The sequence below is a fragment of the Pleurodeles waltl genome, chromosome 5 (genome assembly GCF_031143425.1).
Source record: "Pleurodeles waltl isolate 20211129_DDA chromosome 5, aPleWal1.hap1.20221129, whole genome shotgun sequence".
Lineage (NCBI taxonomy): Eukaryota > Metazoa > Chordata > Amphibia > Caudata > Salamandridae > Pleurodeles > Pleurodeles waltl.
The window spans coordinates 1,647,257,821-1,648,282,386 of NC_090444.1; the positions used below are offsets into that span (position 1 = coordinate 1,647,257,821).

A 1,024,566-nucleotide genomic window follows, 5' to 3' on the forward strand; every position below is an offset into this window, starting at 1 on the left:
TAACCCTCCCCAAAACCCTGAAAAGTGAGTGCAAAGTGCACCAAAGTTCCCCTAAGGACAAAATAGTCGTGTTAGAGGGAGAATGCAAGGAAAACACAAATCAGCAATGCAACAACGATGGATTCCTGACTGAGGGTACCTGTGGAACAAGGGGACCAAGTCCAAAAGTCACAAGCAGCTCGGAGATGGGCAGATGCCCAAGAAATGCCAGCGGTTGGTGCAAAGAAGCTCTTACTAGGCTGAAGAACTGTGAATACTGCAGGAACGACAAGGGCTAGAGACTTCCCCTTTGGAGGATGGATCCCCCACGCCTTGGAGAGTCGTGCAGAAGTGTTTTCCCGCCGGATGGACGCCAACAAGCCTTGCTACACGCAAATCGTGCGTTTGGCGTTTTTGGACGCTGCTGGGGCCCAGGAGGGACCAGGAGGTCGCAAATTGGACCTGCAGAGAGAGGGGACGTCGAGCAAGACAAGGAGCCCTCACTAAAGCAGGTAGCACCCGGAGAAGTGCCAGAAACAGGCACTACGAGGATGCGTGAAACGGTGCTTGCCGAAGTTGCACAAAGGAGTCCCACGTCGCCGGAGACCAACTTAGAAAGTCGTGCAATGCAGGTTAGAGTGCCGTGGACCCAGGCTTGGCTGTGCACACAGGATTTCCGCCGGAAGTGCACAGGGGCCGGAGAAGCTTGCAAAGTCGCGGTTCCCAGCAATGCAGCCCAGCGAGGTGAGGCAAGGACTTACCTCCACCAAACTTGGGCTGAAGAGTCACTGGACTGTGGGGGTCACTTGGACGGTGTCGCTGGATTCGAGGGACCTCGCTCGTCGTGCTGAGAGGAGACCCAAGGGACCGGAGATGCAGCTTTTTGGTGCCTGCGGTTGCAGGGGGAAGATTCCGTCGACCCACGGGAGATTTCTTCGGATCTTCTGGTGCAGAGAGGAGGCAGACTACCCCCACAGCATGCGCAAGCAGGAAAACAGTCGAGAAGGCGGCAGGATCAGCGTTACAGAGTTGCAGTAGTCGTCTTTGCTACTATGTTGCAGGTTTGCAGGCTTCCAGCGCGGTCAGCGGTCGATTCCTTATCAGAAGGTGAAGAGGGAGATGCAGAGGAACTCGGCTGAGCTCATGCATTCGTTATCTGAAGTTTCCCCAGAGACAGAGACCCTAAATAGCCAGAAAAGAGGGTTTGGCTACCTAGGAGAGAGGAAAGGCTACTAACACCTGAAGGAGCCTATCACAAGGAGTCTCTGACGTCACCTGGTGGCACTGGCCACTCAGAGCAGTCCAGTGTGCCAGCAGCACCTCTGTTTCCAAGATGGCAGAGGTCTGGAGCACACTGGAGGAGCTCTGGACACCTCCCAGGGGAGGTGCAGGTCAGGGGAGTGGTCACTCCCCTTTCCTTTGTCCAGTTTCGCGCCAGAGCAGGGGCTAAGGGGTCCCTGAACCGGTGTAGACTGGCTTATGCAGAATTGGGCACCTCTGTGCCCAACAAAGCATTTCCAGAGGCTGGGGGAGGCTACTCCTCCCCTGCCTTCACACCATTTTCCAAAGGGAGAGGGTGTCACACCCTCTCTCAGAGGAAGTTCTTTGTTCTGCCATCCTGGGCCAGGCCTGGCTGGACCCCAGGAGGGCAGATGCCTGTCTGAGGGGTTGGCAGCAGCAGCAGCTGCAGAGAAACCCCAGGAAGGGCAGTCTGGCAGTACCAGGGTCTGTGCTACAGACCACTGGGATTATGGAATTGTACCAACAATGCCAGGATGGCATAGAGGGGGCAATTCCATGATCATAGACATGTTACATGGCCATATTCGGAGTTACCATGGTGAAGCTACATATAGGTAGTGACCTATATGTAGTGCACGCGTGTAATGGTGTCCCCGTACTCACAAAGTTCAGTGAATTGGCTCTGAACAATGTGGGGGCACCTTGGCTAGTGCCAGGGTGCCCTCACACTAAGTAACTTTGCACCTAACCTTTACCAGGTAAAGGTTAGACATATAGGTGACTTATAAGTTACTTAAGTGCAGTGTAAAATGGCTGTGAAATAACGTGGACGTTATTTCACTCAGGCTGCAGTGGCAGGCCTGTGTAGGAATTGTCAGAGCTCCCTATGGGTGGCAAAAGAAATGCTGCAGCCCATAGGGATCTCCTGGAACCCCAATACCCTGGGTACCTCAGTACCATATACTAGGGAATTATAAGGGTGTTCCAGTAAGCCAATGTAAATTGGTAAAAATGGTCACTAGCCTGTCAGTGACAATTTGAAAGTAATGAGAGAGCATAACCACCGAGGTTCTGGTTAGCAGAGCCTCAGTGAGACAGTTAGGCACCACACAGGGAACATATACATGCACACCTATGAGCACTGGGGCCCTGTGTGACAGGGTCCCAGTGACACATACATATAGGCCACAAACCTATGAGCACTGGGGTCCTGACCAGCAGGATCCCAGTGACACATAACAACCATACTGAAAACATGGTGTTTTCACTATGAGCACTGAGGCCTGGCTATCAGGATCCCAGTGAGACAGTGAAAACAGTGACAAACACCCTGACATACACTCACAAACAGGCCAAAAGTGGGGGTAACAAGGCTAGAAAGAGGCTACCTTCTCACACAACCCCCCCCCAAACGAAGGACAATAAGGCTAACCTTGGCCAGTTGAGACTTTATTGTCTAAGTGGTGATAAGTAGAGAGTAGCTCTGCAATAGACTGGTTACTCCCTTTATCATCCACTATATGGTTACTTCCCTGTGGGGATGTAAACCACCCTGTTTGAAGTTTTTTAGCTAAGCAACAATGTGAAGATGTATTTTCAGAGTTTCTATCAGTAAGTTTTAGTTTAGAGCAGTGGGAATTGTCCACTGAACCTATTTGTAGTGATGGAAATGCCAGACAGGGATGCTGTCTCAGAAAAGCCATAGCTGGGCAAAAACTTTGTCCATCTGGCTGGAAGAGAGAACAGGGATGCTGTTTCTCTTGAGTTGGAGCAGGGCAGGGATGCTGTCCTATGAGCTCCACACTAGGGCAGGGATGCTGTCCTAAGTGTTGTGAGGTAGTGCAGGGTTTCTGCACTAAAGTTTCTCTGGGAGGGTTGGAGGGATGCTCCATGTTCACTAAAATGGTGCTGTTTTTCTCACCAATGTTAGTTATCCCACAGAGAGGTACTTCCACCTCAGGGAGTCCAGCTTTTCCAGCTGATGATTCCCTTGGAACAGGTGCCACCCCAGGAGAGGTTTCTCCCACCACAGGAATAGTATCCTGAATGGTAGGGTGGTTAGGGGATACTGTGATACCCTTTTTACCTGTTGATGAAGAGGGATCCTGAGTTTTCAGGCCTTCTCTCCTTTGCTTTTTCATTTCACTTGAAATGAGAGGGAACAATTCCTCAGGGATGCCCAGCATGGCTGCATGGGCATAAAACTCTACATGAGCCCAACCTGCGGCCTCTAGGTCATTACCTAAGAGACAGTCTACAGGTAAGCTAGGTGATACCACCACCTGCTTAGGGCCAGTAACTCCACCCCAACTAAACTGAATTATAGCTAAGGGAAGAAACTTAGTGGAGTTATGGACATCAATAATCTTATACTGTTGTCCAATGATGTGTTGTTCAGGAGGCACTAGGTTTTCAGTCACCAAAGTGAAACTGGCACCTGTGTCCCTGTAGGCCAAGGCCTCAACACCATTTATTGAAACTGTCTGCCTGTACTTATCCATTGTAAGGGGACAAGCAGCCAGTGTGGCAAGGCCAATGCCACTAGGTGTGACAGAAACTGTCTTGGGACTGATTACATCAGTTTCCACTATGGACCCATAAGTGAACCCAACTACACCCTTTGCTTGACTGTTGCCAGCAGTCCCACCACTAGTACCACTACTGCTAGGGGCACTAGAGCTTGATGTATTAGTGGTGGTAGGCTCAGGGGGTTTACCTGGACAGGACTTATCCCCTGGCCTATGGCCTCTATTTTTACACACAAAGCACCAAGGCTTTTTAATGTGTGCAGGTTGGGAAGAAGAGGAAGAATTTGTTTTATCCCCACCCTCTGAAGAGTGTTTAAGATTTGAAGTGGGATCTTTGGTTTTACCCTTATCCCCATGCTTATCTTGAGATTTTTCACCATCTTTCTTCTTATTGCCATCTTTGTCACCCCCTGTATGAACTTTTCTGTTCACCCTTGTTCTGACCCATTTGTCTGCCTTCTTTCCCAATTCTTGGGGAGAGGTCAGATCAGAGTCTACCAGGTACTGGTGCAACAAATCAGACACACAATTATTAAGTATATGCTCTCTCAGGATTGTGTTATACAGGCTTTCATAATCAGTAACTTTACTGCCATGTAACCACCCCTCCAAGGCCTTCACTGAATGGTCAATGAAATCAACCCAGTCTTGTGAAGACTCCTTTTTGGTCTCTCTGAACTTTATCCTGTATTGTTCAGTGGTTAAGCCATAACCATCCAGGAGTGCATTCTTAAGAACTGTAAAATTATTGGCATCATTTTCTTTCACAGTAAGGAGTCTATCCCTACCCTTTCCACTAAATGATAGCCATAGGATAGCAGCCCACTGCTTTTGAGGGACATCCTGTACAACACAGGCCCTCTCAAGTGCAGCAAACCACTTGTTAATGTCATCCCCCTCCTTATAAGGGGGAACTATCTTGTGCAGATTCCTGGAATCATGCTCTTTTGCAGGATGACTATGGGGAATACTGCTGCTGCCACCATGGGTATCTAAACCCAACTTCTGTCTTTCCTTCTCTAATTCTAAAGACTGTCTATCCAAATCCAGCTGTTGCTTCTTGAGCTTCAGTCTGGTTTGTTCCACTCTCAATCTATTGAGCTCCCTTTCTAACAATCTGTCATCAGGGTGGGTGGGAGGGACATTTCTAGATACAGAGGTATGATGGGAATGAACAGAAGGAGACCTGTCTCTTACAGAGGGCACCCTAACAGCTTGGCTAACAGTATAATGTGAGAGCACACCATCAGTATGGTGTGATTCAACCTCTGTACCAACTATGCTAGACTGTCTAGTAATGGGCAGGCTGATAAGTTTCTTTCCTGAACCTTTTCCTGGGGGAGTCCCTGGATCAGATTGAGAACCATTAGCTACTTTTTCTACAGATTGGGCACTTATGGCCTTATCCTGTACTCTAAGCATATTAATTAACAGTTCTAAGGAAGGATTCTTCCCTACACTCAAACCTCTCTCTATGCAGAGACTCCTTGCTCCTTTCCAGCTAAGGTGATCATATGCAAGTTTGGACAGTTCAACTTTTTGGCCTGTGCCAGACATTTTTAGAGAGAGTTAAAGTGATAGACAAAGAGAAAAAAGTTTTCAGAACTTTTTGGAAAGACAGAAAAAACTTTTTAAACTTTTAAGAACTTTTTGAAAGTTTAGAAGTACTTTTCAGCACTTAGAAAAGAGTGAAAAGAGGAAATGCAAAACTTTTTGGCTATGTGTATATACACTGACCTTGTTTTGTATATTTTTCTCTCATGAAAAGTACAATGACAAGAGTGGTAAGTAGTCTCAAAGCACTTATCCCACCGCTGCACAACCAATGTAGGAGGCTGGACTGGCTTGTAGTGAGTACCAAGGGGTACTTGCACCTTGCACCAGGCCCAGTTATCCCTTATTAGTGTATAGGGTGTCTAGCAGCTTAGGCTGATAGATAATGGTAGCTTAGCAAAGCAGCTCAGGCTGAACTAGGAGACGTGTGAAGCTACTACAGTACCACTTAGTGTCATATGCACAATATCATAAGAAAACACAATACACAGTTATACTAAAAATAAAGGTACTTTATTTTTATGACAATATGCCAAAGTATCTTAGAGTGTACCCTCAGTGAGAGGATAGGAAATATACACAAGATATATATACACAATAGCAAAAATATGCAGTATAGTCTTAGAAAACAGTGCAAACAATGTATAGTTACAATAGGATGCAATGGGGAAACATAGGGATAGGGGCAACACAAACCATATACTCCAGAAGTGGAATGCGAACCACGAATGGACCCCAAACCTATGTGACCTTGTAGAGGGTCGCTGGGACTATTAGAAAATAGTGAGAGTTAGAAAAATAACCCTCCCCAAAACCCTGAAAAGTGAGTGCAAAGTGCACCAAAGTTCCCCTAAGGACAAAATAGTCGTGTTAGAGGGAGAATGCAAGGAAAACACAAATCAGCAATGCAACAACGATGGATTCCTGACTGAGGGTACCTGTGGAACAAGGGGACCAAGTCCAAAAGTCACAAGCAGCTCGGAGATGGGCAGATGCCCAAGAAATGCCAGCGGTTGGTGCAAAGAAGCTCTTACTAGGCTGAAGAACTGTGAATACTGCAGGAACGACAAGGGCTAGAGACTTCCCCTTTGGAGGATGGATCCCCCACGCCTTGGAGAGTCGTGCAGAAGTGTTTTCCCGCCGGATGGACGCCAACAAGCCTTGCTACACGCAAATCGTGCGTTTGGCGTTTTTGGACGCTGCTGGGGCCCAGGAGGGACCAGGAGGTCGCAAATTGGACCTGCAGAGAGAGGGGACGTCGAGCAAGACAAGGAGCCCTCACTAAAGCAGGTAGCACCCGGAGAAGTGCCAGAAACAGGCACTACGAGGATGCGTGAAACGGTGCTTGCCGAAGTTGCACAAAGGAGTCCCACGTCGCCGGAGACCAACTTAGAAAGTCGTGCAATGCAGGTTAGAGTGCCGTGGACCCAGGCTTGGCTGTGCACACAGGATTTCCGCCGGAAGTGCACAGGGGCCGGAGAAGCTTGCAAAGTCGCGGTTCCCAGCAATGCAGCCCAGCGAGGTGAGGCAAGGACTTACCTCCACCAAACTTGGGCTGAAGAGTCACTGGACTGTGGGGGTCACTTGGACGGTGTCGCTGGATTCGAGGGACCTCGCTCGTCGTGCTGAGAGGAGACCCAAGGGACCGGAGATGCAGCTTTTTGGTGCCTGCGGTTGCAGGGGGAAGATTCCGTCGACCCACGGGAGATTTCTTCGGATCTTCTGGTGCAGAGAGGAGGCAGACTACCCCCACAGCATGCACAAGCAGGAAAACAGTCGAGAAGGCGGCAGGATCAGCGTTACAGAGTTGCAGTAGTCGTCTTTGCTACTATGTTGCAGGTTTGCAGGCTTCCAGCGCGGTCAGCGGTCGATTCCTTATCAGAAGGTGAAGAGGGAGATGCAGAGGAACTCGGCTGAGCTCATGCATTCGTTATCTGAAGTTTCCCCAGAGACAGAGACCCTAAATAGCCAGAAAAGAGGGTTTGGCTACCTAGGAGAGAGGAAAGGCTACTAACACCTGAAGGAGCCTATCACAAGGAGTCTCTGACGTCACCTGGTGGCACTGGCCACTCAGAGCAGTCCAGTGTGCCAGCAGCACCTCTGTTTCCAAGATGGCAGAGGTCTGGAGCACACTGGAGGAGCTCTGGACACCTCCCAGGGGAGGTGCAGGTCAGGGGAGTGGTCACTCCCCTTTCCTTTGTCCAGTTTCGCGCCAGAGCAGGGGCTAAGGGGTCCCTGAACCGGTGTAGACTGGCTTATGCAGAATTGGGCACCTCTGTGCCCAACAAAGCATTTCCAGAGGCTGGGGGAGGCTACTCCTCCCCTGCCTTCACACCATTTTCCAAAGGGAGAGGGTGTCACACCCTCTCTCAGAGGAAGTTCTTTGTTCTGCCATCCTGGGCCAGGCCTGGCTGGACCCCAGGAGGGCAGATGCCTGTCTGAGGGGTTGGCAGCAGCAGCAGCTGCAGAGAAACCCCAGGAAGGGCAGTCTGGCAGTACCAGGGTCTGTGCTACAGACCACTGGGATTATGGAATTGTACCAACAATGCCAGGATGGCATAGAGGGGGCAATTCCATGATCATAGACATGTTACATGGCCATATTCGGAGTTACCATGGTGAAGCTACATATAGGTAGTGACCTATATGTAGTGCACGCGTGTAATGGTGTCCCCGTACTCACAAAGTTCAGTGAATTGGCTCTGAACAATGTGGGGGCACCTTGGCTAGTGCCAGGGTGCCCTCACACTAAGTAACTTTGCACCTAACCTTTACCAGGTAAAGGTTAGACATATAGGTGACTTATAAGTTACTTAAGTGCAGTGTAAAATGGCTGTGAAATAACGTGGACGTTATTTCACTCAGGCTGCAGTGGCAGGCCTGTGTAGGAATTGTCAGAGCTCCCTATGGGTGGCAAAAGAAATGCTGCAGCCCATAGGGATCTCCTGGAACCCCAATACCCTGGGTACCTCAGTACCATATACTAGGGAATTATAAGGGTGTTCCAGTAAGCCAATGTAAATTGGTAAAAATGGTCACTAGCCTGTCAGTGACAATTTGAAAGTAATGAGAGAGCATAACCACCGAGGTTCTGGTTAGCAGAGCCTCAGTGAGACAGTTAGGCACCACACAGGGAACATATACATGCACACCTATGAGCACTGGGGCCCTGTGTGACAGGGTCCCAGTGACACATACATATAGGCCACAAACCTATGAGCACTGGGGTCCTGACCAGCAGGATCCCAGTGACACATAACAACCATACTGAAAACATGGTGTTTTCACTATGAGCACTGAGGCCTGGCTATCAGGATCCCAGTGAGACAGTGAAAACAGTGACAAACACCCTGACATACACTCACAAACAGGCCAAAAGTGGGGGTAACAAGGCTAGAAAGAGGCTACCTTCTCACACTCATCCTATCCCTAGGGCAGATGAGCTAATAGATGCCCTGGCATCTGCCAAGTATCGAAGTACATTCAATTTGACTGCAGGCTATTAGCAGATCAAATTATCAGATGATGCTAAACCAAAGACAGCATTTTCAACCATTGGGGGGCATTATCGCTTTACAGTGATGGCCTTTGGTCTGAAAAATGCAACTGCCACATTTCAGAGGCTGGTGAATGCAGTCCTCCAAGATTTGGAAGCCTATAGTGCAGCTTATCTAGATTATATAGCTGTCTCTATCTCCACCTGGGAGGATCACCTGGTTCACCTGTGGAATGTTTTGGAGGCGCTGCAGAAAGCAGGCCTCACTATCAAGGCCTCTAAGTGCCAGATAGGGCAGGGAAGGTTGTATATCTGGGCCAGCTGTTAGGTGGAAGCCAGATTCAACCACTACAAGGGAAAATCCAAATAATTTTGGATTGGACTCCCCCAACTAATCAAACTCAGGTGAGAGCCTCCTTAGGCCTCACTGGTTATTACAGAAGGTTTATTAAGAACTATGGCTCCATTGTAGCCCCTCTTAATGACCTCACCTCAAAGAGATGCCCAAGAAAGTCTTATGGAAAGCTTTGGAGGATCCTAAACAGACCATGTGCTCTGCACTTATTCTTAAAAAGCCCTGACTACTCCAAGCAGTTCATACTTCAGACAGATGCTTTTGAGGTAGGGGTTGGGGCAATGTTATCTCAGCTGAACACTGAGGGTCTGGACCAGCCTGTAGCTTTTATAAGGAGAAGATTGACCCCCAGGGAGAAGTGTTTGTCAGCCATAGAAAGGGAGGCCTTTGCTGTGGTCTGGGTCTTGAAGAAGCTGAGGCCATACTTGTTTGACACTCAGTTCCTTGTTCAGACAGACCACAAGCCCCTTCTTTGTCTCAAACAGATGAAAGGTGAAAATCCCAAATAGTTACGGTGGTCCACATCCCTAAAGGGAATGGACTATACATTGGAACATGCACCTGGGAGTAACCACTCCAATGCAGATATTTCCACTTAGACAATGAAGACTCAACTGGACAAGGTTAGCCTTATTATCCTTCGTTTGGAGGGGCAGGGTTGTGTAGGAAAGTACCCTCTTTCTTGGCACGGTTACTCCCATTTTCTGCCGGTGTGTTTGACAGTGTTCACTGGGATCCTGCTAACAAGGACCCCAGTGATTATGCTCTCTCCCTTCTAACTTGGTTACTCACACCCCACAATTGACATACTGGTGCCCCCATGAAAGTCCCTGGTATATGGTACCCAGGGCATTGGGATACGAGGGGATCACCGTGGGCTGCAGCATGTATTATGCCACCCATTGGAAGCCCATGCAAAGTGTATATGCAGGCCTGCCATTGCAGCCTGCATGAAAGGGTGCAGGCAACCCCTTCACTACAGGTCACTGCACAAGGTCACTGTAAGTCACCCCTGTGGCGTGCCCTCCCAGTCCAGAGGGCAGGGTGCAAGTACCTGTGTGTCAGGGCACCCCTGCACTAGCAGAGTTGCCCCCACAAACTCCAGTTCCAATATCCTGGACTTTCAGAGTGCGGGGACGCCACTTTATGCATGTACTGGACATAGGTCACTACATATGTCCAGCTACATAATGGTAACTCTGAACCTAGGCATGTTTGGTATCAAACATGTCAGAATCATACCCAGTATTGGAAGTATGATTCCATGCCCTCTGGGGGCTCCTTAGAGGACCCCCAGCATTGCTCCCACCAGTCTTCTGGGGTTTTCCGGCATCCGAAGTTGCTGCCACTCCTCAGTCAGCTTTCTGCCCTCTTGCTGCTTGAACAGCTCAAGCCCAGGAAGGCAGAATAAAGGATTTCCTTTGGAAGAGAGGGGTAAAACCGTCTCCCTTTGGTAATAGGTGTTAAAAAGCTTGGGAGAGGTAGCTTCCTCAAGCCACTGGAATGCTTTGAAGGGCACATTTGGTGTCCTCTGTCCATAAAGAACAAGTTACTTACCTTCGGTAACGAGGTATCTGGTAGAGACTCTAGCTGCAGCTTTCTTACCTTAGAATTCCCTGGCCTCAGCTTCGAATCCAGAGTTTTTTCTGAGCGTCGTTCGGATCTGCGTGCGTCGACCAGCTCCGTGTGCGTCGTCAGCGTCATTGGAGCAGTCTATGAAGTCACGGTTGTCTATATAGGTGCCGTCTCGGCGCGCGTATGTCAGTTCTTTTCCTTCCGCGCCGGTTAAGCACAGTTTTGGAAAGAGCTACCCTGCTTCGACGGTTTGTCAACGCTTTTTTGACTGTTTGAAGTCATGTCTTCGAGAAAGACAGGTTTCAAGCCGTGTGGTGCGTGTCATCGCACCATGTCAATGACGGATCCGCACCGTGTTTCTTTGGTGCCTGGAGAAGGACCACAATTCCACCTCGTGCTCCGACTGTCGGACCAAGGCCTTGAGGGAGAGACCCCTTAAGCTTCTTGCGACCCGACATTCGTCTTCGGTAGGCGCGACTCCGCGGAGGTCACGGTCCCGCAGCAGGAGGAGGTCGCGGCACCACTCCCAGAGCCCCAAGTCCTCTTCCTCGCATTCGAGGTCATCCGAAGGTAAGAGGCACAAGAACAAGAAGAAGTCTAAGCGGATTTCGTCTTCGCCACGCCCGTCAGCCGACAAGGCGTCTAGGGAACGTCGACTTTCCGAGCACGGTTCTGCGGAGCCATCGCCAGGGTCGACTCTGCATCTTCCCTCCTTTCCGGAGACCGGATCGACCCCCACTCAAATAAAAGAGCTTTTTACGAGGCCATGCGTCTTGTTTTTGAGTGGGCTGCACCCTCGGGTGGGTCTTTGGGGTCAGCAGGGGCCCCTTCGGATTTGACGCCGGCGGCTTCGGCCTTGGCGCCTTTGGGGACCCCAGGATCCGATACGGATCTGTACCAGCGCCGGTCTCTCACAGTCGACCTCCTTCGGCGCCGGGTCCGACGTTGACGATTCCGCCGCCGGTGCACACCGGTGGCAGCCCCATCCTTATTCCGGATGATCCGGAGCGACGACTTCGACTGAGCCAATTCACCCCAGATCATTGTCTAAGCATTATTTAGATCAGCCAGACGCAGGAGAGGAATGGGAGGTGTCTAATGACCATTTCGGAAAATGCCACCTTGGAAACTCCAATGCACAAGGTCCCAGGACCTTGTCTTCATGCCTGTCTTTTCTCTTGTGTTTTCTCCCCCGCCTGCCCCTTCTGGTTCCACTATATTTTGTCTTTTCTTGTTCTGATCGCGGTTGCTCTGTTTGATTAAATCAACACCAACTATGAAGATCATGACTTAATTTGGATTGAAGGACTTGGGACTTTGAATTTGGACCATACCACAAGTTTGGAACATCAATTTATATCATTTGACTACATTGGATACGAACATTGTTACTTTACCGAAGGACATTGATATATATGATATATACTATCTTATTTTCTTTTTGTAGCAAAATACAATATATGTACATAAAGAATACTTACTTATGAGCACTCTGGTATTCGATTGTATAACAATCCTACACAGTGATACTATAATACTGGTTATTATGCATGTATGAGTGCCTCTTGTAGTTTACGGTATTTACGAGTGCCTGGCACACATTAAGACCCAGGGGTGGGGTCTTTCAAGGGTGCACCATCAGATGATTCAAATAATAATCATACCATTTTTCCCTATTACCCAGAGCGCCTAACACTCCCTTGGTTAAGTACACCCACACTCACTTATACTTAGGACATACAGGGAGTGTCTGCTAGGGTGGGGTTTATATGATGGATAAGGCAAGGATAGCGGAAGATTTGTTCAATAGCTTGGCACGAGGAAACACAACACCTGACTTAAGTACTAGCTCCATTCACCCCCGTAAGCAGGGGTTGAGGAGCAAATTTATCAGATTAGAAAAGCTAAAAAAGACTGAACTCTCTAAATGGTGGGATGGAGCCACGTTGAAACAATATGTTAAACTCAACCGTATTCCACGAGGCTTACGATCCCAAATGTTTCCAAGATATGATGATCTGGACCCAGATCTATTAACCCTTTGGGATAAGGAACTTACCTCTAGTTCACTGAAACTTATGGACATTCTCATCACTAATTCTGAGAGAAAGGTCTCCAAGCTACAAGGAGAAATAGCTACACTTGAGAAAGAAATCAAGGAGCTCAATCTCTCTGAGGCCACTGAGAAGAATTATAAAATTTTAGAGGAGGTTCTCTCCCAATTTCAACAAGAAACTACTCAGCGAAAGGCAAGAAAGTTAAAACGTGATGAAAGGGATTATGAATCAGGAAGGGTCTTTACTTTTGCTAGAAAATATGATCATCTGATACAGTCTAATTTGAGTAGGCAAGAATCACAATAGTCTATTACTTCAGGTTCTACATCTACGAGTGCTCAGATATCAACTGATAGTGATACTGAATGTGGTGGGGGAAGTATATCATGAAACACACAGATCAGAGGTGGTGGTTTTTTACAGGAGCTTATGAGAATCAAACAGAGCAACCGCGATCAGAACAAGAAAAGACAAAATATGCCTGCTTCTGAGAGGGCTCCTTGTCTTGCTGGTCACCCCCTCTGTCTCCTCACGCAATTGGTGACATCCTGGTCCCTCCTGGGCCTCAGCAGCATCCAAAAACCCTAACCGCGACCCTTGCAGCTAGCAAGGCTTGTTTGCGGTCTTTCTGCGTGGAAACACCTCTGCAAGCTTCTTCAAGACGTGGGACATCCATCCTCCAAAGGGGAAGTTCCTAGTCCTCTTCGTTCTTGCAGAATCCACAGCTTCTACCATCCGGTGGCAGCTTCTTTGCACCCTCAGCTGGCATTTCCTGGGCATCTGCCCACTCCCGACTTTGTCGTGACTCTTGGACTTGGTCCCCTTGTTCCACAGGTACCCTCGTCCGGAAATCCATCGTTGTTGCATTGCTAGTGTTGGTCTTCCTTGCAGAATTCCCCTATCACGACTTCTGTGCTCTCTGGGGAACTTAGGTGCACTTTACACCTACTTTTCAGGGTCTTGGGGTGGGCTATTTTTCTAACCCTCACTGTTTTCTTACAGTCCCAGTGACCCTCTACAAGCTCACATAGGTTTGGGGTCCATTCGTGGTTTGCATTCCACTTCTAGAGTATATAGTTTGTGTTGCCCCTATACCTATGTGCTCTCATTGCAATCTATTGTGACTGTACATTGCTTGCATTGCCTTCTATTGCTATTACTGCATAATTTTGGTATTGTTTACATATATCTTGTGTATATTTGCTATCCTCATACTGAGGGTACTCACTGAGATACTTTTGGCATATTGTCATAAAAATAAAGTACCTTTATTTTTAGTATATCTGTGTATTGTGTTTTCTTATGATATTGTGCATATGACACCAGTGGTATAGTGGGAGCTTTGCATGTCTCCCAGTTCAGCCTAAGCTGCTCTGCTAAGCTACCTTTTTCTATCAGCCTAAGCTGCTTGACACCTCTTCTACACTAATAAGGGATAACTGGACCTGGTGCAGAGTGTAAGTACCCCTTGTACTCACTACAAACCAGGCCAGCCTCCTACAAGTGTTGCTTCTCTAGTACGTTTTGGTAATTGTGGCACTAAAATTAAGTACTTTTGTAACTCTGTTTTCTTTCATGTGTGTAAGTGTTATGTGACTACAGTGGTATTGCAAGAGATTTGCATGTCTCCTAGATAAGCCATGGCTGCTCATCCACAGATACCTCTAGAGAGCCTGGCTTCTAGACACTGCCTACACTACACTAATAGGGGATACCTGGTATAAGTTTTAAGTATCTTAGGTACCAATCACACACCAGTCTAGCTTCCTACAGTGAGGAAACCCAAAACCCTAGGTACAGGCCTGTGTCACCTTGATAATTGTCAATTAACTGGTAGACAAGAACAGGATTTCGACCACATAGCTATTAGGGTACCTGCGAGGGCATCATTGTGTGGAAGTAAGAACTCCAAACTTGTCCATGCATGAGGTATGTGTGGACCAAGTTCAAATCCTACTGAGGCATGATGAAACATATGAGTGAGACCTTTAAGAAACCTCCCAACAATAGGAGATTTGAAAAGAGAAGGTTGGTCTGGTAGCCTTAAGAAGGCAGAGATGGCAGACACAATATCCCTTGAGGCTGCCAAGAGCAGACCCCTGCTGGGCAAGAGAGAGAATAAAGATGAGAACCTCTGAGAGAGATGCAGAGAGGGGATCAACAGTTTTGTTTATACACCATGCCATAAATTTCTTCCGACAGGCATAAACAGTTTTGGTGGAGGGACGCTTGGCTGCCAAGATGACATTACAGACTTCGGGAGGAAGGTCAAAAGCCATCAACTGTCGCCGCTCAATCTCCACGCAAGGAGGCGGAGACTGGACACGTTCGGGTGGATAACAGTAACCCTGCTGCTGCAGCAGTCTGATCGGAGGATTGATGGCCATGCTAAATAGCTCGGGATACCAGACTCTTCATGCCCAGTTCGAAAGCCATCAAGATTCTTGGTCCTGGTCTTGCCTGATCTTCTTCAGAACTCTGGGCAGAAGTGGTATTGGTGAGAAGGCGTAAAGGAGGGCTGAGTTCCACTCGTGACGAAAAGTGTCACAAAGCGAATGCCACCTTGGAAACTCCAATGCGCAAAACAGCTGACAATGTGCGTTCTCTGCAGAGGCAAACAGATCTAACTAAGGTTCTCCCAACTGCTAAAAGAGACCTGGCGCCACTTCCGGATGGAGATGTCATTAGTGATCGACTATGCATCGACGGCTGAGTTTATCTGCTCTGATGTCCAGAGATCCCGCCAGATGTTGAATCACCAGGGAAATGCTCTGGCGTTCCAGCCGTGTGCAGAGGCGAAGAGCCTCTTGACAAAGTGTTCACGACCCTACTCTGCCTTGCTTATTGTAGTACCACATGGCGATGGTGTTGTCGGTGAACACCTGCACCACTTTCACTTTGAGAAAGGGAAGGAATGCTTTCAATGCAAGTTGGATCACCCGGAGCTCCAAATGGTTGATGAGGGGCCCGGACTCCGCCGGAGACCAGAGGCCTCTGATCTCCACCTCTCCCATGAAGCTGCCCCATCCCAGAAGTGTGCATCTGTCAAGATCGTAAGATCTGGATGGGGAAAGGAGAGAGATCTGCACTTGACATATGCCATCTTGCATTTTGAACCAGCAGGATGCAGGAGGCCATGAGGCCCAGCAGCCTCAGTCATTCTCACCGAAATCCAGGACAGAGGCTGAACCATCGGTATCATAGCCAGAATATCCAATCTCATATAGGTCGAGGACCTTTGTCCTTTTTCTGAACCAAAAAGTAGCGGGAATAGCAACCACAACCTACTTCTGGCAACGGAACCCTCTCTATAGCCCCTTTGGCCAAAAGGGTTTGGACTTCCTTGCGGAGAAGCACCATTTGATCCTCCAATATCTGGCTGTATGAAGGTGGCATGGCTGGAGGAGATGTCTAGAAGGTGAGGGAGTAGTCCCTTCAGACAGTTTTGAGTACTCACCTGTCCGAGGTAATGGCTTGTCATCGGGGCAGGTGATGGCGTATCCTGCCACCTACTGGCTCCTGATGTACCTGCGGACCAGGAAGGCTTGGAGGCTGAGGAGGGGACCCGCTGGCTCCCTGATCCCCAGGAACGTGGGATCACCCGGCCACGCAGGGGCTGTACAGTATGCGCGGGTCTGTGGCCAGGTGGAAAAGGACGCGGTTGGGTGCCCCTTCCGTAGCCATGAAAGGGCCGAAAGGCAGACTGCTGAGGTCTAGGGACAGGCGCAAGGCCAAGGGACTGGGTCGTGGCTTGGAAATCCTTACAGCGCTCGAGCACTGAGTCCGCCGTGCTGTCGAAGGGCATGTCCATCAAGGATTGCTGGACATCCCCCGAAAAGCCAGACGGTCCTAATGCCACCGTCGATGCAACCAATCTGCCCAGAGAGTCGGTCAGATCCAGTCCACAGCGAATCATGAACTTAGCTGCATCCCTCCCATCTGTTACGGCTTGGGGCAGGACAGTCCGGGTCTCCTCTGGAACTGCAGGCAGCACTTGCGTGACCGTATCCCAGACAGTATGGGAATAGTGGCCCAAAAGGCATGGGGTGTTCAAGGACCGCAGCACTAGACTGTTGGAAGAAAACAACTTCTTCCCCAAATTATCCAGTCTTTTTGATTCCCTATCCTGGGGTGCAGCAGGGATGGTGTCAGATGAAGAAGAATCCTGGATGACAAGGCTCTCAGGCGTGGGGTGTTGAGTGAGGAATTATGGGTCTGACGGCGCAGGCAGATGGCAATTGCCCTATTCACGGGCACCCCTGTGCTGGGTCTGTACCAAGTACCTAAAAGGACGTCTGTCAGTTCTTCATTGAAGGGTAAAAGAAAATTCTTCAGATCCAATCTGACGCTTGGGGAAATTCAAAGGTAAGGAATCTGCAACTAGAAGTCTCAGAAGTATCAGATATACTAATCCAATGTGCATTCCACCATATAAATATTTTCTATATAGTTAAGTTGGAAAACTGAAAGCAAATCTTCTCCATTCTGTGACGGGACTATCAAATGTCAATTATTATGAAGAGATATAAATTGAGCAATTAAAGGTGAAATCCCCTACCTTTAAAATAAAACCCACACACAGACTTATCCCCACTCAAACGTGGCGTTGTGGCTTACATTTTACCTTCCATCCCCGAGACTGAGGAATCATGCAATTTCAGGCAAAGCTATTACCTCACTCTAATTCAAACTGCAGTGCATAAATGTGTGATACTGAAAGCTGTTCAGTCTAGGACTGTCACAATATGTGTTGCTAGTCCAATCCCCAATACATTATGCTTTCTGAGAAATAGTATCAACTGGACACCATTTGTACACCAGGGTATTCTCAATGAAGCACCTCGTTTGAAGTGATTCAACCGCAATAAAATATTTCTTAAGAGCTCAGCTGTTATTTGGAGCTTGTTTCATGCTTTATGAAATATCTAAAAATAATACATAAAACAAAGACCAAAACAAATAGTTAATAGAAATGTTTATTGCATTTTTTCATAATAGAAAAATATGTAAATTAGGCAGTCTAGTTTCTCCAAAAATATTCAGATTATGTAAATTTTAAATACTGAACATATTGCTCCATTATAAATATAATCAATACCAGCATGTGCTGTCTATTTTTTCTAAAATGTGCATTAAGGATTAAATGTTCATGTATAAAAAAAAAATCCAAACACTAAATAAAATATTTTTTACAAGAAAATATACAGCCTCTTCTTCACATCCTTCCAAATATTGCTTCTTGCAACAATATTAAAGTGAATAATTTAACCCCAACTTCGACCCGTAGGAACTAGGTTACAGCTTTGATAATGTCTGTAATTGAGCTCGTCACTTAAGACTAGTTAATTCTCATCTTCTTCCTCTTGATTTCCTGAACGAAATGGTAATCTTGTTTGTCCCCTCTCCGGGTCTTGCATTCGAAGAATTCGGATAAGGCTACTCGTAGGCAAAGAACTGCAAAGAATGAAAAAAAAAAACCACTTGTCTAAATAATGCTTTTCTCGCCAGTGGATTGCTTCCAATCTGATGTGCAACTGAACTCCTCTGTACATTTTTACAGACACACGACATTCGAATTAGGATAAAGCATTCAAACAGTACAGATCATGGTGAAAGATCCGTCCTGAGTTATGCCACACCAGAGAACAGAGTATCTGTGATCAATTCCAGCTGAAGTTGGAAATGCATTACCAGAACAATGAGGAACCCATGAAGAGAGACCAACTTACCTTTGGTAATGCTCTTTCCGGAGGATATTCTACCTAACTGCAGATTTCTCACCTAGAATGCTCCCCAGGCGCCAGAAACGTTTTCCAGAAATGCTTAAGGCCACTGGTACCTGAGGTTGTGTGACTCCACATAGCCTCGGGAGTGAGGCAGCAGAGTTGCATATGAGCACAACCCTTGCGCACTTACATCTGTTTCTTATTTCTCTTTTCACACCCTCAGATGTGGAGCATGAATAATTGTTGTTTCCAGTGTGCTGATCTCCAACTTGGGGAGTTTTCAGATCTTAAAAAAAGCCACTCCACAAAACAGGGAGGTGGGAGGGTAGTAAGAAATCTGCGGTTTGAGAAAGTGCCCCCCCACAAAGAGCATTAATTATGGTAAGTAACTTGCTCTTCTATTGGATACAACAACAAATTCCTCACCTGTACAACAGATAGTTAGTAGTACTTCCCCAGGTGGAGGGTGTGGAGTGGGCTCAGACCAAAAAGTCATGCAGAGAGAAATGGCTTTTCCGCTGGACTAGACCATCAAGGCAGTAGTGCTTTGTGAATGTATGCACTGATGCCTGCATTGAAATTTGGCAGATGTCAATGAGAGGCACTTTGTGAGCCAACCAGTGGTTTCAGATATTAATGCAGAGAACCATCCACCTCAACAGGATCTTCTGCTGCACAGCCTTACTTTTCTTCACCCTAGCATCCTTCTCAGCCCCCCTCCCGCCCCCCAAAAAAACAATCATCCACAAAGTGTTCTTTGGTATGAACAAGCCCTTTTGGGATACAGCAGACAAAGCTTCTCCCCTTTCGAGTGGTGAGGTTGAGGGTTGGGGGGGCATTGGGGGGGGGGGGGGCAAGGGACACTGGCAGGGTGATAGATTGCATCTCATAACTATCTCACCACCCTTATGAGGAAGCAGAACAACGTCAAAAGATAGGTTTATGGACTCTCATACACCCTTCTGGTATCATGCTTCATCATCAGGTTTCACCCTGATCTCCATAAATTAGGGTGAGCTCAACCATATTCCAGGGAACTCCTTGAAAAGTATTCCTAACTGGGTCTATAGATTAAAAGTACCTAAAGGATATTCAGGTTTCCCTTTATTATTGGGTGCCTTTGGTATAGTTAAAAATAAGTATTCTATGCAGTTCAGGCATTTACTGGGGGTCGGTGGCTGGTAACTAAAGCTGCCTCCTAATTACTTGTCAACATATTTCAGCCCCCTAAATTACTACTCAAAGGTTAGTGTGCCCCTGTGCTACCTACTTAGGTCAAAACATCACCCTGCCTACAAGGAGTTGTCCTGCATGCCGTTATATGCATGTTTGCCTTCCTGATCGGGTGTCCCGAGCTTGGGCGTGATAGTGTGCCTACACGTATGTCCAGACGTATGCAACAAAAGTGAGACACGCGATGGCCTAAGATGCTGGGAAATGTAGTTGCAATACATCCTTAGGCACCAGTTTAGAGTGCTGGCTCATTTCCAGTATGTATTTAAAACATTAATGAGGTCATAAGACAGGGAAAGTATAATAAAAACACACTAAACAGGCTTAATGAAATGACGACACACACCCGCTCGGAACGCCATAAGTAGGTAGTACGGATGCGCAATACCCTTGGAGTGGTAAGAGACTATTTCTCGGCATTTTATAGTAACTTGACAGTGTCATGGGGCCATTTAAAGTTCACATTTTTGCCCTCTATATTATATAGCGTTACACCAGGGACGCACCTTCAAACAAAATGATGGTGATAGGTGTGTTACTGTATGTCATGTGTGTACCTTCTCTAAGCTAACTTGTACATATGAAACTGACATTTTCATATAATTTGTTTCTCCATATTAATTAAACTACACCGGACTAGATGACAGCAGGAGTTATTACGTACCCTTCCAACCAAGAGACAGGTAAGTAGGCCTGCCTCTAAATAATTTTATATTACATGAGCGGCCGCTGTTTGACATAGGAGTCGGGGATGTTACCATACCTACAGTACAACCCAATATTAATACGGAGCATCAAGATAGAAACAATCCTGATGAAGGCCCGGGACCATTTGATAGGCCATTTAGGGGGCCGAAACATGCCAAGTGATTAGGGTGCAGAGATAGTAACTCCTCCCTCCTAGTAAACACCCAAACTACAAACAATATATATTTATTAACTATACCAAAGGCACCCAATAATAAAAAGAAGCTTAGGTGTCATTTATATCTTTTTAATCTATAGACCCAGACAGGAATACTATTCAAAGAGCTCCCTGGAATATAGTTGAGCCCACCCTGGGATCAGGATGAGACTCGGTTCCATGTCCATGGATATTCCCAAAATTAAGGAAATCAAAACCCTCCAAAAACTAATGGTAGGGCCTCATCGGGGTAGTATCAGGCTTTAAAATCCATTTCGAAATCCCGGGGGTAAGGAGCAGGCGTAGGTGACCCGGCAGCGCCCGTCGTCTTTTGAAATCAGAGTGGATTTTAAAGCCTGATACTACTCCGATGAGGCCCTACCATTAGTTTTTGGAGGGTTTTGATTTCCCTAATTTTGGGAATATCCATGGTTTAAAAGGATTAGGTATGTAATTAGGTCCTGACGAATCGCATTAGATCGATTGTTGACGAGAAGAAAGCGAGAAACATGTTGACCAACTACATTGAGTGACACAGGGGACCCTGTGGGCACTGTCTCTTTTTTAGTATTCCTTCTTAAGAGACTTAGTAACCATACCTATCTGGTTTTGATGAGGTGTGTGGACATTATTCCACTATTTCCCCTCATATCGGTTTTTAATCATGTCAGAGGTATCAGTATAAGAATAAAATATTAACAGTTACCTCTAGTCATTTTTAACATTTTTTCGTATACCAATCCTTCACTTTATTTTTTCTAACCGGCTTCACACGATTCTTAAAAGATCTCCGGCAAAGAGCCCCCTTGTGGGGCCCGTCAGGCATTGCAGCGCCGGCTTGACGAGGAGCTGGGCCCTATGATGAAGCATGTCACCGAAAGGTGAGTGAGGGCTCTTGCTTCGAAAATTTCGGTTTTCATCCACTGATTGAACCATCCTCTTGAAAGAAACCCTCTAATTCATTTGGAACCGTGCGTAACCTTTTTTGATTTATTGAGGCCTTTAAGAAACTTTCCAACTATGGGAGATTTAAATAAAGAAAGCTGATCAGGTAACCTTAAGAAAGCAGAGATAGCAGAGAGATATCCCTTTAGAGTGCCCAAGGTGGAACCCTGCCGGGCAAGGAAAAGAATAAAGAGAAGGACCTGAGGGAGAGAAGCAGGTAGAGGATCGACAGAACTGTCGATGCACCATGTCACAAATTTCTTCCAACGACAGGCGTATACAGTTTTGGTTGAGGGACACGATGCTGCAGACTTCAGGTGGCAAGTCGAAAGACGGCAACTGTTGCATTAATCTCCACACAGTTGCATAGTTGATAGGTTCGGGTGGAGGACCTTCCCCTGCAGCTGAGACAGAAGATCCTCCCGAAGAGGCAGTCTGATCGGAGGAGCTATGGCCATGTTCAAGAGCTCAGGATAACAGACTCTCCATGCCCAGTCTGGAGCCACCAGTATTACTTGGGCCTGGTCTTGCCTGATCTTCCTCAGAACTCTGGGAAGAATTGGTATTGGCGGGAAGGCATACAGGAGGCCTGAGTTCCACTCGCGATGAAAGGCGTCGCCAAGCGAGTGACGCCTTGGAAACTCCAACGAGCAAAACAGCTGACATTGCGCGTTCTCTACGGAGGCGAACAAATCTAACCAAAGTTCTCCCCACTGCAGGAAGAGACCTTGTGTCACCTCCAGATGGAGACGCCATTCGTGGTCGACCATGCATCGTCGGCTGAGTTTGTCTGCTCTGGCATTCAAAGAGCCTGCCAGGTTTTGAACCACCAGGGAAATGCCCTGATGTTCCAGCCAAGTCCAGAGATGAAGGACCTCTTGACAAAGGGTCCACGATCCCACTCCGCCTTGTTTGTTGCAATACCATGGCGGTAGTGTTGTCTGTGAACACCTGCACTGCTTTCCCCTTGAAGGAGGGAAGAAATGATTTCAATGCTAGTCGAATTGCTCGGAGCTCCAGAAGATTGATATGGAGACCTGTTTCCGCCAGAGACCAGATACTTCTGATCTCTGCCTCTCCTGTGTGGTCACCCCATCCCAGAAGTGACACATCTGTCATGATCGTAAGGGGAAAGGATAGGGATCTGCCCTTGACCAAATCCTGATTTGTTAACCACCACTGCAGGTCTTTTGCAGTCCCTTTCGAGATCTGGACCTTGTTGGGGAGATTCCCCTGATGCTGCACCCACTGGAACTTCAGGTCCCACTGCAGAGCCCGCATATGCCATCTGGCATTTTGACCCAAGAGGATGCAGGAGGCCATGAGGCCCAGCAGCCTCAGAGTTATTCTCACCGAAATCCAGGATAGAGGCTGAAACATCGGTATCCTAGCCCAAATATCCTGGACTCACTTTTCGGGAGGATATGCCCGAACCTGCACTGTATCTAGAACAGCTCTGATGAAAGGGAGCGTCTGAGAAGTAGTCAGGTGTGACCTCGGCACGCTGATAGTGAACCCCAGCAAATGCAAAAGGTTCACCGTAGTCTGGAGGTGGGAGACGACTGTCTGGGGCGGTTCGCCTTCAACAGCCAATCGTCGAAGTAGGGGAAGACTGGCACCCCTAACCTGCGTAGATGAGCTGCAATCACTACCATCACCTTCGTGAACACCCGAGTGGCGCTGGTAAGGCCAAAGGGAAGCACGGTAAACTGAAAGTGCTCGTGACCAACCACGAATCGTAGGCAACGCCAGTCGGCCAGCAAGACAGCAATGTGGAAGTATGCGTCTTGCAAGTTCAGCGCTACCATCCAGTCTCCGGGATCCATGGCAGATAGGACCTCAGCCAATGTTAACATTTTGAACTTCTCCTTTTTAGGAAGAAATTGAGGGACCGAAGATCTAATATAGGTCGAAGACCTTTGTCATTTTTCGGAACCAGAAAGTCTCGGGAATAGCAACGACGACCTACTTCTGGCAACGGAACCCTCTCTATAGCTCCTTTGGCCAAAAGGGCTTAGACTTCCTCGCGGAGAAGCGCCATATGATCCTCTGATATCTGGCTAAATGAAGGTGGCATGGCTGGAAGAGATGTCTCGAAGGGGAGGGAGTAGCCCCTTCGGACAATTTGGAGGACCCACATAGCCGAGGTAATGGCTTGCCATTGGGGCAGGTGATGGCGTATCCTGCCCCCTACTGGCTCCTGATGTGCCTGCGGACTAGGAAGGATTGGAAGCTGAGGAGGGGTGGGGGGTGGACTGGGCAACCCGCTGGCTCCCTGATCCCCGGGAACGTGGGATCCTGCGCCAGAATGCGCGGGTCTGTGGCCAGGTGGAAAAGGACGCGGTTGGGTGCCCCTGCAGTAGCCATGAAAGGGGCGAAAGGCGGACTGCTGGGGTCTAGGTGCAGGCACAAGGCCAAAGGACCGGGCCGTGGCTCGGAAATCCTTAAAGCGCTCAAGCGCCAAGTCCGCCTTGTCTCCGAAGAAACGTGTGCAATCAAGGGACATGTCGATCAAGGACTGCTGGACTTCCCCCCCGAAAAGCCAGACGTTCTCAGCCCAGCGTGGCGTCTCAATGCCACTGTCGATGCAACCGATGTGTCCAGAGAGTCGGTTGTATTCAATCCACAACGAATCATGAACTTAGCTGCATCTCTCCCATCTGTTACGGCTTGGGACAGGACAGCCCGGGCCTCTTCCGGAACTGCAGGCAGCACTTGCGTTACCGTATCCCAGAGAGTATGGGAACAGTAGCCCAAAAGGCATACAGTGTTCACAGACGGCAACGCTAGACTGTTGTTGTTTTCTTCCTTCTTCCTCAAATTATCCAGTCTTTTTGATTCCCTCTCCGGGGGTGCGGCAGGGAATGCACCAGATGAAGAAGTCTGGATGACAAGGCTCTCAAGCGTGGGTTGTTGGGTCAGGAATTTTGGGTCTGGCGGCGGGCAATCATCCTATTCACAGGAGCCCCTGTGCTGGGTCTGGACCAAATGCCCAAAAGGAGGTCTGTCAGTGCTTCACTGAAGGGTAAAAGGGGCTCGGAAGAAGAAGACCCTGGTTGAAGCACATCGGTTAGGATGTTAGGCCTAACCTCCACAGAAGGAAGCTCGAAGTCCAAGACCTCAGCCACCCTTCTCACCACTATATCGTATGAAGCACCCTACTCCGTAGCCACGCTAGGAGAAGAGAGCATACCAGTGTCAGGGGAGGTGTCTAGTCCACTGGCATCACCCAAATCTTGCACCCAGTCCACTAGTGGGTCAAGCTGGTATTCTGAAGGGTCCAGCGACCCCTCCATACTCTCCCTGTATCCATACCCACAGGAATAAGGGTCTGGATCAACCCTGGGCCCAGGAGAGCCCATAGAGAAAGGAATCGGCCTCAATCAACGTCGTTCCAGGTCGTCGGTTATGAGTATGGGATCAACATTGATTGTGGGCCCAACCGACGTCAGGAGCGTCGGCGTCTGACCTGACACCAGGAGATCGCCGTGGCACGACCGGCGTCGAGACGGATCAGCGATTGGATCCGGAGGGGCCCTCCGGAGCTGAGGCCGAAGCCAATGGCTTCGAAACTGAAGGGACCCCAACCGACTCACCTGTGCCCGAAGGCTCTGAAGGTGGGTCAGACCACCCAAAAATGAGGGGCATGGCCTCGTAAAACTCTGAGTTGGGTCGGGGTGGCTCTGGCTCCCGGGAAGTCGGGGAATCGTGGAGCCGACCAAGAAGAAGGCTCCGTTGATGGAGGCCTAGAGCGTCAACGCTCTTCCCGCATCGTATAATCTGATCAATGGGGTGAAGGCGAAGAACGCTTGTGTCTTTCTTCGACAACTTCTTGCGACACGAATGTCCCGATGACTTGGCGGACGAAGAGTGGTGGTGACTCCGCGGCCGATCGAGAGACCTTCCTCTTGAACGGGACCGTGAGCGCCGCGGAGTTGAGTGTCAGACCTCCGTGAGCTTTAGGGACCACTCCTTCAAAGCCTTCGGGTTCATGGCACAACACTCGGAGCACAGCTTCGGGTCGTGATCGCGCTCCAAACACCATAAGTACCCAAGGTGCAGATCCGTCACCGACATAGTTCGGTGACCGGAGTAGCAGGGCTTAACCGGTCCTGCAGGACATCCCTTGACACAACCACAAACTTGTCAAAAATACGACAAAAATGTAGACGTAGTCAAAAAATTACTGAGGTAGCTCTTCTCCGGATCTGTGCGTAGGCTGGCTAGGAAAGAAAAGAACTTATGTTCTTATGCCGGGGTGGCGCCTATATACGCTGTGACATCAACGACGCCCGCAGAGTCGACCAACACCACCTGATGGCGCGCAGAGATACTGCTCGAAGAAAAATTCTCCGAATCCAGTCTGACGCCTGGGTAAATTTAATGGAAAGAAATCTGCAACAAGAAGTCTCTTGTTAAAGAGGATAAGGCATATCCCTTCCGGAAAATCAACAGGACCCACCTCTCTAATGTTATGGGTTTCCAAACCAGTGAGAAACTTTGGTTTCTGCCTCCAACCAGGTGGCTGTGCTCCACTAAGGGCATGCTAAGGGGGTTTGGTAGGTAGGGGTTGAAGGTCGACAGGCCGACTGGCACGCTGGCCCTGATGATGGGGGTTGGTGATTTCCACAGCCTCAGCCTCAAAACTATTATGTGCCTTGCTAAGGCTGATGTGGCTGTCAGTAAAGTACCTCTTCCGATACTGAGCAAGGAATGGTAAGGCTGGTGCAGCTGCCGAGCTGGGTCAGACAAGACCAGGGAGTGTGCTGTGGCCCTGCTTTCCTTGAAGCACTCCAGAGTGGAATATGCCTCGTCCCCAAAAAGGCAAGACCTATCAAAGGCAGGTCCATAAGTGTCAACTGGGCATCGCCAGAAAAATCTTTTGCTCGCAGCCAGATGCGACAACAAATGGTGATACTAGTACTAGTGGCTTGTCCATTGGAATCCGTAGTGTCCAGGCCACAACGAACTATGAACTTGTCAGCGCCATGGCTGTCCTGTACAGCTTTTGTCAGGACAGGGCGAAGGTCTTCCGGAACACCCGGGAAGACTTGAAAAACCATATCCCAGAGAGCGTGGGAATAATGTCCTAGCTGGCAACCTGAATTAACTGACGTGAGGGCTAAATTAGTGGAAGAAAAATGCTCTTCCACTCTCTTCGACTCCCTATCCGGGAGAGTAGTTGGAAAGGTATTTGGATTCATCTGACAGGTGGAAGCCTGCAACTCTAAGTTCTCAGGGGAGGGGTTTTGAAGCAAGAGGGAGGGATCTCCCGATTTGGTGATTAACTTGGGGTGGGCACTAGAGCAAGGTTTAGGCCAGGCCCCTTGGAGGGTATCAGTGAGTGCCTTAGCAAAGACCCAGTAGTGGTTTGCCTCGCCTGGAGCACTTTGGTCAGGACATTGGTTTCGACCTCAAAGGACGGGACTTGGAGGTTGAGAACTTTGAAAGCCCTCGGAATGACCACCGTAAAGCACTTTTTTCAGTGGCAGGGGCTGGGGGTAAGGCAAGGCCAGAAGCAAGAGAAGTGTTAAGACTACTGGCATCTTGAAGATCACCATAGTAGTTGTCCTCATGGCAGGGTTGGCAATTGTATCCCCTGCATCATAGTCATTGTCAGAATCTATTCTGAACAGTGAGTGTAGCACGAGTTCTGCCTTGCAGAGGTGGAATAGTAAGTGGGTCAAGTGAAGAAGGTTGTGAGTCTATGGAGACCGATCACAGCCTTGGTTGAGGTTGCAAAAGCACTGACAGTAAATCAGAAAACATAATGGGTGCTTCATCCTCTGGCTTGGTGAAGTCGATCACAATCTGGGAACTGGTGTGGATTATGGAGTCCTTGCAGGAGCCAGAAGAGCTCCAGTGATGGTTTCAAAGGCTCTAACTGGTGTTGTGGGTCAATCTGCCAAGCAGTATTCCAGATGGAGGCCTCTAGGATCATTGGGGCTCACAAGTGCACGAAGGGTCGAAAGGGATCTGAAGAGTCAGAGCATAGTGTTACAGAACTCTTGGATCTGCTTTGTTGTCACAGACAGCATTGGGAACTCAGGTTGTGCCAGGACAAGTTGCATGATGGGCTCAGTGGACAATCAACTTTGGGAGTGTGATTTGAAGGTATGGCAATGCACTTGCGTCTTCTCACGGGTGGAGAGAATGGGCAGACTTCTGCTTGGCTTTCTTAAGCTTCTACTTTGACTTACCTCAAAATTTGGAATGTGATGGCGATTGGCCTTGGGATCAACTCCTTGCAACTCCTAGACCGAGATCAAACCTTGGGCTGGCACTGGCTAGAGCATGGTTTCACCTCGCGTACCATATGGCCTTTGGGTTCATTGACGTGCTGTTATTGCAGGCTTTGGAGATGAGACCTAAACCTGGACACCAAGGCAAACATGGTGAGGATCTGTCACAGACATTTGCTTGTGACAGCCGCTACAAGGTTTAACAACTGTTGGTTTGGGAGGTTTGGGAATTTACAGTGTGCAGACCTGTACATTTTGTGAGGTAAAATAGTCTCAAGAAGACTAGCTCTAAATCTGCATCTGGGGGAGCGTAATGAAAGGAAGTAGAGGAGTAGCACCTATAGAGACTCCACGCATTTCTGAAGTGGAATGGTGGCAGAGTGCAGCTCAATAGCGCAACCTACTGGCGCACAAAGGTACTACTGAGAAGTTTTGAGATCCAGACAGACTGATGCCTGGGGAATACTCAAAAGGTGTGGAATCTGTGGTTACAAGTGTGTACCAGAACTGCAATTTATCCAGGATAGCTCCAATGAATACCAGCCTCTGCAAAGAAGTCAGGGGTGACTTTTGCTCATTAATAGAGAACCGAAAAGACGTTAGGAGGTTCACCGTTGTCGGAAGGTGGTCTGCAAGTAACTGTGGTAAGCCCACCTTTAACCACTAGTCATAGAGGAAGGGAAAAACTGGTATCCTAAACCTCCAATTTTGTGCCTCAACCGTCATCAACTTTGTGAACACTCAAGAGGTGTTGGCGAGGTTGAAGGGGAGCATTACAAAGTGAAAATGCTCTTGGCAAAACTGGAACCACAGGTAAGGTCTGTGAGGATGCACGAAGGGAATATCAAAATGTGTGTCCTAGAAGTCCTACCTCCAATTCCAGAGGAGTCAAGACCCTAGCTAGCATGAGCAGTTTGAATTAGTCTTTCCCAGGAAGGCTTTCAGAGGCTGAAGGTCCACTGTAGATTGGAGGAGTCTGTTCAGTTTCGGTGAAAGAAAATAGTGAGAGTAACATCACTCTCTTATTTCCAAGTCTGGAACCCTCTCAATAACTTTAAAAAGCAATACTCACTTCTCTTGCAACAGAATAGAGAGGTGCTCCTCTGAAAGACAGTTGGAAAATAGGATATGGGAGGATTTGATGGAAGCAAAAAAAGGAACAAAAAAAGAAAAACAGTAGGTTACAGGTATGCTGAAAGATATATATGACTCAGTTGTCGGACGTGATAGGTCACCACCTTGGGAGTAAATACTGAATCCTGCTACCCACAACATGAGTGTGTACCACTAAGGGCAAGCTAACATGGCTTAGTGGTTGTTGCTGCAGCAGAGTGGGGCAGGGAGGATGGTGCCTGTTGGCCTGTACATTGCCAGACCAGGTACACAGCCCGAAAGGACTAGGGTGAGTGCTGTAGCGGTTGGGCAAAAGGTACTTTCTATACGCCAATCCCCTGGAGTGGCCTCTAGGTTTCCAAAACTGATTTAGGAACTTCATGGCAAGGGATCAAAACACCTAGTGGCTTTTCTGTCCTTACAACGTTCCAAGGCCGAATCAGCTTTTTCACTGAGGAGATGCTAGTCATCAAAGGGCATATTCATGAGAGGCTTGTGCGTCTCCAAAAGGTTATGTGGAATACATCCATGCAGGGCAGCGGAGGACAACACTGGTGCTGCAAGTCCTTCCCAGACAATCAGTAGCATCAAGGCCACATGAATCGCATATTTGGTATGCCCTAAACATCATGAATTGCCCTGAGGTCGTCCTGACTCCCAGCAAGATTTCCTAGCCATGTGCAAAAAGGCATACATATAGCAACCTAACTGAAAAAGGTTGTTACTGTTCAGGTATTTTATCACCCACAAAAACACTTTTGGTGTACTATAAATGTCACAGAAGGGGGAAGACAATTTGGAAATGGTAGCACAGGATTCTTAAAAGTAAGCTTGTTGTAGAAAAGCAAGTAAATCAAGTATATTCTTATAAAGATGGAATACTATTTTCCATTGAGAAGCATGGAAGTTAATTCAAACATCAGTTATTTACACAGTTTAGAAATGACAAACCTGCACTATTATTATATATACAAACAAAATATTATAAAACTTATCTTTCTCAATGCTAACAGGACAAAGACGTGCTGAACATGTTCACCTAGGCATTCATATCAGCTGTCATGGAAAGTTAAAGCTTGTACTTCAGCTTCACAAATTGGTATCTCAACAGATGGAAAGTTTGAAATGTGCTTGTACAGAAGAATATGATGACCGCATGACAAAAAAGCCTACCAGTACAAATTATACAATGGATTTTCCAGAATCTGTGATATATATTTGTTCTTTTTCCATGACAGTGTGTTCATCTATTATTAAAATTCCCCTTAGCACTGAGGATTAGCAAAAAGGATTTTGGCTTAATTTGATGAAGCATAATTTCTAGAATCTGCAGTCACTATTCGTTCAAATAAAATATTATGAATTATGGCTTCATTTATACCTGACAAGCATGGCAGTGGGTGCGTGTAACAGCAGAAACAAAAATTATCAAAATCTGCTCAATTTATTTTATTTTGATTTAACTAGAACCAATAGTTTATTATAGTATTATAGTGCTGTTCAATACAGAAGTATGTCAACTGTATTGTGCTTGTTTTTTTAATGGTCTAAAGCACTAGCACGTTCATTACAATGTTGATGTGTGGTTATCTGTACAATTCAGTGTGGCAGTATTGGTAATGTACACATTCTGTTAGTGTTAATATGCTGTATTGCTACTACAGAATTAACATAGTCCAAGCAGGAAACCAGGCATGGTTGGCAAATGATCAGTCTGTGGCGTGACAGCAAGAAGGAAACAAATAGGGTCAATGAGCTAGGTCTCACCTGTCTGAAATGGTAGATGGAGAGCACTAAAAAGATCGGAGACAGGTGGCGTTCAGAAGGTGAGCCTGACAGAGGCAGACATTTCACAGCTCAGAGTCCAGCTTTCCACTTCATTCTGTGGACCCGAGAAAAAGGGCATTTTGTTTTTTAAGGAAGAAGCTTTCCCACAAAAGGTGTGACCACTGGATTGGTGGGTATACGATGTCTGGAAATTTCTCTGTGCGCTGCTGGTTATGAAAAAGATTCTTCCATATAGCAAGGACAGGTTCCAGGAAAGCCTCTTCGAACGGGAGCAAAGGCCCCAAAACTAGAGGAGATGGTAGCAATATTTTTGTCAAAATGTTAAGATTTTGCCTCTGCAGGGGGCTGGTTCGATTCCAAAGCTTCTGTTTTTTTTTGTACTGCTGAGGTGAACAAATAGACATCTTTCAAGACAGGACTAGAGGGGTAAGTGATGTCATCTTTTGGTGAGGTACCCATGCGCACTTGCATTTGTTAAGTTCAAATGAGCAAGTTACTTACATTCTGTAATGCTCTTTCTGGCAGAGAACTCCATTAAGCTAATTGTCCATCTGGTGTTTTCTGGTACAATCTGTGTAAAGCTCAGCGCTCTTTTGTAGTCCAATTAATGGAGTCCCTCCTACCCCTAAGAGAGATGAGGCAGAATAGAATCACCTTGCTGGCGATGTTCTGACCGACATGGAATGGCATCACAACATTAGGCAATAAAGCTACCTGCGTCCGCAAAATCAGCTTATCTGGTGAGAAGGTGCAGTGCAGCCATTCAAACAGAGCCTGAAGCTCACATGCTCCACCAGTGTTATGGCAACGAGGAACATTGTTGACACTGAGAAGCCTCTGTGAAGGGGCTGTAGTTGAGTGCATATCAAAAACATAAGGAATAAGTTAAGGTCTTACTGTGGCAAGGCAAAAGGGGAGGGAAGACACACATGTTGTAAACCCTTGAAAAGCGCATAACAATTGGGAACTTAAAACATTGAAGGCTGATCCAGAAACCTTGAAAAACCAAAAGGTATCTTTTAACTGCACCTAGAGAAAACCCTTGTGAGCCATGGACAAAACAAATAAAATGCCAGATAACTTTGCTTTAACACGGCATGTCTGCTAAGTACTGCACCAAGCCACAAATCTGTCCCAACAAAAGGCGCATACAGCTTTTGTCAAGGGACTTCTGGCTGCTAAGATGACATCAACCACATCTGGTGGAAAGTTGAAGGTGTTTAGTTGTCGCAGCTCAATCTCCAAACATTAAGGTGAAGATTATGATGGCCCAGGTGCAGAACCCTGCCCCGTTCTTTCAACGCCAGATCCTACCAGAGAGGCACAGCCTGATCGGAGGACAGATGCTTATACCCAGGACTTCTGGATACCATACTCTCCCTTCCCATTTTGGAGCCACTAGGATGGCTTGGGTGGTCCTAATCTTCAGAACTTGGGGCAGAAGAGGTATTGGCAGGAACACATACAGGAGTCCCGAGTTCCACTATAGTTGGAACAAACTCCTAACAAGCGCTGCCGTGGAAACTCCAATATACAGAACTGCTAACACTGTATCCTTGGCAGTGGCAAACAGATCGAGCCAAGACTTTCCCAAGAACGGAAGGCATTTTGTGCAACCTCTGTGTGTAATTGACACTCGTGATCTGCTTGTCCACCCTGGCATTCAAAGATCATGCCAATTGGCTCACCACCAAGAAAGTTCCTTGGTGGTCTAGCTATTTCCAGAGGTGCAGGGCCCTCTGGCACAGGGTCTGTGACCTCACACAGCAGTCCATAATTTATGATTCGTGTCCGTTGTCCATGATGATTCTATTCATGGATGCCTTTTGTCTGTAATTTTGGACACTGAAGGGTGCTGCGCTGTCTCCCTACAACATTCACAACAGGGGCTAGCTTGCACTCCTGCTGTGAACTCAATGGCCTACATTAGCTCCTCCCGCGCCTTGCATAGACTTGTATTGCCCACTATAATTCTGTTTGGCCCCTTTTGGTTCATCATAAAGTAGCACAGTGGGATAGTGTACCTCCAGGGAAGCACAATGTGTGACATGCAGATCAAAGAATTGTTTTTTTTAGCACAACAACTTCATCGGTTATTGTTTTTGTCACAGGGACATTTTTGTTAATCGCAGTTCATAAGATACAATCCTAGGCATAGGTGTATATCCTTCATTATTTTATTTTAATCTTTCATTATTGTAAGGTTGCTAAATAGGATTCCTTTGGATAATAATATTGACTTATTAGCAAAAACAACTCCAATCACTATGTTATGTTTTAAATCCTGTGTCTGTAAATCTTCAGACTAAGCACTCGTAACAAATGACGCCCACCAGTATGGGTGACATGTGACTCCTACATTTTGTGAACCTCTTTGCTTAAGTAGGCACACTGAAATTATGCGTCAGAGGAGAGCCAATTTGTGCAGCAGTGTTGAGTAAATTATGTGTCAAGAAAAGGCAAATTATGTGGCGTACTGTGATGCATTTTGTGATAGTACTACTTAATTATTTTGTCCTTTTTAAACTTGTTAACACACTCTGGGCATTAGTTGCACCCCATTAGTATCAGTGTAGTACCCAAATATAGCAACAGGTAACAGAAAGGTGACATCCACTTTGTAAAGCGTCTTCCACTGCGCAGAAACATGTTTTGCTGCGTTTTTAGTTACTTTTGAAGCATTTGAATTAAATATGAGGAATATGTGGCAGATGTTGGATTATTTGGCGAATGCAGCAAATCTATAATAATACAAAAATCGCCTCATCCTCAGACATGCATAATTCGATTTCACGTTTTAAAACTGCCACCAGCCAGCACCTGAATCGGGGACTCTGTGCCCCAGAAGCCAGTGAAGCCAGGGGGTGGGGCAGGCAATCCTCGACGCGCTTAAAGCACTCTCGGAGCTCAAGCGACGCGGGACGATTTAAAACTGCCACCAGCCAGCTGCCTGAATCGGGGACTCAATGCCCCAGAAGCCAGTGAAGCCAGGGGGCGGGGGCAGCAGCGCTAGCCCTGGTGGAATGGGCTTTCAGTCCTTCTAAAGGCTGCTCATGGCCAGTGTGTAGAAGATCTTAATGGGAAGGACAACTGATTTGTACAAAGTACTTTCCTACATTTTCTTGCCTTTCTTTGCCCCAGAGAACCCCACAAGTAGATGACTGTCCACCCAGTGGTATCTGGGAAGATTGATGTAAAATCTCAGCATAATTTTGAGGTCAAAACCATTGAGTCTTTCCTCCTTGAACTGGTGAGGTGGAGCAAAGAATGGTGGAAATGTGATTGGCTGTTTGACCGGAAAGGGGCAGTCACAACTTTTGCTAGAAAGGCCACTTTACTATTTAGTACCAGTTTGTCCTGAAAGAAGGTGGTGTAGGGCGGCTGGAGTTAAAAAACATGAAGTTCACTCACACGTTCAGGCAAAGTTATCGCAATGACAAAAAAATTCTTCAAAGTTAGGAGATATAGAGGGCGCCTCTACATCTGTTCAAAGAAGGTGCCCATAAGAAAAAGTGAGGAGACCCCATTAAGAGCCTACTGTGGCATCACAAAGGGTTTAAGAGGAAACATGAATGGTTTCAGGGTGGGTACTACTCAAAGAATTGGTCTTCCCTAGCGCATCTGGTTAGAACCATACATCCCAGAAATGATAGTGTAGGCACATGCTCTGGACACAATTCACTCAAAATAGTACGCTGGAATACAGCAGGGTTAGCGACCAAGAAGAGGGACGCACAGTGGTGTAATTTCCTTGTGGGTTATCAGATTATATGCCTTTAAGAAACATGGGATGAAAAAAAGTGATTTTATGTTGGAAGAATATACCTCATTCCATACACCTGCCCCCTCTCATCCATGTATAATAGAGTTAAAGGGGGATTGATGATTTTCACAGCTTTAGCTGTAAACTGTACACTAGAGAGGACTGAGACATATTCCCCTACTTGTGCAGCACCGTTAATTCTTATGAATTTTTAAGCAGATTTTTTTTTAGAGGTAGAAATTATTATGTGGTGATGGGCGATTTTAATATGAGGCAATATGAGGAATGTGTGACCCATCGAGACAACTAATTGATGAATGAAAAACATTTTCTGCCCATGAAACAAAGATGAGGGGATGAGGAGTTTGGTACTATTCCCACCCTTGTAGGTAGAGGGTCTTCTTCAATAAAAGATTATATTTTTGTTACAGCGAGTCTGTACCACTCTTCGCTAGACTAGAGAGTGAAGTGGGATGGCCAGAGCAAATACAATCTTCTAATGGCCGTTTTTTATTGGAAGCAGAAACAGCATAAGGAAATGTTCAAATTTAATAGTTCTGTAGCCATAAAGGATCAGGGATGCAGCATTAAATGGGCGAGGATAAAGTCAGATGATTTTTATAAAAATGTTGCAGGATTTTTACCCCTGTTTAAAAGCGGGTGCACAGCCAGAACAGATTATGGCGGTGTTTCAGCATATTAGCTCCTTCACTAACCAAGTCAAGGAGTAAATTGACCCCCCTTGTCAAGATGGTTTGATAGCACTTACCCTGAAGCTCTCAGAGAATTAATCAGAGCCTTAAAATAGAAACCTCAAAATAAAACTCTAGTCACCACTGGTCGCTCAGTCTATAAGGCTGCCATGAACACACAGAAAAAAAATCTTAGAGCGAAAGCATGGGAGGAACTTCTAGAGGCCTGCGTTATAACAGATACGTTTTGGAGTACTGTTAATTTCCCTATATTTAATCAAACCATAGTCCCTGACATTGTAAACCACATACCAATGCATGACAGGGGGGAACACAGTCTTTGTCCTCTCCCATGTAGAAGCAGCAACTGCAGGTCAACCCAGCAAAACACACTCACAGGCAAAGGAGCAGTACTACTCCTCCAGTTCTTCCCCTTGGCAGAGGTTTCTCTTGATCCAGAAGTAATCTAAAAATCTTGGGTTTTGGGTCCACTATTTATACTCATTTCTGCCTTTTCAAGTAAGCAAACTTCAAAGGAAAGTCTCTGTTGTTGACAAGATCCTGCCTTGCCCTGGCCTGGCCCCACACACACCAAGGGGTCAGAGACTGCACTGTGTGTGAGGACAGGCACAGCCCTTTCAGGTGCAGGTGTCTGCTCCTCGCTCCCCATTCTAGCCCAGGAGACTCATCAGGATAAGCAGGACACTCCCCAGCTCCCTTTGTGTCACTGTCTAGAGGGAATTCACAAACAGCCTGTCAGTCTGACCCAGAGGTGGATTCCACAGGCATGCAGAGGCACAGAATGGTAATGCAAGAAAACGCCTATAGGAAGCTGGCCTGGTGTGTGGTGAATACCTAAGGTATTATCACCTTATACCAGGTCCAGGTATCCCCTGATTAGTGAAGTGTAGGCAGTGTCTAGAAGCCAGGCTCTCTAGAGGTAGCTGTGGATGAGCAGCCAAGGCTAATCCTGGAGAAATGCAAAGCTCATGCAATACCACTGTAGTCACACAGCACTCACATACATGAAAGAACCAACCAGTGTTACAAAAATAAAGTTACTTTATTTTAGTGACACAAATACTAAAATACTAGATAGGCAATTCTCCAATAGGAGGTAAGTAAACACACTATTGTTTGTAGAGTAGTAATCAGAAATAGGCATAAAAAGTAAAAGAAAACAGTGAAAAGCAATAGGCAATACTGAAGCCCAAGGGAGAGTCCAAAAGTGGATACGAAGGCTGGGTCCCCAACCAAGGAAGTGGAATCGGTAGAGGGTCTGGAGGAACTTAGAAACCCCTAAGGTAGGTAATAGAGTACCTCCCAGCAACCAGGAGTAAACAGGTAAGTTACTGGTTCCACCCAAACCAACCCACAGGATTTCAAAGAAGGAGACTGCAAGACCCAGACACGACTGCAAGAAACCAAAGGTGGATCCTGGAAGAGGAAGACCTGGAAAAGAAGGGGACCAAATCCAGTTGGAGTGTCCGGTGGTGGCAGGAGCCACTATCCACCCGTCTGTGGATGCAGGAGTTGATTGACGATCAACAATGCAGCACTGGAGCAGATGAAGGGTTCCTGGATGATGCAGTGGACGTCCCACGCCGGGTGAAGGATTGCAGTCAGTCTGTGGTGTGGAAAAACCACCACCAAGACTTGGCAAAGGTAAATGTTTCAGTTGGAGGAAAAGGAGCTGCCGGGGTCCAGCAAGGTCCAAGGGGGACTCAACCCACGGGGGGAGTCCCAGGTGACCCTCAGCAGTGCAGAGAGTCCAAAGAAGAATCAGCAGCCCCCACAGAAAACCCACACGCAAGGAGCCCAGGAGTCGCAGACAGGCCTACACAGCACTCCTGAGGCGAATCCCACGTCGCAGGAGGAGCACACAGAGGGCTGGGTGTCACAGGGAAGAGTGCTGGGGCTACACAGAGCCTTCTGATCCCTTGGAGGAGATACCAACAAGGCTTGGTAGCTGTAATAGATGTGGTGTATAGGGGTACTGTCCAGCATGGGAAGGCAAGGGCTTACCTTCACCAAAGTTGGACAGCTGGCCAAGATGACCACTTGAAACAACCACCTGTGATGCAGGATCCACGCAGCTCAGGAAGAGAGAGGAGATCCACGCAGGTGGTCATTGCAGTTGGTGCTTACGGATGCAGGGGAGTGACTCCTTCACTCCAAGGAAGATTCCTTCTTGCTTCTTCAGCAGACTGAAGACTTGCTGCCCCTAGAGAATGCACAGCTGGGGAAATGTTGCAGTTGCTGGAATGAGCCAGAAAAACAATGTTGCAGAGCAGAGTCGTGGCTGTCACTGCAGACTGTAGGTTCCAGTTGCGGTTTCAGTGCCCAGAAGTCGAAGTAAACAGTGCAGAAGAGTCCTAATGGACTCTTGGCCGTCGAATCTGAGGACACACCCAAGAGGGAGGACCTAGAGAGCCCTGGAAGGGGGATTGGTCACCTAGCTAGGTTACCACCTATCAGGAGAGGGCTGTGACGTCACCTGCCCGATCTGGCCACTCAGATGCTTCCAGAGGCCTCTGCCCACCTTGGATTCAAGATGGCAGAATCAAGGGGGCACCTGGAGGAGCTCTGGGTACCAACCCCGACGTGGTGATGGACAGGTGAGTGGTCACTCCAGTTTCCATTGTCCACTTTCGTGCCAGAGCAGGGAATGGAGGTTCCTGAACCAGTGCAGACTGGTTTATACAAGGAGGGCACCAAGTGTGCCCTTCAAAGCATACCAATGGCTGAAGGAAGCTACTCCTCCCAAGCCATGTAACACCTATTTCCAAAGGGAGAGTGTGTTGCCTCCCTGTCCCAGAGGAAATCCTTTGTTCTGCCTTCCTGGGCTTGAGCTGTTCAAAAGGCTAGAGGGCAGAAACCTGTCTGAGGGGTGGCAGCAGCGTGGGCTGCCCAGAAACCCCCAGAAAGCTGGTAGGAGCAATGCTGGGGGGGTCCTCTATGGAGCCCCAAGAGTGCATGGAACAACAATACCAACAGTATTGGGGTATGATTCAAACATGTTTGATACCAAAAATGCCCAGGTTCTGTGTTACCGTTATAGCTGGACATAGGTAGTGACCTATGTCCAGTACATGTGTAAAATGGCTTCCCCGCACTCACAAAGTCCAGGACAATGGAGGTGGAGTTCATGGGGGCACCTCTGCTCATGCAGGAGTGCCCTCAAACACAGGTACCTGCACCTTGCCCTCTGGGCTAAGAGGGCCCACTATAGGGGTGACTTACAGTGACCTGGTGCTGTGACCTGCAGTAAAAAGGGTGCATGCACTCTTTCACGCAGGCTGCAATGACAGGCCTACAGATACACTTTGCATGGGCTCCCCATGGATGGCATAATACATGCTGCAGCCCATGGAGGACCCCTGGTACCCCAATGCCCTGGGTACCTTGGTACCATATACTAGGGACTTATAAGGAGGCACCAGTACGCCAAATGAACAAGTTACTTACCTTCGGTAACGCATTATCTGGTAGAGACTCTATCTAGATGCAGATTACTTACCTTTGAATTTCCTGGTGTCAGCTTGGAATCCGGAATTTTTTGCTGAGCAGTACCCGGCACACGCCGTCAGGTGGTGTTGTTCAGATCGGTGTGGCGTTGTCAGGATCCTTAGAGCTGTCTGTGACATCACGGTCGCTTATAAAGGCACCACCCCGACGCATGTACATCAGTTCTTTTACCCATGAACTTCCACGCCAGAAGCGCAGTCATGGATAGAACCAACAGTTCATCTGTGCAAAACTAGGGCCCTAAAAGGGATAAACCCTAACCCTAATAGACATATCCGAGGGCGGGGAGGCATGGGTAGGTGTAAGGAACCTGAATCTAGGTAGAGTCTCTACCAGATAATGCGTTACCGAAGGTAAGCAACTTGTTCTTCTGATAGAGACTTCTAGCTGTAGATTGCTTACCTTTGAATAGATACCCAAGCCATAAGCTCCTGGCTGTGGATACCTCTACTTAAACTATAACCTCCTGTAGGACCGAATGGGCAAAGTGTCTGCCCCGCCGTACCTGATTGTCCAGGCAGTAATGTTTTGCAAACATGTGCAAGGATGTGCAAGGATGCCCACATTGCTGCCTGACAGATATCCAGGACTGGAACCCCCCGAGCTAGTGCAGTGGTAGCAGCTTTGCCCCTGATAGAATGAGCCCTCAAGAGGCTGCTTCCTGGCCAATGCTTAGCAGATCTTGATGCAGAGAACAACCCAGCACGAAATGGTTCGCTTTTGCACTGTCTGACCCTTCTTTGCTCCCACGTACCTCACAAAGAGTTGGTCATCCACCCGGAACTCTTTTGTGCGGTCAAGGTAGAACGACAACGCTCTTTTTGGGTCCAGCCAGTGGAGTCGCTCCTCTTCTTTAGAGGGATTCGTTGGAGTAAAGGTGGTCAGGGTGATATTCTGACCCAGATGGAATGGTGTCACCGCCTTGGGGAGTAAAGAGGCATGAGTCATGAGAACAACTATCTGGGAACCTAGTGAGATATGGAGGCTTGGATGAAAGAGCCTGCATCTCCCTCACCCTCCTGGCAGATGTTACTGCCACTAAGAAGGCTATTTTGATGGTGAGCAGCCAGCGGGGACGGTTATGTAAGGGCTCAAAAGGAGCACACATAAGAAATGTGAGGACCAGATTTAAGTCCCAATAGGGTATAACAAAGGGAGTAGGGGGAAACACATGTACAAACCATTTGAGGAATCTTTGTACAATTGGATATTTGAAAAGTGAAGGCTGATCAGGTAGCTGAAGAAATGCCGATAAGGCAGAAAGATAGCCATGGAGAGTATCCAAGGCAGAACCCTGCTGAGCAAGGGATAATATAAAGTGAAGGATATCAGAAAGAGAAGCAGAAAGAGGATCAATAGGCCTTTATGTACAATAATATACAAAGCGTTTCCAACAGCAGGCGTGTACCATTTTAGTGGAGGGACGCATGGCTGCCAAAATAACTTTATAGACTTAGGAAGGAAGGTCAAAGAACCATAAACTCTCACCGGTCAATCTCCACGCATGTAGACCAGAGTTGACAGTTTCGGGTGGAGAACATTCCCCTGCTGCTGCGACAGAAGATCCTTCCGAAGGGGTAACCTGATTGGAGGATTGATTCTTATTTTTCAGAAGCTTGGGGATACCAAACCCTCCTTGCCCAATATGGAGCCACTAGGATTACTAGGACCTGGTTGTTCTTGATCTTCTTGAAAACTCTGGGCAGAAAGGCATACAGGAGGCATGAATTCCACTCACAATGAGAAGCAATACTGCTGACATTGCGCGTTCTCTGCGGAGGAGAACAGATCTAACCAAGGTTCTCCCCGCTGCTGAAAGAGTTATTGCGCCACCTCCGAGGTGGAGATACCATTCGTGGTACGCTAGGCACCAACGGCTGAGTTTGGCCGCCCTCGAACTACCAGGGTTATGCCCTGCTGTTCCTGCCATGTCCGGAGACGTAGAGCCTCTTGATAAAGGGTCGACGACCCCCACACCGCCCTGCTTGTTCTAGTACCACATTGCGGCGGTGTTGTCTGAATACCTGCACTATCTTCCATTTTACAATGGGAAGAAATGCTTTCAATGCCAGTCGGATCGCCCAGAGCTCCAGTAAACTGCTATTGAGTCCTGATTCCAACGGAGACCAGAGGCCTCTAATCTCTGCCTCTCACAGAAGGCCGCCCCATCCCAGAAGTGACACATCTGTCACTACTGTGAAATCTGGCTGGGGAAAGGAGAAGAGTCTGCCTTTGACCCAATCGTAGTTCACTAACCACCACTGCAGGTCTTTTTCAGTTCTCTTCGAGATCTGAACTGTGTCAGCATGATTCCCCTGATGCTGCGCCCACTGGAACTTTAGGTCCAGTTGTGCTCTCTGTCGAGGCACCAGAGACATACCTGATGGGGGTCCGTCACTGACATGGCGCAATGGCAGGCACCACACGGTTTCCTTGATGACATCCTGCACAGACTGCAAAAGACTCGACAAAAAGGTTGAAAAAGGCCTGCCAAAAAAGGTAGAGGGTAGCTCGAATCCAGACCTGCACTTATCCGGTGTGGAAGGAAAAGAACTGATGTACGCCTGCCAGGGTGGTGCCTTCATAGGCGACCGAAACATCACAGTCAGCTCCAACGATGCTGACGACGCCATGTGAATCTGAACGACGCCACCCGACGGTGCGTGCAGGGTACTGCTCAGCAAAAAATTCTAATTCCAAACATCTGCCCCAGGTGTAATTCATCCTCCCACATCCCAACCCTGACTTTTTGTTGGCGCTATGAATTGCATACACCGTTCCACTGCCTTGTTACTAAGAAAGCCCACATACATACAATGCATATAATGTATGTAAATATATAATAACAGTAAAGGGTTGTCGAGTGAACATTTCTAATTTACAAGAATAAAAATAAAGGCTAATTTTGATCCGATTTATAACACTGGGCCATCATAAAGATAATTTTTGTTAAACTGATTGAAAGGAATACTGTAATATACTGTAGCTCAGCATGTCCTATGAAAAACAGTTTTTACCTCATACTTTGTGGAGTGAGCAAAATAAATTGCCGGAATCGTTGTGAATCAGCCATCTTGAGCATCATGTCCATAGAAATTCTCCTGTTAACCATATCCTGAGGTGTAAAAATATTTTAAATAATAAATGCACGCCATTGTCTTCACCTTACGATCATATAAAACATAATATAAATATGCAATGAACACAGAGCTACAAACTAATAATACTCTCCCAAATTGGTAAGAAGCAAATTATAGTGCAATGGTGTACATTAGGAAAATAAATGTTTCTATCAACAGTACTTCCATTTCAATCCTGCTGCTGGAAACATGGTGCAGTGCATCATCACACCAGGTGGCTTCATGAATTAATTAAAAAATGTGAATTAAAGAACAAGTTACTTACCTTCTGTAATGCCTTATCTGATATAGTCTATCTAGCTGCAGATTCCTTATCGTAGAATTTTCCCCAGGCATCAGACAGGATCTGGAATTTTTTCCATGAGCAGTGCCCCTGCGTGCCGGTCAGTGCCGTTGTTCGGCTCTGCATGCCAGCATCTGTGCAAGAAGTCACACAAGGGGTGTCTTTTATAGGCACCACACCAGAGTGCTGACATCAGTTTCTTTTTGTAACTTTCCATGCAGGAGCACAGACCCACATAGAACACTGACCATTGGTGTCGAAAATTAGGCCCTGAAAGGGAAAAGCCCTGTCCCAAGAAATCCATTCACAGAGCAGGCCGGATGGGTCGATCGGTAAAGATTCAATCAATCACTATGCTTGCAAAGCATGGCTAGTCACCCGCTAGGGTCTTAAGGCGCTGCGCTAGGGTCTCAAGACGCTGATTCTAAGGCTCAAGATTCTACGGCTAGACAGAGTATCTAATTGATAAGGCGTTACCTGAGGTAAGTAACTTTTTCATCTGATAAGGAATTCTAGCCACAGATACCTTACCACAGAATAGATACCAAAGCAATACCTCCCTGGAGGTGGGTCTCCAAAACCGATTCTCTCTAAGAAGTCCTGCAGGACTGAACAGGCAAAATGCCCATCCCAGCGTACCTGACTGTTCAGGCAGTAGTGCTTGGTGAAGGGAGGCCTAGCAGATGTCCAGGAGTGGAACTCCGTGTTCCAATGCAGTGATCCTAGCTTTGGCTCTGGTGGAATGAGCACACAAACCCTCAGGGGGTTGCTTCTTGGCCAGTGCGTAGCAGATCGTAATGAAGAGCATGACCCATCTGGAGACGGTCTGTTTCTGCATGGCCTTTCCCTTTGTTGCTTAAAAAAAAAACACGAAAAGTTGGTTGCCCACCTGGAACTCTCTTGGTCAAGGTAGAACAACACTCTATTTGGGTCTCGATGGTGAAGTTGCACCTCTTCCTTGGAGGGATGCTGTGGAGCATCAAAGGTAGGCAGGGTGATGGATTGGCCAACATGAAAGGGAGTGATCACTTTCTGCAGAAAGGAACCTCTAGTGCGAAGAATCAACTTAACTACTTTTCTAGATAGATTATCAGGTATAAAGGCTTGGATGACAAAGCCTGAAGCTCACTGAACCTCCAGACAGATGTTACTGCCACGAAGAAGGCTGATCTGATGGTAAGGAGCCTGAGAGGATTTGAAGGTAAAGGGCCTGAGAAGACAGTTGTGCAGTGGCTCAAAGGGAGCATTTATTAGAAATGTGAGGACTAAGCTAAGGTCCCACTGAGGCACAATGAAGTGTGAAGGCACATAAATATGTTGCAAACCCTTATAAAATCTAAGGACAATAGGGGATTTGAAGAGGAATGACTGTTTAGGCAACTGCAGAAAGGCTGAAATGGCCGAAAGATAGCCCTCTGGGGTGCCCAAAGCAGAGCCCTGCTGGGCAAGAGAAAGTATAAAGAGAAGGACTTGAGAGAGAAAAGCAGAAAGAGGGTCTACCGTTTTCTCTGCACACCATGCCACACACTTGCCTCAACAGCAAGCGTATACTGTCTTGGTAGAGAGGTGCCTGACTACCACAATAACGTTGCAAACTTCAGGCAGGTCAAAATCTGTCAACTGTAGCTGCTCAAACTCCACGCAAGAAGATGGAGCATAGACAGGTTCGGGTGAAAAAACCTCCCCTGGCGCTGGGACAGAAGAGCCTCCCGAAGTGGCAGCCTGATTGGAGGACCGATGGCCATACTCAACAGCTCGGGATACAAACTCTCCAAGCTCTATATGGAGGCACAAGGATGACTTGGGGCCAGTCGTTCCTCATCTTCTTGAGAAATCTGGGCAAGAGTGGCATGGGTGGAAAGGCATACAGGTGGTTAGAGCTCCACTCGAGATGAAAAGCATCTACGAGCGATAGTCGTCTTGGAAAGTCCAGTGCGCAGAACTGCTGACATTGTGTGTTCTCAGCGGTGGCAAACAGATCTAACCAAGGCTCTACCCACTGCTGAAAGACACCTTGCCTCATCTCCAGATGGAGACGCCATTTGTGATCCACTAGACATCTTCAACTGTTATTCTGCCCTGGCATTCAGAGAGTCTGCCAGGTATTGATCCACCAGCGATATGCCCCAACAATGTCCAGAGATGCAGGGCCTCTTGAAAGAGTCCACGACCCCAAAATGTCCTTTTGTTGTAGTACCATATGGCAGTGGTGTTGTCCATGAACACCTGCACCTCCTTGATGGCTTTCAATGTCATCCGGATCACCTGGAACTCCAGCAGGTTGATGTGGAGTCAGGATTCTGCTAGACCAGAGGCCTCTGATCTCCACCTCTCCCAGATGACCGCCCCAGCCCAGGAGTGACACATCTGTGACCACTATCAGATCTAGCTGGGAGAGGGAGAGGGCTCCTTCCGCTGAGGCAACTGTGGTAAATCTTTTTCAGTGCCCTTTTGAGATCTGGACCACATCAGAAATATTCCCCTGATTCTGCACTCACTGGAACTTCAGGCCCCACTGCAGGGCCCATATAAGGCAGTGGGTGTCACAAGTAGGATGCAGAAGGCCATGAGTCCCAGGAGCCTCAGAGTCAGCCTCACCGAAATCCAGGACAAAGCCTGAAACATCGGTATCACCCTGAATATCCTGGACTCACTGTTCGGGAGGTTAAGCCCGAAACACCACTGTGTCCAGAACAGCTCCAGTGAAAGGGAGCGTCTGAGAAGAGGTCAGGTGTGACATCGGCATGTTGATAGTGAACCCTAGCCAGTGCAGGAGGTCTGCCATAGTCTGGAGGTGGGAGACGATTGCCTTGGATGACCCCACCTTCAACAGTCAGTCACCGACATAGTGGATGACTGGAACCCCTGATCTCCACAGATGAGCTGGGACCGCTCATCACCTTGGTAAACAACCAAAGGGTGCTGGAAAGGTGAAAGGAGAGCACAGTGAACTGAAAGTGCTTGTGACCTACAGTGAACTACAGGTAACGTCTGTGGCCAGGCAGGACAAGGATGTGGAAGTATGCATCCTGCAAGTACAATGCCACCATCCCGTCTCCCACGTCTAGGCCAGACAGGACTTGTGCAAGAATTTTGAATTTCTCTTTTTTAAGGATTAAATTTAGAGGGCGCAAGTCTAATATAGGATGAAGGCCGTTGTCGTTCATGGGCACCAGGAAGTAGCTGGAATAGCAACCACAAACTACTTCTGATACCGGCATCCTCTCCATGGCCCCCTGTGGGAAGCTGCCTCTGTATATACTATATCAAAATGAGCTATAGTGTGCACAGAGTCCAGGGGTTCCCAAGAGGGTTGACTGAGGCAATAATAGATAATACTAATGCTCTATTTGTGGTAGTGTGGTCGAGCAGTTAGGCTGATCAGAGGGTAGTGTTAAGCATTTGTTGTACACACACAAGCAGTAAGTGAAAACACACACTCAATGACTCAACTCCAGGCCAATAGGTTTTTATAAAGAAAAATATTCTTTTGTTAATTTATTTTTAGAATCACAAGATTTATTCAGCAGCTAAGTACATCAAATGAAAGGTTCTTTGTATAGGAATACTTAGGACTTTGAATAGATTCAATATTGTACACAGTTTTCTTTAAAATGGCAAAAAGGCATTTCAAAAGTGGACAGTGCAATTTTCAACAGTTCCTGGGGGAGGTAAGTAAAGTACAGTTTCTGAGTTAAGTACCACACTTACGGGTTCAGTCTCCGGGGCACAGATAGCCCACAGTTGGGGAGCTCAATTCAACCCCAAGCACCCAGCAACACAGGGCTGGTCAGGTGCAGAGGTCAAACAGGAGCCAAAATAACATGGGCGCCTATGGAGACAGGGGGTACTCCGGTTCCAGTCTGCTTGCAGGTAAGTACCCGCATTGACGAAGGGCAGACCAGGGGGGTTTGGAGGAGTACTGGAGGGACCCCAAGTAGGCACAAAAACCACATCCTCAGCAGCACGGGGCGGCCGGGTGCAGTGTGCAAACAGGGCATCGGGTTCTCAATAGAACTTTATGGAGGGATCCAGGGGTCACTTAGGTGCTTCAGGCAGGGCACAGGGGGGCCTCTCGGGCAAGCAACCGACTGGGCAAGGGTGAGGGCCGCCTGCTGGTCGTTCCTGCACCAGTAGTCTGGTTTCTCACAGGCCTGGGGGCTACCGGTGCAGTGCTTCTCCAGGAGTGGGATATCTTCATCCCGGGCAGTCGCGGTCTGGGGGGTCCTCGGGATTCCCTCTGCAGGTGTCGTCGTGGGGGTGGAGGGAGGTCAGTCCAGGGTGGACAAGTCGTCAGAGTCACCTGGGGGTAGCTGGTTTCTCTGGACATGGGCTGGGGGCATCGGGTGCAGAGTAGTTAGACTCACACTTCTGGAGTGAGGTCAGAGTCCCTTTAAAGTTGGTTTCTTGGTCTTTTCTTTGGGCAGGTCCGCTGTCCACTGGAGTTTCTTGGTCCTCGTGATGCAGGCAGTCTGCTGAAGGCTTTTCAGGGGTGGCTGGTCCTGCACAACGCGTTGCTTCTTTTCTTGCAGCTTTTCGAAGCAGGAGAGGGGCTGGTAGGGCTGGGCCCAGTCAGTTGGAGTCTCCTTCTCTTCTCTGCGGGGTTTTCAGCTCAGCAGTCCTTTCTAGAGGTCGCCTGGAAACCTGATGATCTGGGTTCAGGGTCGCCCCTAAATACTAAATTTAGGGGTATGTTAGGGTCAGGGAGCAGTAGCAAATGGCTACTGTCCCTGAGGGTGGCTACACCCTCCTTGTGCCTACTCCCACGGGGGGGCACATCCCTATCCCTATTGGTCCTAATCCTCCAAAGCAAGATAGAGGATTTCTCAAGGAGAGGGTCACTTCAGCTCTGGACAGCTTTGGGGTGGTCCTGGCTGAGGGGGTGACTCCTTGTTTTTCTCATTATCCTTCTGGACTTGCCGCCAACAGTGGGGGCTCGTCCGCGGGCAGACATGCCCACTGGCTGGAGTGCCCTGGGGACATTGTAACACCAGGCCTGAGCCTTTGAGGCTCACTGCCAGGTGTTACAATTCATGCAGGGGAAGGTGTGAAGCACCCAGTGCAGGCTTTGTTTCGGGCACCAGAGAGCACAAAGGCTCTCACCCCAGGGGGTCGGAAACTCATCTCTCAGTGGCAGGCTGGCACAGACCAGTCAGTCCTGCCCTGAAGGATTGGGTAAAATGCAGAGGGCATCTGTAAGATGCCCTCTGTGTGCATTTTTTAATAGCTCCAACACTGGCATCAGTGTAGGTTTATTATCCTGAGAAGTTTGATACCAAACTTCCCAGTATTCAGTGTAGCCATTATGGAACTGTGGAGTTCGTTGTGACAGACTCCCAGACCATATACTTAATACGGCCACACTGTACTTACAATGTCTAAGAATGGACTTGGACACTGTAGGGGTAAATTGCTCATGCAGCTATGCCCTCACCTGTGGTATAGTGCACCCTGCCTTAGGGCTCTAAGGCATGCTAGAGGGGTGACTAACCTATGCCACAGACCGTGTTTTGTGTGCATGGCACCCTGAGGGGGATGCCATGTCGACTTTGTCTTTTTCTCCCCACCAACATACACTGTGCATGTGTTAGGTGAGAGGTCCCTTAGGGTGGCACAACCCATGCTGCAGCCCTTAGGTACCTTCCCTGGTCACAGGGCCCTTGGTACCACTGGTACCTTTTACAAGGGACTTATGTGTGTGCCAGGTGTGTGCCAATTGTGGAAACAATGGTACATTTTTAGTGAAAGAACACTGGTGTTGGGGCCTGGTTAGCAGGGTCCCAGCACACTCTCAGTCAAGTCAGCATCAATATCAGGCAAAAAGTGTGGGGGGTGGGATAACTGCAAGAGAGTCGTCACTTCCTGGTGGAGCAAGGAGATATGGTCCTCCGTCAGCCTGTCATGAGAGGGTGGCATGGGTGGTCACAAAAGAGAGGGTGAGCCCCTTTGGACAATCTGGTTAACCTAGTGGTCTAGTGGTGCAGGTGATGGCGTATCGTGCTGCCCAATGTTTGCCCATGGTGGTCGGAGGGCAAACTGAAGAGACTGCGGCTGCCAGGGGAGTGGTGGACTGGGCTGACCTCTGACTGCCTGACCCACATGGTCTGTGGGTGCGGCGTCCTCGGCCATGCACAGGCTGGGAAGCTTATGTGCCATGGTGGCTGGGCGGGTAGAGATGCAGCTGTAAGTCCCTTCCGTGGCCTTGAAGGACGAACTGGGATTGAGTGGAGGCCATGGAAAAGCCCAAGGACCTGGCTGTAGATCTACTGTCTGTGGAGCACTCCAGCGCAGAGTCCGCCTGGTCTCCAAAGAGACAGGAGCCGTCAAAGGGCATGTCCATCAGCAAAGCTTGGACAGCCGCTGAAGTGTCACTTGTCCTCAGCCAGGTGTGGCGCCGTAAGGCATCGAATAAGGAACCACTCTGCCTAGTGAGGTTGTCATGTCCAGCTTGCATTGGATTGTGAACTCAGCTGCATCTCTCCCATCAGCCATAGCATGGGAGAGTATGTCCCGGCCTCCTACGGGACCATGGATAGCATCTGTACAACCAAATCCAAAAGGGAATGCGAGTAATGTTCCAAAAGGCATGCAGTGTTCACAGCCCACAATGTCAGGCTGGCAGAAGAAAATTGTCTCGCCCAGCGTGTACAGCCTTTTAGATTCCTTACTGGGTGGAGTGGTAAATAATGTGCAAGGATTTACATGGGAAGTGGAGGCTTTAACCACCTAGCTTTCGGGAATGGGATGTTGGGTGATGAAAGAGGGGTCCCTTGAGGTGGGGTGATGGCAACGGGGAAGTGTCCTGTTCACAGGAGTCCCTGAGCAGGGCTTGGACCAGGCCCAGACAAGACATCTGTAAGGGCTTCATTAAATGGGAGAATCGGTTCTGAAGGGGTGACTCACGGTTGAAGCACCTCCCGCAAGACTATAGTCTTGACAGCCATGGAGGGCAGCTGAAGGTCTAGGATCTCGGCCGCCCTCTTTACTACCACAGCAGGTGAGGCTCCCTCCTCGATAGCCATGGTAGGAGAAGAGACCAAGCGAGTATCTGGGGAGGTGTCCACTGGTATCATACAAAATCCTCACCAGTCCAGATTGAAATCTAGGGGCTGGTATTTTTTAGGGTCCAATGGCCCCTCAAAATCTTCCCCAAGTCCCAGCCCATAGAAATAGGGTTCAGGCTAGACGTCTGAAGGAATGGCTCCAGTTGATGCCCCTGCGACTTTGTCATTTCAGAGATAAGAATGTGAATGGGGCCACCGGGAGCACTGATAGTGGGACCAGCGCCAGGGAGGGTCGAGTTGGCTTAACCAGCGCCAGTTTAGATTCATCTGTGGATCCAAGGGGCAGACTGGTGACAAAGGCCCATTGGATCCCTCCCAAACCTGTAGGGACCGAAGGCGCTCCAGCAGGGACTGGTCACCCAAACATGAGGTGCATGGCCCCATAAACTTCTTGGAGTTGGGCGGGGGTTGCTCCAGCTTCCGGAAACTTAGGGAGGCGCGGAGATGGACCAGGTGCAGGCTCAACCGCAGGGCCAGGCTTGAATGACAAAGGTCCCTTGTATTGTCGGATGACTTTGATGGATGGAGTGAAGTCAAAGACCTCTTCGACTTCTTGCTTTTCTTCTTTTTGTGGGACTTACTAGAGTGGGACGACTTTAACTGGGAAGAAGATCAATGGCTCTGCGACCAATCCCGGATCCTCTTGACCGTGCTCAAGACACCAAAAGGTGAGGGTCAGTCATCGACATTTGCTGGAGACAGGCACTGCAGGGCTTGAATCCAGCCTTCCTTCTTGACATCCTTGCAATATAAGGAGATGCCATGCGGAGCCAAACGACACCACCTACTGGCACACAAAGATACTGCTTATGAAGAAATTTCCAGTCTAACTTCTGTGGATAATTCTAAGGTAAGGAATCTATAGCTAGAATTCTTGTATCAGATATTGCCGGCTTTATGTATCATGTGGAGGGCTTAGGTCTAGAAATGGCACCACCTATATATATGTCACATATGTGCATGTTCAGACTGCTAAGTGTGTTACACTGACCTAGAGGTTATTTCAGATATGATATGTAAGATGTGGAAAAGTAAACATTTCCTCTGGAGGTGGATGTCAACCTCAGGAGTCTGAAACTTAGAATGCACATGGAGTGGCCCACCGGTGGTCTAGCTGTAACCCTCCTTTTATAATGTGTGGAGGCAAGCCCAGACTCCTGAGTATAGCAGTCCAGTGTAAAGAAAAACTCAGATTTGAGGCTTCTTTTGAACTGGGCTATAAGACTAAGGACTGTTTAATGAGACTGAATATGCATTCAAATGATGTGGACTGGCCTGGATCTAGAAGTTACTCCTCCACCATCTTCATACCCATGAATGCTGTGGACAGTCTGAAGTCTGAGCATGCTCGCACGTGACGTGGAAGGGGTGACATTACTAAACCTACAAAGGCCTACATCATAGCCCATTATTGAATGACTGAAATGTGAATGCAACTAGTGAAAGCAATCAAACTTGGTCTGTAATGCAATGTAGTTCCTGTTGGATGATACTGCCCACATACCGGTCCAGATAATTGATATGGACAAAGAATCCATAATCTAATCCAATATTATCTGTAGCTGAATAAGGCTGTACTAATTGTCATTTTATAATGGGTCAGGCGAAGTGTCTGAGGTCAGGCAATACTAGGCAACACAGGCAGAAAGTATCAATCAGTGCAGCATAAATGGTGGCCTAATTCTGCCACTCCAAGAAAGCCCCTCTTGCTCATATTGTCTATTGCCAGTCACTTTTGTTTTCTAGATTCAGAATCTCTGGACAGAGTGTGACAGGGATGGGTGGCAACCACTGGTAGTGTGAAAGTGCCAAACAGTAAGAAAGGGAGGGGAAGGGTGCTAAAGGTGTATTGAGTAACAAGGATAGAGAGGATGACAAAGATTGGGAGTTTGGGGTGTAGTACTGAAGTGTGACAAAGAGGTGACAGCATGACAAGGTTTGGGAGTGTGACAGAGGTGGAGAGGATGAAAGAACTGTGAATGGGACAGGGAGTAGATGTTTGACAGGTATAAGAAGTATAGCAGTGATGGAGAGGGTGACAAGGAAAGGGAGTATAGTAGGGACTCAGAAGGTGACAGTTTCTGGAAGAGTCACAGAAGGTGTGTGTGAGTGGGACTGGTGAGTGACTGGGATGGGAGGTTATAGAAACTGGGACAAGGACAGGTGAGTGACAGGGATGAGGAAGGTGTAGGGTCTGAAGTGGGACAGGAAAGGGGGTATGCATGGGGAAGATGCAAGGACTGGGAATGCAACAGGGATGGCAAGGGTGTTAGGAACAGGAAGTGACAGGGAGTGAGTGTGACAAGGATGAGGGCAAGAGGAATTTGGTTAGGGATAGGCAAAGGGAGAGTGGCAAGGACTGGGGATGTGACAAAATGACAAGAGTGATAGTAAAAGGGAGTAAAATACCAGAGTGTAGCAGGGACTAGAAGTGTAACAGAGTTAGGAAGGAAGATGAATAAGTCTGGAAGCATGACAGAGAAAGGACGGGAAATTGAGGCACAAAGTGTGAGCATGACATGGTGGGTGGCAGCCACTGCGAGTGTGACTGGGACTAAAGGTGTGGCTGATGGGGAGTGTGCTATAAGTTGGGTGTGGAGAGAATAGAGAGGGTGGATGTTGGACTTTTTCCCTTATGCAGGGTCATCCCCAATATTTTGTCTCCTGCCTCCCATTTTTTCTGTCCTGTTGTTGTTGGCTTTTGAACTTTGAGTACTTAACCAGCTGTAACCAGTGCTAAAGTGCATATGCTCTCTGTGTAAATTGTATTGTTGATTGGATTTCCATGATTGGCATATTTGATGTACTAGTAAGTCCTTAGTACAGTGCACTAGAGCTGTCCAGGGCCTGTAAATCAAATGCTACTAGTGGGCATGCAGAACTGGTTGTGCCGCCCACATTAGTAGCCCTGTAATCATGTCTCAGACCTGCCACTGCAGTGTCTGTGTGTGCAGATTTAAACTGCCAATTCGACTTGGCAAGTGCACTGTTGGACTTTTTTCCTTATGTAGGGTCATCCCCAGTCTCTTTGCCTCCTCCCTCCTATTTACTCTGACCTCTCGCTGTTGGCTCTAGGACTCTGAGCACTTTATCACTGCTGTCCAGTGCTAAAGTGCAGGTGCTCTCCCATCTAAAGTTGGTATGATTGGCTTATACCTAATTGGCATATTTAATTTATCTATAAGTCCCTTGTACAGTGGTATCTTTATACCCAGGGCTTGTAAATTAAATACTACTAGTGGGCCTGCAGCGCTGCTTGCACCACCCACTGAAGCAGACTTTCAAACCTGTCTCAGGCCTGCTAGTGCAAGGCCAGTGTGCGCAGTTTTCTGCCACAGGGACCTGGCATCTAAATTTACTTGCCAGGCCCAGAACTCCCCTTTTATTACATGTAAGTCATCCCTAAGGTATGCCCTAGCAAGCCCTATGGGCAGGGTGCCATGTATGTAGAAGGCAGGACATGTGCCAGGTTGCGTGGCCTGTCCTGGTAGTGACAAACAGCCTAACTTGGTGTCTCACTGCTGTGAGTGCTGCCTTCTCAGAGGATTGCATTCGAAATGCGCTGCCTTATGTGTAAGAGGTATTGTCTGATTTATGAGGGGTAGCGTAGGCATGTTTGGTGCGGTTGTGCTGGTGATAATAAATGCTGCTTACTGGTGTAAGTGTATTTATTATTACTATGACAGAAATGCCACTTCTAGAAAGTGCGCATTTCACTCTGCTTATGACTCAGGTGTTTTTGCAGCTTGACTCCAATCTACGTCTGGGCAGAGTGACAGTTGGGGTTTTGTGCATACTTTTCAGACAGCCTGTACACAGGGAGGGTAGAGGTGTCACAGAGGTGCATTTACATACTGAATAGTCTTCCTGGGCTGATAGAAGGGAGAGGTGGGGCACACCTACATTTGTCTCACACAATAGGGTTGTTTACCCCCCACTGATGTTTGAAGCCTGTGCTGAAGGAGAGAGGGGGCACTCCCAGAACCAGTTGTAACTGGCTGGAACCTCCTCTCCCTACCATTGTAAAACACTGTAAGAACTGACTATAAGTACAGGGGAACTTTCCCCGCAATTTGGAGACTCTTGGAATCATCTTGGAACCGGACACAAAGGACTGGAAGGACTCACCAGGAACCACTAAGGACTGCTGCTGTTATGCTGACCTGTTACCTGCTTGGTCACTGTCAAGGACTTGCCACCTGCTTACATCCTCTGTGCTGGCCTGTTGCTGGGCCCTTGCCCTTGTGGGCCTTTTTCCTAGGACTCTTGTCCCCCAGGGGCAGGGTGCTGTGGCCCTTGATCCCTCCAATGATCTGCAGACACGAGGAGTGCTTCCACAGATAGCTGTGAGTAGCGCTGTGGAAAGCGCTGCTATTGTAATGTTATTGGCGCTTGAAGAGCGCTCTTCCAGATTGTGGCAAGAAGATCACCGCCGCGACCTCAAGCGCTTTTAAAAGTGCGCTGTGGTGGCAGGAATCACCACCGCAGCGAGGGGAGGCTGTTCGACTAAAGCGCGAGGGAAGCATATCCCCGGGGACACCAGAAAGGAGAGGAGGACGCCTCTCCTTCGCCTGCCGAGCCTCGGAGGGCTCTTTGTTGATCACTGGAGGCTCGCCTGCGCCGCAGATCCCTTGTTGGTCCCTCGTGGGCCAAGGCCAGTGCCATGGTCCTCCCCCTGATTCGGAGGGCCAGTGCAGGCCTGGGGGGGGGGGGGTGAGCAGGGGTTATGTTGGACGTGTAACTCCCTTGACCTGACTAGAGTGGGTCGGTTCTGTCTGGCTGAGGTGCATACCCTAGCCAATCAGAAACCCCATTTCTAACATGTACCCACTTGCCAGGCCTGAACCTTCCCTTTTCTTACATGTAAGACACCCCTAATGTAGGCCCTGGGTAGCCCCATGGGCAGGGTGTAGTGTATGTTAAAGGTGGGACATGTACTTATGTGCTTTACATGTCCGGACAGTGAAATACTGCCAAATTCGGTTTTCACTTTTGCAAGGCCTATCTCTCTCATAGGTTAACATGGGGGATACCTTTAAAAACGATTAAAGTGTAGATTCCCTTTGGGAGCAGATAGACATGTGGAGTTTGGGGTCTTTGAGCTCACAATTTAGAAATACATCTTTTAGTAAAGTTGGTTTTAAGATTGTGTGTTTGAAAATACTACTTTTAGGAAGTGGGCATTTTCTTGCTTAAATCATTCTGTGACTCTGCCTTGTTTGTGGCTACCCTGTCTGGGTCAGTTTGACAGTTGGGCTGTTCACACCTCTCTCTAGACAGTGACACAAAGGGAGCTGGGGTGGGGCCTGCATATCCTGATGAGCCATCTGTGCTAGGAGGGAGGGGAGGAGTAGTCACTTACACCTGAAAGGGCTGAGCCTGCCCTCACACAATGCAGTCTCAAGCCCCCTGGTGTGTGTCTGGGGCCTGGCCTGGTCAAGGCAGGATTTCACAAACAAGAAAGACTTTCCTTTGAAGTAAGCCTACTTCAAAGGCCAAAATGGGTATAAGAAAGGCACCCAAAACTACAGACTTTAGATCACTTCTGGACATCAAGAGGAACTTCTGCCTTGAGAAGAGCTGAAGAGAAGTGCTAACCTGCCTGTGACTGTGCTTTGTGGAGCTAACCTGCAGTAGCTGCTTCTGCCTGGTGAAAGGGGGCAAAGACTGGACTTTGTTGTGCATTCCTGCTTGTGAAGAAATCTCCAAGGGCTTGTCCTGAGCTTGCCTCCTGTTGTTGAAATCTCAGGGCCATCAAAGACTTCCCCTGACAGCACCTGGACTCTATGCTGAGACTCCTGCCCTGCCAAGTGGTGCCCTATCCAGTTCCTGGGGCCTTGACAGGTGAAGCTGGCAGACCAAGCTTGAAAATCCACATTCCGAGAGCAGCTGGAGAAACGACGCGTCACTGGTTTCGCGGCTGAAATCGACGCTCCGCTTGCAGCGTGGTTGGAAGATCGACGCACAACACAGCTAACGGAGGCTGACAGGTCGCAACCCACACTGCATGTTTTTTCGGATACCGCGCGGCAGGATTTTTGATGCAAACCTTGATGGGCGCAAAAAAAATTATGCAAAGTCTTCCCGGACCCGAGTGCTGCCCGGCTCAACGCATTGCCCTCCTGTGGAGAGGACAACGGACGCACGCCGACCCGACCGGAAAAGGAGAAATGACGCACGATCTCGCTTGCGGGCAATAAATCAATGCACTGCTTACCTTTTTCGACACACACTCGCCCGTGCGGGGTTATTTCGACACCACCCAGGTTTTTTTCAACGCTAACAGTGTTTTGCCTGTTTACAAAAGGATTTAAGACTTGTTTTCTTTTAAAATTATTAACTTGACTTGTGTATGTTGGATTTTTGTCGTTTTGGTCTTGTTTTGTTTAGATAAATATTTCCTGTGTTTCTAAATCTGTGTTGTGTCATCTTGTAGTATTTTCATTAAGTTACTGTGTGTGTTGGTACAAATACTTTACACATTGCTTCTGAAGTTAAGCCTGCATGCTCGTGCCAAGCTACCAAGTGGGGGAGCGGGGTTAGCTGAGGGTGATTCTCCTTTACCTTGACTAGAGTGAGGGTCCTTACTTGGACAGGGGGTAATCCGACTGCCAACCAAAAACCCCATTTCTAACAGTGACTAACAAGGAGTGTGACAGAGTGTGACAGCGTATGGAAGTGCATCAGAGAAGGGACAAAGGTAATAGGGATTGTGAACATGACAGCATTTAGGAGTGTGACGTATAGGAAGGGTGAAGAAGACTATCAAGGTAAGAAAGACTTACAGTGTGGCAAGGTTCAAGTATGTGACAAGGCTGGAGAGATAGAACGCGACAGAGGTTGACGGGGAGTATGATAATATTTGGGAATGTGACAGACAGGGCATTTGATAGAGACTGCAAGCGTTAACAAGGACTGAAACTGTTTCAGGAATGGAAACGGTGATAAGGACTATAAAAGTAACAAAGGCAGGGAAGGATGACATTTACTGAAGTGTGATGGATCGCCGTGGTGATACGGATGTTGAGCATGACAAGTATGGTGAATGTGGAAAGGATGGGAGTCTGACAAGGATGAAAGGGTAACAGGGACTTAACTTGTGTCAGAGATGATGGTGGTGATCATTAGGATTCATAACAGAGCAAACAGATACCCAGGAAATTGTCCTGGCACTTGGGAGCTGGGCAGATGGCACAGAATCAGTTGAAAAGCCAAGTATTTTCTATTTGGTGTAGCAGGTATTGGGAGTGTGAAAGCAATAGGGCATGTGATAAAGGCTGAGAATGTGACATTGACAGGGCAGTGGCGCATCACAAATGGAGAGTACGGCAGGGATAGGAAGGGACTGGGAATGAGATTATAGCAGGAGTTCGGAGTGTGACATGGTATAGGGATGGTGATAGAGGATTGGTACAGTAAAGGACATTGGTGTGTATACTGAACCACCTCTCTCCCAGGCCCCATACTAGATTTCTGCAGATGCTGAATGTCATGCAATCACTGGAAGAAAAAAAACTGATGTGTTCGCTCTGGAAAGAGAAGCTTGTGCGGAGGTAGCTTGGTACCCACCAACATCAAATACCGCTCCCCTATCACTAGGTGCCCATCTCATATCTATGCTCCACCTCATTCACTATCTACCTGTCCTCACACGACTGCCTTTACCTCAGTAACTACATGGTCACCTTTAGTTCTGCCCCTTCCTCATTCATTATCCACCTCTGCCATAGAACCGATAATATCTACCTCTATCACTATCCCATGCCGCTTACACACCCCTTTCCAATCCACACTAACTGCCCGATAGCTACTCTTGTTCATACTCCAGAAACTACTGCTCACTCCATACCAGGTGTGTAGGCCACCCTCATTCACTACTCCTACTCCATACCCACCACACTACCTTAGCTTGCCTTTCCCATCAAGTACTACCTACCTGTACCCACCCATCACTGCCCATTAGTCATAATCCAAATGTTCCCCCTCAGTCACTCTCACTGAACCACTTGCAACTACAAATAACCCTACTTTGCCAGTCACTCTACTCACCTGACTGCAATACCCCTAACCCCAATGTGGTAACCGCCCACCTTTCACCTGCCTATACCACTGCTTTTACCTCAGTCACTAGCTCCAGGCAACACAGGCCACCTGACACCGAAACTCCCGACCCACCTAGCCACTGCACACCTGCCACCCCACCCCATGATAAAATTTAGCCGACACCACATCTATGGTGAAAGCAAACTGAATCAGCCCCAACCCTGCCAGCCCAAGAGAAGGTAAGTTATGTACTCTTCCTCCTCACTGTCACATGGTGCCTGGTGAAACCAGCAAAGTTCGCTCTAGTCCGCCCCCTTCTCTCCCCCAACCCCACAATACCTTCTCACAACTACACTCTGAAACCCCCAGTTATACACCCCTCATCTCCCTCCATCCCCTCAGATCTCCAGACTTCCATAATCGCCTCCTCCCCTCACCCTGTATAACAGAATACCTTTAGTGAGTATATTAATCTGATCCCTAAAGTTCTAAATTGCATGTCTCACTTCCCTCCCAGAAGGAGCCTAGCCCTAGAGATACTGCATCTGTGCACTTGCTACTGTTGTGAACACTGTCAAAGTTCTTATTCAGAATCTTCTATTTCTATCATTTTGTCACCTTAGACTTCACCATTTCAATTCTTTGCCTTTTTCAGACTATTTCTTTCACAGCAAGTATGAAGTTTTAGGCATGTGTAGAAATGTCTTTTCAAGGTTATTTTTTATGTTTTATCAATATAATAGGGTTGATGTATTGGTTGCCATGAATGTTTTGTCTTACTGATGATTTACTGTCTTATAACTCCATTGTTTTAAAGTTTAAGATAAGATCGATAATCAGGACCCATAAAAACCCGGTTATCTGACTACAGATTAGAGAGGTACTTCACACCAGGACTATCAAGGCAGATGAAATGCCATTTTGGAGCATCAGCCATAGACGAAGGTGACAAAGGATAGACGTGGCTGTGAGCTGGAAGCCGTTTATGTTCCAGGTCTGGTAAGGTTGCGATAGATAAGATCCAACTTGCTATTTCATAATGAAAACGCAGTATGCTGTGCGATCTCTCTCTGAAACGTGAGAAACAGGCTCGCTATATCACCCTAGCTACAGTTAGCATAGCACCTTTCTGAGTGTATTATTCAGTAATTTAAGAGGGTTTGGAGTCCCTGAACTCAGCTTGTGGGACTGATCATTGCCAAGAAACAACACTTCCTACACAATATTTCTCAGTGGTTGTATATGGGTTGCAGTCCTACAGGATTTTTAATTCTTATTGGTGCACTAAGTCCTTGCACCAGGAGGTTAGAAACTGAACCACTGTTGTGGGGTTAGGGTATCCACGGGGATATAACTAAACTCAGGCCTTCTCTTAACTCTGGTGGCAGACTCCAGCATGCTTCCATGATCATGACCACACCCAGGGCCCTTGCATGAGGGAGAAATAGGCAATGAAAATGAATTCCACACCCTAATGGAAGAGCTATAGCAGCTCCTCAAAATATGGACTCAGTTGTGCCTTTGGTACTGGAAAATAGATATTAACCCTTGGGAAACCTGGAAAGCAATTACTGACTGCCATCTTGTAGGGACAGGGGAATACAGATTCCAGCCTGTAGTACGGTTAGGTCTGATTGTCTTAAGATGGTGAGGAAGCCCAACAAATGTTCTGTGATCCAAATAGTGGGTTGGAACATAGCCGGTCTCAATAGTAAAAGAGATGATGAGAGATGGTTAAACTTTATTTGTGCACACCAGATTTTGGCACTGCAGGAAACCTGAGATGTATCTAGTTCTTTCTTTCGAAATGGGCCTGTCTATTTATTCCCCCCCCCCATGATTCCTTCCTCTCATGGTAGAGCACGTGGGGAGTAATTACTCTTGTTTCTGTAAACATTACATGTTCTTCCAGTGTAATTGATACTGGTTCTGAGTATCTGTTAGCCGTTAAGCTAGACTTTATAACAGCATCAAGTCAAGTAGTAGTACATTTCTATAATTCTTTTGAACATACAGCTGTAAAAGAGCACCTCAGGAGTTTAAAAAACAATTCTCGAAACATATGCTGAAGGTCATCATGGTCCCTACTCAGTGGTCATCCTCGTGACTTAATGTGCACAAATGCCAGTTAGGTTGTGTAATCACCGATGTTTATTGCCTGGAGTATTCTGGGGTTGTTCATTTCGAGCATACTACACATGGGGAAATTGGGAAGTCTATCTTTGTTGATTGTAACATGTTTTGTCTCATTATTGAGGGGGTGGACGCTCACATCTCCTCATTTACAGCCAGGGGATGTAACTCAACCATTGATTATATCCTAATCTCTGGCTCAGTTCACATTAAGGCAAAAAAAACTTTGCAGTTTGGAGGTGTGTGTGTATAGTTATCATAACCCTCTGGTTGTTCAGTTAGAGTGAGATATTGAGGTTATGTATAGTTTAGGAGGGGGATGCAAAGGAAAATGTTGCGACCAAAGCATCAAGGCTGCCGGATTAAGTGGGACAGAATAATCCCTGATCATTTTGTTAGCAATCTTTATAGCTCACTTGTCTCTGATTTAAATATTTGCCTAAGCCCGGGTCAGCCTGATGAGGAGGTTGTAAGCACGTTTCAACAGGTCTGTAGGCAGGTGGCAATCAATCTTAGTAGGCCGATGGGTAATAGAGTTAAGGAGGGATAATGGTGGGTTGATTGGAAGTGCTCTTGAGGTTATAGGGACCTAAGGGAGGCATTGAGTAAGGTACCAGGCGATGGTACTGAGGTTGCAAGGAGGAGGAGAATATATAAACAAACAGTGGCCGAAAGGAAATTAGAGATAAAGAAGAGAACATGGGCTGATCTTCTGCAGGTTGCTGTACTGAATGATAGCACAATGTTCTGGGAGGTGCTTAACAGACATTTTTTTTTAAGAATTACAGAAAGGATGATATGGACTGCGTAATCGCCCCCAATGTCTGGGTCTCACACTTTCAGAGTATGTATGACGTTTTTGGGAAGGACACCCAATCCTCGATTCATGATGGTAGGTCATTAACTTATAGACTTGGGCTTTGTGAAGAGGACGTACTTGAAGCAATTGTCAATGACCAATGGGTAGGCCCCCCGTCCCGATGGGGTGCCAACTGATCTATTTAAAATAGAGCTGCATATGTCGGCATACATTTTAACACAAGTTAGCAATGCGATGTGTAGCCATCGCATCCCGCAATCTTGGTCCAAAGCTATATTTGTCCTGGTTTTTAAAAAGGGGTCTAGAGGGGATCAAAAGTGTTATTGCTCTATCTCCCTTACTGAATCAACCGTTAAGTTTATAGGTAAAGTTATTCTTTCCAGGCTTATGGAGTGGTCAGATCAAAACAGTGTCATTTCAGGTCTCCATTGCGGCTTTAGACCCCAGGAAAGGAACTTTGGATCAATGTTTGAATTTGCAATTGATAACTGGGATACACACAGTGGCTAAGAAGGGTGTCTTACACATAGCATTCATGGATCTTACCTCTGCATTTGATCGTGTGAACAGAGGGAAATTGTGGGGGATAACGGCTGACTTGGGGTGGACAGAAGCGTGGTGTGTTTTCTTTCTGATTTGCACCAGAATCTTGCTAATATAAGCTATGATCAGGCAGGGTTTTTAACTGACTAAGTCTTAAGAAGGGGTGAGGCAGGGGTGTATTTTGGCCCCTATTTTTATTTATCTTATATATTATTAATAATTTGTGTTAGGACCTAAGTGTTGCCTTTGTAGATATACCTAAGGCGATTTCACAAATGGTGCCCACCCTTTTATGCATTGATGACGCAGTGCTGATTGCTAGGACCACTAAGGGCTTGCAACAGTTGGTTGTCTCTTTTATATGCTTTAGGAGCACGTTGGACTTGAGCACCAATTACCTTAGTCTCAAACGATGATTGTTGGCTCTAGAAAATCACAGAAAAAGTGTTTTGGTGGAGTAAGGAATTGATTAGAGCCCAGACCTATTAATTTCTGGGAGTTCTCTTTGATGAGAGAGGGTCATGGGGAACTCAAATGAGCAGCTGCAACAACGTTAGACTTTGCCAAGAAGCTGGGTGTAAAACCTATTCAGACCATTAGCAAGGTCTATCAAGGCAGATGTGTCCCCAGTGCGACTTATGGTAGTGACATTTGGGGTTTTCCAAACATAGTGGAAATCCAGACAGCGGAGAATAAATTCCTAAGGAAATTGTTGTTGGTTCATCAGTCTGTTATATATACATGAGGAGCTGGGGTTAGATATATTGGTGATCAGTTAGCTCTCGCTCCCCTGCTAAGATGGATTAGGGTCTGGTCCAATCTGGTGTTAGATATTAACACGGCTATCACTTAAAATTGTTCGACTTAGGACAAGGCGTTATGTATTCCCGGGTTCAAATATATCAAAGATGTTACTGGGAAACTAGGTCACCATGAACTGTTTCTGAATCCACAGGTCATTAAAAAAAATATTTGATCTGGGCTAAACAACATTTCACTTGTGTGATGAAGTTGGAAAGGGAGGCGCGAGAACTTGTTAAATCTACTGTCTGCTCTTACATGATGACTAAAACCAGCCCCCTGATGGAGCACTAGTTGTTTACTGTTACATTGTCACAGCATAGTTTATTGCTGACAAGTTTCATATTTAATTTACTGCACTGGTGTCTTGCAGTTCCTCCAGGTAAGCATAAGGTGGAAGAGAGAGGCCCATGCCTGTGCCATGATTTTTCTCCACAAGATAAGGTGCACTTTGTTTTCTTTTGTGAGTACTATAGTGCACCGTGGCGTAAGTACATCTTGCCACTGCTCATGGGATGCTCATTTGTGCAGGTTAAATTGGCTTTATTGTTTCTTCAAATGATATTGAGTCCTCCTATTTGCCACAGTGTTACAAGCTTCCTGGTAAGGGCTCATAGGATCAGGAAGTCTTTGCCTAGTTGAAATGAAGATTCTGTGCCACGGACGCTGGCCCGCATTTTATATTCTTTTTAAGATATTTTATAATGTAATTTTTATCTGTGTTTAACTTAAATGATATTTTTATATTTGTTTATTTATGTGTGTTTTATGTACTTTTATGACTTTTAGTAGTCGAATAAAATAATACATTAGAATACGATGTACACCTGTTCAGACTACAGAGCAGCACAGAAAATTCCCTGATAAAAGAAAGATGCCTCCCTATTAGATACCCCTCTGTTTCCATCTAATGCAGTTGCACCGAGAACCACTGTTCCGGCAACCATTAGAGACTCATTTATAGTGTCTAAGAATAACGGACAATCTTATTACTACTGCCCAGAGAATAATTGTAACATACTTAGCAGCTCAAAAGCATTTTTGTTGGACTTCTGTGAAGCTAACAATTCAAAAACAGATGTAATTCTTCAGCCATACCTCGGACAGTCTTCATTTAGAGTTAATTCAAAAGTTAAAATTATTTGAAAATATCTTATAATTAACTTTTGGTAAGTAAACTGACAAAGTTAAAAGAGAAAAGTCACTTGTGCAATTTAGTGAGCCCCATTACTTTTTGCACACTCTGCAGATCACTTATCAAAATAAACCACTGTGTGGGATCTGGATAAAAAGGGTGAAGAGTAGTGGGTGTAATAATTAGTTAGGTCATAAAATGCGGGTTAATGAAGCACTCATGTTATTACATTCAATACAACCGTTAACAGATGCATGCTTAATAAAGTTACACTGGTATTTTGTTTGTAAACATTTTGTTGTTATTCTGTTTTTGGAATGTGGCTTTTAGCATACTTTATTAAGAAACATATGTGAGATAATATATATATAATAATATACAGGTAAACATGACTTCATAGGTGCTGAAATATGATAAAGTAAAAAAAAAAAAAAAAAACACAACCACTGAAATTCACAAGTTATAGTTTACTGAACTAAAGCTATCACTTGTGCCCACATCATGCACTGCCCTTCGGCCACACACTAGACCCATCCCTGCGCAAACATTCAACCCACATTATCGCCCTTTTTAAAAATGTTAACATAATGAGTGATGTAATATTTGAGCTAACAAGCAGTGCTTAGCAGGGTAAAAGTTATAGTTAGTTAAATAAACGATAACCTGTGAACTTTCAGGTTTTTGTTTTTTAATCATTATTTTCTATCTCATTTTAATGCCAAGCTATAACGTAACTTTAAACTTTGCTTCAACGAATGTCTGTTCTTTTTTCATCACGTTCCAACTTTATTTTTATTTTTTAATACATTTTTTTAATTCGATTTTCAACCGGTGCATGGCATACCCAAATAGACATTACATAGCAGTATCTTTGCAAAGCACCTAAACTAAGAACATGTATCAAACACCCCCCTCCCTCCGTCTCCAACCATCCCCAGACACAGAACCCATTGAGCAATCCCTGCTTTCATGTTTCTTCGCTTCCCCGTCCAGCCTGGAGGCCTCTCATTTTTCAATATGATACAATATGGCCCTCATTGTTGCAGGAGTCCACACTCGACAAGCAGCTATACCTCCAGGGAATAGTACGTCATCCAATCTCCCCATATCTTTTTAAACTTCCAAAGGCATCCTCTATTTTTGTAGGTCACATTTTCCCCCATCATGAACCCATCCATCCCTCTCCTCCACATACCTACTGAGGGGTATGTCTCAGAGCCCCATAGGCAGGCAATGTCCCTTTTTGCTACCATCAGTCCCAGTATACAGAGCATGAGCTTTTGTCGGGGCAGGTCAATATAATTGGGTATTCCCAATAGTGTAAATTTGGGATCCCGGGGAATCTGCACCGACAGCACTCCCTCCATCTCTCCTATCACCTCGTTCCAGTACTCCTTAATCCTGGGACATTCCCATAGTATATGGAAGAAGGATCCGATGTTGCCTCGGCATCTAATACAGTTCGGATTCTGTGCTCTTCCCATCACGTGTAGTCGTTGTCTATTATAGTATACCCTATGTAGAATTTTAAATTGGATCAACCAGAATCTTGACCAGATAGCCACCTCTCTAGGGAACATCAGCGCAGCTTCCCAGTCTATATCTTCTAGAGCCCCTAGCTCTGCTTCCCACCCACTATGCAGGTTTATAAGTGTATTCGGCATATTGTTATTAATAGTCTTATATGTTAGGGATGTTGTTTTAGTGTCTAAGCCGTCCGTTAATAATCTACCTTCTAGAGGGGCATAATCAGGTATTCCGTCTCCCGGGAGACCCTCAGCTCTCCATGCATGTTGCAAGCGTGTGTAATGATAGAACTTTGACTTGTTCAGCGCATACTCAGTCCAGAGAGATGCAAAGGACATAATTTCTCCCCCCTCCATCACATCTCCCATTTTTGAGATACCAATAGGATCCCAACACTTGAAGCCTTTCAATTTCCTAATTTCCAGCAGCCAGCATCCCTCCCACAGAGGGGTTTCCCTGGTTGGACGGCGGTGCCTCTCCGTCATCTTAGCAGCTCTACTCCAAGCCTTTAAGGCCACCTGGGTGGCTGGCAAAAGATGCCCGGTCCCCCTTCCCCCATATAAGTAGTGTTTACATGATTTACCTTCCCATTGTAGTCTCTCAAGGTGGGTGGTAGGATGATCTCCCGATGTAAATAACCAGTCGTTGACATTCACCAAGTGCGCCGCCCAGTAATATGCCTCTAGATCTGGAAGAGACAGTCCCCCTGCATAGTGATTGCATTGTAGCATCTTAAGAGCTATTCTTGGGTGTTTACCTTTCCACAAAAAGAGCGGCATATCTCGGTCTATGACCCTGAACAAGCTTGTGGGGATCCGATAGTATGTGTTCTGCAAAACATAAAGGAACTTTGGTAAAGGGATCATTTTAATCATGACAACCCGCCCCATGAGTGTGAGAGGCAGGGTTCTCTATCTTTCCAAATCAGCCCTGCACTCTCTCATTACCATCCCCAGGTTATGAGTTTGGCAGCTGTCGGCCTTACTTGTCATGTAATTACCAAGGTATATAAAACCTTCAGTGGTGCTTTACAGGCGTACCGGGAGAGGGGGGGAGTGGTACATGTCCCCGCAGAGCATACAGGATTGTCTTGTCCCAATTAATATGATATCCTGAGTGCTTCCCGTATTCCTCAAGCAGATGGAAAAGCATCGGTAGGGATATCGCTGAGCGTGCTACATATAGAAAGATATCATCCGCATATAGAGAAATATGCTCCTCCACATCTTCCTCCTCTTTCAGTCTGAAACCCTGCAGTCCCGGATAAGTACGGATGTTACACGCTAGGGATTCCAAGGTGAGGGCAAACAATAGGGGAGACAGTGGGCATCCCTGCCTCATGCCCCTTGCAATGAGGAAGTCAGAAGAAAGGACCCCATTTACTCTCATTGCCGCCACTGTGTTACATTAGAGCAGTCCCACCCACTTCCCATATCTCTGACCAAATCCAAATCGTTTTAGGGTAGCTTCCAGAAAAGGCCAATGCACCGCATCAAATGCTTTCTCCGCATCCAAGGCTAAAAATACAGGTGGCCCATTAAGCTAGTCAGTCAAACATGTGCTCGCTGCATATTATGCCTCGTGGAATGTCCAGGCATGAATCCGGTCTGGTCCTTGTGAACTAGCAGAGAAATAACACCTAGTAGGGGAGTTGCCAATACTGTGGCCAGAACTTTCACTTCCACATTCAGAAGGGATATCGGTCAATATGATGCACACATCCACTTGGGCCTCCCCTCCTTATGTATCACTGCTATCTCAGCCCTTCTTAGGTCAGGGGGGAGTACTCCTTGTACTCAGGCCTCCAAGAACATATTTGAGAGGTGAGGGGCAAGAATATGGCAGAGGTTCCACTGGAAAAGTAGGAATATTTCCTGTCCGTGGGATGGGCCCTTCTCCACAGATCCAAAAAGCCCAGTGCTGTAGCAAACTCGCACAGTGGGGTGGTGGGACCCGATGATCTCCCTGTTCCTGATCTGTCCATATCCGCCTCCATCACATAATTGAAATCTCCTCCCAAAACATGGAGTGGGGAAGTAGTCTCTAACGGGTCTTTGCTAACTTCTCCAAGAGGGGGGCCTGGAGTCTCGGTGGGGCATACGCACTAAGCAGCAAAACCTCCTTCCGTCCCCAGAACCCCTTCACTCCTACATATCTGCCCTCAGGGTCTGACCATTGGTGGGTGACCCGGAAGGGGGGAGACTTAAGAATCAAGATCGACACTCCCCTGGATCCTGATGTATATCCCGCATGCACCAACATAACATAGGGGCCTCTACTCAGGAAATCATCCTGGGAGAGACCACTCTTTGGGCCTCGCACCTTCATTCTCCTGGGGAACATCGGCAGTCCTTCCACTCCCTTTCCTTGAGAGCAGGGGGCGTTCCTCCAGCCACCCCCAGGCCTCTTCCGGAGATTGAAAAAAGAAAGCTTTTCCCTGAAACAGCACCTTTAACTTGGCAGGAAAGAGGAGCAAGTAAAGGAGCTGGAGACCACGAAGCTTGGCTTAAACTGAGTCAAAAGTACGGTATTGTTTCTGGAATTCTCTAGTATAATCTGGGAAGACCAGGATCTTAGAATTTTCATACCGGACCTCGCCCATTCTACGTACTTCCATTAGGATCATGTCCTGGTCTTGATAGTTTAGAAAACAGGCAATCACCGGCCTAGGGGGTGCCCAAGGAGGAGGCCTCCCTCCAAGTGATCTGTGGGCACGTTCAATCACAAAGCATGTAGAGAATTTTTAAGGCGGGGGGACTCTCCGTAGCCATGTATCCAAAAATCGGTTCATATCAGTCCCTTCAAGTCCCTCAGCAGAACCAACAAATCGTAGATTATTTTGCCGAGCTTGGTTTTTAGTGTCCTCCAGTTGCTCGACAATATCTTTGTTAAGGACTCTGGCTTCTGACATTTCTTTTCGCAGGTCCCTGACAGTGTCTTCCAGATCTGAGATTTGCATCTCCGCAGTCGTAACTTGTTCTGCCACATTCCGGAGGTCTTGTCGCAGCAGGGAGTCATTTGAGCGTACTTCACCCATTCGCCCATCCAGGGCCTTTCTGGATGCCTGCATCACCGACAGGAGTGCAGCATTATCGGGGGCCACCAGGGGATCCGTCACCGGTGGCGGGGGAGTCACCACCTTGCTATACCGATCTATTTTGCCTTGTCAAGACAGTTTAGGCTCCTTGTCTCTCGCCATTGGAAGACCTCGACAAGCTCTTCAGTACCATCCACTCACCACTTGGTAGGCAAGGTGCCCAGCCGCCGAGAGAGACCTGGGTGGAGAGCTTCCAGGCCCCCCTGACCACCCCAGAGTAAGTGTCCGCCCCAGGTGTCCAGTTTTACCGTCTTGTAGCCGGGCTTTCCACTCCTTCCTCACCAAGGGGGAATGCATCTCTCGTTCGACAACCCCTCACGTCCTGCTTGTGGTCCCCGGGGCAGCTTTAGGTCTACTTATTGCTCTGGGCCCGTTTACCAGCACCGGCTATCTCCTGGTAATTGAATAGACAGGGGTCTCGTCCTCCCAGCCCTTTCTCTTGTTCTTGCAGGCAGCAGGCCCCCTGACTCCCTTCGGCCCAGGTTTCTGCACCAAATTCAGCCCAAAAAATTGATGGGGGGTGGGGGAGCCCGCGCCACACCATCTCAGCTCTACGGTGGATTCAGCAGGGACCAGCCGCCTCCCTCGCAGCTCCGGTACTGATGCTCCACGGGACGCCCCAGCAGCCGACCTACCGACCGGAGGTCCCGCGTCCCGCACTCTCCTCACCTCCGAGGCACTCCGCCTCTACCCAATCCCCTGCAGAGGCGCAGCCGCCCATGACCGCCTTGATCTACCCACGGCTTTTCATCTCGCCGCGGTCGCCGGCTCCGGAGGGGGGCGGGGGTTCCCTTTCTCTGCCCTGCTGTGGTCCGGAAGGGTTAGGATGCAATTTTCAGGATTTTAGGTGGAGGCCTCTGCGGAGCTCTTCACGGAGCGTCTGTCTTCGGCGCCATCTTGGCTCCGCCCCCCCATCACGTTCAAACTTAATCATACACCCAATTCCATCTGGCAACCTACAGTGAATGTCCCCACTGCGCATGTCTTTCAGCTGTGCATTGTAAGCTTGACAGACAGCTCCATCAACATGACAGAGCTGTACATCAAACTTACAACTTTTTTTTATTTTCAAAAAGAAAATCTCAAAGCACTTACCACCACATTTTTCATTGTGGTGATGCTCAGTGAAAACTGTCCATGCATCTGCTAAATCCAAATACGAAGAGCAGACACATGACGAAACTACTGAAGGCAGTTACTCCGTCAGGCATGTGTGTTGGCAGCAAAGACAGTGTACTCTCCGCCGTCTATACACTGAAGGTTCCCAAGCCTCTAAATGAGACACACAAACTTTCAGATTGGCGTAAAGGATACCCTGCCCCCATTGTGACTGAGTACTCTTTACGCCAACAAATAAATCAGGCCCACTCTTCAACGGATCAGTTCGCACAGTTGTTTTGTATGTTGGGTGTAGAGGAGGATTATATCAGTCGAGATTTTGGTCATGCCCTGTATCCCTGGCCATAATGTGTGGCAAGTACCATGTTTCTGAATGGTTAATGGAAAAAACGAACTGCAGATCCAGCAATTTCATACATCATATCTGATTTTCATGCAGTCTGTTGTGAATTGGAAAAACAACGGTGGCAATAAGATGTCTGATATTGCAACACCAATCCCTCAACAGTTCACAAGCCTATAATGCTCCTTAGGATGGACAGTTTTTGAAGGAAAAACACAAATCAACTGGAATAGAGTGGTTCGTTCTTGACCACATGTGGTGTAAAAACAAGGCATCAACACTGACGATGTATAAAGTCACAAAGAAAAAAGATGAAACTTAAAAAATGATACACTGCACGAAATTAATGAATCAACAGAACAGCATATTATCATTTGAAATCAAGTTCCCACTTACAAACGAATAATGGATGTGCCTCATGACCCCTATTAAGCTCCTTGATCTCACACTGGGATGATGGAATGTTTTAATTGTTTTACTGTTTGTCCGTGGCGCCTTTTTATGAAGTATCAAAGAGATAACTTGATATGTTGTGACTGAATTTTATGATTGTGATGTCTTTTCCGGCCAGGACCCCTTTCATCGACCGACTTGGAGCCTTTATTGTATTCCTCTTATTGAGGATGTGGGTATTATTTTTGTGTTTATTTTTTCAACCGTTTTTTAAATGTTTTATCTCTTGATTTTTTACTGTTTTATCTTTTTTTGTGTACTTTTATGGCCTTGTGCCGAAATAAAGCTTACTATTCAATTCAACTGAAATCATAATCGTGTGTATCAGATTTCACTGAAAGATAAAATTATGTGGTTCTATTTGAAATCACACTCCGTCACAGGTTACAGTGTCCCCTTCACGTCACAGTGTCTGCCACGTTCAATCTACACAGGCTAAAGGGTCAGATGGACGAAAGCATTTAGCATTTCTTAACAGACCGAATCATTATTTCTATCCTAGAATGCTAAATGGCCTTTCCATATGTACAAAAGGCATTTAGGGAATTGCAAAATGCGATTTCTATATTGAAGAAATCGCATTTTGCAACCCTCAAATAGGAAATCACAAACGGGGATTTCCTATTTGTGATTTCCTAAGCACTTTACAACGTTTTTCCTAAATGCAAAATGGGCATTTTCCTATTAGGAAAGCACAAATTAGGAAATGCAAACCATTAGGTGAGAATGGTTTATCATTTCTTAAACAGCGTTTCCCTAACAGTGATTCCTAATCTGTAGGAATTGCTATTAAGAAATCACAATTTTTGTACACTCCATTTTTCATTTCCTAAATGGCGATTCTAATTCTAAGGAATCGCTATTTAGGAAATGCGAAATAAGAATTTCATACATATGGCCATAAGTGCCTACATTATAAGACAGCAATGAAACTTCATTTTCATTGGTGCATTGTGTTAGTTATCTGGGTAAGTATCTGACTACCTCCTGAAAGCCCTTGGCTTAAAGAGTTATTTACTCTTTCCGATACAAGGACTTCATTTTTTCAGAAATGGCACGCACCTCCAAGCCCGTGACTAAGGTTTCGCTAACACTTTTGACCTTTAATTACAGTCTTGTGCCTCATTCTTTTATAGACTATGATAGACTCCTCTTTTGGGGGCCGTCTCAGAGACATGTTAGACTTTTTGGCAATACAATCATGGTAGATCATCACTTAGATGCTTCACATCCCTAGACGGTCTATCAGAAAATGATGCACACTCTTGCAGATTCCACTGACCACATTTCTAACAGATTCATCACCCTGACATATGCTCTAAGCATAGTACTTAGTATATACAAGTAACAATATTTATTCGTTATTTTTCTGGTGTGGCCTCCCTGTGTGTAAAAAAAAGGAGTGATTGGTGCAGATTTTTTGTTATTTCTTAACAACAAGTTACTTACCTTCTGTAACACTCTTTCTGGAAGGGTCTCTATCTAACCGCAGAGTTCTCACCTTTTGAATATTCCCCAGGTGTCAACCAGGCCAAATCTGGAAACTTTTTTAGCATTATCACTGCGCACATGTAAGTGGCACTGTGTGGCTCCACACTGATGCCGTTTCGCTCCGGAAATGAAGTGTGAAGCTTATGTACGGATCACTCCTTTGTGCTGATGTCAGTTGCTTTCGAGGCTGTCCATGCACCCAGATGCAGAGCCCCTACAGCAAAGTGAGTTTGAGCAGCGTGCAGATTCCTAGACTTGAGATATTATTAATAGGTAAAGTCCAATCCACAGAACGTGGAGGGTGGGAAGGTCGGGGAATAATGTGCAGTTAGCTACCTGAAAGAGTGTTCCGTAAAGTACATAACTTTTTTCTGATAAAGACCTAGAACCACAAATTCCTGACCTTTTGAATAGATACCAATACAGTACATATTTGAAGGTGGGTCTGTGAAAGGACTCAAACCACAAAGCCCTGTAGGACCAAGCAGCCAAAATGCCTCTTTGGCGAACCTGGCTTTCCAGGCTCTAGTGCTTTGTGAACGTATGGAGTGTTGCCCATGTACCTGCCTGGCACGGTTCAAGGGCAGGAACTCAGAGGTTTGGCCCTGGTGGAAGAAGCATGCAGCCATTCTGGAGGCTGCTTTGGACCAATCCATAGCAGACCTTAATGCAGAACATGATCCAGCAGGAGTTAGTCTTTCTGGAAAGCCCTGCCTTTTTCACTCCAGCCAATGCAACAAAGAGCTAAGAGCGGATTGTCCAACCAGGTGTTCTCTGGTATGTTCAATGTAAAAGTTAAGCACTTGTTTAGGGTTCAAACAATGTAGTCTCTCCTTCTCAAAGTAAGGAGCAGCAGAGAATGCCAACAAGATGATATTTTGACTGACGTGGAACAGCATCACAACTTTCGGCAAGAAGGATGCTTGTGTCCGCAGAACCAGTTTCTCTGGGAACGAGATAGTTTACAGTGGGTTGACAAAGAAACTGAAGCACTCTCTCACACACACACGCAACACCTGTTTATATGATGAGGAACAACTGTCTTCAGGGTAAGAAGCTGCAACTGTGAAGTGGCTTAAAGGAAGTGCACATCAAATATGTGAGGACAAACTTAAGGTCCCATTGTAGGAAGACAAAAGGAGAGGATGAAACAGATGTTGTAGGCAACAGGTCAGCTAAATAATGAAGGCTGGTACGGCAACCGTAAAATGACCAAAAGGTATCCTTTACTGTGCCAAGAACAATGCTTCTCCAGGCGAAGGACAAAACAAACAACAAAACATCAGATACCTTTGCCTGGAGGGTGTCAATCTGGCATGTGCAGGACAAAGCCACAAATATGTCCCAGTGACAGGCATATATAGTCTTCGTTTAGGGCTGCCTGGGTGACCAGAAGCCATCAATCACCTCCATAAGAAGGTTGAAGACTGTAACCTGTCGCCACTCAATCTCCAAGCATGAAGGTGGAAAGAGTGAAGGTCTGAGTGCAGAACCCTGCCCTAATGCTGCAACAGCAGATCCTCCCAGAAAGGCAGCCTCATCGGAAGACAGATATTCATGCCAAGGCTTTCCTGCATCCATACTCCAGGGTGTTCAGGGCCACTAGGATGACATGGGCCCTGGCGGTCGTGATCTTCTTCAGAACTCGGGGCAGAAGAGGTACTGGTGTCCTGAGTCCCACCCTAGGTGGAACACGTTTTCTAGCGAGTGACGCCTTGGAAACGTCAATGTGCAGAACTGCTGATGTGTTTTTCTTGGCAGTGGCAATTAAATTGAGCCAATGTGCTCTCCATGCCTGAAAGAGACCTTGCGCCAACTCTGAATGCAACTGCCATTTTTAATCTGCTAGGAGTCAATGAGTGCAATACCACATGGTGGGTCGTGGTTCGTGAGCACCTGCACCAGTCTTCCTTTGATGGCTGGAAGGAAGACTTTCAATGGCAAGCAGGTGGCCCTCTGCTCCAAACATCTGATATGGAGTTGGACTCCACCAGAGACCTGAAGCCTCTGGTCTCCATTTCTTCCGGGTGGCAGACCCAACCCAAAAGCGATGCATTAGTCAGCACTTTCAGCTCTGGGTGAAGTAGGGAGAGGGATCTGCCATTGATCCAATCACGGTTCCACAATCACTTCTGCAGATCTTTTGCACTCTCCTTTGAAATCTGGACATGGTTGGAGAGATCCCCTTGACGTTGGGCCCACTGAGACTTTAGATCTCGCTGCAGAGCCTGTGTATCCCCCCCTGGCATGTTTGACCAGCAGGATACAGGAGGTCAGCAGTCCCAGCAGCCTCAGAGACAACCTCACTGAAACCACTGGAAAGAGGCTGATATATCAAGATCATAGCGTGAATGTCCAGGACTCCTTTCCCGGGAAAGGCATAAAACTGAACCTTGTCCAGAATGTCCTGCATGAGGAGGAGCGTCTTAGGAGTCAGGTGTAGCTTTGGCACTGAACTCCAAGGATGACAGGAGGTTTGACATAGTATGAAGGTGGTTTACAGCTGCCTGGGGTGAGCCCACCTTCAACAGCCAGTCACTGAGGTAGGGGAACACTGGAATCCCAGTTCTCCAAAGATGTGCTTCTCACCGCCATCATTTTTGTGAACACCCAAACGGCACTGGAGAGATCAAAGGGGAGCACAGCAAACTGAAAATGCTCTAGATCTAACACGAACTGCAGGTAGCACTAATGAGCCCCCAGGATGCGTTGGACTTCGCCCTTTCTGCAGGGTCAACCCCAAACTTTCTGCCTTCACTTTCCTGTTTTCTGAACCCGTTTTTGTTGGCTTTTAGGACCATGCCCACTTTACAACTGCTAACCAGTGCTAAAATGTTTGTACGCTCTCCTTTAAAAATGGTAGAAATAGCTTACACCCAATTGACACATTTAATTTAAGTCCTTAGTAGAGCAGTACTACATGCACCCAGGGCCCGTAAATTAAATGCTACAAGTAGGCCTACAGCGTTTATTGTACCACCTGATTAAGAAGTCTTTTAAACATGTCTCAGGCCTGCCACTGCCTCCTGTGTGTGCAGTTTAAACCTGCCATTTCCATCTGGCAAAATGAACCTTTTGCAAGGTGTAAAACGTTTCTTTTTAATACATTTAAAATCACTCCTGGGTAGGCCGTAAACTTTTAAGTTTTACATGTCCTGGTAGTTAAAAGCTCTTAAATCTCTCTGCTGTGAACCTTGCCCCTAAGGTGATGCCACCCCAGGTCTTGGACCCTTGGAAGTGGACCCGAAGGTGCTTTGTTAGCCCATCTGTGGTCCTGTATGCAAAACCAACACAGCAGGACCCACCTCCTTGCAGCTCTGTTTCAGAACAGCTGCTGCACGATGCACCACTGACGCAGGACTTCACATTGTAGCCCTCAGTCGCCTCAAAACCATTGCTGCCTGATGCATCCGCAACACAGGTCTTCTCATCACAAGTGCCTCATTGACGGTATCCTTGACGAGGACACAGGACTTGACATCACAGCTTTGCAGCTCTTTGGAACCGTCACTGAGCAACGCGCCCTCAATGTGGGCTCCTGCTATGCAACGCAACCAAGGGCTTTTTGTGTTGGCAAGTTGAGGCATGTGAACCAGGCGTGGCCACTCAACACCTTGTCAAGAAGGATGACACTCACCTGATGATCTGCCAGCTATCTTGACGTGGGCCTCAAAAGGCAAACAGCAGAAACTGCAGTCCTCTTGGTTCCTGGCATGCACTTTAGTCTGCGATTCATATAAGTAATACATTTCCGGTTACTGTCAGTTTAAACCCCAACATGGTCTCTGTCTTTAATGAGTTAGGATCAGCTTATTACAGAAAAGAGGTTGAGATGAATCTGGGGTATGACTGTCTGAGATGGGTGGCGGTTGCAAGTCACAAAGGGAAGCGCAGCCTGAGGCCTGTCCCATACAATGTTTCCAGTTTAGCAGAGATCTGTTTAGGAGCCACAACTAAGCACTGACCAACAGCATTAAGGACAAAGACAATGTTTTTATAATTTAAAGCCACATCAATAAAATCCCTGAATTGCTGATAAGAACTTATATAACAGACTGAAGCTTGGAATCCCTCTATAAAAGCCAGTCTGTAAAATCATTATTGTGACGTCTGTAGTGTTACTTATGAGTAAAAAAATTCAAAATAATAAACGGATGCTATCACATAATGGGGTGCATTGTGCCACATAATTTGCTTTTTCTCGATACATAATTTAGTTAACTCTGCTGCATAATTTGGTCCTCCCCTGCCCCATAGTTGCAGTGGCCCTAAAAATAAAGAATACACTACCCTCTATTGTACATTAAAAGATATTGCAAGTCACCTCGGTGTTTCTTGAACTTGTAAAGGACCCAGCATTCCACTTCGTTCCTCTATGTGGCCACAAAACTCCTTGGTGATTAGCTATGAATGGGTTTTATCGATTAACAGCTAATTAACTGTCTCGGCTGTGCAAACACCCTGTCAAATATGACTTTAAACGGTCCTAACAAGGGAATACATGTTTTATTGGCCGTACTCGACACCAGGGGCCCATTTAATTAATGTTAAACTCTGTATGAAAATAAAAAGTGTACCTATGTGATAATGGGAGCGTGTTAAATCAGGCAGTTCTCAGATAAAACAGTGCAAACAACTTGAAAGGCAAAACGTCAACAAAGAGTAGAGAAGGAATTATTGATAGATGCGAAGAAAAGTAAAGTAAACATAATTCTTCGAAAGGCTTGTTACCATGTATACATCGAATTCATCCAGACATCGGAAGGGAGACTCGGCGATTGACCACAGGGAAAGGACAAAACACACAGTTGAGAAGGAGCGTTCGCCCCCTGATAAGGATCTCATGTCATTCAGAGCGGCCTTGTTTCCCTCGCCTGGCTGGACCTGCAATCAAACAAAGCATGGTGGATGTTAATTACTGGATACGTGGACAGCTCAAGCAATCCATTGTGCTGTGTGTGGGAAGGGGCAGTCAGACACGGCCACAGACCAGCACAGCGGTCAGCACCACCTCGTGCCCGAGTGCACTGCCTGCGCCTCGGCGAGACTCCAAACTGAACAACTCATCTCAAGGGCAGGCGATCAGGCAGCAGCTCTAATTACCGTGCTGCAGTGGAGCTGATTAGCATATGTGCTAATGCCAGCCACCAATAACAGAGGCTCCCAGTCTTAACAACAAAAGTAATAAAGATGACTGCAACACACTATAAACGGCAGAACCACAGACGAGCGTCTCTGCGGGTAAAATTGCAGCAACACACTACCCCTCCCATATGTGGTACAGAGAGAAGCCCTGCTCAGAGCGTCTCTTACAGGCGCCTGACAATCTTACATCGACATATTGTAAGAAGCTGGCTATTTATGTAGTGGACCAAAATAATGTACACTGTGCAAAGAGTGCAAAGTGTCCGAACAATCCCCACAGGTATCACAGAGGCACTAATGACATCCTAAATGCTCTCTTTCTGGGTAGTGTGGTTCAGCAGTTAGGCATATCAGAGGGCAGTGCTATGCATGTAAAGCCCACACTTATGCAATAAGTGAGCTACACACTCAAAGAAATCCGACTCCATTTTATAGACATAACACGCACTTTTATATAAACTTTCATCTCAAGATCACCGGAGTAAAGTGAGTACTTTTTGAGTTATAAATTGTTTTCAATGTTTTTTTTTGTTTTTTTTTTTGAGTTTTTAAAAATGAAGACAGTGCACTTTCGAGGAAGCTGCAATGCAATCCTATGGAGGAAAACAAAGACGGCAAGCCAGGTAGAGTATGACGACTTACGGGACCAATCTCCTGTACTTAAGTGTGTTTTGGGACAATGTTAAAGGGCACACCAACAGGTCACCTCGGGGAGCTCTGGTGCGTCCGGTGTCCCATTCAGGTCTCTAGGGATCAGTCCAGTTACAAGGTCGCTGTAGGGATGGAATGGAAGGACAGTCCAGGGGAACACACAGGGGAGCTCGACCCATGAGGTCCTCTGGCATGTGGGGACACCATCAGTCCACTCCTCCTTGGGCTGTAGAGCACAGGTGTAGGGGTGTCTTCGGTGTCGGGTCCAGCACTGGAGTACCTCGCAGTGGCAGGGGGACCCACAAAAACAGTCTGCAGGCATGGACTGAGACTCAAGTCTGACCAAGCCAACAAGTGGGCTCAGGTCTCACCAGGTGGGGAGATGTGAGGACACCCTTGGTTCTCTTATGGTTCCAGGGCAGAAAGGTGCGGATGTCTCCTATGGTATCGGGTTTTTGTCTCCTGGTCCCTCACCATTGCAGGGGAGTCTGCAGACACTGTCATGAAGTCCACAGTGGGTGAGCACACAGTGGGTTTCTTGTCTGGAGGGCCTGGGGACCATGCTAACACCACTGGCTCACTTCAACACGGGATAGGCGGCTTTGGTGCAGTGGTGATGTCCGGCATCGGGTTTCTGGAGGTCTGGTGCTCTCAGGGCTTTCTCGATGTCTGTGGATGCGGGGAGAAGCTCCTCTACTCCAAGAGAGTTCCTTCTGGTGATTGGCAAAGCACTTGCGGCTCTCCCCACTTCTTGGAGGATGCAGCGGCAGGACAGGTCAGTTGCTTCTCGAGGGTCAGGTGCAGCAGGCAGGTCGGCAGGGTTGGTGCAAACTCAGTCATGCTCCTCAGTTCTTGGGCTCAGCAGGCTTCTTGTCCTCTCCTCCTTTTGTGTCCAGCGAAGATCTGAGGTTCTGGTATCAGGAGTCCCCTAAATATTAAATTTAGGGGGTGTTAAGGAGAGTGAAGGGTAGTAGCCAATGGACTACTTACCCTTGGGGTCACTACACCTCCTAGATGACCACTTCCTTAGAAGATCACACTGTCCTGAGTTCCTAAATTCCACCACTATCAGAGGCTGGCCCTCTATGTAGTGTGCAAAAGTAGGCACACTATGCAGGGGGCCCAGGAAATCGCACGTTGGTTTCCAGAGGTAAAAATTAGACCACCTAATGCTCCAATTTTTAAGGTAGCTGGTTGAGCAGTTAGGCTAATCCCAGAGATGTATTTGATGTACTCGCAAATCCAATCATGCACCACATACATTCAATGAATAACTCAAGACCAGATTAAAAAACAAAACTTCAGACTTTTATATAAATTTTAAGACCAAGATCTTTATAATACGTTAAGTACTTGACGAGTTATGTCTTTTTGAAACTTTGATAAAGTTAGTCTTTCTGTGTGTAATTACACCCTATTGAAATCGATGCACTGTCACCTTTAAAAATGCATTAAAAATCACACAGTTGAGTTACCAGTCTCTTCTTTTGCAGGTTGGTCGCAGCAGTCAGTGGGCACCTTATGCCAGCTGAAGAGCCTCGGGTGGCTCCCTGTTCCGGCGGGAGCAGCATTGGAAAGTCTCTTGGCATAGGTGCTGGGCCACGTGGAGGGGCCACTTTGAAAAGGAGCTGGTTTGAAGATTTAAAGATGGTGCCTTAGTGTCTCCTTGGGCTGTCGAGGTTGCCAGGGGTTGGGGAACTGTGGAGCACAGCTGGTTCCTTGTTGCAGGGCACAGGGCAGGCAGATGCAGTGCGAGTTGGAGATCCAGGAGCTGGAGGTGAGTTTCTTTGAGGACTGCTTACAGGACAACGGGGGCACTCTAGTCGGAGGTCTGGGATGTCCCTCGACTGGAACTTCCTCCTGATCCTTTTTTCAGCTCTGTGGGAGCTGGTTTTCTGGTTGTCCGACGTCAGCTGACCAGTACCCAGGGTATTAGCATAACTCATCCACTGGAGGGCACAGTGCCACTACACTTGGCACACTTGTGGGTCATGTCCGGGTGGTCGTCAGCGTGTCGCCAGGTCCGGCTGCGACTTCCGGCTGCAGAGATATCGGCCGATCGGTGAAGTGACCCTCACTAGTTTGTTCGTTTATTCTTGTTTTTTGAGTGGTGCCTCCGCTCAGAAGGGAGATCTGGGGTGATTCTTGAAGATTGGAGGTCCCCTGGGTTTCTTGGGGGTTGGTCCAGTGTCCAGCGCCTCCGCAGCGGTGATTTTTGGGTCCTGGGTGCAGCAGGCAGGGTTTGGCACCTTTTCTTCTGTAGCAGGTCCAGTTTTCTTACTTTGGATCTTCCTTAGTGTTGGTCTTCTTTGTCTTTTCAAATCCAATTTCTTGATCTAGGGGAGCCCACTAAATACTAAATGTAGTGAGCATTTTAGGGGGAACCTGGTAGTGTCCAATGGGACACTTACCCGTGGGTGGCTACACCCACTACAGTAACCACATCCTGTGGGAAGTGTCACTTCCCTAAATCTTATTGGCTATTTTCCTGCCATCCATTATGGATGGAAAAGAAATGAAGGGACCACTTCGCCTGCAAACTCCTAGCGGTGGTGCAAGCTCAGTGAAGCCACTCTTCCTACCCTTTGTTTGGTTTTCCTGCCTTTGCTTCCTCCAAAAGTGGGGGCTTGCAAGGGGGGGGGGGGGGCAACTGCTGGTAGCAGCAGGCTTGGGGATCAAGTTTCAAGGGTGGTAGCCCTTTAAAGCTCACTGCCAGGGCAGTGTACATTCCTGAGGGAGGGGGTGTTACCCTCCACCCAGGAAGGCATTGTTTTACAAACTAGAGAGACAGGGCTCTCCCCCAGGTTTGTATATTGGCTGTCTGGATGTGGCAAGCTTGATGGAAGTAGTCAGCAACTATGCCAGGATAGTTTGCTTTTGCAAGGGGCACCTCTAAGGTGATCCCTGGGTACAATTTATTTAAAAAAAATCCAGTACTGGTACCAGTTTGGATTTATCATTCTGAGTTGTTTGATACCAAACAACTCACGGTTTAGACTAGCTATTATGGAGCTGGGAAACTCATATTGACCAGTGTCCAGCACATATATTAAAATGGCTGCTCTGTTCAATCACTATGTCCCATGCTTGGCAAGGACACGGTGGGGGGCATATTGCTCATACAATTATGCCCTCACATATAGCAGAGTGCATCCTGCCTTAGGGCTGGAAGGCCTGCTAAACAGGTGATTTACCCATAACATATGCAGTGTAGGGTGGACAGGACACACAGGGAGTGTGCCATGCAGAGTTTGTATTTTAGGTTTTCACCAGGACACTCAGCCTGCTATGGCAGTGCTGGGTGCATCTGGATTCAGGGCCTAGAGGGTGGAACAATCTGTGCTGCGGCCTTCATGGGTCTACCCATAGTACCCCATGCCCTAGGTACCTAAGTACCTTGTACTAGGGGCTTATAGTGGTAGCTAAAGGTGTATACTATTATTTTTATAATGTTTTAGGGAAATAGCACTGGCACTGGGAATGTGGTTAGAAGGATCCCAGTGCACTCCATTCCAAGTTGCATTCAGAAACCAGGCAAAAAGTGTGTGTGTGTGTGTGTGTGTATGGAGGGTGGGGGAGGGAAGAGGGTACGGCAGAAAGATGCCAGTTTCTCACAACCACACACAAGATGGCAAAATTTCCTAAGTCGTGTCCACTTCAGGCTGGCCATCACAGGGGTGTTCCCAGTCTGGAAGTGTGACCCGCCTCCTAATTTGCCTGTCCATGTGCCAGATGGGCCCTGGGGCAGGGGGTTGGCATATTCCTCTGAGGAAGGCCGGATCTGCATACCAAAGGCGGTGGGCTTCTTTGAAGCTCCTGCCTTTTAAAGTAGGTCATCCTCTGGGGCGGGGTGGGTAACACCCCATCCCAGACAGGTCTTTGTTTCTGACCTATCAAGAGTGGAGGCTCTCCCCCTGAGAGGTCAGATTCTCATCTGTTGGTGGCAGGCTGGCCAGAACCTGTTAGTGAGCTCACCAGTAGTTGGTGGTTTTTCAGGGGGCACCTCTAAGGTGCCTGCTAGGTGCATGTATTAATAAATCCATCACTGGAGTCAGCGAAGGTTTATTAATATGAGATGTTTGATATCAAACATCCCTAGGTTCAGAGAAGCCATCATGCAGCTGGGGAGCTCTTACTGAACAGCGCCCAGCACAAGTATTAAAAATGGCATTCTGCACACTAGCTATGTCTAAGAATCAACAAAGACATAGTATGGGGCATATTTGCTCATGCATATGTGCCCTTATTTGTAATATAATGCATCCTGCCTTAGGGCTGAAGGCCTGCTCTATGTGTGACTCTCAGATATTAACAGCAGTGTTTTAGTGCAGTTTTTTTCAACTTTAGGAGCACCTTGCCACACAGTCTGCAATGGCAGTCTGCGTAAGTTTGGTGCTAGGTGCCTCAGAGTAGCACAAGTTGTGTGCAGCTCGGAGGGTCCCTCTTCAGTAACCCTGCCCTAGGTACCAGGGGTACCATTTACTAGGGACTTAAAGAGGTGCTGAAGAACAAGTTACTTACCTTCGGTAACGAGGTATCTGGTAGAGACTTTATCTAGCTGCAGATTCCTTACCTTAGAATTCCCTGGCGTCAGCTTCGAATCCGGAATTTTTCTGCTGAGCAGTATCCTGCGCGCGCCGTCGGGCGGCGTCGTTCGGATCCACGTGCGTCGACCAGCTCCGTGTGCATCGTTGGAGCCGTCTATGACGTCACGATTGTCTATATAGACGCCGTCTCGGCAGCCGTACGTCAGTTCTTTTCCCACAACTTTCCACGCCAGAAGCGCAGAGTCATGGAAGAACCAACAGATATGGATTTTATCTCTTTATTTGACTGTTTGAAGTAAAAGTTGTTAAATGCCTTTAAGAAAGGCAAAAATGCCAAGATTATATAATATATATATATATATATATAAAAATATCCGCAGAGGGGGGAGGCTTGGGTGGGTGTAAGGAATCTGCAGCTAGATAGAATCTCTACCAGATACCTTGTTACCGCAGGTAAGTAACTTGTTCATCTGATAGAGACTTCTAGCTGCAGCTTCCTTACCTTAGAATAGATACCCAAGCTATAACCCCTGGCGGTGGGTCTGAAGGAGATTTTTACACTAGGAAGTCCTGCAAAACAGACCGGGCAAAATGCCCCTCTCTTCTCACCTGGCTATCCAGACAGTAGTGTTTTGCAAACGTGTGCAAAGAAGCCCACGTTGCAGCCTGACAGATGTCCACCACCGGTACGCCACGTGCTAACGCAGTGGTAGCAGCTTTCCCCCTAGTATAATGAGCTCTCAAGCCCTCGGGAGGCTGCTTCTTTGCCAAAACGTAGCAGATCTTTATACAGATAACAACCCAGCGCGAAATGGATCGTTTCTGCACCGCCAGACCCTTCTTTGCACCAACGTACCCCACAAAGAGTTGGTTGTCCACCCGGAACTCTTTTGTGCGGTCAAGGTAGAACGATAACGCTCTTTTTGGGTCCAGCCAATGGAGACGCTCCTCTTCCTTAGAGGGATGCGGTGGTGCAAAGAAGGTGGGCAGGGTGATATTTTGACCCAGATGGAAAGGGGTCACCACCTTGGGGAGGAAAGAGGCACGAGTTCTTAATACTACCTTGTCAGGATATATCGTGAGATACAGTGGTTTTAAATATAAAGCCTGCAGGGTACTGCTCAGCAGAAAAATTCCGGATTCGAAGCGGACGCCAGGGAATTCTAAGGTAAGGAAGCTGCAGCTAGAAGTCTCTATCAGATGGGCCTGATCACTTGGGGATCAAGTGACCAGGTGTCTTGATTTGAGGAAGGAACACTAGTACAGGTGACCTGTTAGCAGGAACCCAGTGCACTTCAGTCAATGCTGCATCTAAAACCAGGTAAAAAAGTGTGTGTGTGTGGGTGGGGGGGGGGCAGGGAGGGGGGGGCTGCTGCAATCAGAACCCGGCTCTCTACACATACATTCAAAGTATTAAAAGTAGGTAATGTGTAAATGTGCATGCACAAATGCAGCACGCTTCTCAGTGAAGTGCAGTAAAAAAATGTGTGTGTTTTTATATAGTGCAGACATTATCCAGAGGTGTTACATCGCTTTACAATAGAGCGCTGAATGTTACATCAGAAACTCAGAGTAACAAGTAGTAGGTGACAATACGTATGGCAACTGCGGTTACTCATGGTGAGAGTTACCTATACACAAAATTACATATTCATTATGGATTACAGATTTAGGAAAGTTAAAGGATTGAAGTTACACAAGTAAAAAGTTCATATTTACTGAGTTGTAGCAGATTGTTATAGCTCTGGAGAGTGACATTTAACAATCCGGGTAACACCATTAGGTGTGAGGGCCTATGCTTGATGGGGAGCTTGGTGAGGAGTGTTATTAAGAAAAAATGTCTTTGAAAGACAAGAGTTTTAAGGGTTTTCAGGTCTTGCTCAGGAAAGAAACATCAGATTCCCCAGAGAAGGTGCAATCGGAAACGTGTATTCATGGCCATGGTGTTGATGTGGGATTGGAGGTCAAGTGTTTTGTCCAAGATGACACCTGGGGATTTTACGCTGTCAACAATAGTAGGTTTACTGTTAAAAATGTTTAGATTATTAATCCATGATTTAATAGGAGGTAGAGAGTTTGGGTAGAGATGAGAAGGAATTCAGGCACCTTATGCAGCGTGTTTGTTTTACATGCAGGATTGTGCAGCACGGTGCAAACTGCTATGTAGTGTATGCACTCTCACGAGGCACAAGCACACAATAGTATCTAACAGAAGGCATGACCAGACATGGAAAGGGCCACACAACAGAACAAAGGTGTTCACTGAATGTCCAAAGAGGCACCTCTTGGTTCCTCAGTGGTATTTCATAAGCAACTTTTTTTTTAATAATGATCTTCTGTTTTGGAATTGCTTTATTTAGTGCTTGACTGTTGAGAGCAACACTGCATTCACTACAACCCGAGGCCACTAGTTAGACAGTTCATCGCATGTCTTGTGGCTGGCAGGTGAAGTGCACGGGCACCTTTGTACTGGTTGAAAGTAGGATCTTTTCCGCCTCCAAAACTGTATTTTCACTCAATAGAGCTAACTCCATTCGAACAGAACAAACATGTATTGAGAGTTACTTCATAAAAATCTCATATACTGCACATTCACAAGGTTAAAGAGGGCCCAACGAAACTTAAAATTCAGATAAAGGCGTGTCTGTTTGTGCAAGACATCGCTCCCTGGGTGATATGAAATAGGAGGGGGCAATCTGCCGCCACATTACCACTGCTGAGACTTCAAAATGATTATATGCAGGTTCTTTCTTTCACAGACCCTTACTAATGCCTCAACAGTCACGCTTTAAAATATGTGAGTCCAGCATGTAAAGGACAAACGTGCCTGGGGAAACTTGACCTGAATATTCAAAACTATGCATGGTAAAGTCCAATTTCTGAGGCGGCAGTGGAGGGTCAGGCTGGCCTATAAGGCAGTGCTCGATGAGCTGGTCTGACAGGTCAGTGTGTGTCGTTTTTGGCTACTGGTGGGTTTCTAATGGTCTGAAGGACAGGTTTTTTGTTGATTTCCCGATAGTACTACAAACATTGCATGTGGCAAGTGCAAATGCTTGTAGCCTTCTAAACCTTGTAAAACACAACGGGGGTTATTACAACTTTGGAGGAGGTGTTAATCCGTCCCAAAAGTGACTGTTAAGTGACGGATCTACCACCAGCCGTATTACGAGTCCATTATATCCTATGGAACTCGTAATACGGCTGGTGGTACAGCTGTCACATTTGGGACGGATTAACACCTTCTTCAAAGTTGTAATAACCCCCAATGTCTTTACAAGTTAAAACCGATCCGATTTGAAAGTGTGGGTCACTTTTTTCAGCCATCTCATTCACTAAGTAAGGCCCCCTTTTATTTTGGTGCCAGGACCTATTTTCTGTCTCAGTAGTAGTGATGTACTTCGATTGACGAAAACCTTTCAAGTGGATTGAAAAAAAATCTCACCAGCATACCCTAAAACTGGCTCAAGTAAAACACATTGTGCAATCATTATTTTCAAACTGTCAATCAAATGGTGCGTAGGAGAGAAAATAAACGGGCGCAGATCTAACCAGGACTCGAGTTGAGGGTCAACAGCGTCTTCCCGCTTTTTTCACAGGGTGGACCCCGTCTACCCTGCAAAGAATGTGAGCACCACAGACGTATGCTGAGCTTGCCCCAGTCTAACTTGTAGACACCAGACTCATTCAGCAGCGCCTGCACGTTGTCTGCTTTCGAGGGAAGGGCTTTTGGCAGACTCCAGCTGGGCCTATAACAGGAACTTGGTGCCTTAAAGCAATGAAGGGGAAACAAAGGCACACACCTTAAACCCCTCCAGATGGCCCATTCCTGTAATTTATAAGTAGTACATAACTCTGTTATTGGTTTGGGAAATATTGGCCGCAGTTTATTAAATTGATTTACATGTTTGCCCTGCTTTTATGAGGGCCATAAATCATTCCGTCATCTCAGATGTACTTGCAAATGGGGTCATGCTTTGTCATAAATAATTTTTACATCTACGAGGTTAAAAACCCCTGGGTTATGTTACATTATTAAGGTTTGTCATACCACACTTTGCATCTTAACAGCCCCAATAGCTTTAATATCTGCATGTCATCTGTCCATCAATAATTCGCCACCAATCACTCTTTTAGTCCTTTGTGTATCTTGCCCCTTGTTTGTCGCTGCCCGGCCGCCCCAAAAAAGATGAGGGGTTCTGGACGGGACAGCCCCTTTTAAGCCCCTAGCCCTACCCTGGGCGTGTGAGGGGAGAATTTAAAAAAATGCAGAGGCCCCAATTGGGCCACAAAGTTTTACTGCCCCCTCCTTCCGCTTGGGGCGAGGTGGGGGCGCCACAAAGGGGGACCACTTCTGGTCCCCCATCATTGTGTGCGCATCTCGCTGTGGTGCGAATTACTCGAGGGCCTCGGTGGGGTTTCCGCTCCAGCCCCTCGAGCACCTTTCAGTTGCAGGCCTTTGCCTTATCTCTTAACAGGTACTTGGGAGGGATGTTTTTGGCTTTGCTCAGCCCCTGTATATAAGACATTAGCAGACACTGTAAGAACATCAGACGTGTTGGTCTGTTCCAGTATTTACACAAACACAAATTTAAATACCATTTTGTTTTATTTCTTTTATAGGCTAAAGCACTACTCATCCCATTGCCAGTGGTAAGAGCGCTTTACATCACATGTACATATTATGCACTGTCAATAAATCATGTGTGAATAAGTCAATGCACAAGATGGCTTACATGACACAGTGAGGATTACAAGGTGTAGGAGTGACATGTCCTGCACAGCTCACTGTGACTTACAATTTATGAACTGCAAGTAACAAAAGGATCTCAGTATTAAAAGCAGTAACCCACTTACCCATCTACATAAAATAAAAATCTGTTATCTGCAGGTAACGAGATGTATTCTGCGGGAGACATATTAACCCACGTTGCTACTTTGATTCATAACTGGAACTAGACAAAACACAGATCTCTCCAGCAAATATGTTAACTTCCAGAGTTAACTTACCATTATTATTATTCTCTGAGATTTAGTTGGCACGCAAAAATCTCTGCAGCAGGTAACTCAACCCCATGCTGCAGAGATTTTTTGCAACCAGTTAAACAGAATAGAGTTACTGCCATGTTTCTCCTGGTTCCAATTCCATTTTGGCAGAGTTTTAAAAACATAAATGTAAAAGTTGAGGCCCAGATTTTGCGTTGGGGTTGCATCACTATGATTGGCAAAATCCGGATTCAAAATCTTATTTGTTAAATATTGTAATGTGCTCAAATGTACTCATGTTAGACCAGCTAAACATGTGTGAGGTCTTAACATCTGATGTCGCTTCTTATGAAGTCAGTTCCTCACAGCTCTTGGGTTGTGACCCCACTCCCTGTGATTCCACGTGCGATGTGATGTGCTGTGATGTCACGCACCATGATGTCACTTGAATACCGCCTAACTTGGTTAGTCCCCCCACTTCTTTTTTTTAGGATTTGTGCCCAGGATCTAACAACCAGGACGCTGTAGGAAGCTGGCTTTTTATATGGTGCACTAAAAAGAACTATGCCGTGCAGAGAGCCCAATAGATTCCCCCCAATTGGTTTACAGAGGCAAAAGAAGATATGCTAATGCTCTCTTTTGTGGTAGTGTGGGCGAGCAGTTAGGCTTATCAGAGGACAGTGCTAAGCATTTGCTGTACTCATAGAGGCAAGAAATGACAAAGAATAAATCCGGGACCAAATTAGAAAAATAACACTTCTTTTTATATATGTTTTGAAAGCATTAACTTTGTTCACAGATACTTTTTTTGTTATAAATTTTCACAGCTAAGTAAAACGTTCAAACCTGTGTGCCTTTACGCACAATGCAGTCCTATGGACGGAAAAGTCAGATATGCATAAAGACAGACACAATAATTTTCAGGGGCCCACCTTCACGGTTTGGTGTTGTAGTGGGCCAACGTCCAAAGCACTACCAGCAGTTTTTCAGGAAGTGCCTGGGTTTCACTGGGAGCAGGGTGCTGGTGAGGGTGTACTTGGGCATGCTACAGTGAAGGGGGACATCCTGGAAACCGGCTGCACAGGGGGTCTTGAGAACAAGTCAGAGAATTCCCAATTATGGGTTTGATTTCCAAGGGGTCTCAGAGCAAGGGCAGAGCCGGTTCTTTGGCAACCAGGCCAGGCAGGTGCCCAGTGATTGGGGCGGCTGGGCTGGAGCGCAAAGATGCTGCTCGCAGGTAGGGACCAACAGCTGACAGGGGCAAAACCAGTACTGCAGGGCCACTAACAAAGTGAGTCTCAGTGGTACTGATGTCCCTTAACAGCTGCTCGGTCCTGGTGCAGTGTGAATCCAGAATGGACTCCCACTGCTGGTGCTTGGTGTAGGGCATCTCGTACCCATGATGTTTGTGCTGCATGGCTCCGGTTGGTCTTCGTGTCTTCACACTTGGTGGCGAGACAGACATGGTCCGCCAAAGCATGAGTACCTTCTCCTGGTCATCTGCGGCATCAGTGGTGCCGGGGAGCTGCAAGGCAGTGGGCCGACTCTGCTGGTCAGTGCTGCGGTCTGCAGGGAAGTAGCTGCATTACTCCAAGGGAGACTGGTGGCACTTTTTTAGGTGCTGGTAGGCTACCAGAGGCTTTGGTAGTTCTCCAGCTTGTAGGCCGAGACACTCTGATGCTAGTGTTGAGAGAGTTGTGAACAGGCAGGGTTTTGAGCCAAAAGGTCTCAGCTCTTCTGCTGTTCTTGCCAGGCAGTGATTCTTTTTTGTCCTTCTTCTCTTGATATGTCAAATCTGGGTTCTTGGAATGAGAGGTGAAATCTAAATACTTAATTTAGGGGCATTAAGGGGAGTGCCAGGTTGCAGCCAATGGGCTGGCTACCTTCAGGGTGACTACACCCTTTATATGACCACTTCCAGTGCGAAGTGGGAATAACCCTAAGCCTAGAATGCTAATTCTGTCCAAAACAAGATGGAGGAATTTGAAAAGTGGTGTCCACATCAGGTAGCCCACTTTAGGGGTGGGACTGGCATGATGTGGGCACACCTTCTCATCATACTAATTTTCCCACCTGTCATGCCGCCAAGAAGTGGGGTCGGGTCTGGGGGTAGTCATCGCCACCATCTGGAGAGACCTGGGTCGCATAACAAAAGCGGTTGGACCTTTGAAGCTCCCTGTCCTGTAATGCACATCCTCGGTGGAGGAGGTGCCATTACTTCCTCCCAGAACACAATTTGTTCCTAGCCTCAGAGAGTGTAAGCTCTCACCTCAGGATGCCAGAAACGTATGTATGGTGGCTGAACAGGTTCAGACCAGTCAGTCAGCACAGTAGTATTAGGTAGGTTTTTCAGGGGCACCTCTAAGGTGCCCTCTGGGTGCATGTATTAATGAACAAGATACATACCTTGGGTAATGCATTATCTGGTAGAGACATATTCTAATTGCAGATTTTTAACCTTAGAATTTCCCCCAGGCCCCAGTCTAGATCAGGATATTTTTCTCGTGGAGTACCCCTGCGCCCCATCAGGTGGTGTCGATTGGCTCCGTGTTGGTCGTTTGCACTGGATATGACATTGCAGGACTTATACAGGTGCCTCCCAGCCACGCTGACGTCAGTTTCTTTTCACAACTTTCCACTCCAGAAGTGCACAGCCATGGAGAATAATGGCCACTGGTGCGTCAGAACCAGGGTCCTGAAAGGGCAGCTCCTGTCCCTAGAAATCAGTTCACAGAGCAGGAAGGATCAGTAAGGAATATGCAACTAGAATATGTCTCTACCAGATAAGGTGGTACCGAAGGTAAGTAATTTTTTATCTGATAGAGACTTAAGAGTTTCAGATTCTTTACCGTTGAATAGATGCCCAAGTAATACCATCTCCGGTGGTGGGTCTGTGAACCAAGATCATAGTAGGTAGTCCTGCAGGTCCAAATGGGCAAACTACTCATCCCTCTGGTCCTGAATGTCCATTGCTGCCTGACAGATGACCAAGACTGGAACTCTGCGTGCTAACACATTGGTTGCAGCTGTTGCACTGGTAAAGCAAACCCTCAGGGGGCTGCTTTTTAGCCAATGCGTAGCACATTTTAATGCACAGTATGACTCATATAGAGATGGTTCTCTTCTGCACCGTGCAACCTTTTTTTGCACCCACATATTGTAGGAAAGTAGACCCTTTCTGGACTAGTTACCCACACTTTTTGCCTAATGTCAGTGCTAACCAGGACCCCAGTGTCAGTGCTCTCTCCCCAAAATTTGGTTGTAAGATACATTTTCCAACCCACAATTGCCGTACTGTTGCATCCATGTAAGTCCCTAGTATGTGGTACTTAGGTACCCAGGGCATTTGTACATCAGGGGGTCCCACAGGGGCTGTAGCATGTATTGTGCCACCCATGAGAGCCCATGCATACTTTGACTACAGGCCTGCCATTGCAGACTGTGTGAAATGGTGCATGCACCTTTCACTGCAGATATAAGGTTTGCCTTATATGTAGGTCACTGTACTCTGACCCTGTAAGTCACCCTTAAGATAGGCCCTTTAGCCCAAGGGTAGCGTGCATGTTTCTAAGTGTGAGAACACCAGTGTATGAGCAGAGGTGCCCCCTACAAACCCCAGTCTCAATTCCCTGGGCTTTGTAAGTGTGGGGAGGCCATCTTAAGGTGTGCAGTGAACACTGGTCCAACTACATAAGGGCTTCCCCCAAAAACATAGGCATGTTTGGTATCAAAGATGTTGGAATCATGCAACTACACCAATTCCAGTGTTAGTTGCATGATACCATGCACTCTGGTGGTTCCCTAGGGGATCCCCCATGCCTGCCTGTACAGCCTTGCAGGATCTGCAGGCCAGCCCGCGGTGCTGCTGACCCTAGACTGTTCTGTCCTCCTGCTGGTGAGCCAGGCTCAGACCAGAGGAGCAGAGCAAAGGAGTTTCTGCAAGGGATAGGTGTGAGCACCTCACCCTATGTATAAGGTGTCTAAGGGTTGGGGTGAGGTGGGCCCCGAGTGCCACCATACCGCTTTGAAGGGCACATTTGGTGCTCTCCTTGCATATTTCGGTTTGCACTAGTTCAGGAACCACCAGTTCCCGCTCTGGTGAGAAACTACACAAACGACAGGGGAGTGATCATCCTCCTGTCCAGCTCCTCCCATGGGGATTTGCACCGAGCTTTGTCAGGAAGCTAGCCTGGTGTGTGGTGAGCACCTCTGGTGTTATCACCCCATACCAGGTTCAGGTATCCCCTATTAGTGAGGTGTAGTCAGTGTCTAGGAAGCCAGGCTCTCTAGAGATATCTGTGGATGAGCAGCGAAGGCTTATCCAGGAGACATGCAAAACTCATGCAATACCACTTATAGTCACACAGCACTTATACACATGAAAGAACCGCACAGTTCTTTAGTGTTACAAAAATAGAAGTATTTTGTTTTAGTGACACAAATATTAAAATAATGTATAGGCAATACTCTATTAGCAGGTGAGCAAGCACACAATTATATACACCTTAGTAATCAGGAATGGGCATAGAAAGCAATAGAAAATAGTGAAATAACAGTATACAATAGAGGTCCTGGGGGAGACAAAACCATACACTAAAAAAATTGAATGCGAAAGTCAGACCCTCACCTAGGTAAGGGGAATCTGTAAAGGGGAGCTGGAGGAACCAGGAATCCCAAAAGGGAAGAATCAGAGTCCCCCCAGTGACCAAGAGAGACGAGGTAAGTACCTGTTTTTTCCCAAACCCACAGAGGAACTTTGTAAGATGACTGTGCAAAACCCAAGCAATACTGGAATAAACAAAGGACGGATCCAGGCAGAAGAGAACCTGCAAATGAAGGGGACCAAGTCCAGTTCCAGTTAGACTGTCTGGTTGGGAGAGGAGCCACTACCCACCATTCTGGAGATGCAGGACCTGGTTGACAGTGAAGACCATGAGTCGACTATGAAGCACAGCAGCAGCAGAAGATTTCCAGAAGTGATGCAGTCGATGTCCCACATCAGAAGAAGAGTTGCAGTCCATCAGTGGAGTGGAAAAATCATCAACAAGCCTTGGCAACGGCAAAAGTTGCAGATGAAGAGTTGCAGAGCTGCTGGGGACCAAGAAGGTCCAAGGAGCCTCAACCCAGGGAGGGGAGTCCCAGGCGACCCTCAGCAGTAAGGAGAGCTAGAAGTTGAGGATACAGCCCCCACAGGCAACTCACGGGCAGCAGGCACAGGAGTCGCAGTGAGGTCCACTCAGGACGCCTGGAAAGGAGTCCCACGTCGCTGGAGCAGCAGGCAGGAGACTACACGTTGCAGACAAAAGTGCTGGAGGATGGGGCTACAGGGAGCCTGAAGATTCTTTATGAGAAGAGCCAACAAGCCTTGTTAGCTGCAAGAGATGTGGTACTGTCCTGCAAGGAGAGGCAAAGACTCACCACCTGCCAAGTTTGACGGCTGATGGAGGGGACCACCCCAGTCCACCACCTGTTTTGCAGGATCCACACAGAGTTGCAAGAGAGAGGACCCACGCGGCCGGTCGTTTTTGCAGTTGGTGCCTACGGTTGAAGAGGAGTGACTCCTTCACTCCAAGGGAGATTCCTTCTTGCTTCTTGGTGCAGACTGAAGACTTGCCGCCCTCAGAGGACGCACAGCCAGGGAATGCTGCGGTTACTAGAAGGAGCCAGAGAAACAATGTTGCAGAGCGGAGTCATCGCTGGAGCTGCAGATTGTAGGTTCCTGTGAAGTCCAGTTGCAGTTCCAGTGGCCAGAAGTAAACGTTGCAGAGGAGTCCTGCTGGAATCTTGCACGTCGAATCTGAGGACCCAGCCATGAGGAAGACCCTATATAGCCCTAAAAGGGGGATTGGTCACCTACCAGGGTGATCACTTATCAGGAGGGGTCTATGACGTCACCTGCCTGACCGGGCCATTCAGATGCACCCAAAGGCCTCTGCCCATCTTGGATTCAAGGTGGCAGAATCAAGTGGCCATCTGGAGGAGCTTGGGGCACCACCCCTGTGGTTGTGATGGACAGGTGAGTGGTAATTCCCCTTTCCATTGTCCAGTTTTGCGCCAGAGCAGGGACTGGGGGGAGGGGAGGGTTGTCCTTGGACGGGTGTAAACCGGTTTATGTGAGGAGAGCACCAAATGTGCCCTTTAAAGTAAACCAATAGCTTGGGAGGCTACCCCTCCCAAGCCATGTAACGCCTATTTCCAAAGGGAGAGGGTGTTGCCTCCCTCTCCCAAAGGAAGTCCTTTGTCCTGCATTCCTGGGCTTGAGCTGCTCAAGCAGCAGGAGGGAAGAAACCTGTCTGTAGGATGGCAGCACCGTGGGCTGCCCGGGAAAACCCTGCAGACTGGTAGGTGGACAGATAGGGTTCCTTTAAAGAGCCCCCAGAGTGCATGGTCATACAACCAATACTGGCAACAGTATTGAGGTATGATTCCGACATGCTTGATACCAAACAGGCCTAGGTTCGGAGTTACCATTATGTAGCTGGACATAGGTAGTGACCTATGTCCAGTACATGGCTAAAATGGCTACCCCACATGCACAAAGTCCAGGAAAATGGAGCTGGAGTTTGTGGGGGCATCTCTACTCATGGGCTAGGAGGCCCTGCTATAGGGGTGATGACTTACAGTGACCTAGAGTGAAAGGGTGCATCACGCACCTTTTCACGCAAGCTGCCATGGCAGGTCTGCAGACACATTTTGCATGGGCTCCCTTGGGTGGCATAGTACATGTTGCAGTCCATTGGGAATCCCTGGTTCACCAATGCCCTGGATACCAAGGTACCATATACTAGGATCTTACATGGGAGCACCAGTATGCCAATTGTAGGGTGTACACAATCATGGACAACCACATTTAGAGGGAGAGAGCAAAGTCACTGGGGTCCTGGTTAGCAGGATCACAGTGAACACAGTCAAAACACAATGACAGCAGGCAAAAAGTGGGGGTAACCATGCCAAAAAGAGGGTACTTTCCTACAGCCACTTGATTCTGCCATCTTGGAAATGAGATGTGCAGAGGCCCTGGGAGCATCTGACTGCTTAGGCCAGGTAGATGACATCACTGACCCCATCTGATAGGTGGGTCACTGCAGAGAGTGACCAACTCCCTTTTAGGGTTACTACAGGGCTCCCTCATGGGTGGTCCTCAGATTCATCAAGCAAGAATCTATAGGGACTTCTCTGCAAGACATCTTATGTTCCTGGCCTCTGGAACCGCTGCTGGTCTTCATTGGAACTAAACAAGTCTGCTTCTGGTGGGAAAGCTCCCATTGCAACATTGTTTCTCCAGATCCTGCAATACTTCTGCAACATCCAAGGCTGTGCATCCTTAAGGGTCACAAGGACTATGTTTGCACCAGGAAGCATGAAGGAATCTCCCTTGGAGTGAAGGTGTCACTCCCCTGCATCCACAGGCAATATAATGTCTTGGTGCTGCTTGTCTTCCAACCAAGTTGGCAGAATGTTGGCCCTTGCTCCTGCCACTGGACTGATACCCGTGTGCACCTTGACTGTTGCACTTGCCAAGGCTTATTGACTCTTCCTCTGGGTGTTCTTCAGGCTCCAAGAAGCCCCATGCCCCAACACTCTGTAAACCGCAGATCATCTCCTGTACTGCAACTCCTGTGACATGGGACTTCTGATCTGCAGGGCTGCTAAGGCCTCCTTGTGACTCCCTGTGTTCGGCACCTGTGGGTTACTCGTGGGAGCTCCATCGACTTCTGTTGGCCAACCTCTGTGCTGAGGGCCAGCTCTGACTCCCCCTCCTGGGTAGTCTCCTGGACCTTGCTGGTCTCCAAAACTTTGCAACTTCTTCTGCAACTCCTATTTGCACTTGCCGGTGCTTGTTGGTGATTTGCTGGTTGCCGGCCCTCCTGCAATCCGGTGACAGTCGAGGGACAACTCTGAGGCAACTCCTGGGATCTTCCAAAGCTTTTGGACCTCGCAGCTGGATGACATTCCACCAACTTCCAGGAACTTCATCTTCAGGAGAGTGGGCACTGCCACCTGCACCATCTGGGCACCTCAAAGGGTACTGGTCTCTGCCCCCTTCCTTTGCAGGTCCTCCATGTCTGGAATTCGTCCCTGGGTTTTCCCGGCCTAGTCAACAGGTCGTGACAGCAGCTGGACAATATGAGGCAGTCACAGTCTTCAGAGAGAGTCAATTCTCTCCTCTACATCTGGGTCCCTGGTGCAGGTACTCCTGTCTTCTGGGTACCCTGGGGTAGAGGCACTCTCAATCCATCCTCTTGCCTGCTGGCGTCCTCGGGGTCCACTGGGAAGGTTCCTGAATTCCCCAAACTACACTCTTTGTTAGCCTATGGGACAACTGGGTGGGTAACTATCTTATTCCTGGTCACTAGGGCCACTTACTGTACTTACCCTGGTGTTCCTAACTGCCCCTAACCCTTAGCTATCTGCCACACCTACCTTGGCTGGAGTCACTGTTTCACATTCCACTTTCTTAGTATATGGTTTTGCCCTCTCCTAGGACCCTGTATATTTTTATGCAATTTCTGATGGTTATTATAAGCGTGTATTGTGTGTAATATCTCCAAAGGGAGATTTACCAATGTCAGTTTAGTAGTAGTGCTGTAATAAAGTATCCTTTAGTTTTGCAACACTTGTGTGGTTCTGTCTTGTGATTGAGTTACTGACTGACTACTGTGGTATTGCAAGTGCTTTACATTCCTCCTAGATAAGCTTTAGCTGCTCGCCTCAGCTACCCTTAGAGAGCTTCTGCTATCTGGACATCTATTTACTATCATTAAGGGTTGCCTGGACTCAGTATAGTGTGCCACACCAAAGGTGTACACTATAAACCGAGCCAGCCTCCTACAATTACCACACATAGGCTCATTCAAATGGAAGCCAGAAGGCCTCTTAGGAATGTATTTAGGGTGGTTCTTTGTTTCTCAGTATCACTTTGTCCTTAGCTAACTGGAAAAAAGGTTCTCTGATGGTGAATGCTTGAATCTCTCAAACTCCTCCAGTGAATATCAGAGCGAAGATTAGTGCTATCTTCTATTAAACAAATTTCAAGTCCACTCTACGCATCGGCTCAAAAGGAGGTAGCATAAGCTGACTGGGGATAGTATTAAGCTCCAATGGAACGGGAGGATGTTGAAGAGGTGGAAAAGCTCTGAAAAGACCTTTCATACATTGTTTAGTGATCCTTTAGGGAAACAGAGTAGGCGTTGAACCGTCAATCGTTCTAAATCCGGAAACTGCAGCCAGATGGACCCTGACTGAAGAATATTGAAGACCACTTCTGGCCAAGCTTTACATATATGGCAAGATCTGAGAAGGCTTTATTTGAAGCAGATGATGACCATTATTCCTGCACCAGACATACAAACACTTCCAATTCGCAATGTAAGTTTTATTGGTCGCTGGAGCATGAGCCTGCACCAGAATCTGTTTACACTCTTGTGGAAGAACCAGGTGGCCAAATTCTAGGTGATCCGGTATCATGCTGTCAAATTCAGTGACTTGGGATCATGGTGAAGAATCTCTCCTTGGTGTCTGGACAATGTCCTGGGAACCATCTTCAAAGGAATGGCTGGACCTGCTGCCAACTGTAGCAGCTCAGTGTACCAGTCCTAGTGAGGCAACTGCAGAGCAATGAAGATCAGAGCAATGGTCTATTTTCACTTTCATCAACACCCTGGGGATCAGGGGAAAAGATGGAAAGACTTAGGCAATTATCTTGGACCAACTGAGTAAAAGAGCATTTCCCATCAACCCTGGATGCCAAAACCTGCTTGTGAAGCACAGGCATTTGTTGTTATTCGGAGTGGCAAACAGATCAAACTGCGAGTGACCCCAGGGATTAAGGATGTAACACATCTGTTTCTGTTCTAATTCTCACTCATGACAACCGGTCATTTGCCGGATAAGCGCATCTGTCTGATCGTTCTGGCAGCCGAGCAGATGTTTCACTGCAATGTCTATCCTGTGGCAAATGACCCAGTTTCATAGCATCTGATCTTCTTCTGAAAGGATCTAGGACCTTTTCCCTCCCTGGTTGGCTATGCAGAACATGGATGTTGTGTTGCCTGTACTGATTAGGAGTGGCTGACCTGCCAATCTGAGAAAGAACGGTTGTATGCCTAGTCTTATGGGATGGAGTTCAAGCACAGTGAAGTGGAGCCTTTTCTCTGCATCTGACGAAAGGCCTCTGGTAGAAAAGCTCCTGCAAGTGAGCTCCCCATCCGTCGTCAATGGACACATCCGTTGAGAGCAATAAACTTTTCGTTATTGGTAGGAAAGAAAGACATGCATTCAGGCTTTCTGGAGTTCTCTATCAGATCAGAGCTTGTTTCTTGCACCTTGTGACACGGACTACATCTTCCCATAAGCCTTCCACCTGCTTCCATTGCAAATCCAGCTCTTGCTTGAAAACAGAAAATGAGAGCTATACATGATGCCATCATACCTATCAGGGACTTGTACTGCCTCACTCTGATTGCTTTCCAGCAATAGTCTTTGACACAGTCTGCAACTTTCTCACTCTTTCTGCCGATGGAAAGGCTTCCCCCAACCGAGTGGCGAGTTTTGCTTCCAGAAATGTTATCTTTTTTTAAGATACCAACAATGATTTCTGTGTGTAAAAAGTGACACCTAATCTCCGGGAGAGATTGATGCAAGCATTCACGGAAGCTTTTGCTTTGTTTCTCGATGGTTCTTTGAGTAACCAACCGTTCTGATATGAAAATACCTGGTAATATTCTCTCTTGAGAAAAGCGGCAACTGGAGCAAGAAATTTGGTGAATATTCTTAGCGCTGATTTAAGCCAAAAGGGAGTGGCTTGAACTGGTAGTGTTCACCTGCTACTGAGAATTGAAGATACTTCCCGAAGGAAGTGGCCATAAGAAGGGTGTAGTCACCCTAAAGGTGAGCAGCCCATTGGATACCACCTGGCACTCCAAAACTCCACTAAATTCAGTATTTAGGTGGTACCCCTGAACCCTAGATCTCAGATTCCTGATGACCTAAGAAGAGCTGGAGACTACAGCGTTGCACAGCAGAGAAGACTGCAGACACCAACTGATTTGGCCCCAGCCCTACAGGCCTGTCTGCAGCTCTCAATGATTCTTCATCAAAAGACAACATTCTGTCCATCATCTGTTTTTTTTTGGTGTGTTTTGTTTTTTAACCAACCATAAGCAAATCAGTCTTCACTCTGTTTCCATGGGAATAAGGGACAAGACTGATTTGCATACTGGCGGTTTCCAACCTAGAATGGGATGGTGCTCAAAAAGACAACTGATTTAGGCCCAGATCTCTGAACTGGGGTGAACGTTTGATTGGTTCCATATTCTGTCCATCAATTGTTCTTCTTGCATCTGGTATGGTTGGCTATCATGATGCAGTATGCCAGCAAATCTAGGAGCCTCCGAATAATCCACAATGAGCTCTTGGACCAAGGCTGAAACATACGGATCATAGCCTAAATGTCCTGGACTCTCCACTCTGAGGGAAACACTCAAAACTGTTCCACATCCAGAATAGCTTTGATTAACAGGAGCATCTGAGAAGGAATCAGGTGTGACTTAAGCACATCAATAGTGAACTGCAACATGTTTTTTTTGGACTTGGTATAAATCTGTTCAGTATTTTTTGAGAAATTAAGGCTCAAAATTATTTATAGATATAGTGTGAGCTGATCTCTGGTAAGACCGGCAAATGAAAAGATCGGAGAGCTCATATCTGTTAAGAGTGCTCATTTTTTAGCCTCGTCACTATCCCACAGGATCCAGTACAGGACTCAGTGCAATCCAGCATACTCCCTTGGGTGTATATAAAAAAATGAAAGACTGAGGGGTGGAGGTATGTTGCTGGATGACAGAGCAGTACGCAGCAGGGTGTTGACCGTTCTTGAAGGGTTGGAGACCGAGCCTGGCCACAAGCCAGGCCCTGAGCCCAACCCCCCCCCTCTCCTAGCCATACAAGCGCGCCATTGGGTTAGGTGCAGGGCCGTGCCACAGGCCAACCCCTGCAGGCAACCTCTCCCCCTTGCTGTGTTCAGCCGTGCGGGCTAATCAGCTGGGAGCAGACACATCATACAATATTACTTTAACTTTAAAAAAACTGAAATTCACTGAAAAAAGGCAAAAGTGGAGTTATATGCTAGGAAAGAAGGAAGGATTTAACTTTCATTAAAAAAAAAAGAAACTTAAAAATTAATTGAAAAAGCATTACTGTTTAAAAACTAAAAAAAAAAAAAAAAAAAGGGAAATTTGACAATTATTGACATAACTGATTTAAGTATAACTTGTGCGTCTTTGATGCTCTTTTTATGCCATCACATCACTGAAATGTGAGATCTAAGACGGTGCAAGTTATACTCCTAACAGTGAAGCATAACTGGTGAAATTCTCTAGTTGTTTTTAGTTGTTAAACAGTAGTATCTACATACACATATGCACACACTATACATGCATTCAAGAAAGCACTCCAACTGGGATGCAATGCATGAATATAATATATTTAGGGCAAAAGGAAATGTAACCACTCCTAATGTAATGACCGCAACACAATGACTCCCAGTGTAAGAATATCAAAGTAATGGTAGCACACCAATGTCACAGCAGGAATGCAGCATGCCAATGGCTAGACAATAATAACCATAACAAGGATAATACAGACCAGATAATCCTCTTTGTTTCTCACTAATACAGATTATCCTAAATATAACACAATCACAAAGCAATTGGGCAGATAGGAATGGACTACCCCATTAAAGGTCCACTGGTTCTCACATTGAGATAAATAAATATGTTTCTGTTATGTACACTGTTACACTATGTAGTTTTATATTGTTCTCTAGCCAACTCTAGCCCATACAACTGCAAACGTGTGGTGCAGCATGTTTACAACCATGGTGATAAATGACCCATTCTAGGCAATCCAAAATTGCAATTGATGTGCTGAGGCAGTATGCTAACTTCTAGAAAGTGTAGGAAGCTGGCTCTGAAAATAACAAGGTCCAGTGGAGCCCCTGAGCTTTACAGAGGCTAAAATAGATAATACTAATGAGCTCTTTTGTGGAAGTGTGGTCAAATTTAGGCTTTTCAAAGGGTAGTGCTAAGCATTTGTTGTTCACACACAGTCAAGGAATGAGGCACCCACTCAATGACTAACTCCAGGCCAACGTTTATGTATCAAAAAATATATTTTGTAACTTTTTTTCTAGAACCAAAATGATCTTTGTTGAAGGTAAGGAATGTATCACTTTCAAGAATCAAATGCACTTTGAGATTCACAGATAAAACAGTTATCAGGTAAGTAAATACTTTTCAGTTTCATAAGTAGACACTGCAATTTTCATAGAAAGCAATGCAGTCCTACAGAAGGATAAGTATCAAATCATTTTGCAAGTAAGTACTCAACTTTTGATCCCAGTCTTCGGGGGGTAGGGTGTCCAAAAGGCAAGGTTTAGGAAGACACCAAGGGAGCACTACCAGCAACACGGGGCCGGGTGGGTGCAAAGGTCACAATTGGTGTTGGGTGCCAAATAGAATCCTACGGAGACAGGGAACTTGGAAATAAACAGCTTAGAGATAAATACCTGTGACTTTAGGGCACAGACCTGGGGATATAGAGTAGAACCGGGTGGGGTGGGACAGGTGCCACAGGTCAGCACCAAACACACACACTCCGCGACAAAGGGGCAGCCGGGTGCAAGGTGCAAACACAGCGTCAGGCGGGTCTGCTTTTCAATAGAGGAACCCTGGGGGTCACAAAGAAGCTGCAGAATTTGTCCCGGCTGAAGAAGACCAATGGCTGGACAAGTAAGAAGAACGCCCACTGGACATTGCTGGACCATCCGCTAGGTTCCCCAAAACCAGGGGGCTGCGGGTGCAGGGGTAGCTTTGAACATTGGGAATCTTCACTGGAGCTGGTCGCGGTCAGGGGGGTCCCTCTGGATTTAGGCTGCAGGTGTCATCATGTTAGTCTGGAGGGGTCAACCCAGGGTGGACTCGAGGTTGGAATCACCTGGGGACCTTCTCTGGACCAGTGAGCCACCTCAACTCGGACTGTAAGCCACAGGTGCAGAGTGGGCAGGACTCGTGGATACCGGATGGTCTGGAGTCCTTCTTGGAAGGCTCTTTGTGGACAGGGTCTCTGTCTTTGGGAGATCTTGGTCTTTAGAGAAGGCAAGCGGTCCTCTGGGGGTTTGTAGAGGTCGTTAGTCCTGCAGGATGAGTCGTCTTCTTGTAGCAGGAGCCTTGAAGCTGACAGGCCAGTAGGGCTGGGGCCAAGTCAGTTGTCATCTGGAGTCTTCACTGCTGGTGCAGCTCTTCAGTCCTTCTTCGTCTATAGGTCACCAGGAATCTGAAGAGCAAGTTTCTTGGGTGCCCCTAAATACTAGATTTAGAGGCGTTACAGGGGTCAGATGGCAGTAGCCAATGGCACTGACCCTGGGGGTGGCTACACCCTTTCTGTGTCCACTCCCTTTGGGCAGAGGGGGGAACATTTCTAACCCTATTGGCTGTCATCCTCCAAAACAAGATGGTGGATTCGGCCAGGAGGGACTAACCTCAGCTCTGGGCACCGTAGGGGTAGTCCCAGCTGGGGTGGACACTCCTCCTGGTGTTTGCTAATTTTCCTATCGGACCTGCCGCCAAAATAGGGGCCTGTCCTAGGGAGCAGGCATCTCCACTACCTGGAATGCCCTGAGGCAGCAACACAAACGGCAGGAGCCTTTGAGGCTCAGCACCAAATGTTGCTGTTCCTGCAGGGGGAGTGTGTGAAGCAGCTCCACTCAGAGTAGGCTTTGTCCCTGACTCCTGAGAGTAAAAAGGCTCTAATCCCATTGAGTCAGGAACCCATCTGGTAGTGGCAGGCTGGTATAGACCAGTCAGCCACACACTAGAGAGTTGGGTGAATGTCAGGAGGCATCTCTAGCATGCCCTCTGTGTGCATTTTTCAATTAATCCAACACTGGCATCAGTGCAGGTTTATTGAGTTTGATACCAAAGTCCCAGCATTCAGTGAAGCCATCACGGAGCTGTGAAGTTCATAATGACAAACACCCAGCCCATGTACTCAATATGGCTACACTGCACTTACAGGGTCTAAAAATGGGCTTAGATACTGTAGGGGCATGTTGCTCATGCAGCTATATGCCCTTAATTGTGGTATAGTTCAGCCTGCCTTAGGGCTGTAAGGCCCAACAGACGGGTGACTTACCTATGCCCCAGGCAGTGGTTTGTGGGCATGCCACCTAGAGAGTGACCTGGTGGTCTCTACCCAGGAGGGGGAGTCAGAGGCGGCCCTCAGCAACACAGAGAGCCCATGGAAGCTCATGGAAGCCCAGGCAGCACCCACAGGAATCCCACAGGATGGGGACACGAAGGTCGAGGAAGAGGCCCACGCAGCACTACGAAAAAGGCTCCCACGTCGCCGGAGAACCACTTAGGGAGCTGTGCATCGCAGGACGAAGTGCTGGGGGCTGGAGCTTAAAGATGCCTAAAGATCTTATGGAAAGGATGCCAAGAAGCCTTGGCAGCTGCAAAGGACACGGAGCACAGGGTACTGTCCTGCATGGTCAGGCAAGGGCTTACACCTCTACCAAAGTGGGACAGCTGGAAGAGAGGACCGTCTGGACCACTTAAGTCCACAACCCATGATGCAGGATCCATGCAACTCAGCAGGAGATGGGATCCACGCAGCCAGTAATCGTTGCAGTTGGTGCCTGCAAAAGTGTCTACCCTTCCCAAGCCTGTAACACCTATTTCCATGGGGGGGGGGTGAGGCGTAACACCCCTATCCCAATGGAAATCCTTTGTTCTGCCTTCCTCGGCTTAAGCTTCTCAAGCAACAGAAGGGCAGAAACCTGTCTGGGATGTGGCAGCAGCTTGGGCTGACTGGCAACCCTCAGAAGGCTGGAATGGCAATACTGAGGTCCTCTAAGGAGCCCCCAGAGTGCATGGAATCACACAACCAGTGCTTGAAAAAGCATTGGGGTAAGATTTCAACATGTTTGATACCAAACATGCCTATGTTCGGAGTTACCATTTGTAGCTGGACATAGGCATTGACCTATGTCCAGTACACAAGTAAAATGGCGTCCCCGCACTCACAAAGTCTGGGAAAATGTACCTGGAGTTCGTGTAGGGACCTCTGCTAGTGCAGGAGTGCCCTCACACACAGGTACTTTGCATGCTGCCCCCTGGGCTGGCAGGCCTACCATGGGTGACTTATAAGTGACCTGGTGCAGTGAAAAGGTGCTTGCACCTTTTCACGAAGGCTGCAATGGCAGTCCTGCAGAACCCTTTGCTTGGGCTTCCTATGGGTGGCAAAATATATGCTGCAGCCCATAGGGATCCCCTGGAACCCCCATTCCCTGGGTACCTAGGTACCATATACTAGGGACTTATAATGGGGCACCAGTGTGCCAATTGTGGGATGAAATACAGTGATAACAGTTACCAACAACTAAATTTAGGGGAGAGAGCATAACTACTGGAGTCCTGGTTAGCAGGATCCCAGTAGACACGTCAAACACACCGACTAACAGGCCAAAAGTGGGGGTTACCAAGCAAGAAATAGGCTACTTTCTTATAGTTGGTCACTCTGTGAGGTGATCCACCTATCAGAGGGGGTCAGGGACGTCATCTACCAGGCCTAACTAGTCAGATGCTCCCAGCGGCCTCTGCACATCTTATTTTCAAGATGGCAGAATCAAGTGGCTACCTGGCAGAGCTCTGTGCACCTCCCTAGGGGAGAAGATGGACAGGGGTGTGGTCACTCCCCTGTCCTTTGTGCAGTTTCAAGCCAGAGTGGGAAAGAGGGGTTCCTGAACTGGTACGAACCAGATTATGCAAGGAGGGCACCAAATGTGCCCTTCAAAGCAGCCTTGCGCATTCAGAGGCCACCCCTCTAAAGGGATCCATTTGCCTCTCTCCAGGCCAAGTAACACATTTTGCCCATCTGCTAGAATAGACTGTCTTGGTGGAGTGTCACCTGGCCGATAAAATAACATCCACCACCTATGGAGGGAGAGAAAAAGAACTCAGATTGCCCAGTTCAATCTCCAGGCATGTAAGGTGCAGGCTCTGGAGGTGGAGGTGTAGAACCTGCCCCTGCGACTGCGAGAGGAGGTCTGCCCTGAGAGGGAGACTGAGCGGAGGGCACAGTATGAGTTGGAGAAGATCTGAGTCCACACCTTCTTGGGCAATCCAGAGCTATGAAAATAACTTGAGCACGATCTTGGTGAATCTTCCTCAGAACCCGAGGAATCAAGGTTATGGGGGAAAACGCATAAAGTAACTGGTCGCACAGAGACATCTGAAACGCGTCTCCCAACGCTCCTTGCATCAGTTGACTGGAGGCAGCAGAACAATGGGCAATGCGCACACTCCTGAGTGGCAAACAGGTCTATCTGTGGAAAACCCCCACATCCAGAAGATGTGAAGGACCAGGTCTGGGTGGAGATGCCACCTGTGATCGGTCAAGAAATGCCGACTGAAACTGTCTGCACGAATGTTGAGGACCCCGGCCAGATTGATTGCTACTAAGCAAATCCAATGGCCCTGAGCCCAGGACCAGAGCCACAGTCTCTCTGCAGAAAAGGTACAACCCTACTCCTCCCGGCTTGTTGATGTACCACATCAGGGTAGTGTTGTCCGTCAAGACCTGAACTGACTGACAGACAGCGAAGGGACAGGAAGAAGGCCTTGAGAGCCAGAGGTATCGCCCGCAATTCTAACAGATTGATGTGAAACATCTGTTCCACTGGAGATCAAAGACCCTTGATCTGCAGGTCCCCCAGATGAGCTCCCCACCCTAGAGTGGAAGCATCCGTTATGACCATGGCCACCGGTAGTGGTAGAAGAAACGGCCTTCCTTGGGAAAGGTTGCAGTCCACAGCCCACCATCGTAGATCCACTGCGTCGTCTCTGAAGATGGTTATCGACTCCTCAAGATCCCCTTTGTGTTGAAACCACTGTCTGCGAGGCACCACTGGAGAGCCCTCATGTGCCAACGTGCTTGAGTGACCAACAGAATGTAAGAAGCGAACAGACCGAGCAGACATAGGACTGTTTTGAAACACTGTAATTCGTGCATGAATGTTCTGAATCCACTGAGGCGGAGGATAGGCCCGATTCAATGTTGTATCCAGTACTGCCCCTATGAACAGGAGGCTCTGAGAGGGCTCCAGGTGAGACTTGGGCACATTCACCGTAAAGCGCAGGTTGAACAACAACTGAGTTGTCAATTGCAGGAGATGCAGCACAAGCTCTGGGGACTTGGCTTTTATCAGCCAATCGTCCAGATACTTCCTTCCTTCTGAGATTTGCTGCAACTACCGCCATCACCTTCGTGAAGGCTCGAGGTGCGGAAGTAAGACCAAAAGGAAGGACCGCAAACTGGTAGTGTTGCGACCCTACCACATACTTCCTGTGTGACTTGAGAATGGAGATATGAAAGTAAGCATCCTGCAAGTCGACAGACACCATCCAATCCTTTTTGTTCAACGCCAGAAACACCTGCGTTAGAGTCAGCATTTTGAATTTCTCCTGTTTGAGGAACCAATTCAAAATCCTCAGATCCAGGATAGGCCTCAATCAACCATCCTTCTCGGGAATCGGGAAATATCTCGAATAGCAACCCTGACCCCTTTCCTGCTCTGGAACCAACTCCACTGCACCTTTTGATAAAAGGACTTGAACCGCCTGCTGCAGCAACAAGAGATGATCTTCTGAACCAAACGAAGGACAGGGAGGGAAGGGAGGGGGAAACTCCCGAAAGGGAAATGCATAACCTGTCCCCCACAATATTTAGTACCCAAGAGCCCAATGTGACTAACTCCCACTCGTGGAGAAAATGATGAAATATCCTGCCCCCTAAGGGAGAAGCATGTCTTAAAATGGATGGAAAACTAGGGCTGCTTTCCCTGTTGTGCTCCCCCAGAGGAAGAGGATGAGGTGGGGTGCTGCTGGGTGCCTCCTTGCTGTCCTAATCCTCCCTCGCCCTCTAAAATATCTATAGAAGGTTGGCAGGTTGTTTAGTTGTGGACTGAGGTGTCCGACAAAAAGCGGCTCCACGGCCAAACCCCCCAAACCTTCGAAAGGATCTGAAAGGAGTAGATGTGGAAGCCTGCAGTCCCAAAGATCTCGCTGTGGCCCTACTATCTTTAAAGCGCTCTAAAGCAGAGTCCGCTTTGGCCCCAAACAACTTTTCACCATCAAAAGGGAGGTCCAATAAAGTTGTCTGTCCATCAGTCAAAAACCCAGAAGACCTTAGCCACACATGTCTCCTGGTGGCCACTGAAGTACCCATGGCCCTGGCCACTGAGTCTACTGTATCCAGACCAGACTGGATGATCTGTTTGGCCGCAGCTTCGGTGTCCAACAGGAGCTCGTCGAACTGCCCCTGCATATCCTGCGGCAAGTTAGGCACCAAAGCTCTAGTCGCGTCCATCAGGGCATGCCCATATCTACCCAGCACACAGGTGTCATTGACCTGTTTTAGGGCCATACTGCAGTATGAGAAAGTCTTTTTAGCTGCTTGCTCCATCCTCTTGGACTCCCTGTCCAATGGAGTAGGCGGAAAGGAACCAGTTGCAGAACGAGACAAACAAGAAGCCTGGACCACCAAGCTCTCAGGAGTCGGACGCTGGGATAAAAATCCTAGATCCCCAGGAGCAACCCTGTACCTCCTTGCTACAGTTCTGGAAACAGCTGGCAACGTAACAGGGCTTTCTCCAAACCTCCAAAATAGGCTCCGTAGTGAAGGAAGGATGTAATACCTCAGTTAAAATGTTTGTTTTAACTTCAGAAGATGGCAATGGAAGCTCCAAATAATCTGTAGCCTTCTTTATGGCAGAATGATATGAAGCCGCCTCTTCTATAAATTCACCCAGGGATAAAAGATCCCACTCGGGAGGTATCCAGTCCAGTATTCGAGTCCAGACCTTGAAACTCTCCCAAGGGCTCAGAATTCTCTCCTTCCTCCAATAATTGTCTCGGATATTCTTGCTCTTCGAAGAGCCTCAACGCTCTCCTCCTCAACCCCAGCCTGACCTCCAAACTTGCCGTCGACAGAGTTTGCAGACGTCGACGACACCAGCTTCAAGACAGATGGGTGTAGTAAAGGAAAAGAAGGCGATGCACTCCGTCCTGCCTGGGAACTATCCGGCACCAGAGTTGACTCCATCGGCATATGAGGCAACGTCATTGGGGCTGAACCGGCACCCTCAGCCTGATAGAAAGGCACAAACGGAACTGACTTGTATGGAGCTGGAGAGCCCAAGGAGAATGCCAATGGACCCGTGGGACCAGCCGGTGCACCAGCAGGGACCATAGCCTTATTAAAAATACTGAACATTGCATTCTGAAAAGCCGTTAGATCTGCTCCTGGAGTCGGGAAGACAGGAAACCTTTGTTCTTCGTGCAGCGCTTGGGTCGGATCCGGAACCTGTGCCACCGACTCCTGAACCAACCCAGGTGAAAAATGAGTTGGAGGTCTCGCCGGGAACTTGACCACCTCGATGAGTGATGGCGCTGGAGAAGCCTGAGGACTTTGACCTCCCACGCCGTACGATTTTGTCTAGAGGGAGACCGAGATCGAGACCGATCTCTAGAAGAATGACATCGAGACTCATGCCGGCGCCACTTCTTGTGTTACCTTGACAACTTTTGGGATGGCGAGTCCCTTGTCTTGGAACTTCGGTGTCTTCTGTGTCCTTTCTTAACTTTTGCTAAGAAGAGCTTAGCTTCTCTTTCTTTCAATGCCTTTGGGTTCACCCTTTGGCAAGACACGCACTTTTCCACTTCGTGGTCCAAACTAAGACATCATAAACAGTCTTCATGAGGGTCCGTGACTGACATACGACCCCGCACTCATGACAATGCTTAAACCCGGACTTCTTAGGAGGAGACATTTTAACAGGTACAATAAGACACCTTCGAAAGTGTAGCTTCTCGAGAGCTAGGAGAAAACCATTAGCGTCAAAGGCACGGAAAAAAGGGAACTGACATCAGCACACCGGCGAGGACCTCTTATTGCCAGTGTGACATCCTCGTTGACGTGAAGAGCTGGGAAGAAAGTTTCCGTTGAATGCTGGCGCATTGGGAGAATTCATAAGGTGAGGAATCCACAGGTAGTTGTATCCATCAGAAAGGGTGCATGCACCATTTCACGCAGGATGCAATGGCAGGCCTGCAGACACAGTTTGCATGGGCTCCCATGGGTGGCAAAATACATGCTGCAGCCCATGGGAGACCCCTGGTGTACTAATGCCCGGGGTACCTAAGTACCATATACTAGGGGCTTAGCTGGGTGCACCAGTATGCCATTTGTGTTTGTAAAACGTTTACCAGCAGCCATATTTAGAGGAGAGAGAACAGCCACTGGGGTCTTGGTTAGCAGGATCCCACTGAACTACAGTCTAAACACACTGACACCAGGCAAAAAGTGAAGTAACTATGCTAGAAAGATGGCACTTTCCTACAGGAGCCTTCTAGGAAACTCGACCGAGCAGAATTGCTTATACTACATTTTTTCCTGGTTAGGAAAAGTTATCCCATTGCTGGAATACCCACTCTACCACCTGCCATTCTTGATCCACAAAACTTTACTGGCTGAGATAATCAATCAAGACATTTAAAGATACTACCAGGTGGGTTCATCAACAGAGAAATTCCCTGACAATCCAGCTATTTGTAGCAGTGTAGCATCGACTGGGACAAGGGATACGACCGCACCCAACCCTGCTTGTTGCAGTACCACATGGTGGTGGTGCAGTCCTTGAGCACCTGCAACAGCCTTCCTTTAATGGTGGGCAAGATGGACTTCTATGCTTAACAGATCAACCTGGCAAGGAACTTGGTTATTAGTGGGAGCCCCCTTCAAATAATAAACACAAACTTTGTAGGGTGAACCATAAAAGACATTAAATAAATCTATGCTTAACCCTCTAGTAGCTTGGCACAAAAACACTCTGTCTTAACAGAAAGGCAATGAGTAATGTATTTGTCTACATTTAAACAGTAAGAAAGGGAAAATTCAACACAAGAAATATCCCAAACCAGTGTAGAGCAAAATGTAAAAAATAAAATGACACCAAAACAACAAAAATCCAATAAGTAGTTGTGACCCCTGATGACCTCCTCAAAGATGTCTATGACAGCAAACTAAAAATCATCCTGTCCCTTTGAACTGCAAGTAGTGCCTGTGGGCCTGCAGGGTGGGGATATAGAGATATATATCCTACAAATCCAATGCCACCATTCAAGTCTCCAGGGTCTATGGCAGATAGGACCTGCCTTAGAGTGAGCATCTTGAATAAGTCCTTCTTCAGGAAGGCGTTGAGAGGGTCTAGATTTAAAACGGAATGAAGGCCTCCATACTCCTTCGGCAAAAGGAAGTAGCAGGAATAGTACTCAACTTCCACTTGCAAGGACGGAACCCTTCTTTGGCCCCTTTGGCCAATAGTGCTTGCACTTCTTGTTCTAAGACGGGCAGGTGGTCCTCCTTTTCAGCTGCACTGATGGGTGTGCGAGGTGCGCCGGGATGGAGAGAAATGGGAGGGGATGGCCTTGATGTGCAATTTGGAAGGCCTACTTGTCTGAAATGACGGCTTGCCACGTTTAGAGGAAATATCGGATCCTGTCTCAAACAGGGTGGCTTTGTGCAGGTCAGGGCACAGTAAAGCAGTTTTGCAGCTGCGGATGCTGGAGGAGCAGGGGGCTAAGCTGTACTCTGTCCCTACTGTCCTAAGTGCCGTCAATGTGACCTGTAGCCTCAGTCAAGAGAGCTGAAAGGCCTGCTGGGCTTGGCACTGGCGAAACGCATCTCCTCTGCCATAGCTATGAAGGGGTAAAATTGTTGGAATTGTCTGGTGGGGGAAGAAAGACCAAAAGAACATGCTGTGGCCCTGCTATCCCTAATTTGTTCCCGGGCCAAATCTGTCTTGTTGGCCAAAGGACAAGAGGCATTGAACAGCATATCCATCAAAGATACATAGACATCTCCAGAGATGCTGCAGACCTCAAATTGTGTGGTGCTGAAGTGCCGCACTGGTACGCATAGCTCAATCTAAGCAATCTGTCATGTCTAAGCCAGAACTAATATAACTGATGTTGCTGCATTGTAACCATCCTGAATAGCATGAGTAAGAGAATGTTGTTCGGGACAGATGGTAAAACGTGATGCGTCCCAAAGTGCATGGGAGTAGCGGCCTAGACGACAGCTGACTTCAGAGGAGTCTCATAGAGGAGAACATTCACTGGCCAAATGTTTGTATTCGGTTTGACTCAGAGTTAGGCAGGGTAGTAGGGAAGGCATTGAGATGAACCTTACTAGTGGAAGCCTGTTCCAGCAAACTCTGGTGTCAGATGTTGCTTAACTAAGGCTGAGTCGCTCAGAGCAGGGCAATGGTAACAATTGACCTGCCTATTAGCAGGTGGACCTGAACATGGTATTGCCCAAGTGCCCAGAAGGGTAATGGCAACGGAGGTATTGCAGGCTCCAAACCTGTGGAAATATGCAGCCCACTGGCATCTTGGAGTTCTTCATACCAGTTTTCCCCCATCACATCGTAAGATATAATTATACCCTTCATCATAAGTGTCATTGCTTGAGTCAGTCCCAAAAAGACTGGGTAGAAATTGGGCAGTACCACGTGGTAAGTAAAAAGTTTCTGAATCGGAAGACTGCCTGTTGACTTCATGCTGGTCGGAGCTGGGCGTGGCCTCAGGTGACAAGGATTCTGCTGAGTCAGATGGCATATTGGGCTGCAAATCCGCCAAAGGCAGCATCTGTAATGGTGTTAGTGCAAAGGCAATCAATGCAGGTGGTAGCGATGGAACTGAACCCGATATGGGTTAAAGAGGCACAGAAGTGCTGAGGGAACACCCACCAGCAGAAGTCCAACTGTAGGCCGCTGCGGATCCTTGAAGTTCTAAGGTGTGTCAAAGGGAACAAGTAACGTGCCAAAGATAAACAGCATGGCCTCTCTGAAGGTTTCTACTTGCTTGCTTGTGTGACATCACTGATGGACCTGGAAACTCAGGGGCTGCATTGGGCCTGGACTAAGAATCAGCTCCAGTAGAGACCAAGAGCATGACCGGGAGGTACTCCGATGCCCTAGCATCCTCACTGAGATCCCAGTGGCAGAAAGGAGCCAATTCCTCTTGCTTGGACTTACGCAAAGACTTCAATGCAATGAAGATCAGCCATTGAAACTGGACCTTCCTTTTGACTATCACCGGTCACGGTCAGGAGTCTTGTGTTTAGTGACATCGAATTTGGCTTTGCCGTCCCGTATGGCCTTCAGGTTCACCTTGGCTTAGTCGTCGAGGCCCCAGAGTCATGCTATGACCACAGGCATGCCTTATGGGGTTCTCTCACATTCATTTGTTTGTGACAGTGTCTAAAAGTGTGAATACTGTCATTTTGGGAGGTGACATAATGGCGCACACACAAAAAATAGAATTTTGGTTGAAAAATACTCGTGAAAGACAAAGGCGGTAGAGCTCCATATCCAATTTCGGAAGGCACGGAGAGAAAGGAACTGCCATCAGCATGCACGGGTGGTGCTTACATGAAGCTCCGCTTGTCACTTCCATAGAGGAACATCATCAGTATAGAGCCTGGTGTGCAGGAGAGCTACTTTTAAGTTTCAGGATCATGTCTGGCCTAGAGTGAGTACTCAGAAGGTAAGCAATCTGGGGTTAGAGGTATGCATCAGAAATGTAAGCTTTTCACAGCTAAAGAAACAAGCTCGAAAGCCAAAGAAGACTCACAAGACAATGGATATGCAAACATGACAGGTGAACCTCTCAGAGATGACATAATCACTGCACTTTAACTCATTAACTTCCAGAAATAGACAGTCAGTGGAGTATAAATACATCTTCCATTATATTCCACTTCCATTAAGTGTTGTCTGGGTTAGAGTGCTTGATCCCTTCCGTATTGCAGCAGCAGAAGGGTGCCATATTACAATTTCCTTTTGATGACATTGATTGAGGCTGTTTCACTTTGCACCTAGGTGGATGTGCAAATGGCTGTGACTTTTATAGCTTCATAGGCCACATCTCCTATTCCAGACTAACCAATACTCAGAATAAATTAATTTTTATTGGGTTATGTGTTATAGTTCATAGGGGTAGGTGTGATCCTTCCAGATGTGTAGGCCTGCGACAAAGAAGAACTTCCTTCTTCTGCATTTGTTTTAGGGACCACTTAGAGGCTGCCTTGATCATAGTAGTGTGTGCATCATGATGAATGATGAGGTTTCACATTTTACGTGCCTCTGTACAAGTAGGCTTCTGTAGGAGAGGAAAAGTACTGAATGGTTATGCAATAACGTGGTCAACTTGGTTACAAAAGATGCATTGCCTGGCACAAAGGGAATTCAGGGAATATAGATATTAATAGGAATATGAGAAGTACTGATGGCACAAGTTGCGCACAGACTTGTTAATGGGGGTTACTTGTGGGACGTCAATATAAAGATTAGTTTATGGGGGTATCTGCCATATGACTGCCCTACAATGAGGTAACTGACCGTGTCATGGTTACAAATGATGTAATGATACTGACAAGCAAATATCTGTGAACAAATGCGTTTATTTACTACCTTCTCTACCTCCAAAACATCCAGAATTTACACTGCACCCCTTTCAAACTTCACAGGATAGCATTGGTTTCATGTTATACCTTTCGTTCTAAAGATACTTTGCTGGACATGTGCATCAAATTCTCATTTCTGTAGAGAAGGATGTATTAGAAGGGCTCCAATCAGAAAGCACTTTGTGAGCTGTTATGAGAGGTTTCTTTATTCAGGGATACCCCATGGGATTTTGCTGACTGGTCACTGCCAGTCATTTGGAGTCAATGTCATAAATAGGTACACACGACATGTTAAGAATTATAGTGAAAGTCAGTGAGGACTAAGGTGCTAGTTTAAAAATCTATAACCTGGAGAAAGAAACATACCTTTTATAAAATGCTTAGTGAAATCTGGTGCTACATAGTGCCTTATGTCCAAGTGATTAATGAAAACCTGCTGATAATTTACTGTGTCTTTAATACACTTCTTCAATGTCAAGCCTACAGAACTAAACTGAAGGAGTCTGGAGTTCACTTAACTTAAGACTATGCCTGTCGAAGGAAAAAAACTAAGGGAACCATAAGAAGGGATGGGGCAACATCAAACACGTGACAGCCTAGAACTAACAGGATAAAACAAACTACCTGAGAGAGACTTCTAGCCACAGATTCTTTAACTTAGAATATTTCCAGTCGTAAAACTGGATTAAGACGTTTTTGACCAAATTGCCCTTGCACACTGGTAGGTGGTGACATTTGGCTCTGCATGGCATAGTCCACACTAGAAGTGACATGCGTGATGGCTATATAGGTGTGACTTCAGCATGCTGACCTCAAATCCAGATCTCACTTCCCTTGGTCATTTTCTGACTGGTTTCGACCCTTCTGTCAATGACTGGTGAGCTATTTTTGCTTTTTTGACAGAAATGTCCCTGAAAAAACCCTCTGGATTTAAGCCTTGTGGAGACTGTCATCGACAGATGTTAGTGACAGTCTCCCATCTTGTTTGTGGTGCCTTGAAAAGGACCATGACTCTGCATCGTCTGTGGAGTGCAGAACCATAAACCTGAAGGCCATCCAAGAGCAGGCCATGTAGGTTTTGGCCTCTTGTCATACAACTCCACACCACTGGAAGTCCTGTTCACGTGGGGCGTCTCAGGACCGGTGGCATCGGTTCTCGTCCCACTCCAGGACTTCTGTCCCACAAGAATTCGTCAAAGCTCTCTTCAACTTCTCCATGTGGCTCCCACTGTTGTGACGATGCTCAGGAACAGCACAACAAGTTCCAGAACTGAGCTACCCCATCCCAACTTTGCAAATCTTATGAGACCATGAGCCTCATTTGTGGCTGGTCGAACCCCCATGGTTCACCTTCAGGTCCCATGGGTTTGGAAGGGTCTTTGACCGGAGCTCCACTGGCTGGTTCACCCGTGGCAACAGCCGACCCTTTAGGATCCATTGGTAGATCCAGATAGGCCCGACCGTGACCTACTTTAAGGAGCATTGCAGGGGCATCATTCCTGGTTGTGTCAACACCAAACCCATCATGATTCTGACTCCAATACGGAGCCAGACCGGCATCATACTATGTCGGTTTTGGTGCCAACTAGGCCTACAGGGCCGGAATTAGAGACTGAGCACTATTATACTGAAGGGCTCACTGAGGAACATGAATGGAGGGTATCTGAGGATCCCTTCCCCTATCCCAAACCCCTAGCAGACATCATTTTTGATAACAACTGGTATGAGGACTGGTGGCCCAGAGGGCAGCTGAGTTCCTGTACCTTCAGCTACCCAGGGTTCAAGTCAAATACAGACGGAGGTGCTTCAACTGGGAGTATCCCCATCAGGACATTTACTACCCTTCAATGAAGCCCTCACTGATGGCCTGGGCCAAGCCCTGTACAGCCACTCCTGTGCACACTGCCATCGTCCTGCTCCAGAGACCCAGCCTTCCTCTCCCAGCTCCCCAACCCTGACAGCCTGGTGGTTCTAGCTTCAACTTTCCAGATTAATCCGGGTGCATTCCCCACCATTCCACCGGATAGGGAATCCAAGAGGCTGGACACCTTTAGAAACAGAACTTTCTTCTTCCAGCAGCCTGGCACTGCAGTCCATGAAAATCACATGTTTATTGGGCTGCTATTTCCATACCTTGTGGGATAATGTAGTGTAAGTGCTGCCTATGGTCTCAATGAGGCCCGGACCATGCTTTTCCAAACTATTGCTAATGGGCAAGACGGAGCAAAGTTCACAATACGATGCAAGATGTATTCGACCTAGTCACCTGACAGAGCCATTGCTTCTTTGGTGGCACAGGAATACTGGAAGTTTGAGGGATGTCCAAGCCTTACATATGGAAATGCCCTGCGATGGAACCTGTCTCTTCAGAGACAAAGTTGATTCTGCCTTGGAACAATCTAAAGACAGTGGGACCACTGCTAGGATGACAGCCTTATTCCATCCTACGTCCCTTCTGTGGCTAAGGAAGAAGCTATCAGCCACAACCTTTCCCATCTAGCCACCATGACCAGCAGGCTCAGTCCTTTCATGGCCATGGGTCCCACAAGCCTCGTGGGGCCCAAAGTCAGATGTCTGACTAATCCGCACCTCCCAACCCCCAAGCAGCCGCACAATACAAGCCTCTTTAGTTTGCCCACAATCCAATATAGGCACCCGGTTAGCGTGAAATCAAATAGCATCTGTACCAGTGGAGGGACATAACATCGACAACCAGCTTATACCCTTCCATTCCAACAAACCCTACCATCACTCCCTCTATCTATTCCCCAGATTGGCTGACTGAAGGCCATTGTGTGCCATTGCGACAGGAAGTATTGGCCTTTAAGGCCAAATGAGCCATTGAGAGGGTACCAGCACTAGAAATAAGTCATGGTTGATACAGACGCTAGTTTCTGGTGCCAAAGAAGGACAGATGCCTCTCTACAATCCTAGATCTGTGCCCTCCCAACTTCTTCTGTAAAAAGGAAAAATTCAAGATGTTTACCCTGGCTCAGGTCTTATCTGCCCTCGACTGTGGAGACTAGACGGTAACTTAGGATTTGCTGGATGCTTATTTTCACATCTCCATCCTGACTGCCCAAAGGCATTACTTGTAGTGCACTGTGGGGCAGGGGAATTATCGGTGCGCTGTGCTCTCCTTCAGTCTTACCAGTGAACCTCAGGTGTTCACCAAGGTGATGGCAGTGGTTGCAGCACATCCGCAGAGGTTAGGTGTTCCAGTCTTCCCCTACCTCTACAACTGCCTGTTAAAGGCGGGATCACCCCAGGCAGTTGTTTTCCACCTCCAGTCTGCAGTGAACTTCTGGGGTTCACTATCAACATTCCAAAGTTACACCTGAATCCTCTCTCAGATGTTACCTTCCATTGGAACTGTTCTGGATACAGTGCAATTTGGGCTTATCCTCTGAAACAGCGAGTCCAGGATATTCAAGCTATGAGTCTGACGTTTCAGCCTCGGTCCTGGATTTGAGTGAGACTGATTTTGAGGCTACTGGGTCTGATTGCCTCCTGCATCTTATTGTTAAAACATGCCTGATGGCACATGCGATCTCTGCAGTGGGACTTGAACACCCAGTGGGCACAGCATAAGAGGAATCTCTCTAACCTGGTACAGATTTCGGAGGGAATTGCAAAAGACTTGCAGTGGTGGATCAAGGATTACAATTTGGTCAAATGCAGACTTCACTCTCTTTCTCCCACCCAGAGCTCACAGTAGTGACAGCTGTGTCACTTTTGGGTTGGGCAGCCACCTGGGAGACGTGGAGATAAGAAACCTCTTGTCTCCCGCAGAGTCTCAGCTCCATATCAATCTGCTGGAACTAAGTGCAATCCATCTGGCATTGAAAACCTTTCTTCCTTCCATTAAGGAAAGGCTAGTTCAGTTGTTCGCGGACAACACCACTGCCATGCTGTATTGCAACAAACAGCGTGGGGTGGGGTTGTGGAACCTATGTCAAGAGGCCCTAAATCTCTCTGGACATGACTGGAACATAAGGACATATTCCTGGTGGTTCAACATTTGACAGGCTCTCTGAACACTAGGGCAGGCAAACTCAGCCATTGATGCCTAGTGGATCATGAACAGAGTCTTCATTTGGAGGTGGTGCAAGGCCTCTTCCAAGACTGGAGAGAGACTTGATTAGATCTGTTCACCACAGTCGAGTATAGGCAATGTCAGCACTTCTGCAGCCTGGAGCTTCCAAGGCCGCTACAGCTCGAAGATGCATTTAATTATGAGTGGGGCTCAGGACTCCTATACACCTCTTAACCAATACCACTACTGTGCAGAGTTCTCAATAAGATCAAGAACGACTGGGCCCAAGACATCTTAGTGGCTCCAGACTGAGCATAGAGAATATGGTGCCCTGAACTCCTCAGCATGGGCCTCTACCCTCAAGTTACACTGCCCCTACGGGTGGACATTCTATTACAGCAACAGGGCAGGGTACTGCACCTAAATCTGTCCACTCTACACCTTCATGCGTGGAGATTGAGAGGCGACAGTTGAGGGTGTTTGATCTCCCTCCCAAAGTATGTGATGTCATTCTGGCAACCAAGCATTCTTCTACCAAAATCATCTACGCCTGCCAATGGGACAAGTTTGTGTTGTGGTGCACATCTAAATCTATTGACCCTCTGTCTGGTTCTTGTCTGAAGACCTCCTCTTCATTTTATCCCTAGCCCGGCAAGGCATTGCTCTGGGTACAGTAAAAGGATTCCTGTCTGTCATTTCTGCTTTTCTACTGCTGCCAGATCAATCTTCCCTGTTTAAGTCACCGGTTTCGATTAGATTCTTAAAAGCTTGCAAACTACACCCTACACCATGCCCTAATGGAATTTGAATTTAGTTTGAACTTTTCTCATGTGGTCACCCTTTGGGCCCATGCACAGTTGCCTCTAAGGCTTCTCACAATTAAGACTGTCTTCCTTATGGTGATAACATCTGCCAGGATGGTTAGCGAGTTACAAGCACTTTCGCTTTACCCTCCCTACACTTAATTTTTTCCCAGACAAATTGGTGTCAAGAACTTGGGTATCCTACTTACCAAAGGTAGTGAAACCTTTTCACATTGGCAGAGCATCACACTGCCTACCATTTTCCCCCTCCTAATCCCCATAAAGAAGAGGAGAGATTCCACAGTCTATATCTAAAAAAGAGCATCATCATTCTACAGTTATTGTACCAAATATTTTTAGGTGAACTATCAACTCTTTGTCGGATTTGCAGGGGCAAAGAACGGGAGACAATTCAAAAGACAACCATTTCCTGATGGATCGTTCTTTGCATTAAAATCTGCTAAGCAATGGGCAAGAAACTGGCACCTTATGGTTTAAGCGCTCACTCCATCAGAGGTAAAGCTGCGACCACTGATTCAGCTAGAGAAGTCCCAATTTTGAAGTGGTCAGTCAGCTATGTGGGCATCGCTGCACACATTTGACAAACACTACTGAGATATTGCTTTGGTATCTATTCTAAGGTGAGGTACCGCGCTTCCAGCGTGGATGATGGAGCTGAACGGCGCCAACTACCGGCGCACAGGGGTAATTTCAAGATCCAGTCTGACGCCTGCAAATATTCTAAGGTAAGGAATCTGCGGCTAGACAGAGTCTCTACCAGATAAAGCGTTACCAAAGGTAAGTAACTTTTGCTACTCTAAGGAACAAAATGCTTTTTAAACTCTCTTGGTTTTGTAAAGGGCTTAAATTACAATTACTGGCTGCATGTTTGTTAGCAAAAGTGGAGAATTAAAAAGCATGGCGAGCTGATGTCTCTTGAAAGAGCTGGGCCATTCACCAATGGAGAGGCAGTTCAGGTGATGGGAATTGCTGAAGAAATGTTCACACAGAAGCCCATATTACATAATGGATCAGTGTTGAAGTCGTTGAAACAACTGTATTAAATCCCAAGCAGAATGCTCCACATAAACAACTTTAATTAAAGAATAACTGTTAAAGCCATTATGACATACCGTTATTGAAAGAGTCTCATTCTTGTGGTCGAAATTAATTTTTCCAGAGTAAGCTCGCTGGGACAATAATGAGTCAAAGTAGAACTTGCATCTTAAAGTGAGACACCTTTCAAGTAAAGAGTAAAAGTAGATATGCAAAACAAAAATGAATGTCAATTTGAGCAAGAGTATAGAAATAATTTAGAAACATACATACAACCGTACATTTCCAAGGACAAGAAAAGAAAACAATAATAGCTCCTTTAAATGTGTTCTTTAACATTCGTTTTGCAATATTAAGAAAAACATGACAGGTAATCAATTCTGAATATCATATTACTCATACTTATTTCATACTGCAAATTATTGAGCTATGACTCCATCAATTGCACTGAGAAGCCCTTCTGGATATCACTGAAAAAAGACTGAATTAACACATCTGGTTTAAACAGTAATATTTGAGGGAGGTCTGAGACTTGTTGGAAATTATCTCATGACACATTTACTATCTCAAGTCCTCCCTCCTGCTGAGAGCAGATTTGTAATCGAATTGGTAAGGCTGAACAAGAAAGGATTTGAGGAATGTACTTTAACACACTATTGTCTAGCATCTATCAAAACGCACAAAAAGGACATTACCTACATACAATTTTCAATATTTATCTTGAAACAACCCTGCACCGCAGATTTACCTCTTCATGATATACATTTCAGTACTAGATGAGGTGAAAAAAAGTTTTATTCCCCACCACTCAAACTTTATATTTTAAAAGATTAGGGCAATTTGTGATTACATGTCAAGGAAAACAGTTATAAGACAACTTGTTAAGAAGTATGGCACTGCAAATATTTGGCCCTATCATTTATTTTTGAAAGTTACCCTTAGCACTGTAAAATAACATCCATAAAGTAGTCACATCTCATCAGCGTCAGTTATGAAAATGCACAGAGATCATCTGGAATTAAGGAAGGAATCTGACAAATGAAATTACATTGTGATATCTCCCGAGTACCCAAACAGTTGCAGCCTCGGACCCTTATACTTGGTGATAGTTGAAGTATAACTGCGTAATAGGGCAAGCATTTTACTTTTCAATGGACAGCCCTTTTAATGTAATAATATGGTTTTCACCCTTAAAAGATGAAGAAAAATACAAATTAGGCAATTCAGTTAACTACAATGATTGTCAAAAGACTCTAATAACATTCAGTTTCATAAAATTGTTTAAGATAAAACATCAAATAATTTTGTGTACACTAAAACTGAAAAATACTGTGATAGCCACTAAAAATATTCTATCCTTACTAAAAACCTCAAACTGAAAGAATTAAGACAGTCAGATGTACCCTAAGGTAGATAAAGGAACCTTTTGAAAACTGTAAAACTTCTATTCAAAGAGGATTGTCATCAAGACAGCAAATGAAAATTGTGGCCACCAGGTAGACATTACCTACATTAAGATTGATTATAACCTCTCCTAAGGGGGCAAATGAGACCATACTTTTGAGGAAGAACAGCTAAAGGTTGTTCTTGTATTGAAATCAAGTTACTTACCTTCAGTAATGCCTTTTCTGGTGCAGACTATCAAATCGCAGATTTCTTATCTTAGATTACTTCCCAGGCATTAAACTGGGTCTAGAAATTTTTGAGCAGTACTTCTGCAGGGAGGTGGCATCAGATGGCTCTGTGTCAACATCGTCCACGCTAGAAGTGACATCCGCGTTGCCTATATAGGCGCCACCCGGGCCAGATGACATTAGTTTCTTTTGGGACTATTTCTGCAGCAAAAACACAGAGCCACCAGATCTAATGGATGAAGGACTATATTGTAGAATGGGAAGAATCAAAGGGTCTGTGAGGAATCTGTAGTTAGACAGTGTCTCTAGAAGAAAAGGTGTTATCACAGGTAAGTAACTGGTTCTTCTGATGAACAAGTTGCTTACCTTCGGTAATGCCGTATCTGGTACAGACTCTGGGCCTCATTTAAATCTTGACGGGATTTTTGCCACCCAGCTCCGTTAAGTCGATGGAGTTCTGTCCGCCATATTTAGATGTATTGCGACTGAACCGCTGAACGCCGTGACTCAGCGCTCTTCCTAGCCGTCAGGGCGATTTGCTCCTGCCAATCATATTTAGATGTTACATTTCTGAGACGTTGTTCTGGCAGTGGACTGATGACGTAAGGAGACCGTCACGGGAGCCAATGTACATTGTACAATAGCAGTGGCCAGAGCAACTAAGGCAAGTAACACTCACCCCCATGGAAATTAGTCATATCTGTCCACCTGCATTACACAACACACTACATGCACACTATGATCCATTGCCATACCTCCACAACTACATGCAGAAAACACACGTCATACACCCTAAAACAAAACATACACACACTATGGCACCTGCATTCAAAACAACCACCACAATGACCCATTCAACTACACAAACACACTCACACAAAAGCACATCTACATAGATCACAACAACCACAACACAACACTCACCTGAACATTGCACAAAGCAAAACAACCAAACACAAACAAGCATCAGACCCACATGCAAGTGGCACACATACAGACACACCCACATCACCCACTTGAGCTCCCTCTGCCTCAACCAGCCAATACACACACACACACACACACACACACACACACATACACACACAGACTCACATACACAACTGGAAGTACAATTTGACAAACATTCTTTTGGTAATGAATACTTACACCAAAATAGAAATTGTGTATGTCATCAATTTGTGACATATACAGGTGTGTCCCCATTAATGTCTGACATGGGTGTTTTACAGACATATGCATGTCACAAGGTATTCTTTTTAAATATTACTGTGACGTATATTTCTGCAGTGGTCTGAGTTAATGTGAAGTGACTAAGTAACATACGCAAGTAATGCAGCATGCTACCCTCGAGTCTGGCGATGACAGGGTTGTGTGTCCTCTGTGGTCCAGTGACAGCAGCAAGGGCAGGTCTTGTCCTGTCAAAAATGGAAGTGGAAATGGGGGAATAAGGCATGTTTTTACCTAACTTTCCTTCCAATCCGCCAACTCAGGTGTGGAGGTTACACAGCCAGAGTTGCAGGAACAGTGGCTGGAGTCCCCCCCGCCAGCCACTATTTCCAGTGGCACTGTCGACGCTGGTGGAGATTCCTGGCAGAGTCAGCGGGACTCGGGCTTTCTTTCATCTATGGTCCCGCCACCATCTAAAGGGTGGGTGGACCTCCAAGGCGGTGGACGGCGGGATCGTTACATCCAAGATCTAAATCAGGCCCTGTATCTAGCCGCAGATTCCTTAACTTAGAATAATCCCCATGCATCAGAGCTGTTCTGGAAATCTTTTGTGAGCAGCGCCCCTGCGCGCTAGTAGGTGTCATTGTTCGGTTTCAAGTGCAGGCCTTGAAAATTCCACGCACTATGACGAGTCATTTTATCAGGTGGAATTTTTTTAAAGACCTATTTGATCCTTCTGGCGAGTTGGCAAAGAACAGGTGTTCTCTTAAGTCAGAAAGTGAAGTAGACATTTAGATCTTCTTGTCACATTTGCTTTTTGTTCAGAGACAGATGTCAAAAGTCAGTTTGTCTTACAATAAATTTTCCTTCTGACTGCAGAGTTCCAGGATTTTGTCAGTTTTTCCTAACAACATTTAAATAGTTAAGTCAACTGTACAAACATTTCAAAATATATTTCAGTAGTTGTAAAAGCCCATTATTTGTACTTCTGTGTGATGATAAAAAATATTTTAATAGGATGAAAATGATTCAGAACACTTTACTTGGTGATGTGCAAAGAATAAATGTTTTCTGAAACCTGACTTTCACAGATTTGTTAGTACATTGAATAGTTTTTATCAATAAAGCTGGAAGTTAGCGGGAAGGTTTTTGGACATTTCATGCAAATTTTCTCTCTATAAATGACAGTGGGCAATCACATCATGCTTTAGTAATATATATATTAAAAATGACTGTTTAAACATAAACGTAGAAACACTCCTGCCCTGGTAGCAATGGTATTAGTAAGCTAAGAGGCAAGTAATGGATCATATTCCCCCTGTATGTGGGGTAGGTTCTTTTTATACATGGGGCAAATGTTTAGTACACTTAATCAAACAAATAAGTTTTTTTGTACAGAAGAAATGATGAACTCACATATTTGAAGGTATGCTCATATGAGAGAATGAAGAAAAAGGAGACTCTGTAAAGTAAAATATTTGTCTAGGATCACACAATTGAGACCCGTTTATGGGTCAAGTACATTGCAGTTATGGTTGAGTAGCTTATTCAAGTTACTCGTCCTGCAGGTCTAGTAACATTTGTATGATTTTTCTAGGCATGAGTGGCCCTATCCACGTCACAAGTGATGTGTGTGGTACCATTACAGGCGTATCTGCAGCGTGATGACGACTGTTTATTTTTGCAACTTTCCATGCCAGAAACACAGAGCCACAAAAAACTCAGACCACTACTGTTTAAAGCTGGTGCCATTAAAAGAGAAACAACTCTTTTCTCTGAAATCTGCTCAGAGAACAAGGAGGATGTGTGGGTGAGTGAGGAATCTGTGGCTAGATGAACTTGTACCAGATAAGGTGTTAGCAAAGTTAAGTTGCTTGTTTATCTGACAGAGACTTCTAGCCGCAAATTCCTTACCTAAGAATAGACACCCACACAATACCTCCCCAGGGGTGGAGCTGCAACATAGATTATACTAGGAAATCTTGTAGGACCAAACGGGCAAAATGCCTGTCGCGCTGGACCTGAGAGTCGAGGCATTAGTGCTTCGTAAACATGTTCTGATTGCTCCGTGACAGATATCCGGGGCAGGAACTCCACGAGCTAATGCAGGGTTGCAGCTTTGGCTCAGGTAAATGAGCTCACAAATTTCAGGAGGTTGCTTTTTGGCCGCTGCACAGCAGATTTTGATGTGGAGCACTATTCATCGTGAGATGATGTTTCTGCACTGCCTTTCCTTTTTTGGCTATGAAAACCGCACAAATAGTTGATCATCCACACAGAACCCTTTTCTGTGGTTAAGCCGATGGAGTCTCTCCTCTTCTTTAGAAGGATGAGGTGGAGCGTTAAAGGTAGGCAAAGTGATGAAGTGGCATACATGAAAGGAAGTTACCACCTTCTGGAGGAAGCATCCTTTGTGAAAGAAATGCAGGGGCTCCTGACACTTTATTGACTTACTGGGGATCCAGAGCAAGGTTTTGCTTACGCCCCCAATAGGGTATCCATCAGTCTTTCATTAAACCAAAGAAGGGGTAGAGAAGATGTTTGCTCCTCTTAGAGGACTTCCGTCAAGACATTGGTCTTAACTGTAGGAAGCTGGCTCTGTATATCCCCAGAGATTTTACAGAGGGCAAAGTAGATAATACTAATGCTTTTTTGTGGTAGTGGGGTCGAGCAGGTGGACTTATCAGAAGGTAGTGCTAAGCATTTGTACACCCAAAGTTAAGAAATGAGGGACACACTCAATGATTAACTCCAGTCTAATGTTTTATGTATCAAAAATATACTTTGTTACTTTACTTCTAGAAACAAAAGGATCTTTGCTGCAGTTAAGTACAGTTTCAAGAATGCATCAATTTCAAGTATCAAATGCACTTTGTTTGAAATACACTGATAAAAATGTTTTCAGCAAAGTAATACTTTTCAGTTTCAAAAGTAGACAGTGCAATTTTCATTGAAGGCAATGCAGTCATAGGGGGGGAAAGTACATACACAGTTTAGATGTAAGTACTATACTTATGGTCTCAGTTCTGGTGGTCAAGGTGTCCACAGTGCAAAGTTTAGGAAGACACCGAGGGTGCACCATTAGCAACACGGAGCTGGCCGGGTGCAGAGGTCAAAGTTGGTGTTGGGCACCCAATGGAGACTACGGGCACTCAGAAGTGAAAGGTTTGCAGGTAAGTACCTGTGGTCTCAGGGAACAGGCCCTGGGGAGAAGGGAGTGCACCAGAGACACACCCCCAGTGGCACAGGGGCAGCAGGGTGCAAAGACACGGGGTGGACCTAAGAAGGGGGGTCAACCCAGGGTGGACATGAGGTCGGAATTGTCTGAGGGACTCTCTCTGGTCAGGTGGGCCACCTGGACTCGGGTCGTGGGCTTCGGGTGCAGAGTGGGCAGGACTTGTGGATCCGGAGGGCTCTGGAGTCCTTCTTGGAGGTTTCTTTGTGGAAAGGGCCTCACTGTCCTGAGGAGATCTTGGTCTTTAGGGAAGGTAGGCAGTCCTCAGTGTTTGTAGTGTAGTGAATCCTAGTTTGTTTTAATGGGATTACAGGCGCTAGCTTAGCCTTCGGCTTGCAGACTCGTGCTCCCGTCACCTAGAGACTTTTAACCTACTTAGCTTGCTCTGTCTTAGCCCATTTAAGTATTTAATTAATCCAAGATGGCTGCCTTGTTTATAGTTAGGCCACTTGGTATGCTTTGCATTCTCAGTGCCACCGTGCTAAGGCGCCAAGATCAAGCAACAAAGACAAACAAACAGTAGGTGTTCACACTTAGGGATTTTCCCTCTCTATACTTTCGAGGGAATTGTTTATAATAATTGCCGTTCCAAGCATGTCTGTTATCTATTGTTTGGGAACACACCCACGTCAGGGGTCCTGGTAGATCTGTATAAATACATCGTACTTTGGACAGATAATCAGAGGGATTCCGACCAGAGGGCATCACCACCATCGCTGATACCGGTGCTGCGCGTCGTCTTGACGCTGACCCAGTCTTCATGTCCCTGCGGAGTCTGAGAGAGAGACCTCATTCCAAGGTAACGAGGGTTGGGGGGTCCTCTCATGGACATGGCATTGGCAGATTAAGTTTAGCAAAGCCAGCTCTCCTTTAGGTAGGAGGTTAGGCCTATCACATTAGGGTATTAGGGCATATTACATCTCGTATGTCTTTTACATGCATTGCAAGATGGTGGGGGTCTTTGTAATAATGACTCTCGTCTTCACAATTCTGTTTCTTGCATTATTCATTATCCTAATCGTTGCACCCCTTGCAACATATCGCAAATTGCAGTTGTATTAAATAAAAACTATTGAACCTTTACTGCATCTTTGTCATTGCCTGTGTTTGTATGAGACATGATATCCGTGAGAAACGGGTTATCTCTGTTTAACCACGAAATTCCCTGAGATGTCTCATTCTCGAGTCCATGCGTAAAGGCTGCCACAAATCACCTTTGCCTATTGTGTTTCGGGTGAAGTGCTGCTAGTGAGCCGGTAAGGTTGGGACAACAGTTGTGATTTGTTGTAGGATAGGCATAGTCGCCTGCAGACAAAAGTACTGTCATCCTTCAACCAGCAGTCTTGCCTAGAGCAAGAGTCCAAACTACGACAGTAGAGGTCGTTGGTCCTGCAGGACGAGTCATCTTCTTGTGGCAGGAGTCTTGAAGCTGCAGGCAGGCCGGAAGGGCTGGGGCCGAGTCAGTTGTTGCCCAGAGTCTTCACTTCTGGCGCAAGTTTTTCAGTCCTTCCTCTTGGTTAGGTCACCAGGAATCTGAAGAGCAAGGTTCAGTGGAGGCCCTATATACTAAATTTGGTGGTGTTACAGGCGTCAAAGGGCAGTAGCCAATGTCTACTGACCCTGAGGGTGGCTAGGCCCTTCCTGTGCCCACTCACTTTGGGGGAGGGGAAGCACATTCCTAACCCTATTGGCTATCCCCCTCCAAAAAAGATGGAGGATTCTGCGAGGAGGGGTTCACCTCAGCTCTGGGCACCCTAGGGGTAGTCCCAACTTGGGAGAACACTCCTCCTGGTGTTTACTAATTTTCCCACCGGACCTGCTACCAAAAGTAGGGTTTGGTCCAGGGGGTGGGCATCTCCATTAGCTGGAGTGTTCTGAGGAAGCAGAACAAACAGCAGGAGCCTCTAAGGTTCACCGCCAATGTTGATGTTCCTGCACCCGTGAGAGCACAAAGGCCCTCACCCCATGGGGTTAGAAACTTGTCTGGTGGTGGCAGGCTGGCATATACCAGCCAGCCCCAAACTAGAGGGATGGGCGAGTTTCAGGGGGCATCTCTAAGATGCCCTCTGTGTGCATTTTGTAATAAATCCAACACTGGCATCAGTGTGGGTTTATTGAGCTGAGAAGTTTGGCATCAGACTTCCCAGTATTCAGTGAAGCTATCATGAAGCTGTGGAATTCGTAATGACAAACTCCCAGCCCATGTGCTCAATATAGCTACACTACACTTACAATGTCTAAGAGTGAACTGACACAGTGTAAGGACATATTGCTCGTTGAGCTATGCCCTCACCTATGGGGTAGTGCACCCACCCTGTTTTAGGGCTGTAAGGCCTGCTAGAGGAGTGACTTAGTAATGCCATAGGCTGTGGTTTGTGGGTATAACAGCCAGGGAGGGGTGCCATGTCGACTTTACATTTTTCTTTCCACCAACACACACAATCTCCAATGGCAGTGTGGCATGTGTTTGGTGAGTGGTCCTCTAGGGTAGTACAGTACATGCTGTAGCCCATAGGATCCCTCCTTGGTAACAGAGCCCTTGAATTGAGAAGTATGGCACCGCCTGTAGCAAGTAGGATCTTTCTGACATAGTTGTCCCCACTTTTTGCCTCGTGTCAGTGTGTTTTGACTCTAGTACACTGGGGTCCTGCCAAACAGGACCCCAGTGACAGTGTTTTCTCCCGTAAATTCGGCTGGTAAGTACTTCTCACACCCCAGAACTGGCATGCTTGTGTACCCCTGTAAGTCCCTATTATAAGGTACTTAGGTACCCAGGGCTTTGGTACACCAGGGGTGCACCATGGGCTGCAGTATGTATTATGCCACCCATGAGAGCCCTTTCAAACTGTGTCAACAAGCCTGCCATTGCAGCCTGTGTGAAATGATGCATGCACCTTTCACCCCAGATATAAGGTTTACCTTATATCCCGGTCACTGCACTATGCACTTAAGGTATGCCCTTCAGCCCAAGAGCCAGGTGCATGGTTATAAGTGTAAGGGTACCCCTGCATGAGCAGAGCTACCCCTACAAATCCCAGACTCCATTTTGTGGGCTTTTTAAGTGCAGGGAAGCCCTTTTAGGTATGTAGTGCACACTGGTTATCAAGAGATGTCCAACTACATATTGGTTTCACTGAACCTAGTCATGATTGGTATCAAACATGTTAGAATCATGCAACTACACCGATTCCAGGATTAGTTGCATGATACCATGTACTGTTGGGGTTCCTTAGAGAACCCCTCCAATGTCTCCCTGTACAGACTTGCAGGGTCTACGTGCAAGCCATTGCTACCACGGACCCCAGACAATGTTATGCCCCCCTGCTGTTGAGCCTAGCTCGGGCAGTGGAAGGCAGAACAAAAGATTTTCTGTAGAGGGACCACCTCTCCTGTACAAATAGGTGTCTCTAGGCTAGGGATAAAGAGGGAGTCTTTAAGGATTCAAAGAGTTATTTAGGGACCTCTTCATATTGTTGTGATGTTGATGGCTCTAGCAATGCAGATTTGTGCAGGAACCAATGATGGGATCAACTTCAGAGTCAGCCAACTTTGGGGGCAAACTTGAGAAGTATGGTGCTGCCTCTATGAAAGCAAGATCTTTCTGACATAGCTGCCACACTTTTTGCCTGGTGTCAGTGTGTTTTAACTGCAGTACACTGGGATCCTGCCAACCAGTGTCAGTATTCTCTCTCCTAAATTTGGTTTGGTACGTATTCTTACAGCCACCAATTGACATGCTGGCGTACCCCTCTAAGTCCCTAGTATGAGTTACTTAGGTACCCAGGACCTTGGTACACCAGGGGTCCCCCATGGACTGCAGCATGTATTATGCCATCCATGGGAGCCCATGCAAACTGTGTCCACGGGACTGCCATTGCAGCATGTGTGAAATGGTGCATGCACCTTTTACACCAGAGATAAGGTTTACCTTATATACTGATCACTGCACTATGACCCTGAAAGTCACCCCTAAAGTAGGCCCTTCAGCCCAAGGGCAGGGTGAATGGTTCTAAGTGTGAGGGTACCCCTGCATGAGAAGAGGTACCCCTGCAAACCCCAGACCCCTTTTTCTGGGCTCTTTAAGTGAGGGGAAGCCATTTTTAGGTATGTAGTGGACGCTGGTCATCGCAAGGTGTCAAACTGCACAATGGCTTCACCGAACCTAGTCACGTTTGGTCTCAAACACGTTGGAATCATACAACTAAACCGATTCGAGGGTTAGTTGCATGATGCCATGTACTGTGGGGGTTCCTTAGAGAATCCCCCCCATGACTGCCTGTACATCCCTTGCAGGGTCTGCTTGCAAGCCAGTGCTACCAACGATCCCAGACACTGTCCTGCCCTCCTGCTGCTGAGCCTAACTCAGGCAGGGCAATGTTGAACAAAGAATTTCCTGTAGAGGAGAGGTGATACCACCTCTTCTTTAGAAATAGGTGTCTCTGGCCTAGGGGTAGGCGTGCTCCTGTGTGCCACCAGACTGTGATGAAGAGTACATTAGGTGCCCTCTTTGCATAAATCGGTTAACTCCAGTGCAGGAGCCCCCGGCTGCCGCTCTGGCACAAAAACAAACAAAGAAGTGGGGGAGTGACCACCCCCCTGTCCAGCTCCTCCCCTATGGAGGGGCACAGAGCTCTGCAAGGTGGCCACTTGATTTTGCCATCTTGAAAATATGATCGGCAGAGGCCCCTGGGAGCATCTGACTGGTCAGTCCACCAGATTAGCGCCCTGACCTCCCCAGCCCCAGATAGGTGGTCACTGCAGAAGCTGTCCAAACCACCTTCCTGGGTTATTTAAGGGGTCCACTGAGGGTGGGACCGTAGATTTGTCTGCAAGATTATTCTTCAAGACACTTCTACTGCTGGACACCAGATTCTGCTGCTGGACTTCAAAAGGACCCAAGACAAGACTGCATCTGGTAGGAGGGCTCCTACTGCAACTTTGCATCTCGGTATTGCAAGGATGCTGCAACTACTGTAGCCGTCTCCAGAGTCACAAGGACTCTGCCTGCATTAAGGACAGCAAGAAGGAATCTCCCTTGGAGTGAATGAGTCACTTCCCTGCATCCGCAGGCACCTCAAAGTTGACCGTGTTTGTGGATCCTGCTGTCCCACGGACTCTTCAAGGCTCCGCAGCACAGTTGGTGGATCTGTGGCTCTTCAGAGGTCTGACCTGTCTTCTTTGAAACAGGGAAGACTCTGGTCCCTCGCTGGGGCTGTTTGGATGACCTCCCTGTGCACCGCGTCCATTTGTTGCTGCCAAGGCTTGTTGGATTTTCAGTCCGAAGACCTCCTAGCTTCAAGAACCCACAGCTTCAAGACCAACATCCTCCCTGCAGGTCCTGTAACATGGGCATCCATCTTCTTTGTGCTGCTAAGGCTTCCTCGCGATTCCTTGAGTCAGCTGCCAGAGGGTCCCCCTGGGGTCTTCATCAATTCCTGCTGACTCTCTGTCTTGCTGAAGGCTGGCCCTGACTTACTTGTAAAGGTGGAGTCCCTTGGGCCTTGTTTGTCCCAACTCCAACAACTCTTCTTGCACCATGTCTTTTGCATTTGCCAAAGCATGTTGGTGGTCCTGCAGGGCCAGACCCTCCTCAAATTCGACAACCGGTGTGGGACAGCTTGTTGACAACTCCTGGGACCCCTCAGCATCGCCTGGACTCCACAGCTGCATCTTCAAGGCCTCTGCCCTACAGTTAAGTATCCACAAGAAGGGTGCGCATTACCCTCCTGCACCCACTGGGCAACTCCCCATGGCTTGGACTCTGTCCCCTCTCTCCACAGGTACACCTGGATTTGATCGACCTGGTCCACGGGTCAGTGAAGCAGCCGGACAGCCGATGTCCCCATTGACCTCAATGGGAGGTTCAGACACGACTTTGCCGCTATGCACCTGGCTCCCTGGTGTAGGTACTCCACTTTTCTGGGTATTCATGGGTGGGGGACACTCTTGAACCTCCCTTGTCCCAAAGGGTTTCCTCTGAGTCCTCTGGGAAAGGTCCTGTAACATGTAAACTCTAACCGCGACTTCCCCATGTTATCCTATGAACACTGACCCGGGGTAACATCTCTGTACATGGGCGCCTGTGGAAACTTAGTTACTTAACTTTGGTATTTTAGTACTTCCCTAGTCCTGAAGATCCTTGGGTGTCAGTCTTGGTTAGTTATGACTTTCCCATCCCATTTTTTTTTTAGTATATTGTTTGCCCCACCTACCCTCCAGGGGCTCATGCTAATTTATGCTTTTACTTACCTGTTTCTAGATATATTTTGTATAATAATTAGGAGATATAGCAAAGTTAGTTAGTGCCTGTGTTTTAATAAATAATACATTATTTTTCTAAAACTGGTGTGGTTCTTGTGTGAACATCACTGCCTGATTCTTGTTACACCCTCTCAGATAAGCCTTAGCTCCTCTCCACAACTACCATATGAGAGCTTTGAACATTTGGAACCACTACCACCATCACCAATGGTTGCCTGGACTCAGTGTACACCATATACTGATCCAGCCTCCTACACCGCCCCTATGCCAGCTCAGGCGAATGAGAGTGGACAAGGAAGGGGAATCCAGTTTTGATTTCTTGTACTTCTTCTTACTCTTATCTGTTGATTTTGACAGTGACGAAGATCAACCTCTCACTAGGCTCCGACAACTCTGGGACCAATGTTTGGATGTGGACTATGACTTTGGGCGGTTCCTTCGAGGAGTCTCTGTGCTTGCAACATAGAGCTTCGCCTCGCAGTCCTTGACAGCCTTTGGGATCATTGATGCACAGTCACTGCAGGCCTTTCAGTCATGGCCTGACTCCAGATGCCACAGCCATAACTGGTGGGGATCTGTCAAATGTTTGTTTGCAACAGTTCCTACAGGGCTTGAAAACTGTAGTTTTTGCACACTGGAAAAAAGTTTGAGGAAATGCTTCTAAGATACATGAAGGGAGCTCCAGATCTGCGTCTGGTGTTGCAGAACAAACTGACATCAACATGTAAGGATGGTGCCTATATGGGGACCCACATGTCATTTCTGCAACGAATGGTGTCAGTGAATAGCCACGTGGCACTTCCTCCCAGTGCACCAAAGAACTACTGAAACCTTTCTGGATACAATCTGACAAGAGGGGATTTTTTTTTTTCAAAAGGTGAGGAACCTGTGGCAAGAAGTCTATATCAGAAAGATAATTTCTCTGGTTGTAGGTAGGCCTCTGTAAAGGGACATACATGAATCACAATGCTGATCCATATTCAGGTCACTCTTCTCCTTGCTCGCACTGGCTGTGTGAGGACTGGAAGAAAAAGTCACTTAACTTCAGTAACAGCTTTTTCTGGTATTTAACTGTAGATTCCTCACCTTGCAAATACCCAAAGGCAAGAGAATGTACTAAGGGAATTTTCAGCAGCAACTGCCCTGCACGTCAGATGTGACGTCGGGCAATATTATCAGCACCACCTTCACAGATGGATGTCAGGTTTTTTCTGATCTATGTCCGCGCTGTCAGACAAGGAGCCCATAGAAATCATATATGAAAGGATGCGGTTCTCTTTATTGGGATCTTATTAATGTACTATAGGAGTCCATTCCACAGAACGAGGAAGAGAGTGCATTGGTGAGGAATCTGCATTTAGAATAGGTATTATCAAAAATAACATGGTCTCCTGATAGAGATTTTTAACCAGAGTCCTCAGCTTGTGAACAGATACCAAAGCAGTAGTTCTCCAAGGTGGTTGATCTGCGGAATGGCTCAGACCAGGAAATACTGCAAGACACAACAGGCAAAATGCCCGTCCTACTAGACCTGACTGTCCAGGCAGTAATGCTTGGTAAACGTGTGGACAGATGCCCATGTTGCAGCTTGGCAGAGGTCTGAAACTGGCATATCACACACCAGAGCTTTTGTGGCAGCTTTTGCTATGGTGAAATGAACATGCAAGCCTTCTGGGGGCTGCTTCTTCACTTGCCCATAGCAGATCATAAAATACTCAACAAAGATGTGGTTCTCTTTTCTGCCACTTTCCCCTTCTTTCCTCCAGAGCTGCCCATAAAACGTTGGTTGTCCAGGAGGTGGTCTCTGGATCGATCAATGTAGAAACTAAGGGCCCTTATAAGGTTAAAACAGTGGATTTGTGCCTCCTCCTTGTGGAGCACAGAAAGTTGTAAGGGTCATTGATTGCCCTATGTGGAAGGGAATGACCACCTATGGTAGAAAAGATGCTTTTCTCCAGCCAACTATTTTGTTTGGAAAAAAGGATGTGTTTGATTGCTGGGTAGGCAAGGCATGACGCGCACTTATTTGCTGCGCCAAGGAAATGTATGTCGGAACAACGCATGCTGGAACAACGCATGCCTGAACAACGAGGTCGGAACAACGACTGCATTGTTACCACTAATGCCTTTACCACGAATGCCTTAACAATGATTTTTCGTTTTAAAGGCATTCCTGGTAAAGGCATTAGTGATAGGCATGCATGGTTCCAGCATGCGTACCCCCTGGCCCCCCACCCCTAAAAATTAACGCGACCCCCCACCCCCTCCCCTAAAACCACACGAACCCCCCACCCTTGCCCCTAAAACTACCCCAAACCCCCACCTCGTCCCTAAAATTACCGCAACCCCCACCCTACCCCTAAAACCTAAAACAACCCCAACCCCCACCCCATCCCTGAAACCTAAAGTACCCCAACCCCCACCCCTAAAACCTAAAACCACCCTGTCCCTAAAACTATCCCGAGCCCCCCACCCTGCCCCTAAAACCTAAACCCCCCCAACCCCGTCCCTAAAATTACCCGACCCCCAACCCACCCCTAAAACCAGCACCCCCACAAACAACCCCAACCCCATCCCTAAAACCTAAACTACCCCAACCCCCCCTAAAACCTAAAACCACCCAAACACCCCCGCCCCTAAAACTACCCCAAGCCCCCACCCCTAAAATGTAAACCCCCCCGCCCCACCCCTAAAATTACCCGACCCCCACCCACCCCCAGAACCACCCCAACCCCCACCCCTAAAATTACCGCAACCCCTCACCCGCCCCTAAAAACCTAAAACCACCCAGACCCCCCCACCCCAAATACTAAAAATACCCAACCCCCCCACCCCACCCCTAAAACTAAAAATACCACTCCCCCAAACCTAAACTGCCCGACCCCCACCCCTAAAACAAAAAATACCCCTTCCCTTCCTCCCCCTCCCTAAACTGCCCTGACGTTCCTCCCCTAAATCTAAAACCCCAACCCCGCCCCTAAAACGCAAAACCTCCCGACCACCCCACCCCGCCCCTAAAACTAAAATTACCCTGACCGCCCACCCCGCCCCTAAAACCCCAACCCCGCCCCTAAAACTAAAAATACCCCCACCCCTAAACCGCCCAACGCCCCTACCCCTAAAACTAAAACCCCAACCCTCCACCCCGCCCCTAAAACAAAAAAATACCACAACCCCGCCCCTAAAACTAAAACCCCAACCCCCACCCCTAAAACTAAAAATACCCCAACCCCCCCTAAAACTAAAAATACACCGACCCTCCACCCCTGCCCCTAAAACTACAACCCCCCACCCCCGCCCCACTTACCTGACTCGTCGCGTCGTCCTCCTCAGCTGACTCCCTTGTTTTGTGCCTTAACCACGCATGTGCGTTGTTCAGCACATGCCTGGTTAAGGCACAAAACAACAAAGTTGTGGTTAACGAAAGCGTTGTTCCACTTTCGTTGCCCACGACTTCGTTGTTCCGGAGTCGGCATTCAGGGCATTTCCTGCGCCAAAGTAATGGTGATTAGGAATGCTGCTTTTATAGTCATTAGACATACAGAGCAACTATGCATCAGTTCAAAGTGCTTGCTCAACAAAAAGGGGAGAACCAAATTAAGGTTTTACTGCAGCATCACAAAAGGTGTTGGTGGAATGGAGCATATGCAGACACTTTAAGGAACATATCACAACTGGTGATTTGAAAAATGAAGGCTGGTTGGGTAACCATACAAAGGCTGAATGGGCAGAAAGATAACCTCTGCCACAGCAATGCCTTGCTGAACTAAAGAAAGGCAAAACAGTAGAATGTCTGATAGTATTGCCTGGAAAGACAATGTCATGGGAGGAGCACCAGACCACAAACTTCTACCAACATCCTGCATATACAGTTTTGGTTAAACAATACCCGACTGCCAGAATGACATCCTTTACTTTAGAAGGAAGTCGCCGCTCAATCTCAAAGCATGGCAGCGTAGATTGCACAGGTTTGGGTGTAGGAGCCTGCCCTCCTGTTGAAGGAGGACAAAGGATTTGCAGGCCTCTGATCAAGGTTGAGTGGTTCAGTGATGTCAGGGGTGGATTCGCCGGTGGTAGCCAGACTGGAGGTTGCCTCTGAGCCATAGGGCCTGAAGGCACCCTAGAGGGATCCGGAGGATTACCAAAAATATTGTCTAAGACTGTTTTCAGCTTGTGCAGCTGTTGTGGTGTCACCAACGTCCTAGGGAAGTTAAGTGACATCAGCAGCAGCACTGAAATCAAGTTCAAACATGGGAAGCGACTCTGCAACCTAGAAGTAAACGTGGCATCATGCAACTTTGAGCGATGGGAGTGGAGTGACAAAGACCAGTGTTTGGATTTCTTGTAGTTTTTGGACTTCAACTTTTCTGAGCTCCATGATTTCGACAATGATCAGTTGCGAGGTCAGCCTTGGGCATGGTAGCGCATCCGCACCCTTGACAAAGACCAGGCCCTTTTCGACTTCCAGCAGAGTTCATGGACAGCAAGGTTACCTTCAGGTCCACAGATTTCATTATGGTTCATTTCCGCGCAGCAGTCACATGATGACAAGTAATGTTTGGAGCTGAGAAACCAGAGGCAGACATCATGGGTGTTACTGACATCTGATGATTAAATTCAGGTTTACTGTTTAAACCCCGTTTCTCTTATTTGAGGGGACATGTCCCTCGCACACTGGAAAACGTTTTAGGGATATAAATTGTGTCAGGTTGACAGTACTGGATAAAGTCTCAGATCGGTGTCAGAAGGTGCAGAAAGGAACTGAAGTTAGCGTCCTGAGGTGACAGATTCTCCAGATCCAGTCTGGCGACTGGGGGTATTCACAAGGTGTGGAATCTGTGGTTAGAATTCTCTATCATAAGAAATAAGTTAAATATCTGTAACTACTGTTTTTCAGTGTTTGTATCTTTTATAGACCCACATACTTGAATCTTTCACCACTGTTGAGCTGGTAGTCCGATGGTGACCTTTCAAAAGAAGCACCCAAGAATTTGCATTGAAAATAGTAAGAGCAAACTCACCTTAGTAGCATAATAACCAAATTAGAAAACAAATGAACTTCAGCAAATGAGGTACATGCACACATAGCTCCACTCCGCAAGAAGCGTCCATATTTCATATTTTTAATATGACTAGAGTGAAAAGAATATGATAATTTGAGCCTCTGAATGGAGGAGGGAGGTTTGTATGTGAATTTATGAAAGATACCAATGCTGGATAAGTGACATTTATTCTTCAGCATTGGCTCTAGCATATATTCACATGTTTGAATCCGAACAGCAAGCACTGTTCTACATACCATTCAAACATAGGTAATGCATTTTGTATGTAATAATGAAGAGAATCAGAATTAGCAAGAAGACCCTGATCTTAGTGAAGTAAGTGACATAAAACTGCTGTGTCAATGAAAGACTATCTTGCAGAATTAGTACCCAGACAGTAATACCCTGAAAGGTAAGGCAACTTTTCTAAGTAGATGCCCTGCATAAGTCTGATATAAGAACTCCTGCAAAAAGCTGCTGCTGGTAAGTAGGCTTCTACTTTAGATTGCAAAGGTCTGTCATATTTTACATTACATGTCTTTTAGGAGTCCCCTATATGGTGCATTTGGTTAGGTTACATAAATGATTAGTCATTTTCAAAGCTTAATGCATTTTTTTTCGTAATTGTACAAAAATGTGCATTACGTTTATTGTGTATTTTGATAGTATGCTTCTAGTTTGTGTAATAATTTAAATAGGTGGTGCTTATGGAATATCATAATAGGTTAAGGCTTTAACATGTGCCCAAGAGCAACCTCACTTTATTTCTCTCTGCTTATATTACAAGGGTGATTTTTCTCAAAATAAAAGGCACAGAAAGTATATGATAGGTGTTCATAGCCCTCTCAGTGAGATTAGGACTTTGAAGACATTCCACACAGCAAAGCATAGCAGGTCTGACCTGAGCCACTGCAAGGTTATTTGGACTTTTGGTCTCATAACCTCTCTCCTTAAGCAACAAAAGTTAAGTTTGCAGATAGGCACACAGACTGGAGAAAGATATGAAGCTGAGGAACGGATGTGTGTTAGCTCTAACAAAATATGTTCCCTCATAGTGGCAATACCTTTGTTGCTTAAGTAAAAGTCATGTTGGAATTCTTAAAAAGGAAACTGATACTTACCCATTAGACATCTGCTTATGGCATGTAGTGCTGTAGATTCAGATGCTTTGCATAAGTCTGCCACCTAGTGTTGGGTCCAGAGTGTTGCAAGTTGTTTTTGTTTGAAGAATCTTCTTGAGTCAGGAGATCGAGTGACTCCACATGTGCATGGGCATTGATTCCTTTGTTAGATTGTTTTCTCGCAGGCGGGTGAGGAAAGGAGTATATATAGAGAGTAAGAAAAAGAGATGTCCATGTAATGTATTTAAATATGTATAAGTGTTATGTAATAATGTCACTAGAATGACCACAGGCTTCCGGGGAGGAGGGTGGGCACATGCGGAACTACAGCACTACATGCCACAAACAGATGTCTATTGGGTACCTATTTCCGTTCTATGTGTGGCTGTATATACACATGCTTTGCATAGGCTATAAAGCAGTCCCCTCCAATAAAGCGGTGGCTTGCTTGTAAGTTGGAGTGGATTGAAGCAGTGTCTCAAGCACTGCATGACCAACATTAGCTTGTTGGCGTGCTAAAACATCTACACAGTAGTGTTTAGTAAATGTATATGTTGTAGACTTATTAGTAGCATGGCAAATGTCCGCTAGTTAGATGTTACCTAAATAAGCTATAGAGGCACCCTTTTTTCTAGTGGAATATGCCCTAGGAGTAACAGGCAACTGTATTTTAGTTTTAAGATCACAGGTTTGAATACAATTGAATATCCATCTGGCTACAACATTTTTTGAAATGCGATTTGTCTTTGTGAGGCAAGGAGAATGCAACAAAAAGCTGTTTGGATTTTCTTAACTGTTTGGTTCTGTCGATACAATACAAAAGAGCTCTTTTAACGTCAAGGGTGTGAAGAGCTCTCTCTGCAACTGGTTGTGGGAAAAAACAGGTAACTCAATTGACTGATTAATATGAAATGGTGAAACCACTTTTGGAAGGAGTTTAGGATTTGTCCTAAGAACTATTTTATCTTTATGTACCTGAAAAAGTGGTTCTTTAAAAGTTAGAGCCTTTATTTCACTTACACGTCTTATAGAAGTAATAGCTTCCAAGACGGCTACCTTCCAGGAAACGAACTGCAAAGAACAAGAACACATAGGCTCAAAAGGTGGACCCATGAACCTAGTGAGGACAACATTTATGCTGCATGTTGGGACTGGGGAAGTCCTGGGTGGGATGACTCTTTTGAGACATTCCATGAATGCTTTAATGACAGGAATCCTGAATAAAGAGTTATGTTGTCTGTTTTGAAGGCAAGCAGCTAAAGCTGTCAAATGAAGTCTAATAAATGAATATGCTAAGTTTGTTTTCTGTATATGTAGCAAGTAACAAACAATGTCCTGAATGGAGGCTTTTAATGGGTCAATGTGTTTAGGTTGATATTAGCAAACAAAATGATTCCATTTTGCAGCATAACAGTGTCTACTTGTAGGTCTATGTGCTTCTCTAAGAATTTCCATACATTCAGGGGGGGCAGATTTAAATAGACAAATTCTATGACCTCAAGAGCAATATCACAAGATTGAGTGTCTTGGGATCTGGATGTCTGATTTGACCGTGACTTTGAATGAGAAGGTCCGGACTGTTGGGGAGTTTATCATGAGAAACTACTGACAGATCCAGCAGGTTTGTGAACCAAGGAAGACGTGCCCCTGTGGGAGCTACAAGTATCATGGTGAGTGATGTTTGTCTAATTTTGTGAACTAGAGGTAGAATGAGTGGGAGAGGTGGAAAAGCATAAGCAAATGTCATCCATAGAGCATTGCCCTTATGGACGCAAAGTTTAGCATTTAGAATTTTCTCCTGTGGCAAAGAGATCTACTTCTGGTGTCCCCCACCTTTTAAAATACTGATGAAGTACTTGGGGGTGAAGTTCCAATTTGTGGAATTGTAGCTGCATCCCGCTGAGGACGTCTTCAAATCGGTTGTCTAACCCAGGGAGCTACTCTACTAGTAAGTGAATGTGGTGTTGAACTGCCCATTTCCAAATTGTCTGAGCAGGTAGGGACAGCTGAGAGAGCTGTGCTCCCCCTCCCCCGTTTCTGCAGATAATACATTGCTGTCATGTTGTCTGTTCAGACTAAAACCACTATGTGATAGAGTTGAGGTAGAAAAGCTTTGAGTGTTAGAAAGACTAACTTTAAATTAATTATGTGAGAAGTTTGTTGAACTGGATTAGATAACCCCTGTATTGTGAGGTTGTTGAGATGTGCTCCCCAACCTGTCTGTGTAAGATTGGTTTTGTTGTAGCTTTGAAAGGAAAGTTTTCATTCGAGCAGAGTTTGGATATGCTAAAGCAGCCTGAGTATTGAGGTCTGCTCCCAAATATGGCTGCATTTGCAGAAGATGAATGTGGGATTTGAAAAAGTTGATTGTGAGCCCTAGAGTATGGAGCGGGTATACTGTCTGTTGAGTATGACTGGCTCATAAAAGCTAGTACCATTCAGCTGTGCCAATCGCCCAAGTAAGGGAATAAATGTATGTGTTGCTTTCTGAGAAATGCCTCCACCACTGCAAGACACTTTGTGTAGACCCTGGGAGCAGCGGTGACCCCGAATGGTAAGGCTTTGAATTGATAATGTTTCCCTGCAAAGACAAATCATAGCTATTTGTGGCATGCTGAGTGAATGGGAATGTGAAAGTATGCATCCTGTAAATCTAGAGCTGGCAAGAAGTTGCCATGTTGTAATAGGGGAATGACATCTTGGAGAGTGACCAAATGGAAATGCTCTGAGAGAATGTATAGCTTGAGTGGTATGAGACCTAGAATTGGCCTTAGTGACCCATCCTTCTTTGGTATGAGGAATCATAGGGAATATACTCCTAAACCTTGTTGTGAGAGGGGAACATATTCTATAGTCCCTTTGAGAAGAAGCGATTGAACCTCTTCTTTTAGAAGAGCAAGATGGTTTTGTGAGAGCCTTTGAACGCAAAGTAGGATATGTGGAGGGGTAGATACGAGTTCTAGGCAGTAACCATGTTGGATAATCAATAGAACCCACTAGTATGTGGTGATATAGGACCACTGTTTGAAAAACTGCATTAATCTTTCCCCTCTTGGTGAGGTGTGAGTTGTGGAAGGTGTAGGTAGTCACTGGCGTGTATTAGGGGTGGATCCTCTGGTGGTGGACGCCTCACCTCTGCCTTTATTGCTCGCACCTCTATACAAACCTCTAAAGGAACCTCTATGGTAGAAATGGGTGCCTTGTTTAGCTTATGAGGCGGAGACTTCATTAGCTGAGGATTTGAAACCTCCCCTGAATTGTTGTCAGCGAGCAATACCCTTTTTTGTGGTGTAGTGAGTAGGGCCCCCATAGCCTTTGCTGTTTCTGGATCCTTGTTTAGTTTTTCAATAGTAGTATCCACCTCCTCAACAAACAGAATTTCTTTGTCAAAAGGCATATTTAGAAGTGACTGTTGGATTTCAGGTTTAAAACCTGAACATCTGAGATAAGCATGTCTTCTAATAATGATGCTGGTATTAATACCAGGAGCAGCAGTATCAGCTGCATCAGTGGCACGCCTAATGGTATTATTTGAAATAGTTTGGCCGCTGAAACAATTTCCAGTTCCTTTTTGCGATTGTCCTCTGGGAGATAATGGAGGAGGTCTTCCATTTCATCCCAATGAGCCCTATCATAGTGTGCTAGGAGTACCTGTGAATTGTCAATATGCCAATGACTGGCTGCTTGTGCAGCTACTCTTTTTCCTACTGTATCTAGTTTTTTGCTTTCTTTGTCAGGGGGAGGTGTATCTCCTGTTGACTGACTATTAGCACGTTTCCATACTGTTCTGACAACAATGGAGTCAGGGGGAATTTGTAACCTAATATATATAGGGTCTGTAGGGGGCGCCTTATATTTTTTGTCAACTCTTGGAGCAATGACCCTAGATCTAACCAGCTCTTTAAAAATGCTTGTGGCATGTCTAAGCATGCCTAGTAGAATGAGAAGAAAATGACTTTCTTTATGGGTGGTAGTCACTGTGTCAAAAAGAAAATCTCCCTCAATTGGGTCAGAATGCATTTGTACATTATGATATGCAGCTGCCTGTGCCATGACCTGCTGATATGATGCTGCCTCTTCAGGAGGTCAAGGGCGTACAGGATATAAATCAAGGTCATTTGGCAGTGTGGGATCTGGATCATATGAATCCCATGGGTCTATGTCTAGTGGGATATTCCCCAAATCATTTCTCTGAGGTGATAGTCAATCTTGTGGTGAAAACTGTGGTTCAATAATAGATGAAGAGGATTGTGAAAGAGTAAGAGGAAGGACAGGAGTGCGTGGTGGGGAAGGTTGAGGGTGAATTGGAGCCATTTCCTTGTCCTTGGAGATCTTTTTAGGAGTAGGAGCAGTGTCTAAAGTCTCCTGAAAAGTCAGTTTCCTTTTAATTGGGACAGGAGGAGAGGGAATAATTCTTCCTTTTTCCTTTTGAATATGGAGCTAGCACTGACGAGCATCCATTATTTCAAGAATTGGCTCCACTGGTAATGCTTCTGAAGAGAAACTAGAGTATCCAGAATGCAAACTTTTCGGTTTCTAAGCTTTTGGAGCGCAAGTCTTGTGTCGGATTGAAGCTGTCGGCTCTGACGTGGATGTAGATGGTCTCTTGCTTGGAGCCGGTGCGCTCGGGTTGAAGGTTCGACTTGATCCAGAGACTGGATGAGATAGTGTCAAGCCAGTGGTCGATGCCGAAGATTTTTTACTCTTGCCTATTTTTGGTGCCGAGCCCAACGGTGGGGCATACGAATGTAATTTTCGGATCCGACCATGGCCCGAAGGCAGTGGTGGACCAACGACCTGTTTTGTGGCTTTTTTAGAGTCTTTGAGTGGGGAGCTGGAGCTGAAGTACTCACAGGTTGCGCCAGGGTGAGAAGCTGGCTTTCAATGTCCGATTGAACATCTCACTCTGAATCTTCTATGGAGAAAGTCTGTTCGTGTGCAATCTTCTCTTGCGCATGCTCTTCCCCGAAGATATCAGGAGTGCCGTACTGTGTCTTTGACGCCATCTCCAAACGACAAGCTCTTTGGTCCCATAGACAAACACAGGTTACACACCAGATGTGGATCGGTGTGTGGCAATTTCGTATGGTATAGAGGGAAAAATCGAAATGGAGCACGTTCCATCAGCCCTGCATTTCTCATGTGCAGTATTAGGTCCGAAGTGGGCAAGTGCTCTGAAGGGTGGCTAACTGACCCTGACGTAGACATTCGAGCCGAGTGTGCTAGACATAGACAAAAACGCCATTGAAACACATTATCGTCGCTGAAAGAAAGATGGAAAAGAAGAGTTCGGAATAGACCAAGCCAAGGAATACCAGAGCGAGAGGAATACACGTCAGAACCCGAAAGCAGAGAGAAAACAATCTAACAAAGGACTTGATTTCCATGCGCACTATCACTGAGAGGAGGAGTCACTCAATCTTGTGACTCGAGAAGATGCTTCAAACAAAAACAACTTGCAACACTCCGGACCCAACACTAGATGGTGAACTTATGCAAAGCATGTCTAGCTACAGCCACACATGCCATCAAACATTTTGTTACCTGCTTCCATTACACTAACATTTTGTGCTTACGTCCTTCATTACGATATTATTGAAATTATTTTCTTTATTTTATTCGGCTTTAAAATTGGATGATTAAAATAAATCTTTTAAAAGTAAGTGCTGATTTTTTGTGTGTCTGCTTTTGTGGTGAAGGTAGCCAATACCTGCAACAACAATTAACCAAATAGCTTGACAGCCACTTTTGCACTAGTACGTATGTACAAGTTACTTACCTTTGGTAACAATATATCTGGTAGAGACATATTCTAGTTGCAGATCCCTTACCTTTGAATTTCCCCAGGCATCAGCCTGGATCTGCAGATTTTTTCATTGAGCAGTATCCCTGCATGCCGTTAGGTGGCGTTGGTCGACTCCGCAGGCGTCGTTGGCATTGTGGTCGCCGTATTGACGATGCGGTCGTTTATAGGTACCACCCCGGCGCACTGACGTCAGTTTCTTTTCACGACTTTCCACGCCAGTAGCACAGAGCCATGAAGAACACTGAGAATGATGCACCAAAATTAGGGCCCTTACAGGGAAGTACCTGTCCCTAGAAATCAGTTCGCAGTGCGGGAAGGATGGGCAGGTCGGTAAGGAATCTGCAACTAGAATATGTCTCTACCAGATATATCGTTACCGAAGGTAAGTAACTTATACATCTGATAGAGACTTCTAGTTGCAGAGTCCTTACTTTTGAATAGATACCCGAGCAATACCATCCCCGGTGGTGGGCTGCGAACTTAGATCACACCAAAAAATCCTGCAGGACCAAACAGCCAAAATAGTTGTCCCTGCGGACCTGACTGTCCAAGCAATAGTGCTTGGTGAACATATGTAAGGACGCCCACGTTGTGGCCTGACAGATATACAGGACTGGAACTCCACATGCTAATGCTGTGGTAGCAGCAGTTGCTCTGGTAGAATGAGTGTGCAAACCCTCAGGGTTGCTTTTTCGCCAAAGCGTAGCACATCTTGATGCAGAGGACTACCCATCGTGACATAGTCCTCTTCTGCACGCCTTCCCTTTCTTTGCCCCCACAATCCCACAAACAGTTGATCGTCCACCCAGAAATCTTTGGTACGATCTAGATAGAACGCCAATGCTCTTTTTGGATCCAGACAGTGGAGTCTCTCCTCCTCATGTGAGGGATGAGGGGGCGCGTAAAAAGTAGGCAAGGTGATAGATTGGCCTACGTGAAAAGGGGTTACCACTTTGGGAAGAAAGGAAGCCCTGGTACGAAGCACCACTTTGTCAGGATGCACTGCTAGGAATGGTAAATTGGAAGAAAGAGCCTGAAGCTCAATTACTCTGCGAGCAGAGGTGATGGCAACCAAGAAAGATGTATTAGTTGTTAAGATCCGTAAAGGACAATTGTGGAGCGGCTCGAAAGGGGTGCACCTGAGGTATGTGAGGACAAAAGTTTAAATCCCACTGGGGCATGATGAATGGAACCGGAGGGAACATATGAGCGAGGCCTTTAAGAAACCTCCCAACAATGGGAGATTTGAAAAGAAGAGGTTGGTCTGGTAGCCTTAAGATGCTAGAGATGGTAGACAAATATCCCTTGAGGGTGCCCAGAGTAGAGCCCTGCTGGGCAAGAGAGAGGATAAAGAGGAGAACCGCTGTGAGAGAGGCGATCAACAGATTTGTTGATACACCATGCCACAAATTTCTTCCAACGACAGGCGTAAATCGTTTTGGTGGAGGGACGCCTGGCTTCCAACATGACATTACAGACTTCATGTGGAAGGTCAGAAGCCGTCAACTGTCGCCGCTCAATCTCCATGCAAAGAGGAGGAGACTGGAAAGGTTCGGGTGGATAACGGTCCCCTGCTGCTGCAAAAGAAGATCCTCCCGAAGGGGGCAGTCTGATCGGAGGATCGATGGTCATGCTGAAGAGCTCGGATACCAGACTCTTCAGGCTCAGACCGGAGCTACCAAGATTACTTGGGTCCAGTCTTGGCTGATCTTCTTCAGAACTCTGGGCAGAAGTGGTATTGGCGGGAAGGCGTACAGAAGGCCTGAGTTCCATTCGTGACAAAAAGCGTAGTCGAGCATGTGCACTTTGAATATTTCAACGCGCAAAACAGCTGACATTGTGCTTTCTCTGCGGAGGCGAACAGATCTAACCAAGGCTCGCTCCACTGCTGAAAGAGACCTTGCGCCGCCTCTAGATGAAGACGCCATTCGTGATCGACTATGCATCGTCGGCTGAGTTCGTTTGCTCTGGCGTTCAGAGAGCCCGCCAGATGTTGAACCTCCAGGGAAATGTCCTGGCGTTCCAGCCATGTACAGAAGGGAAGAGCCTCTTGACAAAGGGTCCACGACCCCATTCTGTCCTGTTTGTTGCAATACCACATGGCGGGGGTGTTGTCAGTGAACACCATCACCACTTTCCCTTTGAGAGAGGGAAGGAATGATTTCAATGTAAGTCGGATCGCCCAGAGCTCCAAAAGTTTGATGTTGGGCCCGGACTACGCCGGAGACCAGAGGCCTCTGATCTCCGCCTCTCCCATGTGGCCGTCCCATCCCAGGAGTGATGCATCTGTCACTTCTGTAAGATCTGGTTGGGAAAGGGAGAGGGATTTGCCCTTGACCCAATCTGGATTCGACAACCACCACTGCAGGTCTTTCGCAGTTCCCTCTGAGATCTGAACCATGTCAGAGAGATTCCCCTGATGCTGCGCCCACTGGAACTTCGGGTCCGACTGCGGAGCCCGCATATGCCATCTGGCATGTTGGACCAGCAGGATGCAGGAGGCCATGAGGACCAGCAGCCTCAGAGTCATTCTCACCGAAATCCAGGATAGAGGCTGAAACATTGGTATCATAGCCCAAATATCTTGGACTTGCTTTTTAAAAGGATAAGCCAGAAACTGCACTGTGTTCAGAACAGTTCCAATGAAAGGGAGAGTCAGAGGCAGTCAGGTGTGACTTCGGCACATTGAGAGTGAACCCCAGCAAATGCAGGAGGTCTGCTGTAGTCTGAAGGTGGGAGAGTACTTTCTGGGGTTTGTCTGCCTTCAACAGCCAGTCGTCGAGGTAAGGGAAGACTGGGACCCCTAACTTGCGCAGATGACCTGCAGCCACTACCATCACTATAGTGAACACCCAAGGGGCACTGGTAAGGCCAAAGCAGAGCACGGTGAATTGAAAGTGCTCGTGATCTACCACAAATCGTAGGTAACGTCTGTGGGACAGCAGGACGGGAATATGCAAATAGGCGTCCTGCAAGTCCAACGCAACCATCCAGTCTCCAGGGTCAAGGGTAGAAAGGACCTGAGCCAGGGTTAACACCTTGAACTTCTTCTTGAGGAAGAGACTGAGGGACCGGAGGTCAAAGATAAGGCGAAGACCCTTGTCCTTTCTGGGCACCGGAAAGTAGCGGGATCAGCAACCACGACCTACTTCTGACGCAGGGACCCTCTCTATGGCTCCCTTGGCCAGGAGTGCCTTGACCTCTTCACGGAAAAGTGTGTCAAATGATCCTCCGACAGATGATCGAATGATGGTGGCATAACAGGAGGAGAAGTCTCGAAGGGAAGGGAGTAGCCCATTTGGTCGATCTGTAGAACCCACCAGTCCGTGGTAATGGTTTCCCAGTAGGGTAGATGATGGCGAATTCTGCCACCAACTGGTCCCAGATGTCCCAACGGACTAGGGAGGTTTTGAGGCAGAGGAGTGGGTGAGGGCGGACTGGCCTGCTGACTCCCTGATCAATGAGGTCGATGGATCCCGCGTCCACACAGAGGCTGTGCAGTAAGCACGGGTCGGTAGAAATGGACACGCTTGGGTGTCCCTTCCGTAGCCACTAAAGGAGTGAGAGGTGGACTGATGGGGGCGAGGAGTGGCTGTGAGGCAAGGGACCAAGCAGTAGCCTGGGAATCCTTAAAGCGCTTAAGCGCTAAGTCCGCCATGTCTCCAAAGAGACAAGTGCCATCAAAGGGCATGTGCATCAATGATTGCCCCACAAAGCCAGACGTCCTGAACCAGGCGTGGCATCTCAGTGCCACCGCTGATGCAACCGTTTTGATATAGAGCAGATTACAGAGCAATAATCTGCCTGAAGAGGATTGGTGGATAGTTTGACTAGGAAATCCTGCAGAACCGAAAGGGAAAGTGGCTGTCCCTACGCACTTCTGATTCCAGGCAGTACAGCTTGGCAAACGTGTACAGGGATGTCCACGTCACTGCCTTGAAAACTCCAGCTCTCCACAGTTGGTATCTTATATATGTATTCATATGCTTGAATCATTCCCTGTGTTCAGGCAATTCCCGGTACTCAAATCCACCTCATTTGAAGCAACCCAAATGTCAGCCGATAAGGTGGAAGCGCTAACTCTCTAACTTCCCCTAAAGGGCATCATAGCTCAGATATCATAGCACAACATATGAGAAAAGTATATAATAAATGAGCCTCTGACCAGATAGGAGTGAAGGTTGCTTGTGAATAAATGAAAGATACCAAAGTTGAACTGAAGTAATAGCTAACTAATTTTTTCTCCAGGGTTTACATGCCTAAATCAGAACAGTAAGCAGTACATAATTATAATAAACATAATAAAGTGGGAAACAGGCTCACCATCAATGAAAGAGGTTACGGAGGACAGGCTAACCCCACTGCTGAGTCTGCTTCTAGGTTCACATCATGGAAGGAGTGCTTCATGAACATGTGTCTGCTTATCCAGTTGCTCCAAGGCAGATGTCTTGCAGAGGTTCACCAGCGCAGAGTGCTGCAGGTGCCACCATGCTCCTGATGGAATGAGTCCTCATTCATTCACAAGTGAACGCTTACCTTGTTGTGGCAAAAGGTGTTACAGGCTGATAGCGTGCTATTTACTCTTTGGACAGGAGTCAACCTATTTTAGTATTGCTCAGTGATACAATCAGTTAGTCAGGAGAGCGAAAGTCTTTCGTCTTAACCATTTAAAACTTATTACAACTATGCAAGTCAAGTGGGTGCAAGGACTTCTCTGCTGATGTTGTGGGATTTGGGTAAAAAAGGACCTCAGAACGATAGCCTCATTCAGGTGGAAATCAGTGAGATCCCTAGGTATAAACTTCTGATAGCTTCATTAGATGACTGTCTACAATAAAACAGAGAAAACATGTTTTTCACTGTAAATGAATACATTTACCCTTTGCTGCATGATAATGTAAGTGTCAAGCAAAGCTCTGTTTTCCAGAAAGTAAATTTAATAGGTGCTCAACAGATCGATTAGAATGAATGCAACATGAGCTGGCTCAGGACAACATTAAGCTCCCAGGACACTAGAACAGGAAGAAGTGCCTGAAAAGTCCTTTAACAAACTGCTTTATGATCCTCTGTGCTCATACAAGGATTGCGTTGTCTTCCGTTCTCCAAAATCATGATATTACTGCCAGATGGATTCATAATGATGAGTAGCTTAGATCATTTCGGCTAGGCTCAGCAAATATGGAAGGGGGTTTGGTTGTTTGTCACTTGATGAGATCTTTTAGCCTTGCACAAGTCACAGAAACTCTCCCATTTGCTGTTATAGGTTCTTGTCCTAAGTGGCACTGAGCCCACGCCAGGATGACTCTACACTCTGCCATGAGATACAGATTAACCATACTCTAGGCCGTCAGGTACTTTGCTGTCAGGCTGAATGACAGTAGGTTGTAGTGCAGAATGTCTCCTTTGTGCATGGATTCAGGAAGCTGGCTCTGAATATACTATATCATGAGATATAGTGTGCACAGAGTCCAGGGGTTCCCCAAGAGGCTTGACAGAGGCAATAATAGATAATACTATTGCTCTATTTCTGGTTGTGTGGTCGAGCAGTTAGGTTTATCAGAGGGTAGTGTTAAGCATTTGTTGTACACCCACAGGCAATAAGTGAAAACACACACTCCATGACTTAACTCCAGACCAATAGGTTTTTAAATAGAAAAATATTATTTTGTTAATTTATTTCTAGAACCACAAGATTCATTTGAAAGGTAGGTACATTAAATGAAAGGTACTTTACACAGTAATACTTAGAACTTGGAAAGGAATCAAGAATGTACACAGTTTTCTTAAAAATTGCAAAAAGCTATTTTAAAAGCAGACAGTGCACTTTTTAACAGTTCCTGGGGGAGGTAAGTAAAGTACAGTTTTTGAGGTAAGTAACAAACTTACGGGTTCAATCTCCGAGGCATAGGTAGACACCGTTGGGGGTTCAAGATAATCCCAAACACCCAGCTACCAGCAACACAGGGTCGGTTAGGTGCAGAGGTCAAACAGTGGGGGAGGGGGTTGGAGGAGGACTGGAGGGGCCCCAAGTAGGTACATAAACCACACCCTCAGCAGCACAGGGGCGGCCGGGTTCAGTGTGCAAACAGGGCATCTGGTTCTCAATAGAACTCTATGGAGGGACCTGGGGGTCACTTAGGCGCTGCAGGCAGGGCACAGGGGGTCCTCTCAGGCAAGCCACTGACTGGGCAAGGGTGAGGGCCACCTGATAGTCGTTGCTGCACCGGTGGTCGGTTTCTCTCGGGCCTGGGGCCCGCGGGTGCAGTGCTTCTCCAGGAGACGGATATCCTCATCCCGGGCAGTTGCGGTCAGTGGGGGTCCTTGGGATTCCCTCTGCAGCCATCGTCGTGGGGGTGTAGAGAGGTCAGCCCAGGGTGGACACGTTGTCGGAGTTGCCTGGGGATCCTCTCTGGCTAGTTGGTTTCTCTGGACACGGGCCGTGGGCATCGGGTGCAGAGTAGTTGGACTCACACTTCCGGAGTGAGGTGGGAGTCCCTTTAGAGATGGTTTCTTTTTCTTCTTTTTGGACAGGTCCGCAGTCCAGTGGAGTTTCTTGGTCCTCGTTGATGCAGACAGTCCCCTAGAGGCTTTTCAGGGGTCACTGGTCCTGCAGAATGTGTTGCCTCTTTTCTTGCAGCTTTTTGAATTAGGAGACGGGCTGGTATGGCTGGGGCTGAGTCAGTTGTTGTCCCTTCTCTTCTTCTGAGGGGTTTTCCTCTCCGCAGTCCTTTTTTCTTGAGGTCATCAATAATCTCCAGAGCTGGGTTCAGGGTCGCCCCTAAATACTAAATTTAGGGGTGTGTTAGGTTCAAGGGGCAGTAGCCAATGGCTACTCTCCCTGAGGGTGGCTACACCCTCCTTGTGCCCACTCCCTCTGGGGAGGGGGACACATCCCTATCGGTCCTAATCCTCCAAAGCAAGATGGAGGATTTCTCAAGGAGGGGGTCTCTTCAGCTCTGGACACCTTAGGGGTGGTCCTGGCTGAGGGGGTGACTCCTCCTTGTTTTTCTCATTATTCCATAAAAGTGGGGGCTTGTCCGGGGGTGGGCATCTCCACTGGCTGGAGTGCCCTGGGGCATGGTAACACCAGGCTTGAGCCTTTGAGGAAAGGGCTGTGTTCTTTCTTGCTTGTTAACTTTTAACATCCATGTTGCGTTGTCTGTTCTCATGGGGATTGCTTGACCTGCCAAACTTGGAAGGAAACCCTAGAGATTCAGTCTTCTGGCTCTGATCTCCTGGGTGTTGGTGTGGAGCTTTTTTTCTGCATCCAACCATAGACCTCCCTTTGCGTTCCTGCATGTGAGTTTCCAAGCCCTTCATGGAGGCATCTTTTGTGAGCCCCACTTTGTCCCAGGAAGGGTGGAACGAAAGCCCTCTGTTGAGATTTATAGGGTCAGCCACCACACCAGTGCTTCCTGTAGACATCCAGTGACTAGGACTGTGTGATTCCACGTGCCATAAGGAAAATGTTACTTACCCAGTAAGCCTCTGTTCGTGGCATGTACTGCTGTAGATACACATGCTTAGCATAATCCTGCCATCCAGTGTTGTGCCAGGACGTGTGCAAGTTGTTTTTCTTTGCAGAAAATCTTTTGTGAAGGAAAGCATAGTATAGTGAGATGTCAATGCTAAAAAAAAAGTTTCTGATAACCCATAGAAGTAACTGTAACAAACATGTCAAGGGAGGGTAGGCTCATGTGAATCTACAGCCATGGACGAACAAGTTATTTACCTTTAGTAACGCCTTATCTGGTAGAGACACAGACTAGCCACAGATTCCTTATCTTAGAATTCTCCCCCATGCATCAGACTGGATCCGGAAACCTTTCTTCAGCAGCACCTCTGCGTGTCAGCAGAGGACATCATGTGACACTGTAGCAACGTTGTCCTTTGATATGACGTTGACAGAGTCCATATAGTCCCTTCCCCAATGCGCTGACATCAGTTTCTTCTGTGACTAGAATCCGCACAACAACGCAGAGTCACATAGAAACTGAGACTGAAGCCAGATAACACAGTTCGCAAGGCGGGATGATGGGTGGGTCGATACGGAATCTGCAGTTAGTCTGTACCTCTATCAAATAAGGCATTACCGAAGGTAAGTAACTTGTTCATCTGAGACAAATAGCCGCAGATTCCTTATCTTATAATTAGATACCAAAGCAACATCAACCCAGGAGGACTGCAAACACATCTCACCCATTCTCGCAATGAACAACCAGTCAACTAAGGAGTAGCAGACCAGCTATGAGATACACAAAGGTGAGAAAACATATGCAGCTCACTCACAAAGGGTAGAGGACCCACATATCCAAAGAAGATATGAAAGGTCATGGATGTTTAAGAAATGTCCATGAAAATAAAAGTGGAGGTAGAGTCACGACAGGCAGGAACATGAAGTGCTCCCAAGAAATAGCGTGAGGAATGAGGAGCAAAAGGTCCAATAGGGACTGGGAGAGATAGGAACGTAACACCCATCAAGGGAAAAAAAATCAAAGAGTGATTAAGAAGTGAATCTACATATAATGCTGCTTGCACCAGAATGGCGTTTGAAAATTTGCATCTGAAAGGGATATGAACCTGACAGAGGAGAGTACGTATCCAAGAACACCCAAAGGGTGTACCGAAAGCAGGTTACTAATGAGTAAGGTAGGAGGACTGGGAAAAACCAGACAGGGAACCCATACAGATGGATAGACTTGAAAGAACATGGATATGTCCAAGCAGAAAGACACACAGGATCAGGAAAACACGGATGTCCTAAACATAAACAGAACACCATAGGAGGGATGTGATCAGAACCCTTGATTGTAGATGGGAGGAACGCAAGGACTTAAAACATGAATATGGTGTGTTCCTAATGTACGAAGAGAAGAAAGAACAAGGCTGTGGAGGAGTGACAACACACAAAAAGAGGGGAAAAATAAATACCCCTCAAGACAGAAAAAACAACAAAGGAAGTAGAGGGTGGAAGAACCACCTGCTCAGATAAACCGACAAATACTGTGCAGTACAGTAAGAACAAAAACACAATGTAGAGAGACACCCTTTGAGGAAAGTCTAATTAACAAATTGTAGAAAGCCGTTGAAGAAAAAATGGAAGTAAAAAGCGGTAATTCCCAAGGAAGAACCAGCGCAGAAAACAGAGATCCAAGTTTAGATCAACACTGAATACTACAAAAAGGAGTATATTAAGATCAATTCCCAGAACTGAATCTGGATACCTGACCTAGACAACTGTAAGGTCATGAAGGAATATGTGATAGAAAAAGAGAAAAACATTCAAACCCCTGAACCAACACGAAAGTAGCAAGGCTAGGGTTAGAAGCCTGCATAAGGCGGTCATGAAAGAATAGGGGTCAACGATATCCTATTGGTGCACTATACACACCCTTCATGGAAGGAAGGGTGCTACCATAAGATCCACTGCATAAACCAATGGTGGTATACAATTATAACCCTGTCATAGTTGACTGATGAGTAGGAAATATGTCCACAGAATAGGTGGTCTATGCCTGAAAGGAAAAAGGGGTTTGAAATCAAAGGTGAATGAGGGAAATGTCCTAGACATACGTGGAAGAGAACCCTCAGTACAAGCATCTGTGATCTTGGCCATAAGCCAAAGGGGAGCACCCTTTGCATCTCCCATGAGGGACTGTAACCACGACCACCACTTCACCGTAAATCTTGATACACAAAAATAAAAATATGATAACAAAAGATATTGTCATGCAGAAAAACAGAACAATAAAGGGATACCCTTACAATCACCCTAAATAGGGAAGCAGGAAGGTGAAAACAGAGGCCTGAAGGGGCAACAGCTGGTTGCCCTGAGTATGGAGGTAAGATAACCAGAAAAGAAGATCTGGAATAAAAGTATTACGCAATCGACCAATAGAAGTTCCTTGGAAAATGGGCAGAAAAAAATCAATTCCATAATAAAAATGGAAAGGGATACATGCCAAAACAGTTGTAGAAATCCTAATGACGTTAGGAAACAAACTGGTCCCATAGGAATACCAAGGAAGTTCCCAATTGGGAACAAGAAGCAAGAAAGAGTAGAGAAAAGCTTACTCCAATTGTTCAGAAGAGCTGGGGCTGAACACAAATCTCCACAGAAATCATAGAGATTGTAGGCGACCCACGTATAAGTAGAATACAACAGAAAACATGCTATAGGCAGAAGGAGACTCAGACTTGGTCTGAAATAACAAAAAATGACCACATATGTGGAATAACAGCAAAAAATGAACATAAATGTCACTGGAGGAATTGCAACTGTTGAACAGAAGTGGTCTGCACCATCAGATGCAAATAATTGTGCCACTAAGTAAAATCTCCATGATGGAGGAGAATATAGAAATAACAAATGAACCTGCAAGGAGCAGGAAGTTCACACTGGACGTCGACTGACAACAAAACACACTCCAGAATAATAGTACAACTGCTAAAAGTGGTGCTTGTTTACAGAAACACCTGAAAGAGGACCCTCGTATCTCAGCGGGAGGGTGCGAGACCGTGAACACTATGACATGGTAAATGCTCCCTAAAGAAGCTGTAAAAGAGGAAGAGGACTTTAAGTCCCACCATGAGCATCTCTGAAGCAGGCAAATTGGCATGCACCTTAAAAAGAGACTTGCCATCAAAAGGCATATCAAGCAAAAAATCTTGTACAGATTCTAAGAAAGCAGAAGAACGTAGCCAAGTCCTTTGCCGTAATGCTACAGAGGAAGCCATAATATGCCCAACAGAATTGGTGGTATCCATACCCCAGCAAACACCAAGTTTGGCAGCCTGCTCACCATCCCATACCAAGGATGTGAGAGCATTTCTAGCCTCGTCAGGCAGGGAAGGCAAAATATCCTCCATAGAACGTGGGAGAATCGAGCACGTACACAAAAGGTATTAATGGAACACAAGGCCTCCTATCAGAAGCGTCCAGTTGTCTGGCTTCTCACTCTGGTAGAACAGGAGTAATCTGTCTAAGATTGTTGCAGCCAAAGCAGTTTGCACTACAAAACTTTGATTCTTCGGGTGCCGGCAAAGGCATGACTGATCCTCTGTGGCTGGCTTCTGTTTATGGGAGATTAGAGGATATCATAAAGAGCCTCACAATAAGGAAGGAGTGGCTCTACAGAAGACTGGTCAGGATGTAATACGTCACGTAACAAACCTGTGGACAACTGCACTGTAGGAAGCTGTAAATGCAACACCTCCAAAACCCATTTCAACATATCTGCAAAAGCAGAATTAGCCTCAGTAGTCAAACCAAAGGATGATAGGAGGCTGCTTGTCAGCGAGGAATCAAGATTGTTCGCATTGGCCAAATCAAGCAACCAATCCGAGTGTGAAAGCTGAATGGTGCCTGAATGAGAAAGCTGAGGATGTCCAGGCCCCTCCAATGGTGGTTGAGGCCCATGGAACGAAGGAACATTTGACTCCAACGGTGCCGCTCCTGGTGTCGACCGACCAACACTGAGAAAGAGAGACCTCATCCGACTCCGAAGAGACAATAGGGGTGTTGAGCAGAGTCGTATGCGCCACTACTGCCAAAGACAGCGTTGGAAGAGAGGAATCAAGCGCAATCGATGGGAGCCACAGTCAAGGGGCCAACGGGCACCTAAGACGAAGCTGCCAGTGAGGACCCCCCCCCCCGTTGGCACACTCATCACCTCGTTAGGGCCCGAAGGCACACCAGAGGGAGCAGGAGTCCCAAAACCAGCATGCAAGGACAAAAAATTATCCCGCATTTAGGCCGGCACCAGGATAAGGCTGAAGGGATGGAGTCGACTCCTGCGCAGAATCATCCTCAGAAAATCTGGGCAAGTCATGCGTGGGCGGTGAAGCCGGAGGACGCAATTTTGCCAGAGGACAACGCTTACCTGAAGACATCGCCGGAACCGGAGACGTCGAGGGAGCTGTACGTGACTCGTAGAACGGTCTCTGGGATGTAAAATAGAAGATGGCGAACTACGACGCCCCGAGAGTCCTACGAAGTCTGTGACACCCGCGCCGCCAGGAGCTTCATCCGCCACTCTTGCAACATCTTAGGCCTCAGTTGGTGACAGGCATCACAGTCGTGGTGGGTGCCTGGGCACCACATGCAGATAGAGTGAGGGTTCGTGACTGACATCTGTCGAGCACATGACCTACAGGGCTTAGAGTCAGTAGGTATATACACTTTACAAAGTACCAAACTGTGAAAAAAGGAAGGCCAAAAATGGCCAGAGGAACTGCTTCTCCGGATCAGCATTGCTGCACAGAAAAGAAGAAAGTGACGTCAGAGCGTCAGACAAGGGACTGTATGGACTCCGTCGGCGTCGTATCCGGGGATGATGTCGCTATGGAGTTGCACAACGCCTTCTACCGACGCGCAGAGATACTGCTGGAGAAAAGTTTTCGGATTTAGTCTGATGCCTCGAGGAGAATTCTAAGATAAGGAATTTGAGGCTAGTTGTCTCTATCAGATAGATATTTACTGCGTAATTAACATGTTCTGTTTGAGGTATGTGTGGTAGCAGATACATGTGCTTAGCATAGACTGTAAAGTCGTCGTCCATAAGTGGTGGATAACCTGTGGGTGTTACAGTTGTTTGAAAGGAAGAACTGCTTGGCCCTCACTGGCTTGCTGAAGGGCCAACAAATCTACACAGTGATGTTTTGTGAATGTATGTCCCATTTGATAACACAAGATCGTAGCAGTTGGATTTTTATGGATTCAGGACCCTTCTCAGTAGACCCTGAGGAAACCAGCAGGATGCAAGAGGCCGTAAGTCCCATAAACCTCATAGTATCACTGAAATTCAGGATACAGGCTGAAACATAAGTATCGTAACCTGAACATCTTGGACATGCCGTTTAGGAGGATAACCCTGAAAATGCACTGTGTCCATAACAACTCAGATGAAAGGGAGCATCTGAGAGGGACTCAGGTGTGACTTTGGCACATCGATCGTGAACCCCAGCGAGTGCAGGAGGCCCACCGCAGTAAAGGTGGTAGACAACAGCCTAGGGCAAGGCTGTTGTCAACAGCCATTCGTCACGATAGGGGAAAACTGGCACTCCTGATCTCTGCATATGAGTTGCAACCACCACCATAACCTTGGTGAACACCCGAGGGGCCCTGGTAAGGCAAAAAGGAAGCAATGTGATTTTAAAGGGCTTGTAACCTACCGTAAAAGGCAGGTAACACCTGTGGGTGGGCAGGACAGGGATGTGAAAGTATTTGTCCTGCAAGTCCAACTCTACCGTACAGTCTTCTGGGTCCAGGGCAGAAAGGACAAGAGCGAGCATGAGCAATCTGAGGAAGTTGAGCGGACACAGCTTTAGAATAGGAAGAAGTCCTCCATTTTTTGGGCACCAAGAAGTAGCAGGAATAACAACCACGACCTACCTCTGGTGTCTGCATCCTCTCTATGGCACCCTTGGACAAGAGAGCCATCACTTCCTGGCAGAGAAGGAATAGGTGATCCTCAGTCATCCTGTCATAGGTAGGTGGCATGGAGGAATGGGTAGTCATGAAGAGACAAGAGTAGCCTCTTTGTATAATCTACAAAAGCCTCCAGTCTGATGTTACAGACCACCAGTGGGTGCCAATAATGGTAAGAGGGCAGACTATAAGGGTTAGGAGGCTGTGGCTGCTTGAGGGGGTGGACTGGCACAACCTTTGTCTGCCCAACCTACGGGGGCTGTGGGTACTGCATTCTCGTTGCGTGTCACAGTGGTTGGGCGGGTATAGACACAGCTGGAAGACACTTTTGTTGCCACAAAAAGAGTGAAAGGCAAATTGGGGTGAAGAGGGGCCATGGAAAGGCCCAAGGACTTGACTGTAGCCATGCTGTCCTTGAAGCACTGAATCCGCCTTATTGCCAAAGAGACGGGTGCCTTTAAAGGACATGTTCAGAAGCGATGCTTGGACATCCCCAGAAAAGCTAGTTGTCCTCAACCAGGCGTGTTGTAAGGCCACTGGAGACGAATCAGTGGTGTTCAGTCCATATCTTATCATGAACTTAGCTGCGTCTCTCCTGTCAGTAACAGTCTGGGAGAGTCCCTCCTGTCAGTAACAGTCTGGGAAAGTACAGCTGGAGCCTTCCCTGGAACCGTTGGCAGCACCAGTGCAGCCATATCCCACAGAGCGTCGGAATAGTGGCCCAAAAGGCAAGCGGTGTTCATGAACCCCAGTGCCAAGCTGGTGGAAGAAAACATCTTCTTTTCTAAGTTGTCCAGCATCTTGGAGTCCCGATCCAGTGGTGTGGTTGGGAATGCACCAGGGTTCACGTGGGAAGTGGAGATTTGAACCACCAAGCTCTCTGGGGTAGGGTCCTATGTGAGGAAATTGGGGCCCCCTGGTGTGGGGCGATGACGGCAGACAATTGTGCTGTTCACAGGATACCCTGTGTTGGGCTTGGACAAGGCCCCAAGCAGGACATGAGTAAAAGTATCTTTAAAAAGAAGAAGTGGTTCTGAGAGGGACACTCCCAGAGGAAGCACTTCTGTTAAGACATTCATCTTGACTGACATAACCTGGTCTGCTCTCCTAACCACCATTGCAAATGATGTTCTCTCCTCGGTAGTCACGGTAGGGGGAGAAAGCATGGCATTGTCTGGAGAGGTGTCTAGTCCCCTGGCATCTGCCAAAAGCTCACACCAGTCTATAATGGTATCATAAGGCTGGTATTCTTCAGAGTCCAATGGCCCCTCCCAATTCTTTACAAATCTTAGCCCATAGTAATAGGGTCCAGCCTGGAAGGCATGGTTCCAGTTGGTGCCGGAGTTGGATGACACCCCTCTGGCGCTCTGTCGGAGCCAGAAATCAAAATGGAGATGACGCTACCAGATGACGCCGGAGCCTCGGCATTGGCGTGGGTTGAGCTGGCATGACGATGGAGCCGGAGCCTCTAGCGTGGACCAGTAAGGTCCCCCCAAACCCACTGGGCCCAAAGATGCGCCAGAAGAATGGGCCCCCCAAATATGATGTACATGTCCTCATAAAATTATTTGAGTGGGGGTTGCTCTGGCTCCCGGAAACTCAGGGAGGCGTGGCGAAGGCCCAGGCACTGGCTCAACTGCAGAGCCAGGCTTCGAATTCCAAGGCTCCCTCGTTTTGTCGACCAACAGAGGAGGTGAAGTCGAAGACCTCTTCAACGACTACTACTTCTTGTGGTGGGACTTAGGTGACAACTTTGAGTGCAACGAGGATATTGGACTCTGTGACCACTCCAGGGAACCTTCCGCCTGACCGGGATCTTGATTGTTGCAGCGTTGCACATAGAGCTGCCAGGAGCTTGAGGGATCACTCTCTCAAGGCCTTCAGATTCATGGTGAGGCAACCGGAGCAGGCCTTCCGATCATTGTCGTGCTCAAGGCACCAAAGGCATACAAGATCGGGTCCATCACCGACATCAAGTTGTGAAAGGTGATGCAGGGTTTTAAGTCCGCCTTCTGAGGTGACATCCCTGCCACACCAGGAGAAAAACCTCAAAAAGACTGACATAAAATTGAAAAAAGTTAATCAAAAAGGGACTAAGGGTAGCTCTTCTCTGGATCTGCACTGACTGCCAGGGAAAGAAAAGAACTTATGTAAGCGCGCAGGGGTTGCACCTATATAGTCACCGCGCATGTCACTTCCAGCATGAGCAACGCCACGTGTAGCTGATTGATGCCTACTCCCGGAGTACAGGGTTGGTGCTCAGGAAAAAATTCCAGATGCAGTCTGACGCCTGGGGATAATTTTAAGGTAAGGAATCTGCATCTAGAAGTCTCTATGAGTTCATTCCTTCCAATGGCTTCCCAGTTCTTGGCAGACAAGTCATTCAGTGCCTGCAATAGGTTATAGGACCTATACATGAGAACATCAGGCCCAACAGAGATTTGTACTGTCTTACTGTGACCAGCTGTTAGACAAACAAGGTTTTTGTCAAGAACTGAAGCTTTATTTGTTTTTCTGCTGAGGGGAAAGCTTTTACAGTTGTGTGCCCAGTACTAGGTTCTGGAGAAAACTTGTGGCCATTCAATGTTACTCATAGTCTGTAGAATAGAGTGATGCAGGGAACCGTAGAAGCCTTGGCCTCTTTCCTTGATTGAGCCTTAAAAAGCTAGTCGTCCCAAGTACGCATCTACTTGGTGGCCTTGTTACCTGAGGTAGGCAGCAACTAGCACTAGGCACTGGATAAATATCCGAGGTGCTCCCCTGAGGCCTAAATGGTAGCACCTTGAATTAATAGTTGTGAGAAAGTGGGTTACTGGTTGATTGGGGTGTGAGCCCTGGGCAAGTGGCTCCCACAATCCTAGTCAGGGTAAGGAACAAACAACCCCAAATTAATCTGTGCTCAAGCCCGTGACAGCCTGGCACAGAGCAGAGAGGCTTACCTTAGAGGCAATGTACTAAGAACAAGTTACTTACCTTCGGTAACGCATTATTTGGTAGAGACAATATCTAGCTGCAGATTTCCTTACTTTAGAATATCCCAGGCGTCAGACTGGATCAAGAAAGTTTTGCGTCAGCAGTACGCTTGCGCACCGTCGGGTGGCTTTGCTCCGTTCGACGCTGCGTCGGAAGTGACATTGCAGTCACCTATATAGGCACCAATCAGGCACACAGACCACAGTTACTTTTCACAGCATTCCAATGCAAGGAGCGCAGACCCATAAAGTGAACTGACGAATGTGTGTGCAAGCTAAGAGGCTGCTTTTTAGCCAGGGCACAGCAGAGAATGACCCAGCGCAAAATGGTTTGTTCTGTACTGCCCGACCTTTTTTTTAGCTCCTACATAGCACATGAAGAGTTGGTTGTCCACCCAGAACTCTTGTGTGCAATCAAGGTTGAAGGACAACGCTGTTTTTGTATCCAGATGGTGGAGTCGCTCCTCTTCTTTAGAGGGATGAGGAGGAGCATAAAAAGTGAACAGGTAGACTGTCCCAAATGGAATGGGGTTACGACTTTCAGGAGGAAAGAGGCCCGGGGAGCACAGCACCACACCTGTAAGATAGGGAGGCTTGGCTGATAAAACCTGCAGCTAACACACCCTACGGGCAGATGTTATTGCCTCTAAAAAGGCTGTCTTGATGGTAAGCAGCCAGAGAGGGCAATTGTGTAGTGGATCGAAAGGACCACACGAGGTAAGTGAGAACCAGGTTCAGGTCCCACCGAGGCATGATGAAGGGGGAAACATATGTATAAGCTCTTTCAGAAACCTACTTAAAGGAAGAGGGTTGGTCAACCAGCCGCAGGAAGGTGGACAGAGCAGAGAGATAACCCTTGAGAGTGCCCAGAGCAGAGCCCTGCTGTGCAAGGGTAAGAATTAAAACAAGAATATTAGAAAGAGTCAGAAAGAGTGTCAATAGACTTTTTTGTACAATATTATATACATTTTGGCAACAGCAGGTGTATACTATTTTGGTGGAGGGTCACCTGGCAGCCAAGATAACTTTATAGGCTTCTGGATGAAGGTCAAAAGATATCAACTGTCACCCGTCAATCTTTACATAAGGAGGGGGAAGAGCTGACAGGTTCGGGTGGAGGACACTCCTCTGCTGCTGCGACATAAGATCCTCCTGAAGATGCAGCCTGATCAGAGGATCAATGCTCATTTTCAGAAGCTTGGGACACCAGACTCTCCATGCCTAGTCCGGAGACACAATAATGACCTGGGCCCAGTTGTTCCTGATCTTCTTGAGATCCCTGTCCAGAAGTGGTATGGGCAGAAAGGCATACAGGAGGCCTGAACTCCATTTGAGATGAAGTGTACCCGAGCGATAGCCACCTTGGAAACTCTAACATACAATACTGCTGACATTGTACATTCTCTTCAGAGGTGAACAGATCTAAACAAGGCTCTGCAGACTGCTGAAAGTCATTGCGCGACCTCTGAATGGACACACCACTTGTGACCCACTAGGCATTGATGGCTGAGTTAGTCTGCCTTGCATTCAGAGAACCTGCCAGGTGTTAAACTACCAGTGTTATGCCCTGCTGTTCCAGCCATGTCCGGAGGGCCTATTGAGAAAGGGGCCATTACCCAAGCCCGCCCTGCTTGTTGCAGTACCACATGGCAGTGGTGTTGTCTGTGAACACTTACACTAACTTCCCCTTGACTTGCTAGCTGAATTGCCCAAAGCTCCAACAGGTTGATGTGGAGTCCAGATTCTGCCAGAGAACAGAGACCTCTGATCTACACCTCTCCCAAGTGGTCGCCCCGTCCCAGGAGTGATGCATATTTCACTACAGTCAGATCTAGTTGGGGAAGGGAGAGGAGTCAGCCTTTGACCTAATCGCAGTTAGTAAGCCACCACGGCAGGTCTTTTACAATTCACTCCAAAATCTGTACCATGTCGGAGAAGTTCTCCTGATACTGGGCCCACTGGAATTTCAGGTCCCACTGCAGAGCCTCTGTATGCCATCTGGCATGATTTACCAGTAGGATGCAGAAGGCCATGATGCCCAGCAGCCTCAGAGTCATTCTCACTGAAACCCAGGAAAGAGGCTGAAACACTGGTATCGTAACCTGAAAATCCTGGACTTGCTGCTCAGTAGATAAGCCCGAAATTGCACTGCGCCAAGAACAGCTCCGATGAAAGGGAGCGTCTAAAAGGGAGTCAGGTGTGAATTCAGGATGTGTATAGTGAACCCTAGAGAATGCAGGAGGTCTGCCATAGTCTGGAGGTAGGAGAAGACATCCTGGGGCAAGCAAGTCTTCAACAACCAGTCATCGAGATAGGAGAAGTTTGAACGCCCTGATCTGCGCAATTGAGCTGTGACCACCACCATCACCATGGTGAACACCCAAGAGGATTTTGGTAAGGCCAAAGGGGAGCACAGTAAACAAAGTGCTCCTGTGCTACCATGAACTGCAAGTAACAACTGCGGGCAGGCGGGACAAAGATGTGAAATTAGGCGTCCTGCAAGTACAACACTACCATCCAGTCTTCTGTGTCCAGGGCAGACAAAACCTGAGCCAATGTGAGCATCTTCAATTTCTTCTTCTAAGGAAAGACACTAAGGGTTCTAGATCTAAAACAGGACAAAGACCCTTGTCCTTTTTGGGGACCAGACAGTAGCGGGAGTAGCAACCATAGCCTACTTCTGGCACTGGAACCCTTTCTATGGCCCCGATGAACAAAAGAGCAAAGACTTTTTTGTGGAGCATGGACAAATGATTCTGTCAGCCGGTCATAAGATGGAAGTATGGAGGGAGGGGTGGTCTCGAAGCGGAGGGAGTAGCCCCGCTGAACAATCTATAGGACCCACCTGTGCAATGTTATGGACTACAAGTGGTGGAGGTGATGTTGGATCCTGCTACCAACGGGATGCCCATGATCTAAAAGGGCAAGATGAGGAAGGTTTGGAGATTGCAGCTGCTGGGGGGTGGTGGTTGGAGCAGACCGATGGCTATTCGACCCACGGGATGAAGAAGAAACGCATCCTTGTTTACCATGAGGCTGGGAAGTTTGTGCGTGCTGGTGAGGTTGAATGTCCTTTCTCTAGCCACAAAAGAAGTGTAAGGCAGACTGGAGATGACGTGGGGCAGCCGAGTGGCCCAATGACTTGGCCATGGCCAGTAAGTCCTTAAATCGCTCCTGTGTCGAGTCACCCTTGTATCAGAACAAACGATTGCTATCAAGGGCATATCCATGAGGAAAGCATGGACATCTCCTGAAAAGCCAGACGTTTTCAGCCAGGCATGGCGTCTGAGTGTGGTGTCCAAACCACAGCGTATAGTGAACTTAGCTGCGTCTCTCCTGTCTTTGACTGCTTGGGAGAGAATAGCCCAGGCCTCCTCCAGGACCTGTGGGAGCACTTGCGCAACCATGTCCCACAGTGTGTGGGAACAGCGGTCCAATAATCATGCTGTGTTTACTGATCGCAAGGCAAGACTGGTGAAAGAAATGTTTTTCTTACTTAAGCTATCCAGCCTCTTGGATTCCCTGTCTAGTGGTGCAGCAGGGAACACACTATGGAAAGTAGAAGCTTGGACCACCAAGCTGTCTGGGATAGGATGTTGGTGTGGAAGCTTGGGTCCCCTTGAGTGGGGCGGGTGGTGTCACAGGTAATTGTCCTTTTCACAAAAACCCCTGTGGTGGGTTTGGACCAGGTTACCAGAAGAACGTTGGTGACTGCTTCATTGAAAGGGAGCAGAGGCTGAGAGGAGGAAGCTCTGGTTGCAGCATCTCCATCTAGATGTTGGTCTTGACTGCCACTGAGGGCAACTCGAGGTCCAGGATCACAGGCGCCTTCTCCACCACCATCACATAGACAGCTCCCTCCTCCAAAGTCACAGTAAGGGGAGAAAACATGCCAGTATCTGGAGACGTGTTCAGTCCGCTGGCATCACCCAGTTGCTCACCCAGTTCATATCCTGTTCTTCAGACTGGTATTTCTAAAGGCTCTTGTGACCCCTCCAATTCTTCCCCGAGGTCTAGCCCTTCAGAATAAGGCTGAGGCACCAACCTAGTATACAAGGGTCCTGTCGGTGCTAGAATCGGCATTAGTCGACGCAGCTCCAGCTTAATGTAGGATTCAGGGATCAGTGGGGTGGGTGGCGGGAGCGTAGGCTTTGGTACTGGGGCCAGGGAAGGTCGCAGAGGCGCGACTGGCACCAGTACAGATCCATCATCGGATCCACGGGGGCCCATCGGAGCTGGCTTCTGATCCGCTCACATGGCCCTTTCTGACCCCGCAAGGTCTGAAGGTGCTCAAGAGGGGTCAGCCCATTCAAAAATGATTTGCATAGCCTTGTAAAATTCTTTCAATTGTGTGGGGTTCGCTCAGGCTCCCTTGAAAGCTGAGGAGGTGCAGAGTTGGCCCTGCCCTAGGCTCTGAAGAACCAGACAAGAAGTTGAAGCGTGCTTCAACTTTTTGTGTTCTTTGTGCCTCCTACCTGAGTGTCTTGATGACTTTGAATGGGACGAAGAGGACTTGGGACTCCTAGAATGATCCCATGACCTTCCTCTCGACCGGGAATGAGACCTCACAGGAGCTGTGTGACATGGAATCGCCTACTTGGCCACCAAGAGCTTTAGGGACCACTCCCTTAAAGCCTTCAGAGCCTTGGCCCGGTAGTGGGAGCACAACTTGGAGTTATGGTTGCGCTGCCGATACCACAGATACACAAGGTGTGGGTCTGTCACGTCATGGCGCAGTGACAGATGCCACAAGGATTAAAACCTGTCTTCTTTAATGACATTACCTCGACACACCAGGAGAAAAAAAAACTCATAAAAGGTGAGCAAAAAGTCAAACAAATCCTGTTAAAAAGTGAGGGAGGGTAGCTTTTCTCTAGATCTGCGCTGGCTGGCAGAGAAAGAAAAGAACTGCCATCACCTCGCCTGAGTGCGCTTCTATAGGTGACGCAGACATCACTTGTGGCGCCGAAGACGCACCCAGAGCCGATTGATGCCACCTACTGGTATGCAAGGGTACTGCCCATATAAAGTCTTTCAGATCCAGTCTGACACCTGGGATAATTCTAAGGTAAGGAATCTGCCGCTAGAAGTCTCTATCAGGTATCTAGAATGCCACAGCAAGATATCCCAGATGTCTCATGAAACACCCTTATCACACCACATCTCTGAGAGCTCCACCGGCTCCATGTATATAAACGATGACAATTCAAACTACTCATGTGCGTACACAAGACACTCCACAACATAAGACCAAAATAACTTAACAACTGCCTTCACTTCTATCAACCCACCAGTCACCTACGCTCAGTCTCACTGGTAACCCCCCCATCTGCAAAAGCAGAACAGGAGGTGTGGCATTCTCCCACATTGCAACCCAAACGTGGAACGACCTCCTGTTACACATCAGGACCACATCCTTGCTTCATTCATTCTGCAACAAGCGGAAGACCTGGCTCTTCAAATGATGCTCCGAGGCTGACTCCTACACACTTAATATCTCACCTATACAACTGCTCCAGCGCCTGGATACCCTACTGGGTGATCCACATAACGTAACATATCAGTTCACTGAAAGTTGAAGATTTTGCAGGCTAAGTTCCAGTGAAGACCAGAAAGTGGCACAATAAGGTCAGTGGAAGGTTAGAGCAAAGCTCTTCACAGGACCTCCCTCACACATGGCGTGCAGCAAAAATCTGATGTATGGTGTCCTCTAGGAGGACAAGGAGAGAAAGATGCTCCACTACATTGGCTGAAGTTTTGCGTTGCTTCAAATAATATAGTTTCCTAAAAAACAAATACTGTTGTTTAGGCCTACAGACATTTTACAATTCTTTACTGCTATTTACGATTACTGGGACTTCCCAGTCTGATGACACGGAATGAATCAAGCATGTGAATATATGAAAGATCCAATGGTGGAGAAGTGGGGTTTGCACCATTTCACCAAACCAGTGTGAGTGCAATCAGTGAGACTTGTGCCTGAAATTCAAAGCGGTTCTGTGTCTCCGTTTGTCAGTCAATATCCCTCTGTCTCAGTGTGCGTATGAATGTCAGTCCCAGTGTCTTTTACTTAGTCTATGTCACTGTATCTGTTCCAATTTTCCTATGATATCTCCCTAACCATTCTATAGTACCCATGTCACTTTATATAATGATATCTCAATTATACGCAAGGAGAGTAAAATCAAAAGGACTTACCTTCACCCACCAATCATGGAGATTTAGAGTGGTGTGCGTAAAGGCAAGTAGTAAGGAAGGGAAAACTATTCTCATTTGCAAAACACAACCTTAGCTCCACTCCAGGCACAGCAATAAATGGTGACTATTTAACAGTGCCATAAATTACATACCTTCGGAACTGTTGATATGTTTTGTATCTCTGGAACATTATTTCATCCAAAAGTTTAATGAATCTTTTAAGATTTTTTACTTTGCTTTCAACGTCCTGGTATGTTTCTTTTGCTTCGTGGTACTGCCTGTGTTCAAATCATATCAGAATAAACGGGGGTAAAAATACATGGTTAAACATAGTACTCAGTAGCCAAGGACACCATTAAAATGATACATTTAATAATTACTTACATTGCTTGAATGATGCCCTTGTTGTTATACTGCAATTTTATATTTGATGTTGTGGGGGTAAAGGTGTTATTGAGTTTGACCTTAAAACACAGGGCAGGACTGCTTAATCTGTATTTGAACTGGGCTGGGAATATTGTGGCTATGATTTAGTGTAGCTGTAGAACTAGCTCAGTGAATTATTAAATTCTTACCTTCAGATAACCGAACAGTTTAGTAGCTCAGGTGTCTGGAACGGATAGTTGACAACAGCTTCGCACAACGTCTTTCCTCCACCGCTTAAATGCAGGGGGTGAATGGTTCACATCCACCACACTAACTTTACAGTGCGGTGGTCGTGAATGCTTTGCTCTCAACACTTTGTAAATAGGTGTATGATGCACTCCAGAATGAAGTAATGTAGCCCACTACTCTCCTTTCACCAAACCGAACCCAATTCACCCAACTGCAGTGTGCTGCATTGAAGCGTGCTCTGCCGGAAGCACGTGCAGTGTTTCAATACAGACTGAACCAGTGACTCGGGACCAGTGCGCACGTTATTACTAAATAGTACACAAAATGATTAACAAACAAGGGTATAGTCTCAAATCCATTTTCTTTAAACCAAAAAGGCGAAATGACATGTACGTAGTTCAAAACAGTTCATGTGCTGTTGTCACTACTAATTCACAAAGTACTTTGTAGAAGATTGCTGAATTCCATTGAAGCTGTTGACTCTTTATAGAACCCAATGCTTTTCAGGACCATAACGCCCCTTCAACAAGGGTAACTGGAAAAATACATAGGAAACAAGGAGGAATGTTAGTTCTGCTACCCCACATAAGAACACCAAATCACAAACCAAAGTTTTTCCCATACTACATGACATAGTGATTGCGTCAACCTGAAAACAGGCGCACGCGCCATCTGATAAAAACCGGAGATAATGCAAATTGTGTACAGCAGTGAACCAAAGTAGCATGTTCCCTTTCAAGCGCATACTGAAGTAGGAAACTGGCACGAGTCAACATCGCCACAAATACCCTCACGTGAATAAAGCGCCCCACTACATGAACAAAATCAAAACTAAAGATGCCTCACTGAATTACAAACGCGAATAGCCCATAAGTGCTGTGCTCCCATTTACCTGTGCCACGAAGAACAGAAAAAAAACATAAGTGATGCCGGCACAAGGCCCTCTTCACTGCAACTTCAATCATGCTCTGATTAACAATATCAGACTCAGATATAGTTCACAGCTTCCACAGGTTACAACACAGGAACCGTGATGCCCAAGAACCAGATGCTTTGTGGATGCCACCGCAGTCACGAATACTGTGGCTGCTAAACATACGTATGCTGTACCAAAAAATGCAGTCACTCCACTGAATCTATGCAGCTATACCAAGCATAAGGGACACCAATGAGAATTCCTTAGCGTTACGTCAAAGCAATCAATCCCAGCCCCGAAGAACCAAACGTAAATAACTTCCGCGTGCAGAAAATGCCCGACCAGGCGTAGAGGCAAACTGATGACTGTAAACAAAAGTGCACACTGCGGGTGAGTTTACCAATGCTCACTGATCTGAAGAACACCAACGATACCTCTAACAGTAGTGGAAGACTTATCCGGGCTGGGTTTGAATAACACCTAAAGTGAGCGCCACCGTCTGCGTTGTGCTGCTGCTCCACCCGAGCACCTGCAATGCTCCCCAACCACCGCGTTCAGATAAAAAAAAAAGCCTAATGTGAAACCGTATTAGTGCGAAAAAGATAAACACGGAAACCAGACTAGTGGCTGTAGGAAAGTAGGATCTTTCTGACATGGTTGCCCCCACTTTTTGCCTGGTGTGACCCTAGTATTGGTGTTCTCTCCCCTAAATTTGATTGGTAAGTACTTCTTACACCCCACATTTGGCATACTTGTGTACTCCTGTAAGTCCCTAGTATATGGTACTTAAGTACCCAGGGCACTGATTTACTAGGGGCCCCCCCATGGGTTGCAGCATGTATTATGCCACACATGGGAGTCCATGCAAACTATGTCTACAGGCCTGCTACTGCAGCCTGTGTGAAATGGTGGATGCACCTTTCACCCCAGATATAAGGTCTACCTTATATCTCGTCAATGCACTCTGACCCTGTAAGTCACCCCCTAAAGTAGGCCCTTCAGCCCAAAGGCAGGGTGCATATGCAGAGATAGCCCTACAAATCCCAGAGCCCATTTTCTGGGCTTTGTAAGTGAAGGGAAGCCATTTTAAAGGTATGCAGTGGACACTGGTCATCATGAGATGTCTAACTACACAATGGTTTCACTGAACCTAATCATGTTTGGTATTAAACATGATGGAATCATGCAACTACACCGATTCCAGGTGTTACTTGTATGATATCAAGTACTGTGGTAGTTCCTTAGAAGATCCCCCCGTCTGCCTTTGCAGCCTACAGGGTCTGCGTGCAAGCCAGTGCTGCCGCCGACCCCAGACACTGTTCTGTCCTCTTGCTGCAGAGCGTAACTTGGGCAAGGGAAGGCAAAACAAAGGATTTCCTGTAGAGGAGGGGTGTTAACACCTCTCCTTTAGAAATAGGTGTCTCTGGGCTAGGGGTGGGGGTGCTCCTGAGTGCCACCAGACTGCTTTAAAGGGCACATTTGGTGCCCTCCTTACAAAACCGGTTTCTTTCAGTGAAGGAGCCCAAAGGCTCCTGCTCTGGCATAAAACACACAAAGGACAAGGGAATGACCACCCCCCTGTCCAACTCCTCCCATGGGGAGGTGTCCAAGGCTCTGCAAGTTGGCAACTTGATTCTGCCATCTTGGAAACAAGATGAGCAGAGGCCACAGGGACATCTGACTGGTCAGTCCAGTCCAGTATACCAACTGACCCCCAGTTGGTCATTGCAGTAGACGTCTAACCCTCCTCCTGGGGTACTTAAGGGCTCCCCGAGGTTAGGACCCCAGATTCATCTACAAGATTAGTCTTCAAGACTCTTCCCTGACCTGGACACCGGATTCTGCTGCTGGACTTCGCTGGGACCCAAGACAAGACTGCATCTGGTAGGAGGGCTCCTACGCAACTTTGTACCGGATCATTGCAAGGACTCTGCAACTTCAGCGGCTGTATATCCTCCAGTATCACAAGGACTCTGTCTGCACTAAGGAAATCCAGAAAGAATCTTCCTTGGAGTGAAGGAGTCACTCCCCTGCATCCGCAGGCACCTCAACATCAACGACTGGTTTGTGGATCCTGCTGTCCCACGGACTCAAGGCTCTGCAAAACAGTTGGTGGTTCTGTGGCTCTCGAGAAGTCTGACCTGCTTTCTTTGCAATGGGAAAGACTGTGGTCCCTCATTGGAGCTGTTTGTTTGTTGTTGCCAAGGCTTGTTGGCTCTTCAGTTCGAAGACCTTCTAGCTCCAGGAAGCCCCAGCCTCAAGCATCACACAGCCCCAAGACTAACGTCCTCCCTTCAACGTGGGCATTAATCTTCTTTGTGCTGCTGCGACCTCCTTCAGACTTCCGGTGCCTGATGCCAGAGGGTCCCCCTTGGGGTCTTCATCGATTCCTGCTGACTCTCCTTCTTGCTGAGGGCTGGCCTGACTTACCTTTAAAGGTTGAGTCCCTTGGACCTTGCTGGTCCCTACTGCTGCAACACTTCTGGCACCATGTTTTTGCATTTGTCAAGGCTTTTTGGTGGTCCTGCTGGCCACTGACCCCGCTGCAAATCAACAACTGGCATGGGACAGCTCGTGGATGACTCCTGGCATCCCTCAGCATTACTTGGACTCCACAGCTGCATCTTCAAGGCATCCATCCTACAGTGAAGTATCAACAAGAAGGGTGGGTGACTCCGCATGGGTTGGACTCTGTCCCCTCTCTCCACAGGTACTCATCGTACAGAATCGACACCTGGGTTCCACCAACCTGGTCCAGGGATCACTGTAGCAGCTGGACAGCCGATGTCCCCATTGAGTCCAACAGGAGGTTGCGAAACAACTTCACCCCTATGCACCAGGGCGTAGGTACTCCACTTCTTTGGGTATCCACGGGTGGGGGCACTCTTGAACCTCCCTTGTACCAACAGGTTTCCTCTGAGAAGGTTCCTAAAACACGCAAACTCTAATCTCAACTTACCCATGTTATACTATGGACAATGACCTGGGGTAACATCTCTGCACACGTGCACCTGGGGAAACCTAGGTACTTATCTTTGGTAATTTAGTACTTCCCAAGTCCTGAAGATCCTTGGATGTCAGTCTTGGTTAGTTGTGACTTTCTTGTGTCATTTTTTTAGTATACGGTTTGCAACCCCTCTCCCCCCAGATAGGGGCCCATGTTGTTTTATTCTTTTACTTACCTGTTACTAAGTATATTTTTGTGTGTCTATATCTCTGGGTAGGATATATATCAAAGTTAGTTTAGCACCTGTGTTTTAAGTAATACTACATTATTTTTCTGACAGTGGTGTGGTTCTTCCTTGTGTGAACATTACTGACTGGTATTAGCAATTGCTTTACACCCTCTCAGATAAGCCTTAGCTGCTCTCTATGGCTACCCTATGAGAGCTTTGGTTATTTGGAACCACTAACACTATCACTAAGGGTTGCCTGGACTCAGTACGGAGTACCTCACCTATAGGTGTACACCATATACTGAGCCAGCCTCCTTCAGTAGTGAGTTAGTAGACACAGAGACACAGGAATGGGTTTATGATGGTTAATAGTCGGGGAAACTTAACATGCATAAAAACAGTCTAATAAATGTGACATTACAGAGAACCTTGCAACCAGAACCCTCAAATAAAAAGCAAAATAAATGAGAGTATAATACTCTCCAAGGTTTGGAAGATATAATGTTCCAGTACTTCCAGAACATATTGCAGTTATGGCATCACTTTTAGGGTGTGAATCACAACTCATGCGGGAGCAAACAAAACACGGTAAAATGACATTGTACTCATGATACATTACAGGCATGTGCAGGATGCGCAATGTGTCGCTGTCCATGAGTCAACAAAACTTAATGGTAGCTATAAAGAGACTATCAAGCAATAGTTGTTTGACAACAAACATACAGGATAAGAGACATAAGACAGTAATGGCGTAACAAATAATGCAAGGGAAAATATGTGACATGAACAGTGGCTCATGCTGGTACAGAAATTACACTGTGGGGTATCACAATTAACAAGCAATATCAGATATATATACAAGATGTTCAGCGCATCACTGTTAATGACACAACAAAAAACCTGATGATAGCTGCAGGAGGGCTGTTAGACAACATGTGAAACTTGTGTGGTAGGTAAAATTTGACTAAGTTGCAGATAAAACAGCTTGATGAGCTCTAAATGGATATTGCCAAGCCTAAGTAGTTTTATCCAGTAGGATTTTCTCTGTGACATTCTAGGTAGGTTCATTTCAGGGCTTACTCTCATGACCTCCAAGACCTGGAATCGTAATTGATCTACATTCTGTTTGAAATCCAACCAGTGAGCTGCCACATTAGAATTGCGATTCTTGTTGCCTATCATGTTCTTATGTTCCGTAATTTGGACTTTGATCTTCCTTTTTGTTTTTCCAATATATAAAAGACCACACGGGTACTTAATGCTACAAACCGCAGAGTATCAATTTAACTGACTGTCATATTGTGGGATGTGCAAGTGTTCCCACTAATTACGTTATTGCAATGAATGCAATTATGGCACTTCGTGATTGACCAATTTGTTTTGGTGGTCATTTTGGTTGTCGAAAGAATCTCTTTCGCATTCTTTAAGCGCCTGTGTGCAAATAGCGGTTTTGTGACTAACCAACCCTTTGAGGTCCGGTTCCGATTGGAGTAATTCCCATCTTTTGCAGATTATCAGTTTAATGGATTGTGATTTGGTGGAAAATTTAGACACAAAGATGCTTTGCAAACATGGGTTTGTAGAAAATTACTCCGATCTAACGTTTTAACCTTATTCACCGTTGTGTCCAATAGATCTTTTGGATATCCTCTTCCTAAACATAAAGATTTATGCTCTTCCAAGATTGCTGTGCATACAGATGCACCAGAAGTTATTCTCCTGATGCAAAGAAACTGAGAATAAGGCAGATGTTGTTTAAGAGAAGGAGTGTGAACACTTTGGTATAACAGTGAGTTATTGTGATCTGCGGGTTTCTTATATACTCTGGTATTTCAACCAGCATCAGCAAATTCCAATCAAACGTCCAGAAATTAATTGCTGCTGTTGCTGATGTTGTGAGTAAACTGAATACTTGGGTTCCTTGAGTTCAACTGCATGATATTGTCTTCCAGGCTCAACCTAGTATTACTCCAAATGAAGAAGATATAATTGATGTACAGGAAATAGGCCACCAAGTTATCACTCTAAGATGGGTCAGAGAAAATAAACTCATTTTCAAATTTCACAATGAAGATGTTCGCATAGGTAGGGGGGCCGGAAAAACCCACTGAAGTGCCAGTTTTTTGTAGGTCAAACCTATCAGCCCAAACAAAGTAGCTGTGATACAGACAAAAATATAAGACTTCCAGAAGAAAAACGTTGCTAGCATATACATAAGTATGTTGCAAAGGCGCCCATTCAACTGCTTTGAGCCCCTCTTGATGTGGAATGGATGTATATAAAGCTGGGACATCAATAGCACAAAGCCAACAGGTAGCTGAAGTTTTGAGGGGACTGTCTGAGATAGTCTGTTATGTCCTGAATGTAAGACTTCCATTGTTGGATGAATGATTGAAAAAAAATTATCTAGGTACTTCCCCCAAACGTTCATGGACAGAGCCGCAACCCAAGACTATGGACCTGAAGGGAGGATCAATGGGATGCTTGTGAATCTTAGGCAGCATGCACTGGCGTGGTCTACGAGGAAACTCTGTGGTCAAAAAACATTTGGTGATTTCAATTATCCATTCCAATGATAAGAATTTATCAAGAATCTTTGACAAAGTCTCTCTGGAAGCAGATGTGGGGTCTTGATCCAGTAACATGTATCTAGTGGCGTCTGATACATGTTCTATCACTTCGGACTGGTAATACCTTTGGTCCAAAACTACCAGGGCTCTGTCTTTGTCTGCTGGATGAAAGATTAAGGGCCAGATTTTGATACTGGCGGATGAGTTAGTACGTCACAACAGTTACAGGTATCCAGTCTACTGAAATCTAAATCACATTATATCCTACAGGATTTAGGTTTCGGCAGACAGGCTCTATATCACCGTTGTGACGGACTACCTAGTCCGCCAATATCTAAATTAGGTCCTAAGTTTTGATTGAATGACAAAGACCTTAGAAAGCTGTACTGTTCATTGGTTATGTTCATGGACGTGTTTGACTGAAAATTAAGAAGTCGTAAAACTTTCTTAACCAGAGGGTCAAACATATCCATCGTCAAATGTGAAGATGGAGTTTAGAATGGATTCTTGGGTTTGAACTCTTGATACAAAGGCTCCTCCTAGGTCAGAGTTGGCGGTGCCACATTATCAAAAAAGTAGCTGAAATGTAATGTCCTCATGAATCTGTAAAGAGCAACTTAAAATTCCAACAAGTTGGTATTATAAGTAAAAATTAATGATGTTCCGTTATTCAGTTCTACTAGCTGTTGTGTTGACAATGCAACTGACCAGATATTGATTACTAGGTTTTATTTTGGTTCCTCAAGTTCATCCTTTATTCCTTTTCTTTGTCCTTTTCCTCTGTGGGTTTTCCCGCCATGCTGCTGGATTTCTGAATGACTCAATCCAGTGGTTGAATTGCAGCTGGGCTGATGGCTAAAAAAGACGATCTGGGCTGGGATGTATCCATTGTCAATGCTATTGTTGCTTGTCCTCAACACTGTCAGAGAAACTCCTTCTGGTGCAGGCACCAGAAGGGTTTTTTTTAACTAAAAAAGAAATCCAGAACACAAGAGTAGAACTTCCCTCACATCTTGAATTGTCTTTTTTGGTCACTGTGACAATCAGCACACGCAGCAAACAGACGTCAGTATCAAAAAATGGAAGAAGTTAGCACCATCAGGCACTGATTGCTCTCAACTTTAGAGGAGCAAGTGGGCTATAATTCTCCTCCAATCAGTGAAAGACAGGTACCACTGGAAAGAGGACAAAGCCCCATTTCCAGCAGTACCTACTCCTAGTGGATTCCAGCTTGTTTGAGAATCACTGGAGGGTTGCGATCACCAAGCAGGGATCGACCCACTGCAGCCAATGATTTGTTTTGGGGTTTTTGAGGGGGGTGATCAGCAACCAGGAAGGATGGGAGCACCCAATGCATGAGTAAGTGCCCCTGCACCCCCCAAAAATACTTTCTGTCCACCTGAGAGGTCTGGGAAGGTGCTTGGGGTTTCCCACCAGTCTGCCCCCACCAGAGGGCCCCAGCAGTCTTTCTGCCCACCACCCTGAGCTACAGATGGGGAGGGGTAGAGTTAAACTTCAATCTACCTCTTAGGGAGGCAGAATAGCCCTCACATCATACATGTCCTGATAGTCTGTTGCCCAGTACCCCTGAAAGGCACACTGGGGGGTTGGGATTAACCCCAGTCGATTTTTCCAGCAGGACAGAAAGCCCACTAGACCCAAGGGAATACTTACAGAAAAAAACAAGGGCAGAGGCTGCCCTCCAAGGTTTGGTTTTACCTTTTCCTCAGAAAAAACTGCAGAAGTTTTTTCGACACCCACCCCACCCCCCACCACACACACACTAGGTGGGGAAGAAAGAACATTAAATTAAATGCCACAATTATTTTTTTTAGGAAAATAAACAATGGGTAGGGGAACCAGCCCAGGGTTTGAGAGCAACCACCATCCCTATAAGCAGAAAGTAACTAAACACCCATAGATGTTTTATTTTGCTGAAAGATTTGGAAGGGGGACATATCAGGCCATCCCACCACCTGAAAAGCCCTCAACAGTTGTACTGCCCTTCTGTGACCTAGAGCATACTTATCCGCATGGCAAGTGAGAGGAAATTTTGATCCCTGTGGAATAAGTTTTTAAATATGGGCTGGCAGAAAGGGGGTAAATCCCAATTTCCGGTCACTAGCTGTGGTGAATGGATGTACTGGGTAAGCTGGGAACTCTTTATCAACCACTGTCATTTCTGAAGTCTACCAAGGGTAATCCAGGGTGGTATCTCAGCACATTTTCTTACCCTGAGTACCCAGCAAAAGTAAAATTGGGGGTCAAAAAAGGATATTTTCCAATATTAATGTGACAGAAAACTCAGGCAAGGCAACAACTAAACTCAGACAATAACTCAAGTCTTACAAACATGCATTTCCAAACTTCTCCAGAATCAATCAATCAATCAATTTATAAAGCACGCTTCTCACCCATCAGGGTCTCAAGGCGCTGGGGGGGGGGGGGGGGGGGCAGGGGGCGGGGGGTGAATACTGGTCGAATACCCATGTCTTGAGGCATTTTCTGAAGGTCAGGAGGTCTTGGGTCTGGCGTAGTTGGAGCGGTAGGGAGTTCCAGGTCTTGGCAGCGAGGTGAGAGGAGGATCTTCCTCCGGTGGTGGATCGGTGAATGCGGGGGACGGAGGCGAGGGCGAGGCTGGCAGAGTGGAGCTGGTGGACGGGGGGGGGGGAGGGGGGTTGTTGGAAGGTGAGTCTGTCATTGAAGTAGGTCGGACCCGTGTTGTGGAGTAGTTTGAAAGTAATCCTCTTCGATACAGGTAGCCAGTGTAGTTCTCTGAGGTGGGCAGAGATGTGGTTGCGGCGTGGGACGTCAAGGATGAGTCGGGCGGAGGCGTTTTGGGTACGTTGCATTTTCTTTTGTAGTTTGGCCGTGGTCCCTGCATAGAGTGCGTTGCCGAAGTCCAGTCGGCTGAAGAAAAAAAACAAAAAACAAAAAAAAACACTGCCTCCCGTGTGTGGGTGGATCTAGTGCACATCACTGAAATGATCAAAACCTTAACCATTTGAAAACCTCATTGAAACCACATTGACTTCACACGGTTCAGGTTTTTACCAGTTGCTGTGGCAGGCGATTGGCCCAGTCACACAAGCGGGGTAGTGTTTTTTCCAGCAAAAGAGTGAGAACACTGGGCGGCAGCAATTTTGTGGGTCCCAAAGATTCTGTAACTTCTTTCACGGAAATATGAGGAAAATATGTTTTTTGACCAAAGTTTACAGGGCATTCTAAGTAGAAAAGTGCAGGAGCCACAAAAGTCATACCACACTAGACTCCGCAGGTTCAGAATTATCTGGGTTTAGTAGACCACCCTGGGTGGCAGCCAAGTCCGGATCCAAATACCATAGCTATTCACATGAACAAAATGGTCAATTTTCGTGAAAACTTGTTATCTCTGTGATGTTGCATTTTGGGGCTTTCCTGTTGTAGCTGTTCGGCCCACCCACACATATGGGGTACACTTATTGGGAGAAGTCTGAGAACCGAATAATAGAACGTTTGCTTTATCAACTAAATTTCTCTTCATTTTTACCTTCCAAAATGAATGATAGTGTGGGTAGCCCCAAATTCAGATTTGTACTTTGTACAAACAACCTTTATTCCTAAAGTCACTATCTAGGACACATTTAAAAAATGCACGTTTCCTTCATGCCCTTTTTTTCAGTTATTAGATTTTGCGATATGAATTGATGCATGGCCATTACAAAATAAAATATAATTCTGGCTATGGGTACTGCGTTCGTTGAATGAATAAAGTATGTTTTTGCAGCCAGAAGGGTAAGAGTAATAGCATATGACTTTTGTAAACACGAAACTGAACCAAAAGTATTATAGAAGAAAATGATATGATCTGTTTTTATTATTTCCTGCTTATCTTCATTCTTTTATTTCAACGATTCATTTCTTTTGGGAAAGCCATGAACGATCTAAAAACATGACCCATCAATACATTTGAAATGCTGCCTACTTTTCAAAAATGCATCGCTTTCCAGGATCCCCCACAGGTTTCACACCTGTTTCCACCACAAACTGCAAGTACGTAAAAATGACTAAAAAAAGGAAAACTTGCAAATCGCTTACAAAAATGCCAAATTAGTGGTAAAACACATTTTTTACGAGCCTGCTTGTTTCTGGAAGCTGGAAAGATGGTGGTCCGAGCCCAGCAAACCTTTTGTCGATACCATTTTATAAAACAGAAGTATGCTTTTTCTGAACAACACTTTTTCCCTCTTGCTCAAAAAAAAAGACCCACGTTTCGGCTAATCTCTCCATTCCCTCGGGGGAATCCTCAACACCTCGATATCTTTGCTATCTCCGGTATGTAAGGAAAAAGGACACAAATTTGGCCAGGGTACCTTTTGTGGAAAAATCATTAGGGCTTCAGAGCACAGTGCCCCAGACATCAAAGAACTTGGGGAAGCCTCGGCAGTTTATTTAGTAGTACACATCAGGGAATGTCTACATATTGTGAAAGAATCAATACATTATTCAGCATGGTTTAGATGGGGATGATATCGGGGGTGGATTATCAGGTGTCTAAATCTTTGTTGTGCCGGGGAGGGAAGCCAAGAATGGTACAGTACTTAAATAAATATGAATAAGATATTGTGGTTTAGTTGAAAAGCTGTAGCAGACACCTACAACTAGCGGTTTTCACGACAATTCATGTATTGTACGCTTCCACCTTCAAGAATGCAGAGAAAGAAAAGGAGTCGTTGGTAGCCTTAATTTAATGCAGCAACTGTCAGGGCTAAACTTCAAAGCTGCAGTGGGAATCCCTCCAGGAAGGAAAATTATTTGCAAAGGTAATTATTGCTCTTTCGTTCAACGTGGGTTTCAATCCGCATAGGACAAAGCTTAACACAAGAAAAAGGAATGCATCAATAACTCCAAGAGTATAATGCTGCAAAACTGAATTGCTGTCCTCTAGCTAAAGGCTATTCAGTGAAGGAACCATCAAGGCCAACAACGCATTGCTCCATAGCAAAGGATCTCTTAACGTACACAAAACGGCTCGTCTGGGTTACAAAATACATTGATTCTAACATGTTCTTTTATAATCATGACATGGGAGGTGGTTATAATATCTAAATATTACATGTTTACATATACACGTACGTATTCCCTTAAAAAACAAAGGTTACAGTTTTGTTATAGTTAGGCTCACATTTTAAACATCCAAAACCATAAAAAATCACCTGTTATAGTTAGAGTTATATCATGTATCTATAACGGGAAACACCTGGAAGAACGAGTCCGGAACCACGAGGTTGTGAAAAACAAAAGCGAAACAATGCTTTCGTTTTCCATGACTCCCTGGTTTCGGTACCTTAACCACGCATGTCTTAACAACGTATATGCGTGGTTAAGGTACAGAAGGGAGTTGGAGTGGACGCGATGAAGGAGGAGGTAAGTTGGGCTGGGGCTGTTTTGGGGGGCAGGGTGGGTGGGAGGGGCTGGGGGTGATTAGGGTTTTGGGGCAGGGTTTAGGTTTTAGGGGCGGGGTGGGGACTCGGGTTATTTTTAGTTTTTGGGGTGGGGGGCTGGGGGTGATTAGAGTTTAGGGAGGGGGTCAGGGTTTAGGTTTAAGGGGTGGGGTGGGGGGCTGGTGTGGAAGCATGCTGGGTTGTGCATGCTGATTGGTAATGCCTTTACCAGGAATGCGTTTACAATGGTAAAATCGTTGTAAACGCATTTGTGGTAAAGGCATTAGGTTTAGAACGAGGTCGTTGTTCCGACTTCGTTGTTGAGCCACGGATGGTTTAGGCACCTGTGATTCTGACATATAACCATCTATAACTCGTGCCCTAAGGTAACTATAACTCGTGCACTCACCATGCGCATTTTGTCAAAAATTTTAATGCAAGTACTACATTGATATTACCAAAGATGTCACCAAAGATATCATGGGTGCTGTAATTTGTGGGGTAATTAGCAATGCATGGTGAGGGTGCACAAGGGTCTGAGTGGGTCTGTGAGTGGGTGCGTAAGAGTGTGAGTGAGAGACAGATTGAAAGAGAGACAGAAAAAGAGTGTGAGAGTTTTTTGGACTCTCACCATGCACCACTAATTCCCGCACAAATTACAGCACTCATAACATTGATAATGTCACTGTAACATCTGCAATAAAATTACTAATCAGATAACTGTGCATGGCGGGTGGGTGTGACTTATAGTTATGTTAGTGCACAAGTTATAGTTACTTTAGATAACCAACTATAACTGGGGAATTTCTATGATTTGGTGCATTTAAAATGTGAACGAAATAACAAAAACTAAAAAAAGAAATATGAGCAAGGCCTTGGTGGCTGACATAAGTCAATACATCTTACCTGTTGAACAAGTCATTTACTCTCGGTGATGCTTTTTCTGTTGCAGATTCCGCAACGTTAGAATATTCTAGAGGTGCTAAACAGCATCACAAATCTTTTTTTAGCAGGGATCCTGTGTGCTGTTAGGTGGTGCGGTGTGGCTCTCGGTTAGCCCAATACTGTCAGGGAGGGACTAAGCAGTGCGTCTATAGGCGCCACCCCTGTGTGCTGATCTCAGTTTCTTGTTTTTCCCTTTTCGTGCCCTCAGTCACGAAGCATTAACAATTGTAGGTGCCAGTATGCTTATCTCTAACTTGGAATCCTTTTAGATGCTTAAAAGAGGCCACTCCACAGAATGTGGAGGTGGGAGAGCAGTGAGGAATCTGAGGTTAGATAAAGTATCCACCAGTTCAGAGTGTTATGGACGGTAAGATATTTCTAACCACAGATTTCTTACCTTAGAAAAGACACCAATGCAGTACCTCCCCAGGTAAAGGGTCTGTGCAGTAACTTTTGATCAAAAATTCCTGCAGGACAGAGAGGGCAAAATGCCTTCCCCGCAGACCTGGCTGTCAAGATAGATGTGCTTCATGAATGTATACATGGACGCCTAGGTCTCAGCCTGGGAGACGTCAAGAATAGGCACTCCACGAGAGAACACACATTAGCGGTCATAGCCCTGGTGGAATTGGCTCTCAGGCCTTCAAGGGGCTGGTTCTTGGCCAGTGAAAGTAAATCGACAACTACCCATCATTACTGGGACAGCTTCTGCACAGCCATTGCTAATTTGCTCTGGAGAACCCAACAAAAAACTTATCGTGAATACAGTGTTTTTGGTACGATCAATATAAAAGCTTGAAGGCCAAGTAGCCAAGCCATTCCTCTCTTTTAAGGGCCGAGAGGGAGCAAAGAACGCAGGCAGAGTGATAGATTCCCACAGCAAACAAGAGTCATGCCTTTTGGTAAAAACACCACCTCAGCAACAACTTATCCAGGAAAAAGATGGTTTATGGTGGTTACACTCAAAGTGGCAGCAGTTTACTCACTTCAAAAGCTGACTTACTTGTGATGAGCAAGACAGTCTTCAAAGGCATGCAATACAGTGACTAACTATACATCAAGATAAAGGGTTACACATGATTAATGTAAAGCCCCATTTTAGCATCACAAACGGCTTGGGAAGCAACTTATGTGAAACCTTTACTAAATCTCAACACAATAGTTGATTTGAACAAGGACAGTCAGTCCGTTAAATGCAGAAAGGATGAAAGTGCAGAACATTAACCTTTAATAATACCCACTGTAAGACCTTCCTGGGCCAAAGATAAAACACACAAATGGACATTCTACAGTTTTGCTTGGAAGAGATTAGCCTTACAAGCACCAGACAAGGCCACCCATTTTTCCCAGTGCCTGGTAAAAATGGGTTTCGTAAAAAAGACGCCTAGCAGTAAAGTTGTCATCCACTACCTTAAACAGTGGACCCAACTGAGTCAACTGCAGCCACTCAATGTCCACGCATGTGAATGTAGATTGCACAGATTTGGTGAAGGACCCCGCCTTGTTGCTGCAACAGACGATCCTTGCAAAGTGGTAGCCTGATCATAATAAGTTCATGCCCAGGAGTTCTGGGCACCACATTCTCCTAGCCCAATCTGGCACCTTTAGGATGACTTGGGCCCACTCATGCTTGATGTTTTTCAGGATTGGAGACGGGTGGGAAAGCATACGAGTCCAGTGTTTTATTCGAGCCATGTTTATCTCTACAGAGTGTTCTTTTGGAAACTCCAATGCACAAAATTATATGGTAGGGGTCAGCAGAGCGATAGCTCTACCTTCCTTAAAGTGCTCCACCACAGAGTCTGCCTTCTCAACGAAAAGGAGTGACCCATCAAAGGACACATCCATGAGGAACATCGCTAGAAAATCCTGTGGGACGTTTCTACGCATGTCAACATAATACAACACTAGTACACTCTACCTTATCTAGACATGCTGTAGTATTCAGACCCTTATGGATAACATATTTGGCCACTTCCTGTCCATCATGAATTGTATGTGCCAAAGAGACCCTAAAGTATCCCCGATCTGCAGAGAAGATATTGCTGGCCATGACCCATAGGGCATGTGTACAGCAGGCCAGTAAATAAACACCACTCACTGATCGCAATATTACACTGGCAGAGGAAAACACATGCTTGCCAACAACCTCAATCCGCTTGGATTCTCTATTCAGAGGAGTGTTTGGGAATGGGCAGAGATTCACTTCACTAGTTGAGACCTGTACAGCTAGCCTCTGTGGAGTAGGATGCTTTGTTACAAATTGTGGTCACCAGGAGCCAGTCTGTGACGCCTGGCTACCTGCCAGTTCATAGATCAGCAAGGAACAGGGCTTCCACAAAGTGACCAGCAAGGTATCAGTGAAAGCCTCGTTAACAGGGAATTAGGGTTCAGAAGCAGCTGGACTAGACTACAAAATCCTTGTCAGAATGTTTGTTTTGGTCTCAAATTAAGGCAGCTTTAAATTAAGTATCACAGCTGCTCTCGAAACCACCACTGCAAATGAGCCACTTTCTTCTACTGGTGGCCCAAGTGACAAGTTAAGCCCTCCCTAAGGAGGTGTTTCAAGCTCACTGGCATCCTGAAAATCCATGTAAAAAGCATTATCTGTGTAGCAAGGGGATAGATAGGCATCCCCATCACCACCACCATTATCCACATTCTCCCTTGTTCAGAGGGAGAGTCAAAAAGAGAATATAGCACCTGCTAGTGTGACTGATGTGGCAGAATCACCTGGTCAGAATCCGGGGGCATGAGGACTGGTGGTGTGTTTGTGATTCCATAGTGCAACATCAGTTGAGGTAGAGCCAAAGTAGGTTCAGTGTCCAACATCGGTATAAGTAATGGATCCTCTTCTGGCATCTATGTGGAGGGACTAACTATGCCAGAAAGGTGCTAGTTTCCTACACCGGACAGATGAGGTCAGTGCCTTCAGATGCAGGGGGATGACTCCTCCACCCCAAGGGAGATCCTGCCTGGTTGGCGAAGTGCTGGACAGTCCTCCATAGCTTTGGGAGGGTGAACAACTTTTGGACGAGTCAGATCAGTGCAAATGTCGAGGTTCCAGGAGCAGGGCAGGGTTTGGCATCAAGTGGTGGTTAAGTTGTCTGTTCTTGTGGCGACTGCTCTTCTTTTGTCCTTCAGTTCTGAGTGAACTGATCTGAAGACCCAGTGGCAGGGGGACCCCTAAATTCTGAATATAGGGGTTTTAAGGGGAGGGGAGGGTAGTAGCCATTGAGCTATTTATCCTTGTGGTGACTATAGCCCCTATATAACCACTTCCTGACCCAGGGTTCCTAGTTTCACCAAAAACAAGATAGTGGAACCCTTCTTGGTTTGGCAACTTCAGGTAATCCACCTTAGGGGTGTTACTAGCCTGAACGTGAAACACGCCTTCTGAATAATTTCCCACCTGCCCTGGTGCCAAATGGGCCGCAGGGCAGGGGTTGATATTCCCCAGGACAGGGGGGAAGCCAAGGTAGCATATCAAAGATGTCCGGGGTTTTGAAGACCCTGGCTCATATATGCTAAAATTCCAAAGGAGCTGTTATCACCTTCCTCCGGAGCAGGCATTGCTTCTGGCCTCAGAGCACAGGGTCTCACCTGCAGTGGTGGCCAGAAATTCACCTGTGGTCGCAGGCTGGTCGATACCAGTCAGCTAGCACATGAGGAGACTAGCAGGTTTTCAGGGGTCACCTCTAAGGCGCCCTCTGGGTGAATGTCATAATAAATCCAATACTGGCATCAGTACAGATTTATTAAGATGAGGTGTTTGATCCTAAACACCAGTATTTTCAGTGAAGCCATCATGTAGATGGGTAACTGGTAATGACCAGTGCCCAGTACATGTCCTCAAAATGACTTCCTGAACACTTGTGATGTCTAGGTCTAGCAATGGAACTGGGCATCGCAGGGGTACATACACAGGTGCCCTCACATGTAGAATAATGCACCCTATACCTTAGGGCTCTAAGGCCTGCCATAGGGGCGACTTACATATAGCACATGCAGTAGTAGTGGGCACTGCACAAATAGTGTGTGCAATGTTGTGTTTTGAAAATGGTTTGCACGCACTCTGCAATGGCAGTCTGCATGCAATTTGTAGGGTGCCCCTTAGAGTGCCATAAGACATGCTGTAGCACTTAGGGACCCTCTTTAGTACCCATGCCCTAGGCGCCAGGGGTACCATTTACTAGGGTTTTACAGGAATGCTAAAGTCCTTGCCAATTGGGTTACAATTGATATTACCTTGTTTTAAGGAAAAGAGCACTGGCACTGGGAACCTGGTTAGCAGGGACCGAGTGAACTTTCAGTCAAAACAAAAAGCATCGCAGTACTAGGGCAAAAAGTGGGGTGACCAGGTCAAAAAGGGCACTTTCTAACACCTAGGACTCCAGATAAGGCCAATGGGTAACACCAAATGAAAAAGTTACTTATTTTCAGTAAGGAATAGTTTCTTACCTATAACTCCAGTTCTCTCGTAGGGGAATCTCCACTGAAGTCATAAGCACTGAATTGTCCCTCCCACGTAAGGTGACCCCGAAGCACTTTTCCACAATATAGTTTCTTAATTATAGATGTTCACCCTTCTTCAGAAAGGCCTGAAGAGTCACTTAAGAAAGAAAAATACCATGTTGCCTATAGGAATAGGCTACAGTGGCCCAATTCTTCATCTTGTAGTTACAAAAGTGGCAAGGCGAACTGTATATGTATATAAATTCATGATGTTTCTGTGAAACCGCATAAATCTCTCTCACAAAGCCTTTTGTTATAGAGCATACAGATGAAGGGGAGCTGGACAGTGTAGCCTCATAGGCTGCCATTATAAGAGATACAAATAGAGGCTGTGCCTTTAAGAACCTAGGGACCACCAGTATCCCGACATGCTCAGCACGTGACATTTACTTCAGTTCTTTTTTTCCGGCTCCTGCTGACAGGACCCTGAAGCACTGAAATCACCCATTTTAGGCTTTTTCTTTTCAAAATGTACCTGTGAATTTTTGTGACTACTACTTTATTCAACGTTTTTCATCCCTCTCCTGCATTTTCTGACAGGACTTGTGGTAATGTGTCATCAAAAATGCCATCTTTATTTTACAAATGCCCTGTCTGTGGGAGAGAGAAAGCCAAGACAGACCTCTATGATGTCTGTATTACTTGTCTTCCAGCAAGTCATGCTCCTTAAGATTGTCAATATTGCAGGAAGATTTCCAGGCGAACCCAGAGGGAAAGGAAGAAGATTTGCCTTCAAGGCACAGAAGAACGGTGCAGGCAGCAGACACAGTCTGAAGGTGAGACTTTAGAACGAGGAGGATCAGTCCTCTACCAGGGCTCTGCCATCTACCTTCGGTGGACATTGAAGATCCAAAAAGAGGTTTCAAGGCCAAAAACGTCATTCCCCATCGGCATCGAAATGAGGTACAGCACCAACTTGTTCGCCGTCAAGGGCTAGATCGACGTCGAGAAAGAGAAGGAGATAAACGTCTAGGGGGGGGAGATCAACGAAGACCCTCATGCAGTCGAGACAGGCGGAGATTGATGTCGAGGAGTAGGTCGGCATTGTGATAGACTTGTCGACATCAAGAAGTGGTTCAATGTGAAGGATGAGACGGAGATCAACGTCAAGGAGCAATTTAATGTTGAGACATCACAGGAGGTCGACGTCGAGGACACATTGGAGGAAAAGGAGACTCATTTCTGCATCACCAGGATCTAAGTATTCCAGGATATATGTAGGAAAGTGCCACTGTTGGCATGGTTGCCCCCCCCCCCCTCTTTTTGCCTGATATTGATGCCAACTTTGATTGAATGTGTGCTGGGATCATGCTAACCAGGCCCCAGCACAAGTGTTCTTTTCCAAAATCTGTACCTTTGTATTCAAAATTGGCACACATATGGCACACAGTTAAGTCCCTTGTAAAAGGTACCCATCGTACTAGGGTCCCTATAGCCAGGGAATGTCCCCAAGGGCTGCAACATGTATTATGCCACTCTGGGGGATCCCTCACCAAGCACCTTTGCAGCTTGTGTGTGCTGGTGGGGAGAAAAAGTCAAAGTCAGCATGGCACCCCTCTCAGGGTGCGATGCCCACAAACCACTGCCTGTGGCATAGGTAAGTCACCCTTCTAGCAGGCCTTACAGCCCTAAGGAAGGGTGCACTATACCACAGGTGAAGGCGTAGCTGCATGAGCAATATGCCTCACAGTGTCTAAGTCCATTCTTAGACATTGTAAGTGCAATGTAGCCATATTGAGTATATGGTCTGGGAGTTTGTCATTACAAACTCCACAGTTCCAAAATGGCTTCACTGAATACTGTGAAGTTTGGTATCAAACTTCTCAGCATAATAAACCCACACCGATGCCAGTGTGGGATTTATTAAGAAATGCACCCAGAGGGCATCTTAGAGATGCCCCCTGTATGTTAGCCAAACTGCTAGTGCTGGACTGACTGGTCTGTGCCAGTCAGCCACTATCAGACATGTTTCTGACCACATGGGGTGAGAGCCTTTGTGCTCTCTGTGGTCAGAAACAAAGCCTGTCCTGGGTGGAGGTGCTTCACACCTTCCCCCTGAAAGAACTGCAACACCTGGTTGTGAGCCTCAAAGGCTCAAACCTCAGGTTACAGTGCTCCAGGGCACTTCAGCTAGTGGAGTTGCCAGCCCCGTGGACAAAGCCCCACTTTTGGGAGCAAGTCCGGTGAGAAAATTAGGGAAACAGAGAGGAATGACCACCAAAGCTAGGACCACCCCTAAGGTATCCAGAGCTGAGGTGACCCCTCCCTGCAGAATCCTCCAACTTGGTTTGGAGGACAGGGACCAGTAGGGTTAGGTTTGTGCCCCCCCTTCCCAGAGGGAGTGGACACAAGAAGGGTGTAACCACCCTCAGGGACAGTAGCCATTGGCTACCGCCATCTGACCTGTGAAACACCCCTAAATCCAGGACTTAAGGGCCTCCCTGAACCCAGCTCACCAGATTCCTGGTGACCTGACAAGAAAGACGGAGGACAGAACCCCCAGCTAAGAGGAAGGAGGACGCAACCTGACTCGGCCCCACCCTCTAACGGCCTGTCTCCTGCTTCAAAGAACCTGCAACAAGGGCGAGACGCATCTGGACCAATGACCTCTGCCAAGCTCTAGAGGACTGCCATGCACGCCAAAGGACCAAGAACTCCTGTGGACAGCGGCCCTGTCCAAGAAGAAAATACTACCAAAGGACTCCAGAGCCTCCCCGGATCTGTGAAGTCCTGACCTCTCCACCCCTCAATGACTAAGCCTGCAGGACTCCAGAGCCTCCCTGGATCTGTGAAGTCCTGACCTCTCCACCCCTCAATGACGAAGCCTGCAGAGGGAATCCCAAGGACCCTCCCGGACTGCGAAAGCTCCAGATGAAGATATCCGACACCTAAAAGACCACTGCACCCGCAGCCCTCAGGCCTTGGAGAACTCGACCTCTGGTGCAGCTACATTCAGCAGGTGGCCCTCCTCACTGTCCAGCCTGTGGTTTGTCCAAATCGATCCCCTGGACATCGCCTGCCGCATCTGAGTGACCCCCGGTGTCCCCTCATAGACCAGCATTGGAAACCCAACACCTTGCTTGCACCCTGCTCCGGCCTCCCCAGTGCTGCTGAGGGTGTGTGTTTGGTGCCTACTTGCCCCTCCCACCACCATAGTGCTCCTCTAAACCCCACAGGTCTGCCCTCCGAAGCCCTGGGTCTTTACCTGCAGGCAGGCCTGATTCTGAGTGCCCCCATTCTCCATAGGAACCTGTGCCAATTTGCCTCCACTTTGACCTCTGCACCCAGCTAGCCACATGTTGCTGGTGGTGGGTGTTTGGGGTTAACTTGAACTCCAACCTGTGGACTTCCTAACCCCCAGAGAATGGAACTGCAAGTCAAGTAACTACCTGTAAGTCATACTAACTTTTCTTCCTCCCAGGAACTGTTTCGGAAAATTGAACTGTCAACTTTTAAAACAGATAATTGCCAATATTTAAAAAACTGTATAACTTATCGATTGCAAACAAAGTGCTATTGATATATGTGTGAAATACGAATCTATTGAAGTACTTACTTGCAACTTGAATCTTGTGGTTCTAGAAATAAATGAAGAAAATATATTTTTTCTATTTAAAAAACATTGCTCTGGAGTTAAGTCATTGAGTGTGTGGTTCTTCTATTGTCTATGTATGTACAATAAATGCTTTGCAGTACCCTCTGATAAGCCTAACTGCTCGACCACACTACCACGAAAGAGAGCATTAGTGTTATCTACTTTAGCCTCTGTTAAGCCTATGGGGAGCCCCTGGGCTCTGTGCACACTATATCTCATTTTGATATAGTATATGCAGAGCCAGCTTCCTACAATATACTCTCCATCTTCACCTATAGTCTTGTCAGACTCTTCTTCACCACCACCACCTCCGCCACCTCCACCGCTTGCACCACCATCACTACCTCCTCCGCTGCCTTCACCGGTAATCCCACTGGTGCCAAAACCTCCTATGGAACCATCTCGTCCAAGACCAACATCACGTTCCAGAATGCGCCATTAGTCACACCACAGGCACCGCAGCTGACAGCAGTAGTTGTCAAGGTGATCTCACCAATGTCGTTGTTCACACAGATCTCAACATCATTCGAGGTACACATCCTCCACGTCTACAGGACGTTATTGCCTACCCTTACAGACTCTCCACCACGTAGAGTCACACTAGTGGATGATATTACCACATTTCAAGAGGTCTTAGTGAGAGGAGAGGCAAAATTGAATATCCAAATGTCGGTACTTACACCTTCGATATCGGTGATGTTTGAGCCACTTCTCCAATGCACTATGTCCAGACCATTCCTTCCTTCAGCACCAGGACTCCTGGAACAGGCAATGGAATTCTTTCTGATGCAGGCATCAGACAAATCTGCTCTGTCAAGGTTGCAAAAGAAGTACAGACTTCTTGAGCAGGATCCACTCTTCCTTCATTCAGACCCTCCTCTAGACTCCATACTCATACTGGTAGCCAAGAAACAGCATGTAACTACTACTGCCTCTTCGGTGCCACCAGATAAAGAGATCAAGAAGTTGGATTTTGTGGAGTGCAAAGTATGTGGCACTGCTGCATCTTCCATGAAAAAAGAAAGTGCAGATGCCCTTCTCACCAGATATGATAGGGCATGTGAAGATCTCTTCAGAAGTTTGCTGAATATCTGCCCGGGGACAAACAGGAGGATTTCCTGGAAATGATAAACAATGGTTTGATAGACTCAAACCAAATAATAAGTGCTGCTGCCGATTCCTCTGTATTAGCGCACATGAATATTGCCATAGCGTGGCCCTGCGTAGAGATGCTTGGCTCCGCCTCACATCTCTGAAACCAGAGTCACAACAACGGATTATTATTCTGCCTTTTTCAGGTTGTACCCTCTTTGGCAGCCACACAGATGACGAAGTGGCTTGGATGAAATCCAAAATGGACACCCTTAAGGTGGCTGGCAGGGAAAGACTCATGGAACAGAGAATCATTTAAGCCTTACCAGCGGCTATTCTACCCTCAGAGGGTTCAAACCTTGGGGTTTTTTTTTCTCAAGTGACTCTGCACGCCTTCCCGAAGATCTACACTTAAGATATATTGTGGAAAAGTGCTCCAGGGCCCCCGCATGTGGGTGGGACTACTCAGTGAGTATGACTATCATTGGAGAGTCCCTACTAGAGAACTATCTTCCTGGTTGAAACTCTATCTACCAGACGATGCCTCACCCTTTCAATATCTAGGGTGTCAGACTTAATCTGGAAACTTTCCAATAGCTTTCCTGGCCACTAGGGGGTGCTAACTCCAATGATGGCAGAAAGTTGTGTCCTCGCAACATTACTGGAACCATAAAGCAGCCCTGTTGGTGCACTGACGTTAGTTTACCATTCATTCTTTACATGCCTTTGAGGCTGATGCCTGAGAATCACTTCATAAAGATAGATGCAGTTCAAAATATGCAATGGGACTGCCTTAAGGGAACATAGTTACCAAACAGCCATGAAATGGGGTGGTGGATGAGTCAGTGAAGAATCTGCAGGTAGATAAAGTATCCACCAGAACAGGGGTGAAGTGAACCCCCACGAACACCGCCCCCCCCCCCCCCACCCCCACCTCTTCCGATTTAGCAGCTACACCAAGGTTGGGGTTTTTAATAGGCCTCTTATGTGCAACTTGACAGATATAATTAACTAAAACTAAAAAGGAAAGATAGGTTGCTAGGACCTTTCCCTTAGAAGGATGGAAGAGTGGATGCAATGAGAGGGTGAAAGGATTAATGAGTGGGTAAAAGTATGGATGAGTGGGTAAAAGTATGGATAAGTGGGTCAAAGTATGGATAAGTGGGTGAAAGAATGGGTGGATGAAAGGGTGGATGAAAGGATGGATGGGTGAAAGTATGGGTGAATGAAAGGATAAATGTATGAGTGGGTAAAAGGATGGGTGGGTAAAAGGATGGATGGGTGGGTGGGTAAAAGGATGGGTGGGTGGGTTGGTGGGTGGGTTAAAAGGATGGATTGATGGATGGGTGGTTAAAAGGGTGGATGGGTGAAAGGATGGATAAATGGACGATAGAGTGGGTGAAAATGTGTAAATGGGTGGATAAAAAGATGGCAGAGTAAATGAAAATTTGAGAAGATGGATGGTTAAATGGAAATTTGAAAAGATGGATGTATGAAAGTAAATTGAAATATGAGAAGATGGATGCATGACAGTAAATTGAAATCTGAGAGGATGGATGGGTGGATGAAAGGATGGCATAGTAAAAGGAAATCTGAGCGGACAGATGAATGAATGGACAAAAGGAACAATTGATGGTTGAAAGTCTTTACTGATTGATGTGTAAGGCAGATGGTGGCTGCATGGGTGGATCGATGTATGGATGGATGGATGCATGCATGCATGCACGCATAGATCCTGGATGTGTGAACAGATGGACAGCTGCATGGAATGGCCAACGGAAGGATGGACTGGGGAAAAAGTGATGAATGATGGATGTCAGAATGTAAAGGTGAAATGGTGGATATGAGCAGGTAGGTAAAGCGTGAAGGGATGATGGATAGATACTTGGATGGAAGTGACAAAGGATTTCTGAAGGGAGGTTCGGGCTCACTTACATCTCGTGCTTGGTGCTGATAAGGCTTTGGTCCAAGTGGGGGTGTATTTGAATTTTCTGGCTACTCCCTTTTTTCACCAGAAAGATCGTTACCAAAGGTAAGTAACTTTTCTTGTGTTGTGTTGGATATGTCTACCTGCAGGTTCCTCATCTTCTGACTGATTACCCAAGCAATACCAACCAGGAGGTGGCTGGAAGGGTAGGTTTAACAAAAACAAAAAAACCTGCAGGCGTGAGTAAGCAAAGTGGCTTTCCTTCTGCATCTCTGATTCCAGCCAGTTCTGCTTTCCAAAACTGAGGAGAGAGACCAGGCTGTAACCGTCAAAATGTCTGCATCCGTACCACCCTTGCTAAAACCAAGGTACAAGACATGGCTCTAGTGCAGTGAGCCCTTATGCCTTTTGGTGGCTGTAGGAAAGCATCCTTTTTGTCATGGTTAATCCCCCACTTTTTGCCTGGTACCTGAGGTAATTTCGACTGTTAGTTCACTGGGTTCCTGCCAACCAGGTCCCCAGTGGCAGAGCTCATTCTCAAACTGCACGGTTGTTTTGCACAATTGTTACACTCTTTAGCACCCTCTGTAAGTACCTGGTAAATTGTACCTATGGCCTAGGGTACTAAGGAAGGTCCCTGAAGGCTGCGGCACCAATTGTGCCACCACCAGGGGCCCCTCCCAAACCCACACAATCCTGCCATTGCAGACTGCATGTGTGTTACAGATAACACTGAAAACACAACATGTCAAACACCCCTGTGTATCAGGTCCCCTACTACTGCATGTGCCAGGGGTAAATCACCTCTAAGGCAGGGTGCACCAGGACACATGTGAGGGCATATATGCATCAGCGCATATGCCCCTGCTATGTCTCTGTTGATTCTTAGACATAGTAAGTAAAGAGGGAAGCCATCTTTAATATATCCGCTGGGCACTAGTCACTAAGAGTATCCAAGCCCCCCCTAAAAATCAGCTGCAGGTGTGTTGACTGACTGGTCCTGATCAGTTCAGCCACCTTAGACCGAGTTCTGAACCCCTGAGGTGAAAGCCAGCGCTCTCGGAGGCCCAGAACAAAGCCTGGCCTGGGAGGAGGTCATAAGACCAGAGCAGGATAGACATTCCATGGCGGAGAGCTTCAAATGCCTAGCCACCTTTGTAATGCAACCCAGATCTCTCCAGATGGCAGAGATGACCGACCCCCTGTCCTGACCCAACTTTTGGCTGCAAACAGGCTGGAAAATTGGGCAGATTAGGAGGTGTGCCCACTTCATGCCAGTTCCACCCCTAAGGTGGCTGAGCTGAAGTGGACACCACCTTTTAAATTCATCCATCTTTGTTTGAATTACGCTACTAGGGTTAGGGGTATGCCCCCCTTCCCAGCGGAAGTGGTCATAAAAAGGGAGTGGTCACCCTAAAGGTGGTCAAGCCCATTGGCTACAACCTGGGACTCCCTGTAATGTAATTAAGTATTCAGGTGGCACCCCTGAATCCTAGAACTCAGATCCCTGCTGACCTGAAGAACAAGGACACTCCAGAGGCAAAAAATGCAAGAACGAAAGATCTGTGACAAACTCTGCACCAACCCTGCCAGCCTGTCTGTGGACTTTGTCAATTGCAAAAAAGACACCACGTCCGCCAGCTACTGAAATTTCCAAAAGCCCGGGAAGACTGCCAGCCTTCACCCTGGCATAAGGAACTCCCATGGAGTAGCAGAGCTGCTCCCCTGCATCCTTGCAGGAACCGAAGAACTACTGAAGAGGACTCCGAACTGCCAAAACCGCTGCTGGAGAGCACCACTGCTCCCGAGCCTCCCAGCCCGTGTCCAAGTGGGCAAACGGTGCCAACCACATCCCCAGTCTCTCCAACAGCGAAGTCAATCATGGGTTTCCCTACTGCGACCTTCACACCGACGTCCGTAGCCTCTTTGTGCAGGCCCCACCTCAACCACCTCCGGTGACTAACCCTGATGGTCCACTGCACTACTGGTGTTAATGCATCCCCCAGGATCGTGAGACTTAAGCCCACTTGTTGGGTCACATGGACTGGTCTCCAAGTCCACACCTGCAGCCTGTTCTATGGGCCCCCCTCCACCACAATCGCCACAGGTGACGGACACCTGACGGTCCAAGAACCCTCTACACCTGCATACCGTGGACCAAGAAGAGGAGGACCACTGGTGTCCCTACATACACGAGCATCGCAAGACCTGAGCTCATTCGGTGGGTCACCCAAACAGGATGCCCAGCCCTAACCTACAGCCTCTTTTCACAGTGACCGATCTCCCTAGGAACCTGCCCGCCCCGTGCTGCTAAAGGTGTTCTGTGGGTTCTGCCATGGATCTTGCCTACTACTCACCTTAAATCCAGGAGATTGGTCTGTAAGTCGCTGTACTCAACTTGTTAATGACTTTGATTTCCTCCCATAGGTTAACGTTGAAGAACTCTGATTACACTTAAGGCCAGATGTATCAAGCCTTTTTGCATTCGCAAACTGTGCGAATGCCCGTTTGCGAATGCAAAAAGGCCTTTCAGAATGTATGAAAGGCATTCTGAACGGAATTTAAAGGAATTGCTAAAATAGCGTTGCCTTAAAATTGCGACCCCATTTAGAGAATCGCAAATTGAGATTCTCTAAATAAGAAATCGCAAATAAGGAATCCTTATTTGCGATTTCTAAACCACATGTAACAAGCAATTCCTTAATGTGAATTGGGCATTAAGGAATCGCATTAAGAACTCCATTAAGGAATCGCTACCAAGTTGAACTTGGTGGTAACCATGTGCAAATTTTTAAAATGCATTAAAAATGCATTTTTAAAATTGACATGTAACGCACACATGCCCCTTTGGCATGTGTGCGCCTTACATGTCCTGAAATATTTTTTTGGGGTGCAGCAGAGGAGGCCTTAGGCCCCCAGCATCCTGGGGTTTTGCATTTCCTAAATTGCGAATTCCAGTTAGGAATTCACAATTTGGGAAATGCAAAAAGGCCCATAGGTACGAATGGGGGCTGTATCGCAATTTGAGATTCAGTAATAGCATTTGCGATTTTTAAGAAATTGCTATTACCGAATCGCAAATATGACACATTGCATTTTGCGAATCAGAAATAGCGTTTTCTTAAAAATTCCTATTCCCGAATCGCAAATGCCTTTTTTGTTACATCTGGCCCTATGTGCTGATTTTTTAAACTAAAAAGTATTTATGCTTGAGCACGTACTTACCTTATAATGAAGTTCTTCGTTTCAAAGTACATATAAAAAGAAGTGTTATTTTTCTAAATTGGTCCCGGATTTATTCTTCGAGTGTGTCTCTCATTTATTGCTTCTGTGAGTACAACAAATGCTTAGCACTGCTCTCTGATAAGTCTAGCTGCTCACCCATACTACCACAAAATAGACCATTAGTCGTATCTACTTTTGCCTCTGCAAACCAATGAAGGATCCACTGGACTCTCTGCATAGTGTACTTTTTAGTGCACTATATGGCGAGCCAGCTTCCTACAGTGGTTCACTATGGCCTAGAACATAGCACGTATTGGTGCACATGGTGCTCAATCTTGATAATGTCCTCTTGTATACTGCCTTGCCTTTCATTTTGCCAACATTGCGAATGAAGGGTTGACCGTACAGTATGTACTCCTTTGTTCTGCCCACGCAGAAGCTGACAGCCCTCTTGGAATTTAGACTGTGGAGCACCTCTTCCTCTTTCACAGGATGTGAGGGAAGAAAGAATACTGGTAGGGTGATGAATTGACCCATGTGCAACAGGGTAATGACTTCTGTCAAGAAGGTAGTCCTGGTTCTGAGAAACAGCTTGTAAGGAAAAAGAAGTGAAAGGAGGCTTTACACTCAATGCCTGCAACTTACTCGTAGGAGTGAAACAGCATTAAATGCAAGCAGTCACAAAGGGCAACTGTGCAACGATTCAAACAGAGGACATATTAAATATGATTCAGGGGGTGTGAGCAGCAGGCAAACACAGAAGACGCCTAGGTTTGGAGATCCGGCAGGGAGCCCACATTCTTCCCCATTTCTTCAACTTGAGGCCCACTTCCAATTGAAATCAGGCCTGCATGAGCCAGTGATGATCCTAGGACCTGGAGACTGCTTCAGCCCCAGAATCCCCCGAACTGCCAGAGAGGAGAGACCAGCGGTGTGGCCACAACAAGGAGGCCTATGTGTGGCTGTGCCTGCGACAATCATATTGGCTGCCGAAGGTCTGCCAACTGAGGGGAAATGTCACTCAAAGTCCAGTGTCCCTGATAGTGCTCCCTGCTCCCTACTGGTGACTCTTGCCCCCAGCTCCTCTAAAGACAGGTCAGGAGGAGTGGCTGCAGGATTGTGCTTGGTGGGCGGCTGCACATTAAGGGTCAGATATAGGTAGGTATCCGATTGCGACTTGCAATTTGCGAGTCATAGCAACTCGCAAATTGCAACTCGCAATCCAAGATGCAGAAAGGTGTCTCAGACACCTTCTGCGACTCGCTATGGGGTCGCAAAGACCCACCTCATGAATATTCATGAGGTGGGTCGCAGTTTGCGACCCCATAGCGAGTCTAGGCACTCAAGGGGATGGTGGCCTGCTGGAGACAGCAGACCACCATGTCCGTGACTGCTTTTTTAATAAAGCAGTTTTTTTTTCTCTTTGCAGCCCGTTTTCCTTAAAGGAAAACGAGCTGCAAAAAGAAAAAATACCGAAACCATTTAGTTTCGTTTTTTTCAGAGTAGGCAGTGGTCCATAGGACCACTGCCTGCTCTGAAAAATACTTTTTTGTGGCATTCACAAAGGGGAAGGGGTCCCATGGGGACCCCTTCCCTTTTGCGAATGAGTTACCATCCACTTCAAGTGGATGGTAACTGCGAGTTGGTTTGCGACCGCTTTCGCGGTCACAAAGCAACTCAACATTGCGATGCGGTCGCAAATAGGAAGGGAACACCCCTTCCTATTTGCGAGTCGGAATCACATTTTGCGAGTCGGTACCGACTCACAAAATGTGACTCTGCATCGCGTTTGGCCTTTTGTACATCGCAAACTGCGTTTTTCGCCATTTGCGAGGTGCAAAAGGCTTCCTACATCTGGCCCTAAGTGATTGAGCCATCTCTCGGCTCCAAATACACAGAAAGAGAGCAAGGGAAGCAAGGCTAACCCACACCGCCTCCCAAAAGAAACTATGTAATCACAAAAGGTGTGGGGTAGTAGGAACAGGGGGTAAGACTGGGTTAGTCTTTAACCAGTGCCTGGTTGCATTAGGTTGCTTGATAGGGGGTGCTGTGTTGCCCTACAGCAGTAGCGGGGGATTTTCCTTTATGGACTAGGTGGTCTCACACACATAATAGTGTCTTGCTTCATCATATGACCACCTAGCCCCACCTAAGTAAGATGATACTACTCAGGCGGACTCGACCTCTGGTTAAAAGAACCAGAGGGAGTGCTTAAATTGAATTGACTGGATAGTTACAGTGATCCAGAGGGGGTGAATAATAAAATTACCTAACATGTCACCGGTGGCTCTTGTTAGTTTTAATGGTGGTGCATGTTGGTAAGACTAAAACTAAGGGGGAAGGCTCGCTAGAGGATAATGTCTCTTGGAGTCTAAAAGGGGTTGAACATGACCAACATGTTTCTGCCCTCACTAAGTGCTGGTAGGTCAGGGGCATTCGTCAGGGTCGGAGCACCTGTAATAAGTACGGTGCTCAAAGTGAAAGTGTGTGTCCTACCTGAACAGGTAGTTCACGGTGGGGTAGGCCTATAGTAAATGATAAATAAATCACAATTAATTCAGAGTGACAGAGAGGTGGCAAACCACAGCACACGACACAGCAATCAGTGAGAAAATGAAAAAATGCACTCACACATGCATGCAATTGTGACTTACCCCGGAGCTGGGGGCGTATTGCCTCTGGTCTGGCTAGAACCGGGGGGGGGGGGGGGGTTTCCCTTGTAGTCATACTCAGAGGAGATTAAGGGTTTAGCAAGGGGGGACAAGGAGAAGAAAGGGAGCTAAGGACGCATAGTGTGCTAGCAGAAAGGAGGAAACTGCGCAGGGTGCGCTACAGACAGGGGGAGGCCAATAGGGCAGGTTAGTGAGGCAAGGAAAGGGCAAGAGGTGAAAAGGTAAAGAGAAAGATATAGGTAAAGAGAGAGAGAGAAGGAATGTCACAGTGAAAAAAAGAAAAAGAAAAAGAAGAAGGAAGAAGAAAAGGAAAAAAGGAAAAAGAAAGAAAGCAGAGGAAATACAGATAGAAAAGGCTACCAGAAGGATGACCGGTAGCAATGAAAGGAAAAGAAAAAGAAGATTTCTCGGGCCAAAATAGCCCACACTTACCACGCCAAAGGGAATACCATGGGGGGTACCTACGTGCCGGAGCCAGGCCGCTCTGGTACTGTCTGACCGACTTGCCAGGTCTTTATGAGGAGCTCAAGCCAATCGATGCAGAGCTGCAGAGGCGGTGCCCGGTAATTACACTCAGGTGTGCTGCGCGTCAAAGAATAAAGAACACCCAGTGCGTCAGGAAAAGCCGCGCCCCCTCGGGGGCTGTGCGGGGTGCAGAGCCTCAGGGGTACAATAAAAGAGAGGAAGGGAGAGAAAGAGGAGAAGAAGGGAGACTGGCAATGCGGGACTAAGGGCGGGGAACAGCGCTGGGGCTAAAATAGAAAGACGGGGTAAAGGAGAGGACGAAGGGAAAGAGAGCAGAAGGGTGGGGGGGAAGAAAGAAAGAAAGAAAGAGAGGAGTCCCGCATTGCCAGTCTCCCTTCTCCTCTTTCTCTCCCTTCCTCTCTTTTATTGTTTTGCCCCCCCTCTTTAGTGTTCCCCCTCTTCCCCCTTCCCCCCCCCTTTCTTTCCCCCTTCCCGTTCTTTTTCTCTCTTTTCTTTCTCATGGTCGCCCTCCTTGGACGACCAGGCCTTTTCCCCCGTGGGACTCACTTCCCCAGAGTCCCACGGGTCCAGTGGCGCGCCGCGCATTGCGCGGCGCGTCACTGCAGGACGGTCGCCCGTGCGCGCTAGCCGCGCCGCGGGCGGGGCGTCCTGTTCCTCCTCACTGTCACCATACGCGACGCTCCCCGCGGGGCCCCGTACTCGGGTGCCCCCGCGGGGCGGTGCGCTTTACTTAGACCAATCGGGGCCCCTGAGGCTCCGAACCCCGCACAGCCCCCGAGGGGGCGCGGCTTTTCCCGACGCACTGGGTGTTCTTTATTCTTCGACGCGCAGCACACCTGAGTGTAATTACCGGGCACCGCCCCTGACCTCTGCAGCTCCGCATCGATTGGTTTGAGCTCCTCATAAAGACCTGGCAAGTCGGTCAGACAGTACCAGAGCGGCCTGGCTCCGGTACGTAGGTACCTCCCATGGTATTCCCTTTGGCGTGGTAAGTGTGGGCTATTTTGGCCCGAGAAATCTTCTTTTTCTTTTCCTTTCATTGCTACCGGTCATCCTTCTGGTAGCCTTTTCTATCTGTATTTCCTCTGCTTTCTTTCTTTTTCCTTTTTTCCTTTTCTTCCTTCTTTTTCTTTTTTTCACTGTGACATTCCTTCTCTCTCTCTCTTTACCTAGATCTTTCTCTTTACCTTTTCACCTCTTGCCCTTTCCTTGCCTCACTAACCTGCCCTATTGGCCTCCCCCTGTCTGTAGCGCACCCTGCGCAGTTTCCTCCTTTCTGCTAGCACACTATGCGTCCTTAGCTCCCTTTCTTCTCCTTGTCCCCCCTTGCTAAACCCTTAATCTCCTCAGAGTGTGACTACAAGGGAAACCCCCCCCCCCCCCCTGGTTCTAGCCAGACCAGAGGCAATACGCCCCCAGCTCCGGGGTAAGTCACAATTGCATGCATGTGTGAGTGCATTTTTTCATTTTCTCACTGATTGCTGTGTCGTGTGCTGTGGTTTGCCACTTCTCTGTCACTCTGAATTAATTGTGATTTATTTATCATTTACTATAGGCCTACCCCACCGTGAACTACCTGTTCAGGTAGGACACACACTTTCACTTTGAGCACCGTACTTATTACAGGTGCTCCGACCCTGACGAATGCCCCTGACCTACCAGCACTTCGTGAGGGCAGAAACATGTTGGTCATGTTCAACCCCTTTTAGACTCCAAGAGACATTATCCTCTAACGAGCCTTCCCCCTTAGTTTTAGTCTTACCAACATGCACCACCATTAAAACTAACAAGAGCCACCGGTGACATGTTAGGTAATTTTATTATTCACCCCCTCTGGATCACTGTAACTATCCAGTCAATTCAATTTCAGCACTCCCTCTGGTTCTTTTAACCAGAGGTCGAGTCCGCCTGAGTAGTATAATCTTACTTAGGTGGGGCTAGGTGGTCATATGATGAAGCAAGACACTATTATGTGTGTGAGACCACCTAGTCCGTAAAGGAAAATCCCCTGCTACTCCTGTAGGGCAACACAGCACCCCCTATCAAGCAACCTAATGCAACCAGGCACTGGTTAAAGACTAACCTAGTCTTACCCCCTGTTCCTACTACCCCACACCTTTTGTGATTACATAGTTTCTTTTGGGAGGCGGTGTGGGTTAGCCTTGCTTCCCTTGCTCTCTTTCTGTGTATTTGTAGTTAGCGCAGCAGCCAGCTGTGAGAGTCTTGTTCTATAAACCCTGTGACAGACGCACAGGTCAACTAGAAACCTCTGCCATACTCCTCTGGGTATGGCTGAAGGACTTGCCTTCAGCGAGGAGGAGCTCCAGGCCATCCTCGCAGCACCCTCACTTTTAGGAGATTCTTCACTTTCCAAGACAATAGCCCAATTAGGGGACTGGGACACTTTGATCGAACTAAAAAGGACACAAGTTAAAACCATACTACATGGGGCTGTCCTCACTGAATATCTGAGGAAAAACGCAGCACCAAATGGGCTGATCATCACTACTGAACCGCGTATCTTCCTAGAAGATAAAGAATTTAGAAAAGACTGGTCATTAATAGCCTGGAAGTGCACACGTGATTGGTTAATCCTAATCATTAAGACAGCCACCAGACTATCAGATACCCTAATGATTCAAATCAAAGCGGCAGAAAGTAACCTAAAAACTGGACTTGCAGCCGCGGCATTTAAGAAGAAACTAGAAGAAACTAATAAGACAATCGGTGAGTTCAAAGACTACTTGACTCACCGTAAAATTGCCAAATTCCAGAAAGATCTGGACAGGTTCTCCCTAGAGAGAGTACATCCCTACTCCAGGGAAGATTTTGTAGCCCAATCCTCTTTGCCTTCCGACACCTCCTCGGGGGGTTACTCCAGTTCAGACTCCGACTCTAACCGGACACAACCAACACGGCCAAGGCGGGGTAGGAGGGGGAATACTCGGAATAACTGGCCTACGCCATTCACAGGCCCACCACCCCCGCTGCTCAACATACCTCCCTGGGGATGGTCCTCCCCTTATGGGCCACCCAACCAATTCCAAGCCCCACTATATCCCCAGTCACAAACGACGTGGTCTTATCCCAATGTTCCTTTTTTTAGGAGAGGCCCCGGACGGGGAAGGGGCAGGAAAAAGGGAGTCAGTTGGAACCTAAAGGAGGGACCAACAGACGACGAATCCCCCAGCACCAGCAGAACGTAACTAAGGGGTCCACTACTGTCGTCAACTTAAGCTCACGAGTGCTAAATACTAACGAACTCCAAGCCTTAGAGAAAGGTCTGGGTTTCGTCCCCACCCCAAAACTTGACGTCTTTAAACTAAGGATAGAACTAGCAGAGTTCTTTCGGAAGATCAGGCTTAGAACCTTCTTTCTCCAGAACCCCGAACCCAACCCGGAACGTGATCAAAACACTGGGCTACGTCCCAAATCCAAATTTACTCCCACCTCATGCCACCCGAAGTCTTGGCATTTGAAAAATCTGTGAGCAGGAGGATTGACGATCTACAGAAGACTCAGAGGGAGTCTTTCCACAACATCAGCACTGAAGAACTTTCAGCCCTCCACGACCTTAGTAACGACTCTTCCATCACTATCAAACCAGCCGACAAGGGCGGGGCTATAGTAATAATGCCCACAGTGATGTACAATTCTGAATGCCTACGCCTACTAAATAATGACCATCACTACAAGAGACTATCAAGGGACCCAACAGAAGAGGTCAGGGAAGAGATCACTTTCCTTGTAGACAAGGGCATGAGCAATGGTTGGATCACCAAACATGAGGCCTCCTTCCTCACTCAACCTGATCCAAAAACTCAGAATTTCTATATTCTGCCCAAAATCCACAAGGACAAGCATCCACCCCCGGGGAGACCAATTGTTTCCGGGATTGGTTCTTTGCTGGAACCTCTGTCGCAATTCTGCGACTGGTTTCTTCAACCTTTCGTGAAACAAATTCCCACCTACCTAAAAGACACAACAGACGTGCTCTCCCTTTTAAACACCTTAGAATTTGACAAAGATAGCGAACATCTCATGACATTGGATGTGGAGTCGCTATACACTAATATTCCACAAGAAGCAACTCTCGAAGTGGTCAGCGATCTATTAAATAAGGGCACCTGGAATTACATCACCCCTCCAGAATTCATCCTGGATTTAGCCCATTTAGCTCTCACCAGAAATTTCTTTGAGTTCGACAAGAACTTCTTCTTACAGATCCAGGGCACCTCAATGGGGAGCACCTTTGCACCCAGCCTGGCATGCCTATACGTGGATCACTTCGAGAAAGCAATGGTACTTACTGAAGAAAACTCATATATCAATCATATCAGGTTATGGAAAAGATATATCGATGACATCCTGATTATCTGGAGAGGTACAAGGGAAGAAGCAACCATCTTCATCACGTGGCTAAACACCCTTAATCCCTTTCTAAGATTCACAGCCACAGTAGGCAACCCGGCAGTCTCCTTTCTCGACCTACTAATAACTGAGAGAAATGGCTCCCTTATAACAGAAGTGTATTACAAGCCCAGTGATAGGAACACTCTCCTCCAGTTTCAGAGCTTTCATCCACGCTCCCTCATGGAAAACCTCCCAGTGGGGCAATACCTCCGCCTTAGACGGAACTGTACGGAACTAACGGACTACAAAAAGCATGCTCAGCTACTTAGTGGCAAACTTCGAGCAAGAGGATACCCGGATCACCTATTGAGGAGAGCAGATAAACGGGCCCGTGTGAGCCCCAGAGAGACTCTACTGCACCCAAGCAGTCGAAGCAGTAAGGGGAACCCCTTGATCTGTGTGACCACATTCAACCCAGCGTCCAACATGATCAAAAAGATAATAAATGAAGACTGGAAAATCCTCACCTCTGGTGGTCTCCCTTTTGAGATCCCCATGAGTGCCTACAGAAAGGCAAAAAGCATCCGGGATATGATCGTGCACACCCGCCCTCGGATAAATCCCACCACAAGCAGACAGAAGACCCTCTGGGACCTTCCCCCTCCCAAAGGACATTACCCTTGCGGCAATTGCAGTGTTTGCACCTTTACTAAGAAAACCCTCACACTTGACTTGGGATTACAAACACCCTGGGAGCTTAGGCAACTAACGAACTGCAACAGTAAAAATGTGGTGTATATGATCACATGCCCTTGTGACAAGAAATACATTGGGATGACGACACGAAGAGTGGGCACACGCATCTGCGAGCATAGAAGCACCATCCGGTGCAAAAGAGATGCCACAAGACTCACAGAGCACTATATCTCCAGCAATCACCATCCTGATGATATGCAGTGGGTGGTACTGGATCAACTTAAATCCACAGCAATCAATGCCAAACACAAGCTCCTAATGTATGAACAGAGATGGATTTGGAGGCTGCGAACGGACACCCTAGGACTGAATGACAATATTCAATGGTCATCTCTATGCTGATGACTTAAAATACCAAAAATGAGACCTCTGTTCTATGACAACCCACCTAGGATCATAACTAGTATTAGATAACTTGACTGACATTCCTCGAGCCCTTCTAATCCCCATTGCGGGACCTATTATTTTTCATACTTGTGTATCATAACCTTACCTGACCTACCAGAGCAGTTCCCCCGACCCCTAGTAGACTAGCCATTGTCGTTCTTTCACCCTCCCTTCCCCTCCCCTTGTTTTTCCCCCCCTCCTTTTCTTTCTTTTCTATTTTCTAAACATCTGCTGGATTCCCCCCACTCCCCGCCCCTGGGGTTTGTCTCCCTCCTTTCTTTCCATATTTTTCTTCCTCTTCTTTCCCCCCCCCTCGTCTTATCCTTCCTGCCTTCTCTGTCTATAACCTCCTCTCCCCTTCCCTGCTTTAAAGCCCCCCTTAAAAAAAAAAATCCCCTTTTTTTCTATTCATTTTATCTCCCTCGGTCTTTCTTTCCCTTTTTCTTCCCAGGCTTTCCTTTTTCCCCCCTTCTTCCCCCCCCCCCCCCCCCCACTTTCTCCTCTCTTTCTTTCTTTCTTCCCCCCCTACCCTTCTGCTCTCTTCCCCTTCGTCCTCTCCTTTACCCCGTCTTTCTATTTTAGCCCCAGCGCTGTTCCCCGCCCTTAGTCCTGCATTGCCAGTCTCCCTTCTTCTCCTCTTTCTCTCCCTTCCTCTCTTTTGTTTTGCCCCCCCCTCTTTAGTGTTCCCCCTCTTCCCCCTTCCCCCCCCCTTTCTTTCCCCCTTCCCGTTCTTTTTCTCTCTTTTCTTTCTCCTGGTCGCCCTCCTTGGACGACCAGGCCTTTTCCCCTGTGGGACTCACTTCCCCAGAGTCCCACGGGTCCAGTGGCGCGCCGCGCATTGCGCGACGCGTCACTGCAGGACGGTCGCCCGTGCGCGCTAGCCGCGCCGCGGGCGGGGCGTCCTGTTCCTCCTCACTGTCACCATAAGCGACGCTCCCCGCGGGGCCCCGTACCCGGGTGCCCCCGCGGGGCGGTGCGCTTTACTTAGACCAATCGGGGCCCCTGAGGCTCCACACCCCGCACAGCCCCAGAGGGGGCGCGGCTTTTCCCGACGCACTGGGTGTTCTTTATTCTTCGACGCGCAGCACACCTGAGTGTAATTACCGGGCACCGCCCCTGACCTCTGCAGCTCCGCATCGATTGGCTTGAGCTCCTCATAAAGACCTGGCAAGTCGGTCAGACAGTACCAGAGCGGCCTGGCTCCGGCACGTAGGTACCCCCCATGGTATTCCCTTTGGCGTGGTAAGTGTGGGCTATTTTGGCCCGAGAAATCTTCTTTTTCTTTTCCTTTCATTGCTACCGGTCATCCTTCTGGTAGCCTTTTCTATCTGTATTTCCTCTGCTTTCTTTCTTTTTCCTTTTCTTCCTTCTTCTTTTTCTTTTTTTCACTGTGACATTCTTCTCTCTCTCTCTTTACCTAGATCTTTCTCTTTACCTTTTCACCTCTTGCCCTTTCCTTGCCTCACTAACCTGCCCTATTGGCCTCCCCCTGGCTGTAGCGCACCCTGCGCAGTTTCCTCCTTTCTGCTAGCACACTATGCGTCCTTAGCTCTCTTTCTTCTCCTTGTCCCCCCTTGCTAAACCCTTAATCTCCTCAGAGTGTGACTACAAGGGAAACCCCCCCACCCCCCGGTTCTAGCCAGACCAGAGGCAATACGCCCCCAGCTCCGGGGTAAGTCACAATTGCATGCATGTGTGAGTGAATTTTTTCATTTTCTCACTGATTGCTGTGTCGTGTGCTGTGGTTTGCCATCTCTCTGTCACTCTGAATTAATTGTGATTTATTTATCATTTACTATAGGCCTACCCCACCGTGAACTACCTGTTCAGGTAGGACACACACTTTCACTTTGAGCACCGTACTTATTACAGGTGCTCCGACCCTGACGAATGCCCCTGACCTACCAGCACTTAGTGAGGGCAGAAACATGTTGGTCATGTTCAACCCCTTTTAGACTCCAAGAGACATTATCCTCTAACGAGCCTTCCCCCTTAGTTTTAGTCTTACCAACATGCACCACCATTAAAACTAACAAGAGCCACCGGTGACATGTTAGGTAATTTTATTATTCACCCCCTCTGGATCACTGTAACTATCCAGTCAATTCAATTTCAGCACTCCCTCTGGTTCTTTTAACCAGAGGTCGAGTCCGCCTGAGTAGTATCATCTTACTTAGGTGGGGCTAGGTGGTCATATGATGAAGCAAGACACTATTATGTGTGTGAGACCACCTAGTCCGTAAAGGAAAATCCCCCGCTACTCCTGTAGGGCAACACAGCACCCCCTATCAAGCAACCTAATGCAACCAGGCACTGGTTAAAGACTAACCCAGTCTTACCCCCTGTTCCTACTACCCCACACCTTTTGTGATTACACCATCTCTCGGCTCCTGCATGGCCTACTTGGCTGAAACAGGGAGTGCCTAGGGACCTCCGTGGAGCACAGTGATCCCCAAACCCTTCCCTCGAGCTAATCCTGGGCTTTGTTTTTCCCGCCTCCGTACCACCCAGGGGCTGTAGACAAGTTGACTCGCCCTGCTACCCTTCCCAGCATCTTGGGTCTCGTCGGGAGTGCATGTGCTCTCCCTGACGACACGCACCAAGGCCCACTGGTCAGCAAGGATACAAGGGGCCCCTCTTCCAGGGGTTGCCTCTGAGGGAGCACCAACCACTGTGCACCCTGTGACCGGCGAACCTGTTGCTGTGCTGGCAACAGGTTAGATGCAATGGGAGGGAGACGGACTACCTCTCAGACCCCTAGAGGCATCTCCCACACCCCCGAGATCTCTCTTGGGACATGTAATACTTGGCATTGAGCACTCATAACTAGGGTCCGGGCATCAGCTGGCTCCCCAAAAAAATGAGACAGCCATGATGGGAGGCAAAGGCAAGAAGGACTTCTCCATTAAGTCCATTCTGCAGCAGACCTCCATCCGTCGGCTACTGGGGGACCCCTCAAACTGTGCAGGCTCCTCCACAGGCAGCAGGGATCCAGAGCCCTACCTGGTGGACTCGATTTTAACCAAGTACTTCCTTCTGGGAGCATTGCAAGATCTCAAGGGCAAAAACTTCATGCTTATATAGAACCTGCATGGCGACCTACAGGAGCTGCACAGAGATGTCTCTGAATTGGGCTCCAGAATGGATGAGGAAGAGAAGGGCCTGCACAAACAGGTAGACAACTATGACAAACTCCAACAATGGATGCTCTTACTAGAACAACACCGGCAACTTGAAGATAAACGTGAAGGCCTTGAGAATAAATCATGCCACGTCAATGTCCGCATTTGCAGCATCCCTTCAGAGGTCCAGCCTGCGGATCTACCCACGTATGTCCAGGATCTCTTCAACTAAATTCTAGAGGAACAATCACACCCACGCATCTGCCTGGACAGAACTCATAGGATAGCCCTGAGGCGCTGGGCCAGATCCTTACCGCTGGATGTACTCATACAGGTCCACTTCATCGGGGACATATAATCTTTTATGTCCAAAACCCGCGAGGGGGCCACATCTCGATCAACACTGCAACTATTTCAAGATCTATTGCCAATCACTTCAGCTAAAAGCACATCTTTTAAACACATCACCGACTTTCTGCAGTAGCGGGGATCACAAAAAATGGGATCAGCATTTTAGGCTCCTTTTCCAGTGGAAAGGCACAGCTAAATGTATTACCTATCCCAGAACCAGGTTGGAAATCCCTGAATGTGACTCTCCGGAATGAATTGCCAGGACCTCAGGGATCTGGCATTCTCGGAAGGGCCGGATAACGAGGCGATAGAGACTGGAAAAGAGAAACTCCTATTCCACACTAATAGGGATGGCTTAGAGCCCCAGATGCCACTGATGCAGAAAAGGAGCAGTAACTAACCTACAGCTCGCCTGGAGTTTTGGAGCCCCTGTCAAGATATACCACTCTGTTATTCCGGCTCCTACGATTATTTGAACAGTATGGGGAGAAGGGTGCCAAGGGGACCACCTGGACATACAAAAAGGGCAATAGCCGCCTGAAACCTTGACTACACTACTCCCTGGGATTTCCAGTTTCGGGACAGATATGACTTGTGCAACCATGCATGATATTACCCCCTCCCTCTTATACGTGGGGCACTAGTTACTAGTGTTTGTTTCTGCTGTTTTTGGGTGTGTTAGGGTAAATAAAGGATCACACTACCACTCTAAATGAGATGCATATAAGCACCCACTTCCCTACACCACAGGGCCCAAATCAGCTCCCCCATCCACTGATTTGCCGTGAGCTCAACTCTCACTTTATAGGACTTAACATATAAAGAATTTGTTACTTACCTGTAACTCCTGTTCTCCAGTGATATCTTTTATAGATTCACATGCATGAATCATTCGCCGTCATCGAAGTGGGAGTCCCCTGGTATCATAGTGAGCAGTATATATCAGCATAATAGGCTGCAAAAGGAATGCACAGCTCAGCTTAATAGCCTATCTACGTCCTATTTTTTTATTTTTTAAAGCACCACATTTGAACAATGCCCAATCAGGCAACAGCACCCTTAGAACACTCTTTACAGGGGCATCTTCCTCAGATTTTCCTTGCACTAGTGGGATACACCTCACTGGCCAAGACAAGAGCCTCTAAGGAAAGGAGGGTGGGTCGCTGGTGAATCTATAAAATATACCAATACTGGAAAATTGAAGTTACAGGTAAGTAACACATTCTTTCTCCAGTATTGGGATATCTTTCATAAATTCACATGCTTGAACCAAAATAGTTAGCAGTGCAGTATATATTAGTCAAATACACGTACATGATAGTGGATGGAGGGTATACCATTACAGATTACATTTGTAAAAGAGGCTCACCTTATTGGAAAAGATGCAGATGTACTGTTTGATCACACAGCTGTATCAGCTGTTTGTGCTGCATCCAGAAAGTAGTGCTGGGTCAAAATACGCATGCTCTTTCCAGTTGCAGCATGGCACATATTTTCAATGGACACTCCACCAAACAGGGCCGCTCTTGTGGCAGCTGCTCTCGTAGACTGTGCTCTAGTCTTCTGCCTTAAAGGTCTGCCTGCCTTAAAGTGGCAGAATTGAAAGGCCGATGAAATCTATCTGCTATGGTGGATTTGGAGACTCATCCTCCTTTATTGCTACCATAGGCCACAAAGAGATGATCATTAGTAAAAAATATGCTTTGTTTGATGCAAGTTAAATTTTAAATATCTCTCGACTATGTTCTGCTGGTGTTTGCAGATTGGGGAAGAAAGTCTTAAGCACAACCAGTTGACTTAGATCAAAATCAGACGGAATCTTTATAATGAATTTGGGATTAGTTTGTAGGATTATCATGGTATCCTTGAATTGTAAGAAAGGTTCTTTAATAGTGAACGCTTGTAGTTTGCTTACTCTCCTGGCAGAGGTGAGGGCAAGTACCACAGCCACCTTTCAGGTAAGGAACTTTAGTAGAGCCCTGTGAACTAGTTCAACTGGACTTTTCATCAATTGACATCATACGGTGTTAAGATTCCATGCAGGAGGCGGTGACTGTATTAGAGGATATGCTCTGAAAAGTCCTTTAATTAATTGGATGATTCATCTGTGCAACCACAAGGAAGGGGGTCCCAAAGTTTGTTTGTACATGAAACAGCAGCCAAATGCACTTCAACAAATTAATGTGCTAAGCCGGATTTGACTAGACATAGCAGGTATGGTAACACCTACTCAGGAAGAGATGTAATGGAATGGACGTTAGATTTTGGCACCAAAGACAAAATTGTTTCCATTTAAAGCAATATGTTTTGTTGGTAGACTCGGCTTTAGCCTTCGCAAGATTATTCTGACAGTCTTCTGGACTATCTAGGTGCTGTAGGCTCATGGTGCTCAGAAGCCAGGCTGATAAATGTAAAGAAATCCGATCTATATGAAGGAGCTGCTGATTGTTCATCAACAACAAGTCTACTTGGGTCTTGAGTTGAATGTGTTTGTCCGCTGACGACATGAGAAGCTCCATAAACAAGTGTTGTCTGGGCCATTGTAGAGCAATGATTATTAGCCGACATGTTTCTTGTTTATTTTCCAGAGAATCCTGGAAATAAGAGGGATCAAGGAAAAACGAGGCATAAAATCCAGACCACTGCATCAAAAGAGCATTCCCCCAGGATACCTTTTGAGGTTATCTGCTGGCGTGAAACTGGCATTTCTTGTTCTCTCTCAATAGAAATAGCTCCAGGTTGGGTTTGCCCCATTTGTGAAATACTGAATCTAGAACTAGTTGGTTCAGTTCCCATTTGTGGCAATCTTGGTCATTCTGCTCAAGGTGTCTGCTTGAAAGTTGTGCACTCCTGGGAGATGTTCTGCCCTTACGGTTACTTAACGAGTTAGTGCCCACCGCCAGATAGTTTGAGCTTCTGGGGACAGAATTTTGGATCTTGCACCTCCGTTTGTTGAGGTAGTGCATGCTTGTCATGTTGTCTGTTCAACACCGAGGAACCTTGAATTCCCAGTAGGAAAGCATGAAGGGCGAGGGAGATTGCTCTCAGCTAGAGGAAGTCGATATGCAGTTCAAATGGACTGAGGCCCATTTGCCCTCAATCTGCAGATCTTGCAAATGAGCTCCCCATCCTTCTAGAGAAGCTTCTGTTGTAATGATGTATTCTGAAATGGGAGATAGAAATATTAGACCTGCAGAGGGATCCTGGAGTTTATCCACCAGGGAAAGGCCACTTGCATGGCAGGTGTAATCTGTACTGTCCTCCCGACCAAGGCCATTGTGCATCCAGTTGTTCCTGGAAGGGTCACATTTTGAGTCAAGCATGAGGAATTAAGAGAATGACTGAGGACATCATGCATAGTAGTTATTTGATCAGGAGAACTTAAGCACACTTTCTTTTTTAAAGGGAGCGAGCCAGAGAAAAAGGTTTCTGTTGCATGCTAGAAAGCTTATCCTTGTTTAAGGTGAAAGGAGAGACTTAAAATTGACTGTGAGACCGAGGTTTCGAAAGAGGCGAAGATATCTGACATTATCCTGCGACACCTGTTGGGGAGACGGAGCCTTTATTAGCCAGTCGTCGAGGTAAGGGAAAACTTGGATGTCCTGTTGACGGAAGTGGGCTGATACTGAAGCAAGGCGTTTCGTAAAAATTCCGGGAGCAGATCGGAGACAGAAAGGTAAAACTTTGAACTGGTAATGTGTAGCAGATACTGTAACAGAGGCATCTGCGATGGTCGGGATGAATGGAAATGTGAAAATATGCATTCTGGAGATTGAAGCTGATAAGAAAATCCCCATCGTTGAGAAGTTCGAAAATCTCCTGAAGGGAAACCATCCAAATAGATTGCTTCTTCAATTACTTGTTGAGTTTCCTGAGAGCAAGAATGGAGTGCCACTCCTGATTTTTCCTCACAAGGAAAAAACAGGAGTAAAATCCCTTTCATTTTTGAGGAAATGCAACCAGTTCCATGGCCTCCTTGGGCAACATGGCCAAAACTTCCTTCTAAAGAAGATGAAGGTGAGAAGGGATGAATTTTGTTGGTGGAGTCCGGAGTGGAATTTGAGTAAACTTCAAGGTATGGCCATGTTCAATGAGATCTAGGACCCATTTGACTGTAGTTATCTTGGTCCAGGGATGTAGGTACTGGTAAATTCTGGCACCCACTGGAAAAAAAGGTAGGGGTTGTAACTAGTACATTGAAGTTGTCACGGTTTTCTAGCGATGTGTATGGTGGAAGCAGCCTGCCTCCTTCTTGGCTTTTGTTTGGGATAAGATGCTCTATGTGGGCGATGTTGCTGATAAGCGGGTCATAAGGGCTGTTGGTAGGATTGTGGTTGGTTTCTCTGGTATCCCCCACGGTATGAATAAGATCTGCGGCCACGTGCACCACGAAAGGTGTCAAGCGGAACTGGAGGGTTCCAAGAGATCAGGCTTCTCTGTCAGTCTTTTTTGCCTGCAGAACGTTGTTTACCTGCTTTCCAAATAAGGAATTGCCGTTGAAAGGCAGATCAAGTATTTTTGTCTGCACTTCAGGGAGGAACAATGTAACCATAAGCCAACACTGGTGCCGAAGAACAGCAGATCTCGCCAATTGTCGAAAGCCAATGAATGCTGTTTTCATTGCACAGTCAATGAATTCAGATGCCGCTTTTTCACCTTCCTGTAAGATTTGAGTAGCCTCTTTTCTTGTCATCTGGCAGGAAATCCAAATATGTGGCAATGTTTGACAACATCTGGCAATCATAGCGCCCTAGAATGGCCAGAGAATCAGTGGCTCGGACAGTGGTACCTGACATGAGTGCAAATCTTTTTCCAATATTGTCCAGTCACCAGCCCTCCTTATCAGGCGGAGTAGTGATTGGGTGGAAGAATTTTAAGACCTTGAGCAATGACTGAAGCAGGTCGTGGATGCCCGATTAAGCAGGCCGGTGAATCGTCCGGTGCTTCATATTTTTTGTCAATTCTGGGAAGAATGGCAGTGACTTTCGCTGGTGCTTTCATTATTTTAATTCCTTCTTCCATATGTAGCCAACAATTCGTATTGCTCTGACTCTTTTCTTGGATTGGTCTTTAAAGTCATATAAAAACAGTCAGTCTGGAGACTTGAAAAGCGTTTGGCAGCTCTCTCCATTGATGTAAACCTCCAATATCTCCTGGTGGAAAATCTAATGGTTGTGGCACCAGAGTAGAAGGTGGAGAGATAAGGTAATCATTCCATTCGTTAGTGATGGTACAACTGTTTGTTATTTCACTTTCTTCCGTCTCCATCATCACCAACTATATCACGCCATGAAAAATCATGATAATGTTACTATATCTGCAGGTCGAGCAACGTGAATAATCTACTCGACTTACTAAAATGTACTCGACCCGTAAACAACTATATCACGCCATGAAAAATCATGATAATGTTACTATATCTGCAGGTCGAGCAACGTGAATAATCCACTCGACTTACTAAAATGTACTTGACCCGTAAACTGGTCTCCAATTGTGTAATCCTAGGCAAATATTTTATTTTACATAGTTGCCTTTTTCTTCATTCTCATATATGAGTGCACCTTCAAATATGTGAGTTCAGTATTTCTGCTGTAAATAAATAATTTTGGTTGATTAAATAGACTAAATGTTTGCTTAATGTATAATAAGAATCTAGCCCACATATAGGGTACACATGATCACTGACTTGCCTCTTAGTTTACTAATAGCATTGCCATCAGGGCAGGGATACGATGGTTTCTCAATTCATGTTTAAACACTCACTTTTAATAAATACATTACTAAAGCATGATGTGGTAGCACACTGTCATTTACAGACAGTAAATTTCCAATTGAAATAGCTGAAAACGCTCCCACAAACTTGCAGCTTTGCTGGACATGCTGCACAGGGACACTGTCCTGCGTGGGAAGGCAAAGGCTTATCTAGAACTAAGTTGGACAGCAGGCAGAGAGGACCAAGAGGACCACTACAGACCACCACCTGTGATGCAGGATCCACGCAGTTCCAGAGGAGAGAGGATCCGAGCAGCCAGTCATTGTTGCAGTTGCTGCAGGCGGATGCAGGGGAGTGACTACTTCACTCCAAGGGAGATTCCTTCTTACTTCTTTTGAAGGCTGAAGACTCGTCACCCTTAGAGGATGCACAGCCAGAAAAATGTTGCAGTTGCTGGAAGGAGCAGGAGAAACAATGTTGTAAAACGGAGACGCCGCTGGAGTTGCAGATTGTCGCCCCCTGGAGGGTCCAGTTGCAGTCCAGGTGGCCAGAAGATGAAGTACATGATGCAGCGGAGTCCTGCTGGAATCTTGCATGCTGAATCTGAGAACTCACCCAAGAGGGAGACCCTAAATAGTCCAGGAAGGTGGACTGGTCACCTAGCAGGGTGACCACCTATTAGGAGGGGGCCATGACGTCACCTGCCTGACCTGGCGACTCATATGCTCCCAGAGCCCTCTGCCCACCTTGGATTCAAGATGGCAGAATCAAGTGGCCACACCTGGAGGAGCTCGGGCACCACCCATGGGGTGGAGATGAACAGGGGAGTGGTCACTCCCCTTTCCATTGTTTAGTTTTGCGCCAGAGCAGGCACCGGGGGTCCCTGGACTGATGCAAACCGGTTTATGCAAGGAGGGCACCAAATGTGCCCTTCAAAGCATACAGTGGCTTGGAGAGGTCACGTAACACATATTTCCAAAGGGAGAGGGTGTTGCCTCCCTCTCGCAAACAAAATCCTTTGTTCTGCCTTCCTCTGCTTGAGCTGGCAAAGCAACAGGAGGGCAGAAACCTGTCTGAGGGGTGGCAGCTGCGCGGGCTGCCCAGAAAACCCCAGAAGGCTGGTAGGAGCAATGCTGGGGGTCATCTAAGGAGCCCCCAGAGTGCATGGAATCATACAACCAATACCGGTGACAGTATTGGGGTATGATTCCAAAATGTTTGATAAAAACATGCCCAGGTTCAGAGTTACAATTATGTAGCTGGACACAGGTAGGGACCTGTGACCAGTACACAGGGAAAATGGCTTCCCCACACAGTGAAATGGAGCTAGAGTTCGTAGGGGCACCCTTGCTCATGCAGGAGTGCCCTCACACACAGGTACCTGCACCCTGCTCTCTGGACTAGGAGGGCCTGCCATAGGGGTGACTTACAGTGACCTGTAGTGAAAGGGTGCATGCACCTTTTCACACAGGCTGCAAAGACCGGTCTGCAGACACATTTTGCATGGGCTCTCATGAGTGGCATAATACATGCTTCAGCCCATGGGGAACCCCTGGTGCGACAATACCCTGGGTCCCTAAGTACCATATACTAGGGAAATATATAGGGGCACCAGTACGCCAATTATGGAGTGTGCTAAGACCTAGAGGGACAGAGCACAGTCACTGGGGTCCTGGTTAGCAGGATCCCAGTAACACAATCAAACACAATGACAACAGGCAAAAAGTGGGGGTAACCATGCCAAAAAGAGGGTACTTTCCTTCAAACATTTCTTGATGATCATCCACTGAGTCCTGAACATCCAGTAAGTGGCTGGGTATTAACGGGGATACATCAGAAGGCAATATGAAAGAAAGATGCATACGGTGAGGAGATGGCAAAACTGTTGTTGATGAGGTCGCAGACGGTGTGGTCAACAGCAATGCGGATGGCTTCTTGTATTTTGCCTTTGGCGATGACGTGGAGGTCTTTTGAATAGGTTGCGTCATTGACGGTGTCTTCGTTGGAGCCGTCAACGATGGTGGTTCTGATGTCAGTGCAGTCGTCGACAGTGTGGGTACAGTCTTTGTCGCCGTTACTACTGTTGTGACGGTTCTCATCGACAGTGTGTTCATCGCCATAATCGACGAGGTAATCTTTGTTGACGTGGAAACCGTTGTCGATGTCGTAGATGATGGTAAAGTCGTTGTCAGGCTTCTGTCACTCCTGACTGTCGTCAACAGTGGCCTTGATGTTTGTGGTACCGTGGACAATATCTTTGAAGGCAATTTTGACTTCTTTGCAGGCTCAGACAAACATCTAGTTGCTACAGAAATGGCTAAAGCAGGAGAAGATGTATCAGATTTAAAGTCTAAGGAAGCCCTTTTTTTCTTTATGAAATGAGCTCCCATAGATCCAGGTGTGTCATTTTTAAGGCTTTTTTTACCGTGTGGAGGGGACTGATAATGAGACCTTTCCCTCTTTTTGGAACTCTGTGAGGCGATGGAACACTCACTACTTTCCTCCTCAAAAAGTACAATAGACTTAGATTTAAGTTTTTGTAGGCATAATAAAAGTCTTCCATCACGGTCTTTGAGGGGTTTTGTAGAAAAAGTTCTACAAATCTTGAAGTCCATCACCTTGTGAGATAAATAAAGGCAATATATGCATTCCTTGTGTGGATCTTCCGAATTAAGCCTTTTCGTACCACAGGTGGCACAAGGTCAGAAAAGTCCCCTCTTGACCAGTTCTGACATACTGGAACAGAAAATTGTTTAAAGATGAGAAAGCTTAGAAAAAAAACTGAGCAGAGCTCAGGGAGAGTACCTCACACAACATGCGGTGAAAATATGAGAGACAATACCTCTATTCGGAGTGTTCTAAGGGGGCAGTCGCCTGATTGGTCATTAAGTAAAGCTGGCTCTCTATATAGTGCACTAAAATGAAGTACACTGTGCAGAGAGTACAGTGGATCCTGAATTGGTATTGCAGAGGCAAAAATAGATAGGACTAATGCCCTAATTGTGGTAGTGCGGGCAAGCAGTTAGGCTTATCAGAGGGTAGTGCTAAGCATTTTTTGTGCTCACAGAGGCAATAAATGAGACGCACACTCAAAGAATGGATCAGAGACAAATTTAGAAAAATAAAAATTATTTTTATATATGTTTCATACCCAAGAACTATGTAATCAGGTAAACAGACTTAACCTTAAATACTTTGCAGCTTAAAAAATAGACAGTGCAATTTTCAAAGTTATCTCAATGGTATTCTATGGAGGAAAAACAATGTTCAGCAAACACAGGATTAACAACAACTTACAAAGCCAGTCTCAGGGAGTTAAGGTAAGTACTTAGCACTGATCAGAACCACACCAACAGGTCACACCAGGCGGCACTCAGGTGGCCGGGTGCAGAGGTGCAGTAAGGCGTCACATTCCCAATAGTTTCCTATTAGAGACTGACCCAGTGACAAACAGGCTGCAGTCTCTGGCTGGTAAGCCAGTCGGGGACAACAAACAGGTAAGTAGTAGACTTGGGGTGGTCGGGAATATAAGTGCACCTTTGGTCCTCTTCTCCTCTGCCGAGGGTTGACGGATGCCGGGGTGTCTTTTGGTGTCAGGTTTTCTTGTCAGGGAGCACTCACAGTCAGGGGTCCTGTGAGTTGAGGCTGCAGGCATCATGGGGGAGTCGGGCAGGGGTGGACTCAGAGTGGACTCGAGCTCTCAGGAGCCAGGAGACGTTGTTGGCATGGATGACCCACCACAGCTGGGGTTAGGGGTCACTGGTGCAGTGGTTGCTGTAGGTGTCAGGTTTTTCTCTCACCACCAGGCTTAAGGCGAGGGGTCCTGCATTCAGGGGCTGCAGGTGACTTGGTTGATTCCAGGAGGGGGTGACACTCGAGTGGAATCTGGCTCAGGACAGCTGGAGAGCCCTGCTGGCACCGATGGTGTCCTTCTCACTGGGTCGAGGTCGTCTGGACAGAGGTCACTTCAGGTGTCAGGTCCTTGATGGATATTTTGTTGCCAAGCAGGCTCGCTGCCCACAGGAGTCTGAGCCCTTTTAGAAGGCAGGCTGTGTTCACCAACATATGCAGCCTGCAACGGCAGCACTGTGTGGGTTTGGTGAGAGGTCCCTAAGGGTGGCACAATTGGTGTTTCAGCACTCAGAGACTTTCCTTAGTACCACAGGACCTAGGTACCAGGAGTACCATTTACTAGGGACTTACAGTAGTGGTAACTAAAGAGTTTGCCAATTTTGCAAAATAAATGTGCAGTTTTGGGGAAAGAGATCTTGCACTGGGGACCTGTTTAGCAGGGACCCAGTGCACTAACAGTAACCAGGCAATCACACCAAAAACCAGGCAAAATGTGGGGGTGACCATATCAAAAGAGGCACTTTCCTACAGTCATTGTTAAACTTTTGTCTTTTTTGTAAAAAAAAAAAAAAAAAAAGGGCACAGAGAGGTTATTAACCTGAACACTGCATTCCCTTTGCAGCCTATTATACGGATACATATTGCTTACTGTGATACCGTGGGACTCCCACTTCGACGACGGGGAACGATTCAAGCATGTGAATCTATTAAAGATACCCCAACATTGGAGAATATTCGGGCCTCAATAGTCCTACATAGAAACTCAGCATCCTGGGGGAGTTAAAGACGTCCAGGGCGGATATTTGCCTGCTGCATGTGTCACACTTCCTCAAGGACCAACATCAGCTGAGCTCTAGATTCTTCCTGCTCCAATATCATGCCTCTGCCCCAACTGTAATAGCAGGGGATACAATTTTAATTAAGGACCTATGAGATTCCATGAGCAAAGGGTCTTGACTGACGACTCAGGTAGATGGCTGTTGTTACTGAGCAACTGGGAGGGAACCCCCATTGTGACAAGAAACATCTACTGCCCGAACGCTGGCCAGGAGATATTCTTAATACCCATAGTACAAAAGATAGCTGGAGCCACAGAGCATTCTCTACTGACTGGGGGTGACCTCAATTGTGTCATGGATACTACCCATGACAAGTCACATCAGAGAGTGAAAGAATGCTAACCTTGTCGGTGGCGGTTCGGATTGTCCTCCACAAGCTAGGCCTGACTGACGCCTGGAGATACCAACACCCACTGCAGATGGACTATTACCACTAACCTGTCGCTCACAAAACCTATGCCAGGATTGATTATTTGTTGATAGATCGTGACTACTGACCCAAGCAGATGATGTTTCCCAGGACGCAATGACTATCTCAGACTATGGCCCAATCCACATGTTGCTGTCCTGGCCCAGTCCCAAACAGTCACATAAATGGAATACCTGGAGACTGAATGACTCTCTTGTGGGGGACCAGGTAGTATGCATGAGTTAACGACCTCCATCCGAGAATACCTTCAATGTAATCATATTGGGGAGGTGAGCCCTCAAGTGGAATGGGACGCCCTTAAAATGGTGGTGAGAAGGGTGCTCATTAGAGAGGCCAGTCAACTCAAGCGAATGAGACAGGTTGAGCTCCTGCAACTTAAAGATGACTTGCTACGGGCGGAGCAACTTAATAAATCCACCTCCTCTAAGAAACTGTGGCAGAGTCTTGCTGCACTCCGTGGTCAAATCAATTCTCTGGAAAACGATAACGCCAACTACATCCTAGTGATTTTATGGTGGAGGAGTAAAACAGGTTCCCTCTTTGCTAACAAGTTGCATGCACAGCACACCAAGGTCTACAACCGGGAAGTTGTGAATACAACTGCCACTGTGTGCTCCCCAGAGTTGGAGACAGTGGATGCTTCCATGAATTCCAATGTGCTCTTTATAAAGATGACACAGAGACTTAATAGGCCTACATCCAATCTCTCTCCCTCTCTCCCTCCTGTGTATCTAGCTACAACAGAGCCACCCTAGACGAGCCCACCTCAAAATCAGAGGTTTTGATGGCCATAAACCACCTGAAACTGGGAAAAGCCAGAGTCCCAACAGCTTTTCTGCTGTGTCTTATAAGCTTTGTGTACCACTGAGAGCGCCCCCAACTAACCCAGGTCTCTAACCAACTGTCTCAGGCTTGCAGACTGACCCCGATGATGGTAGAGGCCACAATAGCACTGACCGCCAAGTCAGATAAAGACATGACCCAGTGCTAATCCGCCTGGCCCATATCACTCTTGAATATAGATACCAAAATTATGGCTAAAATCCTGGAAACCCATTTAGAGGTCTGTTTCCCCAATCTGATCCATGCACTTCAGACATGCTTCTTACCATCTAGATCCACCGGTAACAGCACCAAACGTGGCCTATATGTCATTGATCTGGCCCAGAGACGACATAGCACTTCAATTCGTGGTTATGCTTTTCCTTGTTGTGGAGGAAGCATTTGTATAGGGCAGACTGATCTACGCTGAGGGCTACGATAGACAAAGGCGAGATTTGGTGCGCACCTTTGAGGTTGGATCGAAGCACTTTATGCCTCTGCATGGGCAACAAATTGCAAAAGGTTTGGAAATAAAGGGACAATAGACAGGGCTGTCCAGTTTCCCCCATTCTCTTTGCTCAGTACCTAGAACCCCTTCTTCAGAGGATTCGAGCACATCCGTACCGTCAAGGTAGTGGCCTTTGTAGATGATAATCTACTTTCCCTGACAGACCTGGCCCAATTTTTGCAGAATCTCCTGCTACTCTGAGGGAAACATGAGATACTGGCAGGTCTTAAGGTAAACCTGGGGAAATCAATGGGCAGGGTGGTGTTTTGGAGCAGAGCACTCCTCAGCACGTTCCGAGTGGAGCCCTCCTTTTGTTGGACGCTTGACCCCCTTCCTCACCTGAGGGCACGTATGACCCCGGATCTCTACGCCTGTGGAAGAACCAATGTCAGATACTGAATATGATTGCTTAAGGCACTCACGTCATCCTGGGGTCCTAATGTCCTTCCTTGGGTAGAGAGAATATTATCCTTTAAAAAGAGGGCCCTCCCCAAGACACTTTACATGTTTCAGGCCCTCCCCTGCAGCAAGCTGAAATAACATGACTGACTGACATCTGCAAAACCTTTATGGGGGGGGGGGGGGAGGGAGGAGAGGTTTGGAGGCAGCCTCAACTCCACTACATGACCAGCACAAGGCATTCAACACTAGGGGGGCTGAGAATCCCTAACTTCCACGTCTACTATCTGGCTTCCCAGGTGCGCTATATGGTGTGCTATGGGGATAAACCCTGGTGCTTTATCAACCAGAACATAATGGCCAGGTCACTAGTAGAGGTTCTGTGGCTCCTTACGAGAATAGTGCTGCAATCTCTACACCTCCCGATCACAAGAGCCACTCTCCAGACCTGGGATTACCCCACTCCCTACAGAAGGCTAACCACCTACCTGTCACCTCTGACCGCAATACATGGGAACCATGACTTTTGACCTGGCCTAGGGAGATCTACATTTAGGATATGTATGTATTACCAATGGTGGTTACCACCTTAGGGACCTATGCCATAAGGGTTACATTCGCCCCTTTGAAGACATGAACCAGGCACACAATATCCCAGAGGGAAATACTTCCATTATCTGCAGATCAGGCACTGGGGTGCTACACGCCCTGTAAGTGCAGTAGCCATGAGACCCCTCACACATTTTTAGAGATTTCTACAAGGACTCACCACCACATGCCATTTAATCTCTGAAATATATGATACTCTCCTCCCCTAGGAGACCCAAGTGATTGTTCCCTGACGGTGAGGTGGGGGTCGGAGGGAGGGATCTGGGGTGACACTGAATGATAAACAGTTGGGTGCCATATACACATGCATGACAAACTTGAGCTAACAGGCGCAGGGCTAAGAGGTACTCTGTAAGATACTGTATAGATGGCACTACACACCAGAACGACTTCACGCTATGGATAACAGGAAATCAAAGGACTGTTGGAGAGGTTGCGGAGGGATGGAAACCATGTCTTGGGGAGGGTCTGGCAACCATAGCAGATACAGTAGGGTAGCTTCTTGATAAAGGCCAGGCATCAATAATCTTGGGGCTCCCCCAGGAGCAAACGTACCCCTTCCATTCATGTAAAAGGAGTCAAACAGATGATATTAAGAATGTGGGGGAAAGACCTTAGTCCAAATAACGTGAGGTGGCTGCAGAACATATGGGTGCTTATGGCGCATGACCTCCAGAATGCTTTGGACAAACTTACTAGAATGTGGGAAACTCTGCCTTGTCCTAGTTGCCAACACGCATCAGACCTGCTCTCCCACAGCAGAGCTGGCGATGAACAGGTTACTTACCTTTGGTAACGCATTATCTGGAAGACACGATTTCTAGCTGCCTGACCTTTCTTTGCTCCCACTTACCCCACAAAGAGTTGGTCAGCCACCCGGAACTCTTTTGTGTGGTCAAGGTAGAACGATAACACTCTTTTTAAGTTTAGCCGTTGGAGTCGCTTCTCTTCTTTAGAGGGATGCAATGGAGCAAAGAAGGTGGGCATGGTGATATTCTGACCCAGATAAAATGGGGTCACCACCTTAAGGAGGAAAGAGGTGCGAGTTCAGAGTACCACCTTGTCCTGAAACATGGTGAGATGCTACAGTTTAGATGAAAGAGCCTACATATCACTCCTGGCAGATGTTATTGCCACTAAGAAGGTTGTTTTTATGGTAAGTAGCCAGACGGGACATTTGTGCAGTGTCTCAAAGGGAGCACACATGAGAAATGTGAGAACCAGAGGCATAGCAAAAGGCGTAGGAGGAAATGTAAGTGCAAGCCCTTTGAGAAATCTATGTATAATAGGTGATTTGAATAATGAAGGCTGATCAGGCAGCTGAAGGAAATGCCAATAAGGTAGAAAGAAAGCCCTTGAGAATGCCCAAGGTAGAACCCTTCTGGGCAAGGAATAAGATAAAGAGCAGAATCTCAGAGAGAGGCGTATACCATCTTAGTGGAGGGACGCCTGGCTGCCAAAATAACTTTACAGACTTCTGGAGTAAGGTCAAAGGCTGTCAACTGCCGCCTCGCAATCTCCACGCATAAAGGCGCAAAGATGAAAGGTTCAGGTGGAGAACCTTCCCCTGCTACTGCGACAGAAGATCTTTCCAAAGAGGCAGCCTGATCATAATATCGATGCTCATTTTCACAAGCTTGGGGTACCAGACTCTTCTTACCCAGTCCAGAGCCACCAGGATTACTTGGCCCAGGTCATTCTTGATCTTCTTGCGAACTCTTGGCAGATGTGGTATGGGAGGAAAGGCATACAGGAGGCCTGAGCTCCACTCACGATGAAAAGCATCACAGAGAGAGTGCTGCCTTGGAAACTCCTGACATTGTGTGTTCTCAGCAGAGGTGAACAGATCTAACCAAGGCTCTACCTACTGCTGAAAGAGTCCTTGTGCCACCTCCGGATAGAGAGACCACTCGGAAACCACTAGGCATTGAGTTCTGCCAGGTGTTGAACCACAAGAGTTATGTCCTGCTGTTCCAGCCATGTCCAGAGACGCAGGGCCTCTTGACAAAGGGTCCACGACCCCACACCACCCTGTTTGGTGCAGTACCACATTGTGGTGATGTTGCTCCTGAACACCTGCACCATCTTCCCTTTCACAAAAGGAAGAAATGTTTCAATGCTATTCGGATTGCACAGAGCTCCAGTAAGTTGATATGCAGTCCAGATTCCCCCGGAGACCAGAGACCTCTGACCTCCACCTCTCCAAGATGGCCCCTCCGTCTCAGAAGTGATGCATCTGTCACTACTGTAAACTCTGGTTGGGTAAGGGAGAGGAGTCTGCCTCTGACCCAATGGCAGTTTGTTAACCACCACTGTAGATCTCTTGCAGTTCCCTCCGAGATCTGAATCGTGTTGGTGAGATTTCCCTGATGCTGTGCCCACTGAAACTTCAGGTCCCACTGCAGGGCCCTCATATGCCATCTGGCATATTTGACTAACAGGTTGCAGGAGGCCATGGGGCTCAAAATCTTCAGAGTCTGTCTCACTGAAATCTAGTATAGAGGCCGAAACATTAGAATCATAACTTGAATATCCTGGACTCGCTGCTCTGGAGGATAGGCCAGAAACTGCACCATGGCCAGAAAAGCTCAGATGAAAGTAAGCATCTGAGAGGGAGTCATGTGTAACTTCGGCACATTTATAGTGAACTCCAATTAATGCAGGAGGTTCGCCATAGTCTGAAGGTGGGTAACTACTGCCTGAGGTGAAGGAGCCTTCAACAGAAAGTCGTAGAGGTAGGGGGAAGACTCAGACTAACCTGCGCAAATGAGCTGCTACCACAGCCATCACTTTGGTGTGCTGGAAAGGCCGAAGGGGAGCATGGTAAACAAAGTGCTTGTGGCCCACCTTGAACCACAGGTAATGCTTGTGGGCAGGCATGATGGGGATATGGAAATACATATACTGCAAGCCTAAACCTACTCTTGGACTAGGGCAGACAAGACTTTAGCCAGAGTGAGCAATTTGAATATCTCCTTTTTGAGGAAGAGGTTGACGTTCCGCAAATCCAGAGTAGGGCAAATGTAGAGGGAATAACAACCACTGCCTACTTTGGATCCGGACCCTTCCTATGGCTCCCATGGCCAAGAACGCTGTAACTTCCTCACGGAGCAAAACTAAATGATCCTCCATCAGCATTTCTTTTGACGGAGGCAATGGGGGAGGGAAAAACTGGAAAGGGAGGGAGTAGCCCTTCTATATGATCTGCAAGACCCATTTGCCCAATGTTATGTATCACCAGTGAGGGAGATGAAATTGAATCCTCCTTCCAAATGGATGTGTATGGTCTTGCAGAATCACATTAGCAGGACTTGGGGGCTGAGGAGGCATGGGGCTGGGTGGTTAACGACTTCTGGACAGACCCTCTATGTATGACGGCACCATGACCGCATCCCTATGCAAGATGTTGGCCTGGCAGAGGATGGTGGCTGTTTTTTGGGTGTTGTGGTACCCCCACCCCTTCCTAAGCCTCAAAAAGGGTGAAAGACAGGACTGTTGGTGAGGGGTCACTGAGAGGCCCAAGGACTTGGCTGTAGCCCGGGAGTCCTTGAATCGCTCCAGTGCAGAGTCTGCCTTTTCACCCAATAGTTGGGACCCATCGAAGGGCATGTCCATGAGATTTTCCTGGAAATCCCCCAAAAGGCCACATGTACGAAGCCAGGCATGACATCGAAGACACACCGTTGACTAAATCGATCTATCCAGCGAGTCACTCATGTCCAATCCACACCTAATAGTAAACTTGGCTGCATCTCTCCCATCTTGGTCTACTTGTGAGAGAGTGTCTCTGGGACAAAAGGCATCACCTGCACCAACGTATCCATTAAATTATGGGAAAAAAGGCACAATAGGCCTGAGGTGTTTACCGACCTCAATTCCAGGCTGGAGCAGGAAAACATCTTCTTCCCAAGCTGGTCCAGCCTCTTGGATTCCCTATCCAGGGGTGCGGAAGGGAAGGCACCATGGTAAGTGGAGGCTTGGTCCACCAAGTTCTCCAGGGTGGGGTGTGTTGTGTGAGGAAGCTAGGATCACCCGGAGGTGGGTGATGGCCATTTGTCCTATTTACAGGAGCCCATGTACTGGGTTTGGACCACGTCCCCAGCAGGACATCCATGAGGGCATCATTAAAGGGTAACATCGGTTCTGATATGGAAACCCTCAGCTGAAGCATCTCCATCGGCACCGTAGGCAGATTTAGGTCCAAGACCTCTGTGGAGAGGTATCCAGTCCACTGGCCTCTCCTAACTCCTCATACCAGTCCATTTGTCCCAATTGAGACTCCAGAGGGTCCCGAGACCCCTCCCATTCCTCACCAGTGCCGGGGTGATCATAGAAAGGCTCAGGCAATGATCTGGCCCCTGTTGGCGCCAAAATGGGCATAGCCATTCCAGCTCCGGATCATCGGTATTAGAATGGGGCTTGCACCACCGGTGGGTGCTGGGAGCGTCGATGTCGGAGGTGACCCTGGAAGAGGCTGACTGTGTGGAGTCTGCCTCATTATAGATCCGATATCAGATCCAAGAGACCCCATCAGCCCGATGCCAAAACCGCCGTAGTGGAACCTGATGGGGCCTCTGCCAATCCCCCAGGGCCTGCCTGCTCAAATACAAGATGCATAGCCTAATAAAGCTTCCGGAAAGGGAGGGGAGGCTCGAAGTTGGCCCTGGCAAAGGCTCAGCGGAAGAGTGGCTAGAACGTCAACGTTCCGGACTTGCCTTGTCAGCCGACAGGCAAGGTGAAGTCAAAGTCAGCTTGGACTTCTTCTTGTGCCTCTTCCCCGAGTGTCCGTTAGACCTTGGGTGGGAAAAAGAGGACTTGGGGCTCCTAGATCGGTCCTGCAGTATCCTCCTCGACCGTGACCTCTGAGGAGTTGCGCCTGCCAAAGTCGACTGCGGGGCTGCCATGAGCTTCAGGGACCACTCCCTCAAAGCTTTCAGAGTCGTGGTCTCGGTGTAAACACCAGAGACATACCTTACCTTATGTGGGTCCGTCACTGACATGGCACGATGGCGCAGCATGGCTTGAACCCCGTCTTCCTAGATGTCATCCTTTGCACAGACAATTTTTTTTAAAAAGCCTGTGAAAAAAGACAAAGGGCAGCTTGATTCCGGATCTGCCCTTTAACCGGCACCAAAGGAAAATAATTGACGTACGCACATCTGGGTGGTGCCTTTATAGGCGTCCGTAACGTCACAGACAGCTCCAACGACGTCACACGGAACCGAACAACGCCACCCGACAGTGAGCACAAGGGTATTGCTCAGCAAAAGTTCCGGATTCCAAACTGATGCCAGTAAATTCTAAGGTAAGGAATCTGCAGCTAGAACTCTCTATGAGATTGAGTCCAACATGTTTGATACCAAACATAACTAGGTTCGGGAAACCATTATGTATGTGGACATCTCGGGATGACCAGTGTCCACTACCCACCTTAAAATGGCTTCCCCGCACTTACAAAGCCCAGAGAAAATAGAGTGTGGGGTTTGTAGGGGTACCTCTGCATGTGCAGGGGTACCCTCACATTCAGAGAAATGCTCCCTGCCCTTGGGCTGAAGGGCCTATCTTAGGGGTGACTTATAGGGTCAGAAGTGCAAAGACAATGATATAAGGTAAACCTAATATCAAAAGTGAGAGGTGCATGCACCATGTCACACAGGCTGCATTGGCAGGCCTGTAGACACAGTCTGCTGGGGCTCTCATGGGTGGCATTATACATGCTGCAGCCCATGGGGGACCACTGGTGTACTAATGCCCTGGGTACCTAAATGTCATATACTAAAGACTTACAGCGGTACACCAATATGCCAATTGGGGGGTGTAAGTATTACTTACCTAAAGGAAAGTACCATCTTTTTAGCATAGTTACCCCCGCTTTTTGCCTGATGTCAATATGTTAAAACTGTAGTTGACTTGGATCCTGCTGTTCAGGACCCCAGTGGCTGTGCTCTCTTCTCTAAATTTGGTTGCTTGGTAACTTTCTTGCCCCACAATTGACATACTGGTGCACCCATGTAAGTACCTAGTATATGGTACTTAGGTAGCCAGGGCTTTGGTACACGAGGGGTCTCCCATGGGCTGGAGCATGTTTTGTGCCACCAATAGGAGCCCATGAAATCTGTGTCTGCACACCTGCTATGGCAGCCTGCATGAAATGGTGCATGCACCCGTTCACCTCCAATGTAAGGCTTGCCTTACATCGCAGTCACTGCACTTAAGCACTGTAAGTCACCCCTCTGAAAAGCCCTTCAGCCCAAGGGCAAGTTGTATGTCCCTAAGAATGAGGGTACTCTTGTATGGGCAAAAAAAAACTACAAGCCCCAGATTCCATTCTCTGGGCTTTGTAAGTGTGGGGAAGCCATTTTAAGACATGTAGTGGACACTGGTCAGTTTGAGTAGTTCAGCTCCATAATGGTTTCTCCAAACCTAGGCAGGTATGATATCAATCATGTTGAAATTATGCAACAACACCAATTCCAGGGTTAGTTGCAAGATACCATGTACTCTGAGCGTTCCTTAAAGGATCAGCCAGATCTGCCTGAACAGCCTTCTAGGGTCTTCCTGGCAGCCCACGCTGTTGCAGACCCACAGACACTGTTTTGCCCTTCTTCTGCTCATCCAGCTTGAGCACGAGGAAGGCGGAACAAAGGGTTTCCTGTAGGAGGAGGTGTGACCTCCGTCTCCTTTAGAACTAGGTATCTCTGGGCTGGGCTTTCAACAGCCAAGATCCAATGCTTGGCTGTTGAAAATAATGCTCAGGCAACGATCTGGTACCTATGGGCACCGTCAGTGCCGGAATCAGCGGAGAGTGACAGCATTATGGCTCTGGATTGTCTGGAATCAAACTGTGATGGGCGCAGAAGAAGATTGCCTGGGTACGACCAGTGCTGATCCGGATCCATGAGACCCCATTGGAACCGAGGCTGAAGCTGCTCACGCGGCCACCAATAGGGCCTTCTGTGACCCCGCAGGGCTCAAAGGCGCTCCGGAGGGGCCCGCACGCTCAAATATGCGGCTTATGACCTGATAGAAGTCTCTTACCTGAGCAGGGGTTGCTCCGGCTCCCAGAAATGGAGGGAGGTGCAGGGTCGGACCTGGCATGATGCCGCGAACTCGTCGCATCGGCCGACAGACGCGGCAAAGTCGAAGTCTGCTTAGACTTCTTCTTCTTGTGCCTTTTCCTGAGTGCAAGAGGATCGTGAGTGAGAAGAAGAGGACTTTGTGCTCCTGGAGCTGTCTTGCAACCTTCTCCACGACCGGGACATCTCAGAAATCAAGCCAGATGGCACTGACTGCTGGGCCGCAAGCAGCTTTAGGGACAGAGCCCTCAAAGTCTTCAGTGCCATGGCCAAGCAGTCCTAGCACAACTTCGAGATGTGGTTGTGCACGAGACACCATAGGCAGACAAAGTGAGGGTCCATAATCGACACAGCGCGGTGCCACACAGCTTAAATCCTACCTTTCTGGATGACATCCTCGACACACTTCAAAAATACTCAACAAAACGTTGAAAAAAGCCTGTCAAAAAACAACAGTGGGACAGCTCCCTCTGAATCTGCACTAACTGGCGTGGAAAGAAAAGAACTGACATTCATGCACCTGGGTGGTGCCTATATAGGTGACCACAACGTCACATCCGGTGCCAACAATGCCGCTGTTACCATGCGTAACAAATCGGAGCCACCCGACGACACATGCAAAGGTACTGCTCAAACGAATGTTTCCAGATCCAGTCTGACGCCTAGGGAAATTCTAAGGTAAGGAATCTGCAAGCTAGAAATCTCTATCAAATATAGACAATCTTTGAATACAGTTTTGTCAACTACTATTTATCTTATTAATCTATTTTCTGAGCTGGGGTGGTGTCGAGGTGAGGGCAGGCGGGTGTTGTGAACTTCTTGTTTGGCTATCTCTTTGCCATTTTGTTGTATATCTTGAAAAGGCCAATAAAAGTGATTTAAACTAAAAATGATTAAGGTCCCATTTAAGCATTATCAATGTGACAGAGGGTATTTTTTGGTGACACATTTCAAGAATCTGTGATTTGAAACAGGACAGCTAGTCAACCTATCTCAGCAGCAGGCTGGCACAGACCAGTCAGTCCTGCACTGAAGGATTGGGTAAAATACAGGGGGCATCTCTAAGATGTCCTCTGTGTGCGTTTTTTCATAAATCAAACACTGGCATCAGTGTGGGTTTATTATTCTGAGAAGTTTGATACCAAACTTCCCAGTATTCAGTGTAGCCATTATGGAGCTGTGGAGTTCGTTTTTGACAAACTCCAAGACCATATACTTAATATGGCCACACTGTACTTACAATGTCTAAGAATGGACTTAGGCACTGTAGGGGCATATTGCTCATGCAGCTCTTGGGCAAGAAGTCTTTCTTTAATAACAGCCATCTGCACAGCAGTGAGAATTGTCTCCGTGGGTGCAAAGCGTTGTTCAGCAGCTGAATACAAATGTGATTTGTATGCAATCGGGACTATCTCACCTTCATTAAATGTGACATAAGTAAAACCGATGGCCGCAGCTATTACCCTGATGACCAAATTTGTCTTATTGTCCCGTGTGTGTAAATGTTTTGCTGCTAGAATATCTGCCTGTAACTCTTGAAGAGTACGTGTATGTTCAACTGTCCAGAATTTACTTGAAAATCAGGACGTATTAACTCATATAAAGGTTTTATGCGTGTGGCATAACCAGGAATGTATGTTCTGACAAAATTTAGAAAGCCCAACAATGATTAAAGTTTTTTTATCGTATTTGGGGGTTGCAATTGTGCAAATTTTTCAAAAAATTGTGACGTTAGGCTCTCCCCTTCACTCAACAGCTCATATCCCAGGAACAGGACGCTGAGGAAGGCAATTTTTGACTTTTTGAAGTTACATTTGTAGCCGAGTTCGGCAAACCCTACAACAATGCGGGCTACCCGTCTTAAATGTTGTAGTAACTCGTCATCCGTGAGATATATATCGTCCACATATGGCAATACTTCAGGGTCTATCTCATGTAAAATAGCAGTCACACGAGCCGCCAACAGTCCTCGGCTGTTCTTGTACCTCTGGGGTAAACACCACAATTGTTTCTGGGAGCCTAATGCGCTAAAGCCTGCTAAGTCCCTGCTTTCAGGCGCTATATTCTGGCAGAAGAACCCATTTGAGATATCTAAAGTTGTTTTATATTTTTTCCGCACAATGTTGCACATTAGTGCAGTGCTATGTGAGTTTTGTATAGCATATGTACGCGTATGTCCGTTTATATGTCTGTAGTCTAAGACTATTCTGTAAGAATGGTCCGGCTTAGCTACAGGGAATTATGGGTTATTCATCGGTGAAACACAGGGTTCAATCACACCCTGGTATTCTAATTGCTTAAGTATTTCTCTCACCGGTGCCCTTGCTTCATGTTTTATGGGATACTGCGGTTGTGGCTAAGGTTCACTTTTAATGGGAATTACATGGTATGGAGAGTCCCTATCCCACCCTACGTGATTTCTATATAGCGCAGGTGCTTGTGCTAGAGCCCATTCTATAGAATAGGACTCAGTGAGTTCCTCTGCAACAAGGGGCGAGAAGGAAGGTTTAATAACCTCTTCTCAATATGGGCAGGTGCGGACAAAATCAGGCGGCCAATCTTGTTTGGCCAACAAAATGTCATATATTTTAACTACACGGTCCCAGAAGATTGCGTGTATAGTGCGTTCAATGTCTTCTTCTAGTTGCAGAGTTAGTTTATACACCCTATCGGGTTCGGAGACCAGCATGTCCGCTGTTTCTACTTGTATAAAGTCATCAGTTGCTTTCACCTCCAGATGCTCTAGAAGATTCCAGCGAACTATTGTGACCTCTGCCGCGCTGTCTAGCAGTGCTAGAGTCCAGTTCTTGTTCTTCAAGAGAACCCTCTTCCTGAGTGGCATGTCTAACCGAGACAGCTGTCACTTTTTTCCTTCTTAACAGAAACCTCCGAAGAGCGTTGTGATTCCTGTCTCGGTTTCACGTACTCTGTTCTTCGCTCTGATCGCCCACCTCTCTCATTTCTCTTTTCCGATGAGTCCTGAAAGGAACGAGATTGGCGTGTATCAGTATATTGATATCTATCAGGCATTTTTATATTTTCTCTATTTCTGAGATTACATCTATTCTGTGCGGTCGCCACTCGTGGAGATTCTCCCCTTTCTTTTTTAGTGTTTGTAGTTTTTTCTCCCAGCGTTTCTTATTACCTTCAGGTTGTTGTTTAGTATTGTCTTTATTAATTTTACCCTGAAATTTAGGTTTTTGTGGTCTAGCCCGAAGGCTATCTCGACCGATACTTTAATATGTTTCCGTTATTATTTTAGGCAGCTCTCGTTCCTGATCTTGTTGCGGAACGTCACGGAGCCGCATGTGCACTGCGAGTGCAACTGCTTCCCCTTTAAGGTTACTTAGGATGATTGCAGAAATTGTGGCAAAATTGCCCATCAGTTGCATCCCTAAATCTAGGGCCGGAGCAGCCCCGTATTAATGTTGAATTTGTTTAAGCACTTTCGGTAGGTTAGCTAGTGTCGGTGTACCGTGTGCGTTGTATAGAGGGCGGCAAATACCGTGCCCCATGTGTTACAGTGTTCAACTGTAGGGACCATCCCAAAGGGCAAGCACATAGTTAATATTCTATGTTTATCCTGAGGCCCCGTATGGGGAAATACTGCCTCCAGCGTATTCAATTTCTGTGCTAGCCAAAACGGAGTCTCCTCTCGTTTGGCCGGGACTTTACCCATAATAGAATGTACAGTCACCGGATTTATACCTGGTGTTACTGCATGTGGTTGTGGTGGAGAAGCACGTGCTGGGTTTGTATTTTAAGTTTGCATCACAAATTGTACTAATCGTCTATATATTGCTGTTAACTCAATGTATAAGTGTCGAACCTCAGCTACCGCCATATTCGCAACTGCAGGAATGTCATTACTTGGTGGACCTAACCTTACTGGTAATATTGTATGTGGTAGGGCGCCATCAAGCCAATTATTATGTTCTTGATAAGATAGAGGTATCTCTAAATATGCGTATGCCCTGTATTGCACAGGCGCGTTCGCAACTGTATATGTATGAAATGTATTTGTGTTCCCATCAACTGCTGGAAATGTGACCCAAGAGTAAAAAAATCTGTTCTATAGGCTGCGTGGGCGTCCACCACAAACGTGACTGGACCTCACTGGGCCGTAAGGCCATGTGCTAGTAAATGTGCTGTGAGAGGTTGTCTCATGTTAAGAGTTATTTGTACAACATGTGGATTCGCCATCATAGAAGCACTAAGAGTTCAGAGAAGGCACACCAAGATGTTTTTTTTTTTTCCTTTTAAGGTTCAAGCTTGAACAACCACCAGCTGAAAATAGGATTACCTATACGGCGGTGGTGGAAATCCTCAGTACCACGGACGTCTCTGTATACGGAACTGAGGGGTCATTATATAAAAATGAGACCAAGACATGCCGGTGGACCCGAACATTAGAGCCTGACCAAACGTTGGCGGCGCCATGTCGCATAGGCTCTCATTATCCTAATGAAACTACTAGATTTTGAGCAACAAGATCGTCCACGATGTGGGGGACTGAGTCTAACCCACGGTAGATGACGCTTGTCACTCCAAATCTGGGTTTTGCTCCGGCTAACTAGCAGTGCCTCATCGCTCCCAAACGGTAGAGACAATTGGGCAGCCGAGCGCATGACATCTTAATACTTCTCAGGGAAGTCGTGGTCACTCAGGTCACAACCGGTTCTCTCATACACAGTGCGGTGTCATATATAAATGACAAAAGGCAGTATACGTTTTTAAGATTGATTTAATAAGACAACTGCATTTTAGATGGCAAAGCGTGAGCTGCAATAACCAAAACTACACAACACAGTAATATTAAAATAGTGACGATGAGAGTGAAGCACAAGAATAAAGTTATCATAGTGCCTGCCAGGTTAATCTCTCTCTAAGTTATATTTTCGAGCACAGCATCTTAAGCTCTAAGCCTGCCTTTCAGGTTCCCCCAGGAGGACATCGACCCACATACCTGAGCAAAGGCCTGTAATCTGCATCAGCAACGGGGGATTCAGCATACAGTTGTGGGCCCCTGGCTGGAATCTCCCTCTTGACGTGTACTAGGACTAGAAAGTGTTTTTATAACTAACACGCATATGTTCTAAGAAAATGTCCTTACGTAAGGATGTGTATTTCTACGAATGCTAGAGACTAAACTTCTACCACGTTTACCGGCAATGTACCACACTGTAGCCTTGACTGAAGTACAGGGCGATCAAGAATGCATTATTTGGGAACACAGTGCTGAACTAAGCTAAACAGTGTGATAGAAGAAATTAAAACAAGACCGTAAAAACTGGTTATTGTAAAATAACAGTGCGAAGCTGAATATAATTTATATCGAGGGCAAAGTGCCCAGCGGCCTAGTATGTTAAACTAACGTGCATGAAGCTATATTTAAAATGGCAACACCACACATCTATGCCCTCACCTGTGGTATAGTGCACCCTGCCTTAGGGCTGTAAGGCCTGCTAGAGGGGTGACTTACCTATGCCACAGGTAGTATTTTGTGTGCATGGCACCCTGAGGGGGATGCCATGTTGACTGCATTTTTCTCCCCACCAACACACACAATCTGCAATGGCAGTGTGCATGTGTTAGGTGAGGGGTCCCTAAGGGTGGCACAACACATGCTGCAGCCCTTAGGGACCTTCCCTGGGACTTATCTGTGTGCCAGGGGTGTGCCAATTGTGGAAACAATGGTACATTTTTAGTGAAAGAACACTGGTGCTGGGACCTGGTTAGCAGGGTCCTAGCACACTTCTCAGTCAAGTCAGCATCAATATCAGGCAAAAGGTGGGGGGTAACTGCAACAGGGAGCCATTTTCCTACAACATGCATAACTTCAGAAGGGAATGAAAATGAATCCAGGTTACCCTGCTCAATCTCCAAAAATGGTGGAGATGTATGTTGGGGTGCAGAACCTACCCATGTGATTGCAAGAGGTCTATCCTGTGACGGAGACAGAGCGCTGGTGGGGGGATGTGAGGCTCAGGGATAGTTGTGTTAGGTATGCATATCACATGCTACATGGCCAAACCAGGGACGAGTCTGGTTGGGGCGGGTCTTCCTCAAGATTTGAGAAATCAAGGGAGCATAGTGAAGGGGAAAGTTCCATTGTAAGTTAAACACACCTCCCAATGCTCAATCCAGTGATACTGGAGCACACAGAATTTTCGGCAGTGAGTATTTGCATGAATGGCAAAAGAAGTCCACCAGGGAAGTTCCCAGGATCCTTAAGATGAGTTTGACTACTTCTGGTCGTAGGTGCCACTCGTGATCAAGCAAGATAACATCAACTAAGACTGTCTACTCACACACTGAATACACTGGCCTGGTAGTTGGCTACCACCAAATCTGATGGTTCTGAGCCCAAGGCCAGAGTCTCAGGGCTTCCCCGGAAAGAATGCGTGATCATACTATGCTGTTTGTTGAAGCACCACATTGTGGTCATATTGTCCATCAAGAGATCATTTGAGAAGGGAAAGGAGAAAGGCCTTGAGAGGCAGCCGGATCACCTGTAACTCTAGCAGTTTAACTGTAACATCTGCTCAAATACAGACCTGAGGCCTCAGATCTCCAGTTCCTCCCTCAAGTAAGATGCTGTTCACACTCCACCACTGAAAATCTGCTGCAATATCCCTGGAGATCATGATAGACCTCTCAAGATCTCTGCCATATTGGAACCACCGTCTGCGGAGCCACCACTGGACAGCCGTTATGTGCCAACTTGTGTGAGTGACTAATAGAATGCAGGAAGCCAGCAGACCCAGAACAGGCATGTGCGCTCACTCTGAAACATCATAATCATAGCATGAATATCCAGACCCCCTCTATGGAGGGGAAAGGCTTGACTCAATATAGTGTTCAGCACTACATCTCTGAATAGGATGCACTAAGTGAGCAACAGGTGGGATTTGACCATTTTGATAGAAAAACCCTGATTGAACAGCAACATGGTCGTTGCCTGCAGTGCCACACCACCATATCTTGAGAGCTGGCTTTGATGAGTCAGTTTGCAGGTAAGGGAACAGTGAGATCCCCACTCATCTGAGACGGGCCATAACTACTGCCATTATCTTCATGAAGACTCTTGGTGCAAACAGAAGGACTGCAAACTAGTAGTGTAGGATCCTACCATAAAGCAAAGAGGCTTCCTGTGCAAACGCAGGATTGGAATGTGGAAGTAGCACTAGCATCTCCGACTTTACTCTGGACTGGCTTCTACTTCAGTGTTCATCCAACGCTCAGGCTGTAAACAACTTTGGCTCCCTCTCCTTAATGGCCTTGGGGTGCATAATGTGACAAGAGCTGCAGGCCTTTACACCATGGTATCGCCCCAAGCACCACAGGTCAATTTTGCGTGGTTCTGTAATGGATATCTGTCCATCACAGTCCCTGCATTGTTTAAACCCTCAGCGTTTTGGGGGCAGGGTTTTGAGGGGGAATGTGGGTATTTTCATCATCACAAAAACTGAACACAAGAAGATAAATTTTGTGTTGAAAACGCTGACACTACCCTGCTAAGATTTGAGTTCGCAATTCCCATCAATGGCAAGATAAAAAGGGAAATGACGTCAAGGCGCCAGCAAGAAGCTTTATGGTTCCAATGGCGTAATGAGGATGCAGTTTTTGCCACCAAGTGGAGCCAGCACCCGTTACAGGCATGGACAGCTACTGAAAAGTTTCCAGATTCAGTCTGATGCCTGGGATAGTAAAAAGGTGAGGAATCTGCAGGTACAAATACCCATTAAAATAACAGGTTACTTACCTTTGGTAACACTCTTTCTGCTGGACACCATCAGACCACATATTCCTCACATTAGCATGCTCCCCAGTCGTCAGACTGGATTAGGAATCTTTGCCAAGAAGGGTCTTGCACACGTCTAGGTGGAGCCATGCGGGTCCACCCAAGAAGTGATTAAGTGGAGCAGCATCTAAGTGCCACCCTGCACTGATGTCACTTTCTTGCTTGAATCTTTCTGTACCCTCAGACGCAGATTATGAAATTATTGGCGGTATCGGTAAGTCAAGTCCTATTTTGTGACATTTTGAAATGTTAAAAAGAGACTGTGCCATGGAATGGGAGGATGGAAAGCAGTAGGAATCTTCAGTTATCAAAAAGTCAATGGAATGAGGAGCGGTAAAGAATGCTGGCCAGATGGTGGATTGCACAACATGCAAGGAAGTTACAACTTTTGGCAAGAAGCCTGCCCAAGTCCTCAGCACCAGTTTGTCTGGAAACATGCATTGCAGGGTACCTGTACCAAAAGAGCCAAGAGTCCACTAATGCAACAATCAGAAGTGGTCACAATAAGGAAGACAGTCTTTACCTTCATAATATACAAAAAAAACAGCTCTGCATTGGCTCTAACGATGAGAAAAATCAAGGGGGAAGCACAAATAGTCTGAGAGGGAAGATGCATGGCAAACCTTTAACAATCTGCATCATAAAAGGTGATTTAAACAAGAATGGTTGGTATGGCAAAGGTAGGAAGGCTGAAAGGGTTGACAAGTAACCTTTAATACTGCCTACTGCAGGGCCTTGCAGGGTGAACGACATAAGTATCAATAAAGTACAAGTTACTTACATTCGGTAATAAAATATCTGGTAGAGACATTGTCGCGTGGGCTCTCATTATCCTAAATGAGACTACTGGATTTCTAGGCAGCAGGATCGTTCACGGTGTGGGGGACTGAGTCTGACCCACTTAGAAGGACCTCTGTCACCCTAAATCCGGTTTTGCTCCGGCTAACTAGCAGTGCCTCATTTCTCCAAAAGGGAAGAGATGATTGGGCAGCCGAGCGCATGACATCTTTGGAACTTCTCAGGGAAGTCGTGGTCACTCAGATCCAAACCAACTCTCTCATTTACAGTATGATCTCATATACAAATGACAAAGGCAGTATAAGTTTTATATAATGTTTTAATAAAACGACTGCATTTTAGATAATACGGCGTGAGCCGCAATAACCAGAACCATACAACACAGTAGGATTGAAATAGTCACCAGGAGAGTAAAACATAAGAACAACGCTATCATGGTGTTTAACAATTTCTACTCTCCCTCTGCTAGTTCTATTTCGAGCACAGCATGTTAAGCTTCTAACTTGCCTTTCGGAATCCCTTGGGAGACATAAGCCCTCATACCTGAGCAAAGGCCTGTGATCTGGTTCAGCATCTGCAACGAGGCAGTCAGCGTCTAGTTGTGGTTCCCTGGTCGGAATCTCCCTCTTGCGTGTATTGGGACAAGGAAGTGTTTTTATAACTAACATGTCAGCGTGATCACAAAATGTCCCTACGCAGGAATGCCAAAGACTAAACTCCTACCACGTCTATCGGCAATGTACCAGACTGTTTCCTTGACTGAAGCACAGAGTGAACAAGAATGTGTTATGGAGAACTCCAGTGCTGAAGTAGGCTAAACAGTGTGATATGAAATATAAAACAAGACCGTAGAACTGGCTATTTGAAAAATAACAGTATGGAGCCTAATAAAAAGCATTTAGAGCAAAGTGCACAGAGGCTCTAAGCTGCGAGCAAAGGAATAAAATACATCCAGGGCAAAATGCACAAAGGCCTAAAGCCTGAAGCTAATGCACAAAGGATACGTAAAACTAACCACACTACAACATATTCTAGTTGCAGATTCCTTACCTTAGAATGTCCTTAGAATTTCCCCCAGGCGTCAGACTGGATCCGGAGATTTTTCTTCGAGCAATACCCTTGCACGTCGGTAGGTGGCGTTGGTCGACTCTGCAGGCATCGTAGGTGTCGTGGTCGCCGTGATGACGTCAGGAGTAGTACATAGATGCCGTCCTTGCGCAGTGATGTCAGTTTCTTTTAAAGACTTTCCACACCAGAGCGCAGAGCCGCTAAGAACACTGAGATTGGTGCGCCAGAGCTAAAGACCTGAAGGGGGGGGAATACCTGTCCCTAGAAATCAGTTCACAAGCGGGGAGGATGGGTGGGCGGTAAGGAATCTGCAACTAGAATATGTCTCTACCAGATATTTCGTTACTGAAGGTAAGTAACTTGTACATCTGATAGAGACTTCTAGTTGCACATTACTTACCTTAGAATAGATACGCAAGCAATGGCATCCTCGGTGGTGGGCTGCGAACTAAGATCATACTAGAAAGTCCTGCAGGACCGAACGACCAAAGTAGCCGTCCCGAGGGACCTGACTATCCAGGGGGAAATGCTTAGCAAACGTATGCAGGGATGCCCACGTAGGTGCCTGACAGATATCCAGGACAGGAACTCCACGTGCTAACGCAGTGGATGCAGCAGTGGCTCTGGTAGAATGAGCCCGCAGGCCGTCAGGAGGTTGCTTTTTTTGCCAAAGCGTAGCACATTTTGAAGCAAAGAAGCACCCATCAAGAGATGGTACGCTTCTGCACCGCCTTCCCTTTCTTCGCACCCACATAGCCAACGAAGAGTTGATCATCTACCCGGAAGTCTTTAGTACGATTGAGATAGAACACCAATGCTCTTTTTGGGTCCAGACGGTGGAGTCTCTCCTCCTCATGGGAAGGATGTGGGGGTGCGTAGAAGGTAGGCAAAGTGATGGACTGGCCTACATGAAATGGTGTAACCACCTTAGTAAGGAAGGAAGATCTAGTGCGTAACACCACTTTGTCAGGGTGCACAGACAAGTATGGAGGCTTTGAAGAAAGGGCCTGAAGCTCACTCACCCTGCGAGCAGAGGTGATAGCAATAAGAAAGACAGGTTTGAATGTGAGGAGCCGCAAGAGACAATTATGAATTAGCTCAAAGGGGGTACACATCAAGTAAGTAAGTAAAATATTAAGATCCCACTGAGGCATGATGAAGGGAGTGGGAGGAAATAAGTGGGTGAGCCCCTTGAAGAACCTACTCCCAAGAGGAGATTTAAAGAGTGAGGGCTGATCAGGAAGCCAAACAAAGGCGGAACTGGCAGACTGATACCATTTAAGGGTGCCCAATGCAGAGCCCTGCTGGGCTAAAGAAAGAATGAACAGAAGAACCTCTGAAAGAGGGGCAGAGAGGGGGTCAACAGATTTGTTGGTGCACCATGCCACAAATGTATTCCAACGACAGGCGTATACAGTTTTAGTCGATGGACGCCTGGCTGCCAAGATAACATTGCAGACTTCAGGTAGAAAGGCAAATGCCGTCAACTGTTGCCGCTCAATCTCCATGCATGAAGGCGGAGGTTGGACAGGTTCAGGTGGAGGGCCGTCCCCTGCTGCTGCGAAAGAAGATCCGCCCGAAGAGGCAGTCTGAGTGGAGGATCGATGGACATGCTCAATAGCTCTGGATACCACACTCTTCGAGCCCAGTCCGGAGCCACCAAGATAACTTTCGTGCCATTCGTGATCAACAGTGCGTCGGCGGCTGAGTTCGTCTACTCTGGCATTGAGAGAGCCCGCCAGATGTTGAACCATCAGGGTAATGCCCTGATGTTCCAGCCATGTCCAGAGGCGTAGTGCCTCCTGACAAAGGGTCCAGGACCCTACCCCACCTTGTTTGTTGGAGTACCACATGGGGGTAGTGTTGTCCGTGAACACCTGCACTACTTTCCCTTTGAGAGAGGGAAGGAATGCTTTCAACCCAAGTCTGATCGCTCGGAACTCCAGCATATTTATGTGGAGTCCCGCATCCGCCGGAGACCAGAGGCCTCTGATCTCCGCCTCTCCCATGTGGCCGCCCTAACCCAGAAGCAACGCATCTGTCACTAGAGAGATCTGAGTGGGGAAGGGAGAGGGATCTGCCATTGACCCAATCGGGATCCGAAAGCCACCACTGCAGGTCTTTCACAGTCCCCTCCAAGATCTGGACCATGTCGGAGAGATTCCCCTGATGCTGCGCCCACTGGAACTTCAAGACCCACTGCAGAGCCCGCATATGCCACCTGGCATGTGTTACTAGCAGGATGCAGGAGGCCAAGAGGCCCAGCAGCCTCAGAGTCTGTCTCACCCAAACCCAAGACCAAGGCTGAAAGATGGGAATCATAGCCTGAATGTCTTGGACTCACTTTTTGGGAGGATAAGCCCAAAACCGCACTGTGTCCAGAACAGTTCCGATGAAAGGGAGCATCTGAGAGGGAGTCGGGGGTGACTTCGGCACGTTGATAGTGAACCCCAGCTGGTGCAGGAGGTCTGCCGTAGTCTGAGGGTGGGAGACCACTGTCAGGGGCGAAGGCGCCTTCAACAGCCAGTCGTCTAGGTAGGGGGAGACTGAGACCCCTAACCTGTGCAGATGAGCTGCAACCACTGCCATCATTTTCGTGAACACCTGAGGGTCACTGGTAAGGCCGAAAGGGAGCACGGTAAACGGAAAGTGCTCATGACCTACCACGAATCGTAGATAACATCTGTGGGCAGGCAGGATGGGGATGTGGAAATAAGCGTCCTGCAAGTCCAACGCTACCATCCAGTCTCCTGGGTCCAAGGCGGACAGAACCTGAGCCAGGGTGAGCATTTTTAACTTCTTCTTGATGAAGTAGTTCAGGTCCCGAAGATCTAGGATAGGACGCAAGCCTTTGTCCTTCTTTGGTATCAGAAAGTAGCGGGAATAACAACCACAACCTACTTCTGGCACAGGGATCTTTTCTATAGCTACCATGGCCAAGAGAACCACGACTTCCTGGCGGAGAAGCACCAAATGATCCTCCAGAAGGTGATGGGAGGATGGTGGCATGTGTGGTGGTGCAGATTCGAAAGGGAGGGAGTAGCCCTTCTGAATTATTTGCAAAACCCACCCGCCCGTGGTTATATGTTCCAAGTGGGGAAGGTGATGGCAGATTCTGCCACCAACTGGACAGGAGTGAGGGGACGGACTAGGAAGGTTTGGAGGCTGCAGCTGGGGCAGAGGTGGACTGGACAGACCTCTGGTTCCCTGTCCCGCGGCCATGTGGGATTCCGTGCCCACAGCACGCATAGGCTGTCCAGCGTGCATGGCCCGGTGGCTGGGTTGAGGATGTGACAGGGCACCCCTTTCGTGGCCACGAAAGGGTAGAAAAGCAGACTGTGGGGGGCGTGTGATGGAGGAAAGGCCAAGGGACCGAGCTGTAACCCGGAATCGGTGAACCTCTCCAGGAAAGAGTCCGCTTTGTCTCCGAAGAGACGGGTGCCATCAAAGGGCATGTCCATGAGTGACTGTTGGGACATCCCTGAGAAGCCAGAAGTACGTAACCAAGCATGGCGCCGTAAGGCCACTGTCGTCGCAACCGATCTGCCCAGAGAGTTGGCCGTATCCAGCCCACAACGGATAGTGAACTTTACCGCGTCTCTCCCATCTTTCGCTGCTTGGGAGATGATAGCACGGGCCTCCTCCAGTATCTGCGGCAGGACTTGCGCAACCGTATCCCACAGTGAGTGGGAATAACGGCCCAAAAGATATGCTGTGTTCACGGACCGCAGTGCGAGGCTGGAGGAAGAAAACAACTTCTTACCAAATTGTTCCAGCCTTTTGGATTCCCTATCCGGAGGTGCGGAAGGTAACGCGCCAGGAGAAGAGGACGCCTGGATTACAAGACTCTCAGGCGTAGGATGTTGGGACAGGAACTTTGGGTCGTTTGGCGCAGGCCGATGGCGGCGAGCGATAGTCCTGTTCACAGGAGGCCCTGTGTTGAGTTTGGACCATGTACCAAAAATGACATCAGTGGGGGCCTCATTAAATGGGAGAAGGGGTTCTGACGTAGAAGCCCCAGGCTGAAGCACTTCCGTCAGGAGATTAGACCTGACTTCAGCAGTAGGTAGCTCAAGGTCAAGGACCTCAGCCGCCCTACTAACCACCATACCATAGGTAGCTCCATCTGCCGTAGCCACGGTAGGAGGAGACAGCATGCCAACGTCAAGAGAAGTATCCAGACCACTGGCTTCGGCCAAGTCCTGTGCCCAGTCCATAGTAGGGTCTTCCTGGTATTCATAAGGGTCCAGGGACCCCCTCCAATTCCTCCCCGTATTCGTAGCCATAGGAAAATGGGTCAGCATCCGACCTCGGGCGAATAGGGCCCATCGAAGCAGATGGCAGCGTCGGCTGACGCCGCTCCGACTCAGAGTCGTTGGGTATGAGAATTGGGTCGACGTCGATAGTGGGCACTACTGACATCGGGAGCGTCAATAATTGACCCGGCGCCAGGGAAGGTCTCGATTGTGCAACCGGCGTCAGTGCGGATCCACGCACGGATCTGGAGGCGACCTCGGTGGCCGGGGCCAAAGCCGCCGGCGCAGAATTCGAAGGCCCCTCAGCCAAGCCCCTTGAGCCCGAAGGCACCGTATCTGGGTCGGCACGCCAAAAAGATGAGGCGCATGGCCTCGTAAAACTGTAAGTTGGGTGGGGGTTGCTCCAGCTCCAAGAAACTCAGGGAAGAGCAGAGTCGACCCAGATGTAGGCTCAGAGGACAGAAGCCTAGTGCGTGGACGCTCTTCCTGCGTCACGTCGGACAAGCGACAGGATGAAGTCTGAGAGCGATGGGACTTCTTTGACTTCTTCTTCTTCTTCTTACCTTGACCCGAGGAAGTCAAAGAAGAAGAGTGATGATGGCTCCGCGACCGATCTTGAGCGAGTCCGGGATCTACGCGGAGTCGAGTGACGGGCCGCCATCAGCTTGAGGGACCGCTCCCTCAAAGCCTTCGGTTGCATTGCCCGACAACTTTGAGCACGACTTCGGGTCATGGTCGCGCTCGAGGCACCACAGGCAAACACGATGAGGATCCGTCACCAACATCATCCGATGGCAGTCCTCGCACGGCTTGAACCCGGTCTTCGGGGACATCCTCGATGCACCAAATGTCGCACCAAAAAAGTCCGACAAAACGGTTGAATTCAGCCCAAAAAATAGCCTAGGGTAGCTCTCGCCAGATCGGCGTGTTGTGCGGAAAGAAAAGAACTGACGTCACTGCGCAAGGGCAGCATCTATGTACTACTCTCGACGTCATCACGGCGACCACGACGCCTGCGGAGTCGACCAACGCCACCTACCGAAGAAAAATCTCCAGATCCAGTCTGACGCCTGGGGAAAATTCTAAGGAAATTCTAAGGTAAGGAATCTGCAACTCGAAGTCTCTATCACATACATCTGACAGTTTGGCTTGTTTTGTAACCGTCATACCTGGTCAAAGTTTTCCCCCAGTATCCAGCATAAATGGACTTCATGAAAGGGCTACTGCCAGTGACGAAGTCATCCACTGCTTCTGGGAGCAGATCAAATGCAATTAACTGTTGTTGCACATTTTTCATGCATGGAGGTGTAGATTGCACATGTTTGGGATAAGGACCCTCCCCGTTTTTGAGACAATAGATCTACTAGAAGTTAGTCTGACTGGAGGGCAGATTCTTATACCCAGAAGTTTGGGATACCACACTCTCCTGGCCCAGGTGGGAGCCATTAAATGACTTGGACAGGGCGTTCCTTTTTCAGAACTCTGGATATGAACTGTAGGGGCACGAAGGTGTACAGGAGTCCAGTATTCGATTCTAGCTGGAATGCATATTCTAGCTAGTGTATTTGCAGAAACTCCAACATCCAAAATCTAGGACACTGCTTGTTCTAAACTCTGGCAAAAAGATCCTCCCACGGCTCTCCCCACCATCAAAAGATAGGATTTGTCACCTCAGGATGAAGACTCTATGATCTGCCAGCTGAGCTCGTCCACCTTGGCATTTAAGGATCCTGTCAGGTGGTTTGTGACAAGGGAAATACCCCAAAACTCCAACTAACTCCAGAGATGGAGAGAGTCCTGCTACAGGACCCAACTCTTCCCTGCTTGTTGCAGCACCGTCAGATCTGGATTGGGAAGGGAATTGCGTTCAAGCAGCTACTACTAGAGATCATGAACTGTTCTTCTGAAATCTGCATGGCATTTTTCAGATTAGCTTTGTGCTAGACGAACTGAAACTTCAAGTACCATTGCAGAGTTTGCAAGTGCTACCTGGCATAGTTGACCAGGAAAATGCAAGAAGCTAAGAGTCGAAGAATGCTAACAGATATTCTCACCGATCATATCCCAACTGTCCCGGACTCACTGGAGAGGAGGGGTGGCCATGAATTGCACAGTGTCCAATAAAGCTCCAAAAAATGGCAAACTCAGCATAGGAGTTTGATTTGTTGATTGTGAACTCAAACAAAGTGACAGCAATGTCAACAAATAAGCCGTCTGGAGGTGGTCTTCGACTCACTGTAACAAGTCCACCTTCAAAAGCCAGCCATCTAGGTAGAGGAAATTGGTATACTAACCTAACCTCAGGTGTGCCATGATCACTGCTATCACTTTGTGAACACCTGAGAGGCACTGGTGAGGCCAACGGGGAACTCTTTACTAGAAATGCTTCTGGCAAAACCACAAGCTGCAGGTAATGATGTGGGACTGTAGAACAGGTATATGAAAATACACGTACTGCAGGTCTAAGGACAATATTCAGTCTTCAAGTCTTCAAGTTCCAAAGCAGCCAAGATCCGAGCCTACATGAATATTTTGAATTTGTCCTTCCGCAACAAGGAATTCAGAGGTTTAAAGTCCAATATAGGCCAGAGGCCTTAGTCATTTTTTGGCACAAAGAGAGCTTATCAACTGTCTCCTCTTTCCGAGTCCAGAACCCTCCCCAAAAACAACTTTACATAGCAACACTTCCATCTCCTGCAGTGGAGAGAAGAGGTGCTCCTCTGAAAGTCAATCAGATGTGGGGGGAGGATAAGGTTTGCTGGACCGCCATGCTGAACGCAAATACTGGATCCTTCCCACGCAGGATGCGTGTGTCCCCCTAAGGGCAGACTAAAGCAGCTTACAGACCACTGCTGCAGTGGAGGGGACTGGTGTCCCTACTGGCCTATGTGATGTCTGTCAGACCTATGTCTTCGAAAGGTCTGAGGTGACTGCTGCAGTGTTTGGGGCAACTGATGCTGTCTGTATCCAGCCCACTGGAATAGCCCCTGATTTTTTTTTAACTGATACAGGAACTACTTGGCAAGAGTAAACAGTCCCAGAGTGCATGCCGTGGTTCTACTGTCCTAGAAGGGCAGAATCAGCTTTTTCACCAAAAAGGTGTGGGCCATCAAAGGTATATCCATAAGGGAGGTTTCCCTAGATTTGCAAACGTCCATACATACTTGGATGTGTCCTGCCCATTATGAACAGTTTGAGTCCGAGAGGCCTTATCGTCTTATGGGGTGAAACACAAGATCTTTTTGGGCTATGTCTCACAGGGGAAACAGACTACAGTGAATGATCTAAGCACCAGCCTAGCCACAGAGAAAATGTGTTTTCCAAAAGACTAAATTCTCTTGGACTCCACACCTGAGAAGCAGTGAGGAAAGAACTGGGATTAACCAAACAGAGTGAATACTGTACCACCAGGCTCTCAGGAGTAGGATGTTTAATGAGAAAATCAAGGTCAACAAGCACTGGTCTGTGAAGCCTATCCGCCTTTCTGTTCACTGGCAGGCAGGCACAGGGCTTTGACCAAGTATCCATCAGAGTATCAGTAAGGGTCTCAATGAAGGGAAGCAAGGGCTCAGACACTGCATTCCCGGATCTTCGAATTTCTGTGAGGACGTTATCTTGGTCTCAACAGACGGTAGATGCAAATCCAGCAACTCAAATCCAGCACATCAGCTGACCACAACCACAAAAGATGCATTCTCTTCAGTCGGTGGTCTAAGTAACGAGTTAAACCCCGTATCAGGGGAGGAGTAAGTTCAAATAAAAATTGTCATCATCATAATGAAGAGGAAGATCACTATATCCCCTTCTCCATCATCACCTCCTTCTGGTTATGTACCTTGCTCAGAGAGACGCAACCCTAGTGGCAGCATTAGTACAGTATCTGGCTGCATAATGACTGGACGCACTCTAGTGATTTTGTAGCGTGAGATCAGTAGCATTCCGCCTGTAGATCTGCATCATAGCCTCTTTGAAGGCTTCAATTTACTGCATTGTCAAAGGTCCGGATGTGCCAGGATCAGCTCCATGCTCGGGACTAACACTGTGACAACGGCATGAAGTGGCAGGATGGGGTCAATTCAGCTTTGTTTTTTAATGTTTGAGTTTAGACTTTCATTTGGACTTACCAGAAGACTTTGACTATGAGGTAGACCTCTTGCGAAACAGGTCCCATGTGCAAGCTAGAGACCGCGTCTCTGGAGCGGGACTTAAGCAAGGTTCTTCCTCTGATGTTTGGTGATATACAGCTCCCCCTCCTGGTTCCAGATCGCCTTTTGGTGCATAAGGGTACATTTATCATTCTACTGTGGGTCCTACCCTGAACCCAGACACCAGAGGCACACCTTGTGTGAGTCCATCTGTTTTCTGTAATCACAACATAGTTTCAAGCCTGTCATTTTAGGAGGGGACATCATTTCGTAGCACAATGGTTTCTGAAAATTGAGAAATCATCACAGGCTGACATATATGAGAGCAGAGCACCAGATCTGTGCCAGAATGAATGGAAATACATTCATGTCACAGTGCAGAGGTGGGTACCTTTATGGGGTGCCACTCTAACATCAGCGATTACAGTCATTACCAAAGGTGTCATGACATGGGTTCTTCCATAGGTAAAGTGGAGACTGAGGAGATGACTTTGGTGACCTATCTGGTTTTCTGTTGAATTTATACAAAGCCTTATGGGGGACTTTACAAATGCAGATGGAGCATTCCTCTTAGTTGAGGTTTTCCATGTCAATTTCTCCCCCTCAAATAGTAATTTGGGGTCTTTTTAACTTCCTTGGAAGAACGTGAATTAGACTACTCATCAGCTGACTTCTGGTCACCCATTATTTATCCTTTGCAATGCAGCCAATCTAATAATATTTAGGCTTGGATCATGCACAAATACGTTTTTTTGTCACATGAGGCACACTACTTTAAAGGGCTGTGTTTGATGACAAACATTTGGCAGAAATATTGAAAGAATGGCAGGAAGGGTCAAACCTATGTGAACATTTGGCAAAGTATGGTAAAAGAAAGGGAGCTGACCTCTAAGAGTTACTCCTTTCAACATGATGAGGCATAAAAGTGAAGAAGGGAAGCCTCTTGGGGAGTGGAGGTCAATACATGCATCTCATCGGCTGAAATTTGAGTCTTTTCAAATTAGGTAACTGTGCTATGAAAATGACATGAAGCTGTTTTAAAAGAAATTCTTTATTGATGCTATGAAACATCACCAAAGGAGTCCCAGCTCAACATCAGGGAATAATTTAACATGTGAACATATGAAAGATCCAACGCCAGATAAAATGTGTTTTTTTAGTGCTAGCCCCACAAAAATCAGTGTGTCACAGTTTTCCTCAAATAAATATCAGCAATTGGACCTGCCGAAATTTACATAGCAAAATATTGCAGGGCTGAGGTGTTTGTCTCAAAAAAACACAATTTCCATCTGCGCAGTTACCAGAGTACTCAAATTGAACGGACCACACTTAAAGTGGAGCTCTAGACAACTTCATCTGGAACTCAATCTCTCTTCTGAAGGTTCTGGACAAAATGTTTATTAGACATTCTATGTGTTGGTTAAGACTCAAATAAAAGGTGTTGTTTTGTTATTTTAAAAGGGAGATTTTTTTCCATTTTGCAAAACATCATAAATCATAGAAATTAACATAATTTCCCATTCCTGCCAATGAAAACATCTGCCTCCAATCAGTAATTTAAAGTTCTTCCACAGTGGTACCTCCAGGTGGATGTGTCAGTCTATCTTACGTAAAGAAAATAAAAAAAATTCAAAGGTGTGACACAGTCTCTATTATTGGGTTTTAAGGGGGTGTAAATAATTTGACAAAGAGTAAATCATTTTCAACAAGAGATTTGTTGTGGCGTTTTTAATCACTAATGAAAGGTGTTAGTGTTATAGCGCAAACCATGGATTCACAGATAAGAGCATCAAAGTTCACCAGCATGCCAACAGCACACAAAATTACAGGAATGTCTTCTCAGTTCCAGACATCTAGTGTCTCAAACATTGCCTGGAACTCATTGAGACCTGGATGTCTAGCACCTACCTGAATTTCAACCCCCTCCACCCCCCCAAAAACAGAATTTATTTTATTCACCAATAACATCAAGCATCAGGTAGTGTAAATCTACTTAACAGACATGAGCCTGAATCGATTTGCATCCTACTTCTCATCGAACACCAAGTCATTTGGATTCACACTGGACACATACCTCACCCTCAAGTAACAGATCACAAAGAAAGCCAAGACAAACTATTTAAAGTCAAACTGTTCCTCCCATAAAGCCCTGGCAGTCTCCAACCTGGATAGTGACAGACTCTTCTTCACTACCTATCAGATGCCATAATGACCCACATTATGGCATCCTACAAATTGGGGCACTCCGTATGAAAGGCCTGAAAAACAAATTAACAAAATCATGTCCATTGTGAGGAAACTCATCTGGTAACTCCTGTTGGGCAGCACCATCTTCAGTAACAGCAACAAAATCATTACACCTGGGACCTCGGGATAGCAGGGTCACAAACGCACTATCATACTGGATACCAAGAAGAATCATTTTTCATATTCAATGCATCAGGATCTAGAACTACACTGCCCTATCCATCAAGAATGTTCCAAACCTGCTCCAATTTATGAAAAAGTTGAAAACATACCTCTTTAAAGGACGCTATGTAACTACAAAGTAAATGTTCTCTCTTTCAATCACTGATTCATTGTCTTTACCTTTGCCTCCATACAGTGCTCTGCTGTTTTTGGGTTAAGTCCACTCTATACAAATACTACTCTCATATGTCTAGCAGCACCACCAGGGAGCACAGTCAATGTAAATTATCATTAACAATATAAAAAACAATGTTGACCTTAATCTAGCTATTTAAATCCCTAAATTAACCTTATAAATAGAAAATGTTCTAACGCCCTTGTTTGTGTGACCTTTAAAAGCTGTAATGCTTTGTGCGTGCTTTACATTTCCAGTGACATCACCATAGAATTACTTGTAGCACATAGTTGGAGTCAGCGCAGCCAACTGGCAGAGGAAAGCCATGGAAAGGTTTTTTGAGCCATTCTGGTGCTTCGGGGATATTCAGAAAACAAGGAATATGCAGGTAGAAATATTGATCAGAAACAATGTTTACCAGCTTTCCAATAATATTATGTTATCACCTTATAACCTGACAATTCTACCAGCATCTGTATGCAGCTTATAATGAGTATGAATAACAAAGTGTACAGTGGGCATCAGCATTAAACTCTATCAAAAGTTTTTTCGGCATCAAAGAAGAGTAGCTTGGGCTCGGCTTGTTGAGCCTCTTTCCTGTCATAAGCCATGAAGAAGTATAAATACATTAACCATGACAGACCCTACAAACAAGTCACGTTCTAGCTGGGGAATATCTTTCTAAAGTCTTTTTGCAAACTCCTCTGTCAATATCTTGGTATCAATGATGTGAGACATTTGATGCACTCTACACCAGCAGGCACAACTATAATAAAGCATATCAGAGAATCAAACAGCCTTGCCTCTCCCAATCTACATCTTTTAACTCTCTTAAAAATATGTTATTAAATACAGCACATTTAGAATTCTTAAACAAGGTCACTAGTAATAATTGTTTTTGACGTGCATCTTCATAAAATGTGCTTTTCTATTTAAGTGAAACATCACTATTAAGTTTAAATGTAGGTATCCTGCTCTGTTAAACAAGAAATCTATTTGATGCCAAAACAGAAGTATGGAAGTAGGCTTTGGTGACGGCAAAAAAAAAAAAACTCCCTTACACTTTAGTATGTAAATGGCTATAATGGTATGCTGCTATTTAAAATTCAATAAACATTTTCAATTCCAATTTGCAAGTGTATTTTATAAATGCATATATATTATACATTGCACCTCTACCTACAGTCCAAGTAGAATCCACAAATGATACATATTGTCTAGAAGAATACTTAGTTTCCAACTGCTAAACTTTCTACAAAAGGACATACATAAGTACCTTATTATTTCTTCTCTATTTCCATGTCGATCCCTCTCTGAATTGATCTTTTCCCTTAGGCGATTAATTTCTGTGTCAAGGCTCTTTGCAGTTCGGTTGACTTCCAGCCGTTCAGGGTATATTTGCATAGCTTGTGCTATCTTTTCCTAAAAACCAAAAGCCAAAACATGTATCTATCTCCAAACTAGACTATACAACATATTGCATTTAGTGAGAAAAGTCAAAATACATGAACTTCCTTATGTCATTTAAGAAGACTTTGTTCATAACTGGAATATCCCTTCCATGTTAGATAGTGTGTCAATCGCCACTGACTAACAAGGCCGTGAGGTAACAACTTTAGTGGAACTCAGGATTACAAGTAGTGTGGATTTCATGATTTCTAAAATTCCTGAAAGGATAGGTTACTTACCTGTAATCCTAGTTCTCTTCCAGGGGAATCCTCATCAAAGTCATAAGCACTGAATATTCCCACATCAATGCAACCCATGTCAAAGGCTAAAAATGCACAATTTACATTACATTTTTTCTTTAATTAACATCTCACCAGGCTCAAACATTTCTGCAATCAGAAAAGAGAGAGCATAAAATGCAAACACAGGCTTTATTGAAGAGAAAACTGCAAGGAAATGCACAGGCTTTGTAGGCCAATAGGCTGCATTAAAACCATAGCAATAGAATACCAACACCATGCCTTTAAGAACTCCAGGTTCTCCTGTATCCCACCATGCCCCAAAGGTGACTGTTAGGTGACCGTTAGGCGACAGTTAGGCCAGTTCTTTTTTTTCCGACTCCTTCAATGAGGATCTTGGAACTGAGCTCTTTAGTTTTTGACAATTATATCAACAAATATCTTCAAAACTAAAACATTTTCACTTCATTCGACATTTTTAACTGCCTTGTGTACTCAGCTCTGTATTTCTAACTGACAAGTTTTTTTTTTTTATTTTTTGTTTTTAAATCAGTCACATTATGCCATCCCTTTTCATCAAGTATCCTTTGTGTGACAAAAAGATGGCACAATCTGATCCACACTCAGTGTGCATTCTTTGTCTTCCTTCTTCTCACCATCCAGTCCAGTTACACTGTCGAGGTCTACAGACAAATTGCCACAAGAGGACAGACAGGATTTTGAGGAAATCCTTCATGAAAGCAGTCTAGTTGCAAACCAAGTAATTAGAGCAACTGTGGATGCTTCTGACCTTGCGGCTCACGGTTATGTTCATGGGATTTGTTCCTGGAATATTGAACTTGCCATTTACAGGAAATTCGCTATTTGGCACACATGCTGATGATGAAATGGCCAGGATGAAATCTGAGCTAGATACAGTTAAAGTAGTCGGCCTAGACAAAAGAAAGGAATACCGTCACAAGTTCTGATCCTACGATCTGCAACCTCACCCTCAGAAGGTTCAAACCCCTCACTGATCACATTACCATCCACTCCGTCTAACTCGAGGAAAAGGCCCCTCTTGTCCATCAGCATCCTCTTCCAAAACACTTGTAAAACAATGAGTCCTCACTTCCCTTTTCTCTGTTCCCCACTCTGGTGGGGGGAAGTATTGTCAAACACCTGGGAGGGTGGCACAGGATAACAGGCGACAAAAGGGTCTTGCATATTGTTCAAAATTGTTACTCACTCAAATTCAAGCCTCCTACCCCTGCCGTTCCACTGAACAAAATATTGTCATCAACAAGCCTTGTTGCAAAACAAAGTAAACATTCTACCCCAAAAGGAAGCCATAGAAGAGGTACCATCCTCTCAACAATTACTCTTGTTATTTCCTGGTAAGGAAAAAAGGCTCAAATCGATAATACACACCCCTCTTGGGCTTAAGACCTCTCAACAAGTTTATATGCAAAGAGAAGTTCAGGATGTTAGCCCTTTACCAGGTCTACCACCAACTCCATCAGGGGGACTGAAGTGTGTTGTCGATCTCCAAGATGCCTACTTCCACATACCAATAATCAGGGAACATCCAAATTTCTCTGCTTCAAAGTAGCATCCAAACACTTGCGGTACAGAGTACTACCCTTCAGGCTCAAGTCAGAACCCGACACATTCTCAAAATGCTTGGCAGTAGTTACAGCATTCCTGTGGAGACAAAAGATATTCATCTACCCATACTTAAACGACTGGCTGATGAAAAGCTCCTCCCCAGAGCTTGCACAAGAACATTATCAGATCTGTCGCAAAACCTTGTAAGACCTGGGCTTACAGATCACCTTCAAAAAGTACACACAAATACTGACTAAAAACTGCACTAGCTGGGAGCGACTCTGGACACTGATCATGCAATAGTGTATCTTTCGAAGGAGAGGTTATATTCAATTAACATGAAATGTCACACTCTCCTCCACATTCCTCATTCATCAGCCAGACAAGTGGCGTCACTACATAGGTAGATGACATATTCATAGTCCCCAGTGCAAGACTGCACATGAGGCCTCTGCAGCAATATCTGGAAGATCAATGGCCTCAATATTCGAACCTCTGGGACGTCAAATTGGTCCGATCAAAACATGCCAGACAGTCTCTCAAGTGGTGGATGAACAGTCGGAGCCTTCTGGTAGGTGTCCCGTTTTCTAAAGGAACTTACCACACAGACTCTTGTCACAGATGCTTCCCTCCAGGGTTGGGGAGCTCACATGGGCACCCTACAAATTCAAGGCTTGTGGTCGTACAAGGAGCAGCTGTACCACATAAAAATGGTGGAACTCAGAGCAGTCCATCTAGCTCTGAAGACTTTTTATCCATCCATCAAGACAGAGTCTCTCCTCATACAAACAGACAAAACAACCACAGTGCATTATTTGAACAGACAAGGAGCAACACATTCCCGTCCCCTGTCACTGAAAGCACAAGCCATAAGGAAGTGGCTATTCGCCAGAGACCTAACAATCTCGGCCATTCACCTGTCAGGGTCACAAAACACCCAAGCAGACTATTAAATGACAACTTTGCAGAAGTTCATGACTGGATTTAAACAAATACGTCACTCAAGACATCTTTCGAGAATGGGGGCAACCACAAATCGACCTGTTTGTGGATGAAAACAAAAAAAAAATGCCCAGACTTTGCATCCAAGTTCTAACAACCAGAAACAAAGAGGAATGCCCTTTTGATAGACTGGTCGAGGGTATTTCTTTACGCCTTTCCACCCAACCCTTCTCCTCCTTGGGAATTGAATCTGGTGCTTCCAAAATGTATGGGTCCACTTTTTGAACCAATACGCAAAGCATCCTTGCAACACCTTACCTGGAAAGCTGCTTTCCTGGTAGCAATCAGTTTGGCATGCAAAGCAATTGAGATTCAAGCTCTCTGTGCCAAAGAACCCTACACTGCGTTCCATGCAAACAGGGTGGTGATGAGAACTTATCTGAGTTTTTATCCCAAGGTGGTGTCTGATTTCCACATTAACCAGACAATTTCACTACCCATATTTTTCCTTAATCCCTACACACCAATGGAAAGAGTGTTGCACTCTTTAGATCTTAAAAGAGTATTGAAATTCTACCTGGACAAGACCAAAAAGTATCAGACAATCTGGCCGTCTATTTGTTAACTATGGCCCTATGGAGACAGGCGTTGCTGCATCTAAACAGACCATTTCTAGACGGATTGTTTCTTGTATTCTGTTGACTTACCAGTTAGCCAACAAGCAGTTACCTGCCAGACCCAAAGCCCACCCTACACAGGGTAAGGCGGCAATAGCTGCCGTACTAAAGAATGTTCCCATCTACGAAATCTGCAAAGCTGCTACATGGAGAGTGGTCCATATTTTCACAAGGCATTACTGTCTAGATTCAAATAGTAAGACAGACACCCAAGTAGGGCAGACCTCCTTAAGAAATATATTTTGATAATAATGATATTTGGTTGTGCTTGCTTTTGATTTGTCTGCAGGGGTGTGGGATGGATGTGCTACTCTATTCAGTGCTTGTTACTATTGATGAGGATCCCTAGAAAAGAGAGATAATTTACTCATCTGTAGTCCTAGTTGTCTTCCAGGGTAATCCTCATTAAAGTCATTAGCTACCTGTCCACTTCCCTGGAAGAATCTTACATGCAGTGCTTTTTACACGACTGTATTTTCCTCTTCGGGTCACCGTAAAAAAGTACAGACCTAACTGCCACCTAACACTCACCTTTGGGGCATAATGAGACTCAGTTCTTAAAGACTCAGTTTCAGTATTCTATTGCTATGCTTTTAATGCAGCCTCCTCATTTGAAACAACCACAACTTCAACAAATGAGGTGAAAGTGTTGAGCTCCAACTCCCCCTAGGGAGCCACCATAGTAGGCTATACAGATAGGCCATAGCTAGCACATGTATGAATGATTTTAAGTGTTTAGTGAAACTGACTGGGGAGGATCATATGTGAATTCATAATTCATGGGATTACGGATCAATAAATAATTTCTTCTCCAGCATGGTACCTTTCATAGACTGGCATGCTTGAACCGGAATATCGATCACTACATCATATCCAAATAAATGGGAAGTGGGCTCACATTTAATGACTACATTAAACTAGTTGTTTTTCTTTGAAGAGCAGACTGCTGCAATCAAATCCAGGCAGTCGTCCTTCATAAAAGTGTGCTGATATCTGGGAGTGGCACTCCTGCATAGAAAGCTGCTATTGCTGGCATGCTTCTTGTGAAATGTGCTCCACTCTGTCCTGAAGTGGGCCCTTAGCTTTACTGTGGCAAAACCTGGTTCAGGCTGCCAGCCTGCATATAAAGAGGGTAGCCCCAGTATGAGGGGGCAAAAGAGATAAATCGCTGATCAGAAGTATGCATGTCCTGTTTTCTTTCCATGCAAATTTTAATGCGCCGGTGTACGTCTCTTGTTCTGCTGAAATAGCTGGGTTTGCAAAGAAAGACAGACTCATTCAGATAGAAGTCAGAGGGAGCTTTAGACTTTAACTGCAGGTTGGTGCGCAAGGTGAGTTTCATCTTTTGTGAAGTGAAGGTATGGTTCCTTTACTGTGAAGGCTTGGAACTCCTTCCAAGAGTAATGAAATTTTCCATCAGAGATATTTGAGAAGTGCTCTATCTATCTGCTGAAAAGATGGGAGCATCAGCTGAATGATCAATATGTGTGTAACAGGGGACGTTATCCAGTGAGGTATATTAGGGTTCTATTCAGGGTATAAAGTACTCGTCTCTATGTATTATTTGACCAGTTGTACTTTATTTGTTCCCAACACAGAAGTCTAATTCTCCATTGATCATCTAGGGGTCATTGCCTGGTCTCCTTCCCATCTGACAGTTTCTTTGTTTCTTCCTATGATGTCAGGATCCTCTGTCTTCCACTCCCAGACAGCCAGTGAAAGAAAGGGAGAAAACAAATGGAAAGCTTTTGTCAGGTAAGTGGTCTCTCTTATCTCAGTATCTGTTTCATTTTTGTCTGTGTACATGCACGCTGGGGTGCTTAGGGGTAGGAAAACCCTTGTTGGGATTACAATAAGGGGTTCTTTTAAGTTGTGCTGCCCAAGGACCCAGTATTGTTTTTCATTTCTTAGGGTCTCCGTTATTTTTTTGTTGTTATATGAATTAGGGCAGGTTTAACGAAGGGAGCAGGCATACCAAGTTAAACTAAAACAAACTAAGGTGCAAATATAGTGCTTTCCCTTATTAGGGATTGGTTCCCGAGGCAATAACCTTCACCTCCACATGCCTGTGATTTCCTGTACTTCCAACCCCTACCCGGTCCCTCAATATCTTTCCCACCGACTCTGTCAGTTGACCACGCAAACTGTACGTACCTGAGAGAGCCTTGTTCCTCCAAGGACGTGGCTGGCTTCTCTGCTCTCCTTGTTTCTTGCGGTGGCTCTCCGGCTCCTCCCCTCGATTCCGACGTGGTTTCAGGTCTGCTCAACAGAGTCTCCGCGTTCCTCCCGTCTCTGCCTCTCCTCCTCTGTTTCTCCCTGGATTCGGGTCCACGCTCCTGGGTCTCCGGGCTCTTCTCCCATCTCCCTGTGCTCCTCTCCTCTTCCGGCTTTTCTCTGTGTCCAGAAAATATCACTGACTTTAGCATGTTTCTCTGTGCCTGCGCATAATATGATATTGGGAGTCCTCTGGGGGACTCCCACCTCGGTTTGTCCGCCATGTGTTCCTGAGCCCTCTCACACTGTGCATGTCCCACTGCAACAGAAGGCTCCACGCAGGAGGCAACGCCCTAAAGAGGACTTTAAGGAACTTGCCTGTTGACTCTCTGGGAAACCTAAGAAGTTGTATCCTCTTGCCCTATTAACCGTGATTTTGTGATCAGATGAACTCCTGACTGAGAAGTGGTTAAGCCTTCTTGGGCTAGGTATGCCAGGTACAGCACCACTTGGTGGGGTTCAGTCTTTTACTCTTACACAGAGAAGTGTTTCCATTTAGTATAATACGTTTTTTTGTCATAGCTAGTTGCACATGCCCATGACAGTATTGCTTTGCAAGCTATGGATATGACAAGATTGTCACATTCTAAGTGGTCAGAAAACAAGCCGTCAAGTTCAGTGACATCACATAGTGATGGGGGATACAACAGTTGGGTTTTAAGACGAGCTTGGGGTGGTTCTCCAGTTAAATTGGTGTGTATTAGGATACTTACATTAGGTCAGGGCATCAAAACTGAGGCGATCAGTGCACCGAGCAAACCCTTGGCTTTCCTCAGCACTTTAAGAGTGAGGGGAAACCATGGAAGGGTAGTCCACCTGGTAGCTGAGGATCCCTGGCAGGTGTTCCATAGAGATGTTCTACTTGTTTGCTATGGCCCCGTTCCATAACACCTGCAACTCCACTGACAGAGACCAAGACCTTGTGCCTCCCTGTTTGGTGAAGTACACTGCAATTGTGTTGTCTGTCCTGATAAGGACAGTCTGATCCTCTAGTGTGCCAGGAAAGCCTGGAGGCCTATTCTTCAGTCCTGTTCCTATTCCTTATCTGACTAGAGACCTGCTGTAGACAGCTCCTGCTTGTGACCTCCCCAACCTTCCAAAGAAGCATCCATGTCATGTCATACATGTCCACTGAAGGCTGGAAAGGAAGGTCTACTTTGAGTTTGTCCAGAAACCCTTTACAGCAGGAGGGCTTGCTTGATACATCTGTATGTGTCACACCATGACCCTATCAAATGCTGCCATTTTTATTCTAGCTCTTGATAAATGAGTCTTAGTCACAGCTAGGAGAAGTGAACCAGCACTATGCAGGATGACAACAGGCCCACTAGTACTTTGCAAGAACTGGCATGGACAGACTCCTTAAAAAAGGAGCTTGCTGCCAATGTTCGAAGTTTTGCAACCTGATTCGCTGAAGGAAACGTCTTGCTGAGCTGCCGATTCAGGGTTGCTTTTAGAAACTGAGTTCTTGTTGCAGGATGGGAGGAGAACTTTTCTTTCACTGGTTGAGTTTAACACAAACAATTCAAGTTGATGCAACCTGCTGAGGCGGCACGAAGATCTAATTCTGAAGGAGCCTTCACAAAGACATCGTCCTAGTACAGGTAAACTTGGTGCTTGTCTCTTTAGGAAGGCTTCTAAAGGGACTAAGAACTTTCAGATGTTCAAAGCTTTTTTGTGGTTGAAAAATGCCTGATTCACAGACTCGGGCCATTTGCAACCAGAAAACAAACTTTTTACAATGTACCAAAGGCAAATTGTGATTCACTAACTTTTGTTACTGAATCACAATTTGAATTAGCTACCAAATACAGATTCAGTATTTTGAAGTAGCATACCTTCCAAATACCGAATCAGGATGGTATGTATTAATGTTTTGCAACCAAATTCTGGTTGCAGAACAGTAATACCCATTTCGGAAGGGGTCCTTTGGTGATGTAAAATACTAGGAGTATGGCCTACAGGAGGTATCAGGGTGGTTTCTGAAAAGGGATGCAACTGCAGAGGCAGGCTGCACCAATGTTGTGTAGCGCTTTGGAGGTGTGAGTGGGAAGTTTAAATTGTGCATGATCATGCATCGGAAGCCAGGGGAGCTCCTTGAGGTGCAGCGTGGTGTGTGTCCTGCATCTGAGTTTTTAAAAGTGATTCTGGCTTCTGAGTTTTGAATTGTTTGCAGTCATCTGGCGAATTGTTTGCGGATCCCAGCATAGAAAGAGTTCCCATATTCCAGCTTGCTAGTGACACAGGGCATGTGTGACGGTTTTGTGTGTGCTGTTCGGGATCTATTTGAAGATACTTCTCAGCATCTTCAGGATGTGGAAGCAGGGAGCTTTGATGGCGTTGACTTGTGCGGTCATGTCAAGTTTGGAGCTGATGACTATCCTAAGGCTTTTGGGGTGGTTGCTGGAGATGGATGTGGGTCCTAGTTCTGCCAGCCACCAAGTGGAGTCCTATGGTGAGGTGTTTGTTCTGAAGATCACAACTTCTGGTTTGTCGGTGTAGAGTTTGAGACAGACAGTCTTCTTTCCGTCAACAACTTTGGTCATTTAGCATATTGTCAGAGAGGAAATGTATGAACTGGGTGCGGTCTGCATAGGAGAGCATGTCAATGTTGTGGATAACGAAGGCCAAAGGGGTAATGTATGTGTTTAAGAGTGTAGGCTGAGTGACTATTCTTGCAGTAACTGACAGATTAGGTTGCGGACAGCCAACGAGCTGGGAGCCAGGTTGATTGCTTGAGTTTTTCCGGTTACGAAGGAACAAATCCATCGGAGAACAAGTCCTTGGATTCCCATCTTGTTTAGGCATTGGATGAGGATTAAGTGGGAGACAGTGTTGAATGCTGCAGAGAGATCCAGAACAATGGGGGCTGTTGTGTCTCCTCCTTCCCAGATCACGCAGAAGCTCTCTGTTTTGGCAGTGAGGGCAGTTTCTGTGCTGGGCTTGGGTCTGAAGCCGGACTTTGTGATATTGAGTAGTTGGTGGTTGCTGAGATGGTTGGAAAGACATCTATTGAGCAGTTTCTCTGGGACTTTGGCTGTGTATGGAAACAGGGAGATCAGTGAGTAGTTGGCGAGTGTTGGTGGGTTAGCAGAGGATTCTGTTGAGCAGCAGGAGGACTGTTATGTGTTTGGCAAAGGTAGCAGAAGAAATTGAGGTATTCAGGATAGATGTGAGTGCTTTGTTGATGGGTTGAAGTCATCTGGTGAAGGAGTGGTGGGAGCAGGGGTGCGATGAGGCCCTGGAGTGCATGGGCATTATGGCAGCAGTGGTCTTTTCAGGATGATGGCTTGCCATGTGGTCAAGGTGGATTACCTGTTCAGACGAGGAGTTGTGTTGCTAGTTCCGCAAGATCCAGCTGAAGGTTGAAGATGCTCTAGACAGGTTAATTAACTAAAGAAGAATTCAGAGAGTTTGTTGTGGAGATCCAGGGAGGGGGTGATGCAGCTGGAGATGGCCGCTGCTGAGGTGTAATCTTTCATGATGGAGAATTCTTTACTTTTGGTAGTATTGATGAGGTCTGCAAAAGAGTGTGCTTGGTGTTGCAGATCTGATGGTGGTAGTGTCTCACTGCAAATTTGAAGGTGTACTTGTCTGCATGTCTTGGTGTAATCTCCATCTGCACTACAGTTGCTTGCATTGGCACTTTGTCATCCTGAGTTCCATGTACTTTTGGCTTGAGGTCTGGATCTTGTGGCTTTGCACTGCTTGGCCAAGTTGTCAGTGCAGATTGTGATCCAGTTCTTGATGGACTGAGACAGGCTGTTGGTGTGTTTGGGCTGACATGGAGAGAGAGCAATCATGTTCAATGGGCGGGTTTGGTGGTGGCTGGTCTGTGATAGTGCAGGATGGGAATGATGAGTTTGAGGATGAGGTGGTCTGTTCAGGCCATCAGTGTGAGTTTGCTGACTCACTTTCTGTCAGAGGAGATGAAAATCAGATCCAGAAGGCATCCAGTAGAGTGTGTGGGTCCATTCTCGCATTATGTGATGCAAAGGTTTCCAAGGTCTTCTAAAAAAGCTGCTGAGTTCGGGACGGCGCAGTCTTCCAGGAGGAGGTTCGGGTCTCCAAGGAGAATGAAGGCTCTGGAGTTGAGCATGAGGGGAGCAATGAGGTCCAAGATGGTGCTGGCAATGTCGAAGCCTGGTCCTGGAGGCCTATATACAATTCTGCTAAGGATGAAAATGGATGTCTTGTGAAGTTTAAAAGTCAGATATTCCTTGTTGCTTGTGGATGCATCTGTTGGTATCCTGAAAGATGATGGTGACTGTGTCTTAATGGTATGTGGGTTTCTAGAGTTTCTGGAACAGGGCACGTTATGGACAGGTGCAGAGAGGCTTGCTTTGGTAGATTTATGCTGTGGCTGACATTCTGAAGTTCCAGGGAAGGAAGGAGGGTGGGGGGCATTAGGCAGGTAATACGCATACAAAAGAATGGGACAAGGCCCCAGTATGGGGGAGGTGTGGGGTGGGGCAAAAGTAGCAAAAAATAGCAGAAAAACACTAGAGCAGAGAGAAAAGTGGGAAAAAATAGAGTGGCAGAAAAAAAAGAGTGAAACTGCATAATAAGCAGACAAGAGTGGAGATGGAGAAAGTGGCAGAAATAAGCAAAAGAAAGTGAAATAGGCAAAATAAAACAGCAGAGATTTGCAGAATCAGAAGCAGGAAATGCAAATAAATATATTGGTAAGGTAGAAACAAACCTGAAGGAAAGAAGCAGCAAAGAGAATGAGAGACAGTGACAGAATAGAAATAGCAAGGTGGAAACCTTGTGTGCACTGGAGAACAGACCGAAAGTGGCTTACCTGGGCAATTATACTGGCACAAGGATGTCCTTGGGGGCTAGGCAGGGACCTGCATAAACATTCAGTGCCACAACTTGTACTGTGGCAGGTGCACTCATGAGTTTTAAGCCCTTTTTCCTGATACAATCTTGAAAAGGGATCGGATTTCTTGTAATCCTGGGTTGCGATTTAAAAACATACAAAAAGCACTGTTGTTCTATTGATGACAATGGAAAGTCAAACCTCTGTCGCTCTTTCCAACAACGCATGGAGCTGGACAAGGTCACCTGGTGAAGAGTCTGACTGAGGGAGTATTGTGTGTTTTTTCACATTGGAAGAAGCCCCCCCCCAATTCCTCCTTGTTCTCATGATCACTATCATCCTCAAGCTATGCACCCATGACCTCACTTTCCCTTTTATTTAAGTCTTGATCACTGTCTGGAGATTTCTCATCACCTATCTTTCTTGGTGTATGATGGACGTTTCATGGCGCCAGAGGCAGCTTTGGTAGGTCTTGTGGAGGAAGTATCTGAAGTATGGGCAGCTGAGTTTGAGATGGCACTGAAACATGTTGCTGAGGTATCCATGAAGGCAACCTGTGCAGAGGAAACTGCTAAAGCTGCAAGACTAATCTTTCAAAAGCTTCATGTGCAGTAGACTGGTCGCTAAGGTGACTATGGTCTGCATCACAGATGTTTCCCTGAAATGATGCCTGTGATCGTGGGGAAGCACATAATGCCCCTTATGTGCTCCTCAGAGGGTGGCCCTTCAGGAGTGTCAACATTGCTATTGAAAGTCTGCACTTCTCTTTCAGTGATGCTCAATAACTACTTTCATGATACTCAGGAATGTAGCAACATTTCGCTGCACTGGGCTATGAGAAGTATCCAAGATCTGCCACTGGTCTATGAATCTGACGACCAATCTGGTTTAAGGTTCTGTACTGACAATTGAGACGAGACCTTCAGTGACTGATGTGAACAACCTGTGTATAATATAAAATCAAAGACACTTAATCACATTATATTCATCCCTTTTCGTTTAAGAAATCACTTTCCAATATTAACAGACTTCCAAAGCATCTGCTTTTTTCTCTCTTTTGTATTATAGGGTGGTCAATTTATCTATTTAATGTTTCTTTAAGGTTGCCCTTTTTCCTCTTTTTGTTCTGGTTACAACTATTTTTTCAGCTTCTTCAGGTAACATATTTCTGAAACTTCATGATTTTTATTTACCACAATCCTAATGTAAGAATGTATTATTAATATATTTATGACTCTAATTCTCAGCTTTATTTTTTATATAGTCTTCCCAATATGGTACTGTTTAGCTATTTAGTCATACATTACGTACCTAATATGGTGACAACACTGGCTATTGCCGTCATCCATATCTTTTTTTTGTGACATCAACTTAGACTACTTCAATTTAACTATGACCATGGGGAACTTCGTGCAGCTCACATTAGACTTATTGAACAAGTTACTTACTTTTGGTAACGCCTTTTTATGGTAGAGACTATACCTAGGTGAAGATTCCTTAACTTTGATTTCTCCCCAGTCAGAAAGGATCTGGAAGGTTTTTAATGAGCAGTACCAATGTGGGCCATAGGAAGAGTCTATTGACTCAGTGTCTGTCGTCGGCCTTGCTGGAAGTGACGCAGCGGTAACAATATAGTTGCCACCCAGGCGCACAAGCCTCAGTTTCTTTTCACAACTTCCCACCACAGAAGTGCGGAGCCATGAAGAACACTGGCCACTGGTGTGTCAAAACTACGGCCCTGAAAGGGTAATCCCTGTCACTAGACATCGGCTCGCAGATTGGGGAGAATGGGTAGGTTGGTAAGGAATCTGCAGCTATCTAGAGTCACTACCAGGTAAGGTGTTACCAAAGGTAAGTAACTTGGTCAGCCTGGAAGAGGCTTATACAGGGAGTGCAGAATTATTAGGCAAGTTGTATTTTTGAGGATTAATTTTATTATTGAACAACAACCATGTTCTCAATGAACCCAAAAAACTCATTAATATCAAAGCTGAATATTTTTGGAAGTAGTTTTTAGTTTGTTTTTAGTTTTAGCTATGTTAGGGGGATATCTGTGTGTGCAGGTGACTATTACTGTGCATAATTATTAGGCAACTTAACAAAAAAAAATATATACCCATTTCAATTATTTATTATTACCAGTGAAACCAATATAACATCTCAACATTCACAAATATACATTTCTGACATTCAAAAACAAATCAGTGACCAATATAGCCACCTTTCTTTGCAAGGACACTCAAAAGCCTGCCATCCATGGATTCTGTCAGTGTTTTGATCTGTTCACCATCAACATTGCGTGCAGCAGCAACCACAGCCTCCCAGACACTGTTCAGAGAGGTGTACTGTTTTCCCTCCTTGTAAATCTCACATTTGATGATGGACCACAGGTTCTCAATGGGGTTCAGATCAGGTGAACAAGGAGGCCATGTCATTAGATTTCCTTCTTTTATACCCTTTCTTGCCAGCCACGCTGTGGAGTACTTGGACGCGTGTGATGGAGCATTGTCCTGCATGAAAATCATGTTTTTCTTGAAGGATGCAGACTTCTTCCTGTACCACTGCTTGAAGAAGGTGTCTTCCAGGAACTGGCAGTAGGACTGGGAGTTAAGCTTGACTCCATCCTCAACCCGAAAAGGCCCCACAAGCTCATCTTTGATGATACCAGCCCAAACCAGTACTCCACCTCCACCTTGCTGGCGTCTGAGTCGGACTGGAGCTCTCTGCCCTTTACCAATCCAGCCACGGGCCCATCCATCTGGCCCATCAAGACTCACTCTCATTTCATCAGTCCATAAAACCTTAGAAAATTCAGTCTTGAGATATTTCTTGGCCCAGTCTTGACGTTTCAGCTTGTGTGTCTTGTTCAGTGGTGGTCGTCTTTCAGCCTTTCTTACCTTGGCCATGTCTCTGAGTATTGCACACCTTGTGCTTTTGGGCACTCCAGTGATGTTGCAGCTCTGAAATATGGCCAAACTGGTGGCAAGTGGCATCGTGGCAGCTGCACGCTTGACTTTTCTCAGTTCATGGGCAGTTATTTTGCGCCTTGGTTTTTCCACACGCTTCTTGCGACCCTGTTGACTATTTTGAATGAAACGCTTGATTGTTCGATGATCACGCTTCAGAAGCTTTGCAATTTTAAGAGTGCTGCATCCCTCTGCAAAATATCTCACTATTTTTGACTTTTCTGAGCCTGTCAAGTCCTTCTTTTGACCCATTTTGCCAAAGGAAAGGAAGTTGCCTAATAATTATGCACACCTGATATAGGGTGTTGATGTCATTAGACCACACCCCTTCTCATTACAGAGATGCACATCACCTAATATGCTTAATTGGTAGTAGGCTTTCGAGCCTATACAGCTTGGAGTAAGACAACATGCATAAAGAGGATGATGTGGTCAAAATACTCATTTGCCTAATAATTCTGCACTCCCTGTAGTTGCATATTCCTTACCTTTGAATGGATACCCAAGCAATACAGTCGCCAAAGGTAGGGCTGCGAACCAATTTCAAATGAAGCAGTCCTGCAGTACCAAATGGGCAAAGTGCCAATCCCTACAGGCCTGACTGCCCAGGCAGTAATCTTTAGTAAACGTGTGCAGAGTGGCCCATGCTTCTGCCTGCCAGATGTCCAGGACCGGATCTCTGCATGCCAATGAAGTGGTCGCAGCTTTAGCTCTGGCAGAATGAGCTTGCCAACCATCAGGAGATTGCTTATTGGCCAGCGCATAGCAGATCATGATGCGAGTACAAGCCAACAAGAGATGGTTCAATTCTGCACTGCCCAACCGTTCTTCACATCCACATACCCAAAGAAGAGTTGGTTGTCCACCTGCAACTCATGGGTATGGTCAAGGTACCAGGCAGTGGAGTCTCTCCTCTTCCTTGGAAGGATGTGGGGGTGCCTAAAAAGAAGGCAGGGTGATTGATAGGCCTAGATAAAAGGGAGTGACCACTTTTGGTAGGAAAGAGGCCCTTATACGAAGCACCAGTTTGTCAGAATATATAGATGACTAACACGGCTTAGATGATAAGGGCTGCTGCTCACTAACTTGACAGGCAGATGTAATTGCCACAGGGAAGGCTGCTTTCAGTGTGAGAAGCCTGAGAGGACAATTGTGGAGAGGCTCGAAAGTAGCAAATAGCACCACATTAGAAAATTTTGAACTAAATTAAGGTCCCAATGGGGCCTAAGGAATGGGGAAGGAGGGAAGAGATGAGTAAAACCTTTGAGAAACCAATAGGGGACTTGAACAAAGCGGGTTGATCAGGCACCTGCAATAAGGCAGAAATGGCAGATGAAAAGCCCTTAGAAGTGCCCATAGCAGAGCCCTCTGGGCAAAAGAAAGACTAAAGAGCAAGACTTAGGTAAGTGGATCAGCAGATTTTTCTGCACACCATGCCACAGATTTCTTCCAATGGCAGGCATTTACCATTTTGGCGGAGGGACATCTGGCTGCCAAGATGACATTACAGACTTTGGGAGAAGGGTCAAAAGCTGCCAACTGCCACCGCTCAATCTCAATGCAAGAAAGCGGAGAGTGGACAGGTTTGGGTGAAGAACCCTCCCCTGCTGCTGCGACAGAAGATCCTTCTGAAGGGGCACCCTGATCAGAAGATCGATGGCCATGCTCAATAGCTCGGGATACCAGACTCTCTGTGCCAGGTCCAGGGCCACAAAGATGACTTGGTTCCGGTCATTCTTGATCTTCGTGAGAACTGTGTATAGGAGTGGTATGGCAAAAGGAGTACAGGAGGCCTGAGTTCCACTCGAAAGGAAAAGCATCTCTGGGTGAGAGCCACCTTACAAATTCCAGCATGCAAAACTGATGATATTACACGTTCTCAGCAGAGGTAAAGAAACCTAACCAAGGCTCTCTCCACTACTCCAGGTGGAGAAGCCATTTATGATCTGTTAGGCATCTTATGCTGAGTTCATCTGCTCTAGCCCATCAGGGCTGCCAGGTGTTGAACCACCAGGGGAAAGCCCTGCTGTTCCAGCCATGTCCAAAGCAGCAGAGTGTAGGAAGCTAGTTATCTGTGTAGGGGTATACTATGCAGGTAGTACAGGCAACACTTATTGGTTTACCGGGGTAAAGGCAATAATCCCAAAAGTTCTGTTTTGTGGTAGCGTGGGCGAGCATTTAGGCTTATTAGAGGGTAGTGCTAAGCCTTTGTTAAAAGTACCACTTTTACTCAAATGCGCCACTTTTACTCAAATGTGCTTTTATTCAGTTAAGGTTTCAAACTACGTTTACTGCAAAGGGGTCCTTGCAATCAGTTCTCAGGGGGTCCCTGTGGATTAGAAGGTGCTGGGAATGCAAGGTCACAAGCAAGACCAGCAATACAGTTTTACCTGCCCTTAGGCATCTTGTGCAGTAGTAATAATCAAGTCTACTGTCTTGCATGTTGCATGGTTGGGGGGATGGAGCAGATAAAAAGAGACTGCAGAGGGGACTTGGGGACAAGTCAGGGAGCTCCCAGTGGGGGGCTTGGTCGGTGGGGGTCCTGGAAGCAAACAAACACCGTCAATTGTTGTGGACCCGTGCCGCGGAGCAGGACTTTCTAAGCGGTGCTCCTGTCTCAAGGTGCCCACTGTTCTTTGGTGAAACCGCAAGAAGAGGGACAAAACAGGGCAGCTGGGACGTCTGCGATGCTGTCGTCCCTTGATGGCTAGTCTTCGGATGAGACTTTGGATTCTGGTTTATACTTCAAAGACGTTTCGGTTGCTGCAAGGGGCCTGGTACCCCAGGTATTGGTGCAGGATGGCTCCAGTTAGTCCTGATGTCTTCTCACTTGGTGGGGAGATGGGGCTGGCCACTTGGGGCATGGTGACCTTCTCATGGGTAGCTGCTGCGTCAGTCAACCCACTGGTCAGCAGAACGTTGAACCGGACATGGCAATGGGGCCTTCAGGAAACAGGAAAGTGGCTCCTCCACCAAGTGAGATCCATATGCCTTGGTGAAGTGCTGGAAGCCCTCCAAGACTTTTGGAGGATGCACAGCTGCAGGGCGAGTCGGGCTGTCATGATAGTCTGGCCAAGATGCCCAGCTAAGGGGATGTCATGGGCCAGTGTGAGTAAGAACTCTCTGTATTGCTGAGGAACTACCACTCTTCTGATGGCATTAGGTTGGGGTCTATGGCCTCAGTGTAAAGGACCCCATCCTCCCAATAGGTCCTGTGGGAGCAAACTGACATCTCCCTTTTACTGGTCAGCATCTTGTTGTCTCAGGCTTACAAGAGTGGGACAGGACCCCTGTCCCTAATAAGGATGTTCCCTAGAGGGTTTCTCCTCGGAAGTTGGTTTCCCAGACTTCTTGTCTTTTCTCTTGGAGGATTGGGCCATTATTCTAGGTTCCAACACCTCTTTTTCATCCTGGCCGTCTGCTCTGTGCTCGGGGTTTTACGCACACCCACTCAGGTATTCCCAGCATGGCTGCATAGGTTTTTATCTCTAACTCAGCCCATGCTGAGGTCTCCAGATCATTTTCCATCAGACATTCTACTGGAATTGTGGAGGACACGACCACCTTCTTTTGGCCAGTAGCCCCTCCCGATTCCAAGACCAGCCATGGGATGAACCTTGACAATGTTATTGGTGTTTATAACTAGACAAGTCTGTCCAGTTATGTACTGGTCTGTGGATATCAGTTTCTTAGTGACCATGGTGACATTTACACCTGTATCCTTCAGTTCTTCCACTTCACACCCCATTGATATGTGGCTTTTGTCTGTACTTCTACAGGTTACCGGGCCTTTCAGTCAGGTTAGATACATCCACCCCACCCTAAAAGATTAAAGTGGCTTCAGTGTATACTCTGACCTGGTCAGAGTACACCAGGGATCCCATCTGGAGAGTCACCATCCCAGCAGTAGCTTGGGTGCATTACAGGGGGCCTATTTGGGACAGGACTGTGTCCATTTGCCTTAGAATTGAAACACCAAGCCTTTTTGGCATCCCAGGTTTTACTCTGATACCCACTCTTTGATTGGGAAGAGTTTCTGGGCCCACCCTCCCGACTAGATTTTTGGGGACCTTTAAAAGACTCTTTAGGCTTTTCCCACTTTGTGCCCACTGCTTTTTCTTTGGGGAGATTAGCAACTCTTTTTTTGGTCACCCCCACCAGGGGTCTTCCTGAACACCCTTGTTTTGATCCAGTGGTCTGCCTTCTTCCTCATCTTTTGAGCAGAGAGCAGCCCTAAGTCCACTAGGTATCAATGCACTTTTTCTGAAGTACAGGTTCTCAACAGATGCTCCTTCATAATCAAATTATAGAGTCCTTCATAATCATGCACCTTACTTCCTTTCAACCACCCTCCTTTTGTTTTGACTGAAAAGTCCACAAAATCTACCCAGGACTAGTCCAAGCTTTTTTGAGTCTCCCTGAACTTAATTCTGCACTCCGCAGTAGTGAGTCCAAACCCCTCAATCAGAGTATCCTGCATAAGGTCATATAACTCAGATTCTTTATCACTCAGTGTCAAGAGTGTATCCCTGCCCTTGTCTGAGAAGCTCCCAACGTAGAGAGTACCAGTGTCTTTGGTGAATCCTTCTCATTTTACAAGCCCTCTCAAAGGCTGTGAACCATTTTGTGATGTGATATCACCCATGACAAATTCTGGGACAATCCCTTTGGGGATTTTGGGATCAAAAGTTTCCTCTCTCTCCCTCTTTATTCTGCTGCCATCACTTGGGGGTGGTAACCCCATCTCAATTGTTTCCTTTTCTATAGTCAAGATCTTGGCTTCAAGGGCTGCCCTTCTGGCTATTCTCTTAAGAATTACTTCATCTCTTCTCTGTGCCTTGAGTGGCCTGTCCTACCCTCACAGCTGGAGGAGGAACTCTAGGTAATGTCCTAGGGTAGATGTGAGGGGGCACCTCATAACCTTCCCTATCAAGTTGTGGGGGGAAATCCCCACTTTCATTATCACTGTCCACCTCACCCTCCTGGGTGGTGTCAGGATCCCCTGTTATGAGGATGGCTTCAAACTCTGCAAGTAGCTCCTGGAACTGTGTTTTTGTAGGGTTTGAACCAGTTTTAATTTTGTTGGCCTTACAGAGATTCCTCTGCTGCATAGTGATTTGCAGGTAAGGAGTCAGCTTGAGTTTCTGGACTCTCTCCTCTGTATCAGCCATGTTTAAAGTAGTTGGGACCTTTTTAGGAAACTACAAAAAGATTCTAAACAGTTTTTAGAGACGGAACTATCTAGTAAAACCTTTTAAATTTCTAACACAGTTGGTCTGGGGGACTTAACACAAGGCTCTTACAGTTCAGATTAGAAATTTGGAAAAAACTAAAAGATTGGGAAAAAAAGATGAACACTAAAGTAAATTGCGAATTTCTTCCTGGAAACGCCTTTGACAGAGTGGTATCAGCAAATGCAAAGTCTGGACTTCATACTCTTTCCTCAATACACCAGGAGGTAAAACCTCAAACACGGTCAACAAAAAGTCGAAAAAGTCCAGTGAAAAACTGACTGACGGGTAGCTCTTGGATCAGTGCTGGCTGACGCAGCAAGAAAATAACCGAGGGCAGCGTGCCTGGGTGGTGCCTATATAGGTGCCGAAACGTCACTTCCATCGAGGATGACTGACAGAGAGCCGATCAATACCACCTGCTGGCACGGACAATACAGACGACGGACGGGGAGTTGATCGACACCACCTACCGGCATGCAGGGGTACCTGATCCATTCTGATGCCTTGGGAGAATTCAAAGGTAAGAAATCTGCAGCCAGAAGTCTCTACCAGACATTCAATTTCAATTTAGTCTTGCACCAAGACCGGCTCACTGATTTTATCTTTTTGTATTACCTTCTGTATATTTTGGACTTTTATAGATCACCACCGTGTTCCTCTACCAGATGATAATATCTCTCCAGCGTGCACCTAACGCTATATGTTTAACCTAACACACAGGTTCATTATGGTTACTTGACCTTGCTCATTACGTTCCGATCATAATTTCATGCCCATATCCTGGGGATTATTTTGCTTTATCTAATTTACATTACATTTTTTCAGAGTTAATTATAAGCTATGCTGTGGTTCCTGTACACGTCATTATGTAGGCTACCAAACCTAAACAAAAAATCTCCACTTTTATTAATATTTCCAATCAACACCCCCACTAAAATAAATACATTGTACAAATAATGTGACTGAACATAGTTTTTGTTTTCTTTTAATTATTATGCTCTCTTCAAAAACCACATATTCTTAAAATGACCACTGGGTTTTTCTTAGGAGACCAAATAATCTCATTAACCACTCTCAGGAGCCTCGGTGCCTTACCCCAAACCATTTTTATGGGCTTATCAATGTATCTACTGTAATCAATGTTCTTTATCCTACTCCCATTGAAATAACCTAATTTTAGTAACAATGCGTTAGAATGTATTTTTCGTTATCTTGCAAAAAACATGATCTCTTCTATAGCAACTTATATTTAAAGATGGCTGCTGCGTTTCGCTTATGGAGTCATATGTCCTCCTTAAAGTCTTTCAGACGCCATGCTATTTAATCTCCGAATTTTTTGTGGGGGTTAACAGGACTGATACAGAAGCGGGTGCTTCTTCTGACCTTAGAGACCTTCTGTTTTACAAACATAAACAGGTATGTATGCCATCTTACAACTTGCCATGACAATACTTGCCTATTTTTATTTTTTTTGTGTCGGTGCCTAGGCAACTTTGACTTGATTTTGTAGTTAACCTTCCCCTTGTGCTTTTCTTTCTTTCTTAATAGTGTCCCTTACCTATATGGTAACATCCAAATGAATTATGCACTTCCCTAACAATTCTGCTTTCACAATTAGATTTCTTTATCATTTACTTTATTTTATTTTTCACGGATTCTATTCATTCAAATATTCAAATTACCAGACGGTATACTCAAAACATTTTGGTATATTATTCCCTCGTCCCCATTTGCACTCACATTTTGGCCTCACATGAGGGGGTTGCATGATTTCACTTGTACACATCAGAAGGTGTAGTTTCCCTTTTACACTATAAGGGTAATTTGACTTCCACATAAGACACTGATACATACAGCACACATCGAATCTCTATAATAATTACTAGCTATTTTAACTTCGAAACAGAGATATACTATGCAAATATGGCAATTAAAATGTATGCTAATACCATACATTTGGACAAAGCATCAATAACAGTAAGTTTTTATTTCTCTTTTGTTTCCTATTAGTTTTTTCTCCTGTTTTATTCTTCCTTTTCCTTCCTTTTATTTACTACAATGTATTTTTTGTATATTTTTACTTAAATATAGTTATGTGCCTTCCCATTTGCTCACTGTGAATTGTGTCATTGTTTATTTTACATTTGTTTCCAAAATGGGAATGATTATTAATTCCCTTATTGTTCGATTTTCGTATGTCTAATTTTGTGCTGCTTTATTTTAAGAAGCCTTGAAAAAGCTCTAACCATCCAACCCGGGGGTGAAACACATGTTGGCTACCATATTTAAAACATTATTCCACTAAGAACTTATTTGATAAATATAATAATCATCAACAAGATTGACTGGAGAATCTACCTAACAAGAATGACCATACACTCATATTTTGCTGAACAGTATCTACCAGTAATCATGTTAATTTGAACAACCTGGCAGAACTGCCAAAGGGCTAAAAAAAAAAAAAAAAAGAAACAGAAGTACTGTTCTCTATTGTATGATTGCTGGGACTGCAGTAGATGATTTGGTCCAAGTTGAGGAGGATGTTGTTGATGGGTGCTGTTAGAAATGGGGTCTTTGGTTGACAGTCAGGTTACCCCCTGTTCAAGCAAGGACCCTCACTCTAGTCAGGGTAAAAGAGAATCACCCTTGCAGAGTCTGCTTGTGTCACCTGCGCAGTCAGCAGTAAGGATGCAGGAGGCTAACATACTAAGATGCCTGAGAGCTGCTCTCACAGAAAACAAGGACTGAGATGGAAACACCAGGATCATAGCCTGAATGTCCAGGACTCATTGCAACAGAGGGAAGGCCCTGAACTGTACCATATCAAGAACTGCTTAAATGAAAGGAAGCCCTGCAGAAAAGTCTGGTGTGATTTCAGCTCACTGATTGTAAACCTCAACGATGTCAGGAGGATCACCGTTGTCTGGAGGTGGTCCAAGAGTGGCTGTGGTGAGCCAGTCTTCAAGAGCCATCGCTGAGATAGGGCAAAACTGATATCCTCGACCTCTGAAGGAGGGCGCTGACCACCTCCCTCACTCTGACGAACACCAGAGGGGGACTGGTGAGGCTAAAGAGGAGCACTGGAAATTGAAACTGCTCCTAGCCTACCTTGAATATCAGGTACTGTCTTCCAAACGGCAGGATGGGTTTATACAAATATTTGTCCTATAGGTCCAAGAACACCAGACCATGTACTCACCAGGGTACACTGGAGACAGAATCTGGGTCAACATGAGCATTCAGTCCATAACCCTTTTGATGGCTCCTTTGAAAAGTACGACTCTGACCCCTCACAAAAGAATGGAAAAGTGTTCCTCTGAGAACAGCTCTGATGTGGGAGGAAGATTCTACTGAGCAAAAGGAAAGGCATAGCCATGCTGAGTAATCTGATCAACCTATATGTCGAGCAAGATGGATCGTCACCCTCTGAGAAAGTGCTGGAGCCTGCCAACCACAGGTTGGTTTAGCGCCACTATTGGCAAGCGGTATGTAGAGGGGCCTGGGAGGACTGGTGTCCTTGTTGGCCTGCACGATGCCTGCCATATCCACATCCCCGGCCTAGAAAGGACTGGGGTGATTATAGCAGAGGCTGGGGAGGACTGATGCTGGCTACATGCCAGCCCCCTAAATTAGCCTCAAAATGTCCTAATCTTGTGAGGAAACTGTTTGGCACTCATCACATACCCAGAGAGCATTGTGCAGCCCTATATTCTTTGAAATGTTCAAAGGCAGAATCAGCTTTTTCGCCAAACAGGAATGAGCCACTGAAAGGCACATCCATCAGAGAGGCCTGTACATATCCTGAGAAGCCTGTGGAGCATATCCACGATGCAGCACACCACACTGGCGCCAACCACCTTTCTCAGTCAATCACTATTATTACGGTGAGTACAAATCACTTATTTTGCTGCATCTTGACCACCCTGAATGGTTTGAGCCAATGAAGCCCTGGGGACTTCTGGGATCATCAGCAAGATCTTTCTGGTCTTGTTTCACAAGGCTAGTGTATATCAGACCAACAAACAAACTAGCCAAAGGGAACATTTATTTATGAACACCTCAATCCTCTTAAACAGCCTATTTGGGGAAATAGTACGTAATTAATTGGGATTCACCTTGCTGGTTCAATCCTGAACAACCAGACTCTCTGGAGTAGGCTGTTTGGTAAGGAAATCAGGGACGCCGGGTGGCACATTGTGATGTCAGGCCACCTGCCTATGCAGGGATGGGCAAGAACAGGACTTTGAGAAGGTGCCTATTAAGTTGCCAGTGTAGGATTCACTGAACAGCAGCAAGGGTTTAGATGTGGCTGGGTTAAGGACATACAATTTCAATAATGACATTAGTCTTAACCTCAAAAGATGGCAGTTGTAGGTCCCATACCTCAACTGCTATTCTAATTAGCAATGTAAATGATGCACTCTCTTCTGTTGGCGGTCCAAATGGCGAGTTCAACCCTGTATCAAGGGAGGTATCAAGCCAACTGAACTCTTGCAAGTCCATGTAAAAATTATCATTGTAATAAGATGTAAATATTCTCATCCTCATTATCATCATCTTCATCATCTATGGGTAGTGGCAAGCTTTGGTCAGAATTGGAGCTATAAAGATAATGGTGCCTCTGATGGCACGGCACATCTGTTTTAGTAGAAGCATAGGATTAGGCTATGGCTATATGGTGACTGCTTATAGTTTAATATTTTTGTTGCATGACAGAGCATGTTCATGCAGAAATTGGTCTGGGGTCAGACTAGTATTAGATCCTTCTCTGACTCCAGCACTGTCAGTACTGGTGTCAACAAGTAAAGGACCGATGGAGGTCGTAGACCTGAGGTGGTAGCCTACACCGGAGTCAGAACAGAGCCCATATGGTCCAAGGGAGTCACACGGCTCTGAGGATAATATTCACAGGCAATAACCTGACTGAGGTCTCCTTTGCATCACAAAGGAGCACCAGAGGGAGACTGAGACGTGCCAAATATCTGCAACAAGGTCCCCCTTAAAGGATTTCATCTGCTGCAGTGTAGCTTGTGGCCCAAGAAATTCACGGCACACCGGAAATAACTGAGAAATTGGCTCGGCATATCTGGACCGGAATCGAGTGATATCGTTATGCCCTTGCGCCATCTCTTTAGATAGAGAGTGGCGGGATGGGGTGAGTCCTGATTCACTTTCTTGTGTTGACATTTGCATTTTGATTTGCCTTAAGACTTCAAACATGAGAACTGACCTCTTGCTGCAGCCACATCAAGAATGGCAGGAAGTCTGCACCCTTGACCCTGAGAGGGAGCAGAAGCAGGACTAACCCAACGCCCACCATTTCTTTTGCGTTCAACACCCTACAGGTTTGCTTCTCTGGATCACTTTAGGGTGCATGAGGGTGCACCTGTTGCACAACTTCAAATCGTGCCAATAGCCAGACACCAGAGACCCACATAGTGCTATGACTGACATCTGTTTCCTACAGCCACAGCATGGTTTGAAATCAGTAGGACACACCATTCCCTAGCACTGCAGATTTTTCCTGCAGATCTGCTCAATCACTTCTGAGGCAGTATTGCTCAACATGGACCACCCCACCTAGCAGTATGTGGGAGCATTGTAGTGGAAGCTTTCTGGAATAGATAAGTAACTGAATAAATGGTTGGACTGAACAAACACAACTAGCATGGAATACATATACAAGTCACATTTCGTCAAGGTTCATGCAAATTCCTACAGCTATCAACTATAATATCAAGAAAGCGTTTAAGATCTCTGTTTTACATCACATCTTCAACCTTGAAAGTAAATACATGTCCGACCACTAGACAGATAACATGGTGGTCAAGTGGACTAACCACTGATTAAGCTTTTTAATTTCAAAGTGGTGCAATCTTTATGAGTTGCACATTTAATTTATAATGCTAAGCTCAGCACGTTGGATTCTGCTATCATTCTTCCATTTAGCAGGTAACTGTATTCTCATACAATCCACTGAATAGATGTGCTTATAAGGGCCAAAGACTATTCTCATTTGCTTGAAAATAACTTCTTGTCACATATTCCTCCCTCAAGTATTGCCCGACATAGGAATCAGAGCGTTTTTGGTAGAAACATGGATATTTTATTTGTTAAACACATGGAAATGGGATTCAAATACTGTTTTCTGTAACATTTCACCACAGTATAAATTCTGACAAAAAGACATAAAAGCAACCAGGTCTCAGAAAAGGCATAATTTATCCCTAAATACCTGCAATTGTTTTTCCTTAATGGCAAGTTCTTCCTTTCGCTTCTTTATACCATCTAAGTGTTCTTTCTGCTTTTCTTCATAATGCTTTTTATGGCGTTTACAGTTATCAACTTCCCGGTCCACTTTATCAAGTTCATCCTATATGGTAAAATATTTTAATATGAGATTTTAATTTAAAAACAAGGCCATTATTCACATGAAAGAAAATAAAGAATCACAAACAAATCACAAATGGATGACTCTAGGTGTCCTTAATTATGCAGTAAAGGCTCTGAATGTTTTGTCTACCAACAAACATCTCTAATCAGATGAGAGAGAGAGAGAGAGAGAGAGAGAGAGAGAGAGAGAGAGAGAGAGAGAGAGAGAGAGAGAGAGAGAGAGAGAGAGAGAGAGATAGATAAAAAGCCTTGGAAACTCCCATGTGCAAAACTGCTGCCATCGCGTTTTCTCTGCAGAAGAAGATCAAGCCAAGGTTGCCATCACTGCTGAAAGACACCCTGCGCCAATTTCTGAGGCAACTGCCATTCGTGATCTGCTAAACACTGGCAGCTGAGTTTGTGCATCCTGGCATTTAGATATCCTGACAGGAAGTGTATCACTAAAGAAATTCATCGGTCGTTCAATATATTAGAGGCCAAAACCTCCTCTCACAGGGCACAAGACTCAGTCATGCGCAGCTAGTTACAGTACCAAATGATGGTGGTGGTGTTTGTGAGCACATGCACCAGCCATCCTCTTGTGGCTGGCAAGAAGGCTTTCAAAGCCAAGCAAATCACCTTCAACTTCAACAAACCGACATGGAGTCAAGTCTCCGCTGGAGACCAGAGGACTCTGATCTCCATCTCTCCCAGATGACCTCCCCAACCTAGGAGTGATGCGTTTGTGACCTCTGTCAGCTCTCAGTGGGGTAAGGAGAGGGGACTGTCATAGAACCAATCACTGTCCAGAGGCCACTAGTGCCGATCTTTTGCAGTCTCCTAAGAAATCTGGATATAATCCACCAGATTCCTCTCATGCTGTGCCCACTGGGATTTTGGGTCTCACTGCAGAGCCTGCATATGCCGTCTGGTATGGTTGGCCAGCAGGATGCAGGAGGCTAAAAAACAAGAACATAGCCTGAATGTCACAGACACTCTGCTCTGGGGTAAAGGCGTGGAACTGTACCATATCCAGAATAGTTCAAATGAAACAGGAGCATCTGTGAAGGAGTCAGGTGGGACTTCAACACATTGACAGTGGACCCCTACAACATTAGAGGAGGTTCACCATCGACTGGTGGTTGCGGACTGCATGGGTGAACCCACCTTCAGCAGATAGTCATCGAGGTAGGGAAAAATGGGTTACTTGTCCTTCGCAGGTATGCTGAAACAACCGCCATCACTTTAACACTGAAAAAGCACAGGTGAGGCCAAAGGGGAGCAGTGTGAATTGAAAATGCTCCTGGCCTACTGTGACCCACAAGAAGCACCTGTGGGCTTGCTGGACAGGGATACAGAAATAAGTGTGGTGCAGTTCAAAAGCCACTATCCAGTCTCCAGGGTCTTGGGCAGACAGGACCTGTGCTAGCATGAGCGCTTGACTTTGTCCCTTCGCAGTTTAAGGCATTAAGAGGGCAAAGATCCAAAATAAGATGAAATCCTCCGTCCTTCTGTGACATAATGAGGTAGCAGTAACACCTAGTTTCCATTAACAAAGTCAAAACATTCCCTGTAGACACTTTGGTTCAAATGGCCTGCACACCCTGCTGCAAAATGGGCAGATGGTCCTCTGTCAGCTGTGCTAATGGTGGTGGAAGGTGCAGCAGGGTAGAAATAAATGAGAGGAAGTAGCCCCGATGGACAATTTGGATTTTCCCTCCTATCTGAAGTGATAGCCTGCCACTCCTTGAGGAAATATTGGATCCTTCTTTGGATAGGATGATTGTGTATCGTCAAAGGCACACTAAAGAGGTTTTACTGCTGCAGATGTTGGCGGGGCAGGGGACTGAGTTCAAGTTGTCTTTGTTGCCCTGGGTGTTGTCCTAAGAACCACAAACATAGGAAAAAAAAAGAAAGAAATGATGTTAGCGCGCATGGATGGTGATTATAGGCGGCTCTGCTCGACACTCCCAGAGTGGGACAATGTTGGTGCAGAACCACATGACGCCACCTGCCGGCGTGCAGGAGTACTGCTTTAAAGTTTCCAGATCCAGTTTAATGCCATGGGGAATACACAAATGCAGTTAGGAGAATCTATCAGAAAATATGTTTTCACATCACCACCTCACCCATAGACTCCGTCTCTGTCACATACTTCAAACAATTTTTTCAATCTCTAAGGATATCTTCAACCAACATGATAAACACCACACTACTTTCTAGAGTTGTTTATGGCCCTTTTATAAACATTAATGCCAAATAAAGATCTGCATGACTGACGATGCTGACAAACTACCCGCCCATCTCCAATGACATATGTGCCAGCAAAATCAGTGAAAGGGAGACAAGACGGCTTTAGAACCATGTGATACTAAAGCATCCCCTCCAGATCACTGATCATAGTTCGTGTCTGGCAGTGAAAACACCTCTACCAACAACAGGAAAGAGCATTTTCTATCCATGGACAAACATAAGAAAATAGCTATTAAAGTGCTGAACCACTTTGCTACCTATGAAACAGGTAGCCGCCTAACAGGGCTGTAAGAGTAGGCATATTCATAGGAGCTTGGCTAAAGATCAAACCATTTTTCACCAACAGGAGTCAAAAAATCACAACAAAGTCAGTTGAATCATCCACATGGTTAGTGATTAGTATTTTGGAGGCTTACCTCAAGGATCATCTTTATCCTTACTACTATTAAACTTCTAGATAGTCCCCTCCGCATTCCTGAGCAACACCAAATGAATTTCCATACCAATCACATCCAAAGTCACTTCAGGTTGAATTACAGAAAGGCAATGTTCCTGTTAACAAATGTGTAGCTTGATCTCTCACTGAGGCCACACAGTGTTGAAAGTCAAGCTGCTGAAATGGCATCCCACCCTGATATGGATGAGTTTGCTGCTATGCTCATGCATGACCAAATCAAAGAAATCAACTGTTCCTAGAAAATATTCACTGGAATCCTCCACCAAAGAATGGACTCAAGGTTCAAAAAGACTACAATAGCTTCTCTGCCCACACATGTAGCAACTCTGTTAATTACATTTCCCCCTGCTAAGGTGACTATATTGGCTCCCAATGGAAAGTGGATTTCAAGTTGGCCTGCATAATTCATAAATACACCGCAGGCTACCACTTTCCCTTAAGAACAAACTCCACATTCCTAGCTGACAATGTAGAGCAAGAGGCAAAACCCTTCTAAGACTGGAAATCCCAAAAAACAGATAAACCATGCCCTCTCTTGCTTAGTTCTGAGGCTATGGAACTCTATCCTAGACTACATCAGGCTTAATAGTGACCATGCGTTCCGAAACTATTTTAAAACACACTTATTCAGACTTCTCCCCATTTTTAACAGCTCACTCTCTTCCATTACCGGTCATAAGGCACTTTGTTGCATGCAAAGCGCTCCAGTGCTCTAGTAACTATGCCTGTTCTAGAGGCGTACTCTAAAGAAATAATTAATAAATTGTATCCTTTAGCCTACGATAGCTTTGGCTCCTATGACTGCACAATGCCTGCTGGAAATCACGCATTAAGAAAAATAATTAAGACACAAGAAGCTGTTTAACAGAGAAGTTATAAAATCACCTGGAACTCTGACCGGGCACAGAAGCAAACAGGGGCACATTCTCTTGAATTCAGGCCAAAAGTTCTAGAAACAGAAAAACCTGTCGATGGTGAGTGTTCAGAACTGCCCTTATAAACTAAAGCAATTGTGTCAAGTTCGAATAAGATTTCACTTAACTCATGGAAAAGAACATCAGCAATTGATAAATTGCACAACAGAAAAGCAAACCATAACTCACACAACATATGTAATGCTGATTACCTGATTTGTGATGTGAGAGATGCAATATCAAATTCAGTAAATAATTTTACAGTTGAGATTACATACCCCCTAACACTATTAAGGAGACAACCATAAATGGCATATTTCTGCTTTCAATATGTGGTATTATTCAATTACACTGTGATCATAGATATTATGAGGTCAAAGGCAAAACATTTGGTGTGCGAGTTACAGTTTGTGTGAATGTTGAGCGAGTTAATTGTGGTCGTAACTATAATTTGCATATTTCAGTTGTCTTTTTATTTCAAATTCATAACCACACTGACACTGTATTTTTTCTGTGAATTTATGTGGTTTATTTTAAAACTGTATTAGGTGCTATAACCAAAGTTAAGCATAACTTCACTTTAGCATTTGTTTTCTCAGGGCTTTTTTAAAGTGTACCAAAGCCAACATTTGTTTCTGGAATGCTACTTGAGTGGTACATTGGTTCAATCACAAGCATTCCCCCTAAGGATGGGAACACCTTGTATGGTGTCACTTATATGGTGTCACTCATTGCTATGGAATTTTTCCACAGAGCAAACACTGTTGCAGATCAGGATGAATTTGCGATTTTCAAGGTGGCAGTAAAAAAACTCCACACAGCCCTTCTTCAGCAAATCTAATTTGGCAAAAAAATTCATAAGCGATTTTCAGGAGTCACGAATCAGTGAATCACGATTTTAAGCAGCAGAGATGAACAGACGTATAAACCCTTACAAGCCCACCAAACCTTTTTAAATCACGTATCTCAGAAACTAAAGAATGGGTTTAGCCCCAAACCAACGAAAGCATGCTTTGCAGGTAAATTTCTACTTTCATATTCAGGTTTGGTGTAAATCCATTCACCGATTGTGCTTGTAGGCATGAGTAAAATTTCCTCTGCGAACTCAAAAGGGAAAACGCATTTTTTTCCTCTTGTTAACTTTTGTTCCCCTGATGGATATGCAGGCCGCATAATAACTACTTCAAGCAACTGTAAACTTTGGTGTAGATCCGTCTGTGTAGTCAAAAGTTACAGGCATATCAAACAATGCATTTTCCATGTAAAGTGCGTCTGAATCATAAATACACTCCGTTGCCAGCCACTGTGTTGCACATACATGTGCATATACATAAACACAAATTTGGCCGAGTATGGCGAATCAGAGACCAACTCTTTTTCAACAATAATGTCGGTGCATTATTAATTATCAACTGGGTTCATTGCATAGAGCTGGCGATCAGAGTTTTTGTTCAATTTATAGAACAATACAGCACAAATATTACTGAAGAAGTAAATGGCTCTCATTCATTAATCTCAGAATGATAAAGGATGACAGACCGAGCCAGAGCAGTTGAAGTTAAACCTGTGACCAAAATTCACTTAGTGACCGATACTGGGGTGCTGACAAGTGGCACCATGTCCTATGTTGAGGGTTTTAGCCAATCACGTTTTTAGTCAACTGCCTTTTGCATTTTGAGACTTGTGTCCATTTTAAGGATTCACGGTGTAGCTGGTTAAAAAGCCAGGAGTAGCCTAAGGTGACATAGAACTACCCTGGTCTTGTCTGTGAAATAACCAGCCAGGATTACTGCTATGTTTCTACACAGTACTCCCAAATTCAAAACTACTTCCCGCTTGAAAATCTTTAACAAACCCAGAACCATGGTCTAAACATTACAACAACCCATGAGCACTAAGAATCTCTCGAGGGGCTTACAAAAAAAAAAAAAGAATGAACCTCAAAAACCATTTGTCATGCCCACAAAGCTTTACATGGGCACTCAGCAGGAGCTAATTAGTTCTAAAGTCTGCAGTAGGAATCTGCTTTTTTCTCCAATTATTTATTAATGAACCTATATGGCCGCATTTTGACACTGGGGCAACGAGAGGCTGCAAACAAACTTGAAATTACATGTGCTTGTCCTATAAGACATGGCACCTTACCGAGAAACTAGCTGAGATATTTGACTTTTGTTTAAGTCAACTGTAAAATTGTGCACGGAAAGGTCAAATAGCATATCAATCTAATAGCCTATGCGTGATGCAGGTAGACTATTCACTACCCACACGTGGGACTTAAACTATGCGAAATGGGCTACATAGCCAACCTGTAACACTGTGGGTGTGCCTGCAGTGTTAAAACGTCAAACTAAACTTATATTACAGAAAACAAATTCAAGTGTGTCCTAAAATGGAAGGGCTCGTTTGCCTAACGTGTGCATTTAATTCATCACATTTGAGCAAGCTGTATGGCTTCAAAGGTAAACTGATAGCTCTGGCTAAGAAATTAGCAGAAACACCATCCCAGTGACACTTATTAATAAATATCAAATTATTTGGCAAACTGTTTTTTTACAAATATTGTTTGCTTCTGCCTTACTCTTACCGGGTTTAAAAAAACACACCTGGCCACTGTAACTGCTGCTGGAAGTTTCCTGCAGGTAATTATAATTAGCTTCTCTCCATCTTCAGGGCACTAGACGTGGTGTGACCTTTTTACATAATAAAGGCTCTGCCAGAGACAAACAGGTTTTCTGACTCACTCCCCCACCCACCACTGTGAGCAGGCTATCAAAAAGAAAAGGGAACTTGATTAAATGATTTGACGCAAACAGGCAAACATAACCCTGTGTTCAGCAGTTATTTCTAAAAGTAAGGGAGTTTAGACAGTTTAAACTAAGTAAAAATAAGTACATTTAGGGGGTCATTCTGACCCTGGCGGTAAAATCCGCCAGGGCCAACGACCGCGGGAGCACAGCCAACAGGCTGGCGGTGCTCCCTTGGGCATTCTGACCGCGGCGGTACCGCCGCGGTCAGAAACGGAAAACCGGCGGTGTACCGCCGGTTTTCCGCTGCCCTGGCTGCGCCGCCATGGGGATTCCGACCCCCATACCGCCATCCTGTTCCTGACGGTTTTGGCCGCCAGGCACAGGATGGCGGTATGGGGTGTCGTGGGGCCCCTGGGGGCCCCTGCAGTGCCCATTCCAATGGCATGGGCACTGCAGGGGCCCCAGTAACAGGGCCCCACCAAGATTTTCAGTGTCTGCCATGCAGACACTGAAAATCGCGACGGGTGCAACTGCACCCGTCGCACCCCTTTCACTCCGCCGGCTCCATTCGGAGCCGGCATCCTCATGGAAGGGTGTTTCCCGCTGGGCTGGCGGGCGGCCTTCTGGCGGTCGCCCGCCAGCCCAGCGGGAAACCCAGAATACCCGCGGCGGTCTTTTGACCGCGCAGCGGTATTCTGGCGGTTCCAGCCAGGCCGGCGGCTTCCGCCGCCAGCCGGGGTCAGAATGACCCCCTTAGTGTTTAATAGCAATAAAACAATTTAGTGAAAATTAATAAAACGTAATCACTTAAATGACACCAAAAGAACAAGTTAATTGCTTTTGGTTACACTCTTTTTGGTGATAACTCAATCTATCCACAGACTTCTTAATTTTGGAATATCCCTCCAGTGCCAGATTGGATCCAGTTGTTTTAACATCAGTGCTCCCAGGTGCTGCTTGTAGCTCAAGGTTGGTCTTGTTCTTGCTCAGAAGTGAGCTGCGTATAGGTGCCACCCCTGTGGGTCGACATCAGCTTCTTGTTTCTTTCTTTCTGTGTCTCTGGACGCAGTGCACAAAACAATTGAAGGAGCTAGTGTGTAGAGCTCTAAGTCACATCTTTTGTTTAGATGGTAAAAACGCCATGCCACAGAATGGGTAAACGGGGAGGGTCATAAGGAATTTACAATTAGCCAGATTGTCCACCAGAAAGAGCATTTTTGAAGGTAAGTGCTTTGTTGTTCTCATAGATACTTCTAATTCCCCACCTTTAGAACAGATACCAAAGCAGGAGCTTCGAATGCGAAGGGTCTGTGAAGTGGACTCAGACCAAAAAGTCCTACATGGCTGAATGGGTGAAATGCCATTCCCATCACACCTGGCTGCTAAGACAGTAGTGCTTCATGAATGTGTGCACTGACACCCAGAATTGTGTCCTGATTGATGTCAAGAACAGACACTCTGTGTGCCAACGTAGTGATGGCAGCCTCAGCCTTGGTGGAATGGGCCTTCAGTCATTCTGGAGGCTGCCTTTTGGCCAATACAGAACAGCTCTTACCGCAAAGGACTATCCATGTTGACAAAGTACTTTTCTCCAGCGCGTTAACTTTCCTTGCTCTAGAGAATCAAACAAAAAGTCTATCGTCTTTGGTGCGAATGGTGTAAAAGCTTAAAGATTTAGTGAGGTCCAGACGATGGAATCACTCCTCTTTTGATGGTTGAGGTGGAGCAAAGAACGTTGAGAGAGTAATGGACTGCCCAACTTGAAAAGGTGTCATAACTATTGTCAAGAAGGCCATCCTGGTCCTCAGCACAAGTTTGCCCATGGAAGAGAGGATGTGGGGCCAACTGCACTACAAGAGCCTACAGCTCACTCATGCAATGAGCTCAAGTGATTGCAATGAGGAAGGCTGTCTTTAGTGATAGAACATGCCACGAGCAGCTGCACACTCGCTCACGAGAAGTACAATGGACAAATATCAGGACCAAATTAATGTTCCACTGCAGCATCACAAACTGTTTTGGGGAGAACATGTGTTAAATTTTTCATAAAAGCACCATAATAGGTAATGTCAACACAAACGGTTAGTCTGGTAAACAAAAAGCAGGAAGAGCCGATAAATACCATTTAAAAGTGCTCAATGCAAGGCCTTGCTAGACCAAAGAGAAAATAAGCAACAAAATATCTGACAGTTTGGTCTGCAAAGGGTCTGTCTTTTAGGTTCCACAACAGGTCACAAATTTATCCAAGCAGCCAATGTAAATTGTAAGATTTGTTGCGGAAGGATGCCTGGAAGTCAGGATGACATCCACAATTTCTGTTTTAAAGTCAAACGCCATCAACTGCAGTCGCTCCATCGCCATACCTGGAGGTATAGATTGGGCAGGTTCGGCTGGAGAACCTCGCTTGTTGCTTCAACAGAAGATCTTGACGAAATGGAAGCTTGATCGGAGGGCAGATGCACAGGCTCAGAAGCAAAGTGTACCACTCCCTCCTGGCCCAATATGAGACCACTAGAATGGCTTGCGCCTGGTCATTCCTGATGCGCCTCCAAACTCTGGGCAGGAAGGCATACAGGAGTCCCATGTTTCACCATATGCCTAAGTAGGGCCTTTGCGGGAACTCTAAAGCGCAAAAGTTTGGACCCTGCACAGTGGCAAAAAATATCTAACAAGAGTTCTCCCCATTGTTGGAAGATGCTCTGTGCCACCTTGGGATGTAGCAGCCATTTGCGATCTGCAAATTACCGTTGGCTGAGCTTATCCATCATGGCATCCAATTAATCCATCAGGTGGTTCACAATTAGAAAACTGCCCTGACGTTTCAATGACCTCTACACCACAGGACCCAAGACCCCACTCCGCCTTGCCTGTTGCACTATCACATGGCAGTGGTGGTGTTCGTAAGAACCTGTACCATCCTCTCCTTGATGTATAGCAGGAAGGCCTTCAATGGTAGGTGAATAGCCCGCATCTCCAACAGACTGATTCTCCAAAATGCCCAGACGAGCTCCTCAACCGAGGAATGATGTATCAGTCACCACAATCAGCTTTGGGTGGGGAAGGGAGAGATGTCTGTCCCTGATCGGAAATCATATGACAAGTTTCCTTGGTGATGGGCCCACAGACTTCAAAACCCACTGCAGAGCCCCATGTACTACTGAAGGAAGGACAAGCATGATGTATGAGACCAACATCCAAGATCAAAGTTGAAACTTCAGGATCATAACACAGATGTACTTGACTTGTTGCAGTGGAGGAAAGACCTTGAACTGCAATGTCTCCAAGACAGCTCCTATAAAATGATGTCTTTACAAAAGAGTCAGGTGCAACTTCCGCTCATTGATTGAGAACCACAAAGATGTCTGGAAGTTTCCCGTCGTCTGGAGGTGGTCTATGATTCACTGTGGTGAGCCTGTCTTTAACAGACCATATAGAGGAAAAGTGGTAACTCCAACCGTTGCAGCTGTGAAGTGACCACCACCATCACTTTTATGAGCATCTGAGGTGTGCTGGTCAAGCCGAAGGAGACCAGGGCAATCTGAAAATGCTTTTTGACAGTGCTGAACTGCAGGCAAAGTCTGAGGGACTGCAGAACGGGCACATGTGAGTACACATCTTGCAGATCAAAGGCTAGCATCCAGGTTCCCGGATCAAGGGCAGACAGAAACTAAGCCAGTGTGAGCATTTTGAATTTGTCCTTCCAGAGGAAGCTGTTCAGAAGGTGAAGATCTTGAACAGATTGAAGGCCTCCATCTTTCTTCAGCATGAGGAAATATAAGATTATTATCTCACATTTATTTCCAAGTTCAAAATACTCTTGATATCTCCTTTGGATAGAAAAGCCTCCACCTTTTGTAATAAGTTGGATCAGTGCTTCTCTGACAACTGCTATGATGTGGGCAGAAGTTGAGGCGGGGTCAGAAAGGCACAGAAGGGCATTGCGTGTTGGATGATTTTTAGGACTCATCTATCTGATGTGGTGAAAAGACACTCTGGGGGAAAATGTTTGATCCTACCTCCCCAGAGGATGGTTGTGTGCTGCTCTGTGCAAACTAAAACAACTTGGAGGCAGATACCTCAGAGGAGAGGGATTGAGAAGAGTGGTGTCCCTGGTCACTTGTGCCATCAACCACAAAGGGACTGGGAAGACTGCTGCAGAGATGTAATGGTCCTGGGGCTGCATTCATGCCAATTCTAAGGGGTGGCCTCTGAAGGGAAGAAACTGATGAGGAAACTGTCTGACAGGGGTGGAAAAGCCCAAAGAATGACTGGTGGCTCTACTATAAAAGTGTTTAAGGACAGAATCAGTCTTTTCACCAAATGGATAGGATCCAATCACGTATTTTTGGCTGCATCCTGGCTATTTCAAAGGGTTTGAAGCAAGGAGGCCCTAAACTCCTCCATTGCCAGCAAGATCTTTCTGGTCATGTCCCAAAGGGAGTGGGTATAGCGGCCTAGTAGGCAGCCCACACTGACCAACCGCAAAGCTATGCTAGTCGAAGAGAATGTTAGTTTCTCAAATTTATCAATACATTTGGACTCCCTGTCCTGGGTGGTTGTGAAAAATGAATTAGGATTCACTTTGCTGGTGGAAGCTTTGACAAGTGAAGTGTCAGGAATAGGGTGTGTGGTCACCAGTCTGCTTCCCAGCTGATAACAAGAAGGCTTAACCTAAGTGCCCAAATTGGTATCAATTAGGGCTTCAGTGACTGGCAGAAAGAGCTCAATGGAAACAGGTCCAGGTTGCAGAACTTCTGTAAGGATGCTGGTCTTGCCTTCAAAAGAAGGTATTTGTAGATCCAGAAGCTTAGCAGCAGATCTAATTATCACACCAAACAAAGTGCTCTCTTCCGTGGGCAGGCCAAGGGGGGGAAATCAATGTTGTATAAGTGTGAAATGTGAAGCCCATTGGCCTTCTGTAAATCCATGTATAAAATGTTATCATCCTAATGTGGGGATAAGTCACCCCGTCATCATTATTGCTGGAGGAAAGTGCCCCTTTTAGACATGGTCACCACAACATTTTGCCAGATACATGATGCAATTTTGACTGAAAGTGCACTGGGTCCCTGCTATCCAGGTCCCCATTGACATTTCTCTTTCCCTAAAAACTGTAATTGTACCCCAATTGGCAATATCTTTGAACTCTTCCCACCCCCCAATAAGTCTCTAGTAAATAGTACCCCTGATACCTACAGCATAGGTACCAAAGAGGATCCACAAGGGCGGAAACATGTATTGTGCCATCCTCAGGGACCCCTCACCTAGAACATGCAGACTACCATTGCAGTATGCATCTTGGGGCAGCTATAAGTGAAAACACAACATGGCACACAGCCTTTGTGCCATGTCCCCTTACACTGCATGTAGTATATGTAAGTCTCCCCTACAGCAGGCCTTACAGTCAAAGGCAGGGTGCATTATATTATATGTGAGGACAGATCTGCAAGACCAGATATGCTTCTGATATGTCTCTGTTAATTCGTAGACATAGTGAGTGGACAGGGAAGCCATTTTAAGTGCATGTGCTGGACACTGGTCACTACGAGTTCCCTAGCTACATGATGGCTTCACTGAAAAGGGCAGTTTGGTATCAAACACCTTGTATTATGATCGATCTATTAAGACATTCACCCAGGGGCACTTTAGAGGTGCCCCCTGAAAATCTACCAACAACCACGAACTGACTAGTTTTAGCCAGCCTGCCACCACCAGACAGAATTCTGTGCACCCCAGGGTGAGAACCTTCGCTATTGGGCAGTCAGAAACAAAGCCTCCTCTGGGAGGGGTGTTTACACACCCCACCCAAAAGGATGACCTGTGAATCTGCATTCCAAAGTGGGGGGGGGGGTTCAAAGAAGAACACCATCCTTGGTATGCAAATTTAGCTTCACTCAGAGGGGAGATGCCGACCCCCTGCCCAGGGCCTATTTGGCACCTGGACAGAAGGGAAATGTAGTCTTCAGAGAGGTGTGTCCACCCCTCAGGTCAGTCCTAACCCCAAGGTGAACTGCCTGATGTAGACACAACAATAATGTTAGACCTGACAGCCTTAGGGTGGTCATCCCCCAACTTTTTGCCTGCTGGCCTCCCTCCACTTTTATGACACTGTTTTTGCTGGTTTTAGGACTCTGCGCACATGAAAAGTACTAACCAGTGCTAAAGGGCATAAGCTCTCTCCCTTACTCCCACTCTTTGAAGTCTCCCCCACTTCAAAGTCATTTTTGGGTATATTTACTGGGTCTCCGACCCCAGCAACTCAGACACTTCTGGACCTGAACCTGCAACTTGTCAAGGGGAACTGCCTGGCTGCCCAAAGGACTCATCTGGACTGCTTTGCTGAGAAAAACTGCTGCCCTCTAACTTTGCTGAGAAGTGCTCTCCAAGGGCTTAGATTGAGCCTGCCTCCAGATTTCTGAGGTCACAGGGCCAAAAAGACTTCATCTCTTCAGGAAACTCATTGTGCGCCACAAATCGATACACAGCCTGCCGGAAATGACGCACTGACGTTTTGCGACCGAAAAATCACCACACAGTTGAGCCGGAATGATGCAGCCCGACTTCCCGAATGAAGATTCAATGCAGTGCCTGCCTTGCGATAAGAAATTCGACGCAGAGCCCTACCGGATCAACGCATATCCGAACCGGAACGACGCAGTCGATTCTATGAGTGGAAAATTGACGCAGCACCTGCAGTGCAACAAAAAATTCTATGCATCGCCCTATCGGATAGACGCAATGCTTGTGACTACTTCCAGCGCATTCAGGATTTCCCCACATCGTCCCTGAGCGTCAAAAAGATCCCCGCATTGCAGTGAGGAACCAAGACTCCACACCCAAAAATTATGCAAGCCCCTTGCAGCATGGGGAAAAAACGATGCATTGTCTGTGCCGCGTTAGAAAATCCAACGCACACCTTATTTTTCCACGCATCTCCTCCTCTGCGGTCTCCATGCGTGTTCTTTTTTACGCAAATCAGGTACTTGGTGCAATCAAAAGACAACTGTAAATTTCTAAGATTTAAGACTCTTTTTTTAATCTTGCAAAACTGATATCTCAACTTGTGCTTATTGAATCTTTATCGTTTTGACCTTGATTTAACCAGATAAATATCATATATTTTTCTAAACCTGTGCAGTGTATTTTTGTGGTGTTTCCACTGTGGTACTGTATGATTGATTGCACAAATATTTTACACATTGCCTTCTAAGTTAAGCCTGACTGCTTAGTGTCAAGCTACCAGAGGGTGGGCAAGGGTAGTTTGGATTGTGTGTGACTTACCCTGACTAGGATTGTGGACCCTATTTGCACAAGGGCGTATATCTCTTCCAACCCATTTTTAACAATAAAGAAATCTGCCATCTTGGTGTTGGCAGATTTAGGAACTCTGGGACAGGGTTATGCCCACTTCCCATAGGAAGTAGTCATAAAGGGGGTGCAGGGACTCCAGGGGGTAAGTAGCCCATTGGCTACTACCCTACACTCCCCGAAATGCCATTAAATTCAATATTTAGGGGAGGCCCTGGCACCAGAAAATCAGATTCCTGCAAAGGAGGACACTCAAGAGCTGCAAAAGCAAAGCCCGAGGAAGAAGCACCTGACTTGGCGCCAGCCCTGAGAGCCTGTTTGATGTTCCCGCTGATTTCCACCAAAGTCGACTCATCCTGCAAGCTGATGTGCCTCCAAAAGACACGAAGGACTGCCTGCCTTCAACAAAGACCAAGGAACTCCCGTGGAGCAGCTTCCCTGCATCTTGCTGCCACCCCTGCGAAGGTTCCGAACCACAGAAATCCTGACACCAAAAAGCACCACTGCACCTGTGCTGCCTAGCCGAGCTGAAGTGGGCCAACGGTACCAACGTAGTCCCCCAGCCCTTGAGAGACGAAGCCCACCTTGGACTTTCCCACTGTGGACTCACCAACAGTACCTGCAGCCTCTGCATGCAGACACCCTCAACCGCAAGTGCTCCTGGTGGAGAAAACCTGACGCCACAAGACACCTCTGCACCAGTCGCCCTGGTCCATAGAGAAGAGGACATGAGCTGTCCCCACGTTTCCGGACATCCCAATATTGGAACCCACTTGGTTCTTCCCAATTAGATCCCCCAGTTGTCATCTGCAGCATCATTTTGACCCAACCAATCCCCACTTACTTACATTGGGCCCTCTATGCCGTACTACACCTCTGCACCCATCGGACCCAGTGTCGCCCAGTGGGACCTGTTGGTGTGGTCCTGACCCTTGCCCACTACTAAGTCCAGGAGATTGGCCCTGTACAGTGCTGTACTATACTTGCTTTGCTGTCTTTGTTTTTCCTCCATAGGATAACATTGCAGCTTCCAAAAATTGCACTATTGTCGACTTTTCAAAACTGTAAAGATTTTACTTGCAAAACATACTTAGCTGAACAAATGGATTCTGGTGCCGAAATATATATATCTCCGTTTTGAGTTCTGTTTCTCATTTATTGTATGTGGGTGCGTTGACAGATATCTCATACTCCTCTCTGATAAGCCTAAGGCTGCTCGATCACACTATTTCCTGAAAGAGCACCATGAGATAGCTAGAGCAAGCCCCGTCCACTAGTAAGGGAACCTCTGGACTCTTTGCATAATACATCTCATTTTGATGCATCACACAAAGAGCCAGCTTCCTACAATTGCCACTTCCAGGTGGTAGCAAACTGTGGTCAGAATTAGAATGAAAAATAGGCTCTAGCATAATTTTCAATTTTCGATAATGCAGAATTACTGATAAATTCTGTTGCTCAGTCAGCGGAATTAATCTGCAGTGTTTTTTTTTTTTTAAACAGGGCTGGAAGAGGGAGCTGTCCCTCTATGTTTAAAAACCACAGCAGATTAAACTTTTCTAGGCAGTTGTTTCTAACCATAGAGGGACTGCTATGTCTTCCGGCCCTATTAAGAAACCACTGTATACCACTGTATACCCCTCTGGACCCTAACATACTCTGCAGTAATCCCTACACACTATGCAAGGGTGCTGATGGGTATGCACTGCAGTGTATTAGGAATTTGGCTGCGCTATTCCTTGGTGCTAAATGCATCCTAGCTTCTGTTTTTGGACGCAAGGGTGCATTTTGCACTAAGAAAATAGTGCCAAATGCCCACTCTGCCCCAGAACTCCAGGGAACCATGCAGTATTTTAATTTAATTCCACTGAATCAAACTCCACCAATTCCACCCACTCCTAATGAAAAAGATGAGGGAAACTCTGAGAGCAGCTCTGCAGTAGAGGAAGAGTATTATCTGAATGTACAAATTACTTCCTTCGGTAACAATATATCTGGTAGAGACATATTCTAGTTGCAGATTCCTTACCTTTTGAATTACCCCAAGCGTCAGACTGGATCCGGAAACTTTTCTTCGAGCAGTACCTCTGCACACCATCAGGTGGCCTCCGCCGGCGTCTCTGGTGTCATGTTCGCAATGATGACGTTGTAGTTGTATTTAGGCGCCACCCCAGCGTGCTGACAGTAGTTTCTTTTCACGACTTTCCACACCAGAAGCGCAGAGCCATGAAGAACACTGATAGTGGTGCGCCAAAGCTAGGCTTTAAAGAAAGTTCCTGCCCCTAGAAATCAGTTCACAGAGCTGGGAGGATGGGCAGGTCGGTAAGGAATCTGAAAATAGAATATGTCTCTACAAGAGATATCGTTACCGAAGGTAAGTAACTTGCACATCTGATAGAGACTTCTAGGTGCAGATTCATTAACTTTTGAATAGATACCCGAACAATACCACCCCCGGTGGTGGGCTGTGAACCGAGATCACATCAGGAAGTGCTGTAGGACCGAACAACCAAAGTAGCCGTCCCTACAGACCTGACTGTCCAGGCTTGTCAACACCAGGACAGTGCGCGCTCTACGGGCATCTAGAATGCAAAAACCCAACACTCGCAAGATAATGTAATCTATGCATTGTGATGATATGTTATTATTTAACCTTTTGCATTGCAGAATTCCATCCAAAAGATTCATTTTTAAGGTGCTTATAAATAATGTACATTTGCAATGTATTGCTGCAGACATTCAGAGTGAGTTAGGGTGTGGCAGGGTGTGGTCCCTTTCCAGGGCCTTGCAGAGACTTTCCCTGCAACATGCCTGGGCGTGGTTCTAGGCGGGGCCAAGACTCTATAAAAGAGAGTCAGCCCAAATACCAGTGCTCACTATTCAGAGGTCCCGGTGCAGAGCAGCAGCTTCTTCCTGAGCTCCTGTCCTGGCGGCCTATTTGGATTTTCCAGTCTTCTGCACTCATCTCTCATTGGTGATCACTGTTTCCAGGCGGTAAGACGGTGTTTGGACATTTCCCAATACCGTAATTGAGAATTTTCGTATTCTTGATTTTAATTCTTAAATGAATAACCGATTACTTGTGCGCTGCCATTTTTTGACATTTGTATGGTGGTTTGCAAATAGGGAGGACGCGCAATTTATTCCATAAAGATTTGACTTCGTTATTACATGGTTGTTCATTGCGCGCTGATATTTCTTGACATTTACATGATGTTTTACGAGTTGGCAAGACGTGCAACTCGTTTCATGAGCATTTAACTTTGTTGTTCATTGCGCGCTACCTTTTCTTGACATTTACATGGTGGCATTCGAATCTGCGAAACGCGCGATTCACTTCTCGTGTGTAATTCATGCTGTTCATTGTGCGCTACAATTTTCTGGCATTTACATGGTGGCATTCGAATCGGCAACACGCATGATTCTTTCCTTGAGTGTTTTTTCATGTTATTCATTGTGCGCTACCATTTCTTGGCATTTGCATGGCGGCATTTGAATCGACAAGACGCGCGATTCTTTCCCTGAGTGCTCTTCATGTTGTTCATTGTGCGCTACCATTTCTTGATATTTGTATGGTGGCATTTGAATCGGCAAGACGCGCAATTCTTTCCTCGAGTATAAATAATGTAAATTACTGTGCGCTACTATTCTAAGACATTTTCTTGGTAGCATTTCAAGTTGACACGTTGCGTGATTTATTCCTCGAATCTACGTTGTGTGATTTCATGGTGCACAATCCTTTATGGTGTTTAATACTCATATAAAAATCTGCAATGTGTGCAATTCACTTCCCAATGTTTTTTCTGAGATGAACACAACAATACCAGAATTCTAGATGTAATGCTGTGTGTTCCTGATATGTATTCTTAAAAGGAGATTCATATGGTTGTTTAGAAATTGCTCAGAGTGTTTCCTGATTCTCATGCTAAAGAAAGTACTCGAATCTGAAAGTCCTATTTAACTTTTCCTGTTTCCTCCTCAGGTATTCGGTCATCTAAAGCCTAGTCAGTTTTAGGACTATTCTATGGTTGTTCATGTTTTTGGGAAAAGACAAAGCTTAGAGTTGTAGCATGGTACTGAATTCATGAGATGTAATTTTGATGTTGTGTATTAACCTTTTGCTTCCTTCCCAGCTGTTCCCGTCCTAATCCCCTTTTCCCCACTTGGACTCTCTTAGACTCTGTGATAAATCTAATCAGAGTATTGGAGCTGTCTTGTGGTGGAAGTGTTGGGAACGTGCACCGACCCCGAGGATCTGGTGACTGACAAGGCTTTAGTGCTTGGTGAACATGTGCAGAGATGCCCACGTGGCTGCCTGACATATCCAGGACTGGAACACCATTGTGAAATGGTTCTCTTTTGCAGCACCTTCCCTTTCTTCACTCCCACATATCCCACAAAGAGTTGATCTTCCACCCGGAAGTCCATAGTACAATCAAGGTAGAACGCCAACGCTCTTTCGGGGGGACGAGGCTGTGGAGTCTCTCCTCCTCATGTGAGGGATGTGGGGGTGGGTAAAAAGTAGGCATGGTGATGGATTGACCTGCATGGAAGGGTGTTACCTCCTTAGAGAGAAAAGAAGCCCTAGTGCGGAGTACCATTTTGTCAGAATGTACTGCCAGAAAAGGTGGTTTAGATGATAGAGCTTGGAGCTCACTTACCATGCGAGAAGAGGTAATGGCAACCAAGAAGGCAGTCTTGATGGTTATGAGCCGTAAAGGGCAGCTATGCAGTGGCTCAAATTGAGTGCACATCAGATATGTGAGGATTAAATTCAAATCCCATTGGGGCCTGATAAATGGGATAGGTTGGAAGATATGTGAGAGGCCTTTGAGAAACCTCCCTACAATGGGAGATTTGAATAAAGTAAAGACGTTTGGTCAGGTAGTCTCAGGAAAGCAGAGATTGCATAAAGATAGTCCTTGAGGGTGCCCAAGGCAGAGCCCTGTTGGGCAAGAGAGAGAACAAAGACCAGAACTTCAAAAAGAGGTGTGGAGAGAGGATCGACAGATTTGTCAATACACATGCCACAATTTTTTTTCCAATGACAGGCGTATACCGTTTTGGTGGAGGGACCCCTGGCTAGCAAGATGACGTTACAGACTTCAGGTGGAAGGTCAGAAGCTGTCAACTGTTGCCGCTCAATCTCCATGCGAGGAGGCGGAGAGTGGACAGGTTCGGGTGGATGACCCTCCCCTGCTGATGCGACAGAAGATCCTTCAGAATGGGCAGTCTAATCGGAGGAGCTATGGCCATGCTCAGTAACTCGGGATACCAGACTCTTTGTGCAAAGCCACCAGAATAATTTGGGCCCGGTCTTGCCTGATCTTCTTCAAAACTCTGGGCAGAAGTGGTACGGGCAGAAAGGCATACAGGAGGCCTGAGCCCCACTCGATACGAAAGGCGTTGCCGAGCGAGTGCCGCCTTGGAAAGTCCAACGTGCAAAACAGCTCTGCGGAGGTAAAGAGATCTAACCAAGGTTCTCCCCACTGCTGAAAGAGGCCTTGCGTCACCTCAGGATGGAGACGTTGTAGGAAGTTGGCTCTGTATGTACTATTTCAAAGTAAGAAATAGTATGCACAGAGTCCAACGGTTCCCCTTAGAGGTAAGATAGTGGCAAAAAGAGATAATTCTAATGCTCTATTTTGTGGTAGTGTGGTCGAGCAGTAGGCTTATCAGAGGGTAGTGTTAAGCATTTGTTGTACACACAAAAGCAATACATGAGGAACACACACTCAAAGACAATTCCAGGCCAATAGGTTTTTATATAGAAAAATATATTTTCTTAGTTTATTTTAAGAACCACAGGTTCAAGATTTACAAACAATACTTTAAATGAAAGGTATTTCACTTAGGTATCTTAGGAACTTTGAATTATCACAATAGCATGTACAGTTTTGGCAAAAATGTCAATAAGCTATTTTAAAAGTGGACACAGTGCAAAAATCAACAGTTCCTGGGGGAGGTAAGTAAATGTTAAGTTCACAGGTAAGTACAACACTTACAGGGTTCAAAGTTGGGTCCAAGGTAGCCCATCGTTGGGGGTTCAAGGCAACCCCAAAGTTACCACACCAGCAGCTCAGGGCCGGTCAGGTGCAGAGGTCAAAGTGGTGCCCAAAACACATAGGCTTTAATGGAAATAGGGGTGCCCTGGTTCCAGTCTGCCAGCAGGTAACTACCCGTGACTTCGGAGGGCAGACCAGGGGGGTTTTGTAGGGCACCGGGGGGACACAAGCAGGCACAGAAAGTACACCCTCAGCGGCACTGGGGCGGCCGGGTGCAGAATGCAAACAGGCGTCGGGTTTTCAATAGGATTCAATGGGGAGACCGGGGGGTCTCTTCAACGATGTAGGCAGGTCCAGGGGGGCTCCTCGGGGTAGCCACCACCTGGGCTAGGCAGAGGGTCGCCTGGGGGTCGATCCTGTACTGAAGTTTGGTTCCTTCAGGTCCTGGGGGCTGCGGGTGCAGTGTGGTTTCCAGGCGTCGGGTTCCTTGAAGCAGGCAGTCGCGGTCAGGGGGAGCCTCTGGATTTCCTCTGCAGGCGTCGCTGTGGGGTCTCAGGGGGGTCAACTCTGGCTACTCACGGGCTCGCAGTTGCCGGGGAGTCCTTCCTGTAGAGTTAGTTTTCCGCAGGTCGAGCCGGGGGCGTCGGGTGCAGAGTGGAAAGTCTCACGCTTCCGGCGGGAAACGTGTGGTCTTTAAAAGTTGCTTCCTTGTTGCAAAGTTGCAGGTTTGTTGAACAGGGCCGCTGTTCTCTGGAGCGTCTTGGTCCTTTTAGATGCAGGGTAGTCCTCTGAGGCTTCAGAGGTCAATGGACCCTGGGGGATGCATCGCTGTTGCAGTTTTTCTTGAAGTGGGGAGACAGGCCGGTAGGGCTGGGGCAAAAGCAGTTGGCGTCTTCTCTGCAGGGCTTCAGGTCAGCAGTCCTTCTTCGTCTTCAGGTTGCAGGAATCTATACTCCTCGGTTCTGGGAGCCCCTAAATACTCAATTTAGGGGGGTTGGAGGGGTTAGGTCTGGGAGGTTAGTAGCCACCCTCTTTGTGCCTCCTCCCTGTGGGGAGGGGGCACATCCCTAATCCTATTTGGGGAATCCTCCTTCTACAAGATGGAGGATTTCTAAAAGTCAGAGTCACCTCAGCTCAGGACACCTTAGGGGCTGTCCTGACTGGGGGGTGACTCCTCCTTGTTTTTCTCATTATCTCCTCCAGCCTTGCCGCCAAAAGTGGGGACAGTGGCAGGAGGGGCGGGCATTTCCACTGGCTGGGATGCCCTGTGGCGCTGTAACAAAGGGGGTGAGCCTTTGAGGCTCACCGCCAGGTGTTACAGTTCCTGCAGGGGGAGGTGAGAAGCACCTTTACCCAGTACATGCTTTGTTCCTGGCCACTGAGTGACAAAGGCACTCTCCCCATGTGGCCAGCAACATGTCTGGTGTGTGGCAGGCTGGCAAAAACTAGTCAGCCCACACTGGAAGTCGAGAATGTTTTCAGGGGGCATCTCTAAGATGCCCTCTGGGTGTATTTGTACAATAAAGTGCACACTGGCATCAGTGTGCATTTATTGTGCTGAGAAGTTTGATACCAAACTTCCCAGTTTTCAGTGTAGCCATTATGGTGCTATGGAGTTTGCGTTTGACAGACTCCCAGACCATATACTCTTATGGCTACCCTGCGCTTACAATGTCTAAGGTTTTGCTTAGACACTGTAGGGGGATAGTGCTCATGCACACATGCCCTCACCTGTGGTATAGTGCACCCTGCCTTAGGGCTGTAAGGCCTGCTAGAGGGGGACTTACCTATGCCACAGGTGTGAGGTTCACATGGTACTCTGAGGGGAGTGCCATGTCGACTTAGTCATTTTCTCCCCACTAGCACACACAAGCTGGCAGTCAGTGTGTATGTGCTGAGTGAGGGGTCCCCAGGGTGGCATAAGACATGCTGCAGCCCTTAGAGACCTTCCCTGGCAACAGGGCCCTTGGTACCAAGGGTACCAGTTACAAGGGACTTACCTGGGTGCCAGGGTTGTGCCAAATGTGGAGACAAAGGTACAGTTTAGGGAAAGAACACTGGTGCTGGGGCCTGATTAGCAGGGTCCCAGCACACTTTCAAATCATAACTTGGCATCAGCAAAGGCAAAAAGTCAGGGGGTAACCATGCCAAGGAGGCATTTTCTTACACACGCCCGTCTCAAAAAAACAAAGGTGGACCCCAAGGACCTCAAGAATTTCAGGCACATCTCCTTGCTCCATTTCCCGGCGAAGGTCATCGAGAAAATCATTAACACACAACTGACCCGCCACCTCAAAGACAACAACATCCTGGACCCCTCCCGGTCCGGATCCAGACGGAACCACAGCACCGAGACCGCCCTTCTCGCCGCCACAGACGACATCAGAAGCCAACTTGACAATGCGGAAACATCAGCCCTCATCCTCCTAGACCTGTCAGCCGCCATCGACACGGTCTGCCACCACACACTGAAAATCCACCTCCACGAGGCTGGGATCCAAGGGAAAGCCCTCGACTGGACCACATCCTTCCTATCCGGCAGAACCCAGAGAATCCGCCTCCCTCCCTTCCAATCCAAAGCCACCAACATAATCTGCGGCGTACCCCAGGGTTCATCCCTCAGCCCGACGCTGTTCAATATCTACATGGCCCCCCTCGCACAAGTGGCCCCCCAACACAACACCTCAACATCATCTCCTACACCGACGAAACCCAACTCATCCTCTCCCTCACCAAGGACCCACACATCGCCAAAACCAACCTTCATGACGGTATGAAAGCCATCGCTGACTGGATGAGAGGCAGCCGTCTGAAACTGAACTCAGACAAGACGGAGGTCCTCATCCTAGGGCCCACCCCCTCCGCCTGGGACGACTCGTGGTGGCCAACCTCGCTGGGTGACCCACCGACACCAACCGACCATGCTTGCAACCTTGGCTTCATCCTCGACTCTTCCCTCTCCATGTCAAAACAGGTCAACGCCATCTCCTCCTCCTGCTACAACACCCTCCACATGCTCTGCAGGATCTACAAGTGGATCCCGACCGAAACAAGAAAAACAGTGACACAGGCCCTCATCAGCAGCAAGCTCGACTACGGCAACGTACTCTACGCAGGCATCCCGTCCAAGCACCTGCAACGCCTCCAACGCATCCAAAACGCCTCCGCTCGACTAAACCTCAACGTTCCCAGCCGCAAGCACATCATCCCCCACTTGAGAAACCTTCACTGGCTCCCCGTGGACAAGAGGATTACCTTCAAGCTCCTCACTCACGCACACAAAGCACTCCACAACACCAGGCCAGCCTACCAGAACAGCAGACTCAGCTTCTACACCCCGACCCGACAACTCCGCTCCTCCAACCTCGCCCTCGCCCTCCCATCCAACGAATGTCCTCTGGCGGCAGATCCTTCTCCTACCTCGCCAAGACCTGGAACACCCTCCCGACCAACCTCAGAAAGACCCAAGAACTGCTCACCTTCAGAAGACACCACAAGACCTGGCTCTTCGAGCAGTAGCAGCACCCCCTCCCCCCCAGCGCCTTGAGACCCTCACGGGTATGTAGTGCGCTCTACAAGTATTATGATTGATTGATTGATTGTTTTGAAGCCCGGTTTCCGCCAGAGACCGGAGGCCTCTGATCTCTGCCTCTCCCATGTGGCCATCCCATCCTAGGAGTGATGCATCTGTCACTACTGTGATGTTTGGTTAGGGAAAGGAGAGGAGTCTGCCCTTGACCCAATCTTGATTTGTTAGCCACCACTTAAGATCTTTCGCAGTTCCTTCCGGGATCTGGACTTCGTCGGAGAGACTCCCCTGATACTGCGCCCACTGGAACTTCAGGTCCCACTGCAGAGCTAGCATATGCCATCTGGCCTTTTGAACCAGCAGGATGCAGGAGGCCATGAGGCCCAGCAGCCTCAGTCATTCTCAACGAAATCCAGGACACAGGCTGTAACATCGGTATCAAAACCCAAATATCCTGGACTCGCTTTTCTGAAGGATAAGTCCGAAACTGCACTGTGTCCAGAACACCTCCTATGAAAGGGAGCATCTGAGAAGGAGTCAGGTGTGACTTCGGCATATTTATAGTGAACCCCAGCGAATGCAAGAGGTTCGCCAAAATCTGGAGTTAGGAGACGACTCTCCGGTCCAGGGCAGCTAAGTCCTGAGCCAATATCAGCATCTTGAACTTCTCCTTTTTGAGGAAGAGATTGAGGGACCGAAGATAGGACGAAGGCCCTTGTCCTTCTTTGGCACCAGAAAGTAGCGGGAATAACAACCACGACCTACTTCTGACGCAGGGACCCTCTCTATAGCTCCTTTTGCCATAAGAGCTTTGACTTCCTCGCTGAGAAGTGCCATGTGGTCCTCCGATATGTGATCACATGAAGGTGGCATGGCTGGAGGAGAAGACTCGAAAGGGAAGGAGTAGCCCTTCCAAACAAGCTGGAGGACCCACCAGTCCGTAGTAATGGATCTCCAGCCGGGCAGATGATTGCGAATCCTGCCTCCAACTGGTTCCAGGTGTTCCGACGGACTGGGAAGGTTTAGAGACCGAGGAGGAGGTGGTAGGGGTGGACTGGGTGACCTGCTGGCTCCCTGATCCCCGAGATCGTGGGATCCCACGTCTGCGGCCACGCAAGGGCTGTACAGCATGTGCGGGTCTAGGGCTCGGTGGAAAAGGACGCGGTTGGGTGCCCCCTTCCAAGGCTACGAAAGGGGTGACAGGCTGACTGGTAGGGTCTAGGGGCAGGTGCGAGGCCAAGGGACCGGGCCGTGTCTCAGGAATCCTTAAAGCGATCGAGTGCTGAGTATGCCTTGTCTCCGAAGAGACGGGTGCCATCAAAGGGCATGTCCATCAACGTTTGCTGGACATCCCCCGAGAAGCCAGATGTTCTCAGCCAGGCGTGATATCTTAGTGCCACCTTCGATGCAACCAATCTGCTTAGAGAGTCGGTCGTATCCAGTCCACAGCGGATGATGAACATGGCTGCATCTGTCCCATCTGCGAGCGCTTGGGAGAGGACAGTCCGGGTCTCCTCTGGAACTGTAGGCAGCACCTGCGCAACCGTATACCAGAGAGTATGGGAATAGCAGCCCAAAAGTCATGCGGTGTTCACCGACCGCAGCACTAAACTTGCAGAGGAAAACATTTTCTTCCCCAAATGATCCAGTCTTTTTGATTCCCTATCAGGGGGTGTAGCAGGGAATGCACCACAGGAAGAAGAAGAAGCCTGGATCACAAGGCTCTCAGCCGTGGGGTGTTGGGGTAGGAATTTTGGGTCTGTTGGCCCAGGTCGATGGCGGCGGGCAATCGTCCTATTCACAGGAGCCCCTGTGCTGGGTCTGGACCAAGTACCAAAAAGGATGTCCATCAGTGCCTCATTAAAGGGGAGAAGAGGTTCTGATGTGGAAGACCCTGGCTGAAGCACGTCGGTTAGGATGTTAGGCCTAACCTCCATAGAAGGTAGCTCAAGGTCTAAGACCTCAGCCGCCCTTCTCACCACCATGGAGTATGTGGCACCCCCTCCTCCGTAGCCACGATAGGGGGGGGGGAGGGCATACCAGTGTCAGGGGAGGTGTCTAGACCACTGGCATCACCCAATTCCTGCACCCAGTCCATTTGAGGGTCAAGCTGGTATTGTAAAGGGTGCAGTGCCCTTCTAAACTCTCCCTGTATCCATACCCGTAAGTATAAGGGTCTGGATCAACCCTGGGCCCAGGAGAGCCTATAGAAAATGAATCGGCGTCGAGCGACGTCGTTCTGGCTCTGGGTCGTCGGGTATGAGAATAGGATAGACGTCGACTGTGGGCCCAACCGACGTAGGGAGCGTCGACATCTGACCCGACCCCGGAGAATGTCGCTGTGGCATGACCGACTTCGGGCGGTTGAGAGATTGGCTCCAGAGGAGCCCTCCAGAGCCGTGGCCAAAGTCGACGACTTCGAACCCGAGGGGGCCCTCGACCGACTTACCTGTGCCCGAGGGCACCAAAGGTGGGTCGGTCTGCCCACAAATGAGGCGCATTGCCTTATAAAACTCTTTTAGCTGGGCAGGGGTGGCTCCGGCTCCTGGGAAGTCGGGGAAGAGTGGGGCAGACCCAGATGGAGGCTCTGAGGACAGAGGCCTAGAGCGTCGATGCTCTTACCTCGCCGCATTGTCCGAGCAATGGGGTGAAGTCGAAGGACATTTCTCCTTCTTTTTCTTATGACCCAAATGTCCTGATGACTTCAAGGACGAAGAGTCCGGTCTTGAGACCTTCCACTCAATGAAATAGTGATCGCGGGGTCGAGTGTCAGGCTGCCATTAGCTTTAAGGGACCGCTCCCACAAAACTTTAGGGTTCATGTCCTGACACTCAGAGCACGACTTTGGGTCATGCTCCAGGCACAAGAAACATGAGGTGCAGATCCGTCAGCGACATCATTCGGGGACAAGAGTCGCAGGGCTTAAAACCAGTCTTGCGGGACATCCCTCAACGCATCCACGACCTTCTCAAAAATGTCCGACAAAAATGTTGTCGTAGTAAAAAAATGACAGAGGTAGCTCCTCTCCGGAACTGCTCGTAGGCTGGCGTGGAAAGAAAAGAACTGACGTCAGCGCGCCGGGGTGGCACCTATATAGGACTGCGACGTCATCACGGCAAACAAGACCCCACCGACGCACGCAGAGTCGACCAACGTCACCTGGGGGCACGGGTCTGACGATACAACAACCACGTTCTCTCCAGGGATGGTGTGACGCCTGAGGACGGTGGCTGAGTTGTGGCTGGTGTGGTACCACGCCCCTTCCGAAGCCTCGAAAGGGACAGAAGACACACTGCTGTTGAGCTGGCGTTGAAAGGCCCAAGGATCTGGCCGTAGCTCAAGAATCCTTGAACCTCTCAGGCACAGAGGGGGTCATTCTGACCCTGGCGGTCATAGACCGCCAGGGCCCGCGGATGCACCGCCAACAGGCTGGCGGTGCATCCAGGCCAATTCTGACCGCGGCGGTAAAGCCGCGGTCAGAAAAGGGAAACCGGCGGTTTCCCGCCGGTTTTCCCGCCGGTTTTCCCCTGGCCTGAGGAATCCTCCATGGCGGCGCTGCAGGCAGCGCCGCCATGGGGATTCCGACCCCCTTCCCGCCAGCCTGGTTCTGGCGGTTTTGACCACCAGAACCTTGCTGGCGGGAACGGGTGTCATTGGGCCCCTGGGGGCCCCTGCAGTGCCCATGCCAATGGCATGGGCACTGCAGGGGCCCCCTAACAGGGCCCCACAAAGATTTTCAGTGTCTGCCCAGCAGACACTGAAAATCGCGACGGGTGCAACTGCACCCGTCGCACCCTTTCCACTCCGCCGGCTCCATTCGGAGCCGGCATCCTCGTGGAAGGGGGTTTCCCGCTGGGCGGGCGGGTGGCCTTCTGGCGGTCGCCCGCCGGCCCAGCGGGAAACTCAGAATTACCGCGGCGGTCTTTTGACCGCGCTGCGGTATTCTGTCGGGGGAACTTTGGCGGGCGGCCTCCGCCGCCCGCCGAAGTCAGAATGACCCCCAGAGTCTGCCTTCTCACCAAAAAGGCGAGAGCCATCAAAGGGCATGTCTATCAAACTTGACTGGACATCCCCTGAAAAGCCAGTCAAACGTAGCCAGGCATGGCGACGTAGGGCCACTGTCGTAGCAAAACCCTCAACCCAGCGAGTCGGTCGTGTCTAATTCACACTTGATTGTAAACTTGGCTGCATCTCTCCCATCCTTGACAGCCTGGGTGAGAGTGTCCCGTACATCCTTGGGGTCCTGGGGCAGCACCTGTGCCACTGCATCCCATAAAGTATGGGCAAAACGGCCCAATAGGCAAGAGGTTGTTTACTGACCTCAATGTCAGGCTGGAGAAAGAAAACATTTTATTTCCAAGCTGCCTCCTGGATTCCCTATCCGGGGGAGCGGAAGGGAAGGCACCACAGGAAGTGGAGGCTTGGAACACCAAGCTCTACAGGGTGGGGTGTTGAGTAAGGAAACTAGGGTCGTTTGGAGCAGGTCTCTGGCGGCAGCCGACTGTCCTATTCACAGGAGCCCCTGTGCTGGGTTTGGACCACGTTCCCAGAAGGACATACATTAGGGCCTCATTAAGGGACAACATTGGCTCTGATGTAGTCACCCCCTAATGAGGCACCTCTATCAGGAGATTCCAAGGGGCAGTTTTGTGAATGAAATGCAATTGCCCTTATGTGCTCTTCAAAAGGCCTTGTCAATTAGGTTTGCAAGCAAGTTCTTGTGGAAGGACAGCATTTGTTTGCTTTAGCCTCATAGGAGAGGCACATTTTCCTGAAAGGGCAGTCTTTCTGACATGCTTGAGAACAAGTACACAAGTATCATGTAGTGTGCTAGTACTCTTTAAAGAGATGAGTCTTCAACTTATGTCTGGACTGCGGGAGTGTCACAGCAGGTTTAACACTGGTGGGATGTTGCCCAGGTACTGGGAGCACAGACTGAGAAGGCTTGCTTCCACTTCCTTTGTCTGGAGTCAGGATGTACTGGCTCTTTTTTTGGCACTGACCAGTGCAGAGTTTCTTGGGCAGATATGCAGGACTGTTCTTTCAGAAAGCCTTGTAGGTAATGCAGCTAAGGTGCTCTGGGTAGGAGACAAAGCCAATGTAGCTTCCTCAGTGTTGAGGTGATTCATTAGAACTTCCTTAACCTCTTAATGGCTATTTGCTGTTTGAAGGCAAGACCAGTGTCAGGAGTAGAGCAAAGAGGTTTAACTTTGGTTGTCAGCTGGAGAAAGAAACCATGAAGGTCAAAGTTAATAACCAAGGCTGAATCTGTGGTTGCTTAGTGCTGTTAGCGAACTGGAAACATTTGCTTTTGGTTAAATTAAGCTTTAGGGATGTGCTTGCCATCTAGTTCTGGATTAGAGGAAGACAAATTACAATTGCTGAATGCCGCAAATTGAGGAGATTTTGTGGTAGGAGTGTGTGTTGTTTGACCTTAAGGACACTATATAGGGGTTGGACCCTATGGGAAGAGAATGGGCCCTAGTGGTGCTCCACGGGAGAATGGGAGTCTTTGGGATTGTGGGTTTTCAGTCTGGAAGATCAGGCATCAGTCTGGCAGCAGGTGATCCACTACACAACTGTGTCAAAAAACCCAGCTGCTAAGAAGTCCAACAGCATTTTCTGTCACTGATAAGAAGTGCCAGAATTTTTCCACGTGCAAGCTGGCCCTAAGCCCATGGCGGCTGGTTTCAGAGGGGTGCAATGAGCTTACGTAGCAAACTGCTTTAATTGTGGCCTCCAGAACCTGTTCTCTCACGCTCCCTTTTGTCAGTTTTGTATAGCGCGGGCTCGGCCCGAAGGCACTGGCGCTCTTTACACGAGCATCAGATTCCGGTTCACAAGTTAAGATTGTGGGTTGTTTTACTTGTTTGTTTTTTTAGATACGGAGAGATTCGGCGATTCACTCAGAATCACAGGTTGTAGAGGTGACGCTGAGACTCAACTTGCTTCTCCAGCCCCAAACTCATTGGGGCACATTTCCTTCTCGTAGCTTCCCTCTTTAGCACCCCCTTAACCCAAATACCCCCACCCCGATTCACTGCTCTTCGGTAATCCACGTGACGGGGCCTGTGAACACAAAAGGGCCACCGAAGCAGATCACGCAGCAGGAGGAAGAGGCTGAGAGAGAAGGTCAACGGGACAGAAGATCGAATAAAGTTGTTGCTTTTGTCAGCAAGCTGCTATAACGGGTACAAAGGGTGAGGCAGAAAAGTTTTAGTGCAGCAGCGGTACTACTGTATATGAAATAGTAACTCCTGTCGGACACAGCGCTTCGAAAAGAACGGGAGGAAGAAAAGGGGTGGAGGATCCTCAATAGTGACAAATGTGGCTTCGCCTGGACGGCTACCTGAGCAAAAGTCAGCCCTGCCGAGGGTACAGGTGGCCTGAGGAGCAACAGACTTCCTGCCGAGAGTTATTCTGGTGGATCCTCTCCGGGAGTTGCGAGGAGACCGGGCCGCTTCTTGATGATTTGTCCGATGACGGGCAGTACCTGGAGTCATAGAATGGGTTCAGGGAAGATATCTCCAGCGGGGGGGGGGACCCGTGTGGTGAATGAAAGCTATAAAGTCCACAGCATAAACAAGCTTGAAAGACAGCTTTATTACCAGCGCGACCTAGCGTCCAGCCACTCCGGAGAGCACAGGTTCAACTGCCAACTCCCGAATGTTCAGACGCTTGCGTTCGCAGGAACGCGCTAAGAATACACACACATAACATTATCCTCTTCCCTTCACATTAAATAACTAATAAAGGATGCTAAGAAAACTTATATTGTAATTATAAAAAGAGAACACATAAGAAAAACAGAGAACATCTATGGCAAACCAGTTGTTACATCATTATATAATCCTTCAAATAATTAGGACATTTCCGAGTCCTCATCGGTTGTTCACGAACAGCAACATTTGTTTGATTCTTCCCCTCTTGATTTGCACTGGTACCTTGTGACTCACACCCCTCAGTTTCATGACCAGAACCATGCCTTACACCAGAAGTAGACACTTCCTCTCCTCCCCAGAAGAAAGAGCTAGAACATTCTTCCTCCCCCCGACTTAAATCACACTCACCACCCCTCTGGTACAAGGCTACATTCCTCACATTCCACTTCTCTCCTCCTTCGAACTCAACATGAAATTTTCCCACCTTCCTCACACAAAACGGCCCCCTAAATTTAGAAACACCCCCCTTCAGTCTACCAGACATGACTTTGACCCAATCTCCAACCCTCAATCCATGCTTGTGCTGAGAGGGTACAGAAGTCTTGCATCCACCAGATGCAACCCACTCTTGAAGCCAAGAAGGAATCAATTTAGTCCCCACCGATCGTCCCCTCATCACTCGAAAAGGAGAGCTACCAGTAGCATTATGAATCGTGGAACGATAAGCTCGTACAACATCAATTATCATTTTCCGCACACAACAATGATTAGCCAGAGCTAGTTGTATAGTACCCTTGATTAACCTGTTGATTCTTTCAACTATTCCATTACCCTGTGGATAATATAGGGACGTCCTGGTATGACGCACTCCACAATTCTTCAAAAATAAACACATCTCATTTGAAGTCAATTGAGTGCCATTGTCTGTAATAAGAACCGTGGGAATACCTTCCTCCATAAAAATATCCTCCAAAACCTTTATGGTTGTGGTCGTGGTGATATCACGTACAAATCTCACCACTAACCATCTTGAGTGCACATCTATCACCACCACTGCGAAACGCATTTGAAGCGGAAGTTCCAATAGTGGACCGATAAAATCCAAACAAATTGTGTGCCAAGGTTTCCCTGGATCCTCAATATGCCCTTCCACCCTGCCCACACCGACTTTCAACCTTTTTTCACTCTCCTTACACAGCCTACACTGCTCCACCCAACACTTAACCTGACCATCTAAGCCTGGCCACCAAAAAAACTCCTTCAACCTCCTACTTGTCATTCCCTGACCCAAGTGACCCTCATGAGCCAGAGAAAATAATTTAAACCTCAACCCAATTGGTGGAATAAAACGCTCACCCCGCATCAATACACTCTCCCCACAAAACGACAATTCATCCAACACATCCAAAAATGGCCTCACAGACAGTGGAAGAGAACTCCCTCTTCTAACCCCTAAAGAAACTAACTTAAAAACACATTTCAGGCAATCATCCATAGCCATCTCATGTTTCCATTCTTCCAATGTGAATGTACCTAAACCCCACTCTACCACATCACCAATGGAGGCCACAGCATCATCAGCATCACAACACCTTATCGATTGAGAATCAACTCCCTCCCAATCAATAGACAACCTAGACAGGCAATCCGCCTGAACATTTTTCCAACCTTGAACATACTCCACACGATACAAATATTCTTGTAATCTAGCAGAAAGTCTGGCCAACCTCGCTGACCCCTTTCCCACACCACCAGCAGACAGTATCCTTAATAGTGGTTTGTGATCACTCCTTAGAGTAAACTCCAATCCCCACAAATATGTTCTAAAGTACTCTGTTCCCCAGACAGCCGCCAAGGCCTCACGTTCAATAACAGAATAGTTACGTTCTGTCATGGTCAAAGTTCGAGACGCAAACGCCACCGTTTTTTCACCCTTACCATGCATTTGTGACAACACCGCTCCCAACCCTGTGCTACTGGCATCCACAGTCAAAATAGAGCGCATATTAATATCAAAAGCTGTTAAGATACCAGCTCCACAAATTTCTTCTTTGATCCCATTAAAACACAACGCCTGCTCATCCGACCAACAAAACTTACTTCCCTTCCTCAACAATTTCCGAAGATCCTCAGTTTTGCTTGCAAACTTATCTACAAATTTAGAGTAATATTCCACAAGACCCAAAAAGGACCTCAACTGTTCCTTATCAGTCGGAGCTGGTGCCAACTTAATAGCTTCTAATAAGCTTTTCTTTGGCTTGATACTCCCATTCGAAATCGAGTACCCTAGGTAGTCAATTTCTTCTACCAGAAAGGTGCACTTCTCTTTATTCAAGCTCAGACCAGCCTCATCAATAATCTTAAGAACTTTTCGGAGTGTAATGTTGTGTTCACCAACTGTTTCCCCCATCACTAGCACATCGTCCTGGAAAAATAATACTCCTTTAACATCCCCAAACAATTTAGCCATCATTCGCTGAAACACACTTGCCGCAGATGCCAAACCAAAAGGCATGCGGGTAAATTGAAAAGTACCTTCTGGAGTGATAAACGCCGTAATATGTTTGGATTCAGAATGAAGCCTAATCTGATGATAGGCACTTCTCAAATCTAATTTTGAGAAAAACTTACCATCCTTAACTGAGGTTAACAGCTCATTAATATTTGGCAAAGGATAGACATCCACCACAACATTCTGGTTGACAGACCTCAAATCCACACACAACCTCACATTGCCATCTGACTTCCGTGTAATAACAACTGGAGAAACCCATGGAGAAACCTCCACAGGTTCGATGATACCCTCTTTCAACATGTTGCTTATTACTTTCTTGACTTCATCCCTGACAACAAATGGTATTTTACGAACCTTGTGTTGAGTAGGGTAAGCATCATCCTTCAAGATAATCTTATGTACATAACCTTTTAAACATCCCAACTCTTTCTTAAAAACATTACCAGCCCCCTTTAATATATCATCCAACTGAATGTTATCTATCAACAAAACCTGATTGGATGTCCTGGGACTGATAACTATGTTGAGATCAAATTGATGCATCCAACCTAGGATGGGTGGACCTTCAACTGCCACATAGATTTTCCCAATAACCTTTCTATCCTTGAATTGAATTTCTTTTAACATATATCCCAGCAGTTGAATTTCCACACCTTGATACCCACCAGGGGATATATCTTTTGGCAACAATTCTTCCTTCGCCCACCAACATTTAAAGAGACTCTCAGGGATTATGGTGTACAAAGAACCAGAATCCACCATGAGATTCACTTGAATATCCCCAATATAGAATTGAGCCATTGGTCTAGAGCATCTACGGTCACTCACACACACACTCGGAATCCTTCCATCCTCAATTGCTAATATCCTGTCCTCACAAGTTGATTCACAACAGTCTTCCACAATATTTATGCTCGGTTTCAACTCCTTAACAAATCGGTTACCTTCCCTGCACACACGAGCATAATGCCCCCTGCGACCACATTTGCGACATTCCTTATTGATAGCAAAACATTTCTTGGAATCCCCCAAGTGTAAAGTACTGCCACACCGAAAACACTCCTTTCCTTTGCTTTTAGTACCCCCACTTTCTTTGGTACAGTTCCAAGTTCCTGTTGAGATCCAGTAGACTCGCTTGATAAAACCATAACTTCTCCAGTTTTCTCTTTCCTTTCTATTTCTTTTATACAACGCCTCGATTCTTCAATAACTTTCGCAAGGTCAATCGCTTCTTGCAAGGTGGGATCCTTTGCCGCCCACAACCTCTCCTGAATCCTTTTATCACGGCACTGAACGATAAGTTGATCACGTATCAGTTCATCTGTCATAGTACCAAACCTACATTTGACTGATAATTCCCTCAGCCTGGACACAAAATCGTCAATAGACTCATGAAAATCCTGGGGTTGCGTATAGAATTTATACCTAACTAGTACCAAATTGGTTTCCTTAGCAAACCTATTCTCCAACCGTTTAATGGCCTCTTTAAAAACATCATCCATAGGCTGTCCATTTGGCCCCATGGAAGGAGGAAGATATTTAAAAATCCTTTGACCCTCACACCCCAAAGTACTTAAAAGAATAGCTTTCTTCCTTAGAGAAGAAAAACCTTGTCCATCCAACGCTACAATATAATTCTCCAACATTTCTATCCAATCTTCCCAAGGAAGAGTTGGAACTCCTGGAAGTGGAAGGAATAATGGTGGCGGAGAAATATTTGCCTGGGTAGCCATGGGTCCCTGTAGTGCAAGCTCCTTTCCTTCAACCTGTGTTCCTGAATAAATCAAAGGATTTCCCTGTTTGTTGCCAAGTAGACGCTAAGGCTCAACAAAGTAAAGAGCGTCTAAGATTTCACGTCGCTAGAATGCTGTCACATTACCGGCCAAAATGCAGAGTGTCTAAATTTGCCACGGAGACACCAACACTCTGACAGGCTGCCGGCCGATGTGCGAAGCGCTCCTGGTTGCCTAGGAGACGCTGACACACTTGCCGGCCCATAAATAAGAAATGCAGTAGGAGCGCAATAATCAGCCCCTTCCACAGTAGCCAGCAAGAAGAAACAGACGAAAGTATGGCCAAAATGACCCCAAATCCGTGTTCTCGCACCTTCAAGCTGCTTCTTTGAGACACCGCTGCTGAAAGCCGCCGCCAGGCAAAACAGGATCCTCACGACCAGCCGCTACCAACAACCGGAACAAAAGAACAGCAGAAATAGAATCCAGGGCTGACCTAGGTCGCGCAAAACTCTCGTCGCCAAACTGTGGTGAATGAAAGCTATAAAGTCCACAGCATAAACAAGCTTGAAAGACAGCTTTATTACCAGCGCGACCTAGCGTCCAGCCACTCCGGAGAGCACAGGTTCAACTGCCAACTCCCGAATGTTCAGACGCTTGCGTTCGCAGGAGAATGGGTTCAGGGAAGATATCTCCAGCGGGGGGGGAGGGGACCCGCCATGCCTTGATGGAATCCTGGAAGATGTCATATATAATATCATATATAATTATATCTTTGGAGTCTTTGGAAAGTCTGAGCCCCTTTAAAGCGCTGCCCTAAACACGGTAATGTAACAAAAAGTATAACACATTAAAAATCGATTTTTTTTTAATGCAGGCCAGGAAGAGTGGCTTTACTCATGCCAGAGTTCAGATTAGGGGTACATTTGAACGTGTCCTTGCTGTTTGTTACTCACGCTTTCTTGAAATCAAACTGCAGACCTACGGACTAGGCCTCGGCGAAATTTAAATTATACCGGCATAATACGCGTAATTTTAGGAATTTCATGTCACGGTAAGTTTCTGAAATTCCACCATTGCGCCGCTTTGCCCAATTACGTGCCATTCGCAGTTGGGCCCTGATTTAAACTTTTTTTGCGCCGCATTTGCGTCATTTTTGACGCTCAAGCGGCATAAAGTTACAAATGAGGCAAATGAGGCGCAAAAAAGTATAAATCAGGGCCTAAATGTTTACAGCGAATCCACAATTCCTGGTAAGAATGTACCAAGCATCAATAGGAATAATAGAACCTAAGCGGCTGTTCGTGGTGCTTTTCTTTACATGCCTCCTTGCATCAAAAACTGACGCAAGGACGCGTTTCGCACAAAAAAGAAGTTGGAATGGTAGTGGTGGGGTGTTTGCGCTTCGCGTAATTTCGTGCAATTTTTGGAGGAACGTCGCCAAAGTCAATTTCGCGCACCTCTGACATTTACATTACTAATTTTACCGTCATTCTCTTTTTAACACTTCTTCTACAAACTTCCACCTTTAACCACATGATGGCAATATTCCCTAAGACAAATCTAATTGGTCAACGCTTCCACAGTCTTTGTGATTGTTTACTCACTTCTCTGTTACTGTTATCATCATCTAACTTTGTTAGAGGAATACAAACATTACAAAACACGTTCTGTGCTACGACTCCTAGTTCACATTAGCAATACTTTACCTAGAATAAAAGTTGGCCGGGTTACAATACACAATATGACAAGACAATTTTTTTAAACAACGTAGAGCGTAGACACTGGTGCGTCTGAATGACCATATAAAACGCTCAAGAAAGATGTATTACGACCTGAGATGCTAAACATCCAAGGGTCATAGAGAAGTTTCTAAAAACGTCAAAAGGTGCTACTCCGTCAGACAATATGCAGCAGTGTAAGAAATGCCATGGGTGCTATGCTCACTACATAAAACGATTACCAATAGGGAAGAACGACGGGCATTCATTTTTGAATTCCAAAGTGTTTGAAAAAGATAAAAAGCTTAAGGTGCTAAAGTAAAGTATATATTTATGAAAATCTGCAGAATTCTCAGAAGAGCTATTTCATCAAGCAGAGTGCTTAAAACTAAAAGTAAAAAAGTAAGTTCTTTAATTGTATCCACGTCGCCAACTGTTAAACAGTCTTAGAAGGACAATGTTAAATAGTAAAATACTGAACAGTTGAGCTCTTCGTTACCTGTATCGGAATCGAAGGGAAGTGAATAGAGCACGTAGAAAGTAATCTTGCATTTTTATGGATTCTATAATTGCGTCATAAAGTGCTGTGCAATATGGGTGTCTAAAAAACAAAATTAACAGATTTCCTAGAGTGCATCGTTTGCTGTTCCAGAAAGTAAATAACATGTGGTTCGCCCACACATTCATCGATTTCTTGTACTGCAAGATCCATATATTTTATTTGTACGTCAGAGAAAACATGCTGTAATAGCTTCACAAATAGTGCGGCGCCCAAGTGGTGGAAAGCAACATTTTCTGCAGAGCACCAATAGATACGGCCATATACAAATTACATGGGTTAGACGCTGTAGACGTCAGCCACACCCTCTACAGCACTTACATAACCTGGAATTTTGCAATTTCCATCCAGTTCTAATATCAGTTACTTGCAGAAGGAGGAACGATAGTGTACTTTGTTCGAACAGATTGTCTCAATATGATCTCAGATAATTCTGGGCTGAGAAGAGGTGAATGTAGATAACAGCAATTTCCCTCGCGATAGAGTTGTTCGTTCCTCAACATTCGCAGCCAAGGCGATCACAATTAGTGTATTTCTGGCCATGGTCTTTAAAGCACTACACTGCAGGTTAAATATTGTTCATTCAATTATCAACCGCATCGTTCTGCGAATTCCATAGAAATTTGCAACCCCACTGATGGTGTGCATTTCTGGCAGATCACAGAGCTCTTTTCAAGTCAAACCTTTTTAAGGACTCCACCTCCGAGTTTCTCAATCTTAGACACTATTCAGCAAACCGGAGTTCAGCTATCCCAACAAAATTTATCAGGCCGAATTAAAGTCTAAATTGGCAAATGTGGGAGCTATTTGGAAGCCTAAAAACAAAGTGAACAGCAGCCGAAAATATTTTTCATAAGTGGGAGGTGTAGGTATTTGCGAGGAGGAATTTTACTCTAAATTGCAATAACGGATGTGACCCAGTTGGATAATTTAATTTGGAGAATAGTTGCTTTAAATGTATACGGAAATACCTGTCCCGATTTCTCATTGTTTGAAGTTGACAGCTATGTCCCATTTTGAGGTTCTGCCACACCCTCAGATATAGACAGAAATCTATTTGTGATGTCCTTTCTCTTCCAATCCTCCATCAGTACTTGCTGTTGTTTTTACAAAAGTGCACAACTTTTGTTTAAAAAAAATGTCCTTTTAGATCGTTATCCTCACTGTATGCATGCAGCGCTGTGAGGGACTCGCTCTTAATTGTAATCGTCTATAGCAAAGCTGTGTTTTGCACTGTATGCGGGCAAAATAAGTAAGTCAAGTTACTTTACTGTATGGTTAATAACATTTTCCAGAATAAAAACGTAGTGTACACTACATGCCTACTAAAGCAGTACTCAATAGGCCATATATGTGCCTAAGAAGGAAAATGTCACTTACCCAGTGTACATCTGTTCGTGGCATTAGTCGCTGCAGATTCACATGCTGTGCACATCCCGCCATCTGGTGTTGGGCTCGGAGTGTTACAAGTTGTTTTTCTTCGAAGAAGTCTTTTCGAGTCACGAGACCGAGGGACTCCTCCCATTTCGACTCCATTGCGCATGGGCGTCGACTCCATCTTAGATTGTTTTCCCAGCAGAGGGTGAGGTAGGAGTTGTGCATGCTAGTAATAGTGCCCATGCAATGGAGTGAATGCGTATGTACATAATGAAGTTTTAAGTAATATATTTACAAATGTACAAATGTTTAAGATCTACTTCTAAACGGCTACAGGCTCCCGGGGAGGCGGGTGGGCGCATGTGAATCTGCAGCGACTAATGCCACGAACAGATGTACACTGGGTAAGTGACATTTTCCGTTCAATGGCATGTGTAGCTGCAGATACACATGCTGTGCATAGACTAATAAGCAGTTATCTCCCCAAAAAGCGGTGGTTCAGCCTGTAGGAGTTGAAGTAGTTTGAAATAATGTTCTTAGTACAGCTTGACCTACTGTTGCCTGTTGTGCAGTTAACACATCTACACAGTAGTGCTTGGTAAATGTATGAGGCGTAGACCATGTTGCTGCCTTACATATTTCATTCATTGGAATATTTCCTAGAAAGGCCAACCTTTCTTTCTGGTTGAGTGTGCCTTTGGTGTAATAGGCAGTTCTCTTTTAGCTTTAAGATAGCAGGTTTGAATGCACTTAACTATCCATCTAGCAATGCCTTGTTTTGAAATAGGATTTCCTGTATGAGGTTTTTGAAAGGCGACAAATAGTTGTTTTGTCTTTCGAATTAGTTTTGTTCTGTCAATGTAGTACATTAGTGCTCTTTTGATGTCTAATGTATGTAGTGCTCTTTCAGCTATCGAATCTGGCTGTGGGAAGAACACTGGTAATTCTACCGTTTGATTCAAGTGGAACAGTGAGATTACTTTTGGTAAAAATTTAGGATTGGTCCGTAGAACAACTTTATTTTTGTGTATTTGAATAAATGGTTCTTGAATGGTAAATGCTTGAATCTCACTCACTCTTCTTAGAGATGTGATGGCAATTAAAAATGCAACTTTCCACGTTAAGTATTGCATTTCACAAAAGTGCATGGGCTCAAAAGGTGGACCCATGAGTCGTGTTAAGACAATGTTGAGGTTCCATGAAGGAATTGGTGGTGTTCTTGGTGGTATAATTCTCTTTAGGCCTTCCATAAATGCTTTTATGACTGGTATCCTAAATAATGAAGTTGAGTGCATAATTTGCAGGTAAGCTGAAATTGCCGTAAGATGTATTTTAATGGAAGAGAAAGCTAGTTTAGATTTTTGCAAATGTAGTAAGTATCCTACTATCTCTTTTGCAGATGCGTGTAAAGGTTGAATTTGATTATTATGGCAGTAATAAACAAATCTTTTCCACTTATTTGCATAACAGTGTCTAGTGGTAGGTTTTCTAGCCTGTTTTATGACCTCCATACATTCCTGTGTGAGGTCTAAGTGCCCGAATTCTAGGATTTCAGGAGCCAAATTGCTAGATTCAGCGATGCTGGATTTGGATGTCTGATCTGTTGTTTGTGTTGTGTTAACATATCTGGTCTGTTTGGCAGTTTGATATGAGGTACTACTGAAAGGTCTAGTAGTGTTGTGTACCACGGTTGCCTTGCCCATGTTGGTGCTATTAGTATGAGTTTGTTTTGACTCAACTTGTTTACTAGATATGGAAGAAGTGGGAGGGGGGAAAAGCGTATGCAAATATCCCTGACCAGTTCATCCATAGTGCATTGCCCTGAGACTGATGTTGTGGGTACCTGGATGCAAAGTTTTGGCATTTTGAGTTTTCTTTTGTTGCAAATAGATCTATTTGTGGCGTTCCCCACATTTTGAAGTAAGTGTTCAGTATTTGGGGGTGAATTTCCCATTCGTGGATCTGTTGGTGATCCCGAGAGAGATTGTCTGCTAACTGATTCTGAATCCCTGGAATAAATTGTGCTATTAGGCGAATGTGGTTGTGAATCGCCCAATGCCATATTTTTTGTGTTAGGAGACACAACTGTGTCGAGTGTGTTCCTCCTTGTTTGTTTAGGTAATACATTGTTGTCATGTTGTCTGTTTTGACAAGAGTGTATTTGTGGGTTAATATGGGTTGAAATGCTTTCAGAGCTAGAAACACCGCTAACAGTTCTAAGTGGTTTATATGAAACTGTTTTTGCTGAATGTTCCATTGTCCTTGGATGCTGTGCTGATTGAGGTGTGCTCCCCACCATGTCATGGATGCATCTGTTGTTATTACGCATTGTGGCACTGGGTCTTGAAAAGGCCGCCCTTGGTTTAAATTTATACTGTTCCACCATTGAAGCGAGATGTATGTTTGGCGGTCTATCAACACCAGATCTAGAAGTTGACCCTGTGCTTGTGACCACTGTGATGCTAGGCACTGTTGTAAGGGCCGCATGTGCAACCTTGCGTTTGGGACAATGGCTATGCATGAGGACATCATGCCTAGGAGTTTCATTACTAATTTGACCTGTATCATCTTGTTTGGATACATGGCTTGTATTACATTTTGGAATGTTTGGACTCTTTGTGGACTTGGAGTGGCAATCCTTTTTACTGTGTTGATTGTTGCTCCTAGGTATTGCTGTGTTTGACACGGCAGAAGGTGTGACTTTGAGTAATTGATTGAGAAACCTAGTTTGTGTAGGGTTTCTATGACGTAATTTGTGTGTTGTGAACACTGTTTTTGCATGTTGGTTTTGATTAACCAATCGTCTAGGTACGGGAACACATGTATTTGCGGCCTTCTGATATGTGCAGCTACTACTGCTAGACATTTTGTAAAAACTCTTGGTGCAGTTGTTATTCCGAATGGCAACACTTTGAATTGGTAATGTATCCCTTGGAATACAAACCTTAGGTACTTTCTGTGTGAAGGATGTATTGGTATATGGAAATATGCATCCTTTAGATCCAGTGTTGTCATGTAGTCTTGTTGTTTGAGCAGTGGGATTACTTCTTGTAATGTAACCATGTGAAAGTGGTCTGATTTGATGTATGTATTTAATATTCTGAGATCTAGTATAGGTCTTAGAGTTTTGTCTTTTTTGGGTATTAGAAAGTACAGTGAGTAAACTCCTGTGTTTAGTTCTTGTTTTGGTACTAATTCTATTGCGTCTTTTTGGAGCAATGCTTGAACTTCTAATCCTAGAAGATTTATATGTTGTTTCGACATACTGTGTGTTTTCGGTGGGACTGTTGGAGGGAATTCTCGAAATTCTATGCAATAACCATACTGGATAATTGCTAGTACCCAAGTATCTGTTGTTATCTCCTCCCAATGTTTGTAAAATTGGCTTAATCTTCCCCCCACAGGTGTTATGTGATGGGGATGGGTGACTTGTGAGTCACTGCTTATTTTGAGGACTTTTGGGGCTTTGGAATTTTCCTCTACCTCTTTGGAATTGTCCCCCTCTATATTGCCCCCGAAAACTTCCCTGCTGATATTGGCTTTGGTAAGTGGGCCTTGTTTGTGATGTTGTGGTTTCTGTAGGTTGTCCTCGAAACCCTCCCCTAAAAGGTGTTTTGCGAAAGGTGCCTCTGCTCTGCGGGGAGTAGAGTGCGCCCATGGCTTTTGCCGTATCAGTGTCCTTCTTGAGTTTCTCAATAGCAGTGTCGACTTCCGGCCCAAACAACTGCTGTTCATTAAATGGCATATTTAGCACGGCTTGTTGAATTTCTGGCTTGAAACCTGACGTGCGGAGCCATGCGTGCCTTCTTATTGTTATTGCAGTATTTACTGTCCTTGCAGCCGTATCTGCTGCATCCATTGAAGACCGTATCTGATTATTAGAGATACTTTGTCCTTCTTCCACCACTTGTTGTGCTCTTTTTTGGAACTCCTTGGGTAAGTGTTCTATCAAATGTTGCATCTCATCCCAGTGCGCTCTGTCATATCTTGCCAAAAGCGCTTGTGAATTGGCAATGCGCCATTGGTTTGCTGCTTGTGCTGCAACCCTTTTGCCTACAGCATCAAATTTGCGACTCTCTTTGTCTGGAGGTGGTGCGTCTCCCGAGGTATGAGAGTTTGCTCTCTTACGAGCTGCCCCGACAACTACTGAGTCTGGAGTTAACTGCGTTGTAATATAAACAGGATCTGTTGGCGGTGGCTTGTATTTTTTCTCCACTCTTGGAGTTATGGCTCGGCCTTTAACAGGATCTTGAAAGATTTGTTTTGAATGTTTTAGCATTCCTGGGAGCATAGGTAGTCTTTGGTACTGGCTATGAGTGGAGGTTAGCATGTTAAACAAGAAGTCATCCTCAATTGGTTCTGAATGCAAGGTGACGTTAAGGAAAGCAGCTGCCCTTGCGATCACCTGTGTGTAAGATGTACTGTCCTCAGGAGGGGACAGCCTGGTAGGGTACGAGTCTGGGCTGTTGTCCGATACTGGAGCATCGTAAAGGTCCCATGCATCGGGATCATCTTGACTCATGGCAGTATGAGTCGGGGAGTGCATCAGTGGAGGAGTTGCTACTGGTGATGTGTGCACTGATGGTGGTGGAGAAGGTGGTGGAGTTGTTTTCTTTGCCACCTTTGCCTGTGGCTCCTTGTCCTTTTCGTGAAAGGCAAGTTTTCTTTTTATCTTAATTGGAGGAAGAGTGGTTATCTTCCCTGTGTCTTGATGAATGTGGAGCCTCCTTTGAGTATAGTCTGGCTCTACAGCTTGAAGTTCCTCTCCAAATCTATGTTTTTTCATTTGGGAGGCCAATCCTTGTTCCTCTGTATAGGAACCTGTTTTCGGCTCCGAGGCTGGATCTTTCGGAACCGAAACTTTTTCGGAGGTCTTTTTAGGCTCCGAAGAAACCTTTGTAATTTTCGGCGTGGTGGTGTCTCGATGCCGAATTTGTTCGCTGCCGCTGTGACGGTGCCGAAATTTCTCGGAGCCGATGTCTCGGGTCCGAGATTGCTGTGTGGCGGTATCTCGACCGGAGTCGGATGACTTCGACACCAGCGTGCCCTTTTTCGGTGCCTTGGCTCGGTCACCGCTTGTTTGGGTTAAGCCATGGCCTGTTGGCGGTGGCGTCCCCTGGGCTTTTGTTGACTTCTCGTGAGTCTTATGTTTCGACGTCTTACTCACGGTTTTCGGCGTTTCTTCGGCCTCGAGCTCTTCCGAGTCCGACTCTTGGATAGAGAAAGCTTCCTCTTCTTCCTCGAAACGCTCTTGTTCTGTCGGCGTCGACGCCATCTGCAGTCTTCTGGCTCTTCGGTCTCTTAACGTCTTTCTGGACCGAAACGCTCGACAGGCCTCACAAGTATCTTCCTTGTGCTCTGGGGACAAGCACAAGTTACAGACCAGATGCTGATCCGTATACGGATACTTGTTATGGCATTTTGGACAGAAGCGGAATGGGGTCCGTTCCATCAGTCTTGAATTCACACGTGGCCGGGCCGACCAGGCCCCGACGGGGGATCGAAAAAACCCCGAAGGGCCACCGGAACTCTTCTAAATTCGGTGTCGATCTGTTGTGACTAACCCGACACCGAACGCAAACAATACCGACGTCTTTTCCGAGATTCTAACTAACTTTCCGACCCGAAACACGGAGCGAAAAGGAACACGTCCGAACCCGATGGCGGAAAAAAAACAATCTAAGATGGAGTCAACGCCCATGCGCAATGGAGTCGAAATGGGAGGAGTCCCTCGGTCTCGTGACTCGAAAAGACTTCTTCGAAGAAAAACAACTTGTAACACTCCGAGCCCAACACCAGATGACGGGATGTACACAGCATGTGTATCTGCAGCTACACGTGCCATCGAACGTTATGTTTACAATTTATCCGAGTGCAAGCTTTATATAATTTTACTAATTTAAATGAAATAGACTGGGTTCAATTCGATGTATCAAATGCCATCCACAGGTCAATGAAGCAGGCAAACGGATCGGTTGTTTCAGGTGTGAAATATATATTAGCACTGATAATGTCATATTCTCTATGGCTTCATCGTTATCCCTAAATCCTGTTTGGGTCAATGGGATTATTGAATGTTCTTCTGGACAGATCTTCAGATCATTCAAAAGTAAGGAGGCTTTGTCGTGGGTTCACTTTTTAGCGCCTAGGTTGGGCTGCCATATTTTAGCTTTTAGGCCATAGCCTGTGCACATATTTTATTTGCTTTTAATAATTTTATTCCACAGCTAGCTTTTCAGCTTGTTGCTTTTACGTTTTATCAGCCGAGAAAATGTATTTTGTTCTTGTTACACATTTATCTGAACTTTGTATGCATTTAGTTCTGTACTCTGCTCAAAGTGGTTATATTTATCCACAATAGTTAGCTTAATATTGCCACTACAAGAGTACGGAATCAAGGACACACAATCAAGACAGGCTTGTTCTCAAAATACGTTTTGTTACAAAAAAAAAAAAAAAAACGCACAGGCCAAAGGAGGTTAGAAAAGATATTCCTGCCAGAGGAGCCATCTTATGCTGTGTGCAACTTTGCTGATCTTGGCCTTATCTTCCCATCCAACCGGGAGGACTGCTGAGCAGACCAACAGGCAAGACCCTGGCTTAGTTCTCAGGTATTGGGAAGGGGCTCCTTCCTTAAGACTGTTAAGGTGAAACAAGGCTAACATTTCTATGCTCTCATGTAGAGAATAGGGTGTAGGTAGGTATCCCTAGGCACATGATCATTCCAGGATGGTGGGACTGTTTATCTGTTTCTCTTTAATGGTCACAATTGTTACTGTGTCATGTTTCACCCTCCTAATAATTGCAGCTCATGTATTTTATTGTAGAATGCAGTCATTTCAATAAATGCATTGAAGCCTGTCCTGCATCTCTGTCTGTCTTTGCCTGTGTGAGAACATTGCGTAACCAAGAGAAAAGGGTACGGTCTGTCAACCACGACTTCCCTTAAGAGACAGTGTGTCGTGCGTTTAGACTGCCACAAATCACCTTTACTTTTCAGGTTTTGATGAAGTGCTGCTACCTACCCAAAAAGGTTAAGTTGACAGTTTCAACCAGTGAGGGACCAACTCAGTCACCCACATGTGGTGGGTCTGCAGCCTAAAAACCAAGCAGTCTTACCCTCAAGGTAAGAGTCCTACAACAGCACATTGTTTCACCTCCAAATCTATCAAAGCAATTTTACAGTAGTTGGCTGGGGTGTCACATGCCCTTTTTTGTGTGGAGAGGGCATACAATTGAGTCCTGCCAAAATGGTGAAATTAGCCCGATATGTTAACATGCATTGGTGAAGCTAAGATGACCAGTCCTTTGATTTAATTAACTTTGTCGGAAGTTCATTGGGCCCAGGCCCACTCTGCTGCACTTGATTTGATCGGAAAATTCTTACAATTCAGTATATAATATATTTGATGTTACCTTACTCCATAGAGACGCATGACTGCAATCCTTTCAAATGTAATTGTTAATTTGTCTCAATTGAATACTGAACCCATACACATTAACCAATTATTGAGCCTTTTCAGTTTCTGTAAACCAACAGGTTCACCTAGAAATATGTCACTGTCCTGTCGTTATTTCCATGTATTTATTTCCTTAATTTGCTTTGACTGAAGTGGCTGCTATCAAAAGTTTCCACTATTTTTTTTAAACTTCAATACGTTTAAAAGCTTGATAACTGGCAAGCGTACAGTCAATTGTGGTCAGGTTTGCAGGTTGTCTGATGGAAATCTACCTTTTATACAAGGCACACCTAACTTGTATAGAAAATTCACACAATTCCTATTTTGTCTTGCTTCGATTCTGTAATACACACTAGGGCATGTCGTAACTTGAGTCTTAAGTTTCAAATTCTCCATTACTCATATTACCAGCAAAGAAATTCATGTTGAAATCTCCAGTTAATATTAGTTCTCATGGGTAGTACTCCTTTAGCCATTGCAACTGATCAATAATTGCCGATAATGCTTCTTTTTGCGTTCTATGCAAGGATTAACATAAGAATTCACTATTATGACCAAACCTTTTTCCTGCACTTGATGAGAGGTGCTTGTACATGGTGATGCTGATCAATTAAGATAGGCATTGCTAAACGTTCTAATGAAGTAGCCATAAATGTTACCAGGCCTACAATCTGTTTTTTTCCAGTTTTATTGCAGGGATATAAATTGACTGATAACTGTCTATGAGAGTAGGCTCGACACAAGATTCTTGGCAGCAGAGAATATTATGCAATTTAATTAGCTGAACTGCGGGATTGATGTTCCTTGCCCTGTGAAGACCTGACATTCCAAGACCTATGAGTATGTTTTTTTGTTGAGACATTGTTTTTTTTTAGCCCCTTTGCACTCTCATTGTGCTTTGGCCAATTTTTCAAAAAAGGGGTGGTGTAGGGTGGACATGGTCTAGCCATGCTGCTTCCATAAGACCCATTGCTGGTGAAGTTAAGAAGAAAGACCTCCATGAACCTGTGTTGCACTGGATTTGTATTCCTGATTAAGCTGGCTGTCCCTGATGGGTGGCACCTATTGCCTATTTTAAGAGGGAGGCCCGGCTACTTCTCTGGTTTAACTGCACCCAACTGACTGAGGTCAATGGGGAAGGGTGTAACAGACACAGAGACTTCTCCACAAATATACCCCCAGTTTGCATAAATCTTCACAGCAAGCTCTTAGTAATGCCAGGTAACTACAGTTGTTTCACACTGTTTGATGTAGGCGTTATAAAACCAACTCTGTCAATATCCCGAGAAGTGATGTAACATAACACAGGCCTTAAAAAGAAGTAATACATTTTCTCTAATAAGGATATCAAAGTGAACTTTAGATTTGTGTTGCTCTGCAAAAAAGAGCTGCTGGTTTATTATTGCTTTGTTTTCTACTATATCATTGGATGAATTTAAAATATTAAAATGTTATCTTTTTTGTCCCTTTTTGATGTACAGAATTAATCCATTAGCACCTCTAGTATCAAAGTATATGCTGCTTGTTGAAACCAATCATTCACGGGCACACATACAGTCGAGCAAATATATATAACACGCATGCACTAAGCAGCACAATACACCAATCTTAAGTAGGTCAAGGGTGAGTTAAGCACACAGGGGCAGAACTTTAAATCAGTGAGCCTGTAGACCACACTCCAGTGACACAAGTAACAAGGCTTTTTATCTCCTACTGATCACTACATAGTATGCTGACACCACTGCACTCATGCTGCTGAACTCCTGGGAAAGGCAGTAGCCCTTCACCCCTATGCCAGGTCCATAAAAGATCACAATCCATGTGGCAGGCCTATGTCATGGCGCACACTCATGATCTGTGTTCACCCATGACAACAAAAATCAGCATCAGCGATCCATACATCATTACAGATGGAGCAATCAGGGCAGAGGTACACGTCCATCACCATGAAAGGACTTTTCTGTCCCAATAATTGTCAAGCACGGACATGAATCAAATTTCATTCCCACTCTCCCACCTTGACCAATTACAGTATCATAGGAATGACTTTTGTCTTTACCTGAAAATGTGTTTCATAAGCCACTTCCTTCACCTCCTGTTTCTTTTATCTTCTCATTCTATTACTTCAACATTTCAAGAAATGACCCATGACAAACAACAGATTGTAAAGGACAATTTCTAGAATTTTCCCTATGCCCTTGAATCCTACATCTAACAACTCTCTTTTGGCCTTTAGCTCCACCTTTTCACTTCACAAGTTGCCTCATTATTCATTTTATTTTGTATACATGCACCACCTTTTCCTTTTTTATTCACTGATGCGCTTAACCATGTGATCCACTCTCTTTGCTACAGCAATCACATCTTCAAATGGGTGTTCGGATTTCATCTATAATTCTTCTGTCGTTTTCTCACTACTACACTTCAAAATAAACTGATCTCTTTTTCTTTCTTCAGTTGAACTGGCAAACTTATATGTAGATGCTAGGTTCTGTAGGCTTGTTATGTAGTTATCAACGGACTACTCACTTCCTTGAGCCCTTGACCCAAAATTATACTGTTCAAATGTGGTATTAACACAGGGAAGAAAATGCAAATCCAGGTTTCGTATGCAAACTTCATATTCATTCATATTTCTCATTAATTTTCTAACATCTCCTAACTTTCGGCACCCAAAGAATGTATTAACAAAGAATAATTTTGCTCTGAACTTAAATTTGTCACATTAACTCTAGCATAAACCCAAAACATTTCTTCCACCTTCTCAATCACCCCACTGGTTCGCAAGTTGTAGGCAAGAAAAAATAAAGTGGTGTTACATTTTGTATGTTCCCAATTTCAATAGAAATGTTTCACCAAACAATGCGTTCTACTGTAATTCTTTGTGCGTAAAACAATATAAAATAAGATGGCAAACACCAAATCCTGTCATCTGCACCAATCTATAGAATATACATGTAACTTTTACTCTATAAATAAAGGAAAAATGATGAGGTTTGCCTATCACTGATTTTCTGATAAGCCAAGAAGTTGAGCCCAACAATATCAAGGTGTGCCTTAAGGAGATCCTGTCTTCTGATGGGCTGCCAAGGGAAATTCATTTTGGAGTGCCTATCACCGCTCTCATTACAATCTATCAACTTAACACTAGTAAAGAGTGCCTATCACCAATCCTCTGATAGGTTAGTACATTTCTTTTAATGAGAAGGAAGTAGAAAGCCTAGATTTGTAAAAATTCCTTTCCATAGTTGTTTACACCAGGTTTACGATGTAGATTTTCATAATGCCATGTGCACAATGTATTTCGATAGAAACCTCCTCAACTCTTCAAGATGACAATCACAACATCGTTTTTGCTTCTCTTCTCTGGAAATATGCCTTGTTTTAAGGATGGACACCATGACACTGCTATTTGTCATATTCTTCATTTTTCTACTCACTCCTCAGGTTTCGCGTTTTTTTCCACTGTCAACCAAGAGCAATCACATGTCTAGAATGAGTGCTTCAAAAGTTTATATGTACTTGTGCTTCAAACGTCTGACCAAATATATATTTCCTCCATTGATTTTTTAAATTTTATTAGGATCTGTACTTTACTTCACTCACTCCCTAATGCAACTCCAATATTACACTCTTCGGAGACCATAAGGTGAAGAATGGATCTCAATACTTGATGGGTAAGTCTTTTCCTTCACTAAGCTTCTTCACGCCCACTAGTATGTTGAGGTGCTTTCCTTCCTAATATCTCGTTGACAAATTGTGAAGCAGAATTGTGGTGCAGAAGCAAAGTCTACTAAACCTGGTTTGAAGCAGACCTCTTTATTATATGCACCCCAACCATACAGCTGCCCTCACCAACTCCCCAGCACTTGAAACAACAACATTCTGTATCAGGTGCTTAACATTCTAGCCTGAACAAAACATCTCAGTTAAAAAGACATTCAAAACCTTCTTTGTTCCTATGATAATTTTGTGCAATGCAGTAAAATCCAATTCAGACTACCCACCTTGCTCAGAATCCTCAGACCTGACATTCTACCCCAACATTCCCGGGTATAAGAAAAGCCTCCACCAAAGATAAAGTCATCTTCAAAACAGCTCTAAGACGCTACCACTTGCAAATATGGAACATCAAGTACCCAGCTCTTGCAGATCTCATTGACTCTGGAAATAACATCAAAGATTTCACTGTGCCTCCCGCTGCCTCCAGCAACAGCATCCAACCCCTGCCCCACCCCCAAGACCTATGCAACAAGCTCTTAGAATGCTTCTTTAACAAAATCACCTCGATATACTGAAACTTTGACCCTCAGCCAAACTTAGTCAATGTCGCAGCTCAACTTCCCATCATGGCCGAAGAATGAATCCTGACCTCGTGGCCCACGGTCACATTTTTTTTAAAATTGCTTCTACCGTGTAGATTATCCTTTCAGGGGCCCAGCTGGCCTTTGCTCATATCAAGCCTTCACCACAGGACTACTACCAATCAGCTAAGTGCTACCACCCATCTTTAGTGCGTCCATCAACTTAGCCACATTCCTGGACCCTTGGAAAAATGTCACCATCTCAAGAAACCAGCCGCTTATCCAATCACACTTTCGAACTACAGACCCATCACCATCCTACTGTACCCGAAAAAGGTCTTAGAGAAACTAATCAACACATGCCTCACAAACCATCTCAGCAACCACCAGCTCCACACCATCACACAGTCTGGATCCAGGCCCAAATACAGCACAGAAACACCACTCATCATCGCCACAGACAACATCGCATGATCCTTGACGGAGGAGAAACAGCAGCCCTCATTCTCCTGGACCTCTCTGCAGCATCTGACACAGCCTCATCTTAACCTCATCTGGCTCCTATATGAGACTGGCATTCCAAGACCCGCTCTCCGCTGGATCTGCTCCTTCATAACAGAACACAAGCTGACAAACAAATCTACGGAGTGCCTTAAGGTTCATCCCTCAGTCCTTCCCACTTCAATGTATACATGATTCCTCTGGCCAACGTCATCTGCACACCCTATATCAACATCCTCTCCTACATGACTGACTTGCAACTCATACTCTCCCTCTCAAACATGCCCCCCATTACAAGGAACAAGTTCATCGCCTGCATGACTGAAGTCGCTAACTGGATGAAACCCAACTGTGTCAAAATCAATACTGACAAGACAGAACTAGTGATCTCTCGCAAAGAACACCTCACCATGGGACTCCAACTGATGACCAGCTGAACTCAGACTCAGACCCACACATAGCACCCACGCCAGGAACCTCAAAGTATTCATAGACAGCAAATTGAACTTTACCACAGAAGTCAACGTGGTCACTGCATTCTGCTTCCAGACCCTGAAGATAAGGAAGATCTTCAAATGGCTCCCAAGAAAAACTAGAAACACTGCCCTTCATGCCATAATCACCAGCAAGTTGGACTACAGGAACACCCTCTCTGCTGAACCACCAAACTCCTCACCGGAAGACTCCAAACCATCTAGAACTCAGCAGCCAGACTCAACCTCCCACACAGATCTTACATTACACCACATCTCAGGGAGCTCCACCGGCTCCCAAAAAACAAACAAGCTCATTTCAAACTCCTCACATACACATTCAAAGCATTACACAACTTAGGCCCCGCCTACCTAAACAGTCGCATCTCCTTCCACCAACAGCCCAGCTACCTCCGCAGGACTCCTACTCGCACACATCACATGCATAAACAGAACCAGATCAAGAGGACAGGCATTTTCTTACATTGCTCCTACAGCATGGAATGGCCTCCCACTCCGCATCAGAGGCTCCTTCGTGCTTCTTAAATTCCGACAGAAGTCGAAGACCTACTTTTCAATTAACTAACCTGCCACAGGCAGGGTTAGACACTCACACATGCTCAGTGCCAGGTTACTTTTGCGTTTGATAGTGCACTTTACAAATACACGTAACTTAACATAATGATACACCTCTCCTGATCGGCATCAGCAGAGACTGGACCACTCATTATGGGATGCAAAAAAAATCTGCCTAGTAATTTCGGAGAGAGAGTGCAGATGCTGAGCAATCAGTCCAAACACACATGGGATGTGTTAAACCTGGCCTTCTCTGCAAGGGATCCCCAGTTTTTTGCCTTTTGTTGCTGAACCCGTTTTGATGCTTTTAGGACACTGCATACTGGTGCAGTCGGTGTGGTTGAAAAAAATGCTCTCAGTGCTTTCAACAGCGATACACATCTGACACTAGTGATCAAAAATGCATATCCAAAAACAAAAATAGCATGACCTGTTCTCAACTTATTAACAATCTAGATAAGTATCTGAGGTTAAAGTCAACATTTTGATCCCTCAGAAGATAACTGGATCATCATCAAGACTCTAGACATAAGTGAGGCTGAGCGTCATCCTGAAATGAACAGAAGATAGAGATAGTAAGGAATATATATGAAAACACACATTAAGAATATGGTGTACAAGACCTATATAAAGAAGTACTCACAGTACAAATTGAACTTTTCAGAAACTAGGAAAAAACAGAAAGAAAAGAGAAGACCTAAACCTCATGCAAAAAAGTATATGGAGTGTTGATGTAGCAAAGCCAGCAATGAACACTGCTCACCTTAGATGTCAAGGAAGAAATGGAAGCTCCTAGGTTGGATACCAAAGGTTGAAAAATTGGCTAATTTGACTCTTGGGAAAACCAAACGCATAACCTGAGAAAGTTGAGCTCAGATAAAGACTTATTTATCTAAAAAGCACGAGGAGGTGGTTCCATGCGCCAAAAACTGTACAAGGTACTCAACCTAATGGAGGCGAGAGGTCAGACCAAGCAGTTGCGTCCCAAAAGCAAGGGAGACAATGCCCTTGAAGGAAGGAGGTGTGCAGCTTTAGCCACTCACTGCAGCTCAGGATGAAAAATTGGTGGCAGGAATCGGATGCCCCATTGCAGTATGTTGGCAGCAGCGTCCCTGCAGCAAAGTGAACAATGTCATCAGGGGTGCCAGGAGGGAACTCTGTAGCTCTATGCTGAAACCAACATCTGGTGAAACGCTCTTTGAGACATGCCTGGTACTGCCCTCAAGATGTTTTGCTGACATCACAGACCAAAGACCAGACGCGTGAAAGATTAGCGTATCAACACTTTTCCACCTGTATCCAATCTTGTTGCAAGGTGCATCAAGAAACACTGAAACACTGGCAGCAGGCATCTTGATTTAGAGCCACTAATGTTTTCTTATAAATGACTCAAAAATCTTTAAAATCATCTGGTCATGGCAGCTATACTACTAGACAAAGCACCAGTCACAATAACTGAACACTGGGGTATCCCACCCTTAACTGGTCACTGATGGTTTTGTTACACCACCACACAGTGGTTTTTTTCTATGCAGGAGGTTCGCATCTTATTTTTTTCCAGTTTCTAAAAAGGTCCATTTGTACTGTGAGTACTTCTTTATGTGTCTTGCATCCTACACCATATTCTTCATATATCGTATTACCTTAGTCTATCTTCTCTTCACTTCAGCATAAATCTAGAGCTCCGTTGTATCTAGAATTCTTATAATGATCATGTTATCGTCTGAGGGATCAAAAGGTCAACTTTAAATGTGAACCCATATCTATATTGTTTACAAGTTTAGAATGGGCTATGCTATTTGTTTTTAACATGGTAAAATTGGCCTACACCTGATTGTGTCATTTAATTTATTTATAACTCCTTTGTATATGGTACAACATGTACCCTGGGCTTGTAAATTAAGTGCTACTATTGGGCAGTGGCACTCAAAATGCTACCCACTAAAGAAGCTCTGTTAAACATGTCTCAGGCCTGCAACTCCAGCTTGTAGTGCACTTTGAACTGCCATTTTGACCTGGCTAAATAAACCGGTAGGACGGAGGTGCTTTATACAGTGGATCAAAAAAAAAGGTACACTGGCAAAGAGTCCAAGTAAAGCACAGAGGTATCACAGAGTCACAAATTACATCCCAAATGCTCTCTCTTTAGGTAGTGTGGTCAAGCAGTTAGACATATCAGAGGGTGGTACTAAGCATGTATGGCACACACCACACACTCTCATACAGTAAGTGAGATGCGTGCTGAAGAAAAAAATCCGACACCAATGAATAAAAACAACACATACTTTTATATAAACCTTGATACCAAGATCACCAGAATCAGGTGAGTACTTTTCAAATTAGGATTTGTTAGAGTTTCTTGAAAGTTGACATTTAGTGCATTTTTCAGATGCGGTAATGTCATTCTATGGAGGAAGAACAAGCACTGCGTGCAGGTGTAGTACAGTGACTTATGGGACCAATTCTCCTGTGTAGAAAGCTGGCTCTGTATATACTATACCAAAATGATATTTAGTGAGCAGAGTCCAGGGGTTCCCCATAGGCTTAACAGAGGCTAAAGTAGATAATACTAATGCTCTCTTTTGTGGTAGGGTGGTCCAGCAGTTAGGCTTATCAGAGGGTAGTGCAAAGCATTTGTTGAACACACACAGTCAAGAAATGAGACACACACTCAATGACTAACTCCAGGCCAATGTTTTTTATATAGCAAAAAAATATATTTTTTACTTTATTTGTAGAATCAAAAGGATCTTTGATGCAGGTAACAACAGTTGTAAGTTTGTATCAAGCTTATATATCAAATGCCTTTGTTTAGGTTTTGCACATAAAACACTTTATAAGTAAGTAACATGTTATAATGTGCAGCTTGGGTGCATTAGAATGTTTGTAGGTTGTTATAGGAACGCGGTGTCCTAGGAACTGGGACATTCCACCGGGATCGGTTATTTGAACCTGGCCGCGATGGAGGTCACACTTGTTTCGTGTCATCTAATAAACACTTAATGAAGACATCCTTTGTGTGGGAGTTCTCCGTTACAACATAATTTTGTCGACGAGTTCGAGCTGGCTACGACTAAGGAGTAGTGTGACCTCTACGGACTAGTGTGCAGTGATCCTGGGACTACGTAGAGGAAAGGACTTTGCCTGTCCTATGCTTTGCTGTGATATTTTGTAGGTATTGTGTGTGAGTTTAAGCCGTGGTTGGTGTCTGGTGTTACCGTTTGTTGGAGGAAATAAACGGTGACAAAGGACCGTGTGCGCACTGCGTGGATCGCGCTGTTATCCGATGTTTATTTGTACAACGCGTGAGACTGGTGAAATCAACGGTAATTAAACACCGTGGATGGTGTCTAACGTTACCGTTTGTTGGAGGAAATCAACGATGACAAAGGACCGTGCGCGTGCTGCGTGGAGCGCGCTGATATCCGATGTTTATTTGTACAGCGCGTGAGACTGGAGAAATCAACGGTAATTAAACACCGCGCGCGTGCTGTGTGGAGTGCGGCGATAATGATCATCTGCTTGTGCAGCGCGTGAGACTGGCTGCGTGGAGCGCAGTGGTACAGCGCGTCGGACAGGAGTTTGCGACTCACCTCACCTCGCTGATCCTTTTCCCACAAGTGGAATACGTCGAGCACGTGACATTTCTGCTCCGTATTGACGGCAAGTGGGAGTGTCGGAGAGCGTTTCCGGTGCTACGACATTAGAGGAAAGGATCTTTGGTTCCAGTTTGTGGACATTAGAAGAAAGGACCTTAAAAGCATATTGTTGCCGAATCAATGGTTTACAGGCAATTGCTTGCAGCACAGTGGGAAAGTTACCGCTGTCAATGTGACATTGACTCAAAGCCAGACATTTCAGTTTGATGTGTTGAGCGCATACCATGTGCAAATTGTTATATACATATTGTATTTATGTTGGTTATTTATTCATTGATTGACTACTTCTATTACAGACATTAATTTATTTAGGTGTCTGTATCAGCATGGATTTGCATGCTATCACACCACCACCGCCATTTTTATCCCAACCAGGTGAGCCATCGCTGGAGTGGTAAGAATGGATAGATGTTTTTGATAACTATTTAGAAGCAATTGATGGGCGCAACTTTTCTCTTGGGAGGAAAAAGGCTATTTTATTGAATGCTTTGGGCAAGGAAGGGCAAAACATTTTTAAGTACCTACCGGCGTTACCTATTCAAGAAGATCAACCTGATGTTGACGTTTATTCTGATGCGCGTAAACGTTTAGAGATTAGGTTTGCTAAGGGTAGGAATATTGTGATTAGACTACACAAATTTTATACTCAGCCACAACGTCCTGGTGAGTCGATCGATGACTTTGTCACCAGGTTAAGAGAGTTATCGTTAAAATGTCAGTTTGGCCCAATGACAGATGAGATGATACGTGATCAACTTATAGTACAGTGCATCAGTCGCAAGGTACAAGAATGGTTGCGGGCTGCTAAGAATCCGACTCTAAAAGATGCCATGGAGATAGCTAAAGTAATAGAAGAATCGGACTATTGCATGAGGGTAATGGATAAGAGGGAGGAAAAAATTGGTGTGTCAGTCATTGGTCAACACACGGACTGTGAAGTTTTTAATAGCAAAAGTGGTGCAAGTACATACAAAATCAGTAAAGGTGGTCAAAATGTAAAAGTAACTGGGAAAACATGCAATAACTGTGGTAGCTATAATCACAATACTGGAGCTAGAAATTGTTTTGCGAAGGGAAAGGATTGTAGGAAGTGTAATCAAAAAGGACATTTTGCCAGGATGTGTCGAAGTACTGCAAAGATGAGAGTAGCAGTGTTGTCAGAAGGATCTTATGATAGTTTGAATGGATGCCCAGACAGAGTATTAATAGTGGAGGACGAATGCAATAGGAAACAAAGACCCACAGCTGAATTCCTTATAGAGGGACAGGCTATTCATTTAATGGTTGACTCTGGGCCTCTTTATACCATTATACCAAAGGGTTTATTTAGATCCAAGTGGCCAGACACTAAGCTATTGCCGAAAGATATCAACCCTGGTGGGTATCAGGGAGAAAAAATTGATATTGTAGGCTATATGTTAGCTGACATCACCTTTGGTGAAAGGATTATTCAAGGGAAGGTATGTGTTGCGGAAGCTGGTCCGCCGATCCTCGGGTGGGCTCATCAATACGATTTACACATCACTATAAATCCACGTGCTGAGAATCCTGTCATGGTTGTTCAAGAGGTGGCATTGGAGGATATCAGGGGTGCAGACAATGTGTTTCGTGAGGAAATGGGTGAACTTAAGGGGTACGTGCATAGGATTAAATTGAAACATGGGGCGATTCCAGTTCAACATAAAGTTAGAAGAGTACCTATTTTGGTAAGAGAGGAAGTCAACAAATTAATAAATGACATGTTAAAAAGTGGAATAATTGAGCCAGTGGAGACGTCAGAGTGGATTTCTCCAGTGGTAATTACACGCAAGGCTGACAGTAAATTGAGATTTTGTGTTGATTTGAGGAGCCTGAATCAATGTGTTGTTACAGACAATTTTCCACTCCCTAATATCAACAAACTCTTGACTCTACTGAAGGGCGGAAAATTCTTCACGAAACTAGGGGCCAGATGTATGAAAAAGTTTTGCACTCGCAAACGGTGCAAATCGGTAAATTCGGCCGTTTGCGAGTGCAAAACAGTGGTCTGCAATGCATGAAAGGCATTCGCAGACCACAAATAAGAAAATCGCTAAAATTGCGATTTCTTGCGTTGCGACCTGGAAATTGCGAGTCGCAATTTGCGATTCGCAAATTCCAGGTCGCAAGGCAATGCTGCAAAAAATCGCAAATTGCGATTTTTCGCAGAATGGCATCTTGCACATGCAAAATACCATGGACTGCAACCAGGTGGTAACCTGGTGCAAAATTTAAAAATGCATATAAAATGCATTTTTAAATTGAACATGTAAAGCACACATGCCCTTATGGCATGTGTGTACTTTACATGTCCCCCAAAACATTTTTGGGGTGCAGCAGAGGGGGCCATAGGCCCCCAGCACCCTAGGGATTTGCATTTCCAAAATTGCGATTTCTGGTTCAGAAATCGCAATTTTGGAAATGCAAAAAAATAGCAGCTATGGGGCAACAGGCCCATAGCTGCGAATGGGGCCGGTATCGCAATTTGCGATTCGGTAACAGCATTTGCGATTTTTAAGAAATTGCTAATACCGAATCGCAAATGTGATACAGGGCCCTTTGCGAGTCGGTAATAGCGATTTCTTAAAAATCGCTATTACCGAATTGCAAAGGGCCTTGATGATACATCTGGCCCTAGATCTGAAGCACGCATATCATCAGATCAAGTTGCACAATTACTCTAAGGGCCAGGTGTAGCAAAGTCCGATTTTGCGAATCGGAAATTGCGAGTCAGTGCGACTCGCAATTTCCGATTCGCAAAATCGGATGCAGTACGGTGTCTCAGACACCGACTGCGAGTCGCTATGGGGTCGCAAAGACCCACCTCATTAATATTAATGAGGTGGGTCGCATTTTGCGACCCCATAGCGAGTCCCTGCACTCACAGGGATGGTGGCCTGCTGAAGTCAGCAGACCTCCATGTCTGTGACTGCTTTTTAAATAAAGCAGTTTTTTTTCATTTTGCAGCCCGTTTTCCTTAAAGGAAAACGAGTTGCAAAATAAAAAAAATAACGAAACCTTTTGGTTTCGGTTTTTCAGAGCAGGCAGTGGTCCATTGGACCACTGCCTGCTCTGAAAAACCCCTTTTGGCAACATTCACAAAGGGGAAGGTGTCCCATGGGGACCCCTTCCCTTTTGCGAATGGGTTACCCCCTGTGTGACACTGGTGGTAACTGCGAATTGCTTTGCGACCGCATTCGCAGTCACAAAGCAATTCTGCATTGCGATGCGAGTCGCAAATAGGAAGGGAACACCCCTTCCTATTTGCGAGTCGCATTCACAATTTGCGAGTCTGTACCGACTCACAAATTGTGAATGTGCATCGCAAAAGGCTTTTTGCATGGCGCAAACTGCGATTTTCGCAGTTTGCACCATGCAAAAAGCTTTCTACATCTGGCCCTAAATCTTTAACTTCCTTTATAACCATGGAAGGCACGTTCCAATTTACACGCATGCCTTTTGGGTTATGTTCGGCAGCCAGTGTGTTTCAAAGAGTGATGACTGAAGTATTCCATGATTTAGAAAATGTACTATATTTCCAGGATGATATCTTAATTTTTGGAGATACTGTGGAGAGTCATAATTTAACTTTGAAACAGGTTCTGGACAGAATCTCTAATGCTGGACTGACTTTGAGGAATGAGAAATGTGTGTTTCTGGTCAGGGAGATAGAATATCTTGGGCATACACTTTCGGGGGAAGGTATCAAGCCTAAGAACAACCTACTGGATTCTATTAAATTGGTCCCACCACCGCAGGACAAAGATCAATTGAGGTCTTTTTTTAGGTATGATAGAATATTACTCGAAATTCGTGAAGAACTTTGCCTCTAAGACTGAGATTTTGAGAGCGTTGTTGAGAAAAAGGGACAAGATTTGAGTGGTCCAGAGTGCAACAAGAGTGTTTGGAGGCCATCAAGGAGGAGGTGTGCTGCGCTGGCATTTTGGCTCCTTTTGACACTGGCAAAAGAACTATAATCACAGTGGATGCGAGTGCATGTGGTATAGGAGCTGTGTTAGCGCAATTACTCCCAACAGGTGAAAGGACTGTTGCGTTTGCTTCGCGTTCTCTAACGGATTCAGAGCGCAATTACTCCATTATCGAGAGAGAAGCTTTGGCCGCAGCTTGGGGCATGGAATACTTTAGAGTCTACATATGGGGAACGCGTGTGACTCTACGTACCGATCACAAACCTTTGTTGAAAATTCTGTCTTCTGGTGGGGTTGGCAAGTGTTCTGCTAGACTGGCTCGACTAGCAGCAAGGTTACAGGAATATATGTATGTCCTAGAGTACATACCAAGGTGGAAGAATGTGCAGGCAGACTGTTTATCACGTTTACCTTTAGATTGGGAGATAGTTGATGGAGAGGGTGTGTTGAAGCATGAGAGTGAAGATGCAGTTGCGAGTGTCTGTGATGTAGTTCATTGGACCCTGGGGGCGGTGAGTGAGGAAGAGTGGGAGCGAGCTTTGACACAGGATCAGGTGCTAAAGGGAGTTGTCAAAATGATAGTGGAAGGAGGAAGGAGAGAAAGCACGTTACCCCTAGCTCTTAGGCCATATGGTAAAGTCTTGGACGAGTTGTCCTTTTTGGGCAATGGAGTTTTGGTACGGGGAGAAAGGTTGATACCTCCGTTAGGTGTCAGGAAAAGGTTATTCGATATAGCCCATGAAGGTCACTTAGGACAGACAATGTCAAAGAAACATCTCAGGGCTGAGTTTTGGTGGCCAGGTATGGACGATGACGTGGTAAACTGGGTGGAAAGGTGTTCTGAATGCATAGAGAGTGAGAAAAGGTTGAAGGTGGGCAAACAAACTGTGTGTGGGACTATGCGGGATCCAGGCATAGCTTGGCATACGGTTTGTGGTGATTTTATTGGTCCTATGGCAGGTGAGGGTTACAGTCAGAGGTTTGCGTTTGTCTTAGTTGATTTGAAGACCAAATGGTTAGTTGTTAAGTTTATGGCGGAGGTGACAACGGTCTCTACAATGAGGATTTTATCAGAAATTTTCAATGAGGAAGGTTTTCCTGATTGTCTCGTCACTGATAATGGTACTCAACTTACATCAGATCGTATGAAGCAGTTCTTAAATGAGTGTGGTGTAAAGCATGCACGCACCTCTCTCTATAATCCCCAGGGAAGTGGCACTGTAGAAAGGGCTAATAGGCTGGTTAAGTGTGCCATTCAGCTAGCTTTGGCAAATAGACTGAGTGTAGGAAAAGTTGTGAGTGATTTGGTGTGGGCCTATCGGACTACGGCAAACAACACATCGGTATCTGCGCCTTTCGAGTTGATGCGGGGCAGAAAGCCTAGTACCAAGCTAACTCCGTTTTGGATTAAAGCTCTTTTGGAAGGAAATGGAGTAGAGTGGGAGAGTCAGGAGAGTGAAAGGAAACACAGTAAAAGAATAGTTCCTGGTGATTGGGTGAAAATAAAATCGGGACGGTGTGTCGGAGGATTAAACAAATTTCGAGGGCCATTTCAGGTTAAGCATATCGGCAGATGGCATGTTGTGTTGGAAAATGGTGAAAAGTGGAATTTTAGGAGAGTGGCTAGGTTTGGTGCGCAGGACTCAAAGTTTGGCACACAGAGGAGTGAATGTGAGGGGTCAGTTTTGGGTGAGAGTGAAGGAGTAATTTTGGAATGCTTGAGTTCTACTAAAGAAGTTGGTTCTACTAAAGAGGTTGAATGCCCGAGTTCTACTAAAGCGGTTGGGTCAAACCCTCTAACATTTAATGTTGAGCGGGGTGGATCCAGGGGCGAGACTTCACAGCATATAGAGAAGGGTACTACATTTTCCTCAAGGGTTTTTGTAGAGGACAGAGTATCTTCTTCCCAAACATCAGGGATTGAATCTCCTGACATTAATCCAGGTGGTGAACAATGTCCTGGATCGTCCAGAGGTGTCCCAAGGTGTGTACAAAGTCCTAGAGAGGAATGTTTGTCTACAAGAGGGCAGAGACAGAGACACCCTCCTTCGTATTTGCAAGATTATGTAAGATAACTGTATTTAAAGTGGTACAAATAGTAAGTAATATTATTTCAATCTATTTTTGGTTAGGTGTTGTATGTGCATTTACTACTGTTATAAATCAGGAGGGGGTAGTATATTATTATGTAAAGGAGGAGGATATGTTATAATGTGTAGCTTGGGTGCATTAGAATGTTTGTAGGTTGTTATAGGAACGCAGTGTCCTAGGAACTGGGGCATTCCACCGGGGTCGGTTATTTGAACCTGGCCGCGGTGGAGGTCACACTTGTTTCGTGTCATCTAATAAACACTTAATGAAGACATCCTTTGTGTGGGAGTTCTCCGTTACAACATAACACTTTTCGATTTCAAAAGTAGCCAGTGCAATTTCTCATAGGAACCAATACAATCCTAGGGGAGGAAAAGGGTTAACATGGTTTATAGGTAAGTACTCAACTTTCGATCCCAGTCTTCAGGGTTAGGATGTCCACAGGTGACCCCAAAATTGCAACACAGGGCCGGCGGGGTGCAGAGGTCAAAGTTGGTGTTGAGTTTTTGATGGAATCCTGGGGGGGGGGGAGGCAGGGGGGAAGGAGACTGGAACAGCTGTGTGTGTGTGTGTGTGTGTGTGGGGGGGGGGGGGGCACTGTGGCCACAGGTCAGTACCAAAGACACACCCTAATCAGCACAGGGGCGGCCGGGTGCAGGGTGCAACCACAGCATCTGGCACCCAATGCTTTTCAATGGGGGTGCCCAGGGATCACAAAGATACTGCAGGCTGGGTCCAGGGAGTCGATAGCAGAAAACGAAAGGCTGGACAAGTAGGAGAGGCGCCCACTGGATGCTGCTTGACTGTACATCTGATTCCCCAAGGCCAGAGGGCTGCGTGTGTAGGGGTATCTTTGGGCGTCAGGAATCTTTGTTGGATCTGGTTGTGGTCACGGGGTCCTCTGGATTTAGGCTGCAGACGACATCGCGTTGGCCAGAAGGGGTCAACCCAGGGTGGACTTGAGGTCAGAATCGTATGGGGACCTTCTCTGCACCGGTGGACCAACTGGACCTGGGCCGTTGGCGTCAGGTGCAGAGTGGGCAGGGCTCACGGATCCGGGGCGGTTTTGGAGTCCTGCTTGTGGACATTGTTGCTGTCTTCGGGAGTTCTTGGTCCTCTGGTGGGCAGGCACTCCTCTGGGGGTTTGTATAAGTCGCTGGTCCTGCAGGATGTGTCACCTTTTTGGAGCAGAAGTCAGACAGGCCAGCAGCGCTGGGGCCAAGTAAATTGTCGTCTGGAGTCTTCACTGCTGGGGTCCGTTCTTCAGTCCTTTTTGGGGGCAAGCGCTAAGCGCTTCGTCCCATGTTGTAATCTCTCTTTGGGCTTCTAACCACGCCCATGTCAGATCAGTCACTGTCATTGGTTCATGAGCTTGCCTTTTAAAATCCGCTTGCTTTTATTAGTGAAAGGCATGCGTACGTCATGCCTTTTCCGGTGTTTAGCCCTCCTCGAGAGCACCGACCAACTACTGAAAACATACGAGGCTTGATGTTTTCCGTCCGGTTTCTGGACTACTTTATCTTTTTATGTAGCAGCACGATCTTGCTGGGCAGAAGTCGATCGCTTTGCATAACATCGATCCTGCTACATAGGTAATTGCATTTTTGCCGGTTACTTTTATTTCCCTTTGTGTGCCTGCTTTGCACTGACGGTGGCCATCGGCTCGCTTATGTGAAACTTTTGCTTTTCAGTTTATATGGAAAGAAAAGTCCTGTTAGTTATGTGAAACTGTTTTACTTTTCATTTTCAATTTCTGTGGCAAGAAAAGTCCGGTTAGGAGTTTACAATGCTTATAGCTCTAACTCGAGCAAACACGAGACCCATTGCATTGCAAATGCTTGTTCTTTTTTAGGTAGCCAGGAATCTGAAATACTAGATTTAGGGGCGTTACAGGGGTCAGAAGGCAGTAGCCAATGGCTACTGTCCCTAGGGGTGGCTACACCCTTTCTGTGCCCACTCCCCTTAGGGAGGGGACACATTCTTACCCCTATTGGCTACTCTCCTCCAAAGCAAGATGGAGGATTCTGCAAGAAGGGGGGGGGGGGTTCACTTCAGCTCTGGACACATCAGGGGTGGTCCCAGCTGCCGTGGTTTTTCTTAATTTTCCCACCGGACCTGTCGTCAAAAGTGTGGCTTTGTCCAGAGGGCAGGCATCTCCACTAGCTGGAGTGCCCTGGAGCACTGTCACAGAAGGCCTGAGCCTTTGAGGCTCACCACCAAGTGTTGCAGTTCCTGCAGGAGGGAGATGTGAAGCACCTCCACCCAGCGCAGGCTTTGTTCCTGACCCCAGAGAGCATAAAGGCTCTCACCCCATGGGGTCAGAAACTAGTCTGTTAGTGGCAGGCTGGCAGAGACCAGTCAGCCTTATACTAAAGTGTTGGGTGAAATACAGGAGGGCAACTCTAAAATGCCCTCTGTGTGCATTTTACAGTATATCTAACACTGGCATCAGTGTGGGTTTATTGTGCTGAGAAGTTTGATACTAAACTTCCCAGTCTTCAGTAAAGACATCATGGAGCTGTGAAGTTCGTAATAAACTCTCAGCCTATGTACTTAATATGGCCACTCTGCACTTACAATGTCTAAGAATGGACTTAGACACTGTAGGGGCATATTGCTCATGCAGCTATGCCCTCACCTGTGGTATAGTGCACCCTGCCTTAGGGCTTTAAGGCCTGCTAGAGGGGTGATTTACCTATGCCACAGGCAATAGTTAGTAGGCATGGCACCCAGAGAGGGATGCAATGTCGACTTTACCTTTTTCTCCCCACCAGCACACACAATCTGCAATGGCAGTGTGCATGTGTTTGGTGAGGGGTCCCTTAGCATAATATATGCTGCAGCCCTTAGGGACCCTCCCTGGCCACAGAGCCCTTGGTACCACTTATACCTTTACAAGGGACTTAGCTGTATGCCAGGGGTGTGCCAATTGAGGAAACAATGGTACAGTTTTAGGGTAAGAACGCTGGTGCTGGGGCCTGGTTAGCAGGATCCTAGCACACACTCAGTCAAGTCAGCATAAGTATACTTCAGTCAGGTGCCCATGTAAGTCTATGGGGATCGGCCCAGTCACAAAGTTGCTGTCGAGGTGAAATGAGACTCCAGTCCGGGCGAACCAGCAAGGGGGTTCAAGTCTTGCGATGATCGGGGACGTAGGGACACCAGTGGTCCTGTTCTAATTATTCTGGGGCATCCGGGTGCAGAGGTGGTTTTGACAGTCAGGTTTACTGTCACCGGGGACAGCCACAATAGAGGAGGCCCATAGAAACAGGCTGCAGGCATGAGCTGCGGGACCAGTCTGGGCAAACCAACAAGTGGGCTCGGGTCTCATGAGCCTGGGGGATGTAGGGACACCAGTGGTCCTCTTCTCCTTGATCCGGAGCGTCTGGGTACAGAGGTGCAGTGGGCAGTCGGGTTTCCGTTACCAAAGGCAGTTGCAGTGAATGGGGTGGTCACCAGAATCAAAGTGCAAGAGTCATCAGGAAGTCCACAGAGGGAAAGCTCATGGTGGGCTTCGTCTCAGGATGGCCACGCTGACACCATTGACCCATTTCAGCTCAGGCTAGGCAGCATGGGTGCAGTGGTGATGTCAGGCATCAAGTTTTTGGAGGTCCTGGACATCACAGTTCTTTCTTGGATGCCTGTAGATGCAGGGGAGCAGCTATTCTACTTCAAGGGAGTTCTTCTTGTTGACTTGTGAAGCACTGGAAGCTTTCACCGTTTTCTGGAGACTGTAGCGGCAGGACAGGTCAAGTTGCTCCTTGAGGGTGGGGTGCAGCAGGCAGGATGGCAAGGTTGGCCCCAAGTCAGTTGTGCTCCTCGCCTTCCGGTTCCAGCAGACTTCTTTTCCACTCATCTTTTGTGTCCAGTGCAGATCTGTTTTCCTGGTGTCAGAGGGTCCCCTAAATACTCCATTTAGGAGGCATTAAAGGAAGTGAAGGTCAGTAGCCAATGGGCTACCTACCCTCAGGGTCACTACATGACCACTTCTTGTGGGGAGGGGTCATCACCCTGTCCAGAGTACCCAAACTCCACCAGACACACGATGGTGGAATTTCCTAGGCTGTGTGCACTTCAGGCTGGTCGCCCTAGGGGTGTGTCCAGCCGGGAGGGGCAGCGAGCCTCCTGCATAGCCAATTTACCCACATGTTAAGTGTGTGTCAGCTTCTCATCTGCTGGTGGCAGACTGGCCAGAACTGATCAGTGAGCTCACCACCAGTTGGTAGGTTTTCAGGGGGCACCTCTAAGGTGCCCTTTGAGTACATGTATTTATAAAATCAGTCAATGGAATCATTGAGAGTTTATTAATACAAGATGTTTGATACCAAGCATCCCTATTTTCAGAGAAGCAATCATGTAGCTGGGGAACTCGAAACGACCAGTGTCCAGCACCTGTATTTAAAATGGCTTCACTTACTATGCCTAAGAATCAACAAAGACATAGTAGGGTCATATTTGCTCATGCATATATGTCCTCACTGGTAATATAATACACCCCGCCTTAGGGATGAAAGGCCTGCTGTAGGTGTGACCTCCAAATATTACAAGCAGTGTTTAGGTGGCACGGCATACAAGTGTGTGCCATGTTGTGTTATCACTTTTAGGGAGCTCTCGTCATACAGCCTGCAATGGCAGGCTGCATGAAATTGGTGCTGGGCCCCTTAGAGTAGCACAAGTTGTGTTGCAGCTCTTAGAGGCCCTCTTTAGTCCCCATGCCCTAGGTAACAAGAGGTGCTAAAGGGCCTGGTCGCTTGGGGATTAATTGACCGGGTGTCTTGTTTTGTGGAAGGAACATTGGCAGCCTGGTTAGCAGGAACACAATGCAGGTCAGTCAAAATTGCATCTAAAACCAAGCAAAAAGTGTGGGAGGGTACTGCAACCAGAACCCAGCTTCCTACAAAACATTTTGCCAGGCTTAAACCTTCCTTGTTAATACTTCTATGTCATCCCCAAGGAAGGCCGTAGAGGATCGTAGGACAGAGTGCATTGTATTTAAAAAGTAGGACACATGTACTTAAGTTTTACAAGTCCTAGTAGTGAAAAACTTCTAAAGTCGTTTTTCACACTTTTGAGGCTATCACTCATCACACTGGGTTACCTTATTACACTTAATAAGTTGTATCTTCAATTTGGGAACAATACAGAAATACTTCTTCCATTCACATGAGTTTTATTTTTAAATCCTCTTTAATGGTAAAACCACATTTTAAGTTACTATTCTGAAAATGCCACTTTTAGAAAGTTGGCATTTTCTGCCGAAACAAAATGTGCCTTTCTGCCTGTGTTCAACCTCACATGACTGTGAATTGCTCTCCTGTGGTGTTTTGTGTATTCCATCCAGAAATTTAGACAAAAGGGCAATTGGTGTGGTCTTGCTCTCCTGAGTAGAATGTCCTGGAGAATGTACTCAGCCGTCCAGGGCGTCAAAGTGTAGCTTCATTGCTTGCCACCCCTTTCTTGACTTCTAAGGGCTGTCTGCCCTGCCACTGACAAATGAAGCTCCCATCTAAACCTGCCTGGCCTTTGTACCCTCGACAATTTGAAGCCAAACTCAGGATTGGGGGCAAGTTCAGACAAATAGGGCCATCCCTCATCAACAGGCTGGAATTGGGGCAAAGGTGACACCTTCAGAACCACTCATGAGAACACTCCTGGATCTGTGGAAGACTCGTAGAAGGACTGCTCTGCTGTTCAAAAAAGGAAGACTAGTGCCTTGAGCCCAGGTTACCCAGACTGGACTCCAAGAGTCGGTTGACTGACCTCCTGTTTCAGCTGCAGGAGCACAACCACCTTCCAGAAGCCTCCATACAACTGCCCTGCTGGACCAATTGGACCTGCCTGACATCTGCTGTTGGTCTCTGCTGGAACGGGTCCTGATGCATAAGAGATGCCACCCAGATTCTGGGCCCGTGGCTGGCATCAGTATGCTCCTAATGGTGAAAGACACAGAAGTTTGTGCTCCCCATTACTGAATGCTGAACGACAATCATCTGCGATGACCAGTGCGAAGCACCATTGAGACCTGCACTTCCTGCCGACAGTGACCACCCGTGACAAATGCCAATGTGAGGCTCCAGAGAGACCTGTACTTCGCACCGATAGCCAGCAACAACCGCCAGCGTGAAGCTTCAGTGATGATCGGCTCTTCGTGCCAATACAGTGCTCGTCTTCATCACCTGGCCTGCTAATCATGCCAACAATGAACTCCTCACGGCCCTTATGAAAGGCAGCTCCTCGTGCAGACTTGAGAAGGTGACGTAACAGCTATACGAACCTGGTTCACATATCCGATCTGCACCCCATTGCTGTCAGCCTGAACTTGTGCTGTTCACCCGGTCCAGTGTAACTAGACAGCTGTGATAGGTGCTTTTGCTTTTTGGTGCTATTTTCTCTTAAATTTTTAAAACCCACATCTCTGGTTCTACTGATTGCACTGTTGCTGCTTCTGTGCCATTTTATTTATTAATTTTTACTTTTCTACATTGGTTGGGATTTTTTTTGTCACGTTGTCACTTTATTACTGTTTCAGTGCTGCATAAATATTTTACGCATTGTTCTCATAGTTAACCATAGGTTTATTTAGTGACTTCTGTGGTCCACCCTGGCAAGAATTGTGTTCATTTGCTGAGTAACCCCTCCCCACCTTCCTCCTCCAACAATAACTCCATTTCTTACAGAATGGATGAAAAAAAGAAGAGAGGGGGGATAGAGGAGGGAGAAAAGGGATAAATATAGGGAAATAGAGAGGGAGACCAAGAGCAAGAAGGACAGAGGTAGTCCAAGAGTCAACCAGGGAGATAGCAAGAGATGAGGAAGATAGACGTGACCACTAATAAGCCCGAACGCTGTATATGGTCTGGCAGTTTGGGCTGGATTTTCTTTTACTATTGGAGAAAGAACAAGACTGATTAGCTTATGGCTAGTCCGTCCAGAGGGACACGGGGCAAAAAGGATGGCTTGAAACGCTGCCCCGAGTGATTACAAGTGGCTGAGCTTAAATGAAGCACTCCGTCCATCATTTTATTGTTGCTACAGTTTACTTTTTGTAACGACTTTAAAACCTGAGCGATCCTGCTGCCAAAACCAAACGGATCCATGACACACCCTCTTATTATGTCCAAAGTGACTCCTTTACCCAGAGCAGCTGCCTTCTCAGCACGAGCAACAGTGAAGCCTATTTGCCGACTAGAGCTCAGCATCTGCTAGGAGGCTGGGGAGCCACTGCAACCCGGAACAAGCAGGGGAGAGTTACTGTCTGTGGTAAGTGGGTGTCATCAGACAGGAACGGAGTTGTGTACACTAGCACTGCTCGAAGTTCAGCAGAGCGCAGTGTAAGAAACATTTCTGCCTGGGCAAGAGCACTTCATGGAGTTCAGTGTGAATAAACATAGGATAATATGCACAGACCAAAAGGCACCTAGGGCCAGATGTACAAACCTTTTTGCACGTCGCAAACAGCGAATGCCCAATCCCCGTTTTGCGAGTCGGTAACCTGGTTACCGACTCGCAAAACGGGACTGCGAGTCGCAATTAGGAAGGGGTGTTCCCCTTCCTAATTGCAGGTCGCAGCGCGATGCTGTTTTGTTTTGTGACCGCGAACGTGGTCGCAAAGCAATCGCAGTTACCACCAGTGTCACTCTGGTAGTAACCCATTCGCAAATGGGAAGGGGTCCCCTGGGGACCCCTTCCCCTTTGTGAATGGCATGAAAAACATTTTTTCAGAGCAGGCAGTGGTCCTATGGACCACTGCCTGCTCTGCTCAGAAAAAATGAAATGAAAACATTTCATTTTTTTGTTTTGTAATGCATCTTGTTTTCCTTTAAGGAAAACGGGCTGCATTACACAAAAAAAAAAAACTGCTTTATTTAAAAGCAGTCACAGGCATGGTGGTCTGCTGTCTCCAGCAGGCCACCATCCCTGTGAGTGCCGCCACTCGCAAGGGGGTCGCAAATTGCGACCCACCTCATTAATATTAATGAGGTTGGCCTTTGCGACCCCCTTGCGAGTCGCAGATGGTGTCTGGGACACCATCCTACATTCTGGATTGCAACTCGCAAATTGCGAGTCGGTCTGACTAGCAATTTGCGAGTCGCAATCCAGATTTTTCCTACATCTGGCCCCTAGTTCCTTCTATAAGGCAAATGCAATTGGCCGACGTATGCACCGGCGGCCAGGTGGGAAGAGACCACACGTATAAATCAATTTACAGCAGCAGCATTTCATCAATAAAAGGGGTAATACGCTTCCTCTACTCATTCAGTATTCAATCATTTTCGCCAGAAGTGGTATTTACTTTTTTATCTGCAGTGCCCAATGCTAAAAACTAGATATGGCATGTAGTGCACAGTTGCACAATTACTTTTGGCTTTTTTTTTTTTTTTTAAACAGAACAAGATACAATCATGTTACGTCGTTTATTAATGTCTATTAATGCGTTCTCTGTTGGTACTAACCACATTGATGTTTGTACACCCAAATGTGTTAGACTGGAGTAAAACAAATCATCACGTAGCTGTCCACATTTTTAAAATTCCAATTATTTCAAAATGATAGCTGAAAACGTTTGTTTGATTACTTTTCAAGTATCGTATGTAAACGTTTCCTCAAGTGTCCCTGTAGTCCCTTTAAAAACTGAGCGTTTAAAACAACGGTAACACCACGAGATTCTAGATTTTCCTCCCATTGAGGGATTAGTTATCCCTTCATAGTAATCATATGCAAAATGTTAACAAAAGCACAGGGCACGTTTACGCCCAAAAATATTTTTATAAGGCTTTTAGACAAGCCTAAGGATGCTGCAGAAAAACGGATGAAGGCTTTCGTCCATCCTTTGTCAGTGCAGGCAGAAACTAATTTGATGTATAATTTTTACTTATTTAACATGGAGTAGACAACACATTGCCTATACACGCTGCTCAAAGAAAACCACTCTGCATTAATTTCTCAAAGTGATATTTCGCTTACCTTCACTGGATCCGCCTCTTCGTTTACTAAGTTGATTTTACCCTTAATGTCTTCGTATTTGTGCTCAGACTCTGCTAGAGAGTGCTTTAAGCCCTGCATTTTTTCATTAGCCCGCTCCATTTCGGCCCTAACGAACTCCATCTTGTTCTTGTTATCTTGTGCTTCTTCCTCCTGTCAACATTTAAAGTTTGAGAAATTGAAGTCATTGCTTTGGATAGGATCGTTACTTCAATATCGGCGCCGAAGCTCGGTGGCTGCACTATAGCCAGAGCCACTAGAATTATGCACAGCAGAGGACAAAACAATGCTACACGGGTAACATATCAAGAAAATTCAGAATATGCAGAGACGTCTATGACATCATTATTCAGCTATTTTGTCATTTTAGCGCGAATTGATACAAAAATGATCACATAGTACGTTAAATAAAATGCTTCTAAATAAAAGGAAAGTTAAAAACTCATCAGAATTTACTGCAAATGTTATTCACAAATAATTATTTTGTCATGCAATGGGAGAAGGAAAGATCGCTTTACTAAAGCACTCGCTTTTAAGTCCCAGAGTAAAATAATGTAGGTAGAAAAACAATCACGTGCATTTCCTTAAACAAGGTGAGCCTCTTGTTCTATGCATCCCAGCCAGATTTTAGAACTGGCCTTCAAATTCCATTTTACTCTGTTCACAATAAGGGACTTTATGAGGCATTATTTCTGACATGCTACATTCCTAAATGCATAACTATTCTTTATTCTCTTTTTTTATTACAGATAGCAAAACAGTATAGTCCTGTATTTCACTCATCAAGTTTAGGAGAAAAACAACTTTTCAGGCTACCTGCTCCAAAATAGGTAGGTTATATAAAAAATGTGCAACGGTAACATACAACATGGTTGTATATTGCTATCGTGGGGATCTGGTGAGGTTCAGAGACCACTCGGCCTTTGGACTCGTGATTCATGATGTTACCAGACCCCTCAATGGTAACACAGGACCATATACCACAATATCAGTTATGTATTCCGTGCAGAAGTCAAATCAAGTTCTTACCACAGCAGTGTGCCCAGCACTGCCCTTCATTACCTGGGCATGAAAGTCAGGTGTGCGACAAGCCCCTAGCCAACTAGAGTGTGCTCTTCCACTAATGTACCTCTAGTTTGGAACAGGAAAAATGGCAGCAGTGGAAGCCCTGACAGGCCCTCCACAAGTGAGCGCCAACCAAAATGTCAGCTAGAAAAACAGTAACAATTTAACCTCCCCTGCCTACCACCCCCCTAAAAAAAGTTCAACAGCACACAGACTAGTTATTTACATTCAGTAACGCTATCTAACCACAAATTCCTCACCTTGGAATATTCCCCAGGCTTTAAGCTGAATCAGAAAATCATGAGCCATACCTCTGTGTGCCGATGACGCAGCATCGTTTGGCTCTGCATCAGGGTCATCTGCATTAGCAGTGTCATCGTGGTGTCTATATAGTGTCACCTTGGCATGCAGACATCAGTTTCCTTCGTGAATAGTTCCACACCAAAAACACGGAGCCACGTAAAACCTAATGTTACATTTTTGACTATTGTGTAGTGTCCAAAGGGAACTTTTGGGTAAAGAGCTCAATTCACAGAGCACAGAAGAAAGGGGGTTGTGGGGAGATCAGTGAGGAATCTGTGGTTAGACAGAGTCTCTACCAGAAAAAGCATTACTGAAGGTAAATAACTTGTTCTTATGATAGAGACTTCTAGCCACAGATATCTCACCTTAGAATAGATACCCAAGCCATACTTTCCTGGATGTGGGCCTGCTAACTGGCTTAGACCAAAAAGTCCTGGAATGCCAAACAGGTGAAATGTCTGTAACGACAAACGTGACCATCCAAGCAGGAGTGCTTTGTGACCGTGTCGTGTGACATCCACTTGACAGTTTGGAGATGTCCAGGACAAGATCCCTGCACCATAACACAGTACTGGCAGCCATGGCTCCGGATGGAGTGAGCCTGCAAACCCTCAAGGGGTTGCTTTTTCACCAATGCGTAGCAGATTTGGATGCAGACTACTATGCATCTGGAATGGTTTGTTTTTGAACAGCCTTGTCCTTCATCACTCCAGTGAACTCAATTAGGAGGTGATTATCCACGCGGTGATCTGTGGTGAACGACAGAGCCCTTTTTGGATCCAAACGATGGAGTCTCCTCCTCCTTTGACGGATGAAGAGGAGCATAGAAGGCATGCAGAGTAATGCTCTGGACAATGTAAAATTGGGTGCCCACCTTTGGAAGAAAAGAGGTATGTACCCTAAGAACGAGTTCATAAGGTAAAAATTTGGTTCATGGCGGCTGGACCAACAGAGCCTAAAGTTCACTGATCCTCCTGGCCGAAGCAGTCAGTAGACCTTTAGCTAAAGTGCAGTGATTGGTCAGAGTATAGTGGTACAATCAGGTGCACGTTCACGCCATGCCCTTCACTACATGGGCATGTAAGTCTTGCGCATGACACATCCCAGGCCAACCACAGCTCACTCTTTTAATAAGGCATCTCAAGCTTGGCACAGGAATAACTGCGGCAGAGGGAGCCCTGACAGACCCTCTTCAATTGAGCAGGGAATGTCAGCTCAAAAAACAACAATTTAAACCTCCTGCCCACCCACCCATGAAAAAGTTAAAGAGTACAAAATAGGAATGTGTGGAGTTCTCACTTCAAAAACAAATATCAGGGCAGCTTCGGAAATTAAAATATTTTGACGAAAAGTGGATATATGACATTCTTCAAAATATTTCAGAATGTATTGAAATGTCAACATAAAAGAACATTAGCACAATATATTCAGCAGTGCTGGCACTGTAGCTGATCTGCTTTCTCTGAGAGCATAACAAGGGAAGACCTAACATTAATCTAAGTAAACCTTTTCTATATTCAGAATCTGGGTCAAAAACTAAATAGGTAGTAGTGCCCAAAGCGCACACCGTTTTCCCCAACAGTCGTTTCTGTGCTGCATAGCTCAAGTCATTTAAAGTTCATTTCAAGTATGCATGTTTAAATGAATTACTACAATCACAGAAGTAAAAAACAAAACAAAATCATAGTAGACTTTGAACTTCTGAGCAAGGCGATACAGTTGTGTTCTATATATCTCATCCCAAACAGGGCCATCACTCCTCAATTCCTGTAAGTAAGCTCTGTCAATTGACAAAGAGACATAGTGCAGTTTTTGGAAGAAAAGCAAAGACTGCACATAAGCAATAACTTTTAAAACCAGAGACCCAGTTCTGTTCACAATGCTTTAGCAATTTACCCTTTGGGTTGGAAGGGGTCCTATCAAGTAGGAGAAACAGGGAGAAGCGAAGAAGTGCCAATACATATGCCTTCTTTAATCCACTGCAATCGCAATATCAATTTATCTTACTGGTCTAAAAGCATTCAGGCCCAGGTAGAATTGTGCAACAAGCTAGTCATAAATAAGAGACCCCTAGGAAATCCCAGTATCTTCAACTTATGTCAAATGTATGCAAAGAAGACCAAGCAGCCGCTCTGCAATATCAGACACCAGGGGCGCCTCTAGTAAGAATACTTGGGGCTACCATGGCCTTTGTGGACACACACAAATACCAGAGTATTCCTTGGTCAGGGTGCAACTGATCTTAATACAAATGGTAATTCAAAACAGAATGGTACATTAGGTCACAGCTTTGCCTTTCTTGTTTCCAGGAAAGTCAATGAACAGCTGATCATCCAATCAAGCAAGAGAAAGCATACAACGTTTGAAAGCCAAGACTCAAAGGGTTTCAAACCTGTGGACTTGCATCAAGAAATGAATCTGGACCGTAGCCCATATAGATCAACTTGGCAGCAAGTTTCAACCAGGACTAGGGTGGAGGACCCTACCATACAGCTACATAAGAAGATCCATACTGGATGGGAGGGCAAGAGGGGACTGAATACAGAGTTTCAACAGATGGAGGTAGCTAGTCCTTTGTGTTCAGTATGGGGGGTATGAACCCCATGTGCTACAAACTCTTGCACTTTCTGCAGGATCCCCAAGTGCAGAAGGATTAGAAGAAACACGTAGAGCATACCTTGCAATGTTCTGAACCTGAAATAATCAACCCCTGGAAGCTCATCTCAAAATACTCTTATCTTCCTCTTGTAGATCTTGGAATGCTCATTTAACTATGGATCAGAACCCAGGTTATGTTAAGTGAATTGGAGCAGAATGGTAACCTGGACAAAGTCTTAAACTTAGAAGAAAATCAAAGATTTAACAATCGGCAATGAAAAGTGCCACTGTTGCTAGAGAGCAGTTGCTGATGTTTTACAGAGTTTATTCAAAAAGTATAAAAACCTGTGTTACTAAAACAAAGTCCCTGAAAAAAAACTATTAAGAGGACATAATTTGTATTGAATTAGGACAAACAAATGTCTTGTAAACAAATGTTCCATTGTCATGAATTCTCCTTTATTATTGTTGTATCGAGCAAAAACCAAAGGGTATTTTGTTGACATTGAAGCATGATCTTTCCTCACCATCAACCACACTTCTAAAATCTAATTGCCTATATTCAGTCATACATAAATGTAAGGAAGTGGCTCTTTTTGTATGGTCACCCCCAAGTTTTTTGACTGATGCTTCGGTTTTTCGACTCAGAGTGCACTAAGGCCCGATAACCAGACCTCAGTGCCTGTACCCTGATCCTAAAAGTGTACATCGAATTGGTTATACCCAATTGGAAATGGCTAGCTTACCTGGAGGTCCCTCGTAAATGGTACACTGGTACCCAGGGCACATAAGTTAGACGGATACCCCAGGGTTTGCAACACTGATTGTGCCACCATGGGAGTCCCCCAAGGAAAACAAGTCCCCCAGTCCACTACTGCAGACTGGTAAAGCAGTCCAGGACTGCTAGCCCAACTCTGCCATTGAAAGCAATGGCAAAGCCACCACCTCCCCTGGAAATGTGTATAAGTCACCCCTCTGACAGGCCTACCGGGCCCGAAAGGCAGGGTGTAACGTATGACCCAGGCTGGACATGTACTTTACATGTCCTCACAGTAAAACACGTGAAACTGTTTTGCTGTGGAATGACCTGGTTGCCAATTGGCGAGTACAGGGTTACACACTGAACTCTTCAACTGTGCTAACTCTGGAATGGTACTACCAAAAAGGGCACTCCAAGGTATCAAACAAATTGTTACATTAGACCTGACTTGTACCTCAAGTCAAAATTAATGTAACTTGTTGCAGTGTGAAGCTTTAGCAAAGCTGCCTTTAAAACTCCTGTGCCTTACTGGGAACACATGGAGCCTGCTCCACAAGACAGTGTTATGCTCTCCTGGAGAGACGTGCTAACAAGTCTCAGGAAGAGGAACATTGAGGGATTGCAGGCCAGGGAGTTATCACTTCCCTCCTGCGGAAAGCCACTTGTGTGTTAGCCCTGAAATGCAGGCTTATTTGGTGATGTGGCCTTTTAAAGGCAGATGTGTAGCATGGGGGGCTACCTCACTGTCATGGTAGACAGGCTGGCATGGGAGGAAGAAAGGGGAAACCAGTTTCCAAACCAGTTTCCCTAGAGGCATGTAGCCCTGAGGTAGCCACACCCAGGTGGTGGACCAGAGGTTTGTACAGCAGGAAAGGGGTCTTGACATCTTGGGAGTGGACAAAATGGTGCATCCTGGGATAGCCAGATGTCACACTCAACAGAAAGTGGTCACCAGGTGGGAAGGAACCTGGTAGTCCATTGACTACCAACCACATCCTGCCCTGAGGGAACTTTCCAAGCATAAGAGGGGCACCCCAGGCACTCCAACCTCAGATCTAGGATGACTCAGAAGAAGGACCAAAAAAGAACTGCCCTGCTGCACTGAGGGACCAGCAAAAAGAGGCTGCACCGACAAGGACGACACCTGGAGACTAGCAAAAACAAGGTCTGTGCCTGTCGTGTCCTACTCAAGGAGACGTCGCCTCCAGAGCCCATTCAAACCAAGCGAACTCCAAGAACCGACTGACTGGTCTCCTGATAGCAGCACAGGGACACAACAGCTGAAGAAGCCTGCTGGGGCAAGTTGGTGGCCCAAAGTCTTCAAGCTGCTACCAGCATCGCCATGCAGCACCAAGGACTATGACCTGATGCACAGAGTTGCACCCCAGTTCAGTAAGCCTGGGAGTGCTGTCCGAGAATTGCTGGAGCCCATGGAAGGCAAGTTATCGACTCAGGAATGACTAACCTGTAACCACAACAATGGGCGACTGGTAGTCCAACGGCACTGGACTTTGGCCAGAACAGAGAGGACCTTTTGGGACATCAAAAAGGCAATCATCATGGACAGAGACATCGCTGTAGGAAGTCCCCTATTGACTGTGCTGCATCCACAGCATCCTAAGAGCATCTTCAGCATTCTTTATCTCCCCTAGGTCTCAATTTCAAAGTGGATGAGGTGCCTGTAACTGAAGAAGGACTGCTTCATCTGTGAAGGTAAGTGCTCTTGAGGACCTTGCAGATCCCACTGACTACCTCCCTGTCAGAGCTGCTCACCCCAAGTAATTCTAAGCGACTGCAGTGACCCTTACCTAAGTTTTCCTTGAAAAAGTTTCCAACTGTCCAATTCGTTGAATTTGCCAAGTCTTGTTCATGGGTGAGGGAAATTGCACTGATTTATTATGGCTTGTAAAATCTTTATCTCCGGAACTCTCCAGTGGATCTTTTTCATTCTAGTCTCTAAATTCTTATAAAATACAGTCTATGTTTATAAATTGGTGTTGGATTTCTTGAGTGACTTGACAATTTCTTCTGCAGTTGTTTTGGTGCTGTTTAAATGCTAACACTTGTTACTCTGAATAAGTCTTGTTGCGCAGTGCCACAGCTACCCAAGACTGAGCTGAGGGTTTGAGACACGAAACCAGAGTGTCCTAGAGGGGTTGGCAAGCGTATTACATACAGTGAGGTTGCACTACCACATTATATGATACATCCCATTTCTTCACAATAAATAAAAACGAGTATGTATCAGGGCTATCTCTCTTCCCACTCATTGACTTTATGCTGTTTTTTTTACCATGAACAGCAATCCACTACCAATTAGCTTGGTGCACTATAGAAATAATGCATGCATATTGGCAAAAAGGTTCAAGATTTTTGGGTGGGGAAAGGTCTTTTAGGAAATACGCAGATCAAACATTTGACGTGCACTCTTAGAGGTGAATTATTCAGCAGATCTTTAAAACAGACAACCACATTGAGAAGAAAATACATTTATTACATTGAGGAGGCAGGATTGAAAGGCAAAAAGTATGCAGAAGTGAGAAATCATAGTATGGCTCGAGTAACAAGCCCCATGTTGAATGCTTGACTGCAACAATGTGAGGGCTGAAATAGTGTACATTGCCATAAAGAAGTGTGATATGGATTACTGGTTCCTTTGTTTGAGTAATTATATAACATAAGGTTGGCTCAATGAAATGTCTAGTGTACTGAAAAGTTATCTTTGAAAGGATGTTTCATTTTGAGAAGCAAGATGTTAGTCCTACCCAATGGGGTACAGACAAGTTTGTTGGTTTTTGTACACAAAGAACGTTTGAACATAAAATTGACCAAGCTCAAGAAAAGGATTCATTATTAATGACCAGCTATGGAAAGGGAAGTGATGATGCTGGGGTACAGCTGTGTGACATGTAATGCCAGTGATAAATATTTGCAAGGACGCATTGCCCAATGCAACCCTCTGCCCTTCCAGATAACCCCAGGGTAAGGTAGCTGGCTATTTCCTTGGCCAGTTCAAAATACAGTCATTTTACAGAATGCGTGTTAATGTCTTACTTGAGTATTATTCAAGGTTTTATGATTTATGTTTTGTGGGGACACAAAACAGGAGGTCAGTCGTAAATGTGTTTTTAGATATATTTGGAGGGTTTCATGCATCTATCAACAAGAACCTATTTATTTTGGAAGAAGTTTGAATTAAACATATGCCTCCACTGCGCAAAAATGACAAAAACACCAATTACTTTATGAATGTATATGAGGAGCAGTTACATACTAGATTAAACTCTTTGGAGTTCTTCATGCATTGCTGTTCGAACATTGGTTATCCTACTGAAAGGACAGTGTTTCTTTTGTAAATGGGCAGGAAGGCAATGGCATGGCCTGATTGTGGGAGAGGTGGTTGCATAAGAACGTTCATCTGAACATGTTTAGTAGGGAACATACAAATAGGTTATTTTCCAGACAAAAAGCAGACAATCTGTAAAACAAAACAGGCCTTGGTAAATGCATTAGGTTTCAGGTATGGGATTATCAAGAAGTTAAGAGGTGTGGGAGCAGAGTATGAGTGCAGGGAGAAAGGCATGAGTGCTTTCTGTGCAGGGTGAGTGGTGCATGAATGAAGGTTGACGAGTATTGGTGATTCAGAACTCATGCAATGACCTCTAACCTAAGATCGGAGAGGCTGGGGTGGATGTGGCCCTACCAGGACAATATCTCTGTAACACCACAGCTAGAGTCTCTGAAGCAGAGGGGCACATCTCTGAGCTAGGAGATGTGGTTCAAGACTAACTTTAAAACTGAGTTAACACACCTGACCTCGACTTCCAAAACTCTTGCTGTTCGGGCTGAGGATGCTAAAAACATAGGCCGCTGAAGCAGCCTTCGCTCCGTTGGGCTTCTGGAGGGAGGTGGAAGAGTGAGCATCAAAGATGGTCCTGAAGCAATGGGTGAAATCATGGATTGATAGCAGCCTTTTGTCAGCCTGCTTTATTGTTGAACGAGCAGAATGGTCGCTAGCCTAGGGACCCTCTCAGGGGGCCCCCCCCTGCCCAATGATAGCCAAAACCCTTAACTACTGAGATGGGGACTCTATTCTGAGAGGAGCAAGGATGAAAGGACACCTCATGAACCAAAATGGACAAATGATATTTTCAGACTACACTCGACAAAAGTTCAGAACCAACAAAAATCATAAGACTATGGAAAACAAAAACTTAAAGCTTTGGAAATACAAATATGCTCCTATTTCCAAGCAAGGCTGAGAGTGATGCACAAAGGGAAATCATACTTTTTCGATACCCTGCAGGAGGCCTGTGACTGGCTAACAGAGCAAGGGACCTTGCGGACAACCCAGCTTTGCTGTGGCCGAACCACACAGGGCCAGGCAGCAAACGGAATCCTAGGTACAGGAAACATTCCCAAAGAGGACGTCAGGGCCACCTGGAGACACCAGCTACTTAGAACTCGGACAGGGAGGAAGCCATCATAAAAAACCCACCAGAGAATGGTGCCACTGGAGGGGGGGGGAGAGTACCCTTGCAGAGACAGATTATCAACTCTCTTTTCAGAAATGCCTGTACTGGCCAAACTTCAGAGTTGGGATTCAAGTTTGGGAGACAGATGCTTCTACAGGAGAGAATTATAGAGAGGGTGGGGAGTTAGGAGATAGGGAGTTGGTTACACTGTTATGTTGTTTGTTTTGACTTTAGTTTGCAGGTCACATATTGCACTACATATGATTCACACTGCCCTAAGCACCTCAGTTTTACTTGCTTAGTTTGAACTGTGCTGCCCGATATTAGTCAGGACTGCTTACCATGACTCTCATGACCCCACATGCATCTTTTTGTAAAGGATATCATTACCTATTTTACAGCACTGACATGGAAAGTGAACCGCCTCCTTGACCATATCAAGGGAGGAGCATTTATGCAATTCCTATAACAACATGCTCCCCAGGTTGTATCGTTCCAGGAAACCCATCTCGTGGGGACTAACTGCTCCATTCTAGCTTGATAGGCTAACTTAAGGGATTTTGTGCAGAATTTTACTGTGGATCCAGGGAAGTGGCAATCATTCTCCATATATCCCTGCCAATGATGACCTCTCAGTTCTATTGTGATGTTGTGGGGATATATGTGTTATTGGAAGGCTCAACAGATCCCTCTATAACTTACTAAGTGTATGTCTCCCCATAATTAGGTGCCTTCACACTGATGACACTTAGGGAACTTACATTATCCCTTCCCCCTGGCAAGAGGCTTAGAAGGGGAGACTTTAATATTATTATTGTAGGCACCCTTAGTTCCCTGCTGTAGGAAAGCGCCTCTTTTGACATGGTCACCTCCCCCATTTGTTGCCTGGTTTCAGGTGCAATTTCGACTGAAAGTACACTAGGTCCCTGCTAAACAGGTCCCAGGTGCCAGATCTCTTTCCTCCAAAACTGCTAAGTTGTTTTTCCCAATTGGCAGACCTACAGCTACCACTGTAAAACCCTAGTAAATGGTACCCCTGGTACCTAGGGCATGAGGTACCAAACAAAAGGCCCATGATTGCTGCACCACAAATTGTGCCAACCTCAGGGACCGTCTCACTATGTGCACATAGTGGTGATTTTGCAGGCTGCGTGTCTTGGTGCAGAACTAAAATGAAAACACAACATAGCACATAGCCTGTGTGCCCTGTCACCTGCATGGAGGGGCCACCCTCTAGCAGGCCTTCCAGCTCAATAGGCACGGTGCATCATATTTGTAGGAAGCTGACCTGGTGTGTGGTGGGTACCCAAGATACTTACACCTGATACCAGGTCCAGGTATCCCATCTTAGTGAAGCCAGGCTCTCTAGACGTAGCTGTGGATGAGCAGCCAAGGCATATCTGGGAGACATGCAAAGCTCATGCAATACCACAGTAGTACACAGCACTTACATACATGAAAGAAAACACTCAGTTGTACAGAAATAAAAGTACTTTATTTTTGGCACAAATCACCACAAAATACTATACTGGTGACCCACCCGTAGGAGGTAATACATTAAATATATACACTAGCAATCAAAAATAGACATAGAAAAGGTTAGAAAACAGTGCAAATAGTAATAACCCATAGTGACCCTAAGGGGAGCAAAAACCATACATTAAAAAATAGAATGCGAACAAGGTACCCCCACGTAGGTAAGTAAACTGTGTAGAGGGGAGATGGGGGTATCAGAAAACAACAGAGGTAATTAACACAGCACCCCCCAGCGACCAGGAATGCAGCAGTAAAACACTGGGTTTTCCTTAAACCACGCAGAAGGAAGGAAAGAAGAACAAGAAGACACCCAGAGAAGGCTGCAAAAAAAACAACAACTGTGGATTCCTGAAGAAAGAAGACCTGTGAAGAGAGGGGACCAAGTCCAGAGGCACAAAAGAGTCCAGTGGGGGCAGGAGCCCCTACCCACCACAGTGGAGCTGCAGAAGTTGGTCGACTGTGAAGAAGAACAGGTCAACACTGCAGTCCAGAAGCCAGAGAAGAGTTCCTAATGGATGCAGATGGAATCCCACGCTGGAAGGAAGATTGCAGACGGGTGTCAGTGCAGGAATTCCACCAAAAAGCCTTGGCAAAGGAAACTTAGCGGTTGAAGGAAAAGAGGTGCTGCCAGAGACCAGCAAGGCCCAGGAGGACTCAACCCAGGAGGGGGTGTCACAGAGGACCCTCAGCGTCGCAAAGAGTCCACCGGAGCGGAGGCAGCACCCACAGGACGAGGACACAGAAGGTGCAAGAAGGAGCCCACACAGCACTACAGAAGAGGATCCCATGCTGCAGGAGAACCACGCAGGAGGCTGGGATTTGCAGGAGGGAATGATGGGGCTGGAGCTGCACGACACTTGAAAATCCCTTTGTAGTGTGGTCAGTTTTATGTATCCTTTGCGCATTAGCTTCAGGCTTTAGGCCTTTGTGCATTTTGCCCTGGATGTATTTTATTCCTTTGCTCGCAGCTTAGAGCCTCTGTGCACTTTGCTCCAAATGCTTTTATTCGGCTTCGTACTGTTATTTTTCAAATAGCCAGTTCTACGGTCTTGTTTTATTTTTTATATCACACTGTTTAGCCTACTTCAGCACTGGAGTTCTCCATAACACATTCCTGTTCACTCTGTGCTTCAGTCAAGGATACAGTCTGGTACATTGCCGATAGACGTGGTAGGAGTTTAGTCTTTGGCATTCCTGCGTAGGGACATTGGTGATCACGCTGACATGTTAGTTATAAAAACACTTCCTTGTCCCAATACACGCAAGAGGGAGATTCCGACCAGGGAACCACAACTAGACGCTGACTGCCTCGTTGCAGATGCTGAACCAGATCACAGGCTTTGCTCAGGTATGAGGGCTGATGTCTCCCCAGGGATTCAGAAAGGCAAGTTAGAAGCTTAACATGCTGTGCTCGAAATCGAACTAGCTGAGAGAGAGTAGAAATTGTTGAACACCATGATAGCGTTGTTCTTATGTTTCACTCTCTTCGTGAGTATTTCAATCCTACTGTGTTGTATGGTTCTGGTTATTGCGGCTCACGCCTTAATATCTAAAACGTAGTCGTTTTATTAAAACATTATATAAAACTTATACTGCCTTTGTCATTTGTATATGAGATCATATTGTAAATGAGAGAGTTGGTTCGGATCTGAGTGACCACGACTTCCCTGAGAAGTTCCAAAGATGTCATGCGCTCGGCTGCCCAATCATCTCTTCTCTGTTGGAGAAATGAGGCACTGCTAGTTAGCCGGAGCAAAACCGGGTTTAGGGTGACAGAGGTCCTTCCAAGTGGGTCCGACTCACTCCCCCACACCGTGAACGATCCTGCTGCCTAGAAATCCAGTAGTCTCATTTAGGATAATGAGAGCCCACGCGACATGGCTACGCCAACGATTGGTCTGGCTCTAATTTTTGGGTCCGGCTGACTCTCTCGGTCTCATATATATATTGACTCCTCGGTTCCGTAAGCGGAGACGTCCGTGGGGCTGAGGATTTCCGCCGCCACGGGATAGGTGCATCCTATTACTTAGTGGTTGGTTGTTCAAGCTTGAACTTTGAAAGGAAAACCCCGTTATTGGTGTGCCTTCTCTGCCCAGGTGCTATTTTTCCCTAAATGGCGAATCCTCAAGTAGTGAACATAGCACTTAATATGCGCCAACCGCTCACTGGACATCTGTTAGCACATGGTTTGACGAACCAGGGGGGTCCGGTCACTTTTGTGGTGGACGCCCATGCAGCCTATAGAACAGAACTTTTTTATTATTGGGTCGTATTTCCAGCAGTTGATGGGGGTACAAACACTTTTCACGATTACACTGTTGCAAATGTCCCTGGACAGTACAGGGCTTATGCATACTTAGAGATACCTTTATCTTATCAAGAACACCATAATTGGCTTGATGGCGCCCTCCCACACACAGTAGCACAAGTTAGGTTAGGTCCATTGAGTAATGATGGTCCGACCTGGCCTTTATTGGCTACATATACACCATATCCTGCGGTTGCTAACTTGGCAGGGGCTGACGTTTGTCGTTTATATATAGACTTAGCAACTACATACAGAAGACTGGTTCAGTTTGTAATGCAGACCTTAAATACTAATGCAGCGCGTGCTGCTCCGGCGCACCCACAGGCAGTGGTTCCGGGTATCAATCCGGCCACTGTACACTCGGTTATGGGTAAGGTACCGGCTAAGCGTGAGGAAACTCCATTTTGGCTGGCGCAAAAAATGAATACGCTGGAAGCAGTATTTCCCCATACGGGACCTCAGGATAAACATAGAATATTGACGATGTGTTTACCGTATGGAATGGTTCCTCCTGTGGAACATTGTAATACCTGGGGCACGGTGTTTGCCGTGCTCTACACTACAGCACACGGTACACCAACGTTGGCTAATCTACCGGAAGTGCTTAAACAAATTCAAGATGCCCCCACCTTAGATTTAGGCATGCAGCTGATGGGCAATTTTGCCACAGTTTCTTCTATTATTTTTAGTAATCTCAAGGGAGAGGCAGTGGCGCTAGCCGTGCGTATGCGTCTTCGAGACGTTCCGCAACTTAATCAGGAGCAGGAACTCCCGAGAATAATAGCAGAAACATATTCCAGTATTGGTCGTGATAGCCTAGGGGCTAGACCACAAAAACCACAATTACAGGGTAAAAATAGTAAAGATAATGCTAAACAGCAGCAGCCTAAGGGTACTAAGAAGCGCTGGGAGAAAAAACAACAAACACCTAAGAAAGATGGGGGACAGTCTCTGCAGCCGGAGACCCCGCAGAATAGATATAATCTCAGGAATAGGGATAATTTGAAAACGCCTGATAGATATCAATATACTGATACACGCCAATCTCGTTCCTTTCAGGACTCCTCGGACAAGAGAAGTGAGAGAGGTGAGCGGTCAGAGCGGAGAACTGAGTACGTGAAACCGAGACAGGAATCACAACGCTCAACTGAGGTTTCTGTTAAACAGGAAGAGAAACCGCTACAACAAAAGCAACAATTTAAAAAGAAAAAAGTGCCAGCAATCTCAGTTAGACATGCCGCTCAAGAAGAGAGTTCTCTTGACGAACAAGACATAGGCGTTAGCACTGTTAGACAGCGCGGCAGAGGTCACAATAGTTCGCCGGAGTCTTCTAGAGCATCTGGAGGTGAAAGCAACTGATGACTTCGTACAGGTCGAAACGGCAGATATGCGTGTCTCTGATCCCGATAGAGTATATAAAGTAACTTTGCAATTAGAAGGGTCATTGACCGCATTGTACACGCCATCTTTTGGGACCATGTTGTAAAATCATATGACGTTCTGCTGGCCGAACAAGATTGGCCACCTGACTTTGTTCGCGACTGTCCAGTTGGGGACGAGGTTATTGCACCTTCATTCTCACCACTTGTTCCAAGAGAACTAGCAGAGTCCTATAGTAAATCATGGGCTCTGACACAGGCCCCCGCCCTATATAGAAATCATGTGGGGTGGGATAGAGAATCACCTTATCATGTAATTCCGATAAAGGGCGAACCTCAGCCGCAGCCGCAGTATCCTATAAAATTTGAGGCAAGGGCATCGGTACGGAAAATTCTTACAGAGTTGGAGTACCAGGGGGTAATTGAACCCTGTGTCTCACCAATGAATAATCTCTGATTTCCAGTTGCTAAACCGGACCATTCATATAGGATAGTGGTGGATTACAGACATTTAAATGGACATACACGCACATATGCAATACAGAATTCACACAGCGCAGCGCTTATGAATAATATTGTGCGTAAAAAATATAAAACAACATTAGATATCTCGAATGGTTTCTTCTGCCAAAATATAGCGCCCGAAAGTCGGGACTATACCAGCTTCAGTGCGTTTGGCTCTCAAAAAAAGTTTTGTCGTCAGCCTCAGAGGTATAAGAATAGCCCAGGACTATTTTCTGCTTGTGTAACTGAAATTCTGCATGAGTTGGACCCTGAAGCGTTGTCATATGTTGATGACATATATTTGACGGACGATGAGATTCTGCAACATCTAAGGCCTGTAGCACGCATTGTTGTGGGGTTTGCTGAAATTAGCTACAAGTTTAATTTTAAAAAATCGAAGATTGCCTTCCTCAGCGTCATTTTCCTGGGATATGAGTTGTTGAATGAGGGCAAGAGCTTGGCGCCACAGTTTATGGAGAAATGTGCTCAATTGCAGCCTCCTAATACGGTTCAGAAGCTCCAGTCATTGTTGGGGTTTCTGAATTTTGGCAGAACTTACATTCCTGATTATGCTACACGTATAAAACCATTATACGAGTTGATTCGGCCAAATTTTTCGAGTAGATTTTGGACAATTGAGCATACACATATTCTTCGAGATCTACAAACTGATCTCTTAGCTGTTAAACATTTACACACTCAGGACAATAAAACGCATCTGGTCATCAGGACATATGTCACCTTTAATGAGGGTGAGACAGTCCCGATAGCATACAAATCACACTTGTATTCGGTGCAGAACAACGATTTGCACAAACTGAGAAAATACTCACTGCTGTACAGATGGCTGTGATTAAAGAAAGACCTCTTGCCCAGGGCCAACGCATCATTGTCGTTTCCCCAATTCCAGCCTTAGAGGCTGTTACGAAAGCGAGTGTTCCTAATTCGAAAGCTTTACACCCGCGATGGATACAATGGGCTACGTCTTTGACAGCCACTGATGTAGATTACATATTTGACCCTAAACTGCAGACTCAAGAATTTCTTCAATATGAAATGGAATACCCAGTACCCGCTGGCACGTTGCCTATTGACCAGTATCAAGTGGTCATGTATACAGATGGCTCTTTGCAGCCAGCGGTTGGGACTAAACAACAGTATTCTGCTGCATGTGCGGTGGTGAGCGGCACTATGGAGGGGGAAGTGTTCTGCCCCCGACATACTTATACGCAGACCTTGGGAGATTGTACGGCACAGTTGGCTGAGCTCAAGGCTCTATTGTTAGCCTTAGGACAAGCGGATCCGGCGATACTTACCTTGCTGGTCTGTGACTCCTACTACTGTGTTCAGTCTTTCAATGAATATTTGCACTACTGGAGGTTGAATGGGTTTAGAGATTCCAAGGGCAACACCATTAAACACAAATTGCTGTGGGGGAAGGTTGCGAATCTGAAAGAAACGCTTCCTAAAGTCCATGTTGTACATACACTTGGACACCAGCGCGTTGGAATACACGTTGCTGGAAATACTTTGGCTGATGAAGCCGCAAAATCGGCAGTGGCGGTTGCCACTGTGGCCGCAGTGGCTCGTTCGAGTTCCAAACCAGACACAGAGATTTCAGCTGCCATAAAGGCAACGGCTGATGGCACGCCATTTCCTAAAGGATTCCCTTCTAAATATAGTTACTGCCTGGGTAGTATGCTAAACGCTGTTGTTAAAATTCCAGGTGTTGGTGTACGTGAAATGCCCAATAAAGTTGAGAGACCTCAATAAATATCTGCAGCACATGAGGGGGCGGCATCTGCACATGCTGGTGTGGCTGCCACTATTTCACTTTTACAGGCTCGTTACTGGTGGCCTGGTCTCTATAAAGAGACAAAGCAGTATGTCCTTTGTTGTGACGTCTGACAACAAATTAAAGCTTCGAAGGCTAGACGCCCGCAGCAGACACCCCTTCTGATTTCAAATAAACTTTACAGTGTGTGTACTTGGATCATTGTGGTCCGCTGACACCAGATAGTGGATACAAATATATATTGGTTGCTGTAGATTTGTGCTCCAGATTTGTGTGGGTCTGGCCACGGCGCTCGGCTGACGCTCGGACTGTTATTAAAGATTTGCGCATCTTTGTCGATACATTTGCAGTTGCGGCTTTTCATTCGGACCAGGGCCCTGCTTTTGCCTCTAAGGCATTCAGGGACACCATGGCTTCGTTGGGGGTCCAACTCCAGTTCTCGTCTCCATTTCATCCCGAGGGAAATTCTGTCATGGAGTGTTTAAATTGTGATTTAAAGCAATCCTTAACGGCCAGAGTTATAGGTACGGGTCGTAGTTGGCTAGCCCACCTGTATGGAGTACAGAGAGCACTTAATAACTTGCCTAGAAGGTCCCTGGGGGGTCGTACTTCATATGAGTGCCTGTTTGGAACACAAATGTATGTTCCTGATCTAGATGGTCCTGGTGTGGAGACGGCAGATACGCCCTTTGACATAAATGATCGTGTCACTGTTTTGCAGGATTTACAACAATTCCGTGAAGATAACCCTTCTGCAAGTGCTGCCTCCACAGGAATTAAGGATGAGCCAGTAACACCTACTGGTTGGATTCCCAGCATTGGGGATCTTGTGCGTGAAAAGGTTGCAGTAAAGAAAGAATTTGGTCCTTCTCATCGGGTGCCTGTGTTAGGGATTAGCGGCACAAGAACTGTAATTTTACCGCCGCTGCACGGGGCCAAAGGAAATCGCTTGGTTTCCATTGATAATGTCAAGTTACAACATGTGGCCGATTCTGCACAGCAGACCAAGAGGGACACCCAGTAGTTCTGGAATCCCTCTCACTACTGGGGAAGAAGTCCCGCTGCAAGTGATTTGCACTGATGCGGTTTCCTCTCCGAGCTTGGGGAGGGTGGAAGCTGATCTTGCGATTGTTCCACAGACGACGATTGATTTGGAATGTTTTGATCAAGTTGCTGTACGTTCTAATGATATTTCTGAACATGTGGTTTATAGCGTGCCAAGGCGAGAGCCACCATCTGCTTCTTTGTTCACGGTTGCACCTTTTGCAAGAACTGCCTCTGGCTGCTTCAAGGACACTGATGATGCCATGTCAGACTCCACGTCCTCTCTATCTTCAGCCCGGGGTCCAAGTAAGCTGCTGTGTTGGCTAAAACACACACATTTTGTTTTTCCTTGGAACTATCTGTGGCTTTTTATGACTGTAATGACTCTTTTTGTGTGGTTGGGATTTGTGGTTACCTTTTTTTTTGGTAATACATGGTCATTTTCTTCCTGAACGATCTGACATTGAGCACGTGAAGACGGTGTTGAAACCACATTTTTCGTCTCATATGGTTCGAAGAGACTTGTCCTACGTGAACATTTCTGCAGTACTGATTCCGGATGGGATTGTGTGGGATAAAGTGATGTTTGATATATATGGTCCCACTGAATTGATTCAAATACCGTATGTTCTCAAGTTATCAATGAATGATATCGTTATACCAGGCATTGTTTCGGATGATTGGGATGTGAAGACAGTAGATTCTATGCTGACAGAATTGCAATATTATACTGTCTATGACGATGAAGATGCTTACCTATTTAGAGATAATCATGGTGATATGTTTTGCTACAATTATTATGACCACCACTTTATTCATAAAGCTAGTAGCCCTAAGTCGATATTTGAATATATGCAATGGGAACATTGCCCGACTCCTCCACAGGGGAGTTCTAAAACGTATTATGATAAATTTGCATATTTTTCTGGGCATAATCAACAGAATGCTAAGTCTAACTATTTTAAAGTTACTCTGCATGCTAATAAGCAAATGTTATTGACCGATACTAAATTACTGTATTCAAATTTGTTTGTATCTAAACTTTCGGTTGAGGGGTATGAATATTGGTCAAAGACTGTTGACTTGAAGTGTCTGGGGAACGAAAAATTGGCAAATGCGAGGCAGGGACACTTTATTTAGGGCGTGTATTATTCCTGTCCAAATGATTTTCCTCAATGACACTGTGCAACAGACTAGCTGTTTGGGCTTAGCAACGATTGGAAATTTGAATTTGCCTAGTATAACTGTCCCTTCCAAATTGAACAATTGGCAGCAATATGTTAATGCCACGTTTAGTGAGCTTACACACTGGGTCCAGAATGGTACGCTTAACACTTCATTGATACATCCGGGCGGGTGGTTATTATGGCCCATAGACACTAATGGGTGTCGTCAGCGTTTTGTCACCTCTTCAGGGGGGTTCAGGACTAGTAGGGCAGACCCTCGCTACATATCACCAGAACATGCTGATATAATTACTACATACAGCGTGGGGAAGCTTTGTCAGCAATGGTTGAAGTCATCCACGCTGGGTGCAGTTAAGTCACATCTCACGTTACTGTCTAATGATACTGATTTACAAGATTTTTTGTCAGGGCCAAAAATGCAGCGGAAGAAACGTTTTCTATATGAAGTATATAATGAGATTTGGAAGCTTTCACAACAAGAGGCAGCAGCCCGGTTGAGGCAAATTGATCAAGAAAATTTGATACAAACTTTGTCTGTTGTGGATAATGGGATGCATACCCTTTCAGACCGTGTTTACACAATTGACAACATCGTTTCCTCTGCTATAGACATTATTAAATCGGATATGTCTTCTTTATATCATGAGCAGAGTCAGACGCGGTCCATCATGCAGCTGAGTTGGACTCTACAGACCTTGAAGGCAGGTCGCGTTCCGTGGCAGCACATTCGTGCCAGGGAGATATTTATTTCCTTTAATTTGACTCGTCAACAACAGCTGTTGGCTAAAAAGGAAGAGACATATGTTATGTTACATATTGAAAAATTGGAGAAACTGCCTTTTACTGTTGCTGAGATTCCGTCAGCTGAGTGGTTGATTCATGGGGTTATTATTCTGCCTATCTCCACTCTGCAATTTACTTCATGTTTAAAGCACATTCCGGTGGGTAGATATGAACGGTTGGGAGATAGTTACATACACAAGGTGTGGGAGCTTCCCTTTCTATACAGATGTATTAATGGTTTGAGGGAGGTTTTTCTTAGCGGTAGCGAATGCGAAACTTCTGTCAGCCATTCCATGGTTTGTAAACAGCTGTCCTTGCACGGGGCGTGTAATGCCTCGATTGCTAACTTAGCTTGTTATCTGAAGGGAGTTCCAGTCCCAGTAATTAAAAACACTTTCCAGGTGCTTTCAAACGGCAGTTACGTCCTTCTTAACAGTGAACCCTGTTGTGGCATTCGTACCGGAATAGTTTACGTAGTCGTTGACACATTTTTCTATCCATGTTTTTTCCTAGGTTTAAGAACATGGACGAGAAGATGTGGTTTCTGTATCCGTCTGTCTATGTTCCGTTTTATGTTTTCATAATAAATGGGAGTCTTCCGGGGTACATCTTAATGTGCACAGTGACATGGATTGCCTTCATGTGTTGATAGATTGCAACTAAATATTCTCCATACTGGTTTTGGGTATTGAACATACCTATATTAGGATAGAGTTATTACTACCTTAGGATGTGCTATGTAGTACTGCAATACAGCTATTAGTAATATACTTCTGATGATGAGGGTGCCAAATATAATTAAATAAAATAAATATAATATCTTAAAGGAACATCTGCATTTCACAACATCACACTTGTACGAGAAAGGGGAAGTGACTTCTGATGGCGGTGATGCCTGCAAAGTCCCAACCCTTCCAGCATTGATGCAGATATTCTGTGTGTTGAAATAGAATAATAGGATACAGTTCTGTGTTCCAAAAATACTGCCTCTATACCGGCGTAACGTGTTTTCTCCTGACCTTTGGATTACCATTTGTTTGGTGAAATAGTCTGTGTGAATATTCCACTGTTACTGAGTGTAATTGTTATTTATTTTTTGAGTGTTGATTTCCATTTAAGAGTATATGTGATTAGAAGGGCTATCCTATAGCATCTATTTGTTCATACTTATTAAATGTCTCAGTGATGGGACTTTAGATACAGGGACAGTAACAAAATATTAATATAATGTTATCAGTAGATCTACAATGTCACTTCCGAATGTATGTCCTGTGTTACACTTACACTATAAGAGAAGGACTTGATGCATTGATTATACACATGACTATAGCTATTACTATTAACATGTGTTTTCCAAATTTATTACTGCATATTATTTTTAAAAGTATAATTAGAGAAGTTTATGTTGCAAGTGTGATGCAGGGATGAGAGGGAGAGAAACTTTAGTTCTGTGTACCGATTTATGTCATGTTTCAATATACCTTTCTTCTTTCAGAAGCATGTGGTTATACAGAGTAGAGAGCCTTTCCCCCCACGTACCTCGATTGGGTTTTCCTTTCCTGATTAAAAAAATTTAAACAAGATAAAAAAATAAATTTAAAAAAAAGATAATAAGGAAACAAAAACATTTTTAGATGCATATTACCCCTAACTCCACTTTAGCCTCACCTAGTTGAGTTACAGGTTTCCGATGTAGCACATGTATGGTTTGCAGTGATAACGATTGTGCCTTTGATATGTGAATATTACTGTGCTGCCTACATTAGTAGAATGAAATGGTGCTACTAACAGTGATGTTGTATGTTACATGTGTTATGATGATCTAGTTTTTGATATGAGTAACAGCTGACAGGTGGTACAATAGACTGTGGGATTAGGTTTGCGCAAAGAGGAGGGGGTGAAATAATTTATTTAATTTAGTTACCCCATAAACCAGTCAGAAATGTCCCTTTATAAGATTTTGTGCATCTGCTGAGCGGTTCTAGATTGATGCACTACCACTTGCTTCATTGGTCAAGAGAGGCACCCTTGACAAAGTTGTGAAACTGAGCACCGACTGAAATACTGTTTGACTGGCCTATGAACATGTCTGGTGCTGAGAAGATATTATCTGATAAGACATTTTGACAGCAGTTTGCATTGCCTTCAGCATTAGGTGCTGCAGGCCCTTCCTGGCTAGACAACACTACCTAGGCATGATCTCGAACAGGGAGATTGGGCTTGGGTAACCTGTAAAGTAGGAGGGACTGACCTCCTGGATCCACAGCTCTTACACCAAGAAGGTAGCGGAACATGGACATCCGCAGCAGCAGAAACGAGTGGAACAACTGGTGGACCCACGAAGGGCTGTTCGTGCTGCACACCTCCAAGAGACCGAGGGTGTAAGCGGGCCCCGTTTGGTTCTAATACAAAGTAATCAAGTTATCCTTTGATGCCACACTGAGGGGGTACCACCGACTGTGGCACAGCTGATTGCCATTCCATGGTACTGTAACAGCAGGCTGTTGGCTCCAGGAATAGGAGCCCTCTACAAATGCAACATTTAAGGATCTCTTCGTCTCCTCCAAAGAGAATAACTGCAAGGACTATGGGCACCGTCAACCTCGCCAACTGTCAACTTTAACTTCACAACCTTCATCTCCTGCAGTTCTGGCTGAAAGACCTCAGTAAACCTTCAGTTCTAGTGTACCTGGCCTCCATTCTACAATACCTTTTGCCTCAAGTACTGTTGACCACTGGGGCAAAATATAAGGTATAGGAAATTGATCATTTTGAAATTCTCTTTTGAAATTCAATAAGGCAACGATGTCCGACACCCCCTTAAGGCCCACCAAGAAATAGCCATGGGCCCTAGATTTTTTTGTTATTGTTGTGCTACTTCTCATGGAGTCTGCTGATTTCCCATGGATCACCCTTACTTCGAATAGGAGCATTAAATGACAATGAGACTTTGAACATTAAAACTTTGAACTTCTTTCCCAAATTATCAGTAGAAGTAAGCACCACAGAGATGAGCAAAGATGCTTTGAGGGACAAAGAAGAGTGTTAGAAGAATGTTAAATTAAAAGTGAAGTACGATGCAAAGCTAAATATATTGTGTCATTTGAAGTTTGCGCACACCTGCTCCAACAGTGCTTAGTAAAAAAAAAAAAAAAAGAGCAGTACCGTACATCACGTTTACCAACTATAGCTGTGAAAGACATAGAACAGCATCAACATTCCATTTCCTGTCAAATAAGAGTTGTCATTGATAATAATGCAAAATATCAAGTACAGGTGTAGTGATCATAATAGGAGGAATGGGTTGTTATTAGGTTAAGACTAGATTAGTAAGTAGTGGCCCAACTTTGCTTCCCAGATTGAGGAAACAAATATTTGTTCCTAATCTCTCTCTCTCACACACACAACACACACACACACACACACACACACACACACACGCACACACACACACACACACACACACACGATAACAACTAAGGTTAATGTCCCATGTGCAACATTGCTTACACAAAAAAAACACATATAGTAATATATCAGGTATCCTCTGAAGTTTGAACAAGAGGTACAAAAGATGACAAAAGACAGCCATAGTAATGATTCCCAAGATAGCAACAGCATGCATACCAGACACAATATCTAGACCTAAACACTGATGGGTGGGAGACAGTTCCAGGAGGATTGAGAAAACCATTTCTTCATTGATTATCAGAGGAGGGAATGTGGAAACTGGCTAAGGAATCCATTTCATTTTACCCCCAGGCCTGACCTCATCCTGTGATACTCAATGATGTACAGGCCTGAAAAACATAAGCAGAAGGTTGGATGACCTTTAGTACATTAACCCTGACAGGCAGCTTGTAAAGCAAGGCTTGCTTAAAAGAGAAAGGTCATGCGACATGCATTGCTTAATTCGCCCAGCAAAAGACAGACATCTCGATGTCCACATAGGTCTGAGGAGAGGTTATGAGGAAGCTGGATTGGTGACGCCTTGGAAAGTCCCAAATGTCTGAGAAATGTGAAGGTCACGCTTGTGGTCATCTTGTATCACGCTGCCACCACGAAATGTTATTCTACTGTGATTGGATAGATGCCTAATATATGTGTAATACCATGCATCTCCTGATCAACATCACGCCATGTACTTGATGAAGAAATTATCTTTCAGTTGTTCTGATTTGATGATGTATTTTCACCCTTTTGTGGTTTTCAGGCATAAAAGATTGTATTGGAGTTCTACAATTCAGACTGCTTGGCCTTAGCATTTCAAGCCACAGTCTCCATGTACATGTCTTTCTATTTCTAATAAATTCTTTATGTTTACCCAGAAGAGCTGGCTAACGGTTGTTTGTATCCTGGATGAGTGCTGAATAATTTAGCTTCTACAACACCTCCTAAAGTGATCCCAGCTACACCCTTGGAATTACTATTACAGCCTGATCCACCACTATTGTTGTTACTAGGGGGACTAGTGGTAGAGGTGGCGGTTGTAGTGGTGGGTGGTTTGGTGCTTTTCGTAGGGCTGGAGCTGTCTCCTGGCCTATGGCCCTTGTTCCTACAGACATAGCACCAAGGCTTTTTGTTGTGGGGAGAGGAAGAGGATTTGGTCTCACCCCCAGAGGAAGTTTGAGGACCTGATGAAGACTCTTTAGTTTTGTCCGCACCCTTGTCCTGAGACTTACCTGCTTCCTTTTTTGTCTTTGTCACCCCGAGTGTGAGCTGTTCTACTTACCCTTGTTCTGACCCACTTATCAGCCTTCTTTCCCAGTTCATGGCGAGAGGTCAGATCTGACTCTAACAAGTACTGGTGCAACACATCCGACACACAGATGTTCAGTACATGCTCTCTCAGAATCAGATTGTACAAGCCCTCATAGTCACTGACTTCGCTGCCATGTAGCCAGACTTCCAAAGCTTTCACAGAGCAGTCCACAACATTTTCTGGTCTCCCTGAACTTAATCCTGTACTGTTCAGTAGTGAGACCAAATCATCTAACAGGGCAGACTTTAAAACTGTGTAATTATCAGCATACTCCTCTCTGACTGTAAGAAGACTATCCTTTCCCTTGTCAGAGAAGGAGAGCCAACGGATAGCAGCCCACTGCCTTTGAGGGACCGTCTGCATTTTACAGGACCTCTCAAGTGCAGCAAACCACTTGTGAATGTCATCCCCCATCTTGTAGGAGGGTACAACTTTGCTAAGATTTCTAGAAATCAAAAGACTCCTCCCTAACCCTAGATCAGTGGTCTCCAAACCTTTTATTGCCCCCCCGTTGAAAAATAAAAATCATTGCCCCCCCCCTCAGAATTTCACAATTATTTTATAAAGATGGCAATGTTTCAATATGTCTAGACCTATTTAAACATTGCAGTTAAGTACTATTACCTTTTTAAAAAATCCAATAACATGCTTCTGCTTAAAACAAAGGCCTGTTATCTGTATAATGCTTTTTTGGCCAGAGTCTGGCGCCTCCCCAGGGATCACTTGAGGCCCCCCTAGGTGGGCCCACACCCCAGTTCGAAGACCTCTGCACTAGGTTCTTTGAAACCAAAGCTGCTGATGCCACCATGGAGGCGCTAACCCCAAACCCTGCCTCTCTCTTTCTCTCTCTCTACTGCCAAGGCCTCCATGTCTAGGGCTAGCTGTTGCTGCTGCAGCCTCAGCTTGGCCTCCTTCACCCTTAGTTTCCTAAGCTCCCTATCCAAGGAGTCATCTGGAGTTGAGCAGTGTGTCCATTCTAATACAGAGGTGGCACGAGAGTGGCAGAATGAGGATCTCTTCTTTGGCTTAGTGACCCTCTGAACTAGTCCCCTGGGAACAAAGGGAGACCTACTAATATGGCCACCTTTGGCCCTACCTATCGTGCTCCCAGCTACATTAGGCTAGGGGGCTTACTAGGGACCCTGTGATCCTCTGGGGGACCCTCCTGACCCTCCTCAGTGTTCCAAACTGCGGGGGCTAGACTCTTCCCCCTCATCCTCCTGGTTACCAGCTTGTTCCTGATCATCCTGGAGGAACACACCAAGAAGCAGAGCCTTGTTAGGGTTCCTCCCTGTCTCCAGGTTCCTACTCTTGCACACTTCCCTCAGTACCTTCAAGGTGAGATCCTCATAGGGAGAATCCATGTTCTGAGATGTGCTAGGTGCTGAAGACATGTTAGAGTGGTGTAGGGTGTGCCTAACCTCCCTAACTTCTAGTCTCTCTTACAGAATTTTGGATTAAGGGCTATGCCTAGAACCCTCTCTTACCCAAATCCTAGAGACTATTTCCTGACACTAGGTGTATGTGTACGTCCCTAGCTAGTAAGTGGTCTTTCCTGTGGAAAGTACCAAGTGACAGAGTGGTAAGGCAACTGCAAGTGCTTTTCCCACCGGTGCACCACCAATATAGGAAGCTGGCCTAGTGTGTGGTGGTAAACCAAGGTACTTACACCTTATACCAGGTCCAGGTATCCCCTCTTAGTGAAGTGTAGGCAGTGTCTAGAAGCAAGGCTCTCTAGAGGTAGCTGTGGATGAGCAGCCAAGGCTTATCTAGGAGACATGCAAAGCTCATACAATACCACTGTAGTCACACAGCACTTGCACACATGAAAGAAAACACTCAGTTGTACAAAAATAAAGGTACTTTATTTTTGGCACAAATCACCACAAAATACTAGACAGGAGACCCACCCTTAGGAAGTAAGGAATACAATAAATATATACACTAGCAATCAGAAATAGGCATAGAAAAGGTTAGAAACCATGCAAATAGTAATAACCAATAGTGACCCTAGGGGGAGTACAAACCATGTACTAAACAAATGAAATGCGAACAAGATACTCCCACTTAGGTAAGTAAACTCTGTAAAGGCCAGCTGGGGGTATCAGAAAACTGGTAAGTAACACAGCACCCCCTAACAACCAGGATTGCAGGAGTAAAATACTGTATTTTCCCCAAACCACCCAAAAGGAAGAAAAGAAGAAAAAGAAGACACCCAGAGAAGGCTGCAAGAAAAGCAGCAGTGGATTCCTGAAGAAAGAACACCTGTGAAGAGAGGGGACCAAATTAAGAGGCATAACAGTCTCCACTGGGGGCAGGAACCCCTACCCACCACACTGGAGATGCAGGAGTTGGTCGACGGTTAAGAAGAACAGATCAGCACTGCAGTTCAGAAGCAGGAGAAGAGTTCCTGATGGATGCAGATGCAATCCCACGCTGGAAGGAAGATTGCAGACTGGTGTTGGTGCAGAAATTCCACCAAAAAGCCTTGGCAAAGGCAACTTCGCGGTTGGAGGAAAAGAGGTGCTGCCAGTGACCAACAAGGCCCAGGAGGGTTCAACCCAGGAGAGGGAGTCACAGGGGACTCTCAGCGTCGCAGAGAGTCCACAAGAGCGGAGACAGCACCCAGAGGAGCACCACAGGACGAGGACACAGAAGGTGCAAGAAGGAATCCACGCAGCACTACAGAAGGGGATCCCAAGCTGCAGGAGAACCACGCAGAAGGCTGGGATTTGCAGGAAGGAGTGCTGGGGGCTGGAGCTTCACTTCGCCTGAAGATTCCTTGGAGGAGACGCAAACAAGCCTTGGTAGCTGTTAGAGACGCAGTGCACGGGGGTACTGTCCTGCGTGGGAAGGCAAAGGCTTACCTCCATCAAAGTTGGACAGCTGGCAGAGAGGACCAAAAGGACTACTCCGGACCACCACCCGTGATGCAGGATCCACGCAGCTCAGCAGGAGAGTGGATCCACGCAGCATGTTGTCCCTTGTTGTAGGTGTCTGCGGTTGCAAGGGAGTGACTCCTTCACTCCAAGGGAGATCCCTTCTTCTTCTTGTGCAGGCTGAAGAGTTGCAGTCTTCTGAGGATGTACGGCAAGGGAACTGTTGCAAAGCTGGCAGGAACTCTGGATACAATGTTGCAGTAGAGTCTTCCTCGTGGATCTGCAGTTTGTCGGTTCCTGGAAGATCCAATCACGGTTCACGTGACCAGAAGTTGAAGTAGAGGTTGCAGAGGAGTACTGTTGGAATCTTGCAAGCCGAATCTGAGGACCCACCCCAGAAGAAGACCCTAACTAGTCCTGAAAGAGGGACTGGTCACCTAACCAGGTAAGTACCTATCAGGAGGGAGCTCTGATGTCATCTACCTGGCCTGGCCACTCAGATGTTCCCAGAGTTCCCTGCCCATCTTAGAAACAAGATAGCAGAACCCTAGGACCCTCTGGAGGAGCTCTGAGCACAACCCCTGAGGTGGTGATGGACAGGGGAGTGGTCACTCCCCTTTCCAATGTCCAGTTTCACGCCAGAGCTGAGACTGGGGGTAACTGAACAAGTGTGGACTGGTTTATGCACGGAGGGCACCAAATGTGCCCTTCAAAGCAAAACCAGTGACTTGGGGAGGCTACCCCTCCCAATCCAGTCACACCTGTTTCCAAAAGAAGAGGGTGTAACACTCCTCTCCCAAAGGAAATCCTTTGTTCTGTCTTCCTGGGCTTGAGCAGCTCAAGCAGCAGGAAGGCAGAAACCTGTCTGAGGGGTGGCAGCAGCTGGGACAGCCCTGAAAACCCTGGAAGACTGGTGGTAGCAATGGTGGGGGTACTCTTAAGAGCCCCCAGAGTGCATGGAATCATACAACCAAATCCTTGCAAAAGTACTGGGGTATGATTCGGACATGTTTGATATCAAACATGCCTAGGTTTGGAGTTACCATGAGGTAGATGGACATAGGTAATGATCTATGTCCAGTACACGCATAAAATGGCGTCCCAGCACTCACGAAGTCCAGGAAAACGGAGCTGGAGTTCGAGGGGCACCTCTGCAAGTGCAGGGGTGCCCTCACACACAGGTACTTGCATCCTGCCCTCTGGGTTAGGAGGGCCTGCCATATGGGTGACTAACAGTGATCTGATGCAGTGACCTGGTAGTGAAAAGGTGCATGCGCCCTTTCACGCAGACTGCAATGGCAGGCCTGCAGAGCACTTTGCATGGGCTCCCTATGGGTGGCATAATACATGCTACAGCCCATAGGGATCCCCTGGTACACCAATGCCCTGGGTACCTACAGACCATACACTAGGGACTTACATGGGGGTACCAGTATGCCAAATGTGGGGTTAAAAGGGTATAAGTTAGAGGCGAGAGAAAAACTACTGGGGTCATGGTTAGCAGGAACCCAGTAGACTCAGTTAAACATACTGACAAACAGGCAGAAAATTGGGGTAACCATGCCAAGAAAGAGGGCACTGTCTATATGTGAGTGAATACCTGCATTAGCAGATATGCCCCTGCAATCTCTTTGTTGATTCTCAGACATGGTACGTGAACAGGGAAGCCATTTTAAGTACATATGCTGGGTACTAGTCATTATAAGTTCCCCAACTACATGATGGCTTCACTGAAGATAGGGATGTTTGGTTACAAACATCTTGTATTAATAAACTCTCACTGAATCCACTGATGGATTTATTAATACATCAACGCAGAGGGCACCTTAGAGGTGCCCCCTGAAAACCTACCAACTCCTACCATGGACATTGACTGGTCAAAACCTGTGCAGCCACATTAGACAGAGTTCTGGCCCCCTGAGGTGAGAGCCAATTCTCTCGAAAGGCTTGGAACAAAAACTTGCTTCTGGAAGAGGTCATACCTCCTCTCCCAGGAAGGATGGACATTCCAGGGTGTAGAGCTTTAAAGGCATTGACGCCTTTGTAATGCGACCCAGGTCTCTCTCGATGGTGGAGATGATCAACCCCACACCCCCTGCCCTGACCCCACTTTTGGCAGTAGCAAAGGTGGGAAAATTAGGTAAATCAGGAGGAGTGCCCACTTCATGCAAGTATCACCCCTAAGGTGGATAAGTTGAAGTGGACACTTCTTTTTTAATTCCTCCATTTTGTTTGGAAGGAATTGGGCTCCTAGGGTCAGGGTTACGGTTATGGCCATTTCCCACCAGAAGTGGTCATAAAAAGGGTGTAGTCGCCCTAAAGGTTAGTCGTTCATTACTATCACCGGGCACTCCCTGTAATGCCCCTTAATTCAGTATTTAGGTGGTACCCCGAACCCTCGAACTGAGATTACTGATGACCTAAGAAGAGCCAGTCACTAAAGAGTTGCACCAGCAGAGAAGACTACAGACACCATTAGACTTGGTCCCAGCCCTACTGGCCTGACTGAAGCCCTTGACTATCCTGCACCAAAACACGACCTGTCCTGCAGCACAGTGACCTCCAAAGCTTTGGGAGGACTGCCTGCCTTTGACAAAGATCAAGATCTCCTGAAAACAGTGGACCTGTTCAAGAAGAAACAAACGTTAAAAGAAAAGAAAATGGTTGTCAATGCCTAGTGTTCGCACATCTGCATTTAGATGTATGACAAATGTTTTCAAATTGCAGTAGAATTGTTGCGGGTGCCAACCCGGTAAGAACACCAACCACCACGGGTGTTAGGTGCAGACCTGTTGCAGTCACAATTTTGTGGACTCTTGACTACTATTCAGTTCTTCAAAGTAGAACTATCTACATTTATAATTTCGGTATGTTCCTTGTTTCCAATTTATTGGCATGACTCACAATATTTATTAAAATTTTCTTTTCACTAGGGTTTTTTGGCCTTTTTCACTCTATGGCATGTGATATACATGAATTAACAGATTGGCTGTTTAGTTATATTGCTGGTCTTTTTATATTTTCCAAGTCTCATAATTAGGCTCCCAAACACTCTCTTTTTCCATCACGATGCACTTTATATATTCTATTCTTCACCCTGGCTTCCACGCATCACAGCGTTTGTCTTATTGGTCACTCTTACGCGCGTGAACGGTCTCTCCCTCCTTTTTGAGGCACCCGAATTAAAATATAACTACTCATTGATTTATTATCTACTCTTTCTTTCTTATATTATGTTTCTCTACCTTCCCTTCCCTTCCCTTCCGCTCCCTAATTTGTTCTCCTATTTTTCCTATCTTTTCTTCTTTCTTTACTTTGGCTTGAGTTTGTTAGATTTTTTTACTCTTAATACCACATTTTGATTGTATTATTCTGTGTCCATGATTCTTGATTTACAGACTTGAAAAAGTCCTTGTGACGAAACATGTGTCGACTGTTCGCAGAATATATTTGTTCCACGAAGAATAAAATCTCTTCAACCTCCACATTGTGTTTGGATTTGGACTTCTCTTTCCACTTTGGACTTGATTCTCAGACTACCTTTGGTGTGCCCTGGTACTCTTAGATTTTTAAAAGAAAAGAACTCTGCCATCAGGAACCGCAAAACCGCCTCCGGAACCACTTCTGCACCAGCTGCACCACGGGCCGAGTCCAAGTGGGCCACTGGTCCTTTGAAGGTTCCCCAGCGATTCAGAGTCCACTGTTGGCTGACCCCTGTTGTACTCTGCCTCAAAGCCTGCAGCCTCAAGCCAAAGACTACCTCCTTAACCACAACCTGACTGGGAAGCTGTTCCTGAAGTCAAAAGACACCCCTGCACCCGGAGTCCCTGGTGGCCTTGCAGAGCTGGACCGTCTGTGTCCCTACGTCCCCTAGCATTAGAACTTACCTGGGCAGCTGAGGGTTTTCTTCATTCTGCCTCCTAACCCGTGCCTGCAGCCTTTTTCCAAAAGTGGTCTTGCCTATTGGTTAACATTGGATGCCTGATGCTGTGTTGGCACTCTGCACCCGGCTGCCCCTGTGCTGCTCAGGGTGTAGGTTTGGTGCTGCCTCTTGTACTTACCTCAACCCCAGGAGATCAACTTCTGACAACACCTTACATTCAGTTACCCCCCAGTCTCCATTGGTTAACACTGGGCACCCAACGCTGTGTTGGCAACTCTGCACCCAGCCGCCGCTGAGGGTGTAAGTTTGGTGCTGCCTTGTGGCCCACCTTGTACTTACGTTAACCCCAGGATATTGACAGCTGACACCACTTTACTCACCTGTGAGCAGCGCACTTTTGTTAACCCCCAGTCACCACAGGTTAACATTGGCCACCTGACTCCCAATTTGACCTCTGCACCCAGCCACCTCTTTGCCGCTGTGAGTGCACTCTTGGCACTGATGTGAACCTTGCCTGGTGTTGACCTAAAAAACCTCGAAGACTGGATTTGTAAATCGTGTACTTACCTGCGAAACTGCATTCTTGTTTTCCTCCCATAAGTTAACATTGCGGAACTGAAAAATTGCACTAAGTGTTGATATTTGAAAAAGCAAAGTACTTATGCCTGTAAATCTAGTTACCTGATAACAAAGTTCTTGGGTTTGAAATATACATAAAAATACATTTTATTTTTCTAAATTGGTCTCTGATTTATTCTTTTAGTGAGCGTCCCAATTATTACCTCTGTGAGAATAACAAATGCTTAGTACTACCCTGTGATAAGCCTAACTGCTCGCCCCCACTAACACAAAATAGAGCATTAGTCCTATCTACTTTTGCCTCTGCAATACCAATTGGGGATCCACTGGACTCTGCACAGTGTACTTCATTTTAGTGCACTATGTAGAGAGCCAGCTTATAACAAACAGAAAAATCGCTGGACCCACATCTAAAGGCAGCACGTGAGTGTGGCACCTATATAGGTCCTGAATGTCATTTGAAGGGTGACAGGAGTCAGTGCAGAGTTGCATGGTGCCAGCTTCTGGCATGCAGAGGTACTGCTGAAAGGTTCGGGTAGAAGTCTCTTTCAGAAGTGTTGTTTGTATGATATCATGTAATGCATGTTTTGGTAATTTGTGTCTTTATTAAATATTTACATGGTTCTTTCTTCGAGGGGAGAATAAAACAATGAGTTGAGTCCTGGCTAGTTGGGATTGGAAGTAAAAAGGAATTTTCTGACTGGAGGAGTTGGCCTCAATTTGCTTCCTCCTTGTGCACGCATTGTGTAATAAATGCTATTCGAGGTGCCCCAGTTGTGTGCCCTGATTCACATTAGACTGTCATTGCCTATTCAAGCATGAGCCAGCACTGTGATTTGTGGTGGCAAAGAAAAACCATTAACATTTGCTATATGAAGCAATACCCTGACAATAATTTACGTTTAGGTTTCATGCAATACAACACATTGAAATGTTCTGACATGTTGAAGCTTCAAAGCCCTTGGAATAAAATATATAAAAGCAGCACCACAATCTAAAATCATGAGAGCTGTGTAAAAGAAAAAATGTTTAAAGTCAGTGTGCCAAAATAAAGAGATGTGGAAACATTTGTATATAACTTATAATGTTCACCTCACCAACACACATCAAGATATACTACAAAAGAAGAACCTACCAAAGTAGAGATATCCACAGACTGATGTTCTTCCACATTTTCTAAGTCTGTGATAGCACCACGTATTTTTCTAATTTTCACCTGAAAGGATAACAAACAGTACATTTAGGAAAGAAAGCAAAGAACATGCAATTTTGTGTTTTCCTGCCCTGAAAGAGTTTCAGACCCTTGGAAGAGGTCATTATCAGCATATAGTTAAAGAATATTGAATCACAAGATTGTTTGGGAGCTGCTAAACTGCACAATAACATTTAAAAAGAAGTAGCTATTGCCGCCTCAAACCCTATATTGAGGTTTTTGTTTATATTTACAATTTATGACTAACTTAGCATCCTTGTAAAAACCCATTACTTCTAACTGCAACCGTTAAAGTGAGGTATGACCTGCTACAGTTCTGAGTAAACTTAACCCAACATTGAGAATTCAGAAGGTTGGAAAAATTCTCTTGGTTCCTTTTACAGAAAAAGTAGTTCTCAATGTTTTACAAACGTGTTTTCATTAAATGGAAAATGTCCCATTTTTGGCTACTGTCTGAAACTAGACATAAAAATCACAAATCCTGGACAAAAGAACAATCGAGATATTACACACTTTTAGAATAAGTATTTTTTTTTTAATCAAAAATATAATCTTAAACTTTACATGACACATTCTCAAATGTAAAAAAAAAAAAAAACTGATGCGGAAGCAGTTCAGGGGTAAACTAGTCATCAATAACAGGCCCACCACAAGCAGAGATAAGTGACTCTGGAAAATTTAGTAATTTCCACTCAGTAATGTTTGTTCGCATGGATAAGACAACCTTCGAATATTTCTTACAAAACCCTCTGTTGCATGCAATGGAGTCTATTTCTCATTTTTTTTTCTGGAATCATGGCACCGCGTAGAGTGCGTTGCCGTAGTCCAGTCTGCTGCTGGCGTGGGCGATCGTCCTGGTTTCGGTGGGGACCCATCTGAAGATCATGCAGAGCATTCGGAGGGTGTTAAAGCAGGAGGATGAGACGGAGTTGACTTGCTGGGTCATGGTGAGCGCTGAGTGCAGGATGAAACCTTAGTTGCGTGCATGGTTGGTGGGTGCTGGTGCAGTTCCAAGGGTGGCTGGCCACCAGAAGTCGTCCCATGCGGAGCGGTTGGAGCCGAGGATGAGGATCTCTGTCTTGTCTGAGTTCAGTTTTAGCTGGCTCCTCTCCATCCAGTTGGCGATGGCCTTTATTCTGTCATTGAGGAGGGTTTTAGCAGTGGCGGGGTCCTTGGTGAGTGAGAGGATCAGCTGAGTGTCGTTGGCGTAGGAGATGATGTTGAGGTTGTGGGATCGGACGATGTTGGCGAGCGGTGTCATGTAGATGTTAAAAAGGGTTGGGCTGAGCGAGGATCCTTGGGGAATGCCGCAGATGGTCTTGGTTGCTTCAGAGAGGAAGGGAGGGAGGCGGACTCTCTGGGTTCTGCCAGAGAGGAAGGATGTGATCCAGTCCGTGATCTTGCGGTGGAAGAAGGTGGAGAGGGAGTCGCAGAGGTCTTGCAAGGGAGGGGGTTGGGGTCAATGGAGCAGGACCTGGGGTTGGCGAGTTCCTTGATGATGCTGAAGAGTTCTTTGCTGTTGTGCGCGTTGTTGTCGATGCAATCCTTGTAGAAGGCCCTCCTGGTGGTTCAGATTAGTTGGTGGTGCATGCGGATAGCTGTCTTGAGGGCAGTGTGGTTGCTCTGTTTGTTTGTGGCGCCACCTCTTCTCGATTCTTTGGCACTCCCGCTTGGGGGCCTGAAGGTCGGTGGTGAACCAGATGGCCTTTGTTCTGGTGCGGTTGTTGAGGGGTTTCCTGAGTGGGGCGAGGGTGATGGCGCAGTCATCTATCCATTGTCTGAGGTTGAAGGCGGCTGTGTTGGGGTCAGTGATGATGGGCGGCGAGGCACGGGCCAGGGTGGAGATCAGCTGGTCTTCAGTGATATTGTTCCAGCTGCAGCGGGGAATCCGTTGTAAGTGGTGGTGTGTGGCGGGTTTCTGGAAGGTAAAGTGGACGCAGCGGTAGTCGGTCCAATGGAGTTCGGTGGTATGGCTGAAGGTGACGTGGATGCTGGCGGAAAAAGACGGGGTAGAGTGTGTGGCAGGCGGAGTGGGTGGCTGTTGTGACAAGTTGTTTGCGACCAAAGTTGTCGAGGGTGTCGATCAGGGCGATGGTGTTGCTGACGTTGGTGTTCTCGAGGTGAAAATTCAGGTCGCCGAGGAGGATGTAGTCAGTAGAGGCAAGGGCGTGGGTGCTGATATGGTCAGCAATGGAGTCACTGAACCGTGGCCGTGGGGCCTGTAGATGAGGGTTCCTCTGAGGGTGGTGTTGGCGTTGATGTAAATCTGGAAATGTAGGTGTTCAGTGGCATCAAGGGCGTCATCAGTGTTGGTCGAGAGTCTGGGGTTTGAAGGGGTACCCTGCTCATGCAGGGGTCCCATCACACTTAGGGACATTCACCCAGCCCTTGAGCTGAAGGGCTTACCAGAGGGGTGACTTACAGTGTCTAAGTGCAGTGACCATGATAGAAGGCAAGCCTTATAACTGTTGTGAAAGGTGAATGCACCATGTCATACAGGCTGCAAATGGCAGGCCTGCAGACAGTTTGCATGGGCTCCCATGGGTGGCACAATACGTGCTGCAGCCCATGGGGCTCTCCTGGTGTACCAATGCCCTGGGTACCTAAGTACCATATATTATGGTCTTACATGAGTGCACCAGAATGTCAACTGTGGGTTTAAAAGTTTACCAGCAACCAAATTTAGAGGAGAGACCAGGATCAGGATCCGAGTGCACTACACTAAACACGCAGACACCAGGCAAAAAGTAGGGGTAACTATGTCAGAAAGATTCTACTTTCATACAACGTAGATCCACCAAAAGTAATTAAACAGCTATTTTATAGGCACCCATGTACCAGTAACTGGTGCCTCTGTTATTCGTTTGTCCGCCTCATTGCCCTGGTACTCTCGGTGGCCTCAGGCCTCTGATAGACCCAATGTTGATGGTTTTCCCATTCTCCCTTCTCAAAAATTTCTTCCTCCTAGTTGTGTTTCTCCTCACAGAGCTGGTTCTGATGTTCTTAACCATTCTGTTACTCTTGCCCCGCCTACTCCATTCTCGAGGTCTGCCACTATATCCAACCTGGTTCCTCTGCACCTCCCACTTATCCTCCACTTTAGCCTGCTAGTTGTTTTTACCCCCGTCCCACCACAAGCTTCCATCCAACTGAAACCAGCCAGTTATGACCTCTGAGCAGGGAACTGTGGGATACCTCAATAAAACCTGTGTTAACCAATGGACAGTATCAGCGAGAGATTTTGGAAGTAGTTGCCCTTTCATTTGAGTGGGTACATCAAAAACCATCATAAACAAACCACTGCCAGAAACATAACATGATTTAACACATACTTGACTCACTATGTGCTGTACCTATAGAAGTTGGATGCATAGGTTTGTAATATGCATGTGTCCCCTATCAAGAAAAAGCGAAACCACTGTACAAAGAAGTGATTAGAAGTAGCTTTGCAAAAGGATGGCATTATCTTTACCTTGCAATAGAGTGCAATACCTTTAATCTCAACAGCACACTAAACACTGAGCTTTCGGAACCAGAACATTTCTTAAATATGTGTAGCAGAAAGTTATTATGTCTAATTATTCTTTGTTTCATAATTACCTAGTTGACTTTCACAAATATGCAACTTTATCCTGAGTTATATTATATGATCAATACATGTAAACTCCGCAGTAAAAGATTTGTTTTTGGGGGGGGGAGGCTAGGGGGGGCTGGATTAGAGCGGTGGGGAGTAACCGGTGTGGAAATACCAGTTGATGACTTACAACTTAATTCACTTAAATTCACTGGCCTTATTATGAAATGTCTTATGATTTGTGTTAGACCTGGCATCTTGGGCATTGTTCATCCATAACATTTTGCCTTCCTCCTCCACTTTTTCTGACCTCGTTTTTGCTTGTATTAGGACTCTGTGCACTTTACCAATGCTAACCAGTGCTAAAATGTTTGTGCTCTTTCCTTTAAACGTTGCAGAATTGGCTTACATCCAACTGGCTTGTTCATTTACTAATAAGTCCCTTGTAAAGTGGTACTACATGTGCCCAGGGCCTGTAAATTTAATTATAGTAGTTGGCCTGCAACACTTATTGTGCCACCCACTTAATTAGCCCATTAAACATGTCTCAGACCTGCCATAGTAGCTTGTGTGCAGTTTTTCAACTGTCATGTCGACCTGGCAGAATAAACATTTTGCCAGGCCCAAGCTTTCCTTTTTTATTGGAGAACATAACCCATACAAGAGAACAAAATGTCTTATCATCTAAAAAAAGATTACCTTACAGGCCAGACTAATGTTCCATTTCTTGGGAGCTCATTAAAGAAGAACAAAAATGAGTACTTTGGGAGTAGTCAACCTCATCTTTATTGAGGATAGTTTCAAAATGTGTGCTTTCAAAGTACCTCAAAAAAACAATACAGGGAAGTGAAAACCTCTGCTGCATAGTCTCAAATGAAAGAAATACATCCCCCTAGTAAATTGTCCCAGAGTAAAGAGTTTAACCGCCTCCCAGCACTCCCGAAACCTATGACAGAAATAAAGAGGCAAGTTAGGGTTGAATTCTAAAAACGTATATCAATTAAAAAGACTGGTATCTGGAAATACATTTTTAAGGTGGGTCAAGATTAGATGGAACACTATTAAAATCTTAAACTGGGTCCTTTCAAATTTGACTGTGCCAATCATGCCAGATCCTGGTACATTTGAATCCCCCAGCAGCAGGTAATCTGAAACATACTACAATGCATCCATGTGTCCCTGCCCATAACCAGACAAAGTTGAAAAATAATAAAATCAAGATAATAAAGCCGCAAAGCAGGGAGGGAGACCCCCCCTTTATCCTTGGGCAGCTTCGGGAGCTGTATATTACAAAGGGGCTTCTTATAACTCCAGATGAACTTCTACCAGCATGCTTCAATCTTTTTTCAAGTCCCACTGAGGCACGATGAAGGGTGAATGGAAAACATAAGTAGAAGCCCTTTCAGAAACCCATTTACAACAGGGGACTTAAATAAAGAGGGTTGGTCAGGCAGCCGCATGAAGAAGGACAGAGCAGATAGATAATCTTTATGAGTAACCAGAGTAGAGCCCTGCTGGGAAATGGTAACAATGAAGAGGAGAATATCAGAAACAGATGCAGAAAGAGGGTCGATGACTATTCTGTACAATATTTTACAAATTTCTGCCAATGGCAGGCTGATACCGTTTCAGTGGAGGGCCGCCTGGCCACCAAGATAATTTTACAGACTTCGGGAGGAAGGTCAAAAGCTATCAACTGTGGCTGTACAATCTCCAAGCAAGGAAGTGGAGAAATGACAGGTTCGGGTGGAGGACCCTCCCCTGTTGTTGCCACAGAAGATCCTACCGAAGGGGCATCCTGATTGGAGTATCAACGCTCATTTTCAGAACCTTGGGATACCAGACTCTCCATGCCCTGTCCGGAGCCACAAGAATGACTTGGGCCCGGTCATTCTTGATCTTCTTGAGAACTCTGGGCAGAAGCAGTATGGGCGGAAAGGCCTACAGGAAGCCTGAGCTCCACTTGAGATGAAAAGCATCTGCGAGCATTAGCCACCTTGGAAACTCCAATGTGCAATATGGCAGACATTGTGCATTCTCTTCGGAGGCAAACAGATCTAACAAAGGCTCTCCCCCCTGCTGAAAGAGTCCTTATGGCACCACGGAATGGATACCCCACTCATGATCCACTTGGCATTGACGGATGACTTTGTCTGCCCTGGCGTTCAGAGAACCTGCTAGGTGTTGAACCTCACAACAAAAAAGAACTGAGGGCCATTAAAAGTCCAGCATACATGTCCCCACCTTACTATAACTAAAGATAAGTATGCAGTTCATACAAAAACCAAAAGCACTGCCTGCAGGTCAGAACCCCACACAGAGGTAGCCCCTTTTAGGGGCAAGAGCCCTCACTCACCACAAGGGGTGTCATGCTTCATCATCACGTTGCTCCACATTGGGCCAGTGCTGCAATGCCCAATAAGCCCCTCTGGGGGGCTCTTTGCCAGAAGTCTTTTCTGGTTGCCGATGTGAATGGTGAGGTGCAGCAGAAGTGTGGTGTTATGAGAGTTAGTAGATTGTTGCAGGAAAGGTAAATTATAAATGACATGGGGAGATCCAAAATCAGTTTATTGTCTAGGAGCCCGTCATGATTAAAAGCAACAGAGCGAGTCAGCAATGGGGACAATAATCCTTCTGACTCAGTTGTATAAATGGAATAAGGTCGACATGTTTCTTGCCTATTTACTGTCCCACATGTATCATGGCAATTCTTTAGGACCAGAAACCTAACCTACTCTCGGGGGGGGAGGGGGCGTTTAATGGATATCTCTGTGTAATCCACACCTTGCAAAGTAAATGTATTGTGTCTACCTGTTCTGTAAAGTGCTGACCTACTTGATCACTTAAAAAGTTAAATTGAGTGGCAGAGGGGACGCTCCTTGTGCATCTCACTTGAGTCCCATAGAGCTTCTTGCCTGAGACCTACCCCGTCCTTTCCCCTCGCTGGAGACCTTGCTTGCAAGGGGAGCAGGGTCAAGACTGATTTGCATATGGCTAGGTCCAAACTAGGGTGGCATGATGAGCAAAAGAACAATGGATTAAACACAGATCTGTTACTGGGGGTGAAAGTTTGAAAAGTTTCACCACTCCGTTCATCATTCTTTTGTGTTGCTAAAGTCGCCATAAGTTGTCCAGGGTATGCCCAGTTGTGGGTCCCTTGCTTGCTGTGCGAATGGATTCAAGCTAGCCTGGCTGATGAAGGGTGATACCCTGAAACTGGTCCCAGGATGCTTGTTTCTGGCCCAGAGAGAACATGGCCTGGCAGTTCAAGATGGCTTTTCCCATAGGGAGCAGGGTCAAGACTAATTTGCATATGGCTAGGTCCTAAACAGGGGTGGCATGGTGAGTGAAAGATCAATGGATTAAACCGAGATCTGTGACTGAGGAAATGGGTTTGAAAAGTTTCAGCACCCTATCCACCATCCTTTTGTGTTGCTACAGTCAAAATCATCATCAGCTAATGAAGGCTAAACAACCTGTGCATTGTTACAACTCACCTCCACGCCAGGCTTCACTGACTTTAAGACTAATGTCCAAAGAGCCACATGGTATAGTTTGACAGAATACATTTTGATTAGGGACACTATTGCAGGGATGCCATGTGTGTCGGTGAGAGGGTGGTCTTTGGGGATGTATGAACGTTTGTGTGTATAAATGACATATATCTGTATGGGTGACAGAGCCTGTGTCGTATGTACTTGCAGCACGGGACATATCTTTCGCCATATATGGAACACTTTTCTCCAGTCTAAATTACTCTCATTTAAAAAAAAAAAATGGTTGTATTTTTCAGTTATACAGTGTCTACTGGCCACTGCGAGCAAGTGGCATGCTATTTGTAAATGTCACACTTTCAAAATAGGAGAAATTTAAAATGAAGAGTTAACTTAAACATTAAGGTAACTTTGCATTTTAATTTTCTTCCATCTAAAAGAATTCAGAAATATAATTTTGTTCACAGCTCCAATATTGAGTTGACAAGGACTTTTATTTAAGAGTTAAATAACTCAGTGTTTTAGTTTTTCACCTCTGTGCCCCAGCCTGGATCATATCTGACTGAGCCCTGCTCATTATCAGGTCTTGCTATCTGCAGCTTGATGATAATTATGTATAATAAACACAGCCTTCTCTTAACTTTAAAAAGAAAATATGACTTTATACTTATTCAAAAATGAACTCAAGGCTGTGAGCTACTCTTTAGGTGTGTGGGAGCTACTGGTGGCTCGCAATCAACGGTTGGAGGCACTTGCTCTAGTACCACTATAAGTCCCTAATAAATGGTACCACTGGTACCTAGGTCCTGGGCACTAGAGAGGATCCCTGAGGGCTGCACCATGTATTGTGCCACCATTTCAGACCCCTTCAAAAATTGCACACAAACTGTGCGCCATGCCCAAGTCACAGCATTTAGGTATATGCAAGTCACCTCTACAGCAGGCCTTACAGCCCTAAGGCAGGGTGCATTATACGTGATGTGCGGGCATATCTGCATCAGTAGATATGCTCCTGTGACGTCTAGTTCGATTACTAGGCATTGCAAGTGAACAGGGAAGTCATCTTAATATATGTACTGGACACTCGTCATTTCAAGTTCCCCAGCTACATAATGGCTTCACTGAAACCTATGGTGTTTGATATCAAAGATCTCATATAAATAAAATACAGAATGATTTATTCTGACGTGCACCCAGAGGGCAACGTAGAGGTGCCCCCTGAAACCTACCAGCCCTCTAGTGTGTTGGTTGACTGGTTTTGACCATCCTGTCACCACAGCTCTCAAAGGCCAGAAACAACGCCTGCTTATAGGAAGGCACCCTTCTTGACACAGTTAGTCCCCTACTTTTTGCCTGGTATCTGATGTAATTTCGACTGACAGTGCACTGGGTTCCTGGTAAGCAGGTCCCCAGTGCCAGATCTCTTTCCCCTAAAATTGCACAGTTTTTCCCAATTGGCAAAACATTTAGCACCCTCTTTAAGTTCCAATTAAATGGTAGCTCTGGAACCTAGGGCCCCCAGGATACTAAGGAAGGTCGCTGAAGGCTGCAGCACCAGTTGTGCCACCCCCAAGGACCTCCTCACCAAACCCACACAGTGGTGCCATTGCCGACTGCGTGTGTTGGTGCAGGTAAAATTGAAAACACAACCCGTCACACACTGCTGTGTGCCAGGTCTCCTACCACTGCATGTGCAGGGTGTAGGTCACCCCTAAAGCAAGGTGCATCAGGACACACGTGAGGGTATATATATATATGCATGAGAAGATATGCCCCTGCTATGTCTGTCGATTCTTAAGAATAGTAAGTGAACAGGGAAACCATTTTAAATACACGTGCTCGGCACTGGTCACTACGAATTTCCTAGCAACATGATAGCTTCTCTGAACCCATGGATGTTTGGTATCAAACATCTCAGATTAATAAACCCTCACTTATTCCAGCTAGTAACACCCCTAAGGTGAGCTACCCAAAGTGGACGCTGGATGAAGGGTTCCACCATCTTGGTTTTGGTGGAACTAGGAATTGTGGGACAGGGTTATGCCCACCAGAGGGTGTAGTCTCCCTAAGGGTAAGTAGCCCATTGAGTACTAATCTACACTCCCCCAAATTGAGTATTTAGGTGCCCCCCTGACACCAGAAGAACAGATTCATCCGACTAAAAAAAAGAAAGAGGAAAAATAAAAGGACAAAGATGAGCCAAAGAAGCGAAATCTACAGACTGCTATTGGACATTGGCACAAAACCTTGCCTGCTTAACTGCTCCTTTCCGAACAATCACAACAACTTGATTCATGCTGCAGCTGTAGGGACTCCAAAAGTCTTGGAGAATCTCCAGCACTTCCCCAAGATGTCAGCAGCTTCCTTCGAGTGGAAGAGCCACTTTCCAGCAGGCACCAACCACAATGTCTGTCTCACTGTTCTGCAGAACACCGGGTGTAAGGTTCTTCTGTGAGCTGCCTCTTTTTAGTGGTCATGGTGCGAAGGGAAGGTTCACGGTTCTGAATTTTGAAGGTTCTTTTCTGTCCGAGGTAGGGGCTACCCTTTCTGGTAAACACAGTGCTGCTGACAATGGAACGCCTAAACAGACGGTGCCTTCCAGAAGGAGTCCCACGAGGAAAAACCCCAAAGGGAAAAAACCTCGCATGTTAACTGGAGACTCCAGGAGGCAGAAGATGGCTGGAACAGATGAAGAATCGAAGGTTAGAACAGGACTGAAGATAAGCAGCCAAGAAAGGCCCAAGGAAGGATCAGAACAGGACACAGGAATCAGAACGTTCAATGGACAAAGGCAACAGAACGAAGAGCCAGTGAAGTAACCAATAAAGAGCGAAGACACACCAGCAGGAGCAGAGTGTTGCAGCACAAGGAGAAAGGACAGTTCTTACTCTTATTTACCCAATGACAGGAAGGGATGAAAGATGAAGTTCAATCTGCCATTTTGGATAGTAAAAAACAACAGAGAAAGCATGGAAGCACCTCCATGATGGATAGGTATAACAAAAAATCTTCCTGAGGGGTTGTAGAAGGAAGAACTACAAGGAAGAGGAACATGCACCCCCCAAGGAGAAGAATGCTTCCATGCCAGTTGCCCAGAAAAACCAAGAATGGACCTACACATAGCCCCTCACGCTGCAGTTGAGTGAAAAGAGTCCCCTGGTATGACACGGGGTGCTATGAAGACTATAGTGGGTTGCCATGCGGTCCCGCAAACAGCGTGGGAATGAGAGAGGCAAGTCGCCAGTCGAATCATGGCCCGCAGAGTGACAGTGGGTCCACCGATGCAGCACCCACCTAGGAGGAGATCACATTGCTTTAGGTAACCAGATCAGTCTCCTCACCGACATCAGAACCCATCAGAGCCATCCTGCACTGATACCTGGGATACCGGACCCCATTCAGCAACCAAAGCTTGTTTAAAGTCTAACCCAGACTCCAACATCGCATCCAAAGACCATCCGTCAAGGGATGTCAACATCGCAGATGACATCACCAAGAGTACTCCATCTGCCTAATTTTGTCCCCCTTCTTGCAGGTCTGCCCAAGAACTGTGGCTGCCTTCCTTCATGCCGAGAGGACGTGCTTATCCTTGCACTCCCACTGCTTTATCAGATTGGAGATTTAGCCTTCCTGCATAGTCAGGCTCCAGCCACATTCTTTCACCTCGGGTTGCTGCTCTATCCTGGAGTAACTCTGCATCCTTTTTACCTTGGGGAGTACCACAAGCATATCTTAGGTACTGGGAACGCCTCACTGGATACGGCTGGTTCGCCAAGGTTTTTTGCCATCCTTATTCTCAGGCAACAATTCCCCCAGGTTATCCTCACCTATTGACCCCCTGGAGCAGCCTCAGATTTTGTCTCCGCCATACAAGACATCATTGCATCTCATAGCATTCAAACAACTATGTTTACGCTGCTAGGTGATATCAATTTACATTTCGAAGGTAAAGGCTGTACACTAGCAGCTAAATTACTTCTGGATTTAGCGGCACTCCAGCTCCATCAATTAGTCAAGCTTCATACACACAATAAAAGACACATATTGGACCCCATCTTTTCCAATATAAAAGTTAGAACCCCTCTACCACTCCGCTGGTCAGATCAATTTTTTATCCTGTTTGCTATTCTAAAATCAGGAACTATTACTAATAAGTCTGACAAAAGGTTGGCCCGGCAATGGTCCAAACTGGGACAGCATGACTGGGAAACGTCCTTACGAAAGTCTGTCCTGGAGCTCGGTGTAGAAGTTACAACAACATATTCAGCTTTCACCAATTGGACTAAAACCACCCTCTAAAGGTCCACTTAAAAGTAAGTAAGAAACCTCAATATGTTTCAAAGCCCAGTGGTTTTTGGCAGTCAGTAGAACTAAAGAAAGCTAGTAAGAGATAAGAGAGAACGTAGAGAGTCCATCATAGCGATAGCGATAAACAGGCCCACAGACAGGCCCTGAAAATATATCAACATGCTATTCGGAAAGCCCAGTTAAATATTTTGCTTGTAGGATCAGCCAGGCAGAGAATTCTGCTAAAGAACTTTACACCACTGTGAACTTCTTCTTAAGACCTGCTATCTCAGGGACAGGTTCTGCCCCCTCGGAGTCCCAATGTGAGTCACTGGCTAACCATTTTATGACCGAGGTTAGCTTTATTTATAATGTATTGTCAAATAAGTCTGAATCTGATAACGTGATTTTTGAGGGTACTACTATCAATCAGTTAAATGCTAAGCTTGACATGTTCCCATTAATGGGAAAAAGATATTCTTGTATCCCACTCCATCAGACATACTTTTGCAAGGAGGTGATATCATTACTACAGTTATGGCAGATATCTATAACTTATTCTTGGAGTGTGGGGTGTTCTGGTTGCTTGGAAGCTTGCTGTTATACAAGCATTATTAATAAAGAGCCTTCACTGGACACAGAACTGATAGATAACTATACACCAATCTCTTTGCTTTTCAGGGATTAGCAAAATCCTGTAGAAAATGGTTAACAAACACCTCTCAGAATTCTTAGAAGCGAACAATATCTTGCACCCCACCTGTTCTGCTCTGCTGCAGACTAAGAGAAGACAAAATAAAAGAAATGCCAGGAATGCAGCACTCTTAGTCTGAGTAATGAATTTATTAAGACGAGTCTCAAGTACAGGCAAAAATAACGTGAGCTTTTATTTCAGATGCAGAAACATATGTGCAACTCTGAAAATTATCACAGCGGTGAAGTAACACTGATCACAGAATTCAACAATGGTTAATTTATATATATATATATATATATATATATATATATATATATATATATATAATTACGTATTCATGCATGCACAATGCAATAAGAATTAAAAATGCATCACCATGGGGTTAGACATCGACATCATCCCTTTGTTTGACAGCATCAGGCTGTGGAACCTGGCCGATCAGAAAGAGAGAACTACCCGCAAAGGGATCAGGTTTCGAGCAAGGCATCTCTCCTCAGATGAGCTCAGTATATCCAGCCGTCAAGCTCCCACTACCTTATATAGCCTTCGAACCCGCCGTAGCGGGCTCTACCGGCTATTAAAGGCCCGCTCCCCGCATTAAATGCCCGAGCCGAAGGCGAGGGCATTTAACAAGGGAGAGGGACTTTAATAGCCGGTAGAGCCCGCTACGGCAGGTTCTAAGGCTATTAGAACATTCTGCCACACAGGGCAGAATGTTCTATTAAAAAAAAAAAATGTTCACGGAGCCAGAAGGGATTAGGATCCCCTCGGGCTCCGTGAGGCGTTGTTCACAGCTGCTGCTGTGAACAAAGCGAACATTGGAATGTTGGCGCTGCGGGCTTTTACCGGCCAGTAAAAGCCCGCAGCCCTCCATTGTTTTCAATGGAGCCCCCAGCATTCCAATGTTCTAATATACTTTAAACAAACTGGAGAGGAGTTATTCTAGAAACTCCCCTTCCCATCTGGTAAGTTGTTGTTCAAACACTGGCTGTACCAGGTCAGTTGTTGAAAAGAACACGCTAGAGACTGGCCAAATCTCAGTGTTTTTTAAAGACCGAGCTGTTCCCTGCCTTACCATAAAGATTCTCAGCCTGGTACATCTTATCAGTGCTCCTCAATCCCTCATGTTATGTACTCATCCTTCAGAAGAGCGAAAACACGTTGCACAAGCTATGTGCTGAAAAATACCTGACGGTGTGTGAAGCTAAGCTAAGGACAAAATGGAGTCAGTGGTCAAGATGGAACTGGTGGAAAGAGCATTATACCACTCAAACAGGTTTTCGTCAGTGCCACAGAACGGAAACTGCTCTGCTAATGGCCACTAAGGGTTTAAAGCAATCCCTAGATCAGGGTGGGTAGGCGGTGCTCATCCTTTTGGATTTGTGCGCAGTCTTTGACACCGCATCACACCCGGTCTTCCAATGAAGACTGGAAATGTGTGGCATTACAGGAAAGGTGCTAAAATTATTAACATCTTTTGTATTTAATAGTTTTAAAGTCAGCAAAAGGGTAATTCTGCTACAAGATACATCAGTGTGCCGCAGTGGTCTACCCTCAGCCCCACACTCTCTAACAAACAAGCTACATACCTTAAGTAACAAATTATCTGGTAGAGACATATTCTAGTAGCAGATTCTTTACAGACCCACCCATCCTCTCGGCAGAGCAAGAGCCGCCTTGGAAACTCCAATGCGCAAAACAGCTCACATTGCATATTCTCTCCGGAGGCGAATAGATCTAACCAAGGTTCTCCCCACTGCTGAAAGACACCTTGCGCCACCTCCGGATGGAGATGCCATTTGTGATCGACAGCTGAGTTCATCCACTCTCGCATTCAGAGAGCCCACCAGATGCTGAACCACCAGGAATATGCCCTGATGTTCCAGCCATGTCAAGAGGCGCAGAGCCTCCTGACAAAGGGTCCATGACCCAACCTCGCCCTACCGCATGGCTGTGGTATTGTCCCTGAACACCTGCACCACTTTCCCTTTGAGAGGGGGAAGAAATGATTTCAATTCTAGTCTGATCGTCCTGTGCTCCAAAAGATTGATATGGAGTTCAGATGCCTCTGATCTCCCCTCTCCCATGTGGCCGCCCCATCCCCGGAGTGACGCATCTGTCACTTCAGTCAGATCTGGTTGGGAAAGGGTGAGGGATCTGCTTCTGACCCATTTGTGGTTCGAAAGCCACCACTGCAGATCTTGCGCAGTCCCCTCCGAGATCTGGACCATGTCGGAGTGATTCTCCTGATGCTGCGCCCACTGGAACTTCAGGTCCCACTGCAGAGCCCACATATGCCATCTGGCATGTGTCACCTGGAGGATGCAGGAGACCCTGAGGCCCAGCAGTCTCAGAGTCATTCTCACCGAAATCCAGGATAGAGGAGAAAAACATCGGTATCATAGCCTAAATATCCTAGACTAGCCACTGGGGAGGATAGGTTCGAAACTACACTGTGTCCAGAACAGCTCTGATGAAAGGGACCATCTGAGAGGGAGTAGGGTGAGACTTTGGCACGTTTATATTGAACCCCAGCGAATGAAGGAGGTCCGCCTTAGTCTGGAGGTAGCAGACGACAGTCTGGGGCAAGCCCGCCTTCAACAATCAGTTGTCGAGGTAGGGGAAGACAAACTCCTAACCTGCGCAGATGAGCTGCGACCACGCCATCACTTCCGGGAACACCAGAGGGGCACTGATAGGGCCAAAGGGGAACATCGTAAATTGAAAATGCTAGCAACCTACCACAAACCGCAAATAACGTCAGGGGGCAGGAAGGACGGAAATATGTATCCTGCAAATCCAACTTCACCATCCAGTCTCCTGGGTCCAGGGAAGAGAAGACCTGAGCCAGAGAGAGCATTATGATCTCCTTTTTGAGGAAGCCATTGAGGGACCGGAGGCCCTTGTCCTTTTTGGGCAGCAGAAAGTAGCCAGAATAACAACCACAACTTACTTTTGGCAGAGATATCCTCTCTATGGCCAAGAGAGCCGTGACTTCCTCGCAGAGCAGTGCCAGGTGAACCTCTGTCATCCGATCGTAGGATGGTGGCATGGATGGAGGGGTAGTGTCAAAGGGGAGAGAGTAGCCCCTTCGGATTATTTGCAAAACCCACCTGTCTGATGTGATGGTGTGCCAGCAAGCAGGTGATGGCAACTCCTGCTGCCAACTGGGCGCTGGTGGGGAAGCTTCACACTAGGAAGGTTTGAAGGCTGTGGCTGAAGGGGGGTGGGAAGAAGGTGGACCATCATCGGGGAAGGTCACAATAGTACGACCAATGCTAGTTCGGATCTGGAAGCGGATCCCTGAGTGCCCCCCGGCGTTGACGCCAAAGCTGCTAGCGCGGAACCAGAAGGGGCCCTAAGGTGCTCTGACAGGGGCAGACTGCCTAAAGATGAGGTGCAAGGCCTTGTAAAACTCCTTCAATTGGGAAGGGGTGGCTCCCGAAAACTCAGGGAGGCACAGTGCTGACTGACCCAGAAGTAGGCTTCGAGGACGGAGTCCTAGAGCAAAGGCTCTCCTTCTCCGTTGTCATCCGACCAATGAGGTGAAGTCGAAGAACTTTTGTGCTTCTTCAACTTCTTGTGCTTACCCGAGTGTCCTGATGATTTAAATGGGATGACGACAAGTTATGAGGGCTCCGGGAATGGTCTTGGACCTTTCTCTCGACCAGGAGTGATGAGGAGCCGGGCACCAGGCCGCGAGTAGCATCAGGGACCCCTCCCTCAAAGCCTTCAGGTTCGTGGCCCGGCACTCAGAGCACAACTCCAGGTTGCGGTCGTGCTCCCAACGCCACATATACACGAGGTGCGGATCCGTCATAAACATCATCCGGTGACAGGAGTCACATTGCTTGAAGCCAGTTTTCCATAATAACATCCTTGACGCACCAAGAAGTAAAAAAACTTTGACAAAAGGGAAAAAGGCCAGTCAAAAAGCTATGGTAGGGGTAGCTCTCTTTGGATCTGTTCATAGGCTGGAGTGGAATCGACGTCAGCACGCTGGGGTGGTGCCTAAATACAACCTGTGACATCATATCTGGCGACCACAAAGTCCATGACAACGCAGAGTCGACCAACGCCACCCGACGGCGCACAGGGGTACTGCTCACAGAAAAATCTCCAGATGCATACTGATTCCTCAGGGAAATTCTAAGGTAAGGAGTCTGCAACTGTAAGTCTCTATCAAATGTATAGGTTTGTCCATTAGCAAACATTATATGTTCTTTTGGTTTCACTAAGGTCTCTTACGCTGACGATACCAAGATAATTGTTTCTCTTTCTCCCATTGGTGAGTCAGTATCCCAAACACTGAACGACTAACTTGAGCAAGTTAACAATTGATTGACAGGGAGTTGCCTCAAATTAAATGCAGAGAAAATGGAGGTCATGGTGGCTGGTAACAATCCATCGTTATGGGACTAACTCACATGGCCTCTGTCTTTAGGAAATTGCCCTTCCCCAAAACTAGAGGTGAAAAGTCTGGCCATCACTCTGGTCAATCATCTTTCTATGGCCCTACAAGCAAGAAGAGTGGCAAGCCTCCTGTTTCAGCCTTCTTAGAGCCTTGAGGAAAACTAGTAAATAGCTCCCATGGAGCTACAAAGAACAGTGGTACAGGGACTGATTCTATCACGCCTTGACTAAGGCAATTCTCTATTTATAGGCAGTCCGATCTCAGCGATTATCAGGCAGCAAATCATTCAGAATGCAGCAGCTCATCTGCTACTGGGTGCACCTAGATCTCAGTCAGCTCGCCCAGCACTATTCACTTTACACTAGCTGCTGATAGGGAAAAAAGAGTCCAATTCAAGGCACTATGCATGACACCTTGCTAAACATAACTCAGTTCCTCAGATTCTGCAGCATTTTATAAAACCTTACAAGGCATGCAGAGAACTCAGGTCAGCTAAGCTAGGCCTAATCACTATTCCAAGAATCAAAAAGGCTAGAAGTGGTGGTTGTTCATTTGCCTACCTGGGTCCTAAACTGTGAAATTCTTTCCCAGTCAGTCTTAGACTTAATATGAATCTACCTAGCTTTATAAAGCAACTAAAAACCCATATATTTAAAATGTAATGAGGATTGTTTTAGCAGGGATGGCTAGTGCTGGGAAGACCAAGTTAGGTAGCCATACACTTTATAAAGGCTGTAGAAATAATAATAATAATAATCCAGTGTACTGATGAGACCCGGGTATCCTTGTTGATGTTGAAACTTTATAGACCGTTAAAAAAGACAGACCCCACTACTACCAATTTCCCAAGGGAAATTGCCTATGGACGTATCAGTACTAATATTGATTGTGGCTGTCTTTTTTCATGTACCAACAGACCAGCTATTGTAAAAACGATAAAGATTCCCTTGTTCTTATTTGGTGACTTTTCACTTGGGGTGCACATTTGTAACAATTTGGACTTTGTCCCTTAAGACTTCTTTTTGTAGTTTGGCTTACAAGAACAAAAGTACCTTTTGGAATTATATGAGATATTTTGATACTGAATGCATCATACACCATTGATATATGCATGACAGATTGTGAACTGTCTTGATACATGTACCTGTATTCTCTTTTCTGATTAATGCATTAGCAGGATTTTCTGCTACATTAAATATTATGACAAATGAGTTTCACATGAATGTCTGTTTTTCAAAATATTTATACCTATTGTCACATGAACATATGGGTTGCCCTTGTGCCTAACTGATGCCCTGATGCAGGAGCACCGACAACAAAGACTCGCTGCACCCGAGCTTCAGGACCCAGGTCCACGACAACCAACTGTGTTCCCTTGATCCCAGGAACCCCACTGACCGATCCCCGCCCCCCTCCGCCATTGGGAGCTCCCAGGCTTGTCCCCAAGTCACCCTTTGCAGTCTCTTAATAAGTGTTTCTGCTGTTGAAGCATTATATTATAGTATCAATATTTTTCTAAACATTGGTTTTGAGTTTCTTCTTGAGTCTGTATCTCATTTATGGACTCTGTGTGTTCAACAAATGCTCAGCACTACCCTCAGATAAGTCAATTGCTCAACAGTTTGATGCTGGTCAGCCATCATAGCAGATCGTGATCTGTCTCTCCCAAGATCTCAATGTGTCACAAAGTGGGCCCTGATGCTGGGCACACTGGGATCTCCGGTCCCAATGCAAGACCCGCAAAAGCCATCTGGAGTACATGATGAGGAGGGTGCACAAGCCCAGGAGTGCAAGCAGCCTCAGAGCCATTCTCAGTAAGAAAATTAGCTAATTACTTGTAACTGCAGTTATCCAGTATTGGTATCTTTTTTAGACTCACATGGTTGAATCATTCCCTGTTATCAGATAGGGAGTCCCACTGTACAATTAAATAGCAGTATTGAAAAACCTACTTAGAAGTCAACAGAAGTCAATGTTAAGACATTCACTTTAACAGCTTATTCACATCACTTAAAAAGACTCAAAGTCCAGCCAATCAGGCAACAGCACCCTTTAAAACCCTCATCAAAGGGTCCAGTCCCTCAGCACAAGTGTGATATAATACCTAGGATACATAAGGGGAGTCTCTATGGGGAGGAGGGTGGGTTGCGTGTCAATCTATTAAATATACCACTACTGGAGAAATGCACTTACAGGTAAGCAACTAATTTTCTTCTCCAGTATTGGATCTTTCATAAATTCACATGCTTGGATCAGAACAGCAAGCAGTTACTGTATTGATATGTATTTTAAAGCAAAAGCACAAATTGCAGATGGTGGGTAACAAAATCTATATACAAAATACCAATATGCAATTACACAGACATGCTATACACTTAAAATATGTAAAGATACATAAGCAAACACATGAAATCACCTTATTGAAATAGATGGCTTAGTATGGTCTGTCCAACAGCTATATCAATGCACTGCGCCGATTCCATGCAATAATGTTGCATGAATGTATGGACACTCTTCCAAGTCGCAGCACAACATTTTTTCTCTAGAGGCACACCCACAAACAAAGCAGCTGAGGTGGAAACTGCTCTAGTTGAGTGCACCTTTGTTTTCGGTGTGATTGGCTTCCCAGACTTTGAGTGGCTAAACTAGATTGCAGGCGAAATCCATTGAGCAATGCTTGCTTTTGTGGCCGGAGCACCCTTTCGAGTGTGTCCATAATAGCTGGCCAGTTCTTCTAGGCTGTTTAGTGTGATGTAAGTAGAATTTTAGGCATCTTTGCATATCTAGCGTATGGGGAGATCTTTCCATGAGTGATGTTGGATTTCGGAATAAAGTCTGTAATTTTATAGGTTAATTGAGGTGAAAATCCAATGGGACCTTGAAAATGAATTTTGGATTGTTTTTGAGAATTACAAAATTGGCTGTGAAGCATAAAAAGGGTTCTTGAGTTGTGAAAGCCTTTATCTCACTTACTCTTCCGGCAGAAGTTAATGCTAGCAAAAAAGCGACCTTCCATGTGAGAAATTTGAGGTCCTCTCTGTGAATGGGTTCTAATGGAGTCTTCCTGAATTGAGATAGATCTATCTTCAGGTGCCATTTTGTGGGAAGAGACCTTACTGGAGGAAAAACTCTGAACAATCCTTTCATGAACTGTTGGATGATTCTGGTTGACCAAAAAAAGAAAGACTATGAGGAGCATCTATATCTTGATTTTGCAATGAGATGTATCGTAAGAGACGCATGAACCAACCCGGGCTGGGTGAGAGGAGATATGGTAGTATCTGTTCAGGTGATGCCACTAAAGGGTGCAGGTTTGATTTCTGGGACCATAAGCAGAAACGTTTCCATTTCAGCTTGTATGTTTTTATTGGGCTTCTGCCCTTGCCTTTGCGAGAATATCCCTGCAGTCCTGCTAAATATTCAGAACTCTAAATTGATCGAATTCAGGAGCCACGCGCATAAGTGGAGAGAAGTCGGTTCTGAATGGACTTGGCTCATTGTCAAAAGTGTTCAGGATGGTGGCAGGTGAATGTGGTTGGATTCCGATAGTAGGAGAAGCTCCATAAACCAATGGTGTTTGGTCTACCTGGGGACTATAAGGAGGAGGCAACTAACTACCAACTTGCATTGAACTGGCATTTGCTGTTCTCGCTTGCTGCAAAGAGGTCCAATGCTGGTTTGCCCCAGAGAAAGAAGGTCCTGCCCAGTGCCAACTGATCCAGTTCCCACTCATGGTGGCAGTCTTTGGTTCTGCTGAGCATGTCTGCTAAGACATTGTTTATTGCGGGAACGTGTTTGGCCTGAAGAGTGATCTTGTGAGTTGTCAACTAGCTCCAGAGTTCTTGAGCTTCCTTGGAAAGTGTCAGCGATCTTGTGGTCCCTTGCTTGTTCACGTGTGCATGTTGTCGGTACTGTCTGTGCAAACCAGCACTTAAAGTCCGGCTATCCATGGGAGGAAAGCTTGGAGGCTCTGAAGAGATGGCTTTGAGCTCTAAGTGGTTGATATGCAGGCTCTTCTGGAATGTAGAACAGTTTCCTTGAATTTGCAGGTCCTGCAGACGACCGCCCATGCCCTGCAGGAGGCATCCGTAGTTATGACAAAGTCAGGTATTTAAGGCAAGAGCGTCAGGCCCTGACAGGCGGAAGGTCTGTGACCATCAGGCTAGTGCTTCCATCATCCCTGGTGTGATGTTCACAAGGTCCTCAAATGATCCTTCTGCTTCAATCTATTGTTCTTCCTGTAGGGGTCTCATTCTCAGGCATGCGAGAGGGATCAGATTGATCGCTGAGAACATCATACCCTGAAGCAATGTGAACTGACACACTGAAACAGACTATTTTCTGGACAATTTAAGAGCCAGTTCCCTGAACCTTCACAGCCTGTCCTGGGATACAAAGGTTTTGCCTTGGACTGTATCTGAGGCTGTGTCCAGGAACATTATTCTCTTGTATGGAGTAACTGATGATTTCTGGTAATTCAAAGTCAGATCTAGTTTGTGAAACAACTTTAGGTAACTCTCTAACTCTCTGTGGCCTTAGATACTTGAGATGCCGTTGGAGCTTTTATTAACCAGTCATCTAAGTAGAGGAATACTTGATGACATTTCTTCTTAAGAGTGGCTGCTACAGGGCCAAGGCATTTGGTGAAAATGCAGGGAGCAGATTTGAGGACGAATGGGAAGACTTTGAATTGGTAATGGGTGCCGGCTATATTAAAAACAGACGTATGTGCAATGTTTGGGACGTATGGGGATGTAAAAGTGTGCATCCTGTAAATACAGAGTTGTCATGTAGTCTCTGTGGTTTAGGAGATGTAGGATGTCAGAGAGGGTGACCATACAGAACTATAGCTTCCGCAGCTACTTGTTTAATTTCCAGAGGTCCAGGACAGGTCACCATTCCCGTTTTATTTTTGATCAGGAAAAAACAGGAGTAGAAACCCATGCCCTTTTGGGGATCAGGAAATTTTTCAATTGCTCCTTTGGCAAGAATGATGAGGGCTTCTTTTCTGAGTAGGTAAAGACGATGTGGGTGCACTCCCTCTGATGGAGTGGTCGGCAGCCTCATGACGAACTCGACAGTATCACTGTAGGTGACAAGATCTAATACCCATCTGTCTGATGTTATTTGCTGCTATTCCTGGAGGTAGTTGGTAAACTTCGCACCAAAGTTTGAGATGGGTTGGGGGCAGCCGGCATCTGGTTGATGTCACTGTTTGCGGCTCGTGAGGGGTCAGCTTTTGTCTAGGCCCTTGTTTGTTGTATGCATCATCTATGTGTTTGCCAAAAAGGATTCCCTATTATAAGCCATGTAGGAAAGTGCCCCTTTTGCCAGGGTTATCACCTATCCCCCCCAGACACACTTTGTTGCCAGATATCTGATGCCAACTTGACTGTGTGTGTGCTAGGATCCTGCTAACCAGGCACCAGCACCTGTGTTCCTTCCCTAAACTGTAAAATTCCTTCCACAATTGACACAGCCCTGTACACAGCTAAGTTCCTTATAAAAGGTACCAGTGGTACAAAGGGCGTTGTGCCCAGGGAGGGTCCCCTAAGGGCTGCAGCATGTATTATGCCACCCCAAGGGACCCCTCACCAAACACATGCACAGTGCCATTGCAGCTTGTGCTGGTACTTAGAAAAAGGTAAAGTGGACATGGCATCCCTCGTTGGGTGCCGTGCCCACAAACCACTGCCTGTGGCATAGCTAAGTCACCCCTACAGCAGGCCTTACAGCCCTAAAGCAGGGTGAACTTTACCACAGGTGAGCAATATCCCCCTACAGTGCCTAAGTGCATTCGCGGACATTGTAAGTACAGTGTGGCCACATGAGCTGGGTGTTTGTCATTACCAGCTTTACAGCTACATGATGGCTTAACTGAAGACAGAGGTTTGGTATCAAACTTCTCAGATCAATAAACCCACACTGATGTAAGTGGTGGACTTACTGAAAATGCACACAGAAGGCATCTTAGAGATAACCCCTGTATTTCGCCCAACCCCTTAGTGTAAGGCTGACCAGTCTGTGCCAGCCTGCCACTAACAGACATGTTTCTACCCCATGGGGTGAGAGCCTTTGTGCTCTCTGGGGTCAGAAATAAAGCCTGCTCTAGGTGGTGGTGCTTCACACCTCCCCCTCTGCATGAACTGCAACACTTGGTGGTGAGTCTCTAAGGCTCCTGCCTCGTGTTACCCTGGCCCAGGGCGCTCAGGCTAGTGGAAGATGCCTGCCCCCCCCCCCACCACCCCCCATACCATGCCGCAATTTTGGCAGCAGGTCCGGCGGGACAATTAGTAAACACCAGGAGCTGTGCCCAGCCCAGCTAGGGCCACCTCTAGGGTGTTCACAGCTGAGGTGTATCCCTCCTGGCAGAACCCTCCATCTTGTTTTAGAGGATGCTAGCCAATAGGGTTAGGAATGTGCCCCCCTCGACAAAGGGTGTGGGTACAGGAAGGGTGTAGCCACCCTCCGGGGCAGTAGCCATTGGCTACTGCCCTCAGACCCCTGTAACACCCCCAAGTCTAGTTTTTAGGAGCACCCCTGAACCTTGCTCTTCAGAGTTCTGGTGACGTAAGAAGAAGAGGACTGAAGAGCCATACTAGCAGAGAAGACTCCGGATGATAACTGACTTGGACCCAACCCTACCTGCCTGTCTGCAGCTTCAGGAATCCTGCTACAAGAAGGCGACACATCCTGCAGTACCAGCAACCACACCCAACACCCAGAGGACTGCCTGCCTACCTAAGGACCAAGATCTCCCGAGGACAGCAGCCCTGTCCACAAAGAAACCTCCAAAAGGACTCCAGAATGGCCCCAGATCCGCTAGTCCTGCCCACTCTGCACCCAATGCCCACGGCCCGTGCCCAGGAGGCTCACCAGTCCAGAGAAGGTCCTCAGGTGATTTTGACCTCAAGTCAACCCTGGTTTGACCCCTACTGACCAACAGGACGACGCCTGCAGCCTAAATGCAGAGGATTCCGTCCCCCTCTCCCTGACAGCCTCCGGTGAAGATTTCCTGATACCCAAAGGTACCCCTGCAGTCAACGTGGGCCCAGCAACGTCCAGTGGCTCTCTACTTAACTGTCCAGCAGTTGGTTTTCTGCAGTCGACTCCATGGACAACACCTGCAGCATCTTTGTGACCCCCGGCATTCCCTCATTGAAAAGCTGTGTTTGCACCCGGCTGCCCCTGTGCCGCTGAGTGTATGAGACCTGTGGCCCCCATGGTGTTGATCTAAACCTCCCAGGTCTGTGCCCTGAAGTTACTTGTACTTACCTGCAAGCTGTTTCTTTCTAAGTGCCCAGGTACCATGGGATTGCATTGGGCGCCCAACACCAACTTTGTCCTCTGCACCCGGTCGGCCCTGTATTGCTGGTAGTGCACTCTTGGTTTCTACCTAAACTTTGCCCTGTGGACTCCTTAATCTCTGAAGACTGGGATCATAAGTCAAGTACCTACCTGCAAATTGTGTTGTTACTTTTCCTCCCCTAGGATTGCAGTGCTTTCCATGAGAAATTGCTGTGTGTCCACTTTTGAAACTGAAAAGTATTACTGACCTGTAAACTCCTTTTCCTGTGAATTCTAAACAAAGTGCATTTGATACTTGAAAGTGATACATTCTTGAAACTGTACTTACCTGCAACAAATATCCTTTTGGTTCTAGCATAAAGTAACAAAGTATATTTTTGCTCCATAAAACATTAGACTGGAGTTAGTGAGAGAGTGAGAGAGAGTGAGAGAGAGTGTGTGTGTGTGTGAGAGATAGAGAGGGAGAGAGAGAGTGTGTGTGTGAGAGAGAGAGAGAGAGAGGGGGAGAGAGAGAGTGTGTGTGTGTGTGTGTGTGTGAGAGAGAGTGGGAGAGAGTGTGTGTGAGAGAGAGAGTGGGAGAGAGTGTGTGTGTGTGTGAGAGAGTGGGAGAGAGAGTGTGTGTGTGTGTGTGTGTGAGAGTGTGTGTGTGTGTGTGTGTGAGAGAGAGGGAGAGTGTGTGTGTGAGAGAGGGAGAGAGTGTGTGTGTGTGAGAGAGGGAGAGAGTGAGTGAGTGAGTGAGTGAGTGAGTGTGTGTGTGTGTGTGTGTGTCTGTGTGTAAAACAAATGCTTAGACTATCCTCTGATAAACCTAAGTACTCGACCACACTACCACAAAAAAGAGAGTATTCGTATTATCTACTTTAGCCTCTGTAAAGCCCCTGGGGATCCACTGGACTCTGTGCACCCTATACCTTACTTTGGTATAGTATATACTGAGCCAGCTTCGAACATTGGTGGCTCAGCAGTGGGGTCTACAACTTTGCATTTGCTTCACTACTCTGCCAACACCTGATCACACAACTAAGTTCCAACATTGCCTTTAAATTCAATTAATTTTTGAATTGGCAATGTTTTCAAATATTTAAAAGTCCTGCAAGGGCTGTGGTTAAGTCCCCTTTAGCATCTCTTAAAAAAGTTTACAAAATTATTATAGCTGGCGTAAGTAACTGGAAGTGGTTTTAGTTCCTAAAATAAATTTCCAACCTTAGTAAGATTATAAGCAGTCCAGGACATGGTTTTGGAACTCAACCTGAACCCTTATCTCCATCTCAAGATGAGAGTTTAGGTCTCGCTGCAGTCTCAAACAGATTGAAACAGGTTCAACAATACTAAGATCCAGCTCCAGGAGCTCTTGGCAGAGTATGAAAGAGAACACCCTACTGAGGAGTAAGATCTCTTCTCAGATGGGGAAGAAGTTAGGGATGAGGGGGTTGACCTCTCTCACTAACCTAACTAGGGAGGACAGAGCCTCTCTGCCCCTAACTCCAAGGATAGTACTCACAGCACCTGGATCTCCCACAGGGGTCTATCGTTCTTCTGGTAACACTGCGGGGGCCGCAGTGAAGAGGACCCTCTTTCAGCGTGGATGGCCATAAGACTAGCTTTGGAGAGACTGCTCCTGGCTAGAGAGGGAGAGAGCAGAAATGGGCCTAGAACCCATTAATGGTGGCAACAACCTAATACCTATGGAAAGAGAGCAATCTTGTGACCCTAAAATCCCCAAAGGGAGTGTCTTCAAGTACTAGAAATGTGATGACATCACCAAATGGTTCACACCCTTTGAGATCTCTTGTGGAAAGAGAAAAGTAAAAAGATCTCACTGGGGAGCTCTCCTTTGGGAACTGTTCACTGGTAAGTGTAGGGATAGTCTCCTCACACTCACTGGAGCAGATGCTAAGTCCTATGATCTTATGAAGGCTACCCTGATTGAAAGTTTTGGACTCACCACTGAAGAGTATAGTATTAGGTTTAGGGGGGCTCACAAAACCTCAAGTCAGTTCTGGGTTGATTTCATAAACTACTTAGTGAAAACACTAGATGGTTGGTTAACTGGAAGTGAAGTGCATGACTATGATGGGCTTTATAATTTGTTTATAAAAGAACACATCTTAAGTAACTGCTTCAATGAAAATGTATATCAATATCTGGTAGACCTAGGTCCAATTTTTCCCCAAGAATCAGGAAAGAAGGAAGAGCACTGGGTCAAGACTAGGGTGATCGAGACTTCCACTGGGGGTGACCAAAAGAAAGGGGTTACGAAGCCTCCCCAGGGGAAGGGTGGTGAGACACCTAAGGATAAAAGTAAGGAGTCTTCTAAAAGCCCACAAAAACCTGCTCAGGAGGGTGGGCACCGAACCACTTCAGCATTGACTCATGGGTACAAAGGTAAACATTTTCATCCCAAAAAGTCCTGGTGTTTTAACTGTAGACAGAATGGACACCAAACTGGAGACTCGACCTGTCGCAAAAAGAATCCCCCTAGTACTGCACCAGCTAGCACTGGTATAGCCGTCCTCCAGGTGGTATCTACAGTGTGCCCAGAGCAAATCAGGGTTGACACTGAAGCTATTTTATTCTCTGAGGGTAGGGTCGATGTTGCCACTATTGCTGTCTGACCTCCTAATATGAACAAATACAGACAGCATCCCTTGATTAATGGGACTAGAGTAGAAGCCCTGGGGGATATAGGTGCCAGTGTCACTATGGTGACAGAAAAACTGGTTTCTCCCGGGCAGTAATTGGCTGGACAAACATATCCAGTAACCAATGCTGACAATGTGACCAAGGTCCTTCCCATGGCTATGGTGACCTTAGAATGGGGAGGGGTTACTAGCCTGAAGCAGGTAGTGGTGACTTCTGCAGTTGAATACCTGCTAGGGAATTACCTGAAGTCCTCAGCATGGGCTGAGGTAGAACTCAAAACCCATGCAGCCATGCTGGGAATGCCTGAGATGGTGTGTAAAGAATAGAGCACAAAGCTGAGTACAGGGTGAAAAAGAAGTGTTGGAGCCTGAGTTAATGGCCCAACCTTTTATTAGGAAAGGCAAGAAGACTGGGGGACCAGCATCTGTATAGCAAAAGGCACAAGACTCTTTTTCTCAGGAAAAAGTCTTACCAACCCCAGAGGGAACTGAGTACATGGAACTTGAACAGTAGCAGGTTGAGTTCTTGGGCCCAGGGGGGCCCTCTAGGGCCCAGCTGTGCCAGGGACAGAGAACCTGTCCCACTCTTGAAGGCCTGCGACAGCAAACTGCTGCACAGGAAAAGGGAGATATCAGTGGCCCCCACAGGGTATACTGGGAGGAAGGACTCTTGTACAATGAGGCCAGAGACCCCAAACCTGGTGCCAACAGGCGAGTGGTAGTGCCTCAGCAGTTCAGGGAATTCATCTTCACACAGGCCTATGACATCCCCCTAGCTAGGCATCTGGGCCAAATTAAAACTTGGAATAGGCTTGTCAGCCATTTCTACTGGTCCCACATGTCACAAAAGGTGAAGGAGTTTTGCAGCTCCTGTGTAACCTGCCAAGCCAGTGGTAAGGTAAGTGGCCATACAAAGGCTCCCCTAATTCCACTCCCAGTGGTTGGGGTTCCCTTTGAAAGGGTTGGTGTGGACATAGTGGTCCACTTGAATCACACAGCCTCAGGAAATCAATACATACTGGTAGTAGTGGAACATGCTACCAGGTATCCTGAAGCAATTCCCCTTAGATTTACTACAGCCCCAGCAGTAGCCAAAGACATCATTGGTATCTTTACCAGGGTAGGGTTTCCCAAGGAGGTGGTTTCTGACAGAGGTGCCCACTTCATGTCAGCTTACCTGAAGCACATGAGGAATGAGTGTAGGGTGACCTACAAGTTCACCACACCATACCATCCACAAACCAATGAACTTGTTGAAAGGTTCAACAAGACACTAAAGGGCATGATCATGGGACTCCCTGAAAAACTCAACCTGAAAAACTCAAAAGGAGTTGGGATGTTGTTTTGCCATGCTTGCTTTTTGCCTACAGAAAGGTGCCTCAGAAGGGAGTAGGGTTTTCCCCATTCAACAAGAGAGTCAACAAGATTCTTGATTTAGGGTTATTGAACCCTCTGTCAGCCCCTTGGCTTGCCAGTGGTCTTAGACCCCAAGCCTCATTCCCACGGTGGAAATAAATAAATGAGGTTCTGTGTGGATTACAGAGGTCTCAAATCTGTCACCAAGACTGATGCTCGCCCCAGGGCTGATGAGCTGATAGACAAATTAGGTGCAGCAATGTTCCTCAGTACCTTTGAGTTGACTGCAGGGTACTGGCAAATTTGCATGAGGCTAAAGAAAAGACCACATTCTCCACACCTGATGGGCATTATCAGTTCACTGTTATGCCCTTTGGTATAAGGAATGCCCCGGTCACCTTCCAAAGGTTGGTGTATCAAGTCCTTTCTGACATGGAGTCCTTTAGTGCAGCATGTCAACATTATATTGCTGTCTTTAGCTCTTCCTGGAACATCTGCAGGCCTCACTATTAAGGCATCCAAATGCCAGATAGGGCAGGGAACTGTTGCATACTTGGCCCGCTTTGTAGGAAGAGGCCAAGTGCAACCCTTACAGCTCCAGGTCCAGACAATTCTAAAGTGGGAAGCTCCTATCACCCACACTCAAGTGAGAGCATCTCTCTGCTTGACTGGTTATTACAGGATGTTTGTGAAGGGGCATAGATCTACTGTGATCCTACTCACAGAACTTACCTCCAAAAAGATGCCCACGAAAGTAAACTGGACAGTTAGTTGTCAAAAGGTTTTTGACACTCTGAAAGAGGTAATTGGCCCAGCACCAGTTCTCCAAGCTCCAGGCTACTCTAAGCAGTTGATTGTGCAGACAGATGCTTCTTAACATGGGATAGGTGCAGTCCTGTCCCAAAGCTACAATGATAGCCATTGCCAGTCTATTGCCTTTATTAGCAGGAGGTTATTCCCCAGCAAATAGCGCTGGAGAGCCACTGAGAGGGGGACCTTTGCTGTGGTTTGTCACTGACGAAGTTGAGGCCATACTTGTTTGGTACTCACTTCATTGTTCAGGCTGACCACAGACCTTTCAGATGGTTTATTCAGATGAAAGGTGAGATCCCTAAACTTTTGAGGTGGTCTATCTCCCTACAAGGAATGGACTTTGCAGTGGAACATAGACCTGGGACTTCCCATGCCAATGCAGATGAACTTTCCAGGTTTTTCCACTCAAACAATGTAGACTCTCTTGGGAAAGGATAGTCTTATCCTCTTTTGTTTGGGAGGGGTGTGTGTAGGAAAGGGTCTCTTTTGGCATGGTTACCCCCCCCTCGTCACACAGACACACACACACAAATGTTTTGCCTGATATCTGATGCTAACTTGACTGAGTGTGTGCTGGGATCCTGCTAACCAGGCGCCGGTACCTGTGTTCGTTCCCCAAACTGAACCATTGCTTCCACAATTGGCACACCCCGGTCGCACAGCTAAGTCCCTTGTAAAAGGTAGCATTGGTACCACGGGCCCTGTGACCAGGGAGTGCCCCGAAGGGCTGCAGCATGTATTATGCTACCCTAAGGGACCCCTCACCAAACACATTGCCATTGCAGCTTGTGTGTGCTGGTAGGGAGACAAAGGTAAAGTCAACATGGCATCCCTCTATGCGTGTCATGACCAAGAACAACTGCCTGTGACATAAGTAAGTTACCCCTCTAGCAGGCCTTACAGTCCTAAGGCAGGGTACAATATATCACAAGTCAGGGCATAGCTGCATGAACAATATGCCCCTACAGTGTCTAAGTCCAGTCTTAGACACTGTAAGTGCAGTGTGGCCATATTGAGAACATGGGCTGGGAGTTTGTTATTACTAACTCCACAGCTCTATGATGGCTTTGCTCAGGACTGAAGTTTGGTATCAACCTTCTCAGCTCAGTAAACCCACAATGCTGCCAGTGTTGGATTGATTTAAAAATGCACACAGAGGGCATCTTAGAGATATACCCTGTATTTCACCCAACCCCTTAGTGTAAGGCTGACCAGTATGTGCTAGTCTGCCACTAACAGACAAGTTCCTGACCCTATGGGGTGAGAGCCTGGGTGGAGGTGCTTCACACCTCCCCCCGCAGGAACTGCAACACTTGTCGGTGAGCCTCAAAGGCTCCTGCCTTGTGTTACACTGCCCCAGGGCACTCCAGCAAGGGGAAAATGCCCGTCCCCTGGATCAAGCGCCACTTTTGGTGGGAGGTCCAGTGGCAAAATTAGCAAACACCAGGCGGTGTGCCCAACCCAGCTAGGACCACCTCTAGGGTGCCCGGAGCTGAGGTGAACCCCTCCCGGTAGAATCCTCCATCTTGTTTTGGAGGAAGTTAGCTAATAGGGTTAGGAAAGTGCCTCCCACACTAAACGGAGTGGGTACAGGAAGAGTGTAGGCACCCTCAGGGACAGTAGTCATTGGCTTCTGCCCTCTGAACCTCCCGTAACGTCCCTAAATCTAGTACTTAGGGGGACCCCTGAACTTTGCTCTTCAGATTCCTGGAGAACTAAGACGAAGAAGGAGGACTGAAGAGCCACAAGCAGAGAAGACTCCAGACGACAAGTGTTTCGGGCCCAGCCCTACAGGCCTGTCTGCAGCTTCAAGAATCCTGCAACAAAAAGACGACTTGTCCTGCAGGACCAAAGACCTCTACCAACCCCCAGAGGACTGCCTGCCTACCCAAGGACCAAGATCCCCCAAGGACAGCATCCCTGTCCACAAAGAAACCTCCAAAATGACTCCAGAACTGCCCCGGATCCGTGAGTCCTGCGCACCCTGCCCCCGACGGCCAAGGTTCTTGTACAGGTGGCCCACCGGTCCAGAGAAGGTCCCCAGGCTATTCCGACCTCGAGTGCACCCTGGGCTGACCGTTATGAACCAACATGACAACGTCTGCAGCTTAATTCCAGAGGACCCCCCCACCAAAGCAACCGGCTACGGTGAAGATTTCCCAATCCCAAAGGCATTTCCAAACCTGCAGCCGCCTAGCCTTGGCGAACTCAACCAATGGTCCAGCAACGTCCAGTGGGCTCTCTACTTACCTATCCAGCGCTTGTTTTTCTTCAGTCAACTCCCTGGACAATGCCTGCAGCCTCTTTAATTCGATATGTTCTTTGATAGGACAATTTCTCTTTCTACAAAAATGGAGCCCTTGAGGAGTAGCAAACATTTAGGAAATTGAGATCAATATTTTCCAGCAGAATCTGGATGCCATTTGACACAGCATTAATACAATTCACAAATTCAAAACATCTAAGAAACAGTTGTTATTATTACAAGATGGTTCAGAAATAGACTTTAAATACCTGTATTTGTTTTTGTGTCTCATGATGTCTGTTCAGAAGATTTTCATTCTGACGAGTATCATGTTCAATGGAGTGTAAACGCTGCTGAAAAGTTGACAATTGAGCCATTTTGTTCTCAACTTCCTTTTCCAAATGACTGCCCCAAAACATACACAAAAGTAATGTTAAACTTCATTCAAATTCCACAATGTTTGAATTTAAATATTTCAGTATAGCCTACATATATGTATCACACCTGATATTTATTTATAAATATGCACAAATGCACTGTAAAGGGTATATAAATAAGCTGTAGGTAGAGGTTTCTAATAATTCCCACTTTTGACAGGAGACACTATTGAGATATAGGGTATGTAGTTTTCCCATGTTCAAACACTGCAGTTAAATGTAATGCACAGTGCAGACAACATTATATAGTTATTGTAAGACATCTGGTTATTAGATGCAAAGGATGAGTCCTCACACAAGTAATAGGTCCATAACTTTCTCTTTGCTGGGAAACAAGTACCCCATGGTATGTAGCATTTTACTTTTTCACAATAGCGAGGCAGAGCAGTCCACAAACCACTAAATACTACATATTAATTTACATATCTGTACAAACAGGCAGTTGGAAATACCTTTGGCGACACTAGAGGTAGAAGTGCCCCCTACAAAGCCAACACTATAATTCACAGTACTTCTAGAAATGTACACACAGGCACAACATCATGCTTTGTCAGTGTGGCACCACAACTGAAAAACTGGAATTATGGCACACAAAACACTGCTAGTCACATTAATAATATCCTCTAATAGTACCACCTCTCAATGACATTCATTAATATGTACTACAAGATTGTTCATATAAACATGTTCAAAGAAGCACTGCAGATTCAATAACCTGTCGACAAGAACCCTTTTTGGGTCTAGCGTTATTCAAGACCATATGGTTTTACTAAAATTATATGGATAATATACTTACTTAAGGGGGCTTTCAGCCAGCTCTCCTCACCCATTGGTCTATGGCTGGGTCATTTATATTTTGCTTGCACCCACTAAGGCATACAGCATGGGTCCGCCTACTTCAGCCACTGGCTAACTTCACTTTGAGTGACTGCATTCTGCTCTTTCACAATCAGCACATCCTCACCCAAGGTAGTTCCCTTCAGTGCCATTGTTTTTTTATTTATTATTATTATTACTATTATTTTTATTACTTTAGTCTTGCATTTGTGTTTAGAGTCTGTGATCGGGTGCTTTTTACAGGGCACATTCCAGTTTTACCACTTCCTAACACTAACACCTGCTACTGCAGTTGCAAATTCCTTTTGAAATGATCTTTTGACTGCTGCTACATAAACAGCATAATGGATTGTCTCCATTTGAAACTCTTCTTTATCAAATTTTTATACACAGACAATAAGGGTCATGTATAACTAACTGTACTCCTGTCTACATATATGCTTGTAAACCAATTGAGTTTGCATGTCCTGCGTGTATGGCTTTCTCGTTGACTTTCAGTGCTCTTGTATTTTGTGGTTATATAGACATGTGTAGGAAGTTGGCTCTGTATGCACTATTTCAAAGTAAGGAATAGTATGCACAGAGTCCAAGAGTTCCCCTTAGAGGTAAGATAGTGGCAAAAAGAGATAATACTAATGCTCTATTTTGTGGTAGTGTGGTCGAGCAGTAGGCTTATCAAAGGAGTAGTGTTAAGCATTTGTTGTACATACACACAGGCAATAAATGAGGAACACACACTCAGAGACAAATCCAGCCAATAGGTTTTGTTATAGAAAAATATATTTTCTTAGTTTATTTTAAGAACCACAGGTTCAAATTCTACATGTAATATCTCATTTGAAAGGTATTGCAGGTAAGTACTTTAGGAACTTTGAATAATTACAGTAGCATATATACTTTTTACATAAAACACAATAAGCTGTTTTAAAAGTGGACACAGTGCAATTTTCACAGTTCCTGGGGGAGGTAAAGTATTGTTAGGTTTCACAGGTAAGTAAGTCACTTACAGGTTTCAGTTTTTGGTCCAAGGTAGCCCACCGTTGGGGGTTCAGAGCAACCCCAAAGTTACCACACCAGCAGCTCAGGGCCGGTCAGGTGTAGGCTTCAATGGAGAGAAGGGGGTGCCCCGGTTCCAGTCTGCCAGCAGGTAAGTACCCGCGTCTTCGGAGGGCAGACCAGGGGGGTTTTGTAGGGCACCGGGGGGGACACAAGTCAGCACAAAAAGTACACCCTCAGCAGCGTGGGGGCGGCCGGGTGCAGTGTGCAAACACGCATCGGGTTTACAATGGTTTTCAATGAGAGATCAAGGGATCTCTTCAGCGTTGCAGGCACGCAAGGGGGTCTCCTCGGGGTAGCCACCACCTGGGCAAGGGAGAGGGCCTCTTGGGGGTCACTCCTGCACAGAAGTTCCGTTCCTTCAGGTGCTGGGGGCTGCTGGTGCAGGGTCTTTTCCAGCCATCGGGACTTTAGGTTCAGGCAGTCGCGGTCAGGGGGCGCCTCGGGATTCCCTCTGCAGGCGTCGATGTGGGGGATCAGGGGGGACAACTTTGGTTACTCACGGTCTCGGAGTCGCCGGAGGGTCCTCCCTGAGGTGTTGGTTCTCCACCAGTCGAGTCGGGGTCGCCGGGTGCAGTGTTGCAAGTCTCACGCTTCTTGTGGGGAGTTGCAGGGGTCTTTAAATCTGCTCCTTGAAACAAAGTTGCAGTTCTTTTGGAGCAGTGCCGCTGTCCTCTGGAGTTTCTTGTCTTTCTTGAAGCAGGGCAGTCCTCAGAGGATTCAGAGGTCGCTGGTCCCTTGGAAAGCGTCGCTGGAGCAGGTTTCTTTGGAAGGCAGGAGACAGGCCGGTAAGTCTGGGGCCAAAGCAGTTGGTGTCTTCTGGTCTTCCTCTGCAGGGGTTTTTCAGCTCAGCAGTCTTCTTCTTCTTGTAGTTTCAGGAATCTAAAGTTTTAGGTTCAGGGAAGCCCTTAAATACTAAATTTAAGGGCGTGTTTAGGTCTGGGGGGTTAGTAGCCAATGGCTACTAGCCCTGAGGGTGGGTACACCCTCTTTGTGCCTCCTCCCAAGGGGAGGGGGTCACATCCCTAATCCTATTGGGGAATCCTCCATCTGCAAGATGGAGGATTTCTAAAAGTTAGAGTCACTTCAGCTCAGGACACCTTAGGGGCTGTCCTGACTGGCCAGTGACTCCTCCTTGTTATTCTCATTATTTTCTCCGGCCTTGCCGCCAAAAGTGGGGGCCGGGGGCGGGCAACTCCACTAGCTGGAGTGTCCTGCGGTGCTGGCACAAAGGGGTGAGCCTTTGAGGCTCACCGCCAGGTGTGACAGCTCCTGCCTGGGGGAGGTGTTAGCATCTCCACCCAGTGCAGGCTTTGTTACTGGCCTCAGAGTGACAAAGGCACTCTCCCCATGGGGCCAGCAACATGTCTCGGTTGTGGCAGGCTGCTGGAACCAGTCAGCCTACACAGATAGTCGGTTAAGGTTTCAGGGGGCACCTCTAAGGTGCCCTCTGGGGTGTATTTTACAATAAAATGTACACTGGCATCAGTGTGCATTTATTGTGCTGAGAAGTTTGATACCAAACTTCCCAGTTTTCAGTGTAGCCATTATGGTGCTGTGGAGTTCGTGTAAAACAGACTCCCAGACCATATACTCTTATGGCTACCATGCACTTACAATGTCTAAGGTTTTGTTTAGACACTGTAGGGGCACAGTGCTCATGCACTGGTGCCCTCACCTATGGTATAGTGCACCCTGCCTTAGGGCTGTAAGGCCTGCTAGAGGGGTGACTTATCTATACCTGCATAGGCAGTGAGAGGCTGGCATGGCACCCTGAGGGGAGTGCCATGTCGACTTACTCGTTTTTGTTCTCACCAGCACACAGAAGCTGGCAAGCAGTGTGTCTGTGCTGAGTGAGGGGTTTCCAGGGTGGCATAAGACATGCTGCAGCCCTTAGAGACCTTCCTTGGCATCAGGGCCCTTGGTACCAGGGGTACCATTTACAAGGGACTTATCTGGATGCCAGGGTGTGCCAATTGTGGATACAAAAGTACAGGTTAGGGAAAGAACACTGGTGCTGGGGCCTGGTTAGCAGGCCTCAGCACACTTTCAATTCAAAACATAGCATCAGCAAAGGCAAAAAGTCAGGGGGTAACCATGCCAAGGAGGCATTTCCTTACACCATGCAACTAATATAAGATTAATTGCAGCTGTGCCGTGTAGTCCAGTATCCTGTGCTACCAATCTATCCATCTATATTTGCAATCATATCCATCTGTCTATCTATTTACCTCACCGTCTATCTACCAGTCTGTCTGTTCATCTACCTGACTATCTACCTATCTCTCTACACTTCTGTCCGTCTGTTTCCTTGCCTATCTATGCAACCCTCTCTATCCTTTATCTATGTACCTGTTTGTCTTTATCTACCTGTCTAATTGGCCATCTGTCATCTACCTCTTTGCCTACGTATCTATCTTTGCAACCCAATCTGCCTACATGTCCATCTGCCAGCCAATCTAAACGTCTGTCTCTTTTTATCTACCTGTCTGTCCATCTATCCCTTTGTCTAACAACACACCTCTGTCTGTCTTTACAACCTGATCAATCTATTTTGAGTTACAGCTCTATCTTTTTAGGCAACCCTCTCAATTTAGCTATCTATTTAGACTACCCTCTCTATCTATCTATGCAGCTCTACTTCTCTTTCTATGCAACTCTACTTCTCTTTCTATGCAACTCTATCAAGCTACTTACCTAAGCCTTCTATTTGTCTTTGCAAGCCTCTCTAGCTGCTGCTAATAAAGATTTACAAAATCATTACAAAAATGCATTAGTAAAGGCAGGGGCCCGGCACCGAACACCAGACAGATTGGCTATCTTATTTTAAGGTCAGGTGTTAACCAAGACCTTTTGATTTAAAAAAAAAAGATTTTGTGTCTATCATAGTTACTAATAAGAGGTTATATACAGACTTCATCCGTTAGTCTGTTGTGTCATTCACATTTTTTCTTTCTCCTACTTCAGCATTCATCATAGGGCAACAGGCCAGCCCACTTCAGCCATTAGCTGACTTAACTGAGTTATGGCATGCAGCCCTTTCACAAGGAGCACACAGACACCCAAAATGGTTTGCATCAGTGACAGAGACTACTACGGTAATAATAAAAAATAAAACAATTTTTTTTGCCTTCAGCAATTGCTTTTTATTGATGAGCGCCTGGCAGCTCCCCCAACAATATGGTTGCGCAAATACCATCACATGCCAAAGCCAAAATGCTGGAAGCCAATGCAAGATCGATTGGCTTTGTCAATTTTTGTTCTGTCTTTACATTCCTGCCACTCCAGCTTCAGGACCAACCAATAGAGATCCCTGCACTCCAGAGCCTCTGTGCAAAAACACAAGCTCCAGGAGTGTTTTAAAACAGTAAATGTTTCTCCTGGGGGCGTTAATATAATCCCTGGGAGACTTAGGGCAACCTTTGGGCAAAATGTTGGAGGTGGGGGAGGGGAGGAGCGCTGCTGATCGCCTGACAGCCCCCAAACTAACTTTGGTGGAACCCCTAATCCCAAATGGGACAAACAGAAGTAAATGGTGTAGCATGACCCCTTGCAAGTGTTTATGTGGCACTCCAGCGCCATAAACTGTGACTATTAGATGTATGTTTTTGTAGACTGACAAGGGGGCTTTGTGCCACATTCTTCTTTGCTAGACCAGGTTCCCTTACCCTTCAAGGCAACAGGGGTTCTGGTGTGCTGTTATTCCCAAAGGCAGCGCAGGAAGTAGAATCCCACGCAGCCCAGCTAGCTCCCTGCTTGTCCTATACCTTCCAGTGCCAGCACAGGAGCCAGCATTTTCTCTCCAGCCATGCTGTCCAACATCAGATTGCTGCAGGCTATTCCTTCCTGCTCCCCCGCACCAAGACACGAGAAAAGAGAGCAGGAGACAGAGCACCTAGGTGTTCAGAGTGCAACATCACTCATCTTTGTGTCTCCGGCCCTAGGGAGATGGCAGTCACTGGGATAGCTTTTCTTGCGTTAGGACCCTGGGGACTGGGTCCCCAGAGCCAAAAGTTGCTCTAGAGAGGAGGCCTCACACCCCACAAATGCCCCCTCCCTCCAAAGCAACATTAAATGGTGGTTGTACCAACCCACAGGGGCTTGGCCCTCCACAGGAGAGTATTGGGATTTCGCAGCTGAGTGCTAAGTGCACTATTTCCTGCCACGTCCACCTGGATGGTGAGGGAGAAAGCTTTCAGTTGCTGTTTTCGTCAACCCAGTAGGGCTGATCTTCCTGGGGAAGGTGGTTACTTTCCTTGTTGCAGGTGGATTTTTAATGCTCCTGTTGCTGAACATGTCCCTTGTGTAGGCTCCTTTTACCTGTCTTCAGAAGCCCTTCCACAGCTTGTCAACAGAATTCCCTTCCCTGCTGCACTCCCGAAGCCCCATGCATTTGGCTATCTTGCGGGGCACTTATGTGCCAGCACCAGAGTCAGTGGCCACCCTTGTGATGAGTGAGCACTCAGCTGCAGGACCAGTCCACAAAACATCTGGGGGCCATTAAGGGCCTTCCAAAGCAGGAGCATCCCTCTACTCTACCTCAGAGGGTAAAAAGGAGCCAGCACCATTGGCCCTGGAAAAACACTCACAAAGCCTGGGTGCCAACTGGAGTCAAAATCTTTCAGTCCAGATACAGACTAAGACAAGGCTTGCAGAAAGTGAAGGTGGTTTGTGGCAGAGACTTTTCCACAGCTGCTACCAGTACAAAAGATTAACTATACAACACTGAGTCAGGCACTGGCACGGAGATGAACAAACTCCCCAGGCATTTGCTGTGTTGTTATTTTTGTTAATTTTTTGGTTCATTTTGTGTGTCCCACGATATGCACAACACTGCAAGGGTGGGTCACATCAACAGGTAAAAGGAGAGGTCATTCCTACCAAATATGATTCGTGGTAGCGCAGAATCAGATTGTAAAATAAATTCCTGGAATGTTAGCAGCCTGATGAACAAATTTAAATAGGGGAAGTAATGCAATAAGTGAAGAACCTGGCCCCAAAAGCTCTTTTTATTCAGGTGACCTATCTAATGGATCTTAACTGTAATTATCTGGGGCATTTTGCATACAGTAGGGTTTATCCTGCAGGACTCGCAAGAGGGTCGAGGGGGGTGGTGACCGTTCTCCACAGATCATTCCTGTTGGCAGTATCAAAGGTGCTGGCCAATGACTTGGGCAGATATATACAGGTTACTGGAAGGACAAGTTTGGTCTATCGTGAGTGCATATGTGCCCCCCACTTTGGTAGACATCACCCTGACTGGTCTTACTCAGATGCTTTTGGCTGTCCCTGAAGGTAAATTAATTGTATGTGATTGACTTCAACAGCTCGATGAATCCATTACTAGATTAAATGGATGCCGCAGGACGTCTCTGCCCAGCATCCCTTTCAAACTGGAAGGACTCCACAGGCCTTAGTGATGCTTGGTGTGTGAGACACCTGGAGATACAAGATTCTAATGCCTAGAGATCTCATTCAAGACTGGATTATTTCTCTGTCTCAGCCCGGGACTTGGAGAATGGTTACTGAAGTCAGAATACTACTGTAAGCTCTTTCACCGCTACCCTGTGATGTTCACATTGGGGAGGCACCAAGGGGTGAGAGGTGGCCAATGTTGTCTCCACTCTTGGTGGATATTTGATGATAAGTTTTGGGATTTTTTGAGAACGGAGACTGATGAGTGCCTGGAGTTGAATCAGACTCTGGATGTTTCCTCCATTGTTTTGTGTGAAGAAGTGATACGAGGTAGAATTAAAACAACATCTTTCAAGTAGGAAGAAAGATAGAGAGAGGGGGACACAAATGATTTAGAGCAGCATATTGCACTCTTGGTACTGCAGTTCTTACATTCCCCAGGTATGGAAATTGGTTGTAGTCTGAATATAGAATGAGCAACCCTGAAACAAAGTTTGATGGATGTTGCAAGGGCTGCCTTGATGGCCAGGCAGCATAGAAGTTACAAACAGGGGGACACAACTGGGAAATGTATTTATCGGCTTGCCAATAAGGAACTCGAGTCAAGGTTTGTCTCCAAGGTCTGTAACTCAACACAGCTCATAGGAGATAGCAGACACTTTTGCAAGTTATGAGTCACTATGAATTGAGATCACCATGATGATTACAACATCCAATTGCCAATGATTGAATCATTCCAAAGTTACTTGACGCCGACAGGGCAGAGCTGGATCATCTGCTCTTGGAGAAGGAGTTGATGGAGGCCATACATGTAATGCCCATTGGGAAAGCACCGGGCCCAATGGCTTCTCACTAAAATTTTTAAAAAACAATGTTACTCGCTTGATCCCGCACTTCTTAGCTATGTTCAGGGGAGTCTTATTGACTAAGGAGCGGGCCAGGGATCTATGCAGCACCACAACTGGATTCTTCACAAGCCAGGTAAACTACCAGAAAAAGCTGATCATGCAGGCCAATCTCTTTAATTAATATGGAGGTGAAAACTGTAGCCAAGGCACTTGCTAGCTGGTTAATTAAAGTGGTAGGCTCCTTAATACAAATGAACCAAAACAGATGTATGTCCAACTGTGGGGCTAGACACTGCATTCTTTGGTTATAGGTAATCTTGGCACTATTAAAAGGCTAGAAAAGCCGTTAGCCTTGTTTTACTACATTTTGAGAAGGCCTTCATTTGTGGAGTGGCCATTCCTCTACCAAGTATTTGAGAACATTAACTTTTGACCCTACTTCCTAATGCAATAAAGTACTGTACCGTTCTCCCTGGGAGATGGTACAGATTAATGGAGTGATGTCCAGCCCTTCTGGGTAACAAAGGGGCACCCATCAGGGTTGTCCTCTGTCACCCCTTCTATTCACCTTGGCAACAGGACCTCCGGCGGTGTAGAAAAGAAGAAATGCACAGGTGTGGGGACTCAAGCAGGATGGAGGGTTTAAAGATCAATCGCATCACTGTATTCATGGATTACACAGTCTTGCTCGTACGGAATCCACACTTCACGCTGCCTAGACAGATGCACATTTTTAAGATCTATGGCAAGACCTCTGGTTTCAAGATTAAAAGGTGCAAACCGTCAGTGGTTCTACTTATCGGGGAATGGATGCAAAGACAGACAATGTCCTTAACACCAAGGTTAAGGCAGAGAATGTCCATTATTTCGGTAAAACTGTATCAAGAGATCAGTGGGAGTGTGGGAAATTCAATGTGTCCCTCTGGCTATACAAGTTAAAGACCATATAACCGCCTTGCCCAAAAAGTTAAAGACCATAAAGACCGCCTGGAGTAACCTCCTGGTAATTATGATAAGTAGGGGGGCATAGTTAAAAAGTTAAGTTAAAAACGATGGCTCTGCCTCAACTGCTAAAGACTTTACAAAATTGTTCATACACAATTCCCCAATGCTGGTTTACTATCATACAGCTTACTGAGTAGGAGTATAAATGATGATGGACCCCAAAAAGAGTTGCGCATTAGAAATGTATACAATCATTGTCTGATGGGGAGCTGGGGTTCCTTACGTAAATTTGTATTATTGGACATCCCAGATGTTTCCGATCAATGAGTGGATACTGGTGGATAGAATTCAGTAATTAGAAGGGTGATTGCATCTTTGGACAAATGCAAGCTATAGTCGATAATGTATAGGTCCAGAACACTCCCAGACAATACCACAGATAACTGCTGTACTCTTGGAGTGCTGGCACATGGCATTAAAATAGATGAGCTATGGGGAAAAATGACACGAAGGACACCATGCTATGGAAGGTCATGGCTCCCAGAGGTTTTATGTCTAAGCAGTTAGCGAGCACTGGGCAAAATAGGGATATATTAATCAGTTGATATATGATTATGTAATCATATGTTATTGTATGAGCAAATGGCAGAGGAATATGGATAGCATAATTCTGTTTTTTTAAATATCTGTAGCTCAGGCATATGTACTGGGTGTGGAAAGCAATAGGCTGGATCCCATCCAGATTTCAACCAACTTGAATCCATGATAATAATGGAAAGGTACAGGACAAAGGGGTTTGTGTGCTCTTTAAAGCGTTGGTGATAAACCCCTACACAGTATTCAAAGAACTATGTGAAAGAGATCTGGGGGAAATAGATGATGAAGAACAGGTGGAGGCGCATATGGCTGCCAAGCAACTGGTTATCACAGCCTGGTTATGCCTCATTAATTTAAAGTATTTCCACAGGGTATACTTTATGCCCAGTAGACTGTGAAAAATTAGAAGGGCCCAGATCCCACCTGCATACGATGTAAAACGGATCAGGGTTCCCTGATTCATGTTGTTTGGGAATGCCCAGCTTTTGGCGTATTGGTCACTAATCCCAAGTACGCTGGGAGCAGTGGTCAGCTTTCTGTTAGGCAAAGACAGAAAACTGGTGATCCTAGGAGTATTAACACGAAGGGAGAGCTGGGTGTTAGTGGGTACTGGATGCACCGCAGCTAACAAACATCACCAGTCACTGACCTTCAGAAGATGTTCTCCCCATTTGCCGAATGGCTGACACAAATGGTCTATTGCGAACTTGCAGAGGAATTAGTCTATAAGACACAGTGCTGCCCCTAAAGGTGGGAACACTTTGGTTACATCAGGCCGAGACCACACAGCAACTCAGATCACATGGGATAATCCTGCTGGGGGAAGAGAGAAGACTGTCAGTTTGGCCCGAAACCAGATATGACAGTACGTTTTGAATTATAGTTGTGGGGGTTGTCTTGAAACTGCACAAAATGCGGTAATGCATGTGCATGGTTTGACGTTATTTTTTGTGTTGTATTACTTTAGTATGCATTGAGAGGCATTTATATGTCATGAATAAGAATTAAAAAAAATATGGTATCAGATGCCTTCTCCTTCCACGGGTGCAGTCCTTCGCCAATCGCACTTCTAGGTCCAGTGAGTTCTCAAGCATCAAGCCTGTGTGAAGTTTTTTTTTGCCTCGAGTAGAAAATTATGGAATATTGACACCTCTGCTAATCAGAGGGTGCTATATCATCACTTTACCCCTTCCCCCCAAAGCCCCTGCACAGCGTTTTGGAACATTTAAAAATTGTAATTTGAAATGGTGTATGGAAAGACCTTCCTTGGAAGTCACAGCTCCACTCCCTACCTGATCCCTCGCAAGCAAAGTGTAGGAAGTTGGCTCTGTATATGCTATCTCAAAATGAGAGATGGTGTGCACAGAGTCCAAGGAGCACCCCTGTTTTTCATGGGCGCCAGGTGTTATGGTTCCTGCAGGGGGAGGTGAGAAGCACCTCCACCCAGTGCAGGCTTTGTTCCTGGCCACAGAGTGACAAAGGCACTCACCCCATGAGCCCAGAAACTCGACTGGTTGTGGCAGGCTGGCAGAAACTGGTCAGCCTAACACTGGTGTTTGGACTGGTATACAGGGGGCATCTCTAAGATGCCCTCTGTGTGCATTTTTCAATACATCTTACACTGGCATCAGTGTGGATTTATTGTGCTACGAGGTTTGATACCAAACTTCCTAGATTTCAGTGTAGCCATGATGGAACTATGGAGTTCGTAACTGACAGACTCCCAGACCATATACTCTTTAAGCTACACTGCACTTACAATGTCTAAGGTTTGGCTTAGACACTGTAGGGGCATAGTGCTCATGCAACTATGCCCTCACCTGTGGTATAGTGCACCCTGCCTTAGGGCTGTAAGGCCTGCTAGAGGGGTGACTTACCTATGCCACAGGCAGTGGGTTGAGGGCATGGCACCCTGAGGGGAGTGCCATGTCGACTTAGTCATTTTCTCCCTCACCAGCACACACAAGCTGTGAGGCAGTGTGCATGTGCTGAGTAAGGGGTCTCCAGGGTGCCATAATACATGCTGCAGCCCTTAGAGACCTTCCCTGGCCATAGAGCCCTTGGTACCAGGGGTACCAGTTACAAGGGACTTCTCTGTGTGCCAGGGCTGTGCCAACTGTGGAAACAAAGGTACAGTTTAGGGAAAGAACACTGGTGCTGGGGCCTGGTTAGCAGGATGCCAGCACACTTTCAATCATAACTAGCATCAACAAAAGGCAAAAAATTAGGGGTTAACCATGCCAAGGGAGGCATTTCCCTACACAATCCCAACCCCCCCAATGAAAGAGGATGAGGCTAACCTTTCCCAAGAGAGTCTTAATTTTCTAAGTGGAAGAACCTGGAAAGGCCATCAGCATTGGCATGGGCAGTGCCAGGTCTGTGTTCCACTACAAAGTCCATTCCCTGTAGAGATATGGACCACCTCAACAGTTTAGGGTTTTCTCCTTTCATTTGCATCAGTCATCTGAGAGGTCTGTGGTCAGTTTGAACTGTGAAGTGAGTACCAAACAGGTATGGACTCAACTTCTTCAGGGACCAAACCACAGCAAAGGCCTCCCTCACAATGGCACTCCAACGCTGCTCCCTGGGGAGTAACCTCCTACTAATAAAAGCAGAAGGCTGGTCAAGGCCATCATCATTGGTGTGAGATAGAACTGCTCCTATTCCATGCTCAGAGGCATCAGTCTGCACAATGAACTGCTTTGAATAATCTGGAGCTTTCAAAACTGGTGCTGAACACAAAGCTTCTTTGAGGGTGTCAAAGGTCTTTTGACAGTCCATGGTCCAGTTAACTTTTCTGGGCATTTTCTTGGGGGTACGTTCTGGGAGGGGTGTCACTATGGATCAATATCCCTTCACAAGCCTCCTATAGTACGCAGTCAAGCCAAGGAATGCCCTGACTTTAGTCTGGGGTTTGGGGACTTCCCAGTCCAGAATAGTCTGGATCTTGGGTTGGAGTGGCTGAACCTAGCATCCACCTACAAGGTGTCGCAAGTAAACCATAGTACCCTGCCCTATCTGACATTTAGATGCCTTGATCGAGAGGCCTGCTGCTTGCAGCGCCTTCAAAACCTTCTTCAGGTGGACCAGGTGACCCTGCCAGTTGGAGCTAAAGACAGCAATATCATCTAGATATGCTGCACTAAAGGACTCCAAGCCAGCAAGGATTTGATTCACCAAGCTTTGGAAGGTGGCAGGGGCATTCTTTAAGCCAAAGGACATAACAGTACACTGATAATGCCCATCAAGTGTAGAGAATGATGTATTTTCTTTTGCTCCAAGTGTCATTTCCATTTGCCAGTACCCTGCTGTCAAGTCAAAGGTACTTAAGAATTTGGCTGCACCTAATTTGTCTATTAATTCATCTGTCATTTGAATGGGGTGAGCATCTGTCTTGGTGACAGAGTTGAGCCCTCTGTAGTCCACACAAAACCTCATCTCTCTCTTTCCATCTTTGATGTGAGGTTTGGGGACCAAGACCACTGGGCTAGCCCAGGGACTGTCTGAGTGCTCTATCACTCCCAACTCCAGCATCTTGTGGACCTAGCTTTAATGCTTTCTTTGACTTGGTCAGACTGTCTGAATATTTTATTTTTGACAGGCATGCTGTCTCCTGTGTCCACATCATGGGTACACAGGTGTGTCTGACCAGGGGTCAAGGAAAAGAGCTCAGCAAACTGCTGGAGGACCTTCCTGCAGTCAGCTTGCTGTTGGCCAGAGAGGGTGTCTGAGTAGACAGCTCCATCTACTGAGCCATCTTTAGGGTCAGTGGAGAGAAGGTCAGGGAGAGGTTCACTCTCTGCTTCCTGATCCTCATCAGTAACCATTAACATGTTTACATCTTCCCTGTCATGATAGAGTTTAAGGCAGTTAACATGGATCACCCTCTTGGGGATCCTGCTAGTGCCCAGGCCCACCAAGTAGGTGACTTGACTCTTCTTTTCGAGCACTGTGTAAGGGCCACTCCACCTGTCTTGAAGTGCCCTGGGAGCCACAGGCTTCATGACCCAGACTTTCTGCCCTGGCTGAAACTCAACCATAGCAGCCTTTTGGTAATACCACAACTTCTGGAGTTGTTGGCTGGCCTCAAGGTTTTTCCTTGCCTTTTCCATGTACTCTGTCATCCTTGAGCAGAGGCCTAGTTCATAGTCCACTACATCTTGTTTGGGCTCATGGAGAGGTATCTCCCAGCCTTCTTATACAACTGCCAGTGGTCCCCTTATAGGATGGCCAAACAGAAGCTCAAAGGGGGAAACCCCTACTCCCTTCTGTGGCACCTCTCTATAGGCGAAAAGCAGCCATGGCAAGAGGACATCCCATCTCCTTTTGAGTTTTTCAGGGAGTCCCATGATCATGCCCTTCAATGTCTTGTTAAACCTTTCTACAAGACCATTGGTTTGTGGATGGTATGGTGTGGTGAGCTTGTAAGCCACACTCATTCTACATGTGTTTTAGGTAAGCTGACATGAAGTTGGTACCTCTGTCAGAACCCACCTCCATAGGAAAAATCACCCTGGTAAAAATACCTATAAGTGCTTTAGCTACTGCAGGAGCAGTAGTGGACCTAAGGGGAATTGGCTCAGGGTACCCGGTAGCATGATCCACTACTAGCAGAATATATTGTTTCCCTGATACTGTGGGAGGTTCGAGAGGACCAACTATGTCCACTCCCACTCTCTCAAAGGGGACCCCAACCACTGGAAGTGGAATGAGGGGGGCCTTTGGATGGCCACCTGTCTTACCACTGGCTTGACAGTTGACACAGGAGGTGCAAAACTTGTTAACCTTCTGGGACATAATGGGCCAGTAGAAATGGTTGCCTAACCTCTCCCATGTCTTGGTTTGTCCCAAATGCCCAACAAGGGGAATGTCATGGGCTAAGGTCAGAATTAACTCCCTAAACTCCTGAGGCACTACAACTCTTCTAGTGGAACCAGGTTTGGGATCTCTTACCTCAGTGTAAAGGAGTCCATCTTCCCAATAGACCCTGTGGGTTCCACTAGCCTTACCTTTTTCTTGCTCAGCTGCTTGCTGTCTTAGGCCTTCAAGAGTGGGACAACTCTTGTCCATCACACAGCTGTTCCCTTGAGGGTCCCCCTGGGCCCAAGAGCTCAAACTGATAAAGCTCCAGCTCCATGCACTCAGTTCCCTCAGGGGATAGAAAATCTTCCTGAGAAGAGAGGTTCTGTTTCTTGTGCTGTGCAGAAGCTGGTTCCCCAGTTTTCTTTCCTTTCCTCTGAGAAGGTTGGGCCATTAGTCCAGACTCCAACACTTCTTTTTCACCCTGTGCTCTGCTTTGTACCCGTGTCTTGACACACACCAGTTCAGGGATGCCCAGCATGGCTCCATGGGTCTTGAGCTCTACCTCAGCCCATGATGAGGACTCCAGATCATAATCTAGCAGACATTGTACTGGAATTGCAGACAACACTACCACCTGTTTTAGGCCAGTGAACCCTCCCCATTCTAAAGTTGCCATGGGATGGACTTTAGTTTGATTGTCAGCAATAGTGACTGGATATGTGTGTCCAGCCAGGTACTGTCCTGGGGAAACCAGTTTGTCTGTCACCAGGTGACACTGGCACTTGTATCCCTCAGGGCTTCTACTCTATTCCCCTTTATCAAGTGTGGCTAAATCCACCCCACCCTCTGAGACTAGTGTAGCTTCAGAGTGGACCCTGATTTGCTCTGGGCACACTGTCGATCCCACCTGGAGACTGGCTATTCCAGTGCTAACTGGAGCAGTTATTGTTGTGGGACTTTTCTTTGGACAGATCTTGTCACCAGTTTGGTATTCATGCTCTCTACAGTTGTGACACCAGGCCTTCTTGGAATCAAAGTTTTTACCCTTATCCCCATTTGTGGACTGTGAAGAGGCTCGGGCCTACCCTCCTGAGCAGGTTTTTGGGGCCCTGTAGAAGACTCTTTACTTTTGTCCTTGGATGTCTCACCACCGTTCCCATGGGAGTGCTTTGTGACCCCTTTCTTTTGGTCACCCCCGTGGAAGTCTTGGTTATCCTAGTCTTGACTTAGTGGTCTGACTTCTTTCCCAATTCTTGGGGAGAAATTCGACCTAGGTCTACCAGATGTTGATGCAGTTTGTTATTGAAGCAATTACTTAACAGGTGTTCTTTCATAAATAAGCCCATCATAATCACTTACACCACTGCCAGTTATCCAGCCATCTAGTGTTTAGACTGAGAAGTCAACAAAATCAACCCAGGTTTGGCTCGAGGATTTATGAGTCCCCCTGAACCTAATCCTGTACTCCTCAGTTGAGAATCCAAAGCCCTCAATCAGGGTAGCCTTCATGAGGTCATAAGAATCTGCATTTTTACCAGAGTGTGTGAGGAGTCTATCCTTACACTTTCCAGTGAACATTTTCCAAAAGAGAGCTCCCCAGTGAGATCTGCTTACTTTTCTGGTCGTGCAAACCCTCTCAAAAGCTGTGAATCATTTGGTGATGTCATCATCATCTTTATATTTAGTTACAATCCCTTTGGGGATTTTTAGGATGTCAGTATTCTCTCTGACCCTATTTAAGTTGCTGCCACCATTTATGGGACTTAAACCCATTTCTTTTATTTTCCTTTCTATGGCTAGGAGCTGCTCCTCCAAAGCCAATCTCTTAGCCATCCTGGCGAACAGGATGTCCTTTTCATTGAGACTGTCCTCAATGCTCACACTGGACTCCCCTGTGGAAGAACCAGGCTCTGACTATGGTTTTTGGAATCAGGGTTTTAGGAACCTTTTCCTCCCTATTTAGGACAGGAGGGGGAAGTTCTTCCTCCTGTTCACTAATTTCCCCCATCTGAAGGAGTATCCTCCAACTCAGAGGGGTGGTCCCTTGTGAACTCTGCCAAGAGTTTTGCCTTGGTAGTGTTGGACCCAGTCTTTATCTTTTTTTGTTTTACAGAGAGACCTTAACTCTGACATCACTCGATGCAGGAAAGTTGTGAGGTTGAGTTCCATCACTGTCTCATCTGTGTGACTCATTATCACTCTAAAAGTTGGGATTACTTTTCAAGAATCTAAAAACTACATCTAAAACTTAAATCCTAACTTTTAAACTTCAAAATAAATGCTAACAGGGACTTACACAAGGCCCTAGAAGGACTTTAATTTGTTTTTTTTTTAATAGTCAAATTCCAAAAATATATTTCTAATAACAATTTTTGGAATTTTGTCGTGTGATCAGGTATTGGCTGAGTAGTCCAGCAAATGCAAGGTCTTAGACCCCATCGCTGATCCACCAATGTAGGAAGTTGCCTCTGTATATACTATCTCAAAGTGAGAGATAGTGTGCACAGAGTGCAAGGGTTCCCCCCTTAGAGGTTGATAGTGGCAAAATTGGATAATACTAATGCTCTATTTTGTGGTAGTGTGGTCGAGCAGTAGGCTTATCAGAGGCTAGTGTTAAGCATTTATTGTACACACACAGGCAATAAATGAGGAACACAAACTCAAAGACTTAACTCCAGGACAATAGTTTTTATATTGAGAAATACATTTTCTTAATTTAGTTTAGAACCACAAGATTTGAGGTAAGTACATAAAATGCAAAGTACTTCACAAAGGTAAGTATAGAACTTTGATTTAAAACAGTAGTACACACAGTTTTGGTTAAAATAGCAATAAGCTATTTTAAAAGTCGACAGTGCAAAAATCAACAGTTCCTGGGGGAGGTAAGTTTGGTTAGTTTTTGCAGGTAAGTAAAGTACTTACACAGTCAGTCTCCTGGGCGTAAGCAGCCCACCATTCGGGGCTCAGGGCAACCCCAAATCACAGCACCAGCAACACAGGGCCGGTCAGGTTGAGGGCATGGCACCCCGAGGGGAGTGCCATGTCGATTTAGTCATTTTCTTCCCCACCAGCACACACAAGCTGTGAGGCAGTGTGCATGTGCTGAGTGAGGGGTCCCCAGGGTGGAATAATACATGCTGCAGCCCTTAAGAGACCTTCCCTGGCCACAGGGCTCTTGGTACAAGGGGTACCAGTTACAAGGGACTTCTCTGTGTGCCAGGATTTTGCCAATTGTGGGAACAAAGGTACAGTTTAGGGAAAGAACAATGGTGCTGGGGCCTGGTTAGTAGGATCCCAGCACACTTTCAATCATAACTAGCATCAAGAAAAGGCTAAATGTTAGGGGGTAACCATGCCAAGGGAGGCATTTCCCTACACAAAGTCTCAAAGGAAAGCCTCTCCTTTATCTGGCTCTAGAAATGTGGCCTTCCTCCTTAGCTTCCATAAGCCTGAGCTTATCTAGTGGGCTTGTCCAGGCCACGTGCAGTACGAACAGTTAATTCACACATGTAGATTTCCTTCTCCCTCCTTCCTTCCTAGGAACAAGGCCAAGCACTCGCAAAGGGCTTTACTATGTTGGAGGTGGGGGGGAAGGAGGGGTGCTTTTCTTCCTGCTGACTAGCAGAGTAATTAACTGGGCCTAGTAAGGGGAACAACGGACTAGAATCTAATGATGGCTGAGCCAGGGAAATATAATAATTCTTCAAGTGCCACAGCAAGTACAGATATCACAAATGTAACAGTGAATCTGGATTTTGTGAATTGGTTTAACCTAAAATTGATACCTCGTCAGTATTTCTAGGCATAAGTAGTGTGAAATGTGCAGTGGTGCAGATTTTGCCTCATCAGGTATTATGCTGTGAACACACAGCATCCTCAGTAATCACTACAGATATACACTATGTATGCCTCACATTATACGGCCTACACCAAGTCAGCACCAACCATGTAGGATCTCTTTTGCTTCAGGCTACCTGCGCCCAGATTTCGGGCTGACCTAGTTGGTAGTTTCACATGCTCATCCTGCCAGAATGTACTCACATTTTTGTGTGAAAACAGCCCAGAGCCTCTCACCATAGCTCCACAGCAGCAGCATTATCTTAAGAGGCAGACACCAGTCCATTTCCACAGAATTTACTGTGAGTGAGACTCACTCAAAGTGAAACGTCCAAAACTGGGTAGTCAGAAAACGAAAAATCTTGGGACATTACAAGGACAGAACTCATTTGTTACATTTATGATGTGTTTTGTGTCATTAATTCTGTTGTGTGAGTTGCGCTCCTTTATCATTAATAGGCAACTAAAATAAATGTGTTTTGATTAACCCCTTGGCATCATGTTCTATTATTCTTGGTGTCATTTGTTCCATTTACAGCAAAATTTGCCAACCGAAAAGGATTTCATAGTGCAGTAAAATATTTATGTTTTCCACACATCTAAAAAGTGCAATTCAACCTGCAAACTACTGATTTCGACACTTAGCCAAAATGTTTAACTAATAAAATTGTAGTAGTAATTGATTAATCTGCACGTGGTCTTCAGGGTAGCTAAAAGCCAGCTGTAAGTGAAAGATTCGTGTCGATCATACCAAAAAGTTACTTTAAACTTAGAGCATGCCCACTGTTTACCATTAGCTGGCTTTGTAGTGGCTCTCATTTGTGTGCCTATAGACCGCTTTCTTTCCTCTTCTTGCGTTTGTCTCTCTGAAGCATAGCCTCTGTGCTATGTTTTTGATTGGAAGACTTATATCCTTTCATAGTTTACGTTCAGAGAGGTACTTATTTTTTTTTAATTCGGCATTCTTTGGGAGTTTCAAGTGTTTCTTGCTCTTTCCCCTTTCTTTTCTGTGTGGATGTTTCTCCGTGTTTAACTTTCCCACCTCAATCTCAGTCTCAATGGCGCTCCACAACCTTGACCTCCCCGACCTTCCACATAAGTGGATCCATGACTCATCATGCAAGGAGTAGATAGACGGAAAATGAGCTGCAGCAACACCCCAGTTTCATAACAAAAGGTGAAACAAAACCACACGAAAAACTGAATATTCTAGAGGAGTAAAAATGGAAAGCAAAAAATAGCAAAACAACAGCACAAAATGTATCAAAAACCACTACTCTCCTCCTCGCAAATGCAAGTTTTTTTTCCCTAGGGACAGCGAGAAGATTTGATGCGCTCTTCGACCTTTTTTCTCTTAGTGCAGTTCAGTTGTGCTTGGGACTTTAAGCAGCACATAAATAAGCTTGCATCACCCAGCACTCTGGCTGCAGCGTTCACAGTGCAGGTGCACCGTCTAACTTCGGAACAGTCTGGTAACTAACTTTTTTGTAGGTTGTCATCCTTATTCGAATGTATTTGACTATAACTGTAAACGTGACTGGCTGACACCTTTCATTTTCAGACCTTTTTCTTGTATCATTCCTCATTTTTCCCTAGTGCTTTTTCCTTTCTCCCCTCTTCCTCTGCCCTGCACCTTTCCTCCCCTCTCCCTGAGAAGCACCTTTTCAGCCCTCACGCCTCCCAGCTGATTGCCCCCCCACCCCCTCCCCTACTTAATGTGGACCGCAACACAGTTGTGCAGTGGGCATGCCACTGGCACTCCAAAGGCAAGCCCGTCTGCACCCATCCGCGCCTGGACCTCGCCCAGCATCAGGAACCCTGAATCTCTGTTAAACCACCCCCTAGACTGCCTCCGTTACGACTCCAAGAACCTCCTCCGCCTCAACACCGGACGTATTAACAACTGTTCCCGCATCTCCCCCAAAGACACCCACGGACCTTTCACCTGCCGGAACTGCAACTTCAGCGCCAACCTCAACAAACCAAAGGTACTCACCGCACACAAAGATACCAACAACATCCACAACTCCATCAACTGCCTGCTCCTGAACACCCACTCTCTCCACAAACACGCCACCAAACTCTGGGACCTGATTGACACCACCCGACCGGACATCGCCTTCCTCACGGAGACTTGGACCAACTCCATTTCAGGTCCAGACATCACCATCGCTATTCCCGACGGTTACAGCATCCTAAGGTGGGACCGGCCCTCCCGCCCAGGAGGAGGACTCGCCATCATACACAAGTCCTCACTACATGTCAAGGCCGCCCAAGAAGATAACTGCACCACCATGGAACACCTTCACTTCCTGGTCCACTTCAACCACAACTCCTCCGTCCGCCGCACCCTGGTTTACAGCCCACACGGCCCCACCCAACTTTCATAGACGATGTAGTGGACATTGCCAGGCCCTGGCGTCAGTCAGTTACCTCCTCCTCAGCAACCTCAACTTCCACCTCAAGGACCGCACCAACCCAAATACCACCACTCTACTCGACAACCTCGCCACCCTCGGCCTCACACAGCTGGTCTCCACACCCACACACGACACACACTGGACCCCATCTTCACCTCCAGCGACCGGATCACCATCTAGACCATCTCCACCCCAGACTGGACAGACCACCGCGGCATACACTTCACAATCACCGCACCCAGCAGCTGCACCCGTACCCCCAGGACCCTCCGCCACAGGAAATGGAATGAAATCACCAACGAGCAACTCACCTCATCGCTCACCAAATCCCTCCCTCCCCCCTCTGACAACACCAACACAGCAGCGTGCAACCTCGATGCATGGATCACCGAATGCGCCGACACTCTAGCCCCTCTCCGACTGACTTCAACCAAACGTGTACCTAAGAAGGCCAGCTGGTTCACCACCTAACTCCAAGAATCAAAGCGTACCCACAGACGTTTAGAGAAAAAATGGAGGAACAGCCAATCCAGGGAAGACCTCGCCTAATTCAGAGCAGCAACTGCTGCCCACCAACGAAAAATCAAGAACGCAAGGAAGGACGCACTCCGGGAGCGCATCAACTCCTCCACACACAACTCAAAGGAACTCTTCTTAGTCATCAACGAGTTCACAGATCCCCCCCCTCCGAGGCCACCAGCATCCTGCCAGTCACAGGACCTCTGTGACAAACTCGTCTCCTTTTTCCACCACAAGATCCAGGACATCTACGACAGCTTTCTGTCACCTGGCACCGGAACCTGCGATCAACAGCACCCCACCCCCCACCCCCACCACCCCCGCACCCACCCTCAAGACAAATCCACGACTGGTCCACGCTCACCAGAGAGGAAGCAGTCAACATCAGCACCCACTCCGGACCACCCCCGGACTCCTGCCTGCACCACATATACATAAGAGCCAGCGCATCCATCGCCCGAGCTTGGTAACACAATCAACTGCTCCATCAACACAGGCACCTTCCCTGAGGACTGGAAACACACCGAAATATGCCCGTCTCTTGAAGAAACCTTTGGCCGACCCATCAGAACTGAAGAATTCCTAACCCATCTCACTGCTACACTACCCCTCCAAAGTACTAGAGAAAACAATCAATGCACAACTACGGAATTTCATTGAGGCCAAAGACTCCCAGTACAGTTCCCAGTCCAGCTTCCGCAGCAATCACAGCACAGAGGCAGCACTCCTGGCAGCCACCGACAACATCCGAGTACTCCTAGACCGTGGCCACACTGCAGCACTCATACTCCTCAACCTCTCAGCAGCTTTCGACACAGTCTCCCACAGCACTCTGCGCCCCAGACTCCACGACATAGGAATATGTGGAAGAGCCATGGAATGGATACACTGCATCCTCTCCGGCAGGACCCAGAGGGTCAGATTCCCGCCCTACACCTCCAGACTCACAGGAGTCAACTGCGGAGTCCCCCAAGGAGTCCCAGGCTGTTCAACGTATACATGGCCACTCTTGCTGCCATCGTCAGAATCCACAGTATGAACATCGTGTCATGTGCCAATGACACACAACTCATTTCCCTCACCGAAGACCCGGACACGGCCAAAGGAACTTTCACGCAGGAATGGAAGCCGTCGCCACCTGGATGACAGAAAGCTGCCTCAAGCTCAACTCTGACAAGACAGAGCTCATCATCTTCAGAAATGCCACCTCGGCTTGGGATGACTCATGGTGGCCCACATCCTCAGCGCCCCCCCTGCACCGACCGAGCACGCCCACCACTTAGGAATCATCCTCGACTCCTCCCTATCCATGACCCACCAGGTAAACTTGGTGGCCTCCTCTTGCTGGCACACACCCTGCAAAACTCCGGAAGACCTTCAGATGGATCCAAGCAGACTGTCGCAGGACAGTCACCCACGTCTTAGTCACAAGCAAGGTCCACTACGGCACTAACGCTCCCCTCCCAGCGCCTTGAGAGCCTCACAGGTGAGTAGCACCCTTTACAAATACTGATTGATTGATTGAGAAAGGATTGGACTTTCATATAGCTGGTCAATACATATTTGGCCTCACAGGACTCATTTTAGAGTGCAATTTGCATCATGTACCTGTGTTGGACCTGGCCCTTTCTGCAGGGTCACTCCAAATGTTTGCTCTTCCTTGCTGAACCCTGTTGGTATACACCAGATTGGTCCATCTAATTTACTTACAAGTCTCTAATATATATTGTACTACATGTATTCAGGGCCAGTAAATTAAATGCCACAAGTTGGCTGCAGCACTCATGTGCCATCCACTAAATTAGACCTTTAAAATGTCTCAGTCCTCTACTGTAGCCTAAAGTGCAGTTTTAAACTGCCATTTCGACCTGACATTTGTCAGGCCTCAACTTTCCTTTTAAATATACGTTTCCCCTAAGGCAGGCACCAACAGATCATAAGGCAGGGTGCACAATATTCAAAAACTAGTGCTTAAGTTTTAAATGTGCTCATAGTGGAAGATCTCTTAACGTTTTACACTGTAGCAAGGCTATCGCTCCCATATACTAACATTGGGTTACCGGTTTACACTTCACACTTAATAAATTGTAACTTCAGTTTCGGAACAGATAGAGAATTACTTCACTCATTTGAATTACAATTTAAAGTCCTCATTTATGGCAATGTGGGATTTTAAGTTAATATTCTGAAAACGGCACTTTAAGAAAGTTGCCATTTTTCTGTCTAAACCAAAATGTGCATTTCTGCCAGTATCAAGGGTCACATGACTGTGAATGGCTCTCCTGTCATGTAATGTGTATTACTTCCAGACATGGAGACAAAAGAGGCCTGGGTGTATAGGGAGCTGGTCTTCATAACAGGATGGCTGTGAAGGAGGTGTACCCTGTCTTCAGCACACACAAAGGAACCTAACAGCCTTGCCTTTGTCCTGTACTCCAATGCGGTCAGTCTGAACTTGTGACATTGACCCAGTCCAGAGTAACCAGAAAACCACGAGTGGCCCTTTGTGCTTCTTGGTGCTATTTTACCTGAAACTTTAAAAATGTACACCTTAGGTACTATTGATTGGATGTTTTGGCATTTTATATATTAAATGTTACTCTATTTTTCTAAATTGGTTTGGGATTTTACTTGTATTTTCACTTTATTTCTGTTTGAATGCTGCATAAGTATTTTACACATTGCCTATAAGTTAAGCCTGACCACCTCTGTGACAAGCTACCAGAAAGTTAAGCACAGGTTTATTTATTGACTTTTGAGTTCACGCTGACAAGGGTTGCGTTTACTAATTAAGTGGGCTCTCACCTCCCTCAATTAATCACCCAGTTTCTAACATCCTGCAATAATAAACTGAAAAGGGTAGAAATCATGGGCTGAGTTACCACAAACCTGTTGGTGGTACGCATGTCTCCACTACCTGTGCTGCGTATTCCTCTTTTCATGTAAACTGCGGCACATTCAGTACTATTGGAATATGTGCAGCTTTGTTTTAGAGCTCTTTTGTCTTTGGGTGGTACAAGGCTGGCCTACTCATAGAACCAAGCAAGGTGGATTGGTTATATACCAATAGCTCGCATATCATCTTTCTTACACACTAGACTATAAAAAACACAAAAAGTCTGATTTCCATGTAAAGTATGCATTACCATTCAAATCCCACAGCCAGAAGTGGTCACAGTCCCTTTCATTCAATAATACTGTTATCATATCCTTCCTCTCAATTTATGAGTGTGACATCACCCTGCATGTTAACTAGCATGTCAAAGCTATCACCTTCCTAGTGTGACTTCATTTTGCAGTTCTATCTTCCCTGATGTGAAAAGCATTGCTGGCCGTTACCTCATGTTAAATCATTACATCAAATTGTGTCCTGATGTAGCACCACTCCGGTTTCCTGCATGGCATTACTCCCTTCGATTACCTCACCACTGTCAGTTGGTTTCCTTGGATGACTTGAACACTTAATTTATGTGTTATTTTTCTTCTCTGCTGCCAGTTAGCTTGTGTGACCTGACTTCTTGTCATATTGACCATGTGACACCACCTCTGTCAATCCCTTTCCCTGCCATCTCTGACATTTGGTCATTCATATGAGATTATCACATTGGTTTCCGCATGTGACAACAATGCTCGTAGGTCCTTCATATGATGTAATCACACTGTTATCTCCCTCCTGTGGCATCACCACTCCATGATGAGTGCAGGTGTTTTTGTCTCTCTCCACTGTGTGCAGCTTCCATCCTCAAATGCCCCTTTCCTCCCTCATGTTTCATATTTTTTTCCATTTTTGTTTTACTACTTGCACCTCTCTGCCTTAAGCTCATCTGTTGCTAAGCCACTAATCTTACTCCCTGGTTGCTCGATCCAGGATTGAATTCACCTCCAAACATCCTCCCCATTATTTTCATACCCATTCTGTCCCAATTTTTACTTTTCAAATAAAAATATTATTTAAAAACCATTTTTTTAAAAGGCCTGGAAGTTAAATTTTGTTGCCAAGACAATTCTTTTTCAAAAGGCACCTTTTCATAGTTTTGAACATACAGCTCTATGATTCACGCTTTTTTCAATAAATTTTAAAAAAGGTCGATACTTCATGTCGTATGTGTGCATGCCTGAGGACATATTCAAGCATGTATCATGAGGCATACACATACATACTGGATGACTCTTGCATGCTTACATATCATTGTGCTTTTTTGACAATGCTGAGCAGCATGAGCATAAAGCCAATAGTCCGGCACTGGCAGACCAAAAGCAAGACCATATTGCTTTGTAAATCAATATTAACTTTACTACTGTATCAATAACTGTTCACATTAATTTAAAACTGTAGCACATTTGTTTTACCAGTAAAAACATTTGCACTTTTGCTGCTTTCTAAATTCAGTGGCATAGAAAACTGTGCAAGGCAGCCATACTGAAAAACCTCCCCATTTAAGTCAGTACTTGAAACAGGACAAAAGCATTTGAACCAAATAACGGGTGCAGGAGTTGCGGCGAAATTCTTGAAAATTTCTTTTAAGGATAATTGGCAAGCAAAATGTATCTATCTAAAATTAAGTCTTACAGGACTAACCGCGCCATTAGAATCTTCACTAACCTTATTTCCACCTCTACATCTCCACCTAGAAATTTTATTCTGTTGTTATCAGATGAATAATAGCGGTTTGCAAACACCTGATCACCGTCACCAGTAAATGCTTCCCTGCAGTTTTTTGGTGGATTCCTCTTCTGCATTACTTCACGGGCAGCCACGTTACTCTAATGAGACAAGAAAGCAAGGCATCACGTTTCCTACATGGCATCTACTTGGTAAAAGCTACAATGGATGAATGTAGTTCACATCAAGAACCTGAACCAGCCTTAAGCTGCATTTATCTCTATAAAAACAAGCAATAGTACAATTAGCAGCTAAAATAAAAACTCCACACAATAAATTAAAAGACAATTTTATACTGAACAAACTGAATTCGAAATTTTAAAAGAGACAGAAATCACACATATTCATATGTATATATAAACAGAGCCCCCCCCCCATCTTTTTCACACACCCCACCCCACCACTTGACGGATCACCCTTAAACTTTGGAGACAAACGCTGAAGTGAGTGTCGTATTTTGGGGGAAATTTCATGAAGATTCATCATGCAGCACCAAAGCTATTAGAAAAACAAAATGTGCTTTTCCTATACAAACTAGGTCCTTACTATAACTACCTAGTGGCAACCGCCACTAGGTAGTGTGTATATGTGTATGTATGTATGTTTATATGGAAAATGTCACTTACCCAGTGTACATCTGTTCATGGCATGTAGTGCTGTAGATTCACATGCTATGCATAGCTCTTCTGACATCTAGTGTTGGGCTAGCTCTTCCAACATCTAGTGTTGGGCTCGGAGTGTTACAAGTTGTTTTTCTTCGAAGAAGTCTTTTCGGAGTCACGGAATCCAGTGACGACTCCTCTCGGTTACAGTGCGCATGGGCATCCTCTCCATTGTTAGATTGTTTTCCCGCAAAGGGTGAAGGAAGGAGTGATAGAGTATAAGAATATAAAGAGATGCCCATGCAAATGTAAATGTATATACGTATGTACAAATGTTAAAACTTGAACGAACTACAGGCTTCCGGGGAGGAGAGAGGGTGCATGTGAATCTGCAGCACTACATGCCACGAACAGATGTACACTGGTAAGCAACATTTTCCGTTTGAATGGCATGTGTAGCTGCAGATACACATGATATGCATAGACTACAAAGCAGTTAGTCCTCCCAAAAAATAGCAGTGGCTACCCTGTAGGAGTTGAAGTTGTTTGAAATAGTGTTCTTAAGACATCCTGGCCTACAGTAGCCTGTTGTTGTGAGAAAACATCAACACAATAGAGTTTTGTAAATGTATGAGGAGTTGATCATGTGGCCGCTTTACATTTATCAGCCATTGGTATGTTTCCGAAAAAAATGCCATTGATGCACCTTTCTTTTTTGTAGAATGTGCTCTAGGAGTGATTATAAGTTGTCTCTTTGCTTTGATGTAGCATGTTTGTATGTATCTAACAATCCATCTTGCTAAGCCTTGTTTAGATATAGGATTGCCTTTATGTGGTTGTTGAAAGGCAACAAAAAGTTGTTTTGTTTTGCTAAAATCTTTAGTTTTGTCTATGTAGTACATAAGAGCTCTTTTGTGATCTAGAGTATGAAGAGCTCTTTCTGCCACAGAGTCTGGCTGTGGAAAGAAGATTGGCAATTCCACTGTTTGGTTGATGTGAAAAGGAGATACTACTTTTGGTAGAACTTTTGGGTTTATCCTAAGTACAACTTTATGTTTGTGTTCTTGGAAAAAAGGTTCCTCAAGAGTGAACACTTGTATTTCACTAACTCCAATAAAGAAGTAATAGCTGCAAGGAAGGCAACTTTCCAAGTTAAAAATTGAATTTGACAAGGATACATGGGTTCAAAAGGTGGGCCCATGAGTCTGGTAAGTATGATAGTTAAATTCCAGAAAGGAAGAGGTGGTGTTTACGGTGGAATAATACGTTTGAATCCTTCCATGAAGGCTTTAATCACAGGAACTCTGAATAGAGAAGTGTGTTGAATATTTTGTAAATATGCAGATACTGCAGTAAGGTGGATTTTGATGGATGAGAAAGCTAAATTTGATTTTTGCAAATGAAGTAAGTAGCATACAATATCTTGTATAGATGCTGTAAGTGGATCAGTGTTTTTGGATTGACAGTAGTAGACAAATCTTTTCCATTTGTTAGCATAACATTGTCTAGTAGGAGGTTTACGTGCCTGCTTAATCATTTCCATACATTCTGATGGAAGTTTAATAACCAAATTCTATGACTTCAGGAGCCAACTCGTTAAATTGAGAGCATTGGGGTTTGGGTGACTGATTTGACCTTTGTTCTGTGTTAACAAATCTGGTCTCTTTGGGAGTTTGGAATGAGGTACTACAGACAGGTCTAGGAGTGTTGTGTACCAATGTTGACGTGCCCATGTTGGGGCTATGAGTATCATGGTCAGAGATGTCTGACATAGTTTGCTGACCAGAAAGGGAAGGAGTGGGAGAGGGGGAAGGCGTAAGCAAATATCCATGACCAATTGATCCATAGATCATTGCCCTTGGATAGGGGATGTGGGTGTCTGGATGCGAAGTTTTGGCGTTTTCGCTTGTTGCGAATAGGTCTATTTCTGGTGTTCCCCACTTTTGAAAGTACTTCGTGAGTTTGTTGCTGATTCCTGCTTAGGAGATCTGCTAACTGATTGTTTATTCCTGGAATGTATTCTGCTAATAGATAAATGTGATTGTGAATTGCCCATTTCCATATTGTCTGGGCTAGCAGAGACAGTTGAAATGAATGTGTCCTGCCCTGTTTTTTGAGGTAATACACAGTGGTTGTAGGAGGCTGGCCTGGCTTATATTGGGTACCTTGAGGTACTTACACCCTGTGCCAGGTCCAGTTGTCCCTTATTAGTAGAATAGAGGTGTTTCTAGCAGCTTAGGCTGATAGAAGGTAGCTATGGCAAAGCAGCTTAGGCTGAACTAGGAGACATGCAAAGCTCCTACTATACCACTTATATCATATAGCACAATATTATAAGAAAACACAATACTCAGAGTTACTAAAAATAAAGGTACTTTATTTTTATGACAATATGCTAAAAGTATCTCAGTGGGTACCCTCAGTTAGAAGGTAAGTAATATACACAAGTTATATGTACACAAACCCAAAACAGGTAAGTAACAGTAAGAAAAGTAGTGCAAACAATGTAGAATCACAATAGGATGCAATAGGCAAACAGAGGTCTAGGGGCAACACAAACCATATACTCCAAAAGTGGAATGGGAATCACGAATGGACCCCAGACCTATGGGAGCTTGTAGAGGGTCGCGGGGACTGTAAGAAAACAGTCAGGGTGTCCAAGATACCCCACCCCAAGACCCTGAAAAGTAGGAGTAAAGTTACCCTAGTACCCCAGAAAGACACAAGTTCTGCAAGAACCACAAGCACCAGCAAAACACTGAAGACGGATTCCTGGACGTGAGGACCTGCAAGGCAAGAGGACCAAGTCCAAGAGTCGCGATAGTGTCCAGGGGCGGCAGGAACCCAGGAAACCCCCGGATGAAGGTGCAAAAGGGCTGCCTCCGGGTGGAAGAAGCCGAAGATTCTGCAACAACGAAAAGGGCTAAGAACTTCTCCTTTGGATGGAAGATGTCCCACGGCGTGCTGGATGTTGCAGAAGTGTTTCCACGCAGAAATACCGCAAACAAGCCTTGCTAGCTGCAAGGATCGCGGTAGAGGTTTTTGGGTGCTGCTGGGGACCAGGAAGGACCAGGATGTCGCCCCTTGGAGGAGGAGACAAAGGGGGCGCTCAGCAACTCAGAGAGCCCCCGCAGAAGCAGGCAGCACCCGCTGAAGTACCGGAGCAGGCACTTAGAAGATCTGAGGACAGCGGTCGACTCAGAGTCACAAAGGAGGGTCCCACGATGTTGGAGTCCAACTCAGCGGGTTGAGCACTGCAGGACGGAGTGCTGGGGACCCAGGCTATGCTGTGCACAAAGGAATCCTTGGAAAAGTGCACAGAAGCAGGAGCAGCTGGAAATCACGCAGTACACAGGTGTGTCGTCTGGAGGGGGAGGCAAGGACTTACCTCCACCAAACTTGGACTGAAGGGCCAATGGACTGTGGAAGACACTTGGACCCAGCTTCTGTGTTCCAGGGACCACGCTAGTCAGGATGAGAGGGGACTCAGAGGACCGGTGATGCAGTCTTTTGGTGCCTGCGTTAGCAGGGGGAAGATTCCGTCGGCCCACGGGAGGTTTCTTCTTGGCTTCCAGTGCAGGGTAAAGGCAGACAGCCCTCAGAGCATGCATCACCAGGAAACAGTCGAGAAAGCCAGCAGGATGAGGCGCTACAATGTTACTGGTAGTCGTCTTGCTACTTTGTTGCGGTTTTGCAGGCGTCCTGGAGCAGTCAGCGGTCGATCCTTGGCAGAAGTCGAAGAGGGAAGTGCAGAGGAACTCTGGTGAGCTCTTGCATTCATTATCTGAAGAATACCCCAGAAGAGAGATCCTAAATAGCCAGAAAAGGAGGTTTGGCTACCAGGAAAGGAGGATTGGCTACCAAGAGAGGTAAGAGCCTATCAGAGAGGGTCTCTGACGTCACCTGCTGGCACTGGCCACTCAGAGCAGTTCAGTGTGCCCCCAACACCTCTGAATCCAAGATGGCAGAGGTCTGGGACACACTGGAGGAGCTCTGGGCACCTCTCCTGGGAGGTACTGGTCAGGGGAGTGGTCACTCCCCTTTCCTTTGTCCAGTTTCGCGCCAGAGCAGGGCTGGGGGGTACCTGAACTGGTGTAGACTGACTTATGCAGAGATGGGCAACATCTGTGCACATCAAAGCATTTCCAGGGGCTGGGGGAGGCTACTCCTCCCCAGCCCTTCACACCTATTTCCAAAGGGAGAGGGTGTAACACCCTCTCTCAGAGGAAATCCTTTGTTCTGCCTTCCTGGGCTGGGTCTGCCCAGACCCCAGGAGGGCAGAATCCTGTCTGACGGGTTGGCAGCAGCAGCAGCTGCAGTGGAAACCCCGGAAAGGCAGTTTGGTAGCACCCGGGTTCTGTACTAGAGACCCGGGGGATGATGGAATTGCAATTCCATGCAATTGCAATTCCATGATCTTAGACATGTTACATGGCCATGTTCGGAGTTACCATTGTGACGCTATACATAGGTAGTGACCTATGTATAGTGCATGCGTGTAATGGTGTCCCTGCACTCACAAAGTCCGGGGAATTTGCCCTGAACGATGTGAGGGCACCTTGGCTAGTGCCAGGGTGCCCACACACTAAGTAACTTGGCACCCAGCCTTCACCAAGTGAGGGTAAGACATATAGATGACTTATAAGTTACTTATGTGCAGTGAAAAATGGATGTGAAATAACGTGGACGTTATTTCACTCAGGCTGCAGTGGCAGGCCTGTGTAAGAATTGTCTGAGCTCCTTATGGGTGGAAAAAGAAATGCTGCAGCCCATAGGGATCTCCTGGTACCCCAATACCCTGGGTACCTAGGAACCATATACTAGGGAATTATATGGGTGTACCAGTGTGCCAATGAGAATTTGTAAATTTAGTCACTAGCCTGCAGTGACAAATTTAGAAAGCAGAGAGAGCATAAACACTGAGGTTCTGGTTAGCAGAGCCTCAGTGATACAGTTAGGCACCACACAGGGAACACATACAGGGCACACACTACGAGCACTGGCGTCCTGACTAGCAGGATCCTAGTGACACAAGGGCAAAAACAAACATACATACAGTGAAAATGGGGGTAACATGCCAGGTAAGATGGTACTTTCCTACAGTGCTCATGTTGTCTGTTTTTATCAGAACAGTCTTCTGTTTGAGAAGCGCACGATACACAGCCAATAATTCTAGGTGGTTTATGTGAAATTGTTTCTGTTTGGGATCCCATTCCCCTTAAATGTATGATTGTTGAGATGAGCTCCCCAAACTATCATTGATGCGTCTGTTATAGTCTGAGGCACAGGGTCTTGAAACTTAAAGTCATGCTGTGGAACGGGCACAATGGAGCAAAATGAACCAAATGAATTTAAAAAAAAAAGGTGGAATCAATTGTTTGAAACCAAATCTGACTGCATCCCTGTACCAAAGCCCAACCTTCTTTTGAATGTATTTACCAAATGTCTCTCAAACCAGTCATAACTCATCCTCATTTCTGATAAAAAAATGTCCCTCATTCTCTGGTTTCCCCTCAATGAATGCTAAGCTCTAGCAATTTAGGATTGGTGTCTAGAGATTTAAGTCTTTTTCTTTTACCTCTTTTATACCAGCTCCACTAAAGGATTCACGCTGGAACCCCAGGCTCTAGAGTGAACGATCAAAACCATTTCTCACTCTCAGGTGCACACAGGTTCTCAGGAGGTGAAACTGGCTTGATCCATTAGTTGTTTCATCAATGTGTTAATCCCTCCAACTAAAGCATTACAATTAGGCTGCAATACATAACCCCCAAACAGCAGACGTGTGCAGGGTAAGTAAAACGCTTCTGCATTCTCGTCCTTTTTACTAGGCCACGTAGATTGAAGAGTGCATTAATATTCTGGATTGTGACTCCCCACTCCCCTGACTTGTTTACAGGTTTATAGTGGCCCGTTCAGATATATGAGACCTTAGGGCTTTCTTACTACTGACACTGATTCTGAAGGGCCCCAGACGCCTTTTGCTGCTGCTGGAGCGTAAGAACTATTTGGCTTTTTCTACTGGACTTCTGCTCGCTTAAGCCATTAGGCTCAAGACCTAACGCGGATTTGGACATTACTGAGATAGATGTTTGAGTAAGACTTACAGATACATACATCATCCTATTAGGCGTGAAAAACTCCTCTGGATGAAACACTTGTCGGCTACCTTATGAACAGTCAACTGTACTGATGTACTGAAGACAACAGAACAATAAAAGCTAAGCACTTTATAAACTGTTGTACTTCCATACTGTATACTTATCATGGTTTCTTGGAACAACAAAAAGGACTTCCTTGAGTGCTTCAGTCCCTCTTTTACGCATTCAACCAAACTGGAATTTTGTCGCAGAATGGACTTTCTCATCCTTGGTGGGTGGGTGTTGGTATGAAATGAGCACCAGCTTCAGGCACTGCCTCCACTTAGAACAATTTTGTATCTTGCTAGACTTTGTTTACCCTTTATTCACATGGGGATGTGCGAACATTACAGCATAACCACAATTTACCAGATTCAATAGTCATGGTCTTTTACATCACTTTTTTTTCTCTTTGCTGCATGTGTTGCAACTAATGGCTTTTAAGAATACAGAAAGAGAAGTATCATAGAATAAGCAAAAACAATTGAAACCAGGCATGATCACTAGAATCACTGTGATTGCTGAAATCATTAAACATAGTTTCAAGGTTTTTGTGGCTTCCAAATAAGTAATAAATGACTGAATCTAACTCTCTTGTTAATTTATGTCAGATACATGACATCATTAATCTGGCTTACAGTGTTAGTCAATCAATAACTGTCATTGGTAGAGCTACAGTATACATTTCCAGAGAGTGTTGTGGCATGAACATACAGAACTGTGAGCGTGCTGTGCCTAGTGATTCAAAGAATAGTTCATCCTTGATTATTATATGGTCAAAATGTATTTTGGGTGGTTGGAGCACAGAGAGGTTGGAGGCCTAGATTTACATGCTAGACAACACTTTTGAGGTAGGACAAAATGCATTTAAGAAGACTAACGGGCAAAAATGAAAAAGGCTCCTCAAAGACGAAGGTGGGCTTATCCTCCTCCAGGAACCATTTGTGATTAAGCAAGACATACATCAGTTTCATGTGTTATATTTCTCCACACACACTTTGCACTCAATGAGTTAAAGAGTATCCAGAGATTAAAATGCTTTAAGTGACAGCACAGAAGGAAATTTCATGATCTGGCCTGCATATTTAAAAATACAAAAATGCAATCCTCCATTTCAGGCTACAAGTAGAACTAGAAACCTAAAGCCCTCCACTGGCCAAATTAAACTGAAGCACCAATAGCACTGGTTTCTGAACAATTGAAAATACTTTCCCAAGTAGTTAATGTGCATCTTGTATACTAGTATGACGAAATGTGAAATTATTTCTTACTTTGATTAACAAGATTGACTCGATCCCTCGCATGTCAATCAAAGAGTTTGCAACTACTGGGTCATCTATTTCAAGGGCAGTAAGTACAGTTGGGAATTCTGGATGAAATACTGCTCTATGGACAAAAAAGAAAAATATGTTTAGATCTACACAAATAATAATTCAAAGCTGAAATTTCATTATGCTGTCGACTATATTATTTTAAACCAAGATTGAAAGGTCATTATATCAACAAAGGAAAAGGGAAGTAAAGAAGAATACATTAATGTGCACCACTGAGACATGGCGTGCAGTGAACACAACTGTAATAGCATTGAATACTAATTTATGGGGCAAACTTGTAAACTGAATACTGGAGGGAGGGCAGTGCACACATTGTTACTAGTTAAGCGTCATCGGATCTATCAGAGCCCCTGTACCACTAGATGATACACAGAGACGACGACGGACAGAGCGCTGTTACATTGCAGGCCTTTTCATACAAGCCCAAACGTAGTTTGCACTAATCGTGATTTAATGGCTTCCTGTAACTATCATTAAAATTGGTGGTAAATATAATTTTTTGTGTGCCTAAAAAAATGTATCCATTCACAAAGGATGCAAGAAAGATTTGCACAAATAAAAATGCTCACACGACCTATGCAAATTATCTGTAAGCGTATTCAACATATTTATTTCATAAGGCAATAACTGGCATACATCTGTTCCCCAACAAGCTGCAAAATATTCAACGGCTCCCAGAAACAGGACTTCGCATATTCCTTTGAAGGGGCGTACCATTCTATCAATGGTACAGATTTGATGTAATGAAGGCCTTCTCTCCTTTTTATTCAAACGTGACCTACAAGTAGATTGGTAGGAAGATAGCATTTCACACTATTTTAACTTTTGACGGTTTATATTTTGCAGTTTTTGGCTTACCTTTTCTATCTTTAGTTCCAGGTGCAGAGCAGGAGGTGGACTCTAAATACATGTTTACATGTAGTTAGTTTTTCCTCCTTTATTACTGAATTTGCCCTCCTCCGCATGGATGGTACAATATATTGGGTGCACCAAAGGTAAGCTCACCTGCACCCATGACCGCACAGACTTTGCAGAGCTGGCCATCAAAATATTGTGAATTCTGCGTATTAAGCGGACTCCCTCAAGAACTACTTCTATGTCTAAGTAAAGGTGAATGAGTCATTCCTTCCTCATAATTAGTTCATCTTATGACTGTGAGGCTAGAATGTACGGATAACATAAGGACGAAGGCCCTCCTCGTTGGACCAAGGATGGATTGCAGAGATTTAACTTGGGATAGCATCATACGTTTATAAATCACCTTGCAATAGGCCAACAGAAAACATGAGTCGCCTTCTTGAAGCATGCTGGTGCTTGCAGTAAACGACTGGATCAAGAGTTCCTGGCACAGCTCCGGGTTCGATTAATGTGAAGTTTAAGACGTACTCTGCTGTTAGGTCCATTCATTATAGGGGTTGGGGACAGCCTGAAGAATCACACTACAAGTGCCATAAGAAAGGTGGTAAACCGGTTTAGTTCTGTTTCGAACACTGCAAAAAACCTGACAGCTTTACATCCGGAAGCATTCAAGGTTTAATTTTACCCAAACTGATGAGCCTCAATCTAATTGGCAATTAAGTTTTAAGTGCCATGAAACATCGAGAACATCAAACACTTAATGACAGACAAGAGATAGGGATGGATTGGTGTCTATATCTATGGCAGAACAGGCTGTAAGTGTTTTGCCATTTTTCCCAAAGACAAGAAACACAGGCCCAGTAGGATTCGATGATTAGATGCTGAAAACCATCGTTTGGGGGGCAAGCATAACATAAAACCCACGGTGTGCTGGCATAGGCTTCAGCAAGCTGTTGTGAAAAGGGGAGGAAAAAATACGTTTTATAATATTTTATTTTGTCAAATATATTTTCCTCTATACAGGACTGCCTTGCCAGTGAAAATATATTAGAAGGAAATGCACCAAGGATTAATGGCAGCGTGACAAAATTAAAAAATAAAATGCAGAAATAACAGTTTGCAGCCAAGTACCAGTTTTCGTCATCCAAAAACAAACTGGGAAAGGTGTACAATTCTGTATAAGCAGCTAGAGAATGAAAACTCTTAGTAACAAAAACACAAAAGCATTTAAGCTTGACCTTCCCACCAGATAAAAGAATGAGAATTTAGAAGTCATTCTCGTATCACTAAGTAGCTGTATGACCGCACCCCCTTGAGTTAAATGAAGACTTCAGCTGGACACTGAAGGCCAACCTGCTTTCTGTGTTGTAGACTTCTTTTCGAAACTCGTTGACAATAATCTGTGGTCTTGATCCAGACTGGTAGAATTTTGACATCAGCAGTTGAAGCATTCTCTCATCTCGATGATTATCGCAACAAAAGGCGAGCAAAAGATTCTTTAAACAACATTCAACAGCCAGAGCGAGCTGTGTGTCCTTCAGACGGATGCACGCTCCTACAAAAGAAAAACAAAGACTTGTAATAAAACACTGTCATAAGCTAGGAAACATTGTTTGGAAAATACATCCATGTATTGCTCTTGACCATTTCGGAAAGTAGACTAACTATACAAACTAGGCACAAATGTAAGTAAAGTAAGCATTTATAGAGGATGTTGTTAACGCAAAAGCATTGCCCGGGAGAGCTTAGCAGTAAGCAAGATGGCTGCCCTCCTCCTGTGCTTCCGCTGCTGAGGCCTTTTGTCCAGCTCGACAGGCCAAAGGTGTTGTGGAACCATCACGTTATGGCGGCGAAACAATGGTGAGGAAACCGATGTCATGGTCCTCCTGGATGCCGACATCCTTCTTTGGTGGGATGCACCGAGGCCCCAGCTACGGAGACACTGATAGATGCAGTGAAATCCATGGTGACTGGATATACGATTTTCAAAGAGTTACTGGATGGCAGAGCACAACGTCTGCAGAACAGAACCGGTGGAGTGTGGCACCAGACTGTGCATTGTCAGTTGCCTTGACAGTGCCACACCAGCCGTTCATAACCTGTGGTCCACGGAATGGAATGGTAATGCTTCTGTTACATCAGTAACAACATTCAGCTAGTCACAACGGTTTCAGATGTACGCAGACACATTTACACAATGTTATTGAACAGAATGACTAAATGTCCCCTTCGATTCGTACATCTGTTTGGAGAAAGAACGGTACAAGCAAACAATAGCTTCTGAACACCTGCATTATGCTTTCTTTGTAGACAAAGTACAAATCAGGCTACCCCCCCCCCCCCAATATGTAATCCTGCTTGTTGGACATGGCCCTCTCTACAGGGTCACCCCCAAGCATTTTGCCTTTTACCCTCCACTTCTGGCTGAATTCGTTTCTCTTGGCCTTAGCACTCCATGCATTTTACCACTGCTAACCAGTGCTAAAGTATTTGTGCTCACTCCCCGAAAGCATGGTTAAAATGGTTCATACTCAACTGGCACACTTAATTTCCCTGTAAGTCCCTTGTAGAGTGGTATAGACTGTAAATAAAGGCTATCAGTAGGCCTGCACCTCCTACTGTGCTGCCTACATAAGTAGCACTGTAAAACATGTTCTAGGCCTGCCATTGCAGCCTGAAAGCAGTTTTGTTCTGCAGTATTGACTTGGCATTTAAACTGCCCTTGCCAAGCCTTAAACTCCCCTTTACTTACTTATAAGTCACCCCCAAGGTAGGCCCTAGGTAGCCCATAGGGCAAGGTGCTGTGTAATTAAAAGGTTGGGCATGTACTTTAAGTTTTAAGTGTCCTGGTAGTGAAAATCTGCTAAATTCATTTTTCACTACTGTGAGCCCTACCCCTCCATTACGATAACACTGAATATTCATGACCACATTTAGTAAGCTGTAATTCTCAATTGAGAGCAGGCAGCTAATTCACTTTTGGTATATATGAAATTGTAATGATAAACACTCTTTATTAGTAAGGTCAGATTTCTTCATTACAATTTTGAAAATGCCACTTTTAGAAAGTTTAACAACACAAAAAGAAGATGGACTAAGTGCTGAAACTTTTCAAACACTCACCCCCAATCACAGATCTGGGTTTAATCCATCGTTCTTTTGCTTATCATGCTTCCCCAGTTTGGACCAAGCCATATGCAAATCAGTCTTGACCCTTTTCCCCATGGGAACAGTAAAGCCAGAACTGCCAGACCAGGTCCTCCCTAGACCAGAAACAAGCATCCTGGGACCATGTTTTTGGGTCCAGTGCTCCCCCACCCTGCACTGATCTGTAGGTGTCTCCAATAAAACAAAGTGACTTCTTTCTGCGATATTAAGTGTCACAAGTACTTTATTTGGGGAAGCTGGGCTTTAGGGTGATAACGCCAAATGTTACAATCTTCATACTTGCTGTATCTTCTCATTAATTCTCGCTGTCTTCTTTCTTCCCTAGAGGTTCCATGTTTCATCTTTCTCTTTGCGTCCCCGGAGATTCTCAGGACAGAAGAAGTGATGTGGAGTCAGGTAAGGTTCGGGGCACACGTAGGAGCAAGGGAGGGGAGTGCACGTGTGGGAGGAAAGGGGGGTGTACAACTCACCCTCATGCAGTGAAAATAGCCTTGGAGTCTCAAAGAAAGGGAAATCCCTGTGCTAAATGTACCAGTGGACTGTGAGTATTGTAATCATTCCGTCTTCCTGGTTATCTGCTACTCTTCCCCTCCCTCCTTCCTCTACACGTTCCTGTCCTCCCTCGTCCCTCAACCTAGTCGGCTTTTCCATTCCAGAAAATGAACGGCACCTTGGTTAGCCACATTCCTCCTGGAACGTGGTGGGTACAGGCGTGATCCTGTTGCTCCTGCTGTTTCATTGTTTCCCGCTCAAGGCCCTCTGGTGTGTTTCAGGTTGGCTTGCCCACTTGACTCTGCAGCTCCCTCGCGCCAATCGGTGTCTCCTCCTCCTTAGCTGCTTCGATCAGGTCCCATGTCTTCTTATTTGGTGTAGTGTGGATCAAGTCCTGAGTCTTCTTCCTTGGTGAAGCGTGGATCGGGTCCCGCGTCCTCTTGCTTGGTGAAGTGTGGATCGTGTCCCACATCTTCTTGCTTGGCTCTGTTCTCTCCTCCGTTCCTCCAATTAAGATCCCCTTTACATTCTTCCCCAGGGCTTTCCTTCCAGGGCCCTGGGCTCGTCCCGACCCATAAGCTGTTCCTTCTGTCGGTCGCGGAGCACTCCACCGTGCCCACAGGGCACGCTATTGTGAATGCGGGGGTGGCGGTCGCGTCACTCCAATAACAGACCGGTTTTAGGGTAGCACCCTTCTTCAACCAGGTTACCTTGAATCCAGAGGCACAGTGAGCACAGGACCCATGTCTGGGCATACCCTTCCCACTTAAGGCAATTTTAGCAACACAAAAGGATGATGGACGGAGTGCTGAAACTTTTCAAACACTCGCCCCTAGACACAGATCTGGGTTTATTCCATCATTATTTTGCACACCATGCCACCCCAGTTTGGACCCAGCCATATGGAAATCAGTCTGAACCCTGTTCTCCGTGGGAACAATCCAGCCGAACTGCCAGGCCAGGTCCTCCCTGGACCGGAAACAAGCATCCTGTGACCGGTTTCAGGGTATCACCCTTCATCATCCAGGCTAGCTTGAATCCATTGTCACAGTGAGCATGGGAACGGAAACAAGCTTCCTGGGACCAGTTTCAAGGTATCACCCTTCATCAGCCAGGCTAGCTTGAATCCATTGATAGAGTGAGCATGGGACCTACACTTAGGGCTACTTTAGCAACACAAAAGGATGATGGATGGAGTGCTGGAACGTTTTAAACACTCACCCCCAGCCTGGCTTCTCTGAACTCTAAACAGTTGGTATGGAGCAATGAGACTATTTCTGTTCACAGACCAGTGATGTGCAGGTTTGACAAATACCAAAAGTGAAGCACCTGTTAAAAAACTGATGGATGTTTGACAATAAACTTAGTCCTTTGAAAACATACTGATAGAGATTACTAAAAAACTGGTTGATGTTAATAAACGCACATCTGTAACCGAACAACAATGTCCAAGTGGATACAACAGAGTCATGAGAAAGGTGCCAACCTGGTATAAATACCCAACCACCACGGGTATTGAATTGCACAGAACAAAGAAGAAGGCAAGACGGCCCCCTCTGAACCGTGCTGTAAAGTCCAATTGTAAACAGAAAGTACCAGGGCACTCCAAAAGAATCAGTCCACAGTGAGCAGAAATTTTAATTCCTTATGTTGGAAACATAGAAAACATAAATATTCAGAGACAGCCAACACGTGTTTCGCCCAGCAGGACTTCTTCAAAGCAAACATTTTTTTGTGCAGAAACAGAAAAGTATCCAAAACAAACCATATATAGGAAAGAGTTTTGTTCCAAAAATACACTAAACATACCTTCACCAGCCACTCACTAAGGTCCAGAAATATAGAGATCCCAGACCTGCAAACATGCATGACAACCTCCAAATCGAGGTGCTGAAGGTACACGAACTGGAATGGCCACAAATCAATAGCGGGAGGAGCCTGGCACAAAATGCAGTCACATTCAATGCAGCTGCAGGATTAGTAGAGGAAGATACAAGTTCTGCAAGATGAGAGACAGAAAGCCTTCCAAATCAAGATCCAAAATAACTTGCACAAAGGAAAGCATTTTAGACCTCTTCTTATAAAGGAAAGTGCTCAGAACGTAAAGATTCAGACCAGGATAAAGACAACTATCCTACTTACAAACAAGAAAATAAAAGGAGTAGAATTCCTGCCCAATTCCATTCACTGCAACCAATTCTACGGCCCTCTTGCAGACTGAGACCCTCCAGCTGCAGAATAAGAACATGGTCATCATAGGAGATAGAAAGAGTAGGGAGAACAGGAGGGGACAAGTCTAAGAAGGGAACAACATAGACATGTTGGACACTATAGAGGACCCCCAACAGTCCATGGAGATTGACTGCCAACATGTCAAGTTGAAAGGCCCCTGCAGGAAGTTGGCACGGTGTGTGGTGAACACCTATGGTGTTGTCACCTATACCAGGTCCAGGTATCCCCTATTAGTGAAGTGTAAGCAGTGTCTAGGAAGCCAAGACTCTCTAGAGTTAGCGGAGGATGAGCAGCCAAGACTTATCTAGGGAACATGCAAATCTTATGCAAATACCACTATAGTCACACAGTAACTTATCACACATGAAAGAACCACACAGTGTTACAAAAATAAAGGTACTTTATTATGGTAACACAACACTAAATTACTTACAGGCAGTCCGCCAACTGGAGGTAAGTACACACTAGTTATATACACAACAGCAATCAGAAATTAGCATAGCAGCAACAAGCAATGGGAATACTTAGTGAAAATAGTGAGGGCCCTAGGAGAGGGCCAAACCACATACTAAGAAAGGGGAATGCAAGATACAGTCCCCAACCCAAGGAAACAGAGTTGTTAGAGGAGAGCTGGAAGAGCTAGGAACCCCAAGAGGTGAGTACCTGAGTAACCCTCAGCGACCATGAGAACAGAGCTAAGTACCTGGGTTTCCCAAGGACTAACAGGAGGACGCAGAAAAAGGATTATGCAAGAACAGGACCGGTCTAGAAGAAACCAATGGTAGATTATGAAAGAAGAGGACCTGCAAGGGAGGGGGACAGAGTCTAGTCCACAATGGAGTGTCCAGTGGGGGCAGGAGCTACTACCCACCCTTCTGTTGATGAAGAACCAGGTTGACGGGGGAAGACGACGACCAGCTGTGGAGCATAGGAGTTGAAGAGGAGTTCGTGGAGTGGTGCAGATGGTGTCCCACTGCGGTCGTCGGGCTGAAAGGGGTCAGTGTTGGTAGAGAAAAAACAACAAGCCCTGACAAATGCAAGATTAGCAAAAAGAGCGTTCCAAGGCTGAAGAAGACCAGCAAGGTCCAGGGGACTCGACCCTTGGAGGGGAGTCTGGGGTGACCCTCAGCAGTCGAGAGACAACAGAAGCAGTCGCAGCCCCCACAGGCAACCCATTGGCAGCAGGCACACTAAGTCGTAGTGAGAGCAGATCCACACAGCCGTACATCGTTGCTGTAGGTGCCTGCAGATGCAGGGGAGTGACTCATTCACTCCAAGGGAGATTCCTTACTGCTTCTTGGTGCAGGCTGAAGTCTCTACGACCCCAGAGGATGCACAGCTGGGGAAATGTTGCAGTTGCTGGAAGAAGCCGGAGAAACAATTTTGCAAAGTGAAGTCATCACTGGAGTTGCAGCTTTGTCAGTTCCTGAAGAACAAGTTACTTACCTTTGGTAACAAATTATCTGGTAGAGACTGTCTAGCTGCAGATTCCATACCATAGAATTCCCTTGCGTCAGCTCGAATCCGGAATTTTTTTTCTGAGCAGTACCCTGCGCACACCACCAGGTGACGTAGTTCAGATCTGCATGCGTCGTTCGGCTCCGCGTGCCGTCGTCACGTCGTTGGAGCCGTCTGTGATGTCACAGTCTTCTATATAGGCACCACCCTGGCGTGCGTGCGTCAGTTCTTTTGCACAACTTTCCACGCCAGCAGCGCAGAGTCATGGAAGAACCAACAATTATTTACTTTTCTTTCTGATTGCTTGAGTGCAAAAACATGCCCTTGAGAAAGGGAAAAATCATGAAACACAATGTATATATCCGCAGAGGGGGGCAGGCCTGAGTGGGTGTAAGGAATCTGCAGCTAGACAGAGTCTCTACTAGATAATTTGTTAACGAAGGTAAGTAACTTGTTCATCTGATAGAGACTTCTAGCTGCAGATTCCTTACCTTAGAATAGATACCCAAGCTATAACTCCTGGTGGTGGGTTGCAAAAATATACTTTACACCAGGAAGTCCTGTAGGACCGAGCAGGGAAAATGCTCCTCTCTCCTCACCTGGCTATCCAGGCAGTAGTGTCTTGCAAACGTGTGCAAGGAAGCCCATGTTGCTGCTTGGCAGATATCAAGTACCGGCATGCAACAAGCCAATGCAGTGGTAGCAGCTTTCCCTCTGGTAGAGTGAGACCTCAAGCCCTCTGCAGGCTGCTTCTTAGCCAAAACGTAGCAAATTTTTATACAGAGAATGACCCAGAGCGAAATGGATCATTTCTGGACTGCCTAACCCTTCTTTGCACCAACGTACCCCACAAAGAGTTGGTTGTTCACCCAAAACCCTTTTGCATGGTCAAGGTAGAATGATAATGCTCTTTTTGGGTCCAGCCGATGGAGAAGCTCCTCTTCCTTAGAGGGATGCAGTGGTACAAAGAAGGTGGGGGCAGGGTGATATTTTGACCCAGATGGAAAGGGATCACCACCTTGGGGATGAAAGAGGCACGAGTTCTGAGGACTACTTTATCAGGATATATCGGTGATAAAGCCTTCATTTCACTCACTCTCCTGGCAGATGTGATCGCCACCAAGAAGGCTATTTTGAAAGTGAGCAGCCGGAGAGGACGGTTATGTAAAGGCTCAAATGGAGCACACATTAGAAAAGTGAGTACTAGATTAGGGTCCCAATGGGGCATAACAAAAGGCGTAGGAGGAAACATATGTACAAGCCCTTTAAAGAATCTCACTACAATGACAGACTTAAACAAAGATGGTTGATCGGGCAATCGAAGAAAAGCCGATAAGGCAGAAAGATAGCCCTTAAGAGTACCTAAGGAGGAATCCTGTTGGGCGAGTGATAGAATGAACAAAAGAACATTCGATAGAGAAGATGAAAGAGGGTCAATAGACCTCTCTGTACAATATGAAACAAAACGATTCCCCCGGCAGGCGTAAATCGACTTAGTAGAGGGACGCCTGGCTGCCACGATGACATCACAGACTTCGGGAGGGAGGTCATAAACCATCAACCGTCGCCGCTCAACCTCCACGCACAAAGCCACAAAGTTGCCAGGTTCAGGTGGAGAACCCTTCCCCTGCAGCTGCGACAGAAGATTCTCCCGAAGAGGCAACCCAGTTGGAGGACTGATGCTCATTTTGAGACGCTCTGGATACCAGACTCTTAGTGCCCAATTCAGAGCCACTAGGATTACTTGGGCCCGGTCGTTCATGATTTCCTTGAGAACTCTGGGCAGAAGCACTATGGACGGAAAGGCATACAGGTGGCCTGAGCTCCACTCGCGACGAAAAGTGTTGCCTAGCGATAGCCCCCTTGGAAACTCCAACGTGAAAAACTGCTGACATTGCGCGTTCTCTGCGGAAGCAAACAGATCTAACCAAGGCGCTCCCTACTGTTGAAAGAGTTGTTGCGCCACATCCAGATCGAGATACCATTCGTGATCTGCTAAGCATCGCAGGCTGAGTTCGTCCGCCCTGGCGTACAGAGAACCTGCCAGGTGTTGAACCACCAGAGTTATGCCCTGCTGTTCCAGCCATGTCCAGAGACGCAGAGCCTCTTGACAACGGGTCCATGACCCCACACCTCCCTGCTTGTTGCAGTACCACATTGTGGTAGTGTTGTCTGTGAACACCTGCACTACCTTCCCTTTCACAACAGGAAGAAATTATTCGGACCACCCAAAGCTCCAACAAGTTGAAATGGAGCCCGAATTCCGCCGGAGACCAGAGACCTCCGATCTCCACCTCTCCCAGATGGCCACCCCATCCCAGAAGTGATGCGTCCGTCACTACTGTGAGATCTGGTTGGGGAAGGGAGAGGAGTCTGCCTTTGACCCAATCGCAGTTCACTAACCACCACTGCAGATCCTTCGCAGTTCCCTCCGAGATCTGAACCACGTCGGTAAGATTTCCCTGATGCTGTGCTCATTCGAACTTCAGGTCCCACTGCAGAGCCCTCTTATGCCATCTGGCATGTTTGACTAATAGGATGCAGGAAGCCATGTGTCCCAACAGGCTCAGAGTCTGTTCCACCGAAATCCAGGACAGAGGCCGAAACATCGGTATTATAACCTGAATATCCTGAACTTGCTGCTCGAGAGGATAAGCCCGATACTGCACTTTGTCCAGAACAGCTCCGATGAAAGTGAGCTTCTGAGAGGGAGTCAGGTGTGACTTCTGCACATTTATAGTGAACCCCAGCGAATGCAGGAGGTTCGCCGTCATCTGGATGTGGATGACGAGAGCCTGGGGCGTCGATGGCCCACCTTGAACCACAAGTACCGCCTGTAGGCGGGCAGGACGAGGATATGAAAATACGCATCCTGCAAGTCCAACGCTACCATCCAGTCTCCTTGATCTAGAGCAGACAAGACCTGAGCAAGAGTGAGCATCTCGAATTTCTCCTTCTTGAGGAAGATATTGACTTCCTTTAAATCCAAGATAGGGTGAAGGCCCTTGTTCTTTTTGGGAATCAGAAAGTAGCGGGAATAACAACCACTGCCTACTTCTGATATCGGGACTCTTTCTATAGCTCCCTTGGCCAAGAGAGCTGTAACTTCCCTGCGGAGCAAAACCAAATGATCCTCCATCAGCCGTTCTTTTATCGGAGGGATAGAAGGAGGGAAAGACTGGAAGGGGAAGGAATAGCCCTTCCGTATGATCTGCAAGACCCATTTGTCCGAAATTGAATCCTCCCTCCAACTGGATGGACATGGTCTTGCAGAACCACACTAGGTTGTGAAGCCGGAGGACGGTGGTTAAGCGGCTGGTGTGGTACCGCGCCCCTTTCAAGGCCTCGAAAGGGACTGAAGACAGACTGCTGGCGTTGAGGCCCAAGGATCTGGCCGTAGCTCGAGAATCCTTGAACCTCTCAAGTGCAGAGTCTGCCTTTTCACCAAAAAGGCGAGAGCCATCAAAAGGCATGTCCATCAAACTCAACTGGACATCCCCTGAAAAGCCAGTAGAACATAGCCCGGCATGGCGACGCGCCACTGTCAACGCAATCACTCTACTCAGCAAGTCGGTCGTATCCAATCCACACCTGATTGTAAGCTTGGCTGCATCGCTCCCATTCTTGACAGCCTGGGTGAGTGTGTCCTGTATGCCCTCTGGGACCTGGGGTAGCACCTGTGCCACTGTATCCTATAAAGTATGGGAAAAAGGCCCAATAGGCAAGAGGTGTTTACTGACCTCAATGCCAGGCTGGAGGAAGAAAACAACTTCTTTCCAAGTTGGTCCAGCCTCTTGGATTCCCTATCTAAGGAGCGGACGGGTAGGCACCACGGGAAGTGGAGGCTTGGACCACCAAGCTCTCCGGGGTGGGGTGTTGTGGGGTGTTGTGTGAGGAAACAAGGGTCATTTGGAGCAGGTCTATGGCAGCAGCTGACTGTCATATTCACAGGAGCCCCTGTGCTGGGTTTGGACCATGTTCCCAGAAGGACGTCCGAGAGGGACTCATTGAAGGGCAACATCTTCTCTGATGTAGTCACCCCTGGCTGAAGCACCTAGGTCAGGAGATTCGTCCTGACTGGCACTGTAGGCAAGTCTATGTCCAAGACCTCAGCTGCCCTACGCACCACCATAGCATAAGAAGCCACGTTGGGAGGAGAAAGCATGCCAGTATCTGGACAAGTATCCTTCTCCTAGATCCTCATACCTGTCCTGTTCTTGCTCCAGTTCACCCTCTAAAGGGTCATCTGACCCCCCTCACTCCTCTCCTGTGCCTGGCTGTCCAGAATAAGGCTCAGGCAATGATCTGGGCTTAATCGGCACCGAAGTCGGAATCGATCAACATCGCTCCGGATCATCCTGGAGGAGGATGGAGCTACCTGGTGGTGGAGGAAGCGTCGACGTCGGATCCGGCGCCGTAGGAGGTCGACTGTGTGGGACCGGTGCCGGTCCAGATCCACTATCGGATCCTGGGGTCCCCAACAGCGCTGAGGCGGAAGCCGCCGACGTGGAATCCCGTGGGGCCCGAAGACTCACCCGAAGGTGCAGCCCGCTCAAATACAAGGCGCATAGCCTCGTAAAATTCTTTAATCTGAGCGGGGGTCGCTCTGGTCCCCGGAAAGGGGGGGGGGGGGGGGGGGGGGGGAGGAACACGTGGAGTCGGCCCTGGCGACGGCTCCACGGAAATGCGTTCAGAACATCGATGTTTTGCATGGGCTCTAATAGGTGGCACAATACATGCAGCAGCCCATGAGGAACCCCTGGTGTCCCAATTCCCTGGGTACTTAAGTACATATACTAGAGACTTATAAAGGGGCACCAGTATGCCAACTGTGGAGTGCACTAAAGTCCTAGGCAACTGAATTTAGAGGGAGAGCGCACAATCACTGGGGTCCTGGAATGCAGGATCCCAGTGAAAACAGTTGAAGTACACTGATAACAGACAAAATGTGGGGGTAACCATGCCAAAAAGAGGGTCCTTTCCTAGCTCCCCCCCCACCATCCTCCCACCTTTGCAGCCACACATGCCGCTCAGGGTGAGAGTTAAACTTGTTTTGTGATAGGGGAGAGGGAAGTGAAGTAGGACTGCTGTCCTCAACAGCTTGAGCTGTCTCACCCAGTTGCTGCTTAAAAAAAGATAAAAAAATTGATGGGTTTCTGCTTGTTTCAGCAGGACACCCGATAATCAGTGGAATGCATCCAGATATGTCAGGTGCAGAGTGGTACTGGCTGTCCCTGGTGTTGAATGTAGGATCTGCGGGTGCTGGATTTACCACTCAGATGGTGCTGGTAAGGAAACAGATGCAAAAGCTCAACAATGGAGCCACCAAGGTGGATGCTGAAGGTACTGTGATTTTCCTCGCAGTTCAGCACCGAACAAAGGCAGCAGTAGCCTGGCTGGCCACCAACAAGACTTGGCAGAGGCTAACACGAGCATGGTTACTTGGACGCCCTGGAGTCTGGGGGGGAACAGTAGCCACCTTAACCTTGCTGGAGGTCAGGACTATGTTTCCCACAATACACTAGACCATTTACTCTTGGGCGATCCCTCGGAGGGCCCTTCCTTGGTTTTCTTGGAACCAGGAACGTGCAGCTATCTGCGGAAAGCAGGAAACTAGTGCCTCTAGTCCAAGGAATTTCTGGACTTGCCTTAGGTGCGCAGAGACGTTCCTCCTGTCCTTGGAACCGGTCTCAAGCAGCTGCAGGGTGGTTGCCACAGGTGCAGAGTTTCTTCTTTATCCTTCTTGCAGACCCGAGGTTCTGGTGCCAGGGGTGTCGTTATAGGATTAACCAGGGGTGTGGGTGGAAGTGGCAAATGTACTTCTAGCCCAGCGGCTTGTCCGCCCCTGACACACCCACATCTGGGGGGGTGTTACATTTTCTACCTAGAACCCTCTATTTTCCCACCTTTCAAAATGCCAGAACCCATTCTCAGTTATACAGACCAGATAGCCCACCCTAGGGGTGTGGATGGTCCTTGGGGGCATACACCTCCCAACTCCATAATTTTCCTACCTGCCCAGGTGCAAATGTGCCTGAGGGGCAGGTGGGTGGCTGTGTTCTCCTTTATGAGTCAGCCTAACCTCATAACAGACACGGGGCGGGCTCTGAAGATCACTGCCTTGATGCAACACCTCATTAGCTATCCTGTTAAGGAGGTGACAGCTCCCACCCAGGCAGGCCTTTGCTTTGGACTCCTGGGAGTGTCACACCTCTTGGCAGGGGGTCAGATGCCTGTCATGGCAGCAGCAGCTGCAGGATGTCACCCAGGGCACAGGAAGTACTGTGGCAACTATGTGGGCAACCTCTAAGGGGACTTCAGAATGAAGTCAGGTTTATTAAGACAAGTTGTTTGATACCAAACATGACATATTTCAGCGGGGCTATAATGGAGATGGCGACCTTGGGATGCCCACATGCCAGCCCTTGTTAGCCTATGGCCCCCTGACCACTTATAGTAGCCCTCAATAGCAAGAGACCACTATAGGGGAATATAAGCCTGAATTTATATGTCAACACCTTTAATATAATGCACCCTGCCTAGTAGGCTTAGGGGAACTACCTTAGGGGTGTCTGGCATATTAAAAGTAATGCTTTAACCTTGCCACACATGGTGAGGGCAAAGTCGAGTTGCAGCAGTTTGTGCTGTTCCAGCAGTCTGCGATGGCAGGCCTGCTTGCATATGTTCACTTGTGTCCCTCAGGGTGGCACGAGGAAAATGTTACTTACCCATTAAGCATTTGTTTGTGGCATGTATTGCTGTAGATTCACATGCTCAATATAATCCCACCATCTAGTGTTGGGCTCGGAAGTGTGCAAGTTGTTTTTCTTTGAATAAAGTCTTTTGAGTCACGAGGTAGCGTGACCCCTCCTCTTGCTGGTTATGCGCAAGGAAATCGACTCCACTGTTAGATTGTTTTCCTGCAGAGCAGGTGAGGATGGAGCTGAAGTATAGTGTAGCATAGGAAGATGTTCATGCTAAATGAGTGTGATAATTTATAAAAGTAACTGCAACATACACAGGAGTCTGGAGAAGAGGGTGGGCGCCTGTGAATCTACAGTACTACATGCCACAAGCAGATGCTTACTGAGTAAGTAACATTTTTCGTTCAAGCCATGCGTTGATGTAGATTCACATGCTTAGCACAGGCTGAAAAGCTGCCCTCCTCAAAAAGCTGTGGCTAACCTGTGGGGGGTTACAGTTGTTTGAAATAATGTACATAGGCCTGCTTGGCCAACATTAGCTTGTTTACAGGCCATCACATCTACACAGTGATCTTTGGTGAATGTATGTGTTGTAGACCATGTAGCTGCTTTAGATATGTCAGCTACAGGCATATTTCCTAGAAAGGCCATTGAAGCCCCTTATGTATGAGTGGAGTGAAGTCTAGGAAGGAAAGGTAAAGTTCTTTTAGGTTAAGTGTAACATGTTTGGATGCATTTGACAATCCAACGTGCAATGGCTGATTTACAAATGGCCCTTCCTTTGTGTGGTTTTGAAAAGGCAACTAAGTTGTTTTGGTTCTATTAAATAGTACGTAAGTGCTTGTTTTACATCTGAGGTGTGGAGAGCCCTTTCCGCAAAAGAGTCTGGTTGGGGAAAAAATACTGTGAATTCAGTAGATTAAAGTTGACCACCTTTGGAACAAATTTAGGATTGGTACATAGTACCACCCTATCTCTATGTAGCTGGAAGCAGGATGCTTCCAAAGTTAATGCCTGAAGCTCACTAACACATGTGAGTGAAGTTATTGCAACTAGAAATTACGCTTTTCAGGAAAAAAAACTGGAGGGGGGCAGGAGTGGAGGGGCTCGAACGGAGGGTCCATTACTCTTGTTAATACACAGGGGTGTGGAATTTATTAAAATATCTACTTGTCCAGGGGACAGGTTGCTTCTCAAATCTACTTGTCCTGTAAAAAGATCTACTTGTCCCTTTGGTGCCATGTAGTGTGGCGACAAATTATGGCAGCAATCTCATTATGTAAGAGCTCTGATAATAGCCTCTCTGATTATGCCAGGGCTACTACCATAGTAGGGCTTGAATACTTGCGTTTCAATCCCTACTGTAGCAATTTCCTTATTTTGCCACCTTTCTGCAGATCTGCATACTGGGGCTGGAGGAAGCAGTAAGCAATAGTTCCAGGGCTGGAATGCCTTTGAGTCTGCAAACCTACTAACCTGCATGTTTTAAAGATTTTCACCAGCTTCTCTCTAATATTTTCCCATAATAAGAAAGGTTGGACATTTACTCCTGACAATGGCAGAATTAGAACTTCTTCCAAGGTTGGGAAGAAAGTGGCTGGAGGGAAGATGAACTTGCAAATGCTCAATAGATTTTCACATGAGCAAATCTACACATGCGTATTTACCCATGCTAAAATACAGTTCACCAATATTTGATAGGGGTACGACATATACCATGGGTGCACTTTTGTGACTTTAAGAATTTGGGGCCACATGTAGGTAGGTTCAGATTTGCGACCCACAAATTGCGAGTCAGAGCGACTCGCAATTTGAGATTTGCAAATCCGAATGTAGGATGGTGTCCCTGACACCATCTGTGATTCGCAAGGGCTTCGCAAATGCCCACCTAATGAATAATCATGAGGTTGGGTCGCATTTTTCGACCCCTTGTGAATGGCGGCCCTCAAAGGGATAGTGGCCTGCTGGAGACAGCAGACCACCATGTCTGTGACTGCTTTTCAATAAAGCAGTTTTTTGTTGTTGTTTTTTTTGTAATGCAGCCCCTTTTCCTTAAAGGAAAACGAGATGCATTACGAAAACGAAAAATGAAACGTTTTCGTTTCATTTGCCTACTCCGAAAAAATGTTTACAGTGACATTCACAATGGGGAAGGGGTCCCATTGGGACTCCTTCCCTTTTGCGAAAGTGTTAGCACCCATTTGAAATGGGTGCAAACTGCGATTGGTTTGCGCCCGCGTTCGCGGTCACAAAACAATCCTACATTGCACTGCGAGTCGCAATTAGGAAGGGAACACCCCTTCCAAATTGCGAGTCGCAAGCCCGTTTTGCGATTCGGTAACCAGGTTACCGAACCACAAAACTGGGTTTGTGCATCGCAATGTGCTTTTTGCACATCGCAAACAGCGAAAGTCGCTGTTTGCGACATGCAAAAAGCTACCTACATGTGGGTCTTGGTCCCTAATTAGGTCTGGTGTTAACTAAGACATTTTGTTTTTATTAAACTTCTATTTCTCTCTCTTTCGGCTGGCTTTACTATGAGTGATCGCATTCTGCTCTTCCACAAGGAGCATATTGGCACACAAAGTAGTTTTGTTCAGTGTCAGGAACTACAGTGGCAATCAGCGACGTAACGAAACTGGAGGGTGCCCCTTTGCAAAGAACATGGAGGAGCCCCCTCTCCAGACTCACTCAGGGCAGGTGCTGTGCTGAAGGGGCCCCCTGGAGGGCGGCTGCGGGCCGTTGTTATGCCACTGGTGGCAAATTGTGCTTTCAGATTTCAAAAACTTTTTTTTTTTTTTTTTGCCAGTGTTTGTTACAATGTTGAGGGCCTGGTCGCTCCCACAACAATAAAGTGTTACAAAAGCCATGTCAAAACAAGACACGCATTGATGAAACTAAAAGACTTATAAAAATATGTGAGATCAGTTGGCTTTGTCAGTGTTTGTTTATTTTCATGCTTCCCATAATCGTGTTGAAAATGGTTACACTGATTTTCCATTAGAAATATTTTTGGGAAATACTAGCATGCATCAACACATTTTACTAAATGACATTTCATTTGCATATAATCAGAGAGCATTCTGGGAGCATTATACTTAGCCTCATAGCCTAAACTTTTCAAACATGTGTATACACGTTTTATTTTTTTTTAGTACTGGAACCAACGTCAGTAGTGAAGTGTGACCTTAAAACATTCTGATACCGCCATGATTCTGCATGAGAAGGTCCTGCCTGTTCAGCAGTAATTTGTGGGGAACTACTGATAGTACAAACAGTGTGGTGAACCATGGTTGCCGTGCCCTTGCAACAGGTACTAGGATGAGGGTAATAGATGTCTGCCGAAGTTTGCGAACACAACTGGAAGTATTGGGAGAGGTGGAACAATGTAAGCAAATATCCCTGACCAACTCATCCATAGTATTGCCTTTGGATTGTGGGTGTGGGAACCTGGAGGTGAAGTCTGGGCATTTTGTGTTTTCTGCTATGGTGAAGAGGTCCATTTCTGGATGACCCCAATGCCAAAGGTGAGGGAGGAGGACTTGAAGTGGAGCTCCCATTCGTGGACATGTTGATGCCTCTTTCTGAGGAAATCTGCAAAGTAGTTGTCCGTTCCTGAAAGGTACTCCACTGACTGTGAATGCTGTATCTGAGAGCCCATCTCCAAACAGACTAAGTTAGGTGAGAGAGCTGAGGGCATCTGGGGATAATGGCAGTCAAGTTATCTGTTCCGATAAGGACTACCTTGCTGATCAGGTGAGGTAGCAAGGCTTTTGGCGCTAGATGAACAGCTAGCAACTTCAGGTGATTGATGGGGAGATGTTTCTGACTGAGCGTCCAGTGTCCCTGGATGGTGAGATCATGGAATGCGCATCCCAGCCCATGAGGGAGGTGTCTGTTATGGTTCGCTGATGAACTGGGACCAGGAAAGGCTGTCTCTTTAGGAGATTGTTGGTGTTCCACCATTTCAGAGACTTTCAAGCTTGACGGCTGCCCAACACTAGATCCTCCAACTGACCCTCCGCATGAGAACATTGGCGCGCTAAGCACTCTTGCAACGGACGCATGTTGAGTCTGGCATGAGGTACTATGGCTATCCACGAAGACATCAGAGATGCATGACTGTCCTCACTGTTATCTGCTGAAGGGGTTGAAAGAATAAGATAAGCATTTGGAAGGATTGAATTCTGGCGGCATTTGGGTAAGTTATGCCTCATTGTGAGTCGAGAAAAGCTCATAAGTGGGGTTGCACCTGTAGAGGCTGGAGTCTGACTACATTTATGGTGACGCCTAGATGATGAAGTAAATCTATGGTGGCTTGAGTGTGTTAAAAACACTGGTAGCAAGTGCTGGTTTTGATGAGCCAGTCATCTAAGCATGGAAAAACACTGCCTGCACAGGTGGGCTGCTACCACTGCAAGACCACGACTGCTCTTAGAGAACCGTACTCTTTGAGAATAAGGAAGCAGAGTAAGTAGACCCCTGTGCCTTGTTGGTGATTTGGCACTGATTCTATGGCCCCTTTTTGTAAAAGTGCCTGAACTTCCCTGAGCAACTGCTGATGTTCCTAAGACAGTTTGTGTTTGCAAAGTGTAATGTTTGGAGGTGAAGAAGTGAGCTCTAGACAATAACTATGTTGGATAATATCCAACACCCACAGGTAGGAGGTGACATTCTGCCAGGTGGGAAGAAACCCTTGTAATTGTCCCCCAAAAGCAGTTGTGTGGTCAGGAGAATGGTGGTCATGTCAGGGCTTTGTTGTGGTGGCAGACAGCTTTATTAACCCGGATTTTCCTCTGTTCTTACAATTGTTGCCCCTTAGGAGCCTCTATAGTAACTCCTTGTTGAGGTGGTTTGTGTCTGAGGACATTGGTAAGACATGGCAGTAGCTGTGGAGGTGATTTTAACTGCCCCATGGTACGGTGAATGAATGTCAAAAGAGGCCTCTTTGGGGTGGTGTTTATAACATTCTCATGGCTTTGGCCGTTACATTGTCTTTCTTTATCTTTTTCAGGAGGGTGTTCACCAGAAGGCCGAACAAAATTTTGTCACTGAAGAGAAAGTGCCAGTATGTTTTGCTGTACTTCTGGCTTGAAGCCGGAGACCCTGAGCTAGGTATGACACCTGAATGCCTCTTGCTGCTGTGTCAGCTGAATCTAACGCATAGCAGACTGAGTTGTTAGTAATTAACTTGCCCTCAGAGGAAATCTTGTATGCTCTCTTTCTGTATTCGTCTGTAAGATCTTGGAGGAGCACCCCATCTCATCTCAATGAGCCATATCGTAGCGGGAGAGGAGATGAAAGGAGTTAGCAATTCTCCAATGGTTGGCCGAATGTGCAGCCACCCTCTTCCCTGCTGCGATAAACTTTATACTTTTTATGTCTTGTGGTGGTGCCCAACCAGATGTTTGTGTGTCTGCCCTTTTTCTTGCTGTAGCGACCACCAGTGAGTTGGGAGGCAATTGGCCATTAATACATGTGGGGTCAGGTGGAGATGCTTTGTGTTTTTTTTCTACCCTTGGAGTTATGACAAATGCCTTGACAGATTCTTTGAAGATGTCTGGGGTTTGTCTGAGCATCTTCTTAAGCATAGGTAGATATTGTGCAGAACACTGGCTGGAGGGGAGGGTTTCGAATAAAAAATTATCCTCTATCGGGTCAATGTGGAGTTAGACCTTGTGATATGCAGCTGCTCAACCTATGATGTGGTGTCGTCCTGAGGTGGAATGGAATACTGGTTTCACTCTTCTTCTTCCTCCCGAAAAGAATGAATGGAACCTTCAATGGAATATTGTTCCGGTGCAGGTAATGATGGTGGTGCAGCAGATGGTGGTGGAGTAGGAGGCACAAGGCTAGTAGCTTTGTCAGTCCTTTGGAATGTCCAAAGTCTCCTCAAAAGTAAGCTCCCTTTTAGGTGGCTGCACAGCAGTAGATTGAGGTCTTGTTAAGATACGACCAGTGTCCGGGTAGATGACAAAGTGCTGTGTCTAGAGTCTATTGCCTGCTGAAGCCGTTGCAGTACGGGCTCCACAAATTCGGATCTGGTTCATTGCATTGAGAAGGAATATGTTTTGGTTGCAAAGCACCTTTTAGCGCCAAGCAGTTTGGTGCAGAATATCCAGGCTCGGACACAGCTGGTTTCGGCTCAGAGCTGGACCGGTGTTTCCACAGGGCTCTGATGGGGTGGCGGTTGGCTCAGGAGCATGCAACTTCTGGCCCGAAGGCAGTGGTGGCTCAATGGAAGAATTTGGTCGGTCTTGGGCAGAAGTTCAGTGCTTGGGGATGGTTTGCTGGAGCCAGTGTGGAAAGGGCTCTATACCTACAGGTTGAGCTCGAGATGCATGACCTCACACGGGGACAGACTCTGAGCTGTCCTCATGGGAGAAGGTGCCCTTATCTGCTGCGGACCCCAGAGAGTAAACTTCCTCCCGAGGTTCCTCGGATCCGAAGATATCCGGAATGTTGTTGGTGATGCATCAAGACATCTTGAGTCGTCTAGCTCGTCGATCCCTAAACATCTTTTTGGACCTGAAGAATCTGCAGGCTTCACAAGTATCTTCCTGATGATCTAAGGCCGGCACAAGTTACACACTTGATGTTGGCTGATGCCTGGAAACTTGGTATGAAAAAGAGGGCAGAACCGAAAGGGAGTCTGTTTCATCACCAAATAGACTTTGCGAGGATGTTATCGATGTACAAGTATTGCCCTGAACTAGGAAGGGCCAAGGGGCCCACAGTCGAACCGAGTTGCCCTGACGAGAACAATGTTGGTGACCAATCTATGAAGGATTGAGTACTAACCGCAATCGAAAACAGTACCGAAGTTATGCCTTAAGGAGGAAACGACCATGCTGAGACGGAGCAGGGGAGTACATCTGAGCCCAACAGAAGAAGAAAACTAATTTTCAATGGAGTCGATACCTATGCGCATTACCAGCAAGAGGAGGAGTCACTCTACCTCGTGACTCGAAAGACTTTCTTAGAAGAAAAACAACTTGCACACTTCCAAGCCCAAGACTAGATGGCAGGATTATGCTAAGCATGTGTATCTATGTGAGAAGGTAGCCTCTTTCTAGCCTTGTTACCCCCACTTTTGGCCTGTTTGTGAGTGTATGTCAGGGTGTTTGTCACTGTTTTCACTGTCTCACTGGGATCCTGATAGCCAGGCCTCAGTGCTCATAGTGAAAACACTATGTTTTCAGTATGTTTGTTATGTGTCACTGGGATCCTGCTGGTCAGGACCCCAGTGCTCATAGGTTTGTGGCCTATATGTATGTGTCACTGGGACCCTGTCACACAGGGCCCCAGTGCTCATAGGTGTGCATGTATATGTTCCCTGTGTGGTGCCTAACTGTCTCACTGAGGCTCTGCTAACCAGAACCTCAGTGGTTATGCTCTCTCATTACTTTCAAATTGTCACTAACAGGCTAGTGACCAATTTTACCAATTTACATTGGCTTACTGGAACACCCTTATAATTCCCTAGTATATGGTACTGAGGTACCCAGGGTATTGGGGTTCCAGGAGATCCCTATGGGCTGCAGCATTTATTTTGCCACCCATAGGGAGCTCTGACAATTCTTACACAGGCCTGCCACTGCAGCCTGAGTGAAATAACGTCCACGTTATTTCACAGCCATTTTACACTGCACTTAAGTAACTTATAAGTCACCTATATGTCTAACCTTTACCTGGTAAAGGTTAGGTGCAAAGTTACTTAGTGTGAGGGCACCCTGGCACTAGCCAAGGTGCCCCCACATTGTTCAGAGCCAATTCCCTGAACTTTGTGAGTGCGGGGACACCATTACACGCGTGCACTACATATAGGTCACTACCTATATGTAGCTTCACAATGGTAACTCCGAATATGGCCATGTAACATGTCTATGATCATGGAATTGCCCCCTCTATACCATCCTGGCATAGTTGGCACAATCCCATGATCCCAGTGGTCTGTAGCACAGACCCTGGTACTGCCAAACTGCCCTTCCTGGGGTTTCACTGCAGCTGCTGCTGCTGCCAACCCCGCAGACAGGCAGCTGCCCTCCTGGGGTCCAGCCAGGCCTGGCCCAGGATGGCAGAACAAAGAACTTCCTCTGAGAGAGGGTGTGACACCCTCTCCCTTTGGAAAATGGTGTGAAGGTAGGGGAGGAGTAGCCTCCCCCAGCCTCTGGAAATGCTTTGTTGGGCACAGAGGTGCCCAATTCTGCATAAGCCAGTCTACACCGGTTCAGGGACCCCTTAGCCCCTGCTCTGGCGCGAAACTGGACAAAGGAAAGGGGAGTGACCACTCCCCTGACCTGCACCTCCCCTGGGAGGTGTCCAGAGCTCCTCCAGTGTGCTCCAGACCTCTGCCATCTTGGAAACAGAGGTGCTGCTGGCACACTGGACTGCTCCGAGTGGCCAGTGCCACCAGGTGACGTCAGAGACTCCTGCTGATAGGCTCCTTCAGGTGTTAGTAGCCTATCCTCTCTCCTAGGTAGCCAAACCCTCTTTTCTGGCTATTTAGGGTCTCTGTCTCTGGGGAAACTTTAGATAACGAATGCATGAGCTCAGCCGAGTTCCTCTGCATCTCCCTCTTCACCTTCTGATAAGGAAACGACTGCTGACCGCGCTGGAAGCCTGCAAACCTGCAACATAGTAGCAAAGACGACTACTGCAACTCTGTAACGCTGATCCTGCCGCCTTCTCGACTCTTTTCCTGCTTGTGCATGCTGTGGGGGTAGCCTGCCTCCTCTCTGCACCAGAAGCTCCGAAGAAATCTCCCGTGGGTCGACGGAATCTTCCCCCTGCAACCGCAGGCACCAAAAAGCTGCATTACCGGTCCCTTGGGTCTCCTCTCAGAACGACGAGCGAGGTCCCTCGAATCCAGCGACTCTGTCCAAGTGACCCCCACAGTCCAGTGACTCTTCAGTCCAAGTTTGGTGGAGGTAAGTCCTTGCCTCACCTCGCTGGGCTGCATTGCTGGGAACCGCGACTTTGCAGCTACTCCGGCCCCTGTGCACTTCCGGCGGAAATCCTTTGTGCACAGCCAAGCCTGGGTCCACGGCACTCTAACCTGCATTGCACGACTTTCTAAGTTGGTCTCCGGCGACGTGGGACTCCTTTGTGCAACTTCGGCGAGCACCGTTTCACGCATCCTCGTAGTGCCTGTTTCTGGCACTTCTCCGGGTGCTACCTGCTTCAGTGAGGGCTCTTTGTCTTGCTCGACGTCCCCTCTCTCTTCACGTCCAATTTGCGACCTCCTGGTCCCTCCTGGGCCCCGGCAGCGTCCAAAAACACCAAACGCACGATTTGCGACTAGCAAGGCTTGTTGGCGTCCTTCCGGCGGGAAAACACTTCTGCACGACTCTCCAAGGCAAGAGGGATCCGATCACCAAAGGGGAAGTCTCTAGCCCTTTTCGTTCCTGCAGAAACCTCAGCTTCTTCTGTCCAGTCGAAGCTTCTTTGCACCCGCAGCTGGCATTTCCTGGGCATCTGCCCATCTCCGACTTGCTTGTGACTTTTGGACTTGGTCCCCTTGTTCCACAGGTACCCTAGATTGGAAATCCACAGTTGTTGCATTGCTGGTTTGTGTCTTTCCTGCATTATTCCTCTAACACGACTTCTTTGTCCTTAGGGGAACCTTAGTGCACTTTGCACTCACTTTTCAGGGTCTTGGGGAGGGTTATTTTTCTAACTCTCACTATTTTCTAATAGTCCCAGCGACCCTCTACAAGGTCACATAGGTTTGGGGTCCATTCGTGGTTCGCATTCCACTTTTGGAGTATATGGTTTGTGTTGCCCCTATCCCTATGTTTCCCCATTGCATCCTATTGTAACTATACATTGTTTGCACTGTTTTCTAAGACTATACTGCATATTTTTTGCTATTGTGTATATATATCTTGTGTATATTTCCTATCCTCTCACTGAGGGTACACTCTAAGATACTTTGGCATATTGTCATAAAAATAAAGTACCTTTATTTTTAGTATAACTGTGTATTGTGTTTTCTTATGATATTGTGCATATGACACTAAGTGGTACTGTAGTAGCTTCACACGTCTCCTAGTTCAGCCTAAGCTGCTCTGCTAAGCTACCATTATCTATCAGCCTAAGCTGCTAGACACCCTATACACTAATAAGGGATAACTGGGCCTGGTGCAAGGTGCAAGTACCCCTTGGTACTCACTACAAGCCAGTCCAGCCTCCTACAATCTACAGCCACACATGCCTCGGAAATAGTGCTTCAGGCCCTGGTGACACCTTTAACTTTCAAACCCTGAATACCACTAGTACAATTTACCAGGGACTTATAGGGGGTTAAATTCCTCGACAATTGGGGATACCAATTGTAGGACAGTAGCATCTTTCTAGCATAGTTACCTCCACATTTTGCCTGGTGTCAGTGTGTTTAGACTATAGTACACTGGGGTCCTGCTAATCAGGCCGCCCAGTGTCAGTGCTCGCTCCCCTAAATTTGCTTGTATGGTAACTTTTACACGCTACAATTGGCATACTGGTGCACCGGTGTAAGTCCCTCGTATATGGTACTTGTGTACCAATGCTGAGGGTACCTGAGGGGTCTCCCATGGGCTGCACCATGTATTATGCCACACTTGAAAGCCCATGCAAACTGTGTCTAGAGACCTGCCATTGCAGCCTGCGCGAAATGATGCATGCAACTTTCACTTTAGAAATAAGGCTTGCCTCATATCACAGTCACTGCACTTGGACACTGTAAGTTGCCCCTATAGTAGGCCCTTCAGCACAAGGGCAGGGTGCATGATGCTGAGTGTGAGGGAGTGTGTGTGCATTAGCCGAGGTGCCCCTACAAACCCTAGACTCCATTACCTCGGCTTTGTAATTGCGAGGAAGCATTAAAGGTATATAGTGGACACTGGCCAACAGGAGCTGTCCTTCTACATAATGACTTCACCAAACCTGGTATCAAACATGTTGGAATCATGCAACTACACCGATCCCAGTGTTAATTGCCTGGCACCATGTACTTTGGGGGTTCCTTAAAGGATCCCCCAGATCTGCCTCTACGGCCTTGCAGGGTCTGCATACCAGTTTGAGTTGCTGCCTACTCTAGACACTCTTCTGCCATCCTGGTGATGAGCCTAACTCGAACAGGGGAAAGCAGAACAAAGGATTTCCTGTAAGATAGAGGTGTGCCCACCTCTCCCTTTGAAATGGGTGGCTCTGGGCAGTGGTGGGGTGACCTCTCAGTGCCACCAGACTGCTTTGAAGGGCATATTTGGTGCCCTCCTTGCATAAACCGGTTTGCACCAGTGCAGGAGCCCCCGGTTCCCACTCTGGTGCGAGACCACACAAAGGACAGGGGAGTGACCACCCCTCTGTCCATCTCCTTTGTTAGGGAGGTGCACAGAGCTCTGCCAGGTGGCCACTTGATTCTGCCATCTTGGAAATAAGATGTGCAGAAGCAACCGGTGAGCATCTGACTGGTTAGGACAGGTAGGCAACGTCCCTGATCCCATTTGATAGGTGGGTTAATTCACACAGTGTCCAACTCCCTTTTAGATTTATTTAAAGGCTTCCCTGAGGGTGGGTCCCTAGATTCATCGAGCAAAACTCTACAAGGAACTCTCTGCAAGACTCTTCTGCAAACCTGGCCTCCAGAACCGCTGCTGGTCTGCATTAGGAACTGAAACAAGACTGTATCTAGTTGGGAGGGCTCCCACTGCAACATTGTTTCTCCAGCTTCTGCAAGAAATCTGCAATATCCATGGCTGTGCATCCTCCACAGTCACAAGGATTCTGTTTGCACCTGGAAGCAAGAAGTAATCTCCCTTGGAGTGAAGGAGCCACTCCCCGGCATCACCAGGCACCTCAACGACAACGACCGGCTGGTGGATCCTACTGTCCCACGGACATTGAAAGACTCTACTACACATATGGCCCTCTCGAGGTCCAAAGTGACTTCTACCCAACCTGGGAGATGGTGCTGTAGCCGCTGGGACCGAGCCCCTGTGCACCACATCTGTTGCTGTTACCCAGGCTTGGTGACTCTTCCTCCAGAAGACCTTCGAGCTCCAAGAAGTCCCCAGCCTTCCAGCACTCTGCAACTCCAAGAACAGCATCCACCCTGCAACTCCTGCAGTGTGGGACTCCTTCTGCCTTCTGCTGCTGAGGACTCTCTGTGCCTGCTGTTAGTAGGTCCTCGTTGGCTCTCCAACGATTCCTGCTGGATCTCCTGCTTGCTGAGGGCCAGCCCCGACTGCCCTCCAAGGGTCGAGTCGTTTGGATCATGCTGGTCCACAAAATCCTGCAAACTTCTCTACAGCTTCTTCCTACTTTGCCAATTGGCGATTCTGCTCACCACTGACACCTCTACAATCCGGCGACCGACGATAGACAGCTCATGGGTGACTCCAAGGATCTTCCTGCACCGCCTGGACAACTCTGAGTGGTCTGGACACTGTCCCCTTCTTTTTTCAGGTTCTTCTTGTACAGAATCCATCCTAGGGGTCCACCATCCTGGTCCACGGGTCGCGACAGCAGCTGGACAAAAAAGGCTCCCATTGACTCCAACGAAGGTTTCCGACGTCACTTCACACCTAAGCACCCGGGCTACCTGGTGTAGGTAATCCATTATCCTGGATATCCACTGGTGGTGAGCACTATCAAACCTTCCATGTGCCAAATGGGTCCCTCGGGGTCTAAGAAGAGTTCTGAATCTTGAAAATTCCAACCGCGACAGTCCTGTGGGCCAGCCAGCTAGATAACCCCTCTGCACACAGGCGCCTGGGGGATCTCTATTACTTACACCTTGGGTGATTTGGTACTTCCCCAGGCCCTGGAATCCTAAAACACATTTACCTCAGTTGGGCACCTCCATTCTTATGCCACTTCCTTAGTATATGTTTTGGTCCCGTGTATTTCTATGCTTTCCTGTTTGTTTTTAAGTATATTTTCTGGTTATAGATATCTCCAAGTGGAGATATACCAACGTTAGGATACTACTAGTGTTATAGAAAAAAGAGTACTTTATTTTTGTAACACTTACTGTTGTTCTTTCTTGTGTGAACATCACTAAGTGCTTTACGCTCCTCCTTGATAAACCTGGGCTGCTTTACACAGCCGCCCCTAGTGAGCTTTGGTTGTCTAGGCACCAAAACACTATCACTAAGGGTTGCCTGGAAAACAGTATAGGGTGTCACAACATAGGTGTACACCATAAACTGAGCCACCCTACTACTCCAATTTACATATATCATATTTAGAGAAAGAGAGCACAGGCACTGGGAGTTGGTTAGCAGCCTCCAGGGCACTTTCATTGTCATAAACCAGCAGCTACTAGGCAAAATGGGGCCAGCAATGGGGGGACCCTTGCAAAAATCCTTATTTCCTACACATATGCACAAATTACTCACGTTTAATTGCTCACCTAGATTGGAAAGGAGTTCCCAGTTGAAAATAGAGTTTGTTGAGGTGCTTTAATAAAAGCTACTCTCGTTAATATGTAAAACATTGGTCAATAATAATCCAATCATTATGGAAAGATTTAGTGAATAATGACCAGCAGACTAAGAGGATACAGAATGGGAAATGGAACTACAGTACTCTGAACAAGATGGTGATGAATGTGGAACTCTGACTAGTCTGAATACAAATCTTAAAAAGAGTATACTACACTAGGGTACAGCTATTGAAATTCAGTAGGATAGACCGGAATCTACATAAAAGGCAGCAGTCAGGGCGGAACAGTTTCGCCATATTGCATCCCTTCTGAGAAGAAATTAGACAATATTTGTCTAGAGAGGTTGGCATCTTTGTGCTGGAAGATGTAGAGGTCATTTTGTTCATTGTCGGAAAGGAGAACAAACCCTTTACTTATGTTAAGTTGCTCTGCAATATGAAATTAGTGGTGGCTTTGGATAGATGTTGGTGACTGCTCCATTTCTGGATTTGGGCTACTGGAAATGTTTTATGAATTGGAGTATGGCTACTGAATGGTTTCTGTAGGAAAGTACCCTCTTTTTGACCTGGTTACCCACCACTTTTTGCCTGTTGTCAGTATGTTTTAACTGTACACTGAGATCCTGCTTACCAGGACCCCAGTGACTATGCTCTCTCCCTGTACATTTGGTTGTTTGGACCACACAAGGATGCCTAAGAAAGTTTTATAGACAGCTAGCTGTCAAAAAGCTTTTGAAGATCTAAAACATGCCACGTGCTCTGCACCTAATTTAAGAAACGCTGACTACTCCAAGCAGGTCACAGTACAAACAGATGCTTCTGAGGTAAGATTTGGGGCAGTACTGTCACAGCTGAAAACAGAGGACCAGGATCAACCTGTAGCTTTTATAAACAAAAGGTTCACCCCCAGGGAAAAGTGTTCGTCAGCAATAGAAAGGGAGGCCTTTGCTGTGGTTTGGGCTTTGAAGAAAAGAAACTGAGGCCATACGTGTTTGGCACTCAATTCCTTGTTCAGACAGACCACAAGCCCCTTCTATGGTTAAAACAGATGAAAGGTGAAAATCCCAAACTTTTGAAGTGGCCCATCTCCCTCCAGGGAATGGACTATACAGTGGAACATAGACCTGGGGGAAACCACTCCAATGCAGATGGACTCTCCAGATATTTCTGCGTAGAGAATGAAGACTCAATCGGGCAAGGTTAGCCTTATTGTCCCCTATGTTGGGGGACGGGGGAGGGGCTTGTGTAGGAAAGTGCCCTCTTTTTTTAGCATGGTTACCCCAACGTTTTGCCTGTTGTCAGTATGTTTTGACTGTGTTTACTGGGATCCTGCTAACCAGGACCCCAGTGATTATGCTCTCTCCCTGTAAACTTGGTTGCTTGGACCAACCCCCTTCCCCCACATTTGGCATACTGGTGCCCCTTTATAAGTCCCTAGTATATGGTACTCAGGTACCCTGGGCATTGGGGCACCAGGGGTTCCCCATTGGCTGCAGCATGTATTGTGCCACCCATTGGGGGCCCATGCAAAATGTGTCTGCAGGCCTGCCATTGCAGCCTGCGTGAAATGGTGCATGCACCCTTTCACTACAGGTCACTGCACCAGGTCACTGTAAGTCACCCCTATTGTAAGCCCACCTAGCACAGAGGGCAGGGTGCAGGTACCTGGGTGTGAGGGCACCCCTGCATAAGCAAAGGTGCCCCCACGACCTGGACTGTGAGTGTGGGGACGCCATTTTACGCGTGTACTGGGTATAGGTCCCTACCTATGTCAAGCTATACAATGGTAACTCGGAACCTGGGCATGTTTGGTATCAGAAATGTCAGAATCATACCACAATACTGTTGCCAGTATTGGTTGTATGATTCCATGCACTGTGGGGGCTCCTTAGAGGACCCCCAGCATTGCTCCTACCAGCCTTCTGGTGACGTCCGAGCAGCCCACGCTGCTGCCACCCCTCAGACAGGTTTCTGCCCTCCTTCCGCTTGACCAGCTCAAACCCAGGAAGGTAGAACAAAGGATTTCCTGTTGAAGAGGGAGTCAACACCCTCTCCCTTTAGAAATAGGTGTTACATGGCTTGGGAGGGGTAGCTTCCCAAAGCCACTGGTATGCTTTGAAGGGCACATTTGGTGCCCTCCTTGCATATACCAGTCTGCACCAGTTCAGGGGCCTTCAGCCCCTGCTCGGGAACAAAACTGGACAATGGAAAGGGGAGTAGCCACTCCCCTGTCCATCACCACCCCAGGGATGGTGCCCAGAGCTTCTCCAGATGGCCACTTGATTTTGCTATCTTGAATCCAAGGTGGGCAGAGGCCTCTGGGAGCACCTGAGTGGCCAGGTCAGGCAGGTGACCAATCCCCCTTCCAGGGCTATTTAGGGTCTCCCTCTTGGATGGGTCCTCAGATTCGTCGTGCAAGATTCCAGCAGAATTCCTCTGCATCATTATCTTTGACTTCTGGCCAATGAAACTGCAACTGGACCCTCCAGGAAACGACAGTCTGCATCCACAACGAAGACTCTGCATGCAACATTGTTTCCATGGCTCCATCCAGCAACTGCAATATTTCCCCGGCTGTGCATCCTCTGTGGCCACCAAGTCTTCAGTCTTCATGAGAAGCAAGAAGGAATCTCCCTTGGAGTGAAGGAATCACTTCCCTGCATCCGCAGGCACCAACTGCAACGACGACCGGCTGCGTGGATCTCCTCTCATCCTGAGCTGCGTGGATCCTGCATCACCGGTGGTGGTCTTTAGTGGTCCCCTTGGTCCTCTCTGCCAGCTGTCCACCTTTGGAGAAGATAGGCCCTTCCCTTCCCACACAGGACAGTACCCCCGTGCACTGTATCTCTTGTAGCTACCAAGACTTGTTGGCAACTCCTCCAAGGGATCTTCAGGCTCTGTGTAGCCCCAACACACACCTATGCAAAGCACAGCCCTCCGAGCGCTGCTCCTGCGACGTGGGACCTTCCTTCAGTTGTGCTGCATGGGCCTCTCTGCGACTCCTGGGATCCTTGCCTGTGGGTCTTCTGTTGGGGCTGCCTCCTCTACTTAGGACTCTCTGCACTGCTGAGGGTGACTTGAGACTCCTCTCCATGGGTTAAGTCCTTCTGGACCTTGCTGGTCCCCGGCAGCTCCACTTTTTGTCTACTGCGACACTTGCCTTTGCCAAGGCATGTTGGTGGATTTTCTACACCACAGACTGATTGCATTCCTTCATCTGGCGTGGGACATCGACTGCATCCTCCAGGAACTCTTCACCAACTCCAGGGCTGCATTGCTGACTGTCTTCGTCTCACCATCGACCAACTCCTGCATCCACAGACAGGTGGATAGTGGCTCCTGCCACCACCAGACATTCCAATGTGAACAGGACTCGGTCCCCTTCTTCTTCAGGTCTTCTTCTTCAGGAATCCACTGGTGGTTTCTTCCAGTCTTGTCTGGGTGTTGCAATAGCCTTCTTTTTAGGACTTTTGGTGGGTTGGAGAAAAAACAGTAACTTACCTCTTTCTTCCTGGTCGCTGGGGTGCACTCTGGTACTTACCTCTGTGGTTTCCTAGTTCCCCCAGCTCCCTCTACCGATTCCACTCCCTCGGGTGGGGACCCGACATTCGCATTCCACTTTCATAGTATATGGTATTGCATGAGCTTTGCATGTCTCCTACATAACCCTTGGCTGCTCATCCACAGCTACCTCTAGAAAGCCTGGCTTCTAGACACTGGCTACACTTCACTAATAGGGGATACCTGGACCTGGTATACAGTGTTAGTACCATAGGTACCCACCACACACCAGGTCACTTTCTTACAGTTTCTACGTGAGGGAAGGGTATGCCCTAAAACATGTAATACACGCAGATTCATGCAAATATTATTGTGGTGCTCCTTGAGTAAAAATCTCTGTGCTGGGATTCTCCACTTAGCTGCAATTGCACAGGTTTGCCTCAGAACCTTGCACATGTTACAATGTTAAGTCTCTCCTATGATTGATTTTATTTACCACGTTGATGAAAATGAAAACTTTAAATTCATCAAAACCTATTGCATAAAAATATTATATGATAGAGGGGATAGAGGCATCAGGGTAGCAAGGCCAGTAAAGTTGTAGGTTCTGGGTGTTGCTTAAGGGAGGGCAGCACATTAATGTTTTTGTTTGTTACGTTTTTAGCACACAGGCACGTTATGAGAGCATACATTTCAAAAAGGTAAGGGTAACCAACATGTAAGCAGGCAGGAGTATACTAGAGTGTCACAAATAGTGCTAATGGAGTTTGTAGCCACTGGCTGAGACCCACAAAGTAATATAACAAAGTTAAGACTTGACAGAATCAGTCAGACCGCAATGCAATATTATTTTTAGTAAAAAGAGATATTGTGTTCAGAGACAAGAGCACTTTACATTGTAAATCTACAAAGGTTCAACAAATAATAAACACAAATTCCTTCTTATTCAGTTGAATCTTCTGTAACTAACCTAGTGGTCCAACAGGTTTCTTTGTGAATCGTCCATGTCTGTATTCCTCGTCAATTGCGGCAAGCAGGGCTGGCATGTGTTCTCCAAATCGTTTTAGTCTGTCTGTTTTACTGTCCTTCAAGCCTTTCAGCTGTCTTTTCTGCTTTTCCAAAGTGGCTCTCACATCGTGTTCTTCTCTCCTGGAAAGAATATTGCCAGTTTGGAAACTTTTCAACAATAATATGTAACCAGCCTACGGGAGTTTTGGAGGCAATTTATTTCACTTTTCTATGCCCAAATGGAGAAAGCCTGAGTCTGTTTATACACTAGAAGAGGGGTCAGAGATGGTCTATTTAAAAGTAATTTAAATATTTTAGGACTGTGCATGATGGAGGGGCTTATGTGGTTCGTTAAAACAGCAAACGAAATAGGGGTGAATCGTTCTTTCAAGAATACTTGTCTATTCTTTTATTAAACCACTCATACATACTTTATACACGAAAATGTCACGAGGCATCGTATGGAGTGTGTTATTCCTAATATATTTGTAATAAATTCCCAAAATGGTACAAACTATGAAAACAGAAACTAGTCAAAGACGTACATTTTAAAAGACCGGATAAGTTTTCGTTTTCTTGTTTCCTTTTTTATTTGTATTCAATATTTCATTGGTGCTTCATGTAAAAATCCACTACATCATTTTCGTTCATTATATGTACAAAGCGTTTCCCAGTACATCCTTTGGAAAAATCTTTAAAATGTTCCAGTTATCAATCACTGGAGATTGGTGGATATAAATGAAGCCAACAAGTATTTCACCCCTATTTGGCACGTAGGTCTGGGGCTATACCAGGGTTGAAAACTGAAGAAATAAATAATGATTATTGATTTTTTTTTTATGGACATGCTGTTTTGGTGTGAACTGACCCCTGCTGAAAGCACTAAACATGTGATGGATATCCAAGTAATTAGTGTCCTAAGCCTATGCGTGAAGGTTGCGAAGAGTAAGAAAATATAAATAAAGGAAAGACTATGACGTGAAATGTATCTATGCTTTTATTTAAGGTTCTTTTTTATTACTTGATTTATTAGTAATAGTTGACCATGCACTGGCATACGTGTTGTGCTGTTTCCTGTTAGATTACCATTCAGGTTGCCAACTGCAATAACTATTTTTATATTCAGGTTATATAATGATGGTTATGATGATCCTTTTTAATTATGGTTTATTTTGTTCGCCTTTTTACTCAGCTGTGGGAAAGACATCAGACAGTAAAAGGGTAGGTATTGTCCTGATACTGCCACCAGAAATAACTGTCCCCTAGATTTGTCCATTATGCAAATCGGTTTCAGCAAAGTAAGGTGATCTGCAATTTCGGGTGACTTGTAACAAACCCGCTCTATATTAGCAGGAAGAGAAAAAGTCCAAAGGATAAGCACGTGATAGGGCATGGCTTGTTTAGGCCAGGTTGCCTTTCGCTCCAATGCCTTTTCTAGGGTCCTTAAGAATGCACTTTCGGCATTTTACTCTGACGCCATATTTACTTCTAGAATGGTGTCTGTGTTCAGTGTGTGGTTGCTTAGTCCTTTGTTAGGTTCTAGATCTACGCACTATCTTGGGCCAATCAGAACTATGAGCGCCATTTTTTTGTGGTGTATTAATTAGCTGATTTGGAATATCATTATCAGATGTTTAAGTTTACGGAGAAATTAGTAAGCTGGTCAAAGATGGTCTATGTTTATAATCTTTAACTTCAAAAAAATAATAGCAGTAAGTTAGGAGACCTATAACTTCACGTCCCTTGTCAAGATCTGTCCACACGTGATCATTACTAGCGTAATTCTACATATGTCGTCTTGGACTTAAAGTAGTCCTACCCCACATATATTTATATCTAATAGAAGATCCTAATAAAGTGTATAGATACTTGATCCTTTGTTAATTTCAAAGACCAAGCGTTTATCTCAAGGTAAACTAATCTATGGGTGCCAACTTTAAATGTCTATGTTGTAATTGTATTAGAAACTTTAGTAACGTTTCTGAAGTCTTCAGTGTGTGGCTACTTAGGGCCTGATTTGGATATTTGCAGACAGGTTACGTTGACACAACTGTGAAGGGTATCCCGTCGGAGTAACCCATCAGCCAATATCTAATCAGGCCGAAAGTCCTGTGTTGGTTTCTAGATATACGCCCTGGCTCTGCGCAAACAGAGCAATGGGCGCAATCTTTTAGTGTTGTATTTTGTATGCACATTGAGGACGAAGGTAGCATTTCTAATGTCGCCCGTTTATCTAGAAATGATCTAAACTATGGGCACCATTTCTGAATGTTTGTGTTGTAATTGTCTTAAAGGACAAGTTGTTTACCTTCTGTAATGTCTTATCTGGTAGAGGCAGATTCCTTACCTTTGAATTCTCCTCAGGCGTCAGACTAGATCCGGAAGATTTTCTTGAGCAGTTCACGTGGGCGCTGGCAGGTAAAGTTGATCGGCTCTGTATTCATTGTTGGCGTCATCTGCGCCGGAAATGACATTGCAGGTCATATATATGCACCTCCCAAGGCAGCCAACGTCAGTTTGTTTTCACGCCAGAAGCGCAGAGCCATGAAGAACACTTAACACTGGTGTGTCAAAACTAGGGCCCTGAGAGGTCCTGCCCCCAGATATCTGTTCACAGAGAGGATGGATGGGTCAGTAAGGAATCTGCAGCTATAGTCTCCACTAGATAAGGCGGTACTGAAGGTAAGTAACTTGTCCATCTGATAAAGACTTCTAGCTGCAGATTTCTTACCTTTGAATATATACCCAAGCAATACCATCCCAGGAGGTGGGTCTGGAAACCAATTTCAAAAAAGAAAGCCCTGCAGGACAAAAAAAGGCAAAATGAACGTCCCTACGGACCTGACTCCTGGTGCTAACACAGTGGTCGCAACTTTAGCCTGGTAGAATGAGCACGCAAACTCTTGAGGAATTTCTTTTTGGCGTAGCATATCACAGTATGATACATCTGCATATGGTCCTTTTCAGCACTGCCCCACCTTTCTTTGCACTCACATACCTTACAAAGAGTTGATCATCCACCTGGAACTCTTTTGTATGATCAAGGTAAAATGGCAATGCTTTTCTGGGTCGAGGCAGGGAGTCTTTCTTCTTCCTTAGAAGGATGTGGGGGAGCATAAAAAAATGCAGGCAAGGTGGTGGATTGACCTACATGAAAAGGCGCGACTACTTTTGGCAGAATAGAGGCCCTAGTGTGAAGCAGCACTCTGTCAGGCTAGAGAGGTAGGCCGGCTTAGATTATAAGGCATGCAGCTAATTCACTCTGCGGGCAGATGTAATCACCACAAGGCAGGCTGTTTTCACTGTGAGAAGCCTGAGAGGGCGGCTGTGAAGAAGCTCCAAAGGAGTGCACATCATAAATGTCAGAACAAAATTAAGATCCCACTGGGGCATAATGAATGGGGAAGGGAAGGAAGGAAGGGATAAGTAAGACCTCTGAGGAACCTATGTATAGTAGGAGACTTGAAGCAGAAAAAGCAGACAAATATCCCTTAAGAGTGCCCAAAGCAGCACCCTGCTGGGCAAGGGAAAGAATGAACAAGAGAACCTCAGAAAGAGGGCAGAAAGGGGGTAAAGAGAGCTGCTACAATTTTTTTTTCAATGACAGGCATATGCCATTTTGGTGGAGGGATGATAGGTTGCAAGATTACATTACAGACTTCGGGCAGAAGGTCAAAAGCTGTTAACTGCCACAGCTCAACCTCCACACAAGAAGGCGGAGAGTGGACAGGTTCAGGTGAAGAACCGTCCCATACGACAGAAGACCCTCATAAAGGGGCAGTTGGAACGGAGGATCAATGGATATGCTCTGCAGCTTGGGATTGCAGCCTCTCAGTGCCCAGTCTGCAACCACAAGGATTACTTGGGCCCGGTCGTTCCTAAACTTCTTGAGAACTCTGAACAGGAGTGGTATGGGTGGAAAGGAGTACAGGAGGCCTGAATTCCAATACAGACAAAAAGCTCCAAGATATTGCCGCCTTGGAAACTCCTGCACACAAAAATGCTGAGACTGCGCATTCTCAGTGGTGGCAAACAGATCTAACCAAGGCTGCCTCCACTGCTGAAAGAGGCCTTGCGCCACCTCCTGATGGAGATGCCATCTACTAGGCATTTTTGGCTGATTTTGTTCGCTCTGGTGTTCAGAGAGCTCGCCACATGTTGAACTACCACCTGGCATGTGTCCCCAGAAGGATGCAGGAGACCATGAGGCCAAGCAGCCTCAGAATCATTCTAACAAAGTCCAGGATAAAGGCTGAAACATCGGTATCAAAGCCTGAATATCCTCGACTCGCCATTTGAAAGAATAAGCCCAAAACTGTGATGTAACCAGAACAGCTTAGATGAAAGGGGGCATCTGAGAGAGAGTCAAGTGTGACTTACTCAAGTTTACAGCAAACTCCAGTGACTGTAGGCGGTCCACCGTAGTCTGGAGGTGGGAGAGGACAGCCTGGGGCAAACTCACCTTCAAAAGCCAGTCATCAACATAGGGGAAGACTGATACTCCTGACCTTTGCAGATAAGCTGCAACCACTGCCATCACCTTGGTGAAAACCATAAGGCGCCGGTAAGGAAAAAGGGGAGCACAGTAAACTGAAAATGCTTGTGACCTACAGTGAACTGCAAGTAAAGTCTGTGGGCAGGCAAGATGGGGATGTGGAAGTGTCTTGCAAAGTCAAATGCTACCATTCAGTCTCCTGGGCCCAGGGCAGACAAAACCTGATCCAACATGAGCATCTTGAACTTCTTGAGGAGAGGCCCAAGGCCCTTAGCATTGCACAAGAAGCCATGAAGTACTCAAGTGTTGTCTCTGCCTTGTTTCCGAGGAGTAGGGTGCCATCGAAGGGCATGTCCATGAGAGAAGCTTGGACATCCCACAAAAAGTCAGATGTCCTCAGGCAGGCGTGGAGCCTCATGGCCACCATTCTAGAAACCTCTCTACCTAGCGAGTCAGTCGTTTCCAGTCTGCAAAGGATCGTGAACTTCACTGTCTCTCTCCCGTTGGCAACAAGTTGAGAGAGTGAGTACAGCCCAGGCCTCCTCCGGGACCTGTTGCAGCACTTACTCAACTGTGTCATGCAGAGTGTGAGAATAACGGCACAAAAGGCATGCAGTGTTCCCTGACCACAATGCATTGCTGGCAGAAGAAAACATAATCATGCCATATGAATCCAACGTTTTGGATTGTTTATCCGGAGGAGAGGTTAGAAACACACCCTGGGAGGTAGAGGTTTGGACCACCAAGCTCTCAGGGGAGGGATGTTGCGTTAGGAAACTTGGGTCCCTAGGTGCAGGGCGACAGCGATGGGTCCTATTCACAGGAGCTGTGCTGGGTTTGGACCAGGTACCCAGAAGAACGTCAGTGAGGGCATCATTGAACAGGAGCAGGGGTTCTGAAGTGGAAGGTCCCGGTTGCAGCACCTCTGTCAAGATTTTAGTCCTGACGGCCTCCGAGAGCAACTGAACGTCCAGGACATCGGCTGCCCTCCTCACCACCACTTCATAAGAAGTTACCCCCTCTGTACCACGGAAGGGGGGAAAAAGCATGCAAGCACCTGGAGATGTGTCCAGTCTGCTGGCTTCACCCAAGTCCTCAAGCCAGTCCATTTTTCCTTTGAATGGCTGGTATTCCAAAAGGTCCAGCAACCCCTCCCATTCTCCCCAGAGGCCTAGCCCAGAGAAATAGGGCTCAGGATCCGAATGAGGTGGCAAAGCTCCTGCTTGCGCCGTACTCAGGCAACGCCCATCCAGCTCCATTTCGAAGTTGAGGATCACAACCGGCGCTAATGAAGGTTGAGATGGTACGACTGGCCCCCATCCGGATCGAGGACTGGATCCCTGGGAGCCCACTGGAGTTAAGGCCGCAAGGTGAAAGGTCACAGGCTTAACCAACTAGCTTACCTTAGTAGTGCCTGCAGCACAATTGTGGGACTTGCTTTGACAATGGGCTTGGCAGATTGGCACCATATGATACCCACCGTTTACAATTTTGAAAAAGGTTTACTAGTAAATTCGCCCGGCTTTAGACCTTGCAGGGAGCAACAGCATTTCATTATGTGTTCTGTATTACCGAGCTAATCTATATATCTATACTCAGCCTGCAGTCTGGCAAATTTCTGGATATCCCTATGCTCCCGCTTCATCTCTTGAGAATGTCTAGCCGGAAAGATAGGTTGCAGCCATTTTAAACCTTTTAATGAGCACTCGTGGACCATCACATGCACTCTATACAATTGCATTAGCACTTTAAACTATTGCAATAGCATCGGAAATATAGCTCTCATCCCAGTTTGTAATCCTTCTGAGGAGCACCTTCATTTTATTATTTGGATGTTTAATGTTTCACTTGTTCTCAGCCCTTAGACTGCCCAACGTGCACAGTATTCTACCTGGTCCTTAGGAAGGGTTCTTGAAAGCCGTGTTTCTAGTCAAAGAATCATTAATGTGTATTTCTAGACCATCTATTACAATTTAAACCATCACCTTAGCACTTAAAATTCCTAGAGCCGGTTTGACTTTTAATAACGGTATAGGGTCAGGAGACCGATATGGATGAGAAGAGCATACGTTTGTTTATGCTATTTTTAATTGGATAATGTCTGAAAATTTTATAATTTAATTTCTTTTTAATAATGATAATTCTGCATGTGATTTGCGTTTTTATGTGTTTTTTTCAAGAGTTCTTTATGTGCTATACTGCAATGGGTTTTATAAATCAAGCAATAAAGATTTTTTGATTTGGTACATTGCATGGTGGAGGCACTGCTTGTTGGAATCCTTCTGTCCTTTGAGGACAGAGAAGGAAGGAAAGCTTTTAATGACATGACAAGTGCACAGCTTCTTGTTCTAGGCGACTGATATAAATCTTCTCTCTCTCTTTCTTTGTCAAGAGTCCTTGTATCATCAGATCTTTCATGTGGGCTCCCCACCTTGATAGAGCTGCATCCATGAGTACAGTATGCATCAATGTTTTCTTTTGGAATGGAACTCCAACTAACAGATTTCGGCTTTTGCTCCACCATGCCAGTAGGTTTGGTTCAGCTGCTGTGACATGAAGGGTGCATCTACAGTTTTCTGTTTGAGGCCACTGGTTTAAGGCACTGCTGCAGAAGTCTCATAAACAGCCTTACATTTGGTACTATATGTGAGCAGGATGTCATGCACCCTAGGAGTTAATCACCTTTGCGAGCAGTTAGATTGTTGTCATGCCTAAGTTCAAGGCATTTTTTCTGAATGGATTATACTTTTGTCTCCTAAAGATATATCTTTTTGGTTAATGTGTTTGAAAGAAATTGGGTTATTGGTTGCCGGGGGTAGAAGCCCCACTCATGCAACAACCACAATCACTGTCATCATGAACCACAAAAGTCACTAAATTATCCTAAACTTAACTCTCTGGTAGCATGGCACAGAACCAGTCAGGCTTCATTCACAGGCAATGTGTATAGCATTTACTCAGTACATAAAAGGCACAAAGTGAAAACATAACGCAAGAAAAATCCAAAACTATTTTAGAAAAATAGAGCAAAATGTAATAAATTAAATTTCTCCAAAATGAACAAAATGCAATCAGTAGAATTGTAGACTTATTTTTAAGTTTTTTGGTAAAACTAGAATCAAAACGCAGAAAGCGCCACTCCCGGTTATCTGGTCGCACTAGACTGGGGAAGGTCACAACTTTAGGCCGACCACGATAGAGCATGAAAAGTTACCTCCTTGCGGAACGAAAAGTTCAGTTCGCATTTCAGGGAGCCGTAAGAAGGGAGATTTTCGATGCGAGGAGCAGATGGAGTGTCGTAGGCGCTTGTTACTGTAGTGTGAAGAGATGCTCGTCATTGGAGCTCGCGCTGGATGATCATTGTGGACAGTCCCTGCCAGCGCGAAGTGCAGGTCTCGTGTTGCTGGTCGCCCGGATCGTCCCTGTCGCATGAAGTGCAGGTCCCACTGAAGCTTTGCATTGGCAGTCATCACAGGTGATCGATCCACAGGGTGAAGAAGTCACTTCTTGGACATTAGCAGCCCAAAAAGAAAAAGAAAAAAATCAGGATTTTCACCTTTTCTTGAGGAGGAGTTTGCACCGAGTATCTAGGACCTTCAAAGCATGGGGGGCATCTACTGGTGATCAGGACTCCCTCCAGCAGAGGCAAGCAGCAGGGTCAGGCAGGGAAGCTGGTGCTGGTCAGCTAGGCAGTTGCAGGGAGGCCTCTGGATGCTTATGTCAATGTAGCTCACACAAGAGGTCAGCCAACTGTCCCTTGGAGTAACTCTGGGTAGCTTGAGATCAAGGCAAGTAGATTCCTCAGTCAGCAGGGAAGTCCTTCTTCTGAATCTCCCACAGAATGAGGAGTGTTCTGATGAATGGTTCTGAAGGTTCAGTGTTTATACCTGGTGCCAGCCTTTGTTTGGGGGAAATTACCTGACCTATCCCCAAAACTGGCGCTGGTTAGTTCTTCTCCAGGTTTGGCTCCAAACTGTCTAGGGTGAATGAATGAAAGATATTTTTTTTTTATTGACTTTGATCCCAAGTCTGAGACCACAACATAAAAAGATTGCATAGTCACAAAAGAAATAACCCTTTCAACCAAAACAAGGTTATTACAATGACAATCACCACAACAGTATCACTTAATTTGGTTGAATTAATCAGTATAAAGCCCTTACATTTATAGTATGAAACCGGCATACCATGCAGACTCAATAAAAAAATATTACAAATATTTGTAGCACACAATTTTATTTGCTGGATTGTATAAAAAGGTATGTGCTTAATGTACAGAGTAAATCTTGTTATGTATAAATACAAATTTTTAAAACTTTAGTTGTTGCAAATATAACGAAGGACAGATGAATATTGCTTGATGTAGGTCTTGGAGTCCCTATAAGTAGAAGGGGCATAATATTCCAATTCTCTCAATATTATCCCAAGCCCCAGTCACACTCTTTAATGGCAGAAAAAGTTAAAACAGTGAACGTTGTGCTCTGTATTCAAACTCAAATAAGGCTGCATTCGTCTTATAGAGCATGAGGATCAAACCCATCCATACTTGATCTGGTGAAAGCACCAGGCCATATCTAATTCCATGCTTAACTCAGGACTTCAGCCCTTAAGGAACATTTTTTATTCCAGAGCAGACATGGCACCCAGTGTGACTTTTTAAATTTAAATAGGTCTAGGGCAGTGATAAAGCTTTTCCTAAAGATGCTGTCTGGTGGCTGCTCAATGAATATTTCTGTCCAGAGTACCTTTCTTAAGGAGCCCTCCTCCTAGTGGAGAAAATCCTAACCACAGCTAATGGCAGCCATCAGACCCAACAGGTACGTGCTGGTTAGACCCATTTCCGAATGAAGAACACTTACAGAACATAAGCAATTGAAACCACAAAGTTCACAGAGGATTTTGCCCTCAATAGAGGGCTTGAAAGTCCAATTATCAGTTCCACAATTGCCACTACATACAACAGACTGGGCAGAATATTTACCTGAAACAAAAGAAGGAATATGGCGAAGTATTGCCTCCTGTGAGCATTATATAACCTTCTCAGGCCGTTTGCTTGACTCCACACTTTGGAATTTAGATGAGAAACATGAGCCTTCTCCAATAGGTTAGCATTAAACGACTTCCTCAAGTAAACAGTTTTTGACCATTTCCAATTTTTCTTTCCCCAAGAACAAGCTAAAATGTATTTTCTTTAGATTATGTTTTCCTTTTAATGTCAGCATTTTGCTTTTGGTTATATTTATTTTTAGAGAATGTTCATCCACATAGGCTTGGAGTTTACCTAGCCGAATATGCAGGCCTTCATCTGCATACAGTAAGAGGTTATTTCTTCACCACCAACTTTTGGAGGGTCCACTTTAACTGATAGGAGGGCTCCTGGTTAATCGGAAACATACAAAGAAAACAACATAGGAGCTAACAAGCACCCTTGTTTCAGCCCTTTATGTGTGTCTACTTTTGTAGCAAGACCCTGTTTCCTCCCAGCAGCACTTTACACCAGGTTGAAGTGTGTAGTGCTACTATTAGATTCAATAGACATTCCGATATGCCACGAGATGCTAATTTCTTCCAATAAATGGGTCGGTACGCCTGGTCGAATGTGGCAGAAAAGGCTATAAAAGCTGCATTTATAAATTGCCTCCTTATCCATACGAAATTTTCAAAACAAATTTGAATTATTGTGATATTAGCAAGTGTGCCCATTTCGGTCTGAAACCTGCCTGTTCCCTCAGGAGAACCATTTTTTCGTGAACCCGACTTTGTAAAAGGACTAAAATGCTTTTTGCCAATATCTTACCAGTCACAACCAACAGTGCTATTTGGCAGTAATTACTCTGAAGGGATCGATCTCCCTTCTTATAAAGTGGTAGGATAATGCTTCCCCTCCATGAAAGTGCAACCTCCAAGCACTCACAGCAGTGTTTGAAGATGGGAGCTGAGAAATTAGACTAAAGACTGGTTTATTTAGGAATACAATTGGTACCTCATCCGGGCCCATTGCAAAGGAACATCTAGCTTTTGTGATGTACGATTTAATCATATGTGCAGTGGGTGGCCCATAAACCATGTAGTAAATATCAGGCTTTAACTCTCCATGATAGATTACTTCTGGGGATTCGCTGTTATGGGCATACAAGGTCTGGATGTATTGGACCCATTTGCTATTAATGGTTGGAGTAGACTTTGCTGCCATTCTTTCTTCACAAGCTTTCGCAATTAGAGACCAGAACTTCTTGCTGTTGTTTGAGACCACAGTTTCCCCCAGGACGAACCATATATGTTCTGCTTGATTTTGTTCAATCAAAAATCTATGTCTTTTGTCTTTTTTTTACTTTAGCTTCTTAATTATTTTCCCTTGCAGATGAATGGAATAGATATTGGGATCTTGTCATCAGATTTATGATTCTCATTATACCTCTGAGCATAACAGATTAATTACTGGAGGGGTGATACTTTCTGCGGAACTTGCCAGAGTTAGACTTGAAACTACTTTCTTTCTGCCTGGCAAATAATTCAATCCACTGCGGAAATGTATCTAATAGGTTGAGGGAGGAACACCTTACCTCCTTGACTGCCCTATTAAGAACAGGCTTTACGACAGCCAGGCTTTACCCATCCCAATAACACAGTCTGCTCTTATTATCCAACTCCAGGCTAGTACCCTGGTTATTACAGGTGGATGACTCTTGAGGTAGCAGAGCTATACAGAACAAAATTATATTTTGACCGCGCAATACATTGACAATAACCCAAAAAAGGTATAGAATGTAACTATGTAATCAAATATTGACCTATATGAATAACTTATTTAGTACTTTGTAGGTATACCTATGGAAATTCTACCTTTAGTGATGATCCCATCATTTTTACACTAACATTTTAATAGTATATTAACCCTCTTCCCAAACCTCCCTTCCTCCTCCCCCATCCCCCCACCCCCCCAGGGAGAGTCATCCTTATGTGTTTCCGGAAAGGACAGACCCGAAATTTTAATTTTCCCAAAGAGTTTAGCTGACCAGTTCCAACTGAATCTGCCCTGAACTCTACTGGAGGCTTTTGCTGGAGCGAGTCTTGACCCCATGTATTGTTCCTGAGGACCTGGAACCCTTGGCTGTGTCAAAGTGTATTCTCCCAACACCCTGAAGAACCTGGGACTTGGAAGCTTTTTGGCTTCAAAGACCTCCGGGGGACCGGGATGAACCAGACAAGTAAACCCGACGAAGGTGCGTTGTCACTGGGCCAGAGATTCAGATGGCTTCAGCTTGGAGCTTTTCCGCAGCACCAAATCCATTTTAGCTGGTAGTAAAGGAGAAGGTATCCTGGCTTGTGGAGTCTTTTTTTGAGCTACGACTTGCATTCTTGCTTCGCTGGAGACATAAGAGCTCCAAAAAAAGTGACTAATTCCAAACGTAGAAATCTTTTCCAGGAGAAGTCGCCATAAGTATCCAGCCAGCAAGAGACCTTCCTTTGGCACACATTAAGAGGTTTTCATTGCTCAGAGCTTTCCCGCCAAAAGTCAGCAGCTTCATTGGGACCTCGTCAGACACCTACCTGGCCTCGTAGAGCCCTTCTGGGCCACAGCCTGCTGCCTTGCCCCACTGCAGATTTTTGACGCCCCAGTAAGATGGTAAGGCTTGGTTTCTGTATTCAACTAGCGCTCCATCGCCGTCGGACTTACATTGCACTTAGGTACCAGTTGAGCACAAGCAAGTGACCTTGGTTGGCACTTATCATGTCTTAGTACTATTTTTATTTAAAACTTTAAAAAGTCAAATCTCCAATCACCTCATTGGATTCTTGCCATTTTGGTGTCATTGTATTCATGTAATTATTCTCTGTGTGTATAAATTGGAGTGGGAGTTTTTACTGTGTTGGGTTTTCAACTTTTTTACCGTTTTGATGCATCCAAACGTATCACATTTTCCTTAAGTTAAGCCTGCCTGCTCTGTGCCATAGCTACCAGCGGTTGAGCTCTGGTTTCAATTACTGATAGCTTTACTGGACCTTCTAATGATAGTGACATTGCTACTTGTGGTGGACTGAACTAATAACCCACTTTCCAACAAACAGCTAAGAGGAAAGCTACTTTCCAGGAGACGAATTGTAGGGGGCAGGAATGCAGCAGCGCAGATGGGATGCCAATAAGCCCTGTGAGTACTATTTTAAAGTTCCAAAGAGAGGTATGTGGGATTCTCAGTGCAATAACCCTTTTGAAGCCTTCCAAGAAGGCCTTAATAACAAATTCTAAATAGAGGTGAATATCCCCTATTTTGCATTTAGGTGGCAATAGCAGCGTGGTGTAGACATACAAAAGCGTATCCTAACCCTGATTTGGTAAGTGAAATAAATTACACAAAATATCTTGAAAGGCTGGTGTGAGGGGATCGATGTCCAAAAGGTTGTTGCTGTTCCAACACTGCAGAGAGCGAGGAGTGTGGGCCCTCACCAACACTAGATACTGTAGATGACCCATTGCTTCTGACCATCAAGTTGAGACACTACTGTAACAGGTCCATGCGGAGTCTGACACAGGGAATTATAGGAATGACTCAATCCCTAAAAGGCACATGGTTGTTCTCAATGGAAGACGCCAGTCTGGCCGAGCAAGAAACAAAAGCTGCTTTATTGATTGAGGTATGTCCTGATTGCTGATGGCATTAAGAACTGATCCTAGAAAAGCTTGCATTTGTAGGGGCTGTAGGTGCACCTTGTAGCATTTATTGTAAACCCAAAGCAGTGAAGCAAGGAGATGACTGTGTGAGTGTGTGCTAGGCACTGCCCTTTGCTTACGCTCTTTAAAAGCCAACCGTTTAGATAGGGAAAACATGTGCCTCCCCTTCTGAGGTGGGAGGTTCCAACCATTACATGTTACGTGAATACTCTTGGGGCTGTGGTAACACCAAAAGGTACCTTGAATACGTAGTGTTCTCCACTTATTATAAATCAAAGGTATTGCTGATGAGCTGGATTAACAGGAATATGGATATAGGAGTCTTTCACAACCAGGTTGGTCATGAAGTCGTCTTCATGACCGCCCTGGATCTGAAGGACACAGCAGTGAAAAACCTCCTGGAGGGGTGTCATATACAATGCTCTGACAGGATGTGCCTGTTGAGGGGTCGGAGTTAGAGGTCTGGCCTGAGTGAGCCATCCTTCTTGGGAATGAGGAAATATAGGGCGTGCACTCCTGTACCTTGGTATTGAGGGGGGCACTAACTCTATGGCTCCTTCGAGAACAGACACTTGAACATCCTTGTGAAGAAGTTGGAGGTGTTGAGGAGTTCAGGGTGTGTACCTATGGTGGAATGTTTGGTTGAGCTGACAGAAGATGTTTGGTTGAGCTGAAGAAGCTCCAGCAATACCTGTGTTCTTCTACTAGTGGGAGGATCCAGCTGTCTGATGTGATATCCTCCCATCGAGAAATAAAATCTTGTAGTCAAGAACAGGTATTCTATGGTGGGAGGAGTGCAGGGCAAGTCTGTGCTTGAAGTACTTGGAAGTAGAGGATCCCTTTGTGGGACTGCCTCTACCCCGCCACTGAAGGATCATTGTTAATATTCCCTACCCTCTTGTTGATGGTAGGTGTGCTGCTGGCGCTGATAGGATCAAGGCTGGACAAAAGAGGCAGTCTTGGATTCTCTCTGTACTGCTGCTTCCAAAAGGACCCTCTAGTTGAAGGGTCAGTAGGGAACCCATTGACTTCACAGTTTCGTTGTCTTTTTTGGCGGCAATTAAAATTATTTTGTTGAGAAGTAACTAATATGATTTGGGGAAAGGCGTAAGCAAAGATCCTACTGAAAATGCATTAACCCACGACCCTGGTTGTGCATGCCAAATTGCATAGAACTGCCATTTTTTATTTTGCTGAGTTTAAAATAGGTCTAGATTTGGCTTGCCGCGTTAATGCTTTCCACAGTTTCCTGGCTGAGTTCCCACTTATGGAAACTACATTTATTCTGCTCAACTTATCTTCTAGAAAGTTGCACGTTCCAGGGGCCTTTCTCTCTCTGAATTGCATTCAGTACTGAAGCGACAATTTCCAAACCCTCTGGGCTTCTTGAGACAATGCTTGTTATCATGTAACAACCTGTTTTCTGATTAGTGAGTCATGGTCATATTGTCTGCGTGGATTAGCACTGACAATCTCTTTACTCTTGGCAGAAAAGACCAGAGACTCAAAGGTACGGCCTTGAGCTCCAAACGTTTTATGTGAAATGCCTAGGTGGTGCGGAGCCCACTCCACACTGATCAACATGTCTTGTATGTGAGCTCGTAATCCTTCTAGGAAAGCATCTTTTGTGATCACAAAATCAGCGGTTTGTGGTTGGAAATGTAATCCTGTCTAGAGATCGGTCTCTTGAACCCACCAAGGAAGAGTTGCTTTCATGTTTGGAGTGATTTGAATTAAATCCCCGAAAGAGCCTTGAGTCTGTATCCATTGTTAGCCCACCTCTTCCTGCAGAGTTCTCATTGAAAGATGGCAAAATAGGACCAAAGGAATACAAGACATTATCATCCCTAAAAGGGACTTGAAGAACAAACTACCTACCTTCAGTAATGTTCTTTCTGGCAGAGACCCTATATAGCTACATAATCCCCACCTTCTGAATACTCTCCAGGCGGGAGGCTGGACCCAGAAACCTTTCAGCAGTTCCTCTACCCGTTGGAAGGTTGTGCCTTGCAGCTTCAAACTGACGCCCTTCCGCTCCAGAAATTATGTGTAGAGAGTATTTAGGCACCGTATGACGCACACCGATGTTAAATGCTTTTGAGACTGTTTGCGCCCCCAAGTGCAGAGCCACTAAACAAATTGGTAGACAGTGGACAGATTCCTAGATTTGGGACTTTAACAGATTGAGTCTAATCACAGAACGGATAGGATCCAAGGGTCATCTGCAGGTAGACAGATTATCTACCGGACAGATCATTATCGAAAGCAAATAACTTGTTCTTCTGATAAGAATAATACAAATAAAAATAATAATAATAATAATAATAATAATAAAGAGATTTATAGAGCTCCTAGTAACCTGTAACAAAGTGTCTTAGCGCCAAAAAATGAATCCCAAAACAGGTCAGAGCAACTAGCCACAGCCAGCCCCACTCAAGTCAATCTAAATAACCAGATTTTTACATTTTTACTAAATGAATTTTCAGAATTTTCATGTTTAAGAGAAAGGGAAAAATATTTCCACATTTTAGATGCAAGGAGACTAAAAGAGCATCCCCTGATACGTACTCTTTTTACAACAGGGATGCAAACCAAATGAGCACCTGCTGATCTTAAATTCCTTCTGGAAGAATAAGGTGTAATCAGAGAATGCAAGTAACTAGGGCCTTTGTTGTTGATAATTCGATTATAGTAACACATTGCATGAAAAAAATAGACTTTCCCTCACAGAGAGCCAGTGCAGCTTAGCAAGAGCAGGGCCCGAAGGCAATCACTTTGGAAGATTTAGCAGCAAACGAGCTGCTGCGTTCTGCACACATTGGAGTCTCATCAGTAGAGACTGTGAGACTTCCAAATACAAACTATTACAATATTCCAGTCTAGATATAATTAAGGCCTGGACCACTGTCTTTCTAGCGGCCTCTGGGAGAAGTCCAAGAATCTTTCTTAAAGTTTTTAGGATTCAAAGCATTTTCCAGCCAGAACTCTAATCTGGCTGTAAGCTGTAAGCTTTGCATCGAACAAGATGCCAAGATTCTTGACTTTTGGCTTAGGGATTGGTAACAGCCCTAACGAATCAGGCCACCTGGCAGAGGACCAAATCAAAGGCTGCTTACCTACGATGGGGACCTCAGTTTGCCCCCCATTCACCATAAGGCAGCTGATATCCATCTACTCAGCCACTTCCGAAAGACGTGACCTTAGCAGAGCCATCATATTGGCATCATCCTGAGATAGAGTGATGATGAGTTGGGTATCAAATGCGTACGACACAATATCAAAACCATAACATTCAATGATGTCCGGTAGGGGCCACATATAGAGATTAAATAAAGTGGGGCTCAATTTGCAATGGAAAAATCTTAGATGTAAACGGGTTTTGGGCTACCTGAAAGGTGTGGTTCTGCATAGAGACTTCTAGGTGCAGATTCCTCATCTTTTGAAAAAATACCAAAGCAGTACCTATTTGGAGGTGGGCTTGTGACGGAAATCAAACCAAAAAAGTCTTGCATGACCAAGCAGGCATAATGCCCTTCTTGACAAACCTGACTATCCAGACAATTGGGCTTCATGAATGTATAGAAGGACGTCCACGTAGCCACCTGACAGATGCTACGGACAGGGACACCAAGTGCTAATGCAGCAGTTGCAGCGTTCGCTGGTAGAATAAGCACACAGTCCTTCAGTTTACTGTTTCTTTAGCCAATGTATAGCAGACATTTATGCAAAGCACAATCCAGCAGGAGAAGGTTCTCTTCTGCACTGTCTTGCAGAGAACCCCACAAAGAGCTGATCATCCACCCACTGTTCTTTGTTACAACCTATGTAAAAGCTCAGCGTTCTCTTGGAGTCTAAGCAAAGGAGTGTCTCCTCCTCCTCCATAGAGGGGTGAGGTGGAGCATAAAACACCAGCAGGGTGATGATTTGATTGACGTGAAACAACGTCACAATTTCCCTTAGGGCTCACCAATACCCCTTGGGTGTTCTCAAAAGTGATGACAGTGGTGGCAGCTCATCTTCAGAGGTCTGAGATGCCAGCCTTCCCCTATCTCAACGACTAGCTGTTGACGGCGAGCTCGTAGCAAGCAGTCCACCACCTACAGATTACGGTGAACCTCCTGGCATATTTCAGACTCACTAGCAACATGCTAAAGTCACACCCGACGCCTTCTCAGAAATTACCCTACATCAAAGCCAGTCTGGCCATGGATCAGTGTTGGGCCTTTTCCCTGGGAGAGAGTCCAGGACAATCAGGCCATGGTCCTGGATTTCAGTGAGGTCAATTCTGAGCCTGCTGGGACTGATAGCCTATGCATCCTGCAGGAAAGGCTCCTCTTCCACCACCAACTTCAGGTAGTGCTGATAGGCCAGCAGGACAGGGATATGAAAATAGGTGCCCAACACCATCATCAAGTCACCAGGGTTGAGGGCAGAGAAGACCTGGGCAAGAGTGAATATCTGCATCTGCACTCTCTCAACGCCATCAGAGGAAGGAAGGTGCAGTGGGGAGGAAGAGAATGGTAAAGCACAACCCTTGCAAACTATCTGCAGGATCTACCTGTCCAAGCTGATCGCCAGCCAAACCGGAAAGAATCGTTGTATTCTGCCTCACACCGGGAGGCTGTGCTTTCTTAAGGGCACGCTAAAGAGGTTTAGGCAGGGGAGGCTGCAAGGGGTTGGGGGTGTGGAGTAGCAGAGGTGGACTGGGACGCACGCTGACTTTGGTCATGTGGGCACCTCAGCAGCGACCATAAAACTACTAGGTCTCCTGAGGGTATGGACAGGCTTGCGGTAAGGGGTGTCTCATCCAAAACCACAAAAGGAACTTTGGAACTGGTGTAGTTGGCGAAGAGTGGTGAGCGAGTGGTATCTCTGTTCTCCTTAAATCGCAGGATAGCAGAATAAACCTTGTCCCCGAACAGGCGCATCCTATCAAAGGGCATGTCCGAGAGGTAGGAATGGACATTGCCAGAGAACCCAGTTGATCACCACCATGTGTGGCAAAACTGGTGTCAGCGGCTCGCCTGATGGAACTGGTGGTGTCCAATCCACAATAAATTGTGAACGCTGATGCATCATGACCATCCTGAATTGCAGCTAGAGTTAACAGATTGGAAGGCCAGACTGGTAGAGGAGAAGATCTGCTTGTCGAACGATTCCCTGTCCGTGAGTAGTAGGGAACATCTTCTGGTTAGACTAATAGAGGCTTGCACCACAGGCTGTAAGGTGGAGGGTGCTGCAAAAAGGAACCTAATGCAGAGCAATCGCACCTAGCAATTTGCCAGTTGACAGGAGGGCCAGAACAATGTTTGACCCAGGCCCCCAATGCAGTGTCCGTTAGTGCCTCATTGAGAGGGGGAAGAGGCTCACTATAAGTCTGTCCTGGTTGCAGGACTTGTATTTGTTTTTCCCCTTCAAAATGGGAAGCTGGAGGTCTATAACTTTGGCCGCCCTATACATAATCATAGCCTAAGAGGGGGATTCCTTGTGGCAAGTCTGCAGTGGAGGAAACAGAGGAGTCTCAGGAGAGGAACTGTTGAGGTGACCAGCCTCCTGTAAGTCCTAGTACCAATTGTCATCATGGTACGGTTGAGCGAAATCATCACCCTGGTCACAGTGGTTGTCGGAGTAAGGGCCAAAGCGGGAATGCAGAGTGGGCTGCCTTTCTTGCAGGGCTGGTAAATCCATTGGGACAAGAGGTGTCTCTAGTGGAATAGGGTGCAACTTCGGTCGCAGTCGGATCGGAACCAACTCAACATCTGAGATCGATTAGACTCCACCTCCTCTGGCGTCTCTGGCACAGTTCTCAGGCCCAGAAGCGGGATCAGAAGTGAAGCATGAGGCAAGATGGACTCTGAAGTTCCAAGTGGCGGTGCGGGTGAACCCACTGGTGGTACTCCAGATGGAGGGCCTCCTGGCTCCATGGGGTACGGAAGCGTGCCAGAGGGAGTTGATAGTGATCCGAAGATTGTAGTTCTTCGGTCTGAAGTGGTGTGATGTAAGAACCCCTTTAAGACAGCCATGGGGCACGCAGGGGTTACTGGGTCTAACTGTTATGTTTTAGGTCTTTTATGTCTGATATCCCGGGGCCTGACATACTATGGATCCTGAGCAACTTGGTCAAGTTCCCATTCTGCACTTGTCCCACAGTGGTAGCTGTAGACAAGCAGTAAAGGGCTCCCTTGGGGGAAGGAAAGGTGGAAGGACAGCGGGTTGCAGACACAGGTAAATGAATAAGAGTCATAACTCAAAGTGCACACAGTAGAACAATAAATTAATTTTCAGTCCAATATTTACATTTATATAAAGAAGAAAAAAGTATATTATTTGTAACTCAAAACATGCGAAGTAGAACAAGTTACTTACCTTCGGTAACGCTTTGTCTGGTGAATACAGTAGCTACCTGTGGATTCCTCACCTTATGAACTCTCCCAATGCGCCAGCATTCAACTGAAATTTTCTTTCTAGCTCACCACGTCGATGAGGACGTCACAATTGTACGGCTCCACACACGACTCCGTCTGACATCATCGTGGCAATAAGAAGTCCTCGCCAGCGTGCTGAATTCAGTTTCACCCTTTTTTACGTGACTTTGAGGCAAACAGGTGAATACCGACCTCACAAGAACAATATATGCCAATCCAAATATAAACCACAATATCCTTTTACATAGAAACACCAAAAACATATATATACATTTATAATAAAAGAAGTCTTGGTATGACCAGACAGGCAACGGGGAGGCGGGAAGGACTGTGAGGAATCCACAGGTAGCTACTGTATCCACCAGAAAAAGAATTACCGAAGGTAAGTAACTTGTTCTTCTGATGGATACAACTAACTGTGGATTCCTCACTTTATTAATAGAATCGCAAAGCAGTCCCACACTGCGAGGTGAGTGCCTAACTGGTCAAACCAAGAAATCCTGCAAAACAGAATGTGAAAAATGACCGTCCCTCCTAACTTCCGAGTCCAAGCAATAATGCTTTGCGAAAGTGTGAAGGGAAGCCCAAGTTGCGGCATTACAGATTTTAACAACTGGGACACCTCTAGCCAAGGCCAAAGTGACAGACTTAGCCCTGGTGAAATGGGCCCTCATACCTTCAGGAGGAACCTTCTTTGCTAGTGAATAACAAATCTTTATGCAAAGAATGAACCACCTGGAAAGAGTTCTCGTGGATGGCTCTGCCCTTCATCTTGCCCACATATCCAACAAAAAGTTAATCATCAACTCTAAAGTCTCTTGTCCTCTCAGTGTAGAAACTCAGAGCCTCTCTTGGATCCAAGCGATTAAGTCTTTCCTCCTCCTTCGATGCATGGGGAGGAGGGTAAAAGGACGAGAGTGTTAAAGATGAACCCATATGGAAGGGAGTGGCCACTTTAGGAAGGAAAGCCGCCCTGGTTCTCAGCACCACCTTGTCAGCATGAAAGGTTGTAAAAGGAGGTTTCACATTATGAACCTGAAGCTCACTCACAAGTCTAGCTGACGTGATAGCCGTTAGGAAAACTGTTTTTAAAACTAAAAGCCTCATTGGGCAAGAATGCATAGGCTAAAACGGTAAACCCATAAAAAACTCAGAACTAAATTCAAATCCCACTGAGGCATTACAAATGGAGTGGGAGGAAACTTGTTCGTCAAGCCTTTAGGGAACCTAATAACTATAGGGGACTTAAACAAAGACGGCTGATCAGGAAACCAAAGAAAGGCAGACAATGCTGACAAATAACCCTTCACAGTCACAACTGCACAACCTTTCTGTGCCAAGGAAAGGGAAAAAAGCTAATTATCAGACAAATGGGCCATTAAAGGATCAATTTGCCTCTCTCCACACCAAGTAACAAATTTTGCCCATCTGTTGGCATAGACAGTCTTGGTGGAGTGTCGCCTGGCTGATAAGATAAGATCCACCACTTCTGGAGGGAGAGGAAAAGGAACTCAGATTGCCCCGTTCAATCTCCAGGCACGTAGGTGTAGGCTCTGGAGGTGGGGGTGTATAATCTGCTCCTGCAACTGCGAGAGAAGGTCTACCCTGTAAGGGAGAAGGAATGGCCGGCACAGTGAGAGTTGGATAAGGTCTGTGTACCACACCCTTCTTGGCCAATCGGGGGCTATTAAAATGACAATCTTCTTCAGGAATCAAAGGTATGGGTCGGGGGGAAACGCATAAAGCAACTGGTCGCAAGAAGACATCTGAAATGCAGAATGATGGGCAGTGTGCGTTCTCCAGAGTGGCAAACAGGTATATCTGTGGAAAACCCCAAATCCGGAAGATGTGAAAGACCAGGTCTGGGTGGAGATGCTACTTGTGGTAGGCCAACAAATGCCGACAGACTGTCCGGACGAATTTTGAGGACCCCGGCCAGATGGTTTGCTCCTAAGCAAATTTAATAGTCCTGAGCCGAGGACCAGAGCAGCAGAGCCTCTCTGCAGAGAAGGTACGCCCCTACTCCTCCCTGCTTGTTGATGTACCACATCACAGTAGTGTTGTCCATCAACACTTGAACTGACAGACTGCGAAGGGACGGGAGGAAGGCCTTGAGAGCCAGACATACAGCCCGTAATTTAAACAGACTGATGTGAAACACCTGTTCCAATGGAGACTAATGACTTTTACTCTCCAGTTCCCTCAGATGAGCTCCCCACCCTAGAGTGGAAGCATCCGTTATGACCGTGGCCACCGGAGAAGGTAGACAACACGGCCTTACTTGGGAAAGGTTGCCATCCACAGCCCACCATCGTAGATCCACTGCAGCGTCTCTGGAGATCATTCTAGACTCCTCTAGATCCCCTTTGTGTTGAAACCACTGCAAACGGAGGCACCACTGGAGAGCCCTCATGTGCCAACGTGCATGAGTGACCAACAGAATGCAGGAGGCGAACAGACCGAGCAGATGCAGGACTTTGAGGACTGGAACAGCTGCTCCATTCTGAAACAATGGAATGAACACCTGAATGTCCTGAATTCTCTGAGGAGGAGGGTAGGCCCGATTCAATGTTGTGTCCAGTACTGCTCCTATGAACAGGAGGCGCTGAGAGTGCTCCGGTTGAACAAAAACTGGGTTGACACTTGCAAATGATGCAGAACGAGCTCTGGGGACCCGGCTTTGATCAGCCAATCGTCCAGGTAAGGGGATACAGATACTCCCTTCCTTCTGAGGTCCTGTGCAAACACTGCCATCACCTTCGTGAAGACTTGAGGTGCGGAGGTAAGACCAAAAGGAAGGACCGCAAACTGGTAGTGATGCGACCCTACCACAAACCGGAGATACTTCTCAGAATGGGGATTCGGAATGGGGATATGAAAATAAGTATCCTGCAAGTCGACAGACACCATCCAGTCTTCCTTGTTCAACGCAAGAAGCACCTGTGCTAGGATCAGCTTTTTTAACTTCTCTTATTTGAGGAACTAATTCAAAATCCTCAGATCCAGGATAGGCCTCAATCGACCATCCTTCTTGGGAATCCGGAATACCTTGAATAACATCATTGACCCTTCTCCTGCTCCAGAACAAACTCCACTGCACCCTTTAACAAAAGGACCTGCCCCTCCTGTTGAAGCAACAGGAGAGGATCTTCCGTGCAAAACAAATGACAAGGGGGATACTCCCGAAAAGGAAGGGCATAACCTTTCCCCAGAATATTCAGCACCCAAGAATCCAATGTGATTAACTCCCACTCGTGGTGAAAACGAGATAACTTTTCCCTATGGGAGAAATATGATGTAAAATGGAGAGAAAACTAGGGCTGCTTTCCTTGATGGGCGCCCCCAGATGAAGAGGATGAAGGGGAAGGCTGCCGAGTGGCTTCTCGCATCCTAACGCTCCCTGACCTCTATAAGATCTGTAGAGAGGGTTGGCAGGCTGCTTGTAAGGAAATGCCTCCTTGGCATGGTTGCCCCCTGACTTTTTGCCTTTGCTGATGCTATGTTTACAATTGAAAGTGTGCTGAGGCCTGCTAACCAGGCCCCAGCACCAGTGTTCTTTCCCTAACCTGTACTTTTGTATCCACAATTGGCAGACCCTGGCATCCAGATAAGTCCCTTGTAACTGGTACTTCTAGTACCAAGGGCCCTGATGCCAAGGAAGGTCTCTAAGGGCTGCAGCATGTCTTATGCCACCCTGGAGACCTCTCACTCAGCACAGACACCCTGCTTGCCAGCTTGTGTGTGCTAGTGAGGACAAAACGAGTAAGTCGACATGGCACTCCCCTCAGGGTGCCATGCCAGCCTCTCACTGCCTATGCAGTATAGGTAAGACACCCCTCTAGCAGGCCTTACATCCCTAAGGCAGGGTGCACTATACCATAGGTGAGGGTACCAGTGCATGAGCATGGTACCCCTACAGTGTCTAAACAAAACCTTAGACATTGTAAGTGCAGGGTAGCCATAAGAGTATATGGTCTGGGAGTTTGTCAAACACGAACTCCACAGCACCATAATGGCTACACTGAAAACTGGGAAGTTTGGTATCAAACTTCTCAGCACAATAAATGCACACTGATGCCAGTGTACATTTTATTGTAAAATACACCCCAGAGGGCACCTTAGAGGTGCCCCCTGAAACTTAACCGACTATCTGTGTAGGCTGACTAGTTTTAGCAGCCTGCCACAAACCGAGACATGTTGCTGGCCCCATGGGGAGAGTGCCTTTGTCACTCTGAGGCCAGTAACAAAGCCTGCACTGGGTGGAGATGCTAACACCTCTCTCAGGCAGGAATTGACACACCTGGCGGTGAGCCTCAAAGGCTCACCTCCTTTGTGCCAACCCAGCAGGACACTCCAGCTAGTGGAGTTGCCCGCCCCCTCCGGCCAGGCCCCACTTTTGGCGGCAAGGCCGGAGAAAATAATGAGAAAAACAAGGAGGAGTCACTGGCCAGTCAGGACAGCCCCTAAGGTGTCCTGAGCTGAGGTGACTCTGACTTTTAGAAATCCTCCATCTTGCAGATGGAGGATTCCCCCAATAGGGTTAGGATTGTGACCCCCTCCCCTTGGGAGGAGGCACAAAGAGGGTGTACCCACCCTCAGGGCTAGTAGCCATTGGCTACTAACCCCCCAGACCTAAACACGCCCTTAAATTTAGTATTTAAGGGCTACCCTGAACCCTAGAAAATTAGATTCCTGCAACTACAAGAAGAAGGACTGCCTAGCTGAAAAACCCCTGCAGAGGAAGACCAGAAGACGACAACTGCCTTGGCTCCAGAAACTCACCGGCCTGTCTCCTGCCTTCCAAAGATCCTGCTCCAGCGACGCCTTCCAAAGGGACCAGCGACCTCGACATCCTCTGAGGACTGCCCCTGCTTCGAAAAGACAAGAAACTCCCGAGGACAGCGGACCTGCTCCAAGAAAGGCTGCAACTTTGTTTCCAGCAGCCTTGAAAGAACCCTGCAAGCTCCCCGCAAGAAGCGTGAGACTTGCAACACTGCACCCGGCGACCCCGACTCGGCTGGTGGAGATCCAACACCTCAGGAGGGACCCCAGGACTACTCTGATACTGTGAGTACAAAAACCTGTCCCCCCTGAGCCCCCACAGCGCCGCCTGCAGAGGGAATCCCGAGGCTTCCCCTGACCGCGACTCTTTGAATCCAAAGTCCCGACACCTGGGAGAGACCCTGCACCCGCAGCCCCCAGGACCTGAAGGACCGGACTTTCACTGGAGGAGTGACCCCCAGGAGTCCCTCTCCCTTGATCAAGTGGAGGTTTCCCCGAGGAACCCCCCCCTTGCCTGCCTGCAGCGCTGAAGAGATCCCGAGATCTCTCATAGACTAACCCTGCGAACCCGACGCTTGTTTCTACACTGCACCCGGCCGCCCCCGCGCCGCTGAGGGTGAAATTTCTGTGTGGACTTGTGTCCCCCCCGGTGCCCTACAAAACCCCCCTGGTCTGCCCTCCGAAGACGCGGGTACTTACCTGCAAGCAGACCGGAACCGGGGCACCCCCTTCTCTCCATTCTAGCCTATGTGTTTTGGGCACCACTTTGAACTCTGCACCTGACCGGCCCTGAGCTACTGGTGTGGTGACTTTGGGGTTGCTCTGAACCCCCAACGGTGGGCTACCTTGGACCAAGAACTAAGCCCTGTAAGTGTCTTACTTACCTGGTTAACCTAACAAATACTTACCTCCCCTAGGAACTGTGAAAATTGCACTAAGTGTCCACTTTTAAAACAGCTATTTGTCAATAACTTGTAAAGTATACATGCAATTTTGATGATTTGAAGTTCCTAAAGTACTTACCTGCAATACCTTTCGAATGAGATATTACATGTAGAATTTGAACCTATGGTTCTTAAAATAAACTAAGAAAAGATATTTTTCTATATAAAAACCTATTGGCTGGATTTGTCTCTGAGTGTGTGTACCTCATTTATTGTCTATGTGTATGTACAACAAATGCTTAACACTACTCCTTGGATAAGCCTATTGCTCGACCACACTACCACAAAATAGAGCATTAGTATTATCTCTTTTTACCACTATTTTACCTCTAAGGGGAACCCTTGGACTCTGTGCATGCTATTCCTTACTTTGAAATAGCACATACAGAGCCAACTTCCTACATTGGTGGCAGCGGTGGGATACAAGACTTTGCATTTGCTGGACTACTCAGCCAATACCTGATCACACGACAAATTCCAAAATTGTCATTAGAAATTGATTTTTGCAATTTGAAAAATTTTCTAAATTCTTAAAAGACCTGCTAGGGCCTTGTGTTAGATCCTGTTTAGCATTTCTTTTAGAGTTTAAAAGTTTGTAAAAGTTTGAATTAGATTCTAGAACCAGTTGTAGATTCTTAAAAAGTATTCCAACTTTTAGAAGCAAAATGTCTAGCACAGATGTGACTGTGGTGGAACTCGACACCACACCTTACCTCCATCTTAAGATGAGGGAGCTAAGGTCACTCTGTAAAATAAAGAAAATAACAATGGGCCCCAAACCTACCAAAATACAGCTCCAGGAGCTTTTGGCAGAGTTTGAAAAGGCCAACCCCTCTGAGGGTGGCAACTCAGAGGAAGAGGATAGTGACTTGGAGGAAAATTCCCCCCTACCAGTCCTATCTAGGGAGGACAGGGTCCCTCAAACCCTGACTCCTAAAATAATAGTCAGAGATGCTGGTTCCCTCACAGGAGAGACCAACACCTCTGAAATCACTGAGGATAGCCCCAGTGAAGAGGACATCCAGTTAGCCAGGATGGCCAAAAGATTGGCTTTGGAAAGACAGATCCTAGCCATAGAGAGGGAAACACAAGAGATGGGCCTAGGACCCATCAATGGTGGCAGCAACATAAATAGGGTCAGAGATTCTCCTGACATGTTGAAAATCCCTAAAGGGATTGTAACTAAATATGAAGATGGTGATGACATCACCAAATGGTTCACAGCTTTTGAGAGGGCTTGTGTAACCAGAAAAGTGAACAGATCTCAGTGGGGTGCTCTCCTTTGGGAAATGTTCACAGGAAAGTGTAGGGATAGACTCCTCACACTCTCTGGACAAGATGCAGAATCTTATGACCTCATGAAGGGTACCCTGATTGAGGGCTTTGGATTCTCCACTGAGGAGTATAGGATTAGATTCAGGGGGGCTCAAAAATCCTCGAGCCAGACCTGGGTTGACTTTGTAGACTACTCAGTGAAAACACTAGATGGTTGGATTCAAGGCAGTGGTGTAAGTAATTATGATGGGCTGTACAATTTATTTGTGAAAGAACACCTGTTAAGTAATTGTTTCAATGATAAACTGCATCAGCATCTGGTAGACCTAGGACCAATTTCTCCCCAAGAATTGGGAAAGAAGGCGGACCATTGGGTCAAGACAAGGGTGTCCAAGACTTCAACAGGGGGTGACCAAAAGAAAGGGGTCACAAAGACTCCCCAGGGGAAGGGTGATGAGACAACCAAAACTAAAAATAGTAAAGAGTCTTCTACAGGCCCCCAAAAACCTGCACAGGAGGGTGGGCCCAGAGCCTCTTCACAAAACAATGGGTACAAGGGTAAAAACTTTGATCCCAAAAAGGCCTGGTGTCATAGCTGTAAACAGCATGGACACCAAACTGGAGACAAGGCCTGTCCCAAGAAAGGTTCCACTCCAAACTCCCATCCAGGTAACACTGGTATGGCTAGTCTCCAAGTGGGATCAACAGTGTGCCCAGAGCAAATCAGGGTCCACACTGAAGCTACTCTAGTTTCTGAGGGTGGGGTGGATTTAGCCACACTAGCTGTCTGGCCGCCTAACATGCAAAAATACAGACAGCAACTCTTAATTAATGGGACTAGAATAGAGGGCCTGAGGGATACAGGTGCCAGTGTCACCATGGTGACAGAGAAACTGGTTTCCCCTGGCCAATACCTGACTGGAAAAACTTACACAGTCACCAACGCTGACAATCAGAGAAAAGTACATCCCATGGCAATGGTTACTTTAGAATGGGGAGGGGTCAATGGCCTGAAACAGGTGGTGGTCTCCTCAAATATCCCAGTGGACTGTCTGCTTGGAAATGACCTGGAGTCCTCAGCATGGGCTGAGGTAGAACTAAAAACCCATGCAGCAATGCTGGGTATCCCTGAACTGGTGTGTGTGAAAACAAGAGCACAGTGCAAGGCACAGGGTGAACAAGTAGAGCTGGAGTCTGGAAGAATGGCCCAGCCTACCAAGAGAACAGGAAAGTCAGTTGGGAAACCAACTGCAACACAGCAAAAGAAAGGGAACCTCTCTTCTCAGGAAGAAGTTCTGCCCTCTGAGGGAACTGAGCCTTTGGAGCTTGAACCTTATCAGGTTGAGCTCTTAGGCCCAGGGGGACCCTCAAGGGAGGAGCTGTGTAAGGGACAAGAAACCTGTCCCTCTCTTGAAGGCCTTAGGCAGCAAGCTGCTGAAGAGTCCAAAGGCAAGAAAAATGGAACACATAGGGTCTATTGGGAAGATGGACTCCTGTACACTGAGGCCAGAGACCCCAAACCTGGTGCCACTAGGAGAGTGGGAGTGCCTCAGCTGTTCAGGAAGTTCATCCTAACATTGGCCCATGACATTCCCCTTGCTGGACATTTGGGACAAACCAAGACGTGGGAGAGGTTAGTCAACCACTTCTACTGGCCCAATATGTCCAACATGGTTAAGGAGTTTTGCCTCTCCTGCCCCACCTGTCAAGCCAGTGGTAAGACAGGTGGGCACCCAAAGGCCCCCCTCATTCCACTTCCAGTGGTGGGGGTTCCCTTTGAAAGAGTGGGTGTGGACATAGTTGGTCCACTGGAACCTCCCACAGCCTCAGGAAATATGTATATCCTGGTAGTAGTGGATCATGCTACCAGGTATCCTGAAGCTATTCCCCTTAGGTCGACTACTGCCCCCGCAGTAGCCAAGGCCCTCATTGGTATCTTTACCAGAGTGGGTTTCCCTAAGGAGGTGGTGTCTGACAGAGGTACCAACTTCATGTCAGCATACCTAAAGCACATGTGGAATGAGTGTGGAGTGACTTATAAATTCACTACACCATACCATCCACAAACTAATGGCTTGGTTGAGAGATTCAACAAGACATTAAAGGGCATGATCATGGGGCTCCCAGAAAAGCTCAAAAGGAGATGGGATGTCCTCTTGCCATGTCTGCTTTTCGCTTACAGAGCGGTGCCACAGAAGGGAGTAGGATTCTCACCCTTTGAACTTCTGTTTGGTCATCCTGTAAGGGGACCACTTGCCCTTGTTAAAGAAGGCTGGGAGAGACCTCTCCATGAGCCTAAACAGGACATAGTGGACTATGTACTTGGCCTTCGCTCTAGAATGGCAGAGTACATGGAAAAGGCAACCAAAAACCTTGAGGCCAGCCAACAGCTCCAGAAGTTTTGGTATGACCAAAAGGCTGCACTGGTTGAGTTCCAACCAGGGCAGAAAGTCTGGGTTCTGGAGCCTGTGGCTCCCAGGGCACTCCAGGACAAATGGAGTGGCCCTTACCCGGTACTAGAAAGGAAGAGTCAGGTCACCTACCTGGTGGACCTGGGCACAAGCAGGAGCCCCAAGAGGGTGATCCATGTGAACCGCCTTAAGCTCTTCCATGACAGGGCTGATGTCAATCTGTTGATGGTAACAGATGAGGATCAGGAGGCAGAGAGTGAACCTCTCCCTGATCTCCTGTCATCAGACCCAAAAGATGGCACAGTAGATGGAGTGATCTACTCAGACACCCTCTCTGGCCAACAGCAAGCTGATTGTAGGAGAGTCCTACAACAGTTTCCTGAACTCTTCTCCTTAACCCCTGGTCAGACACACCTGTGTACCCATGATGTGGACACAGGAGACAGCATGCCTGTCAAGAACAAAATCTTTAGACAGTCTGACCATGTTAAGGAAAGCATCAAGGTGGAAGTCCACAAGATGCTGGAATTGGGAGTAATTGAGCGCTCTGACAGCCCCTGGGCTAGCCCAGTGGTCTTAGTCCCCAAACCTCACACCAAAGATGGAAAGAAAGAGATGAGGTTTTGTGTGGACTACAGAGGGCTCAATTCTGTCACCAAGACAGATGCCCATCCAATTCCAAGAGCTGATGAGCTCATTGATAAATTAGGTGCTGCCAAATTTCTAAGTACCTTTGACTTGACAGCAGGGTACTGGCAAATAAAAATGGCACCTGGAGCAAAAGAAAAGACAGCATTCTCCACACCTGATGGGCATTATCAGTTTACTGTTATGCCCTTTGGTTTAAAGAATGCCCCTGCCACCTTCCAAAGGTTGGTGAATCAAGTCCTTGCTGGCTTGGAGTCCTTTAGCACAGCTTATCTTGATGATATTGCTGTCTTTAGCTCCACCTGGCAGGATCACCTGGTCCACCTGAGGAAGGTTTTGAAGGCTCTGCAATCTGCAGGCCTCTCTATCAAGGCATCCAAATGCCAGATAGGGCAGGGAACTGTGGTTTACTTGGGCCACCTTGTAGGTGGAGGCCAAGTTCAGCCACTCCAACCCAAGATCCAGACTATTCTGGACTGGGTAGCTCCAAAAACCCAGACTCAAGTCAGGGCATTCCTTGGCTTGACTGGGTATTACAGGAGGTTTGTGAAGGGATATGGATCCATTGTGACCGCCCTCACTGAACTCACCTCCAAGAAAATGCCCAAGAAAGTGAACTGGACTGTGGAATGCCAACAGGCCTTTGACACCCTGAAACAAGCAATGTGCTCAGCACCAGTTCTAAAAGCTCCAGATTATTCTAAGCAGTTCATTGTGCAGACTGATGCCTCTGAACATGGGATAGGGGCAGTTTTGTCCCAAACAAATGATGATGGCCTTGACCAGCCTGTTGCTTTCATTAGCAGGAGGTTACTCCCCAGGGAGCAGCGTTGGAGTGCCATTGAGAGGGAGGCCTTTGCTGTGGTTTGGTCCCTGAAGAAGCTGAGACCATACCTCTTTGGGACTCACTTCCTAGTTCAAACTGACCACAGACCTCTCAAATGGCTGATGCAAATGAAAGGTGAAAATCCTAAACTGTTGAGGTGGTCCATCTCCCTACAGGGAATGGACTTTATAGTGGAACACAGACCTGGGACTGCCCATGCCAATGCAGATGGCCTTTCCAGGTTCTTCCACTTAGAAAATGAAGACTCTCTTGGGAAAGGTTAGTCTCATCCTCTTTCGTTTGGGGGGGGGTTGTGTAAGGAAATGCCTCCTTGGCATGGTTGCCCCCTGACTTTTTGCCTTTGCTGATGCTATGTTTACAATTGAAAGTGTGCTGAGGCCTGCTAACCAGGCCCCAGCACCAGTGTTCTTTCCCTAACCTGTACTTTTGTATCCACAATTGGCAGACCCTGGCATCCAGATAAGTCCCTTGTAACTGGTACTTCTAGTACCAAGGGCCCTGATGCCAAGGAAGGTCTCTAAGGGCTGCAGCATGTCTTATGCCACCCTGGAGACCTCTCACTCAGCACAGACACCCTGCTTGCCAGCTTGTGTGTGCTAGTGAGGACAAAACGAGTAAGTCGACATGGCACTCCCCTCAGGGTGCCATGCCAGCCTCTCACTGCCTATGCAGTATAGGTAAGACACCCCTCTAGCAGGCCTTACAGCCCTAAGGCAGGGTGCACTATACCATAGGTGAGGGTACCAGTGCATGAGCATGGTACCCCTACAGTGTCTAAACAGAACCTTAGACATTGTAAGTGCAGGGTAGCCATAAGAGTATATGGTCTGGGAGTTTGTCAAACACGAACTCCACAGCACCATAATGGCTACACTGAAAACTGGGAAGTTTGGTATCAAACTTCTCAGCACAATAAATGCACACTGATGCCAGTGTACATTTTATTGTAAAATACACCCCAGAGGGCACCTTAGAGGTGCCCCCTGAAACTTAACCGACTATCTGTGTAGGCTGACTAGTTTTAGCAGCCTGCCACAAACCGAGACATGTTGCTGGCCCCATGGGGAGAGTGCCTTTGTCACTCTGAGGCCAGTAACAAAGCCTGCACTGGGTGGAGATGCTAACACCTCTCCCAGGCAGGAATTGACACACCTGGCGGTGAGCCTCAAAGGCTCACCTCCTTTGTGCCAACCCAGCAGGACACTCCAGCTAGTGGAGTTGCCCGCCCCCTCCGGCCAGGCCCCACTTTTGGCGGCAAGGCCGGAGAAAATAATGAGAAAAACAAGGAGGAGTCACTGGCCAGTCAGGACAGCCCCTAAGGTGTCCTGAGCTGAGGTGACTCTGACTTTTAGAAATCCTCCATCTTGCAGATGGAGGATTCCCCCAATAGGGTTAGGATTGTGACCCCCTCCCCTTGGGAGGAGGCACAAAGAGGGTGTACCCACCCTCAGGGCTAGTAGCCATTGGCTACTAACCCCCCAGACCTAAACACGCCCTTAAATTTAGTATTTAAGGGCTACCCTGAACCCTAGAAAATTAGATTCCTGCAACTACAAGAAGAAGGACTGCCTAGCTGAAAAACCCCTGCAGAGGAAGACCAGAAGACGACAACTGCCTTGGCTCCAGAAACTCACCGGCCTGTCTCCTGCCTTCCAAAGATCCTGCTCCAGCGACGCCTTCCAAAGGGACCAGCGACCTCGACATCCTCTGAGGACTGCCCCTGCTTCGAAAAGACAAGAAACTCCCGAGGACAGCGGACCTGCTCCAAGAAAGGCTGCAACTTTGTTTCCAGCAGCCTTGAAAGAACCCTGCAAGCTCCCCGCAAGAAGCGTGAGACTTGCAACACTGCACCCGGCGACCCCGACTCGGCTGGTGGAGATCCAACACCTCAGGAGGGACCCCAGGACTACTCTGATACTGTGAGTACAAAAACCTGTCCCCCCTGAGCCCCCACAGCGCCGCCTGCAGAGGGAATCCCGAGGCTTCCCCTGACCGCGACTCTTTGAATCCAAAGTCCCGACACCTGGGAGAGACCCTGCACCCGCAGCCCCCAGGACCTGAAGGACCGGACTTTCACTGGAGGAGTGACCCCCAGGAGTCCCTCTCCCTTGATCAAGTGGAGGTTTCCCCGAGGAACCCCCCCCTTGCCTGCCTGCAGCGCTGAAGAGATCCCGAGATCTCTCATAGACTAACCCTGCGAACCCGACGCTTGTTTCTACACTGCACCCGGCCGCCCCCGCGCCGCTGAGGGTGAAATTTCTGTGTGGACTTGTGTCCCCCCCGGTGCCCTACAAAACCCCCCTGGTCTGCCCTCCGAAGACGCGGGTACTTACCTGCAAGCAGACCGGAACCGGGGCACCCCCTTCTCTCCATTCTAGCCTATGTGTTTTGGGCACCACTTTGAACTCTGCACCTGACCGGCCCTGAGCTACTGGTGTGGTGACTTTGGGGTTGCTCTGAACCCCCAACGGTGGGCTACCTTGGACCAAGAACTAAGCCCTGTAAGTGTCTTACTTACCTGGTTAACCTAACAAATACTTACCTCCCCTAGGAACTGTGAAAATTGCACTAAGTGTCCACTTTTAAAACAGCTATTTGTCAATAACTTGTAAAGTATACATGCAATTTTGATGATTTGAAGTTCCTAAAGTACTTACCTGCAATACCTTTCGAATGAGATATTACATGTAGAATTTGAACCTATGGTTCTTAAAATAAACTAAGAAAAGATATTTTTCTATATAAAAACCTATTGGCTGGATTTGTCTCTGAGTGTGTGTACCTCATTTATTGTCTATGTGTATGTACAACAAATGCTTAACACTACTCCTTGGATAAGCCTATTGCTCGACCACACTACCACAAAATAGAGCATTAGTATTATCTCTTTTTACCACTATTTTACCTCTAAGGGGAACCCTTGGACTCTGTGCATGCTATTCCTTACTTTGAAATAGCACATACAGAGCCAACTTCCTACACTGCTGAACGCCAGATTGTGGCCTGCCACGGAAAGAGGACCCCCCGCCAAAACTCCTAAACCTTCAAAAAGACCTAAGGGGTGTAGATGATGAAGCTTGGAGTCCCAAAGACCTTGCATTAGCCCAGCTGTCTTTAAATAGGTCTAAAGCCGAGTCTGCTTTGGGCCCAAACAACTTCTCTCCATCAAAAGGAAGGTCCATAAGAGTAGCCTGAACATCAGTGGAGAAACCAGAAGCCCTGAGCCAGGCATGCCTCCTGGTTGCCGCTGAAGTGCCCATCGCCCTGGCAACCGAATCTGCTGTGTCCAAGCCAGACTGAATAATCTGCTTGGCTGCCGCTTGACTGTCCAACAGAAGTTCATCAAACTGTCTCTACACATCCTGAGGCAATCTTGTCACAACAGCTCTCGCCGAGTTCATCCGGGCCTGGATATACGTCCCCAGCACACATGTAGCATTGAGAGACTTCAAGGCCACACTGCACGAGGAAAATACCTTTTTAGCTGTTTGCTCCATACACTTATAGTCACTATCTGAAGGAGTCGAAGGGAACGAACCAGAAGCAGACCTTGCAGAACAAGAGGCTTACACCACCAAGCTCTCAGGCGTTGGATGCTGTGACAAAAACTGCGGATCCCCTGGAACAACTCTGTACCTCCTAGCGGAAGTCCTGGAGACCGCTGGAGTCATGACAGGCTTCCTCCAAATGTCCAGAATGGGCTCAGTAAGGGCATAATTAAAAGGAAGGAGAGGCTCCGAAGACGGATGTAACACCCCCGTTAAAATGTTTGTCTTCGTCTCGGATGTCGGCAAAGGAAGGCCCAAAAACTCAGCAACCTTTCTTATTACACTGTGGTAAGAAGCTGCCTCCGCTGTGAGCTCTCCAGGGGATGAGAAATCCCACTCAGGGGATGCATCCAGGCAACTTGCAGAGTCTAGGCCTTGAAATTCACCCATAGGCTCTGGAATTTCTCCTTCCTCCAACAGCTGCTGCCGATACACCTATTCCTCCAAGAGCCTCAAAGCCCTTCTCCTCGACCTCAGTCTAGACTCCAAACGCGGCTTCGACAAAGAATTAGCTGACGTCAACGATGCTGGTTTCAAAGCAGAAGGACGCTCCGGCGGAGGAGAGGATGAAGAGACACTGTGGGTCGAACGGGATCCACCCTGTGCTGGCATCGACTCCATCAGTGCTGTCGGCAGCATCATCTGGGGTGGCGAAGTCATCGGCGCTGAACCAGCATTTTCCCCCGGATAGAAGTGTACAAACGGAGCCTGCTTGTACGGCACTGGCGAACTTAGTGTGAACTCTAAGGGACCCGTGGGACCAGCAGGCGCGCCAGCAGGGGCCATAGCTGTGTTAAAAATGCTAAACATAGCATTGAGGAACGCTGATGGATTCGCTCCCGGAGTCGGGAAGGCAAGAAACCTCTGCTCCTCCTGAGGCGTCTGAAATGTCTCCGATGCCTGCACACCCGACTCCTGACCCTGAGTGGACACAGGAGAAAACTGAGCTGAAGGGTTCACCAGGGACTCTGAGACCTCTATCAAAGTTGGCGCCGGAGAATCCTGTGGACCCTGAGGCTGAGGAGTCACCGTAGGACTGATCTCCCATGCCGCACTGCGAAGTCTCAGAGGGAATCGAGACGGAGACCGATCCCTGGAAGAACGACATCGAGATTCAAGCTGGCGTCACTTCTTATGCGACCTCGAGGACTTATGCAAAGAAATATCCTTCGCCTTTGATCTTCGATGACCCCTTTTCTCCTTCTTAGCTTTCGCCAAGAAGAGCTTAGCCTCTCTCTCCTTCAAGGCCCTTGGGTTCATCCACTGGCAGGACACGCATCGGTCGGTGTCATGGTCCGGTCCGAGCTCAGGCACCACAAGCAATTCTCATGAGGATCTGTCACCGACATGCGACCCCCGCACTCATAACAAGGCTTAAATCCCGATTTTTTCGGTGGAGACATTGTAAAGCTCAACAACAACTCATCGAAACAGAAACTGTTCAAGAGGTAGGGAAAAAATGTTAGCGTCGAAGGTGGGGAAAAAAGGGAACGGACATCAGCACGCTGGCGAGGACTTCTTATTGCCACAATGACGTCAGATAGAGTCACGTGCGGAGCCGTGCAATCGTGACATCCTCATCGACGTGGGGAGCTAGGAAGAAAATTTCCATCAAATGCTGGCGTATTGGGAGAATTAATAAGGTGAGGAATCCACAGGTAGTTGTATCTATCAGAAATAACAATATTCGTATGCAAGAACACACTCTCCTTGAGGTCGGAGCTCTAGTAGTTGTCAGGCAAATCCCTGTCTCGCTCTCTACCTTGTAACGCATTTGGGGTTATTCTCCAATCACTGGCGGCCGCATCCATGGAATGTACTCTAGCAGGCCATAATTAGGAGTTCCTCTCTGACTCCTTAGTTATTTGTCAAAAGTGTCCATGGTGCTGCAGCACCGTTTGCAGACAGTCCCCAGCGGCCCACAGACCCAGTTCCGGTCTAGCGTGCTCCAGCAGTATGGAAGTGTTCAGCAGTTCAGCCATCGCCCTGTCCGTGGACACCTCAGAGTCCATATCCTGTTCAGCGAAGACGGGCCTGCTTATGTGGCAGCACCCGGCAGGTGCAGGCCCTCTCCTCCGAGCTACACTTCCTGCTCGTTCAGTGACTGGAGCTGCTCACGCTTAGCCAAGGAGTCTCTCTTCCCGTAACAGGGAAGGGGTGGGCGGAGAGGACTCTCCGGCTCCTGACTGAGTACGACATCTTCAGCGATATCTGTGCAGTCCTAGGGAATCAGTCAGGTGCAGTTGGCGGGCTTGACCCGTCGGTCACAGCAGTAATCCTCTCATCAGGGCCACAACCTGAACTCTGTAACAGTGGTACCAATAGCCCCTCCTGGCATATGGGGCTGCTGTGTTACTCACAGATTCTTCTGTTGTGATCACCTTTACTACTGTGGCACCTCCTGGCATAAGGGGTTGATGATTTTGGAAGACATATCATTGGTCCTACCCCAAATAAATTCAATGGTGTCCCCTCTGGCATATGGGGTCACTATGGTGCAGGCCTGGGGCTTCGTACATGTGCTTCTCACAGCTTAAATAACTGCGGCACTCTCCTGGCATACAGGGTCATCGGACTATTCCTGTACAGGGCAATGACCTGATCGGTGCGCAGTCGTTATCCTGACAACTTGTTTAGGAAGTCCTATTTTCAGGGCTCCCCACTGGATATCGCTCCTTCCAATGATCTCCTCTTCCTCATAAGGCACACTGCTCTTGGAAAGCAGGCAGGCGCTGGTGCTCCAGGGCAGATGATCTTGGTTTTCCCTGGGTGACGGCCTCTCTTCTAGCAGGAAGACTAGTAGGCCTTGGAACCCAGCCCTGGTCACAGACAGAAGGCTTGCAGATCCTCCCCTTCTCACACAGCCCATTTGGCTGCTTGGCAGATGACCAAGTTTGGATTCTCAACCTCCCCTTCTTTAAGTCCATTCCAGACAGCAAAATGGGATTTAAGGTTTGAGTTTTAACTTTTATGGTAGGGACTCTGCTTCTTTTGAAGTGCCCACTTCTCCTTTTCTTCTTTCCCCTTGAAAGGATGTCTGTCATAGCAGCAAAACTCCAAAGCTGATTGACCCACAACAAAATTCATGAGAGTGACCAGAGTTCACAACTGGCTGTCAGCCACCGTGATATGTGCATCAAGAGGGAAATTCCAGGCCCCCAGCCCTATTCTTTATTATTCCCTTATCAGCTCCATTTCGTTGAGATGTGCCCAATCCCCTTCCTTATGATTAATCAATGGACCAAAGAGCAAACTTTTGAAGTGTAGCGGCAGGGTTCCTTCATTACTAGTGCACCTCCATCTCACAGGAATCTAGCAATGCCCAAATATATATGTGTGTGGGGGGGGGGGACGAGGATTCCTCTACTTCTCATGTTTTCACCAGGCAAGCCTGGGCTTCCCAAAACTGAAACCAGGGACCCCCATATAATGCAAGCCCCTTCACTCAGTGTAATTCATAGCACTGTTCCCTCCATGCATTGCACCAATACAAATACATATACATTCAGTACACCCACTCAGTCTGCACACACTCTATAGCACCAAAGTTTTTCTATGCTGTACAAAGGTGTGCTATTTGCAAACATACACAGTGGCAGAACACACGTGTGCTGCACAAAACTTCACACTTCATGTATTTTATCTCACGCAAGCACATATACACCGAGCAAAACTTTCATTGTGCACGCACAGCACTACATCTTTCATGTCATGTATTTCTTAAAGGAATACATACACTCAGCGCATGCACTAATCCCACATGTACTATACACTACTGCTATATCCCTGACCTGTACTCTTCCCAATCACACATACATCCAAGGCAGAGTCACTACTCCTGTGCTATGCAGCACTCCACATCTACCTTATGAAGGCCAAGGGTGAGTTAAGCACACAGCCTGCAGGCCTCACTCTAATGACAGAGTAAAAAGAATCTGTTCACTACTACTGATCACTACACAATATGCTGCCACCACCCCGCTTTTGCTGCTTAACTTCTGGTGAAGGCGGCAGCCTTCCACACTATGATGATAGCACTTTGGGCACCTCTCCCAGTCTAACAGTGCTGCAATTAGTGAGACAGGCCTATGTGATGGCGCACAAGCATGGCCTGTGTTCACCTATGACAACAAAAAAACAAAAAAATCAGCAGTATGGATCCAGACAACAAAACAGTTGATCAATCAGGGCAGGGGTACAAATCGTTAACCATGCAGAGGACTTTTCTGTCCCAACATGTGGCATTTGGATCCTGGAAGCTCTGGCCGACTTCGGTGTTGACACGAGTTACTGGACTGCCTGCAAATTCAGTACACTTAGGAAGCAAGATTTAGACCTGTGGTCCCACTCTGTGCCTGCTCAGGTGAATGCGACTGGCCCGAGGGAGCAGCTTGCTGCTTTGATTTCCTGTGCTTGTTTTTAGATTTACCTGAAGATTTGGTGCACGAACAAGAACAACCTCTCGGGTGGCACCATGTTTTTGGATTTACCTGAGAGTTGGTGCGTGACAAAGGCCGGCCTCTTGAGTGGCTCTATGTCTTCAAGGACAGGATCAGGTTCGAGCATTTGACGGAAACAAAGACTTGGAGCAGCCCCGACGAGCAGTCTTTTTGTGCTTGGCAACATAGAGCTTTGCCCCACGGTCCTTGATGGCCTTTAAGTTTATTGACACAGTTGGTGCAGGCCTTGGCGTTGTGCCTTGATCTCAGACACCACTGGCATACCTGGTAGGGATGTGTCACAGACATTTGTTGCAGTCAGTCCCTACAGGGCATAAAACCTGTACTTTTTAGGTGGTGAGATCACTTGCACACTGTAGTATTTAAAGGTGAAATGTCTCAGAGAGACACAAAGGGAGCTCCGAATCTGCTTCTGGTGGCAAGGAAAGAAAGGAAATTACATCAGAGCGTTGAGTGGTGCCTTTATTGGCCCTGCACAATTCCAGAGCAGAACAGCAACCACGTAGAGCTGCAAGGCGCCACCTTCTGACACATAGATCTACTGCTGAAAATGTTCTGGATCCAGTCCGATGACTGAGGAATATTCAGAAGGTGAGGAATCTGCAGCTAGACGTTGCTATCAGAACAGGAGAACTGAAACAGACTTTTTTAGTAGCGTCTGTGCTAGAAGTCTAAACCTGCTTCTTCTTCCAAGTGTTAAATATGTTTTGTCCTGTATGATGTCTAAAATAGTATCCAAGAATGTTATAGTTCTTGATGGTCAGAGTAACAATATTTGAGAACTGAGAAAAAGACCCAGTTTGTTGAATAGATTCAGAAAAGCCTTGGTTGCCTTCATTGCTGCTTGACAAGAAAGTGCCTTTATCAACCAGTCGTATTTGACTACCGGATGACCTTTTTGTCTTAAATGAGCAGCTTGCAAAATGTGCACTTTGTAAAAATGTGGTGATAATTTCAGCCCAAAAAGGAAAACTGTGAATGGACAGTGAGTGCTAGCCTCCTCAATTCTTAAGAATTTGTGGAGTTTTGGGATATGAAATTAGGCATTTTGGCAATCTAATGTCATATAGTCTCCTTTGGCTGAGAAGTCTTGAATAGTAACCATACAAAAGGATTGTTTTCTTATGTATTTATTTAACTTGTGCAAATCCAAAATGGGTCTCCATTCCCCCGTCTTTCTCTTTATTCAGAAGAAACAGGAATAGAAATCCATTTCCTTCTGGCTGTGGAGAGCTTTCTCTATAGCTCCCTTGCTGACCATGGTTAATGAGTTGGATATAAGGTAGGGATGTTTTCTGTGGAGGCGTTTTTCTTTCTTTTTTTTTTTTTTTTTTAAACAAACTTTTATTAATTTTGTGGATGCCCAAGTACATTATGATAATACACAACTTAATGTGTAGTCAATAAAGGAGATACAGTGCATACTTACAATTACATTTGTAGGTCAATTAATCCCTCCATTTATTTATTATTTGACCAGGTCCGCAACATACAAAACCCCCTACCTCCAAACCCCCAAGGCACCTTAATAATTCAACACAGCATGTTTACAATGTTCAATTATATGCAAGTAGATGAAAACCTATTAATATAAGAGGTGGTGACAAGCTCATTACACTCACCATGACTCCTGTCAGAGACAAACTTATGGTTTCATTCATGATGGGATCAAATGGAAGTACTGGGATAGATCCCATGTGTTAATTATTATATCCCCTTCCCTGCAACCGGAACTACTCTAGCAATGTGACAGATGTCATAGAGATGGGTCGTTTATGTAAAACTCTATAGTCCTTCTTGTGCAGTGCTGAACTTTCTGCCAGTTCACATCTACACACTTCATCTCACCAGGTGGATACCAATGGGGAAACAGGCGATTTCCAGCATTCTTGTTATTTGTCTTTTTTTTTTACAATAAGTAATGCTAAATCCATAAAACAGGCTGTGGTACTGGAACCTTTGGGTCTTGTGTGCATCCCAAGTGTACAATGTTGTAAAGTGACCCAGTCTGGTGATTCAGTAACTACCCTTAGTGTTTCACAGATAGTCTCTCAGTAGAGTACCTAGCTTGTGGCAGTGCCATAGCATGTGGAGTAAGTCTGCCTCTGTTGCATGACATCGGGGACACGCCAATGAGGCAGTGGGGAATAGTTTGCTAATCTTTAAGGGTATTAAATATGCTGTGTGAAGAATTGTATTTTTTATAAATTTAAATTGCGTACTACAAGGAATAGGGTATTCCAGTAGGAAGTGTCATTCCTTGTCATGTAATGGCCAAGCTAGATCAGTTTCTCAACCCGACCCCACCCCACCCCATATTCATCTCAAGTGGATTAAGGTAGAAAATGTTTTTCCTAGACATGCTGTGTCAGTAAAGATTCCTACCATGTGGGCAGGACCAAGAATACAGTCCAGTCTGGCGTGGAGGCCATGTGGTGGAGTGAAGGAGGAGTACTCACCCATTACTGCATTGTGCGCTCTCCAAACATCTGCCAGTTCCCAATGTGACAAGGTTGTGAGGGCCTACACTTGTCTGAGTTAGTATGAGGAAATGGGGGGTGGGATCTGTCCAAGGCCACGCACAACACTGCGTTAAAGTGTCCACCTATTAACCAGGGGACATGCGTCTAATCGGCCAACACTAATGATAGTTGATGTATTAAAATATCTTATTCAGTATTGGGGGAGTGCACACTCCTCAACACCACTACGAACCCACCCAACAATCCCTTTGCCAAGACATACCGAGCATGTGAATCAATCTTGGTGTCTTGTAAATGGAAATTAACTCCAGCCCGAATCCAAATGGCAGCCCCCTCCCTAGCAAATTCTGAATATGTTGTAGTAAATAGTTGTCCCCTCTATCTTTTCAAAGTTTAGCTGCTTCTGGAGCAGAGAGTTTGGTTTCTTGCAGGCAAATTATGGCTGCATTCCTACGGTGAATCTGTGTGTTCACTCTGTGCCACTTGTGTATAGAGCCTAAACCTGACATTCCATATCAGTATCTTATAATGGTGTAGTGCGGAAGCCATGGCATTTTCGTAATTTCAAGCTTAATTATGAGTGAACTGCCTACCCCTGCATGTACTGATGCAGTACAGGAATACATTTGGTGAAAGAAAGAACAACCCCCAACTTCACGGTTAAACACTGAACATCTGTTCAACCAAATATTAACAATCAATCAAAAAATAAACTTCTTCTAACAATGAGTGTAATCACTGATGGGATAGGCCAAACATGTTAGTAAGCCCATGTGACTCACTTAGTGTTTAATACTTCCTGTACTTAATTAGTGTTTAATACTTGCCACCATTGGTCCAGTGGGATGCTTTCTGTCCATCAGCCCCCGCTGTTGCAATCAGCTTTGTTGAAGAGTTCATAAGCGCCCAACGGTCACGAGCTTTGCAGACACCTTGAGTAATATAAGCCCACCTTCAACAGGGTGTTTTATTGGCATTCTGTTGTGCGCAGCACAGCTTCCTGGGTTTTACTCTACTTCCCGGTCAGTCTGTCCAGGCAACACAAGGCAGTTCTCCACCTGTATTCCGCACTCAGCAGTGCTTCCAGTAGGATCTGGGATGGCCCACATAATAGTCACCCAGGTCATCCCCACAGTGGAGCCCATAGCTCAGTCTCACCCTGGACTGCATCAACAACCAGACACTTCAACGGTCCGCAGCGAAGGCTTCTGTGCCGCTCAGCTCATGTTACCTCTTTCCACTGCAGGCCGAGCAGCTGTGGATCCCTCTCAGTCCCTGCCCTGCTCCTCCATGTCCTTGTGGTAGCCAGGTGCATGTGGTCGCCCTGCTGGGGCTGCTCAGCAGTTGCTGTACTCCGTTCAGACAGGTGCAATGGGTAATTGGCAACCTAAGGCAAAACACAGCTTTACTTCTGCCAGTTTTTACAGGCTAATTTTAACCAGATTATTGTCGGATGATGTTGGATTTTCAGGCGGCCGCAAGAGCTCGAGAAAATCAGTCCACCATGTTCGGCAGTTGGCCATGCCCCCTCCTTCTGTGGAGGAGTATGAGTTTTTTTTGGTCTGAATTTCAAAGTATGCCCGTAGGCTAGGATGTCCAAAACCCAACGGTCTGTTGGTATTGATCACCACTGTTTTAAATAACTTAATAATCAACCTACGAGTGCCATTGGGGAATATGTAAGGGTAACCAGCACTTACAATTTGTTACTGTCTTCATCCAGTGTCCCTTCCTTGGGAACCATGCTTCTTCCTATACGCTTGCTTAGTATAGGCTAATGGTTGCCTATATTATTGTTGAGGATATTGTGGTCAGTATTGCTGCTGAAAGAGCTAATGTTGCTGATATCAATTGGGTTGATATCTTTCTCTGTAAGAGAGCAGCCCTCAGTTCCTTGCTCCGCAAAAGGGCATAGGCCTCACCTTGATCGACTGTAGAACATAGTCAACATGTGTGGCAAATAATGCTTCTCCTTTACATAGCATTTCCAGGATCTTACTTTGGACTTCTGGTCTGAAAGCAATGATTTTTTAACTAACCCTGACTGCGAAGCACAGCCGCTCCTGCCAACTGATGGAAACCTGTAGAAGCGAAGTCCATCCATCATCTCTTTTAGGTCTTTCACCTTCTTGCAGATCTTGCTTGCCTCAGTCTTTGCATGCACCAGTAGACAATTAATGTATAGAGCTATGTCTGGCCAAATATGCTTGTCATAGCGACTGAGGAACACTAAGTAATTGGCTGCCCGAACCGTAGTCGCCAACAGTGGGAAAATATTCCAATATTGTCTAAAGCACTACCGTCTCTCTCAGGAGGCTTGTAGATGGTATGGAAGGATGATTCAAGCGGCGTTGGGCTCCTTGCTTTACCACAGAATCTTTTATAATGTGGCCAGTGGAACAAGCTGGTAAATTTATGGTGCTTTAGACTTCTTATTTAATCTAGGCAAGACAACAGAGATGGTTCCTGGATTCTTCAGGACTTTAATGCCTTTCACCTAAATGAAATCTACAATATGGATTGTCCTTACTATTTTCCTAGAAGATTTTTTTTATTAAGACATAGATAAGCTGATTGTTTTTTTGGGCATTGGCAATTCAAATCTTTTTGCTGCACGTTCCATTAGATTGTGAAATCTTCAAATATCGTCAGGAGAAGAATCCACAGGTTGTGGAACAGGTGGCGATGAAACTAGAATTAAATAGTCATTCCATGCATAGGTACATTCTGATTGTATGGTACCTCATCTTGTTCTCTTTCTTCATCAGATGACCTAACATTCGCTACTGGGATGTTCAAGCTTGACCCTGGTGTTCTCTTAGGTGTATGCTCCATAGGTAAATTATAAGGCGTATGTGGAGCGGGCAATGGGACGCAAGAAGATTGTAGAGACCTCAGTAGTTGTCTAGGTGATGCAGACATTGTAGACTCTGGAAACCTTGTATAATAGGCATCAAACATGAGCTTTAAGTCATGAACTAAAGCACTTGGCACAAACATAATCTCTTCTTGAGGTCATTGATGAATACAGGACTGGGATTGATCCATACACTGAATAGGTCTATCAGCATATTGTTCTGGTCAAGAAAAACAGTACTCGTCCTCAAAATATTCCCCATCTTCCACCTCTTCCTGATATTTTTAATTTGGTTCAAAAGGGCTATGAGCAGCTCTACAAGGCGTTCGCCCTCATCTGAATCATTTTTATCCAGTAAATGACTTGATGGAAGCGGTGACACCTTACCAGGGGAGGTATACTCGGGTATTAATAGGACTATTTATGAATACATTTTATTCCTCATAAACGATGTCAATGATGACAATCTACGTTATCACCGACAACTGTGTTTTTGTTCCCATTATCAAAAGTGGTTGTCAATAGTTTCTTCATCGACAGCGTCATCAAACTTGCCCTCAACGGTATTGCTGCTGTAGTGGAAGTTGTTGCAGATGTTACTGTTGATGGCGTCATCCATGGCTCCGAGGAGTGTTTTCTTGAACTATAAAGCCAACTTGGGAGAAGGTGCTGCAGGCTCAGATTTTGACTTTCTTGGGGAAATATCCTCTTTATGTTTGTGAGAGTGCTCAAGAGATTAGCTATGCTCTCTTGGTGATCTATGATGGGTCTTTTTTAAAGCCCGTTTGTAGGTGGTTCCTGAGCTGGCTGACCTTCTGACCGCTCCCCTTCATGATGAGTTTTACTTGATTTTGAAGAATCCTCACTGTCTTCCCAGGAACTGGGGGGGTCTTTGGCTATAAGCTCCTGATACCATAGTAGTAGCCTCCTTATTTTTCAAGGTTTTAGAGGAAAGAGTCTGAAAGATTTTGCATTCCTTTATCTTATCGGAAGGGTCAATGCAGTAGATGCATTCCTTGTGAGGATATTCTGAATGGCGCCTCTTCTTACCACATGTACCAATGTCTGAATAGTGCTTATTTGAAAAATCTGACATCCTGAATATACAGATCTCTTCAATAGATGTTATTTCTTAGGGCAGAGTACACATATTACCAAAAGAACTCTGAAGGAGTTAAATCAACATAAACTGTGCAGAGCTCAGGGAAACTCCCATCACACAATGTGCAGATGAAGATCTAAGGGAAGGAAGCCTCAGAGGGGAGTGTTCTCCAGGGTGCTGCAACCTGAATAGCTGGAGTTTGGTGTTTTTTGAATGATGTGGATAAGATACTTAAGTGAATGTTTTCTAGCCCTCTAGGCTATTGTACTACATCTAGTTATACAGTGGGACTCTCACTTTGACAACAGGGAATGATTCAAGCATGTGTATGTATGAAAGATCCAATATAAGAGAAAAAGATGGATAAACACTTCTAACAACAAAACATTGGTAAGATTTAAAAAACCCTTGCTGAAGGACTACTTTCCTTATCCATAGTACCAAATTCTGTAAAAAAAGGCAATGGCTGAAAAGGGCTGACCAAAAGCCCTTCTCTATATAGTTGAGGAAGGGGGTGGGTGTCTGTGAGTTTCCGTCTAATTGCCAAAACAGCTAAACCTTGCTATAATCAGACATAATCAAAAGATGGCCAAACTAGAAAGTTTTCAATAAATAGACAATACTGGGATAGTTAAATAAAGAGAACGTTTTTTAAATAAAACAAATACCTATGAAATGCGAAGAGCAGAATTTAAAATGATCAAACAATTTACAGATATTACAACATAATGTACAAGGCAATGAACATATATGGAAAATCGAGAGAGGGGGGGGGGCACCATAGACAAAGGTAATCAAAACATTTAGAAAAATGGGTATCATGTACCAGGGCGATTTTGAATGTTTATTTGAAAACAATGCTAGACTACATTTTACTAGTTTGAGTGCTGAAATCTGCAAGATCTGTTTAGAAAAAGGTCTGTGACTTACACATACCACATCAATCTTCTTATATTTCACATATTAAACTTGTTAAAAAAATAAATAAAAAAAAGTAACAAATATTTACTTGAGTCTACTGTGTTCCTCCCTGTATTTGTATATAGCCTGCTGAAACTGGTTCATCTGCTCCACGGTTGTGACTTCTTGATCGAGCAAGGTCTTCTGCTGGTCTTTCAACTGAGAAATCTTTTTTAGTCTTTCCATCTTTTCTGGTTCAGAGGTCTGATCAAGGCTAAGAGTAAAAGTTTAAACATAAATAATAAAAATAAATATTAAGTAAGTAAATAAAAACAAATTACAATAATGCAACCCAATTAAGCTAACAGGGTACGTAATACTCTGCTGGTCTTTCAATTAACACGTTTGAAATTTTCATATATTTTAAACTAAGCACATATCTATAAACTAAAAGAATGATAAGATAATACATTTTTATTCTTAACCATGACCACATGAGGGCACATCTCAGGGGCCTCCAATGGATAACCTCTAAGCTACTCCTATTTGCCTATTAGGAGCTCACATGTAGAGAGCTCAGACTGAGCATTGTTTGCAGTGCATAATTTGTGCCAGTGCTTACAGGAGTAGTGCACCAGCACTTACTTTTGGGCATCATGAATTATTTTTCATCGGACTTTAACCCAGAGCAGGAGAGAAAGGTAGAAAATGAAAAATGAAGAGGAAGAGAAATATATGGAAACAGAGATGGAGGAAAATATAACCCCACCCAAGAATAAGTTTTTCTGGTAGAAAGACGTGAGGTAGAATCAAAACTAGGCACTGTTACTTTTTGGTACCCTAGCATTTACAGCACCAGTTGCTATGGATTTCTGTATTACTGTATGGCAGCCTGCCATACCAAAATAAGTGTCCCAAGTGAGTGCTCTTTCTTGCGTTCACTCTTTGTCATAATCAAAATCATGCACAAAATCACACACAATGGTACTAGCAATAAGGGAGCTTGGTACACAAGCTGTAGCAATGTAGTGCTGCAGGCATATGCAGGCATGTGCATTATTAGAGGGAAGGAAAATAAGAATCCCAGTGGGAGGAAGAGCAGCTCCAAAAAAAGGGCTTTGCGAGTTGGAAAGGATTTGTGCAAGCAAAGTGCGGGAAAAGTTCAGGAGCCGAGGATTGCAGAAAGTAGAGCAGGGGTGTAAACAGATGTTCCTCATCTGCCTAGAGGCCATTGGTTTGGAGTTTGCACACAAGCAAGGATGTTTAAGTATATGTCCCTGTGTTTGTTTATGTGGTTATGTATGTAAAATAGACAAAATACTTACTGTAACTAGTTCTTCAGGATTGGCGGCTTTCATAGATTGGCATGCTTGAATTAGTAACTAACGTGAGGCTGAGAACTCTCAGGAGACAATGTTAACACAAGCAGTATAACAGTACAGCCAATTAATAATATTAAAAATCGTCAGAGTACTTGCAGTGAATTCACCTCCTTATTTAACCCGATCTTTGGTTGATTAGCTGGAGGGGCTCAGAGTGCTAACCAGCACCAGAATCATCAACTGTCAGTTTAGCACAGCTTGTGAGAAGCAACTAAAGTTAACCTCACGAGAAGAGTGAGCATATGCGAATCTTATGGAAGATACCAATGCTGAAAAAATTACACAGATTAACATGCTTGAATTAATATTAGGAAAGCAGTCAAAGCAATCGTACTTAAGGCACAGGCGGAAATTAGGTTTACCTTATTGAACCTGGTTGCACATCCTGCTCAACTACTGTCTCAGACTGCGACTAGACATCAAGTCATTAGTGTTTGGTAAAAGTATGTATTGAAGCGCATGTTGTTGCATTGCAAATGTCCAGAAGCAGCACTCTAAGAAGAGTGCTACTTTGGCTGCCCTGTCTCTAGCTGAATATGACCTAATCTTGTGTCTGAGAGGAAGCCAAGCCTTTGCACAACAGAAGGAAATACAACCATAATCTGTCATGCTATGCCCTGTATTGACCAAAAGCCACACTCTGGAGTTTCCAAAAGAAATAAACTGCTTAGTTGTTTTTTTAACGTCTTTTATTCCGTCAACATAAAACTTAATAGAGAATACTAGGTCTACAGCATTTAGGAAGACGTAGAGAGGTGTAGAAACAATGTTGCTAAATGAAGTTTCTTTCTAAAATGGAATGAGGTTGGTACCTTGCATAAATTTAAGGTTTGTGGAGTAACACTGTTTTTGTAAAAAAAATATTTAGTTGGTTTAATAGGCAGCACTTGAGATTCACTTACACATCTTGTAGATTTTACCACTGATAGCAATGTGTTATTCCATGAAAGTGTCTGAAGCGAAGTTCAGGGAGGACCTGGCTTGACAGTTCGGCTTGGACTGCTCCTATTGGAGCAGTGTCAGGACTGATTTGGTAATAGCTGGGTCCAAACTGAGTTGGCATGGTGAAGGAAATAACAATGGATAAAAATGCGGCCCAGAGTGATTACCAGTGGCTGAGATTAATTCAAACACTCCATTTATCACTGTTTTTCATACTTTTTGTGTGGCCATAAGTGGGACAGGTATGCCCAGTTGTGGGTCTCGTGCACACTGTGTCACTGGAACCAAGTTGTACCTGGCTGAAGAGCCCATAACTAAGGTGAAACCGGTCCAGGGAGGATCTGGCTTGACAGTTGGGGCTGGACTGTTCCTTGGGAGGAGGGTGAAGACTGACGCATATAAACTGTGGTGGAATGGTGTGTAAAATAACAGTGAATTGGGATATGGCCCCCAAATAATTACCAGTGGCTGAGACAAAATCAAGTATTTTGTCCATCACTGTTCTGTATACTTATTTGTGATCCGCAAGACACTGATTGCTGACTTTGTCCAGTTCACACGTCCCGCCAGGTGGCATACCACTACGAAAACGTCCTGCCAGTCCAGCCACGCACAGGGGCGCAGAACCTCCTGACACAGTTCATGACCCCAAACCGCTCTGCTTGCTGCAGTACTACATTGCGGTGGTGTTGTCCATGAGCATCATCAGCCTTCCTTTGATGGATGGATGGAATGAAGGCTTTCAAAGCGTAGCAGATGGCTCGGAGTTCCAGCAAACTGATGTGGAGTTGAGCTCCCACCACAGACCAGAGGACTCTGATCTCCACCTCCCTCAAGTGGCCACCCCAACTCAGGAGAGATCCATCAGTTACCACCATTACCACATACAACATTACCCAATCGAGGTCCAGCAACTACCACTGCAGGGTCTTTTGCTGTCTCCTCTAAAATCTGGACCTGATCGAAGAGGTCCTCTTGTGCTGTGCACACTAGGACTTGCAGAGCCGGTACTATCTATCAGGCATCAGGAGGCATCAATCCCAGCAGCCTCAGTCATCCTCACTGACATCCAACAGCGAGGGAGAAACACTGGGATCATCGCCCAAATATACTGTACTTTCTGCTCTGGGGATAGGCACAAATCTGCACCATGCCCATGACGACTCAGCTGAAGGGGGCATCGGCTCAGGAATCAGGTGTGAATCTGGCACTTTTACAGCAAACCCAAATGTTGTTTGAAGATTTGCCGTGGTATGGAGGTGGGTGATGATTGTCTAGGGTGAGCCCAACTTCTGCAGCCAGTTGTCCAGGTAAGAGAAAACTGGCACCCCCAACTTCTGAAGATGTACTCCGACAACTGCCATCATTTTCACGAACAACCTGTTATATAGCTATTTTAGCCATGTTTTAGACAAGTGTTTTAAGTTAAGTAGGCCTGCCGCTGTGCACTTTAACCCTGTTACATTTTATTAAGCATTGCTTTATTTTTCTAGCAATATCTACATTTGCGGTGCTGTTTTATTTTCTTTATCTCACTGTACTTTCACCTAGAAAAGCATCATGTTCTTAGTAGGACATTCATTTCACTTTGTGCTTTCTCCAAGGCTACAGTCAGATAGGGTTGCCGATAAATGTGGTATGCTGTCTCTCCAACATTCACAGAAACACATACACTCATACGTGGAGACCATTTCTTAGAATGTCAGCTGTTTTATTATAAAATCACCCCTTTGTCCCAAGCACGTTATAGGGAGATTGCAGCCAAATGACCACGACTATATGTTGATTGTTTCGCTGCAGCTACTTGTTTAGACGGCCGGACCCCTGATCCACATGGGGACGGTGTCTCTCTAGACTACAGGCTTCTTCCTTGAGGTATGAGGGATGATGTACCTCCAGGGGGGAAACCAAAGGGCAGATCAGGCTTATTACATTGTGCTCAAATACAGTGTAGGTAGGAGAAATATATATCACTCCTAGTGACAGTATGGTAGAACTGTTCTTGTGTGTTACTCTGTTAGTCACCTGCTTGCTTTCATGGTGTTTTATCATCCTAGTTATTGCAATACATGCCTTCTTATCCAAGATGCAGTTACTTCAATAAATCCTTATTGAACTATATTCTGCATCTGTTGTCTTTGCCTGTATGAGATCCTTTGGTAACTGAGAGAAAGAGATGGGATCTGATCGACCACGATTCCCCTGAGGAGTCTTCCTGTCATGCGCCCGGTTGCCACAAGCATCTCGGCCAGACAGCAGGTGCTGCTAGTTAGCCGGAGAACCCCGATTAGGCCGACGGGTGTCATGTGGTGTGGAATCATACTTAGTACCCACTATCCATGTGATCCTGTCTCCCAAATCCATTAGTCTCATTAGCATAATGAGAACCTATGCGACATGGCGTCACCAACGTTTGGTCAGGCATTAATATTCAGATCCTCCTGAGTATCTGTGTCTCATTTGAGGGTAAAAGACAACTCAATACTATATGGAGAGACATCTGTGGTATTGAGGATTTCCTCCTCAGCTAAATAGGTAGTACCTATCTTGAGCTGTAGGTTGTTCAAGCCTGAATCTTAAAAGGACCAATCCCCACTAGGTATCCTTATCTCTGAACATACATCTACCATTAAAATGGCAAACCCACAACGGGTAGCAATTGCAGTAAATAGGAGACCACCCCTTAATGCACATTTATTGGCTAATGGCCTAACGGCCCAGGGGGCTCCAGTCACATCTGTTGTTGGGGCTCATCCAGCCTATAGAACAGAAACCTTTTACTCTTGGGTCACTATTCCAGCAGTAGAACAGAACACAAATACATTTCACCACTATACACCTGCAAACATACCTGCACAATACAGAGCTTATGCATATTTAGAAATATCTTTACCATATCAAGACCATAATAATTGGCTTGATGGTGCCTTACCACATACAATTTTACATGTTAGGTTTGGTCCCCTGAGCAATGATGGCCCGACCTGGCCTTTATTGGCCACAGATACACCACACTCTGATGCAACAAAGTTAGTGGTAGCGGAGGTTAACCACCTATATATAGAGCTCACGACAATATACAGACTATTAGTTCAGTTTGTCATGCAAACATTAAATACTAACTGGTGAGGCCAAAGGGGAGCACATCATACTGAAAATGCTCCTGCCCCATTGTGAACCGGTGATAGCGCCTGAGGGCCTGCAGGATGGAGATGTGAAAATAGGCATCCTGCAAGTCCAACACTACCATCCCATTACTTGAGTGTACGGCAGACAAACCCTGGGCCAGGGTTAGCGTGAGGAAATGGGGTGTATTATATTGTGTGATACACTTATCAACCCCTTTTGGACCCATTGGTTTTGTCTATTAACCCTCAGCTTAATCCTGGGTAGTTGTTGCACTGTGCGGCAAGGCTTGCACAGAGGAACAAGTGATAAACATATAAACAGCACCAAAACAATTTCAGAAGAAATCAACATGACACTCAAGAAATCTGACACCAATTTATAAAAAATAGACAATATTTTTCTAAGAAGTAGGCACTAGAACGAAAAAGATCCACCTGAGAATCTGGAGGTATAGCTCTTACAAGCAATATTAAATCAATGCATGTTCACTCAATCACAAACAGCCTTGGCAAAGTCAACAAATTGGTCACTTAGAAACTTTTTCAAAGAAAACTTAAGTGTCAATGCAATAGGTTAGAAGTACTTGGGTCAACCAACTCTATCAGGGAGGTAATCAGGGAGGCCAACAAGGTTCTCAAGAACAGTTACCTTCACAGGGGAAGCAGTTCTTCAACATTTCCTAGCACTTTATCCCCATTGCAATGGATTCCTATGGAGCAGAGGATGCGGAGAGGTCAACTGGGGTTTTCCTGCAGAATTCCTCAGTCCACAAAGATTGTGAGGTGAATCCTGGAGGCAGGGTTGACGTCCCACGAAGTCCTCTCTGGTCTGGCTGAAGTCCAGTCGCCATTGGACTACGAGTCACCGGTTGTCGCAGTCACAGGCCAATCTTTCCCGAGTCAATAACTCGCTGTCCGAAGGTCCCAGGAAGTCTCCAACAGGACTCTCAGGTTCAGCCAAATCGGGTGCAACTCCATGCTGTGGGTCTTGGTCCTTTGTGCTGCACGACAGTGGTCATAGCAGCTTGAAGACTTTGGGCTAACAACTTGCCCTAGCAGGTTTCTTCAGCTGTTGTGCTGTGAAAAGGAGGCCAATCAACTGGCTCTTGGAGTCTTCTAGCTTGACTGGGCTCTGGAGACAACTCCTTGTTTGAGCAGGGCACAGCAGGCACAGTCCCGCTCTTCGCTAGCCACCAGGTGCAGCAGGTGCAGTCTTCAACAGTGCAGACTCTCTTTGCTGGTCCCTAGGCTCAGAAGGGTAGTCCTCTTTTGGTACTTCTTCCAAGTCAGTCAAGATCTGAGGTCTGGGTGCCCCCTTTATGCTAAGAAAGTGCTCTGCCCACCCTCAAGATGGCGAGACATCTCTCTCAGTGTTATGACCTCCTGAGCGCACCCCCAGGGTGTGGCTTCCTCAGGGCTACATGCCACTGGGGAAACCAGTTTGATAACTGGTTTTCACTCTCTGCTCCTGTGCAGCCTGTCTACCTCAACAATGGGGGCAGACCTCCCCCATGGTATCCCACATATGCTCTTCAAAGGCGGTATCACCTTTGAAGCCTGCCTTTTGAGACTAACACCTAAGTGGCTTCCTGCAGCCAAGGACTGACACCTCACTGGTCTGCAATGTGTCGTCGTTCTCCTTCCTGAGAGTCGTTGGCATGTCTCTCCAGGAGGGCAGATAGCTGTTTCATGGAACAGGCTCCCTGTGTGCCTGGTAAGGCAACAAAGTGGCAGCGTTGCTAAAAGCTGCACAGCGCAACAGTTACACTTCAGTTCAAAATGGGATACAAGTTGGGCTTAATATAAAGAGTTGTCTGACATCCTGAAGAGCTCACTATGGTTGCACCGTTCCATAGTTAGTAGAGCTAAGAGGTCAGTGTGTAACCCTGTACTCGCCAATTGGGCAACTAAATCTTTCTACAGTAGTTTTGTGTGTGTACTATTAGGACATGTAAAGTACATCTCCTTCTTGAGTCATATGTTACACCCTGTCATTAGGGCTCAATAGGCCTTTCAGAGGGGTGACTTACATGCATGTACAGGGGAAGTGGTGACTTTGCCACTGCTTTCAATGGAGAAGGTGGGCTACTAGTGCACAAGGATAAATTACTTACCTGTAATCCTAGTTCTCTTCCAGAGGAATCGTCATCAAAGTCAAACACTGAATATTCCCACATCTATGCAACCCATGTCAAAGGCTAAAAATGCACAATTTACATTACATTTTCCTTTAATACACCCCTTACCAGACTCAAGCATTTCTCTAAATCACAAGTGAGAGAGTATAAGGCACAAGAACACAGCTTTTATTAAAGAGAAAACTGCAAGGGAATCAAGACATTGTTAGCCAATAGACTGCATTAAAAACATAACAAGGAAATATTGCATAGTGCCTTTAAGACTTCTAGGAACTCCTGTATCCCATCATGCCTCGAAGGTAAATGATGGGTGACAGTTAGGTCAGTACTTTTATTTACGGTGAAATGAAGAAGAAAGACAGGGCTAGAGTGTTACGTGCAACAGTCATCCAGGGAGGGTAGGTTGCTTATGACCTTGGTGAGGATTCCCCTGGAAGAGAACTAGGATTACAGGGAAGTAACTTATTTTTCTCTTTCAAGGGCTCCTCGTCAATGGTCATAAGCACTGAATAGAATAGCAAGCCCATCCCACACTACTGCGGACGAATCAAGGGTGAGCACCAGCAGGTATCTTTATCAACAAAAAAGATTTTTTAAGGAGGCGTGCCCTACTTGGGTGTCTGTCTTGGTATCTGAATGTAAACGGTAATACCTTGTGAAATTATGCACTAATCTCCAAGTAGCAGTTTTGCATACTTCGGAGATGGAAACATTCTTGAGAAGGGCTGCTGTAGCTGCCTTGCCCCGGTAAACTGGGCTTTGGGCCTGGCAGTTAACTGCTTGTTGGCTAACTGGTAGGTCAACAGAATACAAGAAACAATCCATCTAGAAAAGGTCTGCTTACATGCAGGAAGGCCTGTCCCCATAAGGCCATAGTTAACAAAGAGACAGTACTTTTGGTCTTGTACAGATAGAATTTAGATACTCTTTTAAGATCTAAAGAGTGCAACGCTCTTTCCCCTGGTGCGGAGGGGTTAGGGAAAAATTTGGGGAGTGAAATCGTCTGATTAATGTGGAAATCAGACAACACCTTGGGAAGAAACCTCAGATGATTCTCATCACCACCCTGTTGGAATGGAACACAGTATACGGTTCTTCAGCACAGAGAGCTTGAATCTCACTTACTCTACGTGCCGAAGTGACGGATACCAGAAAAGCAGCTTTCCAGGTAAGGTGTTATAAGGATGCTTTGTGGATTGGATCGAATGGAGGACCCATGAGTTTTGAAAGTAGCACATTCAATTCCCCAAGGAGGAGAGGGGTTGCGGAGAGGTGGAAACACCTTTTTTTGACCCTCTAAAAAATCCTTCACTATAGGTATTTGTAAGAATGATCTCTCTGTATGGGACTTCCTGTAATCAGTAATCACTGTGAGGTGTATCCTAATAGAAGAGAGTTGAAGGCCAGATTTTGCTAAATAGAGGCGATAAGGTAATATTACCTCTTCTTGCCCTAGAATGAGATGGATGCCATTCTGAACACACCAGGTGTAAAAGCTTTTCCATTTAAACATGTAAACGCCTAGTAGATCGTCTTCTGGACTCTAAGAATGTTCATGCACTCCTGCAAGAGATTTAATTGCCCATACTTGAGGAATTCAGGAATCATGCTGCCCACACTCAGCGAAGGAAGGTTGGGATGGAAAATCTGCCTTCTGAACTTGTAGAAGAGATCCGGCCTGCACAGCAGTCTCTTGTGTGGTCTTTCGGACAGACGGAGAAGATCCGGGTACCACCACTGGCGGGGCCATTCTGGGCCTATGAGTATCATTCTGGTCCTGGCTCTGTACAGTTTGTTGGTGACTGTTGGGATCATCAGAATGGGAGGGGGGGGGTGTAAAGAAATGACCAGTGTATCAACCATTCCTCTTTGTTCCTGATCGGTAGAACTTGGATGCAAAGTCTGGGCATTTTTTGTTGGGTTTTTTCCACAAACAGGTCGAATTGAGGTTGCCCGCACTTCCAAAATATGTCTTGAGAGCTGTCTTAGTTTAGAATACAGTTGTGAGCTTCTGCGAAGTTCGACTTAGAGAGCCTGCTTAGATGTTTAATTTTCCTGGTAGGTGAATGGTAGAGATTGTTAGGCCCCTGGCCAGTAGCCACTTCCAAATGGCTTGTGCTTCCAGGGATAGAGTACGGGGGCGAGTTCCTCCTTGTTTGTCGAAATAATGCATTGTGGTTGTGTTGACTGTTTGTATGAGGAGACCATCTGTCTTTAAGGACAGATATAAAGACTTCAGGGCGAGATGGACTGCCCTGAGCTCCAGCATGTTTATGTGATACAGTTGCACCTTTTCCGACCACAAGCCTTGGATTTGTAGAGAGACCATGTGAGCTCCTCAACCCTGGAGGCATCCATGACAGGAATTGGGAAGTGCTTGGTGAAAAAACACCCCCACCAGAAGGTGCTGACTCTGCATCAACCATTTGAGTGACTGTCTGGCTGCTTGTGACAGAACCACTTTGTCCTCCCAGAAGCTTGAGTACTGGGACCACTGATCTTCCAGAGCTTGCTTTAGCGGTCGCATGTGTAGTCTGGCATTGGGGACAATAAAGATGCAAGAGGCCATCGACCTCAGTAGCGACGCTACTTGTCTGGCTGTTGAACTTAGAGTCTGGAGGAGAGTGTGACATTTTGTGTTGATTGAGGATAACCTCTCCTCCGAAGGATACACTCTTGCATGTTTTATATCCAGAGTCGCTCTCAGGTAGTGCAGTTTTTGAGTCTGTACCTGTGTAGCCTTTTTGAAGTTGACTTATTAGCCCAGATCTTGTAGGGTTCTGCAGGAGATCTGATAATGTTCTTGCGTAAGCAGTGGGGAGGAGCATGTGATTAAGCAGTCATCCCAATCGTCCAAGTATGGGTAGATGAATATTTTCTTCCTCCGCATGCACTTCAGAGAATGTGTGAGTTGCTGATTTGAGCCCGAAGGGCAACACTTTGTACTGGTAGTGCTTGGATGCCATCCTGAAGCGCGTAACCTCCAATGTTTTTTTGGCGAGTGGAATGTGGATGTAGGTATCCTGAAGATCGATCAAGCACATCCAGTCCCCCTGATGATCTGGTTCAGGGCAAGCATCCTGAATTTCTCCTTGCGGATGAACTTGTTCAGGAGCCTTAAATATAGAACTAGTTTGTACTCTTGTGTCGGGCCGCCTTTCTGGACCAGAATGCAGCGCAGGTATATTCCTCTTCCGTTTTGAGAGTGAAACCTCCTCTATAGTTTCTTTTTGGAGAAGCATGTCTACTTTGTTTTGCAATAAGACTTGCAGATGACCAGATGTTACTCTCAGAGGGACAGCAGGAGGCAGGGACTTGAAACTGAGTGAGTAACCACTTTGAACAATATTCAAGACCCACTTGTTATTTGTTATTTTGCGTCACTTGCCTAGGCGTTTGACAATACTTCACCCCCCCCCCCCCACACCACACCCCCCCCCCTGCCCCCCCTCCACCAGAGTGGGGAAAGTAGAAGGGGGAATCAATAGCTTATTGCTATGTGGGTGCTTTCGAAGAGGATGCTGATGGATCTTTTTCCACGTGCTGGTAGTGTGATTGGGCTCGTTGTTGTTGATGTGGTTTCCAGCGATGGGTTTGAGCCTTCCGCTGGTAAGGTCGCCTATCATAAGGTCTGAATTTGTGCCGGAATTCTTTATGCTTCTCGAGGCCCACCGCTTTAAGCATATCCATTTCTGATTTCATTTTCACCATCTCATCATCCGCGTGTGCTCCGAATAAAGAAGTACTTGTGAAAGGCAGATTCAGTATTCTTTGTTGGACATCAGGTTTCAGACCTGTAAGGCAGAGCAAAGATAAGTGTCTTGTACAAATTCAGTGAGAGTATCTGTGAGCTGAGAGGACAGAAGCATCAGCAGCAGCACTGATAACCTAGTTTGCACCTGTCGTAGTTGGACTCTTGCTATAGGCAAGACTGCTGGTTTAGGGATGACAGTACTTTTGTTTGTAGGCGACTAGGCCAATCCTTCAACAAGTCTCAACTGTCTGCAGAACCATCCCGACTCACAAGCAGTACCTCACCAGAAACCCAAACAGTAAAACGTGATTTGTGGCAGCCTTTACGCATGGACTCAGGAATGCGACATCTCAGGGGATTCGTGGTTAAACGAAGATTACCCTTTTCTCACATGAGCAACAAGGCTCAGTCTCACACAGGAAATTAAGGTTTTTATTAACAAAACTGCAATCTACTGTAAATTGCATGGGCTGCAATGATTAGGATAATGAACAATGCAAAAAACAGAATTGTAAAAACGAGAGTCATGAATATGAAGACCCCCACCATCTTGCAATAACATGAGATGTGAAATAGGCCCTAATACCCTAGCATGATGAACCGAATCTCTAACCTAAGGAGAGCTAGGTGTGTTAAACCTAATCTGACAGTACCATCTCCATGAGAAGTGCCCCCCTCAACCCTCATTACCTTGCAATGAGGTCTCTAGATCGGACTCCGTGGGACATGAAGGCTGATTCTGCATCAAGGCGATGTGTAGCCTAGATGGAGTTGATGATATCTGGCAGGAATCCCTCCGATAACCCTGTCTGCATGAGATGTATTTATACAGATCTTGTAGGACCCCTGACGCAGGTATGTTCCCAAACAATAGATAAAAAGGCATGCTTGGGACAGCAATTATTTAAACAATTCCCTGTTACTGTCACACGTAAGTGATAAAAGTACATGATGTGAGTACCTATGTATATCATTTATCTTTGACGCAAATAGTGACGCCTTCACAGAGAGGAACTGATAACGTGAAATCAAAACATCTTACTAACTATAAACATAGCAGCCATCTTGGAAGAAATAATTCAATAAATGTGCTAAAACTGAGCAGGCTAAGTAGGCTAAAAGTCACTAGGTGACAGGGGCACAGGCTTGCAAGCCAGAAGGCTAAGCTATCTCCTGATTACCAATAAAACCAAACAGGATTCTCTACACAACCAGACTGCCCCTCTTCAAGAATCTCTTGAAAGTCTTGTCTGTTCTCTTTTGGTAACTTTTCAGTAAATCTAGATAGAGTCCCAAAGTGATCTGTCATACCTCCCTAATAATGCAGAGACACTGGCAACTTTCATAAAGAATGCAGAGGTGCTACACATCTTTTTGCCTAGAGAATCGATTTGTTTACTGTCCTTATCTGGAGACACTGTCGACAAGGATACTGCAAAATAATTTTTTCTTGCTGCCGCTACAATCATTGAATCTGGAGGAGGATCAGAATGTAGAAAAAGCGAGTCCTGGTAAGGAGCTTTGTATTTTTTAAGAATATGTGATGGTGCAGCCCGAAGAGATGCTGGAGTTAGAAAAATTTGCATAGCAGGTTCCAAAAGACCCGGGACCAGAGGTAGAAGTTGTCTAGAAGCCGTTCTGTGGTGGAGAGTTTCAAATATGACAGATGATAAAGCGACAGGTGTCGCAATGTCACTATGCAGCTTTGCTGACACTCTGATCAGTATATCATTGAAAGTGATGAGGGGAGAACCTTGCAGGGGTGGGCCCAACAATGTTGCCAAGTAATCCCTTACCGATGACAGATGTTGTGGACCAGAGAGGAGTCCTGTGTCTGTCTACGAGGGATGTGGAATAGTGAAAGCGTTGAGATCTGGATTGTGTTACCCTATGTGGTGTCCTAGAACTTGTTCTTTGCTTTTGTGGAGTCCTGGATGGTAATCTTTGTCTCTGCAGACTTCTAGATCTTTGCAGCAGTATTTTCTGCACCCGAGACATTGATGGGGGTGGTTCAAGAGAAAATGTACTAGGTGGAGTACGTTTAGGAGCAGGTGTACATTCAGAGACCCTGGAGAGCGCATAGGTCTGAGAATATGCAGACCCTGTGCTCTGATGAAGATCACGCTCTTCACCAAAGCTTTGTTGGCAACAAGAGAGATATGGTGAGTCAGCATGAGACCTGTCAGCCTCTGGTGACTCAGTACTCACTATAGGCAAAATACTGACGTCTGAAGAAAGAGATCGGCTTCTCTATGTCGATATTCGTGATTGTGACGTCGATCTAGACCTCTCTGTGGCACGTCGCAGAACTCAATGTCGAGGATTGCCTAGAGGTGGCGACTGCTGGTGCGTCTACAAGTGCCTCAATGTCAAAGCTGTACTAACTTTCTGTGCAACCTCATCTGGCTCGACAGCGAATGTCTTGACTGCGATGAATGGTGCCTTGACTGTCTCGGAGTCAGCAGGGCCTCTGGCGAGCATCTCGACGGCGATTGTTCCACCGCCAGCCTCTTTGATGTTGATGGGGGTTGCACCAGCACCCTCGACAATCCTCACGCCGATGGAGAACAGATAGGTACCTCCCTTGCTACTGATCTTCTACTTGTTGAGGACGATGGGGGATAGTGTTTTTCATGAGCTTTTTCTGTTCTTCATCTGTGTTCTTGAAAGAACACGTTGAAGGAGGCTCTTGACCCCCAAGGCCACTTGAATACCCTGCCTTTCCTCTCTCCTGTATGGCATGTTGTCTACTCTTTTTCCTGTCCTTTAAAGTCCTCTTAGAAACTTTTTGACAGTGGTAGTATGCCTCTAGACAGTGCAAGGAAGGTAAACACACAATGCAGACCGAGTGTGGGTCACATTGTGCCATCTTCATACCACACGAAGGGCACTTTGTGACTGAGAAAAATGATTTTTTCAGTCAGAAAAATTGTAAAAAGCACATAAGGTAGTTAAAACCGCCAATTGAAGAGAAAATGTTTGGATTTTGTAGTTGTGTTTTGACAAAAAAGTCAAAGGACTGCAGAGCTAATGCTTTGGGATCCTCACTGAAGGAGCTGGAAAATAGAACTAACCTGTCACCTCCTGAGGCATTATGGGATAAAGGAGGTCTTAAAGGCATGGTGCCAATATTTCCTTGTTATACTTTTAATGCAGTCTATTGGCTGGCAATGCCTTTTGAGTCCCTTGCAGTTGTATCTTTAAAAGCTGTGTTTTGGCCCTCATACTCTCTCTTCTGATTTACAAAAATGCTCGAGTTGTGCAAGAGGTTTGTTAAAGGAATATCTAATGTAAAGTGGGCATTTTTAGCCTTTACTATAGGCTGCATAGATGTATATAGAAGTATGCTATACTTATAAATATGTATGTTATATACATTTGATATATGCTCCCAGGTCCCCACGCATGGGCAGGAATATTCAGAGCTTATGACTATTGATGAGGATCGCCTGGAAGAGAACTGCTCTACCAGTCTGCAGTGGCAGACTGAAAAATGTGTTTTAGTTGGAGGATCTCCAGGGGGGCACAATCAGTGCTGCAAGCCCTGGGTACCCCTGTAACTTACATGCCTTGGATGCCAAGTTACTATTCACTAGGTACTTACAGGTAAGTTAGAAATTTCCAATTGAGTATAGCCAATTCAACATACACTTTAGGGTCAGGGCACGTGGGACTGGTTAGCAGGCCTCAATGCGCTCTGAGCTGAAAAACCAGCAGCATCAGTCGAATAAACTTGGAAGGGGCTGGGGAGGAAGGATTCGGGCGAACATGCAAAACATCCATCTTTTATCAGCACCAAGAAGTAGCATTGTCACCTTCTATATGGTTCCCTTGACCAAAGGAACCTACACTTCCTGCTGCAAAGGGGACAGATTCTTCTCTGTCAGCTGTTCTGAGGATGTTGGAAGGTGCAGCACAGTGGCAAGGAATGGTAAAGCCTAACCCCACTGAACAATTTGCAGGACCCACTTGTCCAAAGTAACTGACTGCCTCCCTGGTAGAAAATGCCCGATCCTGCCTCCAACAGGGTGACTGTGTGTCAAAAAGGGCAAGCTAAACAAGTTTGAGGCTGAAATATAGGGGAGGAAGACTGGGCTGCATGTTATTCCTTTTGCCCTTGAGTATGTGGGTACTGAGCCTGCGGCTGCAAAAGGGCTGAGGTGACTATTGCACTGGCTGCTTTTGTTAGCAGTACTCAAAGTCCCTACCGAAGCCAAGGACGGGGCAAATCTGTTGATGTAGTTGAAGAAGAGTGGCTGACAGGCTAAGGGAGCGCACTGTGGCCCTCTTCTGCTTATAGTGTTGGAGAGCAGTCTGCTTTAGTTCTAAAAAATCTGGGCCCACTGAATGGCATGCCAATCACGGTAGCTTGAACACTGCTTAAAAAGCCAGTGAACTGCATCCAAGCATGTCTGTGAAGGGCCACACTGGTGCCAATCGGTATACCAAAGAAGAAAGTAGTTGCAAGCCCACAACAAAAATTTTAATTTATCCACATCCTGACCATGTTGAATGGCCTGGACATGAACTGCACGGGTCTACTCAATGACAATAGCCCCCGAGTCCCACAGGGCATGGGTATAGCAGCCCAATAGACAGCTGTCATATACTGAAGAGAGGGCTAGGCTGGTGGAAGAAGAATCTTGATAGCCAAAAGTTTAAATCCTTTTCACGTCTCCACCAGGGGAAGTGATAGGGAACAATTTCGGGTTCACTATACCGGCCGAGGCCTGTACGGCATAAAACTCTCAGCTGGATCCCTTGGGGCTGAACGGTGACGTTTGGTGACCGGAAGGCTAGCAAGGGCTCCAAAACAAGGCTTAGCCCAGGCTCCCAAAAGGATGTCGTTCATTGCCTCATTAAAGGGGGGGAAGAGGTTCAGAACTAGTCTGGCTGGGCTGCAGTACCTCGGTCAATACATTAGTCTTGACCTCCATAATAGGAAACTGCAGGGTAAGCACCTTTGCTGCACTTCACATCACCATCTCGAATGAGGCCCTCTCTTGTAGGGCCCTGAAGAGAAACCGTCTTGAGAAATGCCCAGACCATTGATATCCTGGATATCCTCCTACCAGTTGTCCTCATGTTAGGGCAGGGTCAGTCCATTCCCAGCAATATACATGCCATTGTCTGTTATCTATGCCAAACAATTTGAGGATAAAATAATCCCTTGGATGGAGCAAAAGCACTGTTTTGGAGCTAGAATGGTTGCTGGTAAGTCGCAGCACAGCAGAGCCAGCAGTGGCCTCGTGGAGGTCAGTGCAATGCTATTGTGGAGTTGAACATCACTAAGGGTTGTAGGTCATCATCTGCAGCTGATGGTGCCAGCATTGGAGGATCATGTTCTGGCACAGGATGTGGTGCTGGAGAAGGATCCAGCAGCAGGAATAGAACTAGAGTACCTAACTGGTGCAGAGGGAGGACCCAAATGCAGAAGCCCAGCTGGGATGCCTCTCAGCTACTTGAGGCCCATGGAATCACAAGAGGGAGCAGGTAATGTGCTGAAAATGTGAAACATTACATCTTGAAACTCCTGGATATGTTGTGGAGTCACCTTGGGCCTTGTGTATTCAGGCTGCAGCAGGGAGGGGTCTGGAACCAGATCCAAGGATCTGCAGTTGAAGGGAGTTGGAAACATGCATCAGCTCTTGCTCCTTCTTGGGAGACTGAGAGTGGCAGGAAGGGCTGAGTCTAGCTTGGATGACTTCATGGACGTACCAAAAGATCTGGACCTCGACTAGTTACGTGAACGGCTTCAGGAATGGCCCGGGATCTCCCCTTCGAATGATCATAGCGCAAAGACAAGCAGTGTTTTGGGATTAAGAGCGTTGCTTTCTGATCCCAGATGACCCTGAACAGCATCAAGATGCAATGGCTGCAGGGTCGTGGTCTGACTCCAGCCACCACCAGCAAACCACAAAGAGGTCAGTCAGACATTTGTATGTGACACTCCCCACAAGGTTTAACCCCTGTAGATTTGGGAGGTGACAATTCCCTACCACACTGAGAGAATTTTTTTTTGAAAACTACAAAATGCAGTCTTGAAAGAGACTACGTCTACGTCTGTTGGAGCAGAAACAAAAGAATTGATGCCAGCACTTGTGGGTGGTGCCTATATAGGACCCCAAGCATCATTTCCGGAGCACAGCGACATTGATACGTAGCTGTATGGTGCCATCTGTCAGATCCAGAGGGCCCAACTGGCGCCAAAGAAGGAGAAGCCAGTGGAAGCCCAGTTGGGAGGCCTCTGTGCTCCTCGAGGACCCTAGGTGCACCAGCGGGAGCCAGTAGCATGCTGAAAATGAGCAACATTGTGTCTGTCATTTTTTTGGATCCAGTCTGATGCCTGGGAAAATAGTCAAAATGAGAGGAATCTGCAGTTAGAAGTCTTTATCAGAATTCCTATATAATAGTGTAGTCATATTGTTCATTCTTACATGCACTCTTTTGTGCGAGATTAGTAGTAGGAACGCTTTCATGGCCACTCAGACTGCCATGAGCTCCAGGATGTTTATAACCAGAGTTTGTTCTAGAGGGGTCTGAAGGATGCCTCCAGATAGGCCTTTCATGTGTGTGCACTATACTCTTATAGCACTGCATGAAGATGAACAAGGTCATGCCAAAAACTCCTGCAGAAGCAAGTGGCAAAATGCCCATCTAGATGGATCAGACTGTTGAAGCAGTAGTGCTTTATGAGCATATGTAGAGACGCCCACGTAACTGAATGGTAAATCTCCAGAACAGGCCCTCAGTGTGCCAATGCAGTTGTAACAGCTTTGGTTTTGGTAGAATGAGTAGTTCCTATGGAGGCTTCTGCATGGTCAGGGCACAGAAAATATTCTTACAGAGCACAATCCATCGAGAGATGGCAACCTTCTGTATTGCCATGTCCTTCTTTGAATCAGCAAACCCCACAAGCGGGTTGTCTACTTGATGTTCTTTGGTGTGACCAAAGTAAAAACAATGTGCTCTCCTGGGGCCCATACAATAGTCTCTCTAACTCTTATGGATGAGGTGGAGCAAAGAGCACTGGAATGGTGATAGCGTGTCCAACATGAAACAGTGTTGCCATTTTTGGTGGAAAGAAGCTCAGGTCCTCAGCACCAGCTTATCTTGAAAGCACATGTTATGAGGAGGTTAAACAGAGGGAGCCTCAAGTATGCTCATTACCAAGCTAATGTTAGGGCAATTAATAAGACCAAACGGACTTTCAAAAGACATAATGGAATAGTGTACATTAGCTCCAAGGGGGTAACCATAAACATATATTTGCAAATGAAATGGGTCTCGGGTTTGCTCAAGTTAGAGCTATAAGCGTTGTAAGCTCCTAACCTGACTTTTCTTGCCACATAAACTGAAAATGAAAAGTAAAACAGTTTCACATAAGCAAGCCGATGGCTGCCATGAGCGCGAAGCAGACACACAAAGGGAAATAGAAGTTCGCTCGCAGTGAAACGCTTCAGCAAAAGTGCAATTATCCATGTAACAGGGTCAATGTCATGCAAAGCACTCGACTACTGCCCAGAAAGATCGCGCTGTCGACGAAACATAGAGAAAAAGTAGTCCAGAAGCCAAACGGAAAACATGGAGCCTCGTATGTTTTCATTAGTTGGTTGGTGCGTTCGAGGAGGGCTAAACACTGGAAAAGGCATGATATGACGTATGCATACCTTTCCCTAATGAAATCAAGCGAATTTTACAAGGCAAGCCCACGAACCTACCAAACTGATGGGCGTGGTAAAAGCCGACAGAGATTACACCAGGGACAGAGTGCTTTGCGCGCTCAACCCTAAAAAGTAGGAACCAAAGTTAATGCCCACTGTGTTATCACAAAGGGCTTCTATGGAAACAAATGTTGCAAACCTTTCAAAGATCTCATCGCAACAGACAATTTGACAATGAAGACTGGCACAGCGATGGCAAAAAAGCTGACATGTAGCCTTTAACAGTGCCCAAAGCAAGTTCTTCCAGGACTAGGAACAAAACAAACAAAAAGTCAGTCAATTTGGCCGACAGTGGGTCCATCTGAAAGGTGCCATACCAAACCACCAATCTGACCCAATACACAGACTTCATAGAGGAGAGCCTTGCCACCAAGGTGGAATCAATGACCTCTGGCAGAAGGTCAAATGAGGTCAACTACTGCCACTCAATCTTCAAGCATGGAGATGCAGATTGCGCCAGCCCAGGATAGCACCTTGCTTTGTTGTTGTGGCGGAAGATCCTCCCAAAGCAGCAGCTTGATTGGAGGACAGATGCTTATACTCAGGCTTTCCAGGTAGCATACTCTCCTGACCTAGTTCAGTACAACTAGGATCACTTGGGCCCGGTTGTTCCTGATTTTATTCACAACTCAGGGTAGGAGATGCAGTGGCAGGAAGGCATACAGGAGAGTCCTGAGCTCCACTCTATGTGGAGTAAGCCTCCTTAGGAACGCCAACACAGAAAATGCTGACATTTTGCATTCTCTGCGGTGGCAAAAAGATTGAGCCAGGGTCTCTCCACTAATGGAAGACCACTCTACATGAAACCGTGTTTAACTGCCATTCGCGGTCTGCTAAACATCAGCAGCTGAGTTTGTCCACCTTGGCATTTTACCCCTTCTGTGCCCAGGATGTAATGGTTACGTCCTGCGGCACAGTGCTCGTGTGCCCAGGACGTAACCATTACGTCCTGGGCACAGAGCCCAGAGGGAGCACTAGCGCTCCCTCTGTAGTGTTCCCCGACACCCCCACCCAACGCTTGAAGTCTCTCAGAGCGTTTTAGCAGCAAAGCAATCCGGCTGCTAAAATACCCACTAGACACCAGGGATTTATTTGTATAGGAAATTGGCATAAGGGTAGCGACCCCTTGGGCAAGGGTCGCTCCCCAGGGAGGCATTTTTTTTTTTAAGGCCTTTTCTGCCTTTTTTTTTGTTGTTGTTATTTTTTTTTTTTTTTTAAGAGGTGGGGAGCAACCCCTTAGCCAAGGGGGACAGAAACCACTAGACACCAGGGAGGTTTTTTTTCTTTCTCGTGAATTTCACGCAAGGGGAGCGACCTCTTAGGCAAGTGGGGGGCAAATTTATTTTAGGCCATTTCTGCCCCGCTGGGGGGCAGATCAGCATATTTTAATTAGACCGATCTGCCCCCAAGGGGGGCAGAAACCACTAGGCACCGGGGATTTTTTTTTTTTTTTTTTTTAGAGATGGGGAGCGACCCATTAGGCAAGGGTCGCTCCCCTGGGTGGCAAATTGTATTTAGACCAGTTTCTGCCCCCCTTGGTGGCAGATCGGCCGATTTTATGTTAATCTACCCCCAAGGGGGGCAGAAACCACTAGGCACTGGGGATTCTTTTTTTTTTGCGCCAATGTCACGCAAGGGGAGCGACCCCATAGGCAAGGGTCGTTCCCCGGGGGGGTGGGGCCCAGGGGGCAGGGCGACACATATATTTTAGGCCATTTCTGCCCCCGAGGGCAGATCGGCCCATTGTTATTAGGCTGATCTGCCCCCAGGGGGGGCAGAAGCCTCTAGGCGCCAGGGATAACTTTTTTTGGGATTTGTTTTTTTTTTTTTTTTTTTTTTTTTTTTTAGAGGTGGGGAGCGACCCCTTAGGCAAGGGTCCCTACCCAGGGGACGGGGGAAATTTATTTTAGGCCTTTTCTGCCCCCCCTGGGGGCAGATCGGCCTACTGTTATTAGGCCGATCTGCCCCTAAGTGTGGCAGAAACCTCTAGGTGCCAGGGATAAAAAAAAATGATTTTTTTTGTTGTTTTTTTTTATAGAGGTGGGGGAGCGACCCCTTAGTCAAGGGTCGCTCCCCTGGGGGGCAAATTGTATTTAGACCATTTCTGCCCCCCTTGGGGGCAGATCGGCCGATTTTGTTAGGCCAATCTGCCCCCATGGGGCAGAAACCACTTAGGCACCAGGGATTGGTGTGTGTGTATGCGTGTGTTTTCTTTAGGGGGCAGCCCCTTTGGTAAGGGGCGCTCCCCATGGGGGCACATTACTGTTGGCCATATCTGCCCCACATTGGGGGCAGATGGGCCTATTTTTGGAAGGCCCATCTGCCTCAAAGGGGGGCAGAAAGCCCACCAGAGGCCAGGGATTTATTGGTCAAAAATAAGAGGATGGGGGTATGGCCATACCCCCACCCTAAATAAATGGGGCCAAAGTTGTTCTGCCCACCAGTGGGCAGATGGGGCAATTACCCCTGATCCACACCCCGGGGGGGCAGAAAGTCTACTAGATGCCAGGGAATTTAAAAAAAACAAAAAATATTGGGGTGGTGGCTACCAACCAGTATAGGACTAGTTACTAGTTACGCCTCCACCTCAACTGAAGGGGGTAACAGTCTTTCAGCTCTCCCCCGCACTCTAAAACATCTTATCCCACAGCAAGCAAGAAGACATTTGATTATTTGGGGTTTTAGTTTTACATTTGGGCCATGAGAGCTTGACTTTCTCTCAAAATCGTCCCACTTGGAATGGTGAGGGCTGCACTTTGGGACACTGCCATGTAGAAAAATCCACAAGACCTAGACACATCTGAAAACTAAACATCTGGGTGATTCCAGGGTGGTGTGTTTCACATGCACCCGCACCATTTTTGTACCCACAATCCCCTGCAAACCTCCAACTTTGCTGGAAATCACAAATTTTTCCCACGTTTTTGTGATGGAACCTTCCGGAATCTGCAGGAATCCACAAAATTCTACCTCCCAGCATTGTCTCATCTATACTGATAAAAATTCTGCTGCACTTGTCAGCCTAACAATGTTTTTTTGCAAACTGCCCTTTTGGACCCCCTTTGTTCCCCATCAATATCAACATGTTTTTGGCTCTTCCCTTTCACAAGCACTTGGCCCACCTACACAAATGAGGTATCATTTTTACCGGGAGATTGTAGGGTGGTATGAAATGTGTCCCAGTGCGGAGATCCCACACAGAAATGTGGGAAAAATGTGATTTTTTAGCTAAATTTGAGGTTTGCCGTGGATTCTGGGTAAGAAAACATAGGGGGATGCACGCAAGTCACACCTCACTGGACTCCCTCGGGTGCCTAGTTTTCAGAAATGTCTGGGTTTAGTAGGTTTCCCTAGAAGGCTGCTGAGCCCAGGACCAAAAACGCAGGTGCTCCCCTGCAAAATCAGGTAGTTTTGTATTTGATTATTTTGATGTGTCCAGATAGTGTTTTGGGGCATTTCCTTTCGCGGATCCCCACAAGTCACCCCATTTTGGATTCCCCTAGGTGTCTAGTTTTCAAAAATGCGCTGGTTTGCTAGGTTTCCCCAGGTGCCGGCCGAGCTAGAGGCCAAAATCCACAGGTAGGCACTTTGTAAAAAACACCTCTGTTTCTGTGAAAAAATTGATGTGTCATCGTTGTGTTTTGGGCCATTTCCTTTCGTGGGCGCTAGGCCTACCCACACAAGTGAAGTACCATTTTTATCGGGAGACTTGGGGGAACGCTGGGTGGAAGGAAATTTGTGGCTCCTCTCAGATTCCAGAACTTTCTGTCACCGAAATGAGAGGAAAAAGTGTTTTTTGGGTCAAATTTTGAGGATTGGAAAGGATTCTGGGTAACAGAACCTGGTCAGAGCCCCACAAGTCAACCCATTTTGGATTCCCCCGGTGCCTAGTTTTCAAAACTGCGCAGGTTTGCTAGGTTTCCCTAGGTGCCGGCTGAGCTAGAGGCCAAAATCCACAGCTAGGGACTTTGCAAAAAACAGCTCTGTTTTCTTTGTGAAAATGTGATGTGTCCACGTTGTGTTTTGGGGCATTACCTGTCGCGGGTGCTAGGCCTATCCACGCAAGTGAGGTAGCATTTTTATCAGGAGACTTGGGGGAAACACAGAATAGCAAAACAAGTGTTATTGCCCCTTGTCTCTCTCTACATTTTTTCCTTCCAAATGTAAGACAGCGTGTAAAAAAGACGTCTATTTGAGAAATGCCCTGTAATTCACATGCTAGTATGGGCACCCCGGAATTCAGAGATGTGCAAATAACCACTGCTTCTCAACACCTTATCTTGTGGCCATTTTAGAAATACAAAGGTTTTCTTGATACCTATTTTTCACTATTTATATTTCAGCAAATGAATTGCTGTATGCCCAGTATAGAATAAAAACCCATTGCAAGGTGCAGCTCATTTATTGGCTCTGGGTACCCAGGGTTCTTGATGAACCTACAAGCCCTATATATCCCCGCAACCAGAAGAGTCCAGCGGACGTAACGGTATATTGCTTTAAAAAATCTGACATCGCAGGAAAAAGTTACAGAGTAAAACGTGGAGAAAAATGGCTGTTTTTTTCACCTCAATTTCAATATTTTTTTATTTCAGATTTTATTTTCTGTAGGATCTACACAAATGACCCCTTGCTGAATTCAGATTTATGTCTACTTTACAGAAATCTTTAGCTTTATGGGATCCATCATTGGTTTCTCACCCATTTCGGTCACTACCTGGAAGGAGGCTGAAAGCACAAAAAATAGTAAAAATGGGGTATGTCCCATTAAAATGTCAAAATTGTATTGCAAAATGGGGTTTTCTAATTCACGTCTGCCTGTTCCTGAAAGCTGGGAAGATGGTACCGTAAACCCTTTGTTGATGCCATTTTCAGGGAAAAAACCACGAGCCGCCTTCTGCAGCCCTTTTTCCCCCATTTTTTTAAAAAAAAAACACAATTTTCACTGTATTTTGGCTAATTTATTGGTCTCCTTCAGGGGAACCCACAAAGTCTGGGTACCTCTAGAATCCCTAGGATGTTGGAAATAAAGGACGCAAATTTGGCGTTGGTAGCTTATGTAAACAAAAAGTTATGAGGGCTTAAGCGTGAACTGCCCCAAATAGCCCAAAAAAGGCTCGGCACAGGAGGGGAAAAGGCCTGGCAGCGAAGGGGTTAAAGATTCTGCCAGGTGGTCCACCACCAGAAAAATCCCTTCGTAGTCCAGCCACTTCCGGTGGCATAAGAGGCTTCTGACACAGGACCCAAGATCCCACCCTATCCTGCTTGTTTCATGTGGTGGAGTTGTACATGAGCACCTGCATCAGGTTTCCTCTAATAGAGGGCAGAAAAGCCTTCTAAACCAAGCATATGCACCTCAGTGCCAACAAGCTGATGTAGAGATGAGCGCCCGTCTGACACACACCAAAGGCCTCTGATCTCCATCTCTCCCAGATGGCCTTCCCAACCCAGAAGTGTCAAATGTGGGTAGGGCTAGGAGAGTGGTCTGCCACTGACCTAAATGCAGTACAGCAGCCAGCATTATAGGCCTTCTTCAGTGTCCTCCGAAATCTGAGCCCACTGGGACTTTAGGTCCCACTGCAGAGCTTGCATATGCCATTTGGCATCTTGCAACATCTGCAGTCTCAAAGTCATCCACAATGAGACCCAAATCAGAGGCCGTAACGTAGGGATCAAAGCCCGAACGCCCTGGAGGTTCGGCTCCCAGGGAGAGGCATGGAACCACAGCATATCCAGAATGTCTCAGATGAACGGAGGAGCTGCGAAAGAGTCATGTAAGATTTCACACTTTGATAGTGAATCCCAACAATGTTAGGAGGTTCTCCATCGTCGGGAGGTGGTTGACGACTGCCTGGGGCAAATCTGTCTTCAACAGCCAGACATTAAGGTAGGGGAAGCTTAGTACCCCTCAACCTCCAAAAGTGCGCTGCCACTACCACCATTATTTTTGCGGGAACATTGGTGATGCCAAAAGGAAGCACTGCAAACAGAAAATGCTCTGGCGCACTGTGAACTGCAAATACTGCCTATGGAAATAAGCGTCCTACCGGTCCAACACCGCAATTCTGTCTACTTGTTTTAGAAGAGGCAGGACCTGAGATAGTATATGTATTCTGAATCTGTCTTTCTGGAGAAAGCAGTAAGAAAGGGCAGAGATCTAAAACAGGATGAAGGCCTCTGTCCTTCAGCAGCAGGAAACATTGAGAGTAACAACCAGCTCCTACATCTGATGCCAGAATCCTCTCCATAACCCCGTTGGACATAAGGCCCAGCACTTCATCCTGGAAGACGGACACATGGTACCCAAATAGCTGTCCTTGATGGTAGTGGAAGGTGCGCCAGATAGAAAGAAATGGAAGGCGGTAGCACTGACGGAAAAGTTGGAGGACCCACTTGTCTTCCGTAAAGGCTCGCAACCCTTGGAAGGAAATGCCATCTCCAGCCCCCCAACCGGGTGGCTGTTGCATCAAAGGATGCACTGAATAGGTTTTACGGCTTCACAGCTGGAGGGGTGAGGGAGTGAGCTGCCTGCTGTCCCTGATTTCCTGGGCACTGCCATTGTAAGCCACAAAAGGGCTGGAAGACCTGTTGAGCTGGTGGCAGGGTCTGACGCTGGTTGTATAAAACCCCTACTCTAGCCTTGAAAGGGGTAAAATTGTTGATAGCGTACTCTGTATGTGGTAGGCAGATCCAAGAAACGTCAGTGGTGATTTTTTTTGATTTTTTTTTTGTTACAGGTTTTAGGGCAGAGTCTGCCTTCTCACCAAAAAAGAGAGAGTCATCAAAGGGCTTGTCTATCAGGGATGCTTGGACATCCTCAGAGAAGACCGTAAATCTTACCCAGGCATGGAGTTGAAGCACCATACTTGTACAAATAACCTAATATAAGCAGTTAGTCGTGTCCAAGCCAGAGCAGATCACAAATTTTGCAGCATCGTGGCCTTCCTGGATTATTTGTGTCAGGGGCACCTAGAAGTGGTCTGGAACTGCTGATAAAACCTGTGCCCCCATGTCCCATAGGGAGTGTCTCTCAAGAAGACAGCTGGTATTTACCAATCACAGAGTAAGACTCTTGGAGGAAAGATGAGCTTTCTAAAAGTCTCTATAACGATCAAGTGTGGTGGTGAAGAAGGAGTTTTGATTTACCTTGCAAGTGTACACCTGCACCACCAGGCTCTCTTTGTATGGGATGTTGCAAAAGAAAGTCAAAGTTGCTTGGCACTGTTCAATGGCACTGAGCAACCTTCCTATTGACTGGTGGTCCCAAACAGGGTTTCATTCAAGAATTTGTCCTTGAGGGCCTCATTAAATGGTAATAGATGTTGTGTAGGTGCTTGAGAGTACCTCTGTTAGAACATTAGACTTCATCTCCGTAGTAGAAAGTTGTAGGTTCAGTAATCCCACTGCCCTACGCATAACCGCAGCTAAGTAGGCGCTTTCTTCGGCGGCAAGGCCACAAGGAGAAGAGAGTCAAATATATGGAAATATATACATTCTTTAGACATTTTGCAATTTCTCCACCAGTTTCCCTCCTCAAATTGAAGAACAAAATTATCTCCTCCATCAAAGTGGTTATTGTCCAAATCAGTGCTGAAAAAACTGTAAAGTCTAGGATCTACCAGGTGCTAACCGTAAAGTACCAGAATCTGGAGGGTTGCTGGCTGGCTGTCCACCAGTGGAAGAAGGGTGTGGCCTCAGTTGAATTCTGGGTGGATTCTGATCCGACTCAGCAAGCAGAATGGTCTGTGAATCCTCCTCTGACACAGGTGGAGTCAGCATCAATGTGAAGGGAACCAGCGCAGTGGGTGGCGCCAGAACCAAAGTCGTCAGTGCCGAAGCTGAACCCGATTAAGTTTCATGGTGAACCGCTGATACAGAGGGTGGGCTGCCGGTGGAAATCCAACTGGAGGTTCCTGCAAATCCTTGAGGCATAAAGGCACGCCAAAGGGAACCAGCAAAGTGCTAAAAATGCACAGCACTGCCTTCCTAAAAATCTCCACTTGCCATCACAGACGAACCTGGCAACTCTGAGTGTATTAGGACTTGGCTCTGGATCAGCTCTGATACAGATAGAGAGTGAAACCGGACACCTGAGGTAGGGTGGTACGTTGAAGTTCCAGAGTGGATGAAAGGGGCGGATTCCTGCTTTAATGTTTTATCTTTATACTTGCACTTACCTGAAGATTGTGACCGCGGCAACGATCTCCAGATGCCAATGATTTGGTAATGAGACCTCCCTTTCAAACGTATCCAACCAAGGCATGAAGTCTCCCAAAGTCTGATGACATACACCTTTGGCTCGTGGTCCAGCATGGCCTTCGTATTCATCAGAGCGAAGTTGTTGCAGACCTCCGAATCATGTTCCAGCCCCAGGCATCGTAGACATACATTGTAAAGGTCTGCCACAGACATCTGTTTGCAACAGTCCCTGCACGACCTTAACCCTGTTGCCTTAGGAGGTGACATTTTCCCTCGCTCACTGGATACATTTTGCAAAAACGTTTCTTGAAAAAGACTAAAGAGTTGCTCTGGATCCGGATCTGACTCTCCCACAGGTGAAGCAATCTTTGTGTCCTTGTCCCAACTCGTGGAGACAATAGAAGTATTTTTGTATCAGTCCTCTGTGAAGATCTTCCTCGCTCAACATGCATCAAATTGCTTAAAAAGTTGCTGGAATGTGAAGCCTCAGCTATATTAATCAAATAATTCTGAAGCTCAGCCTTCCAGAACAAAAGGGGCAAGGAGTACTCATTTTGGTCACTGGAAGTATAGAAGGAGCCTAACTGAGATTCAAAATCAAAAAATGAAGAGATCTGAAGAAAGTGAGCAGAGCTCAGAGGACTCTCTGGGGGGTTGTATATCAGAAGGGTGAATCCCATCTTTGTAAGGAAAAGTCTGTCTTTGGTGGCAGTGGAGGGTTTTAATAAGAGAGGCACACTTCATTTTTCACATTCCAAAGGATATAGTGGGCTTTGCCCCAACCGAGAGCAGGAGTAAAGATCCACCCCCCCCCCCACCCTTGAGAAACTCCACCGGGTAATTGCAAATACTGTACAGGGCTCTCCCTGGGGGGATGTTTTGTGCAACGGGGGCAGGGGACGTAGTCCCCCATTCATACAATCCCTGAAATAAAGAGTAAGGATTCCTGAGAGCAGGAAGCCTATTCAGAGAAGCACCACTGGAAACTGAGGAATGTCTCATATCTATTGGTGCTTCTTTTCGTTCCGCTGGTGTGCTGCTGGATACAGCCTCACGTGTCACTCTAGGCAGTTCTTTCTTCTTGTTCTTGGCAGCTCAAGCCTAGAATAAACTTCCTCTCAACCGCTGCAGATGCAACAATGAACTGCAGTTGAAAAAAATAGTAAAAATGTGGCTCTTTGCATCAATATAATGTGCTGGATCGCCAAATTTGGCTGTTTGTTGACCGCTCGGAAACGCCAAGGGGTACATGTGTGCCATACAGGTATCTGTTTATATTCAATCATTCTTTCATTCTCCTGTGCAAATCAGGACCGAAGGAGCACATTGCCATAAGTATTTCCTGACTACTACAGTACTGTAAGTGACCTGGCATCATCTAGCTAGTGGGGGTGTTAAACTAAGTAAGTATTCTCCTAATCCCTTCCATTCACAGCGTGGACAGTTGTAGCGGTTTTGCCCCACGTGGGAGCCCCAAAGATTTTCCAGTTTCTCTGTACCAGGGCATGGGGCCACATCTTTGGTGCTGCAGAAGTAGTTCTGAGAAACTGATCTACAAGATCTTAGCACTAGACTATTTAAAGAATAATCTTTAAAAAAAAGATGGGTCCACGCCTGTTGACGAGACCGTCACTAGAAATCAGTCCGTTGATGTCAAGAGATTTATACAGTGCTTCAGACCAATGTAAAGCCTGTTGCATACAGCGATTAAGACATAGGGAGATACATATGTCAATGACGAAACAATGTGTCCAAGTACGGATGGTGGGACTAAAATCAAGATGGGAAGATTTCAAAGTAGTACATAAGCCATTTCACTACCACTCATCCCTGGGTACATAAACCTTATGGAACTATTTCTGAAGTAGCGGCCAAGACCCAAACTGACTAAAAGCAGATATTACAGTGTAAATGTCTGCAATTCTAGATGACTGATGGGTATATGGCCATTAAGCATAGGGATCACAAATTCAGTACTCTGTTAGCACCACATTACGTAAAGCTCACCTCACACAGAGTGTGAGGTCAGTCGACCTCTTAAATTAACAAGTATTATGTGAAAAAATAATAAACCACTTTAATGTTTGACGTTTGCACTATAAACAGCATAATACACAATATTTACCTTTTCCTCAGTTCCTCAATTCGTCTGTGAAGTTGGTCATCGTCTCTTTCTAATCGTTTCAGTTCAGAGCGGTGACGGTTATAAAAAACCTAAACAGAAAGCGAACAGTGAAATAACAGAGTGAAGCAGTAAACAGTAAAACAAAATGTACCTACAGAGCAAATTAAAGGAGGTTCAGTGCGCCGAAAGCAAAACAAAATTCTACTGAAAAATCAATTAGTTGAAACCAAAACAAGTCCTATTATTGATGCAAAGTGTAAACGTGACTGCTGACCTAATACTGACATCACATCGCAAAAGCAGTGAGTGACAATGAGAGTTAAAACTCATCCTTTTCTTAAGTCTTAGCAGTCTTCTACGTCACTACTGCATTTTTGAGGGGGGGGGGGCACAGAGGCATTTCAGTCTGATGACGTCAGATTGATAGATCTGAAAAGTGAATAACTATAATGGTGAAAACCTGTGGCGATATTGACAATTTTTGTTATCAAGCTACAAGCTCGGTAGAAAAGGAGGGGAAAAAAAAAAAAAATCAAAACAAGCTGGGGATTCCTAACATATAAGAAACTATGAAAAAAAAAATCAATGTCAAGATTTTTCAGTAGAAAAAACTGTGTGGTCTCCATTTTATGCTTGCTACAATCTATCTAGGTTGAGAACGCACTGAAACAAGCCAGGTCAAGGAACATGAAGACAGGGCAGACGAAATCTGGTGAAGAGGATTAGAAAAGAGTGCCAGTAACAGAGAGAGAGAGCGAGAGAGGGTGTATGTGAAGAGGATTAGAAAATACCATAGGGAGAGAGAGTGAAGGCCAGGTAAAATAAAGATTTGTTACGAAAATCATTTACTTTGTTGGAAATGTCAATTTAGTTTGACACTCACTATGTTGAGTGACAGGAAATGTTTCACAAGCATCAGATTTCTTTCCAGATCACTTTTACATTTTTTTGTAGACATAATGCACCTCGCAGCAGTTAAAGTGGTCTCTGTTTCTCAGTACAAGTCAGAAAATGTACTAGTCCACTGTATTCGAGCATTCAGATGAACTAAAATATATTGTGTTAATTGATATCCTCATTTTGATAAAGCTACAATAGATTAACTATTGAGCTTTCCTAAATGAGAGATTTTGTCATTTCTCCAAAGTGTTTGTGTTGCATACCATTTAGTGATAATGAAATAGTTCTAAACCAGAAACGTTAACATTTTCATGGTGCCACCTCTGCATCACTGCCACTTTATTTTATGTTAATTCCTTGCACTAATTCAACTGGTTGGACTACCTAATAATGTTCCTCAAGAGTGAGTGAACTCAATACATTTTTAAAAAACGAACTGCGATTTAAAAGGTACCATTAAGTCAATTTATGACCTTGTGCATGCTACTCAAAAATATATTAATCATTTTATATGCAACAGATTAAATGTCAGTGTGAACCCTTTCTGGCAGCAAAGGTGTTAAGGCAGGGAGAAAAAAAAAGATTCCAAGAGTCCATAAAATCCATTAGGCAGAACTCCTTATGCACTAACAAATCCCCAACACTTACAGCACTTCAAGGACTACCACTAGAGTGGACGTGGGACTTTCAGGAATTTCCACAGGACTGAGCGAGAATGTCTACCCCACCCCCAAAGAACATGGATAAATACAAGCAAGATTTCCCCTCCGCTGTTGGATGCCGACTGCCATTGCCAGATGAAGAACCTTTATGCTAAACAAGTGTGAAAATCCCCTTTGCTAATGTCCACCGAGCACCATTAAAAATTTAGATTGTTCACCATCAAGGTGCCCAGCCAAGTAAATAAAACACACTCAAGGGCCACTATCCAGCCTGCAGCTTCGCAGGGAAAACAGACATCTTACAGGCACTATACAATCCTAGAACTAACCCATGTAACTGTAACCCAGTGCAGGTGATCTTCTGATCAGCAGCTAAGGCACATAAAAACTACTTAATCACAACCACTCAACTGAGAACTGTCTTGCAGCTTCTGAGGGGAACGGAGAGGGCTGCAGATCAGTAACAGGTAAAGAAACGATAGTTAAGCAAGCAAAAGAGGGTTCAACATATTACTCAACACAAGGGATCACTTAGTTACAAAAACAGTAACTTGCGAGTCTCACTACGCTAATTTATGAATTTACATCTACTTGGCACAAGCTGACGAAAACAGTACACGAGCTACAATATACTGATCGGCATCTGTCCCAGACTGCATAGATACGCCGAGAACACAAATCAAGAGGACTGGTGCTTATTCAAAAGGCAGTATATGTTATGTTAACACTGTAAAGCTAGAATGTTGCTAGGTTGCACAGCCTTATTCTGTTGCCGTTTTTCACTCGGAGGAACAAGAAGTATCTTGAATTGCAAAGTAGCCATACCCAAGAATCCCACCATCTGAGGAGCTTACCGATCCAGCAAAGTGTTAACTCACCTCTGCTTCATTAAACGCTTTCTTTCTTGTTTGAACATCTGCTTTAGTAGAAATTAAAAGAGGTTTCAGTTCTTGTGCTTCATCACTTATCTTCTCCAGCTGGCTCTGAATAGCCCTGAATTTTTCTTCTGCTTCATTTACTTTGCACTAAATACAACATTGATTAAAAGTCCACATTAGAATGAGGTTAACTGAAATGGAATATTATTTTGCAGAATAAGCACATGATATTAAATGACATTACTTTGGAATACTAACATATTTGCAGGATAGCCATTATATATGAACCCTTTAGCTCTGAAGACTTTTCTTCTCCCAATGTTGAGCTCTTTTTTTGATACTGGGGTACTTTGTGCTTACCCCTGCATAACTTTCATTCCACAAAAGGAATCCACACCAAATGTACCTCCTTTTATTCCAACATCATGAAGATTCTAAAGGTACCCAGGGTTTGTACATTCCTCTGGAGGGCATAATATAGCCAACATCTAGCTAAACGCAGAACAATTCTAAGGTGGGGTTGTGGCCAAATGTGAGAGTGGGCAGCCATTTTTTTGGCACCATTTTGAAACTACTGTTGTCTAGTGGGTTTTCTGCCACCCAACACAAATTGGGGCAGAGAGGGTGTAATCTCGCATTGTAAAAGTATTTCCTGGGAAAAAAAAATAATCCTGGTGTTAAGCCCAGAAAAACATTTTCTTTTGCAATGCAGGCGTCTGTGACAGGGCAATGCTTGCACTGTGGCTGTAGTGTCACCTTCGACCCATAGCAGATACTGGCACCAAAAAGGTTAAAGACTGAATGGATAACATACTACTCATCAATATAAACAATACTGATTGCCACTATTTAACCCCGTAAGTGCTGAGGCTCCACCACACCCCAATACTAAATCTTTCTTTTTGATGCTTTGGGCAGTTTGCACTTGAGCTTTCATAACTTTTCCCCCAAAAAACGGTATCCAGGCCAAACCTTGGTACCTTTAGATTCACCAATATGCGTGCAAAAAAGGACAAAGAGTTTGTGAATTCCCATGGAAGCAACCAAGGTAATAGCCAAAAATAGCCTTAATGTAGCACATTTTTTAAACTGTCCTCTGTAAGAAAGTATGTGTTTTGTTGTCTAAGAAAGGCATCATCAAAATGTTAACTGTGCTAAGATCACACTCTTGCCAGCTTTAAGAAACAGGTAACACAGTTCTTGCAATTTTATGAATAGTAGTCATCTTGATTTATTTTTGTGGAGTCTACAATAAATGCAGTTTGGGGTGGAAACAAGTGTGAAACCTATGGGTGAACCCAGAATGCTATACTTTTCTGAAAAGTACGCAATTCTGAATTCAGCACAGGCAGATCACTCACGATTTTCCCAAAGAAATTAACAGTTGAAATCAAAAACTTATGAAATTAAGTAGGAATAAATAGAAACGTTTTCAATTTGTTTTTGGGCTTATGGCTGTTCCACAAAAGTAATACTCTATGTCTATCAGATTCTTTTGGTCCCGGGGATATATAGAGTTTGTTGGTTGTCCAAGAACAAGTGATAACTAGTTAGCTAAGCTGCAGTTTATAATGACTTTTCATTGTGTACTGATGATGCATGAATTTATAAATTAACATCTAATTAATTAAAAGGGGTAAGAAGGAATCCTATGCATCTTTTGAAGGTGCCCAAGTTACTGAATTTTAGGAAGCGTGGTTATTTGTGCAGCTCTCTGTTTGAGTTATAGATAATATCAAGTGATTCAGAAGGCATTTTGCAAAATGTGTTCTTTCCTTAACAAAGGCTTACACTTGGAAGCCAAAAATTCAAAAAAATTAAATTGATAATAACAAATAGTCTGCTTGTCAGAGTTCCCACATTTCTCCTGCTATAAATGGTAACCCACTTGTGTGGGTACGACTATCACTTGCAACAGGACAGGCTGAGAAACGCTACTAGAAAATATCACAATTTGTCCACTGAATCCACTCATTCGGAATGGTGTGGGTAGCTGCGGTATTTGTCCCAGTCTTGTCTAGCATAAAGGCAAACCTACCAGCCCTCATTTCTGAAAATGAATCCCTCATGGGATTACAGGGTGGTATGACTCACGTTGATCCCATTACATTTTTATACCCAGAATGACCTGTACAAGTCAAACTGAGACCAAAATCATGGATTTTTCCTCACATTTCACTGAGGAGAAAAACCTGTCACTTGCAGGAATTGACAAAATCTGACTATCAGACATGCTCACATTTCTGATTTAAAAAAAATCAGCAGGTTTGCATACCTAGTGTAACACGAAGTGGTCAGAATATGGTCACTCTGAGGTCAATGTCATATCAATGAGATGTTCACATGGTTTCCCTTTGGCCTGCCCCTATTATATGTGTTATGTCCACCTACACATGGAAGGCAATGTTTCAATTGGCAAACGCGTGGGAACATGGGTAGGAAGACTCTGGCCATTGGCTGAAAGTGCCAGTTTAAATATGGGGAAAATATTATTTTTGACACATACTTTGACGTTTGCAGGGCATTCTGTTACATAAAATGTGCAGGGATGCACACAAGCCACACCACCCTAGGATCCCCTGGGTCTCTAAGTTTCAGCAATGCCCAGGGCTAAGTTAAATCCTAAATCACCTCCATGGAAGCAGTAAGACCTGGCTTTAGAGTGCTGGTATGGCCTGATATCTGGACATGCAGAACCCCACCCCACCCCATTTTTTTATATAAATAAAAACAGACCTATTATCTAATGGGCTTCCTGCCTCCATCTCCACTGGAAGGGCAGCAAGGGGAGGGTGAGGGGAGGGGGCGATTACTCTGGGATGCGGCCTGATGCCCAAAAGTGCTAATCACAGCCTCATTTATAAAAAAAAAAAAAAAAAAAAAAATAGAAGCATTGATGATGTCTAGTGGACTTTATTTTATGGCCCCCTACTTTCAAGGGATGAGAATGGGGGGAGGGGCATCCAGATGCCAGGAAGCACCACCACACACACTGATCCTATTATTATTTACCAGTGTCTATTTGGTGGAAGTGCAGATGGCAGATTGGGTATAAATTTGCTATTCTTGCTCCTCATAGGGATTCAAGTAATGTTTGAAACCAGCACAGCAAAGGCTCAGATAATTTATCCATAACCTCTGTGGTGAAACACACTTACTTAAAGCTACATCAACAGTGAAACACACCAAGTTAACTGAAAACAAATGTAGTATTCCTTGACTCATCAGTGACAATCGCCTGAGTCAGAGAATCTTGTTGAAAAGAGATTCCCTGCCGCAAGTTCTCTGTTCTGCACCACCATAAGAGGGATTATAATGACATTATAATGTCAATATTGTGAGTTGCTGTTAGTCTTAAATATCTGGGACCACTGATCCTCTAGGAATGGTTGAAGAGGCCTCATTTGAAGTCTTGCATGAGGCAGAGTGGCAATGGAGAAAAACACTGACCCCAAAAGAGAAACTATAAGAATAAATGGTCTTTTTCCCAGATTGATGAGACACTCTCCACCAAAGGAAACACTTTTCCTAGAGTTGTATTTAGTGTTGCACTCCGGTTTGGTGTCTGCATCGACCTTTGAAGATTTATCGGTAAACCCTGATAAAGAAGCAGAGCTTCTATTTTGTTGAAATACAACTTCAGGAAACTTGTTCAATTGGTCGCCTTTTAACAAGATGGATGTCTCACTCATTAGCTGGGTCTTGAACAATCTTTTCTTTTTCCCTCTAAATCCACTGTTTTGAGGGTTTATGCTTTTTTCTGGCCATCTCTTCCTTGTATCCTGAGTCAGGAAAGGTAGATTTAGTGGTTTATGTTGCATGTCCAATTTTAAAGTTATAAGTCTCAAAAAGAAGCACCTGAAGCTGACACTGACAGTAACCAGACACTGCTAATTTTGCTGCCTCAATAACCGAGTTGATTACTTAGTTGGAGACTAGTGAACTCTCACTTACCATCTCCTCAAAGGCTTTCCTGCGATTGTCCGGCAGGTCGTGAGGAAAGAGCCGTAAGTCCACCCTATATCAATTTACCATTACAGCCAAGGAGTGAGCTGGCATTAGCATTCTTCAATACGGTGGGCATTATACTGCACATCTTCCCGCCTACTGTGTCAATCATCTTGCTCTCCACACCAGGTGGCTCACAGATTTCAGGTGCCGAGGCTGGTCTCTCAGCAAAGAAACAATGACCAGGTTTGATTTCGGTTCTGTTTTATAAAATATGTACCCTAGTGGAGGGGCAGAATTGTTAGACAAGGAACTCCAGTAGGGAGTCTGCCAATAACAGCCAGTAAAAACAACTGCCACTGAAACTGATAATGTGGATGTATCTTACCTATAGTCCTGCAACATACTGCAAGAAGAGTTTGTTTGTTTCTTTCCTCATGCAATGAGTGCTCTTTGAAACATATGGAGGAGTTCAACAATTTGGAACTTCAGCTATAAACTTACAACATGCTTATAAGCAGAGACCATTTGTTAATATGACGAGCATTCTGAAATCTATTTGCAGCAGTGTGTGGGAAAAGTGCAGCAAGGTCCTGTAACTACTTCTCTCTCCTTTAGGGTCTGCAATGTATTTTGAGAGCTAATTTTAATTTCCCTAATGCAAGACGTATTTGTTTGAAACCTGTGCTAGGGTTTAACCATAGACCAGGAGCATTTTAAGAGCACAGCCCGTTTGATTTTTGCTGAGTTTCAGCATTGTGCACAGATGAACCTGTATTCTTGGAGAAATTATTCAAACTTGTTGATGTGATTAAATTTACTTGGAGAGTGGTTTGCACCATATTCCCCGCAACAACACCCTCACGCACCACACCAACACCACCCACCACAACCGCCTCAACTGCCTGCTCCTCAACACCCGCTCCCTTCACAAACATGCCATAGAACTCTGGGACCTCATCACATCACACTCACCTGACATCGCCTTCCTCACGGAAACCTGGACCAACCCCTCCTTGGAACCCGACATAGCCATCGCCACCCCCAAGGGATACAAACTCCAACGCAAAGACTGCCTCAACAGGCCAGGTGGTGGCATCGCCATCCTACACAGGGACACCATCAAAGTCACCACCAGCTCCCAAGACACTCTCAACAACACAGAACGCATGCATTTCCTGATCCCCATCAACAACAACTCCACCCTGAGAGGTACATTAATTTACAGACCACCAGGACCACGCCCCGCCTTCTGCGACACCATCGCCGACACCTTCAGCTCACACGCCCTCACCTCCACAGACTACATCCTCCTAGGTGATTTCAACTTTCACTTAGAAAACCTACAAGACCACAACTCTACCTCCCTCATAGACAACCTCACCAATCTCGGACTCAAACAACTGGTCACCGCACCCACCCACTCAGCAGGACACACGCTCAACGCAATTTTTACCGCAAGCCAAGACATAGCCTACACCCACACCACCGAACTCCTCTAGACTGACCACCACTGCGTCCACTTCTCCTTCACCAAACCCCCCACACACTACCATCAACACACCACACCCTACCGCATGTGGGACAAGATCACCACAGAACGACTAAACTCCCAACTGGCCCACTAACCCCCCCCCCATGCCAACGACCCCAACACAGGAGCACACAACCTCTCCAAATGGATCACCACCTACGCAGACACACTAGCCCCCCTCAGAAAACACATCGCCACCCGCAACATCAAGAACGCCCCATGGTTCACCCCTGAACTCCAAGACTCCAAACGCAAATGCCGCCAAGCTGAGAAAATATGGTGACTAGAACCCTCTACAACCAACTTCTCCACCCTCAAAACCACCATTCGCACCCATCACCAACTCATACGCACCGCCAAAAGAGATCACTACAAGACACGCCTTGACAACAATTCTTAAAACAGCAAAGAACTCTTCACCATCATTAATGAACTTGCCAAACTCAAAGCCAGCAACATAGAACCCTCACACACACAGCCCCTATGTGACGCCCTTTCCAACCACTTCCTCCACAAAATCCTGGACATCCACAACAGGTTCATACCACACACACCCACCCCACACACCCCTCACTCACCCAGCCCAACCCCCACCCCCCACTCTTGGCCCCCCCACCACACTCTCCACCTGGACCCCCACCACACACGAAGAAACCGAAAAAACCATGAACTCCATCCGCTCTGGATCCCCCTCCGACCCCTGCCCACATCGCATCTACAACAAAGTCAGCCCAACCATCGCCCCCACACTCTTCAACATAATCAACTCCTCCTTCGACTCCGCCACCTACCCAGACCCCTGGAAGCACGCGGAAATCACCGCTCTCCTCAAAAAACCCCAAGCCGACCCGGAGATCCTCTCCAACTACCGCCCCATCTCCCTCCTCCCTTTCCCTGCCGAGGTCGCCGAGAAACTAGTCAACACCCGCCTATCCCACTACCTCGAAGAAAACAACACTCTTGACCCCTCACAAGCCGGGTTCCGCAAGAACCACAGCACGGAAACCGCCCTCATTGCATGCACTGACGACATTAGGACCAAAGTCGACAAAAGCGAGTCCGTCGCACTCATCCTCCTAGACCTCTCCGCAGCCTTTGACACCGTCCGCCACCACACCCTCCGCACACGCCTCCACAACATAGGAATTCGCCACAAAGCCTTAGACTGGCTCACCTCCTTCCTCACCGACCAGACCCAGAGAGTCCCCCTTCCGCCCTTCCACTCCAACACTACCAAGATCACCTGCGGAGTCCCCCAGGGGTCCTCCCTCAGCCCCACACTCTTCAACATCTACATGATCCCCCTAGCCAACATCCTCTGAGCACACGGAATCACTATCCTCTCCTATGCAGATGACACCCAACTCATCCTCTCCCGCAACCCCACCACCACCAAAACCAACCTACATGCTGCTCTCCTCGACACCGCCAACTGGATGACCACCTCAAGCTCAATTCCAACAAAACCGAGATCATCGTCTTCGGCCCCAACAAAACCACATGGGACGACTCCTGGTGGCCCACCGCCCTAGGTCCCGCACCCACCCTCGCAAACCACGCACGCAACCTCAGCATCAACCTGGACCCCTCCCTCTCCATGACACAGCAAATCAATGCTCTAACCTCCTCCTGCTTCCACATACTCCGCACTCTAAAAAAAAAAACCTTCAAATGGATTCCCCCAGAGACCAGGAAGACAGTCACCCACGCACTCATCAGCAGCAGACTGGACTACATTAACGCCCTTTACGCCGGCACCACACTCAAACTCCAACTCCAGAGAATCCAGAGCACAGCCGCACGCCTCGTCCTTGGCCTCCCCCGCCACGAACAAATCTCACCACAACTCAAATCCCTTCACTGGCTCCCCATAGACAAGAGAATCACATTCAAGATCCTCATCCACACACACAAATCCCTCCACAACACCGGCCCAACCTACCTCAACGAAAGAGTGAACTTCCACATGCAACCTCCGATCAGCCGTCCTCGCCCTAGCCACAGTCCCCCGCATCCAAGCACCACCACAGGAGGCAGGTCCTTCTCCTACCTCGCCCCCAAAACCTGGAACTCCCTCCCCACCAACCTTCGCATAACCAAAGACCTCCTGTTCTTCAGAAAGAACCTCAAGACATGGTTGTTCGATCAGTGACCCTCCCTGCCCCCCCCCCCCCATTTGATTCCCCTACCCCCCGCCCAGTGCCGTGAGTAGCGCGCTCCACAAATTTTTTGATTGATTGATTGATATTCCTGTATTGTGTGCAAGGAAAGTCTGAGCAGCCATTCTTGCTAATCTCTCCCCCTTTACCTTTTCAACCTGGTAACTTCTCCCACCCCCCTCTTTGCCACAGGTTGGAAACATTGTACGCGTTTTATTTTCACAGTCACATGACCTTCATTGGCATCTCGAGGACCGCCCTTCAGCAGGATCTGATCTATTTAACCTCTTACCAGAGCATCCAACCTGGTTGTCAAGGGCACCTTCCCTACTTTGGCCTATTAATGAGTGGAAATGGCAGAAGGCCATACCTACCTCAGTAAGCTCCATTCCATTTGTAGGAGCCAAACTGTATAATCAGAGCAAACATCTGCAACTCAGTCTTAGCCAAATTAACTACTCCAGAGTTCAATCCTCGTCTAACCTCCAGAGAGGAGGAAGTTGCTCCTAGGTATAGCCCTTAGGTTCTACAATCTAGCAGGGTGGGAACAGGAGGCACAGGCACTGAGTATAGAAGACTGAACAGAGTAGGTAGACGGCGAGAAAGATGGGTGACTGATATAGGGAGAAGGATGAGACAGACTGGGTGGCGGCCTTGATGCGTCTACGGGAAGTCGCAATAAGGTCAAGACTCCAGCTAATACAGTTTAAAGTGCTCCACCAGCTATACCATGACCGAGCCAGGTTGCATAGGATGAGAAAGGTGGCCTTCCTGGACTGTATGCGACGCATGGGGACTAGAGGAGACTTCCTGCATACAATATCGGGCAGCCCTCTCATAAAAACCAACTAGGCCAAGGTTATACGAGAACTCCATGCAATCCTGGAGGTGAATATCCCAACAGACCCAAAATTTGTCCTTTTGGGGATACTGACAGAGATAGATGTCTTGAGGGCTAAACCACTTTTCTGTAATCTGCATTTGGTTGTGGCAAAGAGAGGCATGGTCAAATACTGGGGAGCACCAGAGGTTCCAGTATTGCATGAATGGAGGGCAGGTATGGATATGTATGTGGCTGTGGAGAAAGTCACTTATAGGAGTAAGGGGTGCCCCACAGAATTAGCAACTATGGGAGCCTTTGCTGCCCTATCATGATCTGAGTTCTGATGTGGATGAAGCTGGAGCCCTGGGACAAGTGACTCGGAATGTTGACTGAGGGGTTTCTACGCAAATGAAGTGTCCTAAAAATGTGTTGTCTCCCTAGCTGCTGAAAACTATGTGTCGTGGCCACCGGTGGTGGCGTAGTCTAGGGGGCCTTCCCCTTGATGTTTTTGTGCTTTTTATGTTTCAGTTATTGCATGCTTTGCACTTTGCTGTAAGTACCGTTTGGAAGCACCAGTATGAGTGCTATATGATGCCTGACTATTTTGTTGTTTTAAAATAAAAAAAAATATATATAGACACTTAACAAACAAAAAGGTTTGAACAGAGCTGGATGACCACTGTTGAGGTTTAGTTAGCCTTCTATATTTCATCAAAGCAGGAGAGCCACTGTAGGCCAGCCTACCTGGTGAAGACAGATGCTTCTGGGGTCAGGCTATTACTCTTCCTGCTAAGAAAGAATAAGCTGTTCCTGTATCTAGTCCATAGCCAAACCAGCTGGGGGGGGCCTTAGCTCCTTCTGGGGTCAGCCCACTATGATTTCTATGTCAAGACGGTAGCTACTGAATGCAGCCAACATTCAAACCTGCTATGTGGGGATAGATCTGACTCAGGTCAGTAGTTGTTCCTGAGAATAATCCACAGATACTTCAACTGGGCTGGGATAGTTGCACCTGTGTACAACTGGAAGAACACAACTGCTACTGGACCCAGTCCAAATTTATCCCAACCAGTTAGTCAATTGTCATATCAACTGGGTCAAAATAGTCTGCCCTATTGAACTTCGCTATGAACCTATTCAAAGAAACTCTAAAAGTATGAACTACAACAGAACCAGAAGGACGGCACTCCAGTTCAACTGGACTGTAAACTACTGTATTGCAAAAAGAAAGTCAACCGATCATACAAGTAAACACGGCTCATATGTAAAAGGACAATCTCACTCCAGAATGGGACCTCTTATCCAAAAAACAAATATAACTGATAAACAGAATAATGCACCCATCAAAGGTATTTCTCACTCTAGGCACTACACTGATACCCAGTAAGAAAAAAAACGGTCCTGGGTTGCTTGTGTTCTAATCCAGGGAGGACTTGTCCTCGCAGTGGGGGCTGGACTGTTCTCATTGGAGCAGGGTCAGGACTGATTTGCATACGGCTGGGTCTAAACTGAGGTGTAATGGTGTGCAAAATAACAATGGACTGGGATGCTGCCCGAGTAATTACCAATGCCTGAGATTATTTCAATTATCCATCTATCACTTTTTTGTAGACTTCAGTGAGTATCAGGCCAGTAAAGGAGTGGAATCCTCCTAGTCACATATCAAATATTGCTCCGCAAATAATTCAGCCATAGGAAACCCAGCTATTGTACCTGGAAGGCAGTGTCTTCAAACTACACTTCACTCCCAGGTAGGCACACATGTATCAAAGGGGTTTACTCATTCTATGTCTATGGTAAAAGTGTTAGTACACATGGCCGTCAAAACCAAGCAGTGCTGTACAGCAAAGCCTGCTAAAAGGCTGGGAAGCCACCTCATACAAGTATGAAGCACAGTGTAAATGCTGAAATACAAAGCAGTTGCACATTAGTAGTTGAACAAGTTACTTGCCTTCAGTAATGTTCTTTGCGGTGGATACTGCAGTGTCCCATGAGCCATTAGGAGGTGTACTGCAGCTCCATGTTCCATCCCTACCGCCCCGGAAGTGACAGAGTGAAGGAGCATTTAAGCTCCACCCTTGTGACCCGTCATCAGTTTCTTATTTCCATATCCACGCCCTCAGACAGTAAGCATCAACAATTTTTGTTATCAGTGTGTTGATCTCTACAGGCTTCAACAAATCATAAAAATGTTACCAGACTTGCACGTCTAGTGACTTTAATAACCTACTTGACCCAACAGTAATGTGCATGACCTGGAAACAGGTCTCAAATTATGTGATCCTAGGCAAATATGAAAACAAGTTACTTACCTGTAACTACAGTTATCCAGTATTGGCATCTTTCATAAATTCACATACTTGAATCATCCCAGTCATCGAAGTGGGAGTCCCACGGTACATGAAAAGCAATAAGCACCAAAATAAATTCCACAGGCTATAATGGTAACTCAAATCACTCTTATAGCCTATTTCAGTCCTTTTGTGAAAAGGACCCACACCTGGCTGCTGGCCAATCAGGCACCAGCACCCTCTAGAATACTCTCCAGAGAGGCTCTTTCCCTCAGATTTTCTAGCACAAGAAACATAAGTCACACAGTATTATACTACATAAGTGCCTACTTCAAACAATTGCCTTGTTGATGCCAACAAATTGATATTTTATATTACATAGTATTATAATATCATCTATATGTTGCCTCATATTACATTTGCGTTATACACACTACTATACTTATCCTAAATGTACCGACAATTCCTCATCAAGATTAAAACCATCGTATTCTCAGAGGAACACTATCACGTACACAAAATTGTAAAGAGAGCTGTTTTTACCATGACATTGTGCAAAATGTCTAGCTATGGGATGTGTTTTATATTCCTTAGATATAGCCCTCATGTGTTCTAATATCCTTTTCTTGGCTTTTTGTATCGTGCTCCCAATATAACATTTAGCACATGGACAAAATAGTGGATAAACGCAGAATTCAGTATTACAGTTCAAATGTTTCCTTATCTCAAAAGGTTGAGTGGATTGTGATAATTGTATTCGTTTGCAGCTTTTGCTGCCTTAGCAAGCCTTACATAAACCACACACGAAAAAGCCCTGTATCAATGTCTGTTTAGGATTTTTAGTAGATTCAAAGAGACTAGAGCATAATTTATCTTTAAGTGATGCACTTCTCCTGAACATAATCTGAGGTCTTTCTTCAATTTCATTTGCCAATTTGTCATCCAATTTTAATATATCCCAATGTTTGTTCAAGCTACACCTGACTTCTCTAGCTTGATCATTATAAGTTGTAATAAATCTGATTGGTTGAGTGCCTATTATATTCTCCTTAACTTTGGGAACTAATAACTTAGCATGATCTATCATCATCACTTTCCTCAGTGTATTGTTAATCAGATTTCTGGGATAACCTCTCTCTTGGAACCTTCTGCTCATTATCTGGGCTTCAGGATAAAAATCCTGGTTATCCGTACAATTCCTTTTGGCTCTCAATAGTTTCCTGTAGGGAATACTCCAAATTAGATTCTTAAGATGCCAACTATTAGCATGCAGTAGGCTGTTTCCTAATGTCTTTTTACAGTGTAAAAGGCTTATTAATCTCCTATTAGTCACTTGTAGTTTGAGGTCCAAAAATTCTATTTGTGAACGATGTATCTGAGCTGTCATATTTGTGAACGATGTATGTGAGCTGTCATATTTTAAATTTAACTGATTTTCATTCAGAGATCTAACAAACTCTGCTGCCGTTGTTTCACCGCCACTCCAAATACAAAAAATGTAATCTATGTATCGAGTCCATAAGACCGTATGCTCTTCAAATGACTTCATATTGTACACTATCTGTTCTTCCCACAAACCTAAGAACAAACCCGCATAACTCAGAGCAAAACATGTTCCCATTGCTGTTCCTTGGGTTTGACGATAGATCTGATTGAAGATAAAAAAAATATTTGTTAAACATGTTCTTATCATGTGCAATACCATGTCAGTGTGTTGCAAAAAGGAGATGGATCTTGCTCTTAAAAAATTTCTAATTGCTGTAATACCCGGTTCATGTGGAATGCTGGTATATAGGCTCTCAATATCTAGACTTAACATTAAGAATTGGTCATCCCAAACAATCCCTTCAATACGTCTAAGAAAGTCACCAGTATCCTTAATGAAAGAGGGTAACGTCTCAACAAATGGTCGTAAAAAGAAATCAACATATTTTGATGTATTCTCAAGGCTACTTCCTCTAGATGAAACAATGGGTCTGCCTGGTGGATTTATTGGGTTCTTATGTAATTTCGGAAGTAGATAAAGTACTGGGAATTTGGGGAACTCACATTTTAGATATAGATATTCATTTTCTGCATTCTTCCTCAATGTCCATACCCTGGAACTCACAGAACTCATGAGCCAAGCATGCAATTGCAGAGATGCTGGATCCGGATGAAGAATTTGACCGTGAGTCTTCGTGAGAAGGTCGTGGTTGCAGGGAAGGCGCCTGGGATTGGCCACGGACAGGAGTAGAAGCTCTGTGTACCAATACTGCCTGTGCCACCTGGACGCTATGAGTATGATCTTGCAGCCTTCTGCCTTCATCTTCCTCAAGAGTCTGGGGATCAGTCGGATGGGAGAAAAGCGTATGCAAAGATCCCGGACCATCTCATCGAAAGAGCATTTCCCCACGACCCAGGGAGTGGGTAGCGACTGGCGTGGAATTGGCATTTGGCGTTCTGATAGGTAGCAAACAAATCCAGGGTTGGTCGTTCCCAGCACTGGAAGACGCTGTCCAGTACCCTCTGGTTGAGTTCCCATTCGTGGCAGTTGTCGTCAGTCCTGATGAGAGATTCCGCCAGGATGTTGTTGACACCTGGCAGGTGCTCTACCCTGAAGCAAATGTTGTGCAGCGTGAGACAGTCCCAAAGAGATTGAGCTTCCCTTGAGAGGGAGAGGGATTTTGTTCCTCCCTGCTTGTTGATATAGAACATGCTTGTTGTGTTGCTCGTCCGGACCAACACAGATGACCCTGCAATGCGTGGAAGGAACACTTTGAGCGTGAGATAAATTGCTTTTAATTCCAACAGATTTATGTGCATTCCTCTCTGCGCATCTGACCATCTTCCCTGAATGCGCATGTCCTGTAAATGACCTCCCCAACCTTCCAAAGAAATGTCTGTTGTGATGATAAAGTCTGTCATTGGCATGAGAAAGGTGAGCCCTTGAGAGAGATGGTTGACCTGAGACCACCATCACAAAGCCGCCACTATCCTTGGTGTAACACTGATCAAATCCACGAAGGATCCTTGTGACTGGGTCCATTGGAGCTGTAACTCCTCCTGCAAAGGTCTCATTCTCAACCTTGCTAGATGAACCAGGACGATGGATGAGGAAATCATGCCTAGGAGCGACTTGAACAGTCGTACTGAAACGGACCTTCTCTTGAGATGCCGACAGCCAAGTTGGCTAGTTTCTGCTTCCATGCCGGAGTGAGGTACGCCTTGTTTTCAATGGTGTTGAGTTCTGCACCCAAAAAGACTATCCTGCGTGTGGGAAGAGTGACTAGAGGTGGAGGTACACTCCTTGGTGTAACGGGAGACGGTGGAGGCTGCAGTTGTTCCTCCGCTGCAGCTGGGAACCTCCTCCTATAATCCTGCAACATTGACTGCAAGTCCTGAATCAAGGAGGCAGGCATCTGGACAGTGTCTCTTGGTTGAGGCGGAGGTTGATAATAGCATCCCTGATGAGAGTAATAAGGCTGATATTGATCATACTCATCATCATCATCCTCTTCCTGATATTTGACGTGCAACTGGGATGGGCTGTGTGCATCCCCAAATGGACCCTCATCTGAGTCTTCCCAGTCCAGCAGATGACTAGGTAGCAAAGTTGTCACCTTACTTGGTGAAGTATCCCGAGGATATATAGTCGATCTGGACATTGCTGTGATTTTAACTGTGGTGCGAAGATCAGGAAACCCAGAGGAACTAGGAATAACATCCATTTGACTCATAGCCACCATTGGCATCGTCGATGGTGTCAACGGCGATGGTCCCATCGACGGCACTGATATCATGGACGATCTTTCTATCAACGCCGGTCTCGTCGGCGGTGGTGTGGTCGACGGTGGTCTCGTCGACGACGGCCTCGTCAACGGTGTTGCAGTCGATGGGACTTTCATAGACGATGTCGTCAACGACGATGTTCTCGTCACGATGGCTTCAACGTTGTGTTGAGCGACGAAGTCTTCTCTGGAGGCTTCTTCGACGGTGGTTTAATGGAAGTAATAGGAGCCTTTACCACGGACGTCGACGTAGTCAACGACGGTCTTGTCGACGAGGTGGTGGAGACGGTAGATGTGAACACCGTCGTCGTCGTCACTGTCGTCGACGGTGGTGTCGTCGTCGACTTGATTTTGATAGATACATTTCTAGAGGTAGAAGGCTCAGATGAAGGAGAACGGTGAGATGACTCCTTCTTTTGTTGAGGAGAGGATGGCTCAGATGAAATTGAGCCCTGTACGCCTTTTGCACCTTCCTTATGATGCATTTTTTGTGCTTTTTGGATCTTTCAGCCTGACCTAGGTCCTCATTTCTGGACCTTTTATGTGGTCTTTATAACTCGCTCTCCTCACCTGAATTACAGGATTTTGCCTGTAGCCATGTTAAAAGTCTACCCTCACGGTCCCTGAGGGTTTCTGTAGAGAAAGTGCGTCATATCTTGCAGTCTTTCACCTGGTGTTCTGGATACAAGCAGTATAAGCAGTTTTTATGTAGATCATCCACATGGTGCCTTTTCTTGCCACAGGTCTTACAAGGGCAGAAAAGGCCTTTTCTAGAAGAATCTGCCATCTTTTAGAGGTTTTCTGAGAGAAAATCTTCTGAAGAAGTAGAAAACTGAGCAGAGCTCAGGGAGACTCCCTTCACACGACGTGCAGTAGAAAATCTGAGGGAAAGAGCCTCTCTGGAGAGTATTCTAGAGTGTGGGGGTGCCTGATTGGCCAGCAGCCAGGTTTGGGTCCTTTTCACAAAAGGACTGAGATAGGCTATAAGAGTGATTTGGGTTACCATTATAGCCTATGGAAATGTTTATGGTGCTTATTGCTTTTCATGTACTGTGGGACTCCAACTTCGACGACAGGGATGATTCAAGCAAGTGAATTTATGAAAGATCCAATACTGGATAATTTATTTTACAGACTCGCCTTTTTCTTCATTATCACATATGAGAGCACTTTCAAATATCTGAGATCAGCATTTCGGTTATACAAAAAACTTGTTTAATTTTAGACTGAACTTTTGCTTCATGTTCAGTAATAATCTAGCCCACATATAGCACGCACGTGACCCCTGACTTGTCTCTTAATTCACTAATAGCGTTGTCATCAGAGCAGGAGCAGGAATGTTTCTCAGTCCATGTTTGAAAGCTCATTAGTAGTTCCAGGAGTTCGCTCATGCCACGAGCTGACAGAATTGTGAAGAGGAAGCCCGTTTTCAAAGTAGGGAGATGCAGCAAACAACTTTGGACTAGCTCAAAAAGCGTACAGAGAGAAAAGACAAGACCAAGTTAAGGTCCCACTGTAGCACCAAAAAAACAGCTTTGGAGAAAACATGCTCCTCAAACCTCATCATAACAGGTGATTTAAACAAGAAAGGTTGGCCTGGTAAATGCAGAAATGCTAAGAGGGTCAACAAATAAGCCTTGTTAGTACCCACTGCAAGATCTTGCTAGGCTAAAGATAAAACAAACATAAGAATGTCCAAAAGCTTTGCTCTTCTGGGATCAATTTAACGAGCACCACACCATTGTCCAAGTATCGCTAAATTGTCCAAGTATACAGCATAAATTAATTTTGTGGACAGGCACCTGGTTGCAAGGATGACATCCTTCACCTCGGGTGGAAGGTCAAATGAAGTCCTTTGCTACTGCTCAATCTTCACAAATGTAGATGTAGATTGCACAGATTTTGGTGTAGGATTCTGCCACGTTGCTGCAACAGAAGAGCCTCAAGAAGTGTTGGCCTGATTGTAGGACAGAAGCTCATGCTCAGAGGTCCCAGGTTCCACAATGTCCAGGCCCAAACCAGAGCCACCGGGATGACTTGAGCCCAGTCTTTCTTGATCTTTTTCAGAAGAGTACTCCTTATTGATGGAAGATGCCCTGCACCACCTTAGGATGTTGACACTACTCGTAATCTGCCAGATGCCACCAGCTCAACTCATCAATCAGGTATTCAGGGACACTTGTCAGGAAGTTCAAGATCAGGGAAATGCTGTGGTTGTCCAACCAACTCAAGAGAAGCAGAGCCTCCTTGAGCAGACACCACTCTGCCCTGACTGTTGCAATCCCACATAGCAATGGTGTTGACCGTGAGAACCAGCTGCCCTTTGATGCATGGCAAGAAGGCCTTCAGAGCCAAATTTATGGACCGCAATTCAAACCTAGTGGTATCTGACAGCAGCCCAGCTCTGCATTAAAGTCCTCTGATCTCCAAATACCCCGGATGGACTCCCCGGAACAGCAGAAAAATATCAGCCACAATCATGAGCTCAGGGTGGGAAAGATAATTTGGGCAGCCACCACTGTGGGCTGTCTCATTAGAAATCTTGATGACATATGTCAGATTTCCTAGATGCTGGGCCATTGGAACTTCAGAATCCATATGCCATTTTGACAAGGAGGGTGAGAGGCCAAGAAATCCAAGAGCTGCTATCACTGTGATCCAGGACCAAGGTGGAAACATCAGGATCATAGCCTGAATACCATGGACTTGCTGTGGCAGAAGGAAGGCTTGGAATGGCATTGTGTTCAAGAAAGCTCTGCAAAGAAGTCAGTTGCAACTCCAGCTCAAAGACGGTGAAACGTCATTGATGTCAGGAGGTTTGCTGTCATCTGGAGGTTATCCACGAATTACTGTAGCAAGCCTGCGTTCAACAGTGAGGTAGGCCAAGACTGGTATCCCCAACTTCTGAATATAAGCTGCAACCACCACCATTACTTTCACAAAAGATTATGATCGCCAGGAGATGGTATGTGATGCATGGCCACTTGTTTATTCACTGCTGGGCAGGACCAGGGTTTTGACAAATTTGCAAGCAAGGTATTAGTGAGGGTCTTGTTAAAAAAGAAAAAAAAAAAAGGCTCAGATGTGGGTGGCCCAGGTAGCAAAAGGTATTTAAGAATGTTCGATTTGGTCGCACCTGAGAGCAGCTGTGAATCTAGGACCTCAGCTGCCCTCCAGACAAACACTGCAAAGGAGTCACTTTCTTCTGATGGTGGTCCAAGTGGAGAGTTGAACTCCATTGCAGAAGAGGTGTCAAGCACACCAGCCTCTCATAAATCCATGTACAAATTACCATCTGTGTAATGAGGCGGGGAGAAAACCATTTCCACCCCCACCATCATCATTCTAACCATGAGGTGTCCCTTGTTCCGAGTCAAAGTTAAAATGATAGAAGGAGCCTCTGCTGGTACTTCCTTGTTGGTAACGGCACAAGGTCAGAGTTAGGATGCATAATGTCTAGTTGCACTTTTGTTATTTCGTAGCACGACATCAGTCGAGATGAAGCAGAATCTCTGACATTAGATTCAGCAATGGATGCTCTTCTGGCACCGGTGGTATCAGCATCTATGTCAAAAGGCATGGTGAAGGTCTTCCAGCTGAAGTGGAATCTTGTACTGGAGTCAGTACGTGAGAAGAGTCAGGCCCCAGGAGTCAGACGTCACAGGCGAAGGAACCGCTATAGGTAACCAAACTGGTGAACCCTCCAGTTCCTTAAAACCCGAAGTCATGGCAGAGGGATTGGAAGAACACAACAAATCTGCAGCAAGGCACGCTTAAACACTTCAATCGGCTGTGGCGTTCTGATGGTCCAGGAAACTAACAGTGCATCAGGGTTCACTGAGGAATTTGCTACACAGTTGGAGACCTTGAGGGTGAACGACTCCCATCAAGATGCCCTTGCACCTTCTCTTTAGGTTTAGAGTGGCAGGAAGGAGTAGAGTTTTACTCTGCGTTTTTTATGTCTGCGCTTGGACTTTGACTTGGATTCACCAGAGGTCTTAGAGCAACAAAGTTGATCGCTAGTGGGAACAGCCTTGTGACAAGGACTGAACCTGTGTCTGCAAAGTGGAAAGGGACTTGTGAACAATGTGACTTCTTCTAATGTTCAATGACACATAGCTTAGTTTCCTTGTCTTGGATCGCCTTTGAATGCATGAATGTACATGTAGTGCACAACTTCAATTATGGCCTGAGCCCGAACACCAGAAGTTCAACCTGTGTGGGTCTGGTAGCAAAATTTGTTTTCTACAGTCACAGTATGGTCTGAAACGTATAGTTTTAGGTAGGGACATCAATCTCAAGGACACTGGAATTCGATTTAGAAGTCATCACAACACAGTAAAAAAATGCAAGAGGAACTCCAGATCCATGTCAGGAGTGGAAAGGTAAGAACTGAAGTCAGCCTGCAGCGGTGGCTCAAATATGCAGCTTCACTCTGGTACTTTAAGGGAATTACTGAGCAAGTCCAGGGCCACCGAGTGCCACCTAGCTGAGCCAGGAAGCACTGCTGAAGAAAAATTTAAGAATCCAGTCTGGAACCTGTGGATGTGAGAAATCTGCAGTTAGGCATATCCATCATAAATCATTGTCATGGATGTGGGCAATCCCCATATATGCTTCTCTGAGATAACATCTGAGTTAGACATATCTTGCCAAGATAATATGCACAAAAAATACTGTTAGGCTATGTAGGCTCATACCATAAAACAGAGGTAGTACAAGTAATTAGCAAGGTGCAATAGCTTATAGAATGAGCGATGATGTATGCATGACATAGTAAGGAAACCAATCTCTCTTGGCGAGGGGGACAGAGGGAAGAGAGGATATAATGGAAGAAGTAAAGGGCCTGCCTCGGATGGAGAAAGCAATGAGAGGAATGCAAGTTGTGGAATGGAGAAGGAAAAAGTAAGAAGGGAAGCTGAGAGGTGAAAGTGTATAGCAGAGTTGAAAGAAGACATGAGTAATAAGAGAAGGGGGAAGAAGAAACCCTTTTTTTCCCCACAGAGTAGAATCTGTGCTTTTCACTATAAAGAGGACTACAACCATACCTGCCATTCTTCTATTTTCTGGTTGTATTTAACAGTGCGCCCTTCTTCAACATTGATGTAGTCTGCAACAGGTTTGATATTCTTTTCAATTTCATTGACCTAAGGAAGGGATGACGCCAAACACTATCACTAACAATTTCATATTCAATACATTTTCAATAATTTGATACAACTAGCAGGGTAGACAGAAAACAATTATCTCTTATAAACACAATTTTACAGAATGCTGAAAACTTAACACCATAATTTAAAAAATCCTCATCTTTGAGGCAGAAGTGAATGACAAAATGTCATGCAAACGCCCGGATTATGCCCTACTATGAAGGTACAAGGTGCTGGAGCACTACAGACAGCATGCAAAGCCATATATTAAGTAGGTGGTGCTCATTCACATGGTAGTCATATGGTAGATCTACATTCCAAGCAGGATAGATAAGAGAGTTGAACATTTACCACTGAAACATTCTATGATCTTTATGTCTTAAATTATTATTGCAAGAATCATCATACAAAGCAGAAAGTAAAGATGTCACGCTACCTTTGTAATAATGACTAATGAAGCCTTTGTACTCAAACTGGATAGGAAACAGTTGAGAAAGCTATATAATAGGGAGGTTTTTAAACCCTAGAGCACTATTCTTTAGTTTAATGTTTCTTGGGTCTGTTATTTTCACTGATAAAATTTTGGCTGCAAGAGTCATTGTTTGGGCATGTTTTACTAGCAATCTGGCTTTTATCCATCCATTACTAGTTTCCGACTCAATTTTCCATAAGTTAACAATTATCATGATCAGAGAGATGTTTCTTGTTATACACACTCCTTACTTTTTCCTGCATATTGATATAGAGCCTTTCACCAGTGAAAATAGTTTATATCAATGTTACAACTTTCCTTCATAACTATTTATTACCTGTTTATTTGTTGCATATTTAATAGTACTGATGCTGATATGAGGCCACTTTAAATCACTTTGCAGGGAATAACTAGTTACACAGGATTGGGGAGGCGGAAAAAATAAATAAAGAGAAATATCATATCATTAAAAAGTTCACTCCTTTAGGGAGCAGTCAGCATTGAAGTAATCCAAAGGCCTAAGAAAACACATGTACCTTCGGTCTTTCCTGAAACTCAAAAGTCTTATTCAAGGTGGAGAGGAATAAAGAAAGTGGGTTTTATGGGAGGACCATTGTATAGGAGACCTCCATCCGCAAAAGCTTTGCATCTTATTGAATGGACTGAGTCTGGCACGGGTGGCTAACCTTAGGGATCTAGGTGTCGGAAATGTGTCAAGATATCAGAAAGATAAGAAGGTGCACAACGGTGAACACTGTGCATAGGACAATCTTAAAATTCTGCATTTTTGAATGCAAGCAAATGGAGGTCTTGCGAGAGGGTGAGAGACTGTGTGCAGATAATGCCGTGATTCCTTCACTCTTTGAATCTTTTGATCTTTGTTTGAAACTGTAGATTAGGTTGCAGGAGCTGGGCACTTCTAAGAGGTACTCTGAAGCAGGCATAACAGGAGCACATTTAGTTGACAGAATATGGAATACATAGATGGGCAATCCCTTCAAAGCTTTCAAAATGTGCAATATTTAAATGCTTGGTGTACAATAAAATCAACTGTTGTAAATAGGGGCAACTTCTGATATGTTATTCACACTGAAAACAATTAACACTGTCAGTGTCAATGGTACTGCTATTAATCTTAACTGTGGGTCAAAATAAACTCGGAATTTACTTTGAACAATATATTGCTATAGAAAATCCCATACCAAATTGGGTAAAAGGCAGAAATTCTCATTTCAGATTGGCTGAGATTAGCATATCATTTTTAATAGACACCAAAGAGTCAAATCTTGATTAATTTACAAAATCCTTTTCAGGATTTATGGGTTACAATTCAATTGTTTTTTTCTTGCATAAACTAAATGTAATCGAATGTATTATGGGTGTCAATGGAGAGAACCACAATTAAATGCAATCTCTGCATTCATTGGGTTTATTTATCTTTATATATGTTAGGTGAACAAAACATAATTCCTGGCATGGTAATATAATTATGGTTAGGTTGAGGGCTAGGGTGACAGAGTTAAAAATAAGCTTAATGATACCCTGAAGGTTAATGTTCAGATGATAGTTAATTACATTGATGTGGTCAAAGTAATGTTCATTCCGAATGCATAGATGCTACACACACACACTCTCTCTCTCTCTCTCTCTAGGGTCTATAAAAGGGATAAACCTAGGTATATTTCTAAGTAGAAAAGGAGGGTGGGTATTGTTTTCACAGGGATATAAACTGTACAACACTTTAAGGCCAAAAGGTGTATTCTGAAAATAATCGAAGACCAAACTCTTCACAAGCACAGGAATTCCTCCAGGAAGCTAGTGTATCAATTCTGTGGTGCACTGTAAGTTCTAAGGCATAAGTGATGAAACATACAGGCACCATGAGATTGAGAAGTGCATATTCTGCAATCACATTGTTTATATGCTGTTGAGATGCACAAGTCTAATAGTGTGTTTGCTACAATGTGGGAAATGTGGAAAGAGAGGATTTGCTATTTTCATATTTGAATGATTTATCACATTAAAAAATGTGTGTGTGTGTCTATATATATATATATATATATATATATATATATATATATATATATATATAAATAATTTGATGAATTTATAAACTGTTAATGAATATATGTAGTCTATGTATAAATTAAATTTGGTGAATACAAAACTTTAAAAAAAAAATAAAAAAAAACTTTGTGTTTTATCACAGACTGTACAAACTTGGATGTCATATAGAGGAAACACAGGTTAAGAGGGGCTTCCTTTGTGTTGACAACACAGCAATTTAACCTGTCACTCACACCTAAGTTATAGGTGGTTTGTGGGCTTCTCTGCCTTTCTTCCTAAGTCGTTGTGTTTGTAGGCATTGATCACAAGCCTGAAAACAGTGAACAAGTTCATAGTTAATAAACTATTTTAACATATCACTAAGACTAATTAGATTCATCTGAACTAATTGTGAACTAAAGTACAGAAATCAGTATACAGCAGTGTCAATAAAAAAGGTCTAGAAAGTAGGAAAGTAAATGTTAAAATCTTGAACACACATAAACCAATGTGATATTAGCTGCCAAGCTCAAATAAACAATCAAACTGCCCATACTGTATGAGTGTCTATGTTGAAAATGTGACACTGTAAATGTTTACTTTTTCTTCTTAAGTAAGAGCTTGTTAAAAAAAGAATTACTACTGTTAGGTCTATGAATATGCCCTATTACTCTACAATAGCACATTTTAGAACTAACGACCTGGTGAAATGATTTTAGGGGAATTATTAATATGTTGTAAAGAAGTAGTACAAAGGGGAAAATCTTTCATTACCTTCTACTGATTGTTAGTAAATAATGAAGTCAAACAAGTAAACCAAATATTACCATTGCCCAAGCCATTTTATGTTTCAGTTCTTCAAGTTTGGTCTTCATTTCTCCCAAAGATGCAATACTTTTGAAGCGTTCTTCTTTTTCTAGACAATGTTTCCTAAGTTCTTGTAGCCTCTAGATTAGAAAATATCATGATATATTTTAGACAGTATCATAAATGACTGTGTTTAAAATAACTATCTCTCAAAAGCTCCACACCTCATTTGACCTTCAGCCCAGTAAACATTCGGGTCAACAATAATTTCATAGATTCATTTTTAGTGGATATATGTGTTTAAATGGATTGCTGATATAACGTCTAGATAATACTTCTAGATAATACATTGTTAAGCTGTTAATAGATTGTAAATAGGCTTAGACGGGTACACAACACTGATTCATTAGTACAAGTGAATAAGTAGCAACATGATAAATGTGTTTCTCATTGTTGCTTCAATTTAATAAATTTAAGAGTACTAATGTGTATGGTGCGAAATAAAATGTATTTGTGTGGAAGACAGTGATCGGCCGAACAATTACACAAATAACCAGGAACAATTTCGTAGTCCAAGCTGATATGTTTTACAATTAAAACAATACAGTGAAAAGCAGTGCCAGGTGCATTAATAATCAAAGATGATCTCTTATTAAAATCTCCCATTATCTGTATCAAGGACACAAAAGGTCTGATTACAACCTTGGCTGAGGGGATTACTCTGTCCCAAAAGTAACGGATATCCCGCCTGCCGTTTTACAAGTTCCATAGAATATATTGAAACTTGAAATACGGCGGACGGGATATCCGTCACATTTGGGATGGAGTTATGCCCTCTGCCAAGCTCGTAATCAGGCCCAAAGTATACTGGAATGTGTTCCATTGCAACTACGGAAGCATATGGAAGATTATCTCTTGACTGCTGAAAAACTGCTCCTCCTCATGAACTTATAGAAGTATTTCTACTTTGAAAGGTATTGAATAAACAGATTGCTGTGTATCAAAGTACTCTTCAGAATAAGCCTGGCATCTTAGCATCATGTGTGATAAGACAAGAGACAGAGAGATGCTCTGAGGTAGGAATATTCTTACCCCAAATAAAAAGCCAATTCAACGAGGATTTTCCCTATATCGACTACTGTCAACAAAATCTTGGCTGGAAACACTGGTGATCATGTTATGGGCAGGAGCTTTGTTGACAGGAGAGTAGGAGTCTATGAAGGAGTAATCTTCTGTGCAAGAGGAATGGGAGAAAGGTTACATCCAGTAGTGTGCACATGAGAAGAAGCGAAAGAACAAGCCACCATGCTGTTATTTGCAGGATAGGGAGTCGTAAATGAATAAGACGGTGCAGAAGTGAAAGCCACAAATGAAGACTTTGGTGTCTGATTAAGCATTAACAAAGTAGCAGCAATAACTTTAAAATTGGTCTCTATTGCAGGGAGGACACAGGTGTTTGGATCAGATCAGAATGAGTAAAGCTTCATTTAGAGGATTTAACATTCCATGTTTAACTCACAAATCTTGAAGACCGCATCAGTGTACTGTCTCTCATTCAGCTAATGAAAAAGCTTTCTCAGTTTGTTCCTCAGCTATTTTCTGGAAAGAGTTGGTCGATATTGCATTAGTTCAGTATGTCCTTCTAATGCAGGCAATAAATTCCCCAGTCATGAAGGGCAAAAGCAACTGATTGCCATTCTGATTATGGAGGACATTTAAATATGTTAATGAATGAAAGATCCAATGAGGGCGATATTACTGTTCAAAACAATGTTTTCAAGAGCTAGTAATTTCATCTTTTTTGACACTGGGAAACAGAGCTCTCCTACCCCATTGGTGTCAAGGTCCTGTTGCAGCTGTGCATACACCTCAATATGTAGCCCAGTGCAGTACTTCAAAATGATGGTCTCGGTATGGAGGAATCATAATAGTTTGATTAATTAGCTGTAGAAAACCTGCTTTTCACACGGTTCCCGTCCTTTTTCTCTGCCAGATATAGGTGGTATTTTGACTCTGCACATTGAGAAACCACTAACTGGTTTCTCTGTGCCTGTATTAACTTTAAAACCTGAAGAGAATTGTAGAACTCATGATATGGGTGCTTGTAAATGAATGTAAAGGTGCATAATTTTTCAGTTGCAGGCACACCGACTGCAAGTTCCTTGCAAGAGGAAGCTCCAGTAGACCGTTGGTAGGCCTCTTTTTGAATGAACTAATAAATGACTACAGTAAGCCAGCCAGATAAGAGGGCAATGTGTAGCTCACTGCTACCTAGGACAACAGGAGCTAAGAGAGACAGATAGAAAGAGAAGGTGGTTGTGTGCCTGTTAGCCACCAAGCCGAGACCTGTTAAGAACAGACTTGCGAGGCTCCCAAGAGACAGAACACAGCTGTACGTCTCACCACAAAAAGGGACCACGTTATTTACCAAACATGCTTGGTGAAGGACTTGGAAGTGGACAAGCGACTGCTGAACTGTCAGTGGGAATGAGACTGCCCCAACCCCTGTGCTTTTGTTCTATGACGGGATCAATATTAGCTGTTTTCCTGGTAGCTCCTAAGCCAAGTGACAAATTTGAACTAATCGGGAATTGGGAGAAATGTTGATTCTTTACTGGAACTGGAAAGTGATTGACAAAGCCAACTTACACTCACTGTGAACTGATTTTTTCATACAGAATTCTCCAGATGAAGGCAATGACTTTGGAATCAACACCAAGCTCTAAACTGGCAACAGAGGAAGAGGAGTACCATCTATTGGCTTAGGCAGACTTTGAAGGCCCAGAAAAGTCTCTCTCTGACATAGAGAATAGAAAATAATTATCTCTTATAAACAAGTTTTCAGCATTCTGTAAAATTGTAACACCATAATTAAAAAAAAAACTCAACTTTTGCTCTGGACACTTTTACCACTGCTGACCAGTGCTAAAGTGGAAGCGTTCCCTGTATAGATTGTGTGTGTACAATGGCTATCCATGATTGGTATATTTGATTTACCAATAAGTCCTTAGTAAAGTGCACTAGAGGTGCCCAGGGCCTGTAAATCAAATGCTATGTGTGGGCCTACAGCACTGGTTGTGCCACCCACATTAGTAGCCCTGTAAAAATGGCTCAGACCTGCCACTGCAGTGTCTGAGAGGCGGTTTTAAACTGCCAATTCCACTTGGCAAGTGTACCCACTTGCCAGGCCTAAGCCTTCCCTTTCTATACATGTAAGGCACCTCAAAGGTAGGCCCTAGGTAGCCCCATGGGCAGTGTGCAGTGTTTGTTAATGGTGGGACATGTACTTATGTGTTTTACACGTCCTGACAGTGAAATACTGCCAAATTCCGTTTTCACTGTTGCAAGGCCTATCTCTCATAGGTTAACATGGGGGCTGCCTTTAAATATTATTAAAACGCAGATTCCCTTTGAGAGCAGATAGACAAGTGGAGTTTGTGGTCTCTGAACTTACAATTTAAAAATATATCTTTTAGTGATGTTGGTTTTTAGATTGTGTGTCTGAAAATGCCACTTTTAGAAAGTAGGATTTTTCTTGCTTAAACCATTCTGTGACTCTGCTTGTTTGTGGATTACCTGTCTAGGACAGTTTGACACCTCTCCTCTAGACAGTGACACAAAGGGAGCTGGGGTGTAGCCTGCATATCCTGATGGGCCATCTGGGCTGAGTGGAGGGGAGTAGTGCTCACTTAGACCTGAAAGGGCTGTCCCTGCCCTCACACAATGCAGTCTCCAACCCCTGGTGTATGTCTGGGGCCTGGCCTGGGCAAGGCAGGATCTTGAAAACAGAGGCAGGAAGGGGTATAATAAGAGCACCCAAAACCCCAGAAAATCAGATTACTTCAGGAACCAGGAGGAACCTCGGCCAAGGAGAAGAGCTGGAGAAGGAGTACTGCCCCTTTGCCTGTGACTGTACTTTGCTGGGTTGGCCTGCAGTAGCTGCTTCTCCCTGAGAGAGGACAAAGACAGACTTTTGTGTGGCTTCCCACTGGTGAAGAATCTCTAAGGGCTGAAAACTGAGCTTGCCTTCTGTTGTTGAAGTCTCAGAGACAGCAAGGACTTCTCTCTGCCAGCACTTGGGCTTTCTGCTGAGAGTCCTGCCTGCCAAGTGGTGCCCTAACCAGTCTCCGGGCCCTTGAAAGATGCAGCAGGTGGAAAGGACAGAAATCCACGCAAAGACCGCCGTGCAGGGAAACCTTCGACCACAACCCGCTTCGCGGCTGAAAAACGACACACAGCCAGCCTTGCGGCTGAAATCGAAGCTCCACCTACATCGCGGCTGGGAGATCGATGCAATGTGGCTGGAGAAACGACACGCAACACCCACAGCAGCTGCTGTAAATGACGCAAGCCCCCGCGCAGAGCGGTTTCTTGACACCGTGAGACCGGATTTCGACGCAACATTGCTGGGCACGGAAAAACAACGCAAAGCCTGCCCGGAGCCAAGGTGCCCGTCCAGACTGACGTATCGCTCTTGTGGGAGAGAAAAAAAGATGCACGCTGACTCGACCGGAGGTGAGACGACGCACACACTCGTTTGCGATGCATCACTGGCCTTTTTCAACGCACACTCATCTGTGTGACTTTATTTTGACGCTACCCAGGTACTTTTGTACGCTAACAACGTTTTCACTGTTTTTTAAAGGATTTAAAACTCTTTTGCTTTTAAATTCATAACTTGACTTGTGTATATTGCATTTTTGTCATTTGTGTCTTGTTTTGTTTAGATAAATATTATCTATTTTTCTAAACCTGTCTTGTGTCATTTTGTAGTGTTTTCACAGAGTTACTGTGTTTGTGGGTACAAATACTTTACACCTTGAGTCTGAAGTTAAGCCTGCCTGCTAGTGCCAAGCTACCAGGGGGGCGAGGGGGGGGGGGAGGGTTAACAGAGGGTGATTCTCCTTTACCCTGACTATAGTGAGGGTCCTTGCTTGGACAGGGGGTAACCTGACTGACAACCAAAGACCCCGTTTCTAACAACTCTAAACACACATTCACTGAAGCAGCCCTTAATCGCAGACTGCATCAGTAAGGTCTGACTGGCACCTAATTTTGCACGATGGTGAAAGAATTTGCCCAACAGAGCAAATTAGCAAACCATAATTCCAGACTCTTTACCCCTCCCCTCATAAACTGACTTACGAAGTGCTCTGGCTCACCTACTTTAACACACATAGCCTATGTTTGATTTGTTTTTTTATATTTTTGAAGTCCTATTTGAAGTTCTATTATGTGTCCATCTCTTTTATTGTATCACAAGCTTTCAGTTTTCTTGCAGCACATATCAGCTTTCTTTTGTCTCAAAGCCCTGGTCTTTGCTTGCTTTTCAAAATTTGTCCTTGGCCTCCAATATATTTTCTGTCACCTTAATCACTTTTCAGGCAACTATTTATAAGTTTCTCCCCAGTTTAATTATAGTCCACTTACCCACATAAACTGGGTCTATCCTAAATGGATTTCCCCAAAAGGAACATTCTTCATTTTTATTTTTTTTATTTTTTTTACAATACCTGGCTATGTTATCCAATGCTGTGCTATTCATTCATAGGAATAAAAGAGGCTCGTGAGATGCGGTCAAGCTGAGCTAATTTGTAGAGACAATTTTGTGCCACAAAACTTTTTTTCGCTTCATTCTAATTGCCATCTTAATAGCCAATATAATGAACAATAGCAGAGCCTTCATTTGATGCCTTGACCTGCTTCACAGCACTTCAGTTGCTTGTCAGCTATACTAAAGAATGTGAACAGCCTATAGTAATTTACAAATTAAGAAGATTCAAGTCCAAATCCAAGAGCAATTCAGATGTCACAAGAAGAAAGACAGCCTACCTCCACAAAACTGGGAATGCACAACAGGATTTACATAAAATCATTCTGTACAAGGAAAAGTATTTCTTCTAGAGAACCTTTGTTTTGGCCAAAGATTTCCAATTACCTAACACTGAAGATTAGCAAGAACTCCAAGTTGGCAAAGCTATTATGCTTCTCATTGATGTAATATGTACCAAGTTAATTGCATTTAATATTAGGTTTGTTGTGAATAAGTTTTTACAGATTTGCTCAAACTGTATGGCCCAATCACAAACAACCTGAACTGTGATTTTGCTGGAAGAAAATGCCTTAGAGCATGGTGCTTGCCTTCCCCACAGTGTATAGGCCGGAAGTTGTATTCAGGTTAGCGTCTAGTACTAGATAAGCTATATGGATCTTACTTAGCACAGGCTTATAGGTTTCCGTGTAAAGTAAAGCAAACAGGAAAAATACACACATTTCTCTCTTTTAAGGTGGCTTGAAGGCAAAGTGGGAATGTTACAAATTCCTCTACTAACTGTGGTTAAGCTGATCAAATGGCCAATTTCCTCTTTGCAAACATCCAAGTAGGAACATATACTGTAAGAACGACAACCAGGAAACAGATACTGGGTTTTGGCAAATAAAATATAATTGAGGGATGTAACAGCTACTAACCACTACTACCAATCCGGTCTGCATATGAATGGTAAACAAATAAAGAACAAAGTACTAAAGTGTCTAATTAGACAATCAACTTGTTTCTGAGTTTCTTACACACCTCCACTCCTTGTTCTATTTGATCATGCGTTCTTGATTTAGTATCCATAATGTAAGAATAGTCCTCTTTCATCTGCTCAAGCTGAGTCGCTTTCATGAAAAACTAGAACCAAAAGAAGAAAAGCTTAGTTAGTGAGACTCAGCAAGGCACTCAAAAGGTTGATGGCTGAAGTATGTGAAACCGAACAAATGATCCACATATTTGAATCATTATACAGGTATTTGCAGAACCTCTTTATACAAGGGTATTACACCCCACTAAACAGTAAGCAATGATACCCTTTAGGTCCACACAGCAAATTATTAAAATAGATGCTTCGTGCTTTGAAAGGGTTATCCTTTATGATAATGGTGAGCTAGATTAGCTAATCTGAAAAGGGTATAAGGGCAAGGAAAACACGGTATTGAGTGGGCACATGTAGCATGAAGTACACCTGCCAGACTGACATTCAGTACCTATGCAAGGTTTGAATGAGAGTTCTATGAAGGTGGGAGGCATCAGCCGCCTCTGGTATGCGTTCAGGGGCCTCAGTAATGTCATATAAGGCAAAGTAATGTATTTAAGGCAAAGATGGTGCCCTGCATACTGGGTGATTCCAACCACCAGCCAGCTACTGTTGCTGAATTGTGGGGAGGGAGAATAAGTAGCTACAACAGAAGAAAGGTCTCTAAAAGTGCCACGCTTGCAGAAAACGGTCTTATTGGTGTTTCCTCCACTCAAAAAACCTACCTATTTTGCAAGTATGTTTTCACAGTAGATATGGCAGAACACTTAATTTGGAACACCAAAAAAACCCACATGAATTCTAACAAAGGCAACTGCCACGTCATGTCTCGTTTATTGACATATTTAAAAGTACAACAATCTTGAAGGCCACAGTTATGCCAAATTAATTTTAACTATAAGCTGACAGTATGTGGTAATACACAGCTTTGAGGGCAGAGATGTGCCAGCTCAGCCTACATAGCTATTGACTGTATTGATGTCATAGAGGTTGAGCGGGGACCTGGAGACAGTTGGAGATAGGCTGAGACAGAGAGAAGCAGCTAGATGGATAAGGTCTCTTTAATGTAATAAACTACTCATCTCTACTTCAATTTTCTGCTTCATGTTGTCATTTCTCACTGGACACTATGTTACACAGCACATTATAGCTCTCTGCCCTGGTTTAAGATTTAAGAGTAGACCTGTTCACAGGGCAACAGTACAAACCTCCTGTTTTAGCAGACAATAGATAAATGCTTCTACGTTGTGACACTCACTTGTTCCCCAAGATATGCTTGCTCTATGTAATTTGTTTCTGGAAGTGTTAAAAATACTTTGTGGGCATTTGGGGGGATGGAGGAGTTTTTGGAGGGGTGGGCGTTGCTGGACAAGATGGCCACCAGGATGTGAAATCCAGCAGCTCCTATTGGTCCGCCAGTAATCCTACATAACCCTGATGCCACTGTAGTCCTGGAGGGGTGAAAAACAACCTAAGAGCCCCCCTTGGCCCAGTGCCCGATCCGCATGGTGCCTGTCTGTGATTGGTAGGCTGATGTGGAAAGCAGTGGTCCTGGAGAAGGAGGACCACTGAAGGCGTGGACTGCTGGCCGCCAGGCAGCTGATTTATATCACTTCCCTACATGCCATCACCGATTGAGGTGACCCGAGGGAGCGCCCTGGATCCGGGGTGGTCCTACTGTGGGCATTGGCTCCCCAAACAAAGAGGTGAGTGGGGCAGATGGAGAAAGATTGCATGGACTACTGAACACGGGCTGCCACGTACCGGGCAGTCCAAATGGGGCTAGCAGACGTTGGGCCTCGGGGAAGACTGACAATAAGTAGGCCACACTGTGCTCTCTGAAGTGAGCTGGGGGGGCCCCAGCACTGCGCTGAGCTCTCTGAAGTGACCTGTGGTCCCCCTGGTACTGGTGCGAGGGCCGGGGGGCGCGCTGTAGGAGGCTGGCTCAGTTTATGGTGTACACCTATGGTGTGGCACCCTATACTGAGTCCAGTTAACCCTTAGTGATAGTGTTTAAGTAGTCAGACTAACTCTCACACAAGAAAGAACCACACAAGTGTTGCAGAAATAATGGATTCTTTACTACAGCACTAACTACTGGACTAGAATTGGCCTATCTACTTTTGGAGATATCTACACACAATATAGACACACAAAAGAACAAGCAGAAATGTACTGGGCCCTACGGGGGGCAAACCATATAATAATTAATTAAGTGGAGTGAGTGCGAAATAGGGAACTCAACCAAGGTAAGTGTGGTAGTTAGCTAGGGGATGGGAAACAACTAAAAAACCCATATTAAGTACTCCAAGTGTCCCCAGCAACAGGTTGCAGAGTGGATACCTTCCCAATCGTCCCACAGACTAACACAGGGAAGTCACAGTTGGAATTTGAGAGTTTCAGGAACCTTCCCAGTGGACCCTGAGGAAACCCAAAGACAGGAGGAAGGTTGGAGTTTCCCCACCCAAGGATCCAGAAAACAGGAGTACCTACACCAGGAGACCCAGATGCATAGTGGTGAAAGGACATCGGAAACCCTAGTTAAAGTCAACTGACGACTCTGTTGTCCAGCTGCTGTCCCGACCCCTGGACCAGGCCAGAGGAATCAAAAGACAGATTTCGGACGTAGAAGACTCAAAAAAGAAGTGGACAGAGTCTAGCACCCTGGTGGTGCAGGTGGCAATGCCCGACCTCCTAGAGGTGATGTTCCTGCAGATTGGTGAAGGAAGAAGTCCAGCTGCGGGTCCAGGAGCTGCAGAAGATCCTGGGAGTTACCTATGCCGGTCGCTGGATTGCGGGAGGGTCAGTGACCAGCGAGGCCACCAACAAGAACTGGCAATTGCAAGCAGGAGCTGAAGATGGATTGGCAAGTTTTTTGGGACCAGCAAGTCCCAAGAGACTCTACCCTGAAGGGGGAGTCAGGGCTGGCCCTCAGTACACAGGGAGGCCAGCAGAAGTCGTTGGAGCCCCCTCCCCCGGGTGACCCACAGGCGATGGACACAAGGAGTCACAAGGAGGCCTCAACAGCACAACAAAACAGAAGGCCCACATCGCAGGAGCTGCGGAACAGAGACTGATCTTTGAGATGCACAGTGCTGGAGGCTGGGGCTTCTCGGTGCCTGAAGAGTTTCCAGATGAAGAGTCAACAAGCCTTGGCAAGAGTAACAGTCACAGTGTACTGGGGGTCCAGGCCAGTGGCAGGAGCAGGGGCCCATCATCTCCCAAGTTGGTCAGAAGATAGACAGGACCCAGAGAAGGGCACAGAACCACCACCTGCAAGCAGAGCCTTCACGTTGTCTGTGGGACAGCAGGATCCCCCAGCCGTTCATCGCTGTCTTGAGGTGCCTGCAGATGCCAGGAGGAGCCCCTAAGTAACCCTAAAAGGGGGTTCGTCACTCTCTGAAGAGACCTATCTATCAGAGGGGGGTCAGGGACGTCATCTATCTGGCCTAACCAGTCAGATGCTCCCAGGGGCCTCTGCCTACCTTGTTTTCAAGATGGCAGAATCAACCGGCCACCTAACAGAGCTCTGTGCACCTCCCTAGGGGAGGAGCTGGACAGGGTGGTGGTCACTTTCCTGTCCTTTGTGTGGTTTCGTGCCACAGCGGGAACAGGGGGTTCATGACCTAGTGCAAACCAGATTATGCAAGGAGGAAACCAAAAGAGGCCACACCACCACAGCCCATAGACACCTAATACAAAGGGGAGGTGGTCAGACCTCTCCCTTGCATGAAATCCTTTGTTCTGCCTTCTGCTGCTTGTGTCCGGCTCACCAAAAGGATGGCAGAATAGTGTCTGGGGTCAGCAGCAGCGTGGGCTGGCAGCTAGACCCCCATAAGACTGCAAAGGCAAAACTGAGAGATCTTCTAAGGAACCCCAAGAGGACATGGGATCATTCAACTAGCACTGGAATTGGTGAAGTTGCTTGAAAATTTACATGCCTAAGTTTGGATAAGTCATTATGTAGTTGGACCACTTCTGTTGACCAATGTCCACTACATACCTTAAGATGGCTTACTGTACTTACAAAGTCCAGGGAATGGAGTCTGGGGTTTGTAGGGCTACCCTGCTCATTCAAGGGTACCCTCACACTTAGGGACATGAATCCTGCCTTTGGGCTGAAGGGCCTCCAGAGGGGTGACTGTGTATAAGTGCAGTTACTAGGATATAAGGTAAGCCTTATATCGGTGGTGAAAGGATGCATGCACTATTTCCCACAGGCTGCAAATGCAGGGCTGCAGACACAGTTTGCATGGGCTCCCATGGGTGGCACATGCTGCATCCCATGGGAGAACCCTGGTGTACCAATGCCCTGACTACCTAAGTACCATATACTAGGGACTCACATGGGTGCACCAGTGTGCCAATTGTGGGGTGTTAAATTTACCAGCAACCAAATTTAGAAAGGAGAGCACAGGCACTGGGGTCCTGTTCTGTTACCGGCGAGTAATGGTAGCACATACTGAGGTGGAGCAACAGTGCCACAACATGGACACGTACTGACTTAACATCAGAGCTCCCTGAAGCTCTGGAACGCTCTTCAGCTCTCACTCATGGGCAGAATAGCAGAGGCAAAAATGGTGTTGCTGCGTTGTCTATATACTATTCAGAACTCACTGTGCCTGCTCTGGGGGGGGGGGGGGGGGCAGGGAGGGGATCTTTGGCAGTTAAATACCCTTCTCACTTCGCTCCTGTGGGTGGGGAAGAAAAGTAGGTAGCCAGGACGGCCATGATGCAGAGCTATCTAGATGGGGGGCCCCCAATCTGGAATATTACTATTATGCATCCCATCTCCAGTAAGTGGCCAACTGGTTAGCTGAGGGGGATAATTGGGAAAAGGACCTTCTAGCGAGGTTGGTGGAGAGTGGGGATCTCCCAAAGATGCTGATGGCAACGTGGGGCATATACTGACTTCGCTTCAGGACTCGGTTAAGTTCTGGAACACACTTTTGCTCTTGCTCATGGGCAGAATAGCGGTGGCCACAATGGTGGTGTTGCTGCATTGTCTATTTGCTATTCAGAACTCACTGTGCCCTCTCTGGATGGGGATCTTTCTACGGTTGAATACCCTTTTCACACTGCTCTTGTGGGCGGGGAAAAAGTGTACGGTGACCAGGATGACCATGATGCAGAGCTATCTAGATGGAGGTCCGGGGGGCCCCAATCTGGAATATTACTATTATGCACCCCATCTCCAACACGCGGTCAACTGGTTAGCTGATGCAGATGGCAGCGGTTTGTCAGAGAGTGGCGACAGTTGTAATCAGAAGGGCCCCATTCCACAGATGGCTTCTGTTGTGGGTCTGTTTTCCGGCTGCACCTCTGGACTCAGCAGTGTTGGGGCGCTATTGATGATGGGTGTGGGCCACCACCTGTTATCCCAGATGTATACAGCGCTTCTGGCAGATTGCATGGGTTGGCAGCTGAGGGCAAGGCGGAGATGAGAGGAGGACTTGGGTGCACCCTTCAAGGATGTGGAGTGGGCTAGGATGTGTGCACTACTGAAAACAGTATCTAGCAACGCTCATCTTAATTTGATACACTTCAATTTTCTACATTGCACTTATGTGACCCCGGTGAAGCTGCGCAGGTATAATGCAGGTCGGGCTTCTTCATGCCCCAGATGCAAGAGCAGAGAAGCGGATTTTATGCACTTGGCATGGAACTGTACGGAGGTGGGGTCCTTCTGGTCTGTGGTGGTGGAAACCTTACGTTGCGAGCTGATGCTGCAGCATTACCCGTTGGGTAATATATCTAGACAGGGTAAGATGGCGTACTGCTTTCTGCAGCTGGCCTTGCTGCTGGCTCGTAGGTGGGGACACCCAATGGGGCTTCGTGGTTCCAGGATATTCTGGAGTGGTCTCTGACCAAGGAAATACATCTCAGGCAGGTGAAAACAGGTGCCAAATTGCAGGCAGATATGGAATCTTGGGAAGAGCTGTGTGAACATTTTACAGGAGATGAAGGGACTGGGTCGGACGATAGTGCTCAGGGAGTGAGAGCGAGTAGTGACTGTCAGATGGGGGATGATGAAGTATACTGTGCAGACAAGAGAAGTAAGACCTCACCATGATGTGCCTCAGTGTATGATTCATTGCACGATTCAAGTTGTACACCTGTATTGCCCAAAATGTTCACATGCTTATCTTGCCTCTTATGGCCCATGCACATGGATGTTTGTTAGGTTCTGGGAGAAAATGACAAATTAAGATAAAAAATAAAAAAAAATACTTGGGTTGGCCAGAGCACCCAACATTATCCATCCTTTCCTGAATAATTTTCAACTTTATGGAGATGTTCAAAATACTACTCTAGAGGAATAATCCTTAAACAATTGTATAAGCATTTTTAGTCACTGCAAATTATTTCAGAACCAGACAATCTACACCAGTTGATGAGAAAAAGATTCCACAGATTAGTATTGAAGTGCAAAACATTGTAATCAAAACTACATACAAAAATATATTTTTAAATGTATGTTTTTATCAGTGCATTGTAACTAGAAGAGTTCCTTGAGAAGAGTCTGTTCTATACCGGATGAATACATAATTCAAAAGAGAAGTGCAGTATGCGGGATTAAGAAGGTATAATAAGGGTTGGTCTACACATGCCCTATTCCAGAAACACTACACAGCGGAATATGGATAACTGATCATTTCAGAATTGTATTAAACTACAGCACTAAAATATGTTGGTAGACATACGCCCAAACTATACTTCCCAACAGCACCTTCACACTCATTCTAGTGTATATTTCTCATTTTTAGAAAAGGATATGAATTTGAATCCAAGCAACAGAAATAAACGTTTTGTGACACTAAGATATGTCTACTGCGTAACATAATAGGGATTTGATGTGGATTGTTTTACAACCACAAAAGATTCTACAACACAAAGCTTGCTACAGGAGTATAGAACATATTTTCTTGGTTTCTATGACTTTGCAATAGAAAGAAAATTATTTCTGACATGAGGCTGCATACAGAGATATTTTTTTGAAATAATCTCACTGTATTATAGGCATCCTTCAGTTACCTTTGGAAAAGTAGGATAACTGATTGAATTTAATGGTCGGATTTTATTAAAATTCCACCTCTGACCTTAGTGCCTTCATGACTAATGTAACAAACATGGGAATGTTTATTATAACACTAATTACGAAACAGGGTTCTGAAGAGAGGTAATGAAAGGAAAATACAAATTCGGCTCACCGTTTTCAAGAAGAGGGGTACCCTTCAACAAATGATTCACTTTTTTTGAGCATTTATATTGGTTAAACAAATTTGTTTATTAGTTATCAGGCCTGACAAGTTGAGAAAGGTGAGATGATACTGCGAGATTACTGTAGTATGGTCATGAAATTAAGAGACACCTATACTTACTAATTTAGGATACCTTTTACCTAGCTTATAACTTGCTTGGTATGATGAGAAAATATCTGATTTCAAAACATGATGCTCAATAATATGAGAATTTGTGAAGGATGACGGAGAGGAATACAATTGCTTATGATAATTAGTTTCAAAGTAAGTTATTGGCTGCTTGCTTATTCATTAAAAATAACAAGATACTTGCAAGCTTATGAGGATATAAATGCCAATTCCATGTTTCTGCTAATTAAGCTTCATCTTACCTTGTACTTATCACCTTCATTTTTCGACTGCAGGAAGTGTTTACTCATCTCTTGTGTAAGAACGGACACCGGGTTATCCACCTGAATAAGTAAAACGTTTATAAAGTCTGATCAAGCAGAGCTTAAACGTATACATGTCCAAGATACATGCCAAAAGCATTTATCATCAACAAAATGTGTGCACTTAAATCCTGGGTAAACTATGTGAAATTATGCTGCATTAGCATATGCAACCAGGAACATGCTTCAATTCCCATTAGAGGTAATGAAACATTACTTTGCAACTGATTTTCACCGGACTCCGGGTAGGGATTTGTGAAAAGAAGAAAAGTGCAAATTCAGTCCTTCAAACAGCATACATTACAACCCATCACAAGTCTCCAAAGCGAAACAAACACCTTAGAAAAACAGTTCAACTACTAAACACAATGCAACAGAGAAGGCACCTTTTCTAAGCAAGTTATTTTGAATTGACATCAGCCAGAGAAAGTGGTGTTGTGTCATACTACAAACTGTAGATAAAGACCACTCGGCTCCGCAAATACTATTAGACAAGATGTCCTGTTACTTCCAAGTCCAGTGGACTACACGAGGACTGTAGAAATAATTCTTGTCTAAATGTGTTTGCTTTTTAAGTGTCATCCACAACAAGTCTCAGCCCTAAGTGTCTTATAGTTAGACCGGATGAAAAACAACAAAATTACAGAATAATAAAAGATGACACTTCAAAAGCACATTAATGATAATTGTCATTCTATGGATCAGAAAAAAATCTCCCAAATCACCCCATCTGCGCTAATAAGCAAATAAAACGGAAGAATGGCAACCTGAATCAAAGGTCTGTAACAGACTCAGCCCAGCACTAAGAAGGCAACAAGGCCTACTTCAATCCAGATCCAAAGATCATCCTCTTCTGTCAAGTCTACACAGCTTATGAAACAGAAAATGAACAGTTTATTATAAGGGAAAGCAGATTCCACTACCTCTGTTTTGCCACTGACCTATTCCATCAACAGCCCCAAAATCCACAGAACTTTAAGAAGGCGAGGCTAGCAGTGCTTAAATAAATGGCAAATAAATAAGCATGCACAGATTTATTTCCTCAATTAAAAATAGTAGTTGGCAATACCACAGCCGGTAAACCAATTTTATTTAATCATATACACTTATGAAGATCGTTACTGTACGCATAATAAAAATGTTGTAAAGCACAGTTAAAATATCAACTTACAAAATTATACAATTATAAATCTCATATTCCTCCTGAAAAAAAACACTGAGGAAAGAGTAAAAATGTTCTGATGTGTGTCTCGGGTGTTTGCTTGTGGTCCCCAGGCAATGCAAAGACACTAAGATTGCTATCAAGGGCGAGGTGACAGAGCTCCCGTAAAAAACTCCATTTGACAGGGGTCGAGCTGCTTCTTCTCAGGCCTCCATTGTGAGGGACACGTGATCAAGAGAGTGGTTGAGGTGGTGGTGGTGACTATGTAAACAACTGTTAATGAGAAAGGTGGTGTAGAAGAAGGGCACCAACCCTAGCAGTGGACTGAGAGGTGTGCAGGACAGCATCCACAGTGTACCACAACTTAGCAGGGGTGCAGCGATCAATTGCATCCAAGAAGAAAAGGTTACTCATCTTTGGTGACAATCTTTCTGGTGGATACTCTATCTACCTGCAGATGGTTACCTCATCCCTTGCATTTCCCCAGGGAACCAGAGTAGCTCTGGAAATTTTGCAATGGTTCTCCTGCAGCAGTAGTTGGTGTTGGCTTGATCGCAACATCATGTGTAGCATGGCTGTGACGTCACTGAAGCAATACAGCGTCACTCCAGTACCCTGAAATCAGTTCCTTACCCATCTGCTTGAGTCCTTGGAGGGACAGATAAGGCCAGCTTAGGTTGACAGTGAATGGACAGCGTAACAGCAGTAAACTGGAAACTTACTATTCATTGGGTGCCAATGACCATCCTTCCGAATGGGGTGGTGGGTATATCAGTGAAGGATCTTCAGTATCCACCGGAAAGATCGTTAATGAAGGTATGTAACATTTCTTTCTAATAGATAATTCCACTTTTTAATTCCTCACCTCATGAATAGATATCACAGCAGTACCCCCTTCCAGGTGGCACGCAGGAAGGAGTGGTCAGACTAGGAAATCCTGCAGCACGGAATGATTAAAATCCTGCGGCACAGAATGAGTGACATAGTTATCTAGTCTCCATTTTGAGTCCACACAACAGTATTTTGTGAAACTGTGAAGGGGGTCCATGATGTCATACAACATTTGTCTGCTATGGACACTCCCCTGGCCAGAGCGGAGGTGGTTGCCCTCGCTCTGGTGGAAGGAGGTTGGATTCCTTCTGGTGAATCCATTTTAGCAATGGCATAATAAATCCTAATTCTTAAGATGTTCCATTGTACAGAGACCTCTTTTGGACCGTTTTGCCCTTCTTGTTGCCTATATATCCAACAAAGAGCTGATCGTCACACTTGAACTTCTCTGTCCTGCCAATATCCAAACTGACAGCCCTACGAGAATACAGCCGATGAAACTTCTCTTCCTTTTGGTGGTATGGGCAGAGGACAAAATGTTGTGTGATAGACTGGCCTATTTCAAACAAGATCATTATCTTTGGTAGGAAATTTGCTTTGGCTATAAGAACCAGCTTGTTTGGGTAAAAAAAAAAAAAAAAAAAGGTAAAGGGTGTGATAGACAAACAGTGCCTGCAGCACAATAACACGCAGGACAATGTGATGGCCACCAACAGTGCAGCCTTCAAAAGGCAAAAGGTGCAACTGGCAGTTGTGTAAGAGTTTAGGCAGACTCCACCCCATCAGAAACCCATAACCAAATTAATATGCAACTGGGGTGTAATATTGGGGTATAATTCAAGGAAATGTGGAAACATGCAAAATGGTCCCTTCAGAAATCTTACAACAATTGAGGACTTTAACAGAGAAAGCTCGCCAGATAAAAAAATGACAGACAATAAGGCCGCAACATATGCATTAACTGTTCCCACTGCACAACCTAGCGAGCCAACTAAAGAGAAAAACGTAAAACGTCAGAAAGATGTGCCTTTAAAGGCTAAACACCCATTAGCACATCAAGTAGCAAACCAGTTTCACTGTTTCGCATAAATCAAATTCATAGAGGGGCGACAAGCTGACAAAATGACATCAACCACTTAAAGCAGCCGGAGAAAAAGGCCAGCTGTCCCTACTCAATCTCTAGGCTTGGAGACTGGGGTGCAAAACCTTCCCTTCCAACTGGAGAGGAGGTCTGCTCCGAGACGAAGAGAATAATATATGTGGGGAAAAAAAGGCAATAAGTCTTGTCCACCTATGCTCCAAGGATATGGAACAACTCCCATGTATCCACCAGGACTGCACCAATTTAGGAAAGATTTGAAGACACACTTATCTAAAGAATACTACACAAAAGCGCATTAACAGTCCTCTAACAAGCTAACTATAGCGTGTTGATTTTATGCTCATTGTGATCGTGTACAGTGCTCCACAGCCCTTTGGCTTGGTTTGCGCTATAGAAATACCACACACATATAGATATGGCCCAGGCAGGCTGCAGAGTTAAATTAGAATTAACTCTCTGCACAGTTGAAGCCAAGTCTAATTCTCACTGACATTGTACAACCGCTTCAGCAGCATTGCAACCATTTCTTCCATTCAACAAGGCACTCTTGGATCCCATCCGTCCCCATCCAACAGGCTGATTCCCACTGGTACAAGGCGGCATCTGGGAATCCGGACTTTAATTATCACTCTCTGGAAAGTGTAGCTGTGTAAACCTCCTCACACTCCAAGAGGTATCTGGGAGCAATTTCTACAGTGTCTCCTGACAGAGTCAAAAAGTTGGAGGCCATGGGCAAACCAGAGTTCTCTGCAGAGAGCCTGGTCCACTTTGTCTTCTCTGCAGTTACACGCATACATTCCTGGAAATGGTAGCCGTCGTGGGGGCCCATTCGGCCTCACCACCTCAGGCACAAATTTACAGAAGGGGTCAGTGATGGTCAGATACCGCCAGACTAATCCTCAGGGCAGGCCTAGATACTCTGAATTTGGTGGCCAGGGCTATGGGATCTGTAGTTGCCCTAAGGAGTAATTTCTGGCTACATTCCAAAGATTTCTTGGGAAACATACAGGCAATACTGATGCCTCTTGTTATTCTGTGACAAGGCAGACTCAGCCTTAGAATGCTTTAAGATGAAGAGAGTAACTGCCTGATCTTTGGACCTAGTGTTTCCAGCATAAGACTTTTGCAGACAATATAGAATGCTTGGAGGCTAATTGACAAGGCTTTCCTCCCAACAGGCTAATTTGTTAGCCAATGTAGAGGCTGAGGCAAGACCAAAGGCAGACATACCCAGCAACCCTCTCCCTCCTCCTTGCCCTTCCCCGTACCACCTGGAAAGCCGCTTTAGATTGCCCCCTTAAGGCAGGGTACACAAGCAGCTGGCTGGGGGAAGAGTATCCTGCTTTCTAAAGGCCTAGAAAGCCATGCAGGACTGGAATCAACAAAGAGGACAGAGCTGATGCTGCGGCACAAGAAGGTTCCTCCACTGGTGTTATGTCCAACTTCTCCAGTTCACAGAAGAATTCTGCAGGAGGTGGAAAGCAATAGGGAAACCTACCCCGTGAGCGAGAACAGCATCTGGGTGGGGAACCATAATAAATTGTCTTCTTCTCCTTTGATGTCTTCAAAGACTGAGGCTAGCGCAGCTTGAATCTTGACCGGACAACTCAAACTGCAGAATATTCCCCACCTGTGGGTGGGAATTCCAGAACACTTTTAGAATATAGAAAAACACATTTATAGTGGGCATTTGGAATTTTTCAATGCAGGAAATTACAGGTAGCTGCGGCTCGAATGCTGAATTTTCTTGAACCTTTCAATTTTTTCTTTCCAGTTAAATAAAAAACACTTTACTGCAGCAGGAAGCTACACACTGATAAGTAGGTGAAAAACAGGCAAACAGAAATAAAGGCAAAATCAGCCATATATGCAGCATACTGGGAAGGGAGTGACAATAGACTGCTCCTTGAAGCAGATAAGCAGCTTTCATATCACCTCACGCCTTGTAAAAAAAAAAAAAAAAAAAAAAAAAAAAAGGTTACTGATAGCTCCCCAACATTTTTTCACTGATACATGCTTGAATACTTCTCCATCGTCAGACTCGGAACCCTCAGTGCTCTAATTTTGAACAGCAGTCTTTCTACTACCTCTACTAACATTGAACAACATCATAAAACATACACAGTTTATTCACCTCATTATGTGCCTCTCAACTCTAGCCACTGAGGTGGACATGCAGTGCCCTGTACATCTTCCTTGAGGTTCCTACTGTCAGGTTTTAAAAGCATGTTTAGTGTGAGCATATAATAAGCCTCAAAATTAGGGCGGACAGGGGTGCATGTGAAAATCTCAAAGTTATGAACACTGGACAATGCAGTTACAGGTATGTAACTTATTTAGCACTAGATCTTTCATATTCATGTGTGTCAGACCATATTAGGAAAGCAGTCCAAAAAGGGTAAGTGTATGATGGTGTTAAGGCTCATTTTAAGCAAAAAGTGTGTTATTTCATAATGCCATTCTGCACATGGCCTTGATGAAAACCCTGTGAACAGGGCAGTTGTGCCTGCTACTTCTCTGGTGGAATGAGGCCTAATGGTCCCTGGCAACGGTTTCCCTCTTCAAGGAGATGCCGTCAAAACCGATGACACAATCCAATTGGAAACATCTTGGTTGGACAAAGGGATGCCCTTGATACCATTCATGAAGGCTACAAACGACCTGATCGGCGGAATGGTTTCATCCTATCCAGGTGTAAAACTTAAGGTGTTGCTTAAAATCTAGAAAATCTTTCTGATCTTGTTGTTGGTTGTGGAAAGTAAGTGGGTAACCATATATGCTTAAGTGAAAAAATGTCAGCAGTTTAGACATACATTTTGGGTCAGTTCTAGCGGTAGCTTTATCTTTAAAGAAACAAAGGTATGTCTCTTGAATAGAAAATTTGTTAATTTCACTCAGTGTTCTTGTTTCTGCTAGTGAAAATGTGCCTTATCGGTAACTTCTAAACTGTAGACGTATGCATTGATCCAAACAGGCCCTTCATCAAAGCAGCCAAAATAGTGTTTAGCTCCTAAACTGGGCAGGTGTCTACATTGGCAGACATGTACAGAACAACTCTCTCATGCTCCTTAATATTTATAGATGAGAATAATGGTGTAGTGCCTAGTTTTCTAAAATCCAGAATTAGAAATCGCAGTCAAGTCAACCATGATCGGTGGATATTTAGGTTTGATTCAGGAGGGCGCAGTAAATGAAAAACAACCATTAGAGGCCATAAACAAGGGATTTAGGTTTGTATTGAAGCATCCACTTGCAAAATTAATCCACTTGCAAGCTTTAGTTTAAAATGTGGATATGTCTCTGGCCACACTCAAGTTACTTTGGCAACTGTCAGGAATTCGCAAATAGCAAGGAATACAATTTTATGTCAGTGCAGGCAACAATAAATGTAGTAAGTCTGGTAGAATCTGCTCTTGACTCATGGGCAGTGTTGGAGTAGATTTATATTGATTCTGTTTCTCTACTTGACCTGTGCCATAATCCTGAAAACCAAACCTGCATGGGTCATTCTCCTCAATAGGCCCTGCTCTTTTCTCATTTTGTACGGTATCCTGGCCATCAATGGGCTTGGCAAGACAGTATAAAATAACTTTCCCTCCATTCTGTTGAGAAAGCTTCTCCATGTGAGCCTGAACATGGTTACTTGCTCATGAATTTCTTGTAATGGGTTGCAAATAGCTCCTATTCTGATTTCCCCCCTGTCTGCCTGCACTTTGGGCAGCTTACTAGCACATATGCTGTTTACACCCCCACACAGGTTTCACTGTGATACCGAGCTTGTGCTGCAGAACCCATAGTCTCCTGGGCTCAACAGCTATTGCAGTTGATCTGTTCATTCATTTTAACATCCATTTGTTTCTTAATCAAGGAAAAAAGGCTAACACAGCAAGATGTACAGCTCTGAGTTCTAGCAAAACTATATATATTTTACCACCTTTTGAGACTAAAGCTTGCAGTCTCATGGAACTCTAGTAGTGCTCCCCAACGTGTAGGGGACATGTGTTAATATCACTGTAGTTAAAACAGGGATTAAGGAGAGGACTGTGAATAGGTTCATGTCTTCAGTCCACAACATAAGAAAGTGTTTCATCTGCTGAGATACATGAACATGTTGGCCCAATCGCCTTGAATCTGAAACTACTACTTATTCAGCTCCTCCAGTATTAGCCTCAAGCGAAGCACTCACTGAGGAAGCAACTGGTTACAAGAAAACATGTAACCTGAGCTGTCTTTCGGTAGGTTGCGTTTGAGAGCTAGTAAGAGATGCTGAAGCCATGAGAATCTGTCATTTAATGGGTTCACTTCCCATTAAGGGATAACTGTCCTTGCTCCCAAGATGATGTCTTTGGTAGGATGGATTATTGATTTCTTTTTGTTTAAAACAGGACCCATTGCAAGGTAGAGTCATTTGCTGTTCTTGGTATGCCTGTTTGACAGTCAACGCCTTTATCAACCAATCGATTAAGTATGGGTAATTCACACAACCATTTCTCTGAAGGTGCATTGTAACTGATGCCATACATTCTTTAAATATCAGAGGGGCGAATTCTAGACCGAATGGAAGGACCTTGAATGGGTAAAGCTCTTCATCCACAAGGAACATCAAGAAAATACTGTTTTGAATGTATTGCAATGCATCCTCCAGGTTTATCAAGGCCAGGTATTCTTCTTTCTGTATAAATGGGAGCTTCCTTAAATGGTAGTTATACAAAATCCTTTCTCCATTCTTTTTCAGTGCGAGGAAAAATCTTGGATACAAATATTGAAATTGTTTTTGCATTGTGGTGTTACCTTTATTGTCTCCTTTTGAAGAAAGATTTGTTTCATTGAGCTCTATAAGGTATTTGTGTTCTGCTTTCCTCTGTGGGTTTACTGGAGGTTTCTCTACAAACTCTACTATGTAGCTGTGATTGTACAATATCCTGTACCCAAGGGTCCAATGTAATCCCTTGACACTTTCAATTGTATAGCTGGCTATGGCCCGCTATATGCAAGGCAGATGGAAAAGCAACCACCTGCTTGTCTGGAGTCAGTTTCTCTTTCTCTGAGCCTGGAAGCATTTCAGCTGATTACCTTTTCTCTTCAAGTTTGATCTGCCTTGTCCCTGCTGTTGCTTTTGATGTGAATTGTACTGGTAGTGTGTGTGAATCTGGCTGGGAGGTCTGTAAGAATAAATATTGCTTCTATGATGGGGATAGCCCTCTATTGAGATTAGTGTGCATAACTGATTAGGTTTGTCTTCTTTGAAACTAGTCTTATAATTTTTCTGTCTTAGTTTTAACGGTCTGCAAGAGTCTCAGACTTTTTACCAAATACGTTATTTCCACCAAAAGACATGTCCTTGTCCTTGGCTTCAACTTCTCACCTGAGTAATGTGCTTTTAAGTCAATTGACTATATTGCTGCATCACAATTGTATTGCCTATCTGCCTAAAGTCTATGATGGTAGAATCCACAGTAGAGTCAATAAGCGAGGCTGGCACTTGTTCGCCTTCTTTTAATGTAGCCAGGCTAGCCTCACTGGTAGGTTTTGTAGAAAAGGTGATTTATTGTTCCATAGCTATCTGTCACATTCTGCTATTATAGCTGAGAAACCAGCCACTGAAAGCTGCTAATGCCCCTATGTGGCCGACACTCCAGCCTTGTCAGGAGGCACTGTAGAGGGAAGCTGTAGGATTTCTCTGCTGTGTCTGCGCTACAGTAGATATGACAGAAACTGAGTCTATTTTTATCATATTGTTGACTGATGTTTTTTAACTCTTATTTATTCATTTATTAAACACGTAATTTTGGATTATTTGTGGTTTTATGCTTTGATGGGTATTTACGACCGAATAAAGCTTGTGTTGATTGATTGACAGAAACTGTCTTTTTGTGATTAAACAGACATGCCAGTGTTGTGTCTGGTGCTATGTATTTCTTCTCCATTCGTTACAGAATGCAAGGAAATATGTTTTTTCATGTTTTAAAGACCCCCTTGCCACAAATGACCTAGAATGGGAATAGAGCATATCGGTTTCCTGGAGTTTTTTTTTTTAACGTCTTACAGGACGCAAGACTTCCCAATAACCAATGTAGGCGGGCTGAACAGAAGTAATAAAAAGGAGCCACTGCAATAATGTCTTTCTGTGGGAAGCCCCATTCTAAAATGATGTTTTGATGAACAGGGTTTATAACCTATTCATTTAATTCCTACATTCTGCTGAAAGCTCTTGATTTTAAGAGTAGATTTTATGACAGGAGCGACTTGCAAATCTTCCAGTGATAGTGCCCTGACCTAATATATCCTTGTTTGTTCAATGGTACATGTTGTACAAATATCTGTTTCAAATGAGAATTCTGCCCATCAGAGAAGGAAGAAAAACCTTAAGGCCTAAATGTACCGCAGTTTGCTCCAATACTGGGCTTCTCACTCTGACCAGAGACTTTGCACTTTCAGACCATCTAGGTGTGCTCCCCTTTCCGTCAGACACATTTTTCACTGTAGTTTGGGTTTTCAGATAGTGATGAAATTGACCTTTCTTGAGAAGGTTTTATTTACAGGTCCACCACAAAAGAGACTGCCTTGCTGACTGAGTTATCTTCCGCTTGTCCTCCCCAGTAACTCTCTGCCTAGGACTACAGACTTTCAAAACAATGCTGCAAGAGTCCCATGTGCAGTCTGGTATTAAGAACAATGAATATGCACAATGCCACTCAACCCAGTGCCAATGACATCTGCTTTGCTGATGGGTATGGTTTTGGTAGGAAGCTGGCTATTTATATGATATATCAAAATGAGATATATCATGCAGAATCCAAGGGTTCCCTTACCAGTGGATAGGGGCTTGCTCTAGCAATCTTAATGTGCTTTTTAAGGGGATAGGTCGGTCGAGAAGCTTCAGGCTCGTCAGAGAGGAGTGTTAGACATCTGCAAATACACACACAGTCAATAAATTAGATGCACCATGGGATAAGGAGAGTCACACCAATTTTCACACCCAAAAAAACAAGTATCTTTATATATGTTTAGGCACCAGAATCAATATGCTCAGGCAAACATGTTTTGCAAGAAAAATCGTTACAGTTGTGAAAAGCCGACAGTGCAATTTTTGGGAGCTGCAAAGTTATTCTATGGAGGAAAAACCAATACGGCAAACGGGTATAGTACAGCGATCTATGGGACCTTCCTCCTGGACTTAAGGTAAGTATTGGGCAAGGGTCAGAGCCACACCAACTGATCACACTGGGCGACCACGGGGCGGCCGGGTGGAGAGGTGTAGTGCGGCGTTGCATGCCCAGTGTTAGCCAATGAGGATCGGTCCAGTTGAAAAGAGGCTGCAGGTGTGGACAGGGAGCTCAGTCGAGGAGAACCAAAAGGTGGGTTTACGTCTTGAGATACTCAGTGACATGGGGACACCATAATCCTGCCACAGAGTTCCTAAATCTGCTAACACAAAGATGACAGATTTCCAATTGTTGTGTCCACATCAGGTGGCACACCTTAGGGATGGGACTAACCCGAGGGGTAGACACACCTCCCTGACTACTTATTTCCCCACCTGTCCAGGTGCCAAATGGGCCCTGGGGCAGGGGGTGGTATCCTCTCCTTTTGAGGGAAGCCAGATATACATATTACGGGCGGTGGGCTTCTTTGAATCCCTCAGCCTTGAAACACAGATTCACAGGGCATCCTGTTGGGAGGCGTGCGCCAACACCCCTGCCAAAGCAGTCTTTATGTCTACCCGACAGCAAAGGCTCTCAACCTGGTGGGGGCTTGGGGGAGGGGTCGGAAACGTGCCTGGTAGTGGCAGGACAGATAGAACTGGTCAGCCAGAACACAGGTAAATGGTAGGTTTTTCAGGGGGCACCTCTAAGGTTCCCTCTGGGTGCATGTATTAATGGCACCAGTGAGGGTTTATTAATATGAGATGTTTGATACCAAACATCCCTATTTTCAGTGAAGCCATCATGTAGCTAGGAAACTCATATTGATCAGTGTCCAGAACATGTACTTAAAATGGCTTCCCTGTCCACTCACTATGTCTGAGAATCGACAAAGACATAGTGGGGTCATATCTGCTCTTGCAGATATGTCCTCACATGTAATGTAATGCACAGCAGGGTCTGCTGTAGGGGTGACTTGCATGTACTGCATGCAGTGTTAGGGGACATGGCACACAGCTGTGTGCCAAGTTGTGTTTTCACTTTTAGCTGCACCAAGACACGCAGTCTGCATGCGATAGGTGATGGGTCCCTGAGGGTGGCACAGTACATGCTGCAGCCCGGGGTATCCTTTACTAGGGACATATGTGGGTTCCAAAGGTGTGGACAATTGGGGAACAACTGCACAGTTTTAGGGAAAGAGATCTGGCACTGGGGACCTGGTTAGCAGGAATCCAGTGCACTTTCAGTCAAAATTGCATCAGATACCAGGCAAAACGTGGGGGTGACCATGTCAAAAAGAGGCACTGTCCTAAAAATATACATCAATCTAACAATAATTTAAGTATGACTTGAACTGAATATCATAACCTTCTTGCAGAATATCCTGCACCCATTTGTATTTTATTGTGTTTTCGCAATAGTTTAGTCTGCTGTTGTTGTGATCCTCTGAGCCTAGATCACCTTCTTCAGTGGTAAGGCTACTGTTGGTGATATTGCTGCTGGTACACACAGAAAAGGGTGTGAAGCCTATGCTGGTGCTACAGGCAGTACCCCCTGCCTAATGTGTTTGTACTGATACTCTAGAAAATGTTCTCTCTTCAAGCCTACTGTTTTATACATTATGTCTCAACCGTCATTCTTTACATTTCCTCCTGGGCAGAAAATACAAAAAAGGCTGCTCCAAATGAAACAAAATTCAGTATCTTCATTTGGGGTCAATTTTTAACAGAGATATCCACAGTCAAGAATATCTTCTCAGAGGTAAACTATGAGATCACTCAAAGGTTGCTAGAACTGCTGAATAAAGAAAAACAGACCTCTATGTAAACCTTCAGCAGTTTTGCCTACTTTCCATGAGTATGTCATCTGTGAAGGTGTGTATGGAGCGCTTTCATGGAAGCCTAGTAAAAGGAGTGGTACTAGTTGCTAGTAAGTTTGTTTACGCACCTCCATCCATTTTTGCACAAATCAGAAATTGCTTATTTTTTGATTCACAATGCATCAATGTCTCAGGAACTGATGCATTCCTCCTCGTCACTACTGAGACTATAACGGAGTCCAGCTTAGGGTTAGATAAAAGAAAAGGATTAGCTTGCTCAGGGGGGGGGGGGGGGTCAGCATTTTTTAAGCAGACTAGGTGGAGCCTCAAGTTGCTAGCTGAGTCAGACACCTTTCTTCTTCCAATTCAAAGCAGCCTGGTAAAACAAGTAACACAGGTCTTGGCTGTGATCCCACCTGAAAAGTTTCCATAACTGCAGAAACATTTGCATTTCCAGGGACTGTTTACTTTTGAAACACCACTTACAAACACTCCATAAAATCTCGTAATATTGTCTATTGGTGAGCTACTCAAAGTCAAGCCAAGAGAAGATGAAGTAGTTTATGAAGTCAATGGATAAGAATATGTGTTCTCACCCATATTGTTTCTTGGCACACAAGAACTTATTGTCCTTTTCCTCCTCCTTTTATGTTGAAGGTGGTTTAGTCCACCAGGGCATTAATCTGAAGCAACTATGAATAGCAGGAGTAGGCTGACTGTCACCCAAGGAGGAGTTGGTGTCAAAGCCAGAGTTGTAGGAAATATTATCTGTGCAAAATACCTTTGTCTAGGAGTAGTCATTAACTATGCCAGATTAAGGAGATGATGTAGAGGCTGGAGTGGCATCTGCAAAGGAACATCAGGCAAAGTTATAGAAGGTAATAAAAGGTGTAACTGGTCATTCAGGAGAACCCATTGGAGACAGAGAAAAAGTCCAAATAAGTGACGCCCCAGCAGCTCTGACAATAGGACTTCCACATCAGAATTTATTCATTCAACTTCAAGGTGTCCCTTGACCTTGAATCTTCTGCAACCCTGCACTAGACATCAAATCTGCCTTTGATGGGTAACATATAACTACTATATCAGTAAACCAAGAATGGCAGAGAATCTCTGCCTCCTGTACACCTTTATTTCTCTGAATGTCCCTCTGTGGATTAAAGCTGGGTCCCAGAAGAAGGCTTTCTCCCCATGGACAATCTGTGCGTCTTTTAGTCTCAGGTTCTTGAGCTTTCCTCTGAGAAAGATAACCTCATAAACTTGTATTGCCCTGCATCAAATGGTATTGTGGCCTCTTGCTATCTTATGCGTTCTCCCCACTACCTTAAGGCTCCCTGCTGCTCAGCCAGTGAGTGAGGTCATTGTATGGTTGGAATGTTGACAGTGTTTGTGCTTGGATGAGTGGACAGTTGGAGTGAGAAGGGCAGTGCTGCAGGAAGCTGCTCCTGGTGGGGCTTTATCTGTAACCTATAACTAAGCTAATAAACCTACTTCTTGTATAACACATGAGTAACCATCATTGATTGCAACATATGGTATTACACAAGTCAAATTCTTTAGTAGGATGAGAAAAGGGGAGGCAAACAGGACATGTTGAGAATGAAGCAATTGACACTGTGAAGGGTCATACCATGAACAGTGAAGGAGATGTGAAAAAAACTACTAAAAATAATTGTAAATTAACCATTACAGCAAGATGGAATTTGCTAAGAGAAATAAAAAAAATTGAAGACGTTGTGTGAAAATAAGCTAGCCAAAACAAAAACGGATCCACAAACAAGTATAGGGCCGAGGAGAAAATATCCGTACAAAGTTGGGTATTGGAAGCTAATGGTCTCCGCAAAGAAGCAGAAGGTATTTACAAACATATAATTTACAACATTAGATTAAGTTTTATATGTAGTAAAAATGTTCTGAGATCACACAGGAAGGCTGGAAAATTCTACTGAATCACTATCAATGCAAATTCTATAGTGCACTATTTCTTATTTATCCAACCGGTCCCATATTTTGTGCTCTTTGACCCCATTAAACATTCAGCCTTTATACTGTGGTTTTTACCATGTAAGTACAACGCAGGTAAGTACCATGCAGGACCCTTTTTGATACTTTAAGCCAAAGTACTTTACCAAACAGGTATTTTCTTTTTAATTACATGAATTTTATCTCATTAAAATTAATTTAAGGGTAATGTAGGGTAGAGGTAACAGAAGGTAAGGAACAAGGGTTTAGAGCCAGATAGAGGTAAAGAGATATAAGGGTTTCTTAGGGTTCAGGGATAGTAGAGGTATGGGAGGCATCAGGTTTTTTTTTAGGGGTCAGGGTGGGTAGAGGTAGTGTTTTTTAGGGCTCCGGGGGCGCATACAGATAAAAAATATATAAGGGATTTTGGGGGTTCAGAGGAGAGGAGAGATAAAGGAAGAAGAGGGTTTTTTTTTACGGTTCAAGGGTGGGTAGAGAAAAAGGGAGATTAATGGATTACAAAAGTGGGATTTAGGGAGTTCCTCCAAAAATTAAATAAAGGATGGATGGGGGCAGAATGGAAAAGAAATTACAGTTGACGGATCACCCAAAACTTTCAAGGAAGGAGCTGAGGTGGATGAACTTCTTTCAGGAAAGCTTTGTGAACATTCGTCAAATGGCACTAAAGTTATCAGCAAACCAAAAAAATAATTTCTGATGGTGACCAGCTCCTCAGACTGTAACTACTGTAATATTACAAACACACACACAAAACGCGCTTTGATAGTAGGGAAGGTTATTAATTGAACTGAGGCAAATAAAACTCAACTAAGTATCTAAACACACTGCTGGGTCCCACCCTCATAACGCACCGCTCCTTACAATGTTAAGGTCAACAAGTTGTAATGTCGTGGGATAATGACATGCGTTGTAAAGTCTGATATTCCTGACGTTAAATGCATGTTATCATTCTACTTACATCATATCAATGCACCCAAACACCAAAAAACAGGTGGCCGAAAAACATACACACTTTCTAAAACTGGCTCTCCATTGCACTGGATAAAGGTACCAAGAAAAAAACATTCACGGTTGACCACAAAAAGAACAACACATGGGTTAATGACAACATGAAAAGAACAAAAACACAACTCAACATACTACAAACCAAATGGAGAAAATCAGAAGAGAAAACAGACAAAAGCACACTATGCCACTATAATAAAGTCTACAAAAGAAGCATCAGCACCCTAAAAATACAACATTGCTCCACATGAATAACTGAAGGAGACTGCCCTCCTAAAGAGCTCCATAAAATTGCAAAAGAAATCCATAAACCAGTGCCAAAACACAGAAACACCATGATCACAAGACTTTTTTGACATAAACTCCATTGTACTGATTGCAAAAATTAAACAGATGTAAAACGCCACGACAACACATGATCTTAGCCACCGTAAAAAGCGACAACAATATTCATCCATCAATATAAACTTTTGCTCCACTTTTAACAATGAGGATTTGTTCTTGAGGGTGGCAGTTCATTTAGTCAAGTTATTCTGCAAAATTGAGGCTTAAATATGGATTGTGTGTTTTCCTGTAAATTTCAAAACCCCAAATTCTTCAAAAATGTAGGAGTTAAGGTTTTGCAGACACTTTGTAACCATCACAATCTCTGAACAAATAGATTTAGGGTTAATTGTGAAGTCAGCTGTGTTCTCCTCAGGAAAACGCCATCCCTACAAGCAGGGAATAAACAAGGAAATACCAGAATCGAGTAGTAAGGCTGTATGGGAACTAGAACAAATGTTAGAAGTCAAATGCTTTCTTCCCTTTACAAAGCTTCAGGGAGTATGGAATATTCATTTTTTGAAGGGGGGGTGGTAGGGTATAAGTATCCACAATTTTGCAGTTTCTATGCTTTGTTAAAGATAAATAATGGTTTATCTTTGTTTACGATTGCATTCTTGTAACCTCTCAGAAGGGATTTACGTTTCACTCGATTATAGAAAGTAACTCAGCATCACTCCTCTTAATTATAAGTACAGTGCTAAAGAAAACAATCTTGCCATCAGTGCCATTTGCAGAACAAATATGCTGCACAGATAGTAAGCTATCCGATAAGGGTGAATACTCCCCATGAATACAAAAGGCTTAAAATTGTGACAATGTGGACATGAGGAGAAAGAGTGAAAACAGGGCAGTTTTACACTGCATTGACAACTACTATTTTGTGTGACATTTTAGCACATTCCAGAGGTACTGAAACGGCAGGGTGGAAAGGAGTCAAATTATTTGTGTACACATTCTTACAGAGCGCAGGCAATGCCAAAGAGTATCGGAGGGCTGTACAGTAAAATAATAATAAAGAGCATCAGAGCATAGAACAAAGATAAGTAACCATGTAACTGGAACGATTATGCACATCTACATATCAAAACCACAACACACACCAGGAGGGAGGTGAGACAGGACACAAGAAAACAGGAGAAAGGAAAGAAAGTAGCTCAAAATATAAGGGAGATTTAGAAAGAATACTAATAGCTAGAGTACATAAACAAAATATTAGTATAGCTAATAAATCAGGTTTGTTCTCTGGTCTCTTTTAGGGTTAAATGAGAAGGGACAAAAAATCTTAAGGCATTCTTGTCTGTTGCAGCACATCCACACCTAAGAATGCACAACAAGGAGCATCAACTATTCATATGCATTTATATTCCTCTTAATATGTATACTGCTATATTTCTGTTGGTCACAAATACCCAGGCATGCACACTAGGTAAACAAACATGGTTTTACGATTTTCAGATGTACGCTTCTCTTGGAATATATCTGGGACAAACATATGTCATGTTCACCTGAATGTTGAAATGATCAAGCACTGCAATAAGTTCTTCTTTTTTGGAAGATATGATACTTCCTACAGTAAAAACAAGAAAACAAAACAAGTTAACAGAAAAAATGATACCTGTAACAACTTTCCATTTTGACGTCACAGATAACATTAGGTGCATTCACTGCCATTATTAGTTGGATTAGGAAAATTCACTTGCTTTGATTCTGGATGGTATCCCCCTTGATGTTCAGGCCAAGCCTATAAACAGACCTCTTCCAAGTGCCACAGATTATTGCGCCAGAGGCTCCCTATGAAATGCGATGCTCTGTGGACTTCACCTGCCAAGCCTTTTCTGCTTGAAAAGACTCAGCCATAGTAACACAGTGTTGGTTACAGTTAGAGCAACTGGAATTATGTGGCAGGGGAGCACCAGATTATGCGTCAGGGTTGACTAAATTATGCAGCAAGAAAAGGAAATTCATGCGGCATAATGCTGTAATGTTTTATACTACTACTTCATTATTTTGTCATTTGTACACATGGTTATAATGTCTGGGCAAATATTTCACCCAATTAGTCCGAGTTTAACAACCAAATACAGAAAAAAGCAACCGAAAGATGACATGTTAACCTTGGCGAAGGGCCTTCCACTGTATGCGAACCCACATTGCCACATTTTATTAACCTTTGATCCGTCTGAGCTAGAAACAGTTATTTTTTGTTAAAATCTGCAGATCATGGATTATATGGCAAAAACAAAATTAGATTAAAAAATGCAGCCAAGGAACCGTATAATTCCCAATTGCAGCATGCAATATGGGTGCATTGTGGTTGGTGTAGTCTTACATAAACGCTTAAGCACAATCTAGGCATTCAGTACACATGTACAAAAGGGGCATCTGGAAGAAAATACATAATAGTTTCACAACTCTGTTTAGGGTGTGTCCTAGAATTCAGTTGAAGCCTTTGGCACAACTTGCCTGATCCCATGGTCTTAATTTCTAAACATATATGGATGACATCCAGGTACTTTTTCAATGTTTACAATGGTAAGTGTGGGAGATCAGGGATTCAAGTTCCTGCAAACAGATGGAGATAAATTCCAAGTCTTTGATCTTTGAAAACTGCTCTCACATAAAGACTTATTTCAGAGATCCCAATAGCTTAGAAAGAGACCCACTCATGAACCCTAAATCTGAGTAGGAACTAATAATAGGGTAATTTGTATAGCACATAGCTACTTCAAACAAAGTGCCCGGCACTGAAGGTCCAGCTCCCAAAAAACACAAACAGATAGGGCATGGATACTTTCAGATTTCATCGAAGAAAGTAGGACTCTTAATAGCTTGTACTATAGAGGGACTTTCCATGTATCTATAAGTTCAGTTATCTATGCATGTGGTGCCAAAGATATCACACAGATGGGAGTAAGTCACTTTTATGCTAGAAAGCAACACAAAAACTCAGACTGTAGCAACTTTCGTCAATGTCTTCTGAACTTGGGATTCTAGGCAAGCCCCCAGTCCCAGCGATGGAACAATACTTAACTATTACTTCTTCATTCTACCATAGCACAGGCCGTAGGTCAGCCATAAGCTGGCTTCACTACAATAAGCAAGTGCAATTCACTGCTACACATGTATAGTGCTACTCAAAAACTAGTTTGCTAAAAATAAGGTTGAAGACACTTGAATTTACCCAGGGCTGCTAGTACTTATATATGCTAGATTGGTATCAGAGGTGCTCAATAGTAATAAGAACATCTGTTGATAGGTGCACTATTAACTCGTCATCTAAACCGAGCTTTTTTGCATGTGTGTTTACACTAAAGCAAACAAGCAGAACTCAATTGTATAGCAAAAGGGCATATGTATTTTTTAAGTTAAACCATAATCCCTCAGGTTTGTTTAGGACATGTGATGCTTTTGCATCTAACTCAAGAGCGGCATATAGGTAACAACTTACGGCACTCCAACTATGTGAAGACTTCAGCTGGATCTAACTTGAGAGGAACACCTAAGAACCACTTAAAGTTCTGCACTTTGGTGAAAGGATTTTCAGGCTCTGCATCCGACTTGAAGGGGAAAGCTATTAACAACATGCAGTACTACAGGTTTGTGTATTCCTTGCAAGTTTCAAGAAATATTTTTGAGTAAAAATACATAAGAATAAAAAAAAACATGGGCAAATTTCTTTATATATTGGTATACTCAACGGACATTGACATTTTGCTGCTTCCTAACAGTACAGGGTGGAGGATCAGCACAGTTCGGTCAAGGTTGACTTTACTAGTAGCAACTGTACATTGTTGGCAAACATGTCCAAAACCAGTTTTCTAAGAATAAGGTTGAATTTACCAGTGACTGTTAGTATGTATGTATGTATGTATACTAGGCTGTAAGCACAAGACTTCCACAGTAATCAAGACATTTATTGAAAGTTGCAACAATGACTCATCATGATGAACTACTTTGGCATATTCATTTATCCTATAAAAATAAGCACAAATCATTACAGTAGCAAGCAAAAGTGAATATGTGATTTTTTATGTTGACACAGCGCCCGCTCAACTCTTAACAGCATTACAGACGATTGATTCTAAACTGATATGGACATCTAGTAAACAATCTCGGGTACTGCAGTTTTGAGAAGACTTCATGCAGTTGGATCTCTGACTTGACAGTGACATCTTCTAAAGTCTTGTCACACTGAAACCTTGTTAAGGATTTTTCAAGCAGTTGCTTTTTACTCGACGAACAACTAGTAATGACTTCAGACACTAGAGTAATGTGAAAGGCCAAGACTATTGGCTTTACCAATGCTTATCATTATGTGTTGTTTTCATAGGATCAGATATCCTCAATGTACGGAATTGTTTGTTGGAAAATACTGTTCTACATCATCAAAACAATTCAGGAGACTATACTAGGGCAAGACAAACTCACATTTGTTCAAATAGAAAGAAATTGATTAAAACATGCAAGGCACTTTAATAGATACAATCTGCATGCCCTCAGACATTCATTCTGAGAATATAATTTTACTATTTAAAGGATAAACACTTATTTTGGGCTAAATTAGTGAGTGAAAAAAAAATAATACTTCTCACCTGTTTTACTTTTCAGTTTATAACTACGGTTCCCCTCCACACTAATATGTTGTTGTACAATTATAGACTCCCCATACACGTCAGGCTTAAATGCGTCTCCTCCTCGATTTCGTAAGGTAATGGAAACATCTGCAGAACTTAAAACAAAGTAAAAGTCACTAAATCAATAGTTGTTTTGCCGAAGCTATACAGAAGTGATGCAAACACAATGGAGGGAGGGGACATGAGAGAAAGCAACAAGGAGGTTGGGGAAAAGCAGCACGAAGTTCACAGATGGGGGAAGCACTGGGGTGAATCACACAGGCGAGCACAAGGGGGAGGCGGGAAGAGAGAAGCTGTCAGTCAAAAGAGACAACATGGAGTCCAAGGCGAAGAGACGTACACGAGGAAGACAGTTTAAAAATACATGCACTACAATGGAGTGCTTAACATAAATGGAGAAATTAGTGCTTGAAAAGCAAGCAGTCTGAATAGTGATGCCAGCCAATCAAAGAGATTGTGAGGAGGCAGTGACCCATGAGAGGGACAAACAAGATTGACAAGCTGGGACATGAGTAAAAAGTAGGCAAATGAGTTTGACAAGGAAAGCCAAACAAGGGCAAGCAATGGATGGGCTCCAAGATCCTCTATGTTCTTAGTAAGCCACAATACGCCTCGCAAAAGAAAGTGCATGCACTGTCATTTTTGGCTCCACCTAAAAATGGATCTCAAAGTGAAAACAATATATATAATGACAGTGTAAAAGAATAAAGTGGGAAGAAAAACGGGGCCACAGTGAATAGGGTGAGGTACAGAATGGAAATATTTAAAAATACTGAAACAGTGATCACAAAAACAGAACCAAAACTAGTCTCATGCAGAACCAAGGAAAGTCACAGTAGAAAACAACATACAGAACAGAAGGCGGCGAAACCAGGTAAAAAAACTACAAGATGATATAAACAGGAGAAGAAACAGGATTGCACAGGAGGAAAAAGGGAGGTGCCTTTAAAGAAAACAAGGAAGTTGAGAACCCATGAGACTCTTTAAAATAGTAGAATTTAGATAGATGGAAGGCTGCTCAATGAATGAATGAAAGAACATTGAAAAAAATGTATAAGAAATTGGCAAAACACCAAGAGAAAGTGAGGAATTAAAGTGAAAAGTGAGATAGGAATTAAATGAAAATAGATCGAAGTACCCAATAACTACTGTAGTGGAGGAACAGGAAAGAATGCAAACTTGATATAAGTAACATATTAAACATAAACCTCATAGACCAGATGGAGTCAAACGGTGTTCAAATGGTGTAGAAGAATTGGAAGAGGAGTAAGACAAAGGTGGTGTTGCAATGTGATGTGAATCCTGTCAGTTTTAGAAATAATATATCAAGCAGTGTCAGAAGTAATGAAGAACAAAGACAGAAAAATAACCTGGAAGAGTAACAATGATTTAGAGAGGAAAACTGTTGTTGAGGATTTTATATTGCTTTAAAATATGAGCTTCATAAAGCTATTCAACGAAACAAGGTTATAGACAGTAAAACTTGAGAATGCTTTGTGCTTGTGCCTCGATAAGTGAACTTAGCTGACATAACTCAGCAGTAAGGAAAGGCCACTGAAGAAGTCCAGCAGACAGTTTAAAGGGTTTAAGAGTCGTAAAACTACCAAGAGTAGACATCTGCATAGCCGACAGTGATAACATTGATCAGCATAAAAGAAAAGTTATGTGGGCCCCAATATTAAGTAGGGAAGGAGTTGCTACAACCAAGAGAAAGGAAAGACCAAATTAAGATAAAAGTAAAACGTGATCAGAGGATGAAATGCCAGCTATTTTTGGAGGCATAGACAAATAATAGGGTAAGACGTCAAAATTAAATTAAGCCTCACCTTCAAAAAGCATAGGAGAGAGAAGGAATAAATAAAATGAGTATTAACTTGATACCCTGGTGTAGATGTTTTTACACAATATGATGATGATGGTGAAGGCTAAATCAGATGACTCAGATGAATTTAACGTAAAAAAGCAGAACCAGCAGTGCTGTAAAAGGGATAAAGAAAGAACTTTCTCAAAGTCTTCCAAAATTAACAAACATTGGATAAAAATAAAATAGTTAAAAGTACTTATGTTGTAAATTTAGAGAGAGTGACAAAATCAAAATCAAAAGACAGGACAGGGAATGTCATAGTAGATGTTAAGGCTATCAACTGTGAGAGTTGGCGCAGGGCACCACCATCATGTTACATCTTTTGTGAAGTACAGAAGATGACACAATGCCCTCAAAACTCCCAAATAAACATTGTTAAAACTTGCACTTCATAATCACCTGCAGCAGCCAATGTGAATGCCCTCTTTCAAATCACTCTGTACTTACTTTCACAATGACTTCAACTAACTGCACCTAGTGTAGGGAACCTAGTCTACGGCTTTTTTCTATTAGGCCAGTGAAATCTAAGTAAAATCACTAGACATTTCTCACAAACTTATGTGCAATAAATGTTATGCAAACATTTAAAACAAGTGTCATTGTTTACATTTTCGAAATACTCTGTCTAATAGATTTGAAGAAGCTCTCCAGGAAAGCATTGCATAAAAGGTGATCAATTACCAGAAATGGAAGCAAATATGTTTGTTGTACTGTTCTTTCAACCAACACATCTCTACTGGCTCCGACAGATGCATAAATCAAGATATTACACTTACGTCTGGCCATCTTTCACAAATCCTTTCAATGAGGAACCTCTGTTAGTTGTAGTAGCCTTCCCACCAAGGCCAACAATCAAGGCTGTCAAAACTGCACTCTTACCACCTGAAAAAGAGCATTTAAATAAAACAGTATAATTATTTTTAAGTGGTTATGGTCCAAAAGATTAAAAGCTCCAATGCCAAATGAGCTTGGAAACCCACTGTAGAGCAAGAGTACATGGCAACCGATATGAAGCAAAGGGTCCATATGGGAGCCCAGCACAGAGGCCACTGTGAACAGTTCTGTGTTTTATATGCAAAGTGTAAACAGTTCCCCATCGTGGAAGAGCATATTGTTCTGGCAATATGCACAAAACCAAAAATGATATCAGAAGTCCTGAGTGGCTTATACCTGAACAAGTAATTAACAGAGGTAATTAGTAAGGTACTGGTGCTATACTCTACAATAGAGGCAATTGCATACAATAAATGAATGAGTTATTATAGGTGTCGTAAGGGAGAAAAATTGAGAAAACCCCACTTGAAGGCTAAATGTTGAACCTTGAAGAACAAATAGTCTCCTAAAAAAATAAAATGCATCCCAATTCTAATCTCTTAGTTTCCGTGATATAGAAGTGGACTGTACAGTGAAGAGGCCTGAGAGAAAGAATGAGAATTACAAGTAACTTCCTTCTCAATTATGGGATCTTCTCAGATATTCTCGGACATTGAAAAACATGCACATTTCCATGCACATGGCAGATTACCAAAGTGTTATTAGATGTTTGATCCACCTAAGCATCTAAGCCAGCCGTCCGTGCTTTACTGTTCTAAAAATCTGAGTAAGGACTACCATGATACCATTTGTAGGAAAGACTAATATTGTAGTTTTATCCCATCTACAATAGGGTCTAGGCTTTCCTGACAAGTTTGTTGACCTTATTTAGTAGCAATATATTGTGAAGGATACCATCCAATGAACTAAGAGTGATTTGAATGCTGCAAACCACATGCAGATGAAACACCAATTATTAAACAATTGCTTAGATGTCTTTTTGCTGAGAGTCCTTAACAACTCAAATCAAATGTGTTAAAGGACCATTCTGCTATAAAATAAAGATTTGGAAAATATGTAAGACATGATATGTTCCTGATTTACATGGAAAGAGGTGGGGGAAAAAAACTAATTCTTTAATCAACACCAGGACGTGGTGCTTTAAAGCACATATCTTGAATTTCATTATGCATACATGCAAGACTGACAGACATTAAGAAAGCAATTTTACATGAAAAGCGATAAAAAGTGAATGTGCACACCGGTTTGAGAGAGTGGTGCTAATAACTTAAGAAGCCAGCTTTTTGCAGAATTTCTGCAAAAAGCAATGATCAGTTTTTTTTTTTGTTTTACCTCTGATGGTCGCTAGGCAAATGTATCTTTCTATAACCGATGCTAATTTTGTTTACCACAAGTCTTGCTAGTGTATTTTAGCAATTTTAAACTTTTGCCAATTGGTTTATTTTATGTGGGTAGCTCATTTATAACCAATTTTATTAGGCTCAAATGTTTCACACAGAATCAAAGTGTTTCACACTGAATGGAAACCCACTGCTCCTCGCCTTGAGGTTGAGGTCTAATCATTTTCCCTTGGAAACCTCTAAAATATATTTGTGTGGTCCCTAAAGTGACACATTACCTCTAAACTCCACCATAAGTGTATTGTCACCTATTCCATCCATATCCTTGACGATGCCTAGCAAGGCAGGCGCGCGCGCACACACACACACACACACATACACACACACACACACACACACACACGCACGCTAAATTACAGACCTTCTTACTACAAATAACTATTTTAGGAAAGTGTCCCTTTTTTTAGATGGTCACACCCACTTTTTGCCTGGTACATGATGCTATTTTGACTGAAAGTGCACTAGGTCCCTACTAAACAGGTCACCAGTGCCAGATCTCTTTCCCTAAACTATGCAATTGTTTCCCAATTGGCAATACCTTTGCCCACCTGTAAGTCCCTAGTAAATGATACCCCTGGTACCAAGGACATGGGTACCAAAGAGGGTCGGGTAACAGGCAGGGGTAATACCCCTGGGATCACTATGCACAGTATATGACCACTTCCTGTGGGAGGTGGGCATTACCCTGTGCCAGAGTTCCTTGCTCTGCCATCACCAAGATGGCAGACTTTCAAATTTCATGTTCACATCAGGTAGCTTTACCTTGGGGATGGAACTGGCCTGAAGGTGGACACACTTCTCTGACTACTAATTTTGTGAGCTAGGTAGTACCTGGGATGCCATTTATTAGGGACTTACAGAGGTGCCATAGGTGTTGCCAACTGGAGGGACAGTTGTGCATTTTTGGGAGAAAAACACTGGCACTGGGGCCCTGGTTAGCAGGAACCCAGTTCATTTCGGTCAACGTTTCATCAAATAGCAGGCAAAAGTGGGGAGACTAACGCAACAAAACACCAGTCTCTTACAATCTAACTATAGCTCTATTACACTCCTCCCTGCATTAGCAAGAATTGTGCAAGGTGCGGTGACCAAAAAACAACCAACTGTTCTTGATAACTATAGCATATTGGATGATGAATAGGAGGACTTTTGACATACCAGACGCACAGAATGTGGTCTTGGATGAGTTCTTGATGACTTTCACATGGCCACTGAATGAAACAACATTAACACTTTAATTTATTGTACAGGTCACTGAAGTATGAAAAAAGTGATGGATGGAAGGCTTGCCTGAACTGCCAGGCCAGGCCCTCCATGAATGGGAGTGTGCACAAGACCCAGGTGTGGGTATACCTGTCCCATTTAGGGTGGCACACTGAAGCATACAAAAAAGGAATGGATGGAATACTTGAATTCATCTCGGCCACTGGTAATTACTCGGGCCACATCCCTGTCCATCATTAATTAGGACACCATGTCACCTCAGATTGGGCCCAGCCATATGCTAATGAGTCTTGACCCTTCTCCAGTAGAAGCAGTTCAGCCTATACGGTCAGACCAGGACCTCCCGGAAACGGAACACAAGCACTCCAACTCCAGTTTCACCCTTAATTACGGCTCATCAGTTGGCTATAGCTTGGTCTCAGTAGCACAGTGGCCACAAAACCCACTTCTTGATAAGAAACTGCTACCACCTGTGTAAAAAAAAAAAAAAAAAAAAAAAAAAAAAATCTGAAAACTTTGTCAGTGTAGTCGGGAGCATTCGTGGTTGCAGTACTGCATCATGCATGGTCAAAAAAAATCTTTGATAGTCTAAGAGAAAGAATCTTTGCTGGTCATCAGCCTGGAAAGTGGTTACCAAATATGAATTCCACATTCCACAGTGAGAAAGATTATTCACCAATGGAGAAAGGTTAAGACTGTTAAAATTATTTTTCATTTGTCCCATTTCAGATTCATGATAATGTTTGAGGTCACTGTGCTAGGAAATAAGACACATAGTTTTGAAAATGTCATCAAAATAACATCACTCTGAAGTCTCTGGCTACTTAAATGGGAGGTTTTGCCATTTTGCCTTTTCGTCAGTTGTTAAAGGGTCTGTTTGGGGACACCAAAAAGAAGGGAGGACTGATTTGTTTAACTGTAGACAATGCAGAGAGAGGAAAGAGTTTTCTTGCTTTATGTCTTCACCAGTAGAGCAGCCAATTGTATTGTGGCTAGTCCATGAACTCTTTCAATCACTGGTTTCATCACTCAATAACTAATTTCCTCAAAAGAGAGCTGTACTGTAATGTGTCAAATATTACAGAGGCTTTGGTGGATACCAGAATGTTAAATGCTTTGACACATCTACCCACCAAGAACCCAAATGGCAACTTCTAATAAATTGGCAAATACATGTTCTTGTAAAACAGGCAGAATATATATTATACAAACATAGATTTTAAAATGGTAACTGCCATACGTTCAACATGGTAAAAATGTCTTTCTACTAAAGTGAAATGAACGTAATTCTTAAATCAGGCCAAAGTCACTTCCCAAATATTGTAGACTGGGTTCATTTACAATTTAAATTCAAGCCTCAGGAGATGTAAATTATCAATAGTGGGATTTGGTGCAGGCCAGATATTTTGTAGGGAGATATTTATTGAGAAATTGCTGCGAGAAAAAAAAATGGTCATAAATATGACAGAGGAAAGCAAATCACAGCAATGCAGAATGGTGTACTGTTAATGCACAGTTGGATTTTCATGAAAATATTTGAGAAAAACCCAAATTCAAGAGGTCAGCAGCCATAATTAAGAAAGGGTAAAACTTAATGACTTTCAACTTCCAAAACCATGTTCAGAGGATGAAAGCCAGCCTGGATAGCTTAAAAGGCTAGTGTAGTTGTCACTCTTCATTTATTTTGTTTTAGAATGAAGCATTAATTGTTTTCAAGCTACAATTAGCTTCGTGTACGTTTAATTGGCTATATTTTGTAAAGGTTTCACTTATTAAATTATGTGTGTTCCACACATAGGCAAAAGTATTCAGTCTACTTGAATACCAGTGACAATTCTTTGATTAAGAACTGAAAGCTCTGAATGATACTTACTACCAAAAGATAATTCACATCGCCAAACTATGTTTTACAATCATATCACTAATATACCTAAAAAAAGAGCGATATGACTAAATTGGGAAAAGAAACCGGTTTCTTGAAAGACTTCTTTTTCAAAAAGGGTAACTACAGCATTCATGCTTTAGAAGCAGTGTTATAATGATAGAACAGAAACAAATACACACAAAGCAAGAACCTACTTCCATTATTTCCAACCACAAAGTTGACGTTTGGTCCGAACTGGAAGGGTCCCAGCATGGAGTGGCACATGAAGTTTTTCAGTGAGATGCTTTCAATGATCCCAACTTCACCTGTACTCTAAAGAAAGAAAAACAAGTTTAAGCATAACATTGCAAATGGGCCTTATTAACTAAGTATCCAGTATTGTGGCTGGTGCTGATGTAGCATCTTCTTAATCCTTCATTATGCTAATGCAAAGGGGATTTCACCTTATAAGCTAGACCTTCACTCTACCATAACAACAGATATTTTCAGCTTTAGAGCCACGCATGCTTTCTATTTAGACTTGTGATTGAATAAATAACAATACAGGCAACCTTCCAAAAGCAGGAAATAGCAGAAGTCCATTAGACAATCAGGACCTTCAGTATGATCAATATAAAGCTTTACCACTGATATATATGTCCTTATAAAACGATGAAGACACCACAAGAAGAAAATGACACCTTCACACTACCCAAGTTTCTGAAGATCCTCCTGTGAATATGAAAAAACTGAACTATGTTATGAAGCATTGAGAGAGGAGAGCAGGAATCAAACTGGGGCATTAAAACTGTATTTGATTTCGAAAGTCACGTTGGCAGATATTTCATCACTCAAATCTCAAACACAACCCCGTGAGATAATAATATTGTATCTAGCATAACATGCCTTTTCAGTGGTTCTTTTTAGATTAGATTATTTATTCAGTTCACATGCCATTACTAGGACAGACAATATTATAGCATAATTACATAAGAATTTCCAGCAGGAACACTAGATGCATAAATACATGTAAAGAAACTGAAAAATGTGGAAATATACCAGCACACACTTGTCAAAAGTGTAGCTTCAAAGTTCACCAGAATGCTATTCTTCCAGGATTTATATACATAGAAGAAAAGTGAGAAGTTGAGGCAATAGACCTAAAACCAGATGTGATTGATGAGGAGTAATGCCTGCAAAAGAACCAGAAGTACTAGCACAATCCTCACCCATGAATCAGAACCCTCAAACTGCTACACAAAGCACAATTAGGTTGCATGTGCTAGCCTGAAAACAGAATGCAATACACTGTTTACATTTGTCATGAATAGTCCAACTAATCACGTCAACAAACGAGAATTTGAAAAGAGTTCGCCAGTTTCATCAATGAGTCTCTTGTATGGCCTAGATTACACTTTAAAAAAACCTTTGTTGTCAAGAAGAATGTGACGATTATAGACTGCTTTGCTTTATTCTATATGACATTATACAAATTTAAAAGGGAAGAACATACTGAGATTGAGTTAAGGCTGCTATCAAAATAGCTTTGAGACTGCCTAACATCATCTTCAGCCCCATCATCAGAATCTTCAGCTCCTTGTCGAGGTCGCTTCTGCTGCCTCACTCCTACCACAGGGCTGGAATCTTTTCTTTTACTCATTGACCCAAAATCTTAAGGAAAGAAGAAAAAGAAATTTAAAAACTTTTACAGAATCAGTGTTATCAAGGTAATAGAAAACAAACCTCCAAATATAGAGCTAGAGGTGTACTACTAATGAACTGCACAACAGGCACTAAATCTAGAATTAGCTCTTGTTCCTATAGACTTTGTGGGTATTGGTTTGACAGTGCAGCTATCTAAAACACTTATGTGTTTTCAAAATACATACAGCAAGCTTTGCATCACCACTTTCAAAGGCTGTTTTTTTTTTAACTAGCCTTTTTCAGCCATTTGCTTGAGACATTGTCAATCATGGCTTAGTTAACAAGTATTTATTTCCTCCCTAAGGATACTTGTGTTTTGGTGCATCTCTCTGCCTTCAATGGAGTGAAGGCATTGTAATGCATGAGTGGCTATTTTAGATCTTCTTTCCTCATTCTCCATCGGCTCCTCTGCTAACACACACACACAAATGCATACTTCTGCAAGCCTGTCTTTATATGTGTTAGCACACAAAGCCAGACCTATTAAACTTTGCCAATGTTTGTTTTCCATGTACTGCAAATATACAACAAAATCAAAATCTTAAAGAAGAGTTATGGCATTTTTAAGTGAGGGAGGGGTCATGTGAATTTCACATACCTCGGAAAAGGTACTCCAGAATACACCATATCCAAGAGAACTTTTTACCATGTTTTAGAGAATGAAATACTACTGTTTTGTGAGCAATGCTGATCTATACTATGTGACTCCCTTTAATCTTTAGACGTTACCCTGGTGTTTTGTGGGCTCCTTCAGAAGGCCATGTCAACACGCCTATCTCCTTCGAATTTATCAGTTCATGATGTGTTATGCAACAGTGACATATCCTTCAAAGATGTCTGCTTCTGGCACCTCAATGTGTTCCCAAGGGTATCTTTCGTAGGTCATATTTTTTCATGCCTTTACATTTAGTAATTAGTAATTAGAAGTGATTACATTATAAACACGTCAAAAAAAGGATAGGTAATCTTCCATTTTCAACATCTCATGTATCACAAGTCAGATATGAGCAGCTTATTGAGAACTGAGACTTTTAGTCCTGCATTGATAAAGGGCAAAAAACAACCAGCAGATTACACAGAATCGAATGGGTGAACAATGTGTTGTTTTTTCAGTCATATTTTGTTTTCCTAGGATCACTTTGGACTGATGCAAGAATATGAACGGTAAGGGTCAGTACCTTAGGTATATTGATACTCTATTTAGTTAATTCAGGTGAAATCTCAAAGCAGGTGGAAAGGAGGCAAAAAAATTTATGTATGTGACCACAATGTAATGTTTACAATGGAATGAAGGCCAACCGCTTTGTTTTGCTACTAAATATTTTGTGACTGGCATTAAGCTGGTGTCACACCATTTCCTACAGCCATCAGCATACAAATAGACAGGCATAGGCAATACTAACAGGTCTGGTGTTGGTTGACAGCTTTCTGGCATTCTCAGTGCTTGTTTTTTATGTTGCTAGTAAAACTTAAATGATGGAGAAACAGCAGGAGACTCAAAAAATATTTACAAAAAAACTTAAATCAAACATTTTTTGGCTCAAAAATCACACACTGTCAAAGTAGTACTGTAGTAAGCTGGGTTCTAGCTGTAGTACCCCCCCACTTTTTTGCCTAGGGTTAGTATGTTTTGGACTGTTGTGCACTGGGATCCTGCCAACCAGGACGCCAGTGCTCTCCCCCCTAATTTAGTTGTTGGTAACCTTTCACACCCACAATAGGCATTTTGGTGCACCCATGTAGGTCCCGCGCAAGGCATTGGTACACCAGGGGTCCCCCATGGGCTGCAGCATGTACTATGCCACCCCTGGGAGCCCATCCAAACTGACTGCAAGCCTGCCACTGCAGCTTGCGTAAAAGGGTGCATGCACCCTTTCACTGCCAAACCTGACCACTGCACTTAGACATTATAAGTCACCCCTCTGGTAGGCACTTCAGCCCAAGGGCATGGTGCATGTCTCCAAGTGTGAGGGTACCCCTGTATGAGCAGGGTACCCCTACAGACGCCAGGCCAATTCCTGGACTCTGTGAGCGCGGGAAAGCCATCTTAAGGAAGGTAGTGGACACTAGTCAACACGAGTGCTCCAACTACATTACGGCTACTCCGAACCTAGGCATGTTTGATATCAAACATGTTGGAATCATGCAACTACACTGATTCCAGTGTTAGTTGCATAATACCATGTACTCTGGGGGTCCCCAAGGGGATCCCCCAGTTCTGCCTGTGCAGCCTTATGGGGTCTAGCTGCCAGCCCATGCTGCTGCTGACCCCAGACACTGTTCTGCCCTCCTGCTGGAGAGCCAGGCTCAGGCCAGAAGACCAGAACAAAGGATTTCCTGAAAGGCAGAGGTGTATTCACCAGTGTGCCACCAGACTGCTTTGAACAGCACATTTGGTGCCCTACTTTCATAATCCGGTTTGCACCAGTTCAGGAACCCCCGGTTCCCACTCTGGTGCAAAACTACACAAAGGACAAGGGAGTGACAATCCCCCTGTCACGCTCCTCCCCTAGGGAGGTGCACAGAGCTCTGCCAGATGGCCACTTGATTCTGCTATCTTGGAAATAAGATGGGCAGAGGCCCCTGTGAGCATCTGACTGGTTAGGCCAGGTAGATGATGTCCCTGACCACCTCTGATAGGTGAGTCACTTCAGAGAGTGACCAACCCCCTTTCAGGGTTACTTAAGGGCTCCCTCGCAAGCAGGTCCTCAGATTCGTCAAGCAAGACTCTTCAAGGAACTTTCAGCAGGACATCTTCTGCTCCTGGCCTCTGGAACGGCTGCTGGTTTTCGTTGGAACCGAATAAATGTGCTTCTTACGGGAAGGCTTCCATTGCAACATTGTTTCTCCAGATTCTGCAACATCCAAGGCTATGCATCCTCCAGGGTCACAGGGACTCTCTGCACTAGGAAGCACAAAGGTATCTTTCTTGGAGAGAAGGGGTCACTTCCCTGCAACCGCAGGCACCTCAAGACAACATTGACCGGCTGGTGGGGTCTGCTGTCTACATCCGAAGATCTGCAACAGAGGTAGTGAGCCTGTGGCCTCCTCTGGGTCCCGCTTGTCTTCTATCTAACGTGGGAGACTGTGGGCCCTTGCTCCTGCCACTGGACTGGCACCCCTGTACACCGCAACTGTCGCACTTTCCAAGGCTTGTTGCTTCTTCCCCCAGGAGATCTTCAGGCTCCAAGAAGCCTCGACCTCCAGCACTCTGCAAACCAAAGATCAGCTCCTGACCTGCAACTCGGGTGACATGGGACTTCTTTTTTGCTGGGTTGGAGAGGTTTCCCTGTGTCGAGCACTTGTGGGTCACTCGCTATGGCCCCATCAACTTCTGTCGGTCTTCCTGTGTGCTGAGGGCCAGCTCTAATTCCCTCTCCTGCGTAGAGTCTCCTGGACCATGCTGGTCCCTAAAACTTTGCAATTCTTTCTGCAATTCCAATTTGCACTTGCCAGTGCTTGCTGGTGACTAGGCTGGTCACTAACCCTCCTGCAATCCGGTGACCATTGAGGGACAACTCGTATGCAACTCCTGGGATATTCCACAGCTCCTGGACTCCCGCAGCTGGACTTCCTCTTCTGCCTACTTGCAGGAACTTCAAGAGAGTGGGCATTGCCAGCTGCACCACCTGGGCACCTCCAAGGGTGCTGGACTCTGTCCCCTTCCTTTGTAGGTCCTCCATGTCCGTGATCCGTCCCTAGGTTCCACTGGCCTGGTCCATGGGTCGTAACAGCAGCTGGACAATCTGAGGCATCAACAGTCTTCAGAGAGAGTCCCTTCTCCCCTCTTCATCCAGATCCATGGTGTAGGTACTCCTGTATTCTGGGCATCCTGGGGTAGGTGTGCTCTCCATCCATCCTCTTGCCTGCTGATTTCTTCGCGGTCGGCTGGCAAGGGTCCTGAATTCCGCCAACTCCATCCACTACTCTCTGTGTTAGTCTATGGGACAACTGGGTGGGTAACTGACTTACTCTTGTTTGCTGGGGTCTCTTACTGTACTTTCCTCTGGTGTTCCTAGCTGCCCCTAGCTAACCACCACACTTTGCTTGGCTGGAGTCACTATTTACCATTCCATTTTCTTAGTATATGGTTTGGCCCTCCCCTAGGGCCCTGTATATTTTTAAGCTAATTCTGATGGTTATTTTATGTGTATGTTGCTTGTAATATCTCCAAAGGGAGATATGCCAATGTCAGTTTAGTAGTGGTGCTGTAATAAAGTATCATTTATTTTTGCAACACTTGTGCGGTTCTTTCTTGTGAGTTGTTAGGCCTGGCGTCCTTGGCGTGGTCTCCCCTAACTTTTTGTCTCTACTTCCCAGGTGTTGCTGTTTGCTGGACTTTGTTTTTCTTGTTTTTGTTACTCTGGGCACTTTACCACTGCTGACCAGTGCTATAGTGAAAGTGCTCCCTATGTGAAATTGCATGTGTAATTGACTGTTCCATAATTGTCATATCTGATTTACCAGTAAGTCCCTAGTAAAGTGCACTAGAGGTGCCTAGGGTCTGTAAATCAAATGCTACTAAGTGGGCCTGCGGCACTGACTGTGCCACCCAAACAAGTAGCCCTGAAAACATGGCTCAGACCTGCCACTGCAGTGTCTGTTTGTGCAGTTTTTAAACTGTCAATTCGACTTGGCAAATGTGCCCACTTGCCAAGCCCAAACCTTCCCTTTTTATACATATGATACACCCCTAAGGTAAGCCCTGGGTAGCCCCATGGGCAGGGTGCACTGTATGTTAAAGGTAGGACATGTGCTAGTGTGTTTTTACATGTCCTAACTGTGAAATACTGCCAAATTTAGTCTTCACTGTTGCAAGGCCTATCTCCCTCATAGGTTAACATGGGGGCTTTCTTCAAATATCTTTAAAGTGCAGTTTCCTTTTGAGAGCAGATAGAAAAATGGAGTTTGGGGTCTCTGAACTCACAATTTAAAAATACATATTTTAGTGAAGTTGGTTTTTAGATTGTTAGTTTGAAAATGCCACTTTTAGGAGGTAGGCATTTTCTTGCTTAAACCAATCTGTGACTCTGTCTGTCTGTGGATTCCTCGTCGGGTCAGACTGACAGTTGGGCTATTTTTGAATCTCCACTAGACAGTGACACGAAGGGAGCTGGGTTGTAGCCTGCATATCCTGATGGGTCATCTGGGCTAGAGTGCAGGGAGGAGTTGACACACCTGAATGGGCTGTGCCTGCCCTCACACAATGCAGTCTCCAACCCCCTGGTGTATGTCTGGAGCCGGGCCTGGGCAAGGCAGGATCCTGTAAACAACAGAGACTTTACTTTGAAGTTGGGCAACTTCAAAGGCAGAAAGGGGTATAGTATTAGATCCAAAACCCCAGACTTTAGATTAATTCAAGGATTCAAAAAGAACCTCTGCCAGGAGAAGAGCTGAGGGGAAGTGCTGCCCCTGCCTATGACTGTGCTTTGTTAGGCTATCCTGCAGTTGATGCTTTTGCCTGTAAAAGGGAGGTATCGCTAAGGGCTTGGACTGAGCTTGCCTCCTGTTTTTGAAGCCTCATGGACAGCAAAGGCTTCACCAACCAGTCTTTGAATCTGCATGCAGTGGAATCTAGCTTGCCAGAGTGTGCCATTCCAGTTCCTGGGCCCTGAAAGTAAATTTCTGGTGAAAATCCTGTGAAACTACACCAGACGACTCTGTGCGACTTCGTTAAGGACGCTGCTGAACGAAACCTAGTACGATGCCTACACCTGGATCCGTGGACCTTACCAAGGTGCGACGACCCCACCGTCAGCGTAGGTCCGACGTTGCAGCAGCCGCTGACGTCCGTACAAACTTGTGAGTTGGAGTGTCGTACACCCGATGTTCACTACAACCGACTCCATCGCAGCGCCTGTGACGTCATTGCGACCCCGTATGGTCACCCTGCAGCATCGTGACTTTGCCGGACTTGCGGAGGTGCCACGGGACCGACTCCTTGCAACCAACGCTGCCTCACCTCCACCGATCCGCAGCAAGGACCCAACGCCTCTTTGTGACGCCTCTGCTCCTTCGCCCCGCAGCAGCGGTACCGACACCGCATCGGATCCAGCGACGCACGCTCACTGACTCCATGCACCGGCCTATTTTCACACATTTTACTAAGGTACTGTACGCGGGGGTCCGTGTGACTCCATAAACGTGCCAGTGGCGTCGCATTGTGGGAAACGACTCCGTTACGACCCCGCTTTAATATCAGATTGCAGCATTTGTGCCTCTAGGCACTATTCTTGTGTTCTTAATTGCTAAAGTCATATTTTTAATTGCGTATGGTGGATTTTTATCGTATTTGGTCTTGTTTTATTTAGATAAATATTTACTATTTTTCAAAACCTGTGTGGTGTCCATTTTGTAGTGTTTACCTGTATTACTGTGTGTGTTGGAACAAATACTTTACACATTGCCTCTGGGCTCAGCCTTTCTGCTCGTGCCAAGATACCAAGGCGGTGAGCGGGGTTAACTCAGTGTGGCTCTCCTTTGCCCTGACTAGAGTGAGGGTCCTTGCTTGTATAGGGGGTAGCCTGACTGCCAACCAAAGACCCAATTTCTAACATGAGTGAGTTACTGTCTGACTTCTGTGGTATTGCAAGTGCTTTACATTCCTCCTGGATAAGCTTTAGCTGCTCGCCTCAGCTACCCCTAGAGAGCTTCTGTTAGCTGGACACCTGTTCACTATTACTAAGGGTTGCCTGGACTCAGTATAAGGTGCCACCTCATAGGTGTACACTATAATCTGAGCCAGCCTCCCACAGGTACCTGGCACTGACAGGAACTACTCTGTGTGCGAAGTGCTCCTTGTGAAACACAGCTGAGTGTCATCACTCGCAGCAAAGTGAGCCAATGGGTGAAGTGGGCTGGGAGGAAGAAAAATGAGAATAACACAGCAAGAGATCTATGGATGAGTAGAGCTGGCTGAAAACCCCAATAAGTATTCTTTTTTGTCAAATCAAGAAGTATTTGCTAGTGCCAAACATGAGTTGCAATGTACCCAAATGTGTATTTTTATGTTCTCAAATGAATTCTAGAGGTCTTAGTTAGGATATGATCAAGAAGTGTTATGCTACATCTTTCCTATCCCTAGATACTAAGGGTTGCCATATCTAGCAGCTCAAATATTTGGCATGAAAAGAATGCATCCAAACTGGCATAGAATAGACAGCACAAAACAGATACAAGGAAAAGCCACCCATAATTTCCGAAACTACCCCAAATTAAGCACAGCTGTAGTAGGAGTTGATTTGCAGTTTCCCTCTTGCTTCAGCTTGCTTGTGGGTGCAAAGGGGCACTTGCCAGGACAAAGATGAATTCTTGTACTGCACTACGTGTAACTTCCACTAAAACTGGGGCCAAAGCACCATTACTGCAACATCAATAAAATGCATCCATAAAAGCAAATAAGTTAGTTCAACTTGTGAAACATTTTAAAAACACCCATGAACATCACAAACATAAGAGATCTGTTGGAACAGGGTTCACTGGAAATCAGAGGCGATGACAACATCCAAGGATGAACACTAAGAGAAACTAATTGGATATCGAGGCATGATACCATAGCTCATAGACGCAAAACTGATTGGGAAAGTCACATCTGGCTTAAATTACAACTAATCACGTTTCTCCCAGAAGTACTAATGTCTTACTGTTTGACAGAATTCTATTATTTGATTGCATCTTAACAAGTTTCCATTGCACATTGCAGAATGACCAGGGTATCATACAAATGTATACGTAAAACAGCTACCAATACTCACTTTGGTGATTTTCTATCTCAGGCATGCTAAAACATAGTAAAAAAAGACAGCTTTGCAGATTATTCTGTCAGTCATTTAAAGAACATGCATGATATGATGCATTTAGACAAGCTCGTGTATGCCTCTATATTTATTTTGGAGAACTTGAGAGTTTTGAACCATTTAATACAATATAGTAGGCATCTACAGAGCCCGTGGCTGCTTCGTCTGTCTAGCACTGCGGGGCCAAAGGGGTATAGAAGAGTTTTAAAGAGTTGGACCTCAGTGCTGTACTCTGGCAGCAGGCCTAAAGGCTTCTTCTAAGATACAACGGGCCCTTCTGCTCCAGAGCTCTGTAGGCAAAAATCTAAGTCTAGAATTTGATGTGACTAGCGATTGGTAGCCAATGCAGCTGCCAAACACCAGCAGACACAGAATGCTGTATGCGAATTTTAAGAATCAAGCGTGCTGCCGCATTTTGAATCATCTGCAAACGTTGCAGTAGGTAGCCTGGTAAGCCTAAATATAGACTATTTGCATAGTCTAATTTAAAGGGGACTAAGGCATGGTCAAGTGTCTTATGGGCCGCAACTGGAACTACATTTTATACATACTAATATATTACTCATCCAACGATATTGCATATTATAGAAGACCTAGTTATGACTCGTGAATTCACACAAGAAAATCCAAGCTACTGGGACTGACTTGCACAGCATTAATGACCCAGGACACCCAATACGCAGCTACCATTACAGTCAAAAACAAAATGTGGCTTAGCACACTGGCAAAGGATGAAATCCTCCCACATTTCACGTCAATGTTATGATGTCACAATATGACGCAGTGTTGATAATGCATGGCTCCCAATATAGCAGCTGCCAGATCCGGGCAGGAGAGAGAAACAGAGACTAATATAATAGCACTCGACTGCTACTACATTCTAAGTCATTGTTAGACGTCGTTCCAATGCGGATTTGTACTTGGCAAACTCTAAACACAAGTACCTCAAACAAACAACATATGCAAAATGGCACCACATACTGGGGATCCAGACAACACCAATAGACCATGTACAAAATACCGGTGTCACAACACAATTCCTTTATGCAACTGCTCTATACATTACAAGTGGGCAGGACCGACCTTTGTTTCCAGTTTTTTGTATTATCCTAAGTGTTTTCTGCGTTTAGAATCGGTTGTTTATTCTATGAGTTTCTGTACTATAAATAATACTAAACTTAAAAAAACAAACCAAGTAACAGAACACTGCAGTCAAACGTTGTGCACCTCTTGAGGATTCAGAGCCTTCATGCTGCTCTGGTGTTTTCTTGAAAGCCCTATAAATCTAATTTATTAACACGTCATCCTTCGCTGAGTTTACAGAAGCCATCAAACCCCTTTTCTTCAGCTTAAAGACATGACCAAACCTTGACTGATAACAAATCTATGTCTTTCACCCACTTCCCAATAAACATTTCCTTGATGGCGTTTGCGTTTAAAACTATGCAAATACGTCATAAATGTCAAGATTGTACTGTTACTGTTCGCGTCAGACCACCATCTCCACTTTTTATGTGTAACACAAAATACAGAGTTATGGATTCTTCTGAAGCTGTGAGATGCAATTATTAGCCCAGTTACCAAATATCAAAAAGTAGAGATACTTGGGCGCAGTATTTATAAACCTAATCCCATAGCAATAACACATCTCAGGACACAAAGTTGACACTTTGTCGTGGTTACCATGTGGGATCAAAGGTTGTCCTAGAACCCAGCTCAAAGAGAAGTCATACGCCAGTCTTTCCCATTCGTGTAAGTAGTTTTGTTAAAGAAAAAATGCAAAATCCTGCAGAAATGAAAGAATGTGCGTTTTCCTCCTTTCACTGAACTTGCAGTCAATTAACAGCAGATGAAAGTGAAACTATGTTTAGCAGTGTGTCCCCAGCTGAATTTAGCATTGACATACTGTAACCTGAAAGCACGTTTCATGCCATTTTCTGCATTCTTAAACAGTAAAGTAACAGTATCTGGTACATGGTGGCATGTAGCTTATTTTGTCTGCTATGTCGGGTAAGGACAGTGATAATAAATGGACTGCTATGCTTCCCTCCACCTTTAGAGTTAATTACACATCCATGGTTTCTTGTTAATCTACGCAGTGAACTGTTAAACGTTGTACTCTTTTTTAACATAACATTTTGAGATTGTATTACACTGTACCGGTTTCCAAAAATGCTTTATTTATTGCCTGGTGAAATACTGTGCATTCTATAATGAACGAGTAAACTGTACTGAACGTATTGAAATACGATGTTAATAGTGCAGTCTTTATAAGATAACCATCAATCAGCAGTACCCTGCGTAGAGCACCTAAAGGCAGAATGTATGTATGCCAAATCGGATTTTCAAATTCTTTTGATAGTGTGCTATTAAATTAAAACTTAATGTCACTGCAACTTAACATGACCACAAGTCGGTACTTAAAAACTAAAAAATGCCTACTTACACAGACCATCTATGAACTCGGGCTAAGACCGGTAAACCCTGATGTTGTTTCAACGGATATCGTTCGTTCATAACTTTACCACTTCTGGGTCGAACAACAACCAATCCAACCTCTGAACATATTCAGCCAGTCGTCTAGGAATGGGCGGTACTGCCAATATGTGAGATGACCTAGGATTTGAGCATTTTAGTCACTTCAGCCAATCGGAATGCTAGGAACATAATTCCGAACTGCTGATTGGCCGCGATGTTTCGCTCCTGCTCCCGTTTGAGCAATCCCCGACAGTCTGCGAGTGAGGCTCCGCCTAATCTGTACTGAGTTGAGTTTGGCGCGGGTACACAGCAATTGAGTTATTTGTGCGCCGTTGAAGATAGCCTGGATCGGTTACGACCAGGCTGTTCGGATTCGAAAGTTACCGCCTAGAAGCAGAGTGGTGGCAGGAGAGGGTGAAGCGAAGCTGGCCAAGAGTTTTTGGAGCGAGCCATATTTATACCGGGTTACTGGACAACTTTGAGGTTCGGTCTCAAGGCTTCGCGCGTCTGTGGGGCTCAGGCCGCCATGTGAATGCCACACGGCGCGGGAGGTCGAACAAGCATTTGCAAATCAAGTGGATCTCGCGTTTGCTCGAGTAAGAGTTATTAGCGTTGTAAATTCCTAACTGGACTTTTCTTACCACACCACTTGAAAATAAAAAGTGAAACTGTTGACTTAAGAAAGCCAGTTCAAATTGCCAGGGCCGCCGTGAGCCTGAAGGAGAGACACATAAGGAAAAACCAGTTTGCTCGCAGTCAAACATACCGAAAAAGTGCAATTGTCCATGAAACAGGGTAGATGGTCAAGGCGGTAACTAAACTGCCCCAAGGTAGGATGGGCGTAAAGCATTTACCAATGATCAAGTATTTTTGAAAGACAAGCCCATAAGCGAGTGATAGTGATGGGAGTGCAGTGGGCGTGGTTAAAAGCCCACAGATAGACTATAACATGTCAGAGGGCTTGTGCACTGTTAGCGCGTCAGACCTTAATAAGTAAACTTACAAGGGGACGCAAATAGGTTGATAAACCTTTTGACTCTTAATTAAGAAGTTCTTACCATGGTGCCAGTGCATAAATCAATACACAATAATCATTTGTAATCAATGGAGTCAGTAAATGTCACGCATCATGACCTTTCAGCCATGAATAACAACACCTTTAATAAAAGTTTAGTAAGTTTATTTCCCTATATTAACAATGTTAAAGTCATGTAGATTAATCTCAAAATCAAATGAAACACATATAAAAACAATACAGTTTGTCCAAAGCGGCGGAAGAAACGCAATCTAATCAAAGCTTGAACTACCACACATTCCAGAGCCACAGTGCAAATAAACAGCAGAGTCAGTTGTGACAAAGATATACATGGAATTCAGCAAGGTAATTCATCAATCATTGGTCCTTGTAATCGTCAGTCATTAGTGACAGCACTTAACTAACTCCAGATTAGCATCAGCATGTTGGGCTTCATGCAAAACGTTTAGTAAGACAAAATTTGGAAAACATCTAGCTATAGATCTATCAAAACAGCGCAGTTGGTACCTAGAAAGAAAAGGCATAAAATACATAACAGTCAGGTCTCATTATATCTACCTATCTTCTCGGTATGGGTCAGCAAAGCAGAATCAATCTTCGTCATCAGTCAATCAGCAAAGCATCAGTCTCTCAGTCAGAGAGTATGAGCCCAATGACAGAATGAATCTCAAACTTCTCCAAAGTCTCGTCTCTCTAGTTCTCAATAAATCTCTCAAAATCTGCATCTCAAGTCTGAATAATTCTCCTCTGTTGCATTGTTATATCAAAGTCACCTAATTGGTCAGTTAATCTTATGTTCATACTTTACCCAATAATATTTCTATACCAAATCCATCAATTCTAATATTTCACTATTCACATGCAGTTGATTGGTCCGCCTTAAGATGTTCTCATCATCCGTCTCGTCGGGTAACAATATTGTTGCATCTTCAGCTCCAGTCAGTATCTTCATTGTTCGTGTCCTGCGAAAGTGAGTCTCACACACATTACACCTAAAATTTTACCCTAACGGGAGCATCATCTCCTTGCAGTCGGTTCTCACGAAAAGCTTGTGTTAAGCACACTTAGCAAGACAATGGACATTTCACAGTTTAATTCACTCGGTCTGCATTTTTTATTAACCACTAAAAAATACAGCTTGTGCATGAGGCCTGGCAAGATAGGCCAAGACACTCGCTAAGCTAAGGCCTACAATTAATAAAGCTAGAGCATACTTCATAACCTTTAATATGACATTATACTGCATTAATCTAATACATATTCAATATTTCATAAGTAATAATCATTAATTAGTACATTTTGTGAACATTGGTGGCCATTCTTCGAGGTCCCATTTTCAAATGCGTGCATTATTTTTCTAAGTTATTCATTTTCTACATAAACTCATTATTCAAAATACGTAAACACTCATTAATACATTTTAATTAAAACACCTGCATTAGCAGCACTCAACTTAAAAATAGTGAAATAACCTAAGGGTATTTTTCCTCCTTATAAGTACAAACTTCAAGTGGCAAATATAAAGTGGAACTTCAATAAAAAAAATTCTAGAGCTGTGTTAATGATCCCTGACTAATTAAAATAAACAAAGACAGAAAAGTTGTACTACAAATGATTACAGATGATTTCATATAAAGTCCTATTTAAGTCTTATCTCCGGGCCTCTGCGTACTCCTAAAACATGACCAAATGGCCAGTATTTTCTCTTGAAAATGTGGAAACCGTTATCCTGAGAGAAACTGATAGGTGTTTTGCTGTTGCAGCGCCTGAATGTCCCTATTGTGTAATCATGTGTATGTAACTCAATGTTCCTCATCCTGACACTTCATTTAACAAACCAATATAAGATGAAGCTTGTTGTGGCCCTGTTGATGTAACTGAAGTGATGGAAGGCTAGAATTCCCAGAAGGCATTACTTTGTTAATTGAAATCACAGAGCTGGCGGTATGGGCTGCAGTCACTTGGAGCCTCAGGCGTGCCCTCATTCAAGGTGGATTCTTAAGTTCCATATCTTAGGTCAGCCAGTGGTGCATGCCTCTGGTTCTAGCTCCTGGCACTTGGCTCTGAGGGCTATCTTGGATCAGCAGATTCAGTGCATTATGGAATATGATGAAAATTGACCATTCCATGACCTCATCATCGTTCTGAATTGTGGTGTAAGTGATGCACACGCAACTTACTCAAAATTCTAGAATCCCAAGGACCTGCATGAGGTTGCGAAGCGGGGTTTCTTGGCAGGACAGTATTTATTATCATCTTTACTGATGGAGCTAATAACACCCCGAGCTGGGAGCCAATGTGTGTGGATTTCCTCCTCCCTGGGAGGGCGATTGTGCATAAATATGAGCGTTAATCTGCGTGAGACCCCGAGACGTGTGCAGCGCAATGTGCGAAAGCAAGATCATGTCCGCCCCCTCTCCGTGCCGCCTAGTTCACCTTCTAAAAAGGAATTAACATCTGGAAGCTCTTGCCTAGTGGAATAGTGGCAATTTCTTTGTGGACATTGAATGATCGCAATTTACTGGCTTGGCATGTGTGGCATTTTAATCAGCAGAAGTATCTGGAAATGGCCATATCTAGGGTGCCCAGAAGTCCCGGATTTTCCAATGACTGTCCCAACACTTGTTTAAACAAGCATTTGCAATGCAATAGGTGTCACATTTTGAACAAGTTATTGACATCTTTTGCCAACAGCGCCCACGAGCAGAAAAAAAAGCTCTTTCGAAGTTAGCAGAGCAACCTGAAAAGATTTATGGCCCCATAAAGGAGATAAGCAAAGCCCTGTGCGCATGTCGTGAGTGCTGGCAAGGAGGGGCCCTGCAGAGAGAGAGACTTTTTGCAATGCAATGTGAGGCCATATGGTGTTTATTTAGTAAAATAGGCTTATTTTAGGAGCCTTTGTTTAGTAAAATAAGCTTATTTTATGAGCAGGGTAGAGGACAGCAGTGGAATAAAGCCAAAACAAATGTCAGTGACATGGGAGGAGGGAGGAGGAACGGAATGCTGCAATAAAACGGAGGCAGCTACCAGCCTAAACAGCACAGTGAAAAGGGAGCACCAAAGAAATGTAAAAAAAAAAAAAAGTCAGTCTCAGCAACAGATAAAGAAACCAAAGTGGAACGATACAGTTCTAGGTCACTGCTCTGAAACAGAAAGGGGGGGGGGGGGCGGCAGAACTGACCACTAGCAAGCAAGAAGTTTTAAAGGACACGGCAACCGACAAATGAAATTGCTTTAACTCACAGAATAAGTATACTTAAGTACACACCAGGTCGAACGCTAATGCTCGACCTAAAAAAACAAGACATTGTTAGCATTTATTGACATTGTACGTAGCTTGTAGGGCACAGGTCGATGGGACACGCGTGTAGACGGCATCCACCCTACTAAGAAGTCAGACCACCAATCATGCTGAACATGTCCCGTTGTAAATTTCAGACGGCGGGACGCATTCAGAAGTGCTTGCACGTGTCTGCTTTCCAGCTGAGCCCAAAACAAAGGGCAACGTAAAGGGGTCCCTCATGCTGCTTTTTTGAGTTTCCTGGCTTGGAAGCTTTCTGGAACCTCACACTTAGATGCAAATACAGTGCAGGTGTGTTGAGTATGAATAAATCACATGAACCTTGTGCGTACACAACTTTCGTACAGCATGTTATCACTTCACAAGTTCTTAAGGGAGGCATGGTTTTGACTTTGTTTATTCTCTGTGTGTGTGTGTATATATATATATGTATATGAGATGTGTATGTATTGTAAGAATGTCCGATGTGTTGGTCTTGCCCAGTATTTACACAATTAATTTAAATTCCGCTATTGTATTTCTTTTATAGCACTACTCATCCCATTGCAGGGCGTCAGAGAGCTGTGCATCACACATACACACATATTGGGAAATCATGTGCATATCAATTTATAGGATGGGTTACAAGGTGTGGGAGTCACCGGTCCTTCATAATTCGCTGTGCTATATTAGAAGGATTACAATTTGTGAAATGCAAGTAACAAAAGGATATATGGGTTGACAAAGTAACCCACTTATCAAACAATATAAAATACAAATCTTGTCATCTATATTTTACATGATGTGCTTTGCAGGAGACACAACCCTTTGTGCTACTTTGATTCAGAATGGGGACTAGAAAAAACACATCTCCAGCAAATGCATTAACCTCCAGAGTTATCTTACCATTATTATTATTCCTTGAAATTTACGGGGCACACAAATATCTATGCAGCAGGTGCTTACCCCCATAAGATATTTTAAAATGCAGACTTTGGAACAAATGAAGCAGAACAGATTTACTGCCAAGTTTCGCCTTTTTGCCAATTTGTTTGGTGCATCATTTTTCCAAAATAAATGTATAAGTTGAGGCCCAGGTTTTGCGCCAGTTGTCACGTTTTTTTGGCATTAATTAGACACAAAATTTCATATGTGTGAGGTGTTCAGATCTGTTGCCGGTTCTTGTGTTGTCAGTTCCTGTGAGGTCATGGCTTGTGATGTCACTTCCTGTGATGCCATGTGCAGTGTCGCACGCTTTCATGTTACTTGCGTATTGCCTAACTTGGTTAGTCATCCCACTTCTTTTTTTATGACTTGTGCCCTTTTGTGGTGCCAGTGCTTGTTTCCTCACTCTTCTGTTTAGTTGCCTGTTCAGGCTGGCATAACTATGTAGGTCGCTTTGTACATGGCACCTATATACCTGAGGGGAAACTTTGTGGCATGACTGAATGGGCAGGCTCTTTTCCTCATGATTGCACAGGTTGCTTCCAACTTGGCTTTACGGCCTGAACTGCCAACTTTGGAGCTGGGGATTCAGGTTGGCGAAACAGCCTCCGCTTATAGGGAAACCACTTAATCACTCTGAGCTATATAAAACTGCAAAAATAAATACATAAAGTACAATCTGGTCGCCTTCTGCATGGCTGCTGTACCCCAAGGAGCTTCGATATTCCAGACATTTGGGAGTACCTCTATAATGGACAATGGTGTAGAGTTCTTTATTAAAACCTGCTCATCCAAAGGGCAGAATGAAAGCGGGATCTACTTGCCCTTTAGAATAATCCACTTGCCTTACCTAATCCCAAAATCTTAGATGAACCAAAACAGGCACGTTAATAGCTCTTTCTTAATAGCTAGAGTTGGGACAGCTTGAGGTGGACTTGGGTGCATAATTGGTGCAACGTAGGACTCATTTTTATTATTTTCTTATTAGGAATTTATTAGTATTGGTACATATGTAACAGATCCATGCAGAATGTGCATTAACCTACTTACACAGGAAGATTGTTGGAACCACAATCTCTGTATTTGGTGCTTAACCCTGTTAACTGTCTCACTAGAACTGAAATCGGCAACTTGTAGGAGAACATGTGGATCCCTGCAGTTGATGCATTTACACAGTTTTGTGGTGGGAATTAAAAGCTAAACCCATAGCTCTGAAGTTGTTTCAATTATTGGTATCACTGAACAACAAATCACACCTATAACTCTTGAAAAGTCACATTCATGTAGCAGCTACATCACATTTTTAACACAAAACATATAGTTAAGTGATTTGCAGCTTATAAATAATGTTAATTTTTTTTCTCCCTTTTTTGCCCTTTTTTGGTTGAGCGTAAGTGTAGGATCTCAAGTATATTTTAGTAAACATCTCTGTGCTCTAAAACATCCCCTTGCTTTTCATTTGTTTGTTTCAGTGTCCTTTAAAAATCCTTGCTTTCTAGTGGTCAGTCTTGCCTTTGTCCCGCCTCGTTCTTCCCACGGAGCAGGGACTAAATACTGTATCATTCCGCTTTATCTGTTTATCCGGTCTTTGGATGGACTACTTTTTAGTAGTTTACATCTCCTGGTACTGTTTGCCTGTGTTCAGCTGCATCGCCGTAGCTGGATACATTTTCAAATAGCATTCTTCCCTCCTTGTCACATTAGTTCTTTATTTGCCTTCATGTCTGATGCATTCAAATCTGCTTGTTCTGCAGTTTTATGTAGCGCAAACTCAACCTCGGAAGTGGGCTAATCTCTATGGCCATGAACATGCCTAGCCGCACTTCTCACTCTCTCTGCTTTCGTAACCCTCTCTAGCTGTCCTTTTCTCTCTGTGGCTGTGTGACTTATGCAATGAGCACTGTTTCACTCCTGATTCAGATGACAGTCTTCCTGGGCTGGGAGGGTGGAGGGCCTGACAATTACATTTGAAAGGACAGTGGCCTGCCCTCACATAATGGACTGCCGAACCCCCTACTGGGACACTGGCAGACAGGATGGAACTGAAAGGGGACCTGGTGCACTTCTAAACCACTCTATGAAGTCTCCCCCACTTCAAAAGCACATTTGGGTATTTAAACAGGGCCTCTGACCCTACCAACTCAGACACTTCTGGACAAGATACCACTGGTGAAGAAACTCTTCTTATTCCAAACACCGGATTGTGAAACTAGCCCACAAGCAGTTTCTTTTTAATGCCCAGACTCAATATTGTTCCACTATGGCTCGAAAAGACTGTCTGTCATGGGTTCTACCCCACCCTTTTAAAAGCGTCTCCACTGACACTTTCCCTTAGTGCAGAATCAATCATTAATGCAGCTCAAAATAATGTACATGAACTGTGCTAAGCCTATCCTCAATGCAAAGAAGACATGTCTAACATTTCTTTGTGATTACTCTTTATAAAGAAACTGGCATGTGCCACCCCTCAGACATGCAGAGTTAGCTTGTGTGGTATGCCTCTGTTATTCAGCGGTTGTCAGTTCAAAGACCTGCGTGATCTATCTATTCTTTATTCATCATTTGCAGTATGCTCCACCTATTGTTAATTCAGAAGCTGGTGCATTTGGAGGAAGTGTTTTTTATTGGATGTGAGTTTTATAGATCAGTAGAATTTTATGACAAGCAGTCAATGATGTTTTGTTGGATTGTCAGTGTTTTATGATCGTAATAGTAGTGTTTTCAAGTGCAAGTCTTGAAGATGTTATTTACGTTTTATTGTTTGTGAATGCATTGTGTGCATGATAATGTCAGCCTGGGAACTTCAAGTTTCAGAAATCTGTGAATGTTATGTCTCTGCATCTGTGTGAACGCTTCCAGACGCACATGTTAACTTCCAGAGTTGTAGCTCTAGCTCAGTACAATCCATGTAACCATAAATTCTTTTGCACCAGATGCTATAATACATGGGCCACGCCCACTGTCTTATTGAGGTAGGGGGAACAAGCACTGGTATTTTGAAATGCCCTTGCGAGTGCAAGGCCTTTTTGGGGGTCCTCGGTAGCAGTTTTCTTAAAAGTGAAGCCTGTGATAAGCGTGATGCTTTTGTGCAGCCAAGGCACATGAGAAAATTATTAATTTCAATTGCAGCAGGATAATGTGCTGCATGCTAAACACTTGTATGGCCACAAAAATGAGACCAATTGGCTATGCCAATGCTTGTTTTTTTCTGAGCTCTGGATCCCTTGCCTACAGACTTATTTCTTTCATATTTTGTTTGCTATCTATTATTTACTTTAATCTTAATGTTTTCTTCTCAGTACCACTCTTATTTCTCTTTTCTGGCCTCTCTCATCTTTTTCTTGCCTTTCTGCTGAAGTGTAAGTGGTGCCAAATGGCTAACGAGGAGCTGTGTTTGAGCTTGTAGGAAGCTGGCTCTGCATGTACTATATCAAAATGAGATATAGCGTGCACAGAGTCCAGGGGTTTCCCAGAGGCTTAAGTAGATAATACTAATGCTCTATTTTATGGTAGTTGAGACATCAAGAAGTTAGGCACATCAGAGGGTAGTGCAAAGCATTTGGTGTAGACACACAGGCAATAAATGAAGCACACACTCAATGACTAACTTCAGGCCAATTGTTTTTATATAGCAAAAATATATTTTGTTACTTTATTTCTAGAACTACAAGATTCAGTTTGCAGGTAAGTACATTTGTAAGTAAGTATCAAACATATGTATCAACACCACTTTGTTTCAATTTGGCAAGTTAAACGGTTTTCAAGAAAATAGCAAATAACTGTTTTAAAAGATGACAGTGCAATTTTCAGAGACAGTTCCAGGGGGGAAGAAAAGTTAGAACGGTTCTGAGGTAAGTACGCGACTTCCAGTTCAAGTCTCTGGGAGTTAGGATGTCCACTGGTCGGGATTCAAGTTAACCCTAAACAACCAGCAATACAGGGCCAGCTGGGTGCAGAGGTCAAAGATGATGCAGGATTTAAATTAGAGACCTTGGGCACTCGGAATCAGGCCAGCTTGGAGGGCAGACCTGGGGGATTTAGGTGAGCACCTGCGGGCCACAGGTTAGCACCAAAGACACACCGTTAGCGGCGCTGGGGCGGCAGGGTGTAAATACAGCGTCGGGCTCCCAATGCTGTTAAATCGGAGGCCCCCGGGGGTTACAAGTAGGCTACAGGCTGGGTCCAGGAGGTCTGTTTAGGAAAACCACAGGCTGGACAAGGAGGATGGCCGTCTGCTGAGCGTTGCTGCACCGGAAGTCGGATTCCCCAAGGCCAGCGGGTGCAGGGGTACATTTCGGTGTTGGGAATCTTTATCCGGTTCTCTTGCGGTCAGGGGGGTTCTCCGAATTTAGGCTGCAGGTCGTTGTGTTGGACAGGAGGGGTCAACCCAGGGTGGGTACTAGGTACGAATTGCCTGGGGCCCAGCTCTAGTCGGTTGGGCCATCTGGACATGGGCCAAGGGCGTCTGGTCCGGAGTGGGCAGGACTCGCGGATCCGGGGCGGTTCTGGAGTCCTTTGTTGCAGTTTCTTTCTGGACTGGGCCACTGTCCACGGGAGATATTGGTCCTCTGGTGTGCAGGCAGTCCTATTGAGGCTTCTAATAGGTTGCTGGTCCTGCAGGATGCGTCTTCTTTTTGTAGCAGGACTTCAGAAGCTCGAGACAAGCCTGTGGGCCTGGGACCAAGTCAGTTGGTGTCTTCAGTCTTCTCTGCTGGGGGTCAACTTAGCAGTCCTTCTCCTTCCTTCTTGTTGTCTTCTTGAGGTTGCCAGGAATCCGACGAGCTAGGTTAAGGGGAGCCCTTAAATCCTGGATTTAGTGGCGTTACAGGGGTCAGAGGGCAGTAGCCAGTGGCTACTGTCCCCGAGGGTGACTACAGCCTTTCGGTGTCCACTCCCTTTGGGGAAGGGGACACAGACCTAACTATCAGTCCCTGTAGGAGGCTGGCCTGGCTTGTAGTGGGTACCAGAGGTACTTACACCTTGTGCCAGGTCCAGTTATCCCTTATTAGTGTAGAAGAGGTGTTTCTAGCAGCTTAGGCTGATAGAAGGTAGCTATGGCAAAGCAGCTTAGGCTGAACTAGGAGACACCTAAAGCTCCTACTATACCACTGGTGTCATATACACAATATCATAAGAAAACACAATACACAGAATTGCAAAAATAAAGGTACTTTATTTTTATGACAATATGCCAAAAGTATATCAGTGAGTACCCTCAGTATGAGGATAAGTTATATACACAAGATATATGTACACAAACCAAACTTAGGTAAGTAATAGCAAGAAAAGTAATGCAAACAGTGTAGAATTACAATAGATTGCAATAGGAGCACATAGGTATAGGGGCGACACAAACCATATACTCCAAAAGTGGAATGCGAACCACGAATGGACCCCAAACCTATGTGAGCTTGTAGAGGGTCGCTGGGACTGTAAGAAAATAGTGAGGGTTAGAAAAATAGCCCACCCCAAGATCCTGAAAGGTAGGTGTAAAGTGCACCTACTACCCCCAGAGAGCACAGAAGTTGTGATAGGGGGATTCTGCAGGAAGAACAAACACCAGCAATGCAACAACAGTGAATTTCCGGACCTGAGTACCTGTAAGACAAGGGGACCAAGTCCAATAGTCGCGACAGTGTCGAGAGTGGGCAGGAGCCCAGGAAATGCCAGCTGAGGGTGCAAGGAAGCTGCCACCAGATGGAAGAAGCTTGGAGTTCTGCAAGAAAGAAGAGAGCTAGGGACTTCTCCTTTGGAAGACGGATGTCCCACGTCGCGATGAAGCTTGCAGAGGTGTTCTCACGCAGAAAGACCGCAAACAAGCCTTGCTAGCTGCAAGGGTCGCGGTAGAGGGTTTTGGGTGCTGCTGTGGCCCAGGAGTGACCAGGATGTCGCCACTTCGAGGAGGAGACAGAGGGGGCGCCCAGCAACTCAGGGAGCCCTCACAGAAGCAGGCAGCACCCGCAGAAGTACCTGAACAGGCACTTGGAAATAAAGTGAACCGGAGTCCACAGGAAGTCACAAAAGGGAGTCCCACGACGCCAGAGGACAACTCAGAAGGTTGTGCACTGCAGGAAGGAGTGTCGGGGACTCAGGCTTGGCTGTGCACAAAGGAAATCCTGGAAGAGTGCACAGGAGCCGGAGTGTGGAATCGCATTTTACAGGTCTTAGGTATGCTATGCCTAGTGGACCCTGTGATACACAATGACAATCTCTGCACAGGCCTATCATTAAGTAAAGAGGCCTACAAATGTAATTCGCTACTGCTAGGAACGCATTATGTTGCAAGGCTTGCCCTCTGAACAGACATCATGAAAGATCCTCGTCATTGCATGCTAGCTGAAGCAATCTCCCTTCTGGAAAGTACCAGTCTGAGTACGTGATGTTCTCGAGTTCTGTCACAGGATGGACCATGTGATATTAGGCACGTAGGCCACCTTGTGTAAAATCCTTTTCTATGCTTTTTGTTACTATATATAGTATGATAGGAAAAACGACCTCAGCCATAATGGAGAAGTAGTCATGCGTCAATCATACGTCAAAGCCAAAGAACCAATAAGACGTTGAATTATGTTTGTGGTTTAATACTATAAAAGATCATGTATTACTTCCTTGTATTAGGCTGCTCGAGTGTACACTAGTACAGAGCATCCTCCATGTACATGTCTTTCTATTCTATCCCTAATAAATTGATATTATGTTTATCTAGAAGAGCTGGCTAACGGTCGTTTGTATCCTGAATGGGTGCTGAATAATTAGGCTTCTACATTTGGTGGAGAATGGAAGAATTGCGGTCTCGTTCAGCGAATAGTTTCCTTCAGCCCGGCTCCTGTTTCGGTTGGGGCGACAGCTGACCCATTGGACAGGGCCCCTCCTGCGACGGAGTCTGGAGCTGTCGTGAGTATCTATTGCTGCTTCGTGGTCCTGCTCTCGCTGTTTGCTCTACTGTTTTTCCGGTGTAAATATTGCGAAACAGGGAGGTAACTGGGGTGTTTCGTTAATATGTTTCCTGCATACAGTGGTTATGCATTTATGGTTAATATTTCTATTTTGCCGTACCCCTTAGCCAGCTTTTTGTAATGATATTTGTTTTTCTTCTCTGTCTCCGGTGGCATGCCAAGGGCATTTCTTCCTCTGTTGTCCTCTGTTGCGGGCTCCGATAATGCACCTCGTGAAAACATTCAGATAGATAACCGTCCGCAGGCTGCTAGCATTCTGTGTTAATTTGGTTCTTCCATTGTATTACACCATTTCCTTCCTCCCTGCGCTGCAGCTGTATACTTAGAATAGCTTCCTGTATTTCATGTAGCTTGTTACTGTTAATAAAAGATGTCCGAGGAATAGAGGCAACTAGCGGTGTTGCTTCAGAACACAGCGCGAGTCGCTGTTTGCAGTCCCCAGCCGGAGGGGCTGGGGCGGATAACTCTGGCCAGAGAGGGTGTTGTGGGCGCCAAGCCAACCCCTGGTTAACAGGGCGTTGCCCAGATGTGAAATGGAATGGTAGAGGTCCGTTCCAGGTTCTATGTGTACATTTAAGAGGAACTGGCATGTGATTTCAGCTTCCTTGTGTTTATAGGAGTGATAGCGGTTCATTCCAGTAACTGGATGATTGTGGTTCATTCCAGTGGAGCAGGCAGGCTCTGTTTGTCGTGTTAAAAAATTGTTATGTTATCTGTTTCCTGTAATATTGCAGCTCTTTGAACAATGCTTATGGCATAATGAACTATCGGCTACTCATGTGAAATGGTGTAAACTGTAGAAGTGATTTTTGAGGTATAAATCAATGTGTGTGTAAAAGTGGTTTTTGAGGTATAAATCCGTGTGTGTGCGAAAGTGGTTTTTGAGGTATAAATCCATGTGCGTGTAAAAGTGGTTTTTGAGGTATAAATCAGTGTGTGTGCGAAAGTGGTTTTTGAGTTATAAATCTGTGTGTGTGAGAAAGTGGTTTTTGAGGTATAAATACGTATGTGTGTCTGAAAGTGGTTTTTGAGATATAAATACGTGTGTGTGCGAAAGTGGTTTTGGATTGATGAAGGAAGGGTTGACAACAAGGTGGTGTACTGTGATTTATTTTGACTTCATGCATTTGCGATTTAGGATAAGAATTTTTAGAAAATTTAAGACTAGGTGGGTGGACTCCTGGGAGACATAATACAGATTTTTATGACAATTGACTGATTTAATATGCAAACATCACACAGTAAAAAAAAAAAAAACCCTGCACTCGCTACATATTGATACAAGGGGTGGGAGTAGGATCACCCCACAGGGCTAATTGTACTGTGACCCTTGTCTATGGTTCTGCCGTCACATGTGGTTGCTTGACTTGTTCACCGCTATTGCATTATCTGTGTGTCACTGGCCAAGGATCTGGTCCAGCTTCCAATATCATACAGCCGCACCCTGTCCCTCCTGACTATTCTGTCATCTCTTGATTCACCCCAAAGGACGCCAGTGTGGACGCCGTCACTAGCACCTTGGGTACTGTCTGATTTCAAACTTTTTGTGAGCTAAGGTGGACATGGCTGGCTGAAATTGTGGCATGGATGCAGACCGGCTTGCTTCCTGCTTTTACTAATCAATAATTGCGGCTGGCAAAGAGAGGCTGCGTGTGTGAATATACCCATTGTTACCCCTTCTGTGTCATGGGGTATGAGCGGTGTAATAAGAAAAAAAAAATACACCGACATCCTACTGTTTTCTGGAACGATTGTAATTGTCTTCGTGTTATGTAACAAAAGGCTAGGGTAAGACAGTCACGAGGAACCCTCTTAGTAAAGGCAAACTAGAGACACATCAACATAGCCCCAAAGACAGTCCAGCGTACCAAATAGAGGCGAAAGAAGGCCTATAGGCACTACTGTACTTAGACTTTGACTTTGCAAGGAAAGTGACAGTAGTGTTTCTGTAGCTTTGCGGACATGTGTGGTGCTTTACAATGCTGCCTACATGCTAGTTGCATGTGGGATGTGCATTGAATGTGGGGCTGTCCTGTATGTGGAGGATAAAAAAAAAAAAAGAGAAATAAATAAAGTGAACTGAAGAATGGTTTCCTCCACATGGTGGGGGGGCTGACAAGGGCAGGGAAGATTGGAGGACGGAAAAAAAAAAGAGAGATAATAGGGGCTTGTCAAGCTCTCTTCCTGTGACAAGTGCACAGTCACAGGAACAAAATATCGATTTTGTTTGAAGACATTTGGGAAATACAATACAGCGTGAGGGCACCACAGCAGGGACCAAACACTCTGAGCTGCCTCTACAACAGCAGGCAGAGACGGAACGTGAAAGCCGCACCCTGGAATGGCGTTTGATGGATGAGGAAGTGAAAAATAAAAGCAAAACATAAGAGACCTTGTGAAAGAGTTAGACAGTTATTCCATAGCCTGGGTAAAGAGGAAGTGGCTAATGCAATTAGAAAAAAATGAACAGAAGTACGAACAGATATCAAATGAAATGGAAAAATTTATTGGCAAGGGGCGAGAGGGATCACACAATTTACTATGGGATATGTCCACGTATGCACATCACACAATACATAACATCAAGATGTGGAAGGAGGTGCTCAGCAATACAAACACACAGCTGGAGATCACAAGAGACAGTCTCTCGACGTACATAAAAATGTACAGAGTTAAACAGAATAATAGCCATGGGAAGGGCTGCTTTGGAAGGATCTGGATACATTGTTTAGCATTATTGTACCATGAGATTGGTGGGAGGATTGTAAGAAGGCGATACACTGGCCTGAAATATGTGGCCACTACTCCAATTACTACACTATAATTTGACACTACACTGAGTATGGGAAAGGTTTGCAAGTAGACAAGGGATGGCTGTAACATGCTTACACACTGTAGAAAATTTAAGTTTAATTGTTAAGTTATGACACGTAATAAGACACAAAATTCAGACTTTATTACTTGTTATTTGCTTTAAAAGTACTGCAAAGAGCATTGTACAGCAAAAATAAAAGCGTCAAGATAACTCCAGTGATTAATGTACCTGCTGGGGAGGAATGAGAGTTTTGGACAGTGGCAGTGGATGGCACAGTGGGTTACTGCTTTTGTCACAGAGATTCTTTAGTTACTGTACAGTTCATAATAGTAATCTAGCACATTGAGCTATGAACTGCAATTAAGGAGCTGCATGCCAACTGCATAGCACAAATTAGAAAGCTGTTTTTGCCCAGTCTTTCATTTTAAAGTGCTGTAAAGTGCTCCAACACCTACACTGGTATGAGAGATGCTATAATAAAAATTAATTAAATGTGAAAAAAAGGATAGGGAGAGAAGAGAGGCACTTATGGTTAAAAATTGAAAAGTTGGTCGCCAAGATGCAGCACCAAGATTTCCAATAAAATGTTTAGATTTTTGCATATTTTTTCAATATAAAAAGAATGATTTCATGTTTGAAATTTAAATTGTGCAAATTGCTTGGGGGTACCTGGCTTCCAGTAACGTTTCACTGGTGGTCCCCAGGAGTAAAAAGGTTAGGAACCACAGGTGTACAACAAATTAGAACTTTCTTATGTAGGGATTACATCTGCATATTTGACCCATGCAAAGGTTGCCAAAATTCTTACAGTGAACAAATTTAGTCTGGAGGGAACAGAGGATTCATTTGCAGCAGTTAACAATATGTTGTCAGGAGTGTGGAATTTTATAAAATGTCTAAATTGTCCATGGGACAGTTTGTGTCATCAGTCTACTTGTCCTGTAAAAAGACATGCATATTTTCCTCCTGCTAAAATGGTGTTTACAAATATTGTCTAGGAGTTCGATTTCCTGGTCTGCCTCATTAAATGCTAGCTCATGTATAAAAGCTGTAAATTTGCACTAATGCAGGAACAGATACCATGGGTGTACTTTGTGATTTTCTTTGAGAATTCTGCCATAAAATGGTTATCACAGATCTTTTGTTATTTGAATTCTGTCTCTCTATTTATTGGCTGGCTTCAGTGGTAGTGACACCATTCTGCTCTTCCATACGAAGAATATTGGCACAAAGTAGTTTTGGCACAAAGTAGTTTTGTTCATGCCAGGAACTACTATGGCAATGTGTAACTTTGATGAAAAGGTTACATTGATCTTTCCTGTTATGAATATAAATGTTGGAAATACCACCATGCATCCGCACATTTTACTAAATGATGCTTCAAAGAAATGACACCTAAAATATCATGGTAGTTTAGCAGAATGTTTCTTTCCTAGTTACATTGTTTGTGAAGGTATTTTGAAAGGAAGGAATAACAAAATTTTGCTTTCGAGCTTCTGCAGATATTTGCATCTGATGAGAGAGCATTCTGGAAGAATTGTGCTGGGCATTTGTTTACGCTAGTTCCATACCTGGTTGTGTATTTCTTCATAGCTCTATAGAGTACATACTAATAATTTAGTCATGTTCAATGAAAGAAGAGATATAGAAATTAAAAGAAGTGTTAAATGTGATGAATTGTAAATAATATAAGTAAATAAGAGATATATAAAAATGTGGGTTATTGTTGGGGTGTAGAGTGAGTTAATTATGTGATAACAAACTTCTACTAAGGTGTATTGATATTTAAAATAAACACATTAGTGCAGTAATAATGATTACACATGACGTGTTAGTGACTGATCGATTTCACTTAATGAGAGGCTAAAAGAAAATAACACAAGTGGATGTTTAAACATCTGCAGTACATGTAGTATGTTGAAGTCATGTGAGTGCAACCAGGGTGTCAAAAGGGCAATGAATGGGTATAAATGCAGCACATTTGTCACAAATGTGTTTTATTTTTATGGTATTTTATTTTGTGCATTTATCTGCCAGGTCCCGTCCCTATATTAAATTGTAGCAGTTAAGATTACCTTCCCCATTTCTGAAAACCACAGACTCTGGGCATGACTCCAAGGGCAAAGCCACGGATTGTTGCGATATGTTACCATGACGTTCCAAGTAGAAATGTAAAATAAATGTACAGCTGAATGGAATAGGATTTTTTTTTTATATACACCCTGGACGCAGGATGTATGTATCTACGTAGGAGTATTTTTCTATCCATGTTTTTCCCTAGGTTTCAGAACATGGACGAGAAGATGTGGTTTCTGTATCCGTCTGTCTATGTTACGTTTTATGTTTTCATAATTAATGGGAGTCTTCCGTGGTACATCTTAAATAAGCGCAGTGAAATGGATTGCCTTCATGTGTTGGTAGATTGCAACTAAATATTCTCAAAAACTGGTTTTGGGTATTGAAAATACCTATATTAGGATAGAGTTATTACTACCTTAGGATGTGCTATGTAGTACTGCAATACAGCTATGAGTAATATACCTCTGATGATGAGGGTGCCAAATATAAATAAATAAAATAAATATAATATCTTAAAGGAACATCAGCATTTCAGAACATCACACTTGTACGAGAAAGGGGAAGTGACTTCTGATGGCGGTGATGCCTGCAAAGTCCCAACCCTTCCAGCATTTTTGCAGATATTCTGGGTGTTGAAATAGAATAATAGGATACAATGCTATGTTAAAAAATTATACTGGCTGTATACCAGTGTAACATGTGTTTTCGCCTGACCTTTGGATCACCATTTGTTTGGTGAAATAGTTTGTGTGAATATTCCACTGTTACTGAGTGTAATTGTTATTTATTTTTTAGTGTTTATTTGAGTTTAAGAGTGTGCTAGTTACCCCATAAACAAGTCAGATATGTCCCTTTATAAGATTTTGTGCATCTGCTGAGCGGTTCTAGATTGATGCAATACCGCTTGCTTCATTGGTCAAGAAAGGCACCCTTGACAAAGTTGTCAAAGTGAGCACCGACTGAGATACTGTTTGACTGGCCTATGAACATGTCTGGTGCTGAGAAGTTATTATCTGATAGGACATTTTGACAGCAGTTTGCCTTACCTTCAGCATGAGGTGCTGCAGGCCCTTCCTGGCTGGACAGCACTACCTGGACATGATCTCCAACAGGGAGATTGGGCTTGGGTCTCCTGAAAAGTAGGAGGGAATGACCTCCTGGATCCACAGCTATTACACCAAGAAGGTACACCACCGGAACACAACTGCATCCTGTAGACTGGGTGTGGGTAAAGGCCACACCAGACGTCACTGCCTTCAACTACGGTGGAGGGGACCATACCAAGTCCTGTTGACAACAGCCACAGCAGCCAAGTGTGAGGGCATCACATCCTGGGTCCATACCTCACACACCAAGAAGGCCGCTGGACCAAAGGACGACCAGCCGCCAACAAAGTTGCCGATGAGAGTAATGCCACCTTCACCACAGCGGTACAACCTTCGTTCGACAAGCGCCACCAGTCAACACTGACGGAACTGCTCGTGCTACACTCCCACAGGAGTCGGAGAGTGTAAGCGGGTTCCCCAGTACACCAGAGCATTGTTCTTGGACTGCTCGTGCTGCAACCCCACAGGAGTCGGAGGGTGCAAGCGGGTCCTCAAGACACCAGGATATTCTTTCAGAACTGCTCGTGCTACTCTCCACAGGAGTCGGAGAGTCAAGCAAGGCCACTTAAGTATTAAAGACATCAGGATATAAATGAACAGAATACTAAAAGTCCGCTAGAAAAATTTGCGCCAAGAGGTACAGATCCCAGTCCTACGGAAGCGGCTGGTCACTAGGATCAGTGCGGTTTGTAGCCCCATTGGGAGGTGCCTCTTCCAATTAGGAATATAGCAAAAATAGGACAAAAGGGCCATCCCTCGGGACTATCGCATTCAACTCCCTTAGAACTGGACACTGGGATTCATCCCTTTATACTCTGCATAACTACAAGTGTCAAATAGCATTCAACGTCGCCCCGAAAATATACAGAAGGAATAGACTACTCGTGTGGCACTCCTACAGGAATAAGGAGGTACCAAAGGTTACATACCAATAGAACTGGTTTCAAGTGCTAGCCACATCTGACCACACCCTATAAGGCGACATGGATTTAAGATTACAACATAAGAAAAAGGAGCAGAAGAAGTGGCCTGTGGTGGTCACAGCATTACTCACCCCAGTAGCAGCTATAGTAATAACAACAATACTGATAGTATATAAAGACGACATACACATTCCATGGCTCGACCAGGAACACTACATCCCCAAAAATGGCCAAGGTGAAAGAACAACAGGTGGTGAGAACAACAATATCTCAAAATAACATGAGAGGGTGGAGGATAAAACAAAATGGGTGAAATATACAAAATGGAAAGAAGATGGAGAAGATTATAAGGACAATACATTTGTGCAAATGGTATCAATGTACAAAGAACTAGCAAATGTGTCTGATTGTTATATATGTACCCACCTACCGACCACTAGCCAGGAGAAAAGAAATTACACTTAAATGCCCCTCACAGAATTCGTGGCACGTAACATATTAGATAATATGTTAGGGGGAAATTTAAAAGGAATGAGTACAGGGAAAAGAAAAAAATGAGAAAAAGGGATGAGTATGGTTTGGAAGATGAACCTTATGTAGGTGATATGCAAGGAAAATTGGTAGAAAGAGTGTAAAATAAATTGAAGGAAAAAGATAGAAGGAGAAGAAAGAAGTGTAGGAGATTAGAACCCGAAGAAAGAAGAAGAGAATTTATTGAATGCATTTACAACAGAAAAAGGGAAGGGTTACACTGAAAGGGATCATGGCTCAGAACAACGAATACCATGCCTGGCCATAGATACAGAAATAAAGGCACCATGGTGTTTCAAATGCTCAAGAGGTAACGCAAACACTAGCAAACACGGAATTGATGTGGGACATAGTATTTGCAATACAACTTTGAGCCTGGACTACAAAAGAAATGACACAACAGGCTTGTCCATAGGCCTGACACCTCCCAAAGGAATATTTATTATATGTGGGACATCTGCATTTTTTAAATTGCCAGCAGGTTGGCAAGGTACCTGCTACTTAGCATTTGTGCTACCAAAAATGGCACATAGAACAGAATTACAGAAGGGGGAAAAGAGAACACTTGGCGGGGTGCGCAGGAAGAGGACACCAACGTGGGGAATATAAGAAAGGAAATAGAGGATATAAAAAAGGAAGAAGAAGGAGCTGGGAAAGTGGCAGATGGGACAGACGTCAGAGGAATGCTGGATCGAGTAGCAGCATGGTTCAGGGGTTGGGGTACCTGGTTGGTAGAGGTACTAGCGATAGGGATCGTGGCACTGATAACGATATGTGTGCTCATACCAGTTTGTCCATCCTTCCTGGCCCTACTCTTGAAAAAAAAAAAAAAAAAGAAACTGTCACCAGAAACACATACATTATCAAAGAAAAAGATATAAGGATGACAACAGGGACAAGCAAGAGGTATAAATGAGAGAAATACACCATGACCCTTAGATTTGTCATTGAGTATCAGAGGGCGGAATGTGGAATCGCATTTTACAGGTCTTAGGTATGCTATGCCTAGTGGACCCTGTGATACACAATGACAATCTCTGCACAGGCCTATCATTAAGTAAAGAGGCCTACAAATGTAATTCGCTACTGCTAGGAACGCATTATGTTGCAAGGCTTGCCCTCTGAACAGACATCATGAAAGATCCTCGTCATTGCATGCTAGCTGAAGCAATCTCCCTTCTGGAAAGTACCAGTCTGAGTACGTGATGTTCTCGAGTTCTGTCACAGGATGGACCATGTGATATTAGGCACGTAGGCCACCTTGTGTAAAATCCTTTTCTATGCTTTTTGTTACTATATATAGTATGATAGGAAAAACGACCTCAGCCATAATGGAGAAGTAGTCATGCGTCAATCATACGTCAAAGCCAAAGAACCAATAAGACGTTGAATTATGTTTGTGGTTTAATACTATAAAAGATCATGTATTACTTCCTTGTATTAGGCTGCTCGAGTGTACACTAGTACAGAGCATCCTCCATGTACATGTCTTTCTATTCTATCCCTAATAAATTGATATTATGTTTATCTAGAAGAGCTGGCTAACGGTCGTTTGTATCCTGAATGGGTGCTGAATAATTAGGCTTCTACAGGAGCAGCTGCAAATCACACGGTACCCAGCAATGCAGTCTAGCGTGGGGAGGCAAGGACTTACCTCCACCAAACTTGGACTGAAGAGTCAATGGACTGTGGGAGTCACTTGGACAGAGTTGCTGAGTTCCAGGGACCACGCTCGTCAGGCTGAGAGGGGACCCAGAAGACCAGTAATGCAGTCTTTTGGTTCCTGCGTTAGCATGGGGAAGATTCTGTCGACCCACAGGAGATTTCTTCAGAGCTCCTGGTGCAGGGAGGAGGCAGGCTACCCCCAGAGCATGCACCACCTGGAAACAGTCGAGAAAGCCGGCAGAATGAGGCGATACAAGGTTGCTAGTAGTCATCTTGCTACTTTGTTGCGGTTTTGCAGGCGTCCTGAGCAGTCAGCAGTCGATCCTTTGGCAGAAGGTGAAGAGGGAGATGCAGAGGAACTCTGGTGAGCTCTTGCATTCGTTATCTGAAGAATTCCCCATAGCAGAGACCCTAAATAGCCAGAAAAGGAGGTTTGGCTACCAAGGAAGGAGGATTGGCTACCAAGAGAGGTAAGAGCCTATCAGAAGGAGCCTCTGACGTGACCTGCTGGCACTGGCCACTCAGAGCAGTCCAGTGTGCCCCCAACACCTCTGTTTTCAAGATGGCAGATGTCTGGGACACACTGGAGGAGCTCTAGGCACCTCCCCTGGGAGGTGCAGGTCAGGGGAGTAGTCACTCCCCTTTCCTTTGTCTAGTTTCGCGCCAGAGCAGGGCTGGGGGATCCCTGAACCGGTGTAGACTGGCATATGCAGAGATGGGCACCATCTGTGCCCATCAAAGCATTTCCAGAGGCTGGGGAGGCTACTCCTCCCCAGCCCTCACACCTATTTCCCAAGGGAGAGGGTGTTACACCCTCTCTCAGAGGAAGTCCTTTGTTCTGCCTTCCTGGGCCAGGGCTGCCTGGACCCCAGGGGGGCAGAAACCTGTCTGAGGGGTTGGCAGCAGCTGCAGTGGAGACCCCGGAAAGGCAGTTTGGCAGTATCTGGGTACTATGCTAAAAGACCCGAGGGATCATGGAATTGTCCCCCCAATGCCAGAATGGCATTGGGGTGATAATTCCATGATCTTAGACATGTTACATGACCATGTTCGGAGTTACCATTGTGACGCTATACATAGGTAGTGACCTATGTATAGTGCACACGTGTAATGGTGTCCCCGCACTCACAAAGTCTGGGGAATTTGCCCTGAACGATGTGGGGACACCTTGGCTAGTGCCAGGGTGCCCACACACTAAGTAACTTTGCACCCAACCTTCACCAGGTGAAGGTTAGACATATAGGTGACTTATAAGTTACTTAAGTGCAGTGGTAAATGGCTGTGAAATAACGTGGACGTTATTTCACTCAGGCTGCACTGGCAGGCCTGTGTAAGAATTGTCAGAGCTCCCTTTGGGTGGCAAAAGAAATGCTGCAGCCCACAGGGATCTCCTGGAACCCCAATACCCTGGGTACCTCAGTACCATATACTAAGGAATTATATGGGTGTACCAGTATGCCAATGTGAATTGGTAAATTTAGTCATAGCCTGTTAGTGACAAATTTGGAAAGCAGAGAGAGCATAACCACTGAGGTTCTGGTTAGCAGAGCCTCAGTGAGACAATTAGGCATCACACAGGGAACACATATAGGCCACAAACTTATGAGCACTGGGGTCCTGGCTAGCAGGGTCCCAGTGACACATAACAAACATACTGACAACATAGGGTCTTCATTATGAGCACTGGGCCCTGGCTAGCAGGATCCCAGTGATACAGTGTAAACACCCTGACATATACTCACAAACAGGCCAAAAGTGGGGGTAACAAGGCTAGAAAGAGGCTAATTTCTCACAGTCCCTGTTCTGCAAGCCAAGATGGAGGATTTTGAAAGGAGGGGGTCACTTCAGCTGTAGAAGGTGGTCCTAGCTGAAATGGTCACTCCTCCTTGTTTTCCCTAATTTGCCCACTGGACTTGGAGCCAAAAGAGGGGCTTTGTCCGGGGGTGAGGATCTCCACTAGCTAGAGTGCCCTGCGGCAATGTGACAAGAGGCCTGAGCCTTTGATGCTCACCGCCAAGTGTTACAGTTCGTGTAGGGGGGAGGTGTGAAGCATCTCCACCCAGTGCAGGCTTTGTTTCTGGCCACAGAGTGCACAGAGGCTCTCACACCATGTGGTCAGAAACTCATCTGAAAGTGGCAGGCTGGCATAGACCGGTTAGTCTAGCACTAGAAGTTTGGCCAAAATACAGGGGGCATCTAAGATGCCCTCTGGACTGGATGCATTTTTCAATAAATCCAACACTGACATCAGTGTGGGTTTATTGTGCTGAGAAGTTTGGTTCCAAACTTCCCAGACTTCAGTGGAGCCATCATGAAGCTGTGGAGTTCGTAATGACAAACTCCCAGTCCATGTACTTTAAATGGCCACACTGCACTTACAATGTCTAAGAATGGACTTAGATACTGTAGGGGCATATTGATCGTGCAGCTATGCTCTCACCTGTGGTATAGTGAACCCTGCCTTAGGGCTGTAAGGTCTGCTAGAGGGGTCACTTAGCTATGCCACAGGCAGTGGTTTGTTGGCATGGCACCTTGAGAGGGGTGCCATGTTGACTTTGTATTTTTCTCCCCACCAGCACACACAAGTTGTAATGGCAGTGTGCATGGGCTTGGTGAGGGGTCCCCCAGGGTGGCATAATACATGCAGCAGCATTGGGGGCCCTCCCTGGCCATATTGCCCTTAGTACCATGGGTACCTTCTACAAGGGACTTAACTGTGCTCAAATTGTGGGAACAATGGTACAGTTTTGAGAAAGAACACTGGTGCAGGGGCCTAGCTAGCGTGATCCCAGCACACTCTGTCAAGTCAGCATTAGTATAAGGCAAAAAGTGTGTGTGTTTGTGTGTGTGTGGGGGGGATGGGGTGTAACCATGCCAAAAGGGGCACTTTCCTAGAGAGCTGATGATCTAAATATGTTTGAACAGAAAGGAGAAGCCCAGAAGTGCCATGAACATCTGCTAAGGCAGACACACACACTGCAGACAAGCCTTAAAAAAAGACAGCCAGCATAGACAAATTAACTTCTTTCATTCACACACATTCAACCTGCAGAGACACTTCTTCCTGTACAGGCACATTAAAAACACACATGTAAGTTCTTCTACTTGAAAGGAATCCTGTCTGGCAGACCTAAGTGTGTGTGCGCACACACCCCACACACAATCTCTATACAGACAATTACATAAGCAGACCTATGCCACAGCAAACACTAATGCAATGGCTGGAGCTTTTCCCTAGTCTTAGAGATGGAAATGGAGAGAAAAGATGCACAGGGGGGCTGGGTAGACTTAATGTTTAAACAGTATAGGGGACATGCTGCAGACCTAGGGGTAGAGAGGTGGGTGAGCCAACAAATTAACAAGGACAGCTGAACCACTGGTTGGCTTTGGCTCTAATAGCCCATGCATTTGCGGAGCCTCTAAAACACGTGGCATGCCAAATATTCAAGCAACAAAGATCATATTATAATAGAAGATTTCTTTAAAAATCCCAAATAGTGCATTTCATTAACTTGCAGAAGCTTTTCACCTTGCTAAATCCCATTATTTCACATGTATTTAATAAAAGTTCATTTTTGAACGTGAACTCAGAACTATTTCTGTCCCTGCCCTGGTGACAATGCTGTTAGAGAACTAAGAGGTGAGTCGGGGGTCATGTGTACTATAGATGGAACACCAACATAGATTAGTAAATCAAACAGGAGAAGATTTTGTACAGTGGACATCCTGCATTCACATATTTGAAGTTGACCTTATCTGTGATAATGAACAAAAAGATAACTTGATATTTGTCTAGGATCACACAGTTTGGTCAAGCCTGGAAGCTGAAGTTTGATCCCAAATTTTTCAGTTTCACACTGCAATTCAGCTACTAGATGAGTATTTTTAACAACTTCAACTGTTAATGCTTAGTTTTAAATTCTTGGAGGGTTGACTTAAACTTTGAGTGATAGGCAGTATTCAGATTTTACATTTGGCAGTTTTACATAGCGCAAACATTGCCCAAGGACATATGAGCTTTTGACATCATTACACGTTCTTTCCTGCACAGAGATTTACCAATATTTACAGGATGCTCAGTGGAAACTGATTCACATCTGACCCCCCATGTTACATTTTCAGCAGACGTTGCCACTAGGCCAAACCACCTGCTATCAATGCTTGATTCATTTTGCACTCTGTTTTCAACAAGATCTGGATCTGAGGCAGAGCCATACCCCTGGCTCAAGCTTTGAGTGGCTTGCCCATAGAGATGGGCGAGCCACTGAAAGCTTGCCTGAAGCCTGGTCCTGGTGCAGCTCGAGGACATGTTAGAACCTTGAGTCCATACCAAGCTGAGGTTTCAAGTTGATTTTGCCGGCCACCCTTCCTCTGCTCCGAACGTGGCGTTACGACCAGAGCTGCAGACTGGAACTGAGGAACCAACTTCGAGGCTTGGCGTCAGCTCACCATCCTGCGATTCTGGACAAATCTCTTTGGGCCTGATTTAGAGTAAGGTGGAGGGGTAACTCCGTCACAGCGGTGTTGGATCTCCTGTCTCCACAAAATATAAATCCCATTATATCATGTGGGATTTATATTTCAGCAGATGGAATATCCATCACCGTTGTGACGGAGTAACCCCTCTGCCATACTATAAATCAAGCCCTTAAGTTTGCTTATAGAAAATGAACGTGACCTTGTGTAATGTAACTGGGGCTCACATTAAGCGCTCAAATCCCTTTGGGTTGAGTTAACGCTATATAAAACTGCAGAAAAATACACAAAGAGGTAAAAGCTAAGTGGTAACTTAAAAAAGGAAAGAGAAATTGATGCCCATTTAGTGGCTGATTTGTACAAAGCGAAACCAGCAAACCTTGATAAATCACGGATTCAACACTTAATTTGTGGGATCTTAGACAAATATTTTATTTCATCAAAGTTTCCTTTTCTTCATTATCCTGTATTAAGGCACTTTTAAATGTTTGAGTTCTGAATATCAGTTTAATTTAATAGATTATAATGTTGCTCTATAATGATCTGGGCCTTTACAGGCTTTACATAACAACTGTCTTGCTTCTTAGTTCACCACTGGTTTATGTTATAGCAGGTCCTGTGCCAGCTCCCCCATGCTGTTTCTGGCCCTGCTGCCAGTGTTCTGCTACCTCGCACCGCTACCACCCTGTATGCTGTGCTTTTTGACCCCGTGTGTTTGATTGCCTTCTACTTTTCTTCTCTTTCTGTGCCATCCACTGTGCTTTTTGTTCCATTCACGCTCCTTTGCCTGTTGCTGCACCTTCTTTCCTGCCTTTTTTGCAGCTGCTCCCTCTCCCGCTGACCCCACCCACTTCCAGCACCTCCCTCTCCAGGAACTCCTTAATGGAGGCTGCAGCGTTACCTCATTGAGCAAGTCCGGTTCCAGCTCCCTCCTTGCTGTCTCTGTTCCTGCTGCCAGTGTTCTGCAACCTCGCTCGCACTGCTTCCGCCCGCATGCTGTACATTTTGACCCCGTGTGCTCCATTGCCTCCTTCCCCCTCTTTCTCTGAATGTTCAGCCCGTTTTTTTTCTCCCTTTCACTCCACATCTACTTGTCTGTCATCTTTCTGTTGTCTTCTATTTCTATCACCCTCTGTTTTGTTGCCATCCACTGTCTTGGTGCCATCTACTGTCCTTTTTGTTCCATTTGCGCTCCTCTGCCTGTTGCTGCGCCTTATTTCCCGCTTCCAGCCTTTTTTGCAACTGCTCCCTCTGCCGCCCACTAACCCCTCCTGTCTTCCCCCCTCCCTCCCTCCACTGCCAGCCCCCGCCTTTCCCAAGACATACTTAATAGAGGCCACAGGCTGTGACAGCGCAGCTGCATGCCAAAGGCAAGCATGTCTGTGTCTGGACCGAGCCAAGCACCAGGAACCCTGGCCCTCCTGACAGTCACCTCTACACCACTGTGGAGCTCAGAGCCTTGGAACTTGGCAGCCACTACAGCAACTGCGGCACCTCCTCCCCGATCCGCCAGAGGACCCTTGACCTGCAGACCTACCGCTTCTCCTTCAACACAGAGCCGCCAGCCCACACAGAAGACCACAAACAACCCAGAATCTTTCCACTGCATCCTGATCAACATCTGATCCCTCTGCAATCATTGAGCTAACAGATTGATACCACCTGAAGAAGACGGAATGTTGAAATGCATTGTGGTACCTGACTCTGCTTGCTGCCTTTGATATTAAAATCTACCTATATTGTGTCCGGGAGTGCGGGGTCCTTTTGGCCTTTGTGAAATAGATATATACACACACTCCACCATGGCTTAGCGTTTGTGTATATATATATATATATATATATTATGGCCCGGGCAGAGAAACACTCACACTAAGCCATGGTGGAGCCTACTTCCATTATTCTGGACCCTAAATACTGCTTGCAGCCTCCCCAGATAAGTGCCCTAGTGGGAGAATCGCGGATAGCATGCTGCAGTGGCTGCGCGGATGCTATGGTGCGCCACATTCAGCCCCAGAGCCACAATGCTGTGCGCCGGACACAACCTACAATCTCCAACCTCAGCCCTTGCGATCCACTAGCACACACCAATAGAACAATCACCAGATGGACCCCACTCACCACTCAATCCACCGAGGCCATCATGTCATCCATCCACTCGGAGCCTCCCACCAACCCATGCTCCCAACCTCAGAACACACCACATCAGCATCAAACTCACCAATATCCTTAACTCCTCCATCATCTTGGCAGTCTTCCCACACAAATGGAAACACGCAGAAGTCAGACCCCTCCTAAAGAAATCCTCTACCGACCCCAGCAAACTCAAAAATTACAGACCCATCTCTCGCCTCCCCTACACTGCCAAAGTAATCAAGAAGGCAATCAAAAAAACAGCACACCAACTGCCTGGAAGAAAACAACCTACTGGACATCTCCAATCAGGATTCTGCACCAACCACTTATCTCTGCCAACGACGACAGAGCACTCCCCGATTGCAGGGAAACCACTGTCCTGATCCTCCCCGAACCATCTGCAGCCTTCAACACTCTCCCACTGCACCCTCACCAACAGACTCCATAGTATTAGCATACAAGAGAACGCCATCAAATGGATCACATCCTTCCTGACATGATGGACTCCCTTTACCTCTGCACCCAAGAACATCATATGCGGCATACCCCAGGGATCCTCCTCAGTCCCACATTGTTCAACATCTACATGATCCCCCGGCTGACCTTGTCAGATCCCACACACTCAACACCATCTCCTACACAGGCGATACCCAGCACATTCTCTCACTCACTGAAAAACCCTCCACCACCGGGACGAACTTCTGCAACACCATGACCAACATAGCTAGCTGGATAAAAACGAACTGCCTCAAGCACAACTCTGACAAAATGGAAGTGCTGATCTTTGGGGAAAAACACATCAATATGGGACCACAGCTAGTGGCCAGCTAACGGAACCTTGGCATCATCCTTGACAGCGAGCTGACCATGAAGCGTCATATCAACGCACTTGCCTCCTCCTGCTTCCACACCCTCCACATGCTTTGCAGATTCTTCAAATGGGTCCCAATCAACACCAGGAAAACAGTCACCCAAGCCCTCATTACCAGCTGCCTTGACTCCGGCAACGCACACTACGCGGACATCTCCACCCAGCTCCTACAAACCATACTGAATGCATCAGTCAGACTCCTCCTGAACCTCCCCAAACACACCAGCATCTCCCCCACCTCAGAGATCTCCACTGGCTCCCTGTGTTGGAGAGTGGCCAGTTCAAGCTCCTCACACATGCCTACAAAGCCCTACATGACCAGGAACAAGTCTACATCAACCACTGACTAAGCTTCCACCAGCCAGCCAGAAACCTGCACTCCCTGCTGTCCCTCACACTAACACCCAGAATTCGCCGCAGCAGTGGGTGCTCCTCCTACATCACCACCAAGACCTGGAACAACCTACCTCTAGCACTCTGAACAGCACCCTCGCTTGAAGACTTCAGGAAGAGACTCAGGACCTGGCTCTTCGACAGAAGCTCCGCGCTGATTGATTCATTAAATAGGTACTTCTCATTAAAGTGCTTTAATGTGACATTAATGTCAAAGCTTCCACATCTTGAAGAAATACACTTTTTGAATTTTGAAAAGAGTTTCTCATATTTTACGTGATGTTTGTTGTATGATTTACCTAACAGACATTTTAAGGGCTGGGCTTATGTCAGGGCTCTAAGAGCTGAGCCAGACCCTTGGCTCTCCCTGTTAATTTGTAGGTTCACCCACCTCTACATGGGGAACAGTGCAGAGGCAGAGAGCAAAGAATGTGGGGGAAAATGCAGAGAAGATTAAGCGTAGGCAGATGCAGGTTGTGTACCTAAGCATTTAAAAGAGTTGGAGAAAGTTGTGTGGATCGTTTGTGGCAAAGAGAACGGGCTAATGCCTGGATGAGTTCAGGGACCGCCGTATGAGGCAAGATAGCGAGAGGAGGGGTTGGGTCAGTCTAAGATAGGATTGCTGTACTGGGAACATGTCTAGAGCAGGGGGTCTCCAACTTTTTCTGTAATGAGTTACTTCTGATAAGTGAAAATCATAGTGAGCTACTGAAGGATAAGCAACTTGCACATTGTTACCAGACACCCCCACATCAATCTTCATTGCCTTTAAGCCTAATGTCCAGCCTGATACTATGAATTTAACAAACATTTTTTATTAGAGCACTATGTCAGGGCTGCCATGTGTCCGTGATGGCATGGCCTTTGGGGATGTATGGACATGTGTGCGTATGAATGGGATATGTGTGTGTACGGATGACTAAGCGCTTGTGTCTTTTTGTGCCGCAGAACATACCTTTAGCCGTATGTGACACAGTTAAATGTATAAAAAATGCAATCATATTTTTAAAATGGGAGAAATTTATAGTGCAGAAAATGTTCTGCAAAAATGTTCATAATGCAGAACATTTTTCTGCACTTTAAATTTCTCCAGCTGAAAATAATGGCTGTATTTCTCAGTTATAAAATTTGGCACCATGTCTACCAGCCACTAGGAGCAAGATGCTTGCTGTGTGTAAAGGCAACACTTTGAAGTGGGAAAAAATTAAATTGAAGAGTTAACTTCGTGTTTATATGGATTCTATTAAACTCATCATTACAATTTTCTCCCATTTGCAAGTGTCACATTTACAAGCAACGGCCATCTTGCTCCCAGTGGCTTGGAGAGACAGTGCCATATTTAGAACAGAAAAATACGGCAATTTGTTTAAATGGAAGATATTTTAAAGTGAGGAAACATACTTTATAAAACACTAAGACATACTTGGTTTCATTGAAAGTGGAGAAAACATAAGACTTAATAGTTAATTGAAATATTTTTCATCACTTTAAATTTCTCCCATTTAAAAATATATATAAGTATAGCACAGTATCTACTGGCCACTCGGGATAAGAGGCCTACTGAATGAAAGAAACACTTTGAAATTGGAAAAATTGAAACAAAGGGTTACCGTAAATCATTGAGGTGATGTTTAATTTACATTTTTTTCCCATTTAAAAGAACTCAGAAACATCATTTTCTTCTCACTGTCTAATATTGAGTTAGTAAGGACTTTTATTTAAGAGTTAAATACCTCAGTGCTTCAGTTCTTCACATCTGTGCTCCAGCCTAGGTCATAAATCTGACCGAGTTCTGCTAATTATCAGGCCCTGCTATCTGCAGCCTTCCCTTAACTTTAAAAGAAAAATGTGACCCTGTGCTTATTTAAAAATGAGCTCAAGGCTGGGAGCTACTTTGAAGTTGTTTGAGCTACAAGGAACTGGTTGGAGACACCTAGTCTAGAGACCTGCAGAAGAGAAAGGGGTCCCTTTTACAGCAGTAAAGAGGATTGTGCGGTTTTGGAAAAGTGGTGAAGGGAGACAAAGGAAAAAGCCAGACAGCCTCAACCCCTACATGAATACATATGCACAAAAGCACACTATTCAGGCCCACATCCCTCTCTGCAGCTGAATTGCAGCACCCTATCGAAGTCGGTCAGAAGGGAACCAGGCAGGATTGCATAGAACATGCAAGTGCTGCACAGTAAGCAGCTGAAGGAGGGAGTTACACAGTTTGGCTGAGGACGCTGTTGGCAGAGAGAGGCATCTGAGATCCAAGGCTAGCCAGAAGTGGCAAGTAGCATCCCGATATCGAAGCAGGAGAAACCTGGAATCATAAAGCTATGAGAGACGTCCCAAGGGCCTTGTTTAAAGTACAAGTTGGATTCTGATCACATTGGCCCAGGGATGTGCCAGTTGAGAAGGAAAATGGGCAGTTGCTTCAGCTTATTGCAGGAACTCAAAGGCATAAATGAGGGGCCCCATACCCTGCTCTCCTGAACTACTCCTTGTAGGCGGCTGGCCCTCTATGTAGTCTGCAAAGCTAGGCACACTGTGCAGGGAGTCCAGACAACCACACATTGGTTTACAGTCGTAAAAACTAGATCACCTAATGCTCTAATTTTTAAGGTAGCTTGGTAAGCAGTTAGGCCAATCTTGGAGAAGTGCAAAGCATTTGTTCTCCCAGCATCAATCTTGCAACTCACACACTCAAAGGAATAACTCCATACCAATTTATAAAAATACTTCAGATTTTTATGTAATTTATAAGACCAAGATTATCAAAATTGGTTAAGTACTTTTTGAGATATGAATTTCTGAAGTTTAATAACTTCAAAGTAGCTACGCATAACTTTAGTAGTTACGCACCATAGGAATCAATGGAAGGTCACCTTTAAAAATGCATATAAAATCGTACAGTTGGGTTACTAAGTTCTTTTTTTGCAGTTGGTCGAGGTCGTCGGTGGGCACACTGTGCCTGCTGGATAAGTATGGTCAGCTTCCGGTTCCAGCGGAAGCAGCAATGAAGGGTCTTTGAAGCCGGTGCAGAGCCACTGCAGGGGACCACTTGGAAAAGCACCACACAGGTAAGTTTAAAGATGGTTCCCTGGAGGCCCTTTGAAGTGTCGATGTCGCAACGGGTGGGGGAACCTTAGGGCACAGCAAGTTCTTCGTTGAAGGGCACAGGATGGCCTGATGCAGAGTGAATCAGTGAGCCAGGAGCTGTGTGCAAGGATGCCTTCTGGAGCAGAAGGTAAGTAGGTTCAAGGTCGTTTGCAGGACAAAGGTGACACTCTGGCAGGAGGTCTGGGGTGATCCTGGAGTCTCTCGACTGGGGCTTCCTCCTGGTCCTTTTTCAGACCCTGGTTTTATCGATGTCTGACGCTGGCTGACCAATACCCAGGATATTGGTACGGTTTGACCACTGGATGGTTCAGTGCCACCAAACTTGGCACACTTGCAGGGTTTGTCCTCGCGGTCGTCGGTGTGTCGTTTGGTCCAGCTGCGGCTTCCGGTTCGGGAGTTAGCAGCTGGTGAGTGAAGTGACCCTCACAGGCTTGCTGGTTTCTTGCTGCTGTAGAGTGGTACCTCCACAATGGAGGGAGTTCTATGGCGATTTTTGAAGCTTGGAGGTCCTCTTGGGTTCTTTAGAGTTTTTCCAGTTGTCCAGCAGCTCCTCAGCAGTGATTGTCGGGGCCTGGGTGCAGCAGCCAGGGTTTGGCACCTTTTCTTTGTTGCAGCATGTCCACAGTTCTCGTGACTTCGATCTTCTTGGTGATGGTCCTCTTTTGTCCATCAAACCTGATTACCTGGTCTAGGGATGCCCACTAAATACTGAATTTAGTGGGTGTTTTAGGGGGAACCTGGTAGTGACCAATGGGACACCTACCTTTGGTTGGCTAAACCTACTACAGTGACCACTTCCTGTGGGAAAAGTCACTTCACTATCCCTGATTGGCTATTTTCCTTCCACCCTAGATGGAGGAAAATGAAATGGAGTGACCACATCATAGGCAAGCCCTAAGGGGTGGAGCATGCCAGGTGAGGCCACCCCTTCTACTCTTTGTTTAGTTTCCCACCTTTGCTCCTGCCAAAAGTGGGGACTTGCAAAGGGGGTGACCATCTGCTGCTAGCAGCAGGCCTGGGGTCAAGTTTCAAAGGTGGTAAATCCTTTGAAGCTCCTGCCAGGGCAGTGCACATTCCTGAGGGAGGGGTATTAGGACCTCCACCCAGGAAGGGCCTTTTTCTAAAAACCAGAGGGATGGATCTCTCCCCCTGGAGGTGGCAGGCTGGATAGGACTAGTCAGCAACCATGCCAGGGTAGTTAGCTTTTGCAGGGGTGACCCCTGGTACTTTTAGGGATACATCCAATACGGGTACTATTTTAGATTTATCATTCTGAGTTGTTGTTTGATACCAAACAACCCAAGGTTCAGTGTGGCCATCATTTAGCTGGGAAATTTGTGCTGACCAGGTTCCAGCACATATATTAAAATGGCTGCTCTGTTCACTCACTCTGCCCCAGGTTTGGCAGTGGAGCATATTGCTCATGCAGCTATGCCTTCACATATATGGTGCACCCTGCCTTAGGGCTGGAAGCCCTGCCAAAGGGGTGTCTTATCCATAGGGTGTGTAGGGTATGTAGTGTATGGTGGAAAGGGCACACAGGCAATGTGCCATGGCGAGTAGGTGTTTTAGGTTTGCACCTGGACACCCAGCCTGCAAAGGCAGTGCTGGGTGCATCTGGATGCATGCCCCTAGAGGGTGTCACAATCGGTGCTGCTGCCTTCAGAGGCCTACCCTTAGTACCCCATGCCCTGGATACATAAGTACCTTTTCTTGGGGAATTATAGTGGTAACTAATGGGGTATCCAGTTGTGCCAATGCATCACAGCAGTTTTAGGGAAAGAGCTCTGGCCCAGGGAATGTGGTTAGCAGGGCCCCGGGCACTACAATTTCTAGGCTACATCATATTTCAGGCAAAAGAATGGGGGGCCAACCATGTCAAAAAGAGGCATTTTCTAACACTCCTGGTTGGAAATTGGGTTACTGATTGAGGGGGGATGAAATCCTACTCAGGCAGCAACCACAATCTCTATGTAAGGGTGAAATACAAGCAAACCCCGAATTAACCTGTGCTTAACCATCTGGTAGCTTAGCACAAAAGCAATCTGACTTCACTTAGAGGCAATGTGTGGAGTGTTTATGCAGCCATTCAACAGTAATAACCAATTTAGAAAAATAGAGTACATTTTAATACATTTCCAATCAGTGGAACCAGAGATTTGCAATGTAAACATTTAAAGTGAAAACAGTGCTTAGAATCTCAAAGCGCTAACTGAACTGTAGTTACCTGGTTGAGTCGAACCGGGAATAAGTCACAAGTTCAGGACAACCAAAATTGAGTGTGGGTCAGTTAGAGGGATCCAGTTTGGTCCGCTGGGCAAAGTACCTTAAATCTTGGTTTGTGGAGCGGTCCAGGTACTGGGTTCATGGTGGTTAGAGCCTTTTCTGTCCCTGAGGCTCTGATCAAGAGGCCAGCCAAGTAGCCCTTGGAGTCTCTCTGGTGGTCCTGGGTTCAAGATTCAGGTCTAGTCTTTCCACTCAGGCAGCTCAGTTGCTGTCCTTGCAGACTGGAACAGCAATTCTTTCTGAGCCTTCCACAGGTCCATAGGTGTACCGAAGAGGTGGGTCTAAGGGTTTAATATTTGTACCTGGTTCCACTATGAAGTAGGAGAAGGTTGTGGAGGTTTACACCCCCAGAAGTGTCTGGGATTTCCTGCCGTCCTGACGTGGCTCCAGCTTGTCTGAGGGTCACTAAAGACTAGTGTCAAATTGTTTGTGAGTGTGCTCAGGCGCGGCCTTTGTGATGTGCAAGCGTGGTAGGTTACAGCTCCTTCCCCACATCAAGTCAGAGACGGCCCATCCTGCAAACACCTATCTTCTCTTTGTCTCACTGTCTGGGAGCAATACACAAAGACCAGCTGCCAGCTACACCTAGTCATGTGACCCAGATGCAGGCACCAGATGGTCAGGACAAGAAAATGGCAACTTTTTAAAAGTGGTATTTTCAGAATTGTGATGTAAAATCCATATTTACCATTAAAGAGAGCTTTAAATTACAATTCGTTAGACACCACACTTGAAAGGCCTACCTACTCCCAATTGCAAATTATCACTTATTAAATGCAATAAGTTAACCTGATGTTATACTATGGAAGAGGTAGGCCTTCCATAAGTGAAAAATTAATTTCATTTTTTCACTACCAGGACAGGTAAACTTTTTAAGTACTGTGCATCCTGTCTTCTGGGCTGTTTAGGGCCTACCCAAGGGGTGACGTGTATTAAAAATGGAAGGTTTGGTACTGGCAAGAGGTTTATCTAGCCTGATTAAAATGGCAGTTTAAAACTGCACACACTGGCTGCAATGGGAGGCCTGAGATATGTTTAAAAGGCTACTGAAGTAGACGGCACCATCAGTACTGCAGACCAACTTGTCATGAAGCCTGTGTATGGACTCACTATAGTTATGCCTCATTTTGTAGCACTCTAGAAATCACTAGGTGTTTGCCTTGCATTGTTGGACATTGCATAACTTTTCTTTTGTGGCATTGTTTTAAAACACACTGTTATTTCACTTGTGCAGCCACTATCCTGGGCTCCAACTGCTCAGCTGCCACACCAAGTGCCAGGTTGTGTTTTCTGCCCATTCAGCAATCGTTCACAAGCTCCTAAAGACATAATACAGTAGCTTTCACTGTATCAAGTCAAGGTTATAAGTTAGGTCATATAATGTTTATTTTTAGAGAGGAGGATTCCAGCAGAGCTGACACATCTGGGGAACAGATGCCCTCCTGGGCATGCAGCCTGTGTAAACTGGGTTTACACTTCCCTATGAGGACCAGTTGACTGCACAAACAGAGGTATGGGGTTCTCCACTCCCAGAGATCATAAATAATAATGTCTTCCTGCGCATACAATTACAGGGTAGGCTCATACCACTAAATTTGAATTATGGTGGGACTAGTTGTGTTATACAGTTTTCTTACTACTATTCTGATTTTCATAATTATTGCCAGTATTGTAATCACATCTAATTTGCTTCATACTATAGGTTAGTGACAATAAATATAGCGTGTACTTTTATTGTGTCTTTTTCACTGTTGCTATTGATATGTATGACTGAGATAATGTAGGAAAACAACTGACCTGTTTTCCACTGTTCCCTGAGGGTGGGGGCTAGAGTGTTGCGTGTTTTGGGTTGCCACAATTACTTGTCACTTTGTAAGGGTGGAAGGGCAAGCAAGGCACTGTGAGCCAATCGGGTATTTTGTTGTGACAGTACCGATTTGGCAGAAGTGGCACAGCCCCTACATTCTGACGTTCTGTTGTCCTAAGGCACAGTTCTGAAAAAGCAGATTCCCTACAACAAACTAGTAGCATTTAATGTACAGGTCCTGGGTACATGTAGTACCTCTTCACTAGGGCTAGGGACTTACAAGTAAATTAAATATTCCAATTGGGTGTAAGCCAATTTCACCTTGCTTAGATGAACAAACATAAGCACTGGTTAGCAGTGGTAAAGTGTACAGAGTCCTAAAAGCCAACAGAAACAGGTTCCGAAAAAAGGAGGGTGAAGGCAAAAAGTTTGTGGATGACCCTGCAAAAAGGACCAAATAAAACGTAACCTCCACACCAGCCAAAAGCCAGTTTAGACTAATCTGTGCCTTGATAGGCTTCCCTGCTTAGATAATCTAACATGGATGAAGGCCCTGTTATGCAGGTTCACTCGTCAGTGTTGTGCACTTCTGAACTCAGTTAAATTCCTCTACTCTCCTGAACTACTGGACTGACTCATGGCGAACTCTTCTTACCTCACTGGATCCCATCTGTGAGGCACCTAACCTCAACTTGCTCACAGATGCATCCTAGTAGGCACACAGTACTACTATGGCTAACAAAGTGATATGACCCATTGTGCTCCTTGGATTAGACTTCTGTTCCCAACCCAAATAAAATTCTGCAAACAAGGACAGCAACCAACAGAGGCCTCTGGCAGCTTTCAGTGTCAAGAGCCAGGCCCAAGGCCATCTAGGGTTCTCTGACCTCTGAGGTTCCTCAGAGTGTGGGACAACAACCTCAGGTGTTAGGAACCCTTCTTCCACTCTCCTTCCCACAAGTCCAGGGGTGGTGCCTGAGACTAGCCACTCTATCTAGGGTCCATACCCAGAGGCTGAATAGGTGCCTGGCGAGGCAGGACTGCCAGGGGGAATCACCAACCCCCCTTAAGGGTGACACACTATCTGTGTCATGCAGGGGGGTCTGTCTGCCTTTGTGCAGGTCTCCAGCCCTCTTTCTCTGTGAGCACCCCACGCATCCAACCTGGTCATGTAGGGAACTGCATTGATGACCTCTCACTTGCACAAGGATCCCATCTCGGATTCCAGAATGTGTGCAAGTCATAAGGACAAAATGTTGTTTCTGAACCAACCCTTGTGTGAGACACCCAGTTACTCCTCAGTGGCCCCCATGAGTCCACTCCTATGCAGTTATATTAACAAAAGATGCTTTATCTTGGGGAGGATGCATGTTTTCTCCAGCCAGTCCCTAGCTTAAGATCAGTCATGGACCTCTGGCCAAACACAGGCATTCAAGTATTTTCCCCATGGTTGGGAATTGTTTCTGCTGCACTGACTGGCTGGGAACATCCGGGTTCAACAGCTCAGGGTTTTCTTACAGTAATTTCATGTCTAGTTACCCATGGGACAAACTACACTTTAATAAGACTTCCTGTCTGTGATTGAAATACACACGGCTCAGGTGATATAAATTCTCCACTCCCGAGACTGGTATATTATTCACCATTTCTGTAATAGAGGGACATTTTTCCTTGTTTGAAACATAATAGTTACGAAGCCCTGGTCAGGCTTGTTTTTTTATTTGTCAATGCATTTATTTTTAGGATAGAAAATTAAGAACTCTATGTGATATTTTGACAATTAAAACGTCTTTTCAATTGTGATGCAATGAATTGTGAGTTTTAAGAAAAATCGGGAACAGCACACATCATGAAATAACCTAAGGTGTTCTTTACAGCACACGTTGCCACCTAGAGTGCACAGGCGTATAGGGTGTTACTGAAATATGTGGACAGGAAATGAGACAAGGTTTATATTAAAGAGAACAATATGTTAAAACAGTGCAACACAGAAGGCCAGGACTTTGATGAGCTCAGAAATTACCTCATCAAATACATGGATGTCACAATTCGACCTGTGCTTAAGTTGCTCTATAGCTGCCTTTTGGGTAGAATAGCAGCACAAACTTTTCTGGTTCAATCTTCATAGAGTAGATTTCCACCTAGCTAATAATAACTAGATTGTTTTGTAGACGACTTCGCTAGCTTTTCAGCCTCGTGTATGGTCCTGTTTAATAGAGGGTAAACTTGCTCTTCTTTATGATGTAAAATAGCTCTGCTTCTCCAGTGATGACCTTCATTATCCACAGGATCTTCATGCCTGGTGGTGTTCCATGGTTTATCACCATCAACCATCACTTTTAATATCACCCACATCAGTACACTTTTAGTTAAGGACTGGCGAAATTTAAATTGCACCAATGTGATTTCAGGATTTTTTTACAGTACGCTTGTTACTTGAAATATACCATTTGTGGTAAAGTGCAGTTCATGGTAAAAATGTAGAGCAAATGCATGAAACTGAACACAGGTGACTGTTGTTCGCTGTGCTTGTCTCGAAATGAATCCTCATGTCAAAAACAGATGCAAGGAGGCATTTAGCTAAAATACAGAGCAAAATGATTGGAATTGCGCGTATTTCACACACCCCTATTTTTGGAAGGGGGCGCTGGTGTCTCATTTTAAGAGGCCACATTGGTTGTGCATTTGGCTCCTTTCATATCCATGTTTTCGCCACGTAATGCCTACATTTGCTTCTAGACAATTCGCCGCTCCTTTTTTTGATGTTACCTAGAACACCGCTGCATATTAAACACCCAAATTATGCTGCATTGTTAATAGAAGGTTGAAATCTGGTTGTGAAGAGTGTGATTGTACACCCAGGCAGTGATGACATGCTTACTAATAGTGCATGCACTTCTATCCAGATGAAGAATCTTTAAGTTATTCTAGACAAAGATATTCACAAATGTTCTCTCGGTAGAAAACGCATAAATCCAGTCTGTTTTGCTGACTGGCGTGTATCTGTTCCACATTCATCCAGGGTCGCATACTCCGTTCTTTATACTGTGTGTTCCAAGGTGTCAGTCACAATCTTTCATATGCTTTTCCTTTCAAACTGTTCCTTTTGAAGGGTGAAACAAATGTACCAATAAATTCTAGTGCTCAGAATGTTATTGTTAGAAGTAGGGCGCACTACCCCAAGACTTCTTGATGCTAAAGAAACCATCATTAAACTCCTAAGCCACACAGCTACATTATTGTGTGAAGATCAAGGTTTCACACATTTTCTTAGCAGCATGGACTGGGCACTCAGTGAAGAGGAAAAATTCAAGAGCTGCTACTGCCACAGAAAAGGCCCTGTTTCCTTCTCTTTATGCGTCTGAGGAATATGTAGCAAAAAATTGATTAGCTGATTGTTTCATATGGTATAATGAGGTTTGAAATATGCTGCTACAAAAGTAGAGAAAGCAATTTACAGTGGACTAGATAGCGGATTTCATACTCTGGGTTGATGAACGGAAACAAAATCTGCTTTAACCCCTTTGGTGGGGTCGTCAGCTACTGGCCGACGCCTGCACTACCTCCCTGATGCGGGTCACAACCTGCGGCCGACACCAGGGAGGGGGTAAAAAAAAATCCTCTGGTGCATCTCACCGAAGGATTTTTGTCATTTTAAAAAACCCCGGGAGACACGAAAGAGCTTCCTTGTCTCCCCTGCACCCCTACCTGCCCCTTTGTGACGCTGACATAACACTTGTTTTCCCCACCGGAGCAGGAAGCAGCTGGTAAGGCCGCTTCCTGCTCCAGTGGGGAAAATGGGCCCAAACGTGCCTCCCCACCGAAAGGGGATATTCTCCCCTTTCAAAGGAGGCCTTCCTGAAACAGTTTCCTGGCCCTCAATCACTGTGCAGCTGCGATCGAGGGCCAGGAAACCCCACTAGACACCAGGGAATTCACTTGGAGGGGGGGGGGGGTGTTCAGCTCCTGCTGGAAACGGGCCGCCCCGGGGCATTTTTTTTAAAAAAATTACATTTACCCCGGAGCGAGGGGATGGGCCCCCCCCCCGCCCCCCCCCCCCCTGCCCCCCCCCCCCCCCGGGTTAAAAAATGAAAAAAATCAAACAAAACAATTAAATTGACAATATTTTGTTTAAATAGTTGCATGGTTTCCCTGGGGGCCACTATACTATTAAAAAAAATATAGATCTATATATTTATACAGACATATATGTATATATATACATACATACATATCGATCACTTTTGTCAATGCTTATGTGGTTTCCCTGGGTGCTGCGATCGGCCCCCAGGAAAACCACACCCACATATAAAAGTGATCTCTTTACATATATATATATATATTCGCCACCAGTTCCCGTGCAGTTGCAGCTTGCGTCTTCAAAGCAATGCACATCCTTCCACTGACGCGTTTCAACTGTAGCTTTTAGGCAGCAATAAAAAAGTCAAGTAACTCTTGTAATTACGTTTCTGCTACAAAAGGATCTGACTTTTGTCTAGTGGCAGTTTTGATGCCATAAAGTAGCGCAGAAGGTTTATATGCCTACTGCAAAGATCAAATCTGTATTTTATGTAAATAGCTGAGTGGATTAGTAAAGCCAGCCATTACCTGCGCTACAATACAAATGAAGTGTATGTGCGAGGGGGGCTATGGAGAGATGAAGGGCACTTGTGTGTCTTTTTTGTTTTTTTGAGTGTCTTGAAAGAACGTGCTGATTGAGGGAAGAAGCAAAGGTAAGGTGACTGACCTTTACTGTTGCACCCATCTAACACACAGCCACCAGCAATTTTGTGACTGTCTACGTAGGCTAGTGTTCTAGAGCAACAGTTTAGCCAGTAGCAGAGATGGCATCTCCTTGGTTGACTGCTGCTCAAGCCCTAACTTGGGTTATAAAGGACAGCTCTGATGTAGAATCAGAGACTGAGACAGTAAATACAGAGACAGCATCTGAGGGACAGGACATTGGTGCAGACTCTGTGAGTGATTTTTCTGACAACTCCTCTTCCAGTGATTTTGAGGGAGGTGATGAGGACAGTCCTGCTGTCCCTTCGCAAGCACGGTCTGTGCAGCGGGAATACAGCGGGTTAGCCCAACACAGAGAGCAGGTGCATGTGGCAGCAGGCACAGAGAGAGTGCTCTCTTGGGAGCTCCCCAATTTAGTTCAGCCCCAAATTCCACTGCCCAAATCATATTGTGGAGATATCAAAATTATCTATCGCAAAACAACCTGGTTTTGTAAGGAAGGCACCTGCGTTTTTGGTCCTGGACTCAGCGGCCATATAGGGAAACCTACCAAAACCAGACATTCCTGGAAACTAGACACCCGGGGGAGTCCACAGAGGTGTGACTTGTGTGGCTTCCCCAAAGTTTTCTTACCCAGAATTTCCTGCAAAGGTGAAATGTTGAACAAAAACTCTATTTTGTCCTGCATTTCTGTCACACAAACTACAGGAATATGCTGGGAACCACAAAATTCTTACCACCCAGTGTTTCCCGACCTATCCTGATAAAAACACTACCCCACTTGAGTGCCTGTACCTAGTGCCTGCGTCAGGAATGGATCACCCCCGGGTCAACAGTTGCCCTCATGTAAGGACTAACATTGACCATTGTGTGATCTATTTCCGACACGGGCACTAGAACTACCCACACAAGTAACGTACCATTTGTATTGGGAAACTGGGGGAATGCTTGGTGGAAGGAAATATGTGGCTTCTCTCAGATTCCAGAACTTTCTGTCACCGAAATGTGAGGAAAAAGTGTTTTTTTTTGCCAAATTTTCAGGTTTACAAAGGATTCTCCCGTTGAGAGCCCCACAAATCACCCCATTCTGAATTCCTCTAGGTGTCTAGTTTTCAGAAATGTCCAGGTGTGCTAGGTTTTCCTAGGTGCCGGCTGAGCTAGAGGCCAAAATCCACAGCTAGGCACTTTGCAAAAAAACAGGTCAGTTTTCTTTGGGAAAATGTTACGTGTCCATGTTGTGTTTTGGGGCATTTCCTGTTGCGGGCACTAGGCCTACCCACACAAGTGCAGTACCATTTTTATCGGGAGACATGGGGGAATACAGAATAGAAGAACAAAAGTTATTGCTCCTTGTCTTTCTCTACATTGTTTCCTTCTAAATGTAAGACAGTGTGTAAAAAAGAAGTCTAGTTGACAAATGCCCTATAATTCACATGCTAGTATGGTGACCCCCGGAACTCAGAGATATGCAAATTAACCACTGCTTCTCAATACCTTATTTTGTGCCCATTTTGAAAATACAAAGGTTTCCTTGATACCCATTTTCACTCTTTATATTTCACCAAATGAATTGCTGTATTCCCGGTACACAATTAGAACCCATTGCAAGGTGCAGCTCATTTATTAGCTCTGAGCACCTAGGGTTTTTGATTAACCTACAAGCCCTATATATCCCCACAACCAGTAGAGTCCAGCAGACTTAACAATATATTGCTTTAAAAAACTGCCATAGCTGGAAAAAGTTATAGAAGAAAACGTGGACAGAAATAGCTGTTTTTTTCACCTCAATTTCAATATTTGTTTTTATTTCAGCTGTTATTTTCTGTAGGAAAACCTTGTAGGATCTACACAAATGACCCCTTGCTGAATTCAGAATTTTGTCTACTTTTCAGAAATGTTTAGCAGTCCGGGATCCAGCATTGGTTTTACACCCATTTCTGTCACTAACCGGAAGCAGGCTAAAAGCACAAAAAAATTGTAAAAAATGGGGTATGTCCCAGTAAAATGGCAGAAATGTGTTGAAAATTTGTTTTTTTCTGATTCAAGTCTGCCTGTTCCTGAAAGCTGGGAAGTTGGTGATTTTAGCACCACCAAGCCTTTGTTGATGCCATTTGTAGTTGCGGCTGCATCTGCTATAACTGGGGTAATTGTACTTTTTGCAGTTGTACATTTTGCACATGCTGAATGGGTTGTAAGGGTTGGAAACCCTGCATCAGATTTACATTATTCTGGAAATTTGGAATTTGACATCTCATTCTTGGTCCTCTCAAATTCTGATAAGCATTGACACCATTCACCTGTTGAACAACACCTCCTTTTTTTTTTTTAAATATATTTTATTGTTTTCAAAACAAGTCATACAGTGATTGTTCATGGACGTTATTTCATCGACACGTGTTGGTATACAGTATATATTATTACATATCAACAACAATATCATAGAATATTCCGCATCTGTGTGCCATGAGTAATAAGCATCTTATACCATCATCTGATGATACTTTCAATTGGTATGACATCTTAGATTCTTTACAACTAATTTGAACAACACCTCCTTGATTTAACATTGAACGCTGCCTTTTCCAATGCCCGATTCCTCCGCTAACATGACAAGGCAACATTCTTTTTCCCTGTGGCTCTCCTTGCACCATCACAGAATTCAAATCTACACCTCGATTAACACTTCCCATTGACATTCCACCACAACTTCTTCCTCTTCCTCCATTCTCCACGTACCTTGATTCTGAAACATGTCATTTCCCTGCTGCTGCTGAAAGCTTCCCTGAATCCCTCTCTGTGCAGCCTTGATCTGCATCAGCATCGCTTTATCCTTCAACTTTTTCTGTTTCAATTCAATCTCATCACTACAGTATTTCACATACTGCAGCACCTCATCAATCGTCTTTGCTTGCCAGCAAATCAAATGCCTCTTAATCATCTTGCAAATTTCTGGTCTGAGTCCTTCAACAAACCTGAACACAAAATGAATCATGTCTTCCGGCTTGATTGTTTCTGTGCCACTGTAATGTTTAAATGCTTTTAACAACCTCTCATAGTATGCATGAATCGATTCTTTCACTTCTTGAGTTGTCCTATCTGTGCGCTGCCAATCAATGTTTTTCAACGAAATTCTCGTCTTGAGGAATTCAATGACCTTATAGCAATACTTCATTATTTCAGGCGATAGTACACCTGTTGCTAGATCTCTTGGCGGCTCACTTGTGGGCCAGTCTACACTCATCTTGCACTCTGTTATCATTGTACTGCTCCTGACAAGCTATGGAATGTAGAATGTGGCCTGAAGTGGGATTCCATGAGGAGAAGACTGAGACAGTCGATGGAGGCTGCGGTCAGGGGTCCTTGTTGGTGACTTAATAAACAGTTTCAACATATTTCCAAGGAGTGCTCTTTACTTTCTGGAAAAGTGGCGACAGAGGATGGGATAGAGGAGCTTAAGCACCCTATGGTTGGAAATGGCAAAACCTATATGAGGATATTGGACCCCTGACTCGTTTCTGAAGACATCGGTGAAGTGAGCAGTGTGCTCACAACATATGCAGCAAGTATTTCACAAGGAAAAAAAAAAAAAGATTGGGCTACTGACTAATTGAACTCAGTTTATTGCTGATGTGTGCAAAGGGTCGAGGTGGAGAGCGACCGTGCCCTGGTTGTTTACACATTCCAAGTAGTGTGGAAGTTTGAAATGTGTTACAGCAAATTCAAGTAAAACTGTAATTTACAAAAGAAAGTGATTGTTGTTGCCCTGCATGACTACTGCGATTTCTAACAAAAACATTTTATAACCTAGTTTATGGTTATTGAACAGTCAGTAATTCAGAGGGAGCTCGCGCTGTGAGCATATGAAGCATAACAGAAAAACAGTTGGAGAGATGCATGCGCGTGATTGAAACTACAAGCGTGGGACAGTGTAGTATATTTCCCTCCCTTCATTTGTATTTGTTGTTTTTTTGCTTTGTATTTGTTGTTTTATTTTAAATTATATTTATGGTAAGTGTATTACTTGGTATGCTCTGCTCCCCCCTGCTGCTTCTAGTATTGGATGATCTAGAATGTAGGATTAGGCAGTTGAAGACTGAAGGAGCAGCTAGGAGGTGTGGCTGGAGTTTTCTGTAACTGCAACTGGAAGAATAAAGAAATCATAAGAAACTAATTCTGTCTCATGAGGATTTTCTTCATCAAATTTAAAGGAGCTACTTCACAGACAGACCTTGGTAACGCCGTGAATACTCTGTGACTGAAGGAATTTCTATATATAGCACAGTTACATTAACATTGAACTTACAGTTTTAGTTTTGTGGAAATTGACACTCAAAGGCACAATCGAGTCTCTTTTGTACTGGAAGCATAATAAATAAAACATTTTATGATCCCTCTGTGAGGCGGCGCAGCCACGCGCCATGACGTCATGACAAAGGAAGTCACCGGCAAAGTCTAAAACAATATCTGTTTCCAATTTAGGAACAACAAGGAAGTGCTCCATTCAGTTTTTAATATAGTCGAAATTCTTGGATAATAACAACAGCTCAACCTGGTGGAGAAATGTCAAACTCACCACACATATTTGTTTTGTATTAATCTGATTAACCCCTTCGCTGCCAGGCCTTTTCCCCCTCGTGTGCCACGCCTTTTTTCGCCTATTTGGAATAGTTCTCACTTAGGCCCTCATAACTTTTTGTCCACATAAGCTACCCACACCAAATTTGCGTCCTTTTTTTCCAACATCCTAGGGATTCTAGAGGTACCCAGACTTTGTGGGTTCCCCTGAAGGAGGTCAAGAAATTAGCCAAAATACAGTGAAAAATTTGTTTTTTTAACAAAATGGGAAAAAAGGGCTGCAGAAGGCGGCTTGTGGTTTTTCCCCTGAAAATGGCATCAACAAAGGGTTTGCGGTGCTAAAATCACCAGCTTCCCAGCTTTCAGGAACAGGGAGACTTGAATCAGAAAACCCAATTTTTCAACACAATTTTGGCATTTTACTGGGACATACCCCATTTTTACGATTTTTTTGTGCTTTCAGCCTCCTTACAGTCAGTGACAGAAATAGGTGTGAAACCAATGCTGGATCGGATCCCAGAAACCTAAACGTTTCTGAAACGTAGACAAAATTCTGAATTCAGCAATGGGTCATTTGTGTAGATCCTACAAGGGTTTCCTGCAGAAAATAACAACTGAAATAAAAAATAAAATTGAAATTGAGGTGAAAAAAACCAGCCATTTTTCTCTACGTTTTACTCTGTAACTTTTCCCTGCAATGTCAGAATTTCGAAAGCAATATACTGTTACGTCCGCTGGACTCTTCTGGTAGCGGGGATATATAGGGCTTGTAGGTTCTTCAAGAACCATAGGCACCCAGAGCCAATAAATGAGCTGCACCTTGCAGTGGGTTTTCATTCTATACCGGGTATACAGCAATTAATTTGCTGAAATATAAAGAGTAAAAAATAGGTATCAAGAAAACCTTTGTATTTCCAAAAAGGGCACAAGATAAGGTGTTGAGGGGCAGTGGTTATTTGTACATCTCTGAATTCTGGGGTGCCCATACTAACGTGAATTACAGGGCATTTCTCAAATAGACGTCTTTTTTACACACTGTCTTATATTTGGAAGGAAAAAATGTAGAGAAAGACAAGGGGCAATAACACTTGTTTTGCTATTCTATGTTCCCCCAAGTCTCCCGATAAAAATGGTACCTCACTTGTGTGGGTAGGCCTAGTGCCCGCGACAGGAAATGCCCCAAAACACAATGTGGACACATCACATTTTTCCACAGAAAACAGAGGTGTTTTTTGCAAAGTGCCTACCTGTGGATTTTGGCCTCTAGCTCAGCCGGCACCTGTGCATTTTTGAACACTAGAGACCTAGGGGAATCCAGGACGGGGTGACTTGTGGGGCTCTCACCAGGTTCTGTTACCCAGAATCCTTTGCAAACCTCAAAATTTGGCTAAAAAAAAAAAAAAACTTTTTCCTCACATTTTGGTGACGGAGTTCTGGAATCTGAGAGGAGCCACAAATTTCCTTCCACCCAGCGTTCCCCCAAGTCTCCTGATAAAAATGATACCTCACTTGTGTGGGTAGGCCTAGTGCCCGTGACAGGAAATGCCCCAAAACACAACGTGGACACATCAAAATTATCAAATAGAAAACTACCTGTTTTTGCGGGGGCACCTGCGTTTTTGGTCCTGGGCTCAGCAGCCATCTAGGAAAACCTACCAAACCCAGACATTTCTGAAAACTAGACACCCGAGGGAGTCAAGGGAGGTGTGACTTGCGTGGATCCCCCAATATTTTCTTACCCAGAATCCTCAGCAAACCGCAAATTTAGCTAAAAAAAAAATCAAATTTTTCCCACATTTCTGTGTGGGATCACTGCACCAGGACAAATTTCCTACCACCCAACGTTCCCTTCAGTCTCCCTGTAAAAATTATACCTCACTTGTGTAGGTGGACCAACTGTTTGTGACAGGGAAGAGACAAAAACACGTCAAACCAAAGTGGGTCCAAAAGGGTGGTTTGAAAAAAAAAATTTTTAGGCTGATAAGTGCAGCAGAACTTTTATCGGTATAGATGCTACAATGCTGGGTGGTAGGAATTTAGTGGATTGCTGCAGATTCCGGAAGGTTCCATCACAAAAATGTGGGAAAAATGTGTGCTTTCCAGCAAATTTGCAGGGCATTGTGGGTAAGGAAATGGTGCAGGTGCATGTGAAACACACCACCCTGGAATCAACTAGATGTTTAGTTTTCATATGTGTCTAGGTCTTGTGGATTTTTCTACATGGCAGCGTCCCAAAGTAAAAAAAAAGTGCAGCCCTTACCATTCCAAGAGGGGCGATTTTGTGAGTTACCAAGCTCTCATGGCCCAAATGTAAAACAAAAACGGAAAATAATCAAATGTCCTCTTGCTTGCCATGGGATAAGATGTTTTAGTGTGCGGGGAAAGCTGAAAGACTGTTAGCCCCATCAGTTCGGGTGGGGGCATAACCAGGCCCATACTGGTTGGTAGCCACCACCCCACTATTTTCTTTTATTTTTTTTTATTCCCTGGCATGTAGTGGACTTTCTGTCCCCCCGGGGTGTGGATCGGGGGTAATTGCCCAATCTGCCCACTGGTGGGCAGAACACCTTTGGCCCCATTTATTTGGTGTGGGGGTATGCCATACCCCCAGCATCTTATTTTGAGAAAAAAAATCTTCCCTGGTCTCTGGTGGGCTTTCTGCCCCCCTTGGGGGTAGACAGGCCTTCCAAAATAGGCCAAACTGCCCCCAAGGGGGGCAGTTATGGCCAGCAGTAATGTGCCCCCATGGGGAGAGACCCTTGCCCAAGGGGCTGCCCCCTCCAAACAAAACACACACACACACCAATCCATGGTGTCTAGAGGTTTCTGCCTCCTTTGGAGGCAGATTGGCCCAACAAAAATAGGCTGATCTGCCCCCAAGGGGGGGGGGGGGGGACAGAAATGGGCTAAATACAATTTGCCCCCCCACCCCCCCAGGGGAGCGACCCTTGTCTAAGGGGTCGCTCCCCATACATAAAAACATAAAGTAAAAAAATATATATATATATCCCTGGTGTCTATAGGTTTCAGTCCCCCCCCCCCCCACCCCGGGGGCAGATCCGCCTAATTATATTAGGCAGATCTGCCTCCAGGGGGGGCATAAAAGGCCTAAAAATATTTTGCCCCACCCCCACCCCGGGAGTGGCCCTTGCCAAAGGGGCAGCTCCCCTTATACGTTAGTATAAAAAAAAAATCCCTCGTGCCTTGTGGTTTCTGCCCTCTCGTTGGCAGATCGGCCTAATTATATTAGGCCGATCTGCCCCCGGGGGGGCAGAAATGGCCTAATAATAATTTGCCCCTCCCGGGAGCGACCCTTGCCTAAGGGGTCGCTTCCCAAACATAAAGAAATAAAAGTAATAAAAAAGATATATATATATACCTGATGTCTAGTGGTTTTCTTCCCCCCACACCCGGGGGCAGATCGGCCTAATAATATTAAGCCGATCTGCACCCAGGGGAGGGGGGGGGAAATGGCCTAGAAATAATTTGCCCCCCAGGAGCGACCCTTGCTCAAGGGGTCGCTCCCCAAACATGAAAAAATTAAAAAAACAATAAAAAAAATTATCCCTGGTGTCTAGTGGATTTCTGCCCTCCCTGGGGGCATATCGGCCTAATGATATTAGGCCGATCTGCACCCAGGGGAGGGGGGGAAAATGTCCTAGAAATAATTTGCCCCCCGAGGAGCAGTCCTTGTCCAAGGGGCTGCTCCCCATACTTCAAATAGCCCACAAAACAATATATTCCCTGGTGTCTAGTGGTTCCTGCCCTCCCTGGGGGCAGATCGCAAGGCCGATCTGCCCCCGGGTGGGTGGGGGCAGAAATGGCCTAATAATATTTGCCCACGGGGTCGCTCCCCAAACATTAAAAAAAATATATATATATTTTCCATGGTGTCTAGACAGCCAAAAAACAAATTGCCCCCCTGGAGAGCGGCCCTTGCCCAAGGGGCCGCTCTCCTTTTGAAGTAAAAAAAAAAAAAAAAATCCCTGGTGTCTAGTGGCATTTCTGCTGCCCGATCTCATCGCGATCAGGCAGCAGAAATGCTCAGAGAAGCCTGAAAGGAGAGGAAAGCCCTTTCCTCTCCTTTCAGGCTTCTCTGCCCCCTCATCAGACGCCACGGGGGAGGGTCATGGGGGGGTGGGGGTGGGAGGGGAAGCGATTCCCCTTCCATCCCTGCCTAGGGGAGGGGTGTGTCTGGCCATCGGGGGAGCGCTGGACCCTAGCAGGACGAGGTGATCTCGTCCCAGGCACCGGGGAACCGGCGCCTTGGACGAGATCACCTCGTTCTGGGCACACAAGGGGTTAATAGTAGGAATTAGCCTTGTACATTTAATTATAATTGCAATAGGTTATTCAGCAAATAATGTTTACACCCCATGCATGTCTAGCTGGTGTGGACATAAAAATATATTGGTGTAAACATGGCAGGACAGTCTATATCTGCACCGCCAATGTTTTTGCAAGAACCAGGATCCCCAAGTATAGCATGGGAAGATTGGAAGGACATGTTTGAAGCGTATTTAGAGGCCATAGAGGGGGACACGTTTGTTGTGAAAAGGAAATTAGCCATTTTGAAGCATTGTCTGGGTGTAGAGGGAAGAAGAGTTTTGAGAACATTACCTATAAATGTCAACGAGTATAGAGATCAAAATGCAAGTTCAGACGCAGATGGGATAGAGGAGGATGAGTATGCAGATGCTTTAAAAGCTTTGGAAGATAATTTTAGAAAGAAAATAAGTGTAGTGGTAGAAAGACAATTTCTTTTCATGAGCTCAACTGCAGGGTGAAACTATTGAGCAGTATGTTGCAGTGCTGAGAAGATTTTCCATTTCGTGCAAGTTTAAAGATATACGTGATGAAATAATAAGGGATCAATTAATTAATAGAACCAATAATGTTAAAATTCAAGACAAATTATTCTATTTGAAGGGTCCCACTTTAGAAAAAAACTTAGAGATACCCAGACGTATGGAAGACACTTCCCGATATGTGAGAGAATTGAGCAGCAACGAATTCAAGGAAAAAAATAGAGCAAATAGAAAGTGCGGCTGTGAATATGGTTATAAAACCTGCATGCACTAGTAGTAAGATACAGTTGGGAAATGGCTTGATGAGATCACAGGACGGAGATAGAAGAAAGACATGTTATAGGTGTGGAAGTGCAAGACACACTGCAGATGCAAGTAATTGCTTTTAAGTGTAAGAAGATGGGACACTTTGCCAGTGTGTGTAAGATGGGTACAAGCATGTATGTAAAAAAGGGAGTAAACCTGGTGAATGAAAGTGATGCTCAAATTGAACATCGGATGGTTATTGATAATGATAATGAAATTGAAGTGATGGTAGTATGTGGTGTAGAATCACAATATAAGGTAAATCAAACTGGTGAACCATATAATTCTCCAAAATGTACTGTGAAAATGAATGACAAAGAAGTTCAAGCATGGGCAGATTCATGTTCGCATTTAACATTGATGAATGAGTCCGTATGGGAGAGCATAGGCAAGTATGAGTTGTGTCCTACTGATGTTGAGCCTGAAGGGTTTTGTGTGACTAAATTGCCTATAAAGGGATATTTCACAGCAGATTTAGAATTTTTGGGAAGGAAAGCAAAAGGCAAAATTTATGTGGTCGAAAAAGGGAGAACGTTGCTGGGTTGGAGGGAGCAACGAGCGTTAGGAATGATACTGAACCCCAATCATCCTGATCAGGTGTTGCTAACAGAACTCAACAAGAAAAGTAAATGGTGTTCTTTATTTCCAAATTTGTTTGTTCAAAGTTTAGGTTGCTTGAAGTAATTTGAACACAAAATTGTTTTAAAAAAGGGTGTGACCCCAAAGTACATAAAGTACGGAATGTTCCATTAGCATTACGAGGAAAATAAAAGGAGGAGTTGAAGCGTTTATATGATGCTGGTGTGATTGAGCCTATTGAAGCCTCCGAGTGGCTAAGCCCTATAGTTATAGCGAGGAAACTCAAAGGCAAGATTTGCATGTGTGTGGACTTGCGTGATCTTAATGAGTGTATACGGGTTGACCGGCATCCTCTTCCTTGCATTAATTAAATGTTGATGTCCGTGAAAAATACTGGATGTTTCACTACGTTAGATCTATCGAATGCTTATCAGATGCAACTGCATCCGGACTCCAGGCATCTTACATCTTTTGTAACTCCAGAAGGGGCTTTTAGATTTATTTGCATGCCTTTTAGCTTAGCTTCAGCAGTATTCCAAAGGGTCATGCAGAGGATACTGCAGGGCTTGACAAATGTGCTTGTTTTCCAGGACGACATATTAGTGTGGGAAGAAAATGAAAAACTGCATGATGTAGTGCTATCGATGGTTTTGAAAAGATTAGAACAAGCTGGTCTTACTATTGGTTTGGATAAATGCAAGTTTGGGGTAAAAGAGGTTGAATACTTAGGACACACACTGACAAGTGAAGGAATTAAACCCAAATACAATTTGGTGGAAGCAATTGAAGAAGCACCCGTTCCTCAAGATAAAGAACAACTGTGTTCTTTTTTGGGGCTTGCAGAATATTATTCGAAGTTTGTGGATCATTTTTCTGAAAGGGTCCAAGTGTTGCGAGCACTTATGAAAAAAGGAATTATATTTAATTGGACACAGGAATGCCAACGGGCATTTGAAGATATTAAGGGCTCTATTGTAAGAGTGGTAGTGTTAAAACCTTTTGATCCTGCTGATAAAACAATGATCATAACAGATGCCAGCAATTACAGTCTAGGAGCAGTGTTAATGCAGAAGTGTGATGGTCAGGAAAGAGCAGTGGCATTTGCTTCTCGTACTCTGAAAGGTGCTGAAAGCACATACTCTACCATACAAAAGGAAGCATTGGCTTGTTGGTGGAGTATACAACATTTTAGAACATTTGTGTGGGGTATGGAATTTGAATTGCGCACAGATCACAAGCCTTTGGTTGATTTGTTTTCTACGAGGGGAGCTACCAGAGCTACTCCACGCATACCTAAGTGGATATATCGAATTCAAGAGTTTGTGTTTACCATAAAGTATATGCATGGGACAAAGAATGTGAACGCTGACTGTTTGTCGAGGCTACCATTGGCAGGGGAAGAGTATCTGGAGGACGAGGAATGGATGGTGGCAGAAATAGCTGAAGTGAGTGATGGTGCCGTCAGTGAGGAGGAATGGAAACAGCCTGTATCACACAATACCAAATTGAGTTTGCTTACAAGGGCGTTGTTATCTAAGCAGGGTTGGAAGATGTCAGAAGATTTGTGTGTTTTCAAAAATGTGTGGGATGAATTGTCTGCCTCCGATGGTATTGTGAGGAGGTGTGAAAGGTTAGTGGTACCCAAAAGTTTACGTTATAGGCTAATGGAGTTACTACATGTGGGGCATGGAGGAATGTCGGCCATGAAGCGAAAAGCTCGGACTGATTTTTGGTGGCCAGTCATGGATATACAGAATGAACGTTTTGTCAGGAACTGTATTCCATGTGCTTGTAGTGACAAGTCTCACACGTCACAGGACACACCTTTGAATTTCATTCCATTTCCTGATCGAGCGGGGGAAAAAGTAGCCATAGACATTTGTGGTCCTTTTGAGTGTTTAGGTACTAATGACAGGTTTGCAATAGTAATGATGGATTACCATTCTAAGTGGCCGGAAGTGGCGTTCATGAGAGATCTGAAGTCATCCAATGTGATTACATTTTGTGAGGAGGTTTTTAGAAGGGAAAGATGTCCAGGCATTATTCTGTCTGACAATGGTCCTCAATTTGTTTCTGAGGAATTTGAGTCATTTCTTAGCAAGTGGGGTATTAAGCATCACAAGACACCTGTCTATCATCCCAGGGGGAATGGTTTGGTGGAGTGTTTCAACAGGGTGTTGGGAGAGTGTATACAACTAGTTATGTCTGCAAACCTGTGTTGGAAAAAACAAGTGAAGGATATGTTATGGGATTACAGAATTACACCACATTCTGTAAATGGAGAAACCCCATTCAAGTTGATGAAAGGTAGAGTGCTGTGCACAGTAGCGGTGCCTGCTTGGATGGAAAGGACAAGTCCACAGGGGTTGAAGGCAAAAACATTGAAAGAAAAAGGTTAGGAAGTACCAAGACCAGTATGTGCAAAGATATAATGAAAAGTTGCTAAAAGGGAGAAGAAGGTGTGAAAAGGGAATGTATGTCCAAGTGCGTGCAAGGTGGTATGTTTAAAAAGGGATTTTTCCAAATAGTCAGAACCTAAAGAGGTGCTTGAAGCCAAAGGAAACTTGGTGAGATTGTCAGATGGTAAGTGGTGGAATATGAGGAAGGTTACTTTGTGCAGCAAGATTGAAATGAGACAATTGTTTGGAACAAAGAAAACTGCAACCGAGGTCACTGAAAATAGAACATCTAATTGTGTTAAGATAAAGCCGAAGAGATTTAGTGCTTATGAGTGTACTTAGTATGTTTCATTGATTGGTTAGGACGAGCATCCTTACCATGCATTATATGGCCCGGTATATATTTTGTTATGTGTCAAGTATTGAGGATATCTTTTTATTTTCATTTTTTTTCCGTTGTTATGGTTTACTCGGTTTTAATATTTAGGAAGGGGGATGTGTTAGATCTTGTGACATGTAAAATAACAATCTAGTCTATGTACTTGGATTATCATTGTACTGCTTCTGACAAGCTGTAGAATGTGGCCTGAAGAGGGATTCCATGAGGAGGAGACTGAGACAGTTGATGGACACTGCGGTCAGGGGTACTTGTTGGTGACTTAATAAACAGCTTCAAAGTATTTCCAAGGAGTGTTCTTTACTTTCCAGAAAACACTCGATCCACAAATCTGCTGTAACAACTATCTACAAAAGAGTGTTCAAATCCTCCCACAGTCATTTCGCAAGTTTGACAATCCGATCTGTTTGCTGGTACCACTCCTCTGGTTTCTCCCTCAACCTGGGGTAGTCATTTTTAAATGCCAAAATATCACTTCTGCTCCAAGGGACACGTACAAAATTCCCTCCTGGAATCTCTCTCATTGGTAAAACTTTTACTGGCTCTTTAATTTGTGTTGCATCTACAGGAGAAGTGTCTGAACCTTTCCTCGTCTTTCTCTTTTCTTGACCCATCTGCCTTCCCATTTTTCTAATGCTCTCCAAATTTGTACTCTCTCAAGTAGCTCTATAAGATGTGTTTTCATCCCTGCTGACCTCATGTGTTCAAAATCTGCAACTTCAAAATGTAATCCGTAACTTCTTTTCAGGCTTTTTATTTTCTAGAGATCTATTTCATATTTATCTGCTAACTCATGTAATTGCTGATGCACTTCAGCTGCTCCCTCTGTAATTAATGGACACAAATATCTCAACTCAACTTCAATATAAGATTCAAGATTTACTTCCATTGTCCCTTCAAGAAGCTCACCTGCTTCCATTGACAATCTTGTCTTGTTTATAAACTCCTTTTCTTTAAACTGACTCTCTGGAACATTTCTGAACTGACTCTCTGGAACGTTTGAAACACTTAATTCTTCCCACCACCTTGTTAATTGCTGTGCAGTCAAACCCTGTAATGAAATATTACCAGGTTGCACACTCAGTAACTGTTGCTGCATTAGGCTTACACGTTGAGGAGTTAATAATAACTCTGGACCATTGCCTGATCCAGCCATTTCAGAATTTCTAGTAGGAGTTAAATCTAATAATGACCTTGATCTATTATGAGTCTGTCTTATGGGTGACAATAACCTAGAGTTTTCATTCTGATTTTGAACTCTTTGGTTATATGCACTCTTTTTTCCCATGACATATAAAGGTACAAGTGGACCAAATGTAATATGTACCGATATTGTATCTGGGCTTCTGGTTTCTATATTCTGAGAGTGCACTACTCCTGCATTCTGCATTTGAGGCAGTAACATCGGAGTTGGCTCTGTCTGAACCAATATCGGCTCTTGTGAAGTCTGTCCTGAGGATATACTAGATTAGCAGTTGTGTTCACAATTGGTACATGTGGGTAAATCCTAGGAACACTAAGTTGTGGCAGCTGTCTGTTGACTGATTGAAACTGCTCTGCATTGATATTTGCACTGAAGGACTAGTATGAACTGAGCTCTGGTTCACGTTAGGATTAACTTGTATGGAACTCTCAGTCATGTTATAGTTATTCTGTACTGGACTCTGTGTCACTGCAGTTGGTATTGGTGCACTAGGGTTTGTACAAGTAGTACTTAAACCTTCTTGAGCCACATATAGTGGCGGACGATTTCTCAAAATATGTATCAAACTCATCACCGTCCGATTCCTCATCATTAAATCAAAGACCTTTCAGGTTCTTTTGATGTCTGCTCTTCAATAGCTGAAGAAGAACTCTTTTTAGATTTCTTTGAAGCTTTCTCTGCATCTTTCTCACTGTCTTCAGTCATTGCAAAAAAGAACCTAACACCGTGCAAGGTATCTAATCTCTGTTGTCTAGGCTCACTGTCCCACTTAGCTTCCGCTAGTGACTTCTCTGCTCTTCTCATTTTCCTCTTTAAATTTCAATGCTTGTTGCTTTCTGGCTGCTTGCTCCCAAATCGCTAGTGCTTCGAACTGAGCTGGTCTTGGTGGAGGTCTTAGACCATACATCACCTCTCTCAAATTTGTCAAAATTCTCAAATTGAATGTACCATTTTCAGGAAACACTTAACACCCTTCCTTCTGTGTGATTTTAATTCAATGTTTTAACCAAAGACATGCCGGTACCTTTCTCCTGAATTACGATATATGCCGGAGTACCTTCTGGCAGACAAATTTCTCCTTGCCTAGCCGAAATATACTCATCTCCTCTAAGAGCACTTTTTAAAGCCTTGAAAAACTTCATTTTCTCAAATATATGTCAAAAATCAATAATCAGGAAGTGACGGTAATCCCACAATCCTCTTCGTCTCCCTTCTCGCACAATTGCACTTCACGGTTGTCCACCAATCCGTGCATGACCCTTCTCAGTAACCAACCTATCCCAGTGCGGCACAAAAAAATGACGTCACACTTACACACATCAGCTGACAAAGTCTTGCGGCTTCTCCTCCTAAACTCAAAAACACCCCAAACTATTGCAAAATTAATTGCGAGCACTTCATCAAAACCAATAATAAAACAAATTTGTCTATTTACTACATGTAGGGTAATACAATTGCTTCAGGAATCTCACGGAATTTCACTGACGGCTTTTGCTCTTGCAGCTATTCTTCTTTCTCAGTTCCTTAGATTCGCAAGCAAAATTCGACCCACAAATTTTACTCTCAACTGATCAATGGATACTGTCCTGGTGCACATAGGACCCGCCAAATCTTAGTTGAAAGGACCAAACACTCTACTTATCTCACAAACTCGACTTGCCAAACCCACCCTATTGGCCTACTAAATAGACAAATTGCAACAAAAACCAAGTGCCTCAATACACTTTTAATATACTCCAGAGTCTTAGACCTACCATGTGAGGTCCGTATACCAACAACCATGTGGACAATTTTCCGAGCACCAAGAGCCAAACACATGTGAAGTTCGCTGACTTCCCTACTCTCACACTTTAGAGTACACCGACTCTTTCTTTAACCACGTTTGGAATACGCCAACTCCCTTAAAATCTCACAACCAATTCAATCAATTGCTAAAAAATAAATTAGCTAAAGCTGTGCAAGCGCATAATCTATTTCATTCAATCTATCAACATAACGCTGAGAACATTCCCAATCAACATAGGCAGACTCCAAGGACCGGGGAAAGTCACTTTGGGCATTTAAGGACTCATCCTATCCATGTTATACAAAAAATTCAAAAACAGTCAAAACAATCAAATCAGTTTACGCAACTTATGACATAACCAATGACGTCATTCAAAGAGATACTAACCATCAAATTCTGCTAACAAAACTGTTAAAGCAGAAATCTCGGCTATATTTTAGTCATAGCGGACTACATAGCGGATTTCATACTCTGGGTCGATGAACCAAAACAAATCTGCTTTAAAGAAAACGTCATAGACAATACGTCATAAACATCAAATCAAACACCATGAAGAATTTGATCATCAATAACCACACCAGTTTATTAAGAAGTTAAAAAATTTATTTCCCTATATTAACACTGCTAATGTCAGGAAAATAATTCTCAAACTCAAATGATACATGTAAAGAAACAATAAAGGCTGATTTAGTCAACAAATGTACCTAAGTTTAATCAATGCAATTAGAAACAATGCCTTAATGGAAAATACATAAAACCATAGCAATAGAACCCGAGCAAGAGAAACTGAATACATTGAATTAACAAACAAAGAGAATCAATGACCATTCATGAGTATGAGAGTAACACCTCACTAACCACTAATTAGGATTAACATGTTAGAATTCATGTAAAAGATTTAGTAACATGAATTTAGAAAACATCTAGCTATGGCGCTATCAAATGTAGCAGCAGTATTACAATATTAGCAGCTGTACCTGAAAAACAAAAGACAAATAACAATACACAGCTCATACATTTATCCAATCTCTAAGGTAATCAGCAACGTCTACTTCATCAGGGAGAACAGCAACATCAGCATCAAAACAGGAACAAGGTAAGGGAGATAGTTTAGAGTTTGGACTATAAGATTACTAAACCATCAAAGCATTAGTTCAGCATTGAACCGACATAGTAAAATCAGAAAATAATAAAACACCAGAATGTCAGTAGATTGTCTGGCAAAGCATGAAATGTCCAAGTGACAGAAAGTCTCTCAAGAATAATCATCTGACAAGGAAATCTGAATCTAACTAATGGTAACTGAACATTAAATTAAACTTGCTAAACTCTTGTGATTCGCTAAAACCTAAGGTGGGAAAAATATGTCTAATGAGATAGTCAACAGATATCAAAATTATATAAAATGTTAGCTCTGAGGTTAATTATTGGTCGTTGCTTCATTGACGAAACTCGAACTAACACAAATTGTGTCTTGTACATCCGCTTCTCTGACTTCATCTGTAGACCCATTGTTTGCACCTTCTGAATATGCTGTTACAGGATAGTGATTACAAAATATGGAAACATTTCCTCTGCACCATTTCCTTGAGGGAAAAACATAAGTTAGAAACACAACTACAGGCAAATATGTGGATACAATGAATGAAGTCTGTTAGGCAACAGACATGAAGTCATAAGAACGGCGTACACTAGAAACATTTAATACAGATAATGTTGCACAGTAGCCTTGCATCTGCTTCTGCCCAGCAGGGGCCACAAAATACTCATTTTATTTCAGCATTTATTTTAGCAAAGAACATGCTCTTAAAGAGAGAATATTTTTCATCATAGTGTTAATTTACGTGCTGAACTCCAGAGTGGGACTACATATCCCAGACTGCTTTGTGGCCCACAGAGGTGGCCATTTTCACCAGCACTTGCATCCACTTGACCAGCCCAATGAGTGCTATAAAGCGCGTGGGTGCACTTCGCAGCGCGGGACACGCCCAGGCCAAGGGCGAACCTGTCCACGCCCATCGGAGCCCGGAGGAGGCTGGGCTACCCCCCTAACATCTATCTCCAAGAAGGCCTCGTTGACTCATTTTTTAAATATTATTGTATCCTCCTGCAGGTTGTATCATTGAACGAACTCTCTATAGAACACTCATCCACTAATTACAGTCTTTTGATGGATAAAAGGAAAGCAACAGAGGGTGGGGCAGGGGCGGTTCAAAAACTAAGCGGAAAAGGCATAAGCATGCTGCTAGTAACTGTGTTATGGACAGAATTGACAACCTTCTGGGTGAATGCGAAGAAATCTTAATCTCTTCCCCTGATAGTGGCTCCAGCGAAACTGGGGGCGAGTGCTCCCCAGTCAGGAAGGGGGCGGATCACAAGAAAATTGCTGACATTCGTAAAACGTGGTCAGCAGGTCACAGCCACTCCAGGGCAGGGAGAGGGTAGGAATGTCATCACCCACGCTCCCTCATTGGCAGCGAATGAGCCACCACTAGATCCTAGTGACACTCTTCAGTATACCAACTGCTTTGGCCTTTTAATAAATATTTCAGACCCACATGACGACCCCGACCCAGGCATCAGGGTGGGTGGGTCAGTAGACGTAAATGTGTATTCAGCCCAGACAAATGCACAGCACATCTTATGCATACAAGATTTAATGAGCGAGGTGTCAGAACTAAAGTCTATGGTTAATTCCTCAATCACAATAGTCAATCAGCTAATTCCTTCAGACACCACAGCCATCATGAATCATATCTGTAGCCCAATGCCAAATCCACCCGGTACCTCAATGAAGTTGCCCAAATCACCAGCAACCAGATGTGCTGGCCAACCTTTAGCTGATGCTAAGATCAAGAATTCTTATCAGCCTCCCCCACACAACAGCTTAGGCGCAGGAAAGGCATCTGGAGTCTTCTATCAAATCCCTAAATTTACGAGCGACACTATTCCTAAACGCAATGCACAGCCCTCCATTGACTGGTTTCAATTTAAAAACACTGTTCTAATGGTCAGTGTTCCCAAGCTACACCCACTGGCACAAAGGGAAGGGGGAGATTCTATCAGAAATAAGGCAATTCATTGGATTCGCCATGTAAGAGGCTGCTACTCTGTAATACGTGAGGATATAATTGACGCAGTCAGAAGGCCTGACCCAGACACACACTTTGACATGCTACATTTGACATTTAGGGACGGGAGCATGGTGGATAACTTGGTGGACCTAGACGCAAGGACAAGTGCTCCAGGACAACCCTGTATCAAATACCCTAGGCCGCCTGTGCACTATGGGGTTCGCCCCACTCATTGTCCAGCAGGTAATCCAGCTGCTTTCAGTAAGAATAATTGACTTGAAGTACCATCCAAAACACATGTTGAACTACCCTACGACTTACATAAAACAAATGTCCCTGGTCTGGCTGTAGTTCCCAACATTGTCACCACAATCACCCACGTTCCTCTTCCTAACAGATTCCACTAGACCGCCCATGACCCATTGCACAACCGTGATAACATCGTACTTTCCTTTCCCCACGAACATCACTTACCAATCCAAGAACAGACAGCTAAGCATGAGAACACCACACCTATGGTTAGGCCAGCTCCCCTAGATGGATAAAACCAGTCAACCCAGGACCCGCTGGGCAATATTGATAACGATCCCTCCCCCCTCAACCAACTCCACCTGCCAAACCAACCTTTGGTATCTAAACCTTCAAATATCACATGAGTGGACAGGACGGTCCCTCTAATCACTGGGGTACGACTTGTCTGATGGAATGTGGCAGGTTTGAGATCTATCCTCCTCCTCCAGTCCTTTACCTCCTTTATTGAGGAACACGACATATGTCTTCTCCAGGAGACCTGATCAACTGATCCACTTTTTTGGACTAGCTACTCAAATTTTTATATCTCTGCTTTGCGCAGTACCAGGGGCAGGCCTTCCAGGGGCTTAACCATTTGGACTAGAACATCACTAAACTGCCACATATCACAGCTATCTATTGATTCCCCCGACCTATTAGGTCTTCGCCTATCATTCGGGACAGACACAGTTGTGATAATTTTTAACATCTACACTAGGGGGGTTAGGGGTGTCGGGTCTCCAAAACCCTCTATTTTCTGGAGGCATTTTTGCAAAACTGTCCCTGGCATCATAAAATCATTGTGGCAGGTGACTTCAATGTCACATTTGAACCTCTTGACTGGGATGATCTTGGGTTTACCCACGTGGAAGATCGGGCATGGTCTATCCCTGCCTTGGATATCCTGCCCATCAAAAGGTGGATGCAGGTTGCTGTCCAAGTAAAATCACTGACCATGGAATTTAGACTCAGGGCACTTAACGACAGGACCAAATCTGATGCAAAGGGTTGCCATACACATAACAAAGTCAACCATACTAGTAGAATTGATTATTGTCTTGTCGACATAAGATTATGGCCCCTAGTCATCGGTATGATGGGTATTGAGAGATCTGAAAGCGACCATAACCCTCTTTCAGCCCATATGTCAGATTTGTGTGAACACTTGTCTATGAACACCTCAGAAACAGCACCAGAGGGAATTAGCCTGGTTAATGACAAATGTCACCTAAAGTGGAATAAGGTTCTGGCTCAACCTACGCTCATCAATGCTGCTCACAACACCTTGAGGACCACATTGATGGGTTTTGAGGCTGGTCTCGCAATCCCAAATGAGGAAATAAGCCTAACTTACACCTCATGCTTCAAGGGTATTGTGGCCCACTTCTCAGTAGCTATAGCTCCTGATGGCAAGAGGCTTAAGGGTAGGTATCGCTGGTTTAACAAAGAGTGCCGGTCCTAAAACAAGCATCTAATCCAAGCTATTAAATCTAAGAATGTAAACGCCATTCGCTCAGCTAGAAAGTCTTACAAATCAGCTGTCTGCAAAGCCAAGCGTGTACAAGATGACAAGTGGTGGACAGAACTTAGCGACGCTGCATGAGAGAGGAACTGTAGTGAGTTCTGGTCCCTGGCAGTGCATGGCCCAGGAAACAGGATATTGAACATTACAACTAATATTGCTCCAAAGGACTGGGTAGACCGTTTTAGTGGGTTGTACTCTTATGACCATGATAGTACAACTTCTGAACATAAGGACCCTTGCTCAAATATTACTCTAACGCCCACCCCTCCAGTACTGCAACTGTTCTCCCAAGTGGATGTAGCATATTCCTTAGATACTCTAAAGCATGGTAGGGCACCTGGCTAGGATGGTGTTCCAGCAGACCTATTCTCATCCAATACCGGAGTCCTGGAAGGGTGCCATTGTAGTCCCGATTTTTTAAAAGGGTGACAGAGCCCTCCCCTGTACTTATGGGCCAATTAGCTTGATAAATTGTGTGCAGAAAGTGTTCTGTCACTACCTATTGGGCAAGATTCAAGACTGGATGACTGAACACGACATCCTTAGTCCCCTCCAGGCAGGTTTTCGTAAAAAAAATATCTACCATTGGGCAGGCCCTTAGGTTTTTGTTTTTATACTGGAAAACAGAATTATTGGCAAAGGGAATCTGTATGTTGCTTTTGTGGATTTGAAATCTGCATTCAATGTAGTAGTCCGTAACAAGCTGTGGGAAGTCCTTTCCCTAATTGGAATCCCCAAGCACATTCTTGCACTATTAATTCGGCTCCATGAGGGTAATTATGCACATGTCAGGTGTGATGACAAGGGGCAACTAACAGACAGAATCCAGGTGTCAAGGGGTGTACGGCAAGGGTGTGTCCTTGTCCCCACCTTGTTCTCTTTGTACATTGATGATATTGTCTCTTCTCTACTCAGAGTGAAGGCTGATGCACCATCGTTAGGCACACAGAAAATTCCGGTCTTGCTCTTTCCAGATGATACACTCCTGATATCCAAGACCCCAAGCAGATTACGGAAACTTCTGCTTTGAAGAATTTTGTTCCACGCGGGGACTTGAAATCAATGCTTCTAAAACGAAATTTACGACGCTCAATCCCCAAGGATCCTTCAGAGGGAAGTTTATTCTCGAGGGTACCCCACTTGAAAAGGTGGGCACCAATTAGTTACCTGGGCATAATGTTAACTGAACTATGTCTTGGAAATCACGTATTGCAAAGCAAGCACTAAAACTAAAGCAAACAACAGAGGTTTTAATAAAGTATTTTAACCTCTCGCATACCAAACCAATACGCCCTGCAATCCAGATATATGAAGCCAACGCTGTGAGCTCAGCCCTTTACGGGGCTGGTCTGAAAATAATTTCCTAAGAAAACTCGTGTCCCTCCCGCCAAGTACTCCACTGTTCCCCCTTTTTAAGGACCTAGGCATGAAACGTATTGGCCATAAGGCCCACCTATGTCCCCTTTTGTACTGGCGGCGTCTTTGGACTACCCCGGAGCTTGCCTCCTTTACTGTAGCCCTGCAGGTCATTTTAGAAGCGGACCATTCTTATAGTATCCCCGGCTCAGACACATCAAGGGGCTATTTTATTCAATTGGGCTTAGATAACTCTAGGACTCTCCAACTGCTGCCTCCTTTCCTTCAAAAAGCAACCTAAAAAAAATTGTGTTGGCATATGGTAGGCTCTGAAGATCTGCACATCACTCCACACTATCATGTGAATTTGCCAACCTAAAAGAGACGTGCAAATACGCGGCTTTCTGGGACATAATCACGGTGCCAAGAGAAAGGAAATTGTACTTCCAGTTCCGCATGGGCACCTTGCCACTAAGATTATTTACCAGTCGCTGGTCACATGAAGAAACAACCATCTGCCCAGCTTGCAAATCACCCATTGAAAACCTCCCTCATGTCTTATTTGTCTGCCCTGCATACGCTGCCTTTCGTAGGAAATGACTGGCCCCGGCTTCGTAGACTGCTGGCAGTTCACAGGTCCGACACAGCCCTTCGAACACTCAGATCAGACACTCGCCTGACGTTAGTGATTGCTGTTGCCAAATTCCTTGGAGCATGCTGGATTGTTAGAGGATAACTTTTATCTGTATAATGGTTTTAGCTAGAATCTATCAATTTTCTCTGGGAGTGCATTTAATTTTATTATTTTTATTTAGTTATATGTAATGTACATATTTTATATAACCTTGTGTATTTATTTATTTCTGCTATGTGCTTTTATGGCTCTTGTAGCCGAAATAAAGTTCTCTTGACTGACATACATTAAAAAAACATATGCAGGCCTTTTCATTTGATGGTGGACACTAAGTGGATCACATTTTTTATTAACATACATTTATAACCAAATAATTCACACATTAGTACAAAAGTATGATTACGTAAAGACAAAATATTTTCTACAAAATCTCAGCTCTCACAACAGTCAGGAAAACGTTCCAATTTTTCTTTCCATTAGTTTTAGCTCCCACATTTTGAATGAATTTAGAAATGTAACAACTTTTTCTTTTGTACTTAAGTAGGCAGTATTATCCTATAAATTGTCAATAGGACAACTGTATTTAAGACCAAATTATGCTCTTTCAAATTGAGAAGTGGTAAGATGCAGTGCAAAGTCTTCAGATGGACAAAGCAGCAACTGGTAATTTTGGTTACTAGGGGCTCTTCGGGCAGGAGCATACCTACCATTGGCTCAGCCGGTGTAGTGCACCGAGGCCCAGAGGTAGGAGGGGGCCCAGTTTAACCTGCACCAGAGGCATTCAGAGGCTGCCGGAACTGTAGGTCACGGGGCTTTTTGTCTTTGTTATCTAACATTTGGTCCACTGATAGACCAGAGGAATGCGCACCCCCCACGACCCTTCATGTGTTCTAGGAGGAGGATAAACTGGGTAAGTGTTCCGCATCTCCCTCTCCCCTGACCTATATATGTGTTTTTTCTCAGGAAAGAGGACCTCTCCTAAGACATCAGGTATGCAGTGCTAGGGAGGACACCCACCTGTTGAGCCATGACCCTCTCATAAGCCATAGTGGGTCCAGGACTTGGGGAGGTGGGTCCATCCAACCTGCCTCACCTCAGGTAAGCCATTCAGGATTAATCCACTCCTGGGCATTGTCCACAAGGGTGCTTTAAGGAAGCTTGTCTCAATCAACTGTTTGGCTTCTGTTTCCTTCTCCGGGGGTTCAGTGTTCCTCGTAGGCGGACTCTCCGGGACTGTGCCCTGCTTTTTTTAATAATTAAAAAAAGGTGCATGTGTGAAGTCTTCTCTGCTTCTCACTTGCACACGCTTGTTAGTCCTGTTGCTATGTCTGGTGACTTTGATGCTAGTATTTCTTCTCTCGCTTTAGATGCTGGTGACATAGAACCTTCTTAGTGCTGCAGAGACAGTGGGGTTTCCATAGGTACGTATCCCACACAATTTCGGAACAAGATTGAGATCCATGGGGTTTTCACCTAGGTTTGATCATTTTAATGATGAGTTAATTGAAGATCAAATCATCATAAGTACCAATAACCAAAGTGTACGGGAAAGGTTGTGTATCAGCAGGGAAGCAACCCTGACTCTTGTTACACCACTAGTGAGAAAGGCAGAACTTTTAGAGCTATGTGCACAAGAAGTTAAAGCATGTGGTGAGGAGCATGGCAGTGATGCTATTGCCAAAATGAACCTTCAACAAAGCGGGAAGAAGGATAAGAGGGAGCAGTAAAGGGGAGAAAGAGTGGAGATGTAAATAATGAAAAGGAAAAAATAAACATTACTCATGTGACAGTAATCGACATGTCATTTGACGTGGCATTGCCCAGCATTAATGCAAAAATATAGTTGGCTTTATGCATATGCGTAAAAAAAATAAAGTAATTACAAAGTTAAATATACAGGGAAGGATGAATGTTTCAAATCATAACACAAGGAGAGTGATGATGAGCGTATTCTTGTTAATGTTAATGGGACAGACAAGATAAGCAAACCAAATTTGTACACAACTATTGGTGATGTTGGTTTCCAGATATTGGCTGACTCGGTTTCACCACATAGTATTCTGAAGGAAAGTATGGGCAGTGATCTAAATACTGTTGGGTCTGGTGGAAACTCACTAGATATGTTGGGTTACGTACTTTCATGTTTAGACTGAAAATGAGCGATTTGGGGAAAACTCAACATAGCTAGAAAAGGCCAGGCTATTATTTTTGAAGGATCAAAGAAATGTACATAGTCTTGGATCCCAGCAGTGTAGAGCAAGTACTCATTGCAGGAGAGTGCGTGGGAAACAATTGCCAATATTATGCTTAGGAAACATCCAAAAGTTTTCAGTGGTAACGTACATAAACTATGGTGTTATACATCCCCTTAAGTTTACGGAGTGCCATTGGCCAAGTTCACAAAGAAACAGACATTTTTGCTAAAGGAGACATGATGGTGAAATGGAAGAGTTAGCCGTCTGGTATTAAAAACCAAAGTGAATCGTCCGATTGGTTGGCCCTTTTGGTCATGGCACATAGTTTGCACAACAAGAAAAGACTATGTATGGCCCTTAGGGATTTAAACAACAACATCGTTATTGACAGGTTACCACTTCCTGGCTTTGGAGAGAAGCTGGTCCTGCTTAAGGGTGCAGCCTAGTTTACCTTCTTAGAATTGTCCTCTACCTAAAGATTTCCTTACATCGGAAAAGCAGGCATCTTACAGCATTCGTTATGCCTTTGGGCTGATTACAGTTCAGGCTGGTGCTGGTCGAATGGCATCAGTTGCTGCCATGTTCCAACGGCTATTGTGCAAACTGTTAAGAGGAGGGCTTTATACTTGCCAGGCAATACTTTGGTGATGGACGCTTCTGAGAAGCAACTCAAAATCTGAAGCGAGTTAAAAATTGAGAAAGGCCAAATGGGATGCAACACCCCCCTCTAACTCTGAAGTAAAATGAGAAACCATGCAGTCAGCACTTCATGGGACCTTTGCCTCTAGTGTCTACCTGTTCCGAACTGGTCCTTAGGCTGTTATCAACCTTGCAGCAGGGAGAGGCCTTCTGAGAGGCTATCCTGCAGATTTTTAAGATGTCAGGAATAAGTGTGTTGCCATTCCTTGACAACTGGCTGCTCAAGTTGTGCTCGCCGCAATCAGTTGCAGACCATCTCCCCACAACACTGATCTCTTGACATACTTGGAGTTCTCCATCAGCAAGCTGAAGTCCCACCTTATATCTATGCAGTGGATATGCTTTGTAGGGACTATTCTGAACACTTCGGTGTTCAAGGCCTCTTTTCCAGGTCCACTAGGAGTCCAGGACATTCATTCAAGATACAATCCAGATGTTTTAGGGTTAATCCTGCATCTCACTGAGGATAGTTGTGAGGTTTCTGTGGCTCTTAGGCGTGTGCCTCCTCTTTGTGCCACAAGGAACACGTAGTCCCTACAATGGAACATTTAGTTTTAGTAGGCTTTCCATTGGAGCATTCTGACACCATTGATATATCAGAGGAGAATGTATGTGCATTGGTGGTAAGCGGACACCAGCCTGACTTAGGGCATGTAAACTCTCTACTCCACCGAGAGCTGACAGTAGTGATGGATGCATGGTCCCTGGGTTGTGGAGGCCTCCTGGGCAAGGCAGAAGTTAGTGGTTTTAGCCATCGGCTCTGAAGGCCTTTCTATTGGGAAGCTTGTACATGTTTTCACAATCGCCGTGTTGTACAGCAAAAATCAGGATGCAGTGGGTTCCTAGACCTTGTGTAAGGAGGCTCTTTGACTTTGGAGGTGACTGGATCAGTAGAAATGTTCCTACGACCAATCACGTGGCAGGTGGTCTGAATGCATGTGAGCTGAACGAACGCTGGCTGACCACAAATAACATCTTTTTGTAGTGTGGCTTAAGGCATCTTTAAGCAGTGGGGCAGGCTCTGGCCGGATATTTTCACAACTACCAAGAGCACAGTGTTGAGGCTACTACGTGCTATAGTTTGCAGCAGGAAGGATGTTAGAAGACACGTTCTGGCTGAGATGAAGCACAAGTCTTCTGTATGTGTTTCCACCATTACCTCTCTTACCTCGAGTTAAGAATGAAGTAAAGGCAGACCAGGCGTAAGTCATCTCGATTGCCCCAGATTGGGCCAAGAAAGTGTGTATCCCCACCCCTGGAGTCTGAACATTTGCCCTGTGATCCAGCTACCCCTTTGGGAAGACGAGCAGTTTTTAGCAACCACGAGGGTCATGCACCCAAATTTCGACAATCTACTCTAACATGCATGTAGACTGAATAGCGCCAAATGAGCAGTTTTGACTTGTGGTCTGAAGTAATGAAAGTAATCCTCAATGTCAGAAGTCCTTACAAAAAGTCTGCCTATTCAGGACAATAGGAGGAGTTCGGGCCTGGTGTAGGGACCGTCTCTTTAACCCCTTACCTGCAAAACTATCTGACATGATGTTTTATCGTATGCCCCAAAAAGGTACAGTTAAAGGTTACATGCCCACCCTCTCTGCCTTGTTATGTTTGCAAGACAAGTCTTACTTCTTCAAAGCATCTGCTGTAATGCATTCTTTTTTCCAAAGGCCTAATATGTTTCCTCCGAAACTTTTACCATGTCCCAATGGGACCTTAATTTGGTTATAACATCTCTCATATGCACACCGTTCAAGCCTATGCTGAACTGTTCCTTGCAGCTCCTAAATTCAAGGTGGTGTTACTCATTGAAATAACCTCTGCTCACCAAATTAATGATTTTCAGATGCTTTGCGTGCAACCTCTGTACAATACTACCTTTCTTCACAAACAGGTGGTGAGGACCACAGCTGACTTTCTGCCTAATGTGGTATAGCCCTTTCATGTATGACAGTTTGTCATTCTGCCCCCCGCCCCCCTCATCTGCCACATCCCTCAAGAGAGAAGCTTCATCAGCTTGGCCCGACGACAGCCTTGAGTTTCTACACAGAACACACAAAGATGTATTGTATTTATGATCATCGTTTCTTTGGGTTTGCCAGTGCTATGATGGGGAAGGCCACACAGAAGGGGACTGTGCCACGATGGATCATCTAGTGTACAAAATGTCATGTATTATGCCCTGGCTAAGAAGGATCTCCGGAAGAGATGCAAGCTCATTCCACCAGAGCTAAGGCTGCTACAACAGCATTAATAACTGGAGCTGGTGTTTTGAAGCTGCAACAGTTCACAGTAAAGGCCTAAGTTAAGAGCCATTGTTACTGTAATTCCTGCAGGACTTTCTGGCATGAGTCCACTCCTTAGACAGTCCAACTTTTGAGAGGTACTGCTTGGGAATCCATATTTAAGGTGAGGAATCTGTAGTCAGAAATATCCATCAGAAGAACGAACTACTTACCTTCGGGAACACTCATCCGCTAATTTATCTAACCATTGATTCCACCTCCCTGTTCCATCAGGTGGACATCTGCAAAATCGAAAAATGTCCCGAGTTAGTTTTCAGCACAGTCATTGTCAATTTATTCACTCAATATGGATGTGAGAGTGGAGAAAGAAGAAAAGGGAAACTAATGTCTACATACAGGGGTGGCGCATGTATGTTTCTTTTCTCAGTCACTTCTAGGGTGGTGCAAGATTGGGATGGAATCTTACACAGCACCATCTAGATACACAGAAGGTATTTATTCAGAAATGTCCGGACCGGGTCTGGCACCTGGTAGTGTTATAAGACTTAGGAATCTACTGTTAGCTAGACTGTCCACCAGCAAGAATGTTACTGAAGGTAAGTAATTTCTTAGTCTCTACCGTCTAGAGAGCGCTTATGTCATCACAAAATATGAAATATACAGAAAGGGGTTTAGACAGCCCCTTTGGCTTTTGGAATTGACTAATAGGGTTTCCCACCAAAGTCTGGCATTTTGCAGAGTGGCTCACACATCAGTTGGTATAAATTATTTTCTTAATTTTTTTTGTATTCAGAGGGCGCCAGCCACTGTGCTCTCTTTCTGCTTGCTGAAGTCCACCCTGGTCAAGCTTGTCTGGTGCTCTTCTTTTTAAGGAGTGCAGGTAGCTGCTCACTGTCCTTTTTGCATTCCATCAAACTTTATATGTTACCATTTTCACGTGTTTGTTGGCCATGTTGAAATGGGAAGAAAAAAAAAGAAAGACAAAATTGCCAACCCCGCATCACATTGCTTGGCATGTATGTGCGCACGTGGTGGCCATCTTATAATGTTAATAAAAAAAATAACAAACACTGGCAAAGCCAGTAGGTCTTGCCTTACAGTCTATTGGCTTTGCCAGTGCCTTTTGGCAATGCTGTACAGCATATGCAAAAAGCACACGAGGGAGAGAATGCAGGAGTGGGGGGGAAGCACATGAGAGCCAGTGCAACATGGAGCAAGAGGGGAGAAGCACAAGGACGAGAGAAAGCAACACACACACAGAGGGGAAAGAAAAGTACAGGTGAGACAGCTGGAAAACACATGCACTCTCATGGAGTGCTTGATTCAAAAGAATAAAGTAATTCCTCAAAAGTGTTCAGTGAAAAGTCACAAATCAGCCAATCAAGAGAAAAGTAAAAAGAGGATATCTTCCAGAGGAGGGACGAACAAGTAAAGGAACGCCATTAAATAAGAAGCAAAGAAATGTGTGACAATAAGACCAGCCAACTGTAAGCAATGAGTGGGCTCTAATCCATGTTCTTTGCAAGCCCACAACAATTTTTATGCAACCAGGAACTCTAGGCAAGTACCTTAAAAGCATTGGCAAAGACAATACATTAGCACTTACTTGCTAAAGGAGAGATCTGCTGGCTTTGTCAATGCTTTTTTAAGTAAGTAGAAACAGGTGGTCATGGCACAGGGAGATGGCATGACCTTTGTCATTCAGACTCTGGAAAAATCTCTGACGTGCATAAGAGTTCTATATTTCTGTGTATGTTTTTGGGGAGGCAGTTATGGCCTTAGCTCAGGAATAGCTGGATGCCTTATATAGTGTGTCAGGTGTGTGGCTTATTGGCCTAATGCATTCATTGGAGAGATCTGTGTTTATCCTCTTGGTCACTGGTTGGGTACTGCTGTTTCCACTTTCTCTTTCATCCTTCAGAAGTCGATAAAATGAATACAGTGGGGTTGAGTAACAATAAACATCTCTGACTTCAGTACTATGATACATTTCCAGGTGAATGTGCATTTACAAACACACATTTATATTTGTAAATAAAGCGTTTAACCAACAATACCACAAAATTGCTGTTGTATGGGAAGCTCGATAACTAAAACACATTGAAACGCAGGTAGTGTAAGAACGGAAGATGTATTCACGGAAGGATCCACGACCGCTTCCTTACACAGCAGCCCACAAAAGTGTCTGCACCATGCATCCATTCTAGAACCTGCATTATATAAGTAAATTCTACAATGCATTGCATGTATTTTAATACCTACCATACTACTATTACCTAGCCCGAGAACCTCCGTAAACTACCGTTGGACCTGTCAGCATCCTCCATTCAAGCCACTTCATCATTTCTCGTAGTAACCCTCTTTCTCCCTGCACTTCCAGGTTTGTACCACTGCATACACCGCTTCGTCGGCTGTGGCCAGCAGCACTTCCACCCTACACCCGAAAAAGCAGAAAGTAACATCACAAAAAATTCGCACAGGTTCCATAATCCACAAGACTGCTGGAAGCCCTGGGCATAAACTGGTTATCACTTCCGGATCCTGCAACAAGCTCTTCCTGAAAGCTCGAGGACTGCATCTTGCAACGTGATTGGTCAGACTTGGGGCGTGTCTGTCTTGCATCCAGGCGCTACTAGTGACGCCCCCTGGGCACGGTTAGTTGAAACGAAAGTCGCCTTCTGATTGGCTTATCGTGCCTCCAATATTTGAAGTTGTTTAGAGGTCTAGCAAAGCAAAGGGGAGACAAGCGAAGCTCAGTTGGTGGCGAGCGAAAATCATTTCTATATGTCTCGATCAACGGCTTGGGCATAGTTTATTGAGCGGAAGGCAAGCAGTAAGTTGGAAGCGATCTTTGTATCTTTAAATAAATACGGATTTAAGTTTACTGTGGTGAATAATGACCTTAGAAGAAATTATTTATCGCGGGTAGTGCAGTCTCGGCTGCCTGCGACGTGTTGTACTCCGAGTAAGTGTATTGGTGCCTGGAGTGTGACATGTTGGATTGTGGGGTGGCAGTGTTGTGCTGCCCGTGTTCTGCTAGCGGTACCGAGAAGTGTAGATTCTGTTGGGCACAGCCTCGCTTTTGTCTCCTTGCGGGTCCTGCCCCCTCACTGCTGAAATAAACAATGTTTTGCACTTTACCTACAGAGTGCGATTGCGTTCTCCTTTCGTCACTACACTTCACCAAGGACATAATGTATCTGTTATAAAAAAAATAATCTTTCAATAATTATTTTGTGTCTTCTTCGAATTAATACCTCAGTTTCTAGACGACGTATTTTTTTACGATTTTTGTATTGCTTTGACTTTATTCGAAGCTGTTAGAACGCTTACATAAGAAGTGCTAAATTACATAATAACAATAAATTCCATCAGTATTATGTTTTAAGTGACCAGATGTAAACCAGTGCACAGCTGTGCTAAGTATCATACAATATAACAGACGGATAACCAGTAAAACAAGGAACAAAAAAACATGCTTAATGGGTTACCACCTGCCATATAAGTACATTTAGAACGATGGGTGTGAAAATTCAGGAAAAAACTTAGGACAAAGTGTCAATTTTATGGATACATCCGCGGACGTCATGCAATATTATTTTATTGAATAAGTAAAGGGCTGTCTAACACCGATACAGTTCAAAATAGATTTATGTTATTTGGCCTGTGTAATACATAACAGTATTGAACACACATTCATGTGTAACTGAACATATCTGAAGGTGAAAAAATAAAATAAGCAAACATGCACACTAATCAAGATTTGACCACCAATATAAGGGATAATTTTCATAGGGTTCTACCCTTTTAACTTGAATGTTGGTACCAGAAACAACACTTTTGTTGAACATGAACTCCTGGGCAGTAAATCATTCTATATACTCCAGGGTGGAAGTAAAATGGAAATAATAACAACAGACCAGTGGCTGACAGTGCTGGCTGAAACCGTGCTTAAGTATTATATCTATCGTATTCAGCATTCGTCATACTTATCCACATTGATCTAGGCAGCAACAGTATAATACAAAGCTTACAGTCTAGTTACACTGCATTGATGGCCATATTTTGGGTGTATTATAAGTGATAGATTTTAAACATGATCTCAGAAACATTCCTCTGCTCATGCCATAACAAAATTGACAGTATTAAACTGATAAGTTGTTACGGGTAACCTATATGTGGACTAGAAGCTTGGAGCTGGAGCAGCATTATAAACTGTTAACTCAAACGCAAGAGTTTTTTTTGTACAGTGCCCTTCTTGAACTTACAATATTGTATATGTATATAAATATCACTTACTACCCCTGTTGAGGTGTTGAAGTACTTTATGCAGGCAGCACACTGTTCAAGAACCCATCACTAGTGGTTAGTCTAGCATTATTGGTTATTGTTGGTTGCTGGGATTGTTTTGTGTGCCCAAGCAAACCATTCCATGTATTTACTCAGGTGTCTTTGTGGTGGATTAAATAAGTAGGGGAGGGAGATATGTGAACCCATGCACATGTTTGGCGGGATTAAGAGATGCGCTAGAGAAAAATTAAATATTTTTTGGTTGGAGGGGTATGACTTTCAGAGGAAAGAGATGTGTTCTTGTAAATGAGTTGTGGGCATTCATGTGTAACTGAACATACCTGAAGGTGAAAAAATAAAATAAGCAAACATGCACACTAATACAATAGCAGAGATTAGGGAAAGCAATATTGTGACAGTAGGATATGCTCTTAGAGAAGAGGCATGCAGAGAGTGAAAGGGAAGGAGAGGACCATTAAAAAAAGTGGAGAGGTGACATTCAAAGGTTTTAATTGAAGGGCAATTTTCCAAGCTGGATTTCAGGGATACAGTAGATATTTTTGAGATGCACGCCATTTGAGGATGCAGGATTGTAGCAAGATACAACATTATTTACATGTGCAGATTGTGCTATACTATATATTTTTACAAATACTAGAATCAGGTAAACAGTCTGTCCACTACAAGACTAATCCTTTCACCACTTCGGCCTGGTCAGCTGTTCTGCTCAAGGGTCGGAAGCAAAAAGTAATGGCTCAACATGCTTGTTACGAAATATCAAGAGCTTTAGGCTGCACTCAAAGGAAGCACTAAGCTTAAGATCATACTAGTGTGGGAAAATACATGGACAAGTAATGTACACATTGAATAGAGGATTCTGCAAATGTTGGACTGGGTGTCTTCTGATGCTCATTCTCAAGTTTTGTTCAATGTATTACTTACAGAGCCGAGTGGGATCCATTTGGCTGCCTCTAGCTTCAGGGATGTGGAATTCCTATCGACGCCCGGGACATCTTGTTTGGGGTCAAGGGCAACAAGTTTTTATGTGTACTTTGTCCTTGGGACAAGTAGGCCCAACCCTCTGCAGCACAAACCCTTTGGCTGCCTGTTTACAGAGAGTGGAACTCTCTGCAGTTGAGGTAATGTGTTACCAAAAGATAATGCTGTTCGAACTTGTATTTATGGTTCATTATTTGAAAACCTTCATTATTAGGGTGAGTGCTGTAAGTAAATGTTTTAAGGTCACACTTCACTACTGACGTTGGTTCCAGTACTAAAAAAAAATAAAACGTGTATACACATGTTTGAAAAGTTTAGGCTATGAGGCTAAGTATAATGCTCCCAGAATGCTCTCTGATTATATGCAAATGAAATGTCATTTAGTAAAATGTGTTGATGCATGCTAGTATTTCCCAAAAATATTTCTAATGGAAAATCAGTGTAACCATTTTCAACACGATTATGGGAAGCATGAAAATAAACAAACACTGACAAAGCCAACTGATCTCACATATTTTTATAAGTCTTTTAGTTTCATCAATGCGTGTCTTGTTTTGACATGGCTTTTGTAACACTTTATTGTTGTGGGAGCGACCAGGCCCTCAACATTGTAACAAACACTGGCAAAAAAAAAAAAAGTTTTTGAAATCTGAAAGCACAATTTGCCACCAGTGGCATAACAACGGCCCGCAGCCGCCCTCCAGGGGGCCCCTTCAGCACAGCACCTGCCCTGAGTGAGTCTGGAGAGGGGGCTCCTCCATGTTCTTTGCAAAGGGGCACCCTCCAGTTTCGTTACGTCGCTGATTGCCACTGTAGTTCCTGACACTGAACAAAACTACTTTGTGTGCCAATATGCTCCTTGTGGAAGAGCAGAATGCGATCACTCATAGTAAAGCCAGCCGAAAGAGAGAGAAATAGAAGTTTAATAAAAACAAAATGTCTTAGTTAACACCAGACCTAATTAGGGACCAAGACCCACATGTAGGTAGCTTTTTGCATGTCGCAAACAGCGACTCTCGCTGTTTGCGATGTGCAAAAAGCACATTGCGATGCACAAACCCAGTTTTGTGGTTCGGTAACCTGGTTACCGAATCGCAAAACGGGCTTGCGACTCGCAATTTGGAAGGGGTGTTCCCTTCCTAATTGCGACTCGCAGTGCAATGTAGGATTGTTTTGTGACCGCGAACGCGGGCGCAAACCAATCGCAGTTTGCACCCATTTCAAATGGGTGCTAACACTTTCGCAAAAGGGAAGGAGTCCCAATGGGACCCCTTCCCCATTGTGAATGTCACTGTAAACATTTTTTCGGAGTAGGCAAATGAAACGAAAACGTTTCATTTTTCGTTTTCGTAATGCATCTCGTTTTCCTTTAAGGAAAACGGGCTGCATTACAAAAAAAACAACAACAAAAAACTGCTTTATTGAAAAGCAGTCACAGACATGGTGGTCTGCTGTCTCCAGCAGGCCACTATCCCTTTGAGGGCCGCCATTCACAAGGGGGTCGAAAAATGCGACCCAACCTCATGATTATTCATTAGGGGGGCATTTGCGAAGCCCTTGCGAATCACAGATGGTGTCAGGGACACCATCCTACATTCGGATTTGCAAATCTCAAATTGCGAGTCGCTCTGACTCGCAATTTGTGGGTCGCAAATCTGAACCTACCTACATGTGGCCCCAAATTCTTAAAGTCACAAAAGTGCACCCATGGTATATGTCGTACCCCTATCAAATATTGGTGAACTGTATTTTAGCATGGGTAAATACGCATGTGTAGATTTGCTCATGTGAAAATCTATTGAGCATTTGCAAGTTCATCTTCCCTCCAGCCACTTTCTTCCCAACCCTGGAAGAAGTTCTAATTCTGCCATTGTCAGGAGTAAATGTCCAACCTTTCTTATTATGGGAAAATATTAGAGAGAAGCTGGTGAAAATCTTTAAAACATGCAGGTTAGTAGGTTTGCAGACTCAAAGGCATTCCAGCCCTGGAACTATTGCTTACTGCTTCCTCCAGCCCCAGTATGCAGATCTGCAGAAAGGTGGCAAAATAAGGAAATTGCTACAGTAGGGATTGAAACGCAAGTATTCAAGCCCTACTATGGTAGTAGCCCTGGCATAATCAGAGAGGCTATTATCAGAGCTCTTACATAATGAGATTGCTGCCATAATTTGTCGCCACACTACATGGCACCAAAGGGACAAGTAGATCTTTTTACAGGACAAGTAGATTTGAGAAGCAACCTGTCCCCTGGACAAGTAGATATTTTAATAAATTCCACACCCCTGAGCTTGTATTAACAGAAGATGGAGGACAAGGGCAGGTTCCCAGACACTGGTCGGGTATTACCTACATTCCAGTTGGAGGGTGAAGATGCAAACACTGCTGTGAGGAGTACAGTGACCGGACTTCTTTTACAAATTTAGTTACCTTGCTGGAGTAGATATTATTAGAAAATGTTCTCCTGAATTTACTTTAAAAATAAAATTTTTTTTTTTACTACAGAGTATTATTAAACAAAGATAAATGAGGCCAATTTTATATGCTCAATTAAGGTCAGCAATAAGAATTATAACCTTGTGTTTTGCTTTACTGCAGACTAAGAAGAGATACACAAATACGGAAAGGAATTTCTGGTATGCAGCACTCTCAGTCCAAAGAATACATTTATCAAGGCACTTTGCAAGGTTTGACTAAGAAGGTCAATTATGTACAACATGAGTGCACATTTGGAGAAAGTCACTACAGTGAAATAAAAGTGTTCTGCTTCTACTTCAAACTGAGAGGAAACACGACTAAAAGGAATTCCAACAATGCAGAGCTCTTAGTCTGAGTAATACATTTATTAAATCACTGTTTAAGGTTCAAATCGAGGAATCATGTAGGTCAAATGCAGCAACACAAATACACTTCCAAAAATGATCACAGCAGTAGAATAATAATGATCATAGAAACAAACAATGAAAATGCACTACTTTAATCATGGATTGTATATTTGCATATACAGTGATTATATATTCTTTCATAATGCAAAGCTAAAAAATAATAATTAAAAAGAATTCATCACCATGGGGATCGCTTGCTTCATCTCTTTGCCAGCAGCAGGCTGTGAACCCAGTCGACCATAAAAAGAGAACTACCCTCAGGGGAGTGTCGGGCACAGGCGTCCCCGTCCTGAGCAGAGTTCAATATCCACAGTCTAGTTTCCTCCACTTATATACTTTAAACACGCTGGAGAGGAGAATTCTAGAAATCCTCGCTCCCATTCAGTGAGTTGTTGTTCAAAGCTGGCCATATCAGTCCATGTTGGAAGAGCACGTTAGAGATTTGGCCATATCCAAAGGTGCGCTCCCAAGACCAAGCTGTTCCCTACCGTACCATAAACATTATCCTGGTACATCCCTATCTTACTCAGACTCCTCTGTTTTGTTCCAGCCCTTGGTGAGAAAGAGCACAAAGAGTGAAAACATGAGAGAAAACACATTGCATAACTTGTGCGCGGAAAAATACCTGCACCTCTAATGTGACGGTGGCTGAAGCGAAGCTAAGCACAAAATGTAGTCAGTGGTCAAGATAGAGCAGTGGTTAAAAACAGGTATAATTACACTCTACCCTTTGACCAATGACTCTTATAACATACAGGTCTAAAATCAGCGCTTTTTGGTCTAAACATTGCAAGCAAATTGGGTATGCATTGTACACAGCAACACAACGTTATAACTGTAGAAACTACCACTAGTATCCCACCCAAGACATTGCGTAATTGTCCGAAATCAGGCAACTACTGGAATAACCAATCCCACTACCCTTTATCTACATCTTGTTTTACCCCTTTTACCAATTCATGTAAAGCGTCAATATGGGACTGGGTGGATTTAGAGTGGTCGGACATATTGAAGCAACACATGCCTTCAAATACAGAGCACCCGTGATCATGCTTTAATAATTAATAGTCTATAGCAGCTCTATTTTGCAATGCAGCTTTTCTAGTACCATGTATATCTAGCAAAAATTCAGATAAAGCAATAGAAGTGTGATTAATATTTTTAACCATTAAGCATGCCAACTTATTGATCATTAGAATATTATAAACTGCTAAGCTGGGTACGCCTTCAATAGAAAAACTCAAGTTTAGATATTCTGATTGGGATAATAATTGAATGTCCGAATTGCAGTCCTCACTTCATTGAACTGCGTCCCTAGGATAACAAGTATGTACAGATTTAAATGGAAACATCATGAGTCCTAGTCGTGTAAAAGTACACAGTCGACTGGTAATATTGGCAGAAATGTAGGTGAAGGTGATATTTCCACACAAGAAGAGCCAACCTACTGGTAGTTTAACATGTTTGATGTGACTGGCAGCAGTCACCAGGTGATGACAAGCCATATGGTTGGTTACGTTTTTTCAATGTTGATCCGTTCGGTAAGAACACAGAGTTTGATGTTCCCACTGAATCTTTTGAGAAGACCCCATTGTACCTTCTAGATGTAGTTGAACGCGTTTTCCAACGTTACGAGGATTGCAAGACATCTGGTAACAGACATCGCCTGTGGTGATATTCTATACAATTATCTGAGTGAGATTATCCCACTTCTCATTTGTTGCTTCTTGACAGCCCCTACAATACTTGTACGGGCTGAAATGAGATTTCATGTCCTGTTCTTCAACATCCCCATCCTGGTTGGTGGCATTAAAAATACGCAACAGGGCACTTGCAGGTGTAGGTGTTGCAATCAAACAGGTTGATTGATTATCCACTGTACTCTGCATAGTTTCCATGCAGAAATCTGTACTGTTGAGCACGGCCCGTGCTAGGTGAGTCCATATATTTTCCGTCAAGTGTAGCAGTGGTGTCGCTCAACGTGCACAACCAGTCAGGTTGGAGTTGGGGATTTTGGGTCCCTCCTGAGCCCACACACACACACACACCTGAAAGGAGACCACACAGCACATTCTGAACAGAGGCACATTGTAATATGACCTGTAAAAGAGATAAGTATGATCATTTTCGCAAATAACATTTGTCAGGTGGGATGTGCTCCCATTTTTCTTTTCCTGGTTTCCTAATCAAGAGAACATTATCTGGGTCCTTAGTTACGATTTCTGCTGGTTCAGGAGGATGATTCGGGGATTCTACCCACACCTTAGCACCAGGATTTTTGTCATTTGAACCAAATTCATGGGGATAATCACCATTTGGGCGATCCCATCTCCAGATTGTCTAATCAAGTCAGTGTCTCCACTATCCAAAATAATAGTTTTGATTTCTCCTTGGTAATCTGCATCAGTCACTCCAAAATGCTCTGGGGGAATCTCTATTCCAACACCTATTTCACAGAGTGCCATATCTCTCTGTTTCAATGTGTACGCTTTTAAAGCGTGTGAGTCACGACTTGCAGATTCTGGTGTGGCTCGGTAAGGAGCTAAGGCTCCAGGTTTTATTTTCCAGTACATGATGGTGTTAGTAGCCACATGGGATTGTATCTGCAATGCAGGGGTTAACATTCTCATCAGGGGAGTCTCAGCATTTGTTAGTGGTCTGTTATTCAAAATCTGGAGTGCTTCATTTAAATGCTCTCTCCAGTTTTTCAAGGTTCCATCTGTTAATTTTTCGTAATTGGGCTTTCAGCAAGCCGTTCATTCTAGCAATCAGTCCTGAGGCTTGTGGATAATATGAAATGTGATAAATCCACTCATTGTTGTGTTGTACACAGTAATCTTGTACCAATTTTCCTTTGAAGTGTGACCCATTGTCACTCTGGCCTTTGAGTGTACACCATAATATAACATTAACAGGTGAGTTTTGATGGTATTGTACGGAGTAGCACGTTTACAGGGGTCAGCAATCAGGTAACCAGAATAGGTGTCCACTACTGTGCAAGCATATAGTCACCTACGACTAATTGGTAGTGGCCGAATGCAATCAGTTTACCATATCTGTCCTGGCAACTTTCCTCTCCCCAATTGACCTTTGACAGTTTGCGGGACAGATCTCTGTTGTGTGCGCTGACAAATAGGACATTGTAAAATCACAGTTTTAATAAAATCTAGGGGAATGTGCATCCCTCTAATCTCCGCCCACCTGTAAGTGGCTTTCTCTCTCAGGTGTCCACATTTTTGGTGCGCCCATTGAGCCGTTCCCACTAAGCAGAATCCTGTGTTGCCACTTCTGCCTATGAGACTCTGGCTTTGTCATCTGCAAGGGAATTGAACCAGCTTTATAGTGAATCATTGGGACAGTGAGCATCTACACGATACACAGTAACAGTACTTTGCCCCAGCATTTCCCAAATTTCTTGCCACAACTCTTTGCCCACACTTCTTTCAAATGAATGTGCCAGTTATGTGCATGCCATGTGGGAAGCCAGGTGGCTAACCCATTCGCAGTAGATCAAGAATTAGTGTAAATATGACAAGTTCCAGGGAGTTATTTCTTTTAGAGCCTAATACACAGCATACAATGCTGCACATTGACTACTTTTCTTTTCTCCGGTAGTAGTTATAACTTTTTGGTGACAGGAGTATATGACACTGCTTTCCAGTGTCTTCTAGCTCCCACAAAATATTGGCAGAACCATTGGTGAACCATACATGCTTCTTAACCTTGGGGGACAAGGATTCAAATGGCTCACCCCATCTCACTGGTGACACTTTTATTTGTGGTACTTCCTGCACCCTCTCCTCATCCTGCACATAGGCTTGTGACACCTGTTTGTGTAACGTGGAGGTGCCTGCTGGTCCCGCTAGAGTGCTCTCCTGAATGTAGTATTTCCAGCATATGACACTAGCTTCTTGTGCATGTCCTGTGCGGTGTGTTTCAGGTGAACTCTTCACCCACTGCATTATTGGAATCTCAGGTCTTCGAATTACATTATGACCTAAGGTCATTTGCTCAGTATCCACTAAAGCCCAATAACACGCTAGCTGCTGTTTCTCAAAGGGAGTTTATCGCTCCCCAGCCTCCGGTAACTTTATAGTCCAGAACCCCCGGGGCATCCTTGTTCTTCCCTGCTTTTGCCGCATGCTCCAATTTGCATATTGCCCCCGAACGGTTACATGCAACTCAATGTCTCCATCCTGTACTGGCCACAAGTCTAAGGCCTGTTGTATCGCCTCCTTTGCCTAATCAAACGCCCACTGCTGCTGTTCATCCCAATTAAACTCATGTTTCTTTCTTGCCCCTTTGTACAAAGGGACCAAGATCTGACTCCGATATGGGATATGTTGTTTCCAAAAACCAAACAATCCAATGAATCGCTGTGTCTCCTGCTTAGTGCAGGGAATGGCAAACTTTAGAATCTTTTGTGCCTCTTGCGGCAACACCTCTCTATGTCCCTGATTCCACTGAATCCCTAGAAACTTCACATTTTGAGAGGGTCCTTGTGTGTTGTCTGGATTAATCATCCACCCTTTTCTCTGCAAGAGTTCCACAACCCGTTCCAACTGAGTCTGCACTTGTTCTTGTGTCTCTCCCTGAATCATCACATCATCAGTGTAATGGGTCAGTTGCACTCCTGGAATGATGGATACTTTATCCAGGTGCTCTGCCACCAGCCGGTTTCAGATGCTGGGGCTATGTATATACCACACAGGTAAAAACAACACCTTGAATTGACTGCCAGAATTTGAGAAAGAAAATTGATCTCGGCACTTAGGGGCCAATGGTATAGAAAAGAAAGCATTGGCAATATCAATGGTTGCATACCGGGTCCCTGCATACTTCTGTATTCTTTCAGTCAAAGTGATGGTGTCTGGGACCACGACTGGCAAAGGGGGTGTAAGTTTATTCAGCTTGCAGTAATCAACTGTCATTCTATAGAGCCCGTCAGGTCGACGAACGGACCAGAGGGGATTGTTCCATTCATTGACATTTAGAGCTATTACACCAGCCAGCCTCAATCATTTCTTTTATAGTTTCCCTTATTTCCTCATGCCCTCCTGGAATGCGGCACTGCTTCCGGCGGATTACCTTGGTTGCTAGGGGCACCTTCTCTGGGGGCATCTTTAAATGACTCACCCTCATAGCTGCCACTGAAATGCATCTCTTTAATCCAAACATGATAACAACCATCATCCAAATACAAAGTCATTCCTTTTAAAATGTCAATTCCCAATATGTACACCAGAAGGGGCACAATCAAAACCGTATATTCTCTTTTTGGTGTTCTTCCTATTTTCATTTGAACGGTAGTGTGCACAGCAAGGGTCTACTTTCCCCTCAGCCCTGTGATGGTGTAATGCCGGCCTGAATTATTTTTAGGATTTCCATAAATTAAAGAGGCCTCCGCTCCAGTATCAACTAATGCTCGAACCTTTTGCACATTTTTGTGTTTCCAGTGTACTTCTAAATCAACATGGGGTCTGTTATCTTTACAAGCCTGCCTTTATACCAGAGCTTGGCCAGTTTCCTAATCTGATTTAAACCCATCAGTTTTTATCCAAGTCAGATCTGGATATATGCTTTCATATCTGAGAGTAGCCTCCCCTCTATCCCTGTTCTCAAAAGTTAGTCAATCGCTGTCCAACTCATCCTCCTTTTTCCCTCAAGAATAAACTTTTTTCTCCCTCTCCTTTCCACCCTCCTGCACTTGTGGCTGGTTCTGAGCTGCATGCTTATTATCTTTTTTTTTTTTACCTTTCTGCTACCTTCCTTCCAGTCCAAGCCTCTTTTACAGTGCATCTCCCACAAGCTTTTAGTATCTATCCCATCAATCTGCTCCTTGCTGACACCCTCCTTCTGTAATGCCATGAACATATCCCTCCTAGATACTCTGTTATCCTTGTGACCCTCAGACCTTGAAGCTCTCTTGGCTTTTTCCCAGGCACCTAATTCACCTAACTCGCGTATCGCCTCTAGCACATCTTTCAAAGACTGACCTGTCTGAATAATTAGGAGAGTCATGTCTACTTGATTATTGGCTGGAGGAGCAAGCCAAATGATTTTGTTTCATACTGTCATAGTGAGCGGTCCGTCTAACAGACAGTGAGCACTGCTCACAAAATTTCATTGCAGCCTCTTTAATTCCCTGCATGGCATCTCTTAAGGTATACCATGGTTTGCCATTTGTTGGCCAGTCTGACTTATAGCATACTTAAGGTTACATCCTTCGACCGCCAACTGCCAGTTGCAGTAGCGGAATCTGGTGTTGCCCCTGATAACTCTTAAATTGTTCCTGTATTGTGGGGTCAGTGCTAAGAGTGCAAAACTTAGAAGCATCTCCTATGTCTAACATTACCCCAGAAGCTCCAGTGTCGAACAAACGCTCCATCCAAGTGAGTAATGTTTCCCCAGCCCGCTGCCTGAATCATAATATCATTAATTTCTTGCTGGGTGTAACCTTCCAAAGCATGCAATTGAATCCCTGCTGGATTCTGTGGGTTGCTCTGTAGTTTCCGTCTAAATGTTGGGTGTGCACAAACAGCGTTCTTGTTCTGCTCATTTGGCTCACACTGGCCCCACCTATTTGTAACCTCTTCATCACTGGAATTTGTAAAAGAAGTAGTTTTCCCATATGTTTGCATCACATAAATCTGGATTCCAGTCTAAACTGGCATTAGCGAAATGAGATTTTATCTGATTTATTTTTCCTCTGCTTTTACAGAATTTGTTCTGGGCGACTTTAACAGCTGCCCTCTCAGCCACGGTTTAGTAGGTGTTGGCCATATCTTGTAATAACTTGTTCTGACAAGACAGCTTAGTTACGTTATTTTTGGTGTCAACAAGCTGTTTTTGTAATTGCTGATTTTCGTGTTCTAACTGTTTGCATTTCTCATGCATTTTCCTGTAGGCAGAGAGGAGTATCCAACCCCTCATGCCAAGAACAGAAAGATGATCTTTCCGTTCAAAAGGCACCCTCTTTAAGCATATAAGAACATTTTGTCGCTCTGCATCACCCAGGCACTCTTCCCAAAATTCAATGTTCATCGCACTCTCTTTGGGCTGTGGGTGAGAGGATGGCAATGAACCCTCAGGCGGAATGCCAGCTCTTGAGGAAGTTTAAGAGGCATCTTTAAGAGAATACCCCCCATAGGTACAGTGAACCATCCAGAAGGTGAGAGGTGCCCCCAAGGGAATACCCTGGGAGATAGCGAACCACCTTGTAGGTAATAGTAACATAATTTATTTATATGATAAATGTTCCCAAAATCCCACACTCAACTAAAGAAACAGGGAAACTCTTACAAATAAAGTCATCCATTGGATTAGGCAGGTGAGGCAATGTGTAAGGAAATGCCTCCTTGGCATGGTTGCCCCCTGACTTTTTGCCTTTGCTGATGCTATGTTTACAATTGAAAATGTGCTGAGGCCTGCTAACCAGGCCCCAGCACCAGTGTTCTTTCCCTAACCTGTACTTTTGTATCCACAATTGGCAGACCCTGGCATCCAGATAAGTCCCTTGTAACTGGTACTTCTAGTACCAAGGGCCCTGATGCCAAGGAAGGTCTCTAAGGGCTGCAGCATGTCTTATGCCACCATGGAGACCTCTCACTCAGCACAGACACACTGCTTGCCAGCTTGTGTGTGCTAGTGAGAACAAAACGAGTAAGTCGACATGGCACTCCCCTCAGGGTGCCATGCCAGCCTCTCACTGCCTATGCAAGTATAGGTCAGTCACCCCTCTAGCAGGCCTTACAGCCCTAAGGCAGGGTGCACTATACCATAGGTGAGGGTACCAGTGCATGAGCATGGTACCCCTACAGTGTCTAAACAAAACCTTAGACATTGTAAGTGCAGGGTAGCCATAAGAGTATATGGTCTGGGAGTTTGTCAAACACGAACTCCACAGCACCATACATAGCTACACTGAAAACTGGGAAGTTTGGTATCAAACTTCTCAGCACAATAAATGCACACTGATGCCAGTGTACATTTTATTGTAAAATACACCACAGAGGGCACCTTAGAGGTGCCCCCTGAAACTTAACCGACTGTCTGTGTAAGCTGACTAGTTCCAGCAGCCTGCCACACTAGAGACATGTTGCTGGCCCCATGGGGAGAGTGCCTTTGTCACTCTGAGGCCAGTAACAAAGCCTGCACTGGGTGGAGATGCTAACACCTCCCCCAGGCAGGAGCTGTAACACCTGGCGGTGAGCCTCAAAGGCTCACCCCTTTGTCACAGCCCAGCAGGGCACTCCAGCTTAGTGGAGTTGCCCGCCCCCTCCGGCCACGGCCCCCACTTTTGGCGGCAAGGCTGGAGGGAACAAAGAAAGCAACAAGGAGGAGTCACGGGCCAGTCAGGACAGCCCCTAAGGTGTCCTGAGCTGAGGTGATGCAGATGGAGGATTCCCCCAATAGGGTTAGGATTGTGACCCCCTCCCCTTGGGAGGAGGCACAAAGAGGGTGTACCCACCCTCAGGGCTAGTAGCCATTGGCTACTAACCCCCCAGACCTAAACACGCCCTTAAATTTAGTATTTAAGGGCTACCCTGAACCCTAGAAAATTAGATTCCTGCAACAACAAGAAGAAGGACTGCCCAGCTGAAAACCCCTGCAGAGGAAGACCAGAAGACAACAACTGCCTTGGCTCCAGAAACTCACCGGCCTGTCTCCTGCCTTCCAAAGAACTCTGCTCCAGCGACGCCTTCCAAAGGGACCAGCGACCTCTGAATCCTCTGAGGACTGCCCTGCTTCGACGACGACAAGAAACTCCCGAGGACAGCGGACCTGCTCCAAAAAGACTGCAACTTTGTTTCAAGAAGCAGCTTTAAAGAACCCTGCAACTCCCCGCAAGAAGCGTGAGACTTGCAACACTGCACCCGGCGACCCCGACTCGGCTGGTGGAGAACCAACACCTCAGGGAGGACCCCCGGACTACTCTACGACTGTGAGTACCAAAACCTGTCCCCCCTGAGCCCCCACAGCGCCGCCTGCAGAGGGAATCCCGAGGCTTCCCCTGACCGCGACTCTCTGAAGCCTAAGTCCCGACGCCTGGAAAAGACCCTGCACCCGCAGCCCCCAGGACCTGAAGGACCGGACTTTCACTGCAGAAGTGACCCCCAGGAGTCCCTCTCCCTTGCCCAAGTGGAGGTTTCCCCGAGGAAGCCCCCCCTTGCCTGCCTGCAGCGCTGAAGAGATCCCTTGATCTCTCATAGACTAACATTGAAAACCCGACGCTTGTTTCTACACTGCACCCGGCCGCCCCCGCGCTGCTGAGGGTGAAATTTCTGTGTGGGCTTGTGTCCCCCCCGGTGCCCTACAAAACCCCCCTGGTCTGCCCTCCGAAGACGCGGGTACTTACCTGCAAGCAGACCGGAACCGGGGCACCCCCTTCTCTCCATTCTAGCCTATGCGTTTTGGGCACCACTTTGAACTCTGCACCTGACCGGCCCTGAGCTGCTGGTGTGGTGACTTTGGGGTTGCTCTGAACCCCCAACGGTGGGCTACCTTGGACCAAGAACTGAACCCCTGTAAGTGTCTTACTTACCTGGTAAAACTAACAAAAACTTACCTCCCCCAGGAACTGTGAAAAAAGTGTCCACTTTTGAAATAGCTATTTGTGAATAACTTGAAAAGTATACATGCAATTGAAATGATTCAAAGTTCCTAATGTACTTACCTGCAATACCTTTCAAACAAGATATTACATGTTAAATTTGAACCTGTGGTTCTTAAAATAAACTAAGAAAATATATTTTTCTATAACAAAACCTATTGGCTGGATTTGTCTCTGAGTGTGTGTACCTCATTTATTGTCTATGTGTATGTACAACTAATGCTTAACACTACTCCTTGGATAAGCCTACTGCTCGACCACACTACCACAAAATAGAGCATTAGTATTATCTCTTTTTACCACTATTTTACCTCTAAGGGGAACCCTTGGACTCTGTGCATGCTATTCCTTACTTTGAAATAGCACATACAGAGCCAACTTCCTACATTGGTGGATCAGCGGTGGGGTACAAGACTTTGCATTTGCTGGACTACTCAGCCAATACCTGATCACACGACAAATTCCAAAATTGTCATTAGAAATTGATTTTTGCAATTTGAAAAGTTTTCTAAATTGTTAAAAGACCTGCTAGGGCCTTGTGTTAGATCATGTTTAGCATTTCTTTTAGAGTTTAAAAGTTTGTAAAAGTTTGAATTAGATTCTAGAACCAGTTTTAGATTCTTAAAAAGTATTCCAACTTTTAGAAGCAAAATGTCTAGCACAGATGTGGCTGTGGTGGAACTCGACACCACACCTTACCTCCATCTACAGATGAGAGAGCTAAGGTCACTCTGTAAACTAAAGAAAATAGCAATGGGCCCCAAACCTACCAAAGTACAGCTCCAGGAGCTTTTGGCAGAGTTTGAAAAGGCCAACCCCTCTGAGGGTGGCAACTCAGAGGATGAAGATAGTGACTTGGAGGGAAATTCCCCCCCTCCAGTCCTACTTAGGGAGAGCAGGGCTACTCAAGCCCTGACTCCACAAATAATAGTCAGAGATGCTGGTTCCCTCACAGGAGGGACCAACAACTCTGAAATCACTGAGGATAACCCCAGTGAAGAGGACATCCATTTAGCCAGGATGGCCAAAAGATTGGCTTTGGAAAGACAGATCCTAGCCATAGAGAAGGAAAGACAAGAGATGGGCCTAGGACCCATCAATGGTGGCAGCAACATAAATAGGGTCAGAGATTCTCCTGACATGTTGAAAATCCCTAAAGGGATTGTAACTAAATATGAAGATGGTGATGACATCACCAAATGGTTCACAGCTTTTGAGAGGGCTTGTGTAACCAGAAAAGTGAACAGATCTCACTGGGGTGCTCTCCTTTGGGAAATGTTCACAGGAAAGTGTAGGGATAGACTCCTCACACTCTCTGGAAAAGATGCAGAATCGTATGACCTCATGAAGGGTACCCTGATTGAGGGCTTTGGATTCTCCACTGAGGAGTATAGGATTAGATTCAGGGGGGCTCAAAAATCCTCGAGCCAGACCTGGGTTGACTTTGTAGACTACTCAGTAAAAACACTAGATGGTTGGATTCAAGGCAGTGGTGTAAGTAATTATGATGGGCTGTACAATTTATTTGTGAAAGAACACCTGTTAAGTAATTGTTTCAATGATAAACTGCATCAGCATCTGGTAGACCTAGGACCATTTTCTCCCCAAGAATTGGGAAAGAAGGCGGACCATTGGGTCAAGACTAGGGTGTCCAAAACTTCCACAGGGGGTGACCAAAAGAAAGGGGTCACAAAACCTCCCCAGGGGAAAGGTGGTGAGACAGCCAAAAATAAAAATAGTAAAGAGTCTTCTACAGGCCCCCAAAAACCTGCACAGGAGGGTGGGCCCAGAGCCTCTTCACAAAACAATCCTGGGTACAAGGGTAAAAACTTTGATCCCAAAAAGGCCTGGTGTCGAAACTGTAGTCAGTCTGGACACCAAACTGGAGACAAGGCCTGTCCCAAGAAAAGTTCCACTCCAAACTCCAATCCAGGTAACACTGGAATGGCTAGTCTCCAAGTGGGATCAACAGTGTGCCCAGAGCAAATCAGGGTCCACACTGAAGCTACTCTAGTCTCTGAGGGTGGGGTGGATTTAGCCACACTAGCTGCCTGGCCGCCTAACATGCAAAAATACAGGCAGCAGCTCTTTATTAATGGGACAAGTGTAGAGGGCCTGAGGGATACAGGTGCCAGTGTCACCATGGTGACAGAGAAACTGGTTTCCCCTGGCCAATACCTGACTGGAAAAACCTATACAGTCACCAACGCTGACAATCAGACTAAAGCACATCCCATGGCAATGGTAACTTTAGAATGGGGAGGGGTCAATGGCCTGAAACAGGTGGTGGTCTCCTCAAACATCCCAGTAGACTGTCTGCTTGGAAATGACCTGTAGAACTAAAAACCCATGCAGCCATGCTGGGTATCCCTGAACTGGTGTGTGTAAAAACAAGAGCACAATGCAAGGCACAGGGTGAAAAAGTAGAGCTGGAGTCTGGAAAAATGGCCCAGCCTACCAAGAGAAAGGAAAGTCAGTTGGGAAACCAACTGCAACACAGTCAGAAAAAGAGAACCTCTCTTCTCAGGAAGAAGTTCTGCCCTCTGAGGGAACTGAGCCTTTGGAGCTTGAACCTTATCAGGTTGAGCTCTTAGGCCCAGGGGGACCCTCAAGGGAAGAGCTGTGTAAGGGACAAGAAACCTGTCCCTCTCTTGAAGGCCTTAGGCAGCAAGCTGCTGAAGAGTCCAAGGGCAAGAAAAATGGAACACATAGGGTCTATTGGGAAGATGGACTCCTGTACACTGAGGCCAGAGACCCCAAACCTGGTGCCACTAGGAGAGTGGTAGTGCCTCAGTCGTTCAGAGAGTTTATTCTGACCTTAGCCCATGATATTCCCCTTGCTGGGCATTTGGGACAAACCAAGACGTGGGAGAGGTTAGTCAACCACTTCTACTGGCCCAATATGTCCCAGAAGGTTAAGGAGTTTTGCCTCTCCTGCCCCACCTGTCAATCCAGTGGTAAGACAGGTGGGCACCCAAAGGCCCCCCTCATTCCACTTCCAGTGGTGGGGGTCCCCTTTGAAAGAGTGGGTGTGGACATAGTTGGTCCACTGGAACCTCCCACAGCCTCAGGAAATATGTACATCCTAGTAGTAGTGGATCATGCTACTAGGTATCCTGAAGCTATTCCCCTTAGGTCGACTACTGCCCCTGCAGTAGCCAAGGCCCTCATTGGTATCTTTACCAGAGTGGGTTTCCCTAAGGAGGTGGTGTCTGACAGAGGTACCAACTTCATGTCAGCATACCTAAAACACATGTGGAATGAGTGTGGAGTGACTTACAAATTCACTACACCATACCATCCACAAACTAATGGCTTAGTTGAGAGATTCAACAAGACATTGAAAGGCATGATCATGGGGCTCCCAGAAAAACTCAAAAGGAGATGGGATGTCCTCTTGCTATGTCTGCTTTTTGCTTACAGAGAGGTGCCACAGAAGGGAGTAGGATTCTCACCCTTTGAACTTCTGTTTGGTCACCCTGTAAGGGGACCACTTGCTCTTGTTAAAGAAGGCTGGGAGAGACCTCTTCATGAGCCTAAACAAGACATAGTGGACTATGTACTTGGCCTTCGCTCTAGAATGGCAGAGTACATGGAAAAGGCAACCAAAAACCTTGAGGCCAGCCAACAGCTCCAGAAGTTTTGGTATGACCAAAGGCTGCAATGGTTGAGTTCCAACCAGGGCAGAAAGTCTGGGTTCTGGAGCCTGTGGCTCCCAGGGCACTCCAGGACAAATGGAGTGGCCCTTACCCAGTGCTAGAAAGGAAGAGTCAGGTCACCTACCTGGTGGACCTGGGCACAAGCAGGAGCCCCAAGAGGGTGATCCATGTGAACCGCCTTAAACTCTTCCATGACAGGGCTGATGTGAATCTGTTGATGTTAACAGATGAGGATCAGGAGGCAGAGAGTGAACCTCTCCCTGATCTTCTGTCATCAGACCCAAAAGATGGCTCAGTAGATGGAGTGATCTACTCAGACACCCTCTCTGGCCAACAGCAAGCTGATTGTAGGAGAGTCCTACAACAGTTTCCTGAACTCTTCTCCTTAACCCCTGGTCAGACACACCTGTGTACCCATGATGTGGACACAGGAGACAGCATGCCTGTCAAAAACAAAATTTTTAGACAGTCTGACCATGTTAAGGAAAGCATCAAGGTGGAAGTCCACAAGATGCTGGAATTGGGAGTAATTGAGCGCTCTGACAGCCCCTGGGCTAGCCCAGTGGTCTTAGTCCCCAAACCTCACACCAAAGATGGAAAGAAAGAGATGAGGTTTTGTGTGGACTACAGAGGGCTCAACTCTGTCACCAAGACAGATGCTCATCCAATTCCTAGAGCTGATGAGCTCATAGATAAATTAGGTGCTGCCAAATTCTTAAGTACCTTTGACTTGACAGCAGGGTACTGGCAAATAAAAATGGCACCTGGAGCAAAAGAGAAAACAGCATTCTCCACACCTGATGGGCATTATCAGTTTACTGTTATGCCCTTTGGTTTAAAGAATGCCCCTGCCACCTTCCAAAGGTTGGTGAATCAAGTCCTTGCTGGCTTGGAGTCCTTTAGCACAGCTTATCTTGATGATATTGCTGTCTTTAGCTCCACCTGGCAGGATCACCTGGTCCACCTGAAGAAGGTTTTGAAGGCTCTGCAATCTGCAGGCCTCTCTATCAAGGCATCCAAATGCCAGATAGGGCAGGGAACTGTGGTTTACTTGTGACACCTTGTAGGTGGAGGCCAAGTTCAGCCACTCCAACCCAAGATCCAGACTATTCTGGACTGGGTAGCTCCAAAAACCCAGACTCAAGTCAGGGCATTCCTTGGCTTGACTGGGTATTACAGGAGGTTTGTGAAGGGATATGGATCCATTGTGACAGCCCTCACTGAACTCACCTCCAAGAAAATGCCCAAGAAAGTGAACTGGACTGTAGAATGCCAACAGGCCTTTGACACCCTGAAACAAGCAATGTGCTCAGCACCAGTTCTAAAAGCTCCAGATTATTCTAAGCAGTTCATTGTGCAGACAGATGCCTCTGAACATGGGATAGGGGCAGTTTTGTCCCAAACAAATGATGATGGCCTTGACCAGCCTGTTGCTTTCATTAGCAGGAGGTTACTCCCCAGGGAGCAGCGTTGGAGTGCCATTGAGAGGGAGGCCTTTGCTGTGGTTTGGTCCCTGAAGAAGCTGAGACCATACCTCTTTGGGACTCACTTCCTAGTTCAAACTGACCACAGACCTCTCAAATGGCTGATGCAAATGAAAGGTGAAAATCCTAAACTGTTGAGGTGGTCCATCTCCCTACAGGGAATGGACTTTATAGTGGAACACAGACCTGGGACTGCCCATGCCAATGCAGATGGCCTTTCCAGGTTCTTCCACTTAGAAAATGAAGACTCTCTTGGGAAAGGTTAGTCTCATCCTCTTTCGTTTGGGGGGGGTTGTGTAAGGAAATGCCTCCTTGGCATGGTTGCCCCCTGACTTTTTGCCTTTGCTGATGCTATGTTTACAATTGAAAGTGTGCTGAGGCCTGCTAACCAGGCCCCAGCACCAGTGTTCTTTCCCTAACCTGTACTTTTGTATCCACAATTGGCAGACCCTGGCATCCAGATAAGTCCCTTGTAACTGGTACTTCTAGTACCAAGGGCCCTGATGCCAAGGAAGGTCTCTAAGGGCTGCAGCATGTCTTATGCCACCCTGGAGACCTCTCACTCAGCACAGACACACTGCTTGCCAGCTTGTGTGTGCTAGTGAGAACAAAACGAGTAAGTCGACATGGCACTCCCCTCAGGGTGCCATGCCAGCCTCTCACTGACTATGCAAGTATAGGTCAGTCACCCCTCTAGCAGGCCTTACAGCCCTAAGGCAGGGTGCACTATACCATAGGTGAGGGTACCAGTGCATGAGCATGGTACCCCTACAGTGTCTAAACAAAACCTTAGACATTGTAAGTGCAGGGTAGCCATAAGAGTATATGGTCTGGGAGTTTGTCAAACACGAACTCCACAGCACCATAATGGCTACACTGAAAACTGGGAAGTTTGGTATCAAACTTCTCAGCACAATAAATGCACACTGATGCCAGTGTACATTTTATTGTAAAATACACCACAGAGGGCACCTTAGAGGTGCCCCCTGAAACTTAACCGACTGTCTGTGTAGGCTGACTAGTTCCAGCAGCCTGCCACACTAGAGACATGTTGCTGGCCCCATGGGGAGAGTGCCTTTGTCACTCTGAGGCCAGTAACAAAGCCTGCACTGGGTGGAGATGCTAACACCTCCCCCAGGCAGGAGCTGTAACACCTGGCGGTGAGCCTCAAAGGCTCACCCCTTTGTCACAGCCCAGCAGGGCACTCCAGCTTAGTGGAGTTGCCCGCCCCCTCCGGCCACGGCCCCCACTTTTGGCGGCAAGGCTGGAGGGAACAAAGAAAGCAACAAGGAGGAGTCACGGGCCAGTCAGGACAGCCTCTAAGGTGTCCTGATCTGAGGTGATGCAGATGGAGGATTCCCCCAATAGGGTTAGGATTGTGACCCCCTCCCCTTGGGAGGAGGCACAAAGAGGGTGTACCCACCCTCAGGGCTAGTAGCCATTGGCTACTAACCCCCCAGACCTAAACACGCCCTTAAATTTAGTATTTAAGGGCTACCCTGAACCCTAGAAAATTAGATTCCTGCAACAACAAGAAGAAGGACTGCCCAGCTGAAAACCCCTGCAGAGGAAGACCAGAAGACAACAACTGCCTTGGCTCCAGAAACTCACCGGCCTGTCTCCTGCCTTCCAAAGAACTCTGCTCCAGCGACGCCTTCCAAAGGGACCAGCGACCTCTGAATCCTCTGAGGACTGCCCTGCTTCGACGACGACAAGAAACTCCCGAGGACAGTGGACCTGCTCCAAAAAGACTGCAACTTTGTTTCAAGAAGCAGCTTTAAAGAACCCTGCAACTCCCCGCAAGAAGCGTGAGACTTGCAACACTGCACCCGGCGACCCCGACTCGGCTGGTGGAGAACCAACACCTCAGGGAGGACCCCCGGACTACTCTACGACTGTGAGTACCAAAACCTGTCCCCCCTGAGCCCCCACAGCGCCGCCTGCAGAGGGAATCCCGAGGCTTCCCCTGACCGCGACTCTCTGAAGCCTAAGTCCCGACGCCTGGAAAAGACCCTGCACCCGCAGCCCCCAGGACCTGAAGGACCGGACTTTCACTGCAGAAGTGACCCCCAGGAGTCCCTCTCCCTTGCCCAAGTGGAGGTTTCCCCGAGGAAGCCCCCCCTTGCCTGCCTGCAGCGCTGAAGAGATCCCTTGATCTCTCATAGACTAACATTGAAAACCCGACGCTTGTTTCTACACTGCACCCGGCCGCCCCCGCGCTGCTGAGGGTGAAATTTCTGTGTGGGCTTGTGTCCCCCCCCGGTGCCCTACAAAACCCCCCTGGTCTGCCCTCCGAAGACGCGGGTACTTACCTGCAAGCAGACCGGAACCGGGGCACCCCCTTCTCTCCATTCTAGCCTATGCGTTTTGGGCACCACTTTGAACTCTGCACCTGACCGGCCCTGAGCTGCTGGTGTGGTGACTTTGGGGTTGCTCTGAACCCCCAACGGTGGGCTACCTTGGACCAAGAACTGAACCCTGTAAGTGTCTTACTTACCTGGTAAAACTAACAAAAACTTACCTCCCCCAGGAACTGTGAAAATTGCACTAAGTGTCCTCTTTTGAAATAGCTATTTGTGAATAACTTGAAAAGTATACATGCAATTGAAATGATTCAAAGTTCCTAATGTACTTACCTGCAATACCTTTCAAACAAGATATTACATGTTAAATTTGAACCTGTGGTTCTTAAAATAAACTAAGAAAATATTTTTTTCTATAACAAAACCTATTGGCTGGATTTGTCTCTGAGTGTGTGTACCTCATTTATTGTCTATGTGTATGTACAACAAATGCTTAACACTACTCCTTGGATAAGCCTACTGCTCGACCACACTACCACAAAATAGAGCATTAGTATTATCTCTTTTTACCACTATTTTACCTCCTAGGGGAACCCTTGGACTCTGTGCATGCTATTCCTTACTTTGAAATAGCACATACAGAGCCAACTTCCTACACAATGCTACTCAATAGTTAGATCTAATATATTGGCCACTGGACAGTGCCATTTTGATGAAGAATTTGATTATGTTACTCTAAAGTTAGACAATGGGAACTTAGGAGATGGATTGGTAAATCTGGATTTGTGAACCTCACCTCTTAATGGCTCCAAGATTCAATTTAAGTATTTCCTACCTAACTGTAGGTAGCTACCTGTCCTGGGGAGTAGTAGACCTGTAGGTAAGTTGCCTGACAATGCTCAACCTGGACTGGCTAGTGGGGAAGTTGAAGCTGATAATGAAATGTGGGATTTTCACCCTAAATTAAAGAGTTTAGTTTGCTAAGGGCAGACGGTTGCCCTGGCAATTCTGTGGCCCTTCTGAGCCTCATGAAATGGGGAGGCAATCCTTTGGACACATCCGGCCTAAGGCTGTTGGGAACCATGATAATTTAACATTATTGTCCTGGAGTATTGCTGGCATTAAGTCCAAACTCAATTGTGAGGAGTGGGGGAATTTATTCAATAAATTTGATATTTTCCTCCTTCAAGAATCATGGGACATTGATGTGGTCCATAGAGATGGCTTTGTACATTTTTAGTATAGAAGCCTCCTCCTTATATAGGGGTCACTTGGCAAAGGGTCTTATTATTTGGGTTCATACCAATCTTCACTGCACCCTTAAAAACGTGATACTAAGTCTAAGGACCTACTGGCTGTTACTTTAATTAGTACTAAAGGTAACCAGCATGTCCTTCTGGTCAAAATTTATAATAGATTTACCTTGCAGAATCAAGATTCTTTCACTATAATTGCTCTTGATGGGTTTTTGAAAACAACCAAGGGTAGCGATTCATTTAATACTCGCGGGGTACCTGAATACCACTTTTGAACCCTTAGCGATGACGGCAAACATTACAGAAGAAGAAGATGAGGAATGGGGAATCCCTGTCTTGAGCCAAGTGGTCCTCCTTAGAAACACAAAAGTAGCATTTCAATTAGTGCCATTTACACTTAAGCACAGTCTTCGAGCCTGTAATGGACGCCTGATTTCAGATAAGAAACTGCAACATACCTTTAAAAGGGTTCATTGTCAAACCACATTGATTATATCCTTTTAGATCTGGTCATGTGACATCATTTGATTGACACAAGGGTCTCTAAAAGACTGGATTGTGACCATAATGCTCTAATATTAGAACTGGATCATCTGTTCAGTTGCCCCATCTTGAGGCCAGTCCATCAAATCCAGTTATTCTTAGCAATAATAGAAGGAGGGTCGAGTGGCCTGTGAGAGAGGGGAATGAAAAAACTCTTTCCCAGACGTAGAACAGTGTAGTACACACACTAGATGAGATCCTCAAGCACGTTGATGAGGATCATTTAATATTAGATAATGTTAGAGGATTAATGGGAGCAATTAAGAAATAATTCTACAAGATACTAAAGTGTATGGCCATTAGCTATCACAAAGTAGAATGGTTTGATGATCGTTGTAAGGATGTACGGAAGTAGTTGATGAGTGCAATACAAAATGGCTGTAGAGGCACAATGGCTCTTAAAAGAAAGCCTCAGAAGAAGGTTCAAAATAAGGCCAAAAGGAACAGGGAAGAAAATTATGGAGATCTTTATATACTGTGGTAAAAACTAAGGATAGTAGTCAGTTCTTGCATTTTCTGGCAAAGGGGACCTGCAGACAGTTCTTAGAAGAAGACACGCATATCTAACCCCAGTCATGGGTAACTCATTTTGGTCTTCTATATGCTGGCCTTGTTGATGAGGAGACGTGGGGTAGTGTCCCAATCTACACATACAAGTCCAGTAATCTCTGGGGTGTAGAGCAGTGTTCTTTTAGTATGGAGGAAAATATGTTAGCTCTTACTACCCTGCAAATGGGAAAATTCCAGGCAACCTTTTTCACCCATAACCTGATGTCTGGTGTGCCATTCTAAGCCATAGTTTTAACACAATTCTAAAAGGAGCTAAGGTGCCTGTCTCTTAGTTGGGGGCGGAGGTAGTCCCTGTTTATAAAAAGGGAGATAAAAATTACCCAGCTAATTATAGGCCAATAAGCCTTACTAATGCTTCACAAAAAGTGTTCTGTAGGCATCTTTTAGTGAGGCTCCAGGAATGGATAAGGGGGTGCAGCGTCTGTCACCTCTTCAGGCTGGCTTCAGAGAGAACACAGGCACCATTGATTAACTGTTTAGATTTTTTTAAAAAAATTGGAAATATTTGGTGATTAGGAGAGAACACGTATATGTAGTGTTCGTATGTACCGCATTCAGCTTTATACCCGGAGGGAAAATTTGGGTAGAGCTATAGCAGCAAGGGGCCCGAATTATCTTTTATAAGTAATCATTAGACTCCATAGGGAACAATTACGCTGGGGTTAGATGAGGGCATAATGGTGAATCAACCGAGCTCATAAGGGTGAACAGAAGAGTGTGGCAAGGGTGTGTACTGGCACCAACTCTGTTCACTCTTTACATTAATGGGTTGATTGCCTCGTTAGTTGACTGCAGTGGCCACCCCTCACACCCACCAAATTGCTGAACACACAGTTGCATCCCTGTTATTTACTGACAATACCGTTCTCAACTCCAAGACACTGATGAGTTTTCAAAATATAATGGATCGGTTCTTAACATCCTGTAAGGAATTTGGGTTACAGATCAATATTGATTAGACCAAATTTATGGTGTTAAATCCACACAAGTCCTTCAGGGCAAGGTCAAACTGGGAGTCTCCTTTTTGGAGCAAGTCACACAATTCGCTTATTTGGAGGTCAGATTGACACATTAATTATCTTGGGCCGCCCAAATCTCTAAAAGTCAGTTATATGTCCAACATGTAGATTCTGATTGGTCAAGAAGCAGATACCCAGTCTTTTGAAATCTATTCGGCCAAGGAGTAGAAGCAGCATTATATGGTGCAGAGATTTGGGGACTGTGCACCACAGGGGCAATTGAAAAAAGTTAGAATATTTTTATCCCAGAATGTGCCATTAATTCCCATGCATCTGGATCTTGGGTTTAAAAATATAGAGCATTTAGGCCTTTAGCATATTAGATTAGAGTTCGGTCCAATAACTTCATGCTTCCCATGAGGCAGTCTTTTTTTAGAAGTGATTGCACTGGACACGAAAGGTAGCATAATGTGGCTCAAATATGCAAAGGCTTGGTGGTATAAATTTGGTATGCGTGAACTCTGGTCTAATCCAGGCTGCATTAAAAAAAAACACTTTGTTGTCTCAAAAAGCGATCCTGGTATTTTGTCAGTGATCTCTGGGTGAACCATAACACTGTTGGGACGTTGGCTGGAAGGTTTTTGGCTTTTAAAGATATGCTTTGTGAGGATTGTCTGAACCGTACTAAAACCCCTCAAGCAAAATCCCTATATTTGCAATTCAGGTATGGCATTTTGCCAGTAAATGATTTTCATAGCAAATGGCATGGTTGTAACATTCATTCAAATTGCCCGTTCTGCCAGGCAGGTCTTGAAACACAAGAACATTTTTTATTTTTATGTCCCAGATATAAAACCATCAGGAAACGTGGCTAACTCCAATCTGTTGGATTTTGGGCCAGATGTATCATGAAATGGCCTTGCGAATTCCAAATAGCGATTTTTAAGAAATCGCTATTTCCGAGTCGCAATAGGCCATGTATCATAATTGCGAATCGGAATTAGCGATCTCTTTAAAATCGCTATTTGTGGTTTGCGAGGCCCAAATACCGATTCGCAATTTGCATTTTCGCAAATTGCAATTCGGTAATTGAAAACTGCAAATTGCAAGAACGCACACCTGGAGGAGCCTGATAACATCACAAGCAGGAAGTGAGTCATCCCAGACAGTTTGCAGGTGGCACACCCAAACCAGCACTCAGAGAGAGTCAGCCCAGCCACACTGAGCAAGTCTCTGAAGAAGGCAGCACACCAGAACCAACGTGGACACCTCTGCCCAGGGTAAGGAGAAGGGAGAAAGGAAGCGCAAGCTGAAGTTTAGTGAGCAAGAGCTGGAGGTGCTCACAGAGGAGGTGGTCAGGAGCCATGACCGGTTGTTTGGCAAAAGCTCACTCCAGGTGCCTGAGAGTGAAAAACGCAGACTCTGGGCAGATATCCAGACAAAGATCTGCGCTGTTGGAGTGGCGCAGCGCTCTGTTGAAGAAATCAAGAAGAGATGGTACGACCTACGGTCCCGTGCCAAGGAGAGGGTGGCAAGACGACTACAGGAGGCCAGGAGCACATGAGGCGGACCACCCACAGAGACACCCTCCACCCCGATAGAAGTTCTCGTGGAGTCCACACTCCTCCCAGAAGCAGTCAGTGGGGTCACTGACATTGACACATCTGACACACCAAGTACAAGTAAAGGTAAGTGTAATATTGAAATGTAACCCCATATGTGTATGCACAAAAGCCCCTTAGGAATTAGCAAGTAATTTTAAACATTGTGAGAAGTAGTCCATTCAACATCTTAGAAGCAGCACAACAATGCCTTATGGGGGTGGTAGTCCACAACCCAGAGCTGAAAGTAGCACATACAATGTAATAGGCAGAGCGACACACAGAAGAACACAACACCCACAACATAGTGATGAGAAGTAACTGTACCTTTAGTACCATTGTGTGACCTTTATTGTAACATACATAACTGACATGCTGCATATTGTCATTGCAGGTGGCCCAGGCCCTGCAGCTACAGCCTGTGCCGTTGCAGGGGAGACAGACACCCATCCTGCTTCAGCATCCAATACGAGTGAGTCACAGAACATCGCGTCACTCCGACGCAGGCCTAGGGCACTGCCACTGCCAGAACTGAGTCAGGACACTGATGAGCAGCAGGAAGACTCACAAACGCTGCCCCCAACTGGCAGATGCACTCAGATTCAGGAGCCCTGTTCACAGCAGAGCACAGCACCCCGCAGGATTCCTACATATGCAGGCGCACAGGCTTTTGAGGCAGGTGAGGGAACATCGTTATTTGGTGGCCTGGAATCGGCTATGTTAAAGCAGCAGCGCCTGCAAAATAAAAAAATCACAGCATTACAAAGGCAGATGCAGCAACATAATGCAAACACGGGGGGCCTGCATCGCCAGCTGGAGTGTCTCAATGCCAACATCGAACAGCTGCATGAGGGACAGGTCCAAGCATCGCAGGATACGAGGGAGCTGACGACTGCTGTGAGGGAACTGTGTCAGGAGCTGCGCCACAACAGGGTAAGCCACCGCAGGCAGGAGCGACGCTTCATGAGCATGTTTGGAGGTTTCGGTCGCTCTGTGTCTAGGCTGGCAAATTCGACAGCCCTAATATCACGTTGTGCTGTGGCGGCACCGGTTGAGGCAGCACACAGCAGCAGGGATGTGGCCCAAGGACTGGTATAGATCACAAATATGATTGACAATATAATGGGTAACCGGTCAGCCACACCTAGTGAACTTGGACTGGGGGACACAGAGGATACATCGAGCCTCAGCAGCCTAGCTGTGCCCACAATGGACACCAGACATCGCAGTGCCAGGTACAGCACTGCCACAGAAGCAGACACTCGAGGTGCCAGTGAGGCAACTGAGCACTCGAGTGGCGTGCGTGGCCAAAAGAAGTGAGTGTAGTGGCCACAGAGGGCTGTATATACTTTTGGCATGAGGACACTGTGAAGGAATAGTGCTTTACTGTTAACTGCTTTTGTTTTTTGTCACAATTACTTTTGTTGGTACTCGTGGAACTCATATTACCTGACATTAAGGTAATAAATGTACTTACTACAGGTACATTTGTCAGTGGATTTGTGTTGTTCATACTTACATCTAAAATGGTTGTGTGTGATGTCAGCATGCCTTTGCCTGCCCTCTGTTGCACTGGTCCTGTCTGCTGGCAGTAGGGGTGGTATGGGATCATCATCCTCATCTGAGTCTGGATCAGATATTTCCACAGGTATGCCCCTGGTGGTAGCTATATTGTGCAAAATTGCACAAGTAGCCACTATTCTACATGTTGTCTCTGGGCTGTACTGTAGTGCCCCTCCACTTTTGTGGAGGCACTGGAAGCGACTCTTCAGCAGGCAAAAGGTGCGCTCCACCACATTGTGGGTCGCCCTGTGTGCTGCATTGTGTCCCCGTTCAGCAGGTGTATTTGGATTTGGGTAGGGCGTCATCATGTAGGTGCGCACTGCGTAGGCGCTGTCTCCTGGAAGGAACAGAGGGTATAATGAGTAACTGAGCCATCTAACGTCACACTGCCATCAATGCACCAGTGTACAGAGGGACAATACCTAGTAGATATTCTTCACCAAACTCCCCAGCTAGCAGTCTTGTGTGAATGCCGCTGTGGCGAAAGATGTGTGAATCATGGGTGCTCCCCGGGTACCTGGCCACGAGATCAGTTATGATGTATGAGGCATTGCATATCACCTGTACATTCATGGAATGTTGGTATTTACGGTTTCGGTACACAGACTCTGTGGCTGATGGTGGACAGATTGCAACATGTGTCCCATCTATGGCACCTAGGACATGGGGGAACTGTGCTATCTGGTAGAAATCTATTTTTGTCTGCTGTATTTCTTGTGCGGTGTGGGGGAATCTGAAGTACTGGTGTATTCTGCTCAGCATGGCGTTGATAAATGATTGAAAAATCTAGAGAGGGTACTCTGTGAGACCCCTCCAGCTGCTGCTATGACCCCTTGATAGCTCCCAGAGGCAAGTAGGTGGAGGGAGCATAATACCTGCACATGGGTGGGGAGGCTATGAGTATGGGTTGTAGCTCAGATATCAGGTCGCGTATCATGGCAGAGCTCAACCTGTACCTCTCAAATATTTCCTCCTCTGTCTGGTCAAAAAGTGTAATGCGCACTCTGAAAATGCGCTCCTGTCTCCTCCTCCCTTCCTCAAACCTGCCAAGATCCTCAACCTCCTCGCCATGACGTAGAGAGCCATTGTGGAAAAGAGTCTGAGGCATTCTGGGCCTCTTTGTATAGGTTGCACCTGGTAACCACCTTCTTTCACTTAGTGGTATTTTGCATGTGCAAAATGCCATACTGCGAAAAATTGCAATGTGCGTTTTATTTTTTTTGTTGATGCATCGAATTGCGACTTGGTTTTGCGAGTTGCATTTTGCGCCGTGCAATTTCCTACTCGGAATACCGAATCGCAAAATGGTCGCAACGCAAAAAATCGAAATTTTTACGATTTTCTTATTTTTGGTCTGCGAATGCCTTTCATGCATCGCAGACCACGTTTTTGCATTCACAAACTGCCAAATTTTGCGATTCGCACCATTTGCGAATGCAAAAACTTATGATACATCTGGCCCTAAATCTGTAAAATGCATGAGGGACATGACCAGGATGCTTAGAAGGGATACCATAGAATGTCTTATTTTTACCTTATCAAATACATGCCTGGCAGCTATGGTGTAAGATAAGACCCTCTTAATCTATGGATAGAGAATATAATTGAGATGCACTGATACCACTGCTCTGTGCTTCCTTAAAATGATCACTACATGAGGAGTGTAAAAGGGTATATTGTGTACTACTTAGTGGACATAGCAATGCTGTTTTCCTTTTTGGTATCTGAGGCTACTTTCAGAAACTTATTGCACAATAAGTATATTAGTGTGTCTATGATGTAGCTTTTTTGATATTTTTAAATACATTTTATGCATAATTTTATACTCTCACCTCCAAGTTGGTTTCTGTTGTATGTTAAGCACTTCAGTATTGCTTAGTTGCACTGTTCTCTTAGAACTCTTAATGAACTTCACGAACAGTCTCTTGGATATACTTGTGATTGGGTAACTAATCACAAAAGCCTTTAGGTGATGACTTGTTTCTGGGAGAATCAGAAACATGGGAAATGAGTACATTGATCTTAATTGGTTGTATGATGGAACAACGCATGCCTTAACAAGGTCGGAACCCCAACCGCATCGTTTCCACGCATGCCTTTACCATTGCATGCCTTTACAACGAATTTCATTGTAAAAACATGCCTAGTAAAGGCATGTGTGGACCCAAAACTACCCCCACCCCTAATACCTAAACTACCCCGACATAAGCCCTAAAAAAAAAACAAACAACACTATCCCATTTCGCCCACCCCTGTCCCTATAAATTAAAGTAACCGACCCCCCCCCCCACACCTGGCCTGAACCCTAAAAAAAACAAAACTACTCCAACCCCCCACCCTTGCCCAATAAAACAAAACTACCCCGACCCGCCGAAAGCCGTAAAATAAACCTATCCCGACCCCCACACTCCTGCCCCTAAAAATTGAACTGCCCGACCCCCCCCCCCACCCGCCTTGAGCCCTAAAACAAAAAAAAACTGTTCCAACCACCCCACCCCATAAAACTAAATTACCCTGAGCCCTAAAAAAAAAATCCCGACCCCCCCCCACCGCTACCCCTAAAAATGAAAGTAACTCAACACCCACCCACTCTAAGCCCTAAATTCAGCCCACCGCTAAAAACTACCCACCAGGCGTGCCCCACCCCACTAAGCCCTAAATAAATTAAAAAATACCCAAACTCCCCACCCTCGCCCTGTAAGAAAAATAAATAGCCCAGCCCCCTCCCCCCCCCCCCCAAAAAAAATCCCTTATTCCACCCCCAGCCCCATTTACCTCACCGCGTCCTCCGCTTCATCTCTGGAACAACGAATGGCTTTTTCTTTGCCTTAACCACGCATATGCGTAGTTCAGCACATGCATGGTTAAGGCACAGAAAAAGCCATGCGTTGTAAAGCCAAGCATAGTTATGCTTGCTTGGGAAACGTCTGCGTCCTTAAGGATGCGTTGTTAGGCATTGTTAAGGACGTTTCCCATCTTCATTATCATGTTTTACAGATCCCATGTATTTATATGGCTATGCTGATATGAATTTATATTATATTTATATATTTGTGCTTTTTTTTTTTTTTTAAACCATATAAAGTATTATTACTACTACTACAGACAAATGCCATACAAGAATCCAGTCTTCTGATTCTGAGTCCTTCAAAAGTGTAAAGTAAATTAGTATCCGCACTCCCCAAGTAAAGTAAATCTCCATGTGCTGCAAGTACGCTGCCATAATATGTATTCAAAGCCTCGTAACATATACACCATTGGGATTTCATTGATTACCAGCCCTGTCGAAGTCGGTGGGATATTTCCCAGGACGAAACACGTGTTGGCTGATCTGAGGCTGATTTGAAACCGATTAAAATCGACTGAACTGTACTGAAGGACTGAAGTTTCAATTTGTGTCAGGCCAAATTTAATCAAGCCAATTTGAGTTTGGATCTGGAGCTTAAGCATCATCTGATGAATTAACATTACATTAGAGGGAACAGATAGAGACAAAGTCCAGTCCAGGAGCAGTTGCCACTGGTCAGCTGGGATTCTTCACAGAAATGTTCTCTTCAGCTTTATGCTCCAGGAGCCACTCGGGATGAGCCCTATAATCCTTGGAGATGTTTCTGTCCTTGGATTTCAAGGGGAAGAGGTTCCAGCCTCCACAGATTCTTCTCACAGGTCAAAGATATTAAAACAGTGGGTTAATTCCACTTGGTATTCTTTCACAAGCTCAGCAGTGTTCTTAGGAAGGCTGGGTGTGGGTCCAGCTTTATAGCGTTCACATACCAATAGGTGGGGACACCCTAAGATAATCCTAGGACCTGTCTGACTAATGGAGGTAAGTTTCTAAGGCCCTCGCCTTACTACTTTTTAGTACTTTCTGTTTAATTTACTGTGAACAGGCCAATAAATGCCACGTGTCCGGTCATTTTCAAGAAAACTAATGTCTTTGGCCAAACTAAACTTGTGCTCTTAGAGCTGTGTGTGTGTGTATGCAGGGAGTGTACTATGATAATCCTATTGTCGTTCCACATCTAACACTAAAATCTAGTTTGACGCAGGCAGTGTACCCACAGCAAACCCAGAGAGACAGAAGTCTGGTAGGAAACAAGTAGGGTCCTGCAGTAACCAGCCAGGCAATACACAACCTGTTTGCCCCCTTTGATGGGCACAAAACGTTTACATGTGCTTCAGGCAGACATGCCATGCCGGAACTGACACCGAGGTGTCAATAGACTGGACACAGCCCCTCATTCTGCATTTTCTATTGATCTTAGAAGAGTCATGTCTATCTATTCAGGTCTGCCAATCATATACTCTTAGGATAAAGTTCACACCTCATTCAAAACTGAGCACTGGCTGTGAGTAGTTGGAGAGTGAATACAAATTAGCTTGCTAAATCCTCTGACAGACTAATTCAAAATCTCGTTTGATATTTAATGCATGAGCGAAGGTTCAGCATAGCACCTAGAAATGGCTTTAGGGTTTTGGGGGTGAGGATGTCAGAAACTTGTTAACAATGCTCAAAACATATATCTTGTTCTCGCAGACCATTACATGTTTAACTGCTTTTATTTTTGCATTCTGTGTGATTACCATACATATTTTATGCACTAGTCTGGAGATTTTAAAATAAACATTTTATAATACATGTCCTCTTTTCTTATTGCTATCTTTGAGTGTGCTATCTATACATGAAAGACTGTTTGACTTGCCACTATATCCCTGAACACATCTAGAGGGACTGATAGTATCATGAAAACACATCCTGTGCAAGATTGCACAGTGGGTTCACGTTAGGCCTGCGGTCAAGCCGGCATTCTAATTCAGCTTTGGTGCATTGAACTTAATTCTTGAATCAGAGGGTTAGAAATCCGACAACTGCGGCCCTCTGTAGGTTTTGTAGCAAAGTTTAAACTGCAGCAGTCAGAGTACAATGGTAGGCTTGAAGCCATGTCTTCCTTGTCAGACTAATGGATGGCACAATAAGTGCCTACTGGAGACTTTTAACTTTTCAGAGTTAAATATGCCTATCAGGGTTTAGCCAATTTCTACATATTTTAGGGATCGGAGCACCTACACTGGGGCACCGGACAGTAGTGCCCCAGTGTGCAGTCTGAAAACCAGCAACGAAATTCAGCAAAACAGTGGAGGTGACAACTTAAAAAGAGGCATTTTCTTACAGTGATATACAATTCATAAAATTCAGGTGAACCTTCTCCTAATGAATGTTAGAAAAACGAGAACAGACCTGTTTGTTTGTTTTTCAGTACATAAATAATACTGATTTTACTAGTGAAGTTATTTTTGAAACGTAACCTCGCACTTTCTTGCATGTTTTGTACATCTGTAAAATACTTAATATGTCATTTTTTCCCCAACAGTCTTTCTGCAGTCTCTGATTTTGTTCTGCATCATTAAACCCTGCATATTTTCAAGCAAGTACACCTCATCACCCCCTTCACCCATGGCTCTCAGTGTTCTGTAAAATTTAAAGCTTAGTTAATGTCATATTCAAGTGTGGGTTTTATTCTCTCTTTTTTTTTTTTAATCATCATTTTTATTGCCTTCACAATTTCTGACGCTTAACATTTTCTCAGACGGATCGCTACATTATCGTTCATAGTTGTTGCTTCTTGATAAAGAGAAATAATCAACAAACTTTGAATAAGGCTCATTTTGATTAATAGCTCTACCTGCATATTTCTCACCTGTTGAATCCCCAGGTGCCATACTGGATCTGGCACCTGGGGATTCTCCTGCACCGGTAGGGGATGCTGCCCTGGAAATGAAGCCACGTGCAGTCACTGGAGTCATGAATTGGCCATACCTGTGCAGCTGACTTCAGTTCTCTTTTTTTCCACCCCTTCGACACAGGCCCAGAACTACTCTCCTTATTGTTTCAGTTTTTTTTTTTGTGATCGTTCTCACAGATTTTCTTGGGGTAGAGGCATGACTCTAGGTCATGCAAGTAGTGCAGTTTCAGGCACCCCAGTGTCATAAAAGAGTCTGAGGCCAAACTTTTGAAGGCCCTCATCTTTAACTGAATGTTGTTTGTGTCCTAGGTTGAGGTCTCCCTCCCAGCATCATTCTTCGCTCCCCTCAGAGTTCTCCAACTGAAATGGAGAAAACTAAGGAAGAATGCCAACGGGTGGGCGGTCCTCCTCTAAGATCTGTTGTGCAACAACAATGGCTTCATTGCTTGGATTCAAAGGGTGGTCATTTTGCCGGTCAGTGCTCCAGGATTTGCTTGTCTAACCATTCCTTCAGACTCACCTCATGAGGGCATGAGGGTTGTACTGCTTAGAAAGCTATTCAACACTTGAAGAATCCGTAAGTAGAAGTTCCATCATAAGAAAAAAGGTGCTTACCTTCACTAACAATAGTTCTGGTGGTTTATCTATGTACCTGCAGATTCCTCACCAAACCTCCCCTTTCTGAAGGATGGTAATGGGCCACATTTAAATGGTATCAATCAAGACTAGTTTAAGGTTGCAGGGAACTGACATCGGTGCACAATTTTTTGGTGTTTTATGGATCCAGTGAGGCTACCTAGGCTCTGTTTCTGGTGCTGACATGGAGCCAGCACCTCTTAACGACTCAAGGAAGCTGAAGAGTTTCTGGATCCAGTCTAGCGCCTGGGGATGTTCAGCAGGTGACAAATCTGCGTGTTGATAAAGTATTAATCAGAAAGATTGCTTCAATGGTAATTAGCACCACTTTTTTGTACAACCCTAGGCCTGGTGGATCCGCTGCCACCCATGCACAATTTAGCAAAATGCCTCAGCCTCTCTGACATTGTACATTCTTTGTCCACACCCAGCAACTCTTGGAAAGAAGCAGGATTGAAAATAATGCCGCAACAATAACATTCAGTTTTCCCTTTTCCCTTATATTTTACTACTCTCATTTTTTACTACAAATTATGCTTCTGTCTTCCCTGACGTTCTTATGACTGGTTTTCCTTAAGTTCTTTAACCCAGGAACTGATTTCTCATTTGCTTTTGCTGTCTTGATAACATCATGAAGTGTGGGATTCCTCATTACAGGGAGTGCAGAATTATTAGGCAAATTAGTATTTTGACCACATCATCCTCTTTATGCATGTTGTCTTACTCCAAGCTGTATAGGCTCGAAAGCCTACTACCAATTAAGCATATTAGGTGATGTGCATCTCTGTAATGAGAAGGGGTGTGGTCTAATGACATCAACACCCTATATCAGGTGTGCATAATTATTAGGCAACTTCCTTTCCTTTGGCAAAATGGGTCAAAAGAAGGACTTGACAGGCTCAGAAAAGTCAAAAGTAGTGAGATATCTTGCAGAGGGATGCAGCACTCTTAAAATTGCAAAGCTTCTGACGCGTGATCATCGAACAATCAAGCGTTTCATTCAAAATAGTCAACAGGGTCGCAAGAAGCGTGTGGAAAAACCAAGGCGCAAAATAACTGCCCATGAACTGAGAAAAGTCAAGCGTGCAGCTGCCACGATGCCACTTGCCACCAGTTTGGCCATATTTCAGAGCTGCAACATCACTGGAGTGCCTAAAAGCACAAGGTGTGCAATACTCAGAGACATGGCCAAGGTAAGAAAGGCTGAAAGACGACCACCACTGAACAAGACACACAAGCTGAAACGTCAAGACTGGGCCAAGAAATATCTCAAGACTGATTTTTCTAAGGTTTTATGGACTGATGAAATGAGAGTGAGTCTTGATGGGCCAGATGGATGGGCCCGTGGCTGGATTGGTAAAGGGCAGAAAGCTCCAGTCCGACTCAGACGCCAGCAAGGTGGAGGTGGAGTACTGGTTTGGGCTGGTATCATCAAAGATGAGCTTGTGGGGCCTTTTCGGGTTGAGGATGGAGTCAAGCTCAACTCCCAGTCCTACTGCCAGTTCCTGGAAGACACCTTCTTCAAGCAGTGGTACAGGAAGAAGTCTGCATCCTTCAAGAAAAACATGATTTTCATGCAGGACAATGCTCCATCACACGCGTCCAAGTACTCCACAGCGTGGCTGGCAAGAAAGGGTATAAAAGAAGGAAATCTAATGACATGGCCTCCTTGTTCACCTGATCTGAACCCCATTGAGAACCTGTGGTCCATCATCAAATGTGAGATTTACAAGGAGGGAAAACAGTACACCTCTCTGAACAGTGTCTGGGAGGCTGTGGTTGCTGCTGCACGCAATGTTGATGGTGAACAGATCAAAACACTGACAGAATCCATGGATGGCAGGCTTTTGAGTGTCCTTGCAAAGAAAGGTGGCTATATTGGTCACTGATTTTTTTTTGTTTTGTTTTTGAATGTCAGAAATGTATATTTGTGAATGTTGAGATGTTATATTGGTTTCACTGGTAATAATAAATAATTGAAATGGGTATATATTTCTTTTTGTTGAGTTGCCTAATAATTATGCACAGTAATAGTCACCTGCACACACAGATATCCCCCTAACATAGCTAAAACTAAAAACAAAATAAAAACTACTTCCAAAAATATTCAGCTTTGATATTAATGAGTTTTTTGGGTTCATTGAGAACATGGTTGTTGTTCAATAATAAAATGAATCCTCAAAAATACAACTTGCCTAATAATTCTGCACTCCCTGTATTCTCAACTGTTGAGAATTTCGCATCAAAATTATGTTGATTATTAACTGATCCCTGACAATTTTGTTTACTGAAGGCCTACAATTGCAAGTATTGCCCAGACCGCTTTAGACTGTAAATGATTTGTCAGTTTCTTGTGCATGCTTACCATTCTAGTCTCGCATTAATACATAGTTTAAAATGTTTCTGTAATATAGACATGGCTTCATCACTATTATTGCAGTCTCCTTTTCCCTCTTCGGCAGAACTCTAGGAAGGGTCTAGGAAGGATTTGGAACATTTCCTGACCATTGTAGTCTATAAAATGTAGAAGTATTGATGTTTTCCTTTTAACTGCCATTTTTGTCAGACTCTGTGGGCTCCAGATATATTAGAAACTCCTCCTTCCTCCATTTCTAATATATGGGTTTATCATCCTTTCACTGTAGGAATTTTCATTGCAGATCATATTGCAAGATGGCATAGTCACAGATTTGAAGGTGCATCCAGTGTCTAAGAAAACATCTTAGAAATTGTAGCCATGCTGTTTCTTATCACATTGGCTGCAAATACATAACAATATAAACTAATTTCAATCTCTGCGTATTTCGCGCAGTATAGCAAAGTACTCATTAGTGTATGGATGAACAAGAACATTGGCAGACATTGCAGTGTGTACTTATGTATCTTGCATGGGACTCTATTAGCTTTGAGCTGTACATTTGTGTCTGCACATCACAGAAAATAATTATTGTGTTTCTCAAAATGGTCACCAAACCTTGTCAGCTGGCAGCGCGATAAGCCAAAGTGCAGAAGGTGGAGTTCCTTCAGGGGCGGGCAATGCTGTTCTCAATATGCAGAGTCACCTGCGGATCCACAGGTAGGTTGAAGACTCAGGAAGGCTATCACAGGTGCCACAAGTATCAGTAGTTGAGCTGTTATCTTAAAGTAGATTGCATGTTTTAAATCATGAAGACCCTTTTCCCTCATAACGTGGATTGTAGACTTCTTCCCCATTCCTGCCCTGACAGCAGTCATCATGTGTATCAGTGTGCAGACATTCAATTCCAAAAAATGGTTGAGGGTACTGGGGATCTGCTGTATTCCGCAGCATCAATATTTGACAGTTCACACTCAGGATGCAGTTCTAATGCCCATGAGATGGCATGGACACAGCAGGAATGGTGTGGTTTGGGTGTATGTTCTTTTAATTGGGGTCTTGATCTGCAGTTCAGTTGCGGGGCTGTGCTGAGCACCACCGAGGGTCAGCAGATTCTCGTGTGAACCACAAAAACCTGTGTTTGCCCATGAGGAGTCCTTCACAGCCCCCTCCATCAGTCCTATGGGGTCAGGATACCTCTATCCTGACCTCTTATATCCTATTTCATCTTTATCCCCTCCCCGAGATGGAGTGCCAGTAGACAAAATGGCGGCCGCAACTGTTGCGGCCAGCCAATCACGGTATTGCTGTTTGTGCGTGGATCCGCGGGTCCACCATGTTGGATCTACATCTCAAGAAATACATAAATCTTTTCTCTTTAATAACTCCAAAACTACCGAACAAATGTACACCAAATTACAAAAAAGAGATCTTTTGGACCAAGATCTAGATAGGTGTAATTCAGTCTAGCGGTTGGGCTGTAGTTGTGTCTAAATCCCTATGGGAAATTGCATGGGGAAAATGCGTTTTGGGGCCCCCCTTTTTACTCATCCCTGCTTAACAAATCACCCCAAACCCTTCCAGACAGCAGCTGAATTGACTGGTACACTACATTTTGTGAACATTCGTCTATCAATGCCAAGGTTATTAGCAAAACAAAAAACACTTTTCTTATGGGAACTACGTTCTAACTATAACTACCTACTGGCGAAGGCCAGTAGGTGTTTTTATTTATATGTATATATATATCCAAAAGTTGTCCACTATGTTATGAAAATCCTCTTTGAGAGTGATAACAATCTGAGACTCATCCACATAAGACACCATTGGGAAACCAAAATAGGAGATGATTGCAGGAAGAGGTGAAATATATAAGTAGAAGAGGGTGGGTTTTTTTGTTGTTGTTTTTTTTTTTTTTAAAGTAAGTCTCACCGTGAGATAGTGCGAGCCAAGAGGTCGTAATGGTTAGTTAACATTAAAAGTGCTGCAAAGTGCGACTTAAAAGGAAAAGCAGTGAGTTTAGGCCCTACCAAAAGCACTGTCCTGGTACCATTTTGAGAAAATATTATGACAGGGTTTTGTACTGACTTACAGGAACACGTATGAGTGAGAGGCTTGGGCACCTATCCTGGGAGTGAGTTCTGTTCTCAGTAATTCATCATAAGATACATTGACCTAGGATTCTTAACAGGAGCTAGTCAAACTAGTTTCTTGGGCTTCCCCATTTTTATAAAGGTTTTGAATTTTGTTTCTGACATCTAAATGAAATTACAGTTAACGTGCTTCCATTGTATGTGTAAGGCATGCATTTAACTTGGACTCATTTTCTGGTGTTCGTGGTTTGTTGTTTCATATTCAACACATTGAGTGCAATCCCATTATCAACTAACCTTTTGGCTATATTTAACGTTCATGACCCTGTTATTAGCCTTCTACTTTCATTTTATTGAATACAACACCAACACCTGTTTCTCCACAGCACAGTAAAGTATTATTTTTTTTTATGTTTTGAAGTGTGTTCTCTAGTTGCTGTAAAGTATCGTGCTTGCAATCAGTATTCACTGTTCTAATCTGACAGAATGTAGTTTCAAAATTACATTTGAATCTTTGTGATTGTGGACACTATTATTGCTGAATGCAGTGTGTAAGATCTTAAATGGTTAATTATTAATGTTGTCAATTGAACGTCCTCAATTGTCATTGAACCACAAACTAGAACTAGGCCCTAATATAGAAAATTGATTTGAGTTCTTCTTGTATCTTTGGTGATTAAGATATACCAGCCATTTTGTAGTTAAAGCATCAAACCCAAATACAGTATAGTATCAATAAATGATTGTTGTATTCTAGTCCAATATAAGTGTACCTCCACAGTTCTCAAGTTGTCTTGTGTCTCTGCTTTATTGTGGTGGCTTCTGAGAAGTGCGAAAGTCACCTTTTGCCATTATGTACAACAGGCCTAATTTCCCAGTCCCATACTGTACAAGATAAGCAGCCTGACCGACATTTCACACAAGTGATGAACCTCAGGTTGTGTGTTAATATTTATAACGTGTGACTGCAACGTTAACACTCTTGAGGTATGAGATTTCCTTTAAAATAAGTCTTTGACAAAACTAAAAATGTCTACCGGGCAGGGAGTTAATTCACTGTAATAAGTCGACCTACCAGCATAGGGTTTGCATTTCTGGATCACGTCTGTCCACTGTGAAGATAGAACACTGGGTGTGTGGGTGATTGCTAGAGGGTATTTCTTCAACTTCTTCAAAATTGTGACTCAGCATATTAAATAAAAGAAAACAGAGATGGTCTCGAGCTTTTGACAGCTGTCATTTGTATGAGGGTAATTCTTTTTCAGCAACAGACTACTTGCTGACGAATAGGGAAAGGATTTTCCCATGGGTTATCACTGTGTACCTGAGATGGGTTGATGGCATAATCTCGTTCCTCGAATTCGATATTCTCCAATTTACCAATATCTAGCCTTGTAAAGATTAGACTTTGTGGCTTACAGGCCTTTGCAGATGTTTACAGACAATGTTCATCTAGTTAGATTTCTTTTATAAAGTTGTCGACTAGTCAGTTGGACATTCTCTGTTAACATCTGTGGAAGCCTGTAGACCACAAGTTCTAATCTTTGCAGGGCAGATTTTTGCAACTATCTTGTTGATCGGTAGCTAGTGAAAATAAAAGTAATTTTCCTAGTTGGGAAAACCAGTACAGGCCTTGAAAAATCTACACTCCCACTCGCTATGGTCAGTCACACTTTATCAGGTTGAGCTATTTTTAGGACCTACTCACTTGTTCTGGCGAGATGACAAAGGACAGGTATTCTATTCAGTCAGAAAGTGAACAAGCAATAAAGACACCTTTAAATCTTGGTCTTATCGTGTCACATTAGCTCTGTGTTCAGAGACGGAGGTCAAACGTCAATTTGTCTTTTTAAAATTACTTTTCCTTCTGACTGCAGAGTTCCAGGATTTTGCAAGGTAAGCTGTCTGACCTGCTGTACAAAGAGTGTGAAATGAAAGGCTGTAGGGTGTCATGTTTTTCCTAATACACAATATTTGAAATAACTAAGTCAAATCTACAAACATTTCAAAATATATTTCAGTACTTGTGAAAGCCCATTTTTTGTACTTCGGTGTGATTAAAAAACATTTTAATAGGATGAAAAGAAATCAGAACACTTTACTTGGTGGTGTGCTTATGATAAATATGCTTTCTGAAACCCAATGTTCACAGACTGTTGTTAATACACTTTATAGTTTTATCAGTAAAGCTTGAAGTTAGTGGGCAGGTTTTTGGACATTTCTTGGAATTCAATGTCTGTAAATAACACTTTGCTACCACATCATTCTTTAGTAATATATTTATTAAAAGTTAATGTTTAAACATAAACTGAGAAACTCTCCTGCCCTGATTGTAATTATGTTAGTAAACTAAGAGGCAAGTCATGGATCATGTGTACCCTCATGTGGGCTTAATTTTTATTAGACATGGAGCAAGCACTTACTCTGTTTAATCAAACAAGAGGGTATTTCTGTACAGCAGAAATACTGAGCTCTTATCTGAGGTATCTTATATTTGAAGGTGCACTCATATGTGAGAATAAAGAAAAGGGTGACTCTGTAAGCTGAAGTATTTGCCTATTATCACACAGTTTGAGACCTGTTTACTGGTCAAGTGCATTACAGTTATGTGAAGTAGATTATTGAAGTTACTGAACCTCTAGGTCTAGTAACATTTTTATGAATTTTCTTTTTTAGACCTGCGGTAGAGCTGCTTATAGAAGAATTTACAGTCTAGGGCATGATGAGCAGTTGATGACTATTCTAAACTGATTGTTGAAATGTCATATCAAAAATCTATCTTTTTATTTTTTATTTTTAATAAACCTATCAATTCATTTTGATCTATTTCAGGAGCTTAGTTGACTAAAAGCAGCAAAATGGGTGTTTCATTTTTGTGGCACATCCTGCATCCTGTAAAGCAGCACGTCCCTCTGAGCAGTCTTAGTGGAAAAACGCTTGCTGTGGATTTGAGTATATGGGTATGTGAGGCGCAAACAGTTAAAAGGATGATTGGAGTTGTCACTAAACCCTACCTCAGGTAATTAGGACTGTGTTACTTTACTACTTTGCATGTTTCAAATCTGTACCATTGTGTCTTACACCAATACATAAAGCATAATCATTGCCTTTTTCGAACAAGAAAAGTTGTCTTTTCTGCTGGTGAAGTTGATGGCAATGTGTTTTTGGAAAGAGTTGAATTAGAGTGGCTAAACCTGCAGACTTTGGAGCCTTCACACCTAGATTCTAATCCCAATTTTAGGCCTTTAGTGAACAACTTGTAATTCTGGGAAGATCACTCTATCGCCTAAAACTGTATGTAAAATATAATGCAATTGTATAATATAAATTAAATGTGTAGTTACCCACTTGATGTGCGCAATTATGTATCTTCTCTAAGTGCCCTATTTACCTCTACCACTTAATTGGTCTTCAGCTTGGGTTGTGTCGATTCAAGTAGAACATAGTGCCACACATGTGTCTGCACTTACCTTTCAATGTTGGTTTCTCTGTCCAGTGCTGATGAAATTAATATTTAACCAGAGCCAGTGCAATGCAGCACTTTGAATGCTGTTTTAAAACATCCCTACCACAGAACCCAGAATTTTAAAATTGCAGTGTTGCCATTAAACTTAAGCTATAGAGATCGCTTAAAACAGAAGAAACTCTGCATCATCTAATCCTTGGCGGTCCTCCTAAATGCACAGCAAGGTGTGCAGCTGACTAACGTTTCATGTTATTATTATGCAAATCTATGCTTAGTTTATATGGAGGGATATCTTTGAAAAAGGAGTATACATTCTGAATAGCCTATTACACGTTCTAATCCTATTTTTATTTCCAGATATATAGTCAGATTGCACTCCTTACCCCTCTGTGCCCTTAATCAGTAGAACATTCTCAAAGTTAAGAACAGGTCATGCACCATCTTACTGGTAAAGAAACATTTGTTCTTCAACTGTGTACACACCACACGACCCATTAAAATACTTGAGTGGTGTATGGGATTGTGACCATTACAAGGAATTGTGATGGATTTGGAGAAAAGGGCAATGCAGCTACAGTCAAGTGTTTTGTCCTTATAATAAGAAAAAAAGCAACTCCAGAATGAAATCACAAGCATGAAGGCATTATGATACTAGTCCCAGATCAATGAAAGAATGGGTCAGTTGGAGAACATCTAGAGGTCAAGAACATTCCTATACTGAGTATGCCTGTAAACCCAGAGGATAGGATCCAGTAGGACAATTGAAGAATTGCTTACTAGAGCCCCTTTAAAATGCCGGAGAAGTCTGTTGAGGAAGGGATACAAAGATGCTCCTGTTTGAAGTCACAAAAACAGTTCTTGAGGGGTATGTCACACTTCTGTGATGTTGCGTGAAATGGAATAGAGGGATTGAATACTACAGGTACCTGACAAAAGAAGATAAGGAGTAGCTCAAATCCACACATCTCAAGCCACAGAAGAAAAGGGAGTTAGAACCTCCGAAGAGGTGATTCACAAGGACAGGGTACAGGCGAAGATCTTATTCCTGGCAAAATGGTATAATAAGAGGAAATTAAAAAGCTCTCTATTGGAAAGGTGATGCACAGGAGTTGTAAAATACCCTTATCAAGTCTGGGATTCCAGTCCCACGTATGAGTGAAAACTAGACCTTCTGGAAAAGACTGGCAATGAAGTGACGGATTTGGCTAAAGGAGAAGCAGACTGAAGGTATTACTACTGGAAACAATACTAGATGCCAGTAAAGAGACACAGTAACAACAAATGTACTGGATGATTTATTGAGGCTCCACCCTCTTTATCTTTCATTTTGACTTCACTACATGGCCCACACACACCTGAGTTGCTCCTCTTTTTCCTTCGCCTTAACCCAATTAATCAAACATCTCGTAGGTTTTAGGGGTAACCTTATGAAAAAAGAATCAAGTTGGTGCAGTGTACTAGACACCTTGATTAGGCGACTAGTGCATTCTGGAGTGGGATAACATTTAAGGAGAAATCAACCACGTTGTGTGACTAATTGTAGAATTGTGTGTTTGACTGTGCTTTGGGTCCCCCTGTCCTGTCATAAGTAACAAAAAGCAAATCAAATATAGGTGGCAACAATAGGGTAAGCGTATCCCTTCAAATAAAAAGCTTCTCATCTTTTCTCACTCTGTAACTAATATTATGTTTCAGTTTGTGTTGTGGTGATGAGCCTTGTGTAAGATTGCTAAGCAAGGTGTTGTTTAGTTATGAGACAGTCAGGCATGTGCACTCATTGCTAAGCTATCCCATAGTCTAGATTTCCTTTTCAGCAGAACACTCTCTTACACTTCTTAGATATTTTCAATTTATTCAAGTAGGATGTCCATGTGTCATTCTTGTATTGTTCTACAGGAATCTGTTTTTTAGAATCTCCACTTTAACCTTAATGGGTGTGAAACTAGTCTTCGTCATGGAAGGGGAAGCTCCAAAGCTTAAAGCTGAAACAATGAAGATGAGGAATGAGATGAGGTTCGGTCCAACTGAGACCAATGAGCCGGCAAGAACAGGAAGATCCTATTTCAGATCAATTCTAAAAGAGGTTAGTCATGTGATATGTTTCTACTTTTTAGATCAGTATTGTTTGGGGAGCACCTTGTGTAACCAACCAAACTTTTCCCTCTTTCTGCAGTCTAAAATATTTTCCATTTTCTGCTTACATTCCAAAGTTTATTCAGATATCCTCTTTGCTTCTGTATTTCACCAATTCTGTCAGTTCCTAGTTTCATTTTCTAAAGAGATTACTGTCTTTAGTGATGTGCATGGTTTGTTTTGTACACTGCCTCTGAGTTTATACATCTTATAGCAAGATAGTGTATGTTAGCTCATGCCTGTAAAAGAGCTTGAAAGATTACAGAAGTTCTAGTGCGCTGCATATATTGCAAGTAAAAAACATCAATACTAAAAAATAGATAATGTGCTGTCGTTGTAGTAATATGTTTTCCAAACCTAAAATATCAAAACCTCAAAGCTTATATATAAAATGGATAATGTGTTGTATGAAAAAGGATGGACTGTCGGAAAAGAAAGTAACTTAAACAAGTGTTCTAATATCTCTTGAAGTACTTAAGTCAGTGAAAGAGTTGTTTCCCTGCGATCTTTTATCCAGCCAATTAGAAGGATGGCCCCACACACACACTGTCTGATTGTTCTGACTATGCAAAATGGAACTGTATTGATTTGCTTCTTGTTTGGTGTTGGGCTCAAGCAAAGCTGTCATTTTATCAAGAATACCAAGCCGTTTTAATATGTTTGTGCTGTTCAATAAAATTGGGGTGAAGTTCACAAAAATTATTAGGTAGTGTGTTTTTCATGTGTTTTAGGTGGTGGTGGTGTTTTAGGTGGTGGGTTAGGATATATCCTAACCCACCACCTAAAACACATGAAAAACACACTACCTAATAATTTTTGTGAACTTCACCCCAATTTTATTGAACAGCATATATTGTCGCGGTTCTCAATGGTCTTACCCTCGCAGCGGAGAGGTGTAGGGGAACGGTCCTTGTTCCGACGGGTTCTGCTCTGGCCGAGGTAGGGGCGACCCCTTCCGGTAGCCACGGTGCTGTTTGGTATGAGCGAATCACTACAGTCTGTGCCCTCCAGAAGGAGTCCCAGAGGAAAAACCCCAGTAGGGTAAAAAACCTCCACAGGAACTCCCTGAAACGAAAAGGAGGACACCAGGGTATTAGGAGCGCAGTTCGGGAAGGCAGGAAAACAAGGCAGATCAGGAACAGACAGGATTCGCAGAAGGATATCAAATAGGAGCGTGACTATCACCAAGGAGTGTTGCAACGCAATGAACAGGCAGTTGGAATCCCCTTATATACCCCTGGACAGGAAACAGGAAGTAGAACACCGCCATCTTGGATTGGGGAAGAGATAACAATAGTGAATTAGGTATGTGCGTAAAACAATGCATGCTGGGTAGAGAGGGAGTGGTCAGCATGCTGAGAGAAAAAGGACAAGTATAAAGTGCCCCATGTGTAAGGGTTCTGTTTCGTTCCCAGGATATCGGTAAGTGTGATATAACATGCAAGAAACGGTAAAGCGCATCACGCGCTGTAAGCGGCCCTGCCGCGTCTGTGTCTATGGTAAAATGTATAATAGGGGAGGCGGCGAGTGCCGCGACCCTTAAACCGGCTCCTTGGAGCCTCCCTGGTGTTCGCCTGAGCCGCGGCATCCCCCGCGACCCAAGCGTCAACCGTGGTGGTCGTCGCGACTCGAGCGCCGGTGAGAGCCGCGGCGTAACACATATATATATATATATTTTTTTTGTTTGTTTGTTTTTTTAAAGTTTTTTTTTTTAGATAAGACTGTCATTTTTGTCCCATTGAAGTCATTATATTGAATGCCTGGGTCTGAGAGCAGTTTGTAAAACATATATTTCTGCAGCAGCCAGTAAGTTTATTTCCCAGATTCAACACAGAGTTGTCAAGAACAACTACAGAGCTGGCATTATATATTCAAGGCAAAGTGAGCCCCCCCTAAATACCATGTTGTTGAGATAAGAACTGTAGAATTGAAATCATTTCCCATGCATAGCTGGCGAGTTTCCAAGTTGCTAATGTGCGACATTTCCATGATTTTAAGCATAATTATGAGTGGCATTCAACTGTCAAAATCATACTTTTAGCTTGTCTACCTATACTTGCGCTTGAAGTTCTTGGCGCACATTGCTAGATATAATGATGGTTGTAATGCATGGGCTGCAACTTTAGTGCTGAACATCCAAGGAGCATCATATATTCCATGGGATTTCATGGATACTGACAGCTTGATTTGTACAGCCACATGGAGCTTGAGATTGCCAAACATCATTCATTATTATTAAGACATACCATTTCCAATCATTGAAGATGAACTTTAAAGTTCAAGTGGGATAGTTTTGAGTTCAAGGGGAGTTAACAGTTTTCTGTTTTCATACCGCTTTTCTAAAAAGCTTTTTTTTTTTTTTTAAATATAATGAAACCAGACACTTACTATTTTAACAAAAACGGACTGCTGGGTTATATTAGGTTGCAATTCCTGATCATGAGATGTGTGTTATGTACCCTTCCTCTCATGTGGAGGTGAGCAGGGGTCTGAGACACATAAGTAGCCTGACAAACTTTACTCCTTGATTGTGCTTCTAAAAATAGAATGAAAAGAAGAAAACATGCCTCTGGTTGTCAGTACAAAGGCTCATACTGAAAGCCTAATGTGTTAACCCACATGCTACAGAGATGAGGGTGCAACCAGACACCCTGAACCGCTGCCCCCCCACCCCCCCACCCAGTCTGACAGAGCCATCACCCCATTGACTCATCATGAGTGAACTACAAACTGCTAGATTTACCTGACTGGGGAGAGTGCCAGGCAGTGGGGATACCAGTGTGTTATAGGCAGTGCTAATGATGCTGGTGACCTGTGGCCCATAGACCAAAGTGTGGCTTCTTTGGACCTTCTGTCACACAGCAGGTCAGGCATCCACTGGTGTGCTGAGTAGAGGCTGGTGCAGATGGCCTTTTTACCTGGTGTGTGCTGAACGTGCAGTCTTGTGTAGGGTCCCTTTAGTTACAGGGCCCTGAGCTGTCAGGGAGTACTCAGTTACAGTCTTGAGTCTGCAGCCAGACCTTGCAGCCAACATCCCCTAACCACCCAACCCCATGCTGTGCACACCCTATTAGCTGTGCGCAGTGGGAGTTGGCCGCGGCCTCTCTGGGTGTGAAAAGAGGGGTGAGAGTGGCTATCGGATTCTCAGTCTGAGTGTGACAGTGCGTACATCACTGGTTGTAGTGGGTGCCTCAGTGTGTGCGTAGGGTCTGCGAGTGGGTCCATGAGGGTGTCAGTGGCTCTCTGAGTGGATGTGTGGCATTCTGAGTGGGTGCCTGAGGGTCTGACTGGGGCTGTGAGAGAGTGCATGGGGGTCTGATTGGGTGTGTGAGCGGGAGAAATTGATTGAAAGAGAGAGAGAAAGAAAGTGAGAGAGAGAGAGAATTTTGGTAGGCTTTGATGTCTGATATATTTAGAATGAGATATTTGTGTACAATTTAAAATAAAACATGTATTTGTTATTTAAAAAATGAAATAGGGAAATGTGTCCAGCTGGACCCAAACCCCCAATGCTCAGTGTTTTTTATTTTGTAATTTTTTTTTTTCAGCCCTTTTTGGGCTATCTGGGACCATGAGGGCTCCCCCGCGGTCCCTACTGATTATTTATTTTTTTAAAATATTTATTTAAACTTGAAATCATTATTATTATTTTTTTTAAATAAAAATGCCCTTATGAGCTATCTAGCATCATGGGGGAAGCCTTAAGGCTTCCCTCATTGTGCCATTGCTTCAGCATGCGTGGGCACCCCAGGACATAACAGGAGCCGTCCCCAGGACCATGTGTGGCTCCACGAGAAGGGCACGCCGCCCCTCCCCACCCCTTGAAGGCAGGAGCATGAAGGAAGCCCTGGGGAGGTCCCTGTGGCATCCCCCCCTTACATATCACTTATGAGCCCCAGGGAGGTGGCAGTGTCAATGGGAGCGAGGGGGGCCATGACACCCATGATGGCTGACAGCACTTCAATGAACTTCTGTTGTTGAAGTGTTATCACCCAATTAGATCTCTGCACGAGATCGAGAGAGGTTGCGAATTCTCCACATCCCTAGAGATACAAATTTGGATTTTCTTTAATTTCTCAAAAGCTACTCAATGGAATTATGCCAAAACAGAAAAACACTCTTTCTGGACCTAGACCAACCTTTCTGCCAAATTTGGTGTAATTCCTTGCAGTAGTTTTGGCGCTATCACTGGAGAAAACATGTTTTGGAAACTCTCGCCCCTTTTCTCGGCCCTCCCTGGACGGACAAGCAGCGCTGTTTTGTTTTTACTAATGACCGAGCTGACAAAAATCTCTGGAATGCACTTCTCAGTTCAAAGAAGACATTTATTATTATTTCACCATGAGGTTCCTAAGAAAGGAGATTAGTAGATTGAAAGCACACGTTCAAAAATAGTCACAGCAAAATATACCAAAGAAAAATATACCAAAATGATTCTCAACTGCAATGTACACAGCAAATATATGTGATTATATTATATCATAATTGCAAAGCAAAGAATAAAGTAAAAATTCATCACCGTAGGACCTGCCAAGCTCTTCATCTTTCTCATGCCAGCAAGAAGATGACCACGTTCAACTGCGAGAAAGAGGTTTCCACCCTCACCATACAGATATGTCAGGCATTCGACATCTAATCCTGACCAAGGTCTTGGAAATTCCACTGCTACTGAGTAGGGCCACCTTTTTATATCTTAACGAACCGGATAGGGCTTTCTGGAAAAACCCCTCCCCTAAAAAACAAATATTCAAACATGCTGGCTAATGTAGGTCAGCGTTGAAAGAAACAGGTTGGAACTGGCCAGTCTCCCAAATTGTCTCTCTCAAGGCCAAATCGTTCTCTAGCACTAAAAAACAGACGTCTGGTACATTCTTATCGTGCTGACTGACTGTTCGATGATCATACATCCTAGCTCTTCGGGGAGAAAGAATACGAAAACAAGCACAGTTTACAATGTGGAATATTCCTTACACATTTAAATGTAAAACCTCTAAAACCAGTTGGTTTAAATTACAAGATGGATTCTATAAAGGTACAAAATGTAAGGCGTGCAAAAATGGGGAAAACATCAAAACCATCAGGCAAGGAGATAGAACTATACATACCATCAAAGGCAGATATGACTGTAAGAGTGAATACGTTATCTACATTTTGAAATGCAGATGTCCCAAGTTATATGTAGGAAGTACCAAACTACAAGTACACAAAAGGATATTACAACACCTCAGGGCAATTCTCAACAAAGATGATTCCTACCCGGTTGCTCGACATGTGCACGAGTTCCATGGTGGACGAGTAGAAGATGTAAAATAGAGTGTAATTGATGGGATAAGAAAAGATATCCGAGGAGGTGACAGGGAGAAAAATCTGAGAAAACGAGAGTCCAGATATATACTGACATTAGATTCAAGAGAACCAGTGGGGTTGAATTCAAATGAGGAACTATATATACATTTGAGTCAACATGTGTTTTTCACAAAAAATTCAATAGTTGTCTGCTAGTAAGTGACAACATACCACTGAATTATTTTAGTGATATCCGGCATATTTCAGTAATATGTTTCTCCTTTCATAAAGTCTGCATCAGATCAGCAGAATTAGACTAGACATTTGATAAATTTTAATATTTTTTTGTTTATCGTAGTTTTGTTATCAGTTCTTACAGTTGGTAAATAGATTAAGCAGAAAACTCACTGTGAACTACTGAAAGTAAATGGACATATATATTTTTTCTTTAAAACATTTTTTAAAAATAATTTTTAATAGTTACTTATTATTTTTTTGATTAAGTCCAAATCAGGTGACAAATATGTTATACAGACGTTGTTTATTTACTAATTTGTATTCATATATTTTTTCTGTAATTTATTTGTCATTTTTTCACATACTATATTCTACATTTATTGTGTTGCTTTAAGTGAACTGATTGTAGTCAAACACACCTGGTATATAAAGGGGGCCAAAATGGCAGCCCGCAGGTTGATAAAGGCGGTAACGCCGAAACGCATTCCTGTTTTGTTTAATTAAACCTTATTTTTCCATTCACAGAGTGCTGGTTGCCTTAATGATTCTTAAGGTATTGTTTTCATGTTAGACGTGGTGGCGCACGTCAAATCCAGGCACCATTGGCGTTCAGGTGCAGCAAGGAAAATGCCGAATCAAGTGTTGTGATATATATATATATATATCACAAAACGAACATCCAAAACATTCGCGGGCCGAAAATACTTCACCCCGAGCGTAAAAAGATGAGTCTCCGTTCACTCTGGAAAGCTGAAATATGATTTTATTAGGCGAGGTAACCCAACACGTTTCTGAAAATTAAATTTCCTTGATCACGGGTAACAGACCCGTTCACCTTAATCATTTAAAAACACCAAGTGCACAGTGCAGAAAATAAACAACATTAAAAACGGACTAAGGCACAACATCTTCTAAATTAATCCTGAAACATGTTGGCCATTTTAAAGTGACTAAGGTAACATACAAATACCTGAAGATCAGACCTTGTTCTATTAAAAAAAAAAGGTGTATGCATCAAATCTTATAACTTACATCCTCATAATAAAATATTATTATATTTATATAACTTCACATCAAAATCTTAAATATGTTAAATATGTCATCTGATCCATACAATCTTATTAAAGGAAAATTATGTAAAGATATATACATATCCAGTCATATAAAGAAAATCTGAAGCAGAATACATGATAATAAAGCATGACAAAATCAAGTTATGTGCTATACAAAATCATAAAGCTTCAATCCATTTCTTATATATTTCTTCTGGGAGTAATACCTACAATAAACCGAACTGATGACAATATTATATTTACAATTTTTATCACCCCAAATGATGACATATGTTATTACAACAAAGTTAGATATAATAAGATTGAATGTACAAGAAATACAAATAAATTTACATAAAAGGATATGCTAGCTCCTTTGCTTTGTCGAAAATGAAGCTAAATGCTCATGATCTTCACTATTTTATGCATCCCTATAAAGTCCCCCTACAAAAATAAAAAATTATGAAAACAAAATTAAACTACAAATACTATGCACTACAAGAATTAGAAAAATTTGAAAAGTTTAAAAGAAGAGATGCAGCATTAAACGATATAAAAATTATACAAAAAGATACTCCGTAGAGGCCCTCAGTTACCTATGTGTATTGACAATTCTTCATCCATGTTGAGACCAACAGGTTGTCAAATGTTCATGCCTATTATTAATATGGATTCTAGTCTCCTCAATTCCAATACTCCATTTCCACCTCTCTCCCTTATTGGAATTTGATCCAATACGACAAATTTCAACAAATCAGCCCTTTGGCTATGAAAGTCTCTAAAGTGTCTAGCAACTGGATAACTTTTGTCTATGTGGTCTATAGCGCTCATGTGTTCCAAAACTCGTTTTTTAGCCGGATGGATAGTACTGCCTATGTAAAATTTATTACAGGGACAGATTAGAGTGTAAACACAATGATCTGACATACATGACAAATGTTTGCGCATTACATAAGGAATAGAGACGGTAGGAAATTCAATTCTTTTAGTATTAGCACTATTTTTACAAGCTTTACATCTGCCGCAGACAAAGAATCCCTGAACAGGGTTCTTAGCTTGAGGTTGTGGTGTTAAACAATTACAAAGTGAGTCGCTCAAAGATGCACTTTTCCTGAAGGTGAAACGAGGGGACTCATCAAATGTTTTTGAAAAGGTTTCATCTGTTTTCAGTACAGGCCAATATTTATTTAAAAAAATTCTTATTTTATTACTACCACTACTATATGTGGTAATAAATCTAATTGGTTGTTGCTGATGTGAATTCAAATTATTCTTATTTTTTTATCAGTAAATTAGGCCTACTGATTTGAGAAACCCTGGCAATTGCTCTATCAATGACACATTTCTTTTAACCTCTTTGAAGGAATCTTTCAGTCATGACTCCAACTTCACATAAAAAGGCATCATCAGGACTACAGTTCCGACGAGTTCATAATACTTCTCCATATGGGATGCTTTGTATTAACTTTTTTGGTGACTGCTGCTCGCATGAAGTAAGCTGTTGCCTGCAGTCTCCTTACGATATAAAATACTGGTCAGTTTATTATCATTTTTACTAATCCAAACATCCAAAAAATCAATGGTGTTGGGGTCAATCCGGCTTGAAAATTTCAAATTCAATTTATTGTCATTCAATATGTCTACAAATTTATGAGCTGTATCAACATCACCTTGCCAGATACAAAAAATATCATCAATGAACCTAACCCAAAGAATCATATGAGTCTCAAACAAGTCGATGTTGCCAACTATTTGTTCCTCCCACCAGCCTAAAAAAAGGCCTGCATAACTAGGAGCGAAGCAAGTTCCCATTGCCGTCCCTTGTTTTTGTTTATAAATAACTTTATCAAAAATGAAAAAAATATTCGTGAGACATATCAAAATTATGTCTAACAACATTTCAGTGTGGAGGAGATGAGATGAGGATCTTGCTCTCAAAAAATGTCTGACAACCATAATTGCCATGTCATGGGGAATACAGGTGTAAAGGCTATTAACATCCAGACACATGAATAAAAAATTCTCCTCCCAAGGAATCTCATTGATAATACACAAAAAAACAGTGGTATCCTTAATATATGAGGGAAGCGATGTAACAAAAGGTTGCAAAACGAAAACAACATATTTAGAAGTGTTCTCCAAAAGACTGCCATTAGAAGAGACAATAGGTCGACCCGGGGGATTAGTTGGATGTTTATGTAATTTAGGAAGAAAATACATAGCTGGCAACCTAGGGAAATCAACTCTCAAAAATTGGTATTCTTCTAATTCTAGCCATCCCCTATCTCTCCATTCTTCCAGTACATTTTGTTGGCAGTTTTAACAGCTTCCCTATTAGATCTCTCATAACTGCTAACATCAGTAAGCTGTCTCAATCCTTCATGTAAATATTGGGTGAGTGGCAAAATAACCACATTGCCTCCCTTGTCTGATCTCTTAACCACTATGTTGGTATTATTTTGCAGGGATTTAATGGTTTCTTTATGTTTGGGATCCAAATTGTCCCACTCCATAGTTTTTCTATGTCTCAACCTGTTCATTTCTTTAATGACACCTGTTTCAAACACATTTAAAGCATCCGAGGAAGAAATACTGATTTGGGTCTAAATCCACTTGGACAACTCAGATTAACATCAATACCAATATCCACTAAGTTGAGAAATGGGTTGGGTTCAAATGTAGATTCACTATCTAACTGACACAGAATGTGTAACATTTCTACATCATTGATCAATAAGTTTGATGGTTTAGTAACACTAATAACTTGATCATTTTTGTTTCTAGGTTTAATAGCATGCCATTTTCGTAACTTCAACTTTCTCACAAAATGGAATAAGTCGATCCTACTTTGAGTGTAGTTAAAATTAGTTGTAGGACAAAATGATAATCCTAAAGATAATACCTGAAGCTCAATGTCAGAAAGATTCACTACTGTTAATTTTTGGTTCATTTCGTTGTCATTTGTCCCCTTGTAAGAACTCCCATGGGACTTTGTAAGTTTTCTTTTCTCTTTGCGTTTCTTCTGGATGAACCTCTCCTCGATTGCCTTTTCCTACCTGGCCAACCTGCCTGCCTTGGGCCAGGAGATCAAATTCCTTCAAGATATTGATTTTTACTCCTTCAGGTATTGACTGAACTGAAATGTCACTTTCACTAGTGTCACTCTCATGGTCAGTTGAATTTACTATAGTATCTGTAATAACTTCATTGGTGTCCACAGGTTCTTGTTGACCACCACAAGTCTTTTGTGATGATGCCTGCATTGAAAGTTGTTTCACACGTATTTGATCATATTTCTTAGCAAAAGTTAAAATTTGTCCCTTCTCAGGGTCCTTTTGATGCCTTTGAAATTTCTGTTGTTTCTTCATTTTAACTTCTTCCTCTACCTTATCCAGTCTATTCTCTATCTTCAGCATTTCTTTGTCAAATTCATCCTTGTGACAAAGCTCTTTCAAGCCAGTCTCAACATTACTAATTTCTTGGAGGAGAGATTCTCGCTCCTTCCATGCATATTTAATCAAGATGTGAAGCATATTGATACTGCTTTTATGATTATTAGCTGCCCATTCTTCCAGCATATTAGGGTCAGGATTTGCGCAAGTGGGAACCACAAAAATTCTTAATCCTCTGGGAATTCAATCACAATCCACATATTTCTGCAGCGTCACTGCTTCCCACCATTTTGACTGTTCTTTTTTAGAATGTTTCCACAGAAGGTGCCACAACAATTTTTAATATTCTGGACACTTATCTGAATGAAGTAAAGTATTTGTTGGCCCATCACAGACTGTCTTATTTTCAAACAATTGGTCAGCCACTTCTCGTCTTCGAGTCTCTTTTACCATCACCATTATGTAATATTCTGTTGACTGAAAATGCTCAAAATAAGTCAATGCCCTTCCATACAGGGTCCTTTCTTTACTCTCTCCTCAAAAACGCATAGCGTTTATCCGCTGCCCAAAAGAGTTCGTAAAAGCACACCAAAGTGATACGCAGTCTTATTCAATAAATAAAGTCCAAACGGAGAAAACTTCTCCTACCTTGATGCTCCGCAGAACTCAACCTTTAGCTTCGGGCGGGCAAAAGACAACAGGAATCCAAATGAAAGAAAGTAAAGATCGCAATGCCTTGGCCGACACGCGGCAGACGGAGACGGGGTCGCAACCCCCAATAATTCACAAAACGAACATCCAAAACACTTGGGGACCGAAAATACTTCACCCGAGCATAAAAAGATGAGTCTTCGTCACTCTGGAAAGCTGAAATAGGATTTTATTAGGCGAGGTAACCCAAAGCGTTTCGGAAAATGAAAATTCCTTGATTACGGGTAACAGACTCGTTCACCTTAATCATTTAAATATACCAAGTGCACAGCGCAGAAAATAAACATCAAAAACGGACTAAGGCACAACATTTCCTAAATGTATATACACTCTGTAACAATCTGCATGTACTAGTTTTTCTGCCTCGGTCCCAAGCTCTAGGACGTCTTGCATCACCTACTTTATCTCCTTTCTTAAATATGTACCCATCTCCAAACACTTAACTTCAGAAAGATGCTTATGGCTACTTTAGTCCCTCAACGCATAAGATATTTCGTTGTGGTCCACCAGTGATCATTCTGCACAAAAACACTTTCTCAGTGCTGTGTACCCCTTCATCCTCAATATTTAGATGTTCTTCTCATTGCAGAGACGTGCCTCAGTCAGACATTATCCCTGCTATCATTACAACATTATTTACTTGCTACACATCTGGCAGCATTTTTGCTATCGTGCATAAAGCTTTTCTAACCATCGTGTGCTTCCCACCCCTCAATACACAAAACTTTTAATCCCTTGAGCTTGTAATTTTCCCCACTCATTTTGTCACATTTCACATTGTCTGTTGCCCTTCATAATTGTATATTTCATTAACCACTTTTTTAACCTCCTGTACCTGTAGCCCTGCAGAGGAACATATTACTTGAAAACGTGGGTTAGAATATAATCTTTCTTAGATCTCTTGGCCTCCCTCATTCTTACATCATACAGCATCTATTGCATCCTCGCACTCAGTCTCAAACTCAGCATGTCACTCTCACACTCTCTCTGAGTGCCTTCCAATTTCATAATAAATGCATTGCCAGAGCGGTGGGTAAGTTAAACCCGCCAAGGTTTAAATTACCCCTATATTTGGTCAGACAGACAATGAGGGGCTCCAAATGCAGACTGAATTAGATGGGTAAGAGGATGTAACCCTTTGAGAAGAAATTGTGGGCCTTTTGAGTTTTCTTTGTGAAGGGTGAACTATCAAGTGGAAACACTCATTTTGACAGGGTATGTATGTTTGCACCAGGCATCCCGCAGAGCACTCATAGCAGGGAAGATGATGAAAAGACTACTTTCTCATTTTTCGTTGTCTCCCTTATACCCTTTTGTTTTATTCTCTTTTTTGCCTGGTCTTAATATCATTTTTGTGACACTTTTTTCGAACCTATTATGATGCTAGATATTTGCAGTCCGAAACACGTATTTATTGTGACACTGTCTTAGCAACTTCCTGTTAACATCAGCGGATTACTTCAAAGTGGTGTGTGTGTCTGTAAGATATAATTTTAATTGTGATTCAATTGATTGTACTATTTTGTGTTCCAAACACTAATATTGTAGGATGCTGTGTATTTTTCTATTATATGATTATTTAGCCTCATTTTCAGATGCATCACTGTTCACTCTAATTGCTGTGCTTTTCCTCGCCTCTTCTTCTATAGTGTCTGTGCTTGCTGGAGTGTCTGGGTGTCCCATGGGTGCAAGCGGCTGGTGAAGCTGAGGCTATGTGTGCTTACCTAAATGCCAATGGTTATGTTGATGGATGCATCACTAATGACGGGGACGTCTTCCTGTATGGTGCCTGTACAGTGTACAGGAACTTTACAATGAATGTCAAGGTAAGGTGGTTTCCACGAAATGTCAAGGTGTCCATTACTAACTGATTGATTTAAATGTGTACATTTTGTTAACCAATACAGCCCCCTGGAGCCTTTTAAGCTTTTTGTGCAAAGCGTTTAGAAGGAAATGAAGTTAAGTTACAAACTTCAAAGACATGTGACAAACATCTATATACACCCAGTATTCAAGAGAACTGATTTGCAATTGTTGCAGCTAAAAAGTAGAGACAATATACAAAATAGACAGGGAATGGGAGAGGATTTGAAGACCATTTTAAAATGTTTTTTTCTAATTGAGTCTTCATTTGAGATTGTGTAGTGCTGTTTTCCTCAGTTCTGTTACTGGAGGTTGCTTCAAGCCTGGAGAGGCACAAGTCAAGTAGCTGTGGACACGAAACCATTTTGAAATTGTAGGGTTGATGAAACTCTGTGTTTGTAGTTCAGGTGCTCAGAAATGGGAATCACTGAAGTGCCTCAACAGACTTACAGCTACAGAAATAGATCTCTTCTAAATATTAGACTAAAAGTGTAGAGTACAATTACAAATTTACATGGCAAAGTGACATGCTGTGATATGTCTGGTCCAAACAGCAATGTAAGGATTAAATGACTTTATGGCATTGGGCTGCCATGGCAATGCATGGGGATTCAGATGTGTACTGGATAGTGAAAGTTGTTGCATGGTTTAAAAAATAGCCATTATATTCCCATGGACTCTTCAAGTTTCATCTCCATCCACTGTTTAGGGTGTATTGATATGAAGTGTTTTGCAGATGATCTTAGAGTTTAATAATACGGTGTTAGAGGATACAATGCATCCCATTGCTATGCGTGGGGATGAATATACTCTCCCCTCTCATTGTATAGAGTCTCCTGAGCTGACAATGATTCCGCAACATCTGCAGCGCTTGCAGTGCACTGGATTTGCAGGTGCACTGGATACAGGCACAGTTGATGAACCAAATATACATCTGTGCTGTAGTATTCTTGCTGATAGTCATGAATATTGAATGTTCTCACCTGTATGCAAGTACACCAGGCACTTCTTCCTAGAATGTAGTATTGCAAATTCTTCAGTTAGAGGTGGACACTTCAGTGTTCTCATAGAAATTAGGTGCCCTCTTTAATGTAAAACAGGGTGGCTTTTACTGATTTTTTTTTTTTTCTGTCTTGAATGAATTCATAAAGTTTTGAACACATATTGGAGGCTGTAGATCATATATTGGAATCTTCGTTTCTTGTGAAGAATAAATCATAAATCAGCACCAATATGTGTTCAAAACTTTATGTACTCGTCATATATAGCACAAGACATTTTGCACTTCTGCGGTGTGCCCTGGTAACTTCCGAAAACTAGCCTCACTTGGAGATTCTCCAGTCTGGCAAATTACACCCTTAGTGGTTGGGTGTGAACACCAGGACGGCACCTAGTGGACATTGTGCATGTTTGAATATTACAGTTTCCCTTAATATACTGTTCTTGTGTTTGGGATGTGCGAACCAGAGAGCATCACCACCACTATTTTGTGAATTAATTAAAAAGAACTGTTCCTTTAGCACCTGACATTTCAGCCTTCCTCTGAGAGAGTAAAGGAAAGGGTGTCTGTCATTTCAAAAGTGCACCATGCTGAAACATACACCTCCGATCATGCCCTGCACTGGCGGTTTACCTTAAAGTCTCTATTTTTGTTCTTGCAGTATCTCAGGACATCTCGGTCGTTCTCAGACCACGTTTTGTGGTTTTTCTCAAGGTACATTTTTTCCAACTTTGTTCAGCGTTTACAGATCTGTGAGGAAATGACCCTCTTTTTTTCGCCTCTATGGAGGGATTTTACCCTTGGAATGCCTTTCATCTTTTATGCCCACCTACAGATGCATTTCCTGTAGGTGATATTACTACTTTTCATGATGTCTTGTTGAGAGGAGAAGTACAATTGAATATTCAGATGGTAGCTGCACAGTCTAATTGTTTCACCAAGCCCACTACAGCCTTTAGTTCTGGGCTTTGCTGAATAGGCAGGAAAAGATATTCATTTCTCCAGGTGCTATTACAATGGCCACCATCACTTGAGGCTACTTAAAAACATAACCAATCAGATCAAGGCTCAGTATATTTGAGACAGGAGCTCAGTTATAGTTTCAACTGTTAGGAGGTATACCAAAGAGCTCTGACCTCCAGAGAGAGAGTAAACAAATAGAAAAAAAACATAATTTTTCCTTTATGAAGTATCAACACATATTCACATGTTATATTCTTATCACATTTTTTAAACTCCGATTTACTGCTTGATGTGGGGTTAGTTTTATATGAAATCGCGTTTACACTTTCTGATGGAGACATTTTTGATTTACTCAATTCTTTATATGTTAAGACAGACCTCTCACTACCTCTGGCTATTTCTAGCGTTTCAGCTAAAATTCTTTCTTGGACTTTCCTGTCACACTAATTTACCGCAATTTGATCTTTTAAGTATTGCTTCAGAGGCCCTACAAATTCACATGAGGGAGCTAATATCCTCAATTCTGCTAGATAATTGACCATTGTTTTATGTTCTTGTTGTTTTCATGTGACATATGTGTCTTTCTACAGAAACACTTGGGTCCTCCTTAAGGTGATTTTCTAGGATTCTTTCCAACTTCAGTGAACTCGTCTTACTGGTCAGATGATGGGGAACTTAGCTGTGGCTGAGGATCGAAAATTCTTTGACACTGGACCCTTAAACAGTTGTACGATATAGCCGTCTTTCTTGCTGCCGAGAAGCCCACTCCATCAATGGCTATCGAGTAACTGTTGAAAGATCTATATCATTATTGCCACTTGACTTTGGGGGCCCCAGGTTCTGGTGGAAAGGCAACCGGCAGATTTGCAGTTTGCATTATTATGAAGAATTAATTCCTTGCAACTGCAAAATTGAAGGTTGAATAATATGACAGCAAAAGATTAACGTATAATCACTGCGGATAAACTAAGTGTAAACATTTTGCACAATATACACACATATGCATAAATAATAGGATAATTAGAAATAGTGCAATGTATGAAAAACATTCATACCCAGTGCAAAAACACTTACTAGACCTCTAATACTGTTGTCGAAATACATGATCCTCCTGCAATGCTAAAAATGATAAATTATATGCCTCTGGCAAAGACTGTAAAATACAATACTTTAAACTTGAAATAAAAACAAATTCTTTACCTACTTATTCTTTTGGTGTGTGTATCACTGCGCCTTCAATGCCAATAGAAAATAAACCTTCTACCTCAATAGTTGCGCGCGTCACAGTGTCTTTTATAAAATCCAGATCCAAATTAAATTAAACCATTTTTATTTTTTGTCTTTTCATGGTTTGCACGCCTTAAATGAGATCTGGGTGGACATGCCCTTAACCGGTTCTGTGCCGCGGACGTAATGGTTACGTCCTGCGGCACAGTGCTCATGTGCTGAGGACGTAACCATTACGTCCTCCGCACTGAGCTCAGAGGAAGCGCTAGCGCTCCCTCTGTGGGATTCCCCCCACCCAAGGCAGGGATGGAAGGGGAAGCCCTTCCCCTTCCACCCCTGACCCCCACCAGTGACATCTGATGACGTCAGCGTGCAAATGCGCGCTGACCTCATCAGAGGCATCTTCCCCATCGGAAGAGAAATGCAAAGCATTTCTCTTCCGATCATGTGATGGGGTCCTGAGAGGCTTCAAAGGGAAGGAAAGGAATTTCCTTCCCTTTGAAGTCTCTCAGAGCATTTAAAAAGCAGCATTGTAAAGCAACCCGGCTTTTGAAATGCCCACTAGACACCAGGGATGTATTTTTAAGGGAAACTGGAATGAGGGGAGCGACCCCTTGGGCAAGGGTCGCTCCCCAGGGGGTCAAGGAGTTTTCTGACCCCACCCCCCCTCCATCGGGAAAATGGAACATAAATGTAATCTTGAAATGCCAAAACAGAGCCAGTAAACTCTTTGGAGATGATGAAGGAAACAAATCCTTTTCAAAGGCTTTCACCAAATAGATAAATCAAAATAAGTAAAAAAACAATCCACTGAAACATGGTAGTGGGTTCTCAGATGCTGACTTCAGTCCCTCGTTGCCAATTCATATTTTGTGAAATGAAGGCGATTCCAAACAAGAAGTGGTTTTTGAAAATGTATTACCAAAAAACTACAAAGTCAGCATCGACGTCCCTCAGCGACCAATTCCAAGAAATGCACAGCAGCAACTGTCCAAATAATTACATTCAAAACTTAGCAATCGATATTAAGTATAACATGTGTAACATAACACCCTGACTGATCATCTTCTTGCAAAAAACAAAGGACCTTTTTATCAGCCATATAGGAAACTACTTGGAAAGAGAATAATCTAAGTCATTCTCTCAGAAATATCCTAAGAGGCAAAGTCAGGGTGAGAATAACAAAGATCCGTGCTTCTGACTGTGCTGGTTCCAGGAAAAAATGGTCAGCCTTGGCAAGCGGGAGGAAGGATACATAATTTTCAGGAAAATTAGAAAGGACCCGTTACGGATGTATGGGTGTTGAAAATTGTGGAACAATTTTATTGTGTAGAATTCAACTTTCTCTCAGAGGGTTCAGGATCATTCCTGCACAATACCCTTGATCTCTAGAGAAGGAATTAGCTCTAAAAGAAAAAATTCTGTGACTTGATTGATTAGAGAAGAAAGTAATTGTTCCACTGCCCCCATCTGAAACAGAAAAGAGATGTTAGAAATAGGGTTTTGGGTGGGCTAGGCAGAACCCACCACTCTAGTGGGGCCAAGTCAGTTACACATCAAAGATAACCTGTGCTCACCCGCTGGTAGCTTGGCGCAGAGCATTCAGGCTTATCCACAGAGGGCATGTATAAAGCGTTTTGGCAACACACCCAAACCAGTGACACACAATAATACACCACAAAAACTAGACTTCACACTGGAAAAAATAAATAGGTTTCTTATACATATAAATCATAGACAAAATGGTGTATGCATATGAAGCAATATTTGTTCTAGGCCCTAGTACTCTGATAGGGCGGCATCACAAAAGTATACACGATAATATCAATGAGGCATGAAATGTATCAGTTGTGTTAGGCGTACATACACGCTACTAGGTTTCTCCACCAATACATAAATGCTCACCACGCATACTGAGAACATAATGCTTTCTCCAGTTGTGTTGAGTCAGGGCACTAACGTGGAGATTCTATGAAAAATTCACCCCCACCATCAGGAGGACCTGCCCCCTGTCTGGCTCCCAACAGTGAATATCTTTATGGCGGGAGGAAGGGTCCCGTCTGGGTTGGTGCCTGGGCCCTCCTGAAGGCTAGAGTGGGTGACCGCAGAGTTCCTGGGCGTTCCCATGGTAGTTCTGCTTGTCCCCCAAGGAAGAATGCACATCGGTACCACTAGAGGTTTCCTTGGGTCTCTTTTGGTGAGCACTTAAGAAAGCAACCACCCCCCAAGCCACTCACAAGGCTACTTCAGTCCACAGTACATTGTTCTGCAGGAAGTAGTGCGGCGACTGTTGGACCCCCGAGGAGGGGTCCCAGATGTTGAAAGCTCCTTCCATGACCATAGCGATGTGATGGAAGTGGGTCTAGCCATCGTCTTGGCAACCCGGTCTGCAACCAAAGGACGGCAAACTGCCAAACTCCCTGCTGTTTTTCGGCCTTTACAGGAGGTCAGAAACTGAAGGCTGTCTAGCGTGGGGTCCACAAGCCATTCTCCAAGTGAACGGTTGAAGGCCCAGGTGGCCCTTCACAATTGAGCTTGTCTCTCTATAGGTGCTTGGCACGCTTTACTAGGGCAGCGTGGCTCTGTCACATGTTGTTCCTCTTCTTAACAGCCTGCGCGGTCAGCTGCTGAAGCACTATGCTAGTGCTGCGCAAAGCGTGGCTTGATGCACTGGAACAGTTCCTGCAGCGAGACGGCCAAGGATAGGAAAAGGAAGTCTTGTACACAGCAGTCTTTTGCCAGGACCACGGCAGAGGTACTAGGCGGCAGTCCTTGATGGTCCTGACTTTGCCCACAGAACAGCAAGAAAGCCCCTAATGGAAGGCACTGGTAAATAAAGCACTCTTTATACGCTGGTCACTGGAGCAGAACCAGCGCTCACCATTCACTGAGCTCCCAAGAAAGCACTTGGGGGAATCCAGGCAGCAGTGGGCAAGCAGACCAGTACGGCAGAACTGGCAGTCCTAATGGTGATCTCTCCTGCCAGTACCACCCTACCTTAGCATGACAAAGTCAGGGAGCAGCAGGGCAACAGCAGAAAAGCAATCCAGTGAGTTCCTTAGGCTACCCAGCAAGACACAAGCAGCAGGGCAACAGCAGAAGAACAGTCCAGATAAGTCCTGTGGGGCAGTGCAGCAGTCCTTCTGACAGAGGTTCAGTCCCAGTTCTAAAAGTGCTCTAAAAATATGGGGTTGGAGCCCCTGTACTTGTACTTATACTTCAAAATGTGTTTGTTCAAGGGGTGACTTCAAAGGAACCCTTTCAAGTGTAACACAGCCCCTTTCAGCCTATTCCTGGCTCCGTACATCAGTAGGGAGTAAATCACCCTTTTCTGTGAGGGTAAGACACCACCTATTATTTTTAAAACACCGTCCATTGCAGAATGTTCTTCCTGAGAGTGAACGTTTTGATGTAGGAGTTTTGCAATCAGTAAAGGAATAATTTTCTTGAAATTTGTTGTTATTGATTCTAGTTCAGGTACTATATTTGAAGTAAATCAAAATGTGTTGCATTATATTTAATCTGTTTACTGAAATGATGGTAACTATATTTGTATGGTCACATGGTACTTCAAAATATTGAGGTCAAAGGCCTTGTTGGCTTGCTTATACCTCAAAAGTGATGACTTGGATGAAGGACATAGAGGTAATGGCCTGATTACTTACTGGTAATCTTCATTGTTCTTCGTCCTTCTCATCCCAGTCTTCACATCCCTCACAGGATCTTTAAGGACTGTGGGAAAAGAAACAAGAATTACACCACATAAATGTTTTGAAGTTGAATGCCATCCGTCAGGCACTGAAGGCATTTTATCCCTTGTTGTCTCAAACAGCTTGTTGATCCAAAAAGACATCACAACCACAATGAGTTACCACGCCAGACCAATATACTATCTCTGGAACCTCAAGCAATTTGGCACATACATTTGACAAGGAATTTGTCAAACCGGGCAGTACATCCACTGATTTCACTAGTGTTTGAGGTTAAAGTGGATCGATACAAAGATGTTTCTCATTACCCCAAGAGTGACCAATAAAATGGTGGCTTCCAGAACTATTTCACCTCTCTGTGAAACCCTATAAGAAGATGCCTTGCAAACTGAACTCTTTATCCAGGATGCATGGCAAAATTCTCCACCCCAGTGAGCAGTCCTTGGGTTTGGCAGCATGTCTTGTGAGGTTGTAAAATATGGTCAATGTACAATATGGTCACCTAAGTTTACCTAAGGATTACATAAACATTTAATCGGAAACAGCAAGTTTATCCACAGGACAATCCTATGCATTCAAATGGAAAAGATATGTTATATGATACTTCCCTAACCACCAGGAGCCAATTTCCTGTCAAGATGTGATTGTTCCTTATCTTTTACACAGTTCCAAGTCAGACCTTCAATTCTCGATCGTGGCCATTGCAGAAAATAATGTTCTCACAATCCCGACTATAAAAGACTTTTTAGAGAGCTTGAAAAAGACTTCTCCTTTAGGAGACAGCCTTCTCCATTGGAGCTTAATTTGGTCCTCTCTTAATTGATGGCTCCTCCATTCAAACCTATACTTGAGGCCTAATTGTAGCACCTGTCCTAAACGCTTGTGTTCTTAAAAGCACTGACATCAGCAATGAGGATTAGTAGGTCACAAGCATTACTGTGATGGAAAACTAAGAATGGTTCTGTCACTGTCATTTTGAGATCGCATCCTGCTTTTCTTCCTAACATAATTTCAGATATTTATATTGATCAGGCAATGTTCCAGACAGTTTTTTTTTCAACAATCCAACATCTCCATGAGAAAGATTGTCGTGAGCTCGCCTTTTAACTCCTGGATTTGGCACCCATATCTTAGCCTTTAGGCCCATAGCCTGTGCCTTTAAGTTACATGCACATTTTATTCACTTGTTTTCATTTTATTATATTTTACCACAGCTAGCTTTTCAGCTTGTTGCTTTTACATTTTATCAGCAGCCGTTCTGAGAAAATACATTCTGTTTGTGTTCTACATTTATCTACCCCTTGTGTATATTTCGTTCTGTGCTTTGCTCAAGGCTGTTATATGTATGTACAGTAGTTTATTAAGTACTTCCACTACAAGAGTACAAAGTCATGGACACACAATCACGTCAGTCCTGTTCTCAGAACACAGCACGTTTTGTTGTAAAAACACCACACAGGCTGAAAGAGGTTAGGAGGGACATTCCAGCCAGAGGAGCCATCTTATGTTGTGTGCCCCTTTGTCACAACTTTGATGGGCTTGTCTTGTATTTCCATCCAGCCGGGAGGATTGACAAGCAGACCAACAGGCAGGACCCTTTCCTGTCTCTCCGGTATAGGGTAGGGCTCCTTCCACAAGACTGGTATGGGCAGAAAGGCTAACATAGCTATTCTCTATAGTTGAAGTATAGTGTGTAGGTAGGAATCCTTACACACGTTTATTTCAGGATGTTGGGACTGTTCATCTGTTTTTCTCTAATTGTCACGGTCATTGCCCTTATGTTTCATCCTCCTTCACAGCTCATGTTTTTTTATCGTAGAATGTTGTGATTTCATTAAATGCATCAAAACGTATCCTGAACCTCATTGTTTGCCTTCTTATGTGCGAGACGTTGTGTAACTGAGAGAAAACGACCACGACTTCCTTGAGAGGTCAGAGTGTCATGCATTTAGGCTGCCACAAATCACCTTTACTTTCCAGGTTTTGGTGAGGCGCTGCTAGCCATTCAAAATGGTTAGGCTGACAGCTTCTAGTCAGCCACCCACATGTGGTGGTACTGCCACCCAAAACCAAGCAGTCTTACTCCCAAGGTAGGAGTCCTACAACATGGCACCACCAATGATGGTCAGGCACTAATCTAACTTATCTGCTGAGTATCTCTCTCGCATGCTAAAGGCACCTTAATTACTGTTGTTCTGAGACGTCCATTGTGTTAGGAAAATATCCTCCCAAGCTATCTCTTAGGCTGTAGGTTGTTCTGGCTTGAACCTTAAAAGGATTTACACGTTGGTGTTCCCAATGTCTGATCTCTATCTTTTGAAATGGCAGTAAACATAACAGAAAACTGTAGACAGCCAGTCACACAGTACCTACTTGCTAATGGACTAACAAATGAGCGTGGGGAATGTTACGTTTGTTGTAGAGGAACACGATTTGTACAGAACAGAACTGTTCTACTCGCGGGTCACCTTTCCTGCAGTGAACACAGACCAAGATACATTTCACACATATACAGCGATACCTCTAACTTACCAAGAACACCAAAATTGGTTTAATGGCACCCTCCGAAATGTAATTCAACACGTTAGATTAGGTCCCTTAAGCAATGATGGACCTACATGGACAGCATTGGCTACATACACACCACATCCATTATACAAAAATCTTGTTGATATATACAGCCGCTTAATACAGTTCGTAATGTGGCCCTTAAATGCTGCCCCAGAGGGGTTGCTCCAGCTTTTAAAAAGTATTTGTACTTTACGGGGATAAATCCTCAAACTGCCAATTCAATAATAGGTACAGTACCAACCAAACGAGGAGTTCTGTTTTGAATAGCACAAAAAATAACTCAGCTGGAAGCGGTGTTTCCCCATATGGGACCCTAAATAAACTGAGAATTCTCACAATGAGCTTGCCTTTTGGGATGGTTCCCTCCCTAGAGGACTGTGCCACTTGGGGCACAGTCTTTGCTGCAGTTTTACCACTACGCATGGTACACAGACACTTTTGAATCTTCCATAAGTGTTAAAACAAATTCAGAATGAACACTGGGCAGCCCCAGCCCTAGACTTAGGGATGAAGTTGATGCACAACTTTGAAACAGTGCCCTCAATTATTTTAAGTAACATTAAAGAGAAAGCAGCAGCTTTGGCAATACACCAGCGGCTCCAGGATGTTCCTCAACAGGAGCGCAAGCTGCCAAAGATTATTTCCCAATCTTATGCAAGTATAGGTTGGGATAGTCTGGAGGCTAGTCCAACTAAACCACAACTACAAAGTAACCCTAGTAAGGAAAATACTAAGCAAGAGCAACAGGGCTCTAAAAAACACTATGCTAAACAAAAATCGAATAAAGATAAAAGAAGCCAGAGTAAAATCTCCCTATTCGGAGACCCCAGCAAAAAGGTACAACCTTAGAAATGGAGAAAAAAGCTCCTGACCAATATTAGTATACTGATACTCGCCCAGTACAAACGAAGTGAGAGGGGAGGACAGTCAGACCACCAAAACAAATATGTGAAACTGAGAAGGAGCCGCAGCACACATCAGAGTCTTCGGTGAAAAAGAAAGAGAATCTTCCACAACAAGAACTCCAATTTAAACAGAAAACGTTGCAGCTATTTCGGCTAAACATGCCACAAATATTGAGAACATTACTGATGAACAGGACATGGGCAGTGACTCTGCTAGACAGCACGGCAGAAGTCACAATAGTTCGCCAGAATCTTCTGGATGTGACTGCAACTAACACCTTCCTTGAATTTGAAACCGTGGCCAGGCACGTCTCCCCTCCTGACAGGGTCTATAAATTGAGAATTCAGATTGAGCGCACCATTAAAGTAATCTTCTGGAGAAGATTACGCACCATTAAAGTAATCTTCTGGAGAAGATTAACACTAAATTATGATATACTATTGGCTGAAAAGGATTGGCCACCTGAGTTTGTCCGTATGCTCCCACAAGAGGAAGATATCATTTTGCTTTCTTTCTCAGTCCTTGTTCCAGGCGCTGTAAAATAAGTTTATGCCACAGATTGGGCATTGGTGCAAGCACCAGTGCTGTACCGCAGCCATGTGTGGTTGGATAGGGATTCCCCCACCACGTTATTCCAATAAGATCCACTCCACAAATACAACCTCAGTATCCCATGAAACATGAGTCTAAAGTACCGGTGGGAGAAATCCTCACACAACTTGAGTACCAGGGGGTAATTGAACCTTGTGCCTCTGCAATAACCCTGAGTTTTCTGTAGAGAAACCAGACCATTCATACAGAATAGTCTTAGACTACAGACACTTAAACAGTCAGACATGCACATTTGTAATACAAAATTCACATAGCACAGCACTAATGAACAACAGCATCCACAAAAAATACAAAAAACATTGGGTATTTCCAATGTTTTTTTCTGCCAAAATCTAGCACCTGAAAGTAGGGGCTTAAGGGCCTTAGCAGTGCTCGGCTCTCAAAGAAAATTTGTAGGCTCTCTCATGGGTATAAGAACAGCACAGGCTTGTACCGTGCCCATGTGACATCAATATTGCATGATATTGATATGTTTTTGTCCTATGTGGATGGCATCTATCTCACAGATGACAACCTCAACAAACACTTAGCCAGGGTGGATCACATTGTATTGGGATTTGCCTCACAGGGCTAAAAATTAAATTTCAAGAAAACAAAGATTGCTCTTCTTAGGGCCTGAGTTTGATTTTGGCGATGGGGAATACTCTATCACAAATGTGACGATATTCTGCCCGCCATATTACGATCCCATTATATCCTACGGGAATCGTAATACAGTGGATGGGATATCCGTCACATTTGTGATGGAGTATTCCATCCACCGAGATCTAAATCAGGCCCTTAATGCCATATACTGAGGATACGAATTATCAAGGGAGGGTAAGAGCCTAGCCCCACAATTTCTCGAGAAATGCGCACAACTACAACCACCAAATACTATCATGCAATTACAGTCATTATGGGGTTTCTTCAATTTTGGCACAACCTATATTGCAGAATATGCAATGTGTAACTTAATACGTCCAGATTTCCCAAGCAAACATTGGACACCACAACATACACAGATTCTTAGAGCACCTCAGATTGACATGTGTGATACAAAACACTTGCACACGTGACAACAAAGCAAACTTGGTAATTCCTGATGCCATTGAGTTCACCTATGTCACATTTAATCAGGGTGATATGGTACCCTAAGTATACAAATCACACTTGTACTCCAGTGCAGCACAACATTTTCCACCAACAGAAAAAATACCGACTGCAGTCCAGATGGCAATCATCAAGGAGAGGCCACTTGTCCAAGGGAAACTTATTATTGTCGTTACTCTGATACCAGCCCTAAAGGCTGCTACAAAAGCAAGCGTTCTGAATGCAAAAGCATTACTGTTAGACCTGTCAGCTCTTTGTGTGGTTTCCCCTGTCTTTTTGGCTTCTGATCTCCTGTTCTTGATCATGTGCTGAATTCATTTTTGCTAGCTTTATGACTCTGGACACTTTACCATTTCTGCTGACCAGTGTTAAAGTTCAAGTGCTCTCTGTCTAAATGGTATTGGTGATTGGTTTATCCATTTAAAAAAAATCTTTTTATTGGTTTTATTTATTCCATGTAGATGTTTTTAATACAGACACATCTGGCAGTGACATTCTGTAGACACATATAGTAAGTACATCATCTATACACTTGAACTCCCTGTGAGAGAATCAACGAATTGTGTTTGGTTTTATAAAGGAATAGTTATGTTAGCTAGTTGCACAGTAATATTGGATTGACAAATAGCGGAAAATGCACTTGAAATCAGCATCGTGTTAATTGTAGCTCAATACATTAGGTAAACTACCTCCAGAAAACCAAATGTCTACTCAATTCTGGAGTAAGCTAAGTCTCTCGCTCAGAAAGCCACTAATAAAATTCAGCAATTATAATAAAGAGAATTATATGAAACAAGAAAAACAGATAACTAAACTTAGAGCCCAGTTTCAATGTCCACCAACTCCACAGCCCAGGGGCCTCCCATTGTGTCTGGATAATTGTATCTCCACCTGGGTCATAGGCACAAAAGTTAAATGGATTATTATCAGTTTGGTTTGACCGTGAGGGGTCTATGTGGGAAAATATGCTGTTAATGGTCCTGGTAGCAATTGTAGCATATGAGTTGACTAATCCAGCACTAGTCCCGTGTTATGTGCAACTGCGTCTTCAGTGTCTATGCCATGTTCAGATTTGTGTAAATGGGTCAGCATCTTGTCCCAGCTAGCAAACCGGGGATATTTACGCACACCTATAGCATCTATATGTCGTAGTGTAACCCTGTAGGAAGTTGGCTCTGTATATACTATATCAAAGTAAGAAATAGTGTGCACAGAGTCCAATGGTTCCTCTTAGAGGTAAGATAGTGGCAAAATTAGATAATTCTAATGCTCTATTTTGTGGTAGTGTGGTCGAGCAGTAGGCTTATCAGAGGGTAGTGTTTAGCATTTGTTGTACGCACACAGGCAATAAATCAGGAACACACACTCAAAGATTTTACTTCAGGCCAATAGTTTTTATATAGAAAAATATATTTTCTTAATTTATTTTTAGAACCACAAGTTCAAGATTTGAAGTAAATACATAAAACGCAAGGTACTCCACACAGGTAAGTTAGGAACTTTGAATTAGAGCAATATCATATACAGTTTTTGTCAAAATGGCAATAAGCTATTTTAAAAGTGGACACAGTGCAAAAATCATCAGTTCCCGAGGGAGGTAAGTAATGGTTAGATTGTGAGGTAAGTAAGACACTTACAAGTCTCAGTTCCTGGGCATAGGCAGCCCACCGTTGGGTGTTCAAGGCAACCCCAAAGTTACCACACCAGCAGCTCAAGGCCAGTCAGGTGCAGAGGTCAAAGAGGTGCCCAAAACACATAGGCGCCTATGGGGAACAGGGGTGCTCCGGGTCCAGTCTGCCAGCAGGTAAGTACCCGCGTCCTCGGGGGGCAGACCAGGGGGGTTTTGTAGAGCACTAGGGGGGACACATGTAGGCACACAAAACACACCATCAGCGGCACAGGGGTGGACGGGTGCAGTGTGCAAAGCAGGCGTCTGGTTTTGGATAGGTTTCAGTGGAGGGACCCGGGGGTCACTCTAGCGGTGCAGGCAGGCACAGGCGGGGGTGGGGGCTTCTCGGGCCAGCCACCACCTGGGCTAGGCAGAGGTTCGCCTGGGGGTCACTCTTGCATTGAGGTTTGGTTCCTTCAGGTCCTGGGGGCTGCGGGTTCAGTGCTTGGTCCAGGCGTTGGGTCCCTTGTTACAAGCAGTCGCGGTCAGGTGGAGCCTCTGGATTCTCTCTGCAGGTGTTGCTGTGGGTTTCCAGGGGGGCCGTCTCGGGCTACTTACGGGGTCGCAGTTGCCGGGGAGTCCTCCCTGTGGTGTTGGTTCTCTGGATCTCGAGCCGGGGGCATCGGGTGCAGAGTGTGAAGTCTCACGCTTCCGTCGGGAAGAGTGAGGTCTTTGAAGTTGAAGAAAAGTTGCACGTTTGTTGCAAGTTGTTGAGCAGAGCCGCTGCTCACAGGAGTTTCTTGGTCCTGGGGGGTCATGGTAGTCCTCTGAGGCTTCAGAGGTCGCTGGTCCCTGTTGGATGTGTCACTGGTTGCGGGTTTTCGAGTCAGGAGACAGGCTGGTAGGGCTGGGGCCAAAGCAGTTGTCGTCTCTGCAGGCTTGTAGGTCAGCTGTCTTTCTTCTTTAGTTCAGGTTGCAGAAATCTGATTTCCTGGGTTCTTGGGTGCCCCTAAATACTAGATTTAGGAGTGTGTTTAGGTCTGAGAGGACAGTAGCCACTGGCTACTGTCCTGGAGGGTGGCTACACCCTCTTTGTGCCTCCTCCCTGTGGGGAGGGGGGCACATACCTAATCCTCTTGGGGAATCCTCCAAAACTAAGATGGAGGATTTCTAAAGGCAGAGGGCACCTTAGGGGTTGTCCTGACTGGTGGGTGACTCCTCCTTGTTTTTCTAATTATCTCCTCCAGCCTTGCCGGCAAAAGTGGGGGCAGTGGCCGGGGGGCAGGGATCTCCACTAGCTGGGATGCCCTGGGGCACTGTAACAAAGGGGGTGAGCCTTTGAGGCTCACTGCCAGGTGTTACAGTTCCTGCAGGGGGAGGTGTGAAGCACCTCCACAGAGTGCAGGCATTGTTCCTGGCCACAGAGTGACAAAGGCACTCTCCCCATGTGGCCAGCAACTCATCTGGTTGTGGCAGGCTGGCAGAAACTGGTCAGCCCCACACTAGAAGTCGGATTGGTATTCATGGAGCATCTCTAAAATGCCCTCTGGGTGCATGTTAAAATAACTTCCACACTGGCAACAGTCTGCATTTATTGTGCTGGGAAATTTGATACCAAACTTCCCAGATTTCAGTGTAGCCATTATGGAAATGTGGAGTTTGTGTTTGACAAACTCCCAGACCATATACTCTTATGGCTACCCTGCACTTAGGGGGTTATTCTAACTTTGGAGGAGGTGTTAATCCGTCCCAAAAGTGACGGAAAAGTGACGGATTTACCACCAGCCGTATTACGAGTCCATTATATCCTATGGAACTCGTAATACGGCTGGTGGTATATCCGTCACTTTACCGTCACTTTTGGGACGGATTAACACTCCTCCAAAGTTAGAATAACCCCCTTCTGTCTAAGGTTTTGCTTAGACACTGTAGGGGCATAGTGCTGATGCACATATGCCCTCACCTGTTGTATAGTGCACCCTGCCTTAGGGCTGTAAGGCCTGCTAGAGGGGTGACTTACCTATGCCACTGGCAGTGGGTTGAGGTCATGGCACCCTGAGGGGAGTGCCATGTCAACTTAGTCATTTTCTCCCCACCAGCACACACAAGCTGTGAGGCAGTGTGCATGTGCAGAGTAAGGGGTACCCAGGGTGGCATAAGACATGCTGCAGCCCTTAGAGACCTTCCCTGGCATCAGGGCCCTTGGTACCAGGGGTACCAGTTACAAGGGACTTATCTGAGTGCCAAGGCTTTGTCAATTGTGGAAGCAAAGGGACAGTTTAGGGAAAGAACACTGGTGCTGGGGCCTGGTTAGCAGGGTCCCAGCACACTTTCAATCAAAACTTAACATCAGCAAAGGCAAAAAGTAAGGGGGTAACCATGCCAAGGAAGCATTTCCTTACAAACCCCCTCTGCCTCCGCCCATATCAGAAAGGAGCGTTCCCAGGATAGTACTGATGGAGGCTAAGTGGCTTTCCATCTCTTAGTGATGAAGCGCATGGCTGTCAGAAGTCCCAGGTGCAGGAATCTTGTGGAAGCTTTTTGCTTTTTATTTCTCTGAAAGAGACCCAGGGGACAGGACCCCAATCTGTCAACGGTGGGCGTGATGTGCATATCGTTAGGGATGATGTGACTCCATGCCAATAAATGTTTAAGGAAGGGCAAGACCATAGCATGTGAAGAATGTCTGCCCCTATTAGGTTACAGCAGGGGCAAGCGTGGTCTTCACGATTAAAGTATTTGTTAATGCGGGCTGGCGTGAGGTAGGCTCTTTGAAGAATATAAAATTGAATAAGGCAGAATCTGGAATTGCGGGGGACATTAGTATGGCTGGAGAGTGCCACTGGCCATGCAGCTTCAGTAAAAGGTTCAGCCAGATCGCCCTGCCAGCTGGCGCGCAAAGCAGTGTGGGTATATAGCGTGTGCATTCTAAGCGCGTCAGTGAACCACCGTATCGGGTGTCTACCCTTCCCCATAACTTGTATGTATTGCACTAGTAAGTGTGTTGAGGGTTCAGATATCTGCACAATAGCCCCATCAGCAATGAGTTGTACAGCAGAAACTGCCACGACGGTAGTCCCATCTCTGCCGACAGCTCAATAAACAGAATGAGTCCACTCTCGTTGTAAAGATCACCCAGGGTGTGTAGATCAGCTGCGTGCCAAGGCCCCAGTTCAGCGACGGTCGTGAGCTGTGCGCCACGCTGCGTACCTAGCAGTGCCAAAGCCGGTGCGTATGGAATGGTGTCACTTGTGAGGTACAGAAACCTACGGTAACAACGGTCAGCCACATTTATTAGTAGCTCTACAGGTGACCGCACAGTCGTAATGGGGTCGAAGAGGTGCAGAATCCACGTCAGTGTCCAACGTGGGGAACTGGTTGCAGTGTCAGCAAGCTGAAGGCCCACCAGGGAAGAAGCCAGCCTGGACATAGTAGGGCAAATTGGAGAAGTAATATAAGAGGCGAGGAAGCACTACCATCTTCAGGAGGGCGATTCTTCCGGCTACTGAGAGCGGCAGTGTTTGCCAGAAGGTCATCAGAGAGCGAATAGATTACACTGCCTTTCGAAGTTTGCCATAGTGAAGGTCCTTCTCCTTGTGAAATACCTGTATACCCAGATGGCGGAACGTCCTGGGTTGCCAGGGGACATCAGTTCCAGAAAGTCGCAGGCCTGGATCTGGTAGTTCTGGATCAAAGGGGAAGGGGCACGATTTCGCCCAATTAATGCTCAAGACGGAGAGGGTGTCGAATTGTTACAGAATAACTGCAGTTTCCGGAGGGACGTTATAAATGTCTCTGAAATACAAAAGAAGATCGTCTACATATAATGATATGGTGTGTGTAGGCTTCTCTGGCCCTGCGGAGTTCCACAGCCAGAGGCTCCATTGCCAGAGAAAACAGTAGCGGAGGAAGGGGGCAGCCCTGTCAAGTACCTCTAGCCACCTCTATCGGTTCAGAGATGATTGTGCCAACTTTGACACTGGACAGGGCCGGGTATACAGCAGCCTCACCATGCGTAGGAAATGTGGGCCAATACCAAATCGATGCAGCGACTCGAACAGGTAAGACCATTCCAAGGAGTCAAAGGCTTTCTCCAGATCGAGTACTAGACATCCTACATGAGGCCAGTCCTGCGTTGAGTATTTCATGACCCTAAATATGCGCCTGATATTGTGCGAAGTGTCCCGCTCTGGCACAAAGCTGTTCTGGTCCGGGTGCACCAGTTGCGGGACCAGAGGCGCCAATCGCATTGCCAGAGCCTTGGCCAAAATTTTGTAGTCCGTATTGATTATCGCTAGTGGCCTGTAGGAGCCCAGTTCCGGTTCCGATGGATCTTTGCCAGGCTTAGGGAGCGACCGCAGCAGCGCCTCACGCTGCAAAGCTGGCAGGGATGCCCCTTGTAGTGCTTCCTTATAAAGACAGAGAAGGCGAGGCGCAAGTGTTGCGGAGAAAGTCTTGTAAAAGTTGGATGGGAGACCGTCCGGACCTGGAGGTTTGTCTGTGGATAAGACTCGTATACTATCTTGCACTTTAGATAATATCAGGGGCGCTTCCAGCTATTCTCGTTGGTCATCTGTCAGTTAGGGTACGGCAATCAATGAGAAAAAGTCAGTACTTTCTGCTGGATCTGCTGTCACCATGGAGCGATAAAGCGTCTGATAATGCTGAGTAAGTTCAGAGTGGATTTCTTGAGGAGTGTGGAGCATGTTCCCCATTGCCGAATGGAGTTCCATAATAGGACCTCTTGATCTTGGCGAATAAGCCAGGCCAACAATTTGCCCGATCGGTTGGCCGTGGCATGCTTGTGGGCCAAATGAGCTGCATAGTTTAAAACCGCAATCTCTCTAGTAAGGAAATCCGTTCTCCTCTGGCATTTGCTAGCTGTTGAGAGGCTGAGGCGTGTTGCAAAGTTTTCCGCTCATATTTCATCAGGGACTTCTCCACTTTAGTCAAGTCGCTCTCAATAGACCTGTGCAGGTTCCACTGCGTGCCCATACAATGACCTCTGATGAAGACCTTAAATGCTTCCCATTCAAAAAGTCCGTAAGATGCCATACCCATATTGTGTTCAAAATATTCAGAAATCGCCTTGTCTAGCAATGCTCTAAATGCTGCGTCTTCTACGAGCTCCGGGGGATTCACCAAATGGGGATGCTTGAAGGAGATACGTCCCTTCCCAGTTGTAGAAGCTGTGGATTGTGATCTGAGTGAGTGCAGCCCAAATAGTTGGACCCCAGGGGGCTATAAGTTAGTGGTACATATTATCCTGTCAAGGTGGACATGTAGTTGATGTGGGGCAGAGAAGAGCGAGTAAACCTTAGTATTAGAATGATGCTGGGCCCACACATCTAATAAATGCCAGCGCTGGAGCCAGCTACGTAGCGCGTGTGCAGTTGCAACTGTAGGTGCAGTGGGTAGCGGCAGGAAAGAGCGATCTAGATAGGGGTCCAGGACGCAATTAAAGTTGCCCCCTAATAGCCAGGGGAGGTCACTCCAGTGAGAAAGGAGGCTGGATAACGTGTGGAAGAATGAGACTTGATCTGTGTTCGGAGCATATATAGACCCCAACACCAATGCACGCCCAGCGAGGCGTCCGAGCACCAGTACATATAGCCCCAGCGCATCTATAATATGATCTTCAGCCACAAAGGGGGTGCCTGGTTTAATCCCCTCTGCCATAAGAGGAGAAACCTGTCGTATAAAGCTGTCCGCACCAGCTCCGTTGTAATCTAGCCGCCTCAGGTTGCGCAAGGTGGGTCTCCTGTAAAAACGCTACATGAATTAAATGCCTTTTAAGATATGCGTATATGTAATATCTGCATTCTGGCGTGTGTATGCCTCGCACATTCCATGTGAGGAAATTGAAAGGGTTTATGGTGGATCAGTAGGTAGATCTACAGTAGTAGGTCCCAGAACCCCAACCCCAGAGACAGGGAGTTTCATATAACCAGCAGCTAGACCCCCATGGGGCGGTGGGCACGGCAAACGCAGGCGCCATACAAAGAGAAACACAAACAACTTAGGACAAGCAACTGTTCTAGAGGTAACATGAGCGAATACCATTAGAGCAGAGGGACAACTGGTATCTGCCCAAACTAAGCAATACGCCTATTTGGCGTAACAAATGCAAGGGAAAGGACCCCTCTAGTGGGAGATTGGGGTAGGCGAAGTGAGTGATGTGTGGCAAGAACCCGGACGCAACCCTAGACCAGCATAAGCGCGGGGAGCCAACAGTTGCAGAGTGTAACATGTAGAGTGGGGGACATAGGGCAGCACGCCGCCCAAGGGTTAGCGACCCGCCGTCAGAAGCATCAGGGTCGGTGCCAGCAGCGTCTGATCACCCGCGCGGCCGCAAGCAAGACAGCACATGTATACCAGGTTTAGAGTTGAGGTGCATCAGTGTGCGACTACTCAAATAGTTCATTTAGCATTACCACTGACTAACAGTCAATTGCATGACAATTTGGTAGAATCAGAGTTCTATTAGTCAGCTGTCTGAGGTGTCAACGCTGGATGGATGGATGACCCAAGTTAAGAGGACGTCTCGGGGGAAGAGCCCTCTTTCCCATTAGAGTTAGTGAGTTCCGCCTCTCCATCTGAGGCAACTGAAAGGATACTGATGGCTGCTGCAATTTGTAGTGCATATCGGTGCTCTTGTATAATTTGTTCCAGGTCGGGAGTATGTCGCACCTCTCCCAGGGTAGCCACCCACCTTTTACGATGTCTCCGTTTACGTGGTTGTATGTCCTGTGCCACTGGTTTGTCTATGTCGGGGGGTCTCGTTGACTGATCAGATCTGAGGATTCCAGCCAGTCCCAAGCCGCCTCTGGTGTGCCAAAGAAGTGTGTTTTATCATCAGCTACTACGCGCAGCCTGTTCTGGGAAGAGAGAGGAGTATGACAAATTAAGGGCACAGAGTTTGTGCTTTATTGGCAAGAAAGAAGCGTGCTCTCTTTGTACGGCAATGGTGTAGTCCGAGAATATCATAACCGTATTGCTGTTCACTCGGATTGTGGGGAGTGTTCTCACTGCTCGCAGGATGATGTCTCTGTCTGCGTAATGCAAGAGCCGGAGGAGGAAAGGGCATGGCCCAGCACCTGGTGGACGTGCCCTGATAGGAACTCCATGGGCTCGTTCAACTGAAAAGAAGGGAGTCAATGAGCTCTCCAAGACCAGCTCCCGAAGCCAGGTTTCAGCATAGGCGGCCGCATCTGGGCTCTCCACGCCTGATGGTAGGCCTATTACTCTGATGTTGTTCCTTCTGGTACGTCCTTCTGCATCTTCTACACGGTGCTCTAATATCCCTATCCGGTCCAGTACGTTTTGCAACAAAGCCTCTTGCCGGTCCGTCTTGGGTGTTAAGTCCTGAAGTTGGCCTTCTAGTGTGCGGGTTTTATCTGCTAGTGTGCGGTGGTCTCCGTGCAGGAGGGTGAAGTCACTAGCCACCTTATCGATTTTGCCCTCCAACGAGGTCCGAACCTGGTCTAGGGAGGTGCCTAGGCGCTCTACAGCCGCAGGCACAGCATCCGGTTTATTGCCATCCAGAGGTAGGGCCTCCGACCGTGGCGCCTGCAGTCTGGCCCCCATCCCAGAGCGGAGGCGGCACGCTCCTGCCATTGTGTGGTCCAGGGGAACACCGTGCATTAACTCAGTTCACAAGCGTGGATGGCCGTGAGGTACCGTGCACAAGAGGTGTAGGAGGCCCGCTTGCAAGCCCAGTACGGCAGTCAAGGCGCACCAGCACGAGCAGCCACCCCTCTCGCGTTGTCCAGATTCACGAGGGAATTCACCGACTGGCCTCTCCTAGGGGTAAGCTGCAATAGTGCCAGGCAGTCTCTGTGCAGCTGAAAAAAGATTTGGGGGGTGGAGGGCCGGCTGACAGGGCAGTGGCTTTTTCCCCACCTGTCATCCTCTGCGCTCCAGCGCACAGCTCTCGCCTCGGTCGCATTCTCTGTTTCCCATGGCGAGAGCCAAATCAATGTTCGGCAGGCCGCCACGACTCGCAGAGCCCAGGGCCGTCACCCCGCCTAATCCGGGCCTGGTGACACCGCCGTGGGAGCCCGAATGCCATAGGCCCCGCGCGCGCAGTCAACTGAGAGCCGCAATAGTGCTTGACAGTCTTTGTGCAGCTGAACGGGGCATCGGCTCTCACCCAACCTGTTGACCTTTGCGCTTCGGCGCTCAGCTCCGGGCCTGGCGACAGCTCCCGTCCTGGGTGCACTCCCCGCCTCTGCTGTCTCTCCTGCCTCCTCTGGGCTTGGCGGCATTGCTGCGCGGGCCCGACCGCCACAGACCCCGTGCGTGCAGCCTTTTTACGGCAGGCCACACCTTCTGCCTCCCCCACACGGGCCGGCAGCTCCGCGGCGCTCCTGCCGCTCCCCCGGTCCGCCCGATCAGCCCGATCAGCTCCTCCAGCTCCAGGGGGATCCTGTTTTCGAATAGGTGCGTGTGCTGATCGGCTCCCTAAGTCCATATAAATTACGGATAATTAGGGTGCCACCACGGAGCTCACTCAGCATGCACCCACAATCTTGGCCGGCAAGCCACGCCCCCTGGTGATTGGTTTATCCATGATTAGCATATTTGATTTGCTAGTAGGTCCCTAGTATAGTGCACAGTGTTTACCCAGGGCCTGTAAATCAAATTCTACTAGTTGGCCTACAGCACTGATTGTCCCACCCACATGAGTAGCCCTGTAAACATGTCTCAGACCTGCTACTGCAGTGTCTGCAGCTTTAAACTGCCATTTCAACCTGGCAAGTGCATCCATTTGCCAGGCCCATACCTTCCCTTTTACTATACGTAATTCACCCCTCAGGTAGGACCAAGGTAGTACTATGGGCAGGGTGCAGTGTAATTAAAAGGTAGGACATGTACTGATAGTGAAATACTGCCAAGTTCATTTTTCACTATTGCAAAGCCTATCTCTCCCATAGGTTAACATGGGGATTGCCTTGAAATTTCTTTCAAGTATAATTTCCCATTGGAAGCAGATAAATATTTGGAGTTTGGTGTCTCTGAACTCACAATTTAAAAATACATCTTTTGGTGAAGTTGTTTTTTAAATTGTAAGTTTGAAAATCTCACTTAACCATTCTATGGCTCTGCCCATCTGTGGAATACATGTATAGGTCAGGATGGCAGTTGGACTGTCTGTGAATTCACTCTAGAAAGTCACACAAAGGGAGCCGAGATGTGCCCTGCATATCCTGATGGGTCTTCCTGGGCGTAGGTGGTGGGAGGAGCTGACACTTGCACCTGAATAGGGTTGTGACTGTCCTTTTACAAAGCAGTCCCCAGTGAGTGCAAAGACCATGACCGACACTGCAGGCCTGATGCCGCTGCATTACCTCCAAAGTCCCACCACAACGTGAGGCCCGAGTGCTGTGTCCGTGATCTCTGAGCGCACCGCAGCACCTGTGGCCTGGTGGTGTGATTGCAACACTGTGAAGTTGATGCCTTGGGTCTTGACCTGCTGGATTCATCGACCCCTACCAGATCATCAATAACCGACGCTGCATCACCTTCCCTACAACTGTAAGGAACCAGACACCTCACCTCCCCTGCCTCGCAGTAAGGAAACAATGCCACACCTCCCTGGTAGCATTAAGGAACCAACGTCATACAGGCTTCAGCTGTGCCGCACCTCCCCGACTCCGTGCAACATCCTTTTTCTTCATTTTAAAAAGGTACTGTACCTGGGGTCTGTGCAACTCCATGACTGACCTGCACTCCCTCGCGAGTGTCATCAGACTGTTGGGAATTACTCCGTCAAGACTTCGGGAAAGCCCTATTTGGAGCTATTACGTTTCTAAGCTCTTTACTGAGATTTAATATTTAAAAATGTGTATCTTTGCTTGTGCATATTGGACTTGTTTTGGTCTTGCTTTACTCAGATAAATATTGGTTATTATTCTAAACTGGTGTTGAGTACTTTTGTAGTGTTTTCACTGTGTGTGTGTGTGTGTGTGTGTGCATACACACAAATTCTTTATGCATTGCCTCTGAGATAAGCCTGACTGCTCATGTCAAGCTACGAAGGGGGTGAGCAGGGGCTACGAAGGGGGTGAGCAGGGGTAATCGTAGCTGTGTGACTCCCTCACCCTTACTAGAGTAAGGGTCCCTACTTGGACAGGGTACAAACCATTGCAAACTAGAGACCTCATTTCTAACAATTACCTTCTCGTTGGATTCAACGGGAACCTCCCTGACTGCCACTGATGTCAATTATGTTTTCAATCCAAAACATCAGACCCAAAAACTACTGCAATATGAACTAGAGTCCGGAACTAACACCTTGCCTCTTAACTATTACCAAATCAACATTTACACTGATGGTTCAGTGCAACCAGCTGTAGGTACCAAACACCAATACTCCGCGGCTTGTACAGCTGTCAGTGGAGTAATGAGGGGATGGTGAATTTCACCCTCAACAGACCTTCACACAGTCCCTAGGGGACTGCCCTGCTGAACATGCAGAGCTTAAGGTTCTAAGCTTGGCACCGGAACACACAGATTCTGAACTTTCTTCCTTGATTGTGTTTGATTTGTATTACTGTGTACAGTCCTTTGAATAGTTACACTACAGGCACCTTAATAGATTCAGAGATTCAATTAAACAGAAATTCTTGTGGGGTATGGTATCTGATGTAATAGAGAAGCTGCCACGGGCCCATGTAGTCCATACATTGGGTCACCAAGATGTAGGAAGACACATTGTATGAATCTCATTGACTAATGAAGCTGCCAAATCTGCAGTAGATGCAGCTTCTGTTGCTGCGATTACTCATTCTCAGACGAGAATGGATGATGAAACATTGGCTGCTGTGAAAGCTTTGGCTGACAGCAATCCATTACCAAAAGCATATCCTGCAAAATATTCCTACCACCTAAGTGCCCAAAACATTGCATCTTAACAATACCAAGGGTTGGAGATCGTGTAATTTCCCCATCCAAGACCAGAGATTACATCTCATCAAAGCAGCTCATGAGGGTGTTGCTTCTTCCCATGCCGGTGTGGCTACTACTATCTCACTCCTACAGAAACTTTATTGGTGGCCTTTACAAACAGACCAAGCAATATGTCCTTAGTAGTGACATTTGCCAACAAATAAAAGGGTCTACCATTAAACGCCCATGGAAGACACCCCTCTTAATTTCCAACAAACCACTACAGTGTGCCAGTGCGGTCCCTTACAACCAGATGGTGCATACAAATATATATATTAGTTGCTGTTGATTCATGCTCCAGATTTCTGTGAGGTTGGCCACAATGATCGCCTTACAATTGAACTGTAATTAAAGTTTGGCAAGTCTTCATCAGGCCATATGCGGTCGCAGCATTCCACTCGAACCAGGCCCCTGCCTTTGCCTCCAGGGCATTTGTGAACACCAATGCAATTATGGTTGTTAAGGTGCATTACAGTTCTCCATGTCATCCAGAGGGAAATACAACAGTGTTAGCTTCAGGTCGTAGTTGGCTTCATCACCTGTATTGAGTCCAGAGGGCACTAAATAATCTGCCCAGAAGGTCTTTGGTAGGACTTCCCCCTTATGAAGTCATGTTTTGTCATGTATGTATGTCCCTGGCGAAGTGGCAGCAGAAACCCCTTTTGACATAAATGAACGTGTCGCTGTTTTACGGGAAACACAGTTCAGTGATGAAAATTAGTCTGCCTATGCCACCACCTTGGGAATGAGGGAACTGCCGCCATTCACAAGATGGATTCCTAAACTTGGGAATCTGGTTCATGAAAAGATACCTGTGAAGGAGGAGTTTGGCCCATCATACCGAGCACAGGTTCCAGTCCTGGAAATTCACTGTACCAAAACTGTTATTCTACCACTGTTGCCTGGTTCTAAAGAAAACCGCTTTGTTTCAGTTGACAGCCTCAAACTGCACCATGTGGCCGATCCTGCACAGTAGACCACGCGGACTCCAAAATACTTCCCGTACCCCTCTCACTACCATTCAGGATGCACCTCTAGAAGCACTCAACAATGTTGAACTAATTTCCCCGAGCTTGGGGAGGACGGAAAATTATTTTTTGTTGATTCCTGTCACCACTTCATCGACAAGAGATGTCCAGAATTTAGAGCTATACTATTTCAATGCAAGTTGATGGAATTGTTTATTATGAACCACCAATGGATACATTTACCAGTACTGCACCAGCTCTGGTTTTTGCACAGGCTGTTTTTGGGTACTTTGCCAACATTGACTACTTTTCTTCAAACTCTTCTGCATCAGCTACAGCACATGTATCAAGAGCATGTAAGCTTTTCAACTGACTTAAACAAAATTACTTAGTTTGTCTAGTATACTATCTGTGGATCCTATGAACACTGCTTGCCTTTCTGCTTTGGGTTGGTTTTGTCGTTTTATTCTTGCTGATAGATGGTCATCATCCTCCTGAACGCTCTGCTGTTGAACTGGTGGATGAGGTTTTAAAGCATTATTCGTTCTCACATAAGGTCCAAAGGGACTTGTCCCTTGTAAACATTTCAGCTGTTCCAGCTCCTGATGGGCTAGTTTGGGATAAAGTACTGTTTGGTATCTTTGGCCCAACAGAAATTACTCAAATTCCATATGTTTTTAAAGTATCATTGAATGATATTATCACACCAAAGTTGTTTCTGATAACTGGGGTGTAAAACATACTGATGCTAGTATTGGATTTATCATGACATGCACCAAAAGGTGCCCCCTGAAAACCTACTAGTCCTCTAGTGTGCTGGCTGACTGGTCTTGTCCAGCCTGCCACCACAAACACATTTTTGACCTCCTGCAGGTGAGAGCCCACGCTCTCAGGAGGCCAGGAACAACGCCTGCTCCAGCAAGAAGGCTAGTGAAACAGCATATCAAGGCCTTTCTGCCTTTGATATACGACCCCGGCTTCCCCCAGACCTGGGATATGCCACCTCCTGCCCTGAGGCCCAATTGGCACTAGGACATGTGGGAAATTAGTTTTGCAAGGAGACGTGTTGTGCACTACCAGGCCAGTCACATCCCTGAGGTGGGCTGCCTGATGTGACCCATGAAAGAAGGAAACCACCATCTTGATTTTGATGGAATTAGGAACTCTGGGGCAGGGTTATGCCCACTCCCTACAGGAGGTTATCATATAGGGTACATAGTGACACCAAGGGTAAGTAGCCCATTGGCTACTGCCAGTCACTCCCCTTAACACCTCTAAATTAGGAATTTAGGTGGCCCCTTGACACCAGGAAACTAGATCAAGTCAAGACTTCGACCACTGGGATCTGAGGGAGAAAATAGTAGCAAAAGCGCAAGAACTGAAGACCTGCACCAAAGATTGGTGCCCAACGCTGCCAGGCTGCTTGCACTTTGACAATTGCTGGGACCAACTTCACAAAAAGCTGGACAACCTCCTCAAACCCCTGGAGGACTGCCTAGCATCTTAACAACCGGGAACGATCTCCCTTGGAGCAGAAGATCTGCTTCCCTGCATATGCATGCACTGCTTGCAAAGTCTGGTTCTCTGTCCCGTTGGCCATCAGATCCACCTAGGGAACAACAAGACATTTGTTTAGAGTTCAGGAGGACAGCCCCACACTTCACTGAAGTCCCAGTGCTGACACCTCCTGGAGCCTCCCTGCACCTATCCGGGGGTATTGGACCCCTTAGAGCAACCATGGCTTGTTGGTGGTCCACTCCGAACTCCAACAGCACAGAGACATACCTACCGTCAAGGGACATCAGGATCCAGAAGGCCAGCATTGAGAGTGGCCTTGCTGCATGTTTTCTTCTCTCCACCAGGTCACCGATACACAGAGTAAGCTTCTGAACACCGCAACCTGATTCTGAAAAACACCACTGCACCCGAGCCTCACAGCCAGACTCCAAGTAAACTGATGGTGCCAACGGGGTCCAAAGAGCCTCTAGGACTGAGCCTCCCTTAGGGTTTGGGCGAGTGCTCCCAACCCCCATTCCTTACCAGCAGTCTCTTTCTGCAGGAAACTGCGGACCGTGAGAGCCTCCCACGGCATGTCCCTTTCAAACAAAGCACCACTGCACACAAATCCCAGAACCAGCGTACTAATGAACCAACGGTGTCCCTGAGTGCCAGAGACCCTTGAGACCTGAGCCCCCCTGTGGGTTCAACCAACTGGTCCCCCAGTCCCTGCTTGCAGCCTCTTTTCATCCGGACCGTTTCCCATTGACTTGAATGGGGCACATGACGCCGAAACACCTCTACACCCAGACGCTCCAGAGCTGACCAAGGTGATCTGTTGATGCTGGCCTGGACCTCGACCCCTACTTACCTTAAGTTCAGTAAGAAAGTCCTGTAAGGCATTGAAAAGTGACCATATGCAGTGTATATTTTTCTCCCTAGGATTACATTACTGCATTACTGTGCAAATACAGTGCAGTGTTAAAAAATATATAAAAATAAGTGTTATTTTTCTAAATTGGTCTTGAGTTTCTTCTTGTACGTCCCCCCATTTATTGACTCTGTGTGTGTCAAACAAATGGTTAGCACTAACCTCTGAGAGGCCTAAACTGCTTACCAACACTACCACAAAAGAGAGCATGTAGCGTTATTACTTTAAGCCTCTGCCTTCCAATAAGGGTCATCTGTACCAATAAGGGTTGTCTGTACTATCTGCAAAGTGCCCGCTACATTGGTACAGTACATAGATAGCCAGACAGTTCCCCATTTTCTCACCATTTCCCTTCTCCCGCCTCTTTTCCTATGCAGTAGTACACTTAGCTGTACATAGATCTCCGCCACTGTGGTAGAGAGCTCTGTACTGAAATATAGGAGAGGTGAAGGCCTCTGGTGGTAGGTTTGTGTATTGCATTTTGTTCTACGTGGGTGGTACTAGAAAATCCTGCTTGTTGTCAGTCCTACGATATTTAGCAGCTTGTAAGGACATTTTCAATGAAACATTTTGTCTACTTCAGATAGCTGTGAAGTCCATGAGCTGCCCATATCCACACTGGCATGAAATGAGGACCCTTCTCTCTACCATGATTCGAATATTGTTAGGGCATTGTGATGTCTGAACAAACTATCACAGAACTCCACCCTAATAAATGTATGCCCAAACATTTACCAGTGTTAAATGGTGGCCATGTATTGTTCACTCTCCTAATTGTACATCACCTTTCTGGGTCTGGCTTTGTACATTCATACCTGAAATGTATGGACCTATGAAGCAGAATAATGTCTTGAAAGATTTTAGCTCACACTGTTGTACATAGCTTTCTATTGAAATAAATAATCAAATCACTTATGTTATGATTGCAATTCATTATTTAACTTTATCTGATAAGAAAAATATGTATCCAGGAACTTGTCTGTTTCTGAGATTAGGGCTTGGTGACCTATTCCCTTCCCTACAATGTTTCTGGGGAGCATCATTTAGAAATGTGATCCTTGCAAGATATAATTTATCTCTATTCGTGTCCCCACTGGCCTCACTGTGATTTTGTTGGTGTGATCCAAAAACCTATTCTAAAATGTTATCAAAGACAATTATCGTGCGTTCCCTCACTCACATCCACCTGCTTTCAGTTGTCAGGTATTGCACTTACTTTGTCCTGTTGCAATTCAGGAAAGCATCTTTAGGCTCAGTGTTTGACTCTGATCTGGTTTGTGGGTGGTGCTGCTGCCATCAGATTAGCGGTCAATATCGAAACATCAGCAGTGACCCTCCACCCTCCTACTCAAGTTGCACAGGCTTGTCTTTCAGTTTCCATCATGACTTGTGTTGCCATACAGCAAACAGTGGCTGTTGTTGGACAGGTCGAATTCTGGCAGTAATGTGGGATCCAGAGTACCAGCCCCGTCTGACTGTTTCTGCGACAAGTATCTGCACACATTACTTATGGGTACATTCGTTTTGAAATAGCTCGCTGGCACTCCTGGATCTTACAATCAGATCAGCACATTTATTCAAATGTATGCCCACCTCCAACCTTGACTGCTCAACTGCAGCATGGACATTAGAATATAGTAAACATGTATAAAATAACGAACTGGTCTGTTTAACTGCATTACAGAGATGGGAAAATAATGCAAAAATGTAAAATGCTTAGATATAGGCAATAATGAAATATCAGTTCCACATTAGGCACCAGGGTTCGGATGACTGAAAGCACCCTCCGGGCTCAAGGTACATGTGCATCTGCTTTATGGGCGCCGGGTCACTTTGCTATTACCGAAGGGCACACAAACGCTTTTGATGCTTCTGTGACACAGATCACGCTAGCACAAGCTTAAGGGGGGTGCCCCCTCATTTGCATGGGGGCGTGGCTCCACGCAAATGATTGAACCCTGAGGTATTTTACAGGTGCAGAGGCAAAAAGCCTTCTGGGAGTGCGCTAACTGGGCATTACATTACAGTTCCCTTCCTTATTGTGTGTGGTGCGTTGTGTGTAAAGTACACCTGTCTGTGACTAGGTGGCTTTTAACAGAATTATAGGTGGTTATCAAGCTCTTTATGAAGGTCTGAGCATAATGGTAGTCCTTTTACCCTTTGTTCCAACCATGAAACAAAAGTTGCCCACTGGTGAGGGTTTGGGGGGTCGGGAAGAGAATTATCTTCAAACCTTTTCTGTTAAAGCAGTTTGTGACCACTACACTGAACCCTGGCCCCTGTAATCCTTTACTGCTTGTGTTAACAATCCCCTAGAATCCAGAGACAATTGCCTTGGGCTGAAATGTTAGGTCATGCCAAAACCCTTAATTGGTTCTTACCTGCCAGACCTCAACCTGGATGCCTGGAAAAGTGCTGAAAGATGATGATAGACATGAAGTACACTTTCTTCTGATCATTGATTGATTGAAATAAGTCAGTTGGGTCCGAGGCCAGCATTGGCCTCTGGTTTTCCTATTAACCACACTTGACAGTTGCTAGGAACTAGCCTTAGCCACTCTGAACTTTTTTTGACCTTCGTCGATCTCCATTTCCAGGTTTCAGTGGCCTGGTTTGAAGTGTATAATGTTTGGACACTGCTTTTACAAAATACTCAGAAGTGTGGTGTGACGGGCTGGAACCTGCTCTCCCGCACTCGGCTCTCGCTTTTGCTGACGCTGCCCCTGGTGGTCTGAAGCTCCCTGCCCGTGATTGGTGGAAGGATCAGCAGTGGCGGGGCGCTGGATGTTCAAAATCACCACAGCATACTCCTACGCCGTTCAGAGCTGTGGAGGAGCAAACAGGAGACAAGGGAATAGCTGGGAACCCTTTCGTGAAGGAGGAGACGCCCAGCAACAGAGAGGTGAACGCGGAAGCCCAGGAGCGGAACCCGCCAGAGAGTCGAAGACAACGGTCCCATCCAAGCGCCGAAGACGGAAGACGAGCGTCAGGAGACCCTGTTCCAGGCAACCGGGAGGACGAGTGGCAGCATCCCGCCATGCTTCAGGAGAAGCGTGGCCATTCAGGTGTGTGGGACTACGTCCCTGACCAAGAGTGAGAGTGAGAGACAGAGAGCGGAGGAGGGCGGGGGTCGGAAAGCATGGAAAGGCGGGAGGGGGAAGGACAAAACAAGGAAACATAACAAACACGAGCACTGGGGAGGGGAGGGTGTTGGAAAAGAGAAACGGACAAGTACAAGAGGAGAATACAAAAGAGGGGGGGGGACTAAAATACTCACCACTAGTCACCATAGAGCACAGTCACCAATAGTAGATCAGCCAAGTCACGCACAGGTCCGGTTGAGCACTAAAGGAATGTACAAGACAGAAAGGACAGGAGTTGAAGCACTGAGAGACAGAAGGGTTAAACACATACTAATCTAAAACGATCTGAATACAATAACCTTAAGCAGACCAGTGAGTCAGGGAAGATAAAGAGAGAACACGGAGACTAAATAGATATCAGTAGCAAGTACACTTACTGCTATATTCTCTTCTCTCCACATGCACTTCCCGGGGGACGACCTGTGAACCAGGGAGACAGAAGAGTCCTACTACATCTTCTATCCTCAATAAAAGACATTTTCCAGACTACCGCAGTCTAGCGTGCTTTATCCACGCCCTCAGGCTTACATGTGGTCTGCAGCTCATAACAGCTACATCCTGCAGTTAGCATGAAGATGCTAAAACAAGTCAACAAGTGAAGAATGTTCATCAGAAGCCTTTTGGTTGAACCTGTGGCCTTTTTCGAGATTAGGAAAATAATAGTGAACTGACTATAAATTGTATCCACTTTTACTTATCCCCAGGACTCTACTCTTGTATCACAATCTCGTTTGGACAGTACAGGTGTGCTTTTGGTTCTAGTTCCGTGCAGTAGGAGCTCATGCTGCAGTGGGAGGTAGTCTGGCTTTCATGTTTTTTTCTAGACGTTTTGAAATATTTCCCTGGTCCTCTCTGCCACTATAATTAATATTGTACATTTCTAGATGGAATGGCAGGTAAAGTGCTAATTACTAAATAATTAAAATGCTCTTTTCTTTCAGGACCCACATGTAGATTGCTATACAACGGCATTGATTAAAGAAAGATTAGGCCTGGATCGAGATGCTCTAGTTGGAATTGCAATTCTTCTTGGCTGTGATTATCTTCCAAAGGTATGTCATTTTTTGTTTTTATATTTGTTTGCGTAGTGCGTTCTGTTTATAGTAATGGTTTAAAATGGCACTTGATGGATCTGTGTGCTTACGTCCATGTTGAAAAGTGCCTCTTGTGTATGTGCATGTACTGCACTAGGCTACCTGTAAATTAATTGACTAGTGCATCCGAGTGAGGAAGAAACAGAAGTGGATGCAAAGCAAATGGTTCCCCAATGGCGATTATCGAGGACCAAGGTGTTAAAGGAGTAATGCATGAGTTTAAGTTATTAGATACTGTCTCCCCAGGGCCTTGCACTCTGCCAATCTAAATTTGCTATGTATTCCTAAAGTGGACAAAAGTATAGCAGGAGATAAGTCTTACTCCTTTCTTGCCCCTCGGCTCTGGACAGCTCTACCTGACTATCTTTGGTCTGTCCCCATAGAAAGCATTTTTAAGGCACACTTAGACTTTTCTCTTCCATGAGATGTGACTAGTTCAGTCTTGCTTTCTATCTTAGCCCACTCGACGCGACGCTTTGTTTGAAGCAGCTGCTGAGCTCTATAAATTTTATTTCAATCATCCATCATTCATGAGCTCCTGTCTTCATATAGCTGCTGTGGCAGGGGACTTTCTCCATCCTTATAAAGGGCAACAATATCCTTATTTGCATATGTGAAAGTAACTGATGCACCAAGAGTGGCAGTGGCTAGTAATCTTTCCTGTTTGCCACTTCAGTAGTTACTTAAGTGATGAGGCTTCTGATATGCAAACTTTCTTTTTTTCCGAAGGGCATTCCAGGAGTTGGGAAAGATCATGTTTTAAAGCTAATTAAGATGCTGAACGGGCAGAGTATATTACAAAGGTAAATGTGTAAGTCAGCTTTACGTTTTTGATTTGATCAATGTGATCATATGAAACAAACAGCTCAGGTTTCTTTAATGTACAAGTGGCAGGTTTTTCATTTAGAATTAGATGCATATGCTAACTCACACCCCCTACACTGATGTGCTGTATGGTATTCAACCTCTTGCAGTTTGCTTTTCTAAAGATTTCTGCATCTTTTGCTTCATTGTGCTCGCTTGCATGTCCTGTCTCATGTTCTTGAGATTTTCTTTGCCTGGGCGTAAGCACGTCACTTCTTGCGCTCTTACTCTCACAGTTGCATTTAAGCTGCTCTTGAATCTCCCTTTACCAGTTACACTAACTAGAAGTTAAACAATAGATCTTACACTTCTTTTGCCTTACCAAGCAAGTCATTACTTGGGTTATAATTTATTGCAAAATATAATTAGTTAGCTTTTTAAATTAGATTTATGACTAAGGTAAAACCCACTGCTAATGAAGATTCAAAAGTGCAGCAACATGAACATATTAAAAATTAAATACTGATTACATAACCCACGTCTTCTGTAAATAATTTCCATCAGGCCAAAATTGAAGGAATAATGCGGAGTACCCGATGCAATAAGTATTGCTTGTCTTGATATATATGAATGATGTTTTTTTAGGTTTGATCATTGGGCTGAACAGTTTCAAAATGGCAGAAATTCGGCTAAGGCTTTGAAGAAAGTCACACATTGTTCCACATGCTGTCATCCAGGTATGTGCCTTTATCATCATTGGGGCCAACATGCAACACCTTGTAATTTTGTTCTAGTTATCTGATTAAGTATCTTACCTTTCTAGAATTCCTGGACATCGCTATATTGAAAGCTGTTTTTCATGAGTGGATGACTGCATAAGACCCCACCCATAATGCTTTGCTTCTAGGCATTTTAAATAAATTTTAGCGTTAATGCAGGCTAGGAAATATGTGCTACCTGTAAGTCAGAGATGTGCACCTTGTTAATATACCTAAAATACAGAGCCTAGCCTTCTGCCCGTATGCGGAACCGGGGTATACACTATAGAAAAACAAAATGTTTCAGTCTGACTCATTTAGTGTGTAGTCAATATGACTCTGCCTCTTTTTACCAATCATCAATCAGCGTTTATTTTTCAACAATAAGTATCGTTTAACAATTACAATAAATCTAAAAGGTGCAGACGGCACAGTGCTCAAGTGTGTGATATTATGCAATATATATACAGTGATGCATATACATAAGCAGGATGTCTGTAAATTCCAAAACAGCCCGTTCATTTGTCACAGATACCTGTTTCCAATTTCATTATGCACCAGACAATCCCAAGTACAACTGTCCACATTTCAACCCTATTGAAATCTTGCAAGGGTGTCATCAGGACAAAAAAATCATATCAATAATGTCATCAGGTGATCCATTTTTTTAATCTGTGTAATGCGGATATACTGGGGATACTATCATTACACATATCTTCCCTTACTATGTAATCATGTATTTATATATGTATTACTTTAGTCCTACTGTACAAGAGAAAAACTAAACTTTACTGTCTCACCATCAACCCTATGCCTCTATCAATCTATCCTATAGCTCCACCCTCTGACTCATTCTAAGCCCATTCAATTACTGTGATCTCCAAAATAACCCTTCCTAGAATCTTCTCGCCTCTACACCCCCCCAAACTCCCACCCCCGCTCACCCCAAACCTCAGTTTACTACTATGATCCCCCCAATCCCTTTCTACAGACTCTTCCCTCCTCCATCTTTCCTTTATTCATCCCAAAGCTCCTCTTGCTACTATGATCTCCCAATTAACACGTCTGGATTCTTCCTCCTCTATACCTCCATTATTCTGTTCATTCCAACTAACAGACTAACTTCTCCCACTCAAATTAAATCATACCTCCCTATACTAATTCACCACTAATCCTTTTCGGATCCGGAGTAGCATGCTACTCGCCGAAAAGTGCTTTGATGCCTCGTTAGGGGTATTAAACACAATATAAATACAATTACAATTCTCCCAACCAGTTTCTGAACGTACTCCGGAATTTTGACAAACGTATCGCCATTGGGGTGCATCATTTCAGACATAGGTCACATACACCTTACCTGAATTTAGAAAGCTGTTTTTGTGTCCACTAGATCCTATAGACAGTGTAAAAGTAGTTCTTCCCAAGTGTGGCCAAATTGGATATCGAATACAACACGTTAATTGATATTAGCCAGTTATGCTCATTCTCCAGTTTGGCAAGTTCCCACCCCACACTTGTTCAAAAGGCTTCTTTGTGTCCCCTGTTGCCTTAGAGAGCGTACTATATATATTCTATTCTCTAACTGTCATGCCATGATATTTAATCTTGAGTTCCATGTGTGCATGTGCAATATTAAATTGATACAACAGGGAGATGCAGGAAGAAATCAGGATTTATTTAAAACAATACAAACCACCTCCAGCCACTATAGAGACAATTTAAGGGTATGGTTTTACCATCGTTTAGTATACTTCCCAAGATATTTAACCTAGAGATACTTAAAGGTAAACTTAGAACATCAAGTAAACATTTGTGATCCCCTTTTGAGCCCCAGACAGTTTGCATTCTTTTCTTAATAGTCTGTCACGGTTTTTTTTTTCCTTGTTAGGATCTTCCCTCTGGACAACCGAAGAAAAAACTACAACATTTCTTTTAGATATATGCTGATGTTTTAGTCATAACCCAGAGGAATGGCATCAAACACAAAGTTATGTTTGGGAAGGATTTTTTTTATAATTCTTTTTATTGAACAAAGAGGGTACACAATTATAACAATACAATTTGTTGCATACATCACATTTCCACGACTCAATAGCATGGATAGTAGACATATCCACCTGTCAACCAGTTACAGTGGCTCTTTTACTGCCAAACATTATACATGTAAAACCCAGGAAAGTCTGTCCTTTTCCCCTCCTCCCCCCCTCCAGTGCATCTATTATGTGTCCAACAGCTGTAGGCCATCCACACCCCCCACACCTTCTCCCACTTCGTTTGGCAGCCCCTCCCCTTATAAATCACACACTCCGCTCTCTGGCACCAATCTAAATCCCTTTACCATTCTATCACACCAGGAACCTCCCTCTTACCCTAGGCTCTCACTATATTACGCTTTACGAGTCCCAGGGCCAGTTTCAACCAAATTCTCTGATGTCTTGGCCATGGAACGTCCCTCTGAACCCCTAGCAATAATACCTTAGCTTCCATAGGGATCTCCAACACAGCGACCTGGGACATCACCTGAATTAGTTCAGACTAGTACTCCTGTATTAGGGGGCATCCCCATGCTTAAGAGCAGCCCCTCAGACACAGTGACGATTCCAATCTCCCTATTTTATGTAAAAGGGTGCGAGCATAGTATGATCTATGGAGTATTCAAAGTTGCATCAGTCAAAAGCACTCTCTTATTGTAATCTCCCAGGGCTGCCGTATCGCCTCCTCCCACTCCTCATCTTCTAGAGCACCCAGGTCTGTGGACCATGCCTCCTTCAGACCCCCAAACAGGTCAGGCGCACTGTTGAGCAATCTATTGTAATTCACTGAAATCCCTTTGGCAGGAATGGGCTCTGTGAGTATCCTGTCTTCCAACTTGGAAAATTCAGGCAATAGCTCACCCTCTGTAATATGTCTCCTGAGCGCGCTGCATATCCGGAGATATCTAAAATATTCAGTCTCTCAGGCCAAAGTCTCGACGGAGCTCCTTGAAGCTGATAATGGCAGGTCCCCTTGATACGTCTCCCAGGTGTTTGATACCTATCAGTTCCCACTCTTTGAACCCCTGCAGGGCCCTAATCTCTTAGTTCAGTTAACCTCCCCCACCAGACGAGAACTGCGTTTGCCTCTTCTATACCTGGACCACTGTCAATATGTGCTGAGGATGGAATCTCTCCGGTACCCGGCATCACCCAGTATGGCCTCTGGGCTGTCCCTGCCCATTGTACTCCTGTCCAGCCGATAGGCTGGATCCTGTTGATCTGCAAAGATCCAGCCATTAATTATCAAAAGGTGTGCAGCTCAGTAGTACTTTCTAATGTCTGAGATCGCCAAGCCCCCATCATAGACTTTGGGCCATATGTACCAACACATTTTCCCATAGACACAGAATGGGTAAAACCCTTTGATACATCTGGCCCTTTGTTTTGTAACTTGGCCAGGGCAAACCTGGGCACCCCCTTTCCAAAACGAGCAGCGGACCTCTTTGTCAATGCTCCGAAAGACCTCCATAGGGTTCCTGTAGGGCGTATTCTGTAGAATATACAGAAGCCAGGGCAGGCTGATCATTTTATACAGGGCCGCTCTCCCCATTAAGGTCTAAGGGAGCCCCCGCCAGTGAGCGACATCACCACAAAGTCTCTCCACTTGGGGGGATATATTTTTGCGTTGGCATTCCCCAGGATCCCGCGTGATGTAAATTCCCAAATACTTAAAGCCCTGCTTTTCAAAACTGATTCACACAATCACGTAGCAATCTGGACCTCCCACCTGAAAGAGGATAAACAACAGATTTGGACCAGTTGATACTGAATCCAGAATGATCTAAAAAAATTCCAAAGATCTGCATGAGCCTGCCAATAGTCAGAAAGGGCTGTGTCCGATATATATAAGAACATCATGCTCCTCCCAACCATCTTGGGGCCCTAATCCCCAGCACCAGTGAGTCACAATGGACCCAAGCCGCGAGTGTCTCCAGTGCCAGGGCAAAGAGCATGGGGTCAGGGGGAACCTTGACAGTGCCCCTCCACAGCCTAAAGCTTCGAAATACCACTCTATTCACTCATACCCTGGCCATGGGAGAGTTGTACAGGAGCTTCACCCAGGAAGTGGGGCCCAAACCGCTCCAGAGTGGCAAATAAGTAGTTCCACTCAAGGGAATCGAAGGCCATCCTAGCATCTAGTGCCATTATGACCGCCTGCTTTGCTGGTGAATCCGCCGTCATATGGAGCACACCATACAGTCAATGAAGATTAAGCCTTGTGCTTCTATTGTGCATAAAGCCTGACTGATTGGGATGGATAAGTGAGATAACCATCCCCTGGAGTCTGGACGCTAGAGCCCTGGCCAATACTTTGACCTCCATATTCAATAAAGAGATCGGTCTGCAGGAGCTTCATTCTGTCGGTGGCCTGCCCTCCTTATGCAGCACTACTACTGTTGTGGTCCCCTGATTTCCGGCAGGCTCCCTAGTTCATAGGATTCCCTCAACATGGACAACATCGGCTTTACTATAACACTGGCCAACCCCTTGTACATTTCAATCAGCAGTCCGTTAGGGCCCGGAGCTTTACCCGATTGTAAGCCTCGTAGGGCCGCCAACAATTCCTCGTCTGGAAGGTCTGCCTCAAGAGTGTCCCTTTCTTCATCAGTGAACTGCCGTAAGGAAATGTCCCTTAGAAGTCTGCACAGTCTTCCCTCGTCATTCTCGTTTTAGGGGTATAAAGGCCCTCATAATGTTGCAAACGTTTTGGCAATCGCAGCACTCGTCTGTTTGGGAAGAATTGACATTATTTAACCAATTAACTCTGCCAAAAATTATCAAGGTTGAGGAGATAGTGCTAGTTCGTCAATAATCATCCATTTGCCTTGTAAGGTCTTTCAGGTGATTGATCAGGACTTTCTAAGGTCTTACACACTGCTTACACCTAGACATCTTATTTCATGTTGCGTTTGAGGTGACTCAGTTTACATTCCATCTCACTCTTGGTATTATGAAAGTATCCAGCTGGACTCCCAAGGTCACTCAATAACTTCTCTGCCCAGGACAGTATCTTTTCTGGGTCAGAAGTGTACACTTTCAGCTTGTTTGTGTACAGTACTACCTTATTACTGTAGCCATCGGACTATGTAAGAATTACATCCTCATCCATTCTGAAATGTTATGCTGAAAGGCTCAGTGAATAGATCAGAGAGGATATGTGACAGAACACCGCTTTGGCTAGCTTCCATATGTCCGTTACAGGTGCAAGGCTCCTACTATCTTAAACTGTGGCTTTGGGAGATCTCTACAACAACTTTGCAACTGCAATAAAAATATCTGCGAAATTAGTATTTTGCATTTCTCCCACATAAACAATCAGCTGATCTGGTTGAAAGCCTTGAAGGCATCAGTGGTGTCAATTGCAGAGTTAGAGTGAGAGAGAGAGAGAGGCAAACACCTTTGAGTACTTGATTGGTGGATTCTGGGAAGGACTTGTGTAGGGGGTGGGGAGCGTCTGTTCCTACATGGCTGTTTTTGTTAATGCACTTCTGACAGTCCACTGGTTTTCAGTGTTCCACAGAACATGAGGTAACCCTAAAGACTAATTTTCAGTGGCTCAGCACGTTTTGATTTTCCAGCATGGAGGATCGTGCACAAACAAATCATCCTTTAATTTTGAGTGCGCATATGATCTCTGCAGTCCAGCTGGGCCTGCCATTCCTTTCTTCCTGCTTAGTTGCTCAATTTCGTAAAATGTAGTTATGGATCAGCAGGTGGTTCCTGGCAAAAATGTGACCTAGCAAGAATATCTGGCTAAGGGTGCTGTTGGTCCCTTGCTAAAGAAAATGAACATCGTATCTTCTTGACAAGATTTCAAGATTAGAACATAGAGTTCATTTTTGTAGGCTCCCTGGCACTAACAACGCAGTCAGTGTGCCAAACCAAGACAGAAAACCAGTTAGAGTGCAAACACATTTACGAATGGCCAACTTTTGTGTGGTGTGACCCCAGGTTTTTACCTTGACTGTTTTTTGCTGCTGTAGACTTTACCCCCGCTAATCAATAGTAAAGTGCCTGTGCTTCTACTTTCAACCCGATGAAATTGCTATATTACTAGTTGGTTTATTCAACTTACACAAGTCCTAGTATATTGCATATTGTACAAAATATACCCAGGAACTTTACGTTTAATGCACCACCTATTGTGCCATCCTCTACAGTGACAATCTCAAACACTGCTTAATGCCTAGCAATGTAGCCTGACTGTAGCATGGTAAAAACTGAAATCCGACCTATCAAAATAAATTGTTTTGACAGTTCAAAACCTCCCTTTTAAATATTAATAAGTCACCCTTCTGTCGTCTTTATCGTTCACAAGACCAAGTTTATAGTACTTAAAAGTACAATTTGTAGAAAGTTAATGTTAACATGTCCTTACAGTGACTTGCACCCAAAAGCAATTTTTCTCTGTGACAGGCCTAGCTGTCCAATATAGAAAACCAGAGTACCGATTAAAATCCTAATACTGTATTTCAGGAATGGGGCTAGCTAGAAAAATATTTAAACAACTACTTTTAGTAGGTATTAAAAATCCAATTCAGTGGTTAAGTCGGATTTGTAATAAATATTAAGGAAAGGAAAGTACATTTTAGAAAGTTATCTTTTCTTTGCCTGAGTTTTCCGGAGGCTAATTTTGCATTTACTCTTCCACTTATGACAGCCAATAACTAGCATTTAAATTGGTGTGAAAAAAGGGCAAAGTGCCTGTCCGAAGCAGACAGTAGACCGACCTGAATGGTGGCAGAGATGACTCCTGTTAACCTGACAGAATATTCCGGGTGGGATTGTGAGGATCCTTTTTCAATTTACAGTGTCAGGTTCAGCTTGAATGTCAAATCCTGCTTTTCAGGTCTGCTGGGTCTACATATAACACGTTGGGGAACACTTGAAAGGAAGGGAAACAGGATGCCAAAACAATTCTTGTGTATCCACCTTAGGGCTCCTCAGAGTCCTACTTTTTTTTTTTTTTTTTTACTACACTTCTGTCTCTGAGTTTGATGGATAAGGCTGGGAGCACTTTTGAAAGGAAATGAAAAAGTATGCTAGAACAATTAGTGTATATCCACTACATGGTTGCTAAAAAAAAAAATGTTCTACCAGACTTCTGTGTCTGGATTTTTTGTTGGTACGATGACTGCTTCAATCTGGATTTTTAGTGTTCAATGTGGGAGGACACTCAGCTTATCTTGTACACTCTCCACATACACCCCCAGCACTCAGAGCCAAAGTGTACTTTGGCCAGTAAAATTTGCCATCTTGAAAATGCCCATATTGTGTAGGGTTATCCCAGGTACTTTTATCCCAGTGGTTAGGGCGCGCCCAGGAGCTATTTCCCCCTGCCCAAGTAGCCCCCCATCCCCAATAGCTCAAGCTAGGAATAAATATGGCATCTCCAGGAACCATCTCGGAGCACTCATGGACCAGAGGAAGAACATTAGAAGACTGAACCTGTGTCTGTTACCTGGGAGGAGCACTAAAGGACTGGGCCTGCTCTTTTCTGTACCCTGGACAAAGTAGTGGACTCCAAGGGTCATAAGACTGACCTCTTCAAGCTACAGGAATACAACAAACTCCAAAAGGCCTTTCCTTTAACTTCCCAGCTGGTCAGGAGCAACTGGATCTGGACTGGACCCTGCCTGCCACCCCTTGAGTCTCTGAGTGCCTTCCCTGAGGGGCTTTAGAAGTGTACGCCTGTGGGGATTGGGACTTGTAGGGCTAAAGCCAGAAAGTAAATCTTTGAGCAGGACGAACCTGGCTTGTGTGTCCAACACACTTCCAATCACTGTCAGTGTCAAAGTGCACCTAGGTCCAGGTCTACAGTGACCATAGACAATTATTGGAACTTTATGCTTCTTCTTGTTATTCTTACTAAAAATTGTTAAAAATCATAGTTCTGGTTTCCCCTTATTGGATTTTTTTTCATTTTCTTTATTTGCATTCTATTTTCCTAATTCGATATTAGGACTTTAATTTTTTGCATTTTGACTTTATTACCATTTTGGTATTGCATGTATAGTTTATACATTACCCTGTGTTAAGGCTGTTTTCTCTGTGCTATAGCTACCAGGGAGTCACCCTCAGGCTAATTTAGTGACTTTGAAGATTCACCCTGATGATGGTTGTGATTATTCCTTGAGGTGGCAGTCACCCACCTCTAAAAAATAATCCAGTTTCGCATACCACCCCACAACTCACTGAAGAATACTTGAGTGATATGTGTTTCAGGTAACAATCAATCACATGAGACATTAGAGGACTACCTGGTGGAACCCCCAAACCCTATTTCATTCAGGAAGAACACACTCAAAAACACTAGGAAAAAATTGATACATATTGAAGCTTTATTTTTAAAATCCAAACCCTATCCTGGTTCACACAATAGGAAATGTAACCACCATAAAGGCAAATTGAATGGTATCTGCAATGTATACTAAAAAGACGTAAATAAAAGGAAAAATTCTATCTCATTTGCTTTATACTTTTATTGCAATCCTACCCTCATTCTGCTACTTTTAGCCACTAAGCTAATTCTAGCACAACAGAAAATAGAAAGCCTAATTTGAGTTTCAGAGATAGTTCACACCTGCATACTTGTCTGAACAATAAGGTTTGTGTTCAGAATAATAACAACACCTGCTATTCTCCTCATACGAGACTAGCTGTGCTTAGAAGCTCAGCAAGCGAAAGATGAGTGCCTCCCTTTCCATTGGTCTTCAATTTGAATTGGTGATGCGATTCTGTACGGACTGTCTTGGTGTTGCCTGGGGAGAAGGTTCCTTTCTAGCCCACACCTCTTGTGGTCAGCTGTTATAACCTCACTACAACACTGTTGAAACTCAGGATAAACAATTACCAGAGAGTGGCCTGATGCCCTTCTACTTATTTTCATTCAGCAAAACTGTGTTCTTTTGAGTAATAACAATAAAAGGGACCATTAGTTATCAACCTTTTAGAAACATCAGAAATCAATACGATTTGACTTAGAACAGAACAGTCAGCTTTTAGGTAAAATGCTATGAATATATTCAAACAAATTTGAATATCACATTACAAAGAAAAATAGCAAACGAAATAAATGTGCATTCTATAATAATCACACATATTCCTTTTTGATTGTTTAGCACATGTAACTTAAGAGGGAGAATACATAGAAGAGAAAAGTGATCATAATCTTGACAGTCTTCTGTAGTTTAGTTTCCTTTGTTTCATAACTGCAATGGTCAGTTGTTTAAATACACTCTTGAATATCCAAAGTATCTGCTGCAGGAGTTATTCAGAACTTCGGCAATCGGCTTTGCCCCAAATCTCAGTGGTTGATGCTGGACCTCAAAGGTCGTCTTCGCTGGTATAATACAATATGACAACTTCTTCCAATTTCCAGCTTGAATTGATTTTAATCTCCTATTGCCTATAAGTGTGTTGAATCTGTGGCGTCACTGACATTGAATTGACATCATAGAATACTGCATTTCTGTGGCCAATTTACTCCATCAGACGAGCAGGTGAGATTCACTGTCTATCAACTGAAGGGCCTTCATTTTTTGTTTTTTTAACGGAGATCATGTTGTCTGAAGGACTATTCCTTCTATGTCGGCAAAAGCTTTCACAGTGTTTCATGTTGAGAAGACGGTAATGATCATTAAACATATAGTTCCCTTTTCCTGGATGTTCACATTATCCGTGATCAAGAACAGACCTTTAAAAAAATGAGGTTGAATCTTCATCATGTTCAAAAAGAGAGCAGGTCACAAAGCAATGATCACTTGCTCTGCTATGTCATTGATATTTGAATGTATTATTAGTGCTCTCTCCTGTGATGCGCATGCATACCTATGCTTTAAGCGGTCAGGCAACTTTTGTAAGCAATTCTTTGTGTGTGTTTGCTCAAGGCCTGATGGCCCATGTGATCGGAGTGTAAGGGAACAAGCTGCTCTTTTTTGTTTGATTATTGTGACCTGGCAAAGAAAGGTGGAACGGGTGGAAGTTTGCCCTAGGTGAGTAAGATAGGTGAGGGTGTTGTTGCAGATGAGACATAGCATTCCTCCAAGCTTAAAAAAAAGTACACGTTTTACACTGGGAACAGCTGAGATCAGCTCTTTAAATTTTCCAGTTTGAGGAGTCATAAGACTGGAAGAGATTCTATGGTTGAGATGTATAAAAGGTGCTACAATGAAAGCTACCTGAGGGACAGGGAGGTAATATCCGGTCCAAGTGTACACCTTCCCAAAATTATAACATAAATATCAGAGTACACTGTTCCGATAAGTTGAACACATCTCAACCAAGTAGGTGGGGTGTCACCAGGGCACCAGACACATTAGTGTGTCAGAAGCAAGTGTCCTCACTCACCATTTGGCGACATGCTTCGTCATCAGGGATTGCTCCTCGTCAGGCCGGCGCTGCAATGCCGGATGGGCCCCACATAACAGATATTTGCTGGAGATCTTTTGTTCATGGTTGCAAAGGTAAATAAAGTGAGTAGAGGACTGGACAAGTGCGGTTAAACTTGACTATAGGTACCCGACTAATACATTTTAATGTAAGTGAAGTTAATTGGGACCTATGTCAAGGTTAAGAACAGAGGGGGAAATTGTCAGGTGTAATGCCCTATCTTCCTCAACAAAATGTGAAAGAAAGGGGCTCCCTCAATTCAAAATGTAGGGAAGGGGAAACCCAGTTCTGTGCGATTCATCAGGACTTACAGTGCCTAGTCCTCACTAAGAAGGTGTGAGTGCTCCTCACTAATGTGCCCTATGGATACTTATCTAATGATTGTTGGGAAACTATGCTGCTGCTGGTGGTGACCTGTAGGGTAAAACACAAACAAAGTAATGTGGACATATCATGTTCATTGATCAAAAAGAATACAGTGTCCACATGCACACCTATTGGTAAGTATCATGGACGGTGAAACCCAACTCATATAATCGAAACACAGGTAAATGGTGTAGTGACAGGGGAAGCAGAATCAGTGCACATCGTATGTTAAAGCAAAGAGCCATCTCTTACCCTCCTAGTTCCACATGGATGCTACTACTCCCATGCAACAAAGTTCTAGGATACATGAAAAGTATTAAGTAACATACTGCATCGGTTAGCAATGTTGTGAAGCAGTCGAGGTCATCATACTACTGACCCTTCATAAATAAGGTGTATGTGGGCAGCGACAGTTCCCGCCTGTGTGTACATATTATCCAAGCTGCCGAGAGATACACAAAATAAAGGCCATGATGCTGGACGCTGCCCCAGCATGTTTAATGGAAAGAATGTCAGCTCCCATTCGCTTATCGGTCATCGGGTCATCTTGTAAAACTTAAAGGTGCAGAGGCTCTAATGTTGGTCATTCCCTTAGTATAATACTTATAGAACAGATCAAGAACGGACCATAAAAAAAAATACGGCCGAATCGTCATCACGTTCAAAAAGATAGGTCACAAAGCAATGATCACTTGCTCTGCTATGTCATTGATATTTGAATGTATTATTAGTGCTCTCTCCTGTGATGCGCATGCATACCTGTGCTTTAAGGGGTCAGGCAGCTTTTGTAAGCAATTTTCAGTGGGTCTTTGCTCAAGGCCTGATGGCCCATGCTATCTTAATGTAAGGGCGCAAGCTGCTCTTTTGTGTTTGATTGTTGTGACCTGACAAAGAAAGGTGGAACAGGTGGGAGTTTGCCCTAGGTGAGTAAGAAACTTGAGGGTGTTGTTGCAGGTGAGACATAGCATTCCTCCATACTTAAAAAAAAAAAAAAAAAACACGTTTTACACTGGGAACAGCTGAGATCAGCTCTTTACATTTTCCAGGTTGAGGAGTCATAAGACTGGAAGAGGTTCTATGGTTGAGATGTATAAAAGAAGCTTCATGCAGTGAATCCTTAAATTGCCCACTTAAATGGGTTTTCTATATTTTGCATTAAATGCAGATTCCTTTCTCTCTGTTTGAGTGGCCTTTTAGAGTGATGACAATTAAGTTTGTGGTGTGAAACATAAAAATAATTAGATAAAAGTAACTTGGACTAGACAAGAACAAAGGCTGCTGTGTTCCAGCACATTACATTTGCATTTATAGTGTACATAATGTATTTGCTTATGCTATATATTTTTGAATATCCTATATTCCACAATATGTTTGACGCACCCAGTATGATTCAGCAGTTTCTTCTGAAAGTCTTGTCTTAAATATGTGAAAGGGCAGTCATATGTCGATTAGGCCTTAGGTCATTGTTGAACATTCTTCAAGGCCAAACAGAAATTTGGCTGCACGCGCGTGCTTAAAAAAAAGAATCTAATTAATTATTGATTCTATTTTTTCTCTTTCTCTGTAGGTTCTGCAAAAGACCACGAGAAGCGTGGATGCATGCTTTGTGGGAGTAGCCTGTACTGTACACCCCATGATTACAGTTACCTATGCCCCTGCCCTTGGCACCTGGCACAGAGAGAGAAGAAAGCAAATGCTTTTGAGAACAACATTAAACGGTAATACTAAACTTGTACAATTGTATGGTAGAAGAAAAGGTGCATAGGGAGAGAGAGTCTCTCTAATTTAAAGAGAGTGGGAATTGTTCCTGCATCATCACCGGGAGGTTTGCATACTATCTATAGGGTAAATTCCTATTAATTTTTAAGTGATCTCTGGCTGGAATTGTAATAGGTGGCTACAGGCTGTGCAGATATAATGGGATTGCTAGAGAGGTAACATTCATGAAAGTCGCATGCTAGATCTTTCAAAACTTTAAATAAAGTCTGGAACCTCAAGCCTTGCTACCTTGTCATCTGCTTGCCTTCAGTTTTGCAGTGGTCAATCCGCATTTCTCTTGCACACCTCCAATGTTTTTCTTTTTCTGCCAACTAAGGTGTTTTCTCCAGTACTGGCTCTTGTTAGATTCACATATTTGAGTCATTCCTCAGATTGGGAGCCCAACCCTACAACGGGAATTGCCTCTGATTCTCTGGGATAAGAGAATGTTTCCTTGCCTGCCTCCCAGATTGTATATTCCTTCTGATGTAGTTTGGAATTTACTAGTAGACTGGCCTTCCCCATGGTCCTCCACGCAGTGATTCTGGTCTGCAGCAATGCTTGCCGTTCGCCTGTGCCCTAGTTTGGGCCCAAGTGGCCTTTTACAAAACCTAACCTTGCTTTAACTCTGCCTAGCTTTTACAAAATCTGTTGCAGGTGTAGACACTCTGGTTTTCAGAACCTGACTGCACAGTTCAGAATTTTCTACGTTTGCCATGTAATTTGCAGAGAGCATTCAAAACGTTGTTTCAAGCTCAAAAGGATGAAAATAACATTGCCAGAGAGTATACCGCATAATTTGCTTTTTTTGCTGCATAATTTAGATAATCTTGTGACATAATTTGACCTTTCATGCCACATAATCGCAGTAGCCCTGGAAGTGGATAAACAATACACAGGGGTTTGAGGATGTCCTTAGGATGATGAAATTCCTATTTCATAAGGAACTATGAAACTTTTGGTGCAAACGTGTAATGTGTGTGTATATATGTTAATGAAAAAAATGTTTAATTATTTTCCATGTCAATATTGTTCTGTTTGATTTACAGTAAAGCTCGGGCATGTACAGGCTTTCCATTCCGAGAGGTAACTAAAAAATGCACATGATTATTTTTCATTTAGTTGAATTTGAACAAACCCCTTTTTAAATGTGTTTTTCTTCTTCCTTTTTTCAAGGTGATACATGAATTTCTGGTTTCTAAAGACAAGCTTATTAAAAGGATAACTTGGTTGCGGCTCAATATATTGTCTTTTCAGGTAACATTATTTGTGGATATATTTGCAGTTGCGCTGTCCATAAATGATGGCACATGGTTTATGTTGAGGAAGGTATACATTATTTCGGCTTGAAAACCGTCAAGTGCTTACCAGTAGTTTGCAGTAGTGAACCTGATGAAGGGAAAGGAGCTGAATGCTACCTCTTGGTATGCTAGCAAAGGATGTTACCTCCTTGAGGCAGACTCCAAAACGTGTAGAAACATCTTAAGCATTACTTTCAGTAAGTCCTTCATGGATACTTGAATGTGACATCATGCTTCCAATTTGTGCAATGTGGAATACTTTGTGGTTTTTCAGTGCAGTGGCCTGAAAGTGAGACATGAGTGGGAGATACACCAAAAATGTGATTCTTACTCCCCTGCAGAGTACTTGTCTCTGATGTAAAGAGGGTGAACTCGAAGTGTGCCTCAGTTATAGTCTGCTCACCAGACTATGGAGTGTCTGCCAGTTGGAGACATCTCACTCATCAATGTTTTTCCTTTACCTCTAGAGCACTGCCAGCTGGCCCTCATTAAAACCGTGCAGTCCGCCTAAACCGTGATCCCCCACTCCACCATGAGTGTTTGGCATGCATGGAGTAATTCTGTTGTATGAACAATGTGAAGGACAGTCCAGCTTCTGTGTCCTTGGCCTTTACAAAGCCTTTGCTTGTGTCTCATATACCCCATAACAGATTCCTCCTTGTGCAGGTTCTGCATTCACATTGCTTCCAGCCCAGAGCCATTCATTCATGAAGACCGAAGCCACATAAGCTTCAACTGTGTCCAGATTTTATTCGGCCTGCTTCCAGCTCGTGGTCATTTACAAAGAAAGATGATTGTCATATCTCCCTACCTTGAGCCTCTCTTTGTGACCCAGTGGATATCTGGGATCCTTTTCCGCTTGTATGCCGATGATGCACAAATCTACCTGATGGTTACATCTTTGTTCGATATCACACTGCTGTCCAACACATTGATAACTATTCAATCATGGATGTCAAATCACCACTTCAAGCTAAACCCTGTGAAAAACATAATTCTTTCTGACCTCTGCAAACAAAGCCAGTCTATCTGTGCAAGATTGGATGGAATAACTCCTGGCCTTGGACTGCCAAACCTCCATTGCTCAGAACGCCAAATCACTTGGCTTCGACAGCCGACTCAGCCTCCAGGGTCACATCACAAAAAAGGTCAAGAACACTCGGTTCCAACTAAGGCTGCTCTAGGGAATTTGGCGGCTGATCCCAGATTAGGGCTTAAAATCAGTTGTACAGGTGTTTGTTCTTTCAAGGCTTGACTACAAGATCTCGCTTCTCTGAGGCATCCCCATAGTTTACTTAGGTCTGCTTCCCAGACTAGTTCCTCATACTGCGGCCCGCTTTGTTACTGGTCAAAAGAAATTTGACCACGTCACTTCCATCCTGCTGACCCTCCAGTGGATGCCTGTTGAGGCGAGAGCCCAGTTTAAAACTGCCTGCACCACAAACAAGCCACTACACTACACTTTGCCTGCGTACACAAGTAAACGTGAAAAAATTACAATTTTGGGCGCAAAACAGAGTTCAAGAAACACTGATCCCCTTCTTCTCGACCCTTGAACTTCAAACAAGAGTGATTCATGAACCAGTCATTCTCTGAAAGCACCACAAGAATTTGGAACTCCTGTCCTCCGATCATCCTTATGACCACATGCCATGCTACCTTCAGGAAAGATCTCAAAGCTCTTGTCTTTAAAAGGCATTTAGGTTAAAATACTCCCACTCGCTCATGAATATCTGCTTTAATTTTTCTCTTGTTGTATTTCAGTTAGTCTCCTGCATTGATTGTTTGGGATCTGGATGCCTGTACTCCTGCTGTGATTGTTCTCTTGTCAGGCGATCTGATGGCTTCTGGCCACGTCCGCTCTATATAAAATCTCAACAATAAATAAGCTTCATCCTTACCTAGATTCTGCATTCGCTCTACATACTGTCTGGGGTTATAGAGAAAAGAAAGACAAAAAAACAGTTTGTTTTATTTTGTACCCTTCCTGACCAGATCTTTTTTCAGCTCTAACTGGAGATGACTAACCCACTCTTGGGGGGGTCTCAGCTGTGTTCTTCTCATTGCACTAACTATATCGTCGTCATTGGGAATCACCTTCGGGCTGAGGGCTATTTGGAAGAGACCCCCGGGAGTAGCCTGGTCTTCTTTTACTAGATTAGTTAGGGGTGGGGGCAATGCCCTTCTCCGCTAGCTGAATGTAGCTTTATATAGGTTTTTTAAGTTCAGGATTGGAAGTACAATCATATTAATTGGACGAGACACCAGAACTTGTCATCTTAGATCATTCACCTATTCACCTATTTCACCAGGTGGTCCCTGTCCCTTCCTTTTCCTTTGTAACTATCCCTGGGAGTACATGCCCTGCACATGACTGGCGAGTGAGGAATTCCGAAGGAAGCACTCTTTTTAGTTGATCTTCGCTTCCACCGCTGCAGCGTGCAGGGGAGTTTCCTTGTATTAGCTTTTGGGCACTGAGTGAGCTCCTCAGTATAGCTAAGGCGTCTGACCTAGACAGGGGTCCCGGTGCTGCCGCGTGTCCGCCTGGGCTCTGTCCTGGAAGGGATGCTGCAGCTGGGGAGAAGCGCAGACCTAACCAGGACACAGAGCAAGGGCCCAGCGCGCTGTAGACCTTCACGGAGGGCGCTGCAAGGGTGTGCGCTGTCTGTAGCACACCAACCACTGGGGCAGCGGTGTCGAGGCGCAGGAGCACATATACGGCCATTTTGAGTTTCAGAGCCACGGCCGGGCCACTGGGGCTGTTTAATGGTTATAGTTGCATAAGTGCACGCTTCCTGGATTGGGACAGGAGACGTTCAATATTACCGAGTTAAAATATGGTGTTTTGAGTCCTAATGCATGAAATTTCCGGGCTGGAATCCGTTTACTGAGTTACCGCTCCCGTTTGAGGTCTGTAAATATTACAGGATTGTAAGTGGAAGATTGGCCAGTGTTTATAACTGGTGGGTAGAGTGTGAATTCAATTTGCTGGTCTGCCAGGTGGGCGCCGTGCCTTGCTCTGCACACCTGTGTCCCACACCCCCATGCTGCCCCTCGTTTCATGCCAACCGGCTCCTGCCCGTGCTGCCGCCATGCGACATCTGCCACCCACGTGCCAAACCGGGCCTCTGGCCCAGCTCGCGCACAGGTGACCAGAAGTACATTTTCACTTTCACATTCCTGCTCTAATTTTGTGGCCGGGGGCTGGTGTCACTGGGTCGCCTTCCTGTGAGGCGGAAAGTGGCGCCTTCCAGTCTGACTGCCAGTGTGTGAAGAGGAGCGCAGGGGTCGTGTGTTTAGAAACGAACCCACTTAGTTCGAGACATGGGCTTGTCCACATGTAGCGCGTCTCCCTTGCATTACAGCTGCTTTATTTTCGCAGCGTCCTGCAGCCCCTGAGATTTTACTCTGAATCGGCATTGACACAGGGAGCACACGCTCGTTGTGTAAAGCGCTTATTTCACCCAAAATCCGACTCGAAGCACTGAATCTTCACAATCCAAAATTAATTGTGAAAGTGATGTTTCATCGTCTTGCACTATAGTTTCATCCAACATGCCTGTTTGAAAAAACACCGTTTAATAGGTGCTTTGCTTTTATGGCTTAAATCCGCGTGCTGACGGAAGATCATAGGCTTGCCCTAAAATAAGTCGGCTGGAGTCCGTAAAGCCGCCGTGTTCCCCTGGGCTCTGGGTTGGGGACGCACGGCTAGCTAGAGCTGCGCCAGTGGCAGACGACGCGAGGGCCCCCGAACTCCAGACACGCCCGGTTTACCTCTGGTTTCCAACCACGGGGGGCGGAGGTCTGGCTCGTGCCTCCGCTCAGGGCGCTCCGCTGGCTAGATAGACTGTGGGGAACCTCTCCGGTCGGTTAGGGATTTTTGAGGCACAGATACAGGATTGGGGCCAAACACGGACGCGTGTCCGTGCAAAGGCATAACATTGCTATTTTCTTTAGCAAATGAATTAGATCAAACGTTTTACAAAATTGGACCATATTAAGAAGTTGAAAACGATGTGAACAAACTTTTGCAGAACTAAGCCATCACCCAGTGCAGGCTCACGGAGGTCTGAATAGTTTTGCATTCTTGTTATTTTGTGTCTAAGCTGTAACCCCAGTCGTGCGTGGCAAGTACTTTGCAGATGCTTGAATCAGACGTGCCAGGCACCCGCATCCTTGGAAGTAATAATCGCACTAATGTCGGATATCTCTGAGCAGCAGGTCTGCTCTTCTGTGGCACTGAAACAAGGGGTAGGCGTGGACGCAGACACATCTACACAGGGCCCGGGCATCATCCCTCTGTTTCACTGCAGGCCCAGGTCATCATACTCGTGATGCTGTTGTAGGCTCGGCAGGCAGGCTAGTAAATCCTAAAGTAGCCCCCGAGTTCCAAGTGTGGTTAGTCAGAAACGTAAGGTGTTTTATTGCCGAGTGTGTGTAAAGAGTACAGTGGCAGCTAGTATCACACGTGGCCATCATACCTCAGAAAGGAGAGTGGAAAGAGAGCGAGGGGGTGGGAAGAGCCAGTCTGTGGGAGTGTCGGGCTGGGGCAGTGAAGAGATATGTTGTTTGATCTTTTAAGATATTAAAGGGAGGCGAAGAGTCTGAACTGTAGGGGCAAATCATTTCCGTCGTGGGACATATGAGGAGAAGGTTCCTTCCCCTCCGATTATTAAACATTTTAAATCCGACTAGGGCCCGGGATTATCGGCATGGACGCGCCTTGTGCAGGTGTTTGTCCACATTGGGTGCACCCGGTGCAGGCCGTTGCTTTGTGCTCGATCAGCAAGGACCAGTGTGCTCGCTCTATTGTGTGTCCTAACTCAGTGCTGTCGCATGCACTGGAGAGTGCAGCTTGGGAGACAGAGCAGCAATTCAAGCCGCAGTCCATGTTTGTCCGCAGGAGGCCCCTACTCCCCCCACCAACTCTAGCAGAGAACTTAAGGGCCTGTAGTGTTGGGTCAAGACTGGAGTGAAGTTTGCACAAGAAGGACACTAACAGAACGGCCCCTACCGGTGATTCCTCTGGTGCACTCTCAGCTTCTTTTTTCATGAGAAGGGTGCAGCCAGGTGTAAATCCACGACTGTGCCTCCTTGTGGCGACAGGGGCCTCCAGCATGGCACACAGCTACAGTGTCCCTAGAGGAACTTTTTAACAGAACTCCATGTTGTTAGTATAGTGCTGTTGCATGGGCAAGGCCTTCTCTTATTTTCTGGGGGCCACACCAACTCGCATTTAAGGGAATTTTGAGGACTTATCTGCTCACATATACTGTATGCCCTGAGCAGGTGCTAAATGAGCGGGGGGCTAAGTTGCTGCCAATCACCAGAATGTGCCTGTAATACATTGGTTCAGGGGGGTGAAGCCCTTATTAAGCAGCAACCTCACTTCTTCTCAGGGTGAAGTTACAAGCAAACCCTAAATTAATCTGTGCTCAACATTCCAGTAGCTTGGCATAGAGCAGTCATGCTTGACTCAGACACAATGTATAAAGTACTTGTGCAACACTTCAGACAGTAATACAGTAAAAAACAAACCACAAAGGGAGCCCACAGCAAAGTTAGACAAATAGAGTAAGTTGTAATAAATAAAATAAGACCAAAACAATAAAAATCCAGTTAATAGAACCAGAGATATTCAGTTTAAAAGATTTTAGTAAAAATAGCACCAAAAGGCATAAAGTGCTAACTTCAGATATCTGGTTACACCAGACCGAGGCAAAGTCACAATATCGGGGTGACCGCGATGGAGCGTGGACCAGCTACGGGGGCCCAGTTAGGGCTCCTGAACGGAGTACCTTAAATCCTGGTTTGTGAAGTGTTGCAAGGATCCACGTCAAGGATGTGGCACGCAAGCAATGCATTGGTTCCGAGATGCGACATGGCTGCGATGCGAGGTCCTCATGCCTCGACTTTGCGTCACAAGCCATCATCCAGGCAGTCTCCGAAGTCGAGGATGCATCACACAGTTGGGGCAATGCTCCAGTTCTGAAGAACTCCAAGACTGCGATATAGAGTCCGTCATCTAGGCTGTCATCGACAAGAGATCCAAGGACATGTGGCGAAGATGCTTTGTGCAGTGTCAGTTCTGATGAGGTGACGGACTGCAATGCGGTTCTTTGCATGGGTTCGGATCTACGCAGCAGCGGAGATGCTTTGATTCTGCTCAGGGTTGTGCCACACAGCAGAGGAGATGCATCAGTTGCACTTGATCCACAGAGGCTGGCAGAGCATATCAGCCCCACATCAAAGGGTCTAGGACTGGGGTAGCACCACTTGGCAGGGGAGACTCACAGATGGCAGAGTCCAGGAGCAAAGTTGCTGGAGCCTTCTGTCCCTGAGCCTCAAATCAGGAGGCCAGCCAACTAGCTCTTGGAGTCATTCTGTGGTTCTGGGTTCAAGAGGTGCACTCACTCAGACAGGAGGGCTGCAGGCAGCATGTCTGCACAGCAAGGCAGCAGTCCAGCAAGGTAGTAGTCCAGCAGGGCAGCAGTTCAACTGAGTGGCAGTCCTGCAGCAGCCATCCTTTCTGGCAGAGTATCCACAGCTGCAGAAGTGTGCTGAAGTGTTGATGCCCGAGGTCCAGTATTTACACCCAGTTAAAAGCTTCTAGAGGTTTCCATTTGAAGTCCCCAGGCATACTGCCTTCCCTGTCCAGGCTCTAGACTAACTTCGGGGGGTATGCAACCCTTTGTGTGAGGCACTCTCAGTTACAACCAGTTATGTGACCCAGGTATAGTCTATAGTTATTAAATGGCTAAGGCAGGAACATGACAACTTTCTATTAGTGGCATTTTCAAAATTTTAATTTAAAATACAACTTTACCATATGTTTGGGTTTTTCATTACAATTCAAATTTTAGTCTAAGAGAAAGGTAGGTCTTTTAGTAGTGAAAAACAAATTTAAGATTTTTCACTACTAGGACATGTAAAACCTAAAATTACATGTCACACTTTTTAAATAAATTGCACCCTGCCCTGTTCATTTAATAAAATGGAAGGTTTGGGCATGGCAAAAGGTTTATTTTGCAAGGTCGAAATGGCAGTAGCAGGACTGAGACATGTTTTAATGGCTGGTTAATTGGGTAGCACTATCAGTGCTGCAGGCCCACTGGTATTATTTAATACAGGCCCTGGGCACATGCTGTACCACTTTACTAGGGTTTTACAAGTAAATTAAATAGACCAATTGGGGAGAAACCAGTATTACTATGTTTTAAGGTGTGAGCACATGCACTTTAGAATTGGTCAGCAGTGATAAAGTGCACAGAGTCCTAAGGCCAGCAAAAACGAGATCAACAGAAATAAAGGAGGACGGCAAAAGGTTTGGGGGAAGACGACCCTAAGGCTGACAGGTCTAACAATGCCCAGTTTTTAGGCCTGGCTTTCAGTGCAGTTGTATGATAACCCTATTGTTGCATTTTCTTTTAAGAATGTGAAGAGTGGGTTTTTCACTTATCCCAGATGAGTATTTCTGCCTCACCTCATGCTGTTGGCTGTTTGTTGTATCATTCCTCTTTCTATGGAATGCATGCATTGCAGTACCCAAGAGACCATTTTACATCTCATAAGTGCACTGAATTAACACATTAAAGGCCAGATATATGTAGGTAATTGTTTGCTGTTGTCAAATAGTGATTTATTTTGCAATTCGCTATTTGGTAATCACAAACCCCATGTACAAATGTATGTATTATACAGTTTGTGATTCACAGTAGGCCACAAATAGACCTACCGAATAAATATTGAGATAGGTCTCGGTCTGGGAGCCATTGGGAATTGCTAAAATCACAGGGATGGTGGCCTGCTGAGGTCCGCAGACCACCATGTCTGTGATTGCTTTTAAATAAAGCTATATTTTTGTAAAATTTTGAAATGCAGCCCATTTTCTTGAAAGAAAAACAAAATGCGTTTCCCAAAAAAAAGTGGAAAGTTTTTTTTTCCTTTATTTTTGCAGAGTAAGCAGATATCTGTGAGACCGCTGAGAGAAGAACTATAAAGGGGGTTCCCTGAGAAAATGCTAGTAGCTCAATCAGGGAAAAATATAGGTAGGAGAAACTACGGCATGAGCTACTGTAATAATATAATACCTGAAGATATAATAAACTTCAGGGGTAGATCCCTGTAGGGACTGATAAATACAAGCTGATAGATTAAGGTCATTCAATAAAAAGTGATACCAGGCTGCTAAACAAAATCAAATAATAACAAGGGAAAACTAGGAACAAAATCACAATAATGAAAACTTTAATAGAATAATATGAATAGACTAACAATCGTGAAATATAAAAAAATGTGAATTTATAAAAAATCTAATTCAGACACACCACAGTCAGACTAAAAGACAATTGACAATATACAAAAAATCCGACTAAATCTTCTTACACGTATAGTAACATTGGTAAACTAATACATAGAAAATACAATAGGTACAAACGTGTATATACAATACTCAAATCTAATGAATTTGAGTATTGTCTATACACGTTTGTACCTATTGTTCCTAGTTTTCCCTTGTTATTATTTGATTTTGTTTAGCAGCCTGGTATCACCCTACAGGGATCTACCCCTGAAGTGTATTATATCTTCAGGTATTATATTATTACAGTAGCTCATGCCGTAGTTTCTCCTACCTATCTGTGAGACCGCTGCCTGCTCGTAAAAATGTTTTACAAATATTCACAAAGGGGAAGGGGATCCTTGGGAACCCCTTCACATTTGCGAATGGGTTACCACCTACTTCAAGTAGGTGATAAAATGCAAATGTTTTGCACCCGCATATCAGTTGCAAAGCATTCACACATACCAGGGTGATTCAGTATAAGTAAGGGAAGCCCTAAACACTCCCCTTTTTAATACCGAATCGCAAACCCAATTTGCGATTCGGTAATGTAATATATTACTGAATTGCAAACAGGGATTTGTACATTTAAAAAAGCCTTTTTGCATTAAAAAATATGGAAACTAAAATAAGTTAATCACTTGCAAAGTAGATTTAGTCAAATATAGAGCAAATGCAAGATAATGTGTGCAGTATTTTATAACACTAGAGTGGCAAAAATGACGTACATTCACCACCCATGGTACCCATGGTACCCCCAAACCGATATGGACCTAACTCATTAAACTCTGCACACATTTCCCAACTGTAATTGATAGTGTTTGTTCCTAAAGGCAATCTTTATGACAACTATTTCTATTATCATTCTATAGTGATGTTTCTGAGCAGAAATCTCTCCATTGTGCTTCCTGTTCGTTTTCATGTGTCACAAATAGGTTTACAAATGTGTTTCCAGGGGGACTAGTGTCCTACTAATTGCTGGAGAAACCTGTCCCACTCTATTGTACAACAGTGGCCCCTCTTCTGTGTCCATTGCCATGACAAAGCTGTTCGTTCTGCTTTTGCCAATTTGAAAAGTTCCCTCTTCTAGTGTGATACCTGTGGTGTGTTCATACTTTTCCATGCATATCGGTTTGGCTAAGAGCAGGACAAGTTCAACAAATTTACTGCCATCTTATTTGGCTTGGTTCTTACCAATATCCCAGCAGGCATGCTTTGGGGTTACGTGCAATCATGTTGTACGTTAGCTCTTCTATGAGAGCGAGTATACCACTGCAATAGAATTGTATGTAAAGGCAAATCCAGAACAGGCTTTTGAAGTCAGTGTCTTCACCCTAACATTTTGGGCACACACCTGACACTGATGCCAGCATGTCATGTAGCTGGCTAGATGCTTGATATGTCTGGTGGAGTATGTTGTAATGTTTCAGTTTAAAGTTACTATTTCCGGAGACCACTTTCGGGTATCCTATTGCAGACTGCCATTCTCCATCCATTAATTCCAAGTCTTTGCCTCCTTTGTACTTACGACTGTTTCATCTACTTTAGTCCTGTCCAATAATGCTAGCTATAATTGTGTTACTGCTCGTCTACTGTTCCCTATCTCCAGCAATGTAGATAGCACTGCGTGGGACTGTGGTGTTCGACACTCAGTACCCCAGGTTTGTGTTAATAAGGTGACCAGTGTGTTACATTTTCAAGAAGTACCCCTTTCGGAAGTGTTGTCTTCCAAAGGCTCTGCAATGTATTAGGCTTCTCCCAAACATCCCAGTATCGCTACACCTGCAAATAACCATGGTGCTGCATCCATCTACTCAGTCAGTGTCCTAAAAGCGAGCAGGGACTACAATAGTAAGTGGCGCATGTAGGCCACATTTGCGCTTGTGTTGGTAACAACACTGCACCTGGCCATAGGGGTATAAAGCCTTTCATAGGGAGCCAACATTTATCATTGTTTATGTATTCAGTATTAGACTATCAGGTTTTGAGTGCTGTAATAAGCTTATGGGTGTTTTTGGTATGTGCGACACAACATGGCCCTATCTGTCCTCCTTTGCTGTGCTACCTGTCCGTCAAGTCTTTATTATCTAATAAGCTGATGCACATCTCTTTGTTCATATCTTACTTGGAAACGTTTCTCTGCCTCTTGTGGCCCTTGCACAGCTATAATACCCAGCTTCCCCATCTCAGCCTTTAATTAGGGTATTATTGAGTGTGGATTTGACCTCATATATAGTTGCTATGCATGTGCCATGTATGAACACTTTAAAAGCGCCCTATTCTATTAATGTGTTTCCAGTCAAGCCTGTATTGTCCAGAATATATTTTTGAATGGGCTCCTTGCTCATGCCAAGAAAGACAGTTTCATAATGAGGCTCCTTGTACTCTCCGTATGGGGATGCAAGTTTTGTGCATGAGTGGAGGACAGTGATCTGGCAGTTTTCAAGCCCGATACTACACATACGTTGTCTGTCTTTCTGTATGCTTGGACTGCAAAATTGTTTCCAGTTTGCAATGCAGGGTGAGCGCAGAAGGTTAATACGAGTATTCTGCTACAGCAAAAGTAATGTGCAGGATGTGCTGGCTTCCAGTGCGGAAGCCGTTTTGGGAATGTTGCTGACATTTTAGCTATCAAACTGTTAGGCATAAGGGGAAAGACCTGTCTTCTGTACATTATTAAAATCGCATCCCCATAATGTCAGAGTTTGAATAAATGGAAGTGTTTAATTTTACAGCAAGTCAAAGCAGTTGATTTGTGAACTGTTGGGTACGTACGCTATTTACCATACGTGTTGTACCATCAACAGGTTTTCAGCCACCACACATCTGCCCTCCTGGTCTTTGTTTGAGTAGGTGATCCACAAAAGTTGCACAAGATCTTATCCAACGCTCCTCTAAAGTACGATGGATATTTGTGTTCAAGAGGTGCCTTCTCCATTTCTTATGCGTCCTGGAGCACTTTACAGGGTCAAGTTAGTAATTCAGATAACAAGTAACAGTGAACAAGGGATTAGGACAGAGTAGGGTGAACCTAGAATTCGAAAAAACATTGCTGAAGAGTGTTTTCTGAACAGATGAAGTTTGGGTATTTTCTGAACGATAGGAGGTTCAGGTCCAGTCTAAGTGCATCAGGAATGGAGTTCCTATGTCTGGTAGCCAAGGATGAGAATGTTTGATCTTCTAATGTCATGGCTGTGACTTGCCTAGGGAGCTCAGAATGTCTCTTCCTCTCTCATCAGTTCTGTACCAGGACCAGCTGTACTACCAGAATCCATGTGGACTCTGGGGTTGGCAGGCCTTGACCAAACAAGATCTGCCACCTTTATTATTTGTTCAATGTGGGATTGTTAAATAGGTGACCCGTGGCTTTTTCTTAGTCCCCATCTTCTGTATTTCCTGTTGCACCGTAGTTAGTTTAAAACATTAACACACAGCGAAACCCAAGTACAAATGTTATTTAATGTAAAATAACAGGGACAAAAGCAAAAATATAAAAGACAATTATCATTACAAATGATCGGGCTCGTTTTGGAAAATGGTCAGTTGGAGCAGTGCTCTCCAAAATGCACATTTTAATCTATAAACATTTTCACCCTATATAAGGCAGTATGAAAGGGTCGTGTGGCAACAGTTAGTTTTTGCAGAAAGTATCAAACATGCAAGTGTTTTAACTTTTCCTCCAAGGAAGTGCTGGGCACCCTTGAAGGGGAGATAGCACACATATCCAAAAATATTGACTCTATTCTTGCAAAATCCTGCTTTCTATGCCAGATTTAAAAACAAAGTTACAATTTCTAAATTGTGCAATGTACAACATGGTTCCCGGGTGTACAATGGCCTAGAAAAGCTGTCTGTGCAAAGCTTTCAATCAGAAGCAAACCATTGTTTCCTAATTTGCACACAATGAACACATGCATAGTGGTGTACTACATTTTAGCACATTTCTCTTCGTGAATAGAATAATTTTACCCTATGAATAGATTGGGTATAATATAGCATAATAAAAAGTTTCCACAGTTCGAAGATTTAGTTACTGCAGCAGATGATCTTCTACCCAAAGTTCTGCCCATTATCTCTATCAGTGGGTTTGTAAATGAATGTTAGTCTGCCCAATCAATGATTTTTCTCTGGAAAGAGCAACATATATTTCAATCCACGCAACCTGAGACAGCGTTTAATGTGGAATGAGTTCTGCAAAAGAGAAGTATGGGAACATAAGCACCTTAGTATTTTCCACTGTGGTAAGGGCTGTTCACCATGCTAGTTGGAGTGGTGTAGCACAAGTGCCTTTTCTGATCCTCCAGGGTTTTCCATCTTTTGCTAGACCATGTATTTTTGCTGGCTTTTAACTTTTGTGTACTTTACCCCTGCTAGCCAGTCGTGAAGTGCCTGTGCTGCCCTTTAACCATGTTTAATTGGCTTGCTTCCGATTGGCACATTTAACTTGCCTGTATGTCCCTATTTTGTGGTGTAATAAAACAAAAAGTGCACCCTGGGTCTGAAAGGTAGATATGGACTCCAGCACCTATTGTGCTAGCCACAAAAGCGCAAACACAGCTTCAGACCTTCACCTAAAATAACTCTTTTTTTGACAAGTAAAAAGGGCCCTTTCTATTATAAGTAAGTCACCCCTATATGAACCTTGTAGCCCACAAGGCAGGGTTAATGGTATTATAAAAGTGAGACATGTAGAAAGTTACTGTTACCATATCCCTAAAGTTACAAGACCCAAAATGCTATTTTCACTGTATTGGACCTAGCTGTCCACAGTAGAAAACTGATACTAATACGGCATCTCAGAAATGGAACCAAGCTAAAAAAATAATTGAACAACTGTTTTCTATTTTAAACCCAATTCAGCTTTTACAGAGTTACCCTTTACCTTTCTGAACGGTCACCAGGCTAGTTAGTATTGGCTTCTTCTAGCTCTGTTTGTGCTCAGCTTTGAATAGGTGAGAAATGCCTTCCCAGAGCTAAAAATAGGCCGACCTAAATGGTCGGAGATAAGTCATCTGAACTCCACAGAATATGCATGGTGGGGGCTGTGGGCCTCCTCTTGAGAGCTTAGTGTCAAATCCTGCTTGGCAGGTCTGCTGAACCACAGGCACTTTGACCCCATTGGTTAGGGAGTGCCTAGGACACACCTTTTAGATCACTAACTCTGGCAGGGAGCCAGTCAGGCGGACCACCAAGGTCCACAGAAACAGTTACCTTGAAGGTAGAAGAAGTCTTCGGTGAGTTTCAGGCACATTTATCCCATTGCTGTAGGTTATTGAGTGGTCCTGATGGAATGGATTCAGGATGCTGAAGATGCACAAGGATTCTGTAGCTGTGATGCGTACGATGGCAGTTTCCCTGTGGCTACTCCTCGGTCCACAGCTGGGAGAGGGGGTCCTGGCTACAGAGGTTGATGTCCCTCGAAGTCCTCTTGGTCTTGGCAGAAGTCTAGTTGGCACTGGGCTACCAATCACCCTCGTTTCACAGTCACTGCAGAATCCTTCATTGGACAATCCCTCACCTTCTGGGCCACTAAGCTGCACTCCAACAACACTCCCAGGTTCAGTGAGCTCAGGTGCAACTTCGAGCATTGGATTCTGGTCTCTGGTGCTGCACAGTGACGAGAAGCAGTGGCTTTCAGAGTTGGCCTACCAACTCGCCCCAGGAGGATTCTTCAGCTGTTGTGGCCCAGTGCTACGAACAAGAGGTCAGCCAACTGACCCTTCGAGTCTCTTGGTTTGGCTGGGCTCCAGAGCCAACCTCTCCACAAGCAGGACACAGCAGGCACAGTTCCTTTTCTTTGCTAGTCACCAGGATCACCAGGTCCAGTCCACACCAATGCAGCCTCTCTTTGCCAGTTTCACAGTACCGCAGGGCAGTCCTTCTTCCCGAACGCTATCCTGCTCCTCTCCCAAGTATTTCCCCATTTGTTCTTCAAAGGGGACTTCACCTCTGAAGCTCACCTTTTGGGCCAACACCTGTTTGGCTTCCTAGCAGAGAGAGGTAGCTCGCTCTTCTGCACAGGCTTCTATTGTTTCCTTTCCTAGGAGTCGCTGGCACGTCTCCCGAGCAGGACTGATAGCTGTCTTGAGGACAGACCCGGTGCAGTAGCACAGGAGAGTTAAAGGCAAAAAAGTGGCAATTTTTACCAATTGCACATGTTACATTAATTTAGCCTTCATATTCAAGTTGAGCTTAATATATTGAGTTGTTTGATACCTTGGAGTATCAACTTTGGTCTCTATCATTCCAGAATAATTGTGTAATTCTCTACTCTCCAATTGGGTGACCAGCTCTTTCCACAGTAAAAACAATAGTTTTGCATTATTACTGTCAGAACATGTGCACTATGTGCTCTGCCTGTGAACTATTCTGCACCTTGCCTTGGTCTCTGTAGACCTGACTTAGAGGTGACTTATATATATTATAGTGGGAGGTTTTGGCTTTGCCGTTTCTTTGAATGGCAGAGTTGGCTAGCAGTTTCAAAATGCTCTTCCAGTCTGCAGTGGTGGACCAGGAGAATTTTTTTTACTTGGGTGATGTCTAGGGTAGCACAGCCAGTGCTGCAATCCCTGGAGTGATCCTCTAACTTACATGCCCTGGGTATCATATACTAGGGGCTTGCAAGGAAGTTTTCCTGCTCCAAGGCATGGCCACGCAAGATGGCCGACAGGATGCTTTTCTAGGAGGCTCCTCATCGGCCCCGGCTTGATCCTGCCTAATCCTGCCGTAAGCAGTATCATTCACAGAGCAGCGGCCCAAATAAGTATCCCCGGTGCACTCTTGCACCCTGGGGCCGAGTTTTGAGCCTTGAGCCATCGCCCCAGAGGCAGGGATAGCTGCCACACTCGGTGGGCTGTTGGTGGTACCCTGCCGGGTGTGCGGGGTTCACTGTGGCCTGCTGAGTTGAGGCTGCCAGTGTTTCCTGGGGCTCTACTGGGGGATTCCGAACAGGTGTGCCGTGATCGGGCCACTGGGTGGCGGTGGTCAGCTCCTCCCTTCCTGCTTGGGCCTATCTTCATGTGGAGCCACCAGAGGTGAGCAGACTGCGCTGCAGGGGCTCAGAGCTTGGGGGCCGGCCCGCACAACTGCAGCACTATCGGAGGCCTCCCAGTGTGATTTTTGCCCATATGGACTCGGCTGACGCGGTGGACTGACAAAGTTGCCAGGGAAGAGCAGACTGTGCTGTGGGGACTCTAAAGCTCTGCGGTCCACCTGGGTTGCTAATTTGGGGCCCACAGGTAGCTGAGACCTGAGAGACTGTGATGATCTAGCCCTCTCCCCATTCGGAATTGCGGCGCCCCATCTGTGGTGCTAGCGAAGGATCAGGACCACTAGTGAGTGCTGGCCCTGGGGGAATTTTTGTGGTGACAATGCGGGGAGCCATGAGTCATGTGGCTGGGGCTTGGCGTCCCTTAGCATTCCCCCCCTCCATCAGACTGTTGAAGGTGCAGCAGTCTGAGACGCTGCTGCTGCGGGTCAGTGCAGTGCGTTGGGGGACATTTAATGGACATTTGCCCTGTGGCTACCTTTTCCCCTTGTGGACGCTCCCACTGTTGTGGCGCCCCTGACTGCTGCGCACTTTTGCCTGGTTCCCGGTCTCATGCCTGAGCCCTTCGCGGGTAGTTGGGTGTAAGCTCTGGGCTGTGCCCGATTCTAGATGAGACGGTGACCTTTGGAGGAGTCATGTCATCTCGCTATATGCGGATGATGCGCTAATTTACATTTAGTCCTTTGGAAGGGGAATACCGGTTCTGATGAGGCTCTCAGCCAACTTTGGTGAGGTCTCCGGTCTAAAGGTTAATTTTCGAAAGACACAGTTATTCCCCCTTGGGAGGTTAGTGGGGACGCCGCTTGAACAACTTCCGTAACCTGGGAATTCACTAGAAGACAGAGTTTCTGATACCTGAGCACACAGGTTACACACACACAGATGGTGCTCACCAGTGACTAAACATGGACAGGGTGCTAGAGGGCCACGAGGGATCGATTGGGTTTAGGAATAAACTGCTCCTATCGGAGATGGGCAGGGCGGCGGTAACCACGCTGTTTCTACTTAGTTTAGAATTCACTTTTTCTGCTTGGGAAATAATTCTTCCACAAATTGAATAGTCTATTAATCTTGTTGGTCTGGGCCGGACGGTATAGCAGGGTGGCTCTGTCAGTTCTCAAGAGTGACGTAGAAGGTAGAGGTTTGGCTGTCCCAGACATACAGTTCTATTATTCCGCAACATGTCACAAGGTGGCTTGCAGAGCCTGATAATGGGGAGAAGATACTGTTATGTGACATGCTTGGGATGACACATTGGCAAACTTATTAATGCGGGGGGAGCTAGATTGTAGCTCTATGTCCCGTATTTGGTAAGGCACGCAGCTGCGATATGGAAAACGGTGGTCAAAAAGGTACTTTGCCGGGCTCCCTTTGACAGGAAACTGGGGCCGTAGGACCTAGTGCCGTTTAGGGCAATTGATGCAGATATGTGTATGGATCAGTGGAGGGTGGGGGACTGACAGATGGCAGGTGACCTATAGCCAGGTGAGGTTTTTCTTACCTTCCAGATGTGCAAGACGCTTTTAGCATAGGGCCCGGTCACTTCCTGCACTCCGCTAAACTGGAACGCATGGCGAGGTGTGGAGCGATTTCCCTGTGGCACCACAGCCTTCCGGGGTATTGGGTGGCCTGCTTCTTTGAGGGAGGAATAGCACCTGATTGCACTCTTTTATAAAGCACTTAAGGAGGATATACTGCAACTTGCCTATAAGGCTCTGTGAGCTTGGGAGACTGACCTGGGAGAACCCATCAGGGATGCAGATTGGGCATGTCGTTTTGAATTGGTGAGGACTGTGTCCTGCAATAACAGCTTTAAATTACATTACTATATTTTCACTACATGCACCGCACCTATGTGACCCCTTTTCAACTTAATAGGATGGATCCCACTAGAGCGGCGAGATGTGAGCAGTGTGGGGCAACGAGTGCCACCTTGCCTGGGCTGCCACTGTGATTCAGGGGTTCTGGAGAGAGGTAGTGCCCAGGATCGAGGCTGTCACCGGCATCATCATCCCCTTTGCCCCCTGCCTGTTGGGTATGGTGGCAAGACCAAAGGGGCAGAAGGTTCCATACATACTTTCTCAGCTTGTACTCCTTCTAGCTAAATGGTGAGTGGCCATTAGGTGGTTGGGATCCAGAGCACAGCAGACATCCTCCTGGGTCAGGGATTTGTTCTTGTTGGGAAGGGGGGGGGGGTGCAGAAGAGCATCACGTGTGCCTCTCTCATACTGATGAAGGGGCTGCAAAAGAGGTACTGACTTGGGGGGCTTCTCCTTGATAAATGTAATAGCAATGGGGATTCAGATTTGGGTTCTGGGTTGGAAGATGGGGTTTGACTTCTGTGTGATGTGTAATGCTATGTTTAGGCGATGTGACAGCCAAGTGTGGAGATTATTGACTTCCTTATATGACTAGCTTGGAGTCTTGGACTATGTTATATTCTGTTCCCAATTGTGTACTCTCCTGTTATGCATTTCTGTCATGTTTGCCAATGCTCATCATTGACAACTACTGTAATGCTTTAATGGGACATGTAGCACTTGTATTTGAGAATTTTGCACTGCTCGTTATGTTGCTTTTACGTGGAAAAATAATAAAACTTTTTTTTTTTTTTTTTAAAAAGCCTATTCCAATCTAGTATAAGTCAATGTGACATACATCTTAGGGTCACAGCACTGGGACGGAGTTCTGGTTAGCAGGCGTCCGTGCTCTCCGATTTGAAAAACCAGCAGCATCAGTCAAAAAATTGGGACTGGCCATGCAAAAGGAAGTGTTTCCTTACAATTAGGTATTTTGTTTGATGGAAGCGAGGCTTTTCTGCTGCGTGGAGGCGAAGCCTTGAGTGATTTGTTTAGGGAAAGGTATGAATTGTTTGAGGCACAAAAGAGGATGACTGAGGAAAGTAACTCATATTGGCTTTGTTTTCTTCTCAGAAAGGGAGATGTGTTGTGTCTTCAGGAATGGTGTATTATGAGACTTTACTCACGGTTAGAGTTATCGGTTTTGCTTGGGCTGCCTCATGGGACCATTTACATTTTTACCTCGTGGCATGTTGATCTTTGATGGGATCCTGGGTCATGAATTCCAAGTAGCCTGTTCTCAGTGAGTAGGATCCTGCCTCTGGGGGAACAAAACCTATTCCATTTCAAAACAACTTGCCTCCGAGACTCTTCTCAGCTGGCCCTGCCACTTACACCATCTCCCTGTAAAGATGGAGTTCACAAGTAAGTTAACATCTCTATTCAGTACAGCCCTGGACATCACTATTCCTCTCTTTGCTCCAGGACGACTCCCAATATCATATTAAAAACTTACATTCCAAAGGTTGCTTGGTTACTTTGATAATGAAGTTCTGGAATCCACCGTAACACATATTTCACCTTAACAAAAACAATGAACTACTAGATACTGTATTAACATAATTATCATAATTCAGAATAAAATCTCTAAAACGTGTAGGGAGTGTAACGGCACAACCAAAAAGTCCCTTATTACTTCCATCACCGTTGTCCTGTTTTGTAACACGTTCTGTTAGAGTCTCTGGATGGTACTGCTTCCGTAAGAGGCATGGATCTGGAAATTGAGGTATCAGAGGGATTCTCAAATTTACCACAAGCATCACTTCCACCGACATAAGTATCAATGGAAATTCCTACTATTCGTTAGACTCACACTTCCTGACTTGCGCCTCATTTTACGCTCAGCCATTCTTGCAGAATTACCAAATACTTCTAAAGGTTCGTAGACTCTGTTTCCATTTCCTCCTTATAGCAGTAAGTTTCTCTCTCTCAAATTCCCCCACATCCTTAAAACATTGCTTTACACCTTAAGGTCATAACATACCTCAAATACTTCTTGGACCTCACCAGTGTTCCTTCACCATATCAGATAACTTCTTCACTTTCTTAGACTCTGCTATCCAGCTCACATTGTCTTTAAAGAAAGGAAACCTACCACATGATAGTGAAAGGATTGTAACTAGTTACTGACGGACTCTTGCGATAAATCCAGATAATTTGCTTAACTTCAAAAGTCCAAATTTCTACAATTATCGCTGACAATAGGGGGAGGTGGTGATCTTCACTGTGTTTTTTTTTTTTTTTTTTAATTTGCCCCGGGATCCAGCATTTTTTATGGACACCGCCTTAGGCCATGAATTACAGGTAATATTTCAATACCAGAAGTTTGCCGTTTATATTGCCATTATACAATGGGTGGGCCCATATGTCAAAAATTACCTCCAGTAAATCACAGCCAGAATTTTTACATGGTTTGTTTCCCCCAAACCACCCCTCTCATCCCCAAAATGCCGCCCCCCCCCATCCCCAATATTCCATGGCTGCGCTCTGTGAGGCAAAGAATTGCCTATGGCATGCCACCACCAGCCTTTTGCCATAGGTGTCACTTTATGTCAAGTATTAGTTTCGGTATTTCAGGGTCTGCGTTTTTGCTTTGGTGTTCTCCCTTATGCCAAGAATTACCCCAGTGTTCCAACACCAGTATGTTCCCATAGGTGCCCGCATTCCAGGACTGTTCTCCAGTATGCAACTACCAGCATTTGTCCACACAGGGAACATGCCAAGAAATACTTCTAGTTAATTTTAAGGCCTGCGTTTTGCAGTTGGTACCCTTCCTTATAATACTTATGATCTCCACTATGCACGCGGCAGTATGTTACCTTGGGTGCTGCCATAAGCCCAGAATTATATAGTGCATGCAATGGCCAGCGGCAGGATGACAATCCTAAAACATGCAAACACACTCTTACTCACACTCTCCAACCCATACTCACTCCTCACATTCTTTCATTCGTCCCCTCACTCACTCCAATTCTCACTCTCACGCAGTCATTCTCACTCATACTCACTCCCATTAACTGTTGCTCACAATCTTACTCATACTCATTTATTCTCACTATCACTTACAAACACTTAAACACATTCACCCTTTCACATTAAGTGATTCTGAGCCCTGATGCAATTGCACCTGCTGCACCATTGATAGCTACACTCCTGGCTCACTTACAGCTCGGACAGTTCATTGCAGGAGCAGGGCAGGAATCTGGTGCTGGACATTGAAACTAGCAAGCCACGATTCCCAAAGAGGAGCCAGACAGAGCAGCAAGACCAGCTTCCTGGTAGGACTGGAAGCACAGCCTTATAAGAAGTTGGGGCATTGCTTGGGATCCTGTCTTTGCTGCACTGTGTGGCTCCTCAGTGGCCTCAAAGATGTACTAATATGCAGCTTGACAGACACATTTTTACATACTCTGCTGCTTGAGTCATGAGCAGGATGTCTGCTAAATTAAATGGATTGCTCCTGTGTGAGGGGATCGTAGTTGAACTACATCCCTCACATACACTGTCCAGACAGATACTCACCTACAGAATGTGTTTTTAAACAATGGGAAAAAACGGCCACAGCACACAGAGAGTAATGTCCAACAATGAAACCAGCAAAGATATTGCTGGTGTGGTACTGTAGGTTCGGAGAGGAATTGTGTTGGAATGAGTCTCAAATCCGGTTTGTAGATGTTGTCTTTATTTGTGGATGCTTAGAAAGCATTAAATCATCGTGGAGATACAGCCAACACGTGTTTCGTCACACAGGTGACTTTATCAAGGCTGGGGCCGTTGGTTTTAGAGTAGGTAAGTGGTGGTGTATGGTGACGAAGTATCTCTGTACTTAATGAATGGGGCTGAGTTGGATGGTACAGAACTGTAATTAGAATGGCTGCGCCAAGCAGCTACAGGTACGTAGGTAAGAGGCTTGTTTGGTAATGAAGATTGGGGAGGCCCTGATAAGCCTGAAAAGTAACCAGTAAGAAGCGAAGCGGTGAGCACTCCAGTATTCGTACGAGCGTGTATTCCCATTGTCGTTCTAGGGTACTCCTAGTACCCAATTGGTGCCTACCGGGCAGTAAGGCACCTGGCCGATTTGCACCGGACTTTACTCATATTCAATTTATCTAAACTATCTGTTTACTGCCTGGAAGTGCGGCGCCTCTCACCCTTACTGCCCTTATTTCTTTTCTCCTTGTTGTGTTTTTAAACAACACTGTAGCTGAATTGTGCCCCAGTCCCTCTTTTCCTCCAGTCATCAGTAGCCTGCAGATGGGGCCAAGCAGGCTTACCTGTGCACTGGCAGTGTACATGAAAACATGAAATTGTATCTTCATGAACACTGCTTAGTCATTAATAGCAGAGGCAAGAGGAAGTAGGTGGGCCCTCACAGGAGGCCACTGAATGTATTGCTCCTTTGACCACTCTGTTGAATCTTTCTACTTTGCCATTATAGCAGGATGATTCACAGAAGTAGTTTTATGTTCTGTGCTATTACATTTAAACATTTACCAAAATTATGTGCCCTAAACTAATTATTCCCTTTGGTATACTTTCTCTCTGGAAAAATACCCTACAAAAACTTTATAGCGGTATCCGTGTCAACTCTCTCTACTACATCTACGTGGCCATTTCGAAAAAGTAATCCATCAGTACTAAGATAAATAGTGACCTTTCATCTTATTCCAATACGGAGTACATTACATCTGTGTCCACTGTTTGCCATGCCTTATCGCGACACCTAATAGGGATTAAAGGTGGGTTCATCATGATCTGAGTCTTGTCAGAACTGGTACTGCCTATACACTACCTCAGTGACTGCTGTACATCATTATCCATCCAAAAAAAACGACAGTATAATTTACAAACCTCAGCATTACAAACTTACTTTCCAAATGTTGACTGGTTACTTCCATCATGAAGTTTTAGATTCCAACACAACCCTCCCTTCCCCTGCCCAGTGCTCTTGTTTAACCCCAGGACGAGCACTTACATGCACACTAAATTCACCTTCGTGGCACCACCCAGCTTCACAGCTTTCGGTATTAACATCCAAAAAGTAGCTGTCCACAAAAGCAAGCACTTTTAACTGGCAGTTTTAATAAGCACTCCTAAACATGATCACACCGCCTGCATGTGCAGTACCAGATGCGTATCACTTTAGTCTTTAAAGGCTTCTGCCCTTCTCATTATCACCACAAGATGGCACAAGATTCCCATGTCTTGGTTTTACAGTTCAGTCTAAGTCTAATAAAACGGTGTCCACAAATGATTTCTTACCGGTAATGGTGTCCGCTGGTCTGCAAGTCATGAGTTTGAAGCCCCGCTCGTGTTTTAATCCTTCAAATAGCACTTAATTGGTACTGTTATTTATTGCTCTTACAGGCAGCAGGCGGGCGAGGAGAAGCGCTCTGTGTGACTATGTATGCGAGACCAAGACTATCCGCCTTTAGAGCACCTTCGTGCCGAGGCAGTACAGCGCATTTCGTTGACTGCACCACTCATCTTACCACCACCAATCTTACCACCACCACTCATCTTACCACATAGGTTATTGTTTGCTCCTCTGCCACTTGGCTGTTACCTTTGATGCAGTTTTAAACGAATTTGTGGACATTGTTTGAAATTTTAAATTGGTGGATTTTAATGTTTGCATTTATTGATTTAAAAAGTTGCTGTTCCTTATTTATATTTATATAAGTTGACAAGGTTATATAGTGCCTAGTAACTTCGGCTTTGGGCACTTTAGTGTCTTACACACGAAGATAACACGCCAAAAGTCCTTAATGTACAGGACAAAGAACGATAATTGTAATGGGTGAACGAAACAAACAAATGAATGCCCAGGCGTTGATAACTGTTTCCTGGCTTACCTCTCAAGAAGTCACTGTCTTTGAGTATCTTACTTTGATTTTTTTTTTTTTTTTTTTTTTTTTACCCCCAACAGAACTTTGCTTACAATAGGATGGAGTGGCCGAAGCACTATTCCTGCGAGAAGGTGTTCGTGCTGATGACGTACTACGACATGGCGGAGCGCGCTGCGGGCAGAGTGGATCCGAGGCAGCTGCAGGCGACACGGTAAATACACGACCTTAGCTCGGGAACTTCACGAGAGTTGTTTGAAGCTCCCCAGTGTCGCTTCACACCCGTGTACCACACTCTGAGGCCTGTTGGCCGCAGGTAGGGTTTACCACAGCCAGAGTTACCACCTGGCCTTTTTTTCGCGGCCTGGCCTGTATGTTTTAAGTCTAGGCTGGTAAAAATATTTGGAAAAGCAGTGAAATTCGGTATTTCTTTCTCATTGAAACATAAACCTAAAACAGTAAATAGTAAAGAAATAGAGTTAAAAAGTATTTAAGAGCTAGCTAAATCGTTTAAGAATGATAATTACAACAAACTGAGGGATAATTGTCATGCTGCAAAAGAATCATGACAACTTGTCACAAACTCCAGTACGCTTACCAGGTATTGCCTTTTCCAGAAGATAAAAAATTGAACCAATGCAATGGCAACCCTCGCCACACGCTGTTTGTTTTTAATCTATTCAAACCCGGAATTCTGGCATTGATGCACTACAGTCATGTAGTGAGTGGCTTTATTCGCTGCCCGAAAGATTTCATGACTCCCCAACTGTTATTCTTGAATTACGAACGCAGTAATGCAGGAGCAGTGAAGGACCAAGGTCCATCGTGGCGCCAGAGGCGGCTCCTCCATTAGGGTGGAGGAGCGTCTCCCCCCACCCACCTCTGCCAGCAGCAGAAGCTGCAAATCTTTCAGAATGAAAGGATAGTAAACTATGATTATTATTCTTTTGTTATGAAAGGGGCGGGGCCATGGGGGTGACTAGCAGTCCCTCTCAAAGCGCCTGTGTGTTTGGCCGTCTTGGGCCGGCCAAACACACATGCACAGTAGGCTCTCTCCAGCCCAGAAACACAGTTGCTGGGTTGGAGAAAGCCTGCAGTCAGCCTGGGGCCAACCAATCCTGACGCTGCTCTGAGCAGTGTCAGGATTGACCGTAGGGTAGGCTGGGAGCCTGTCCCTGTAGCGACGATGGAGAGGAGAGCGGCGTGGGTCGGTGGATCACGTACGTTTACTTAAAAAAAATAAAAATTAAATGTACTCCCCACCCCTCACACCACACCCGCCCCTTTTTAGTGCTGCGAGCCGCGACTGGGACGGACCTGGTATAGTTGTGTTACTACTTTAAGTGAAAGGTCTTTCCTTTCCTCTGAACAGTATTCCAGTATTCGTCTTCAAGGCTTTTTGTTTGAAACTTAAATACTGCAGGTTTATATGGTACATGCTGACTGTTGTGGCTTACTTAAATTGTTTTTTTTAGTAGATTGCATCTCTCTGGCCAAGCACTGCAATTATGACATAGCAAGCAAACTATTAATCTTTCTAGACAGCTGGTACTGATACATCTGTTGAGTATTATTAATATTTAAATAGTACTTCTTAGGTCAAGCCTACCAGACAGTGCAAGCTGCATGGTTGCAAAACGCCTATTGTGTGCTTACCAAGAACTTTCGGAAGCTTACAGTCATGGCCGATTGCTTACCCTTGGTTGGCTTGCTGGTCCCTTCTGTTTGATTGCTTCTTATATAATGGCTTTCCTTGTCCCGTCTTGCCCATCTCCTATTTGTACCATTTGTCTGATTGGCTGGTTCCTGTCTTTCCACTTCTCACTCTCATGGAATTACTTTTTTCTTTTAGCTTAAACACTCCATGAGAATGCATGTGCTTTTCAGCTCATTTTGTCGTCTGCTTTTTCCCCCCACCAATTACCAACCCCCGCACATGTTGCTGTCTCCCTTGTGCTTGCTGCAAGCTCTCTCTCATGCTTCTCCCACATGCCATCGTTCCTCCCCAAAGTTCATGTTGCTTTTACTCTTGCATGCTTCACCTCCTGCTTTCATGTTGCTGTCCTTTATGTGCTGCTGTCTTTTACCCCTTGCCATTTACCGTTCTTACCCTCCCCCGCCTCTGTTGCCCCACATAAAACATATTTTATTGTTTAGTCCTTTTCATTAGGGGGGAATAAGTGGGAGGACCAGGCAGCAAATAGCTGCCAGCCAGCTCCTGCTTCCCCTCTCCCCCACGCACCTTTAAAAAGGCGCTTTCATGCTATGTATTTATAATCAGTAAATCTCAGGTCAGTAAATTAAAAAAAAAAAAAAAACAGTTGTTTCTGCCTCATAACATAGTCACTCATGCATCTTAAAGACCAAACAGGTCAACATGCACTTGTATGCCTTTCAAATGAAGTGACCACATCATGGTGCGTTTTTGTGACCATGATGCTCGGCATTTGCAGATGCTCTACAGCATTGCTAAAAGGGGTTGGCTACAGCATCGCCAGAAGGGGTTGGCAAAAGCGAGACCCTTTGGCTTTGCCAGTGCTTGTTTCATGCATAGTTGTAACAACCCTCAAGCTATTTACTGAGCAAAAAAACGACAGTTTATCTAGAAAGTAGTCTTTGCAGCTGTTTCTAGCATCTTCGACATCTAAAATGTTATCAATACTTTGGATTTTCAGTCCAAAATACAAGATCTTTGAATTCTGTGAGTGCCACACTTGCATTCCCATTAGAGCAGTATTTTCGGAAGGTTGTTATTTAGTGATGTTTTATTGTAATTGTAATAGTATTTATATATCCCTGACAAGGCGTCAAAGCGCTTTTTGACGAGTAGCACTTTACTCCGGAACCCAAAAGGAATTAGTAGTTGATTAGTATAGGGAAATATGAGTACAGTAGAAGTATAATTATGAATTAATTTGAGCAGAGGATGTGTGAGTTTGTTAGTTGGATTGATTAGAGTAGTGGAGGGATAGAGGAGGGAAGAATCCAGAAGTGTTACTTGGGAGTTTATAGTAATAGGTTGAGGCTTTGGATGAGTAAAGGAGAGATGGAGGAGGGAAGAGTCTGTGGAATGGGTTAGGGAGATCATAGTAGCAGGAAGTGTTTTGGATGAGTCAAAGGTGGGATAAATGAGGGAGAATTTAGTAGGGTTGTTTGGGAGATCATGGTAGTAAACTGAATTTTGGGGTGAGCTAGATGTGGCAGAGGAGGGAAGAGCGTAGGCAGGGTTATTTTGGAGATGAAAATTAGTAGAATGGGTTTGAGATGAGTCAGAGTGGGGATGGAGGATAGATTGATGGAGACAAGGTGATTGGGAGACAGAGGAAAGCTTACAAGAAAATACATTTATATATTTTTTTATTATTTATGTATTTTATATACATACATACATTTTTTATTAATATTTTTATTTATTATTAATAGATATATGTTAATTTTAATTATGTATAAATTGCATTTTATTTATAGATTTTCCTTATTTTTATTTAATTTTTCTCTAGTACAGTAGGACTAGAGTAATAAATAGATATGTAAATACACAGTAAGGGAATATATGTGCAAGGAATATAATAATGGGTATAATAATATGAGAAGAAAAGTAGTATTGTATAAACACAGATTTTCAAGATTTGTAATATTTGAAGTTAATTAATAAGTGTACTTTTCTAACATTTATTTATCTTTCCTCAATTTTTGAACAGGGAAATGCTTATGATAATAAAACATTTGTTTAGGGTGATATAAAAACGAAAGCAGGGATTCATAAGTATCTAATACAACAACTTATCTAGGAGCTATGCAATGACCTATGAACAAAGAATAATATACGCATATATATGTATACACACACACATATATATATACACATACGCATGCGCGCGCACACACAGGCACATATATATATAAAACCGTGAGCAAATATACATTTCTTAAACAGGCTTAAACCCGTCGCTGCCAGGCCTTTCCCCCCTCAGGTGGCAGGCCTTTTTTTGGCTAGTTGGGGCAGTTCTTACTTAGGCCCTCATAACTTTTTTGTCCACATAAGCTACCCACGCCAAATTTGTGTCCTTTTTTCCAACATCCTAGGGATTCTAGAGGTACCCAGAGTTTGTGGGTTCTCCTGGAGGTTACCAAAGAATTAGCCAAAATACAGCAAAAATGGGAAAAAAGGGCTGCAGAAGAAGGCTTGTGGTTTTGTCCCTGAAAATGGCATCAACAAAGGGTTTGCGGTTCTAAAATCACCATCTTCTCTGCTTTCAGGAACAGGCAGATTTGAATCTCAAAACCCAATTTTTCAACACAATTTTGACATTTTACTGGGACATACCCCATTTTCACTATTTTTGTGCTTTTAGCCTCCTTCCAAATGGGTGTGAAATCAGTGCTGGATCCTGGACAGCTAAACATTTCTGAAAAGCAGACAAAATTCTGAATTCAGCAAGGGGTCATTTGTGTAGATCCTACAAGGTTTACCTACAGAAAACAACAGCTGAAATAAAAAATAAATATTGAAATTGAGCTGAAAAAAACAGCAATTTTTCCTTCACATTTTACTCTGTAACTTTTTCCTGCGACGTCAGATTTTCAAAAGCAATATACCGTTACGTCTGCTGGACTCTTCTGGTTGTATGAATATATAGGGCTTGTAGGTTCATCAAGAACTCTAGGTACCCAGAGCCAATAAAGGAGCTGCACCTTCCAATGGGTTTTCATTGTATACAGAGTATACTGCAATTCATTTGGTGAAATATAAAGAGTGAAAAATAGGTATCATGGAAACCTTTCTATTTCCAAAAGGGGCACAAGAAAAGGTGTTGAGAAGCAGTGGTTATTTGCACATCTCTGAATTCTGGGATCCCTGTGCTAGCATGGGAATTACAGGGCATTTCTCAAATAGACGCACAGTCTTACATTTGGGAGGACAAAATGTAGAGAAAGACAAGGGGCAATAACACTTGTTCTGCTATTTATTCTGTGTTCCCCCAAGTCTCCCGATAAAAATGGTACCTCACTTGTGTGGGTAGGCCTAATGCTCGCGACAGGAAACGCAACTTGGACACATCACAGTTTTACATTGAAATCTGGCGTGTTTTTTGGAAAGTTGCCTAGCTGTGGATTTTGACCTCTAACTCAGCCGGCACCTAGTGTAACCTAGCAAACCTATTCATTTTTGAAAACTAGACACCTAGGGGTGACTTCTGGGGCTCTCACCAGGTTCTGTTACCCAGAATCTTTAGCAAACCTTTGCAGGGCAATGTGGGTAAGAAAATGGTGTGCGGTGCATGTGAAACACACCACCCTGGACTCACCCAGATGTTTAGTTTTCAGATTTGTCTAAAAGTGCAGTCCTCACCATTCCAAGTTAGACAACTCTCATGGCCCGAATGTAAAACCAAAACCTAAAAAAATCAAATGTTGTCTTCTTTGCCATTGGGATAAGATCTTTTAGTGTGCGGGGGGGAGGGTTGAAAGACTGTTACCCCCTTCACTTGGGATGGGGGCATAGCCATGCCCATCCTGGTTGGTAGCCACCACACCACTATTTTTTTTAAAATTCCCTGGCATTTAGTAGGCTTTTAGGGGAACGCTAGTGCTTCCCCCGAGGGCCCATACTAGGACGTAAAGGTTACGTCCTGGGCAACCGAGCGATGGTGCACCCAAGGGGTTAAAGAGTATGTGCATAATTTATTATTATGACATAGAAATGATACATATTTCCTAAAGAACTTTACATAAGTAGAATATAACAGATTATAAATATCTATCAACACAGGCATATGCAGTCCATTGCTGTTTGGACATGGTCGCTATGAAGGAAAGAGCCAACTCTTCAGTAGCCTTCTGAAGGCAAGATATCCCTCTTATATTTGGAAGTAATGAATTCCATAGTTTGGCTGCTTGGACGGCGAAGGATGCACCACCTATTGTCTTTTTCTTGTACAGTGGTGTTCTAAGGAGGAGTGCCAATCTTGAGCAGAGGTTTCTTTTTTGAATGTATTTGGTTATTTTGTTTCTGATAAAAAGTGGTCCAGTTCGATGTATAGCTTTGTGGGTGATACAAAGCAGCTTAAAGGTGGATCTTCTGGCAACGGGTAACCAGTGTAGTGCTCTCAAGGCAGGGGAGGCGTGAGCTTGTTTCTTTACATGTAATAGTAGCCTGGCAGTGGAGTTCTGAATACGTTGTAGTTTTCTCATTATAGATAGAGATGATCCATGGTAGAGGCCATTGGCATAATCCAGTTTAGATAATACAAGAGAGATAGTAGCTTGTACCTTGTGTGGAAATCCGAGGTGGGGGAAGATGCGTCGCAGCATCTTCAAGTTGATGAAGCTTGATCGTGCTAATTTGTCCCCTTGGGAATTCATTGTTAACTTGGCATCATGGTAATTCCAAGGCTTTTAACTTCCTTGGATATTAGAGGAGGTGGCCCGGTATCGTCAGGGCAGGCACACAGTGGGTCATAATTTTTCCAGTCACCACATGTGAGTGTTTCCGTTTTGGAGGCCTTTAGTTTGAGATGGCTCCAAGTCATCAACTGATCAACGGCTCTGAGGCAACTGAAGATTTGTGAGTTTTCAATGTCTTTGGGGCATTCCAATGTAAGTAATATTTGTGTGTCATCTGCATAGTTGTAGCATGTGAGTTGAAAATCATTGATCAATTCTGGTAATGACATCATGTAGATGTTGAAAAGCAAAGGTGAGATGATTGATCCGTGGGAGACTCTAGCTTCTGTGAGGTAGGGTTTGGGCGAGAAGGGGGTAGAATTGATAATATTAGTTGCACACTAGATAGCTGCAGAAGTATACTTTGGGTAAGTTAAATATATGCAAATTTTGTCAGAGGATAAAAATAATCCTTCATTGTCGTTTTGTGAATCTGAGCTCCTATGCGTCCAAAAATTTTAAATGTATTTGCTTGCCTTTTATAATATAATTCACTGTTGAGCATGAGCAGGTAGAAAACTGAAACTGCTTGCATAGTGAGAGACATCTGACCATCTTCTTTAAGTTTCTAATTGTCAATGCTGATGCACAATACTGAATGGCTCTGGGACCCGTCTATGAGTGACCTGCTATTGGTTCTCTGACCTAAATACTCTAGCCTTTGAGGTTCCGTTTCAACATCTGGACAACCAGTCTGCTGTTCCAGCAAGAGTAACTAGTGCTTTCCATTTCACTCTTCTTTAAGCTTTGATGGCTAGTTGCTGACATTTTAAATTATTGTCATTTGAGGCTTTATGGTGACAACTTGGATTTTCTACAAGCTGCCAGGAGGAGATCTGAAAAGAAGCGATACAAGTCTAAGTGGCTGAGATGTGGCACTAGTACTTGACATGTAGGGCAACTTTCACTTATAGCTTCGTTTCACATCTGCTCATGTCTGGCATGCAAAGGGAATCATTCTTGGCATTTTTAAGTAAAAAAATAAAAATAAACAGGAGGAGGGTCTGTACAAATTTGCTTGATGAAAGTTTTTCTTCTAAAACCTTAGTTTGACATTTCTTTCAGTGTTAGGTGAATCAGATATTTTGTGTGAAGGCATCACCCTGTATAGGATATCAACTGCATGGTTTAAGTGTTTGCATCAAGCAATTTTACCATTAATGTCACACTACTACTTGACCCGTTGCTTTGTTTGGTCTGGTTACCTCAGTGTGCTGAGTGAAGCAGTTACAGGCTCCATTTTGTCCTCTACTCTTGTTGATTGACACGAGGTGTTCTCCTCTGCTCATCATTCATTTTCCTGAAGCAGTTGTTAGAATTCATTTCTGGTGATGAGATGTTACTCCTTGCATTTTTCCTGTGTCTGGCTCCAAATGCGGAGAATAGCTTGCATTGTTTGGATGTGAAGAGAAGCCCATAGGTTTTTGCTCAGACAGAAACAAATGTCTGTTCATCTATCTGGCTTTTCTTTATTCATGGAGGATCTATTCTTGGGAAGCTGACCTTTGAGGCTTCAGTTGTAGGTACTCCTGCAGTCCTCCTGTATTTCAGAATTTTGTAAAGTTGTTAGTCTTCCTTTTCAAAGGTGTGTCTACATGCATGCCTTTAGAGCCAAAACAGCATTTGTCACTGTCAGACACCTCACATGCCAGTGGATTTCATCTGCAAAGTATCCACATAGTCTACTACATGTATGCTGTAAACACTAAGATTTGGATGTTGGCTGTTAGGCTGTCATCCAGGTCAAACAAGCTCAAATCAAATCAATCAATCAGTGTTCTTGTAAAGCACAGATAATCACCCCTCAGGGTTTCAGGGTGCTAGGGGGTAGTGGGAGTTCGGTGAGAGTGCCAGATCTTAAGGTTCTTCTTGAATTGATGTAGTGAGTTTGATTGCCTGAAGTGTAGCGGAAGAGCGTTCCAAATCTTTGTGGTGAGGTAAGAGAAGGATCTTCCTCCGGCTGAGTTCTTGCGTATCCTTGGGGTTGTGGCCAGGGCCAGTTGAGTGGAGCAGGGGAAGGTCAGGCGGTGGATGAGGTATGCAAGTCTGATGTTGTGCAGGGTCTTGTAGGTGTCTGTGAGGAGCTTGAAGATGATTCTTTTGTTGATCGGGAGCCAGTGAAGGTATCTCAGGTGACTGGAGATGTGGCTGCAATGGGGGATGTACAGGATGAGTCTGGTCGAGGCGTTCTGGATTCTCTGTAGTTTCTTTTGGAGTGTTAGGGTGGTGCCGGCATAGAGTGGGTTGCCGTAGTGTAACTTGCTGCTCATGAGCACCTTATTGACTATTTGCCTGGACTCGATCGGGATCCATTTGAAGATCTTTCGGACCAGTCGGATTGTGTGGAATCTTGAGGATGAGACAGCATTGACTTGGTGGTTCCATTGAGAGCAAGGAGTCTTGGATGATGCCGAGGTTGCATGCATGGTTGATGGGGGAGGGGGTTTGGTTCCTGCATTGAGGGCCACCAGCAGTCAGCCCAGGCATAGGGGGTGCAACCTGGATGAGGACCTCAGTTTTGTCTGAGTTGAGTTTCAGGCAACTGTCCTTCATCCAGGCTGTGACTGCCTTCATTCCGTTGTGGAAGTTGCTTTTTACAGTTGTAGGCTCATTGGTGAGGGAGAGAATCAGCTGGGTGTCGCTGGCGTAGGAGACAATGTTGAGTCTGTGGTTTCTGACGGTGTTAGCGAGCTGGCCATGTAGATGTTGAAGATGGTGGGGCTCAGAAAGGATTCCTGAGGCACTCTGTAGCTGATTTCAGTCGGTTTCGAGGAGAACAGTGGGAGCTTGACTTTCTGGGTTTGGCTGGTGAGGAAGGAGCGGATCCACTCTAGGGCTTTGCTGCGGATGCCAGCGTCGTGGAGTCTAGTGCAGAGGGTGTCGAAGGTGGTGGAGAGGTCCAGGAGGATGAGGGTTGCCGTTTCACCTTGGTCGAGGAGAGTATGGATGTCGTCTGTTGCTGCGAAGAATGCAGTCTTGGTGCTATGGTTGTTTCTGAAACATGATTGGGAGGGGTCAAGGGAGTGGTTGGTTTTGATGAATTTGGTGAGTTGGGCGTTGATGGCCTTTTCAATGACCTTAACTGGGAAAGGGAGTAGAGAGATGGGTCTGTAGGTCTTGGGGTCTGTTGGGTCAGCAGAGGGTTTCTTCAGCAGTTGGTTGATTTCTGCGTGCTTCCAGTCTTCTGGGACGGTGGCAGTCTTGATGGAGCAGTTAATGGTGCTGCATAGTTTGGGGGCGATGGTGGCGCCAGCTCAGTTGAAGATGTAGTTGGGGCATGGGTCTGAGTGGGCCCTGGAGTGAATGGTTCATGACCTTTTTCGGAAGTAATTAAAGCCATATTGACATCAATTTATAAAAAGTTATTCCTAGGTTTTGATTGCAATATACTTGAACAAAGCTTGTACTTGCACACATTCACCCCATATCAAAGAAGACATGTTGCAATGTTTTAGTGTTTGGAAGCCTTTAAAGGCATTTCTTTAAAGAATTAAGCTAATATGTATTTTTTGTTATAGCATTGTGAAGATGCGAGTAAGAAATGGCATACCATGTTTTGAAATACAGTGGGAAACGCCAGGTATGTAATTTTGTATTCTGTACATCTGGTTTTATTAATTATCAAATGTATTTTTTTTATTGTGAATCACTTTTACAGTGTTCCACTCGCTCCTTTAGCCCAGCAAGAGGGCACTTCAGTGCATATTTTACAATTCTCAATAGATTGTTATTGAGATTTTGCAATATGTAAAACAACAAATCTACGTATTCTAAAATAAACCCTCAACCACTTGCTCGCCATCCACTATTCTACTGTTCCTCCATTTTTATCAATGTAAGTTTTTATCAATCCTCCAATAAAGGTTCATGAGCACTTTCACCTGGACCTGCAAAATATTTTTTCCGGGTTAACTGTAATCTCTTCTCTTCAGACTTTTATACTATTTTGATAATTGACCTCCCAAAGTATGTGAAGTGTTTCTCAGCATCCTCAATCATTTAAAGTAGGTAAGGTCCAAACATTCTTTGGATATTTATTGTATTAGTGGCATCTAAAGACCCAAAAGATTTCCAGTCTTCAGCCAGTACAAACACTCTCTTTACGGTTCCCAAAGGGGGAGCCACAGTCCGTGCAGTCCGCTTTATATGGTAGTGGTGAGAAATTGCGTTGTTGGGTGGCGGAAGTGAAATCCACCTCAAGCAACACAGTCCTTCACCGGGTGAACCACAAAAAACTCACTAAATTAACCTGCACGTAAACATTTGGTAACTTGGCACAAAAGCAGTCAGGCTTACCTTTGAGGCAATGTGTAAGGTATTTATGCAGCACTTAAACTGTAGTATAGTTAGTGAAAAAAAGCACATGCAAAGGCAAAGACCCAACCACAGACATCTAGTCGCACAAGACTGGGGCAAAGTCAAACGTTATGGCCGACTGCGATGGAGGACGGTTCAGATACACAAAGTGGATTGGGCCCTGTCTCCCCTTACCTTCGGCCTTAGAAGAATTTTTGAGAGAAAATGTCTGAAAAGGTAAAATTGAGCTGGCAGGGCAGGCAGCAGTGTCCGAGGAACACGTGTCATCATCTGGGAGCAGCTGGATGAACTTGGACGAACTTGGGGTGAAGATACCTACATTTGGACTTGGCCTCTTTTATGGAAGTTAGAAATCTCCAGTAGGACAAAGCTGCATGTTGTAGCCAACAAGGGCTCAAAACCCCCTCCAGATTCCCTTAATTTCTGCCTCTAGCTAAGATATCTTTGCACTGAAAGGGCCTGTGCGAGTTTCTAGGGTGGCCTGTGATCCACTTACCCAGGATGAACATCAAAAGTGTTGTCTGTGTGAAGAAGGTTGTCAATCTCTCCTCTATAGCTATTGCATCCCAGCAAGCTGATAAGGCTGGACTGGCTTTAAGATAACACCCTGGGGCCTTAACAGAGGTGGTTTACAGTTTCTGCTTGCTCGATCTGGTCTCTTAGGAAGTCAGATATTTCCTCGTTGCCTTCTACTTGTCTTTACCCAGCTAAGACACAGTTCTCATTATTTTGAAAAGGGCAGGCCTCATATCGAATGATGTCAAATGCAAAAATCAACATATTAATCTTGGTGCATCTTTCAAACTATAGTAAAGCAAATGTTATATGGTATAGATATGCAAACAATACGGAATACAGTGTATGTTTATACATGATACATGTGTAATGAAGATACAGCCTAAATGAAATGCAATGATGGATACATAAACAGAGAATGCAAATAATATGTCAGGGGGACTGATAGAGATACTACTTTGTGGAACTGTTGTAGGATGCGAAGATATATATTCAGAGATCTAGTACGTAGGGCTGAAATATAGAAAGAAACTGAATCATACTTTAAAGAGAACTTAGACTCCAGTACCTCCCCAGAGACTAATTGGGATGCTTTTAAGCTAACACAGCTATAGCTGGGAGGACAAGGGACTGAAGCATGGTTGAGAACAAATAGCTTTTAGACTTAAACTCTGAAAAAAACTACTCTAATTGCCCCCTTCAGTTGAAATCGCTGTTGCTTTGCTATGAAAGGGGGGGGGGGGGTGCAATTGAAAAGTGTACATAACAACAAAATGGAGACTGCTCTTTTGAAATGGTGCCAAAAATGTATGTATGGAGTGATAAAAGGGGCACCCAGCTGACTGGGAGACAGCGATTTTACACAGTGAAGATTCATATGGTACTCGTTTAGATGATCCCATTGTCTTTGGCTGTGAAGGAACATGATAAATAGGAAATATTTAGTGTTTTATTTCTCCCTGTGTATCATATGTCCAGAATCAGAAGGAAGAAACACAAAGATACTTACTTGAGTGTCCAATGCTCATGAAACCATAAGATGTTGATTAAAATTTGACCAGACCCAAGAGGTAGTGACAGTCCTAGGGTCTTAAAACATGACGTGCCCACTCAGAATCCCTGTGCCAAGCATTTTTCTTGTTAGATTTCATTAAACCTTTTTTCACAACTGATAAAGCCATTGATGGCATTGTTCAGTTCTTTTACACAAACCTCTGTAATAAGCCTGAAGAGATGTTCCTCTTATAGCTCTGTCGCATTTTCCCAAAACTAATGTCAAAACCTTCACTAAAGCCGAATGGAACAGATTAGAGGATTACTGCCATTATTTAGTGTTAATGGACCAGGTGGGTTTTGTGATTAATCTAGAAGGATGCAATAACTTTAGACAGGTCTCACACCTGATAGAGAAAGCAACTAGAACTGATATCAGGTGGGAACTGGATGAGGTAAGGAACAGACGTAGGTGCTGGAGGGGCAGGGAATAGCTGATAATTTTTGTTTTGGGTGAGTTCAGCGTAAGTGATCTCGTATCCCTCCAACGGCTGAGTGTTTTGAGGCAATCAGAAATCTGTTGTAGATCTGAGATGGGAAGAGAAACAAATGTTTGGATGTAGTTGTCATAGGGAAAAGGATGTTTTGATTTGACGAGGTAATGAGGATTATTGTGAGAAGAGAAGCTAGCCTAGGACTCAGTCTGATAGGACTCTTATAGAGTTGAGGGATAAGGATTAAGGAGAAACACTGAGATACCAGGGAGCAAAAATTGGAGCGATTGAATAGAAACCAGTTTGCATGCCAGGACTGTGATGCTACAGTTGGGTGGTGTGGACAGTAGGTGAAGTTATAAAGCATGTCTGTGTGGTGGCAGCAACAATAACTTGAGGGACACCAAGGTCAGGAAGGACTCTTATGACTCTAGGAACCTGAGCAAGATAGTTCCACCTTACAAGGTGGGAGATGAACGCCAGAAGTAGTTCACTGCCTTAGAGAGGACCTGTAAAGTACAGAGGGTCCCTCATAGACAGTGGGCAGCATTCTTGTGGCTCTCCTACTCTGACACTGGCAGAGACAAACGCCTCACTGCTAGAGAGAAGAAGAGGCAGATGATTACCAAGCACTTAAGAATGCACTCTTGGTTGGGTTTTGGCTGACCACAGAACAGTATAGAATTAAATTCAGGGAGACTAAAAAAGGAGTCCTCTTAAGATCGGATAGATGTTGTGGACTGCTCTGTTAAAGCTCTGGAAGGCTGGTTGCATGGAAACAAAGTAAGTAACTATTCAGGCTTGTACAGTCTCGTTTTAAGTGAGCACATTTTTTATATTTGCATTTCTGATCACCTGCATCAGTACCTGGTGGACTCTTATCTGATCTTTCACCAAGAATTAGGAAATAAGGCAGAGAAGTGGCTCTGCACCAGGGTAGGTAGGAAAGCTCCCAATGGGGGTGACCACAAAAAGAAAGATTCAGGTAAGAATCAGGACAAGGGTGCGGACAAACAAAAAGAAAAAGATTCTTCATCAGCCCCACAAAACTCCTCTAGGGGTGGGTCCAAGTTCCCTTCCTCCGCCTACTAAAAGCCTTGGTGCTACATGTGTAAACAAAAAGGTCAAAGGGCAGGTGACAACACTTGTCCTAAAAAGCACCAAGCCCCCTACCACCAATACTACTACTACTAATACTACTACTACTACTACTACTACTACTACTTCTTTTTCCCCTAGTGCCCCTAGCAGTAGCAACAATAGTGGTAGCAGTAGTGAGTCCACAAGTGTAGCTGGGCTCACCTTGGGGACTGTAGTGGGCTCTGGGCTAGTCATAGAGACCACCACTGAGGCTGTTTTGGTCTCTAAGGGTGGCATTGACCTTGCCACCCTAGCGGCTTGTCTTCGGAACATGGATAAGTACAGACAGCATCTCTTGATAGATGGTGTTGAAGCTCAGGCCTACAGGGACACAGGTGCCAGTGTCACAATGGTGACTGAAAAACGGGTGTTACCTGAACAACACCTACTTGGTCACACATACCAAGTGACTGATGCTCACAACAGCACTCAGTGCCACCCTGTGCCAGTTATTGATTTCAGCTGGGGTGGTTACTGGCCCAAAAAAGGTTGTAGTGTCCTGTGATCTATCTGTAGAATGTCTGCAAGGTAATGACTTGGAGACCTCAGGTTGTACTGAAGTGGAATTGGAGTCCCATGCAGCAATGTTGGGCATTCCTGGGTATATCTTTGCCCTGACCAGAGCACAGGCAAAGAAACAAAGGGAACAGGGAGCCCTGGAGCCTGGAACAAGGCCCAGGAGGCTCCCAAACAAAAGAGCAGAAAGGGTAAAAAGGTACCCCCTGCTCCAGCTTCCAATGAGGATTCAACTCCGGGGGGAGAAGAATCTATTCCTTGGGTAGAACCTACACCAGAGGAGCTTAAAGCTGATACAGTGGAGCTCTTAGGTGCAGGGGGCCCACCAGGGAAGATCTCAGTTTGGAACAATAATCCTGTCCTACACTGGAAAGGTTAAGGCAGCAAGCTGCAGCACAGGAAGCAGGGGGTGTCAGGGATACCCATAGGGTCTACTGGGACAACAGCCTCCTTTATTCAGAAGCAATGGACCCTAAACCTGGTGCCACAAGGCGATTAGTAATCCCTCTGAAATTTAGGGAGTTCCTGTTAACTTTAGCCAATGACTTTCCCCTTGCAGGGCATCTGGGACAAAGTAAGACTTTGGACAGACCTGTCCCTCACTTTCACTAGTCCCACAGGTCTGAAGAAACCAGGGAGTTTTGTTGCTCCTGTGTGACCTGTCGAGCCAGTAGCAAGACAGGTGGCACCCCAAAGGCCCCCTTAATTCCACTACCAGTGGTTGGGGTCCCCTTTGAGAGAGTTGGGGTAGATATTGTTGGCCCCCTGGGCCCACCAACAGCCTCTGGGAACAGGCGTATACTGGTGGTGGTGGACAATGCCACCAGGTACCCTGAGGCAATTCTTCTTAGGACCACTACAGCCCCTGCAGTGGCTAAGGCCCTCCTGGGAATCTTCCCCAAAGTGGGTTTTTCCTAAAGAGGTGGTATCAGACAGCAGTGCAAACTCTGTCTGCATACCTTAAAGCCATGTGGAAGGATTGTGCTGTCACTTACAAATTCACCACCCCTTATCATACACAAACAAATGGGCTGGTTGAGAGATTCAACAAAACGCTCAAAGGCATGATAATGGGACTCTCAGAAGGAGCTGTGATGTCCTATTGCCTTGCATCCTCCGCCTATAGGGAGGTTCCTCAAAAGGGAGTGGGATACAGCCCCTTTGAACTTTTGCTTGGGCACCCTGGTAGGGGTCCACTGGCCCTTGTGAAAGAAGGCTAGGAGCAACCTCTCAAGCCTCAAAAACAGGACATTGTGGATTATGTATTGGGCCTAAGATCCAGAATGGGCAAATACATGACGAGGGCATCCAAAAATCTTGAGGCCAGCCAAGAACTGCAGAAGCAGTGGTATGACCAGAAGGCTATGCTGACTGTTTATCAGCCAGGGCATAAGGTGTGGATCCTGGAGCCTGTTGCTCCCAGGGCACTCCAAGACAAGTGGAGTGGCCCACACACTATTGTAGAGAGAAAAGGCAAGGTCACCTACCTGGTTGACCTGGGCACTCCCAGAAACCCCAACAGGGTGCTTCATGTGAATCGCCTCAAACCTTATTATAACAGGGCTAACATGACTTTGCTCATGGCCACTGATGAAGGTCAGGAAGAAGACAGTGCCCCTCTCCCTGACCTCTTCTCTCATAATACAATTGATGGCTCTGTGGAGGGTGTTGCCCATGCTGGCTGCTTCTGAGCAACAAAAGGAAGAGTCAGTTCTCTGAACTGTTCTCCTTGACACCTGGTCAAACAACATGGTGTGAACACACCATTGACACAGGTGACAGAGTGCCTGTCAAAAGTAAAATATACAGGCAGCCTGATCATGTCAGGGAGTGCATCAAAGCAGAGGTGCAAAAGATGCTTGACCTAGGAGTTATCGAGCCTTCAGACAGCCCTTGGGCTAGTCCTATAGTCCTAGTACCAAAACCCCACTCTCAAAATGGCAAAAGAGATGTGAGGTTCTGTGTGGACTACAGAGGCCTCCATACAGTTACCAAAACTGATGCTCATCCAATCCGTGGGGCAGATGAGCTAATAGATACATACTCTGGCTTCTATCCCTTTACAGCAGTGGTTCCCAAACTTTTTTGACTCGTAACTCCCCTGACCTATTGGCTGTTGGCTGCGGCTCCCCATTATGTTACTTTTTATTTGGCAGGTGGGAGGAATGTAAGCTCGACCTCAGTAGTACTTCCATTTTTCTCCCTGAAAATAATTGAGATGAGGCCAATGAAGGTATTGTAATCATAGGTGTAACAAAATTAAATCTAAAAGTTGTTTTATAAAACACTTTGGTTATGTCAGAAACAATGCTCTTTGGGGTCGGCAAATGGAATTGTTTTTAAACTATTAGCTAACACAACCTTCTTCTAAAGTAGCAAGGAAAAAATACAAATGTTGTCCTAAATTATTGATTTCTACTGATCACTTTTTCTTTCTTGAGAAGTATATCAGACAAAAGAAAATGAAATTCCTATTTTCCTTGCTTAAACTGCTGTTGTTATTTTGCCCTGTGACCTGCCTTTCATCATGGCTGCTGGCCCTTGCAGCACACATTGTGATTTCAGAAACCTATTGTAAAAATATGTTAACGCTGAACAGTTCACACGTGACTAGAGATGTCACCAGTCGGCTGTAAAAGGCAACTTAAGAGTCTGGCTTCTTCAAAGGCATTGCAGGATGTTATTTATTATAAAGATTTATGGTGATTAGTGTGCAAAAAAAAAAGCTGACTGCATCTATTTATGCATCTAAAAACATACTGCAATTGTAAACGTGGGTGAACTTGTTCCCTAAAAAAAAAGGTACTTTGTTTATTTTCCTTCTTTTCTCATATTTACCCATGCAGGATCATTTTGTGTACTTTATTTTGAATAGTGGTGACTACAATAAAACGTCAGATTTTGGACAAAATTAACCTGTTGCAGTTTATCTGGACAACGAGAAAAAGTGGTACCCTGAAAGCATTTAAATGTTATGCTCAAGAAGCAGGGGGCATTTCACAGCATGGGAACATGACAGAAATCAGTGAATATTTTATTGGAAAAACCCATTTTTTATATTGGGCTCAGGAACGTGACAAATCGTCAGATGTGTGTGGGAAGAACTGAGAGAACAATATGGACTGTCTGCAGTTGTTCCCAAACTGTGCCTGGTGCAGTCAATCAATCAATCAAATAGTTTCTTAAGCGCACTACTCACCCATTAGGGTCTCAAGGTGCTGGGAGGGTGTGGGGGGGGGGGGAGCCGGTTACTGCTCAAAAAGCCATGTTTTAAGGTGCTTTCTGAAGGCTAGGAGGTCCTGGGTCTTGCATAGGTTGGTGGGGAGGGAGTTCCATGTCTTGGCGGAGAGGTGGGAGAAGGATCGACCAGCGGATGTGGTGCGTTGGATGCGGGGGACTGTAGCGAGGGTGAGGTTGGCGGAGAGGAGCTGTTGAGTTGGTATGTGGAAGTTTACTCGTTCGTTGACGTAGGCCGGTCCAGGGTCATGCAGGGCTTTGTGAGCGAGGATGAGGACTTTGAAAATGATCCTTTTGTTGATGGGCAGCCAGTGTAGGGATCTGAGGTGGGTGGACATGTGTTCGTGGCGAGGGAGGTTGAGGATGAGACGTGCAGCTGTGTTCTGAATTCGCTGGAGTTTTCTTTGAAGCTTGGCTGTGGTCCCTGCGTAGAGGGCGTTGCCGTAGTCCAGTCTGCTGCTGAAGAGGGCGTGGGTGACTGTTCTTCTTGTTTCTAACGGAATCCATTTGAAAGTCTGGAGTAGCATGCGAAGGGTGTTGAAGCAGGAGGATAATATGGCGTTGATTTGCTGGGTCATGGAGAGAGATGAGTCTAGAACGATGCCAAGTTTGCGTGTGTGGGTGGTGGGTGTTGGGGGTGGTCTGAGGGTGGTGGGCCACAAGGAGTCATTCCATGCTGTCTTGTTGGGGCCGAAGATGATGATCTCTGTTTTGTTTGAGTTTTATTTGAGCTGGCTTGCCGTCATCCATTTGGCGACGTCGAGGAGTCCGGCGTGCAGGTTAATCTTGGCGGTGGCTGGGTTCCTGGTGAGGGAGATGATGAGCTGGGTGTCGTCTGCATATGAGATGATGGTGATGCCGTGGGGGCGGAGGATGTTGGCGAGAGGAGCCATGTAGATGTTGAAGAGGGTGGGGCTGAGGGAGGATCCTTGGGGGACCCCACAGATGATCTTGGTGGTTGTAGACCGGAAAGGGGGGAGGTGAACTCTTTGGGTTCTTTCGGTGAGGAAGTAGGTGAGCCAGTCCAGGGCCTTGTGTCGAATTCTGGCGTCGAAAAGGCGTGCGCTGAGGGTTTGGTGGCATACAGTGTCGAAAGCTGCAGAGAGGTCTAGAAGGATGAAGGCGACGGTCTCGCCCTTGTCCACTCAGGTCCTGATGTCGTCTGTGCAGGCGATGAGGTGCAGTGTGCTGTTTGCGGCACCTCTGGCTAGTTTTCACGGCGCACTGGGGTGCTGCAGCGCACCGTTTGGGAACCACTGCTTTACAGTGATGCCCTTTGGATTGAAGAATGCCACTGCCACATTTCATAGGTTGGTGAACAAAGTTCTCCAAGGACTGGAAAGATTCAGTGCAGCTTATCTTGACGCCATAGCTGTCTTTAGCTCCACCTGGGAGGATCACCTGGTCCACCTTGGAAATGTATTGGAGGCTCTGCAAAGAGCAACCCTCACTATCAAGGCACACAGATAGCGCAGGGCAAAATGATTTATGTGGGCCACCTAGTAGGTGGAGGCCAGATCCAGCCACTCCAGGGCAAAATCCAACCTATCCTGGATTGGACTGCCCCTTCAACCCAAGCCCAAGTCAGAGTCTTCCTAGGCATGACATGGTACTATAGGAGGTTCATTAAGAACTCTGTCTCCATTGTAGCCCTCTTAAATGTCCTTACATCCAAAAGGATGCCCAATAAAGTTTTATGAACAACTAGGTGCCAAAAGCTTTTAATGACCCACCCCCAGGGAAAAGCGTTGGTCAGCCATTGAGAGGGAGGTCTTTGCTGTGGTCTGGGCCTTGAAGAAGCTGAGGCCATACTTGTTAGGCACTCACTTCATTGTTCAGACAGACCACAAGCCCCACCTATGGCTTAAGCAAATGAAAGGGGAGAATCATAAATTGTTGAGATGGTCCATTTCACCTACACGGAATGGACTATACAGTGGAACATAGACCTGGGAGTAACCACTCCAAAGCAGATGGACACTCCGGATATTTCCACTTAGACAATGAAGACTCAACTGGGCAAGGTTTGTCTTATTGGCTTTCTTTGGGGGGGTTTATGCAGGAAAGTCAATCTTTTTGTCATGGTTACCCCCTACTTTGCGCCTGCTATCACTGCTTAGACTGTTTTCACCGGGACCCTGCTCACCAGGACCCCAGTGATTGTGCTCTCTCCCTCCATATTTGGTTGCCTAGGACCTTTACACACTCTGTTATTGGCATATTGGTGTCCCCTTAGAAGTCCTTGTATATAGTACTTAGGAACCCAGGGCACTGGGACAACAGGGATTCCCCATGGGCTGCAGCACCTATTGTGCCACCCGTCTGCAGGCCTGCCATTGCAGCCTGCGTGAAAAGGTGCATGCACCCTTTCACCACAGGTCACTGTAAGTCACCTCTATGGTAAGCCCTCCTAGCCCAGAGGGTAGGGTACAGGTCCCTGTGTGTGAGGGCACCCGTGCTTGAGCAGAGGTGCACCTGTAAACTTCAGCTCCATTGCTCTAGACTTCATAAGTGCAGGGAAGCCATTTTACCCGTGTACTGTACACAGGTCACTCACTACCTGTGGTCCAGCTACATAATGGTAACTCTGAACCAGGGCATGTTTGGTATCAACCATGTCTGAATCATACCACAGTACTGTTGCCGGAGTTAGTTGTAAGATTCCATGCACTATGGGGGCTCCTTAGTGGACCCCCAGTATTGCTCCTACCAGTCTTCTGGGGCTTTCCAGGTAGCCTGTGTTGCTGCCACCCCTCAGACAGGTTTCTTCCTTCCTGATGCTTGACCAGCTCAGGCAGTGGAAGGCAGAACAAAGGATTTCCTCTGGGAGAGGGAGGCAACACCCTCTCCCTTGGAAGTTGGTGTTACAAGGCTTGGGAGGAGTAGCCGCCCCAAGCCACCAATTTGCTTTGAAGAGCACATTTGGTGTCCTCCTTGAATAAACTGGTTTGTACAGTGCAGGGATCCCCAGTCCCTTCTCTGGTGCTAAACCGGACAAAGGAAAGGGGAGTAACTACTCCCCTGTACATCACCACCCCAAGGGTGGTGCCCAGAGCTCCTCCAGGTGGCCACTCGATTCTGTCATCTTGAAACCAAGATGTGCAAATGTCCCTGGGAGCACCTGAGTGGCCAGGTCAGGCAGGTGACATCAGAGACCCCTCCTGATAGGTGGTCACCTTGCTATGTGACCAAACCCCCTTTTAGGACTATTTAGGGACTCCCTTGCAGGTGGGTCCCCAGATTCGACGTGCAAGATTCCACAAGGACTCCCCTGCATCACTTACTTCTACTTCTGGCTACTGGAACTGCAACTGGACTCCTCAGGAACCAACAAGACTGCAATGACTTTGCTTTGCAACATCGTTTCTCTGGTTCCTTCCAGCAACTGCAACATTTCCCCGGCTGTGCATCCTCTGGGGTCAGCGAGACTTTAGCCTGCACCAATAAGCAAGACAGAATCTCCATTGGAGTGAAGATGTCACTGACCTACATCTGCAGGCACCTACAGCAATGACATCCGGCTGCGTAGATCTTTACTCTTCTGGAACTGCGTGGATCCTGCATGGGGTCTGGAATGGTCCCCTTGGTCCTCTCTGCCAGCTGTCCAACTTGGGAGACAGTGAGCTCTTGCCTGTCCTTGGAGGACGGTACCCCTATGCACTACAAATCTTAGGAACTACACTTCCTGTTTTGAAACCACCTTTCTGCATCTGGCTATGACCATTCCTCGCTCACTTTTCAGATGTGCTCACCTGCATCTCCTCGACTAACTCGCAAAACACATAAGACAGCTGGCTGCATGATGGTGATTATTTTTGGTCATCTCTCACACTTGGTTGGACTGTTCAAGACCGATTTAAAAATGAATTTGATTCTTGATTTCTCCTTGCCGTGAACAACACCATTGGTGTAAAGTATAATGTGTTGTTACTACATGTATTGTGGGCTTTTTGACTGCCTGTGTTTTTGTTTGAACAGAAACAGTGACATGAAGGGTTCTGTGGTATTGCTGCGCTAACTAGGTACTCCATCTGCACCGCAGGCCGCGCATCCTCGGGCTGCAGCAATCCCCCCTAGTCCTTTCTAGAAATGCTTCTGTGCCACACCTGGCTAACTCTGATTTGACCATCACCCCAGCTTATCTTACAGACATGATCATTGTCTCTGGTGGATATTGGTGCACCAGCACCCGGGACACAATCAGACTGCACACTAAGAAATGTAAAAAAGAAACAGCACGACAGTTAGCCTTTTCCATCTCTGCACCAAGGATCTGGAACAACATCCCTGTACCCATGAGGACGTCACCAACAATGCTCCAATTTAGGAAAGAGTGGAAGACTCGCCTCTTTAAACAACACATCACAATGCATTAACCATCCTCAACCTAACTACCTCTCTGCTTACTAGTTAACTTTATGCTTGTCGTAGACCATGTACAATGCTCTGCTTCCTTAAGGCCCACCCACAAATGGGTTACTGTTTTTATCAGGAGAAGTGTGTATAACATTTGGTATTATCAATTGAATTTCTCAGCATGTTTGACTCCAAATTTTCAGTCATTGTGCAAGAAAGAACTAATTTTTCAGAATGCCCTCTGAATCATGACTATTATGTGTAACCCCAACTAAGTGTTGTGCAAATAACCAACATTTCTGAACTCTGTACCTTGGACATATTAAAAGAAATGCATAGGTTTCCTTTGTACCCATTTTCGTTTGCTTGATTTTACCATATGAATCAAAGCATAGTTGGTAAACTATGAAAGATCATTATAAACTGCAGCTCACTTGTTGGCTCTCGATATTGCATACTTTAGGACAACCAACAAACACTTTATATTCTTGTGACAAGAAGCATCCGATGGATGCCACATTATATAAATCACCAATAAGTGTAAAAAAGAAATTACACATGAAAACATCATCCATTTCTATTATTTTGAGCGTATTTTAAATATTTTTTTAATTGATTTATTTTGATGATTAGTTTAGTTGATAAAACCAGGAGCAATCTACACAAATAACCCCTTCCTAAATTTGGAATTTAGTTTTCAGAAATGTACCGCTTTCTGGACCTGAAAGTAGTTTGAAACAACAATAATACGAACAATTGACCACCACGTACTAAATTGCAAAAGCAGTGTTGAAAATGAGGGTATTATTATTATTATTTTTTTACAACTTTGTTCCTAAAAGCTAGGAATATGATGATCTTAGCCCAGCAAACCTTTTGTTGGTTTCATTTCAAGACATGAAATATGCTTGCTTGCAAAGCACTTTATCCCATATTCCTAATTTGGCCTGTATATCTTTTGTTGAGAAAAAGTTCTGACTGCCTAAGCCTGAAGTGTCTCAAACATCAAAAAAGTGTTCAGCCTTTAGGTGAGAAAAGCAGAGTCCTGAACACCTGAATTGGTTAGAGGATAAACTTCATAGGTGCTGGGGTCTTTCCCTCTGTGTGCGGCATGACAGTGAGGGCAGAAGCAGATCTAGCAGCTGTCACCGACTGTGCCGCATTGTGCACATATTTATAAAATCTTCCCTGATTATGGATTAGTCTTGCCTTGTCTTTCACCATTGTGTCTCACAACACCATCCAGCCCTTTAAGCCGGAATATAGTAATCCTGTTAGTATGTGGCACTTTTCGAGGTCCCCATACCTCAGCTCCTGAGCTTATTTTCCAGGAAGCTATGGTGTATCCAGTTGCCGGAGGGGTGTGTTGTACTTTATAGACTGATAATTGGCACCGTGGCTGGGGTCCATGCAGTCAGATGTTTTCACATTGATGTAGTCCTGGGTATCTCCCCACCTAAGCTGTGGGACCCTGTTACTCCTTCACTGACATTCGTTGTGTTGTCAGCGGGCCTCCCCACCACCCACCTGGCCAGTAGTCACTCCTGCTCATTCCCTCCACTTCCCCCTTCCTCACCCCCTGGGGTCCAACAGTGTTACTGTTTTCTTCCTGTTATAAATTTGGATCCTCCAATTATTCACTTCCGTTTGGCATCAGTATGGGCTACAGCATCCCTGGAAGCCCACTGCTAATGCAAGTAGTTCTATTCTCTTCAGGAATCTCACCAAGATCACAGCCCACTCCAAGCCCACATACTAGTTTTGTTCTGGGCAGAGAAGGGGAGGGGGAGGGGGAGCCAGAGCATGAGCGGTCAGACCCCTCTGGCACGTGTGTGAGCTTATGCCTCTGCCGCTTCATTCACCCAGTCTGGGACAGGAAAGAAGTCCTTCATGCCTACTGCGGCAGGTCCAGCTCCTTCAGCACATATCCGACCAGCGCTTTACTACTGTTGCTCCACTTTGCCTGGGGCAAGCTGCCAGTCACATTTTACCCAGATTGGCCTAAAGGTCCCGGGTGGGGCCCTTCCTGTCCACCAGATGGTCCACCCAGAAAAAATATTACTGTCAACATCTGTGTCACAGGGTGTTACCAGGGGATTCGCACTGACTTCAGGGTCTCCTTCCTGTGTTCTGGTGCTGAGTCTGACTGCAATCTTGACTTCACCTGTGTCTGTCTCCCTGAGGCATCCTCTACACCTGATTGAGTACCTCAGTGAGGCAAGCAAGGAGCACCAGGGTGGGGATGGATCACACCTCTGCATAGCGCGCCAGGCCTGAGACACCGAACATTTGTGACACTTGCTCTCTTTCCCTGCTCCACCCATAGTAGCATTCACCATCCCTTTGGCCTGCACGAGCATCGGCTCTCATCACGGCCACCACGGTTCAGCAGGGTTCTAGGGCACTCTTCAGCTCCTTGTAACATGACTAACACTCTCCAGGTTGTATGATGCCACTCTGTGTTGGAGATGCAGGCAGGATTTTGCAGTGCTGGATGGTAGCTAAGATAAAGTGGTACCCACAATGTTGGTTGATTGGCCGTGCCCCTTCTTGTAATCTTTGAGCCTACATACCTCCAGAGCTACGTAGTTGTAAAATAAGGTTTCACTTTTAGTGTTTGTGTTTGTTAGTACTTAACCATGTTCTTGTCTTTTACAGAACACTATGTTTTTACGAATGAGCAGGCGTCAGACACTTTTGTAGTATCGATAGAAGAAGAATCGCTTTTCCAAGCTGCATACCCTGACATGGTGTCAATGTACAATAAAGAAAAGTTGGAAGCTGATGAAAAGAAGCTGAAAGGTAAGACTATTTAAAATTATATCCACTCTGCCTAGCAGTTATAGTCCAAAAATATTTTATACATTCAAGGAATTTACATTTACCATAGAGTTGCACAGTTCAACATCAGCTCTTCCCCATTTTTCTTATATTCAGTTGTTGCTAATTTCTTCAGATTGAATTTTTCTTTATTTTCATGAATGTGATTAATTTGATTTCTATAATTTTATGAGCCAAACCACTTTAAAGTACCTATTTCTAGTTGTGTTTTTTTTTTTTTTTTAAGTTTCAAAAGTTTTATTAAGGATATATAAGGCGATACATACAGCATATAAGCAAACTGTTTAGCTTTCAAAACATTGTTCTTGTTCTTTTACCACAATTATTTCCATTGTGAGCATATATGCATGTACTGTCAGGTAAGTAAAATTCCCAGTTGCATAGTTGAGCTTTGTACCCTTATTTTGAAGAAAAGTGGAGAACAGGTGGGGGGGGAGTAAAGGGAGGGGGAGCGAGAATAGGGTTGTGTGGGAGGGGTTAATCTTGGTATAGGGGAGAGACGAAATAGTCACATGAAATGAGGAGGGGGAGAGGAGGGGAAGAAAGGGGAAGAAAGGGGAAGGGTAATCGCGGGGGAATGTAGAAGGAAGAGATTCGAGGTAGGCAGGGGATCTTTGTATCCTGAGGCTAGCTTGTTCAGGCCTGAAAGTAGATCGTTCTGTACTGCTCCGTCTGTAGTAAGTTATTATCTAGGGGTAGATAGTGTGTATGTTAGATATGGTGAGGTCGGTTAGGGAGTGTCTACGTCTTATGTGAGTTGATTACTCAGTCCTTGTTTGTGTTAGGAAGCGACTTGTATTACTATGTTGGGTAGTTCAGGGTCTCGTGTATATGGCAAAATTAGAGGCCTGTGAATTGATAGAGAGAGGGAAAAAAGAGAGAAAGGGGAGAGGATAGCGTAGCTAGGGAGAGAGAGAGGGGACAGTAGGAGATTAAGTGTGTTTCCGGAGTCTAGGATTCTCAGAGGGTGATTGGGAATTGATATTCCCTAATCATTGATCATTGAACATTGATCATCGATCATCCGTTGGTCATCCACCAGCCGCTTCATGGTCTCTTCAAGAATGGGCGCCAGACCTCCTCAAATTGTTCTGCTTGGTCCTGTAGGTTATAAATCACTCGTTCATGGGTAGCCGTTTGGTACATGGCCGTCATCCATTCTATGGGTGTGGGGGCAATGCTAGATCTCCAATGCCGGAGTATGCATATTTTGGCAGTGGCAAGCGCCGTATGGATTAATCGTTTATGTGCCCGCGATAGGGAGGGATACGGACGAATGTCATGTAGAATGATAAATGCTGGTGGGGTCGGTTTTGGTATCTGTATGAAGTCCGATAAGGCGAGGCGTACCGCGTCCCATAGTGACTGTACCGTTGGGCAGTGGCATAAAATATGAAGTTGGTCACAATATGGCTCTGTGCACCTCCAACAGTTCGCGTGAGGTATCAGCCCTGCCCTCAAGAGCTTAACGGGGGTCCAGTACCACCCCTGAAGGATTTTAAATAGGCAAAATTTCAGGCGTGCTTCACGTACGCCCCTATCGAGGGCTTCTAGTACGTCTGGCCATTCTTCGTCCGTGTAGGTTATCTCTAGAATATCCTGCCACTTTAAGCGTAGTCGTTCAAGTAAAGGCTGAGAGTAAAGGTGGTTAGTTAATTCGGCATAGAGGCCAGCCAAGACGCCTTTTTGTCGGCCCCATTTCTGAAGATAGGTGACGATGGGTGAGGTTTTGAGCATCCACGGGGGGTTCCTAATGTTCTCCGCATACAGTGTTTGAGCTGTAGATATCGCCACTCCTGGTTACTTTGGATGCCGAATTCGTCCTGGAGGGAGGCGAATGTGCGGAAGCTATCTCCATCTATTATGTGAGATATATTGTGGATACCTGCCTCGGACCATTGGGGCCATCTGAGAATATTCCCTTCTATTTTAATGCTTTTATTCCCTGCTATGGGAGCCTGAGTATGCAGGGAGGGGTGTACTCCTAGTAGTCGATGGGCTCTGCACCACGCTGTGCTTGTAGCCTTGAGGATGGGGTTAGCTAAGGGAACATGGTCGGCATATGTTCCTCCCATCTCCGTATACTGTCCATATAGGAGTTTCTCTGTGATCACCCATTGCGGTGGATCGGCTATATCCGGTAGTGTATATATTAGCTGTGAGAGTTGTAGGGCTAGAAAGTATTGTTCTACCGAGGGTAGTCCTAATCCTCCGTAGGGCCGTCGTGCCAGTATTATTGCAGGTTTCAGTCTTGGGCGTGAGGAGCCCCAGACGAAGGCCCTTATGGATGCGTCTATTAATCGGAGTGAGGAAAGAGGTATCTGTAGGGGGAGCATGCCTAGCACGTATGTGAAGCGTGGTAAGGTGACCATTCTGACCGCCTGTGTACTGCCCCACATGGACAGGACTAGTAGGGACCATTTGGCAAAGTCTTGTTTCATTTTAGATATAAGGGGGTCTATGTTATCCCTGACCATATGTTCTATACCTCTGTTAATGAACGTTCCTAAATATTTAAGGCGGGTCGGGGTCCATTTGAATTGGAGGCCATGTATCGCTGCCCTCGTCGTTATGCGGGATAGTGGTAGTGCCTCACTTTTATCCCAGTTTACCCGATATCCGGATAGGGATGCAAAGTCTTCTATAGTGGAAAGTAATGCTGGGAGCGAGGTTTCTAGATCGGACATTGTTAACAGAATGTCGTCTGCGTAGAGATATATTTTGGATATGCCCCTGGTGATATGGATCCCTTTTATTTGGTGAGAATTTCGTATGGTGGCAGCTAGGGGTTCCATGGCCAATAAAAATAGAAGTGGCGACAAGGGGCATCCCTGGCGTGTGCCCCTTCCGATAGGGAATGGGTCTGACATGATGCCCCCACAGTTAACCTGTGCTGTGGGATGGTCATATAATAAACGCACTTTAGAGATAAATTGTTCCCCCAGGCCAAAATGCTTCATGGTTGTGAATAGGTAGGACCACTCAATGCGGTCGAATGCTTTCTCCGCGTCTAGGGACAGGGCTAGGGCTTCGTCAGGTAATTGTATGGATTCTAACAGTGTATGGCAAAGAGTTCGCATATGATTTCTGGAGGTACGGCCTGGTACAAATCCTACTTGGGTTTTGTGAATCAATGATGGTATCACCTTGCGTAGCCGCGCTGCTAGAACACTGGCTAGGAGTTTGACATCCCCATTCAAAAGGGAGATAGGACGGTAACTGCCGCACAGAAGGGGGTCTCTCCCTGGCTTAGGCAAAATGACAATCGTGGCTTTATTGGATAGAACGCCCAGGGAGCCTTCTTGACATGCTTCCGTCAGTGCTTCATGTACTGCGGTTATTGCCTCTTCCCCAGCCCATTTATAGAATTCCGCAGGGAATCCGTCCTCTCCTGGTGATTTATGGTAGGGGAGGCTTTTTATAACTTGGGTTATCTCTTCTTTGCTTATGTTACCGTCCAAGAGGGCCCTGCCTGCCTCAGACAGACGGGGCAGATTGGCCGCGGTAAGGAATGTCTCCATTTGTGTGTGATCTGTCGTTGTTTCAGGAGTATACAAGTGTCGGTAGTACTTGGCGAACTCGTTTACAATGTCTTGTGGGCGAGTTAGTACTGCTCCTGAAGAAGATGTTATGGCCGCGATGGCAGAGGCTGCCTCTCTTTGTCGGAGCTGCGCCGCTAGGAGGCGACCTGCTTTTTCCCCTTGTTCGTAATGGCGGCCTCTCAATTTTTTCAGTGCGTATTCCGCCTGAGATGTATAGAGTTCATTTTGTGCCATGCGGGCCTGTTCTAAGGCGCGTCGTAGCCTAGGGGATGGTTGGGCGGTATATTGCTTAGTGAGGTCCTGTATCGTGTTCTCTAAGGTGGTTTGGCGGGCTATTCTGTCTTTGTTGGCCAGTGCTGCATCTCGCATCATATTCCCTCTTAGGGTTGCTTTTGCTGCCGCCCATAGGATCCTTTTTGAGGATACAGTGCCTGTATTCTCGGCCATATATGTAGCTACATGAGCTTTTAATTGTTCCTTCCCTTGGGGAGAGCGATATCTGTGTACAGCCAATCGCCATGGTTTACGACCAGAGAAGGAGAGTCCCACCTGGATCCGGATTAGTATTGGGGAGTGATCTGAGAGCCCACTATCTAGGATGCAGGTGTCTTGTATATGAGGGATTACAGTGTGTGATACTAAGAAATAATCCAGACGCGATAGGGTGCCATGGACGGTGGATAGGAAAGTATATTCCTTATTTTTCGGGTGTTGTATTCTCCAGCAGTCCACCAAACCGACGTCGGTGGTCAGGTCTGTCAGAAGCGCTCTGTCGTGATTGTTACATATATCAACAGGGCCTGTCCTATCCATTATGGCGTCTTGGACGAGATTCCAGTCTCCCCCGATTATGTATTGAGTAGTTCTGATTTCTGTCAGGAGGCGATTTAGCTGTAGAAGGAATGGGCGTTTTGGACCGGTTGGTGCGTAAATGGATCCTACGCATAAAACAGTGTCTCCTAGCTTTAGTTTAGCAAATATATACCTTCCTTCCGTATCATTCCAGGTTTTAATGATAGTGACCGGGAGGGATTTACGTACTAGTATCGCCACTCCACATTTGCGGGGTCCGTTACTTCCAGATTCCTGACTCGTCGGACGGCAGCTGAAGGCAACCCTCCCTACCCAATCCCGTTTAAGTTTACTGGATTCCAGAGTGTCAAGGTGAGTCTCTTGAATCAGAGCTATATCTGTTTTTTTGGATTGAAGATAGGACATTATCTTTTTCCGCTTAACATAGCTCGTCATGCCGTGTACATTCCAAGAGAGTATGCGTAATGGTCGCGTCGCTGGAGGGTGGGACTTCGACATATTGGATAATTGTGAGTAAGCACCCTCGTTCCGGGGTTGGTGTTGGTGGGAGGGGGGGAGAGAGGGTGGGAGATATTGACTTAGTTGGTAGAGTGGGAGTTGTGTTTCGATATGATACGGTGTTGTACTTTATACGGGGGTTAGCGGCTGGTGGAGGCCAAGGGAGTCCTCTGGAGAAGAAAGAGAAGAGAGAGGAGAGGGTGAAGGAAGAGAGGCAATATAAGTAGGATGAGAGCCAGATGGAAGGGAAATATGAGGGGAAAAGAAGGCAAGGAGAAATGAGAAGGAGAAGAAAAGAGGGAGAAGGGGGGGGGAAGGGATGGATGTGTGTGCTAAAGTTGAGGTTAAGAGTATAGCAAGAGAGCGTACAATTTGGGGGAAGAAGTGGAGAAGGATAGGGATGAGGGAGGTTAGGAGTCCAACCTCCTTCGTTCGTTAGGTCTGTAAACGGCGGGACCGATTTCTCTCGGAGCTCTCGTGCTGTCAGGCGATCTCGATCGGGGGGGGGTGAGGGGGGAGATAACAGACAGCCAGTTATCGATATGTCGGTGATAGGTGATAAGGAGGGGTGGGGGGGGTACACATCAGTGCTTATGTTTGTGTTTATGTATCAGGAAGCGGGTCTGTTCATCAGTGGTTAGTGGCTAGTGTATTAGTTATATAACTAAAGTGTATATTGGCAGAAGTAATGGTTGGTTAATAACTATAGTACCTGGGCGGTGCTGGAGAGGAGGGGGGGGCGTCGGATGTTGATGGGGTATGGTGTTTAGGATGTTGTGCCTAGTGCTTGATGCTGTATGGTATCGTAGGGTGTTTAAGGGTTCATGAGATAGGGTTGTAAATTAAAGTAGGGGCTGGGCAGACAGAAGGACCGAGACCGGCCGGCGAGGGGGGGGGGGGCAGGGTGAAGGAGGGGGGGAAAAGAGCTCAAACAGAGTATTACAGCTCTCGCGTATGCATGGATACATAATGAAACCAATATACAGTATAATATAATACTTCCTGAGCATTTCTATTCGACTATAACACTGCCTCGTCTCGTCTCGCCTTACAACTTTTCAATGACATATTAGGTTGATCAACATAACACATTCTGGTATCTCATCACATTATCATGTTAGGAGCCATTATGCCAAGCGTCTCTCTATTAATCGTAGGATAGGTAATGAGTGTAGCTGAGCCCCGGGTTACGCGAGAATAATGCGTATCTCGTCCTATTACTAACTCCTTGCCGTGTATTATTACATCATAATACTGACCTACTAGGGTCTTACTTGGTATGTGCCACCATCATAGTCGTTCTATTGTAGATGGTAGGTTAAAATAGTAATAATGATTAGGATGGAGGTAGATACGAACATCTGGGGAAAGGAATAGCTAATAGTTTATAATTTATATTGTGATGCTATAATGTGGTGCGGAGTGGCAGTGTAGAATGTCATATTATTTCGCTTCGTTATGCGGTATTATGTTGTATTATGTCCTCGTGTTCTATTTTTTATTTTTTTTCCCCAGTTTCTTATTGTGGAATAAAGTAAAGTCAAGTAATGGGAGCTTTGATATGTCTCAGGTTATATCATATTGTGTGTCCCTGAATTGGAATTAATTTATCTTTACGTGGTCTAGTCCCATCCCTTGGGGTGATAATGGGGGCTAAACGGTTCTAATGTCAGCGCTGGTCGGGTGTGGTGTGTATTAGGGAGGTTTCACATACTTTGTTATTTACTACCATGAGAAATTTTGTAGTGTGTGGAATATACGGTAAGTTCCATGATAGTAAATTAGCGTTTATTTTTGTTATCTGTTTAATGCCCCTGTTACCTTGTTACCTTGTTATAGGGTTATAGGGTCGGGACCGGGCTCTTATTCAACATATAGGGAGTTGGTGAGGTCTAATAATCATCGTCTTGTTGTGTACTGAGGGCAAATAATGATTTACTGGCAGTTTTCCATTATAGGTCTTCGGCGCTAGTCATAAAGAGCATAGGCTTTTCATGTATCTGGTTTTAACATTGATACTAGCAGTCTTAGACAATCACAATAGTAAAACACATATGATCTGGAAAGGTACTCATCCTTCCGCAGAGTCTATAGTTGTTATTCTCGACTCTCTAGCGATAGTCCCACGAGTCGTCTTGTTGCGTTATCTTCTCAAGAAGACCCAGTTGTAGGCTTTAAAGGGGAACGGGATTTGTTTCTTTCCGATAGTTGGGTGTGGGTTACTACTGCGTGTAAAATCTGACCCCTGTCATCATATGATCTGGTTAGTCTCTCCATGTCTCTACCCCTATGACTGGCTCCGGTGTCGTGTAGAGCCGTCTTCACCTTTTTTATTCCTGAGTAGGGGGTTTCGGCCCTATCACTGCCTCCTACAATGTCATGCTCACTGTCTGTGGTGAGAGAGTCCATAGGCTGGGGTTGAAAAGAGTCAAGGAAGAGTCTCAAGTCGTCGGGGTTATAAAAGTCCTTGAATTCTCCATTTTTGGTAACCCACATTCTTGCAGGGTCAAAGAGACCGTATTTCATCTCTAGTTTGCGAAGCCGGGGTCGTAGGGCTAGGAAAGCCTTTCTACGTTCATTGGTTTCCTTGGAGTAATCGGCTGTTATTCGGATCTCGTGCTGGTCTATTCGGAATGGGCCGTGGGTGCGTGCTACTTGGAGTATTTGTCGGGTTTGATTATGCCGCAGCAAGCATGCGATGATTGGGCGGGGCCTTGAGGAGTTGTCAGAGCGTTTTGGGCCTATCCTATGTGCCCGTTGGAATTCTAACGGCGGGTCAAAGTCCAATGAAATCATTTTTGGAAGAGTGGAGGTCAGGAAAGCCTGCATATCCGAGCCTTCTTCGTTTTCCGGGATCCCAAGGACGCGGATATTGTCTCTCCGGCTCCTGTCCTCCATGTCCGTTAGTTTGCTCCTGAGGTAGATGAAGTCTTGTTCTCGCTCCTGAGACGTGTTGAACTGTGTCTCTAGTGACCCCATGCGTTGCTCTAGCCCTGTCACTCTAGATTGAAAGCCTGCAATGTCAGATCGCATGGATTTGGTTTCTAGTGTCAATGAAGTTATAGAGGCGTCCATCCCCTCTATGCGGCGGCTGACGGTGGTGATCTCTTGTAGTATCCTGTCCATAGTTGTGGATTGATCTTTATCAGACATCGTGGTGGACTCGTTTAAAGGTGGAGATGTTTGAGGGTTTATCTTCGTGGGGGTTAGGCGTTTGTGTTGTAGCGCTTCTGAGAATAATAGTTGTCGTGCAGGCTTGCTGACAGGTTTATGGTTCGGTTTGTTGCCGGGCATCGCCTCAGTTGTCCACAGAGTCTGGCCACGTGGGGCCCGAGATTCCCTCCGTGGATTCCGATAAGGAGATAGATGTTCGGTGGCTTACGCTGATGCCAGTCCTCTCCCTTCTCCTGTATCTCTGTTCTCTTGACTCCCTCTGGCTCTCTTCATCTCCGATGCCCCTCCAATCGCTCACCCCCCTCGTCTCCTCGCCTCCACGTGCCTCCCGTCGTGCCCCTCTGTCCTCCTCAGTATTAGTTGTCTGGAGGGAAGGGGGGCGAAAGTTTATTATCCCAGCGGGAGGGTTCTTGTTGTCCCTCTGTGATGGAAAAAAGGGGGAGAAGTCGTGCCTCCAGCGATGCCGTTCTTAGTTTGGAGATATTCGATCCTGCCTCTCTGACCGAGTTTCTCTCCCGGCTGTCGAAGGGGCCGCACCCCTTTGCTGCGTCTCCCCGTCTCCCTGTGGGGGGGTCGAAGGTCCGCGGGTGTTTGTTGGCGTTGTAGGGAGATGGATGCGGGTCGTCACGGCTCTCGCAGTCCCTGCGGCCTGTTCAGTTTGCTCCTTGCTGCTGCGGGCACGCCGTCCCCGGTCTCCCGAAGACGCGACTCCGCCCCTTTTGTCAGGCCTTATCGGCCTGGGGCGAGTCGCGAGTTTCCTGCCTTGCGTCCCGCTCCTACGAGGTCCCCGGACATGATTCCGTGTCGCCGCTGTTGTAAGGGTGGAGGGGCACCGAACCCGGTGTGTTGTCCGGCTGTCTTCTTGCCCCCATCGCCCCTCCGGGACCGCCTCGGCACGGAGCTCTCGCTCTAAGCGGCCATCTTGTTTCGTGGCCCGGCCACGCCCCTTCTAGTTGTGTTTTGACCTTTTCCTGAAAAGTGCCATGTTCAGAGAACTAGGCACTTCAGCTTTACACAGCTGCGCAAGGTGCCCAAGACCGTCCAGTAGTGTGCAACACCCAGCATGATTATTTCCCTAAAAATATTTAAGCATCGCTCTTCTTCTTCCATCCTCAATCAATCAGTGTGATTTTCTTCCCAATTGCTTGTCGGTTTCAAAGCTTCACATCATTCCTCTACCCCATCAGAAATCATCTGAAAGCTCCTTCCAAATGCCAAAAAGACCACATATAGGTTGACTAAGAAATGGTTACCAACGTCATCTAAATAAACACCAGAAGCACAAATCTAATATGTACTCAAAGACCACAAAACACTTCGAAATAACATATGAAGGGTGCCCCTGTGAAGCATATATGAAATAGCTTATTGGTCAAAACAGACCATGGCATTGGTCATAAACAGGCCACATACCTTTGTTATCTCATGTATTAAGACTAATTTTGGCCCAGTTAATTGAGTGAACCTTAAAAAAAAATGTAGGAAGTAAATAGATAATTTTGCAAATTAAAACTCACATCCCAAATATGTTTTCTAAAAACTGAATTGGAAATGACTAGATATGGTAGCCAAAACTGATTTAAATTTGAGAGCAAATTTATTTTGTTGGTGATTTTTCCTAAAATAATTTGCTAGAAGGAATAGGATAGTGCAATTGTACACAAAGGAATTTCTGCTAAATTAGTGAAGATTAGAAAGGAACTGCCTCCCCTTCAAAGTCAAGTGGACCTCATGACAAAATGGCATTTTGCATTGTATGACACAAATAATGCCTTTAAATTCACTTTCTGATTTTACCAGAAAGTATCACAAATCGGTATCTGTAAAGCATGACAGACTGCCTATATAACTCTTCTAATGCTACACACTGTGTAAAATGTTAAACACTACCAACTAAGAAATGAACATTTGCAGACAGGATTACCTAGGAGTTTACCATGAATAATATAATTAATTATTATTCTTTGACTTGTTTATAATATGCCACCTGCCACCATTTAAAGCCTGAGAGACAAGAAATGCAGTTTCCTTTTAAACACATTAACACATCATTGTTGTTGTCTAATACCATCCTACACTTCACACTTGGTCATCCCAGACAAAATTGTATCCATTTAGCATAATCTACAACAATAAGCTAAAACTCCCATATACCAACTTTGTTCTACAATCCATGTCTTTGCCTCATGCCATGTCAAATGCAATGCTCTGCTCACCAGCCTCTCTCCTATCACCACACGCCCACAAACAATTACCCATCTGTTCATTAGTGACTGACATTTACTCACAACTGAACCCTGAAACAGTTATGTATAATGCATAGTATTGTTATCTTAAATAAAACCAGCAACCTTCCAGATAAGCTCAGCTTCTCCACTGCCTCTGTCCCATATGCTGCATTTTTCGTACTAGACTGGAGATTACAAGGCCTGGAAGCAACGAGCAAGGAAATCTGCCCACAACAGTCTGGAGCAAACATATGTTACATCTCTGACTCTCTATTGCTCTGCAACTTCCCAGGAAGGGTCTGAAAACATAGCTTTTTCTAACTTCCTTTAGTCAGTGTGCCATGAGAATCCTCTTGCATACTTGGAAGATCCCACTGGTGTCTTTTTAGCTAAATTAACGCATACAGTAACAAGGGTACAAATTAAGTGTAGTGCTATGCAGAAAATCATGTTGTGCTGTGCACAACATACATGGACATGTTTTGTTTGTATTACATGTTCCATGAGATCACCGTGAACCAAGGAGCACCCTTCCACTCTTCAGACTCTGCCCTGAGATGGAAGTCCAACAGAAAGCTCTGACTGTTACATGGGGGCCTGAAAGCACACCAGAGGGATCTGGGAAGGACTTAAATAGCCATTGCTGTAGTTCTTTAATGTGATGTTTTTACATCCAGAGCAGCTTAGTATTGTATTAATGTAAAAAAAGAAACTTAAATTACTTCCTCTATTGCGAACCTTGAGAATGAGCCAATTATCACAGTCAAAAAAGGTACCTTTATCAACAAATACTTGTAAGCAGTATCAGTCCTCAAACCCTCTGAACCTAAAAACATAGAACCCGTTCAGCCTGAGATCAAATTCTACTGTGTTTAGGCCACAGAACATGTTCATACTTGGTAATGATTGTAATTTTCATTAAGCATTTTATCAGTCACAGTTAGACCGGGTCAAGATGTTCTTTAGTCATGATTTGACTGTTGTAGCTGTTACCCTGTGTTTCACTGTGCTTGGGCTATTAAAGTTGCTTCATTGATTGAACTCATTAGACACGTCTGTAGAGATAGCTCAGGGATATCCCCTTTCTGTTTAATCACATGAGAATTGCTCCTGATTTCTGTACATGCAGCTCCACACCTCTTCTTCACGTTAGGCTTTGAGGAGGTTGCTGTACCTCACCTCACTGCTGACCTTCCTCCACCATCAACCTGGTCCTGCATCCACAAAAGGGTGGGTAGTGGCTCCTGCCACAACCGGACACTCCATCTCAAACTGGACTTGGTCCCCTTCCTTTGCAGGTCCTCTTCTGTCAGGATCCCCATTTGGGTTCTTACAGTCTTGATTGGGCCTTGCATAATCCTTTTTCAATGTACTCTTGTTGGTTTTGGGGAAAACCAGGTACTTACCTCTGTTCTCCTGGTCGCTGGGGGTCACTCTGGTACTCACCTCCTGAAGTTCTTAGTTCCACTTATTTAGTATATGGTTTGGCCCTCCACTAGTGTCCTCACTATTTGCTATTGCTTTTACCAATGCTTAGTGCTTTCTATACTATTTACTGGTTGCTAATGTGTATATGATAGTGTGTTTAGTTACCTCCAGTTGGGAGATTGCCTATTCAGTATTCTAGCATTTGTGTTACTATAATAAAGTACATTTCTTTTTTGTAACACTGTGGTTCTTTCATGTGTGTAAGTGCTGTGTGACTATAGTGGTATTGCGTAAGCTTTGCAGGTCTCCTAGATAAGACATGGCTGCTCTCCACAGCTACCGCTAGAGAGGTCTGGCTTCCTAGATACTGCCTACACTTCACTAATAGGGGATGCCTGGACCTGGTATAACCTCACCAAACGCCAGACAAGCTTCCTACACTGTTGGGCAGTGATCAGCACTAGAGACACTACTTCTAGTAGTTGATCCAGTTTGGTGGTGATCAGTGTGGGAATTACCATGGCCCTCTTCTGTATTATGAGGCTAAGGGTAAATCCATTCTGTATAGATCTGTTAGCAACCAGTTAATTTATGGAAATGGGATTTACAGGATGATACATTATTTTACGTTTCCTACATAGCAGTGATTAACAACCCCAGAGCCGACATCCTGTTTCCACTCGCCCAAACGAGTTAGAAATTTTCTACACAACACCTTCGCTGCCTGGGGATAAACTCATTTGAAACTCACCTGAAGACCAGGTGCACGTCGTTATTCGTTACATTCCGCATGGGCAAGAGTTCAGTGCCTTAGGATTCAGTTTGATGTTGGACTCGACAGGTATTCAGCTACAACTTATAAGAAAAATCCAGATTCATAGAGAAAAATAACCCTGAACCTCTCAGGGGTCAAAAAGTCCAATTGTCTTGCATGGGGACCCCACCTCCTCACAGCGTCGTTGTAGGGGGGCAAACTCCATTCCAGTGGATGTAAAGCTTTTTCTCTACTACCATCACTGGACCCAAATTACAGTTGCATGGGTCTTCTGAGAGGTGAACTATGAATGTGCTCACAGAGCCACCATCATCAATGCATCAGTCAGTACCCCAAAGAAGTCTCTAGGAGTTAGAGAGGCTTTTGGGACCAATAGGCTTGGTCCCAGTTCCATAAAGGGTGTGGTGTTGCTACACTCACTTCTTCCTTGTAAGTAGTAATGGCAGAGGGCTTCACCTGTTTTGCATTTTCACAGAGAGGGTAATTGCATTCAACCATATCTGGGAGGGGGCTGGTGGGGTTCACAGCCTCAACATGATGATCTTAGAAGTTGCAGAAAACTCTGAGACCAAAATCATTATTCAGCTCCCCATGCAGCCCATTTAACTAGAGGAGACACTAAAACCTGCATATCTGCAGTGTTTGCACTTTCATCTTGATATAATCTAACATTTGTGTTCTTCCAACACACTATTCGTGAATTTTGATAGTATTGATGCTTATGGAATGGCTGCTAAGGCCACGTTGGTAGATAAATTACTTTATGAATCACAGACTGCTGCGCTCTGCATGGCACCAATCCTCCATTTAGGGTAGAAGTAGGCTCCACCAAGGCTAAGCTGCTTCAGGGGCCATCCCCATGCAAGTACTTGACAGAGACCTATCCTGGGTAGCTATTTGGTCCACTGCACAAAGATTCTGTCAAAACTACAATCCAGGGACTTTCTCCTGGAGTGATGAAAAGCTTGGATGTGCCCCTAGAGTCACCATCATCAAGGCCTTCTCGGCACCAGTGTGTATCCCAAAGATGTCCCCAGGAGGTTGAAAGGCTTTTGTGAACAGTAGACATGGCTGCAGTTCTGTAAAGGGGGTGGTGTTGCTACACTCACTATTACCTTGTAAGGAATGAGGGCAGATGGCTCCACTTTACTTTGCATTTTTACATTCTGAATTAATTGTTCACTTTACAGAAATCCAAGATGCTCACTTTAAAAGATAGCTGGCTGTGTTTGTGGATGTGCATGATGCTTACTTCTGCGTTCTGGTCCTTCAGAAACAACACAGCACCACCATTGTTTTTTAAGAGGAGCAGCACTGGTAATATGGGGCACTTGTATTTGGTCTCAGTGTTGCCTCCAGGGACATTTCCAAGATTCTGGGCATGGTGATTGAACTTCTGGGCAGCAGACTCTTCTGCTGTGCATACTTGAATGATTATCACAAATATCCCCGGGCCCTGCCAAAGAAGAGGGCAGTGCCCGATCAGCCTGGACACCCGGGTCCCTGTACAATCTTGAGTTCTCAGTGATCTAACACAAATCCTCACTGGTGACATCCAGGAGGTTTCATCTCATTAGGACAGTTGTGGTCCCCAGTCTGATGCAGGCGTTATTTTCAATAAAGGAGGGAATTGCCTTCAGCCTGATTATGGGGGAGGGGCCCACAGCCTGAACACCAAAGTCCTCAGAATAGTAGTTGCAGAGGCTCCTGAGGCTGAAGTCATTATTCAATGCAGTGCCCCATGCGGGCCATGTAACTAGAGGAGACACTAAAACCTGGGCATCAGTGGTGCTTTGCACTTTAACCTTGACAGAACTGAAATCTGCTTTTTCAACACACTATTCATGAATTTTAAAGGTAATGATGCTTATCGAACTGCTGCTTTTTTTATCAATACCCTCTCGTTACCCCTTGCCTCTCTGGGAAAAACCAGACTGATTGGCTCCTTTTTTTTTTTCAAGGAGTAAACCGCATGTCGCACGTGTGGTACTGGCATGCCAGAATCTGAATTCAAAGCTTTGTAAATGGTTTCCAGTAATGGGAAAGGACAAAAAAAGTTCAGTGGACCCCCATGAATTTAAGTTTGCCCAGTGATGTGTTGTATCGGAGAGCCATGGTTGTTTCTCCTATTCTAGCTCTTAAGTCTTTCTGCGCTCCCAGCTTTCAGTGTAGTAAAAGTTAGGAGATCTTAGCATTTTCAGTCTTCAATGTTACCTCTGCTGGTGAATTAATTCTTATAGATGGTCTTGTCTGTCTTCGATATTAATCAATAAATTGTGACCTTTCTGCGGCTCCTCCAATAATTGACATGAACTGGGCTCTTAGTTTCTACTTATAGACAGTAGATCTGTTCTTTGCATATATTCTTCCTGGACTTCTGAGGCCCTGAACCACCAAAGGAAGCAGCTAAGCCTGTAATGCACTCGGGGTGTTAATTGTGTCCTGCAGTCACATGCCAGGTGGAAACAACAGTTGGCCTGATGACTTTCAGATCTCTTAACTCGAGGGCCAAGGCAGTCTCTGCTTCTTCCAACTGCACCTTTTGAGATCAAGCACAGAACAGGGTGACAGGACTTAAAAGTAAATACAAGTAATTGTGTATGCAAGGCATCTTGAACCTTAATTATAGCACAGTTCCTTCTTGTATGATCTGCTCCCTGTCCATGTATGTGTGCCATGGGGGCAGATAGGAAGAAAAGGAATGGAGAAAGGGGAATCTGAGAGCATAGTCAGTGTTTAGGACTGGCATTCAGACAGCTTTAACTCTTTTGTCAGCCTCTTGTAACAAAAGTCATTCATACAAATACACATCCAAGTAGGGGATTTGAGTCTGCTCTCACCGTCTCTTGTTCAGCTGTCCTTCACGTTTTCCTTAAGTCCTTAGAGTATGGGGTGTTGGGTTAGCTCACTTCAGCCATTCGCTTTTCTGGACTGTGAGTGACAGCATTTTCCTTACCACATGTGCCCTATGAAGTGCACAGGCTGCTCTTTTATTTCCATTCTTTGACCTTTTCATGTTTCTGTTAGTCATCCATGTGTGCTTAAACTATATCTTCAGATTACAGTAATTTAAACAATATAGCACCTAATCACATTTTCTGTGCTGTGCATTAAAAATGAAAAGCAATGGTAATGTTTTTATTTATTTTCATTTATTGCTACCATATGATTGCCACATTTTGAGGTTTTCTTTATTTTTGTGGCATATTCTTTCAAAAGATGTTTTTTAAAAGTAATCATTGCCCATGGATGTCAATAGCAGACCTATTGGCTTTGCCAATGTCTACTGTCTTCTGCTGTGAAAGCTGCTTTTAGGCATGCATGGAAGGTAGGGACTTATTAATTAACTCTGTAAGGATCATTGCGGCGAATAACTCGTGCTTAATCATTATAAAATGGACCAAAATAAAACATTTAATAACAATCGGCTCTAAATGACCGGTCCTAACAGTACCCCTCATTGGCATGGAAATAAACAAAGGACTATCACCGCCCTCCTCCAGTCCACAGAATTGCACTGTCAATATTTTTGATGATGCAAGTATAATGCACGCTCAAAAATAAAAACATGTTTAATGTGTATTTAATTAATATGTGCACTTTTATGTTTTTCAGGTAAGAAAAATAAACCGAAAGACAAAGGAGTGTCTAATCCAGATGATATTGCTGAACTCATTTCGCATATGAATTTGGACCCTAAACTCCAAACCTTTTCAAGTTGGGATTCGGAATCCAGTTTGAGAACACTGCAGAAAGAGTTTTCCAATTCAATAACTGAAGCAAGTCCTCCTCCCAACAGGTTAGAGCAACAAAACGACTCCCCGGCTTCAGGCATTCCTCACTTTAAAAAAGACTCTGGTTCGGAAGTGTTTTTGCCTGACACAGACTTGTGCACCTCTGATCCACTCTTGAGGGTTACCACTGCAGGACAAATTCATGCACCCGTGAAGTGTTTGGCATCACCAACCAAGTCTTTCAGTCTTGGTCTTGAAACACCTTCACCAAGGGTCTCCTCTGTGATTTCCGAGCTGCAGTTGAGTAGCATTGATTGGGATGCAGAAGTATTTGTTCGAGATGCTGATGTAGGCACCTCACATTTGCTTGTAACAGTGGATTCTGCAGAACAAACTTGTCAATCTGGCAACCATTCAGCATCCCCTTTCCATGGCAGCAAACTGTGTCTTGAAACCCCTTCGCCAAATGTAATGTCTGTGATATCCGAGCTCCAGCTGAGTAGCATTGATTGGGAAGCATTGTCCTTTTGTAGCTCTCCACAGGTGGAAGCTCCACCCAAGCCTGTTTCCAAAAATGAGGTTAATAAACAAGAAGCTAGAGATTGTGGTAATTCTAGAAATCAACCACACGATAGGACAGCAAAGAGAAACACTGAAAATGCCATTCCTCTGTCAGTTCACCAGGCACCAGCAGACAAGAATGGTGGTGCAGGTGCCTCCACGGATGACTTTGTAGTGAGGCGACCTCTGGAAGACCGAATTCTTCTGAAGAACGGTTGCCAACTGGCTTGCCCACAACCCATAAAGCACCGGGATTTGAAAGCAGGTTGCCCGCAGCCATTGTCTCTCGCCGAGTGCAAAAAGCAAGCTTCCAGTTCTTGGAGTGGAAACATGTCTGTTCTTCATTCACTTCGCCTAGGGGAGGCACCAAAATTGCCACCAGGTCAGCATTGCCAGAGATCTCTGTCCCAAAGCCAAGTGGGGGTCCCATCAAAGCTGACGACTGCTGCTCAGATGTTGGGGAATAAGACAAAGTCAAATATGTTAAAACCAACTGTTCGGAGGATTGAGGTAACAAATGCAAAAGGCACATCAATAAAGATGCCTGACATAAAGGGAAAGGCGGTATCTGCTGTTGATGCAGTTCCAAAAATATGCAAGAACACTGGTCTGAATAGCAGGCCTAAGAAGAGTGTCTGCCGCAGTCCTCAACATTCATCCAGCAAAGACAGCGGCATCAAGAAGCAGAACTTCACTGTTAAGGGCCATCGTGAAAACTGTTGTCCTGCCCCACTGCTGTCAACAGATAACTGTGCAGAAAGGTTGGCCTGCAGCAGTGCCGGGATAAAAATAAGTGATGGGAAAACTGAAAGACCCGGTTTGCAGAGGCCCAGAAATCATTTTGTCTTTGACAATGCATCTGTATCATCTATAACAAGTGCTTCAGTTAGCACTGCAGAGAGCTCTCTCCAGAGAGCTCCCCTCAAGGAACTGCAGTCATCCCCAGGACCCCATAGCGCTGACGATTCATTCATTTCCGATAGCCCCCTCCCTTTGTCTGAAAGAATAAAGATGAGATTGCTGCAGAACACTTGAACCATTGCAAATGATGGTGTTCTAGAGTGGGCCCTGTAGTGTTCTAGCTTTTTAACTCACTGTTCTATAAAGCCTCGAATACCTGGACAAGATGCTCATTGACATTAGCATAGCCTCCAAATGAGATTGGTATTGTATTTGACTTGCATTGATAGACATCATTGTATACCTCGGCTTCTATCATGTCTTGTAAGCAAAAAGAAAAACCCGGACAACTGCAGTTCAGCTCTAACCATGCAGATTAATCCAGGTTTGAGAGATGGCGACACGTGTCTCACTGAAGCCATTACCTACCTCTCTCTCTCTCTCTCTCTCTCTCTCTCTCTCTCTCTCTCTCTCTCTCTCTATCTCTCTCTCTGTCTCTCTCTCTCTCTCTCTCTTGTAATCTAAATGTGTATTACTAAACCACCAGTCAGGATTTTGCTTTTTTGAAACACAAAAGGCATATAATTTTCTTATGGCAGCTAATTTGTGAAATTATGGGTAGCATGCTCTTTTCCGTTTTGTATCTGTGGTACACTCATCGTGATATGCAGGTCTAGAATAAGTGAGGCGAGCCTCACTGAGGCGCACTATGAATGGTTAATAGTTTTGCGATTATTAAAATAATAATTTTTTTTAGATGCAAAGGAATATTTTTATATCTTCTTATGTGGTTGACTGCATTTTGAGTCCCTTATGTCTCTCTATTGAACATATGTGTACTATATTTTTGTCATTTTATGTAAACATGTTTTACTACTTTGTGCCTAATGACTTAACACTATATTTTTGTATGAAGAATTTCTGTTGGAAAAAAATTATACATGTTACTGTAATAAAATTATGATTATAATTTTATCAAAAGGCTATGCAGCAGCTTATAATTGTTTTAAGTTACATATTTGTACAAAAATGTAGCTGTTTGAGAGACAACGGCATGTTTATACTGTGATTAATTGTGATGAGATGTACTGTGGCTTACAGGAGAGAGATGCCAAGGGCATAAACTACAGGTAACTTTCAGATGGCTTTTCATGAACTGTTGTCGGATAAGAAACTATTATTCACCTACATTTTTTGTGATAGCTAGGATTTCTTTGCGCTGCAGCAATGGTGCTATTATCTCAGATCAAATAATGGATCTCACGCCTTAGGCCGATGGACCGACAGGGCAGAGGGGATGTCAATAGTGTTTGTCATAATCATCACAATAGACAACAAAAACAAGAAATCTGAATACACTGTAATGACCACACCAGCTTATTCAGAAGGTTTGTACAATTATTTCCCTATATTAACAATGCTAAAGTCACGAAAATAATTCTCAAACACAAATTATACATATAAAGAATCATTAATGGCTGGTTATAACGTCTTAGATATCTGAGTCTAATCAAAGCAAGTAAACAAATTAACTCAAGAATTATAACACAACTTAACACCAAAATCTGCGAAAGTGAGATAATATACATTGAAGCAATAAATCAAAGAATGTCAACACAAATCATGAGCATGTAAAGACACTCCCTCTCTAACCACTAATTAGCATTAACATGTTGGGCTTCATGTAAAAGTTTTAGGAACACAAATTTAGAAAACATTCTATCTAAAGTTATATCACACATAATATTATTATGCAGCAATTCATTCTGAAGTTGCAGGTGGTACCTGTAAAACAAAAGACACATCACTTTACATTATACATTACCAATAAGGTAAATGAATAACAACATGAATTACTTCAGCAAGGGGACACCATCAGTCGAAACGATCTGTAAATCCCCTAAGTCTACATGACTGCAAAACTCCCTCATTAATCTGAATCTGACAATATCTCTTGAAAGTCTGCTAAAGTCTCGTAAGGTCTCCTAAATCTCTGCTAAAATCTGCCCCAAAGATTATGTGACAGAACGTTAAATTAATTTGCACAAAGCTCATGATTGGTCAGGACATGGGGTGTTATACATTCAACCAATAAAACTACTGTTAGATAACTAAAAGTTACACATTCATGGTACACTAAATTTTAATTCGCAGAGATTTCATTTACATCATTAACTAAACACAGTTTATGACAATTTCTTCTTATCTTCCGTCTCGTATGTGGATCCATTGTTCTGTCTCGTCAAAATCCCATGTTCAGGAAGAAACTTCCAACAATGTTGCAAGAAAAACCACATGTTAGTGACAATTTTCTAAACAATAGGACAGTCAAACTCTAGCAATGACCTAATAAATCTGACCTTGTAAAACATAACACAAAATTCCACTAGGGGTAGCTGTTTATACTTCTAAAAACTATTAAACACACTCTTTTTGAGTAAGCATTGAGTAATGGAAAACACAATTGTATTATAAGCTAAAGTTAGCCTAAGTAGAAATCAAAATGGATCATGGTGGCCATTTACAAAAGTCACTGTTTTGTTAGCATTTATTTGAAAAAAATCACACATTAGTTCAAGATCAGCACATATTTAATTATGAATTTCATCAGTAAAATCTCTGCCCATCAATAGAAAAAATGTCATTTCCATTCCTGATAAAACTTTATGACCATAGCCCAAACTGTTACAACACAGTAACTGAAAAACATGTTTTCCCTTGATCTACCCTGTGGTGAGTACATGGCTAGAGAGCTGATGAGCACTGGGCAATGTAGTTCTAAAGAGAACTAATAGACTAATCATCTTAATAGTAAAGGAAGCTTTACTGGGCGGGTTAAGATCAAATGAAGAAGAGAAAGAGAGACAAAAGAACAGGAGAATGATAAAGTAATCAAGCTCACGGAAAAATAACCTCACTATGATCCCACGTCCAGTTCCCAGAGAATCTGTGGCAATAGATTACTATCTGATTCACCCTCTCTGCAGGTGACCTAGTATTAGAAAATCTCCACTTTTAGTAGTTCATCAGCCTTAATATCATAGGGAAAAGTTTTGGTCGCTTCCACATATTTGAAGGTGTACTGTTTACCTTGGTGCACCATCTTCAGTGGTTAGGTGAAGAAGGCCTGAATATTTAAACCTTTCACGTCTCTTTTTGTGGATAGTAGGGGTTTTCCCACATCAGTACTCGGTGCTTGAGTCTGGAAAAACATTGTTTTTTCTGATCATGATATCTAGGATCCTGGACGATGCATTGTCCATTTTACTCGTGAAAAAAACAAAATAATTCCGAAGCCTGTCTGTAAGGCTTTTGAATATGGATTTTTCCAAAGTATTTCTTATCGCTGATCCCACAACTTAGAATATCCCCCAGGCACCATTTGGATCTGGAAGTGTTTCATAGCAGTGCTCCCACATGCTTATATGTAGCATTTTGGTTCTCATGCTGACTCCATACACGCCCGGAAATGAATGAGCAGTGCCACAAAGAACTATCACCCTTGTTCACCGAATTCAGTATTTCTTTCTTTTGCTGGCTTCCGACCCGGATTCGGGTATCTGCTCCTGACTTTTTTGGCTTTTTGACAAATCCAAAGTTCTGCAGAGTGTGCTAGAGAGTGATAGTATTGGTCACAGACCTGGGTGAGGTGTGCCTATGGTGTATCGGCTCAGAACATGACTCAAAGCCTTGTGATAAGTGTGCCCTCATGCAGTGCAAAGCTTTATGTCAATGAACATAAAATAATTGCGTCCTTCGCTCAGATCCTGGTGCAAGGCACAGCCAGTCTCAGACCTCGACACTGGGATGCTTCTGTGACTGCTCCACTTCCTGCTCGAAATTCAGACGCAAGCATTAAAAAGTGAAGCTGGACTTAACCCGCATCTCTCCACTCTGACTCCAAAGAGAAGACGCAGTGGCGTTGATATGTCTGTTGCACTCCATCAAGGTAATTAGCCACAGAGCTGATCCCTCAGTTGATCCTGATGCACCCTGAGTTTCACGTACCATTGTTGACCCCAGCAGCAGATGTAGGCCTTCAAGGCGACCATGATGTACATTTTCAGTGCGCTTTTGGCTCCCTCTGGTGCGCTTTCGAGCCCCAATGAACCACAGGAGCCTCAAGTTTGGTTACCGCCAGCAAGTTAGTCACCGCCTCTAAACACATTACTGACCCTAGTACCAAATTCAATCCAGCCTCAAGATCCATGGCGGTATCTTCCACTCAGACAACAGTGCTGATGCCGCTTCCATCTGTGCTAGTGGATGATACTGGTTCCACTGTTGATGATCTCGAACCAACGTCCACTTGACTAATGTTGCATTATGAGATTATAAAAACGTGCCCTGTTTTTTACACTGTGCTTCTACCACAGGGCACCTATCAGCGTAGGCTTCATTCTGTTTTTTGTCTCGGATTCTGTCCCTGTGCTAGAGAATTGTACACCCCAAGATGTTAATGATGATGATAGGGAGGAGGATGGCTTGCACCACTCTCATTACATGGGTGATGTCATATACCTTGATTTGCAAAATGCCAGGGCTTTCTCCCCTGAGACAGACATTGACTCACTACATGGGCCACCAACAGGAAAAAGTGCTTTGTTCGCAGTGGGGGTTTGGAGGGCAACTGAAGTACTATAATTGGAGCTGCTATCTTTAGAGACTAAGACAAATGTTTTGTCAGAAATCCTACATCCAGGGCCCACAACATGTGAGCCTTGGCTCCCATTTAATGATTCCTTCACGGATACTCTTGTGGCTACGTAGTCGAAACCATGTTCTTGCCTTTCTCTGAAATGACTGGTGGATAGACATATTAGACCTGCACCTGGTGACTTTGGAGTTTCTCATCAAGCACCCCATTTCACATAGCCTACCTTTACAGGCCTCAACCAGCAAGGTGTATCTTAGCTCATTTCCAAACCTGTCCTCCAAATAGAGAATCCAAAAGGATTGATGTCTTTGGGAAACATGTTTTTCTCGGTCAGCTTGGCACTGTGACCCGTAAATGCAGTCTGTTGGGTTGATACACACATGCCTGTTGAAATGGGGACAACAAGATTTGGCCAGAGGTCCTGCAGGATCTTAGGTACCTGTGTAGCTCAGACAATACATGATGGACAGGACCCGGGCAAGTGCCAGTCTAGCCCTGCCTATGGTAGATTGGTTACTTGAAAAACCAATTGAAGTTTAACCACTTGTTTTCCTACAGATACGCTCAGCCGTAGATTTGGCTTCCATTTTTATTATGAATGCTACAAGCAGTGATTTGTTTAGGTGTACTATCATTTGGTCCTTCAAAGGACTCTATTTCTTTCTCTTCTCCCGTCTTGTAATCACTTCTCTCTGGTCTGCCTTGACCTCTCTTCTGCACCTTCTCCGGTTTTCTTTCTCTCTATGTCTTCTCCCTCACTGAGCCAGAGATCAGGAGCAATGCAGTCCTTGAAAAAAAACGTGTAATGCAAGATAAATAAACAATTATGGGGGATAAGATTTCCCAACTAGGGTGCCCACCACTGTGCTCGTGTTCTTTGTGGGGTAGTTCACTACCTCGATCACGCTTCCCCAACCTGAAGTTACCCTATTATGGTGACCACACACCAGACCACCACCTTTTAAAGGAGAACACTTGCAACCCCAGGACTTACCTGGAGCCACTCGTCCTCCTGCTATCTGGGACCGCTGGACTCTATGGTAACAAAGTGGTCGTCCTGCTCCTCAAGTTTGGTGCCTTCTGTCTCTGTCTTCAATCCGTGATGCTCTTTTTCTCCCTTGTCTGCTCCACGCCGATCACTGTTGCCTTCATTCTCACTCTTATTGGGAGATCGTCCGTCAGGCGCCTCCGTTTCCGTTCTGTCATCTTCCGACTTCGTCTTCCCTGTGGAGGCTCCCAACAACGCTATCATATCCGGGTCCTCCTTTATGCTCCCCTGATTGGGCGACTATGTAATGCCGCCCCTAATAACTAGTGTGTTGTAGTCCATCTCCCTCAGACTCACATCATCATCCATCTTGGAATTCTCAGGCGCAGCTGCTGCCCAACAACACCAGGTCTTTAGCTTTTTGCAAAATTCAGGAAGAAAGGCGGAGGCTCTGATGTGGAGTGGGAGGCCATTCAACACTTGTGATGTAAGAGAACAACTGTCCTCCTAATCTGGTTCTGTTTATGCAAAGGACGTGTGCAAGTAGGAGTCCTGTAGAGTGGAAGTGTCTGGGCGTTTGGTGGAAGAAGATGCGACTGTTAGGTGGGGCCTAAGTTGTGTAGTGTCTTATGTGTGTGTGTGTGAGGAGTTTGAAATGAGAGTGTTTGTGTATCAGGAGTCAGTGGAGCGCCCAGAGATGTGGCGTGATAAAAGTTGTGTGTGAAAAATTAAGGATGAATTTGGCTGTCGAGTTCTGGATGGTTTGCAGTCTTCTAGTCAGTTGTCTTGGTGATCCTGGTGTAGAGGGTGTTCCCGTAGTCCAACTTGCTGGTGACTAGTGCATGAGGGATAGCTTTTCTAGTGATGCTTGAAAACCATTTAAAGATGTGCCTCAGCATCTTCAGAGTGTGGAAGCAGGGTTTAGTGACAGTGTTGACTGGGTGGTCTGCCTAGAAATAATGCATGTAAAAAATTCATCAACAATTATATGCCTCTCTAGTGATAAAATCACCAAATAGATTGAGGCTTAAAAGAAATCTCAAAACCTCTCACTCAACCCAGAATATGTAATCTTTGCAGACATTTTTAGTAAAGTGTCCGTGTCACCAGATCCTCGGGGTCTGCACATGTTCCCAACATGTCCACCACAAGACAGCTCCAATACTCTGATTAGAATGTCAGAGTCTAAGAGAGTCCAATTGGGGAAAAGGGGATTAGGTAGGGAACAGCTGGGAACGCGACCTGTAGGAAACAAAAGGTTAAAACACACAATATCAAGATTATATCATATTAATCTTTACTAGGCTATGATTCTAAGCATTGTAATATTGTAACCATGGATAACTTAAGCATGGACTAAATAACTAGGCCTCAAGATGTCTGGTTACCTGTGATGGAATCAAGAAGGATTAATACCACTTTACAAAGAACCTCTCAATGAAATGTTACACCTTGACTGAAAACATAAGAACCTTCTAGAATTATGTTTTCAAAATCAAACATAGGCCCTCATTACAACCTTGGCGGGCGGCCTCAGCCTTTCTGTCACATTTTGGTGACAGAAAGTTCTGGAATCTGAGCGGAGCCACACATTTCCTTCCACCCAGCGTTGCCCCAAGTCTCCCGATAAAAATGGTACCTCACTTGTGCGGGTAGGTCTAGCACCAGCGAAAGGAAATGACCCAAAACACAACGTGGCATATCACATTTTCCCTAAGAAAACAGAGCTGTTTTTTGGAAAGTGCCTAGCTGTGGATCTTGACCTATAGTTCAGCCGGCACCTAGGAATACCCTCCAAACCTGTGCATTTTTAAAAACTAGACACCTAGGGGAATCCAAGATGGGGTGACTTATGGGGCTCTCAACAGCTTCTGTTACCCAGAATCCTTTGCAAACCTCAAAATTTGGCCAAAAAAACACATTTTCCTCGTATTTCGGTGACAGAAAGTTCTGGAATGTCAGAGGAGCCATAAACTTCCTTCCACCCCGCGTTCCCCCAAGTCTCCCGATATAAACTGTACATCACTTGTGTGGGTAGGCCTAGTGCCCGCGAAAGGAAATGCCCCAAAACACTATCTGGACACATCAAAATTATCAAATACAAAACTACCTGCTTTTGCGGGGGCACCTGCGTTTTTGGTCCTGGGCTCAGCAGTCATACAGGGAAACCTACCAAACCCAGACATTTCTGAAAACTAGACACCCGAGGGAATCCAGGGAGGTGTGACTAGAGTGGATCCCAGTGTTTTCTTACCCAGAATCCTCAGCAAACCTCAAATTTAGCTGAAAAATCAAATTTTCCCACATTTCTGTGTGGGCTCACTGCACTTGGATAAATTTGTGTAGGTGGGCCAAGTGCCTGTGACAGGGAAGAGCCAAAAACATGTTGCAATTGAGGAGAAACCAAAGCGGGTCAGAAAGGGCAGTTTGAAAAAAAACATTTTTAGGCTGACAAGTGGAGCAAAATTTTTATCGGTATAGATAAGACAATGCTGGGTGGTAGGAATTTTGTGGATTCCTGCAGATTCTGGAAGGTTCCATCACAAAAATGTGGAAATAATGTGTGATTTTCAGCAAAGTTGGAGGTTTGCGGGGCACTGTGGGTAAGAAAATGGTGCGGGTGCATGTGAGGCACACCACCCTGAACTCACCCAGATGTTTAGTTTTCAGATGTGTCTAGGTCTTGTGGATTTTTCTGCATGGCAGCGTCCCAAAGTCCAAAAAGTGCAACCCTCACGATTCCAAGTGGGACGATTTTGAGAGTTAGCCAAGCTCTCATGGCCCACATATAAAACCAAAACCCAAGATAATTCAATCTCCTCTTGCTTGCCGTGGGATAAGATGTTTTTGTGTGTGGGGGAGAGCTGAAAGACTGTTACCCCCCTTCAGTTGGGGTGGGGGCAGAACCATGCCCATACTAGTTGTTAGCCACCACCAAACTATCTTTTTGTTTTATTCCATGGCATTTAGTAGAGTTTCTGTTCCCAACCCGGGGTGTGGATCGGGGGTATTTGCCCCATCTGCCCACTGGTGGGCAGAACAACTTTGGCCCCATTTATTTGGGGTGAGGGTATGGCCATACCCCCACCCTCTTATTTTGAAAAAAATCTTCCCTGGTCTCTGGTGGGCTTTCTGTCCACCTTGGGGGCAGATGGGCCTTCCAAAAATAGGCCGATATATGGCCAACAGTAATGTGCCCCCATGGGGAGTGGCCCTTGTCCAAGGGGCTGCCCCCCAAACAAAACACACACACCAATCCCTGGTGCCTAAGGGGTTTCTTGGGAGCAGAAATGGCCTAAAATAAATATGCCCCCTCCCGGGGAGCAATCCTTTCCTAAGGGGTTGCTCCCCTTGCTTGAAATTGATGCACAAAACTGGTGTCTAGTGGTTTCTGCCCTCCCTCCTTGAGGGCAGATTGGCCTAATAAAAATAGACCTATCTGCCCCCAAGGGGGGGCAGAAATGGCCTAAATACAATTTGCCTACCTAGGGGAGCGACCATTGCCTAAGGGGTCCCTCCCCATATATAAAAATATAAAGTAAACAAAAATAAAAAATATATCCCTGGTGTCTGCGTTGACTGGGGGCAGATCGGCCTAATTATAATAGGCCGATCTGCCCACAGGGGGATAGAAAAGGGCTAAAAATATTTTGCCTCCCTGGGGAGCGGCCCTTGACCAAGGGGCCGCTCCCCTCATTCAATAATATATAAAAAAGAAAATTCCCTGGTGTCTAGTGGTTTCTGCCCCCCTTGGGGGCAGATTGGCTTAATAAAAATAGGGGGGCAGAAATGACCTAAGAGTAATTTTGCCCCCTGGGGAGTGACCCTTGCCTGAGGGGTCGCTCCCCACAACAACAACAAAAATTATCCCTGGTGTCTAGCGGTTTCTGCCCCCATCGGCCTAATTATAATAAGCCGATCTGCCCCCGTGGGGGGCGGAAATGGCCTAAAAATAATTTGCCCCCCCCCCTGAGGATCAGCCCTTGTCCAAGGGGCCGCTCCCCTTATGCATACATCTATAAAAAAAAACTCCCTGGTGTCTAGTGGGCATTTCATTTCTGCTGCCCGATTGCATCGCGATCGGGCAGCAGAGATGCTGAGAAAGACATCAAAGGAAAGGAAAGGCCTTTCCTTTCCTTTGATGCCTTTTTCTGCCCCTCCACGTGATCGGAGGGGAAATGCAAAAGCATTTCTCTTCCAGCGCGGAGGGGCAGGCCTCTGAGGTCAACGCGCGATGATGCGCTGATGTCATCAGATGCCACGAGGGGGCAAGGGGGTGGAAGGGGAAGCGATTCCCCTTCCATCCCTGCACTGGGGGCGCTGAGGCGAGGCTCATGGGGGGAGCGCTAGAGCTCCCCCTATGTGCCAGTCCAAGGATGTAACCGTTACGTCCTTGGTGCCTCAGCGCCGCAGCCAAGGACGTAACTGTTATGTCCTTGGCTGCGATGGGGTTAATAATCAACTGGTTAAGGACAGCCTCCTGGTTGGCGTAAATTGCGCACCAAAGCTCCAGTGGAACAACACTAATTCTATCCTGTAAATATTCTAGACCCAACGCCTGATGAATAGAAAAGTGTGGAGTAGATGGTGGAACACCCAACAACCGGCAGCAGTTCTTATGCTTCCAATGTTTTATTCTGTTTAGCTCTGCCAAAATGGTGCTTTCCTGATGAGGACCATAATCTCTAACTGCTAGAGCCATTGTAGAAGCTGGGGATAAGTTATTTTGCTCAAAATCAGTGTAATCAAATATTGGGGTTCAGGAAACTTATTAGGGTTCATCTCCCACAATGTTATCTCATTAACAGACCAAAACCCTAATAATTTTAATGGCAGTCCTCTTACAGTTTACCTGCATTCTAGGTTTCTCACTTCAGTGTTGCTAGGCAACGACGCAACGCTGTAAATGCTTTGGTTTCCCTTCTCTATTTAGAAGGACACTTCCCCCTATCAGTTTGTCTTACATGATGGAGGGGAAACATGCTTCTAAACTAAATTACCCTGAGGCTCTGTCAGTGGAGGAACATGTTAACCCTTTAGGGAGGGATAATTTCCAAGATTGGCTGTAGATTATTATAAACAAAGGTAGTGCCTAATTTAGGCTGATGGTTGCTGGTAGGGCGCACCAGCACTCATTTTAGAGAACCGGCAAATAGTTTTTGGCATCAGACAATTACGAGTGCAAGAGAGGGAAAAACAAACAAAACAGAAAGTCGGGGGAAGAGAAAGACATAAAAAACATCACAAAGGGAGAAAGCAGGAACATGCAAGAGTGAGATAAACTGGCATTGGGTATCTGGCGGTAGACTGAACAGATGAGGTGGATTTAGGACTAAACAGCCTTGGTACTCAGGACGCTGACATTCAGTTGATCTGACTACAGGCCTCTGAGCACAGTACTTGGCACCGGCACTCATTCTTTTACAAGGTACGCACTGAACAGAGCTGTAGAGGCAGTTTTTGCAGCACAGGAAGGCCAACGTACACCTAAGACTCAACTTTCCACATCTGGTGATACTGACACTGACCTCTGAAGATGAAGAGGTCTGAGGAAGTTATATTCAGGAGTCAGATTTGAAGGAGGTCCTGGCAAATATTAACCCCTTCGCTGCCAGGCCTTTTCCCCCTCCTGTGCCGAGCCTTTTTTTGGCTATTTGGAGCAGTTCGCGCTTAGGCCCTCATAACTTTTTGTTCACATAAGCTACCCACGCCAAATTTGCGTCCTTTTTTTCCCAACATCCTAGGGATTCTAGAGGTACCCAGACTTTGTGGGTTCCCCAGAAGGAGGCCAAGAAATTAGCCAAAATACAGTGATTTTTTTTAAAAAACAAAATGGGAAAAAGGGGCTGCAGAAGAAGGCTTGTGTTTTTTTTCCCCTGAAAAGGGCATCAACAAAGGGTTTGCGGTGCTAAAATCACCAGCTTTCCAGCTTTCAGGAACAGGCAGACTTGAATCAGAAAACCCAATTTTTCAACACAATTTTGGCATTTTACTGGGACATACCCCATTTTTACGATTTTTTGTGCTTTCACCCTCCTTCCAGTCAGTGACAGAAATGGGCATGAAACCAACACTGGATCCCAGAAACGCAACATTTCTGAAAAGTAGACAAAATTCTGAATTCAGCAAGGGGTAATTTGTGTAGATCCTACAAGGGTTTCCTACAGAAAATAACAACTGAAAAAGAAAAATATTGAAATTGAGGTGAAAAAAACATCAATTTTTCTCTATGTTTTACTCTGTAACTTTTTCCTGCAATGTCAGATTTTCGAAAGCAATATACCGTTACGCCTGCTGGACTCTTCTGGTTGCGGGGATATATAGGGCTTGTAGGTTCATCAAGAACTCTAGGTACCCAGAGCCAATAAATGACCTGCACCCTGCAGTGGGTTTTCATTCTATGCCGGGTATACAGCAATTCATTTGCTGAAATATAAAGAGTAAAAAATAGCTATCAAGGAAACCTTTGTATTTCCAAAATGGGCACAAGATAAGGTGTTGAGAAGCAGTGGTTATTTGCACATCTCTGAATTCCGGGGTGCCCATACTAGCATGTGAATTACAGGGCATTTCTCAAATAGACGTCTTTTTTACACACTGTCTTACATTTGGAAGGGAAAAATGTAGAGAAAGACAAGGGGCAATAACACTTGTTTTGCTATTCTTTGTTCCCCTAAGTCTCCCGATAAAAATGATACCTCACTTGTGTGGTTACGCCTAGCGCCCGCGACAGGATATGCCCCAAAACACAACGTGGACACATCACAGAAAACAGAGCTGTTTTTTTGCAAAGTGCCTACCTGTAGATTTTGGCCTCTAGCTCAGCCGGCACCTAGGGAAACCTACCAAACCTGTGCATTTTTTTAAACTAGAGACCATGGGGAATCCACGATGGGGTGACTTGTGGGGCTCTGACCAGGTTCTGTTACCCAGAATCCTTTGCAAACCTCAAAATCTGGCTAAAAAAACACATTTTCTTCACATTTCGGTGACAGAAAGTTCTGGAATCTGAGAGGAGCCACAAATTTCCTTCCACCCAGCGCTCCCCCAAGTCTCCCGATAAAAATGGTGCCTCACTTGTGTGGGTAAGCCTAGCGCCCGTGACAGGATATGCCCCAAAACACAACGTGGACGCATCACAGAAAACAGAGCTGTTTTTAGCAAAGTGCCTACCTGTAGATTTTGGCCTCTAGCTCAGCCGGCACCTAGGGAAACCTACCACACCTGTGCATTTTTGAAAACTAGAGACCTAGGGGAATCCAAGATGGGGTGACTTGTGGGGCTCTGACCAGGTTCTGTTACCCAGAATCCTTTGCAAACCTCAAATTTTGGCTAAAAAAATGCATTTTCCTCACATTTCGGTGACAGAAAGTTCTGGAATCTGAGAGGAGCCACAAATTTCCTTCCACCCAGCATTCCCCCAAGTCTCCCGATAAAAATGATACCTCACTTGTGTGGGTAGGCCTAGCGGCCGCAACAAGAGACGCCCCAAAACACAACGGGGACACATCCCATTTTTTTAAAGAAAACAGAGCTGTTTTTTGCAAAGTGCCTACCTGTAGATTTTGGCCTCTAGCTCAGCCGGCACATAGGAAAACCTACCAAACCTGGGCATTTCTGAAAACTAGAGACCTAGGGGAATCCAAGATGGGGTGACTTGTGTGGCTCGGACCAGGTTCTGTTACCCAGAATCCTTTGCAAACCTCAAAATCTGGCTAAAAAAACACATTTTCTTCACATTTCGGTGACAGAAAGTTCTGGAATCTGAGAGGAGCCACAAATTTCCTTCCACCCAGCGCTCCCCCAAGTCTCCCGATAAAAATGGTGCCTCACTTGTGTGGGTAAGCCTAGCGCCCGTGACAGGATATGCCCCAAAACACAACGTGGACGCATCACAGAAAACAGAGCTGTTTTTAGCAAAGTGCCTACCTGTAGATTTTGGCCTCTAGCTCAGCCGGCACCTAGGGAAACCTACCACACCTGTGCATTTTTGAAAACTAGAGACCTAGGGGAATCCAAGATGGGGTGACTTGTGGGGCTCTGACCACGTTCTGTTACCCAGAATCCTTTGCAAACCTCAAATTTTGGCTAAAAAAATGCATTTTCCTCACATTTCGGTGACAGAAAGTTCTGGAATCTGAGAGGAGCCACAAATTTCCTTCCACCCAGCATTCCCCCAAGTCTCCCGATAAAAATGATACCTCACTTGTGTGGGTAGGCCTAGCGGCCGCAACAAGAGACGCCCCAAAACACAACGGGGACACATCCCATTTTTTTAAAGAAAACAGAGCTGTTTTTTGCAAAGTGCCTACCTGTAGATTTTGGCCTCTAGCTCAGCCGGCACATAGGAAAACCTACCAAACCTGGGCATTTCTGAAAACTAGAGACCTAGGGGAATCCAAGATGGGGTGACTTGTGGGGCTCTGACCAGGTTCTGTTACCCAGAATCCTTTGCAAACCTCAAAATGTGGCTAAAAAACCACATGTTCCTCACATTTCTGTGGCAGAAAGTTCTGGAATCTGAGAGGAGCCACAAATTTCCTTCCACCCAGCATTCCCCCAAGTTTCCCGATAAAAATGATACCTCACTTGTGTGGGTAGGCCTAGCGCCCGCGACAGGATATGCCCCAAAACACAATGTGGACACATCACAGAAAACAGAGCTGTTTTTTTGCAAAGTGCCTACCTGTAGATTTTGGCCTCTAGCTCAGCCGGCACCTAGGGAAACCTACCAAACCTGTGCATTTTTTTAAACTAGAGACCATGGGGAATCCACGATGGGGTGACTTGTGGGGCTCTGACCAGGTTCTGTTACCCAGAATCCTTTGCAAACCTCAAAATCTGGCTAAAAAAACACATTTTCTTCACATTTCGGTGACAGAAAGTTCTGGAATCTGAGAGGAGCCACAAATTTCCTTCCACCCAGCGCTCCCCCAAGTCTCCCGATAAAAATGGTGCCTCACTTGTGTGGGTAAGCCTAGCGCCCGTGACAGGATATGCCCCAAAACACAACGTGGACGCATCACAGAAAACAGAGCTGTTTTTAGCAAAGTGCCTACCTGTAGATTTTGGCCTCTAGCTCAGCCGGCACCTAGGGAAACCTACCACACCTGTGCATTTTTGAAAACTAGAGACCTAGGGGAATCCAAGATGGGGTGACTTGTGGGGCTCTGACCAGGTTCTGTTACCCAGAATCCTTTGCAAACCTCAAATTTTGGCTAAAAAACCACATGTTCCTCACATTTCGGTGACAGAAAGTTCTGGAATCTGAGAGGAGCCACAAATTTCCTTCCACCCAGCATTCCCCCAAGTCTCCCGATAAAAATGATACCTCACTTGTGTGGGTAGGCCTAGCGGCCGCAACAAGAGACGCCCCAAAACACAACGGGGACACATCCCATTTTTTTAAAGAAAACAGAGCTGTTTTTTGCAAAGTGCCTACCTGTAGATTTTGGCCTCTAGCTCAGCCGGCACCTAGGGAAACCTACCGAACCTGTGCATTTCTGAAAACTAGAGACCTAGGGGAATCCAAGATGGGGTGACTTGTGTGGCTCGGACCAGGTTCGGTTACCCAGAATCCTTTGCAAACCTCAAAATTTGGCTAAAAAAACACATGTTCCTCACATTTCTGTGGCAGAAAGTTCTGGAATCTGAGAGGAGCCACAAATTTCCTTCCACCCAGCGTTCCCCCAAGTCTCCCGATAAAAATTATACCTCACTTGTGTGGGTAGGCCTAGCGCCCGCGACAGGAAACGCCCCAAAGCGCAACGTGGACACATCCAAATTTTTTAAAGAAAACAGAGGTGTTTTTTGCAAAGTGCCTACCTGTAGATTTTGGCCTCTAGCTCAGCCTGCACCTAGGGAAACCTACCAAACCTGTGCATTTCTGAAAACTAGAGACCGAGCGGAATCCAAGATGGGGTGACTTGTGTGGCTCGGACCAGGTTCTGTTACCCAGAATCCTTTGCAAACCTCAAAATTTGGCTAAAAAAACACATGTTCCTCACATTTCTGTGGCAGAAAGTTCTGGAATCTGAGAGGAGCCACAAATTTCCTTCCACCCAGTGTTCCCCCACGTCTCCCGATAAAAATTATACCTCACTTGTGTGGGTAGGCCTAGCGCCCGCGACAGGAAACGCCCCAAAGCGCAACGTGGACACATCCACATTTTTGAAAGAAAACAGAGGTGTTTTTAGTAAAGTGCCTACCTGTAGATTTTGGCCTCTAGCTCAGCCGGCACCTAGGGAAACCTACCAAACCTGTGCATTTCTGAAAACTAGAGACCTAGGGGAATCCAAGATGGGGTGACTTGTGTGGGTCGGACCAGGTTCTGTTACCCAGAATCCTTTGCAAACCTCAAAATTTGGCTAAAAAAAACACATGTTCCTCACATTTCTGTGGCAGAAAGTTCTGGAATCTCAGAGGAGCCACAAATTTCCTTCCACCCAGCGTTCCCCCAAGTCTCCCGATAAAAATGATACCTCACTTGTGTGGGTGGGCCAGGTGCCTGTAACAGAATAAGGCCCAAAACTTGTAGAGATAGAGGGGATAGCACAGCGAGTTTATAAGGACATATTCTTTTATACATCTTTAGACTGACTCTGCTTTGGGGACCCACATAAGTGAGGTGTCATTTTACTTGGGAGACTGAGGGGAACACTGGGGAGTAGGAATTTTGTGCTGGGGTGGTGATCCTACGAAGAAAAGTCAGGATAATATGCTTTTTTAAGCAAATTTTGAGGTTTACAGAGGAGTCTGGGTAAGAAAATGTTGGGGGATCCACGCAAGCCACACCTCCCTGGACTCCTTGGGGTGTCTAGTTTTAAAAAATGTCTGGGTTTGGTAGGTTTCCCTAGATGAAGGCCGCACACAGGACCAAAAACATAGGTGCCCTCTCCCCCCCAAACACAGGTAGTTTTGTAATATATCGTTTTGATGTGTCCACATACGTCCGTGATGTGCCAAACACTACAATTTTGAAAAGAAACGCACTTTGGTTATGTGAAAAAGACCCCTCACCCACCAACCAAGTTGGTGGCATGCTTCATCATCGGGGTCCCACCTGAGGCACCTAGCGCGTCACAGGTGTGCTGCGACGCCTGATTACAGCGGAGCAGGTTTTGTCATTTTTACCACACATACTGGTTGGATTTGGCACGAAGGTGAGTGATGGTTCAGTGGATCAAATTTTACTAACAAGAGCTTTCACAAAAATGAAATGCACTGTTAATAACTGAAAGGCAAAAAACTGACCCAATAACTCACAGCTCGTGAGCTGTAAAGCCGCGACAAGGCACCAACCGCTTTACAGTCCATTCACACAACTTTCATACATGACACACACAAGACCATTCACACCGCCAGCCACAGGCCCAGCACATTACAACACTCACATCGACAGACAGCGCCACTCAAGGGCCCATCACTTACATACGCCCACATGCCTGATACAACAATCACACCAGCTGATGGGAGTGTGTGGACTGGTGTTTGGCTGGCAGTGTGTTGCAGTAGCCAACAGCAAGTCAATATGTACACTCTCAGCCAAGCCCCACTCCACACACAATGGCATCATTTTTTTCTTTTTTTTTTTTAAACAGAGGAACCCCTAACTAAGTAGAAAGAATTACAAAACTACAAACACAAAAGCTCTAACTAAGTACATGACAGAAATGCTAACCATGAAACTGAACACATGAAAATACAAAACAGACATGAGTTTACACTCATGGTTGTTCCCAGAAATTCTTCTGGGTGTGGTAATTCTTAAAACAACCACCCACACACAGACCAGGCTTTGAAAGACAATCTGGGCAGTACATTCGAGTCTCCCTCCGGATACCTCTTCGAAAACACACTCTACATTTCTTAGCTGGAAAGTCTTTTTTGGGTGTGGGAGGAATGTGCTCAGCAAAGTGGCGATCTTTCAATCTAGCCACATCCTCCACCACTGCTTCTCTAGGAACTCTGGCCTGTTCCACCACAATAAGGCTCTCTATCACTGACTCCTGAAATTTCACAAATGTCATCTTTGACTCTGGAGACCTATTCCTAAACACAACAAAAGCATTGAAGGTTGCTAAGTGGAAGAGGTGAAGTGCTAACTTTTTATACCAAACGTAAGACTTACGAATAGCAGTATAAGGGTCCAACCTCTGGTCAACTCTATCTACACCTCCCATGTGCTTATTATAATATAAAATGCACACAGGTTTGCGCACTTCAGCAACCTGGCCCCAAACAGTCACAGGGGAAGTACTCTCATCATGGATGGTACTTAGCATGTAGATATCCCTCTTGTCTGAAAATGTCAAAGCTAGCAGCTCCTCATTCCGCAAGGCACAGCACTGTCCCCTCTCAAGTTTTTTACAGACAAGCTCCCTTGGATAGCCTTTCCGGTTAGAACGGATTGTGCCACAAGCAACTGTGTCCACTCTAAACAATTCTTTGAACAACTGCACACCAGTGTATAAGTTATCTACATACAAATGGTGACCTTTGTTGAACAGTCGTCTACCAAGATCCCACACAATTTTCTCAGTAACTCCAAAAGTGGGAGGACAACCAGGGGGGTCAATATTGGAATCCCTACCAGTGTACACACGGAAACTATACACATATCCTGTCCTACTTTCAGACAGCATATACAATTTAATTCCATACCGTGCCCTTTTGCTAGGAATGTACTGCCTAAAAACCAAACGACCCTTGAAGAGGACCAAAGACTCGTCCACACTTATCTCTTTGCCTGGAACATAGACCTCCGAAAACCGATCTACAAAATGATCAAGGACAGGCCTAATCTTAAAAAGACGGTCAGAATCTGGGTGATCTCGTGGCAAGGCTAATGCATTGTCAACAAAATGCAGCATCCTAAGAAGAAGCAAATACCGATTACGACGCATGGTCGCAGGAAATATAGCTGTTGCCATCAAGGGACTAGTAGACCAGTAAGAAGCCAGTGACGGCTTCCTTATCAACCCCATCAAAAAAGTCAAACCCAAAAACTTTTTTATCTCCTCCAAATTTGTGGGAATCCACTGGGCAGCTCTAGAGTGTGGCCTAAGTCTAGCAGCGTTGTCCCTCAAATGCTGCTCCGCATACAAATTAGTCTGCTCAACAATCTCTTCCAAAAACATATCATCCATGAATAACTCAAAGAAATTGATAGGCAAAAAGTTCTCTGTATTGGCGTTACACCCCGGGAGACCAGTAAAGGCAAGCAACTCTGGCTGCTCCATGTTTGGGGCAACCCAGACATCAGGTCTTATAACGGGAAACCTTTCAGCCCCAGGTTTCTGCACTATTGGCACATCAGTGTCCTCCTCTAAAACAGGCCCTTCATCTGCACTGAGTGTGGCTTCATCATCAGAAGATTCCCCTCCAACAGAAACATCACTGCCAGAATCTCTGACTTCCTCCTCTGCCTCAGATGCAGAGTCCGTCTCATAATCATGATCAGACTGTGACTCAAAAAGCATACCAACCACCTGCTGAGCGGTCATCCTGCGGCTAGCCATGATCTCTCCTGCTAAAATTAACTGGACAAATTCACCACCAACAACCAGCACTGTGTAAGACAAGTAACAAAGTGTAGCTTTGTTAGTAAGAGTTATAAACTCAAAAACTATACCGCTCACTTGCCTGAAAAAGCTTGATTCACCAGCAACTACTCTGCACAGACACAGCAATCACCAATGATATCCCACTAAAAAGAAAGAAAGAAAGGCAAATTAGAAATAAGACAAAACAAATATCATTGTGCACAAATCTAAGGACAATTTCACACACAATCCTGCATTTAGTACACCCCCTACAAACATGTCATTCATGCATGGCAACAATACTCCTTTGGAGTAAATTGTTTTTACTTACCTAAAACATGCAATTGTGCAAACTGCAGGTCAACCACTGCCAAAACCGCAAGGAGCCACAGCAAATAAAGCAAAAGCTTTGAACTAGAACAAAAAGGAGGAAAACATTTTTTATCACAAATGCAAATACTTCATCAGTTGACAAACACCCCACCATCAAACATTTAGAAATTCGTGCCTAAGTGGATTCTGCCATAGGGGCAGATGGGCCTACTAACAAAATAGGCCTGTCTGCCCCAAGGAGGCCAGAAAATACCTTTAGTAGTGTGTCCCCATGGAGAGCGACCCTTGCCAAAGGGGACAGCCCTCAAACAAAAAAAACACACACAAACCTATCCCTGATGCCTAAGTGGCTTCTGCCCCCCCTTGGGGGCAGATCAGCCTAAAAATAATTGGCTGATCTGTCTCCAAGGGGTGCAGAAATGGCCTGGGTACATGTGCCCCCAAAGTGGGGGGCGACTCTTGCCCAAGGCCCCCCCCATGGACTAACACACACACACTATCCCTGGTGTCTAAGTGGCTTCTGCCCCCCTTGGGGGCAGGTGGGCCTAAACAAATAGGCCCATCTGCCCCCAGGGGGGGCAGAAATGTCCAACAGGTCAATGCCCCCCTTGGGGGGGCGCCCCGTGCCCAAGGGGACGCCCCCCCACAAAAATAAACACATAAAAAAAAATCCCTGGCGTTCTAGTGGTTTCTGCCCCCCTTGGGGACAGATCAGCCTAAAAATAATAGGCTGATCTGTCTCCAAGGGGTGCAGAAATGGCCTCAGTACATGTGCCCCCAAAGTGGGGGGCGACCCTTGCCCAAAGCCCCCCCCCATCCACTAACACACACACACTATCCCTGGTGTCTAAGTGGCTTCTGCCCCCCTTGGGGGCAGGTGGGCCAACAACAATAGGCCCATCTGCCCCCAGGGGGGGCAGAAAGGGCCAACAGGTCAATGCCCCCCTTGGGGGGGCACCCCTTGACCAAGGGGACGCCCCCCCCCCCACAAAAATAAACAAATTTTAAAAATCCCTGGCGTTCTAGTGGTTTCTGCCCCCCTCGGGGGCAGATCAGCCTAAAAATAATAGGCTGATCTGTCTCCAAGGGGTGCAGAAATGGCCTCGGTACATGTGCCCCCAAAGTGGGGGGCGACCCTTGCCCATGCCCCCCCCCATCCACTAACACACACACACACACACTATCCCTGGTGTCTAAGTGGCTTCTGCCCCCCCTTGGGAGCAGGTGGGCCTAAAAAATAGGCCCATCAGACCCCAGGGGGGGGGCAGCAATGGCCAACAGGTCAATGCCCCCCTCGGGGGGGGCGCTCCGTGCCCAAGGGGACGCCCTCCCACAAAAATAAACACATTTAAAAAAATCCCTGGCGTTCTAGTGGTTTCTGCCCCCCTTGGGGCAGATCAGCCTAAAAATAATAGGCTGATCTGCCCTCAAGGAGGGCAGAAATGGCCCTAAAAGACATGCCCCCCAAAGGGGAGCGACCCTTGCCCAAGGGGCCGCACCTCCATCCACCACACACACAATCCCTGGTGCCTAAGTGGCTTCTGCCCCCCTTGGGGGCAGATGGACCTAAAAAAAATAGGCCGATCTGCCCCCAAGGGGGGCAGAAAAGGCCAACAGTTCTATGCCCCCTTGGGGGGGGCGCCCCTTGCCCAAGGGGGCACCCCCCCACACATTAATACACACATAAATAAACATCCCTGGTGATCCAGTGTTTTCTGCCCCCCTTGGGGGCAGATCCGCCTAAAAGGGGCCGCTCCCCGCGTGCCAGAAACAGTAGGGAAATACAAAAAAAAAAATCCCTGGTGTCTAGTGGGCATTCCTGCTGCCTGATCGCCATGCGATCGGGCAGCAGGAATGCTCAAAGAGACACCGGGGGAAAGGAAAAGCCTTTCCTTTCCCCCGGTGCCTCTTTGGCCCAAACCCCCCACCCACCGGGAAGAGGAACTCACCTCTTCTCCGCTCGCCGCACAGGAAGCAAATGGCTTCCTGTGCGGCGAGAACCCCATAATGAAGTCAGCGCGCGATCGCGTGCTGATGTCATTATGGGGGGGGTGTGGGGGTCGGGGTGGAAGGGGAAGGGCTTCCCCTTCCATCCCTGACTTTGGGGGGTGGGGGGAAGCACACACAGGGAGCGAGAGCGCTCCCTCTGGGCTGTGTGCCGAGGAAGTAATGGTTACGTCCTCGGCACAGCAGCACTGTGCCGTAGGACGTAACCATTACGTCTGCGGCACAGAACGGGTTAAAGAAAATCTAGATTTCCCTGATTTTGATGTCCATACAAAGGACAATGATGTTTTTAATCAATACAGGAAGATGGAGCCAGAGAATCTACCAATCCATAAAGCCATGAGAGGATTCCTTTCCACAGAGTAGTCGGATGAGGAAAAAACAGGGTTTCCTAGATTCCTTTCTACAAGGTGCCCCTTCCTATTTTTTTCTGAGGAGTTTCGTGCCTTAGTTAAGTTTGACTCCCTGCTGGCAGGTTTGGCTTCTGGCCTACTAATACATAGCTAATTTCCCACCTGCCCTACTAGCCACAAACTAGCCACACCTTAGAGGTGGGCTAGGAGGTCTGCACGGCCGAGGAAGTGTTGTGCCATCTCGGCAGACCCTAGGAATAGTGGGCTCTGGGTAGAAAGTGACGTACTTCCCACAGAAAGTTGTCACTGCAGGGGCGGACTAGCCACAGGGACAGTAGCCCATTGGCCACTGTCCCTCACACCCTTAAACACCCCCCAAACCAGGATTTAAGGGGCTCACCTGGCATCAAAACTTAGATCTTACCTGGAAAAGAAGAAAGAAGCACGAAGACACGCCTGCACCAACAACAGGACCTGGACTCCTGCCCCAGCGCAAAGAAGAGGACAGAAAGTGACATAGAGAGACCAGTACAGGAACCGAGTGCCCTACGTGTGTTAGAGGTGAAAACTCGTCGGTGCCAACCAGAGGGACCCCTGTGGACACTGAAACTGCAAGGAAGACTCCCCTGACTTGTGGCACCAGTCCCCTGCAAACTGCAGGAGTAAGGAAGTGCTGAGGACCAAGAACGGCGACCTCATGGACTCTGAGTGCCTGAGCCCAAAGAAACTCATTGTCCAGTATCTAAAGAGTGGGAGTGAGGACAGTGACAAGTTTCAAGTCTCTTCTCCCCACCAAACAGCCTCCGGCCACCAGAAAGCCCATGGACCACCCTTACAGTTACCAAGGCTTGTCTGTCGCCTGCCCTGAAACCGATGCCCACACAACGTTCACTGACTCCAGAGCAACCCCCTTCCAGCATAGGGACCGACATCACCAGCAGCCTCCCTCCTGTGGGTTTGCAGCCTGAAGGAAGTGACTTAGCCTGGAGCAGCAAAGCAGCTTTGGCGCGACCAGCCCGTGATTGACAGCTAGGAGCTACCTCTGCACTCGGAGCCACTGGACGAGGTGGTAAAGATATAAGTGTTGAATCCTGGTCCTGGCCCCCCAAAGACCTCTACATCTGAAGGGTAGAGTGTGAGTCCACCCCCAAGTTCAGTTATGCAAGGGAGTGCAAAGCGCACTAGCCACTGTTTTACTGTTGACTCTTGGTCTAGGTCCCTGCAGAACCCTAAGTTTCTTTAGGTTTGCCGGAAGTCACCCTACAAGTGCCCGAGTGCATACTGCTGTTTTCTCCACTGACTTAAATGGAGGCCCTTTAAATCTACAAAGTACTGTATTTTCTAAAGACTTAAAAATTCACAACTCCAGTTGTACAAAAGCTACAAAAATCGTTTTGGTGTCTAAATTAAGATTAAAATCGAATCTATTTTTCTAAATTGGATTTTCATTTCTGTCGAGTTGTGTAAAGTACTTATCGTCCATGTTGGTAATGTGAAATGCTTTACACATGTTCCTCTAAGCAGCCTGACTGCTCTTTGCCACAGTATCAGGACTGAGCTAGGGTTTGCTGAGAGTGAATCCCAGGTCCATACTGGGTATTGTGCTGGTGTTCCATGGTAAGACTACCTAGTCATACCATATAATACATTCACCTTGCTACAGAGAAGACTTTGACAAGGAAGACAGACAAGGTAGTTAATGATGAAGATGCTGCAATACATGCATCTTCTGGACATATCTACAGTGGAAGGAATGGATCCACCTAAGCCATCAGGCTTCACAACGTAATGCTAGTGCCTGGCCTGAGTCATGATAGAAGGGCAGGACTTGAGGGGTGTAGCCAAGAGGGAAAAGCAGAGAGGGGCAGACTCATGGACCTGGTCACAGTTGTTTGTACCAACTGGGATAATTCACTTCTGAAGATTTATACCACATTCTCATCAAAGGAGGAAGAGGAAACTAAACCTTCTCTTCTGTTTCTTGAATGTCTACTACCCTTCCCTTGAGTCTAACAATTCTCTCAGTAGCAAGATTTCTAAGATGTTTACAACCAGGCCACACCTCTGCGGATGAGAAGCTGTGCAGAATGTCCTTTGTTGAGCACAGCAACACACTGCCACCTGAATCCCACACTGCCACCTGAATCCTAAAAAACTGGACATTGCCGCCTCGCCTCCAGTCAGTAGCTGCCCCAAATGTCACTGATCTGCTCTTCAGCCTCACCCCTCCTTCATGTGTTACCATCATGGATCAAACACCTGATTCAAACAGGGCAGCTCAGGAGTATGCAAAGAAAGAACCCATTACCTTGGGAGAACAGGTTGCTTGGCAAGACCCAGCCACAACCCGAAGCAGATTTAAGGGGTGATCCCCGGTATCCTAGCCCAGGGCCAGGGTTCCTGTCTACATACAGTTTGCCTACACTCCTGCCCAGCAATGTATTATTTTTTTATTTATTTTTTCTATTTAGAGCAGACATGACCCAAAGGCGTCAGAGTGCTTTACAACAGTGGCAGGAAACTTGGGTTACAGAGAGTACAAGTTACAGTGATTAAACTCAGACCTTTACATTGGAAGATGCGTACAGGAGTTACCAGATGAGATAATTAAAGCAGTTAGTCAGAGGTCGTATACAGTTAACTCATCTATTTAGATGATGGGATCCCATAACGAAGGTAGATTTGATCCTGGTGATGTGAGTACTTAAGTTATGTTCAAGGAACAATAACCCCAAGGTATCTGTCAAATAGGAGGAGCTTGAGGTCCTTTTTGAAAGTGACTAGGCAGGCGGTTCGGCAGAGGGAGGGAGGCAGAGAATTCCAGATTTGTGTGGCACTAACACTACCAGAGAATGACTGGCTCGTGTATCATTCTGGACTGAAGGTGGGGTGTTCCAGGAACAGGGATCGGGCATTCTGGAACCCCTATTTGCTCCAGAGATTTTCAGTTTCTAGTTTAGATAAGAAGGTAAAGAGAAGTGCTGCCCTGTGGGTAATTCTGGCCATTTTGAATTGGGCCTGTGCTTCAATGGGAAGCCATTGGACGGTTAGCAGGGCAGAGGATGTGTTCAAATTTCTTGAGACCCAAAACGAAGCGCGCTGCTGCGTGTAGTGTAGCTCACAGTGGACCTAGGTGAACTTTGGGAATACCTGAGAGAAGGACAATTCCATAATCAAGTCTGGAGAGAACAAGAGACTGCACCACTGTTTTGAGCTCTTGTTCCGGGATCAATTGTCTGATGCCTCAGAGCAGCCAAAGTTGGTGTTGAGCACTTTTGGCCATGGCTGAGATGTGGCTGTGAAGATTGAGATGCTTGTCAATGGTGATACCAAGTCATCTGGCACTCTGGACAATTGCAGCGCAACCATCCAAGACGGGAAAGGTAGCCATCTATTCCTGTCCTGTAGTTTTCTCACTTTCAGAGGCGAAATCAAAAGAAATTCTGTTTAAGTTGGGTTGAGTTTTTAATGGTGGTTGGACATCTAGTGTTTAATCTTTGAGAGCATGAATGAAAGCAGGGCTACGTTATCTGTGGATGAGATTTTCATGTAAATTTGGGTGTTGGCGTAGCGGTGGAAGAGAATCCTAGAGTATCTGAGAATCACACATAGTGGTTCTAGGTATAGGTTAAAGAGGGTACGGGAGAGGATCGAGTCTTGAGGGACCCCTTTATGTACGCTGACTGGTCTCGAGAACGAGTTACCCATTTATATGATTTGGGAACAGTTGGTTAGGTATGAGGAGAACCATTTGAGGACTGTGTCTCCAAAACCCATGTGTTGTTCTGGAATGCGAAGGAGGGCCAGATGATTGACAGTGTTGAGTGAAGAGGATAAATCCAGGAGGACCGGGAGGCAGGAGTTACCAGGGTTGAGGAGTCTAAGGAAGACATCAACTATTTGGAGGATCACAGTTTCTGTAGTGTGGCCTTGGTGAAAACCTGATTGGAGAGTGTCTAAGAGGTTGTTTGTTGGGTGGAGAAACAGAAATGCACTTACCTCACCACCAGGACTATGTGTAAATGTGAGGCTACACTCCAGGCAACAACATGGCAAAGGGGAATTCTTGGATGCGTATGTTTATAAACTGTACAGTGAAAATAAACACACTAGTGAATGGCTAATGTGTTCATATGGCCTCTGGCAAGGAAGGGCCCTCAGTAATCAAAAATGTGTTTTTAATTGAATATGGGGGCCTATACATTATGCGATTTTGTGAACTTTTTTTATGCTGTCTGCGATTTCTTGATACTGTAGTTGGGTTGGGACTTTTTTTTAGACATGCGAGAAATTTAGATGATTATGAAATGCTGTGATAAGGACATTTGCAGATTGTGTGTAGGTTTTATGGACAAGTGTCTTAAACATATTTTATTATTTACGTACACATATGTGGTCAAGACTGAAATGAGGAAGATGGTTGAACTTGGCAGTATATAGGATTAGCTCGTCTTCTTTCGCTAAATCTGTCTGGTGAAATTCGATGGTTTGGGTGCTACATTATTTCAGCAGAAACCTTTCCGGGAATGCGCAACGTTGAATGAAGATAGGTCAGTTTGTATTGACCGCAGAGAACTCTACTGTCCATCAGCAAATATTGCGCTTTGTATGCACGGAAATCCAAAGGAAGCGTCATTGGTCTGCCATTACATTCCTCAAATATTAAAAACAACAACAATGGAGCAAAATGCACCTCAGAATAAAACCCATGGCCCGTGCTTGTATTGATTTTACTTCTGTTTTCCCTGAGCGTCTTCAGTGATGTGTGCGTCTACTTTGAGGCAGATGAAGCATAGGTGTGTGTGTTTAAACTTAAACTTCATTGCTAGTGTGACAGAGGCTCGTTGTGCTGCGGCTTGAGAATGTGTGCTGTGTTAGGTACGTGCATTGCAGTATCGCTGCTTTAGAGTTCTCCTGATCTGAAAACAATGTATCTAATAGGCGCAGGATGATTGATAGGTGCGTGTTGCTTGCTGACATGTTTTGTAAAATGATGCATTTCGAGTCCATAAAACACAAGCAGGGAGAAGGTTGAAATCTCGTCTGGAGCAAGCACTTTAATTGCCTTCCTGTGCAGCGGGATGGCCGTAATCTGCCTGGCTTGCCCATGTGAAGGCGTTTGAGCTGGGGGTTGATAATTCTCAGTGGGGAGAAAGTCACACCCTAGGGGGTTTGTTCTGCACCTTGGGCCTTTGATCTATCCTTTGAACTCCACTGTTCCAAATCCCGGGTCTTCCCAGGGTGCCCGTCCCTTCATAAATAGGGTACCCTACGCTGCCCAAGTCAGAATCTCTGAACTCCTCAGACGCAGTTTGGCATCTACCTCCGGTATCTGCAAAGGCCGGGAAGACCGCGGTTTACGCACGGTATCTGTGCTGTCTGGAATACCGCTGCTTGGCTGGGATTGCTATTCCGTGCTCTGTTTGGACACTGGTCTGTGCCCCGCCATGTCCGTGGCCCCCTGACACTGCACTCTGCTGCACGGTGCACACCGTGTAGAACTGCTCCGCGCCTGGACGCCAGCCTCCTCTCTCGTGGACCACTCTAGCGCACGGCGCCCGCTGGGACTCCGTTCCCCACCCAGCGTGGAGGTCATGAACCTAAGCATGCAGGAACTTGAATTTGGCGTGGACTCTGACCCGCCCTTTGACCCGAGCTACTTCTCTACCTCCTGGGAATGGAAGGGCATGTCGGACTTCTATGTGCGGAGCCAACCACCGTCCCCCCAGAGCCTGTCTCCGGCAGCCTCGTTTGGCTCCTGCTCGTCGTCCCCTGAATCCTGCCCGTGGTCGTCGTCCTCCTCCTCCTGCCCAGGGGCAGAGCTGGCAGGCTTTGTGCAGACGGACAGCGGTTACAGCGATTTCCTGTCCGGCCACAGTGAGGACTCCGAGTCCAGCAGAGGACACGCGAGGAAGCGCAAGAGGCCCATCTCCCCCGAGACGCGCCACAAAGCCAGCGAGAGGGAGAAGCTGCGCATGAGGACCCTGGCCGAGGCGGTGCACGTGCTGCGGGAGTCCCTGCCCCCGGCCTACAGCGAGGGCAGAGGGGGCCACACCCTCACCAAGGTGCAGACCCTGCGCTGCAGCATCCACTACATCAAGGAGCTGATGAAGCAGCTGAGCGGCGAGCACCGGGCCTAGGGCTTCGGGGCGCACGGCGGAGAGTGCCTCAGACACGTGGGGGGCACGGCCGGCCCCCTCCTTAGAGAAACATTAACAGACAACGTACTACAGGGGTGGAGGCCTGCACAGTGCCCCGGGTAAGAAAGCGCACCTCTGCCTCAGTCCTAAGGGGCTTAGGACAGTCTGACCTTTGCTCTCTCCTAAACAGACGCTTAAAAGACAGAGGAAACAGGTAGTGAAGACCCACCTGTCTGCATACCTACGAGGAGACTGAGACTGTCAGAATTCCGCGCCCCCTCCAGTAGAGGGACACATTAGAGACTTTGGAAAGCCGATGGGAGATGACCTGGGTCCCGAGACTGCAAGTACACGACATGCCTGACAGCCCCTGGCCGGATCCTCGGACCTCCGGACTCCGAGCCACGACAAGCCTGGGACTGACACACCACAGAGGGTCTGGCCTTCCACTAGAGCCGGCCTCCTCACAGAGGCACACCGGCACATTCCCGATAACTCGGAGCATAAGAAGGCGCAGGAAAGTTTACGAGAACATTTCTCAAACTCCCCTCCACCTGGATAGAATGTGTGTGCGCGCCCAGCAGAGTCTCAGCGCAGCAGGGAAACCATGGACAATCTGTGACTCGTAGGCTCTTTGCCAGGCTCCCTGAAGAGACGCACCGTACACCGAGAGACGCTGCCACCCAGTGCCAGGAGCCATGGTCTAACACTTACCCCAGGGCACGCAGAAGCCGATGGACTTGTACATCATTAGGTTTACACGCAGGTCCAATGCCTTTGTTTTCTCTGTTAGGACTGTCTACCCTCATGGGGTGGAATTGTCTTTTAGTTTAATGGCCCGCCCTTGCAGGGCTATACCGGCCATTAAAGGCCCGCTCCCGTGTTTAAGACCTTCGCCTTTGGCTTGGGCCTTGATCGCTGGAGCGGGCCTCTAATGGCCGGTATATCCCGTTATGGCGCTCTACAAAGCTGTATATAATTCGTTTATATCCATGTACATATTGAAAGCTGCGTTATGCAGTCTCTAATTGTATATTTAGTTTCAAGTTAGAATACAAAATGCCTGAAACGAGCGAAGTAAAGTTATACTACACTGTCCCTGGGCAAATAAAGTAATCTTACTGTTCACTGATATTTTGTTACCAGTATGGCCAGCAGGGAATAATTACTGAAAAACCTCTTAATGGATGCAACTCTGTATGTCATCCTTTACGTCAAAGCGATCTGCAGGCCCCCGGCAGGTCTGCCCCGCCCGCTGTGTTTCCGGGATGGAACTAGACTTCAAGTGATTTATTTATAACACTTTTATATAAATGTATATATTGACTTCGACGGACGAATTCTGTTTGCGTTTTCATATGCGTTAGATACCGATAGCGTTGTGACCACAATGTAAATAAAACATTTTGATTTGTAAATACGGGTTTTTTCTTACTGGTGGGGTGGAAGGACGCGAATGAGGGTGGGTTGATAGAGGGAGGGACTTGGAGGGTCGAAGACAACTGATCCGAGTGCCAACTTTCTTGTTTATGCAATTACAGACATTTGATGTGCATTAACGGCCTCGGACCTATTCGTTGGAGAGCGCTTGGGTAGCTCAGCGGGTTAATGTAAAAAGGTTCGGATGAGCCAACTCGTACCTTCATTTTTCCGAGGTTGTCAACATGTGTTCTATTGTTATTTAATCATTGCGCGCCCATGGAAGTACGGTTATTGTGCCGCGAACAAACACTAAGCCGGTTTCAGAGAGACTTGTTTGTCGACAGTTTATAATCCATCTCGTAAAGTAGGGCGTGGGGTACATGTAACAGATGCTGCTGTGATCGGAGTGTTTGGCGCAGTAGTACATTTAGGCCCATATTTATACTTTTTTTTGCGACGCATTTGCGTCACTTTTTGGGGCAAAAACGGCGCAAACCTACAAAATACAATTATGGCCCATATTTATACTTTTTTTGCGTCGCATTTGCGTCACCTTTTGACCCAAAAGGGGCGCAAACTTACAAAATACAGTTTTATTCTGTAAGTGTGCGCTGCTTTTGTTTAAAAAAATGACAAAAGTGCGGCGCAAAAAAGTATAAATATGGGCCTATATTTTGTAAGTGGCGTTATGGGACCTGTGGGATCATTTCCATGGTGGAACTCCATGGAATGAGTCTATGGGTTCCCTTCACAGATTCCAGGGACACCCCCACCCACACCAAAGGGACAGCAGAGGATGGGGGACCCCATCCCAGGTAAGTAAAGGTAAGTATTTACCTTTTAAAAAGAAATGCCATAGGGCATACATGGCACAGGGTGCAATGGCCATGCCCAGGTGACTCTGGTCCCCCGTGCTCGCCATTGGGTGGTGGGAATAACTCCTGCCTTTTCTGAGGCAGGAGTCATTTGGCATGGTAGGTTTAGCACCATTAAATGATGCTAATCTGGTTAGAGTTATCTTTTTTTTACTGTAACCAGCCTAGCGTCATTTTGGTGCTAAACACCCATCTCCCATACCGCTACCCCACCCGGCTAACGTACATTTTTCTGATGCTAGGCCATCCTTTGTATCAGATTGCGCCATTCCATTGATATGGCGCCCGGCTGGTATCCTGGAATGGGGCAAGCCAGCGCTATACGTTTTGACGCAAACCTGTGTTAGCGCAGGTTTGCGTAAAAAAGTATAAATCAGGGCCTCAGTGTCTCGACTATTATGATTTCCCAGTAATGTTTCAGACACTCCCCTGACACCAGGGATACCTCTCTTACTCAAAGTCAGAGGCGAACCACTGCCGTGGTCTGGGTTATATAACGACCCCTGATCGCTAGTCGTGCCTTTCTGCATATCCCCACGGTGCGGCTGAATAGTTCCTACAAATCACTCGTATGATTCCCTCGGTCAGTTTTGTCAACTGCAGAGTACATTCTGGGACTTGCAGTTCACATATTAGGCATGCAAATCCTGGCCTGAAAAAGTGCCGATGGGTAAAATGCTACGACAGGCTGAAGGTGTCCCACATGTGACACGAGACCGCTCGGAAGTACATATACTATAATCACATGGATTTTGTCGTTGCCCTTTGTAATTTGCAACTCATCATAATCACTCCAACACGTGCTTATGTTTTGAGCGCAAAAGGGTGGACTCTGTAGTTTTCTGACTTTTATCATTTTGGCAACAATACGTGGTCGTGTGTAATAAAGCTGACTTACAAAATGTAAGCTACTTAAAAGATGAGTTGAAACTGACAAGGAAACAATGTTTTGTCTTTCATTATTGCCCAGGACTATTCCAAAGAGATTGAATTTAAAAATGTGTTTATTTACAGGCTTTGTTTAATTTATCTACCTGTACTGTAATAACCCCTTAGTGCCCCTTAACGCTTCTCATCTCTGAACCCTTAAAACCTAAAATTACCCCTTAATGCTACCCTTCCCTGAACCCTAAAACCCCTTATTACCCCTTTACACACCCTTCCCTGAACTCTAAAAATCCTTACTACTGCTTAAAGCTACCTTCCTTGAGCCCTAAAACCCCCTTGCTACTAACGTACGCTAGCCTTTCTTGAGCCCTAAAACACTTTAAAATCCTTTAATGGTACCCGTCTCCCAACCTACCTACCTAAAAACCCCTTATTGCCCTTTAATGCTATCCCTCCGTGAACCCTAAAACCCCTTACTACCCACCTCAAACAAAACCTTAATGCTTACCTTCCCTGAACCCTAAAATCCACCACAAGCCCATTAATGGTACCCGTCTTCGAACCTACCTACCTAAAAACCCCTTATTGCCCTTTAATGCTATCCCTCTGTGAACCCTAAAACCCCTTACTACCCTTTACACTACCTATGCCTGAACCTAAAAACCTCAAACAAAACCTTAATGCTTACCTTCCCTGAACCCTAAAATCCACCCCAGGCCCATTAATGGTACCGTTCACTGAACTCCACCACCCCTACTACTCCTTAATGCTACTGTTCCATGAATCCCAAAACCCCTCACTTGAAAATGCTCATGTGTACTTCAACAGGATGATGCCCCCATTCCAGCAGGTCCCTCTCGACCAGCTAGTGATGGTATTACTGAGGATGGGGGATTCTGCCAATGCAAGTGTTGTTCCCATGAGAAGCCAGTGCAAATTTTATTCCCATGAGAAGCCAATGCAAGTGTTGTTCCCATGAGAAGCCAATGCAAGTGTTGTTCCCATGAGAAGCCAGTGCAAGTGTTGTTTCCCATGGCGCATGAGGGCTTTGGGCGCTGAGTGGTGGTGGCCCAGCCTGTGTCTTTTTTTCCGTAAGTAAATGGTAATTTGAGTAAACAAACGTAGGCATCTAGAATACAGCAAGCAGATTGGTTTTCTAACCTCTGGTACTGCTGTGTAAACGTAAAATGCAGTAGACCAGTTTTCCTTTTTTTTTCTTCAAAACATTTGTTACAATTAAATTGACCAATTACTTATAGTGCAGTGAAACTGCAAAATGCGACTGCAGGCGCTATACAATAGTAACGGAAGGAGAGGGGGCGGGATCCGGAGCCCAACGCTCAACGCATTTTCTGAGTTGCGGATGTTTCTTGGCCCATGGATGAAAATATCTCGAAACTTGCTTCAGCATTATTGATGGCCCAGTCCACCAGTCCCGTTACACCCTCCATTCACTGTGAATGTTGGGGGGTGGGACGGAGAGGGCGAGGGCCGTCTCGTGATTCCCTCCCTCTCTGTCACTCATGGATACTCACAAGAATTTCAGCAGTCCCTCGCCCCCCTCGTGGCTGTTATTCTTTAAGTGCAGTTCATACACTGCGACGGCCCCCACTCCCCCCGCATATCGACTTCCCTTCCTTTCAGTACTAACATTACTGCACCTAATCTTTGGGGCCAGGTTTTCTGATATTTTTCTGCACTATGTTTGAATGCTCAGCATCTGCATTGCCTAACCAGTGTTGCAAATTGGTTGCCGTATCTGTACCACTATTACCTCTACAGCGCTTTGGAACCCGTTAGAGTTTAGAATCAAAAACTATCACCATGGCACCACTGGAATTATGCGGCACAGGAGCAGAGGATTATGCGAAAATGATGACAGAATTAAGTAGCAAAAAAGGCAAATTACGTGGCGTACCTGATATTATTTCGTTGTTTTGTCATTTTTACACTTGTTAACAATGTCTAGCAAAGGTTTCAACTCATTAGTACCAGTTTAACACTCAAATACAAAAATAATCAACCTAAAGGTGACTAGTCAACCTTTGCAAAGGGCCTTCCACTGTGCTGCAATAACCGTCACCACATTTCTGGTAACTTTTGATCCGTTTGAAGTAGAAACAACATTTTTTTGCTAAAATACGCAGATTATGCAACAGATAATGGATTATATGGGAAATGCAGCAAATTCACAATTATGAGGTGAATGCCATGGATGCAAAATCACATAACTCCAATGGTTCTCATGATGCTAACATAGAAGACTGGGGGCAGATAAGTATTATGGGTTTACAGGTGAGTACAAAAGGGGTAGTGGTGGCAGTGGAGGGAGTTCGTTTTAGTGGAGGGTGGTATTAATTACTGCAAGTGGCTATAGGAAAGGGTGAAGATGGCTGTGGAGGGGGACAGTGGCCGCAGTGGCGAAGAATGGGGGAAAAGGTATCGGGATTGTACAGGGGACTATTGTGGCTGTAAAGTCACCTGGGTTTGCAGTGGATATCTATAGTGGAGGTTAATGGTGACTGTACATGGTGTCGTGGCTGCTGTGGAAAGTGGTGAAAACCAGTGGGTTGGTAGCAGTGGAGGGCAGTAGTGACTACTGGAGTGAGAGCTGCAGTGCAGGGTGGTGGTAACTCGAGTGAGGTGGTAGCAGCAGTGGAGAGGACAACTGCAGTGGAGGGCAGTAGAAACTGTAGTCACCTATATTTACAGTGACAAAGGGAGCTACAATGGTGACTGTACATGGTGTCCTGGTTGCAGTAGAATGGAGGAAGCTGTAGTGGTGGGTGGTGGCTGCAGTGGAGCTGGAAATATCTGGGAAGATTTGAGGATTCCTCCCTCTTGTGCACAGATTGAGACGTGAGAACGATCTTTAGACAGTTTGCATCCAGATCTGCATCAGATTAGAACATTTTAAAGAACCATGATCATATTTCCATTCCAGATCATCACCATCCAACATTTTCAGAGGGAGATGGAGAGGCACCCTACCTTCTACCGAGACTGCTGGGAAAGCAAGATAGACTTGGGCACTAATATAAATCAATATAAGAATTACAAAGACGACAATACAATTTCGAGAATCATTACCTCTTCTAATACCTTGCCAGCTGTTGATCTTCACAGATAAGCAGTCCCATTCTGTAACGCAGACACAAAAGGGCCAATAAATGAGCAGTCTCAGACATTTCTCTCTGCAGACTCTCGCGGTTAGGAGGAAGTTTGACTCAAGTATGTCTTATACCAGGTACAATATAAGCAGGCTAACAAGTTCTGGACAAGTCTTTCTGTAACCAGACATAGGCAAGGGTACTACATGCTACAAAGGTCCATGGCAGATCAGGGCTGCATCTGATGCAGTACCTACCCCTGATGCAGGTTTGAAGAAATAGGGAGATCGCTCAGAATCAGGCCAAGCAGGGTCGGAAAAGTCACACTCACTGAGGTCCCTATTGCCACATTCAAGGGGGTAGTGTGTATGCAGGCGTGATTCAAGATATTGTTCTTGTTTGATGAAAAGGTTAAGAACCTTGAGCACTTCCCTTTTTTAATCAGTAGGCAGTGGGCATCAGGAAAAGCAAACCGGTATTCTATGGAAATAGAGAACGGTATTCTCACAGTAGAGTTAATGTAATTTTTGGAAGTGGGCAGCAATCTTAGCTCTGTTGATGTCTCTCGTCAGCTAAAATGGCTCCAAGAAAAGAGGAGCAGCCAGACTCGTTGAGGGATCAGGTAGCTGAGAGACTTCCCACTACGGGGGATGCAGCCTGTTGCCATGGGCAGCAGGAGGGTCTGCATTCTAATGGTATAATTGCAATGCAGCAGCACGAGAAGAGGTATTGGGAGTGATAGGAATAGAGTAGATAATTGGCAGTGGCCTGCACCCTGTCTAAGTGGGACCCTCACTGTAGTCCGGGTAAGGGAGCCACGCAGCTAAGATAGCCCCCTGCTCAACCCCCGGGTAGCTTGGTACGAGCAGCCAGGCTTATCTCAGAGGCAATGTGTAAAGTATTTGTACAATCACACACAGTAACACAGGGAAAAACAAGAGGTGAAAGGCAAAACTTTGGGGATAACCCTGCAAAAGGGGCCATTTTCAACAGTAAGTCACAAGAGCAGGAGCGTTGTCAGGAGCTGGTGCTGAAGTAGGAGCACTTTGGATTACAGGAGCTGTGTTGTTTTGAGGAGCAGGTGATGCATTCTGATGACATCGTCGAGTATTTACTACGATTATGCCCTGAGATTTCATGTTGGAGAAAATCTACCTGTGAGCGAGATAAAAGTTTGCCATCTGTGTGAGCAAAAAGGGGGATCACACCTCAGGAACTGGTGATGCAAGGGTGGAAACAAGACGTGGCTCAAGAGGTTTTAGTGTAAAACACAGTATGCACCAACAAATGAGAAAGATAACTAGAATACCTGAGACACAATAACTACATGCACATCAACTCTAGAACTACAATGCCCCAATGTTACTTAGAAGAAAGCTACCCCAAACCATCCTTGAAGTATCAGTGGTGTAACGAAAGTCTGAGTCCCTCCCCCCTGCAAAGTACAGGCCCCCACCTCCTTGGACCTAGCAAGGGGCCTGCTGCTCATGCACTGTGTACAGTGCTGAGGGCCCACCCGGGAGCTCAGAGGGAGCCTTTGTTACGCCACTGTGAAGTATGTGGCATGACTAACATATACAGGCCACACAGTGGAACACGAAGGGATGCAACACAAGCCCACAACAACGATACTTCAGAAAAGTATTAGACAATATAATACTCAGCGGTTCACTGAAACGTGTAGACACCTGTTACAGTTCATGTGTAGACAGCATACCACAAAACATGGCACAGTGTCAAATGGAGTATCAAATGGATTTTTTGTCTGCCCAAAGCTATGATATCACTGATACAAAATAAGTTATTAAGTACTGGCAAAGCTCCAGAAGTACTCACCTCCAAACTTTACAGGAGGCCGATTGAACTGGGATTAGGATACTCCTTTACAGAAAATAAAGAATGTATGCAGCTCGTATTACAGCCAGCACTGGAGTGATAACACCCACCTCACAAACACCATGATTAGCAGCAGATCAAGCCCGTTCTAAGGTCCCCTTATACAGGCTAGTAAATGCAAACACATTGACCACAACCATACTCCTACTAGATTATTGGAACAGCTACACAAGGAGGAAAAGCACCACAAAATCCCCCTCACAGCAATCATTGATAATCGAGATTTTCGTCCAGGGATAACGTATGTGAGCTTTCAGAGATGGAGTGGTTTATGGTATTCAATTTACGGACCTAAAAAGGATGGAAGTCTTGAGTTTACCTTGCCAGGAAACTCTTGATCTTCAAAACAACGCATTTGTTAGTAGAAAACGTTCAGTTCACTCACCCATCATGCAAACTCCACCAGTGGATTCCCCTCCATATTTATACTGTCCCTCCAGAAATCAAATAACTTTCCATTACCATGCCACTCTATATTGGACCGCAGACCAACATGTGCATTTGTATATACTGAGAAAATAGGGAATCCTTCTTACAGAAGTTCTGTACATAGTCACAAGTGTTACATCCCTCATTTCATAGCCTTGAAATGCATGTAACAGACTTAAAAAATGAAACAGTAGTAAATATAAGAATCTACCATGCATACGGCCCAGTAAGCACTGGCTACAATACTTGACATCTAATCTCAGCTTTACCATTTCACCTAAATATGCTGGAAATAAGCACTGTATTCTACAACTAGGGGCACAGGGCATTGACATTTCCCTGAGAAGGGCGGCTTATTGGCCTTGCCACCAGAATCACTGCCATCCCAAGTGCTCTACTGGACTAAGTGGAACCGTGAAACCAGGAGATAACCAGTTTTTCATCCGTGCCTCTCATTTGGCCAAATTGTGTGCTCTTGGGCGCTCGCTTTTTGAAATTATTCACTTGCTCCTTTTTTGGCAAGGTTGTGAGTATTTAGACTCAATGTGTGGTTACAAATGGACAGGATAGTACCGTCAGAGGAAAAAAGTTTCCAGATTCATTGTATTTTCACAGAAATGCACTACAGCAGTAAATGTATAACCTTTGTATCAGATAGTAGTGTGAGGAGTCTCGGGTGTATTACACTAACAAATCGAACCTTGGCTAGTCGTACTCTTCCTGTATCCCTGTCCACTAATCTGACAATATGCTAGCCCTATGAAATATGCTTAATTGAACAAATAAACAAGAAGGGCATACTGCCAAGACAGGTCCCCAACATGGTATTCATTAACACATTCATGGCAGTTTGCCTGCAAGAGGCTAGATCTGCATCTCAACAGAGGCCATGCTTTTGAAACTGCATTGTGCAGGACCCCGCCTATATGGCAGCCCCTCCGTTGTAGCCACCAACGGAGTTCATGAGTGAGAGCTGCTTGTCCTTTCAGAGAGTTAAAAGTTGTGGGGCCCAAAATGTGAGAAACTGGGTGTCCTGGAGGGCCTCTTTGAGGGCACAAGACAGCAGCCATGATTGCAGGACAAGCCTGCAAAATGCTGGACAGTTGGTGATCCTAGCATTATTTGGAGCATAGACCATCAGTACAAGCCATCCTCGGAGCTGGGTCCCTCCATACCTGCACAAACCAAAATGTCTTCACTGTTGCACGGTGGCGTCTCTACTGCATAACTCACTTAGATCCTCATTAAGAGTTGAAATATTTCACCCGGAGCGATAATCATTTGAAGTGCCCTTGGGCCTGGAATTATCAGGTCTACAAATTCTGCAGCCAATAATTATCGAAGGACACACTGGGCCTGTCACTAATGCTGCAGGGCATGGGCATGGGCATTGCGCCCCACAGCCCCACGAATCCCTCCCCCTAAAGCACCTGCAGCAGTCCACAGGGAGTAAACAATGTTCCCCCTGAACAGGCATAAGTGTGCTCGGGACTCCTTCGCCCTGACCACCACCTCTACTCCTCACCAGCACTGCGGCTGACACTTTCCGACTGCACAGAACAGGAGGAAAATGACAGCTTTTTTGTTGTTGAAATTGGGAAAATGTGCCTGATAAAGCACCCTGTGGTCCAGGTCTGAACAGTTACTCCTCATTTCAGGGGGAAAAAACTCACAATGGCCAGACTCTGGTGCAGAGATACGGCTGTTAATTCAAATTCTGCCCTCCTCCCCCAGTATTTTAGCACCAAAGTCTGACCAGCTTGTAACAAGGGCCGTAGTTTGTGGTCCATTGATGTGATTCAGGGGATGTCAGGGGTCGCAGCTTTGACCCTTGGCTTGCCCTTTGCGACCTCTGGCACTGCCTTTGCAACCCCTGACCTCAGAGGTGGCCAATTCATTGCCAAGAACAACAGGGCAGCATGTCCTTATCGATGTCACTTTGGATGCCACTGTCTTTTTCTGTAATTATTTGCTACATTAATAGTGAATAATATATATATATATATTAGTGTACTAAAAATGGAGAACGATTAGCTGGAATATGCACTTCCATGGCATCTGAGGTAAGTAAAATGCTTTGAAATATATGTTGTGTGCATGCTTGCGGGTGAGAGTGTATGTAGGTGTAAATTTGTGTATGTGTTTAAGTATGTGTGAGAGTGAAAGGAGAGGTCATAGGGCATGTGATGTCAATTCCGCTATCCCTGGCATTTCAGTGAATTGACGTCTATGTGATCCATTCGTATATCCCCCTTCAGGATATGGAGCTCTTATTAGTCAACCCACCCCCATTTAAATATCCCATAAGCACATGGCTCCCTTAACACATACACTGCCTCTATATATTTAATTTAGTTTAATTGTTTCAGCTTCATGTCTTACAAAATATACAAGAAAACATAGTACATACAACAATAAAAAACATCATTACATGAGATCATTGTTCATTCTTTAAAAATGTTAAACTTAAAAGCAGGCTTCGGCTTCATCTAAACCTACCTAATCCCCGTGGAAAACCCACATACACATGTGCAAGTAAACAATTTACAGTTCCCACCCCTATTATATCTGGGGGTGGAACATTTCCCGGCGATAGCATCCTATACAAAGGGGCCTCGGGAAAAAGAATGTGAGTTCTCACAATGATTAATATTAGCAGCAGTGGTTTTGATACCAAGCCATATTCGTTAATATTAGGCGGTCTTATGCAAGTGCAGTTTTAATGCAATTTACTCCTTTAGACTTTAAAAGACTTAAAAAGGGGGTGGAGACAGCTACGGCTTGCTACAACAAGTTTCTTACAAAACAAGGTGAAGTGGGCCATAGCGTCCTATGCAAAGGGCCTCAAGACAAATGAAGTGCAAGTGCTCATGATGATTAATATTAGCAGCAGTGGGTCTAATATATTTAATATTAAAGTATTATGTATTAAAAAAGTAATAAATATATCTCATTTATGTAACAAAGGACCGTGTATCTCACAACAACAACTATAGCCCTATAGATCTTGTGAATCGAATGGATCTACTGGTCCAATCAGCCCTAGTTTAGTTGGTAACTCCCTCAGCCAGGGCCAAGTGTCCCATACATATGAGGCTATCAAGTTGTGTTTGTTAATGTTAGCTGGTCTTGTGCAAAGTGCTAGTGCAGTTTTAAAACATTTACTCCTTTAGACTTAAAAAGAGGGTGAAGCCATCTACCCCTTGCTGCAACAAATTTCTTGCAAAACAGGGTGAAGAGGGCTACATTATCTACCTCCCTGGGGCAGCAATCAGAGTACTCAAGTCCTGCAGCCAGCCTACGCATCCATACCAGATAACCTCTTAGGGGCAATACACCCAGTCTAAATGTAATATAAAGGGACCGCTTCAATTCAGGGTACAACAGATCCAGGTAGTCTGGGGAGGTTGACTCGTAAACATTAGTAAAGTAATAGCCTGTGATCGAATCAGGCCTAATTCCCTGATACATCCTCCTCTTGCTAAATTCCTGGTATCGCTCTTTTACCTTACCCGCAGTATCCTGTCCGATTGCGCCCGGGTCCTCCCAGAGCACCTTCAGCCGGAGGTTTGCTAGGGTACCTTTAACATGAGTTCCCCATGAGCGCCCTCCTAGTCCACCACTCGCAGTGACCTCTTCAAGCGTTTCTAGGTACACCACTGCCCTAGGATTGCGGACTAACCTCACCCAATATAGTATTGGCCTTAAGGCTGCTATTTCTGATATCAGCACCCAGTTTAGCTCTGCAAAGAGAGCCTTCAGGGGGGTACCTGGCCCTAAGCCCAGTAAGGATTTTAAAAAATTATTTTCGGCTGTCTGTAGCACACTAATATCAGCGTACCTCCAGAGTTCTGCTCCATGGAGTACTGCAGCAACTGCCTTCCGGGCATATATTTATTTTTTGCTCCAATTTTATGTTTAAACTTCAGTATTGCTTAAGGGCTGTAGCTGCCTTTCCAACTTGGCGACCCCAGCTCAGATTCTCTGAAAACTGCACACCTCAATAGTCAAAGTACTAAGCAGCCTCAATCGGTGTGTGGTTGATGGCTAGCTTCCGCCAGAGACTGGGGGAGGGTCGCATGGTCATCCCCATGGTCTTCACACAATTAATAGTTAGCGATTTTTCCTCACAATATTTAACAAAACAGGTGAGTAGTCTATGGACTGCGTTCTCAGTGCATGCCATAAGTACTGCATCATCTGCGAAGAGTAGTATTGGGACCCTCCTACCAGCAACAACGGGGATGTCTAACTGATCCCCTAGAAGATAATCAGCCCCATCATTCAAGAAAAGGCTAAAAAGTAAGGGAGCCAGGACACAGCCCTGTTGTACACCTTTTTGTACCTGAATGGGGTCTGTGCACTTCCCACCCATCCCATATCTGACTCTGGCCGTATTATCTACATGCAATGCCGCTATAGCTTTCACTAGGGGGACATCGACCCCTAGATCCATCAATGTCTTCCACAATTTGCCCTTATCTACTAAGTCAAAAGCAGTTCTCAGATCTATAAAGACCAAATACAGAAAGGACCTCCTAACTACTGTGAATTTATGTCAGATCTTATAGAGGCAAAAAATCTGGTCAATAGTTCCCACCCGAGGCCGGAAGCCAGCTTGTACCTCTGTTATCACACCCTGGGCGTCAGCCCACCCCTGTAGGCAATTAAGTAAAACTTTCCCTAAGACCTTCCCAGCACTATCTAATAGGGAAATCGGCTGATAATTTGCAGGGCGGCCTCTGTCGCCCTTCTTATAAATCGGAACAGTGATAGCAGAACGCCAGGACTGCAGTACTGCATTACCCTCAGGGGTAGCATTGAACACCTTGGTAAGTATTTTAGCCCAGAAGTAGGGTGCCTCAAGATAGAGGTCCACTGGGACCATATCATGGCCTGAGGCCCTATTCTTCTTCATTGCACTCTATGCTCTAATCACTTCTGGGATTAAAATTCCTATTTCGCTGGTGGTGGTAAAAGGGCCACCTAGCCTCTGTCTGGAAGCCAGGGGGTCGACCACGCAGGTTCTATACAATATACTAAAATGGTAAGCCCAGGCAACTGGGCCTATGTGAGTTTCAACAACATTCGTTGTCCCCTTCCCCACTCTTGCTACAAGTTCCCAGAATTTAGTGGTACTGTGGTCAAGAATGCTTGCTCTAAGTTCAGCCCACATTGCATTTTGGTATAACCGTTTCTTTGTTGCTAGCATGTACTTATAATCTCTTCTGGATTCTTTAAATTTCCCTTCGCTAGCCGAGCTGTTGTGGCGCTGTGTTAGGGCAAGCAAGACTTCTCTTTTTTCTTTTGCGCACTCCTTGCCAAACCATCCTTCATATCCTAGTTGCCCTTTTCTAGTTATACCAACTGGCTTAGTCCGTACTGGTTTAGACCACAAGACTCCTAGCTTCTTTGTCATTTGGTCATAGGCAGCCAGTATAAGAGGACTATTGTTGGCCGGGGCCTTTGTGATGGATTGTTCGTGGTAGGCTATTATGGGTTCTAACTGCCTCTATATAGTGCATTGCTAACATGTTTCTATCTTTCTCCTTAGGGCATAGCATCTAAGTACATTGCTTCTACACCACAAATACCACCTATTGGAGTCTCTGAGAACAATACTACTCCGAAAAAGCTGAAGTGCAGTTTAAGTATATTCCAGCTCCTGTCAAGTCCAGCTTTGGAGCTCCATGCATTTTATATAGTCTTTTCCAGGACTGGCAGCCATCAGGGGTAGGGTGTTGGAATCCTGAGGGCTATGGTCAGGCAGCACACCAAAGCTCAAGTCATGTGAGTACAGTCTTGTGGTCAGTGGAGGCTTCTTAGCAATATACATGCTGGTGAGCGGCAGAGGGAGGTAGGAGGATAGTACGATTGGGCTTGGAATCATCCGAACAGCGAACAGTTGCGAATTTAGTAAAAAAAATTGTAGCACTGGCACCCTGAATTGTTTCCAGCTCTTGCACAAAAGTGTAAAACACACATTGCCAACGTTAAGATGCCTGGGTTGCATTCTGCCCCAGCTAGAATATTTAAAAAACATTCTGCTGCAAAAAAAACACGTAGCAATGATTGCTGTCTGCATTAGATCGTCCTCAAACCATGCACTTGCAGTCAGAGGGCAACTGGTGATGACGTGTCTGCGACGCAAGTACAACCCGGGTGGCTCTCGGCGGCAGAATGCGGGTCGGTAGAGGGGCACACGGAAGTCCTGGGTACCACTACCTGCCGCATACTCAAAAACTCTGGCCTGGAGATCTACTGGAGTGGCGGCGACCCTACCTCTAAGGTTGCGCAGAACAAACTGACCTTGCGTTCCGCGCACGTTGTTCAGTTTATTCATTTTCATCATCCCGATGGCCGAGGCGGGAGCGCCGGCTTGCTGCAAGCGGAAGCGGGAAAACGAAGCCAATGGCGGCTCCCAGGACGGCGCTGGGGCAGGTGCCTCTCCCTTGGCGGGTTTCCAGCTGCAGCGGGTCCTCGGGGACTCTGCCCGCGAGAAAATCATTTTTCTGCACGGTAAGGTGAATGACGAATCGGGCTCCGAGAGGGATGCCGTGGTGATCTTAGAGAAAACCCCGTTTCTTGCAGAAAACATCACCGACGTACTCCACGGCGACCCTGCGCCCCAGCTGCAGATGAGTAACGATGTGTACAGCACGTACAGCCTGCGGCCCCCGTCGCAGCTGAATGAGATAAAGACCACTCTCATTTTCCCAGCAACAGAAAAACATATTAAAAAATATCTCCGGCAAGAGGTCTTTCTCATTCAGGAGACGGGGGAGGATTACAGAAACATCACTCTGCCCTTTATTGAGTCGCAGAGCTTCAGTTTACAGTGGGTGTATAACATTCTGGAAAAGAAAGCCGAGTTAGACCGAATTGTCTACGAAAACCCTAGTCCGACGGATGGCTTTGTCCTCCTTCCTGATTTTAAGTGGGATCAAAAGCAGGTGGATAATTTGTATCTAATTGCAATATGCCACATTCGAACAGTAAAGAGTTTGCGAGACTTATCCAGCGAGCATCTTCCTTTGTTGACCAACATCTTGAACGAAGGCCAGGACGCAATTAGAAAGCGCTATGCCATAAGTGGGAGCCATCTGAGGGTATATCTCCACTACCAGCCTTCGTACTATCACCTTCATGTCCATTTCACTGCCCTAGGCTACGATGCCCCCGGCACATCCGTGGAGCGCGCTCACCTTCTGTCTGATGTCATCCAGAACCTGCAGCTGGACTCGCAGTACTACCAGAAGCGCACCATCACCTATGCCCTCAGAGCGGATGATCCCTTGCTCCAGAAGTTCAGAGATGCGGGGAAATGCTAGTTGTTGTGACAAATGAATTCTTCAATTTTAGTGTATTTTGATATGTCGTTTTTTCGATTAAAGGCGTTGTTTTCACATGTCTTTTTCATTGGTCTGAAAAAAGGATAAATCTCCTGTTAGTTACTCCTTAGATGCTGCATGACGTACTTGCAAATTATCTGTGGAGGCAGCTACAAGACAGTAGGTTTAGCTGATTTTTATAATAAACTTCAACATTTTAAAATGATTGGCGATTCAGTGTAATTTTAACATGTAAAATAGCCCCTCGTACATCGCAATAAAGCACTCCATGGGGAGACTGAATTATAAACCATATGGAAAATAGCATGACGTTAGAGGAAAAATACTCCAATGTGCACAGTCAAAGCCCAAACATATGTATATTTTAAAAGTTGGTCCCAATAGGTCTTGCAGACAACTGTTCTATCAAGTCGGATCTAAAAGCCGTACATAGTCGCACTGAGCAGCATTTGATAAATATGTTCCATTGAACCAAAACTAAAGCACTCCAGGCGTAGGTTAGAGGTAGGAGCAATGGAGGATGCGCAAGGATGCCAAAAATACAAGTAATAAAGAATAAAAGATACACATTCGAAATGGCAAGGGCAGATTACAAAGCTCTTTTACAATACGTTTGACAAAAGCCCAGTTAATGCAATTGCACAGTAGTATTTTCTGGGGAAAATTCGATACTTTATGATTTCCAATGTCATTATGAAGCAAGCAGAAAGGAGTCACTTGTAGAAGTAAGTTGACTTTAAATTAAAGATTCACATGTAGTTAAACATCACCGGAGTCCACTCCGAGCTCCCGTACAACTGTAGCTCCAATCTCCCCATCTTCACATTCCAAAGAAGCCCCAGGCTGATGCATTCCATAACAGAACCTCTCCGCAATATGACATACAAAATATGTAAAGGGTTGAAAGACTACTGGCGTAACCACACCAGAATCAATATGATCTTATTTTCAACTTGGGAATACTACACATTAGCATACCACATTGCATCTACAAGGTGTGCATGGTGAGAATGGAATATTTTATTTTTTGGCATTTTTTTTATTTATGGATGTCCTCTAACGCTTATAATGTGGAATTTCCAAGTTGCTTCATAGACCCATTAAGACCTGTTAAGGGCAATCGAACCATGGTTGTGCTCCATTTTGTGGATACAGTACTGCTACCTGACGCTCTTCTATGGGCACAAAACATTTTTGTACAGTATACTTGGGGGACAGTTTATCCCTTGTATAAAATGAGGGCAAGATTTGCATACAAATCATGTAAAGCAGTGGAGAAATCAAAGTTGCCGCACTGCATTGCACACAAGGAGGACAGCGCCATATCTACAAAGAGATGGCAGTGTTGGTGGCATCCCCTTAGCGTAAGGTTGTGTGCTTGATGTCCAACATAAGTTTAGTATTGGAAGGGTACTATTAAAATATACAATACTTGGACATTGCCTAAAACTTTTCTAACTTTGAATGCGTGGTATAGGTTTTGCATGTGTGCTGTCATTGTAGCACACATACAAAATTAGAAAAAATTTGAGGAAGGAAAACTAGTCTCAAATGTTACGCCTTCTTTGATGAGGCATACATTTTTAGTGCAAAGCTCTGCCTACATTTTTTTTTGTAGATAGGGCTTTGCGTCAGATACCATGAGGCTTCATGAAACTGCCCATGTACCACCACCCATAGCGCGCCCCCTTAAACCGAAGTAGCCCAAAGTGCTAGTGTGCTTAACTTTGGGATTACTTTCCAGCCAAGTCATGATTTGTACTGGAAAGTAAATTGAACTTAAGACTGCTGATTTGTGTCACCTTTTGTGACCCGGTTCCACTGCAAAGCTTTGATAAATCTATTCCTTTCGTTTTGAGCTCCTAGTTCAGTATTACTCATTTTCTGCAGTCTTTTGTTTCCGGTCACGTTTTGCACATTGTCCTGCTATTCCCACTTCAGGAGCAGCTAACGTGACAAATATCAGAATGGGAAGTGGGGTCCCGGCCCAGTTTCCCAGACTTCCTGTGGGATCATAGGGAAGAGCGAATGAAGACTGCCGGGTGCGGGCAGCTCAGGGGAGTTCTCTATTTTGTGACTGTTTTAACATCCTACTAGCACCGGGTCGAGCTTCTGTGCTTTGATGTGATTGGGGACTCAAAGTGAGACCCCGCTCTTCCTCCGCAGCAGAGGTGCCTAAACAGACACGTGCGCTTTATGGTCTTGTCACTGACACTCGGAGCTCAATTAGCAAGGCCGCTAAACGCAACTTCCTTTCATCTGCTGATGCCCGGCAGCTGGGGGCCACCTCCCTAGACATGGGAAGGGACGGGCCGCCCTAAGTGGCTGGTATCATTTATGTGTCAGCTGTTTATTCACCCCCTAATGATCCCCCTGTTTATCCTGTGCTTTCAGCGGAACCTCTTTATTGCCGTCGCAATGACGTGCAAAGCATAGCACAGGCACCGGCGCATTAGGGGGACCATGCCTAGGGTAGATAGACTGGGAAGGAACGAAGGTAGACCCCATCCGTGAACTTTTACACGTACGCTATACTCAGTACAGATGGCAGCGTTCTTAAGCCAAAAAAATATTTTTAAACACGTAATTAATTTTAGCATCAGGGCGCTGAAGAGAACATTTTGTTGTTTGTATCGGGGCCATCCAACATGAGCATGATCCTTCTGAGGACAGAATGGTGTGCTGAGTCCGGTTGAGACAGCATGGCAGAAATTAGCAGTGGTCGTTTAATTGGCACAGCCCACCGCACAGCTAGAATTAAATGTTTTTGTTCCACAGACTTATTATTTGAGGCACAGGATATAAAAGCGATTCTGTCAGTACACAGTCAGGATTTTTGGCCCATTTGAAAACTATTTTAATAGCGAGGGCCTAACTAACAGCGATTCTGCCACAAAGCTGGGCCAGATAGGCATCACCTCCCTCATCCAGCCCCCAAAACAGGCCTCACCCTCAATCTTTTGGGAGATTTCGCTGTGTTCTTTATTGCCACTACAGCATTGCTGTGCCACTGCACATTGCCTGACGTGTCCATTAGGGAACTGGAAAGATGTGTTTTTATTAGGCAGCAGTGTCTGCTATGTTGAATATTCCACTTGATCTGTTACAAATGGTTTACTGGAGCCATAAACGAGCGCATTGGACTACACGTTTATAAGAACAATTTTACTGGTCGAATAAAATAACCAATCAAACCAGTCAAGCAATAACCATAACACCAGCCAAGACCAACAGGCACTACGAAAAGTGCCAGCTGAGACCACTTCACACCAATAGGTAGAAATACTACCTGAAATCCAGTTACTATCAGACTCCAAAAGCCGAAAACAGTTTTATGTCCGAATATCAGACACAAAAATATCACCTGATATACATAGTGTCGTAAATATCATTTACAAATGTGTCACCTCTCGTGATGTAGCTTTCCTATTAAATCCAATTGGGTGACATTTTTGTATACTATATTTAGAACACAATATTTATGCCAGACAGTAGTCTGACAATGTAATTCTGGTACCAAATTGCCAAAAACTGGAGTTGAAACTGATATCAGATCAGCAATATTTCATATGCCAAGAAGCATTTGGAACTAATACTTCCTCCATGTCAGTTCAATGGATTAACAAAAAATCATGTGCAAGTAAGTGGAGTCAATAGGAATCATTTGTAACTGACAAACTCGAATTATTACTAAAGACTGCCAAAATTACGCTTTCCCTTCGTTGCATGGGTAGATCAGCTGTGAAAAATACTGACAACTGTTCCTAACCATCTCTAAGTGGATCGTAATCCCAAAATGGAGAACAGTGGTTTAGACCAGGTCAGGACAGGTAGTAGCATAGTTATAAGATGCTAGTGGGCTGCTTACGTGCCTGCAAAATAGACCACGTACAGCCCAGGAGTGAGGGAAGATGTTTGAGAGTGAGAGGTTATGGATTTCTTACAGCTCACCGAGACCGCCTCTCAGAACAGGTGGTTGAGAATGGCTTTTGGACACCGAAGCACATGCTTTGTTTTTAAATTTACATAGGGTGATTGCGAGAAGTTTGAGTGCACTCGTTAACAGGTATGTTTTGAAAAATTGTCTCCATGGTGTATACAAATGTGATCAATTATACATCACAAATGTTTATATAATGTCTCCATTTCACAGTTCTTTTCTGATTATTAATCAGATATGTAAAAGATGAATACAACCAGAAACACTTTTCCGCACGCAAATGGCCTCTGGTTGATTTCCTTGCACCTACTTGCCAAGTTCCGGACCTTAACTCAATTTTTGCAAAGAATAGTACACAATAGTCCATTGTCTAAAAATTTGCTCCAACAGACTGAGATGGCACAGTCAGCTGTCTCTATTGAAAGGAGTGTGGTCCTTTTTGCTAGGATTTCACTTATCTGCCTTTTGGTATTGTTACTCTTCTCATTTGTTTTAAGAATATTTATTCACATATTTAATCAAAACACATTATTACATGGAAATGTTAATTCTTGACAGGCTAATGGTGTCTGAGATCCACTGTCAAAGAAATGTAATCCTTTTTGGATCGAGACTACCAGACAGCACAGCTGTTGTGTAAGAACATACAGAGGCTTGGGACCCACAAGCTATTTTCCATTGGTTGGCTTTCCTGTCACTCTCATTTGCCTGCTTTTAATTGCTGCCTCAGCTTGTGAAACTTGTCTTTGCCCCTCCGATGGAGCATATCATTCTTACCATCTCTTTTGACTGGCTGTCTTGTACTTTTTAAGTTTTGGGGAAGCACTCTGCAAGAGTGTATGTGTTTTCTAGCTGTCTTCATTGTGAGTTTCTCTTCTGCACTCTGTGTTGCTCACTGTCGCCCGCGAGCTTCTCCCTTCCCCTACCATGTTGCTGTCTCTCACGTGCCCTCCCCATCGTTGCATTCTCACATGTGTGCTTCCCCTGCTCCACGTTGCTATCTCACCCATCCTTTCTTCTCCCAAACCCCACCGTCCATGTTTCTTTCCTTTCGCACCTCTCCCTTCTTGTTGCGCTCCCCCACCTACACCCTCTTACTCTGTTGCTTCTCTTCCCATCCCCTGCATTCCCCCTCACGCCCTCCATATAGCTCCCCTTACCCTCCTTGTTGCTCATCCTGCCAGCACCTTCTGTGTTGCACTCTCCCTCCACCTGTGCTTAAAGACAAGTTTTTGTCAATCCAACACAGATCGGCAGATAAAAAGAAAACAAAGCTGTTGTATAATATGCTTTTTTCCTTATTTATCCATGCTGCACAGCATCGGGTATGCTGTGCAGCATGGCTAAAAACCATGAACAAAACCAAAATGAAATGATGGACGGAGTGTTGAAACTTTTTACTCTCTCACCCCCGTCACTGATCTGGGTTTAATCTATCGTTATTTTGCTTTGCACGTCACACCAGTTTGGACCCACCCATATGCAAATCAGTTTTGACCTTGCTCCCCATGGGAACAGTCCAGCCCGAACTGCCAAGCCGGGTCTCCCTGGACTGGAAACGAGCATCCTGGGACAGGTTTCGGGGTATCGCCCCTCATCAGCCAGGCTAGCTTGAATCCAGTGGGGCAGCGAGCAAGGGACCCACGTCTAGGCCTACCCTTGCCACTTAGGGCACACATAGCAAAACCAAAATAAAATGATGGCTGAAGTGTTGAAACTTTTCAAACACTCACCCCAGTCACAGATGTGGGTTTAATCCATTGTTATTTTGCTCCCATCTCACCCCAGTTTAGACCCAGCCATATGCAAGTCAGCCTTGACCCTGCTCTCCATGGGAACAGTCCAGGTCCTCCCTGTACCGTAAACAAGTGTCCTGGGCCCGGTTTTGGGGTATCAACCCTCATCAGCCAATCTAGCTTGGTCATATTCTGATGGTAAGATAGCTCAGTTGGTTAACACACTGATTTAAAAAAATACTTTCAGACCTCAGAGCCACAGGTTCTGTATTCGCTACTTTACCCCTAACAGCAACAATTTACACTGGTTTCTAATTCTTGAATGTAAATTTAGAATGTGATATAAAAAGATCCTCATTCTAAAGAGAAACCTGAGGCATGGTGTGAAACCAGAGGTGCCCAAAAGACTAAACTAAGGGGCATATTTATAATGCCCAAGCGCCACCTTGTGCCACATAACATCATTATTTTTTACATTAATGTGGCCCAACGAGGCTGAAATCCCCGCGCCGTATTTACAGGGTGGCACAATGCATGCATTACACCACTCTATAACCCTTTGTGCTACATTATGCCTGCGCCAGGAATGAATGTATGCAAAGGGGGTGTTCGCCCATTAGTGGAGCTGGAAAATGGTGCAAAGAAATCTGAGATTTCCTTGCGCCATTTTGTATGGCACTTTTAACGCCTGCTAAAGAGCAGGTGTTAAAAGGGGGCTTCCATTCTTTAGATTGGAGCCCTATGTACTCTGCAGGAGCCACGCCAATATTTTGGCACTTCTGCAGAGTACATCAATAGCATCATGAGAAATGACGCTATTGCCCTGTACTCTGCATCATGGTGCGCAGTATTTTAAATACATGGTGACGGTAGAGGGGCGCTAAGGGGGTGCAGGGAAAGTGGCGCTGCACTCAGTGCAGCGCCACTTTCCATAAATCTGCCCCTAAGTTTGAATAAAAACTAGATGATGTGATTCCCTTGGTATAGGCATCATAGTGCCCAGCCCACGTAAATGACCTTCCTGAACTTCGTGTTGTTAAGGGCTCGATAGAGAAGACTCAAGAATCAGGAGTAGGATAACCTGGGGGGTGGAGGGGCAGAGGCATGTCGCTAGGAAGTACCTCTACACTGTGACACACAGATGGATCAGTAGCAAGGGCATTGGGTCAATTGGGGTTCATTATATAAAGGTATATGATGTGGAATCAGGGCTGGTTCCATGAGGTCTGAATAGGGTTTACCCCACACCCCAAGAAAAGAATACTCAGATGTTCTCGTGTGGAATTGTGCCAATTTGTGAATTTCACAAGTGTGTTTGCAGATACAGTTTCTGAACTGGTGAAATCCAGGAAGAGGTGTTCGAATATGTGGTGTTTACTCGAGACACAGCACCTCAGCCACTGGGCACTGCCATCATCCACACTCTGGCAAGAGACTAACCCCTGTTCATTACACCAGCCTCCACCATCTTGAGTCCTAGGTGGAGAGAGAGAAAACTTGTCCTTGTCCATTGGCCCACATCCTCTTTAAGGTGATTGGTGGATAGTATCAACAGGCTGTTGAGACATGGCTTCTTTGGTAGCACTTTCTGGCATTAGGGCATTATGCCCCAGCGTATTAGGGTTACTTAAAGTAATGAAGCTCAAATAACATCAGGCAAGAGGGCTGCTCAAATCCCAGTTTAGATGCTAACAGAAATTTGTGCTAAAAAGAAGATTCCTTCTTTGACACAAATTGCACACTTCCATCCTTTTTGCCTTCACAGTTTTCACTTGGTAAGACATGGAGTAAATTGCATATGCAAATTGCTCGCAAATCGACTTTGTTGACTTCAGAATGGGGAATAGCACACACACAGCTTCTTTTCCCACACTTCAAAAAGTGTACATTGAAGTGGTGCCCACTGTAGTTTGTGATAGCAGTATAAGCATGTGCTTTGACAACGTGAGGTAGTGGACCAATAGAGGGGTTGATGGAGGTCAGATGGAGTAGGTGCAGGTGAAGTGAAAGCATGAGGACATTTGAAAGTGGAGCAGCACAAGAGACCGCAAAAAAACACATGCAGTCTAATTGAGGGGCAGATTTACTAAGTTGTGTCACAACCAAAGTCGGTGTGCTGTGTTGCATCAAAGGATGCAAAAACTGCATTAAAGCTATTAATACATGGTGCTGTTTTTCTTTTTCTTTTTCCCCAGCACTGGCACGCTTTAGACTGTCATGCGCCAACTGACATACCCTTGCACCATAAAGCAATGGTGTGTGCATTCTGTTACGCATAGATTTTGTACTGGAAGGGGAGAGTATATGCTTTAATACTTTTCCTACTTTAAATAGGTGCCCCTTACTACACAAAAACAATCCTGCATACAACACAGCCACGGTGCAAGGGTGGATTCATTGTTGCTAGGCAGCCCTTTGTGCGCCATCCCAGGGGAAAGGACAGGAATACACTGTATTGCCTTAAATACAATGCATTCCTGCACCTTTCCTGTCAAAAAAAATATGGCCGAGTATCTACTTAATAGGATTACCAGCATTACATCCGTCATGGTTCTTGTACAGAACTACTGGACACCATTTATGGGGAGACCAGTTATAGCTCAAACTGGTTCACACAGGGGAATACTTTATTTTAATAGTTCTTGATCTAGAGCTGCTAATCCCCAGAAGGTGAGTTGACAGAAAACTTTGCAATAAATATTAATTATGAGAGAAACAGTGTTTGCACTTCAGCTGAGCTGTGATACAGGAATGTCAGAATATTTAGGGTGGAAGAGGAAGCCAGATCTCTATGTATTCAGTAGTCACCCAGCAATATGCTTAGGCGCATAGAAGGTGAGATACATAGTAGTCAGTATACATTTAAGAATATAAGAAATATACACAAAGTGGTGTTCAGATTACAAATTATAGAGGCTCAGGACTACTTGAGCCTCCACACGATGGAATAGATATGAATATATATGTCTCTGACAGATAACAGAGGGGCACAATGCACCATCAGCAGGGTGTGGTGTGGTTATCACTATGACTGAAAGGGAGAATTTACTCTTTGTCTGTCAGCTGTCCCTTTGGTTGGATTGGAAGGAAGTCATATGAAAGAGATTATAATTCCAGGAAGATTTGAAAGTTGACAACAGCAAAATATCAGTATTCCCTGACTTCTCTCGTGAAGTTCAACGCCAGAGGGCAGCTTTCATATCCGTGAAACAAAAACTCAGAGAGTTGGAGATCCCATACTCCATGCAATTTCCAGCTCGGCTCCGAGTGGTTACTCATACAGGGGTGGAATTCTTTAATACGCCACAGGAAGCATGGACCTGGCTTGAATTCTTGCCGAACATTGATTCCAACTCCCACGTCCAACACAGAAAGAGTAAGCGATGACCTAGATCTCGTAGGAGACAGCCACAGCCCAGGACTGACTCACCCAATGCAGAAGAAGTGCAGGAAGAACAGTGGTTGCATCGACTGGTGAGGCCTCGCAGTGCACAATATCCCCGAGTCGACAGATGCGTGATGAACAGACAGACTCTGAGAGCGAGACCATGATTTCAACTTGTTTGAGTGTAGTTCTACCAGTGGTCACCCCAAACACTGCAGATGAACTCTTATAGATAATTAACACGCCCTTATCACGCAAGTATGCCTAATCTCTCCATGGCTGACAGCAAGTTGATGGGGGAGATAGGAGCCGGGGGCACCCGTAGCACCCTGCTGCAGCACAATGGAATCACCACCCCCACTTACAACGTAGCTTGAACGTTAGAGGGCATGGGTATTGTTGACTCTCAGTTCTTTGATTGTTTGGGCGAGAACATGCTGTTTTTTGCCCTGGGGAGGGGGAGTTGGGGAAAATGTTATTTAGTTACAGAACAGTTTATGTTGTTTTGCCTAGATGTGTCTCATATGCATACTGATGTGGAGGGAGCTCTTTTGGGGTGGGATTGGGATCCCGAAGTGCGCCAATGTGTTCTTCGCTATATAGCTCATGAAGGCCACACTGAGTTTTAAGTTCCTCACATGGAATGTTAGAGGAATCTGATCCATGGCTAAAAGACACAAGGTATTTTCCTATCTCAATAGAAGGGGAATTCAAATTGCGATGCTTCAGGAGACGCACCTCGATGCGGTAGAGAGCCGTGCCCTCCAGAGACGATGGAGAGGTCAGGTCTACTGTATCACTTATGCGGCTTATGCCAGAAGGACTTTAATATGGGTCAAACACGGGGTACCATGCCAACACGCGGCGACTGTTATAGACCTGTTGCAACACTACACTATAATTACTGGAAAGTTAGATGGGAAGGCAATAGTGCTGGGCAGCATTTATGGCCCCAATACAGACTAGGTGGGATTCCTCGTCTCCCTATCTGAACAATTAGCAGTGCACTTAACGGGATCAGTACTGCTAGGGGGAGATTTTAATTGCGTAGCATATACGACGCTGGATAGATCGCATCCCCCCCTACTGTCTTCACCGGTTAACAGAACAGCTCAGGGTTACCACACTTGGCAGAGGGACTGGAGCCTGGTTGACTCATGGCGCATCCAACACCCAGATTGCAGGGACTACTCCTTCTATTCATCAATGTATGATTTACACGTAAGGATGGATACATTCCTATGCTCTCCAGATCTACATACACAAATGCACCTGACCGAGTATCTAACCCAGACACTATCCGATCATAACCCACTGTTAATTAAGCTGGGGTGGTCACAGCATAGAGCGCCGATCCCCACCTGGCTGCTCCAGCCAGCTTTATTGGAGGATCAAGCTTTTAAACATACCATTAGCACAGAGATAGATGCTTACTTCGAGGTTAACAGAGTCTCGACACACTCAAAATTGACTGAATGGGACGCATTCAAGGTGATCACTAGAGGGAACTGCATTTCAGCAGCTACCGGTGCACGTTGTACACTGCTACATGACATACAGAAAGCAGAGCAAGCGCAGCGCACACATTGGTCGACTGTATGTTTGCAATGAAAACCTAAAATCACAAAAAATATGGTTTAAAAAAAAAAAAAAAAAAAAAAACAAGCGCAGCGCACACTTGAACAGCAACGCCCTGACGCCCCGGAATTCCAAGCAGCACTCCTCACAGCATGAGAAATGACAGCAGCAACAAACAACTGCACTGTTATGACTACAAAGCATATATAGCGCGCACGCACCCGGTCGAATTTTACTCAATATATATATAGATAAATTGGGCACAAGACTAGTTGAGGTATATGAAGAAGCTAGAGAACAGCATACTCTCCCAGCGTCAGCCTGGGAGGCCTTGATCATTCTTCTGTTTAAGCCGAGGAAGCCGCCCACGGACGTGGCCTCATACTCATAATCCCTGTCGATGCTGCCTGTGGATTATAAAATACTGAGCAAAATTCTGGCTACGCGTCTTTTGCGGCATATGCCCCACCTGGTCCATATGGACCAGGCTGGGTTCATCCCAGGGCGCCAAACAGCAATGAATATAAGGGGCCTCTTCTCTCTACTTCATAGTCAAGCCTATGATAAACACAAGGTGGTGATGTTAGCAATCGACTTCGAAAAGGCCTTCGATTGCCTCGAGTGGCAATATCTATATGAAGTGCTTCGTAAATTTGGCCTGGGAGACCAGTTCACCACATGGACGAAGCTGCTCTACACTAATCCGAGGGCCAGAGTCTGCACTGGAGTTACAATATAAGAGAGCTATCGGGTGGAGAGGGGGACTAGACAGGGTTGTCCACTCTCTCCATTGCTTTTTGCTATCGAACCTGTGTTGCCAGGGTGGGAACTGCTTATGTGGGCATAACGGCAGCGGGACAAATGCACCACATCGCCCTGCATGCGGATGATCTACTGCTGTTCCTACAGGATGAGAGAGATGCCCTGTATGGGGCCCTCAGTCTGTTGGAGCGATTTGGGGGTATATCTGGCCTCAGAGTAAATTGGCAAAAATCTAGCTTATTTCCTGTCCTTGAGGGCAGGACTGCTCTCTTGGATCTTGGGAGCCTACAGTGGGAACCACAATGCCTGCCCTATTTGGGAGTTCAGGTCTACCATAATAACCTAGATCTGCTGGAGGAAAATTGGAGCGGACTCTGTGAGGAGTATGACTTTCTGGGCCTCACTGCCAATATCCGTGGTGGGACGAATGGCACTCTTAAAAATGATAGCACTACCCCGTTTGTTTGTACTTTTTCACCACTCTCCCGGTATTGATTCCGAGAATTTTCTTAAAAAAATTAAACTTCATGATCGTGGGCTTCTTATGGGGAACAGGCAGATGACGCTTGGCGCTCAGGATTTTGCAATGCCCACTTGAAGACAGGGGACTGGCTGTCCCTGACTTCGAAGCATACTATTTAGCAGGTCAGCTGCAGTGGCTGACTAGATGGCTAGCTGGCCGGATAATGCCCTGCAGGGAGACTTCCCCTTTTCCCCCAGACCTTCACTCCCTGACTAGGGTCACACTACATCTGGGCCCCCGCCTATAACTGTGTTAAGCTCTGGACACATAGTTTGCAAGATGAGCTTTATTGAATACCACCAACCCACAGCAAGCATAAACACGTCTTCACCCTCCATAACTGTCAGCTTCTCTCTCAAGATCCAGTGACATCATCTGGAACTTGGATAACCTATAAATTCTAGACAGTGCCCAACATTCCAGGTATCCACAACACATCCCCTTTACATACAAAAAGAAAAGAAAAGAAATCAGAAGGATAAAAGATTATAACATTGCAATAATTGTAAAGTGAAAACAACAATGCCTGTAATGCACAAAGGTACATAATAACTGTTAGACCTGACAGCCTTAGGGTAGTCACCCCTAACTTTTTGCCTACCTCCCTCCTCTTTTTGGATACTGTTTTTGCTGGTTTTTAGACTCTGCGCACTTTACCACTGCTAACCAGTGATAAAGTGTATATGCTCTCTCTCTGTAAACATGGTAACTTTGGATCATACCTGATTGAACTATTTAATCTACTTATAAGTCCCCAGTCATGTGCACTCCAGGTGCCTAGGGCATATAGATTAAATGCTACTAGTGGACCTGCAGCACGGATTGTGCCACCCACTTAAGTAGCCTCTTTTCCTTGTCTCAGGCCTACCATTGCTAGGCCTGTGTGTGCAGTTTCACTGCCACCTCGACTTGGCATTTAAAAGTACTTGCCAAGCCTAGAACTCCCCTTTTTCTGCATATAAGTCATCCTTAATGTGTGCCCTGGGTATCCCCTAGAGCAGGGTGCTGTGTAGGTAAAAGACAGGACATGTACCTGTGTAGTTATATGTCCTGGTAGTGTAAAACTCCTAAATTCGTTTTTGCACTGCTGGGAGACCTGCTCCCTTCATAGGCTAACATTGGGACTGCCCTCATACACTGTTGAAGTGGCAGCTACTGATCTGAAAGGGGCAGGGAGGTCATATTTAGTATGGCCAGAATGGTAATACAATATCCTACTGACTGGTGAAGTCGGATTTAATATTACTATTCTAGAAATGCCACTTTTAGAAAGTGAGCATTTCTTTGCACTTAAATCCTTCTGTGCCTTACAATCCACGTCTGGCTAGGTTTAGTTGACAGCTCCTTGTGCATTCACTCAGACACACCCCAAACACAGGGTACTCAGCCTCACTTGCATACATCTGCATTTTGAATGGGTCTTCCTGGGCTGGGAGGGTGGAGGGCCTGCCCTCACACAAAGGACTGCCACACCCCCTACTGGGACCCTGGCAGACAGGATTGAATTGAAAGGGGACCTGGTGCACTTCTTAGCCACTCTTTGAAGTCTCCCCCACTTCAAAGGCACATTTGGGTATAAAACAGGGCCTCTGCCCTACCTCATCAGACACTTGCTGGAGAAGAAACCGGAACCAGAAACTACATCCTGCCAAGAAGAACTGCCTGGCTGCTCAAAGGACTCACCTGTCTGCTTTCTACAAAGGACTGCTGTCTTGCTGTTGCCCTGCTGCCTTGCTGAACTCTTGTCTGGCTGTGAAAGTGCTCTCCAAGGGCTTGGATAGAGCTTGCCTCCTGTTCCCTGAAGTCTCAGGACCAAAAAGACTTCTTCCTTTCACTTGGACGCTCCGTGCGCTGAAAATTTCGACGCACAGCTTGCTTCGCGGCGAGAAAAACGCCGCACACCGACGCTGATCGACGCGACGCCCTCGGGACGATCGAGACTTCGACGCACAATCTCGCAAGGACAAAGCCGCCCGACTTTCCAGGAGAAATCGACGCGACGCCTACCGTGAGTGCGAAACTTTGACGCACGGCCTCGCAAGGACAACGCCGCCCGACTTCCAAGGAGAAATCGACGCGACGCCTGCCGTGAGACCAAACTTTCGACGCACGGCCTCGCAAGGACAACGCCGCCCGACTTCCAAGGAGAAATCGACGCGACGCCTACCGTGAGATCGAAACTTCGACGCGCAGTCCCGCAGAACGACGCGCAGCCGGAAAACAAGCAGGAGAATCCACGCACAGACCCGGGACATCTGGTAATCCCCGCGATCCACAAAAAGAGACTGTCTGCGCGCCGGAAAACGACGCCCAACTTCCCCGCGTGGAAAAGAACGACGCAAGTCGGTGTGCGCTGAGAGGAAATCGACGCACACCCCCCTTTTTCCACGCATCTCTTCACCTGTGGCCCGCTGAGGAGATTTTCCACCAGAAACCAGGTACTTTGTGCTTGAAAGACACTTTATTACATTCTAAAGACTTAAGACCCTTTACATCACTTTCCTGTGATAGTTCTACAATTTTCCATTGCATCTTTATTCTTTTTTTGACCTACAATTATCTTGATAAATATTATATATTTTTCTAAACACTGTGTGGTGTATTTTTGTGGTGCTATATGGTGGTATTGTATGATTTATTGCACAAATACTTTACACATTGCCTTCTAAGTTAAGCCTGACTGCTCGTGCCAAGCTACCAGAGGGTGGGCACAGGATAATCTTGGATAGTGTGTGACTTACCCTGACTAGAGTGAGGGCTTTTGCTTGGACAGAGGGTAACCTGACTGCCAACCAAAAACCCCATTTCTAACATTGGTGATCAGCGGTGAGGATAGGACTTGTATTTGTGCAGTGACATACAGTAGCTAAGTATTTCACTACCTACCCACAGTTGAAGGTCAACTTGGTTTTTATCTCTTTTTGAAAATCCGTTTTTTTCCTGACAATTTTCAAAAACTAAATCCTCACTCAACATGTCTCTGACTGGGTCTCAGACAGGGGACTTTGACCTAGTCCAGTTGGATACATACACGGTCAAACAACTAAGAGGATTCTGCAGGGCATTAAGGGTACCCACCCAAGGGGCCTCCAGAAAGGAGGACTTTCAAGTGGCGCTGAGGGCCTGGGCAGAAGCCCATTTAGAGGATGATGAGGAAGAGGAGCCAGAAAATGGCCCCTCAGAAGGATTTTCACTATCTATGGATGGTGTTACCACTGCAATTGTGCACCCTTCCAGACCAGGGAGCAGTGTCTCCATGCAAAGCCTGACCGCAGAGGAAAGGAGAGAGGAAAGGGAGTTCCAATTGCAAATGGCAAAACTGAAAATTGAGGCACAACAGGAGGAGAGGAGGGCAGAAAGAGAAGCCAAACAAGCTGAGGCTGAAAGAGCAGCCAAACAGATTGAAGCTGAAAGGGCAGCCAAACAAGCTGAGGCTGAAAGAGCAGCCAAACAGATTGAAGCTGAAAGGGCAGCCAAACAAGCAGAAGCTGAAAGAGCAGCCAAACAAGTGGAAGCTGAAAGAGCGTTGGCTGAAAAGAAACTATTGTTGGCTCATGAACTGAGTCTCAAGGAGCTGGAGATCAAGGCAAGACAGTCTGAATCCAGCAATAATGGTGGCAGCATACAGACAGGACCTGCTGGAGAAAAGAAGGTTCGTATACCCAAAAATGTGGTGCCCAGTTTTGTGGTGGGAGATGACATAGATAAATGGTTAGCTGCTTATGAAGTTGCACTAAGGGCTCATGAGGTTCCTGAAGGGCAATGGGGGGTAGCTATGTGGGGTTATGTGCCGCCATTGGGGAGGGACACACTTCTCACATTGGATCCACCGGATCAAAACACATACCCACTCCAGAAAGCAACTTTACTTGCCAAGTTTGGGCTGACCCCTGAGGGATACCGTCAGAGGTTCAGGGACAGCACCAAACAAACCACACAAACATGGGTAGATTTCTTTGATTTCTCTAGTAAGGCACTGAATGGATGGGTGCGGGGCAACAAAGTAGCAGATTATAAAGGTTTATATGACTTGATCCTGAGAGAGCATATGCTTAATGTTACTTATACCGATTTGCGCCAGCACCTAGTGGATAGTAAGCTGACTGATCCCAGGAAGCTTGCTGAGGAGGCGGACCTCTGGGTTAGCACCAGAGTGTCCAAGAAGGTACCTGGGGGGGACTCCCACAAAGGTGGACAGGGTTCCCAACAGAAGAAAGAGGGGGGAGATAAACTTACAGATAAGGAACTCTCTAAAGGCCCCCAAAAGAATTCCCAGGGAGGGGGTGGCAACCCTTCCTTTTCCAAATTTGGGAAAAAGCCAGGGACATTTGACAGGTCAGGAAAATCTAGCCCCAAATGCATGGAGTGTTACCAATATGGTCACTACAAAGGCGATCCCCAGTGCCCCAAGAGGGCACCGTCCACTACTGGACAGGTCCCTGGGTTGACTAGTGTAGCGCTCGGGGGGGAGATGGACCCAGATAGCTGTGGGGGACAGGTAGAGATTTCCCTAGTGTCCCTGGGAGAAGGAGAAATGATGTCCAAGGTCCACATGCCTAAAAATACTTCCAAGTACCGGCAGTGGGTCCTCATTGATGGGCAGAAGGTGGAGGCTCTGCGTGACACAGGAGCCAGTATGACTACTATCAAGAGTCAGCTGGTGTCCACAGAGCAGATAATCCCTAATACATTCCACCAGGTCATAGTCGCTGACAATCGCGAGAGTCACCTACCGGTGGCTCGGGTTCCCTTTGAGTGGGGGGGGGTCTCTGGTACTCTGAAAGTAGCTGTGAGTCCTGCCATGCCTGTAGATTGTCTGTTAGGCAATGATCTAGAGCATACTGCTTGGAAAGAAGTAGAGCTCAGATCTCACCTGGAGATGTTAGGGTTACCTGAGTGGGTCTGCATGACCACCCGGTCCATGGCTGACCGAGAGGGAAGTCAAGGGCATCTGGAGCCTGGAACGATGGCCCAGAGAGCTGCCAAGAGGAGGGACGAGGGGCGCGGGAAACCGGCCCCAGAAGTTCCCACAGTGGCTGACGGGGCTCCTGAGGAGGAGACTCCCGAGCCAACTGGGGAAGACATTGCCACCCTAGGTGACTTACCTGAGCTTGCTGGCTGGCAAGTTGAGGGTGGACCCACCAGGGAGGAATTCTGCAAGGCGCAGAAAGAGTGTCCCACTCTAGAAGGGTTGAGGAAACAAGCCTTAAACCAGGCAGCCGGTGACGCCTCTGGCAATCACCACCTATATTGGGAGAATGATCTCCTCTACAGTGAGCCTAGGGTTCCGGTCTTTGGGGCAGCACGTGTGCTGGTGGTCCCCCAATGTTACCGAGCCTTCCTACTGGGTCTGGCTCACGACATTCCCCTGGCAGGACATTTGGGACAAGACAAGACCTTCAACCGGCTTGTCACCCACTTTCACTGGCCCAAAATGAGGACACACTCAGACAAATTCTGCAGGGCTTGTCCTACCTGCCAGGCTAGTGGTTAAGCAGGAAAGAGGGTTAAAACCCCCCTGATTCCACTTCCTGTCGTTGGCACCCCCTTTGAAAGGGTGGGCGTCGACATTGTTGGCCCCTTGGACCCCAAAACTGCCTTAGGCAACAGGTTTATCCTGGTTTTGGTGGACCATGCCACCCGGTACCCAGAGGCAATCCCTCTGAGGACCGTAACTGCACCGGTGGTAGCCAGAACCCTGATGGGGATATTTACCCGTGTGGGATTCCCCAAGGAGATAGTGTCTGACAGAGGCACTAACTTCATGTCCGCGTACATGAAGCATCTGTGGGATGCGTGTGGTGTAACCTACAAGTTCACCACACCCTATCACCCCCAGTCTAATGGGCTTGTGGAGAGATTCAACAAGACCCTGAAAGGCATGATTGGTGGCCTCCCTGAGGCCATGAGGCGTAAATGGGACGTCCTCTTACCATGCCTTCTCTTTGCTTACAGAGAGGTCCCCCAGAGGGGGGTAGGGTTCAGTCCCTTTGAGCTTCTCTATGGGTACCCCGTCAGGGGACCCTTAAGCATTGTCAAGGAGGGATTGGAGAACGCTCCAAAGACACCCCCTCAGGACGTGGTCAGCTACATGTTGGCCCTCCGCAATCAGATGACCCGCTTCTGGAAAGAGGCCCAAAGTAACCTGGAGGCCAGTCAAGAGGTGATGAAACAATGGTATGACCAGAAGGCCACTCTGGTAGAGTTTCAACCTGGAGACAAAGTGTGGGTAATGGAGCCAGTAGAGCCCAGAGCTCTCCAGGACCGCTGGTCTGGCCCATTTGAAATAAAGGAGCGGAAAGGGGAGGCCACTTACCTAGTGGACCTCCAAACCCCTAGGAACCCCCTAAGGGTGCTCCACGTGAACCGACTAAAAGCTCATTTTGAGAGGTCGGAGATCAACATGCTTCTGGTCACAGATGAAGGAATGGAAGAGGAGAGTGAACCTCTCCCTGACCTCCTCTCTGCCCAAGAAGGTGATGGGTCCGTAAGCGGGGTCATTCTGTCTGACTCCCTGACTCTAAACCAGAAAGGAGACTGCTATGAGCTGTTGGAGCAGTTCTCCCCCCTCTTCTCCCTTACTCCTGGACTGACCCACCTCTGTGTTCATGATATTGACACCGGTGACAGTCTCCCTGTGAAGAACAACATTTACAGGTTGTCAGATAAGGTGAAGGCCAGCATCAAGGAGGAGGTCTCCAAGATGTTGACGCTAGGGGTTATTGAGAAGTCCAGTAGTCCCTGGGCCAGCCCAGTGGTGTTGGTCCCTAAGGCTACTGCCCCCGGCGCGAAGCCAGAACTCCGGTTCTGCGTGGACTACCGGGGTCTCAACTCAGTCACACGGACTGATGCTCACCCCATCCCCCGAGCTGATGAGCTCGTGGACAGGCTAGGCGCTGCCAAGTTCCTGAGTACGTTTGATCTTACTTCAGGGTACTGGCAGATCGCCCTGACTGAGGGGGCTAAGGAAAGGTCCGCCTTTTCCACCCCTGACGGCCATTACCAGTTCCGGGTGATGCCGTTTGGATTGAAAAATGCCCCCGCTACCTTCCAACGGTTGGTTAACGGGGTCCTGGCTGGCAAGGATGCCTTCTGTGCAGCCTACCTGGATGACATAGCTGTCTACAGTTCCAGCTGGGAGGAACACCTGCTCCACCTCAAGGAGGTGCTTCAGGCCCTGCAACAGGCAGGCCTGACCATCAAGGCTAGTAAGTGCCAGATTGGGCAGGGTTCCGTGGTGTACTTGGGACACCTAGTAGGTGGTGGCAAGGTGCAGCAACTCCAGGCCAAGATCGAAACTATCAAGGCCTGGCAACCACCTCGAACCCAGACTGAGGTGAGAGCCTTTTTAGGCCTCACCGGATACTACCGCAGGTTTGTCAAGGGCTATGGTACCATTGTGTCCCCCTTGACAGAACTCACGTCCAAGAAGCAACCTAGGTTGGTGAATTGGACAGAGGCTTGTCAAAAAGCCTTTGACGCCCTGAAGGAAGCCATGTGCACGGCCCCCGTGCTCAAGGCCCCTGACTACTCCCAGGAATTTATCGTGCAGACAGACGCTTCAGAGCATGGCATAGGGGCAGTCCTAGCACAGCTAAATGAGGAGGGCCAAGATCAACCGGTAGTCTTTATTAGCAGAAGGCTATTACCACGGGAACAGAGGTGGAGTGCTATTGAAAGAGAAGCTTTTGCTGTGGTCTGGGCACTAAAGAAGCTGAGGCCCTACCTGTTTGGGACCCACTTCCTAGTTCAGACAGACCACAGGCCCCTCAGATGGCTCATGCAGATGAGGGGTGAGAATCCAAAACTTCTGAGGTGGTCCATTTCCCTACAGGGGATGGACTTTACGGTGGAACATCGCCCAGGGGTTGACCACGCCAATGCTGATGGTCTCTCCAGGTACTTCCGCCTTAGCGATGAGAGCTCCCAGGAGGTCGGGTAGCTCTCCCCACTTTCAGCTGGGGGGGACACATGTTAGACCTGACAGCCTTAGGGTAGTCACCCCTAACTTTTTGCCTACCTCCCTCCTCTTTTTGGATACTGTTTTTGCTGGTTTTTAGACTCTGCGCACTTTACCACTGCTAACCAGTGATAAAGTGTATATGCTCTCTCTCTGTAAACATGGTAACTTTGGATCATACCTGATTGAACTATTTAATCTACTTATAAGTCCCCAGTCATGTGCACTCCAGGTGCCTAGGGCATATAGATTAAATGCTACTAGTGGACCTGCAGCACGGATTGTGCCACCCACTTAAGTAGCCCCTTTTCCTTGTCTCAGGCCTACCATTGCTAGGCCTGTGTGTGCAGTTTCACTGCCACCTCGACTTGGCATTTAAAAGTACTTGCCAAGCCTAGAACTCCCCTTTTTCTGCATATAAGTCACCCTTAATGTGTGCCCTGGGTATCCCCTAGAGCAGGGTGCTGTGTAGGTAAAAGACAGGACATGTACCTGTGTAGTTATATGTCCTGGTAGTGTAAAACTCCTAAATTCGTTTTTGCACTGCTGGGAGACCTGCTCCCTTCATAGGCTAACATTAGGACTGCCCTCATACACTGTTGAAGTGGCAGCTACTGATCTGAAAGGGGCAGGGAGGTCATATTTAGTATGGCCAGAATGGTAATACAAAATCCTACTGACTGGTGAAGTCGGATTTAATATTACTATTCTAGAAATGCCACTTTTAGAAAGTGAGCATTTCTTTGCACTTAAATCCTTCTGTGCCTTACAATCCACGTCTGGCTAGGTTTAGTTGACAGCTCCTTGTGCATTCACTCAGACACACCCCAAACACAGGGTACTCAGCCTCACTTGCATACATCTGCATTTTGAATGGGTCTTCCTGGGCTGGGAGGGTGGAGGGCCTGCCCTCACACAAAGGACTGCCACACCCCCTACTGGGACCCTGGCAGACAGGATTGAACTGAAAGGGGACCTGGTGCACTTCTTAGCCACTCTTTGAAGTCTCCCCCACTTCAAAGGCACATTTGGGTATAAAACAGGGCCTCTGCCCTACCTCATCAGACACTTGCTGGAGAAGAAACCGGAACCAGAAACTACATCCTGCCAAGAAGAACTGCCTGGCTGCTCAAAGGACTCACCTGTCTGCTTTCTACAAAGGACTGCTGTCTTGCTGTTGCCCTGCTGCCTTGCTGAACTCTTGTCTGGCTGTGAAAGTGCTCTCCAAGGGCTTGGATAGAGCTTGCCTCCTGTTCCCTGAAGTCTCAGGACCAAAAAGACTTCTTCCTTTCACTTGGACGCTCCGTGCGCCGAAAATTTCGACGCACAGCTTGCTTCGCGGCGAGAAAAACGCCGCACACCGACGCTGATCGACGCGACGCCCTCGGGACGATCGAGACTTCGACGCACAACCTCGCAAGGACAAAGCCGCCCGACTTTCCAGGAGAAATCGACGCGACGCCTACCGTGAGTGCGAAACTTTGACGCACGGCCTCGCAAGGACAACGCCGCCCGACTTCCAAGGAGAAATCGACGCGACGCCTGCCGTGAGACCAAACTTTCGACGCACGGCCTCGCAAGGACAACGCCGCCCGACTTCCAAGGAGAAATCGACGCGACGCCTACCGTGAGATCGAAACTTCGACGCGCAGTCCCGCAGAACGACGCGCAGCCGGAAAACAAGCAGGAGAATCCACGCACAGACCCGGGACATCTGGTAATCCCCGCGATCCACAAAAAGAGACTGTCTGCGCGCCGGAAAACGACGCCCAACTTCCCCACGTGGAAAAGAACGACGCAAGTCGGTGTGTGCTGAGAGGAAATCGACGCACACCCCCCTTTTTCCACGCATCTCTTCACCTGTGGCCCGCTGAGGAGATTTTCCACCAGAAACCAGGTACTTTGTGCTTGAAAGACACTTTATTACATTCTAAAGACTTAAGACCCTTTATATCACTTTCCTGTGATAGTTCTACAATTTTCCATTGCATCTTTATTCTTTTTTTGACCTACAATTATCTTGATAAATATTATATATTTTTCTAAACACTGTGTGGTGTATTTTTGTGGTGCTATATGGTGGTATTGTATGATTTATTGCACAAATACTTTACACATTGCCTTCTAAGTTAAGCCTGACTGCTCGTGCCAAGCTACCAGAGGGTGGGCACAGGATAATCTTGGATAGTGTGTGACTTACCCTGACTAGAGTGAGGGCTTTTGCTTGGACAGAGGGTAACCTGACTGCCAACCAAAAACCCCATTTCTAACAATAACAAAGTTACAAAAATTAGTAAAATACATAATCTCTCAACCACACTGGTCTGGAGCGTAATCTAGAAGAAGGTTTGATGCATGGTGTTGTCTTAGGCTCAGGCTCACTCAGGAGGTGATCATCTCCCGAATCAGGAAAATCTGCCACCCGGTTATTCCATTTCACTATTCTGGACATACTCCACACATCTCCATTGTCAAGGACAACCACATTCTTCCTGACTTCTTTAATGCAGAGAGGACCTTTGAATGTTGACGTGCCCTTGGTCCTGAACCCGGGATCCTTCAGCAACACCATGTCACCAACCTTCCATTTAACACCTGAAACACCATATTTGTCATCATACCGCAATTTGTACTTATATTGATAACTCTCTCTACAACTAGACACCTTACTAAGTTTCTCTTGATCAAGATCTCCTTGACCAAACTTATTTCTAAACCAGGCAGGAGACATTTTGGTACATCCGGACCTCCCCCTCATATATTCAAAAGGGGCGATACCAGTGATACAATTGGGGGTATTACGATATGCCCACCATAGGTCCCTCAGAAGATCCGTCAGGGAAACTCTGGTATCAATTGCTTATTGGACACAGGATTTTGCCAATCTATTCATGCGTTCAGCAAGGCCATTGGCCTGAGGTAAATACAAGGCTGTTTTCAGGTGTACAACGGCTAGGGAATCCAAAAAGAACTTCATCTCCTGAGAAGTTAACTGTACACCGTTATCTGTGATTAAATGACTTGGTACACCCTCCCCCAAAAATTCTTCCTTTAAGAACTCAATCACAGTTCTAGTGTCCACAACATTCACACATTTAGTCACCACCCACTTCGAGGTATAATCTACTAAGAGCATGACATATCGCTCATTAGCTGGTAAGAGATGGAATGGACCCATAAAGTCAAGACCTAATTTCACCCAAGGTTTCTCTGGAACCGCAACAGGAGAGAGTGGAGATTTAGACACAACTTTGCTTTTATCATTTCTTGCACAGGTCAAACAATCCTTGACCACCGCTTCAACATCTCGATCTAAACCTGGCCACCAATAAACTGTTCTTAGCCTAGATTTAGTCAAATTCCTGCCTAAGTGACCCTCATGAGCCAAATTGTGTCAAAGCCCAGCTCACCTGAGTTCTTGTTCAGTTCTGATGGAGGTTGAAGACAATCCGACCCCACCCTGAAACTGCTTGTTCCAGCACACTAGTTTTTAAAACAGTGCACTAAGAACAGAAGCTCAAGGGAAGGGGGGAAGTGGATAAAATAAAAAAAAGAGAGACAACACCGTTCTTGCGTTTCCACTGTTGAAGTGCTGCACAAATCTGCGGCCCTTTCTGACTTCTGTAGAAACTGGTGCCTAATGAAACATAAACAAAGAACAGATAAGTGCAACCTATTCCTAAATGGGTTCCTGACTATCCCTTTATTTATTAGAAATTCTCTTCTAAAAGTACCTCTTGGATCCTGGTCTCTAGTTTCCAGGTTTGGAATGTGTTACTGCTCTGGGATGTGTTTTCTATTACTGTAAAACTTTTTTCCCATATTTCCAGAATCTTTTATAAAACAAATACTGTACTTTTACATCAAAATACAGCATGTAATTTGCGCAAGTCCTTGATTTACTGTTTGCCTTGCTGTTAATGGTTTCCACTGTTCGATTCTTAAAAGTTCCATGAGAAAAAACAATGTTTGCTTTACAAAGTTCTGCAAAATATTCTTGTAACAAAGAGTTTGAATCACAATGTTCGTGGAAGGTATTTCGTTTCAAATTGTCTATACACGAATCCAGAAATTGTTGTCAAAGTTCTTTCAGGTAATAAAAGGTTTTGCACTTACTTGTTGCTGGCAAGAGATACTGATCAGTCTAACCATGTCTTCTTTCTCTTTTGCAGGTTACTCATAGGAGAGAGGCTGAAGCAAGGAGGAACCGGAAACCGGAAGAAGGAAGAGCCAGAAGCTGCGCCCATTGAAGTCAATGAAAGTCTGTAAAGAGCAGGCGTGCCAGCGCCGAGGGATCTGTTCTCAGGTAAGCGGGGGGTAGACGAGCACAAGCACTGGGTGAGGCTCGGGGGATGCCTTTTATAGACAGGGCTGGGTGTGGTTTGAAGGGCTGGGTGTGGTCCTCACATGCTGCACATGTTCTTGGAAGGTGTGCAGAGCTGGGTGTGGTTTGAAGAGCTGGGTGTGGTCCTCACATGCTGCACATGTTCTTGGAAGGTGTTCAGAGTTTCAGTTATTATGCAAATGAGTTGGATTAACACATGGCCTAGGGAGGAGTGTTTTAAAGAAGCCTTGGTAAAAGCAAGGCCCAATGTGTAAACAAAACAGCACATTAAACAACATACACAGAAGCCTAGGGGGGGGGGAAGGTGAGATAACAAGAAAGGCTTTCAATAGTAAGTTTAAAAGGGAGCTATTACAGAACCCACTAGTGCAGTGAGAGGGGACATGCTCTTTGCTGTGTACAAACCCTAACAGTTGCCCCCCTCAAAGGCCCTCCTACAGGACGGGGTTTTCCTGGATTTTTTAAATAAAACCGTCTAATCAGCTGTGGGGCATGTACATATGATGCTGGTTCCCATGAATTCTCAGATTCATCATATCCTTTCCATTCTACTAAAAAAAACAGACGTCCACTAATTCTTTTTGAGTCTTTTATGCTTTTCACTTCATATTCCAGATTTCCCTTAATTGGTATGGGTGGAGGTGGTGGTTCAGGTCGGGTTTTTGAGTTGTACGGCTTAAGCAAGGACACATGGAATGTAGTATGTACTGGATATTCTTTTGGTAAATCTAATTTTACTGTTACCGGGTTTACTATGGCAGTTATACTAAAGGGTCCAATGAAACGTGGTTGCAGCTTTCGGGATCCCTCTATGTTTAGGTTCTTTGTGGAGAGCCATACCTTGTCACCAATTTTATACATTGGGGCCTCAGACCTGTGTTTGTCTGCTTGTCTTTTCATGCTTTCCTTGTACTTTAATAAATGTTTCCTGGCTTTGTCTTGTATGTCACCTAACCTCGTTAGTCTATCCGTTACTGTAGGCAACAGGGAATCTTCTAACAAAATGGGTATAGCTCTTGGATGATACCCCTGCAAGAAATAGAATGGTGAGCAAAGTAGAGCTGAATGCTCAGTATTATTATAAACAAACTCTGCTACAGGGAGAGCTTCCAACCATTCACTAGAATAATCAGCCAATAAACAACGTAGCGTTTGAAGTAAGGTTTGGTTCAGTCGTTCAGTCTGTCCATCTGTCTCTGGGTGGAAAGCAGTGGATAAGGCCACATCTATTTTCAGTTTTTCACATAATTTTTTCCAAAATCTGGAGTTGAACTGGCTCCCTCGGTCTGAAACCACTTTGCTTGGCAAACCATGTAAACGCACAATTTCCCTTATAAAAATATCGGCAAATTCTGCCGCCGTGGGTAATTTCCGTAATGGTACAAAATGTGCCATTTTAGATAAAAAAATCCACTATAACCAACACTGTTGTGAAGGATTTTACAGGTGGTAAACCTACAATAAAGTCTACGCTCACAGTGTGCCAAGGTTGTTTGGGTGTTGGCATTGGTATTAACAAGCCGTCAGGAGCCTTATGAGAAGATTTATGTCTTGCACAAATTGGACAGGTAGTGACAAATTGCTTAATGTCCTTTCTTATAGTGTCCCACCAAAAGTGTTTTTGCACATTTTCCAGGGTTTTTACCCAACCAGGATGACCTGCCAAGGGTGAGGCGTGATGCCAAATTATCACCTGTGTTTGTAATTCAGAGGTGGGCACTAACAGCATGTTGTTGTGATACAATAAACCTCGTTGTATTGTGTTATGGGAATCCTTTAACCAATCCTGAGGTGCTATTTGCATGTGTGCATTATATAGATCTGTGATGAAATCCTTCTGTTGTACTGGTGCCAACAACTTTTGGGGAGGAATAATGGGTTCTCCTATTTTATCTTGTTTCATGTCTGAGGTATGTCCGTATCTAGATAACACATCAGATTGAATTTGTTGTGCACCTGGTCTATAGGTTATAACAAAGTCAAATGTGCTAAAAAAATTTAACCAGCGCATCTGACGTGGTGTTAGTGCTTTAAGTGATCCACAAAACTGTAGGTTCTTATGGTCAGAAAAGATTGTAACTGGGTACTTGGCTCCCATTAAATGGTGCCTCCATTCTGAAAAGGCTACTTTGATAGCTAGTAGTTCCCTTTCAGCCACAGTGTAATTTTGTTCAGCTGGCAATAACTTTTTGGAATAGAAGGCAATAGGATGTAACTGGCCATCTACTGCATCTCGTTGAGAGAGAACTCCTCCTAAAGCTACTTGTGAAGCATCCGCTTCAACAAAAAAGGGCAAGTCAGGATCAGGATGTTTCAGAATTGGGGCTGAAGTGAACTTTTGTTTTAGGAGTTGAAAGGCGTGTGCCGCCTCATCAGTCCAAAGAAATCGTTGCCCTTTCCGCAACAAGGTAGTTATTGGGGCCGCAATGTCTGCAAAATGTGCAATAAACCTCCTATAAAAATTGGCGAAACCCAGAAATTTCTGAATATCTTTTACAGAGGATGGTTCTGGCCAATCAGCAATAGCACTGATTTTCTTTACATCCGTAGTTATTCCTTGAGGTGACAGGCAGTATCCTAAAAAGTCCACCTTGTTGACATTAAAAGTACACTTTTCTAACTTAGCAAAAAGATGATTTTCTTTTAACTTTGATAATACTGCACGAACATGTTGGGTATGTTCTTCTGAGTTCTTAGAGTAAATGAGGATGTCGTCTATGTATACTATGACACAAACGTCCAGGAATTCGTGTAGGACCTCATTTATAAAGAACTGAAAGGCCGCAGGGGCATTACATAACCCAAAGGGCATTACTGTGTACTCAAATAAACCAAACTTTGTCTTGAAAGCTGTCTTCCACTCATCCCCCTCTTTTACTCGGACCAGGTGGTAAGCTCCCCGCAGATCTAGTTTAGTGTATACAGTAGAATGTCTTAATTGATCCAACAACACAGGTATTAGAGGAAGAGGATATTTATTCTTTATTGTAGCCTTATTTAGTCCTCTATAATCGATACACGCGCGCAGGGATTTATCCGGCTTCGGGATAAAAAAGAGTGGAGATGACACCGGAGATGTGGAATGACGGATGAACCCAGACTGTAGTAGGTCATCTAGGTAGGTTCTTAAGTATTTGGTTTCTTCGTCAGTCAAAGCATATACTCTGTTATTAGGTAAAGGGGCCCCTGGGATAAGATCTATACGGCAGTCATAAGACCGATGTGGGGGCAGCACACTAGCCTTTACTGGATCAAAGACGTCTTTAAAGTCAGAATATTCAGGAGGGAGACTTGGTTCATCTTGTGTAACACTAGCACAGTGTAATACTGTGCTCTGTTCTGTACCTGCTTCTTGATAGCAATTGGTTCTACAGAAAGAGGAATCCAAAGTAACAGTTCTATTCACCCAATCAATTTTTGGGTTATGAGTTGTTAACCAGGGTACCCCGAGAATCAAACCAAAATTAGGAGTATCTATCAGATCAAAGCTAATCACCTCTGTGTGCCCGTTCTGACAGACCATAACAAGTGGACTTGTTTGTTTTGTGATTAATCCAGAGGTCAATTCTGACCCATCCACTGCACATGCTGCTTCTGGACAAGGCTTTAGGCACATAGGAAGTCCTAAGATTTCAGCTAACTTATTATCCACAAAATTTCCTGTCGCGCCTGAGTCCAGTAGGACAGGGAGAGAATGCCTCACTTGGGTAGTAACAATTAAAACGACCTGAATTATGAAATGTCTAGGTATGTGCGGTACCCTGAAGGCTGCAGCAATAGAGGTTTGATTAAGATGTTTTCTCGAACAAGTAACCTCTCCCCTTGTCGAGCTTAATCGTTTCCCGATTCAGTTGAGGAGGTGGAGGAAACAGCACCTCTTCGTGGAGTTTTAGGCTTTACTGGACATTCTCTGGCAAAGTGACCTGCCCTGCCACAATATAAACATAATTGAAATTTTCTCCTTCTTTCTTTTTCCTCTGATGTGAGTGGACCTCTGAGTGTCCCTATTTGCATAGGCTCTGGTTCAGGGAGTTTATTATCTGTGTCTTTCTTCTCGTGTCTAATAAAAGTTAACCGTGATTCCAGTTTGTATTTATCTCCCTTTCTTTCTCCTGGTCTATGTTCTAATTTCACAACTAAATCTACAAAGTCCGAATAGTCTTTTGGCAAATCAACGATATGAGCCAGTGCGTCTTTTAACTCGTCTCTCAAACCTTTATAAAAAAGGGAGACACGCTTTTCTTCTGGCCACTGTGTCTCGGTGAGTAAACGATTAAAACTAGTCAGATAGGTCAATAAATCCTTGTTACCTTGTTTAAGATTTAAAAGCTCATTATCACTTGCCTGCATGAAAGTGTGTTTTGCAAAAAGGCTGGTCATGGTACGTTTAAATTGATTCCAATTATGGAGGATGGGATCATCTCTATCCACGAAAGGAATTGACCAATTGGCTGCTGTGCCACCCAAATAAGACAAGACGAATGCCACTTTCGTATCATCAGTAGGGAACTGTTGTGGCTTACAAATGAAGTGTAATTGACATTGATTGATAAAAACATGGAATTTGTTACTATCTCCATGAAAACGTTCAGGTGCTGCTAAGGGCACAACATTAGGAACATTAACAGTAACCTCAACTGGGGAAGGCAAAGTTGTATGTTTTGATGGCGCCCCTGTCTCTGAGGAGGTTTTAAACAAAGGCGTAGAAGCTGTGTTCCACTGAGATCCCCTAAATTTATACCTGCTTAAATCCTGTTTTAAAGAGGTATTCTCCATCTTTAATCTCTCTATTTCCTCTTGCATATGTTGCAAGATGCCAGACACTGATTCATTATGAGCCAAGTCCTCATTTAGGGCCTGCGCCATATCCGTGACGACAATGCCCTCTATTTCTTCCCCGGTATTCATCGTCCACCAGAACTGAAATGTTTTAAAGGCTTGTGCTTCTGTCAAAGCCCAGCTCACCTGAGTTCTTGTTCAGTTCTGATGGAGGTTGAAGACAATCCGACCCCACCCTGAAACTGCTTGTTCCAGCACACTAGTTTTTAAAACAGTGCACTAAGAACAGAAGCTCAAGGGAAGGGGGGAAGTGGATAAAATAAAAAAAAGAGAGACAACACCGTTCTTGCATTTCCACTGTTGAAGTGCTGCACAAATCTGCGGCCCTTTCTGACTTCTGTAGAAACTGGTGCCTAATGAAACATAAACAAAGAACAGATAAGTGCAACCTATTCCTAAATGGGTTCCTGACTATCCCTTTATTTATTAGAAATTCTCTTCTAAAAGTACCTCTTGGATCCTGGTCTCTAGTTTCCAGGTTTGGAATGTGTTACTGCTCTGGGATGTGTTTTCTATTACTGTAAAACTTTTTTCCCATATTTCCAGAATCTTTTATAAAACAAATACTGTACTTTTACATCAAAATACAGCATGTAATTTGTGCAAGTCCTTGATTTACTGTTTGCCTTGCTGTTAATGGTTTCCACTGTTCGATTCTTAAAAGTTCCATGAGAAAAAACAATGTTTGCTTCACAAAGTTCTGCAAAATATTCTTGTAACAAAGAGTTTGAATCACAATGTTCGTGGAAGGTATTTCATTTCAAATTGTCTATACACGAATCCAGAAATTGTTGTCAAAGTTCTTTCAGGTAATAAAAGGTTTTGCACTTACTTGTTGCTGGCAAGAGATACTGATCAGTCTAACCTTGTCTTCTTTCTCTTTTGCAGGTTACTCATAGGAGAGAGGCTGAAGCAAGGAGGAACCGGAAACCGGAAGAAGGAAGAGCCAGAAGCTGCGCCCATTGAAGTCAATGAAAGTCTGTAAAGAGCAGGAGTGCCAGCGCCGAGGGATCTGTTCTCAGGTAAGCAGGAGGTAGATGAGCACAAGCACTGGGTGAGGCTCGGGGGATGCCTTTTATAGACAGGGCTGGGTGTGGTTTGAAGGGCTGGGTGTGGTCCTCACATGCTGCACATGTTCTTGGAAGGTGTGCAGAGCTGGGTGTGATTTGAAGAGCTGGGTGTGGTCCTCACATGCTGCACATGTTCTTGAAAGGTGTGCAGAATTTCAGTTATTATGCAAATGAGTTGGATTAACACATGGCCTAGGGAGGAGTGTTTTAAAGAAGCCTTGGTAAAAGCAAGGCCCAATGTGTAAACAAAACAGCACATTAAACAACATACACAGAAGCCTAGGGGGGGGGGGGGAAGGTGAGATAACAAGAAAGGCTTTCAATAGTAAGTTTAAAAGGGAGCTATTACAGAACCCACTAGTGCAGTGAGAGGGGACATGCTCTTTGCTGTGTACAAACCCTAACAAATTGACAATTTTACCCCTCAGACTTATTGGAGGTATGGACTTGGTACCACAAAATAATTCACCCCCACTTAGTGACAGTTCATTCCTTACGTTCCAGTACCCCTTTAGAGAATCAGAAACATTCTTGAACTCAGGCCAACCAATTACAATGAATCCAGTAAGATCACGTCTATCGGAATCCTGAGTGGCTGCAGTCTTCCATTCATCTTCACATATAGCCATCTCCCTCACCCAATTAACTTCCACCTCATCTTCAGACTCATCATCACCATCAACCGATGTTCGGGACAAGAAATCAGCCACCATATTCTTTGGGCCAGGCACATATTCAACAGAGAAATTATATTCCATTAATCCTTCAACCCACCTTTTTATCCTGGGAGTCAATTCTTCCCCTTTCTTAGAAGAAAATATTTGAACCAGGGGTCTTTGAGGGATCGTGACGCAAAGGCAATTACCTTCTCCTCTTGGTTAGCCCTTTGGATCAAAACTGCTCCCAGCCCCTTAATACTGGCATCTGTGTACAAAAAGGTTTTGGCAGGCGTATCAAAATGTCCTAAAGTGGGCATCTTCCCAATACAATTCTTCATAAAAGTGAAAGCGGCTGTACACTCATCTGTCCAAACAAATTCACACCCTTTCTTTAGGAGAGATCTAAGGGGTTGCGTCACACTCGAGAAGTTGGCAATAAATTTAGAGTAGTACTCTGCTAGACCTAGAAAGGATCTTACTCCATCCCTGTCTCTGGGTTGAGGTGCTCGGATAATGGAATCAACCAACTCCAACTTGGGCTTAATTCCCTCACTGGAGATGATGGCCCAAGTAAGTTACCGAAGAGACTCTAAACTTACACTTCTCCCTCTTAACAGTAAGACCTGAACGGGCCAGCTTACCCAACACCTCTCTAAGAACTTTGTCGTGTCCTTCTACAGTACTGCCATGGACTAAGATATCATCTTGGAAAAATAAGACACCGGAGACTCCCCCTAAGATCTTCTTCATAATTCGTTGAAAACAGGTGGCTGCAGAGGCCAACCCAAAGGGCATTCTTAAAAATTGGTAGGCTCCCAGAGGCATCACAAATGACGTGAGATGCCTGGAATCTGGATGTAAAACGATTTGGTGATAGGCTGAAGATAGGTCTAACACGCTAAACACCTTTGATCCACCCAGGCCTGACAACTCTTCAGAAATGTTAGGTAAGGGTTGACGATCTACCCATATGTGTTTGTTAAGATCTCTCAGATCCACACACATACGGATCTGTTTTCCACTGTCATTCGGTGCAAGAACAATGGGAGCCAACCACTCAGATGATTCTATCTCTTCAATTACACCTGCGTTCAAAAGCTTATTCAATTCTGCTCTGAGAGGTTCTAGCATTAACTTAGGAACTGTCCTCGCCCTGTGCACAGATGGAATAGCACTCTTCTTAAGGATAATCTTGTGTTCAAAGTTAGCTAGACATCCTAACCTGTCACTACTGTAAATACTTGGGGAAACTCCTTAAGAATTTCAAGATCTTCATTCACCACCATAACCTGACACTGAGAATTGGGATCTAACTTAATTCCCATGTCACGCTGGTGGTGCCAACCTAGCAAATTGTTGCCACGCTTAGCCACGTAAACCTTCCCCAAAGTGGCTTTATCCTGAAACTGAATCCTCATGACCTTGTACCCAATTACATCTATCTTAGTGCCACCATAACTAACAGGATTAATATCAGGTTCAATTAGAGACTGGAAATCCTTCCCAAAAATCGCTCGCCAGTTCTTTTCTCCCACCATGGTGTAAGGAGATCCCGAATCCGCTAAGACTGTAATTGTTTTGCCATCAAGCTTAATGGCACACTCAGGCATGACGACAGGCCCAATATCCACCATGTTACCATTGTTCTCAATTTGGTTAATATCGGGTTCGATACACAAAACCATTTTGCTAACATTTTCAATTACAGAATCTATGTTACATTTGGCACTATTACAGACCCTTGCATAGTGGCCCTTTTTTCCACACTTCCTACAAAGAGAATTCCGTGCAAAACAATTTGAGCTGTTTGCCGTGTGTCCAGAGTTGCCACAACGATAACAACGTAGATGTTCAATTTCTCTTTTTTTCTCCAGAGTGGGTACTGGGGCTCTGCTGTCGTTGTTGACCCTTGAAATCTCTTCCTGAATCTGTGGTGCTTGGACCATGCATAATTTGTCCTCTTCATGGTCATTCATCTCCTTAATCCAATTGCTGGTACTCTCCATTCCCTCGACAATTGCAATGGCCTCCTTCAAATCAGGGTTCTTCATTAACAACTTTTCCTGAACTCTTTTACTGTTTGTGCAGCGGACCAACTGGTAATGGATGAGAGAATCCGTGATATCGCCAAAGTCACATGTGCGTGCCAATGTGCGCAATGCAGCAACAAAGTTCCCCACATTCTCTAATTTTCCTTGGGTTCTTGCAAAAAATGTATGTCTTTCCAAAACTACATTCAGCTTGGATTCAAAGTGTGCTGCCAAAACCGCTACTGACATCTCATAAATATCTCTAGGCTCACCCTCCGCCCCTCCCACTGGTAAGGGTTCCAGGCTATCATAGATGTTCCTACCCTCGATTCCCAAATTGTGCAAAAGAACAGCCTGTTTGCGGGTTGGAGAGAACTTCTCCCCCCCCAAACGCTATAAGGTAGGAGTCAAAAAGATTCTTCCAGCGTTTCCAAGGAAGAATAGGGTCTCCCTTGTCTGATAAAAAGGGGGGGGGGTTGAGACAAACGTGGGAGAAGCCATAATAGGTTCACTATGCTGCACCAAATAAGCTTAGTAAAAATAATGATTCAGTCCCTAGAATAGCTGGACAGGTGAAGATACGAACAATATATAGAAATAGGCACTAGAAGAATAAGGTGAATATGCTAAAGTATTTGAAACACCTTGCTTACAAGGTAAACTAGAAATATGTACAGTAAGAATTTAAGGTGAGTGTCTTTAAGTTCAAAACAAAGTTCATCCAATGTTTGGAGGCACAAAATATAAGGAACACCCACAGTCCAGTGTTGCACAACGTATAAAACAAGTGTAGTCCACAGTTAAGTGTTGCACAACGCGTATGCGTGTGTACGAAAATGAGCAGCTCGTACGCGTGCCTTCCGCTTCCACTGGAAGGAGACGCGTCGCTATGGTTACCCACACAGCTCAATGTCGGAAGAAAGAACGGTTGCACAACGCGTGCGCGTGTATTCAAAGATAAGCAGCACGCACGCGTGCCTCCTGCTTCCGCTGAAAGGGGACGTTTCGTTATGGTTGCAGCTCAATGCCGGCCGAAAGAACGGTTGACGAGCTCGCGCACTCTCGCGCTCAGAAACGGCTCCCCGCGCGAGAGAGGGCTGTTATAAGGCTCGCGCGCTTGAAGAATTAGGGGTTTATAGAAAAATAAGTGAAACAGACCTTTAAGCAGAAATGAAAAATACCACTCCAGCCTCGAGGACAGTATTACACGTCTGAGTGCAGGACATCAGGTCTCGCTCTCCGCGTAGGATCTCACCGCTGCTTCACCACCTCAATCACAGCTTGGGGGCCACCACAAATCACATCTGCTGGATCACAGGAACAGGGTCGGCGCCACTAGAACTCCATCAGCGTCCCAGTCACCATCAGCCGGGTACCGTTGATACTGACTCCGACGAGAACAGGATAGCAGATGCAAACAGGTAGGCAACTACGGGTTCTGGGTTGGTGGTGACCTCTCGTCGCCAGTGTTAAGCTCTGGACACATAGTTTGCAAGACGAGCTTTATTGAATACCACCAACCCACAGCAAGCATAAACACGTCTTCACCCTCCATAACTCTCAGCTTCTCTCTCAAGATCCAGTGACATCATCTGGAACTTGGATAACCTATAAATTCTAGACAGTGCCCAACATTCCAGGTATCCACAACACATCCCCTTTACATACAAAAAGAAAAGAAAAGAAATCAGAAGGATAAAAGATTATAACATTGCAATAATTGTAAAGTGAAAACAACAATGCCTGTAATGCACAAAGGTACATAATAACAAAGTTACAAAAATTAGTAAAATACATAATCTCTCAACCACACTGGTCTGGAGCGTAATCTAGAAGAAGCTTTGATGCATGGTGTTGTCTTAGGCTCAGGCTCACTCAGGAGGTGATCATCTCCCGAATCAGGAAAATCTGCCACCCGGTTATTCCATTTCACTATTCTGGACATACTCCACACATCTCCATTGTCAAGGACAACCACATTCTTCCTGACTTCTTTAATGCAGAGAGGACCTTTGAATTTTGACGTGCCCTTGGTCCTGAACCCGGGATCCTTCAGCAACACCATGTCACCAACCTTCCATTTAACACCTGAAACACCATATTTGTCATCATACCGTAATTTGTACTTATATTGATAACTCTCTCTACAACTAGACACCTTACTAAGTTTCTCTTGATCAAGATCTCCTTGACCAAACTTATTTCTAAACCAGGCAGGAGACATTTTGGTACATCCGGACCTCCCCCTCATATATTCAAAAGGGGCGATACCAGTGATACAATTGGGGGTATTACGATATGCCCACCATATGTCCCTCAGAAGATCCGTCAGGGAAACTCTGGTATCAATTGCTTATTGGACACAGGATTTTACCAATCTATTCATGCGTTCAGCAAGGCCATTGGCCTGAGGTAAATACAAGGCTGTTTTCAGGTGTACAACGGCTAGGGAATCCAAAAAGAACTTCATCTCCTGAGAAGTTAACTGTACACCGTTATCTGTGATTAAATGACTTGGTACACCCTCCCCCGAAAATTCTTCCTTTAAGAACTCAATCACAGTTCTAGTGTCCACAACATTCACACATTTAGTCACCACCCACTTCGAGGTATAATCTACTAAGAGCATGACATATCGCTCATTAGCTGGTAAGAGATGGAATGGACCCATAAAGTCAAGACCTAATTTCACCCAAGGTTTCTCTGGAACCGCAACAGGAGAGAGTGGAGATTTAGACACAACTTTGCTTTTATCATTTCTTGCACAGGTCAAACAATCCTTGACCACCGCTTCAACATCTCGATCTAAACCTGGCCACCAATAAACTGTTCTTAGCCTAGATTTAGTCAAATTCCTGCCTAAGTGACCCTCATGAGCCAAATTGACAATTTTACCCCTCAGACTTATTGGAGGTATGGACTTGGTACCACAAAATATTTCACCCCCACTTAGTGACAGTTCATTCCTTACGTTCCAGTACCCCTTTAGAGAATCAGAAACGTTCTTGAACTCAGGCCAACCACTTACAATGAATCCAGTAAGATCACGTCTATCGGAATCCTGAGTGGCTGCAGTCTTCCATTCATCTTCACATATAGCCATCTCCCTCACCCAATTAACTTCCACCTCATCTTCAGACTCATCATCACCATCAACCGATGTTCGGGACAAGAAATCAGCCACCATATTCTTTGGGCCAGGCACATATTCAACAGAGAAATTATATTCCATTAATCCTTCAACCCACCTTTTTATCCTGGGAGTCAATTCTTCCCCTTTCTTAGAAGAAAATATTTGAACAAGGGGTCTTTGAGGGATCGTGACGCAAAGGCAATTACCTTCTCCTCTTGGTTAGCCCTTTGGATCAAAACTGCTCCCAGCCCCTTAATACTGGCATCTGTGTACAAAAAGGTTTTGGCAGGCGTATCAAAATGTCCTAAAGTGGGCATCTTCCCAATACAATCCTTCACAAAAGTGAAAGCGGCTGTACACTCATCTGTCCAAACAAATTCACACCCTTTCTTTAGGAGAGATCTAAGGGGTTGCGTCACACTCGAGAAGTTGGCAATAAATTTAGAGTAGTACTCTGCTAGACCTAGAAAGGATCTTACTCCATCCCTGTCTCTGGGTTGAGGTGCTCGGATAATGGAATCAACCAACTCCAACTTGGGCTTAATTCCCTCACTGGAGATGGTATGGCCCACGTAAGTTACCGAAGAGACTCTAAACTTACACTTCTCCCTCTTAACAGTAAGACCTGAACGGGCCAGCTTTCCCAACACCTCTCTAAGAACTTTGTCGTGTCCTTCTACAGTACTGCCATGGACTAAGATATCATCTTGGAAAAATAAGACACCGGAGACTCCCCCTAAGATCTTCTTCATAATTCGTTGAAAACAGGCGGCTGCAGAGGCCAACCCAAAGGGCATTCTTAAAAATTGGTAGGCTCCCAGAGGCATCACAAATGACGTGAGATGCCTGGAATCTGGATGTAAAACGATTTGGTGATAGGCTGAAGATAGGTCTAACACGCTAAACACCTTTGATCCACCCAGGCCTGACAACTCTTCAGAAATGTTAGGTAAGGGTTGACGATCTACCCATATGTGTTTGTTAAGATCTCTCAGATCCACACACATACGGATCTGTTTTCCACTGTCATTCGGTGCAAGAACAATGGGAGCCAACCACTCAGATGATTCTATCTCTTCAATTACACCTGCGCTCAAAAGCTTATTCAATTCTGCTCTGAGAGGTTCTAGCATTAACTTAGGAACCCTCCTCACCCTGTGCACAGATGGAATAGCACTCTTCTTAAGGATAATCTTGTGTTCAAAGTTAGCTAGACATCCTAACCTGTCACTAAATACTTGGGGAAACTCCTTAAGAATTTCAAGATCTTCATTCACCACCATAACCTGACACTGAGTATTGGGATCTAACTTAATTCCCATGTCACGCTGGTGGTACCAACCTAGCAAATTGTTGCCACGCTTCGCCACGTAAACCTTCCCCAAAGTGGTTTTATCCTGAAACTGAATCCTCATGACCTTGTACCCAATTACATCTATCTTAGTGCCACCATAACTAACAGGATTAATATCAGGTTCAATTAGAGACTGGAAATCCTTCCCAAAAATCGCTCGCCAGTTCTTTTCTCCCACCATGGTGTAAGGAGATCCCGAATCCGCTAAGACTGTAATTGTTTTGCCATCAAGCTTAATGGCACACTCAGGCATGACGACAGGCCCAATATCCACCATGTTACCATTGTTCTCAATTTGGTTAATATCGGGTTCGATACACAAAACCATTTTGCTAACATTGTCAATTACAGAATCTATGTTACATTTGGCACTATTACAGACCCTTGCATAGTGGCCCTTTTTTTCCACACTTCCTACAAAGAGAATTCCGTGCAAAACAATTTGAGCTGTTTGCCGTGTGTCCAGAGTTGCCACAACGATAACAACGTAGATGTTAAATTTCTCTTTTTTTTCTCCAGAGTGGGTACTGGGGCTCTGCTGTCGTTGTTGACCCTTGAAATCTCTTCCTGAATCTGTGGTGCTTGGACCATGCATAATTTGTCCTCTTCATGGTCATTCATCTCCTTAATCCAATTGCTGGTACTCTCCATTCCCTCGACATTTGCAATGGCCTCCTTCAAATCAGGGTTCTTCATTAACAACTTTTCCTGAACTCTTTTACTGTTTGTGCAGCGGACCAACTGGTAATGGATGAGAGAATCCGTGATATCGCCAAAGTCACATGTGCGTGCCAATGTGCGCAATGCAGCAACAAAGTTCCCCACATTCTCTAATTTTCCTTGGGTTCTTGCAAAAAATGTATGTCTTTCCAAAACTACATTCAGCTTGGATTCAAAGTGTGCTGCCAAAACCGCTACTGACATCTCATAAATATCTCTAGGCTCACCCTCCGCCCCTCCCACTGGTAAGGGTTCCAGGCTATCATAGATGTTCCTACCCTCGATTCCCAAATTGTGCAAAAGAACAGCCTGTTTGCGGGCTGGAGAGAACTTCTCCCCCCCCAAACGCTATAAGGTAGGAGTCAAAAAGATTCTTCCAGCGTTTCCAAGGAAGAATAGGGTCTCCCTTGTCTGATAAAAAGGGGGCGGGGTTGAGACAAACGTGGGAGAAGCCATAATAGGTTCACTATGCTGCACTAAATAAGCTTAGTAAAAATAATGATTCAGTCCCTAGAATAGCTGGACAGGTGAAGATACGAACAATATATAGAAATAGGCACTAGAAGAATAAGGTGAATATGCTAAAGTATTTGAAACACCTTGCTTACAAGGTAAACTAGAAATATGTACAGTAAGAATTTAAGGTGAGTGTCTTTAAGTTCAAAACAAAGTTCATCCAATGTTTGGAGGCACAAAATATAAGGAACGCCCACAGTCCAGTGTTGCACAACGTATAAAACAAGTGTAGTCCACAGTTAAGTGTTGCACAACGCGTATGCGTGTGTACGAAAATGAGCAGCTCGTACGCGTGCCTTCCGCTTCCACTGGAAGGAGACGCGTCGCTATGGTTACCCACACAGCTCAATGTCGGAAGAAAGAACGGTTGCACAACGCGTGCGCGTGTATTCAAAGATAAGCAGCACGCACGCGTGCCTCCTGCTTCCGCTGAAAGGGGACGCGTCGTTATGGTTGCAGCTCAATGCCGGCCGAAAGAACGGTTGACGAGCTCGCGCACTCTCGCGCTCAGAAACGGCTCCCCGTGCGAGAGAGGGCCGTTATAAGGCTCGCGCGCTTGAAGAATCAGGGGTTTGAGAAAAATAAGTGAAACAGACCTTCAAGCAGAAAGGAAAAATACCACTCCGGCCTCGAGGACAGTATTACACGTCTGAGTGCAGGACATCAGGTCTCGCTCTCCGCGTAGGATCTCACCGCTGCTTCACCACCTCAATCACAGCTTGGGGGCCACCACAAATCACATCTGCTGGATCACAGGAACAGGGTCGGCGCCACTAGAACTCCATCAGCGTCCCAGTCACCATCAGCCGGGTACCGTTGATACTGACTCCGACGAGAACAGGATAGCAGATGCAAACAGGTAGGCAACTACGGGTTCTGGGTTGGTGGTGACCTCTCGTCGCCAGTGTTAAGCTCTGGACACATAGTTTGCAAGATGAGCTTTATTGAATACCACCAACCACAGCAAGCATAAACACGTCTTCACCCTCCACAACTGTCAGCTTCTCTCTCAAGATCCAGTGACATCATCTGGAACTTGGATAACCTATAAATTCTAGACAATGCCCAACATTCCAGGTATCCACAACAAACTGGCTCCCATGAGCTGAAGGTGATGCACATATGCTAGTTACGACATCTCCGCAGATCACAGTGTGCCATACCCTACGCACCTGACATACCACTGAAATGCTTGCTGGTGTTACCGCATACAGGGGACTGGAGGTGACTCTTACGATGGGAGGCGGCATGGGCAACCACTGTGGGGGCTCTATATGAATCAGATTCACTCTTGCCCTTCGAAGACTTCTGTGCCCAATATCGGATTCCAGTGGGGCACTTTTTGCTTTATAGAGCAGTCACTGAAATGATTGCCCAACACTGGCAAATGGGGTAGACAGAGCCGCCACTATCAGAAGTGACCCAATACCTGGTAAGTGCCACGGGTACATACAAGGCAGTGACATGCCTATATAGGAAAATCAGATCCGCGTTCTGCAAGCCACTAACAATCCTTAAGCAGAAATGGGAGACAGACTTGGGGGCCCCTATTACAGATGACGAATGGGAGGGAATATTGGCTCAGACCGGACGAGTCTCTAGGAATGCCTGTTTTAAGCTTATCAATATATATGTGCTGCATAGAGCCTACCTGACCCCAGGCAGAATTAAGAGGCACTTCGGTCTCGCAGAGGAAACATAAAATGTAAGAATACTCTCTAACATGAAAGACCATAAACGTGTTATTCCAGTATATCTGATATTATTAAATATGTGACATCTAGAAATTAATAGTCGGTCATATCAACACTCCTGGCTTAAACCAATAAGGTATGTTGAGTATAAAAATAGTAAGAACTTAAATTAGCACTGGTATGGAATTGAGCCACTAGTAGTTTAGAAATTGCTTTACATTGGGAAAGCTATGTTTGGAATATTTTTTAAAAAACTCTTTATTTTTAGGTTTTTACAATGAAAATGGAAACCCAGGGTGTTTGCATTGCAAACAATTAGCATAGATATCACATTGGCAACTCAGGGCATGGTATAAGACCACATAAATGCAACACTGTTTGTAAAACTTGTAATTTGGAATTTGCTGTCACTCTTTGGTGGCAATATGGTACTGTAATACCATTGTTCATTGTGTTTTTCTTTTTATCCTTCTCTGTTATTGTTCCACATTAATCTGTAAACCTTGATCATAACATATGGCATGTTATCTAAAAACATCCACCTTCCTTTAAAAAAGTTGCTTATGCCTGTTATTTAACCGTAATTTCAACAATATTAAGGTCCTGAGGAATCAACGTGAAAAACAAAATAAAGGTGGGGGGGGGAGGCCAGAAAGACTGTTCTTCAGTTGGGGCATGACGCAATGTCTGAGAGGGCTCTCCCAACTCTTTTTTTTTTTTTCGTCCTACCTTTTCCTAGTGCCTAGTGGGCTTCCTGCACTCTGGGCGGACAGATTGGAGGGAAACTACCAAATAGAGGAAGAAAGACTATTGAGCTTGTTCTGGGGTGGGGGTATGGAGCTATGTCTTGTTGTGCGCCTACACTCCTTTTGTTTTCTTAGGGGGGTATTTTTCTTTTATGTCTAGTGGACTTTATGTTCCCTCACCCAGGGCCAGATTGGGGGTAAACCAACCCCAGTCATCCTCTACAGTGGCAATAATAATGTTGTACCTGCTTTGGGATGGTAGCATGGTGTAGTGCCTGCCTCCATCTCTCTGTTTTCGTGCCTATTTTTTTCCAGGTGTCTAGTGGGCTTTCTGCACCTGGGAGGCAAACTGGTGGTAACCCCCACTAGTCCACCCAAAGGAGTGGAGGGGGTGGAAGCGCTGTCTATTCTAGGTTGGGGGCATGACTCAATGCCTGGGCAGGCTGCCACAACAATACCTTTTCTAGGCCTATTTTTAATTTCATGTCTAGCGGTGGTTGCAGATTGGGGAAATCTCCCCATTCTACCAAGGGCTGGGGAGTGTAGAAAGACCCTTGTATCCATTCTGGTGTGAGGATGGGCCGCCCCACCTCTTCTTTTTTTTGGCCACATTTTTCATAGGTGTTGAGTTAACTTTCTGCGCCACTTGGTGCTGAATTTGGGGTAACCTATGAAGATGCCCATCGTGGGGGGCGGTAAACAGACTGTTGCCCCCATTCAAGTGTGGGGTCATGTTGCAATGCCTGGGTGAGCTGCCCACACCGGTTTGTTTGGCCCTATTTTTTCCTTTATGTCTAGTGGGCTTTCTGTCCCCTCTGGGGTAAACCACCCCAATGGCCCCGAAGGGGACAGAAACAGTGCTGCACCCATTCTTTGGTGGAGCATGGCTCACGCCTGGATGGGCTGCCCCCAACCCCTACTTTTTTTGGATCCTTTTTCCCCTTGTGTCTAGTGGGATTTCTGTCCTCTTAGAAGGATAGGGGGGCAAACAAGGGGATAAATTGGGGTGAAACACAACCAATCCACCACAGGAGGGGCAAAAAGATGGTTGTGGCATGTGGCCAGAGTGCAAGGCCTGGGTGGTCTGCCGCTTTCCCTTTTTTTTTTTTGCGCCTATTTTTTTAGGTGTCTAGTCTTTCTGCCTTCCAGGTGTGTAGATAGAAAACAACCCCTCTAACCTGCGCCCAGGGTGGTAGAAAGATCGCTGCACCTATTTGGGGGTGGAGGGGGCTCGGTATGATGCCCGGTGACCTGTCCACAACCCTACTTTTTCTCTGCCCTATTTTTTGGTGTCTAATGGGCTTTCTGCCCTCCCAGGAGGCAGATTATAGGTCAAACCCTCCAAACCAACCAAGGGGATGCAGGAAAACTGTGTGCCCCAATTTTCCGATGGGGGCTCGGGTCAGTGTCTACCCCAACCATTATTTTATTTTTTTAAAGTTCCTCACTGTTTAGTGGGCTTTCTCCTTACCCCCAAGGGGGTAGATTCAGAGGTAAGCACCCACTAGCCACCACAAAAAGTGAAGCAGAAAGCCTGTTGTGTTGTGGAAGTGTAGCGGGAGCACTGGACCTAAAATTCAAATCCCCTGATGTCTAGTAGGCTTTCTGTCACACGGGTGGCCAGATTGGGGTGATGTAAGTCCCTAAGGTCCGACTCCATTTTATGCAGGCCCGACTCCATCTTAATCCAGGGCGGTCGCCATCTTCCTTAACCTAGATAATGGACATCGCCATATTCCCTGATGTATGCTGAATCATTGTCACGTCTACCTTTAGAAGCAGATGTTGCCAGACCTTATCTTTCTAAGAACAGTGATATCATTAAGTTCTTTGATTAATGACATAGATACAATATCTTATGTGGCATTCGTTTGAGTCAGATATCTCTTCCTCACCATGTAAAGGTTCAATGAGAACACATACAGACATATAACCAAAATAATGTATTCTGAATTGACATTCTTTTGCCTTATATGTTCATAAGGAAACATCTGAGATGCATACCTTGATGCCCACAATCTATGTAAGACATTCCTAAACTTATGTCAGAAATTCCAATTTCTGCTAAGATTTAGGATATAAGGACTGCCACTTGAACACTTGTCAGGAGAGGTCCTTTGCCAAGATTATCCCCGAAGATTCTGTTAGAGCTGGTCTCACCTGCTGCCAGTGCACTTCACACTTTGCAGATCATACATCTCGCCTAAAGTCTGGAGCTGATAACGCCAAGTCCTAGAGGAAGACCGACAACTAATGTAGTGGGTGTTTGCCTTTCGCGGGGAACACTGTCTTCATGCCTCAGCTGATAAAGACAGCCTTTGCTGTGAACAAGGTTTGTAGTGTGTCGCTTTCCTCTAAGAAATTCTAGATCGCAAGTTGCTCCGCCTTTCATGCTCTTGTATTACAGCACACAGAAGTAGCCATTAGAGTGCTAGGTTCTAAATGACATTTTAACAAAGCTGGAAATGTTAATTTTATTCTTGTTAGTTATAACGTGTCTTGTTGCTGTTTGTATAATATTCTGTGTAGTTGTTTTAGATTTACTAAGAAACAGATTGTTCATGTAGTGATAAATACTTTTAACGTAAAAGTGTTAATTCTTCTTAGCATAGTGTGTGTGTGTGATACTGTGAATAACAAAATAAGGTTTATTGCTGTTTCCACTGTGCCCTGATCCCTTAATGGGACTGTTAGTTACCCAAAAGCAATACTTCTTTGTCCATTACGCATTGAATAATATCTTGTGGAGCTACAATAACTTGTCTTTCACATTCACCGCTGGTGTATTGAACCAAGCTCACCCATATCACTCGCGGGTGAGAAAGCACACCTTGTAGAGTTACGCCAAAGTCGTAACTTATGCAACGGGGTAAACCTTTTCTGTTCTACCTGTGGACCCAGGAAGACTGTTTGGCCTGTTTTCTGATGGGTGCTCGTAGAGTAGAGTGAAGTAGAGTGGACTATAATAGAGTGGCTTAAAGTGGAGTGGTGTAGAGAGTAATAAAGTGAAGTATCATAGAGTGGAAAAGAATGGAGTGTCGTAGGGCGTAGCAGCGTGGAGTGTCATAGAGTGAAGTGGTGCATTGGTTCCGAACCTTTTGACTTCTGTAAACCCCCACTTTATCAGAACTGGAACCTGCGGACCCCACTGAATTATAATTGGAATCTGGGGACCCCCAAGTGAGTCATTACTGAAAGCTGGGGACCCAATATGTTAATGTTAAATTTAGGGGTGTGTTTAGGTCTGGGGGGCAGTAGCCAATAGCTACTGTCCTTGAGGGTGGCTACACCCTCCTCGTGCCTCCGCCCTGAGGGGAGGGGGGCACATCCCCATTCCTATTGGGGGAATCCTCCAAAAGCAAGATGGAGGATTTCAAAAGTCAGGGGTCACCTCAGCTCAGGGCACCTTAGGGGCTGTCCTGACTGGTGGGTGGCTCCTCCTTGTTTTCCTCATTATCTCCTCCAGCCTTGCCGCCAAAAGTGGGGGCAGTGGCCGGAGGGGCAGGCATCTTTACTAGCTGGGATGCCCTGGGGTGCTGTAACAAAAGGCATGAGCCTTTGAGGCTCACCGCCAGGTGTTACAGTTCCTGCAGGGGGAGGTGAGAGTCACCTCCACCCAGTGCAGGCTTTGTTTCTGTCCTCAGAGAGCACGAAGGCTCTCACCCCAGGGGGGCAGAAACTCATCTCAGTGGCAGGCTGGCATAGACCAGTCATCCCTGCACTGAAGGATTGAGTAAATTATAGGGGGCATCTTCTAAGATGTCCTCTGTTTGCTTTTTGTAATAAATCCAGCACTGGCATCAGTGTGGGTTTATTATTCTGAGACGTTTGATACCAAACTTCCCATTATTCAGTATAGCCACTATGGAGCTGTGCAGTTCGTTTTGACAAACTCCCAGACCATATACTTAATATGGCCACACTGTACTTATGCAGTTCATGCAGCTATGCCCTCACCTGTGGTATAGTGCACCCTGCCTTAGGGCTGTAAGGCCTGCTAGAGGGGTGACTTACCTATGCCACAGGCAGTATTTTGTGTGCATGGCATCCTGAGGGGGATGCCATGTCGACTTTGCCTTTTTCTCCCCACATATGCACACAATCTGCAATGGCAGTGTGCATGTGTTAGGTGAGGGGTCCCTTAGGGTGGCACAACACATGCTGCAGCCCTAAGGGACCTTCCCTGGTCACAGGGCCCTTGGTACCACTGGTACCTTTTACAAGGGACTTATCTGTGTGCCAGAGATGTGCCAATTGTGGAACAATGGTACATTTTTAAATGAAAGAACACTGGTGCTGGGGCCTGGTTTAGAGGGTCCCAGCACACTTCTCAGTCAAGTCAGCATCAATATCAGGCAAAAAATGGGGGGTAACTGCAACAGGAAGCCATTTTCCTACAGGATCCGAAGGAGGCGGCTGTTGTTGGATTTGAGTACACTCTCTTGGGTGTATGGGTACAGTCTGTTCGACAAATAGTGTGGGGCCTCACCGTAGAAAGCTCTGAAAGCCCATGTCATTTAATGCAGTGTTCATCCAGTAGCCAATGCAGATATCTCAGATAAGGGGAAATTTGATGGCGAGCCGTGACTCTCCTAATTAGTATAGCCAATTTATTCTGGAATAATTGGAGTCTGCGTATCAAATACACAGGGAGAGGAAGTTAGAGGCTGTTCGAGTAGCCCAGGCGAAAGGTGACTAAGGCATGGACTACAGTTTTTCTTGTCTCCTCGGGAACCAGATAAAGGAACTTTAAGATTTTCAACTTCATGAAATAGACCGACAAGATTTGTTTAATTGAAGGAGAGCGAAGGATCAAAAATGATTAGCTAGTAGAAGTAGTGTTGTAAAGTGGAGTGGCTTAGGGTGTAGTGTAGTAGTCTGGAATGGTGTAGTGTGGAGTAGAGTGTCGTAGGGTGGGGTAGAGTGTTGTAGTGTAATGTGGCATAGACTGGAGTAAAGTGGTGTGGAGTGGCGTAGAGTGTCATGGAGTGGCGAAGAGTGTGGGTGGCATTGTGTCACAGAGTGGAGTGGAATGGAGTACAGTAGAGTGAAGTGTCAGAGTCGAGTTGAGTGTCATAGAGTAGAGTAAAATGATGTAGAGTATAGTGCCATAGAGTGAAATAAAGTGTTCCAGGGTGAAGTGGCATAAAGTGAGGTGTCAGGGTGGAGTGGCGTAGAGTGGAGTAGAGTGGAGTGGAGTGGTGTAGAGTGGGGTGGGGTAAATTGAAGTAGAGTGTAGTAGAGTGGAGTGTTGCAGAGTGCAGTCACGTAGAGTGGAGTGGCATGGAGTGGAATAGAGTGTAGTGGTGTAGGGTGGAGTAAAGTGTTGTGGAGTGTCGTAGGTTGTAGTACAGTGGAATTCTTAGAATGTAGTGGTGTGGAGTAGAGTGTCGTGGCATAGAGTTGAGAGGCATACAGTAAGGTATAGCGTTGTAGAGTGGAGTAGAGCGGAATAGGATAGATTGGAGTATTTTAGAGTACAGTGTCATGGCGTGGTAAAGTGTGTAATTGCGTAGAGTGAAATAAAATGCTGTGGCTTGTTGTACAGTACAGGGGCATACAGTGCAGTGGCGCAGAGTGGAGTGGTGTGGTGTGACACAGAGTGGAGTAGATTGGAGTGGCATAGAGGAAAGTGGCCTAGAGTGGAGTGACAGAGTGTTATCGAATGGCATAGAGCAGAGTAGAGTGGAGTGATGTTGAATGGATTTGAGAAGTGGCATTGTTGTGGATTATCGTACAGTGGAGTGGAATAGAGTAGAGTGGAACAGAGTGGTGTATAGTCAAGTAGTGTGTTGTGTAGTGTTGTAAAGTGTAGTATCATAGAACGCAGTGTCAAAGAATGGAGATTTGTAGAGTGGAGTTACATAGAGTAGAGTGAGGTAGAAAGGGGCAGAGTGTCAGAGTGAAGAGGCATGGAGTGGGATAGAGTGGAGTAAAGTGTTGTGGAGTGTCATAGAGTGGAGTGGCATAGTGTGGTGTAGAGTGGGAGAGTGGAGTGGAATAGAGTGAAGTGACATAGAGGGAAGTGGCATAGAGTGGAGTAATGTAGAGTGGAGTAGAGTGTCGTAGAGTGGCATAGTACAAAGTGGAGTGGCATGGAGTGACGTTGAGTGGAGTAGAGTGTTGTAGAGTGGAGTTGCATAGAGTGGAGTACAGTGAAGTGGAGTATGTAGTGCACTGCCGTTACAGACAACATATTTTTAATTGAAATCACCATTACATTTGCACAGTCTGATAAAACTATGCAGCACACAAAAGATAATGTGTGGAAATCATAATCACCTAGAGTATTGATTTGTGATCATATAAAATTATTTGATTCCACCCTATTACAGAACTACAAAAATGTGCTTCATTTGTGCTTTCCTCATTCTGATATATTCTGAAATAGTTGTACAGTTCATTTACTGGCATTTAAATGTTGCTGGGTGCAAGATAAAAATAACATCATGCAGTCTTTATTTTCAATCCTCAGTGACTAGCAAGATTGTCACATAAATCCTTTCACTTTACAGTCAGACAAGGAAATGTAAACACCAAACTCCCTTGGAAAAAACAGAGACTAACATTTGTCCTTGAATGCACAGCAGGTGTGACAAGATAAAACCAAAATGTAAAGGCCTCATTCACTTCTGAACTCCAGCATGGTTATTTTAGAGGTGTTTCAGCTTCATGTCTATGGCATGGGTTTGAAATGGAGGAAGGGTATTGTTTAAGTAATGATGCTAGTAAAGAGCACTGACCAAAAAAAGAGGCATGTAGACAGAACATTGTTCTTCATAGGCATGCAAGATTGATGAAATGGTAGTGGTAGAGATAAATAGAATCGGTCAAGCATGAAGATTCTGTCAGACAGATAGATATCAGCCAGGAAACCCTTTCAAAGAAATACAGCATGTTATTAGCTTCCCGAATTAGCATACAAATGAGACTGCTGAAAACAAATGTACTTTTGTGGAGTGTCTCATGAAACAGAAAAAAGAGTTCCCAGAAAAGGAGCACTCACTGAAGAATACAAGGAGCCAGTCAGAGAGGTGGTATGCTCCACAGTAGGGTCGATGACATGCTGGACAGCCTATGACACAGAAGGCAGCAAATAGAAAGCAGGCAAATGTGAGTTACAAAACAGAAAGCCAGTGGTGAGCAACAGTGGAATGCATTCCTAGAGAATCTTTCAGAATATCCCCAATATATTTTCGCACTCAGGCAGCTGTGCTTTCTGGTAGGTCTCCACCAAAAAAAGGAATCCTTCTGGTGCTAGCGCTAGTGGGATTGCCAGCCTCCACTACCAAGTTGTGCTGGACATGCCCTTAGCACTTGAGAGGCAGTGTTAACGGCTTGCCCAACATGTCCTTAGCACTGAAGAGGTTAAATAGGCATTTAAAGGTGGATTGTCATTACACTGAGTTAAATACGTATTCAGTTTAATTATTACATTTAATATATGGAATAAGATAGACCTGTGACAAACCATGGGCTGGGCAGACTTTCACTTTGGGAACCTTTGTTATGCTGTTTTAGGTATGTTTGTGTATTGTTTTGTCAGCTGTTCTGATGGCTGTTTTGTTGCAAGACTTGTGCTCAGTTTCAAGAGGCATGCATTTTTAAGGTGACATGCCAGTAATTACGGCTAAAGGCCTGATTTGTTCCTAAGGAAAAGTTATGTCAGGTGCCATAGGTCTGATCTCTTTATTATGAACGTTGTGACAAATGGAGTAGAGTTTACTTATTTATTGGAAAAAGCACATGTTAACGCCAAAAGGGTTTTAAGGGTGGATTGTTATTACACTGTGGTAAAGGTCATAAACATGTATTTTCTTATAAAATGCTATAATAGCCAAAGGTTCTGGTGTTAGTTACATCTCTGACGAAACCCTGGGGGTAGAGTTGCACTATGAGAATCCTTGTTAACAAGCTCTTTTAGGAAGAGTGGTATATTTGTTTTGGCAACATTGGCTATAGACCTGATTGGTTCATTACTCTAGTAAGTAAGGATATTGATGTTGGTTACTTCCTTTGGCAAACTCTTGGCACACAAGCTTTGCACTGTGATAATTATTGGCAGACACATTTAGGAGTGCTTTGCAAATGTAGCTCCCTGCCAGGTCCTATATATTTTTTTTATATTAAAAAACTCTATATACAGATTCATACATGGAGGGTCTTTGGGCAGTGTCATAAACATTCTACTTCTCCCCATGATGGCATGGAGCAATGTGTTAGCCCATTTCTGCCATTGGCTTTATTGCCATGTCGGTAACAGCGTTTTGTCTGACCACATGTGCACATCCATCTGAAAAGAAGTGAGCTTCATTGTCTGGGCTGGTGGCCAGTCGTTTAGTTTTCAATTTTTTCCTACTATATGTCCCCTTTCATTTTTTCATTTATTTCTTTCTACATTTTTTAGTGTCCTGCAGCTCCCCAGATAGTCCTACAGGACTGTTCCCTTGCCACTCATTTCATCTGTAGTGTGCTCTATCCTGTGTGGCCACTAATTCTAAACTGGGTGGCCACCTTGAAATAGTATTTTCCATAGCTATCATTTTGTTATCACTCGGAGATAGTCATCATATCTAGAAACATATTGGTCTCCTTGGATCTGTAAAACACTGATACATTATAATCTTTAGAGCTCGAAGATGGCTGCCCAGTGTGATGTTTAGTAACTATCTCAATATTGTACTGAATTGCAACATTTACATAGTTCATACTATCCCTATGTATGGCAGTGAAGCTCTTGCCTATATGGGCAGCACGCTACACTGTGTAGGGTGTGTAGTTGGAGCGTATTGTCTTTGTTTGGTACCATGAGGGAAGTGTTTCCATGTCGTTCGTGATGACCACCGGCCGCGGTGCAGTTATTGTGTTATGGGACGCAACGTTTACCGTTGTGGTGGATGAAATAGTGTGAGAGATAGGTATGCAGTTTATGGTTTTCAGTAAGTTAGCAGCTTTGAGCAGCTCTGCAGTTCCCTTTATGGGATTTCTCTTGTCCATAGTTCACTTAGTTAGTTACGGCACTGGATTGTCCATTCGGAGATACTGTATTAGAAGTTTGAAGTTTATGGTCCTGATCAGCCATAGGTTGAAGGAAGACAAGGATCAGAGATTTGCTGAGATGGACTTTGTTACTATTATCCCATATCTAATTGCCATTGTGAGATGTCAAAAGCAGCCACAGTATGTGGCTAGTTGGGACCCGCAGTGATGGACTAAACAAACGTTCTCTGGTGGCCATCAGCACATGGCAGTTTTTTTCAGTTATTCAATAATTGTTCATTTGGTGACGGGTAGTTTATTGCTGTGGAGCGGCACTGTACTGGTTGGTGGACATTACCAATAGCTGTTTTGTCTTATTTATGTATGAGAGTTTCAAGCAGTATAAGGAAGTTATTATACAGTATGCATGTACTACAATCGATTGCCTAACAATGCAGGCAGCACACTGCTCCGGAACCTAGCATTTTTAGTGTTATTTATTCTTTTATTTATTTATTTGAGGGGGGATTTATTGATGTTTATTTGGTTTAGTCTTGCACCCTTAAGGAAAAGTGGCATGAATTTACTCCACTTTCTATGTGGTAGATTAAATAAATAGAAGTTAGGTATGATCTTTAGTGGGAGGGAGATATGTGAATTCATGCATTGATTGGTGGTAGGGCACGTGTGTTTGGCTCACAAGCCTCCATAAATTATCTACAGGTGGCACAACACCCAAGTCAACCTACCAACCATGGACAAGAGTTAATCTGATGAATGATGGAGAGGCAATGGACTGAGATTTCTGTGACATATTTTAGGCTAGATAGAAAGTCACAGACTACTGGACAGGACTTGAGAGTCTAATTGATCATGTAGCACACAATGCATTACCAGCAGAGAAATTAATAATACTTAAGCAAGTATCAGCAAACCCAATATTTTAGAGCTGTACAAGATCAATTGGCTTTATCAATGGTTTTTAAGATATGTTTCATAACAACGCCAATGTTGAATGTGTCAAAGCACTTTTGTTTCTTTAAGCCATGTTGTACAGCAGCCCACACTGCTGTGGAATATGACTAAAAAAGTGCAGGGGGCTAGCAACATGAGGGAGGTGTGAGGAAGGAGGGAGAGAGCAGTAACTCTGGACAACAGGAAGAGGAAAATGGGGAAGCAACATGAGGGACGTGCGGAGGAGGAGAGAGGAAGAAGCAACAACGTTTAGCGGGGGTCAGAAAGCAAGACGGAGAGGTGTGGGGAAGGAGGGAGCAGCTCAATGGACTGGATGGAGTGGGAGGAGGGGGGAAACAAGCAACATGAGGGGGAAGCATGGGAGGGAGATGAACCACAGACACATGCACTAAAGTGCATGGCAAAAGGTTTTTTTTAAAGTACCTGCAGGAATGCACAGCCACATACAAGAAACTGTACTAGGTCCATGGTTCACGGCAGACACAACACTGAAGTCCCAAGAGGAAGCAAGAGGCACTGACCACTAAGAAGCAAGTAAACAAAAGTGAACGTGAAGCCAACCAATGGTAAGTGATGTAGGAACAAGTGGGCTCTAAGTCCGTTTTCAACTTTTTTTTGTTAAAAGATTTTGCTGTAAGCGCATGCGCAGTCTAAGGGGAAACCTACAAAAGGACAATATAGCTACCATAAAAGGCTAATTCCTCAGTCTGTAGTTACCTTTTGGGAAAGGTAAAGATAGTGTATGCTTTGATTGATGATAGGAGACGTTTTGAACATCTTTTGACACTACTAATACAATACATATCCCAAGAATGTTTAGCGCTTACCAAACTAATAAATTGGGGAAGCTGAGAAACATTTCACATACTTTGGTAGATGAATCAACAATGCGAAAGTCTGAACAGGAGAGATTGCAGTTACCCCTTTTAAAATAGTTTGCAGGTCCGGGTGAAAATGCTTATGAACTTTTAATTACAGAAGGACTGACAACAACTTATGTTGACAAAAATGGGAGAATAGTGGGAGGGGGTGGTTGCTGACGAGGGGAATAGAGAGTGTGTTTGGAATGTGTAGATTAGATTGTAGTGTATAATGCAAAACCTCATTCAACATCTATAGAGAATTATAAAGGGCATACTGAAGTGCCCTCGATTTTGGATAAAATAGTGAGCACGGCAATGTAAAAGTCACTGACAATGAAATGTATTTAACTAGTGAAATATAATGAATAATTCATAAGGCGCATTTCATAAAATAGAAAACTACAAACCTTGCTTTTCTCACTGTATTTCAAAACATGGTATGCCATTTTTAGTCGCATCTGACTCCAAGGTGGGCAACACAGTGTAACAAATTAGAATCTTAAAATAGCTCTACATATGTACTATACCATTGCAAGATGGCTCCCACTGCTATCTTTAATTTTATTTTTGTATTACAAGCATATATTGCCACGTTTAGGGGGTGACGTTTCCTTTTTTAGGGTCGAGCCTGCGTTGCATGCGCTCGCGCATGCGTATCGCAGCGAGACGCTTTAGTATTTAGAAAAGGGCTCGGAGCCCTGTCAACTTCACGTCAGTGTTTTTTATTGGTTCGTGGGCTTCCCTAATAAAATCTGCTTGCTTTCATTAGTCGAAGGCACACATAGGTCATGCCTTTTCCGGTGGCTAGCCCTCCTCGAGCGCAGCGGGCAAGTACAGAAAACATGCGAGGCTCGCTGTTTTCCATCAGGCTCTGGGACTTCTTTTTCTCTAATTTACAAGCGCGATCTCGCTTGGCAGAAGTCGAGCGCTTTACATAGTTAATTTCACTTTTTCGGGTTATGTACATAAATGCACTTTTGCCCGATAGGTGAAAAGTCGGGTTAGGAGTTTACAACGCGATCAGCTCTAACATGAGCAAACGCGAGACCCGTTGCATTGTAAATGCTTGTTCTACTTTTACTCTTTAAAGTATCTCTCACATACTTGTTGAGTTTGAGAGCATGTTTTATTGCACATGGGTCAGTGCATAAATACGAAAATGAGCCAGTGGTTGGAAAATGGATGTATGAGTGCATGAATAAGTGTTAGAATGCATGTACGATAATTTACTGATTGCCTAATTTAATCAGGGACTGAAGAGGCACTTTAAATTATGAGCCTATTGGCATTGCCGATCCTTGTATTATTCAAGTTTTGTAAGCACATATACTATCGCCTGCAACCCTATGGTCTGTAGGGGTGGTGTAAAAAAGGCCCCCACAACCCCCGTGGTGCAGAGAGGTGGGATGGAGCTCCAGAGACACCCCCCCCACCCCTCGGCACAGTACACTGACAGTGTCCAGGGGGCTCCATACAGGTACTTTGCAGGGAGAGCTTTACGTTTCGTTACGCCACTGATGGTCTGGAAGATGTCTGTGGCAAATAAACCAACTGAAAATTACAACCGTCTCGCAAACTCACCGCACTCCCCGTCAGGCAGAAGTACCCTTCTGTTCGACCTGTATTTCATTCCAGAGCACTGAAAGGGATGTGCGGGCAAATTGGTTCTCAAGCAGGGTGACCAGCCTGTGTCGAAAGTATCAGCTATGTGTGTAATAATTGACACGATTTTGTTCAATGCTTATTGTTGAGTTGCGCAGCGTGCATGCGCGTCAATAAATGAAAACCCGGAGCCGGCTTGATGGGGATGAAAAACTTTACTTCATTACTCTGCTCGTACTCCATAACCTTCCCGCCTTCTGTTCCCCTTTTTATACCCTCCCCCCTGTCGTCATGGTGCAATCCATCTTGCACCTTCGGTGGAGGGGTAAATCCTCATTCCCCCCTTCCGGGTCTCTCACTGTGGTGTTGACGGTTTCCGGCGTCAACACTACATCCCTCCCCAACGGGGAAGAGAGTGTGAATAAAAGAGAAAACTTTAACAGAACACTTAGGCCCATATTTATACTTTTTGACGCTAAACTGCGCTAACGCAGTTTAGCGTCAAAAAGTTTTGCGCCGTCTAACGCCATTCTGAAGCGCCATGCGGGCGCCGTATTTATGGAATGGCGTTAGACGGCGCAATCAGACCGGCGCTGCCTGGTTTGCGTGGGAAAAAACCACGTAGACCAGACAGAGCCGGCGTAGGGGGAAAATGGCGCATGGGCGTCTTAAAATGGGGCAAGTCAGGTTACGTCGAAAAAATCGTCTTAACCCGACTTGCGCCATTTTTTAACGACGCCCATCCCCCATCAACATGACTCCTATCATTGTAAAGATAGGAGTCATGCCCCCTTGCCCAATGGCCATGCCCAGGGGACTTCTGGCCCCTGGGCATGGTCATTGGGCATAGTGGCATGTAGGGGGGCACAAATAAGGCCCCCCTATGCCACCAAAAAAAAATATAAAAAATAAAAAATTATACTTACCTGAACTTACCTGAATGTCCCTGGGGTGGGTCCCTCCATCCTTGGGGGTCCTCCTGGGGTGGGCAAGGGTGGCAGGGGGGGTCCCTGGGGGCATGGGAGGGCACCTGTGGGCTCATTTTGAGCCCACAGGCCCCTTAACGCCTGCCCTGAGCAGGCGTTAAAAAGTGGCGCAAATGCGCCGTTTTTTGCCACGCCAACTCCCGGGCGTCTCTTTTGCCCGGGAGTATAAATACCACGTAAAGGCCTGGGAGTCATTTTTTAGACGGGAACGCCTCCCTTGCATATCATTAACGCAAGGAAGGGGTTCACGCTAAAAAATGACGCACATTCCGGGAACTTTGGCGCTATTCGCCTCTAACGCCATAGTATAAATATGGCGTTAGTTTTGCGTCGAAATTGCGTCAAAAAAAACGACGCAATTTCGGCGCAAACGGAGTATAAATATGGCCCTTAAACGTCTACTAACTTGGAGGCCACTGGTAGGCCTGAGACTTTACTTGAATTGTTGTCTATGCAAATCAGTCACATGCAAAATCAGCGTACCGCCGTGATGGGTCAGGGTTGTGTCTTAGCATGTACCTTCCTCTGCCAGGCCACCCCGATGCTTGGACTCTTTCTTCGTTTGGGTCAGATGCTCTGGTTCCTGCCGCCTGGACTTGCCCCCGTTCCGGTGATGGTTAATCTGCCTGGCGCTCCAGGTTGTTTCCTATTCCTTCTCTTGTTGTACCCCAATCGTCGGGCTCTGTGTCTGACCCTGCCCTCTCCTCAGTGCTGCTCCTGTCAGCTCCTCTAGGTGTCTCCTCGGGCAGACGCTTAAACAACGCCACGTTGCGGGTTACAGTTTCTGATCCTCGTTGGGCTGTCACCATGGTGCCTTTTACAGCGGTCACAGTCCATGGTCGTGTTTCAAAAGGCAGACGGAACTTGCTGCCTGGGTGGCGATCTTTGACCAAAACCGTATCTCCCACTTGCATCCTTGTCTCACGGGTTCTTCTTTTCTGGGAGGCGTACATGTTTGCAGCGTTTCTCCTTGCTGTTGACTTGTTGGGTGGTGGGGTTTTCACCGTCCAGGACGGGTGATGCGGGATGGTGTCCATCACAGTTCTGCCGAAACAGAGTTGGCTGGGAGTGGCCCCTGTGGTGGCGTGAGGTGTTACTCTGTACTCTCTCAGGAATGTGTAAATTGCTCTTTCCGTGTTTTCTGCTTCCGCTACTGCTATGCGGATGACTTTGTTCAGGGTTCTCACAAATCTTTCCACCTCCCCATTTGCTTGCGGCCAATCGGGGTGTGATGCGTCTGTGTTTGGTGTTCATTGACGCTAGAAATTCAGCCTACTCGTGGCTGTTGAACGGGGGCCCATTGTCTGTGCATATCTCTCCGAAGAGCCCGTGGGTGGTCATGAGTTTTTCAAATTTGGGAATGACGGTGTGCGCGGAAGTTGACTGCACTATCTCCACTTCAGGATAACGTGAATAGTCACCGACCACAATGAGCATGTGTGAACCATCAGGCAGATGTCCAAAATCTGCGCTCACTCTTTGCCATGGTGCCGAAGGTCCTTGCTCCGTTATAACTGGTGCTGGGGGTCCAGGGTTGCCACTGGCTTGGCAGACGAGGCACCTTTTAACTGTGTCTTCAACTAGCTTGTCAAGACCCGGGAACCAGACTTTGTTCCTGAGACGGGCTTTGGATTTGACGATTCCCTGGTGTGCTCCGTGGGCAATGGACACTGCTCGTGTTGTGAGTGCCCTCTTGGTGGCTTGAAAAGCAGCTTCTTGCTCCTCGCCCCACACCCATGGTTGGTTCGCCTGTGTGAGTTGCCGCAGGGGTCCTGTGATGTCAGCCAGGTTTTTCATGAACCACCCACAGTATGTGACCATGCCCAAAAAGCTTCTGACTCCTGTGACCGTTGTCGGTGCTGGGGCTTCTTGGATGTCCTTGACTTTCTTGGGGTCCGGTCCCACTCCGTGCTTTGAAAAGTGATACCCAAAGTAAAAGATTTCTTCTTTGAGGAAGTCGCATTTGTCTTTGTGAAGTGTCAGTCCCTGCTTTTGTAGCCTAGCGAATACAGCTTGCAGTCATTTTAGATGTGTTTTGATGTTTGGTGCGTGGACTAGGATGTCGCCACTCACATTCAGGACTCCTGGGAGCCCATGCAGAACTTCCTTGATGACGTGTTGGAAGACTTCTGCAGCGCTTGATATGCCAAAATTAAGTCTCTTGTACCGCCACAACCCATTCTGAGTGGAGAAGGTGGTTATGGGTCTGGATTCGGGGTGTAGCATGATCTGGTGGTACCCCGACCAAAGGTCCATTTTGGAGAACCAGCAGGATCCTGTTAGCTCGCTGAGGATGTTGTCGATCGTTGGGGTGAGGTGCTGTTCTCGTTTTATTGCCAGATTGGGCATGCGCATGTCGACGCATATCCGGACCGCATCAGGCTGTTTGGGTTTCTTTGCGACCACAATTGGGGACACCCATGGTGTTGGACCTGTGACCCTCTCAATGATACCCGCTTGTTCCAGCATCTGGAGTTCGTGTTCCACTTTGGGGCGAAGGTGGAATGCAACGCGGCGATGTCTGAGTGCTGCCGGGGTGACGGATTCATCGATGTGGAGCCATAGCGGGGGCCCCTTCAGGCAGCCGATGCCTTCGAACAGAGTCTTGAACTCTTGTGTGAGGTGGTGGAGTGCATGTGCGTGGATGCTGAAAGCAAAGTATACTAACTCAAGATCTTGGGCTGTTTGGCAGCCTAAGAGGAATCCAGTGCCATCCTTGGAGACTTAGACTTTTGTAGCTTTTCCGGTGTCCTCATTGGAGATCTCTGTGGTGAATGTTCCTGCTATCACTAGAGGGCGGCTGTTTCCGAAAGCGAACACCTGTACGTTGGTGGGTTTTAGCTGCGGCAGTGGCTTGGGTAGGTTGTGGTATATGTCCATGGCCATCAGATTTATTGAGGCTCCAGTGTCTACCAGTGCCGATATGGGTGATCCTTGGATCGTGACTTGACATGTGGGTAGGCGTCGGCCCCCAACAGTGTGTATGATGTGCACCACGTGTGAGTCATTGTCCACGTCGCTATCTGAGTCTGGATCTAACGTGGTTTCGACCATTTTGACAGTTTTCCTTGAAACGTTGGTTGTCTGTTTTGGTGCAGATCTGCAAACTTTTGCGAAATGGTTTACTTTTCCACATGCGCTACATATTTTGCCCCACGCCGGGCAGGTTGTTGGGTGTGGTGCTGGGCCTCCGCACCATTTGCATGATCTGCCTTTGAGTCTCCCTTTATAGGTATCTCTTTGTCGCGACGTATCGGTTGTTACTGCGTTGGCCGTTTCTACCTTCGGTTGGGCTGCAGGATCTTGTTCCATATGCGCTGCTCGGGCCCATGACAGTTCCTGTGACCGCCCCAGTGTGAGGATGTCTTTCATTGGCATATTCGGTTGCTGCAGGACGCGTTCTCGAAGTTTTGACGATGAGCATCCTTGAATGAATTGCGCCCTGATTTCGTCCTCTTCGTCGGGCAGTGTGCAAGTGCTGGCTAGTTCTTTGAGCCTGGCGTAGAAAACATCAATGGACTCGTCGGTTATTTGTCGGGCTTGGCGCAGGAGGAACCTCTCACAGTCCGGATTCGCATAAGGCTCAAAGTGTGCTGTAATTGCCCCTTTAAGAGTTTCGTAAGTTCGTGGCCTCGCTTCTGTGACCGACTAAGAAAATTTTGTGTATGTCTGCTCCTCCGATATGGAGAAGGAGGGGTCTTCTCCTTTCTGGTTGCACATCAAGCGCTTCGAAATATGTTTCAAGGTGCTCTACCCAGACTTTACACCTTGCTGCTTGGGTGGGGGGCGCGCCTGTGACTGTGAAAGGCTCTAGTGATGTTGGCTCTGGTGTGGGTAATGTCTTTATTTTTTTTTGTTGAAAGAAAGAAAAAAGGTATGTCCTCTTCTTTTTTTTTTCAGCAAAAAATTGTTCACTTTCTGTATTTTATTTATTTATTTATTTTCATGCAGATTTGCGCAGCGGAGCTGATATAGCCAAAACGGCATTGGGGGCGTGTCAGGGAAGTCCTCTCACCTGACACGTGCCGTTCCCCAGGATCTCCTCGGTGCGATCGGCACTTAGCTTTCAAAGGGACCGCCGCCGCCAGGACTCACGCGGATGCCGGCGCAGTGGAGCTCCGCCCCCACGGCTCCAGCGCTGGGCCAAAGCTGGGCAGAGGCACAGCAGGGCCCCGTCTGGTGTGTCGGTGCGCCGGGCCTCCGGCAGTTAGATCGCAGCGGGAGATGGCGGCCGCTAGTGGTTCCGCTCGCTAAAGTCAGGTAGGACCTGGTCGGCAGTCTTCAGCCTTGGGTCCGGGGGGCAGGATCGGGCACTGGTTGGTGGCGTCACTGCTTGTTTTGGTCGGCCCACTTCGTGGCCAAATTGTTGAGTTGCGCAGCTTGCAGGCGCGTCAATAAATGAAAACCCGGAGCCGGCTTGATGGAGATGAAAACCTTTACTTCATTAATCTGCTCTTACTCATTAACCTTCCTGCCTTCTGTTCCCCTTTTTATACCCCCCCCCCCTGTCGTCATGGTGCAATCCATCTTGCACCTTCGGTGGAGGGGTAAATCCTCATTCCCCCTTCTGGGTCTCTCACTGTGGTGCTGACGGTTTCCGGCGTCAACACTACATTTATGAGTCCAAGGCGTTATACAGCCAGACCGTCTGCTTGATGTCTCAGAGAGTCAAATAATTTTTTAACCAAGACAGCCAAAGAGAGGCAATTTCATCCTTAAACTTAGCATCAGATGGGAAAATCTTAGCTTCTTTCTAGACGTGGAAACAGGGTGATATAGGCTGCAATGAAGTTGAGGCGCCAAGAGCCAAAGTTTGCTCAATGCACAGTCCCAGTATTTCCTTGACCTTTAAATGACAATGTTTTGGGTGCGCTAGGACCAGTGGGCCATAGGCTGTTATGGCTCCAAGGCAGGCACACGTGCTGTCCCCTAAGCAGACAGGAGGACCTTGCTGTTGTCGGCCTTTTGTCCTTCCTCATGGAACAGGTGATCCCTAGAGCCTGCAAGGTAAAATTCCAAGGCCAGTTCTTTTTCCATTTGATTCCTGGCTTATGGGCTAGCTGACGCCTGGTATGCCCATCAGTGACCCTCGCTGGTTACCACACTGGTTGACCTGCTGCAGCATACTTTAAAGTATGAAAGTGGAACAGCCAAAAAGTTGTTTTTGTTGCCCTCTGAGGGGAATCTCCTGCTGACACTCAGTTACAACTTAGTGTTGGACCAGTAACAAAAATTTCCTTGAGGTATTGTATACTGTTTCATGCAGCCCATTCCACCAGCAGGATATGCCATCACCTGTTACAAAGCGATATGATTAGATGTTCCCAGGAATTATTTCCCACTCACAGGGGGAATAGGTGGAGGAGGTTTTGTATGGGTGTGAAAATTGATTATTTTATTGAACTGTAAAACATAACTATAACATAACTATAATCACTTTTATTTACTTTTATTTACTTTCCCATTTTTCAACCCTTTAAAGTGTAGACTTTTGAATATGGAGATGTGTCCAGGTAACCTATTTTTGAATTATGTAGGAATTATCCCATTAGCATGCAAAAGAAATCTGCTATTGACCTATCAGTTGTGGGATCAACTTCGTTCGTAAATCCTAACACTGAGAGGACAGCTACAGTATATAAACCTTTCAATACATTTTATTTCTGGCTCTATTTTTACTCTAGTGCTTTTGATATCTGCAAGCCTACAGGGGACGCTCCATGTGTTTTTGTGTTACTTTAGTAGTTGAACCCACAGATCTCTTAGATAGGGGAGGCTCCTCCAGTATGCTTTCCAGATTTCTTCAGAACGGCTATGGTCCATTCATGACACGCTTGGGAGCCTAATGATTGGTGGATCTTAAGTTCCAGTGTGAGGCACAATCCTTTTTAGGTTTGGCCTGCTACCACGCATGCACTGCATACGCTCTTGCTTGCAAAAGGTATTGTTTACAATAAAGGGCTTGGAGCCCACCTATTGCTTACCATTAATTGCCTTCATTGTCACTCTTCTTTGCTGCCTCCTAATTGGCCAGTGTGTGTCGGGCCTCACTTCTTTTTCTTTCTCTGGAGCATGAGCAAAACACAGATTGCTCCCTATTGAATAGTGTCTGTCTGCTGATCACAGTTGTGATTGGCGTGATTAAGGTACGCGTTTCAGGACACTTCCCATGTTTCCAGTTCTTATGCTGCCTTCTCCATTTGTTTTTTTATTCCTACCTTTGTGTTAATTTTTAAGTTTGGTTCCTTGTTCAAGTTACTTACACCCACAGCTGCAGTTCTCTATGCCAATCCATTCTACACTATTCCACTATTTCTGACTCCACTCTATGCCAAACAAATCCACTCCACTCTGCTCTATGCCAGGCCACTCTACTCTCTGCCACTCCACTCCACTCCCCTCCCCTCTATGCCAATCCACCTTGTGTCATTAACTCTACACCACTCTACTGTACCTCCAGTCTACGCCAATCCATTTCACTCTAGGCCACACCGTGCCACTCTATGCGACTCTACTGTACAGCACTCTGTGCCACTCCACAACACTCTACTCCCCTATGTACACAACTCAACTCCTCTCTACTCTCATCTGCACCACTCTGTTTATGCCACTAACATGTAGCCATGCTGAACAGCACCAACTCTGCTGTACAACATGGCTAAAAAACATTGGCAAAGCCAGTAGCTCATGCATAGGCGAGACCTATTGGCTTTTCCAGTGCTAGCGACCTTTGCTCCATGGGAGGAACCTACTGGCCCTCCACGTGTGAAATCCTTTCAGTTTCTTATAATTGGGATGCTTCACTTCCCTCCACATGTATGTGGTGGCATGTTGTTTATATGTTACTTGGCTACGCACACCAATACCCTGCAAATGGTGAGTTTTGAAGGACACGGTGATTGCAGTATAAGATAGAGGTCTGCCCTAATGTTACTTTTGTGGATATGACATTTGTCATCTAGCTTCCACTAGTAGAGCACAGTACGCCGTCATGAGAGATTTGGGGTTAGGAAATCTACATTTATTCCTGACAGACCTGGGTCTGATGAAAAAAGGAACTGACCCAAACCAGCTTTGCTTCTTACCAAGTTCCACGGCACATGGGCCTTGACATTCATTTATCAATCTTTTTTTTTTTTACTGTTCAAAGGACCAAAAGGTATGAGAGCATTGTACATAGAACAAACACGTATACAGTTAACAATATCATCTGAGGGTGGATTGCCATAGTAACGAGTAGTATCATTGAGAGGGATCAAACGGACAACCTCTGAAGCTGATATTACCTATAATCAGGTTAGTATCCATTGGTGGGGAAGAGAACGGCCTGCAGGCATTAGAAGACTGAAATCAATGACAGTTACAGAGATGGGATTACCAAAGTTTACCACAGCTTGGACATCTGGTTGCTTACATCTTTAACACACTTCCTAGAGATTATTGTGGCCTTTCTCTTTCTCCTGTAGCAGAAGTTGTCTAGAAAGTTTATAGACCTCACCTAAGAAGTCTACAGTATCTTCTTTGGTATACCAGTTTATGTATGTCCCCCTTCATTTGTGGATTCTGGCGGTTCTGTCTGATAATGCACTTGCTGCATGCCATAATTGTCATTGATCGCAGGTTATAATTCCTCTCTCACATGTGTGGTGCCTTGGAGTTTAAACATGCTTAGGTTGGATAGGTTAGTCAATAAGCTCCCTTTACCCACTGAACAAGCTAACAGGGCAGTTGCTGGGAAATAGGCCTTGCAAAATGAAACAAATAGGCTACTGTAAATTAAAGCATATTATAATAGATCTCCCAATTTCCCAAAGTATCACAATAAAGGTTTATATATGGGAATCTAGAGCATTATTTTACAGTGCAAGGGCATTTATTTCCAGGCAACAGATGTATGATGGTCATGACAAGTGATTCTAGCATATGGGCTCAAGCATTGTTCTGTGCTTCCCAGGTGCAGAGGCAACCTAGCCCCAATGACTGGGGTCTAACATCTCTCCCAATGTGTAGGTGTGTTTGGGATGTTACATTTTGTTTGTATCTGGGGGACAGTGTAAAGGGTTAATTGTGTCCTGCACAGGGCACAGCAGACAGTGAGCATTGTGAGGGTGATGGGCAGGGGGACCCCTGCATTGCCCATGCCAAGTGCATGGGCAGTGCAGGGCCCCCCGTCACTCCCTGCATCTGTTTGCTGGTGGAGAACCAGGTCATAATCACCAGGGCGGCGCAGACTTCAGCGCCGTCCTGGCTGATTCCAACCTCCACCACCCTCACCCTGTCTGGATCACTGATCCCAGTGCAGACGGCGGTACCCTGGCGGTCTGACCGCCAGAGTCGTAATGTGGCAGTCGGACCACCACAGCAGCAGCGATCCTGACCACCACCGCAAGTTAGTGACCGCCAGCCTCGTAATGAGGCCCTTAATGATTGCCTATATCTGCAACTTTTCAGTCTCACCAGCAAATAGGGCCTTTTACTCTTTACACCTTGTCCTAATGTAGTGTTGTGTTGGCTGAGATCAGTGACAGTGATTCCAGAAAAATATTCACCATCTCTCTGGCCCGACAGCCCCAACCGTCAATAGCATTCCCCCGGAGCACTTCCCCGTGTTCGACTATTGAGAAAGTGGGTTCATTGCTTACCCAATGGACCCTACCACATTAAAATGCCAACTGCAGTCAGCCACTTTTGAGGAATACGCTTCATCAAGGATCATAAAAACTGCCACCCAATCAAAATCTCTATCACACAATTATCATGCAATCCATGTGTCATAAATGATCCAATCCGTATGTGTCCTGCACCACGTCTTTGTAGCTTTTGCATATACAATGTGTATATGCGAAAGCTATGAAGAACCTGTTGGTGTAGGACACATGAGTATGATCCCTAATGAAGCCAAGCTGGTTTGGACGAAACGCATTGGCTGGGATGAAAATCTTTGTTTGAAGTGTAAAATTTGACTCAACACCACTGGTTCCTGTGTAATAATGGACTGAATGAAGAATTAACAGTGGAATTGACTTTTATTTCACTACCTGGATATGATTTATTAACAACTTTAAGGTGTTTTTAAGATATTTAGAGCACTCCTCTTGTCATTTTGTATTTTTTCTAACAGTTGTGAGGGTTCATGAATGGTAGGACCCTAAGGGTTGAAGCGAAACTGTTGCATACTGTTTTTGTGATTGTCACTTGTGCGGTCTTGCTGTGTTGTTACTGCTCCTATTTTTGTTGTTGAGACATCAACTTCAGAAGTTTGGTAATCTTGGAGGATATACTTTGTGTGATATACCAAATTCAGCACTAGTTGCATCCCTACATTGAGCAATGATGACACAAGGTAGGCATCAACTGCATCCAAGACCCCTGGACACAGACTACTGGATCTTCAGTAGCCTTGTTAAATGGACGCAATATTTTGATTCTAAAAACTGTCTATTTGACACCATGAAAACATTTCTAACTTGGGTAGGAACACTGTTCACTTTAAGTTTTACCTACAAGTGGCTTTTAGCTGTTTGTTGTCAAAGACCTAGTTAATTACAATACTTATAATTGGCTTTGGGATAGACCTGCTGGTTACTGGCTGACTTTTTCATTTGCTTGTTTCTAATTCAGTGGCTGTCCTTCTTCTTCTGATGTTTGTCTTGCCTCTGGAGCGTTGCTTCTTTACCATTCTTTTGAGTGGATTACTTGTATCCTTCCACTATTCACATTTATCCTGCTACTTGTTTTCTTTTTCTGTCAGCCCTCCATCAGAGTGTATGCATTTTCTTTCTCTCTTCTTTGTATACTGCCCCTTCTCAAATATTCACTCCTTTGTGTATTCCATGTTGCAGCCTTCCCCAACATTTTGCTGATTTTTTACTCATTTTTTGTTTTTAATTCCTCCTGGCCTCAAGGTCGTCCATTGCTCCTCCCTCCATTGCATTCTCCCTCTACCAGCTTCTAATTTGCTCCCATTGCCCCTCTTGTTGTGGTCTTTTATGAAAACAGAAAACAAAGGGGCATATTTATACTCTGTTTGCGCCGAATGTGCGTCAAAAATGTTGACGCACAATCGGTGCAAACCCTGCCCCATATTTATACTTTGACGTCCGACCCCGCGGGCGTCAAAATTCCACCATGTGTGTAATTTTTTGGAAGGGGGAACCAGCCTTGCGTTAATTATATGCAAGGTAGGCGTTCCTTCCCAAAAAATGACTTTAAGGCCTGTTCCCCATGTTTATACTCTGACGTCATTTTGACGCACAGGAGGGGGTGTGCCTTAAAAAACGACGCACAGCCTGATGGGCGTCATTTTTTAACGCCTGGGTCAGGGCAGGCGTTAAGGGACCTGTGGGCTCGGAAGGAGCCCAGAGGTGCCCTCCCCTGCCCCCAGGGACACCCCCTGCCACCCTTGCCCACCCCAGGAGGACACCCAAGGATGGAGGGACCCATTCCAGGGAAGGAAAGGTAAGTTCGGGTAAGTATTTTTTTCTGAATTTTTTTGTGGCATAGGGGGGCCTGATTTGGGCCCCCCTACATGCCACTATGCCCAATGACCATGCCCAGGGGACATAAGTCCCCTGGGCATGGCCATTGGGCAAGGGGGCATGACTTCTGTCTTTGCTAAGACAGGAGTCATGTCAATGGAGGTTGGGCGTAAAAAAAAATGGCGCAAATCCGGTTTGAGGCCTGAATTTTGCCTCAGACCTGACTTGCCCCATTTTTTTACGCACAACCCCCATTTTCCCATACGTCGGCGCTGCCTGGTGTGAGTCATTTTTTTTGACGCACACCAGTCCGCAGCGCCGGCTAACGTCATTCCATAAATAAGGCACCCGCATGGAGCGTTGGAATGGCGTTAGCCGGCGGTAAAATTTTTGACGCACAACTGCGTTGGCGCAGTTGTGCGTCAAAAAGTATAAATATGGGCCAAATTTTCTACATTTCAGAGGGCCTGGCAACTGCACTTGCCTATAGCCACTTCTTTTACAAAATACTCTTTCACTCATGTTTAAATCTATATTTTTATTTCCTGCTCCAATATTGTTGTGTGGCTGCCATCTTAAAATAGTAAACAAATAAACAAAATTGTGCCTGTCATGCCCTCTAAATGTGCATGCGTGGTAACACATGCATGCATATATGTCATCACAGTGATCTGCTGTAGCGTCATGATGCAGACATGCACATGACTGATGATTACTCCACGCACTTTTTTTTTTTTTTTTTTTTGCTGATGCAGAACTGCATCTGAAAAAGCATTGCCAATGCCTTTAAGTCTACATGGCAGCCAAAAGGCGAGACCCATTGTCTTTGAAAACGCTTAATCAAATTCCCAAATACCTGTACGCAAACCTAGTGAAATGTATTTTCTTGCACCCAGATCCACGGTGAAAATGGGACAATCAGTAGATACTTTGGGGAAGATTTACCAACACTTTGAACCTACGCAAACTCGTACAAAGTGAAGCAAAGTGAAGCAAAGTCCTGAAAGGTATTTACTTTCCAGCACAAAAGGTATTTTGTGCTGCAAAGGTGCTTTGCCCCATCCTCTGTCAAGGGGGCGCTACATGGGTGTAACCTAGGTGGATCAGTGCAACCACCCATCATTTTTGAGGCAATGTCTGATCTACTAAGCTTGACAGAAAGGCCTTTATGTCAAAAAAATAATTCCAGATTAGGAGAAATGTTTTCATATCTCCAAACATTCCACTTTTTATGTGTACTGCAATGTAGAGCACATGTCCAACGTGTAGAATGTTTCAGAAATTGTCTAGGGATAGAATTTTGTACCTGGAAGGGTATGCTTCCAGTACAAATCCTATGCTCGAAACCACACATACACTTTTGAACCATTGTACTAAATTTGTGTGTGGCACTAGGCAGCCTGTTTGTGTGACAGTGCAGGGCTTGAGAGCAGCAGTAGGCCATTTTTAGGCCTTGCTTAAGACAGCATATCTGCTGTCTGTTGCAAGACATGTTGTTATCTTACAGTGGGCTTAGAGCCTACCCATTGCTTACCATTGATGGGCTTCACTGTCACTCTCATTTATTTGTTCTCTATTTGTTAGTTGTGTGAGTTTTACTTCCTCTTCTTGTGTTTATCACACACCTGGAGCATGCATGCATTACTATGTACTTTTACTGCTCTCTTTTTTCAGCTGCTACTTTTTTGTTTTTGTTTAAGCACTCTATGAGAGAGCATGTGTTTTCCCGCTGTCTTCTCATGTGCTTATCTCCCACTTCTGCCATACTCCATTCCTCTCTCTCGGCTGCGTGCTTTCAACACCCTGCCCCACGTTGCCTTCTCACCCGTTATTCTCTGAGGCATATTCATCTTTCTATGTGTGCTGCAGAATTTAGCGCACATAGAAAGAGGAAGTAACAAGGAGAAATAAAGATATTTCTCCTCATTATGCCTCACCTGGTGAGGTGTAAGTTTTTGGTGCATTCCCAGGTCTACCACTTCTGGTAAATCTGGGAATGCGTCAAAATCCCTGGATGTTGCATGGGAACACCCACACAACACCCATGCAATGCCTCCCTAGAGCAGAGTATGTCAACACAGTGATTTGCGCTGCATTGCTTTACTTAAAATTTATGAAACCACACAAAGCGGCCTTGCGTGGCTTCATAAATCTAATATGTGAGTTGCGTTGCTCTTGCACTGTGTTACGTGGTGCAAAAGTGCCACAACAGGGCTCATAAATATGCCCCCTTTACCAGGAAGCCATCTTAGCAGCGTACCAGTTGAGCTCAGAAAAATACAAAAAGACTGTAATAATGGAAACCATTAAATAAAAGGCAAGCGCAGATTTTCAATTGTTTACAACTTCAAATCTTGGTGTGGGGACACCAGGAGTTTTCTTAAACATGATGACCACCATTTTGCTCCCTGGGCGTCTCCCTGATTTCTCTCCTCACTCCTTGTGTCTCTTGATTGGAACTCCTCCACAAGGTAGTATCCAGAAAAAGAAAATATCTTGCAGTTCGCACAAGGTTCCAAACGGGTTGAGCAATTGAGGCGAACAAGCATGGACCATGTTCAATTGCTTCCCTGAAGTAATTCTAAAAACAATGTGGACAAAAGGAGCCTTTTATGCTTCATTTTTCCATAAATGTGGTCATCCATCAGCCCTGTTCTGCATCCATTCTTCCATTATTCTTTTCAACTATCCTTCCTTCTCCATATCCGTCCATCCGTCCATCCATCCATCCATCCATCCATCCGCCCATCCATCCATCCATCTGTCTGTCTGTCTGTCTGTCTGTCTGTCTGTCTGTCTGTCTGTCTTTCGACTAACCATCAATCCTTCTGTACATTGATCTATCAGAATGGCCATGGTTACTTTTCTCCATCTATTCATCTCACCATCCATCCACCCACCTCTACCTTCATCTAGTTTTCTATATATTCACCCTTCTCTCTCCTTCCTTCTTTCATCCATCCTTCTCTGTATCCATCCTTCCCTTCCGATCATGTTTCGTTTTGGGCCCTCTTTTGTATTTGTTCCCCTGCTCCACATCCCCATCATGCTGTGATCTTGCAGTGGTAATTATGATCTTCTGTGTGGAGACCACTGTCCCTGATTAAAGTCAAACGAGCAACAAGAAACTTTTTAAAGTTCTGTTACACACAATGTCCAGAGGCATTACAAATACAATTGGACACACAACCTTCCATTTTGAGACAGACTTGAAAACCAGAAGCGGGTGAGGGGGACGGGGTTATTGAAAACAGTGAAGCTTGGATGTGTACAGATGGCTGATAAAACATGAAGGGCCAGATTTACAAGGTCCTAGCACCACCGGAGCGTCACTTTTCATGACGCTCCAGTGGCTCTGTGGAGTGCTCCACATTTACAAGGCGGTGCCAAACCACTTTTTGTGGCTTTACGCCACCTTGCAAATATGGGCCCCTCCAATGCAGTTTTCTGCATTGGGGAGGGGGGGGGGAGGGGAGGTTGGGGGGCGGTGCAATGGGTGTTGCTCTAGGTGTTCCACTGCAACACCCATTGATTTTGATGCAGCCCCAGATTTACAAGAAGGCGTAAATCTGTGGCAGCGCCTAAAATCTAAACCCACCCAATGGGTGTAGTTAGAATGGCGCAACGAGGAGGAATACTTTTTATTCCTCCTCATTTTTGCTTTTTCCATGTGTGCTGCATTCTGCAGTTATACATATAAAGATCAAAGGGCCATGAATTATTCTTTATGTTCAGGAAGGTGTCCCAGCAATGCACCGCCAGTTTTGGCGCAGCACCGCGCTGCGCTACTTTTTAGTAAATCTGACCCGAGATGAGTTCAGGGGCATAGTTATCAATTGTGCAGCAAATTCAGTGGCACTGGAGTCTTGGGGTGTCGGGGGCCACATGTACCACAATTAGGGGTGTTTTTACCCAAAAGAGGGGGGTCGTCTCAATTTTCCTGCTAGCATTAGGGGACATGGCGACCTCAGTGCGCCACAGAACGACTACGGCATATTTTAGAATGGGATACTTACGGTTTCCATTCCTAAAGTATTAGCTGCATAGTTTCATCAACGTTGTTAATTTCCTGCATCCCATCAAGGTGCAAGAGAGCAGACGGTTACTTGGGTTCAGAATGTTGGAAGGAAAACGCTCCGTTAAACTTGTCAGTGGCTAGAAAATGTAAACAATGATTCAGTTCGAACGAGGTGCCATACTTTTTCTTTTTCCACGTTAGAATGCGTAACACACAGGGTGGTATGAGTTGCCAAAAATCCAGCTAACATTTCCAGTCGCTTCGGGATATCTCGTAAATTGGTGACTGAATATATTTACTGCCACTGTGTGTAAATGGAGTGATTCATCACTGTGCATACTACAAAGATGTATAATTCTTGCCTGTATATTCAGCTATCACGGCGATGTGTATTTGCATGAGGAGTAAACATTGCCCATTTCTTGTGCTAAAAAATAATTTGCAAATTCTTGTCAGGGTTAGCAAATTAGCATGATTGATTAGAGTGAATGAACATTTGCCGCGCTAGGAACCATTTGGCATTTCTAAATTCTGCTGAGCGGCTTCCGGAGGAGGCAATTAGTATAAATGTGATAACTTTGCTGTTGAGGCGCTTGGCTTGGCATGTGCTTGGTTGGTTTTTATGGTGGTGGTTGGTGGCGCGGGGTCGGTGGCCTGGAGGGTGCTTGCATCGCCTCATTCTGACACAGTTTAAGGGCGGTGTTCTTGTTAGGGGTTCAGCTGCGCGCGGTTGCAGTGTCTGGCGTAGGAGACAATACATTTTTTGGGGAGACGACAGCCTAGGGGACTTTGTTATTGATCCTAAACGAATCACCCGCTGTTACTGTAGGCTCCTAAAAATGTACACAATCATATAGTTTGGACTTGAAATAGGGAGACAGGAAGGCATGTTGTCACAGTTTGAAAATATGTTGTATTGTTATTTACATTCACAAAAGTAACTAGACCAAATGTGGAAAAACTTGGTGATTAACCTTGCATCTTCTTGCAACAAAGCAAATAAAGGCATGAGGGAAACCAGGAAGAACAATCCCTTTGTTCACCGCACCTATCATGCCCCTCTCCTAATGGAAACTGAAACCGCACTGGAGATATCAAAAGCGATCAGGTACAACTGTAAACTGTGCTCTGAACCGGTAGTTCTGATAACACTTCTGCTCCTCTGTGTGATCTTGGGCGGCTCAGCTCCACACCAGTCAAAACTTGGAGCACTTATACTAAAGAAGCGGTTGGTGTTACAGGCTATATAATACATGGGATTCTGTAATTCCTGTATAAACAGCAGTCACTAATTTCTTCATAATCGGCTATTTGTGATGCACCAAGTCACTGATTATAAAGAAAAGACGTCAGAACTCGACAATTATAATGTTATTACAGTTGAGTTCTGATGTCCCAATGCCTTCTGCCAGAGCTAGTAGACAAGATGAAAGGCAGGTCAGGTCACTGAGCATAGTTAAAGCTGGTGTTTAAAGCAACAAATGGAATGTTGCTTTTCTTTCTTCTGCCCTATTTTAGTGGCTTACAATGACAGAAGCTTTGCATTCATGTTTTAAGTGGTTTTTGGGAAAGTTGTTGGTGTGACCATGTATTATATGGGATAAAGCACCCCCCTGGCGTTCATGGTAAGGATATTGCAAGTCACCTTGGAGTTCCATACCTTATAAACAGGCATTGGCAAAGCCAATAGGTCTCACCTATGCAAGAGCTATTGGCTTTGCCAATGTGTTTTAGCCATTTGCACACTAGTGTGGCTACTGTTCAGCATGGCTAAACGTTAATGGCGTAAAGGAGAATGGTGTGCCGTAGGGTGTCACCATTTGGTGTGGTGTAGTCTAGTGAGTCACAGAGTGAGTAGAGTGTTGTAGTGTGGAGTAGTGTCAGAGTGGCGTAGTGTCAGAGTGTCAGAGTGCAGCAGTGCAGAGTACAGTGGCATATAGTTCTGTGGCAAAGAGTGCAGTGTTGTAAAGGGCAGTGGTGTAAAGCAGAGTGGCATAGAATGCATTGATGTAGAGTGCAGTTGCATAGAGTGGTACAGAGCAAAATAGAGTGGTGTAATGTGTAGTGTTTCAGAGTAAAGGGTTGTAGAGTGCAGTGGTGTAGAGTGATGTAGAAAGCAGTGGCACAGATTGCTGTGGTGCAAAGTAGAATAAAGTGGCATAGACAGCTGTGGTGTAGAGTGGTGAAGAGTAGAGCATTGCAGAGGAGAGTATAATGATGTAGAGTGCAGTGGCATAGAGTGCTGCAGAGTAGAGTGTTGCAGAGTAGATTGGAGAGGTGCACAGTAGATTGGAGAGGTGTAGGGTAGATTGGAGTGGAGTAGCATAGAGTGGAGTTGTGTAGAGTGCAGTAGATGGTTTCAGACTAGAGTGAAGTGCCCTAAAATAGAGTGGTGTAGAGTAGATTAGAGTGGCATAGAGTGAAGTGGAGCAGAGTAGAGTGACTTAGAGTACAGTGGTGGATAGTGCTGCATTGCAGAATAGAGAGTTGTAGAGTAAAGTGGTGTATAGGAAAGTGGTGTAGAGTGCAGTGGTGCTGAGTAGACTGGCAAGAGTGCAGTGGTATAGAGTGCATTGCTTCTGAATAAAGTGGTTAAGAGTGCATTGGCATAGAGTGTAGTGGTGTAGTGTGCCTTGGTTAGAGTAGGATAGCGTAGATTGCAGTGGCATAGTGTAAAGTGGTTCAGAGTAGAGTGGTACTGCATAGATTGTATTGGCGTAAAGTGCAGTGGTGTAGAATAGCACAGAGTGGAAAAGAGTGATGTAGAGTGCAGTGGTGTAGAGTAGATTGTTTCAGAGTGGAATGGTGCAGGGTAGAGTGCAGTGGCATGGAGTGGTTTAGAGTGAAGTGGAGTGGCATAGAGTGGAGCATGCATGGTGTGGTAGAGCACTGCCATTACAGACACACATCTCCAATTGAAATGACCATTACAGTTGCACAGTCATACAGTTTTACTGCTAAAAGTACATAGCGCACAAATGTTAATGTGTGGAAATGTCATCACCTAGTTATTGATTTGTTTTGATCATATTATATTTGGTTCCACCACACAGATTCTTAAATATCTGCACGATTCATTTACAGACATTTAAAATTTGTGGTTTGGTGGAAAAAGTAGCCTTCTCCAGCCTTCCTCCAGCACACCCCAGTAGCCAGAATGATTGTCATATGAATCCTTTCAGTTTGAAGCCAAAGAAAGAAAGATAAACACCAAGCTCCATGGTGAGACAGAGCCTGTAATTTGAACTTGGTCTTTGAATGCACAGCAAATGTGACAAGATAAGAACAAAATGTAAAGGCCTGTTTATAGAAATTGAACCCGGGTGGAAGGATACAGTAAACGAGAGATGCTCTACAGGAGGGACAAACTCAAGCTAGACAGTCTAAAGCAAATACATCTAGCAAATAGAAATGAAGCAAATGTGAGTTACAAAGCCAATGGTAAGCAATTGGCAGAATGCATTCTCAGGGAAGCTTTGCAAATGTCCCCTAAATGTCTTTAGAAAACCAGACAACTGTGCGGTTTGGTAGACTTCAACCTAATGAACTTACCCTTTGGCCTTGTTCCTCTATATGGTTATGGAACTTCTTATAATGTACGGCAAGGGGTAGTTTATTCCTTATATTAAGAGTTGTGTACTGAACATTATAACCTCATGCACGGCTAGGTGAACCTTCACACCGAACCTCCATACCCCCGTCTCCCGGACATGTGCACTGTCTGCCACTCCTACATCACTTGGAGGGGCACTGTGTGAAATGGAATATTCATGATGAATCAATTATGATACACATCAGAAAACTGGCTGAGATACCTTGCCCTCTTTAACACAGAATACAATATATGCAGAACTACCACTCCCTTTCTTGAGACCCAAACATATTTGAGGTCTTCTATGTACCTTTTTATTCCATGCTGCTGAAGACAACAATGTTGAACCATCAACCTCCTCTAGCCTAACCCACACATCAGAGTAAAGATTCTATGCCCATGAAATGCTGCAGTTACTCAGATATCTGACAGACTAGAATACAATATGCCACTTTACCACTGAAACAGACAAACTGCACCTTGCTATTTAGGGCCTTTTACAAGGGCTTTCATGGGCATGGTCTGCACTCACTGTATTTTACTGTAACATTGTGAAATGTGTGCAGATTTATGCTAATGCAATGATACAAACACTGTATTGCTGATGGCTTGGTTGGCTATCAACAGGGCCACTGGAATTATGCATTAGTGCGCTGCAGTGTTTTTCACGTAATTATGGATTTGCTGCATCTGCCACAAATTCCATCGTCTGCTGAATAATCTGCAGATTGAAACAAAAAAATCGATTTCAAGCTTTATTAAAAACACAGTAACATGAGTGGCCGCACAGTGGAAGGCCCCTTCGAAAAGGTTGACTGGAAACCTTTCTTTTGCTTGTTGCTACAGTTAGGGGTTAAACTGGTACTAATGAGGTGTGGCCTAAGCCCAGAGATTGTTAACAAGGGCAAAAATGACAAAGTAATAAAATACTATGACATGCTGCATAATTTTCCTCTGCTTGCCGCATAATTTAATCATCACTTCCACATAATTTGGCCCTCTCCTGCGCATAATTCCAGTGGACCTATTAACAATGTATCCACATACAATTGTTACTCTTAATTTTCCAGTTGTTCTGTCAGTACTCATGAATCTTGAAAATTAAAAAATATAATACAAGTGAAACAAGAATGTTATATACAGAAAAGATAATATATTTCAATGTGCTAACAATAACAACAATAATAATAATAACACTAAGCAAAACTGCCCAGAATGAAACGTGACCTCCCTGTTACCCACGTTGTAATCTATTCCTTCATTAGGTTGATAAAAAACATTAAGCCTAAATGTTAGCTTAATTGTGCAGAGTAAAAAGGTCAAATCTGGCCTCAATCTCGCCTTCCCTGTTTCACCAACTGGTGTGATCCTCTGCAAATACTGCATTTCACAGAGTCTCCTTTCTAGCCTGCAGGCGTCAAGCTGACTCTGCTCCCTCATTGTCCTGCAGGGTTGGTCTTCAACCCAGCAGGGCAGGTGGAGTAGGGCCACCAATGGCAGCAATCAGCAAACACTATTGTCTCCTCCTCTCTCCCTTTGTTCTTGCAGGCGCATAATGGGGCAGCTATAAACAGCTCAAACAAAAGGGCAGATGGCCTAGGTGGTCTCCTGAGACGTCTTCATTCAGTGACCATCAGATCGGTCACTGATAACTGGAGGCAGGTCAGCAGTTCAAGCACAGGGCCATTATAAGTAGCACTTTTGTGTGCTACTGCCCCTGCAAATGATTGAAGAGAGGAAAATTTATTTTGTCCCCTTGTCCCAGCCACCCTCATCCCCCACACTGCAAAATCTGGGGGGGGATAGATCCCCTGCATCCCCCACACTTCCTACGCCCATGGTCTGGCGGGTACCTGGAGAATTTGCCATGTCACTCTGGCACTTAAGTCCAGAAATTCTAGCCATGCTACAATTTTTTGAGGCTGCTTCTTTTTAGAGGGATTTTCGATTAAGGAAACTATGAGCCACACTGAATAGCTCTTTAGGCAGTTCAGCAAGCAATTTTGCTGCGCTGTGGTGCGTTGTGCAATGGCAGTAAATAAAAACGTGCCAACGTGCCTGGAACATGCGGCTGCTGTACTTAAATGTGCAAACACAGAATACTAAGTGACGCAGCATAATCCTAAAGCCATCTCGGGCTTCTTTAATCCATTTACAGTCACTCCCTGCCCCTTCAGCTCACTCTTGCAGCTTTGTGCGCTTTTCCATCATTCTTTGCTTAGTCTTTCCCATATATGTCTTTTGCTCGCAGTAATTTCCCTGATGCAGAACAATATGCACGGGCCCTCAAAAATAGGTGCCGGTGGCCCCCCAGCAACCACCGGCTCAAGTTAAGCACTGCACAATGGATAAAACACAGCAGAGAGCACTATCTATCAAGGTTGTCCATTTCTGATGTCACCCTTTGTGCTGGCACTTTAAACGTCTTCCTTACGTGAGGCACGGCCCGCTGATGATTGTGGCATACGATTTGTACTGGAAGCATATCTTTAGGGTGAAAATTCCCATGTCAGGACAAGCATAGAGGGAATCTCCTGTGCTTGATGTGTGTTGTGCACTTTAGCATACATGCAATCCATGCTTTTTTTATTTTTTTGAGAAATTAAAATAATTTCTTGATAGCGCCTGCTTCAAGGAGATATTATTTTTGATGCAAAGCAGACTGGCTATCTATAAGCTTTGAGGGAAAACCTACGGTTGTTTGCCCTGATCCAACCAAGTACCATTCCAGTAACACAGGGGCGGCTCCTTCAGCAATGGCAGAGAAGCGTCGTCCCCATGGCCAAGAGCCAGAAGATAAAAAATAAAACGATAGTCACACTGTCATTTTATTTTTCATCTCCTGGCTCAGCCAGCAGTACAGGGAGGGGCGGGCTGGACCATGGGTGGGGGGTGGGGGAGGGGGAGTGCACTCAAGTGCACATGTGTGTTTGGACAGCCGTCTTAGGCCGGTCAAACACATATGCCCACTTAGATTTCTCCAGCTCGGCTGGAGAAACTGCACAGGCCCCAGGGCAGTGTTTGAGTGGCAATCAGTGCTGCTCAGATCAATCCTGATGCTGCTTTCATGCTAGCGTTTGCATGAAAGCAGCGCCAGGATTGCTGGGGAGCCTGTGCTGGTGTCCCAGTGATTGCTTACAGGAAGAGGAGCGAGGCGGCAGGAGTGGGAGGAACGGCGAAAAAGGAACGTTTTTACTTTCATTTACCCCCTTTCTTCCCTCCCACCCTTGACATTTGCAGGGGTCACCACTTGTAACACCCCCTTGATTCAGTGAAGTAATGCAGCACAAAGCACTTTTTTGTGCTGATAAAAGGGCACCATTCAAGTGCAAAATGCCTTTTTTGCTGGAACGTAAATACTACGTGCCACTTTGCATCTGTGTAGGACCTTAGTTACCACAGGCCTGTGCCTAAAACTGATGCTGAGAGTTCTGCAGTAGTGAAATGGTAGCAGTAGCTCCAGTGACGTAGGATCTGAGGTAGAAATTATTCAGTTTGATGCACTTGGGGCAACAAAATGATATTCTTTTTGAAGTATGAGCATTCCCCCTCACCAAAAAAAAGCACTGGCACTGGCAAAGCCAAACGATCTTGCATATGTTTGTGGAGTGGAATTGTGTAGGGTGGAGCAGAATTGGATGGCATTGAGTGGAACTGTGTGGCATGGAGTGAAATTGTTTGGCATGGAACTGTGTGGTGTAGAGTGGAACTGTGTGGTATAGAGTCGAACTGTGTGGAATTGAGTGTGGTGGCAGGAAGTGGAATTGAGTGTAGTGGATCAGCATTGGGCGGAGTGGTATGGAATTCTGTGTCAAGGAGTGGAATTGGGTGACGGAGTAGAATTGTGTGGAGTGGCATGGTGTGCAATTGTGTGGAGTGGAGTCGAATTGTGTGGCTTGGATTAGAATTGTGGGTAGTGGAATTGTGTGGTGTGGAGGAGAACTGTGTTGAGTGAAATTGAGTGGCATTGTGTAGTCATGAAAGTTGCCCTATAGCCCTTTGTGCTATATAAATATAATCCAATATCCAATACCTTGTTAAGTATCTCAATGTACCATCAATGTAAATATCTGATGGCTCTGATTTGATGCAGGAGCTTGTTAGTATGCACAACACATCTGCATCTGCAAGAACTAATTTGTTTACAAAGAAATGCAATTTAGACCAGGACAGGCTAGTGGGTGAGGGAGCAACATATTTCATACCAGTTGGGGGTAACGGATATGGAGCCAAGTAGCGGCAATATTGTGGAGCTACAAATGTTCCTAGCAGGTGTGCTCAGTAGTCAGTCATGATAGAGAATGCAGCCTTTAGCAGCAGGTCAGCACAGGAGGGTCTGGGGTACAGAGTCTGGCCCATGCAAAAATCCTGTTCCACCCACTCTCTCTCCACTTTAACAGAGGTTGATTGACTCTCCTCTAATCAGGATGGCCCTATCAGTAACAGGAGGGTGGGCTTAGATCGTATAGTAGAGTTTTGTAGTTCAGCTAGGCTGGCGTGGGTACCTTTTGACCATGAGCAGGGAGGCCACTCAGATGGCATTGTTTCACAACAAATCCCAGTACAGCCACTTCAGTAGAGCACCTTACTCATACCGAAAACTGTAGGTGAGGTGATCCTGAGGCCCCATTGCAGCACATTTCCTCCTCCCCGTCCCAGACGCTGCTGTTAAATTGGAATAGTGTGGGAATTAGGGGCAAATTAGGATTGGGCCATTTTTATGGATAATTATGACATCGGCCTTGTTCAAGAAAAATGGGCACTAGAGCAAGTGAACAGCTGTGGCTTCAAAGATATAAAGTCCTGATAATTAAATTGAGTGCTGGGCACCCTTCTGGTGGGCTTTTGGCACTGGCCTGAGCTACTCTTTCCTATTCAGTCACACCTTTGCATTGGGATTTCTTAGATGCATAAGGACTGATTTTTTCAGGGGCCAACTCATACCCTCTTATGATCGTTAATATTTACAATAGGAGCAGTAGCTATAGACAAGAATCCAAAACACTACATCTTCTGGACAGAGTATTACGAGAGTATTTAAGCACTCACCATGTGCTTGTAGCTGGGGAATTTAATCTCGCCTTTGAGCCACATAGCTTGGCTAGCAACCTGACTATATGTGAGAACCTGGAGTGGGTATTCGGGATTTAGGCCTCCCCGATAGGAGACACTTTTCAAGAGCAGCACTCAAGATTGTGGACCTTACAATTGCACATGGTATTTGGGCATGTAATGGTCGTACGCCTTCAGACAAGCCTTTCACCCTAACCTTTAGAAGGAAGGCTTAACATTGACCATATCATTCTGGATGTAAGATTGTGGATTAAGCTGGATGATATGGCTATAGTGGAAATAGATGAGAATGACCACAATCATTTGTCATTCAAGATAAAAGTCTCAATGACCCTCCCTTGCCCTGTAGTTGCGTATAAGGGTCATGGGCAGCATAGACACAAATAATAGAAGGAATACGAGATGAGAAACAGTGAGCTCCTCGCCAGAAAGAGCTATGGCCCTGTACTCAATCCTGATTACCCATATGGAGAGAATGTGTGAAAATTAAGGGAGGGAGAGCAATGATCTGGTTGGGGTTGAGCATTACAAAGCATTTGAAAAGCTGAGGATCATCGTAACTAAAAAGGGGGGAGGTTGCCCTAAGCGGCAAAGGGGATGTTTAATGATCATGCAAAAAGGCTAAGACAAACATCTTGCAAGTGATAAAAAGAGGGGGCACCCATCCATAAGAGTGCTCAGGGTGAATTATCAGACCAATATGAGAGCAGCAAAAGTGGATGGGAAGAGGACATGTGGGCAGATTTACTAGATGCCGCGGTACCCAATGACTAGACGAAGCTCTGCAGCTGAGAAACAGTCTGAGGGTGGGGCACCCTAGTATAAGGAGCCAGGTTGTTTAGTCAGTAACCTTTTCCCTTGAGGTAAAGGAATGTGCAGTGGTCTTGTTCAAGCATGGGAAAGCCCCAGGTCTTGATAAAATCGCGGCTGATGTTTTTAAGTCTTACCTCAGGGTATGGGTCCCTTATATCAATCTGGTCTCCTATGCCATTTCAGCTGAGGGGGCAATCCCACCCTCCAGGAAAGAGGCAGAGATTGTGCCAATCTTCAAAAGGGGGGCTCTAATGTGCCTTCCAACTACCGCCCCATTAGCCTGCTAGACAACCTTAAAAAAATATTCTTTAAGTAGGTACTTGACCGGTTGTTAGATTGGTATGAGTAGTATCAGATCTTCTCAGGCCTCCAGGCAGGTTTCAGGCATTAGGTAAGTACTCTTGGCCAGGCCATCCTGGTCAAATGGAAGGCAGTGGATCTGACTAAGGGTGAGCTTTATGTGGGGTTCATCGATGTGTGTGCCGCTTTTGATTTGGTCCATAGAGGGAAGCTATAGGAATGTGGACTGCACCTGACTTCCTTTACCTGATTAGACTACTCCATGATTGGAACTTTGCAAAAGTAAGGTGTGCGGTGAAAGAGTTAACCAAGGTGAACATCAGGGTTGCGTTCTTGCCCCAACCCACTTCCTTTTGTATATCAACAACTGAATTGCCTACTTATCAATTGTGTAAATGATTTTCCTTCTTTGGCGGGGTAAAAATACCAGCACTCCTTTTTGCAGACAACACTGTTGCTGTCAAAAACTAGGAGGGGCCTGCAAAATTTGGTAGATAGTTTTAACCAATTTTGCAGAGATTTTTGCCTGGAAATCAACACCTCCAAGACCAAATACATAGTTTACACTAAGAAAGGCAGGTCGAGCAGGATTATCAAGGTGGGTCCCGAGGTACTGGAGTTTCACTCTTTGGGCATCAGGCTAAATGAATCAGTATCCTGGAACCTGCAGATTCTAAAGAGCACCCTAATTGTGAAACACCGGTTGGGCGCCATTCAAAAAGTTGCCAAAAATCTGCTTGGTCACCTGTTTGTCCAGCAGTAGAAATCTATGAGGCTCAAGCAAGGGGGTGGCACTGAACTGGGAGGAACTATGGGGTAATATCAGCCCCATGGCAGTATAGCAGAAAGCAACTTCCTTAGAGGCCTCAAGGGAAGGGTATACCACTGGTTCTGTTTCATCTGGGATTCGGGATTAGGTAGTACCAGTGCTAGCACTAAGACATCCTGCTGTACTGGATTTGAGTTTGGAGTACTGATGAATTGGGCCATCTTAAGGAGTGCTTGCAGGATGTCATCTTGGCCAATGGGAGGGGGGAAAGCTGGACGGTTAAGGGCCTCAAAAAGGGTTGGTCCGATTTGGGCCTAGGAAGATTTCTGGAGTAAGCCACAGACTGTTTGGAGAGGGGATGCTGCCATGGTGAAAAGACTGGTAAAAGATAAAGCCAGCAGTTGCAGAGATCACACATCCTCGTTATGAAGTTTGACAAATGCATTCCTCCTCCATAAGCCGGTCTGTAAGGCTGAGGAGTTCTTGGATTTTAGTCCCCGGCACATAATCGCTGGAGGAAAATGAACCAGGAATCTGACTGCTGTTTTCATTGCAAAACTATACGTGAAAGCAACAAACGTGTCCTGTTCTTCTGCCCTCTTTATGTGAAACCAAGGTTTAAATGGACTGTTCCCATGTGCAGATTCTTCTTTCTACTGATGAGGAGATGCATACAGAATATGTGAAAGGGACACCCCCTCAATTGTAGTCTTGGCTGTCTCCAAATTTTTTGTGGTTAATTAGGAGCAAAGCAGTAAGGGGCATATTTACAAGCCCATAGCGCCACCTTGCGCCGCCCTAGCATAATGTTTTTTTTTTTAACGCTAAGGCAGCGTTCAGGAGGCCCTTCTCCCTCGCCATGTTTACAAAGTGGTGCAATGCTTGCATTGTGCCACTTTGTAAACCCTTGCGCCACATCATGCCTGCGCCAGGCATAATGTTTTCAAGGGGGAGTTCTGACGCAGGGAGCCCCCAAAAATATGGCGCAGTGAAATTTACATTTCACCGCACCATTTTTTCAGTCATTTTTAACACTTGCTCAGAGCACGTGTTAAAATGACGCACCCATTTTAATCAATGGGTCTCCCTGTGCTTTGCTGCACTAGCGCCAAAATTTGCCGCTAGTGCAGCAAAGCGCCACAATAGCGTCAAACATTTTGATGCCATTGTAAATATGGCATCGTTAGGTGGGGCAGGGAAGACGCGAAAAAAGTGGCGCATCGGGACCAATGCACCACTTTCTTGTAAATATACCCCTAAATATTGTATAAAGGCATGCTCTAGGCACCCCTCCTGTGATTGCAACTGATTGATGAATTTATGCATATGACTTAAGAAATGTATTGTTGTTTTAATTTCTTGTTTTAACTGTTATGAATGCATTTTTGATAATGAAACCTAATGTTTAAAAATATCTATACAATGGAATGGATAGAGAATGACAGTAAGTAACAATCGGATTGTTGTGATACGAGGTGAACAGAACAGTCTGTCAGATGTTTAAACCAAAGATATTGCAGAGTTGAAAATCAGGGAGCTCTATGATGACTCACTTAGACATTGGGGATGGGAGGGTAAGAAGCAACACAGAGAAAGGGTGGGTGGGAGGGGTAAGAAGCAACACAGAGAAAGGGTGGGTGGGAGGGGTAAGAAGCATCACGGACAAAAGGGTTAGAGGGGAAGAAGAAATAGTACCTCATTCACAGCACACGTAGCAGATGAACACTAATAAGGATGAATCATTTTGTGCTTGGTCCATGCTCCACAGAAAGAAAAGAAAGTGACTCCCAGGACGCACTGGCTTCTACTGTGAATCACCTCTATCAACCATGAAAAGAATACAACAAACTCAAAACTCTGCTGCCAGACTACTCTACATATAAAGCCACAAACCCACATCTAATCTGCCTTAAGGACGCCAAAATTGGTTACAGGTTACCAGAAAATCAATTTTCCAGCTGCTTTATATCACCCACAAATCAATACATGAAACTGGACCACTTTCATTAGAAAGAAAATCACATCAAACGTACAACTAAGGAACCTTTGTTCTAGGTTTGCGTACTCCCTGAAAATCCCAGCGCACAAGAAACAAACATGAGTGGAACATCTTTCTCTGTTCAAGCAGCCAAACTATGGAAAACATAGATCCAAAGATAACCATCTTATTTTCAGAAGATTTCGCAAGAGCTGGCTCTTCCCCACATGACCACCATATTCAAAATACAAATGTACATCAATAGTATGAAAATACATTGCATATACCTGTGTTTCTAAACATGTATACTTTGATTATATGTATTTATTCAGAATTGTGCATTTCTTTGTACAAATGCCCATATTACTTATGAATAAAACATATATACTTTTATATTTATGTCTAACAAAAGTACAAATGTATATATTACTTTTCTTTACAATATATACACTCCTTATATTTATGCTTAAAATGTATATAGGTCATTACATAAATTTCATAGTTATTTGACTACATGCTTATGGGTCTCTACTTATTATGATCACTCATATCATGATATAGAAACTAACTCATCCCAAACCTCGTTTACTACTCTCAAATAATCCTTTCTAAACACTTCCTTCCTCTATCATCATTTATCCTATTCCGACAACTTACAGACTCACATGTGTACCACACCCACCACTCCCAATAAAAATGTATATTTCCCATTACTAATCCACCACTAACCCACCTTTGGTCTCTGGAGTAGCAGGCTTCTTGCCGAAACACACTTCAAAGCCCCCTCAGATGTAGTAGGTGCTATATAAATACAATTAGGAGCAGCAAAGAAGAGTGACATTGATGCCAACGACCGGTAAGCAATGGGAAGATTCCAAGTCTATTATATTAAACAACACCCCTTGCAGAGCAACACCACTCTCAGCTGATGAGTTCTAAAAAGAAAGGTGAATAGGAGGTCAAATGTTTGCATCAATTGTCACTGCACAATGACTCTCCACTTAAATTGTCTCCTGTTTCATTATATAATTACCACCTGCTTTTTCACATGTACTACCACCTTATACTTTATTTTCATGGACTCCTGGTTCTTCTTTTCCTATATCCAATGGTTCATCAACTTAGCGAACCCCTGGGTCCTTAACTTTGATTATATTTTCGTTTTTTAAGTACCTCCTTTATAGGCTACAAACCCAACTGAAAAGATAAGATAAAATACACTTTCCCAACCAGACAAAACCAATAAAAGCCAATGGGCACCCAAAAGCACCAGCTTATTTGAACACAAATAACTTCCACTTTCTTTTGGCCATAACAGCCTTGTCACAACGTCCACGGTTGGTCCATGGTTGCTGGAATCAAGCCAAAGTTTTAGGATACCCACTGATAATGTAGATGATTGCCATTTGTAGGTCTTGCTAGCCTCATGAAGTACAAAAAAAAATACATAATTGATACATAATTGTATACATAAATAGAGGGGCTTTGGGACCGCCCTCTCCATCCCTTGGCCAGTGGCATAGCCCACTTCAGCCATTGGCTCTCTTGCATTGTGAGTGACAGCATTTTTGCTGGTCACATGTGCACATCCTCATAAAAAGAAGAGCACTTCATTCATTGCTAAGGTCGGTGGGTCAATACTTTACAAATGCCCTTTCCTTTCTATGGTTTATCTCTTTTTTTTCATCATTATGTGTACCAATGTCCTCAGGTTACAAGGCCAATATTTCAGTTTTTTGACAATAAGAATAATTTGTCTGTGAGGTGCACGAAAACTAAAGAGGGTTTCTATACCTGTTGTAAGTTCCTTTACATACTAGGTAGCACCCATTTTTGTTACCTAAATCATTTTTGAAAAATTAAAAAGTTATTGCAAGCATATGGCCACCGCATTAAGGGATTGGCAAATTGACTATCTCTCTTTGGGAGGCATAGGCTTGGAATAATAATTATTATAAAAAAGGATATCAATGTACATTGTGCTAAGGGCAGACTTGTTAGCTTTGCCAGTGTTTCCTAATTATTGCAGGAACATGTACCATAATTAGTGGCAGGTGGTTGCAATTTTAATATCCGTTATTCTGGTAATTTAGCTAAACAGATACATACCAATATGATGCTAAAGTTATCATGCATCTCTTTTTCCTCCTTGGACTAAAAAGGACCACAGTGCATAATGATGTGATGGTCATAGCAACATGGAGATTCTCCAACAGTTTTCGTTGACTTTGACTTTATTGACAGGTCAAACTAGTATATCCTTCAAATACTAAATAAGTGCAACATTATAAGATGGCCCTAGTAGACAATACCATCTTACCATGTGTGAAATGATGTTGAGCAACATGGTAGGTTTTATTTCATCAAGGGTTTTTGAGACCATTAGTGTAACATGATTTGGATACTCTTGCCATTTGTTAGCCAGATGATGCAGCTGTATATTGCTCTACGGCAGAGGTCTTCAAACGTTTTGATGCCAGGACCCCCTCTTCAAAATTTTTAGGTCTAAGGACCCCCTCCTAATAAAAAAATTCTAGACCCTGGTACTCATCATCAACAATAATAAACGTCCCCATTTCCCACAGCAAATCATTTTTACTGTGAGGAAATAATATTAAACAGTGTTTAACAAACCAAAGGTCATTGAGTGTGGGGGCGTGGTCAAGGGTGTGGCTAAAAACAAAGGTCATCATTTATGAGGAATGGACGTGGGGCAGCACCGCAAGTCTTCTTGCTACACTGCCCCACACCAATACAAAAGGGCAGGAATGGACCGTACTTATGAAATACAGTACATTCCTGTCCTTTCCCCCTGCGCTGGCGCACAATTGTTACCTAGTGCCAACATAGGCAGGATTGTATTTGTGCAGGAAGGGGCACCTTTCTGCACAAAAACAATCCAGAGAGGCAATGTACCTCTTTCTATATGTGCGGCAGAATGCAACACACATGGAAAGAGAAAAAAACGAGGAGAAATTAAAACATTTCTCTTCATCATGCCTGCTCTGGGAGGCATAAGGTTTTGGCACGGCTTCAGAGTACGTGATTTTGTAAATCTAGGGCAGTGTCAAAATCCATCTGTGTTGCATGGGAACACCCACCACAATGCCCATGGAACGCCTCCTTGGCGCAAAGTAAGGCAATGCAGCGGCTTGCACTGCTTTGCCTTACTCCATATATCTACAAGGTAATTCGAAGCCACTCAGGGTGGCTTTGCGTCACCTGACAGGTATGATTGAGAGACTTGTGCTGCTGGAGCGTAAAAAAAAAAAAGATGCTCCAGCAGCGCAAGCCTTTAAGTCTTTCACCATCAGGTAGATACATATAAAGTAACAGCCAGCTTATATGAAAAATAAATAAAAGAAAGTTGTTACTCATTGGGAAATGCACTGTAGTGCATTATGAAACCTCTATTAATTAATGCACTGCAGAGGTCTGTGTGTAACCAGAGAGCGACAGAACTAAATCTTGGTTAGTACAGTTTGGAATACTGACTTGTGTATTTTTAGTGCCATGAGGTCACAGGCTGTGACAGAAAGCACTATGAATATTTAAGGCATTATTTTATACTTGCATTACACACAGTATAAGATAGGCCACCACAAAAAGGTTTGAGATAAAACTGTGCTAATTGTAGATTTAAGTAATATCAGAGATTATGCAATACCTTTTTTTTGTTTTGTTTTATACAGCTGTCCCTTCAACACCTCCAGGTGAAGTAAGCACTGTGGAAATACAATTACAATTAAAAGTGCGCACTTCACAGCGCAGTTGTTAACTCTGCATTACCCCTCTAAAAGAATAAATGTCTGTCCTCACAAAGGTTTGAGTGATTCGATCATTTAAAGCTGCTCCCAAGCACCCTTTACATTTGCAGATTAGCTCGTAGAGCACATTTGCATTTCATTCAGGAAGCAGACACCCTGGGATGAAGGTCTCTTTAGCTGTCTGTGCAGCTTTCACAGCACAGGAGACTCAAATTAAAGTTCAGCTGAGGCATTTTAAGGATCGGCTGGGGGAATGCGCGACCCCCTTTCCAGGTCACCACGGCCCCACTGGGGGTCCCACCCCTAGATTGAAGACCTCTGCTCTAAGGGAAGCCCGAACCTGTGTAAACTAAGAGGCATAGTTATGAGTGGTTTGGGCATGCTTGTACCATGCAAGGTGGTACATGCGTGGCGCAAGCCTCTGAGTCATATTTTTGAAGCCACATAAAGCCACTTTGCATAGCTTTGAATGGCTCAAAAAATATGGAATAAGGTGACACAGTGCAAATTGCTGCATTGTCTTATTCTGCCTTGGATAGGCATTCCATGGGCGTTGTTGTGGGTGTTCCTGCACAACTCCCATGAATTTTGACATAGTCCCAGATTTACAAGGACTTGAAAACCTGTTAATACGACAAAATCTCACACCTACATAGGAGAGGCATACCAAGAAGAAATGTCTTTATTCCTCCTGTTTTTTTTCATTTTTCTATGTGTGCAGCATTCTGCAGCACACATAGAAAGAGGAAAAGGCCTCTCAGGATTGTTTTTGTGCAGGAAGGTGTCCCTTCCTGCATAAAAACAATCCTGCTTGCAATAGAGACACCCTTGCGAGGCACCCATGGTGCAAGGCTACCTGCATTGGCACTAGGCTGCCAAAAGGGTGGCAGCACAGGGGGAAAGGACAGGAATGCGTTGTATTGGATAAATACAGCACATTCCTGCCTTTTCCCTGTGACCCCCGGCAGCACAGCAAGGTGACGACGCCGAAACTTGCAAGATCATGAACTCCATCCACTCAGAATCCCCTTCAGACCATTGCCCACACCACATCTACAACAAAGCCGACTCTACCATCGCCCCCCAACTTCGAAAGGTCATCAACTTATCCTTGGAAACCGCAACTTTCCCGGACAGCTGGAAGCACGCAAAAATCCACGCCCTCCTCAAGAAACCCAAGGCTGACCTCAACAACCTCAAAAACTTCCGCCCGATCTCCCTCCTCCCCTTCCCGGCGAAGGTCATCAAGAAGATCGTCAACGCTCAGCTCACCCACCACCTCGAGGACAACTCCATCCTGGACCCCTCCCAGTCCGGGTTCAGACGTAACCACAGCACCGAGACTGCTCTCCTCGCCGCCACAGACGACATCAGACTACAAATGGACAACGGCGAAACATCTGCCCTCATCCTCCTGGACCTTTCTGCTGCTTTTGACACGGTCTGCCACCGCACCCTACTAACACGCCTCCACGAAGCCGGAATACAAGAAAAAGCCCTCAACTGGATCTCCTCATTCCTCTCCGGCAGAACCCAGAGAGTCCGTCTCTCACCCTTCCGCTCCGAAGCCACCAACATCATCTGCGGCGTACCCCAAGGCTCCTCACTGAGCCCGACGCTTTTCAACGTCTACATGGCCCCCCTCGCACAACTGGCCGTCAGCACAACCTCAGCATTCTCTCCTACGCCGACGACACCCAGCTCATCCTCTCCCTCACTAAAGACCCTCACACCGCCAAAGCCAACCTCCACGAGGGAATGAAGTCCATTGCCGAGTGGATGAGAAATAGCCGCCTTAAATTGAACTCCGACAAGACGGAGGTCCTCATCCTCGGACGCACCCCCTCGGCCTGGGACGACTCCTGGTGGCCCACCGCGCTGGGACCCCCTCCAACGCCAGCCAACCACGCACGCAACCTGGGCTTCGTCCTCGACTCCGCCCTCACCATGTCCAAACAGGTCAGCGCAGTTTCCTCCTCCTGCTACAACACCCTCTGCATGCTCCGTAGAATCTACAAATGGATCCAGATGGAAACCAGAAAAACGGTGACCCAGGCCCTCGTCAGCAGTAGACTAGACTACGGCAACGCACTCTACACAGGCATCCCAGCTAAAGACATCCGACGACTCCAACGCATCCAAAACGCCTCCGCCCGACTGGTCCTCGACGTACCCCGCCGATGACACATCTCCCACCACCTGAGAGACCTCCACTGGCTCCCCATGGACAAGAGGATCACCTTCAAGCTCCTCACCCACGCTCACAAGGCACTCTACAACTCCGGACCCACCTACCTGAACGACAGACTCAACTTCTACGTCCCCTCCCGCCAACTCCGCTCTGCCAACCTCTCCCTCGCCATCGTCCCCCGCTTCCAACGCAAGACTTCCGACGGCAGATCCTTCTCCTACCTCGCCGACAAGACCTGGAACTCCCTCCCGACCCCCCTGCGACAGACCCAGGACCTTCTCACCTTCAGGAGACTACTCAAGACCTAGCTCTTCGACCAATAGCAGCAACCCCCCCCCCCCCCCCCAGCGCCTTGAAACCCTAACGGGTACGTAGTGCGCTTTATAAATACTGTGATTGATTGATTGATTAATACCGCACTGTCAGTGGTGCACAACTGATGCGATGATATGTCTGTAAGAACAGAGCTGTCTAAAATGGACAATCATGATACAAGGGCATCACATTCTGTTTGCCTAGCCTTGGACATGGCGTACAGACAGCATGGAGGCAACACTTACAAAGAAGAGGCTGCATGTACAGTGTTTTCTCACTAAATGATTGCACGAGTGAAAACCCATGTAGAAAGTCACCACTAGAATGAAATGCCAAGTTAAAACATGCAATCTAAAATGGAGGCTCTACGTGGGCCATGTTGTGCTTTATGTAGGAAAGTAGCCTCTTTCTAGCTTGGTTACCCCCACTTTTGGCCTGTTTGCCAGTATGTTTGACTATGTTCACTTGGATCCTGCTAACCAGGACCCCAGTGATTATGCTCTCTCCTTTAAACTTGGTTGCTGGAACCATTTTCATCCCACAACTGTCATACTTGTGCCCCAATTTAAGCCCCTGGTATATGGTACTCAGGTACCCAGGGCATAGGGGATCCCTATGGGCTGCAGCAGTTATTCTGCCACCCATAGGGAGCCAATGCAAAGGGTTCTGCAGGCCTGCCATTGCAGTCTGTGTGAACCAGGTGCATGCACCCATTTTCACTACAGGTCACTACACTAGGTCACTAAAAGTAACTCCTATGGCAGGCCCTCTCAGCCCAGAGGGCAGGGTGCATGTACCTGCGTTTGAAGGCACCCCTGCACTAGCAGAAGTACTCCCACAAATTCCAGACCTATTTTCCTGGACTTTGTGAGTGCAGGGACGCCATTTTACGTGTTTACTGGACATAAGGCACTACCTATGTCCAGCTACATAATGGTAACTCTAAACCTAGGCATGTTTGGTATCAAACATGTCGGCATCATACCCCAATACTGTTGCAAGTATTGGAAATATGATTCCACGGACTCTGGGGGCTCCGTAGAGGACCCCCCCAGCACTGCTTCCATAGACTTCTGAGGTTTTCAGGCAGCCCAGCTGCTGCCACCTCACAGACAGCCCTCCAATGGCTTGAGCAGCTCAAGCTCAGGAAGACAGAACAAAGTATTTCCTTTGGGAGAAGGGTGTACACACTCTTCTAAAGGAAATAGGTGTTACTGGCTTGGGAGGGGTAGCCGCCACGGTTATACTTTGAAGGAAACATTGGGTGCCCTCTGTGCATAAACCAATCGACACTGGTCCAGGGACCTCCAGTTCCTGCTCTGGCACGAAACTGGACAATGGAAAGGGAAGTGACCACTCCCCTGTCCATCCCCACCCCAGGGGTGGTGCCCTGAGCTCCTACAGAGGGTCCCTGAGTTTTGCCATCTTGAATCCAAGGTTGTCAGGGAACTCTTCTCTGGCAGCATCTGAGTGGCCAGGCCAGGCAGGTGACGTCAGAGCCTCCTCCTGATAGGTGGTCACCAAGCTATGTGACTAATCCCCCTTTCAGGGCTATTTAGGGTCTCTCTTTTGGGTGGTTCCTCAGATTTGGCTTGCAAGATTCCAACAGGATTCCTCTGCATCCCTTACTTCGACTTCTGACCAAAGGAACTGCATCTGGACTTTCTAGGACCCGACAATCTACAACAAAGATAAAGATTTTGCCTGCAACATTGTGTCCCTGGCTCCTTTCAGCTTCTGCAACACTTCCCCGGTCGTGCATTCTCTGAGGACTGCCTGTCTTCAGTCTGCACAGGAAAGAAGGAGTCACTCCCCTGCACCTGCAGGCACCAACAGCAACGACGACGAACTGCGTGCATCCCCTCTCCTGCTGAGCTGCGTGGATTCTGCATCATGGGTGGTGGTCGGAAGTGGTCCAGACGGTCCTCTCTACCAGCTGTCCAACTTGGATGGAGGTAAGCCTTGCCTTCCTACGCAAGACAGTTCCCCATGCACTGCATCTTTTGCAGCTGCCAAGGCTTGTTAGCATGTCTTCCAAAGGGCCTTCAGTTTTCAGGTAGCACCAGCCCCCAGCACTCCTTCCTGCGATGCACAGCTCCCTGAGAGACTCTTGCAGCGTACAACAAATGCTTTGCACTACCCTCTGATAAGCCTAACTGCTCAACCTCACTACTACAAAACAGAGGATTAGTATCATCTACTTTAGCCTCTGTTAAGCCTCTGGGGAACCCCTGGACTCTGTACACTCTAAATCTCATTTTGATATAGTATATACAGAGCCAGCTTTTTACAACAGCACTTTGCAAAACTCTCAAATTAATAAATTCCATATGCAGTCTTGGGCTTAGATGAACATTGGACCCTACCAGGGAAGACTTGTACTGCATCTATTGGAATAGAGAAAGATATGAAAAGAGGCTCTACTGGAATTTGAATCTCAGTTCTGGGATCACTTATACAGAATTTTAAAATACGCAAATGTATGACTTTACATGACGCACCACAAAAAAAAACCATAACAGCCTTCATGTGCAGAGAACAACCTGTTCTATTTAACCACCACTCTTAATCACCAACAGCAGGCATTCTAAAGTGTCCCTCTGTTTGACAGTGTCATCCTGATTTTTAAGTGATAGTATGACATCATTCACTGGATGGCTGCTTTAATGTTTTCATTATGTATGGCTCTCATAGAGAGCCTCTATGTTTCATTTCAAATTTTTAAATGTCACAACTTACTGTTATGACATCGCAACATTTTATGAAAATACTGGTTACCCACTGTTGCTACATCATAAATCCTTCCAGGCCAGGCAAACACGGCTCTCTGAGAGCCTATCAGTGCAGCTCTGCTTGTCTGCTCTAAAAGATAGCAGAAAGCACTGCTGTAGGAGGGAGAAGTAAGGCAGTGAAGGTGGTCAGGAACGGTTAGGGATTACACCAGTTTTTTTTTTGTTGGTACAGGGAGTAGAAACTGTAATGCCAGACTCCCTCTATAAATCTCTGCCCCTGGGGTCATACATAAGATAAAATTATAAACGGATAAAGTGAATTACGGGAATTTTTTATCACCTTCGGGTTCTGAGTGACAGACAACTGGAGCTTCTCTCCTGTCTATTTGATGTCACTCAGAACCCCAAGGTAAAAAAACATTCCTATAATTCACTGTTACCCCTCTATAATTCTACATCTTATGCTTGGCTCCTATAGAGAGCCATTAGCATGAATGACTGAAGTCTAACTCTAGTAATTCACTGTTATGACACAGCAACAGTGGGTAACAGAACTTGTTAACCACTGTTGCTAGGTCATGAAGGAATTCCAGACTGCTCTGGCTGGGCTCTTTGAGAGCATGTCAGTGCAGCACTGGAAAGCATGGGGGAATGCTTCTGGGGTAGAAGGAAGAGAAGGCACAAAGTGGTGGGGGTGGGTGGCAGTAAGACATGTATTTGAAAAATTTGAACATACAAAAAAGGTGTACACTGTTTCAAATGGAAAGATATAATCACTAGGGGAACATTAAAGTTCAGGAGCAAGAGCCTCACACATCCGAGAGGATGTCATGCTTCATCATAGGGTATCTCCTCGTCAGACCGGCGCTGCAATGTCTGACGGGCTCCCCGTAAGGGGGCTCTTTGCCGGAGATCTTTTAAGTAGCAGCCGTGGTATCGGACACTACAAGACCTGGTGTTGCGGTCAGGCGCTAATCCTGGCAGGAGAGTGAAAACTAAAAATGGTTCCCAGTCTTTAATAGGAGCAAGTCAATTTAATTAATCAGTGGAATAAGAACGGGACCAAGATTAAAAACAGAGAGAAAGTGTAAAATGAGGAATAATGCTCAACCACTTTCTGCATGGTGCTGGAGCTTAAGGAGATTATCGTAAGGCTCCTAGGACATGGTCAACATGTTTCGCGTACAGTGGTCTAACAAGATCCTATGACGCTTCTTCAGGACCAATACATAATAAGACTTCTCCTGTCTATATTACCAAAAGTTAGCAAAAATGTCAAACAAATCATATAGTCACTTACATTGAAGTTCACTAATTGTCAGAAACCTTTAATGGTCGCCCTAGAAAATACAAACAAATCATTTTTATCAAAACACACGGAAAAATAAGGAAAGACACCCGTGACACAACAGTGTGTAGTAACCAGTTGTGTAAAAAACATAATGACACAATATGCTTACCATCCCTTGGTACATGGGGGGCCCCTTGGGAAGTAGCATGCCGAAAGCAGTCACTACTAATAGAATGGTAAAGTAGACACCATGAATGCAGTGTAATCAAAACAGTCACATTCACTACTATAGGTCGGTTGGTTAAATTAATTTTGAACATCAAGTCCATTATTAGTCTATGTCACATGTGAATTCCTACACAGACTCTTCATTAGTATTTATGGCATTTGTTAAAGGAAAACTGAAAGGGATACAACAGTTTTACAGCAGAGAATATTTGTAACAAGGTTTGGTGGGTATTGTAGCAGATTATAATAGTCTGCGTAGTGATTTACAAAGGCAGAAACACACTGGCAAAGCGTGGTTGTCCATAAAATACTAAGGGGTTAACCCGACCTAAGTCAGTTAGTATTTTTGGGAGATGTCAATAGTTAAGCTCAACATCAGACCCCAGAGTAAAAAAGTAACAGAAAAGAGCATTAGACACACAAACGCGAGGTCCCTTACTTTGTGGATGACGGCAGTCTGCAGGGGAACCTACCCTGACGTGCTCTCCCGGAAAGACGAATTCCCGACTCAGTGCGAGTCTTTTAAGGAGAAGTTTCCCGGCACAAATGGGAAGGGGTAGTCAAAACTGTGAAAGGACTGCACTCCGGAACAGCATCGGAGCGAGTGCAGAAATAAAAGAAGGACGCAAGTAAATTTACGGTGGCCATCTTTGAGAAAAGGGATATAATAGGCTAAAACGAGCATTGCTCAAATAGCCTCGTGGATGGTAGTAGAAACAAAAGATGGACTAAAAACAGCGTCGGCCATCTTAGAATGGTTGGAACTAGATAGTGAGCTGTAACAGTAAATACAATGAGTGGTTTAGAGTAGGAAATCGGAAGAAAACGCCCTAGTAGGCAAGAGAGTGGTATGGGCCCCAGAGTAATAGAACGGGGCACCCTAAAACCATAATCTCTCACAGTCAGTCCAATTGGGATGGAAAAATAAAAATAAAGACAAGAACAAATATAGATTGGAGATACTAAATACTCGGTGGGAAGTCCTTTTAAAAGGGTTGATTAGGTGGACAATGTTGTCCAGGGAATGGCATTGTTTAACCCATCTGTGTCAGAGTGAAGTTTGAAAACCCACCGTTGTTCCAGTCTGAACAGGGGCTGCGGAGAGTCAGTAGTGATTCTAGGGGCGTCAAGTACGACCCATCTTAAATCATCGGGACTGTGGGGAGCATCTAGGAAGTGTGCGCATAATTTTGTTGTAATGCGTCCACACCTGATGTTGCTCCTATGCTCGTTAATTCGTATTTTAACTGGTCTGGAAGTCATACCCACATAACGTAGCCCACATGGACACGTAATCATGTAAATGCAGTTTTTGGTATTGCAATTTGTGTGTTTTTTCAGGTGCCAATGGGTGCCAAATCTAAAGTTTTGTTGGGGCTAGTCAATTGACAGACATTGCAGTGTCCACAGGGATAGTGTCCCGTTACAGGTGGAAGATTCCAGAGTGTAGTTTGTGTCTGTGTTCGCAATGTGTCTTTTGGACGGGTATGGACTATCAATTCTTTAATATTTTTAGATCGTTTAAATGCAAATAGGGGCTTGGGAATGGTATTGCCCCCACTGTTAAGGATAGGCCACCTTTGGTTAATCAGTTTTTTTATCTGGTTAGACACACAAAAAGTAGACACACAAGTCAACCGTCTATTTGTGTCTCTAGTATTAGTTTGAAGTAAAGAGTCACGATTATTGTTCCTTGCTCTCTTACAAGCTCGGTTGATGACATGTTGGGGATAATGTCGTTCAAGGAGTTTAGTTTGAAGATCATCTGCTTGGGTATTGTATTCTTGTATTGAGGAACAGTTCCGTCGTAGTCGCAAGAATTGGCCAAATGGTAAGTTGTCACGGAGGGATTTAGGATGATGACTCTCATACATTAGTAGGCTGTTGCGATCTGTAGCTTTATGGTAAGTGCAGGTTAATAATTTACCCTGTTCAATTGTAATCCGTAAGTCCAAAAAATTAACCTCCTTATCCGACACCGTAGAAGTGAATTTCAAATATGGGTTTAGTGTGTTTACCCACTCAGTCAGTGAACTAGCTGTAGCCAAAGGGCCTTGCCATACAACCAAGATGTCGTCAATGTACCGACGCCACAATTTTATGTTCTCGGTGAAAGGATTAGAAGCTGGTAAAATGAATTCTTTTTCAAAGTTATACATATAGAGGCATGCCAAGCTGGGAGCAAAGGTACTTCCCATGCTAGTACCTCTAATCTGATGATAGCATTGATCTTCGAAGCGAAATAAATTTTGCTTCATTGCTAATGTGGCACATTGCATGATGAATGCAATGGGTGATGTTAAAATGTCACTATTGTGCTGTAGTAGAGATTCCACTACCTGTAGAGTTGCATCTTGGGGTATATTAGTATAGAGAGCCTCCACATCCATAGTAATTAGTGCTTGGACATCTCCTGTGTTATTAATAGTCTCAATCAGATTTAATACATCTTTAGTGTCCTGTAAATAAGTGGAGGAGCCCTTTACAAGTGGTTGTAGAAAGTGATCGCAGAAGATCGATAAGGGCTCTAGGATAGAGCCAATCCCAGATACAATTGGTCGCCCCGGGGGAGATTGTGTACCTTTGTGGATTTTAGGTAAGCAATAGAAATAGGGAGTAACCGGATTGATTGTATCTAGGAAAGAAGCTTCTTTTGGGGTAATCCATTCATTGTTGGATGCCTCTGAGATCATAACCCTTATCTGAGTTTGAAGTTTTGGAGTAGGGTCACGTGGAATAAAGGAGTAGTAGGTCTCATCCCCTAGCAAGCGTAGGCATTCCTTGCAATAGTCGTCAGTGTTCATTAGAACAATAGCGCCACCCTTGTCAGCTTGTTTTATAACGACAGAATTATCGTTAGACAATCCCTCGAGAGCCTTCTTCTCGATAGTCGAGATGTTGATGAAAGGGCGTTGCGGGCGTATAGATGTGAGATCTGCAAGAACAGCTTTTTCAAATGTTTGAACTTCGCAGGGGACAGCCGACAGCAGGGGGACAAACGTAGATTTGGGTCTAAGTCCAGAGTCCCCCGGTGTGCTGTTCGCCAGGCGATCGTCAAAATAGAATTGCAGTCGGATTTTGCAAAAAAATTGAGAAAGTTCGCAATTAAGTCGAAAAAGATCCTCAGATGGAGTAGGGACAAACCCTAAACCTCGATTAAGTGCTGTTGTCTCCATGTTCGTGAGAATTCTTGAGGACAGGTTCACTACTAAGTTTTCGGGGGCTGGTGCTTGCCCTGGCTCCTGGTGACCATTTGCGGTTCTTCTCTGGACCATTGCACACGTTTGCCTCTGCCTCTTCTTCTGCCTCTCCCTCTGCCCCGGCCTTGGCCTAAAAAAGGCATGAATGGCATCATGGGGCGGGGTTGATAGAATGGATAGGGTGGTTGCCAAGGCATTTGGTGGCTGCCAGGAAACTGAGGATAATTATAGAAGGGTTGAGGGAGAGAGCTCTCATCTGTTCTCCATCCATCTGAGGACGAACTGTTGCTGTTGTTGCGGGGCTTTCTGGAGTAGGCCTGTGACTCATCAGAAGAGCGTGATTGTGTGTCAAAATCATCTTGAATATAGGGATATATATTTTCCCTACTGAATCTAGTGATATCCTTTTGGAGCTTAGAGATTTTCTGGTTAGTCAAGAATTCTTTGGTTTAATTTAATTCCACATTAATCTCTGCTAGACGGCTCTTGAAGGCAGCCAGGGTCACAATGGTTTTTATGGTGCCTTCGAGGAGATTAATTTGAATAGCAATAGAATCTGCTAGACGCTTGGAAGTGTTGATGATCAGGACTAGCCAGTCCCTAGTACACTTCCAAGCAATCTGGGACCAATCTTTTCTAAATGCTAAGTCTTAAAGAAAGATCTTGGGCATATTGGAAACTAATAGGCCATTAGGGGTGATATTGGCTCTTAGGTATTCAGTCATTATGGTTCCGTGCATGATGGTCTTAATCAAATTGCGTTTCACGGTGGACAATTTGTCCCAATCCTCTTTCAAACTGCCTGAGGGTGCTGATCCATCTAGGCTCAGGATGGACGGTGTTTGCAGAATTGCTGCTACCACATCGTCATCGAAGCTAAGACCTTGGAAACTATCCATGATCTTCTTATAAATTAACGCAGAACCCTCCGCACTAGTGTTGAGTCCCACAGTGAACGCCGCTGTACTAAAGTATCAACAAAAGGAGGGACAGGGAGATTAGTTGGTCCAGTGTACGGTCTCCCAATTTAACTGAACATACAAAAAAGGTGTACACTGTTCCAAATGGAAAGATATAATCACTAGGGGAACATTAAAGTTCAGGAGCAAGAGCCCTCACACATCCGAGAGGATGTCATGCTTCATCATAGGGTAGCTCCTCGTCAGACCGGCGCTGCAATGTCTGACGGGCTCCCCGTAAGGGGGCTCTTTGCCGGAGATCTTTTAAGTAGACGCCGTGGTATCGGACACTACAAGACCTGGTGTTGCGGTCAGGCGCTAATCCTGGCAGGAGAGTGAAAACTAAAAATGGTTCCCAGTCTTTAATAGGAGCGAGTCAATTTAATTAATCAGTGGAATAAGACCGGGGCCAAGATTAAAAACAGAAAGTGTAAAATGAGGAATAATGCTCAACCACTTTCTGCATGGTGCTGGAGCTTAAGGAGATTATCATAAGGCTCCTAGGACATGGTCAACATGTTTCGCGTACAGTGGTCTAACAAGATCCTAGGACGCTTCTTCAGGACCAATACATACTAAGACTTCTTCTGTCTACATTACCAAAAGTTTGCAAAAATGTCAAACAAATCATATAGTCACTTACATTGAAGTTCACTAATTGTCAGAAACCTTTAATGGTCACCCTAGAAAATACAAACAAATCATTTTTAAATTTGAGACAGGGAGGACAGGCCATATTAGGACTCCATTTCTCCTCTGCACCTGCGTGGTGGCTGAAAGCAAGGGCAAATTATTTTTGGGGCCATACATAAAATTATAGATGGGTAAAAAGTGAATTATAGGGATGTTTTTCAATTCAAGGTTCTAAGTGCCATCAAGGACCACTTGAGCTTCGCTGTAATTGTCTAGTTGATTTTACTCAGACTCTACTAGTGATTAACATCCCCGTACTTCACTGTTACCCATATGTAATTGCAGGAGCCACTTAATTATACAATCAGATAAATCGACTCAAAGGCATCTGCTCTTTCTCGGGGTGAAGAATTTTCTTGGACATTGAAAGACTGGGCATATTGGTGCAACCTCACTGTCTGCTTCACACACCCACCAGTGTAAAATCACCTATCAGCTTGCTTCGAGCACATGATCATCATCAAAAGTTATTTCTTTGGTAGGTCTCCCATTGACTGGGGTTAGTTTACAGAATTCGACAAGTTGTTACCCAAAGGTACAACACCATTAACAAAAACCCACAATGAAAAGTTTGCATTCCATTCCATACTAGTAAAGCACAGGTAAACGAGTATTAATTCCCTATGAGTCACATGATGAAGTGTAGCATCTCATGCAGGGAGGGGAGCCTACCTCAACACACACGTCAGATACTTCACAAGCCCAGGCCAACCCATATGCCAGTTAAGAAGTTATCTTCCCCTCTTTAGTGACCATGTATGGGAATGCCATGAGGGAGTGGATGTTGAGGAGCAAGGACTTTCGGTGGGAATTGTCTCAGGTCATACCTTGTTGGAGCAGACTACATAGATCTTGGACGTAAGGTGTTGGGGAAATAATGTGGCACATATGTCTGACATGTCATTGTAGTACACAGGATCTTTGATTCATTAACCAACTCTGGGTGTCAGTTTCCTTCCCCAAAATATTGCAACCCTCCTTTGGACTAGAAGAAATGCAAGAGTTACAGATCTACAAATGAATCTAAAAATTAACTGCTCAGTATCTCAAATCTATCACAGGAGTCCCTGCATCAGAGACCATTCAATCCTCTCTACCGACAATGACAATTTATCACAGATCTTGGTCCGAAATCTCTCCAGTGGAGGACACAGCCATGCCCAATGCAGGACGTCTGCATTAGAATATTAACACAACCTGCATGCCGGATCCACAAGCAAATCAGGGGTATAACCTGCACGGTGTGTAAATTTGAAATAAATCAGTCCGTGTTTGATATTCAAGGATACCATCTTTGTGAACAAGAAAATATCCATTGCTCCTCAACATGAAAATCCCAAATTCCCATACTAACGTTGTCTAGATTACAGGTGTACCACTGGTCTTGCATTGATCATGACTGAATATATTTATGAAAACGGATGTCCCACATCTGAATTCATGATCATATGGGATAACAACAGTTTTGAGCAGGGCTGTTGCAGGAAGCTTTGCTCGGTGTCCTGCTCTACATCTGGAAGTATGTAATATACAAAATAATCTACTTGAGATAGAACTCTTACATCTCAGCATTGCTGTGAACATGAATTATTACTCCTGGGAATAGATCACACATACAACAAACCTAGATGGTACAACTGTGATCTTCATTTGCTTCCAAAGTGAGAAAACTAGTGCCAATACTTAGTAAATTCAGGGACAGTTCGATCTGTGGCCCTAATAACGAGTAGCTAAGTGATTGATGTGATATTTATTGCACCTGATTTTACATGACTCCACTGAGTCGGAATTTACTGTGTGCGATATATACCACACAATTGTTTTTTTGGGGGGGAATAATGGGTATTTTGGTGCATAGTGCACCAAATTCTGTGTTCGAGTAAATTCTGAACATTTTTCCCCTCAATAAATATCTGCAAGTTTGATCTGCTGATATTTATCACAAGACTCCTAATCGTTTTATTTGTGGCAACTGCAGTTAGCACATGTGTTGCAATTAACCAGCTGCTTGTAATGAGAGCCTTGGGCCAGATTTACAAAGATGTGACAACTCAGCAAGACAACTTTTCACACTGCATCAGAAGAAGAGGGCTGGAATGTGCCATATCCACTAAGATATGGTGCATTAATGCTCTCTCCCCACACTGGTGCAGAGAATGCAGCCAAATGCAAACTCTGGCACCCTTGCACCAGTGTGCAAGGGTGCCCGTTTTGCAGGCAGGGCTGTTTTGTGCAGGAAGGTGCACATTCCTGTATAAAATCAGTGCTTAAAGGCAGAACAAAGCACACGTAAAAAGACGAAAAACTGTTAAAAATAAAGGTATTTCTCTTTGTTGGACCACCCCTGGGAAGTTGTACCTTTTTTGATGCATTCCCAGGTATACTGCGGGTAGTAAATTTGGGAATACGCCAAAATCCACAGGTGGACGGGTAGGGTCACCCATGCTCCACCCATGGAATGGAGCCCTAGAGCAAAATAATGCAAGACAGTGTCTTGCGCTGTATTACTCCAGATTTAATAAATCTCACTTATGGCTTGCGTTGCCCATGTGTCACCTTGCGTGACACAAGGGCAATGCAATCCTTTTGTAAATCTGGTCCATTGTTACTGCTTCCTTAAAAGGTGATACTGTAGTAAGTTCTAACTCTACAAAAATAATGGTCATCCTGTTGCAAAGAGTAGGTAGCAGGTGTAACTGGTTGGCAAATTTTCCCCCATAGAGAACAAGTCCCTCATGCACTTGAACCTCCAATTGCAACTGGCATATTTGATATTTTGATTATTTCTTGCAATATTTGTGCATGGCTGTCCAACTTTGCTGCAAAATGCACTGCTGTGAAAAAAAGGAAACTTTGTAAAAAAAAAAAAACAAAAAAAAAAAACAAAAACAAATAAACCAATACTTTAACCAATAACAAAAGACAGTTTATGGAGCTTAACTCCTCGGGTGCCCAGGACATAACGGTTACGTTCTCGTTTGCACCACTCAGGTGCAGAGGACGTAACAGTTATGTCCTGCTATGGGCCCTCGGGGGAGTGCTAGCACTCCCTCCCTGTGGCTAAGCACCCCCCTCCCTCCACCCCACCCCGACCCTTCCTGTGGCATCTGATGACACCAGCACGTGTTCGTGCGCTGACCTCATCAAAAGCTGCCCCCACTGCGCTGGAATGGATCAGAGGAGAAATGCTTTAGCATTTCTTCTCCAATCACATGGAAGGGCGAGAAAGGCATCAAAGGAAAGGCCTTTCCTTTCCTTTGATGTCTCTCTCAGCATTCGATCGGGCAGCAGAAATGCCCACTAGACACCAGGGAGTTTTAAAAAAAATATATATTTGCATAAGGGGAGCGGCCCCTTCAGCAAGGGCTGCTACCCAGGGTGGCAAATTATTTATAGGCCTTTTCGCCCCCCCCCCCCCCCCCCCGGGCAGAAACCACTTAGGCACCAGGGATTGGTGTGTGTGTGTGTGTGTGTGTAAGTCTTGTTTGGGGGGGGGACAGCCCCTTGCGCAAGGGTCACTCCCCATGGGGGCACATTACTGTTGGCCATATATGCCCCAATTGGAGGCAGATCGGCCTATTTTTGGAAGGCCCATCTTCCCCCAAGTGGGGCTGAAAGCCCACCAGAGACCAGGGAATATTTTTTTTTCCAAAAAAAGGAAAAAACAACAAAAGGAAAAAAAAAAAAAAAAAAAACAGAGGGTTGGGGTATGGCCATGGGTAGTTGGGGCAATTACCCCCGATCAGCTCCCCCAGGAGGGGGCGAAAGTCTACTAGATGCCAGGGAATTTAAAAAAAAAAAATAGTGGGGTGGTGGCTACCAACAAGTATGGGCATGGTTATGCACCCACTCCAACTGAATGGGTTAACAGCCTTTCAGCTCTTCTCCGCACACTAAAACATCTTATTCCATGGCAGGCAAGAGGACATTTGATTATTTGGGGTTCTGATTTTACATTTGGGCCATGAGAGCTTGTCTAACTCTCAAAATCGTCCCACTTGGAATGGTGAGGGCTGCACTTTTTGGACTTTGGGACGCTGCCATGTAGAAAAATCCACAAGACCTAGACACATCTGAAAACTAAACATCTGCGTGAGTCCAGGGTGGTGTGCTTCATATGCACCAATGCCCTGCAAACCTCCAACTTTGCTGGAAATGACATTTTTCCCACATTTTTGTGATGGAACCTTCCGGAATCTGCAGGAATCCCAAAAATTCCTACCACCCAGCATTGTTGCATCCATACCAATAAAAAAATAAAAAATCTGCCCCACTTTTCAGCCTATAAACGTTTTTTTCCAAACTGCCCTTTTGGACCCGCTTTGGTTCCCCCTCATGTTTTACATGTTTTTGGCTCTTCCCTGTCACAGGCACTTGGCCCACCTACACAAGTGAGGTATAATTTTTACTGGGAGACTGAGGGGAACGTTGGGTGGTAGGACATTTGTGCCAGTGTGGTGATCCCACACAGAAATGTGGTAAAAATGTCATTTTTTTACCTAAATTTGAGGTTTGATGAGGATTCTGGGTAAGAAAACACTAGGATATCCACGCAAGTCACACCTCCCTGGACTCCCTTGGGTGTCTAGTTTTCAGAAATGTTTGGTAGGTTTCCATAGATGGCTGCTGAGCTCAGGACAAAAAAAAACGCAGGTGCCCTCCCCCCTGCAAAAACAGGTAGTTTTGTATTTGATAATTTTGATGTGTCCACATAGTATTCTGGGGCATTTCCTGTCACGGGCACTAGGTCTACCCACACAAGTGAGCTATCATTTTTAATCGGGAGACCTGGGGGAACACTGGGTAGAAGTAAGATTGTGGCTGCCCTCAAATTCCAGAACTTTGCAGCACCGAAATGTGAGGAAAAAGTGTTGTTTTTTTTTGGCCAAATTTTGAGGTTTGCTAAGGATTCGGGGTAACAAAACCTGGTGAGAGCACCACAAGGTACCCCATCCTGGGTTGCCCTAGGCGTCTAGTTTTCAGAAATGTCCATGTCTGCTAGGTTTTCTTAGGTGCCGTATGAGCTAGAGGCCAAAATTCACAGGTGGGCACTTGCAAAAAAAAAAAAAAACAGGTCTGTTGGGAAAATGTGATGTATCCATGTTGTGTTTTGGAGCATTTCCTGTTGCGGGCACTAGACCTACCTACCCACACAAGTGAGGTACCACTTTTATCAGGAGACTTGGGGAACACTGGGTGGAACGAAATTTGTGACTCCTCTCAGATTCCAGAACTTTGTCTCCGAAATGTTAGGAAAAAATGTTTGTTTGCCAAATGTTGAGGTTTGCAAAGGATTCTGGGTAACAGAACCTGGTGAGAGCCCCACAAGTCACCCCATCTTGGATTCCCCTAGGTGTCTAGTTATAAAAAAAATGCACAGGTTTGGTAGGTTTCCTTAGGTGCCAGCTGAGCTAAAGGCCAAAACCCACAGCTAGGCACTTTGCAAAAAACACGTCAGATTTCAATGTGAATGCGATGTGTCCATGTTGCGCTTCCAGTCACAGGCACTAGGCCTACCCATACAAGTGAGGTACAATTTTTATTGGGAGACGTGGGGGAAAACAGAATAGAAGAACAAGTGTATTGCCCCTCATCTTTCTCAACATTTTTTCCTTTCAAATGTAAGACAGTGTGAAAAAAATACTTCTTTTTGAGCAATGCGCTGTAATTCACATGTTAATATGGGGACCCCAGAAGTCAGAGATGTGCAAATAACCACTGCTTCTCAACACCGGCCATTTTGGAAATTCAAAGGTTTTCTTGATCCCTATTTTTCACTCTTTATATTTCAGCAAATGAACTGCTGTATACCCGGTAGTGAATGAAAACCCATTGAAAGGTGCAGCTCATTTATTGGCTCTGGGTACCTAGGGTTCTTGATGAACCTACAAGTCCAATATGTCCCCATAACCAGAAGAGTCCAGCAGACGTAACGGTACATTGCTTTAAAAAAATCTGACATTGCAGGAAAAAGTTACAGAGTAAAACGTGGAGGAAAAAAGGCAGTTTTTTCCCCTCAATTTCAATATTTTTGTTTATTTCAGCTGTTATTTTCTGTAGGAAAACCTTGTAGGATCTACACAAATGACCCCTTGGTGAATTCAGAATTTTGTCTACTTTTCAGAAATGTTTAGCTTTCCGGGATCCAGCATTGGTTTCACACCCATTTCTATCCCTAACTGGAAGGAGGCTAATAGCACAGAAAATTGCAAAAATGGGGTATGTCCCAGTAAAAAGCAAAAATGTGTTGAAAAATATGGTTTTCTGATTCAAGTCTGCCTGTTCCTGAATGCTGGTGATTTCAGCACCGCAAACCTTCTTCTGAAGCTTTTTTTTTTTTTTTTTTTTTTTTTAAACACAAAACACGAAGGGCCATATTTATACTTTGACGCAAAACTGCGCTAACGCAGTTTTGCGTCAAAAAAATTAGCGCCGGCTAACGCCATTCTGAAGCACCATGCGGGCGCCGTATTTAATCAATGACGCTAGCCGGCGTTAGCCGCCGGCGCTGCCTGGTGTGCGTGAAAAAAAACGACATACACCAGGCAGCGCCGGCGTAGGGGGATATGGAGCTTGGGCGTCAAAAAATGGGGCAAGTCAGGCTGAGGCAAATTTTTCGCCTCAACCCGATTTGCGTCATTTTTTTCGACTCCCAACCCCCATGACTCCTGACAGGGGACTTATGTCATTGGGCATAGTGGCATGTAGGGGGGCACAAATCAGGCCCCCCTATGCCACAAAAAAAAAAAAAAAAATTACTTACCGGAACTTACCTTAATGTCCCTGGGATGGGTCCCTCCAGCCTTGGGTGTCCTCCTGGGGTGGGCAAGGGTGACAGGGGGTGTCCCTGGGGGCATGGGGGGGCACCTCTGGGCTCCTTCCGAGCCCACAGGTCCCTTAACGCCTGCCTTTTCCAGGCGCTAAAAAACGGCGCAAAAGCGGCCATACGTCATTTTTTTTTTTGACCCGCCCACTCCCGGGCATGAATTTTGCCCGGGAGTGTAAATACGGCGCACATGCCTCAGAGTCTATTTTTTTAGACGGGAACGCCTACCTTGCATGTCATTAACGCAAAGTAGGTGTCCACGCTAAAAAATTACGCAAACTCCATGGACTTTGCCGCTAGACGCATCTAACGCCAAAGTATAAATATGGAGTTTTTTGCGCCGGAATTGCGTCGGTTTTTTTTACGCAATTCCGGCGCAAAACGGAGTATAAATATGCCCTGAAATGTTCGCTGTATTCTGGCTAATTTCTTGGTCTTATCCAGGGGAACCCACAAACTCTGGGTACGTCTAGAATCCCTAGGATGTTGGTGTAAAAAAGGACGCAAATTTGGCGTGGGTAGTTTATGTGGACCAAAAGTTATGAGGGCCTAAGCGCAAACTGCCCCAAAGAGCCAAAAAATGGCTTGGCATCTAAGGGGGGAAAAGGCCTGGCAGCGAAGGGGTTGAAGGAACCGTCATAATTACTCGTTTTTTTTGGTTTGGTTTTTTTAATTAAGAGGCGTCTTTCGGTTTGAAGGTTGGTTTGCTGGACAATCTTGGTGTAGAAGGGTGAGGGGCTTAGGTTGGTTAAGAACACCAGTTGGGATGGTGGCAGGTGAAATAAATTGGCACCCTGGGCAGTTTTCCGTTTGCATTACACAATAAACGTGGTTTTCAAATCTTAGTGAATAGAACTGCAGTATGAGACGTTAACCGATATTTACAACAGTCTCATTTTTTAGATGTTTACAGGCAGCAACAGATATAACCGACCAAACGATTTGTGAATCAATTTGCCACGTAGTTCGTGTTAGTTCTATGCCGTCTGTGTGGTTCCCCGACAGCCTGGTATGAACAACCAGCATCCCTCAGTTCTCACAGAAAGTACTTGCTTGGGCGTCTCAAATACCTTGTTAGAAGGAACCAAAATATTTGCCACGAGAAGTGTTACTTTCACACGAGCCCTTGTTTGAAGGCACCGGGAGCGCGACGACAGGAAACAAAAGGTTTAAATTTGACAAGCTGCTTGGCAGGTCCGGCTTGTCGAACAGCACCCCAGGGCGGGAAAGGAAGGCTCTTCTGATAAGCCCAGGTCCTGCAGGAGTTACCATGTTCCTGACGCTGGACACACAGCGTAGACCTTGGCACTTATTTACTCTATGTGCCGTCATTGTATCGGCAACCTACGCATCTGCACAGCCACCGCATGGAGCTCTTTCTTGTGACACGGGGGTTCTGCTCCACAAGTTAATTATTTTCAGGTTTAACGAGGTGGTGCCCATTTAGGCTTTATTTGCAGCTGCTTCTATGCATACACCCAGCCTGTCCCACTATTCTATTTTTATGACGTTGCATCACTTGCGTAACGCAGAATGCCCCCTCCCCCCTTGCTGAATGTGCGGAGGGACCTTGGGGTTTGCTATATTAAGGGCCAGCGGAATTATGCGGTAGCGGAGAACCGAGTAATGGAGCAAGAAAAAGGCAAATTATTCAACGTAACGCATCGTGTGATCTTATTACCATATATATATAAAATACTTAAAACTTTCTGGGCAAAGGTTTCACCGCTTTAGTACTAGTTTAACAACCAACTACAGCAATAAGCAACTGGAAAAGTGGCTAGTCGACCTCTGTGATGGGCCTTCCACTGCATGGGAACACACACCGCGTTTTGGTAATTTTTGATCCGTTTGCGCTAGAAACAATTTTATTGTAAAAATTGGCAGATTATGTGGCAAATCCATAATACAAAAACACCATGGATGCAGAATCACTTAATTACAGTGCCCCTGCCTAGATGTTAGAGTTATTCATTGGCTTTGGGCTGAATTTAGGGCCCATTTGAAGGGTTGGGGGCTTCTCTGCGCCGCAGGGGCTCACATTCCACCCTGCACTGTATTCAACATAACACTACATGCCCCTACTGAACACATTACATTCGGAAATAATTTTTACTTTTGATCACCCAATTCTCAAGGCCTCCAAACCTGATGTGGAATTTTTCCTAAGATTGCGTCACTGCCTGTTTAAGCCATTTTTTTAACTTTTTACCAGGTTTACCATTTACTCGCTTACTTGGCCCATGTGGCAATTTTGGGTAGCAGGGAGCGGCTTAAGCCCATAAGGCACCTGGGTCTGCAATCTTACCTTCCACAATACACTGGTGCCTTTGTGGATGCTGCGCCATTTTGTCCAAAGTTCCCTTTTAGTACATAGAGTTCTAACATTCCCAAATGCTTATTAATATAGAACACTTGGAGGAATAGCAACTTTATAGTAAAACCTCTATCACTTCTAACTCCAAAAGAGGAAGCAATTTAGTCAAATTCATGATGTCCCGTCACCTTTTTGGTGTCCGTGGCTGGTCGGTTGTACGTCGGGCTCTATAGAAGGTGTTTGCGCTGGTCCATAAGGAACAGAGACCGAAATGCACATAGTGTTGCAAAAAAATGGTGAGACCAGACAGTCGCAATACATACACTATACTTAATCTAGGAGTTGTCTGTGTCAAACAAAAGAGTGGTAAGAACCAGGCTTTTAACGCGCTTCAAAATCCAGGGCAGCTGTCAGTCATTCATGTGCTGCCAAGGGAAGAAAACGTTCCTATTTATCATGAAGAAAAATTAAGATTCTATCAAGGTCACAGAGATGAGCATTATGCAATCACGTCTTTATTCACCACACCAACAGCCATAATCATATTCATAACCAAAAACTACGTTTCCAGGAAACATCAGGAGAAGTGTTCAAAGTCCAATCAATAAGGAAATCCCCAAATGAGTGAGAAGAACAAGCACTTTTTTCCTTCACTCTTCAAGCATCCAGTCAGGGGCGGCATCACTAGTGGGTCCTTAATTTTACTTCTCCTCACTCCCTAGAATCAAATTAACAGGGCAGCCTAGGTTACGTCAAATAAGGTTTCATTGTCAACAAAGAAACGCTACTCAAGAAAAAGGACATAGCACTAAACTTTTAACGCAACCAAGAACACTTGATCAGCCTTCAATACACAATAGCATTTTCACAAAGTCCAAAAATACCATACCACATGCCATCCTTCCAGGGCAGAAAAGGCATGAATACACTCAACAGGGATAATCATCGATAGAATATCGGATTAGCCCTCAATAGTATCTTAACTTTCCTTCACAACAGTTAGGCAGTTATTTTCAATCAGAGACCAGAACACAGCATATTCAAAGTTTGCTTAACACTTGAGAAATTACTTTCTGGATTGGCTTGAAATAAAATTTCTGGAATGTAGACCGATAACTGATTTGCCACGGACTTTGCTCACTACATCCTCTGCAGAACCAAGTGACTCCAAGGGCTCGCTTTCTGTTCTGAAGTCTCTGGGTCATCAAGACTTCCCAACTCTGCTGCATTCTGCCAACTTTGAGTCCGGTTTTGCCAAGAGGTGCCAATTCAGTCCTGGACCTTGAAAGGAGACTCTGCAGCTCTTTTTCTGCAAAAGCCACTACATCAATGCTGTTGCGCCGATCAGAACTGCCACATCCTCTCTACGCATCAGTGCTGCGGTCAAGGACTTCACATCACCTTTGCTGCGTGGCTTGACGACGCATCGACTCCAACACAGGGGGCTTGATGCAACACTTCAAGGACACCACTTTGCCAACTGTGCAGCTTGACTGCGCATCCCCTGGACTGCACGGATTGGAACCAATGCATTGCTTCCTTGATGTTTAAGCAGCCCTCCATCCAAGGTACTTTTCAAAGGGCCCAGCGTGGGTCCTGCGATTGGCCTGCCCTCCAACACTGCCGGCTCTAACTTTGGATTTACCCAGTCTCATGATCTCAAGTAACCTTTTAGCACTATTGAGTTCAATGCACTATATTGTAGTTTATTACTTAAAAATTCATATCTTGAGTTCTACTGATGTCGTTTTGATCTTGTTTCACTCAGATAAATATCTATTTTCCTAAATCTGTGTGGAGTCTTTGTGGTGGTGTTCTCTGTGTTACTGTAATTTAAGTGTTGCACAAAAACTTTAGTTACGCCTGACTTCTCTGTGCCAAGCTGCCAGAGGGTGAGCACAGGTTAATTTAGGTTGAGTATCGGACTTACCCTTACTAGGATTGTGGTGCTTACTTGGACATGGTGCATACCCCTGCCAACTACAGCCCCAATTTCTAACATTAATCTATCAAGGATTCCCAGATTTCCTACAAAAGACTTTTACCCCATACATCCTCAATCAAATTCTTCATGCAGCTCAATGAAGCCTCCTTACCGACAGAAAGGCCTTCTGGTTAACTGCCGACCTCCACAGATCTAAGCAAACCTGCCAAAGACTCGAAAAGAAGTGGTGTGAAGATCAGACACTGGACAACCACACAGCCTTCAAAAACTCCATCCTCAGACACCACCAACTCATCTGAACTGCCAAGAGAACCTCCTTGAAAGACCTAATCAACAACGCACACAGCCACAAGGAGCTCTTCAACATCGTGAAGGAACTCTCTAACCCCAGCTCCAACAACATCCAGCCATCTCAAAACCTCTGCGACTCCCTAGCCTCCTACTTCCACCGCAAGATTGCAGACATCCACGACAGCTTCAGCACTCAGGCCTCCCCCCTCCCCAATCAACCACCAACACCACCACAGACAAGCCTCCTGCTCTCCTGGACCCCCGTCAACGACACCCTCGAAATCATGAACACCATCTACTCCGGCTCGCCATCTGACCCCTGCCCTCACCAAATCAACAAAGGAAGCTCAGTCATTGCACCCCAACTACGGAAGATCATCAACAGCACCTTCAAGTCTGCCACCTTCCCGGAGTGCTGGAAACATGTTGAGATCGTCGCTCGTCAAAAAACTCAAGATGGACTAAAGGACCTCAAGAACTTCCGGCCTATCTCCCTGCTCCCCTTCCGGGGAAAGTCATTGAGAAGGCTTTCCGACAACTACCCCGCTTCCTCAAGGAGAACAGCACCCTGGACCTTTCCTAATCCGGATTCCGCAGCAACCACAGTACCAAAACTGCCCTCATCGCCGCCACGGACATCAGACCCATACTGGACAATGGCGCAACTGCGGCCTTCATCCTGCTGGACCTCACGGCCGCGCTTGACACCGTCTGCCACCACACCCTACGCCCACGCCTCAGCAATGCAGGAATCCGCGACAGAGCTGTGGACTAGGTCACCTTTCTCACCGGCAGAACCCAGAGAGTCTGCCTCCCCCATTATGCTCCAAAGGCACCAAAATCATCTGCGGCGTACCCCACAGTTCGGCCCTCAGCCCGACCCTCTTCAACGTCTACATGGCCTCACTTGCTAACATCGCCCACAACCGCAACATCATCTCATACACAGACGACACCCAGCTGATCCTCTCCCTCACCAAGGACTCAGCCAAGACCAACCTCCACGAAGGAATGAAGGCCATCGCCGAATGGATGAACAACAGCTGCCTCAAACTCAATTCTGACAAGACTGAAGTCCTCATCTTCGGCTCCACCCCCTCCACATGGGATAACTCTTGGTGGCCTGCCACTCTCAGATCCGCTCAGACTCCCACAAACAATGCACGCAACCAAGGATTCATCTTAGACTCCTCATTATCCATGACCCAGCAAGTCAACGCCATCTCCTCCTCCTGCTTCACCACCCTCATGCTCTGAAAGATCTGCAAATGGAACCCCCCTGAAACTAGTACAGTCACCCAAGCCCTCGTATGCAGCTAACTGGACAACAGCAATGCCCTCAATGCAGGAACCACAGCCAAACTCCAGAAGAGGCTGCGATGCATCTAGAATGCCTCTGCATGCCTCACCCTGGACATCACCCACCACTGCCACATCACAGACCACCTGAGAAACCTGTACTGGCTTCCAGTAATCAAGAGAATCACCATCAAACTCCGCACCCATGCTCACAAAGCACTGCACAACACCAGACCAGAATACCTCAACAGATGGCTCTCCTACACCCTGACCAGACAACTCCGCTCCGCCCTCGCAACCGTCCCATGCATCTGCAGAACTACAACCCGTGGAAGATCATTCTCACACCTCGCTGCCAAGACGTGGAACACTCTTCCCACTCACCTTCGTCAAACCAAAGACCTCCTTACATTAAGGAGACTTCTCAAGGCAGTAGCAGCCCCTTCTCCTTCTCCCTCTCCCCCCTCACCCCCTCCCACCTCCCACCTCCTCAGTGCCTTGAGACCCTCACTGGTGAATAGTGTGCTTTACAAATTCCTTGATTACTATTGTTAAAACCCATACTGCTTCTTAAGGGGAGAGTGCATTCTCAGTTTGTAGTTATTCTATACTTCCGGTCTGTCTGGTCAGTCAGTACTGTAATTACTTTTTTTAGGACCATGGTGCTTTGGCAACCAAGCACTTTATGAATTCCAATCCATAGACTAGTCACAAATCTACATACACTGGATTAGTCCTACATTTACAGCAGACCTCACTTTCTATGGATCCACGAAGGATTATCAGAGTAATCAGGGAAATGTAGGATATGGTGGATTTTACAGCATTCTGT

At 45.2% G+C, this 1,024,566-nt stretch overlaps 4 protein-coding genes across 5 annotated transcripts; 3 read left to right on the forward strand and 1 right to left on the reverse strand.

The window, feature by feature from the left end:
* Positions 1–17,746: 17,746 nt before the first annotated feature.
* On the reverse strand, positions 17,747–627,884 carry SMC6 (structural maintenance of chromosomes 6). Of its 2 annotated transcripts, none has more exons than XM_069235972.1 (27): positions 627,830–627,884; positions 616,599–616,756; positions 615,301–615,418; positions 610,540–610,645; positions 607,858–607,994; positions 604,771–604,832; positions 587,832–587,912; positions 580,195–580,296; positions 573,641–573,760; positions 570,194–570,292; positions 550,621–550,767; positions 548,181–548,269; positions 518,901–519,065; positions 472,906–473,084; positions 442,306–442,507; positions 440,032–440,146; positions 431,959–432,119; positions 405,911–406,046; positions 374,734–374,814; positions 341,741–341,911; positions 271,846–271,983; positions 246,694–246,839; positions 164,541–164,666; positions 117,598–117,703; positions 75,444–75,596; positions 41,738–41,835; positions 17,747–18,240 (listed from the first exon to the last, which is right to left on the reverse strand). In XM_069235972.1, exons 2-27 carry the CDS (start codon positions 616,743–616,745, stop codon positions 18,129–18,131), a joined length of 3,297 nt encoding a protein of 1,098 aa, XP_069092073.1. In that variant the 5' UTR covers positions 616,746–616,756; positions 627,830–627,884; the 3' UTR covers positions 17,747–18,128. The 2 variants fall into 2 exon arrangements, with proteins under 2 accessions (XP_069092073.1, XP_069092072.1); XM_069235971.1 differs by lacking the exon at positions 627,830–627,884 and adding an exon at positions 627,032–627,145.
* Positions 627,885–699,000: 71,116 nt separating this feature from the next.
* Positions 699,001–871,255, forward strand: GEN1 (GEN1 Holliday junction 5' flap endonuclease). The gene is made up of 14 exons (XM_069235973.1): positions 699,001–699,120; positions 741,672–741,858; positions 744,202–744,388; positions 756,766–756,942; positions 789,100–789,210; positions 789,982–790,055; positions 790,702–790,793; positions 803,175–803,325; positions 804,415–804,451; positions 804,542–804,622; positions 827,844–827,974; positions 837,726–837,787; positions 852,435–852,578; positions 868,691–871,255. The coding sequence occupies exons 2-14, from the start codon at positions 741,698–741,700 to the stop codon at positions 870,403–870,405; spliced, it is 3,123 nt and encodes a 1,040-aa protein (XP_069092074.1). The 5' UTR covers positions 699,001–699,120; positions 741,672–741,697; the 3' UTR covers positions 870,406–871,255.
* Positions 871,256–897,421: 26,166 nt separating this feature from the next.
* MSGN1 (mesogenin 1) lies at positions 897,422–899,710 on the forward strand. The gene has a single exon (XM_069235974.1). The coding sequence runs from the start codon at positions 897,747–897,749 to the stop codon at positions 898,290–898,292; it is 546 nt and encodes a 181-aa protein (XP_069092075.1). The 5' UTR covers positions 897,422–897,746; the 3' UTR covers positions 898,293–899,710.
* Positions 899,711–913,065: 13,355 nt separating this feature from the next.
* On the forward strand, positions 913,066–914,469 carry DCPS (decapping enzyme, scavenger). Its single transcript, XM_069235975.1, has one exon. It carries the CDS (start codon positions 913,269–913,271, stop codon positions 914,241–914,243), a length of 975 nt encoding a protein of 324 aa, XP_069092076.1. The 5' UTR covers positions 913,066–913,268; the 3' UTR covers positions 914,244–914,469.
* The last annotated feature ends 110,097 nt before the right edge of the window (positions 914,470–1,024,566 follow it).

Coding starts and splice junctions, on each gene's coding strand:
- MSGN1 (XM_069235974.1), top strand. CDS start 897,747: ATGAACCTAAGCATGCAGGAACTTGAATTTGGCGTGGACTCTGACCCG.
- GEN1 (XM_069235973.1), top strand. CDS start 741,698: ATGGGTGTTTCATTTTTGTGGCACATCCTGCATCCTGTAAAGCAGCAC. Junction 741,859..744,201: donor GTCACTAAACCCTACCTCAG/GTAATTAGGACT, acceptor ATTGTTCTACAG/GAATCTGTTTTTTAGAATCT. Junction 790,056..790,701: donor GGGCAGAGTATATTACAAAG/GTAAATGTGTAA, acceptor ATGTTTTTTTAG/GTTTGATCATTGGGCTGAAC.
- DCPS (XM_069235975.1), top strand. CDS start 913,269: ATGGCCGAGGCGGGAGCGCCGGCTTGCTGCAAGCGGAAGCGGGAAAAC.
- SMC6 (XM_069235972.1), bottom strand. CDS start 616,745: ATGAGTAAAAGAAAAGATTCCAGCCCTGTGGTAGGAGTGAGGCAGCAG. Junction 607,995..610,539: donor TTTGTGAAAGATGGCCAGAC/GTAAGTGTAATA, acceptor CTTTGTTTTAAG/TTCTGCAGATGTTTCCATTA. Junction 432,120..440,031: donor AGTCAATCTTGTTAATCAAA/GTAAGAAATAAT, acceptor TTGTCTCATTAG/AGTAACGTGGCTGCCCGTGA.